We start from the raw sequence: 1,153,433 nt of genomic DNA on the forward strand, positions 1-1,153,433 counted from the left end.
AGCCAGCTGGGTCCCTCTCCCTCTCCCCAGGGGAAGCAGATCCTCAGAGGACACCACCAAGGACTGCTCTGAGCCTAAAGAAATGGTAGGGGCCTAGCAGGACCCAGGTTGCAGGAAAGGACTTCCCAAGTGATGGGCATGGGGTGGAGGAGCGGGCGCGGCTGAAGGGAAGGCTGTGCCAGGAGCTCTTTTAGGGAGGTTGGGAAGGTAGAAACCAGAAAGCCAAGCGAGGGTGAGTCCCCACGGTTTATTATAGAAGCCTATAAAAGAGCCACATTGAGTATTTTCAAAATCACAAAATGCACAACATTCATTTTTTTAATATGCAACATGGAATATTATATACAGATTAAAACCACATGACAGCAAAAACACTCGCACGGCACCAGTTTCATATCAAAACAAAACACACAAGTGCTTTTCAATATTAAAACAACTGTGATAAAAACATATTAATATTTTGAACCATGTTTACAATAGAGGAAAATTCATTTTACTAAATAACAAATATTTAACAGCAAAAACTTTATACTAAATATCTATTTTGAATTATAACAAAAATAGTACTTATAATAGTTTATAAAGACAGACACAAAATTATAACATTTATGAAAAACAAAGTCTTGTGTATAAAATAATATTATAGCTCTCCGGGCAGGGCCAGGGTGGTGCCCAGGACACAAACGCCAGCGCCCAACATCGAAAGTGCTTCAATCTGCAAGCCCATGGCAGTTAGAGTTTTGTCTTTTTAATGTCAAGTTACAAGAGTTAGGAATGGTAAGTGAGAAAACATCACCCATCTAGCGCTACCTCTATAAAACCTCTACACGACACATAGACACAGACAGACCTAGACAGATGGGTGCATTTCGACATTGGAACCCTTGTCAGCCAGTCAAGAGCTTTCTTCAGTTCTCTTCTTGTTGCCTTTGAGACCCAGTGGGCACATGATCCTTCCTTCCTCCCTCACAGGCAACCCCCTCAGCTGTGCCTTCTCTGCCCCCTCCCAGGCTGGTCACCCCAGGGAAAGTCACTGAGGCTTCCCTGAGCCCTCCAGTCTCCCGACGCACACCAGGGCCGGGTAAGTGACTTCCAGCCTGAAGCTGCCTTCACTGTGTTCTTAGACACTCGGTCAACATCATGAGTTCAGGACAACCCGGGCCAGCTTAATGGAGAGCCGACCCTCCAGACTCTGGGCCTTTCTGTGGGTAACAGATTCTAGTACATCATGCAGCTGTTTTGCAAGCTCTGATGAATCTTTACATATTTTTGCCTGTTTTTTTAGGATGTGGTGTGTGTTGGGGCAGGGGAGTTGAAAGATCTCACTAAATTTGTTTTAGACGTCCATTTTTGCCAGTAATGTCTGTTCTACGCAGTTTTTTAATAGTGAAAAAGGAGGAGCCAGATGGAACACTTGAGGACAGGGGATTCTAGAACAGTCTGTCTAGTCTGAACCTCTTCCTGTAAAGTCTACCACAAGGTAGGTGTGAACTGGGGTGAGAGTGGGAGTCTGGCATCCACCCTCTGAAACTGAGCAGCTCACGTGGCCACTGCTTGAAGAAGCAGTTAGGGGCTGGAAGTCTTGCGTTCTTCTGGGTGGTTTTGATTTTCTTATCAAGAAGATTCTTGATTTTACAACATCAAAAGTGAGTAGAGAAACACAGAAAACAAGTAAAAACCTGAACACAGACAAAAATTGCTAGACTCACCCAAGACTCCCAGCCCATCCCTAGGAGGCACCCCAAATTGCCAACACTCAAAATGCCAGTGGCAGGAGCTACTCCCCTCTCCCCCCAGTCATTCCCTGACTGGTCAGTTTTCAAGCAAATCACTTCTGACAAATCACACGTACCCTCCTCTTCCTCCTCTCTCCTGCAGCCTCCCTCAGATGTCTCAGACCATGTGGAGGCCTGAGGCAGTTCTGGGGAAGGGCTGCCTCCTGTACTCACCTCCCCTTGCTTTCACCTCGTCCCCACACCCCTGAGCTGGCCCAAGCAGACAGTGGCAAAGAGGTGGGAAGGGACGTCAAGGACACCTTTCCAAGGGCTAAAGACAAAGGGTAAGTGTTAAGGAAGGGATGACGGGGGACTCCGTCCCCATCAGAAGAAAGAACCCGTATCCTTGCCCCATACTCACAAGCTGGAGTGGGGCCACTGGGGTGAATGGTGGCCAGGCAGGGGATCTTGGCAGCCTCCAAATCCCCATGTGATCAGTGATTGGGATTTTTGACAGAAGACGGAGGGAGGTCGCGGGCCATTTCCCTGTCCACCAGGGAACAAAGGCAGAGGGGCTGGGTTTCACCCTGGAAGCAAGGCTCTGAAGTTGAACCCACAAAAAGTCTGCAGTTTGTAAGGAGAGTAGGTTACTTGCAGATTTCCTGCCTGGGCCCAAGGCTAGGGGACAGGAGACACTTGTTCCAGACCCCAGTAATGCCAAGACTTGGTTACATCAGTGAATAAATATGGGGGAGGGGGCACCATAGGGAGCAGCCCAGGAGCCAAGGCCTCAGATGCCTGTGTAACAAAATGGGCTCCAGGCCTCCTGGTGGGAAGGGGGGATGTCAGTGCGCATGCCCAGGGCCACCAGGGGTAATGCTAGGAGGACAGAGCCTGGGGCTTCTTTGCCCCAAGGTCAGAGGAGAGAAAAAGTAGCAGCAATAGGTAATTTCACGGGCTGAATGCAGCCCCAGCGCTGGCCGAGGGTGACTGGCATTCTGTTTCTCAGGATGCTGGCCCTGGGTAGCCACCCCAGGAGGGGCACTCGCCCCAGTCTGAGCCAAAGTGGGAGGATGTGGGGGAGGTGAAGAGAGCCAAAGGGGCCACCTCTTTCCTCCCGCCCTCATGTTAACCACCTGCCCTCACAAACTACAAGGGTCCAAAAGAAATAGGAGGGGAGGGACCAGTTCTGAACATCACAAGCAAATGCTGCAGCACGAGCCAACTGACATTTAACACTGTAACTGGCATGCGGAGTCCCCAGCCATGCCCTTTCCCAGGAGCTAAGCTGGTGGGAACCAGAGAGAGACTGGAGAGAAGCAGGAGCCAGGCAGGGAGCCCTCACTTCCCAGAAGGACAGGGCCCTGTTGGCTTTGGGTAGGGTTTGCCAGGGAGGGGACAGGGGAGGGCTAGGTCTGAGGGGCTGCTCCCCCTTCTCCAGGTTCAGCCCCTCCCACACACAGGTTTCTACCCTTCCACCCCCTCCCACCCCCAGGCCTGGCTGGGTGGAGGCTGGGGATGGGCTAGGGGCGGTTAGACCGTGGCGCTCAGCATGGCCTCTGTCTCTGGCAGGATCTTGTTCTGGTTTGAGTCCAGGCCAAAGAACTTGACACTGAGGCCGTCCACGGGGTGCACCACGGGCACCAAGGTAATGCGGGGGAAGGTCCGGGTGGCCAGCTCAAAGCGGCTAGTGCTGGCCAGCTCCACCGCCAGCACCTTCAGGAAGAGCTTGGCCAGGTGCTTGCCCAGGCAGGTCCGGACGCCACCGCCAAATGGGAGGTAATGGAAGCGGCCATCTTTGTCTTCACTCCTCGCCTGACCAAAGCGGTCTGGATCGAACACGTTCACGTCTTTGAACACGGGTGCCGTGTCATGGGTATCCCGGATGCTGTACATGACACTCCAGCCTTTGGGGATCTGGAAACCCTGGAGACACAAGATTGGGTTGCAGTGGTAAGAGGCAGGAAGGTTCGAGAGGGCCCAGGCCTTCCTGCCTGCCAGCCCCAACCCAGACGTTCCTATAGACACCCACTATGCACCCCCCCAGGCCTGCCCAGCCATCCCCTCAGCATGTCAGTCCTGTCTCTTATTTACAGACGTCAGCATGCCATATCACATATGATAACATATTGGTTTCATCTGAGCCAGCATTTGGGGTGGGGTGGCTCCCTGGAAGAGAGCACCATCTCCTATCAGACAAGAATATCCTCACTCCCACCCCCCGAACCCCAGCCCAAGGGACCCAGCCTCACATCAAGCTCGAAGGTCTGCAGCACGGTGCGATAACCACCAGAGATGGGTGTGAAAAGGCGCATGACCTCCTTGATGACGCAGTCCAGGTAGTGCAGCCCACTGAGGGTGTCCAGGCGGAGCGTGCCCTCGCAGGGGCAGCCACCACTGTGCAGGATGCCCTGGGCTCGAAGCTCCTCCCGCAGCTTCTCCAGCACAGCCGGGTGCTTCAGCAGCTGCATGATGAGGGAGGTGCTGGCACTGGCGGTGGTGGCATAGGCAGCAAAGATCAGTTCCAGGGTCCCATCCTGCAGCAGCAGAGAGAGCACCATTGGTGATCTCATTCAGTCGGGCAGGCCCAGCCTGGAGTCAGCCCTGCTCTACCAGTGCTCCCCATTTCCCAGGGCATCTAACTAAGTGCCACCCACTTCTGAGCCTCAAGTTGCTGTGGTACTGAGGCCATGGTGGACACAGGTCACATGGGCAATACTCTGACTGGGCAAGAGACAACTGCTGCAACCCAGATTTGACATCTCTTGGAGTAAGTATGGTCATTTTGCAATCATTGCTGGAATCCAGGGCCAGCCCTAGCAGGTTTCATCAGTGTAGTGAGCCCCCAAGAAAAAGAACAAACCCCAAGGAGCCAGGTGCGGTGCAGGTGAGTATGTGGGGACACAAAGGGGAGGTGTAGGGTCTAGATCCTGACCCTCCTGCTCAAAGTCCCTGCTCCTTTCGCATCCTAGGAGTAGGATCTCTGCTAGGTAGGCAGGAGAACTGATGAAGCCTGAAAGACAGCCTGGGGCCACACTCACGAGGGCCTAGAGTGAGGTTGCAGGGAGAAGGCTGAGAGGAGATGGCCCCCGGAGGACTTGGAGACCTCGACTAAGGATGTGTACGGAACGGCCCCAACAGGCCCTCTCATTTCAAGCCCTGTCTTTATAAACATGGACTCCAGTCCAGAGCGGGGCTAGGGAGGGTAGGGAGCCCTACTTGGGCCCAGTGTGGACAGTCTTGGTGCCGGTAGCCCAAACAGGCTTAGCCAGTACCAGGCAGGCTGGAAAACTGTCAAAGCCACCAACTCAAAGAGATAATGGCGTAGGAGGAGTTTGGTCCAAATCCCTGCAGCTCTTCCCCAAGGGCTGAGGCTGGTCTCAAGCAAGGAGCTTTCCCTTCCTTACAGGACCTCTCAGGGCGACTGAGCCATAAAATGCACTGAAATTGTGAATACAGGGGAGAGGGGTCAATACGCAAGACCAACACCCAGTCCACGCAGAGATCCCTAAGGAACAACATTGGCATATTTGAAAAATGGTAGATGGGACCGGGCGGGAAAGAGCCTGGGGTCCAGGAAGGGTGGTGATCCTGTCACCAGTGGAACTGGGTGCACAGCTCGGGGGAGGGGAGCAGGGAAAGCCCACCCATAGGGGCGCTTCTTGTCCTCCCCACAGATCATGCCCATGGCAGGCGGACACATAGTCTCTCTTCTGGCTAAGCCCTCAGCTCCGGTGCAGTGAGGGCTGCTCAGAGAGTGGTGCCTAAAGATAGGGACATTTGGGCAGAGATGCCTGGGCGCCCTTCCTATTGAGTGCAGCTCCAGTGCAGGGCATGGTGTACTGGGGAGGCCCCCTACCTTCAGCTCCTGCATGGTCATCTCCTTCCCGTGCTCTTTGCTGCTCTCGATGAGGATGTCCAGGGCATCCGAATAGTCCTTGCCCTGGGTGCACTGCAGCTTCTCCCGAATTGCCTTTTCCAGGCCCTTCTGGAGGATCTGTCGGGCTTGAATGCCCTGAGGGCAGAAGGAAGCATCTAGTCACCCAGGAGAAGGGGCAGGTCCACCGAGGTCCCACAGCCAGGCAGAGCAGGGTGGGAACTTTTCATCTAAGCTTCAGAGGCCACTCTGTCAAGGCCACCCTGCCCTGCCAGTGAGCAGTGAGTGTCTTGGTGGTCAGCTGCCCCCTCCCTCAGGGTGGGCTCACAGTTGCCTCTGCCTCTCTCTTCCCAGGCCCCAGGTGCTCACCCGCCGGTAGCCGCTAAAGGGCAAGTCAACAGGCAGGGAGAAGACGTTCTCCACAAACTGCTGGTAGACCTCAAAGAGGTGTCCGAGGTCCTCTTCCGGAATACTGAAGCCCAGCAGCACACGGATGGCCATGCGGAAGGTCAGCTTCTGGGCCTCCTGGTACACATTGATGGCCTCCGGGTGGCTGCTCCAGGCACGCAGCGTGTCCTGGATCACCAGCTGGATCTTGGGCAGGTAGCTCTCCAAGGCCTCATGACTGAAGATCTTGGAGAAGACCTGCAGGGCAGAGAGGCAGGAGGCTCTCAGATGGGCTTCCCTGGGTCTGGCTGAAGCCCACATTCCATGACTGTGGGAGGAAAAATTCCAGGCCTCACCCCACACTGGGACACAGTCTGCTCACTGACTCCCCAATGCTGACCCCCCCCCACTTCTGTGATTTGGGGGAGGGAAACACAGGAAGGACAGGATTAAAGTAGGGTTCATAAACATTTTTATTTGAAGCCAGGACCTTCCACCTCATTCACAGCTGTCATCATCTTTTTAATACAACCACCTTTCTTACCCCCACACACACCCCTGAAAACCATGTGCTCCGAAAACCATCCAAGCCCTGGGGACTATACAGTTCACTTGCCAGTAGGTCCGTAGGCCACAAGGTCATCCCAGCTGGGAACAACATAGGAGGGGGCTGGGCCAGGTTGGACGGGAGGCCAACCCTACACTGCAGGGGCTCACGCCCAAGTTCCCAGGACACGCTTCACAAGTGTTCCAGAGGAATAGAAAACAGAGTGGATAAGGAAGAGGCAGAAAGCTGTAGGTGGCTTTTCTCCTCCGAGGGGAGAGCAAGAGGGGCTGGGGTTACATGGCAAATACAACTTCGTAAGACCCAAAATTGCTCTCACTCCCTGGGAAATACCTAGTGGGTGGGATCCTAGGGAGTTTGTCAACACTGAACTATCTAAATGCCTTTAGTGTGGCTGGGTCTGGAGGCAGGGGGATGGGGACAAGGCTTTCCACCCCAAAAGATCACAAAACCAAACAGAAGCCTTTTTAATTCCCTGCGTTTTCCGGGTCCATTTTAAGTAGCCAATGAGGCCCTGTTTCTACCTCCCCTGCTTTCCAGCCTCCTGATTCCTCAGCCCCCTCTCACACCCCCTCCCCACATCACTCTGCACATGTCCTTCACGTTGCTGCCCACGGTGTGCAGGAGAGGGAGGGTGTTCGTTTATTTACTGTGGCCTGTGGGTCCTGCTTATAACCAACAACTTCCATCCCCCACCCAAGGTCCAATGCAGAAGGGGGATGCCCCCACCAGCACAAAGGGGAAGGTCATGAGGGAGGCAGTGATGGGAGGTGCAAAGTAGAGGAAGGAGACAAATAGTCCTCTAGCACCCCCCAACCCCATCCCATGCAAACCACACACACGCGCCCGCCCTCCCTCCTGCCCCCCAAACACAACCACCGCACAAACTGTAAATGTGAGAATTTCCCCTGCAGTCAGCTCGAGGAGGAAAAGGTAACATTTTCCTGGCCTCAGCCCTGCATGGCTAATGGGAGGGCTGGTTTGCAGAAATAACAGTGCTGGCCCTTCAGTGGCCCAGCCAGGCATTCACAATAGCACTTTCATTCCGAAATTCCCGGTGGGCAGAGGGAGGGAGGGAAAGAGGCCAGTGAGGGGCAGAGAAGCCAGCAGTGTTTAGGGCTGCTCCTGCTACTAAGGGACAGTTGAAAGGTAGGAGGATGAAGGGAGGTGGCCCAGGGCAGCCCACACCCACATGGGTCACTCACACCTTGCTCGGCTGCAGGGGTCCTGGGGACTACCAGGGGGACCTCAGCTGCCACATCCTTCAGGGGGCCACGCTCTCTGTCTCAGTTCCTGACCCTGCTGTCCTTAGGATTCCAGGTTCAGCTCTTGGTGGAAGAGTCTGGGATTGAGCCTGTCCCCATAGCCCAACACAGCCAACTAAGGGCCCTTAAAAACAACACAGAGCCATGGGGGAAGCAGCAAGTGGTGTGTGGATGCTGAGCAGGCTCATCAGAGAGGCAGAAAGATAACTGTGGCTACCAGACCTTGCTGGGGAGGCTGGAGGTGGGGAATGGCTGGGACAGGGTGGCCATGCCTGGTCCAGAGCCAGCCAGCGCAGGACAGACTGAAGGGTGCTATCAAGGAGGGAAGGGGGCAGGCCTAGTCAGGTCCCCCAGCACCCAGGAGGCCAGGGCCAAAGTGTGGACATATGGAAGGGGGGATAAAGCAGAGGCCAGGCCCATGAGAACCAGCCAAAATCAAATGAAGAAGATTCTAAGATGCAGTGGGGTGGTGGGAAAAGATACGCAAGGTACCCAGATTCCTGAGTTTTAATCCGGGATCATTTACTAACTTATGGCAATCATGGCCCAGTAAACTACCACCACCACCCCCAGCCTCAGTTTCTTCATTTGCAAAATGATGAAGTTGAACCAGCTGGCCTGTGGGGTTCCTATCCATCTAGAGGGCGCATAAACACCAATACCCACGTGACCCTTGGATGCTACCCCTTCAGTGCCTCAAATCTGGCACTGCACGAATCAATTGATAAGTGTCTGCCAGGCCCCTACTCATACACTCCAAATGGGTTAGCCCCCAGGGTTTCCAAGGGGGAGTACTGAGAGCCCTACTTAACCCCTCCACCCCCTCAGAAGTGAAGAGACAAGACCCACTGACAAGACCTGCCTTGCCCTGCCCTGAAGGTTACATTCCCTGCGCCCTCTAGCGATGGCTGGCTGAATCGCTCTCTCTCCAGCCTGGGGGGCCAGAAGGGCTGGGGGGAATCCAGGGGGAACTGGGACTGAACAGAGGGAGTGGACCGGGAGTGCATGCTGAGCAAGGGCAGGAGCTGAGTGATAGCAGGAAGCAAGACTCCCAGGATGGGGCTTCTGAAAAGAGAATTATAGCCAAGACCAGTGTTCTTATCTTGAACCATCTAGAAGTCTAACTAGATATTCTGGGGTCCCCTTCCACCTGGCTGTCCCATGTTTCTCCTCAGAGCCCCCATAAGGTAGAAAGACTACCCACATGCAAGGAGCAGGCACAGGTAGACTGCTGTACTCCAGGCCCGAGGGGCTTCACTCTGAAGTCACCAAGTCCACGCTCCTGCCTCCAGCCCAGCTGTTGCACAGGCATCAGGGCTCCCAGGCGCCAGGAAAACTCCAGGGCCTCATCCCTGGGTCTGTGCCCAGGGTTAACAACATGGGCACTTCCCGAAGCCGGGGCAGCCCAGAAACCACCACCCACCACAAAGGCCAGAAGGAGGCGGAGGTGCTGGCCAGGGCAGAGAGAGGCCTGGGCCGCCGCGTGGGGCCAGTGGGGTCAGCACTCGGGCAATGGGAAGGTGCCCGGAGGAGCGGCTCAGTGTGAAGTGGGGAAGGGCTCCTGGCCCCCGGAGCCAATGCTCTGACCACAGGTGTAACCAGAGCCAGGGAGGCTTTGTTTCCCTCTGGGGCTTCCCTCGGAATTCCCAAAAGTGAGCCAAGAATGCGGGACAAAGTTCATCAGGAACCAGTAAGGCCCAGAGACCTTGCAGAGACCTGCAGAGGGAGCAGCAGGTATGACTACCCACCCTGCTGGTGCTGGGGTGGCTCACCCGGGACCAGGGAACTCCCGGCACAGACAGGCCAGGATGAGCTCTCCTTGAAGGATGTGCTTGGAAACCCTGCCCCCAACAATGCTGGTCTCCACAACAGCACAATTGTCTCCAGAGGCCACATCCCTGGTTCTGTCTCCCAGGAATGGTGGTTGATTCTCCACAACTGGGCTCAGGGAGAACCACCAGGGGGCTTGTCAACACTCACTGCCCTATAATTGTAGCTGCAAATGCTTTCCTCCCTCCTGCCCAGTGCCCCTGAAGGGGAGTTGCTCACGGGACCCCCATCACCCGATGTGCTGGCCCACTTGGCCAGAAAACTTCCTCCTGCTCTGCTGGTGGCTGTGGATGGACTGACATGAAACAGGCAACCATGGGAGCAGGAAGTTTTAGAGAGGGAACCCATTCCCCTGGCCAGTGACTCAGACAGGGGGCAGGAATGGAAGCGGCTGCCTGGGAGGGTGGGGGCCTGGGCAGGCCAAGCCACCAGCCAAGCCACCGGAGCCACGGCCTGCAGAGTGGAAAGAATAACAGAGGGCAGGCAGCCTCTGAGGCAGCTGTCCGCACAGGGGTGACGCCAAGGTGTGTACTTTATACTCAAGGAAGAGGGAGGACAAGAGAGGACGTCATCTCCCCGGCTGCCTGGCATTTCCAGTGGGCCTCAATTTCATGCTGGCCGCCTTCTGAGCTGGTCCCCATTCAGCCCCTCAGGCTGGGAGGGGCTGGGCCAGACTCCCCAGACTCTACAGGCCTGTTCTGGATTCCCCAGCATCTATGGGAAAACAGTATCTGTCCCCCATGTGACTGCAGCTCTAATTTCCAGCTCCCCCCAATGCTTCCACACAAAATAAAAGCCCATGGTGGGGGGGGGGGGCGGGCGGGCAGAGGGCAGCACTTGGCAAGTACCTGCTGAGCCACAGAATCTGAAAAAGGTTCTGAAAGTTTCAGCCAGAGAGAAACCCCCTTGGAAAGTTAAGGCCCAAAGGGAGAAGGGCTTTCCCAAGGTCACAGTCTAGGACATGACTGGCCACACCCACCAGGGCCCCTGCACCCCCATTCTCCCACTATTCCAAACCCTCACTCTTAGCCCTCCTCTAGTCCTGGGGGATTCTGGATTTATCTAAGAAACCTGAAGGGAACTCCCCTCTCTGGTTTATTCACAGGGTAAGGTCAACTCTTCTGGTTACTCTGGCTTCCTCTCAGCACTTCTCAGCACTGGCCCTGCCCTGCAGCCTGGGGAACCTAGAATGGATACAGCAACTGGCTCAGGGGACTCAGCGCCAGAGCAGACCCCAGTCAAGCCTCCCTACACCCCGCCAAGGCCACAAAGGCTTCCAAGGTTGGGAGAGAGATCACAGACTTGGACCCCCTCCCCATCCTGGAAGGACACAGAAAGGAGGGAAAAAGGAGGTCATGGTCCCCCAAGCTTAGCCCCATAACAGCAGCAGCCTGCTGCCTGGCACAAGAGCACGCAGAGGGAGGTGCCCACTCCCAGGCGCCTTGGTGGCTGGCTGTGAGCTCCCTCCCCTGCTGACCTTCAGCAAGATCCGCTGCTGCCACCCTCCCCCTCAATCGCCCCTGCACCCACCAACTGATGCTACAGTAACTTTTGGGTGAAGGACTTTAGCTGGCAGAACAAAGACTCTGCCTATGCCAGGAAGATGGGGCAGAACTCCAGGAACAGTGTTGCCCAGTTGTGCCACCTGCATTCCCGTCCTATTCAGGTGGGAACTTCTGTTTCAAGTTGAGCCTGGTGTACAAACTCCGCAGTGAGAGGCTGTGCAGTTTAGAGGTTACTTAGAGACAGTCTGGGCTGCCCTCCCCCAGCACCCCCAAGAAGGATCCTCCTGCGTTTTTGCTGAGGTGCCTCCTGGCCTCTCTGTCCTGACACCAAGCCCAGGATGCACAGGGTTTCTGACAAGAGAACAGTGATCTTGGCCCGCCGAGGACAGTCCAAAGGCCCGATCAGCGAGGGCAGCTGCATGGGCCATCAGGGCTTCTTCACCCCTGCTTCCAAAGCATTTCCCCACCTCAGCCGTGGGCACAGAAGTTCCTGTAGCCAAGGAGTCTCCATACCAGGACCCAAAAGACCACCTCTGGGGTGTGTCCCAATCCAGGGCTCCAAGGCTAAGTGTCTCACCTGGGATGCTTTCCAAGTTCTGAGGGGCCACTATTTCAGGTACCCTGAAGCTGCTGGCCTCTTGGGGCAGAAGAGTGCCATTCCTATCCCCAGAGGAAAAGAGGACAAAAGGCCCCATCCGTCTGGTGCATGGGTTTGGACATTGGAGGCTTCCAGATCTGTCCCTGACTCTTCTGTGTCTCTGATCACCCCTCTCCCCAGGCTCCTCTACCAGATTCCATCCACCCTTCTAGGGCAATACCTTAGTGTCCCTGCACATCAAGAGGGATAGGGGCCCTCCCCTACCAATCAAAGACACCCCAGGCCCAGGCATAGGGAGAGGTAACAAAAGTGGAGGAACCCAGTCTGAGGTCATGGTTGGAGGGTACAGGATTGACTTCTTTTAGCCGGGACTCGGCTAGACTGGTAAGACTTTCTCCCTGGCAACCCCACCCTCTTGGCCCTAGACCACCAGGGAAGCTGGGATAAACACCTGGAGTGCAGTGATGGCTGTGAGCAGCCCCTTCCCAGCACATCTGGTCAGACCTCCCAGAGAAGGGGTGGGACATGAGGCCCCATGGAAACAGTGACGCTCCTAGTTCCCTGCCACCAGGACCCCAGCACACCTGGGCCCCACTTCCTGCGAACACACCCTCACCAGGCAGAGGCTTGGCCCAGCATCCCACCTCCAGCCCTGAGGTAGCACGGGCTTGAGGAAAGAGAGTAAGTGGCCCGTGGTAGCCCCCACTCTGGCCAGACTTGGTATTTGTCCAAAAGAGTGGCCATTCTGTCCAGTACCAATATGTGCCCCTGACCTTATCCTGGTTAGACTATACTTTGAGGCATGGACAGTTTCCTGCTTCTGTGTTGGTGCCTAACCCCATGCCTTCCATTTAGCTCAGCAAGCCAGGTTTATGGAGCATCAGTGAGTGAAAGTTGGGGGGAAGGACGCTTTTGTCCACCCATTTGCCACAGGAGCCATAAACAGGCCACTTAGCAAGCACACGACTAGAGAATCCCGCATTAGGATTCCAAGCTGGGGTCAGCATGAACTGCTTTCCGCAAGGGTGCCCCAAAGAAAGACCAGCAATGCCCATCCACGGTTCCTAGTCCCATCCCACCGCTCCCTCTCCCCCATTCCCTCTCCATGCTGCCCTGGCAGTATCACCCAGGGGTCTTATTCCTCCTCCCCCCTCAAGAATGGACAATATAGGCCCAAACTGTGGGGTTTGCAGGCCTGGTCTTCCCCACCTGGAGGCCTAAAGCCAAGTTCAGGCAGAGGTGGGTGGAGTCACAGGCAATATCCTAGGCCAAAAGCCCTCAGACCCCCAGGGTCTCAAACTGGGGTCCTGACAGAGTCTTCCCCTCTCCCCCCCACCCCTCCCCTCCAACGCCTGGCAGTGTCAGTTCCCTCCGGCCCCTTCAGTGGGCTTCCGGTGGAGTCACAAAAACTAAGAAAAAACAAGTGTCCAAAGAGTGTGTAAAGCCCCCATTCCGGAGCCCGCAGCTCCCTCTCAGGCCCTCCCCAGAACCCCGCCCACCTGCCCGGGCAGCGCGGCTGCTTCCCGCTGTGGCGGGCCTGAGGGGGAGACGCTCGGGAGCCCCTTTCCTGAAACACACGCTTTATCGGGCAGAGGACCCGGGTCCCCTCCGTGTGAGCTCCCCCTCCGCCCGCCGCGGAGAGGCACCTGGCAGGTAGTACCGAGGACATCAAGTACTGTCAGATGCCCTCCCCGACCTTCTCGGGGGCCGCCTCGCACGGCCTCCGGCGGGGGCGCCCCCCCGTCTCCCCGGCCCCGCCACTCCTCCCGGAGATCTGAGGCTGCCGCTCCCTTTCCTTTAAGCTTCAAACCTGGGCGAGGCCTCCCCCCGGGTGGAAAAAGCGAAGGGAGGGAGGTCGTGCAGCACCCCCTCCCGCCGCTCTAAGCTCGCAGACCCGCGCCCCGCCCGCGGCGGCTCAGTTTTCGGGTTACTGCAGTTCAAACAGCACGTGCCGCCCGCGCCCGGAGCCCGGCGGCGGCCCTGGAGGGGGTGGGGAGGCCGCCCGCGCGCCGGCTCGCCTCCTCCGCGGCTCTCCAGGCGCTCGGGAAATCCACAGGATAAACACCCACTTTCTTTTCCTCTGTGAGGGGCTGGGGCGGGGGGGGCGGGGGGCAGGAGGGAGGAGGGGAATTGGTTCCCCGCCCGCGCTTGGGCTGCTCTCCCAAACCTGCTCCTTCCCCCACCTCCCAGACTGGTGCTCACCGTGGCCCAAGTGTCACCTCGCCCCTACCAGGCCAGGCCCTGAACCGCTGCCCACGAGATGCCCACTGCTTTCCCTTCTGTCTTCGGAAATCCCGGAGGACATGTGGAGAAAAGGGGATGCCCGCTACCATCCGCACTCTTCTTTTTCCAGTTTTGTGGGGGCGCGGCGGGGACGGGCATTGAACGCTCTACTTCTCCTCTTGCTAAAGCTCGGTCCTGTCACCCGCCGAGCCTGGCGGGGCTCATATTGGCGCCATGCAGGAGGGCAGGCCCAGCGGGCCCGGCCAGACCCAGAGCCATCTGGGCAGGGATTCGCGGGGTCCCCTAACAGCGTGTGCAAATGCAGGCACGGATTCCTGCGGGCACCTCCCCGGCGCTTTGACAACTCCTTGCTCAGAGGGGGTGGGTGGAAGAAGAGGGTCAGAGCACGCTGGCGAGGCTCTTACCTTGCGTCTGTTGCGGTGGATGTCGCCGATGGAGTTGGCCACAGTATTGGGGCCCAGCAGCATGCGCGTGCTGCGAGGCCACTCGGTGCTCACGAGGTGGTGCTCGCCCATGAGAATCTTGCGCACGTTCTCCGCGCCGGTGACGCGTATCAGCGGCCTACCCAGCAAGTGAGTCTTGAACACGTTGCCATATTTCTCCCTCCTCGAGGACTGGAACCCAGAGCCCTGAGGGAGCCACACAAGAAACCTTTCTGAGGTCGCACGTCTCCAGTGGGACGTCCCGGCGGCCCACCCTCTAGAGGCCGGGGGAGAGGGATGAGGACCCCACCTGAGCACCCATCCCTTGCTCCTCCCCCGCAGACACGCACGTAGGGTTTTTTTTTTTTTTTTTTTTTCTCCATAGCTAGCACAAGAGCTGGGAAGTAGGGCCTAGAGGATAATAAATAATGCAAGGAGGCGGGAGGCCCAGGGGGCACCCGCGGAAGGCTGTTTTGTAGTAATGACTTGCGAGAAGGAAAAGGTATCCCCGACAGCGGGACCCCGAAGTTAGACACACACACACCCCAGCCCCACCTCCTCGCCTAGCGCTCCCGAGCCTCTCGGAATAAATATTTCCAGGCTTACGGCCACCGGCTGGCGAGACCCCGCGGGGTGGCCGCAAGCCAAAGATTATTTATAGCGGCGAGCGGCCGGTGCCCGGAGGCCGCCACTACGGATGGGGGTGGCGCTCCCTCCGCTCTCGGGACCCGGCCGCCGAGGGGCCCGGCGACCCTCCGAGGGCTCTGCGGGGCAGGGTCACGGCCCGAGCGCCGCACTTCGCCCTGGGAGAAACTGAGAAGGACTTTCGTCGCCGCCCTGGAGTTTGGAAAGGGAGCGCGGGGGAAGGCGCTTCCCGGGGGCGGGGCGGGGCCGGGCGGGGCGGCGGCGCAGGTAACCGGATCCCGGGCGGCCGCCGCGCGGCGCGCGCAGGGGACGGTTAGGCCTCCGGCCCGGCCTGGCGCGCAGAGCTGCAGGCTGCGCCGGCCCCGCGCGGGCTCCGGAAGCCGAGGGGACCTCCGAGGGGCGGGGGCGGGGGCGTCCCGCTCACCTTTGACGTAGGCGCTCGCCACCCCACCCCGCATTAACCCTTTTCCTGCCTGGGCAGCACGGAACGAGCCGGGGAGGGTGACACCTGTCCGGCCTTCTGCCCGCCGGCCGACGGACCTGTGGGGTCGTGCACCCCCGAAAGGGCGGCTCGACTCCCCCCTTTCCGGCGTTGGCCCTCCTCCCCACTCTCCTTTCCTCCACGGAAAAGTATTCTCCAGCTAGAAATGCACACACCCCAGCACGGCCGAAAAGTGACTCTGCAGAACCCGGATTTCTAATCACTTTTCCACATGCGCCTCCGGCCCCGGCGCGCGACAGGGAGCGAGCCCCGAGCCCAGGCGGCTGCAGAGGGGGGCTGGGCCGCGGGGGACGCGCCGCCCTCTCCGGCTGGTGGGTCGGGGTGGGAGTTCCCCCGCCAGCCGCGCTCCCAGACGGCGCCTACCCCTTTAAGAGAAGTCGAGGCGAGGGTGGAGGTGCGACGGGGAGGGGGGCGCGGCGCGGGGTTCCCTCCCTCCGTCTGCTCTGCGCGTCTCCCTCGCTCCGTCTGCCTCTCCGTCTCTCCTCCGTCTTTTCCTCTGTTTTTCTTTTCTTTCGACACAAAAGTTGGGTTGTGAATTTTCCGAGGTCGCCGCCGCCTCTCTCCCGCCACCCTCCCCCCGCCTCTGATCTGCCTAACTATAATTAAAGTGCGTTTTTTGTGGCATTAATAAAGAGTTATTTGTCCGCCGTTTCCACGGTCTTCACAAAGAGGACTTTCATAGGGGCGGCCGCTCGGGCCGCGAGTCCAATTTATACAAAAATGTTGTATTTTTAGCCCTGGGCTCTGTTTAGATGGCGCACAGTGGAAACGGAGAACCCTTGGAGGTCCCCCCCGTAAAATCTGATAAATGGCTCCGAAAAAATAAAGCTGGGATTCAGAGGCTCCCATTAACCCCTTCAGCGCTCCTCTACATGCACCCCCAGCCCCCCTCCCTCCCACGGCAAAGCCTGAGGCCCCCGGGGCGAATGAATGGGGGAGCAGAAGCTCGCGTCCTTCTCCCCATCTTCAGGTTAGACTCGAGCCCCTGGGGCCCTTGTGGGGTTCGGAGGAGGTCAAGGGGATCTGGGGGGTGCAGAGAAAGGTCAGGTAAGGGAGGGGGGGTGGTGACAGAACGCGGATTCCGCAGATGGACTCTAAGAAGGCAGGAGGCGATGCCCGTGTGAGTTATTTTATTTCCTAAATTCTCCGCCAAAAGCCTAGACCACCACTGCAGTTAACCCTTTGTGTGTGGCGGCACGGGACAGGCTCTGGACTTCTTCTCCGGAATAGTCTATTGGTTGAAGTGAACCTCACCCGGTTGCACGAACAACCCCGAAGAGAGATGGGCTGATTCCAGGACTTGGGACGACCACAGGGCAGAGGCACCGCGCGCCGCGCTCCCAGCCCCCGCTCCGCTGACATTTGGCGCGGGGCGGGAGGGGCGGGGTGTGTGTGCGCGCGGATTGCACGCGTCTGTTAATTTCAAGCCAAGCTTTCGCACTTCCAAGACCAAGGGTCTCCGCGGTCACCTCCCGCCTCACCTCTCCCGCGCCCCGATGTCTGCTTCAGGGCGCCCATCCATCTCCTAATTCCCGTCGGCAGCCGCCGGACTAAGACGCGTGCGCGCGAACACAAAACACACCGCCCGCGGTTAACCCAGGGGCACCCCTCCCCACCCCAAAAAAAAGTAAAAGTCTGGCGTGTATCTTGCAAACGATATCGTCTAGCATTTTATAGAGTTAATTTCAAATTAATCTCCCATTACCTACCTGGGTCTGGTCTCCGCTGCGCCCACCCTCCTCACCGGCGGAGCGGGCTTGCGCGGCGTCTGGCACCAAGCATCAGCGCTCTCTCTACGGGACTCACACGCACCTCTCCCAAGTTTCTTTCCCTGCTAAACTGTCCCCACCCAATAAGTAAATGACCCTTTTCTCCGAAAGCCAAGAACTCTCCGGTCTCAAGCTTTTCATTTTCCTTGGGTTACCTCCTTCCTCTCCCACCACAAAACACACACACTTTCTCGGACCGTGGACCGAGGCGGGGGTACCTGGCACGACCAACGACGCGGCGGGAACCCAGCCAGCCCCGGCTCTCAAGGGGGGGCATTCTGGCTGCCCCCGGCCCCCCTCCTCCTCGTCCCCGCTCAGTTTTCGGGTCCCCCAAACACCTCCAAAGCCCAGGAAGCCGACAGCGGCTGGGGCCTGGCGCTCTTGGGATGGCGAAAGCGGGTCGCGTCCCGACACCCCATCGCCACACCGGGAGCCCCCCTGATGCTCCGCGCATCCTCCTGGGTCGCCCGCGACTGGGAAAAGTCAGTCTTGGGGGCCCTCTTGGATCGGGGACCTCTCTTGTCCGTTCCCTGAACTTGCGCACCGGGCGCCAGTGGGTTCCGAACCACGCCTCGGGCGGGCAGTGGAAGCCCGGGCGCCGCGGCTGAGAGGAGGGAAGGGGCGGGGCGGGGACCAGTGCCTTCAGGCTCCCGGCGCGCCCTGGCCGGACCGCCGCTCCGCCAGCCCAGCGCTCGCGGCTAGCGGACCCCGGGGAACAGCGCGGAGAGGGCGCCCTTACCTGCAGCAGCCAGTGGCCGGTCTCTCCGATGAGCGGGAAGCCCATGGAGCCCTTGGGTATGGGCAGTTTGCAGCTCTTGTCGCGGGTGGCAGCCCAGCGCAGCTGCCACAGCTGCTGCGACACCGCCAGCAGCAGCGTCACCGACACCAGGCACGCGGCGAGGGTGGCCAGCGCCGACACCAGCTCCAAGCCCTCAAAGAGCATGTTGGCGGCCGCTCGGGGGATTGGCTGTGCCGGCCGCGGCGGGGGAGGGAGGGCCGGACGAGAAGGCGCGGGTTCGCGGGGGAGGGGAGGCCGCGGCCAGGGGTCCCGGCACCTCCAGCCGAGGCGGAGAGGAGCAGGGGCCGAGGCAAGGGCGGCGGAGGCTGCGAGGGGAGCGCAGAGAGGGAGGGGGGTGCCTAAAAGAAAAGAGAGAAGACACGAGGAGACTCGGGGTGTAACTTTGTTTGTTTGTTTGTTTGTTTGTTCCCTTATAGCGGGTGCCCGCTCGCGGGGTGGTGAGATGCAGCCGCGGATCAAGCGGATGGATGACCTCTCCCCGCACCCTTCACACTCGGAAAACTTTGGAAAACTTGGCCCAGCGGGAGCCTCTCTCGTAAGCCCCTTCCCCTACTAGGAAAAAAAAAAGAAGGGGGGCCGAGAACTAGCGTAGAGAAAGTGCAATCGATTTGGCAAAAGTTTCCCCCTCGAATTCCTAGGTGGAAAAAAAAAAAGGGAAAAATCCTGAATCCAAAAATTCCAACGAACCCAGAAACTTAGGGGCGAGGGGCACGGCTCCCCGGCTGCCGCGAGGGCGCGGGGCCGGCGGCCAGGGCCCCGGGCTGCTCTGGGCGGCGCGCCCGGGCCCGGGAGCCGCCGCTGCGCCCGCGAGGCGGGAGCGTCGGGCGAGGCGGCGCGGCGGGCGCGGCGGCCGGAGCGCGGGTGCGGAGCGGCTGCCCGCGGCCGGGACGGGACGCGGCCGGCGACAGAGCCCCGGGCGGGCTCTGGGGCGGCGGCGGGCGGCGGGCGGCGGGCGGCGGGAGGGGTGAGGCGGGGTGGGGTTGGGGGAGGAGGTGGAAGCCCGAGCGGGGCTATTGTATCAATTAAGGAAAGGCAGGCGGTCCCGGGGCGCAGGCTCTCGGCGCAGGAGTTGCGGCTGGAGGAAGAAAGGGGAAGAAAGGCAGGCAGAGGGGTGGGAGAGGGGAAAGCAGCGGCAGGATTTCAGGGTTGGTGGTTTTAAAAGCTTCTCTCAATGTGAATTTGAGTCCAAAGAGAGGCGATGCGTGTGTTTATATAGAGGCGGGAAGGCTGCGCCGCCGGCGCCCGGCCAGCCCCCCCCCCCAAGTGCGCGCACAAAGCCGGAGGCGTGGTGAGAGGCCGGCGGCCGGAGCGTGTGAGCGCCCGCCGCCCGCCCGCCCGCCCGCCCCGCCCCGCCGCCGCCCGGGACCCACTTGTGGCCGCCGCAGGATCAAACTCAGTTCACCTCTCGCCTCCTCTTCCTTCTCGCCGGCGTCTCGCCGAGCCCGGCACCTACAGACGGACGAGATGTGAGACACGCGCGCGCACACACACACACACACGGTGCGCACTCGCACGGTGCCCGCTTGGCTGCTAAGGATACTTCCCTCCCTCTCCCCCCTCCTGGGTGTAGGGCCCCCCTCTTTCCGCGCCGGGCCGTCCCTTGTGGGTCAACGCCCCATCGGATGAGGTCTGGAGCGGACTGAGAGGTGCCCCGAGCCCCTGAGGGTCCCTGGCGCCTATTCCGCCGAGCCTAGCTAGCTCCTATCTCCCGGGGCCCCTCAATGCCCCCATTTGCTTCTTCCAGCCCCCCTCAGCCGGGGCTTTCACCCTGGACCGGTGCAAGCCCAAACCTCCCGAGCCCAGGACTTCGGCCCCGCCTCCAGGTGTCTTGCCCCCAAGCCCCCGCTGCTCCCCTCCCGGCCCCTCCGTCTGCGTCCGGGGCGGCGGGCGCCGGAGTCCCCCGTCCCGGACACCTGGAGCCCCCCTAACTTTGTAGTTCCCTCAGCCCCTCGCCGCGTCGGAGGAGCCCCGTGCTGGTCCCAGTGAGTGTATCGCGCCGAGGACACATGCGGCGCCTTGGCACCGGGAGGCGGGAGGAGCCGGGCACAAACGTTCATTGATACAAATGAATAAATAAACATGCCGGGGGAGCCCGGCCACCTTCCCCCCGCCGGCCGCGGAGGGCCCGGCGCGCGTGCCTGTGCGAGGTGTGCGTGTGGCCCGGGGCCGCACCTGTGTGCGTGCGTGTGTGTGTCCCCGGGTCGGCTGCACGTCTGCGGAGCCCTGCGGTGTGTCTAGGGGGCCGTGTGTTCTCCCTGGAGCTGCGTGTGTGTCTGGGCACCCGCGCATCCCTCTGTCATCTGGGCTCTCCTCCTGCGTGAGTGTGATGGATGGCGGTCTGGTGCCAACCCCACATCGTCTGGCGACGCCTGGCTCGCCCGCTCCCGCGGCGTGTCCTGCTCTCCCAGCCCCCGCGTCTCTCCCCGCGTTCACTCGCGCTCCCAGAGCTGCACACTCGATAGCCTCCTTCAGTTTAGGACGGCGTGTGCATGAAACCAGACTCCTCTTTCAGCACCTCCTCGGCGCCCAGCGAGAGCTCTGTTTTACACTTCACTGCAAGAGAATGAGCGCGAGCGGCTAAGGTGCGAGCATTTGTGCTGCCCTCCCTGTGTGAGCGCTTCTGAGGTTGCTGCGGAGGGCGGAGTTGTGCAAACTGGTCTCCGGGCTTCCTGCGCTGGGGCATCTCCACTCTCACTCTCTGCCCTGGAACCCCACCTGGTGGACAGTTCTAGAACTACGCGTTCAGGGGAAGCCACTGCTTCTTGCCCGGTCCTCAATCTCCGTTCAAAGCGGGAGATCAACCCTAAAAAAATCTGCTGTGGGCTTCCAAAGGGCCCCATCCCTCCCCCATCAATGCCCTCAGATTTCCTCCCCCGGTGGCTTGGGCTCCAGACACTCAGAAATTTCCTGTCAGGACCTCTGTGACCCCAGAAATAGAGAACTAGGTACATTCGAGCACCAGGGTTTTGAAGAACCCTAAAAATCTAGCCTGACTCCCCAGGTATAGCGCTGGCTCCAGAGGTGGTGAAACGGGCACCATGATCCTGAGGAACGCACCTGGGGAGACATGGGTCTGAAAGGACAGCCTGATGGAAATTCAAATCGATGCACTGGCAAATACTGCGCATACACACTCTCAGGAAAGCAGGACACTTAGAGATTCACTGCCAATAGACACACACACACACACACACACACACACACGGCCTCCTCACTACTAACCTCAAGTCTACAGGAGGTGTCTGCTCTTTGTCTCCAGCCCTGAAGTCTCCCAAATTCACTGCCGCCTCCTGCCCTGCCCCTACTTCCCATCTGTGCCCTGCCAGCCTCCCCTCCTGGTGGCCTGTGGTGTGGGTGTTGGAGGGGACATGGGGCTGTGCTCTGGAGTCCTGCTCGCCCAGCCACCACCTGGACCACTGGGTGGGAATGTCCATGGGGACAGCACAGCCCCAGAGCACTAGTTGCTGGATTTCCTCATTGGAACCACCTCTCTGCTCAAATCCCAAAGAGTGCTTAGGGAAAAAAGAGAGGAAGCCGTGGCACTGTAATTCTCTCAGACTTCCCAGCCGTGCTGGGGAGAATAGGATTGTGGGGGCAGCGCCGCAGACATGTCAGAGGACCATGAGGAGGAGAAGGTCAACAACCATCTCCACCAGTGACACTTCATCAGAGGACACTCTTGGATCCGCCTCTCACGGGCTTCTGACCTTGGCCCCGACCTCAGTCTGATTCGGTCCCCGTGGACCCCTGAGCCTAATTCCAGCTTGACCCCTAACTCTGGTCACAGATGAGACCTATGCCTGATCCCAGACTGAATCCCAGTCCCAGCAAATATCACCCACCCCACCTTCGGCCAGAAGAGCGTGCCTGGCCCCCTGTGGACTGCCCCAAAGGTGGGGAACAACTCGCCCATGGGGCTATGTGAGGCAGGCATGGGTTATGGGACAGAATATTTTCTCACTGTGGCCTAAGTGTGATCTGCCCTTTCCTCAGTGAGCACCCCTTTCTAATTTCACAGGCATTCCTGGATGCACCCCTTCTCTCCCCCGACGCCCTCCTGGGCACATCCCAGGACTTCAGTTACTGCCTGCAGTGCTCTGAGGCCTTGACCCACAGCTTGCCCGCCACGTCCCTGTAGCCCTTCAGGCACCTTGAAATCAGCCAAAACAGAGTGGGGGATCCGGCAAAGGGATGTTCGTTTCAGCACACTTCCAACTAGATGAACTTCGCAGTGCAGGGTAAAGCGGGGTTGGGGAGGGGGTGTGATATGGGGCCAGGCTTCCGCACTGGGATTATGCAGGCAGGCCCACTCACTGTGCCTGCTTTGCAGGCTCAGAAAACACCCATCCATGGGCCCGATCTGCTGTGGACCTGCCCCTCACTGAGGCACAAGCTCCCCGAGTCCCTTGTATGTGTGCAGTCCCAGAGAACTAAGCTGCAATTTTATTCCATCTCCACAAGAGCCCTGTGCACTAACACTCTTTTTAGATATTAGATTTACATATTCTGTTTTGTACTAATAAGAAAACCGAGCCCTGAGGCCCCATCCCCATGGTATCGTCCTGTTCCGCTCCCCGAGCAAGTGTGCAGCCCGTGTGAGCCCGGCCCCGCTGCCCTTTGTTTAATACTCGGGCTTCTGGTTGGTAACATTGACAACGGGGAGCTGTCGATTTTTGCAATCAATTTTGCATGGTTGGGCTCTGAGTTTTTAAAACTGACTTTTTTTTTTTTTTAATTGATGTTTAAACTACCTCTGCTTCCTACAATCAGAGCCAAATGGAAATAGGGATAAAGGTAGGGGTGGCGCCTTTATCCTACTGGCCAGGATCTAGCGAGAAGAAAGCAGGACTGATATTCTGGGGTCTACAGTGCTTGTGGTCCCCCATCTGCCCCGTAATCTAGCCTAAGGCATGAAACTCAGAATTTCGCTCTGCACTTGGTCCTGTCCTGCCTTGCTGGCACGAAGGGGTCTTTGTAAATAAGCTCTAGCCTCCTCTCCATCTTCCCCAGAACCTTAGGCTGGTCCCCATTTCATTCTAAGACCTCTCAATACATACTTGACAGCAGCAGAGCCCCTTGCCGGAAAAAATGCCCGCTCCCGCGGGGAAGCCACATTCTCCATCCTTTGAGAATCTGCCGAGCAGAGGGCTCAGACAGGTCCCTCCACCCCTCTGCAGAACCGCAGCAGAGACTGCCACTCCAGCACGTTAGCAGTGCCCCTTGGCCTTGGATCCTGGCCTGGGACCTCAACATTCACCCCCGGGCCTCTTTGTTAACCTTCTCCGCTCCGTGCCCGCTAGCCATTCAGAACAGGGCGCAGCTAGGCCGGCTGCACCCCACCACCAGCAACGCTCAAGGACAGTTTGAGGACACTCCCTGGCTGTGCCCTGGTGACTCTGAGAGGGGCAGGGACCCCTGTTGTCCCGGCTGGTTGGGGGTGAGGAGTTAACCCAATTCGTTTGGAAATCACCACAGTGCCATGGATATTGCCTTTCTGGTGTCCCCAGGGGCTAAATTTTATCCATCACCCCTGTCTGGCATCTTCACGGAGGGGCCCAGACATTGTTGTTTAGAACATTCACCCACCGCTTCCCAACCTCTGCCGCCGTCCTGCTGTCTGTGACGCTGCTGCTGCAGCCAGGTCGAGCCTGGCTCGACCAGATTCTAATTGCTTCTTGAAGGTTTCCTTTGCCCCTTAGTGTGACTTGCCCCCACTTCATCCCCAGGTACCCTCGTTCTTTGACTCATCAGATACATATATTTTTCATTTTTGTTTTTCGGATAACAACCCCTGTCCAAGCGTCTCCAGGGGCAGTGCCGGAGGCAGGCACAGCCGGGCTCCTCACTCCCAGTCACGCAGACGCCAGTAGGACAGAGCCCCTCAACGCCCCCCCGCCCCAGCCCCTCGCAGCCTTGGGAAGGGTGGCCCTCAAGAAGGAACCTGGCTGCTCTCTCGTTTGCCTGGATATGGAACCAGCCTCATCACAGACATCTCAGCTTCTGAGTCTTGCCCCAGAAGGAATTTTTGGAAAGACATGGAATACCCCCATCCTCCCCTGTCAAAACCCCCAAGCCCAGTCCTTTGCCTTCCACCCCACACCCAACCCAGACGAAAGCAATCCAAAAAGGGACTTGCCAATGGAGAGAACAGGGTAGGGACGAGGAACGCAGCTGACAGCTGTGTCCAAATCGGCAATGCCTGGAAAAGAGTAGCCTGCGGTGGCCAGGGGACCCCAGCAGTGCCCGAGCTGGCTGTGGCTGGCAGGGACAGTGCGGCAGCGATGGCGTTCCCTCAGGCCCGGGGAGCCAAGAGCCCTTTATAGCCTGAAACCTGCCCTGGCACCGCCCACTGGGCGGTTGCAACCAGGCCTGCAACTAGGGGAGTCGCTGGGAGCTGGGAGGGCATCCGCCCCAGGACCCCAGGGCCAGGCCCCCACACACAAGCATCTGGGATCCAACCTCCTCCCATCCCAGGCAACTCTATGTCCTGGTATGTGTGTGTGTCTGTGTGTGTGCGCGTGCGTGCGCTCGTGCTTAAACGTCCATTCAAAGACCTCAGATCCCTTTCCCTCATCCTCTTTCTCTGGCAGTAACAGTTTTTGAAAGCATGGGGAGAGCAGTGTGTTTCTGCTCAGTTTATCAAATTACAGTCAGTGACAAAGGACTGAAGTGCATTTTCTTGAAGGCTTGACAATTGGGATCCAGGAAGAAAAAAGAAAGGCATGACAGCGAGCCCAGAGCTTTTGTGGAAGGTAAAACACCGATATGAAAGGCGGGGATGTGGTTGGGTGGCTCGAAGTGAATGTGCCTTCACGTTATTTGGTGTTAAAAACTGCTTCCCCCACTCTCCACCTAAATTGCAAAAATCCCACGGATCCCAGAAATTGCAAGATTGGTTTTTGAAAGGAACACTCTTCATTTTCACGTGGACTAGGTCAGAGAAGCTGAGTACAGCGTTTCCCTGCAGGGCTCCCTCCAGGCCACCCCCCACCCCATGCCAGGGAAACCTGCCCAGAGAGGTCGCTCACTGAGGTCCAGTGCTTCTGGAATCCCCTCCCCCTCCTCAGCCTGTGCAGCCAGGTTCCCCTCCGTGGAATGGTTGGGACCAAGACCAGCGGGTTTTTCCCTGTTGGTCAAAGTTCTTCCCTGAACCTCACCTCCGAGGATCTTGAGATGGAGAAGGTAGATTCAGGGCAGCTTGGAGGGCACTGGACTACTCATCCCAAAGATTTCCACCCCTTGGGGGCAGAGAGGAGGGTGGCAAACCATCACCAGCCTCTGATGAAGAAGCACCAGTGTGGGAGGGAAAAGAGCCTCTCATGCGGAGCTCCCGAGGAGCCTGGGCGGGAGCTACCCCGGAGGCAGGCAGACCAATTGACCAGAAGCCTTGTCCAGGGAGCTTGGAGAGCAGAGCTAACCCAAGGACCTTGCTGGCAGCGCTCCCCGCTCTAAGGTCGATCCAGTCCTCTTGCAGGAGGTGGTGGTGCCTGCTGACCACCTCTCAGCAGGAGATGGCGAGGCAGGACAGGGAGACTGTGTGGGTGCCTACCTGAAAATCCCCCATCTCCTCCACATCCACATCCACATCCACATCCACATCCACATCCACATCCACACCAAGTTAACATCCAAGATGCTGCAGCTTTAATTACTTCCTCTCTTTGGCCAAAGATCAGAGGGACAATTCCCAGGAGATACCTGGAATGTGATGGTCAAGGTGATTCTAGCACCGGCCTGTGAGCCCTCCAGGATTTCACTGGTCCCAACGGCCTGACCACGCTGGAGCTCCCCAGTGGTCCTAAGAGGGTGTTAGTCCCCCTAACGCATTCTGTCTACCAGCATTCCCACCCAAACTCTACCCTTCTTCATCCAACAAGCTTCAGGACAAGTTCCCTGGCCTCCCAGATGTCCCCCTGCAAATAGATTTCCACCCCAAAACCCCCTCTCTATGGGAAGTCTGGGAACTCTTAGTCTCTTAGATTTCCCTCCTCTGGCTTCATTCCTCCCTCACTGTCCTGCTATCCCGAACTCAGTTACTCTTCATACTTGCAAACATGCAGTGGCTTAGGAACTGAGAACGGGGCGGAGGCCCCAGATCTGCGGGCCCTCTGGTTAGCTCGCACACCGGATGCGCTTTCCCTGCCTGACCCTCACGTGCGTCTCCAGTTGGTGATTAGAAGGGAATGAGGGCTAAGGCAGGGAGTCCTCTTAGACTTCCCATAGCTCAGGTAATAATAATAATAATAATACTAGTGGTAACTCTGGTGATAGCAGCGCAATAATCATCTCATGCTTAGTCAGTACGTCCCACGTGCCTGGCACTTTTTAAAGCGCCTCACCTGTATTATTTCATTTAATCCTCACAGCAACCCCAGGAGTGAACTCCATTATCTCCACTTTAGAGGAAGAATCTAAGGTGGCAAGGGTTTCAGCCACTCGCCCAAGTGAATCCTGCTGCACTTGGGGCTTAAATTTAATGTTTCTTCTTCATTGAGGTGCTTAGTGTCCTCTAGAGTTCAAACCCAGAGAATCCGGATTAGCGTCTGAGCTGTTAGCCCGCACACTGAGGGCTCAGCCAAGCTAGTAGCAGCAGCGGTGGAGGGAAGTGGACAGAATTTCTAAGTCTTTAGAGTCCACATCAAAGTGAATTTGAACAATTATTCGGCAGCTATTTAGGTGCGGAGGGTGTGAGGAGCAGGGAGGATTTCAGACTGGGAAACTGGGTACCTGATGGTGACTTGTACTGTGTTAAGGAACTCGGGCAAGGGAGAGCTTGGGAAACTAAGTGACGAGGGTGGTTTTGCAGGGTGTCCCAGGGGACCGCGGCGTAGCCACGCGGGCCTCTCCCATGGGCTGTTGGAGCCAGAAGTCTGGGCCACAGAAGACAGATCTGGGCTGGAGGGAGTTCTGAGCATCACCTGCATTCAGGAGCTCACGGAGAACGTAGGAGAAGTGAGGCCGCCACACAGAGAAGTGGGCTGAGGCTAGAGCCCTAAGAAAGACCGGCACCGACAGCTAAGGTCCAAGTATAGGAAAAGGGGCCCGGGAAAGAGGGACCTCTTTTCTTTGCCCAAAACATACACCCTACTCAGCCTCACTTGAGACTGATTTTTGTTTGTTTGCCCTCAGCACTGAGAATCGCAGGGTTATCAAGGAACTTGGGTTAGCCGTTTCACCCCAGTCCACACGTGTGCACACGCACGGACACCTTCATGGCCGACACACCCCGTAGGTGGGATTCTTTATCCAGCTGCCTCTTTAGCCGTTCATTTTGGCATCTTCTAATTGTATATGAAACCCTCTATTTCACTGAGGCTTTTTCTGTCGCACAGTGACAGAAACATGTGGACAAGCATCCCCCAAGTGGGTGGGGTCTGTCTGTCCCCAGACGAAGATGGGATCCAGGCAGCAGGCTGGCCCCCTGCAGACTGCTGGCTCCTGGGGAGCACGTCCCAGCTCTGGGGGCTTCAGCTCTGTGCTCAGGGCTGAGACAGGAGGGAGACCTCTGCAGAGTGGGGACCGTGAGGATCCAGTGAGGGGAAGAAGGACCAAAACATAGCAGACAGAGTGGACCTGCATAAACCCCACGGTGGAGCAGGCGGCAGGCAGTGAACAGGGAGAGATGGAATCCCTTCCTGGGTGCTCTCCGACCACAGCTGCATGGAGGCACAGGAAATTGGCCTTAAGAGGTCTGGGCCTGGGGGACACTGGGACAAAAAGATGGGAGAGAGATGAGGGAAGGGGCGGAGGATGGAGGTGCTTTGCAAAGTAACTAGTTATGGAAACACCAGCCTGACAGCCTGGGGTAGGCATGCCCTCTAAGGGCAGACAGGGCATTTGTGCTCAGAGGCAACAGTGGGGAAGATTCTGGCAAAACCATCCCCTGGAGAGCAGGGAGAAGGAAAAAGCTCCCAGAGTGTCCGCTGCTGGGGGAATGCATGCATCCCTACTTGTTCTGGCTCAAGGGTCTGGCATCATGGCCTGGGAGCCACTTGGCTGGTAGGAGAAGGGCCATCTGCCACGCTCAGCACCTTAGTACCTGATGAGCAGTGACTGGCGGAAAGGAAGCCTCACAAGAGCCTGGGTGTAATAAGGAAGGTCAACCGGGGTAAGGATGGTGTGGACATGGGGCAGAGTTCTCAGAGGGGGCTACACTAACATAAAAAGTCACTGCATGACCCTCTGCCTCGAGCTCAGCTCAGCCCGTGACTGGCCCTAACTAGGACCCAGCTCAGATGCAGCCATGACCACTTTGGGGGAGGGAAAAAGAACTACTGTGGGGCAGGGGCGGCCCCACACTCAGTTCCCACCTCTCTGCTCCCCTGGGTCTCGGTGTTGTGGGAATTTCTTTCCGCTGCCTGTTCCTGTGACGGCCTGGTCCTTTCCAGACCCCAGGGTAGCGCACACTTGGGCACTGAAAACTACCGAGAGCAGGCCACCCTATCCAGAGTTGGAGAGTCATCTGGAAAGGAGACGTGTGTGTCCAAGGCAACGCTTGTGTCCACCCGAGAGCCGCCCAGCCAACGCAGGCCGCTGTGGCTCTCCAGCTGGTCGTCTTGCCTGAGTCACTTCACCTCTCCGAGGCTCCATTTTCCTTTAAAAATGGGGACAATAAACCGGCCTTATTGGGCATGTCAGCTGTGAGGATTTTCAAAAAGGTATTGAATGTAAAGCACCTGACTCAGCTGTGGGCTCACAGCAGGGAGTGATCCCAGTAGCTAGAGCCCTGGGGTCCTCACTGGCATGGGCTCCTTTTGGAGCCCTGGGAGTGACCCCAGTGGTGCATATTTTTGCAGCATTTTCTTAGAGTCCCCCATATCATATGAGCTTCAGAATCTACAAATCCTGGGGCCTGAAATACAGGTTCCCCCCTTCCTGCTCTGCCCACTCCTAGATGAGATGCCTGTCAGGCTGGCAGCGCTGACCTGAGCCCTGGGCAGAGACTCAGTCCCGGTGCGGTCCTGGCCAAACCTCCTTCCTAGCAGGGGCTTCCTCCAGGACCCTCTCAGCCCTGACTGGGCGGGCGCCTGCTGCTCCACCCTCCCTCCCAGCAGCCACCCACCAGGACCAGCTAGACACGTTCCCTGGTTGCCTCTGGGCGCTGTGTCCAGTCCTGGCCGGGGCTGTGCTCCAAAAATGATGAACTCCTAGAGAAACCAGTTCTAGGGTTGTGCTAGGCAACACAGGAGCTCAGGAATGGGCCTTGAGGAAAACAAAAGCCACTTGGCTGGCTTCTCCATTAGCACCCGTTTCCCTAAGGAGCCTTGGAGGGAGTGGGGACACAGGGCTCCCTCCTCAGTGTCTGGGAGATGGATGGGACTGATTTTTTCCACAATTCCTCCCCATAAATCTGATTTGGCCCCTCATCTGTCTAGGCCAGTCTCCACGGAGGTGTGTGGTAGTGATGAATGGGCTGCCTGGCTAATGTGACTGGGGTGGCAGGGACTTGGGGAGGAGCTCCGCTCTGATGGATGGGCCCCGCAAGGGCATATTGCATTAGACACCCATAATGCAATCAGCAGGGCCATTACGATACCAATTTGTTGCTCTTCTTCACCAGGGTGGGGCAGTGGAGCTGGAAGATTAAGGAGGATGTCAGGACTTTGGAGACACCTGGGGGGATTTTAGGAGGGGGCAAGATTTCCCTGCTGGGGCTATTACTGTAGAAATAACATGGAACCAAAGTGTAAGCTGGAAAGGGGAGCGAGAGATCCCGAGAGAAGGTGTGACCTGTCCAAAGTCATTTCTGGAACCAGAGGGAGAGTTGGACTTAGCCCTGAGTCTCCTGCCTTCTGTGCCAGGGTAGCCAGGGGTGGCAGAACTGATGGGATGAAAAGGAGAGGAGGCATCTGGACTCTGTGTTGCTGGAAGGCTTTACCCCACCTCAGGACATCTACTGAAATGAAAGAAGCCAATGACCGCTTCTCCGCAAAAGGAGGAGGCCTGTTGCAGGCTCCTCCACTGGCCCTGGATGGGACCCACACCAGACACCCACCCGCCCTACCTGCATTAGTCTGCTCTTGTTCTCCTAAGCACTACATCGTCCAGTTCTAGGTCACCTGAAAGCAACTTTGACAACAAAAGATTAAAGGGAAAGTGAAAAGGAAGGATGTTCAAAGCCGTGGTCACTAGCATGCGTGAAGGCTTAGGGCGCTCTTCACCTCTCAGGCTGGCAACATTAGAAAGTGGAACAATGCAAGGGCGGTTGACCGTGAAGGACCTGCTGAAAAGCTGTCAGCAGCTCCTGGGTGCTGGGGCTCCCCCTCAGCTGGGGGTTCCTGGTTGCTGCTCTGACTCCAGGCCCCATGCCCACGAGTCTCAGCTCTGGGGGTCCCTCCTCCCCTCTGTGGTGAAATTATTGTCCACACTTTTATGCATTTGTGCCCTTTATTTGGACGTCAGGGGCAGGAAACTGATTCTTGTACCCTCAGTTCCTGGACATTTCGGGCAGTGCAGGCCTGACTCTTTGTTCCTTTCCCCACCTTCACCCCAGCCTTGCTCTTGATCCCCCACTGCAGACTCACACTCCCTTCTGTTGGTATATGGATGCAGATATATAGTCGATTTTTTGAAAATAAAAGTATTTTCTAAGTGTAGATTTAAGTCGCATAAATGATCTTGCAATATAGATTTCATGTTTCAGGTTTGTCTTTAAAAATTAAGATTTTAAGATCTATTCATGATGCTTTAGGTACTTCTGGTTCACTTTTGATGGTGGCAAAATATTCCAAAATATGTATCTTTCCCATTTTACCCTAAGACACCTCGATTCCTTCCTTCTCCCCGTTACTGCAAACATCTGTGCAGTGGATGTCATCTTCCCTGGGCGTTTAACCAGGGCCCTGTAGGACGTGTACACGCTAAGTTCTGCTGAGTGACTCTGGAGAGGCTGCCCTAATCCACACTTTTGAGCACAGCACAAAGGTCCCTGGTTCCCCTCATGGTCAACTGCACTTGCATTATTCCACTTTCTAATGTTGCCAGCCTGAGAGGTGACAAGTGCCAGAAGCCTTCACACACACTAGTTACCACCGCTTTGAACATCCCTCCTTTTCACATTCCCTTTAATCATCCTTCTGCTTAAACATCTTCCTTTTACTAAGTGGGAAACTCTAACTCATGGGCCTCCCCAGTGGCACAGCGGTTGAGCGCTGGGCTGCGGAGCTGCCCGCAGCCTCTGCAGCGCCGGTTCGATACCCGGCTGCTCCCTGGCCACCGGAGGAGGGTCCCACATGGCGCGCAGACCTCTCCTGCTGCCTGCTGCTCCCCTCAGCAGTGTACTTCGTCAGTCTGTCTGTTCTGCTCCCTGCTCTGGCCCTGGTGAATTCTCTCACCTTCCCACGCTTCTGACTGTACCCAGTGCTTGTATGTATAAATAAATAAATAAATAAATAAATAAATAAATCTTTAAAAAAACCAAATCTCATTGATGAAATTTTCTAGTTTGTTACCCCCTTGGTACTAGTACATGTTGTATACATCATCCCAGCGCCTGGCTTATCCTCTCTCTCTTCCTCACTCACACACTCTCCCCTTATCTTGGTGCAAGGCAGAGATGGTTCCTGCCTCCTTAGAACCATGGAGGAGGAGAGAAAAGGAGGAGAGAGAGAGTGGGGTGGATTGTACTGATAGGAGCTTGGAAATCAGACAATTCGTTATAAGCTTCTTTCTCTTGATGAATAAAAAAGAAACAGAAATGGCATTCTTCATAGTCCCAGTGCCTATGCTTTCAATCAGCATTTTTCTGAACAAATCCTCGCCTAGCTGCTCCAGGCCCTCACTCACTTCTCTCAAGCAACTTTATTCCAGCCATTTCTAAACACTTTTTCCTTTCTGCCTATAATCAAGCCAGTATGTCTCTCATCCTGAATAGACTCTCCCTTTCTGCAAATAGACTCCGGGCTGACCCCTCATAAGGATAGGATGCAAGAGAAAGAGCATGATGGCTAGAATTGAAAGGCCTTGAGGAAATCAAACTTTTCTGGGCCTCCGGAACTGGTCTGTACATTGGAGGTAGATTAGTTGTGAGAATTATTTTTTTTTCTTTAAAGATTTATTTATTCATACATACAAGAACCGAGATACAGGTCAGATGCGCGGGAGGGTGAGAGGACTCACCAGAGCCAGAGTGGGGAACAGAACAGGCAGACTGACCAAATACACTGCTTAGGAGAGCAGCGGGCGGGACAGGAGAGGTCTGCTGCGCCATGTGGGACCCTCACCGGCCGGCTGAAATCGAACCAGCCCTTCAGAGGCCGCAGACATCTTCACAGCACTGCGTTCAACCACCTGCGCCACCAGGGAGGTCCATGAGAATTATGTTAAGCACATGATATCCCTTGGTCCCCAAACTCTTCCCTTCTTCATGTTTCTAAAAGATATTTTCTACACACGTCCGAAATTAAATTTGTCTTTTCTCAAACCAACCCTCCTCTGAGACCTTTTTTTTTCTAGAAACCCCACCATTTTCCCAGTAAAGCCAGGGAACCTCCACCTTCCTGTTTGTTTGGTTAACCAGAAGTCGATTGATTCACCTTGCATGTTGATTCTTGAATCTGCGCCTCATCGGCATCCTCATTTCCACTGTCCTTCCAGCAGAGGAATCTTCAAGTTGGCTAAGAGTTTGTTTAGAAACAAAGTGTACAAATTAAGTCTGCTGGTAACCTAGTTTTTCAGGTTACTTCTCACCCTAATTGCTTCTGCCAACACACTCATCTGATGACTTACAGGAATCACAAACCTCCATGAACAGCACTCGAGTTCCTGCCCCAGATGAAGTTAATTTTAAAAGTTATGTCAAGGAACAGATAACCCTTAATATACCGAATGAAAGAGAGGAAAGATATGATTTCTCAAAAAAAATTCTTCCTGTGTACTTCAGAATAAAGTCTTTTGAAGGCAGCATAAAAACAGTAGAACAAACGAATCTCACTTATGAATATTCATATAATAATCCTAAATCAGATCTACTAAATAAAACCCAGAAGTTCACCAAAACAATAAGACATCATCTTGAAATGGGGTTGAACCCATACATGAACCAGAAGATGTTTTGACATTACTGTGTTAATAAGTAAAGGAGAAAGATAAAGGCATTTGATTAAAATTCAAACCTATAATTGTAAAAGCTTATCTTAAGCTAGGAGTAGAGGAAAACTCTCTTTACTTGATAAGCTTCTAGCAGACTTTATAATTAACTACTAAACATTACAAGCACTTTAATTAAAGCAAGGAAAAGCACCACATCATAGCATGACCACTGTTATTCAACATTGTATGATCTTAGCCAATAAGAAAGAAAATTAGAACTGCAAAGGAAAATCAAAAGTATAAGATTATAAATACGAGAAATAGTACTTGGACGGTTTTCTTTTTTTCTTTTTTTTTTTTTATAAATTTTATTGTTATATTCCCCATACAATTGCAGCCCCCCCATTCTGACCCCAATCCCTCCCCTCCCGCCCCCGCCCCACTAAAATTGTCTCTGGTTCATAGTTTTTTGTTGATTTTGATTTTCACTTTCTTATAGTTATTCATTTTCCTGGTCCCTTATTTAAGTTTTCTAGATTCCTGCTATGAGTGAGACCATCCGGTATTTTTCTTTTTCTTTTTGGCTTATTTCGCTGAGCATGATCCCTTCCAGCGCCATCCATGTTGCTGCAAATTGCATGTGTTTATCTTTTTTGAATGCTGAGTAATATTCCATGGTATATATGTACCACATCTTCTTGATCCAGTCATCTATTTTTGGGCATTTGGGTTGTTTCCAAAGCTTAGCTATTGTAAACAGTGCTGCTATAAACATAGGGGTGCAGGTGTTCTTTGGAATTGATGTTTCTGTGTCCTTTGGGTAAATATCTAGGAGTGGAATTGCTGGATCATATGGAAGCTCTATGTTTAGTAGGTCCAGAAATCTCCACACAGCTCTCCACAGTGGTTGGACCAGTTTGCACTCCCACCAACAGTGCAGAAGAGTTCCTTTTTCTCCACACCCTCGCCAGCATTTGTTGTTGCTAGTTTTTTTAATATGTGCCATTCTCACTGGTGTAAGATGGTATCTCATGGTAGTTTTGATTTGCATTTCCCTGATGGCAAGTGATGTTGAACATTTTTTCATATGCCTGTTGGCCATTTGCATTTCCTCTTCAGAGAAGTTTCTTTTTAGCTCTTGTGCCCATTTTTTGACTGGATTATTTTCTTTGTTGTTGCTGAGTCTCATCAGTTCTTTGCAGATTTTTGTGATCAGTTGGACGGTTTTCTCAGCTTTCATGATTATTCATCTTTGGGGGCTTTTTTCCCCCTTCTTGGGTCAATTTTGGTAATAGATATTTTTCTAAAAGCATCTTTTTTTTTGGCTTCCAGACTTATTTCCACAAAATTATATGCCGTATCCTCAGCATTATTTAATTTAAATTATCCTTTAAAATTATTTAAAGTCTGTGGTTATTTCCATTTTCTGACTTAATTTTGTTTAGGAATCAGGAGAATATTTGTATTTTTTACTACCTTTCTTCTTGATTAGGTTTGCATAGTGATTTGTCTGTTTCATCCTTTCATCAATGAAAAGTTCTTTCACTTAAAAAGGAATAGGAAGCTATCATTATTTACAGCTATTAGGCTCCCTGCAATAGAATATTCCAGAGAATCAACCAAAAATCCACTCGTTCAAATAAAAGCATGCAGTAACTCTTTCAAATACACAGCAAACATATAATCAATAGTTTTCTTATGTGTTAGCATTAATAAACTTGAAAATGTAATTTTAAACATATAATGAATGTGAATATTCAAGTGAGTAATGTGAATTTATGAAAGACTTATGGATGGGAAAAAACACATAAAACTTTATGAAAGACATAGAAGAAAATCTAGAGAGTTTACCATGTTGGGATTTCAATTTTTCTAAAACTGAATAAGTTAAATGTAATTCCAATCAAAATCCCCATGAGGTATTTAAATTGAAGCTTCTCAAATTAATTCTAAAGCTTATTTGTGAGAATAGACATACAAGAAGAACCAAGAAATTTTTGGAAAAAGATCAATGATGGGAGAATTTTCCTACTAGATATTGGAACATATTTTAAGGTTACAAAAATTAAAAGACTCAAATTGCCACAGAAACAGACAATTAGACTGGTAGAATATCAAATATAGAAAAAGACCCATGTAATGCAAATCAGTGGGGAAAGGATTAATTACTACTAATAAGTGTTTAGGACCTTTAGATAACCATTTTACAAAAAAAGTTATGTCTGACCTTACATAACCCCAAAATAAAATCCAAATCGACTAGTATTTAAATGTATAACAAAACTAAAATATGTTTTATAATCTGGGGGTGAGCAGTGAGTAGGAAAGTCTTTCGAAAAGATATGAAAAACTCAGGTTGGCAATTAAACTATATTTCAAAATTTTGTATGATGAAAGCTTATATAAACAATTAAAAACAGGTGAAAATGAGGGTTTAGGTTATAAATTTTGAAACTATACTGGGGTTGAATAAGTAAATGGATGGTAGAAGGTAGGAGTTAGGCTCTCATTATTGGAGAGAGATAAGCAATACTGTCTACAGGTAACCTGGTGGTATCCTGGGATGGAGCTTGGGACATCTCCATGATGTCATGTATATCGATAGCAGTACCTGTCTCATACTACACATGCAAATACACAGTTCTAGAGGTGTTTAGACAATTGCATTTACATCTAGATACGCAGATAAGTAGCTATGTGTGTGCACATAAATTATCATACATTATAAAGTTTCTAGCTCTCTCTGCTGATGATGGGGTGCACCCCAAGCATCAAGATCTTGGTTTCTATGTTTACTACAGCACTATTTATAATAGGTAAAACCTGGAAACAACCCAAATGCCCCAAAATAGATGACCGGATCAAGAAGATGTGGTACATATATACACAATGGAATATTATTCAGCAATCAAAAAAGATAAACTCATGCCATTCATAGCAATGTGAATGGAGCTGGAAGGAATTATGCTCAGTGAAATAAGCCAGAAGGAATAGCAGGAATATAGCAGGAATATAGGGGAACCAAATAAGACATCAGGGGAAAAAATAATAACAGTACAAAACACAACAGAGCAAAACAGACAATTATAAATCAGAGACATCCTGCAGGGGAGGAGGCGGGACAGGGACCAGAGGGAGGGAGGGAGGCGCACAAGGGACTGAGGTGATGGTGTCTGGGTGCATTGGGGAAGGAAATTCTATGGGGACTACACCTGAGGGGGTGGGGGGAAGCAAATATTGTTTAAAAATGAATAATGATTTAAAAATAAATAAATAATTAAAAAAAAAAATCTTGGTTTCTAAATATTCTCCCATAAAAGGCACCGGGGCCCCATGAAGAACTGATTAATTTTAGGACTGGAGCAGGGAAAGTACAAGATACATCTGAGGTATCTTAGGCTCCATCAAGTAAGGAAATGTTGAAAAGCCAGAGGGTGAGGAGGTTGTCAAGGGTACATTGGAGCCACAGAAAGAAATCTTAAGGGAGAAACCTGGAATAATTTAAGCAGTTAAATAAATAAATAACACAGCATTGCATTATAACCCCAAACAGAAAAATAAAGACATAAGTCCAAAGAATATAGATGAATAGAACTGAACTGAGAGCTCAGAAGTAAACCTATAAATCCCTATTCAATTGACTTCTACAAAGATATCTAAATTGGATCCTAGAACAGAAAGAGTATTTATGGTAAAATCCTGGTGAAGTAGGAATTTAGTTAATGCTAATGTGTCAAGGTTGCTTTTTAATATTTGCACAAAATCTTAAATGTGCCTGGTGACAGAAGATTTTTTTTAAAGATTGATTTATTTATGCATACAAAACTGGGGTACAAGACAGCAGTGCGGGGGGTGGGTGAGAGGATTCACCAGAGACAGAGTGGGGAGCAGAACAGGTAGATCTGAAATACACTGCTGAGGGGAGCAGCAGCGGGAGAGTTAGGAGAGGTCTGCTGTGCCATGTTGATTGCTCCTTGGCCGGGGATCAAACTCGTGCTGCAGTGGCTGCCTGTGGATAGTTTCATAGGTTGTGTCTTAACCCCTTGCGCCACCAGGGAGGCCCAGAAGATTTTAACAATAGCAGGTAACTGGGTGAGTGGTATATGAGAATCCTGTACACGACTTTGCCATTTTTTGGTAAGTCTAAAATTATTCTAAAATAAGTTTATTTAAAAATAAGTAGAAGATGAGAGAACATGCTTGTTTACATCTAACAAACAAGTATGTGTTAGCATAAATTAGATGAATGATCCAGGAGCTTGTGACCGACTCTATCGCTTGATAATCTCCCTCCACTTCCTACTCACTGGACTCAGATTGGTTGAGGGCAGATCCCTTGATCTCCTACCCCTACCTCTGCTCCATTATCTTTTCATTTATGCATATGGCCAATTTATTCAAAAGACTTCGTTGGAGCATATAGTATACAGCAGAAACTCTTCCAGGCACTGAGGACGAGGAGTGAACACAACACCCTGCTCTCGAAGAGCTGCAAGGACCATGTGGTGTTTGGTGTAAGCCAGACATGACAGTCTTACCAGCTTTGGCAGTGGCTGGGTAGGGATTGCCGTGTGTTCAGTTTTGACTAATAAGTTGTAGGAGGAAGTAACAGAGATCATTTTAAATAATCATTTAATTTTAAATAATTCTGACAATGCTTTATTTTAGGGGGGAAATCTGTAAATCTAAAGATGGAAACCCTGGTGGAGGTTAAATGGTTTTCAGGCTTTTCTGCCCTGGCCATTAAGATTGCCCTGCATCATGGGGCACCTGCATTTGTTACATTGTTATAGTTATACTGTTTACTTCTGTGGGCCATGGAGCAGTATTGAGATATCTGCCAAGAGAAGCAGAAGCAGAAGAAGAGGCAGAAGAGAGAGAGAAGCCCAGAGTGCAGACTTGCCTGGGAATTGGGGGACTGCCAGCCTCCCGGACCCCTGGCACCCCTGCCTGCCATGTACCTGGTTGTTGCACTACATGTAAAGCTCAATAAAAGCCTGAGAAAGCCATTGAGGGCTCTAGGACTCTCCTTTACCCCGGTCTGCTCGAATCATAGAAAACCTACTCTGTGGCCTTCCTACCTCTACAACTGGGCTTCTAAGAAAGGGACAGATTCAGCCAGCATGGACCGTTCTGCTTTTCTTTCTTTTTTTTTTTTAAAAAACAATTTGATTTTTTAAAAAAATATTTATTTATACAAGAACCATGGTACAGGCCAGATGCGCGGGGGCAGGAGTGTGTGAGAGAATTCACCAGAGACAGAGTGGGGAACAGAACAGGCAGACTGACTGAAATACACTGCTGAGGGGAGCAGCAGACAAGACAGGAGAGGTCTGCCGCGCCATGTGGGACTCTCCCTGGCTGCCCAGGATCGAACCTGTGCTGCAGAGGCTGTGGACAGCTTGACAGCGCTGCACTCAACCGCCTGTACCACCAGGGAGGCCCTCTCTCTGCTTTTCTCCCTTCTTCCTGCCTGGAAAGTAGATGAAATGTCCAGAAGTGAAGCAGCTAGCTGTACCTTTGAAATGGTGAGTACACTAAGGACAACATAAGAGAAAGATAGACTCCTAGGTCAGGGCTGCGCAGTTGTCCGGTCCTGTGTTGCTCATGCCTAAATATCTGGCATCTCCTTATGCTCACTATCCCCAAAAAACAAACCCCCTAAGCAACAAAACCTTGAAACCCTACCCCATTCTTTATCGTATTCATAGTCCATCTTCAATCACTTGTGGCTAAACATACTTCTTTTTATTTATTTTATTTATTTTTTATTTTTTACATCATTGTTCATTTTTTATTTATTTATTTATTTTTAAAATTTATTTATTTATGCATACAAGAGCTGGGGTATAGGCCAGAGATGTGGGGGTGGGGGGACAGTGAGAGAATTCCCCAGAGACAGAGCGGGGAACAGAACAGGCAGACTGACTGAAATACACTGCTGAGGGGAGCAGCGGGCGAGGCAGGAGAGGTCTGCCGCTCCATGTGGGTTTCTCCCTGGCCGGCTGGGGATCGAACTCGTGCTGCTGAGGCTGCGGATTGCTTCATAGTGTGGTGCTTAATCCCTTGCCCCACCAGGGAGGCCCCACTGTTCAACAATATTTGCTCCCCCCAACATACTTCTAACTGATGAAAATAGCAATAAGAAATTTCTTGGGAATAACTCTAAATAGGTAATGAATATGAACAGTTGATTCATTCTTTTTTTTATACAAGAATTGGGGTACAGGCCAGAGATGCGGGAGTTGAGAGGATTCACCAGAGACAGAGCGGGGAACAGAACAGGCAGACTGACAAAATTCACTGCTGAGGGGAGCAGCAGGCGAGACAGAAGAGGTCTGTTCCACCATGTGGGTTTCTCCCTGGCTAGCCAGGAATCAAACTCATGCTGCAGTGGCCGCAGATTGCTTCACAGGTTGCATCTTAACCCCTGTGCCACCAGGGAGGCCCGAAAAAAGTTGATTCATTCTAACAGAAGTTAGCAATTGCAAATTAATATCATTTCTTTCACTCCACTTGACAGTATTATGGAGGGTGTAGGGAAATGGACACTCTCTTATTTTGTTGGCAAAGGTATAAACCAGCACAAACATATTAAAAGACAATTGACATTTTCAAAATTTTAAATTCATGCTTTTTACTTGGTAATTCCATTTACAGGAATTATTAAGAATCTTATAGAAATATTTGTACATTTGAAAACAGATATCAAGGATGTTTACTTCAGCATTTTTTGTAATAATTAGCAAATGAAAGCTTATTCAGTAATCGGGAAATGGCTAAATTAAGGCATGCACTATGGACTACTAAGCAATCACTAAACAGATATTGTTAGGTAGAATATAAACCTATGCATTGGAAAAACATTTCAAGATTTTGCCATATTAATTTCAGATATTAAATTTTTATAAAGTAATAGACCTAAGGCCTTCCTGGTGGTGCAAGGGGTTAAGCACAGCACCAGGAAGGTATCCAGGGAGCTACCCACAAGGTGCAGCAGACCTCTCCTGACTCGCCCGCTGCTCCCCTCAGCGGTGTACTTCAGTCAGTCTGCCTGTTCTGCTCCCCACTCTGTCTCTGATGAATCCTCTCACCCACACACCTCTGGACTGTATCCCAGTTCTTGTATGCATAAATAAATAAATCCTTAAAAAAATTAAAGTTATAGACCTACTGTGCAGCCCTAAGGATCTCATGCTCTCCGTTCTTCTGAAGTGGTAGCTACTATACTGGATTTGTTTATCATTCTCATGCATGTTTTCATTAAAATGTACTATCATTATTCAACTTTTTTGAATTTAACAACTTTTAAGGCCTTTTCATATTGACATATGGAACCATGGTTCTTTTTTTTTTCAGTAAATTTTTTTAAAGATTTATTTATTTATTCAAGAACTGGGATACAGGCCAGAGGCACAGGAGGGTGAGAGAATTCACCAGAGACAGAGCGGGGAGCAGAACAGGCAGACAGACCAAAGACACTGCTGAGGGAAGCAGCAGGCGAGGCAGGAGAGGTCTGCCGCGCTATGTGGGTTTCTCCCTGGCTGGCTGGGAATTGAACCCACACTGCAGAGGCTGTGGGCAGCTTCATAGTGTGGCATTCAAACCGCTGTGCTACCGGCGAGGCCTTAACCATGTTTCATTTTAACTACTGTATCCTATTAGATGTATGTTTAGATTATTTCTCATTTTTTCATCATTATAAACATGCTAGAGTGAACAATCTTGTGCATATTTCCTTATGCACACATGGGTAGGATTCCTTGGGGATAGTCTTAGAAGTGGAACTGTTGGGTCGTAGGCTATGCACTTCTTTTTGGGCCTGTAGTATGATGTTCAAAACTGTTGGGGCAGAATGTGCAGCCATTCCCAGGAAAGTGCGGGCCTGCCTGCAAGGCCTTTGGAGGTTGGTGACCCTGTGTCCCACTTTCAGAACTGAGTAAAGGCAGAGGGAGGCCCCAGCAAACAAAGGTGGGCAATGAGATCCAGGACAGTGCCCCCAGCAGACACACAGCTGTGGGAGGCCGCTGACCCGTTTGCACCCCTGCACCCCATCTGGGACAGTGAGTAAAGCCAGGAAGGCACAGGGAAGGCACAACCCCCATAAGGAGCAGGAGCCACTTTGGGGAGTGCCTTTGGGTCCACACTCAGTGTTAGAGTCTGTGTGAACTCCGACCACATGCACAGACATGCATGTAGGGGAAGAGACCAGCAGCAAACAGATACTTGGTGATCTTTGGGGATAGCACCCATCAACCCATCCACAGCATCACAGTCCTTGTGAAGTCTGGAGTGACAGCACCAGACTCGGCCTGGCCACCAGTCCCTGATGACCCACAAGGACCACCCTGAAGAGATGTCCACCAATACCACAGTGGCGCAATGCATAGAACAAATTAGAAAACAAACAACAGGGAAAAGGAAAAATACAAATAACCAAGCAAGCTCTCAGGGGAAGGACACACCACAAAAAAAAAAATCATCCCCCAGAACTCAACAATGACATGGAAGAACTTCACCTGACAGAGAATTTAGAATCAACGATTAAAAAACAAAAAGATGAAAATGAAAAGAATGATATGAGAAGTATAATTGATGAACTGAAGAATGAAACTGAGACTTTAAAGAAGGAAATGAAGGAAACACAGGATATTAAGAGATGAATGGAGGAGCTAAAGAACTCTGGGAAAAGCAATAAAAACAGAATTGATGAAATGGAAGAATGAATCAGTACTCTTGAAGATACAGATATAAAAAGAACCAAAAAAAGAAAAGGAAAGAGAAGTACAAAGGAAAAAGAATGAAGGAACACTTCAAGAACTATCTGACACCATGAGGAAAGGAAATATAAGAGTTTCAGGAATCCCAGAAGGTGAGGAGACAGACAAAGGAACCAAGACACTATTCAAGGAGATAATCAAAGCGGAATTCCCAAGCATGAAGGAGATGAAAATAGACATACAGGAAGCTAGAAGAACACCACATTACCACAATGAAAGGAGAACTACAGCAAGACACACATAATAAAAAAGCTTCCAAGAATCCAAGACAAGGAAAAAATAATGAACCTGACAAGGGGGAAGAAACAGATAACCTATAAAGGAAAACCAATCAAGTTGACATCAAACTTCCCTGAAGTATCACTATGGGCAAGAAGAGAATGGAGTGACATATTCAATAAACTCCAAGTCAACAAATGCCAACCAAGAATAGTTTGTCCTGAAAAGCTCTCCTTCCTCTATGAAAGAAAAATGATTACCTTCTCAGACAAATAGAATCTCCAGAAATTCATCACTACTAAACCCCTACTTCAAAAAATATTACACGAAGCTCCAAAGCCCAAACCAACAGAGGCATGAATAAGAAGAACAGAATAAGGTAAGGAATGGAATCACAGAAAGACAAAATGGCAAGTACAGATGCCACTGTATCAATATTAACCTTAAATGTAAATGGACTAAATTCATCAATAAAAGGACACAGAGTAGAAGACTGGATTAAAAAACAAAATCCAATCTTCTGTTGTCTCCAGGAAACACAAACACATTTAACTACAAAAGATAAACATAGCTTGAAAGTAAAAGGTTGGAAAACAATCTTACAAACAAATGGATCAAAAAAAGAAGGCAGGCACAGCTATATTTATATCAGATAAAATAGACTTCAAACAAAAAAAGGTAAAAAGAGACATAAATGGTCACTACATTATGATTAAGGGGACTATACATCAGGAAGATATAACACTCATCAATATATACTCACCAAATGAAGGAACACCAAAATATATCAGACAATTATTATCATCTCTGAAAACAGATATCAGAGAATATACATATGTAATAGGAGACTCCAACACCCCACTCTCACCTATGAACAGATCAACAAGACAAAAAATAAACAAGGACACTGGAGCCCTAAATAAGGACCTAGACCTTGTGGGCTTACAGACATTTAAAAGACACTGCTCACCAAAAAATCTGAGTACACATTTTTATCAAGTGCACAGGGATCATTCTCCAGGATTGATCACATACTGGGCCACAAGACAAACATAAACAGATATATTAAGATCAAAATCATACCAACTATCTTCTCTGATCATAAAGGCACCAAAATAGAAATAAACCATGAAAAGAAAACAAGGAATCCTCCCACTTAATGGAGATTGAAACCCACAGTACTGGAAGACCATTGGATTAATGAGAAGAGCAAAGAAGAAATTTAAAAAGTACTTTGAGATGAATCACAATGAGGACACAACTTTCCAGAATGTATGGGACACAGCAAAAGCAGTAATAAGAGGAAAGTATATGGCAACGCAGGCTCACATCAAGAAACAAGAAAGAAATCAAAGAAACAACATAATCTCCCATCTCAAAGAACTAGGAAAAGAACAACAACAGAAAACAAAAGCCAGTAGAAAAAAAGGAAATAATAAAAATCAAAACAGAAATAAACAAAATAGTAATTTTAAAAATTTTCCAAAAGATCAATGAAACCAAAAGTTGGTTTTTCAAAAAAAATTTTTTTTTTTTAAAGATATATTTATTTATTTTATTTTATACGAGCACTGGGTACAGTCAGAAGCGCGGGAAGGTGAGAGAATTCACCAGAGCCAGAGCAGGGAGCAGAGCAGGCAGAAGGACCGAAGTACACTGCTGAGGGGAGCAGCGGGCGGCAGGAGAGGTCTGCACGCCATGCGGGACCCTCCTCCGGTGGCCGGGGAGCAGCCGGGGATCGAACCGGCGCTGCAGAGGCTGTGGGTAGCTTCGCAACCCAGCGCTCAACCACCGCGCCACTGGGGAGGCCCTCAAAAAATTTTTTTAAAAATAGACACACCTTTAGTCAGGCTCACAAATTAAAAATGGGAGAAAACACAAATAAATAGCATCATAAATGAACGAGGAGAAATTATAACAGATACAGCAGACATCAAAAGAATAATCAGCGATCACTATGAACACTTATATGCAAAAAAGTTCAACAATCTAGAAGAGATGGACAAATTCCTAGAACTATATAATCATGCAAAGCTAGATAAAGAAGAAATAGAACACCTAAGCAGACCAATTACAAGCACTGAAATTGAAAGAGTAATTAAAACCCTCCCACGAAAGAAAAGCCCAGGATGAGACGGCTTCACAAATGGATTCTACCAAACTTTTAGAAATGGACTAGTGCCTATCCTAAACAATCTCTTTCAGAAAATTGAGAAAGACAGAATACTACCAAATATGTTTTATGAAGCCAACAGTACACTAATACCAAAACCAAACAAAGGCAGCGCACAAAAAAGAAACCTATAGGCCAATCTCCCTAATGAACAACAATGCAAAAATCCTCAATAAAATCCTAGTCAACAGAATCCAACAATGGATCAAAAGGCTAATACACCATGACCAACTGGGATTTATTCCAGGGGCACAAGGATGGCTCAACATCCAAAAATCAATTAATGTAATCCAACACATCAACAAAAAGAAAAATAAAAACCATATGATCTTATCAATAGATGCTGAGAAAGCATTTGATGAAGTTTAACATCCATTTATGATGAAGGCCCTTGAAATTCTTGGGATAGAAGGAACATACCTTAACATAATAAAAGCCATATATGACAAACCCACAGTCAGTATTATTCTCAATGGTGAAAAGCTTAATGCTTTTCCTTTAAGATAAGGAACGAGATGAGAATGTCCACTCTGACCACTGGTTTTCAATATAATACTGGAAGTCCTAGCCAGAGCAATAAGACAAGAGAAAGACAGACATACAAGGAATTCAAATAGGGAAAGGAGAAGTAAAACTACTATTTGCAGATCATAAAACCACTATTTGCAGATGATATGATAATATACATAGAGAGCCCTTAAAGCCCTACAGAAAACTAATTAAAATAATGAAGTAGTGGGCCTCCCCTGGTGGTGCAGCGGTTGAGCACTGGGCTGCAAAGCTGCCTGCAGCCTCTGCAGCGCCAGTTCGATCCCCAGCTGCAGGCCAGGGTCACACATGGCACGCAGACCTCTCCTGCCGTGCCCTCTGCTCCCCTTAGCAGTGTACTTCGTCAGTCTGCCTGTTCTGTTTCCTGCTCTGGCTCTGGTGAATTCTCTCACCCTCCAGCGCTTCTGACTGTACCCAGTGCTTGTATAAATAATAAATAAATCTTTAAAACAAACAAACAAACAAAAAAACCCCCCAGTATTTTATGGAACAAAAACAGACACACAGACCCATGGAATTGAATAGAAAACCCAGAAATAAAGCCACACATATATGGACAACTAATCTTTGACAAAGGAGAAAAGAATATGCAATGGAACAAGGACAGTTTGTTCAACAAATGGTGCTGGAAAACTGGACCACCATGTAGTCCACCATTACAAAAGAATGAAACTACCTACCTCACACCATGCATAAAAACCAACTCAAAATGGATAAAAGAATTGAGCATAAGACCTGAAACCATAAAATATATAGAAGAAAATATAGGCAAAACACTACATGACATATATCTCAGTAACATCTTTAAGGACTCTTCCCCCAAAGCAAAGAAAATGAAAGAAAATATAAACAGCTGGGATTATATCAAACTAAAAAGCTTCTGTACAGCAAAAGAGACATTAACTAAAACAAAGAGACACCTTACTCATTGGAAGAAAATTTTTGTACTCCATACAACTGATAAGGGACTGATCACAAAGATCTACAAAGAGCTCATTCGGCTCAACTAAAACAAAGTAAACAATCCAGTCAAAAATTGGGCAGAAGAGCTAATGTAGATGGCCAACAGTTACATGAAAAAATGTTCAGCATTCCTTATAATCAGAGAAATGCAAATCAAAACCACAATGAGATACCACTTTACACCAGTGAGAATGGCATACATTAAAAAAAGAGCAACAACAAATGTTGGCGAGGATGTGGAGAAAAAGGAACTTTCCTACACTGCTGGTGGGAGTGCAAACTGGTCCAACCACTATGGAAAGCTCTGTGAAGTTGCCTCAGTCTACTAAAAATGGAGCTACCACTATTTACAATAGCTAAGCTTTGGAAACAGCCCAAATGCCCAAAAATAGATGACTGGATCAAGAAGATGTGGTACATATATACCATGAAATATTACTCAGCATTCAAAAAAGATAAACACATGAAATTTGCAGCAACATGGATGGCGCTGGAAGGGATCATGCTCAGTGAAATAAGCCAAAAAGAAAAAGAAAAATACCGATGGTCTCACTCATAGCAGGAATCTAGAAAACTTAAATAAGGGACCAGGAAAATGAATAACTATAAGAAAGTGAAAATCAAAATCAACAAAAAACTATGAACCAGAGACACTTTTTGGGGGGTGGGGGCGGGAGGGGAGGGATTGGGGTCAGAATGGGGGGTTTGCAATTGTATGGGGAATATAAAAATAAAATTTATTATTTAAAAAAAATTAAAAAAAAATAAAAAATAAAAATAAAAATGGAGCTACCATATGACCCAGCAATTCCACTCCTCGGAATCTACCCGAAGAACACAAAAACATTAATTCAAAAGGATCCCTGCACCCCTATGTTTATTGCAGCACTATGTACAATAGGTGAGATATGGAAACAACCCAAGTGCCCAAAATAGATGACTGGATCAAGAAGATGTGGTGTATATATACACAACAGAATACTATTCTGCAATCAAAAGAGATAAACTCATGCCATTTGCAGCAACTTGGATGGAGCTGGACGTGATTAAGCTCAGTGAAGTAAGTCAGAAGGAAAGTTTCAGTTATAAGTGGAATGTAGGGGAACCAACTAAGGGATCTGGAAAAAAAATAAACCCAAAATTAATAGGCAACTGTAAATCAGAGACATTCTGCAGGGGAGGGGTAGGGAGAGGGATCAAAACAGGGGAGGGAAGAGCACAAGGCACTATGGTGATGATGCACAGGAGAATTGGTGGTGGGAATTCTATGAGGACTACACCTGAGAGCAGAAGCCAAATATTGTACAAAAAATAACACTGATATAATATATATATATATTTAATTAAAAACAAAACTGTTGGGGCCAGATGTCTCTCAGAATAAGTATTTTTTTGAATTTAGAAAGTCAATATGACATTTGTGCCATGTATAATACACTGGCGGGGCTTGGGGAAGTATTGCATAATACAAAAAATTACTTTTTTATGTGGTGAAAAGTATAAATAGCCACATTAAATGGGACAAAGATGATAGTTTCACATCAGGTCAAATTTTGCCATCAAAAAAGTAAAAAAAAAAAATTGGTTTTCAGAGCTTTTTAGATTTCTGAACTGCAGATAAGGAATTTGGAGCTGTACCGCCAAAGTGCTTTCTAAAATAGCTGTTATCGACTAATCTTTCTACCACTGTTTCTCACCAATATTTTGTAATCAGATCAGGATTTTTTGGCAATTTACATATATTCTGTAATTAAAACAGAAAAGAAAATATAGAATAAGGAAGGAGGTATTTAATCTATAGCAGTAATGAAAACATGAAACATCCATCATTATACTAAATAAGAAAATGTGAAGAATACTAGTGCAGAAAATTTTAAAACCATTAGAATATGTAAGTGTGATGAATAAATGGACATTTTCACCATTATACAGATAGCATTATAAAGGTGTCATTTACTGGTAAATTATTTTATAAGTAACAAAATTCCAATCAAAATCACAATGGACTTTCAAAACTTGAAAAAATAATTATAAAATACCCTGGAAAAAGAAATACCCAAATATTCAGGAACACTTTGAAACAAGATGGCAGAGGCTTAGAAACAGTATGATCATGGAATAAAGGAAGTCCAGAAACAGACTGAAGGATACATGGAAATGTAAGGTAAATGTCACATCTAAAACTGAACCAGTAATGTTGTGGGTTAGCCATTTTGAAAAAAAGAAAAAGCTGAATCCTGACCACATTGTTCACCTCAAGGTAAATTTCAAATTGATGTGTGATTTATGTATCAAATGTGAGAAGAAAACATGGGTTGATATATAATTTTGAAGAGAGGAAATCTAAGTATGACATGAAACACACATCATAAAGGAGAAGGCTGATAAATTGAAATGTCAAAAATGAAAAATTCAGTGGACCGTGCCGGTGAGTTATGGTGTTTCGTGTTGTGTGGTACACACGCTTGAAGAGGTCTGAGCCTGCAATCCAAATATACACAGTGTTGTAAACCAACGTTACTTTGAAAAAGTTAAATTTTAAAAGATATAAAATATTCCATATGATGAAAAACGTCATTAGGTGAATACTATGGTCTGTCTCCTCAATATTCCTTCTGCCATCCCTGTTTTGTAACTGCCATGCAATTAGTTTGAGTTTTACACCTCTTTTCTCCAAATCCCAGGAGTAAGGAGGACTGTTGTAACATACCACAGTAACTCTGTTGCCCTTGCCATAGTCATTGGTGCCAGTGACCTTGGCCTAAGCAGGAAACCCAAGGCATAGTCCTGATAAAAAAAGAACAGTATGTGATCCTATATGGGGCTCTAAAAATTCAGGAATTATGGGACAAAAAAACTCCTCTTCCAAGAGGACCACTGGAAGCAAGTTTCTGCATAGAGTAGCGTAGAAATGTGAAATATACCTGGAAAAATATTAGCCATTTAACGACCAGGAGGGCAGTGAGCTTTAGGATGGCCTCCCCGCACACAGGTTATTTTAGTTGTTGGATGGCATCAACCCTGAATTTTTTGGACTTTCAGTCAAGAACTTTTCTTTTCTGCATTTAGATTTTTGTTACTTGCAAAACAAAAAGTTCCAAAGGACATAGACCATGAAAAAACTCAAAGACAAGCTGGGAAAAATATTTGCAATGCAAATGAAAATTTTAAACCCTATAGACAAAGATACTAATCAATATGAAAAAGGAAACAATGGAGGCTGTTTTTTTTTTTTTTTTTAAAGGCAGAAGCTAAGGACAGCTTCTTCACACAAAAAGAAATGCAAATGACTACAAACAATACAAATAGATGTCTAAGCTCACTATAAATTAATGTAAGTAAAATTAATGTAAGTAAAACAAGGGAAATAATTTTTTTACTTATAAGACCAGCAAGAATGAAAAATACTGATATTACTTAGGTCTCAGAATGGAGAAATAGATCACATTAAATGAGTCTATTTCTATATTGGAGTCTATTTTTTTTTTATATTGGAGAGAGAGTAAATCAGTCATTCTCAAAAGTGATACAAAACTTCTATTAACATTTACTTTTATAACCTTTAAGTGATCAATTACACTCCTGAAAACTTATGCTATAGAAACACCTAAACAAGAAGACAAATATGTATGCAAACGTCTGGCGAGATTGTTTCTAAAAGTGAAATACTGGAAACATCTCTAATATTCATCAATTCGGAATTAGTTACATTGAAGGTCCGTTCACGCAATGGAAATACCAAAGGGTTTCCTAAAGGATGAAGAAACCCTCTGTGTCTAAGATGTTTAAGTGGGGACATGTAATACAGTATGATTATTTTTTGTGAAAAAGTTAATATATATGATGTTCTTATTAAAATGACCTGAGAGATTATGTGTGGCAGATGGGATTAGGACTCAGTAGAGGAAGCTCCTGGTCTGTCAGGTACCCCCACATCTACATGCGTGTGTGTGTGAGCACATATTCACCACCACCGCCGGGCCCACGTCCCGCCATCAGGAATTAACCTGTTCCTTTGGCTTCTCACCTGACTCAATCTGTTTTCAACCCATTCCTGCTCCATGGCATGACAACAGCGGGTGGCACATGTCAAGAATTCTAAAATAATAATAAAACTGACTAAAAGCTGGCTTGCTTTTTGTTGCCACCACAATAAATGGCAAGATATTCGATGGCAAGGTATAGCTCCCAGCAAGAAGGCCTGCTCTCACGGCCCCCTCTCAGCAGCCTACAAGTGTGACTTGTTCTGTCACGAGTGCCTGTGTGCCTTTTGCTGGGCCAGGTTCCGCTGGGACTCGGGCCTACAAGTCATTCCAGCCTTTGTCGAGCGCTTCGTGGAGAGAAACAGCAGACAAGCACACAGATGCTAGACGTCTTCGGTGTGTCTGGGGCTCCACTACTGTCTGGCCCCTGCCCCAGCAGCCTCTCCTGCTGTTCTGATGGGCCATTCCACACTCCTCCTACCTCCGTGCCCTCTCCTGCTGCCTTGTACCCCAGGCCTTGCTGTTTTCCCTCACTCTGGAGAGAATAAGAGGGAGACTCTTTTACACTTTGATCTCACTTTCTCCCATGTCCACCTTTGCCACTCTTCTGCCTCTAGTGTCTAGCTCACCCCTGAGGACTCCCCTGTGCTTCTGAGTGTTACCTGAAAACTCCTTGCTTGGCTTCCTCCCTAAAACCTCGGAAACATACCTGGAGAGAAAAGTGGACTGGTCACCCAGCACTGGCTATCTTAAAGCCTTCTGAGCAGCCAGAGGCCCCCGTCTTGTGTCCACGGAAGTGGTGTTTCCCCAGCAGACTTCTCTGGAGAAGAGGTTCACTGGCGAGGGCACTCCATCAGCTTTAAAAATTAGCACGCCGTGGGACACAAAGAAAGAAAAGCCATCCACTCAGCTGAACCTGAGCCTTGTAACAGAGAGGGGAGTGTGTGGGGAGAACAAGAGGGAGATCCAATTAATTACCCTTAGAAGCAAAGGTAAAAGTTGAAGATTACGAGACCCATTTACAGGAGGAAATAGACCCATCATTGAGCCCAGAGAATGGAAGGATTGTTTAGGCCAGAAAAGCGTCTCAATGTTCAGATTCCCCGACTCCTTTTCTGGAGCTTTGGAGAGGAAGGTCATAGCTTGGACTTGGAAGGTACACTAACAGTGGGTTCAGACTGGGAGGGGGCTGTTGTCTTGGGTCCAGTTCTTGGCCCACAGCCTGCCCCTCCCGGAGGGAACAGGAGCTTCGATCTCTCTGGGAGCTGATGTGGGCTGGCTGTGGAAGGGGTGGCCCCTGCGAGAGAGGCCCCTCCATTATCATCACAAGGGCTGATGTCACAGACCCTACAAAGCAGCTGGGGCACCAAATGCAGAGTAACCCTAACCCCACCAGTGATTGAAACAGATAGAGGGGTAGCTCTCCCACACAATGACCAGGCCCTCACGGTCTGTCCCCTCCTCCTTGCACTTCCTCAAGAGCCTTTGTCCTTTGGTCCCTGGAGGCCCTCTCATTCCCGGCAAACACTGCCCATTAAAGTCACAACTGAGGCCTCTGGGGAAATGTTTGGAACTTTCTCTCCCCTTCCCCCCATCTCCCCCAGCTATCCCCTACCCTCCTCTGCCTGCTGAGCAGATAAGAAGTCTAGCTATGAGAAAAGGAGCAAGCTGTAACTGTTTCACATCTGTCCCTGGTTTTGTTTCTCCCGCTCCCCCAGCACTCAAGGGCTGTTGGCCCCCATGGATAAGGCCTTGAGCTAGACGCAGTCCCAGTCAGTGCTCAGAAGCTGTGGCAAGTGTCCTGGGGTGAGTGGGGTTCAGTTTGGCTTTGACAGCTTAAGCCCCTGTACTAGACCCCGTTGTTCTCGTGAGTGCGGGGTCCTCATGCCCTGTGCCAGCATATAACATGGCTTTGGGAGAGAAAGTAGGAATGATGGCTGCAGTGAGTGGTCTTTAGGTGGGACCTGGGGTCCAGGTGGGTGGCAGAGCGACAGGGTTTAAAAAATTCCCCTGCCAGAAGTACGTGAGGCAGGGAGGGGAGGAAACGGCTCTGAGCTTCCAGCTTTCCTTCATGGGCAGGTTTGCGTTTCCAAAGGGGTATAGTTATTACGCAGTATTTCAGTCATGAATCTTTCTTAGACATTGATGAGAGCCATGGTCTTTCTATCCAGAAAGAATGGTTGGATGTAAGCCTACGCACACGAGTGCCCAGGTATACACACATGCATAGACACACAGACACACACACACACTTTCCTCCAGGATCTCATGAACTCCTGATTGAGAATTCCTAAATTTTAGAAGGAGGTATAAATTGTGGCACCAAAATGAGAGCAGAGAAAGTGCTAGGTGCCGAGGGGCAGATTTCTGAAGAAGTGGGTCTACCCCGAGCCAGGCAGCCGGCTGTCTGCTTTGAGGGACTTGGACCTCGGCTTCATGCATGGGCGCTAGACGTATGGCCTGCGCTCAGCCATGAGGGATGCTGTGGAACTGGAGGGGAGGGAGAGCAAGGCTTTAAATAGTGCCATGTGGTGGTTAGATAGTAGTTAAGTATTTTGAGCATCCGTAGCTTGTTTACACTTCACAACAACCCATAAGCTAGGGACTACTCTGCTTTCACTGATGAGGGCTGCGAGATCTAGGGAGTTAGTTGTTGAAGGTCATCCAGGTAGGAACTGAAGCCCAGGCCTCTCAGGCATCGATGCCTGGTGGTAGTAGTCAGAATTGTTACTGAAGAAAATCTTTCCAGTCAATTCCCATGATTTCTGTGCCAGCCTGTTGGGCGAGCAGTTTGGGCGGCATTACGCCAACATTTCTGGCCTCACCATGCTTCCAGATGTGCCTACCAGATTCTTGACTATTCTCCCAGCACATACCAGTTCATGCCAACTTTTCACTGCACCTAAAATATTCCTGTAGCTATCAAAGCTTGAATTTAATTCCTTCTGAGGCATGCTAGTTACCATCCTGCTCTCTCCGAGCTGTCTTCCCTGACCAGACCCGCTCTCCACTAGGCCACAATGCCTGTCCCCCGTCCCCACTGAGCTCTAAAATTTCTCCCTTTCCCCCAGTCTGGCTTTGTTCTAGTGAACCCTGTATCACATCATCTTACTGGGAGTCTTTTCATGGCAGGACCACAGTTCAACCCATTAGGCCCAAGTTGCCTAGCCCAGTATTCTGCAAAATCAGGTATTTCAAGTTATTCTTCTGGATGATGATACCAGCTAACTGAATATGTAGGAAAGCCTAACCTCGTATTTTGAGGTGTTTCCAAGGCCACAGCATGGCTCCTTGCCTGGCCTGGCAGGTAGGCTTTCTCTTCCCCACCAGGCTTTTGCCTGTTCTAGTTCTCTGTCCAGTTGAGGGAGACGCAATGTCTATTTTCCAGTTCATCAACCATAGCTGCATTGTGTAAAAGGGTGGGAAAACAAACAAACAAAAACATGAGACAACGCTGTGGCTTTTGAAACAGGTACATAGGCTCTCTTGTTTAATAGCAGTTTAAAGAGGAAAATGTACAGGAGAGATAAACATGCTCTTTCAACAGAAGAGGTTTTCCCCTAACCACGAGACCCATCTGTACCAGTGGCTTTTACTAGTGAGTTTTAAAGAAAAAAGTTCCCTTTAGAGTTAAAAATGGGCTTTTCTAAATTTCCTCCATAAATGTGCAACTATTTGTGCAAAATAAAAAGGCCATTTCCAATACATTAGTGGAAAGTAATTGCTAATGCAGGCAAAAAAAAAAAAAAGTCAGTTGAAGCAATCAGGAGCAGGATCCTGGAAGAAAGGAAGCTCAGGTAGGGGATTTCTGCAAGTCCCAGGGAGTGTGCTCAGGGGCCCTATGAAGGTCATTAGCTTGGGGGATAATGACCTGGGTCTGGGTCCTGGGTCTGGGACTTGCTGGGCAAACACTTGACAAATGAGCAGTGAAGCTAAGTGGATTTTGAGTTGTGGGAGACTGAGGCCTGGTATGTGATAAAAATACTGGGGCACACTCCCTGGAAGCTGGACATTCCCTTTGCCAACAGGGACACTCTGCTGGTTCTAGGTTTGAGGTTCTGTTCTTCTCACCCCCAACAACTTCATTGAAAGTCCACACAGTGATTTTCCTATGAAGGTTAAAACTATGCAAGTTACTTATATTACTACTGAAACCGACTAGGGTCTCAAAGAACTTGGCCGAGGTTTACTCCAACTAGAAGGCCAATATGCTTCCAGCCACCCATGTTTTTGCACTTTTATTTAGCCCTTTGGGCACTTCTGGATGTCTGGTCCTTGAGGCCGGATCTTAAGAATCTGAGGGGCTTTCTACAAGTCCTCTCAAGAGTTGGCCTAGCAATTTGGCCTAGAGACAAAACTAAAATATCCCACTTCACCAGTCAAAGAAGCTGGACACCGCTGGTCCCTGTTTTGACCATCCCTTGCTCACCAAGAGTGCGTCTCTACAGAAACCCAGTAGCAGCACGATGGTTTTGTCAGGGAAGACTGAAGGCAGATGGAGAGGGAAGAAGAGGTCTAGCAGAAGGCCCGTCCTCATGTGCCTTGAGCTCGAATAAGCTTCTGTCCTTAGAAGGTGCAAGGTCTCGTGCACCTCCTGTCCTTCCACCTTGTTCGTGTTCTCCTCCATAGCACAGTCCTTTCAGGGTACTGGTTTGCAACCAGATCACAGTGATGATAAGTTTTAAGAGACAAAAGGTTGTGATGTGCTTAAGGTTCTCTCCATCCCCACTGCGAGGTCTCAGTATTCCAAGCTGAAGAGATCTTGCTGCAAATTGGGGACTAGTGAGGAAGTGTGTTCGGGGTCCTTCTTAAGCAGTAGGACTCCAGATTAGTGTAATCATTTCTTGATCTTTTTAAATAAAGTCAGGCTTTGGGAGAGATGGCATCTTGTGTCTCATTCCCACAGGTCCCTGCCTTCCTTGGCCTCTGAAGTTGTGGAGGCAGCACTCATCCCTGATCCTCATCCTAAGCCTGTGCCAACCACCTAGCCCTCAGGATGTCCCCAGAAGGCTTCTGCAAGGCAACACACGGCCTGGCCTTTTCAGCCCTGAGGAAACTGCATGTCTGTGTGCATATTCTCTTTCCCATGGTTTTCAAGTTGAGATAGGATATGGCGGGGAGGGTATAGGGAGTGGGGAATGAAAAAGGAAGCACTGCCCTCCCCAGAAGCAACTCAGTAGCTGACAAAGGTCATGAAGAATTCTGTTTGATGTGTCTCTCCTCCCACTAATCCAAGCTGGAAATGCCTGTGTGGCTTATTTGTCATTGTTTGGTGATGCACAATTATACTATTGCCAGTAGCCAACGTAGCATCTTCCTGAAGTGTCTTAAAGTGCAGGTTCCTGTGACTGACCTCACAGCAAAGCACTTGCATTAAATCTCAGGAGCCCATCTGGGACAGTGGACACAGCTCCCAAGCTGGCTGGTTCAGGTTCTCTGTGTAAACTATGGAGCTTGGGGATCAGATTATATACAATCATTCTCAGATGAAGTCAAAAGATGGCTATGGGAGATCTCAAAAGAGGATGGATGCCTTGGGCTTGAGTGAGAAGAGCTTCATATCCATGATATGATTTAGTGAGGGATGGTTGGGCCAGAGGCAACAAACCCACTAGCCAAAGTTGGCCTTGTCTACTTTATGGTGTCAGTGGCTCCATCTCCAGAGACATCCACCTGTGGCTACCTCCACCAACTGCAGAGCTGGTGACATTTCCTTTAGAGATGGAGCCCAGGTGATTTAAAATACAAAGGAACAATCAATTCCATGTAACCATCAGGTTTTACCTAAGGGTGAAGTAACAGCCATTTTCTGGTTTCTGGAATCAGATCTACCCCAGTGACACTGCTGGAGGAAACCAAGTCTGAGACTATTTGCAAAGACCCTTGGAAATTGCTGTTGACCCAAGCTCGGAGCCAAGTGTCCTGAGCATGAAAGGAGGAAATGAGATGAATGGGGAAGGGATGGAGACTCTGATTCCATTCACACTGGCTTTGAAGATCCAGTAAGACTCCTCCTGGTGTTGGGGCAATCAGCTGTCAGTCACGGTCACCGCTGCATGCTCAGCTCTATTCTGACCCCGAAAGATCAGCAGGAGGAGCACTGGGTCAGATCTAGGCTAAAGAAACTGCCCTCCTTGGGGGACTGGAGTGAAGCTGTCATCTTGCTACAAGCCAATGAGCCAGTGGGCTGAGATGAGGCTCTAGAACTAGGTGGTGGTCTTTTCTAGACTAAACAGTAAAGTTTTACAGGTCCTTTCCATGCATCAAGAAGACTCAGCCTTACCTATGTGGTGGATGGGGCACCCAGGAGTAAACAGGATGTACTTTATTAACTTTCTTTATGTGTACTCACCTTTCCTCCCAGTGCCAAGTACCCATTTTGTTTGGTAGTTCTGACCTAAGTAAGCTCTAGAGCCATGGATGAAATGTGGCCCATCCTGCTGGGCCCATTGGTGAGACTTCTCACCATCTCTAGGATATACAGATAACATAGAGTAACTTCCCCTGAGTCCCAGTCTAGCAACATCTCATATACTTGCTTATTCTTGTGCCTCTTTGACTATAGGGAAAGGTTATGTGAATACTGTACATAGGTTATTAAAAAAATACATTTGCTCTCTTTGAAGAAGAATGCACAAATGTAGGGCCAGCCAGCCTGGGTCCAGACTACGGGGCTGCAGTGAGCAGCTTCTGTGGCCTGAGGCCGGCTTTCATGAATGGTGGCTGCTGATGAGTCCCCGGAGCTGCTTGGCCACCGTGTCAATCAATTTCTGCTTGTCTCGCTCATTTTTCCGAAACTGTGCAAACATATTGTTTTTGCGGCTAGTGTCCTTCATCCTAAACAGGGAAGGAAAAAGAAAGCACAGTGTTTGAGGAGGCAATGGTGGAAGGAGAACCTGCAGGAGGTAGGATTGCAGAGTATATCTTAACCACAACCGAGAACTGAGAGTTAGAATATTTCCACCATGAGGCCCATACTTACCTATTATTCAAGAAGCTATCCTGCTGGCAACCACAGCCCTCTCAATTTCTATCACATGGGCAAACACTCAAGACCTGGCTATGGGGGGCCAACCCCTTCATCGCCCCACCCCACTTAACTCATTCCCTTTGGTGCACCTGTTAGAGGTATCTGGGATATGCTACAGAGAAGCCCCCACAAAAATGACTGTCCATATACTCATTATTTGGATCACGCTGAACTCCAGAGATGGCATATTCCCAGAGCACAAATCATGAGCAGCACTGGCGAGTGGTTCAATCAGCTAGGGAGACCTAACTAGGAAGCGCAGATAAAGAAATCAAGGGCAGGCCAGGGTTGCCACAGAAACCCCCAGGTCTGACTAAGTCATTGTGATCAAATCCAAAAAAATCCGCCATCCCTGCAGAGGGCCCCAGCCGCTGACATCTGTTAGTGACTGTGAGCCATGGCCCTGCCCTCCGCACACTGGGCCTCCAGCCCACAGCTAGTTCTAGTGTTAGAGAATTAAGACATTTTCTGTTAGATAAATTCTGTCTGGGGTAGGAGTAAGTGGCCTCACCCCCAGAGAGCTGGGTCAGTTCTCTGACTCCACAGCTGCCTGCCCTGCATGGAGACCGGTTAGAAGTGGGGAGGCAGAAGGAACCTGACACGGGAGTAAATTGTTCCCAAGTGTACTACTTTTTTTTTTTTTTTTTTCCTGTGGTGTGGTCTTTGCAGAGAAGCAGATTAGAAGCCAGTGGGTCAAAAGGCCAGATGGCCCACAAGAGCATTTACATCCCTGTGGTGAGGAGATTTGGGGCAGCACCACAGCCAATAGCGACAGCCACAAATGAACCGAAACTTCTCTGATCTAAGCTCAGTGACCTTCGGGCTGGAATTACTCATCAGACAAACTCAGAGCACTGAATATAAGGTACTACCACCCACATGTGGAGGCCCATGCTTGCAGGGGGGGAAGTAGAAAAGATAACAGAGGTTGGTTGAAAAGAAAGCACAAGGGGCCTTGAAACTATGGTGTTTACCGTATTTGGTTTCTGACACACGAATTGCATAGTTATGTTTGTAGAATAGGACCTAGATTTGGACTATTTATTCCTCCCAAAGACTCCTTTTCCGTTGCTGGACATACTATAAATCTAAATAAAAACACCGCAAAACAAAACAAAAAATAAAGAAAACACTTCCCACATTTGTAGGACATTTAGTGTAATGTCCTACGTGACCATTAATTTCATGATTTTTGGAAGCAGACCAGAGCCAGCTTTCAGCTACCACAAGGAAGCTGCTGTAATGAAGGAGAAAGGTACAGAGGGTAGTCTCTGATCCCCACAGGCAAGGATTTCTTGGTCATTAAGTCTTGGAGTTGGGAGTACTCAAAAGATAAACTCGGATGCCCTGAGGGCTGATGGTGACAAGCTGGTTTGTACTTTGTAATGCTTTAATACCAAAGGAGAGTCCTTCTCACCTCCTACCTGATTCTGTAAGCCCTGGATACTTTTCTACTTTGGCAGTGGCCACCTCTCTATGACACCGGGACCTATTCTCTTTCATCAATGCCCCCAGCATTGGAATGCTCCACGTCTCATCCTGCTAAGAAACACCAGGTTGAAAGGAGAGTGTGTAAAGCTCTGATGCTAAAGCTGGCTGTGGAGGAAGCAGGAATGGGTCAAGAAAAGGGACTGCTTCCTATGAGGCTGGGAAGTAAGGATTTTAGTGGGCTGTGTTTGGAAGGAGGCTTTTAAACTCTGCTGATTGCTAGGGTTAAGCATATGGCATTGTTGGGGGGCGGAGCAACATGGCGGCAAGGAGACGCTGCGAGTAAGATCTCCCATTAAAAAAAAGTTAATAGGGAGGAAAAGCGGCAGGTCCCAGTGAGAACTGGGACACGGAAGATAAACGGACGACTCCAGCAAACTGCCCGAAGAAGAAAGTTGCCATAAAAGAGGACGAGAAGGGAGGGAAGCGCAGAACCCTGCTCCCCTCCCCCGCCCACAGAGGCGGCACTCTCCGACCGGCAGAGAGGAGGAAACAACAAACCAAAACGGCCAACAAGAAAAACGGACACAGCAAGCGGGACTGTGAGCGGAAAGGAACTATTGCAGCCACCACACCCCGTGAACGGGAGCTGAGGCGAACCCTGCAGGATCCGCCGCGGAGGTGAGCTCCAGGCGCCATTAAAGAGAGCCCCGCCCCCCAGGAGGAGACCAGCACCAGCACACAGCCCCGGCCGCCCGGTAAGCTTGCGCGGAAAGTGGCGCGGATCCAGACCGGATCGCAGCTGCCCAGGTCCCCGCGCCTGCGACCTAGGCTTGCGGGGAGACGGCGGAGGCCCTCCCTGAGTGAGCAGGAACAAGGCGCCCAGGCAGGGGAGCGGGATTCAAAAGGCGCCATTCCCGCGCCACTGATCTGGGCCACAGCCCGCGTCCTGGAACTGAGGGCTTTGGAACTGAGACCCGGGGCACGAAATTAGGGGCGTGGGTTCCCCACGACGGTGGGGCACAAGGCAGACACAGCACCCCAAAGCCGTTGAGGTGTACCCTACCATCCCCGCTCTGCTCCCTGTCCCACGGGGTGGAAAATCAGCTCCCCAAGGGCTCTAGGAGAGATCTCTGGCGCCACCTAGCGACTTGACCCCAGCACAGGCTACTGAAGGAGCTAGTGGCCAGCTGGGGAGTTAGCCCACACCTGGCTCCTTCCGAACAAGTAGTCTGAGCCCACAGGGAGAGCGAGCACCCACAGCCGGGGCAGACCAGGCGCGCAGAAGAGTGTGCCTGAGACCAGACGCGCAGGGAGTGTGTCCCACATCACCATTTTAGAACAGGGACATTTCTTCAGTAAAGACTACCTGCAGAAGGCTTCCTCAGGAGCCAGAGGTGAGCGGGGGAAGTTCGCCCACGCCAGACCCCCTCTGGCCTGCAGTCCAAGCCCAGAGGGGAGCAGGAACCCACCGCCGGGGCAGACCAGACGCACAGGGGAGTGTGTCCCCACATCGGCATTTTAGAACAGGGACCTTTCTCCATTAAAGGCTGCTTGAAACTGACAGATGACTCCTGGAAGAACCAGAGGGGAACAGAGAAGCCCACCCAAGATGCCGGCCAGTCCCAACAACACAGTGTCCCAACGCATACGGCAAATTAGAAAACAGACAGTAGGGAGGAGAAGAACCACACGCAACCTAGCAACTCTCCAGAGAAAAAGCACACCACAAAAAGAAAGCCAGCCCCAGATTGCAAAGACAATAACTTGGAAGAATTTCTGAGCCTTCCAGAAAGAGAATTTAAAATTGCCGTGATTAAAAAACTGACAGAAGTCATAAAGGAAAACAATGATAAGGGAAAAATAATCAACGATCAGAAGAATGCAATTGAGTCCCTAGAGAGGGAAAACAATGGTCAGAAGAAAGAAATTGAGTCCCTAAAGAGGGAAGTAAAAGAAATGCAGGAGATCAAAGAATTAATGGAAGAACTAAAGAATTCTGGGAAAAGCAATGAAAGCAGAATAGATGAAATGGAAGAACGAATAAGTAATCTTGAAGACACAGAAATAAAAAGAACCAAAACAGAACAGGAAAGAGAAGTACGAAGGAAAAAGAACGAAGAAAGACTTCGGGAACTATCTGACTCCATGAGGAAAGGAAATATAAGAGTTATAGGAATACCAGAAGGAGAGGAGAGAGATGTAGGAACAGAGAAAATATTCAAAGAGATAATTGAAGAGAACTTCCCAAATGTGAAGAAGGAACTGAAAATTGATATACAAGAAGCAAGAAGAACACCAAACTTCCACGACGAAAGGAAAAATACAGCAAGACACATAATAGTAAAGCTCCCAAGAATCCAGGACAAGGAAAAAATAATGAAGCTGGCAAGAGGGAAGAAACAGATAACATTCAAAGGAAAACCAATCAGGCTGACATCAGACTTCTCCGAAGAAACACTACGGGCAAGGAGAGAGTGGAGGGACATAGTCAACAGACTCCAAGAAAACAGATGCCAACCAAGAATACTCTATCCCGCAAAGCTCTCCTTCCTCTTTGAAGAAAGAATATGGACCTTCCCAGACAAATAGAAACTCCGGAATTTCATTGCAACTAAACCCCCACTCCAAAAAATACTACAAGGAGTCCTAAAGCCAGAACCTCAGAGGGACGAATAACAATGAAAGAAGGCCAAAAAAAAAAAGAATAAATAAATAAAATCAAAGGAAAGACAAACACAATGGCAAATACAGATGTTAACATATCAATATTAACTCTAAATGTAAATGGACTAAACTCTTCAATAAAAAGACACAGAGTGGCAGCCTGGATTAAGAAACAAAACCCAACCTTTTGCTGTCTCCAGGAAACACATTTAGCTACAAAAGATAAAAATAGGCTCAAAGTTAAAGGATGGAAAACAATCCTACAAGCAAATGGACCAAAAAAGAAAGCAGGAACAGCTATACTTATATCAGATAAAACAGATTTCAAACTCAAAAAGATAAAAAGAGACCCCAATGGTCACTACATTATGATCAAGGGGACATTACTTCAAGAAGAAATAACACTCATTAACATATACTCACCAAACGAAGGAGCACCAAAATATATCAGACAACTGTTGTCCTCTCTGAAAACAGACATCAGAGAAAACACATACGTAGTGGGAGACTTCAACACACCACTATCAACAATGGATAGATCAACAAGACAAAAAATAAGTAAAGAAACCAAAGCTCTAAATAAGGACCTAGAGCAATTAGGCTTAACAGACATCTATAGAACACTAAACCCCAAAAAAACGGAGTACACATTTTTCTCAAGCGCACACGGATCATTCTCCAGGATCGATCACATACTGGGGCACAAGACAAACATCAACAGATACACCAAGATTGAAATCATATCAACCATCTTTTCTGACCATGAAGGCATCAAACTAGAAATAAACCATAAAAAGAAGGCAAGGAACTTTCCTACCTCATGGAGATTAAAAACCACACTACTGGAAGACCATTGGACTAATGAGGAGATCAAAGAAGAAATTAAAAAATTTTTTGAATTGAACGACAAGGAGGACACTAATATCCTAAATGTATGGGATGCAGCAAAAGCAGTAATAAGAGGAAAATATATAGCAATAGAAGCTCACATCAAGAAACAAGAAAGAACGCAAAGAAACAACCTCATCTCGAAGCTCAAAGATCTAGAAAAAGAACAACAAAAAAACCCCAAAACCAGTAGAAGAAAAGAAATAATAAAAACCAAAGCAGAAATAAATGAAATTGAAACTAAAAAAACAATCCAAAAGATCAATGAAACCAAGAGCTGGTTTTTTGAAAAAATCAATAAAATAGACAAACCCCTAGCCAGGCTCACAAAGGAAAAAAGGGAGAAAGCACAAATAAACAGGATCATCAATGAAAGAGGAGAAATCACAACGGACACAGCAGAAATCAAAAGAATAATCAGTAACTACTATGAACAGTTATATGGAAACAAGTTTAACAATCTAGAGGAGATGGACAAATTCCTACAACTCTACAATCACCCAAAGCTAGATAAAGAAGAAATAGAACACCTAAACAGACCAATTACAATTAGCGAAATTGAAATGGTAATAAAAAACCTCCCCAAAAACAAAAGCCCAGGACCTGATGGATTTACAAATGAATTCTACCAAACATTCAGAGATGAATTAGTGCCTATCCTTCACAAACTCTTCCAAAAAATTGAGAAGGAAGGGACAATACCAAACACGTTTTATGAAGCCAACATTACACTAATACCAAAACCGAACAAGGACAACAAAAAAAGGAAAACTATAGGCCAATCTCCCTAATGAACACTGATGCAAAAATCCTCAATAAAATTTTAGCTATCAGAATCCAACAATGTATCCATAAGATAATTCACCACGACCAAGTTGGATTCATTCCAGGGGCACAAGGATGGTTTAACATCCGAAAATCAATCAACGTTATCCAACACATCAACAAAAAGAAATATAAAAACCATATGATAATATCAATAGATGCTGAGAAAGCTTTCGACAAAGTGCAACACCCATTCATGATAAAAGCCCTTGAAATTCTGGGGATACAAGGAACATACCTCAACATCATAAAGGCCATCTATGACAAGCCAACAGCCAGTATCATTCTCAATGGTGAAAAGCTGAAAGCAATTCCATTAAGATCTGGAACAAGACAAGGATGTCCACTCTCACCATTGCTTTTCAATATAATACTGGAAGTCCTAGCCAGGGCAATAAGACAAGAGAAAGATATCCAAGGAATCCAAATAGGAAAAGAAGAAGTCAAACTATCACTATTTGCAGACGATATGATATTATACATAGAGAACCCCAAAAGCTCCACAGAAAAGCTAATTCAACTCATCAATCAGTTCAGTAAAGTGGCAGGATACAAAATCAACACGCAAAAGTCAGTAGCCTTCCTATACACAAACAATAAATCTGAAGAAGAAGAAATCAAAAAGACCATCCCTTTTGTTATTGAAACAAAAAAAATCAAATATTTGGGAATAAATCTAACAAAAGAGGTAAAGGACCTATACAAAGAAAACTATAAAACACTGTTAAAAGAAATAGAAGAAGACACAAAGAAATGGAGAGACATCCCCTGCTCATGGATTGGAAGAATAAACATTATTAAAATGGCCATCCTACCAAAAGCAATATACAGATTCAATGCTATTCCAATCAAAATTTCAATGTCATTCTTCAAAGAAATAGAACAATTATTGATGAAATTCATATGGAATCACCAAAAACCCCGAATAGCCAAAGCTCTCCTGAAAAAAAAAGAAGGGAATGGAGGCATCAGACTCCCAGACTTCAAACTATACTACAAAGCCATAATCATCAAAACTGCATGGTATTGGAACAAGAACAGACATACAGACCAATGGAATCGAATAGAAAATCCAGAAATAAACCCACAGATTTATGGTCAACTAATCTTTGACAAAGGAGCAAAGAATATGCATTGGAGCAAAGAAAGTTTGTTCAATAAATGGTGCTGGGAAAACTGGGTCGCTACATGCAAAAGAATGAAGCTTGACCACCACCTCACACCATACACAAAAATCAACTCAAAATGGATTAAAGAACTAGAGATAAGACCTGAAACCATAAAATATATAGAAGGAAATATAGGCGAAACACTACGTGATTTGCACATCAAAGACATCTTTACAGACACATCACCCAAAGCAGTGATAGTGAAGGCAAAGATAAACAGCTGGGACTACATCAAATTAAAGAGCTTTTGCACAGCAAAAGAGACAATAACAAAAACAAAGAGAAACCCCACCAACTGGGAGAACATTTTTGCACCCAACACTAATGATAAAGGACTGATCACAAAAATCTGCAAAGAGCTGATGAGACTCAACAACAACAAAGAAAATAATCCAGTCAAAAAATGGGCAGAAGAGCTTAAAAGAAACTTCTCTGAAGAGGAAATGCAAATGGCCAACAGGCATATGAAAAAATGTTCAACATCACTTGTCATCAGGGAAATGCAAATCAAAACTACCATGAGATACCATCTTACACCAGTGAGAATGGCACATATTAAAAAAACTAGCAACAACAAATGTTGGCGAGGGTGTGGAGAAAAAGGAACTCTTCTGCACTGTTGGTGGGAGTGCAAACTGGTCCAACCACTGTGGAAAGCTGTATGGAGATTTCTGGACCTACTAAACATAGAGCTTCCATATGATCCAGCAATTCCACTCCTAGGTATTTACCCAAAGGACACAGAAACATCAATTCCAAAGAGCACCTGCACCCCTATGTTTATAGCAGCACTGTTTACAATAGCTAAGCTTTGGAAACAACCCAAATGCCCAAAAATAGATGACTGGATCAAGAAGATGTGGTACATATATACCATGGAATATTACTCAGCATTCAAAAAAGATAAACACATGCAATTTGCAGCAACATGGATGGCGCTGGAAGGGATCATGCTCAGCGAAATAAGCCAAAAAGAAAAAGAAAAATACCGGATGGTCTCACTCATAGCAGGAATCTAGAGAAAACTTAAATAAGGGACCAGGAAAATGAATAACTACAAGAAAGTGAAAATCAAAATCAACAAAAAACTATGAACCAGAGACACTTTTAGGGGGGCGGGGGTGGGAGGGGAGGGATTGGGGTCAGAATGGGGAGGCTGCAATTGTATGGGGAATATAACAATAAAATTTATTAAAAAAAAAAAAATAATATATAGCTGAACAAATGGCCAGTTTGCATGAAACAAAAGAAACTATGAGTAAAGCTTTTATTTTAGAGCTGGGAGGAAGCTCATTGAGCACTACAGATAAGAAAACAGGTGCAGAGCATTTAAGTTATTTAACTTAATTGGATAGCTTGTTAGTGGCAGGGCAGGGAAAAAAAAAAAAAAAAAAAAAAAAAGCATATGGCATTGTTACAGGCTAGAACTCCAGAAAGGCTGATTATTTTAGACTATTGTTGATCCACAGGAAATGGATTAGCTAATTACTTCTTGAATCTAGAGATTCTTAGTAATAGCAGAGTAAAGGAATATTGAGAGAGAGACGCATTTGAAGGGGAAATCCCAGGGCCTATTTGGACATGCAGTGAACAGGACCACCTAAACATCAACTCAAAGGCCAAAATGTTCCCCATTTCAGATGGGGACTGAGAACTTTGGGATTAGGCCTTACCTCTAACAAAAGAGTCTTCTGTGGGGGACACAGGTTTCAGATATTAAAGCCAGGGGCCTAACCATGAGGACCTAGGGGTTACTCCATCGGGGCTGAATTTCATGCCCCGCATTAACAAGACTATTGAGTGTGCCAAAAGGCTGAATGAGAACAAGACCTGAGTGGGTAAGGACCTGGCACCAATGGGGGAAAATCCCTGCTACCACTCCCAGCCCCAGAGGAATTGGTAAGCCAAGGGTCACTGTAAGGACCAAGGATAGAGGTGGCAGCCAGTCAGTAGGCACCAGACTGGTTTAGTAGATTAGTATGTCAGGGTGGGGCCAACTCACAGGGTAGGGATTTTAGTGTAGTCATTAGCGTCAATGAGGAAACCAGAAGGACTTGCCTCAAAGTGATGGCAAAGGCCCAAGTGAATTATATACTTACTTACTCTCTAGATATCCTAAGAAGGAAGAGAGAAAACCACGGGAAACAAAGTTAAAATGGAAACATCAGTCTCTGTCTTGGTCTGGAGAAAGCTACACTCTGGGCTCTTAGTTTCTTGGCTCCAAACACATACTTTTGCATCTTGCTCTGACCACTCTCCAACTCCTTCCCTTCTCTCCCACTATCATACCACGAGGTATGGCAGTCAAGAGTACACCTAAGCCTCTCCTTTGACTTAAGCCTCTACTTTGATCTACTCTCTGATCCTTGCCTTCCTAAGACTGGAGACTCAATACAGCATCCAGATACAGGTTCCTCTTACTAGAAGCTTCTAAGAAGTTGGAGGTTTGATGAAAACTTGAAGTTTGATAAAAAGAAAAGGGTTCCCTTTTACATGGGTTTCGGTCTCTCGTCTGCCAGTTTTCCAGTGGGTTAGCAACAGCAGACCCCAGCACCCGAATGATATGCTGTTTAGCCATGAGATGTTCTGGAGCTGGCTAGTCCAGTATTAATGTTGCCTCTTCCACCTCAGAGATGTTACAGCACCGTGGAAGCAATATTTTCTGGCTAGTGAATGCTAAGCAAGAATCAGACACCATTTTCAACAGTTTTCTGGGGAGAGTCAACACAATAAAGCTCAGTCTGGTGGGGGTGGAGAGGTGGGGATGAAGATGAAGGTTTCAGCAATTCCAGGGGCTTCTCTACTAGGAACAGAGAAGTCAACTGTTCAGTGTGGAGATGCTCTCTACACAGTCATAGCCTAGATGGCTGGGGCCAGCCTCACTCAGTGCACCAGGCTGCCCTGAGCCCTAAATCAAGGCATATTTCTTTTTTCTCTTTTCATCTCTAGTTAAATATATGTTGCACCCATTAAGCTCCAAGATAATATAGAAATCCAAACCTGGTCTAGTATGTTAGGACTCAGGAACCAAGAGGCTAAAGGGGAAGCGTGGTCAGCCAAATCTGATGATCTGATGGGGGACACTTGATTGAACCTACAGCTACTTCAAGAACAGGGAATCTCTGCTAGCTCTTCAAAGTATTGGCAAAGAGAAAACTATCCGCTTGACTCCCTCCTCCACCTTCCCACTTCCCAAACAGACCAGTTGATCGGATACTCACTTCTCAAGCAGGGTCAGAGCTGTCACTGGATTTACCCGGAGGTACTTGCAGTTGGGCTGACCATAGTCGGCAAGGTAGGTTGACCAGTCCCATTGGATGAAGAGATCCAGAAGCTGTAAAATAGCCAACCCCCATCCCAGGGATTAATCAAACAGATAAATAAACCAGGAGCTCAGAAACCCTTATCACCCTGCACGGCCAACAGTAGATTGAATAATACAAATAAAAATGTAATAAAAGAAAAAATGGCTACAGACTGTGATGCAACTAAGACAATAAATAAGTGATCACAAGAAGGCAGAGTCGTCTCTGCCATTTGTACCATGACTTGCTGAGAGCACATGCCAGCAATAAGCTCCAGGGGCTGATTTGGAAAGAAACTAACACTGACTGAATCAAAACTCAAGACCATCACAACAACTCATCATTTCATCATTTTTTTTTGAAGATTTATTTATTTATACAAGAACCGGGGTACAGGCCAGATGTGCGGGAGGGTGAGAGGATTCACCAGAGTCAAAGCGGGCAACAGAACAGGCAGACTGACTGAAATACACTGCTGAGGGGAGCAGCAGGTGAGACAGGAGAGGTCTGCCACATCATGTGGGTATCTCCATGGCCAGCTGGGATTGAACCCGCGCTGCAGAGGCTGCAGAAGTTTCACAGCGCTGCGTTCAACCGCCTGCGTCACCAGGGAGGCCCTCATTTCATCATTGAACAAATACCTATCAAGTGCCTCCCAATCAATGCCAAGCATCATTCTAGAATTCAACAGTGAACAAATAAACAAAGGTGGGTATAGACCAGTGCCATAGTGACATGAAATAAAGGTGGGTATAGACCAGTGCCATAGTGACATGAACTTGAGATTAAAAGGACTGACAGGGTTTAGGTACCAGTTTCATGACTTGCTGCACTGACTTTATTCAAGTCACCCCTGCCATATGCACCTGTCTCCATGCATAAAGGCCACTCAGATAACAGAGACTTTGACCCCAGGCCTGAGTAGCCCATGCAGCATTTACATGAGGTAACATGAATCACATCCATGTGGATACTGGCTGAGCAGATGGAAACCAGGCCATGGTGGGTCAGGACTGTAACACAGGCTTAGTCCTTGATTGACAATGCAGAGTCCATAAATGGGGTCATGGGTATCAGGAGTGCCCAGAACTAGATGGTATTTAGATGAAGATAATGAGAGCTCTCTGAGGGTAGACTGTTTTGAGACTGCAGGAGATTTTGACTTGAGGAAATAAGATAAATTTTGTCAAAGTCTTTCCTTTCTAACCAATTTTAGCCTCAGGCAGCACTCAAACAAATATTAAAAAATTATAATTGAATACAGCTAAGAAAAAATAAATAAGTGCATTTGAAGGGGAAGCTGTTAATTCCCCTCTACAAACTTCTAGAAAAGGTATATCCTAGACTTACAACACTGCATAGAGGGGCCTCTAAACATCTTCTCTAGCAAAGAGATACACATTAATTGATTTTTAATTCAAGACATTTCCTTGTTTTTCCCTTTCTAAGAGATAACTGCTGATAGAGATAGTAGATGACTTCTGTACAGAACAAAAGCAGAAAGGCCTAGAGTTAAATCCAATGCCAGAGCCGGGCACCAGGCAGACCATGCTCCTCTGTCTTTCTTCACTGTGCAGCTGGGCAGACAGGCAGGGTGGGCTTTGCCTTGCTTAGCCAAGTCTCCTCTTCCACCCATTCTCTGCGAATAGCTGTTATGAACTTCCTCGGCAGGATGGGAACTGGCAAAAGTCCCATAGCTAAAACTCAGAAAAGTCCCTACAACCTTAGCCAAGAGGGGCGCGAAAGATGAGAGGAGAGGGGGAGAGAGACAGACACATTGGTTGGTCTGGGCCAGCATGGCCCCAAAGGACCCTCTCAGACCTCTTTTAGGTCATGCCTATTTTAGTTGGCAAGCCAAGGGGTTTCTACCACTTCCTCTTGCTGCTCCAAGGTCTCACAGAGCTCTCCTTTAGAAGAGAATTCCCCCTGACTTCCTACTTTAACTTTGATATTTCTGTCCTATTGTGCCCCAAAACCACAAAAGACAGTTCCTCTATCATGCTTCCAGGGAACATGATAGACACTCAGAGTGTCCCCTGTCCCTGAGTTCCTCCAGCACTGTGTTTTACAAATGCGATTGTTTCCCCCTAAATCCCAGGGAAGAACTATAAACAAGGAGACCATTTTTTCAGTTATAATGTTTTCTCAGAAAATTTTTAAAAACCTTGGGAAGCTTTCTATTTGCATACTAGGGCAAAGACTTAAAAAAGAAAAGTGAGTAAAAAACAATAATTAGTTTTCAGATGTGGGTATATACATGCATTTAATAAAACTACCTTCCCTATCAATACATTCTTAATTTCTGTGATAGAATTAATGATATTTATTTTTCCAATGTTTTACAAAGAACACCATGCCTTTATAGACAATGAACTCTGGGTAAATCACCAATGGAGTGTGGAGGGCATTCAGGAGTTAGTTCCAGGGTTTTCTATTGTTAGCCTCCTGCTAAAGTCTCTCAATGCCACTAATAAATCCAAGGGTTCCGGGATGACAAGCTACCCAATTGATCCTGTTTTAGGCATAGAGGCTACACAGCTCAGTTAAGCTCATCCAGTATGAGTGTGATTATACTCTGGTTTCATATTGCTTCCACAGTCCTCGAGGGTGGCTATACTTTGGTCTCATGGCCTCCTCTGAAAGCGTGAATGCAGAGTAGAATCTGGTGAGTTCTTTACTACCCCAGCTACCTGGGGCACAGTTCTATTGGATTCCATCGATGAGCATTAGAATTAAGAGACTTAGAAGAACCAGCAGGCTTATTTACCAGATTGTGACTTTCTTTCTTTCTTTCTTTCTTTTTTTTTTAACATTTAGCCAGACTTTAATAGGCAAGAAAGGAGAAAGGTTGCTTTGGCAATGTATAAAATGGCAACTATTGTATACAAATCATTATTTGGTCAACTTTTATTAAATATTAAAATGCAATAAGGCAACTGTGTTTAAGACACTTGAAATCATGTTTTATAAGTGAACAGCCCAGCACCTGGCATATGTCGCTACTACTTTTCTTCTCTAGTAACTCTAAACAACCAAAAAAGTTAATTAAAAAGAAATAGGTCAGTGGTCTTCTAAAAACACCTCCAAGAGGTTCTCATTATGACTAAGGTGTGACTTTCTTTTTAACTGAAGTACCATTGCTTTACATCCTCACTACTCTCTTGGCAGTATAGGACATCCCCCCTCAGGTGTGGTCACGATAGCTCTCCCACAGTCCTCTGCATAGTCCATTGTTCTCTTCACTCCCCCTCTCACTCGTCACCCTCCTGTGGATGCCTCAGATCTCCAGATTTTCAAAGGTGAATCGGGCCCTTCCAGCTGGTTCTCCACAAACAATGGCCTTGTTAGAGCTCGGTAATTTCTCTCACAAAGACACAGAACATTGAATTATCACTAACCCTCACATTTTATTTTTTAATTTGGAAATAATTTCAAGCTTTTCAGAAAGTTGCACAGAAGAAACACAGCATGAAGAACACAATATACCTGCTAGCCAGGTCCATCCCTTGTCAATATTCTACCTCACACACTCCACCATTTGTGTTCTCTCTCTCCATTTACACATGTGCTGTTTCTTTTCTGAGTCTCTTGAGAATAAATTGCATATATCATGGCTCTTCCCCAGCCCCATAAAAAAAAATCAATGTTCCTTTCCTAAGCATTAGGGATATTTTCCTACATAAATCACAGTATAGTTTCAACTTAGTACATTTAATATTGATTTTGTCCATATTCTAATTCTATAAGTAGACTCAGTAATGTTCTATATGACTTTTGTTTTTTAACTTTTGAACTATATTTGAACAAAAGTTGATTTGAATCATGGGCTGCCTGACCAGAAATGGTTATGAAATGTTGCTCCCCTGTTCAGCTTTTCCCCCCCATTTCTGTCCAGAATACCACACGGTGATGCTGTATCCTCCTCAGGGCTTCACATCCAGAGGCACAAAATAGTCACTGTCTTGGTAATAGCAATTTGATTACCCAGTCAAGGTGTTTTCTGTTCCCTCTGATTAATAATATGTAAATAATATGTTTTTGTGTAATAATATGTTTTTTTTTTCAGCTAGTAAGCAATTGAGGAGACAATTTAAGACCCTGCAAATTTACTGCTTCTGATTCAAATTTCCTCTCAGATGAAGCATCCATTGAGGATTCTTGTGTGATTCAGTCTTTACTATGATAGTTGCAAACTGATGACATGCTAATTCCATCCTTCCCTACACTTTTATCAGTCATCATCCGATATCCTACCATAAGAAGAGCTCTCTTTTTCCTTCCATTAATTTATCTATTTATTATTAGTATGGACTCATGGGTTCCCATTTTTTAATAGCTTATATTCATTACTATATCTAGTTATTTTGGTGCTCAATTTGTCCCAGACTTGGTAAGAGGGGACCCCTTCAAGCTGAAACTTGTGTCTTTGTGATATGCTCCATACATTTGGGAGAGCATTTCCTTCCTTTATGGCATAATAAGGGATTACAGCGCCATTTGTATCTACTGTTTTTTGAAGAGGAAGCTCTATAATCAGCTATTTCTCTGAAGATTTCTGCTTTCATTTAGTGGGAATGTTACTACAGACCAAGATTTGGGTACTAAGTGTGCTCATTGCTACTGAAATGTCTGTCCACTGCTACTAAGGGGCAACCTATGAGAGGAGTTAAACCCTATCAGCAGACAGAGCTAGGAAATATATACATGAAAAAAACCACACATACACACATAAACATACATGTATACTTGCACAAGCATGTATACATACATGTTTTAGCAATCAGGAGTTACACCCAGTATCTCTAGTTGTAATAATTTTCGAGGAGTTCCCTTCTGCCTTCCTCCATGCCATGTGTACGTGCTTTCTTCCACAGTGAGAACCCTGGCTCTCAGCAACATCACCTCATTGACTACTTTGCTCAGTTCTATAATATAACTCAGTTCTATAATATAACAGAGTTGTTTCTACCTACCACTGTAAAAAAAAAAAACCTCTTAAAAAAATCCAAAATTTGTGATTTGTCCTCCCAACCAAAGACTGTACACAATCAAATACTTGTGTCCACAAGTCACTTGGATTAGTTCTTTTTAACTTTCCTTTCATTTTAGTGATGGTATTCATCTAAATGCAATTGGATGCATTTGTTTTCATTTGCCTTTTTGTTTATTTAATTTTTAAATCCCACCTGTTAATTTAATTTTTAAAATATGAAGAACATTAACATGCTCCCAAAAGTAAAGCTATACAAAAAGATTAACTCAGAGAAGTGTCCCTCCCTTATCATCTCCTATTTACCCCACTTCCTCCTTTGCCTTACAGGATTTTGTAACCTGTAAGGATTTGTCCTTCCTATCTTTCTATATTTGTAAAGGAAAGTAGAGACATATAAGCTTTCTTATTTTCCTTTCTTCCTTTCACAGAAAGTAGTACCCGACATATGCACGTTAAGGCATCTTAACGTGGGGATGGAGAAGAAAGAGGAGACAGAGGTGGGAGAATGACCTTGAGATCACTAGCCCTCAAACTTTATTAATTGAATATCACGTTTGAAATTTTTACCATATCCTCATGCTGTGTTAATGTTTACTTAACATTTTTTTCTTTGCATTGATTCGTGTTTTGATCAAAAGAAAAATTAAAAGAACACCTTATATCACTGTTATAAAAGGGAACGTATTCTTTCTTGTCATAAATAGAAGATAATTCAAACTACAGTGAGAGTTCTTTTTGTTGTCACAAAGACTTAACAGGCATGGCTTTTTTACAGCAAGATCTAGTGTATTATGGTACACGTGGGTGGTACTGAAAGTCATGTTGAGTACTATTTTAAATGGCCTTCTGCACCTCCAGTATTCCATCCACCCTATGCTTGGGGATGAGTCTGATTTTAGTCAAGAGCTGACTAATGACTGTGTGCCTGGAATAAAGTCAAGTGGCCTATGTGTAAAACCAAACCTTATAAGAGAAGTTTCAATCAAGCACCAGTCTCACTATGAGAGAAGATGAGTGTAAGTAGTAGCTCTTGTGCTCTGGGCTGGTAAAGAGGATGCAAAACCAAGGGTGTGGTTTGGCTGGTGAGACCTGGTGAGGCTGGATGGGCTGGGTACCTTACTAACAAAACCACAAGGATACTTCATTTCTCTCATGGCCAGGTTTCTTTATTAGTGGGTTTCTTGTAGTTACATTTTGATGCATTCTTATCCCTGCATCAGAACATCATTAAAATTCTTGATTCTACATGTAATGGTTTTGGAAGGAATTTGCAGACCCACACTTTGGGGTTGTACTCTAAATTTCTTAAGAGTTTCATTAAAATTATAATCTTCTGAAGTTTAAAAAGTTCAAGTGAAGTAACCTCTTCTAGTATTTACTCATAGGATTTGAATATAAATGTTTGCTTGTCTCATTTACTTAATGAAGATGCAAACTCACTGAATTCAGCAATTTTTTTTAAGGCATCTGGTAAGTTTAAGGAAGTATGTGCAAGCATATAGTATGTATAGGAGCGGTTTCCCCTCATATAAGATAGTAAAGAAAAGTAAGAGCAACTAATCCAAGTCAAATGAGTTAAATGCTATCAAGTGACACACTGACTATGACTCCTTTTTAAACTATCAATTGAATGTTTTGCAAACTGTCAATTTATGCAAAATTTAAACAGCAAACATAAATTATGATGCATACTAAACACACACACACACACTATATATATGTATATATATATATATATATATTTAAAGTTTGCTCTGCTTATCAGATAAGCAGCATGATGGAAATTAACACAGCAATATCAAATACCAGTTACATCTTTGTCATCAGGTTCAGTATGGAAAATTTGCCTGCATCTTACTAACATCAGTGGAAGATTTGTTTTTGGAAATATTTCATTTTGACTTTTAATTTTAGACTTATATAAAAGTTGCAAAAATGGTTGAGGTAGTTTCTCATAACCTTCCCATGGTTCACATGTCACATTACCACAGTACAGTGACCAGAACCAGGAAATTAACACTGGAACAACACTATCAACTAAACAATGACTTCACTCTAATTTCACTAGATTTTCCACTAATGTTTCTTTTTTTCTGATTCAATCCAGGATCTCTCAATGCATTTAGCCATCATGTCTCCTTAGTTTTTTCCAACTTGGGACATTTCCTCATTCGTCTCTTTGAATAGTTTACTTTTGGTCATTAATTTCTAGAATGTCCCTCAATTTGGATTTACCCAATATTTTATGATTATATTGAGGTAGCAGTTCTCAACCAGGGGAGATCCTGCCTCTCAGGAAACATCTGGCAATGTCTGGAGACATTACTGGTTGTGATAAGGATGGGTGTGGTAGTGGTGATAGTGCTATTGTAAACTAATGGGTAGTATATACCCATATAGTATGTATATAGTACAGCTGATTCAAAATTCAAGTCATATGAGATGCTGTTAAACATCCTACAATGCACAGGATGCACCCTCTGCCAAAGAATTATTTGACCCCAAATGTCATTAAAGTGAAGAAATCCTGGGGCCTCCCCGGTGGCGCAGCGGTTGAGCGCTGGGTTGCGAAGCTGTCCGCAGCCTCTGCAGCACCGGTTCGATCCCCGGCTGCTCCCCGGCCACCAGGAGAGGGTCCCACATGGCCCGCAGACCTCTAATGCCGCCCGCTGCTCCCCTCAGCAGTGTACTTCATCAGTCTGCCTGCTCTGCTCTGCTCTCCGCTCTGCCTCTGGTGAATTCTCTCACCTTCCCATGCTTCTGACTATACCCAGTGCTTGTATAAATAAATAAATCTTTAAAAAAAAAAAAAAAGTGAAGAAATCCTGGATTAAGGTGATGCTTTTTTTTTTTTTTTTTTTGCAAAACTACTACAGACATGATACTGTGTTCTTCTTAGTGCATCATATCAGGGGTACATCACATATCTGTATCTAATTACCGGTGATATTAACATCAATTATTTAGTGAGGGTGGTGGCTGGTGGGTTTCTCTACTGCAAAGTTACTATTTTTGACCTCTAACTGAATACATTCTTGGGGTAGGGGGGAATACACTTCTGATTGCAAATACTGTTTCTTCTCAAACTTCTGTCCACCAGTTTTAGCATCCATTGGTGGGTCTTGCTTGCAACAATATTTATTGTGGTATTTGACTCTTAATTGGAATTTTTCTGTGAGGAAAAGTGCTGTCCCTTCTTCCTCATTTATTTATTTGTCCAATAATTTTATCAGTGTGACCTCAGGGATATTTATTTTTTGGGTTATAATCCAATACAATCATTATTTATTTTGCTGTTCAACTTGTTCCAGCTTTGGTCATTGGGGATTCTTTCAAATTGGCCCTTGTGTATTTTTGATCTGCTCCTATCCATTTTTGACTACTTTCTTACTTTCTGGCACTATAAGATGTTCTAAGCTCATCTTGTACCTTCCCTGTCCCAGCCCTGGAATCAATCACTTCTCTAAGAAGCTCTGGCTCCTTTTATTGGAGAATGGTTTATAGAAATCAAGATCTGCTTCTTCCTACTGGAGTGTTACTGTTCTGAGGTCCTTTCAGAGGACAGAGTTCAGAAACACATGTGTACTAACTCTCTCTCTCTCACACACACGTACCAACATATACTTGTGTATATAAATAAAAATCCTGAGTTCATATTTGATGTTTCTGATTCTAGTCCAGTACCACAGGGTTCATTTAGCCTTCCCTCCTTTCTCTGACAGTGAGAAACCTGGTTCTCATTATCTAATATATTTTACTTATTTGTTCCATCCTACTATAAAGCAGTTTCAGAATTGCTAATCCATGCCCTTATGAGAAACAAATTTACTGCCTAGAGTATAGTATTTGTATTCTATCCTTTACTATTTTTTAGCCTAACAAACTACTGTCAAAATTGGTACTGAAGTTATTTGGGTTAGTTCTTTTCTTTCTCGCTCCTTCCAGCGGGTTATATTATTCTTTAGTAATTCATTTAGATTGAATTTTCATTGCTTGAGTCCCAGTTTGGATTCTCCCCACTCTGGTTGATTTTAATTACCTATTTTGGGGGTATGTGAAAAATACTATAATTCTAAGAGGCAGAGTTATATGAAAAAGTATACTTAGAAGTAGTACTTCCTATCCCAACTAATTGTTCTTTTCTCCCCTTTTCTTTCTACATCTTCCCCACCCACCCCATCCAATTTCATTTCATATTTATCTTTCTTTTATGTCTTTGTATAAATGAAAAGATGCAAGTTCATTTTCTTTTTTTTTTTTTTTTAAGATTTATTTATTTATTTATACAAGCACTGGGAACAGTCTGAAGCACGGGAGGGTGAGAGAATTCACCAGAGCCAGAGCAGGGACAGAACAGGCAGAAGGACCGAAGTACACTGCTGAGGGGAGCGGTGGCAGGAAAGTCTGCACGCCTTGTGGCACCCTCACTCGAGGGCCAGGGATCGAACCAGTGCTGCAGAGGCTGCGGGCAGCCTCGCAATCCAGCGCTCAACCACTGCGCCACCGGGAGGCCCACAAGTTCATTTTCTTATATTCTCTTCTTCCTCACCTGAAGGGTATTATACTACATGTATTCTTTTGCACTTTGCTTTTTTCTCTTGATGATATATCTTAGAATTCACTCCCTAGATGTTAATTCTTCATTAATAATGATAGTCTTGATTTATTCATACAACTTCTATTTTTTTTAAATGAGAGAAGTTATTTTCAAGGGACAGGCCAGACATTGGGGCATTTGATTGGGGGCATTTGACCCTTAAACCAGTAGAACAGAAGAGTTTTAGATATTTACAGAGCAGGACATACTAATATATTAGATCTAATTCAATCAAAAGCAAACTCAACCAATTATTAATGATGCTTTGACCTAAAACACAGAGTTATTTGTTTATGGTATTTATTAGAACAGGAGAAATTACCTAGAATAGTAGTTGATGTGACACCTTATAAATTGCATAGGTTAATAAAAAATATAAATTATTTGTTTACTGCTTAGATCTGAAAATATATACAAGTGAGAAAGGTCAGAACAAGGGAGGACATTTTAAATCAGTTGTACTAAGCAAGCTGCTATAACAGATTATATGTTTTTGTGTCTCATCTGTGAGTTTTACCTATACGGCTTTTAAGTAGGACTCTGGTAATTCTAAGTTCTGTATTTCATTGTTACTTTTGAACATTCTCATGGGTTAATGTGACTCAAATTGTAATTCTGATTTCGTAGGGGTGGAAGGGAAATGGAGGGGACACAGATCCAGAAAGGATAAGAAACTTGCCAAAATTACAGAGTAATTTTAGAGAGGGCTTGATAGCTTATACTGCCCAAGATGCCATAACTGGTTTTTTGTTTTTCTTTTTAAAATTTTAAATCCTCATTGATTCTGTCTCTGGGTTAGGTACTTGCCTGAAGTTGGGCCAAACTTCTGAACAGACTTTCTTTTTTGCAATGATAGCAGAGAAAGACTAGAAAAATCCAATGAGTCAAAATTACAACTTGTAAACTGGATAGATAATATTATAATGGCAGAACAAATGCAAACATCCAAGAAACTTTCAGAATGAGAGATTATTAAGATAAAGTAGGACTCTGTTGATGCTTTTTAGTGCATACCAACATACACACTTCTCCAGCAAAAAATGTAGAAGTAATTCACATGGTTGAATTGTTCATTGGTAAAGGAGTAGAAGGAAACCTTCAAGTAATAATTAGCTAAAGATTCAAGCAAATGATCCCAAGGCTGCCCTTGTGTTCTCTTAGGCAGAAAGAATTCAGAAAGTAAAAATGAAGAGCCTGCTAAAGAAAGCCTTGCTTGTTCTCACTATTGGGCTAGTGTTTGTTATCAAACCAAGTCATATCAGGCCTTCTCATAGGTGAGGAGAATTGTTTTATATATTCCTGCCTTCAACTCTAAGTCCTATGATATGAGTTTCATCTCCCATGTAGACTGGGAGCTCCCTCAAGATGGGAACAATGCTTTCTCCTTCTAACTACTTCACCACATGGACCAGAATAGAGTTAGATTTTCAGCGGGTATTCAGCACAGATATGCTAAGTGGAATTAAAAGAGGTGAACAACATTTAATAGGAACAATATTGGCCAGATTATAAGACAAACTTACTTTGTGTTTACCACAACAAAATTTTCAATGGAACAAACCAAGGGTGTCTGAATAGTCCTAGAAGGAAAGAGTTCAAATAGGGCAGAAGGAAGCATCAAACAGGAGAGATAATACCTTTGACAGATGAATGGGGACCCAAGTCTGGATATTTTGTTCCTGGTTCCAGGGAAAGATACCTTAAACTAGTGAGTGGGAACTCAGGAGATGTTTGGTTCCAAGGTGACATCTGGATTGGCTGTGAGTGGAAAGCAAAGGACAGACTCATGTGAGGGAAAGTCTTCTTTTCCCAGAGTGCCTGCTTTCCAGAGTGGGGAGCAAAGGATCATAGGAGCTAAGGCATGCACTGGTACAGACACCAAGACACCAACAATAGCCACTTCTCTTTCCCCTAGGGGTGATTTTCTTTCATGTTTTCTCTTGAACAGACACACTTGAGTCCCATAGAGAATTGTGCAGGTGTGTCACTGAAGAAAACTTGATGTATGAAAACCTGAAATTGTACTTTATGCACATTCCTGAAGAATTCTTTATATTAAAGAGGATATTCTGCAACATGCTCCTCTGGGACACTTAACATATAATCCAACTGACAAATTCTATGAGTGCTACCTCTTCAGAACATGGCAACTATATAAAGCACTTACTCAAGAGAATAGTAACACAGACTTAGCCAGGAGGAGTTTCTTTTGTTCACTCCTTGCCTTTGACAGGATGAAACCAATCACATCATCATAAAGTATCTTTCTCAATCACTTATGCATAGGTGTCTTTTAGGAGGCAGCTGAGCATGGTACAAAGATCCTTATGCCGTGGGTTTCCTGACTGACAGTGTAGCCTCAGACAAGTCACCACATCTGTTTTACTGATTCAGATATGGAATTCTAACAGTTGCTATCAAAAGCTGAGAGCAGACCAAGGAGCACTGTGAAAAGTCCACCAACAATTACAGAATTGACTGATGAACCATTTGTGTTTATTGCCCAAGACCTGCCCCTTGTTTCTGATGCTGGGTCAGTGTCATTCAAAGAATGACACTACCTGCTTTCCACATGTCCTCAGAAGCACTGAATGACAGAAATCTGGGCAAAGGCAGGAAGGAATTTCTTTTTCTTTTTTCTTTTTTTTTAATAGAGGCATTTTTTTTATTTATTTATTTGTTTGTTTGTTTGTTTGTTTATACATGCACTGGGTACAGTCAGAAGGCGGGAGGGTGAGAGAATTCACCAGAGCCAGAGCAGGGAGCAGAGCAGGCAGAAGGACCGAAGTACACTGCTGAGGGGAGCAGCGGGCGGCAGGAGAGGTCTGCGCGCCATGCGGGACCCTCCTCCGGTGGCCGGGGAACAGCCGGGGATCGAACCGGCGCGGCAGAGGCTGCGGGCAGCTTCGCAACCCAGCGCTCAACCGCTGCGCCACCGGGGAAGCCCAGGAAGGAATTTCTTTAACAAACATAAGTTGAGTGCCAGTTTATGTGTGGCACTCTTCTAGGCACTGCACATAAAATGATAAATTAGACGTCCCTCGTCTTGAGGAACTCAGTTCAGTAAATAACAGGTGCAGAATGATGTGAGTACTCTAAGAGGTACTCTAACAGGGTACAGAGAAAGTTCAAAAGAAGGCCATCTAACCTGAGTCAAGTAGGTGGGGATTGCCTTAGGAACAAGCAAGACAAGTGAGGCAAGTGATAAATGGCCTTACATGCTAAATTAAGAAGACAGAATTTTAGCCTGAGGCATCTCTGCTTGTTTTCATCAAAGCTGCTATCTGCTTTCTTTTAGATTATGGGATAGAGAACTACAGTCCCATTTGTTTTTGTAAATAAAGTTTTATTGGAACACAGCCATGCTCATTGGTTAGCAGATTGAATGATGGCTTATGTGCTATAACAGCAAAGTAGTTGTGACAGAGACCATATGGCCTGGAAAACCTAAAATACTCAACTATCTCATCCTTTGCAGAAGAAAGTTTGCCTCTAGATCTAGACCAGGGAGGGCAGTGTGCTCTGAAATTCTGTCAGATGTTAGATGTCCAATATCTATTAAATTAAAGAAGAGAAGGAAATATAATGGCTTCAAGGAGCCCCTTCCAATAGTAATAAGGTGGCAATAATGTCATTACCTTTTTTTTTTTTTTAAAGATTGATTTATTTATTTATACAAGCACTGGGTACAGTCAGAAGCGCGGGAGGGTGAGAAGATTCACCAGAGCCAGAGCAGGGAACAGAACGGGCAGATGGACCGAAATACACTGCTGAGGGGAGCAGCGGGCGTGGCAGGAGAGGTCTGTGCGCCACGTGGGACCCTCGCTGGCAGCCGGGGATTGAACCGGCGCTGCAGAGGCTGTGAGCAGCTTCGCAGCCCAGCGCTCAACCGCTGCACCACCAGGGGAGGCCCAATGTCATTATCTTAATATTTAGCATCTGAACTCTTCTAGGGTCAACATATTTTGGAAATTATATTGCTTTTAAGATCCACAAAGTGCCAAGACATGTAGTGGAAAGGGGGAAGGGATTTGTTATTCTGGTTATTGAGAAACAGGGAGCTGTCTAAAGAGTGTAGACTTCAATATGTATGAGAAGGACTAAGAAGGAGCTTCCAATTTGGTCTATGAACCCAAACAGCTTTGGAGACTTTGGATAAATAACATTTTTGAAACAGTTTGCTATGTAGACTGTGATACAAATCTCTAAAACCTATCCCCTCAATCCTAATTTTTAGACAGTTGGGATCTCTGCTCCCAACGTTTTTGGTACATAATTTTCTCTTTTTTTAATTCACAGGGGGCAGAATTTCACATCTAGAGAGCTGTGGAAATGCGAAATTAGGAGGCAAGCAGACTGCAGATATCTAGAGAGTCTACCAGTTAAGGAACTGGGCTAGGGAGAAGTTCCAAGTTTCCCTGGATTGCTCTAGGTTAAACAAGTCTGGCTTATAGCTAGATTTTACAACGCCACTCAATAGGCTGGCCCCGGGGTTTCCCAGGAAGGTCTAAATTCTTCTTTCCCTGGCTGGATGAAGGCAGGGAAAGGGCATGGAGTGGCTGTGCAGTGCCCTGCTTTCACTCCAGCCCAGTTGTCAGGTGGAGGGAGGCTTCATTAAGCTCTTTATCAGAGACTGATTGCACATCAGTAGCTTCCCTGTCAGTCTGAGAAATATTTATTTGCCTCATAAATGTGGGTTTATAGGTTTGCTATCTAAATTCTTCACCTCTGAGACTATCTTGGTAAAAAGAAAAAGATAGGGAGGCTTAAGGCTCTCCTATTGTCATGAACTGGTACTTATGGGGAGACTTGCAAATAAAAATGCCAACACCAAGCATTCCTTTGCGTCAGAGACCATCCTGTAAGGCCACTTGTCATTGGTGATAGCACCCATCCTGCTGTAGGGGGCAGAAGGAACCTATGATCATTTGGGGTGACAGTAACCATACTGTACATACATGTTCAAGGGGAGCATGAGAGGGTTCAGACAGGGGCTGAGTTGTTCCTTTTTGGGGCTGGGAAAGGCAAGCATGTGTGGGTTTTGGATAGAGCTGCTGCCATAGATGTGGGAGAAGGAGTAGGAGCCATGGTCTGGTGTTCATTTTTTTCCACATACTGTGATTTGTTAAAGGTTCCTAAATAAGTCGATTAAGGTTTTATTGCTGAGTTTGTTTTTTTTTTTGGTGGGACCCTCGCCAGCGGCCGGGGAACGAACCACCGCTGCAGAGGCTGCGGGCAGCCTCACAGCCCAGTGCTCAACCGCTGCGCCACCAGGGGAGGCCCTATTGCCGAGTTTTTAACTAAACTACTCACCCTCTTTGGCCAAAAGGAAAAAAGCCCCTGTAAAGATATTGTGGATTGATGATAAAATACTTAATTTACAATTAAATATAAGGAAATATGAAGAAACGGTAAAGCTCATAATGCCAGCTCATTATCATCTACATAAAGTAAAAACAGTGATGAGCTAAACAGATTTGATAAAGCCGTCCAAATTTGAAATTATCAAGGCTATTTAAAATGATTTGTATCCACTATTGTGAATGATGAAGTTGACTTAGTGTAAGTACATATTGTGTCCTGAAATATGAATGCTGCTAATACATGTGTGTTTACGCATGTTGCATACACATAAACAATTTCAAAGGTAATAGCAATATTCCGTCTTGGTCTGCAATGAGAAGAAGGGTGTGTTTGGATTATCCTTCTGTACTTATTCGGTATCTAATTATAATTTGTTAGTAAATTTTATACATACTTAGGGGTAAGTCCTCACAACTTTTTTTTTTTTTTTGCCAACAATGGTAATCAAGGAATGAAGATCCAAAATAGCCTGACATATAAAACAGGGTTTACCATCTATTGCTTTTTTGGGTCTCTCGAGGGCCAACTGGTATACAATTTGATAAGCAGATGTGGCACACAAAAGAATAGTAGTGGGAATATTGAAGGGGTGGTAGTTGAGATAGTCTATGAAGAGTATTAACTGCCAGTCTAAGGAGTAAAGAAAATATTTTATATGCCATGGAGAATGGTAACATTTCAGTAATAATTTATTCGTGAGATGGTAAGGGATCAGGAAAGTAGTGCAAATAAATGAACTACCAAGTGCACATCATAACTCCCCATAACATTTCAAATAGAAGCAGATGAATCAATAAGTGTCTGAGTTCTCATACCTACGTTTTGCTTAAGTTATGAAGGAGGTGGGGGATAAATATGTCTTGGATTTTTCTTCATCTTTTATAGGTAGAGGCTAAGGCTGGTTAGGGGCCCATGGCAGGTTTCAAAGTGAAGGCTCAAACAAACTGAAATCTTAGAAACCATCTAAACCCTAGGGGTCTCTTCTCACTTCCATTTCCAACCTCCTCTCACACCCCACAACCAAGAATATACATCCTTTTCTATCAGAGCCTCCTTCTAAATTTGTCCTCATGTCCAAAACTATCACAATGTTTTCAGAATTCTCCTTTGAGAGATTAGGAACCTTAGATGGAACAATTTTTGTTTGAATTTTGCTTGGCTAAATTTTAAAAACACTCTGGACCCCATGTCTTTTCAATTTGTTCTATATTATCTGTCTGTAAACATACCTTGAAAAAAAGTTTTAAAAAAGGTCAGTCTTCAGTCATCCTCCTTTCTTTACCAACTTTAGATGTATTCCTTCGGCTTTTGAATGGTTTTCAGACTCTCAAAATAAGACAGAAGACCAGCATTGTAGTCTTGGCTCTGTCACTAGCAGTCAGTCCCACTACTAAGTGGAAATCCTCTAAAATGACAGATGACATTTAATGTCCCTTTCAGTTTTAAGATTCTAAATCTACAGAATTCCTTATTAGGAAGTGAACAGTGATGGAACAGAGCTCTTCCCTCAGCAGGAATAAGGCTGCTAAAATGGTACACTGTGAGGAGTTGCACGGAGTGGCCTTTCCTTCCTCTTACAGAGGAGAAAAGTGAGGTCAAGAGAGAGTCACAAGCATATGCAAAGCTACTATGAAAGGGCTGAGGTTACAACACAAGCCCTTGACTTCTAGTCCACATTTCCTTCTCTTACACAGTGCAATTTAATCAGCTGGTGGAGAACCATAATGTTTGGCAACAGACTACAGCTCGGATGCCTGGAGAGGTGAAGAAGGAAAGGGGCTTGTTTAAATTTAAAAAAGTAAAAGACAATATAAAATCCACCTTATTTCTAGTGAACAAATGTCAAAAATTTGTCTAATTTACTTCAGATCATCCCTTTGCTTTATAATAAAGTAATAAAAACATAATTAAAGGCAACCCCCCCTCCTTTCCTCTGTCCCTTTTACTTTCCAGAAGGAGACACCTATCATGATTCTGTTATGTATTTCCTACATGCCCTTATGCTTTAACAGAGAAACAATATATGGTGATGTTTTGTTGTAGTTTACATATATATCATTATATAGAACATTCTGCAGCTTACTTTTTTCATTCAACATTATGTTTTCAAGATCTATGTTGATCTATATAAGCCTAGGTCATTGGTTTTAATTGATAAATATTATTCTCCACTGTATAAGCTATTCAAATATTCTACAATGTAGTTATTAATTCCTTCAATGACGGAAATTTGTATAATTGTTTCTGGCTGATAGGGGATTAGACAGCATCTAGGTGAGTAAGGTGAGAAAGGAATATCAGTCAGTATTCACCACCACACATTTCTGAGGTGATGCCCAAATGTCAGGTCACTTAAATGCTCCCTGAATCTGATACCACAGCAAGTGGCACAGAGAATACTCAGATGACTAGTCTAGGCCAAGAGATCACTGAAAGGAAATCTATCAAGTCTTGGGAGAGAGTATACAGAGTAATAAAGAAAGAAGCTCAGTAGAGCTGAGGTCATTAAGTCTACTCTGATCAGAATTAAGATAAACACAGAATATTTCTTCTTTGAAGAGTAATGTTAGAGGGCCTCCCTGGTGGCGCAGGCGGTTGAGCGCAGTGCTATGAAGCTGTCTGCAGACTCTGCAGAGCCGGTTCAATCCCCGCCGGCCATGGAGATAGCCACATGGCGCAGCAGACCTCTCCTGTCTCACCCGCTGCTCCCCTCAGCCTTGTATTTCAGTCAGTCTGCCTGTTCTGTTCCCCACTCTGTCTCTGGTGAATTTTCTCAACCTCCTGCACATCTGGCCTTTACCCCGGTTCTTGTATAAATAAATAAATCTTTTTTTTTTTTTTAAAAGAAGAGTAATGTCAGAAAGTTTTATCTCCATGAGTCTTTCAGATTAGATCAGGAAGTTTCTACAGGGTTTTCAAAGGTATTGGAGATAGATCAGGGATGGCAAAGAAGGCAAACTCTACTTCTACAAGCTATTTCCTTGAACTTGGATAGACTATCTGAAATTTTCCAGGAAGCATCTAAAATGCCCACTAAGTACTTTATGAGTTGGTTGGAGAGAAGAAATTAGGAGAGAAATTGTGAGAGCGTTTGGTACCATTCTTAAAGATCCTAGGATGAAAAGGTTTCTTTTCATATTCTGCAATGACAAACTCAATCTTCTACTTTCTTATATGGCCAGAGTAATAAGGTCGTTAGTCTTTGAAGGCATAGGAGTCTTTACCCAACTCTACATCTTTGTGTTTATTATCTCTGGATTATAGTATGACTTTTGTGAGGTCTCAAACAACTAATTATAGTTTTCTGACTCAGTTTCTCAGTCAGGCACATACTTTGTTAAAAACCTGCTCTAATTTATTACATAAAGGTATGAGAAGGGATATAATAAGGAAAAGCACTTGAAAATTTCACACTGTTGTTATAGTTAATAACACCATTATCACAGGGTATTATTATTTGAAGAAAGTTTTAAAAACCAGCTAAACATTACCACTCATAAACTTTAAAACAGCAAAAATCTGTCTGACTTTTGCTTCAATGTGATGTAGACTGGAGCTCTTGGCTCTTATACAAGCTACAACTCCCTTCTCCTTACCCTGGAGCTAGCATGTCCATGTTCTCTGTAAGCCAGGGAAATATGGACATTCTCCAGATTAGCATTTGTCCATGTAGCTTGGTCCCGGGGAGCAGAGTTCCTTCAAGGACCTTAACAAGGGCCAAATAATAAGCAGTGGTTTTTGGTGGGGACCACCCACAGTTTAAATATCAAGAGCAAACTGTGGGAAAAAACAATCCATTCTTTACCTGAGATCTCTCCCATGTTGAGAAGAAAATCATCCCAAGCATATGCTACAGTGCATTGAACAGTCACTACCATCTTTTAAAAATATACTGTTAAACTCACTATGTTGATTGGGGGTGAGGGGAGGCCAGCCCACATTCCCTAAATACTCCTCAAATGAGTAAGGGGTTTTAGAAGCTGGTTTGAGATTTAATAGTTACTACAGATAATTCACTAAACAATCCTTCCTGCTCCAGATATTTGAGTACTAACATATTCCCACATTCCCCAGTGGTCTGCAGAGGTGCAGTAAAGGTGTTCCCCCTGCATGTGCGTACTGACCCAGAGGCTCTGGACTGCACTGCCAAGAAATTAGGTAGATGGCAAATGAGTTGACCAGCAACCATCAAGTGGCTGCTGCTCTTCTGTAAACTGCTGATGCTCATGTTGATGGGTCCCCTTACTGTCCATACATACTGCCCATAAATTTCTAGAATTCTCAGATCCAAAATATCTCTGCAAAGGGATGGAAACCACAGAATGGCCCTATAGTGGAGGGGAACTTCTGATAGGGTTCTCTCCAGAAGCTATCTTCAGCTTTTTCTGGATCTCTGTAAAGTCCCTCTCCTTCATTCTCCTACCCCTAAGGCCACATCATGGGTTTTCCTGCCCTTGAGCACCTTCAGGGTTTATCCATGTTTGTCTCCTTACTGGTTCGCCCTGTGTGGCGGGGCAGAACAGGACCTCAACCAATGCATGCTGATGGTTTCGAGACAGCATCACAGGAGCTCAGTGTCCCGGGTGACCCTAAATGCATTCTTGCAAATACTTCTGCCTGAGGTCTTCTCTAGGGTCTGCCCCTAGGTTCCTGTGATTCTCTGGGGCACCAGGGCCTAGTCTCACAGGGTGCTAGTCTCTGCTTTCTGTTGGTGTTTCTTCATGCTCCAAAAGGCAAAGAATGGGTGGAAAGGCTCAGTCACAGGATATTGGACTGTTTACAGTTGGCCAGGCCAAGATTAGCGTGAGCACAACATATGCCAAGTTCATTGGAAGTTACATTTTCCCTTTGTTTACACATTAAAGGGGAGAAGACCAGAAGGAAAAAAAAAAGCAGGTGACCTCCTGTTAACCTCACCCGTCTGCAAGAGGCTGCTGCCCTCACCTCTGAATGAACTTTCAGATTATCTCAGACAAGATTCACCTTGCGTTGAACTTGTACGCCTGCTCTGAAGCCCCCAGTCACGTAGCTGTGATTAAACATTACAGAGTGGCCATAAATTTACAGAAGTATTATTGTGGCTTGCTTTCCTCTTTCTTCTTTGGGAGAGGAAGAGAGCATTGGGTTTAGGGTGGGGGGAGTTAAAAAAAGGGAAACTCGTAGTCAAACAAACAGTTCCTTTTCACAGCTCCGAACAAAAGAGAAAACACTGTATAGGTAACCCAGAAAGAAGGGGAAAGAAATTTGACCATGTGAGAATAGAAAGCTCTGGAAGATTCCAGGTGCCCAAAACTTAATGGAAGCGCTGAGATGCTCCTTGTCCCATCTGCAGGCAATCTGAAAGTTCACAGGCAAAACACACACCTGTTCTGGCCCTGCTCCTGTCTTGTCTTGAAGGGCATCCCTGAAGTAACCCTTCTGCATGAGAGAGATGCTTTCTCTTGGGTTGGCTGCAAAGTATAGAGCAAAATGACAGGGCAGCAGGCCGGAAAGAAAGGCTGCAAGAAAACACAGTTCATTTTGTTCTTTGAGCTGCTACAAGAGAGGAGGCCGCCCTAACATCTGGGACATTTAAAAAGAGACTGGACAAGGACTAGACCGTACTCTAAAGGAAACACCCTGTAGCTGTACCCAGGAGACTGACCGGATGACCTAAGAATATTTATTTCTATGATTCACCGTTTTATACTTAAAGTAGGAAAAAATAGATATTCCACTAAAGTTAGCTAAAACCCTCTAGGATCCCAAAGCCAAGATACGCCTGCAAAAAGCCTGTGCTGACCATTAAACAATGAGACCTCTATAATAAGAAAAGGCCATGGAGTGCTCTATTTGATCCAAAAGAATTGTAAAAAGTGGTCAGGAAGCCCAGACTGAGGTGATAGGCTCTGGCCAGCAAAGTCACCTTTGGAAAGGAGTTGTTCTGTCTCTGGTTACCCTATGGCAATGACAGGGGTGCTAAAGAGGCTCATTGTTTCTACAGTTGGCAAGGCCTCGTCCATAAACCAGCAAAGCCCAGGGTCCACCACACGAAGAAAACAGCCAATGGCTTAGCTAAGCTCCTGCTCTCGGCAAGATCTCTGGCTGCTTGTAAGAGGCAGTTAGGAGTCAGAAAATGAGCCTTAGGAAATACTCAGGCATTGCTTCTGACATGGATCCAGAACAATATGGGGACTATTTAAGTTTTCTGTGGGAGTTTGGAAGCCAGGGGTCGAAGTTCGGTTCTGGACAGGGAAAAGAAAGAGAATGGATCCTAGCCTCTTAAAGCAGGGCCTGTGTTTGATGGAGAGTTCAGGAGTCTGGACATAGGGAGACAGGGAGATGAGAATCATGGAAAGTTGAGGGAGCAAGCAGGGAGCTGGATGGAAGCTGAAAATCTAAAATCAGAGTAAACAATCACACAACATGTTGGTACCAGGCAAGGTCAATAAGACAGACTCAACAGGGCGGCTAAGAGTCAGAAAGGCATGCACAAGAGGGAGACAGGCAAATCAATGTCAAGAGCTGGAAAATATAAGATTAGACAGCAGTGTGGAAGCATGGGAGGGCTGAGGCCACAGTAAAAGTTATATTTGTTGAGGGTTGAAAGTAAGCCAGGCACTATATTAAATACTTTATCAAACTGTCTCATTTAATGATATTCTAAGAGAAAGATAGTATTATCACACCTATGTTAAAGATAAGGAAATTGAGACACATAGCAATTAAGCAACAGCTCAAAATCATATTGCTATTTAGCAAGGAAAACAGAATTGGAGCCCAGGTCTGTTTGATTCAATAATGCATCTTTAAATATGAGAGTAGACTCTTAGAGCCACAAAATTAATCTATAAAAGTTCACCCTGGTCACATTATCACCCTTCAAGACCTACTTAAGTCCTTATCATCTCTAGGAAAAACTGAATACTAATATTAGCTGCTTAGATTTATCTAAACTTCTATAAACTCCATCTGCACTTACTGTTCATGGTGCACAGGAAGCACATTTTTTTTTTCCTCTTCCACCTGTCCCTCACCACTGATTATGTCAGTAAACTGGATATTGCTATAGAGAGAAGCTACACATCTTTTATACAGAGAGAACACATTTTAGAGAGAAGCTCTCTCTCCAAAAACAGCATGTCAGATTTTTTAGGTTTGAGGTCCATAATGTCTTATACAGCAAGGTACAAACAGGGAGACATCAATACATTTATGACTAAGCCCCCAGAAACTAACAAATACAAAATAGGGAAACATTTCATAATGAAAAAAAATGGTTCACTAGTGGCCTAAGCTAAGGGAAGGGTGGAAGGGATACATATATGAGAGTAGAATGAGCTCTACTTCAGTTGTGTATAATTTCCTCCTAGAATTATGTAGTTTTGTTGTGCATTTGTTCATAAAACAATATATGTTCTTTGCAAAAATTACAATTCAGGAAAAACTTCTTTCACTCAAAACAAAAACAAAATCACAAGCGGGAAAACTATTGTCCATAATAGTTATAATAGGAATAACAAATATCAATGATTTGGTTTCTAGCTGCCAATAGTTTTTTTTTTCTCACCAAAAATAGAGTATATTATATATACTGTCAAATGCTGACATTTCCCCACTAACACAGCACAAACATCTTTTACATGTAGCATAAAAATGAGCTTAATTACTTAAAAAAGATAATAGTAAAAAAAAAAAAAAAAAAAAAAAGATAATAGTATCTTCTTAATGGCTATATACCATACTAAGTGGATCAAATTCCTTACTGGTGGATATTTTGCCTTCTCCCTACCCCACATATCTTCTCCTACATTAATCAATGTCTTGATGAAATACTTGAATATTCATTCTGTGCATTTCCCCCAATGGTTTCCTTTGAAAATAATGTAAGTTACAATAGAGTACAGTGGTTAAATGTTGACTCTGCATCTAGGTAGATACAAGTTAGACTTCTGGCTCTTCCACTCACTTTGTGACCACAGGCAAGTTATCTAACTTCTGTATAATCCAGTTTCATTATCTATGTAGTGGGGATAACAGTAACACATATACCATGGCAATGAGTTAGTTCATGCAGAGCACTTAGAACAGTGCTTTTCACATGGAAAATACACAAATGTTAGCCATGGTAATGTTGATGATAATGACTGATGATAAATTTCTGGAAGCAGAAGTCAAAGTTTTTGATGTCCATTGAATCCAGAAAAGTGTATCAATTTAGAGTCCCACTGGCAGGTATTCAAGTGATTTTGAATGGAAATACTTGAACAGAGCCTAGATGAACATCTTCCAGAAAGACTAGAGGGGATAGCTCACTAAGTGAAAACCTTTATGTTTATGATCCTTTTCTATCCTAAAATTTCATGCTTCTTCGCTCTACTCCTAAATCATATAAATAGAAAGGAAATCAGGAGAACATGTTGAAAATGCCTGGAACACTTTGAAAAGAAAGTGCTAACTTGCAGTTAGATAGTGCTTTACAATTTGCAAAATGCTTTCAAATACATTCTCATTTTGTGGTAAAATACTACCTAATTTATTGACTATGAAAACTAGTATTTTCCAACTGAGACAACTGAGGGATGTCAGGTTACAAAATAACCAGAGGGATGCCAGTTCTCATCTTAATCTTTTCTAGATTCTCAGACCCAGTCCTGCATCTCAAAGTGAAAAGACCCAGGGTACCTGTAACCTCCACCTCACAGCCCAACTGTAAGTTCACTAAGGTTCTCTTATTTTCCACTGTCGCTATCCAAGCATTCAGAAGCTTCTTCTCTGTGGATTTTAACCTTGAAGCCACAGTTGTTTTTCTCTACCATGTAGTAACTCTTCGATCAAATGAACACACAGGTAAGGAGTTAAAGATACAATCTTGTTACCTGAGGTAACTTGAAATATTGTCATTTATTGATAGTCACCTTTCAATTCAACAGTGAGCATTTACTATAATTTAATAAGTGAAAGTTTTCCATAGCTGTTTCTATCCTGATGCTTCCTGCTCCAATAAAACCCTCTTTTTTAATTTCCCAGGTTTCTAAAGAAACAATTCAACCTGGTGTCTTTAGGACTTCCCAAAATTTTCCATTTTAACACCCATCCCTGCTAATTGGAAGTGTAAGTATTCCACTTTACTGAAAGCTGTATGTGTTTCAACCAAAAACTTAAGATAGTCACGTGCTGGTAGCAGGCAAGAACAAGTGGCTCATTTAAAAATTGGGTTTTACATGCAGTTTGCAGCAACATGGATGGAGCTAGAAAGGATCATGCGCAGCGAATAAGTCAGAAAGAGAAAGAAAAATACCGGATGGTCTCACTAATAGCAGGAATTTAGAAAACCTAAATAAGGGGCCAGGAAAAAGACTAATTAATACAAAGTAAAAATCTAAATCAACAAGCAACTATAAACCAGAGGCACATGGGGTGGGGGCAGCAGGGAGGGGAGGAAAAGGAAGGATTAAGGTCAAAATAAGGGGGGGTGCAATTGTATGGGGAATATAACCAAAATGAAAATGCATACATTGTGCAAAAATGAAAAATGATCTAAGAATTACATAAAATAAAATATTAAAAAAAATAAAAATTGGGTTTTGGTTACATGTCTAATTATTACAACATTTGCTGATATCTACTTCAGAGAATGAGTACTATAATCTGTGCCTTGAGTGTTTAAAGCAAGATGAGTGCACTGAAAATACAAAGGTGGGCATTTGAATATACTCTGTCTTACCAATGGACATAATTAAGGCAGCCCTTCTTTCTTAAAATATATAGTATTTCATAGTCTTCAGTGATTTTATATTGTTGCTGTTAACATTCAAATAGGATGCACCTAATGATGCTGCTGTGCATGGATTATGCAGGCACAATTTTTTTTAAGAGTACTGTGAACAATAAGGCTTTCTTTTGATGGGTATGTGCAGTGACCATCTCCAGGGTGTGCTGTTCTTTCGAGTCCTAAACCTTTGCTTGCTACCAGTTTCCCCTCTGGGTTCTCTCTGGTTTTTCTCCAGATATTTTAGGCAGCGAACAAATCATCCTTCACTGAGGCTTTTCTCTGCATTTACCATCATGTGCAATGCTATAAGGACTTCAAAGGAAGCAGAAGATACCTCGGCCCTTACGGAGTCTATAATTTAGTTCGGGATGCAGACCAGTGTTCAAGACAATGCAAATATTATTTTTTTTGGATTGCATTCTGTTAGCTTCCAATAATTTTAACATAAAGACAAAATAAAATGAGCATAGCAGTGTAAATAAAGTAAGGTATACGGGTCATCACGGAAAGTTTAGAAGAGCAAGCAGTGGGCAATGATAATATTTAGTTCATACTGGATATCCATTTCCTAGAACAGTGCCTGACACATAATAGACACCCAATAAATATTTATAGACTGAATTCCCCCCTCTCCTGAGCTGCCATCTATTTCAAAGCTAAGGGACCAGGTGTTTTCCAGGACATCTACCTTCCCCAAAGGGCCCTTGAGTCATTACAATTTCCATAAGGTTGTGCAGTTTTCTGGCAGCCATCCCAGAGGGGGCTACGCCTCATCTAACAAGTCAGTGTGTGCTCTTTCTCTGGGGACAGTGCCCATGGGAGCTTGGTTTGCACCTCTAATGAGACTGGGGTTTTTTTGGTGTATGGTGGGAAGCAGCAAAGTGAGACTTGTTTCCTCAGCAAAGCATGCGTGCATCTCTTTGCCTCTCACCCCTGTAGCCTCTGCTGCCCAGGACTGAAATCTTTGATACTATGGCTGGGTTAGTAGAGAACAATGCTTGTTTACAGAAGCATCTCTCAATGTTTTCACTTAGCACTTATTTGAGGATGCTGATTAGGAGAGTCATAGGCTGAGTCAAATGGTATCTCTATAAAGGTGAAAACATTACCTCTTGCCCTCTCCAGGCAGCCACCTCTTCTTTCTTGCCAGAGCGGGTCCAAGAAGTGCTAGCAATGTTGCTCTCCTCTCTCTCCACCTGAAATAGGTCCTGTCCGCACCAATTGCCTGGGCACCTGCAACCCCCAAAACTCATTCCTCAGTGGGCCACTTACATGCCCCCCATATGGAGGTTCAGTCACAGACGTACTGACAGGTGATGCTGGAAAAAGTTATATTTCTGGACTCAATTTCCCCATCTATAAAGTGAGGTTTTGGGCTAATTGATTTCTAAGGGCCCTTTTTTAGCTCTGAAACTTAATCTTTAAATGTGCGGTGCTCTCCAATAAGAGGCAGAGGTGGGAAAATCAGCCATCCTCTTGTGCTGGAGCTGGACTGTCAGGGAAGGGAAGCCTTTAGGGAAGTCAGGTGAGGCTCAGCACTAAGGTTGGTGCAGTTATTTCTGTACATGCATTCATTTTCTCACCTCCTCATTAATAATGACTCTAATGAATGCCTACCCTATATCCCAAAGAGTGTAAAGCCACAACAGAAACAGAAACCTTTTCCCTGTTTAAGATGGAACATGATATCACACCCACCACAGGTCAGGTTTTATGGAGGTTTTAATGAGGCAGCAAGCATGGCGAGGTTGCTAGAAGGTGATGTGCAGAGTTATGAACTATTTGTAATTATACAACTCCCCACTTCTTGCTGTAAATTTAGTGTGTGGTCAGGTAGCACAATCTGGGCTTACTATGAAACCAATGTGATTCTGGATAAAAGTATGTTTTGTTTTGTTAATCTCAGTGGCTGTAGGAAGGATTTAGGAGGTTGTATATCAGTTTGGTTTACCCGTTTCCTTAATTTAGCTTTCTCTGCCACTCAGTGTTACCTCACGCTGCTTTAATTTTTATCCCAGTGACTTTCAATGGTAGATTTTCCCAAATCACACAGTCCTTCCTAGCACTCTAATGAGCCTCTACATTGATAGGAGTGTATGGAATCCCTTAGGTATTTTGAGGTGGAAAGAAAAAAAAAAGAGGCTCCATTGCTTAGGAATATGCTGAGGGCATTTGTCCCTTCGGTCTAAGTATGCTGTGTGAAAATAAATGCTGTTTCAAAGGTGGTTGATAGCGCCTGGCCTACGCTGGTGTCTGTCTTTGTAGAAAGGTGGCATCCTTGCCATTGGGGGACCTAACACATGTATACCTGTTTGGAGAAAAACGGTGTTTTCAAAGGGCATAGAAATAGCTATTTTTTTATCTGCTATGACACAGATTTTTTTTTAATCTTTGTTTTTTATTCCTTTCCATAGTTCCAGTTTCTTAGGGTAGGGCAGGCTGTTTTATGACTTATTATAGAGATTTGCTTTAATTACCAACATATCATAGAGATAAATCCTAATTTCTAACACACACAGGAATAGAATAGCCCTAGAAAATAATAGACCCATAAAAGAGGACTTGGCGTTGCTGGTACTGAGAAGGGATAAAAGAACAGAGTAATAAAAAAAAATTAAATGTCAGTATCAAACATATTAACTGAACTGAAAATCCCTGTGTGGATAATAAAACACCTTCCACTTAATAACAATAAAAATACTTTGACTTTACATCTTGTTTCCTTCCATGTTTTTTTCACTTCTAAGCTAACTTAAGAAAAGCCAAGTTCATGCCTATTGGATAACCAGTTTTTGGGAATGTATGGAGGGCAACAATTCCTATGTTCTCTACCGATACCACAAAGGATGAATGCTAAATATAGTACATGATGCTTGGGTTCAACACAAAAACAATTCTACTGAAATACAATAGGAGGGCCTGAAAGGAGAGTCCTAAGTGGTGCAGTAGATTGTGTTTCAAAAGATGGCTGCACAATCTCTCCCATTCCATGAACTCGCAAGGTAACCTTTCCATTCCCCAATTAAGAGGTAGAGTCTGTTTCCTCTCCCTTTGAATCTGGACTAGCCCCAGGACTTGTTTTCATCAGAAGAATAGAATGAAAGTGATGCTGTATATCTTATAAGGTTGGGTCTTAAGAGGTCATTCGTGGGCCTCCCTGGTGGCGCAAGGGGTTAAGACACAACCTACGAAGCTATCTGCAGCCACTGTAGTATGAGATCAATCCCTGGCCAGGCAGCTACCCACATGGTGCAGCAGACCTCTCCTGACTTGCCTGCTGCTCCCCTCAGCAGCGTATTTCAGTCAGTCTGCCTGTTCTGTTCCCTACTCTGTCTTTGGTGAATCCTCTCACTCCCGCATGCCTCTTTCCTGTACCCCAGTTCTTGTATGCATAAATAAATAAATCTTTTTTTAAAAAAGAGATCATTCACTTCTGCTTCATCACTTGGAAGATTCATTCTTGGAATCCAGTTGCCATGTGAAGGAGGCCAAGTCAGCCATGTAGAGAGGTAGGGAGAAGCCCTAGCCTTCTTGCCAATGCTGCCAAGTGACACACTTGTGGGTGAATCCCTCCTGGTACTTCTACCACAGCTGCCATCTGATTGCAACCTCATAAAAGACACCAGCTAACACCATGAGAAGCAGAAGAACTGCCCAGCTGAGCCCTGGCTAAGTTTCTGACACACATAGTTGTGAAAAATAAAAAGGATGTTGATTAAAGTTACTAAATTTGGGGGTAGATTATTAATGTAGCAAAAGATAGTCAAATTTCCCTTCTAGACAACTTCTAGGGACAACTTAGACATTAGGAACTCAGGGACAATTTGAAACCGCAAACTCACTTCTCTTTCGGTTCTAATAATCCACTGAACGTAAGGAAAGAGGAGGAATGAATCTTCTTAAGAGTCTCTACAAAGCTTTGTTAGGACTTTTGGATAGGACTTCCTGATAGGAAGTCTTCAAGGGAAAACTGTTTTTTTTTTCTGTAGACTGGCATAGCTCTTGAAACAGAAACTTTCGTTCTCATTCAAGAAGGGGCTCCAGGACCTCCCGGGTGGCACAGCAGGTTGAGTGTTGTGCTGTGAAGCTGTCCACAGCTTCTGCATGCGGGTTCGATTCCTGGCCTGCCAGGGAGAAACCCACATGGCAAGCAGACCTCTCCTGTCTCGCCCGCTGCTCCCCTCAGCAGTGTCCTTGGTCAGTCTGCCTGTTCTACTCCCCACTCTGTTTCTGGTGAATTCTCTCACCCTCCCGTGCCTCTGACTGTACCCCAGTTCTTGTATAAATAAATTAAAAAAATCTTTAAACAAAAAAGAAGGGGCTCCAGTGATCTCTTTTGCCCATTATCCCCCACCCCGCTCCAGACCTTCCTGCTGCAGAAAACTATAGTAAAAAATAAGTCATTTTTTGGTTCATATTGTTATTTGATATTATTGAGAATTATTACTGGTGCTTGGGGCACAAGACGTGCTGTAGAGTTTTCTCCCTGATGACTGTGACCATACACTATTGTGGTAATCCAAGTTCTTTTGCAGTATCTGTTTCTGGTTAGGATTCTTCAATCTATTGTACTTCCATAGAATCACTGCTTCTATTTCCTCCTGACTAGCCATACTTTCCACTCACCAGCTGATTGCAGCTAGAATGCATCAAGCATGTGGAGAGGTGGCCACTTACAGACTTCTTCCTTTAAGACAATATTAGTAGGAGGTTCCCACCTACATAAAGGAAATAATTTTATTTAATGAACAGATGCAAGGCTGAGTGTTCAGGAGAAGCTTTCCCAAAAGATTTGGTTGATGTTATATTTTTGTATGTGAAAATTTTGCTTTGGGGTTGTGAACTCTTTAAAACAAACAGTTGAGGTCATTGTTAATGGGAGACAGGATGACTCGCATAGCTTCTGTCAAGACTGACTACTTTTAGGGAGGAAATGCGGCAAACAGGGTTGGGCCTTTTCACAATGATGTATCTTTCAAAAGCACTAGTGAATGCCCTATCTCATTAATTGTGAGAGTCTAGCTTACATTGGAAACAGGGAGTAAGAGCTATTCATGAGACCACCACAGCTCTCCTTTTGCTAAACAGTGTTAAAGAGCCAAGTAATCTCATCTTCTTCCCACTTACCTACTAAGGAACACCTTGCTGGGCAGGCTGGGCACAGAAAGATGGATTGGATATTCAAATTAGTAAATCTTATTGTTTCATGTCTCTCCTCTGAGGTAAGATGTTTGGTAGGAGAAATTATGTTTCATTTTGGGATTGCCCTGAGCTAGGTACATGTACTCTCACGTACCTTCAATTTACCACCCCACCAATAACCTAGTCACCAAGAAAGCCAAGCAGATGCCATCTTCAGCCTTATATTACCATTCCAACCTGTTTCACTCCTCTATGTCACACAATGCTTACTGCTGAAACTTAACTTGCAAAAAAGAAACTACTATCCTACACTAAAAGAACCAAGGAAATCAAAGCAGAGTAAAAGGTTCAAAGGAAGGGACAGCTCTTCAACCTATCAGAAAGTCGAAGCTATAGAACCAAGTAACTTGAAACCTAAAGAAAGGCAAGCAACTTAAAGCAGACATGGAATATGAGTATTTGCTTACCTCGAAAAGAAGCTGGGAACCAGCTAAGATGCTAAGAAGTCAGCTAAAATTGTTAAGAAATTGCTAAAGGCTGAGTGTGGACCAGTGTGATACTACAGTACATTGACACAATATACACACAAGAAAAATTTGCACCCATTCGACTTTTCCTCACAGACCTCACTGTTGAAGAGAAATGTGGGAGCCAGGCAGGAGACCAGAGCCTGTTTCCTTTGCCGTAGAGGCCGAAGGGAGATGTGGCTGCCTAGATCCATCTACTTTTTCTTCACCACCACAAAAGTCTCAAGCTGCTCAAGGGAAAGGGCAATCTTGAGGGCACTGCACAAGGTCTAGTACAGGTGTGGGGAGGGAATAGGAAAAAATCTTATATCCATTGGGGAGTCACAGGAAAAGGAGTGGGTCCAGATTATAGAGATCTCTTATTGCTGAAGAAGGGACAGGTTCACTATGAATAAAAAAATGTTGCCACCTCCACCCCATATAACAAAGCTAGCAGCAATGCACAACCAATGTTATCAGTAAACTGCTAGAGGAGAGGCACTCTGAAATGAAGCATGAAGGAAAAACCCTTAAGGATATCCATTCTTATTAGTTCTTTGCAAGATTGTAGTTGGACGTTTTAGGCAATGTAATAAGACAGGGAAAAGAAGTAAAAGGCTCACAGATTGTAAAGGGAGAGACAGTACTATTCACATATAAGAACATCATGCAGAACATGTCCCAAAAAACTACAAAGAGTAGTTGTACTGAATAGTAAGTTTAGTAAGATCTAATGATTCATAATCATAATAAGAAAAAACCCACTTTAATTATATATACTAGCAATAAACAGTTGAAAATTGAAATAAATAATTTTTTAAAAAAGCACCATATATAAAAGCACCAGAAAACATGAAATACTTGGGTGCCAGATGTGTATGCTGTAAACTACTCATGTATTTATTGGCTACTTTTATTTTCTTATTTTGTGAATTTCCTGTTTACATCTGGTTGTATACTTTTTTATGAGATTCCCCTATTGATTAATGAGAGCTCTTTATATATTCTGGATATTAATTTTGTGTCAATTACAGATATTGGACATATTTTTTCTAGGCTGTCACTTATATTTTAATTCTGTTTAATAAATTATCAGCACACTTCAATCAGTTTTCAATTTATCCTTACATGGTTTCTTAGCAATCATTATTTATAATCAAAGAAAGCTTTTTTGGTTTTTTTTTTTTGTTCTTATTTATGCTTGACTTATTCAATGATCAGGATATAAAGTAACATAATACTGGTAACAGTAGGAATTCCTGCTTAAGTTTCTTACTTTAGTGACTTTTTTCCTTACTTTAGTGATTTTTCTATTTTAATATACTGATAGTGTAAAATATTGCATTTATCAGATGAATTCTATAGGATAAAATAGATTATTCTTTCAGTATTCTGTTGAATTCACTCACTAGCATTTTATTTGAGATTTAAAAATCCATGTTTTAATTCAGCTTGATACTGGGCTTTTTGTGTTTTTAGAAATGCAACTTTCAGAACTAGGCTAGTTTAATTAAGTGAACTGGGAAAATACTCTATGTTTTCTTAAGTGCTGATACAATTTAAGTAGCATCATATAGGAACAAATTAAATAGGATTATTAACTAAATATGTGGGGGAAAATTTTATCAGAGCATTGTGTAGTCTTTATCCCCTTTTACTTATTTTATTTTAGATCAGTTTCTCTCTTTCAGTAAATATCTTTGTCCCTAATGAAATTAATGTACTTAGTTGTTACCTATAATATACACAGAAGTGATTCAAAGCCTAACATCAATACTACTAAATACAATGAACTTATGAGTAAACTTTAAATTTTTTGCAGTTCTTTTGCAGAAAGAAAACAACTGTTTTCAAAAGTAACTTGAAATTGTTATTTGTTCTGCATGGTAATGTTATCATTAACATAATATATAATATATAATTAATATATTGATACTATATTAATATAAAATTAGGTTAATTTATTTGTCTTCATGCAATTTTTGAATCTACTTAATTTTTCTTTTTTAAAAAGATTTATTTATTTATTTATACAAGAACTGGGGTACAGGCCAGAGGGAGGGTGAGAGGATTCACCAGAGACAGAGCAGGGAACAGAACAGGCAAACTGACGAAATACACTGTTGAGGGGAGCGGCGGGCGCGACAGGAGAGGTCTGCCTACCATGTGGGACCCTCGCCAGCTGGCCGGGATAGAACTGGCGCTGCAGAGGCTGCGGACAGCTTCACAGTGCTGTGGCTCAACTGCCTGCGCCACCAGGGGAGGCCCTAATTTTTCTTTTTGACTGAATTAAACTTTTAAGTTTTGAAATAATCACACTTACAGAGAAGATGGAAGCGCAGTAGAAAGACATAGAGAAAAAAAATTCCCTGAATCATTTGAGAGTAAGTTGTTAATCCAACACCCCATCATTAGCAAGTACAATTTGTATTTCTTGTAAATAAGGACATTATTCTATATAAGCACAATATAACTATGAAATTAATATTAATATATTAATATCATCTAAATAGTAAAATCCCATTCAATTTTCACCAATTGTATCAGTTTTTAGGACAAAAGGATCCAGTTGAGAATTACAAATTGCATTTTGTTGTCATTTCATTAGTTTTCTTGAGCAATTCTTTGACTTTTCTTGATTTTCATGACTTTAACACTGCTGAGGATTACAGATCAGTTATATTATAGAATATCTCCAAATTTGTATTTGTCTTATGTTGTTATTTGATTAGATTCAGAGGATTCATTTTTGGCAAGAATATTACACTAGTGATTTTTTTTTTCCCTCCCTCACTGCATCTTATCAAGTGGCACATGATTTCAAATTGCCCTATTACTTATCATATTCACTTTGATCATTTGATTAAGGTGATGTCTGCCAGGCTCCTCCTTTGTAAGAGTGTATTTCCTCCCAGTTACATATTTTGTGGGAAGTTCTATAAAATTATCTAAATATCCCAATCCTCATCAAACTTTCAATTTATTTATTCATATCTATATGGACTTCTGATTTCTTGTTTTTTAAATATAATTTATTACTGTAATAATTTATTTTGGTGCTCAAATTCTCCCCAAGAGGCCAGTAAGGGCCTCTTCAAGCTCGTATTGTATCCTTTTGACATAATCCCATCATTCTAGCTGAGATGAACAAAAAAGTGTTCTGGGCTCACCTTATATTTTCCTTGGAAATCACCATTGGTCCAAAATGCCCTGGTTCCTTTTAGTTTAAAATTATATTAAGAAGCTAAGATATAACTTTACACATTTGCTTGTTGCCATTGTGATGTTACTGTTGCCAGACAAACTCAGGGAATATATGTATTATATGTGCTCTATACATATACACATTATATAGTTGGGTATATAATGTATATATGTAAGTACATTAACATACACATATTTATCTATATTTTTATCTATAATAAAAGCCATGAATTCACACATAGGGCTCATTTGAGTTTTTTCAGTTCAATGTCTGTAAACACCTTCTCTGACAGAAAATGGTTTCCGTTATTCTTAATATACTCACTGATTCATATTAGTTTTCCTTTATATAATGAGCCTCCGATCTTGGTGGCTACTTTTCCCTTTGACCAGCTCTCCCACGCGAAAGTCCTCCTCATGCTACCTCAGTGCTCTGATGCCCCTCGCTGACTGCGCCTCTGAGTGTGCACTGTCTTCTACCTGCAAGGGCTCTGACACCTCCCACGCACACACATCTGCTCACCTGTGTGGTCTCTGACCCCCCATCCCCCATGCCAGGCCACCCTTCTCATCCTTTTCAGACTCTTGATATTTCACACCAGGCTATTCTTGTGCAGACATGCCTCCTCCCCAATAACTATATTTTTTGAATATACAAATGCTCAAAGATTACTACTGGAAAATAAGAATGATGGAAGCTTAAAGTTGACCAAGCATCTCCATTTTCAATAAAGGGGGAAAAAAGATGCTAAAAATGAAAATAAAGTAGAACTCTCGTATATTGTCACTGATATTCTTGTCATTGTAATTTTATTACTATAGTTTATACTGAATCAACTGACATGCTAAAAAAAAGAAGTCTTACATACCAAAATGATCACAACAAATTTATTTCTAATAACTCATAATTGGCAACATTCAATAATAGGGGAATACTAATATAACTTATAGTTCATCCATGATAATTTTAATTATGTTCACAAAAAAACAGCAGGAATATTAAGATAATATATAAAAACCAGCATATAAAACTGAATATATAGTATGAACTCAATTATGCAAAATTGGTATGACAATGGGCAATTGTTTTCTTCTGAATTGTACCTTTTATATTTTCAAAATTTATTTAATGAGGATGTACTAATTTTAAAATGTGAAGAATAAACTTTAAGACAATTAACTAGTACCTATTTTCACAACAGTATAGAGAACACAAAGTTAAGTAAGGCTAGAATCCTGCATTGAATGAGCTAACACTATAGCAGCTTCTGATACCCAGGGCCAAAGAAAGAATCTATTTCTTTTTTATGGGACGGCATCACTTCAGAAGCAAGCACAGAACTTCAGGAGATACTAGGAAGGACACTGCCATCATAATAGTCAAAGTAGCTGCGGCAACAGCAGTTAACATTTGAGTACCAACTAAGTGCCAAGTATTGTTCATGTATTTTATTTGTTCATGTATTTATTTAATCCTTAGTAGTTCTATGAGATTCTCTATAATCTTTTTACATGTGAGGAAACTGAGTTAATAACAAGTTATAAAATTAATAGTAAGTTAACTTAGAGTAATAAGTTAATTGAAAGGTTAACTTATTCATAATCAGACAGCTAGCAGGTGGCAGAGCAAGGATTTGATGGTAGGCAATTGATTGCATGGTCTAGTATAGACTGGACAGTTTATAAAAGAATGAACCTTGCTAATCAAAGGGGTGAAAGATATTATAGCACAGTGACTGCAAATCCTTCTAATCTGCAGACTATGCACACACAGACCTATCATACAGTAGCTGCTCAAGAAAGAGCTATGGTAATGGGATCTTTGAGGAAGGGAGTGATGACTTCTATCTAAAAGCAATAAAGAGACTAATTCTGTGGACAATAAGACTGGCAGCAGGGAGCTCAATTAAGAAAGGTTGTGGTAATCGAGGTAAGAGAGAAGGTAGCCTGAACTACAGGGTGTCTCTCTCTTCTCCTATAGGCCTAGCTTTTCGGATTAAAATTAGCATTGTATGCTTCCCATAGAATCCCACTATTATGCTTTATTTTCCTACTTCAGACCCGCCCTGACTAATACTGATATTTGCAGGTCAGGAGAAGTTGGGGATTATACAATGTTATGCAATTCTGATACCTAAATGTCACAATCCCTCCCCCTTAGCTCTTTTCTCTCTCTTTACTCAAGTTAGGATATGGAGTAGACACAGAACACATACAGAGAAGAGTCAAGAAGCAGGATTTCTTGAATTGGTAGAGTAAGGAAATGCAAGTTGGACTTCCAAACTCAGTGGCACAGATTGACAACATTGACTATCTGGTACATAGGGTCTTTCAGCTACAAGAAGGAGCTGGTAGCCTCCCTGGTGGTGCAAGGGGTTAAGTCTCAGCACTATGAAGCTATGGATAGCCATTACAGCACAAGTTTGATCCCCTGCCAGGAAGCTAATCCACATGGCACACAGACTTCTCCTGTCTTGCCCACTGCTCCCCTCAACAGTGTATATTTCAGCCAATCTGCCTGTTTTGCTCCCCACTCTGTCTGTGGTGAATCCTTACACCATCCCACACCTCTGGCCTACACCCCAGCTCTTGTATGCAAAAATAAATAAATCTTTAAAAAAAAAAAAGGAGCTGGTGTAAAAGGACGGGTGCATTCAGAAAACTCATTGTAAGCAAGACTGTGTGTCAAGTACCTGCCTGCAGAGGAAGGAAAAGTCTCCCAACTGGGGAGTTTCTGGTCCACTGGCCAACACAGTCTTCCACCATAGAGAACTCCCTTGTTCAAGGTAAGAGAGAGAGGTAGCTGGTCTTCAAGGGGCCTGGCAGAAGACCAGAGGTCAGGGGAAGATACAAAACAATACAGTGTGAACACAAATGGCACATCCTACTCTGTCTGCTTCAAGGAACAGCTGGCATTTTCAGTAGGAACTTCCGGTAATTAAAGACAGGATGAGCATCTTGAAAGCAACTTGATCATGCTTTAATTTCTTTGTGTCTCAACTTCCTTGAACAGGACCTAGCACTTTTATATATCATTTGACTATCCTTAAAACAATCCTATGAAGCAAGGTTTATTGATAATCTCACTTTATAGATAAGAGTATGAGGCCAGAGACGTTAAATAAATTGTTCCAAATCACTGAAGGCCTCTTAAGAAAAAGGAGACTGCATGGTATTCAGGACAATGCACAGAGAAAATTTTGCCAGTTTTCGGGTCAGTGCATAATTAGAGGAAAAATATTACTTGCCTTTGGTATACCAGAAGAATTTCTCATAAATGTGTTATTTCTGCATGTGCACAGACAGTGAGGCCTGTGAAATGGCCTCTTAGTGTGAAATGGCTACTTAGTGTTCAGCAAGCTATATTTTCCAGGCTGTTTTCTATTCTGGTAGCTAGAGAGTCTAAACCTGAAAGTGAAGACATTTAATGATTAGGTATGGATGCATATTCATGTTCCTTTACTTTGTCTCCATTTCTAGGGTCAACCTAGAATAAGGAGGCCACCTGACCAGGCCTCTCATAAGATGGTGTGTGTGGGCAAACGCTTGACTATACACACTTAGGTATATGTAAATGTGTGCATTTATACACTTACATCTATAGTAATTACTAGTCACTTAACCATATTATCTGATTACTCATGAATCATTTGTCTATTGTCCTCCAACAGTGCTCCTCACCTTGCTGAATTTTTGTTTCCAGGAATCCTCTTTAGCATTTACCTCCCACTGCTTGTTCCAATTTTTATATTCCCTTAATCCTTCAGTTCTACTTACTTGCCTAACTTAAAAAAAAATAAAAAGCAACAAAAAATGAGAGAGAATGAAAAGGACCAATGTACCTGCAGTTACTTATATCTGGGATCTTGGTCTGGAATTCCTAAGGCCAGAGAAGGGAAGGCTGAAGGAAATTGCAGCTCAATCATCAAATGGTCAGCCAATGTCTGAATACTGACAACTAAGTTACTGGCTTCATCTCCCAAAGCTTGGCTTAGGCAGTGGCAGGAGGGAGGGAGTAGGAAGGAGTATAGCACTACATGATCCTGAAAGATCATTACCAGATCTGGGCCCCAGACCAGTGGGTTGGACAGCAGAATCCAGCTACTAAAGCATCCTCTGCTCTCCAGTGTTAGTATCCTCTCTCCATGCTGCAACACAACTTGAGTTCTGACAGTGATTCTGATGCCAAGATTAGCAGTTTATAGAATTGTTATACTAGCACTGAAGACTCACAGTTTTAGCTTTCATTTTTCTCCTCCTAGCATTACTCATTTTTAATCTTTAGTTTACTAAATTTACTACTCTTTGCTTTTCTACTTTTTCCTACTCTAATCTAAGCTGAGTCAAATGGGGGAGAGGACTTAGCTTTGTTCAAGGGTCAGCCAGGTTGTATCTTCATTTTTTCCACTCTGACCTCAACCAAGTAGCACTCCCTAAATATTAAATAACGAGGTTGTTGTTTCCTGATTTAAACCATTACCTAGTACTAGTACTATAGCACTTCCTGTTTTGCCTCATGTTATTTTTGTAACTATTCTTTGGAATAAGTAAGACAAACCATTAGTATCTCATATGTATATGAAAAGAAAAAAAAAAACCTAAGGCTCAGCAAAGTTAAGGGATTGGTGCTGGTGGGGCCATATTGAATACTAGTTCACAGACTGTGGAGTTACTGGGGACCTGAGTCATGGTACAGCCCCAGGTCAGCCACTTAACCTATTTGTGTCTAATCTCTAAAATGGGGATGAAAGTACTAACTTGCTTCCCAGGGAAGCTGCAGAGATTAATTAGCCAATAAACAATTGTAAAGGGATTTGGAGACTCCAAATGTTACATAAATGTTTTAATAAGCTTTTAGTGTTGGGGCTCCATTAGGTACCCATGGGTGGAAATGAGGTGAATTTATCTGCAAGTGTTAATATTTTCCAGGGCTTGGAGAGTATATAAATTAGATTGAGTTGGTTTAGGGAAAATGTCCAACTCTTTTTAAACTGCTTATAGGTGCGAACCTGCTACTCTAAGTCCTGTCTCTGCTAGCACTTCTCCACTTGAGCCTAAGCAGATGATTGCCCTTTATTCAACCAACAAATGAGAAAATACTGGCAGGAAGACTAAGTCCTCCTGGGCAGTAGAGATAGGCATATGCAGAGTCCCTATAGCAGACCTTTAGATGGGCACTGTGACCTCCAAGAAAACATCCCCAATAATTTTGAGGGCAACCATATCATGTACAGTGTGGCAATGATCACTAAGTATGACCCAGATGAAGAATTGACCCAAACCTGTATCTAAGGTCCCAGGCTATGCCTGTGCCTTTACTTTCTCAATCAATAAAGCAGACAATGTCTGTCTGTCTAAAATTTGCCTCAATTGAAAGTCACTTTAGGCCAGGACTGATATGCCGTAGGTCCATCTAGTTTCTTTTATTGAAAAAGGATAAAACAATTTACATCCATGGCCTCCCCGGTGGTGCAGCGGTTGAGCGCTGGGCTGCGAAGCTGCCCGCAGCCTCTGCAGTGCCAGTTCGATACCCGGCTGCCGGCGAGGGTCCCACATGGTGCGCAGACCTCTCCTGCAGCACCTGCTGCTCCCCTCAATGGTGTATTTCGTCAGTCTGCCTGTTCTGCTCCCTGCTCTGGCTCTGGTGAATTCTCTCACCTTCCCGCGTTTCTGACTGTTCCCAGTGTTTGTATAAATAAATAAATCTTTTTTTAAAAAAGAAAAAAAACAATCTACATCGAATCACAAAGTTAAAACATGTCTGTAAATTTTAAATGATAAATCACAGCTTTCCCATCCCCTGGAATACTGCCACTTACATCATCTCAAAGTGTTGCTCAAATCTCACTCAGCAAGTCCTACCTGACCATAGTTGATACTGCACCTGACCCCCAAGTCCCCACACTTTCAACCTCCTTTCTTTGTTCTACCTTCTTATTCTTTCCACAGTACTTATTACCTACTTGTAACAATACAGTTTATTAATTATTCTTATTATTGATATATTTCTTCACTGCTCCATCTCAGATTGTAAGCGTTATGAGGTTAGGAATACTGGTCTGTTTTTCGTTGATGTATCTCTAGTGCCTGGCACATAACAGAGGCTCAGTCAATATTTATTAAGTGAGCGAATGAACCTCAGAGAGTAATTTATTTTGAAGCTTCTCAAGGGCAGAGGTTGACTTCTTTTGAACTGTCTATACTCAGCTCAGTTTTGGGGTCCCAAACTATTTTAAATATATTCTGTTTTATTGATATATGTGTCTGAAATCCATACTTGCTGACTACCTTCTTTTATCTGTTGTCTCCTTGGTTTTGGGACATCTTTATGATAATGCAGTCAGGTAAGAGGTTAGGCTAGGGAGGTGAACTAGGTAAAAGCAAGGGATCTGAAGGAAAAGGTAAAGGATGACTGAGCAGAGATTGAGAATAACTGAGAACAGCAGTGTACTCACAAGGAGTGGCCATTAAGTGCTTCACAGAACCTGGGAGATTCACTAACAATGAATCTTATCAGACTTAGGGAATGGTATAGCTGCCACTGAGACACAGAACCAGATCTGAAAATAGAGAGGCAAGTGCTACACCAGGCTCATTACTCACTATAGTAGAGAAATGCTGATGTGTGTGAAAATCTCACAAGGCATCTACCTATGTGTCCAGAATTGCTCAGAGAAACTTCTCAACAGGAAAGGCAGACCTTAGAGTATAGGAGGAAATATTTTTGTATAGGAAAAAAAATAAGAATGTAATGATTGTATTTTTATAGTCAGAATTGAAGGCATAGGGCAATTCATTCAAGTAACTTATTGATCGTTTTTAAACATAAAAACAAACAAAATAAAACATTTAAACATAAAAACATAAACACTTTATTATACATTTGCCTGCCACTACATCCCCAATGGAATCTCAAAAACAAATATCCCTGGACTAGAAGCTAAGCTGATTATCAGCTGGGAGAGAATATGGTCTTTCTTCTTGTGACACAGTGTTCATAACTGGGTCCTTGTGGGGATACTGTTTACTTTCTCAGGGATATAACTGATACTGGTGTGTTGGAGGCAGGACATGGAGCTGATGGGGCTACATGTGTAATTCTACTGGAAAATGTTATTATTGCACAGTGAGTGGTGCATGTCACTTAACATATCTCCAGCACTTCAAATCACAAGCTACTCTGAAGGGTAACTGGGCAAAGGGAACATTTTTGCTAGGAGGCCCCTCCTGTACTTATTCCTTAGTTACTGAACCAGTAAGGTGAGGTTGACAGCTAAGACATTAAAAAGAGAGGAGACACTTTCATGTGTTAAAAAGAGAGGAGTAAAAAAATATATAATAAATGAAAAAACAAAATTAACAGGCATCTATAAACTAGAGATATCCTGCAGGGGGAGGAGGAGGGAGAGGAATCAAAACAGGGGTGGGAAGAGCACAAGGGACTACGGTGATGGTGCACAGGTGAACTGGTGGTGGGAATTTTACGGGGACTACATCTGAGAGAAGAAAGCATGCATTGTACAAAAATGAAGAATGATGTAAAATATATATATATATATATAATAAATAAATTAGATAAAATAAAAAAGTGAGGAGTTGCAGTACATTCACACTCTCTTCAGAGACTAGCTGCTTTCTGTGCATCGCCAGTACTGAAACTATACGGTGGCAACGGTATCTGTGTTAAGTATGTCTGAAGTTCTCTCTCCTAATGCCACCCAATGAACACCACTGTTCTTTCCTTGGTCGCCAGGTTCCACTCTGATTTGGTGAGAAGGTCGAAAGAGTCCCAAAGGCTGATAAACTTATAAGCATGAAATGATTTCAATAGCTAATAGCCACAAAAGACCACTCTCCAGAAAATGTAGTGGAGAAAACAAAACAAAATGCAAAGGAAACTTCAACTTGTTTTTAACTTGTGCAGTTTATAAAAGTGTGCAGTTTATAAAAGATAAAGATCTTAGTTATCCCTTTGTGATTAAAATTATCGAACCACTTCAGGCTCTCCCTACACAGTATCCCCCATGAATGTTACATTGCAAACAGAGCAAGCAGAAGGGACAGCATCTCTGATTACGACCTCTGTTAAGGTTTTCTCCTTAGCATCCTTGTATAGTTTACAGTTTAATTTTTTTGCCTTTGTAATCTTTAGCCCTTGTATATATATCATCTAATGAAAAGGGCTTTTTTGAATTAATGTGATATTTGGAAAAAGAACATGTGTTTCTGTTTTATTATTAAATACATTTATAAAGAGAGAAAATGTTCTCAGACTTTAGATTCCTGTTTTCTTGATTTTTTTTTTTTAAGCAAGAATCCTGTAACACTTCAGGAAAACAGAATTCTTAATGTAAACACCCAAATGGCATGGGCCATGATTCGTTTTTGGGTAGAGAGGAATTGTGGAGCCTAGGAATTCAGATTTGTCTCATCTGACCACCTTGGGGGTAAACACACTCCTCTGCCTTTTCTCAGTTAGTTGGTGAGCTTGGCATCTATTAAGCAGGACATTCTCCAACACAGACCATTCCAATTACCACAGTGCTCTCGTGTTTCAAGACTGCTTGTTTATAAACACAGTCACTTTCTAGTTTAATTTCTCTCCTTTTTCAGTTTGTTTAAGCTTCAAACCTTTTTAGAGTACAAGAGTCTAAATAATGATTTTTGACATTAATGCCTGACAACAGGCATTTAAATAATCAAAGATAACAGAAGTGGATATTATATAAGCATCTCGCCTACCAAAGACATTAAAGCAATGAAAAGTTTTTTTTTAATAATTAAAAATTAACAATATTAAAAATATTAACTTGATGTTTGTAATGTTTTGGCAAAATCCATATATTTATGCATTGCAAATAGAACAATAACATGGCAAATTGTTTAGGAAGAAATAGTACCTTACATCGTGAGAATAAAAAAAATTTTAATTGTTCAGCACAATGATTCCAGTCCTAGAAATTTACCTAGAGGAAGTTATTTACAAGATAAAAATGTTATATGTATGAAGATATATATTACATAATTATCAAGAGGGAAAAACTACCATAAAAGCAAGATAAATAAAATATCTAATAAAATATCCTTGGATCTCAACTAGAATGTCAGCACCCTTTTATGAGAGAAGGAACTACATCAAAGTCGTGCCAGAGAAAAAGAAGAAAGAAACAAACATATAGTTGTACTTTGAAAAGCATAGTGGGTATTACCATGCCTTTACTTTCTCTTAGACACAAAATTGCTTTATTTTATAACTAAGTAATACTAAACAGGAAATATCTTTATGTCCATTAAAAAGAGATATGAGTAAAGAAAGTTTGAAAATAGTAATCTAAATATCAATTCCAAGTCTAACAACAAAGAGAAAATTAGAAAAAGTAATAAAGAGGGTGATATATACTGGTAAAAGAATAATTCACCAAAGTACAAAATTTCTAAAGTTTTATATAATCAGTAGCAAAGTCTCAAAATAACTGCACAATGCAAAAACTGACATTATTATCAGAACCAAGTAGTAATTGAAAACTTTATTTGGCTGACCTACAAATGGGGCACTGTCTGAAGCTTGGTTTTTTTAGGCTACATGGGGACTAACTACAATGATTTGGACCTTTTTATGGAGTCAGGTGAGAACTGCAAAAGCTGTATAAAGATAAAATTCTCCAAGGGTTCAATATTGTGAAAGGGCTGACCAGAAAACAAATTTACCCTTTGGCATTGCAGGAAATGCACAACAATGTTTTCAGAACTCTATGATATTTTGTTTTCCCTGTCCCCATTTAAAAATATTTTGGGCGTTCTTCTTATACATGTATACATACATGTGTATATATATATTTCTTCATTAGTATACTATTAAACAGTTATAAATAATGATGATGTCAATAGCGTAGGTCATGTATATAAGTATATAAATCTGTAGTACTAAATTCTTGGAGGGATACTGTTGGATCAAAAGACATGCACATTATATTCTTCCTCAGAAATACTAACTTATACTCCCATAGCACGGTAGGTGACAATCCACACCCAAGGAAACAAAGTATTGTCAGTAACTTGTAAAAGGATAGAATGCAAAACTCCCAAAGTAATGTCAAAAATAGAGGAAAGAAGATAAATTAATCAAATAAAAGCAAGAGATTCAGGAGACATAATGAATACATGCAAAGCTGTATATAGGACTCAATCCTAAAATAGAAAAATGACCATCAGTGGATAAACTGATGATGCTTTAAAGTCTAAAATTTAGTTACTAATAATGTGCTGATGTTAATTTTTAAATAAATTTTATTTTTATATTCCCCATACAATTGCAACCCCCCCATTCTGACCCCAATCCCTCCACTCCCCGCACCCCACCCCCCATAGAGTGTCTCTGGCTCATAGTTGTTTGTTGATTTTGATTTTCACTTTCTTATAGTTATTCATTTTCCTGGTCCCTTATTTAAGTTTTCTAGATTCCTGCTATGAGTGAGACCATCCGGAATTTTTCTTTTTCTTTCTGGCTTATTTCGCTGAGCATGATCCCTTCCAGCGCCATCCATGTTGCTGCAAGTTGCATGTGTTTATCTTTTTTGAATGCTGAGTAATATTTCATGGTGTTAATTTCTTACTTGTGACAAAAGTGCTACAGTAATATTAAAGATGTGAACATTAAGAAACTGGGTTAAGGGCATACAGGAAGCATCTGAATTATCTTTGCAATTTTTGGTAAATCTGAAATTATTCTCCCTGAGATTTACTTGGAAAACAGAGAGAATTCTTACCATGCCAGCAGGAATGGAGGTAGAAGCAAAGACATGCATCATCCCTGCAAGAACTCCAAGAAGCTTGGTAGTTCCTGGACAGTAAAGTTGCATCTCTGAATATATGAGTTCTTAATTACTCCTTTTTCTCTCACATGTCCTTAAAAAAATCTTGATCTAGGACTACTTGGGTTGTCATGTTTTAATTAAAATGTGTGAATCTAGGTTTTACCTTCACTTTGTCATAATACCATCATCAAAGCATAGTCATTCTAGTAGAAACTCAAAGAGACTAGTCTTCATTCACTAAGTAGTAGACCTGATACATGAGTGAATTGGTGTTTAAGTTACATAGGCAGCAAAGTGGTTGTGCTTATGTTAAACCTGGCATCTCTGAAAGTCAATTAAAGAATGACACAAGCAAAACCAAATGCTTTGAAATTAGGGAGTGTTCTCTCTCCTTTTAAGCGAAACAAATTGTCAGGACATTTGTCAGAAGAATAGGAAGCAATAAATTGACAACCACTACATAAAACAAGAAAATATAATCTTTGATAGGTGTATCAAAAACAAAGTAATTTCAGGTATAAAATAGTTTAGAAATATCTATATTCTATATACTCATATTTATAATGCTAACATTTGAAAAACAAGATATACAGAAGTCATGAAATGGTAAAAACAAAAAGAAACAAAGAAAAGCCATAGTAAATAGCATAAATAAGATAGTGTAATTAAAAATATGATCGAGATGGCTAAAATTAATTTGTTGAAATATAGTGTTTCTCATATTAATAAGTTTCATATTATATTATTTAGCCAATTCGATTATAGGCTGCTTATAAGAGATCAATCTAAAATGTTAGTATAAGGACACAAGAACTTTGAAATAAAGTAATGGAAAAAGACAGCTAGCAAATACTAAAAAAAAAAGGCACGTTGGTACAATATGGATGATAAAACAAAAAAATCAAGTAGGAATAAAGAGGGTCATATATACTGGTAAAAGAATAATTCACTAATGTACAAAATTTCTAAAGTTTTATATAATCAATAGCAAAGTCTCGAAATAAAACTGCACAAAGCAAAAACTGACATTATTATAAATTGTTATGCCACAATAACAGAGGAATGTTTTATTACTTGGAATTAATAAAGTAATTGGTAATGAACATTTAAAAATATGGTAAAATATGATAATATCAATAGATGCTGAGAAAGCTTTCGACAAAGTGCAACACCCATTCATGATAAAAGCCCTTGAAATTCTTGGGATACAAGGAACATACCTCAACATCATAAAGGCCATCTATGACAAGCCAACAGCCAGTATCATTCTCAATGGTGAAAAGCTGAAAGCAATTCCATTAAGATCTGGAACAAGACAAGGATGTCCACTCTCACCACTGCTTTTCAATATAATACTGGAAGTCCTAGCCAGAGCAATAAGACAAGAGAAAGACATCCAAGGAATCCAAATAGGAAAAAGAAGAAGTCAAACTATCACTATTTGCAGATGATATGATAATATACATAGAGAACCCCAAAAACTCCACAGAAAAACTAATCCACTCATCAATCAGTTCAGTAAAGTGGCAGGATACAAAATCAACATGCAAAAGTCAGTAGCCTTCCTATACACAAACAATAAATCTGAAGAAGAAGAAATCAAAAAAACCATCCTTTTATTATCGAAACCAAAAAAATCAAATATTTGGGAATAAATCTAACAAAAGAGGTAAAGGACCTATACAAAGAAAACTATAAAACACTGTTAAAAGAAATAGAAGAAGACACAAAGAAATGGAAAGACATCCCCTGCTCATGGATTGGAAGAATAAACATTATTAAAATGGCCATCCTACCAAAAGCAATATACAGATACAATGCTATTCCAATCAAAATTTCAATGTCATTCTTCAAAGAAATAGAACAATTATTGATGAAATTCATATGGAATCACAAAAAACCCCGAATAGCCAAAGCTCTCCTGAAAAAAATAAGAAGGGAATGGAGGCATCACACTCCCAGACTTCAAACTCTACTACAAAGCCATAATCATCAAAACTGCCTGGTACTGGAACAAGAACAGACACACAGACCAATGGAATCGAATAGAAAATCCAGAAATAAACCCACAGATTAATGGTCAACTCATCTTTGACAAAGGAGCAAAGACTATGCATTGGAGCAAAGAAAGTTTGTTCAATAAATGGTGCTGGGAAAACTGGGTCGCTACATGCAAAAGAATGAAGCTTGACCACTACCTCACACCATACACAAAAATCAACTCAAAATGGAATAAAGAACTAGACATAAGACCTGAAACTATAAAATACATAGAAGGAAATATAGGCGAAACACTACGTGATATGCACATCAAAGACATCTTTACAGACACATCACCCAAAGCAGTGATAGTGAAGGCAAAGATAAACAGGTGGGACTACATCAAATTAAAGAGCTTCTGCACAGCAAACGAGACAATAACAAAAACAAAGAAAACCCCACCAACTGGGAGAACATTTTTGCACACAACACTAATGATAAAGGACTGATCACAAAAATCTGCAAAGAGCTGATGAGACTCAACAACAACAAAGAAAATGATCCAGTCAAAAAATGGTCAGAAGAGCTAAAAAGAAACTTCTCTGAAGAGGAAATGCAAATGGCCAACAGGCATATGAAAAAATGTTCAACATCACTTGTAATCAGGAAAATGCAAATCAAAACTACCATGAGATACCATCTCACACCAGTGAGAATGGCACATATTAAAAAACCTAGCAACAACAAATGTTGGCGAGGTTGTGGAGAAAAAGGAACTCTTCTGCACTGTTGGTGGGAGAGCAAACTGGTCCAACCACTATGGAGAGCTGTGTGGAGATTTCTGGACCTACTAAACATAGAGCTTCCATATGATCCAGCAATTCCTCTCCTAGGTATTTACCCAAAGGACACAGAAACATCAATTCCAAAGAACACCTGCACCCCTATGTTTATAGCAGCACTATTTACAATAGCTAAGCTTTGGAAACAGCCCAAATGCCCAAAAATAGATGACTGGATCAAGAAGATGTGGTACATATACACCATGGAATATTACTCAGCATTCAAAAAAGATAAACACTTGCAATTTGCAGCAACATGGATGGCACTGGAAGGGATTATGCTCAGCAAAATAAGCCAGAAAGAAAAAGAAAAATACCAGATGGTCTCACTCATAGCAGGAACCTAGAAAACTTAAATAAGGGACCAGGAAAATGAATAACTATAAGAAAGTGAAAATCAAAATCAACAAAAAACTATGAACCAGAGACACTTTTTGAGGGGTGGGGGGGCGGGAGGGGAGGGATTGGGGTCAGAATGGGGGGGTTGCAATTGTATGGGGAATATAAAAATAAAATTTATTATTTAAAAAAATAAAAATAAAAATAAAAATATGGTAAAGATGCAGATCTGAGTAGTTACTAAGTTTGGTTTGCTGTATATGTAACCATGCATCCATTTACTAGTAAATACAAAATCTTTTCAAGCACCTTTGGGATGTTTACAAATATTTGGTCATAAGGCAAACCTCAACAAATACCACATTGTTGGAATCAGTGCAATAAAATTACAAATAAAGAACTTAAATCTGTTTGTCATGTTTCTTTAAAACATGACATTCTTTCCCCAAGAAACTTAAAAGTTTACTCAACCTAGAAAAACATCTTGGTAGGGCAAACAAGATAAGGCGGTAATACCTTTATTTCAGTCTTACATGACTAATGTTGCTTACTCACTAATATTACTCATCGGGCCAAGCAGTGGAGGAATTGTATTTACAAAGGTAAGAAGACAAGAAAAAGCAAAGGCATTCAGGAGAAAGTTATGACAAGTATACAATGAAAGACTGTTAAGGTATACTAGAGTGAGCAAGTTTGGATTTTATTATTTAAGTCAAGAGAAGTGATAAAAGTATGGGCTTTACAGATTTTGACCCTTCTGCCCCACTGTGGAGGATGGACAGCACTGAAGAAACAATGGAGTGTGTGATACGCTGAAAACCTTTCAAATGGGACAGAAGCACAGGAGTTTCAGAGTTAAAAATTGGTTTGAGATGTGGAAAGACATAGACTTGACATCAATATGCCCTGTACCTGGGCCTCCCCGGGTGGCGCAGCGGTTGAGCGCTGGGCTGCGAAGCTGCCCGCAGCCTCTGCAGTGCTGGTTCGATCCCAGGCCACCAGCGAGGGTCCCACATGGCACAGCAGACCTCTCCTGCGGCGCCCGCTGCTCCCCTCAGCAGTGTATTTCTTTGTCAGTCTGCCTGTTGTGTTCCCCACTCTGACTCTGGTGAATTCTCTCACCCTCCTGAGCTTCTGACTGTACCCAGTGCTTGTATAAATAAATAAATGAATCTTTAAAAAAATATATATATCATGTACCTATGGCAATGACTAAGTAAGAGAAAAAGAGGAGTCAAGGATAAATGCAAGGTTCTTAGTTTGAATAACTGATTGGGTAGTGGTGACAATAATGGGGAAATGAATGGAGGGAAAAAAAGGAAAGCATATAGAATAGAAAAACATAAAACACTGAGTTCAGAAACACTACATTTGAAGTATTAGTGGGTCATCCTTAATATCTAATTCTGACAGCGATGAGAGAGTTTAGAGGAACCATTAGGAAAAAGCAGGTGGAGATTAGGAACTAGAAAGTTTCAGGTTGTCAGAAACCGAACTAGAATGGTATTTCCTATAAAATCAATCTTTATGACAGAGGTCAAGTTTAGCCCAATCATTTACATACCATAGAAATAAGGGAGACATCTCTTTCTAGACCCAGAAGGATTCAAATATTATCAGAGGGAAACAAAGCAGTCTCCCCATGGAGACTGCAGAGCATCCCACACACAAAAAAAAGAGGGGCAGTCCATAAATGAAAATCTGTCCCACTGTCTTTTTTGATAGTTAAATTCATGTAAATATTAGTCACTTGCAGTAGCAAAATTGAGAAGCCACCTAAATTCCTAAATAAAGATTAAAATCAATAAATTATGATACAATGATTCAAGCTATTTCTTTCAGAAAAGCTGCTTGTGTTCAGAGAAATAGATACCACATGTCACCTAATAATATTCCTTAAAATCTACACTGTTGGGGAACTTCGGTTATTTTTCTGTACTTAGTGTAATTATATCAAGATAGGGGATTCTTTCAGACAGGTATCTCCATCTCAAAGCATTTTATAAAGACAGGATCACCTTACAGTAAAGGTTACCCTGGACAGGAAACCAAACAAGGAACATAAGAAGCAGGAAAGAAAGGAGTGACTGAAGGAGGAGGAATCGAACAGCATATTTCCCAAAGTATGTTAATGGATTCTCTGTGAAAAAAAGAAGAGTTCTGGAGGCAATATATGGTCAGTACCATTTTAAGCGTGCTAAGAAGTTCTGCTATAAATAAACCCATTGAAATTTGTTTAACTCAGCATGTTCCAAATTCATTTACTATGAAAGTCTTCTACAGTGAGATACTTATTAGCATTCTGTGAACTATGGATTCTGCTCACCATAATTTGAGAAAAATGAGCTAAATTAAAAAAGTATTCGTGAACAAAGTAGCTTTGAAAAAAGTAGAAAGGCAAAAATGATTGAATTTAGGAGGTTTGACTTCTCAGTGATGTCTTTAAGTAATTGAAGGCATATCATTTATCTTTTTGTGTTAGTTTCTTCTGTCAAATGAAGATAATAATTTGATTCTGTTTTACAGAATCCCTGATAAAGTTGCATGATACGCTGGCAGAAATGGTGGCAAATGCCTAACAATGGATTCTCTTCATCCTAACATTTTAACTGATCCACAGGTTATTAGTGTTCGGTACTAAGTAAGAGGAGAAAATGCCTTTCAAAGAAGCTGACACTGTCTATAAAATAGGATTTGCAATGGGATAAATAAATCTAAGTGCTCAATTGTTATATAGAGATCATCGGTGCTCCTGGAATTCAGAGGACAACACAATTAGCTGGAAGAATTAAGATTTAATCTGGAGATCAGTGGGGATCAGAGGGGGCGGAGCAACATGGCAGCGAGGAGACGCTGCGAGTAAGATCTCCCATTAAAAAAAGTTAATAGGGAGGAAAAGCGGCAGGTCCCAGTGAGAACTGGGACACGGAAGATAAACGGGTGACGCCAGCAAACTACCCGAAGAAGAAAGTGGCCATAAAAGAGGACTAGAAGGGAGGGAAGCGCAGAACCCTGCTCCCCTCCCCCGCCCACAGAGGCGGCACTCTCCGACCGGCAGAGAGGAGGAAAACAACAAACCAAAACAACCAACAAGAACAAACTACGCAGCAAGCGGGACCGTGAGTGGAAAGGAACTATTGCAGCCACCACACCCCGTGAACGGGAGCTGAGGCGAACCCTGCAGGATTCGCCGCGGCGGTGAGCGAACGGCTCCGGGCGCCATTAGAGAAGAACAAAGACCCCGGGAGATGCGCACACAGCCTGGGCTGCCTGTAAGCTGGCGCGGAAAGGGGCACGCTCCGCGAGCTTGAAAAGCAAGTGCAGACCGGAATCGCGGCTGCCCAGGTACCCGCGCCTGCGACCTAGGCTTGCGGGGAGACGACCTAGGCTTGCAGGGAGACGCGCGGAGGTCCTCACTGAGGTGAAGGTCCCTCCCTGAGTGAGCAGGAACCAGGCACCCGGGCACGGGAGCAGTGCAAAAGGCGCCATTCCCGCGCCACTGAACTGGGCTACAGCCCGCGTCCTGGAACTGAGGGCTTTGAACTGAGACCCGGGGCACGAAAATTCGGGGCGTGGGTTCTCCACGACGGTGGGGCACAAGGCAGACACAGCACCCCAAAGCTGTTGAGGTGTACCCTACCATTCCCGCTCTGTTCCCTGTCCCACGGGGTGGGGGGGACGAAAAACAGCCCCCCAAGGACAATAGGAGAGATCTCTGGCGCCACCTAGTGACCAGGAAAAAAAAAGTCACAAACACCCCATAGAACAGGAAATTTCTTAAGACTGCTTGAAAAGGGCAGAAGGCTTCTGCAGTGGCCAGCCGGGAAGTTATTCCACGCCAGGCCCCTTGCGACCAGCAGTCTGAGCCCACAGAGGGAGCAGGCACCCACGTCCGGGGCAGACCGGGTGTGCAGAAGAGTGTGCCTGAAACCGGAGGCGCAGGGACTGCATCCCGCTTCGCCATTTGAGAAAAGGGACATTTCTTCAGTAAAAACTGCCTAAAACCAGCAGAAAGCTCCCCCAGAAGGCAGAGATGGCTCCTGGAAGAGCCAGAGGGGAGCGGAGAAGTTCACCCAAGATGCCAGTCAGTCCGAGCATCACAGTGTCCAACGCATACGACAAATTAGAAAACAGACAGTAGGGAGTAGAAGAACCACACGCAACCTAACAACTCCTCAGGAAAGAAGCACACCACAAAAAGAAAACCACTCCCCAGATTGCAACGACAGCAACTTGGAAGAACTTCTGAGCCTTCCAGAAAGAGAATTTAAAATTGCCATGATTAAAAAAGTGATAGATCAAAAGAAGGAAATTGAGTCCCTAAAGAGGGAAGTAAAAGAAATGCAGGAGATCAAAGAATTAATGGAGGAACTAAAGAACTCCGGGAAAAGCAAGGAAAGCAGAATAGATGAAATGGAAGAACGAATAAGTTCTCTTGAAGACACAGAAATAAAAAGAACCAAAACAGAAAAGGAAAGAGAAGTACGAAGGAAAAGAATGAAGAAAGACTTCGAGAACTATCTGACTCCATGAGGAAAGGAAATATAAGAGTTATAGGAATTCCAGAAGGAGAGGAGAGAGATGTAGGAACAGAGAAAATATTCCAGGAGATAATTGAAGAGAACTTCCCAAATGCGAAGAAGGAGCTGAAAATTGATATACAAGAAGCAAGAAGAACACCAAACTTCCACGACGAAAGGAAAAACACAGCAAGACACATAATAGTAAAGCTCCCAAGAATCCAGGACAAGGAAAAAATAATGAAGCTGACAAGAGGGAAGAAACATAACATTCAAAGGAAAACCAATCAGGCTGACATCAGACTTCTCTGAAGAAACACTACGGGCAAGGAGAGAGTGGAGGGACATAGTCAACAGACTCCAAGAAAACAGATGCCAACCAAGAATACTCTATCCCGCAAAGCTCTCTTTCCTCCATGAAGAAAGAATATGGACCTTCCCAGACAAAGAGAAACTCCGGAATTTCATTACGAATAAACCCCCACTCCAAAAAATACTACAAGGAATCCTAAAGCCAGAACCTCAGAGGGACGAATAACAACGAAAGAAGACCAAAAAAAAAAAAAAAGTTATTAAAAGAATAAATAAAATCAAAGGAAAGACAAACATAATGGCAAATACAGATGCTAACATATCAATATTAACTCTAAATGTAAATGGACTAAACTCTTCAATAAAAAGACACAGAGTTGCAGCCTGGATTAAGAAACAAAACCCAACCTTTTGCTGTCTCCAGGAAACACATTTAGCTACAAAAGATAAAAATAGGCTCAAAGTCAAAGGATGGAAAACAATCCTACAAGCAAATGGGCCAAAAAAGAAAGCAGGAACAGCTATACTTATATCAGATAAAACAGACTTCAAACTCAAAAAAATAAAAAGAGACCCCAATGGTCACTACATTATGATTAAGGGGACAATACTTCAAGAAGAAATAACACTCATTAACATATACTCACCAAACGAAAGAGCACCAAAATATATCAGACAACTGTTGTCCTCTCTGAAAACAGACATCAGAGAAAACACATACGTAGTGGGAGACTTCAACACACCACTATCAACAATGGATAGATCAACAAGACAAAAAATAAGTAAAGAAACTAAAGCTCTAAATAAGGACCTAGAGCATTTGGGCTTAACAGACATCTATAGAACACTAAACCCAAAAAAAACGGAGTACACATTTTTCTCAAGCGCACACGGATCATTCTCCAGGATCGATCACATACTGGGGCACAAGACAAACATCAACAGATACACCAAGATTGAAATCATACCAACCATCTTTTCTGACCACGAAGGCATCAAACTAGAAATAAATCATAAAAAGAAGGCAAGGAACTATCCTACCTCATGGAGATTAAAAGCCACACTACTGGAAGACCACTGGACTAATGAGGAGATCAAAGAAGAAATTAAAAAATTCTTTGAACTGAATGACAAGGAGGACACCAATATCCTAAATGTATGGGATGCAGCAAAAGCAGTAATAAGAGGAAAATATATAGCAATAGAAGCTCACATCAAAAAACAAGAAAGAACTCAAAGAAACAACCTAATCTCGAAGCTCAAAGATCTAGAAAAAGAACAACAAAAAAACCCCAAATCCAGTAGAAGAAAAGAAATAATAAAAACCAAAGCAGAAATAAATGAAATTGAAACTAAAAAAACAATCCAAAAGATCAATGAAACCAAGAGCTGGTTCTTTGAAAAAATAAATAAAATAGACAAACCCCTAGCCAGGCTCACAAAGGAAAAAAGGGAGAAAGCACAAATACACAGGATCATAAATGAAAGAGGAGAAATCACAATGGACACAGCAGAAATCAAAAGAATAATCAGTAACTACTATGAACAGTTATATGGAAACAAGTTCAACAATCTAGAGGAGATGGACAAATTCCTACAACTCTACAATCACCCAAAGCTAGATAAAGAAGAAATAGAACACCTAAACAGACCAATTACAAGCAGCGAAATTGAAATGGTAATCAAAAACCTCCCCAAAAACAAAAGCCCAGGACCTGATGGATTTACAAATGAATTCTACCAAACATTCAGAGACGAATTAGTGCCTATCCTTCACAAACTCTTCCAAAAAATTGAGAAGGAAGGGACAATACCAAACACGTTCTATGAAGCCAATATTACACTAATACCAAAACCGAATAAGGACAACACAAAAAAGGAAAACTATAGGCCAATCTCCCTAATGAACACTGATGCAAAAATCCTCAATAAAATTTTAGCTATCAGAATCCAACAATGTATCCATAAGATAATTCACCACGACCAAGTTGGATTCATTCCAGGGGCACAAGGATGGTTTAACATCCGAAAATCAATCAATGTTATCCAACACATCAACAAAAAGAAATATAAAAACCATATGATAATATCAATAGATGCTGAGAAAGCTTTCGACAAAGTGCAACACCCATTCATGATAAAAGCCCTTGAAATTCTTGGGATACAAGGAACATACCTCAACATCATAAAGGCCATCTATGACAAGCCAACAGCCAGTATCATTCTCAATGGTGAAAAGCTGAAAGCAATTCCATTAAGATCTGGAACAAGACAAGGATGTCCACTCTCACCACTGCTTTTCAATATAATACTGGAAGTCCTAGCCAGAGCAATAAGACAAGAGAAAGACATACAAGGAATCCAAATAGGAAAAGAAGAAGTCAAACTATCACTATTTGCAGATGATATGATAATATACATAGAGAACCCCAAAATCTCCACAGAAAAACTAATTCAACTCATCAGTCAGTTCAGTAAAGTGGCAGGATACAAAATCAACACGCAAAAGTCAGTAGCCTTCCTATACACAAACAATAAATCTGAAGAAGAAGAAATCAAAAAAACCACCCCTTTTATTATTGAAACAAAAAAATCAAATATTTGGGAATAAATCTAACAAAAGAGGTAAAGGACCTATACAAAGAAAACTATAAAACACTGTTAAAAGAAATAGAAGAAGACACAAAGAAATGGAAAGACATCCCCTGCTCATGGATTGGAAGAATAAACATTATTAAAACGGCCATCCTACCAAAAGCAATATACAGATTCAATGCTATTCCAATCAAAATCTCAATGGCATTCTTCAAAGAAATATAACAATTATTGATGAAATTCATATGGAATCACCAAAAACCCCGAATAGCCAAAGCTCTACTGAAAAAAAAAGAAGGAAATGGAGGCATCACACTCCCAGACTTCAAACTATACTACAAAGCCATAATCATCAAAACTGCATGGTATTGGAACAAGAACAGACATACAGACCAATGGAATCGAATAGAAAATCCAGAAATCAACCCACAGATTTATGGTCAACTAATCTTTGACAAAGGAGCAAAGACTATGCATTGGAGCAAAGAAAGTTTGTTCAATAAATGGTGCTGGGAAAACTGGGTCGCTACATGCAAAAGAATGAAGCTTGACCACTACCTCACACCATACACAAAAATCAACTCAAAATGGATTAAAGAACTAGACATAAGACCTGAAACCATAAAATACATAGAAGGAAATATAGGCGAAACACTACGTGATATGCACATCAAAGACATCTTTACAGACACATCACCCAAAGCAGTGATAGTGAAGACAAAGATAAACAGCTGGGACTACATCAAATTAAAGAGCTTCTGCACAGCAAAAGAGACAATAACAAAAACAAAGAGAAACCCCACCAACTGGGAGAACATTTTTGCACCAACACTAATGATAAAGAACTGATCACAAAAATCTGCAAAGAGCTGATGAGACTCAGCAACAACAAAGAAAATAATCCAGTCAAAAATGGGCAGAAGAGCTAAAAAGGAACTTCTCTGAAGAGGAAATGCAAATGGCCAACAGACATATGAAAAAATGTTCAACATCACTTGCAATCAGGGAAATGCAAATCAAAACTACCGTGAGATACCATCTCACACCAGTGAGAATGGCACATATTAAAAAAACTAGCAACAACAAATGTTGGCGAGGATGTGGAGAAAAAGGAACTCTTCTGCACTGTTGGTGGGAGTGCAAACTGGTCCAACCACTATGGAGAGCTGTGTGGAGATTTCTGGACCTACTAAACATAGAGCTTCCATATGATCCAGCAATTCCACTCCTAGGTATTTACCCAAAGGACACAGAAACATCAATTCCAAAGAGCACCTGCACCCCTATGTTTATAGCAGCACTGTTTACAATAGCTAAGCTTTGGAAACAACCCAAATGCCCAAAAGTAGATGACTGGATCAAGAAGATGTGGCACATATATACCATGGAATATTACTCAGCATTCAAAAAAGATAAACACATGCAATTTGCAGCAACATGGATGGCGCTGGAAGGGATCATGCTCAGCGAAATAAGCCAGAAAGAAAAAGGAAAATACCGGATGGTCTCACTCATAGCAGGAATCTAGAAAACTTAAATAAGGGACCAGGAAAATGAATATAAGAAAGTGAAAATCAAAATCAACAAAAAACTATGAACCAGAGACACTTTTTGGGGGGTGGGGGGCGGGAGGGGAAGGATTGGGGTCAGAATGGGGCGTTTGCAATTGTATGGGGGAATATAAAAATAAAATTTAAGATTAAAAAAAAAAAAGATTTAATCTGGATATTGAAGTTCTGTTGGGAAATAGGTAGAAAGCAGGCATTTCAGGGGGTGAAACCCAGTATGAATGAAAATAGGAATGAAAATAACATTCCTAAGAGTGAACAAACAGGATTTACAGGCATGTGTCAGAAAATAGTGATTAAAAAAAAAAGTCACTGAAATGTTTTTCACATCAATGAGAACAGGTGGAGATAAACTGTAAGGTAATTAAAACATCAAGTGATAAAATTAAAACAAGAATGTTTGATGCAAAAATGCTCACTGAAAACAGAATCTAGTTCTAGTTTAACATGGTGGAAGATTTTACCAGCTCTTCTAACTTCCTAGTATCCATGAAAACACACATACACACACACACACACACACACACACACACACACACGCACATTCCTTAAATAGTAATAGCACTATGAATTTAAAAGACCTGATTGCCCAATCTGGGGAATGGTTCTGGGAAAAATTATGCATGAAGCAAAATTAAATTAAATCTTCATTTTAGAACATTCTCCAAAATAAATTCTAGAGCATTTATAATCTAAATATTAAAAAATGGAACAACAAAATATAAATAAAGGTATTAATCTTATTTCTGATTGTGAAAAGACTTTTAAAAAACTAAAAGCAATACATCAGACTGAAAAGCTTTTGTAGAGCAAAAGAAACCACCACAAAAACAAAGATAGTCTACTGATGGGAGAAGATATTTGTATATCATATATCTGACAAGGGGTTAATTTCCAAAAAATACAAAGAATCCAAACAATTCAACAACAAAAAGCAAACAACCTAATTAAAAATTGGGAGACCTGAACAGACACTCTCCAAAGAAGACATATAGATGGTCTAGAGGTACATGATAAAATGTTCAACATCACTATTATAAGGGAAATGCAAATCAAAACCAGGAGATACCATTTCATACCTGTGTGAATGGCTTATTATCAAAAGACTGCAAACACCAAGTATTGGCAAAGATAAGAAGAAAAAGTAACTCTCATATGCTATTGGTGGGAACGTACATTGGTATAACCTCTATGGAAAATAGCATGGGGATTCCTCAGAAAACTAAACATGAATATACCCAGCAATACATTTTTTTTAAATTCTTTTTTTTTTAAGATTTATTTATTTATTTATACAAGCACTGGGTACAGTCAGAAGCGCGGGGTTGGGGGGGTGGTGGTGAGAGAATTCACCAGAGCCAGAGCAGCGAGCAAAGCAGGCAGAAGGACCGAAGTACACTGCTGAGGGGAGCAGCGGGCGGCAGGAGAGGTCTGCGCGCCATGTGGGACCCTCCTCCGGTGGCTGGGGAGCAGCCAGGGATCGAACTGGTGCTGCAGAGGCTGCGGGCAGCTTCGCAACCCAGTGCTCAACCGCTGCGCCACCGGGGAGACCCCCAGCAATACATTTTTAAGGTTTATCTGAAGAATATGAAAACACTCATTCAAAAATGATATCTGTATCCCTATGTTCAACTAACAGATGACTGGAAAAGAAGTTGTGGTACACATACTCAATAGAATACTTCTCAGCTATTAAAATAGATAAAATCTTGCCTTTTGCCATAACATGGATAATTATGCTATGTGAAATAAGTCAGAAAGTAAAAGACAATTACCCAATGGTTTCACTCATATATGAAATGTAAGTAGCAAAGGGGAAAAAAAGGGCGAAACACACAACAAAATAAAGTAACTCTGGAAAATATGGTGGTTACCAGGAAGGAAGGGAAAGGAAGTAGAGGATAAGGTAGAGAGGGCTTTTAAATAGCGTGATGGCACCAGAACTTCCATGGTAGGTGACTGAAGCATATACAAATATAGAGATGTGAAGCTGTACTCCCAAAATTGTATTTTTGTAAATGAATGGAAAATAGAAAAAAATTGATTATATATATGTAACTAATATAAATCAATAATTTATTTTTATTTTTATAAATTAAAAAATATTAATTTTTAAACAATATTTGCTTCCCCCATAAATCAATAATTTAAAAAAAACAATCAAAAGAGGGACATATGGGCCCACATCAATAAATAACAAAAGTCTCAAACAATCTAATCTTATATTTGAATGAACTAGAAAAAGAACAGAAAAAGATTGAACTAGAAAAAGAACAAACAAAACTAAAAGTCAGCAGAAGGAATGAAATAAAAGTTAGAGTGAAAATAAATGAATAAGACATCAAAAAGATGATACAAAAGATGAAACCAATGAATCCTTTCTTTGAAAGCATACACAAAATTGATAAGCCCTTAGCTAGGTTCATTTCAAAAAAGACAGAGAAAAGCCTGAAAAAAATGAAGCAGAAATGAAAGAGATGAAGTTACAACAGATATTGCAGGAATACAAAGGATTATGAGACTACTATGATCATTTATATGCAAACAAATTGGACAACCTAAAAGAAACATTTTTAGGATCATTCAACTTTCCAACACTGAATCAAGACAAAATAGATAGCATGAACAGATCACTACAAAAACTGAAATAGTGATTAAAAAAAAAACCTTCTTGAGAACAAAAGCTAAGGACCAGATGGCTTCTCCAGTGAATTCTACCAAACTTTCAAAGGTGCTCTAATACCTATCTTTCTCAAGCTCTTCCAAAACACCCAAGAGCAGGAATGCTCCCAAACACATCTTATGAGGCCAACATTGCCTTGCTCCCCAAACTAGAGAAGGACAGCACAAAAAAGGAAACTATAGACCCAGCAATACATTTTTAACATTTATCTGATGAACACCTATAGAAAACCCTTCAACAAAATCTTGGCAAATCAAATTCAGCAATACATTAAGAGAATCATACATCATGACCAAGTGGGATTCATTCCAGGGATGCAAGGATGGTTTAACATACCAAATCAATTAATGTAATTCACCAAATTCACATAAAGGAAGATAAAAATCTCATGATTCTAACAATAGATTCCAAAAAAGCATTTGACAAGATACAATACCCATTTAGGTGGTTTATTTTTTGTAAGGATATTTGCCTCCTTTCCAAGAGACAGTCTTCAAGCCTAACACAGTCACATGAAAGTGCTTAATGTCAGTTGATGAGCATCTAACAAATGTGATATTAATCAATCTGATCATTCCTGAGAAGGGTTTCTACACACATAATATAGAATTGAAAACCAACATCTAGAAGAGCTAATTGACTTCCTTTAGAATCTTGAGCTAAGCCAAATTAGACTGAGACTATTTCTCTCCTTACCAGACCTGGCAGCTATTAGCAAATCAGAATATATAATCCCTTCAGTAACCTTGTTTACCAGCATAGTTGGTATTGATTTATGCTTGCAAGCATATGGCAGTTGGAGAACAGGACTACAATATTTAGCTACTAAATACCAAAGAGGAGATTAAACAGTTTAAAATATTCAGAATCTTGGTTTTCCCTGAACTTGGAAAAAGAACCTTCTGGAGCCACAGTATTCTAAGAGTAGAGGTAAGTAAATCACATCCTGGCACTGATTTGTCTTATATTCAGACCTTCAATGTCACTAAATATTTGGCTTTCAGATGCAATGTAACTTTTAATATACTTATCTGTAAGATAGCTACCAATAAATTCAAATAATTTAGGTTCTGCAGAATCTCCTAGAAACTTCATAACAGCATTATCCTTTCCTCTCAATTGTTTTGACATGTTTGATCCAGGATGACTCAACCAATTAGCATTGCTATTCTACAGGGAAAGTGACTGGTATTTCTGTGACTCAGCAAGAGTTTTGAAAGATGTGGTTAAATTCTTGGCAACTTTTGACTTAATCGTCTTTGGATAGATATAGTACAAACAGATAAATAGGAATATAAGCAAAAAGGGACTTCAAAGTTCAAGGGACCATGGGAAATCTCAACTTGTCCTTCACAATTTCAGGTGGTTTCATTGTTCTTTGGCAAAGTCACTGAACACTATCAACAGCAGAGTACTAGTTACATATTTAAACACAACAGAGTAGTGGTCAAGTTTTTCTATTCCAGAATGATTTTTCTACACATTAGGTAGAAAGATGATATGATTATGAACTCCACTGAGTCAACACTCTCTGAGACTTCAAGACAGAATGGTAGGCTTGGAAAAGAAAAAAGATACAGTGACCCCGAAGAAGAGAAGGGAATGGAAGCTCCAGTGCTAGGTAGAGGTTATCCAGGTAGTTCATTTATCATTCAAACAATTTATGGAGTACTTATGAGGCAATAGGTATTATGTTAGGCAGTTGAAATGCAAAATGTTAAACTCCTAAGGTTTAATAGAGTATTAAGATGGGAATTTGTCCAAGCTAGGATATGTGCTGTGTGACAAGTATCTGGTTATAAAGATGCTATCTTCTTTACTTCTGATTATTGATTTTTATCACTGTACATTTCTATTTTGAGAATATAATCAGGAAGTTGAAAATGTACATATGCAAATTTCAAAAAATATGTTTAAGTGAAAAAGAAGAAAAGTAGGAAAGGGTAATTAAGAGTCAATAGGTATGCATAATAAAAATATGCAAAGAACCCAACATAGAGATTATGAACAAAACTGGAAGTTTCAGAAAACTAGAAAATTAACTATAAATGAAGTAAAGCTTCTGGCTGATAACATAAAGAAAGCTACGTGGCAGAGAGAATTTAAATATGTTCCAGAGTCAACTTTGTCCTTCCCCTTGCCCCTGGCCTGACCTTTGAATCTCTGTAATTACAGTTTGTGTCAGACTTCACATACTATGCCCTTTTGATTTCTGCTCTATATAACATTTCTAGAGTTTGACACTGTGGCAGCAGGGACTGTAAACTAAGTGCCCTTTGGAGGCTACTGAATTGAAGTGTGGGTGGAGTAAAGGCAGGTGAGAGCCAAGATCAAAGAAAATAGGAAACAAAAATTTTCTGTCACTTTTGGACATGGGGAAGCATTTGATTTTTTTTAAAGTTTAGATAAGATAAAATTCACATATGATTCACCTATTCAAAGTGTAAAACTTAACCATCTTTAGAATGCTCACAGAATTGTGTAACTAGCACTACTAACCCTTTTAAAACATTTCATGATTGCAAAAAGAAACCTTATACCTAGCCATTCTGAAATAAACTCAGAAGAGTCTATGCTTACCAAGACTTGCTCTCAACAACAATAATTTTATAACAATCTAACTGGGATTTCACCAGAATCTAACCAACCTAGGGAAGGGAAATACTCAGCTTCAATGTGCTGGAGCTCTCCACATGGGATAAAGAAAATACCAGACTCCATTATACTCTAGACATCCTGTCTCTTCAAAGTGGATGGGAATTGCTGAGACACACTTGTGAAAAGTACTTGCCAGGGGCAAAGACACTGAAACACTGAGAACTAATAGTAGGGCCACAGAGTCCTTCCCTCTCCCCACACCTTACAAACATATCAACAGAACTCTTGCATAATAAAAGGTGAATACAATGGAAAGAACAGCACATTTCAGTCTTCATTAAATAAAAAAGACAAAACAGTGTCTAGGGAAATCAAAGACAAGCACTGCTAGAACAACTGAATATCCACACACAAAAAAATAAATCTATATATGGACCTTATATCCCTTTATAAAAATTAACTTGAATGGCTCAGAGACCTAAATGCAAAGCTATAAATCTCCTAGCAGATAATACAGGGAAAAATCTAGGTGACCTTGAGTTTGCAATGGTCTAGAGACAACACCAAAAGCCTAATGGATATATTTAACCTTGTCAAATTAAAAGCTTCAGTTCTCTAAAAACAAAACAACACTAATAGAATGAGAGAATTCACAGATTAGGAGCAAATGCTTGTAAAACACATACCTGATAAAATACTTATCTAAAGAATTATATAGGAAGAATTCTTGAGAGGCATGGAAACCTCGCCAAAGAAGGTTACAGATAGCAAATGAGTATATGAAAAGATGCACCATTATCATATGGATCAGAGAACTATAAGTTTAAATAAATTGGGATACTATTATATACACATTACAATGGCTAAATTCCAAAACCTTATACTATCAAATACTGGTAAAGATGTGCAACAACAAAAACTCTAATTTCATGGCTGGTAGGAATGCAAAATCCTGCAGACACATTAGAGAACAATTTGTCAGTTTCTTGCAAAACCAAGCAAACTCTAGCAATTGCACTCCTTAGTGTTTTACTCAAATGAGTTGAAATCTAAGTCTACACAGCAACCTGTGTATGAATGTTTACAGTGGTAATATTCATAATTGCTAAAACTTGGAAGTAATAAAGATATCCTTCTATTTGTGAATGGGTAAACAAATGGTGATATAACTACAGAGTGGAATGTTATTCAGTGATTAAAATACTTGCTAACAAACCACACAAAGACATGAGGTAATCTTGAAAGGATACTGCTAAGTGAAGAAGGTGATGAAAATTATATGTTGTATCCAACTATTTGATATCTAGAAAATAATAAATGATTTGAAAATATCTATTCCCATTTAGTAGGATGCCTTTTCATTTGGGAGATGTTTCTTTAACTGTGCAGAAATTTTTTTCATTTTATGTAGTCCCATTTATTTTTGTTTTTGTTTTTGTTTCCCTTGCTGCTAGAGAGGAATCAACAGGATAAATGTAAGGCCAATGTTGAAGAGATTGCTTTTTATATTTTCCCCTATGTATTTTATGCTTTTAGGATACATTTTTAATCTATTTTGAATTATTTTTATGCTTAGTATACTATGGTGGTAAAGTTTCATTCTTTTTTATGTGGTTGTCCAGTTTTCTCAGTACCACTTATTAAAGAGACTTTCCCTTCTTCACTGCATGTGTTTATAAATTAGTCTTCCACATAAGTGTGGGATTATTTCTGGGCTCTCAATCATGTGCCAATATCTGTATGTCTGTTATTAAACCATGCTGTTTTGTTTATTAGAGTTTTGTAGTATAGCTTGAAGTCAGGTTGTATGTACCTCCATTTTCCCCCTAGAACTGGTATTGCTTTTGTGATTCCATAAAAATATTGAATTTTTTTGTTAAATTTCTGTGAAAAAGATGCTGTTGGGATTATGATAAGGATTGTACTGAATCTGCATATTACTTTAGGTAAAATGACCATTTTAACAATGTTAAGTCTTCTGATGCACAAGAATGGATTGTCTTTCTGTTCTTTTTATCTTCTTCAATTGCTTATTTTTTAAAAGGTGAAATATTTCTGCTTTATATCTTCCATTGATCTTTAAAATAATTAGACATGAACTCATGTCTAATGAACTCATTTCCCCCTGTTCTATACCATATCTAAATAAATAACATCATCTTCAATCCAATTCCTCAAGGTAGACAGCTGGGAGTATGATCATGTGTTCATTTATTCATTCAAAAAATTATTTAAACACTTTATATATACTACATACCAAAGATATGGAAACTAAACATACCTTAAACAAAACAGTGTTCTCAGAACTCATGGCTTACTTGCTATACATCATCACTGATTTATTCGTCTCCCATGCTTCCCAATCTTTTGCCAAACACTGCCAATTCTATGTCTTTCTAATACCTCCACTTTTCTTTATTCTTCTTGCTATTAGAGTAGTCAAATATCATCTTGTTTTGTTTTACATCTGAACTATTGTAAACACCTCCAGTTTGGGCTTTTACATTGATTCTTTACATTCCCAATGAATGGTCAGAGTGATTGTTAAAACTCTGATTGCATCAGTTTCTTGCTTTATCTTTTTGGATAAAAATTTCTATTATTAAAAATTTCATAAAATCTAAAACATCATGATCCATTCTCTACCTATAACTTCATTATCTATCCAGCTCTCCAAGCTGTAAAGGTATGATATTCTTTCAGTTCCTCACCAGTTTTTGTCTCCTTTCACTTTCAAGTCTCAGCTTAGATGTCACTTTTTTTCAAAGGCCATCCCCAACTTTTCCAGATTATGCTAGGTTCATATATGTTATGCCTCCAGAACACCTTGTACCTTCCCTTTCATACAATTGGTCATACTCATCACCTACTGTCTGTTTTGTTTTCTAGAATGCAAACTTCAAGAATGGAGAGGCCTGTAGTTTTAACTGTTATACCTGCAGTGCCTGGCATATGGTAGGTACTCATAATTGGTTGACTGTCTGATTGGCATTCTGGAATAGGTTTATTTAGGAAGCAGTTGTGATCTCTGGAGACAGGGCTAAACAGACCTGGAATATTGGTTCAGAGGCTAGACAAAGTTTCTCTGAGATAATTTACGCCTGTAAATCTATGAAGACAGAGAGCTGAAAGAGATGACTTTCTAAGAACGTATTTTGTTGAGGTTTTTGACTTTCCATAATATAATTTCCCAGTCCCCTTTTAGTAACCTAACATGTATTTGCCACATGGCACCAAACACACATTTCTAGAAGATAACAAAACCTTTGACCTAGAAAAGCAGAAGGTAGAAAATGAAGAGATTTTTTTCCAATAAATGTTTTTGTTTAATGAAACACAGATTATGCTCTGTGGGGTAAAAAGTTGGTCAATCTTATTCCTGTCTCATGAATAAAGTGGAAGGGCAAGACAGGGCAGACACTAGGAGCTGTACTTATGATACACCATGTGTACAAGACAGAGAATTATGACCCATTCCACTCTGGTGAGGAACCAGAAGTCTTTGTAGGTACAACAACATGTTTGAAGTAGTATGGGGAAAAAATTTAGCAGGTATTACTGTGAGAGCAAAAGGACAGTGGGGATGCTGTCATTATTGTTTAGTGTGCCTTTTAAAAGTTTTTTATCTTCCTCAGCTCTTCTTCCAGGGTTTCCCAAGGATAATATACTGTGCTGACCTGATGGTGTGCCTCTGGCCTTTCCAGCTCCATCCAGATGTCAAAAGTCCTCCCTCTTAGATCTGCTATGAAATTAAGACACTTTTTGGCACACTGGAGTTTATGACTGTAACTATTCATGTAAACTCCCAACAACTTTTCTACAGCTGGCTTGGAAGGCAAACATGGGAAATTTGCAAATTTATCAGAACATGATGATTGGTCCAAAGATGAGATTCTTTTCTGGGGGGTGGGGGAGGAGTAGTAGGGGTGGTTGGTAGTTTTTTTCAAAGTCAAAACTTTTGTTCTTTTAATGGTTTGTTTGGAATCATCTTATGAGGAAGTTTGGAAGGCATATTAAGATGCTCTGAATCTGAACTTGGATCTCTTAAGAATCTTAGGGAGTTAGAAAGGCTGTCATCTCTCTTTTCATGATGTAGGTACAGAATGTGTGGAGACTAGGAGATGGATTAGCTGTCCTTGAAGATTCTTTCACCAATTATTCTACAATAATAATACACAACCAAATCTCAGAGTAATTCTGTTGATGGGTATGCTTGCCAGTGGCTCTGGGATACTGGCCAGTATCTCCAGTCCTCTTGGAAGCATTTCTCCACTTTCCTGACTACCTCTGCCAGAACCTGAACTACTTAGATAACACAAAAACAATGGCCACAGCAGCTAAAATGTGTTAGAAGAGCTTTTATTATTATAATTCCATGTGCTATGGCAAGTATAGGTACCATACTTTAGTTCTTTTAATCTTTCTTTGATTTCTATTCTTATTTATCAGCTAGCTTGAGAGTGTCTAAAGGGAGGATCTAGGTTTGATAAGTCACCATTTTATCATAAATACACTTACATACACTTAAGAAACGATACTTATATCTGGGTTGGTTGAACTTTAAACTCTTTGTAGCTGAGGCATTTTAGTTAAATTTGACCTGATCTTCACCATTTCACCTTGTGCCATTTGCAATATAACACCACAGGTAACTAAGTTCCTGTATGACCAGCATCTTGTTCATTTCTTGGGGAAAACCAAAAGTTCATTTTCACCTGTAATTTCCTTGTATATATCCTGTCTACCTTGTTTATTACTTTCTCTCTTATGCCCAGCACAGCAAATGCTCAATAATTGTTTATATAATAACAGAAAGTTGAGTATTAACAGCTAGTGAAATTATTGTTTGTACTCTATCTACTGCCAAAAAGGGCGCTACTTGGCTATACTATTGAAACAAAAAAAAAGAAGAAAGTTAGATTAAAAGGAATAAAATAAGAAAAAATAGAAATGTGTAAGAGAAATAACTAAAAAAGATGAACAACCAAAAATATAGGAGGAAAAGAAAGATTAACTGGGAATCTGGGCAAATTTAGCACTCTAATGGAGCACTAAACATAGTTTTATTGGCTTCCTGACTGTCAAACAAAAAGAGAAAAACAGTGAATTTTCTAGTTTCAACAGAATACATCTGAAGAAGCAAACATTTCCTGTTAATGAATTGCAGGAGAGAAATATTTTTTCCATGGATTCTTACATGATGGATGAAGGACAGAAAAGTATATAGGGTTTTTATCTTTATAAATGATTTATGAGCATTCTTTCAAATGTATATTCCATATATTAGCATTTACGAAAGTCAAATATATATGTGGTTTATTTCATCATGAAGCTTATCCCTACCTGGTAATTTAGGATATATTTGTATGGCCATCTGGTTATTGTCTGTCACTATCAAGTAGTTAACAATTTGGGGACCTTGTCTATCTCGTTCAACACTGTATCCCTCACTCTCACAAGAATACGGGGTACAGAGAAGGTGCTCAATAAATGCATGCTGAATAAACCAACAAGTTTAAATGGGTGGACTATTAGCTAATGGTTTGATTTGTTTCTTAGAGTCATTTCTGGATGACATTAAAGCTATGTCAATGGCACAGAAGAAAATGCATATCCTCTTCTTTATGGTAGGCATATACATCTATATATTCACTCAATAGTGTTCGAACCACATAAATTGGTGTTTTATTGAACACTGTTTTACATGGTTTGACCTGATATAATGGCTTTATGAGTTATTTATGTTAGATATCAAGGCTAAGATCAATCTTTATTTATATTATTCAGAACAATCCGTTAAAATGTGAACATTCTAAAAGTAGTGATTTGGTCTAGCTTGTTTATTGCTAAATTCTTAGTGCTTGGCACATTGTAAGTGTTCAGTAGTGCTTTACTCTACTCCTTGAGCCATTTCAAGGAAATCTTTCATCTGGAAAGTAAGAGAATGCTTGAATGACATGCTAGAGGGGTCCATGATAAAGTTTCATCATTTTTATGATTTGGGGGAATGAAAATAGGTTCCAAATTCTTATATAAGCATGACATTGATCAAAGTCATGATGTGTTGCTCCAATTCAGCTTCTATTATGTTGGGACAAACTGGTCAGTACCTTTCTGATCTTGACAACACTGTCTGCACTTGAGCATATTCTGTGAAAGTGAGAATTCTGTAAGCTTATATATTTACTGGGCTTTGAAATCTACTATGATTTATTTATTTATTTATTTATTTTTAAAATAGAGGTGTGTTTTATTTATTTGTTTGTTTGTTTGTTTGTTTATACATGCACTGGGTACAGTCAGAAGCGCGGGAGGGTGAGAGAATTCACCAGAGCCAGAGCGGGGAGCAGAGCAGGCAGAAGGACCTAAGTACACTGCTGAGGGGAGTAGCGGGTGGCAGGAGAGGTCTGCGCGCCATGTGGGACCCTCCTCCGGTGTCCGGGGAGCAGTCGGGGATTGAACCGGCATGCAGAGGCCGCGGGCAGCTTCGCAACCCAGCGCTCAACCGCTGCGCCACCGGGGAGGCCCCTACTATGATTTCTTTAACTGACAGTTATTTTCCCTCCCAGCACTTACTGAAAATTCAATTGCAATTGTCTTTTGAACATGAAAGAGGCACAGGTCTTCATTATTTCACTTGCTTACTTTCAATATGATATTCACAATGTCTCCACAGTTGCTTTTTTGCTCTTGTTTATTCCTTAGCATACTTTTTCCTGATCTTATTCTTTAATGAGCTTTTCCTACTTGGATTCCAAATCTTTCATCATAAAGCAACCTCTTAGAATAGGTTTTCCAGGCACACAGAATGACCCCATATGTACCATGGGAATTTCTGTTTAGGTAGCACAAATTCATTTTTCAAAGTCAAATAATCTAAGGAATCAATAAACTTAGTGGAGAATGAGAGGGAAAAGGGGGGCAATGGACTATGGTGGAGGATTACTGGTACCTTGGTGGTGGGTGTGGTATGGAAACACACAGCTGAAGAAGTGTGATCCTACACCTAAATCACATACAGTATTGTAAACCAATGTTATTTCAATAAAAAGGATTTAAAAAAATTAAAAAAAAATAGTTCATTTAAATGCCTTATATGGAAGTAATGGCCATGATGATGACATGCCTGCTATTAAGTGCAAGTTGACTGCTTTATTTCTCTAGTAGTAGAAATGCAAATGAACCAAATCTATCCCAACTGCAATTCATTTGGAACTGAAGGTATGCATTTGCAAGATGGGTAGAAGTGCTAAGAGATAAATGTTTGAGTTTAGCATCTTAATTTTTCTAAGTAGAACAAAGGGCATGGATGAGATTTGGAACAATAAATTCAATAGCACTTGAGACAACTGGGTTTTAGGCAAATGTACATTCACCCATATTGTGATAGTTTCTACAGAGAAATATATATATGTGTATATATCTATATTTATTATATATAGATATATATGGGATATATATATATATTTGTAATATTTCCTGTTTCTCTGTTATATATACATATATATATATATATATATATATATATATATATATATATATAGGATTGCCAATTGTGGTGAGCTGCATGGTAACCCTTAAAAAGATGTGTGCAAGTCTTAACCCATTACTTATGAACATGACCTTTTTTAGGAAAAGGGATATTTATAGATGTTATTATGCTAAAGATCTCAAGATGAGAATATCTACGATTAATTGGGTGAACCCTAAATTCAATGGCAAATATCCCCATAAGAGACAGAAGAAGGGAAGAGAGTGGTAAAGGCAGAAATTGGAATTATACAAATCACAAGTCCAGCATGCTTGGAGCCACTAGGAACTGGAAAAGGCAAGAAAGGACTCTTCCCTTGAGCCTTCAGAGGGAGTGCAGCTCTGCTTACACCTTGATTTCAGATTTCTGCCCTCCGCCCCCCCAGCTGCCAAGAGAATAAATTTCTGTTGTTTTATGCTGCCACTTACCATTTGAAGTTTATGGTAATTTGTTATGCTATCCCTAGGAAATTACTGAGGATCTTGGTATCAGGAAGGTTGTTGCAACAAATATCTAAAAATGTAGAAGTGGCTATGGAATTGGGTAATTGGATAAAGACTGGGAAAAAAAAATTGAGGCAAATCATAGAAAAAATCCTAGACTGTTTTGAAGAGACTACTGATTGAAATTACATTAAAGGTGATTTGGGTGAGGGCTTAGAAATGAGGAGCACAGTAGAGAGAGCTATCATCTCAGAGAATGCTTACATCATCATGAACGTAATAGATGGTAGAAATATAAACAGTAAAGGTGTTTCTGATGATATCTCAGAAGGAAATGAGGACCATGTTCTTGGAAACTGGAGGAAAGGCCACCCTTTTTATATATTGTGGCAGGAAACTTGTTTGTGTGTGGCTGAATTGTGTTCTATAATTAGGTGGAAAGTAAAACATGTAAGTGATGAATTTGGGTATATAGTTGAGGAGAATTACAAAGTGCTGGAGATACAGCCTGAGTTCTTGCTGCCTATGGTAAAATGTGAGAAAAATGAGGTAAAGAAAAATTATTGAAAACTAAAAAGAAGGAATTTTTAAGCAGAAAGAAACCACCCAGTAGTTGATGGTTCTTGGTCTATGCAGATTACAATTGATGCCAAAATTAGGAAATTTACTATAAGGAAGATGGGTTCTGGAGAGGAAATCAAGGGTGTGTCTGGATAACCTTTTGCTGAAGAGATTCTGTTATGATTCATCAATCCACTCAGCCATCTCAGCAGAAGCCAGGGATAGAGATGGGTTACCCAAGAAAGACCTGTGAAAGGCCCTCTATATAATAGTGTAGATCCCTACAGGATATACAGGGGACTCTTAAGGTTTTTAGGACTGTTGTTTCAGCAGAAGCATTGACAGCTTGAAATGAAGGGAGCAAATAAAGTATAAAGTAGAAGGAAAGTATGAAATTCTACAAGCAGGAAATGTGATGATAGAGTGATTAACCTGTAAACATGTGCTATCCTTTAAGAAAAGAAAAGAATGATCTTTAGGACAGAGACTTGGGTGCAGAAGCCCAGGGAGATGCCACAGGCCTATAGGGCAGAGCCACAGACATGGTGGGTGAAGTTGAGTCACAAAGAATTAGTCTCAAGCATTGAAACTTAGTGGAACTTGCTTTATTGGGTTTCACATTTGCTTGGGATTGATGACCCCTTTATTCACTTGAATTATTACTTTTAGAATGGAAATGTCTACCCTATGCCTATCCCACCATAATATTTTGGAAACAGTTAATTTGGTCTTAGGCTGATAGATACATAGAGGAAGATAAATTTTACCTCAGAATGGATCATACCCAGCATCTCTTTCATATCTGATATAGATTATTTAGATGATGGAATTTGGGACTTTTGAGCTGATGATATTCAGATGATACTTTAGAGTTAATGCTATAACAGGTTGAAATTTCAAAGATGTTGGGGTCAATGTGTTTGTCTTATATGTAAGAGAGAAGTGAATTTTTGAGGGCCCAGTGAACTATCACAAGTTAAATGATGATACCCAAAAAGATATGTCCAAGTCCTAACCCCCATATCACTAAATATGACCTTATTTGTTAAAGGGGTCTTTTCAGATACAATTTAGTTAAGGATCTTGAAGTGAGATCATTTCCAGATTAAACAGGTGGGTCTTAAGTCTAATGGTAATTATCCTTAGACAGAAGAGAAGATGTGGGGAAGAGGAATAGGTCATGTAAGGACAGAGACAACGACTGCAGCAATGCAACCACAAGTCAAGCAACCCCGTAGAAGGGACAAGGAAGGATTTTTTCCTTTGAGACTTTGTGGGGAGGGGAGTGCATGGCTTTCCTGACACTTTTATTTTGGAATTCTGGCCTCTAGAAATGTTAGAAAATAAATTTCTGTTGTTTTAAGCCACCAAGTTTGTGGCAATTTGTTACAGAAGCCACAGGAAACTAATACAGCAACTGTGATATTATCAAACCATTTTGCAGATAAAGTAACTAAAGTTTAAAGAACTTAAGTGATTTCAGTACTGAGAAAAAGCATGAAACAGATGGTCTTTGCAAATGTTGCTTCAAGGTAGAGTAAATAGGCACTGGAATGGGAGTCAGAAGACAGGAGCTCTAGCTCTGGCTTTGACTATGTGACTCCAGGCAAGTCACAACTTGGAAGTCATTAATTGCCTCATCAACAGAGCCAAACTGAGAGTATGGCTGATAAATACTGGTGAATATAGTTCAAAAATGCATAATCAACTGAAACTTACATAAATCTATAGATTCCCAGGCACCACACTACCCCTGTCCAAACTGTTAAGTGAGAATCATTGCAGTCCTGAAATCTCTATATTTTTTAAAGTTCCCAAATAGTTCAAGGTCAAACAAGTTTGGGAATCACAGGACTAGGCAATTATCAAATCCCTTCTATTGCTAAATTTTGTGTTTGGGATTAGAGACCTATTCCCATCATTTTCAGCACTTAAATATCTATATTGCCTGGACTGTGTATATCTGTGAACACAAAGAAGGGAATGTAAAAGCAAGAATCTGGAACCTATTTATTCCAGGTTCCAGGGGCATGGAATTTGGGCCTAAAGTAACCCTTAAAGCTCCTTTGTTCGGCATAAGCAGTCACTGTCCCTAGGTGGACTCCCTCCTGTCCTATCTCATAATGTTCTGGGAACAAAAGGACCATGCAAAGTGTTTTCTCTTCACAAAGTAAAAGCACATATGTGACATGACAAAGGCCAACTGAAACAGGTACTGTTCAAAGTGTCTGCATATAAACTAGTCTTGCCAACATGGATTTGTCACATCTGAGAATAATATTCACAAAATCTTTTCCATCTTTCAGAAGTCACACAGCTTTTAAAAAAATAAAATGAAACACATCTTCCCTCTTAGAAAAGGCTCAGTTTGACTAAATGTGAGTTTTTTTCATTTGTTTTTAAACTCAGGCTTGGATTATCTTCTTGTCTCTTCAGTGTAACAATCGCCTACCTCCTGAAATAATCTGTAATCGCAATAAGGATTGGAAAAATCACATATATATTACAGCCTAAATTTAATCATTAAAATCAGTTGATCTGAGTAAATCCAGTCATAGAAGAATGAAAAACCATTATCAATCTCTGGTCATTAAGTCAATACTGAAGGAAAGGTATTATTCTGATGTTTACCATTAGCTGAATTAAGTGTGTTAACAAGACCTGTTAACACATACAGCCTGAATTACACATCTGTCAGCTACCAAAAGATCCTTACGGAGACAGGAATTGTGAATTCTGAAGAATTAGAAGACTTAAAAGATCAATGAAACACTGATGCCTCCTTATCTTGAAGAAGATCAAAGCAGGAGTTATTTCTTCTGTTCCCTCCAAACTGCCCCATTTCCCAGGACTGGACCAGTCACCACAACCTAGACAGCCACAGAATAGTATGAAGCTTCTGGGGAGGGATCTCATGGGTCCAGACAGCACTCTGATTCCTAAAGCACCAGTCTCTTTGAAGAGTCTTTGAAGAGCTGACGTTAAACGGGCACAGAAATATCTCAATCAGGAAGTAGGGTCTCTTCCCACGGTTCAGTGGTAAGCCTGGCAAATAGGACACCCTCTGGGAACTTCCATCCTGAGGTTTTTAGGAGGAAGCTGGCTCACACACTGAATTTCACATTTAGTCTTTATTTAAGAAGTTTAAAACTAAAGGCTTAGATTCTTCATCATTCTTTAAACCTAAATGACATGGCAACTTTTTCTTTCTTTCTAAATTCATGAACTACTAAGATAAAGGCAGCAAGGAAACAGAGCTATTTTTCTTTTTTGAAAGACAAGCATGAATAGCGTGGAAGTATCTCTTATCACTCCCATTAGAAAGGGAGTTCTTTCAGGGCAGAGTTTATGTTTTTTTTTAATTCAGGTATTCCTAGCACTTAGCCCAGAACTTGATGGAGAGTTGACACTAAGAACGTTTGTTGAATAAATGAACAATATTAGTAAGAAGAACAATGGTATTAGAAGGTCCAAATAAATAGACTGAGATAGTAAATATTCCACTGAAAATTTTAAGGTTGGCTTTTCTTGTCATTGTGCTAGCATTGCTTCCCAACCACTCCCCACCACTATTTTATGAAAATTTTCAAAAAGGGAAAGTTTGAAACAATGTAGTAGTGAACAATATCCACATATCCACCCCCAAAATTTTACAATGCACATTTTACTCTATTTGTTTTTATACTATGTGTAGTCATTCATTATTCTTCTGATGCAATTCAAAGTAACTTATAACCAGTTCCATCATGCATATCATTAACTTGACTTTGATATTTACTCCTTTTTTGAAGTAAAATTTACATATAATGAAATGCACACAAATACTAAGTGTTCAGTTTAGATGAGTTCTGACAAATTCATATACTATGTAAGTCAAATTCAGTCAAGATAGAGTATTTCTATTAACCAGTCCCTACCCTCAGAGGCAACTACTGCTTTGATTTCTTCCACTTTAATTTTGCTTGATCCATGAATATTATAAAGTAGTCACCTAGTCTAAAACTTCCCATGAATGACACTATTCCAAATGTTCTCTTTTGCATAAGAATTCTTTCAATCAGTACAATAGCTTGGAGATGCCATCCATGCCGTTGTGTTATTGGCAGTTGTTTCTTTTTATTAATGAATAATATTCCATTGTATAAATCACTACAGTTTATCCATTCTCCTCATGATGCACAGTGGGATATTTTGCTTTTTTTACAATTAGGAATACAAATGCCGTGAAGATTCTCATTAAAGTCTTTTTGTGGACATATGTTTCCATCTTTTGATAAATACCCAGGACTGGAACTGCTGGGTTATAAGGATTTGGCAAATCATTTTCCAAAGCAGTTGTACCATTTTCATTCCCATCAACAAGTATGAGGGTTCTGATTGCTCTAATCAGCCCATTTTTGACAACAATTAAGCTCTAGCTAGTGTCACCCTAAGATGCCACTGGGTTCCTTTGCCTTGGAAGGTTATCAGTGGTTGAATTCCCCTTTCAAATTTATATATAATAAAACTTACATGTGCTAATAAAGCAGTCAGTTTAATTACACATTATAGAAATATAGATCTATGAAGGGAACTTGAATTGTGTGTACATGTCTAAGGGGAATGGTGACCATGAAGTCTTTTGGGCTTTTACAACTATAACTGGGCAAGCTGAGCCTGATTAGGGTGTTAAGAAAGAATGCTAATTGTTTTGTGTGTTTTTTTTTAAATTCACATTTTGGAGCTAGCCTGCAGGAAAGCAGAAGTCCTATCTTGCTTACACAAGACAATTATGAACAAGCTCTGTGAAGCTGGAAGAGATTGTTTTAAAATACGTTGCCACACAGATCAAGTTCAAAGATTCCTTTTTCCTGCCCCATGGTCAATAATCTAGACAGGATTTTGAACAACCAGAAAATGTATTGGGAAAGAACCTCATATACAACATGAGTTCCAACAAATTTCAGAAAGAAGAGTAGGGAAGTTAAAACAACAACAACAACAACAACAACAAAAAACCCCAAACTTTCAGCCATCTAGATAATTTGATAAGAGAACAGAAGATCTTGGCAATTTCCTTGTAATAGCTACAATTCTCAGTAACTTAATCCTTGGGGATTGGGGGAGGATGGTGAGGTGAAGATATTCCCACATGCAAGAGCATATTCCAACAGATTTCCTATTAAAGACACTGTTCACCAAAATTGGAGTCTTATTTTCTATCTGGTGATAATCCATAGAATTTTTTTCTTCTAAACCACTGATGTAGAAATATGAAAGTCACTAAATTTATCCAGTTTGGAGACAAAATAATTCTCTGTAACTCTGTGTCTGCTGCATGACATCTGTAATATCATGAACCTCCTCTGTTCTTCAGAGATGGGAAGATGAATAAAGAGTTTATGTTGACAACAACTATAAACTAAGCAGCTCTGAACACGCTCCCCCAGGCTCCCAAAATACAAAGAAAAAAGTAATCACTCCAAATGACCCCCAACCATTTAGAATTTCATACCATCAAGTCAGATGAAGCAAAATTGCTACCACCTGTAAAGATTCAAAGAATACAAAAATCACTAAGAAAAAAAAGAAGAAAAAGTGGCAGATGTGCTGGAGGGAGGGAGAACAAGCAGAGGAAGAACATGCTTGGAGCACCCCCTCCAGGGAACTTGTGATCATATCAGAGACTGAGAAGTTCTGCCAGGTTGGAAAGTAATATAACAACATGCATATTCTATTTTTCTCATACTTAAATGGTTTTAAGAAAAGTTTGTTAAAACTTGTAGATATTTAGGGTCATAGACGTGAAGGCTGGAAGGAGTCTGAGTTTGTCTACTCACAAAATCACAGACCTCAAGTTCTGGAAGGGGTCTTGGGAGTCATTTAGTATAATTTGCTACCAATATAAAACATCCCTTATAAATGTGAATCTGTTTTCTGCTCTCATGCCTAAAGTTATAGGAAATGTAGTCTGCTCCAATTTGTTAGATCTGTAAATGTTGACAAGTTTTTTTCCCCTCTTACATTGAGGCAATCTGCTTCCCTTTAACTTCCAATCATGAGTCCTAGTTAGCAAAACAGAAGTCTACTGATGATTCTTTACAGTTGGGTCTTCACATATTTGAAACTGGATACCTGAATCTCCTGAGTCTTCTCTTTTCCAGGTTGAAATGGGGCACAGTTCTTTTAATAAGGTTTCCAGATCTCTTGATAAACTGGTTAACTCTTTTCGTCTAAATGCACTTTATCTCTGTCCTTTTTGAAAGTGTGATGCTTCAAATCAAAAGCAATGTCATATATATGGGCTTCATATAGGTAACTGTCTCCAGTGTAGCGACAGGACGGGTTAGATGACCTGTGCAGTAACTCAAGTTATTAGCAGATATAGGAATAGGGACTAGATCTGATTATCAGGTCAGTATTCTTTCCCTGTAGCATACTGAACATAATAATCTGATGGATAGGAAAACAAGGTTTCTTCAACCTGGTAATAGTTTTTGCAAAGACAAAAGAAATGAATGCAAAATAAGAACTTTCATCTCCTAGGCCAACTTAATTCCATTGCTTGGGAATCCTTTCCTGTCCACAAAGGAAAACGAGATATACTCTCAGGTAAATGCCTTAAAGGATCTAGTAGCAGAGAATCAAAGTTAAAGAGTAGCTTATGTTCTTTGTTGAAGATGCCCGGCGCAGGGATAGATTACCTGAACCTCCCAATTCTATAAAATCCCAACACTCACTCAGTTAGGCAATAGTATTCCCTGACATTAAAGGCAGCTTAAAAGTCATAAATAAGATTCAAAACAGTTTAATATTGGCCTGGATGGTCGCGGTGGTGGTGAGATGGGGGAAGTCCTGGTATATAAATTATACCATCTTTATCTGAATATTGAATATAAAATACACACAGCAAAAGTGCAGAATGAAGTAATATATATTAACTCTGGCGCAGTATTTAAAACTAAGTTTGGACGCACAGGTAAAAGAGGCTTCTGGTGCATACTGGCTGGGATTTTGATTATGTACTTTGCTTGTATCTTTCCCACCTCCCACAAGTTCTGAATTCACCTCCCAAAATACATGTGGAATTAATTCAATATATACTTACTGCAAATCAACAAGACAAAAAAAGCATTTAGAATTGAAGTTCACAAAAGAAAAAGAAAAAGGTCTGCCTTACAGAAACTTGGGCAACTAATGTTTAAAATACAAACGTGTAGACAATAAGCAAGCTGCAGTGATATGAGAGAAAATGGATGCATAAAGCATAAAGTTTCCTAAATTGAAGCTTGCTTCTGAAACAAGATCCAAAGTTGGGAGATAATTTAGAATTGAGACTAATTTACATTTGACATCAAGTTGAAAATTCCATGAAAGCCTCACGACACAAAGATGCAGGAAAACGTAGCTGTCCATGGAACAAACTTGCCCTATGAAATGAACTGGTCCTTAAGGATGAGCAGTCTACATAACAGGCTCCAGCGTAGGCTAAAAGGAAGACAGCAGTGAGTGCCAGCTTCAGCCTGCACACCCCAGAGTGGTCAGCTGTGCAGTGCTTTGCCTCTGATACACCTGAACTTTCCATGACTGATGATGGGCTGCTGGGGAGAGACTAGGCTACACGGTCAAAAGTGATATTCAGTCTTTGTTTGTTTGGGAGTTGGGCACTGCTGTGTTTGGAGGAGACTATGAAAACAACGGAGATAGGACTGGGCAAGCCACGCTGTCCTTTCCCTCCTATCACTGGAAGACTAGTAAGCAAAAAACTATTATGCTGGACACCAGCCATTCTTATCCCCCAAAGCAATGGGTTTTACAAGCCAAATAACAAATAGAAACCAAATCTAGGAATGCTGAATTCACTGAGAAATCCAAAAGAGAAATATCAATTGTCAATTCTTTCCCAAAGGGGTTGGAAGGAGAGGCTGAATAAAGTAATTCTATAAATGCAATCCAAAAGCCTCATTGTTGACTGTACGGTCAATCATAATGGCAGGAGTGGTCTTATCCTATTACGCTGGAAAATGAACTAGAAGAAGATAAAGTCACAGCCACAGTCATAGCTACTAAATAAAGTAAATAAAGACTGGATCCATACAGCAGTATGCTCAGACAATGCCCCCTTGCTGTGCTCAGCCACTCCTACAAAGGGAAATTCTCTTTCAGGTTCTGCTGCAGGCACCACAATAAAGCATTCTGAAATGAGAGCAGTTTGCTTAGAATACCACAGAGCTGGCTGATGTCTGAAAGCTGGGCATAACACATTTTATTTCCTTTTTCTGATTAAGGAATGGCCCTATCCCTGAGTGTATATCAAAAGGATAGTGTACCAGTGAAGGAGCAGATGCCATAGATAATCAGCTAAATCATGTAGATCTCTGCTGCCCATAGAGTTGAAGACTGATGTTCTGTCTGTTGAGTGGGAGCAATATTATAGACAGTCATGGGGCACAAAGTCTCTCATTTCTGTACTCGACAGGTCACTGTTCCTACACTTCTTCTCTCACTGCAAATATAAACCTTAGTTTCACTCGAGGTCATCTTTCTCACCAAAGGAAAATCTCATGTACATACATATGCAAAATCTATATGATGTGCATTCAGAAGCTAGTAGGGTAAAATGAGCTTGAGCTAAAGAATGGGATAGGAACCTCTTTCCACTTTAAGGAAAGAGAAGGGGCCTCATAAGTCAAGTAGAAGATCAAAGATCATAGGACAAAGATCAAATGACCTGTAACTAGGTGTTTGTCCTTCCTTATAAATAGGCTTCTTTTGTAGGGGAGCAAAAATCCACACAAAATATATCTTTTGGGGCAAAGGCTGATTTCACAGCAGAGGCTCTGAGAGTTGAGTGGAGGTTACTTTTGAAAAAGATATTTACATGTAAACCTCTCTCAGTAAGAATGTATTGTGGGAAGACCTAATCTCCTTATCTCTTTTTAATGGATAAAGCAGAACTTAATCTGCCTAATTTTGTCTACCATGCCTTCCCCAGCTCCCTAACTGACCTTTCCTTCTCTCAAAGTCCTTCTGTTCTAGGTAAGCTATTGAAAATCCTATCTGAAACCATATGGGTCTCTCACATATATATAGAAGGTATACATGTTATTAAATTTCTTTTTGTCTTTTTCTTTAAAAAAAAAAAAAAGAAAATCTCATGTACATCAAGACAAGTTGACTCAATGAGCTAATCATTTTACCTCTAGGTATAATTTTAAGTAAAAACTCTCAAGAAACACTCATAATATATATATATATGTACAAGGAAAGTGGCAAAAGAATGTTTCATGAAATGCTATTTGTAGCAATAAGAACAAAAATGGAAACAACTTAAAGTTAGTAAATAGGAGAAAGAACAATAAAATGGGGCATGGTACTATAATGGGATATTAAATCACAGACAAAAAGAAGTTAGATCTCCTGTGGGCATGGAGAAAACATGAAAATAATTTTACAAAATGATATAGTGCGATCTATGTCAAGAATTTAGAAAATATACAAAGTAACATTACATACGTGTTGATATTCATATGTGTATGGGCATAAAAGCTTAAAAAAATAAACTGAAGGGATAAATACCACATTCATGGCAGGAATGGTCCTGCCTAGGGCTGGAGATCAAACAAAATGTTATCTTAAAATGTTTTGTTTCTATTTTCAATTAACTATTTTCCTTTTGTATTACATTTCTTCTTCCCAATTGTAGAATTTGTATGATGAAACAAAAAGTGTCAATTTTCAAGCATAAGTGGTGGGACTATATTATTTTTTATATTTAGATTTCACACAAAAAATTAGATTTCACAAGGGCCAATAGCTTGACTGTATTTATTCTGAGGTATGGAAAAATGCATCTATTGGATGTTAGGAATTCTAAACATAAGTAAAGAACTTATGCTCCCTCTGAAACTGAAAAACACAGAGTTTATGACTATCTAAGCAAACACTTGTTACTTCAGACATTGGCATGCCATTCAGCTACTGGTGCTAGGCAAGGTCATTGGAGAGCGGAAGCAAAATGGCATAACCATTAAGTATCTTTGGGTTCAGACAGATCTGGGTTCCACTCCTGGTTCAATCATTTAGAGTGACATGAACTTCATTATCTTATCTGTAGAATGCAAGCAATAATTTTTATCTCACATAGTCTTTGGAAAATTACCTGAGATAACGTATGAGCACACTGCTTACTTTTAACCTAGCACATAGGAAATATTCAGAGGATGGCTAGGCAAAATGAAAGGGATGAGGAAGCATTTATTGAGAACTTTTCAAAGTGAACCACTCTTTTGTGAATTCGACACACATGATGAGTATGGGACATCCCTATTATAATCTGGGAGTAGAAAGGGTTGAACAAGCACAGGATGTGAGGTGGTGACAGGAACCACCTTCCAGATGTGCTTCAACTCCCGCTGTCTTCCCATCATCACCACAAGTCACTACTCTAGCAAGGCTTGGGTAGTTCGGGCTCCTCGCACTGCAGAGGTGTGGCTGGTAGCAGCTCAGGATTATTGCCTCCTCTGGGAAGCAGGGTTTCAGAGATCACAGAAAAGTGAGACTTCCTGTTGGCAGTAACTGAAATCCTTAGGTGAAAAAAATTCTTGGGTACTTGAGGTGATGGTGGTTGGTACTCATTCTGAGCAGCCTAGAAGCAGTAGTAGTCGTCTCACGGGGCCTCATTGTGAACCAGAAGGCAGGAATCCCAAAGGTCAACAGGTTGTCCTAAGATATCTGTCCACTCTAAGTCTCATTTCATTAATGGATAGAAATGATGGTACGTATCACTCTCCTCCAAATAGTAAAAAGAGTTCAGAATGAAAGACTAAAAGTTTGAACTTTGCTGACCTATCAAATCACAAAGTTTGAAGAATCCTCAAGGGGAGTCCATCTGCCATCCATCCCAACTCTCCTCCCTTACTGCCCACATGATCCAGAAAACATCATACATTGCTGTTGAAAGCATTTAAAAAAAAAAAAAAACCCTGCTTTTCTTAGATGATTGTGTTTCTTAACACTTTCTTTCAGCTAATCCAACTTCACCTAAAATGTATGAGTAGCAGACAAATATTTTCCTCCAGTTATTAATCTTCAAAATTCACAAAGATCAGAAAATGAAACTGAGTTTCCTTTGCATTGAGCCTCACCCAAATGGTTCCTTCCCTAGACAAATAGGTGGCAGGGCATTTCTAAGCTAGTCTTTATTCTTCTTGATGTAATTTCAACCTCTGCCCTTTTATGGAATAGTCTGAAAGGAAGAAATCGACACACCAAGCAACGTTTTTCAGCAGCTCTCAAGTACAAAATTGCTGGAGCAATACTCTCCAGATTTTCTCTCAGTCCAGAGACAGTGCCTATCATTCTAGCAGCCAGGTGCTTTGACATGTTTCCTATTATGTTCAGAACATGAAGAAACAGATGGTGGGAGGGATTAAGTGACATGATTGAGGCCAAACGCAGGGTTTTAAAACTCCCTTTCATTTGCTGGGATATGTTCTTTCTGCATACTGGTCTGCATTCTCTCAAGAGTTTAAGTGGGCAAAGATCATGGTGAATGCTCTGACTACTTGTGAGGAACATTTAAAATTCCAGCTTCCTGAATATCGTGGCTGTTACTGAATCCTTGAGTAAGTATGCCTGTATTAATCAGTATCTCCTGAGGAGGGTGTCTTGAGAGTCAGAGTTAATTTGTCCAATGAGGTTTTCCACAACAGAGACGGATGGTCTATTGAAGGAGGGGCTGAAGAGAGAGCAAGAGAAAGCGGTAGGGAGAGAGCTAGAGAGACTGAAGGAGAAAGAGAGGGATGGAGGGGAGGAGAGGGAGGAAGGAAAGGGGTACAGAGTAATAAGGGGGAGTGGGAGAGAACTCCTCTCTAATCTTCCATTTTTGGGAAAAAAACCATGATGTTGGTGTTTAATATAAATATAAAGTGGCCTGTGTATCTAAGGGAAAAGCTCATTTTCATCTTGATAAATACTCTTTTGGGTTTGCATATATACCACAATAGATTACAGTTCAAGATCAAAACCGCACCTGCAGTTCACAATGACCTATTTTTTGCCCCAATCCCCCATAGTTGCTCTGTAGCAAAGCCAAGTCAAAACAAATGCTCAAAAAAAGGCTGCAAGTTCCTGGCAATATCCCTTCCACTCCACATTCTGCCAAGGTCACTTAGAGGTGAAGCTGAACTCTCCATTTGGCCTTTTTGCTTTTTCCTCCTCTTTTCCCCTCCCTCCACTTACGTACATACTGATATGGTTTATAGCCTGTACCTCAATAGCATTATCAATCTGGATTTTTATCAGACCTGAGGTCAGGGGAAGCAGGAAAGGAGACTGGATGTGAGTCTAGGTGTGGCAGGGTCCTGTTGCCTTATCAGGGAGGTAAGAAAGTGAATCCACCTGGTATGTTTCTGGCTGTGAAGTACAGTGAGGTGAGCCAAGGTGCCAGGGGGTCACTAGGAGTTCACTTTGGATAGCTGCCCAATGTTTGCAGGACTTAGCTCATCAACTTTTCTAATTTGTATTTCCTGTTGGGTTTCTTCCCTTCTGTTATCTAGGCAAAAAAAAAAAAAAAAAAAAAAATTACAGTACATAGCCTGTTTGGTGTATACAGGAAACATCCCTACTTGAATTAAATCCAATTATGGTAATTCATTCAGAAAATCCTTGGGATCACTGGCACAAGTTAAACTGCAAAGGATTTGGGTGTTTAGCATAGGCAGCTGCCTGTCAGAGATACCTGGGTGCTTTCCTCACCACTGCGCTGACCTGTACCTGAACTTACCCAACATCATCTCACAAACTATGGGACCTTGGCATGACTTGTTCTACTTTCCATAAAATGGTAGTCCTCACTATTTATTTCTAAACTGCTTCTGTAACCTGCTTAGAGCACCCAGAGGAGTAGGACAAGTAAATCTCACTGATAGAAAAAGAAATAGAAGATCAAATTTTAAGAGTTCATGCTTTCAGATTTGGTGGGGAAGGGTAGACAAGGATCTACCTGACCTGGGATCACCATGGCTGGCCCTCAGTAAAATATCAGTTGCATTTTCTTTTATTCAAATTTTGGACAGAACTGGTCTTTGTTTGGGTGCTACTAGAGAAAAATTACAAGGCAGTTAAAAATATTAGTTTCTTTCCATTAAGATCCTGGAAAAAAATATTATAAAACACTAAGGAAAAGTACTCATTTTCTGAAATGCACATTGCATTAAAGAGAAGGTAAAAGATGAGACTGAAGACTACCCTCCTAGTTATAGTCAAATTATACTTAAACGTATCTGATCTGCTTCGGAGTCTAAGTGAAATCAAGAATGACAGTAATCACTTTCCTTCAAACTTGAAGACTTTCTCAAATTAAGGTATTACTGATCAAGACACATTCCAAAGGACTGGATTCTCTGCTGAAATACACAGAGGGTATGTATATTGGCTACTTTGTAATAGTTCATAAATTGATGTATAAGTAGGATATTGATAGGCATCAAATACTTTAATTTCTAAGCATCTCTCTCATTGGAAAATTTTTAGCTTTCTTTTAATTCTATTTTTTTAAAAAGGTTCCTTTGTTTATTCATTCATTCACTTGACATTTATTGAACAGCTGCTATGTGCTAGCAACTGAGATAAGGATATAATAATGTATAAGACAATTGTCTCTATCTTAAATAGTTTCCAGTTAGCAGATGAGACACCAGGAATACAAATAGACTATAATATGATGCTGTAACAGGGCTTTGTGTAAGGTGTTAAGGACATGCAGAGGGCAGGCCAGTCCCTGCCCTAGGAGTTAGGGAAAGTTTCCCAGGGGAGGAAACAAACATCTGACCTGATTTTTGAAAGTTGAGTAAATGTTTGCCAGAGGTATAAATGCCTAACCAAAAGAAAGAAACTTTGCTATGTTGTGTTTGTGTACCAACAAATTTTGTGTGGATATACTAAATGCACAGTAGATGATAGAGTTGGAAAGGCAGTCAGGGCTGACCTGAGAAGGTATTAATATTATGCAAGTCTTTTTTTCCAACATGCTTGGAGATGATGAATAGATCCTGAATAGTTTTAAGCCAAAAAATGATCAATCAAATTTGTGTTTTTGGAAAGGTTACTTTGGCAGCAATTGCAGGGACAGGAGGGTTGTGCACCATACAAAAGCAGAGGGGACACTGTGAAAGTAGGTAAAATAAATGAGAAAAATAGGTATGATAAAAGCTTAAAATACACTTGATCTTAGCTAAAAGGCCAAGAAGCGATATATAAAAGCTTAAAAAAGATCTAACTTAAACAATGCTGAGGCAGGGGAACAGGTCACTGCTTGTGTACTCACAACTGCAGGACACCACACAGGCTTTGGGTGCAACAACAACACAGGGTATCTTAACAAAGATAATTGGGAAAAGAAAACATTTTTAAGGCCACAAATGGCCGGCCATTCTAACCCAGACCATGTCTACAGTGTCCTGCAGTCTAAACCAAAGGCTGCTCATACCAGGTAGCCCCATCCCTTTGGCGAGAGCCTGGAGCCTGCAGCACACCAGCAAGCAGTGGACCAAAATCCAATTCATGGTGGCCACCAGAGATGCCCACAAGCAGTGCTGCTAAAGTGGCACTACAGCAGCTAGCAACACCTATTCAAAGGCTGGGGTGGCCAGTGCTTGACACCTGACACAGGATAACAGTGCTTGGTCATAGGTCAGCAGTGCTGACAGTGCTGGAGTACAGGCACTAGTGTTACAGCTCTTTGAGAGCTGGTGACATAACTGCAGATAGCTCTTTTAGAGACACCAGGCACAAGCGAATGGGCACAGGCCAACAGAGCCCATCAGTAAGTGACATCAGAGGCAGGGCCAGAGGTAGAAGCCTGTGCAGTATGAAGTGGAGCTGAGATGTGAAGGTCTTCGAGGTCTAGGAAGGTCTCAAATTTCTTATCAGGAGGTCTGGACAAGTCTCCCCAACACATCTGTCTGCGAAGTTCTTTTCAGAAAAAGTACCAATGAATCTGAATATCCCAGTTCTCTGGAGTCTTGACTTAAATGCCCTGCCCTTAAAGCCTGATTGGAATGTTTACAATTTCAACTGTCTGATTGGTGCTTGTGAAGCTCCAGTCAGGTTGGTCCATTTTATGATCTTTAATGGTTTCAAAAGTGAAACCTGGCCTGGACATCCAGACCCGACCTACAGTGAGGTTAGGTGGTGTAGGGTCAGGACTGGACACGGTGCAGGTTTTCTAGGATCCAGCAGACCGGGTAAAGGAGGAGTCAGAGTCCTCAGTGGTTTTTTGCAGGCTTTTATTGGGATTTACCCGGTACACAGCAGGCAAGGGTGCTGGGGGGCCGGGAGGCTGGCAGGCCTCCCAGTCCTCAGCAAGTCTTCACTCTTTCTCGGCTCTCCAGCATTCTCTCTGCTTCTTTGCTCTCGGCTTCTGTTCATTCTTGGCTTCTGCTGGCGTCCCCATGGCACCGTCCTTAAAAGCCCAGTCTCAGCCCAGGTGAATCCCATCTACCTATGCCCACACCCTACTCCAGGTGTCCACCATCAGGCATGCATTCAGGACCGCAGATCCATCATCTATCCTGATGGCGGGAGGGCAGAAAAGCCTGATACTTTTTACCTTACCCTACAGGTGGTCTTGGTGGTGGTGGACTCAGGGAGGCCACAGCTAGAGCCGGCTTCACTTGGGCTGATGCTGCCGGAGTTCGGAGCTGGCCTGCAGACTGCTTGCACCCCTGGCCTTTAAACCCGTTCCCCTCCTAAGGTAGCAGCAGTCATGGGGCTCCTGTTTCAAGCTGTTGTTAACATGGATACTTGTGTAAATTTTGATGTGATCTGCCACCAGTATGTATACTGTAGAAAATTAATGTAATAAGAGTTCAGGGATTGGAATGGAATGAGAAGAGAAGGCTTCAAGGTAGCACTACAGCAGCTAGCAACACCTATTCAAGGCTGGGCTGGCCAGTGCCTGACACTTGACACAGGACAACAGCACTTGGTCACAGGCAGACAGGAATTGAGAAACAACTGAGGCCAGGAATGTGTGAGCATCCTAGTCTGGAGGAGTAGTACCTACAAAGTATGATGCTTCTAACTGTGGGCTAGAAACATGTGGTCTCTGAGAACTGGAGAACACTTTTCAGACTGCTGAGGAAAGCAAGGGAAATCATATTACCTGAGGCTCTACACATTTAGGCAGGTATTCTAACTTACATGGAAGTTCATAAAAATCTAAAGGACTAGGCAGTCACTCTCAGTAGACACTGAGCTGATATAATCACACCCACAACTGTTGTAGACGGTTTAATTCATTTTCAAGTGTGTGCCTTTGATTAAAGTGAAATACATTGGGCAAACACAAAGCATTTTCTTTCAAGAAGACACAGATTCTGGTTTATTAGCAATGTTGAACCATAATCACTAAGTGAAATGATATTAACTTTAGATGTGACCTTTATTCATCATTTAAGAGTTCAAATTTTGTTGAAATATAAGAAATATAAGAGTATATTACAGATTGCTACTAAAGGAGGAGCTGGAAAGGCCAAGAATATGTCTTAACTGAAACTTTTTGAAATAGGAAGACCTCAGTGTTACATGTACATTTAATGCTTAAATTAGGCAGAAATGTGAATAAGATCATTCTAATTCTATGAATGAGGTAATTCCACCTAGTAATAAAACCCATGTTGGCTTATTATTCTTTGTTTATTAAACCAACAAGAGCATTCACTTTAGCCAGCTTGTCAAAAGCATAAAGTGAACTAAACACTTTGTTTAGTCTAATGATAGATGCTCTCAGCCAAAACAAGGACGATCCCAGCATTTTTGCTTTTATAAAATCTAACTTTACCATGGAATGATATTACATAATTAAAGGGAGGGGATATGAAGATGAAGGCAACAGATAATGCAGTTCTTTTTTTATTTGGTGTGACAAGGGAGAAAATGGATTTCTTGCCAGTTTAAAGCAGTGACAAGGTGAGGCTCAAGACTGGGTCTGTCAATAAATCAATTGTTTATGGTATTCCCTTGACTTAGTATATACTTGGTAACTGCAGCACCATTTTTCAAATTTTGTTGATTATAGAAGGCAGTAAGCTATATACTTTACAATATTTTACAAATAAGAGGGAGTTAAATTTTATCTTAGACCGCTTCACTCTATATCCTAAAAGACCACACCATTCTTCCTCATCATTAACAATGCTACCTTATTGCTGTACAGTTTTACCTATGTCATTTTGAATAGTTCCATAAAGTTGTCCAAACCATGTGTCAACAGATCACTTGGAGTTCAAGCAACACTTCATAGCTCTCAGCTGGTAATTACAATGTTGTCCTAAACATGTAGATGATATATGATTTCTTAATTACAGTCATCTTCCTAGTCCACTATCAGGTCTGGTAACCTCTCATCACTTCAGAAATCAATTCACAAGTGGGCAAGTAAAGTCATTTTCTTCAGCAGTTTTAACAAATTTTATGTTTCACATAGACATGGATGGTCAAAATTCATTTTTATTTTCTTATTAGTGCTGCTCAATTAATCCTCAACTCTCTTACAATTGGCACTAAAGGAGACATAATCTTCTTTCTAAAAGTACAATTGGCCCCGGACATATCCTGATTTCACCTGTTCAGGTCTCTGGGTATTCAATAAAGCAAGTTCAGCCGCTGTGCCAAGAGGCCACAGAGAGTTCAAGGTAACACCTCACAGCCATCAGCAGGTTAATTATAATTTCATTTTCAAACACACCGACTGCATGCTTGTTTCAACTCCAAATGACCTTACCTGCTTAATTTTTTTTTTTTTTTGGGTCTACATGGAGTAAATTTCTGTCAGCAAAGCTGAAAGGCCACTCAGAGTTCATGGTAACAATTCATATTTTTAACAGGTTGCCCAGACCTAAATCCTCACCTTCAAACATTCCAGAGAGAGCACTTAATAGCTATGAAGGAAGTACAGATGGGGGATGGGAAAGGAGAGGGTAGGAAAGGGAAGGAGAGCTATGGCTCCTGACTTCTGAGTTTTGGGAGGTTTAGTGCCAACAGCCATCTAAATAAGATGACTGGCTCATAGGGAAGGCCTTGCCTTTTAGGGTGGAGTCTTATAGGAGTTTCTAGATACCCAGTTGATGGCTACTGCTAGAAGCAAAACTGACTCAAAAGTGATCTTGTGTTTCATTCTCAAGTGATCACAATAGTGGAAGTTTGATTCTACATTGAAGACAACTGGGACAAATGTTGGTTTCCTTCTCCTCTTTCAGTGAGTAGGAATAGCACAGGAAACTATCAGAGAGGGAGATGTCTTTTGTAGACAAGGGCTCTTTTTCCTATCTGATAGGCTGGAAAAAGCTGAAGTAACATCAATGAGAAGAGTCATTTCAGAGGTGATTTTTCTCATCCCCTCCTGCCTATTTTTTATCACATGACAAAATGTCAAGTTTTATGAAATGTTCTGTAGGACCAACTGACTCATTTTCCCACTTAAAAGCCAAACCCAAAACAAGCACCCCAAAAGCTTTTGCTCAAGACTGTTTTCTGTATAACTCACCACTCATCCTGCATGGAAATCTTATTTTCCATTTCACACAGCCTGTTTATTGTTCATTTTGTTTTATTTCTTTCATTTTTTCCCAAGTGATCTAAATGACTCAATTGCTCATACTATTGCTCATGTTGTAAGTAAACTTGAAGAGACCAAAAAATAAGTATAGACTCCACTAGCATATTTCATTCTTAGCCATTTAATCCCCATGAAACAATCCTTAGTTGCATGGGGTTGCTCAAGAGAAATCTTTTCTGGCACTTAGATCAACACCTAGCTGAGCTACCTCTGCTTTCTGACAGCCAGATCTAACTGAGGGATCCATTATGACAAGATGAAATGACAATATCTATAATGTTCATTTACTTTCTCTTTAGAGGATGCTTTTCTTGGCAAACAGGTGGGTGGTATAAAATTTTTTTCACTTTCAAAACTTAACCACACTTTATGTCAATACTGCTTCACAAATAAGGCAGTTAATTTCAGATGGCTACAGGATAACAAAGCATTTGGTCAAGTACCCCATCATAAAAGCTTGGATGTTATGCTACTGTTGCATAATCCAGTAATGTAAACTTTAAGTTGCACAGCCTGCTTTCTTCCCACAAATGAATTTAATGAAGAAATACAATATAGAAGACATATAATATTAAAACTGCTTAGGCAAATTTAAGATACCCAGGGACCTATCATCTGGGTAGGTAGTTGAAGTTTAGCCTTCCACCTTCTCCATCCCCCAATTTCTACTATCACAGTGCAAAATCACACCCAAGGGAGCACAATAGAACCTATGGCTGCTATGCAACACAGATGAAAAGCTACTAAGACATGGATGTTGATAGCAATTAGAAAGTAGTTATTTGTAAATGGAAAATCATTTCCCAAACTTAATTAACTCAGAACTATATGAATAATCATAACGACACACTTTTTTTCTATTAAATTGTCATCTTTCGAAGATAGGAACTTTGGCTTATTTACATTATACTCCCCACAATACCTAGCTCATCCTAAATGTTTATTTAATAAATGCTGCTGCATTGGAAAAAATTACTTTTCTGGGCAGAACATGCCATTTTAAGGGAGCAGGAATGATAGCTCCTTCCTCCCTTATTTCACATTCACCAGAAATCCCTATCATTACGAGGATCCCAAGATACAAGACATCATATTAGACTCTATTCACCACAGAAACATTCTGATCTTTAAGCAAGGTCACAACCTTCATGCATCTCAGCTTTCTTTAATGAGAAAGGTAGAATGACAATTGTAAGTTGATGCCTTCAATAAAGTTTATTTGGTCTCAACTTTCCCACTTATTAAATGGCAACAATCAAATTGATCATTGCCCTTATCTGGCATTCAAAAGGAGGTGGCAAGTGTTAAAACAAAGCAAAGAAATTATTCGAAGTCTGTATTCGATTTTAGGGGAATTGTTCATTCTCAGTCAACAATTGACCAGGAATTTATTGACATCCTTTCAGGTCCAAAAAAGGGCAATGAACTTAAAGTCAGAACACTAGAACCCAAATGTAGGATTTGCTACTTCATAGCAGTATGATATTGTTCAAGTTACCCTGAATATCTGTTTCCTCATCACTGTAAGTAGAATAATTACATCTCACACTATTATGCTTAAGATTAAAAGATGGTATTTATGAAAATACTAGCATAATTGAGATACAAATGAAATGCATTGTGACTTTGCAAGTCATCTGCCATAAGGTGAATAACCAAGCAATTTGTATTTTAATGCTCTCAGGTCTCTGGGGTTCAAGCTTAGCTCTAGGGAATTAAAGTTGCGGAATGAGGGTAGGTAGGAGGAACCCAGCACCCTGGATTTGTTCCAAAGTAAGCCTCAGAATATATCAAATGAACTGGATTCAAAACACTACTAAAATTAAAGGCAGAACCAGAGCCACTTTGTATTTGTAGGACAGTCACATTAATATCTGCTCCATAACACAAAACACAAAAAGGACGTTTCATTTTCAATCATCACATCTTTCCCATCATTTTCAATCATCACATCTTTCCCATCACTATTTCTTCCTGACGCCCTCTCTCCCTGTTTTATACCCAAACAGCGTTGAACTGGAGCTAGAACAGAGACTGAATAGTCTCAGAAGCGAAGCATCCTCTGGTCATAGGCCTATTTACCAATGTTAAGATCTATTCCTTTAAGTAACTATTCTTCTGCCAAACTTTCTGGAATTACAAAATCACATTTTAGATCTTTCAGGCATTATGTAACATATTTTTAAGATTAAAATCAAAATGGTCTGGATAAAGAACCAGGTGGCTTTGAAAATTTGGATCTTGGTCATTTATATATGGGAACAAACGCTAAAGAATTACTTTTTGTATATAATAAAAACAACTCTAAGCTGCAGGCGATTTTTTATTCCTTTCAAAGTTATGATGACCAACGGAATTATCCTCCACTTTTGGACCAACATTAGTTCAACATTAGTGAACTAAAAGAATAGGTACAAATAACTCTTCTAAAGATACTATGTACAGAAATAGTAAGATGACTGAGGTGCAATATCATCATCATCAACAACAACAATAGTGACAACATTAACAACAAGAACTTGTTCTACGGAACCAAGTAATGATTACTAAAATACATTTTTTCATTTGCCTCATAGCACTCAAGTATCAAATATTTAGTCTATATATGCTTTTGGTCATTACAACTTCTGGTCTTTATTAAGGCCTTCCTATCATTCTAGTTCTATTTAGTCACTTTCTTTTTCCATAGTTAAAAAAATATTAAAGCAAAGCATTTTACTTATGAAATAGATACAAATAACATATTTGAGTTATTGTTGACATTTATTTCTGATTTCCCGCCTATTCATGTTCATTCACATATTCTGTTTTGGGAACTCTCTATTGTCAGCATCACCTATGACTACTTCATAAATTAACTGAGATATTTTCAACCATGGTAACTCACTGTTTTTCCTCTTTTTTACATTCCTTGACTCAATAACCTATTTTCTAGTAAAGTGCACTAAGAAAAACAGATGTTAGAATTAAGTAAGAAGAAATGACCATTTCCTTTGCACCAAGATGGGTATTAAAAAAAAAAACACTGATAATAACCCCCCAAAAAACAGCAGAAGTTAAAATTAAACAATACTTCAGAGATATTTAGTCTAGATCTCGAAGACTTCTAAATATTAAAGATGATAATAGCATCTGTAAGAACTTCTATTTTAAATCTACAAACAGGGTTTTGAGAATGATGTAGTAATTTATAGCAGACCAATGGTTGTGCCAAGAACAGTAAGAAAAGCCAGAAACAATTTTTTAAAAATTATTTCTTTAAAAGCATCAGAGACTGCTGAGGCATCCAGGACTTAAGAGGATAAGACCTGGAAGAGAAATTCTTTGAGATGAACCCCCAAACTTTTCATATCAGATTCTTGGGGCTAAAGGAGAGACAGAGAAGCCAGGAGGACTTTGGGAAAACTCACAGAGTTGGGGAGACAAAAACTGGAGTTTGATCTACTAAGGTGGAAAGAATTCCAGTAATTTCTCTGCAGAGAGAAGAGAGGGACAGAAAAGTGAGTCTTCCAGCATATGTTTGAATTAAGTGGCAGGAGGCAAGGGGCTGAGAAGTTAAGCCAAAATCACTTAAAAGCAGAGAATTCTCTGTAGACCTTTAGAAAACAAAAATTAAGATTTTGGGTTCCACCTAAGTAGGGCTTTACTAAAGTGCTTTAAGTTCTCAGTCAGCACACATGGGTAATATAATAGTGGAAATGAATAAAGTATAGACAGAATCTTACAAAAACTATATCCCAGTAATAAGACTGAGAAGTTCCTGAATGGATTGTAGTGATTTTCCTCTTAATACCTACCAAAGAAAAGATGAATCTCTGGAAGAGAATACCAACAACAAGGGTGACTGAAATTTTTCATGCACAATTGCTGAGATTCAGGAAAAACTTAAACTTGCCAAGAATAGGAGTAAGAGAAAAACAGACAATATATAAATATGTTGATTTATAATGGTGCATACTTGGAAACTACATATTGTGGTACAATGTCACTTCAATGAAAAATTTAAAAAAATAGAATTTTAAAGAAAAAGTCTTACAAGTGAACAAAATCAGAAATGAACTTTAAAATAACTGTGAAATAACATGTACAATTAAATAGTGGACACAATGCAGAATTTTACCACACAATCAAAATGTTATAGGGGAATTCTAGCACTGAAAAACATAATAACTAAATGAAGACTATAGTACATGTGCTTCAGAATAGATTGCATACAGATGAAGAGGGGAATAGTAAATTGGAATACTGGTGATATCTAGATTTCACTAAATATCTAAATTTGAGGCAAAAAGATAGAACAGAAGAATGATGGAAAATTATCATTAAAAAAAAGATAGAAGGCCTCCCCTGGTGGCGCAGCAGTTGAGTGCTGGGCTGAGAGGCTTCCCGCAGCCTCTGCAATGCCAGTTCGTTCCCTGGCCGCCGGCGAGGGTCCCCCGCGCCCCCAGCCACACACAAAAGAACATAACAGGGTATAGTGAAAAGAGTCAAAATATGCTTATGTAGAGTCTCAAAAAGCAAGGACTAGGGAATGGGGGTGGAGGAATATTTGAAGAGATGATAGATACAAATTTCTTAAACTGAGGAAAGACATCAAGTCACAGATTCAAAAGGATTTTATTTTATTTATTTTTAAAGATTTATTTATTTATGCATACAAGAGCTGGGGTACAGACCAGAGGAGTGGGGGTGAGAAGATTCACCAAAGACAGAGTGGGGAACAGAACAGGCAGATTGACTGAAATACACTGCTGAGGGGAGCAGTGGGGAGACAGGAGAGGGCTGCTGCACCATTTGGGTAGCTCCCTGGCCAGGGATGGAACTCATGCTGCAGCGGCTATAGACAGCTTCGTAGGTTGCGCCTTAACACCTTGAGCCACGAGGGAGGCCCTCAAAAGGATTTTAAAGGAGGAAAATCATAAAGGAAACAACCAAAGGCACATTGGAGTAAAACTATCAAGACCAAAGATAAATTGTCAAAGGATAGTAAGACTGACACCTGACTTCACCAAAAAAAGGTGGTGGAAATAAGTAAACAATGGAACTACATCAGTGAAATGCTAACAGAAATGAACTGGCAACTTAAAATTCAGTAATCAGTGAAAATATCCTTCAGCAGTGAAGGTAAAAAAAAAAAAGACATTTCAAGATAAGCAAAAACTGAGATAATTTGTCAGCAGCAGACCTATACTAAGAGAAATATTTAAAAGAATGTGAAAAGAAAAAAAGGATAAATGTATAAACAGGTAAATATTATCAGTATTTATAATACCATTTTTTTTGGATTTAAATATCTGTAAAGTTCAAGTTTATAAATGTAATGATAAAAGGTAGAAATGGGGGCCTCCCTGGTGGCGAGGCGGTTGAGCGCAGTGCTGTGAAGCTGTCCACAGCCTCTCAGCACCGCTTTGATCCCTGCTGGCCACGAAGCAAACCACATGGTGTGGCAGGCACACCTCTTCTGCCTCACCGGCTGCTCCCCTCAGCAGTGTGTTTTGGTCATTCTGCCTGTTCTGTTCCCCGCTCTGTCTCTGGTGAATCCTCTCACCCTCCTGCCCATCTGGCCTATACCCCGGTTCTTGTATAAATAAAATAAATCTTAGAAAAATAAATAAATAAATAAAAAGGTAGACATGGAGTAAATTGGATTTAAGTAGTCGAAGGTTCTAGCATTTGGGGAACTTGCTAAGTTACAGTAGACTCTAATGATGCTTGCTGTAGTGTTTAGGACAATCACTATAAGGCTTTGTAACAAACAAACTAATAAGGAAAAAAAGTAGTATAATAAAATATGATTTTTTTAAAGGCAAAAAAGGGCAAAAAACAAAAGAAAGGGCATAAATAGAAAACAAAAAGTGTAATGGTACACATAAATCCCAACTTATTGGTAATATAAGTGCAAATTAAAAAATTAAAAAACATAATTTGTTGGAACAAATAAATACTACATATCATTAATAAGAGCATATATTAAACATAAGTTTTGAAAAATTGAATATTAAATTGATGAAAAAACATACCACGCAATCACTAGCCCCCCCCAAGACCCCAAAAAGCTAATGCTGCTATACTAATATCAATCAAAGTAAGCTTTGAAGCAAGAAGCATTCAATGTAGAGGGGCAAAACATTATGGTAAAAGGATCAATCTACAGGATGATGCAAAAATCTTAAATTTAATGTACCTAGCTTCAACTTGAAAAGAAAAAATGGACATGAAAAAGGAGAAATAAACTAATTCGGAATCATAACAGGAAAGTTGCATATCTCTCTCAATAACTGACAATAACAGAACTATTAGAACAATAACAAAATAAAAATTAGGCAAAATATAGATTTTATCTATTGTGATTAACAAACTTGGCTTGATATCTAAAAGTAAACTATGTAGTCAATAATTCCAGACAATACACATTTAAAAAAAGCATTTAGAACATTTAACAAAACTGACCATATGCTGAGTTAAATGACAAACCCCAACATTTTCAAAAGAACTAGAAGCCATTCTTTTTGTGTGTGTAAAAGAACTGGGGTGTAGGCCAGAGGTGCAGGGGTGGGGGGCAGTGAAAGGATTCACTAGAGACAGAGAGAGGAGCAGAGCAGGCAGACTAACTGAAATACAATGTTAAGGGGCGCAGTGAGCAAGACAGGAGAGGTCTGCTGCACCATATGTGGGTTAGCTCCCTGGCCAGGACTTGAACTCCAGCCTTGGTAGTGATAGCACTGAGAATTAACCCTTAGGCCACAGAAAGTTCCCAGAACTAGAAGCCAGTCTATTTTATATATACTCTGACCACAGAGAAATCAAATAAGAGAGTCAGGATATCCAAAAATGGAAAATAATAACCTATTAAATAATGCATGTATCAAAGGAGAAATAAAAATGGAAATTAGAAAATATTTTGAGATGAATGCTAATAAAAATATGGCTATAGCTGTGCCTCAAGAGAAATTTATTGCTCTAAATGTATACATCAGAAAAGAAGAAAAAAGATGGATCTAGGTATTTATTTCAGCAAGTTAAAAAATAATAGCATGTTCCTGCTATTGCTGCTCATGGCTGAATCAGAGGCGTAGACTACAAATGTCAAATACAATCAACAAAGTAAAAAATGGTTAAAAAGACTATAAATATTATAAACCCCTGTCAACAATGATAAAAATAGAAGGAAAGATTATATTAGAAATGAAGAAGGGCACATAAATACAAATCTTAGATATAAAAAATATAATGAAAGAATATTACAAACAACTTTATGCCAATGCATTAGGAATTTTAGATGAAACAGACAAATTCCCAAAAAAAACATAATGAACCCAAAACCAACATAAAAAGAAGAATAAAGAGAAGATCTGATGAGTCACTTATGTATTAATAGATTGAGTCTACAGGAAGTTTCCCAGATAGAAATTTCCTGGTTCATATGATTTCACTGATGAAATCTTCATAACATTGAATGAAGAAGTAATACTAATTTTATACAAATTCTTTTTAACAAAGAAAATGAGAGTACATTTCCCAGTGTATTTGATAACCGTGGGATGGGTATAATCTTGATAGTAGAACCTGAAAATAAAGGAACTCCAATAGAAAATTAAGGAAATACTTGAACTATCACTTTACAAAAGAAGATATCAAAATGATGAACATATGAACAGGTTGCTCAAATCATTAGTATTAGAGGATACAAAACAAACTCACAAGGAGATGGCAGTATGCAACTACCAGAATGGCTAAAATGAAGAAGAAAACATACATAATATCATGTATTGTTGATTACTTATTATTAAGGAAAGGAACAGATTGAATTATCCTTTAATTATCCTGTAATTAGTGGTATACACTAATTACAATCACTTTGAAAAAATGGTAGTATCAACCATAGCTGACTCACACACAACTTATCCTATGACCAGCTATTCCAATCCTAGGTATTGATCCAACATAAATGGGTGCATCCAAAGGCATATATGAGACTGTTCAAGGCAGTACTATTTGTAAAAACCCCAACCAAAAAACACAAAGGTTCATTACCAATCAAACAGATTAATAAACTGTGGCATATTTATATATTGGAACACTTCACAGTGATGAGAAAAAATAAACAAATGCTTTGTGCAACAGTAAAAATACAATTTTTAATAAAAGAAGCTAGAATAAAGGAGTACGTACTGCATGATCCCATTCATATAAAGTTCAAAACAAGTCAAATGAGTAAAAAAATGACAGAAATAAGCATAGTAATTACTTATTGGGTGGGAGTTATTAAGAACTGGGAGCAGGTAGTAGGTGAGCTTCAGGGATGTTATTAATGTTTTGTATCTTTTATCTGGGTTTTATGGGTACATACACTCTTTGTAAATGTATCAAGCCACATAATTATGATTTATAGATCTTTCTGTTCTACAACACCATGTTAACTCTAGAAAGTCAATAAATGAAACGCTTAATTTCCCCCATTTAAATCTGTACTGCTTGAGATCCTTCAAGTGGGTATAAGTCACGAGCAGCAGCCAGAGGAATTCAGAAGATTTTGTTCACAACTCAGTTGCCTGGTTGGATTTCCACTCAGACAAAGAGAGGTGCAGATATAAGTGTGTGTGTGTGTGTGTGTGTGTGTGTGTGTTTACCATTATAAAATTTGGGAGTCTTTTCAGTTGTAATCATTGTGATAGTGAGCTTTATGTGTCTACTTGACTGGGCCACAGGGTACCTAGACATTTGGTCAAACAGTGACAGGGCCATAGAAAGGGGAGGTTCCAGTTTTCCTGCCCCACCTAATGAAGGGTATGAGCTGAGTGGTGGGGGGAAGGTATGGAAAGGGCTTGGAGAAGAGGGCATAGAAAGAAAATTTGGAGGAGGCACGTGGAGCAGAGAGACATGTGAAGAAGCAGTCATGTTTGCTTCTTGACTTTGAACTTGCACCAGAAACTTGGGGGACATGGGAGGAGATAAGTAGAGCCAAGGTGTGTAGACACTTAGAAGAGATGTGGGTAAGAGATCCACGGGGAGGTTGACAATGGCATTCGGTACCTTGGTTTGTACTTCGATTTTGCTTATTTCATCCCAGACTTGCCTGGCCCTTTCTGCCCCTTTCCTATGGTTCCCCACCAAAAGGTGCCATAGACCTTGACATGCTTTCAGGCCTTACCAGCCCTGCTTGGGGTCAGCCCTGTTTGGCTGGACATTTACCCACGAGGGGATGGGTAACTTTGGGTTTTTCATTGGGAAACTATTATCCTTTCTTCTCTTCTCTCTATGCACACTAATCCTATTAGAGTTCTTTCACACTGAGAGAATGCTTTGCCTTTATGTGGCAGATGGCAGAAACCATTTAAAGTGTGCAGGTTTGGGGGTCCTGGGGTACCCCTCTGTCTGCCTTCTAACAAAACATTATTCTGGGTACATCTGTGGGAGTGTTTCTGGATGATATTAACATTTAAATTGATAAACTTGAGTAGATTGTTCTCAATACAAATGGCCCCTATCCAATCAATTTAAGAACTGAATAAAATAAAAAAGCAGGCCCTCCTTCAAGAAGAGAGAACTGTTCCTGCCTGACTACCTTGAAGGTAGACATCAGCCTTTTCTGGCCTTTGGACTAGAACTACAGTGTCAGTTCTTCTAATGTTCAGCTTGCATCCAGATTGGAATTACACCATTGGCTCTCTTGTGATCCCAGTTTGCCAAATGCAGAGCATGGGAAACTCTTACAGGATTATGCCTCTATAATTGCATGAGCCAATTCCTTACAATAAATCTCTTACAATAAATGTGTGCATATACACACATCTTGTTAGTTCTGTTTCTCTTGAGACCTCTGACTAATATACTCATATATTGTTTAATTTTGGCCCATAACAGACTGTTAAAGGCAGAAGACATGAGACAATGAAAAAAGTAAAAACAAAGGGAAGACCATAAAAATGCAATTTTGCATTAAGTCTCAAAGATGATCTTAAACAAATGTTAACAAATTACATTCATTGATTACAAACCTTATAATGTACATAAAATATCTTTATTCTTTTAAAAACTGGTTAAAGGGGGAAAATACTTATTTTGACTTTGTACCTACTAGGGCTTAAGATTTGTCATAGACACTTTAAGAGAAACATTTGCACTTATTAGTATCAAATACCTTTTCTTACTTTATTTAGAAACACAATTTGAAAATTATAAAAAATATGTTTCAATATTCATGATTAAAAATTTCAAATAATAGGTATTATTTGTAGACATGGCTCTTTTGACCTGTATTTTAGTTGACTGGAATTCCTTACATTTGATTTCCAAAGAGTTTGAAAATGTTATAAAATATTGGATTACTCACTAAATTATGCTTTTCTTATAACTAGTTTGAAATAATTAAGTGCTATGGATAATTTTATATAGGAAAGAGTGACATGTATTTAAATTTATTTATATCATAATGAAGTTAACTTTAGGATCTATGATAATATATAAAATTGGAAACTTTTCATTTGCTTCATAATATGCCATGAAAAAAATGACAACATAATCGGGGTGATCATGAGATTTTGTTTATTGTAAATTCCACAACTCATAAATATTTAGAAAATATTAATTTAGTTCATTGTCTACCTTTTACAGATAAAGAAACTGAGACTAAGTACAGCTAAGTATTTCAACCAAGGGCATATTTTCACTTAGTGGGAAAATACTCAAATGTCCTAATGTCTAATGTTCTCTGTACCACATCCTAAGATAGCTGTCCCTTCTATCACTATGGATCATATTATTTCCTCTACTGATTTTGTGACAAACACAAAAAAGAATCTGGTCAATAGCAACTATTAAAAAGTTGCAATATATGACTGAGAAATTCACAAATATAATGGCTCTTTGCATTCTCCTCTACCTCCAATAATTTTGGCTTTTACCAGCTAATGTCTGAAAACATCTTTGGATAATTTTCAGCAGAGAAACAATAAATCAGAGGTGTCAGTGGCTGAGAGGGGAGAGCTTTTCCAATTTTCATAAACAAGAACTTCAGTGACAGCCGCTTTTAGTTTTATATGTAATTTTCCTAAGTGATGTCTTCATTGTGGTGTGCCTTGGCTATCTTCCACTCACTAACCAATCTTGGGGTAATCATGATTTATGTTGATGCCACATCAGTGTGAAAATCTGATCAAGTACAGTGAAACACTGCAGCCTAGCTGGAGAGAGCTGGAAAGCAAGTCCCCATTCGTATGTGGATAAGATAAAGAGAAGATGCATCTAGAAAAGTACTACTGTGCTGCTTCTGGGCATTTTGGCAACTGATTTGTAGTTAATAAAACACCTTCAAGAAAATTCCCACCAAGATATATAAACTTAAAAAAAAAGGTAAAAACCATTATAATGTTAAAATCTAAAATCAATGGTTAACTTATTCTAAGAATTCCTAAGGATTTTCACTCAGATAAGACTGGAGCAAAATTGAGACTCTTAATCAAGGGTTTAGAGACTGATGACTCGGACCCACCAGACTTTACTTGCATCCCTTGCTCAGAAACCAGGTTCTATAAGTGTTTCTCAATCTTGGGCAATTTTCTGAAAACACAGATTCCATGGCTCCACTTCCAAAGATCCTGATTCAATAGGTTTGCATATGTGTGTGTGTGTACACACTCATGCGCACACAGGGGTGGAAGGGTGAAGGGGAGGGGTACAGCATACAGAAATGAATATTTCTTTAAGTGGATCTGATAGTCTCCCAGGTATGAAAACTATTGGTCTAGACCAATCAGGAAAACTGGGTGGCATCCCTGTGTTGCACAGTTGCTTCTTTTTTGAAACATATTTTTGATTTAGAAACAGGCTCATGAAATGTTGTGAAAATAGTATAAAGAGTTTCCATATCCCCCTTGGTCAGCTTCTTCCAATGACACTACTTTATGAAACCAGAGTACACTGTCAAAACTAGAAAACTGATGTTGCTACAATGTTCTGAATGTAGGTATAGAATTTATTTGGATTTCAAGTTTTTTATTATAAGATAGGGTTTGTCTGAACTTATTTTGTTTGGAATTCTTTGGATCTCTTTGATCAGAATGTTTCCTTCTTTTTCTAAGTTAGGGAGAGTCCTACTTACTACTTTTTTAAAATAAAGTTTCTACCCCCTTTTCTCTCTCATATCTTTCTGGGATCTGTATACATAAGTATGTTTCTCTTAATACTGTCCCCTAAGGCTCTTACATTACTTTCGTTCTTTTTAATTTTTTCTCTTTTTGTTGGTCTGTGTTTGTGTTTTCCACAATTGAGTGGTCAAGGCACTGATTTGATCAGCTGCTTCTTGTCTACTATTGAGTCCTTCTATAGTATTTTCTAGAATTCTTTAAGTCCATTATTTCCTTTGAAGCTTGTTCATATTTTCTCTGCCCTTGTAATTCTCATTTTGGTCATCAAATGTTTTTCTTATTTCAATAAGCATAGTTAGGACTGTTTACTTAAAAGTTTCAGGTAATTCTCTAGTTCTACTAGATTCAGATTTTTCCTTATTTCTTTTTATTGTTGTTTCATCATTTGTGGCATAGTCCTCTATTTCTTCATTTTCATTCTTTAACTTGATGTGATGACCCAGTATTAAGATTATAGATTGCAGAATATAGTCCTAGGTTATTTGCTCAGGATCCTGGGGTGTCTGTTGTCTTACAGACTGACCTTTCTGCACCAGTTTGGATGACTGGAGCTCTAGTGTGGCAAAAGATAGTATCCTGGGCAGCAGGGAGCCAAGAGGTTGCTGCTATAGAGAGTACTAAGAGTTCACACCTCCTAGTGGCTGTAGGGGCCTGAGTTGAAGGGGGGAGGGATCTCCTGAGTTGAAGGCGGAAAGCCCGCCTTCCCCTAGGCTAGTTCATCAGATCTTCCCTAGTAGCCTCAGGGTAACACTAACCCCTCTATGGTCTAGCTCTGGTTTATGGATTTTCCCCAGGGGTCAGGGCAGGAGCAGAGTAGTCCCCAGATCACTGCAAATAGGCCACAGTCCCAATTGCAGTCATGGTTAGGTAAGGGGTATGTGTTTCTCAGGGTCTCTAGGAGTCATTTGTAAAAGACTGCCCCTCTTGGAGATGTTTCTCAATCCTCTCTTCAGGGTTATGGTACCAGGAGGGGGCTATGGTCAGGACAGGCAGAGTCCGTTCCCAGTCTCTTTCACATACTGAGCCTTCCCCTGAGGCACATGTTCTTGCTACCTGAGCCTAGGTGCTTTAAACTGACTAGCAAGCACCTTTGGGACAGTTATCCCAGCAATGGCCCCAAGAGCGAATGGGACAGGTGTTTCCACAACACAGCAGCCAGTGGTAGAGAGGAGCCTTTTACGTGGGGCCCACAGGTAGACCTCATATCAAGTTTCTCTAATGAGACTTTGCTCACCACTTTAATTCCAGCTGCTCTGTCAGGGACCGTAGGCTCAAGTTGAGAGTCACTGCCTTTGATAAAATAAGACTGGCAGTTGCAAGCACTGTCTGATATCCTTAAGCAAACTTAGTGGTGGGGGTACAGGGTGTTTCAACCACCAGCCCAATTCCTTGGTTGATTTCTAGCAGCATGGCCTCAGACCTTGCCAGAGTCTACCTGTTTCCCTAGCGTTCTGCCATGGTTTTTACTTCTCCAAATTTTATTGACTTCCAGGGGTAGCCCCTCCATTTTTCACACTGGTTATGTGTGTACCCCTCTCCAATGCAGTCCAAGTTCTAAAGTTTCCAAGGTGGGAATGAACCCTTCAGTTGCCAACAAAAAAAGCTCCGTATTGCAGCTGCACTGCCCTTGCATGTGTCTTGCTGCCCCAGCAACATATCAAGCAAGATTATATTGCAGTTTTCCTACCCTCTCTGCTGTGTCATCACTTTTCCTTGCAAAGACAATGGTCCTCCAGTTGTCCTTCAGAGACTGTTATTTTTACCTGTATATTATTTTGTTGGGCAGGTACAGAGCCAGAGTATTTGCTTTCTGCCATCTTGATATAATTCTCTGGATTTCACCAGTTTTTACACACATACTTTATATGCACTAGTGTTGTATACAGCTATATAAAACCTTGTCACACGTAGACTTGTATATCCATCACAACAATCAGAATGCAGAACTGCCCCATCCCACAAGGAAGCTCCTTTATTTCTTATTAGGCACTCTTCTGCTATTCCAAATCTGACCTCTGGCAATCATTGACTTGTTCTCTGCTACTATAATTTTTTGGCTTAAAGAATGTTATATAAATGTGATCATATAGTATATAACCCTTTGCAATAGGCTTTTGTTTTTCACTCAGCATAATACCCTTGAGATTCATACAAGTTTTTGCATATATTAATAGCTCAAACATTTTTATTGTCAAGTAGTCTTCTGCCAGGTAGATGTACCACAAATCACTTACCCATTCACCTTTGAAGTACCCTTGGATTATACATTGGAAGCACATTTCCACCTTTTGATATTTACAAATAAAGCTCTATGAGCATTCATGTATAGGTTTTCATGTCAACATAAGTTTTCATTTCTCCAGGATAAATGAATAGGAATGACATTGTTATATGATAAGTATATATTTAATGTTAGGAGAAGTGGCTAAGTTGTTTTCCAGACAACACCATTTTATATTTTCAACAATAATATATATGTGATAAATTCAAATATTCTGCCTTCACACCAGGACTTGGTTTGTCAGTTGCTTTCTAAGGTGCACAAATTTAGATATACCTTTTTCTTAACCTCTACCAAGTACCTGTGCTTTTATAATATGGCAGAAAGCAAAAGAACTTGAGGGAATCACGATGCAGGCAGAAATTAGAAAATACCAGGAAAAGAATATGTTGGCATCAACAGCATATCCATTCAACCTACTGGGTAACATCAGAGAAAGGGATACTGGAGATAGGCTTATGTATGCAGTAAACCATTAATTGTTGCATTAGATGAATAAAAGCTAATGGTGAGATACTTGGATAGGAATTGGGCATATTGATGTGTTCTCAGCTGTGGATCTGAGATGAGCTAACCACACTCAAGTAGTCAACTCTGCCATTGTAATGTAAAAACAGCCATAGACAATAGGCAAATGAGGGGGCATGATTATGTTCCCATAAAGTTTTATTTAAAAAACAGGCAGTGGGTTGTAATTTGCCACTCTTGCTGTAGAGAAAAGGCCCAGAACCTGTTTGAGTTAAATTCTTCTCTAATAATATTAGGCAAAACTAGAGATAAGAGAACAATTTAACATTCTCTATTCTTGTATTCCTCTTATGAGAGATTGGGCCATAAATCTAGTTGACATCTATTAATTATTTATTATGATTTTTTCCTCTTTCTTATTTTATATGTTTTTTACATCATTTTTCATTTTTTTACAATGTATGCATTTTCATCTTGGTTATAGTCCCCATAGTAGGAATTTAGAAAACCTAAATAAGGGACCAGGAAAAAGACTAATTATATTTATTATGATTTTTAATAAAAGAAGGCTGGAGTGTCAAAGAATATTTAAAATCAGAATGATTCAAATATGCACACATTTAAGAGCATAATTTCTGAGAGCTGCTTAATTTCTTCTGACATGCTTGTATCAAGTAGAAAAGTTGTTTTTTCTGTAATATAAAGGCAAACCCAACAGTTTGTGCCATGTTCCATGGGTTCTGATTAATGCAGCAACAATCACTTTACATTAGGGTGAACCTTAAAGGTTCTGTTACTCTGTGTGTATAACAAGCCCAGACTAGTGCAAAGGATGAAGAAAAATAATTTCCATCTTGTTTGCTTCCTCAACTTGACTGCAGAAGAAATACAGAATGATCTGTGGACATCTTATAATGTCCTGGACAAAGACTTAATAATTCTAATGGGCAGGGCTTTCATTTTCCTTAGTTAGAAACAAAAGAGAAGTATCAGCAGATGTGTATCTTTCAGGTCACAGAAGGAGAAAGAGGGAAAGATAAAGAGTCATCTACCAGAGAAGTAGTGCTATGGGACTCCTAAAAAATCCAGACAAAGATGAAGCATAATCCAGTGGGACTAGTGTTCATTACAATTCCTGGTATAGTCACGACAAAGCCTTGAAACTAAGAGTTTCAATTTACTATTTAAAACAAGGCAAAGAAACTCCTAATTTTTATAGCAGATATCCTTGGCTTGCCTCTTTTTATACCTTTCCTAATTTCACTGTATATTTCCCGGAATAAACATCCTTGTTAGGTATTGATACTCTCTTTCCTTCCATTTAAAAGGTGAAAAAATTTACAATGATGTGACTAGAAACCAGAGTATATCATAAGAACTTTTTAAGAAAAGTATTTTCTAGAAAGAGAGTATTTAGCTTTTGTGGGGGAAATAAATGTTTTCAAACATGTCTGTTTCCTACTGCATCTTATCTTTATCTACACACATACATATACATATATATGTATATATAGCCATGTATATATACATATGTACACATACATACATATATATGCAACTATATAATCCCTACTTTATTTGCCAAATAGAGAAGATTAGTGTGAGGGACTAGAAGAAAAAGCATGCAAATATCCAAACTTACTTTTACATGAAACTTCCATAAAAACACCTAAAATTTAGGTTATCAGAACCATGCTATCAACACCATGGAGACAGGAAAAAACCCATGAAAAAATGTTCAACATCACTTTTATCAGGGAAATGCAAATCAAAGCTACAATGAAATACCTTTTACACCAGTGAGAATGGCACATATTAAAAAAAACTAGCAACAACAAATGTTGGCGAGGATGTGGAGAAAATGGAACTCTCCTGCACTGCTGGTGGGAGTGCAAAATGGTCCAACCACTATAGAAAGCTGTATGGAGATTCCTCAACCTACTAAAGATGATCCAGCAATTTCACTCCTAGGTATTTACCCAAAGGACACAGATACATTAATTCAAAAGGGCACCTGCACCCCTATGTTTACAGCAGCACTATTTATATTAGCTAATCTGTGGAAACAAGCCAAATGCCCAAAAATAGATGACTGGATCAAGAAGATGTGGTATATATGCACAATGGAATATTACTCAGCAATCAAAAAGGATAAACTCATGCAATTTGCAGCAACATGGATGTAGCTGGAAGGGATCATGCTCAGCGAAATAAGCCAGAAAGAAAAAGAAAAATACCAGATGGTCTCACTCGTAACAGGAATTTAGAAAACCTAAATAAGGGACCAGGAAAAAGACTAATTACACTAAAGAAAAAATGAAAATCAACAAGCAACTATAAATCAGAGACACCTGACATAAAGGAGGAGGAATTAGGGTCAAAATAAGGGGGGTGGACAAAGCTAGATAAAGAAGAAATAGAACACCTAAACAGACCAATTACAAGCAGCGGAACTGAAATGGTAATCAAAAACCTCCCCAAAAACAAAAGCCCAGGACCTGATGGATTTACAAATGAATTCTACCAAACATTCAGAGACGAATTAGTGCCTATCCTTCACAAACCCTTCCAAAAAATTGAGAAGGAAGGGACAATACCAAACACATTCTATGAAGCCAACATTACACTAATACCAAAACCAAACAAGGACAACACAAAAAAGGAAAACTACAGGCCAATCTCCCTAATGAACACTGATGCAAAAATCCTCAATAAAATTTTAGCTATCAGAATCCAACAATGTATCCATAAGATAATTCACCACGACCAAGTAGGATTCATTCCAGGGACACAAGGATGGTTCAACATCCAAAAATCAATCAATGTTATCTAACACATCAACAAAAAGAAATATAAAAACCATATGATAATATAAATAGATGCTGAGAAAGCTTTCGACAAAGTGCAACACCCATTCATGATAAAAGCCCTTGAAATTCTTGGGATACAAGGAACATACCTCAACATCATAAAGGCCATCTATGACAAGCCAACAGCCAGTATCATTCTCAATGGTGAAAAGCTGAAAGCAATTCCATTAAGATCTGGAACAAGACAAGGATGTCCACTCTCACCACTGCTTTTCAATATAATACTGGAAGTCCTAGCCAGAGCAATAAGACAAGAGAAAGACATACAAGGAATCCAAATAGGAAAAGAAGAAGTCAAACTATCACTATTTGCAGATGATATGATAATATACATAGAGAACCCCAAAATCTCCACAGAAAAACTAATTCAACTCATCAATCAGTTCAGTAAAGTGGCAGGATACAAAATCAACATGCAAAAGTCAGTAACCTTCCTATACACAAACAATAAATCTGAAGAAGAAGAAATAAAAAAAATCCCTTTTATCAAAACAAAAAAATCAAATATTTGGGAATAAATCTAACAAAAGAGGTAAAGGACCTATACAAAGAAAACTATAAAACACTGTTAAAAGAAATAGAAGACACAAAGAAATGGAAAGACATCCCCTGCTCATGGATTGGAAGAATAAACATTATTAAAATGGCCATCCTACCAAAAGCAATATACAGATTCAATGCTATTCCAATCAAAATTTCAATGTCATTCTTCAAAGAAATAGAACAATTATTGATGAAATTCATATGGAATCACCAAAAACTGCGAATAGCCAAAGCTCTCCTGAAAAAAAAAGAAGGGAATGGAGGCATCACACTCCCAGACTTCAAACTATACTACAAAGTCATAATCATCAAAACTGCATGGTATTGGAACAAGAACAGACATACAGACCAATGGAATCGAATAGAAAATCCAGAAATAAACCCACAGATTTATGGTCAACTAATCTTTGACAAAGGAGCAAAGACTATGCATTGGAGCAAAGAAAGTTTGTTCAATAAATGGTGCTGGGAAAACTGGGTCGCTACATGCAAAAGAATGAAGCTTGACCACTACCTCACACCATACACAAAAATCAACTCAAAATGGATTAAAGAACTAGACATAAGACCTGAAACCATAAAATACATAGAAGGAAATATAGGCGAAACACTACGTGATATGCACATCAAAGACATCTTTACAGACACATCACCCAAAGCAGTGATAGTGAAGGCAAAGATAAACAGGTGGGACTACATCAAATTAAAGAGCTTCTGCACAGCAAAAGAGACAATAACAAAAACAAAGAGCAACCCCACTGACTGGGAGAACATTTTTGCACACAACACTAATGATAAAGGACTGATCACAAAAATCTGCAAAGAGCTGATGAGACTCAACAACAACAAAGATAATAATCCAGTCAAAAAATGGGCAGAAGAGCTGAAAGGAAACTTCTCTGAAGAGGAAATGCAAATGGCCAACAGGCATATGAAAAAATGTTCAACATCACTTGTAATCAGGGAAATGCAAATCAAAACTACCATGAGATACTATCTCACACCAGTGAGAATGGCACATATTAAAAAACCTAGCAATAACAAATGTTGGCGAGGGTGTGGAGAAAAAGGAACTCTTCTGCACTGTTGGTGGGAGTGCAAACTGGTCCAACCACTATGGAGAGCTGTGTGGAGATTTCTGGACCTACTAAACATAGAGCTCCCATATGATCCAGCAATTCCACTCCTAGGTATTTACCCAAAGGACACAGAAACATCAATTCCAAAGAGCACCTGCACCCCTATGTTTATAGCAGCACTATTTAAAATAGCTAAGCTTTGGAAACAGCCCAAATGCCCAAAAATATATGACTGGATCAAGAAGATGTGGTACATATATACCATGGAATATTACTCAGCATTCAAAAAAGATAAACACATGCCATTTGCAGCAACATGGATGGCGCTGGAAGGGATCATGCTCAGCGAAATAAGCCAGAAAGAAAAAGAAAAATACCGGATGGTCTCACTCATAGCAGGAATCTAGCAAACTTAAATAAGGGACCAGGAAAATGAATAACTAAGAAAGTGAAAATCAAAATCAACAAAAAAATATCAACCAGACACACTCTATGGGGGGTAAGAGGGTGGGAGGGGAGGGATTGGGGTCAAAATAAGGGGGTTGCAATTGTATGGGGAATATAAAAATAAAATTTATTATAAAAAAAAGTTAACATGTACACATTTAAAAAAAAAGATTTATTTATTTTTGAAAAAAAAATAAGGGGGTGGAATTGTATGGGGAATATAACCAAAGTTAAAATGCATACATTGTACAAAAATGAAAAATGATAAAAGAATTATATAAAATAAAATATATTAAAAAAAAAGAATTCAAAGAGCCACAGACTTAAGAAATATAATGCAGGTTCTAAAGGAGGCTAATAAATTTGGGGAGAGATGAAGCTTGAAAAGAAAGGTTAAGAAGAATATCCTCTTTTTTTTAAGATTTTATTTATTTTTATGCAAGAGCTGGAGTATAGGCCAGAGGCGTGGGAGGGTGAGAGGATTCACCAGAGACAGAGTGGGGAACAGAACAGGCAGACAACTGAAATACACTGCTGAGGGGAGCAGTGGGTGTGAAAGGAGAGGTCTGCTGCGCCATGTGGGAATCTCCCTGGCCAGCTGGGAATCAAACCTGCACTGCAGAGGCCATGGACAGCTTCACAGCATGGTGCTCAACACACTAAGCCACCGGGGAGGTCCAAGAAGAATATCCCTTTTGTGCATGTACCTGTTTATTATGTATGTATCAATATATTCGATGGTGTGTGTATGTCCTTTTCCAGTGTGATCCAAAAATAACACAGTAATGTTTTTAGTGATTTGTGAACTCAGCCCAGGGAAAAATAACAAGAAACAGGTTTCTAGGGATGGATTGAAAATACTGGAATGAAATTATCAGCAGACTGAAGAATATTTTTTTCTCAAACAGTGAAAACTACTTGCTCCATAACAAACTGCAACCCAAATTCCCTAAAATGGCAAACTTCAGTACAATCTTGAGAGAAAGAGGTTCCCTTCTTTACTACCTCAATAAGTTCCTTCCCTAACAAAACTGATTTGGTTCACTGCTTTTTCTCATATGTACATCTTATAATGGCAATAATTTCTAATGGTACCTGCCTGGTCACTGACTGCCTAATTGATCATCACAGGTGATAACTTTTGCAGGAGAGAAATAAGCTTACCTTTAAGCAGTGAAGATGTTTCATCATCTGTATAAACCAGAACTTCTCAGACATATGTATCTTAAGTTATTTTTTACTCCAGTCTTTGAGATATCCAGAGCAAGAAGAAAGACCTGGGGGATATTTGGTTTTAAGATGCTGTCATTAATCTGCTGAATGAATCCCTAATTTTAATACTGGTACCAGTTGTAAATTCAACTTATTAAGCAGGCATAAATATTAAATCTTTATAACTACCTGTGAATGAAATTTTTTATTATGATAAAAAACAATTTGCTATCACTTGTCTGGATAAGTCAGGAGGCAGACTACTAGCACTTCTTAATCCTAGACTAGAAGGAAAGAATAGAATATGGTACAAGTAAGTAATGGGATGGTATTAATCACAGGATTAAGTTCTAAAACACTGTTCTTGACTTCTGACTTCCTCTTACCCACTTATTTGCTCATTCTGATGAAGGAAGCCATATGTTGTGATATGTTGCATAAGGGTTCTCTGGTCAACAGTTCTCAAGGAACTGAGGCCTCAGTCCAACAACTGATGCTCCAACAACCACTAGGTAAGCTAGGAGTGGATGCCTCCCAAAGGGGATCCTTTGAAATAACCGCAGCTGTGGGGGAGACTCTGAGCCAGAAGAATCAGCATACTCTCATTCTTGACCCACATAAAATATAAGATAATAAGCATATTATCTTATGCCACCAAATTTTAGAGTAATTTGTTATGAGGCAGCAGATAACTAATAAAAATAATTACTGGGTAAGTTAAAATCATTCATTAAATCTAAGGAATATTCATATGTGAGTAGATACTGTGTTGTTCTCTATGGTAAAACACTAAACAGAAATAGTGTTTATTAAAACAGTAAGAAATGAAACACAATTTAAAGAGCGAATTTCTGACTATCAGGGGTCTCAAGCTGAATGACTGAAAAAGAAGGATGTGAATTTTCTCTCTTCCTAGGTTTTTCAAGCAGGGAACAATTAACTCTGTCCTGAGTTCTGGAAGCATCTTCCCACCTAAATGCTGATCATTACACCAGACATTTTGAAGTCTTTTTGATATATTTATTTTAAACAGATTAGATGATTGTATGTAGTAATTAAGAAGTGAAAAGCAGAATTATATATTTTTTCAAAATGAGAGATTCTACAAGAGGATGTGAAAGTAAATATTTTAAAGGAGACCAAAAATTATGCTTTATAATTTTTCTGTAAAATAAACACAAAGAACTTAGAGTAGTTATGAATGTGCACAATAGAATCCTAAATATGTGTCTCAAACTTAAATGATTTTTTAATATTAATATATTAAAAATAACAGATTTGCTTCTGAATAAATTACTATAGTACCCTAAAGTACGGAATAAAAGATTATATTCACTGTGGCAGTTTCTAATGTAATATAGTTTGAGGCTAGCTGGAAAAACACTTTGATATGCTTGGGGAAAAATAAACAGGGCTCTTCCAGATTCTTACAGAGGAAAAACTTTCTAAGTTGCTAAAAACCAGAGGATCAAAGTTCTTTGGCCTTCTAATGACATGGCCACTGTTCTCATACACATGAACAGGGAAGAAGAAGAGTTATCAAAAGAATCCCTAAGTATTTAATAAAGATAACTCATTTATTCAATAGTATGCTTGAGGGGGGTCTTACAAGTATAACATACATTTAATTGGCAGAGCTAATAGATGAAGATAACATGATTTATTATGATTATTCTTCCTAATTTGCTTGCTCCCAAAAAGTGCTCTAGGTGTTCCATGATAAAAGATAAGTGCTTTTCCTTAAGAGATATGTGTACCATGAGTTTAAATTGGAAATAGAAAAGATGTGATCATAGGATGATTCCTGGATATTTAAAGAACATGACTTATCAAGGAGTGAAGCGTAAAATATCTCAAGAGATTTAAACTAACTAGATGTAATGGGATGAAATTAGGCAAAGGAAGACGCAGGATAACCAAAAAAATGGTTAAAAATGTTAAGGATTTTTCCTAAGTTTTGACTTGTGAATTAAATTCCCTAAGGAAGACTTACTGCAGTCATGTGAAAAGATGATTATTTTTATACTATTCCATAAAGCTAAACTTGCAAAAAAGGAGACGAGATGAACAAAATCATCTAACGTGATTTTTCTACCTCTAAATTTATATTCTATAATTAATATTTTGAAAAAGCATGCAAGTAATATGTGAACACATTCTTAAAGTGTCAAAGTCAATCATGTAAAAGTTGAAACTCCCTTTCATCCCTCTGAAAAGCCATTTTCTTCTTCAAGTTGAAAGTATAATTTAACTGTTAACATATATAAATATTCACAAGATAGATATCGTTAGATGTAGATGGGATTTTACTTTAAGCATTGTTCAGTGACTTACTTTTTAAAACTTAATGTGTCTTGAAGCTTTTCATGCCAGTATATATGATGGCTTCAACCATTTTAAGGAATGTGTAATATCCCACATGTGACTGGTCCATCATTTAGCCAGTACTTTCCTAGTGGATATTAGATATGTTCTAATTTCTCACTTTTATACACAATACTATGATGAATACAGTATTCATATATGCTATACTATATACAATACTATAATGAATATAATGAATATTATACTATTGTGAGGGCAATCCTTAAAAATCCTCACCATTATATAAATCTCTCAGGGTCATATATAGCCCAATTTTGACTTATTGTGAGGGAAGTCAGGCATTAGAAAAATCAGGCTATATTTTTGGCTGTGAACTTTTTACAATTTTAATTAAAAAATACAGTTTATATATCTATCCAGACCTCTTTTAGCGATATCATAGTGAACAGGTTCCAACTATTTTACCACTATATTGTGACAAATTTGAACATAAATAAATGTCAATTTGTGTATCATTTTAAGAAGTGCATTGATAAATTTTCATATTCTGTGGTATGAATATGTCAATTTTTAAAAAGCACAGTAATTACTATGTACTAGGCACTGTTCTAAGTGCTTTATCAATGTCAACTCATTTTATCTTCCTTTCAGCTTACGTACTATAATTTAATCAGATTAAACAAATCAAATTATGATTAATTCAATGAAGTTTTGATTGAATAACTCAAATTTTGATTTAATTAAAGTAAAATATTAACCAAATCACTCCAAATTTTTGTTATTATAAACGATACTGTGACAAACTTCTAAGTATATACACCTTTGTACAGTTGTGTGATTATTTTCTTAGTCTAAATTAAATGGGTGCCATTTCAAAAGATGGACATTAGTGGTGAAGTGAATAAGAGGGGAGTACAGATAAGAAGTGAAGAAGGCACAGGTGTGCCTGGAAAACACAACTGGGAAAAAGGGAGAAAATAAACACTTAATGAACATTTACTATTCATCAGACATAATACTAAAAGCTTTGACATATATTAACATGTCCATTCCTTACAAGAACTATGTGGTAAGGTGATAATAATGTCCTTTTTTTTATAAATGAGGAAACAGAAACACAAAGAGGTTAGTCACTTAGGCAGTTTACACAGCCAGTAAGTAATTGAGGTTCTGCAATTATAAGATAAATTATGTTAAACAAGTTGCTTAATTTCTTTGGAACATGTTACTTCAATTGTAAAATGTGAATCGAAAGACTAACCTCATGGTGACATAAATTAAGATAATGAGTGCAAATTTTTAATTAAATATGAAGAATGATACAACACTTTGATTTTTAAAAAATGGACTGAAACCAATCTTTCTAATTAAGTCACAATCATGGCATTAAACTGTATTTATAGCTAACCACCTGCAAGATGGATGCCATTATAAATTTTCAGTCGACTCCATGTTAAGGGCAAGTATATAAACTGAATTGCATACAACAAAAGGACTTGCACTTATGATGGGTTAGCCTCAAAGCTTTCCAGGTAATTTTCCATTCAAAGGGGAATTCTTCATCTAGTGTTCTCAGAAATGGCCATCTGGCTCTTGCATTTTCATAGCAAGGACTTCTCAGGTGACAGTGGGAATGTTAACAATGCCCTATTTACCCCTTCCTCACTGTCCAATTAGAATTCCCATGAAAATACAGTAAGGAATGACAAGTTTCAACCTTATTAGAAACTAAGAAACTTGTCTGTCAGAATGCAGGGAAAATTCACAGTATTCCAAGCATGAAAAAGGACACTTCATAAAGGACTATGATTCCCAGTGAAGGGGATCAGAGTATGTCATGCCAAAATATGCCACTGTAGCATAAAAATTATTTTGAGTTGCAGATAAATGAGAAACAGCAGACACAAGAAGAGCTCTCGGGGTTTTCTTCTTTCTAAGAGCAGGGCATAATTTCCCTTTTAAAAGTGGTAAATTTCCATTTTTAAAGGTGGTCCCCAATTCTATAATTGGAAGATCAAAGATAGCACCCCATGAGTCTGCATACCAAACCTTACTACACAACATTTATCTGTCATATTATATCCTAGTCACCTTCCCACAATTTACCACTCCCAGGAGCCCCAATTCACATTTCCCTGTCAAGTCACTTCACAATTTATCACCCTTTTGTTAAAATGGTACAGAAGCCCTCATGTTAAAGTGCTTCTTTGGGTTTCCACTTCTTTTCTGTGAAGTCGCTGTGAATGTAAAAATATTAAAAATGTCTTTTTCCAGTTGATCTATCTTTTATCAGTTTAATTCACAGGCCCTTGAGGAAGAACCTAAGAGGGTACAGAAAAGCATTTCCGTTACTATACCAGGAATCACGGTTTGAGGTGGAAATAGTGAAGGGTTGCAGTTTTACTTCTCAGATTGAGAAGTTGTCAGGGAAGAAGAGCCTAGAAAACCGAGGAGTGTACAGAGCTTTGTGGGTTATTGATTCCCCCTTTTTTTTTTTAAATTTTATTTATACAAGTGCTGGGGTACAGGCCAGAGGTGCGGGGTGGGTGAGAGAATTCACCAGAGACAGAGTGGGGAGCAGAACAGGCAGACGGACCGAAGACACTGCTGAGGCAAGCAGCAGGCGAGACAGGAGAGGTCTGCTGCACCATGTGGGTTTCTCTCTGGCCGGCCCGGTTTGAACCCACGCTGCAGAGGCTGTGGACTGCTTCACAGCGCTGCACTCAACCCACTGCACCACCAGGGAGGCCCTTAATTCCCTTTCTTCTCATAATTTTTATGGCAAAAAAATAAAAGAGCTACAGATTACTTCCTTATAGAAAGATAGTGAGTAAGATTAAATATTCCAAATTGGAGGATAGGTTCCATCAATCTTCCCTCAAACATGAGATTGTAAGGCGTATTCTAATAACATTAATGCAGATTAGTGCTTTTTAAGCTTTAATATGAATATCAATCACCTGAGTAGCTTTTTAAAATGCAGATTCTGACTCAGTAACTCAAGTGGGGCATAAGATTCTGCACTTGCAACAAGTTCTTGAATGAGAAGCATGCAGACTGCACTTTGGTAGCAATGAGACAAATAATAGATGCAGACCTTTCTTTTCTAGGGTTAGGTACATAGTTTGAAAGAAAAGAAATATGTGAGACATGTAAAAATGTAACCTAAATGTTAACTCCATGTATGTATTTACATGGAGTTTGTAAGAAGAAATTAAACTAGGAAAAAAAAAAGTTACAACAGAAGAAAAGTTTAATGTTTCCAACAGATTTCAAGGAATGATAGATTCTCTGGTGGGGGGTGGTGGGGGCTTAGTTGACAAAAGTATGATACAAAATAGAAAGTGTTAGTTGCACAGAATTTGTAAATGAGGTAGATGATACAAGGGATGATAAAGAAGTATAAATGCAACTAAAATTACAATCTACCATAAATATTGAAAATTAAAAACAACAAATTTAGCCATTTGTTTTGAGATGCTTCTCCAAAAAGCAGAGGAAAGGACACAGCAAAGAACATAAAAGTGAATAAAAAGCTGTTATGACATGTAGATAAATTAAATCTGCAAAGACAAAAAGAGCTTGGAAAAGAAATTAGTACAATAGGAAAAAAATTTGAGCAGTGGAAAGAACTAAGTATTCAGAACTAATAGAACTAAAAGAATGACATCTTCAGGTATATTAAAACTTAGAAAATATAAGTTACTTTAAACTATTCCTGAAAATATTACTCAAGACACTCACTGATAATTCAGGGTCTCCTGTTCCTAATTCAGATTGCGCCCTATGCTCCCTGTAATTTCTCTTTAAAGCATCTGACCTACTATATTGTCATTGTCCCCTGAACTTTGTTCTCCCTAAGCTATTGCTACTTACCCCTCCTCTCCTCAGGTTTCTAGTTTTCTATCTATCTATCTATCTATCTATCTATCTATCTATCTATCTATCTATCTATCTACCTACCTACCTACCTACCTATACCTATCTACCTTCTTACATGTATATATACTCTGGTTTATCTTCAGATCATATCAATCTATTGCTTTTTACTTATATATCTACATATAAATATATAAGTAGCAAATAAACAATGCAAGGTTGAGGAAAAGTTCATAAGAAAAAAAGCATGCTTATTTCCTCATACTTATATGGGAGAGGAGTGAGAATCAATAGCAGTTTCATATATGAAAGAGAAAATGAAATGTAATTATAAGTTTAAACACCATAGAGATAAAAATATAATGCATTTTTAATTTACTAGAGAAGATAAAAGGCAATGAAAACATGATGGATTAATAGTAACAGAAAACCAAATAGCAAGAAAATTTAAAAAGATAAAACATGTACCAAAAGACAGTTGTTGATACAGTACTTCCTTTCCACTAGGACAATAAAGACATGGTCACTGCCTCCTCACCCAGGGAGTTTTCTTTGTAGTTCAGGTATGTAACTGAGTGTGGTGGAGGGGAGTTGGGGCGGTGCTTTCAGAGTGATACTTTTAGGGAAATGTTTAAGATAAATTACGGAAATACCAGGTTCAGTAAAGAAGAAACTAATCCTTTATCTCCAAATTTAAACTATTTAGATTAAAGTAAAATACCCAAACAAAAACAAAACACGTATCATGGCTTTGAGAACAGTTCTTCCTCATTTCACATGAATAAAGAGCACATCCCATGCCCTAGTCTGTGGCACTACTCTTTGAGTTCTAGGATTCTTGCTTCCAAGACATACAGAAGAGACAGAATTATCATATCCAGATTAGAACAAACCAGGTAACCAATCATTTTTTTTCATGTAGTAAAATTAAAGTTACAACAATAACATTTTAGTGTTACTTGATTGTCTGTTTGTTCCCTATCACTCATGTCTTTCTGGTCTGTCACTAAATAGGGTTTTTAAAAGTCATGCTCAACTAATGGACTTTGGAATAGGTGGAGTGAACTTAACAGCACAAAGTCAACTGTCAGATCAAGCCTCTAATATAAAATATTTTTTGTGATATGAAAAGGTGAGTCACCTCTGCATCCAGTAGTCATCAATTTTGGTCCCATCTGTTCGATTATTATTTATTGATCTCCTTTACCAAAATATGGGACACTGGGGTTTGGGAACCTGACTATCATAAAGGTGTCAGGACCCCTAGATAATAAGGAACAAAAAGACTGGGGCTAGGTTATTTAGCTTAGTATCAAGGAGCTAAAGACAGAAAACAAGGTTTCTAGAGAAATACAGCGGTACAGAGGCACTTGATAGAAGGATTGTAAGTAGATGCCGCATATATTTCTGTTCAATCCATCTAAAGTGACCATATAGCCAAAGGATGGAGTTCCGAGAGGCACAGTAAATCAGAACCTACAAGTCACAAGTGTTTACTGAATGCTTATCACATGACAAGCAGCAGGCTAAGCACTCAGTTTAGATTGGCTTATTTAATCATGACAACAAGCATAAGAAGTAGCTACTATTATTGACTGTATTTTACAAGTGAAGAAAATGAGTCACAGAAAGGTTATATATAGCTGAGTTTCATATAGGTGAATGCCAGGTTAGTATGACTCTGAGGCTAGTTGGAAACTATTTCTTAATTAAGAAAATTAAGTTAGAAGAAGATATGGTATAAAAAGGAGTGCATGTGTAAGAGAAATTTTTTTTTCCCCTCTGCAATATTTGGTCAATGATTGGCTTATCATTTAAATCCTGTGAAGGAAGGAGCTTTTTCTTCATGGAAAGTGAAATTATATAGTCAAAGCCTCCATCTCAGAATGCAAGAAAGTAGAATGCAACTATAGCATGTATGCTATATTCAATGTGAAGAATCTGTAAGAAGCACTTCTTTAGACAGTCACACAAAATTTTCCTCTAATGTATGTACTCCAGCAATATCTCATCTGCTCTAACAAATAGCAAGTCTGGATATATCATCATGCTTCAAAATTTTAGGAAACTAATCTTACCAATTCTTCAGACTAGGTTAAGTTTGTTAGAATGTGAACACTAGCTTATTTGATTCAAACCCTCCCAAGAAACCAGGGAAATAAAAAGATTATAGGACTCAGAAATTCTTATTTTGTTTATATAGCACATGACTGGGGTCTCTTGTCTTGTTCTCCTACTCCAAAAGGGGGAGCAAGCAGCATGATCCCAGAGTCCTAAAAATCTTGAACACATTTTTTCCTCTTGGGCAAACCAAGCTCATTTGAAGAAAAGGATGAAAATTTTCTACCCTGAATAGGCTGATTTAGATTAAGCCATCTCTCAAGACATATTCATATGTATCACCTATTTCAACTTATTTACAAGAAAGGGATAAAAAATTCATAGGTCAGAATTGAAAAGAAATCGTATACTTTTACAACCCAATATCTTCATTTCACAGCTGATAAAACTAGTTCCCAGAGGCCTATGTGGTTTCACCTCAAATAACTCCCCAAATCCTACAAGGGTTTCCTATCTTTATCATTACGAAACCACATTTTATATAATTGTATCATCATAAATAAGCTATATGCTGATCTTTTAAAAAACATTTGATGTATATTTTATATGTATTGTGCCTCCTTGTAGGGTAAATGAGTTATCAGGGTCTTTTCACACCTTTCCCAGATGAGCCTCTCTGACCTGCACTGTTGGTAATACACCCTGCCCATGCTTGTGCACACCTGGCCTATGAGGAAGGGGATAAAAGGGCGGAGTCACTCAGAGACAGGATTGCTACTGTGGCGACCAGAGGACCACTCTGAAGGGAGACCATGAGATGACACAAGACTGAGAATGCCTGAGAAGGCCAGGGAAAGAGCACACAGATTCCCTGGGGGCTGGGAGGCTTGCCAGCGCCCAGGCCCCCTGGCCCCACCCTGCCTGCTTCCCCGAATACCAGCCTCCCTGCCTGGTATGCCTGTGTACCTGGTTCCCTGGGAGAGCATTGAACACCCATAAAATCCACCTAGGGCTCTGGGACTCTTAACCCATCTGCCAGAATCAACAGTGAACCTGCCCTGTGCAAGCTAGTGCTAGACTCCTACATGCATTAACCTTGTCCATAAATTTGTGATTTTAATAACATATCCAATTACTACTAACATACGAAAGTTTGACTCTTCTAACTGTTAGATATTTGTACTGTTTCTCAGTTTTTTTTAATTAAAAATAGTGGCGATGCAGATACATATATCTTATATAGTAATTCTTTTTTTATTCACTTAGAATAATTTTATAAAGGTAAAGAATATTTTAAGATCAAAAAATAGTGCTCAGTTTTATGAACTTATTGTATACTGCCAAACTTCTCTAAAAGAGACGTTGGCAATTTACTCAATTATGCCTACATAATTATATCTACATCTCCATAAATCCTTGTCTTATTTTCAACAGTGAGTTCCATACATTCTGAATCTCTAAAATTCTGAGTAAATGTGATAATAGTTCCTAATTACTATTCATGGATTTCTAGATAATCATGTCAAGTTAAATTCTATTTTAAGATATTTACATCTATAGTTACATCTATAAACAAAATCTCAAGTCTCATCACATCCCTCTCTTAAAATCTTCAGTGACTTCCCATTACTTTCATATAGAGTCCAAATATCTCACTTAGTCTAGATGGTCCTGGAACATCTGGCTATGCATGCCTACCACCCTTTCCTGCTCTGGGGTCTTCAAATGTACTCACCAGCTAAATTTACTGAGCTAAGCTTACATGTCACTAATATCTATCACTGGGGTAAATTTCTCTCACTATTCAGTTCACTTTATTCAAAACTACTTATTCAATTGTTTGAGCTCTCTGGCAAATGATAGAAAACTCCAAAGGCAAAGACTCTTTTTGCAGGCCAGTAGTAAGGAGGCATTCTAGTAAGGCACATCCCTTATAGTCCTTTGACCCTTTTCTCCTCCACCCTCCCACTTAATCTCAGAAACCTCACTTTATTAGTGTCTGCAAGCTTTTATAAGTATTTTGTTACGTTGAATCATCTGCTATGTAAATATCTGAGATTGTCTTTGTCATTATGACTTGCTTTACTACACACAATTCCCTTGCACTCCTTTCATTTTTTTTTCCTCTATGGTTTACATTCCATTGTGAGGATATACACCATTTCCCCTTGACCTAATAATGCTCGACAGTGGGCACTTCTGTTGTTTGCAGGTCGTACCTATTGTCAACAATGCCACAATAAACATTGTAGAACATATAATTGTTTTAATTGATGGTTTCAAGTTCTATGGCTAGATGTCCCAAGAGTGGAATTGCTGGGTCAATTGGCATTTCCATTTTCAGTTTTCTTATCTAAATCCAGATCATTTTTCAAAATGGCTGTACCAGTTTTCATCCTCAACAATAGTGTAATAGGGTTCCTCTTTCTCTGCATCCTCCTCAGCACTTGCTATTGGGGATCTTTTTAATATGTGTCATTCTTACGGGTGTGAAATGATATCTCATTGTGGTTTTGACCTACATCTCCCTTTTTAAAAACGACAATGAGCATTTTTTTCATGCAACTATTGGACTTCTAGATATCTTCTTTGGTGAACTATTTAGATCTTCTGCCCACATATTAATTGGGTTGTCTTTTGATTGTTAAATTGAATGAGTTTTCTTATATATCTTGGATATTAACTCCTTGTCAATTGTGTATTGTGTTAAATATTTTCTCCCATTTTGCAGGAAGTCTCTTTAATCTATTTATATTTTCTTTCACTGTATATAAGCTTTTAATTAGAGGTAATCCCAATTGTTTATTTTCGTTTCTATTTCCCTTGCTACTGTAGGGATCCAGTCTCCAAAAACATCTTTATCATTGCTGTCTTGAAATGTATCAGTAATGTTTTATTATTGTTGCAGTCTTTAATCCACTTTTTTGTTGGGGGGGGGGCATGGAGATATAGAGTGATCCAAGTTCATTCCTTTTTTTTTTTTGCTGGGACCCTCGCCGGCGGCGGGGGAATGAACTGGCGCTGCAGAGGCTGCAGGCAGCCTTGCAGCCCAATGCTCAACCGCTGCGCCACCAGGGGAGGCCCCCAAGTTCATTCTTTTACATGTCACCATTCAGTTTTCCCAGCACCATTTGTTACAAAAGCTCCTTTCCTAATTGTATGGTCATGGCTGTTTTACTATAGGGGATTTGTTGTCTCCCACCATTGGGTGCCAAATTAATGATAAATACCTCTAGTTTTTTTATCTGAAAATTTACCTTCAAGTGAATTTTTGGTTATATACCCATTAGCAAATTGTGGCTACTGAAAATTAGCCTGAAGATAAATCCTAATATTTTGATTCCTCCCAAGTCTACTCTAATCAGATCCTTTAAGTTAAATCATTACCCACATTTATTCTAATCTTTTAAACATTATCATCTAATCTAAGATTTCCAAAACTCTTATATTCATTGATCCTAGTGTGCACATAAGCATCTGCACACACACATGCATACTCAAATGATTTGACTATTCCTTAATATTTCTTGTTTATCAAAAGTAAAACTTAATTTACCATTTAAACTATTTTAAAGTACACAGTCCAGTGGTATCAAGTATATTCATGATGTTGTACAACTACCACAACTACCCTGTTCTAGAAATATTTCATTTCTAAACCCACATTTTTCAAAATCAACATCAATTAAGACATTATTCCTCATCCACCATGTGCCTGACAACCACTAATCTACTTGCTGTCTCTATGAATTTGCCCATTTTGGAAATTTCACATAAATGAAATCATATAGTAAGGCCCTATTGTGTCTGACTTCTTTTGCTCAGCATAGTGATTTCAATGTTCATCCATGTTGCAACAAGTGTTTTGTTTCTTTTTATGGCTGAGTAATATTTTACTGTATATACTGTATTTTGTTTATCCATTCATTTTGTTTATCCATTCATCAGTTGAATAGTGCTTCCCCTTTTATCTAGGCCGAATAGTGCTGCTATTAACATTTATGTACTTGTTTTTGAATACTCGCTTCCAATTATTTTGAGTATATACCAAGAATAGAACTGCTGGGTCATATGGTAATTCTGATTAACTGTCTGAGGAATTGCCAAACTTTTCCACAGAGGAAGCACCATTTTACATTCCCAGAATTAATATACGAGAGTTCGAAATTTTCTACATCTTGAACATTTGCTATTTTCTAATGCATTGATTATAACCATCCTAATAAGTGCAAAACAGTATCACACCATGGCTTCAATGTGCATATTCCCTAATGACTAATGATGCTGAGCATCTTCTCATGTGCTTATTAGCTACCTGCATACCTTCTTTGGAGAAATGTCTATTTTAATTCTTAGCCCATTTTAAAAATTGTGTTAAATTTGCCTTTTGTATTATTTTATTGTTAAGTTCTTTGGTATATTCTGAATACCAGCCCCTGATCAGATACATGATTTGCAAATATTATCTTCCATTGTATGGGTTGTCTCTTACTTTCTTGAGTGTCTTTAGAAACATAAAAGATTTTAATTTTGATGATGGCCAGCTGATCTACTTTTTTACTTTTGTTGCTTGTTTCTTTTGATATCATTTAAGTATGGTACTCCTTTTGATAATTACAATACATCAATGTTGACTTTAATTTTTATTATATTAATCACTATCACTTGTTAAATCATTACCATAGGTCTGCATCTTACATGTGCTATTTCATTTCTCTCTCTTTGTCTTGCTCCTTTCTCTCTCTCTCTCTCTCTCTCTCTCTCTCTCTCTCTCTCTCTCTCTTCTCCCCCCTCCCCCCTGCTAGGGGTACTATAGTGATTGTTTTCTATAGGAAAAAAAACAGTCATTCAGTAGGATATAAGATAAAGATTCAAATCCAGCTTTACCTAATTATGCAGACTATATTCTTCCTTCTCTACTGTACTACATTCTATTACTGAATAGCATAATATAAAGTTTTTGACTTTGGCAACAAAAATAGGGAATGTATGTTGTATTTGTTTTCTAATGCTTTTATAACATATTGCCACACATTAAGTGGCTTTAACAACACATATTTATTATCTTACAGTTGTATAGGTCAGAAGAAGTACAATATGGGTCTCCTTAGCTGAAATAAAGTGTCGGTGGGCTGCCTTCCTTTCTGGAGTCTCTAGGGATGGATTTGTTTCCTTGTTCATTTAGGTTGCTGACAGAATTCAGTTCCTTGTAGTTATAGAACTAAGATCCCCATTCTTTGCTGATTGCTAGCTGAATGCCTTCCTAGTCTTCAAAGGTCACCCATACTCTTGGGTTCATGGCTTCCTTCCTCCCTCCTCAAAATCAGCAAGGTTAAGTCAAATCCTTTTCACACTTTGAATCTCTCTTTCTTCTTCCATCTCATTTCTCGGATTTACTCTACTTTCCTCTTTCCTGCTTTTTAGGAACTGGAATTAAACTGGACCCAGCCAAATAATCCAGGTTAATCTCCCCATCTCAAGGTTCTTGGTGAAATCTCTTTTAACCTAAAGGTGTCATAGTCACAGGTCCCAAGGGTTAAGATATGGCCATTTTTGGGGGGAGCGGGGGGATTCAGACAATAGTCTCTCCACTCTCTTTCTCTCTCTTTTACACACACACACACATACACACACACACACTTTTTCCACCCTCAGGTAGGTAGAATATGGAGTAAGAAGAACAGAGGACTGATAGAATATTAAGGGATGGGCATAGGAAAAGAAGCAAAAAAAAAAATTGAGAAAGAATAGAGAAATAGATCCAAAGGGATACTGACTTCAACTATTCTTATGCAAAGTTTTGCCTGTTCATGACTTACTGACTTAACTTTTAACTTGGAAATAATTTTCTGAAAGTTCTTTGCCCAGTGTTTTCCCTCCTCATTCAGTCATCCTTACTGGTGCTGATTCTTGTGCTGTGACCATACAAATTTCAATTTTGTACATAATATCCTGAAATATCTCAGAATACTCAGACAATGAACTGTTAAATTGGCTGAACATTCAGAGACCTCTTTTCTAAGAACATACTGCTCCAAACAATAAGATAATAGATCATTGCTAGCACTCCCGAAAGCAAGTTACCTGTGGAAAGGTTAGAATACCTAGATGGCAGGTTCTTTTGCTGACAAGAAGTTCCTTACCTCGGTTTTTCAACAGGAAAAACCAGACAGGGAGTCTGCTGGTGTCTCTTTTTTCCAATAGAGTCTAGTAAGTTCTATGAGATAGATTTGTAGATTTAAAAAGTGTTAATTCAACTAAAAGATTTTGGTGGCTCCTGTGCTATTAGTTGAGGATCATAAGTGATAGGGAAGCTTTTAAGCTTTTAAATCAAAATCAACAAGCAACTACAAACCAGAGACACACTACGGGGGTTGGGGGGAGAAGAGAAAGTAGCATCAAAACAAGGGAGGGTGGTAATTGTATGGGGACTATAACCAAGATGAAAATGCATACATTGTGCAAAAATAAAAAATGATGTAAAAAGATATAAAATTAAAAAAATAATAATAATAAATAAAAATAAATAAGTGCCATCTTCTAAAACTGAATTATAGGGATTCTGAAGAAATCCATACATAAAGTTAAGGAACAAAACCATCTTGAAGGAAAAGATTTTTAAAGACAGGCCTCCCTGGTGGCACAAGGGGTTAAGACACAACCTATGAAGCTTCCACAGCATGAGTTCAATCCCCCGGCCAGCCAGGGAGCAACCCACATGGTGCAGCAGACCTCTCATGGCTCGCCCACTGCTCCCCTCAGCAGTGTACGTCAGTCAATCTGCCTGTTCTGTCCCCACTCTGTCTCTGGCAAATCCTCTCACCCCCCACACATCTGGCCTGTACCCCAGCTCTTGTATGCATAAAAAAATAAATCTTTAAAAAAAAAGGATGTTTGAAGCTAGTTGAGATAATGTAGAATCAGAGAACATAAGAGATCAAAGGAAACATGAAGATCATCTAACCTAGTCTTTTCATTTTATATTGGAAAACAGGTACATGGATTCCCCTTCAGGGTCCTACATGTGAGGGCTGTCTATAGGAGGCACAATGCTATAAGCTGCTAAATGGACTCAGTCTTGCAGTCACTTTATTCTTGAGCCTCAATGAAGAGGGAAAAAATGTGGGAGAAACAATGCCAGTCTTTACCACTGTAGGCAATTCTAGCTTCATCTCTACAGGATAATCAGTTCTATTATCTCTGTTACCTACCTGTTACTTTTAAAAAGTAATAGGGATGATGTATGAAAAAATGAGCTGTAGTTCTCCAGCTGGGCCTAGAAGTACAGTGTGTCTAGAAGGCCATAAGATAGTAAACAACTTAAAACTCAATAGCTATGCATAAGGATTGTGTGTGTGTGTGTGTGTGTGTGTGTGTGTGTGTGTAAAATTAACACTAGATTCTAGGGAAAGACTATGGGAAAGAGAAAGAAGGAAAAATGATTGTTTTACCTTTGCTAAATCTGACTTTTTACCAAGACATTTTAGGTCTAATACCTCCTAAAAAGTGGGAAGTATAATGAAGAAATGTCTGAAACCTATGCTGCCCAGAAAAGTACAGCATATAACATAAAACCACAGCTATTTTATTCTTGAGCCTTGTGATCAGATTTTTGATTTGGCTCAGAGTTTTCCTGAGCCATAACAGCAGCAGCAGCAGCAGCAGCAGCAGCAGCAGCAACAACAACAAATGAGATGACATGTTACCAGGAAGGGAGATTTACCAGCAGGTATTTATCAAGCTATATCATGAAGCAAAGAAACCTTTAGGGAGTATCTTTTTCTCTACCTCATTGAAAGACAGCGAGCTCATGGCTAATATATATAACATACTTTTGCACTGCTGATCAAAAATTTTCTGAAATCCTGATTTTCAATGGACCATCAGATTGATCAGTACTTAAAACTAAGGCAAACAAACAGAGATTGCACTTTCCCTTTAATAAATACTTACCGAAGGCTTACCATGTGTTAGGAATTGTTCTAGGCAGTAGGAATAAAGTTCTTCACAAAAAGGGCAAAATTCCTACCTTCATGAATATAATTTTCTAGTATGAGGAAAATAAACAGGTATGTAAGATATATAACATACTAGAAGATGATAATTCTTCAGAGAAAAATAAAGCAGGGAAGAGGACAGAATTATACTTTGGTTTTGGTTTGGAAGCAGGGTGAAAGAGGTAATGGGAGTGGGAAAGGGAAGATACAATATTAAATAGGGATACCCTCAACGAGACAGTGAACTTTAAATGATTTAAATGTAGGCTTTAGGAAGATAAAGGAGCAAACAATTTAGGTATCTGAAAAAGAACCTTCTAGGAAGAGCAATTTCAAATGAGATGGGAGCATAGTGGGTGTGGTGAAGGAACAATAAAGAGGCTCTCATAGTAAGAGCTGAGTGCAAAAGCAGTAGGAGATGAGGTCAGAGAGGTAAAGGTTATGTTTGTGTGAAGTCTCTATAGGATCTTATAGGTCATTAAAAGGCATTTGGCTTTTGCTAAGAGTGAAATGGGAAACAATTGGGAAATTTTGGACAGAGGAATGGCAAGATCTTACTTTTGCCTTATGTGTTTCTCACTGGCTGCTATACTGAGAATAGTCTGGAGAATGCAAAGCCATAAGCATGGAGATCAGTTAAGAAGCTACTGGAAAAAGAGAGTGAGAAACAATTATTATTGAATGAAGAAAAGAGAAATAGTTACAAATGTCTTGTTTCTGAATGAATATATGTGTATATGTATATGTAGATATATTTTAAACATCCTTATTAATTTTTTCACAATATAGGATAGTTCTCCCCTCCAGTTTCTGAATATATTTTGAAGGGAGAGAAAACACAACTTGCTAATAGACTGGATGTTAGACATGAGAAAAAGAATGAGTTGAGGATGACTCCAAAGTTTCTATTCCTAGAAGAAAGACCAGAATTGTCACTGATTGAGAGGCAAACAATCTGTTTGCCTGTTCCTGCAGAAGGAACAGATTTTTATGGGGAGAATGGGAAGTCAAGAACTTAGTTACAGGACATCTCAAGGCTACAATAGAACATAATGAGAGTTTTTTACTACCATGCATGATAAAGATAAGTATGAAAGCATAAAATAATACAATTTCAACACATTAATCACTTTCATTCAAAATTCCTTACTGCCTTAGCAAGAATTACTTGTAAATTACTTTTGAAGTCATTCCTAGAAAGATTTCAACATCTTGAATTGGTTTCAGAGTTTGGGTTGACATTCTGGTCTAATTTTGGAACTCAGTTAGAGGGCTACATAAGTCTCAAAGGAATATATATAGCAAAGATGAAATTCTGGATGAACTCCAAGGGTGCATTTGCATTGAGAAAAATGGCCCCCACTTGGGAATAGAAATAGAGAAACAATGTCTGACACTTGAACCCAGGTGCTCTCCAGGACTGGAAAATTTTGACCAAAGTATTTAATCTGAGAAGAAAAAATAATTTATTAGGTGAGCAAAAACTATTCTTCTTTTCAGCATCTAGCTGCATGATGCTCTAGGTAGCCTTCCCTTGTGTTTCTCATGAAAGAAAGTCCTCATGTGCTAGTTGTCAGGGACTACCAGATCAGTTCCCTTTCCCCATATTTGATCCTGCCCTCCCCAGAGCTGTGCCCTCTGCACGTCATTCAACAAGATTAAAGTAAAGTGAAAATTATGAGTGTTTAGTGGGAGGGAAATGATGAGCATGGTTTACTTAAGTGAGTTTGAGCACCAATATTATTTAGAAATTCAACTTAATTCCATTTACTTCTGAAATACCACAAAATAACATTATGTCCATGTATTCAGCAAGCAGTTATGAAAGTATAATATCTAATAGTAACTGTGTTACCCACTGGGGAAGGGGAGATTCAAGGATAAATAAAACAGGGTTCCTGCCTTTGGTGAACTCAGACTCTAAAGGAGAAGGAAGATGATTAAACAAATAATAATTACAAGAGAATTTATAATGAAGGGACATACAAAATGTCAGGGACCCAAAGGGGGAACAATTAAATCTGCCTGAGGCGGTTGGGAAGGATTTATAAAGGAGATGACATTTGGGCCAATCCGTGAAGAATGAAGAATGAGGAGAAGTTTGTCACTCTACCAAGAAAGACCACTCTGTGATAGGCAGAGGGGGCCAAAAGTTTACCCACTTTGGGGATTAAGATGGTAAGAGTGGTCCTGGCAGAGGTGACATGGGGAAGAGTGGCAGGAAAATCAGACTACAAAGAATAGCAGGGACCAGACTTGCTTTGTTAGGAGTTTACATGTGTTCGTGGGGAAATAGTGAGCTCTCAGGCTTTTTAAGCCGGCAGATGACATGACCATAATTATACTTAAAAAAAAAAAAAAAACTAGATGGTGGCAGGATGGAAGAAAACAATAAAAGATCCTCAGTGGCAGTGGCATAAAATAGATCAAGAGATGTAAGCATAAAACACAGCTGCACATTTAACAGAAAGAATTAAGAACATATCCACTTCCATGCCCCTTCTCTATCCTTACAGCCTATAATGACCTCTCAACAAAGAAATTAACTGTCTCTTTTCATTATCATTGCATCAAGCAGATAGTGAAAGAAAAGATGTCCCCCCAGACAGAGAGACAGATGTATGGACTTGGTATGTAGGAACTTGTTACCCCAGAGAAAGCATATAGAACACTAGCTTCCCCTTTGACGAGAGGTTACAAGGGACCAGAGTTACAGGGAAGGAGATATTAAGAGGCTCATCGCGGGCCACCCTGGTGGCGCAAGGGGCTATGACACAACCTATGAAGCTATCCACAGCCACTGCAACATGAGTTTGATCTCTGGCCAGGGAGTGACCCACATGGCACAGCAGACCTCTCCTGACTCGCCCGCTGCTCCCCGCAGCAGTGTATTTCAGCTGTTCCTCACTCTGTCTCTGGTGAATTCTCTCATACCCCCCCACACCTCTGACCTGTACCCCATTTCTTGTATGCATAAATAAATAAATCTTTTAAAAAAAGAGGCTCATAGGGAACTCTAATCATATTTGGATTGAGAACGGGAAAGAATGTATGAATGAAAACACACACACACACAACACTCACACAAAATCTATATGAATATGACAGATGATGAAGTTAGTGCTGTATTATTCTTTTAAAGGAATAATTACATCTCCCTTTACCTCATAACACATATAAACTTGCAGTGATGCTGCCAACTTAACTGCTGTCTGAGATAGTTATATATATATATAGCCTCAGTAGCTACTAAGAACCACTTTCTCCTCATTGTCTTTCCAAGTCTCTTGTGGTCCCAAGTCACTGGATAGCAGTTTATGAGGAGGCCAAAACAGTGCTGTACAGAATCTGCTGGTTGCCTTGACCAGACCCAAATTAGCAGAACTCTAGAAAGAATTCTGAGGCCCCTCTCTGATTAACGGTTGACCTAGATGAATACCTCAATATTCAGATTAAGTCTCTAAAGCATATTTTTTAGCTCAGTCTGGAAAATAGAGAAGTTAACTTTGCCAGTCAATAGCACATTAATTGGCTCTTTTCTGTAGTAACACTGGGGGCAAGCAATAGATTCCACATTTTCTGATTATTAACATGGGATTAAATTTCCCTAGATAACCGTGATTCTCAAATACCATGAATAGTGAATCTCAAATGTTTTAGTCTCAGAATGAGAATAAATTAAGAGTGAATTTAGTTTAACAACCTAAATAACCAAAATAAAACTAAGAAGCAAAGTAGTGCATTGGCCCATTAGTGAAAACAATAACAAAGAGGCAAGAATCATCACTTCTAATGGCATGGCAATCTGTCCCTCCTTCAAATGCATATGCAATGATTGCAGACTACTTAATTAGACACTCATATCTTGCTTTTTTGGTGTTCTTATGAGATTGCAATAAGCTAAAATTAAATTAGAGATGCATCAAATTATACTGCAAAAAAGTCTTCCATCTCAGGACAGGGCAGTGAAAGTTGAAAAATGGACATTGTAAACCCATACTCTTAAGGATATTCATGACACTCCATATTTTTTTTTATGTACAATAACATTAAAATATGTGGGATAAAAAATAAGGGTACTCTCTTCTCAAGTTAATCAAAAAACTTAAAAATTACAATCTGGTGATTGGTGAGGCTGCTGGAAAACTAACGCATGAATACACTAACAGGTGTACTTTGGTATTAACCCTTTGTTATAGGAACCATCAACACATTTAAAAGTCACTAAAGACATCTTTCTAACTCTTGTATAAAGACATTATCTTAAAGAGTCAATCAGATTAATAGGAGTTAAGCATGAATACATATATTACAATTTAAATATAAAAAGAAAACAAAAGTTCTAAGTTCAAAAACAATAATAGCCAATTAAATGATGGGATATAAAACTGATGTATCATTCATAATAAATACTCTAGGCAAATTAAGAATTAAAAGAACCTTCCACAACTGATGACAGACATAAAAACTTAAACACCTATCATTATGTTTAATGATGGAAAACTGAGCACTTCCCCACTAAATTAGGAACCAGTTGAGGATTTCTGCCTTCAGCACTTCCACACAACATTGTGTAGAAGTACAATAAGTACAACAAGGCTAGAAACAAAAGTCATCTAGATTGGAAAGGAAGAAGAAAATTTGTTGTTATTTGCAGATGCCATAATTGTCTACCCATAAAATCCCCTACTAATGTATCAAAATTACTATACCTAACAAATGAGTTTAGCAATGTTGAGATTCAAGGTTAACATGAAAAAATCCACTGTATATATCAGCAATGAACAATTAAAAATTTAAATTAAGAGAACAATACTATTTACAATGAATAGTAACCACGATGAAGTAAATTTAACAAAATATTTGCAAGAGTTTCTAAAAACTATAAAACACTGAGGGGAGAAATGAAGACAAAGAAATGGAGAGAGACTATGCATATGGATTAGAAAATGAAATATTAATTCTCCCCCAAGTTAACTTATGATTTCAATAAAATACTTGTCAAAATTCCAGCAAGTTGTCTTGTAGAAACTGACAATCTGATTCTAAAATACATTGCAAAGGACCGAGAATAAACAATTTTGGGAAAATAAAAAAACTTGGAAGATACGTACTATCTGGTTTCAAGATTTCATGTAAAAGCAATATCAAGACATAACAAAAGAGTAGGTATATAGATCAATGGAACAGATTACAGAGAGTTCATAAATAGACTAATACATATATGGTATGTATGGTGTCAAGGCTAATCAATGGAGATAGTACAGGGTTGGAAAAATTGTATATTGTATATTTAAAAAAAAGAACTCTGACCACGTTTTAGATCATACCACGTTTGAAATGTACTATCAGAGCCCTAAATGTAATATCTGCCACATAAAACTCCTTCAGGAAAAAAAAGGGATAACCTTTGTGACTTTGGGTTAGGCAAAATTTCTTTAGATAGGACATAGAGCATGAGTCATGAGAGGAAAAAATGATGCCATTAAAATAAAAAACAAACATTTAAAAAGATATTGTTAAGAAAATTAAAAGCAAAAGCAGCTGATAATTATGATATCTCATGAGATGACACATATCTTTTAACTTTGTTAACTACAATATATAAAGATCTTTTATGACTCAATAATAAAAATATTTCTAATACTGAAAAGATTTGAATAAACTCTTCACAGCCAAAGAAACATGGATGCCAAATAAACACACAAAACTTTGTTCAACATCAATTATCATGGAAAAACGAACTTAAACCTCCACAAATACACTATTAGGATGGTGGAAAAAAATGATAATATCAAGTACATGCAGGGGTGCAGAGCAACTACAACTGCCAAATATTGCAGGTGGGAATGCAAAATTTTAGTTACTTGGAAAACAGTTTGACTCACACACCCCACTCCCAAGTACTTAAAGAAATGAAAACATATGTCTGCATACATAAACATATATTGTGACTTCACTCGTCATATCCCCAAACTGGAAACAATCCAAATATTCATCAACTAGTGAATGAGTAAACAAATAATTCCCATAGTGAAATACTATTCTGCAATAAAAATGAACTACTAATAGATCAATAATATGAATGAACCTCAAAATTACCATACTAAGTGAAAGAAACCAAAATTAAAAGTATGAGTCCATTTATATGACAAAACAAGAGCATCAGAGATCAGGGCAATGGTTGCCAGGAGCTGGAAGTGGGGTCAGAGACTCACTGCAAAGAGGGATAAAGGAGATTTTCTGTATCTTGATTTTGGTGGTGTTACATAATTACATAAGTTCTTTAGACTTTAGAGAGCTGTGTATCTAAGAAGAATGGATTTTACTCTATGCAAATTGTGCCTCAATGAATCAACAAAAAATCTGTCAGCACCAAATATTGAAAAGAATGTAGAACCAATGGAACTTTAATTCACTGGTGGTTTGGACAATGGTACAGCCATTTTGGAAAACAGTTTGACATTTTTAAAGATAGAGTAAAGTAAAACATCCACTTACTAGAGACTCAACAGTTCAACTCCTGGTATTACCCAGGAGAAATAAAAACATATCTACACAAACACTTGTGCATGAATGTTTTAGCAGCTTATTTAATAGTCTAGCCTGGAAACAACAAAATGTTCATAATAATAGCAGGTAAATAACCAAATATATTCTTATATTTACATATAAAGAAATATCACTCATTAAAAAAAGAAATGAATACTGATATATTCATTATCATTGATGAATCTCAAAACATTATGCTGAGTGAAAGAAACCATACACAAAGGGTATACAAAAGAATATAAATTCTAGAATTTTCTATAACATTCTAAAATTTAACTTGAGGCTTCTACTTTCTAAATAAATTTTATTCAGATATAACTTTACAATACAATGTACCTATGTTAAGTGAATAGCTCCATGAGATTTTACAAATATATACATCCTTGTTACCAGCACCAAGAACATTTCTACCATCCCAAGAACTTGCTTGCGGTTCTTTGTACTCAGTCCTGTCCCCTTGCCCCCAAGCAACCTCTGTCACTATAGATTAGTTTGCATTTTACAGATTTGATATAAATTCTAGAATTGGATGTAGCAACAGTTCATTTCTTCTTATTTATTCATATTTACATGGATATATCACAATTTATTTAACTGTTATGAACTAACCTATTGAGATCAGATCCTAGGTTATAAAAATGAATTTTTAAATAAGTTATAAGCCTGTAATATTGAAGGTAGTATTAAATAAGATAATGTAATCACATTTGTTGATATTTTATAATTAGATAAAAGGAAATTACACTGAGAGAGGTCAAATAATTTGCCAAGTGTCACAACTAGTAGCAACCTAAGTCTGTTCAATCCAAACTTTTTTTAAAAAGATTTATTTATGCATACAAGAGCTGAGGTGTAGGCCAGAGGTGCGGGACTGAGAAGATTGACCAGAGACAGAGTGGGGAGCACAACAGGAGGACGACTAAATACACTGCTGAGAGGAGCAGTAGGTGAGACAGGAGAGGTCTGCTGCGCCATGCGTGGCAGCTTGCTGGCTGGGGATCTAACTCAGGAATCAAACTCATGCTACAGTGGCTGCTACAGCTTGATAGTGCTTAGGTTTAACCCCTTGCGCCACCAGGGAGGCCCCAATTCCAAACTTCTTAACTATGCTGTCCTAACACCCAATATAGGTCTTCTGAAATTTAGGAGTTCAAGATACTGTGTTCCTATGAGGCATATTCCTCCATATTTAAGGGATTTGGATGATTAAGTTCTTAGCATTTAGAAAAGACTCCAAACTACTCTTTCTAACCTACTGGGAATAGATCTAAGTCCCTGGATTTATTGAGATCTTGCCTATATATCTAGCCTCTAGAAGCTGTTTTTCTTTTACACCGGATACCCCTAGCAAATGTTACAGTCTAAATTATGAAAAGGGAATATCAGAAGCTACAACTGACCAACAATATCCAGAAGGGTTTCACATTTGAGTTCAATTTCATATACCAGAATACCTTGGTCGTATCTTAGAATGTCATATCACTTCTCTCCACATTCTCAACAAGTTATTTTGCCTTGAAATCAAGAAAAACCAGGAAAGAAATGATCCTGACTAATCAAGAAAAAGCTACTCAAAGAAATGCTTGCCTTCAGAGAATCCATCTCTCCTGACTTACCTTTGTCTTCTCAACTCACTCACTCTGACCTGCCTCCCACTGCAGTTCTTTCTTTCGTTGGGTTACTGTTCCATTTTTACTTGCACCCTTGGACTTGACACTTAACGCTGTCTTTTTGCTTCCCTATCTTTAGTGACACTGTCAGGCTCCTCTTTCTTGTCAATGCACATATTTTCCCTTCTCTGGTCCTTGACCTTCCCTGGAAGGTTTTAATCTTTGAATCAGGGTTCTGGATGCTTTTTTTGATCCTTGTTCCCCAGGTGCCCATGCTTGTGACTGACTCCTAGCTCTTTGATGTCACTCTCTGCTGCCCTCCAGCGGCAGTAGGATGCAGTAGTTCGACATTAGTTCCAAGGTCTGACTCTGCTGCATTTCCCTTGACCTTTGAGTATCCTCTGGAAGGACACTAAGCAGAGTGCTTTCAGTGGGGAGGGGATTTGTGCTCAAAACCTATTTGCTTTGAATCCAGCCAGCACTAGAGTCTCTCATAACACTGGTACTCCCAGGGAAAACCACTGGTGGTGACTTTCCAGTCCTTTCTCCAGGAGATGTGACTGGACTGTCTCAGGCATTCACAAATTCTAGGTATGCATATTCATGCTGTGTGTCGGAGGTAAGGGAGAAAGTTCCCGAGTGCCTTAGGTTTGGCTTGTTGAGAGAAGCAGATTGTGGTGTGGTGCCTCTGGCCAGCTTAGGCATGTTGCCTCAGAGATTACTTGGATCACTTGTGATATAGCATAAGAGGATCATCAAGGCTGTTTATGAGCCAAAGTAGAAATTGTCAAGTAGTTTACAGTGCTGTGCTTATTAGCTCTTCACACAAGAGCTGAAACTGGAATGAAACTCTAGCTTCTGAATTGACAGACTTGAGGCTATCGAGAGAGACACTTATATTCAAGTTACAGTCATTCTATTGGAGCAAAGTGGTAGAAGGATTATCACAGAATAGACTCGCATCTCAGGAAAAGATCCTTCTAGCATCTACTGGAAAGTTTGTCCTATATTCTGACAGAACCTCTAAGTGGCAAAACTTTCTTCTGGGTCCAGGAAGCCCTTAACAACTCTGTTGACTTCCCATCTAACCTAGGATTTTGCCAATTCATGTTGACAGTAATAATAGATACCATTAGCCTGGGAGGCCTATGAGTCAAAGGCCCAATCCAATGTGTTAGTCATGGGAAAAATAACTCAAAAGCCTGGCATACTGTCTCTTGCTACCAAAATAATGTTCACAACTTCTCCCAACAGAAGGTCCTCTACTCACTGCCTTGTATCCACACTGTCATTAATACAGTGAGAAGACACTTGAAGGCTCACAGTGCCTATACTCAGGAATCAGCATTTCCAGACACTCACTGTCTAAAGGGAGGGCTCTCAGTGAGGTTCACAACAAGCTACCTCTCTACCAAGCACAACTGTGCAAAGAACCAAGTGTATGTTACCTATATTCCTGCCAGGTAGTATACAAGGTCCCTTCACTGGAAAACACACAGTATAGTTCATTAGACCTTCCAGCCTCCCTTTAAGGATCCCAACTGCTCTCTTTTCAGAGGTCATTAAGGAGTCTACCTCACATAAGGCTACCAGGCTCTCATTGTGGTTAGCATTCACTACTAACATTGATTTCCTCTCCTCGAATTCCCAGCTTCTTAAACAACTCTATCAGGGCTTTAAAAAATTAGACCTCTGAGTTGCTAAAATGATTTTCACAGCGTGAGTATAATGAATAGAAAATGACCTTTCCACCTCACTATGATGTTACTTTCTCAATAAATGTCTGGTCTTTTTCTAGCACTCACATGACACTTTACAAGATTTTATATGCCAAAGAGTTATACTCTGCCTTTAATATTATTCCATGAGATCCTGGTCTGGGGAAGAAAAAAAAAAAAAAAACACAACAGATTCTATGTTAAATTAGAGGAAGTCCTGAGAGAACTTCAGAGCTCACCTCCTCCCCAGTTACTGGGCTGGTATGAGGTGATACGAAATCTTAGCAGTTTTAAAATAAACTATAATATCATCAACCTGGGACATTCAGTAAGTTCTAGGAATGTGTTACATATTACTGGCATAGATTTTTCATGACGACTCTCATTACTAATATCTCAGGCATGGTAAGGAGACATACCAGATTTGCAGAGATTACAGCAGCAGCCCAGTAGCTATGGCACATCCTGTGTAAGCTGATCCAACCTGGTTTATATGTGGTCAAAGGTCTAGTTCAGCAAACCTATTCTCAGAAATGTTCCTGTTCATGCATTTTCACATAGCCAGGCCTAAAGGTGTTAGTTCTCCCTTCCTTGTGAACAGGAATTATTTGTCATCAGAGCTTCCTTTGAGGTTAAAAGTATTGCTCTGAAGCTTATGGGTGTCTGTCAAATCAACTTGGGCAAAACAATTTTGCCAAAACAACCAAGAAAACCTGTTTTGAAAACCCAAAGGACCACATTTTGAAGCACTTTAAGCTGTCCATCTTATTTACACCAGGCTGCCAAACCATAGCTCAAAGTCCTTTTCTGAAAGCCTGTGTAGAAGTGTACAATAGATTTGGCCTTGTGCTGGGGATCTTGCCAGAAAACACTGCAGCTGTCCCTAAAATGAACCAATATTGCACTAATTAAAAAAGAGCCAAAATCTAGATAAAATGGCAGCCCCCTGAAATGCCAGGGCCACCTAAAGAGCGATTCTGGAAAGAGCAGAACGTTGAAAAGGCATGCTTCACAAGCACCGGCAACTTAACAAGAATGTCAGCTCCATGAGGGCAAGGAATATGTCTTATCCACTAAATACCATCATAGCACTATATCCGCCTCAACCATGCAAGGCATAGTGTTCAATGATGAATGAAAACCTTCTGATTAGGGAAGTCTATCTCTATATCTAAGTGCTTATTGAGCCTGTCAAAACATGAACTATGATCTGCAGGGATATTTAATGGCTATCATCAGCACAGAGATCTGTGCAGGTGATCTGGTATCTACTACATCCTCTTCTGGCCACCAATGTCTTTGGGATATGATAACTCTGAATTTCATTTCTGAAATGACACCTAACCACAAATACAGGCTGTCATACTAGCAGTGCAGATAATCTTTTCCAAGATAATGTACTTTATGGTTGAATCCATGCCTTCCAACCCACCGCCCACATTAGTCATAATAATGACATCTTCTAATTCCATGAGTTATCAAGCTATTTGATTTCTGAAGCTGGTACAGATGACTCCCCCCACTGTTACAGCCCAAATTCAAGATCATACATAATCTGAAGGTCAACAGAGTATTTCAAGTGAGCACTTGGGAAGTACTTCTACTGATACCATTACTAGTCCATGCACTTGCTATTTAGGGTTCACATATAACACTATTTTCCTCCACTAGAGTATTCTTTCATAAAAATAATTCCCAATTGCCTAATCCCACATTTCTCATTGTCTCAGACACCGCTCTTTGGCAACTACGCAATAAACACTCAGGACAACTACAAGGCACCCCCACCCCCAAATACCTCAAGTTACATTCCAGCCGGTTAAGGACCAGCAGTAAGAAGGACATGCAGTAGCCTTAGCCCCACTGCTACATTCACTCCCAGGCAGCAACTCAGGCAAATGTCCACAGAGGTCACAGAGCATACAATTGGTTCTGTTGTATTCCATATCTTACCCCTTTGTGTCTTAAGGAAGATACTTTTTCTAAGAGATTTTCATTTTAGCATATTTTCAAAAAGAAATTTGGATTAACTTGCCTCTGTTTTTAATGGATCAGGACAACCCAGGGATGGCCCTTTTGTTTCTATAATGTTGCTGTCCACAGCTTTTCTTGATGCTGTATGCTGAAGGCAAAGCAGTAGCTCTTAAGCTTGCCTATCTTAGATAGTTATGCTATACATTTTTATTGGTGTACGATGTTTTATTTTTCCCCTGATACCTCTGGAGTTTTTCGGAGATTAACTTATTAAAACACATTTTAAGTTTAAAAAAAAAAGCAGCACTTCTGGGAGATAGTTGTCTTCCAATCAAATATAGCTTGAAGGTGGTGTGATGAAAAACAGACAATTGAAATGAGGGATTTTAAGGTGTGGGCCTACCTTACCCCACCCCATGGCCTCCTATGTTGGTAGTCTCCTAATTAGGGATTGTTTGGAATGGCAAATATGAAAGCATTAAAAAAGACATTCTATTGTTTACATACCATTTTTATTATGTCTGATATGTATTTTTTATTAAATTTATCAGTCATTTATATGTCTATATAACTTTGGGGTTACATTTTTCTCCATATGTACATATGCTTCACTCAACTTCCACCAAATCTTGTCTGATATATTGTTACAAGTCAAAAATAAGTTTGTGATATATGTGTGTATTCAATCGAAGTTAAGTTTTATTGAGTAGGACGGAGATGGGCCGGGAAATTGGAGGGGCAATTCGACACAGCTAGGTTTTAGGTTATGCTTAGGTCTTCCTAGCTGATATTAACTGACAGTACTGATTTTACTATATCACTCTAACAGGAATAGGATTAGAATTTGTTCAACATCTCCAAAGAAATCTACAATTATTTCTCTCAGGTCCTACAGTTGTTTTTAAGGCAAGTTAAGTGCCTGCAATGGAAATGCACTGTGTTTACTTTAGACTAAAGGTTTAGAAATTGGGGAATAACTGGCCTAGAGGGAATGTCACCAACCCAATCTAAAAAAAGCCGTAGATATCTTGGGATGACTTTGCTGCATAAGAGTCGTTGCCAACAAGCTCCATTCAGGAGATCTGATGCAATGTCACAATCTAGTTCATTCAGCTTTATAAAAACTTATGTATATCGGAAGTAAATGATAATTGGGGCCAAGCTGCCGAAAATAATACGATGTTGCTAAAGAAGAAAGCACACTCATACCACTTCCTGCTGGCCAAGCATGTAAGGTGAATAGCCATAAATTAAGTAATGTAAATAATTACTGTGGGAAGTGAAGATTTGCTCACAGTGAATGTCAACGTAGCCTGCAATAAATAGCATTTGATGAGAAGTGTAGGTCATCAAAAAAAAAAAAAAAAAAAAGGAGGTCCATATGGAAGCTACACAGTAAAAATAAGGTATAAGAAGTAAAAAAAGAGAAATTAAAGAGTTTAAAGAGATTAGCCTCATACTTAGAGGAGGAAAGATAGTCTAGATCCTAGTGAAATCAATATGCACACACATAAACACAAATTTTTATTTTATTTATTTATTTGTTTGTTTGTTTGTTTGTTTGTTTGTTTATGGGCCCCTCACTGGCGGCAGGGGAACCAACCAGCACTGCAGAGGCAGCGGGCAGCCTTGCAGCCCAGCGCTCAACCGCTGCGCCACCAGGGGAGGCCCTAAACACAAATTTTTATATGAAAACACTTGGCTATTTTCTTTCTTTTTTTTTTTTAAGATTTTGTTTTATACAAGAACTGGGGTACAGGCCAGAGGCGCAGGACAGTGAGAGGATTCACCGGAGACAGAAAGGGGAACAGAACAGGTAGACTGACTGAAGTACACTGCTGAGGGGAGCAGTGGGCGAGACAGGAGAGGTCTGCTGCGCCATGTGGGTATCTCCCTGGCTGGCTGGGAATCAAACCAGCGCTGCAGAGGCTGTAGACAGCTTCACAGCGCTACATTCAACCTGCTACGCCACCAGGGAAGCCCGCTGGCTATTTTCAGTGCTTGAAATTTCCTCATCAATGCCTGACTTTCTTTCAATTTAACTCCCTACCTTTTCCATGAAATATTTTATAACTATTTAAGTCCATAAAAACCTTTCTCATTTCATGACCTCCCCCCCATTTATAAATACAGTCCTGCTCCAGATTTGCATTATCTATTTTGCATCATTTATATAAAACTTGTCTTATATTCCAATGAGAGTATAAACTAGAGTGCAAATGCACCCATCCCTTGAATTTAGGCTGGCCTTGTGACTAGCTCAAGCCAATAGAAAATGGTAGCAATGATGATGTGCTAGTTTCAAGTACAAATCTCATGGGGGTTGCACATTTCCTCTTGCTTTCTTGGAACCCGGCCAAGATGCCATGTGAATCAGACTGGGTTAGGCTGCTGGTGGATGAGAGATCATATGGAGCAGAGAAGAGTTGGCCTAACTAAAACATGCTAGACAAGGTGAAGTGCCAAGCCAACCTAGCAGCTGACCTCAAGGTTTGAGTGAGTCCACTGAACCTACCCTAAACATGTCAACCTGTAGAAACTTGACCTCAGTAAATAATTCTTGTTTTAAAGTGATCTGTTATGCAGCAAAAGCTGCTAAAACACACATAATGACTTCATCCTTCTAATGTAATACTTACCAGAGTGTGCCTGATTTTAGAATCCAGAATTTGCTGATTGAGCATCTTTTTTGCTCCTCAAGGGCAGAGACTGTTTATATTTTTTTGTGTATTCCCCCAATACTAGATTGTGCTTCGTTAATAGAAGGCACCCATGGTTTGATAAAGTAAACTAAAATTAAAATCAACTGAAGTTCAAATTCTGATGACCCTCAGCATTATTTGCCTAATGTTTTACAACAGAAGAAAATACAAACCATAGATAGTACCACTGAATAATCAAATAACTACTGAGAATCTCCCAGTGGCCTCATATTATACTTTCCAATTATGAACTACTAAAGACAAGCAATTATTACCACTTGGAGTGTACATGCCACTTCAAGACAGTTAGTAAGTGAGCCTTTCAGTTGTCCTTCTCAAGATTTAGCATAAACATAAATTTAGATTTTGATAGAAATATGCTCATATATTTGATATATGAATGTATGAATGCAAATCTACTTTTATAAATTTGGAAACAGAAAATATAAGGTGACAAAGAGGTAGAGTCTAAGTTGCACTAATTCACATTATTATTAACAGCAGATTTTTGAAACCCAGAAATCTGACAAATGAGAAATGCATGTAAATGCACTTTAACGCTGAATTGCTATACAGATGTAAAATATCATGAAAGCGTGTATATTCAAAATGTCATTTAATTCTCTACCTTAAGATAAGAAATTTAGAATAGACAGGACAGGTGAGAAAGGATGAATAGTTTTGCTATCCACACCTAATTTGCTTCTTAATGAAATTCTGTAGCTTTAAATGACACTATGTTATTACAGTCTATACAGAAATGATTCAGACATTCTGTTTTGAATATTTAAAAAATTATCATTTGATTGATAGTGCCTGTAACACTTTAAAGCCAGAGAACATGAAAGCATGGTCAGATGAATATACTCATAAACCAGTGAGGCAAAAACACTCAATGACAAGAAAAGACTATCTGGCTGCTCTGTTTGGGGACAAATCCCCTTTCTGTATAGGGTCTACTTGAAATTTACCTTGACTTTAATTTCTTCCTTTAACTTCTATTAGTCCTGTTTGTTATTGTAAAAGAGCATAATAATTAAGCCAGGTAATAAGCTGGATAACTGAATCAGGGCCTGCCTAAAAAGGCAAAGACAAGCTTGAATGATTAAAATGTATGTTGTAAATAATATGTCGAAAAGAAAAATAGACCAGTGGCGCAGCGGTTGAGTGCTGGGTTGCGAAGCTGCCCGCAGCCTCTGCAGCGCCGGTTCGATCCCCGGCTGCTCCCCGGCCACCGGAGGAGGGTCCCACATGGCGCGCAGACCTCTCCTGCCGCCCGCTGCTCCCCTCAGCAGTGTACTTCGGTCCTTCTGCCTGTTCTGCTCCCCGCTCTGGCTCTGGTGAATTCTCTCACCCTCCCGCGCTTCTGACTGTACCCAGTGCATGTATAAACAAAACAAACAAACAAATAAATAAATAAAACATGCCTCTATTAAAAAAAAAAAAAAAGAAAAGAAAAATAGACCAAAGAGTGTAAAGTCTCCAATTTTGGTTGGTAAAGTCAACTATATGAAGACTAGATAAGGAAAGGATGTAAGTGCTACATATGAAAAAAAGAATCTATTACTAGCAGATAAGAAGCTTAATAAATCAGGAGTAGAAAACCCATCCCCAAATTGGAGATGATTAAAAACATATAATAAATGGGTCAAAACAAACTGAAACAGATTTTAGTCAACTTAAGAAATTACTTTCTAATAATCAGATTGGTCTAATGTGGAACTTGCTGCTCTGTGCAAGTGAATTCTCTGCCAATCTGGGGTACTATCCAGGGTTACAAGTATCAAGCTAAATATTACACTACATGAGTTGTAAGATTAGGCCCTAACTCTGCAATAGCATAATTCTATTTAAGGATTCGAAGACTACATTCAAAAGGGCAGCGTATTCAAGGGCACTTGATCATGACTCATTTGAGGTCAAGATATCTCCTTTGGAAACATATTTTTCCTGGCTTTTTGTCTATTGATTGAACATCTCTACAGATCAGAAGAAGTCTCCTTTTTAAAAGGTGCTCACTTTAGATAAGTTATGGCAATGACTAAGATGAACTGCCACAATATCAATGATATCAATATCATGGAGTGTGAAAGGATAATTTTTCTCACAATGATTCAACTACCTGAGGACTGTTAAGAATAAGTACCCTGAGAGTTAGGGAAGTTTTTAAGTGATCTAGGTTAGAAAAATTTAAGCTGTTTTAATCAGCATAAATAGAAATTAGGAGATAAGAAGAGGTACCCTCTTTCATTATTAGGAAAATTTTAGAGTTTTGGTTTTTACTGCTTCATTAAAGGAACTATGAGAACGAAAAAGTAATAGAATGTAGGAACTTAAGCATAAACAAATATGCTCACTGGGAGCTCACAGTACTTGAGAATGCATCCCCGGCTCAGATCCACCTTATTTTGGCTGTGCTTTCTAACTTACTCCCTTTAGTTAACATTTTCTGTGAACATTAGTCGCTTTCCATAAGGACAAATCCACAAACTAGAGAGAATGACCACATTTCCTTCTCATGAATAGTGAGAAGGGAACATTTTTCCTTGGATGTGCTTCTCCAATGAAATTTAATTTCTGCTTTCCAAGAAAAGCCAATTGGCTCAGAAGTTTCTGAGAAAAAATGTGGAGGTGGGGTGAAGTCCAACAGATACCACCCCACAAAACCCTAAAGCAAAATTCCAATCTTTCAACCTTCAGTCAATCAAGGGGTTAAAACATGAACCTCTCAGTTGAGTCACTGAATCCACAGGTGGAAGGTGTTAAGTGTGGAAAGGGATACTCAGCTCCATTTGTGAACATGCTGGGAAAGCCTTTATGTGGAAGAGAACCCCCACCTCGGCCCCCAAATATTAAGTTGACACACGTTTCGGAGACGCGGCCTGAATCCGCAAACTATGGTGGGGCTATAGAGACACAATTTTCTGTTTTCTGCTCAACAGGGCTTTCCAGAATTGTCATTAGATGACAGATTACACCACCCATCCACAAGGATTCAGGGCTAGCTCAGGCCATCCATTATGGGTTAAAAGCTGTTCCAGCATGAATCGAGTCACAGTGGTAAGGAGACTACCGATACAAGGGATCCTACAGCTTTAAGAAATACCCTGGGCATCTAAAAGTTTTCAGAATGCAAACTATGTCAGCTCTGAAAACAAGAGGCACTGCATCATTATGGCAGGAGAAACAAAGCCAGCCCCCTTTTTAAAACAGACAAAAAAAAAAAAAGATTGTTTTAATAGGAAAGAAGCATCAGTCATTGATTCATTCACACTTTCTATCCAACCCCATCCATCTTCAGAGTGAAGAGATGACAGAGCCCAGTTAACTCTCCCTCTTTCGGCCCCCACCCAGGCAGCTCCTCTATACCCAAACCACCAAGGCCTACCAACCCACTCAATTCACTCTGCAAGATGCAGCCATATAGAACTACTCTTTCTATACAATGGGCTGGCAAAGCTCAGGTACATCTAAGCTTTCATCACTACTTTAACAAGGATGCATGTCAGGTTAGCATGACTGGTCAGGGCCTTTACTAACCATCTTCTAAAAGGACCACTTAGTCACTCATGGCTGATCACATTCTACAAAGGAGAGGATGGGAAACTTAAGGCAACAGAAAAAAGTCAGCAAACCAAACTAAAACCCAGAATGTAAAATATTTCATTTTTCTTAAATGCTGCTGCCCTCATTATCTACAAACAAAAGTTCTCCAGGCAGGCAGTCTCTGCATCAATGCACCTGCTTAGCATGGGTTTGCTGAGTTATCTTTTTGCTGTGTCTGCAGAAGCCAACTATAGCACAATGGGTCACATCACTTGAGGGTCACTTGAGTCCCTCTACTCTCTGAGTCCCTCCTCCCACCTCCTGCCTTGCCTTCTACCCACAAAACCTTTAACTCCACCATAGCTAAGGATCCCAGATAGCTAAATAAAAGAGGTGGCCTCAAACACAGGGAAAAACCCTTAGGTCTCCAGTGTGAATCGCCAACGCCAATCCCCCTTCCCTCCCCTTTTCCTTAAGACCTGATGGTCTTCAGTCACACATCTTAAAAGAAAAACAAAAAACAAAAACACAAAGACCTACTTGTCTCAAGTCGATGAAGGCCAACTGCAGCGTGTCCTCCTGGAACCCAGGCACCGGGCCGGATCTGGCAAACTCTGTGGGAAAGAAAAGAGGATAAAAAGCGCCTTTAACTAACCATGGACAGGGAGATTGGCAGACGGATGACAGGGAAGACAAGAGAGGCTGGGGGAGAGGAGGACCAAGCTTCTAAGGAGTCATGTCTTTCTCCCTTCAGCTTCTTTGTTTGCCCTTCAAAATTCGTGTCATCAAAACACCATTAATTCCAGCATCCTGACAGCAAGGAAACTGTACTAATTCGACCTGAAATTTATTCCCATGAGCCGCGCTGGGCTTCAGAGTATTTGTTTTGTGAATGGACAAACAACTTGCAAAGGAGGAGGGAGTGGGGGAGAGAAAAAAGTTTTTCCTCTCAACACAATAAAATCTTCAGCTGTGAAACTCTTTTCAGTTCCGAAAGCTATTTATATTTTAGATCTCTGAAGGAATTTTCTAATTTCACGCCTGTCACCTCATTCCCCAAGCATTTATCAAAAAATATTCCCTGCCACATCATTAATTATTCCCTCACTGATTATTCGTATTATCTCATGGGCGCATTGTCGCACATGTGTGTACACACACACACACAAACACACAACCAGCAGCAGAGGCTGCCCCAATCTAACATTTGGCTCTTGAGCAAAGGAATGTTTGAAGAGATGAAAAGGCTCATCTAGATAAATCTCACCGCAGAAACAGGGAACGTTTGCACATGGCCATCCTTCTGGCATATTCTTTGTCCTTGACTTCAATATCACTCTCAAAAATTCTTTTGTCTCTTCCCTCTACCCCAATTTAGTCTTAGGTGGAAGAGACCACATGGATGCTATTTGCAATTTACAGTAGCACCTTGGGTACATGCTTGGTTTATGACTCTGGCTTCTACATCATTAACAAGAAGATAATAGAACAAGACTATAGGGACAAATACTTGTAACCATTAAGAATGTCAAGTTTTATTGTCCCTAAGCCCTGCTTATTATGAAATCAAAAGGTCTTGCTTAAGCACCCTACACACACGCACACGCACACACACACACACGATTCAAAAACTGGACAGTTACTGTCTTTAATTGTCTCTGTGAAGCGAAAGTGTGATGGGCATTTAACATTAATCTGCTTATGGTAAAACAACTCCAGTGTCTACTCAAAGCAAGTATGAAAAGAAATGTTTTTCTTCTAATTTATTACATTTTTCTCTAGGAATGAGTTTAAGAAATTTAAGAGTTGGCATTGCATTTTTTCTTCAGAAATTAAATAAAATCTATCAAGATATTTGTACATAAATCTGGATAACTGGTTCTAACAACTAGTAGCTGGATAGATTCAAATGATAATGTGTGAATAAAGATAGCAATTTCTGTTCTTTCAGCATTGTTTTCCATCTAGCAGGTCCACAGAAATAACAGGTTTTCAAAAAGTCCTTGTACTACCTTAAAAAATAAAGCCAACAAGTTAGGTTGTAGGGATTATGGAAATATGTGAAATGAAATTTATTAAATAAATTAATTTTTTAAATTAAAATGTAGCACAAGTGTATTATACAACTGCACACAAAATATTCTTATTTTAGACATTTCTAATTAAAATGATGCCAATAAGTGGGAAAAAAGAAAACTATGTAGCATGGTTAGCAGCACTACAGTTTCTCTTTCTTTTGAAAAGAAACTTGAAATGCTATTTATAAACTAATTCTATCATATGTGTGTAGCCCAAGTAATCAAGATTTTAAGAGCCAAATTCTAAAACTATACAAATACTTGATGAGAACTATGTTAATAGAAAGCTTGACATAATCCATGCCCCATATCTTACCATAGCCATTATCTGTGATAACCTTGCATATGGGTGATAACTGTTCAAGTCAAATGTACAACTTTCCCATACCATGGTCCTGTAGAAAGCAATTCTTTAAATTATAGCCACAGCCACTGTTTTGAACAGTCTTGATTGTCAGGTGGTCAGCTTAAATAAGTTTTTCATGCTTGCTGACTTCATCCAAGGATGGTATATTATCATTATTGTTCCTGTATGACTGTATGCTGTATCATGTGAAGTACTAAATTCCTCTCCAGGTATGAACCTATTCTCCTGAATCAGTGTTGTAAAGCAATGTTACTTAGTAATAAAATATAAATGAAGTCCTCTCTGTTTGTAGGAACCCTGCTTTAGTGACATGCAACAACTATCACAGTGCTCAACTAGCCTACATATGCCAGCTCAACAGAGCTGCCCTGTGATACATGGGGTGAATACTTGTGAGCCGGCTGCACATTCTTGAATCTGCTTTTTGGGCATGCTCCCTGGGAATAATGGATGATACTGATGAAACTGCTCAGGAATCTGGATGTGATATATATTTAGTTTTCAGAGTCTTACTTTATAGACCTCATTTTATGACACATTGAATGTTTTGGGTTCCCAAAGGATTTGGTGGCCTTTTAGATTTGCTTTTCCCTCATATAAATCAGAGAATTAGAGAATGACAATAGCATCAAGGTAAAACAAAGTAAAGAGGTTACTTTTCATATACAACTTCTGGACATGTCTAATTACTGTATATTTGTATTTTTTTTCATTACTTTATGTACGTAATTCTTGTCTTCCCTTGTAGACAGTAAATTCCTAAAGAATAAGGACCATATCACAGGAACCCACAAGTGTTCAAAATAGCAGATGCTCAACAAATACACAAATAGCAAAACCTATTAATCACGCATAATCTTCACTGCCATGAAAATCTTGGGATTGTAATAGGTAAGGGGTTGTTAACCTGAATATGAATAAGCAGGCTCTAGGAATTTATGACTTCCCTAAAATTAAGTACACAACAATTGATTATAGCCTTCATTATCAGTTAGTTTTTTTGTGTGAATATGCATCTATTTGGGAAGAAGATTCATAGTTTTTTCTGAATTCTCAGAGGGCTGGCCACCAAACAAAGGTTAAGAAATACTGTTATAAGCAGGGCAAAACATGAAAGAAATTCAGCTACATTGATTGATAAGTTAATGAGTTGGCATTGCAAATTTATTTATAGGCAAATATTTAAATGCTTCATTTAAGTGAAGTTAATATGGCTAATCACTAATATATTACCCAGAGCACAGCAATTTTCATTTATATTATTTTTAAAATTCAATAAATGCATAAAATAGACCTCCTGTAATTTTGTGACTCAATATATCTTTAAAAAGATTGTTTTCCAAGAGTCAGGATTTTTCCTCCTCTAATTATGTTTACTGAGAGTAAGTCGCTTTACATCATTGCTTTAGGGGTTATAGACTTAAACCTCTACAAATATATATTTCCACACGTCTACCATGAAAGCACCAGTAATCCTCCCCCATGCTCCATTGGGCCCCTATTCCCTGCTTCCACCCTGCCACTCTCCCTTTCTGGTTACCTCAGTTTTGCAGTCAGATGTCAAGGATTTGTTACTGGTTTGGTTTTGTCTGACCTGTTTTTATTCTTTATATTCCATATATAAATGAATCTATGGGTATTTGTTTTTCTCCTGCTGACATTTCACTTAGGTATTATCCTCTCCAGTTTCTTTGATATAGTATGAGAAAAAGTACACATTTAAAAAAATAAAATGAAAACTTGTATGTAGTTTGATTTTAAATATATAAACTTTATAATATGTTTAAGACATGGCAGTAAGCACTCAGTGTTAAAACAGGCTACTACAGAGAGGAAGACAAAGGAAGAGTTTCATTCTTTATATTTCATAACATTTTAAAATGTCTATAGATTACTTTTATAATCAAAGAAAAGGAAATAGAAGAATACACCCATATCCTAATATTATTCAGTGATGCTGAGTTACTTATACTTTCTCTAAAGACAAAAGATGTAACAAGCTCAAAATTTGGCATCACAGGCAACTGGAATTGGATGGCACATTCAAATTCCCAGATGCTGGGTGATCAAAAGAAAGGAAGAAAACAACAAATGGGGGGTGGGGGTGGAAAGAAATACACAGTCTGTTGTAACACAGTGAGACATGCACAAATCAAATATATGTACATGCAACTGCCACTCTTTAGATCCCAAATGAAAACCTTCTTTTGATATCACACAGAAGTATATGCATGTAACTGTGGCCTAGTAGAGCCAACAGATATACGGGGCACAATGAACAAATCCCTTTCTGGTCTTGTCTTTGGATTCCACATACTGTAGTAGGTTTTTGTCTCTAAGTGGCCTGTGCCAGCACCAGTTTCCAAAGCTTAGAGTTCTACAGAGTGGCCTCAGAACTGAAGAATATCCAGGTGTGCTGGCACCACTCAATGCAGAACCAAATCCTGCCTTTGATTACCTCATGTTACTTGGGAACTGAGGCAAGGTTTCATTGAGATTGGCAAGAAAGCTTCCACTTGGAAAACTTGTTCAGGTTAGTAGAGCCCCTGATCAGCACTGACCCAGACAGAGAACTCAGCAACCCCAGCAGCTCTTCCTTCCCTTGTCCAATCATGGTTTGGTCTCTCAGGTCTATCAGTGCCTAAATCCAAGATCAAATTTGCAAATGTAAACAAATTCTAATGAGGAAATTCAACTAACTGAAGTTTATGAAAGCAATATTTCCATTTAAAAAAATTAAAAGGAGGGGTACAAAGTTAACTCCTCCACTTAAAGTTGTTAAGTGAAGATACATGTGTGGAGGAAAAAAATCAAATCACACAAGAAAACGTATTTTACTTACCATATCAATCATTTCTTCACATTCCCAAACACACTTAAATCTATGAGACGTGGCAATCATTTTTGAAACAACATTAATTTTTCAAAAATATCCTATGGGGGAGAGGGAGGCATAAGTGGAGGGAGAGAAGCAGATGGGGTTTTCGCACGGATGGTTTGGTGTAGGGTGAGTGGAACATATACACATATGGAAGAGCAAAAATGTAACCCCAAAAAATTAAAAGAAAAATTAAAAAATACCGTGTAGACTTGCATTTCTAATACTCTTTACATTATAAAGAAATAAAACTACCAAAGGGGAAAAGGGGGTAGCTCCATTAATTTCAAAATGTTTTTAGCTTCTTGAAGGACTGATCTTAAAGTTAACTCTGTCACTTGGAGAGGAAAGAAAAAAAATATATACTTTAAAATTATTTGGTGCATTTACATTTGGACAAAAGAAAAGGAAATATACATTATATGAAGAGTACAGAAGTCTAATTAAAATAAATTACATGATAGAGTCAGAGTTAGAAAGGGCTTTCAGAAGTCAAAATGACTGCTTTAGTCTGTAATCTATGTTTCTAGATAGGAAATTTGGGAGTTTATCAAAATCAAGCTATGAGAAATACAATATAAAACTATTTCTTCTTAATCTTTGCAAAATGTCCACAGAATAAGAGTAATTTCAAAGAAAGATGAGTGATAGGGTCAAATTTGTTTCAGAAAAGCAAAACTAGTACATCTGGCAAATAGGTAAAATAACAATCAGTGGGTGAAATGTAACTTGTTCAAATATGAGGAAGTTGAAAAGATAAGTCGACACAATTTTAACCAAAGATCCCTGGATCACATCATATACTATTGGTCCCAGTGAACTTCCAGGTCAGGCAACAGACAGGAGAGCATCACCAGCCCTCACTCAATGAATCAGGTGGTTGCTTTTGGCCAAAGTGTCAGGTGAGAAAGAAAACTCTATCCCAGAGTCCAAAGTATGTTGGGTACTTGTTTATATCTTAAGATCATGTGAGGTCACATGTGGTTTTTGTGGGATTGAAAAAATAAGAGCTGCTGTTGCTGTATTAACATAATGGTTTCCTGGTATCTGGCTCCCTGGAGCAACAGATAAGGAGTGTGCTAGACTACGAAGTGTGACTCTAGGGAAGCTAAAGGCTTCTTGCATCACTTCACAGTGGCTCCACTAAGCTAATTACAGAGAGGAGTTGATGGACTCCACAGGGAATCCACTCCAGGCCCTGCTGGTCAGAGAAAGGTCTGCCAGAACATAGGGAAATAAGAACTAAGAGGAGAGATATCAAGGAGACAGATAAGGGGTGGGGGTCGGAATCTCTACAGATTCAACTGACTACATACTTGTACAAGTATGGCTGAAAAGAAATGCTACCCAGAGTATGATTCTGTGATGTAAATTACTCTTTGTTTTTAAATATTTTAAATATATAACTCATTGGATGTCCCACCTCAAGAAGTTCAGAGGAAAGTATAAGTTAGCTCTTATTTGTCTCAGTTTCTGTGAGAATGAGGGAATTCTGATTAAAGCTAGTAATAAAGTCTGATGGCAAATGCCAAACGAGTACTAGTCCAAACAGTTCTCGATTGTTTTTCAGAGCAAAAGGAGCTTGGAGAATTAAACATGAGAAAAATTATAAATCTGTTTGGAAACAATCCAAGCCCAAAAATAGATGACTGGATCCAGAAGATGTGGTATATATACACAATGGAATACTATTCAGCAATCAAAAAAGATAAACTCACACCAATTGCAGCAACATGGATGGAGCTAGAAGGGACTTTGCTAGGTGAAATAAGTCAGAAGGAAAAACAAAAACATCAGATTGCTTCACTTTTAGGAGGAATATAGGGGAACCAAATAAGGGAACCAAATATAGGGATCTGGGAAAAATAATAACAACAAATAAAAAACAAAATTAACAGGCAACTATAAACCAGAGACATTCTGCAGGGGGGAGGGAGGGAGAGGAATCAAAACAGGGGAGGGAAGAGCACAAGGGACTATGGTGATGGTGCACAGGTAAATTGGTGGTGGGAATTCTATAGGGACTACACCTGAGGGGAGAAAGCACACATTGTACAAAAATGAACAATGATGTAAAATATATATAAATAAATTATATAAAAAGTAAAAAAAAATTGAAAACTAGGACAAAGAGTCATGACTTTCTAATTAATAAGGAAGGAAACCCCTGTAAACTAGGAAATGGCCATAAGAATGAAGACACTTTGCTGCTGCTACTAAGTAAAGAGGTCAGTTGCCATCATTCAGCTTCTCCTAATATATTGTGCTGCTGAGGGAACTGAGAGTCCAGGCATTTTCTGTGACTGGTGTCAATCACATCTCATTTGCCTGGAGTGAGAAGATGTCTTATGAGGAATAAACTTAGAAAACTAGAGAAACTGACCTCTAAGTCTGGCCTAATCCATAAAAGGGAGCAGTAAACATTTTAATGAAATTAGTTAGTTGAATCTAGCAAGGCAAACTAGAGAACTATTCTGTTCAAAATTTAAAAGGAGATGATAAAAAAAATAATAAAAGGAGGCAATGTAAGTGCCTACTGTTGAATGGAGTCAGGGGCACTGGGTGCCTTATAGAAACAGTGCTCTTCTTTGTCAAAAGGAATACTTTTCAAAATGATGGATACAGGGCCTCCCTGGTGGCACAAGGGGTTAAGACACAACCTATGAAGCTATCTGCAGTCCCTGCAGTATGAGTTCAATCCCTGGCCAGGGAGCTACCATGAGTTCAATCCCCAGCCAGCAGACCTCTCCTGACTCACCCGCTGCTCCCCTCAGCAGTGTAATCTGCTGTTCTGCTCCCCACTTTGTCTCTGGAGAATCCTCTCACCCCTCCCCCCCACCTCTGGCCTATACCACAGTTCTTGTATGTATAAATAAATAAATCTTTTAAAAAAATGATGGACACAAATACATTAGCTGCTAAATTAAATAGAATTACTTTGCATTAAGTGATTCTTTGCAGAAGAAGGGTAAAGGGAAGCCAAGACCGTAACAGATGGCAGAACACTGTCATGGCACATAACATTGAAGTTTTCCTTTAATAATCCACAGAAAATAGCCAAAAAAAAAAAAAAAAAAAAAAAACCCAAAGATGACCCAGACTTTGAGTTGACAATTTAGAATCCTAAAGTTAAAAGAAATATTTATAATTACTGAGGATTTTCACATGAAAAAATTAAGGCCTAAAATGTTAAGTCAGTGAACCAGTTAGAATATAGTCTCTCTAAAGTCTGTTGATCTATTATTTCAATATGTATCCTGCATTCAAAATGTCTACAAATACTCACTTCACATGTTCCTCTATATACATAGTATTTTTCCATATAATGAGGAACAACAAAATTATACAAGTATGTAGACCTGTGTTCAGTCATATTTGTGCCTCTGAAGTTCCCAAATGCTTCACAATATTGTAAAATTAGGGCCAATTTCATTACATATATTTTAAAACAATGGTGAAAAGAAGCCTACCAACTAGCCATTAGCAGTGCCTTTGTGTATAACCTCTAAGAAAGTGGAGGATCTGCTATGAAAGGGATGGGCTTCCTGAGATATGAGAAGCACTAATGTTCTAAAGTAGTAACTTTATATCCTTGATATTTTTACTATGCTTGTAAGAATTTAATGTTATCCACCTGTTCGTTCAACACTAATTATTCTGTTGTATGAACATATACACAAGGCTATGCCTATCTGAAATTTCACATTCAAAAGGATTCTATAGGGCATTTAACATAACATTGAAAATGAATTCTCTAGAAAAGCACTGTCCAAATAGAAAAGTGAGCCACACAGGTAATTTCAGAATTTCAAGCAGACACATTAAAATGAATAAAAATGTTAATTTAAAAATTAATAATAATAAATCTTGTTTGACACAATATACTTAAAATGTTTTAATTTCAACATCAAATTTAATATTTTAAATTTTATTCATGAATTTTCTACCCAAAATATAGTATGTATTTTACATTTGTCACACATATCACTTCTGACTACAGTTCAAGTACTCAAACAGCAACTTGGGGCTAGTGGCTTATAGTATGGGATAGCACAACTTTGGATAATGTTGATTGTAATGAATATAAACTAAAATGAAATGAGCAAATAATGACTTCAGATTTTTAAATGACAAAGAAAGTGTACTCTCAAAGTTCACAAAATTCTATTTTTAGCTTGGCTATAAAATTTGGGTGGAAGTAAATGTCCATGATACTATGCAATGGGCTTCTATTGATTTCACATTTTAAAAATATGTGAGAGAACTCTGAGAGAACTACATACTTTGTATAGTCTTCACCATGTATAATGTATATTGCATATTATTCCCTATGTCTATCAGTAAATTTTTACATCTCTAATTATCCTTATGACAATATTCTTATCTTTCTTTTCTTACTTTTTCTATTTTGTACATCTTTATTTTTCCAACTGATCTTGTTGAAAGTGCCTCAAATAATTTTTGGAAAGCAGTAGAGTATACATATATATTTTTTAATGATGATAGCTGATTAGTGTATAAGTTTCTGGATAATGCTCTTTACCTCAGTTTCCCCAGTCAATGAGGACAATAACAATCCTGATCTATAACTGTAAAATGTTTTGTAAGTGTACAATATAAAATAAATGCTGACTCACTAAAAGGAAAATACTAAGAGTCACTATCAAGACTCTTAAGCAGGATGGAGATGTGTCATACCATACTATGAAAAAGGCTGAAAGTCTGAGAAATGATTGTGGTAGGTTGCACATGGTAATTCCCAGGTTAAAGGAGCTAGATTTCTTTTTTAAGTCAATACAACACTTTTCGAACTGAGAACAGAAAGTTCAAACATTTTATGAATGGTTTAGCAATTTTCTAGGAAAACTGAGTCTCATAGTCAAATTGAAGTAGGAGGGCAGTGGCTCCTGAAAGCCAGCTCTAGTGGGAGCTGCGCGGGGGCCCACCGTACGTGCAGCCTGTGGCCTAGCCCCAAGCTCCAGTGACACATTTAAAATGGCAGCAATAATTGCCAGCCTAACCTCAAGGTAGGTGGGGTCTGGATAGCTGGCCAGTGTTTCACTTTTGAATACAATGTCAGGATTGTAAATGGACAAATCACGTTTGAGCTGACCAGCACCAATCAAACAGCTGGAATTGTAAATGAATCAATCCAGCTTGAAAGGCAGGTACTCTGAAGGAGATAAGCTGAGGTATTGGAGGGCTTGGGACCCACTCATTAGATGGTTTTAGACAGACTCATCGTGACCTTCTCCTGGAAAGATCTTCACAGAGAGATTCATCAGGATTCAGACCTTCACAAACAGATTTGTCAGGACATAGACCTTCACTGACCTTTGAATTGAATATCTGTTTCAGTGGCAACCTGACAGCATCTCCTGCCTCCAGCCCTGCCTCTGATATCTCCTGTAAAATGGTAGCATCAACCTGTGCCTGGTGTCTCTAAAAGGGCTGTCTGCTCTCAAAGGGCTATAACACTGATGGTTATTCTCTAGCACCATCACCTGCTGACTGGTGCTGACCAGCACGGCTGACCTGTGGCTGGCACTGTTGACCTGTCCCCTGGATGCTCTCCACTGTTACTGATCCTCCAACACTGCCTCCTGGTGCTATTGCCTCTGGTTCTGTCTGGTCCAGCATCTGGCACTGCCAGCCCATCCTTTGGACAGGTGTTGCTTGCTGCTGTGGTGCCACTCAGCAACACCACCTGTGATGACCTACAGCTGCCACCATGAGTTGGATCTTAGTCCACCAAGTGGTGGAACACCAGCTCCAGGCTCTCAATGAAAGGACAATGTTATCTAGCATGAGCAGTCTTTAGTTTGGACTACTGGACATTGTGGACACTATATGGGATAGGACAGACAGCCATTTGTGGCCTTAGACACTTTTTCCTTCTTCCCTAATTACCCCTTTGTTAATAAACCCCATTGTTGTTGCACCCTGAGCTTGAGTGGCACCTTGTAATTGTGAGCACATGAGTGAGCACTCACCAACAGTGACCTGTTCCCCAGTCTTTGCACTGTTTTATTAGTTGTCCACAGAAAATGGACATATCATTAGCTAAGGCAACTGGAATTCTAGCCCTTCCTAGAATTTACTTCTATGATCTTGGGCCAATCATATAAGTTCTTAGTGCAATATGTTTCTGCTATAAAATGAAGGTCATAATATTTCCCTTGTTTAAAGCTGTGGGGCTAAATCAAATATACTCTTGAGGTCTGTGATATAATAAAAAATATATCTGTTCTTTGTCCCCAGCTCCTGGCATAAAGTTTCAAATACCGTTGGAAGTTCCTGAGCAATAGGAGTATCTTTAGTTATTTGTAATGAGTTCCTTTAAACCATAGCTAAGTTTATGTTAAGGTGACTCAAGGGGGGACCCTTAGATTTAAGATTGTAAGAGAGGGGTTGGCCAAGTCAGGAAGACCAGGCCTGTGATTAGAGGATTGGAACTTTGAGCACCACCCCTAATCTCCAGGGAAGGGAGAGGGGCTAGAAATTGATTTCAATCATGTGGCAAATTATTTATGCAATACGCCTATGTAATGAAATGCCACGTAAACACTCTGGACACTGAAGCTCTGTGAATCTTCCTGATTAGTGAACATACGTCTCTGCTAGGAGGGTTACATAGCTGGGTTCTATGAGGAGAGGACATCTTCTCCCTCCTCCCCAGGATCCAGTCTTATGCATTGTTTTCATCTGACTGCTCCTGAATTACATCTTTTATAATAAAAGTGTAATCATAAATACAGCAGCTTCCACGAGTTCTGTGTTTTTCTAGAGAATTATTGAATTCAGAGGGGCTTACCACCTGAATCTTTGGTAAGCTAGGAATAAAAAGATATCGGAGACTTGTAGTTGACATCTGAAAGAGGAATACCTTGTGGGACTGACCCCTTAGTTTGGGGAGTCTGCACCAACTCCAAATAATGCTAGAATTGGATATAATTGTAGGATACCAAACTAGAATCAGGGAATTGCTGTTGTAACATAAGGTCCAATTCAAATTGAGTGAAATATAACTTGACATTGGATCCATTTTTAATATCTAGGTAATAGCCATGTATGTCTCAGCATAATTAAGGTGAAAATTACTGGAATTTGATATAATAAAATAAAATATATATATATACTTTTCCACTCCCTGACCACTTTTTCAATCAATCAAATATTTGAACATATTAAGTCTGCATTATTAGAAATTATTTTCGATATGACAAAGTAAAAAGCTTTGCATATGTTGCTCAGAGAAAGCTAAGATTTTGTACATTTCCTAGCTTTGCGTCTTTGCTTCATGCAACTATTCTAGTATTAAATCCTCCCCCCCATGTAAATTTAATGTACAGTTTTCAAACAATGATCCAAGAGCCATGTTAAATGTTTATATTAGATCAATATCAACACCAACACTGGTCTGCCATTCTGGTCATACGGCTTAATGCATTTATTTTCAGAGGTCAAGAAGTAAACTTAGTAGCCACCTTTCTAGAGAATATAAAGGTTGCCATAAATAGCTTAGTTTGGGGTGTTTTTTTTCCTTTTATTTTTCCTAAAACAAACAAAAACAAAAGAGGAGACTGTTGGTAAAATTTTAGACCTTAAGCTGGTCATTATTAGGTAAAGGGTCAAGGAATTGACTGCAGACACAAAGGAGCGCTAGAGGAAGCATTAGGCATTTTAACTCCTAGATCTTGCTAAAAGAGAGGGGGTAAGTGTTTAAAGAAAATTCAGGTTAGTTAAAGGAAATAAAAATGTTTCTTAAGGTACAGAAGCAACTTCTGTCTATGATAAACTGGAGCTTTTAAAGGAATATCTTAAGTGCTATGCGGAGATAAATGAGCATTTCAAGTATTAAAAGCACTCCTGACTTTAAAATGGTCCTTGTTGAAAAGCCCTCAAAAACGCTTTTCTAGGGAAGAGTAGAAAAACCTCCTGCCCTTTTCCCTGGTTAATTGCCTGGGCAGGGCTCACGCTACACCTTGTTTCCATCCATTGACAAGCAGATGGCTGACAAAGAGATTCCAGTGAGTCAGAGAGGAAGGGCAGACCTCAAGCAGCCTGACTGCTGGGATATGGTGAAAAACTAAGGAGACTTGAATTTCTCCTGAAAAGTACACCATTCAGAAAGAAAGGGCAGGGAAAGAAAGAAAGAAGAGAAAAATTACTAGCTCACCTTTACTGATGCCTAAAAAGAAACTAAAGTCAGAGTTATTTTTCTTTTATTCTTAGTTACATTATTAAAATGTTTGGTGCTATTTTCGATTAAACAGTCCCAAATCATTAGGCATAACAATGGCAACATAAAGAAAAATAACCAGCTAAGTTCTCTCAGAGGGAATGAAATAAGCAACTCCATTGTTTCTCTCTTTCAAAGTTTCTGAAAAAGTTGTTTACAAGAAGCACTGATTCAACTTCTTTATTTTTCACTCACTCCTCAACTCTGCAATCTGGTTTCTGCCACCCTACTTCCAACGAAAAGTACTCTCTCCACGATCTGCTTTGGCTTCCTTCTTACTAAAGTGACACATTTTCAGTATTTAAAATACTTGACACATGCATATACCAAACGGTATTTTATGTTATTACAGTAAAAAAGTATTCGTTATTTATCTGCAATTAAATTTCCCCCCCGAAATTAAAATTTAACTGGGTGTCCTATATTCATCTGTGAACTCTAATTCGTTTCTCTAACTACTCTTGCCCCTCTTCTATACACTTTTCACATTTTTTTCCACAGCACTTTTTTCTAAAGCACAAAATGATTATCCCACATTTATGCTTAAAACATATTAACTGTTCCCTGTGTCCTCAGAACACAGTATATACTTCTTATTAAATCTGGCAAGTTCAAACAATGATTATATTTTCATCATTTCCATTTGGCTACCCCCACTTCATTTCACCTTGTTCTCAGTCATAATAAACTCCTTTTGGTTCTCTAATATGGCGTGCTCTGTATTTCCTCCCAGAATTTATACAACACCTGCCTTTGTCAGAACACCCTTCACAACATAACTTATCCCACTTGAATGGCTAACTCTTACCTACATAGTAGAATCAGATATTCTAGTCTAACCCATTCACATAGAATGATTTTGAGAATGATTAAACAAATTGTTCAAAGTCACACAAAGGTAAAGCCATGGGCCTCAATTCACACATCTGAGTGTACTTTATCCCACCAGTGGCCCTACCATACCACCTTCTCCTCTCAGGAAAGAAGTAGGAAATAGAAGGAAAGTACAGGTCGTAGGGAATAGAAGGAAACTATAGGTCAAGCATAACTACAGAATATTATAGCGAAGATATTAAAAATTCTATATATTAACTCACTAGTGTTTGGAGACACCAATTTTTCAAAGTGAAAGTATTGGCAATGATATTTTCCAAATATCAATCTAAGAAATGAATTGGGAGTGCTAAGATGACTTGGAGTTTCTCTCTTTCTATTCATGTAATCAAATTGGAAAAATAGAAGACAGAAAGTGGATAAGCATTTTAAATTTGTAGTACTAAAGGTATGTTTGATAGATGGTTTAAAGTAGCAAAACTCAGAGGAACTAAAAAGAAACTTCTCTGAAGAGGAAATGCGAATGGCCAACAGGCATATGAAAAAATGTTCAACATCACTTGCAATCAGGGAAATGCAAATCAAAACTACCATGAGATACCATCTTACACCAGTGAGAATGGCACATATTAAAAAAACTAGCAACAACAAATGTTGGCGAGGTTGTGGAGAAAAAGGAACTCTTCTGCACTGTTGGTGGGAGTGCAAACTGGTCCAACCACTATGGAGAGCTGTGTGGAGATTTCTGGACCTACTAAACATAGAGCTTCCACAGGATCCAGCAATTCCACTCCTAGGTATTTACCCAAAGAACACAGAAACATCAATTCCAAAGAACACCTGCACCCCTATGTTTATAGCAGCACTGTTTACAATAGCTAAGCTTTGGAAACAGCCCAAATGCCCAAAAATAGATGACTGGATCAAGAAGATGTGGTACATATATACCATGGAATATTACTCAGCATTCAAAAAAGATAAACACATGCAATTTGCAGCAACATGGATGACGCTGGAAGGGATCATGCTCAGTGAAATAAGCCAAAAAGAAAAAGAAAAATACCGGATGGTCTCACTCATAGCAGGGATCTAGAAAACTTAAATAAGGGACCAGGAAAATGAATAACTATAAGAAAGTGAAAATCAAAATCAACAAAAACTATGAACCAGAGACACTTTTTGGGGGGTGGGGGCGGGAGGGGAGGGATTGGGGTCAGAATGGGGGATTGCAATTGTATGGGGAATATAAAAATAAAATTTATTAATTAAAAAAATAAAAAAAAAAGAATTAGTTAAATGCTGACATAGGCAGATAATGATGGAAAGACATAAATTATGTTCTAAAAATTAGGACTTTCATCAATTCTTTTTGAGATATATATGGTGTTATTCCACTTTAAGGTAGTAAAGGGATTAAAATGTTATGGGAACTTCTTGTAGACTTAAGTAGAGAAGTCTGTCAACGTTCAACAATTAAATTAATTTTTAAATAGATAAAGTATTTTAATATGATTTCCTGGTTTACACCCTGTAAAATGGCTCAATTAAAATAAATAGGTTACTGGCCTCAGCCCCAAAGACATGAAGTGAGAGCCAAAGAAAATATGAAATGTATAAAATGCCTCACATAAATACTCAGAGACAAGCAAAAGCAGTGAATGCATCAGATATACTTGGGACACTGTGGCTTATCACAAACATTAGAATTTTGGTCTATGGGAGGTACAACTGGCTTGATGAAATGAGGCATTGTTATTAAAGAAATAAAATAATTTTCAGCTGAGGAGAAGTTTGAATCTAGTTGATATACCAGAAAGAGATGGTCATGCAACGTTCTGGAGCTAATGGTGAGGTTTCTGGTTTGCAATAATTAAGATGAGCAATTGTTTCTACTGCCTCATTTTCCCCTCACAATGCCTCTGGATGTTTTAAAATAAACCATGAGAATTACTGAAAACTTTTAAATAATTATTTTTCATGTTTCTAATTTTTAAATAATTATTTTTCATGTTTCATATTTTTCATGTTTAAAGAAACAATAAAAAGGCTTTGAAGATTAAAACATTTCTATGATATTCTCCTTCAACTATAAGAAAATGTGTTTTATCAAGTCTGAAACCAAGGTCACAAGAAAGTAGTGATAACCACAGATTTTTAACCGTTTCTCTTTTGAAATGGAATTTATTAATCTTTCTGGTCCTGAAACTTCCAGGGTATAAGTTCTTAAAGTTGAGAAAGAAATAAGGAATGAAACCTGAAATAGTTGAAACTGAATATATATAGACAGAGGGAAAGAGTACCAAGTTTGGAATATTACTTAAATAAATATGTGGTCCTCCCCTTTTCAAAACCATGCAGCAGGAAGTCTTTTGAAAAGTACTTGAACTAAAACCTTGAAAAAAAATCTAAACAATTTCAAAGAGGAATCAGTCACTGTCTTCATTTAGGTATAGGGTAAAAATCATATTTGCTAATCAGTCAGATAAAATTTAGGGTATTGGGAGAGTTTGCCATAGAAAAGCAGCTTAATTGGGAATAATGCTCCTTCATTGCAGCAGGTCCTTTATAATCCCTCATCACTAACATGTCCCACAAATAATCCAAAGTAACATTTACTAATAGAAAAAAATACTTTGTCTTTCTCAATCTCTGGAAGCCAACAGCAGGGTTTGACAGTGATGTATAACAAGGTTAGAGCAGTGTGATCCATCTCCATTTGCTTGACAAGGATGGCATCTTAGGCCATGGTGAGGAAGAGCAGGTTGCCTGCCCCCACTGCTCAGGTTGGCAGCACCTACTATCAAATGACCAGGTGTCTGGCAATGGATTCAGAGAAACAATGACTGCCTTATCTCCTGGAATTCAAGGAACTTCAGCCCATAAACCAAAATAACTGCTGACTGGACACTACTCACTGACCCATGTCTGAGAAAAGCCCTCCCAGAAGGTACAGGGTCCATCATCCATGGTCAAAGGGAAGTGACATTGTCATTTTAATGGTAGGGGAGACTTCTACTTGGGTTCTCCATAGCTAAGAAAGGCACATCATAATAGCATAGCTTCTAGTGACAAACCTTGTAGGCGTGGGAAGACAATAGCAAACAAGGCAGGGCTTTTGTGGTGTTTTGATGGAAGGAAGATATTTGTAGTTTGTGTTCTTCCCACACCATTTTGGATCTGCAAATCCAAACTCAATCCTATTTTTAAAAAGAACTGGTAAGGGCGGGGGGGCAGGGCGGTGAGAAACAGAGTCGTACAATGCATAAGTTTCTGAAAGTTTTTGCATAGGTTGACTGAGAAATATGCACCTAAGAAAATGATACCAGACTAGGACTTCTATTCATCCTACAAATTCCCACTGCACTTGAGTTTTAAATCAGATTTCTTGTACAGAATAGCTACAGTGTTTCAGGTTTTAAGAGGTAAAAAAGGAATACAGAAAGTGAACAAACTCTTTACTACTCTATGTGTGTATATATTGCCAACTTAAGGATTCTTCTTAACAAGTCCGTACATTTTACTGCAAATATTGAATGAAACCAAGAAAAAAGGAACCAAGAGATAAAATGAATAAAAAAGAATATTCTCTAACAAAGCCTGGATATCAAAATTCTTATATGTTTCAAACAGAGAATGAAAACATTATTGTAAAGAAGAAACATAAATTGTTTTTCTGATTCCATTAACCAGTCGATCAACCAAAAGACAAAATTCATTAGCCATGAAGCTTGTCTCATGGAAAAGTTATTGGCTCCATCATATTAAAGCAATAACAACTAATTATCCTTGGATTTTCACATGTGCAGAACATTGCAAATTATAGGAAACAAGTTTATTTTTCTGCATACTAACTCGAAGCCTATCATCAATCTTCTTACCTTAATGTTTTTCAGATGGAAGAGAGCAGAAAGGAAGGGTTTGTTTTAAAATAGTAATTCAGAAAGATGAGGCTAAGGAAGAAGCTAAGGGATCTGAAACTAATGATACTAAGACACACAAAATGTCCATAGTCTACCTATAGGAAATTTGCATCCAACAAAAGAGGCATCTATAATTTTCACATAACCTAAGATCAAATTTAAAATTTTACTAGGTTCAAACTTCCTCCATTTGTCTCTTTTCAAACCTTACATTCTTCAGATGGCTCTCTTTTTTAATACTTGAAGAAAATACAATTTGAAAATTGTCCCTTTGATAAGAACAAAAAATATATTTTAATTGGAAAGGGAATAAATTCAAGCTTTTCACAAGAACACCTTAGTATAAAATAGTGCCATTTGCTCCAGTGATTCAACATTTCTAAGATATTTTAATTTCATGGAGACCCAACTTCTCTTCACTAAATCTATTTCTACCAGGAACTGATGTCCTCAAAACAAAGCTTCCAAAGGAAATGTTTTCACACTCCTCAGTCTCATTGAGCTCAGGGCTGCTTACCTGACAAGTTTTATCATGGCCACTCTGTTTTTAACCACAACCACAATGAAATCTCTACAGAATTCTGAAGTGCTTCAGGTCTTGACTTTCTTCCTGAACTAGTATTATCCAAAAATAAACAGAATAAGGCAGACTCTGAGACAATCCTGCCTTAAGGAATTATATAGAAAATTTCTCTGAGAAAAAATGATTGACCTAAAAAGGACCAGTTTGCCCCTAAAAAAAAGATTCAATCATTATTGAATTTACAATAGTTCCAGATAACAATCAAAATCTACTTTCTGTTTCCATATATTCAGAAGATAAGTCCTCTAGGGAAGAAGGCATTATACACAAGCATAATGAAAATTATAATAAACATATTTAATATTTATGGTGCTTACAAATAATTGTAATAGCCTCTTATCCATGATCTCATTTAATTCTTGTAAGAACTCTCTATGGACACAAAAATATCCACACAAATTTTCCTCCCATGATAAATCTTAATATCTTTAAACTAATAGAAATTTAGAAATCATCTAGACCAATGTTCTCATTTTACAAATACAAAGTCCAAACACGTTTTATGAATCCCAAAGAACATATAACTAGTTGGTGGTTTTCTAATTTCTAACCCAAAGCTCTAATGATGATGACAAGGAACGTAACAATGAGGATGATAACTAAGAGTTACTGAGCATGTTTATGCAAAATTACTCAATCACAACAGGTCTATGAGATAGAAACAATTGTAACTTCATTTTACAGATTAAAAAAAAAAACTGAGGTTAGAAGAAGACTTAAGTGTACTCAATTAAAATGAAGATCCAGATTTCAAAGACCAATTATTAAATTAGTAGTATTCTTACACAATAATATATTGAGAATTAAATACTGATGGCAAAGGTACCTTTATAATCCACAAAAACTGGTGTTAGAATTTGTGTACGAAAGTTGCCAATCATTGTCTCACTAGTTGTATACCCTTCTAATCGTCCTTAGAATTTCAACTCTGGGGGCCTCCCTGGTGGCGCAGGCAGTTGAGTGCAGCACTGTGAGGCTGTCCGCAGCCTCTGCAGCACTGGTTCGATCCCGGCCTGCCGGCGAGAAATCCACATGGCACAGCAGAACTCTCCTGTCTCACCCGCTGTTCCCCTCAGCAGTGTATTTTGTTGGTCTGCCTGTTCTGTTCTCCTCTCTGTCTCCAGTGAATCCTCTCACCCTCCCACACATCTGGCCTGTACCCAGTTTCTTGTATAAAAATAAATAAACCTTTAAAAAAAAAAATTTCAACTATGGGCCTCCCTAGTGGCACAAGGGGTTAAGTACCACACTATGAAGCAATCCACAGCCTCTGCAGCATGAGTTCTATCCCCGGCCAGCCAGGGAGCAACCCACATGGCGCAGCAGACCTCTCCTGTCTTGCCCGCTGCTCCCCGCAGCAGTGTATTTCAGTCAGTCTGCCCGTTCTGTTCCCCACTCTGTCTCTGGTGAATCCTCTCACCCCCACACCACTGGCCTGTACCCCCGCTCTTGTATGCATAAATAAATCAATCTTTAAAATAAAAGAATTTCAACTATATCCCAGGTTGCCTTGCTATTGATATCGTATGTCATCCATCCTGAGCTAATTCCTATTTCTACCCCCTCCCTAACTCAGAATTGACCAAAGAGATCCAGAAACTGAAGTAGTTGAGTCATGAATGAATAAAAATGCTAATCCAGTCATTTTAGTCATTCAACAAATATTTGGGAAGTAGCATATGTAAGGCACTGTACTAGGTGCTAAGGAAACATGAGTGGGAGGGTAGACAAGATCACTGACCTAATAATCTACTATTTACCTGGCAATAAACATATTAAATTTAATAGAGTTTATCAGGGGTCAAAAGACTTTGAGGAAACAGCACAATGTATGGAACTGGTTAGCAAGTGATGTTCAGGGAAAAGGGCACTGAGACTTCCTTTCATTTCCCAGGATGGGAAGTCAACAGCCTGGGATGTGGCAGCCAAGTTCATAATTAAGGTATTATCTTAATCACCTGGGAACAAGTTCCCATTGAGGATGAAGCTTTGGAGAAGCAGGCTGTGCTGCCATTGATCATTTTAAAGAAATTGAACAATCAGAGTCAGACGAAAACTTTTAACACTGGGCAACTTACAATGAAAAGGGACAAACTGGTCCTTTTTAGAATGTGCAGCTCAAGAACCCAAGAAAAGCAAATCATCATGAGGCTCTGTTGGAGTAAAAACCCTCTTTCCGTAGCTGGATAGCTGAGTGAGCTGAAAATTCAGTGCATATGTTGATCTTTCGGTTTATGAACTGATACACCAATCGTCTTCATAATCTTAACAGTTTTCCTTGATAAATGCCAGAGTGCTGAGTAAAATTGTGGAACTTTCATTCCTCAGTCTCTCTAGGCTTGTTCCCTTGTGTCCCCCTTTGCCTAAGAAGAGTGCTCTGCTACGTTCTATACCTTATTTAATCTTGTCCTATGACTAAGATATTTATTTATTTATTTATCTATCTATCTATCTATTTATTTATTTATTTATGTTTTGCATCACTGTTCATTTTTAAACAATGTTTGCTTTTTTTCTCCTCAGGTGTAGTGTCCATAGAATTTTCTCCACCAATCCACCCTTGCACCATCACCAGATTTAAACACAATGTGAACTCAAGGGTGGTTTACCAAATAAGAGTGGGAAAGAGAAGAATTACATTCAGAAAAAAATAAGTTTTTTAGGGAATCTCAGCAAAAAAACAAACAAACAAAAAAACCAGGAAGAACTGTGGATATAAATTTTGCACTTATTATTCAAGGACAACTAAACATAATCTTGACTGACAAATTAATTACCATAGGATATCTCACTGGAGAGGCTTAATTTACTGTACTAGCTTTAACAGTTTGCTTGGTTGGCTGATGCAGATTTGGGGTTAGCATTAGTTTAGTTGTTACTTAAAGGCCAGAACTCTTTTTGCATACTATAAACTTCAAAGACGACAAGAAAAGAATGATGGCACTAATCTCTCACATATGCTTTCTGTATATTTCTCACCAGGGCCCTGAGGACTCTGCTCTCTTCTTTCTCCCATACATCAGGAAGAGATTGATAAATGATGCCTGAAGCCCTAAGAAAGACTCTTGTGGGGAGTAACCAAAAGGTGGATAATCAGCTCTACAAATTGGAGAGTCAATGATAACTGGGCTCAAGTAGTACACAAAAATCAAAATAAATAAACATAGTTATCCCAAACAGTGGCTGTTTGGGTCAGAGAGATCACTTTGTAAAGATTCTTTGGTTCAGAAGTCCCAGTGGCAAAACTGTTAGCAACTCTATTAAGTTTTGCCTGATGAAGAATCACTAAAATATCTCACATTGCATCAGAGGAGACCTGCTATACAAGGGAACTTGCAGTTATTAATTTTAGTGAATATGTAAGAGATATTCCAGTTTATGAGAAGCTACTGGATACTTACTTTGAGCTCAAAGTGATTCTTTAGGGCAGCATAAAGCTACGTAATCTTTCAGTTAGAATGTGGAGTTAAGGAGGTTAAGGGACAAATAGTGTTCTGCCACTATTTTATATCACAGTAGGCTCAGTGAGATCATGAATTTACTCTGATATTGTTTCCCTAAATTCTAAGTTTCAGCTGACTTTGGTATTTAAAACTGACCTTTAATTGATGGTGTTGTTAAGAATGGAGAAAGGGAAGGCTTTGGAGCCTTTGCTCCTTTCCAAATTGGTAAAGCAAGGGCAGATTAACTTGACCATTAAAGAACTGAAAGAATTTGGCAAAGTCACAATCTATTATGGCAAAATAAAAATTTTGAAGAACCCAGTTTATACTGTACAAAAAATGGAGGATGGTAAATGAAAAATTACACCAAATTTTTAAGATACAATGCTGCTGCATATCCTTGCAACCACATGCACCCTGGATTTGGCTTAATTATGTTATATATTTTTTAATTCAGTTTTTATTTTTTTAATATTAATATTTTTATTTTTTACATCATTGTTTGTTTTTAAACAATATTTACTTCCCCCCACCCCCTCAGGCATATTTCCCATAGTTTCCTTCACCAATGCACCGGTACACCATCACCTCAGTCCCCTGTGCTCCTCCCTCCCTCCCTCTGATCCCTCTCCCTCCTCCTCCCTTGCAGTATGTCTTGATTTATAATTGTCCATTTTTGCTTTGTTGTGTTTTGTATTGTTATTATTTTTTTACACTGATGTCTTATTGGGTTTCCCTATATTCCTGCTGAATAAACAATCCAGTCAAGAAATGGGTAGAAGAACTTAAAAGACATTTCTCCAAAGAGGAAATGCAAATGGCCAACAGGCATATGAAAAAATGTTCAACATCCCTGATAATCTGGGAAATGCAAATTAAAACTACATTGAGATACCATCTTACACAAGTAAGAATGGCACATATCAAAAAAACAAGCAACAACAAATGTTGGAGAGGATGTGGTGAAAAAGGAATTCTCCTACATTGCTGGTTGGAGTGCAAACTGGTCCAACCACTATGGAAAGCTGTCTGGAGATTCCTCAACCTGCTAAAAATGGAGCTACCATAAGACCCAGCAATTCTACTACTAGGGATCTACCCAAAGGACACAAAAACATTGATTCAAAAGAGCACATGTACACCTATGTTTACTGCAGCACTATTAACAATAGGTAAAACCTGGAAACAACCCAAATGCCCAAAAATAGATGAATGAATCAAGAAGATGTGGCATATACACAAAATGGAATATTATTTGGCAATCAAAAAAGATAACCGCATGCCATTCACAGCAACGTGGATGGAACTAGAAGGAATTATGCTCAGTGAAATGAGCCAGAAGGAGAAAGGAAACTATCAGATAGTTTCACTTACAGCAGGAATTATGTTACATTTTTAATATATCAAAATCATGGCTAATTTATGGCTATGAGAAGGTAACTAAAAATTGAAAATTTGTAACACTATATACCATGTAACAGTGGAAAAAGGATAAGAAGAAAGCATATAAAAGTATATGGATAAAGAAATAATAAATGTAACAAAATTTACATGACTATTTACAAATGATTTTATATACTCTCATTTGATTTTATCATAACACGTTAAGACAAATACAACAAGGATTAGTATTTCTAGCTTAATGATAGACCCAGAAGGTTAAATGAGTTGATTCATTCATTCTATCACTTATATTATCATGCACAAATATGTTCAAATTCCCAAAGCATCTCTATCATGGATTATTGCAACAACCTTATATCTGGGTTCTGAGACTACCAATAAATTAACAGAGCTCCTTCTGAAAATAAAAGTCTAATCAAGCCACTCTCCTATTTTAAATCCACAGCTTCCTATTTTATCTCCAGCCTCCAAATTGGTACTTTGCACAGAGTAGGGGGTCCACATAGAACCCAGATTACTGGATTAATGTTGTTAGCAAGTAATTGGGTTGGAATGTGAATTTACAACTCTCTATTTGGATATGCAAAGAGAAAATTTAGGAAGTTCCAAATCCAGACACAGACTGAAAATCCTAGTACGTGAATGACAGTAACTCATGATTTAAATCCTGAGAGTTCGATTTAAACAGCAGCCAGTCTTGTTAGCCTAGGCTTGATGCTTGAATAGCTTTAGCTATCAAGACTGGCTAGTGTTTAAATCCAGTTCTCTGTCAGGATCCTAATATCTAATATCTACACCCGATATTAGACCTTCAAACACATGGAAATGTTAGATGACATCCATACAAAGCAGAAATACCCAGAGGTACTATCAATTTTTAAAGGAAAAAGTATCTTCTTCCCATCTCCAAATTCCTAATCATGTCCATTTTTTAGCCTTTGGTTTGGTAGCGTGACAGTAAGAATTACCTAACAACACTCCCATTAGATAATAGTACCCTAAGCAGTAGCTAGTAGCTCCAACAAACAGCTGAGCTAAATGACTTCTTGCAAAAGAAGAAAGCTGAGAATTATATAATCAATCTGGGGATCATAAATTTCAGGACAACCACAGAATTTTGACAAACACCAAGAAATAAAACTTAATTTCTCATATCAAATAAAAGGATATCTCTAAACCCAACAGATTCACAAAGGTTTCAGTGGTTTGTAAAAGATCTGAGTAGTAATGATATTCATTAATTGCTGCTGCTAATGATAAGAACAGGAGAAACAACTACTTATTACATATTTAACATGAAATAAACCCTTTCATGAATTATCTCTTTTAATTCTGACCTCATTATTATAATACTAGGTACTATTATTTCCATTTCATAATTGGGGTTATGAGAGGTTATTAAATAATTTACACAAGGTCATACTAAAAGTAAGGGATGACTTGAATACATTTGGTCGAGCTGACTCTAAAGCCTATGTTCTTTTTTTTTTTTTTAAAGATTTATTTATTTTATTTATACAAGCCCTGGGTACAGTCAGAAGCGTGGTAGGATGAGAGAATTCACCAGAGCCAGAGCGGGGAACAGAACAGGCAGACAGATGAAATACACTGCTGAGGGGGGCAGCGGGTGCAGCAGGAGAGGTCTGCATACCATGTGGGACCCTCACTGGTGGCCGAGGATCGAACCGGCTCTGCAGAAGCTGCGGGCAGCTTCGAAGCCCAGCGCTCAACCACTGTGCCACCAGGGGAGGCCCAAGCTTATGTTCTTAATGGCTAAATCTTTAACATTATCAACCAGGCTCATAGTAATGCACATAATTTCTTCATGTATTTAGGATCTAAGAAAGTGGCAGCCCAGGCCTCAGAGTCAAACACTCAAGGTACATTTAAATTCTATCTTGTCCAGAGTTTAACTTCTTTCAGGACCTATCCAGTTCTTCCAAGGACTCACAGACAATAGGGAAAATACCTCATGCACACACCACTGGGTAGAAAGATGTAAGTGTTAATTATCTTGTCATTTGGGGCTGCTTTTATACGCCTCTGTATAGTTACTTGAATCTTATGTATCATTTCTTTAGGATTTTTTATAGACCACTGAGCATCTAAAGAAAAAAAATGAGGGGGATGGTATAGCAAAAGACATAGAATAGAATTCTTTCTTTTAAAGTAAAATAAATGTCCATGGAAAGTTTCTTGGCAGACAAATTACTGCCAATCAGAAATAAAGCATTAAATTCTAAATCAATGAAGCTTGGTGGCTCTAAAATATGTGTTTGTGGGGGGGAATTCAGTGGTAATATGGTTATCGGAGGCACTGTTAGGTCCAACAAATTTTAGCTTCAAGCTGATCCTCAGTCTGAAAGGTTATTACAAAATTTGAATGGCTTTCAGATAAGGTGCTGACTCTAGTAACCCCTCTGTGCATGATTAACAAACTCTATTATTGTACCTTTTCATGAAATGATCTCTCCATCTCAATCTTATCTGAAAGCTAGCTCTCTACTAAGTATACTATTTCCCCTATAGTTCTCTCAAGTACAAGCTGCTCATTCTTCTTCAGTGAAGTTCATAAAATGTACTTCAGGTTCAAGCATCATAAGATGTACATTCAGTACTTCTCCCAGCCCAGCCTTCCTCTGCCTTAAGGTTCATATATGTTAGCTTTATCATCCTTCACTTCTCTTTATCTGTTAGCTCTATCAAAAATGCAGTTCATGTAGTCATTCCCAATCATTCATCAGGCTGTGTTATTTAACCAATAGTATTAATTGGTTGATCGAGTCTACTCTTTCCTCAAAACTTAGAAAAGGATTACTTCATACTTAGCATCAAAAATCAACCTTGTTCTATCTAGCTAATCATTATGTTTTTATTCTCCTGGTAAAAGCTGGTTAAGAGAGAGGCTTGTGAAACAATTTAGGCTAACTAGATACAAAGAATCTGATGGATGGCTTCTAGAAATAATTCTGTGGCCACTAGATATTATTAAGTCTGAATGAAAGCCCTAGAATTGTGTTTAGTACTAATGATGAAATTATGGTAAGTTTTTTTTTGTACTTTCCACAATCCCCCTACCAAATTTTCCACAAAGAGTAGGTATTACTTCTGTAAGTTTTTTTAAAACCTTGAAAAGATAATTTACTTGATTCTGCTACTAGATGTGATGGCAAAATAGGAAAAGAACTTATCTTCTCACTGTAAAAAAAAAAAACAAACTGTAAAACTCGACTTAGCATTTGAAAAATGATTCTGGATATTAGACTACAGCAGTGCAGGACTACAACAGCACAGGAGAGCATGACAAGAGTTAGTTTTCAGACTTTGAAGCAAGTTGGGCAAAAGGAGAAAATCCAAACAAAACATGATAGCATGATCAAAAAATGAGAGATTGTAGTCCAGAATGCTGAGGCAACTAGTATTTGGAGGGCAAAGCACCAGCCAGGAGAAAAATGCAAATGTGAGCTCTCAGGAAAACTACAGAAGGGCCCCATTGAATATTTGATGGATTTCTAACCTGTGCATGTATGGGAAGAAAGAACCACCAGAGATGAATAGGCAGAGTAATTTGTGGAGCTCTTATAGAGCTGGGCATATTTAATATTCCCACAAGCCAGAGATGAAAGATCTCCAGATACTGGGGGCATGCATCAAAATCCATCACATCCAGGGCATTGCTTAAGGCCTGGAGTTACATAAGGCCTAGACAACAGACTCCTCTGGACCCACTATAACCTTAAAAGCAAGACTCAACAGGATACAGTCAATTCCAAGTAACTTAAATGCAGGTTTTAACAAAACCTAACACAGTTTAAAAGAATACAATTAAACACAGCACCAATAACATAAAATTCAAAATGTCAGGCATCAGGGCTTCTCTATGTGGTGTCTCCATGAGGAAGTGTGAACTTCCTCAAAGTAGGGAGACTAACTAAGGAGATGGAGACTGCATTGTCTTTTTTGATCCAGTCACAAAACTCACAAGGACACTTCTGCAATATTCCATCAGTTAGAATCAAGTCACTGCCTGCCCAGATTCAAGTGGAAGGGAGTTATATGTCTTTTCTTAATAAGGTATGCCAAGATTCTAGACTAAAGTGTGGGAAAAGGGAGATTGTAGACATTTTCTGTGTTTTTTTAAATCATTTTTATTTTTAAGCAATTGGACCATAATGTGCCTAGGAGTGATTTTTTTGTTCTTTCTTCTAAAGATGTATTGAGATTTTTGAATCAGTATGAATAGTTTCTATGAAACACAAATTTAGCTACAGTTAAATGACTATGTTCATCTTTCCTTCAGTATATATACTGAGAACTTAATATATATATTTAAGCTCTTAAATATATTTAAGTTCTTTATATATATTATATATATATATTAGGTTTTGTAAAGATCTTGTTTGTTATTTTTAACATTTGTGTCATTAGGGCACCTATATCTATTGCCTTTTTTCCTTCTGCTATGATTCATATTTCCAGCCTTTTTGATGTCTAATTTCAGCATTTGCAGTGAAATTGTGAATGCTATGTGAATGCTATTACTCTATGATGACTGGAACTAAAAATCAGGAGTCTAGAATTCTTACTGACTCATTAATGACTGTTGAGTTTGGTTTTTTGCTGTTGTTATCTTTGTTTGTTTGTTGGCAAGCAGTTATTTAACTGGTTGACGAACTTTTAACCTGTCATTTCTTATTATTAGGCTTTGCTAGGATGGATCAAGATTGGTTCTTACTGTAGAGCTTAAGTAGCACTGTTAAGGCCTAACCTTTGGAGTCTAACTGAATGCATACAGTGTTTAGCTGGTTTCCCTCTCTGGATGTCAGAATTCCAGTGTCCCCCAGCACTCTGTGACCTCAGATATTCCTATTTAGCTCACAGATTCTCAGTGGCTGTTCTCTGTCAAGTCTCACAGAGTTTTGCCAAGGCAAGACTCAAGGGTTTTCCAATGCAGATTTCTAGAGCTACATCTCTGAGCAACTGCCTGTTCTTGAGTATCTTGTCCCACAAATTCCAGCTGCCTCACTAGCTCTACACGGCAATCTCTGAGGTTTCTGCTTTGTTTTGTTTTGTTTTTGTTTTTTTCTAAACCCTGCTCTTATTTGGTATCTACTTTGCTGTGTTGCTGTTTGGCTAGTGCCTCCAAACAGAAAATGAGAGTCAATGTCAAGTTTACCCGGTGCATGTGCCCTCTTTGAAGGATTACAGTCGTGTGCTGTCTGCTGTCCAATGCATGAAAAGTGTTGCTTCATAGAGTTAAGCCAGTTTATAGTCATTTATGGCAGAAGGTAATTTAGATACCTATTACTCTATGATGACTAGAACTAAAAATCTCTATAATACCTTTTTTATTTTTTATTATTTTTTTAAATAAATCTTTTTTAAGATTTTTTTTTTAAGATTTATTTTTATTTATTTATACAAGCACTGGGTACAGTCAGAAGCGTGGGAGGGTGAGAGAATTCACCAGAGCCAGAGTGGGGAGCAGAGCAGGCAGAAGGACCAAAGTACACTGCTGAGGGGAGCAGCGGGCGGCAGGAGAGGTCTGCATGCCATGCGGGACCCTCCTCCGGTGGCCAGGGAGCAGCCGGGGATCGAACTGGCGCTGCAGAGGCTGCGGGCAGCTTCGCAAACCAGCGTTCAATCGCTGTGCCACCGGGGAAGCCCTATAATACCTTTTTAAATTAAAAGTAGCATAGCCAATGAATCCTTAATTTCCAGCCATTAATAGTCAACCAAAGGAAATCAATAAGCAGGAAAAAAAAAAAAGTCAGGGCAGAAGTGTTAGCAGACTCATGCATGGAATTTTCCACTATTTTAACTTTCTTAGGATCAGAAAGAAAATTTCTAGGAGTCAATCATTTTTGTTCATTTTCATTTCTCACTGACAGCATAACGAACACCATAACGTTCTTCAATCCTTCCTTCTTTCTTCCTAACCAAACCTGAATTTTGTGTTCAACTCCAAGTACATGACTCATGATGAATCAACTATGCCAACTATGCCAGATACTCAATCTCACAAACTCCCTTAGATGTGGATGTGACTATGCAACTGCCTCTGATGGGTAACACACAGGGAAAGTTGTGAGGAGTCTCCTGAAAAGGTTTTTATTTTCTTAATAAAAAGAATAGGTGAGGTTGGCCCCTTTTTCTTGTATTGGATGTGGGTATCATCTGACTGTAATATATATTGAGATGAAAAGTGCACACTCTTTTAAGTACGGCAGGGGAGAGGGAAGGAGAGTCTGGGTTCTTGATGAATCATCAAACAACTAAATCAATAACTGATTGCTTCTGAGGAAAATAAACCCTTTTTGTTTAAAATACTTTGTCCTAGGTCTTCTGTTTCCTGCAATAGAAAGCATTTCTGACTGATAAATGTACACACCATTTGTTCATCAGACTAAGGAGAGTTTGCAGATAAGATACAAAAATACTTTCAAAATATAACATTAAAAGGAAATAGGTACGGAATCCATTCTTTTGAAGTTTTTGGACTAATCAGGTTTTCTTTGGTATCTATTAAATGCATGTTTGCATTATATCCCCCTCTAAATTGCAAACTTCCTTGTAGTTCAGAATCATCTGTGTTCTAAATACGGGCCGATGCACTTTTGGGTGTTCAAATTAGCTTGCTGATACATACTGTTTCTAGGTGTCCTGTAAGTTGTCTCTATCATCTAAGTATTCTTTGACTCCATCAGAAACAATAATCCCACAGAAAAAAACATTTTTTCCCCACAAAACGTGAGGATACAGGTAGGACAAACAAGCAAAGGGATGGTTTACTGTCTTACGTTCACATTCTCTGACATCCAAGTTGAACTGTTGTAATGCTCCCAAGGTGAGCTGCCTTACTTCAGCTTCCAGCAAAAGTTGCATCAACGATGTGGCTAAATGCTTGCAAGCTGACATACATGCTGTCTGGGCCACCTTTCCCTGAAATACAAGAGTGTAAATCAAAATGTTAATGGATTAAAATGAAACTCCAACAGAAATTAAATTCGCTGACTTTTCATTTGGCATTTTCTTTGAGGTTCTCTTTATCCTGATACCCTGCACTCAAATAATCTTGAATTTTATAGCATCTGGTGGCAATCATCTTCAATTTTAGCTCCATCACTGTCAGTGTCAGCTCCATCACTCCATCACTGGCAGTGATAACACTAAGTAAAAATTCAGAAAGCCCAGCTATTTAGTCAAAAACTCTTGTTTTTTCTAAGTCAACAACAGATAAACAATATTCAAAATACTAATCAAAATTTTGTTTAAACTGAGAAGAAATTTTTCCACAATAAACAAATTTTAAAAAGTCCCTTCCAAAAACTACCATAATCTTAAAAATAATACGAAAACAACAATCTGTGACCTATCTAGAAACAAAAGTGTTTATTGCTTTATAATAAAAGTTTACTGGGTAAAAAAAAAAAAATGAAAGGACATATCTGGTTTTCTTGAAAAATGAACAGAGGTTTAAGAACATAAACCCTGAGCGAATTTCTTAAATAGTGACATTAAATTAATATTTTATTATTTTCTTTAAAAGAATCAAACATATTATATTTAGTGAATCACATCTCATTCCCAGTTCTAATTTATACATCATAGAAAATATATTCACTTTTTCCCAAATATATATGCAATTTATGTTTGTTATTTATCATCTACTCTGATGTTTAAAAGTCTAAATTTTCATATTAGTCAATAGAGACTTCTTTTTTGAAATTATAAAATATTTCAACCATGTAGGAAGATACACAGAATTATATGATAAAAATACATATCCACCAAATATTATAAATGTGGTTGAAGTCCCTGTATTATCCCTTAATCAATTTCTTCCCGCTACCCAGAGGTGAATAGGTAAACACTACTGGTGTTAGATATACCATTTTAATTAAAAAAAAATTATGGCAAGTATGTAATAGGAAACAATTGTATTGTATTATTTAATGTATTTTGAAAATTTCTATAATACATATGGTATGTCGCAATTTTTTTTTCCAATTTGCTTTGTTGTTTCAATTATCTATGAAAAATTTTAATGCAATATACTATATGGCTGTAGTTTATCAATTATTTCACTGCATTCCATTCTAGGAGTAAGAAATCATGAAAATGTTAGATTCTTCTAGCTCCATCCAGTTGCTGCGAATGGCATGAGTTTATCTTATTTGATTGCTAAATAGTATTCCATTGTGTATATACACCACATCTTCTTGATCTAGTTGTCTACTTTTGGGCATTTGGGTTGTTTCCAGGTTTTACCTATTAGAAATAGTGCTGCAATAAACATAAGAGTACAGGTGTTCTTTTGAATCAATGTTTTTGTGTCCTAGGAGTGGAATTGCTGAGTCATATGGTAGCTCCATTTTTAGTAGCCTGAGGAACTGCCATACAGCTTTCTACAGTGGTTGGACCAGTTTGCACTCCCACCAGCAGTGTAGCTCAGTGAAATAAGTCAGAAGGAAAAAGAAAAATATCAGTCGGTTTCACTTATAGGAGGAATATAGGGAACCAAAGAAGGCATCAGGGAAAAAAAGAATAATACAAGATACTACAAAACAAAACAAAAATAAACAGACACCTATAAATCAGAGACATCCATCAATGGAAGGGGAGGGAGAGGGATCAGAAGGAGGGAGGGAGGAGCACAGGGGACTGTGGTGGTGTTGTATGGGTGCATTGGTGGTGAAAATTCTGAGAAAAGAAAGCAAACATTGTTTAAAAATGAATAATGATGTAAAATTTCTATAAATAAAAAATAATTTAAAAAAGAAAATGTTAGATTCTGACTATAGTGTCCTTTTACATGTTGATTTCATTTGTTTCTCTGGATGAAGGCCTTCCACAAAAGAATCAGACTTTAAATGGAAAAAACATAATAACATCTCAAATGAATTTTCAAATTTGATTATCTTTTATATACATTAGATAATTCTTTTAAGATTATTTCTCAAACCTACTAGGATGCAAGATATTAATATTTTGACTCATAATGCAAATGAATAATGCATATGAAACACAGATAGAAATCAAATTCCCAAGTATCAAACTATAAACTACTTTGCCTGAGGTATGTTCTGATTTATAATGTTCCCAGATATTTCTAAGAATATATTTAATTGCAAGTAACCAGCACAGCGTACAATTATTAATTTTTTTTCTAAAAACAAGAGATATGTTATGATTTTATGTCTTTGATTACTTGGTGAGATTGAATATTTTTGAAAGTTTTATTTATCTGACCAAAGTACTACAGCATAAAAATAGCAGAATAATAAACAATGTCCTATTTTAGTATACATACTAAAAATGTATGTTCTGAAGATCTACAATCTCTGCAGATGATTTAAAATAATAAATGGAAATACTAAAATTAGGGAGTTGTGGAAACCAAGTGGAAAAGTGACAATGGAAACATAAAAGAAAATTCACATTTAAAAAGAAATGCACATTAAATGGCTTCTTTTCAATTAAATACTCTGGAGACCTGGAACGGCTACCACTAAGGAGGCATAGAGTCCAGCAGAGTTGTCAGGCTATGTCCCATGTGAACTCTCACAGGAGCAGGTCCAAGGTCTGAGAAGCCCTGTAGCTGTTCAACAGTGAGAGGGAGTGGAGAGAAGAGAAATGAGAGCGCAGTGTAATGAGAGTAGACTGAAAGCAGATGCCGAAAGACTCACAGCTGATCAAAAGTCAGAGAAAAGGGAAAGGAACTCCATAACTTGGGTACTACTATATGCCCCAAATATATAATACTTAGAAAACTGATAGGGTATTTCATTCAATTTTCACAATCATTCCTAAAAGTTGGTATAATTCCTTCTTGTGGATGAATAAATTAAGGCTTTGAAAGATTAAAAATTTAGGTCTTGCAGACACCGTCAATGCCAGACCTCCTGTGTGGCACAGCCCACCGTGTTCTTGGACATCGCTATTGAGAGCAAGCCCTTGGGCCCTGTCTCCTTTGAGCTGTTTGCAGACAAAGTTCCAAAGACAGCAGGAAACTTTCATGCTCTGAGCACTGGGGAGAAAGGATTTGGTTATAAAGGTTCTAGCTTTCACAGAATTAGTCCAGGATTTATGTGCCAGGGTGTGATGTCACACTGCATAATGGCACTGGCAGTAAGTCCATCCAAGGGGAGAAATTCAATGATGAGAATTTCATCCTGAAGCATACAAGCCCCAGCATCATGCCCATGGCAAATATTGGACCCAGCACAAATGGTTCCCAGTTTTCCATCTGCCAAAGACTGAGTGGTTGCATGGAAAGCATATGGTCTTCGGCAAGGTGAAGGAGGGCATGAATATTGTGGAAGCCATGAAGATCACCATTGCTGACTGTGGACAGATCTAATACACGTGATTTGTGTTTTATCTTAACCATCAGACCATTCCTTCTGTAGCTCAGGAGAGGACCCCTCCATTCCTATCTGCTTAAAATATCCAATAATCTTTATTTTCTCCCTACAGTTCTCTGGGTTTTGCATATTCCTTATCCCCTTCCAAGGGTAGCTGGATCACAGAGTAAAGTTTATGATTATGAAATTAACAATTAACAACAAGTATTTGCCCTTAAAAATTTAGACAAGCTCATATAGTTATTTAGTAATTTTATCCAATCCTAAATCTGTGTCATTCCACTAAACCACCACCTAAATAACTGTAATAAATGTCACACTCTTACACTAAAACAGGGGTGTGTGTGTGTGTGTGTGTGTGTGTGTGTGCGTCCTGCTTGATATTCATTGGGTTTCTTGGAAATATGGGTTTATAGTTTTCATCAACTTAAAATTTCTTTTCAAGTCATGATTTCTTCAAACAATTTTCCTATTGCTCCTTTTTCTCCTCTCCTAGGAATCCAGTATCAGACATATGTGACACTGCCTAATACTGTCCCACAACTAACTGAACTTATGCAAAATTTTCATCCTTTACTTCTCTTTCTAAATCAGTGTGGATAGTTTCCATTTATCAGTTTCTCAATCTTATCTTCCACCATTGCTAATTTTTACTGCAAATTTAATTCAGAATATTTTTCATTTCTGATATATTTTTTCTTTTATTGATATATCATTTTTAAATCCTTGTGACACATTTTTTCTTAATGCTTCTTTAGTAGCAGGTATAATTTTTGTTGATTTTTAAAACTATCATTTTTTCATTGAGATAACATTGGTTTACAACACTGTAGATGATTTAGAAGTTCATTTGATTCATGTTATATAACTTGTATTTTTCTTTATATTTATATTTACCTTGAAATTGTGTACATATTGAGCATGCTTGTATGGGAGAGACAAAAAAAAAGAGAGATAATGAGAGCATTTTTAAAGCATTTGTCTTCTAATGCTGTCATTTCTGCATCTGTTTTGTGGACGGATCATTTTTACTTGTTATGGATTGTATTTTCCTGCTTCTTTTGTCTAGTAAATTTTTATTGAACACTATATATTGTTACTATCATTTTGTTGGGTATCTTCATTTTGTTGGATTTCCTTTTAGAGTGTTGACTTTATGGTAAACAGTTCAGTTTCTTTTGGGTCAGTGTGAAATTATGAAGTTTGTTCATATGTACTTTATGTAGAGATTAGAATCTTATTTTTTCTAGTTACTTTGAGCTCATTACTAGCCACACCTGTGGTGACACTATAGAATCCTTCATGAGTCCCTTCAATATTTGAACACCTTCCATCCTATGTGAGTTCTGGCATCTGTGCCCACCCTCTGTGGCCTGGAAGTTGTTTTTTAACATGCCCTCAAAGACCTACACACAAATAGCTTATTAGTCAGTCAAAGCTTCAAAGGGATCCCAATGCAGACTTCCAGTCCTATTGCTCTTCTCAAAAGTACTTCCTTGAGGGCCTCCCCTGGTGGCTCAGCGGTTGAGTGCTGGGCTGCAAAGCTGCCCGCAGCCTCTGCAGTGCCGGTTAGAGCCCCAGCCGCTGGGCGAGGGTCCCACATGGTGCGCAGACCTCTCCTGCCGCCCACTGCTCCCCTCAGCAGTGTACTTTGTCAGTCTGCCTGTTCTGTTGTCTGCTCTGGCTCTGGTGAATTCTCTCATCCTCCCGTGCTTCTGACTGTACCCAGTGCTTGTATAAATAAATAAATCTTAAAAAAAAAAAAAAGTTTAAAAAAAAAAGTACTTCCTTGAAAATATTGGCAACTTCTTCCCCAAATTCCACTCTTTGTCTTCTTACCTCAACAATACTCTCAGGTTTTGCTCAGACTACCCCTTCCTGAACAACAGTCTGCAAAGCACCTGCAGGGACTTCATTTGTTTACCTTTCAGAGTTCACCGTCCCACATGGCCTACTGTCCACTATATGGAAGAAGTTATTTCATTTATTTTGTTTGGTATTTCAAATATTTGTGGTTGAGAATAAATCTGACACCAGTTAATGCATTATGCCCATCAATGAGAAGCTCACCTTTATTTTTGAAAGATATTTTTCCTGTTTACTGAATTATAATATATAGTACTTTTGGAATTTTGAAAGTTTCATTTTATTGTTCTTTGTCCTCCACTGTTTCTGACAACTCTGTCATTGTTCTTAATATCCCCCTTCGAATGTATTTTTATTTTATAACTGATTTTAAGATTTTTCTGTACATTTAATATTCAGCAATCTGACCATGATATGCTTAGAAATAGTTTTCTTTGTATTTATATTTCAGGGGCTTACTGAGCAATTGATGCATTTTCTCAGATATTGGAAATTCACAAGCATTATTACTTAAGTACTATTTCCGTACTATTATCATTCTCTCCTCTCCTTCTGGAACTCCAAGTACATATTTATGTTACAGTTTTCAATTGTATTCCATCTCTCTTTTATGGCCCGTTCCATTTCTAAAATGAATTTTTTTCTCTATATGTATTTATTTTTTTTTTTTTTTTATAGAGGCATGCTTTATTTATTTGTTTGCTGGTTTCTTTGTTTGTTTTTTGTTTATACATGCACTGGGTACAGTCAGAAGCGCGGGAGGGCGAGAGAATTCACCAGAGCCAGAGCGGGGAGCAGAGCAGGCAGAAGGACCGAAGTACACTGCTGAGGGGAGCAGCGGGCGGCAGGAGAGGTCTGCGCGCCATGTGGGACCCTCCTCCGGTGGCCGGGGAGCAGCCGGGGATCGAACCGGCGCCGCAGAGGCCGCGCGCAGCTTCGCAACCCAGCGCTCAACCGCTGCGCCACCGGGGAGGCCCACTCTATATGTATTTAAATTTATGTATTTTCTTTTTTTTATAGATATATCTCTGAGTTTACTTATCTTGACTTTTGCTTTGTTGAATCTGTGTTAAACTCATGTGATGCATTTTTTAATCTTCACCTAATGAGCAAATTTTGTATTTTTCTATACTAGAATACATATTTAATTATTAACATCTGTTCACATAACATCCCTTTTTGTATTTTGTACATTCTTTCCTGTTACCTCTGCTTTCTTTAACATATTAGTAATAGTTATTTTGAAATCTTTGTCTGCTAGCATGAGTATCAGGGTTATCTAATGATCTGTTTCTATTGACTATTTTAATTTTTGATTATTGGTCAACATTTTCTGCTTATTATATTGTTAAGAAACTTTGTTTTGTATGCCATACACTATAGATAATAAGTTCTAGATTATATTCTCTTCCTTTAATTTTTGTTCAGGCAAGCAGTTAAATTATTGGTAGATCACCTTGATTTTGTCAGGTTTGTTTTCAAAGTTACAGTGGGCTTATTTTCGATTTGCCTTTACTCTTAGGACCTTGTTCTTAATCTGTGCAAAAGATATTAATGATGGCTAAACTGAAGAACTTTAGTGTTTGTTGGGTTGTCACATGGGTCCAATCCTCATTGTCTCTGTTATGCAACTTCTAGTATAATTACTGTTATCAATATTCCAGCAACTGTTGTCTTTTAAAACCAGAAAATATGTTCTTTCATGTGCAGCTTAGAAGGGGAGTTTCATAAAGACTTTTTTGGGGGGTTCATTTTCTGCTATTCTTTTTTCCTTTGGTACGCTGTTTCCCTAAAGTCTATTCTTATTGACATACCAGGCATTAACCCCTTTCTTCTTTTGAAAATACTCTGGTTTTTAGTTTTTGTATAGTTTTTAGAGTTGTTTATGATTTGAGGATAAGTCCATTACTAGTTGTGGCATCACAACGAGAACCCAAAAGAATCTTTTAATTTACCAATTTATATCAAACCAGAGAAAGCTATAATAGTCATTTAAAGAATTTATCTCATTATTCCCATTATCAGTTTGGCAAACATTTTTGCTTTATAGACAATGCATACATTTATGTGTCTTTTAAACTCAAATTCACAATAAAGGATAAAGGGTATGGCCAAGCAATCAGTACTAGCCCATTATAAAACAACAATAATACTAGCAACAGATGTCTTAACTTGTATGTTCTACCACCACCAAAGGCCAAAAAAGGTAGTAGAGCAAAATCAAAGAAAAAAAAGTAAATAGAGAAATTACAGTGATGTGGCTTAATGAAAATGAACACATTAAATACAATACCTTAGAACATTTACTTTAACCTTTGTTTGGTTTCATCATCTAAAAATAAGATTGTTATAAGAGTTAGAAAGAATTCCTATGCATTCATCATAGTATCTGACTTATTTAAGTACTCAGTAAAGATCTCATGATTATATTAGCATGGTTTTTACTCCCATGATTTACTCCCATGTGAATATAGAAAACCATTGAGAAAAACAAAGGGTATATTTGCTTAAAATGTACTTTTTGAGTGTATAATGTTTCACTAATCATTTATACTTTTTACAGAATCATAAGATTTTCTTCTTTTAAACCAAAAAATTCTGTCATGCAAAAAAGTGGAAAGCGTACTTCCTGTTCTGAAGTAAATCAAGGAGAACATGTAATTAAGTGCTAAATTGAGCAGAATAAACTAAACACTATATGATTTTAGAAGAAAAGGTTATGAGGCCAAAATAGTCAGGGAGGGCGTCACAAAAGTGGTAGGACTTGCTGGGTGACCTTCATTACATCCAACATCAAAATGTTTTCAAGTGGTTACAACTCAAAATGAGGTAATATAAAGTACTTTACAAATAATAATTACTACTACACATTATTCCTCACAATGAGAAATAAAAACTCTTCCTTTCTCTTTTCTCAACCCTTGTTCAGGTTAAAGGTCAACTTTATCAAGTCATCTCATTAACACAGAAATGTCTTTGAGGTATTTCATTTTTGCCATGTTTGACATTTCACCAGACTGCAACCAAGATGCCAAACAATCAGATTCAAATATTAATGAGCAAAAGGTCATGATGAGGTAATCTCCAAAGTTCTATTAGTTTCTGTTTTCCAGCCCTATCCAATTCCTTCTCCCTTTCTCCAGACCTCTCTTACTACATACATTTACAGTCACTGGCTAAGTTTCAAGATATACCCTCTAAACTGTAATTTCACTTGAAGTGCATTTTAAGAGGAGGCCTCCCAGATGGTGGATCCCCAATCCAGAAGTAATCTGTAGAGGAATGAAGGTAGAGTAGAAAGAAGAGAGAAAATCAGCTAAAAACGGCATTCAGTTTTGATGTTCAACTATTGGGGGGGATAAAAGGGAAAAAAAAGAAGAAGGAAAAATAAAAGAAACCTTTTTCAATGTTTCCAATAAGTTATTTAATAATGTGACAAAGCAAAGCGTATTAAAATATTAACCAAAGCTTCCAGGAAAACCTCTATAATCTCAATTGTTTATTCAAGACCTTTACAAACCTCATAAAAAATTAAGTGGGCTTAGAAAAAACACACCACAGCCATAGGAGAAAGTTTACAAAACACAATGGTACAGACGCCTGACTGTCTGCCAGCCAGTCGCTTTTAACTTCCACATACAACTTCTTACTCAGTTCCTAACCGGTCAATACCCTAAATAAGAGCATTTCTCCTCCCAAACACCTCATTAGCCTGAGTTTTTCTTGCTTTTTTGAGCTATTGTATGCTGAAGGTGTTTTGGTTTGTTATTTTCTGCCAATAACAAATGCTTCATTTCAGGACATTTTAAATCCTCAGGTTTCTCTCAGGGAAATCATTTCAGATCTTCTTTATAAGAATTTAATTAGCTTTCTAACTAATCTCACTATGGGAGAATAGTCATGAGCCATCATGTCTATTTTATGGGAATGAGATAGTACCAGAGATGAAGTGATGCACAGAAGAGTAAGGACATTGGCTCATACTAACAGGTTCAAATCCTGGCTTTATCACTTTTATGACATTTAGAAAAGTTGCTTAATTTTGGTTAGATTCAAATTCCTCATTAGTAAAATGAAGATAATGACACCAACCTTGCAGAAATTGTATGCAATTAATGACAGTATGTAAAATAGAGCCCAGGACAGTTCCTGGCACCTAGTCGGAGCTCGATGAATGGCAGCTCTTTAATTATAAAATGTTCCTCAAGAACATTTTGGGTTTTTGGGGGGTAGAGGTGGCAAATATTTATTTTTAATTAATTAATTTACTTTCTTACAGTGTTGTTAATTTTGGGGTAGTATTTGATTTCTCCTCTCAAGTGTGGTCCCCAGAGTTCTCCCACCACCATAGCACCCATGATCAAGGAAGTGTTAAAATGAAAATTTATCTGAATTCCAGACAGTATTACTCCACATCTATTAAAAAATAGTTATAGAAAAATTCAACACACAAATTTTAATGTGACTGGACTCAATCAACTTTCATACACTTAGAAATCTACTCTGAGTTAATAATGTTGTAGGAAATTATGCATAAACTATGAATATTTTACTCAATTTCAGTTTGGGAGTACAAAAGCACTTAAAACACTTATATCTCAAGGAAATATACTGTGGGTTCCCCCCATCTCCATTCCCTCCTCTTCTGAATGGTCCTACAGGAGCTATAAAAGGGGAAACTTTTGATCACAGTGTAATCTGTGTGAAAGTACCAAAACATGTTAATAATTAGAGAAGAGGAAACCTGAAAGACTGCCTTGTTAATTAAGGAACTTGCTATCAAAGAACTCATTAAGCGGTAATGAAACCAAATGGCTATTAAAATAAATACCCACTGAATAAAGGTTTCTTGGCTAAGAGCCCCTCCATGTAGCTTTTTCAAACATTCTCAATAGTAAAGTCTCAGAAAAAGATGAAAAGTGGCAATGATGCTTAAAACCAAGCTTGACAAACTCAGAGATGAAGTTATACTCAGTAAAAGGCAGAAGTTGAATTGAGAAAAACCTTCCTAGAATTCAAAATATGGAACTTCAAACATTTTGAAAAGTCCTCTATCATCTATACCCTGGTTTCAGAGATCCTGAGCATTGGGTAATAGAGAACTAGGTATTTTTTTCCTCTATACACTTTGCTACTCTTAGCCATTAAGTTAGAATACAGTTCTGATTACTAGTGACCTGTCACCTACTCCCTACCTCCTAACTTTTTTCTCATCTAAGCAGAAGCTACAAATCTTAGAGAGGTGGTATAAAGTCATGGTTGAAAAGAAACTAGAGGGATAAAATAAAATCTCAGAAATAGTTCTTTGAGAAAAGTGAGAACAAGAACTGAAGGATCTATGTAACAGGACATGTTAGAACTGGTCATTCACATTGTACTCACAAGTTAAGAAAATTTCCAGAGAACCAAACATTGGCAACAAGAAAAAGATGTCACCTACACTGAAAATATAATGTATCTGCAGAATATGTTAGCTGCTTACTCATTATCCATATTCCCTTCTATTTAAATAAAATTATACTTGGCAACACAAACAGAATAATTACACTTATCAGCCTCTTCAGATAAGGAAGACATGTGATTTGAAAGTAAAAATGTCTACAGAAGCCCTTTAGCCTGGTCCTTCTTTCTGCTGCCATGGATTTGATGGCTAGAATTTTAGCAGCTATGCTTTGGAGCATTGAAAATAACAAGAAACTAGCAAAGACCTCTGGCTTGACATTCATTTCTGCAGTTATTATGTGAGAAAATACACTTTCAGTATTCAAGCCACTGAAGCTGTTTAGTTGCTATTATTGATAAGTGATAACTGCATGAAAGCCAGTAGAATCAGAAATCAGAAGACAGATGTGCATATCATTATGTGTATTAACAGTTTGGGTAAAGGGAAATACTACCAGAAAGTAGGACTGAGGAAAGGATGAAAAGTTGTCTAACCTTGTTTTTTGGAAAATTATATAGTCTATAAAGATCTTCTCTACCTGAGGTCAGTAAGGAGGAGACCAAAATACTAGCACACTGTCCAAGTAAAATGCTAAAATACTGTAAAACAAAAGCAAAGAGTACAGAAGCTAGACCGGTTAATTTTTTGCTTCAACTTGAGTGGAACATCAGCTGCCCAGATCCTTAGACATTTTACTAGGTATGTCTGTGAGAGTTTTATTGGATGAGATTAACATTAACTAGGTCATTTAAGAAGATTTCCCTCCCTAATTGAGTAGAACTCATCCAATCAATTGAAGATCTGAATAGAACAAAAAACATTGACTCTCTTAAAGTAAGAATGAACTCATTCTGTCTATCTACTATGAGCTGGGGCATTGGTCTTTTTTTCAGCCAGTTTCTAATTGAAACATGGTTTCTACTGGATCTTAAACCCGTCAATTTTCAGATCAGAAATTACACTAAGTTCTTGGGTCTCCAGTGTGCTGACTACAGATCTTGGGACTCCTCATCCACCCCAATTTTGTGAGTGAAATCCTTATAATAAATCTCACACACACACACACACACACACACACACACATACACACCCCTTATTTCTGTTTTTCTGAAGTGTCCTGACTAATAGAGTATCCAAAAGAATCTGAGCATACCAAGACTCAGAAAGTTGTATATTAGGGGAAACAAAAAAAAAATTTTAAGAAATGTTTTGGTATCATTACTAAGAGTATAAAGTAAAATGTTTTGATAAAAGAGAAGCATAGAATAATAAGGAGAAAATAACATGGGGCCAAATGATAACATGATCAATAAAAAAGACAACAAAAATATACAGGGAGAGAATAAACGAGTTTTAAGAATACTAAAAGCATAGTAACTAAATCAAAACCCATATGAGAGGGAATAAGTGCAGATTATTTATGTTATGGAAAGTTATCCAGTTTATGTGGAAAACCAATATGAAACATTTTCTTAGAATTTAGAAAACAAGTATAAAACTAAAAATTATAATAGAGAAAGATGGTCAATTTGAATATAGCAAATAAAATGAACATCAGGCTAAACGTTGTTTGTAAAGGGGAATCAAAAAAAAAAAAGAAACACAAGAATAATCAACATATCAGAAAAAAAATATAAAAAAAGTATAAGCATTCAGGTAGAAAAATTAGGTTGATAACCAAAGAATAAAATTAGACTTTTCTGCGATAATGCTAATATCTAGATGACAGTGGAACAATAGCTATGGAGAATTGAAGGGAAAAATATGACATAAATATTTAAAGATTGATTTATTTATGCATACCAAAACTGGGGCACAGGCTAGAGGTGCGGTGCATGAGAGGATTCACCAGAGACAGAGTGGGGAACAGAACAGGCAGAATGAATGAAACACACTGCTGAGGGGAGCAGTGGGCAAAACAGAAGAGGTCTGCTGTGCCATGTGGGTAGCTCCCTGGCTGCTGCGGATAGCTTCACAGTAATGTGCTTAACCCCTTGCCCTGACATAAATATTTTTTAATCAAGTTAAAAATTGAGGAAAAAAACATTTACATATATATATACACACACACACACACACACACACACACACATGCATATATATATATTTATATATATATATATAAAAATATATATATATATTTGAGATATGTTTAACAGTTGTCTTAAAATGAATGTCAGTTTTGGCACTTACTGTTGGAGAGATGTACACATAGAAAATAATGCTACATAACAATTTTGATTTAAAATGTTGGGATATTTAAAACATAGGCGAGGAAGAGTAAATAAAATGGAGTGATAAATCACTTAAATATATTCACAAATAAAATTCTTCATGCTTAATCCCAAACTTAGAGAACTATAAATTGAGAAATACTTTGAAAAATAAAGAAAACTTTAAACAAAGAGCAAATAAAATGATATAGTTAGAACTAAATAAAAAGTATAATATTTGTGTATTGTTTAAATTATTCTGTAGAAAAAAATAATTAAAAAAAAAAAAGATGAAACCAGCAAGTAAAGATATATAAGGAAAAAGCAAAAGTAAAGAAAGAGGTAGGAACTGGTGCCCAGAATATTTACAACACTCTCACAACTTAATGCTAAGAAAAATAACCTAATTTAAAATATTGGGACTAGATACTAACAGATACTTGATAAAAGAAAATGTATGACCAGGCAACAGGCACATGGAAAGTATTCAGCATCATTAAAAATGGGTAAAGATATATAAGGAAAAAGTAAAATAAAAAAATCCATTTCCTATTAGCATACTATATAAAATAAAGACCTGGCTAAAAGCCCTAATACAGCATATAACATTGTGGGAACATACAAAAAGAAAAAAACTATAGAAAAGGAAATGTACAAAGTAAAAATCTAATAATAAAACAGCACAGAAAAGGTAAAAGACCTTAACAGAATATATTGGCACTGTGACAGATTAAGCAGGAAAAACTATGATAAAGAAGGAACTCTGAATACAATGCAATAGTATCAATTTAACTATATATATAGAGAGAGAACTTTGTATATTATGTCAGGAAAAATATCTTTTTATCAGTAAATGGGGTAATACACAGTGAAATCCTCAGTAAACTTTCATTCACATTATACTCAAAAAAGAGACTATACCTATAGCTAAACACAAACCTTAATTTCTTTGCTACTCTGCTACAACAAAGAAAATACTTAGGTGAATCATATATTTAAACCAAAAAAGTTAAAGTTACAAATTTTCTAGAAAGAACACAGAAAGAAGATTGCACAGGGCACAATGAAAAGGCAAAGACTCACAACATACAAGGCTGATATAGAACTGGTGTCCAGAATATTTACAATACTCTTACAACTTAATGCTAAGAAAAATAAACTAATTTAAAATATTGGGAATAGATACTAACAGGTATTTGAAAAAAGAAAATGTATGACCAGGCAATAGGCACATGGAAAGTGTTCAGCATCATTAAGCATCAGGGAAATGATGAACAAAATACTCACTAGAGTGACCAAAATTAACAAAAAAGATGAGAATACCAAATGAGATGAGAATTATGAGCAAGTGGAATTGGCTCAAGGTAACATAAAATAAGATACTTTCAAAAACCATTTGAAAATTTCTTAAAAGCTTTAAAAAACAAACATTTTTCATTTGACATGAATGCAAATTAAAATAAAATTGACTCATAATTTTAACATCACAAAATTATGGACTTTCTAATTCAATGTATTTAAAAATAGATGTAAATATCTATTAAGTACTTTTGGCAAAGTTACATCTATAGCTAAACACTTGTTTTAAGGAAATACAGAGCACAGAAGAACATGTTAAATAACAGCAATGGATATACCATGAAAAATCCTATTAAAAATAACTGAGTTTCTACAACAACAAATGGCAAAGCATAAAAGAGGTAAATACCTACAGACTTAAAGAGCCCTCCATTCCTGCCAATGACAGTGCAGCTTATGTAAAACAAATCCTCCCACCAAGATTCACTATAAAATTTGATAACAGAAACAAAACAAAACAAAACAAAAGACAGCTGTTTGAAGCCATCAAAGAGAAATCTAGGACAAGAAGATTTAGGAAAATGAAAGAGTGAATAAACATAGAAGTGACCTGGAATTTCTCCAAAGTTTCTTCCTCTTGGGGAATTTGCTTATTCCCAGCACAGAACATGGAAGGGTCAAAGTACAATGGAGTTCAGCATTCTCATATCCAACACCACCCCCAACCCCGTGAAAGGTAGTCAAAATTAGGGGATGAGATGAAGATAGATAAAATGTACAACAGAGAAACAAGACTGCCATTCTTCACAATGTTTGCTTTACTGCATCCTAAACTGTACAGGGGGTATAAAACAGAACAACAATCAAGAAGCACCTGTGAAGATGTGACAAGACCAAGCAGTCTCAAGGAATTTGGCAGAAAATTAGTGATCTGGGTTCACCAAGAAGGAAGAACTCTGGTAAACAGTCCAAAAGTCAAGCTGAGATCCCAGTAAGTCTATAACCTATGATTAAATGTAAAAGAAATAAATCAATTCTTACAAGGTTATAAGGATTGTTAAGAAATATGCCAATGGGCCTCTCCTGGAGGTACAGTGGTTGAGCGCAGGGCTGCAAAGCAGCCTGAAGCCTCTGCAGTGCCGGTTCCATCCCTGGCCTCAAGCGAGGGTCCCACATGGCGCGCAGACCTCTCCTGCCGTGTCCACTGCTCCCCTCAGCAGTGTATTTCATCAGTCTGCCTGTTCTGTTCCCCGCTCTGGCTCTGGTGAATTCTCTCACCTTCCTGCGCTTCTGACTGTACCCAGTGCTTATATAAATAAATAAATAATCTTAAAAAAAAAAAAAAAAGAGATGATTCCAGGAGCAACATGGCGGCGAGGAGACGCTGCGAGTAAGATCTCCCATTAAAAAAAGTTAATAGGGAGGAAAAGCGGCAGGTCCCAGTGAGAACTGGGACACGGAAGATAAATGGGTGACTCCAGCAAACTACCCGAAGAAGAAAGTGGCCATAAAAGAGGACTAGAAGGGAGGGAAGGGCAGAACCCTGCTCCCCTCCCCCGCCCACAGAGGCGGCACTCTCCGACCTGCAGAGAGGAGGAAAAAAACAAACTAAAACGACCAACAAGAACAAACTACGCAGCAAGCGGGACTGTGAGTGGAAAGGAACTATTGCAGCCACCACACCCCGTGAACGGGAGCTGTGGAGAACCCTGCAGGATTCGCCACGGCAGTGAGCGAACGGCTCCGGGCACGCGCTTGGCGCATTTGAAAAGCAAACGCAGATCTGGATCCCTGCTGCCCAGGTCCCCTCTACTGCGACCTAGGCTTGAGGGGAGACGCGCGGAGTTCCTCCCTGAGGTGAAAGTCCCTCACTGAGTGAGCAGGAACCAGGCACCCAGGCACGGGAGCAGGTGCAAAAGGCGCCATTCCCGCACCACTGAACGGGGCTACAGCCCGCGTCCTGGAACTGAGGGCTTTGGAACTGAGACCCGGGCACGAAATTTGGGGCGTGGGGTCTCCACGACGGTGGGGCACAAGGCAGACACAGCACCCCAAAGCCGTTGAGGTTTACCCTACCATTCTCGCTCTGCTCCCTGTCCCACGGGGGGGGGGGGGGTCGAAAAACAGCCCCCCAAGGACAATAGGAGAGATCTCTGGCGCCACCTAGTGACCAGAAAAAAAAAGTCACTAACACCCCATAGAACAGGGAAACTTCTTAAAAGACTTCTTGAAAACGGCAGAAGGCTTCTGGAGGACCCAGTGGCCAGCTGGGAAGTTAGCCCTCGCCAGGCCCCTTCCGACCAGCAGTCTGAGCCCACAGAGGGAGCAGGCACCCACGTCCGGGGCAGACTGGGTGCGCAGAAGAGTGTGCCTGAAACCGGAGGCGCAGGGACTGCTTCCCGATTCGCCATTTTAGAACAGGGACATTTCTTCAGTAAAGACTGCCTAAAACCAGCAGAAAGCTCCCCCAGAAGACAGAGATGGCTCCTGGAAGAGCCAGAGGGGAGCGGAGAAGTTCACCCAAGATACCAGCCAGTCCGAGCAACACAGTGTCCCAATGCATACGACAAATTAGAAAACAGACATTAGGGAGTAGAAGAACCACACTCAACCTAACAACTCCTCAGGAAAGAAGCACACCACAAAAAGAAAACCACTCCCCAGATTGCAACGACAGCAACTTGGAAGAACTTCTGAGCCTTCCAGAAAGAGAATTTAAAATTGCCATGATTAAAAAAGTGATAGAAGTCATAAAGGAAAACAATGATCAGAAGAAGGAAATTGAGTCCCTAAAGAGGGAAAACAATGGTCAGAAGAATGAAATTGAGTCCCTAAAGAGGGAAGTAAAAGAAATGCAGGAGATCAAAGAATTAATGGAAGAATTAAAGAACTCTGGGAAAAGCAATGAAAGCAGAATAGATGAAATGGAAGAATGAATAAGTACTCTGAAGACACAGAAATAAAAAGAACCAAAACAGAAAAGGAAAGAGAAGTATGAAGGAAAAAGAATGAAGAAAGACTTCGGGAACTATCTGACTCCATGAGGAAAGGAAATATAAGAGTTATAGGAATTCCAGAAGGAGAGGAGAGAGATGTAGGAACAGAGAAAATATTCCAGGAGATAATTGAAGAGAACTTCCCAAATGCGAAGAAGGAGCTGAAAATTGATATACAAGAAGCAAGAAGAACACCAAACTTCCACGACGAAAGGAAAAATACAGCAAGACACATAATAGTAAAGCTCCCAAGAATCCAGGACAAGGAAAAAATAATGAAGCTGGCAAGAGGGAAGAAACAGATAACATTCAAAGGAAAACCAATCAGGCTGACATCAGACTTCTCTGAAGAAACACTACGGGCAAGGAGAGAGTGGAGGGACATAGTCAACAGACTCCAAGAAAACAGATGCCAACCAAGAATACTCTACCCCGCAAAGCTCTCCTTCCTCTATGAAGGAAGAATAAGGATCTTCCCAGACAAACAGAAACTCCGGAATTTCATTATGACTAAACCCCCACTCCAAAAAATACTACAAGGAATCCTAAAGCCAGAACCTCAGAGGGACGAAAAAAGACCAAAAAAAAAGTAATTAAAAGAATAAATAAATAAAATCAAAGGAAAGACAAACACAATGGCAAATACAGATGCTAACATATCAATATTAACTCTAAATGTAAATGGACTAAACTCTTCAATAAAAAGACACAGAGTTGCAGCCTGGATTAAGAAACAAAACCCAACCTTTTGCTGTCTCCAGGAAACACATTTAGCTACAAAAGATAAAAATAGGCTCAAAGTTAAAGGATGGAAAACAATCCTACAAGCAAATGGACCAAAAAAGAAAGCAGGAACAGCTATACTTATATCAGATAAAACAGACTTCAAACTCAAAAAAATAAAAAGAGACCCCAATGGTCACTACATTATGATCAAGGGGACAATACTTCAAGAAGAAATAACACTCATTAACATATACTCACCAAACGAAGGAGCACCAAAATATATCAGACAACTGTTGTCCTCTCTGAAAACAGACATCAGAGAAAACACATACGTAGTGGGAGACTTCAAAACACCACTATCAACAATGGATAGATCAACAAGACAAAAAATAAGTAAAGAAACTAAAGCTCTAAATAAGGACCTAGAGCATTTGGGCTTAACAGACATCTATAGAACACTAAACCCAAAAAAAACGGAGTACACATTTTTCTCAAGCGCACACGGATCATTCTCCAGGATCGATCACATACTGGGGAACAAGACAAACATCAACAGATACACCAAGATTGAAATCATACCAACCATCTTTTCTGACCACGAAGGCATCAAACTAGAAATAAACCATAAAAAGAAGGCAAGGAACTTTCCTACCTCATGGATATTAAAAACCACACTACTGGAAGACCACTGGACTAACGAGGAGATCAAAGAAGAAATTAAAAAATTCTTTGAATTGAATGACAAGAAGGACACCAATATCCTAAATTTATGGGATGCAGCAAAAGCAGTAATAAAAGGAAAATATATAGCAATAGAAGCTCACATCAAAAAACAAGAAAGAACTCAAAGAAACAACCTAATCTCGAAGCTCAAAGATCTAGAAAAAGAACAACAAAAAAACCCCAAAACCAGTAGAAGAAAAGAAATAATAAAAACCAAAGCAGAAATAAATGAAATTGAAACTAAAAAAACAATCCAAAAGATCAATGAAACCAAGAGCTGGTTCTTTGAAAAAATAAATAAAATAGACAAACCCCTAGCCAGGCTCACAAAGGAAAAAAAGGGAGAAAGCACAAATAAACAGGATCATAAATGAAAGAGGAGAAATCACAACGGACACAGCAGAAATCAAAACAATAATCAGTAACAACTATGAACAGTTATATGGAAACAAGTTCAACAATCTAGAGGAGATGGACAAATTCCTACAACTCTACAATCACCCAAAGCTAGATAAAGAAGAAATAGAACACCTAAACAGACCAATTACAAGCAGCGAAATTGAAATGGTAATCAAAAACCTCCCCAAAAACAAAAGCCCAGGACCTGAAGGATTTACAAATGAATTCTACCAAACATTCAGAGACGAATTAGTGCCTATCCTTCACAAACTCTTCCAAAAAATTGAGAAGGAAGGGACAATACCAAACACTTTCTATGAAGCCAACATTACACTAATACCAAAACCGAACAAGGACAACACAAAAAAGGAAAACTACAGGCCAATCTCCCTAATGAACACTGATGCAAAAATCCTCAATAAAATTTTAGCTATCAGAATCCAACAATGTATCCATAAGATAATTCACCACGACCAAGTAGGATTCATTCCAGGGACACAAGGATGGTTTAACATCCGAAAATCAATCAACGTTATCCAACACATTAACAAAAAGAAATATAAAAACCATATGATAATATAAATAGATTCTGAGAAAGCTTTTGACAAAGTGCAACACCCATTCATGATAAAAGCCCTTGAAATTCTTGGGATACAAGGAACATACCTCAACATCATAAAGGCCATCTATGACAAGCCAACAGCCAGTATCATTCTCAATGGTGAAAAGCTGAAAGCAATTCCATTAAGATCTGGAACAAGACAAGGATGTCCACTCTCACCACTGCTTTTCAATATAATACTGGAAGTCCTAGCCAGAGCAATAAGACAAGAGAAAGACATACAAGGAATCCAAATAGGAAAAGAAGAAGTCAAACTATCACTATTTGCAGATGATATGATAATATACATAGAGAACCCCAAAATCTCCACAGAAAAACTAATTCAACTCATCAATCAATTCAGTAAACTGGCAGGATACAAAATCAACACACAAAAGTCAGTAGCCTTCCTATACACAAACAATAAATCTGAAGAAGAAATCAAAAAAACCATCCCTTTTATTATCGAAACAAAAAAAATCAAATATTTGGGAATAAATCTAACAAAAGAGGTAAAGGACCTATACAAAGAAACTATAAAACACTGTTAAAAGAAATAGAAGAAGACACAAAGAAATGGAAAGACATCCCGTGCTCATGGATTGGAAGAATAAACATTATTAAAATGGCCATCCTACCAAAAGCAATATACAGATTCAATGCTATTCCAATCAAAATTTCAATGTCATTCTTCAAAGAAATAGAACAATTATTGATGAAATTCATATGGAATCACCAAAAACCCCAAATAGCCAAAGCTCTACTGTAAAAAAAAGAAAGAAATGGAGGCATCACACTCCCAGACTTCAAACTATACTACAAAGCCATAATCATCAAAACTGCATGGTATTGGAACAAGAACAGACATACAGACCAATGGAATCGAATAGAAAATCCAGAAATAAACCCACAGATTTATGGTCAACTAATCTTTGACAAAGGAGCAAAGACTATGCATTGGAGCAAAGAAAGTTTGTTCAATAAATGGTGCTGGGAAAACTGGGTCGCTACATGCAAAAGAATGAAGCTTGACCACTACCTCACACCATACACAAAAATCAACTCAAAATGGATTAAAGAACTAGACATAAGACCTGAAACTATAAAATACATAGAAGGAAATATAGGCAAAACACTACGGGATTTGCACATCAAAGACATCTTTATAGACACATCACCCAAAGCAGTGATAGTGAAGGCCAAGATAAACAGCTGGGACTACATCAAATTAAAGAGCTTCTGCACAGCAAAAGAGACAATAACAAAAACAAAGAGAAACCCCACCAACTGGGAGAACATTTTTGCACCCAACACTAATGATAAAGGACTGATCACAAAAATCTGCAAAGAGCTGATGAGACTCAGCAACAACAAAGAAAATAATCCAGTCAAAAAATGGGCAGAAGAGCTAAAAAGAAACTTCTCTGAAGAGGAAATGCAAATGGCCAACAGACATATGAAAAAATGTTCAACATCACTTGTAATCAGGGAAATGCAAATCAAAACTACCATGAGATACCATCTTACACCAGTGAGAATGGCACATATTAAAAAAACTAGCAACAACAAATGTTGGCGAGGGTGTGGAGAAAAAGGAACTCTTCTGCACTGTTGGTAGGAGTGCAAACTGATCCAACCACTATGGAGAGCTGTGTGGAGATTTCTGGACCTACTAAACATAGAGCTTCCATATGATCCAGCAATTCCACTCCTAGGTATTTACCCAAAGGACACAGAAACATCAATTCCAAAGAACATCTGCCCCCCTATGTTTATAGCAGCACTATTTAAAATAGCTAAGCTTTGGAAACAGCCCAAATGCCCAAAAATAGATGAATGGATCAAGAAGATGTGGTACATATACACCATGCTATATTACTCAGCATTCAAAAAAGATAAACACATGCAATTTGCAGCAACATTGATGGCGTTGGAAGGGATCATGCTCAGCGAAATAAGCCAAAAAGAAAAAGAAAAATACCGGATGGTCTCACTCATAGCAGGAATCTAGAAAACTTAAATAAGGGACCAGGAAAATGAATATAAGAAAGTGAAAATCAAAATCAACAAAAAACTATGAACCAGAGACACTTTTTGGGGGTGGGGGGCGGGAGGGGAGGGGTGGGGTCAGAATGGGGCGTTTGCAATTGTATGGGGGAATATAAAAATAAAATTTATTATTTAAATTAAAATAAAATGTCATATAATTACAACAACAACAACAAAAAAAGAAATATGCCAATGTATACCTTCCTAGCAGGGAGACTATATTAGCTTTAAATCCCCTTCATTATGGATGATATCCTGTATTCAACAGAAAAATTATCAAAAGTGAAAAAAGATGGAACTATGTCATGGGATTTGAGGCAAAATAAGAGAAACAATAGAAAATGAAAATAACTCTTAGGTGATTCAGATATTGTAATTATCAAATAATAAATGACAAGATAATTTCAGTAGAGACCTGACATCTATAAATAGAAAATTAATGAAACTTCTAGACCTGTACATAATTTCTGTAATTAAGAACCCAAAAGACATTTTTAATGACAAGGTAGACAAAGTAGAAGAGAGGATTAGTACACTGGAAGATAGGTTCAGAGGAAATATTCAGATGAAGTATACAAAGAAAAGCAGATGTAAAAGAAAATATTGTAAGAAAGATAATGAACACAACACTAATGATAAAGGACTGATCACAAAAATCTACAAAGAGCTGATGAGACTCAACAAAAACAAATAAATAACCCAGTCAAAAAAGGGGCAGAAGAGCTGTAAAGAAATTTCTCCAAAGAGGAAATAGAAATGACCAACAGGCATATGAAAAAATGTTCAACATCACTTATAATCAGGGAAATACAAATCAAAACTATAATGAGATACCATCTTACATCAGTGAGAATGACACATATTAAAAAAACTAGCAACAACAAATGTCAAGGATGCGGAGAAAAAAGAACTCTCCTGCACTACTGGTGGAAGTGCAAAATGATCCAACCACTATGAAGAGCTGCGTGGAGATTCTTCAATCTGCTAAAGAGGAGCTTCCATATGGTCCAGCAATTCTACTCCCAGGTATTTACCCAAAGGACACAGAAACATTAATTCAAAAGGGCACCTGCACCCTTATGTTTATAGCAGCACTATTTCCAAGCTATGGAAACAAGCTAAATGCCCAAAAATAGATGACTGGATCCAGAAGATGTGGTACATAAACACAATGGAATATTACTCAGAAATCCAAAAAGATAAACTCATGCAATTTGCAGCAACATGGATGGAGCTGGAAGGGATCATGCTTGGCAAAATAAGCCAGAAAGAAAAAGAAAAATACCGGATGGTCTCACTCCTAGCAGGAACTTAGAAAACCTAAATAAGGGACCAGGAAAAAGACTAATTATACTAAAGTAAAAATAAAAATCAACAAGCAAGTACAAACCAGAGACACACTATGAGGGAGGGGAGAAGGGAGCAGGATCGAAACAAAGGGGGTGGGAATTGTATGGGGACTATATCCAAAATGAAAATGCATACATTGTTCAAAAATGAAAAATGATGTAAAAAATAAATAAAATAAAATAAATTAAAACTAAAAAAATAGAAAGATAATGAAATATAGTGCAAAATATATGTAACTGAAGTCTTAGAAAGAAAGGAAGGAGGGATAAAATGGGTCAGAAGAAATACTTGACAAGATACTAACAAGGAATTTTTCCAAACTAATGAGCTACATTAAGTTCCAGATCCAAGAAGTTCTATGAATGCCAGATAAAATAAATGAGAGAAACTACATATATAGAAACATAAAAACATACAAAAAACATATAAAATAAAGAAAAATATCATGAAAGTTTCTAGAGTAAAAAAAAAACCAATAATATTGGCAGCCTATTTTTCTATAGAAGTGATAGATACTGGATTATAATTTTAAATTTCTGGGAGTTGTGGTGGGGTGAAATAATTAGAAACTTAACATTCACAAAAAAATGAAGAGATTTTCTACCAATATACCCACACTCAAAAAGACCAACATTAATTCCCTGGACAGAATGAAAATAATACCCAGATGGAAGCAAGGCATTGCACAAAGAAAATGAAAAATGACATTAATGCAGATAATGCATATATAAAGACTGTAATACTGCAAAAACCTGCAATAATAAAGTTTTAAATTTTTTGAAAAAGATCGAAGTTAATTTTGATATAATTTAAAATTAATATATTTGACAACAATAACACAAAATGCAGGAGGAAGGTTATAAAGTTGTATTATTACAAGGTTCTTGCACAATTCAGGAACTTATTTGAAGTACAATTAAACTTTTAAATGCATATTTTGATCACATGGGGCACTGAAAATAATAAACCATTGTGATGGTCTAATATAGAAGGACAATGGGATAGTAAGACATAACTGATTAAATCAAAAGGCAGAGAAGGAGCAAAAGGAACAAAAATGGATGGGACAAGTAGAAGGGGGAAATGGTAGATTTAAACAGAAAGATTATAATACTTGTGTAATGTATATGTAGAAAAAGTAGTACAATTAAGGGGGAAATGTCAAACTCATTTTCAAAAATGACACAGTTATATAAAGAGATGGAAAGCATGTATTCTGTAAAAAACAAAATAAAGTTTGTATTCCTTACCAAACATCAAAAGTGAGACATGAGTGTATCCCTAGAGCTATGATAGTTAATCCAATGGAAAGCCATAATAACTCTAAGTTTGTATGCACTTAATAAAGCTTCAAATATTTTAAACAAAAATAATGGAACTAAAAGAAGAAATGTACTAATTCAAATTGAGAAGAATATCAAATATATACATGCCATAATTAAAAATTCAACCTAATGGACAAATATATAACAAGGCAGCTGCTAAACTGCAGAGCATACATTTTTTTTTTCACGTGCTCATAAAACTAATGGTTGATAAAGCTGGTTCCTACAAATCTGAAAGCTTTACATTTTAATGCAGAATATGGTTTCTGGTCATAGGAGACTAAACTACAAATGAATTTTTTTTTAAAGATACCATGAAACCTCCCACCAACAAAAACAAAATTTGAAAATCAAACAACGTAATTATAAATAATCTATTGACTAAGAAATAAGTCACAATGTAAACTAAACAATACTTCAAGCTGAACCAGGATAAAAATATAATGTATCAAAATTTGGAGAATGTAGGTAAAGACGTACTTAGAAATTTTTTTTTTTAAGATGGGATTTTTTTTTTTTTTATAGAGGCATGTTTTATTTATTTAGTTAGTTAGTTAGTTAGTTTGTTTTGTTTATACATGCACTGGGTACAGTCAGAAGCGCGGGAGGGTGAAAGAATTCACCAGAGCCAGAGCGGGGAGCAGAGCAGGCAGAAGGACCTAAGTACATTGCTGAGGGGAGCAGCGGGCGGCAGGAGAGGTCTGCGCGCCATGTGGGATCCTCCTCTGGTGACCAAGGAGCAGCCGGGGATTGAACCGGCGCCTCAGAGGCCGCGGGCAGCTTCGTAACCCAGTGCTCAATCGCTGCGCCACCGGGGAGGCCCCGTACTTAGAAAATTTATAGTCATAAATGTATATATTAAAAAGTAAAAAGGCTTTCCACCTTTCACTATTGAATATACTATTAATTACAGAATTTTCATAAATTCCTTTACCACAATGAGGATATTCCCTTCTATTCCTAACTTTTTGAATGATTGCAACAAAAGGGTGTTAGATTTTAGTCAAATCACTTTTCTGCATGAACTAAGATGACATTGTGGAGTTTTTCCTTCATTCTAATAATGTGATATATTACATTTATTCCTAGACATGAAGCCATTTTTACATTGCTATGTAAGATCTCAGTTTTTCAGACTGCACAAAATATTTACTCTTCTGTTAGATTATGTTGCTAGTGTTTTGTTGAGGATTTATGTTGCTATAGCCATGTGAAAAATTAGTGTGTGATATTCTGGACTTACTCAAGGATGGTTTCTGTCCATGTTTTTTATTCATTTGAAAAGGCCATACCTCCTTTTCATTGTATGGCTTGTGATTTTCTATTGTTGTTGAAAACCAGTAATTTGAACATTATAATGCTATTACTCTAGTACTCTAGATTCTGTCCCATTCACGGAGTTTGTTGTCTTTTGACTGCTGAATGTTGTAGTAATCTATTTTTTCATTGATTTTCCCAATTTTTTTTTTTTTTGCAAAGACTATTTCATATCATGTGTGATCTTAAACTTTCTGTTCCTTCAGCTTGGATTAAGCTCAAGTTTTCATTGATATTTACTTGAATGTTGGGGACAAAAAAGAAAAAAAGAAAAGAAAAATGCTTCTCCACTAAATAATAACAAAACAAAAATTATATATATATATATAAATTATATATATATATTATATATAAATTATATATATATATATATATATATATATAATTTTCCCCAGATTTAGCACTCTGCCTCTTACTGAGGCACTCCAAACACTTATTCAGACATAAATTGAACTTAGATATCAATCCAATGTGAAAACTCAGGGTTTTCTTAAGTATTTTCTGAGTGTCTTTTCCTGGGTATGCATTTCACTTTCCAAAATCTCTAGAGAGATATTTTTTGAATGCCTTAATTTCCCAAAGAATCTCCCAGTTTTTTTTCCTAGGCTTAAGGTGGTCTATTGTATGTCTGCACTATAATTTTTGCTCCCAGCACATGTAAATTACTTCACTTCCCATCACCTTTGAACAATACTTACCACTCCTAAATTAGCCTAAATTCTTAGTTCAACCACAGATGACTGCCTGCATGAGGTGGACCTCAGACAAGTTGTAAAAGACTTACATGATTATTTGTATAGAAGGGCCTCCCTGGAGGCGCAGGTGGTTGATCGCAGCGCTGTGAGGCTGTCCGTGGCCTCTGCAGTGCTGGTTCAATCCCCGCCAGCCTCAGAGCAACCCACATAGCGAGCAGACCTGTACTGTCTCGCCTGCTACTCCCCTCCGCAGTGTATTTCCTCAGTCTGCCTGTTCTGTTCCCCAATCTGTCTCTGGTAAATCCTCTCACTCTCCTGAGCATCTGGACTGTACTCTGGCTCTTGTATAAATTAAATAAATCTTAAAAAAAAAAAAAAAGAAGATATGCTTTGCTCCCTCTGAAATCAGTGAACAGGGTCTTATACTGGGGACACAGGGCATTGCTGCTTCAAGCAAGACTGGCAAGATGCTAATGGTGGAATGCAGCAAAGGCAAGTAAAAACACTAATCAGTTTTCCTACCGCTTTTAGGTTGCTTTTTTCTTGATTCAACACTTATTTGGTTGATACTTTTCTTAAGGTGTGGAAGTCTGAGCTGACTACTCCACCATTTTTCTGACAACACTCTCAAGTACTACTCTTCTTAATAAGCAGCATGTCACAAAAAAGGTTTCCAAAACTGATTTCCAGAGACAGATTCCACAGTTCTTAATGAGGCAATTTTTTAAATTGTGTTTTCATTTTTGTAAATGTCAAAAACCATAAGTGTTGTCTGTTTCATATGAATGCTTATTTTTATACCTGAAAGTCACTATGGAGTTTAAGTGTTTAACCTTGCACTTATGTTTATAATTAGGTCCGTATCAAGTAATGGGACATTTTTATCATATACATTTGTATCAGATAAAAATAATATTAATTTACCACACAGTCCAAAAGAGAGTTTCACACTAGGTAAACTAGACAAAAGTGGTAGAAATATTAAAAGAACATACAACACAGGTGAACTTTGAAAATTCTATATTGGCAATTAGTACTATTCAAGTTGGGTATAAAATTTAGCATTAGTAAAACAATAACATTGACCTTATTAAATTAATGTTAATTTTAACTTTTCATTGCTATTTTTATATTTCAGTTATGTTTGTGGCTATATAAGAATTATACATATAAGGTATTTATATTCACTTTATGTTTACATACACATAGGTAACACACATATAGGAAAAATTTAAGAGACCAAGGAATTTTAGTTCAGGCAATAATGCAGACTACACAAAATTATGTATTAAATACAGTAGCATTTTTTACTCACAAAACTGAGTTTGAAAGAAAAGGAAATCTTTAGGTGCTAGAAATGAAAAAGAAACTACAAGTCAGAAGGGTACATTCCTGGGCTGATTTTGCTCAGAGCTCAGGGGGCTGAATTACCTAGTAGCATATCAGATTTCAGTATCAACATAAAGACAGACTTCAGGTTTTACAGAAGAAATGGAGAAATAAAATAGATTCCTACTATCTTAGCTCAGATTGCTATGGGCTATATACAACAAATTTATTCTTCACAGTCATGGAGACTAGAAGTCCGAGAAAGTGTCTCTTGAGTTACAGATGCTAACTTCTTGTTGTATCCTTACATAGTCGGAAGACAGCAAGGTAGCTTCCAGTCTCTTCTTAAAATGTCACAATTCCCATTCTTGAGGGCATTACCCTCATACCTAACTGCCTGCCAAAAGCTTCACCAGCAAATATCATCACTTTGGAGGTTAGATTTCAATGCATTAATTTTAGGGGGACACAAACACTGAATCTATCAAATTTTCATACTGTTGAGACCTCAAAAGCCTATAATTTCAATGACAGGAGGTCAAATTAGGATAAAAAGAACCCTATTACACTGTTGGTATGAATGTAGACTGGTCTAGCTGCTGTGGAAAGAAGCATGGAGATTCCTAAAAACACAAAAATGTATCTACCACATGATCCAGCAATTCCACTCCTAGGTGTCTATCCAAAGACTACAAAAAAAACTATTTAGAAAGGAAACCTGCACTCCCATATTTATAGCCGTACTATTTACCATTGCCAAGATATAGAAACAATCTAAATGCTCCAGAACAGATGAGTGGATCAAAAAAATGTGGCACATACACACAATAAATACTAACCAGGGGTCAAAAGAGCTAAACTCATGCCATTTGTGGCAACATGGATGGAGCTGGAAGGGATTATTCTAAGTGAATTGAGCCAGAGGAGAACGATAAATACTGGATAGTTTCGACATATGTGGAATCTAGAGAAACCAAACAAAGATCAGACAAAGACAAATTGTAAGACTGACCTTTGAAAACAGATTATATTTCTGAGAAATACAGGGCGAGATGGAAGAGATCAGGGAAAGTAGAGAACAGGTGGGAGTAGAGCACAGTGGAGGACAGGGGAGGACTGTGTGCACCTTGGTGGTAAGGAAACTATGGTAAATGCACTTGAGGAGAGAAATCCTGTATTGTGAAAAAATAAACAAGGATATTAAAACAAATTTTTAAGAACAAAAAAGAAAGGACGTCAGAGTAAATTGTCATGGAACTTTTGTTTTATCTGCGCACTTGATATTGGAGGGGGAAGGTCTCCCATGAGAAATCAGAGTCCAAGTGTTGGTGCACTGTCAGAATTTATAATTCCTGTGTAACAGAGTAATTTCTAAGCTGTTAGAAACAAAAAAACTGATACTGGAGCAGTGAGATCCATGAGACATACAGAAAAAATCCAACACAAAACAGCTGAATAAGAACACTTTCATAATTTAAAAAGCATGGATTCTTGTGGAAAAACAGTTCTTGTTAAAGATAAGCTCACAATCAAACATAAACTCACATTAAAAACTGCACAAAGAATTGATTTTTCATGAGGTTGAATCTAAAGATCAACACAAAGAATAAAAAGCAAAGAAAGAGACTTGAGATAAAAGAATGCTTTGAAAATACATATGTTTAACATGATAAATGATATAAAAGAAATTTAAAGCATTACAAAATAACAGAACACTATGAAACAGACAGATATGAATAAGAATCAAACAGGATTTGTAGAAAAATACTGTCATGGAAATTTAAAAATTAGATTATACAAACAATAAATTGGACTAGACCACAGAGGTACATTACATTACCCAGAATGTAAGTCAGAGACATTAAAAGATAAGAATCTTAAAATTAACAAGAAAGACAAATTTTCTATAAAGGAACAATAAATAAGACTAACAACAAGAGGTTATATGGCAATGAAAGAATATCTTTAACAATCAGAAGAAAATAGGTTTAATTCAGAATTAACATTACACAGAGATAAACAGAGGTGAGTAACATTTCCAGATAAAAGATGTCCATATATCACTTAAATCTGAAAACACTGTTCTTGCTAACAACCAGAAACCCACAGAGTGTAGAAATTTAGTACAGGTCATAGATATACTCTCTAATTGCTAGCAAAGATCTTAGTCAGTGGCAATCTAATTCAACCCACTACAAGAATAACTTAAAGCAATAACAGGGTGTCTAGAACTTATACAAACAGCTCCAGAGAAGTAAATCAGAGATAGGTCATATCACATGCTTGCTAGAAGATTAATTCTACTTAGTCTTACCTAACAGAGATAAGACAACCCCTTAGCTAACTGAAGACAACAATTACCTTAAGACTCAAGTTATCTTTTTTCTAGGCTAAATAAACTAAACTTCTTTGAAATAGTCCCATCAAATATAGTGCTTAGTCCTTTTTATTTTTTTATAATATATTTTATTTTATATAATTCTTATAACATTTTTCATTTTTGCACAATGTATGCATTTTCATTTTGGTCATATTCCCCATACAATTCCCACCCCCCTTATTTTGACCCTAATCCCTCCTCTCCTCCACCACATCCCCACACAGTGTGTCTCTAGTTTATAGTTGCTTGTTGATTTTGATTTTTTTTCTTTATTATAATTAGTTCTTTTTATACCACAGCATTTTTATGGTAGAAGCACTCCAGTTGGTCAGCATTATTTTAGTCTATAAAATATAAACAAAATAATTGATCCAGGCCTGCTCTGACCAATACCAAGTAGAAAAGGATTTCTTCTAGATCAATAAGTCTTAAACTGTAGCATACATCAGAATTTCCTAGCAGACTTACTAAAACACAGATCGCTGGGCCCAAAGCCCAGCAATGTTAGATTCATTATGAGTTTGATTCATTATGTCTGGGATTTTACTTTTTAAAGAAGTTTCTGTGATGATATTAATACTGTTGTTCCAAGGACCACACTCTGAAAACTGTTAGGTAATATTATTCTGTAAAATAATCTTAGATCAATTTAGCTTTTGAGTAGACCTGGCTTACTTAACATGAAAATGCAGTCAACTCAAATTCTCAAGTCTTTGTCGCAGGCACAATTGATGTTAATTGATGTTAACTATTTAATATTCCAATTCCTTGTTTTCTGTCTCTACTGAGAAAAATCAACGAAAAGGACCTTACAGATGGTAAATCATTAATGAAATATTTACATACATCAAAGAGTATATTAGTCTTTATATTTTAGCTATAGTTCATCAAGCTAAAAGGAGCTCCAGACCATTGTCATTTCTGATTTACAAGTGAGTCAGATTTGAGATTTCTTGGTGTCCTTTCCTTCATTAAGAGAACTCAAGAGCTCTGCACTAAGTATCCTACAAATTATTTTTCTAAAATCCCATAACAATGGTAGAATTGCTATGGATGTCAAAAAGACAACATATCAACTACATAATGTTTTCCCAAAACCCTTGAAAAATAACTTCTGGCTTCCTCTCAAATATATGAATAGTTTATCTAACTGTCCAATTACTAGTTGTACAAAAAAACAGTTTTATAAATACAACCCCCAAAAATTACTTTCCAGTTGGAGTGCTTAACTGTGGTTAGCTAATATGACAAGAAGACAAAGAACCCTGCCATGTCCACATAACATGGACAGAGGCCCTCTATGCAGGGATGTTAATATGCTAAGAGAACACTTGTTCAGGGAACAGATGTGCTCAGTGTCAACCAGCTAAATCGTATAAATTAATGACCTTCCCTAGCTTTGCTTAGTTACTTTGTGTGTGCCAACTTCTTGGCTACCAACCTTTGGGTTGGTTTGACAGACTTAGGATAAACCCAAGAATATAATCTTCAATTCTAAAATTTTGCTAACTCAATGTAAGTGCCCAGCTCTGTTCATACTACATTCATTCAAGATGCTTTGGTTAGCAGAGGATAACTATTCGCACAATTACTGAATTACAATATAACTTTTATGACAGTTCTTTTTCTCCTGCTTAATTTAAGACCATGTTCACTGCATTGGCTGAAATAACCTGATAATAAGTACTCTTCTGTCACTAAATTGGTGAAAATGTTTTTATAAAGGATATATGAATATGCTGTGATTTTTATATTTCTTTCTTTTAAGAAAATTAGTTAATTACTATAGCAACCTTGGAGGATTCATAAAACACAGGTATTTCTCATTTTCAAATCAGAAAAGATTTTAATAAACCTCAAGGTTGCTCTATATTCAGGTAAATTAAAGAAGTCAAATATCCTAACTGCAGCTTTTACCCCAATCTCCCGAGCTTAGGTAATGAGTTCTAAACGCTTACAAATCAAAGAACAAGCCTACACAAAGGAAAAAAATTGGAGACTGGTTTTCTACAGTGAATATTATGATTAGTGGCCAAATCATTAAGGTTGTAGTTTTTTTTTTTTTTTTTTTTTTTTTTAAAGGCAGTGGGGAAAGAAGCAAGGTCTTCTTAGGTAAAAATGAAACAATAACTAAAGTCTGAAAAGTTTCCTGAAAACTTTACAAATGTACTGACAATAATTTGAAATGTTGGGAAGCCCTTCTGTGTGTTTGTCGTGTGTGTGTGTGTGTTTACTGTATACAATCACAGGCATTTATTATAACTCACTGTCTCAGCATCCCAAGTGTGATAAATTCAGAATACAGTAGCCACAATTAATCGATGTAAAGGGCAGTTGAATAAAACTGCTGCAGACACTGCTTCACTTCACTAGTGTGGAAGGACAGGCAGCAACAGTGAAATTTCTGACCTTATGACAAAGCAAGTAGGATCTTAGAACTGTGAGGTATGGCAATAGTATATATGGAACAGAGCCAAATAGCAACAATAGTTTTATCTCTATATCTTTCATTAATAAAGTGCAGAGAAAAAGTGATTTCTAGGTGATTTTGGAGGTTTATCATGTTTGGGATCCTAGAGGTGAATACAAAACCTTTGATCAGCATTAGTTTGTCAGATGACTTACGGTAGGTTATGCTTCACTAACCCAAACCATTATGGCCTATAAATACAAAGATTTATTTCTTACTCATGCTATGTTTCAGCTGCGGGTCAGAATGCAAAATCGACCTCTTTCTGGGACATGTTATCTTCATAGCAGAGGAAAGACAGCGACAGCAGAAAAATACTATGCTTTGCTAAGGATTCCGCTTGGACATCCATCTCTTCTGTTCACTTTTCACTGGACAAGGAAGTCACACAGCCAAGCTTGATGTCATTGGGTGGAGAATTATAATTCACTCATAGGGAGAGGCAGCAAATAAAGAGAAAATAATAATACCACAATATGCCAGTGGTCACAAATATTTGCTTTTTCCTTCTGCACACAAAATACACACACCCTGGTCCCCATGGGGAATAATCCCAAAGTTCTACCAATCATGGCAATAGACTCGTGAAGTCCAGGATCTTGTGACAGACTCTGTTTAGCAGCGGAGGATGCAAGGTGGGGGGCAAAAAGGGGGAGGAATGAACACAAGGGAATATGGTGATGGTACACAGGTGATAGGGCATCGAGAGAACTATGGGGACTACAAAATGTACGAAAAAATTTAATTAACAAAAAATAAATAAAATCCAGATGGATTTTATTTGGCACTTTTACTCTGGACACCAATAAACTAAAAAGACAAGTTAGCCACCCCTTAAACATGCAACTAATAATTGTAGAACAGGAATAATACAACTGAAATAAATCTCCAACTTGGAAAGGGGAAGAGTGGGAAACACAGTAGTGGCTTATCCATGTGAATTCTGAAACTCTGCTGGGCAGAAGTTGTAAAGGCTGCTTGTCCCGGGAATAGGGAACATTCCTTCATTGTGTCCTGGTTCTGTTCTCTCAATTCACTGTTTTCTGAGGCTGCTAGCTCTGTCCTTTAAGAGATCACTGATTTTCCTTGATCCTCCCTGGATCTATAAATAAGGGTGTCATAGAATATGTCCCAAAACTACTACCTTGATGAATGAGAAGCTTCCTCAGGCTCATAGAAAGTAGGGGGCACACACTTTATGATCACAGTCTCTTTTAGTCAAACCTATTACCTCATTTGGTGGTGTAACTCTCTCAAAAATTTAGTTATTTTTTTATTTAATTATAGTTGTCTCATTACACCAGTAGCCATACCTACATATCTTTCTGAGATATGCTTCTTACTCTAGACTTAACTACATGTTCCATGAGGGGAGTAAGTTTCTGTGGGAGATCCACACTCTTCAGTTCTTTCTTTTTCCTCCTGAGCCATTTATCCAAATGAAAGGATTCACTAAATATTCATTTTAATCAACTGTGACAGTTTAATTAAAACTGTACTGACTCTAACTGATGTAGTCATTAGATAGGACACATATGATGGGTTTCTATCCAAGTAATTTTTTAGTGATAACTTTTATTAGTTGAAAATGAGAAATAGTTATATATTTTGGCTTTTAATTCTGGAATTTCTAGATCCACCCAGGAAGGGTACAGAGCAGGTTTTCTATGATTTGAGCAGAGCAGAGCAGGTAAAGGAGAGTCCTGGAGACCTGGTGGCTTTCTCAGGCTTTTATTGAGCTTTTACATGTAGTGCAGCAACGAGGTACATGGCAGGCAGGGGTGCCAGGGGGCTAGGAGGCTGGCTGACAAATCCTCACTCTGCTGTGCTCTCTGTCGCTTTCCACGGTCTTTCTCCCCTTCTCTTTCCTGTTCTCCCTCTTGCCTCTGCTTCTCTTGACCAATATGTCAGTACTGCTGCCCTTGCCCCACAGAAGTAAACATCACAACTTATATCAGTGTAACAAATGCAGGTGCCCCATCAGGCAGGGGAATCCTAATGGTGGGAAAGCAGAAAAGCCTGAAAATCATTTATCCTATGCACTTTCTACTCTGCTTACAAATAGCTTAATTATTTCCTGAGCTTACCTCTATTTTGTAATTTTTAAAAAAGTCACTAGCAAACAAAGAATGGTTATATTTTGTTTCCCAAATTCTTTGCCCACTGTCACATACTCATCTGCTACATTTTCTGATTTCCATTTATCACAGGTGATAATTTCATTGAAAGTTTTGTCAAGGAAACTACCTTCTGCCCAACCCCAAAGTAAATGTCATATTATTTTAGGTATTTTTCCTGTATGTTTATTTTGACAATATCCCATTCCATTATCGACTTCTGTGTCAATCAGTATAAGACCAACTTATGCTTTAAAAACTTTGTACATTACTTTTTTCTTACTATAAAAATATTTGGAATTTAAAAATATGGGATTTAAAAAAAAAAAAAACACATTAAAGTCACCAGGTGAAATCTAGGTTTTTATTACCTTTTCCTGAGAGGTCTTTATTTCAGGAAAGATTTTTTTCCCTTTTGTGTCAATAACATTTCCACTTGTAGTTGTTAGTATCTCTTTCTCCTGTAATTTGTGTGAGTTTTCTCAAGTATTTCCTTTAAGGCATTATGTCCATCTGCTGTATTAACCACTCTACATTTCCCTGCATCTAATGTGGTTTTAATTATTTTGATAGTTTTACTCATTCCTCTCTGCCAGCTCTCTTTTAATCTTACATTGGTATCCTCTTATCTAGATCTTAATCTCTTAAATTTCATCTTTGATCTCTTATCATAGAGTCTAAGGTTACTTTTATCTCCTTAACAGTGTTGAGAATTATTTTTCATAAAGTGTTCTTCAGTTTTCTGAAGACATTCTTTCTTTAAAATATATTCTTCATTTGCCTTTTGTGTTCCCTTAATTGACTTTGGTAGCATCCACATTCAGGTCTTAAGTTGTGCTTGTCATTTATCTCAGAAGAGAGGTTATTTGACTATCTGGTTATTTACAATCATTAGTGTGCTAGGTTCCTTCTGCTTTTCAGTCACTTCTTAAAACATACTATAAAATATGGACTGAAAGCTAGAAATTGGCTATAAAATGTTCATGCCTTCAGATGCTCTGGAAAGGGGGGGAGAAGTTGGTGGAGAAGAGTAAATCTAGTTGAGATCTAAACTGCAAATTGAGTTGAGATCTAAACTGCAAACACTTCCCTATCAAATTGGATGACTCCTTTTTTTCTGAATCAATGTCAAGTTCCAAGGAGTAGTTCTCCTAAATTTTAGCCATTGTCTAGTTCAGAGCCAGGAGCACAAATGGAAGGATATTTCTCCAGTAGTAAGTCAGTTTGAAAAAAATAAAGTATAATGTGACTCCAAGTCCCATCTCCTCTGTAATTCTGGGCTCTTATGTATAAAAATTAATCCCACCTTGGTATTGCCCACCATATCCCTCATGCTCCTTGCTCCAACGTAAGTGTTATAGTTCTTTCTGAATTTTCTCACTTACTTTGCAAACCTAGAACCTAGTTGAAATTTGGAATATAGATAATAGCCTTGAAATCTAGCTTTGGTTTTGTTCAGATTTTGTTAAAATACAGAAAACAGTCTTTGCAATAATGGATTGGAGCTAAAGTCACTCCTACAGTTTCATTTGTTGTTGAAGCTCATGTCTCTGTTTTGGGTTTTTATGTTCACTACAGAGAGCGTTTCAGGGAAAACAGTGAATAGTCAGCTTAATCAATCAATTTTTAGTGCACTCTCAAATTTTCATTTTTATGCATTTTAAATAAAAGTTGGTGAAACCAAATTTAAGGATATCAAGTAAAACTTTGTAATTTGCTGTCATGATATTTTAATTTTTATGTTGAACTTGGAGTTTTCTAAAATCATTTCTTTAGTTCCTTAAAAAGGTAAGCAAACAAAATAAAAAGTTACCTTTAGTTTTGGTTTGTTTCCATTGACACTGAAAATAATCCAATAACTTCTCTGAAGATCATCATGGGAATCATATATCCTAATGTTTAAATTTGATACCTGGAAATATTCTGGCACTTTTGTGCAATGAATACCCAATTGTCCTCAATGAACTATTTCTGCCCTTACCCCAAACGGGTAATGTATGTAATTCATACATTAAAAAGCAAGTCTCACTAGTAAAGTAAAGCTTTTGCTTTCTGGGTACATTTAGCAATGTTTGGAAATAACTTTGGTTCTCAAATTTTGGGTAGGGTCTATTATTCACATCTAGTGGGTAGAGGCCGGGGAGCTGCTATACATCCTTCAGTATACAGGACAGCCCCCCAAAAAAAGTATTCAGCCCACAATGTCAATAATGCCAAACTTGAGAAGTCTTGCCTTGGAGCCAAGATTGAGGAACAAGATGGAGGTTGCTTAAGCATGGTACCTTGCATTCTGTGCATATTTAACAAATATTTCTTGGATGCAGATATAATTAAATTGAATAACATGCTCTAGGGTAATAATTGCAAACTAATATGATTTACAAAGGGCACTAAATGAATTCGTTTAGGGAAATTATAAAGCTTTCCAAGAAAACAATTTCAAAGGAGAAAATTAATATGGAGTATGGATGTTATAACATGACTGCTTTAAAAATACACACACATAACTAAAGATACATGACATAACTAAGAAGATTATATTTCTTCATCTTATAACCAGCAGAGTTTCCTAAGAAGGCAAAAATCAACTGCTGATGTAGTCAGCATCTGCTCATCTATAAAGTTGCTGTTAGCTTACAGGTAAATAGGTAGAATAAATATTTCTCCCTACAAGTCTTAAAGATTCTTTATGATAAATTTTAAAGGGAAAATAAGATGTAAATGAAAACAGAACCTCTACAAGTTCTTTAGCACCTGAAAAGTCATATTAGAGGGAAAATAAAAGTTTGTAATTCATTGAAGACATATTACTAGCAACCAAGGTCCACTGAAAGAAAACAAACTCGATTAAAGGGAAATTAAAAGGCAGAAAAATTATGAATTTTTCTATTTTAGTTAAACTATTCAAAGAAACTGAACTGCCAACAATGCTTATCCTGCTACTGCTCAGTCTAGAGAACAAACTTTAGAGCCACAGATTTGAGGTCAATTTTGGAACCAATCAATCCATGGCTACGGAAATGTGGACAAGGTACTTAACTAGAAGAATCTTAGATTCTTCCACTGTAAAATGGGGATACTAAATCTATCTTCTCAGATATTGAATGTTGTTATCATAAATCATAACAGAGATCAAAATGATCAGCCAGTTCAGCCCGCTTAATTTAATTTCCTAGAGTATTAGAAGGACCACAGATCATTTGTAAGCTGTTGAAGTACTTTGACCTAGTGTGAAAATCCCACTTTGCACATACTTTTCCAGAATTAACATCTTAGCCTTAACTATGATGGACCAACAACTTCACAATGATTTTTAAACATTTATTTATTTTGACAACTAACTTATTCATTCAAATTGTGCTGCATATTATCTCTACCAATACTGGGCAATAGATTAAAGATTTGCTATTATGTGGCTATAAGGAAAGAAACAGGATCAGGGTGGTGCTTTTAGTTAAATCTTTTGTGAGGTAAAGAAATAAACCTGGAGTAAGTCTCTTTATTTACTGATATCAGCTTATTTCAGTACTGACTTATTCCTGAAGTGTATCTTTAGGATAGTTAGATATCAAATGTATCAGCAATGCTCCAAATCATTATACTATCTTCTTCCTCAGGGGAGAGATTTTACCATCACTAAGCACTTAACAGATGCTCAATAAATATTTGTTGAAGTAATTGAAAGCAGTGAACCTCAAATTCTAATAGGTCATATTATTCTAAAGTTACACATTTAATAATAAAATCAATTGAATAATATAAAGTAAATGTAATTGAACTAGAATTCAATTATTGCCAAATTATCTAAGGCATTAGGCTATGAAGATATATTAAAACTTGATCTAGAGAGAAAAGTATGGTGATTCTGAAAGTTGAGCCCTGAGCTACCAGTTTCTATTTTAAGATATGTATATATGCTTTTTCAGTGTATATGCTTTTTCAATGTATATGCTTTTTCAGTGTATATGCTTTTTCCTTATCTTCAGAAAATCACCTTAAACTGACATTTAATGCACACTCTTTTCATTAACATTTCAGATCCCAGTTTAGAGGCTTGCTACATGGATGTTTGGAGCAAGATAAGCAAATACTGAACAATGGGCCAGAATTTTCTTTTGACACACCTATAAAGCCTAATTTTATTTAACTTCCACCATATTGTCTAAAACATCAGCTATTAAGAAACACTATGTGGGTTCTGTAAAAACTTGATGATACTTTTATTCAGTCATTAGAGGCAGCAAAAATTCTACCTCTGCCACTTACTTGTGGGGTAACTTATTTAATGTCTCTGTGCTTCAATTTCCTTGCTTCAAAAAGGAGTCAAATAATACCAATACAAAAAGGTTCTTAAACAATATTTGTAAAGTAACTTCAAACAGCTAGTATATACAACCTCAAAGGGTTTTAATCACAGGCACAGAAATATAAAGGTTATATTTTTACTTAACCCTTTCTGATTTTACAATTGCATGCACTTAACATAGTTCTTAAAAAAAAAATGAGTGCTACTCTGATCTGAAATCCTAACTCACATTTGGTAGTAAAAATACAAAATAAACAATTAAATAAATAAATAAACGAATCATAATGATAAAGGATAGTGCTTCTTCTTCTATAACCTACCATTAACAACATACAAAATATGGAACATACACACATCCCACAGAGTTAACTCATTAAAGAAATCTCAATATCAGAAACATGCATTAAGTACAAGGCAAATAACCTCTCCATTAACCTTTCGGAGTTGAAATCTTTCAGAGTTGAAAGATTAAAAATCTCAAAAGTAAAAGGAGCCATTTAAGTCGCTCTGCTCCAAATATGTTACACAATGTGGGAGGCATAACACTGCAATCCTAAGAATGATACATATTAAGTGACCTAACAGGCATGTCCAAATGTCTAAATTCATCCACCACCTCTTTCTAAAATTGCTTTTTTTTTTTAAGGTTATCTATTTTATTGATTATATTGCCCTTCCAACTCCTGGCTCATGATTTCAGTCATCTATAATTCTTCCCTTGTTGTGTACATCCAATCATTATCCATTTATATTGATTAAACCACCATAATATTTTTCTTGGCAATTCTTACTCTTTCTCAATTCAAATATTCTTTAATCTGAATTATAAGTTTTAGGAGGAATTTCTGCAACCAACTCTATTTAGTTTTTCTCTAATTTGTTTCATCTCCAATCCAATTTCCTGCTGTCAAATTAATTTTCCAGAAAAAAGCTATGATTTTAATATTTCCTTGTTTAAAACCTACCAGTGATTTTACTTTCACTTACTAGCTGGGATCTTCCACATTTTGGGCCCAAAAATTGCCTTTTTCAATTTGTATTCCCTATTGTTTTTCTTCATATATCCTAAATTCAGAAAAATTAAACTATTCATTATTTCCCATGCACATCCCAAGATTTCAGCACTTATTACCCTCTTTTTAGGGCTACTTCTGTCTTAAAGGACCTTTTCCTAAATACTCTTCAAAACCACTGCAGGTAGCATTTTCTTTATAAAATCATTCCCAAACTTCCTCACTCACAATACTTCTTCTTGGACTTTTATTGTGCTTTATCTATATCACTCATAGGACACCGATCCTATCTTTTAATGACTGCTGAACATAATTACTATATTTATATGAGGAAACAGAGGTTAAATGGTTTTGAAGTGACCATGTCCAGATCACACTGAATGCTTATTGCAAAAGGATTACCCAATCAGTTATTTTCCTTTTACTTAGACTCTGTTATCTATCTATCTATCTATCTATCTATCTATCTATCTATCTATCTATCTATCTATCATCTATAATATACACACATAAAAATATATGCACACATACATACTTATGCATACATGCACAAATGTGTGATATGTTCACACATATAATAGCTGAAAGGAAACTAAGACACAATACGGTATGAGTGTTAGATTAGGAATAAGGAGACCTAGGAGACCTGAATTTTACTTTGTCTTTTGGTTTTGCTATTAGTAATTATAGTAAGCTTGAATAACTAACCTAATTCCATTGGAATTCATTTTTTCTAATCTGTGTGGTGTCAGACATGTTGGACATCAGGCTAGATATAGCCATATAAAAATAGAGAGGTTGCTGTATTAGCAAAGATTATTTTGCTGTATTTGCAATACCTAATGAATAGTTAAGGTTATCTTTTCCTTTCTCTTTTACCAGATTATATGATATCAACTTGTTGGATATTCAAAATTTTAATCTATGTTTTCTATTAATTTACTGAACTGCTACTCAAATTATGTAATTAGGTGATTATGCCCAAAATCAAATCATGATGATATAAGCAATAGCTCACAGAGAGGTAAATAATATGTTTTCAAAATTTGTTTATTTCATTCATCCTCATTTGAGGTATACTTAAAACAACATGTGTGAGAAAACTTTAGATATCTATTATCATCTCTCAATTAATAAAACAATTTTATTATGGGAACACAGAATAAATTAACTAAATGTTAAACATACTATCTAAACAACTAAATAATATGTTATATAAAACATGAAAATAGGACATAAAATTAGCAAAAATGACTACATATTATGCTATAAAAACGATTTCACCTGGGTTTGGAACATCCGATTAAATCAATACATTCAAATGTCAACTGCCCAAATTGTCTTTATAAATAATGAGTACAGTGCTATCTTAGAACATCTGGACAAGAGGCTGACCACAAATGCATTCACTTCAGTATAAGATCTACCCAGTTTTGGACAGGATACTCTAATTGTCATGGTAGCATCTAGAAGAAGGCTAAGGGCTTTGAGGAGAAACAGCAGATCATCAGCAACTTTTCATATATTCTCAAGTTAAAAAGAGTGATATGAAATTCAGCAGTGCCAGACAGTGAATTAAGAGAAAAGCACATAACTGCAAGTCTATTCTTTCACATATACTACGCTTATAAGGAAAATAAACTTGAGCTCATAGTGTGAAGATTTTGGAAGTATTAACATTGGCGCCGTAAATTATCAATCATACCTTTGGTTTTTATGTTCCTCATTTCACCTTCTAATTTGTCTTAGAGCATTATCTTTCATTTGCCACTGTGATATGGGGAGAATAGGTGTAGTGAAGTTTTAGAAGACACTGCTCCCAATGAAGTTCTATGACTATGTTGGACTAAACATAAGTATTTAATAACATAAGAGTAATCCAAGAAATAGAAAGTGAAAATTCAAAATCAGATGTTGATCTAAAATTATTTTCACTATTAGTATAATTTCAAATACACTTTCACAGTTACTGGATAGGGGGACTTCTAAACATTAGAAAAGCATTGTGTCAAGTTAGACACCAAGTTACTCCTCATGTATGGGTTCAGCACACAGAGGAGGAAGCACAGGAGGCTCAGTGTAGGAAGTTCTAGTCTAACACTCTGTATTCTGCATGGATTGCCTTTACGCCATCCCATAGAAAGTTATCTATCCATTGTTCCAATACAGACCATGAATTAACTAGTTCATACTCTATTTAGTTTAGTTCTCTCTAACTTCTACTTGTTAGAGCTTTTCAAAACAGGACTAGTCTATCTTCCATACAACCACTCTTTCCAGCCTTTGGTTTTCCTACTTCTAGAATAAGGAACAGAAGAACATCGGATATTCAAATTTTACTCTAAGTAAAAGGCAACAAATTAATGGGAAGAATCAGGAATACAGCAATCTGTTATAGTTTTTTTTTTCCTATAACTATTTGAAGGACTATCTTTCAGAAGAAATGATAATTAGACAAAATCAACACTACAGAAAACTGTGGCAGGCTCTTTAGTGTTCACACATTCTGATAATGTAGAGAGGGTAAAGTGGATTGCAAAGAGATCTAAAGGAAAGGGGAAAAAGAAAAAGACCTTAAACTCTGGTATTTGGATAAGATCGCTTTTTTCACAGTGTCTTCCAGGCATTTGGACAAGAAACACTTAAGCCAAATACCTGTTCAAGTTTCATGGATTCAGAGAGAGCCTAGCAAGTTTACCAGAGGGCTCTGCAAGGCTGGGGTCACCTACTTGAGAAGATATAGACACATTAAAAGTTAATCACATGCCTTTTGCATATTAAAAAAAGAAAAGGAATGAAATTGTGAGAGGGGTTACATGTTAACTCAGAGCAACAGAGAGTCAAGGTGAGTCATGAGACAATTAAATATTTTTGAGTTATCCATAAATAAATGTGGTCTGGTAGTTTAGTCATTGTGGTTTTTAATCAAAAGCAATACAACAGAATGAAAGGAAATCACTGAATCAAGCAGAAGGTCATGGACATTCCTTGTGGTTTTCTTTCTTTCTTTTTTTTTTTTAAAGATTTATTTATTTATACAAGAACCAGGGTACAGGCCAGATTCGTGGGAGGGTAAGAGGATTCACCAGAGACAGAGCAGGGAACAGAACAGGCAGACTGACGATGACGAAATACACTGCTGAGGGGAGCAGCAAGCGTGACAGGAGAGTTCTGCTCACCATGTGGGACCCTCGCCAGCGGGCCAGGATCAAACCGGCACTGCAGAGGCTGCGGACAGCTTCATAGCATGGCGCTCAACTGCCTGAGCCACCAGGGAAGGCCCTCCTTGTGGTTTTCTACAGTGAGCATCAGCAAGACAATTGTACTGGCCTAGAAATATTCCCTCAACAGCACACGATAAGTATGGTTAGGGGTCATCGTAGCCAAATCATTTCCAGTAGACTGGGCCATGAGCTAACATCAGAACTGAAGTAGGACTGGAGCTTTAAGCATTACCATTGAAACTTGACATGCTATGAAGCTTAGGCTCATTAGACTCAGTCCCTGCCCTACACTGGGGAGTCAGGTTCCACCAGGAAGGTAAAGAGAAAAACAAAAAACACTGGAAGGATCCCCATGGACCACTGGTAAAGGAAAGGAAAATCCTAAAGAAAGATCACAATTATGTCCCCTCAGGAACTGACATATATTTCCTTTACTTCCTACAAGGCAGCATAGCCACACCATTCCTTCAATAATCTCAAAATAATGAATGCCTCTTGCATATATTATATAATGATTTTTAAGTTTTAATGACAATAATTACTACATCATTATATAACATTTAATATCATCCACTACAAATATTATTGCTAACATTCATTAAATGCTTACTATGTGTTAGGAACTGCTATTATTTAAAGTTTTGTGGTTTTAGGACAATCGAAATGAACATTCACTTCCTGAAATAAAGCTTTTGGATATCTACAGCCATTAATGAAAAAACATCAGTGATCTGGAGGAAGCTAAGTTCAGGTAAATATTTGAAATTTAATTGTATAATCTTCCCCTTTTCCTCTCTGACATAGCAGTTCATATCATGAAAGCTCAAGTTACCTGCAATGTTTGAATCATAAAGTACACTGAATACATATAATTAAAGAATGCAGACCTGTAGAGATCACGCACTCAATACTACAGGACTGACAGCCTCATTCACTAGTGAAGAAAACGGGAAGACTGGGAATCATGGTGAAGCAAAGAGAAGCGGAGCAGGAAAAGAATAATGTGAGCTGTAAGTGATACTTCAATTTCTTAGGGAAGAAAAAAACAGTTAATTTTGAAAATTATATTAGAAAATAAATGTATATTTCTCAAAGGGTAATTAAGATCATCAAAGTCCCATTAAGATTCAGAGAGTGAAAGGACAAGCCACAAACTAGGAGAAAATATTTACAACACATACATCTTGTAAAGGACTCATCACCAAAAAGCAGTTCTCAAAGTGTAATTTGCACTGGAGCTCCTTCAGACCCACTAAAAGAATTCACGAGGTCAAAATAGTTTTTATCCTAACAGTAAGATATTAATTTTCCTTTTTCAATATGTTGACATTGCCCTGATGACATTTTACTTGTATTAATATTTGCAAAACAAAGATGAACGAAGTCACTGGTGCCTTAGCATGACTTAAAAATCAACATGTGTACATACTACAGTGGGTTTTCTTGAAAAAAAAAATGGGTAAGACACTAGAACAGATACTCACAAAGGGGTATATTCAAATTGTCAATAAGCATATGAAATGTTGCTAAGTTTCATCAGTTCTCAGAAAAAAAGGAAATCAAATCATTGATGTAATACCAATATATAGCCAATGGAAGGATTTAATGACCAGGACAGATAAACCCAAATTTCAGCCATGACATGAAGTGACCAGAACTCTCACATACAATGGGTAAAAATATATAGTTTAATATAACCCTTCGGACAATTGTTTGCAGGATGCTCGATATTTTCATACCTTATAACACAACAATTCCACACAAATAGGTACTCAAAAGTAATATGTTCACCAGAATACATACACAATAAGTTTCAAAGCAATGCTATTTCTAGTAACTAAAAACTGGAAACAATCAAATATCCAATATCATATAAAAATGGAATAATCAAAATACTTCTAAGCAATGGATGACTCTCACTGATGTGATTTTGAGCCCTAGGGAGAAGGGTAAAGAAATGAGAAGGAAAGGCTAGAAGGGTCTTCTAGGAAATGGGTAATGCTCTGTTTCTTAATCTTGGTGTAATCACACTGGTATATCTAGTGTGGGAAAATTCATCAAACTATCATTTATTCACTTTTCTATATGTTTATTATTCTCTCATTAACAAAGAGCACATGAAGGTGGTGTTTTTTCCCCCTAAAGGATGGGATACTTAAAAAACACATTTTTACAAGGGCCTCAACTAAAACAATGAGTTACAGAGAGCACTGTGTGGATTTTACAACAGAAATGTAGTCAACAAGATAATAACAAGACAAATAAAATAAACAATAACAAAATAAAAACAAAAACTCAGTTCACCTAAATGAAACACATATGCAAACACAACATAAAAATTCCTTGCTTAGTGACAGTCACTAAGTGTTGACAAAAGTCTCCAGATTTCAACAGTTAAAGATAGTAAATCTTTCATTCTCCAGAATAATATAAAGGCAATCAAATCATCCTACATGAAAAAAATAAAATAACAAGATGTTCTTTGGGAAAGACTTTGAAAAATATAACACGATGCATTCAGGGAATCGTTTCAAGACAAAAAACTTTTATTTATTTTTTTTTTTTGCTCTGTGTGTGTGTGTGTGTGTGTGTGTGTGTACTTGACTGTAACCATTTAAGAAGGTGTTTTTTTCCTTAAGATCTTGGATCTTCACCTACAACCTAGGAGCTAGAGAGCAACAACTCACACTTGCTAATTCAGAGTGGGAAGAGTCCCCAGGGGCACTGTGCCTGATTTCCAATAATGTGTTACTTGTTTGGAGAAGTTCAAGCACTTACTAAGCCATATTAAAACTGTGGCTATAAACCACCATGAAATCAGAGCAGCACAGTGGCATGGACAGATTCCTGTTCACGTGACCATGAACTCCTCACTCCACATATATGCAATAGATAAGCTGGAGTATCATGGTACCAATCAGCAAGCTTAAATTTTCCATTGCAAGGAAGTACAAACGTAGTTTAAATGACCTATCTGCACTATTCCCTGGAAGCAGTATTTTCTTCCTTAGGATCGTAAGTACCTTTTTAGTAATTTCCCAACTTTCTTATCAATAAAATGGAATTGTAAAGTAAAATAAATTTTTAAAAAAAGAACTGTTATGAGATAGATGTCATGTGGTGGCAGTTATCTAAGTTGGACATTACTGTTCCACGCATGATGCCTGTTAGACAAGTCCTGAATCATGTTGACATTTCCGCACACCTACTCGGTGTTGGACATGTTATAAGTCTAACATATTTTCCTTCAAAAAACTTGGAACTTGATTTATGATAAAGGGGATAAAAAGAAAAGTTAATAATTTAAAACAATATAGCTGAAGTTTCAAACAGAAAATGAAGCTAATAAAAACACGTAGCAGGTCACAGGAAAATCAAACCCTTGGAATATGATTTTGAGCCCTAGGGAGAAGGGTAAAGAAATGAGAAGGAAAGGCTAGAAGGGTCTTCTAGGAAATGGGTAATGCTCTGTTTCTTAATCTTGGTGTAATCACAAGAATATGATTGGAATATGACTTGGAATATGACTTGGAATATGACTCCTGGGGAAGAAGGAATCTAGTCCTGAAAGACTGTAGGAGAAAACTGTATTTTAAGGGCAAGGGAGATTTTAAAAGAGAGTTAAAAGGAGAAAGAAAACCATGAACAAAAGTCTACAGCCAGAATTAACTATACTATGTTTGGGAACAATAAGTAAATAAACTTGACTAAAGTCAAAGTTTTATATAGAGGAATTACAGTAAATATATTACATGGATAAGAGTTACGCTTAGAAGGAATGGGAGTCATTAAAAGTCTCTGAACAGAGGGAGTGTTTTTGCAATACATATATGGAAGTAAGTTGGCCCATGAAGAGAAACTGCCTTACACTCTTGACTTGGTGCTCTCCTTTACAACGACCACACACTCTCAGCTGTCCACAGTTAATGACTTATTGTACCTGACCTAATTTATTGTAGCTGATCATGCTCCTCAGTTGCCTGACCTAAAATGTTACTAGGATCATTCAATTCTATAGCATTCCTATATATTCCTGATATCTTTTAGTCTTCCAACTTAAGAAGAAACAACCACACAAAAGAGAACATGGGCTTCAACATGTTGTCAATGTAAATCTCTGCTCTACCACATATTACTTGTATGCTCTTGAGCAATGATTTAACTATGTATACCTAAATTTAATCTCTAAAAAAAGATTCCTTTGAAGACTGAAATGAGCTTAATGAAGGAGACTGGAATACAAAGAACCTAAAAATGGAGATTATTTTTTCTTTCACTATTATAATTTTTGAGCAAAGACAAATCTGGTAGAGTATTTTTATTAAAGGAAATACTTAAATATATTTTGAATGCCAAGACAAAAACTATGAAAATACTGACAGATTTGAAGAAAAATAGGATGTCACACAATTATTTACATTTAACATATTTCATGCCATTTACATTTACATTTAACATATTTCATGCCAAACTTTTCCCCACTACTTAATTTGTTTTAGAGATTTTACATATTCATAATCATTATGTTTATAAAATTTTCATTGTTTTTCATTTAATAGTGTATTATAAATATATTATTAATATTCATAAACTTTATTTTAATAAATGAATAGTAGTTCATTGAATAACAGTACTTAAAGTTTATATAGCCATTTACCTGTTATTATACAGCTATGGTTATTTTTAATTATTTACCCTTATAAGCAAAGTTGAGTTAATTTTTTCATCCTTGGAAAATACCCTGCATTACACTACCCAGCACCAATGAGACAATCACAACGGTCACTCTCTATTTTATGACCATATTCAAGATTTCAAGATGACAGATATGGTAGTATCCAAGATGTTCTCATTGGTATTTCTGACTCTTAAACAGCATATCAGACATGGAGAGTTAAAGGATTTTGGAGTCCTTTAAAAGTTCTCAATTATCCTCATTTTTGACCTTAACTCATTACCAAAAACCAGATTTAGAAGCTATGACTTCTAATGACTCTTAGTATTTACAATTAAATCTTCTTAATCTTTTGCTTCATAATTAAATAGTGAAAAAAATCCAAAGATGAATATCACAGAAAGCATGATTGTGGCTGTTGGTAATAGTAGTTTATGGGGGGAAAGTGCTAAGTGATCAGTCAACGCAGAAAATTATCTCTGAAGAAATACAAAACTTCTGAAGGATTTAAGTGATTAACTAAACTCACAATTCCAATGCCACACTAAGGAGCTAATTTGTTGATTTCAAAGTACTCTACATAGCTCAGTCATAATGTTAACAGAATAGAAATATGAAACATAATCGGCTTCTCAGTAAGGAGAAGAGTCATTAGCAAAACCTTCATTTTCCATATGAAGAAAGAGAAAAAATTCCTTGGACAATGGGATTTATTAATTTGAAGAAAAATTTGGTTGATATCCTGAAGGTTCTGATGCCTCTATTCACTGAGGATACCTGAAACTTCCTCATTTTGTTTCAAAGAAAACCACAGATTTGACTGATTTTGAGGCTCATTACTAGCACTAGATAAGAAAATCCATATGAAGTATCACATAAAGGAAGTAGGTAGGGTTAGCAATAGGGTACTCTCACTGGTTTCTTTCTCATTCCCAAAGTTTCCATTTTACAGGCCCATTACCACGATTTACCTTCCTACTGAGTGTTGTTCTGGTCACATGACTAAAATTTAATAGCACACTAACAAAGAAATACTGAGTAAGACTTATAGAGGAAATGGCATTTAAATGAATGACACATAGCTAAGAGCACCTCATGCATAGCTTAAAGATATAATAGTATAACCTAATGGGAAGCAGTTCACACCTCAGATCCATTTTGTCTAAATGAGTAGTTTTTACACATTTGGTAAACCTCTCTATGCTTTACTTTTTTCAGTAAAATGAGACTTTTTTGCAAACTTATTGTAAGGAATAAGTGAAAATATATGTAAGTAAATGCATACATAGACATATGTGACAATATATACACACACAGAGAAACATCTATCTCTGAATATACGTGACAAACATACATAGTCTCATTTATGCCATGCAAGAAATTCACATAAACATGCTTAACCTAGTACTTGATCCACGGCATGTATTCTAAAGATAGTAGCTATTATTAAATATTAAGAGACAGTTTTACAGAGTAGAAAAAGCATGACTCAGAGAATTTACCCCCTCTACTTATATATTTTCTGAACTTGAGCAAGACCATTCGAGGCCTCAGCTTCTATATCTGTCAAGGGAGGGGGGGAAATAATATCTGTCAATATATTTCATGATGGTTATCTAAAAAGTCAAATGAAATAATGACAATATAGAAAAGAAGTGACTATTATAAAGTGATACACCAAGCCAAGGTAATTTTATAATTAAAATTCTGTCACTTGAAAAACAATGATTTTTGTTATTTCGGGAAACTTCAGAATATATGGAAGTTGAAAGGTCAATTTAAAATTGTTACCCAAACATTTGGTCCTTTTTTTAGAATGTTTATGACTTTTCTTCTTAATAAATAAGTTATTGCTTTTGATGGAATACATGATCCAAAATGACTTTCAATCCCCTGGTATTGTAACAGGGTGGTCCCCAGGAAAGGGGGAGGTTCCAGGTTCCCTGCCCCACCCAAGGGATGGTGGAGCTGAGCAGGGAGAGAAGAAGCTGCAGAGGAGACTGAGGAAGGAAGAAAGCAGGATGGAGAGCCAGAAAGAGACCTGGAGAAGGCGCATGGAGCCTAGAGACACGTGAAGAAACTGTGCTTGTCTTTTGGTCATGGACAGGGTGACACAGATGTGGGTAAGACCCGTGGGGAGGTGACAATGGCAGCTTTTATCTTGATTTTGATTTTGCTCTTTTCCTTCCGGGCTTGTCTGGTTGTTTCTGACCCTTTTCTGTGGTTCCCCACTGGAAGATGCTTTAGACTTGTGGCAGGCTTTGGGGCCTTGCTCTGGGCCAATCCCATTTGGATGGAGTTTTACCCATGAGGGGATGGGTAACTTTGGGTGCTTGATTTAGAAACTAGATTCTTTGCCTTTCCTGTATTATTTCCTAGTTGTATTAAAGTTCCTTTCCATTAAAGTCTCATGTTTTGTGTTGATGCGGCAGATGGCAAAACCCATTTAGAATAGGCAGGTTTGTGGGGTTTGGGCTGCCCCTCTCCCTGCCCTGTGACAGTATGAATTCACTTATTCAAAACAAGTTAACTCTCTAAACTCTCTTGTGTACTGTTTCATGTAAGGTGCTGTACTGCACATAGAGATAAATATGACTAAAACAGAGTCTCTACTCACAGATGTCACACTCCTATAGCCTTGAAATTTCTAGGAGGTAGGATGGTATAATGGAAAAGGTATAATGGGATAGTATAATGGAAAAGCATTCAAGTCACATTAATTTCATTAAATGGCCCGCCACCAATTTTCTGTACCTTTCAAGTACATAACTTCCCTGAGTTCATGTTCTTATTACTAAAATGTAGTAACTATAGTTCTGACTGAGGGATTTTGACTCTTCATTAATTGGGATTACACTTAACACAAATAAAACATCTGGAAGCTGGAAGGTACTTGGGAGGATTATCCTGGGCATATAGAAAATTGAGAGTGGAAGATAAAGACAAAAAGTTGGGGTCACATTATGGAAAGTCTTGGTGGTCACAGAGATTTTGGGCTTAATGCGAGGCACTGACAGTTTCTACAAAAGCAGAATCTTTTGGTTAGTCTATGATGACAGCAGTTCACAGGATTAAATGGAATGATAAAAGAATGTCAGCTTTAAAAAGAGCTTTATGTAGGAAGAATTGTAGGAACTTGTATGTAGAAAATAACTTTCCCTTAAAGAAAGTCCATCAACTAACTTTTCAGGAAGGGTAAGCCCAGGATAGCTATCACTGTATTTTTAGACAAAGGAGCTAAGGCAAACAAGGAGAGATTTTGCCCCAAGTCATATAAATTAACATTAACAGCAGACAGAGCATACAAATTCAGGATTCCCTCCTCTAGGTCTGCTACTTGAGACAGCATTTCCTCTCTCTAAAACATTTCTGAAAGATAATTATCAGGATAACAAGTATAAATTTGCAAAAGTATGCTCTTATGTGGAGCATGCAAAATAGGAAGCTGTGCATGCAACTGTAAATTATACAACTGGAGCCTGAAAAAAATGCTGTGGACTTACCTCATCTGTTAACTCAAAAAACATAGCAACATTTTAAATCTCTGTGGAAAGCCTTATTATTAAATCATTTCTGGATGCCTCATGAAAATAGGCATAGCACTTTAGTCACCAACATTTCAAGGGGAAAATAGTTGCAAATATCAATATTCTTCCCTGCAATGATTAATTGTCTAATGGAGTGTAATCTAGGACATGCTCATGCTCTCCCTCTCTCTCCCTCTCTCCCTCTTTCTCTTTCCAAAAGGTTCACTTATCCCTTTGGCTATGTTGCTGATGTGGTGACAGGACATCCCTGAGAACAAAGAAAAAATGGAAATTTCAGATGAGATCAGGCACATTCATGGTGGTATGGCCATAGACCTGGAAATTTCAAAATGTAAGAGAACAAGACAGTAGAGATGCCTTTTTCTTTACAGATCTTTCCATATATATGTATGTATGTGTATATATATATATATATATATATATATATATATATATATTTCCTATAATTTAATCCCTATTTGAAAGAGACTCACTCTTGGGAGAGAATTTCAAACATAAAAAAATATTAATTAAAAGACAAATTATTTTGGTTCTTTCCCAGAAAATGTTCCCTTCTCTCTCATCTTTTGCTAATAATGCACAAGAGCAAATCTTAGAGCTGTTTTGCTCATACAGTTTACTAATACTGGGTTCCATAAAGAAGTTATCTAGCAGGAATAGGAGATATAAACTCAAATCCTGGGTGATCTATTTTGCTGTCTGTGGACAACCAGAAGAAGGGGTAGCTTTATAAATCATACTAGCTTGATTCTAAAGAACATAGAAGTTGGTAGATACAACTACTTTAGAAAGTGTGGCTTCGGAAAGAGATCTCTCTTAGACAAGACAGAAATATGACATTTGTAGAAGAAATACTGAGGATTTCTAGGGCTGTGAAACTGAACTCTACAATAAATAGTAAGTGGTAAAGTGGTTCTGAGTGGTAGGATCGACTAAATTCACAGTGAGAGGTTGCAACACTTAGGTAGCAATGGCAGCTCAAAATAAACAATTCTGTAACTTATCTGCAGCCCTGTATGAAAGGTCACAACTTTACAGATGGACAAAGCATATACTTTGAATTAGACGAACAAAAGTTTAATTCACAGTACTATTTCTAAATGTCAATTTTTGTTTACAAATAAATTTTAGAATTATTCACTTGATGAAAGAATTACTTAATTGATATTCATTGTGACTATATTAATTTTGAAAAACTCTCTACAATGTAAAATATTCCCATTCTAGAAGATTGTATATATATATGTGCATAACGAAGTCTCTTAAATTACACTGAGACATGTTTTTGACATTGATCCTACATATTACTTATTTAATAAATCCATATAAATCTTATATCTTATGTCCTATAATGAACAGAGCATTTTATGGCAATATATTTTCAATAAAACATAGCTATCATAAGAGAAGTTGATTTGTTTCCTAAGTAGACTCTCTAACCAACAAAATTTTACTGCTCCTAAATGTTTATTTATTTTCTTAGGCCATCCATTATGCAATAACAGCTATGAATAATGATAATATGCATAGTTTATTACAATATTTATAATTTAATTCTTTTTCTTAACTCATTTGATAGAACTTCTAAAGCAACAGTGAGAAGCAGCTTCACTGTACTTCTGATGTTAATGTTAATTAAGTGTTTTTAGTGTTCACTATTAAATCTATGGTTGCTGCTCAATTTTATATAGATGTTCTTCATCATGTCATTGAAATACTATATTGCTTGCATTATAGTAATTTTTTTAATCAAGGACACAGGCTAGATGTTATACAATGTCTCTCAAGAATATATAAGGATGATCATATACTTTATCTCCTTCACCTAGCAATGCAATAAATTATATTAATATATTTTTAATTACCAAATCATCCTTGCATTTCTTAAAATAAAACCTACATAATAATGTTAAGTTACTGTCTTAAATATTTTGTAATTGACTTGCTAAAATTTTATTTGTCTTATTTTTTATGCATAACTGTGAGATTAGTTTGTAGTTTTCTTTTTTGTGTTACTTTCATATTGTTCTGGTATGAAGCTAAATTAAATGAACTAATTTTCTGCATGCCAATCCTCCCACTAAGAACTAGGAAAAACTGTAAAAAGCTTAGAGAAAACATACATTAAAAGACACCAGAAGGCTGTGAAGAAATCAACTAAAGCAATGAACACTAAAGGGAATAAAACTTCAGAGAGTGCAGACCTTTTAAAGGTGAGCCAAGGAGCTGAGCTATCTCTGGGGATATTAACCAAACCCAGACATAGGAACAGACTGAACATCTAGGTTTGCCTGAGGCAGAAAGTAGCTACTAGGGTGGGGTAAAAAAAATAGTGTTTGGGGTTTTTTTGTAGTTTCCATGGGGTTTAAGTGCCAAAATTATAGATTTGAGTGTCAGTTTTCTCCTTAAGACAATTTCCAAATTCTAAAGCTACACAGTTGAGGCTGAGGCAAATAAGGGTCTCAGTCAAAACCCCTGAAAAGCCAAGAGAGATTTCCTTCATTCTCACAGCAGTTCAGAGGAAACAAATCACTAGTAAGAGAATCCATGAGAATCTCACAAGAGTTGAAAGATTTGAGGAAGTGATAAATTGACATTGACAATCTCCAACCACTTTTTTCTTGGTGACAAATGATGATCTAAGTACTGTCCTTCACAACATATTTGCAAAATTCTAAAATTGAAGGCATGAAGCTGAAGAGATAAGATTTCTATGAAAACTGGAAATTTCCATCATCTTTTTGGTGTTAAAGAGACAATGGCATGCCAGAATATAATTAAAAACTCTAAATAACCACATCCTTGCACCCAGGGCATACCAACTGTGCACTACAACTGCAGCCCAAGCTTGACTCAGATCTGTTCATGATTGGATTACAGTGATGGAGTTCAAATCAAAATTTACCAGCCCTTCTACCTACTTAGTAAGGAAAAGGTTAACTAATTTTGGTAGAAGACATAACCTGAATTTCTACACATTTTAAACACAGTGTTTAACATCAATCAAACAGTAGTAGAAAGAGACTGTATGATGTAACAGATAACACCAAGGAAAAAAATATCAGGATCAAATCTACCAATACAGGTGTGAAGTACGCACTGGTATCAGTAAATAATGACTTTAAAATTACAGATTAATATGCTCAAGAAAATAAGCAGAAAAACAGACACATTATATTTGGGGTTATAAAAAATTGAATGGAAATTCTAAAACCAAGAGAATATCTAACACCTAAGTTTTCCTCCTATTTCTACGAAGGCATTCACTATGTATTTGAAGTTAGGAGGAATAAAAGTAGACAAGTTATAAAGGACCATTTTCAAAATAAAAATGTCGTCAATGAAAAAATAATGGAAGAGGCCTTTAAATTTTGTTAAGAGATGATGATTACAGTGTGAGCTATTATATTTTATAACTAGCTTCCTATCTAGTTAAAGCAGAAACAAAAAGTGTCTATCATCAAACTAGATTTTAGGGGAACATTTTTTTCTATATGATGAGCAAGTAATAATAACTGTCACTTACAGGAAGGTGTGTGAATACAGCAAAGGTGCTCCGTAGAAAGGCAATGAGGTCTACTAGGTAATCACTAGCTTTGTTGCCCAACTCTCCTGTCATCCAGTCATAGTCAGCTAGCTGTAGAAACTGATCAATCTTCTGGTTTAAGTTGGTATAAATCTCCTCTTCAGCTGCATGTCTGGCATCCTGTAAAACAAGAAACCACAAAAATCATTCAGGATTCCAGTATGAGCAAGTCAAAATTTTATGCTTGGCGATATCTCACATATATCCACAAAGTAACAGAGGTAGGAATATTAAGTAATAGCACAGACTTCATTAATTTTTCTTTTTTTCAGAAGCACTTTGGAGTTTTTTCTATTTTTGTGTCTGAAAGACAACCTATTATTTTGCTTCACCAAATGGAGAAACTGCCTTCACTGCCTAAGTCCAGGACTAGACTAATCATAATCCTCACTCCACCTGTTCAGTTCCGTTCAATGCAAAAACCTAAGAACATACTGGGTTCTGTTCTTTCCTTCATAACCAGTCATTGTGTATTATCAATTCTAACTCCTAATGTCTCTCTCATACCCTCCTTTATATTTTCACCTTTTTAATGTACTTACATACTTTAATAAAGGCATTAACTATGTGTACTTACAGGAACTATTTCTCAATAGACACTCCTGCACTTACGTCTTTGGATTCCATTTTACTAAGAGTTTTCTTTTTATCAACATCATGTTTGAAATTTAGTTTTAAGTAAAAGTTGTGCAGAAAGTGGGCCCTTGCTAGTACTGTTTCCCTCTTTGCCCCCTCTCACTATATCCCCTATTAAGACATCTTGCATTAGTGTGACATACTTGTTACAACTGATAAACCAATAATGATATTTTATTATTAATTAAACTATAGTTTGCATTAGGGTTTACTTTGTGCTGTACAGTTCCATGGATACTGACACACACATAATGTCATGTATTTGCCATTACAGAATCATATAGAATAGTCTCACTACCTTAAAAATCTATGTATTCTTCTTTCCCACATTCAGCCCCCAAATTCTGGCAATCATTCATCTGTTTACATTCTCCATGACTTGGCCTTTTTCAAAATGTCATATACTTGGGATCACATCATTTGTAGTCTTTTCACATAGTTCCTTTATCTAGCAATTTACATGTAAGGTTCTTCCAAGTCTTTCCAAGGCTTGAGAATTCTCATTTTCATCATTGAATGATATTTCACTGTCTGAAATATTTATCCATTCAGCTAACAAAGAACATCCTGCTAGCTTCCAAGTTTTGGCAATTATGAATAAAATTCGTCTAAACATTCATGTGTAAGTTACTGTGTGGGTTAAATCTTAACTCCCTTAAGTAAAGCCATCAAGCATGCTTGGTACATTACATGTAAGCCTATCTATACTTAGACTTTTAAGAAACTGAGAAACTATCTTCTAAAATGGCTGTACCATTTTGCATGAGCAGCAGCAATGAATGAGATTCACTTTTGCTCCAGTGTTCTGGCTTTTAGCTATGGTAATAGCTGTGTAGTGGTATCTTGTTTTAAATTGCAGTTCTCTTACCAATCCTTATTGAAGTGTGTGTTCATATCTTTTACTCATTTTTCTGTTGGGTTGTTTTGCAATTGTTGAGTTTTATCCATTCTTTGCATATTTTGGATATAAATCCTTTCTCAGATACACATCTTGGAAATATTTTCTTCCAGTGTGTTGTTTGTCTTTGCATTATCCTAACAGATTCTACGGCAGGGTTTTTCATTTTAATGATGTACAAATTAATTTTTTCTTTAAAGTATTCTGTTTTTTTGGTGCTGTATCTAAAAAGTCATTGCTAAAATCAAGTTCACTTAGATTTTCCCCTTATATTACCTTCTAGTAATTTTATAGTTCTGTGTTTTACATGTTAATCCATGATCTGTTCTAAATCAATTTTTATGAAAAGTGTAGGATCTGTGTCTGCATTAAGTTTTCTTCTTTTTACTATATGGATGTTCAGTTATTTCAAGGCTATTTGTTGAAAGATTTTCCTTTCTCCATTAATCTGACTTTGCTATTATCGGTAACTAGTTGACCATACAGTAATGCATAGCTTAATAATGGGAATAAGTTCTGAGAAATGTGTGATTTTTTTTGGGGGGGGGTGTATGAGCATCATAGAGTATAATTACAGAAACATAGATGATACAGCCTACTACACACCTAGATTATATATAAGGACCTCTGCCATAGGTATGATCTCTCAATGACTAAAACACTATTACATAGCACATGACTGTATTTTTGTGGGTCTATTTCTGGGCTCTCTGATCTGTTCCCTTGATTTTTTACCTATTCTTTTGTCATTATTATGCAGTCTTGATTACTGTAGCCTTATAACAAGTCTTAAGTCAGGTAGCCTTAGTTCTCCAATGTTGTTCATCACCTTTTATGTTGTATTGACTATTCTGGGTGTTAAGCTTTCCCATATGAACGTTAGAATTAGTTCATTAATATACACTAAATGATTTGCTGATATATGAATTGGTTTTGCATTGAATCTATAGATCAACTGGGAAAAACTGCTGTGATAAAATATTGAGTCTTCCTATCCATGAATATGGAATGTAGCTCGATTTATTTAGATCTTTCTTTTTTTATTTCTTTTCATCAGCTTTACAGGTTTTCCTCATATAGAACTTGTGTGTGTGTGTGCACATATATTAGTTTTCCTTTTTTTGTGTCAATGTAAATAGTATTTTTTTTATTTAAATGCTTGCTAAAAGAAAGCAAATAACTTTTTTTATATTAAACTCTATCCTGAACTTTGCTTTACTCACTTAATATTTCCAGTAATTTTTTGGTTAATTCTTTGACATTTTTACTTAGATGATCATGTCATCCTCAAACAAAATCAGGTTTATTTCTACCTTCCCAATCTATATTTTCTAGTTCTTGAGGAACAACATACTATTTTCCATAACAGCTATACTAATTTACATTCCTACTAATAGTATTACAGGGTCTGTTTTTTCTCCCAAGTCCTTGACAGCATTTGTGATCTGTTGTCTTTGTGATAATAGACACCCTAACAAATGTGAGGTGCTATCTCATTGTGGTTTTGATTTCCATTTTGTGTGTTGCAGGGCACATATTCACGTACCTGTTGCCACCTGTGTATCATCTTTAGAAAAATATCTATGTCCTTTGCCTATTTTTAAATTGGTTTATTTGATTTTTGTATTGTTTTGTGTTTTGCTATTGAGTTGAATGAGTTCCTTGCTTATTTTGGATATTATGCCCCCTATCAGATAGATGATATACAAATATTTCATTGAAAAGTGCCACTGGAATTTTGCAAGGGACTGCATTGAATCTGTGCATAACTTTGGGTGTTATGGACATTTAACAATATTAATTTCTCCAATCCATAAATTCAGACTATTTTTCAATATATCTGTGTCTTCTTCAATTCCTCTTATCTGGGCCTGGCATTTCTTCTTCTGGACCTGTCCGTGTTGATTTGTAGTGCAATTCTCACACTTTTTCTCTATATGCAATTTCCAGAAGAAAGCATGTCCCACAGCATTAAGTAACATCTTAACATTGATGAATTATAAATTTTTCGCTCGAGCTATGATTTGCCCTGTCAATTTACTATCACTATGCAGATGACTACTAAATAGCTCAGGTTTAATATGTCCAAATCTGTTATTCCTTCACTGATCCTGGTCTCTGTGAATAGCAACATTATTCATCCAACTTGTTTACTTCAAATTATCCTTGACTTTACTATAGCACTTATAACCCTATGCCAGTACAGTAGTAAAATCTACCATCTTTACCATCAAAATTATTTCTTACTCATTCCACCCCTACCATTATAGTCAGAACAACCAGTATTTTTTATACACTATTGCAATAGCCTCCAAATTGGATCCTCTTTTCCACTTTTACTGATCTATAATGTATTTACTTATGACAAGGAACCAGTGTTATCCATTAAAACATAAATCATATCATCACCACTACTCTCAATCTTTTAATGAAATTCACATTTCATTTCAGAATAAAATAAAAGTATTTACTGTTGCTTACAAGGCCAGAAATGATCGAAGTCCTGACTGATCTCACCTTTTACCTGTCCTCCCACCAATGACAGACTGCGCTCCTTGCTATACCTTGAAAATACCAGTGCTTTCTATTGTACTATTCTCTCTGGAATGCTTATCTATCAGGAGTTCAAATGATTCCATTTTGCATTTCATTTTTCTTCCTAGGTTTTTTTGTCTAATAACATCTTTCAACCCTCTAGAATACAAACTCTGTAGTCATAAGAATCACTTATTTTGTTGATACCTATAAGTGGGCTGGTATATGTAAATGCTTTACAAAAACTTACATAATCATTCAGGGTTGAATATATTTGATGAAGTATTCTGGTACTTATCATAGTTCTTTATAGAACTTTAAGTCTCTGTCTTCCCTATAGAACATAACTCTAAGTCCAAAAACTAAAAAAATTTTCTCTCTCTTCAAGTCTACCAGATTGTCACCTAGAACACACACAAACTATATTTCCAATGGAGTAAATTAATAAATACCTCATTCTATTCGTAAAAGTGAGGAAATTCTTATGAACAAGGAAACCTAAGAATGCCAGCTTGACTATGTCACAAAGAATGGAAACAAGAGGGAATTCTGCCAGAAAATACCTTGAAGACCTTTTGATCCTTTCTGCCCCTTTTCCAACATAAAGGTTTCCATCTGTAAAGGAAAGTTTTCTGGAAACAGTAGCTTAGGAAAATACACAACATGTAGCTGTTATAATTTCCATGTTTATACCAAGTTCTGGGTTAGTTGGTCTGAAACAGTCTTGGTAAAAATAAACTTTCAGTGTGTTTTAAGCAATCAGTGTTTCCAATAAGCACTGTCAACATGACCTTTAGTGGTCTCCAGAATTTCTCTTTTACTAAGTATTTAACTTGCTGTTCAACCCCTATGGCTTCCTGTCTGCCTTTCATTTTCCCTCAGCAATGTTAATGCTGGAGCAACAACAAAATACACAAGCCACCCTTTGGGAGGATTTCTGACCATAATTTTGGAAAGCATAGAAATAAGAAAATTGAACTGGGTGAAGGAAAGAGTAGCATTATGTGCTTCCTATACACTATCTGATAGACAATTATAAATGAACCTTATATTCTAACTTCCTAACTCTTTATCTTTACATTTTCTTTCCTGAAGAATTTTGGCTTCAATAGTAAATCAAATAGAAATGTATTTTGATAAAATCACTACCTACGCCCCACAATAATGCCAAGATTTAAGAGTAATTATAGTTCCTACTGTCATCCTAAAGCTCTTAAATTTCTTGTCATATTTTCCAAAACTTTGCCAACTGACCATACCTCTGAGGCATACAGCAGGGGAGGAGTTGGTGAGGGTACTAAACAGGGGAAGGAAGAGCACAAGGGACTATGGTGATGGATCATGGGTGTTACAGTGGTGGGAGGAATGTAGGGACTACACCTGAGGGGAGAAACAAAATACTATATAAAAATGAACAGTGATGTAAGAAATTTAAAAAAAAATAAAAAAGTTTTTGTCACTTTTTCATAATCAATTTATTAAATAGCCCCTTTCCTCAATAAAAGAGCATCAATATTAATATAATGAGATATTCTGGAAAAGTTTGAAAGTAATGATACCAACATAATATGAAGTATAATGAATTTCATTTTAAGTAATTTATATGTAATTTGAAACAATCCATAGTAACACCATGAATGTGTAACTCATCTAGCAACTGAACTAATCACATGGGTAAATAATATAGTGATAATTAATAAATATAATACAAAATACAAAAATAGTAAAAATAATAAAGAATGGGGGTTGGACATTTCACTTTTTCTTTTCAGCTCTATTTAAAATAAAATTATAAAATATTTTAAATGTGCATCATGGTGATCTGATATAAATATATAGCAAGAGGATTGCCAGGACTCCTACCATTTAATTATTTAGTACATTTATTACCTCACATATTTATTTATTTGTTTGTTTGTTTGTTTGTTTGTTTGTTTGTTTATTTAGGTGAGGACATTCATGTTCTATTCTCTTAGCAAGCTTCCTTATAAATCACACTAATAATGTATTATAGAAGAAATTATCTGTGCTAGAGAGGACACCCAAGAAGCAGTTTTAAAGTACTGTAGGGATGTCTCACCTTAAAAGTTGTAGTGCCATACAGCTTTGTGGTATGGACTGTCTCTGGTAGCACATTTGTGATATTGGTGATGAATTCTTCCAAGTACTTACAGGATTTCTCCAAGTGTGTTGTATTGATAATAATCTGAACAAGCTAGAAAATAAAAGCAAGGGTAAGAGTCATTTGACTATTCACCCCAGAATGAAAGGCCCAATATGAATCTGTTGGTATAAGAAAAACAAAAGGCATAATGGCATAAGTCATCTTTACAGTACAAAACATCTGTTGAATTATCACTTAGGCATTACTTCTACTTAGTAGCCTTCCCTGATCTCTCAAAACATATTCTATTTTGGGGGCCTCCCTCATGGCGCAGTGGGTTGAGCGCAGCCCTCTGAAGATGTCCATAGCCTCTGCAGCGCCGGTTTGATTCCCAGCCAGCCAGGGAGCAACCCACATGGCAGAGCAGACCTCTCCTGTCCCACCCGCTACTCCCCTCAGTAGTGTATTTCAGTCCTTCTGCCAGTTCTGCTCCCTGCTCTGTCTCTGGTGAATTCTCTCCCCCTCATTCACCTCTGGTCTGTACCCCAGTGCTTGTATGAATAAATAAATCTTAAAAAAAATTCTATTTCCTTCCATTATAGAAGCACTTGTCACTCTACTTTAAATATGTTTTCTGCTGCTTAAAAAGACTAGACTAAGAATAAAACTGCAAATGTTTAGCATAGTACTGACAATAAATAATTACCAAATGAATTAAATTAATGAATTCACACTGAAAGAATAAGAATAATTGAAATGGCAAGAAGTTTCAGAATTAGGCTTGATGAACAGAGAGACACTGGAATAGACTATAGTATATTGATAAACTGCACTAATTTACAGAAGAAAGGATATGATGCTGATGTTAGAGAAACCAGGGGCTAAAATTACAAATTGTTATAATAAAGCCTGTCTCTTCATCTGCAATATGTCAATAAAAATTTCTAACCCACAGTGTTATCATCAGGATTAAATGTACCTTTATTAATACTATTTCCTTTTCTTACAGAAAAAGATCCTTAAAGACAGTATTGGTAAGATAATAAGTCATTTCTCAATTATTTTGAGAGGAGAAAGAGGAAAAATAACTACTACTGTTTACATAGGTGGAAATTTTGTAAAGCACTTCACAATTCATTCTCCTAAATGTCTTCCCAGCAATCTGAACAACTAAATTAAATGAGCAAAATTACCACTTCCATTTTACTATAACAGTAACAAAAATAAAATGAGTTTCTCTAGATGCCATAACCTAAATGGAAGTAGGTCTCAAATTCAAGTTATCCACTTCAAATTATGGACTCATCTAAGAGACTTCTGACAGTGTCTTTTTTTTTAAAGATTTATTTATTTATTTATTTATTTATTTATTTATTTATTTATGCAAGAACTGGGGTACAGGCCAGAGGCGCAGGAGGGTGAGAGGATTCACCAGAGACAGAGCAGGGAACAGAGCAGGCAGACTGACAAAATATACTGCTGAGGGGAACAGCGGGCTAGACACGAGAGGTCTGCCGCGCCATGTGGGACCCTCGCCTGGCCGGCCGGGATCAAACCGGCGCTGCAGAGGCTGCGGGCAGCTTCACAGCATGGTGGTCATCCACCTGTGCCACCAGGGGAGGCCCTGACAGTGTCTTTTAACATAAACATAAGATGGCAGCCCTTGCTTGGAGTAGCTGCTGAAAAATCAGTTTCTCGGTCTGCCATCAGTTAGACCTCTCCATACTTTGACTTTACTGTGTAAACAACAAAAGAAAATGAAAAATTAGTGGTACTTAATTACTTAGTTCAACTCTGAAAACTATTTATAGTCCACATAGTCTAATAAAGGCAAACAGAAAATGTAATGAAACCTTGTTTAGGCCTCTCTGTTCTACATTTTTAACTTTTCATTTTCAATAGACTATGTTGGTTTATGGCAAGGGGGAATTTTTGTGTATAGGCAATGGATGAACTCACATCTTTTAGTCTAACAAGATAGTGAACTGGGAACCAGTGGGTAGATGACACAAAGAGGAAACTGGAACTAAAGATGAAGGTTTTATAATCAAGTGATATTTCAAAACAATGCTAAAACATTAGTATAATACTTGAGTGGGTATCACTGGGACACTATGTCATTCCCTACAACTCAACAGATAAATTCATATTAACAACAGTCCCTTTCCATCCATTCCACAGTTAAAATTTGGAAAGTGAGTTTTGGACAGTTACTATTCCTTATAACATTATCCAAATGTCATTATAACTTTATAACATTATCCAAATGTCTTTTAATTTTAGAGAGCTCTAGGAGAAAATATCCACGAAAATAAGCAATTCATCACCATCTTCTTTTCAATGTGTTTCTCCCTTGGAGGAGGACTAACATTGTTATAATAATTTTAATTGTCTAAATTAAATCACTCCTCTTCCTGAGTGGGAAGGTGGCTACTGGCAAGGTTGTCTTGATGTGGAAGACAGAAAAGTAAGAGAGTTAATTTGAAGAACTGAAGAATTTCTATTTTAAAATTAGCATTACCTTCAGAGAACACATTCTATCTATCAAAAGAAATACTAATAATAAGGAGGAATCATGTCATGTTATTGAAATAAAAAACAGTGGCAGTCAAAGAGAAAATTGTCCTGTTTTACAGGATATTGGCAGTTAAAAAAAATAAAAAGAGGCAGCTTAACTGGGTACAGTAGTAATTTCCCATGACTTTTTAAAGATCTGTCAACACAAAAGATCACCATGAATTACATCAATTGGCTGTCAGTCACTTTTGAAATGTTTCATTGCTGAGCATAGAATAGACTATTAAAACACTCTAGGATTACAGTAGATACCATGTCATTTTCAGAGGGAATATTGTCTGTTAATGAGGTCTAAGTGATCTCTACTCTTGAATGACAGCTAACCAAAATCCTTACAAGGGCATTTACAAATGTAAAGCCAGATGCTTTGGGGATAATTTTGAACTTAAAGATGAAATAAAGCAATTTCAGATATCAACTTCCATCAGAGTTTGAGCTCCTTTGATATTTTTAACCCCTACTTCCCACTCTCTTACAAAAATATATCACTGCAGCAATCCTAACTGTCCTTAATAATGTTTCAAGGACATGAAACTAACAACAGAGTAGATATTGGTTATCTCTTATATAAAGTTCAATGAAAACTGTCCCCAAAAGAAAGCACTATAAAGTAAACAATACCTCTCACAACTAGCTAACAGAAGTCACTTAGGTAAGAAACTACTAAAAAGCAGAATTTTTTTTTCTCTCTCCTTCCCAGTACCAGAGAAAATCTAATCAGGAAGGCACAGAGTGGAAGTCACTTCTCCAACTCTGCTCTAAACACCCCAAGAGAGCCTGAATCATATAGAGCACATAGATGCTGTATTCTTGACAAACTCCACAAAAGAACACCCCTTCATTTTCTTCAGTAACGCAAAACTAAGGCCTAAACTCCACCTCTGGGGTATATGCATCTACTTATATTGTAATTTATTTTTCCCTGTTTGCAAAAGCAGAGAATTTAGTACACTGAAGCTTCAAGAGGACTAATTCAAAGCAAGAAAATAAGAATTAACACTCCTCTTCATACCATCAATACCTCCCAATTGTTAAATTTTCAAGAATATAAATTACTGAATACCACAAAAGTAGTTCTCATTCGCAAAAACAAATTATCCTTAAGAATTAAAGGATTTATCTCATTTCACCCGAGAAAGAGTACAAAAATCTGGGCCTCCCCTGGTGGTACAGTGGTTGAGCACTGGGCTGCAAAGCTGCCCGCAGCCTCTGCAGCACCGGTTTGATCCCCAGCCGCCGATGAGGGTCTCACATGGCACGTAGACCTCTCCTGCTGCGCTCACTGCTCCCCTCAGCAGTGTATTTGGTCAGTCTGCCTGTTCTGTTCCTCTGGCTCTGGTGAATACTCTCACCCTCCCGCACTTCTGACTGTACCCAGTGCTTGTATAAATAAATAAATAAATCTTAAAAAAAAAAATCTTTGTTAACTTCTCATTTCATACCATCACTAGGTAATCATGCAAAATAAATTAATATAGAACTACTTGTTCCAAATTCAAACATCTAGTACAAAATCTGTATTTGACAAGACTTAAGAATAAATGTTTTAACCTAATACTAGCAATATCATTGCTGTTTAAAACAGAGGGTACAGGCAAATGACATGGAGAAGATATATAACACAGGATATAATCATGTAGCCATCAATCTAAATTATACTGAAAACAAAGGGTGAATGCAAAGCATTGATTATTTGGTCAGGTCTCTTATGTTCCCTTATAATCATAAAAATGTAAATACTCAACATGGTATTATTAGTGAGAACAATGAATTTCTTTAACTTTTCTCTAAGAACCTACCTATCTCTTTTCTTTCTTTCTCTTCTCTCATCAGTTAAGAACTACTGTATACCTAGGAGTTGGGATACAGTTGTACACAATTATACACGAGACCGACAAAGTCTTGGCTTCATGGACACTATAGTTCACACATATCCATATAAATACACAAATCATGTCAAGTGATAATACAAACTGGGAATAGAAGGGAGGATAATTAGATTTTTTTCTAAAGATTTATTTATTTATGCATACAAGAGCTGGGGTGCAGGGCAGAGATGTGGGGGGTGAGAGGATTCACCAGAGACAGAATGGGAAGAGAACAGGCAAACTGACTGAAATACACTGCTGAGGGGAGCAATGGACAAGACAGGCGAGGTCTGCTGTGCCATGTGGGTTGCTCCCTGGCCAGCCGGGGATTGAACTCATGCTGCCAAGGCTGCGGATTGCTTCATGGTGTGGTGCTTTAACCGCCTGCGCCACCAGGGAGGCCCCAAGGAGGATAACTAGTTTGAAGGTGATGGTAGTTCTTGACTATTTTGAGACTGAGCAGTTAAGGAAGGCCTCTTTCAGTAAATGATACTTGAGTAAGAACTTACATAACACAAAGGTATAATACTGCTATCATCTATAATATATATTCTTTTTAATCAATTTTATATCTTAATCCTTTCTATCAATATATTCGTCACAAATAAGAAAAATTTCTTTTCAAACTTAACTAATTCTCTAATATTCTGAGATTAATAAACTGGTAATTTATTTTCTTTCTCTATAGGATATTGATGTTTTCAAATCAGCATACTGAAAGAGCAAAGGTTTAAAACACACCCTTCCCCAACTATTTGAAAGAATAATATTCCTTTTCAGTGTGATTTGGTAGGTTACTTTTTGGGTCTAGTAACACTCAAAATAATTTCCATTTAAATCAACAGTAATAATATTACAGGCCCAGAAAATAACCTATACGAATCATGCCAAAAAAGAACATTCTACTTTTGGTGAAATCTGTAAAAGAAATCTTATATCCATGCTGGAAGATGGTGGACAAACAAGATCCTTAAGTAAACCACTTCCTCAGGAATAGCAAGGATAAGCATCTGGAGGGAGCAGCCACATTTGGAGTAGAGCTAGGGACATGAGGACCAGTGTCTTAGAAAAGAAGTATATAAGTGGGGGGTGCAATTGTATGGGGAATATAACCAAAATGAAAGTGCATACATTGTGCAAACATGAAAAATGATGTAAGAATTTATATAAAATAAAATATTAAAAACATTTTTTAAAGGATTTACATATGTTTGATACACATAATAAAAAAAAAAGAAAAGAAAAGAAGGGCGCCAGAAACCATTAGAAAGAGTAGGAAAGACCAAGAAACAGTAAGTCAGGGCCAGAGTCAATTGACTGGTAGAGATACTGGTCCTATCCTCACCAATCCCCCAGTGACCTCCCTCAGCCCTAGACTGGGAAGGCGAATTCATAATTCTCAGTGAAAGAAACTCCTGTTCAACAGTTTAACAAAGAACACCTAGGTGACCAAGGACTGGGCTCAGCAGCGTGGAGAGCCACATGGCCGTCCCTGGAGCAGTGTCTGGGCTCATTCCCATTCCTGTTCTACTCTGGTAATCACCTCACTTTCACACAGTACATGAGTTATCCTTGTATTTGTTGAGTTCATTTGTTTTGCTTATTTATATTCCAAATATGAAAGAAACAATCCGGTAATTCTCCTTCACTTTGTGACTTATTTCATTTAACATAATCACCTCAAGTTCCATCCATATTGTTGAAAAAGGCAAGATTTCATCTTTTTTAATAGCAAATTAAATATTCCATTGAGTACATTTACCATAACTTCATTATCAAGTCATCTGTCAATTTAGGTTGTTTCTGGTTGTTGTGAATAATGTTTCTATGAATAACGTTTCTTTTTTTAATATTTTATTTATATAATTTTTACATCATTTTTCATTTTTTGCACAATGTATGCATTTTCATTTTGGTTATATTCCCCATACAATTGCACCCCCCCTTATTTTGACCCTAGTCCTTCCTCTCCCCGTCCCTCCACTCCTCATAGTGTGTCTCTGGTTTATAGTTGCTTGTTGATTTTTATTTTTACTTTGTATTAATTAGTCTTTACTCAGCAATCAAAAAAGATAAACACATGCAGTTTGCAGCAACATGGATGGAGCTAGAAGGGATCATGCTCAGCGAAATAAGTCAGAAAGAAAAAGAAAAATACCGGATGGTCTCACTCATAGCAGGAATTTAGAAAACCTAAATAAGGGACCAGGAAAAAGACTATGACTAATGTTTCTATGAACTAATGTTTCTATGAACAGTGGTGTTCAAATTAATGTTTTCATAGTCTTCAGATAAATTCCTAAGACTGGTATTGGAGGGTCATACAGTATGTCTATTTAATTTTTGAAGGAGCCTCCATGCCGTTTTCCGCAGAGGCCAGGTCAGCATATAAATGTTCCTTTTTCTCTACCCCTCTTCACACCTTTATTAAGACATGTTGTTTTCAGTAAAAACAAAATGTTCTATTTTTAAAAGAAAATGCATTTTAAAATTATCTCAAATCTTATTCCCAAGTTACTTACTGGATTTAAGCAAAGTTATTATCATTCATCATCTTAAATTAGGATAAAAACATCAATATGATATAAAAACATAGTTATAAATAATTAAATATAAATACTAATATGACAATAAAGTATTGAATGAACATATACCTAATTTCTAAGAGCTATTATCTATATGGACTTTCTTATATCTCCAGTTAAATATGACTTAAGAAATTATATAACCATGCTGGCTAGGCTCACTTTATTTCCTGTCTATGAGCCAAAGTGGGGAGTTAATACTACCAAATAATCACATTATCTAGCATGAATCAATTCTGTTTTTCAATTGCCCAGAAATACCTTCTCTCTCCTTCAACCCCAATATCTGCTCTCAAACCCCACTTTCAGATGTAAACCTTTCTTTCAATGGGAAAAGTGGGTATTTGGAGCCTGCACCAAAACAGACTCGACCACTGCCATCTGCATCCACATACTCTGATCTTCATCTATTAACAAAAAATGACGTTTACACTAACTGAAATCATTCTTTTTATCTGTGCATTAGGTTCTAAACTCTCCTACTTGAGGACATCCCTCCAGAGATTCCCCCTTTCTCACTATTTGCTTTCCATTGCATCATTCTCATCAGAAATAACATGCTCTTACTTCTCCTATTAAAAACAAATCAAAACAAAACTTTTGCTTAACCCAACTTCCCCTTCCAGGTACCACCTCATTTCCTTGCTTCCCTTAGTAACAAAACTCCATGAAAGAACTGTATACACTTTCTGCCTCCAATTCCTCTCTTTCCATTTTGAAAATATTCTTATTTAAATTAATACTTTTTAGGATAGTTTTACATTAACAAAATAGTTGCAAGAGTTCCAAAGTACTCCTCACTCAGTTTCCCCTATTATTAACCTTTCATATTACTATGGTATATATGCTGCAAATAAGAAACCAACATCATCAGTACATTATTATTTTAAATGAATATCACCTATTATTCAGATTTTTCCCTAATATTCTATACTGTTTCCTGGATTCCATTTAGAACATCATATTACATTTAGTTGTCATGTCTCCTGAGCCTCATCTGGTTTTTGATAGTTTCTAAGACTTTGTTTATTATGACACTGAAAGTTTTGAGGAGTGTTAGAAAGATTCTGTAGAATGCCCATCAACCTGGGTTTGTTTAATGCTTTTCTCATGGTTAGAGTTCAATCATGGGTTTTGTAAGGAAGACTACAGAAAGGAAGTACCTTTGATCAAATCATATCCAAGGTATAGCCATCCTATAGACATGACTACCCAATGATGATGTTAACCTTCACCTCATGAAGACAGTGTTTGCCAGTTTTCTGCACCGCAAAGTAACTTTCTCCCTCTCTTTATGCTCTACATTTAGGAAGTAAGTCAGTAAGCACAGCCTCCATACTAGCTAAGCTCTACCTTCTTGAGGGGTTAGTATCTATGTCAATTATTTGAAATTCTTCTATACAGGATTCATTCTTTTATTTTTTTTTTCTTTTAAACCTACTCTATCAGGAGGTCCCTACCATCATTCCATTACAAATGCTCTTATCAAGGTCACCATCCTAATCCAAGTTGCTAAGTTCAATTGTGACTCTTAATTTTCCTCTTACCGGACCTATCAATAGCATTTGTCGTAGTTAACCACACCCTTTTCTTGATATACTTTCTTTACTTGGTTTCCAGGTCACCAAACTCTCCTTTTGTTTGTTTTTATTACTTCCCAAGTGGGCCCTTTCCAGACTCCTTTGCTGGTTTCTATTTTCTCCTGACTTAATTTTGGAGTGCCAAAGGTTCAGTCTTTTATGTTTTTCTTTTCTCCATCTTTATTAATTTCCTTGGATGTAATATCAAGTCAGGTTATTTTAAGTATTATTTATATGTTCCCATCTTTTTGTCTCCAGGTGAAACCTCTCTCTCAGTCTCCAAACTCATATGACAATTGCTTAGTCAATATCTCAAACTATATGACTAAAAGACACTACAAATTTAGTAAGTCCACAGGCCTCGCCTGGTGGAGCAGCAGTTAAGCGCTGGGTTGCCGAGCTGCCGGGTCGGTTCGATCCCCAGACCCCAGCGAGGGGCCCACATAGCGTGCAGACCTCTCTTGCCACCCACTGCTTCCCTCAGCTATGTATTTCTTCATCAGTCTGCCTCTTCTGTTCCCTGCTCTGGCTCTGGTGAATTCTCTCACCCTCCAGTGCTTCTGACTGTACCTAGTGCTTGTAAAAATAAATTAAAAAATCTTAAAAAAAAAAATATTAAGTCCAGAACCAAATTCCCAATCTTCCCCAAAACCGAAGCTAATACTACCCATCATAGTTCATGGGAAATAAACAATTTTCTAGTTGTTCAAATCAAAGTATCTTTGAGTTATCTTCAACATTTAACCTTCTCATTTCCTTACAACCAATCATTAGGAAAGCATGCTAGCTCTACACTCCAAATCTTATCACTCATCACCACTTACATGGCTACCACTCAACCTTCCATTAAATCATGGTGAATAAGTGATTATTCAACCTTCCATTAAATCACATAGCCTCGTAAGTGATCTCCCTGGTGTATCTTATTGTTTATTCTCAATGTCACATTCAATGTGATCCTTTTGAAATATGTCTTATTGGGTTCCTAATAAAAATTCTGCATTGGCTCAACATTTGATAAAAATGAAAGCCAAACATTTTTCAATGGCTTGCCACAAACCCCTAGCACCTCTCTGAACTAATTGCCTGTTTTTCTTCCCCTTGCTCACTCCATTCCAGCTATCCTTGCTTCCTTATTATTCCCTAGACTTGTCAATTTCTTTACTTTCATACCTTTGCTCTAGTTCTAACCTCTACCAAGAATACTCCCTCTTCAATAATAACTCACCATATCAAGATGTTGCTCTTTAATAAGACCAACCTTGAATCTCCATCAAACTCCTGATTTCTTTAATCCAGGTTAATTTTCTACTCTCCATAACATTCACCACCTTTTATCATTTAAGATGATTAATTTATTAATTTTTCTATTATTTATTATCAATTTTCTATACTAAAATGTAAGCAGGATCTCTTTTGTTTGTGGTTCTAACTTTTCTTAACTGAAAATCCCCATCTCTGTACTAGACCCTACAATATTTGTTTACATGCCCAGAACTTTTTCTTACTAACTGGTAATATGCATTGAGTGTTTTATATGTACCAAGCACTGCTCTAAGTAATTTACATGTCCATTTAATCCTCACAACAATCCCATGAAATATATGAAATTATGGTTCCCATTTTATACAGAAAGTCAATTAATTTGTCCAAAGACACTTATTAAGGTGAGAGCCGAAACTGGAACACAGACAGTCTGCTCTAGAACATACTCTTGATCACTGTTCAATTGCCCTTTATCCCACAGACTCTGAAGAAGCAGCCATAGGAATAAAATTTCACTGATGATTGAACTAGGCTAAGTACTTAAAGTCTGAGATACCAAGGCATTAAAGTTATAGCAGTTACTAGAACTGAAAGGTATGGTATTGAACTAGCTCAACATGCGCAAAGAAAGTATAAGAAAAGCAAGAATGTCAGTATATATAAAGAGACAAAAAAATAGAACACATGGACAGAAAATAAAAGTGATGAGATACCATGCAACCTCAAACAAAGATAGGCAGACAGAAACACATTAGCATACAGGAACTTCAGTCCCAAAAGAATGGTTTAAAATCCTTAAACAGGGGCTTCCCTGGTGGCGCAGGGAGTTAAGCACTGCACTATGAATCAATCCACAGCCTCTGCAGCATGAGTTCAATCTCCACATGGCAAGGCAGGTATCTCCTGCCTCGCCTACTGCTCCCCTCAGCAGTGTATTTCAGTCAGTCTGCCTGTTCTGTTCGCCACTCTGTCTCTGGTGAATCCTCTCACCGCCTGCATCTCTGGACTGTACCTCAGTTCTTGTGTGCATAAATAAATAAATCTTTAAAAAAATAAAATAAATAAAATTAAATCCTCAAACAGGGCCTCCCTGGTGGTGCAGGGAGTTGAACGGAGAGCTGTGAGGCTGTCCGCAGCCTCTGCAGTACTGTTTCAATCCCCGCCGGCCATGGAGATACACACATGGTGCAGTAGACCTCTCCTGTCTTGCCGGCTGCTCCCCTCAGCAGTGTATTTCAGTAGATCTGCCTGTTCTGTTCCCCACTTTGTCTCAGGTGAATCCTCTCACCCTCCCACATATCTGGCCTGTACCCTGGTTCTTGTGTAAAAACAAATAAAATAAATCTTTAAAAAAAAATAAAATCCTCAAACAGGATTCTGTGCACTTTGTGTGCTTCTAATACTATTGTTTGAGTGAATACATGCTCCTTGCCATAAAACCATCTCTGACTAGAACAATTTCGAAATTACTATGGACCTCCTATAAAAAACTTTATTTTTGTTATGACATGATAATTAAATAAATATGGAAGGTAGCACATTATAATAAAAGTGAACACATTTTGAAAGGAACAGCCTGGACTTAGGTCTCATTGCTATCATTTTGATGGTTGTATGAGCATATCATTCTGCCTGAATTTTAATTATGCTTCCATAAAGTAGGAATAATAACACATTCTGAACTTGTTTCAAAAGGTGTTGTACTAAATAGTATGGTATTTGTGACTGGACTTTGAAGACTATTACTGTTCCACAAATGTTGCCTATTATGATAATGATTCCAGATGTGAACTTACTTTAGTTACCTGAAATGGAGATAGGTCTTCTCTTTCCAAAGGAGAGTAAAAGACAAAGATTTATTGTTTGTTGATTAAAAAAAAATCATGTCTATATCATCTATACATATAAACACCATCATAATAACCATAATAATAGGTGTGTGGATATTCCTTCATTCATATGCAAAAGTATTAATAACAAACTACATTTGCCTAAAAATATGCAGTGACAGGAATAACATTTAGCACTCATTGAAATAGTGCCAAGAATTATGAAATAGTTCTTCCTATCCATACCTGATCTGTTGAGTACCCTTGACAAGGACAATGGAGTTAACAAAACCCAAGAATTGAGGTATCAGATGTTATGATGTCAAAGTAAATCAATGGCACAGCCACAATTAAATTCAAGAGTCTTCTATGGCCCAATCTGCTTCTATTACAACATGTCTTGCTATGCTACTTGTGTAAAATGACTTTATATGAAGACTACTAAATTGAATGACATATATTAAGAGTTATAATGTAGAGATACCTCACAAACAAATGACAAACTTCCTCTCCTACTTAGGAATCAAAATAAAAACAGTATACTCCAGCAAAAGCAGGAGGACTTTCTAATTTTCACTCAAACTCGCCTTGCTATAGCTTTACTGCTTGTGAAAAGAAATTAGCCTATTCTCAGGCATATAACAGCAATACCTAATATTTATGTGCCAGGTAACAGAATGAAAGCTCTGCAAAATTAGGTACTGCCCTAAATAATGTCAAACAAGATTTTCAATTGTAAAAAAGGTTTGTTCTAGAACTCAATCACTGCCAATGCCCCATCTTATAATATGACAATTTAAAGTCTCAACACTTACATTACTATTTGTATTTTGGAAGTTGTATTTTTAGGAACCCTGCTCAGATATTGCCACCCCAGTGTACCTACCTTCAAATTACCCATAGTGCACCACTATGGTCCATTGTACTACCTTCTTTGTTCTCACCCTTTCCCCATCCCTCCCACCTCTGGATGCTTCAGTTCTACAGTCAGCTTTCAAGGGTTAGTATTCAAGCTTCTCTTTATCTGCTCCTCAGTTTGGTTTCTCTACATTGTTACCTCAATTAAAAAAAAGAAAATCTAGGTAAAATCTTAACTCAAGGAATGAGAAAATCAATCCAAAATCTGAAGTAGATGTTCACTTGGCTTCCAGCTGTCTTTGACTATGAGTCAGTGTCATTAACCATTTGCTAAATTTCACCATAATCCTTGACAGTGTATATCTGAAAATGTCATTTTTTTTATTTTGAGAGCAACTGATTTTCAAAGTAGATCACTTCTACAGGTAAAAACAGATGGCCTTTCCCTTTCCCTGTGAAACAAAATTTCTCAGAGCTCTTATATTTGGCACTATAATTTCCAGAAAATGGCAGGCTCTGACTCCCAAGCAATCCTGGGTTTATAAGAGAAAAGAAACTTCACATATTTCTACATTTTAGGACTACATGCCAAGGAGTCAAATCTTCAGTTTGCCAAAATAGAGTTTCCAACATATGTAAAATGTTCTTCTTCCCCTTGTGAGATTTCACAAGCTTCCTCAGAAACATGACGATTGCCTTTCTCTCATGTTTCCTCAATACCAAATCCCTAGACTTAAACAATAAAGAATAATTTGCCATTCACGTACATGAAGTATCTCAAAAATAAAAGCTGAGTCTAACACTAACTATGGAGTATGAATGCCAATACCCCTGGCATCAGTAATTTATGCAGGCAAGTTGTAAGTTCATATCATATGCTATATTTGAACTGCCATTCATTTGGGTATGATACCTGATGTTGAATATATTCTCCAACCAAAATAATTTTTTAGGTCTATGGCAGGTAGTAGAAATTTATCCCAACAACTTCAGAGAGGAAAGTCAGCTAAGGTAGTGAATATGAGAAAAAGACAACATAAAAAAATAATGGAGGGCCTTCCCGGTGGCGCAGCGGTTGAGCGCTGGGTTGCGAAGCTGCCTGCGGCCTCTGCGGCGCCAGTTCGATCCCCGGCTGCTCCCCGGCCACCGGAGGAGGGTCCCACATGGCGCGCAGACCTCTCCTGCCGCCCGCTGCTCCCCTCAGCAGTGTACTTCGGTCCTTCTGCCTGCTCTGCTCCCTGCTCTGGCTCTGGTGAATTCTCTCACCCTCCCGCGCTTCTGACTGTACCCAGTGCATGTATAAACAAAACAAACAAACAAACAAACAATTAAATAAATAAAACATGCCTCTATAAAAATAAATAAATAAATTTAAAAAAAATAATGGATTTCTCAAAACTGAACAAAGGAGAAACAGGGAATTTCATTTTGCACTTTAACCATCAGGAGCCCATAAGGAATAACATGATGGACCACAGAGAAGTCATAAGTGATTCATAAATAAGGCAAAGAGCTTAAGACATTTGTTCAAATATTGCCTTGGCTGTCTCCGTTAAGAGAAGATTTACCTCAGTAAGGCCAATATTCTTCCTTTTAATGACATTCTGCAGAGAGTTGCTCAGAGTCCTGGTTAGCAACAGGTTTGTAGATTTACGAATCATGTCATCAATTTCAGTTGAGCTGTAAAAGAATTGTTAAGAGTATGTCACACCAGGTAGCAGAATTATTTTACAAACAAGGTACAAGTGTTATTTGTCATAATAATAATAGTAGTAGTGGTGATTATAATAATAGCAAATAACATTTATTATGACCAGAAATTATTCTATTTTAATATATTAAAATTCATTTACCCTTCACAATAATCAAATGAAGTAGGAACTTTTATTATCCCTGCCTTACCAATGAAGAAATGAAAACACAGAAAAGTTAAGTAACTTATACAAGGTCACATAGTGAGTACATGGCAAAAAAAAGATTTTAACACAGGAGTCTAAAACTCAAAGCCTACATAGTATGATGTACTCGCTCTCAGTAAAGAGTTCCCCAGCATGACTCCTCATCCTGAAACCAAAATTTCTCCCACACTTAGAAGTTCTTTCATGGATTATTAACATTTGTAACTTTCCAACCTGGTCTTTCTGTAGACTTTCTATACAATTAGCTGATAAAGATATATATATAAACGTGTGTGTATTGGCACACACTCTGATACTGGCATCTTTCATATAACATCTCTTTAGTTTTCATTCCCAAATAAATGGTTCAAGCCAGGAGTTTAATTCTGCATAAATATTTTATAATCCCTATTATACAAAAAGTGATCAATAAAGACATTTTCTTTTCACCCAAGGAAACTAAACATAAAGAAAAGTATATAATAGGTAACTTTAAATGCAAAGTTTAAAAAAAAAACAAAACAGTCTTGTAACCAGCAGACTAAATCCAGGACTTAACAGATTCTTTATAAGATCCTGAATATAACCCAAGGTGACCTATATAAAATATAGCCTTTTGGATATGTCCCTTTTGGGACAAACATTTTTTTACTGATAAGGTTATCATTTTACTGACATTTATTTATAAATATCAAGAAGTAATTATAAATAATGATTAATGAGTAGTTCCTTGTTAATTATTTATCACTTGTGGACACTGGTCACAAATTTTATCTCATTGATTTCTCTTCTTCAGAATAAAATCTGAGGCTTAATATGGTTGAATTAAAACTCTTAAAATTTTAAATATAGATTATATATACACACGCACACACACACACATACATCATGCTAAGTGGAAAAGAGAAAAATATTAGAAATAAATAAGGCTACAGAATGCCAGGCCATAATCGGCTAAGGAAAAGAAAGACATTAAAATAATTTTACAGAGTCCATGCAAAGATAGATTTAATTACTAATATATTTAGCCCATTACCACCTTTTTCAAATACTTATTAAATTGAAAACTTCACTTAACAAAAATATAATGAGCTGGGCATTGTGTTGGTAAATAGAGAGTTCACAATTGTGATCAACATTGCAATGGTTCCTGCCCTCATAGGTTAAACTCATAATTATATCATATCAATTGCAATATGAGCTATGATAAGTACAGGTTGCTAGGAAAGTGATTAACATCATTGGTTAATCTGGTGCCCCTGTTATTCATCACTCTCATAGTATCTTGTACTTATTAAATCTCTCTATCATGCTTTAAAATGATCTAGGAGAAGTTCCAATTTTGAATATGATATCGAGAAACATGGTCACTACCTTCAAAATAAGAAAACTAGATCCAGGCTAAAAGCTGTATTTTCTTTCAATATCAGTGAAGTGTAATGAGCACCAAAAAAAAATAATAATAATAACGGAATTAAACTGCACACTGGGATAAACTCTTGAAAGTGAGCAAAAAGCAGCACGCACTTTCATAAATAGGGCCAACTGCCTAATCTGGGTACAGGTGGATGAAGGAATAAAATGCCTTAGCAGGGATGCAGAGAAATCAGTCAAACCTTTAAGTGTGGGCTATTCTTATAGGCTGGAATCTGGAAGAGCCCACAAACAAAAATAAATACACTTAGCCAACCTAAACTAAGAATCAACTCCTGGGGCCTCCCTTCGTGGCGCAGTGGTTGAGCACTGGGTTGCGGGGCTGCCCGCAGCCTCTGCAGTGCCGGTTCATTCCCCGGCAGCCACTGGCGAGGGTCCCACAAAAAAAAAAAAAAAAAAAAAAAGAATCAACTCCTACAGGAATTATGTTCTATAAGAAATGGTGGGGGAAGTGCAAAGTATCAGAAAGATCTTGAAAATTTTGCAAGGGGATTAGGTTCCAGGTCGCTACTGAAATTCAATCCTAGGAGAGCAAAAACCAACTAAATCTGAAACCCAGCCCAGCTCAAATCCTGTTAAGATCAGAAGTAAGCCCCTGGATAGAAGCTTTGGAATTTCAAACTTGATCTTGCGGACAAAGAGACTTCTGCAATTGCCACTGAAATCAGAAGTACCTTAAAACTAATTAAAAACTAGATTCACATTCAGCTCATCAAGCAGTGATGAAACCTGAATTATCTTATCAAACAGGTTGGCATCACCCAAGAAAAAGAAAAAAATGATAAAGGAAACATATTTAAGCACATGCTGACAAAATTATCTCCAAACTTGATACTATATTTCAACCTACAGATTCAAAATGTTCAACACCTGGACCTCCCCTGGTGGCACAGCGGTTGAGTGCTAGGTTGCGAGGCTGCCCGCAGCCAGCCTGCAGTTCAATCCCCGGCCACCGGCGAGGGTCCCAGAAAAAAAAAAAAAAAAAAAAAGTTCAACACCCCTCAAAGAGAATTAATACAGTTTAAAAAACACATCGACACATAATAGTCAAATTGTAAAGTACAAAGACAAAGAGAAAAATCCTCAAATCTTCAAAGAAACAAAAAGACAGTACACTAAAGAACAACAGTTAAGAAGACTTAATTCTCTTCAGAAACCATAGATACAAAGAATGGAATGATATCTTTAAAGTGTGGGGAAATGGGGCCTCCCTGGTGGTGCAGGCAGTTGAGAACAACACTGTGAAACTGTCCGCAGTCTCTGCAGCGCCGGTTCGATCTCAGCCGGCCTGCTAGAATCCCACATGGCGCAGCAGATCTCTCCTGTCTCTCCCGCTGCTCCCCTTAACAGTGTATTTCAGTCAGGCTGCACGTTCTGTTCCCCGCTCTGTCTCTGATGAATCCTCTCACCCTCCCGCGCATCTGGTCTATACCCTGGTTCTTGTATAAATAAATAAATCTTTGGGGGAAAAAAAGTGTGGGGAAAGGGAAGATTATTAACCTAAAATTCTGTATCTGAAGAAAAATATTTTTGAAAACAAAAGCAAAAAAAATTTTAGATAAATTAAAACTAGAAAAATCTAACACCAGCAAAAAATACATAAAAACAAATACTAAAACAAATTCTACACTGAAGAAAAATGATATTAAAGTGTAACAACCTAGATCTGTAGGAAGAATGAGAAGGCCTAAAAATGAAGTGGACCAATCTAGAGAACCACTCATTTCTTGAATTTTAAAATAATTGTAAATATTCTAAGCAGAAACAGTAATACATTTTAGGGTTTAAGCAGGCATATAAGTAAAATATACACCAACAACACAAAGGGGGTGAGAATATAAATTACATTATATTGTTGTAAGATTACTAAATTATATATAAAGTGATACACTATTATTCAAGGCAAACTGTGGTAAATTAAGGATACACAGAGCAGTCACACAAATAAAGTTAATCGAGCTAATAGGTAAAATAAAGCATACTTTAAAAAATTTAATCAAAAAGGAAGGAAGGAAACTGGGAAAAATGGGCAGAAAAGATGAATGGGATAAATAGAAAAACAATAACAAAGAGCATGCTTAAATCCAACCATATCACTAAGTACATTAATGTAACTGAAATAAATACTTCAATTAGCAGAATTCATTAAAATAAAACAAAACCTCACTATTTCTCAATTCAAAAAGACACATTTTAAAAATAAGAAAACATGCCCAGATCTTATTTAAAAGACACCACTCACACTAAAAGGAACTAGGATCCGTGGAAAGGTTAATAATATCAGGGTTAGGCCAATAAACATACAAGATGAGCCTGAAACATCTTTTCCCAGAAAATAAAGAAATGTCCCGCCAAATTGCAGGGTGCCAAAAAACCACAGGTGGCAGTTGGAAGCTGTTCACACTAGTTACATCTGGGACAATTTGAGCATAAAAATGAATAAATACATAGATAGTAGAGAACTGAACCATTTTAATGAACAATCTATGATGACAGGGAGGTGATAGATAAATAAATAGCAAGCAAGCAGAAGGGAAGGACTCCTTAAAATAGAATGCCAAATAACAAAATACAAGATTTTGATGATGTTTAAAATCATAAATAATTATCAGAGAAAAAAATGACTCAGGCAAGAATCATTAAATGATACTATATGGGTGAGGGAGGTAGATGACATCTGACAACAGAAAAAATACTTAGTCTCAAAGTAGTTCCAAACAAACACAAACGTTACTTATTACAAAAGGAAAAATGATGATAACTATACAACAGAGAGAACAGACAGTATCCTAGCTAATTAATCAAATTCAACATGTCTTAATCAAATTCAACATAAGTACTTCTAATAACACACACATACACACACACACACACACACACACACACAGAGTGAGGAAGTGGAGGAGAAAGGTAAATGAGGGAGGGAGAATACAATAAAGCAAATATGGCAAAATGTCAAAACCTGGTGAATTTGGGTCAAAGTATTAACAAAACCATAAAATGATCATTATAACATTCTCAAAACTTTTAAAGAAGTGCTGTGCATATATTCACATGGAGGATAGACTGGAAAGAAATTCCCACAAACCATCATGCACTGCTGCTGGGAATGCAGACTGGTAAGCACCCTATGGACAACAGTATAGCAGTTCCTCAAAATATTAAAAATAGATCCACCACATGATCCAGCAATTCAACTTCTAGGTATCTAGTCAAAGAACACAAAATCACCAATTCAAAGGCATAGATGCACTTATATGTTAACTGCAGCACTATTTACAATAGTCAAATTATAGAAATAACCTAAGTGTTCAGGCACAGAGCAGTGGATTAAGAAGATGTGGCATATATACATGATAGAATACAACTCAGTCATAAAAAAAAAAAAAAGATGTACTCTTGCAATTTGTAACAACATGGAGGTAATTGAAGGGAATTATGCTAAGTAAAATAATTCTGAAGGAGAAAGACAAAAAAAAACAGATGAATTTATTCATATGTAGAATGTAGAGAAACAAAACAAACGAACTGGCAAAACTAAACCAAAACAAACCCCAGAAAGATGCCTACAGAGTTGCAGCTATTAGAGGGAAAAAATGGGGAGAGAATCTAATGGCTTAGGGTAAAGGACTATGGGTGCTCTGGTTTGGAGGTTGGTGTGGTGTGGTGACACACACCTGAGGAAGTGTGAAATTATTCCCTTAAATCATATACAGTGTTGTAAACCAGTGTTACCTTAATTTTTAAAAAATTCCCATATAGAGAGAATGGTTATTTTACTACATGGTAGAGTTTTGGGTCTTTCAAATTTTTCTTCTTTGTGCTATTTAGTTTCCAAATTCTTTACAGACTATTAATTTTATAACTTATAAAAAGATCTGGGGCCTCCCATGGTGGCGCAGCGGTTGAGCACTGGGCTGTGAGATTGCCCACAGCCTCTGTGGCACTGGTTCGATCCCCGGCTGCTGGCAGGGGTCCCACATGGTGTGACAGACTTCTCCTGCCACGCCCACTGCTCCCCTCAACAGTGTGTTTCCTCAGCCTACCTGGTCTGTTCCCCGCTCTGGCTCTGGTGAGTTCTCTCACCCTCCCACACTTCTGACTGCACCCAGTGCTTGTATAAATAAATAAATAAATATTAAAAAAAAAGATCTGTGTGTGTATTCTATTTTTTTGAAGTCAAGCAAAACATGTTAGAACATTATTTTATATGTTATTATTTTATGTATGTTATTATTTTATATATTTTATAAATAATGTTAGAACATTATTTTACCATAGCAGTCCCATTTATTTGTTGTTTTTAAAAAGAATTTTCTTTAAAATAGAAGAAATATTGATGAATATGGAATCACCAAAAACCCCGAATAGCCAAGGCTATCCTTAAAAAAAAAGAAGGGAATGGATGTATCACACTCCCAGACTTCAAACTATACTATAAACCAATAACAATCAAAATTGCATGGCATTGGAACAAGAATAGACACACAGACCAAAGGAACCGAATAGAAAATCCAGAAGTAAACCCACAGATGTATGGTCAACTAATCTTTGACAAAGGAGCAAAGAATATGCAATGGAGCAAAGAAAGTTTCTTCAATAAATGATGCTGGGAAAATTGGGTCGCAATATGCAAAAGAATGAAGCTTGATTGCTACCTCACACCATGCGCAAAAACCAACTCAAAATGGATTAAAGAACTAGACATAAGACCTGAAGCCATAAAATATGTAGAAGGAAATACAGGTAAAACACAACATGACATACACCTCAGTAACATCTTTAAAGACACATCACCCAAAGCAGTGATAGTGAAGGAAAAGATAAACAGATGGGACGACATCAAATTAAAGAGCTTCTGTAAAGCAAAAGAGACAGTAACCAAACCAAAGAGACACCCCACTGACTGGGAGAAAATTTTTGCACACAATATTAACAATAAAGGACTGATGACAAAAATCTACAAAGAGCTGACTAGACTCAACAAAAACAAAGTAAATAACCCAGTCAAAAAATCAGGAAAATACAAATCAAAACTACAATGAGATACCACCTTACACCAGTGAGAATGGCACATATTAAAAAAACTAGCAACAACAAATGTTGGCGACGATGTGGAGAAAAAGGAACTCTCCGCACTGCTGGTAGGAGTGTAAAATGGTCCAACCACTATGGAGAGCTGTGTGGAGGTTCCTCAATCTGCTAAAGATGGAGCTTCCATATGATCCAGCAATTCTACTCCTAGGTATTTACCCAAAGGACACAGAAACATTAATTCAAAAGAGCACCTACAACCCTATGTTTATAGCAGCACTATTTACAATAGGTAAGCTATGGAAACAAGCCAAATGCCCAAAAATAGGTGACTGGATCAAGAAGATGTGGTACATATATACAATAGAATATTACACAGCAATCCAAAAAGATAAACTCATGCAATTTGCAGCAACATGGATGGAGCTGGAAGGGATCATGCTCGGCAAAATAAGCCAGAAAGAAAAAGAAAAATAGGGCCTCCCCTGGTGGTGCAGCGTTTGAGTGCTGAGCTGCAAAGCTGCCCGCAGCCTCTGCAAAGCCAGTTCGATCCCAAGCCGCCGGTGAGGGTCCCACATGGCACACAGACCTCTCCTGCCGCGCCCGCTGCTCCCCTCAGCAGTGTATTTCGTCAGTCTGCCTGTTCTGTTCCCTGCTCTGGCTCTGGTAAATTCTCTCACCCTCCCGTGCTTCTGACTGTACCCAGTGCTTTTATAAATAAATAAATAAATCTTTTAAAAAAAATACCAGATGGTCTCACTCATAGCAGGAATTTAGAAAACCTAAATAAGGGACCAGGGAAAAGACTAATTATACTAAAGTAACAATCAAAATCAACAAGCAACTATAAGCCAGAGACACACTAGGGGGCGGGGGGAGAAGGGAGTAGGATCAAAACAAGGGTGGTGGGAATTGTATGGGGACTATAACCAAAATGAAAATGCATACATTGTACAAAAATGAAAAATGGTATAAAAAATATACAAAATTAAAAAACAAAAAATGAAAAAATAATTAGAAAAAAGAAGTTTCTTTAAATAGGAGTTTTATATCATCAGAATTTATGCAGTTACATATTTTTTCAATATTTATAATGCTTTCCCACATCTGCTATTCAATATAAGAGAAAATTTGCGAAGGCAAAAAATGAATGTTTGATTTAAGAGACTAATTATCCCTGAAGTTTCATAAAAATCTCTATATAGCAGTTGTTCTTGCTTTGAGGGCCTTGTGTTTAAAGAGAAATGATTGTTTTTATAAATATTTTGTCTCACATCCCATATCATACCTCCTCCCCATAATAGCTATAGTTGTCAACATGATCTCTGTCTAGGTTAAAAGGTAAATTTAAAACTTAGTCCAGGAAATAAAATTAATGGTAACCAAAGAGGAAAGGCAGCAATAAAATCCCCCCAAACTGAATATTTATTGGTAAATTGTCAGGGTTAGACGTATCAAAAAGAGTTTTCAGGCAAAAAAAAAGTTAATATATTCAAGCCAGAAAAGGATTTCACAAGATTTGACTCACATTACACGTTCACCATATTACCTTTCCTTCAAAAGAGGATAGAAAAAGCCATTATGCAATGAGCTTGCAATAATTTAAGTACAGTAACATCCTTCACAATACCCTGGAAACCATTGTAACGGTCATTTGGTGGTAGTAGGGAGAGAGTGTAGCCCCTGTGTCTGGGAGGAAGTTTTAGTTTATAACTTCCAATGTTAATATCATTTCCAAGAGAATATTTGTATAAAATCAATCTCATTTTTAGAGAAAAGAACAAAGTGGTTGCACAAGCCTCATGTTTCATTTTTTATTTATTAAGAATGGCTATTAAACAAGTCACACAAACTATCATACAATTATTTTTATCTTCAGAGTTGCCTGATACACTCTACCTCTCATTTGTTCAGTTATTCATTTATTCTTTGTTTTTTCCTAAACTGGTTGAACTAGGGGATACTTTCTTGAACAAAACAGAAAATGAAAGACTTCAAAAATCCAAGCTAAATGTTTTTCAGAATATTTATATTGAGAGAGTCACTATTCATTATTTTTTTTACATTTTCACTATTTCATACTATACCTGAGATGAAGATCTTCTGAAAACTTCAGACAAGCGTAGATAAATTCTTTAATTTGGTTGTAAACTTTTGGCACAAATTCAGAGAAAGGAAACTTTTTTGGAAAAGGTTGCTGTAAACGCAAGAATTAATATGAAAACATGTCACAAATCAACATATCATGAAGATATTTACAAACTAAGATATAAAATAAATTTTCTTCTATATATGAATTGTCTGTTTAAGAACCCAAAATTGTCTGTTTAAGAAATTATCTCTTAAAGTTTCCTGATACAAAAGAATAAGATATAGATTTAAATAAACAATAATATGTATGCCCTTTAGCACATGAATGCATACGTAAATTATAGTGCTTTTCTCCAATAAAAGGAATGAACTATTGATACATGCAACAACTTAAATGAATAGCAAGTATATTAAACAGTTCAGTGAAAGAGTCCAGTCTCAAAAGGTTACATAATGTATGATTCCATTTATCTCACTCTGGAAGAGGCAAAAATAGATAATGACCAGATTGGTGGCTTCTAAAGGGCAGGGGTTTAAAAGTAGCAGGATTGAGGGGATTTGGGGGCATGATAGAACTTTTCTACATCATATTGTGGCTGTATATATATGACTCAATGCACTGTCAAAACCAAGAGTGTAACACAGCACACAGGGTAAATTTTACTCTATATTTAGGGGAGAAAATGTTCTAAAGGTATAATAAAATCAAGTATTTTGAAGCATAAACCAAATTGGAACACTCCCATCTATCCCCTAAACTTTTCAGAGCATTAGGACCCCAAAGTCATCTGCTGATCCCCAAAACAAGAATTACTATTCTTCTAAATCCAAAAAGTGTTATCTGAAGATATTCTACAGTTGCAACCTCTGAAGTTGGAAGAAATGCCTTTAAATGATACAGACACAATGAAAACTTCTAGAGGATGTCAAATCAATCAGAGAAGTTTAAAGTATTCCTTACCTTTTCCAGCTCTATATCTTGAAATGGGAATTGTCCTACCACCTTTTTATACATCTCTTCACTTGTTACCGGTATAGGGCTATAGTTGTCAGAATCAAGTATGTTTCTATTAAAAAAAAAAGGGGGGGGAGGAGGGAAGGAGAGGAAGAAAGGAAAAGAGGGAAGAAGGGAGGAAAGGAAAGAGGAAGCAAAGGAAGGTGAATTAATCATTGTGTTATCTCAACAAATTTACAGGTGAACTCCAGTGATTGTGAATGTCCTATATATATTATATTTATATATATAATGCATGTGTATGTGCTATATATATTTATATATATAATGTTTCTCAATCTCTAGTCTATTTCTTCTATGACATAGTCACTTGATCCAAGAAGAATATATTTAAAAGAAAAAAACTCTAAAACAAGTGGAACACAATTACAAAAATAAGTTCATAGTATTTAATATATGAGAAAGAACATTTTAAGGCAACATGTTGAAGCTTTAAGGCAAGTGACAAAAAAATAATGTGTGCTCTAGAAAAGGCAAAGAGATTTAATTTACTTTGAGTTTTTATATAAGATATATCTGTTGATGTTGTTTAATCCTACACTAGCTCTTCTATTCTAATTTTCAGAATTGGCAGATAAGGAAAAGTAGCTTCTATATAAATACAAAACATGTTCATTTACTCCACCAAATGCTCTGTGTTAGTATGACTTTTTTTCATCCATAGATTCTGACTCCTTAATTAGACTGGGGGAGTCTCTAAAAGTAGAGGTCGTGCTACCAAAATCAAAACAGAAATTTACTGAAATTATTCTTATGATCAAGGATATATCATGTTATTAATTTCAAAGGTTCCTATAGAGATACTCTTCCCCTAAACATAATAGTATCAGGTAAACCTGATTTTTAGAAAAACAATTGTTTATAATAATATATACAAATGAGTTGGACTAGTAATTATCAGATATTTTCACATACTGAGCAGAGTAAGATTAAAGGAATAATGTACAATTTAAAGCTATAACTTGAAAAGAACTTGAAAACAGGATAGGCTGAGCTGGGAATGGAATCATGCAGGAGGCAGAAAGGCCACTTTAAGTAAAGGAGTAAAGATTAATAAAGAGAAAAAATTCAAGTGAGTTCATATGGGGTGTATAACAGGAAAAGATTCCAAGAAGGTATAATGTTTGTGGGTAGAAGGTATAACAGAATAACTTTCTTATTGTAGTATGTATGTTGCAATAACTATTTAAATAATATGTTTCAAACACATTGCATTGTAATAGGTTATTTTCTCTGTGTGTGGAGAATAAAAATAAGGAATTACATAAGTCTTCAAAAAGGTTCCTGAAGAATCTAAATTATTTGAAAGTCTTTAAAAGTCACTGCCTTATAGTGAGGCATAGACTAGTAATGATCCTCAAAGAGGAAATGAAAAAGTAGAATAAAATACACAAGAAAATCTGGAGATTATGAACCAAGGTACTTGACATTTACTCAAGGAAACAAAGAAGCCCAAATGGGACAAGGTGATGCCCCACATAGCAGACACTAACACTTTGAAATTGGATGTTTTGAGAACTTTATTTTGGTCATCACTATAATTACTCAAATTTTGAATCATAATCTGCAGCATAGCTAGAAAATAGAAGTCATATGAACTCGATGTTTATTACAAATGAAAAACTTTATGCATAAAAATACTTGTGTATACACACGTGTACATGCACTGCATACACACATAACTATAGATAATTTCTCACCTGAAAATACCTGCCCACTTCTTTAGCAGAGTTTCACTATACTGATCTCTGATTTCTAACAGCATGTCAAAAAGTTGATTTACAGGAAAACCATACACCTGAAATAAAATTAAAAGCTTCATTTTCTAAGGTGAATAATTTACTAACATTAGAGATAATTAGGCACTGAAAGGTATTCTTGTTCTTCGGCCAACAATTCAAATGAAACCATATGGAAGAATCTTTCATTCCACCAAAAATCTAGTGCTCATCTCTTGAGAATTAAAAGATCCATAGCAAATTATAGAAGATAATCAGAAAAAAGCTTAATTAACAATAAAATATATATATATATATATATATATATATATATATATATATATATATAGGGTACACTGTCAGTTTAGTTGTCCCTACTACAACTCCTGGTAATTTTTAGCAACCTTTAGGAGTAGGATGAGAAACTAAAAATGCTGCTACTCTTACCTACTTCTAATGTTATTTTATTTGTTTCAATATATTGTTCAAGTCAATAATCATTATTTAGTATGGCACTTAAGACTCTAAAATTTCTCAAGTACAACATCTGAATTAGGATACTTTGAAAAACTAAGTTAGTGGGTGGTTTTATTAGCTGATCTACACTTGTGGAAAAAAGGGTGGTAATTGTTTTTTTTTTTTTTTTTTAAGGTGGTAACTATTTACGTGAATACATATGGTTAGGGTGATGACTAGAAATGCCATAAAGAAATACATAGATCTAGCTCTAGAAAAAGAAGAAAAACAAAGAAAAGATACCTTACTAAACCTGAGATAGACAGTGGAAAGATTTTGAGCAGATAAAATACTAAACTAGATAAAATATATGCAAATACAAGTCACAAACCTGAAGTGTGTCAGCAAAAAGAACGATGAGGTTCTTCAGATCTAACACAAGGTTTGGGTCAGAGCAATAAGACTAAAAGAAATCAAATACAAAGAAAGAAAACATCTTAATTATTAAAACTAAAACTAAATTCAGTTTACTTAATTGTTTAACATTTTACCTGGTGAATTGTTCCCTAGGAAGGATCCAACATTCATCTGGTTTATTTTAATGCCAGATTCAATCATAGAAGAGCTAACTAGAGATTCCAGTAAAATATGATCTATATTTGAGGGGGTTATCAGCAAAGGGGAAGGGAACCCAGTGCACTTTGGTGAAGGATTATGGGTGACTTCGTGGTAAGTGTGATTTGATAATACACATCTGAAGAGTTATGAACCTATACCTCTAAATCTCATACAGTATTGTAAAGGAACAATAATTCAGTAAAGTTTATGTAGTTAAAAGCAATAAATTACATTTGCATTTTCTGACCTTTAAAAAAATATGATCTATATTATCAATACTTGGAAATTTAAAAATTCACTTCTAAACAACTCTTCAGTTAAGGGAGAAGTCAAAATTGATATTATTGTTCATTTAAAATAAACAGTAATGAAATAGTTCATATCAAAACCTATGGAGTATGGATAAAGTCATTTTTTAAAAATTATATCTTCACACACAAGCATTAGAAAACACAAAAAATTGGAAAAATCAAAACACATAAATTATGAAGCCAAACCAAAAAAGTTAAAATATACCATAATTAAGAGCAAAACTGGTAAAAGTAATCAGTGATATAAAAAAGACATGAAAGATTTAATCAATTAAAACTAAAAGTTAAGGTTAAAAGTTAAATCAGTAAAATATACATAGCTTAGGCAAGTGTGATTAAAAAACAAAGAGAAAACAAAACTATATTCAAGGAATACAACAGTGAAAATAAATATAAATACAGAGAATAGTAAAAACTGCAAATAAAGTTCACATATAATCACTTTAATAACAGTTTTAAAAACACAAATGACAAGGAAGTCAGCCTTTGTGGGCAGGACAAAGATGTACATGTCACTATTTAAAAAGTTTACTGACACTAGGGAAGATGGTGGCAGAGTGAAGACCCTGGGCTCACCACCTCCACATACAGGTAGTTTGCAGCAGAACAAAGTCAATAACTCCCAAAGGAAAAACAATGATTATGAGTAATCATTGGAGTAATATTCAAAGGAGGGGAGCCCTAGCAAAAAGTGGAATAGGCCAAACAGATGGCCTGGGCAGGCACCATTAGCCCCAATGGCGTGGCATACCCTGAAAGTAGCAGAGCAGAACTGTAGAATGGTCCTTCTACAGCAGGTTCTGACAGACCCCAGCAGATCTTGGGGAGGGTCCTGGAAGCAGGCCCCCTAGTGGTACACCCGCACATACCCCAGGGAGTCCAGGACAGGAACTGGAAGCAGCCCAACTGTAGCAGGCCCCAGCAGATCCAATTGCGCCCTTAGGCAGGTCTTAAAAACAGTATTCACCACATTACATCCCATTAGACTTTAGCAAGTTCTGGGAAAAGTCCTGAAAGCATCCAAGACTTGGTAGTCCCTGGTAAAACCTTTAAAACATGAGTTATTTTGGTCACCCAGGATTACTTTATGCCCTAACTTTAAATCTTAAAACTATTTTTCAGTATTATTGATGATCTATTTATCATAGTTAACAATCATAGTAGCAATTACATTAGCAAATCTTCTAGTACTGAACCATCTGGTTATGAAATTTCTTTTGTATTAGTAATTTTTTCAGTTAATATATTGACAAATTTGAATTCTGAGGTCATATAAGATTTTTACTATGTTTGAAATAGGCATTGAGCATACTGCTCACGTTAATATGTGAAATATCTTTCAAAATATTGCTAATTTATGCTATCTCAATTAGTTCATTCAGGAAAAATAAAGTGCAATTTTAAGTAGTGACAAGAAAATTAAAAAATATTCAGATATAGTGTTTGTTTATGAGACTTGTTTTGAAGTTTGGAGTGTTGTTTTGTTTGCTTTCTGGGTAATCTGGTATAACAAATAGTGTCATGAAATAGACATTGTGGCATCAACCACCCAATTTCATAAAGGATAAAATGGTTCGGTGAATAAATGTGTGTGATGCTCAGTTGCTTTTTAATAGCTTTGTTCAGATACATTACCAATACCATACAACTCACCCATCTGAAGTTTATAATTCAATGGTTTTTCCTGTTTTCGTATAACTTGCAGATATGTGCAAAATATAACCAGTCAATTTAAAACATTTTCTTCACTTCAGAAAGAAGTATTATGCCCTTAGAACTACCACCCTCTATTCCTCCTATCACCTACACCTCTAGCAACCACTAATCTATTTTCTGCCTCTAAATTGATACTTAACTACTGAGAGAAAAGGAAGTATTTTGGCATTTATTCTTCAGTTCAAAAGAACATACAGTAGATTTACTAAGAAAAACTCCCATTAGATTACTGTTCTCTGTAGACATAATTTAATCAACACACTTATAAAATAACTTGTTCTTTATGACGTCAAATATGATTCCATGATGACTAAGAAAATGCACTTTCTTGGCAGGATACAAAATCAACATGCAAAACTCAGTAGCCTTCCTATACACAAACAATAAATCTGAAGAAGAAGAAGAAATCAAAAAAACCATCCCTTTTATTATCGAAACAAAAAAAATCCAATACTTGGGGATAAATCTAACAAAAGAGGTAAAGGACCTATACAAAGAAAACTATAAAACACTGTTAAAAGAAATAGAAGAAGACACAAAGAAATGGAAAGACATCCCCTGCTCATGGATTGGAAGAATAAATATTATTAAAATGACCATCCTACCAAAAGCAATATACAGATTCAATGCTATTCCAATCAAAATTTCAATGTCATTCTTCAAAGAAATAGAACAATTATTAATGAAATTCCTATGGAATCACCAAAAACTACGAATAGCCAAAGCTCTCCTGAAAAAAAAAAAGAAGGGAATGGAGGCATCACACTCCCAGACTTCAAACTATACTACAAAGCCATAATCATCAAAACTGCATGGTATTGGAACAAGAACAGACACACAAACCAATGGAATCGAAGAGAAAATCCAGAAATAAACCCACAGATTTATGGTCAACTAATCTTTGACAAAGGAGCAAAGACCATGCATTGGAGCAAAGAAAGTTTGCTCAATAAATGGTGCTGGGAAAACTGGGTTGCTACATGCAAAAGAATGAAGCTTGACCACTACCTCACACCATACACAAAAATCAACTCAAAATAGATTAAAGAACTAGACATAAGACCTGAAACCATAAAATACATAGAAGGAAATACGGGCAAAACACTACGTGATATGCACATCAAAGACATCTTTACAGACACATTACCCAAAGCAGTGATAGTGAAGGCAAAGATAAACAGCTTGGACTACATCAAATTAAAGAGCTTCTGCACAGCAAAAGAGACAGTAACAAAGACAAAGAGAAACCCCACCAACTGGGAGAACATTTTTGCACACAACACTAATGATAAAGGACTGATCACAAAAATCTGCAAAGAGCTGATGAGACTCAACAACAACAAAGAAAATAATCCAGTCAAAAAATGGTCAGAAGAGCTAAAAAGAAACTTCTCTGAAGAAGAAATGCAAATGGCCAAAAGGCATATGAAAAAATGTTCAACATCACTTGTAATCAGGGAAATGCAAATTAAAACTACCATGAGATACCATCTTACACCAGTGAGAATGGCACATATTAAAAAAACTAGTAACAACAAATGTTGGCGACGATGTGGAGAAAAAGGAACTCTCCTGCACTGTTGGTGGGAGTCAAACTGGTCCAACCACTATGGAGAGCTATGTGGAGATTTCTGGACCTACTAAACATAGAGCTTCCATATGATCCAGTAATTCCACTCCTAGGTATTTACCCAAAGGACACAGAAACATCAATTCCAAAGAACACCTGCACCCCTATGTTTATAGCAGCACTGTTTACAATAGCTAAGCTTTGGAAACAACCCAAATGCCCAAAAATAGATGACTGGATCAAGAAGATGTGGTACATATATACCATGGAATATTACTCAGCATTCAAAAAAGATAAACACATGCAATTTGCAGCAACATGGATGGCGCTGGAAGGGATCATGCTCAGCAAAATAAGCCAGAAACAAAAAGAAAAATACCGGATGGTCTCACTCATAGCAGGAATCTAGAAAACTTAAATAAGCGACCAGGAAAATGAATAACAATAAGAAAGTGAAAATCAAAATCAACAAAAAACTATGAACCAGAGACCCTCTATGGGGGGGGGGCGGGAAGGGGAGGGATTGGGGTCAAACTAAGGGGGTTGCAATTGTATGGGGAATATAAAAATAAAATTTATTTTTTAAATAAATAAATAAATAAATAAATAAATAAAATAGCTAGTATAGTATATCTTAATTATTTGGAGAACAGATGAAATTTATTGCAGTGAACCAAAATGGCCATTTCTGTTATAGAAGGAATTTAGAATTAGTATGAAAAAGTTTATCATTTTCCCAGTCTTCTCTGCCAACATTTTCACCCCTCCGATTCCAAAGGAAGTTCTGTGGTTTTGGGAGAAAAACTTACCTCAAAGGCTGAGTCCCAACCCCTCTGACTTTGGCAGGGGTTTACAGGTTAATAGAAACTCAGGGGATTACAGGTTAATAGAAACTCACATGGTTTAGCAATTTGGGAGTGGAATTTACCTGTAAAGCTCAGAGAAGTATCAAAATTTCAACTCCCATTGACAACCCAGGATCAGAAGAAATGTACATCTAATGTCTCTAAATAAATTCTGTTACTACTTGAGGAGTAGAACGGGTGGGCACAAGGACAGAGGGGCCAAAAAAAAAAAAAAAAGACAATATGGAATAGTAATTAAGAACATAAGGTCTGGAGATATATTTGAGTTAGAATTCAAGCTCCATTACTTACTGTATGACATTAGGCTGGTTACTTAACATGCCTGAGGTACAGTTGCCAGAGTACAGAATTGTTTAATAATACCTACTTTAATTAAGAGAAATGCAGATTAGAATAATGAAATATCACCTCCCAAAAGGTGATACTGGGAAGAAAAATATCTCCTCCCAAAGGGTGGCTATTATCCAAAAGACAAGACACAAGTTTTAAAGAGGCCGTAGAGAAAAGGCAACCCTTATACACTATTGGTCAGAACGAAAATTGGCACGGTCATTATGAAACAGTATGGAGATTCCACAAAAAGTTAATAATAGAATTTCCATAAAATCCAGTTATTCCAATTCTGGGTATTTACTCAAAAAAAAATACAAAACCACTAGTTCAAAGAGATGCATGCATGTTTTTTGTATGTTTTTTGTAGCATTGTTTTCAACAGACAAGAACTGGAAGCAACATAAGTGCCACTGATTGATGAATAGATAAAAAAGATAAGGTGTATGTACTCAGTGGAATACTATGTAGCCCTAAAATGATGAAATCCCGCCATTTGTAAAAAACATGGATGGACCTAGAGGGAATTATGCTTAGTGAAATAAACAAGACCAAAAACAACGAACACCATATGAGTTCCCTCATACATATTACACAGAGAAAGCACACAGATGAACTAAATTAAAATAAATCTTTGGACTACAAATTAGTGACTACCAGAAGGGAAGGAGGGAGTAGGGCGGATAAATTGGGATGGTGGACTTTTGGAAGTGACCTTAATTTAGTATGTACACACTTTGATTCTCAACAATGAACAACTGAGGGCCTCCCCGGTGGGGCAGCAGTTGAGCACTGGGCTGCCAAGCTGCCCGCAGCCTCTGTAGCGCTGGTTTGATCCCGGTCCCTGGTGAGGGTCCCACATGGCGCGCAGATCTCTCCTGCCACGCCGCTGCTCCCCTCAGCAGTGTACTTCATCAGTCTGCCTGTTCTGCTCCCCGCTCTGGCTCTGGTGAATTCTCTCTCACCCTCCCATGCTTCTAACTGTATCCAGTGCTTGTATAAATAAATACATAAATCTTTAAAAAAAAAAATGAACAACTGAAACTTATAAAATGTTACAATGTAATGTTATTCAGTAAAAAGTAAAATACAATGGTTGAAAAATATAAAATAAAAACTATCCACTTTATAAGGTTGCTGTGAGGATGAAATACATATGAAGTACAAATAGCAATGCCTGACACAAGGAGGACGAGCATGGATGTTAGCTGCTGTTTTCTTAATGCAAAGAGCACCTAGAGTGTTAAGCAACATGGAAATTTGAAATGACCGCCTTCCATAAGTGTTAAAGGAGATAGCTACAAAGTGTGATTCCAAGCAATATATATTTGATGATTTTAAAACAGTAAAACACTCAATAGCATATAATCAGCTCCAAGAAAGAACTTCTCATGGGCTTGTGTTACATACCGAGTGGGTACGGAGTGCTGCGATGGTTTTTGAAAGTGCCATTTCCCATAGTTCATCAATGTAGGCTCTATTTACTAAGCCCTGGGTTGTATGTAAAATGTGATCTTCAACCACAAAAAAGCTAAGATTGAGGAAAAAAGAAAGCAAAGCTGTCAGATATTACAGTTTGAACTATCTCCAGGGTTTGACAAACTTTATGAGCTGCCATCAAATTTGAAGTTAATGGTCATTTTTTTCTTAAAGATAAGGTGTATGGTGTCATTAACAAAATCAGATTTCTTGGATTTAGAATTACACCCTAACGAGAATATCGTCTTAAGCACTTCTACAGAAACTGGAGTTTCGTCTCTATTAAATGTTTACTCTTTTATCCACTAATTTAAAGGGGAGGAAAATGTTTATGGGTAAACAAAGCTAAAATCACTATATTAAACACACCAAGCCATTAGTACTTTTTAAAAACTAATAGATTTTAAAAACATTTTGAAGACACCAACACTGAAAACAGCAAAATAATTGTCCTTATACAGACTTTCTCATCAAAATATTGAAGAGCAATCTCACAAAAGTTTTTTAAAAATGCACCTATTTTTTATTGTTCTGCCTTGGCTTAACTATTATGCATTTAAAATGTTACCTAAATAGCCATACTAATTTAAATAATTGTTTAAATAGGGAGTTTTATAATATACTTCAATGTAAATTATCATTTATATTAAGACGATCTAAATCTGAAGAAAACGAAAGAAATTTTATGGAGCAATCCAACTAATTTTCCTTTCTTTTAACTACAAAGTTGTTATTTTACAGTTAGAAAAAGCTGCCTATATTTGGGAGATTTGGGAACAATTCCAGACCAGTTAGTAAATCTACTCTAGATGAGGGTGGCTAACTATATGTAGCTGATGGGACAAATCTGGCTGTAGGGTAAATAAAAAGCATCAGGCTTTTCTGCCCTCCCGCCATTAGGATTGATGATGGATCCTCGCAGTCCTGAATGCATGCCTGATGGAGGGCACCTGGAGTAGGGTGTGGGCATATGTAAGTGGGTACACCTGGGCTAAGACTGGGCTTATAAGGGCGGCGTCACAGGGACGCCAGTAGAGCAGAGTGCAGAAGAGAACAAAAGAGCCAAAGGAGCAGAGAAAAGGCCAAGAGAGGCCAGATAGAGTGAAAACTTGCAGGGGTGTGGGAGGCCTGCCAGCCTCCCGGCCCCCCAGCACCCCTGCCTGCTGTGTACCTGGTAAATCCTAATAAAAGGCTGCAAAAGTCACCGAGGGCTCCAGGACTTCTCCTTACCCCATCTGCTGGGATCAGAGAGATCCTGCTCCGTGTCCTCCTGCCATTACACTGGCCCTCTGCCTATTTTTATAAATATTGGTTCACTGGAACACAGCCATGTTCATTCATTTACATATTGTCTTTAGCTGCTTTTGTGCTACAACAGAGCTGAATGGTTGTGTCAGAAACCCTATGGCTGCTAAGCCTAAAATACTTTACTATTTGGCTCTTGTAGAAAAAGTTTGCCAACTTTTGCTGATTATTTGGTTCTTTTTTACCCAGAACACAGAAATAAAACATCAAATATAATAAGATTACAGCTCAGTGTTTCTCTCCCTTTAGCCACAAAAAGTATTCTCCAACAATATAATGTTGAAACCAATAGAGCATTCCTTTGAAATCATAATAAGAATCAAAATTAAATCTTGTAGTATTTTTAAAGAGAAAAAGAATTTCCCATAGAAAACTAGATTTATTTTTTATAAAAAATAAAATAACTAGATTTTATTTATAAAATAAAATAACTAGATTTATTTTTTATTTTTTATTTTATTTATTTATTTTTTCAAGTCTCATAAATCTATGTATTGTAAACATATAAATTCAAATACGTATACACATGTATATACCTACCCTACAATTTGATTAAAATATCTCCTGTAGCCATCTAAAGTTTCATGCTGCAACAAAGCAAAGAGGAAAAAGGCATCATTTTTGTTTTGTTACATTAACACAAAGTTAAAATTGTTAATTTCTTAAAGTTCAGTAAATGACATTAAAGTAAATATAATAATAATTTTCTAGGGTTACAGTAAAGATGAAATGAACCAATACATATATAATACTTAAAACCGTGCATGACACAAAGCAAGCAATAGAGGTCAACTGACATTTTCTTACTGCAAAGTATGTTCTACAAAACTGGTCTCAGAATTACAGTTAAAACCACAAAAAAGCACATATGCCAGATAATTAAAAGATACCAGAAAAGAAGGTGAAGGTGTAATCCTACCATATTAGATGGCGGTTGGAGCACCAAACGAGCCTGTTTTCGCCTCTGTTTTCGGTAGTAGTTCTCAAATGTTTCCCGGGCACCCTGTAAAATAAAAAGAAGGAAATGGGGTATCACTATTATACCAGTTACTCTAGTGTTTTACAGGAAAACAGAAGCCTCTGGGTCTAGAATTGAAGAACTGCCCACATTTCTCAAAAACAGGCAATTTGAACAATGATAATCACAGAAAAAATAAAAATCACTGTTATAATTTATTGAACCTTACTTATAACTAATTCCTATAGGGATGGATACTAAAGATTCTAAAGAGGAAACTACCAAAACTCAACCACAAACATCAAAACTGGCTTCTAATCAATTATCACAAATTCACAAGAATGAAGATAAACCAATGTTCTCAGAGGTTATAATAACAGTTGAGAAAATGCTCCTGAAAAATACAGAACGTTCTAGGGAAAAATGTTCAGAATTAAAAAAAAAAAGTCTCAAATGTAATATGAAAAAGGGCCAAATGGAAACAGTAAAAAAACAGAAGCTGAGAACAGTAAATTAACCTTCCCAGGTAAAATAAGTCTACTTTAAATAGATTTCTTCTAAAAGAGAAGAAACATAACTGTAAAGTGGAAGTTATCAGGTTTTTTCCACCCGCTTGTAATTAGCATCAATGACCTACACCTGTGGTCTTATACGCGTGCCTGTGGTGGCACTTGGAGCTTGGTGTGGGTGTGCGTAAGTGGGTGCACCTGAGCATGGAGGCTGAGCATATAAGGGTGGCAGCAGAGGCTGGCAGTCATGTGGCAGGAGTGCAGTAGAGACCAGCGAAGAGACCACAAGAGAATGTCAGAGAGCCTAGACAAAGTAAAGATCCACCAAGGCCTAGGAGGCCTACCAGCCTCCTGGCCTCCTGGCCCCCAGGCCACCTGCATGCCCTGCATCTGGTTGCCTCACTACAAATGGTGTAAACATCGTTAAAAGCCTGAAAAAGCCACAGGGCTCCAGAACTCTCCTTTACCCATCTGCCTGGATCCATAGAGAGCCTGCTCTGTGCCAGATTGGCACTTCAATAGCCCTGGACATTCTTGGTGCAGTCTTCACTTTTCATTCAGTGTTTCTGGGTTTAAATGGAAAGGAACTCTAAAGAAGAGCTGGCTCATGAGCTCTGTAGCTGGGTTGAACTGTGTTCTCTCAAAATTCCATATGTGACCTTTTTTAGAAATAGCATCATTGCAGATGTGACTATTTAAATTAAGATGCTGTCAAACTAGAATAAGTTGGCCCTTAATCCAATAAAAATTAAAACTGTCCTTAAGAAGACGCGAAGAAACAGAGCTAGAACATGAGAGGATACTGTGAGGTGCCACAGGCAGAGATTAGAAGGGTGCAACGGCCAACTAAGGAACACCAAACATTGTTGCCACTACCAAAAGCTTAGACAAGGGAAGGAGGATTCTACCCAGCATTTCAGAGGGAGGATGGCCTTCTGACACCTTGATTTTAGACTTCTGGTCTCCCAAACCTTAAACGTCATGCAACACATGCTTTGGTTCCTTAACTTGCATAAAAGTCTAAAGACTTTTTCAACATGACTTATTAGATCATTAAACTGGGGAAGTTGGTTTAAGGTACTAAATCATGCAAACTCAATAGTACAGATCAGAGGCTGGCAAACATCATTTGTAAAACACAGGACAGTAAGTATGGTTTGGTGAGCCATGCAGTTTCTGTTACCACTACTCAACTCTGCAGCTATAGCACAAAAACAGCTATAGACAATAAATACATGAGTGTGGCTGTGCACAAATAAAATCTTACTTGTGGAAACTGAAATTAGAATTTCATATAATTTTCACCTGTCATGAAATATTATTCTTTTTTTATTTTTTTTACCAACCTTTTAAAAATTACAAAACTATTTTTAATTCACAGGTCATACAGAAACAGGCAAGAGGCTGGATTTGGCCTATGTATGATGGCTTGTTAAAACAAAGGTTTTAAAATGCAAGTGATTATAACTGTACATGCCTGAGTTTTTCAACCTATAAAAAGAAATCAAACATTAAGATAGCCATTTCAAGGCTTTCTTAATCCATAAATTAATGAGGTAGCAACAATTCTACTTAAGAAATAAGAGGTGGAAACTGCCTGCTGGTTTGTTAAAGTTATTCCCTCCTTGTCACCATTTTCACAACATAGTGATATTATTAAATGTCAATTACATTCTGTACACACTGAAGGGCTTTTCATTTTAAGGTTAACAGCACTAAAGGCCCTTTATTATTCTAGTATGACATTACATATTCAACATGCTTTGGAGCCAAGATACACTTAGCTGAGAATTTAGAGAAAGCCTTCTCCCTAATTAGACCATAAAATACTAATTCAATTATTTGTTGTAAATGATAGAAAATATACAAGATGAAATTCTATATAAAAACCAAATCAGGATCCTATACTTAATTCTAAACTAGATACAGTTTGCCTTTCAAATATTCATCCAATAGAATAAAAATGACAAAAGATCAATTTATCTAATAGATCTGCTTCCCCACTTAGAAAAACTGGGTTAGAGTTTCCCAAGAGGCTGCTAAATAAATTCACTTTTCATTATTCTATTTCCTCTGCCAGTTTTGTCAACTCAATGCTTACAGGTGGAATTTGAGAAGTAAATGTCTGACCAGTCCAATGGAGTAAGTGAAATGCCTGTCTATTCACAAAACAGGTTAATAGATGAAAAACAAATGTTAATCGTTATTGAATGAACGTTTAAGCAAATATATATAAAACAATAGGCAGGCTATTGAAAAGTTGTTTTTCCTTTTAAAAAATTTTCCATCAGTAGCATTACAGTGCTCCAAAGGCCCTGTAATAATTAACAACTAATTATTATATATAGTATCACAGAAAAACAAGTCATTTAAAATATACAGAGTGTTTGCCACAGGATAGCCACTAAGAATGGGACTTGTCCTTACTGAATTTATAATATACAGCAATAAAATAATCAATTAAATTAAAATAAACTATGGAATTTTAAGGTTGGGAGTGATATGTATGTCAGAGAGAGAGAAAGGTACAAGAGAGCAATGTTCAGAGAAAGCCACCCCCCTCTAAAAACAATGGCATTAATATTCAAACTTGAAAATAAATCAGAAGAAAAAGCCAGGTAAAGAGAAAGGGGAAAAAATGTTCCTTGTAGAAACACAGAGGTTCAAAGAAAAAAAGATACACAGGCCTCCCTGGTGGCGCAAGGGGTTAAGCACTGCACTATGAAGCAATCTGCAGCCTCTGCAGCACGAGTTCAATCCCCAGCTGGCCAGGGAGAAACCATATGGCGAAGCAGACCTCTCCTGTCTTGCCCACTGCTCCCCTCAGCAGTGTATTCAGTCAGTCTGCCTATTCTGTTCCCCACTCTGTCTCTGGTGAATCCTCTCACCCCCCACAACTCTGGCCTGTACCCCAGCTCTTGTATGCATAAATAAATCTTTAAATATACATATATATGTATATACAGTCCATGAATTGAAAAGCAGTTCTAAGAACTTCCAGTGATGGGAGAGGAATGACAGAAGATGAGGTGAGGCTGAAAGGCTCTGTAAATTATGTTAAGACATTTGGACTTCTACTCTGAAGATGATATGTAATGAGTAGAATGAAGAAAGAAAATTAGGTACAAAAAGATTACTCAGAATCTGACATATATTTAGGAGGTACAAGCCAATGACTGATTGAACATGGAGGGTAAAAGACAGGAAAAGGCTGATGTGAGATATCTATCCTGAGTAACTGGTTTGAATGTGGTGCCACTTAATGAGAGAGGAAACATACGGGAAGAGTACACAGCCTCTTATTATTCATGGAATCATACCACTTTGCCTACTTGCTAAAATGTATTTGTAACCTCAAAATAAACTAAAATAAATGTATGTTTTCTTTACAGACCACGTATGAATAAAATTGTAGGTGTTTGTCATTATTTGTCATGCTTATTTCACTAAGCATAATTCCCTCTGTTAGGATTTTATCTTTTTAGGGCTATATAGTATTCCATTGAGTATATAGTATATAGTATATAGTATTCCATTGAGTACCACATCTTTTTTTATCCATTTATAAATCAATGGTACTTATGTTGCTTCCAGTTCTTGGCTGTTGTAAACAGTACTGCAAAAAAACATAGGGGTGAGTGTATCTCTTTGATTTAGCATTTTGTATTTTTTGAATAAATACCCAAAATTGGAATAACTGGGTTTTATGGAAGTTCTTCTTTTAACTTTTTGTGGCATCTCCATACTGTTTCATACAATGGCTGCACCAATTTTCATTCTCACAAACAGTGGACTCTTCTCTTGATAGCCTCTCAAACACTCACTGATTCTTGTCTTTTGAACAATAGTCATTCTCACAGGTGTGAGGTGATGTTTCATTGTTGTTCTAATTTCTATTACCCTAACATGTGACTTTTAGAAAAAGCAGACAGTACTGATCAGACAAAGAGAATAAATAAAAGTCAATGATGACTCCATAACTCAGAGATAACTACTGTTTACTTTTTGGTGAACTTCCCTACAGACATTTTTTCTATTCTAAGTAGACAGATACTTCATATATACTTGTATCTGTACACACATACGAGTAGGATCATGGTGTACACTTTTTTCACTGAACCTTCCACACAAAAACCTTTCCTCCAACATCATAGTTTAGCATGACCCACTTTTACTACACAATACTGTTTCAAATACTCCTTTCTTCAAACACATGCTATGAACTATCGCCAAATAAATGCTGGAACCAACGTGGACTTTGGTTAAACGTTTAATAGGAAAAACACAAGTGACAATTTTTTTTTTTAATTCCCCATGTTTCTACACACTTGTCTGGATATAAGCACAGGAAACACATTGAGTATTGAGTGGACAAATGAGTGAGGCTTTTGATTTTGTCTGTAAAATGTAATTCTAACTAACAAAGCTCATAGCCACATTTGAGCTGGTATAGGTTAAAAATATGCAACAGTAATCAAATAAGTCAGGATCATGTGATCCTCACTCTCGAGGAGGAGGGCAGAGAAAGAAAAGAAAAAGAAAGGATTTCTTTTTCTTCATAAAAGGTGACAATGTATGCCAACCACACCGAAACCTTGAATATCTCATACAATTACTGAGTACTGTTGGTGGCATCTGCATGTCTTGTATTGTAGAAGAAAACTTATTCTAGAAAATACTACTTCTAAAAGATACGTCTGCACACAGAGGGATAGAACTTCTATCTTCTTCATGAGGTATTTACTGTGCCATTTCCAGGTAAAGATTGTTATAGGTCTACTGGAGAGTGGGCTGAATCCTTCTTATCTATCACAATAACAGAAAATTAACTCTTGGATTGAGAAACTGCTAAGGACAAGTACACAAAGAACAGGGGAGTGAAATGGAAGGAGGGAAGCACACACCATTGTTCTTCCGGCTTTGCCTACAGGAAGCAATATTTCCATTTGGTCTTGGGCAAAGCCTATAATTTCACTATGCTCACTGCAGCTGGAACTCCCTTTTAACTGTCCCGGCATCCAAGTGAAGACAGGTTTATTCAGAGTTTAAGAAGAAAAGAAAAAACCTGAAAGGCCATTTTAATTTGCTTCCATGTGAAAAGGGGCGCACTTTTCATAGGGCCCCATAATGACGTTCAGCGGGATATTACACTTCACCATATGGCTAATTTGCACAGCAGGCCCAAAGCAGGATTTTCTTTCATTAGAACTGCCCTAAAGATCAGAATACAGAAACATGTGTAAAGAAAAAACCCAAGATGCCCCCTATTGCTTAAATCTAGAAACATTCGACTCCCAGATGTAAAAGCCCATTCAGAGAGTTCCCACGGAAAGTCATTTGTGAGTTGTGGAGCTATGTGTCACAGCTCCACTTACCTATATTAAAGCTTTGAAAAATGTCTAAAATTCAAGAGCCACAACACTGTCAAAACATCTCGGGGTGGGGGGGGGGAATTGTGTGAGGAAAGGATAATTGCTCTGGTAGATAATTTATTATTAAAAAAGAATTAATTTCCAAATGTACCAGTTCTTCACATCACTCAATTAACCTAAAAAATAAATCTACATAAACTTCTGACCCTTTTTGAAGAGAGCAAAAGCAGCCTGACATCCTAACAGAGTCCTGTTTATTTTTAAGATGGCCCTTATAACTTATGTTTGTCTTGGCATTTCCTCCTTCTGCCATAGCCCAAGTCCGAGCCATAGAAAGAACATCCCCTCTGGGAATGACAGAGTCTGCAGGATTTAAAAAAAGAAAGAGAAAGAAATCTGATGTCTAATGATTATGGAGTGGCTGAGTCTGTGCTTTTGAAGAAAGTAAACATTATGATTAACAATCTTGGGCTTTGTAATTAGCTTCCCCCTTCCAAGAGAGAGTGTTAATTTATTAAATATTTTAACAAAGAGTCTTTTATTATCAGATTCAGTTTGGCTGGCTCCTTTCATAGCATTACCAATTACAACCAATAAAGCTTTAATTGATGACTACTTTTTATAACCTTTGACCCAAGATGATAAACAGTTGTACCTTAGAAGCGAAAGGGTAAACCTCAAAGGGAACGGTGTCTTAATCATGCTTAGCAAACCAAACTGCTTAAAATTACAACCTACCTACCTGGCTAGAACAAAAACCCAGACTTCCTCTATGATTAAGGTCATTGATCACGGAAAGATTTGAATTTCACTTTTAAGATAAGTGTCCCTTTTGTTGGAGAAGCCTTAACTTGAATAATCTTCATATAAATATGTACTTCAGTGTACTAATTGTATATTATGATTACAATATGATTGAACCAATTTGTAGACAATCTACAAGAGTTTTACAATGTTACATAGCTTTTAATATAAAATAAAAGAAATGCAAGTTATTTTACTATTAAGAAAAAAGTACTATAATTTAAATCACATCCCCTCTCCCCCTAAATCCCATCATCTTATTCAGTTGGCTCCTACAATCCCAGTGACTACAAACAATATGTGAGCAAAGAAGTGAACTAAACTAACAAAGAAATGCCCAACCACTGGACACAAAAATCTTCAAGAAATGAGTGTTTACACCTGACAAGCAAGGAGGGTCATTCTTTTAGAGTATATTAAAAAAAAAAAAAAAAAAAAAAAAAAAACGCCATTTTCTTCAAAGAACTATTACCAAAGTAGATAATTTTCCAAAGTTATTATTTAATTATCATGGCAAATTTTTAAAGAAAGTGGCTTCTAACTCATAACTATCAAATTTTTAAACTGCTAAGGTGCTTCACAATTTAGGAGTTTAAAATTTCCCAGACAAATTTCTTAATTTGTTTCATGTTGCCAAAATGACTAGGGCCTCTAAACAATTGCTAAAGAGTTAACAGAAAACTGTGGCATCTAAAACACATAAATAAAAATAATACCATCGTGTTACAGTTACACATAATCACTTTATGAAGATAAGGGCAATGAGACATTGTTGTTAATAGTGCTTATAATGGCAAATACTGGTTTAACAGGAGATATATAAGGTTTTATTCAAGAAGAAGTAGGCATATAACTTTTAAGTGACCTCCCATGTATATAGAGGAAGTGGATGCCAGAAAAAGCAAAAGAAAATCTGAGACTCAGTCAAATTACTTTATAAACTCAAAGAGCTATACACGTATTTTTATGACATGTAAGTGTATGTAAAAGCTGTTTTATTAAAGACACATGGCTACTCCCGGCATTTCAAAATCATATTTGCCACAAACGCCCCCCAAATAGTCCTTTATATAATAAAGTGAGGATTGGAGAAATTTTGTGTAAATAAATCTATGCTTCCTCCACCACTAACAGATGCTGCACAGAAACAGACAAACTTAGAATCTAAGAAAGATCTGTCAGACTGAACTTCAGATGTTCAGATAAATAGGCAGAATATCTAAAAGCAGATAAAGAGGATAAATATTAGGCTGCTGCTTAGTTTAAAAAAAAAAAAAAGGAAGGATACAGGCTAAGGGGGGAAAACTGAAAGTTGAATAAAATGTGCTTCAATGTCAAATTTTTTATTAAACTTTCATTATGAGAGAATTAAGATTTAAAATCAGTTATAAGAAATAATAGGGAAAGATTCCATGTGCCTTTATCCAGTTTCTCTAGTGGTAAACATGTTAGAAAAGTTTCATGATAAGTATAGAATAGTATCACAACCAGAATTATAACTTTGATTAAGAAAAGGTACCATTTCCAAAACTACCAGGATTCCTAAGTTTCCTTTTTATGGCCATACCTATTTCCTTCCATCCCTATTATTAACTTTTCACAAGCACTAATCTCATTTCTATTTCTATAATTTTATCATTTGAAGAATGTTACAAAAATGGTATTTTACAGTACATAACCTATTGAGATTGGCAGATTCACTCAGTAGAAATCTTTGGTGATTCATTCAGGTTATTGCATATATACTAATTCTTTCATTTACATAGCTGAATAATATTCCATGGAATTGTACCAGTGTATTTAACCATTTACCTACTAAAGGACATCAGGGTTGTTTCCAGTTTGGGCCTGTTATGAATAACACTGCCATTAACATTTGTGTGTACAAAATATCTGAACTAGGTTTTTATTTCCCTGTAATAAATATCCAGGAGTACAATTACTAGGGCATATGGTCACATGTTTAGTTTTTTAAGAAATTACCAAACCACTTTCCAAAGTGATTGTACCATTTTACATTCCCAGCAGCATTTTTACGGGCATTCGGGGTCATCATTATAAGAGTGTGATACAGACATACCTCGGAAACACTGCCGGTTTGGTTCCAGACTAAACAATACAGTGAATGTCGAAATAAAGCAAGTGCCACAATAAAGCAGTCACACAAAGTTTTTGGTTTCCCAGTAGATACAAAAGTTATGTTTACACAATACTAGAATCAATTAAGTGTGCAATAACATTACGTCTAAAATAACAATATACATATCTTTATTTTTTATTTATACAAGAACCAGATGTTCCGGAGGGTGAGAGGATTCACCAGAGACAGAGTGGGGAACAGAACAGGCAGACTAACTGAAATACACTGCTGAGAGGAGCAACAGGCAAGACAGAAGAGGTCTGCTGCGCCAGGTGGGTATCTCCCCAGCCAGGAGCACAGTGCTGTGCTCAACCACCTGCGCTACCAGGGAGGCCCCAATATACATATCTTAATTAAAATATACTTTATTGCTAAAAATGCTAACCACCATCCAAGCCTTCAGCAATTCATAATCTTTTTTGCTGGTGGAGGGTCTTATAAAACATACAATATCTTCAAAGTTCAATAAAACAAGGTATGCCTGTTATTCACTGTGGCTTTTATTTTTAATTATTCTAATGATTAATGATATTAAAGGTCTTTTCATGTGCTTATTTGCCATCTGTATATCTGCATCAGTGAATTGTTTCTTTCTGTCTTTTGTTCATATCCTAACTGGAATTGTTGGTTTTTTATTGTTGAGTTTTGATTTTTTTTTTTAAGATTTATTTATTTTTGCAAACAAGAGCTGAGGTACACGCCAGATGTGCAGGAGGGTGAGAGGATTCACCAGAGACAGAGTGGGGAACAGAACAGGCAGACTGACTGAAATACACTGCTGAAGGGAGCAGTGGGCGAGGCAGGAGAGGTCTGCTGCGTCATGTAGGTAGCACCCTGGCTGGCCAGGGATCTAACTCATGCTGCAGAGGCTGTGAATAGCTTCATAGTGCTGTGCTTAACCCCTTGCACCACAAGGGAGGCCCTGTTGAGTTTTGAAATGCTATCATATACTCTAGATACCCCTCCTTCGTTGCATATGTGGTTTGTAGATATTTTCTCACACACTGCAGTTGGGTTTTCATCCTCTTAACAAGGTCTCGTATAGAGTATAGTGTATCATGTTGAAGGAGGTCCAAATGATTAATTTTTTGTTCTTTCATGGTGTTTTTGGAATAAAGTTTAAGAACCCACTGCATACCTTTATATCCTACCAAAAAAACCAGGATTTTCTCCTTTTTTTTTTCTTGAAAGTTTCATAGAAATAAATGTGAGAAGTAAGTTCAAGGTTAACTTTTTTGGTTTACCAATGTTGAATTGTTGTAGCATCATTTATTGATAGCTTTTGCAATTTTGCCAAATAGTTTTGTGAGTTTACTTCTGAGTTTCTATGCTGTTGCAATGAGCTGTGCACCCCTAAGTCAATACCATGTAAGTGTGGATTATTGTAACTATATAATGAGTACCAAAACTTGGTACATTGATTCTTGCCACTTTATCCTATTTCGAAATTGTTTTAGTTATATTGTAATTCCTTTATCTTTCCCCACAAATTTTAGAATAATAATCTTGTGTACAGCTACACAAATCTTGCTGATATTTTGATATGAATTTCATTAAATCTATATATCAACTTGGGAAAAATGATGATCTTTATTTTGTGGAGTCTTCTAATCCATGAACACAGTATTGTTTCCCATTTCTTTATATCCTGTTGGTTGCATCCATCAGCATTATATAGTTTATAAAATACATATTCTGTACATGCTTTTTCAGATTTACATATAGACATATTTTAAGTTTGTATTTTAATTATTAACTTAATTTTCTTCACAGTAACAGGGCTATTCAATTTATCAATTTCCTATTAGGTGAATTGTGGCAGTTTACATTTGTAAGGCATTGGTCAATGTTCTAAGTCAACAAATTTATGTATATACAACTGTTCACAGTATTTCCTTGTTATTCTTTGATATCTAGTACCTTTGGTGATATACTTAATATCCCCTGTTTTATTCCTGATAGTGGTAATTTGTTTCTTCTACTTCATCAGTTTTACTAGAGGTTTGTCCATTTTATCAGGTATTTTAAAAGCCAGTGCTTTCTTTCACTAACTTTCTCTATTGTTTTTTCAACTTTTTGATCTCTGTTCTTATTATTACCATCATTAGGTCTGCTTTGAGTCCATTTTGGTTTTCTTTTTCTGGGTTTTTGAGGTAAAAGCTTACATTATTGATTTAAGACTTTTTCCCTCTTTTCTAATGTATACAATTTACTGCTATAAATTTCCCTCTCAATGCTGCTTTAGCTGTCTCCCACAAATCCTCATTTTCACCCAGTTCAATATATATTTTTATTCCCTTTCAGATTTCCTCTTTGACTAAGGCTTTAAAAATAATGGAAGTGTTTTACTTAGTTGCAAAATGTTTGGAGATTTTTCTGTTACTGATTTCTAGTATGATTGCACTTAAGTCTGTATATAATTTCAAATTTTATTGGTAAATATATCATCCCAGGATAAAATCAAGTAACTTTGCATATTCTTTGTGAACACTTGAAAAGAATGAATTTTGCCACGGTTGTGTTCTGTAAGTGTGTATTTGTCAACTTGTTGGTTGATTGGATTGTTGAGTTCTTCTATATCGTATATGATCCTGCTCCCTCATCTATCATTTGTTGAGAAAAGGGTTTTGAAGTCTTCAACTTTAATTGTGAATTCATCTGTTCTGCCATTTAATTCTATCAGTTTTTGCTTAACAATTTAGTAGCTCTATTCTTTGGGGTATAGTCATGTAGAATTACATCGTCTTAATGGATTGGTCCTTTTATCATTATGCAATATACCTCTGTTTCTGGTATTTCCATTGCTCTGATGTCCACTTTCTCTGATATTAACATTGTTGATTGTACTTTTCTTTGATCAATGTTTCAATGATATCCCCTTTATCTAATTCTTTTTATTTTCAATTTACTTATATCATTATACTTACAGTGAATTTTTTGTCAACAACCTATACAGATATGTTTCTTAACCATTCTGCTAATATCTGCCTTTTTACTGGTGTATTTAAATAATTTACATGAAATACAATTACATGCTAGAGCTTATATCTGTCATTTTCTTTTCTTTTTTTAAATACAGTAATCTTTGCTTTGATTCATTTATGTAAGAAAGCAACAAGGATGTCCTTAGTACAAGGCATCTAGGTTCTCTTGGACATGTTTTCCAATCATTAATATAGTTAGAAAAAAAACACCAAGAATGGTGAAAAACACTCTATTACTTATCTCAATGTCATTGACAACCTTTTACCCCATCAACACTCTGAAAGTGTCTTAGGCCTCCCAGGTGGAAGCACCATATGGTTTTAACAGACTATCCTTATCAAGTGTCTCCTAGCACTCCTTATACATTTCAAGGGGCACATTATCAATAGAACATTCTATTATTCTAGAGGGTAAGGTGTGATTCCAGGGATAATGCTATGGATTTTGCATTTTAATCCATTCCACTTTAGTGTAGCCTCAGAAAGGAGTCAAATGTGAGCAATTCGTTCATATCATACAGGTTTACATTGCCAAAAGTCTATCATTCACTTTTGCCAATTCTACTTGCCAAATAAAGGTTCATCCATAAGCATTAATAGTAAACTGAAAGTTGGGTAAGGTTCCTCTTCTCCCCTCCAAGTCAAATTATTTGGGATCCTACTATGACCCCAAGCAAAGTAGTAACAGTGGGAGTCTTTTCACAAAAACTCATTTGATTTTACATTTTGTATTTGTTCTCCTTGTTTTGGGTTTCATTTTTTCCAACCTTCCTGTGGGTTATCCAAATGTTAATAAAAATTCCATTTTTATTTATTTATTGTGTTTGGAGTGGATATCTTTGTATACTTTTCAGTTGCTATTCTAGGTATTACATTTATGTAAGTAACACCGAGATCAGGAAACGGACCATTTTCATCTCCCAATGAAGTTCCCCTCTTCTCTCCTTCCAGTCAGAACTTCATTACATGTAATTAGATAGTATGTGGTCTTTTGTGTACAGCTTCTTTCCATTAAATAGAGTATTCTTGAGATTCATGCATATTGTGTTGGTCTGTATTGATCATTGTTCCCCTTTTTTGGAGTAATTTCCCATATTATAATTAATGTGCACTTGGATTCTTTTTCTAGTTTAGGGTTTATAATGAATGAAGTTGCTGTGACATACAATTATTTTTGATGAACCTAGATGTTCTTTTCTTTTGATAAAATATCCAGGATAGGAATTCTAGTTGTCTCTGTTATTGATTTTTACATTTATATTGTATTCAAATAATATAGTCCTGGTTTTCAACACTTTGAAATTTATGGAGATTTTCTTTGTGGTTCTTAGTTTGTTATTTGATTTTTCATTTTTCTTTTAATTTGTAGAAATTAAAAATTTCTTTTGGGAGTCAACCTGTCACTTTTCCTTACTGTGTGTTTTTTAATTTAATTAAACTAAGAAAATGTAAACATTCCATGATACACAAAAAGGAAATAAATGGCCACTAACCATTAGAAAAAGGTCCACAACCAATATGATTTTAAAATTGTTAATGAAATTCACAATAGACCATTTTTGCCTACCAAATTAGCAAAAGACAATACCCAATAGTGCTAACATACAATAAATTCTTTTGCTAAATATGCAAATTGTTATGACTTTTCTGAGAGGTTAGGTATGAGTAAGATTAAAAGAGTGCCTTTTAATTCACTTTAATAATTTTATCTAGAGTTACAATAAGATCAGTGATAAAAAAATGTTAAAAATGTGCACAGTTGAACAAACTTGGGTTCAGACTGAATAGTATGGATTAGAGTCCTGACTTACTCCTAACTTCATTTAATCTCTTTAAGTCTCTATTGTCTCATCTGCAAAGTAGGGATATTATTAATAAGTACTTGCTAGGACTCCTGTGAAGAGTAAATAAGACAATGTATGCAAATCAACTAACATAATGCCCAGTATGTAGTAAATGCTCAAGAAATGGTAGCTATAATCAAAATCATTGTCATCATCATGATTAATTCCAACACTGGAATAAGCAAGCCATACAGTGGGGGGAAAAAAACAAAAATGTTCGGTCTATACTTGACATAAGGAATATGTTAAGGGGGGGAAGCAAATTATAAGAAATTCACATAAGTATAATTAACTTTTGCTAAAAACTGAAATGTATCCAGAGAAAAATGTTTACAATGAAGCAAACTAAAATTGTGGTGGAATTATAAGTAAGGTGGTATCTCCAAATTATTTTATTTTTCTTGGTATAGGAATTCCCAAATGCCTAGAAAAGAACATAAGATGAGGGGAAATGAAGAATGTTCTCTTCAAAGATGGTAAGTGAAAATACAAATGGTCAGTGTACTATGCCTAGAGTTAGATAGGGTTAGTCAACCCTAACTGTAACTTCCAGTTCTGGCACCTAGAAAGTAATTCACTGCCCTGGTAGAAATGAGATGAACATAAAAGTGATACTTGGTTGACCCCTGACTATAGACAAAGTATCTGGTTATCTGATGGTTCTTTCTTGTAAATACAAGGATGTATCTCAGGTGATTAAAGGCATTTGAAGACACCCTGCAGAGCAGAAACTTTCAATAAAACTTCTTTTGAAATAACCAAATCTCTGAAAGTCTCTCTGAAGAGAGTAATAAGCTAGGCCTGGAAAAGGGAAATTTTTACTCTTTTTTGAATGGGAGGACCCAAATGAAGCCTTATCCTGGAACAAATTGCGCAATAATCTGGCATTATGATGGACTATTTGGCAACTCAAGGAAGGATGATCTACCCGAAGACTAGTCCAGAACAAGTTTGGCTCTGCCCAACTTAGGGTTGGCAATGATCCTTTTAAAACAGCAGTATTAGCACCTGCCCCGCCCCTCCTGATGTTCCCAAGCCAGTTCTAGAGTAAAGAGCAAAGAGAGAGAGCACAGAGTAATGTCTAATTAAAAATAGATCCTGAGGATAAACTTTAGCAAACTATCCTAGCAAGGCCAAAATTTTACATAGCAATTGCAGAGCCCTGACTGGCCCAAAGGACCCTGCATGACGACACTAACACATTATTAAAGTTCCTTATAAAGCAACACTCTCAATCTAAGGAGCAAACTATTAAACATACTTTACCCATCTTCTTTCTCTACTCCAATCATTTTTCTAAACCAAAACCAAATGTGGCTTATATATCTTTCTCCAGGTCCTAATTATCTGATTTCCAGGTCTTGCCAACATTAGAAAGTAGACCATGACTGTTACTTTCAATGCAGTTAATTCCAAAAACTCCAAAGAGCATTGCTTTTTTAAATAAAAATTTTATAAAGCTTTCTCCTCAAACTGCAAAGATGAGATAAAATGAAAAGCAATACCAGTATTTATTTTTTAGTAACACCTTCAGATTGTATCATTATAGCAAAAGGCTTTTTTTACTAACTACACAGCAGTTCACCCTGCAACAGAAACATTTGATATAGGAAAATAAAAAGAGGTTTCAAGTATGACTCATAAAATCAGGCATGGCTCCTAGTTTTGCAAATCACTATCCACTGGGCAGATCAATTAATCTCCCTGAGTCTCAACTTCTACAACCACTAAGTCAGTATAAGATGCTTACCATAAAACCCGCCTATTAAACTGGTATATGAAGGTAAAATGAGAATAAGTGCATTGGAAAGTATTGTAGAAAAGAAATGAAGCTTTCAATCTTGAAAAAACTCAGAAGTTGTGATGATGACTACAGAATACTTCAAATGGAGAAAAAATTAAAAAACTAGCATTACTTCTAAAGAGGATTATAGCTTTGATCTTTTTCGATTTTCATATTTCAAGAACTGTTTGAGAAGAGATGATATAGCTAAAAATTAAACTGGGTCCTCCATGCTTGCCATTTTCACAAAGGATATTTCAAATATGCCACAAGGAAACAAATATTTTAAGTATACTGAAAAAGTGAATAGAAAACTGATATAATCTATGCTTCAGTTTTAAAAAAAAAGTAGTAAAAATTTATCTTAAAGATAATCTATTTGAACTATAGACTTTATACAAATAAATTTTACCTAACAGTCTTGGATGAAGTAGGGGTTGGATTTAAAATTTGAGGAAGTAAAAGACACAATCTTAGAGATGCTTAAGAAGAAATTTTTATTACAAACAATTAATATATACTGAGCAATAACTACATCTCCTATATGATTACAAAAACAATCACGCCATTTCCACTTCCGAACAACTCTTTACAGTACATTTTCCTATCCCTGTAAGGAAATGGAAATTCAAAATTACCAGGTTAATCAATTGCAAGACACATTTATCTGATATCAGCTCATATATCTCTACTGTGCAATCCTTTCCTTTGCAGGTTTTTCTGTCTACTTCCAGAAACTCCACTTCCACAAACCTGACAATTGTAGATTTTCAATTTCCATCTGAAATACTACCCTCCCTCTCATCAAACTTTTCAGTCACATTAAACAGCAGGAAAGAAAGATAGGCTAGTGTGGTTTCAGAAAACCTCTACCAAACTGTTTTAATGAAGGCATATATTGTATCACCCAAAATGAAAATGGAAAAACTTGCTAATCAAATCATTTACAACTTTCCTCTTTAAAAACAAGGAATTCTTCAATTCCATTCAAATCTACAAGGATACGAAGACTATCAGCATGGAATTCTTTTTTTCCCTGTCAAAAAAGAAATTCTTTTAAAATTTATTTTATTTATTTATGGATACAAGAACTGGGGTCTAGGCCATAGATAGAGGGGGGAGAGGATTCGCCACAGACAGAGTGGGGAGTGGAACAGGCAGATCTACTGAAATCCACTGCTGAAGGGAGCAGTGGGTGAGACAGGAGAGGTCTGCTGCACCATATGGGTTAGTTCCCTGGCCGAACATTGAACTTATGAGGCAATGCTGACGATAGCTTGATAGCACTGACACTTTAACTCCTGTGCCACAAGGGAGGCACTCAAGAAAGAAATTCTTGATGCAGCTCTTCAGTGTCCAGTACTAACTGGTTTGAAACCTATCCATAAGAAATAAAGTATTTCTGCAATAGATATTTGTTAAAATAAAAAGTATAACTGTGTTAAATCACTAGTTAAGTTTTTTTTTTTTGTGTGTGTAGTTCTTTGCTTGGAAAAGATTGAACTTTAAAGAATGTATTTTGGTGTAAACAATGTATGGTAATGTGACTAAAACTCACACGAGAGATATGAGATGGTACATACATGGTGTAAGCACTAATGTCTTTTCAACTTTGACTCTCCAAAATAGATAATGAATACCACTTTGCATTTTATGGCATGTATATCAATGATCTTGAAAAGGACTACTAGTTTTCAAGAGAAATTTTAAAATATATTCCACTTGTGCTTTGTGGCAATTCGTGTCAAGATTTCCAAGATAGAGGTAGTGCTATAGAAAATTCCCAGCTGGGCCTCCCTGGTGGCGTAAGGAGTTAAGTCTCAGCACTATGAAGCTATCTGCAGTCACAGTAGCACGAGTTCGATCCCCGGCCAGGGAGCTGACCCACAGGTGCAGCAGACCTTTCCTGTCTCACCCGCTGTTCCCCTCAGCAGTGTATTTCAGTAGATCTGTCTGTTCTGCTCCCCACTCTGTCTCTGGTGAATACTCTCACCCCACTCCCAACCGAGCACCTCTGGCCTACACCCCAGCTCTTGTATGCATAAATAAACAAATCTTTTTTTTTAAAAAAAGAAAATTCCCAGCAATCTTTTAATAGATTCTAATGGGATTTCTCTGATAATGTGATATTCAAATAGAAACAGTTTAGAACATTTAATTAGGGCATCACTAGCACAGAAATGATTTTTCTAATGCTCTCCCAATTCAAGACATACTATTGAAGTACATAATATTATACACTTTTTACTTGTTCTCTTTTAAGCCCTATTCCCAATCCTACTCCCCTTAATACAGCTATTCCACTCCAATGTTTATGAGACATGTAGTTTAAATTAACCTTTTATATTTATTTATATAAAAATGTGTTTTGAAATAAATTTGTATGGTGTTATTTTATGGTTTTGTATTGATTTTATAAATGATAAAGTACTATTACTTACATTTCCTTATTTTAATTACCCAGAATATTTGTGAAATCTTTACATATTGTTATGTCAATATATTCCATCATTTGCAAATGCTTGATATATATGCATATTACATTAGTCATCGGTAAATGCCAATTTTACTCATCTAGTTCCTCAGTGATGAATACCTAGACAGCTTTGACTATTTGCTTCCAGAAACAATGCCAAAATAAACAACCATATAATGTATCCCTGAGGAAATACAGAGGTGCTTTTTATGGGATAAGGGCCATCACATTGTGGCCTCAAGTCTTGACAGCAAGCCATGAGCCTATAAAGCACAGCAACTTTGGATGAATTAAGGAAAAGGTTTGCCAAGTTATCACAAACTTCCTACTGGAATTATTATTTGAATTGCACGAATTTTACATTGCACCAATACAGACAATTTTACAATGTTCAGACATCCTATCTCTTAAAAGAGTGTACTTAGTATATATTTTTTCATCATCTATTCAGTACTTCCTTTATTCCCTTTAATAAAATTTTGAAATTTTCACCCCAAAGGCCTTTGTAAATTTTAGGTTATTTTCCACTGTACTTTCTTAGTGGGTATGTATCATTGTTTTAAAGAAATGCTACTGTATATGCTATATAGTTTTTTAAATCTGTGTATTTTCTTTCCTTTTTATTATTTTTTCCTCAGCCTAGGACTTAGGGAATAGTGAACAAGAGGGAGGCGGTAGGCATATTTGTCCTACAATTTATCTTTGTCTGCCTTCCTGATTTTACTAGGAATACTTCTAAGGTACAATCTTTACAGTAGATTTTTCATAGGTGCCTTTTGCTAAGTTGAGAAACTTCCATACATATTGGTAGCCACTTCATGTCTTGACTATATCAATTTTTCATGAATGAAAGAGTATGCCTTTGTTATCTCCCCAATGTATCAGATATAGTTAGAAATAATATTCTCACACTGACTGGTTTTCCCCCAACAAGCATTACAAAAAAATGTGTCAGAACTAAGTAACCAAAACAAAACAAAACAAAAAAAATAACAAATAATAACATGAGATAAAATCCTAAAGCAACAGCAAAAAATATACAGCACAAACATTTAAATGGAAAAATAAGCCATCAAAGAAGATTTGATTCTATGTGGAATTAGTGGCAACAAGTATCTCTGGCCTGCTATATTATTACTATAAAAAGAGAGAGAGGAAAAAAAAGAATGATATTTGCCATTCTGGATTCCTATTATGGAGCCGGCCATGCCCAGATGTATATGATTCTTCTTAGCTAAATACCGTGCTTCACCCTCCTACTTAAGCAATTCTATAGCAGGAGTCTGTTTTTTTTTCCTTTCCTCCTTTAAACTTGCCTACAACTTCATTCCTCATCAGGACTGCTCCCTGCTGGGGCCTCAAGTCACAAAAAGCCCCTACAGGCCTGCAAAGTTGGGACTTAGAGAGAGATTAAAACCTTTCCCAAATTCATGTATGCCAATAATACCAAATATGACCTACCTAGTAAAGAGCAAATTAAATCTCAAATGTGTGACTAAGATGACAAAAGACGTTAAGATGGCCCCAATTATTTGCAGAAGTCCAACATTAGTACATACATATTGTAATATATACAATGAAGATTCAGCTTCAAAAAAAACAAAGCCATGTGTAGGCCACTGCAATACTTTTTGTATCTTGGCATTCTTCCCAGGGCATGAAAGAACCAACATTTCCAAAAGACACAGCCAGCCAGGCAGCCATCAAAATTTTTTCCAAGTCCATTCTCCTCAGAGCAGAACACACTGTAGATTTCAGCAACAAAAGGCAATCTTTACAGATAAGTATTAAACATGCACCATTTTGTACTTATTTATAATTTTATAAATGACAAAATGTTCAAGATTAGAGATGATTTCACAACCCATTATATCTTGCAACTACCATGACCTCACTTCCCTGGAGTTAACATAATTTTTTTAAAATAGAGACTTCCCTTAAAGTTTCAGTGGCTTGCATAAAAGTTCTAGTTGAATTCATGAGAATACCACCATCAAGATGTCTAGGTAATACTTATTACTTTAACACGTCGGTTTTTTATTAATGAATATGGTTGCCCAGAAATATTCACCAAGGTTCTAAATTTATTGAGAAATGGTATATCAATTTGACAAGAATTGATGGCATTTTTGAGGTATACTATTAATGACCAAAATTGAAAGAAAAAGAGGGTATAATATTTGTGGTTGAGATTCATTCATTAAAAAATGTTAAATGCACTAATACTAGGAATGACCTAGATCTTTCCATGATAAAGGAGAAAAAATACTCAAGATTCTATATATTAATTTATATTTGATGAGAAGCAATGTTTAACAGAAATATAATTGAAACCACAAGTATGAGCAACATATGCAATTTTAAGTTTTTCTAGTAGCTACAGTAAAAAGTTAGAAGACTGGGTGATATAAAATTTGATAACATATTTTTAAACCATATATCCAAAATATTATCATTTCAATATGTAATCAATAAAAATTATAAATGAAAGGTTTACATTTCTTTTTTGAACCAGGGCTTTGAAATCTGATGCTGACCTCAATCTTAACAGGACATCTTGATTCAGACTATCCATGTCTCAAGTGCTCAAAGCTACACGTGGCTGTGGCTACCACATTAGACAGCACAAGTCTAAGTCATCCAGGACAGAAATTCTACCCAAAGGCTAAAGGATGAACCATGTGTTCTGCATACAATAAGTGTGCAATAAATATTTATTAAATGGATGAATAAATAAAATGAGATAAAATCCTAAAGCAACAAGAACAAAAAATATACAGTACAAGCATTTCAATGGAAGAATAAGCCATCAAAGAAGATTTGATTCTATGTGGAATTCGCGGCAACAAGTGTCTCTGGCCTGCTATATTATTACGATAGCTAAGTTACAGAAACAGAACTTTATGGATGTGCCTCTTGAGGTGGAAATAGAGAACTAGACAGAAGATGAAATGATGACTCTCAGGTCATGGTCAGAAGAGCCAGTGAAATATAACAACGTCTCCTTAAACCTCAAGTACTAGTTTTTATTAATGGGATAAACTCAAAGTATCTAATTCACTAGAACATACCACTAGCCACAAAACTGAAACAATAAAGCTGTCCCCCAAGCCCAGAATAGTGCAAGACCTCCAGCTGACAAAACAGCCTGCTCAGAACTGCTTGATTTGCCAGTAGAGCAAAGGAAAAAAAAAGAAGGAAAAAAAAAAAAAAAAGAAGGGGGAAGGGAGCATCTAACATACTTCTTCTGCCCTGTTATTTCTACTCCCCACGATGACAAGAACTTTGTGAGCGGGCAAGGGAGTTGAGAAAAGAGAACTCAATCTCTGCAGTTCAGGCTGCTTCACATTTTTCAGAAATTACTGCATGTTCAAACAATGGAATATTTGTCAAAGTACAACTTGATCACCAGAATTCATCTGTTTTTCATAACCACATTTGACCTAAACTGTGCTGACTAAACAAGGTACCCTGTGTTTCGCAGTCTGGAAAATGTGGCTCCCACCATCGTTTTTAGACCGCACTGAAACCTCTGGCCCCGACAGCCGCTTGGTAACTAAGTGCATTCAGATTAGGCCAAGGATGATGTCTGCTGGCTTCCCTTGTTACATCAATCACAGATTTTCACTTTCAATTCATTTTGGTTAATTTCTCTTTTTTTTTTTTTTTTTTGTAGTATCTATCTATCAAGAGAATTCAAAGGAGCTACAATTTTTTTTTTTTTACATTTCCCCTTCCTATAGGCTATGTACATACATATAAATTCACATATATAAACACACATACTCTTAAAGTTTTATTTGGAAATAATTCCAATTTACAGAAAAAAATGTAAGAGCAGTATAAGAAAACACCCATGTATTCTCCATGCAGATTTACCGACTGTTGATATTTTGTTCTATATGCTATATCATTTGCTCTCTTTCTATACATGTATATTTTCTTAGCCTTTTGAAAGTACATTGTAGACATCAAACTCTTTTTTCCAAAGTACTTCATTATGCAGTTCTGAGAATAAGAATGCCTTCTATAACCAGAGAATATTTATCAATTTTTGAAAATTTGGTATTTTCTTAGACTACTGTCCATATTCCAATTTTGTCACAGGTCCCAAGAATGTCCTGTACAGCATATTTTTCCTTAAGTACAAGAACCATGGCCCATGAGTCACACTGTTTTGTAAATAAAGTTGTATTAATGGTATACCTCTTCATCCATTCATTTACAAATTTTGTCTGGCTGCTTTTGAGCTATAACATTGGTTATAACACTCTATTGACCACAAAGCCAAAACCATTTACTATCAAGGCCTTTAAAAAAATGTCTGCTGATCATAGATCTGAGACATACAGCAGGGAAGTGGGAGAAGGGTCAAAACTGGGGAGGGAAGAGCACAAGGGACTGTGGTGATGGATCATGGGTGCTATGGTGGTGGGAGAACTAAGGGGACTACACAAGCAGGGAGAAAGCAAATTCTGTTCAAAATTTAACAAAGATGTAAGAAAATAAATATAAAAAAATTTTTTGAAAAGTCTGCCAGTCAGAATAAAAACAAATACCAGATAATTTTACTCATATGGAATATAAAAAAACAAAGGAATAGACAAAAGCAAACCAAAACACATCCTTGAAATTGGACTGCAGAACTGAGGCTACAAAAAGGGCAGTTGGTGAGGATGTGGGAAAGTGAAGGGATGAAGGGCCCAGCAGGTTATGGTGGAGGATTATTGGGGCTTTGGTAGTGTGTGTAGTACGCTAACACATTTGTAGAGGTGCAAACCTACATTTTTAAAACATATATTTTGCTGTAAATAAACATTACCTCAATAAACATAAAAACAAAAACAAAAACAAAAACAAAGAAAGAAAATAGTTCCCAATCCCTGTTGTAGTAAAATGTCTCTTTTACTTCATTTAATTCTCAGCTTTTCCTTATCTTTATGGCTGACAATTTGAAAAATATACACTTTTTCCCTTTTTTTCATTTTATTCATTCATTTAATAATAGAATGTCCTAACTTTGGGTTTTTGTAATATTTCCTCATAAATTAGATTATGTACTTCTACTCAGAATACTACATAAGGAATGCATATGCCTTTCAGGGATTCAGAGGCACAGGATATCTGTCTGATCCTCAATTTAACTTTAATTACCTGATAAATGACCTGATTAACTGATTTAATTGCCTGATAAATTTTGATCACCTGATAAATACAGCGCCCAATAACTATTTTTGCCTTGTTTTTCATAAGTAATCTTGGGTAGATATTTTAAGACCATACAAAATATACTATTCTTTACCAAAATTCCCCTACTATATTTATTATATTGATGATCCCCACCTGAATAACTCTTGATTTTAATGATTCCAAAATAAAGAACCATGAAGCCTGAGATTTCACTATTTGCAAGCCAACAAATTACTGTGCCAGTTTCATGGATGCTAACAGAAGGCACAAAACTCCAGGATCAGAGAACAAAGGACTTCATTACTAATATCAATAGCAGTAGCCAGATTATCAGCATACTTGCACCTGCTCCCAGAGTCCCAGTTTCCACAGGGCAATGTGACACCCATATACACAGCGGATTTGCAGTAAAGGAGAACCGTGAGGGTAGGCAATCCAAAATCTGTTGTTCCATTTAAAACCACTACCTATATCCCCATGTCTGGAAACAAGCCTGCTTCTTTCTTTCAGGAGTGAGACACTATCCCCACCATCCAAATCTGCTGGCTACACAAACACTCTGCAAAAGATGGTGTGGAACACAGTCATTGCCTTTGCTACAAGATGAACAGAGATGCAGAGACCCTGTAACTGCTTCCCAAACATCAGCACCCAGCACTCTCCTCTAGGGCCACAGCCCTCCCCCCATGCACATATGTATATATGTATGTACTGATATACATATGCATTCATTTATTCACTTTTATGTTTATTATTAGCACACACTTCTTGTATTCTTTTTCCCCCATGTAAATACTGATAGAAAATCTCCTATTTTTGTATTTTCATTTAGGATTTTAAGGCCCAGCTACTTTTCAATGTGCTATTTGATAAATATATATATATATATATACATATATATATATATATATACTTCTGAATTTCTGAATAATGTAGGAAAATGTAGAAAGATAATAGGGAAAATGCAAGTAAAAATTAGGGATAGTGTCTCTAAGGCTCCCCTAAAACCCTGAATAAAATCTTAAAAAAAGACCCACAGGTAGCCATTGTTGACTGCTTAAGCACATAACCAGTTCCCGCCAGATGTGGTCTTAGGTGGGCATTTGCTATCTTCTAGATAACTGGTTTCATTGTCACAGGAGAAAAAAACTAATAGGCAGACATTTTTCATAGAAGAAAAGTAATTACTCTTATTGCTTGTGCAAGGAAAATCCTGCTACTCTCCCTGCAATGACTGTGGCAGTAAGATGGTTCTGGACAACCAGGACAAAGATTTTGACCAAAAAAGTCACATAAAAAATGAAAGTTCAAGAAACTTCTCCAAAGAGGAAATACAAATGGCCAACGGGCCTATGAAAAAATGTTCAACATCACTTGCAATCAGGGAAATATAAATCAAAACTACAATGGGATACCATCTCACACCAGTGAGAATGGCACATATTAAAAAAACTAGCAACAACAAATGTTGGCGACGATGTGGAGAAAAAGGAACTCTCCTGCATTGCTGGTGGGAGTGCAAACTGGTCCAACCACTATGGAAAGCTATGTGGAGATTCCTCAACCTACTAAAGATAGAGCTTCCATATGATCCAGCAATTCCACTTCTAGGTATTTACCCAAAGGACACAGAAACATTAATTGCAAAGAGCACCTGCACACCTATGTTTATAGCAGCACTGTTTACAATAGCTAAGCTTTGGAAACACCCAAATGCCCCAAAATAGATGACTGTATCAAGAAGATGTGGTACATATACACAATGGAATATTACTCAGCATTCAAAAAAGATAAACACATGCAATTTGCAGCAACATGGATGGGTTTGGAAGGGATCATGCTTGGCGAAATAAGCCAGAAAGAAAAAGAAAAAGACCGGATGGTCTCACTCATAGCAGGAATCTAGAAAAACTAAATAAGGGACCAGGAGAAAGAATAGCTGTAAGAAAGAAAAAATAAAAATCAAGAAACAACTATGAACCAGAGACATACTATGGGGGGGGGGCAGGGAAAGGAGGGATTGGGGTCAAAATAAGGGGGTTGCAATTGTATGGGGAATATAAAAATAAAATTTAAAAAAAAAAAACCTGAAAGTTCAGAATTACTATCATATGCACCAAAGGCAACTCTGAAGGAGAGAAGACGTTTTTAAATAGCCTAAACAACATAGGCCTTCTCACCTCTATCCCTGTCCCCAATCATTATTGATAGAAAACCAAGACAATCCTTTACAGCAAGTGAAAGAAGAAAAACCACGGACTGATTAGATTTATGAAGTCTATGTATCCATTATGACCATCTTAAGGGGCAATATAATATACTGTGTAGCTTAATATAATATACTGTGTACTTAAGACTTCACACACAGCACAATAAATTTAGTAGTTTTGATGAGAATGACAATGATGAAGAAAGCATGCGAGAACATATATCTAGTTTTTAGTTATAATCTAACAATCATTTGTGTGACTTTAGGTGATAAATTTAACAGCTTTAGGCCAAGGTAAAGAGATGGCTAAAAGAAAGGGTATACAAAAGCCCTTTCCCCATTATTTTATGCTCTTAACCTCTAGATTAGAATTTTTATAAAGGTGAAATTAAGGGCCTCCCCAGTGGCACAGCAGTTGACGCTGGGTTGCAAAGCTGCCCGCGGCCTCTGCATGCCGATTCAATCCCAGGCTGCTCCCTGGTCGCAGGAGGAGGGTCCCACATGGCACGCAGACCTTTCCTGCCACCTGCTGCTCCCCTCAACAGTGTACTTCGGTCCTTCTGCCTGCTCTGCTCCCCGCTCTGGCTCTGGTGAATTCTCTCACCCTCCCGCGCTTCTGACTGTACCCAGTGCTTGTATAAATAAATAAATCTTCAAAAAAAAAAAAAAAAAGGTGACATTAAATGGGGATGGATTGGGCCACCCGGGTGGCGCAGCGGTTGAGCGCTGGGTTGCGAAATTACCCGAGCCTCTGCACCGCCAGTTCGATCCCCGGCTGCTCCCCGGCCACTGGAGGAGGGTCCCACATGGCGCGCAGACCTGCCGCCCGCTGCTCCCCTCAGCAGTGTACTTCGGTCCTTCTGCCTGCTCTGCTCCCCGCTCTGGCTCTGGTGAATTCTCTCACCCTCCCATGCTTCTGCTGTAGCCAGTGCTTGCATAAATAAATAAATAAATAAATCTTAAAAAAAAAAAATGGGGATGGATTATGTGAGGAATTATATAGGTTTTCTTGTATTATTTCTTCCTCTATGCATTTATGTCTGTGCATGCAGTAGTCTAGCTCCTAGTCCCTTATTCTCCCTCAGTGCATTTTTAAAAGGTTCTTTTTATAATATGGAAATTTGGTGATGGGGAGGTGAACACAATGTGTACAAATTAGGAGGTGAAACAATTCTTTAAGATTAAGTCGGTTCCAGGTATTATGCCAGTGTTTTTATTTTTTTTTTTAAGATTTATTTATTTATTTATACAAGCACTGGGTACTGTCAGAAGCACAGGCGGGTGAGAGGATTCACCAGAGCCAGAGCAGGGAACAGAACAGGCAGACTGACAAAATACACTGCTGAGGGGAGCAGCGGGCGGCAGGAGAGGTCTGTCACACCATGTGGAGCCCTCGCTGGCAGCAGGGGATCGAACCTGCGCTGCAGAGGCTTCTGGAAGCTTCGCAGCCCAACATTCAACCGCTGCGCCACCAGGGGAGGCCCTATGCCAGTGTTTTTTACACCTATTCTTTCAATTCATTCTCACAGAAACATGTGAGATAAAATACATTATTTAGTTTTTTAAATGGGGGAAATTGAGTCGTTTCACAGAATTTAAGTAATCTCTCTTAAGATTTACGTTCATATTAATCTCATTTGTATCTAGTTTTACAAAACACCATGTTGGCTAGTAACCAAATGATTTCCAGTTTTGCTTTTAAAATTGTAAAAGAATTCAGCATTTTTACAAAACTTTTCATTCTTTGATTGACGCTACTCTCTTTTCCTGATAACAGAAATAGATTCGAATTGAATACAAAGTTTGGACTTTGATCTTCCCACCCACTTTCTTTCTGAGATATAAAAATGATGCTTAAACACACAGCATCCATCTTACAAGGATAAAAACAAAAACTACAAGCTAAAAAGGAAGACTGAAACAAGTAAAGGAAACTAAATCTTGCACGGAGGGAAGGTTGTTTTTATTGAGATAACACTGACTCCCAATATTGTTGGTGTTTTGGAAGCATGGGATTCCCCCCACCTCAGATACTACCACCATAGTGCACCTGCCAGGTTTAAAAAAAAAAAAAAAGTTTTCTATTTCTTTAAGCCATTATAGTTGAATTTTAGTTACAGTTTAATACAATCTGAACTTCTACAAACATCACCATTAAACATCATAACTGACCTCATTTTTCATATCTACATGAAAATATATTAACACAACTTATATATTATCTCAGAGCATGAAGAAATCCCAAACTTTAGTTAATAATACTTCATATAATAGATCTATGAACTATGTTAATTTCAAGCAAACAACTAATTGTTCTTAAACTAATTCAGGCAGGAATTCTTTCATGTGACCACTAATCTTTTCCACAATATTTCTTGAGGTATTTTGAGCATTCATTTATTCTTTCCACAATTGTTAAGCTCCTTCTACGTGGCAGGAAAAACAGTACTGCAAGTTAAAGACTATGAGGTTATCATTTCAAAAAGATGAATTTGAAGTCCATCCACCTTCCCTAAGAAATTCTGGGATGTGGATAGGCAGAATATGAGTCTTTACTCAGTGTAAGGGCCTAAACTACTTCACCTTTCGGTTGTAGTTTAAATAATAGGAATCTGAAAAAGTAGAGAATTCACTATAGTCTCAACCTCAAGCTTTCCCAATCCTCCACAATTTAAAACAAGTCAGTTCTATTCACAGTTTTATTTTTTTTTATTTTTATTTTTTTTTAAAGATTTATTTATTTATACAAGCACTGGGTACAGTCAGAAGCAGGGGAGGGTGAGAGAATTCACCAGAGGCAGAGCGGGGAGCAGAGCAGGCTGAAGGACTGAAGCACACTGCTGAGGGGAGCAGCGGGCAGCAGGAGAGGTCTGTCGCGCCATGTGGGACCCTCGATGGCAGCAGGGGGATGGAACCAGCGCTGCAGAGGCTGCGGGCAGCTTCATAGCCCAGTGCTCAACTGCTGCGCCACCAGGGGAAGCCCTCTATTCACAGTTTTAAAACAAACTTGTCCATTACACCTGCTATGTAACCAACCATAAAAAAAATATGAGTTCTGCTATGGCATTTGCTTCTGGTCAGAAGATCATTTGATATCCAAACTTACATAATGCCTGAATTACCAAATTTCCCCTATAAAACAAAAGGAAACTCCCCCCAACAAGTCTTCTTGTTTTAGATTATGAGGCTCTTGCTTTGGTTATTTGTGGCCCCCTCACAATATCCAACATTTAGGACAATGTATTAACCTAAGTATCCAGTACAGAAAGCATTTTAGGAAAGTGAATAAACCTAAGTATTTTTAATTTAAAAACTGAAAACATACTAATGCACAAAAAAAAATGAAATCTTACCATTTGTAACAACAAAGGAGGGACCTTGAGGGCATTATGCTAAGTTAAATGAGTCAGACAGAAAGACAAAGACCACATGACCATGCTTATATGTGTGATATTATTTAAAAAAAAAAAAAAAGAAAACCAAGCTCATAGACACAAACTTTCAGTTATAAAATAAGTTAAGTCATAGGATGCAATATATAACATAGTGACTATAGTAAATACTGTATATACTGCACATTTGAAACTTGCTAAAAATAGATCTTAAAAGTTCTCATCACAAGAAAATAAATTTTGTAAAATATATGCTTAAAATGCTATGGAAAGGTGCTACAGAAAAAAACACTAAAGCAGGGAAGGGATTTGCTTTGAAATTTTAAATAGAATAGTCACTGCCAAGAATGTGTATGAGTGAAACTCTTAATCCTTGCTTTAATAACTTAAGATGCTAAGGAAAGTATTGACATATCTGTCAGAGTTAGAAAAAAAAAAAGAATTGAAAATGAATAAACAAAAGCCTGGCAGTTGCAATCAAAGTAGAAAAGAAAAGGCAGAAAAAGATATGAGATTTGGTTGGATTTAAAAGGCAAGGGAGAGATTTAAATGACAAATCCAGGTATCTCAACAATGGGGAACGTATGGCATAGTTAATAGAAAGAAACATCAAAAATATGAAGTATGGTTCTGGAAAGAGAACCGCCTATGCAGAGGCATCATAATGAGAGAAGATAGGGTCAATATGTGTGTAGCATAGATTATAAGCAGGCAGAAGGAAAAGAGCATCTAGAAAAGTGGTAAAAGTTAAGTTAAGGATAGAATATGGAATTCTATGTGGTAGACATTTACTTTATTCTGGAAATGAGAAACTAAAGTATTTGAAGCAAATTTGATACAATTTAAATGGTATCCATTATTGTGTTACATGGAAAATAAATTGTTTCTTGAACATTTTGTCAAAGTTTGAAAAAAACCATTATTGTGGTATTTAAAACTGCTTAAGGGACATATTATAGGTCAAATACAGATATTTTACAGATAAAACAAAGTATTACTTGTTAAAACAAGTAAATACACTTGAGAAGATCTTCGCAAAGCAAGCATTAAATAAATGTAAGCATGCCCAAAGAAAAAAAAATTTAATCACATTTATTTTTGGCTCTTGTTCATTCAAAGCCAAATGATATGTATGTCTCGGGGTATAAGGTCACCAGGTTACAAGATCAATATGACAATTATTAAAAGTTAGATTATAGCTACTACAGACCAGGGTCCATTAGACCATACTACAGGAAAGTTATCACTACAAATGGCTTTTCCTGTGTCCTTATCAATGCTGTGCACAAAGTATCTCACCCAAAGCTTTTTTCTAAGATCTATGTAGTGTTTATGCCTATCTAACCTCACCAGGCACTAGTGGCTCAGTGAAATGAGGAGGCAGTGAGATATGGCAGGAGAGTGATGAGACAATCTGTTAAGTGTCACAGATGGACCAGGAGTCACCAAACATTTCAGGGCAAAACTTTCCACATTAAAAACAATCTCTTAAAATACATTCTTATTTGCTCAGAAGTATTCAGGATCACCATGGAAACAAACCTCAAAGTTTCCAGCTCTTTTCTAACAGTATAAGTTGGCTCCTCAACAATGCAACTTGCATTTGTCTTAGCGGGGGAAAGCAGGTGAATGTTTCTGAGAGGCAAAACGTAGTCCATTTAAAATGAAAACAAAAGAAAAATTACAAAAAGGATTCAGAGGAATAGCGTCTAATTCCAGCTATTGGAATATCAGCAATTTAAAGTCCTTAAAAAATGTTTAGGTATATGAACATCAGAATTACTCTCTAACATCAATGCTAGTCCAAGAGATTTGAAAATGGTTACCTACTCACTTCAAATTACTGTCCTCAGGAAGGTTTTTCCATTAAAAGTTCAATGTTCTTTTGTTATTTCCCAAAGAAAGTTTATATATTTCAAATAAACATGATGGATTTTCTGCTAAAATCCAGCGTCTTTAGAGTATCTTACCAAGAAGCATTTCTCTAGATCCATTAATTATAAGCTTTTTGAGAGTGTAAAATGTCCTGATCATCTTTGCTTCTCTCACTGTGTTAGGAAATTCTGGCTTAATAAAATTTAACATGTTTATTTTACACAGATATTCCCAGTATATACTAATTTGAACTGTGAGAGACCCTAGACAATACAAAACATAGTTTTAATGACATATGAAATAGGGGACCCTTCTTGTTTTTTTTTTTTTTTTTTCAAATAGATCAACTGATGAGACTGGGATTCCAGAAATACAGCTCCAAAATCAGCTATGAAGAGATCTAGATCATCAAGTTATATGTTTTTAGCAATACTGGAAATTTACATATACTGTAATTTCAAATTTCTTAAGACTAGCAAAATAATGTGATGTTTCCCTTTCTGTGTAACACAATCTCTAGAAATGTCAAATAAGAAAAAAAAACTTTTTCACAAACTCTAAGCATCTCAATTTTGCATTTAGGCATTTCTCATTTCTTTAACTTCTACCACAGGAGAAATAAATGGTCCAGCTTGTGTTTATACACAAACTAAACATATAAATGTCCATTCAAGTGTCTACAAAAAACTGAGCTGAAATAATGAATTTTTACTAGTTACATAAAATAAATATATTGCAATAGTCTCAACCTATAGAATGAGTATAGTTCTATTTTTAAAAACTAGGCTTTGGAAAAGTAAAATCAATTTTAATGAAAATGAAAACTCCAATCACAGCTTTGTTTATTAGCATTCATTCACCAGATTAGTGGTCTGCAAAAAGCATTAGTAAAAACTGTGAGGTTGATGTACAAATAGCATCTTTTTTTAATTTGCCAATCAACTGCCTTACTATCAAGACAAAGCAGAAATGTTCCACTATTTTTAAAAATATTAACTCACTTTTAAAAAATCAATAATAATTCTTAAAATAATATATATATACCCACTCTTTCAGCTTTGTTTTAAATCTATGTTCCAATTCTTGCTGCTAATTTACTTGGTTATTAAATAGCAATAGTGCCTTCTGATAAAAGTATAGGAATAAGAATTCTAAAAATCTAAGTTCTGGTGGCAAAAAATAAAATATTCCATAGCATGGTTCAAAGTGAGGTCAGTGTCTACTAAATAGGTGTTTACTAATTATCTACCATGTAATAATCACTAATTTAATATAGTGAACTTGTGAAGCACTATGAGACTATTGAGCAAAGTGTTATGTAAAATCCTAGACACTATTTTAGACACACACACAAACACATATTCACACATCTTTCAACTACCACTATTCAAAAGGATCTTGAAGTCTAACTTTAACAATGCCAAAAATAATCAATTTTCTGTAACTGAAATCTTGCAATAGAAAGCTTAAGAAGTATTCTTCAAGTGTTTATTTCCCAAGTGCTTTAATATAATAGCCAACTGCTAAGTAATTTCATTAATTTCATTAACACTTCAGAAAACATGCCACCTAAACTGCTTTTATCTATTCCTTTTTCCACTCCAAATCCCTCACTATATTACCTCTGATTATATTATCATGAATTTTGTAGTTTCCGCCAGTTGCAGGCAGACTATACCAATAGAAATCCTCAGATTAGACAGGGAGAAATATGTTCCAGGAAGATTCCTGCCCACCCCACCCCATCCCTTGCCCCAGCAACAACCATGGATTGTAAAGAGATTGTGGATAAATTCTAGCTCTGTTGCTGATCCACCTCTCCTACTTATAGCCAACTATTTAAAAAGATAATATTAAAAGGAAGTAAGTAAAATATTATGAAATAACACAATTATTTAAGTTCAGGGAGATCAATTACCAACTATAGTTCTGAAAATTATTTCTAAATATCTGCTCTTAATACTCCTAAGAAAAATAATTGAGGGGACAAAACTATTAGGTGCTGATATCACTTCTTCTTAACAGAAAAACAGGTTACCAGCTTGTCATACATAATGGTCACCCAAGGAAAAAGATTTATGACATAGAATTAAGGTCACTTTGAAACTTGCTTTTAAATTTTGACAAGACTTCCAAATCTAAGGAAAAGACAAAGAGTGTAGGGAGTATTTAGCAGGTTTACAAAGGGGGTAATCAAATAGAATTGGGGTAAGCAATTGTGGGTCATAGGTCTGTCATCAGGGGTACCTGAAACCTAACTCAATCTGTACTTCCCTTTAGATAAGGGATTCTTTCTAAGTTTATGGATAAGATTCAGGAGACGGGGAAGCCTCTGAAATTCTAAGCCAAATATCACATGTATATACATATGTGCATTTTGTCTGAGGAAAGGGCTCACAGCTTTCATCAAATTCTCACAGACACCATGCCCAAGAAAGTTTAAAAGAAATATTACACTTGCTAGAGTTTTGTAATAGTGAATTCACTGCACGGCATTGTGCATTCCTTTATGCCTTAAACTGTTTTTACAGTCTCCTTTAGTGATGGAAGGAGAATAAGATAAAACTGAGGTTCTTATGATTCCTATGATACTCAAGTATTGCTGCTTACTAAAACAAAATTCTATATATTGCTATAACTGCTATATCTAGACCCAAATGTCAGAAATCTTTAAACTTTTTTTATTAGACTTTAACATACATTAAAAGTATGTATATATATTTTTCAATCTAGGAATTTTTTTAGTCATTAATAAGCAGGTGATGCAGATCATTAGAGGCCAAGATACCACAGGAGGAGATGACTGTAAAGAGACCCACAAACTAGGAGTATGACTATATTAATAGGTTTGCTCCCCCAGGCTCTTAATGACACCCAAGTTTCTTATTTTGAGTCACACACACCCTTCCAGTGACATAAGGGTGCATGAGCAGAAAAATTGGAGAAGAGTCAGAAATATGTAGCAGTGTCTAGAGACACTTAAATTACATACAAATCTTTGTTGAAATTGAGCTGGGTTCAAGGTTTGGAGCTCAAAAACATGGCAGATATCATTGGCTTGATAGTTTTCAAAAAATCTGCAGGACAGACTGGTTTCTCTCTTCATTAAAGAGAGAGTCCATCTATCTTTTTCATTACTGGTATATGACACACAGGAACCTCAGATTTTTAATATTCATCACTTTTCTTCCATGGAATTTTTTACTTTTCCTTTCTTACAAATTATCTTTAATGACTGTAAAATTGTGTTTTATATCCTCCCCCTTACCTGCCCATCTCTAAACTGTATATGAAGATTTAAAGAAGATCAGTTGTTTGTAACAATTCCATAAAATACACCTATCTTTGCCCTGAACGTTTCCATTGCACTACTGTATCAAGGACCAAGTCTCAATTAACCACTATCTGACCCTTGTTAACTTTCTTCCCGCCCCTCCTCCTGCCAAAGTTTGCCCTTCCTGCCAAAGTTCAGCACTTCCTAGAAAAGTCTCACAGCCTGTTTGATATTGTACTTCACTTTAGTCACCAAAGGAAGAATTTACAGGTGCTTGGCCCCATCTATAAGACCATGACCGAAATCTGACCTCCTGTTACAATACGTGAACTCCTGCCCTACTGATAAGGCTGGCAGATATAAGTAGGATTTTTCAAATAATCCTTTGGGAATTTATAAGCAGCACAGCCATAAAAGGGGGGTGAATGGAAGGTCGGTTTCACTAAAAATAATAAATATTGCCATGTTTATTCAAAGTGTGCCTTGTTATCCTCCAGGCCAAAAGTTCAGATAAACACTATTGTAAATGACAAAATATTAGAACTTTTTGTTACTTCTGTTATGATCCTTCCGTTGGACACCAATAGAACTGTTTTCCCTCGTATAAGTCCCAGCCCTGATATTGTATAACGCAGTCTGAGACTAGAATAGTGGATTCATTGGCAGGTCAAAAGGAGGATAGCTATCTTTCAAAATCAAAAATAAACATTTATTGCAAATTATGCACTACTAAAACAGAGTGTGAGGGCAAAAAGAGATGAATAAAACATGGTACTTGCCCTAATAGAGCTTATAGTCTATTGAGAAAAAAGAACACATTTTTAGAATATGGTGACAGAATATAGTAAGCACCAGTATAAATATGCACTGGGTCCTCTAATAGCACAAAGGGTAAGGGAGCCCACTGAGCACAACCTGAAATAACAGGAAAATTTTCTGCACACACAAGTATGAAACAAATATTAATCCATAAGATAAGAAATGGGGCTAGTAACTGAAGCAGGGACTGGCACAAAGAAAGGCTAAGAAGTATGAAAGGGCATGGTGCATTCAAAGAACTGGAAGCATTTTCAATATCATTAAAACAAGGTGGTAGCAGGAAATATGGCAGACAGAACATGAAAAATCTGTAATTTTGTATGTTATACTTTCTTTTATGCGTCTATATTTTACTCCACAAATGACCAATTAGAGAATCGTAAGTAGTAACATCATCAAATTTGTATGATAGAAGGATTATTATAACTATAGTGAGAAATAATTTAAAGATTTATGATATAAGGTAGAGAGACCACTATTATGGAATAATCCTGGTGAAAATATGAACTATGGCAATAATTTTAGGAGAGGCAAGTAGAACTATATGTATATATTTGGGAGGTAAAATTTCCAAATGTAGGAGTGGGGAAAATAGAAGGGTTTAGGTTTCTGGCTGATGACTAGACAGATAATGCTGTTATTACCTAAGATCAATCACTGTATACAGAAGAAGTAGATTTTAGGGAGCAAAGGGAGATGAGTTGATTTTGAAATAAATAAAGTTTGTGCTTCTGGGGAATATTCAAAAGGCTAGGTTCAGTAGACAATTATATATAAAAATCTAAAACTCAAGGGAAAGCTGAGATGTCGAGATACAGGTTTGGAAGTCATTAGCAATTTAAACCTTGAAAGTATATTATAATGTTCAGGAAAGGGAAGAGAGAAAGAAGAGAAGCAGGGTAAGGGCAGAACCCTGAGAACCACAAGGAACACAAAGAAGGACTAGAATCCACAAAAACTAAAACAGATAACAACTGCCAAAAAGATTGGTAGAGGAGAAGGAATGGGAAGGAAAGAGAGAGATAAGGTTTATTTTCTCATCAGTTCTCAGTTCTACGTTCTCATACCTTTTTTTAAAGCCTAATGTTAATATTACCTACATTAGGAAATAAAATATTTATGCTACAACTTTATATTAAATAACTCCTTTTTAAAAAATATCTTTGAAGGTCTCCCTGCTGGCCTAAGGATTAAGTCTCAGTGCTATCACAACTACAACCTGAGTTCGATCCCGGGCCCGGGAGCTAACCCACATATGGAGCAGCACACCTCTCCTGTCTGGCCTGCTGCACCTCTTAACAGTGTATTTCAATAAATTTGTTCTGCTCCCCACTCTGTCTCTGGCAAATCCTCTCACCTCCCAACACTTCTGGTCTACACCCCAGTTCTATGCAAAGATAAATAAATAAAAATATCTTTGCTATTAGTATTATGAGGAGTTCGCTATCTTTCACCATATAGTAGCACAAATTAGTGAATTGAAAATGGGGAAAGAAATACAGAGAAGTGACAAGTTCTAAAAAAAGCCATGAAGAGAATCAACCTTAGAAGTTGTACATGCTCTGGCACTTCATTTAGCAAAGTGGAAATTTGAGTCCTAACTTAAAATCCCTATAGCACTGGTACATCAATGTCTAAAAAATAAACATGTATTCCAGAAAAATAGAGCAGACTTCTTACCAATAGTTGTATCTTTTCCAAATTTTGGAACTTTATGAATGGCAAAACGGGGGTTTCTGCCTTATAAAGAATGTTTTTTCAAATTATTGGAAATGTACAAACACTTCAACACTACAGAATACCACTGTGTATACTTTATTTTTAATTAGGCAGTTCAATGTTCTCTTGTTTAGTCCTCACAGTTTAGGAATCTGTATGTAAAAGTGTATAAACTTTGTATATATGTAAAAGTATATAAACTTTAAATAACTGATAAACTTTGTGTGTTGATGAAAGAGACTAGAACCTCTGTCTACTTGTCTATACCTTGCAACATTACTTTTAAAAATACAAATAATGCATCTAATAATCAACACTAGAGATATAAAAATCTTGTCAGCATAACTGCCATTTATTAAATGCAGGTTATGGGCCAGCGAATGGATGAGGCACCATTCATACAATATCTAAAACTGCACTAAGCAGGTGATTATTATTGTCACATTTCATAATGAGAAATAAGGCTTATTTCTCATACAGCTAGTAAGTGTACAAATAAATTATCAGTATTTTTCCAGTACTGCTCTTGGTACTGACAATATTACATTAACTAAACGAAATATCCATTTTCATAGGCTTTTCACTATTTGAGAGGAAAAATTCATTTGATTTTGCAATTATGGAACCTGATATGAACGAATCTGGTTCTCTTTCTATAGACATTTCACTTAAATACAACAATTGTGAACTCCCAAAACCATCCATACTATTGAAAAAACTAAGCAAAATCATTGAGCATGGAGGCAAGATAATAAGGGAGAAAGGAGGAAGTGTGTCGCAAAGAAAAAAATGTATATTACTGCATATGTGATTTCAAGTCAATTTTCTTTTTTTTAACTCAATTTTCAAAGTACAGATAACTCTTACCGTACATAAATCTCTTCATAAAATGGAGAAAGGAAAAAAATGTTCAACCATTCTAATGAGGTTAAAATAACGTTGATTTACAAATCGTATAAGACTCACCAGAACTGAATATATGTGTAGACATCGATAAACAGGAGAGAAATCCACCAAATCTTGGGCCCCAGGTACCTGCGAACATAACCAAGATTATCACAATATAATCAAACAAAGCTATTAGGAGCAATTGCATTTACTTTTACTATTAAGTATAAAAATATATTTTATTTTACAAATCAGCTCTTATTTCCAAGAGAGGATCACAAAACAAACCATGCTCCTTAATTAAGATCTAGTTTTGATATTTTAACCATGAGATTAATAAACTGTGACGATATCACCAGGGATAAGTAAAAGACCAGAAGGATGGATAGCAAAGAAGTGACAAAAGTGTCACCTGTCCTGCATCTGCTTTTAGAGACTCATCTTGACCCATATGCCTTCAAAGAGAAGACAAGAAGGTGGGGATGTGATTTTGATGACTTCACTCTATCTTCTAGACACATGGCAGTCTACATAAAAAAACTAAGTTTCAGTGGTCAAAAACAAAACTTTCCACACAGGATGAAATAAAAATAGCCTGCCACTCAGCTTCTCAACAGAATAGGAATTAGTGAATATTTAAGTCAGCTAGGAAAAATGGAAGACAATGTAAATAATAAGATAATGAATGAAAAAGCCAGGCCTACAAGTAAAAACAGTGAACTATCACTTGAATAATGCATACTGATTAAGCCTAGACATCTAAAGAAAGAGTAAAACAGAACATAGCAGGTAAGAGCTGAAGTGTAATCATAGTGCTAACATGGATTTGTTTCGTGACCAATGTGTAAGTTACAATTTATTTTGGTCTCAATTTCCTCAAAAAAGCAATAAATTTGAATAACAAATTCAATCATGACTTTGCTTATATATTCTTCAGGTGGCTTGTTGATTTTTTTTTTTTTTTTTTTTTTTTGCCTTAACTCAGAGCCAACATTCATTCAAAAGGAAAGTGCTCCCAGCCATTCCACAGACAGAGGCTAGGCCCTTTCACATGTCAGACACATCCTTACAGATGACCATCAACATCCCTAGAAAACTGTAACAAATAAGCTAATGGGGTCTTTTACAAACAAAGATACTTGGTTAAGACTGGCTTATATGGGTCAACTATTTAGTAAGGGAACTAAAGCCTTTCCTGTCACAGTCAACATACATTTTCAACCCAACCTTTTCTGTGTGAAGCTGTCCTGAACTCATCACACTAGGCTTCAAACCACTTAAAGTGCCCAGTCCTCACACTTTCAGGGACTATTTCTTAGCCTCTGAAACCAAAATCCAGTTAAGTCCTCCTAAGCACATGACTACCTGCTTTAAAAGCAGTTGACAGAAACGCAGACAAGAAAAGAAGACACAGAATGGAGTTTCAGTTCACAAACTCTACCTCCACTCCCAAAATAGCCTACTATTTAGAAATCATTTTTCCTCCATGCTTCCTACTGTGAGGAACACTAGGGACACTGTGAGGAACCAAGAAGAGCACTGTGAGGAGAAAGGCATGTGAAGCATGCACTGACTCATGTTGCTTTGAGCTAGATGTGTTTTCTCTGCTTCCACTAATGAAAAAGTATCACTTATGTCTAAGGAAGGAGAAAGGAGGAGAGCAACGTGCACCGAGCGTGAAGGAATGCTATATTTTTGGAAGGATAAGCAATGAACTTTCAAAAATCTAAATAAATGGGAGTGGGGAAGAGTATGAGAACAAAGGGCAATTTTTCCTGACTAACACAAATGAATAAGTCTGTTTTTAAAGTCCACATTTTGCTCCCCATTTCAAATGCTAAATTTCTGTCAAAGCTGTCTTCAGTCTACTTCCCCTACTTTGCCCCTCCCTCCCCTCAACTTGCAGAGAATGATTCAAGCAGACTTAGGTTTCAGCTGGGGCAGAGGGAGGGGTCCAAGGACACTTTCCTAAGCTAACAATGACTGTCTCTAATGGTTTCAGTCTCTAACAAAAGCCATGACTCCATCTTTATCAGCTTCATCTAATTTTTCCTTTCCAAAGTAAATAACACAGCCCTTGCATTTTACACATGTCCAAGTTTGACAAATCATTATCGACTGAGACTATAGCTGATAAGAGATAACTTTGTGGTAGGACGTTGTCATTTCCTCTCATAAGGGCTTTCTTTCTGAGATACAGAAACATGATTAAAATAGTTAAACATTTCCTCTGCCTGGCAGTCAGGAACTCAAGACATTAAGATACTGGAGTCTGTATTTTTCTAGTTCAAATAGATCTATGAAGATACCAACAGTAGCCACAAGCAGTATATTCAAGATTACACTGCTTTTTTAACCAGTTGTTTTCCTTAAGAAGAGACATGAAATAATTTCATCACCAAGGACAGCAACTGCCTAATTCCCTATATAGTTTTTGAATGGAGAGCATCAGGGCCTACTGTCTGCATAAACCTCTTTATTTTGCAAAGAGGCCACATAATAGGTAAGATTTTAGGTTCTACAACTAAGGAATCTGTGTCTTAGAGCAAGTTATAATACAGAAGTTAAAATAACAAATAAATTATTGAAAGAATTGTGAGATGATTGGACTACAGCACCCAGAAGCAGAAATCATGAAGGCAACACATATATTCTCCAATTGCACATATTAGAAATTGTGTACCACTAGATACTGACACATATGGCTAATAGGCCTTAATATTGTTATTACATTTTTATAATAAATTATGAACAGTTTTAGTCAAAGCTATACTTCCTAATTATACCTATAGAATATCTGTTGTTAAACAGCATTATATATTACACCACATGCCACTATATAGATGATTAAAAGAAGACTAGAGACAGAGGAAGCTAAGTTAGAAAAGTAAATTTATAGATAGGATTAATGAAAGGCAACCTGAAAAAAAATAGTCCTATGAGTTTCTTCAAACAAAATATATTGGGGAAGATATAAAGGTTCAGAGAAGAACTGGGAATATTAGATGGACAGAAAGAAAAGAAACATTTCTGATTATGAAAATTCCTGCTTTAAAATAAATAATGGCATTCACATTTTAACAGGTAGACTCATTTAAAATTTTTATAAAACCTCCTCCCTTCAATGAAGAAATTAGATATTAGTAGTTATTTCTACTGTCTTAAAATACTTGCTAGTGAAGAAGGGAAAAGGGAAGAACATCTGCAGGTAAGGACATGAAAATCTACCTGCTTTATTACTGGGAAAGCATATCATTAAGAAAAAGGAATAGAGTACAAGGAAAGATTGCTTGCCTCCGTCCACTCAAGAAGAATAGCAAATGTACTATGAGAGATTTATCTGTGCTGCTGATAAACATAGTAGATGAAAACAGAAATGCATTAGTACTCTCTGGTCCTGTTATTCACACAGCTGTCCCAGGAGACATACACCACACCACACACTCACGCCATTTATTTTTCTCTTAAGAAACCATCTGAAGTAGATGGGTCACCCAAAAAGAATAAGATAGAAATTTGTAAGGAATTTAGATATGTTTCTCACTAATAATTTGAGTCATTCTCCTTTTTGAAAATACTTTTGATTACTGCTTTACAGAAAACAGTTTCTCAGTATTGGTAAATGAATGCAGCAACAGTCATTAAAATGTACCAGGCATCTTTCTAAAGACATAAAACAACAATGATTATTGCCTTTGCATTCAGAGGATCAATTTTGACTGCCCATATTTTGTCTGGTAGTCAGGAGATACCTAGCTGTGCTTTTTCACTGGTATGCTTTTCTATGCTACTTTGCTTCTAAAACTTCAGAGAAAATAAGGGTATAATTCATCTGGACTTGAGCTTTCAAAGAGCTGGAACTCTGAAACTCTCCCCAATGACACACCAACGAAACTAGAAGGTCTGGAATTGGAAGTGATTAGAATTAGTAAGAGTAGCCATATTATAATATAGATAAACATTGAATCATTGATGCTGTATACCTGAAATTAATGTTAAATTGTCCATTATGTCCCCCCAATTTTTTTAAATCTTACTTTCAGAAGCTAAGAACTTTCTTTTGTCTGGGAACATATAAGGATATCCTGACCAGAACCCTATCCTTATAAGTACAGAATTTTGCTGTTGCACTTTTGACAAAATTTTAGAATTCTTCCTAAGAAATTCCTTAATAGATTACTACTTAATTTACTTAAGTGTTTATACTAAGCAGAAGAAAATCAGGAAAACCACCATTTTTCCTTATTGAAACACTGCAAAACACCTTGTGGTAAAAATCCAAAGATAGCCCCTCAAGAATTCTCAGCTTGCAGCCAAATAGTAATGAAATAAAAATTTAACTGGTCTTTATTTAACAGTGGTGTACTATATGCTAAGAAATTATAAACTGTTAGGCAAAATAGGAAGTTTAGCACTAAATTAGGTATTAAATATAGAAGGACTAAGAGGAAGAAAATTAAACCGATCAAATATAGGTTTAAAATTATATACTATTACATAATAGATTAAGAACTAATATCCTAATATATAAAGAACTCACCAAAATTGATGGAAAAATAAAATAATTAGAGAAATGGGCAAAAGACATGAGTAGACACTTTACTGGAAAAACAAAACAAAATACAAATAACCCTCAAACTTGTAAGATATTATATTTCACCCTAGAAATAAGAATGCAAACTGAAACTATACAGAGGTACTATTAATATTTCTCATCTATGCAATTGGCAAACTTTAAAAGCTTAACAAAGATAATCTCCTAAAAAAGTTATAAGGAAATAGGCACTTCATACATTGCTAGAGCATAAAGGAATAGAAATAATTGGAATCATAATCCTTATGAAGCAGAATTTGACATTCTCTAACAAAACTACACATGTTTTTACCCCCTAAATCAATAATCCTCCTCCAAGAACCTATCCTGAATATACACGTCTGACTATATGGAAATAATTCTCAAATTTTTAGGTTTATTTTGAAATATTTTTAAATTTTAAGGATAATTTACATATAATACAATTCATCTTCCAGTGAACAAACCTATGTTCTGACAAATTCATACAGTATTGTAATCATCATCACAATCTATATTAAAAAAGCTCATATACAGTTCCAACACACCCCCCCAAAATTCCCTCATTCCCCTTTGTAGTCAAATTGTTCCCTGATGCCCAAACTTTGCCAAACACTGATCCATTTTATATCCCTAGAGTTTTGCCTTTTCAGGAGTGTCATATAAATAGACTCATACAGTATATAGCATGTGAATCTAGTTTCTTTCATTTAACTGAATGCACTTAAGATTCACTGTGCATAAAGGTTCATTTCAAGAACCCGTAAGTCATTTCTTTTTATTTCAAAGTGATATTCCAATTATGGATAAACCACAGTTTGTTTATTCCCTTCACCACTGAATATCACTTGGGCTTTTCCTACTTTCTAATGATGCATAAATACAGTTACTAAAAAATTCAGATATTGTTTTGTGAACACAATGGATCAATATCTAGGAAGGAGATCCTAAGTCATATGGGAATTGTATGTTCAACTTTGTAATAAACTACCAAATTGTTTTCCATACTGACTGCACCATTTTGTATTTTTACAGTACTACATAACAGGTCCATTTGCTCTGTGTCCTGTCAATGCTTGGTATTGTTAGTATTTTTTAAAGCTAATTCTAATAGCTGTGTGGATTAAACACTACATTTTTTGTTGTTATTTCTTAGTTTTTAAATATTTTTAATATATTTAATCAAATTTTATTGATTTACCATTCACTTAGCTCATTTTACATGAGAAATTTGGGGAATACAACTTTACAACTCTACATGTGCATATGCTTCACTTACCTGCACCAAAGCATCAGGGCCAATCCATCACAACATTGTCCCCCCCATCCCTTCCTCCTCCTCGCCTCTGGTAACCATTGTATTTTTCACAGTGTCAAAGAGTTACTTTGTTGTGTTTTACCAGTTTGTTTTCTTTGGTTATTCATATTCTACAAATAAGTGAAGCCATCCGGTAATTATCTTTCAGATTCTGCCTTATTTCATCTGGCATAATCACCTCAAGGTCATTCCATTTTTTTCCCAGACAACACTATTACATCTTTTTTAATAGTTAAGTAAGTATTTCATTGAATAAATACAGCATAATTTCTTTCTCCAGTCATCTGGCGATGGGCATTTAGGTTGATTCCATGTCTGGGCTATTGTGAATAATGTTGCAATGAACATTGATGTGCATACATTTTTCTTATTAGGAAACACTATATTTTGGGGCCTCCCTGGTGGCGCAGCGGTTGAGCGCTGGGTTGCAAAGCTGCCCACAGCCTCTGCAGTACCAGTTCAATCCCAGGCCACCCACTAGGGTCCCACATGGCGTGCAGACCTCTCCTGCTGCCCGCTGCTCCCCTCAGCAGTGTACTTCGGTCCTTCTGCCTGTTCTGCTCACTCCTCTGGCTCTGGTGAATTCTCTCACCCTCCCACGCTTCTGACTGTACCCAGTGCTTGTATAAATAAATAAATAAATCTTTTTTTTTAAAAAAAAAAAAAGGAAACACTATATTTTCATTGGAAAATATTGGAAATCATTAAGGACCCACATATAAGAGACTGGATAAACTATGGTACATTTAAATAATGGAGTACTATTTATCAGTAAACATAGAATGTTAAAGATTCCTATGAAAAAACATACAATAATTTTCAGGATGTATTTTCATGTAAAAAAAACAGAAAAATGTATTATTTTATTAAAGTTATGCTGTTAAATGAAAAATGATGTAAGAATTGTATAAAATAAAATATTAAAAAAAAGTTATGCTGTTAAAGTATAAGGAAGGGCACATACAAACACATGCACAAACTCATGATACTAATAACTTTCAAAGTGCAGAAAAGAACATGGTGGAAAGGATAAAGAGGAGATTGGTATTTCACTGGATATATCTTCTTATACAATTTTGCCTCTTGAATCAGTTCAATTTTTTTTTGAGATTTTTTTTTTTATACAAGAACCGGGGTACAGGCCAAAGGCGCAGGAGGTTGAGAGGATTCACCAGAGACAGAGCAGAGAGCAGAACAGGCAGACTGACGAAATACACTGCTGAGGGGAGCAGCGGGTGAGATAGGAGAGGTCTGCCGCACCTGTGGGATTCTCGCTGGCCGGCCGGGATCGAACCCGCACTGCAGAGGCTGCAGACAGCTTCACAGTGCTGCATTCAATCTGCCGCGCCACCAGGGAGGCCCAGTTCATATTTTATATAAAAAATAAAAAAAGTAAATAATGACAGAAAAATTATAAAAATAACACCAAAAGAAACAAATGAATCTAATTATGTATCAACTTGATAACCATCACACAGAAGGAAAAAGTAGCCAAGAAATATTTGAACAAAATAATGTGAACTATATAGCCCCAGTGGGATACTGTAGGATGAAAATAACTACAAAGAAATGTTGACCTTGGAAAATTTATTGCTTTTAATGACATTTGCATAGCAATTCTGAAACTAGTTTGTGTTATATGATTAGGCAATAGAGTAAATAAATTGATATTCTAGGAATCAGAATTCTCAGAGATACAAATATGAAATAGATGAAGAGGAAGAACGATGATATTAGGTTGAATTGGAAGAATCAGTTTTAACTCATGATTTATAAAACCAGTGATATTAGGTTGAATTGGAAGAATCAGCTTTAACTCATGATTTATAAAATCGTTTATGGTTGGTACAGCGTGTGTATTTCTTAGTTCTGTCCATAAAAGGAGGATATCTAATGCCCACCTCTCAGTTTGTAAACATCATTCTTCAGTAAAAGGAACAAGAGCTCTTTGCATAAATGGCTGATTTTTGTAGCTGGGGAAGAACACAGAGTGAACCAAGAACATCTTGTACCAGAAAAAAGGGAAGTGTTCAAAAATTGATGGAGACATGTCAAAGAAAAATGGATGAGACTCCCACTGGCCAAATTTGGAACAATTGGAGAATCAAAGTAAGAATAGAATAGAACCTATTGTATATAAGGATTCATGTACCAATGCTGATACTAATAAAAGGGAAAGGAGAAAATTAAAGTTCTTTAGAGAAGAATGCCAACTAATCAATGTTAAAGAAATCACAAAAATAGAAAATCACTATTTTTCAATCACCATAGTAACATGTTTCAAAAAAGAATCATCAATGAATTCTAAAACCACTGGGTGAAAAACTGTTCGAAAATAGGAGAGTCACATGATACCAACGTTTTGTTCCACAATAACTTCATTATAAAGAGGGAAAGGTACTTTGACAGTGGAGAAATCTGGTACACACAATTTTAACCAACTGCAGGCCTCTTGATGAGATGCGCTGACAATGTTGCTGTTATAATATTCCTGTCCAAAACGGTTAACATGAGTCTAATCGTGAAAATTTTCCAAACGTATGTAAATAGAAAGATATTAAAGGAGAAAGACTTAAAAATTCAATGCACCATGTGACACTTGTATGAATGTAGTTAAAGAGGAAAAAAATATTTGCTAGAAATCTTATTATCAGGATGCCTGGAGAAGTTTTTTAATGAGTTTCACTAAGTGGTAGTAATGTATCAATGTTAAATTTCCTGAGTGTGATAACTGTATTGTGATTATGTAAGAGAATGCCATTCTCAGGAAACTACAGATTACAGTACTGAGAGTTCAAATATGGTACATGAAGTATACCACTGTCTACCAAATGTCTCAGCTTTTGAAAAGAGGATATATATCTATAGATTCTTTAAAAATCAAATTTTTGAGAAAGTGCTAAATCTTAATTTAGTTAAAATGTAAAAATTGTAATAAGTGGAGTATTCAAGTGAAGGGTATATAGACCTTTATTTTCCACTCTTGTAATTTTTCTGATGGTTTAAAATTCTTCAAAAGAAAAATAAAAATTTTAGGGCCTCTCCGGTGGCGCGGCGGTTGAGCGCTGGGTTGCAAAGCTGCCCGCAGCCTCTGCAGCGTCGGTTCGATCCCCGGCTGCTCCCCGGCCACGGGAGGAGGGTCCCACATGGCGCGCAGACCTCTCCTGCCGCCCGCTGCTCCCCTCAGCAGTGTGCTTCGGTCCTTCTGCCTGCTCTGCTCCCCGCTCTGGCTCTGGTGAATTCTCTCACCCTCCTGCGCTTCTGACTGTACCCAGTGCTTGTATAAATAAATAAATAAATATTTAAAAAAAAAAAAAAAGAAAAAGAAAAATTTTAAATGGACAATGATATTCCAATCACTTATCATCAGGGAAATGGAAATCAAAACCACAGTGAGATAATACCTCACAATCATGAGAATGGCCCATATCAAAACAAACACCTTCCCCCCCAAAAAAATAGTAACAGAAACAAGTGTTGATGAAGGTGCGGAGAAAACAATGGGGGAATGTAGACCATTGGGGAATGTACACCATGGGGGAATGTACACCATGGGGGAATGTAGAAATGACCAGCCATGTGGAAAACACTCTGAAGGTCTCCCAAATTTTAAAAATAATCTGTCAGAAGATCCAGCAACTCTAGTCCCGGTGACTAGCCAAATAATACAAAGATACTAACTTGAAGGAATACATGCTCTCTTATGTTCACTGCAACACTATTTACAATAGCTGCGTTATGGAAACTATATAACTTCCCAATGACAGATGAGTTTATAAAGATGTGGCATATATACACACTGGAATACTATTCTGTTAATAAAGATGAATTCTTGCTATTTGGGACAACATGGATGAAACTGGAGGGGGTTATGCTAAGTGAAATAAGTCAGAAGGAGAAAGACAAACACTGAATGATTTCATTCAAATGTAGAATAATAAGACACAAACAAAATAGCAGATAAAACTAAAACAAAACAAACCCTAGAAATGTAACTGCAGAATTGAGGTTATCAGTAGGTAGGGTGGAGGTGGGAAACAGCAAGAGGAGTAGACCCAATGGACAATGGTGGTAGGCAATGCATGGGGACATACCTCTTTTGATAAGTTAGTATTTTCATTTTCTTTGAATATATTCCCAGAATTTATATCTCTAGGTCATATAGTAGTGTCTATTTTTAATTTTTTAGTATTCTCCATACTGTTTTTCATTGTGGCTATAACCAATTTACATCTTACCAACAGAAAATCACATTTATGTGAACATTTGTTATCTCTTCTCTTTTTGATGATAGCGATTCTAAATAGCCATGGCATTCTCTAATTGTGGTTTCAACTTGCATTTCTCTAATAACTAATGATGTTGAGAAGCTTTTCACATATAAGTTGACCTTTTATCAGAAAAATGCCTCTTCAGGTTCCTTCCCATTTTCTAATTGGGTTATATGGTTTTTTGCTACTAAGTTATATAAGTTCTTCACAAGTTTTGGATATTAACCCCCTATCAGATATATGGCTTACAAATATTGTTCTCATGTTTTAGGTTGTCTTCTCATTTTGTTAGTGGTTTTGTTTGCTGGGTATAAACTTTTTAGTTTGACATACTCCGACTTGCTTATTTTCAGTCATTTGTGGTTCATATTAACCTTAAGACTTTTTTCTACTTTTGTAAAAATTGTCATTGGAATTTTGATGGGGATTATACTGCATCTATGGATGCTTTTAGTAGTACTGACATTTTTGCAATACCAAATCCTCCCATGAACATAAGACAACTTTTCATTTTCTACATTGTCTTCTACTTCATTCATCAAAGTCTTATAGTTTTCAGCATGAATCTTTTATCTCCTTAGTTAAATTTATTCTAAAGTATTTTATTGCTTTTTATGCTACTGTAAATGGGATTGAGTGATTTCTTTTTCAGAAATTTCATTATTACAATATAGAGTTGCTTCTGATTTAGTATGTTATTTTGTATACTAGAACTTTACTGAATTCATTGATTAGCTCTAGCAGTTTTGGGTGGAGTGTTTAGGATATTTTATTTTTAAAAATCATGTTCTCTCCAAATAGAGACATTTTTATTTCTTCCTTTCTGATTCTGATACATTTTATTTCTTTTTCTTCCTGATTGCTCCATCTAGGAGCTTTCAGTACAATGCTGAATAGGAGTAGTGAGAACGGGCATTCTCTTCTTGTTCCTGACATAGGGGAAAAGTTTCCACCATTGAGCATGACGTTAGCAATTGGCTTGTCATATCTGGCCTGTATTATGTTGAGATACTTTCTTTCTATGTATAATTTGTTAAGAGTTTTTATTATGAATGGATATTGAATTGTGTCAAATGATTTTTCTGCATGTATTTAGATGATCATGTGATTACTTTCTTTCCTTCTATTCATATAATATATCACATTGTTTGATCTGCATATACTGAACCATTCTTGCATCCAAGGGATAAATCCCACTAGATCATGGTAAATGATCCTTTTAATATGCTGCTGAATTCAGTAATTTACTGAGAATTCTTGCATACACATTCATCGGGAAATTGGCCTTTGGTTTTCTTTTTTTTTTTTTAAGATTTTATTTATTTATACAAGCACTGGGTACAGTCTGAAGCACGGGAGGGTGAGAGAATTTACCAGAGCCAGAGGGGAGAGCAGAGCAGAGCAAGCAGACTGACGAAGTACACCGCTGAGGGGGGCAGTGGGCGGCAGGAGAGGTCTGCGTGCCATGTGGGACCCTCGCCGGTCACCGGGGATCAAACCAGCGCTTCAGAGGCTGCAGGCAGCTTCATAACCCAGCGCTCAACCGCTGCGCCACTGGGGACTGGCCTTTGGTTTTCTTCTCTAACGGTTTCTTTTACTGGTTTTGCAATCCAGATAATGCTGGCCTGATAAAATGAGTTTGAGAGTGTTCCCTCCACTTTGATTATTTGGAAGAATTTGAAGAAGATTGGAGTAAAATCTTTTTTAAATGTTTGGTAAAAGTCATCAGTGAAGCTTTTAGGTCTTGGGCTTTTCTTCCTTTTGGAGAATTTTGATTACTACTCTTCTTACTATTAATGAATCTTTTCTTGATTAGTTTTTTCATGATTTAGTCTCGGTAAGGTGGGTTTTTCTAAGATTAGTAGTAGGTCAGTATTTTACACTGTCTTCTTTTAATATATATATATATTTTGCACATGAAATACCAGAACTATTATTGTTATAAAGAACTATGTTCTCATCATGTCTTTCAAATATGTGGCCCGGTCAGTCTATCTTCTATTTTGGAATTTTCTTTTTAAATAGAGACTGAATATAAGTGATCATGTATTTCCCACAACAACAATACAAATGTGATAATAATGGCAACTGCCAAAGTGCAGACACAGCAGGGATTGTGGTTTAGTGGAGAAACCATATCCCTTGTGGCAACATTGCTACTAAGACGAGTCTATTGCTACCATGCCTAAAAAGCCTGAGTTGGAAATACAGAATTTTATATAAATTCAATTGACTTTTAAAAGTTGGCAACTAATTAAAATTTTGAGCACTGTGTAAGCCAACAACCATTTTGCAAGCTATTTCTGGCCCATAGTCTGCCAAGCTAAAACTCTGACTTAAACTCTATAGTTCTAATGGCATAATTCATTTCATTTTACTTTTAAGAAACAGTTCTCATTTTCCATTACCTTTTTGTTAATAGAAAGTTGTGCAAAAAATTATTTGAAATTTGGGTCTAATATTATAATGAACACACTTTATCACAATCAATCTGACACAAATTAATTATTGTCACTATTTTATAGGTAAGAAAAGAGATATTTAGAGAAATTACATGATTTGCTCAATAGCACAAAGCTGGCAGAACTTGTACCTTCTAAATAACAAATATCATGTTCTTTCGAATCACCCTGTGTAATGGACATAATTTTGTCTCCCAAAAATTTACATGTTGGAAGCCCTAATCACCCAATGTGGCTGTATATGGAGATATGGCCGCTAAGGCGTTAGTTAAGTGAAGTTATATGGGTATGGACCTAATACAACAGGACTATGGTCCTTATAAAAAGAGAAAGACAAATGCACACAGAGAAACAGTGCTCACAGAGAAAAGACCATGTGAGGGCACAGCAAGAAAGCTGCCATTTATAAGCCAAGGACAGAGACCTGAGGAGAAACCAACACTGCTGGCACTTTGACCTTGAGACTTCCAATCCCCAGAAGTTTGAGAAAACAAATTTCTACCATTGAAGGCAAACATCCTGTGGCAGCCCTAGGAAGTAAATATATCCTGCTACCTCAAAATTATACAGGGTCACAATCATCAAGATATCTTGAAGGCTTTATATTACATGACATTTCTATTTAAATTAGCAATTCCATCCTACTAATTCCATATTTCAAAAGAGGCACCAAAATCTTGAAAACTAGGGCCTCCCTGGTGGCGTAAGGGGTTTAAGCACCATATTATGAAGCAATCCACAGCCTCTACAGCATGAGTTCGATCCCTGGCCGGCCAGGGAGCAACCCACATGGCACATCAGACCTCTCCTGTCTCACCCACTGCTCCCCTCAGCAGTGTATTTCAGTCAATCTGCCTGTTCCGTTCCCCACTCTGTCTCTGGTGAATCCTCTCGCCCCGCCATATCTCTGGCCTGTACCCCAGCTCTTGTATGCAAAAATAAAATAAATCTTTAAAAAACAAATCTTGAGAACTAAACCTGGCCGGGATCATTTCATCCACAAATATTTCTTTGATCCATACTTTATGAAGAGCTGTATGGATAACATGGTCACCACTACTCTCTTAACAATATAAACAAATTGCGAGAGACAGAATATAGATGTGCCAAAACAGTGGATCAGTGAGTGTCCTAAGAATGCAGAAACTCCGAAATAACCTAAAAACAAAGAAATCATAGGCCCCGCTTTTCCAGCTATTTTTACTCAAGACTGCTATATTTCAGTAGATATTTTTACAGTAAAAAGTATTCATCTATTCATACAAATATACATTAGCAAGAAACTGTATCAACTTGTACTTCACCTTTATTTCCCCAACAGCACAGTCTTAATCCCATAATTCTAATCCCATCATATGCTAAGCACTGTGCAAGAGTATTACATGCTTTAGCTCAATCTTCACAACAACCTTACCTTCAGTAGGTATTATTTTCCCCTTTCTCACAAATAATATATCACCTTAAGGGATTCTTTGTATGCTGTCTTCAAATATCTCAAAAATTATATTCCTGATGAATCTAGGACCACAAATATAATCTCAATCTATAATGGTCACAATTTCTAAAAAGTTTTTTCAACTTTTATCTAGACATTTAGGAAAGAGCAATTACATTTTCATTTAACACAGGGTGATCTAGAGATTCAAGTTGAATTCCTGAAATCATACACATTTCCACAGAAAATCAACTGAAATAGTTCTTGATAAAAAATTGTCAAACATCCTCAAACTGGGCCTCCCCAGTGGCGCAGCGGTTGCGCGCTGGGTTGTGAAGCTGCCCGCAGCCTGTGCAGCACTGGTTCGATCCCCGGCCGCCGGGTGAGGGTCCCACATGGCGCGCAGACCTCTCCTGCCGCCCACTGGTCCCCTCAGCAGTGTACTTCATTGGTCTGTCTGTTCTGCTCCCCGCTCTGTCTCTGGTGAATTCTCTCACCCTCCCACGCTTCTGACTGTACCCAGTGCTTGTATAAATAAATAAATAAATAAAATCTTTAAAAAAAAAAAATCCTCAATGTAAATATTCACCTTTAACACATGACAGGTAAAAGAGAAAACATTACCTTACTTATGGTATCTTAATCAATACATTAGAAGAAAATTAAAACCCAAATAGAGTATTTTATAGGGAAAAACTTTTCTTGAAAAACTTCTCAGCAATCAAGAGACTGTTTCTATCAGTTGGTTTAACATATGAGTTGGTTTTTCATGCAAGATGACAATTTACTACTGCAAATTCATCCTGAGTTCTCCAGACCATTAAGTCTTCCCACCTTTAGTACAAACTTTATTTCAGTCTAACAACATATAAGCTAACTGCACACCAGGCAGAGGTACAGAGCTGTATGGTAAATGTCCCAGTCCTCCTACCCATCTCGTTGCATGGTACATTACTAAGTATCATAAGGTTAAAGACAGAGTAAACAGCCCACAAGTGTCATTTGACTCAAGGAATGTGTTAAGTACACTCTATTAAAAGTACAACAAAGGATAAAAAGTTCTTACTTCAGAGACTAAGAAAATATCTAAACCTAACTATGTTAAATCAGAATCATAAATTGCTTTTAAAAAATGTTGTTAATCTATTATAAGCAACAGATTTTAGAAAGAAAAATATAACTTTCCCTTCAAGTACTAGACTCACTGTTGGAAAATTTTCAGGTATATTAACTAAAAATCAGTAAGAGGCCCAAATATCAAGGGTTTGTTTTCTTTGCGTAACATAGTACTGTGTTTCCTGGTCATCCTTTATAGTCTTCCAATTCTAAGTGTGTGCAGGGACCTAAATCACCATCCCCACCTTGAAGTTCGTGAAAATTGGAGATTCTCAAATTCACCCCAACTTGCAGAATCATTTGAGCATGATTCCAGCCACATTCGAGTTCAAAAAGCACTGTCCAACAATAGGGGTTCTTAAGTTTGGCCCTTGGGACAACATGAGTTTCATTAAAACCTCTGAAATTTCATGCAGAACCTTTTGTGAATGAAAACATACACATTTTACTGAGAAAAGATTTCACATAATTTTAGCAAGTTTTCAAAGGACTACATGACCCCAAATAGATTATGAACCACTGTCCTACATGATTCTCTGCCACAGTTTAAAAGTCAAAATATTTCTAAAACTATTTACGCTGCTCTCAATGAGGTCTGGTGAAGAATGACAAGAATGAAGGTCAGAACGTCACAGTGGGTCACGAAAGACCTTATCTGAAGAATTTATTCACACCATGCAAGAACTATGCCAAGAAACCAGTTTGGAGACATCTAAATAAATAATTCTCTACATGAGGTTTGAGATTAAGAATGTGCACTTGAAGAAGATTCAAACTGAGAAGTAAATAAATATAAGGTAGAATTTTTTTAAAGATGGGATGCCATTAGATGACAGTGAGGTGCTGAATTCCTGTTGTAAGAGCTCAATCAGCAAATCTCTAATATGAATTCTGTTTGATTTGGGATATGGGGCCATTTTAAAATGTTAGCTTCCAAGCACATTCTTAAAATACTTTCTTTATGAGGCACCCCAATACATTTTACGAGTTGCACTTTCTTCATCTTCTCTGGAACTCAGAAGACAAAACAAAGAAGAAACAGCACAAAAATTAAAAGAGATTTGTCTAGGATCTTCAGCAGGTTATTGACAAAGAATGGCAAAGGTTCTCACTGATATATGAGAAATGCAAATATATTTTATTCCTTCATCTTACATTTAACTGTCTCTATGGGGTTTGCATTACCAGGGGCACAGGCTATGTCCCACTTCTCTTTCCTTAGGCCAAAGTAGTGAAAGAATTTATTTCCTTGAGTGACACCCAAAATGTAAATAAAAGACATTAACTGTTCATTCCTGAGGCAATCCCCATTGTTATTTGCCTTGCCTACCATAACTTGGCATAGGTAATATACCTAATAGCCGACAATTTGAACTCCAGGATGGATCCCTATCCTACCATGTCAATCATTCCAGGCAAGAAAAGAGAATGTTACAAAGCATATCAGGAGGATCAAGATCTTTTCTGACCATGTCCTTTTCCACAGGTACAGGCAAATGCCTGGTTCTTTTATTAGTCCCATTTCTTAGAGCTACTAAAAGTTCCTCGTATCCAAATGTAAGGATTATGATGAGACTTTCATGCATCATTAATTATTAGTGTACCTCATTTACATAATAAACATAGCCTGATAAACTATAAATTATAGAAACAATCATTCACTTTTATTGTAGAAATGTATCCCTTCAATAAGGAAATAATGAAAACTATATAAAAGAATATAATATTTTAAACATATGATAGTCTCTCAGACATTCAATCAAACTTAAATGCTAATGTTTGAAACAGACAACTAATTTGGCTATTATCCTTCTCAGCCCAAACAGTTGACAATTTTATTTTTTTAAGTGAAAGAATGAAGAATAAGAAGGCATGGCACACTGACAGTAGTGATATATAATAAAGACAGCAAGGAAGAGTATTAAAATGGACAGAAACTAACATTTGCTGACCATCTTCTATGGCATGGGTAGAGAACACTGTCTTGATAGATGAAGACCATAGAATTCCAACAGATTAAACAATTACCTAACATTACACAGTCAGTGACAAGTTTGGGGTGTAGGTTGAGGGTTGGGGAGAAGAGAGTAAAAAATATATAACAAAGAACAAAGATGGAGACAAGAGAGTGAACCCAGTTTGATCTGAAGAAATGAAACAATGCAATAGGGACAAGCGTGTAAAGGCAAAACAATTACTGAGTACAAGAGTGAATAATTCTTCCCATGTTAGTGCACATTTTAAAAGTAAATTACATTGCTATTGATAATTTTTTTTTTTGTAAAATGAAATGGCAGGCCAAGGATTTGGATGCAAGCTGTCTGACTCTAAAGTTCATGCACCCAACCACTACACTCACAAAGAAATTGACCCAGTTTATGCAAATGATAAGTATGTAGAGAAACATTTAAACAGGAAATCTCAAATGTCACAGTAGTTTTATTTTTAAAAGCATATTAAATATACTTCCAACAGCAATGAAGAATATAAAAATAAGTACTAGGTATGTTGTTTAACCTTATTCTTTACCTGAACGTTACACAGAACTAATCTAAGAGGTTATGGATATATCACAAAATTCCAATTCCTTATAATCACTCATACATTTACTTCCTCCAGAATGTATTCTCAACTTTCTGGAACTTTATAATACTTTCAATCTGAACCACTTCGAAGGCTAAGAAATCCTTTGGCTTACTCCCCACTGTTAAAGTTACATCTTTCATTTCTCACAAACAACTTACTTTGTCCCAGTTTCAGTGGAGGTCACCTAGATCTCTTTCTCCAGGTCAGGTAAATGCTACTCTTTTCTTATTGTATAGCATTCAGTCAGAATACAATGAAAAAATCCCGAGACTTAAAAAAATGGATAAGTACATTTAGAATAAGAATCTAAGATATCTAAGAACTAGAATCTAAGATATCTTAATGCACCTTTACTTTCCTTAAATTAGAAACTAAACTTGTATTTAAAATATTTAATATCTCAGGCCTCACCGGTGGCGCAGCGGGTAGAGCGCCGCACAATGAAGCTGTCCACAGCCTCTGCAGTGCAGGTTCGATCCCGGCCGGCCAGGGAGAAACCCACATGGCGTGGCAGACCACTCCTGTCTCACCCGCTACCCCCCTCAGCAGTGTCTTCCGTCCGTCTGCCTGTTCTGTTCCCCGCTCTGTTTCTGGTGGATCCTCTCACCCTCCCACGCCTCTGGCCTATACCCCAGTTCTTGTATAAATAAATAAATCTAAAATAAAATATTTAATATCTCAAAGATCACACAAACTAACCACACTATAGTTAAACCCAAAAGCACATTTCCAGTACAAATGTCAGTTACCTCTTCATCATCTTCCTCATCTTCAACATCCAGAATTCCTGAGTCCTGCTCAGACTTGGGGCTTGTGCTTTCTATCTCCGTATCAAAAATGATATATGTATCTTTCTTAGATTTTCTCTTGCTACCTATCCTGGGTTGTTGCAAAACGATGTTATCCAGGTTTCTTTGTTGTTGGGCCTAGGATGGAGACACACACAAAACAGAAAAGAAAGAAAACTTAATCAGACATTTAAAAAACATCTAACTTTAAATAAATGGGTATCTCGAAAAAAATGCTACAACAAAATGCCTTAATACATACACCAGTCTTAGTGCCATTTTTAACCCTAAAAGCATCCCATTTTGACTCATTTCCCAAGTGTCCACTTAGGAAAAAAGGTATCAATATTATCACGACTTTTCAAAGATATCCACTTAATCATCAACAAACATGTAGTCTATCCATTTTCACCTAAGCAGACAAAAGATTAGTGCAAATGACTAAATATTATCCCATAAAAAAAAAATACCATAGTGGGACCATAGTGGTTGGGGAAGGACAATCCATTACACTTAAGGGACTCTCAAAAACAGGTAACTATAAGAGATCAACAAAATACAAACAGCAATAAAGTGATTTGAACTAATACAATAGAATTTCATGACATTAATCTATGGAAAATTGATTTTCAAAAGGGTTTCTTCTTCCGAACTTTTATAGAAAAGTGTAATTCTTTCAGCCTAATAGATTCAAATGGCGACATGGTGGAAACAAAGAGTGGAAAGTGGGACTATGCAGAAGTACAATAGGAGTACAATAAGCCACAGAGTGTAGGAGGTACAAGAGACCTTCATCACCACTCTGGATACTGAAGCTGGAAAACAAAAGATTTGTCTGGGGTCACCAGGCTAGTGGTAAATCACAAGCTCAAAGTATGAGGTCCTAAATTCTATATTAGTGACCCTGACACTACACCATCAGTCCTTCAAAGCATGACAAAATGCCCCCACAAAAAAAGGGTTCTATGGTCAAATAAACATGAAACACTACATATCTTATATTCTTCTTGTAGATATCCAATGCCTATCAACAGAATAAAAAACTGGGAGAAGTCTTGTATTCAGAAAACTTAATTTGGTTTAACCCAGCATGTTGCAAAAAAATTTCAAATGGAACTTTTCTTTTAAAAAGGTAATAATAGGGGCCTCCCCTGGTGATGCAGCGGTTGAGCACGGGGCTGCGAAGCTGCCCGCAGCCTCTGCAGTTCCAGTTCGATCCCCGGCCACTGGCGAGGGTCCCACATGGCGCGACAGACCTCTCCTGCCATGCTAACTGCCCCGCTCAGCAGTGTATTTCATCAGTCTACCTGTTCTGTTCCCCACTCTGGCTCTAGTGAATTCTCTCACCCTCCCGCACTTCTGACTGTACCCAGTGCTTGTATAAATAAATCTTAAAAAAAAAAAAGGGGGGGGGGTTGCAATTGTATGGAGAATATAAAAAATAAAATTTATTAAAAAAAAAATAGAAAATTAGTTCAGGAGAAAATCAGAGCTCCAAATATTCTGAATGAGATTAAGGAATTCAAGATAAATATTAAAATGTTAGTCCAGGCACTGGTTAAATAAGACAACTATAATAGAACAGAGGAAAACTGGAACTATGTGAACTAGTTTCTGCCAAGGAAATGAAAAGAATCTACATTCCAGAGATTCGAATCGATGGATAAACTTGTTTCTCTGCCTAGTGCTCATTGATATTATGGGCTGACTTACATAAAATACATGGACATGACTTACATAAAATACAAACTTTGATAACAAACTCAGAGAGAGAAGGCACCCAAAAACATTTCATTTCGGTTTGTACCTAAGACATACCTATCTTCCAAGAAATTAAGACTTCAAATTAGATAGAATATTGCTGCTGTTCCTCTCAAAAGCAAGTTCTTTCTCACCTACTTCCAATGCAAACCACACAAAAAGGGATGAAGGACTCTAGAAGGCATAAAGAAGGGAAAACTCCCTAAACCTGTCATAAACAGAAAAGCAAGCTCTTAAGTAGAGAGCGAACATTTGTCCTTCAAATCTACCCTCTCTTTCAGTACAGCAAAACCAAAAAGCTTTCATCCGTTGATCTTATTTTATTGAATCCCAAGTTGTTTGTTTTTCTTTCACAATCAATAAAATAATGCTAGTTTATCAAAAGTAATCAAGAGGAATCACACTTTACTATGATTTAAACTTGAAAAACTCCAAACCTGAAGGTATCCTATGGAAGTAACTAGTAGATATGATTCATTATCTTCAGTTGTGTCTGATTTTCCCATGCATTTGGAGGAATACAAAGTTCTTTGGACCAAATCAAAAAATAAGATAAACCCTATGTTAGAAATCAAACTATTTCAAAATGTAATCTCATAGCTTCATCAGAAGTTAGGGGTCTGCATCAGAATTCTCAAGGTTTCCCTGGTCTGGAACACAGAAGTTGGGTCAGATCTGCCAAGCAGGAATTGACCACATTGCAAATAGTGAATCACAGAATGATGAATTAAATACTCAAATACTATTTACACGGATGCAAATGAAAATTACTCTCTTTTCAAAATGTATGTTATGGAATTAGGGAAAATTAAATATAGATGTAAGTATATGAATACATATACTATAAAAATCAAAATGTTACAATAAAGTCCATTTAAAAATCCAATAATGGCCCATCAGAACACTTCTTTAACATACTAAGCTATCTCACCAAGACAGTTTATTCAGTCCCTCCAAAGACAACCTTCATAATCATGAGCCAGAAGGCAGCTGGTCTGATTTCTGCTCCCTGGGTTGGAGGGGGAGCAGGAGAGAACAAAGCATACAATAGCAATTAAATCTTAGAAAGGATTTAGGCATTTTCTTTTTCTTACTTCATTCTCTTTGTGAATAATTTTTACAGGTTTAACCACCTATTCCTAAGATTCCCCTACATACATTCTTTGGTTCCCTAATATACAGAAATTAAGTAAGACTTAATCCTCAATACATCTCATAACACTCTTTCCATTCTCCCAAGATACAATAGCACATCTCCATTTTCCTATTCCCTACTGTGTCTTCTCCTATCACCTCACTTCCACATACATGAAATGGAACTCATCACCTTCTTATTACAATTCCCCTGTGTGTTGCAGCCAGGCTCTTCTTAAACCACATTGTTCATCACACCTGTTAGACATGAGGGAAATTTTGAACAAGTATAAACCCAAACTCCATAATCCATCACTTAGACTCCACCATAATGAAAGATGAACCTGATTCTCCAACATACTATCAAGTAATCTACAACATGAATCTTTCACTTGGATCAGAATCTGCCTCATACTGTACCACGTATATTTCTACCACTTCTCTATTGGATGACCTCTCCTCACCTGAATGCAATCTTTCCTCTGAAACGCAACTAAAACTCTTCTCTGTCAGCCTCCTCTCATTGCTCTAATTCATGGTGCTTTTTCTCTATATTCCTACTTTCAGTAAAACATATATTTAATGTGTACTTGGTACTAGCCATTATGCTATATACTGGGCATACAAAGATAAACTGGAATCACTGACTCATGAACATCACATCATATTATTATTATGAGAAGCAGATAAACAAGTGGTTGAAATTCAGTGCAATAACTATAATAATAGAGAGAAATTCAGAGTATAATGAATGGACAAAGAAAAGAGTAATAGGATCTGCTTGCAGGAAAAGGCTTCACAGAAAAGTAAGTGGCAGACTATGCTCTTAAAGGTTAAATGTAATTTTTCCAAAGGGAGTAGTTGAAAGGGAAACTGTTCCAGAAGGAGGAAACAGCCTGAGAAAGGACCATGTGTGAAATAACATTATCCACCCAAGGAATAAGTAATTTTGAATAAAAGCATAAGTTATAAAGGACTAACAGGAGAGTTAGTTAAGAAAAGATAAAGAAAAAAGAAACTAACAAGCAGTTTCAATGTTAGTAGGCAATGGAGAAACAATGAAAGAATACAAGAAAGGTAGTAACAGGAGCAGCTTTATAACTCAGGCAAATTCTCTAGAAGTTAAGGAGTGGTAATCTGGGAGAAGATAAAGAAGAGAAACAGGAAAACCAATATATACCAAGGTAGAAGCAGATAAATAAGAAGCAACAAAATCTACTGATTTGAATGTAGTACATGGACAAGAGGAAGGAAATAAAAACAACTCCAAGTTCTCTGGCCTCAATGATTAGATGATGTGGTCATTCCAAACAATAGGAACCATGGAAATAATAAGTTGAGAGCAGGACAGAGAAGATGTGTTCAGTAAACCTTTGGATATCTAGGTAGAAAAAATGACAGCATAGCACTTCAGTATGGAACTATTCTCTCTTTGAGGATATGTAAACACACCTTTACCATTCTTAGAATTCCCCTGAGCTCAGATATAGTGATATACATAGTTTATGTATATCACATAGTTTATGTATATCATGAAGCCACATGTTTACTACAGAAAGACTTTTGATAACAATAGAAATATATATAGGGATGTCTATGAAGTTCATGATTTGAATGTTCTCCTACCTATTAGAAGGGGAATGGGGAATAGCTACAGAATTACCTAATTTGAACTATTAACATAAAAATGTTGCTATTATCACTTAAACTGTCAAAAAGCAACCTGTATATGCCTTTCAAGTTTTCTTGTGAAATACAACTTCCAAGGTACTTAGTAGCAATAAGACTCAGTTATGTGAAGTTAAGATCCTGCCTTTATCAACCCAATACTGACCTCTAGTGGGATAAAGGAATACATACAAATGTCTTTCAAAATCAGAAACTACTGATATTTGAGAAGAGATCTTAGAATTATAGGCCAGAGACCTGATATAATCACATGCACTTCAATTATAAGGTGCCATAACAGAAAAAAAAGTTTCATAGAGTAAGACAAGTCTTAAATTCTAAGATCTGCAACTTATTAATTCTATAATCTTGACAGTTTCCTTACTTTTCTGTGCAATATGCCCAATTATTAAGACAAGGTTAATAAAAAAATGTACGTCAGAGCTGCCACCAGAATTAAATAAGGTAATATACATGGATCATTTTGAATAAAAAAATTTAAAAAAACACACTAAAATTTCAAAACTACACCTGTCTTCCCTCTGAAAATGAGACAGGAGTGTTGTTTCACTGTCTAAAAAGCAGCTGAGATCTAGCAATATTTAGATACAAAATCATTAATGGCTACTACTACTGCTAGCCATTCAGTTTTGCCTTATACTGCATTTCAAGTACCAGATATCTGTCCTGGACACCTCTTATGCTCCACTTCAGATCCTCTCAATCTCAGCTCTTATTCCAGGTAGAGCATTAGCAACCTGATCAGGGCAGCCTGGGAAATGTCACATAGTGTAACCTGAAACCAGCTCTAGCACTTACACAATGCCTCTAGCTTCCTATCCTGGGGCTTTGCTGAAAAGGTTGTGGGTATCTCACAAGAACTACTTAGCATTCTAGATTCTCCAACCAGAAGTGAGGCAACCATTGATCAAGGAGCAGACAGATAAATGCTTCCACATTTCATCCTCCCACAGGCTCCATATGGCTTCTCAGAGGATTCCATGGATTAAGGAACCACACTGTCCTAGCATTGACTATTGCACTGACTCTACCCAGCTGCTCTTTTCACTCCTCCTGAAGCTTACTCCTGTTCCAGATTTGCTTGAATAAACCACACATTTATAAACCTCTTGGGTTCCCTCAGGGAAATGCATCCCACACAACAATATAGTGAAGAAAGATAATGACTCTCTGTTTTAGAACTGAAGACCAAAGGATAACACAAAAAGTAATTGGCAAGACCAGAGATATGTACTTAAAATTGTTTCAAGTCTCATCAATCAAAAGAACTGAAAAGAGTGCAATTTTGAAACAATTTCTTCATGTTTACCACCACTAGCTCTGGCAACTATCATTCTTTGGCAGCTAGCTCCAATATCAAATTAAAAGTTAAAGATATGTCAATTTTATCTTTTAAAAATCCCACCTCTTACTTTTGCTAATACTTCCTATTGTTTTTCTGGTCTGATCTTTAAAACACCTAATAAATGAGTTACTATGTAGCAGGATCATAGTATATCACCAAACTAGACAATATGCTATTATCCCCCATGGCCCCTCCATTTCTGCTACAGAAAACACACTAGTTGAAGAAAGTTCTTCTGTCTATTCCATTTGCAAGACTTAAATTCAGAAGTCACATGAGGAAAAGCAAAAACACAAGGATACAATGAAGAACAGTCATGATAAAACACATAGCATCTGAAGATCTATTTCTGAACAGAAAGAATAATCCATAATTGCTTATTCTTTTGATACATCCTTTCAGCAAATAAAAATTTTAATGAATCAGTCTACATTGATACACTGTCTTTCTTCTAGAAAGAGGTGAGTGAGTCCTTGTCTTTTGCCCATACCTTTAAATTCTGGACTGCCTTCTTAGTGAAAGCCAGTCTCAAGAGTTCTCAGACAGCAGAGGAGATACCAATCTTTCCCATTTTTTTCCAAAATCAGGTACAAGGTATTTTCATTAGGCAAGGATTGTTACAACATCTCCTCATTCCTTCTAAACTCTTAAGATCATATTTGTTTGAGTGCAGGTGAGGGCAGGAAGGGAGTGGTAAGGAGCCAGAAGAGAACAAATTGTTAGGTAGCTCTATTAAAACACACACACACACATATTAATAAACCCCAAAGGTCAAATATTGTAATTCTACCATTATTTTGAAGATTTTAATCCTTTCAAATGTACCAATAGGTTTTCTCTCTGCAGTAACCTATCATAAGAAAAGGAATCCAGTTAGATCCCAGTTTGAAATTGTCTGGAAGAAATATTTTTTTTCCTGACACACTTTTTCACAAATTAAAATAAAAGGAATTGCTGCCACAAAACAAAAATTCAGTATATCTAAGAAGAAAAAGCACTGGACAAAGAGTTATGAGACTTAAATTAATAACCTTTAATTGTTACTAATAGTGACATAACCTTGTATGTGTTTGCTGAAAAAAAAATGAAGATTGTCTAAAAACAATGCTAACATTAATACTGTATATAATTACTATTTCAACACCTGAAACAACATGAACTTAGTAAAAAAAATGTAAACCAAATCATTATGAGAGTTTGAAAAGAAAAATGGGCATCAATTTTTAAGTACTTTTAAAGTAACTCTTTCTGACAAGATACAGTTGATAATTGCTATAATAATATTGTACAACTTGAGATAAAGTAGTAAGTATAGTACTAAGTAAACAATAAATTTATTTTCTCCCTTTCATCTTCTTTGACAAAGAGTTACAAAATATCCTTTCTTAAATGTTATCAAAGTGGAAAATACTCAACACTATATACTGAATATTCAATGTTTAAGCACATTGTCCAAAAAAATAAAACCATTCTTTTATTAAAGGAGTAAGTTTATATTTTTGAAAGGAACAAGATGTTAAGGTATGTCCTATGATTTCTTCATACTCCAGTGATCCACTGAGACACACTATTAAAAAGGTAGTTTTCCCCTAACAAAATTAAGAGGAGTCTGAAAACAAGTTGCTCTAAGAGTATATACCGTCACTTCCCCATGTCCACCTACATACTCTTTTCTCATGTTTTCTACATGAACATGATGTGGAAAATGATATAACAGATTCAAAATAACATACATAACATGGTATTGAATGAAAAAAAAGAAGAAATGATGTGTTAGAAAGCCATGCACATATTTAAATATTGAGTTTCAAATAAAGGTTTCCATAAGAACTTCAGTGAAAATAATACATTCAAAGACCACATCAAAGTAAAAGATAATACTCCAAATTGCTGTCTAAAAAAAGGAGAATGGTAAAGAAAACCGATTTTTAGCAGAGAAAACCCATTAGTGTGATCTACTAGGAAATACACTAATACCATTAGTGTGATCTACTAGGAAAGTCAGGGCATACATCTCTTATTCTATAAATTACCTTCATTTTGTGGCATCTTCTTAGGACCACAGTAAAGTTACTTATGTGATTAGTTATGCAGTGATCAGTTATATAGAGTTAATGAGACAAGGATGGGAGTTTCAAATGTACATAGGACAACTTCCCATAGAAGAAAAACTTCATACAAGGAAAATCTTGGTTAAGGTCCCAGTAAAATGCACACATTGTATAACATTGGTAACACATTGGTAACAAAGTAAATCTGGAAAAATGTGAATCACATTGTAGTTTATAAGTATAAATGGAAAAGGTACAAAAACACTTATGTGTACATTATAAATCAAACATTGTCTAAAGAAAAGCTACCAAGAGACCCAATCTATACAGAATTATATAAGTTATTGTGCTTTATTCACATCCTCTGGAAATAACAGGAAAAAAAAGAAAAATTAATGTTTCCAAAGCTTAGCTTCAACTACCTTGAGAAATTTTCATTAAAGTGTCAAAAGTTCTAAACATATTATTCACTTCATTTTATAAGAATGCAAAGGACTTTAATGGCACAGAGTAAACCATTGGAATACCAACAGTTTCTTCTTGCCTTCAAAATCTAACAGTTCCTTGTTTTACCAATAGCTTCCTAACAACACAGAAGACATGTTTCTTCATGAACTACGCTAGTCAGGTAAGGAGACTATCAGAACAGGGAGATCATATATCTATTACCCACTCTTTTCAGAAGTCCCATAGGAAATGGGACAACTCAACTGCAATTTAGTTAACCCATGAAAGAATAAGCATAATAATCATGATCTAGTTCACAAAAATGAATTGAAAAGTTGGACTCAATTTCCATCAAAGTTGAGTTTGGATGAATCACACAGAGAGAACAGTGCTACATAATAGAAAAATGTATCTCCTAAAAAAGCACCACAGAACAAAGAATAGCAACAATTGCAATTTAGCCAATCTATGAAAGACTAAACAATACAAATATGATCTTGTTTATTAGATAAATTGAAGTTAATAAAAATGTTGCAAAAAAAAAAAACAGTGGTAGGCTATAAAGTTAAATATCTAGGGCATTGTTAGAATTTCTAACTTAGTCTGTATATTTATAAATGTCATTTCAAATGTCTCACCATTGTTCACAAAAGAAGCTAGTGGTGTTTCTTTCAAAAAGAAAAGCAAATTAACCTTGTTTTGTGATAATAATTGGAAATTGATTTACCATGAAACAGAGCTAAAAGAGTTATGGTTAATTCTGTGGTTCTGACTATTGCATATTGTATGTTATGCTATTTTATGACTCTAATGGAATGAGACAAACCATTTTAAGACATCATTTTACAATATACTTTCTTTTATAATTACTTTTTTTAATTTTATTTTTATATTCCCCATACAATTGCAACCCCCTTATTTTGACCCCAATCCCTCCTTTCCCCACCCCCCATCCCCAATAGAGTGTCTCTGATTCATAGTTGTTTGTTGATTTTGATATTTTCTTTCTTATAGTTATTCTTTTTCCTGGTCCCTTATTTAAGTTTTCTAGATTCCCGCTATGAGTGAGACCATCCAGTATTTTTCCTTTTTTTTTTTCTGGCTTATTTCACTGAGCATGATCCCTTCCAGCTCCATCCATGATGCTGCAAATTGCATGTGTTTATCTTTTTTGAATGCTGAGTAATATTCCATGGTGTATATGTACCACATCTTCTTGATCCAGTCATCTATTTTTGGGCATTTAGGTTGTTTCCAAAACTTAGCTATTGTAAATAGTGCTGCTATAAACATAGGGATGCAGGTGCTCTATGGAATTGATGTTTCTGTGTCCTTTGGGTAAATAACTAGGAGTGGAATTGCTGGATCACAGACAATATACTTTAGAAAGGAAACATTCTTTAAAAACCATTATTATAAAAAGCAGGCTTTCTAAAAGAAGAAAAAGAGAACAAAGTTAATAAAAATGACAATGAGAATGGAGTAAGGCCAAAGACCCATTTGAAACAAAATCTTCCTAAGATCGGTTGGACATGTGTTCTCTTACTAGCCCAACACACAATTTAAAATAAGCAAACACAAAAGGAGATAAGACAATGTGAATAAAACCAAGAAGGAAGTAGGGGGTGGGGGAGGAGAATGGTGAAGAAAATATATCAGAGCTCCAAAAAGTGTAATTATTAGATGATACATACTTTGAAAATTCAAAAGTAGGACAACACTACAGACCCAACAGACATTCAAAATTCATTAGGATATACTATTAACAATCTATGCTTATATATTCGATAACTTATATGAAAGAGACAAATTCCTTGAAATAAACTACTAAAGCTCACTCAAGAAGAAATAAATAAATTGAATAGACATCATGCATGGAAGAAATAGGATTTGTGGATAAAAATCTTCCTACAAATAAAACTGCATATATAGACAGCTCACTAGTAAATTCAATTAAATCTTTAAGAAATAAATATATGTGTATATAATATTACTACATATATTCCAAACACTTCCAAAAAAATGAAAGAGAACAGCACATATCCAAACTCGTTAAAAAAGCCAGTATTATCTTAATAACAAAAACCATACAAGAAAGTAAAATAAAAAATATCTCAATATCCAACATCCTTTGTGAAAACGGACAGAAAAAATATATATCACTTTTAGCAAATAAAGTCAGACTGTAAAACAGTGTGTGTGTGTGTGTGTGTGTGTGTGTGTGTGTGTTACTGATAATTCATGACCAGGTGGGGCTAATTTTAGGAATGCTAAGCTCTATTTTTACTCACTTGTCTGACTTCAAACATGTAGTTTTTTCACCACACTAACCATTTCTCCAATTCTCTAGAAACCAATGGAGTGTCCTACAACTCAATTCAGTTCTGACACTACCCAGAATTAGCATGAGACTCCACAGGTTTAAGGGTCTTAGATTCACAAGATTGCCATCACTTCAGATGTCAGGATACCCAACATCTGTCCATCTTCACTACAAATCAAGATTCCATTGACACCCCATTCAGGTTCAGAAATTTATAAAGTGGCTCATCAAACTCAGGAAAGTGTTTCACATACCATTACCAGTTTATTCTAAAGGGCACAACTCAGGAAGAGCCAAATGAAGGAAAAGAAGAGGGCAAGGTAAGGGTGTGAGGTGATGTCCAGAGCTTCCATGCCCTCAGAAATGTGCCAACCCTCCAAGTACCTTGATGTGAACACCAACCTGTAGTTATGTGGACCCCACTGTTAAAAGATTTTTATGGAGGTTCCAATGTATGGGCATGATTAATTAAATTAAATAATTAGTAATTAACACAATTTCTAGCCCCACTCCACTCTCCCCTCCCCGGAGGTCAAAGAGTAAAATTGAAGGTTCCAATCCTCTTCTCACATGGGTAGTTCCACTAGCAACCAGCTTCCATCCTGAAGTTACCTAGGGACCCACCAAGAGTCACCTCATTAGCATAAATTCAGGAATAGTTAAGAAGAGGTATTTAAAAATAACAAAAGATGCCGCTCTCACTCCTATAATTCAGAAATTTTCAAGGATTTTAGGTGTTATATATCAGTTAATAAGGATAGAGATTTTATGTATATATATATTTCTTATTATGTCACAATAATTAGAGTTCACATTTAAAATTAACCATGTAATTCACTACATTAAGAAACGAAGAATGAAAAACCAAATGATGTTGACAATATTCTTTGTGAAATTACAGGTATAGAAATAAACATTCCCATTCAAAGGTAATTTGTAAGAGGAGAGAAAGAAATATGGGGGAGGAGACAGAAGAAAAAATGAAAGACAAATACAATCAAAAGATAGGCTAGTAGGGCCTCCCCTGGTGGTGCAACGGTTGAGCGCTGGGTTGCGAGGCTGCCCACAGCCTCTGCAGCACCAGTTCAATCCCTGGCCACCAGCGCAGGTCCCACACACACACACACAAAAAAAAAAAAAGATAGGCTAGTAATACAATTTTTAACGTAAAAATTTTATTAAAAGAAAAAATTCTGGAAAAATAATGTAATAGAGGCAAAAATAGAGAAATTTTTTTAAAAATGAGCAATAAAAAAACAAGTGATAAAGCAGAGAAACAAGATATCAAAAAAGTAATATGTCAGAAGAATTTTTTTAAAAGAATGATGTGATAGAAATGAGGGTTTTTTAAAGCATTACCGAACTGAAAGCATATTAGAAGTCAGAAGCCATACCAAGTTAGGGACAAGGATAAGACATAAATTAAAGTAAAATTACACACACATACACACATGAAAATAGACACAGACATGAAAAAAATCAGAGATGATGAATATGCAGGACTGACCATGAAACATATGGTAAATACTGTTTCAGATTAAAAGAATAAGTAGTATATAAAAATATTAAAAGATTTAATCAAAAAGTTCTAAATTTGTACAATCAAAAAAGACTACCATGGCCCACTGCCCACCCCCCAAAATTAATACCAAGATATAGCCTAATTAACTTCCTCAAGTTTAAGTTTAAAGATCTTGTCATCAGTCAAAAGAAGCACACCACAACATAAAGAGGGAGAAAAAAGAAAGGGAAAACTCAACAAATCTCAGGCTTCTCCTCAATAATAACAGATGTCAAAATATAAGGGGAATGGGGAGAAAAATAGTCCAGGAAGAAAGTGTTCCAAAGATGATATAAAAAGTCAAAATGGAATAGATTCCAGTTTCAGTTTTGAAGTATGAAAATCTTAGCAGTTGTTACTCCTGTTCACTTTAAAATGGCTAACATAATGTTATCTGAATTTCACCTCAATAAAATAAAGTTTAATAATTGTAATAAAATAGCTAAATGAATTAGGTTACTACTGTTTTTGAATAAGAAAAATGTATAAGATTAATAATGGAAGGGACCAGAAGGGGAAGCTGGGAATACTCTGTTATCTACCCTACCTGGGAAGTATTACACTTGTTATATTTGATAGTGAAAGGGATGCTGCAAGTTGAACCAATTTAAATGAATTATACAAAACAATTTAAATAAATTATAATTATTGACTAAGAGAAGACAAAGGAAATCATAATAGCTTGAACAAAATCAGAGAAAGCAGAAAAAGATTTTTTTAAAGTAAAAACAACAGCAATCAATAGAAAAATTAAAAATATGGTAGATATTAATCCAACTACAGTCAATCTTCCAACAAGGGTTGTATATCACAGATGCAACCACCTGCAAGTCAAAAATAGATATTATATAGTTAAACCTGTGTCTGCATCTGTATTGAACATATACATCCTCTTTTTTCTGTCATCATTCCCTAAACAAAGCAATCTAACAATTATTTATAAATAATTTATAAAATATTTGGTATTATAAGTAACCAAGAGATGATTTAAAATATACAAGAGGACATGCATAGGTTATATATGCAAGTATTGCATGATTTTATATAAGGGAATTTAAAATCCACAGATTTTGGCATCCCAGGGCCCTGGGATCAATCCCCGTAGATACTAAGGGACGACTATATATCATAAAGCACATTTAATGTGAATGAACTAAATATCAACTGAAAGACAGAGAGTGAAAGATCAAAAACAAGACACAACTAGTGCTGTTTACAAGAAACACACTTTAAATTTAAATTAAGTAAGGGATGGAAAAAGATGTTAACATTAATTCAAAGAAAGATATAGTGACTTATTTTCAGAAAAGCAGACTTCAAAACCAGTGAAATTATCAGGGACACAAAGGGAATTACACAATTACATACTTCCTAAACTTGATGAAGAATATACATTTAAAAAATCTATAGGACATCATATTTAATGGAGAGAAATTAGATACTGTCCTCCTAAAATCAGGAAGCAGACAAGGATGCATGCTATTTCATCTCTCTAATTTAATACTATGAAATATGGCAAGAAAAGGAAATCAAAAATATGCAAATTGGGAATGAAGAAGTGAAGTTTTTTTTAAAAGACAATATTGTCTAAGTGGAAATTTCAAAAAAATCAAAAAAAAAATTTAGAACGAAAAAGTGATTATAGCAAGACTGTATAATAGAGGTGAAAATAATAAAGTCCATTGCTTTACTAAATTTGTGTAATGCACAACTGTAATTAGAAATTTAAAACACAACTTACACTGGACCCAAAAAAAAACTACTTAAGTACAGATCTAACAAAATATGTGTAAAACCTGTAGGAAGAAAACTCCAAAACTCAGTGAAAGAAATCAAAGAATATCTACATAAATGGAGTTACATGTTCATTCATAGATGTGAGTTAAGATGTGAGTTCTCCCCAACTTTACCTACAGATTCAACATGACTGCAATAAAAATCCCAACAAGTTATGTTGTGGATCTCCACAAACTAATTCCAGAGTTTATAAATTGATTCTAAAGGAAAACACACACACACACACACACACACACACACACTAGCCAACATAACTCTGAAGACTACAAAAACATGAGAGAACTGTGGGGCCACCCTCAAGGTTTACCATAAAACTACAGTAATCAAAGTAGTGTGGTATTGGCAAAAGAATAGAGAAGTAGATCAATGGAACAAAACACAGAGCGCAGAAATAGCCCCCACAAATACAGTCAACTGATCGATGACAATACAAAAGCAATTCAGTGGGAAAGGAAAGTCATTTTAACACATGATGCTAGAACAACTTGATATCCATATGCAATAATGTAAATCTAGAAATGGGCCTTAATAACATTCACACAAAAAAAATAATTCATAATGGATTCTAGACCTAAATATAAAATATAAAACTACTAGCAGATAACATTAGAGGAAAACAGTCTTTAGGTGACCTTATTTTTGGATTTGGATGACTTTGTAGACAACAATACCAAATACATGATCCATAAAAGAAAAATTGCTAAGACTATAAACCGAGACATACTACAGCAGGGGAGAAGGTAGTAGTATCAAAACAAGGGTGGGAGGAGCACAAGGGACCATGGTGATAGTTCACAGGTGAATGGGTGGTGGGAATTTTATGGGGGCCAAAACCAAGGTGAAAATGCATACATTGTACAAAAATGAAAAATGATGTAAAAATATATAAAATAATATTATATATATATATAAGAAAAATTGCTAAGTTGGAGTTCATTAAAAACATCTCTGTGAAAGGCACTGTTAAGAGAATAAATCTTTGCAGAACACATCTTATAGTGAAGGAAAGGATAAACAGCTGGGACTACATCAAATTAAGGAGCTTCTATACAGCAAAAGAGACATTAACCAAAACAAAGAGACACCCCACTGATTGGGAGAACATTTTTGCACACAATACTAATGATAAGGAACTAATCACAAAGATCTACAAAGAGTTGAAGAAACTCAACAAAAACAAAGTAAACAACCCAGTCAAAAAATGAACAGAAGAGCTAAAAAGACACTTCTCCAAAGAGGAAATGCAAATGGCCAACAGGCATATGAAAAAATGTTCAACATCTCTTATGATCAGGAAAATGCAAATCAAAACCACAGTGAGATACCATCTTACACCAGTGAAAATGGCACGTATCAAAATACTAACAACAAATGTTGGTGAGGATGTAGAGAAAAGGAACTCTACTACACTGCTGGTGATGATGTAAACTGGTGCAGCCACTAAGGAGAGCTGTGTGGAGGTTCCTCATAACTGTTAAAAAATGGAGCCTCCATATGATCCAGCAATTCCACAACTAGGTATCTACCCAAAGGACACAAAAACATTAATTCAAGGGCCTCCCCGGTGGCGCAGCGGTTGAGCGCTGGGTTGCGAAGCTACCCGCGGCCTCTGCGGCGCCGGTTCGATCCCTGGCTGCTCCCCGGCCACCGGAGGAGGGTCCCACATGGCGCGCAGACCCCTCCTGCCGCCCGCTGCTCCCCTCAGCAGTGTACTTCGGTCCTTCTGCCTGCTCTGCTCCCCGCTCTGGCTCTGGTGAATTCTCTCACCCTCCCGCGCTTCTGACTGTACCCAGTGCATGTATAAACAAAAACAAACAAACAAACCAGCAAACAAATAAATAAAGCATGCCTCTATAAAAAAAAAAAAAAAAACATTAATTCAAAACAACATCTGCACCCTTATGTTTATTGCAGCACTATTTACAACAGGTAAGCTGTGGAAACAACCCAAATCTCAAAAATAGATGACTGGGTAAAGAAGATGTGGTATGTATACACAATGGAATATTGCTCAGCAATCAAAAAATATAAATGCATGCCATTCACAGCAAAATGGATAGAGCTGGAAGGGATCATGCTCAGTGAAATAAGTCAGAAAGAAAAATACCGGATAGTTTCCCTTACAGGAGGAATGCAGAAGATGTAAATAAGAGATCAGGGGAAAAAATAATTAAAATGAGGTGAAAATCAGAATCAACAAGCAATTATAAACCAGAGACATTCTGCAAGGGGCAGAAGGGAGTAGGATCAAAACAGGGGTACATGGGTGAAATGGTGGTGGGAATCTCACAAGGACTATAACTAAGATGAGAAAGCATACATTATACAAAATGAAGAACAACGTAAAAAATATATAAAATAAAAATATAATAAATAAATAAAATAAAATAAAAAGATTGGTATCCAAAATATATCTTAAAACAATAAAAAACAAAAACCCAATTAAAATAATAGACACCTCACCAAAGAAGATAAACAGATTATAAATATGCTTATGAAAAGATGCTCAATATAATCTGTTATTAGAGAACTGCTAATTATTACAAAATACCACCACAAATCTGTTAAAGCTAAACTCCAAATAACTTACCATATCAAAGTTCAGAATGTGAGACAAATTAAGAACTCTCATTTATTGTTGGTGGGAATTCAAAATGGTTCTGCCACTTTGGAAGACAATGTGATCCTCCAAACTTTTACAAAGCTAAATATTAATCTCAAATACACTCCTAGATATTACCCAAACGAGTTTAAAATATATGTGCAAAGCTGTTTATAGAAACTCTATTCATAATTGTCAAAATCTGAAAACAAGATGTCTCACTAGGAAATAGATAAACTGATAGAGCCACACAATGGAATATTATTCTGAAACTTATTTATTCATTTATTTTGACATCCTGATTTATTTTTTCACAGGACAGAGCTTTCCCCCCTCAGGTATAGTCACCTTAGTTTTCCTACCACCGAAGTGTCCACAATATCATGCCATAAAAAATACATAAAGATGCCTTAAATGCATCTGCTAAGTAAAAAAGGACAATCTCAAAGACCACATCCTATATGATTCTAACTGTATGACATTCTGGAAAAAGCAAGACTAAAAAGGCAATAAAAAGATAAGTGGTTATCATAGGTAGAGTTGGGGAGGGGTCAGTTGTGAAACAAAATGAGATTTTTAACATGATGCAAAAGTTCTGTATGGTAAAACAGTGATGGAATACAGACTATTATGCATTTCTTAAAACCTATAAACTATGCAACACAAACATAACACAACATAAACCCTAATATAAATTAGAAACTTTAGTTAAAAAATACCATGCTCCCACAAATGACAGGATTTTCTTTTTATGGTGAATAATATCCATTATACACACTCATGCACACAAACACACACATCCCATTTTTTTTATCCATTTATTCCTTGATAGATACTTAAGACATTTCCATATCTTTGAAGTGTGAATAATGCTGCAATAAATATGGGAGTACAGATATCTTTTTTTACATTCTGTGTTCATTTCCTTTGAATAAATTCTGCCATTTATGACACTGATGGATTTTGAGGGCATTACGATAAATGAAGTAAGACAAAGACAGTGTATGATATCACTTACATATCTGTAATCTAAGAAAGTCGAATTCATAAAAGTGGAGAGTAGAACAATGGTTACCAGGACTGAGGTAGGGAGACATTATTTAAGGGTACAAACTTGCAACTAGTAGGTATATACTTCTGGAGATTTAGTGTACAGCATAGTGATTATGGTCAACAACACTGTATTATGAACTTTAAAGTTGCTGAGAGACTAGATCTCAAATGTTCTCACCTCAGAAAAGAAACCATAATTATGTAACATAATAAAGGAGCTAACTAAAGCGATGGTGGTAATCATATTGCTTATATGGTGGTGCAATATATAAATGTATCAAATCAACAGTCATATACATTAAAGTACATGTTATTATATGTCAATTATAACTTCACGTTATTGTATGTCAATTATAACTTCAGTTAACCCTCAAACAATGTGTGGGTTATGGGGATCAACTCCAGGCAGTTGGAAATCCACATAAACTTTTGACACCCCAAAAGCCTGTTTACCAGAAGCCTTACTTTTAATGTGTTTACATCTCTGTCTGCTTTGAATGGCACCATGTGCAACCAGTGCCTCTGTGTATACTTTGATAAACTTTTAACTTTTCATAACAGATATATATATATTTTATGGTAGTAAATGATAAAATACATTGTGATCTACATATATTTCATGCATTCAAAACATACCTAACTTTTTCTTAAGTTTTTGATGTTTTTAAGCTGCAACATTGATCTGCTAGTTTTTCAAATTGCCACAAAAAAATCTCAAAAAATTCCAATACTTTCATTGAAAAAAATTCACACATAAATTAACTTATGAAGTTCAAACCTATGTTTTTCAGGGGTCAACTGTATATCAATACTGGTTCAACAGTTGTACCAAATGCATCCTACTAATGTAAGAAACTAATAAAAGGTGTATGGGAATTCTGTTAGCCTAGTGATTTTATAAACCAAAATTTTTCCTTAAAAACACAAATTTTTTAAAGACAACTAATATTTTAAAATAACAAATACCAGGGAGACATATTCATGTATTTTTTTAAGCCTCTAATGAAAAATCACATTTTATGAAACCTTCCTGAAAAATCCCACTTGAGTTAGAAATGTAACTGTTCTTGACTCAAAGTACTCATGACTGGGGAAGTTGGCTACAAAAGGATGGTATTTCCTACCAATTCTTTTCAAATTGAGTTAGCTCTAAATAATCTATCACACATTGACAAAACAACATGAAACTATGGTAGTTCATGAAATTATAACATATAAAAAAGTCCTATCACATAAAAAGAACAATTTATGTGTAGTTATAACTGCAACTTATATACTACCTAAAAAAAAAAAAAGAGGAAAATATATGAAAAGAAAAATGATTTTGTATAAGAGCATTAACTTCTTTATCCTTCATTAGGCAAATCATTAGACTTTGAACAATAAAAGGTAAGAACGAGAAGACAGGCTGAGGGCACACAGGGAATGTCAGGGTAAACTCCCACAGCACAGAGTACAGCCCTCTATTAAAGTATCTTTTACTTATATTAAAATAGACCTAATTTTCTTCACTGGACTGAAATTTACATAAACTCTTAGAAGACAGAGTCCATTACTGATTTGTTTGTGCTGAGCACATACTAGGCCTCAGTAAAACTGAATTGAAGAGAAAAACATCAAAGATATGTATCACTGCTAAAGCATTAAACAAATTTAAAGGAAAGCAAATTTAAAGTTTCATTTAAAGGGGAAGTATAACTGGAAGAATATTTTTTCTTCTTTATTCTTTTATTATTACTTTAAAATACAAGGCCAATTCTGTGAATACAAGATGAAAAAGAGCCAATAAGGACACTGAAAATTTAGGGAAATATGAGGATTGCGATTAAGCTAATACTTTAGAAAAATTAGGAAGAAACAGGGTTAAAAAGATCTTGTAGCTATTAGCCTCATTAAGGAAGCCAGGCACTTATTTCTCTAAAATAGAAAAGGGAGGAAGATGACCCAGGGGAAATTTTGAATAGAAAAAAAAGGAATTTCGTAAAGTTATTCTAAATGACCTAGATCTCTTTTAAACCTCTACCTAATGATGTCCCTTTTCTAGGTAAAAAATCATTTGATGAAAGACATCTTTACAGACACATCACCCAAAGCAGTGATAGTGAAGAGAAAGATAAACAGCTGGGACTACATCAAATTAAAGAGCTTCTGCACAGCAAAAGAGACAATAACAAAAACAAAGAGAAACCCCACCAACTGGGAGAACATTTTTGCACCCAACACTAATGATAAAGGACTGATCACAAAAATCTGCAAAGAGCTGATGAGACTCAGCAACAACAAAGAAAATAATCCAGTCAAAAAATGGGCAGAAGAGCTAAAAAGAAACTTCTCTGAAGAGGAAATGCAAATGGCCAACAGACATATGAAAAAATGTTCAACATCACTTGTAATCAGGGAAATGCAAATCAAAACTACCATGAGATACCATCTCACACCAGTGAGAATGGCACATATTAAAAAAACTAGCAACAACAAATGTTGGCGAGGATGTGGAGAAAAAGGAACTCTCCTGCACTGTTGGTGGGAGTGCAAACTGGTCCAACCACTATGGAGAGCTGTGTGGAGATTTCTGGACCTACTAAACATAGAGCTTCCATATGATCCAGCAATTCCACTCCTAGGTATTTACCCAAAGGACACAGAAACATCAATTCCAAAGAGCACCTGCACTCCTATGTTTATAGCAGCACTGTTTACAATAGCTAAGCTTTGGAAACAACCCAAATGCCCAAAAATAGATGACTGGATCAAGAAGATGTGGTACATATATACCATGGAATATTACTCAGCATTCAAAAAAGATAAACACATGCAATTTGCAGCAACATGGATGGCACTGGAAGGGATCATGCTCAGCGAAATAAGCCAAAAAGAAAAAGAAAAATACCGGATGGTCTCACTCATAGCAGGAATCTAGAAAACTTAAATAAGGGACCAGGAAAATGAATATAAGAAAGTGAAAATCAAAATCAACAAAAAACTATGAACCAGAGACACTTTTTGGGGGGTGGGGGGCGGGAGGGGAAGGATTGGGGTCAGAATGGGGCGTTTGCAATTGTATGGGGGAATATAAAAATAAAATTTAATATTAAAAAAAAAATAAAATAAAATGTCAAATGACAGAAAAGAAAAAAAAAATCATTTGATGAAATGTGGAATAGAGAAATAGTGGTAGCATTCACTAACATAAGAAAAGCTTATACTAGTGGCCCCAGAGAAAACATAATCAGGATTTATGATATAAGTATTTGTAAGTAGCCCTGAATGTCTAGTAAGTTCAAGGAGCATGATTATAGAGAATAAAATCTGGATAATTACATTACATTATAAATGAATTCTCAATAGTAGCAATTTTTTTCTGTTATGGATTTTACTAGCTAAGTCTCTTATTTGTTCAATAAAACCATCATATTTCATATGAAGAAGAGAAAGCAACAATGAACATCATGATTAATAGGTAATAGACAGATACTCTCACCAACATGACAACAGACCAACCATGTTGACAGCTCCATATTCACATGCCTATCAATGAATTAAAATCTTGTTAAATAACTGGTTGTTACTTCAGAACCCATTTGCTATAAAAGACTGCTTATATAGTACAGCAATCTGATATGAACTTTAATTCCCACTAACACTTAGTGAATTCATGCCAAATGTGTTTTTGATTATAAATACTACACACAATTACCATTGTATATAGCATCATTTTATCACACAGATTATTGACTTCTGCTAACATATTCAAGACATAGAAACAGAAATGAGCTCCAGATTCAAAAGGAGCAGTCTGCTGAGACTGAACAGCAGCCTTAGATCAAAATTAAGCATTCTTCCTCTCCACAAAATATCCTTGGATCTGGATTAAATTAATCAGAGCCATCAATGTATAAAAATGACAACTTCAAGGAGACAGTGACATACAAATTTTGTGAGACTAAGAGTCTGGCTTTAACCTATGTTTTTTAACAAAAAGGAAAAAAAAAAGGAGGAGGAAGGTTGGAGGGAGAGAAGGGCACAGAGAGGGACAAAGAGGGAGGGAGGGAGAGAAGAAGGAAGGGGAGAGAGGGAAAGGCAGAGAAGGAGAGACAGAGACAGACAGAGGAAGGAGCAAGGAGAGAAAGAAAGAAGTCACAGTTAACTTGTATATGGACAGATGGATTTTTTTAAAGCACTTTCTTTCCACCAGGGAATATCAATAGCCTTTTAAGCAGTCTTACATTTAAATGTGTGTTCTGACAGTCATGTCAGAGCCTGGGTAAAAGCCTTTTCATGGAAATCATTAAAAAACGAAAAGATCCAGACAAGAGCCCAGTTTTTTTCCAAGGAGTGAAGGTAGTACAGAATAATGTCAGTTTTAAAAGATGGAAGTACGTTAAACACTGATGAGATAGATGAAACACCTTTCTACCCCTCCAACCTCCCCATGGCCTCCAAGCACCTGAACACTTTTACCTGCTGCTGTTTATATCACAAACAGTCAAGGAAACATGGGGGTGGGGGTGGGGTTAGGAGTGAGGAGAAAAAGAAGAAAAAGCCTGCAACCACACATCAGCCTGCAATTCAAAGCAAAAGGGAATAGAACAATCTCAGAAGTATTCCAACAGAGCTGACCCTCCTGGGTCCTGTGCTCCCCATGTGTAACTCACAAAGTCTCACAGCTCTCAACTTTAAACTGCTGAATCATTTCAGCAAGTGATGTGTACCTATCTGCTGGTGAGAAATAACAATCATTCCTTGCTTCAACCATCATTTCCTTGCTCCCCACTGATAAGTGATCTGCTGCCCACTGTCAAGTGCTGAAGCAATGCTGACTGACTCTCCCTAGGAAAACTTGAGGTTGAGCCAGTCATCTGCGAAGGTCACTTTCTATCTTGGCTCAAACACAAGGCCCTCTGCAAAAGATGTTTTTTGTTCCTGAAAGACCACAGAGATACTGGTATTTCCCTTACCCAAATTAACAACTTTTCAAGGACTTCCCCACCCACCACATTTTTCCTTCATGGTCCTGGGCATTTTTTTCTTAATATCAAAACTGGAATTTTCATCTGTCAGTGTTGTTGTTGTTTGTTTTTTTTTTTCATTTATATGTTCCATCAAGATAGTTTATGAACAATTATTAACTGTGCAGGAAAAAAAAAATCATCTTAGATATATTAGTCTCTGGTCACTGATGGAAGTTTCTGTCACACTGCTCTTCTGTATTTCCCAAATGATTTAGTGGTTCTAACCACCTTAGGAAAAAGTATAATACCAAACCCAGTCAGTATTATTGAAATAAATCTTACAGCTGCCTAAAAGTTTCCCCCTGAATGTTAGTGTTATTCATATAGTCTTAAACCCACCAGGAAAAAAAAAAATGTGAATAAGCTCTAACTTAAGGCCTTTCAAAAATATTTTTAAATTGTCACTTTACCTTTAAAATGAAGAAAATCTTGTAATTCTTTGAGTCATAAAAACTAATTATAAAAAGGAATCTTGTAATCATAATTTAAAAAGTTTTGTTAATGCTATTTATGTACCAAGTACATAACTTAGATTATTTTATTTATATTACAAACAAGCCTACACAGTAGATATTTTCACTATCCCACTTGAAAGAAATCTAAAGTTCAGAGAGGTGCTTGAAGTGACCACAGGTTACAAATCCCAGAGAAAGGCAGAAGCAAGATTTAAAACAAAACTAACAACAGTGGCTATACTCTTAATCACTACAATTATATTCTCAAGTATATAATAATTGCACTTTTCTTACTGATCATATCCAGACTATCTTATATTTATTTAATCCTATGTCTGGTCTATATTATACCAGAGTGAGAGAAATCATTAAAACATTCTTGGTTAAAAAAAAAAAAAAAAAGATCTTTCTAATCAATAAAGTTTTCTGTAAAGTCAGTTTTTAACATGTTATTTCTTCAAAAATCACACATCCTTTACTCAGTTTCACCATTACTGACAGTTAAACATCATGAAAAAAATGGTGACAACTCCATATATTTAATTATTTAATGGTGCATGCACAAAAATGCAAGCATCTTTTGTACACTTAAAAATCTCATAAAATTTGAAAGCAAAACACTACCTTATAGGGGGTTATAATTAAGAATCTACAACTTAAAAGAGAGGAACACTAAAATCCCAGGATGAGAAGGCCTGTCACTTAACCCCAGTCCATTAATCCGTTTACATTGTGAAGAGTAACTGGGTAGGGGGCCTCCCTGGTGGTGGCCAGGGTTGAGGGCAGCACTGTGAGGCTGTTTGCGCAAAGTTCGATTCCAGCAGGCTGGGGAGCAACCCACATGGCGCAGCAGACCTCTCCTGTCTGGCCTGCTGTTCCCCTCAGCAGTGTATTTTGGTACATCTGCATGTTCTGCTCCCCACTGTCTCTGGTGAATCTTTTCACCACCCCCCCCACGACTCTGGCCTGTACCCCACTTCAAAAATAAAAAAGAGCAACCTCCAATCCCAAATTAAATCTCTTTCCATTCTTATCTTGATTATATAGTTGTCTTTTCAGCCCAGAAGAAAAGAATTTTATAAATTTTTACTAGTTCTCCTTCTGTCATATTAACTTATCTCAAATAAAAAAGAACTAAAACTTATTCTTTGCATTTTAAGCTCACAAAATATCTTCATAAGAAACCTTTACTCTCTTTTTGTTGTTGCTCAAGTGGGAAGGAGCACTACAGAGGCATTGTAGGGGAGATCAGACTAGCACACATAAGTTAGAACTTCATTCATTCGCTAATCCAACAAAGGCAAACAACTCTTACGAAGTATTTTTTATGTTTTTAAAATCCCTTTAAGCCTACTTCCTTCATTTAATCTTCAGAAAAGATGAAAGCATGGCTAAAGAAAATATTATTGTAACAAAAATTCATTGCAGCTGAATTAATTTTACAATTTCATAGCTATCTCTTACCTCAATCCACTAAAGATAATAATCTTGATATTTATTACATCATAAATATATGAATAACTCAGAACCTATTTGCTATATGTAACCACTTTAGATGAAAATACAAAGCAATATATAATGTACATACAATGCCCTCTAAAGGCCATTAGTGGAATGAATCAAAGAGAAAACCAGATCTGATTTCTCAGATCCAGTTATTACATACTGATACAATTTTGTTTTCTAAAAGTCCCGATAGCAATTGCTCTCACTTTTAGAAGTCCAGTGTGCTATCCATTGGGCTACAGTGCTCTCATTTTTAACCCACATAAATCAAAGAATATATTCTACATACTTTCAACTCTTTAAACAAAGTCTTTAAGGGTCCAATTAAGTGATTTGCCAAGTTTATTTTCCCTACAACCTCCCTAGCACTATCTAAATCCTATTAAGATTAAGGGATTTATGTACACTTACCACCACCACCACCACCACCACCACCCCGACACACATGCACACAAACACACACACACACACACACGTAAGCAGGCCTAAAAAATAAACATTAAAAATCTATTCCATGCTAGCAAAACCTTCCACCAATCCCCTTTCTATAAGAAAACATATTATTGATGATTCCAATATAAAGGTTAGAAGGTATTTAATTCCCAAAAATATACAGTAGACTCACATTCTTTCAACCTTATGTTATCCAGATTTAACCTTACAAATAGTCAACTTAAAATCACCTTCATGCCTAATGCAAATAACAGCAAAACACAAAATTTATTCAGCAAAATAATTTTTTCATAGCATTTTTTCCTATGTTGCCATATCAGAAAAGTAGTAAGGAAATACAGTGAGAACAGAGTTTGCAATAGTACATAGATAATATCCCAAATAGGGTCAGTGTTTAATTAATCTAACCCTAAATCTCAAGTTATTTCTGCAAATAATTATGATAGTCTTGTGTCTCATAGCTTACTGAAGATACAATTAGGCCTCACTCAATTTGTAAAAAGCATTGAATTTTAGAAACTAACTTTTCCTCAAGACATAACATTTTTACATATATAATGCTCAATCCAAGTCTGTATGTGAATGTGTGAAAAATACATGTTACACCTAAAGTCCAGATAGTCATTCCCTGATCCACAGATAGAAAAAAATCGGCCTTTCTTTTTAAAGAATTACATGGCAATTATGCAATTAATACGATAAATTCTTGGAAGTTTGAAAAAAATGTATAAAATTTTCCAAGATTCTGTGAAACATATTAAGTCAACTAAATGCCCACGTGTTGATATCACTTATATGAGATCTTTATTAAAGAAACAGAGTAGAAAAGTGGTTGCCAAGAAGCTTGGGAGGTGGGGGTGATAGGGAGAGATTGTTAGCAATGGTACAAACTTTCAGTTATAAGCTGAATAAGATAAGAGAATCTAATATACAATACGCCCATTATAACTGATAACATTATATTGTATAATTGAAATTTGCTAAGAGAACAGGACAAAAATGTTCCAGAAAGAAAAAAAAAAAAAGGAAATACATGAAATGACGGATGTGTTCATTAACTCAATGGGGAGGAGAATCCTTTCATAATGTATATGTATATGAACTCAATTTTGTAGCTTGAAATATAACTATATTACAATTTACAGTTTACAATTTATACTCTACAACTTTAGACTTTAAATATCTTACAATTTTGTCAATTACACCTCAATAAAATTAGACTGAAATGGCCATGTGGGAAGAAGAGAGACTTAGCTTAGGAAAAAAATCATCATATGATAACCAAATATTTGATTGTGGTCAATGTGACAATCTTAGAAAAAAGTTGGCCTTTCAGTTGCCACACAACATTTATCCAAGTTTCAAAGACACCAGATAGAATTCTGGAGAGATGTTCCAGTGAGCGATCAGAGCATGGGACTGATTGTTCAAACTATTTGGATGCTGGAATGAAAAGAGTTAAGCGTGCTAAATTGGAAGGGAAAAATTTCCAATTCAAAGTAAACAAAAGATATTAAGGAAATTATTGGAAATGAGTCAAAACAAATAGGATATTATTTCAAGTATTTATAGTTTTATGTAAGTTTAGCAAATATGAAAGAAGTATATCACCAAAAATAATGAGTTTAAATAAACTAAACAATACCTTTAGTCCTGATGCACAGTGCTAAGTAATGAAAACAGAATGTAATGTATATGCATTCTATATATAAACTAACAATTATATCTATAAACTAACAATTCTCTCCCTAAACTGTTGAACTCTAGAGGATCTCTGAATAGAAAATTAATATGTAGGACACAAAAGCCCACAGTTTTAAAAAAAACTTTTAGAAAGCCATGACAAAAAGTTACTTAATACCATCACAATGAAGATAATAAAGGGAAGCAGGTATGAAATGGAGAGAATAAATGACAAATAACAAATATTTCTGTAGGGTAAATGATTCTCAGGCTTTTCTGCCCTCCTGCCATTAGGATTCCCCTGCCTGATGTGGGGACCTGCATTTGTTACATTATTATAAGTTGTGTTGTTTGCTTCTGTGGGCCAAGGCTGAAGTATTGAGATAATCACCAGGAGAAACAGAGGCAGAAGGGAGACAGGGGAGAAAAGGAGAGAAAGAATGCCAAAGAAGTCCAGAATGAAGATTTGCTGGGGGTTTGGAGGCCTGCTGGCCTGCTGGCCTCCTGGCCCCCCAGCACCCCTGCCTGCCATGTAACTAGTTGCTATACTACTACAAAAGCTCAATAAAAGCCTGAGAAAGCCACCAAGGCCTCCACAACTCTCCTTTACCAGATCTGTTCGGATCATAGAAACTTGCTCAGTGGCCCATCTGGCCCCTACAGTTTCCAAAACCTCCAAATACTAAAAATAATTTAAAGTTTTCAAAAATAAAACATTTTATAATTTTATATTATTACCAATGCATATTAACATTTCATATTATAACACTTCATGAAAAATAAAAGTCAAGGCCTCTCTGATGGGGCAGAGGTTAAAGACAGCACTATCAAGCTATTGCCAGCCACTGCAGCATGAGTTCAATTCCCCACAGGCCAGGGAGGTGACCCACATGGCATAGCAGACTTCTCTGTCTCACCCACTGCTCCCCTCAGCAGTGTATTTCAGTAGATCTGCCTGTTCTGCTCCCCACTCTGTCTCTGGTGAATCCTCTCACCACCACCCCCACCTCTGGCTTACACCACAGCTTTGTATACATAAATAAATAAATTTAAAAAAAAAAAAAGAAGTCAAACCATTAAAAGCAAATGTGCATGTCTGAAAGCATGGATTAGTATACATATACATACATTACCTAGGTCTCTCCACTTTGGAATTAGAAGCAGTAGCAGCCCAGGTAGCAATTAGTACTCCCAACAATCAGACCTAGGTTTCTAAGCACCTTTTTCCAAAAAAAGAGAAAAAAGGGCTTTGAGAGAAATGCCCTGCTTATAAGAAAATGCATCCTTTTTGGGGAAAAAGAAATCATTGCTCTTAGAAATCACTGAGTAGTTTATAAGTTTAAAGACCTTTACATTCCTTAGTTTTAACAGTTCTTAATATCATAATTTTTCCTGCTAAACCCAATCTCATTCCTCTTCTCAATATAGTAAAAGATGCAAATGTGCTTTACTGAACCAAAGATTCTTTATAATTTCTTTTATTGTGGGTACTCACATATATACATACACATACAGGTGCCATGGGGCTACTTTCTTTCCATGTTACTATTTCTTCAATGAATACCAGAGTTGAAAGAAAATTTTTTAAAATAAATTAAAAAAATAGTTTCAATACTAGCTATTGCTCTCACCATAATAATATCAAATAACATATCCAAAAGTAAATATTTTTTCTTTAAAAACATAGAAGAGATATAGATAGAAAAAAATATAGAAATGAACAAAGTACCAGAAACAGTGTCCACTATCATCACTAGGGACAGTTGCTAATTCTGGATCACAGGTAAGAGGAGGAATGTGTCTCCCAAAATTAGGAGCATTGTTAGAATAAAGAGAAACTAATCAAATTATTAATACTTAGGTTCAAGTGAGGAATTGGAATATAAAGAAACACAACCTAATTATCTCTATCTTTCAAAGACTGCCTCACTCTGCTGCCCTGCTCAAAGATCCATAGTAAGTAACCATCATGTGGAGGAAAGGGGAAGTATAGGAAAGCACAAAGCAATCTAGAGCCTCACAGTGCTTAACATCACAACTTATATGCTGCAAGAAAAACAATCAAACATTGTAAGATGTGAACAAAGGTGAGGAATGTGACTCATCATCAAGAGAACTAACAGCAATAGAAGCAGGCACACAGATGACCAATTGTCCAAATAAGTAGATAAAAACTTTAAAATAATTACTATAAATATGTAAAGAATTTAAAGAAATATTGGGCAAAATGAGAGAAAATGTTGACAATTTCAGCAGGGAAATGAAAACTCAAATAAAATTAAATGGAAAATCTAGTATTGAAAAAATATAAACTTTGATATAAGTAGTTTATTGGATATTATTAAAAGTAGACTAAATAAACCAAAAAAGTATTAATAAAAACAAACTATCACAGTGCAGAAAAAGAAACAAAAACCAATGAACTAATGTCCAAGTGTATGACAGATGTATAACTAGATTCCCAGGGGAAAAAAAAAAGAAACAAAATATGAGGAGAAAAATGATTGAAGAGCTACTGCAAAAGAATTTCCCAAAATTAATAAAAGTTTTCAAACCAGAGATCTAAGAATCTCAGTAAGGACAGTAAGGATAAAAGGTCTTCTCTCTCTCTCTCTCTCTCTCTCTCTCTCTCTCTCTCACACACACACACACACACACACACACACGCACACGCACACACATATGCATACACACACCTCATTCAAATACACTATACAAACTCAACAATAAAGAAAAAAAATATTAAGAGCAGCCAAAAACTGAGACACTTACATTCAGGGGAATAACAATTAGAATATAAGTGAATTCTCGTCAAAAACAATAAAAGCAGAACACAATATATAATATACTTATAGTATAGTAAAAAAAAAGTAAGCTACATTTTTATACCTATTAAAAATATCCCTTAAAAGTAGGTGAAATATACACATGTTCAGTAATACTATAATACCAGGGGAATGGATAATTCTAGGACAAGACAGGAAAAATAAGGGATGAGACTGGAACATCCTGTAGCACCAAAATGTAAGAAACTCCTCAAAAAATCAAAAGATGAGATTATCTCAAAAGATTATCTCAAAAATTAAAAGATGAGATTATATGAAGCAGTCTTGAGAAATGGATAGTTTGAACAGACTAATCACTAGCACTGAATAAACCCAGTAATCAAAAGACTATCCGAGAACTAAAGCCCAAATGTCTTCATTGGTGTATCCTACCAAACTTTCAAAGAAGATACAATACCTATTCTTCCCAAAATGCTCTAAAAAAAATTGAAAAGGGAAGAACACTCCAAAACACATTTTGCAAGACCAACATAAGCCTGATACCAAAACTAGACAAGGACAACACACAAAAATATCCCTGATGAAGACAGATGCAAAAATAAGCATCAAAATCTTGGCGAATCAAGTCCAACAATATATTTAGAGAAACATTCATCATGACCAAGCTGAATTCAGTTCAGAGATGGAAGCATATCTAAATATATTGACCTACAATATCAACAGAAATAAAGAATAAAAAATCATATGATCATATCAACAGATGTTGAAAAGGTAATTTACAGGATTTAATACATATTTACAACAACCTGCAATAAAATGGGAACAAATGGAACATATCTTGGGGTAATTAAGACCATATATGAAAAATCACAGGTAACATCATATTCATAAACTAAAAGCTTTACCCCTATGATCAGGAATCAAACAAAGATGTCCATTTTCAAAATTATTGTCCAACATCTTTTTAGAAGTTCTAGAAAGAGCCATTAGGCAAGAGAAAGATATAAACTTAATCCAAATTGAAAAAGAAGTAAAATTATTGCTATTTCTATATGATATGATACTACACATATAAAACCCTAAAGAACCATGAAAAAAAAAAACTATTACATATAGTAAATAAATACAGTAAAGTGCCAGGATAAAAAAAATCAATACACAAAATTCTGTTGCATTTTTATAGGCAGTGAACTAGAAGAAAGAGAAATTAAGGAAAAAAGCTCCTTAATCTTACTAATTCAACAAAAACATTTACATAAACTAAGAAAGAGGTAAAAATACCTATATAATGAAAATGCAAGCATTGCTAAATGAAATAGAAAAAGACACAAGGTGGAAAAATATTTCAAGTTCATAAATTGGAAAAAATAAACATTGTTTTTTTTTTTTTTTTTAATAGAGGCATGTTTTATTTATTTATTTATTTGTTTGTTCATTTGTTTTTTTGTTTATACATGCACTGGGCACAGTCAGAAGCGCGGGAGGGTGAGAGAATTCACCAGAGCCAGAGCGGGGAGCAGAACAGGCAGAAGGACCGAAGTACACTGCTGAGGGGAGCAGCGGGTGGCAGGAGAGGTCTGCGCACCATGTGGGACCCTCCTCCGGTGGCCGGGGAGCAGCCGGGAATCGAGCCGGCGCCGCAGAGGCTGCGGGCAGCTTCGCAACCCAGCGCTCTACCGCTGCGCCACCGGGGAGGCCCCAAAAATAAACATTGTTGAAACATTTTACTTAAAACAATTTACAGATTCAATGCAATCCCTATCAAAATCTCAAACAATTATAAAATTTGTATGGAAATGCAAAAGACCCTGACTAACCAAAGCAATCCTTGAGGAAAAAAAAAGAGGAAAAATGGAGATATCTTACTCCTTATTTCAAATTATACCATAAAGTGATAATAACAATCAAAATCAAAACATCATAGTATTAGCATGAAAACAGACACACAGACAAAGGAATAGAATTTAGACTCCACAAATCAACTATCACATGTATGGGCAGTTAATCTCAGACAAAGAGCAAAGACCATATAATGAAGAAATAATGGCCTTTTCAACAAATGGTGCTAGAAAACCTGGACAGCCACATGTCAAAAAATGAAACTAGACCATTACTTAACACCATACACAAAAATGAACTCAAGATGAATTAATGACTTCTATATAAGACTGAAATCATAAAGTATATAGAAGAAAATATAGGATTTATACTCCTGGACAATGATCCCAGAGACATCTCTGGAGACTCAACTCTAATGGCAAAAGAATCAAAAGCAAAAGTAAATAAATGGGCCTAAATCAAACTAGAAAGACTTTGTACAGTTTAGGAAACTGCCACAAAAATTAAAAGAAAACCTACTGACCAGGAGAAGATATTTTCTCATCATATATCTGATAAGGACATAATATCAAAAATATATAAAGAACTCATACAACTCAACAACCAGAAAACCAAACAACACAAATCAGAAAGTGTACAGAGGATTTAAAAAGACATTTCTCCAAAGAAGATATACAGATGCTTAACAGGAACACAGAAAAATGTTCAAATTCACTTATTAGGGGAATGCAAATCAAAACCAGAATGAACGATTCCCCCACATCAGTGAGAACAGTCCATATCAAAAAGACTGGAAATAATATGTGTTGGCAAGCGTGTAAAAAAGGAACTCTTGTTCAATGTCGGTACGAATGTTAATTAGTGCAGCCACTATGGAAAACTATAGTGTATATATGCAATGGAATACTACTTAACTATGTAAAAAGATGAAATTCTGTCTTTTGCAACAACATGGATAGAACTTGACACAATTATGCTAAGCCAAATAAGTCAGGGGGAAAAAAAAAAAACAATTTCAGGATCAGGATGGTCTCTTACATAAGGAATATAAACGACCAAAGCAAATGAACTAACAAATCACAACAGACTCTGAAAAATATAGTGGCTACCAGAGGTAAAGGGGAAGAAGAGTGGAAAGGGTGGAAGGAATCAAGCTGAGAGTGGAAGTGGTATTAAAACTTTGGTGGTGAGTGATAGGGTGCTATGAGGCTTTTCACACATAGAGGTAAAGATGTATCCCTGAAACTTACACAGCACTATAAATCAATAACTTTTTATTAAATTTTTAAAAATGTATTAGTGGCTGAAAGGAAATCTTAACGAATGAAAATTGTATGAAATTCAAATTTCAGTGTCCATAAATGAAGTTTACTTGCAACACAACTATGCTCATTCAAGTACTGTCTACTCCTGCAGAATACAGAGACTGGGGCAAGAATAATATTCAAAGAAATTGACTAAGAGTTCCAGAACTGATGAAAGTTACCAATCCATGAATTCAAAACACAAAACAAATCACAACAGAGTTGAGTAGTTGCATCAGAGACTGTAAGACATGCAAATTCCAAAATATTTTTTATCCGGCCCTTCCAAACTTTGCCAACCCTGGGCCAGGAGTTTCACTTTTAATGAATACACAAGGGGGAAAGGGCAAGGTTCATTTAGGGCAAGGAATCATATTGGAGATGAGGTGAAAAGGTGGTAACAACAAAGAGCTAGACACTTCATCAAAAGTACAAGATAAATAAACAGGCCATGAAATCATGTTGCACATAGCTGCTTCCATAATGAGTCTTCATGGAACAGGTAGAAGGGCAGGGGCCCAGGAAAAAAGAAGGGTAATTTTCCTAAGCATGTGTGGGCACTTAACAGCCTACAGACAGATCTAGAACTTAAAAAATACCTATTTGAGAATTTATTTTACATTGGATTCAAGTAGTCAGTTTCCCACACACAAGCAAGCTAAAGTGAATTTCCTCAGAAGGAATGCAGACTCCATAAATAAAGTTCCTAAAAACTGAGTTAGCACTAACAACAACAAATCACAACAGAAATTCTATTTTTTTAAATTCTTTTTTTTTTTTTTTTAAGATTTATTTATTTATTTATACAAGCACTGGGTACAGTCAGAAGCTCGGGAGGGTGAGAGAATTCAGCAGAGCCAGAGCGGGGAGCAGAGCAGGCAGAAGGACTGAAGTACACTGCTGAGGGGAGCAGTGGGTGGCAGGAGAGGTCTGTGCGCCCTGTGGGACCCTCCTCTGGTGGCCGGGGAGCAGCCGGGGATCGAACCGGCACTGAAGAGGCTGCGGGCAGCTTCACAACCCAGCGCTCAACCACTGCGCCACCGGGGAGGCCCAGAAATTCTATTTTTAATAACAGAGAACTAGGTTACTCAAACATACATTTCTGCTTAAAGCAAGTAAAATTGTTAGCTAAAATACCAAAAACATCAAATCAAAAGCAGCAAAGTACTGATAAGCTACTGTGAAACCACTGGCAGAAATTCCAGTAGACAACTTCTATCCACAAAAAGGAGAATATGAGGCACCAAAGTTAATTCTGAACTGAGGGTATTTGCCAATTATAATTCCAAAAACTTGGGGTTCATTTGGAAGTCTGAAAGAACAAGGAGGTCAGAGGTTAAGGCTCAAGTCCATCCAAGATGAGGTATATTATAAGAGATTCTCTCCCATATAAAGTTTCAAAGGGCTTCATCCTAGAAGTAAGGTTACATCATAATTAAGTTGAACTAGAGTGGAGTCCATGGAAGTTTGCTTTGGTCAGAGCTCAACACAATATTTTTTTAAAGGTGGAGCAGAGGGCGGGGAGGGGGTAGGAAAACAAAAACAAGATGCTGAAGAAGCTGTGGTCATAACGAAGGCCTCACAAGGATTTGGAGCCCTTGCCTGGATGGACCACATGAGTTTGATTTCAGAAATTCCCTTATTGGCAGTGTCCCCAGGTACCTGAGAGAAGCAAATAAAATTCATCTCTGGAGGAAAGAACTTTCCTAGGCCTCAAGGAAAACACACACATTTTTTTCAAGGGTAATAGCCACAACAGAGTCAAAGAAAACTGGGCACAAAGGGAAACCAAGGGCATGAGTGTGAGTAAGCAAAAAAACACCCATAAGGACTTCAGGGAATTAATAGGAACAGATATTATAAATATTCTAACTCTACTTTAAAAAATAAAGTTGTTGGAAATATATTTTAAAAAATGAGAAACTAGAGTTGGGGATATTCCAGATTTGGGGAACATTAGAAAGATTTTTAAAAACTAAAATTTAAAGTTTAATATATAGCACTGGTAAGTAGAAAAAAGCAGAAGACAGAATGTTGCCTGCAAAAAAAAAAAATTATATAGAATGAAATGAAAGTTATTGAACAGGAAATAACAAACATGCAGTTTAAAGTGAAATTAATCTAATCTACATTTAATTAAAGTTCCAAAAATGAAGACATAATGCAAAAGAGATGGAAGCAAGTGCAATATTTAAAGGAAGCCTGAGAGTTTCCCAGAACTGAGGAAAGACACCAATCCATAGATTTTAGACATGCAGCTAATCCCCAATAGTATACATAAAAAGGAATCTACTCACAAACAGAACACAAGAAAACTCAAAAAAACCAAAGACATGGAGAAACTTTAAAAGCAGGCAGCAAATGGGAAAAAAGATCATTTTCAAAGTGGCAGTCAGACTGGTATTTTACTTACAACTATCAAAAACAGAATAGAGGACAGTGAAATGTGTAATATACTAAAGGAAAATAGCTGCAAGCCTAGAATAACTTACCTATTTTTTTAAAAAAGTTTGCAATAAAATGCTTTCTTTACATATATACATATGTATATATATATATATATATATATATATACATCATTGTTCATTTTTGTACAATGTATACTGTCTCCTCTCAGGTGTAGTCCCCATAAAATTCCCACCACCAATTCACCTATAAACTATCACCATAGTCCCTTGCACTCTTCCCTTCCCTGTTGCAATCCCTCTGCCTCCCCCTCCCTTACAGAATGTCTCTGATTTATAGCAGAGAAATAAAATTATTTCAAGACAAATGGTGAGAGGGAGGAGGGATGAAAATATTAGTTATAGATAGACCTCCATCAATGGAAATTTTAAAGGACATACTAAAGGCAGAATATAAGTGATCTCAAATAGAAGGTCTGAAATTAAAGGGAAAAGGAATAAAAGCTAAAATGTAGGCAAATATAAGCTAACATTGTATGAACAATAACAATGTCTAGTAGGATTAAAAAGAAAATTAACATGTAGAATAGGAATATCACAAATCAGAGGTAAGGATGTATGCTGTAACTTTTAAGGAAACCTCTGGAAGTGTATTGTAACTTTCAAAAGAGAGAAGGAGGCTTGAGAGAGAGGAGATGGAGTGATTTTAAAAAATCAATTCAAAAGGAGGCAAAAAATGTGAAAAAAGACATAGAAGAGACAAAAAATAGAAAATTCAAAATAAAATGATAGATAAAATTTTGAATACATCAATAGTAGATTAAATGTAAATGGACTGAATGTGCCTATTCATAAGCACTCAAATTTTAAACACCTGGTTATTTTAAAAGTGAGTCATAAGCTATTTTTAAGAGATACATCTAAAAACATATTCAAAAAACCCTGAAAATAAAAACTGAACCATGAAAATACTAATCAAAAAATGTGTGTAGTTCTTCTCATATTATACAAAATACCAGGGAAAAGCATTACCAAAGATTTAAAAAAAAAATCTTATCTATTCAAACCCCTAATAACATAGCTTCAGCATAAGTAAAAAATGATAGCTAACACAATTATCATGCACATATACTGTTTATGTGCATATTACTGTGTGTGATATATTAAAGCATGTATGTGTGTACATATATAAAATTTTATATACTTTCCTACTTTCAGATCATTAAACTTGCCATTTTCAAATGTCTATCTTCAGTTGAAAAGTGAAGTACATAGTGAAATTTTTTTGAGCAGCAAATACAAACTACAAAGTCAAGGATGATTTATAGCTACATAATGCTGAGTGTAAAACACAAGTCCAAGAATGATGATGCCCTTTTTATAAAGATCATATCCAAGGAAAATTAAGTAATATATATATAGATAAACACAAAACTACCAAAAAACCAGAGGCAAATGATGCACACAGAATATGCAGTATACTGGTGACCTGTGGGGGAGGAGAAAGTAGAGATATGATAAATTTGATGAGCAACACAGAAGGATCCAAAGTTGTTGATAACATGTCTTAAGCTGCAGCAGTAACAAAGAAGCTTGTCTTATTTTTATGCCTTTATAATTTATAATTTAGATTATATATGTAAATACATTGAGTATGTCAGAACAAATAAAAATATAAATACTAAACTATATCCACTATTCCATGTATGAATATGATGTCAATGTTTCTAATAAATATATGTGGGTATATATCTTTTTTATAAATTAACTCAAAATATTAACAATCTCCCTCTGGATGACACATCATTAATGATATTCTCTTCATTGTACCTCAACATTTTCCAATTCTCTAGGATGAATATATTTTACTTTTATAAACAGGAAAAAAACGTTTCTATAAAATTAAAAATAGAAGCAACAGCTCAAGGCAAATGTTTGGAAAAGTTTCTGCCTTATTGTTCACTGAGATTGCAACTGATTTTAATTTAAAAATATGGTTACAATTTAAAAACAACAACAACAACACTTTTATGTTTTACATAAGGAAAGTCCCAATAATGTAGCCTTTGGGGCACTTTAGAAAAATAGTAGAATACTAAAATGGTCACAGTGTTCTCAGGCCAAGAGCCCCATCAAAAACCAAAAGATGTGGGTAACAAACTATTCCAAATATCCACAACTGAAATTGGATGTAGAAAAATATGTTCTCAACTTTTACTTCTGTTTATGATAAAACTAAAACCATATGACCCCAAAAAGCATATTGTGTGAATTGATAATTAACTGTCTACAGATGTTACATAGCACTGATCATTTCCATGCAAGACCAGCAAAGGTCAACAAACAGGTAGTCAACTAAAGTGTTTTCAAGAGATAAAAGATGAAAATGAGGTTGCTAGCCTGTCTTCCTTCAATTTATCCCCTGCAGAATTTTATACTTTCGCAATTATGGAAGGGGATGAAATCACAAAAGTAATCACTTTGGTGCCGGTTATTATAAGAAGAAGTAAAGTGAGACTGAGAAAAAGCAGGGTTTTTTTTTCTTTAAAAAAGCCAGAAGTACAACGAATAAGAAAGCCAAAAGGCAAACTGAAAACAAAGTCAACTGTGGGTGAAGACTGAACCTAAAGTTTTATATTAGAATCCACTTTTAAGACATCAAAATGTCAGTTAATGCCTCACACACTTAAAGTAGTTAGCAAATATTCCCAGAATTGTTGGTGCTGTGGCAATTCACATAATTTCAATCTATTCTCGGAGGCAATAAGATGATGGTAGGAAAAAGACATCAAAGAAGTTTAAATGACTCACTAAGGACACAAGACAAGCCTAGAGTAAAAGTAAAACCTAATACACCCACAACCGTCTTCACACACATGATCTCTACTGTAAATTGACTCACATGTAGTCTAGTATGAATAAATGACAGTAAATAAGAACAGTTAAAATTAATATAGTAAAAATTTCATTCTGAGATAATGCCATAACGTCATTCTCAAAGAAAAAAGGCAAGCACAGAATGAAGAGTTAAGCACATTTTTTTGCCGCCTACTGACAGTTAGTGAGCACAGACTAATCCTCTCATTTTTTTTCATCCTATCCAATATAAATCACAAAGCAGTGACAGGGATTAAATCGCCACTGCAAAGCACTTCCAACATTAGTAGATTACAGCTGTGTAACAAATGTGTAGGTTTGGTTTTTTTTTTTTTCAGAGTTTTACTTGCCAAGTGTCTAAAAATACAGAGGCTGCAACAACAAAGTACATATTCTTTAGCCAGATTCAGAGTTGGAAAGCACAATTTGGCAGGATATGATAGGGGTGTTGTTTGACTACAGGAATGAGAACTTTTGACATCACCAAAATGGGGAGAAAACTGAACAAAAAAAAAAAAATACATACAATGGCAAAGGTAAGAATTAGCCCTATTTAGGAAACAGAATCACCAGAAAACATACGCTAAATGACTCCCCAGAGTATTTAAGGAAGTCCACTGATCTGAGCCAGTCACCGTAAAAAAACAGCAGAGTTTGGAAGAATACACAAAGGATGGATCAGGACAAAAGGTAAATAAACAATTTATGAAAGTATTGATGATTGCCTAACAATTTCCAATCACAACTATTTACATTGACCCAGGGAGACTATCAGCATTAATTGCCAACATTTCTAGGTGAGAAAACCAAGGTTCAAAGACACATATTACTGGACCATTATCACTCAGCAGAGCAGAAACAAGATGTGAGCATCCAACATACTCTGCTTCAAGTGAAAAACTTTAGCAACAAACTTACCCACAAGTCCTTTAGTGTCATTTCTATATGCCATGAAAAAGCCTGCACAGCTTCTTACTGATTTTATTCATTTAACACGTTTAAACAGCAACAGTGTTACATGCAATGGCTAAATATTAGAAGTATAAAAAAACAAACATAACAATTCAGCTCAACCCTACTAATTTCTATTAAACAGCTATTATGGCTCAGGCACTTTGCTAAGGCTAAAATATACATATATCAATATGAAACGGTTTCTACCCTCAAAGAACACAACTGAAAGGACCAGCGCAACAAAGCAAACCATTGCTCAGCAGACTAAGTGCAATGCTGGGGTGTGTACAGGGTGCCACACTAGTCCACAAAGAGAGGATATGGGAGAAAGAATTTGAAGAAGGATTCCAATGAGGCGAGTCCAAACTTGAAGCTTATAAGTTTTTTCAGCAACAAGAAAAGAATATAACAAGTACCAAGTAAAATAGGAGGTGAAAAGGTTGGTAGAAGACAGGCTAGAAGGAGCTCATGAAACATGAAATGTTCACACGAACAGTTCTAGTCTAAATAACTTCAGAAAACATCAAATTGAGAGTTGCTAGAAAGAAACGAAACACACAAAAGGTGGCAGGCGAACTGGAAGCAGACATGAACCAGATAGTGGATGAAGACATGAACCAGATGCAGGAAAAAGAGGCATGGACATTACTTCCAGGTGACTGGAGCTATTGTTCTTTTTAAAAGGGGAGTTGCCCTCTAGAGCAAGAGAATGCACTTGAAGGGGGAGAAAACGGAAGGCCATAAGGTTGATTAACCTACACCCAAGCAGTCTGAACTGGCTCAGTAGTAGTACAAATGAGGTGGAAGATTCATAATGTATCTTCAAGATAAAATTATCAAGACTTGGTAAAAGCAAAGATTCTAGGGGCACACTGCTAAAACCAGTGAAGCTTCCTCCATTTTCAAGCTGTATGATCTTGGGTAATTTAACTTCTTACTGTCTCAGTTATTCATCTGTAAAATAGGGATACAGCACCTACCTCAAAGGTGTGCTATAAGAATTAAATGAGTTAACTCGTGTACAGAACTCAGAACAGCATCTGCCAAAACATGAATACTGAAAAACGGTTTGGCAACAGTAACAGTCAAGGTTGTAATAATGAAAGGGGTGTGAAGAGAGTGTGAGAGAGGGATGAATTTCTAGGTCCCTAACCTGAAAGACTAGTTAGTGCAGTTAACAACTAAGAGTAACGAAAAGGTTGGTTCAGATTTACAATGTGAATGAATATTAATTTAATTTTATATATTTTAAGTGGTAAGTATCAGTCTGAGTTATATCAAAGTGAAACTGTCTTACGGAGACAAATCAGAAGTGAAATTCAACGAGAGATCAGAGCAGACAAAAGTATTGGGGAGCCAATGATAGAGATAGCCATTGAGGTACCAAGAATGTTCATGTTTCCTTAGGCAGGAAACTTGGAGTAGAAACAAAAAATGGCCAAGGACAAAATGTGGATATTATTACAAGTGGACCAAAGCAGGGTTTAGAGTCCTTTGGAGGAAGGATAAGTAGGCTAAATTTTTAAAGTGTTCTTAAACAGTTTGAATGACTAGAAAACCATGGGGAAGATAATGGAAGAAGGGCCTCCCCTGGTTGCGCAGCGGTTGAGCGCTGGGTGGCGAAGCTGCCCTCAGCCTCTGCAGCGCTGGTTAGATCCCCGGCCACCAGCGAGGGTCCCACAAGGCACGCAGACCTCTCCTGCTGTGCCTGCTGCTCCCCTTGGCAGTGTATTTCATCAGTCTGCCTGTTCTGTTCCCCGCTCTGGCTCTGGTGACTTCTCTCACCCTCCCGCAGTGCTTGTACCCAGTGCTTGTATAAATAAATAAATAAATCTTTAAAAAAAAAAAAAAGATAATGGAAGAAGAGAAAGGCACTGAAAGGGAGGAATAGAAAACATGGGAGCTGGGGGAAGGGGGTGGAGACTACAAAACACTAAGCAATACTTAGCACAAGAATATGAAGAACACTCTATGGGGGGTGGGGAGCAGGGAGGGGAGGGATTGGGGTCAAAATAAGGGGGTTGCAATTGTATGGGGAATATAAAAATAAAATTTATTAATAAAAAAAAAGAACATGAAGAACAATATATCATACCAGAGAAACAAAGAAAACTGGGGGGAGAGAGAGGGGTAAGAGGGGGGAAAGGGAGGGAGGGAGGGAGGGAAAGAGACAGGAAGGGACAGAAAGGAGAGGGAAGAGAGACATGAAGATGGAGAGAAGACAAGACAGAGGTTACATCTAACACTTGCTTCCACTCAACTGCCTGGTCCCTTACCAAAAACATCTTTTTAGTCCTTCCATACTTTCTGGCAATAATTTCTATATAAGGGTCACACTCACTGCAACAGATACAATCATTCTAGAGCAGTAACATAAGAAGACACATTAATTCACCAAATGTAAAGTTTTTAAATACTCTTAAATACTGGAAAATACTAAATTATGCTCAAGACATTGTACAAAATATAGGCCTCCCTGGTGGCACAGGGGTTAAAGTCTCAGTTTAATCAAGCTATTGACAGCCACTGCAACATGAGTTCTATCCCCAGCCAGGAAGCTAATCCACATGGCACAGCAGACCTCTCTTGTCTCACTTGCTGCTCCCCTCAACAGTATATTTCAGTACATCCACCTACTCTGCTTCCCACTTTCTCTAGTGACTACTCTCTCCACACAGACACACCTCTGGCCTACATCCCAGTTCTTGTATGCATAAATAAATAAAAATAAATCTTAAAAAAATGAAAATTTTTACATTAGACAAGATAGATTGAGATATGAGGCTAATAATTCATTGAAAGCATTTAAAACCTCATTTTAGAGTCATAATAAGTTTTAATAAAATAATCATATGGAGATTAATAAATTAATGATCAAGACAGTAAATGCTATACTCATTCAAATGAAGGAAGATTGATATAGGCTAGAATAAAGAATCAAAATGAATAGAATGGGGGAAAAAAGTGCAGAATCAGAATTTCTGTGTTTCTGATCATAGATAACAAAGTTTCATTAATAAAAAAGCAAAATAGGGGCCTCACTGGTGGCACAAGGGGTTAAGATGCATCCTATGACGCTGTCCATAGTCTCTGCAGCACGAGTTCAATCCCCGGCCAGGGAGCAACTCACATGGCGCAGCAGACCTCTCCTGACTCGTCTGCTCCTCCCCTCCGCAGTGTATTTCAATTGATCTGCCTGTTCTGTTCCCTGCTCTGTCTCTGGTGAATCCTCTCATCCCCATCACTCTGGCCTGTACCCTAGTTCTTGTATGCATAAATAAATAATCTTTAAAAAAAAATTTTAAAAAGCAAAATAATATTAAATACAGGAAATATAAATGTGGGGTAGAAAACAAAAAACTCATATCAGAGCAGTAGGCAGAGTCCAGCCTGAAAAAATTTAAAAAGCACTCAGAATGTGATCAAAATGGTGTCCCATTCAGCTATAAAAGCAGTAATATCTCTGGGAAGCAGGTGGCATTAATCTATTCTCTTTCTTCACTCTCTTCTACGTATGTATCCAAATAACCAGCCTATCATAACAGTTTTTCCATTTGCATCTACACTAATTTTGTGAGCTATCATTTTCCTAGCTATAATAGTCATGAAAACCAAGTATCAAAATGAATATTTATTATTACATTTGCTGTATTACATAATGTTAAGCCAAGATTTTCTCAAGTAAAAAATAATGTCCATCTTTTCCTATCATTACTTTCTCATAAAAACACTAGTGAAAGTTATTTGCTGAGAGTTAAGAGTTTTTTCCCAATGTATAATAGCTTTTAAACTTCTAACTTGTGTACATGCTTTATAATGTTCATAGTATGTTTGTATAGTCATATTCAGGTTACTTCTAAATTAGTAAACATATTTTTTTACTATCAAAAATTAAAAGCCACTGACTTAAATCTTGTCCCAGACTTAATGAAGACAATTCCTCCAAGTAAAGAGAATGGTGATGAAGCATCATAGGATTCCAACTCCAGTTCAAATATTGTTATCACAAAATTCAAAACTTGATAGCCATCTACCCAAAACAAAAAACTACTACTCTGGTGTGTGCATGAAACCAGATCCTTCTCTTTTCATGAATGTGTGTTTACATCTGTAATTTGAAAAAGCATCTACTTCTCATTGAGGGACTGTGTAATATTTTCCTACCTCCAGATGGTATTACCAAATTATATTATAAAATCTCTTAAAGGAGCTGTACGCTGCTTGGCTTAGAAATAAATAGGCAATTACACAAACAATATTCCTTTAATCCCCAGAAATTTAGGAAATTTAATTTCTAATAATTCTAATGTTAAAAAATATATGTATTCTTACAGAAACTCAAAATCTCTTAAGAATTCAGGTTCACATAATTGATAGAAATCTTTGGCAAACAAGACTAATTTACTTTTTGATTAAAAATAGCTATGTTGGGGCCTTCACAGTGGCGCACCATTTCAATTCCCAGCCGGCCAGGGAGTCAACCTACATGGTGTGGCAGACCTCTCCTGTCTTGCCCGCTACTCCCCTCAGCAGTGTCTTCATTCAGTCTGTCTGCCTGTTCTGTTCCCTGCTCTGTCTCTGGTGAATTCTCTCACCCTCCCATGTCTCTGGCTATGATATGCCAGGATTATCTTAAAACTGATTTTTTAATCTATAAAGGCTTTCTTCAGTTTTTTTCCCTTCACTTTTATAAATTAAATGTAATATGTTACATATTCATAATTTATTAGATGGAATTTTATTTTGTCTTCCATGCCACAGAAACAACCAAATTTCAGTTGTTTTCTTTTTAGTCACATTATTCTCATAATAAATTCAGATCTTTCACATTTAAAGTCACCAGTAATAAGTTAAACAGAGCCAATTTAATTCATCTGTCACCTGCAAATACTTGCCTAATGTTTGCCTAACAAAACTGCAATCAACTACAGGCCAGAATGCTTCACCTTCTTCTTTTTTTTTTTTAAAGATTTATTTATCTATTTATACAAGCACTGGGTACAGTCAGAAGCGCGGGAGGGTGAGAGAATTCACCAGAGCCAGGAGCAGGGAGCCAGAGCAGGGAGCAGAACAGGCAAACTGATGAAGTACACTGCTGAGGGGAGCAGCGGTCGCGTCAGGAGAGGTCTGTCGCGCCATGTGGGAACCTTGCGGGTGGCCGGGGATCGAGCCAGCACTGCAGAGGCTGTGGGCAGCTTCACAGCCTAGTGCTCAACTCCTGCACCACCAGGGGAGGCCCAGAATGCTTCATCTTCTTAAGAGAAGTCTCAGAGTCCTGTGAAAAAGAACTATGCATGTACTTTGGGGTACATATGCACAGCCAATGCTAGTGAACTAAGTAAGGACTTCTAGAACACTACTCAAAAAACAAAAGTGTTCCTTAACTGATAACCTAAGATGAGGCAGAACAAGAATTAATTACATAGTATTGAAAGAACTGTTAAGTGACTGTAGTTTTTGACTGGAATATTACTCATCATTTAATATTCTATTCCTGAATATATAAGAAACCCCTTCCCAGCTACAATTCTATAGTATGTAACCAAAAAAAAAAAAAGCCAATACACCAGTTTAATCTCTATATTGCTTTTAGGTCTCAGTAGAAATTAAGAATGAAAATAGAAAAAACAATTATTTTCTCCCTGTTAGATCAAAATCTGAGAATCTTATTTTACTGAATTTTATTTGTAAAAGAATTTATATTACTTACTATTTGCCAGGTACCATTCTATGTACTTTACACACATTACCTTATTTTATTTTTATATCAACCATACAACACCAAGGGGTTAAGCAGCTTACCCAAATCTCAATCTCTCTCTCTCTCTCTCTCTCTCTCTCTCTCTCTCTCTCTCTCTCACACACACACACACACACACACACACACACACACACACACACACACGTTACCGAGCTGAGATTTGAAATTGACTGGCTAAGAATCCATGCAGATTAACCACAACACTCATCATACTGCCTAATCAATGATAACAGCTTGGCCTTCTGTCTTTCCATATTTTTTCCTATACTCAATAACATAGCTTTTCTTCTATATAAAGGGACAAAAAAAAAAAGAGTCAATACCATTTAACATTTGCTCACTTAAGAAATTCCAAATGGGACTGGAAGTCTTTTCATATTTGTCTATAACTGCACTGTCAAATATATGCCCAGGATCCTAAAGACAGCCCTGCTAGGTTCACTGCTTTCAGTTATCTCTCACACAAAATTTATTGCCAGACTCTGGCAAGGGACTGGCCCTGTCTCCTGTCCATAAAGAGGGCAAGGAAACATCAGTTTCTTGTTTCCCCTATTGTCCTCATTCCAGCAACCCATGAGAAACTCTCACATGTAGCACATCTGGAAAGAGAACTTTTTTCCCCCCAAATTTGCTAGCATATGCCAAGGAAGGCTCCAGGCCATACCAATTACCTCCAAATTCCTACAGTCTTGTTCAAGATCCCAAATGTCATGCATTCACTTGGGATTATTGATCTTTCACTGAATTTTATAAATATCAGAGGATACTCCTAATCTCCATCCATTGCTGCAAGACCACCACAGCAGATCCATTACAAACCTTACTTCAGAAATAACCTCACCTCCAAATCACATTTGGTCATCATTTACACTAAACAATGGTTTTCAATTGAATTTACTATGGTTTTTACAAAACTATAACTTTTCATGGTTTCAAAGAGACTAAACTTATATGTTCTGGCTATCCCTCAAAGCTTCTACTAATCTATCCCTCCCTTCTGAATTCACCCTCATTCAGAATTTAACAGCAGTCTTTCCTATTATCAGGACTACTGCATAAATCAAGTAATTTAAAGTGATATTTTTCCATGTCCTCTAGAACATCCCACCAAATCTAGAAAAAAAATAATTAAAATGTTCAAAACAGGCTTTTTTTCTCACTTTAAAGAATAAGAAATAATGAAATATAAAGCCATCCTAAATCCACTCTTATAGACAAACTCACATTCAGTATTAGAAATAAATGGCTTTTCAGCATTCATCTGACTGGGCTTACCAAGAAAATAATAAATACCAAATGCTATCAAGAAGAGAATAGCAAGGACTCCTAACAGTATTTACAGGTCATCTAAAGATAATAAATAGCTGATAAAATAGATCCCAAAATCTGATTAAGGAACATTTTTGATTTAGCCTCATCCAAAGACTTAAGTCTCTAATTTGTATCTGACTATAGTTTGTAATTTTATTTTCAGTTCTAAAGTTTCCAATTTCTAGAGGTATTTGATTAATTCTTAAATATGTTATTAGACATGATAACTTTTGAGTTCTGTGAGTTCTCTTAGTTTTTCTGGCCATTCCAGCAACAGTGACCTCTCCCTGTTCTGATCACCTTCACTACACATTCCCTATCATGTTTAATTGCTATGTATACACCATCATTTTAGTTTCTTTCAATGTTTAATGGTTTTGACTTTCCAGGTAGACTTTAATAATATTAATGACAGCATAGTGACCTTTTAATATTTTTTGGCATCTAATTGGCATAGTATTTTATACACATACTATTAAACACTGCTAAGAGGAGGAGCTTTGCTTCTCCCCAGTACCCCAAAATATAATTAATTTGGAGGAACCCCCTTTCTGTTTTTATATTATTTTTTAGTATGTTCACTAGCTATCTAGGAAGTACTCAATCTTAAGTTGTGGGCTAACGTTTGATCACTGCTGAACAATGACCTAAGATGAGTTTGATTTGTGCCTCATTAGATAGCTATCAGTACCAGAAGCAATTTTAATTTCTATTTAATGAAGCTGATTAAATATGTTATTGCAGAGGGTGCACTGGTTGAAGACTTAAGCAAAAGAGGAGATGAATATATGTTTTGAAGTTCAATAAGAAGAGACTGGTTGTGAGCTTTTAAGAAGATAGGGGGAGAATTCATGCACAGCCAAAACAGAAAATCAGGGTCTTGTTTTTCTTCAGCTGTTCTGAATGCTGTTCTGCATGCAAGATTGTTCCTTTCTTCATCTCTGCTTCTCAGGTTACTGAAAGTCAGGGCAAACTACAAACCAAATTCCTTCTCTAATTGAGTCTAAGACCCTGCAAATGTACATATTAAAAACACTCTCTATTTCAGCACTGCTCTCTTTACTGGTGCAACATCAGAACTCACTGCCCAGTTGTATAATAACTTGCTGCTCATAGAGCAGAACCTTTGTGATTAAACAAACTACACTGCACACTCTTATGTAACCAGTATTCCATCCACAGAAGTTATTTATGTGACTGAAGTAGAAGAATGGCTTTTAAACGCAGTTTTAAGCAAAATGGAATTACCAAATTTTAAAAGCTGATTATATTATATAAAATTGATATTTTAACAGAAAATTAAGTTATTTTAAATAATATTTAATGCAGTATGTGTTGTAAGCATTACATGATGTAACACATATTGTTACATACATAGTGTGAAATGTTAGTTTCCATCCTTTTGCTTTTTCCTGAGCACTAATTTTTCCCCAAACCCAAAGATTCTATCCATCTGATATAAAGCTTCTTCCCCAGTGCCAAAACATTATAATTCTAATCAATTTTCCATGTTTAACCCTTTTAAAATCTAAAGCTATATCAATGGCCCCAAAAGTTCTGTTTTGCAGATTAAAAACATCTCTCAGTCTTTCAACTACTTATCATATGCAATGGTGTTTTGTTGGATAGCTACTCTATTTCCTTCCCTTGAAGATGTTCTGCTTCACTTATATCCTATTATAGTGTGGTACCAAAAGCTGAATATAACATCCCAGGTGTACCCTAAGCAGAACAGACTGGGACTCTCATCTATCTCACTTGTCCAGATACCACAACAGTACTAAATTATTCTTGTAGCCCGGCTTTTCTGAAAGACCATATTGTACTGCCTGCTACCTTCTCCTCACACACAAACATATACTGCTTATAAACCTTTTCCAGCCTGAACTTACAGTTAGTTATTTTAGAATTTAAAACAAGATTTTATATTAATTCAAAATTTAATTCTATTGAAAAAGCTGGGTTCATCATCCTGTAAAGACTTTTCAGAATCTTTATTTTATTCTTATTTTCATTCTATTCGTTAGCTACTAATCAAAAATACAGTAAGCATACTCTTAATACCTTCATTGTGATGAAAAAGCCAACACATAGGACCGACTACATAATAGCAGCCACCTTATTCATAGACTTATCATTGCACTTCATATTTAACAAGTTATATACTTATTGGAGTTTGTTTTTTAAAATCATTTTATAGTTTTTCACCTTGTATGAACAGTGACAAAGATGTCAGTATCTCTCTAGCTATCAGGCGTTTGTAAACTGTCCTCTAACCACCTCCCCATCTCCTTCAAACTCTTTGTCTCAGTTAATACACTACGTTTTTACAAGAAGCCTTCTTTGATCACCCAAATCTGGAATAGATATTTCTCTTCTGAGATTCAGAAATTCCCTGTACTTCCTCTATTATAACACTCTCTGAACTTTATTATAATTCCTTCTTTATTTGTCTTTAATACTCACCAGATTGCAAGCCTTTGGAAGCACCATTAGCCATGGGTAGCATTACATCAGGCCAAGCCTCAAGGAGCCAAGAAATGCAGAAAGAAATATTCAGAACCAGAGCAAGAGAGGTGGCTAGCCATCACAGACATCAGGGACTAATTCTATCATGCCTCACATCTATCTGTCTCAATGACTGAAGTCTGACCCCTTTTAATCATCCCTCATCCTACAGAATGACATACCATGCTCTCTAGATTTCCTCTGTCAGAGGTCACACAAATATGCAAACTGCCAATATTTAGAATTAAGAGGATTTTCTTAATTCATACAAAAATCTAGGTTTCCAATTATCTCATTTTTTAATTTTATTATATTATAACATAAAAGGTTCAGATATTCATCACTGAGAATCAACATGTGTATATACTGTATTAAGTTCATCACAAAAGTCCAAACTATCCTTCCCCATACCATTGTCCCTTCTCTTGACAAAAAAAAAAAAAAAAAAAAATTCAGTAATGTTGGGCCTATACTGCCCCCTGGAAATAATCAGCTCAAGCTGCATATTAGCTAACCTGATGGGAGCTGTTCAATCCACACTACTCATATACACACCTGCTTAATTTTTAAAGTTAACGGAATATGTACCATTTGTCCCAATATGACCTGGTCCCAATTATGTCCATAACCTCTTCACTCAGCCCTTTTACTGTGACCACTGGATTCTCATTCTAAGATCATCAAACTCCTATATACCCTACTATATCATACCTCCCCAAAATACGTATTTTTCCTAAACAGAAAACAAAATAAAACATTTATGTTTTTGAAGGCAGTAATGCTTCCAAAAGTTAGAAAATACAGAATTGCTTTTCAAGCTAAATAAGAGGAAAAAGAACTCCCAAGCTAGTTAATTAAACAATTATAGCAGGAGACATTGCACACCTAAAACATATTAACTGTATTTTGTCCTGGAAAAAAAAAATCTAATACTCAGGTACAAATCTCAAGAGAAACTAGCAATATGAGCAGTAATGTAATGCCACAGGAGTCAACCCTAAAGGAGAAACACTGGCAAAATATCAAATCACCAAACTAAACTAAATAATCCCAAAGTGATGTCCTAACATAGCAAACCACAAAATAGCACATTCACCATGACTTTGCATTACTACCACTAATTAGAACATCCTACAAAAATTAAATTTTATTTGTAAAAAGTAATATAGTATATAAACAGACAATGTAGAGAGTTAACGCTTTCTGACAGTTCTAAAACATAGAAATCTGTGTGCATGTGTGTATTTATAAATGTATGGCTACAGGTATACATGTCTGTATGTGCATAAAACAATGTATTTTAAATGAGTCAAAGACAAATTACCCATAATTCTACATCACTATTACATTGGACCCCCAAGTGTTCCATTCGATCACCCCATCCAGCAATGTAATTCTGACAAAATTTGTAAAACATAATGGACAAATACATGAGCACATATAGGATTCAATCCATAAGAGAATACAAGAAATAGCCAATAAATTACTGCATTGCAAAACTGGAAAGCAATTTAGAAGTTTACATCACACCACACACCAAAATAAAGTTAGATGTATTTAAGAGTTAAAGGGGAAAAAAATCACTCGAATCATTTTAAAAGAAATTGAATATATAAATACAAACACAGGACCAACAGAAAATCACAAAGAAAAAAGAATCGAAGATATTGTATGAATGAATATAGTGATTAAAAATATATATATATAGGTACTACCTCTGAATAGAATACAGGAATGAACAGAGAAACGAACAAAAAATTCACAAGAGAAAATTATGTCTGGTAAATAAACATACATAAAATTTTTAGTCTTCTAGTGATTAGAGAAATGTAAAGTAAAGCAATGCTTATTAAATTTTAAAATATTAAAGAAAATAATGATATATGCTTCTGGCAAGAGTACAATGAAACAAAAACTTTCCAAAGTATCAGTAAAATATGAAAAAATAATTTGGAAAATAAATTTTAATGTGTAGCAAGCATCTTAAGTTTATATTCTATAACTCAATAATACCATTTTTCAGGATCTATCTTAAAGAAATAATCTTAATATGGAAAAGGTTATGAAAACACAAGCATTTTAACACTTATTTAAAAATTAGAAATAATCTAAATATCCATCATTTAGTAAGAATAATAGATTAACACATTGCATAATGACAGTATATAAATAGAAAGCATTCATTAAAAGTGATATTTACATGAACTACATAAGAACATGAAAATACTGATAAGTGCATAAAATAAGATACACAATTATACATACAGTATAAATAAAAATGCATTTTTAAAAGCGCAGACATGGAAAAAATTCTAGAGGAAAATAAGCAGGAGCTTAATAAGAGTTTCTTATATTCTACTTCTACTTCTTAGTACCACCAGTTAGTATAGTCTTAGTAAAAGACTATACTAACTGGTGCCCAAAAAGTAAGTCTCAGACACAAGGTTCTAATTTATATCCTGGTTTCCAATGAAGGAATGGGATGCGAACAATTTTCCTTAAACTGTCCATCTGGAATGAACGGTACTCTCCTCGGTATATCCATTGATATGTGCTTTTTAAATTTTTTATTATAGCACTTATTTATATCTGCTTCACTAGTTCACTAGCTCAATAGCAAATACAAAACACAAAAATTGTCTCTCTGACCAAATACTAAGCCCATTAACAATATATATATATATATATATATACACACACACACACATACATATATGTGTGTATATATATGTACTAAGCCCATTAACAAAAAAATTATATATATATTTATGTGTATATATATATATTCTGTCAGCCAGCAGGTGGAAGTGCAGAGATTCTAAACACAGACATGCCTGGCCACCTGCCTTTCCCGCCCCTAAACTGGGGAAAGAAATAGGTAGGATCACACAGTGTTCATTTTGTTGTTTTTTTGTTTTGTTTTGTTTTGTTTTTTGTGGGACCCTCGCTGGTGGCCGGGGATCGAACCGGCGCTGCAGACGCTGCGGGCAGCCTCACAGCCCAGCGCTCAACCGCTGCACCACCTAGGGGAGGCCCATTGTTGTTGTTATTTTAATAACACTTCCCCATCTCATATTCCCATCAAGATTCTGAAGCTTCAAGTGACAACACTTGTATAATTAAAATGAGTTTGAATTCGAGCTACCAACTGACACTTCAATCTTAAATTACATCAGTTCTTAAGAGCTTCAGCATTCAACCCTGTAAAAATGGATTAATAATATTTGCCTCACAGGTTTATATAATTGTCAAATTAAGTAAAACACCTAGAACAGTATTTCAGGGTTACCTCATGAAAATTGCCACTTCCCCTAAATAAAACTACCAGAGTCAACTATGATATAAAACATTGAAATATTGTTCCAGGGCAGTGTAAGTTGGCGAATAAAACAGACAGAAACTGCTCCATTAAAGAACTTTTATTTTTGTTAGAATGAACACAAACTTTAAACAATAAAACTTTAGTATATTTAGAATAAGATGTCTCAAGTATTAAGAAGGAAAAGTTGGCAATGTTATTAAGTAGTGCAGGAGATCTAGTTTAGGTTGCTACAGGTAAAGAAAGGTCCCTTTGAAAGAAATAATTTAATCTGAATTCTAAGGATGAATATGAGATATGTCGGGAAACAATAAAGATAAGAATGATCCAAATGAAAGGAAAAGCATGTGAAAAAATCCAAACACAGGAGTTTGGCAGTTTTTTTTTTTTAAAAAACCACTGGCTACATTTTAGTAATCAGCCAGGAAGGAGACTTAAGATGAAATTACAAAAAGATAAAGACAGCTAACATACTGGAAAACTATGGTTCAGGCCCAAATCCAATTCACAGCATGTTTTCTACTGTGGAGCTAATGCGTTTTTAACACTTTTTAAGCATAATAAAAAAGACTTTACAAAAATACAAGACACCAATACATGTATTTTGAAATAGCTAAATCCTGAGCATAATAATACAAAGGCTGGTAAGAATGTGGAGCAAAAGGAAATTTCATCCATTATTAGTGGGAATATAGGATGGTACAACTACTGTGAAAACAATTGGGAAAGTTTTTAAAAAACTAAATATACTGGGGCCTCCCTGGTGGCACAGGGGTTAAAGTCTCAGTGCCATCAAGCTATAGCTAGCCACTGCAGCATGAGTTTGATCCCTGGCCAGTGAGCTAACCCACAAGGTGCAGCAGACCTCTCCTGTCTTACCCTTTGTTCCCCCCTCACCAGTATATCTCAGTAGCTCCACCTGTTCTGCTCCCCACTCTGTCTCCAATGAATCCTTTCACCTCCTGGACCTCTGGCCTATACCCCAGTTCTTGTATAAATAAATAAATAAATAAATAAATTTTAAAAAAACTAAACATACTGTCAGCATATAGTCAGCAATCACACTCCTTGGTATTTACCAAAAGGAGGTGTAAATACATGTCCATACAAACACCTGTGCAGGAATGTTTATAGCAGTTTTAGTCATCATTGTCAAAATTTGGAAATAACCAAGATGTTCCTTTGTGGGTGAATGGATAAACTGTGATACATGCAGGTAGTGGATTATTCAGCAGTAAAAAGAAATGAGCTATCAATCTATAAAGAATCATAGGGGAAACTTAAGTGCATATTACTAATAGAAAGAAGTCAATATAAAAAGTCTACATATTTTATGATTCTAATTATAACATATTCTGGAAAAGTCAAAACTACAGAGGTAATAAAAAGATCAGTGGTTGCCAGTGATTAGGAGAGGGGATAAAAAGAAAAGGCAATGCAAAAGGGACTTTGAAAGCAAGGGAAATACTTTGTATGATACTCTAATGGTAGATGCACGTCATACATTGTCCAAACCCAGAGAATGTACAAAACCAAGAGTGAATGTAATGCAATTGATGGACCTCAAGAGGATCATGATTTGTTAATGTTAACCAACTGTAACAAATGTACCACACTGGTGGAGAATGTTGATAATATAATGGGAGTGGTTATGCATATTGAGGCAGGACATATGTGGGAAATATCTGTACCATTCTCTCAATTTTGCTTGAATCTGTAACTTCTCTAAAATAACTAAAGTCCTAGGAGGAAAAAGAATGAATGAATGAATGAGTAAGTAAATAAATAAATAAATAAATAAAACCAGACTTCCAATTCCAGAAGGATAGACTAGGTATACTCTTCTTGCTAAGTAAAACTAAAACTCAATACAGATCTTAGATCTGAATGTCACAGTAACCAAAAACCTATAGCAAAAAAGTAAGATGAAAAAGAGACCTAAACACATCATTCAAGGGGAAAACATCAAACCTTAAGAGGAGAGAAAAAAAGAACATAGAAGAACTGCAAATCAAACAGAAATCAGCTAGTAAAAAGGCAATAAATACATATCAATTATTACATTAAATGTATATGGCTCATAACCTTCAGAAAAGCTGAAAGCATACAGCGGCTGAATGGATTAAAAAAAAAAAAAACAACCATATGCTACCCACAAGAGATTCACTTTAGGAATAAGGACACTCACAGACTGAAAGTACAGACATGAAAAAAAGTATTCCATGCAAATGGAATTGAAAAGAAAGCTGGTATGGCTATGTGCACATGAGACAAGATAAGCTTTATAACAAAGATTGCAATAAAAAACAAAGAAGGACATTATAAAATTATATAATGATAAAGTGAGTAATCCAGCAGGAAAATATAATAATCATCAATATCTATAAAACAAATATTAATGGACCTAAAGGAAGAAATTTTCAGCAACACAAAAGTAGTGGAGGACTTTAGCACCCCCACTGATATCAATGGATAAATCCTCCCCATAGAGAATCAATAAGGAAACATTTGTCTTAAATGCTACAGTAGACTGGATGGACCTAATAGATATATACAGAGCATTCCACCAAAAGAAGCAGAATATACATTCTTCTTAAATGCACATGGAACATTCTCAAGGATAGATCACAAGTTGGAACACAAAAGAAATCTCAACAAATTTAAGAAAGTCAAAATCATGTCAAGCGTCTTCTACAACCACAATGGTATGGGGTTAGAAATTAATTACAAGAAGAAAAATGGGGGGAAAGAACAAACATGTGGAGATGAAACAACATGCTACTGAACAACTACTGGGTCACTGAAGAAATTTTATAGGAAATAAAAATTAATCAGAAGATGAATGAGAACAATAAACTAATGTTATCATGATGAAAATAAAAATTACGTAAGAAAAAAGGGGAAGAGAGAATGAAATGGCAGATATCAGCACAGATTGTGCAGACATGACAAGATAATAAAGTAATATTGAAAAATAAAAACCTCTACACACATAAATTAGATGAAATGGACCCATTCCTCAAAAACTGCACACAATAAACAGTGTTATATCAACAACATGAAATAGGTATCTCAAGATAAGTGAAAAAAGCCTATCCCCTAAAGTCACATACAACATGGTTTTATACACACATTCTCAAAATGACAAAAATGTATAGGTAGAAATAGATTAGTGGTTGCGAGGGATTAAAGGATGATAAAATGAGGAAATGGGTGTGACTATAATTGAGTATATATGGGAGTTCTTTGTGGTTAATGAAAGTTTTGTATCTTGATTGCACAATGAGGTATTTATATATAATAAAATAACATAGAACTATACACACACACACACACACACACACACACACACACTGTACCAATGTCAATTTCCTTGTTTTATTATTAGAAGATACAACCATTGGGAAAATTAAGTGAACCATTGGGGAAATTTTCTATATTATCTTTATGACTTTCTTTGAACATATAATTATTTCCTTTTGATTTATTTGTTTTAAAGTAGTATTGGTCTATTACCTTATGTAAGTTTCAGGAATACCTTACATAGGTGCAGCATTACAGCTATAATTATTTCAAAGGAAAACTTTTTTTAAGTGACCCCAAAGCCTAAAATATTTACTAGTTCTACTCTTTAACAAACTATTTGCCAACACATGATACAGAGTATTTGGAGAATGGGTTAAATAATTGACAAAATGGAAGAAAGAAATTTATTTATGAGACTGGTTCATCTCTCCTAAAAATCTTATACATATACTAAACAAGAAAATTCTGAATTTCAGAATTAGGTTATCTAAGAACTACTATAAATAAAGTATTCACTGAAACAAAGAATGAACAAACCAGTGATTCAGTAAATAAATAATAAAAATAAACAGCCAATTTTTAATGTTACTGTATACCAGGAATTATACTAAGAACTATCTATACTTTATCTGCTTTAAACTGTCAACCAGGGCCTCCCCTGGTGGCACAGCAGTTGAGCGCTGGGCTGCAAAGCTGCCCGCAGCCTCTGCAGTGCCAGTTCGACCCCTGGTCACCGGAGGGGGTCCCACATGGCTGGCGTGCAGACCTCTCCTGCCGCCCGCTGCTCCCCTCAGCAGTGTATTTCATCACTCTGCCTGTTCTCTTCCCTGCTCTGGCTCTGGAGAATTCTCTCACCCTCCCGTGCTTCTGACTGTATCCAGCGCTTGTATAAATAAATAAATAAATCTTTAAAAAAAAAAAAAAAAGCTGATGGGCCCCTACAGGGGAATTTTGAAAAAAAAAAAAAAAAAAAAAAACTTTCAACCACCTTTGAGTTGGATTTATTACACTAAACCATGGATCACAGAAATTAAATTCCTTGTCCAAAGTCTCAGTGTTAAGAGGTGGTAGAGTTAGGACTCAAAACTCAGGTACTCTGACCAAAAGTCTGTGGTTCAAATCCATGATTTAATACTGCCTCCCCTAAACTATCCTTCACCTTTAACTGTGAGTCAACAATGAAGATTCAAGAAATTAAATTTAAGACTGAAATTAAATAGCTGGATCTAAATTTATATTAATGTAGTTGACCTTTAAAAAGATACTTGAAGGGAAAACCTCTAAAGACACAATTGTTTGAAGGATATCTAATTGGTTAGTAGGTGTTCCAATTATTTAGTGAGCACTACGTAACAGTTTGTAAATGGCACATCTACACTTATTGAGCCTAAAAAGATCTATGGTTCCATTCTACTTGAAGACAAAATTTGAGTATGACACAACATTATATATACATATGTGTGTGTGTGTGTGTACAAATATATGACTCTCACAAGGGTATTAATTATGCACCTTCTAAAAGATTCTTCCAAAGTGATCCACATCTTAGTTTGGAGCTTATTAATTTTATAAATGAATCAGAATTTGTTACTTTTCTAAATTTCTATAAAACCTTACATTGTTAGGTAAAAGAATTTTAGTATGGGGGAGGGAGAAACACAATGGACTACGGTGAAGGACCATGGGACTGTAGTAGTGGGAGAACCATGAACACCACACCTAAGGGGAGAAATCATGTATTAACAAAATGTTAGCAAAAATGCAAAACAATGGTACTTCATTAAAAAAGAATTTTAATATTTAGTAAATTTTAAACGTCCTCCCCAAAATAAGAAAACACAACTGAGTGATTATACATAATAAACACAGTAGTAAGAAAGTCAATCTTAAAAAGAAAGGAGGGGAGGTTAAAAAAACGTGTAACCATCTGGCAACCATACAATATCTGAGAAAATGTTAATGTTCTAATTGAGATCTAATTGAGTTTGATTTACTTGTCAAGATAATTGCTTCAGTATTAATTAAATATGTCTTCTGCAGCTGCAGAGAAAGCTAAACCTTACAGTCTGCTGATTATATAGGATATACATCACTCATTCAAGTCAACATTTCTAGGCTCATGTTACCCCAAATATAGCTCTCTGTATATTAATTATTAACATCTCAGATTTTGACACTAGTATTTTCCATAGGTGAACTAAAATTTCTTAAATTTTAAGAGGAAATTAGTGAGGTTACTAAAAATGAATCAGAAAATTATTCACCATTAACAATATTCAATTCTGAACAGCACTTTTGGAGGAGAAATATTATTGATAGTTTTAAATACCCATAGTATCTGAGGCACTGTAAATAGCTGAGCTTTATTAACTGACAAAATAAACACCAGAAATCACCTTAATTTTCTTTATAATACTTCTTCATTTACAAGGTTGAGACCATCTTCCAAAATCAAATAAATAAATAAATAAATAAAATTTGGGGTTTCTTCATTGCCTCACATAACAAATAATTGGACTTACTGGCAATTGGTAAATTTTTCCCCATATTTTGCATTTAAATTGTTAGAGAATCAACTGAAAGATTTTTTTCTCATGAAATGGTAGAGAACACATGATCAATATTTATTCTTGGAAAATGAACTGACATACATATACTTAAAGACAGTTACTAGATCATCTTACTAACTTTCATGCTAATCAGAATCTTCTCAATTCCTTCAACTTTCCCTCATTTGTTCCACTTTCTAGTTCTTTAATCATCAGGGTAATTATCTTCCAAATCCATTCAAAGTTTAACTTGGTAGAACAAAGAAGTAAAGAGAATTCCAGGCTAACCATAGCAGGTTATATGAGTTATTCTTGGGCTCAAAGATCAGAGCCTGTCTACAGCTCAAATTCATGTTTCATTTTTCATTCATTCATTCACTCACTCACTTTTTAGTAACCATTTCTGAATATCCCACTCTATACCAGGCACAGATCCCGACACTGCAAAGTTTTATAATCAAGTGGACAATACAGGCAAGTGAAAAGGCAAAAATGCAATGTGAAAGTTCCTATGATAAGAGAAGTCAATAATGTCATGGAAATGCAGAGTGCTTAATGTAGAATTAGGAAGTGGTATGGTAAAGAAGTGTCTCAGAAAAACCTCCGCAAAGAAAACAACATTTATGTTGAAATCATCAGGAGTTAGCCAAATTGGGGTGAAGTGGAAGTATAAGTACCACAAATAGTGAGGTGGGGAAAGGTGTTCAGACCTCAGAGGAGGGACCAAAATCCATCGTACATTAAGATAAAAGGAACTTTGGGGGAAAGTGGAGAATTACGAAATGCAAACAAGAGAGGTTGAGAGTCCGCATTTTATCCTGGTAGCTAAGGACACATTAAGTGACTTTAAGCATTCTTAAATGATTCAATTTTGAATTTTACAAGATTATTCTGGCTATTGTGTAAAAAATGGATTGGAAGGAAATAAGACTGGAAAGGAACCAGATTAGAAATCTATTCCAGAAATCAAAAAATGAGATTAAAACAGACCAAATTGAAGTAATGACAGAAAGAATGACAAGCTGAGGGGAGATTTAAGAAAGATTTAGAAAATAAAACTGATAGTTCTTTATAATTGATTGCAAGTAGGGAGATGATACAGTAGAAAGGAATCATGGATAGTTTAAGATTTTTACTTCTCATGCTGAACCTGAAAAAGAGTTGTCCTCTTCTACCTTATCTTTTTGTTTAAGTTTCAGTGTTTTCCTTCATTTAAAAAAACTGTAATTGAGCCTCCCCGGTGGCGCAGCGGGTTGGGCACAGCGCTATGAAGCTGTCCGCAGCCTCTGCAGCATGGGTTCAAGGGTTCGATTCCCCGCCAGCTGGGAAGATGCCCACATGGCAGGCATCTCCTGTCTCAGTCTGCCTGTTCTGCTCCCCGCTCTGTCTCTGGTGAATTCTCTCACCCTCCCATGCCTCTGGCCTGTACCCCAGTTCTTGTATAAATGGATAAATCTTTAAAAAGTAATAAATAAATAAAATAAAAAATAAAAAAATTGTTATTTTTCACTATGAAAAGTTTTTAAAACAGAGATTATCAAAAAGGAGAAAATTTAAATCACCCATTATAAAAAGTAACCATTGTGAGTATTGTATTTATATGTAAATATTGACTCATATTTCAAATTTTTTAATCAATGAGTTATTTCATTGAGTTATTTATTTCATTTTTAAAGTGGAATCACATTGTAAACACTAGTCTACAATCTGCATTCTTTTCCTAAGTATTTCTCTAAAAGTCATTCTCAAAATATGGTCCCCAGACCAGCAACATCAACATGACTAGATGTTGATGATGTGCAAACTCATGCCCCCACCTCCAAAGCTACAGAATCAGAATTTCTGATCATGAGATCCTGATAATTCTGAGGGACAATCAAATTCAGAAATCACTGTTCAAGAACACCAATTTAGCATGTTTTCATTGTATTAATATATGATAGTTTAGTGGATATTAAATATCCTTCTAGTGGATATTTAAGTGGTTTCCGGTTTTCACTGATACGGTAAGTTACAGAGCTTTATAATTAGTCTTTGCAAACATCCTTGATAGTTTTTTTTAAAATTTATTTATTTATGCATATAAGAACTGGGGTACAAGCCAGAGGTGTGGGGGGGGGGTGAGAGGATTCTCCAGAGACAGAGTGGGGAACAGGACAGGCAGATTGACTGAAATACACTGCTGAGGGGAGCAGCAGGCGAGACAGGAAAGGTCTGCTGCGCCATGTGGGCTGTTTCCTGGCTGGGGATCGAACTTATGCTGCAGAGGCTGTGGATAGCTTCATAGGTTGCATCTCAACCCCTTGCACCAGAGTTCCAATCCTTGATAATTTTAACTGGAATAAATCCTAAACCCTGAAATTCCAGGTAAAACTAAAGCTTTGATGTATGTACTCAAAATTTCTTTCACTTCACAATACTTCCTCCAATCAGCAGTGTGTGAGACTATATCTACATTCTTGGTCACAGTACATTAACACCTTTTGAAAATCTCTGCCAATTTCTTAGGTGGCAAATGACATATTAGAGCTTTAAAATACATTTCTATTATTTTTACTGAAATTTTGTTTTGTAAACACTCTGTTCATATGGTTTGCCCTTTTATATGAGGGTCTTAGTCTTCAGAGTTCTATAAAAATATATTAACTATTTATTTTCTTTCCAGAATATAAATGTTTTCCAGCTGTTATTTATCTTTCTTTTTATTTTCAGCATGATTTTTTAACTAAAATTTTGTATAGGTGTTATATATTTGTAACAAATGATGAACTAATCATGAGAAATTATTTGTCCATGGATTCAACTGTTTCATTCTTTATATTGTTATGTGGATTCTGACAAATGTATAATGTCATGTGTTCAACATTATAGTATACAGAGTAGTTTCACTGCCCTAAAAATCCATTTATTCATCCTTTCCCCCATTCCCTAACCACTGATTATTTATTGTCTCCAAATTTTGCCTTTTCCAGAATATAACATAATTGAAATCACACCACAGGTAATCTTTTCAGGTAGCAATGCATTTGAGGTTCCTTCATGTCTTTTCAAGGACTAATAATTTATTTCTTTTTAGTGCTGAGTAAGATTCCATTGGGTGAATGTATCACAGCTTGCTTATCCATTCACCTACTGAAGAATATCTTGGTTGCTTTAAATTTTGGCAATGATGAATACATGTGCATAAAGACAAGTTTTTGACTCATTTGAAGAACATACATACCAGGAACATGGTTGCTTGATTGGACATTAAGACTATTTTTAGCTTTAGAAAATGTTGCCAAATTGTATTCCCACCAGCAATGAATGAGCATTCCTGTTGCTTCACATTGTCACCAGCATTTAGTAGTATAACTGTTCAGGATTTTTGACAGTCTAGTCTAGGGTGTGCAGTGGTATTTCATTGCTGTCTTAATTTGCAGTTCCTCAGTGACACACAACATTGAACATCTCTCACATGCCAATTTTCATATGTTAATATCTTCTTTTGGTGAGGTGTCTGTTCAGATCCTTTAACCCACTACTTAACTGGGTACCTCTTTTATCAGACACAAAATATGGTTTCACAGTCTGCAATTCGCCTTTCACTTTAGATTTTGCTAAGACACACGTTTTGTTTTATAATTAAATGTGCTAACTTTCTGCAGACATTGCTATATTTTTGCTGATACAATGTCCAGAAGTTTCTCATGATGACAAGATTAATAAATAATCAATGTCTAGAACTTGGGTGTTCTTTTATATTATGTTTTTAATCCACTTGAATACACTTGCCTCATTAATCCTGAAGTGTTTGTGTCTTCTTATTAGTAATTAGTCTTCTTATTAGCAATTTATGTTTTAAAGATTTATTTATTTAATTATACAAGAACCAGGGTACAGGCCAGATTCGCAGGAGGGTGAGTGGATTCACCAGAGACAGAGCGGGGAACAGAACAAGCAGACCGATGCAATACACTGCTGAGGGGAGCAACAGGTGCGACAGGAAAGGTCTGTCGCACCATGTGGTACTCTTGCTGGCCAGCAGGGATAGAACTGGCACTGCAGAGGCTGCGGACAGCTTCACAGTGCTGCGCTCAACCAGCTGCGCCTCTAGGGAAGGCCCTTATTAGTAATTTAAATGCTGCCTTTATATGTTTTCTTTTATGTACTATGGAATGTTTATGTACTTTCTATTGTTCTGTCTGTAATTACTGTGTGTTAGAGCTTTATACATTTTCATATGTTAGCACCAAATCATAAATACATACCACAAAAGCCACACGCCATTATTCATAGTAATGCTCTATCAAGTGCATTCTGAAATCAGTTTTTCAATTTTATCCAAAAGAATTTCATTTCCTTGTGATCCCATTATAACTATGTTAAATTCATGAATTCTCATCCATGAGCATTAAAATCTTATTTTATGCTCCTTATTAATGTTTTGTTCTTCACATAGATCCTACATCTTCTCATTTAGCTTAATTTTATTGTTTAATTGTGTCTTATTTATTCCTAGGAAATATACATGTTTGAGTATGGGTAGCTATTGCTAGGGCTCTTTTTTTAAAAAAAAGGTTTGTTTATTTATGCATACAAGAGCTGGGGTACAGGCCAGAGATGCAGGGGAGTGAGAAGATTCACCAGAGACAGAATGGGGAACAGAACAGGCAGACTGACTGAAATACACTGCTGAGGGAAGCAGCAGGTGAGAAGGAAAGGTCTGGTTCGTCATGTGGGTTTCTCCCTGGCCAGCCAGGGTTTGAACTCGTGCTGCAGAGGCTGCGGATTGCTTCATAGAGTGGTGCTTGACCCCTTGCACCACCAGGGAGGCCCTGCTAGGGCTCTTTTTCCCTATTTTAATTTATATTTGTTATTTCTTAGATATGATAAAGCATAGAATGTTTTATTTTTATAGCTAGTCACTAACTTTTTTAATAGCTCAAATCATTTTCCAATTTCCATGGGCCTATCCAATAAATGGCAATACACTGCAAATTAAATAATTCTGCTCTTTATTTTTTACACAATTAATTTCATATTCTTTTATTTCCCTGGCTGAATTTCTATTAAATGTTGAAAAGTGATAGTGGCAAAGACTGGATTGTCTTATTTTATAATGTTAAGAATTTATATTCCATTATAAACCCTACTTAGTTGCAATGAAATTTTCTTTTCATAAACACAGAATTTGTATCTCCGCTATAGTTTATATTTGACCTATACACATTCTTTTCTCTCTACTCTTATTAAGTTTGCATCTATATGTCTTTTTAGTTTGCCCTGACTATATAGCAAATCCAAATCCTACTGTCTAGTGATGGATCTCATAGCCTCTTCAATGTGATATTATATTTACATTCATTCATGACAATAACAAAACCACACAACAACTGCAGAATCATTACCAACTCCTTGATACTCCTTGTTCTGCAAAATACTAAAGTTAAAAAACTATGGAAAATTAAATGTGAAACAACCATGTTATACAAAGGAAAAATTGATTAACTTTTTCCTGAGAAAACATATAAATCTTAACTTTTCAAAAAATTTTATTGCCACAGTACAAACCACATCAAAAATCTGTCATAATGGCTTCCCCAATAATAATTCAAATCACTCACAAAATAATGGTGTTTTTTTCTAGACAATAATACAAAGTAATAGTTTCTTTTAAAGTAGTACTCTTCCTATCACTTTTCCTGATTAATAAAGTGAAACTTTGCCATTATCAACAAAGACCTAATGATAGAAAATTATTTGTTGTTATGAAACAATCTAATTACAGTTTCAATTGCTTAGCTACCTAAAGGGGGGAATTCTATAAAAATAATATGTATGTATATATACACACACATAACATCATATGTTTTAGACATATACTCTATAGACAATTACTCTTGCAATCATTTAACCATTTCTAGAAAACAACCTACTAGAGAAGAAAATACTAACTTGAAAGAAATAAAAAAATCATCTATTGATGTTTTACCTTTTAATCCTGAAAACATGCTCTCTAAAGAAGGAATAATATTAATTGGCTGGGCAAAGTTATTACATTTGACTCATTGCTTTATTACATTTGACTCTAACATTTAGTGGAGACCTTTATCAATAATAAATCTTACATACATAAGCTTCAATGGGTTATACCAAGTTTCCATAAGCAATGATTGTAGCAATGTTATAAATCGATCTGACTGAATATTAAATATTAATAACATTAAAAAGGTTGCAGGGCTAGTGAAAGTACACTTCTTTATAATAAATCTCTGATAGCACATAATCACACAACCTCCTGCATTTAATTTTAAAAGCACACATTTTTAGTCATTTGATTTTCTTCCAGCTCTCATAGAACTCTTTGATAACTGTCTTCCAGCACGTCATTCCCAAAAAGTTATAAATTGAATCCTAAAATAAATTGCCTAATTTTGCTCACATTTATGATTAACTGGGTTAACCAAGAAAAAATCAAAGAATTAACAACAATTACTTAGGAGGGAGCCGACTACATTTTAAAACTAAAGGTTTAAATATGGTTTTGTCTTGTTATTTTTGGCTCCTCCAAAGATGTAAATTAAACAACTAAGGGTCTTTTCATACTTTCTAAATATGTAAAATGTTTACATGATGAACATGAAGGGTGGGTAATTTCTCAATATCGCTCTCTCCCTCCCTCCTTCCCTCCCTTCTTCCCCACCCCACCTTTTCTGACCACACAGCATGTGCCACAATTCTTTCAAATTCAGTTCCCAAATATAATGCCCAACAGCTGTTATCACCCACACATGAACATTCCCACAAATGTTTTAGCCACGACAATCTCACAGCAATTTAGCAGACTACGTAATTTCTATAGGTTAATTAGGCCCAAAACAAGCTGAACATGTTTTCTTGGGGTTTACTTTACATGAACTATCATATAAATACTTTCTAAGAGATAGAACAACTGACTTAAAATTAATACTTACATAAATAATAATAAAGAATTCATTTTACAGATATATTTATCTTTTGCACACTAGTTGTCATATAGGACTAAGTCTAAATGTAAATCTTACCTTTACAAATCTTTCACAAATTAACCATTCTTATGCTACTACTTTTCCTTAGAAGAATAAATCTGTTTGTTTTATTTTTTTTTTTTACAGACATAGGACACAAACTCAGTGTCCAAAACTACTTGATTAATGATTCAAACAACTAAATAAAAAGATTTTAGTAGTCATTCTAAACAAAACACTTTCAGGAAGAGTAAAGTTTATAAAAAAGTAAATGTTACTATGATGACTTACCTCAACATGGGGAATATGGAGATCTACAAGTACATATTATGGAGAACTGTATGCTAACTTATTCCAAACTATCAAAGGTTTTTATTAATTCTTTAAACTGAACAGATATTTTTAAAAGGCAAGCTAAGAAAGAAAAATCAAACAGATATCAGACTTTTACCATAGATGCAAGAAGACAATGACAAAAGCAAATACAGTCTGAGAAGGGAAAGCACATGACATAAGAATTCTACATTCAAACTAGAAAGATTTCATCCATGCAAATTCCACTCCAAGCAAACTTAGTAAAAAAGTATTCAAAGACGCACTGCACTCAAAAACAAAGCAAATCCAAATAAGAATGTAAACATGGAGAAATTCCAGTATCCAACACCTGACAATGAGAAGTGAAATATTTAATTTAAAATTTTTCACAGTCATTATTGAAAGCATAATGACCAAATTTACAAAATCCATTTTTATGCAGAAAACACTTTTCCAATTTGGTAATATTGAGCTAGTTAGCCACCTTTGAGATAAGATATTTTGCAAAGGCTTCCAATACATTATGCATTTCCTGAGGATATCTTAACAATTTAAAACCAATGAAGCTCAATAATTCAGGAGGACCACCAGAATGAAACGTCTTGATGCCAAGTACACCAAACATTTCTGTGAGTTAAAATAAACTGCAATCATTGTTAGTTTCATGAATGAGTACCCTTTTTTCCCTAAATATAACAGTTTCAGATAAGAGCAAAGACTCAGTTACAGCTGCAACATGCCCTCCATCCCACTGCCTTTCCCACTATCACCTAATTCCTCCACCTTATAGCCCTGATAATGTGGCACTGGAGACAACAGAACTTCCTACATGACTCATCAGATGGTTACAATTCTAATGTCCAGAGAAAGAGAGGGAGATATACAAAAACACTTTCTAGTAAGTGTATATACTTTTATTGAAAATTAGCAATTTTATTTTTTTACAAATATAATTTTATTTATTTATTTATTTATTTGTTTGTTTGTTTATTTATTTATTTATTTATTTATGGGACCCTGACTGGTGGCCGGGGATCGAGCTGGTGCTGCAGAGGCTGCAGGCAGCCTTGCAACCCAGCGCTCAACCGCTGCGCCACCAGGGGAGGCCCTATAATTTTATTATTTTTAACCACAGTTACAGTGTAAACCTTCTCCCCTCCCCAACCAATAATCAAGAATCATTGTTAATTTTTTACCAGAAAATACTGAAAATTATGCCACTCATGTTTGGGTTTTTTTTTTAATCTTGGTTGATAGAAAATTCAGAGTAAGGGTTTTTTTTTATTTTTTTTTTTTAATTTTTTAAAAAGACTGGGAGAGATACCTGTTTAATTTTTTATTTATTTTTTTAAAGATTTATTTATTTATTTATACAAGCACTGGGTACAGTCAGAAGCATGGGAGGGTGAGAGAATTCACCAGAGTCAGAGTGGAGAGCAGAGTAAGCAGACTGACAAAGTACACTGCTGAGGGGAGCAGGGGGCGGCAGGAGAGATCTACGCACCATGTGGGACCCTCACCCAGTGGCCGGGGATTGAACCGGTGCTGCTGAGGCTGCAGGCAGCTTTGCAACCCAGTGCTTAACCGCTGCGCCACCAGGGAGACCCAGAGTAAGGTTTCATACAGAAATATAGTAACTTTCCATAGAGTAGTTTCCTGGTATAATAATTTCCTCTTCCTTTTAGTTATGTTTCCAATCCACTACATTGTCATTACTATACTACTATTCATTTGACCAAAGAATTTTTCCAGAATTACTTTTGAATTATATTTTTAAATTATTTTTGGAAGTAGGCAGAAAGATACAATAAATTAATGAACTTGAAATATATATAATATGAAAATAATGCAGCCTTTCGAGTACAGCCCAAGTTCCAAAAAGCAATCTCATGGAGATATTATCCTGTCACCTGAGGAACAGAAAGTCACAAAAACAAACACATCTTCATGGGATCTCCAATCTTTAATCAAGTAACTGTTAAACTCTTCCACACCATATAACAACAAGTAACCTTTCCATTTACCCATGCTTTACTTTTCACTGAATTCTTACAATTATTTATTCCAGTTCCCTATTATTTTACTACAAGAAAGTGAAAGAGTTGTATGTATGATTATATTTTATTTCCCTAAGTCTATATAAGGATTGTTTATCTTATTCAAATATAAACAGACTTCTTTACATTTTTTTTGCATCCAAAATTCTACTAATGCAGTGACCACAGCACTGGCAAACACTTCTTGAGCTGGAAGTAGAACAAGATTTCAAATAATTTATAAATAATCAGTTCAAGAACACATCTTGTCTTCTTCTATTCCACAAAAGACAGTATTCTGCTCAGGACCCACAAGCTGTCAACTTCTCAGCATACCCCAAATCCCACTTAGCTCTCCATGTAAACAGTGTAGTATTTCACTACCACATCAATAAATAAAATTCTTTAAGAATCATTTTTGTGTTTGATTCACATTTGTTTTGCATATGCCAATGAACCTAAGGTATTCGTAATGTTAAACTCTTAAGGGCCTTAGCTTACAAAAGGGTCAAGCAATCCAAAAACAGCAAAAGGTCTGTCCCATGTAGATCAGTCTGGACAAAACCCAAGAAAGGAATCACAGCATAAACTGGTATGATTGTCTTCTTTACTAGTCTGTCCCACCCTCAATTTTCAGTAATTTTTTTTAGAATCAGAGTGAAGCATCGGCTGGCTGTTAAAATTCAATCCACAATAGGTGGTTCTACCCCACTTCTTAAAAACTATGATTTTACCTAGTCAAAAAAAGTTAAAAAGCCTGTAATAACTTATTTACCTTTGATATAATGAATGATAAATACTTTTTGTACACCTTTCCAGTGATATTTATAGATTGGTATGCAGAAAACACCCTTCTTTCTCAATTTTTTGAAGTTAGTCTATTTAAATAAAAAACATTAAAAAAATGGAACTCTTTTTCATGCCAGAGATAAAATCAATGTCTCCTACAACAACTATGTCTCTATCAATGTCTATTAACTACTCTATCACAGTATATTTTCAGTTATAACAATGGCAGCATCATAAGCTCATTCATTTTTGCAATTACTTAGACTACATATAAGAGAATAGTTTAGTTCAATCTCTATAAATTCCATTAAGTCCAGTTTTAGCTAAAATGGAGTAAGTATACTCAAATCATCTCTTTTGTTGAATACAGCTATAAAACATGAAGTAAGCTATTTGAGACCTTTGAAAATTACCAGAACTTGAAGTACCACCAAACTGGCAGTAAATTTACCTTTTATTTTTCCCTCTGGTATCTCCTAGACAATCTTAATGTACCAATACCCTGAAAGTGGGCAGTGAAGCTCCAGAACCAGCCCTCTGGCTCTCGCTCAAGGAACAAGAAAAGGACTACACAATGTTTAAAGAGTATGAAGAAAGCGTACCTCTTTCTCTTTCTCTTCTCCATGCTACCAGAACCTATAAGCAAGCCAAACAACAGGAACCCACAAGAACTAAAAGTCCTAACAGGAGAAAAGGGAGCCTTTCTGACCATTCAATGGAGTTATTCTAACAGGATGGAGTCAAATCCTAGAGCTTTTTTCTTTCTCTCTGTTCTCCCTCTGCTTGGTTCAGGATAAAGGGGCAGTTGGGGAAATTCACAGTAAATTAGAGTAAGTCCCAACTTACTAGTCAGAGAATAAAAAAGTCTTCAGAAAAATGAAGTTCTGAACCAGTGCAATTAGACAAGAATGAGACATTAAAGGCATATAGAGTAGAAAGAAAATAACAAAACTGCTTATTCACAGCTATACAGATGACAGGATTATCTACTTAGAAAGTAGCAAGAAAATGGTTTAAAGAGATAACTGTATTATAACAAATGAATGAGTTTGGGATACATGCAGGATATAAGGTAAACACACAAATATTAATTGTACTTCTATAAACTATCAATAAACCAAAAAATCATTTACAAAGTTTAAAAGAAATATGAAATAATTGATACAAATCTAACATACATAGATGGATATATAAGCTGAAAAGCACAAAATGCTAATGAAAGAAATAAAAGGGGACTTCAATAAATGGAGAGACATGCCATATTCATGCATTAGAGGACCAAACATAATAAAGATGTCAATTTTCCCCAAGTTGAACATTAATTCAATGCAGTTACAACTAAAGCCCAGCACAATTTTTGTAGTTATAGACAAGCAAATTCTAAAATTTATGTGGAAAGTTAAAGGAACTAGAACATTAAAGACAATTTAGAAAAAGAAGAACAAGTGAGAGGAATTATACTATCTAATTTTAAGACTTATTTTAAAACTACAGTAGGGCCTCCCAGTGGCGCAGCAGTTGAGCGCTGGGCTGCGAGCGAGGGTCCCTGGCTGCCGGCGAGGGTCCCACATGGCACACAGACCTCTCCTGTCCCGCCTGCTGCTCCGCTCAGCAGTGTATTTTGTCAGTCTGCCTGTTCTGTTCCCCGCTCTGGCTCTGGTGAATTCTCTCACCCTCCCGTGCTTCTGACTGTACCCAGTGCTGGTATAAATAAATAAACAAATAAAGCTTAAAAAAAGAAAAAAGAATGAAAATGAGACCTTAAGAAAGGAAATAAAAGAAAAGGAGGAGACTAAAAGATTATGGGAGGAGACAAAGAGCTCTTGGAAAAGCATTGAAAACAGAACCAAGGAAATGGAAGAACGGATCAGTACTCTTGAAGAAACAGAAATAAAAAGAAACAAAAGAGAAAAAGTGGGAGAAGTGCAAAGGAAAAAGAATGAGAATATCCTTAGACAATTATCAGACTCCATGAAGAGAAGAAATATAAGAGTTACAGGCATTCCAGAAGATGAGAAGAGAGACAAAGGATCTGAGAAATTATTCAAGGAGATAATTGAAGAAAACTACACAAGCATGAAAAAGGAGATGAATATAGACATACAAGAAATGAGAAGAACACCCAGTTACCACAATGAAAAGAAAACTTCAGCAAGATGCATAATAGTAAAGCTTGCAAGAGTCCAAGACAAAGAAAAATAATGAAACTGGCAAGGGGGAAGAAACAGATAACTTATAAGGGAAAATCAATCAGGTGACCTCAGACTTCTCTGAAGAAACACTACAGGCAATAAGAAAATGGAGTAACATATTCAACAAACTTCAAGACAGCAAATGCCAAAGACTACTTTACCCCACAAATCTCTCCTTCCTCAATGAAGGAGAAATAAGGACCTTCTCAGACAATAGGAATATCCAGAAATTCATTACTACTAAACCCCCCACTCCAAAAAATACAAGAGATACTAAAGCCAAAACCAACAGAGGAATGAATAATAAGGACAGAATAAAACAAGGAATAAAATCACAAAAAGACAAACAAAATGGCAAATACAGATGCCAATGTATCAATATTAACTCTAAATGTAAATGGACTAAACACATCAATAAAAAGACACAGAGTGGCAGGATAGATTAAAAAAAAAAATCCAACATTCTGCTGTCTCCAGGAAACACATTTAACCACAAAAGATAAACACAGACTGAAAGTAAAAGGTTGGAAAACAATCCTACAAGATACTGGACCACAAAGAAGGCAGAAACAGCTATACTTATATCAGACGATATAGATTTCAAATTGAAAAAAGTAAAAAGAGACACAGACGGACACCACATTATGACTCTAATATAAATTAGAGACTTCAGTTAACAATAATGTGTCAATTTGGTGCATCAATTGCAGAAAATGTACCCACTAATGCAAGATTGGGTAAACTGGGTGTATGGTAACCCTACATACTTTACATTCAAATGTTGGTAAATCTAAAATTGTTCTAATAAAATAAAGCTTATTAATTTTTAAATGAAAATACAGAAAAATTAACTCATTATTCTAATATAAAAAGAGTAATTATAAATTCTGAGAATATCAGTCACCAAGGAAAATGCAGCAGCCAAAAGTTACAGACATTGGAGGGGCGGAGCAACATGGTGGCGAGGAGACACTGCGAGTAACATCTCCCATTAAAAAAAGTTAATAGGGAGGAAAAGCGGCAGGTCCCAGTGAGAACTGGGACACGGAAGATAAACGGACGACTCCAGCAAACTACCTGAAGAAGAAAGTTGCCATAAAAGAGGAACAGAAGGGAGGAAAGCGCAGAACCCTGCTCCCCTCCCCCACCCACAGAGTCAGCACTCTCCAACCAGCAGAGAGGAGGGAAAAAACAAACTAAAACGGCCAACAAGAACAAACTACGAAGCAAGTGGGACTGTGAGTGGAAAGGAACTACTGCAGCCACCACACCCCGTGAACGGGAGCTGTGGAGAACCCTGCAGGATTCGCCGCGGCGGTGAGCGAACGGCTCCGGGCGCCATTAGAGAACAACAAACAGACTCTGGAGGAGACCAGCACACAGGCCCGGGCCGGCCTGTGAGCTTGCGCGGAAAAGCAGCGCGCTTGGCGCGCTTGAAAAGCAAACGCGGATCGGGATCACGGCTGCCAAGGTCCCCGTGCCTGCGACCTAGGCTTGTGGGGAGACGCGTGGGGGCCCTCACTGAGGTGAAAGTCCCTCACTGAGTAAGCAGGAACCAGGCGTCCAGGCACGGGAGCGGGGTGCAAAAGGTGCCATTCCCGCGCCACTGAACTGGGCTACAGCCCGCTTCTTGGACCTGAGGGCTTTGGAACTGAGACCCTGGGCACAAAATTTGGGGCGTGGGGTCTACACGACGGTGGGACACAAGGCAGACACAGCACCCCAAAGCCGTTGAGGTTTACCCTACCATTCCCGCTCTGTTCCCTGTCCCATGGGGTGGGGGGAGGCGAAAAACAGCCCCCCCAAGGATAATAGAAGAGATCTCTGGCGCCACCTAGCGACCAGAAAAAAAAGTCACTAACACCCCATAGAACAGGGAAATTTCTTAAGTCGGCTTGAAAAGGGCAGAAGGCTCCCGGAGGAGACAGTGGCCAGCTGGGAAGTTAGCCCACGCCAGGCCCCTTCCGACCAGCAGTCTGAGCCCACAGACGGAACAGGCACCCACGGCCGGGGCAGACCGGGCGCGAAAAAGAGTGTGCATGAGACCGGATGCACAGGGAATGCATCCCGCTTTGCCATTTTAGATCAGGGACATTTCTTCAGTAAAGACTGCCTAAAACCAGCAGAAAGCTCCCCCAGAAGCCAGAGATGACTCCTAGAGGAGCCAGAGGGGAGTGGAGAAGTTCACCCAAGATGCCGGCCAGTCCGAGCAACACAGTGTCACAATGCATACGACAAATTAGAAAACAGACAGTAGGGAGTAGAAGAACCACATGCAAGCTAACCACGCCTCAGGAAAGAAGCACACCACAAGAAGAAAACCACCCCCCAGATTGCAGTGACAGTAACTTGGAAGAACTTCTGAGCCTTCCAGAAAGAGAATTTAAAATTGCCATGATTAAAAAAGTGACAGAAGTCATAAAGGAAAACAATGATCAGAAGAAGGAAATTGAGTCCCTAAAGAGGGAAAACAATGGTCAGAAGAATGAAATTGAGTCCCTAAAGAGGGAAGTAAAAGAAATGCAGGAGATCAAAGAATTAATGGAGGAACTAAAGAACTCTGGGAAAAGCAATGAAAGCAGAATACATGAAATGGAAGAACGAATAAGTACTCTTGAAGACACAGAAATAAAAAGAACCAAAACAAAAAAGGAAAGAGAAGTACGAAGGAAAAAGAACGAGGAAAGACTTCGGGAACTATCTGACTCCATGAGGAAAGGAAATATAAGAGTTATAGGAATTCCAGAAGGAGAGGAGAGAGATGTAGGAACAGAGAAAATATTCCAGGAGATAATTGAAGAGAACTTCCCAAATGCGAAGAAGGAGCTGAAAATTGATATACAAGAAGCAAGAAGAACACCAAACTTCCACGACGAAAGGAAAAATACAGCAAGACACATAATAGTAAAGCTCCCAAGAGTCAAGGACAAGCTAAAAATAATGAAGCTGACAAGAGGGAAGAAACAGATAACATTCAAAGGAAAACCAATCAGGCTGACATCAGACTTCTCTGAAGAAACACTACAGGCAAGGAGAGAGTGGAGGGACATAGTCAACAGACTCCAAGAAAACAGATGCCAACCAAGAATACTCTATCCCGCAAAGCACTCCTTCCTCTATGAAGAAAGAACAAGGACCTTCCCAGACAAACAGAAACTCCGGAATTTCATTACAACTAAACCCCCACTCCAAAAAATACTACAAGGAATCCTAAAGCCAGAACCTCAGAGGGACGAATAACAACAAAGAAGACCAAAAAAAAAAAAAAAAAAAGTTATTAAAAGAATAAACAAAAAAATACCAAAGGAAAGACAAACACAATGGCAAATACAGATGCTAACATATCAATATTAACTCTAAATGTAAATGGACTAAACTCTTCAATAAAAAGACACAGAGTTGCAGCCTGGATTAAGAAACAAAACCCAACCTTTTGCTGTCTCCAGGAAACACATTTAGCTACAAAAGATAAAAATAGGCTCAAAGTTAAAGGATGGAAAACAATCCTACAAGCAAATGGACCAAAAAAGAAAGCAGGAACAGCTATACTTATATCAGATAAAACAGACTTCAAACTCAAAAAAATAAAAAGAGACCCCAATGGTCACTACATTATGATCAAGGGGACAATACTTCAAGAAGAAATAACACTCATTAACATATACTCACCAAACGAAGGAGCACCAAAATATATCAGACAACTGTTGTCCTCTCTGAAAACAGACATCAGAGAAAACACATACGTAGTGGGAGACTTCAACACACCACTATCAACAATGGATAGATCAACAAGACAAAAAATAAGTAAAGAAACTAAAGCTCTAAATAAGGACCTAGAGCATTTGGGCTTAACAGAACATCTATAGAACACTAAACCCAAAAAAAATGGAGTACACATTTTTCTCAAGTGTACATGGATCATTCTCCAGGATCGATCACATACTGGGGCACAAGACAAACATCAACAGATACACAAAGATTGAAATCATACCACGCAACTTTTCTGACCATGAAGGCATCAAACTAGAAATAAACCATAAAAGGAAGGCAAGGAACTTTCCCACCTCATGGAGATTAAAAACCACACTACTGGAAGACCACTGGACTAATGAAGAGATCAAAGAAGAAATTAAAAAATTCTTTGAATTGAATGACAAGAAGGACACCAATATCCTAAATGTATGGGATGCAGCAAAAGCAGTAATAAGATGAAAATATATAGCAATAGAAGCTCACATCAAGAAACAAGAAAGAACTCAAAGAAACAACCTAATCTCGAAGCTCAGAGATCTAGAAAAAGAACAACAAAAAAAACCCAAAACCAGTAGAAGAAAAGAAATAATAAAAACCAAAGCAGAAATAAATGAAATTGAAACTAAAAATACAATCCAAAAGATCAATGAAACCAAGAGCTGGTTCTTTGAAAAAATCAATAAAATAGACAAACCCCTAGCCAGGCTCACAAAGGAAAAAAGGGAGAAAGCACAAATAAACAGGATCACAAATGAAAGAGGAGAAATCACAACGGACACAGCAGAAATCAAAAGAATAATCAGTAACTACTATGAACAGTTATATGAAAACAAGTTCAACAATCTAGAGGAGATGGACAAATTCCTACAACTCTGCAATCACCCAAAACCAGATAAAGAAGAAATAGAACACCTAAACAGACCAATTACAATTAGCGAAATTGAAATGGTAATCAAAAACCTCCCCAAAAACAAAAGCCCAGGACCTGATGGATTTACAAATGAATTCTACCAAACATTCAGAGACGAATTAGTGCCTATCCTTCACAAACTCTTCCAAAAAATTGAGAAGGAAGGGACAATACCAAACACGTTCTATGAAGCCCACATTACACTAATACCAAAACCGAACAAGGACAACACAAAAAAGGAAAACTACAGGCCAATCTCCCTAATGAACACTGATGCAAAAATCCTCAATAAAATTTTAGCTATCAGAATCCAACAATGTATCCATAAGATAATTCACCACGACCAAGTAGGATTCATTCCAGGGACACAAGGATGGTTTAACATCCGAAAATCAATCAACGGTATCCAACACATCAATAAAAAGAAATATAAAAACCATATGGTAATATCAATAGATGCTGAGAAAGCTTTCGACAAAGTGCAACACCCACTCATGATAAAAGCCCTTGAAATTCATGGGATACAAGGAACATACCTCAACATCATAAAGGCCATCTATGACAAGCCAACAGCCAGTACCATTCTCAATGGTGAAAACCTGAAAGCAATTCCATTAAGATCTGGAACAAGACAAGGATGTCCACTCTCACCACTGCTTTTCAATATAATACTGGAAGTCCTAGCCAGAGCAATAAGACAAGAGAAAGACATACAAGGAATCCAAATAGGAAAAGAAGAAGTCAAACTATCACTATTTGCAGATGATATGATAATAAACATAGAGAACCCTAAAAACTCCACAGAAAAACTAATTCAACTCATCAATCAATTCAGTAAAGTGGCAGGATACAAAATCAACACGCAAAAGTCAGTAGCCTTCCTACACACAAACAATAAATCTGCAGAAGAAGAAATCAAAGAAAAAACATCCCTTTTATTATCGAAACAAAAAAAATCAAATATTTGGGAATAAATCTAACAAAAGAGGTAAAGGACCTATACAAAGAAAACTATAAAACACTGTTAAAAGAAATAGAAGAAGGGGCCTCCCCTGGTGGCGCAGCGGTTGAGTGCTGGGCTGCGAAGCTGCGCGCAGCCTCAGCAGCACCGGTTCGATCCCCGGCCACCGGGCAAGGGTCCCACATGGTGTGCAGACCTCTCCTGCCGCCGGCTGCCCCCCTCAGCAGTGTACTTCGTCGTTCTGCTCTCCGCTCTGGCTCTGGTGAATTCTCTCACCCTCCTGCGCTTCTGACTGTACCCAGTGCTTGTATGAATAAATAAATAAATCTTTAAAAAAAAAAAAAAAAAAAAAAAAAAGAAATAGAAGAAGACACAAAGAAATGGAAAGACATCCCCTGCTCATGGATTGGAAGAATAAACATTATTAAAATGGCCATCCTACCAAAAGCAATATACAGATTCAATGCTATTCCAATCAAAATTTCAAAGTCATTCTTCAAAGAAATAGAACAATTATTGATGAAATTCATATGGAATCACAAAAAACCCCGAATAGCCAAAGCTCTACTGAAAAAAATAAGAAGGGAATGGAGGCATCACACTCCCAGACTTCAAACTCTACTACAAAGCCATAATCATCAAAACTGCCTGGTACTGGAACAAGAACAGACACACAGACCAATGGAATCGAATAGAAAATCCAGAAATAAACCCACAGATTTATGGTCAACTAATCTTTGACAAAGGAGCAAAGACTATGCATTGAAGCAAAGAAAGTTTGTTCAATAAATGGTGCTGGGAAAACTGGGTCGCTACATGCAAAAGAATGAAGCTTGACCACTACCTCACACCATACACGAAAATCAACTCAAAATGGATTAAAGAACTAGACATAAGACCTGAAACCATAAAATATATAGAAGGAAATATAGGCGAAACACTACGTGATTTGCACATCAAAGACATCTTTACAGACACATCACCCAAAGCAGTGATAGTGAAGGCAAAGATAAACAGCTGGGACTACATCAAATTAAAGAGCTTCTGCACAGCAGAAGAGACAATAACAAAAACAAAGAGAAACCCCACCAACTGGGAGAACATTTTTGCGCCCAACACTAATGATAAAGGACTGATCACAAAAATCTGCAAAGAGCTGATGAGACTCAACAACAACAAAGAAAATAATCCAGTTAAAAAATGGGCAGAAGAGCTAAAAAGAAACTTCTCTGAAGAGGAAATGCAAATGGCCAACAGGCATATGAAAAAATGTTCAACATCACTTGTAATCAGGGAAATGCAAATCAAAACTACCATGAGATACCATCTTACACCAGTGAGAATGGCACATATTAAAAAAACTAGCAACAACAAATGTTGGCGAGGGTGTGGAGAAAAAGGAACTCTTCTGCACTGTTGGTGGGAGTGCAAACTGGTCCAACCACTATGGAGAGCTGTGTGGAGATTTCTGGACCTACTAAACATAGAGCTTCCATATGATCCAGCAATTCCACTCCTAGGTATCTACCCAAACGACACAGAAACATCAATTCCAAAGAACACCTGCACCCCTATGTTTATAGCAGCACTGTTTAAAATAGCTAAGCTTTGTAAACAACCCAAATGCCCAAAAATAGATGACTGGATCAAGAAGATGTGGTCCATATACACCATGGAATATTACTCAGCATTCAAAAAAGATAAGCACATGCAATTTGCAGCAACATGCTGGAAGGGATCATGCTCAGCGAAATAAGCCAAAAAGAAAAAGAAAAATACCGGATGGTCTCACTCATAGCAAGAATCTAGATAACTTAAATAAGGGACCAGGAAAATGAAAAGCTATAAGAAAGTGAAAATCAGAATCAACAAAAAACTATGAAACAGAGACACTTTTGGGGGGGTGGGGGGCAGGAGGGGAGGGATTGGGATCAGAAAGGGGTGTTGCAATTGTATGGGGAATATAAAAATAAAATTTATTATTAAAAAAAATTAAAAAAAAATAAAAGTGAACAGCGATGTAAAAAATAAATAATTTGTCGACCAAAAAAAAAAAAAAAAAAGTTACAGACATTACAAGTGGTCAAGAAATTCTCACAATGTTCAAGAAACAAATGGAACTTCCCTACCCAAAATATAACTGAATCAGGATTACAAGCTGGTAATGGCTATTTGACTTTTTTAAAATAGGAGGGAGTAACAAAGTCAAAGAAATGATTCTGATTTATAAAGGGAGGGGGACCATTTTCATCACTTTGAGAGCTCAAAAAATATGATGATTTAACACTATAAAAAACATATCTTACCTATAAGATTACAGACTATTTAAATGCACAGCTGTACAATTATAAGAACACCAATTTATAAATAATATTTTATATAGATCTTCAGCAATTCTTTTATAAACATGTCCAGAACTCAAAAAATTTTACAAATATAAAATACAACAGACCTAAAAATAAGGAAGCAGCTTCAGATTGCAAGAATAAAATAAACCCCCACCCCTGAAGCAAAGATCACCTCACAAAGGGATGGCTAACATCCTCCAGAGTAACACCTCCTCCCCCATTTTATAAACACTCAATTCCCAATTATTAAATCAGGATTGGAGTGGCAGAAGAGACCAAATAGGAAGATGACTGATTGGAACCCCACTGAGGTATGATGCTTCATAAACATTTTTTTTTAAACATAGACTCAATTCTACTTTCTGGACCCACATTTATAGGCATTATATTATATATATAATATAAATGAATCTGCTGCAGATGCAGTCATGGACATCTGATTGGGTTGTAATGACAATATAGTATAAGTTAATAAACTGCATTCTAATGCAACTTATATGTTTTAATATTTTATTATAAATTACTTTACTTTTTCATACCTTATACTACAATCAAAGCTACAATACTATTTTATAAACTATGTATATAGGTAGACTGTATTTTCTATGAATTTATCTCAGGGTTGTAGAAGTGGACATTACAAAATATTACTTATAAAAATTAGCATTAGATGTGACAGGGTTGGACCAGTACATTATACTATATCATCTCTCCCTTGATATTCTATAATAGTCTCTCAATTAGATCCCTTTTTGTTTAATACAGCCAACACACCAGTAAGAATTCCTAAAACACCAACTTAATCATGCTGTTCATAAATATTCGATAAGGCTGACAGGAAAAGCCCAAATTCCTCAGAGTGGTATTCAAGACCTTTTATCATATGATATTGTCATTTGCCGCACAATCTTTCTTCCAGGAACTTCCTCTTCCCCTCATAGTGAGAAAAATGTGCTCATTATTACAGAATCTGGAATACCTCTCTCTTCTGGTTCTCCTTCATTGAATGTTATTCTTTATATCTTCTGCTGTAATCGTCTCCTTTCCTCATCCTTTCAATGTCAGAAAGTTTCCTTTGCTTAATCGTTGGGCCTCTTCTTTATCTACACTCACTCTCTAGGTGATTCCATCCAGTTCTATGATGAGTCTCAAAATTATATTACCAATTTAGGCCTCTTCCCTGAACCTCAGATTCATAAATCGAATCACCCTACCTAACATCTCTACTTGAATGTTAATACATCTAAAATCAAACTCTTGACTTCCTCTCCCAATCCCTCCTCCCCCACTAAAACCTAGTCCCACCACATTTTTATCCATCTTCTTAAAGAGAATTACTTTCAGCTATTCTAACCAAAAATCCTAGAGTCTCTCTTTAACTCTCTTTCTCCTACAACCTACTTAATCCTATAGACCCCTATTGGTTCTACACTCAAAAAACTAATAAACCCTGAGTGCAATTCTTTTTCACCACTACAGCCTGGCCTAAGCTACACTCCTCTCATAGCTGTATTATTAAAATTGTCCCCTGGGCCTCCCCTAGTGGCACAGCGGTTGAGCGCTGGGCTGCAAAGCTGCCCACAGCCTCTGCAGCGCCGGTTCGATCCCTGGCTGCTCCCCAGCCACCGGAGGAGGGTCCCACATGGTGCGCAGACCTCTCCTGTCACCCGCTGCTCCCCTCAGCAGTGTACTTCGGTCCTTCTGCCTGTTCTGCTCCCCGCTCTGGCTCTGGTGAATTCTCTCACCCTCCCACACTTCTGACTGTACTTAGTGCTTGTACGAATAAATAAATAAATCTTTAAAAAAATAAAATAAAATTGTCTCCTAACTGGTCATATTCCACTTTCACCCTCTTTGTAAATATTTCAGATAACACTGTTGAGGCCTTTCCTAGACTTGTTATCTGGAGAAGTACATGACTAATTAACTGTTATGCAAGCCTAGAGGTGCTGGCAGCTTTGTCACTTTATAGAAAAAGTGTCCCTCAGAATGAAATCATCACTTAGAAAAGTGGATATAATTAGTACTTTAGAGCCATCTGTAGATCCATTCCTGGAACCTTCATTTATGTACACCAGTAAATTTTAGTGATGGTAATCTGAAGTGGATTTCAATCACTAGAAAATAATTCTTATCACAATTATAACCCTGTATTTCATTTTAAAACTTAATATTTTAAAATTTAAGATTTTTCTTTCTTCACACCAATCCTCAGACAGGAATACCCATTAGTAGACACACTGTATTTCCTTCACTACAACATTCATAGTACCATAACTGATACACAGCAAATACTCAATAAATATTTACTGATTGGGCAAAAGACCTTTATTTAGATTTAAAACATCCCCTCAACTAGAAGTAATACTGAAAAGAGAGCTTTGCATTGGCAGGAAGACTAGATTATATGACTTCACAAGTTTCTTTTACTGTTTGATGTTAAGAATCCATGATTTCTATATTTCTGTGAATTTTACTAGGAAGCCCCAGTTATGCCACTTTTCTATTTACCCAGTTTAGTTCTTTCTACTGTCAATCAAGCATATCCAATTTTCTTCTGAGATTTTTCTCATTCCTGCTCTGTGATTGAGTCTGTCTTTTATAAAATATCAGGTTGCCTGCCTTCTATATTCTCTCAAACCCAGAATACCATCTCTTATACAATTATTACCATCTCATATTAATTAATGGTCTTGGAGGCAGCACTACCTAAACTTTCAATGTACTTCACTTACTTTTCATGCTCTCACACATACACTAATACAAGATGCATTTATACAAACGTCTATTTGTGTCAAACATTTATATCTATCCAACAGTAATGATTCACATACCTTTTTAAAAATGGTGCAATTTGGGCATCCCTGGTGGTGCAAGAGGTTAAGTGTCAGCACTACGAAGCTATCCACAACTACTGCAGAACAAGTTTGATCCCCAGTCAGGGAGGTGACCCACAAGGCACAGCAGATCTCTCCTGTCTCACCTGCTGCTCCCCTCACAGTGTATTTCAGTAAATCCACCTATTCTGCTCCCCACTCTGTCTCTGGTGAATCCTCTCACCCCTTGTACTTCTGGCCTGTACCCCAGTTCTTGTATACAGAAATTAACAAATCTTTTTAAAAAATTGTACAATTTACTGAAAAAAAATTAAACAATGTTTACTTATTTAAGTTTACAAAGTCTAAAGAGTAGATAACATCAAATGAACTAAGCTGCCCAATACACAATATTAAATGTTTAAAAAATGATGCTTGAATGATTCCTAAATAAATTCTTTTCATATCTTTAGGTTAATGTCAACCACAGTTGTATATCCCTTCTCCAAAATCAGGTTAAGTTTCATAATATACCGCCCAAAATAAACACAACCAAAATATCTTGCTCCACCATGATTTATACTGGTATTTACCAATGCAGTACAATCCAGCAGAGTTACTGATAAATACTACATATATGATCAGGTCTTATCACTAACTGTTTTTTTGAACTTTATATTGATTTATATCTGGAACTCTACAAAGCAAAGTTTCTGCAGCTGAGTTTTTGGTTTTTTTGGGTTTTTTGGGTTTGTTTTTTTTTTTTTTGTTTTTTTTTAGGTAACATTGGTTTATAACATTGTATATATTTAGAGATATAGGAGCACACCTTTCAGGTATACGTTACCATACCACACCCTCCACCAACATACCCATAGCCCTTCACCAGAGTCCACTGTGCCCTTTCCACATTCTTCTCTCCCTCCCCTCACTCCCTGCTCTGGTAGCCTCAATTCTACAGTCATATCTCTAATATTTGTTATTGGATTAGTTTTATCTGACCCTTTGTTTTGGTTCTCTATATTCCTCCTACAAGTGACATATACCATCTATTATTTCTCTTTCTCCTTGTCACTTACCTTGCTTAGCATAATCCCCTCCAGTTCCATCCATGTTGTCCCAAGTCAAGAGATTATCATTTTTTATAGCTGAGTAGTATTTCATTGTATATATTACCATAATTCCCTCATCTACACAGCTGTCAGCTGTCTTTTTAAAAATACATAAAAAGTTGTACAAGGTATCTCCGAGATTAAATGTATCATTTAAACATCCTAAACAGTCTGATGCCATTTAACAGAATCTCATATAAATGACTATTAAAAACAAGAATTTTCTTTAAGTAACTGTGTAAACCGGATCAATTAGTTGAACTTAAGTTGCAGAATCCTTGTGGTTCATATGATCCCCTTGAGTATCTTCAAGCAGCTACATGCCTTGAAATGGCATGCCAATCATCAGGATTAGAAAAAATGATGTATAAAACACAAATTTTTCTAGATATACTCCATCTTTGGCTCATTACAGACACTTATATGATGCTTTCTTCCAAGTTCTACTAATATGTCCCTGACTCAAGCTATAGCTTTTTATGCAGTGGAATTATAGAAGGAGAAGAAGAAATGAAGAGGAGGAGGAGGCGCACACACACAAATAAAACACATATAAACACACTCCCTCACTCCATCACTGGTCTTTTCCAAAGAAATTCTTATTGAAGAGAAAGCAGACTCTGGAAAACAGCCTAATGAAAAGGCTGACAAGAAGAGACAAAACTCTCAACCAATATGCATGCATCTTGTTATAGTTTTAAAAAAAAGTAGGTTTTAGATTTTTGAGTGAAAAAGATAGGTTTTGCTTATGATAAGTCATCCTTAGTCTTCAGAGAATGCCCCAGCCATTTTCTGTCTCTCAACTCAACCTTTCAAATGATTTTTTTAAAAGGTTCAAACACTACAAAGCATCTGATTTAGTGAAAAGCACTTTAAATACCTCTCCAAGTACTCCCCACTGGACCAAAATGTCATAGAAATGTTGTAAACACTATCAGTCATGTTCCAGAGAACAATTTAAACAAACATTGTTTTGCTCTTTTGTCTGGAAAAGCAATTTCTAAAGTGAAGAGTTCAAAACTTTTAGCCCTACATACTATGCAGTAAGAAAAAAAAATACATCTTTTAAGCATCAGAAGCAGAATACACAATAGGCTTTGTCTTGTTAAACAAAAGAACATGCTTTTCCTTTCAATCATTTCCAGCTGTATGATCTGGCCTTCATGGAATCAGAAATTAACAGCATATGGCATCTGGCTACCTGCACAGACTGCATATAAAATTTGAAGTCTTCAATAAGATTAACGGGTCTAGTGGTTGAGAGTGGAGGGGGAACCACCAAACATTATTCCCAAAACAGAGGCAACAGGCCTCACTAAAAGAAGGTAAGAAAAATCATTCCTATGTAATCAAATCTCAACTGTATTCTTGATAAATTACTTAGATCAGAAGATCTTCCTGCTCCCTAGGCAGTGAACAAAGTACCAACACTGACTGCTAACTGTTTTGGTTCTCAAAGAAGAAAGGAGTTCATATCAATATCAATCAATCAATCAATCAACCAAAATAAAGAAGTTCTGCATTAACACACCTTTTAACACATCAAAATGATATTTTGGATCCAGAAACAAGGAATAAGCCAGAAACAAGGAAATGTCAAGTAGCTTATCTATCTTATTGTATGTTCCACTGAGTCTTAGTACCAGGATGTCAAAATACACAGAAATCTTGGTCTAAAAGGTCTTCAAGAATCTTCCAAAATAAAGCCATTTCAGACAAAACATTAATTTAACTTTCTTAATTAGATCAGTGGGCCAAAAATCTGCTAACTCTAAGAATATATTTCTAATTTTCAAAATCCTTAGAGCCCTAAACTATAAACTGATTATCAGCTTATAGGATATAAACCCCAGACTTTTCATTCCTATAGTTTGCCACAGTAAAAAAGAATGAGTGCACAACAGCAAGGAACAAATAAATATCTTCAAATGTATAGGAAACAGTTACTCAAAACCATGAAGACAAATCCTTTCCAACCCCTCCCCAACTCTTTCCTCTACAGCTTCAGGCACTCAACACCACCTCCCAGTCTACTCTTCACACTTTTAATCCTGTTTAATACTTTTATCTGGACCCTCTACAAAGTAGGGCTGGAAGTCAAACAATGTATTTGGTATATTCCCCGACAGTTTATTTTATAGCTCCTAGAGGAGAGAGAAAATATAATTTTATTAATAAATATTATGAGAAGTGGGCTTAAAGTAATTTCATAAATAAAGTTTAATTCTGCCCTCCAGCATTTGGATCTCATAAAAGAGTTCCTCAATGATGCCTTAAGTGAAGACAGCAGAGCAAACCCAAACACATTCACTGGGCAGAATTAGTCTCTTGAACACATACAACTTAGAACAGACAAAATAAAAAGATGGCCAATCCATGAGAGAGATAACTACTTAAATATTTCAAGACATACACGGTCTGAGGATAATCAACTACTGGAATTTCTATTATCAAAACCCCGTTTGGTGACTATGGGAATTGCTAGATTCCAGTAGAAGTACATAGAATTCTTTGAAATACCCCCCAAAAAGAACAAAAACTTGAAGGAATAACAAACCTGTTTTCATCTCTCAGATTTTTCCTTTACCCTCAGTTCTCACCAGGACCTTGACAGCCTGACAACATCTATGTATTGCACACCCTGAGGCACTAGGTCAAATGCAGGAATCTATCTATCACAGCTGTTAATGGTTTATCTTCACTTGCAATTTCAGAAATGCAAATGCACTGTACCAACAGCTGTTCACACTTTCAATTTTTTCTTTCAAAGCTAGTCATGAAATGTGGCTTGCCAAACATTTGTAACACAATTACCAATTTCTGTTTCGATGCCTATAAATGCTACTGCCACTAGTGTACAATCTAATTTCACTGCCCAGTAGTAAAACAGTGGAACTGGATTGGTACAGGCTCCCTGGAAGAGGTAAGTAGCAAGGGGAAAGGGATAGAATTGTTTGTTAAAGAACTGTAGAAAATTGATAGTTAGAACATACACAATAGCATTCTATTTAGATAATAAACATGAAATGTTAAATCTTTGAAGCCAACAGAAATGGCAATAGAAGATTTTGAAAGAAAATTAAATGTTCAGCTAAAGAATGATTCTGGTAGACAAGCAATGGCCATCAGTCCATAAGAAGACTGTACAGTATAGAAATTAAGGGCACAAACTTTGAACAGGTAATCCAAGATTGGATCCTGGACCAAAACAGGACCCTTTTTCTTTTATAAATTTAAGTTTTGTGATTAGATAATATGAATGTTAAGTTCCTAATTTTGATAATGCAATTACAAAAGAGAATATATTTTTTCATAGTTCAACAACTAAATCTAAAACCATTTGTAAAAAATTAATAATATATATATGTAGAAAGAAAAGGATGAAGCAAATATTTTGATAAAATGTTAATACTGGAGGATTTGAATAAAATGTATATGAATTTATTTATACTACTTCTGCAACTCTGCTTTATGTCTAAAACTATTTCCAAAAAAAAAAATTTAACCATAAGCTCTCAAATGCCCAAGTTCAAATCTGGCTCCGCCATTCACTATGTGACATTGGGCAAGTAATTTTTAATCTCTCTTTGACTCTATTTCCTCATTTGCAAAATAATGGTAATAATTGTAGTACTGTCTCCAGTTGTAAAGAATAAAAGGATAATAATTCATGTAAAGTGTTTACTAGGACAGTGTCTGAGAAACAAGTTCTCAAACTAGTTATTATTCCTTTTAAAATATCACCTTTGTTCCCTCCTCTTTTTATCCCACCACTCTCTTTTTTAGAGCAGGCCAATTATAGAAAAGAAAACAAAAACAAACAATGGAAAAAGGTCAGGTTTTTATCTTTAGCTTGTTGTTGCTCCTCAGTGCAAGCTCCCTGCCTCTAGACTGGTCATCCTTTAACTTATTCTTCAATTGCTGGGGGTGGGGAGAGTGGGGGTGTTGAGGAGAAGGGGGAGTTATATATACAACTCTGATAAGTCAATGCCTTCCTTAAAACCTTCAACATTAGCTTTAAGAATAAAGAGCTGTGTGGAGATTTCTGGACCTACTAAACATAGAGCTTCCATATGATCCAGCAATTCCACTCCTAGGTATTTACCCAAAGGACACAGAAACATCAATTCCAAAGAGCACCTGCACCCCTATGTTTATAGCAGCACTATTTACAATAGCTAAGCTTTGGAAACAACCCAAATGCCCAAAAATAGATGACTGGATCAAGAAGATGTGGTCCATATACACCATGGAATATTACTCAGCATTCAAAAAAGATAAACACATGCAATTTGCAGCAACATGGATGGCGCTGGAAGGGATCATGCTCAGCGAAATAAGCCAGAAAGAAAAAGAAAAATACCGGATGGTCTCACTCATAGCAGGAATCTAGAAAACTTAAATAAGGGACCAGGAAAATGAATAACTATAAGAAAGTGAAAATCAAAATCAACAAACAACTATGAACCAGAGACACTCTATGGGTGGTGGGAGGCGGGGAGGGGAGGGATTGGGGTCAAAGTAAGGGGACCGCAATTGTATGGGGAATAGAAAAATAAAATTTATTTAAAAAAAAAAAAAAGAATAAAGTTAGGGCCTCCCCTGCTGGCGCAGCGGTTGAGCGCTGGGCTGCGAGGCTGCCCGCAGCCTCTGCAGCACCGGTGCATTCCCCGGCCGCCAGCGAGGGTCCCACCAAAAAAAAAAAAAAAAAAAGAATAAAGTTATAATTCCTTTAATTTATTATATAAAACCCATCATTACTTGATTACAGCATACACTTCTCAACACACTTCTACAAACATAACCTTCACTCAATGGAGTTGTCTGAATACAAACCTTCCATTCCTAAAACAGAATATTCTCTCTGCCTAAATAGGACTTCAACTTTTTTAAACAGGGTGAAATCGTGAACTCATATTCACACTCAAAACTTACCTCTGTATGACGTAGCAGTCTCTGAGCACACAAAACCCTATGTACACACACCTCCACCCTCATCTCATACTATAATCACTGCTGTTTATTAGGGTCTAAGCTTCTTACAGACTTACCATAAATAAGCTTCTTACAGACTTGTCATAAATTTTGAATCCCAAGCAAAAAACCCTATCATATAGGTTTTCAATTAGTGTTAAATAAATCTTTCGACAAGAATCTCTTGACAAGAAATTCCAACATATGTGCACAACCTAGGATAATCAATTGCGTAGCAAGTGAAAACATCTATCCAATAGAGAGGGCTAATGCTCAAGTCAAGTTTATATAATGTCACCTACACATTTTCAGTCAAGTTTATATAATGTCACCTACATAAGTTCTGATCATTAAAAACTAGCTCTATGCTCAAGACCCAGAAAAAGTAGATGGCAGCATAATTTGTTTAAAAAAAAGGGGGGGGGGAATTCCCCTGAACACATGTTTATGGATTTCCTAAAATACACCAGTAACAACAAAATTGTGGCCTTAATTTGTTTAAAAAACTATATTGAAAATAGAAAATCCAAAAGCTGCCTGGGGCATTCACAGATAAAATGACAACTCTTCGAAGTCCTTTCTCTACACAGCCATAAAATAGAAGAAAAGCCTGATTTTTTAGTTCATAAAGTGATTTCTAACCAGAATATTAAAAAAAAAAAATAACTAATACAATCTGTCTGAGAAGGCTTTTAATCTAGCCAGTCACAATGCCTTGTTAATGCCTATCATCAAAGTCTTGACCATAGTTCCCTTTCTCACCATGAGTTGGGCAAAACACATGGCCAAATAAAAAGAGGTGCTGGAAACAGGCCCTTCAGCTGTATTAAACACAATGGAAATAACATTTGAAAATACTACCCTCCCCAGCTGGCTAAGAAACACAATGGCTACAACCATCTGCTCTTTCTCCCTAAGATTCCTTTTCACAAATGGATAGATTGACTTATTATTTATTCTATTCAGGAAACAAGATCCCTGGAGTTGAAGATCACAATTTAAACCAGATAAAATGCAGACAGCAGTAAGATTAAAAGTGTACAAATGCCTAAACAAATTTTTCTTTGCATTTTTTTATTATAGTCTCTACTTCTTTTTCCTCTTTTTGCCTTTGATTACTTTAAGAAATCTTAATTTCTGTAAGAGAACTCAGTAAGAAGTTTCTTGAAAGAAAACAGGCTCTAGAGTAATTTTGAAAGGAAAGATAATGGACTCACATACAAATCACAAGGTGACAACAGAAAGAAGGAGAAAGCACAGAAGAAAAGCTATGATTCACTCATTCAGTAATTCTAAGAGATTTAAGTCATCTGGTGGCAGAGCTAGCAAATATTATTATTTGTATTGTTTTGGTTATGGATTGATAAGCACAACTAAAAAGAAAACTATAAGAAATCCATCTTGACTCCATATAGTTAAAGTAGAAAGGTTATGAAGGTATTCCATGGTACTGGATCTTCAAATCCTATTGTAAGATTATATGTAAACACTGGATTAGACACACTGTCTATAATTATTCTTTTTTCCAATGAACCCCCATAAAGTTCTCATGCAATTCTAGGACTCTGTAGAACAAAATTTAAAAACTACAGTAACAGTTTTCTATTTCCAACTAATTTACTATACTTCTAGAATTCCAAACTCTTATCAACATTTGACAATCTTGCTGCCCAGATATACTGACAAAGGACTGACCTACAAAAGAGTGATAATAAATTTGACTTAAGGATTTCCGCACAAACCTCCATGCAGCTCTGTACATTCAGCTAAGAAAAATAAAAGTTTTTAATATCCCATTCAGTGTCACTGGATTATGAGTTCTCAGATGACAGAAGTATGTCTTTATCATTTTTGATCTATCTTCCTCAACCTCGACCACCCCAGTGTCTAGCATAGAGCTCTACACATACACACACACACACACACACACACACACACACACACACACCAAAAAAAAGTGGGGAGGAGCTGCTTTAACAGTATTATAAACAATCTCAGGACCAGTAATAGAGGAAAATACTTAAATCATTGTATTTATACAGATATATATAATAATCTTATATATATATGAGTGATTTGTTAGATTTATACTTATGGACTTCAACTATGTCTAAGATATAAATGAAAAGACTACAATCTGTAGTATAGCTCTAGCCAACTCTTGCAAATATGTATATACTGGTGTATATATATATATAATTAAATGAATTTCATTTATCCATTGATAAAAATATAAAATCTTTTCACTAAAAGGTGATAAGTGGAAAATGGAATATTTGAAATGATTCTCACATTCCTGATTATATACACCTTTATAAAATACCTGAAATTTTATATAATGACTTAATCCCTCCCATAGATATCAAAACATTAAAAACATTTTTATATTGGGGGAAATTGACTAAATTTAAGTTTCTAAGTCAACTATTATCATTCTTCCCAAATTCCTGAAGTGACTTCAGTCGTCAGGTCATCTGTAATTTGTCTTCACCTTTGTGTCCCACTTTTGTCTTTTCTTTACTCATTGCTTCCCCCATGTCTAATAATCACGCAGAAAATTCACTATGTGGGCTATTATAGTTTGTTTTTATAAAAATTCCTTCCATTTCTTAATCTTCATTTCCCACACTAAGGCAAAAATAAATGTTGACCTAAAGGCATAACACTACACACCCTACTAGAATGACTAAATTTTGAAAGATTGCAACAAAGGCTGGCACGGTGACAGAGTAATTGAAATATTCATGTATTAATATCAAGAATATAAAAATGATACAATTTTGCAAAAAAAGTCTGATTGTACCTCACAAAATTCTGACCCCAAATTCCACTTGTAGGTATATTTACCCAAGAAAAATGAAACATAAGTTCACAAAAAAGACTTAAACAAGGATGTTCATAATAACTTATACCAGAATAGCCAAAAACTGAAATATCTGAAGTGCTGTTAATAAAAGAAGAAAAAAAACTTTAAATTCATATAAAAGAATAAAACAGCAACAATGAAGAATGCACTATTGAAGCATGTAACAATATAGCTCTATCTCAAAATCATTATACTGAGGGAAAGAAGCCTTAAATCAAAGAGTACCAGTTGTATGATTTCATTTATATGACGTTCTACAATAAGCAAAACTCCCCTATGGTGGAAAAAATGATTACCTCTGGGGAGGGAAGAAGAGAGTACTTGAAGTGGATAGGCTCCTGAGAAAACTTTCTGGGGTCGTGGTCTTGACAGGAGTTACGCCTGAACAGGTATAAACAAGTGTTAAAAACTCACTTCAGATTATGCATATCACAGTATTTAAATGTTTAACTGAAAAGAAAAACCAATCAAACAAATACTGAACTCTAGCTAATATTATACTTGCTAAAGTGTTTAGAGATAAAGTATATTGATATCTCAAACTTTGAAATGCATAAAAAAGGCATGATGAGCTGATGGATGATAGATCAAAAGATATATGATAAAACATGTGTGGTAAGATATTCATTGTAGAATCTAGGTGGTGGGTAATAATGGGCGTTGACTGTATAATTCCTTCACCTCCTCCATATGTTTGAACTTTTTCAAAGTAAAATGTTAAAAAAAAAAAACTTTAAACTCCAACTCAAATTACTTTTTGCTCCATCTCTGGATATAGCCTCATTTTATGACAAGCTAAGTCCATTTCCCTCTACTCAGGTAGGAACACTCGGTGTGCTTCCTTGTATTGGCGTCAGAAATGGTAAACCAGGAAGCTTGTCTGGAGGAAGACTGATCCCAAAGGATAAGCCAAACAGGAAACTCACTGGTACAAAGCAAGGGAAGAGTGACTACACTAATACTAACTGTAAGAGCACCTTTGGTGACTACTTCTTGAGCCAAAAAGCCAACAGCACTTTCAACCAGTACAAATCCCCTCTAGGGGAGTCTGCCACCACCACCCAAATATTCACTAACATTCTTAAGCAGCTTTTCTTCTCTAAGTACAACCAGAAGTACCTTCTAACAAAAACACACACAGCTTTCAATTGTAGCATGGGACAGATTTATGGAATATGGAAGACATTAAAGTATTCGCTTTCTCTCTGAAAATAAAGAGCGCAGACTCATAAACAATGCCTGAAAGGCATTTCAGCAGCTTAATCCACACAGGACATGTTTTGCTTTTTGAGACAATCAGGAACTGTTGGGTACAGGAAGTCATAAACAACAAGAATTTGGCTTAAGGAGGAGAACAGAATAAATGTTTTTTATGGAAATCACTTAACATTTTTTGAAGGGGTTTATTTATGTGTGACAAGGTCTACAAGACACAACTTGTACATAAGCAGCAGCTCTTACAATACATCTAATATTGATTGACTTCTCACAACAGTGGCACCAAGCAGGACCAGTCTGTCAGCATTTCCATCAACAACTACATTTGCTAGGCTTAATAATTCCCCTTTTCCAATTTTCTCCAGACAGAGAAAACCACTTAGCTGGTTCTCAGCATTCAGGCTCAGCCAAGAGTTTTTCTTTTAAGTTCCATCAGAGATGAAGTCTGGAGTTTTGGAAAGTGGATTTCCTTGGATAGACTCAGACTTTTAGTCTAAGAGGCAAAAGAATCATAAAAAAAAAAAAAAAACACCCACAAAATTCTGTAACTTAAAAATATGCCATACACACACTCACTGGGTTATAAGGTTTAAGAGAGAATAAAACAGACATACCATGTGGTGGTAGGAGAAAGATACACTCTTAGAGAAAAACTACTATTTCCAATAGGTGCCTCAGTACAAATAGGATCTGATAATCCTATTGAAGCAAAGCAATTTACAAGTAAAGCACAGATTTTCTGCCAAGGAGAAGTGTGGGGGAAAATTCAGGTTTCAGAAATGAAGGATTTGTGTTCTGTTTTGAGACATCTGTATAACTATAAGCAAGATTCTGAATTCTTTATTTACCCCTTCATAAAATTAATCAAACTTTCTAAATGATTTGTCAAAGACTTTGAACTCTTCATGTAAACAATAGTAAATAATATTGCTTCTATAGTCTTATTCCTTACCACTACAAAAAAGACTCTATGCAATATATATAAATTGAACTTAAATGTGAAACAGTAATACTTAGGACACATATTCCATACATGCTAAAATTAAAAGATCTTAGTTTCCTCCCCCAACTTCACTTGTGTCTTTCTTATTCTACAGTATTTTATAAATTGTCTAAAAGAAATAATTAATCAAAATGTTTTTCTTCAAACACTCAGAAATATGTAAATATACAAACTGTTATTTATTGGTCACTATTCACACCTACCATTATTCACTACTGGCAGTAAAGTCTTCCATTAATATATTTTCTTTTGTGAAAACTAAATTCTATGACTTCATGTTAAAGATAGTAAATTAAACATGTGTACTGAGCTAGACTCCTTCCTCAAAATGTCACTAAAACTAAACAGCCTTTTCAAAGAGATATAAACCCACAAAATTAAAGAATACTAAAGAACCAACAGCAACAAAACATTGGAAGCTGGAAAGTAGAGGGCCCATAGGAAGAGCCCAGGGGCGGCCTGACTTGCATCACATTGGTAGCACGAAGCTTCTTTGGAAGGGAATGTAGAAAATGAAACTGGAACAAGCTTAGAGTGGAATCAGGCCAGAAGACTACATGAGAATAGTTAATCAATGTTCTTTTCCAATATTCAGGTCCTATGGTTAAAAAGTGCCAGCACCTTTACCCACATTCCTATTTCTAGTAGGGATGCCACTGTCTCTCCTTGCATTCTGATCACCTTATCCCAATTTAAGCATCCACCACCATGCATAGGATTTGGCTTCTTCCCCATGGGGTCCATAATGTACCAGAAATAGGCAGCAGAGCTAAGTGCTATGCTAAAGTGATAATCATGTCAATTCACCTTTGCTGACAAAGTTTTCGAGGTATTCTTTCTTTTGAATCTTTTGACATTCTCCAATATAAGTTCTTTTATTTAATTGTCTCACAAAAATTGACATCGACTTTGATTGCAGTTAGGCACAACTTGTTGACAAATAGTTGTAACAAGTCACAAATCAGTCCTCCTAATCGAGTTGACAATTTTGTGCACCTAGTATTTATCTGAGTATCTGACCACAGAGCCTGTGATATCTGTTCAATTAGTTTTTATGACATACATATTTTCTTTTTTTTTTAAATAATAAATTTTATTTTTATATTCCCCATACAATTGCAACCCCCCCATTTTGACCCCAATCCCTCCCCTCCCACCCCCCACCCACCAAAAAGTGTCTCTGGTTCATAGTTTTTTGTTGATTTTGATTTTCACTTTCTTATAGTTATTCATTTTCCTGGTCCCTTATTTAAGTTTTCTAGATTCCTGCTATGAGTGAGACCATCCGGTATTTTTCTTTTTCTTTCTGGCTTATTTTGCTGAGCATGATCCCTTCCAGCGCCATCCATGTTGCTGCAAATTGCATGTGTTTATCTTTTTTGAATACTGAGTAATATTCCATGGTGTATATGCTTCAAAGAAATAGAACAATTATTGATGAAATTCATATGGAATCACAAAAAACCCCGAATAGCCAAAGCTCTCCTGAAAAAAAAAGAAGGGAATGGAGGCATCACACTCCCAGACTTCAAACTCTACTACAAAGCCATAATCATCAAAACTGCCTGGTACTGGAACAAGAACAGACACACAGACCAATGGAATCGAATAGAAAATCCAGAAATAAACCCACAGATTTATGGTCAACTAATCTTTGACAAAGGAGCAAAGACTATGCATTGAAGCAAAGAAAGTTTGTTCAATAAATGGTGCTGGGAAAACTGGGTCGCTACATGCAAAAGAATGAAGCTTGACCACTACCTCACACCATACACAAAAATCAACTCAAAATGGATTAAAGAACTAGACATAAGACCTGAAACTATAAAATACATAGAAGGAAATATAGGCGAAACACTACGGGATTTGCACATCAAAGACATCTTTACAGACACATCACCCAAAGCAGTGATAGTGAAGGCAAAGATAAACAGCTGGGACTACATCAAATTAAAGAGCTTCTGCACAGCAAAAGAGACAATAACAAAAACAAAGAGAATCCCCACCGACTGGGAGAACATTTTTGCACACAACACTAATGGTAAAGGATTAATCACAAAAATCTGCAAAGAGCTGATGAGACTCAACACAAACAAAGAAAATAATCCAGTCAAAAAATGGGCAGAAGAGCTAAAAAGAAACTTCTCTGAAGAGGAAATGCAAATGGCCAACAGACATATGAAAAAATGTTCAACATCACTTGTAATCAGGGAAATGCAAATCAAACTACCATGAGATACCATCTTACACCAGTGAGAATGGCACATATTAAAAAAACCTAGCAACAACAAATGTTGGCGAGGGTGTGGAGAAAAAGGAACTCTCCTGCATTGCTGGTGGGAGTGCAAACTGGTCCAACCACTATGGAGAGCTGTGTGGAGATTTCTGGTCCTACTAAACATAGAGCTTCCATATGATCCAGCAATTCCACTCCTAGGTATTTACCCAAAGGACACAGAAACATCAATTCAAAGAACACCTGCACCCCTATGTTTATAGCAGCACTGTTTACAATAGCTAAGCTTTGGAAACAGCCCAAATGCCCAAAAATAGATGACTGGATCAAGAAGACATACATATTTTCTAACACAAAAGATTTAGTGTTCAGAGGTCATTTCCACATTTTCCCTTGGCATGCCAATACAAGGAAACTGCTAAGAAGAGCATACCAGGCACTCAATCAACTTAAATTCTACTGTTTTGAGTTAAATTATATCCCCCCAAAAATATGTTGAAGTCTATATTCCAGGACCTATTTAAAAAAAGGAGGGGGATCCTTAACGGAATGGGATCTTCCCAGATATAACCAAGTAAAGATGAGACCATTTGCCTTAAACCAACCAGACTGATGTCCTTATCAGCAAAGGAAAAGGGACACAGACAGGCAGGAAGAATGTCATATGAATGAGGCAGAAATTTGAGACCTGCTGCCACAAGCCAAGGTGCAGCTACAACTGCTGGCAACTACCAGCAGCTGGGAGGAAAGCTCAGCACAGACACTTTCTCTGAGTGCACAAGAAGGAATCAATCCTACACCTCACCAAAATTTCAGACTTCTATCCTCAGAACTGTGAAAGATGGATTTCTTTTGTTTTATTAATCCACCCTGTTTGTTACAGTAGTTCTCAGAAAGCAATACATCTATCTTAACAAAAATTTAAGGGTTCAAATTTAATAGAAAAAAATTAATACACAATAGAATTTATCTATGAAGCTTGTAGGAAAAAAAACCATAATGAATATGCAATTGAATTTTATAGGGAAAAAAAGAATTTTATAGAGCTCTGAATAAGTCAATATCATTTTGTAAGTAATTTTTATTCTATTTCTGGTAAATATTTCAGAAAACAGAATTTTAACAGGAAAACTTGCAAAATGAAAATATAAACTAGCAAGGCTTCCTAGGGATAAACACTGTGTTCTGGAGCCTCTGAAGTGTTTCTAGATAGGAGTCCTTGTGATTCAAAGAATGTCTTAGTTCCTACAGAATAAGAGTCAGTAAATTTGCTGTTAAAAGGCAAGATGTGTATTTAGCTCCAAGATTAAGGGTGCCAGCTTCTCTTGCAGTATCACCATATCATCAAGATCACAGGCAGCAAGAATTAATATGCATTTCAGGGGCTTCCCTGGTGGCACAAGGGTTAAGATGCAACCTATGAAGCACACTGCAGCTACTGCAGCACGAGTTCGATTCCCAGCCAGGGATCTACCCACATGGCACAGCAGACCTCTCCTGACTCACCCGCTGTTCCCCTCAGCAGTGTACTTCGATCAATCTGCCTGTTCTGTTCCCCACTCTGTCTCTGGTGAATCCTCTCACCTCCCACACCTCTGGCCTGTACCTCAGCACTTGTATGTATAAATAAAATAAATCTTTAAAAAAATATATGTGAATTTCATTCCATTCTCCTGGGTTCCAGATCATTCAAAAAAGTATTATTAATATTATGGTGACCTGCCGTCACCATAATATATGGCATCATATATGGCAGTACCCACAGACACTATGAAAAACAAACGCAGAATTTATGCCCATTTATTTTATAAATCATTATTTATCTTCAGAATATGGGCTATCAATGAAACAGAAGTGCTGCCACACAAAGAAAGCCTAAATTCTAACAAATTGATGGGTTTTGACAGATGTAAAGAGACAGTGAATCTTGAAAATATCAGCATTTTGATTTTTAAGTGTCAAGTTATAGAACACTATTGATCTGAACACCTTACCTAACCCTCAAATAAACAGCTACACCATCCCCTTACCCGCTTCATCTCTTTCCATAGTAAATTACACCATCTGGCATAATGACAGTGAATATTTTTTAATACACGGTAGTTATCTGTTGATTGAAACAATAAAATGTAAAACATCAAGATTGGCTTTCAAAAAAATATTCAAATTCTGAGATACTTCTAAACAAAGAGAATCTTTCAAATCACTACTTCCATATTCTTTTTCTGTTATTCCTGTGTTTCTTATAACTTTCACTACACAAAAACTTGTATAGAATATTCTTCTTTACATAAGTGAAGATTCCATTTACCAACTGACCCGCCTGAGACTCTAAATTGATCCTTGGAAAGAAGTGGCATTCACTATTAAGATTTAGTGGCTGACTACATTCCAGCTGCATTTTTCTCTCTTTGCAAAATATTCTACAAAAGCCCAAGAGAGGAAACTAAGTAGATTCTTAGGTTTCAAACTTCTTTTACATGGAGTCAATACCAATATCCTCAGGGCAATTCATATGTGACCCAACCAAGACTCTAAGAGAGAGAAAAACAGATTGTCAACATCCCACTCCCAAACCATCTTTAACAAAACTTTAATCAAAAATACCCCTTAGAAGTAAGTATCTTCATGACTGAAACGTTGAACTTTAATACCAGAGGAAAATGAAGAAATTGATGAACTAGAATTAAAAGCTCCAAAATGGCAGGCAAAAAGCCAGTATTTTCTCTGCATTCCCTTCACATTCTCCACACTTATTTCAAAAAGTAAAGAATGAGAAAGGAGGAGGAGCAAGAGGAGGAGGTTGACTTAACAAAGAAATACAGTATATAATGGGTTACATTTAAAAACAAAAGAGATCCTGTAGTCTCACCTGTAAAACTGGACTGTATCTGCATGTATAAACTTGTTTTCTTTTTGTAGGAAGTTTATAAAAGCAAGTTCTGAACAAAAAAAAATTTATTTTCCCAATGCAGGATCTGCTGTATAAAGTGCTTTTCTTTGCTCATGAAGTTGTTCAAGGTATGTCTCCCTACGTCAAGTATAATCTTTAGATGAAACAAAATCCTATACTAAGTCCCCAAAGCCATCTTTTTGGGCTATTCTGAAAAATAAAAGGATATCAATGCAAAGGATCAAATAATTCCTCAGTCTCTGGAGCAGGGAATGAATGTGATGAAATATATCAATATTTGGTGGGTTTTTTAAAATCTATAAAGGAATATAAATGTGGTTGTTTTTAATTGATAGTTCACATCCACTCCATATTTTATAATCCCTAATCATCTGTTCCCTCTGGTTCACCCAGGCATTAGCGGCCTGGCTGATCTCTCTAGTAACTCTCCTCTTTCTACCAATTACTTTCAGTTCTTTCTTGCTTTTCTTTCTTTCTTTTTCTTTTATTCATGTGTGTGAAACTCACTCCTCTTATTCCTCTAAATTCCTTACTTTTTCCACTTTCCTAGCAAAAGTTCTAAATCTCCCCTCTCTATCCTAACACTGTCATAAAAGCAGGGCAAGATATCTGAGGAAATGTGATCTGAGAAACTATTGTCTACGATGGCTTTGAGGAAGTGTTGATCTATGTGTATGATATAAATACATACTTCTTTTTAGAAAGAAATCCTGAGACCTTGAACCTAAAAGCTCTAGCTACAAATTTATCTGCTTTGCAAAGAGCTTGCTTTCTTCAAGAATACACTTCACAGAATTCATCCAAGTGACCCATAAATCTAGCTTCAGAAGGTAGATAATTCTTGCACCTCTGTGCCTTTGGTCCAAGTTAGGTTTTTAATAAATGTTCAATAGGAATAGAGAACTGAAAGACATGGTAATGCAAACTATTATTTCCATATGTTTTTTGCTGTTGTTTTTTAAAGGAAAAAGGAATATCAAAAAAGTCTTTCTCTTCTGTTAAGATGCCATAGGAACAAAGGAGTTGCTGAAGAATACTGGATGTGCCACAAGTAGTGTATATATACATGCTCAGAGTCACCTTTCTATTAGCAGGCTTGCATAGTGCTAAGACAGACAGAATTCAGCCCTTCCATTTGTAGCAAGACATTTCTCTGTATGTCATTTGGCAGATGCAGTTGTGGGGATCTGCCAATTCACCCTGAAGCCCTCCATTTTAATCAGTATCACATAAAGTTTAACACATGCTTTGAAATGTGCACCAGATCCAAAGCTTTGCCTGGGGACTAGGGTGGGGGTGCCTGCTACAAAAACACATACCATCCCAGCCGCTACTCCACAAGCAATTATCTTTCACCTTTGGCTGAACCAGGAGAACTGTCAACACCAGCACACTGCCAACCAGAGGAGAGGTTATGGGGTCAAAGCAGGAAAGAAGGCTGAATGCTTTGGGGTTCAGCCTGGCCATTTGTCAATCCTGCTGGCTGCATGGAAGAAGCATTCTCTGCAGTCATCAGGACACAGAAAAGCACAGCTATAAGAGATGTAGCTATGAATACAATACAATTTTAACAAGGTTTTTCAAGTAGTAAACTTGAAATGACTCAAAGCTCCAGCAGTATAGCAGGACAACTATATATCAAAAGCTAAAGATTCAAATCAACAAGCTCACATCAATCAGGAAACTGCAAATGTGATCTACACTTTGTAGGGAAGAGGATTAAAACAAATCTCATACACTGGAAATAAACACTTGTTTTCCTCTCCCATCATAAACATAAGTTTAAAATACATAAAAATATTCTTAAAGCTTTCCTTTGAATATGGAAGCAAAGGGAAGGTGCCCCTGATGATTTATGAAAAAAAAAAAAAAAAGGAAAGCTACACTACTAGATGCAAGGTGATAAATATGTAAGGCCATAATCTTCCCAGCTCCCTCATACATACACACACACACACACACACACACACACTGTTAATGAGATCTTTCCTAAAAATGCCAACCATGAAAACGTCACTTCTTCCACGACAAACAACATCCTCATGTGCCATTTATTCTTACTGAATATTTGTGCAGGCTGCCCTAATTCATGGCATTGAGAAGGATTCTAAGGCTTAATCTAGGTCAAGGAAAGGGTACCATGCTAAATCACTGACATCTGTCAGCGCTGACAATAATAGGCATACCAGTGCCACAGACTGGTGACATTTAACTGTTCTATATCAATTAAATCAAGAGTTTCCGAAACAGGGTATGTCTACCTCTGGGATTATGCAAAAGCAATATTTTATTATAAGTACTTAAATTTGTATTTACTTTCATCTTAAAAAAAACTGAGCCTTACTAATATCTAATAAATGACACTGACACCATCTCTGTATACCAGAGAATCATATACCACTATTAAATTCAAGATACATTACTATTTTGATAAATATCTATTCAAGAATGATAGTACAGAGTAGTTGACAGTAATATCCTCATTTGCTGACTTCCATTCAGTTTTTTGTGATGTATTGTAGATTACATGTGCCCAGATAAATAAATTTTATCATCTAGTTTTAGTTAAAGTTTGCAGAAAATGGGGAAATGATGTTTACATAGTCCTACAAAGAAATTGTGGTTTGAAAGTGATACTAATAATTCTAGCACATACAAATGACAAGTAAACAGAAGGGTTAATACATATCCTCATGCCAGGGTGGTAAGATTATATAGTGGTCCCCAATGAATCATGCCTCTTTATGTGCATATTCCTTAGCAACGTGATACCACTACTTTTCCTATCAAGAGATGGAGGCCATTTCTCCACATTCAAATATGGACTGACTTTGTGACTTGATTTGGCTAACAGAATATAATGGACATTGTCAAATTCTGGAGACTATATCCTAAGAGCCTAGAAGCTTCAGTCCTCTCTCTCTGTCTCTCTCCACTCCCCAATCGCTATTTATCTCTACCTTAAGTTCACCATGCTATAGGAAGCACATGTAAAAAAAACCAAGACAACAGCTGCCAATAGTGAATGATTCCAGGTAAGACCAGTAGACAAACTAGTTGTGCCCCGCCTAAAGTTCTGATCCACGAAATCATAGGAAATAATAAATCTATATTATTTTAAGCCAATGTTTTTTACATTGGATGTATTATAAATTTTATTTATTTTTTAATTTATTTATTTATATATTTTTACATCATTGTTCACTTTTGCACAATGTTTGATTTCTCTTCTCAGGTGTTGTCCCCATAAAATTACTGCCACCAAGACATCCGTGAACCATCACCACAGACTCTTGTAAAAGCAATGTTTTGAGTGATTTGTTAAACAGCAGTGCATAACTGATACACCTGGAAAGTCCTTTATCAAATATACCTTGTGAAAAATATAAAGATGATCAAAGCAGAACTGACAGAAAATAATCCCCACTATTTGAAATTATCAAGAAGGGATTTGTAAGAGGGATTTAAGTGCATTAAGGATGGATTTTTTTTCCTTTAATACATATCCTTCCCCACTATAGTAGCTAATAAGAGTAGTATGTATATACAGTTTAAATAAGTAATATATACAGATATGGATATAATACACAAAAATGTTTTACTGAAGGTGGTCCATAATCTAAAATGTTTTAAAGTCACCAAAATAATGAAAGTAATACACATATATAATTATGAATACAAAAATACAGGTATTGGGCATAAACTTCAATTTCTTTTAATAAGCGCTCCAATTTTTTTAAGATTCCTAGTGAGCAGTCATGTACTAGTACATGTAGTAAAGTTGAAAAAAGAGACCCATCGGGCTATTTAGTCCACTTCCATTTTCAGATATTACAAATTCCAAACTATCTCAGAAAATAAGAATCTCCTTGATTCTAATATTCTACTTTTACAAGTACTATGCATTCTCATTTTACAAAATTGTATATATTTCTCCACATCCATAATATCTTACTAAGATCATTATAACTATCAAATTTTTTAGAACATCAGATTTCTATCCATTAATAGTGAAAATAGGAAAGAATTACTGGAGAAAGAAAGGTTGAAGAAAAAGGGAGAACAAGGGAATAACTATAGAACAAAGAAATGAGCACGGTAGGTAGAAATAGCCTTAAACAGGAGAAACAGTGCCTCCCTCGTGGCCTAGGGGTTAAGTCTCAGCACTATCACCCCTAGGGCCTAAATTCAATCCCTGGCCAGGGAGCTACCCCACATATGGCACAGCAGACCTCTCCTGTCTCACCCACTGCTCCACTTAGCAGTGTATTCCAGTATATCCACCTGTTCTGCTCCCCACTGTGTTTCTGGTGAATCCTCTAAACCCCCGCACTCTGGCCTACACCCCAGTTCTATGCATAAATAATAAAAATAAATAAATCTATTTTTAAAATCATTAAAAAAAAAACAAACAGGAGAAACAGTCTTGTCCTTGGAGACTAGTCGAAGCAATAAAGAAGGGTGGAAATATAGTTAAGAAACAACAATGCTAAAATTAGGGGTTCCTGCCTAATTGCCCTCAGTTTCTCTATGACATTGGTCAAGAAGGAAGGGTACCCACAAAGAAAAACAGGGATTTTCTCTAAAAGAGGTAAAGTCTTCACTAAAAATACCTTTTCATGTATTACTGAATATTTACATAGATACCAATTTTAAGCTTACTCATTCCATGCTATCTCTGCTATTGCAATGAAAATTAGAACATTTTTTCATTGTTAACTTGCTCGTCTCTAATTCTTCTATACTACCAAGAGGAGAAAAATATAAGTGACAAAAACACATAAAATCATAGCCACAAGAAGTTTGGAGACACAAACCTGTCTTCAAACTTATCTCCAAACTTAACTAATTTTGTCACTGTCAAGTGAAAAATGCAATATAGGTCAATTAATTCTTTATCTAATATCTAAACTGGACTACTCAAAACTACTTGTCAATGTGTTTGTGTGGATGACATTGATTTTCACTAAGGGTATAAAATTAAACTCAGAGAACATTACAACTTCTTTCAACCTTTTCTACTAGGCACTCTTTACAATCATGATGAAACTAGAAAGGAGATGGTTCTACAAGGAATATATAGTTGTATATATTTCAGAGTACCTAAATCTCCTGGCATTTTATGAAAAATATGTGTTCACACAGTAATTTTTCTAGAAAGAAGGTTCTTTACTTTCTTTGTATTTCCAAAATGTTTATGTCCCTGAAATGTTTATGAAGTACTGCTACAGATATCTCTCTTCTCCAGTGTTAAAAATATCAACTCTTCTTAAAGAGAAAGACAAACAGAAACACAAGTCCAGTGAGACCATAGCCTCTTCATCAGGGCAGCTGGGAGACCCATATGTTTAGCAACTGAAATAAACTGAATTCATTCTGTTGAGAAGTAGACTGTACTATTTTTTGGCATTTGTTTGTTTTCATGTATGGTTATTTAGAATTTTAAAAAAAGGTGCAAATTAATAACAGACTTCAGTCTAAGTCAAGAAATAAGATTATGGTACTGAAGAAAAGATACTGCTTATCCTTAAATTCTCTGATACCAGAGTAAAATTACCATATTTCCAAGTGTAGTAAAGTACTCAAAGTAGATGAAGACCACCATGGTTCAAGTCTGCCAGTAATGGAATGAAACACATAATCAAAGGTAAAATATAGCTTTCCACATATCTTATATGAGGCAAAGACCACAGAAATACACACACATTCTGAGTAAGAGAGACTGGAAAGACTTTGAGAGAGTAAGGGCTACTGGCAGTTGTCTCTACCAATTTTTTTTAAGGAAAATGAAGAAAAGGAAAACCTCTGTATAAATTTAGACAATTACAAACTACCTATTAAATTAAAAACTGTCATGAAAAATCTAGTTTTGCCAATTTTTCATCACTGGGAAGAGATCATGAGTTCCTCAAGACATATGTAAAAAGACTGTATCTTCAATTAGTACCAGAGCATAAACTATAAGCTAAAAATTCACTGGTTACAAGGGTTCAGTGTGGGAAGATGAAAAAGTTCTAGAGATGGTTGGTGATGATGGTCATACAACTATCTGAATGTACTCAATGCCACAAAACTAAACACCTAAAAATGAACAAAAATGTAAATATTGTTATATATACTTAGCACAATAAATTTTTTTCCTGCTGGTATAAAGAAATGAGAGAGGTTCATTTGAGGAAAATCAAAACAAAACTATAACAAAGGAAAAAAATTTCACTTAAGGTTTCAAAGATATATCAAAGTTACAAGTTTCACAGGAAATTAATATCTTAGTAAAGTGTTAAAATTCTTATAAATACCCATGGAGATTCCCTATCCTTAAGTGCATATGTGTTTTGCCAAAGGAGGAGAGTGGCTGGGAGTGAGGAGAGGGGACAACAAGGAGGAATGTATGTATGTACAATATAACAAGAATTTTTCAAATGCCATACTATGAAAACCAATGCACTAGGCAGGATCTGTGGGAACAAAAAGATGAAATCAATTCAAACACATACCCTCGAGAAAATGCCATAAATGGTTATCATCTTAGTTCCACTTCCTGGAGTCTATCTTAACCACAGGTTCCCCTCCTCCAAACACCTACCCCAGATCCCTTTTATTACCTCGTATTCTGCAAGCACACTGCCTGTGATTTCAAGTCCACTTTCTTCATGGTGCTGTACCACAGGCAGAAGACATCTTAAGCATTGGTAATGTAAGACTTTGAAAATAAGGGCTCTTAAATTTCCTACTTCCCTCCCAACCTCATTAACCTCTCAAGGCATAGAGTGTAATTACTTCCCCTGTCAAGTCACTCTGACTTCTATAACAGTATTTTCTGAATTTTTAAAAATTCCCAAATACTGGAAAATGCATATAAGGATCCATTATCACTATTCTGTTTTAATGTCTAACCACACTCAGAGGCCTCAATGGTTGGATGACTATTGAATTTAAACAAACACACATATGCAAGTAGGCACCACAACCTGACAAAGCCTTTTCTTTCCCCCCAAACTACTGGTCTAATCTGCAGAGAATTTTCTCCCCCACATGCATATGCACACAAAATAATTGAAAGCTGTTCTAAATTTGCTATAAATTAGAAAAGCAATTAGAAAAGAATGTCAGAAAGGTAAGGTAGCCTGAACTTGTCAACAGGACTTTTTTGCAAGCTTTCAAAACAAATAAAAAGTAGTCATATTGAAAAATTTAGCTCACAGTACAAAGTCTTGCCATTGCTTTGTTCAGAAGCCTCTCACAAAGTAATAAGAAAAAAGGAGTCTATGAGTAAAAAATTCAACTCTAATGATCAGACCACTTCCCACACATCCTTGTCCAAACTTTTATATTCCCTAGCCATGTCAGCTGCAGTCATTTATTCATTCACCTTCTAGTGAAGACAGAAAGAATCCAACCCAGTAGAGTCTGGTTCTAAGGTCATAAAGCCTTTAAAGCTTAGAACCACACAGACCTAGAGGGAAAAACAACTTGTCACTATTCAATTACAAAAACTTAATTTTTCTGTGTTCTGCTTTAGAGTTCATTGCTCTTTTGGGATCCTAAAATAAAAGAGGGAATAAAGGAAATGTCAAATCTCTTTTCTTCTCTAAATCATTAACTAGTTAACTAAAGTTTCAGGTAGTCCTAAATACCTATTGTATGTGTTTCCATCCTATATTTTTTACATACTTCAAGATCAATGGCCAGGGGTACAGGCGAAGGGCTAGCACAGGGGATTTTAGGGAAGTGATGGAATTGTTCTGTATCCTGTTTGGCATGGTAGTTATATGAATCTAACATGTTTTAAAAGTCTAGGTATACCAAAGTAATAATAATAGCGTTATATATATATTTTTTTAACTTTTTTAACTATTTTAAGATTATCTACTAAAACTTATTAGGGAAAACTTAGGTCCATCTCGATGGCCCTCTTGATTATATTTTTTATTTCTTCTTTCTTATCTTTTTATTTCTTCTTATATCAACTCCCCCAGCATTATTTTGAAGGAGTTTTTGTGGTCAGTAAAGAAAACATTGGCAGAGGACAAGAATAAAGCACTCACTGAGAGCACAACAGGAATTCTCAACTGGGTTTCTCCCAGGGCCAGTAAGAACTATCACCCAGTTCAAAGGGCAGACCATGGGGATTTCAAAAGGGCTCTAAATCCAAACCTCAAACTTGGCTGCACTACACTTTGCACATGTGGCAGGGGCCTAAGAGTTGCCAAAAAGAAGGTAGAGCACATCAGTAAATTGACATGCTCATAACAAGAAGTATCATCACAGAAGGAGATAAGAAAACATACTGAGTTCAATATACAGCTCAATCTAGTAACTGAGAAACACAATCACTGGAAGCATAGTGACGTTATTTAAGGAGACTGCAGAAAGGTTAAGAGCCCAAAATAGATTTGCAACATAAAATAGAGAAATCACTTAAGTCTCACTAGTTTTCATGGTCTGAATTGCTGTTTCAACAGACCCTAGAGCTTGGTTGCTCAATGACACTGAAATCATCAATGCAAAACAGAAAAACAAACAAACAAAAGACCCCACATTTCCTTCCCAAATCAGCTTGTTTAAAAATACTCATGGAAAAATGTAGTAGTGTTCCTTTAGTAAGAATATAGATGTGACAGAGAGTGTCAATATAAGACTATCCATACCTAGTAGCTACCCTGAATGAAGACTTTAACTGTCTAATAAAAAGCATATATCTCTCAAAACAAACATATTCAAATATGCTATATTTATTAAGTGGCTGCTGTGTATTGGAGAATACGAAGAAGTACTTTACAAACATTACCTTATTTGCACTTTGTCAGTAAAAATTTAAGCCGTAGAGTAAGTGTTTTGTCCAATCACATTGTAAGTGAGAGGCCTAAATTTTAACCCAAGTTTTTTGGCTCACATCCTATTTTTCCTTCCTACTAATGATACTATGAAAGTTTTACTACAATAAAGATTTGATTAGTAATGGATAAAAGCTTACTTCCTCTGAAAATTATTACAAGGAGGGTTGTCTGATGCTCTGTATTCTAACACTGTAAATGTATAATATAACAAAGATAGGATAAAGCACCATAGCTCCTAGTTTGCAATTAATGCAAATCGAGTTCCTATTAATTAAATGCCCATGGTCCTTTAGAGCATCACCAATGGATCAATATTCATTTTCCTGGTCTATTAAAGGATCTCCATTCATTGAACACCTTCTCAAAATGTTCTTATAGCCAATAAAATCAAACTCAATCTTTTCTGATTGGCACAAATTCCTCTTTGATTACAATATTTTATAACTCATAATTCTTCTATTTACAAAATGTTACAGTAACTTTAGAGTCAATTACAAGGACCTATTTTCTCGTGTATTAATGATCCCTGCTAATTCAATGAAAACATCTTTTAAAAAATGAAGACAATCAAAATGACCAAATATTGTGGTATTGATTTGAATTTTCATTATGACTAGCATTGTTAAACATCTTTTCATGTACCTGTTGGCCATCACTTACCTTCTTCAGGAAAACGTCTACTCAGGTCTTATGCCTATTTTTAAAATGGATTATTTGGGGTTTTGACGTGTATGAGCTATTTACATATTTTGGATATCAATCTCATATCAGGCATATAGTTTGCCAATCTTTTCCCATCTGAGAGTCTGTCTTTTTATTTTGTTGTTTCTTTTGCTGTGCAGAAGTTTTTTAATTTGATATAGTGCCACTTGTTTGTTAATTTTGTTGCTTGTGCTTTGGCCATTAATCATTAATAAGACCCATGTCGGTGAGCATTATTTCTGTGTTCTGCTGGGAATTTCATGGTTTCAGGTAATCCATTTCAAGTTAATTTTTGTGAGTGATGTAAGCCTAGATTCATACTTCCATGTGTCACTATTCAATTTCCTTGGCACCATGTATTGAAGAGACTCTGTCCTCCACTGAGTATTGGGTATGCTGGATCTTGATTCTTGTTCATTGATCTATTTCTGTTTGTATGATACTGACAAATTGTTTTGATTAATATAGCCTTATAAGATAGCTTGCAATTAGTAAGTGTATGCACCCAAAAAAATCCGAGTACACATTTTTCTCAAGCGCATATGGATCATTCTCCAGAATCAATCACATACTGGACCACAAGACAAACATCAAAAGATACATGAAGATCAAAATCATTCCAACTATCTTCTCTGATCATAAAGGCATCAAACCAGAAAAAAATCATGAAAAGAAAACAAGAAACCCTCCCACTTCATGGAGATTGAAATCCACACTACTGGAAGACCACTGGACTAATGAGGAGATCAAAGAAGAAATTAAAAAAATACTTTGAGTGGAACAACAAGGAGGACACCACTTTCCAAAATGTATGGGACACAGCAAAATCAGTAATAAGAGGAAAATGTATAGCAATGTAGGCTCACATCAAGAAAAAAGAAAGAACTCAAAGAAACAACCTAATCTCACACCTCAAAGAGCTAGAAAAAGAACCACAAAAAAACCCTAAAGCCAGTAGAAAAAATGAAATAATAAAAATCAAAGCAGAAATAAATGAAATAGAAATTTAAAAAAAAATCCAAAAGATCAGTGAAACCAAAACTTGGTTCTTTGAAATAATAAACAAAATAGACAAACCTCTAGCCAGGCTCACAAAGAAAAAATGGGAGAAACACTTATAAATAGGATTATAAATGAAAGAGAAATTACAACAGACTCAGTAGAAATCAAAAGAATAATCAGAGATTACTATGAACACTTACATGCAAACAAATTCAACAATCTAGAAGAGATGGACAAATTCCTAGAATGATATAATCATCCAAAGCTGCACAAAGAAGAAATAGAGCACCTAAACAGACCAATTACAAGCAGCAAAATTGAAGCAGTAATCAAAGGACTCCCCAAAAACAAAAGCCCAGGCCCAGATGGCTTCACAAATGAGTTCTACCAAACCTTCAGCAATGAATTAGTGCCCATGTTACACAAACTCTTTTTAAAAATTGAAAAAGAAGTAATACTACCAAATATGTTCTATGAAGCCAACATTACACTAATACCAAAACCAAACAAAGATAGCACAAAAACAGGAAATTACAGGCCAATCTCCCTAATGAACACTGATGCAAAAGTCCTCAACAAAATCCTTGCCAACAGAATCCAACAAAGCATCAAAGGGTAATACACCACGATCAAGTGGGATTCATCCCAGAGGCACCAGGATGGTTCAACATACGAAAATCCATCAGTGTAATCCAACACATCAACAAAAAGAAAAATAAAAACCATATGATCATATGAATAGATGCTGAGAAAGCATTCGACAAAGCCCACCCTCCATTTATGATGAAGGTACTTGAAATTCTTGGGATAGAAGGAACATATCTTAACAGGATAAAAGCCATATATGACAAACCCACAGCCAATATCATTCTCAATGGCAAAAAGCTGAAGGCCTTTCCTTTAACATCAGAAACCAAACAAGGATGTCCTATCTCACCACTGCTCAACAATAAAATACTGGAGGTCCTAGCCAGATCAATAAGACAAGAAAGACATACAAGGAATCAAAATAGGGAAAGAAGAAGTGAAACTATGACTATTTGCACATGATATGATAATATACATAGAGAACTCTAAAAACTTCAGAGAAAAACTACTCAAAATAATCAACCAGTTTAGTAAAGTAGCAGGACACAAAATCAACACGCAAAAATCAGAAGCCTTCCTATATGCAATCAATCAATCTGAAGCAGAACAAAATCAAGAAAACCATCCCTTTTATAACTGAAACAAAAAAATTCAAACACTTGGGAATAAACCTAACAAAAGAGGTGAAGGACCTATACAAACAAAATTATAAAACATGGTTAAAAGAAATAGAAGACACAAAGAAAGGGAAAGACATCCCTTGCTCATGGATTAGCAGAATTAACATTATTAAAATGTCCATCCTACAGAAAGCAATATACAGATTCAATACTATTCCAATAAAAATCTCAGTGACGGTCAGAGGGGGCAGAGCAACATGGCGGCGAGGAGACACTGCAAGTAAGATCTCCCATTAAAAAAAGTTAATAGGGAGGAAAAGCGGCAGGTCCCAGTGAGAACTGGGACACGGAAGATAAACGGACGACTCCAGCAAACTGCCCGAAGAAGAAAGTTGCCATAAAAGAGGACTAGAAGGGAGGAAAGCGCAGAACCCTGCTCTCCTCCCCCGCCCACAAAGTCGGCACTCTCCGACCAGCAGAGAGGAGGAAAAAACAAACTAAAATGACCAACAAGAACAAACTACGCAGCAAGCGGGACTGTGAGTGGAAAGGAACTATTGCAGCCACCACACCCCGTGAACGGGAGCTGTGGAGAACCCTGCAGGATTCGCCGCGGCGGTGAGTGAACGGCTCCGGGCGACATTAGAGAACAAAGAGACTCTGGAGGAGACCTGCACACAGCCCCGGGCCTGCCGGTAAGCTTGCGCAGAAAAGCAGGGCACTTGGCGCACTTGAAAAGCAAACACGGATAGGGATCGCAGCTGCCCAGGTCCCCACGCCTGCGACCTAGGCTTGCAGGGAGACACGCGGAGGCCCTCACTGAGGTGAAAGTCCCTCACTGAGTAAGCATGAACCAGGTGCCCAGGCACGGGAGCTGGGTGCAAAAGGCGCGATTCCCGTGCCACTGAACTGGGCTACAGCCCGCGTCCTGGACCTGAGGGCTTTGGAACTGAGACCCGGGGCACGAAATTCAGGGCGTGGGGTCTCCACAACGGTGGGGCACAAGGCAGACACAGCACCCCAAAGCCGTTGAGGTTTACCCTAACATTCTCGCTCTGTTCCCTGTCCCACTGAGGGGGGGGGCGTCGAAAAGCAGCCCCCCAAGGAAAATAGGAGAGATCTCTGGCGCCACCTAGCGACCAGAAAAAAAAGTCACTAACACCCCATAGAACAGGGAAATTTCTTAAGAAAAGACTTCTTGAAAAGGGCAGAAGGCTTCTGGAGGACCCAGTGGCCAGCTGGGAAGTTAGCCGACGCCAGGCCCCTTCCAACCAGCAGTCTGAGTCCACAGAGGGAACAGGCACCCACGGCCGGAGCAGACCGGGCGCGCAGAAGAGTGTGCCTGAGACCGGATGCACAGGGACTGCGTCCCGCTTCGCCATTTTAGATCAGGGACATTTCTTCAGTAAAGACTGCCTAAAACCAGCAGAAAGCTCCCCCAGAAGCCAGACATGGCTCCTGGAGGAGCCAGAGGGGAGCGGAGAAGTTCACCCAAGATGTCGGCCAGTCCGAGCAACACAGTGTCCCAATGCATATGACAAATTAGAAAACAGACAGTAGGGAGTAGAAGAACCACACGCAACCTAACAACTCCTCAGGAAAGAAGCACACCACAAAAAGAAAACCACCCCCCAGATTGCAATGACAGTAACTTGGAAGAACTTCTGAGCCTTCCAGAAAGAGAATTTAAAATTGCCATGATTAAAAAAGTGGCAGAAGTCATAAAGGAAAACAATGATCAGAAGAAGGAAATTGAGTCCCTAAAGAGGGAAAACAATGGTCAGAAGAATGAAATGGAGTCCCTAAAGAGGGAAGTAAAAGAAATGCAGGAGATCAAAGAATTAATGGAGGAACTAAAGAACTCTGGGAAAAGCAATGAAAGCAGAATACATGAAATGGAAGAACAAATAAGTACTCTTGAAGACAGAGAAATAAAAAGAACCAAAACAGAAAAGGAAAGAGAAGTACAAAGGAAAAAGAACGAAGAAAGACTTCAGGAACTATCTGACTCCATGAGGAAAGGAAATATAAGAGTTATAGGAATTCCAGAAGGAGAGGAGAGAGATGTAGGAACAGAGAAAATATTCCAGGAGATAATTGAAGAGAACTTCCCAAATGCGAAGAAGGAGCTGAAAATTGATATACAAGAAGCAAGAAGAACACCAAACTTCCACGACAAAAGGAAAAACACAGCAAGACACATAATACTAAAGCTCCCAAGAATCCAGGACAAGGAAAAAATAATGAAGCTGACAAGAGGGAAGAAACAGATAACATTCAAAGAAAACCAATCAGGCTGACATCAGACTTCTCTGAAGAAACACTACGGGCAAGGAGAGAGTGGAGGGACATAGTCAACAAACTCCAAGAAAACAGATGCCAACCAAGAATACTCTATCCCGCAAAACACTCCTTCCTCTATGAAGAAAGAACAAGGACCTTCCCAGACAAACAGAAACTCCAGAATTTCATTACGACTAAACCCCCACTCCAAAAAATACTACAAGGAATCCTAAAGCCAGAACCTCAGAGGGACGAATAACAACGAAAGAAGACCAAAAAAAAAAAAAAAAGTTATTAAAAGAATAAATAAATAAAATCAAAGGAAAGACAAACACAATGGCAAATACAGATGCTAACATATCAATATTAACTCTAAATGTAAATGGACTAAACTCTTCAATAAAAAGACACAGAGTTGCAGCCTGGATTAAGAAACAAAACCCAACCTTTTGCTGTCTCCAGGAAACACATTTAGCTACAAAAGATAAAAATAGGCTCAAAGTTAAAGGATGGAAAACAATCCTACAAGCAAATGGACCAAAAAAGAAAGCAGGAACAGCTATACTTATATCAGATAAAACAGACTTCAAACTCAAAAAAATAAAAAGAGACCCCAATGGTCACTACATTATGATCAAGGGGACAATACTTCAAGAAGAAATAACACTCATTAACATATACTCATCAAACGAAGGAGCACCAAAATATATCAGACAACTGTTGTCCTCTCTGAAAACAGACATCAGAGAAAACACATACGTAGTGGGAGACTTCAACACACCACTATCAACAATGGATAGATCAACAAGACAAAAAATAAGTAAAGAAACTAAAGCTCTAAATAAGGACCTAGAGCATTTGGGCTTAACAGAACATCTATAGAACACTAAACCCAAAAAAAATAGAGTACACATTTTTCTCAAGTGTACATGGATCATTCTCCAGGATCGATCACATACTGGGGCACAAGACAAACATCAACAGATACACCAAGATTGAAATCATACCAACCATCTTTTCTGACCACGAAGGCATCAAACTAGAAATAAACCATAAAAAGAAGGCAAGGAACTATCCTACCTCATGGAGACTAAAAACCACACTACTGGAAGACCATTGGACTAACGAGGAGATCAAAGAAGAAATTAAAAAATTCTTTGAATTGAATGACAAGGAGGACACCAATATCCTAAATGTATGGGATGCAGCAAAAGCAGTAATAAGAGGAAAATATATAGCAATAGAAGCTCACATCAAAAAACAAGAAAGAATTCAAAGAAACAACCTAATCTCGAAGCTCAGAGATCTAGAAAAAGAACAACAAAAAAAACCCAAAACCAATAGAAGAAAAGAAATAATAAAAACCAAAGCAGAAATAAATGAAATTGAAACTAAAAAAACAATCCAAAAGATCAATGAAACCAAGAGCTGGTTCTTTGAAAAAAATCAATAAAATAGACAAACCCCTAGCCAGGCTCACAAAGGAAAAAAGGGAGAAAGCACAAATAAACAGGATCACAAATGAAAGAGGAGAAATCACAACGGACACAGCAGAAATCAAAAGAATAATCAGTAACTACTATGAACAGTTATATGAAAACAAGTTCAACAATCTAGAGGAGATGGACAAATTCCTACAACTCTACAATCACCCAAAGCTAGATAAAGAAGAAATAGAATACCTAAACAGACCAATTACAATTAGCGAAATTGAAATGGTAATCAAAAACCTCCCCAAAAACAAAAGCCCAGGACCTGATGGATTTACAAATGAATTCTACCAAACATTCAGAGACGAATTAGTGCCTATCCTTCACAAACTCTTCCAAAAAATTGAGAAGGAAGGGACAATACCAAACTCGTTCTATGAAGCCAACATTACACTAATACCAAAACCGAATAAGGACAACACAAAAAAGGAAAACTACAGGCCAATCTCCCTAATGAACACTGATGCAAAAATCCTCAATAAAATTTTAGCTATCAGAATCCAACAATGTATCCATAAGATAATTCACCACGACCAAGTAGGATTCATTCCAGGGACACAAAGATAGTTTAACATCCGAAAATCAATCAACGGTATCCAACACATCAATAAAAAGAAATATAAAAACCATATGGTAATATCAATAGATGCTGAGAAAGCTTTCGACAAAGTGCAACACCCACTCATAATAAAAGCCCTTGAAATTCATGGGATACAAGGAACATACCTCAACATCATAAAGGCCATCTATGACAAGCCAACAGCCAGTACCATTCTCAATGGTGAAAACCTGAAAGCAATTCCATTAAGATCTGGAACAAGACAAGGATGTCCACTCTCACCACTGCTTTTCAATATAATACTGGAAGTCCTAGCCAGAGCAATAAGACAAGAGAAAGACATACAAGGAATCCAAATAGGAAAAGAAGAAGTCAAACTATCACTATTTGCAGATGATATGATAATAAACATAGAGAACCCTAAAAACTCCACAGAAAAACTAATTCAACTCATCAATCAATTCAGTAAAGTGGCAGGATACAAAATCAACACGCAAAAGTCAGTAGCCTTCCTACACACAAACAATAAATCTGCAGAAGAAGAAATCAAAGAAAAAACATCCCTTTTATTATCGAAACAAAAAAAATCAAATATTTGGGAATAAATCTAACAAAAGAGGTAAAGGACCTATACAAAGAAAACTATAAAACACTGTTAAAAGAAATAGAAGAAGACACAAAGAAATGGAAAGACATCCCCTCCTCATGGATTGGAAGAATAAACATTATTAAAATGGCCATCCTACCAAAAGCAATATACAGATTCAATGCTATTCCAATCAAAATTTCAATGTCATTCTTCAAAGAAATAGAACAATTATTGATGAAATTCATATGGAATCACAAAAAACCCCGAATAGCCAAAGCTCTACTGAAAAAAAAAAGAAGGAAATGGAGGCATCACACTCCCAGACTTCAAACTATACTACAAAGCCATAATCATCAAAACTGCATGGTATTGGAACAAGAACAGACATACAGACCAATGGAATCGAATAGAAAATCCAGAAATAAACCCACAGATTTATGGTCAACTAATCTTTGACAAAGGAGCAAAGACTATGCATTGGAGCAAAGAAAGTTTGTTCAATAAATGGTGCTGGGAAAACTGGGTTGCTACATGCAAAAGAATGAAGCTTGACCACTACCTCACACCATACACAAAAATCAACTCAAAATGGATTAAAGAACTAGACATAAGACCTGAAACCATAAAATACATAGAAGGAAATATAGGCGAAACACTACGTGATTTGCATATCAAAGACATCTTTACAGACACATCACCCAAAGCAGTGATAGTGAAGGCAAAGATAAACAGCTGGGACTACATCAAATTAAAGAGCTTCTGCACAGCAAAAGAGACAATAACAAAAACAAAGAGAAACCCCACCAACTGGGAGAACATTTTTGCACCCAACACTAATGATAAAGGACTGATCACAAAAATCTGCAAAGAGCTGATGAGACTCAGCAACAACAAAGAAAATAATCCAGTCAAAAAATGGGCAGAAGAGCTAAAAAGAAACTTCTCTGAAGAGGAAATGCAAATGGCCAACAGACATATGAAAAAATGTTCAACATCACTTGTAATCAGGGAAATGCAAATCAAAACTACCATGAGATACCATCTTACACCAGTGAGAATGGCACATATTAAAAAACTAGCAACAGCAAATGTTGGCGAGGTTGTGGAGAAAAAGGAACTCTCCTGCACTGTTGGTGGGAGTGCAAACTGATCCAACCACTATGGAGAGCTGTGTGGAGCTTTCTGGACCTACTAAACATAGAGCTTCCATATGATCCAGCAATTCCACTCCTAGGTATTTACCCAAAGGACACAGAAACATCAATTCCAAAGAGCACCTGCACCCCTATGTTTATAGCAGCACTATTTACAATAGCTAAGCTTTGGAAACAGCCCAAATGCCCAAAAATAGATGACTGGATCAAGAAGATGTGGTCCATATACACCATGGAATATTACTCAGCATTCAAAAAAGATAAACACATGCAATTTGCAGCAACATGGATGGAGCTGGAAGGGATCATGCTCAGCGAAATAAGCCAAAAAGAAAAAGAAAAATACCGGATGGTCTCACTCATAGCAGGAATCTAGAAAACTTAAATAAGGGACCAGGAAAATGAATAACTATAAGAAAGTGAAAATCAAAATCAACAAAAAACTATGAAACAGAGACACTTTTTGGGGGGTGGGGTGCGGCGGAGAGGGATTGGGGTCAGAATGGGGGGTTTGCAATTGTATGGGGGAATATAAAAATAAAATTTATTATGTAAAAAAAAAATAAAGGGCAATGATGTAAAATATATATATAAATAAAAAAAAATCTCAATGACCTTCTTCAAAGAAATAGAAAAAACACCGATGAAATTCATATGGAATGACAAAAAAATAAAAAAATTTAAAAAATAAATAATAAACCACAAATAGCCAAAGCCCTACTGAAGAAAACAAAAGAGAAAGGAGGTATCACACATCCAAACCTCAAGCTATATTATAAAGCCATAATAATTAAAACAGTTTGGTACTGGAACAAAAACAGACACACAGACAAATGGAACCAAATAAAGAGCCCAGAAATATAGTCACACTTAGATGGACAACTGATCTTTGACAAAGGAGCAAACAATATGCAATGGAACATGGACAGTTTGTTCAATAAATGGTGCTGGGAAAACTGCACCACCACATGCAAAAAAATGAAACTAGACCACTACCTCTCACCGTGTACTAATTTCAACTCAAAATGGATAAAAGACCCGGACATAAGACCTGAAACCATAAAATATACAGAAGAAAATACAGGTAAAACACTGCAAGATATACATATGAGTAACATCTTTAAAGACTCATCACCCAAAGCAAAGAAAGTCAAGGAAAAGATAAACACCTGGGATTATATTAAACTGAAAAGCTTCTGTACAGCAAAGGAGACATTAACCAAAACAGAGAGACACCCCACTGATTGGGGAAATAAATCTTTGCACTCCAGTCAACTGATAAGGGACTGATCACAAAGACATACAAAAAACTCACAGGACTCAATAAAAACAACATAAACAATCCAGTCAAGAAATGGGCAGAAGAACTTAAAAGACATTTCTCCAAAGAGGAAATGCAAATGGCCAACTGGCATATGAAAAATGTTCATCATCCCTTATCATCAGGGAAATGAAAATCAAAACCACATTGAGATACCACCTTACACTGTAAGAATGGCATATATTAAAAAAACTAGCAACAACAAATGTTGCAAGGATGTGATGAAAAAAGAACTCTCCTACATTGCTGGTGGGAGTGCAAACTGGTCAACCACTATGGAAAGCTGCCTGGAGGTTCCTGAGTCTACTAAAAATGGAGCTACCACGTGACCCAGCAATTCCACTCTTAGGGATCTACCCAAAGGACACAAAACCATTGATTCAAAAGACCACCTGTACCCCTATGTTTATTGCAGCACTATTTACAACAGGTAAAACCTGGAAACAACCCAAATGCCCAAATATAGATGACTGGATCAAGAAGATGTGCTATATATACACAATGGAATATTATTCAGCAATCAAAAAAGAGAAACTCATGTCATTTGCAGCAACATGGATGAAACTATGTTCAGTGAAATTAGCCAGACAGAAAAACAAAAATATTGATGGTTTCACTTATGGCAGGAATATAGGGGAACCAAATAAGTCATCAGTGTAAAAATATAATACAGTACAAAACACAACAAAGCAAAAACAGACAAGTATAAATCAGAGACATAAGGGAGGAGGAGAGAGAAGGATCAGAGGTTGGGAGAGAGAACAGGGCACTGAGGTGATGGTGCACTGAGGAATGAAATTTCATGGGGATGACACCTGAGGGGGTGGGGCAAACAAATATTGTTTAAAAATGAACAGCAATGGGGCCTCCCCTGGTGGCGCAGCGGTTGAGCGCTGGGTTGTGAAGCTGCCTGCAGCCTCTGGGCTGGTTCGATCCCTGGCCACTGGGCGAAGGTCTCACATGGCACGCAGACCTCTCCTGCCACGCCCGATGCTCCCCTCAGGAATGTATTTTGTCAGTCTGCCTGTTCTGTTCCCCGCTCTGGCTCTGGTGAATTCTCTCACCCTCCCGAGCTTCTGACTGTACCCAGTGCTTGTATAAATAAATAAATAAATAAAAATCTTTTAAAAAAAAATGAACAGTGATGTAAAAAATAAAAAATATATATAAAAGATAAAAATAAATCATATGACCAGATTTAAAAAAAAAGAAAGAAAGAAATTAGTAAGTGTGATGTCGCATGCTTTTTTATATTTTATTTTTCCAGAACAGTTTTGGCTATCTAGGGTATTTTGTGGTGTCAAACAAATTTTTAAAATGCTTTTTCTCTTTCTGCAAAAAATCACCATTAAAGGGCTTCCCAGTGGCACAGCCAGTTGAGGCAGCACTATGAAGCTGTGAGCAGGCTCTGCAGTGCTGGTTCGATTCCAAGCCGGCCAGGGAGATTCCCACATGGCACAGCAGACCTCTCCTGTCTCGCCTGCTGCTCCCCTCAGCAGTGTACTTCAGTCCTTCTGCCTGTTCTGCTCTCTGCTCTCTCTGGTGAATACTCTCACCCTCCCACGCCTCTGGCCTATACCCCAGTGTTTGTATAAATAAATAAATCTTTAAAAAAAAAAACTACCATTAAAATCTTAATTTGCATGGAAAACTTCATTGAATCTATAGATGGCTTTTGGTAGTGTTGACATTTTAACAATATTAATTCTTCCAATCCATGAACATGGCATATCATTCCATTTATTTCTATTCTTTGATTTCTTTCACCAATGTTGTATAGTTTTCACAAAGAAATCTTTCACCTCCTTGGTTAAGTTTATTCTAAGTATTTTATTGATTCTGATTCTATAATAAAAGATCAGCTTCTTTTTCAGGTACATTCTTATTATGTATAGAGGTGCTACTGATTTTTGCAAGTTAATTTTTGTATCTGCAACTTCACTGAATTTACTGAATACATCTAGTGGTTCTGGTGCATTCTTTCACACTTTTCTATATATAAATATATAATCATGTCATCTGCAAATAGGTCACTTTACTCCTTCCTTTCTAACTGATGTCTTTCATTTCCTTTTCTGGTCTGATAACTCTGGCAAGGACTGCCAGTACTATGTTGAACAGCAGTTCAACAGTTACCCTTTTCTTATTCCTGATCTTAGAAGAAAAGCTTTCAACCTTTCATCATTGAATATGAAGTTAGCTGTGGGCCTAACTTGTATGTATGGCCTTTACATTACTGTGGTACATTCCTTCTATATCTAATTTGTTAAGAGTTTTTATCATGAATGGATTTCAAATTTTGTCAAATGCTTTTACTGTGTCTAAGATGATCATCTTTTTCTTTCATTCTATTAATGTGATATATCACATTATTGACTTGCCTATGTTGAACCATCCTTGCCTTCCTGGAATAAATCCCATAAGATCATGATAAATGCGTCTTTCTGAATTCTGTATACTAGTATTTTATTTGGAACTTTTGCATTTATATGCATCAGGGATAATGGTCTATAATTTCCTGGTACTATACCTTTTCTGGTTGTGATATCAAGGTAATGCTGGCCTAGTAAAATGAGTGTGTAAGTGTTCCCTGTTTCTTTAAATAAGTTTGAGAAGAATTGGTATTAATTCTTCTTTAATTGTTTGATAAAAGTTCATCAGTGAAACCAGCTGGTTGTGGGCTTTTCTTCATTGAGATATGCTTTTTTATTAATGTTTCAATCTCCTACAGATAACTGGTCTATCCAGAATTTCTATTTTCTGATTTGGTCTTGGTAGTTTGTATGTTTCAAGAATTTTTCCATTTCTTCCAGGTTGTCCAGTTTGTTGGCAAATAGTTTTTCACAGTAGTCTCTTGGGTCCTTTTTATTTCTGTGGTATCAGTTGAAATGTCTTCTTTTCATTTTTAATTTGGTTGATTTGGGACTTCTCTATTTTTGCTTAGTGAGTCCAACCACAGGTTTGTCCATATCTTAATCTGATTAATCTTTTCACTTCTTTTCCTGTCTATTTCTTTTAACTTTGCCCTGGTATTTATTATTTCCTTCCATTAACTTTGGACTCAGTTTGATCTTTATCTAATTCATTAAAATTTATAATTAGATGGTTTAATTAGGATCTTTCTTATTTTCTAATATAGGCATTAATTGTGATAAACCTCCCATTTGGAATTGCTTTTGCTTTATCCCATAAATTTGGGAATGTTGTGTTTCCTTTATTATTTATCTCAAGATACTTTTCATTTTCCTTTAATTTCTACCTCAATCCTTTGGTTGCTCAGGGGAGTGTTTCTTGATTTCCATATGCTCATGAATTTTCCAGCAATCCTCTCGCTATTGATTTCTAGTTTCATACTATTGCAGTCAGGGAAGATAGCTGTCACAATTTTATCTTGTTGAATTTGATAAGATTTGTCTTGTGGACTAACATATGATCTAGCTTAGAAAATGTTTCACATTTGGGCCTCCCTGGTGGTACAAGGGGTTAAGCACTGTACTATGAAACCGTCTGCAGCCTCTGCAGCATGAGTTCAATCCCCGGGCGTCCAGGGAGCAACTCACATGGCGAAGCAGACCTCTCCTGACTCGCCTGCTGCTCCCCTCAGCAGTGTATTTCAGTCAGTCTGCCTGTTCTGTTCCCCATTCTGTCTCTGTTGTATCCTCTCACCCCCCTAGCCTCGCATCTCTGGCCTGTACCCCAGCTCTTATATGCATAAATAAATTTTTTAAAAAGAAAAAAAGAAAAGAAAATGTTCCACATTCACTTGATAAGAATATGTATTCTGTTATGTTATGCATTGTTTGCTAGAATGTTCTGTATACATTTTTAGGTCAATTTGGTCTACAGTGTTGTTCAAATCTGCTGTTTTCTTATTGATTACCCATTGTTAAAAATTGGGTATTAAAGTCCCCAACTAGGGCCTCCCCTGGTGGCGCAGTGGTTGAGCACTGGGCTGCGAAGCTGCCCACAGCCTCTGCAGCACCAGTTCGATCTCCCCCGGCCACCGGCGAGGGTCCCACATGATGCAGCAGACTTCTCCTGTCTCTCCCGCTGCTCCCCTCAGCTGTGTATTTCATTATTCTGCCTGTTCTTTTCCCCGCTCTGGCTCTGGTGAATTCTTTCACCCTCCCATGCTTCTGACTACCCAGTGCTTGTATAAATAAATAAATAAATAAATCTTTAAAAACAATAAAATAAAATAAAGTCCCCAACTATCATTGCATTGTTGTCTATGTCTCCTTTTAGCTCCATTAGCTTTTGCTTTATGTATTTAGGTTTCCCAATGTTGGATATAAACATTTACAATTGCTCTATCTTCTTGATGTATTGATCCCTTCCCACGATATGATGACCTTTTCTGGCTGTATTTTGTCTGATATAGTATAGACATCCCTAATATTTTGGGTTTTTTTTTTTTTAACATTTGCTTGAAATATCCTTTTACATTCCATCACTCTCTTTATGTGGCATTAGGACTAAAAGGAATCTTTTGTCATCAGCATATCATTGGATCTTGTTCGCTTATCCATTCAACCAAGTCTATATCTTTTGTTGACTTTAATCCATTTATACATGTCATAATTATTGATAGGTAAGAAATTAACAATTGCCATTTTTATTACTTGCTTTCTGGTTGTTTTATAGATCCATTGTTCCTTGTTTCTTATCCTGTTGTCTTTTTAATATTTTGATGTCTGTGGTATCAATATTCATCGACTTCTTTATCATGCTGGTTTGTGTAATTATTACAGTTTACCGCTATGGTTACCATTAGCCATACATAACTTAAAATTACAACACCCTATTTTATTTTTTTTTAATATTTTAAATTTTATTTTATATATTTTTTACATCATTTTTCATTTTTGCATAATGTATGCATTTTCATCTTGGTTATAGTCCCCATACAATTCCCACCCCCCTTATTTTGACCCTAATCTTTCCTTCTCTTCCTCCCCCCGTAGTGTTAAACTTTATTTTTTTTAAATAATAAATTTTATTTTTATGTTCCCCATACAATTGCAGCCCCCCATTCTGACCCCAATCCCTCCCCTCCCGCCCCCGCCCCCCTAAAAGTGTCTCTGGTTCATAGTTTTTTGTTGATTTTGATTTTCACTTTCTTATAGTTATTCATTTTCCTGGTCCCTTATTTAAGTTTTCTAGATTCCTGCTATGAGTGAGACCATCCGGTATTTTTCTTTTTCTTTTTGGCTTATTTCGCTGAGCATGATCCCTTCCAGCGCCATCCATGTTGCTGCAAATTGCATGTGTTTATCTTTTTTGAATGCTGAGTAATATTCCATGGTATATATGTACCACATCTTCTTGATCCAGTCATCTATTTTTGGGCATTTGGGCTGTTTCCAAAGCTTAGCTATTGTAAACAGTGCTGCTATAAATATAGGGGTGCAGGTGTTCTTTGGAATTGATGTTTCTGTGTCCTTTGGGTAAATACCTAGGAGTGGAATTGCTGGATCATATGGAAGCTCTATGTTTAGTAGGTCCAGAAATCTCCACACAGCTCTCCACAGTGGTTGGACCAGTTTGCACTCCCACCAACAGTGCAGAAGAGTTCCTTTTTCTCCACACCCTCGCCAACATTTGTTGTTGCTAGTTTTTTTAATATGTGCCATTCTCACTGGTGTAAGATGGTATCTCATGGTAGTTTTGATTTGCATTTCCCTGATGATCAGTGATGTTGAACATTTTTTCATATGCCTGTTGGCCATTTGCATTTCCTCTTCAGAGAAGTTTCTTTTTAGCTCTTCTGCCCATTTTTTGACTGGATTATTTTCTTTGTTGTTGCTGAGTCTCATCAGCTCTTTGCAGATTTTTGTGATCAGTCCTTTATCATTAATGTTGGGTGCAAAAATGTTCTCCCAGTTGGTGGGGTTTCTCTTTGTTTTTGTTATTGTCTCTTTTGCTGTGCAGAAGCTCTTTAATTTGATGTAGTCCCAGCTGTTTATCTTTGCCTTCACTATCACTGCTTTGGGTGATGTGTCTGTAAAGATGTCTTTGATATGCAAATCACGTAGTGTTTCGCCTATATTTCCTTCTATGTATTTTATGGTTTCAGGTCTTATGTCTAGTTCTTTAATCCATTTTGAGTTGATTTTTGTGTATGGTGTGAGGTAGTGGTCAAGCTTCATTCTTTTGCATGTAGCAACCCAGTTTTCCCAGCACCATTTATTGAACAAACTTTCTTTGCTCCAATGCATAGTCTTTGCTCCTTTGTCAAAGATTAGTTGACCATAAATCTGTGGGTTTATTTCTGGATTTTCTATTCGATTCCATTGGTCTGTATGTCTGTTCTTGTTCCAATACCATGCAGTTTTGATGATTATGGCTTTGTAGTATAGTTTGAAGTACAACACCCTATTTTAAACTAATAACTTGACTTCAATGGACTCCCTAATACTCTTACTTCTCCTGCTCCTCATTTTAGGTATTGATACTACAATTTATTTATTTTTTATACTGTTTAAAAGATTATTGTAGCTATGGTTACTTTACTACACATGCTTGTCAACTTTCGCACTATAGTTGTAAGTGAATTACACACCATTGTTACCATATTATATATTTTTGATTATATATTTACCATTATCAATATACTGCCTTCTAATGTTTTTATGTTAATCACTGTCCTTTCATTTCTACTCAAAGAACTTCCTTTTAGCATTTCTTGTAAGGCAGGTGTAGTGGTCATGGTTCTCTCAAACTTCGTTTAGGAAAGTCTTTTCTGACTGTAGTATTCTTGGTTGATGTTTTTTTTATTTCAGTATTTTCAATATTGCATCCTATTCTCTTCTGGCCTTGAAAAGTTTCTGCTGAAAATTCTACCTATTATAAAATTTCCTTTGTATGTAATTTCTCATTTTTCTCTGCTATTTATAAAACTGTCTTTTTTTTTTTTTGAGAATTTAACTATAATTTCTTTCTGTGTAATCCTATTTGTGTTCTTTTGTGCCTCTTGTATCTACATGTGTTTTTCTCCCCCCGGGTCTGGGAAGTTTTCAGTCATTATTGCTTTACATATACTTTCTGTCCCATTCTCTTTCTCTTCTCTTTCGGGAATTCCCATAAGGTAAATATTATCTCTTTTTATTTTGACCCATAAATTCCATAGGCTTTCTTCACTGCTTTTCATCTCTTGTTCTTTTTGCTCCTTTTACTGGGTAACTTCAATTGTACTACTTCTCTGTCAATTGTCCTATTTCCAAGTCTCTGATTCTTTCCTCTTCATAGTCAAGTCTGCCCTTGAAGTTCTCTAATTCTTCAGTTTCATTATTGTATTTTTCAGGTATAATTTCTATTTGCTTTTTTTATGTTTCCCATTTCTTTGAACTTCTTGTTTTATTTATGTATTGTTTTCCTAATTTCATTTAGTTATCCCTCTATGTGTTCTTGAACATCACTATACTTCTTTTAAAAGGATTATTCTTAATTATTTTCAGACAAGTCACAGATCTCTTTGTTTAGGGTAAGTTCTTAAAACTTTACTAGTTTCCTTTGGTGATATCACATTTACCTGATTTTTCACAAAACATGACTCCTTATGTTGGTATCTGACAGTTGAGTTTGGATTTCTGAATGCGTCCTCTAATAATATACTTGGGCTGTGGGGCCAAGTTATCAGGGCATACTTTTGAGGGAAGTATTTAAGCTCTGAGATTGGAAGTTGAAGGGGAGGGGCATGTCATTAGCTGAGAACAATTGGATAGGGCTGCTAGCTTGGTTCCCTGCCCAAGTGAAGCTGTAAGATACAATGCAGTTGCCTGGATTCTCTGGTCAGGCTTTCTGGACAGAAGGGTCTGGGTATTATATTAAATAGCAGAAAGAAATGCAAATTAACTTCCCCGTCTTGATAGGGCAGCAAGATAGGACCCAGATTCTGCACAGCTCATTGTTTGGCGACACAAATCAAGCAGAAGTGTGGAATGAATAACCCAGTCAGATAAGTCACCAGTTTTACTCTGTAGACGGGAAATGTCGTGGGTTGTGCTCTCTGCTCAAGTGTCACTGGATGCAGGGCTACTGGACAGGCTTGCAGCTTCTTGTGTGCTCTATTAAAGTTCCCTGGTTGGGTGGGATAAAAGTTATATTCAACAATAAGTGGGGATACAAATCAGTTTTCCTGCCCAGATGGAGTGAGAGAAGGAACTCAAAACCACAAAAGCTCTTTTGTTTGTGATCCTGACTCAAGTCAACCCCCAAGTTACCTGGTCAAACAGGGTCACTGGCTTTTCTCTAGGGGCAATCAACTCTGCCTGCTCACTTCTTGACTCCAGAGAAGCTGGGTTATATAGTAGTTTCCAGGTGTTCTCACCAGACATTTTTGTCAGATGAGGACTGGGATCAGCAGCCATATTCCACAATAGATAGGGATTTGATTAAGTTTTTCAACCACAATGTAGGCAGACCAGACTCCAAGGCTGAGAAAACTGCTCATTTGAGAACCTAAATTAAGGAGACTTGCCTCCTGCCAAGCTACCTGGTCAAACTATGCCTCTGACTTGGATCTACATGTGAGCAAAGCCACTGGTTGGGACAACTATTGGGCTTCTGCAGGCAGGAACTCAGTTTGCCAATATCTGAATGCTGGCTATTGAAAGCCCCTTGCCACTTCTCCATCACAATCTGATTCTAGTAGTTAGCCCTGCAGATTTCCCTGCTATCCTCATGGGACAAAACCAGAGTAGGAACTCCCACAAAGCAACCCACAGTGCTTAGGAATGTCACTGAATGTCACTCTTTTCCCCCTGGAGGAACCATAGGCTCAGGGAAGATCTTTCAGCATGATACTGTGCCATTCTGGGAAAGGGCAATGTGGTTATCAGGGAGCTATTCCTCTAACCCTTCTAATGTAGTCTGCCTTAGTCTGTGTGTGCATTCTAGGATTTTCTAGGTGTTGTCTGATCCATGAATAGTTGTTAATTGTTCTGCTTGAGAGGGAAGTAAAGCCAAGAATGATCTATATCATTATCTTGGTGAAATCATTCTCTCAACTTTTATTTTCATCTTTTTTTAAGTAGTTTTTGCTATCATGTTTTTAACATCTAAACATTCTTATTATTCTGTGAACTTCTCCTTTTATATAGCATTCTGAGCCTGTTTTTCTTATCTCTTTAATGCTATTGATACAAGTTTGTTTTGTTTCACCTTTTAGGTTTCTTCTTCTTGCACAGTCTCTTCTGTATATGTCACTTCTGTATATGTTTTTGTTCTGAAGTCTAACTTTCTTGTTAGAGGCTTTCTCAAAAATCTAATGATCCTTAACAATCTGCTCATATTATAAATTGGGAAACTAAAAAGTTAATTGAAAGTTCTGTGCATGTTTATCAGTCGAATCAACTGTGGACTTTAACGTGAACTGACTTATTTATTTTGTTCAGGTCTATTTTGTTCAGGCCATAAAGATATGACTATATCTTTAGGACTTATCTTAATCTCACACCTGAAGGATATAAAGTCTGGCTTCTAAGAGTTGTGAAAGCCAAATCAGGAAAGAGAGCTGTGAGAGGAAGGGGATGGATCTCAATATATGGTATATAAACCTTCACTGTTTTCAGTTTGTGATTCCTACTCTCAACCTATTGTCATCTAGTCTTCTACTGGAGTTGGAATAGGGTAGTTCACTGGTGGGGAAAAGCCTAACTGGTTCTGAAATAGACATTCAACTAATGCTTTTGTCTGGGCACCAACTTTACCCTCTTTCCTAAAGGAGCCTGTTGCTGATGATTTCTAAAATTGGGGTTTCTGCACACCACTAAAAATGTGGTTATTCTCAAACTTTTCTATTACTAAATTTCCTTAAATATTCTAGAACAATTAACACACATCTTTCTGCATTCCAGCTTTCAAAAAAATGTTATCATGTACTCTATTGTATTCTTTATGTTTGGAAGCTCATATTTTTGTTTTAATTCCCTTACCTTTTATTTTTATGAGTTTGGAAAGATAGAAGATATACATATCTGTATTTAATCCATCATTTTTAACAATAAATTGATTTGATCACTTCTTAGTACCTCCACAGTACTTTCAGAGAGGGTCAAAATTTATCCAAAAGATAGTTTTATATATTTTCACATATGTGAATGAGAATGTAACTGGAGACTAAGAGTATATACCTTAGAACATAAAAAAGCTGGCTTTTCCTCAAAGAGGTATGAATAAGTTAAATTTAATTAAATACACACTGAATAGTCATTAATTGATTTATTAACTATTTACTGTCACCAAATGCTATGCTAGTAAGGTGCTAAAGGTATAAAGATGAAAATAATAACTCTGTCTTTACAGAGACCAGACTGGTTGGAAACATAACTAAAGCAACAATCGCATTAATGAAGTTCTCCCACTGTTATGATGTTACTTCAGAGGGTTCTAGCTTTCCCTTTCTCATAGTTTAGTAATGAGGTGGCTCACTAAGATTGAGTTAGTGCATCTGAATACTACTGCTTCTTTAGCTGATATGAATGATCTGATAAAAAATTTCCTTTGCCAAATAATTTCTCTAATCACCAAGGATAGAGTTAGAATACAGTTAATTATATGTTCTCTTTACTTTTCCCCACTTCCTTATAACTGAGACATGTCCTGTGATGGGTACAACAACACTGAACCCATCAGATCCCTCCACAGGATGGCAGAAAAATAATGTTCCCATCCCCTAGGCTGACTTTTCTGTCTCACATACTTCATATCTATATGGTGTGATGCTAATTTGTATGGTCTGTGCCTCTTACAGAATACCACCTTTATCACTTACTAATTTTTTTTATATATTTGGGTGAATTTCTGTACTTATTTTCTGTTACACCTGCAGTTTGTTCTTGTGATACCACATTGTTTTAAATTAAGTACCACTACTCTTTAGTACAAGCCATGCCTCTCTAAAATTTTTAATCTCAATATGACTAAAATAACTTATACATGTGTATATATATATATATATATATATATATATATATATATATAAAAGAGATGGTATAAGTATTGTAATAACTGCCCTTCATCTAGATTTTCTAAGCAACAGTCTATTTTAGGATCAGCACACCAATAAGCTATGTTCACAAACTAGACTGAGATTAAATGACAATTTTCTCAAGTTAATGAAAGGAAAATTTCTCCTAATAAATTTCTCCTAATAAGCTGGTTTTCTTTTCCTAGACAAAACAAATAAATATTATACTTATTATAATATTTACACTATATAATATATACATACATTATGTATATACACAATGTAATTTCCTTTTTATTCTGAGGAACAGAAAGTTCAAAAACCAACCTACAATATTGTCTTCAAGTTATATTTAAGGAATAAATTTCTTTCAATACCCATAAAGGAATATTGACCTTTCAAGCTTAATAGTCATCTAACATGTGTTTTTAACTGAAATCAGGTTGAAATATTTTGCAAGTATACATAATAGAAACAATTTTTTAAGGCAAGCAAAAGTACATTGTTTAAAAATGCTATCTAGGGCCTCCCCTGGTGGCGCAGGCTGTTGAGCGCTGTGCTGTGAAGCTGTCCGCAGCCTCTGCAGCACCGGTTTGATCCCAGCCAGCCTGCGAGGATCCCACATGGTGCTGCATACCTCTTGTGTCGCACCCGCTGCTCCCCTCAGCAGTATATTTCATCAGTCTGCCTGTTCTGTTCCCCACTCTGTCGCTGGTGAACACTCTCACCCTCCTATGCATCTGGCCTGTACCCTGGTTCTTGTATAAATAAATAAATAAATCTTTTTTTAAAAAAAAATGCTATCTAATGCAAGGATAAAAATTGCCAGAAGAAATTGAATTTTAGGAACTAAACATGTATTTCATGTACCAAGTTTAACTTTTGTAGTTATCTTCTTCTCCTTGTCTATTCACATTCACCATTCATCAGATGTCTAAGATAATCTTTTTTTTTAATTCAGCATTTATTAAATACCTGGGATTGAGCTAAGTACTTGATTTTCCTAAATGTTTTCACATCATTGAAAAGCAGATTAAAATTCTAACTTTAGAGAGTTATAATGTTCAGCAATTTGCTCAATATCATGCAGTTTGCTGGGGACTCAATCTGAGGGGGTGGGGGAAAGCAAATATTGTCTAACAATTAAAAAATGATAAATGCTAAAATAAAAAAAACATACAGTTTGCAAATAGCAAACTAGGAATCTAACCCAAATGTCAAAGTCTATTCTGTTAACTACCTTATTACTTAACAGTAAAGTAACCCTCATCTTCTTCAGTCTACCATTCTACTATTCTGCTAGTTGCCTACTTCATGAATCCCTATGTAATAGCTTTCACATTTCCCCTATGTTAGCCCCAGGCCATCCACCTTGACAAAAAGCAAGGAGTAAAAGAATACAAATCAATAAATCCCAAAGTCAAGAAGAAAATATAAAGCAATTCTAGGAATGCCATGCCAACTTAACAACAACTTCTTTAACTCCAAAGATCACATGCTGTGGAAGTTTTGTATAGTGTCTAGCACAAAAGAGGTTTTAACAGCAATAATGTTTTTGCTTGGCAGTCATCACACAGCCTATCTCAATTCAGTTGGTAGTACTGTGCCAGATCAAGTCAAAAGATGTCCTTTACAATAAATAAAAGTACATTTTGCTCCAGCAAAGATTTAATCAAAAAGTCAAGAGTTGAAAGAACTTTGATGGCAACTAATCTCACCGAAGGGTCAGTTTTTACAAAACCAGTCACTAAAGGAAGAATGCCCGGGAGCCTTCCATTTCTTTTATGGGCAACTAGTTCCTTTCCTAAGCATCAGTTCTATAACCCATATAATTTGGCAAAGCAAAGGTAGAATTTTAAAAGTAAATAAATCCTTGCCTGTGTTGAAGGGCCTCACACAGAAATCAATCTAGCCAAGAATGTTTACATTGCAAATGTTATTTAGCCCCACAAAGCCTAAGGCAAGCTAATCAAAATAAGAAATACAGAACTTCCCTCCTGCACAAATCAATTCCATAACAAGTGAATTGCAGAAATCAATTTCAAAAGGAAACTAGAAAACAGTAGACAATTAACAAAGAACTTCTTTAGGGACTTTTATAAAATCACTTCAAGCTAAAGTAATTCCAAAATAAGACATACATGGTATTTTGGAAGCACTATTTTCTCATTTTTCTGCAGTTTCCTAGGTTTATGAAGACAGGGAGAAGACTCACAAAATTTTAACTGGACCCCATTTTAAATGACATCATGGCATTGTTTCTTAGATCCAAAGGCAAAATATAAATGTACTGTTGGAGCCTTCCTGGTGGTGCAAGGGGTTAAGAAGCAACCTCTGAAGCTATCTGCAGCCACTGCAGGATGAGTTTGATCCCTGGCCAGGGAGTTACCCACATGGTGCAGCAGATCTATCCTGACTTGCCCACTGCTCCCCTCAGCAGTGTATTTCAGTAAATCTTCCTGTTCTGTTCCCCACTCTCTCTGGTGAATCCTCTCAGCCCCCCACCTCTGGCCTGTACCCCAGCTCTTGTATGCATAAATAAATAAATCTTTTAAAAAAAAAAAAGTACTGTTTAGTAAAAAGTATTTCTATTTTAAACCAAAATAACAGAATGTACTAGTCTTCTACTGCTGTGTAACAAAATCCAACAAACTTAGCAGCTTAGAATTACGTACAATTATTATCTCAGAGATTCCATGGGTCAGGAGTTCAACATGTTTTTGCTGCTTCTGCTCCAGGTTTCACCAGTCTGAAATCATGTGTGAGTCAGGGCTGCAATCTCATCTGGAGCTCAGGATCCTCTTCCAAGTTCATTCACATTGTTGGCAGGATTCAGTTCCTTGTGATTGTATACTCAGGTCCCAACTTGCTTATTGGCTATCAGTGAGGGATAGCTCTAAGCAACTCAAAGCTGCCTGCAATTCTCTGTCACATGGCCCTTTCTAAAATGTGAGAGTCTGTTTCTTCAAGGTCAACAGCAGAACATCTGCTATAGCTTTGAATTTCTCTAACTTCTATATCTGACTTCCAGACATCTTTTAAAGGTGCTCACCTGATTGCCTTAGGACCAAACATTCAAGGGGAGGAGCTTTTGATCAGATGTCATAAATCATGAGGTAGGAATCCTAGAGGCCATCTTAAAATTCTGCCTAACTTATGCAATTAGAGCATGAGCTTCCTAATGATAAAAATTTATGCAGAGACAATAAAACACCTTGAATACAGAGAAATGAAAAAACTATATATCCTCAGATCATCTGCAAATATCACTTTTTGCCTGGTATCTTTTGATAAAACTGGACAACAGTTTGAAATTATAATCTCAGGTAAAAGTTTGGAGCCCAATTTTCTAATTAAAATTTAATTATTGTGAAGAACTTGTTATAGAGTTTGCTTTGGTTGGTGTATCCCAAAGTGAAGTGAACCTATTAACTACCTCCATCATTTCACAGTACCAAGGACCAAGCACCCCCATAGATCCCTCAAGCCATTTAGGATATAGAAAATGGAAGAAGGGAAGGGGAGATGGCCACCGAGAAAAAGCATAGTTATCAACATAATTTCTAGAAGAGTCCAAGCCAACTACCAATATTAAATAAGACTTTCAAACCTGTTTTCTCATATGATTCTGAAGAAAGCTACTAAATTTTTTTTAAAACAGTAACAAATTCTTTATAGCCAAACATGACTGAACTACAATAATGATAAAGTAATAACAATGGACATGGACATTACTAAAATATGATAAAGTACTGACAATGGGCATGGGCATTACTAAAATTTGAATTAGAAGTCAGAAAACAAGCATATGGTAGGAAAATGTCAGGGATAAAATTGTGGTATAAAAGGCAAGAGACTTGGAAAACGTATTTTTTTCTAGGATATATGATAGCAGGTTGTACCAGAGACTAGCTAACTAATCAACAAACTCCTTTCCTCTTCCTCCTGGTCACAAAGTTAAGACTATATTTAAAAGCCTCACTTAACCATGTGTAAGCAATGGTCAAAGTAATATTAGTAGAAATAATGTTTAACTTACAAACCTAGTCCATAAAACACCTCTAGGCATTATTTACTCTTTTCTCTACTTCTATAACCCTGGAAATCACATGTTGAGGTGGTAGAGCCCTTCTATATCCCTTTTAACAATCACTTGTAGAAGAGCCAACCCAGAGGAATATGTTTTTGGACTTTATGTGAGCAAAAAATAAACACCTATGGTGATATTCTAGAGCTGAATCATAATAGCTGGCAGCATTATTTAAGAAAAATAGAAACTGGTGGTGGAAGAATGGTGCTGCCATAACAACAAAAGCTAAATAAATATCACTGGTGTAGCAGGCAGGCAGCAGGCAGCATGAATATGTATTTAACAGGCAGAAGTCGGAAGCGTCCCGTAACACTGGCTAATCATTGGTAAAACTGAAATCTATAATAAATCAAAAAGCACACCTGCTGAGCTTATAGTAAGGTACATACAGGCATTTACTTTCTGCTTTTATCAAGACACTACATAAAAGGCATGAGCAGAAAAGAGTTTCCTAACTTGCAAACTGAAATAATAGGGAATAGAAGAAATCCAAAAATGTAGGCCTTGAAGCCCAGGATAACAATAAGCGAAAGAGTTCCTTCTAGAGAGTGACCATCTAAGCAAGGACGTTCCGCTACTACCCAGGCAGCAGGATTTCGTAATGCCTGCCCAAAAGAATTAGATAACAGGCTATAGAGCAAGAAATACTCTGTATCTCCCATTCTTCCCTTTTTTAAATGAAGTTTTGTTTGCAGCTATTCTAATTCTAGTTTCTTCATAGTACATTGTGATATGGAGAGGGTGGGGGATGACACAGGTGCAGACAATTTGTTGTATTAATTTCTGATCAGCAGTCCATGAAAACACATACATGGGTTGGATGAAGAGTGCTCAAGATACTAAACTTTTGAGATGTATGACTAGATGGGAAAATGAGTTGCCTCCCTTCAGAAAGGAGCAAGTGTGTTCTATGTATGAGAAGAAGAGTTGAAAGATATTTGATAACCAGAAGGGTAGACTGTGTCAGAGACTATTCACAAAGCCTGTTTCTTTCTCCTCCTAGGAACAGAGTAAGGTTCCACTTCCCAGTCTCTCCTGTAGGTTGGTAGGGCCATGTTACTAAGTTCTGACCAGTAATATGTGAGTAGAGTTAATAACATGCCATGTCCATACCTAGCCCTTAAAAATCTTCCCAAATGCAATAATCTTTGGTCTGTCACCCTGTACAACAAAATTCCAGGCTATATTAAAGATAGCAGAGTCACAGAATGAAAAAATCCTAATCATCATTGTAAAGAAAACCATCACAAGTCAGAAACACCATTTTGGACTTAACCTAAGTGAAAAACTATTCCTCTCCTTCTTTACCAAGATACATGAATTCCAACAAATATTTGTTCAACACCTTCTATGTATAACACACATTCTAGTTTCTCTCCCTCCTACCTTCCTCATATTTTTGATACTACAGAAGACTTTTAAAGGTGTAAGTACCTTTATTTTATATGAGGAATTTTTCTAAGGATCTTATATATATGAAATCACAAGATAATACATAAAATAAGAGTTACAGTTGAAATGAAAATTTAAATAGGAGGAATGAAGGGTTATCAGCTAATTAAGGCCCAAATTCACAAAGATTTCTTCACTATGTTTTTATATGACAAAAAGATGGCTTGTGCCTCCCTGGTGGTGCAAGGGGTTAAGTCTCAGCACTATGAAGCTATCAACAGCCACTACAGCTCGAGTTTGATCCCAGGCCAGGGAGCTAAACCACATGATGCAGCAGACCTCTCCTGACTCGCCCGCTGCTCCCCTCAGCAGTGTACTTCAGTTGATCTGCCTGTTCTGTTCCCTGCTCTGTCTCTGGTGAATCCTCTCACCCCACATACCGCTGGCCTGTATCCCAGCTCTTGTATGCATAAATAAATTTAAAAAGAAACAGATAGCAAACACTTAATAACGTAAATAGATTAATTGCAAAATAATAGATAGTCACCTCAATCTAACCTGAATTCTACCTGACCTTTAAATGTAGTCTGAACTTAAACAAGTCACTCCCCACTGTGGCCTTAATTTCCTCAGATAATTAAGAAGTGAGGCCAGATAGTCTCACATTAAATAAAACAATAACATAGTTCATAGAACCCTCTTTTTCACCAAAAAGGAAATAAAGTTAATTTCTCAAGTAGAGGCCTAGAAAAAACAACTTTAAAAAAGGAAACATCACTGAGGCTTTGTACTATAATCTCCTACATTTTGAAAGTTTAGGAAAAATTAGTCAACCATAAGACATATCTTACAAGATATCTTCATTCCTGTATTTAAAACATAAACCTAACTATACAAAGGTATACTTTCAAGATTAATTTTGTTTCTTCACTACAAAAAAAAAACCATGATTATCACTATCAAGTTTATAATCAACTAGTTTTAAATTTTTTATTTTATAAAGTATAATGCAATCAAAATTAGAAAGAAGAAAGGGGAAAATATCTGCCTTCCCTTCGGAAAAGGTTACTAGTTTATCTCTTTTGCAGAATAAAACAGACATCTAAAAGAAGAATATCAAAGTTAAATGAGACTAGAAATATGACACAAAATATGACCTATTCCCTTCTGCCTCACAAAGTTAAGAACTACAAATGACTTATTCAAGAACACAGTTGTTTATAAAACCAAAATAAAAAAACATTTTCCATAAACAACTGAATCTTCTATTTATTGTTGTAGGCTACATCATAAGGTATACTAAGATATTTTAATAAAACCAATGTGACTTAAATTTCAAAAGAACAAGTAGCACTGCAAATCATACTGCTCTTATTATTTACAGTGACAAAAGAAATCCAAATGTTCTTTGTGGCTTCAGTGACTTAGAGAAGAAGATACTAAAAGAAAATAATCTAAATACTGCTAACATAATTATTGATATATAAGCTGCAAATGAATTCCTTTTTGTGATCATAATTTATAACACTTCCCAAAAGGCCTTTTTTCATTGACACCCAATAATATCAAATAACAATTACAAAAATATTCATCTGTAACATGACATCTTGCTTGCACAGTAAAAAGTCAAGCCAATATACCTAAAGCCCAATTTAGATCAATAATTTAAAAGAGAACTTTCTTAAATCTTGGGCTTTAAATCATATCCAAATCAAAGAAAGTAATCAAAAAATAAGAAAAACTTCCTCAAAATTCCAATATAAACTATCACGGTAGAGGGCCTCCCCGGTGGCACAGTGGTTGAGCGCTGGATTGTGAAGCTGCCCACGGCCTCTGCAGCGCAGGTTCGATCCCCGGCTGCTCCCAGGCCACCGGAGGAGGGTCCCACATGGCACGCAGACCTCTCCTGCCGCCCGCTGCTCCCCTCAGCAGTGTACTTTGGTCCTTCTGCCTGCTCTGCTCCCCGCTCTGGCTCTGGTGAATTCTCTCACCCTCCCGAGCTTCTGACTGTACACAGTGCTTCTATAAATAAATAAATAAATAAATCTTTAAACTATCACGGTAGATCAGTATTTACTGACCACCGACAGCAAAACAATATACTAGAAATAATTTATTGTTCTGTTAAGAAAATAAAACATATTATTTAATCATGCATTTGCATAAAGATGGACTTTCCTAAATGACAAGAAAAAAGTAAGACACTTAGCAAAAAGAAACCTGTGTTTAATAGAATACCTGCAAAGTAATTGGCAAACCTATCATAAACCCAAGACCTACTTGCTTCATGGCAGTCTCTCCAATTTTGTCTGAATGTTTGCGGATACTCTCCAGAAAGTCCTTCAGATCTGACATAGAAACATCCTTAATTTCTTCTCGAAGCTTTGGGATGTTGTCCACCATCACCTTGCAGAACCGATAGTGGCTAACTTGAGGCAGATAGGTATGCTCTAGATGTTCCAGAGTTTTCAGTGCAGGATAATGCCTATAAAAGGAATTGTATCACCTTTAGCTAAATTCAGTCTTCTTTATGGTCACAGATATATATAGATAGATAGATAGATAGATAGATAGATAGATAGATAGATAGATAGATAGATATAGATATATAGATATAGATACAGATATAGATATACACCTTAGGCAAAATTTCTAGCTTGAATTAGTTGTCAGTGTACATTAAGACAAATTCTATATTAAGTTTTAGTAAAAACATCTATGGAAAAATACTCAGTTATCAAAAATCAACATGCATTGAAGCTTAGAAAATAATAATCAAAAAAGATTTTATGCCAAGAAAACAGAAAACCCAGAAAATCTTCCAGTGAAATGCATTACATAATAAATAAAAGGAAATTAAAAATGATTACTTCCATTCAAAATAAATAAATAAACCATACTATAAAATGAAGTAGCAAAGGCTGGACTAACAACTATGGCACAGGGAGAGCTTAGAAAATCTTCTAACGAAAAAACAAAACTACATAAAACTATCCAAAACAACCATTTCAGGGCTCTGTTCTCAAAGGAGAACAACAAATTGAGAAGTGTTTACTCAAGAAAAATGCTGAACAGTGGTACTCTGCGGTGTTCTTGCCCACAGCTACCTCCACCCGCCTCTCCCCCTCTATCATCCCCCTCCCTCATGGGTTATGACTTGTCATGAGAATCAGCAGCTCCTTGCCATGAGGGCTGACATGATTTGGAGCAGTGGGCAAAAAAAAAAATCTGTACTGAGTGGCGGTGTTAGTAAAAGCTGCAAACTCGATTTAAAAAAAAATAGGGAAAGCTTCTAGTTTTACTAGCCTTAAGTTAGTTTGGGGTTGGGACAAAGTGCAAATTGGAGAACTAGCCAGAAGTTTAACAACGAAGTCCTAGAAATAAGAGGTCCATAAAATGGCCTGATCGGGCTCTGCATACTAGTGCACGCACATGCACGCCCACACGCACACAAGGTCAGGTACATTAAAAACTACCTGAATTTTTTTTTTTTTGAACAAAGCCATGGCTTGTGGGGGTTTTTTTATAATTAACTAATTTTTTTTTTTATTTTTTACATCACTGTTCATTTTTAAACATTATTTGCTTCCCCCCACCCTCTCAAGTGTAGTCCCCATAGAGTTTCCTTCACCAATGCATCCGTGCACCATCACCTCAGTTCCCTGTGCTTCTCCCTTCCTCCCTCTGATCCCTCTCCCGCCTCCTCCTCTGCAGTATGTCTCTGATTTATAATTGTCTGTTTTTGCTTTGTTGTGTTTTGTACTGTTATTACTTTTTTACACTGATATCTTATTTGGTTACCCTATTTTCCTGCTATAAGTGAAACCATATGATATTTTTTTTTTCCTTCTGGCTCATTTCACTGAACATAATTCCTTCTAGCTCCATCACATTGCTGTGAATGGCATGAGTTTATCTTTTTTGATTGCTGAATAATATTCCATTGTGTATATATAACATATCTTCTTGATCCAGTCATCTATTTTTGGGCATTTGGGTTGTTTCCAGGTTTTACCTATTGTAAATAGTGCTGCAATAAACATGGGGTACAGGTGATCTTTTGAATCAATGCTTTTATGTCCTTTGGGTAGATCTCTAGGAGTGGAATTGCCGGGTCATATGGTAGCTCCATTTTTAGTAGACTCAGGAACCTCCAGGCAGCTTTCCATAGTGGTTGACCAGTTTGCACTCCCACCAGCAATGTAGGAGAGTTCCTTTTCCACCATATCCTTGCCAACATTTGTTGTTGATTGTTCCCTGATGATAAGGGATGTTGAACATTTTTTCATATGCTTGTTGGCCATTTGCATTTCCTCTTTGAGTTCTTCTGCCCATCTTCACTGGATTGTTTATGTTTTTTTTGTTGAGTCCTGTGAGTTCTTTGTATATCTTTGTGATCAGTCCCTTATCAGTTGACTGGAGTGCAAAGGTTTTGTTCCCAATCAATAGGGTGTCTCTCTGTTCTGGTTAATGTCTCTTTTGCTGTAAAAAACTGCCTGAATTTTTAATGCACTCCCTAACCCACACAAATTGCTCAGATTTGTTTAAACACAACTCTAATCAAACACTACCTGATGATTATCCTTTAAAAATGAAAATGACAAACACTCCTGGGCAAATACTGAGAGAATTCCTTGTTAGCAGCTCTGCCTTAAAAAAATATTAAAGTAGGCCCTCCCCTGGTGGCGCAGTGGTTGAGCGCTGGACTGTGAAGCTGCCTGCAGCCTCTGCAGTGCCGGTTCGATCCCCAGCCACCAGCGAGGGTCCCACATGGCGCAACAGACCTCTCCTGTCATGCCCGCTGCTCCCCTCAGCAGTGTATTTCGTCAGTCTGCCTGTTCTATTCCCTGCTCTGGCTCTGATGAATTCTCTCACCCTCCCGCACTTCTGACTATACCCAGTGCTTGTATAAATAAATAAATAAATCTTAAAAAAAAATATATTAAAGTAAATCAGAAAGGAAACAACAGCAGACAGAAACCTGAATTTACAAAAAGAAATAAGAAGTACAGGAAATGGTAAATATATGCTAAATTTAAAAAATCAGTATTTCTCTCTTTAAATTTTGTTAAAATATAGTTTCTTAAAAGCAATAATCATAACACTGAATTGTTGTGTTTATGAAACATATAGATCTATATGTGATAATAACAGCACAAAAACAGAGTTAAATTGAGGCAAAGTGCTACTATATATTACACCAAAATTGCACCAGCAGTGACCTAAAGGAGATTATGGTAAGTGAAGATTATAATCCATAGAGCCACTTCTAAGAAAATAACTGGAAAATGTATCATTAAAGCAATTAACAGGAAAATTTTAAAATAGTACACTGTAAAATATTTAACACAAAAAAGATAAGAAAAAAAAACAAAAAGACATGAAAAACATAGAAAACAAATAGCAAAATCCAGCCATGTAATGATTACATTAAATGCCTAAAAAGAGTTCCAAAGGGCAGACATTATCAGACAAAACATAGAAAAGCATGATCAGACTACTACATATTGTCTAGAATAAACACACTTCAAATTCAAAAATACAAATAAGTTAAAGATGGAATAATATATACCATGCAAAAAGGAACGATAAAAGTGGTGGAATAGCTATATTAATATCAGATACATTCTAAGAAAACAAATATTGCCGGTAACAGCAAAGGAACATTTTATAATAAAAAGGATAATATTTATGTAATAGATAGGAAAGTCCTGTAAATCTAAGGTTGGTAAGGCTGAGTAGGTAAAAACAAAGTAAGCTATGCATAAAAAGAACATAAAAATAGAGAGGAAACAATAACTGGTAAAGATCACCCACAACATATAATTTTATTTTTAAAAAAGGAATGAATAAAGAAAAGTCATAGGAATTTACATAATAAATATGATTTTTTTTAAAGTCACAAAAACAGGTCAACATGTGGGGAAAATTGAAGTGATACATAAATGTAAATCAAAAACAAATTTTTTATTGAAAATGCAAAAAATTTTTATCTTGAATTGGCTAGTATGTATGTCTGCATGTCTGCCTCATCGTTCCAGGCTACTGATTCTGTCCTACCTACATGAGTACCATGTTGTCACAACTTGTCTCTCTACCTCCATTTCTGCTCCATACCCCTTCAGTTTCCCACTTGGCAGCTGAAGAGAACTTCTAAAAATGTAAATCTGACCAAAAATATTTCCCTGCTTAAACATTTTAGTGTCTTCCTATTGCTTTTAGAAAATAATCTATATCCTGATCTTGGCTTAAAAGGTGTCCTGACAGGGCCTCCCCGGTGGCGCAGCGGTTGAGCGCTGGGTTGCGAAGCTTCCCACGGCCTCTGTGGCGCCAGTTCCATCCCTGGCTGCTCCCCAGCCACCGGAGGAGGGTCCCACATGGCGCGCAGATCTCTCCTGCCGCCCGCTGCTCCCCTCAGCAGTGTACTTCAGTCCTTCTGCCTGCTCTGCTCCCCGCTCTGGCTCTGGTGAATTCTCTCACCCTCCTGCGCTTCTGACTGTACCCAGTGCATGTATAAACAAACAAACAAATAAATAAATACATGCCTCTTTTAAAAAAAAAAAAAAAAGGTGTCCTGACACCCTGCATAATTATTAAAAGTACCCTTTTAATTTTCAAGTGTTCAAGTTTCAGCAATACATACTCTAGTTACTCTAATAATACATAATCTAGTCACTCTAATAACAAAGATATATTTATAATATTTATAATAATAATTCTGCTGACTTAAAGTTATGTTCATAAAGAAATTGTCCAACATACCCCCTAAAAGAGCATTTATTTTTAATTGTTTATTAGAGGATCTCTCTGTGGTCTTTACAGACCATATCAGAATTTATGATCACTTATTTGTTTATATTTGTTATTATCTATTCAAGGAAATAAATTAATTTCTAATTAACCTTATTATTCACCAAGACAGGTGCCTTGCTTCTGCTGTTTTGTGCTACATCATTAGGACTTACATGACGTCTAACAGTTGACACGTGCTTAAAGTTTGTACAATGAAATAAAAAATACCATTTACAAATATAATCATAATATTTTTCAAAATTATAAATATGTACACATGTATAAATTATGAATATATTGCAATATATAGTGCATGTCTGAACTATATATCACTGAATACATACACATACTTAACTCACATAAAAATGACTAGAAAAAATACACAAAAATGTTAACCAGGATCTTTTTCCCCCTTGGATAGCAACATTATGGGTGATAATTTTCTTCTTTATATTTTTAATTGCCATATTTCTCATGATACATTTAGTACAAGAAAAACTCAGTTTTAATCCTCTAAGTAAAAAAGACCAACTTAGATTTTAAGAATGAATTTCACCATAGGTACTTAAGTGTGTGTTGTTCCAATGCACTTAGTACCATAAACATTAATTTACTTGCTTTATTTCTTTTGGTTTTTTCCCTCATGTGTTCCAAAATTCAAAATCTTATTGCAAATGAATGAAAGAAAGAAAGGTTTACTTTCCCTAAATTTCAGAAATAAGGGAATGGAATAGTCAAATATGAAATGGTTGTTTCTATTAAAATTTTACAGACTCAAAAACAAGTACAATCCACATGGCTTAGTATAAACTAAGTGGTGTTTATACTACAGTTAGGTATGAAGAGCTATGTGCAACAAAATGTAATTCCTCTAGAGAGAAACTTTAGAATGAATAGAAAGCCAGAAATTAAGCCAAAAAGATAAACACACTTTGGGGTTTAGTTATATTTTGGAACATTGTTTATAAAATGAGAAAAATTCAACAATGTTGCCTGCAGACACAAGGCACATTTACTGATGAGACACATGGCTGCAAGCTGAAAACATCTGGTCTGTCAAATAACTTCACATTTTTCAAGGCTAATTAGTACAAAACCCAGTGATTCCTGGCAACAAAGAATGTCACTTTATTTCCCCATTGTACTTTCCTTAGGATATCCATGTTCCAACTATAACAGATCAATAAGATTATTCAAATGTCTAATGTATTTCAGTATCAGTGACAGAATGAGAGCCAATTAAATACCTACATAGCAGACACCAGAAGAAAAAAAATCTATCTCCAGCAGCCATAAAAATCTAAAACAAAATTTTGGTTTTATTTTTGACAACCTCTAAACATTACTAAAACTAAATTAAAAGTGAAATCCTTAAATTCTATTTGCATGTGTGCTATTTCTTCCCCTCTCCTCCTCAGGCAGGCTCCCCAATGAAGATATCAGCAGAAAGAAAATAATGAAATGAAATGAAATAGGGAATAAAAAGAAGGCAGGAAAACGGGTCTAAATAACCTTATATATTAAATAACCAAGGTTAGAATAACTTCAAGGTGGTTGAATATTATCATGAGAAGAGGAATGTTGAAGCTAGGAAAATTAAATTGTGGTACTTTCTTACCACAGTATGGACCTCTTTCACAATGACTTTTAAAATTCTAATACGTTATCTTTTACAATGGATCACAAATACCCATAAGAAATTTTTTTTAATTCAGAGTATGATAAGAATATGAAATAAAAGCCTCACTATAGGAAACATTAGTGCCTAATACTTCCAATGAAAGAGCATAATTAGAAAGTATTTAATCTCTTCTATGTGCTAGAGAGAGAAAGATGGTCATTTATCTCTCCTTAAGGAGCATAAACCCAGTAATATAATCAGTATTTATTGCTTCAAAAAAGTAACTAGGGACCTGCGTGGTGCCACAAGGGGTTAAGATGCAGCTCTATGAAGATATCGGCAGCCACTGCAACACGAGTTCAATCCCCGGCCAGGAAGGTGAACCACATGGCGCAGCAGATCTCTCCTGACTCACCCACTGCTCTCCTCAACAGTGTATTTCAGTAGATCCGCCTGTTCTGTTCCCCACTCCGTCTGTGGTGAATCCTCTCACCCCCACACCCCTGGCCTGTACCCCAGTTCTTGTATGCATAAATAAATCTTTTTCAAAAAAAAGTAACTATTCTTCTAGTCTTAATAAAGAAGAAACAAGGGACAGAAATGAACTCCCACTTTTAAAAAGCAGAATAATGGCTAATGCATATATATTATATGTATACATATTATATTACTTATATATATAAACAAACCCCTTTTGCAGATAGCAGGTGGCACATTACCATGTTCTCTGATGATGATGATTATAATGATGATAATGATGACACTGATGATGATGAAGGAGAAGAAGAAGAAACAAACAAACAAGGTAAGTTTAATAATTATCTGTGTTATCTACTACTAGAAAGGTGATTTCTAGATCAAGGACACAACCAAATAAAGCCAACAGAAGCCAGCAGCTTGGCAGAATCAGAGATAGAAGTTCAGGAAAACTGAGGCACGTTGAGGTTGTACTGTAGAATTCAAAAAGGAAGGGAGAAGGAGGATCAATGCAAAAAAAAAAAAAAAAAAATGAACTGCAGAAATCTATACAGGGGTTCCCTTGAGTCTCTCCTGAGTAGCAGGCCAGGCATAAGAAAAGTGAAATTTCACATAGAGAGGCAAAATGTAGGAAGGAATAATAGGAAGGGAGAAACAGTCAGACACCAGAGAAATGGAAGCTAAACACTTCAAAGAGCTCAGACAAGGCTGAGAAACATTCAAACACTGAACAGCAAAGTGAAGAGTCCTCGGAAATTTCTGTGTTATTCAGAGTAAATGAACTGCCTCTGGAATAAAGCTGGGCCTAGCAGAGCTTAAAAGCAGGACTTGGGAGGGGCGGAGCAACATGGCGGCGAGGAGACGCTGCGAGTAAGATCTCCCATTAAAAAAAAGTTAATAGGGAGGAAAAGCGGCAGGTCCCAGTGAGAACTGTGACACGGAAGATAAACGGACGACTCCAGCAAACTGCCCGAAGAAGAAAGTGGCCATAAAAGAGGACCAGAAGGCAGGGAAGCGCAGAACCCTGCTCCCCTCCCCCGCCCACAGAGGCGGCACTCTCCGACGGGCAGAGAGGAGGAAAACGACAAACTAAAACTGCCAACAAGAACAAAGGACGCAGCAAGCGGGACTGTGAGTGGAAAGGAACTATTGCAGCCACCACACCCTGTGAACGGGAGCTGTGGAGAACCCCCGCAGGATCCACCGCGGAGGTGAGCTCCGGGCGCCATTGCAGAGAGCCCCGCCCAGGAGGAGGCCAGCCCCAGCACACAGCCCCCGCCGCCCGGTAAGCCTGCGCGGAAGCAGCGCGCCAGAAAAACAGACGCGGAGCGGGATTGCGCGGGGAAAGCGGCGCGGATTGCGCGGATCGGATCGCAGCTGCCCAGGTCCCCGCGCCTACTACCTAGGCTTGCCGGGAGACGACCTAGGCTTGCGGGGAGACGCGCGGAGGCCCTCCCGGAGTGAGCAGGAACCAGGCGCCCAGGCAGGGGAGCGGGATTCAAAAGGCGCCATTCCCGCGCCACTGATCTGGGCTACAGCCCGCGTCCTGGAACTGAGGGCTTTGGAACTGAGACCCGGGGCACGAAATTAGGGGCGTGGGTTCCGCACGACGGTGGGGCACAAGGCAGACACAGCACCCCAAAGCCGTTGAGGTGTACCCTACCATCCCCGCTCTGCTCCCTGTCCCACGGGGTGGAAAATCAGCTCCCCAAGGACTCTAGGAGAGATCTCTGGCGCCACCTAGCGACTTGTAGCCAGCACAGGCTCCTGAAGGAGATAGTGGCCAGCTGGGGAGTTAGCCCACGCCTGGCCCCTTCCGACCAGTAGTCTGAGCCCACAGGGGGAGCGAGCGCCCACAGCCGGGGCAGACCAGGCACGCAGAAGAGTGTGCCTGACACCGTACGCGCAGGGAGTGTGTCCCACATCACCATTTTAGAACAGGGACATTTCTTCAGTAAAGACTACCTGCAGAAGGCTTCCTCAGGAGCCAGAGGTGAGCGGGGGAAGTTCGCCCACGCCAGACCCCCTCTGGCCTGCAGTCCAAGCCCAGTGGGGGAGCAGGAACCCACCGCCGGGGCAGACCAGGCGCACAGGGGAGTGTGTCCCCACATCGACATTTTAGGACAGGGACCTTTCTCCAATAAAGACTACTTGAAACTGACAGATGACTCCTGGAGGAACCAGAGGGGAGCAGAGAAGCTCACCCAAGATGCCGGCCAGTCCCAACTACACAGTGTCCCAACGCATACGGCAAATTAGAAAACAGACAGTAGGGAGGAGAAGAACCACACGCAACCTAGCAACTCTCCAGAAAAAAAGCACACCACAAAAAGAAAACCAGCCCTCAGATTGCAACGACAGTAACTTGGAAGAACTTCTGAGCCTTCCAGAAAGAGAATTTAAAATTGCCGTGATTAAAAAACTGACAGAAGTCATAAAGGAAAACAATGATAAGGGAAAAATAATCAACGATCAGAAGAATGAAATTGAGTCCCTAAAGAGGGAAGTAAAAGAAATGCAGGAGATCAAAGAATTAGTGGAAGAACTAAAGAATTCTGGGAAAAGCAATGAAAGCAGAATTGATGAAATGGAAGAACGAATAAGTGCTCTTGAAGACACAGAAATAAAAAGAACCAAAACAGAAAAGGAAAGAGAAGTACGAAGGAAAAAGAATGAAGAAAGACTTCGGGAACTATCTGACTCCATGAGGAAAGGAAATATAAGAGTTATAGGAATACCAGAAGGAGAGGAGAGAGAAGTAGGAACAGAGAAAATATTCAAAGAGATAATTGAAGAGAACTTCCCAAATGTGAAGAAGGAGCTGAAAATTGATATACAAGAAGCAAGAAGAACACCAAACTTCCACGACGAAAGAAAAAATACAGCAAGACACATAATAGTAAAGCTCCCAAGAATCCAGGACAAGGAAAAAATAATGAAGCTGGCAAGAGGGAAGAAACAGATAACATTCAAAGGAAAGCCAATCAGGCTGACATCAGACTTCTCCGAAGAAACACTACGGGCAAGGAGAGAGTGGAGGGACATAGTCAACAGACTCCAAGAAAACAGATGCCAACCAAGAATACTCTATCCCGCAAAGCTCTCCTTCCTCTTTGAAGAAAGAATATGGACCTTCCCAGACAAACAGAAACTCCGGAATTTCATTGCAACTAAACCCCCACTCCAAAAAATACTACAAGGAGTCCTAAAGCCAGAACCTCAGAGGGACGAATAACAATGAAAGAAGGCCAAAAAAAAAAAAAAAAGTTATTAAAAGAATAAATAAATAAAATCAAAGGAAAGACAAACACAATGGCAAATACAGATGTTAACATATCAATATTAACTCTAAATGTAAATGGACTAAACTCTTCAATAAAAAGACACAGAGTTGCAGCCTGGATTAAGAAACAAAACCCAACCTTTTGCTGTCTACAGGAAACACATTTAGCTACAAAAGATAAAAATAGGCTCAAAGTTAAAGGATGGAAAACAATCCTACAAGCAAATGGGCCAAAAAAGAAAGCAGGAACAGCTATACTTATATCAGATAAAACAGATTTCAAACTCAAAAAGATAAAAAGAGACCCCAATGGTCACTACATTATGATCAAGGGGACAATACTTCAAGAAGAAATAACACTCATTAACATATATGCACCAAACGAAGGAGCACCAAAATATATCAGACAACTGTTGTCCTCTCTGAAAACAGACATCAGAGAAAACACATACGTAATGGGAGACTTCAACACACCACTATCAACAATGGATAGATCAACAAGACAAAAAATAAGTAAAGAAACCAAAGCTCTAAATAAGGACCTAGAGCAATTGGGCTTAACAGACATCTATAGAACACTAAACCCCAAAAAAACGGAGTACACATTTTTCTCAAGCGCACACGGATCATTCTCCAGGATCGATCACATACTGGGGCACAAGACAAACATCAACAGATACACCAAGATTAAAATCATATCAACCATCTTTTCTGACCATGAAGGCATCAAACTAGAAATAAACCATAAAAAGAAGGCAAGGAACTTTCCTACCTCATGGAGATTAAAAACCACACTACTGGAAGACCACCGGACTAAGGAGGAGATCAAAGAGGAAATTAAAAAATTTTTTGAATTGAACGACAAGGAGGACACCAATATCCTAAATGTATGGGATGCAGCAAAAGCAGTAATAAGAGGAAAATATATAGCAATAGAAGCTCACATCAAGAAACAAGAAAGAACTCAAAGAAACAACCTAATCTTGAAGCTCAAAGATCTAGAAAAAGAACAACAAAAAACCCCAAAACCAGTAGAAGAAAAGAAATAATAAAAACCAAAGCAGAAATAAATGAAATTGAAACTAAAAAAACAATCCAAAAGATCAATGAAACCAAGAGCTGGTTCTTTGAAAAAATCAATAAAATAGACAAACCCCTAGCCAGGCTCACAAAGGAAAAAAGGGAGAAAGCACAAATAAACAGGATCATCAATGAAAGAGGAGAAATCACAACGGACACAGCAGAAATCAAAAGAATAATCAGTAACTACTATGAACAGTTATATGGAAACAAGTTTAACAATCTAGAGGAGATGGACAAATTCCTACAACTCTACAATCACCCAAAGCTAGATAAAGAAGAAATAGAACACCTAAACAGACCAATTACAATTAGCGAAATTGAAATGGTAATTAAAAACCTCCCCAAAAACAAAAGCCCAGGACCTGATGGATTTACAAATGAATTCTACCAAACATTCAGAGATGAATTAGTGCCTATCCTTCACAAACTCTTCCAAAAAATTGAGAAGGAAGGGACAATACCAAACACGTTCTATGAAGCCAACATTACACTAATACCAAAACCGAACAAGGACAACACAAAAAAGGAAAACTACAGGCCAATCTCCCTAATGAACACTGATGCAAAAATCCTCAATAAAATTTTAGCCATCAGAATCCAACAATGTATCCATAATATAATTCACCACGACCAAGTAGGATTCATTCCAGGGGCACAAGGATGGTTTAACATCCGAAAATCAATCAACGTTATCCAACACATCAACAAAAAGAAATATAAAAACCATATGATAATATCAATAGATGCTGAGAAAGCTTTCGACAAAGTGCAACACCCATTCATGATAAAAGCCCTTGAAATTCTTGGGATACAAGGAACATACCTCAACATCATAAAGGCCATCTATGACAAGCCAACAGCCAGTATCATTCTCAATGGTGAAAAGCTGAAAGCAATTCCATTAAGATCTGGAACAAGACAAGGATGTCCACTCTCACCACTGCTTTTCAATATAATACTGGAAGTCCTAGCCAGGGCAATAAGACAAGAGAAAGACATCCAAGGAATCCAAATAGGAAAAGAAGAAGTCAAACTATCACTATTTGCAGACGATATGATATTATACATAGAGAACCCCAAAAACTCCACAGAAAAGCTAATTCAACTCATCAATCAGTTCAGTAAAGTGGCAGGATACAAAATCAACACGCAAAAGTCAGTAGCCTTCCTATACACAAACAATAAATCTGAAGAAGAAGAAATCAAAAAACCATCCCTTTTGTTATTGAAACAAAAAAAATCAAATATTTGGGAATCAATCTAACAAAAGAGGTAAAGGACCTATACAAAGAAAACTATAAAACACTGTTAAAAGAAATAGAAGAAGACACAAAGAAATGGAGAGACATCCCCTGCTCGTGGATTGGAAGAATAAACATTATTAAAATGGCCATCCTTCCAAAAGCAATATACAGATTCAACGCTATTCCAATCAAAATTTCAATGTCATTCTTCAAAGAAATAGAACAATTATTGATGAAATTCATATGGAATCACAAAAAACCCCGAATAGCCAAAGCTCTCCTGAAAAAAAAAGAAGGGAATGGAGGCATTACACTCCCAGACTTCAAACTCTACTACAAAGCCATAATCATCAAAACTGCATGGTATTGGAACAAGAACAGACATACAGACCAATGGAATCGAATAGAAAATCCAGAAATAAACCCACAGATTTATGGTCAACTAATCTTTGACAAAGGAGCAAAGAATATGCATTGGAGCAAAGAAAGTTTGTTCAATAAATGGTGCTGGGAAAACTGGGTCGCTACATGCAAAAGAATGAAGCTTGACCACTACCTCACACCATACACAAAAATCAACTCAAAATGGATTAAAGAACTAGACATAAGACCTGAAACCATAAAATATATAGAAGGAAATATAGGCGAAACACTACGTGATTTGCACATCAAAGACATCTTTACAAACACATCACCCAAAGCAGTGATAGTGAAGGCAAAGATAAACAGCTGGGACTACATCAAATTAAAGAGCTTCTGCACAGCAAAAGAGACAATAACAAAAACAAAGAGAAACCCCACCAACTGGGAGAACATTTTTGCACCCAACACTAATGATAAAGGACTGATCACAAAAATCTGCAAAGAGCTGATGAGACTCAACAACAACAAAGAAAATAATCCAGTCAAAAAATGGGCAGAAGAGCTAAAAAGAAACTTCTCTCAAGAGGAAATGCAAATGGCCAACAGGCATATGAAAAAATGTTCAACATCACTTGCCATCAGGGAAATGCAAATCAAAACTACCATGAGATACCATCTTACACCAGTGAGAATGGCACATATTAAAAAAACTAGCAACAACAAATGCTGGCGAGGGTGTGGAGAAAAAGGAACTCTTCTACACTGTTGGTGGGAGTGCAAACTGGTCCAACCACTATGGAAAGCTGTGTGGAGATTTCTGGACCTACTAAACATAGAGCTTCCATATGATCCAGCAATTCCACTCCTAGGTATTTACCCAAAGGACACAGAAACATCAATTCCAAAGAACACCTGCACCCCTATGTTTATAGCAGCACTGTTTACAATAGCTAAGCTTTGGAAACAACCCAAATGCCCAAAAATAGATGACTGGATCAAGAAGATGTGGTCCATATATACCATGGAATATTACTCAGCATTCAAAAAAGATAAACACATGCAATTTGCAGCAACATGGATGGCGCTGGAAGGGATCATGCTCAGCGAAATAAGCCAAAAAGAAAAAGAAAAATACCGGATGGTCTCACTCATAGCAGGAATCTAGAAAACTTAAATAAGGGACCAGGAAAACGAATAACTATAAGAAAGTGAAAATCAAAATCAACAAAAAACTATGAACCAGAGACACTTTTAGGGGGGTGGGGGTGGGAGGGGAGGGATTGGGGTCAGAATGGGGGGGCTGCAATTGTATGGGGAATACAACAATAAAATTTATTATTAAAAAAATAAAAAAAAAAAAAAAAAAAAAAAAAAGCAGGACTTGAAGGGATCAAACTGATCTGCAAAGAACTTTGCCAAAACAAAGACCAACACTCTCTAGAAAAAAATAAAAGCCCTTCAAAATCCAGACACACTAGGGTCAAAATAAGGGGGGTGGGGGATGCAATTGTATGGGGAATATAGCCGAAATGAAAATGCATACATTGTGCAAAATGAAAAATGATGTAAGAATTACATAAAATAAAATATTTTTAAAAATCCAGACACTCATCAATATAGTATGTCCATTATCCAATCAAAAATTACTAGATATGGTAAGAACAAAAACTGACCTGTAACTAAAAATAAAACAAAATCTGTCAGCAGAAACAAACCTGACATGACAGTTAGCAAAGTACATGAAAATATCTACAATGATTTATTTAAAGAAAGACACAAAAACAACAAAGGAATTAAACATAAAAAGCCAAAAAGAACTCTTAAAGTTAAAAAGTAGATCATGTGAAATAAAAATTTCATTGGATGAAATGAAAAGAATAGTAGCTTCTGGAACTGAGAAGAGAGAGGGAAAGCTCCACAAACAAAGATGAGCAGGAAAGCACTGCAGGCCCCCGGCCTCTGACTTGGAACTGAGTAAAGACAGGGAGCTCCTCGATCAAGGTGAACTTCGGAACTGAGCTATTGTCAGAAGCCAGGGGCCCCACGGTCTCCTTTGGGAACTGAGTAGATGAGGGAGGGCTCTGCCACCACAGTGAACTGTGGGTCCCAGGAAAGTGCAGGCCTGCCTGTGGGGCTGTTAGAAGCCAGGGACGCAAAGATTCCCTTCTGGAGCTAAGTAAATAGAGAGGGAGGGGATCTTCAGGGACAGCACCCATCAACATACCCACAACATCATTACCCTTGTGGAGTCTGGCCACCAGTTCCTAACATCCCAGAAGGAGCAGCCCAAAGAGATGCCCCCCTGTACCCACCGCACAGTGACCCAACACACAGAACAAATTAGAAAACAAACAACAGGAAGAAGGAAAAATACAAATAACCAAGCAAACCCGCAAGGGAAGGACACGCCACAAAAAAGAAAATCAGCCACCAGAACTCAACAACAAGACATGGAAGAACTTCTCTGCCTGCCAAATAGAGAATTTAAAATCATCATGATTAAAAAAGATAAAGAAGATGAAATATAATTAATGAACTAAAGAATGAAATTGAGTCCTTTTTTTTTTTTTTTTAAAGATTTTTTTTTAAGTTTTTATTTTTTTTTAAGATTTATTTATTTTATTTGTACAAGCACTGGGTACAGTCAGAAACACGGGAGGGTGAGAGAATTCACCAGAGCCAGAGCGGAGAGCAGAACAGGCAGAATGACGAAGTACACTGCTGAGGGGAGCAGCGGGCGGCAGGAGAGGTCTGCACGCCATGTGGGACCCTCGCCCGGCAGCTGGGGATCGAACAGGCGCTGCAGAGGCTGTGGGCAGCTTCGCAACCCAACGCTCAACCACTGCGCCACCGGGGAGGCCCCTGAAATTGAGTCCTTAAAGAAGGAAACAAAGGAAATGCAGGAGATTAAAAGATTAATTGAAGAGCTAAAGAAGTAAGGGAAAAGCAACAAAAACAGAATTGATGAAATGGAAGAATGAATCAGTACTCTCAAAGATACAGATATAAAAAGAATCAAAAAAGAAAAGTACAAAGGAAAAAGAATACAGAAACACTTCAAGAACTATCTGACACTGTGAAGAAAGGAAATAAAAGAGTTATAGGAATCCCAGAAGGTGAGAAGAGAGACAAAGGAACCAAAAAACTATTCAAGGAGATAAGAGAAAAGAATTTCCCAAGCATGAAGGAGACGAAAATAGACAAGCTAGAAGAACACCAAATTACCACAATGAAAAGAAAACTGCAGCAAGACACATAATAGTAAAGCTTCCATGAGTCCAAGACAAGGAAAAAAAAATGAAGCTGATGAGAGGGAAGAAACAGATAACCTTTAAAGGAAAACCAATCAGGCTGACATCAGACTTCTCCGAAGAAACATTACGGGCAAGAAATATTCAACAAACTCCAAGTCAAGTCAACAAATGCCAACCAAGAATACTTTACCCCACAAAGCTCTCCTTCCTCTATGAAGGAGAAATAAGGACCTTCTCAGACAATAGGAATCTCCAGAAATTCATTACTACTAAACTCCCACTCCAAAAAATACAAGAAATCCTAAAACCAAAACCAATGGAGGAATGAATGACAGAATAAGGCAAGGAATATAATCACAACAAGACAAACAAAATGGCAAATACAGACGCCAATGTATCAATATTAACTCTAAATGTAAATGGACTAAGCACATCAATAAAAAGACACAGAGTAGCAGGACAGTTAAAAAACAAAATCCAACCTCTGCTGTCTCCAGGAAATACATTTAACTACAAAAGATAAACATAGATTAAAAGTAAAGGGTTGGAAAGCAATTCTACAAACAAATGGCCCTCAAAAGAAGGTGTGGAAAGTCATACTTACATAAAGTAAAATAGACTTCACACTAAAAAAGGTGACAAGAGACATAAATGGACACTATATAATGATGACAGGGACAATACACCAGGAAGACTTAACACTCATCAATATATACTCACCAAATGAAAGAGAACCAAAATACATTAGACAATTACTATCATCTCTGAAAACAGATATTAAATAAAGTATATGTGGTAGGAGACTTCAACACCCCATTCTCACCAATGGACAGATCAATGAAACAAAAAAAATCAAGGGCATGATAGTCCTAAATAAATATCTAGACCATAGGGGCCTTACAGATATCTACAAAACACTGCACCCCCAAGAAACTAAATACACATTTTTCTCAAGTATACATGCATCATTCTCCAGGATCTACCACATTTGGGGTCACAAGGCAAACATCAACAAGTACATGAAGATTGAAATCACACACATATCTTCTCTCACCATAGAGATATCAAACTAGAAATCAAGAAGCCCACCCCATTACATGGAGACTAAACAACACACTACTGAAAGACCACTGGATTAATGAGGATATCAAAGAAGAAATTAAAAAATACTAAGACAAAATGATAGTGAGGATACAACCTTCCAGAAATTACAGGACACAGCTAAAGCAGTAGTAAGAGGAAAAATCAAGAAACAAGAAAGAGGGCCTCCCTGGTGGCACAGCAGGTTGAGCGCAGTGCTGTGAAGCTGTCCACAGCCTCTGCAGCGCGGGTTCGACTCCCGGACCACCAGGGAGAAACCCACATGGCGCAGCAGACCTCTCCTGCCTTGCCCATTGCTCCCTTCAACAGTGTCTTCAATCCGTCTGCCTGTTCTGCTCCCTGGTCTGTCTCTGGTGAATTCTCTCACACTCTCATGCCTCTGACCGGTACCCCAGTTCTTGTATAAATAAATAAAAAAAATCTTTAAAAAAAATCTATTTAAAAAAAAAAAGAAACAAGAGCCCAAAGAAACAACCTAACCGTGCATTTCGCAGAACTAAAAAAAAAAAAAAAAAAAAAGCCAATTAGAAATAAACAAATTAGAAATAAAACAGATAGACAAAAGGAAAAAGAAAAATAGTGAATGGTTTCACTTATAGGTGGAATATAGGAAAACCAAACAAAGAGTCAAGAAAAAGATAAAACTTGCAAGCTGACCATAGATTTGAAGCAAATAGTGAGGAAATAGGAGGTAGAGGAGTCAAAAGAGGGAAGGGAAGAACACAAGGGATTATGGTGATGGTTCATGGGTTCTATGGTGATGGGAGAACTATGGGGTCTATACCTGAAGGGAAAGAATGATGTAAGAAAATAAAAAATAAAAATAAAAGAATAATAAATGAAAGAAATCATTCACAAAAAACTACATATTGTAGTAGATTCCATTAATATGAATTGTCTAGAACAGGAAAATTTACACAGCCATAAAGTAAATATGGTATTCAGCAAGGAGGGGCAGCTGACAGAATTGGATAAGGTGGTAAAGGCTAAAGAGTTCAGAGTTTACTTAGGGAAGATGAAAACATTCTAAAACCGATTATGGTAATGGTTGCACAACTCTGTAAATACACTAAAGCCACTGAATTGTACATTTTAAATAGATGAATTGAGAAAAGTCATTTGCATGTCATATGTCCAACAAGGGGTAATATTAAAAACATACAAAGAGCTTCATAAAACTTAAAAAATAAAAAGAAAACAATTTAAAAGTGGGCAGTATTTGCAACAACATAGATGGAATCGGGGGGGGGGGGGGGATTATGCTAAGTAGAATGGGTCTGAAGGAGAAAGACAAATAGCAGATGATTTCACTCATATGTGGGATATAGAGAAACAAAAGAATTGACAAAACTAAAACAAAACAAACCCTAGAAATATATCCGCAGAACTGAGGCTACTAGTGGGAGAGGGGAGGTAGGGTGAGAACAAAGGGGGACAAGGCCTGATGATCTATGGTAAAGGGATATGGGTGCTTTGGTGGTGGGTGTGGTATGGCGACATGTATCTGAGATGTGAACTTATTTCCATAAGTCATATACAGTGTTGAAAACCAATGTTTCTTCATTTTAAGAAAAACTGAATTTTAAAGGCCAAAATAAATTTAAAAAGAAAAAGAAAAAGCGGGAAGAAGATTGGAACAGAGATTTCTCCAAAGAAGACATACAGAGAGCCAACAAGCAGTGAAAAAATTCATCATCTAAGGAAACTCAAATCAAAACAATGAGATAACACTCACTCCTACGAAAGTGGCTACTATCCAAAAGACAAGAAACAAGTATTAGAGGATGTGCACTGTTGGTGCAACCATTATATAAATTGGTGCAACCATTATAGAAAACAGTAAGGAGATTCCTCAAATATTAAAAATAGAAATTCCATACAATCCACTTCTAGATATTTATCAGAAAAATACAAAAACCCTAAAGAGTTTTCTTAAAAGATACATATATATATATATATATATATATATATATATACACACACACACATTTATTTCAACATTATTTACAAACCAAGTGGGAGAAACATCCTAAATGCCCATTGACAGACAGATGATTGGATAAAGAAGATGACATATACATACATAATAGAATACTACACAGTTATAAAAACCAAAAATTAATCCTTTTGCAACAGTCTGGATTGTACTAGACAATATTGTGCTAGTGAAATAAGTCAGACAGAGAAAGACAAACACCGTATGATTTCACTCATATGTCAAATATAGAGAACTAAACAAACAGATGAACTAAATATAACAAAAATAAACTTTTAGACTATTAACACCAATTCATGGTTACAAGAAGTAAAGGGGGGAAAGGAATGGGTAAATTAAGTAAAAGGGGTAAACTGCATGTTACATGTCAGAATTGGGCTTTAAGTAGTGAACTGAATATAGCATATACACAATTGTTGATTGTTAATGATACATACCTGAATCTTATATAATTTTATAATGTGATGTTACTTCAATTAAAAAATAAGTAAAATAAGTGGATGAATTGAGTGATATATTAATTGTATCTCCATAAAACTGTTAAATATTTTAGAGAGGAAAAAAGCTATTTTAAAATAACCGATGTAAACAAAAAGAAAGCAGCAGTGGCTATGTTAATATCAAACATCACAGATTACAGAAAGCAAAACCTTAACAAAGAAAAAGAGGAAACTTTAATAATAAGTAATTTGTCAAGTATATAATAACAATGCTTAATGTATATAATGAGAGTTTCAAAATACATAGCAAGAAATGAAAGAACAGAAAGAATACATAGGCAAATCTACAACCATAAAGACAATTTCAACACTTCTATGTAAAGGTTGACAAATACAAAATTATGAGGATGGAGAAGCCCTGAATAACTCTGTGAAACAAGTATATCTGGATGACAGTTAAAGAATGTGATACTTAATGATAGAATATGCATTATCTTGATATGTAGCTGGAAGTTTCACCAAAAAAAAAATCACAAAACAAGTCTCAACAAATATGAAAGACTGAAATCATGAGTTTTCATATTTATAAACAATGAACTAAAATTGCAACCATTTTTTAATCTGCAAAGTCCCCTAATATTTGGAAATTGATTTACTTCTAAGCAACCAGTGGATTAAGTTTTAAAAATTACAAGGAAAGTTAGAAAATATTTGAAATAAATGGGAAAAACATAGCATCATAAAACATGTAAAATGCAGGTAAAGCACCAATCAGAGGAAAAGGTACAGCTTTAATGACATTAAAAAGGAAAGAAGCAAAATCAGGGCACTAGATGTCCACCATATAAAATAAAGCTAGAAAAAGAGCAAATCAAACACGAGCAGGAGAAAGGGAATACTAAAGATAATAACAGAAGTTAATAAAGTAGACAAAAGAAAAACAACAGGGAAATAAATTAATAAAACATAAAAATGTGCTTTTGGGAAAAATTAATATACTTGATAAACCTCTCTAGAATAATCAGAGCTAGGCAGGGATAGAGAGAGAGAAAAAGTAAGACACAAATTATCAACATAAGCAATGAAAAAGAAAGCACACGCTGAGGCCTCCATGATGGCACAAGGGGTTAAGCACCACACCATAGAGCAATCCGAAGCCTCTGCAGCACGAGTTCAATCCCCAGGCCGGCCAGGGAGCAACCCACATGGCTCAGCAGACCTCTCCTGACTCGCCCACTGCTCCCCTCAGCAATGTATTTCAGTACATCTGCCTGTTCTGTTCCCCACTCTGTCTCTGGTGAGTCCTCTCACCCCCTATGTCTCTGGTCTGTACCCCAGCTCTTGTATGCACAAATAAATAAATCTTAAAAAAAAAAAAAGAAAGCACACATTAAAATAATAAGGAATCATAAAATAAAATAAAATATGGAATTTTGTGAACATTTTTGTTAAGAAATTCAACAACTTGAATGAAAGAGACAAATTACTTGACAAACACAAATAAGCAAAATTTTACTCAAGAAATACAAAATGCACACAGTCCTGTATTTATTTTTTGAATTAAATTTGCAGTTGAAGAAACATCAATTCCAAAGAGCACCTGCACCCCTATGTTTATAGCAGCACTGTTTACAATAGCTAAGCTTTGGAAACAACCCAAATGCCCAAAAATAGATGACTGGATCAAGAAGATGTGGTACATATACACCATGGAATATTACTCAGCATTCAAAAAAGATAAACACATGCAATTTGCAGCAACATGGATGGCGCTGGAAGGGATCATGCTCAGCGAAATAAGCCAAAAAGAAAAAGAAAAATACCGGATGGTCTCACTCATAGCAGGAATCTAGAAAACTTAAATAAGGGACCAGGAAAATGAATATAAGAAAGTGAAAATCAAAATCAACAAAAAACTATGAACCAGAGACACTTTTTGGGGGGTGGGGGGCGGGAGGGGAAGGATTGGGGTCAGAATGGGGTGTTTGCAATTGTATGGGGGAATATAAAAATAAAATTTATTATAAAAAAAAATAGAATGATGGAACCTACAAAAATGAAAAATGATGTAAAAAATACTTAAAAGAAAAATAAATAAATAAATTAAAAAAAAATTTGCAGTTGAAAATCTTATCCTAAGAAAGAAACAAATCTCCCAGTGCAAGAGCCACCATTGGTAGATTTTACCAAATATTTAAGGAAGATTAGGTCAACACTACAAATTCTTCCATAAAATAAAATCAAAGGGAAAATACTTTCCAACTCAGTCTTTGAGACCTGCATTTAATCTGATATCAAAATCAAAGACATTACAAAAAAACTATGAACCAATATTCCTTATGAACAAAGATATAAAAATCTTTAACAAAAAAGTTAACAAATCATATTCTAAGTCATATAAAAAAGGTAATATACCAAGACCAAGTGGGATTTATTACATGAATATAAGTTTGGCTTAACACTCAATAATCAATCAACATAATTCATCCAAATAATAGATTAAAAAGTAAATTAAAAATATATAATAATGTCAACTGACATGGGAAAAAAGCATTAGAAAAAAACAATATTCATTCCTAATAGACACTTTCAACAACTGGAAAAAGAAGGAAAAACCTTCAAACTTATAAATAGCTTGTGCAAAAAATTCAAACCTAACATCTCACTTAATGGTAAATACTTTCCCCCTAAGATCAAAGAACAGGGCAAGGATATTCACTCTCACCACTCCTATTCACTACTTCAATTCAACAGTTGTAGGTCAATTCAATAAGACAAGAAAAACAAGCCAAAAAGAAAGCATCCAATTGGAAAAAAAGAAATATAACTGTCTGACATGCAGATAAGACAGCATCTAATAGAAAATCAATGGAATATACAAAAACCATACTGGAATAAATAAACGACTTAAGCAAGATTTCCAAATACAAGCTAAATATACAAAACTTAATACGCTAGTAATAAATGACTAGAAATTGAAATTTTTCATTTAAAAAAGTATAAAATAATGAACAATTTTGGAATAAATATGAAAACTATAAACATTACTTAAAAAAACTGAAGAACACCTAAATAAGAGAGTGTCCACATTGGTTGGGGCAGGGCAGAAGAACTAGACAGCAGGAGAGACCACAGATTAAGTAAAATAAGGAAGATATTCTTGAGAAAGGCAGCCTGGAATGGAGTGTCATTCAGGCAGGACAGAACATGTCACAGGGTAAAATATATGAAAGAAAATTCAAATGTCCAAAAACCAATCCTAACCCAAGAAATAAAAATTATCTATCATTTCACAATTATTAGATTGGCAAAAACCAATTAAGTTTGATCACACATTTAATAAGGGGTTATTAACCAAGGTGAATTAAAAAAACTCATCATATTTAAGAATTAAAAAAAAAAACAATAAAAAATGGGCAGAATATCTGAATAGACATTTTTCCAAAAGGGTATATAGATGGCCAACAAACATGAAAGTGTTCATCATCACTTAATAAGAAAATGCAAATCATAACTACAATTAGATATCACCTAACACTTGTGAGAATGGTTTACTGATGGCAGACCACTAACTGTTATTACCAATGTTATCTCAATTAAAAAAAAAAAAAAAGACTGCTAACAAGTGTTAGGATATGGAGAAAAAGGAAGCCTTTTTCACTGCTGGTGAGAATGTAGATCGGTGCAGCCATTTTGGAAAGCAGTATGGACCTTATTCACAAACTAAAAATAGAATTGCTATGTCATCCAGCAATCCCATTTCTGGGTATCTATACATATAATATAAAATTATCAAGTCAAAGAGTTATACGTGAGGACCTCCCCAGTGGCGCAGCGGGTTGAGAGCATTATTGTGAAGCTGTCCGAAGCCTCTGCTGCACGGGTTTGATTCCCGGCTGGCCAGGGAGATATCCATATGGAGCGGCAGACCTCTCCTGTCTCACCCACTGCTCCCCTCAGCAGTGTATTTCAGTCAGTCTGCCTGTTCTGTTCCCCACTCTGTCTCTGGTGAATCCTCTCACCCTCCTGTGCCTCTGGCCTGTACCCCAGCTCTTGTATAAATAATTTTTTTTTAAATCTTTAAAAAAGAGAGAGAGAGTTATATGTGCCACAACATTTACTGTAACAGCATTTAAAATAGCTAAAATATGGACACAAAGTATGTTCCCAATTAAATAACTGGATAAAGAAGATGTGGTACATATATATACATTAGAATACTATTCTGCTATAAGGAAAGATGAAATTTTGCCATTTGCAGCAAAATGAAAGGAACTTGAAGGGGTTGTACAAAGTAAAACACTCAGAATGATAAATATTCAATTTCACCTATATGTGTGATATTTTAAAAAATGAGCAAATGGACAAAACAAAATATAAAAATTAGTGAACAATGAAAATCAAAATGATTGTCAGAGGTGAAAAGGATGGGAGAGGTAGAGGGTATAATGGATGGTAGTGAATGTCTTCTTTTATTTAATAAATAGAAAAATTCATATATAGATATAGGAATCAAAAAACTAGGAAATGGGGCCTCCCCTGGTGGCGCAGCAGTTGAGCGCTGGGTTGCGAAGCTGCCCGCGGCCTCCACGGCGCTGGTTCAATCCCCGGCTGCTCCCCGGCCACCGGAGGAGGGTCCCACATGGCGTGCAGACCTCCCCTGCCGCCCGCTGCTCCCCTCAGCAGTGTGCCTCGGTCCTTCTGCCTGCTCTGCTCCCCGCTCTGGCTCTGGTGAATTCTCTCACCCTCCCGCGCTTCTGACTGTACCCAGTGCTTGCATAAACGAATAAATAAATAAGTTAAATAAATAAATAAATCTAAAAAAAAAAAAAAAAAAAACTAGGAAATGAATATCCATTAAATCAGAGTAGTTGGGATACAAGTGCTTTTTATTCTCTAGAATTTTCTGTAATTTTGGAACTTTACAAAAAGGTTATCATAGAAATAAAATTACTTTCATATCTCATTGAGTAGAACTCATATCATTCTACCTATTGTATCTGATTTAAACATATCTTTTGAAGAAAAGGGAGTCTGGGAAATAATCCTAAGAAATTTTTCTAAATGTTCATGCCTCACATCTTAGCATCAAATTTCTTGAGAATTTAGAATTTTTATTCATAACATTTCTATTATTACCTCAATATTTAACACATTTTAATTTCAGACTTTTTCCCTCAATACCTAGGTAAAATTAACATTCCAGGAAGATGTGCCCTGTTTATTGTACAGCTTCACGTATTCCCATCATCCTGCAGGATACCCTAAGACAGAGAATGGGTATGCTTACTCTAGTTTGGGGAAGAAAGCCAAAAAGTCACCAGTTTCCTCTGAAATAAAACCAGAGGGAAAAAAAAAAAAAACACAGGCGAGGAATTCACTGAACTTAACCTTGATATTGTTCCTTATGACAGTTAAGTTTGTGTGTTAATGTAGCTAAGAGGTCCCAGTACCTAGATATTATTCTAGGTATTCCTGTGAAGGCATTTTTCAATGAGACTACTAACACTTAAATCAGTAGACTGTGAGTAAAAAATATTAACCTCCAAAATGTAGGTGGGCTTCATTCAATCAATTCAAGGCCTTAACAGAAAAAAGACTGACCTTCCTGAAGGAAGTGGGAATTCTGCCAGCTGACTGTCTTTAGATTCAGGTTATAATATTTACTCCTCCCTGACAGTCTAGCCTAATAGCCTACTCTGCAGATTTTGGATTTAACAGTCTTCATAATCGAGTGAGCCAATTCCTCAAAATAAATCATTTATCTCTAAACACACACACACACAAACACACACACACACACAGTTATGTTTCAATGAAGAACCCTGACTGGTTCACCCCTACACCAGAACCACTACTTTTTCTTTACAATACTAAACCAAAGCATGTTTCTCAAATGAAGTATCATTAAAATATTGACAGTTATATGCTTTTTTTACTAAAAGACTGAGACTTCTATAAATAAAACTGTTGAGTAGCAATTTTTATTAAACATAATACATGACAAAATGCATCAACATGCCATTAGTATATGTGAGTAAAGCTCAGGATAAATCAATAAAGAGATACAAAATGCTAGAGAAGATGTAATGTGAACTCAATTATTTTTTGAAAGATTATACTAAATATGGACTCTAAAAATATTCTAAGTAACAGAAATTTTAGATAATAAAAACTATGTGGTAGAAAATCTTACCTTTTAGTTTTCATCTGGTCCCTTAGTTTGCTATACATCTCCAGGACTTGAAAGAGAATGAGGAAAAAGAACACAAAAGCATTTAGAGAAATTGAAAGACAAAGTAAAGCTAAAGGAATTTCATCAAGAATTCTACTCCATTTCCACTTCCTCACCTGGAAGACACAGCATTAATTTATCAACGGTGGCAGAAATATTTCTCTGTTGTAGTCGACACTGCTTCAGCTCTTCCATTGCTAATACCAGCTTGGCAAGAGGGAAAAAAACTGAATTATGCCAACAGCTGTAAATAAAAAGCTTTCTGTCACATTTTTCCACCTTATGTTCAATTCATCAGAAAGTTCCAGTTTCACTGTAAGACCTACCAAGTGGACTAAGGAACTACTTTTCTTTTCTCAACCAGTAAAACACTCCTGCATGGTTTCCCATTTTCTCCCCAAGATACATTCTATACTAGGAAAGGCTAAGTAAAATGAAATCCTAAAATTCATGGACTATACAGGAGAAAAGAAAAAAATACAGATTTTCTCCAAATCCTCAGACTCTCCATGATTTATGGTTTCATCAATCTTCTGAGAAGATTCTATATTTTTTTCATCAGTGCTAGACTTCAAGAGTCTTGAAAATAATCTTCAGCTAAATCTTTATTTCAACAAATACACCACAGACTTAGAAGTTATGGCTTTTCCAAGAGTTCCAGCTTAGCAGTGAATAACTCACTTTTCTTCCCAAAGCTGTTTTAAAGGCTTCCAACTGAAGTCATATCACAATATAAGTAGAAGAAACTATATTCTCTACTTAATTTAAAATAGGTAAGACAAAAAACAATACTCTGCATAGCAGTAGATTATCCCATACCCATACCTGAAAATGTAATTTGCTTAGATACCAGGAAAAAAGGAACAAAAGAGAATGGCCCTGATTAAGCCACTAATAAAACAATCAAAAGCTAATTTTAAATTTTTTTTAAATTAAGCATAATTACGTGTTAGTTGAAAAGAAAATGAATGATACAGGGAACAGTAATGGACTATAACAGTAATGGACTATAAGTCAGAAAATGTGTGTTTCAGTCCCAACTTTGCAAATTACTAAGTAACTTAGGCAACCATCCTCTGTTTTAGTTTCCTCATTAAAAAAATACTAATAACATCTGTCTGACATTGTCATAGCTCCACTATGAGGATCAAGTTTTAAAAATGGATGTAAAATAATCTTGTAAACTGTGATGGTTTAAATGGCAAATTTCTTCATTAATAGAATCAATGATTCATTTTTTTTTAATAGATACTTAGAGAGCACCCACTTAATGCCAATCACTGTTTAGGCAAGAAGAGAGGATAAAGCAATGAATAAAATAAGTCAAAATTCCTGACTTCGTGGAGCTTTATTTCTAATGGAGGGAAACAAAACCAAATATATAGATAAAAATCTTAATCAGAGAATGAAAGTCACAATGAAGAAAAATCAAGCAGGAAGATAAAAAAGAATGCAAGGGGTAAGAGTGAGACTGTGATTTCAAATAAGGTAGTTAGAAAAGACCTCATTAAGGATCTGAAATAGGTAAATATTGGGGAAAGACCATCCCAGAAAGACGGAACAATACTGGTCATTCTATGACTACCTAGGTGATTTAAAACATAGCTATGGAAGGCTACATCCACTCTCATTAAGTGTTCTAGTGGCTATATTCATTAAATGTAGATATATATTAGGAGAAGCAACAATAATGTCCAAGTTCCTCCAACAAACTTTCATGGTCTTAAAGTCACTAAATGAAGAATGCAGTCATCAAAAGAAAATAACTGGAAACAGAAAAGATTTTCAAAAGGTAAACTGGCCTTACTTCCTTTCCCTCATGTTGGAGTTTTCTATTAGTATCCGTGACTTGATTCTGTGGAGAGAAGACAATTTAAACTCATAAAAAAACAAACATTTAGATAGCAGTTGGATAAGATCAAAGCTTTAAATGAAAAAGATAGGTATTCATATTCATATATTCATGAGTAGTCTATGATATTTTGCTTTAGTGGAATTCTCTTGAGTTAAAATAACAACCTTTCTACTGGACATTTGTATGACATTTAGCCATTCAAAACTTAGGAAAGATATGTTTGTTTTTGATTATTCCAATTAAAACAATATAATGACTAACATGGCACTTTAATTCTGAAGTAAAAAGGGGGTACAGGAAAGAAAAATAAAATAGAAAAAAATAGGGCCTCCCCGGTGCCTCAGCGGTTGAGCGCTGGGTTGCGAGCTGCCTGCAGCCTCTGCAGCGCTAGTTCGATTTCCGGCTGCTCCCCGGCCACCAGAGGAGGGTCCCAAATGGCACGCAGTCCTCTCCTGCCACCCGCTGCTCCCCTCAGCAGTGTATTTCGGTCTTCTGCCTGCTCTGCTCCCTGTTCTGGCTCTGGTGAATTCTCTCACCCTCCCGCGCTTCTGACTGTACCCAGTGCTTGTATAAATAAATAAATAAATCTTTAAAAAAAAAAAAAAAAGCTACTTAAAAAAATAAATAAATAAAATAGAAAAAAATAATCCACAAAGAACCTGACCATCTCTACAGTGCGTAGAAAAATAAAATTTTATCATAGGTACTCTTCATTTCACCAATGTACTCCTGGAAAACTCAGGTTTAAATTGAACTTTCCAACTCATGTCAAATTTTCCTTAATATCCTAAATTTGGAAAATATTTAATTTTGGAAAATATTTACCTTCATTCTTTTTGTATTATTAATTTTCAATATCTCCTAATACTTCCATATCCCCATGTTTCTACATTAATCTCTACCAAGTATTCAAGACCATGAGCAAGTCTTAAAATCTAGAGTTCATAATTTAAGGGAACTGGCACTACCTTTTTTGAGAATGATTTTTGAAGACACCATTAATACTTACAAAATTAAGCACATAGAATAGTAATGTCCTCATCATATTAGACATGTCAAAACATGAGCAATATTATATTCTAAAACTTTCTTTAAAAGATAATTTCTAACTCTCACCAATAAGTGCCACTCCTTATATTTTTTTTTTGCTCTTTACTTTTTTTTTTTAAGATTATATTTTTTATTTATTCATACAAACACTGGGTACAGTCAGAAGCACGGAGGGTGAGAGAATTCACCAGAGCAGGGAGCAGAACAAGCAGAAGGACCAAAGTACACTGCTGAGGGGAGCAGCGGGCAGCAAGAGAGGTCTGCGCGCCATGTGGGACCCTCCTCCGGTGGCCAGGGAGCAGCCAGGGATCTAACCGGCACTGCGGAGGCTGCGGGAAGCTTCGCAACCCAGCGCTCAACCGCTGCGCCACCGGGGAGGCCCTGCTCTTTACATTTTTAAGGCAACCCAGTAACCCAGCATTTCTGATTATGTCTGTGAGAACATCAAGAATATTAATAGGTACTCTGCATATGCACACAAGTATACACACTCACACACACACACATACACACACACAATATGTATGGGAACTAACACTGAACAGGTCAGTTTATTCAGGACATCTTGCAGCCTTTAATATTGTACATGTTGCATGAATGTCTAAGAAAGGGAAATCATGCAAAGTGTTTTCCAAACTCATTTAACATAACACCCTTTTATTAAGGATTATATGAAGAAACTAGTTTTTCAGGAACATAAATTTGAAAACTTTGCCCCAAATGATACACTATACCTGGACTATTATTTTCACAGCAGATATATATATCACAGTGATATATATATCACATATACCCTTCTTTCAAAGACAAAATGAAAACTGACCTTCTTCAGGAAGTCTTATAAAGTATCAAACAGAGAAGCAAGAAACCCTTAATTCTCTTTATTAATTTTTTATTTAATAGCACCAGATGTGAAACACTTAGTTTTATTGGATAAGCTCAATATGAACTGTGAGTGTTGACATAGCTATCCAAAATAGTGAACTAAGACAACATTAACGAAGCATTATCTAAAAATGGGGTCAGCAAACCATTTCTGTAAAGGGCCAGATAGTCTATATATTGCAACATATCAACTCTGCCATTATAGCAAGAATGCAGCTATAAACATAATGTAATTGAATGGACATTGCTGTGTTCCAATAAAATATTTACAAAAATATAAGGTAAGTTGGACTTGGTCTATACTACGTAATTTTTTGATCCTTGGTCTAGAATATAGTAGTTTAAGAACATACTATGAGAATCATGTTCGGCTGTCTCATTTTAGGAAGGCTATTGAAAAACTGAAGCTATGAATACTGAGCTATGAATACACTTGAAGAGGAACTCAAAGCAATAGCACATGAAAAACAAGAGAAAGCAATTTTCAGCTCAAAGAAAAGAAAAAAATTCATTTGGAGACACTATATACTGAACACTAAATGCATATACCACAACTGAACTACAGCTATCCTTCAAATACCTCAAGAATTATGGGAAGAAAGGTGGAGACCTAGAAATAAAGTGTATTAATCAAGCAAAAAAATGAACGTTACTAGAAAACAGGATTAATTATAGCTCAATATAAGAAAAAGCTTTCAAGCAATGTGAAATAAAAAATGGAGTAGGTTGCTCTAAATGGTAGTGCTCTCCCCTTCACCTCACTTATGCAAGAATAATATTTTTTATTCTAAACTGGAGTTCTCATCAAATGTAACCTTCCATAAATACTACTAAATTCGGCATTATTATCTCTACCAGTTTAGAATATCTGTTACCTTATAAAGACACCATTTCTGAAACTTGGATTGCAAGATAAACATTGTATATTGCAACCCAGTACACAAGTATCAGGAATACACACTCACACACACACACACACACACACACCCCTGAAAGATTTTCAGGAACCAGTGCTTACCCTTACTACATGTAATACCCTGACCTTTTCTATTTCACTATTTCACTTCAGCTTTTTTTTTAAACACACTGATAAATTTGCACAAAAATTAATTCATGCAAATTACAGTCTAAAACACACCCATAAAAGCCTAAACAATGTTCTGATAAGAAAGATTAATTACTATTTCAATACTATTTTATATAACCAATAAGAAGAAATTTTACTGCCCGTCTAGGATACTACTTCTCTTGATTCAGAGAGCATGAAGCTACAGATATACTGTGAATCAAAAGAAGTGGCCATGCTAGAATGTGTTATTTCCTATTATTGTAGATTAAAATAGTACTGACAGTAGTTAACACTTTCCCATTTTATAAACTCTTTTCTAGAGTTCAGAAAACTCTACATTTCATAGTTTTTTAATGCAGAATCTAGGGATTCCCCTAGACCAGACCCTCCAGGTGTACTGCTAGGCTCTCAACGTGGATGGAACTTAAGTAGCTAAAATCCCTCCGTTGGTAATCTCTCGTCCTCAGGGGCATCCTGAACAATTTAAAGGAATTTGCAACCTGAAACAATTGGAAGGGAAGAAGAGGAAAAGATGAGTACCAACCTACAAGTGCTATCAGCAACTGGTGAACATTACGGGCACTATTCAGGGCTACCTGGAAGCACTCCACCACTTGGCTACTTCAGTAACCAAAGACAGATCATCCTACTGCCCATCACAGAGAAGGGGCCCAGGGAGCTGAGAAGTTTGGAATAAAGATATCCGAAAAGCACAGAAAAGAACAGTCCAAAGTGAGGATGGGAAGATGGGATGACGGGGTGAGGACAAACAGCTCCTGGCAGGAAGCCCATATCTTTATTTTTATACATTTCAGATACTCTTGGCCATTTCAAGCCATTTAACACCCCCACCAAAATTCAGCATTCCAAATATATAGGCCAATGAGCAAGAGGAAGCATAAATGTGTTGGCAATACTATATATCTTAAAATGTTGGGCAGTTGTTATACATGTCCATAAACTCTTTATTTGAAACCTTGAGACCCAACATACTTCAGACGTCACAATTTCAGAAATTCTATAAAACTAATATGGTATAAAGTGTTTATCACATTATATCTTCCAAAGGTACTAGACAGTACTAGGTACTAGGACAACATTCATAATCAAACCCATTAATATTTCTTTTTTTTTTTTTTTTTTTTTTTTCCTAGAGGCATGTCTTATTTATTTATTTATTATTTGTTTGTTTGTTTGGTTTATACATGCACTGGGTACAGTCAGAAGCGTGGGAGGGTGAGAGGATTCACCAGAGCCAGAGCGGGGAGCAGAGCAGGCAGAAGGACCGAAGTACACTGCTGAGGGGAGCAGCGGGCGGCAGGAGAGGTCTGCCGCCATGTGGGACCCTCCTCCGGTGGCCGGGGAGCAGCCGGGGATCGAACCGGCTGCAGAGGCTGCAGGCAGCTTCGCAACCCAGCGCTCAACCGCTGCGCCACCGGGGAGGCCCCCAAACCCATTAATATTTCTATAGCAAAATGCAAACATCTTTACATACAAAATGTATTAAGAAGTTTGATAGCTTCATATTCATTCAGATAAGGCTTTGCAGTCAAATTAGACTTCAAATCACTATAGCTTTAGAATATAATTTATGATCTGATAGCCTAGTTCTCCCCTCAGAAAAACTGTTCCTGTGCTTTTCTTACCAATGTATATTTTATAGGAATTTTACACTCACTGTCAAGTTCTCCCCATGGGATTTTAATTAAAATTCCAATAAGACCAAAAAAAAAGGGGGGGGGGAAGAGAAGGAAGAGGGACGTGGGAAAGAAGAAAGAGTAAAAGGAAAAAGAAAACAGAAGCATAAAGACTGGAAAGGAAATAACTTTTTATTACTTAACAGCTCATGTATTTACATAAGAAATAAAAAATAATCTACACACAAATTATTAGAAATAAAAGAGAAGATTAGTGAAGTAGTGAGGTTTAAGTTCAATAAGCAAAGTGGTTATCCAAGGTAAGTGAATTTGCTGTGCCAGGGACCAGACCAAAATGGCTACCCTCCTCCCTGAACTTGAATCTGTCATACTAAAGAAGAACCCTTATATTCTGGTAGAATATATTCCAGCTCACACCATCAGTGATATTTTCCTTTGGCTTAGGTTGCCATGCTACAAAGACTTCTATAGAAATATCTTAAAATTCCATCATCTTACAGTGATGGCTTTTACCTAGCAAGGAAATAGATAGATGTACATGAAAAGTAAACCAAGTTTCTGTTTAAAAGTAAATTTTACTGATTTTGTTACTGGTTCTCATTCACATGTAATTACCCAAAATAAATTTTAACTTAAAAGGGCATTCTTTTAGATAAACGCCATAATCCCAATTATTTATGTTTCAATATAAATTCCTTCCTAACTATACAAAAAGTCATGACGATAAATATGTAACCTGCAATGTATTCCACTCCTTTAATGCTAATCAAAATCCTAGCACAGGGTGGAGAAACGAGTCCCTCTTAAAGTCTCCTTACTTTGAGTTTCTGTGCTTCTCCTCTCACTTTCAGCAGTTCAGTTATAGAGTCCACAAAACCCTGGTAATGAAAGTTGCACATTTTCTCAATTTCTCGGTCATGATTGCGAATGCGAGTTTCGAGCTTCTCCATGAATCGTCCATGTTCCTCACCATCATAGACAGACCTTTAAAAAAAAGGCATAAAGATCACACCAGATTTACTTCTAACAAATAGAAACAGAATTACAAACCCAGAAGCAAATGTATTTGGAAAATAGATAGATCTGGGGCATAAGCCACAGAGTCATCCAATTGTGTTAATATTGTCCTCATGTCAGATGAATTTTGGTTTTAGGAAAACCAAACATTTTGCTTCTTTATTCATTCAAAAATATTTTAACGCTTACTGATATTTATCATAGGGGGTCTCATGAAATGAAAGGCCTGAATTAAAACTCCTTTGTGCCTTTTTAGCCAAATTGAGTTCAAAAAACTCAATTTTGAATGAACCCAACCATCCAATTATTACATAACTATACCAAGAAGCTAAACTGCTGAAGAAATATTACATAGCTGTGCTGTAGATTCAGTTTTGTTATGGAACTAAAAATCTAAACTGGGTACTCAATAACACTACATAATACTACCAAAACTATCCCCCTCCACTGCCACTCCAAAAATCTTTTCTTAGTCTCTAAAATAACTATGTGTAAGAACCTTACTTTTGCCTCTCCTCAACTGTTTACTCTAACATGACTATATACTTCTCAAGAGAAAAAAGAAAACTGGCCTACCTTTCCTCCTCTCCCACTAAGATCAATCAAGCTACTTAATCTGTATCACCTACTCTGTCCACTTTCCTATAACAATGCAGAAAGCATTTCAAGCTCTTATCTATAGTCAATCTTCCTTGTGACCTCCACAATGGAAATATACAAAGAATCCAAGTGGGAGAAGAAAGAGAAATATGAGGAAAGGCAATATAAGAAAATGGGTATTCCAGAAGGGGAAGAGAGAGAGAACATAAAACTTATTCAAAGAAATAGTGAAGGTAAACTTCCCAAACCTGGAGAATGAGAAAAATAAAAGAAGCCATGAGTATACATTGCAGGAAAAGGAAGTCTCCTTAAATAAATGGTGTTGGAGAAACTGGACAGGCATATGTAAAAACATTTTCTAGAAACAAACCACTATCTCACACCATACACAAAAATTAACTCAAAATGGATTAAAAAAAAAAACTTGTAAGAAAACATAGGGAAAACATTCTATAACATAGGCTTCAGTAATGTCTTTGTGGATTTGTCTCCAAAAGCAAGAGAAATAAAAGAGAATATGAACAATTGCTTATATCAAACTAAAAATCTCTGCACAATGAAAGAAAGTGAAAGAAAATGACATCTACTAAATGGGAAAAAATGTTTGCTTATCATTTATCTAACAAGGGATTGATTGCCAAGGTCTCAAAGTTATACAACTAATAAATAACCCAACCAAAAAATAGGCAGAAGAGCTAAATAGGCACTTCTCAAAGAACACATACAGGCACATGAAAAATGTTCATTATTACTTATCATCAGGAAAAGGCATCAAAACCACAGTGAGATACCACTCCACAACTCTGAGAATGGCCCACATTGAAAAGAACAGAAGAAACAAGTGTTGACAAGGATTTGGAGAAAAAGGAATCCTCTTCCATTATTGGTCCAGCCCCTATGGAAAACAGTATGGATATTCCCAAAAACATTAAAAATAGACCTACTGTATGATACAGCAATTCCATTCTTAAGTATTTACTTGAAGAATCCAAAAACAGTAATTCAAAGAGAAGTATACACTCCTATGTTCAAAACAACATAAGTATCCACTATGAGTGGATTAGAAAGATGTGGTATAAATACATAATGGAGTACCACTTAGCTAGAAAAAAAACAGAGAAACTTTTGTCATTTATAACAACATGGATAGAACTGGAGGGGATTATGCTATGCAAAACAAGTCAGAAGGAGAAAGACAAACAGCAGATGTTGTCATTTATATTTAGAATATAGAGAAACAAAATAAAGGACCAGATACAACCAAACCAATAACAAACCCCAGAAATCTGACTGTAGAATTGAGGTTACCAGAGGGGGATGGAGAAGAGAAGAGCAGAGTAGGGAGGAGTGGAGGACTATGGATACCTTGATGGAGGGTGTGGTGTGTAACATACTTAAAGGGTGTGATCCTATACCTCTAAATCATATGCAGAGTTATAAATTAATGTTGCCTTAACAAAAGAGAAAATAGGAAACAATCAATTACAAATCTTCTTAAGTATCAGCCTCACTCTAAATTTCTACAATGTACTTCCTCCCTCAAGTTCATTAAGTAATAGCATAAAGATTACATGCTTTTATAATAATGTAAACAGGTAGTTCAAAAACAGAATGAATTCTCCACATCCTGATCACTAGTCCCCAACTGTTTCTCCTATCTGAGGGTTATTATCATTACAATAATCTATTTAATAATGATGATGGTGAATTACACAGAAGATTTAAAATGGTTCCCCTGTCGCTACATGCAAAAGAATGAAGCTTGACCACTACCTCACACCATACACAAAAATCAACTCAAAATGGATTAAAGAACTAGACATAAGACCTGAAACCAGGGCCTCCCCGGTGGCGCAGCGGTTGAGCGCTGGGTTGCGAAGCTGCCCGCAGCCTCCGCGGAGCCGGTTCGATCCCCGGCTGCTCCCAGGCCACCGGAGGAGGGTTCCACATGGCGCGCAGACCTCTCCTGCCGCCCGCTGCTCCCCTCAGCAGTGTACTTCGGTCCTTCTGCCTGCTCTGCTCCCTGCTCTGGATCTGGTGAATTCTCTCACCCTCCCGCGCTTCTGACTGTACCCAGTGCATGTATAAACAAACAAACAAAATAAATAAATAAATTAAATAAATAAAGCATGCCTCTATAAAAAAAAAAAAAAAAAAAAAAAAAAAAAAAAAGACCTGAAACCATAAAATACATAGAAGGAAATATAGGCGAAACACTACGTGATATGCACATCAAAGACATCTTTACAGACACATCACCCAAAGCAGTGTTAGTGAAGGCAAAGATAAATAGCTGGGACTACATCAAATTAAAGAGCTTCTGCACAGCAAAAGAGACAATAACAAAAACAAAGAGAAACCCCACCGACTGGGAGAACATTTTTGCACCCAACACTAATGATAAAGGACTGATCACAAAAATCTGCAAAGAGCTGATGAGACTCAACAACAACAAAGAAGATAATCCTGTCAAAAATGGGCAGAAGAGCTGAAAAGAAACTTCTCTGAAGAGGAAATGAAAATGGCCAACAGGCATATGAAAAAATGTTCAACATCACTTGTCATCAGGGAAATGCAAATCAAAACGACAATGAGATACCATCTTACACCAGTGAGAATGGCACATATTAAAAAAACTAGCAACAACAAATGTTGGCGAGGATGTGGAGAAAAAGGAACTCTCCTGCACTGCTGGTGGGAGTGCAAACTGGTCCAACCACTATGGAGAGCTGTGTGGAGATTTCTGGACCTATTAAACATAGAGCTTCCATATGATCCAGCAATTCCACTCCTAGGTATTTGCCCAAAGGACACAGAAACATCAATTCCAAAGAGCACCTGCACCCCTATGTTTATAGCAGCACTATTTACAATAGCTAAGCTTTGGAAACAACCCAAATGCCCAAAAATAGATGACTGGATCAAGAAGATGTGGTCCATATACACCATGGAATATTACTCAGCATTCAAAAAAGATAAACACATGCAATTTGCAGCAACATGGATGGCGCTGGAAGGGATCATGCTCAGCGAAATAAGCCAGAAAGAAAAAGAAAAATACCAGATGGTCTCACTCATAGCAGGAATCTAGAAAACTTAAATAAGGGACCAGGAAAATGAATAACTATAAGAAAGTGAAAATCAAAATCAACAAAAAACCATGAACCAGAGACACTCTATGAGGGGTGGGGTGCGGGGAGGGGAGGGATTGGGGTCAAAATAAGGGGGTTGCAATTGTATGGGGAATATAAAAATAAAATTTATTAAAAATAAATAAATAAATAAATAAATAAAATGGTTCCCCTGGGTATCTTGAGAATTTAAACAGAATAAAATGTAAACGCCACATATTTAAAATAGGGATTTCTGGACAGGGAGCTCAAAAGAATTAAAAACAGGGATTTTGGACAGGAATTTGTGTCCCATGAATATGCATCAGGAAATCCACAATTCCTGGATTTTATGTGGACATATAAATATGTGTACAAGCAGAAGCATGTATTTTTAAGGGGAACTGATCCATAGTTTCCATCTGGTTATCACAGAGGTTAAATACCACTGATTTTAAGTTTTGTTTTAAATCACTGACCATAGGAATAAAGCAATTACAGTTCACTACCTACCTATTCAAATTGAATAAGCATTTCAATGACATCTCCGCCTTACTGTAACCAACATATCCAAGATATAATATAACCAAGATATAAAATGCTAAAAAGAAAACCTACTCTTAAATTCTGGAAAGGTCATATGACTACTGAAGTTAATCTAATATTTGTAGTCAATATTATCCTGGAACAAAGAATGGCTTTCCCCTACCTAGCCTGCTGTATAAGCATCTAAAACTAGGGAAAGACTGCCATCTAGTGATGGTTTATTTCTAACATTTCCTGAAACTTAAATTTGATGTGTGCAACTAGAGGGAATTCTTGTAAGTCTAAAAACTGAATTCTATACTTGTTGGCCAAAGATTCATAACTACTTATTAAAAGATATTTTATTTAAAATACTTTACTGTCCAAATCTAATAGAAATCAGGATCTTGAGAAAAAGGCATACGCTTTTAACATGTTCCGGTGCCCTTGACACAAGTAATGCTATCTATGAAATAAATTGCATCTCTAGTTTAATTACTTGTTATAACCCTTGAAAGCTGACCACAGATATGAGGCATATGGAGGAGAAGAGAGAAAGAGACCCACAATGTGGGGAGAAATCACAATAGACCATGGTGGAAAATTATGGATGCTTCCATGGTGGCGGGAGAGCTGCGGTGACTACAACCGGTGGGGAAATCCTATATTTTCAAACATTAAGCAAGATAGTAAAACGATGGCACTTCAATTTTTTTAATTTATTTTTAATTATTTGTGACAATCCAAAGAATAGTGTAGTACCAAGTAAAAGGTAAACAAGAAAAAATCTTGGAAATTAATAACATTTTATAGCCTAAAATTTGACTTAATTACATAAATGCTACCTGCTGGCGTCTGATAATTAAAACAGCATCAAATGAACCACAGATTTTTTGCAAAAAGTAAAATGTTTTATCTTAGTGTCCACTTCTGATGCAAATTTCTAAACACCACACCTAAACACCCCACCTAGATGTGCATATTAAGACAGATTTTAACTTATAAAATGTCACTGGAAGAATTCTATTAAATAATATTTATTACTCCCCTGTACTGAACCAATACATCAGCTCAAATCTTTCAGTCAAAAAGAAAAGTAAATGAATCATGTTATGAACATTTACATCCTTTATATCTTACATATATCATTTAGTTTCCGCGCACCTTATAAATTAGACATTATTCCAAGTTTATAAATGAGGAAACTGAAATCTAAGACAATGAAGCAACTTGCTAGATTCACACAGCTAGATAACTTCAGTCTGTCTGGTTTTAAAGTAAGGAAAGCAAGAAAGTCACATAGAACCCTAAAACATTAAGAGTTGAAAGAGGTCTTGGAGATGGAATACAAAGCTTTTATTGTACAGTGGAGGAAACTGAGGCCAACAAAAGTTAAATGCCTTAATCAAAATTACATTGCTTGTTACTAATACAGCTGGGCCCAGCTCCCAAAGAAAACACAATTAAGAAAGCTAGTATAATATGAAGCCAACACAAAGCTAAGTGGTTGAGGCAGACAGACATAGAGACAGGGGAGAGACTTATTTTCCTTCAAGATGAGTCAGTTGCTTAGTAGTTGTGCCTATACAACAGCCATGCCATTCTTCCTCCTTTTGGGAGAGTCTCAACTTCTTCTGGTATATCACCTTCCCATCCTACTGCAAGGGATAAATACTAATTGATCTGGAAACCAATCATAGTAATTCCATTCCCTTTATCAATGACCAGTTAAAAGGTGACACAACTCTCACCAATGAGAAGTAAAAGGAAGTGTGGCAGTAAGCATCCAAGAAAACAGTTTTCTTTCCTGAAGTATGCAGGAAAGAAACTGCTTTTCATGCCTGCAGTTGCAGCAACCATCCTAAAATGAGAAGAGATTCTACCAATAATCTGGCAGGGATGGCAAAGAGGAAGGGTGGAAAATACCTGGGTCCTTGATGAAGCAATCCTGAAACAGTCCCATCTCCAGAGGGGAAATTTATTCCCAGTTACCCTCGATATTCTGCTATTTGCAAAGGGAAAAAGCCTAAACGCACAACACTGTTCAGTCTTCATAGGTAGCAGGCAAATCAGTGAAACTACCAACGGTAAGTCAAAGTTCACACAATGCTAAGGAATGCTGTTTCCAGCACACAGACTGCTCTTCCACCTTTTCTTCTATAGACTAGTGAAGAGTTAATTCTCATTCAGTCTTCAAATTTCACCTTGTACTTACTTTTTCTGGGAAACTTTCTGCAATCACATAGACATTGATATGTCCTCCTCCTTTTTTAAAAATGGCATCATAGAGTTTATTAAACTATATTCCAGTTATCCATTCACTTCCCAATGTACCCATATTCCCATATTCCTTGTGGGTAGAGACTGTGTCTTGCCTGTTTTCTCTCCAGCTCCTACTACAGAGTCTAGCATGGAGAAGATCCTCCATGTATACTGAAGGTGGGTAAAGAAGAAAGACGAGGAGACTAGCGATGTGAGTTTCTGACTGCTTCAAAGATGAACACAAAAGAGTATCACATCAAAGTTTATCTGTTGACATGTTTTCAGAAACAATGGAGACACAAGCACTGAACATTTTGCTTTTTGTTTTCGATTAAGCCAAGAAAAAAATTCCAGAGTTTACTCTGGTCTTTTCTTTCTCATATATATGTTTCTTAACTTCTGTCATGGTTTTAGCCCTGAAACATTTTCTTCTCATTAAGCTCCATAAAAGCATCATTAGTGTTTTTGTTTACTCCAAAAGTTAAAAATAAAGTGGAAAAACAGATTTTGAGCATAATGCTGAAAGAGAAATTGCAAGAGGTCAAGAGGAGTTTAAAGTCCCTTTCTCTCCATGCTTCAGTGTGTCTATCAATTTAATACAGACCTTACAGTGGTAATTTGGATGCTCTCAGTGCATAAACATGAAAGTAGATCACTATGTATCATCATCAATGACAGGGGGAAGCAAATGCCAGTTAATTAAGTCTAAGCTGAAGATTATCCCCAAATGTTTTTGTACTACCCCAGAAGCTCAAACACATTCAAATCCTTTTTCCATCCTTGCAGATACCAAGGCCTCCAACTGACTCCACCAAGAGAGCCCATGCAACCAAAAGAATGCTGAGATGAAGATTCCCCTCAAGGCAGGAAGGGAACTCCGTACTTCCATGATGGTTGTTTTCAGTGGGATAAAACAGGGTGGAGCAGTTTCATCTGGCAACTAGCCAAAGGGCCTACTAAAAACCTGGTATTGGTTAAACAGCACAGGAAAATAGAGAAGGGGAACTTGTCACAAAACATCAGTCAAATCAACAACAGACTATTAGGAAATAAACTAATGAAAGTAAGGAAATTCCAAATTAAGGATAAAGAGACTGTCTCAACTACATGATAATGTCACACTGTTAGAACAATTAATCACTATAAGTAACTGAAGACACAAAGACATTACAGGATATGTTAGTGGCTTCATTTTGGCCTCTATATCAATTTGTATTAAGTGCAAAAAGATTTCTTCCTATGGAAGCTTTCAGTGGAGTCCATGAAAGATAGCGGCTAAAGTTGGATTACAGATGTTGCTGAGAAATAAAACAAATAATCCACCTACAGCCTAATGATACCCATTGAATCTAACCTGGAAAATTGCTAGAAGCAGAGTAGTAATACAGCTGGCATATACAAGGTTATTGGCAGACTAGCTCCAGTTTCATTGCATGGCATTCAAAGCATCAAGCTTAACACTTAAACATGCAAATTTGGAGCTAAATGAAACTACTGATTCACTTAATCTCTACCACCACCATAATGAGCCTAATCTAGGGTACGTTGATAAAACTCTTCAAGACCCTTTCCAAAAGGATTACTAAGTGTTTAATTAAAAAGGAGATACTCTGAAGAGAAGATAAATATTTTAAGACTACATATTAATGGAAGAAATATTTCAGAGTCTTCACAGTTATAATTTTGTCATATGTACTATGGTTCCAATGACAAAAATCATAAAGGTATTAAAATACAGAAAAACAAACTGCTGGGGTCAGATATTGGAACACTTCTGGGAACAGTCCTGGTCTAGTTATGCATGTAGATTTTTTTTTTTAAGATTGATTGATTGATTTATACAAGCAGGGAGCAGAGCAGGCAGAAAGACTGAAGGTACACTGCTGAGGGGGGCAGCGGGCGGCAGGAGAGGTCTGCGTGCCATGCGGGACCCTCCTCCAGTGGCCAGGGAGCAGCCGGGGATCGAACCAGCACCGCAGAGGCCGCGGGCAGCTTCACAACCCAGCGCTCAACCGCTGCGCCACCAGGGAGGCCCTAAGCATGTAGATTTAAAGTGGGCTTAACAAAACAGACCAACCAAGTGTCCCAGAATCACTAAATCAAATTTATAATAATAAATGTATCATTTGTAGATGTTCATGTTGTATATAACTTTTCTATCTCAATACATACATGTGTATATACATATATGGATGTATGTTATATGCAGTGTTATGCTATATATGTATAATGATATATACACACATATACATAAAAAAACACATACATTTTTCTGATTTTTTAGACATTCAACTCATGGTCCAATATCATCCACAAGAGGTTGCTTACTGACATGCAAAGGTCAAAAGGGATCACAATTTAAGACTATAAGAAATGAAGACTCTGGGGCCTCCCTGGTGGCGCAGCGGTTGAGCGCTGGGTTGCGAAGCTGCCCGCGGCCTCAGCGGCGCCGGTTCGATCCCCGGCTGCTCCCCGGCCACCAGAGGAGGGTCCCACATGGCACGCAGACCTCTCCTGCCGCCCGCTGCTCCCCTCAGCAGTGTACTTCGGTCCTCCTGCCTGCTCTGCTCCCCGCTCTGGCTCTGGTGAATTCTCTCACCCTCCCGCGCTTCTGACTGTACCCAGTGCATGTATAAACAAAACAAACAAACAAACAAATAAATAAATAAAACATGCCTCTATAAAAAAAAAAAAAGAAAGAAAGAAATGAAGACTCTGAAAGAAGGATGGATATAAGGTATCAGAATGGTTCCATGCCAAAAAAATAAATAAATAAAAGAGGGCACACAAAGTAAGAAAGCAAGCAAAATAAGAAGCCAATGAGAACAATATGGAAGATTAGCTACACTATGAAAAACCTTTCTACTTCTAAACTCCTAAAACTGATGGAATAAGTTTCTAAATATTTCTTAGTGCATAAGTGAGCAGAAAATAAGTACATTTTTCCTGGAGCTAAAACAAAATGGAATGGGAATCCAGATTCTACCAATTCCTTATAAGCTAATGCTTCCGTTTTATAGCTACAGAGAGAATGTGACAAAGCCTAGAATCCACAAAAGGTGCAAGGCCAGTCAAAAACTGTCAAATGAATAAGCCAAGATACCTAAGGCTTATAACCTTAGTAAAAGATAAGGTAGACAAACTCTTCCCCATAAAGGGGGACTGCAAGGAAACTTATCTGTCTGATACTAGGCTCTAGGTGGAGAGAGAAACTACAGTGATAATTTGAAGCCATGAACTAGCCTTGCACAGAAGGAAGGCCTATATTTATACAATTAATACTATCTATGTTTTAATGATATAAGATAACTAAACTGGGAATTTATTTTAAGAGTTGTTCTAGTCTGGTTGTTAATATTGCCAGAAAACTGATTGACACAAAAGTAAATCTTCTCTAAAGGAATACATCTTAAACTATATTTCCAAGAATTCTCACAAATAACATTCCTTTGAGTTGAAACTCAAGCATGAAAAACCACAAAATGCAAGGAAACAAAGCATATAAACAACAACCAACAGCAACACAAATAAGAGAAGCAGACTTGCAAAAGTTTGAAATAAATGTGTGAATCTAAAATGAATATGTAATATGTTTAATGAACTATGCGTAGGAATTACAAAACATAAAATAATCACACTGCAAAAGACATGTAGAACTTTTTGGTAAAACTATAATAAATACTGGGCCTCCCTGGTGGCGCAGCGGTTGAGCGCTGGGTTGCGAAGCTGCCCGCAGCCTCTGCAGCGCCGGTTCGATCCCCGGCTGCTCCCCGGCCACCGGAGGAGGGTCCCGCATGGCGCACAGACCTCTCCTGCCGCCCACTGCTCCCCTCAGCAGTGTACTTCAGTCCTTCTGCCTCTTCTGCTCCCCACTCTGGCTCTGGTGAATTCTCTCACCCTCCCACGCTTCTGACTGTACCCAGTGCTTGTATAAATAAATAAATAAAAATAAATCTTTTTAAAAAAAATTAGCTTTTAAAAAAAAAACTATAATACTTAAAATTTAAATGTGATGGGTCAGTATTTAACTGGAGGATGTATATACAAAACTTACAAAAAATGCAACACAGAGAGACAAAGGGTAGAAAATGTCTTACTTCATTCCAGCTGCTGGAACAAAATACGGCTCACTAGGTAGCTTATCAACAACAGAAATGTATTACTCACAGAGACTGCAAATCCAAAATCAGGGTGCTGGCATCATAAGGGACCTCTTCAGGGTGGGAAACTTGAATCCTCACATGGCATAAGGAGCAAGCAAGCTCTGGGGGTTCTCTATAAGAGCATTAATTCTGCTTCACAGGTTCTGTCCTCATGCTCTAATGGCCTCCTAAATACCCCACCGCCAACTAATACCATCCCCTTGGGGGTTAGAATTTCAACATCAGAATTTTGTGGGAACGCAGCTTTCAGTCTATAGGAGAAAACACTAAAGAAAGGTTATTAAGAACATAGGGAGTGGGATAGGTTTAACGGGAGCTCTGGTAAGAAATAAACAGAAATAGCTGAGAAATAAAAATAAAAAATCACTGAGAAATTCCCAGAAGTGTTGAAAGATATAAGGAAGTAATCCACAATATTAAAAAGTAGGTCTTTAAGCCTTACCAAAAGCAGTCCCTCAACAGAAGAACAATGCTCCTCTCTATAGTGACATCTATCTACATTTAGAATTGGTTGCCTATCTATCCATTGTCTTCCTGGTTCGATTTCATCATACAGAACCTTACTCTGATGGAGATAGTTATACAAATACATGGACCCTTAGCCATTCAGACATTTGGTGTGCCTTTGATCTACACATTCTTCCACTTCCTACAACATCTATTCCAAACTGTTTCCTACTCTCTTTAAGATCCCAAAGTCGATACTGAAAACTTTTACAATTTTATGATTCTATTTATATAAAATTCCAGAAATTCACAGACTAATCGATAGTGACAAAGAAGACAGCTGCCGGGAGTGGGGTGTGGGGTGGCAAGAGAAGAACTACATATTCAAGAGAAGAAGATGTTACTAACTTGATTTGGGTGATGATTTCATGGATGCAAATATACATAAAAACATCAAATTGTACATGTCAAATATGCAAAAAGTTTTATATGTCAATTATATTATAATAGTTATTTAAAAAATAATAGATTTTTATAGCAATATAATGCCAGCATAAGACTCTGAGTTATATAATTATGTACAGTCTGTAAAATAGTGTTAGGGAAGTTTGTAAAATATTTGAATTTAATATACTGAGAATATAATCTCTAGGCCCTAGAGTGAAGTTCTGTAGTGCTTTTTGTTGCCCTCCTTTTTGTGTCCTGCCATATTATCTAATTATTTTTGTTTCTTATATGTCCCCAGAAAAGCATAGCATGTTAAGTTTAAGACAATCTCCTTTATAATGAATGAGTAATCATTTTTACTTTTCACAGTAATTTGTTAATTTTCATGAAAAACAGCTATTTAAATCACTATAATATATAAAGATAAAATTCCATTGTTAGACAAAAATTAACAGGATCTTTATATATGTTTCTTTCCTTACATTTCTGATTATAATAAATAGTCATAATGACTTTTAGTATTCTTAAAACAACATAAAGACATAATCCAGTCAAAAAATGGGCAGAAGAGCTAAAAAGAAACTTCTGTGAAGAGGAAATGCAAATGGCCAACAGGCATATGAAAAAATGTTCAACATCACTTGTCATCAGGGAAATGCAAATCAAAACAACAATGAGATACCATCTTACACCAGTGAGAATGGCACATATTAAAAAAACTAGCAACAACAAATGTTGGCGAGGATGTGGAGAAAAAGGAACTCTCCTGCACTGCTGGTGGGAGTACAAACTGGTCCAACCACTATGGAGAGCTGTGTGGAGATTTCTGGACCTACTAAACAAAGAGCTTCCATATGATCCAGCAATTCCACTCCTAGGTATTTACCCAAAGGACACAGAAACATCAATTCCAAAGAGCACCTGCACCCCTATGTTTATAGCAGCACTATTTACAATTTGGAAACAACCCAAATGCCCAAAAATAGATGACTGGATCAAGAAGATGTGGTCCATATACACCATGGAATATTACTCAGCATTCAAAAAAGATAAACACATGCAATTTGCAGCAACATGGATGGCGCTGGAAGGGATCATGCTCAGCGAAATAAGCCAGAAAGAAAAAGAAAAATACCGGATGGTCTCACTCATAGCAGGAATCTAGAAAACTTAAATAAGAGACCAGGAAAAAGAATAACTATAAGAAAGTAAAAATCAAAATCAACAAACAACTATGAACCAGAGACACTCTATGGGGGGGTGGGGGGTCAGGGAAAGGAGGGAATGGGTTAAAATAAGGGGTTGCAACTGTATGTATGGGGAATATAAAAATAAAATTTAAATTAAAAAAAAACAACATAAAGACAATAGTGTACTTCAAATATATTTCACCTCTCTTAAATTTTATTGGCTTGATAGCTAAACACTACACGATGTTTCAATGTCAGCAAAAAATTATTAGATTGAATACCAGTGATATAAAATATTTTCCATAATAATCATTTAGTAAAAATATGCTTAGAGATAAGCATGTCATCTTATTATATTTATATATTTATATCACTATGTAACATATAATAATAACTATATATTATTATATATTTGCATATTTTATGTGGAGGGGTATAGAGACAAGTGAGAAGAGAATTACAATACATTCAGTTTACAAAACTCAAATTATAATTTCTCCTTTTTGCTACTGATTAAGCTATAACGTTCCCTAAAATTATTTTTACGTTTGTACTAAATAAATCTTTATATTTTTCTTAGTGAATAAATAAATTTGAAAATTGAGTAGACATGAATCTTAACTTCCTGCATTCCAATACAAGAGTCTATCTATATCTCTAGCTACCCTTATACTTATGTCTTCCTATACTCAATGAAAAATATCCTACCTCAATGTAAAACTAACTTAAATTCTAAAAATTTCATTTGCCCTCTACTCCACAGATGCTACTATAGCAATACTTTCCCTCATTTCTATACTTTCAAATGTTTCATCTCTATTATTTCTCTTTTTTTTTTAAAGATTTATTTATTTTTATTTATTTATTTATTTATACAAGCACTGGGTACAGTCAGAAGCGCAGGAGGGTGAGAGAATTCACCAGAGCCAGAGCGGGGAGCAGAACAGGCAGAAGGACGAAGTATACGGCTGAGGGGAGCAGCGGGCGGCAAGAGAGGATCGCTGCAGAGGCTGTGGGCAGCTTCACAACCCAGCGCTCAACTGCTGCGCCACCAGGGAGTCCCTCTATTATTTCTCTTAACAAAACGTGTCCCTCTCTTAAGAAATCATCACAGACCTGCCTTTCTTCTTTTTCAAAAAGATACTATTAATTTCAAAACTCTCTTCTGATAATTTTCCTTCTGGCTTCCTGTTTCTCCTCCTCCTCTCTTTCTCTTTCCCCCTTCCTCCCTCCCTCCCTTCTTCCTTTCACAGAATTATTTAAAAAGCAGTCTACATTCACTGCCTCATTTTCCTCAAATTGGACATGTTCACCATGCCAGTATATCTGTTTCTTATTCACATCACCCCAAAGAGCTCATTCTTGTTAAAGTCTATTTAAAAAAAAAAAAAGTCTACTAATCATCAAATCAAATATTCATTCTTCAGCTCACCACTTACTTGACTCCTCCTTTGTATATGATACTGCTACCTCCAGTTGCTTTCTCAGTTCCATGGCTTCTATTAAATTCCCGTTTCTTGGTCTCAAATAATTCTTTTTTCTGGCCCTCAACTCCTCCTTACCCTTCATCTCCTCTCACTCTTCACATACTCCCTTAGAGTACATGAACACCTCAGGTTTCACTAGTGATTATACATATTTGGTTCCCAAATCAATAACATCAAAACATATTCTGTCAAATACTGTAAACCTGAATATCCAAACAACATTCACTTTCAAAAACATCTCAAACTGTGCATGTCAAAAGTTAAATTCACTAGCGTCCTACCCAAACATACACTTGCCATCTCATGTGAAGGTACCACAGTCACTTGTTACCAAAATTGGAAATTTGTACGATAATCTTGACTCCTCCTTCCAACTACCAATCATCAAGACCCACCAATTCCAACTCAATAATATCTCTTCTGTTTTCTCTTCCTTCCGATCATACCCTGCTATTGCCTAGGTTCATGTCCTCATTAAGTCTCTTCTGAATGACTGTTTCACCTTCCCCTTATTTCTCATATAACCCACCTTTGCTACCTTCTTTCAGTGTCTTTAAATAAAATCCTAATCATGAAGGTTACACATATATCATTTTATTTTTTTGTATTTTTTTTAATTTTTTTACATCATTGTTCATTTTAAACAATATTTGCTTCCCCCCAACCCTCAGGTGTAGTCCCTATAGAATTTCCTTCCCCAATGGACCCATACACCATCACCTCAGTCCCCTGTGCTCCTCACTCCCTCCCTCTGATCCCTCTCCCTCCTTCTCCCCTGCAGGATGTCTCTGATTTATAATTGTCTGTTTTTGCTTTGTTGTGTATTGTACTGTTTTTATTTTTTTACACTGATGTCATATTATTATTCCCCTATATTCCTGCTATATTATTCCCCTATATTCCTGCTATAAGTGAAACCATCCAATATTTTTCTTTCTCCTTCTGGCTTATTTCACTGAGCATAATTCCTTCTAAATCCATCCACGTTGCAGCAAATGGCATGAGTTTATCCTTTTGGATTGCTGAATAATATTCCATTGTGTATATATGCCACATCTTCTTGATCCAGTCATCTATTTTTGGGCATTTGGGTTGTTTCTAGGTTTTACATATTGTAAATAGTGCTTCAATAAATAGTGCTTTAATAAATATAGGGGTACAGGTGCTCTTTTGAATCAATGTTTTTGCGTCGTTTGGGTAAATCCCTAGTAAATCCCTTTGCCGGGTCATATGGTAGCTCCCTTTTTAGTAGACTGAGGAACCTCCAGACAGCTTTCCATAGTGATTGGACCAGTTTGCACTCCCACCAGCAATGTAGGAGAGCTCCTTTTTGACCACATCCTCGACAACATTTGTTGTTGCTTGTTTTTTTGATATGTGCCGTTCTTACTGGTGTAAGGTGGCATCTCAATGTGGCTTTAATTTGCATTTCCCTGATGATAAGGGATGTTGAACATTTTTTCATATGCCTGTTGGCAATTTGCATTTCCTCTTTGGAGAAATGTCTTTTAAGTGTTTTTGTTGAGTCCTGTGAGTTTTTTGTACATCTTTGTGATCAGTCCCTTATCAGTTGACTGGAGAGCAAAGATTTTTTCCCAATCAGTGAGTTTTGCTTAATGTCTCTTTTGCTGTACAGAAGCTTTTCAATTTGATGTAATCCCAGGTGTTTATCTTTTCCTTGGCTTTCTTTGCTTTGGGTGATGAGTCTTCAAAGATGTTACTGTGATATATGACTTGCAGTGTTTTACCTATATTTTCTTCTATATATTTTATGGTTTCAGGTCTTATGTCCAGTTCTTTTATCCATTTTGAGTTGATTTTTGTGCACGGTGAAAGGTAGTGGTCTAGTTTCATTTTTTTGCATGTGGTGGTCCAGTTATCCCAGCACCATTTATTGAACAAACTGTCCATGTTCCATTGCATGTTCTTTGCTCCTTTGTCAAAGATCAGTTGTCCATAAAAGTGTGGTTTTATTTCTGGACTCTCTATTCAGTTCCATTGGTCTGTGTGTCTGTTTTTGTTCCAATACCAAACTCTTTTAATTACTATGGCTTTATAGTATAGCTCGCACTTTGGAAGTATGATACCTCCTTTCTCCTTTGTTTCCATCAGTAGGTCTTTGGCTATTCATGTTTTTTTGTGGTTCCATATGAATTTCATCAGTATTTGTTCTATTTCTTTGAAGAATGTTATTGAGATTTTTATTGGAATAGCAATCTGTATATTTTATTGGAATAGCAATCTGTATATTGCTTTTGGTAGGATGGACATTTTAATAATGTTAATTCTTCCTATCCATGAGCAGGGGATGTCTTTCCATTTCTTTGTGTCTTCTACGGCCATACCACCCTGAACACACCCAATCTTGTCTGATCTCGGAAGCTCAGCAGGGTCACACCTGGTTAGTACTTGGATGGGACACACCTCATTTTAAACTTAAGTCCTGACTCAGCATAAAATCCAGTCCCTAATAGAGTATTCAAAACCCCTCCATGGAGCTCTGGTGGCGCAGAGGTTAAAGTCTCAGTGCTATCAAGCTATTGCCAGTCACTGAGGCATGAGTTCAATCCCAGGCAGGAAGCTAACCCACATGGCACAGCAGAACTTCCTCTCTTCCCTGTTGCTCCCCTTAGCAGTGTATTTCAGTAGATCTGCCTATTCTGCTCCCCACTCTGTCTCTAGTGAGTCTTCTCACACACACATCCCCCACACCTCTGGCCTACTCCCCAGTTCTTGTATGCATTAATAAAATTTAAAAAGTGTTTTTTAAAAAACCCTCCATGTACAGCTTTATCTCTGAATATTCCCCACATCTGATCTATAACTTTGCTTGAAGTTCCTGAGTGTATTATGAGCCCTGCTGCCCAGAATCTCCTCAGTATCACTTTATCTGGCAAATTCCTACTCAGTCTTCTAGATTCAGTTCAAAACTCACCCCTATAAAATTTCTTCTCCTTAGTACAACTACTATAACCTGATAAAGAAGTTCCCCTCCTTAGCAACAAAGTAGTGTTGGGCAGTTTGGGCAGGTAGAATGATGCCCAAAGAAAATTAACAGCCAACTATATCCAGGACCCAGGAAACATCTGCCAGAGCCGAAAACCCAGGGGAAACCCAAGAAATGTCCAGAGGGAAGAAAAGCACTCGCCCAACCCAACTTACAAGCCGGGCTAATAAAGCCATAGGAGAGCAAAAATCTCCATAAGGCGAAGGCAGACAACTCCACCCCAAACTGCTAGGGGTAATAAAACTATACCCCAGGAGCAGAGCAGAAGGAGAAAGGCCTTAGGCTGCTGAGACCAATAAAACAACACCCCAGGAGTGCCTGTGCAATAAACCCCAGAAAAGGATGGAGTGAGCAGCCCCCTGTACCCTATTTAAGCCAAGAATCCCCCACCATTCAAGGTAGTTGTTCTTCCAAGGACTGTGCCCACTTAGACCCTTCCCAAGTGTACTGACACTAAATAAACTTGGCTTTGCTTTGTGTTAATGTGGTTTTGAATTCTTTCATGGTCATAGTAAAGAACTGAAGAACCCCAAAACCTGGAAACAGTAGAACCTAAGAAACTACTAATAAAACCAGAGACTTGAACCTTGCACTCACTGGAGGCATTTACACCAAAAAAGATGGTGACCCTTCTTTAAAGATTCATGTTAGGGCCTCCCTGGCGGCACAAAGGGTTAAGACGCAACCTATGAAGCTATCTGCAGCCATTGCAGCAAGAGTTCGATCCCTGGTTGGCCAGGGAGATACCCACATGGCGCAGCAGACCTCTCCTGACTCGACCGCTGCTCCCCTCAGCAGAGTATTTCAGTCACTCTGCCTGTTCTGTTCCCCACACTGTAGCTGGTGAAACCTCTCACCCCCTACACACACACCTCTAGCCTATACCCAGTTCTTGTATGCATAAATAAATAAATCTTTAAAGAAAAGATTCATGTTAAAGACTACTTATATCCCCACTTATTAATATGCTGATATGAGGCATTTTTCCACAAAAGATACCAATTTTATCTATAATAAAAATCTCTTACAACATGTAGTAGTCTTAGATTTTTAAGGAGTGTATTTTTAAATCAATTTTTAATGTATTTTTAAATCTATGTATTAAAAATCTATTTTAAAAAGAAACAAAATCAACGGAAGTACTAGCCCTATACTTCATAAAAAATGAGACAGGATAAGTGGTACTCCTTAACAGCCACAATAACCTCACTTACCACCTGGCTCTCATTTTGACACTGAAAATTTGAACTAATCTTGAACCTATGAAACTATGTGTGGTTTGAGGTAAATTTCACCAGAAGTACTATCCTCCTGTTTTGCCTTTAACTTTTTCAACAAGAGGAAAAGTCTAGTATTATCCTAGAAAGGAGTGGGCACCACCACTAATGACATTCATTGATGGAAAGAAAACTGAAAAGACAACACTTTGTTTTGAAATGTTTATTTGTTCATATTTTTGAAAGGGCACTGCACAGAGCACTCCACAGTAATGTTTCATTCACATGTCTATCTCCCCTACAGGACCCTGAGTTCCTTGAAAGTTTATATCTGGAACAATGCCTATAATCCCACAAAGAATGCATTATAAAGTGATAAAGGGCCTAGAGCATACCCAAAAATGTTTCAATATTTAAACTTTTCCCAAAGACAAGCACAAGACATTCTTACTTTGAAAATACATTCAAGTTCTTGTAGTGCAAATAATTTGTACTTCAGCTAAAATGATAAATGGAAAAAGAAGGAATGGGGGGGTGAGATAGATCTTAGAAGATTCAAGAAAATCTATAGTAGGAGAAGAGAAGTGTCTGGGAGTAATTTGTTATTTCCCTAGCTCTTCTCTAACCTCCTCTGGAAGCAAGGAGAAGGAAGATGATTAAACTGCAATAAGACCTGGCTCTGAAGGAAACTGGCGTTTCTGGCCCTCATCGCCAACAGAAGGGGGAGGGTGACAGCAGTCCCTACGGGCTTTTAGAAAAAATTGCTTCCAGGTGGACATTTTTTATGGTACTGTGCAGCCTGGAGTCATTTTTTTGCTTTCCTTCTTAACTACTGATGATTAAACCATAGACAATCAGGCTGCAACAATGGAAACAGTTAGATAGCTCCCAAACATCAAGGTTACATGCTCCAAATTACCAAACTAACTCAAAGGAGAGAAAAATATAGTTGGAAAGTCTTGTTTTGTTTTGTTTTTAAGGGAGAAGGCAGGGCGGAGTCTGTTAAAGATCTGTATTTGGTAGAATATAAAAGTAGTCAAGAATTCTATATCATAACAATAAATATCAGTCTCACACCAAGACTAGACATTGTAATATAAAATACAGGAGTGTTGAACAAAGGCTGAAGCTAAATGTCCAATTATTTAGGAAGTTTTCATTACTTTATTTTGAATTATGTGTTCTATAAAATGGTTATCTACCGGGTATACACAGAAATCCTATCACATATCATGTGGGACAGTTAAATTGATTTATACTAATCATGTTTCTAAAAAAAAAGTCTGAGGTATATGGCTGAGTCTATAAAAGCAGCTCAAGAACCCCAAGTGAGGGGGAGAATTTATTTATAGTACCAACCCATAAGTAAATCATAAAAAATAATTAAAGGCCAATCATATGACCTTATTAAACTTCTCTATATTTCAGGTTCCACAGCTGTAAAATGCAGATAATAATAGCAACCGCTTCATACGGTTGCTGTGTGAAGATTAAATGGCATAAGTAAAGCATTCAAAACAGTGCCTGGCACATGGAAAGCATGCTATAAATTAATCAGCAATTTCATAATCAAATATGGTAAAACTATAAAAATAAGACACATCTCCTATAACTTTGTTAACCAGCTTCTATTAAAACTGCCTATCAATAATGTTTTAGTAGTTTGGGCAGTCATATCATGCCATATATTGAGCTGAAAGTCACACAAAATCTTTCCATTGGTTTTTATATACTGCTATACTCATTCAGTTGATATTCTGAATCTACAGCTTACTACCTATTACAATTACAGGCCATTTTTCCAGTTCCATGAAATCTTTTGACACAATGATTTTGTCATCAACTTTCCACTTCCACTTTTCTCTTTGTTAAGTAAGATACATGAGTATTTTCACAAAAGAAAACTTACTACAGAAAGAAGCAGAAATCCAAGCAACTCTAGGATCTAAGAAAGGAGAGCCTGGAAACACCAACACATGAAACTGAGATTTCCTGATTCCATTTTAAGGGGGATGGATAAATCAAAGAGTTCAGCAGAAAGCTTGAAAAAATGTTTAATCTTAAAAAAAGAAAAACAAAAGCAGAAAATAGAAGAAGTCACCATCCCCACTTCATTTAGCCAATATTCAGCCCCCCAACTGTGTCCAACTTGGAGAGAATTTGCTATGAGCCAAAGTTTTTAATGTCCCTCCCTTTTGAAGGCACAGTGGAAATAATTCCCCAGAACAAAGGAGTTGCGTCAGCAAGCTCTCTGCTCTTTCAAGTTGGAAGGACAGTTGATTCACACCATGTGTCAGAGAGAAACACCAGTAAGAACCAAGTAAGATAAATTTTAGGTCTCCTGAACTGTTTAATATGTTAATAAATTATCTTTAAAGTAAATTATAAATAAAATGTTTTGTTTACCCTCCCTCTCAGATGCGCCTTCCCTTAAAAAGAAAATTAGGCAATTCATAATTCCAAGGTCACATATGCTCCTTCAAGAAATCATTTTCAAATGTTTGTATCCAGAACCATGATCTGCATGATGATATTCCCAAAACAGTGCCCTGACATATCACATTCAGCTTAGTCAGTTTAATGGTCATGGTCTTTGATTAAAACCTCACTTATATTATTAACTGTCTACTTGGAGTCATCTTAGTGTCCACTTTACTCAATAATTTTACTTCATACCTAGACCAAGAAATCAAATGTATGTTTAACTGCAGAAATAATATTAAAGTGATTTCAAAACTCTGAAAGATAAAAATAAAATCTGAAAAATCTTGATCTATATGGATTTGGGGGAAAATTTAAAAATTAAAAAAATCAATTAAAATTTAACAGAAGAAATGATCCAAAACTCAAAACATAAAATAAAGGTTGGAGAATGTACAAGCTGAGACAGTTTTCTAAAAATAAAAGACATAAAATACCGGATGGTCTCACTCATAGCAAGAATCTAGAAAACTTAAATAAGGGACCAGGAAAATGAATATAAGAAAGTGAAAATCAAAATCAACAAAAAACTATGAACCAGAGACACTTTTTGGGGGGCAGGGGGCGGGAGGGTAGGGATTGGGGTCAGAATGGGGGGATTGCTATTGTATGGGGAATATAAAAATAAAATTTAAAAAAAAAAGAAACAGACATTAAAATTTCATGTGTTTTTGAATATGTTAAAAAAAAAGACATAAAGAAATGGAATATACACTGGTTCAGCCCTTCTGGAAAGCAGTGTGGATGTACTATATGACCCAACAACTCCACTCCTAAGTAGAACACAAAACAGTAAAACACGAAGACGAAGAACACAAAACACTAATTCTAAAGGAAACCTGCTCTCCTATGTTTATTAAAACACTGTTTACAATAGGCAAGATATGAAAACAAACATAAGTGCACAAAAACAGACGAATGGATCAAGATGTGGTATATATACACAATGGAATACTACTCAGAGATCAAAAATGATAAACATGCCGGGCCTCCCCGGTGGCGCAGTGGGCTGAGCACGGGTTCAATTCCCGGCCGGCCAGGGAGAAACCCACATGGCATGGCATCCATCTGCCTGTTCTGCTCCCTCGCTCTCTCTGGTGAATTCTCTCACCCTCCCGCCCCTCTGACCTGTATTCCAGTTCTTATATAAATAAATAAATCTTTAAAAAAAAAAAAAAAAGGATAAACATGCCATTTGCAGCAACCCGAATGGAGCTAAAAGGGATTATGCTAAACAAAATAAGGAGGAAGATAAATACTGGATGGTATCACATATATATGGAATACAGAGAAGCCAAACAAAGGGTCAGACAAAAGCAAACATTAAAACCAACCCTTGAAAGCTGATCATGGGGTAGGGGGAAGAGTCTAGTGGCCAGAAGAGAGCACAATGAACTATGACAGAAGACCACGGTGACCACACCTGAGAGGAGAAATCCTATACTATCTACTAATTAACAAGGATGTAAAAACCATGGTATTTCATGAAAAATAATAGCAATAATAATAAAGTTAAGTACTATTTTTAAAAAGAGGATTAGAGAAGACAAATCAATAGAGAATATTAAGATTTCATCATGAAAAGGAGAATAAAAGCACATAAAATACAAAAGAACATAAGAAATATGAAACACGGAACATAGTCAAAAGGGCTAGCCCAGAAGCTCTCAAACTGTTTGGCCTAAGGAGATTTGTACACTCTAAAAAAAATAATGAGGTACTCAACAACCTTTGATATGGGGTTATATTATTGACATTTACCATATTAGAAAAAAAAATTAAAAAATATTTAAACATAAGAACACATAAGCATATATTACATTAGCCATGAAAACAATGATGTCATCACATGTTAGCCTATCTCTGGGAAACTCCACAATTTTCTCCTGCAAAGAAGGTAAGGAAAAAAGCAAATAACATTTTAATGATATTATGAAAACAGTTCTGAATTTGTGACTTTCTGAAAAGGATCTAGTCTTTCTGCAATGGAAAGAGACAAAATTTAAAAACATCCTAGTCAAGCATTTTTCTAAACTAATGAAGGACATCAATCCACAGTTACAAGCCCTACAAATCCCAAGTAGGTTTTAATATAAAGAAAACTAAACCTAAGGACATCATAGGAAAACACTAAAAATTGCCAGACAGAAAGTCACATCACCTTTAAAGGAATAACAATGAGATTAAGAGCTAACTTTATAATAGAAAAAACATGCCAAACAATTGAATATCTTAAAATGTTAAAAATAAACTACCCACCTAAAATCCTGAAATAGTAAAAGAACATACCCATTAAAAATTCAGGCTATCAATGTAAAATGGTACAACGATTATGGAAAATTTTGGCAGCTCCTCAAAAAATAAAAAACAAAATTAGCATATGATTCCAGCAATTTCATTTCTGGATATATACCCAAAAGCAAACTTGAAAGCAGGGGACACAAAGATATATTTATACAACTATGTTGATAACAGCATGATTGACAAGAGCCAAGAGAAGGAAGCAACCCAAGTACCCATCAACAGATCAACTGAAAAAAACTGTGGTATATATTCAATACATACAATAGAATATTATTCAAACTTAACAAGGAAGTAAATCCTTAAACATGCTATAATGTGGAAGAACCTTGAAGCTAAGTGAAGCTAAGTGAAATAAGTCTGTCACAAAAGGGCAAATAATGTATGATTCCACATACATGACGTTCCTAGAATAGTCAGATTCATAAAGAAAGTAAAAGGGTGGTGGTGGCTGCCAGGGGCTGGGAGGGGGGTGGGGCTGAAAGAGGAGGCGAGAACAAGGCGTTATTGTTAAATGGACCTAGAGTTCCAGTTTGGGAACATGAGGAAAGTTCAGGAGATGGATGATGGTCATGTTTGCACAACAATGAGAACATACTTAAGGCCACTAAACTGTGCACTTACAAATGATTAAAATAATAAATTTTATATTGTGTTCTTTCACAATTCCAAAACAATGAAATTGAAATAAAGACATTTTTCATACAAACTAAAAAAAATTGAGATAATGTGTCAGGTGTAGTCTTGCACAGAGAAAAAGAAAGTTCCTCATGCAGAAAATGATCTCAAAATGAAGCACAGAAATACAGGAAGAAATGGAAATCAACCGAAATGGTAAACATAAATGAATTCTGACTCTACAAAATAAGGTCTATGAACACAAAATGACATGCAAAATTAAAAGTCATGGCAACAATAGGTAAGAGGTTAATGAAAATAAAGCAGTATCAAGGAAGTGATCAAAGCATTAATTTATATTATATTCCAGTAAGTCAAGGATGCATGTTGTAATCCCTAAAGTAATTCTTAAAGATATGAAAAAGAAGAAAAGCCAAAGAACAGCCAAAAAGAAGGTCAATTACAGGAAAAGAAAGTCCAGCAAACACCGATGCCCCAGTAACACCGAAGATACGCAAGGAAATAAAATGTGAACCAAAAATTTTAAGTCCATTCATGCTATCCTTTTGGCATAGTCTACAGAGCAGGCATTCTTTTTTTTTTTTTTTTTTTAAAGATTTATTTATTTTTTGGGCCTCCCCTGGTGGTGCAGGAGGTTGAGAACCGCGCTGTGAAGCTGTCCGCAGCCTCTGCAGCGCCGGTTAGATCCAGGCGGGCCGGTGAGGGTCCCACATGGCGCGGCAGACCCTCAGCAGTGTATTTCGTCAGTCTGCCTTTTCTGTTCCCTGCTCTGTCTCTGGTGAATCCTCTCACCCTCCCGCGCATCTGGTCTGTACCCCGGTTCTTGTATAAATAAATTTTAAAAAAAAAAGATTTATTTATTTTTAATACAAGAACCAGGGTACAGGCCAGATGCGCGGGAGGGTGAGAGGATTCACCAGAGACAGAGCGAGGAACAGAACAGGCAGACTGACGAAATACACTGCTGAGGGGAGCAGCGGGCGAGACAGAAGAGGTCTGCGCGCCATGTGGGACCCTCGCCAGCTGGCCGGGATGGAACTGGCGCTGCAGAGGCTGCGGACAGCTTCACAGCATGGCAGTCAACCGCCTGCACCACCAGGGGAGGCCCAGAGCAGGCATTCTTAATATATGATAACTCAAAAATTACTGTTCATATACAGTGATCCTTCTTAAAGCAATGACCAGGGAAGGAACTCCAACTAAACTAGACAACAGGAGAGACTTCAATAAAAAAGACTGGCAGTGATGAGCACACAAATTTAACTGCAAATCTAAGTCAAAAACAAAATCAGATTAAGTGACAAAATATGGCATATAAACACAGTATGCAAAAATTATACAATTAACAGAAATAAGAAAGAAAAGGCAGAAAGTAGAAAAACTTAATAATTGGGAATCAAAGTCAAGCAAATCAAGTACAAATCTACAATGCCTAATCTAAAAGCCCTGAAGCAGAAATGTTTCATAGTTTAGAATTTTGCTGAACTTAAAAAACAAATATAGGGCAAATATTATACATTACACAACATTCCTTGTGAAGTCTTTATAAGAATTTCTACTCAGGGCCTCCCCTGGCGGCGCAGGCGGTTGAACGCAGCGCTGTGAAGCTGTTCACAGCCTCTGCAGCACCAGTTCGATCCCCGCCAGCCGGCGAGGGTCCCACTTGGTGCGGCAGACCTGTCCTGTGGTGCCCGCTGCTCTCTTCAGCAGTGTATTTCAGTCATTTTGCCTGTTTTGTTCCCGGCTCTGTCTTTGGTGAATCCTCTCACCCTACCGCGTATCTAGCCTGTACCCTGGTTCTTGTGTAAATGAATAAATCAATCTTAAAAAAAAAAAAGTTTCCTAATCAACCACATTAGTATTTCTACAGCAAAATGTAGGCATAGTCCCATAAGTGGCAAGTATAAAGACCATCACTATCTTATGTAACATTTTGATGCCAAATGAATTCAGGCAGGTTTTGGCAGAAAATGGTTTTCAGAGATTTGAGGATTTTCAAAATGCAAATGAGAGTTTACAGGTTAAACAGAATCTCTAGTATATTACAACTGTAAAGCAAAACACTAAGACAATATTATTGACTAATACTTAGTGATAAGGGAAAAGAGACAAAGGAAGAGTATACAATAAGTTTTATTGTGGCTGTTGGATAAGGAACCAATAAAAATAAAAGGGAAAAACTGAGGACTGAGGTTACAAAGTATTATGAACCACAAGCAATTTTGGTTCATATTCAAAGACAGAAAGAAAATATAACATATGGCTTCACAATAGTTTCTTCCTACCCAAACACACACACACATACACACACACACACACACAAATTTTCACATTTAAAATTTTTATTTTGAAATGATGACTACCTGCTCTAAATTCTGAAATGATTTGTAGAAAGAACTGCTGATGAGCACAAATGCCACTAGGTGGCAGCAAAACACAAAGAGGGCTGTGGAAGCTGTGGAAATCCAAGCAGTGAGCTAGTGTTATCAACTGCTCAAAGTATTTCAGTCATCTACAAGCACAGTGAACATTCACCAATTAATCTGTAAAATTAATGCTGAGAGTCATTATATTACTTCACATTTTTTCATTTTTATTTTGAAATAGCTTTTCATTCCACAAAGAATGCATAAAACTCTACAGTCCATATAGAATTCACCAATTTGTAGCATTTTTGCCACATTTACTTCATCATTCACTTTACACATATATGTATATGTATGTTTATTTTTCTAAACCATTTGAAAAGGACACACATTATGCCCTTAAACTGCAGTGTATACTTCCTCCTTTCCCTCACTATGGTAGCACCAGCTACAGTATATTAATACAATCATAATCTCATGCACATCCCACATTCCAATTTTGTCAACTGACCTAATAATGTTCCCTAGAGCATTCTGACTTCCTCATGGAGAGTATCCTGTCCAGAGTCAAGTACTACATTCAGTTGTCACATCTTTTGTTTCCTTTCATCTAAACTAGCAAACTTCTTAGACATAGAACCCCTTCACACTATTATAAACTGAGGACTCTAAAGAACTTTTGCTTATATGGAATGTGTGTGTGAGTGTGTGTGAGTGTGTGTGTGAGTGTGTGTGTGTGTTTTAAATATATTCAAAGAGCTAAAGAAAACCATTAGAACAATGTCCCACCAAATACAGAAAGCCAATAAAGAAATAAAAACTACAAAGAACCAAACAGAAGTGCTGGAGTTGAAAATTATAACAGTTGAAATAAAAATTCACTACAGCCATATAAAGGAAGATTACTTAAAGGATGTAAAGGATGGGGTTTGGAGAGTGAGTCGGCAAACATGTCCAAGAGAAGGGAAGACGCCGCGTGCCTGGAAAAGGCAGGGAAGATTCCCACACCAAGTCATGGAGCCATGATTAAGGTGCTGTAAGCGACCAAACCAGGTCTTTCACTCGCCAAACTAAAACCACAAGAATGTCTTTTCACAAAGGAGTTCATTCCAGATGGCCACCAAGGGAGTCTGTGGAGTTGGCACCCTAAAAACCAGCTGCCTAATGGTGAGATTTCTGTCATTTTATAAGGGGTTGTGGGATGTGAAGAAAATGGAGTACTTCCCATTTCCAGGTCCGTGCCTGGCAGTCTAGGTATCATCAGTCAAGGTGTTTGGCTTTCTCTGCAGGGAGTGTTTCTTTGGGGTTATCAGCTGATAACACTCAGCAGATGTTTGTTTTTAGATGCTACTATCAACCTCAAAGGAGCACAGAGAATTTTTGTTAGGGATGTAACACAATTTTCCACTTTTCTGGGAATGCAGTTGGCAAGAAATGCATTTGTTGCAAGTTAAAAGCTAAATCCCAAGGTGGGGGTTGGGGGAAAAGAGAACAAAGGATGGTTAGAGTTTAATTCTGCTCACTCCTAATTTTTAGTCTAGGGGAGTTTTTGCTACAAAATGGAGGGAATCTGGTTACAGTAGTAGAATACTGACACAGAATCCTACACTCACCAATTTTTCTATCTGCCTATTAAAAAATCATATATGCCATATATATCCACATACAGAAAATAGAAATATACATCTTATAACTTACTACCCCTATACAAAATAAACATATTATAAATATACATATAAACACAAAAAATACTGCATATGCACGACAAAGAAAACATTTGCTAAAAATGTAAAACACATGGCCAATAGCTCAGTGCAAGAGTCCCATGTCACAATCTTACCTAACACCAGCTTCACTCTATGTCTCCAGATACTTGCTCATAGTAAGCTAATAAATTAAACTGTTTTGCCTAATTTAATGGATGTTGCATTTCTCTCACTTGCAAACAAAGTTCCAATCAATATAAACATGTATATTATTTTCATACTCAGAAAAGGTAAAAATCATCTCTATACTGTTTCTCTCCTTAAAAATCTATATACCATGTATTATATTATTAAAATATAAATTTCAAGAGAAAAGGAAGATTTAATAGCTGAATGAACAAAAGTATGCCTGATATTCCAAATCTGCAAATGTCCCCATGCCAATAAAAATCAAACAAGTTTAAAAAAATCATTCTTTCTCTAGAGCAAAATAGGATTAGAAGAACAAGTTCCTCCATCTCTATAATTTAACTTAATTATAGTGATATTTTCTGCAGCATTTTTTATTGGTGTTCCTGTCCCCTACATATCTTCAGAAGTGCGTATGTAGTATGAAACTGCTTTAGGAAGCCTCAAGGATTCAGTCCCCTAAAATATTATGTCTCAACCTGGAGGAGCTATTAAACACTTTGAATTGCATTCCTGTAACTCAGCAAGCTGACAAAGGTTTCCCTTGATATAGAGCAGATTAAGTAATAGGAGATGGAGTAAAACCTCATTCTAAAGCGATTGTTTTTCACTTTAAAATACTACCTACGGCCATCTGACACCAAATTTCATTGAGTTGATGGCAGTATTTGATGTGTTTGCTTTGTCTTAAAAAAAAAAAAAAAAAAGAGGAAATGAACAAGGAAGTAAAGCTGGGCCCTACCTATCACAACTCCCTCTTACCCTGAGGTTTTCCTCAAGGTGTAACAACTCAACTTACAGAAAATGTGAGGTTGCTATTATTAAGCACTAAACAGGACAAAAAACTAAGTTATTGCAACTTAATTAAAAACAAGCAACTCCATTTTTAAATCAGTCAGTGGGGTTTTCAGGAATTTTTGCTTTCTTTTATGGATCCTGACTCAACTACTGCTCCCAGACCTTCTATAACTATGGGCAGATTAATCTTTTTAGTATTAAACTCCTGCGATACTCTTCTGTCCCATGGGGGGAAAAAAACCCATGTCCAAAGGATTCCATACTGAGGATTCCAAATAAAACCTAACAGCTGAGCAGTCGAGCACATTCACAACATCACCCTAACATTCCTGTCCATCATTTCTTCACATTACTCCTCTCCAGAGGTTTCCTCCTCTTCAAACAAACTCAATTTTTTCCCCTATAAACAGCCTGTCAGGATGGGTTGAATTACGCTGCCATAACAAACAACCCCAAAATGTCAGTGGTTTAAAAACAATAAAGATTTAATTAAGTCTTGCTGATGGTAAATGTCCATTGTGGGTCACCAGGAGGCTCTATTGCACTATATCCTCACTGCAAGAATCAGCCAACACCTAGAACAGTTGTCAGAAAGATTTTTCTGTGAATGGCCAATGACTATCTCCAGCTTTGTGTGACATATGGTCTCTTTCACAAATATTCAACTTTGCTGCTATAGTGCAAAAGCAGCTATAGACAATACATAAACAAATGAATATGGCTATATTCCAATAAAACTTTATTTATCAATGCAGACAGCAGACAATATTAGCCCACATGCCAATCAATATGCATATCAAGAAATCATAAAGCATAAAACCTAAATACCTGAGCTTAGTAGATGAGTACATTCACAATAGTACCCTAACATTCTTTACTGAAGGTGAGTCACAAATTTAGCTCTAAGTATTCTAGTCTCCAAAGGAAAGAAAGCAATCTCTGTATCAGTAAGATAAACAGCTGTTTAGGACAGGCATGAAATTAAATAAGATGACTTTAAATAAAAGTTTGCATTTTTTACAAATAAAGCAAGATTTTATCTAAAACCAGGAACCAACAAATGTTTTTCTAAACACTGGAGTAGTGTGCAGAAGATGATGCAAGAACAATAATAATCAATAACTATTTAAGGATATTAATGACATCTGCATCAGCCTGGACATCAAAAAGAATAAACAACTTAAAAGACACTCTGTGACCTAGTAGTAGAGGAAACAAGACATATATATATATATGAAATGATACCAAGTACTAAGGCTATATAATAATTCAACAATTTGTTGAGCACACATTCCAGACACTATATATGACACTGAAGACAAAGCAATAATGAATTCTTTGATATCAAGAAACTCAGAAACTATCCAAGGTGACTGAAACAAACAACTAAAATACAATATAATGAATACTCTGATAGAAGTTTTTATAAAGTGCTATGGGAACAAGGATAAGAAAATAACTATTTCTGCTTCTACGGGGAGATGGTTTCATTGGAAACATCATTTGAACAGCTAAGGTATGCTACAACTTGACTATGAAGAGCCCTAAGTAGGCAAAAAGAACCAGCAATGATCTGGTCTGGATTTTTTTTTTTTAATTTTTTATTTTATTTATTTATTTAGACAAGTACTGGATATAGTCAGAAGCACGGGAGGGTGAGAGAATTCACCAGAGCCAGAGCGGGGAGCAGAGCAGGCAGAAGGACCGAAGTACACTGCTGAGGGGAGCAGAGGGTGGCAGGAGAGGTCTGCGTGCCATGTGGGACCCTCCTCTGGTGGCCAGGGAGCAGCCGGGGATTGAACAGGCGCTGCAGAGGCTGCAGGCAGCTTCGCAATCCAGCGCTCAACCGCTGCACCACCGGGGAGGCCCTGGTCTGGATTTAAGACCAAGTTTATGGTAATGGGATGGAAAACAGACTGACAGACTAAGCCCTCTGCTAAAACATGTTTGTCTTGTTTACTGCTGATAGACTCAATGCTGAGCACAGACTCACATACAGTAGACCTTGTAAAGTATATATTTTTAAAAAACAAATGAAGTGGAAACACCAGAAAGGAAACTTGTCCAAATAAAATGAGGATCTGAATTAGGCCAATAACAGTTGCGAAGAAGGGACTGCAAACACTGAATTAAGTTTTTAACTGAATGCTAAGTTTAACAGCTTATGAACTATAGGGACTTTAAGAAAACAGCCATTGAGACTGGAGAAACAATCTGTTCACAAAGAAACTTCACAATGAACTCTTAAGTCAAAACAACTACCTGAGAACCTTAAATGCATTATATCTTCTAGAAACTACTAATGAGTAGTTTAAATAGTAATGACTGAATTCATCTCAAAAGATCTTTGAAAAGCATGTATGTCTCAATATCTAGGGTTCTCTTTTTTCTTATTTTCCATGAAATACTTTTAAGAAAAATTTAAGATTATAATTTACTTTTAATTATAACATAAGTTTCAAGAAGGTTCTTCTAATTAAGACCAGAAAGAGATTATGGTCTAATTTCTGAAGCACTGCCAATTCAAAAGCCTTAGGAACACCCAAAAATCCATCTGCGTGAGATAAAAGTAAAAAAGTTTTTAAAATTTGATCTCTACATTTTTCCTATTCAGGCATGATCTGAAAAACAGAATTTATAAAAAGGAGGCGATAATGCCTACATTTAAAATGTTGTTCTGATGCACACAATTGTTTTTGCTATGGCATAGTAGTCAAGATCAAAGACTAGAGGCCCAGCCTGGATCTCTGCATTATTCAACCTCCCTTGAGTTTGTCTCATCTACTTCACAGGACTGTTGTGAACATTAAATGAGTTAATCATATAAAACTACTTAGAATATTGCCTAAAACAAAGTAACAATAAATGTTAACTGCTATTACTATTGAAATATCTAGTACAAACAAAGGTATTAGGGTGAATGTGAAGACCAACCATTTAGACTGCTGAACCTAACAAATTACCTCACATCAACATTTCCATTAGCAACATTCTGGAACTAGAAATTTCTAACAACATTCTTCCTGCAGGAATATCAAAAATCTCCACTCCTAGAACAACCACTACCAGAACCCTGAACAAGTTATGATTCCATTCTTTCCTGCCGTTTTCTCCTCAGGTCTTCATGTCAGCTTTTGCTTTGAGATCCTGGGGTGAGTCACAACCTTTCCATGGAATTCCTGATTTAGACTCTTTTCGTGGGCTGTGCCTGGCAGATTCTGGGTGTAGTGCCATATTGGCCCATCTCTTCCAAGTATGCTGATGTGGTGGAATTTGGCCTATTAAGCAGTTTCACCTTATACTTTTCTACTGTTTCTTTTAGTAGGATGAGCAAAAACATTCTGAACTTGGAACTATTAAGCCCTCAGAAATCCCAAAGGAATTAAGACTTTTGTAAACTGTCTTCTAAGAAGCAAGTAACAAGTTTTACCCAGACTGCCAATCATCTGAGACAGTTCCAACTATAAAATATTAAAAGCACTATTTTTCACATAAGATTCATAATTCAAAAGTACCTAAGTTAGTGCCACCACAGTGACATAAAAATAACAGTTTTGTTTGTTTGTATGTTTGTTTAATTCAAAAACACTCCTCCTCTGCTTACTATTTGATGTAACTTTGTGCAGATTTACTTACTGAACTTCATTTGTGGGGCCCAAAACAGTTCCTATGCTTTCAGCTTACTCTGATCTCCTAAAACTTTTTTTTTTTTTAATATTTATTTATTTATTTATTTATACAAGCACTGGGTACAGTCAGAAGCCTGGTAGGGTGAGAGAATTCACCAGAGCCAGAGCCGGGAGCAGAGCAGGCAGAAGGACCGAAGTTCACTGCTGAGGGGAGCAGCGGGCGGCAGGAGAGGTCTGCGCGCCATGCGGGACCCTCCTCCGGTGGCCGGGGAGCAGCCGGGGATGGAACCGGCGCTGCAGAGGCTGCGAGCATCTTCACAACCCAGCGCTCAACCGCTGCGCCACCGGGAAGGCCCCTCTCCTAAAACTTTAATGGTAAATATGTAAACAAACTTTTCATATCTCCTTTCTTAAGTGATATAGGAGGAAGCAGTTAATTTTAACCCAAAACTGCTCAGTAAAAAACAAAGTACAAGTCTAGAAAATTACACTAGAGGATTACAATTTTCACTAACAATCTGGAGCTAGAAATATAAAACTTGATATAACAATCTCTCTGGGTAATTTTTTTTTTTAAGCCACTTAAATTTATCTGCACACTTAAATTGAAAATAATACTAATCATACTTTCTGAACTGAAAATAGGCCTATTTAAAATCAAAGGCTATATAAATGCTTATTAACAAATAATGATGAGGGAACAAATACAGCTGGGAAGGAGTGAATACCCAAAGGATATATATCTTTAATACCTAGCGGTATGAAGTCATCTCTTTAATCCTTGGAGTCTACTGTAAATCTGATTGCAAACTACCAAATATCACTTCACCACAGTAAACATCAAAAGCGATGAACAAGTTCACATTAGATGTATTTTAGCAACCAACCTCGTAAGATTTTGCCTATACTCTTGAACTCACTGAATTTTAGGTAACAAATAATTTCCCTAAATCCCAGCTATAGTATTTCAGATTAGATAGTGTTAAATTAGAATTAAGCCTATAGGTCCAGAAAAAACTAAATTACTTCAGCCAGATACATAACTATATACATAACTATAAAAAATGGAGTTCCTCCCCGGCAATGGATATAATCTAAAGTTCCTCAACAGAAATTTCTCACGACATATTTCAGTTAAATACTTCTGAGAGCATTTACATATACACTGAATACAACTAACAACAATTTTCCAGCAACTTTTAAGTCAAATTTAATCACTAATAACAGTAGGGTGAAAAAAAAATTTTCAATTCAAAACCCAGCTACAGAATCCTGGGAAATTAACCTAACTGATCGGACATAGAATGGTGATAATGACGCCTAAGCCACGAGATATGAGTAAACATTGTTATTCTAACCAAATCTAGTCACAGGGTTATTTTATATATATATATATATATATATATATATATATATATATATATATAACATCATTCTTCTACAATGTATGCTTTCTCCTCTCAGGTATAGTCCCATGAAACTCCCACCACCAATTCACCTGTGTACCATCACCATATTTCCTTGAGCTCTTCCCACCCCTGTTTTGAATCTACTCCCTCCTCCTCCCCTGCAGAATGTCTCTGATTTATAGTTGCCCATTGATTTTGAATTTTCATTAATTATAATTATACTTTTTTTCCCCAATCCCTTATTTGTTTCCTCTACATTCCTCCTATAAGTGAAACCATCTGATACTTTTCTTTTTGGCTTATTTCACTAAGCATAATCCCTTCCAGCTCCACCCATGTTCCTGTGAATGGCATGAGTTTATCTTTTTTTGATTGCTGAGTAATATTCCATTGTGTATATATACCACATCTTCTTGATCCAGTCATCTATTTGGGGGCATTTGGGTTGTTTCCATAGCTTACCTATTATAAATAGTACTGCAATAAAATAGGGGTGCAGGCATCCTTTTGAATTAATGTTTTTGTGTCCTTTGGGTAGATTTGTAGGAGTAGAATTGCTGGATTGTATGGAAGCTCCATTTTTAGTAGTTTGAGGAACTTCCACACAGCTCTCCATAGTGGTTGGACCAGTTTGCACTCCCACCAGCAGTGTAGTAGAGTTCCTTTTTCTCCACATCCTTGCCAACATTTGTTGTTGCTAGTTGCTTTTTTTTTTTTTTAAATATGTGCCATTCTCACTGGTATAAGGTGGCATCTCATTGTGGTTTGATTTGCATTTCCCTGATTACAAGAGATGTTGAACATTTTTTCATACGCCTTTTGGCCATTTGCATTTCCTCTTTGGAGAACATCTTTTTAATTCTTCTGCCCAGTTTTTAATCACAGGATTATTTTGAAGACTAAATAAATAATATGCCCAAGTAGCAAAGCACAAAGTTCCAGCAGCAACTAAATGTCACTGTCCTTGTCCTTATTATTGCTACAAACATATTTCAATATATTTTCTTCTTATTTCAATTTCATCTACTTTTTTTGTTTGAAATTTATCCTTCCCATCAAAAGTCTATAGAGCAACTGCTTCAAGTCATGGTGAGAGACAACAGAAAGATAATATTGCTATTTATTTAATGTTGACTATTAGTCAGAGACACTGAGCTAACTGCTTTATATAGTATACCTCAATCCTTGCAACTTTCATAAAGTAGCCATACTATTTCAGTTAACAGAGAAACAGAAGCTAAGAGGTTAGATCATTTATCTGAAGTCACTTGGATACTGGAATCATTGCTACTATTACCCTACCCAATATCCCTCCAACTCACTCCCTTATTCCTTCCCCCTAAGGTCACCATTACCCTGAATTTGTAATAATCATTTCCTTGCTCTTTTTATTACTTTCCATAAACGTATGCATCTGTAAACAATAGTGGTTAGTTTTACTCATTCTCGAGTTATACAAAGGGAACAGAGAACTGTATTCTTTGCCTGTCCTGTATCTTTCAATATTGTGTAAACAATGAAATGAGTCCATGTCCTTTTGTGATTTATCCATTTTCATTATTGCATAATATTCTACCATATGAACATATAGTAATTGTTTATCAACGCTATTGTTCTCAAACATCTGAATTATTTCCATGTTTTAGCTATAATGTACATTGGTGCTACAACCATTTTATCCACATGTAACCTGATGTAAACGCACAAGAATATATTTAGGGCAATGACCTTCAAACTGACACCTACAAAGGGGACACAAACACTTTCCAAATTGTAAGTAGACATAATAGTTTCTCAAGAATCCAGTTTTAGAACATTAACATCCATATTCATTCTTTCCTACAACTCATTTGCCTAAGAACAAGCTGCATTTATAATACAGTAAATTTAGAAAATAATAGCATATTCCTCACTTATCTCAAATATTACAAAGATGTACTGGCTCCAAACATAAGACTCAGAAAGATGAAATGCTTAGTATTGAGGGACAGGAAGATTGAAGCTGAAATAATATGATAAATTTTATAACAGATATGAATAATGTTCTTTACAAGCAAAGAAAATAAACTACATAACTACCTGGAGGAGTTAGAAAAACAGAGATGACAGACATTTGAAGTGGGCCTTGAAGAGTGGGGGTATGGTTGTCAGGTAGAAAATGGTTGATAGCACAACCCTTGCAAACAGGTCAAAGAGATGTAAGGAGAAGTCATTAAGTAAAGTTATGGGGAAAACTATTAAAAGAGGATAATTCAAAAGAAGTGATCACCTTTGCCACTTGGAAGATAAAGATTTGAACTAGAAAGAAGAGGATACACAAGAATATTTGCACCTCATCTAATAAATATGACCTGGGAGAAAAGTTGGTAGACTGTTTGTAAGACAGATTAATAATATGGAAGAGAAGGAAATGCTTCAGAAAGTAAAACTTAGCCTCAGTCTTTCCACTGGAGTCATGGTATGCCAGCAGGAGCTGCTCTAAATATCTTTGTAGAAAGGAAATAGGGAGTTGTCCTTTGGTTTAAAAAGCAAAAACAAATATTCCTTGGCATTAGGGCTACAGGGATGAGTAATGAATACAAATGTATGAACAACAAATTGCCTTCACACTAGTCACTGCCATGTGGCTCACTAAGTTCATTAATGTCATACAGAGAAATCAGGCCATGTGCTGTATAGAGCTGCCCGAGTTAAAAGCAGCTCAGTTTTGACCTCACACCAATAATCTGCCACTTGACTCTGGACTTGTAGCTCGTATTTGAAACCACTACTCTGTGGCATCTTAAATATGTACGGCATGATTCTCCAAACTGCCAGTCATATAGACAGATCTCAACATAACTCAGTATCTGCTGCTCTGAAAAACTTCCTTTTCTGAAGTGATCTTACCTCCAGAGCTCCCCAGAGTGAATGTCAAACAATCCTAAATGTAACCTTCAAATGTAGTGAATATCACCAAGATATTTCAGTGATATGTGTAGCAACAAGCAGAAAAACAAGCTCATTCATATCCGTGCTAATAGTCAAAAACACTTTAATCAGTTCCTACCACTGATTAAATAAAGTTCTATTTCCTCTGTTCACTTCCTAGATAAGTGTTGATACATTATCACCTAAACAGAAGCATATAAATGAATCAAAGACTGTTAACTGAAAAATGGCCAGAGGAAACAGAGTACCTACCATGGCTCATTCATTATAGTGGTGGTAGAAAAAGGGAATCTTATAACTTGTTGAGGAAACAAATGTGAACAACTAAACATAATGAGCTATTTTCTATAACAGAAATATAAAAAGTATGAAACGTAAATAGAAAAGAAATTGCAGTTTTTCTTGTCCATTACAAAAATTTTTCCACCACTATCCATTATGCCCCTTTAGTCCTTTCAACCACCCCCTCTCTTAAACTCAGAAGCTTCACTTCATTTATTAATGTACAAAAGTTGTTTAAGTATTTTTGCTTTGTCAAATTATCCACTATGTAAACATCCACTGTTCGACATTCTGACTTGCTTTACCACACATAATTCCCTTGAACTTCTTCCACTTTGCTGTAAACAGCAACATTTCATCTTTCTTTATGGCTGAACAGTATTCCATGGAGTGGATATACCACACCTTCTTAATCTAATCTTCTACTTGGTGGGCACTTTGGTTATTTCCATGTCCTAGTTACAAAAATGCCACAATAAACATTGTATAGAGTATATAATTTTTTGAACTGATGGTTCTTTTGGATAGATGCCCAAGAGTGCTGGGTCATACAATATTTCCATTTTCAGTTTTTTAAAGAAAATCCGGATTGCTTTCAAAAAATGCTGCACCCATTTATATTCTCACCAACAGTGTAACAGGCAAAGCTCTTCTTTCTCCTTTATTAGAAGTGATAATGAAGCTTTTTCCATGTGTCTACTGGTCTTCTGGATATCCTCTTTGGGGAATAGTCTGTTCAGATCTGCTGCCCATTTATTAATTGGGCTTAGATGTTGTTGTTATTGTTGAACATTCTTCAATAATATTAATCAAGCCCATCAGTTGTGTAATGTGTGAGTACTTTCTCCCATTTAACTGGTTGTCTTTTTAATCTACTTATATTTATTTCACTGTGTAAAAAGCTTCTTAATTAGAGGTAATTTCAAATGTTTGTTTTTGCTTGTATTCCCTTTAGTGTGTGTGGGGGAGGGGGTGTTGCAGGTCTTATGTCTAAGACTTTTATTTTATTATTATTATTATTTTATGTAATTCTTACATCATTTTTCATTTTTGCACAATGTATGCATTTTCATTTTGGTTATATTCCCCATACAATTCCCATCCCCGTTATTTTGACCCTAATCCCTCCTCTCCTCCCTCCCCACACCCCAGTAGTGTGTCTCTGATCTACAGTTGCTTGTTGATATTGATTTTTACCTTATTATAATTAGTCCTTTTCCTGGTCCCTTATTTAGGTTTTCTAAATTCCTACTATGAGTGAGACCATAGGTATTTTTCTTTTTCTTTCTGGCTTATTTCGCTGAGAATGATCCCTTCCAGCTCCATCCATGTTGTCGCAAATTGTATGAGTTTACCTTTTTGGATTGCTGAGTAATATTCCATTGTGTATATGTACCACATCTTCTTTTTTTTTTTTTTAAGATTTATTTATTTATTTATTTATTTATTTATGCAAGCACTGGGAACAGTCAGAAGCGCAGGAGGGTGAGAGAATTCACCAGAGCCAGAGCGGGGAGCAGAGCAGGGAGAAGTACCGAAGTACACTGCTGAGGGGAGCAGCAGGCAGGAGGAGAGGTCTGTGAGCCATGTGGGACCCTCCTCCGGTGGCCGGGGAGCAGCCAGGGATCAAACCGGCGCTGCAGAGGCTGCGGGCAGCTTCGCAACCCAGCGCTCAACCGCTGTGCCACTGGGGAGGCCCTGTACCACATCTTCTTGATCCAGTCATCTATTTGGGGGCATTTGGGTTGTTTCCACAGCTTAGCTATTGTAAATAGTGCTGTTATAAACATAGGGGTGCAGGTGCCCTTTTGAATTAATGTTTCTATGTCCTTTGGGTAAATACCTCGGAGTGGAATTGCTGGATCATATGGAAGTTCTATCTGTAGTAGGTTGAGGAATCACCACACAGCTTTCCATAGTGGTTGGACCAGTTTGCACTCCCACCAGCAGTGCAGGAGAGTTCCTTTTTCTCCACATCCTCGCCAACATTTGTTGTTGCTAGTGTTTTTAATATGTGCCATTCTCACTGGTGTGAGATGGTATCTCATGGTAGTTTTGATTTGCATTTCCCTGATTACAATTGATGTTGAACATTTTTTCATATGCCTGCTGGCCATTTGCATTTCCTCTTTGGAGAAGTTTCTTTTTTGCTCTTCTGCCCATTTTTTAACTGGATTATTTACTTTGTTGTTGTTGAGTCTCATCAGCTCTTTGTAAATTTTTGTGATCAGTCCCTTAGCATTAGTGTTGTGTGCAAAAATTTTCTCCCAGTTGGTGGGGTTTCTCTTTATTTTGGTTATTGTCTCTTTTGCTGTGCAGAAGCTCTTTAATTTGATGTAGTCCCAGCTGTTTATCTTTGCCTTCACTATCACTGCTTTGGGTGACGTGGTTGTAAAGAAGTTTTTGAGGTGCATGTCATGTAGTGTTTCGCCTATATTTCCTTCTATATATTTTATGGTTTCAGGTCTTCTGTCTAGTTCTTTAATCCATTTTGAGTTGGTTTTTGTGCATGGTGTGAGGTAGTAGTCAAGCTTCATTCTTTTGCATGTAGCAACCCAGTTTTCCCAGCACCATTTATTGAACAAACTTTCTTTGCTCCAGTGAATATTCTTTGCTGCTTTGTCAAAGATTAGTTGACTGTAAATCTGTGGGTTTATTTCTGGATTTTCTATTTGGTTCCATTGATACATGTGTCTGTTCTTGTTCCAATACCATGCAGTTTTGATTATTATGGCTTTGTAGTATAGTTTGAAATCAGGGAGTGTGATGCCTCCATTCCCTTTCTTTTTTTTTCAGGAGAGCTAGCTTTGGCTATTCGGGGTTTTTAATGGCTCCATATGAATTTCATCAATATTTGTTCTATTTCTTTGAAGAATGTCATTGAAATTTTTATTGGAATAGCATTGAATCTGTAAATTGCTTTTGGTAGGATGGCCATTTGATAATGTTAATTCTTCCAATCCATGAGCAGGGGATGTCTTTCCATTTCTTTGTGTCTTCTATTTCTTTTAACAGTGTTTTATAGTTTTCTTTGTATAGGTCCTTTACCTCTTTTGTTAGGTTTATTCCCAAGCATTTGTTTTTTGTTTGTTTGTTTGTTTCAATATTAAAAGGGACAGTTTTCTTGATTTCTTCTTCTTCAGATTTATTGTTTGTGTATAGGAAGGCTACTGATTTTTGTGTGTTGATTTTGTATCCTGCCACTTAACTAAACTGATTGATGAGTTGAATTAGTTTTTCTGTGGAGTTTTTGGGGTTCTCTATGTATATTATCATATCATCTGCAAATAGTGATAGTTTGACTTCTTCTTTTCCTATTTGGATTCCTTGTATGTCCTTCTCTTGTCTTATTGCTCTGGCTAGACTTCCAGTACTATATTGAAAAGCAGTGGTGAGAGTAGACATCCTTGTCTTGTTCCAGATCTTAATGGAAATGCTTTCAGCTTTTCACCATTGAGAATGATATTGGCTATGGGCTTGTCATATATGGCCTTTATGATGTTGAGGTATGTTCCGTGTATCCCGAGGATTTCAAGGGCCTTTATCATAAATGGGTATTGTACTTTGTCAAAAGCTTTCTCAGCATCTATTGATATTATCATATGGTTTTTATATTTCTTTTTGTTGATGTGTTGGATTACATTGATTGATTTTCGGATGTTGAACCATCCTGTGTCCCTGGAATAAATCCTACTTGGTCGTGGTGAATTTGCTTATGGATACATTGTTGGATTCTGAGAGTTGAAATTTTACTGAGGATTTTTGCACCAGTGTTCATTAGAGAGATTGGCCTATAGTTTTCTTTTTGTGTGTTGTCCTTGTTCAGTTTTGGTATTAGTGTAGTGTTGGCTTCGTAGAATGTGTTTGGTATTATCCCTTTTCAACTTTTTGAAAGAGTTTATGAGGGATAGGCACTAAATTGTTTCTGAATGTTTGACAGAATTCATTTGTAAATTCATCTGGTTCTGAGCTTTTGTTTTTGGGGAGGGTTTTAATTACCATTTCAATTTCACTGCTTGTAATTGTTCTGTTTTGGTGTTCTACATCTTCTTTATCTAGCTTTGGGTGATTGTAGAGTTGTAGGAATTTGTCCGTCTCTTCTAGGTTGTTGAGCTTGTTTGCATATAACTGTTCATAGTAGTTTTCTGATTATTCTTTTGATTTCTGCTGTGTCTGTTGTGATTTTTCCTCTTTCATTTGTGATCCTATATCTTAGATTTTTAATCCATTTTTAATTTATTTTTGTGTTTGGAGTTAGGGAGTGATCCCCACTTCATTCTTTTACATGTGGCCATCCAGTTTTCCTAGTATCACCTGTTAAAGAGACTCTCCTCATTGTATGGTCATATGAGGCTTCTTTGTTATGATATTATTGACATATATGTGTACTTTTTATGAGCTTTCGATTCTGTTCCATTGCTCCATATGTCTATTTTCATCTCAGCAATTCAAGAACTGTGACCATTTTATACATCTTTCTATCCTGAACATATATTAGACACCAAGTAATTATCTGTTTAAATTCCTTAGATTCTGACCGCAGAACTGAGGTTACCAGGAGGAGTGGGATGGAGCAAAGGATGGAAGGTATCCAGAGGACTGCTGGTGGAGAATCACTGGCACTTTGGTGTAGGAGTGATATGATAACACACATTTGAACCTGTACTCCTAGATGTGAACCTGTACTCCTAAAATGATAATACAGTGTTGTAAACCAATGTTACCTCAATTTAAAAATACATAAATAATTTTTCATTTAACAAATGAAAAATTTGTTAAATTTTTAACAAAAAATCATCTTCACATCTGTATCCCTTCCCTTCACCAAGTATCTGCCCAGGATCCTGATCCAAAAACTTCTTCCTAGCCAATAAATGTTGATACCACCAGTGCACATAGGCCCTCTAGCTGACATAACCTATATGCTACTCTGTATAGTCAAGATGTAGAAGAAGAGATCTCCCAAGCATACCCACTGGTCTCTATTGCCACAGGAGACAACTAGTTCAATTTGCAACCAGCAGCAATTTCACTTAGACCACAGGAGGAGAGCACCCAAGAAAGAGGAGATAATTTATCAAGAGGGAATAAGGTTATATCACAAATTCCCAAAAGAGCATAGTTAATGCTGTACAAATATACCTCAGGTTAAACTACTTCTCAGGAGGAGAGGTTCAAAGTAGATAAATTAAGCTTCTGGGAGGACTTCTAATTGAGGGAGGGGACTTTAGATACAAAGAATGGAAGAAGTGAAGTCAGAGTCAAGGAATAGCTTCTCCTGAAACCCCAAAACTGGGATCATCACGTCTGAGGCCCTTTTCTTAGGTTCACCACTTCCCATGCTAACCAAGCAGCATTAGTTTGGTTCTCTTTCTCAGCAAGGGTGATTTACTAAAGGGACATGGGAAAAGATGTTTACAAAATATTTCTCAGTTTCTTGCTATTCCACTGCCTGTTCCTGACAAAAATGTCCCCTTTTCTTCAATCTCCTCAGAAAAGGAAGATACTCCAACTAGACATAAAGATCTTCCCATTATTTTTCAGTTCAATGAAGAAAAAAAGTTAATGAAAAGACAAGAGACTGTTTCTATACAGAAGAATACAAAAGCAGAATAATGATGCATGGGTCTAAAATTTGGATCTTGTATAAGAGGAGGGACTAAGTTGGATATACATTGGATGGGAAAGACTAAAGTAACAAACACAAATTCAAGAACTATCATGAAATCATTCCAATACAGCATCACTATGAAAAATTATAAACTGAAAGTCATGCAACATAATGCCAAAATAACATACTTTGCCAACAGCGAAAGTTGAGAAAAATTACCAGATTTGAGTTATAGAATCTAAAAACCCACTCTCCAACCACCCCAAACATTGTGACCTCAATCTACCTCACCTCTCTGAACCTCAGTTTACTATCTAACATGAAGTGGAGAGTTTGAAATAAGCTTCAAGGATACTACGTACACCCTTATCTTTAATACCTACTCTCTGAACAGAGCTCTTTTTTTTTTTAAGATTTATTTACGCATACAAGAGTTGGGGTACAGGCCAGAGATGTGGGGGTGAGAGGATTCACCAGAGATAGAGTGGGGAACAGAACAGGCAGATTGATGGATGTACACGGCTGAGGGGAGCAGCGGGCGAGTCAGGAGAGGTCTGCTGTGCCATGTGGGTTGCTCCCTGGCCGGCCGGAGATCAAACTCATGCTGCAGAGGCAGTGGACTGCTTCATAGTGTGGACTGCTTAACCTCTTGCACCACCAGGGAGGCCCTCTGAACAGAGCTCTTAAAACTATCATCTAACCTCTTTTGACTATGGATTAGGGCATCAGGATGATAGACTGCATTGCCTACCTGAACATTTGTACTGTCCAGCAAAATTAAGCCAGACTCCCCTTCATCCTTCCTTTATGAACTAAACAGATAACAACATAGGAGGGGGGGAGAGAGGAGGAGATTTATTAGACTAGTCTATCTCCTTCCACGCATGTTTAAACATTTGCATAATGGAAAATTTATTACCTAGAAAACACCAGAAAAAAAATCTTGATATATTCTGTATATTAAAAAGAAAAAAAAATGCTTAATTATAAGTAACATATCATTTCTACATTGGATTTTAATAATGTGTTTTCCCATCTCAGTATTCACCTAGAAGTAACATTAATTTTACTGAAATACAAACTGAATCAAGTGATAAATCACAAAGAATAAATTTACCACAAATTAAGCTTATATATATTTAATGTTAAACTGGATCAAAATATCTGCCAAAACAATTATTTCATGTGATCAAGTTCTAGATTAACTGAATCTTCACCAGGCACCTATTACCCAGCTTTAGTAATTATGAGCATATGGATTATTTTGTTTCATCCCTCCCCCACTCCCAACAGAAAAAAAAATCAACCACTCACAAAAAAGATGATACAACTATTTCACTTCCCATATTTCTAAAACTTTGTGAAGTAGTTCTCCTTGAAAAGAAAAACATTTGACATTATGGAAAATTTACTTAAATATTATTTTTCCAATTAAGAATCTGAGTATGCTGCCAAAGAAATTCCCAAGAAACTATTTTCTCCTAGTTTTATCTTTGTATCCCTTGGGATTCACGTAGTAATTGACATAGTGGATATTTAAGAAATTTTTATAGATCAAACAATTAAAAAAAAAGGATACCTATAAAGACAATAAAAGTAAATTTTGTCTTTTCCACCCCAAAAAATTTACATGTTGGAAAAGATAAACATAAAAGATGAGAATTCTAACTACAGATCTAAGAAAAAAAAATGCACCTGATTTTTATAATTCTTAAGCTTTATCATAAAGTAACTCACCTTAGCCAATTTCAAATTGGAAAAGTATATGAAAATTATTTTTTTAATTAAACTCAGATCCACACTTAAAATAGTGACATGCTAAATCACAGATCAAAATATACCCAAACTGCTAAAAACCTATGTATTTATGAGACACCAAAGCAGATTCTAAAATTCAAAGAAAAAACAAGTAGATATATAGTGATCGCAGTTTAGATTTTCTAATTTTGCCTTTTTTATATATTTGATCTCCAATAACCATAATAAATATTTCAGCAAATAGTAACTAAATAAAACAGTTCCCATCATACATATTTTTGTCTTCAATTTTAAAAACTAGTCACAAAAGACAGAGAACACAGGCCAAAGCAACATCACAACATTCATGAAAATATGTAGATGATGGATTATATAATGCACCATTGGTTATAAAGTTCACTAAAAGCTCAATAACATAAGTACCTGTGTAACCAGGTAACAAGAAAAAAGTTGACAGTAATATGAGATAAAAATAACAATGAATTTACTTCCAGGTATTATTTCATGTGGCAATTTGGCATGAAGTTCAGTACCATATGATATGTATTCTAAATTAAGGTTTAAAATTGTTTTTTAATGTTCAAATAAATGCATTTAATGCCCAGATGAAAAATCCTTTTTGAAATGTTTAAAGAATAAGCTTTTCTTTTTGAAAAATGGAACAAGCAAAACAAAACTGCTTATTCTAACATAGAAGTGAGATACTATTGTTTAGTCTTTAATATCTCAAAATAATATACTGTCAAGACATTAAAAGATTATAAATACAACCAAATAAAAACATGAAAGCAATTTATGAAAAAAATTATTTTTAAAATCAAAATTTACAAATGCATTTTTAAGTATCTATAAAGAAGAAAATGTATACTTTTTACTGATCGCTCACTACATTCAGTCATTCTTCTAAGCTCTATACATGTAACAATTCATTTAGTTTTGATAACAATTTTATGAGCTAGGCACTATTAATATCACTCATTTAAATAATCAGTAACCAGAGACAAACATAAATTTATTTAACTAAGGTGACACAGCTAGTAAGTAACAAAGTCAGGGTTCACACCTAAGCAGTAGGACTCCAGAAAAATGCCAGTCAGGCTGTTATAAAATATCAAAATATCTTGTGGTAGATGCATAAGTAAACTAAAATTTTAAGTTTTAATTTAAATTTTAAACAATTTAAAATTGCTTTATTATAACACATTGACAATTAGTAATAATGAATGAAAAGCAAAATTTGGTGAAAGCACTGAGCACCAACTTTGAAAAGTTAGACATCATTTCTCACAACAGCCTCATAAGATGGATGTCCTCATAAGCCCCATTTTACAGATGAGAAAAGTAATGCACAAGGAGGCAAAGTAACTCACCCAAGATCACACAGTGAATAAGTAACAAGAGCCAGAAATTAACTCCAAATAATCTAACCCCAGGGTCTAGGATTGGGTTCTTAACTACGTATTACACTGAGATTTATTTAATAAAGAGAAATCAGAAAAGATTGTTTCTATGATATCTTCTACAAACACTCAAGTTTCTGAATAGAACTGGGTCTAAAGTCAGGTAATATATGTTCTAGCAACGATATTAAATATTAGAATTCTTCCATCTACCTAAAAGTAAATAAAGCCCTCCTCTTTCTTATTCTCCATTATAGTGATTACAAGAAACTTGTTTTTCAAAGTTGAGAAAGAAATGTAAAGTGCATTATAGGGCTCAGAAACAAACTATCAAAATAAGTATTTGGGATTAGTAGGGCTGTGATATGTACGAAGTTTCAGTTCAGATATATGCCTCAAATCAGGAAGTCCCTTGTGCACTATAAAAAACTATGCTTAAGAGATAAGCCCACATAGATTCTGTTCTATAGAGGAACAGAAAGAAACATTAGCATCTCTACTCCTAATATCTTAATCTCATCCTTTCTAATTTCTATTTTTCTGTGTATAATATTTAAATATTTTAATACCTCTGTTAGGGGGAAAAGGCAGTCCCAAAGCAAATTCCATACAGGCTTTGTGGACTCCACCCCCACCCCAGGTCAAAGCCAAAGACACTGGGAACTCCAAATCCCATCACCACCAAAGGGAAGGTGGCTGGGACCTGAGGGTGGGGTTAAGCAGCCAGGTGGATACAAAAGGCAGACACGTGGGCTTTGGGGGCTTTCTCCATTTTGGGGCCCTCGGCCAGCTTGCGGCGTCCGTCTAGCTCTGAGAGTGACTTTGGGGTTTTCAGGTCGTCGGATCGGGTAGGACGCATTAAAGACTTTATTTCCCTATTTTTTCCCTGAGTTGTACATTTTTCTTATTTTTTTTTTCTTGTAAATAAACCTTTTATTAACCCTTTTGTGTGTGTCTGTAGTAGAGTATTTATAAGTCCCTTTAAAGCGCGCGGGTGAGGACCCACAGCCAGGAACCCGTTTAATATTGGGGTTGTTCTATAACAGCTTGGCGCCCAACGTGGGGCAGCTGTTATAGAGCAACCCCGATATTAAACGGGTTCCTGGCTGTGGGTCCTCACCCGCGCGCTTTAAAGGGACTTATGAATACTCTACTACAGACACACGCAAAAGGGTTAATAAAAGGTTTATTTACAAGAGAAAAAGAAATAAGGAAAATGTACAACTCAGGGAGAAAATAGGGAAATAAAGTCTTTAATGCGTCCTACCCGATCCGACGACCTGGAAACCCCAAAGTCACTCTCAGAGCTAGACGGACGCCGCAAGCTGGCCGAGGGCCCCAAAATGGAGAGAGCCCCCAAAGCCCACGTGTCTGCCTTTTGTATCCACCTGGCTGCTTAACCCCACCCTCAGGTCCCAGCCACCTTCCCTTTGGTGGTGATGGGATTTGGAGTTCCCAGTGTCTTTGGCTTTGACCTGGGGTGGGGGTGGAGTCCACAAAGCCTGTATGGAATTTGCTTTGGGACTGCCTTTTCCCCCTAACACCTCCATATAATTTATAAATAAACATGCTTAAAGAGGGTGACTGTGCAACCAGCAAAAAATAAATTACATCACTGAAGAGATGGTTTGACTTTTATTCTAAAGGTTTCCTTTACACCCTAAAGTTTCAAGATATTTTTAGTTGTTTAACTTGTCACCAGATGATTCTAAAGAACTATGTTGACTGCCATGAAGGCCTTTTTCAGAAACTTTCAACAAAACTTGAATGAAGGACAAATAATGTAGCTGTCATCTGAAAAAAATAAAGCTATATGCCCAGCAATTTGAAGCTCACAAAGACTCAATAATCTTACCAGAACTACGATGAAATGTAAGGACATAGAGCTAAGGACTTGCTATTAATTCCAGTACTATCGCATATTTATTTGCCCCAAGAAGGGCCATTCTGCACTTAGAGAAAACATTTTCTATCATAAGAAGATGGGAGTAAAGGAAGTTCACACTTCAGTTTATAGGCACTGTTAGTGGAAGTGTCAATTCATTCTATCTTTCCAGAGGGCAATTTGGTAGTATGTGTCAAAAATTTAAATGTAAACCTCCTTTGGGCCTCCCCAGTGGCGCAGCGGTTGAGCGCTGGTTTGCAAAGCTGCCCGCAGCCTCTAGCGTCGGTTCAATCCCCGGCTGCTCCCGGCCACCGGAGGAGGGTCCCACATGGCGCGCAGACCTCTCCTGCCGCCCGCTGCTCCCCTCAGCAGTGTACCTTGGTCCTTCTGCCTGCTCTGCTCCCCGCTCTGGCTCTGGTGAATTCTCTCACCCTCCCCCGCTTCTGACTGTATCCGGTGCTTGTATAAATAAATAAATAAATCTTTAAAAAAAAAAAAATGTAAACCTCCTTTGACCTAGAGATACCATTTTTTGGAATGCATAACAATATGATTAAACATACAATCAAAAATGTGGTATAAGAACCTGTAACAGTTAGAAAACTGAAATAAACATATATAGTTTTCAGAAAGGAAAAAAAAATCCCTTTTCATCATAGGAAAAAAAGAATGCTAAGACTGATAATTTTCTCAAAGGCCAGAACCTATTTCCTTTAAGGTACTAAAAAATTTAAAGAAAAATACAATAAATTTGAGGAGTACTTCTCAAAGTGTGATACCTGAACCAGCACCATCATTATCATCTGAAACTAGAAATGTAAATTCTCGGGTCCAACCCCAGACCTACTGAATTAGAAACTCTGGTGGTTGAACCCACATTCTATATATTAAGACATCCTGGTGATTCTGATCCATGCTCAAATTTGACAAACCACTGTTTAAGATGAACTCAAAATCTGGTGTCCTGAAAGGTCAATTTAAAGCCCTCTAGGTATTGTTAGTGCCACATAAAACCACACAATGTAGGTGTCCCCACCAAGAGCACCTGCTGCTGTTGCTGATAAACTTGGGGATAAAAACCTCAAGAGTATTCATGATATCAGAAATACAACCGCAACCCCACCTGAACTGTGACTAATCTTGATGCAAAAACAGTAACAAAACCTCCAAGCCCAACTTTAGAAACAATAGCTCCTGATGATAAATACTATCAAAAGCCCAGTGCTACCCTGGACAACTTTCTGGAAACTCTGAGCAATAACAAGTGAACTTGGAATCCCAGCTGACCACATACTGATAGAATCACAACTAATACCCAAACCTCTGGCAAAGATGTGAGGTTTATTCAACACACAATGGCGCTATTAACAGGATCCAAGCATTAAGTCATCTTGACATGGCATGCACAGATTAAGGCTTCAGAGTTGTTATATTGTGAACAAACTAAATACATGAAAAATAAAAATCCAAAACACGTCTATAGTAAATTCACTTATGACCTCATTTCTGCAGGAGAAGAAAAAAAAAAAAAACTCCAATACTAAAGAAAGGAAAATGTGGGAGAAATAATAGAAGTAAGAGATGGTAATATATTTATCTCTGTAAATACAACTTTTAAAAGTATTCTTTCAGGGTTTTTTAAAGATTTATTTATTTACACAAGAACTGGAGTACAGGTCATAGGCGTGAGAGGGTGAGAGAATTCACCAGAAAGAGCCAGGCGCAGAACAGGCAGACAGACCAAAGACATTGCTGAGGGGAGAAGCGGGCCAGGCAGGAGAGGTCTACAGCAACATGTGGGTTTCTCCCTGGCCAGCCTGGATTGAACTCGCGCTGCAAAGGCTGCGGATAGCTTCACAGCACAGAGATCAACCCTCTGCGCCATCCAGGAGGCCCAATTCTTTCAGTTTTATAAGAAATTTTTTAATACTTAAAAGTAGGAACTATACTTGCCCATGTGGTATTCGTCTCTTCAAAATACTTGCCTGCCATCTTCCTGGAAATTGTCCTAATCAATATAGAAATCTACCTTGTCTATACTCTAAATGTACCACCTTAGCTATGGCCCAGCAGTGCACTATACAACCTGCACAACTATACAAAGCAACCTAAAGAATTAGACCAAACCTGAACTTTCATAGTAAATAAGAAATCTTTCAGGCATTTGACTATAAAGCTCATAAAGTTCTGACTATAAAGTTCATAGAGCCTCCCAGATATGTACATAACCTATAACCTCATCTTTCCAAGTTAACTATGCAATAAAGCTATATCGCTCCAGAGTTCCAGCTTCAAGCAGATAAAGAACAGCAGGTTGTTCTCTGACCCTTGGCTTTCTATCAAACAGGATGCTGCTGCTTTGACAGAAAAGAAAAACGAGCTTAAGAATTCTACTGCATACTCATTCTCTTCACTTGCTTCTAAATCAATTTAATTTTTATTTACTTGTTTTTGATTTTTATTTACTTGTTTCATATAAAAATATGCCATTTTTGGCAGTTAATATCTCTGAGAACAAGAACACAATGATAGAGAAGTATCTGATGCAGCCTATCATAGAGCCATGGGGAAAGGAGTGATCTGATTACTAGCAAATTATTTTAGAGACAACAGATTGACATGAATAAAATATTCTTTAAAATAAATAACCTTTAAAATATTTTATTATATGAACAAACCCTAATGAAGTGAAATGGTAACACCAGAAACAAATCTGCTTGGGTATACAGCAACCTGGATTTTACAGTCACTCTTCACTTCTGGACCAGATAGAATGATTATTTCCCCTTCATTTAACTCTTAAAAGCGCTATCCCAGAGGCAATCTCCATGCATGATTGGTCTTACAATTAGCAAACTAAGGAAAACAAGGAGAATAAGGGAATTTCAAAGTCATTCTATCTAGTGACTTACTGTAATGAGATGAAGCCTGTAGAACTCTGCTTCAAGTATCTTGAGAAATTTTTCTCCACTCCAGCTTTCAAAAACTGTTGTAATTTATAATTGAGTCTCAGCAACTTGGGATTTGTCCTACCATTCTGTAAAAAGGACCACCATGTAGCAAAAATTAAACTGACCAAGTTTTTGTAGTGATATGGGAAATAAAAATGCAAAGAGGACACCAGAGATTTTTTAATTATCATAAACTTCTGACTTTTTAAAAAAAGTCTGGTAACAAGGGCAAATTCTGGGTCATGATTCCCAAAGCATGAATTTGAGAACTGAGATGATGACATTGTATATCTGGCATACTTTTGGGAGGCTGTTTTCCCAGTTTTATAAACTGCCAGAACTTTGTATATGAAAAGAGATGATTCTAAGTATTACTGAAAGGACCCCGCACACACTGGGGTAGTACAAGTTATTTTTTTAAAGTTCAAGCTAAACAATCCCATAGATTTTCTTCCTCCGGACTTATTCAAGCACCATTTTCTCAATTTACCTACTCCACCTGAATGGTCTTCTGTTGGAAAACAAAGCCTGACTCATTATTCTAAAGGACAATACTTTGCTCACACTCAGTTAAAAAAAAAAAAAAAGTATTTACTTTGTGTATTTACAAATTGTGTAAAATTTGTGTACTATAAAATGTATTTGCCATAGTATGTCATCCATTACAAATACACCAGTATCCTTCTCAATAAATGCAATTTTGAACTTCTCCCATCAAAAGTATACAAAGACTAGCAAACTTGCAGCACAGCTATCGTAACATGTATCATAAATAATCAGAAAAAAATTGATCACCTGAGGCTTTTATTGATCCTTACTCAGCTTAAGACTGTACGTAAAATTTTATGAGCTCAAAAAAAAGAGATCTTACTTAATAGTAGAGTCTATTCTTTACATTTGGCGCGGGAGTCAGAAACTTTAGACAAAGTCTTATAAAAGACCAGATAATAATATTCAGTGAGACAAATAGGGAATTTTGTTGTTGTTTAGTCTTAACCCCAAGAATTTGCAAATTATTTTGGTTGATTTGAGTGTATGTCCAGCTTCCCCTCTTCTTTCCCTCCTTCCCATCATCCCCACACAATGAATGGAAATAAAAGTTAGGTTTTTTCTATGTTGATTATATGGTTTTGGGTATGACCTTAGAAAACCAACTTCACAGACCAACTACACAGGCAGTCCTTGATTCATTCAATAAACAAGCTCCTGGGAGTCTACATAAGAAGCAAATATTTTTAAATCAAAACAAAATTTCCCAGGCAATATTGATGCGTTTATGGATGAAATGATAAAAGTGTCTAGAATTTGCTTCAAAATTAGCTAAGGAAGCCACGAAAGGGAGGGATGGGCAGTGAGAGAATTAGATGAAATAAGATTTGTTGTTGGTTGATAACTACTAAAACTATGAGAAGTGTACATATGGATTTATTATACAATTTTCTCAACTTTTATATTTTTTAAGTTTTATACAATAAACAAATTTGGAAAGAAAAAACAATGTGGCAAGAATTTGTTATAGGGGCCTCCCCAGTGGCGCAGCGGTTGAGCGCTGGGTTGCAAAGCTGCCTACAGCCTCTGCAGCGCCAGTTTGATCCCCAGCCGCCAGGCGAAGATCCCACATGGCGTGCAGACCTCTCCTGCTCTTCTCAGCAGTGTACTTCATCAGTCTGCCCGTTCTGCTCCCCGGTCTGGCTCTAGTGAATTCTCTCACCCTCCCGTGCTTCTGACTGTACCCAGTGCTTGTATAAATAAATTAATTAATTTTTTAAAAAAGAAGTTATTTACTACTATTATAATCTGCCAGTGTCTATTTAAAAAAAAAAAAGAATTTGTTATAGCTATGAATATTTTAAATTTACAAAGCTTACATTTGACAATCCCACATTGAGGAATATCTCCTATAGAAACACCAGTATCAATATGTACAGATATTTATGACAATACAGAAATGTTTGTAAGAGCAATGTGAGAAGGGAAAAAAAGGAGACCATTTAAATATTCACCCACAGAAGAATTCTATACAACAGAGTACTCTGTAATCACTAAAGAGAATGAAGCTGAATTAGAAGTTTCAATTTAGAAAGATCTCTCACACATTTATAGGCTATTAAGTAGAAAAATATGCATCAAAATATATGGTAATTCCCATTTAAAAAGATAGTCTGGGCCTCCCCGGTGGTGCAGCAGTTGAGTGCTGGGCTGCAAAGCTGCCCGCAGCCTCTGCAGCACCGGTTCGATCCCCAGCCACCGGCGAGGGTCCCACATGGTGCGCAGACCTCTCCTGCCGCACCCACTGCTCCCCTCAGCAGTGTATTTCATCAGTCTGTCTGTTCTGCTCCCCCTCTGGCTCTGGTGAATTGTCTCACCCTCCCGCGCTTCTGACTGTACCCAGTGCTTGTATAAATAAATAAATAAATCTTTAAAAAAAAAAATCAGTAAGATTCTGTTTATACTAATATGAGTTTATACATACACACTTATATAAACATAGAAAAGTCTTGAAAACTACACAGCAACCTACAAATAATGTTTTGAAGGGGTGAATTTAAAATGCAAAAGATATTTTTTTAAAGATTCATTTATTTATACAAGAACTAGGGTACAGTCCAGATGCGCAGGAGGGTGAGAGGATTCACTAGAGACAGAGCGGGGAACAGAACAGGCAGACTGACGAAATACACTGCTGAGGGGAGCAGCCAGTGTGACAGAGGAGGTCTGCTGCACCATGTGGGACCCTCGCCACCCGGCTGGAATCAAACCAGCACTGTAGAGGCTGTGGACAGCCCCACAGCATGGCGCTCAACCGCCTGCGCCACCAGGGGAGGCCCCAGAAGATACTTTTAATTAGATATCTGTAAGTTGTTTCTTTTTTTTGCAATAAATTTATAAAACTAAAATATTTAAAAGTTTATACTACATTTAAAAATAAGGTAGCAAACACATACAGGTTACTCAAATAACAAAAAGAAACTTTAATGAGACAGATTGTCACATACTCATATGATGTAAAGTAGAAAATAAAGATCCTGTCAACTAATATGCTTTTAACAGAATGTGAAAGAGAAAAGAAGAGGGCCTCCCTGGTGGCGCAAGGGGTTAAGCACCGCACTATGAAGAAATCTGCAGCCTCTGCAGCATGAGGTTGATACCCAGCCAGCCAGGGGGCAACCCACATGGTGCAGCAGACCTCTCCTGACTCACCCGCTGCTCCCCTCAACAATGTACTTGGGTCAATCTGCCTGTTCTGTTCCCAACTCTGTCTCTGGTGAATCCTCTCACCCCCCACATCTTTGGCCTGTACCCCAGCTGTTGTATGCATAAATCAATAAATCTTTAAAAAAAAAAAAAAGAGAGAGAAAAGAAGAAATGCAAATAATGGCATAGAGATGAATAAGTATGTAAGACTTCTACAGGATAGTCATGGATGGAGAGAACTGAAGTCGACTGGGTAAGAGATGAACACAGCGTAAAACAAATTTCTTTATATGAATTTCATTATATGAAAATGGTGTTGAAAAATAGATGAGAAGACTGGGTAGTTAGTGGCTATGAAAATTTTTCTTTAGAGTTTTCATTCATTTTTTTTTAATCTAGTGAATATTTACTACTTAATATATACTGGTTTTACCCTAGAGAGTATGAACTTGAACCAGCAATAATAACTGGCTGCTAGACTTCCATTTTAAAGTCATGTGACCACCACATGCATTTATTTATTTCTCTCCTAAGATCATGTCAAAGGGAAAGATACAAACCCATTCATTATTCTGAAAAGAACAAGAAATGAGCCTGCAGCTAACAAGAAATAGCCACATTTATGTGGAGAATGAGAGCTAATAAATGGCAGTAAGGATGAAGCAGGGTAGTACAAAAAAGAACCTAAAGTAGTTGCCAAGGGAATGAAATCCAAAAGGTAGTCTGAATACCAGCCATGACCAGGGAAAGGGTCTGGATTCAGAATGCCAGAAATAATAGGATACTAAAAACAAAGAGATTAACTTAAAGATTGAATGCAGAGGAGTCAAACTCATACTCAGTCACCCCATATGTGGAAATTTCAACAAACATCTAAGCCCGGGGCAAAGCATCAAAGGGATTTTTTTCTGGAGAAATTAATCACCTAAGAATAAACTGAAAAATCACTGAAATGTACATTTAAAATAGTTGTATGGTATGTGAATTATATATTAATAAAGGTATTTTTAAAAAGAAAAAAGCACTAATATTTCTTTTGTACCATGGTAGGAAATGAGTCTCTAAAATGTACCTAAAATTGAACATAAATTTTTTATTACAAATCAAGACACTGACTTTTTACTTTACATTTAAGAGGTTTAGTTTAAAAATATGCATCATTTGTGATGAAAATACATTTACCTGAAATTTAGTAATTCCATGTTTGATTTCCATTTCCTCTTCAAGTAATACTAATCTTTTTTTATTAAAAAGAGTATGATAGCATGTCAAATTTATTAAAATTACTTTCTTCTATTTACTGTCCTATTTATATGTTTGTGTGAAATGATGTTCATCTGGAATGCTGATTATCTACAGTTAACAACAGTTATTTCTTAGACACGTATTTGCCTGGTATGTTTTCGGGTCATCTTATACTTCTCTTTACTGCTTGATTTTATAAGCATGTAGTATAAAAAGAAAGACAAATTTGAAAATTAGAAGACATGTAACAGAACTTCCACTTTCGGTAGATGGAACATACATTGTTTTCCCTATTCCTCCCACTAAATACAACCAAAAACTCTAGGCATTATATGTAAAACAAGCATAAGAAAATCTGAAAGTTGAAAGATGAAGACAAACTGACTTGGAAACTCAAGGCCAAAGGAGCAATATGGTGATGTGTACCTGGGTTTTCTTTGTGTCTCTTATTCTAGACATGAAACTGAACAGACTGATAACCCAGAGATACTAATGGATTTAAAAAATAATAATAATAAGCATACTCTCTCTTGCCAAAAGATGACAAAAGGGGTGACCTAACAAAAAAGAAAATGTTTAAACAATCACCATCCTATTCCAGGCAAACCATAGAAAAGTATGAGGTCCACCCATATTCACAACTAGAAAAGGCACAGCTGGACTCTAGACTTCTACCCTCACAACGTACAAAAGGTGCCCAACACCCAGGTGAATGTGTCAGAAAAGGACAAGTGGGGAGCTGGGACTTTCATCCCCATTAGATGATTACAACCTACTCTCCCACACCATTATGAAAGAAAGAAAGAAAAAAAGATAGAAAAGAAAAACCAAATGGAGAGTTCAAAACTGAAAAACACAGTAATTGGAAGAAAAAAAAACTCAGTTGATGGACCCAAGAGCAGAATGGATGGGACAGAGTAAAGAATTAGTGAACTGTAAGACAAAGCAATAGAAATGATATTATGTGAACAACATCAGAAAATAGACTGAAAGAAATAAACAGAGTCTCTGGGGCTACTGGACTATAACAAAAAGACCAAACATTCATGTCACCAGAATCCCAGAAAGAAAGCAAAAAAAAGGTAAGGAGAGAAAGTACTCAAATAAATAATAGTAGAAAGCATCTCAAATTTGGCCGGGGACATAAATCCTACAAACTTAAGAACTTTAGTGAATTCCAAAAATAACAAACCCAAAGAAATGCACGCCATGATACAGCATAACTAAATTAACAAACACAAAGATAAAATCTTGAAAGTAGCCAGAGAAAAATGACATCTTTCCTACGGGAGAAAACTAATTTGAATAACAGCAAATTTCTCACCAGAAATTACTGAGGCCAGAAAGAAGTGGCACCACACTTTTCAAGTGCTGAAGAAAAGAACTGTCAAACCAGAATCCTACACCCAGTAGAAATATCCTTCAGGAAAAAAAAGGGAAATTAAGACGTTTTCCCATAAAGGATAATGAATTCATATTTGTATAAAGAGAATATCTTGCTAGCAGGCCTATTCTAAAAGAATGGCTAAAGGAAGTTCTCTAAACAAAAAGGAAATGATTTTGTAAAAAAAAAAAAAAAAATAGAATCTTATAAAATCAGGAAGGAAGAATGAATATAGTAAGCAAAAATATGGGTTAGCACAATAGGTTTTACTACTCTTGAGTTTTCTAAATTAGGTTTGTTACTTGAAAGCAGCTGATCTGAAGTAGCTTTAAATGTGTGTAGACAAAATATTTAAGACAATTTTAAATAGGGGAGGATAATAGGACATAAAGGAAGGAAAGGTTTCTATACTTCATTCATACTGATAAAATGATGACACTAATAGACTATGATAAGTTATATATAAAAAAAATTAACACCTAGAGAAACCACTAGAAATTCTATACAAAAAGAGACACTCAAAAGCACCACAGATAAATCAAAATGGAACTCTACTAAAATATTCAAGCAACCAAAAGGAAGGCATTTTTAAAAAAGAAACAGAAAAAGAGAGAATAAACAGAAAGCAACTAAAACAGCAGAGTTAAGACTTAGCTTAAGCAAAAATTACATATGTAAATATATAAAATTACATATATAAATCATAAACAATATAGATGTTTTAAATATACCAGAAACTGACAAAGTAAATTAAAAAACACAACACAACGATATGCTATCAAGAAGAAACTTATTTCAAATGTAATGATATAGACAGATTAAAAATAAAAGAATGGGGCCTCCCCTGGTGGCGCAGTGGTTGAGCGCTGGGCTGCGAGGCTACCCGCAACCTCTGCAGCGCTGGTTCGTTCCCTGGCCGCCGGCGAGGGTCCCACACAAAAAAATAAATGAAAAAATAAAAAAATGAAAAATGACATAACATGCAATTAGTAATTAAAGAAACAGCTATATATTATCTTCAAAGAAGATTCGATAGCAAAGAAAATCACCAGACAGAAAGGGTCATCATATAATGAAATGCTTAATTCACTGAGAAGATATAACAATACTAATATTTATATATCACACAAAATAGAGCTCCTAATATGTGAAGCAAAAAATGACAAATCTGGGCCTCCCTGATGGCGCAAGGGGTTAAGCACAGCACTATGAAGCAATCCGCAGCCTCTGCAGCATGAGGTCGATCCCCGGCCGGCCAGGGAGCAACCCGCATTGCACAGCAGACCTCTCCTGACTCACCCGCTGCTCCCCTCAGCTGTGTATTTCAGTCAGTCTGCCTGTTCTGTTCCCCACTCTGTCTCTGGTGAATCCTCTCGCCCCCTGCATCTTTGGCCTATACCCCAGCTCTTGTATGCATAAATAAATAAATCTTTAAAAAAAAAAAAAACAACTACTTGCCTAGCTTTGTTATTTTTGTTTTTATGTGTCAAACAAATACGTCTTTCTCAAAATCAAACAACATACCAAAAATGTTTCTGAGCATTGATTCAGTTAAACTCAATGTTTACTATTTACATTCATTCCTATTGCTTGTTAAGAACACATTTCATATAGATACTTTCAGAGTTTTATTGCTTACTGGCACCACAGCTTCCCCCCAAAAGTGAACATTAATTGCACTGTGAAGATTCTTGTTCGTTTAGCTCTTTCACTGGATAATACATGTTCTAAATTATAGGAAATAAAAGGGAGATACAAAAAAAAATAGGAACAAATAGGAGGAAAGAAACAAAGGCACAATTTGCAAAGGAGAAAAATTAAGGAAACAAGTTTCAGAAATGGAGCTACTGAGAACAACAGGAGCAAAGACATTTGACTGGGACATTCAACAAATTATCAGTGCTCCCCAATACAATAATATAGTGCCAAAAGATACACTGATGTCACAGAGCTTGTCATTTTTCGTGTATAAAAACAATCAAGGTTGAAAACCTGTGTTACTCCAAAGCTTCTTAATCAAAAACCAATACAGCAAAAGAGTCTGTATTTTAACCCAATCATCATTTGGGGCAAATGGTGCATTAATCTAACACATATTACCTAGCATTAAATACTGGAAGCATCTAAAGACTCAAAAAATGATAGCATTGATTTTTAAATGCTTGTTATGTTCATTGTTTTTGCTTTTATCTAATGATCAATCTGATTATCAAACCACAGTGGTAATTGAAGATAAATTCTCTTCAGTGCAAGGTGCATGTTAAATAATCTTCAAGAGTGTGAACCCCAGGCAGGTGTTTTAACAGAGTCCTAGTTAATATGTATCATCACAAATCCTCTAAGATAATCTGGTTGGTAGCACTCTGATACTTCATGCTCTCATAGATGTTTCTCTGGTCAATAAGTGTTTTAAAAACGAAATTACAGTTAAGTAAATGTATATTAATGCTTAAGTTTCTTTCATCAAAACCTTCTTTTGATAAAAGCTCTTGAGAGTTGCATATATCAACTTTTTTAATTATAAACCTAGAACAGAGTAAATTCCAAGTAAATAACCTCCTTAAGAAGGCATACATTTTCTAGCCAGTATATTCCAAGTTAAACAGCTTAAGGCAAAACATCTATGGTTACTGTATTTGTTGGCAATAGTTTAAGTAACAAAGATGGGTTGGTCTTTTTAACATCAAATTTAAAATTGTTCCAAATAAAAGAATTGTGGTTTTAATGATATCTATTTCAATGCTAGAAAATACATCCCAACTGATTTGTAGGGAAGAATCTTAGCCCTATCCATGGACAGTCTTCTTCATTCCACTCTTTCAGAGGAATAAAATGGCTTATTCAGACCCCTCAACTTTTATAAAAAGATATTAATCCTATCCACAGCTGATTTATTTTAAAAGTACTCTGTACTTAACTGAGAACACTGGCATGTGATACATACAGGAAAAAAGGCAGAAAAGTATAATCTTGAACTCCCTGATCTTCATTACTTCCTAAAAACCTTGACTACTAAAGGTACTACTTATGAAGAATTAAACTAATGGATATACAATGTCTATCTTCTCTCAAATTAGAAATTAAAGAGACTAAGGAAAGGGTTTACAGCTTTCAGAAGTTTCCCAAAGTAATCAACTATCAAAAAAAGCAAGAGGGGTGCGGGGTATATAACGCACACCCAACTTCCACTGTACATATTATAAAATCTGTGCCTTGATTAAGCCAAAACTAGCAGAGAATTGCATTCCTTTAGCTCCCAGCAGACATGCTTTTACTAAATTGTGATTTAGCTGTGCCATATGCTTTCACTAAAGGACAATATAAGAAACAGCCTGTCACATATTGCTGCATTTACTATATGGATATTAAAGTTACATTACACAGGGCCTTCTTTGTGAGGACATATGGGAGAAACAGTCCTCTGGTCTTACTCAGAACTAAGAATAGCTGTGCTTTTCCTAAGTAACTACTTTTTAATTTTATACCATAACTCAAATAGCTGAGTATGTCTCTTTTTTGTATTACCTGCCAGGAAGTCTAGAGTCAAACTGATAGCCTATCTTTACAAAAAGTACAGGATTTCAGATTTGAAACTTTTAACAGCTCTTTCTCCTAACTTCAATCTCCCTCAACTTTTGCTTTCCCTTTGCCCCAATTCCTCAACATCTTTGATGTATCTATTTTATGCATTTTTAAATCATGTCCATTTTCTTGTACGCCATCTAATTCTTTTTTAAAACAGTCAAAGAAAAAATCAGAGAGAAAGAATAGCCAAGTGTCAATTAACCAGAATTAAGAGGCAAAAGAGAGTAACCCTAAAATAGAATTAAGATAAAATTAATCTCCCCTCAAAAAAACAACCAAAATGTGTTATAAAATATTAATGTTAAGTTACATGCAATTTAAGGGAAAACATTTGGCAGATATCTGAAAAGGTAAAATAAAATATAAATATAATTTACAGACACATAACATAGATTGTTTTGTAATAATTGCCAAGATATTAAAATACTCCATTATCATGGTCTGTTTCTTAGCTGACCTCCCCTAATTCAAATATTGGAACAAAGTCCATGCAGTATCTCCCAGTCTTTAAGTTAACTGTCTTCCTTGCATTCTAAATACTCCAGCAGATATTACACACTGCAAGAATGGCTTTTTTTCTACAGCCATAGCAGACATCTCTAAGAAATAACCTGTCAGGAATATCAGGGCTCAAGAGTGTAAATTAGCTTTGTGTGTAACTTTTTACTAACTCCTCCCCCTCAGTATGTTTGTTAATTCTCCCAAGCAAATTTAAAATGTCATCACTGCTGAGCAATAATGTTGAACCCAGACTTACACAATCCATAAATATGCCATTTACTACTTTTATTTCTTCAAGCTGCTTTCTTTTTTTAAAGATTTATTTATGTATACAAGAACTGGGGCACAAGCTAGGGGTGTGGAGGGGTTAGAGGATTCACCAGAAGCAGAGTGGGGAGCAGAACAGGCAGTGTATTGAAATACAACACTGAGGGGAGCAGCGGGCAATCAGGAGAGGTCTGCTGCGCCATGTGGGTAGCTCCCTGGCTGGGGATGGAACTCATGCTGCAGTGACTGCGGATAGCTTCATAGGTTGAGTCTTAATCCCTTGCACCACAGGGAGGCCCCTCTTCAAGCTGCTTTCAATTAGAAGCTTGATTTTGGTGTGTGATTAATTACTGCATCATTAGCAATTATTTCATCATTATCAAATACTACAATCAACCTTCAAAGACTAGAAGAATCAGAAAGGAAGGGGGTAAGGGAAATAAAGGGAAAAGGGCCAAAGGGGAATAAAGAATGGTGATGGGGAAAAATGTTTGCTTCTCAAAAATACATATATAAAAAAAGGAGTATCTTTACTTTCCTCAGTGACCTAATTAATATGCACACATACCTATTCCAAATTAAAGCTATGTCAAAATGTCATCTAAAATTCTAAACTGCTTCCAAACCATGCTAAATGTCTGTTCGTATCAATAACTTTTTGCAAAAATTCATAATGTACTAATGTGTTGATGCTAGAAATGATTAAAATATGAGTACATGCCATAACATTTGAAAGTATTAATTAAAATCTTTACATCCTTTGATTTATTAAGAATTTTACTTATAAAGAAGCATTATCTAATAATGTCACTGAATTCTCCCAAAAGCCTTTCAAATGATCTTTCAAATGATCAGTGTCCTGGTATAAGATCTCTTTAATTATTTTTAAATGTCTCTGTTTATTCATATTCCCTTATAACTAAAATGAAAGGCAGTTTAAAGCTTTCATTCCTTAAAAAACAAGTGTTTTTTTTTAATAATGCAAAAAAATAGCTATTTTACTAATCACAAGTGATTTCAGTTTATATACTCCTGGTATATTAAAGTAAAGCATAAACTATAAAAAGTTCTTTACTAGTGCTCCCAAATCAAAACAAAAAAGTACCAACCTTGAAGAAAAATAAGCAAAGAACATGGAAAGATAGCACACACACACACACACAATATACAAAAGGTCTTTACACATATTAAAGAGATATTCAGAGACTCACAGTAAGAAAAATACAAATGAAATTACATTAAGTACCATTTATCAGTTATCTACTGGCATAAAGTCAAAATTCCAATATACACTTTATTGTATTTAGAGATATGAGCAATCTCAAAGACTATTAGAGGGAGAACAAAATGGTACAACCTCTACAGAGAGTAAAGCCTACCAAAATACAGATGCACTGGTTATTTACCCAGCAATCCTACTTCTGGGGATCTATTCTATAGACACAGTATGAAATTACAAATATTCAAGTTATATAATGGCATACTATGGTAGCTGAAAAAAAGTACAGGATAATATTACCCTGCATAATGATACAGACATCTCCAAAATATATTTATGAGTAAAAAACTAAGCAGTACACTACCTATTTTGTAAAAGGGGAGAGAAAATAAAATTACATATGCTTATATTTGGATTAAAAATTCAAGGAAGAATAAACAAGAAACTAATAAAATGGGGGCTGACAGAAAATGGGAGAAAAAAATTTATTAGATCAAGGGTTTATAATCTTTTCTCCTATTTCTTAATAAAATGTTCCAAATCCAAACAAATAATCTACCTATTCATTTTTTTTTATTTTCAAAGTTATACTAAGATTTCTAAGAGATCAGTTTCACCAGCATTATGTATTTGATCTTATGATTACTACAAACTCTTGATATCCAACACAGGAATGACTGCCAAATGCTATGCCCCGATTTAATTCCTCTCTATGACTACTAATTATTCTGTGGTTTGAATCTAATTAATAAGATAACACATCAGAATAACCTTCCACTGGAAAAGCTCCAATGAAAATATTTGTTTATTTAGTTCAAATAAAATCAGACACAGACCCCATTGTTGATTAAACCAAATCAACATTGTTTTACAAGCTAAAAGAGTTTTTTCAGTTTTTCACTTTTCCAATTTGCTTGACAATTCAATTAAATTATTAAAATAAAACCTCACTCCTTTTTAATCAAACTACCAAAAAAATCATTCTATTTTATAGTTAACATTACCTACCTCCTTTTCCCCATGCACAATTTTAACTTTTTGTAAAATGTTAAGCTTTATTTATATAATATGTACTTAGATTAGAACACTTTGATCACCAGTGTTATTACTCTTAAATTTGGAAACTTCTGACAACATTGCACAAAATGCTGAAGAATGATGGGCTTTTGGAGATAATAATTTTAGATTATGCTTTGTACTGATGAAGAGAAAGAAGAACTATAAAATTATATGTAATTACAAAAAAAAGGCTTCTGTTATGTCAAGGTTTTCAAGATTTTCAGCAGTTTCATTTTTTTTTTAAAAAAACCTAGTGATACTATTTAAGACAGTCAATCTGCAAATCAGTTAATTTGATTAACTGATACATACAATAACAGCCTGTAGTACAATTCTTGTATTCTTCTAGTGCTTCAACAAATATTAATTGAAGACCAAGCACATCTGGCCCTTTTAGGGTCCCATGACACTTCCCTCCTTTCGAAAATACATATTCTAGTGGAAAAGACAACCATATATGTCAAGAGGTAGTAAGTGCTATAAAGGAAAATAAAGTTCCTCTCTTTTAATTCCCTATCCCAATAAACGGCACCACCATTCACTGAATTACTTAGGCCCAGAGCCTTGTAATCACCCTTGATTCTTCTTTCTTTAACTAATCCATCATTTGGGCCCTACTTTCAAAATACATTCTAAATCCAACTACTTCTCATCATCCCCAATACCTTATTTCATGCCACAGTGATCTCTTGCCTCTTACCACTGCACATATCTCTACAGGGGTTTCTGTTTCCTCTTATTCTATCTCCACATAGCAATCACAATGTTCCTTGTTTATCCTAAGTTAAAATATGTCACTTTCCTGCTCAAAAATTCCCTGTACCTTCTCATAACACTTTATTAAAAAAAAAAAAAAAAGAAACAAAAAGAAAAAGCGTCTTTCTTTGTCTATACTATCTGGACCCTAACTATTCTCACCTCCAGCCGTTAGCCATTACGCTCCTCCCAGGGCCTTCACACTTCTGTGCCCCTGTCCAGAAGAGACTCCACCCCAGGCAGTCAAATGGCTTTCTCCTTCATTCTATAAAAACCTTTGCCATAACAACATTTTCTACATATCTAATGAAAAACAACACCCTATCATATGTAACATAATCACTAAATAGCATTACCTTAGGCATCTATTTGTTTGTTTATTCTGTGAATGAGCACTGAAATATAAGGTCCATGAGGGCAGGCACTTGTCTATTTTGTTCCCTGCTGTACTTCAAAGCCTGGCAGAATGGCACATAGAAGTTGCTCAATAAATATTTGTTGAATGACTGAATTTATTAATTCATATAAAATCACTAAAACCATAATATATAATGTAATGTATAAAATTGTATGTAACATGTTAACTGAAAAGGCAACACACAACATGATACTCTTCTGCTACCTAAAATAATAAGTGCATATGGAAAAGTTAAAAAAGAAATATAGGAATATAAGAGTTGTGACAGGGTGGAAAGATTGGCTTTTTTCTTTCCCACCATCATCTCTTATATCCCATATCCCATTAATCCATTCTCCCTCCCCCACTTTTAACCTAAGAAACCTCACTTTATTAGTGTCCACTAACTTTTTATGAATTTTGTTTTGTCAACCTTCTATTACATAAAGGCCCAATATTTGTCTTTCTGACTTGCTTTATTACACATAATTCCCTTGAACTCCTTCCATTTTGCTATGGCAACATTTTGTCTTTCCTAATGGCTGACTAGTACTCCATTGTGTGAATATTTCTATCAGTGGGCATTTTGGTTATTTCCATGTCCTAATTACTATAAATTATGGAAAATGTTATTTTTAAAAGGGAGCTACTACAAAAAACAAGGAATCAGCAACGAGAGAGCATTCATTTCCCCTACATGTTTCTGATAGGGCTTTTATAAATTTAGTCCCTATCTCCTTCCCCATTCTCCACTCTATGCCAATGAAAGCACTCCTAGGGTATGATTATTGATGAATTTTATATTCCTCAGATATGTGAACACAGGGAAAGAAAACAAAAAGACCAAGGGCCATTCAACTAACTCCAAAAAACTTAACTACCTAAGTCCATACAGTAAACTCAAGGGCAAAAGAGACAGAAGAGGGCTCACATTATCTGAGCGACTGACTACTATCTGGTTCTAAGAAGAATGCTGCATCTCCCAGTATAGTTTATACTGTCCCTACAAGGAAGGTGGTATCATCCCCATTTTATAAATGAGAAAAATCTTCCCATAATTTGCTTGTAAAAAAAAATTAAAGAAGTTCATTCATGGACCAATAATGAGAAAGTATCATGAACCAAGAATTATGATGTACCACCACTTAGGTAATGGGGGAGAGTGGAGGATGAAAAAGAAAGCCAAGTGGCCAAGGGCCCAGAAGTAGTAAGCGGGAAAGCAGGGTCCCCATATTTAGTTATCAAATGATTTGTATTTAAAATATGCCCCCAATTTGTTTTCTGTAAGAGTCAGCATTATAAACCAACAACTTAAGTAAAAAAGAACATGGTAGAAAAATGTTCCTACACCAAAAAGTATAGCTTTGTGACAACAAAATAAAAAAGGCAAAGGTCTAGAAGGAAATGTACCAAAACAACAGCAGTTGTGTTACAGGACTATTAGTAATTTTTAAGTTTCCAAACTTTATATAACATGGACATAAGGTTTGAACAGTGAAAAAGATTAAGCAGGTAAGATTCTATGTTAACATATTTCATGTTAATCTTCAGACTGTGTAGTACAGCATAATTCGGTAAGGTAAAACATGAGTCAGTCCCTAAAGTAAAGTGCTTTACTGAGATCAAATACAGCAATCACATCATTCTTAAAACACAGGAACCCTGAAATGGAAGGCAGCAATTGAACTAAAAAGAGAAAGCTATTAGCTGAAAATTTAAGAGCAAATTTCTTCCTGGATAAAAACATTCAACGTGACAGGTCAGGCTGAATATCGAAGTCAAATGAACATAAGGACAGGGTCTCAACTGCTACATTTCTGCCACATATAAAGAATATAATTTCTTAGTAAAAACATCAAATAAATCAGCCAGGAATATATCTGCATAAAAAAATTGGGCACTCAAAAACGGTGCTGGAACAAATGAATAGCAACATTAAAAAAAATGAAATGGATGCTCTTTCTTATATTCAGTGGAACTTAGGGCAAAAACTAACTCAAAATGGATCACGGACTTTAATATAAGATATAAAACTCTTTAGGAAAAAAGATAGGAGCAAATTTTCATACTCATGGGTTAAGCAAAGGCTTCTGAGCTACAATAGCAAAAGAACAAGCAAAAAAATAAGAAATAAACTGAACTACATCAGAATTTAAAAACTTTTGGGCAGTAAATGATACCATCAAAAATTTAAAAGACAACTTACAAAACCAAAGAAAATATTTACAAATCATATATCTGATAAGAACACTTACAACTCAACAATAAAAAGGCAACAACCCAATTAAAAATTGAGCAAAGAATATGAATAGACATTTCTCCAAAGATGATAAATAAATAACCAAGGGCACATGAAAAAATTAGCCAATAGGGAAAAGCAAGTTAAAACTATAGTGAGTTGCAACTTAACCCCTAAGAAGGCTAAAATTAAAAAGAAACAAGGATATGAAGAAACTGGAATCCTCATACACTGCTGGTGGGAATGTAACATTTTAGAAAACAGTCTGGCAGTTCCTCAAAATGTTCAAGACAGAGTTACCATATGACCTAGAAATTCCACTCTTAGTTATATGCACAAGAGAAATTAAAACATATGTCCACACAAAAACTAGTATACAAATGTTCATAGAAGCATCACTCAGAACAGTCCAAAAATGGAAGCAACCCAAATATCCACCAAGTGATGAATAAATAAGGTGTGGTATATTTGTACACTGGAATACTAGTCAGCAAAAAGAAGAAATGAAGTACCAATAAAAGCTACCACCTGGATGAACCTTGACAATATAATGCAAAAAAAAATTTTTTAAATGTATTATTATTCCATTTCTATGAAATGTCCAGAAAAGGCAAGCCCATAAAGACAGCAGTGAGAGGGTGTGAAGAGAGGAATGAAAAGTAACTGCTAATGAGTATGGGGCTTCTTTTGGAGAGGCAGAAATGTTTCAAATTACATTGTTGTGATCATTGCACAAGTCTGTGCTTTACTACTGAATTGTTCACTTTAACAGGTCAACTGTATGACATGAAAATTAGATCTCAAGCGACTTTTCTAAATTGTTCACTGTTAAATTTTAAAGTCTGACAACAAAATCTGAAATAGCCCTTAAGACTGAATGTTAATTGCTAGTACCTAGAAAGCACATTGAGGAAATGACTGCTAATGAATAAGCATGTGAAAAAAGATGAGAGATACAAAGAAGGGATTTGAAAAAATAAAATACAGAGCTATTATTCAACAATGATATTCAATCAATATTTTAATACTAGTACTACAATGCTGTAATTAATATTATTTTTAAAACACCTTAGGGGCCTCTTTCTTCATCTGCAACATTAGGACTTGCAGCTGACAAAATAATTTTTAAGAGGAAGACAGAGAAGAAAGAGATGGCTGCTTTCCCAAAAGAATTTGCTAGGCAACAACCTCTATATGCGTGGATATGCTTGGGCCTTTCAGAATTACAATGAAAACGGAGAGGCACTCCTTTACGATATATAGGAATCCACTAACATTACATATGCTATTCAAGATTGAAATGAGGATCATTATATAATGAAAAAGCCAAGTAACTGTGGCTCAGACAAAAAGGAGTAAAGCTGGAAGAATATTTGTTATTATAACAGAGAAAGAAAACAAGTGATGATACACAAGCAAAGTGGCAAAGGAAAGAGCGGGGTTAGGCAATGTAGTTAAGTGGGATTTTGTGAAACATAGGAATGTTAGCGGTGAGTATACTCATATATGCTATCAATTTGCTGTGTTTCTTTGATCTTTAGTTCCTTTATCTCGGGAAAAACTAAGAAACTGCTGCCTTAAAACTATTACCTCAAAAGATGGAAGAAACAGGAAAGACAGCAAAAAGGTAGTAGAGAGGTAGAGATTTACAGTTGAGGGAAGAGACCCTACTGCCTTAATGAAAGTTGATAAATGACTGTGAAGGCAGTACAGAAGATAATGAGGAGAGGTGCACCCAGGGTTTTGCATGAGATCTGAAACAAGTCTGTGCCTGCTGCTGCCTCTGAATGGGTTAAGTAAAAAAGGTAAGATCACACCCTATGAATATGGGCAGGGACGAGTTGGATTACAGACAAAGAGAGAGGACGACATAGGACACTCAAGTGACTGAGTCGTAGGTCTGACAGTAAGATTTAGGGTTATCTGCCAAAGACAGGAGAAACCAAAAAATGAAAAGCCCCTACAGGGAGTCAGGAAAAGCACCTAAAACTGGTAGAATGGACAGTGCAGTGGTCCTTACTATTATTTTTACCATGGTCCCTTAGGGCAAAAGAATCCTTAACATTTATACTCCCACAAAATCTCACTTTCCAGTGGAATAGGAACTCAGGGATAAAAATGAAGCAAATTTTAACGATAATGCATACACAGTAGTCTCTCCCATATCCCCAGTTTTGCATTCTGTGATTTCTGTCAACCAGGGTCCAAAAGATATTGTAATTTTTACTTCAATATATTTTTAAATTGTTCTATTTTATTATGTTATTATTGTTAATCTCTTACTGAATCTAACTTAAAAACTACATCATAGGTATGTATGTACAGGGCAAAACACAGTGTGAATATAGGATTTGGTATCATCTGAGGTTTCGAGTATCCCCCAGGGGTCTTGGGAGGTATCCCCTGCAAATAAGAAGGAACAACTACATTCTTCTCTCATGATGCTAGAAAATTACAGGCCAAAATTCAGTTGATACAAATATACTCAACTGTTCAGTGGATAGTTAACATCATAAATCCCAACAAACTAAATTAATAATATTAAAGCTATTCAATTGAAAACCACAACCAACCCATGGCAACGTTGGCACTTTCCTCATAAAGAATCCTTCCTTAAAACTCTGGTAATACCAAATATTCCATGGAGCTTGCCTGCAGTTCAGCAGGCAAATTTCCTAGTGAGATACTGAAACAGCATCCTCTAATTCTAGAAACATTTTGTGTTATAAAAACCAAATGTTAATAGCCATTAACACACTTAATGGCTTAATTACACAGTAAATAATCCTTAGTTTTTATAAAAGATAATGAAATGAGAATCATTCATTCATCCTCAGAGTTAAAGAAAAGGGGGAAAAGAGAAGAGCATAACGGTCGTGATCACAGTGTAATAAGGCACAAAAGACAAACTACCAAAGATGGTTGTGTCCAGGGGTGGCATTGGGAGACCAATGCTAACAACATGCCCTGGAGAAGGAAGCTACAAAGGTGAAATGAGGGATAAAGTCTCCAGCCTGCCCCTCCTTCAAACATTCTTTCACCAGGCAACTCTCCCCAGGAATGAACAAGCAGTGATTAATAACTCTTTTTTGAAGGAAGGAGCAGTGACCCAATATACAGTACAAGGCAGGTACCATAATTATCTATCGATCGGTCGTGTGGAGATGAGAAGGAACAAACAAAAAGGAAAAAGATGAGTTAGTTCGAGGGCACTAATAAACTGCGAGGAAAGGAAAAAGTAGCTCAAACTAGGCTTAGTGAGGAAGTAACAGGAAGGATAGGTACATCGTAATCCCCAGATGAAGCAGTACAACAAAAGTTAAGAATACAGGCTCCGGATCCATATTACCTAAATAGGAATCTATTTTCTCCTCACTTTATTTTCTCTGTGACCTTGGGCAAGTCACTTAACAATTCTGTGCATCATCTGTAAAACGAAGTATCTAACAGGATTGTGTTGCTGTAAATAAGTTATAATCGTAAATCCCTTGTTACAACGTCTTGCACTGTACATATAAGTGTGCCTAAGTTTTGTTAAATAAGTTGAGGTAGGTGGGCGTTTGTTTTGACAGCTCCAGATAAAATGGATCTGTGTGAGCAAAGTAATGGTCTGGGAGACCAGAGGGGTCATAACCTTTTCTTAGCTATAAGACTGCTTCGAGGCTGCAACTTTAGAGTCAGGTCATCTTCCCGACAGGGTTCGAGCAAGCACCCGCTCCCAGGAGAGGGGTGCGGGTCAAGGGATACTTCCTTCCTTCCAGGCCTACGATTTTCAGGAACTTGTTCCCGAGAAGTGGTTGTGATTTCAAGAAGACAAGAACTTAATTCTGAGGAGCAAACCGTGGAGTAAAATGCTGTGTTGAGAACTATGTTCTGGGCAGAACCGCGTTCGAGTTGGAGGGAGAAGGGTGATGTCCTCAGGGAAGATCCAGGAGCCCCATCTGTCCGGCGCTCTCGGTAGCCCGGCGCAGGGCTGGCCTCCCAGGGAGAGCAAGGCTGCTCCAGCCCCGAGGGCGGCAGGACGAGCCTCCAGAGTAACCGGGTGGTGGGCGCCAGGGCTCGGCCAGGGACCCCACGTCAGAGCTGCGGAGAAAGACCTGCCTTGCGGAGGGAGGAGCTCGGTCGCCGGGATCTCCGAAGGGAGAGGCCAGTGCCGGCCGTGCGGTGGCTGACCGAACACACTGCCCGTAAGGAGCCTGATCCCCAGTCCCGCCCGCGCCCCCCCGTCGGTGGCCCCGGTACCGGGGTTACCTGAGCGTGGGCCCGATGCAGGCCGTGTCTGTGCTCTCAATCTCCCGCAGGATCCGCTCGTGCTCCGCAGCTGTCTCCAGGCTCTCCGCCTCCGCCATCTTACCCCGCTCCATAGACTAGGGGCGCCCAGTAGCGCGTCCCCTCCCTCGGCTCGGCTCACCTTTCTCTCCTCTCTCACCCCAGGATCCCCAGCCACCCCAGTCTCCGGCTACCCGCAGGACGACCCCGCCCTCAGACTCGACACGCCCCCGTACGTCACCGCGTCGATCGCTGTCCCGCGCAATGCCCGCTGGGATTTGTAGTTCTCTGGGCAATGTTAGGTTGGGTTCAGCACCTTTATTCACTAACACACTAGTTGAATACGCTGTAGGGAAGCCCCACTATAAGCCAGGAACAGTTAACGACACTGAACATGCAGTGGTGATCAATTCAGACAATGACAATGGAAGTCTTTAGGAAGACAGGTGGCACAAGCAGTGAGACCCTAGGCATTAGGATACTTGATCAAGAACAAGTGTGCAAGGCAGGCATAGAAAATTTGAAGACAGGGAGAGGCTATACAAAAGCTTGAGGGCCAAACCAGGGAGGTGACAATAAGAATTACAAATTCTTAAGATGCTTGCCACGAAGAGCAGGAGGTCCTGTAAGTGCGTATTTTAAGAAAGGACTGACTAGGTTTCAATGGACAGCAACCTTGCAACTTGGGCCAGGAGGAAGAGAGAAGGGGGTGAGACGAAATATGACAGTAAGGCAGTTCCAAAAATCGAGTTCAGGGATCATGTCTGACTGCGAAGGATTCATAGAGAATCTGGGCCTGGAAGTTTAAAAGGTGTGACTGGAAGGTGTGAGGACTGTTCAGAAAGCCAGCAAGAACTTCATTTGCACTACATGTAGAGAAATTATGGTAAGAAATGGGGTTAGCAAGGTATCTTAAGAAGAAATACTGAGCCAAGAAATTTGTAGTTTATTCTAATGGCTCCAGTGGTGCAACAGCCAAGCATATCAGAAGCACCTGGAAACGTTTTTTGAATAGAGACTAAAAGTCCTACAGCTGCACATTTGGTTCAGGCATTTGCATTTCACAAAGTACCCATATTAGAATTTAAAATTATATGTATTGATCAGCTCTTGGTTTTTACATAACACAATGAAAGGGAATCCACTGGAGGTCTTTAGGAAGACCGGTGACACAATCAGTGAGACCCTAGGCATTAGGATACTTGATCAAGAACAAATGTACAAGGCAGGCATAGAAAATTTGAAGACAGGGAGAGGCTATACAAAAGCCTAAGGGCCAAACCAGGGAGGTGACAATGAGAATCAAAAAGAATGAGAAAATATTGTAAAAGCAATATTAGCATGATTTACTGGATATGGGGAAGGAGAACCCTAGGTGTTACTTACTTCAAGGTTTGGAGCACAGAAACTGGGATAATGGTGTTGCCATCAACCAAAAAAGCCATGCGACAAACAAACTGGAAGTTAAGGTGAAATATTTGTGCCACGACCATACCATAGATTATTATTACATCATCATTAAAGAGAAAATGAGAAGACTCTATATTCACATATGAAACTTCCTTCAATTTTTAATGTTGAGTGGGGGAAAAATATGGCATGAACCATATATAGAGTATGTTTTCTTCATTTTTAAAAGGAAAACTTTTCACATAGCTGCATATATATATATATAATATTCCATAGCTAGAATATTTTTGAAAGTTTATGCAAGAAACTGTTAACAGTAGTGGAAGCCAGGATTGGAAGGAAAGAAGTGGTGAAGGAGAAAGGTGATTTTTAATTATGTATTTTTTCTCTTTTGAAATTCTTTCCTGTGCATGTGTTATATTTTCCATAAAAATAGTAGTCAATTGAAAATACATTTTAAAAATAAACAAATAGGAGAATGGGTTACAAGTCCTGGTTTGCCAGGAACTAAGCAAGTTGCTAAACCTGTCCTTTTCTAGATAATCTCTGGCTGTTCTCATTTTATTTTATTACTCATGCTTAAATAATTCCAGACAGATGTAGGAGGTGTAAGGAAAGTAGAGGCTTTCATATTTCTGAAGCTCTCTTGAAATACATGACAGAGGGTCTCTTTAGGCACCCATCTCAGTATCCTACTCAGCAAAACTATTTTGTCCATCACAATAGGCAGACTATATATGCAGAAGAGATTTACAGAAGTGGTTAAACTTGCTTCTGCTACTGTCATCAGTCCTTTTGAGCCCCCATGGAGACCAGAGGTCCCTGATCTTACAAACAACGGTGTGTGAGTCTAGAGTGACTGGTTTAAGAAAGTTTCAGTGAAGATGGCCTGCCTAATGTTATGTTCTCTGGCTGAGAATGTGTTGAATGACCAGCAAAGCACTAGACTAAGAATCAGGGGGCCTATGATTCAGTTCCAGTATGAGTAATTAAAGTATGTTGAACACTTTCTATAGAGCAGGCACAGCCACAAAGTAAACATTTCAGAAATACTACTAAATCCTTACAACAATCCTGCATGGTGAACATTACATTTCCCATTTTACAGATGAGAATGTTGAGAGATAGGTAACACAAAAAGTCTCACATAAGCCAGTAAATGATGACGCTGGTATTCAAATCCAGGTCCATCTAATTCCAAGGTCCATTTCCTCAACACTAGGCCATACCATGCCACCCACCCCTTCCATTACCATGAGTTTATTGTGTGAGCTTAAGCAAATCATTCTGCCTCTCTTCACCTCTTCCACCTTAGTGTAATGGATTGTATCATTGATCGGATCTCCCCGTAAGCATCATTGTATCATTGTATCATTGATCATCATTGTATCATTGATCATCATTGTATCATTGATCATCATTGTATCATTGCTCAGAGCTCTTCACAAAACCACCTCTTTCCACTTACTTTAAATGAACTGGTTTTCTCTTCTCTTGTATCAGTAGATTTACAGCATCAACATTCTCACTGCTCTCCACTGCCACTTGTATATCTTCTTTGGAGAAATGTCTATTATGACCTTTTGCCCATATTCCAATTGATTTACTTGATTTGTTGTTGTTGTTGTTGTTGAGTTATAAGTTCTTTATACATTCTGGGTATAAGTTCCTCATCAGATATTTTACTTGCAAATATTTTCTCCCATTCTGTGGGTTGTCTTTCCACTTTCAAGATAGTGTTTTTGAAAAACAAAAGTTTTTACTTTCAGTGAATAACATGTATATGTTTCTTCTTTTGTTGTTTATACTTTTGACGTCATATCTAACACACCATTGCCTAGTCTAAGGTAATGAATATTTAGCCTATGTTTGTACCTAAGAGTTTTACAGTATTTGCTCTTATAATTAGGTCTGGATCCATTTCGATTTAATGTTTATAAATGGTGTGAACTTGGACTCCAATGTCATTCTGGATGTCCAGTTGATCCAAAGGCATCAACTGAAAAGGCTATTTTTTCCTAATTAATTTGTCTTGGCACTCTTGTTGAAAGTCAATGTACCATAAATGTAAGGATTTATTTCTAAACTGTCAATTATATTCCATTGATCCATGTATCTAGCCTTATAACACTACAACATCATCTTGAGTATTGTATTTTTGCAGTAAGTTTTGATATTAGTTAGGGTAAGTACTACAACTTGTTCTTATTCAAGGTTGCTTAGATATTCTGGGTCCCTGCATTTCCAGTTGAATTTAAGAATATGCCTGTTGAGCCTGCCCGGGGGCGCAGTCGGTTGAACGTGGTGCTGTGAGGCTCTCCACAGTGCACCCTCTGCAGCACTGATATGATTTCCATTTCTGGCCAGGGAGATGCCCACATGGCGTGGCAGACCTCTCCTGTCTTACCCGCTGCTCCCCTCAGCAGTGTTTTTGGTCCATCTGCCTGTTCTGGTCCCCGCTCTGTCTCTGGTGAATTTTCTCACCCTCCCGCGATTCTGGCCTATACCCCCGTTCTTGTATAAATAAATCTTAAAAAAAAAAAAAAGTGTATGGTTGTTAACTTCTGGATGGAAGTGGGAGGAAGCTGGCTAGGCTTTTGATTGGGATTTTTGTTAACCTATAGTCCATTTTGGGGAGGATTGCCATGTTAACAGCATTAGTTTTTTTTTACCCTTGAACATGGAATATATTTAGATTTATTTAGTTCTGTCTAAAAGTATTTCAGCAATGTTTTGTAATGTTTGCTAATAATTAACTTTATTTAACTATATTTTTTAATTTATTTTTTAAAGATTTATTTACACATACAAACAATGGGGTACAGGCCAGAGTTGTGGGGGGTGAGAGGATTCACCAGAGACAGAGTAGGGAATAGAAGAGACAGAGCGACTGAAATACACGGCTGAGGGGAGCAGCGGGTGAGCCAGAAGAGGTCTGCTGTGCCATGCGGGTAGCTCCCTGGCTGGCTGGGGATCGAACTCCAAATTTGTGCTGCAGAGGCTGTGGACAGCTTCAGAAGTTGCTTCTTAACCCCTTGCGCCACCAGGGAGACCCTTTTAATTAATTTATTATTAAGCAGTTTATTCCTTTTGATTTGGGTCTTCTCTGTGACTTTTTGTGGGTTTTTTTTTTTTTTTTGGGAGGGACTGGTGAGTCTAGCTAAGTTTTTCAATGTCACTGATCTTTTCAAAGAATCAACTTTTGTTTTGCTCATTATCTCAATTATTTTTCTATTCTTTATTTCTTCTCAAATTTTTATTATTTTTTCCTTTCTGCTCACTCTTGGTTTGGTTTGCTCTTTTTCCAGTTTCTCAATATATAAGAATAGGTAATTGACTTAAGAATTTTCCTCTTTTTTAATTTAGGCATTTATAGGTATAAATTGCCCATTTAGTACTGTTTTCACTGCATCCCATAAGTGCTGTGCTTTCATTTCTATCCATTTCAAAATATTTTCTAATTTCCCTTTGATTTTTTTGACCTACTGTTTATTAAGAATATGTTGTTGAATTTTCATGTTTGTGAATTTCCAAATTTCCTTCTGTTATTGATTTCTACTTCAATTCCACTATGGTGCAAAAAATATTTTGTATTACTTTTTTTTTTTTTTTTTTTGTTTTTTTGTTTTGTTTTTTGTTTTTTTTTTTTTAATAGAGGCATGTTTTATTTATTTATTTGTTTGTTTGTTTCGTTTATACATGCACTGGGTACAGTCAGAAGCACAGGAGGGTGAGAGAATTCACTAGAGCCAGAGCGGGGAGCAGAGCAGGCAGAAGGACCGAAGTACACTGCTGAGGGGAGCAGCGGGCGGCAGGAGAGGTCTGCGCGCCATGTGGGACCCTCCTCTGGTGGCCGGGGAGCAGCCGGGGATCGAACCGGCGCCGCAGAGGCTGCGGGCAGCTTCGCAACCCAGCACTCAACCGCTGCGCCACCGGGGAGGCCCTATTTTGTATTACTTTTAATCCTTTAGAATGTTTTGATATTGTCTATCATTCCCTGTGCACTTGAGAAGATTTTGTGTTCTGTAGTTGCTCAAGTCTTCTCTTTCCTTGTTCCTCGTTGTTCTCTCCATTATTTAAAGTGGGTTAATGAAGTATCCAACTATGATTGTTGAATAACATTTACTCTCAAATATCTTCATGTGCTTTAAACTCAATTTGTTCAAAACCAATTTTATGTTCTATCCCTTCTCAAATGCTTCTCAGTTGCTCATTCCATCTGGAACAACACACTCATTCTTCAAGATTAACTCCAGAGTCACCTTTTCCCTGGGGAGTCTTTGCTGTATGATTTCATTCCTCCATTTAGGTTCTCAGCCTCCTGTGTAGATGTCTGCCCCAAGAGTTTCCACATGATTTTACCACTACCTTCTCCTCAGTATAGCTCTTACAAGTGAATAATTGAGACACTTTAAAATCCTGACTCTACCAGTTTCTAGCTGTGTGGTAAAGAAATTATTCATTTTTCTATGCTTCAGTGTCCTTTCCCATAATGTGGGGATAATAACAGCATCTACCTCATAGAGTTAAATTGAATTAATAAATATGAAGTACTTACAGTGGGTGTTAACATTACTACTACTATTCAATGTGGCCCTGGTATTTTAACAAAAGACGTGGAATAGTAGGCACTTAGTTCACGTAGTTTGAGCTGAAACGAACTGAACTTAATTTCCTGTCCCTTTTTTCAGACTTTGCTTATGTTACTCTGTGCCTTCTCTGTAGTATACTCTTCCCTTACTTCCCCCTTGATGACCTGGTGAAATCATTCAAAATCCAGCTTGTGTGACTTTCTTCTGTGGAGAGAAGCCTTGTCTAGTACAGCCAGTTGATCAATGGGTCCTTTGTCAACATCTCTATCTACATCGCTCTACACTGTCCCTATCACACTGGGTGACCTTAAGTAGTAGCAATAATACCAGCTACCATTTATTAACCTGCTGGGTCCTGAAAACATAATGTCATTTCTTTTATTTAATCTTCACAATCATCCTATTGTGAGACAGAAACTGTTATTATTTTATTGAGGAAAAAATTGAGGCTTTATGATTAAATAAATAAAAGTCTTTAAATAAAAGTCAGGTGGGCAAGTTATTTAATAATTGAGTGACAGACAGGTTAGAATCCAGCTCATACACCTTCTTTTGTTGCTTTTCATTAGTATGAAAGCCTGTTCTGTCCACCTGTACCATGAGCTTCATGAGATCAGGGGCCTTTCCCAGGACACAGAGCTCTTAGAGGGAGAAATACATCTCCCCATAAGATATAAAGTTTCCTGGGCAGTGTGTCTGTGCACCTTCTTTCTGTCTCTCCACAAGGCTGATTTAGGATTCTATGTTGGCAGGAAGGTAAAGGAAAAGAACAACAATTGAACAGCAGATGAAAGCAGCTCAGCCCCCAGGGCCCTCTTGGCCATGTTTGCTGCTCTAGCATCTTTGGGGGCTGTGAAGAGGTCTCCCTGGAGTCTGAGCTCACTGGGTCCCCTGGGTGGTGATGTCAGCCTTCTGCTCTGCCAGGCCGCTGAGACCACAATCACTTTGACATCACCCTCGTCTCCATGGGGCTTAGTAAGAAACTCAGACCTTGTCCACATGCCCCTCTTGAGACAGTTTCTGTAATCATCATTCTGGGGGCCTTTTCTTTGCCCAGAGATCTCCTTCCCTGAGTGGGCAACTTTCCTTCCTATCACTCACCCTAACTTACCTGTCCCCTAAAATTATAAGCTTCACTCAGTACTTTACTCTGTACATAAACTGCCTGGAATCTCTGACACACCAATATAAATGAGGAAACACAGGGGATTACAAAAAAAAAAAAAAAAAAAAAAGCTCCCCAATGATTCTGTAAGTCTGGAAAAAGGAGAAGCTGAGCCAGAGGAAATTAGGACAACTTGTCAGCTTTTCCAAGAGCCGACTGTCACAGGGCTGCTCCACTTTAAAGTGATTGGAAATTTGAAAGGGCCTCAACCCCGAACTTTTGGGTTTTTAACTTGCCAGTGTTTGTTAGCTACAAGGAAGCCATCTCCATAGAGAGTTGTCTCCCTTCCTTCACCAACTCCTAGTTTAATTCAATTCAGCAAGTAATCATCAAAAATCCAGTTATGTACCTGAATACCTGGCACTCTGAGATATATTTAATACAAACATTAGATAGGCCACCTCTGCTTAAACCCCCCACATGGCCACCACTGCCCTGGGAACAAAATCCAAACTTTAAACAATAGCCCCACACACCTTCCTCCAACCACCCTTAGCCTCACCTTGCACCTCTCTGCCTGTGTTCACCCCACCAGCCACATCTACTGCCTGAGGCTTTTGTCACTTATATTTATGTGGAGAACCACGGGGTGAGTCAGAGTTAGTAAGTCTTAGGCTGACTCAGTGAGTTACTCCTCAGAGACAGTAACAAACACAGTGTGACTGACAACTTGCGCATGGTGTTTGCAGTATTAAAAGTCCAAATTGAAAAGAGCTGTCAGGTCTGGCCTTTACAGAAGGCAGCATCATGCCCAGGACTCGGGTGTGGTCGAGCAGAGGAAGTGAGGCACGGGTGCCCTGGTACTGAGTTGCTCTCACTATGACAGCACTGGCTTCGGGGCCAGCTCCTGAGTTATTCTACAGCTAAAATGAAAAGCCTGTTCCTCTCCTTCATGGCGCGCTTCCCAATTTATGTTTATATACTTGTTTGTTTCTTTCTCTTCTCTAGCTGCACATCCTAGGGGGCAAGGGCAGGTTTGTTTAGTGTATTCCCAGTACCTAGATCAGTGCCTAGCCTGTAGGAGATGCCTAAAACAGCAAGCCCTCCAATCACATCATTTCATTCAGTGTCATTTTGTTGGAACATTAATGAGAGAGAAAAAAAAATAGATTCCTGGCTAAGGCCACCATCTGTGTGGAGTTGGAATGTTCTCCCCACATCTGTGTAGGTTTTCTCTGGGTGCTCCAGTTTCCTCCCACATCTCAAAGACGAGCATGTTAGGTTCACTGGTGTGTCTAAATTGTCCCACTGTGAATGAGCGTGGGTGGGTGTGAGTGTGCCCTGCACTGGAAGGGTGACACTAGCTTATGTAGGCGTCCTGGGGAGACTATTATGAAAGCGGAGAGAAAATATAGGAGAGGAGGAGAATGGAAAAGTGTCTGACCCTACCAGTTGGTCGAGGAATGTCTTGCCAGAAGCGAGTGAGGAGGAGAGGAGAAAGGGCCTCGCACAGATTCCGCAGGGTCTTAGGAGTCATGATAAGAATTTGGGTTTTAACTCTGACCATGATGGGTGAGTTGGAGGCTTTTGAGCAGAGGGATCAGGATCTCACTTACATGTTCAAAGTTACTCTGACTCTGTGGAGATCAGGCTTTAGGACCAACAGAAGGAAAAAGAGACTTGTTAGGCTATTGTGACATCCAGGTAAGAAATGGTGATGGCTTGGCCTCAGTGGCCATCTCACCATAGAGGTGTGAGAAGTGCTAGATTTGACATGCAGTTTGAAGGCAGAGCTGGTAATTATGCTGATGGATTGGATACATGAAGTGAAAAACAGGAGGCAAGATGATTGGCCTGTGCAACAGGGGAATGGAGTTTCTGTGCAACTGGCCCAGTAGATGTCTCAGGCTTGAGGAAAGTAGCTGGAGCAGGGTCAGAACCTAGTCCTCTAACACACGGAGCCCACATCAAGGGCCCTTTTGCTCAGGTAGCTGAGCCCAGCTTACTTCCATAGTGCTTACTTAACCTCCAGTAAACTCAGGCATCACCACTATTTGTCACCCCCAGGCCCCACTTCTACCACATCTCTCATTCTCTGCTTAGATAAGGCAGGGCAAGGTCAGGAATTCCATTGCTGAGGTAAACACCCTCAAGAAGTGCAAGGCCATTCTCTGAATTTTCTTCTTGGAGTCTTTCCTTTTGACTTGAGGGAAAAGGACAAGGAGAATTGCACTCAGTGTAAATGTGCTCTCCCCCAATGGACCACTCCTCCCAACCCACCTTTCATGTGGGGTGTTAGATGTTGAAGGGTGGGGCCAGTTTCACCCCCTCAATGTAATCCCTGGATAAAATCTGGTTAAATTTAAAAGTTAAAAGTCCGGTTAAAGGGCCTCCCTGGTGGCGCAGCGGTTGAGCGCTGGGTTGCGAAGCTGCCCGGAGCCTCTGCGGCGCCGGTTCGATCCCCGGCTGCTCCCCGGCCACTGGAGGAGGGTCCCACATGGCGCGCAGACCTCTCCTGCCGCCCGCTGCTCCCCTCAGCAGTGTACTTCGGTCCTTCTGCCTGCTCTGCTCTCCGCTCTGGCTCTGGTGAATTCTCTCACCCTCCCACGCTTCTGACTGTACCCAGTGCTTGTATAAATAAATAAATAAATCTTTAAAAAAAAAAAAAAAAGTCCGGTTAAAATTCTTGGCAACTTTCTTTAGACGTCTGGGGCACTTAGCAATTTTTGTATGTTTGTTTGAAGGGAGGGGGTGGTTGTCCTCGACTTTGGCCTTAGCTACTATTTCCAGACAATAGAAAAAGCCCCCGCTAAGCTTCCTGTTCCAATTTTAAGATTGAGGCATTCCTGTGCAAACTACCACATGGAAGGCAAGTCCTCCCAAGGAGGCTAGGAGACCCAGAAGGTTGTCTTCCCTGCCTCAACTACTGAGAATCACTGCCTAGAACCTGGAACCCAGCAAGTTATTACCATTCTCTACTTTCTAATTTGTGGAAATGGGAACTTTTAATATCTAGATGTTTTTGGAGGGATTTAATTTTTTTTTACAAAAATATCCTCAAGAGAATTCACAGAAAGGAAAAGAATTTCTGAAACAAATAAAAAGATACTCAGCCCTATCCATAATAAGAAAAGTAAAATTCAAACAAAAAACAATTTTTCACTTAGAATTTAGCAACAGTAACATTTTTTACAATCTTGATTATAACCAATGTTGGAAGGGTGTGGGGAAAGATGCATTTCTCACATTGATGGTGGAAATATAAATTGGTTAGACCTCTGGGGAAGGCAATTTGGCAGCGTTGATCTAAATGACAAGCGCTGATGTTTCCTCATCTGACAATTTCTGTTCTAGGGATTTACTCTCCAGATATCCTCGCACGGATGGTATGGGTGTAGATGGCATAGTATTCATGTATTTTTTGCAATAGCAAAGAAATAGGAACAACACATTTGCCCACTAGCAGATAAATGGTTAAATAAATTGCAATCAATCCTTACAACGGAGTGGCGTGCAGCAGTAAGGACAAATGAAGAAGCTCTCTGTATGTCAGCACTTGAACAAGGAGTACCCCAGGACTCCCAAACTTGCACGCTATAAAGGGGCCATCTGTGTGCACATCTGTGTGCACAAAGACAAAGCATACACAGTGTGAAAGAATTTTAATAGGGTTGGTGGGGGGGGGGTGGAGAGAAAGAGAGAGAGAGAAAAGAAAGAATAATAGTGTCCCAATAAAACATCCAAAGTTACCCATCCCCTTGAAGGTGAATGTCCAGCCAGACAGGGCTGCTGCAAAGCAGGGCCACTGAGGCCTGAAAGCTAGTCAAAGTCTAAGCCACCTTTGGGTGGGGAACCACACGAAAAGGGTTAAAGGGACCAGGCAAGTCTGAGATGAAAAGAGTAAAATCTAGGTACAAATGAAGGCAACAGCTGCCATTGTCAGCCTCCCCCCTTGTCTCTCACCCACGTGTCTTTCCAGATCCCCTAAGTCCCTGGTGCAAGTCTAAACCTGAGAAGCAGGCATGCCCTTCTTCTCCTGTGTCTCCCCATGTCTCTCTTGAGCCCACTTGCCTTCTGTGTCCTATAGCTTCACTAGGAGGGGCAGGGAACATGATAACTCTCCTTTTTATGGGTATGTCTCTGCTACATGTATACTGAATCAATAGTCTCCTATACACATACTTTTAATAAACCTTTAATTTTGGAAAAGATTTAGAAAAAAATTGTAAAAATAAAACAGAGAGTCCCAGTTTTAATTTCAAATAAGGTTGTCATCTTAAATGATACATTTTAAAAACTAATAAACCAATATTGGGACATTTCTGTTAACTCCAGATTTCGCTGGGTTTTTCCACTAATGTTCTCTTTCTGTTCCAGGATCCAATCCAGGACATCACACTGTATTTAATCATCATGTCTCATAGTCTTCTCCCATTAGTGACAGTTCTTCAGACTTCCCTTGTTTTTCATGACCTTAATGGGTTTTAGTAATACTGGTCAGCTATTTCATAGGACATCACTAAGTTTGGGTTCACCTGACAATTTGATGTTTTTTCTCCTGACAAGACCAAGGTTATAAGTTTCTAGAAAGAATACCACAAAGGTGGTGTGGCTTCTCACTGCATCATAGCAGGGCACATATAAATCCACACATCACCACTGATAACACTGGCCTTGGCAGCATGGTTAAGGCAGTCTTTGCCAGGTTTCTCCACAGTAATATTATAGTTTTTCCCTCTTCCTAACTCTATTCTTTAGAATTAAGTCACCAAGTCAAGGCCACCCTCACATTTGAAAGAGGAAGTAAACTCTACCTCCTAGATCAGGGAATATCAACATATATTTAATAAAATTCTTGAGAAAGGAAGACTCTCCCTCCATTTATTTATTTATTCTAACATTTTTATCAGTATGCATACATGTATATTTATTTTTTTATTTTGGGTCATAATGTGATATTATGCTATTTATTTTATTGTTCAAACTGTTCTGGCTTTGACCATTGGGAGGTCCTTCAGGTGGTTCCTGTATCCTTTCCATATGCTCCCATCCTGTCATTTTTTAGGCACTTCCTTACTATTGATTCTGTTGCTGGGAAGCCAGAGGCCACCTCCCTTTCTCTGCACCTGGCTCCTTCTTCCGTGGCCTCTGGCATTTCCTTCCCTTTGACTTGTAGCCTCCCCATCTCTTCCCTGGGGCTGGGCCAGACAGGCCCTTAGTGGAAGGCTGAAGATAGAAGACACCACACCTTGGCTGTACCATCACCAAGACAACCAAGAGGCTGGGCAGGAAAGCCCAGGGGTCCTGCTCCCAAACCTCCCTCCACCTGAGGTACACTGGGCCCTCCAGGACTGGAGGTGGGGGCCTACTTCTGTCACATGACTGCCATCACCATGGCACTCTGGCACAGCTTCTCCTGGGATGGAGACCCAGGGAGCCAGATCTATAGGGGAGCAGCTGGCTAGCTTTCCTCCAGGGCTCTCAGGGAGGCCTGGCTCAATGAAATCTCCATTATTGCCCACATCTTGGGCTCTCACTCTTCATGACCATCATGTTTATCTCCTTTCCCACTCTGTGCCTGAGCTCTGAGATGACTGGCAGAGAAAATGTTTCCTCTGAGTATTGGCAGAGAAAGAACAAGGGGGTGTGGGTGTGCCTGGTATCCATGCATCTGCGCAAGGACGTGAGTGAAGTGCACTTGCAGGTCAGCACAAATGGAAGGCGAGCATGGCACAGGAAAAGCAACTCCTCCTGGTATTATGAGCCCATCTTTCATGCCTCATCCCCAGATTTTAGATTGTCTTCTCTCCATCTCTACTGCCACCACCCTCACCTCTATATGGGCCTTAGCTATATCTTCCAAACATGCTTGTCCTGCTCCAAATCATTTTACAGACCAGTATCTCTTGAAACACAAATCAGATTATATCACTAATCTGTTTCAATCCCTTGAAGGGTTCTCCATTGCTATCATGATAAAGACCAAAATCTTTAACTCCGTGTACCCTTGACTTTAACTTCCACCACTCCCTCCTCACTGTCCAAGCTCAAGCCACCTCAGCTGTCCCTCCCACTGGTCCTCTTCCCTCCACTGCAACCCTCATGTGTTCATTGCCGCCCCCTTGTCCTTCATTCCTGTGGGAGGTCTGTTAAACACTTAATTTCCCTCCACTGTCAAACCTGAGGCTTGTCAAGGGCTGGGACAATTGGCTACAAGGACATGGTGGTAGTGGGAGGGGAGTGGGGACCACTGTGGTGGCTCCCCATCTTCAGTGTGGGATCATGGACCTAAAGGGGCCATGGTCTGTAAGAGCACCACAGGGAGAAGGGGCCTCCATGGGAAGGAAGGCACAGACAGCCAGGGTCACTCTCAGCCAGGACTGCACATAGCAGAATATATCAGAATTTGCTTGAAGCCAGTCTACATAACCCCTCTGGCTTTGCTTCTTCCTGGGGTCACCCTCCTGAGACTCTCTGGAAACACAGACACTGTATACAGCCAGACCTCACTTGCTTTCCTGGAAACAGTGAGAAGTAAGCCAGTAGATTGGAGGGGGAGGGAGATGGAGACAGAGGGTTTCACTGCTCCCAGGAGCAGACTCCAGGAACCTTCCAATTCCTTACCTGGTAGCTCAGCAGTTTCTGTGACAAAAGGCTCAGCCCCAGCGCACTTGCTAGGATGCTCTGACTGGCTGTCCTCAATGCAGTTTCCTCAGACTTCCCGGTAAAAGCATCCTTGAAACACTGAACAAAACAAAGACCAAAATCACTTCAAACTCACACCAAACCTCAGAGGCAATGATGGTAACTACAGGCAGAGTCAGGTCTACAAACCTTGGCTGGCCCACAGCAGTTTTAGAACTTTTAGTTTTAGTCTTGCACCTGTGGGATGTTCTCCCAAACCCTCAGATTTAAGCCAGTTCTAGAGTATGTGGATTTTGCTTAAGACTAGATGCCAAATGGGTGGGAAGTGATGAAGTGGCAACTCAGAAAAACTTCCTAGAATTACATGTCAAAATAAACACGTGGTGAAACAAAGCCATTACATTTCTACAACATTTGGCATGAGGGGGTCTTTTTTCTACCAGCTATGTCTTGAATGGGACTCGGGTATAGGTGACACTGTGTGTTAGCAGCCATGCTGTTTCCATGCAAGTCAGTGCCACATTTACTCATTTGTAAGAAGTCGGGAGCTGAATGAAAAGCAAACTGAATGAAGTCAGACTAGGGATCAAGGGTCTATGAGAATGAGATAATTGAAGGGCAAGAAAGGATCTGAACTTGATATCAGGGAAGAAGCTTCAGGTTCGGCTGCCACTTTATGGCGATCACATCACAATAGGGGGACTGGAGCTGGGTTACGCTGGGGCTCCTACTTCAGATCATACTTAGGGCTGAAAGAGACCAGGTAGGAATACATAATACTTACGCACGTAGGAATATATAATACTTATGCTCGTAGGAATACATAATACTTTTGCACCCAAGGAGAGAGGAAAAGTCCTTTTTAAAAGCAAGGGCAATAGTCATGAGATCGAAATCTTTAGGGCCATACATACCTGTCTCAGGCTTAGTGTGGGACAAGTCACTTAAATCCTCTGTGAGCCTTGTCATTGAATAGCAATAATCTGTACCTTCCTCGCCTTGAGAGGATAACTGAAATAATGACTGCTGGGCACTGAGATCCTGGTATATAGTCCTCTGGTAACTACAGATGATGCTATCATTGGATAAGGAAATCAGGCTAGTTTCTTTGTGGGAGCTTTTTTTTTTTTTTCTGGGTGCACAATTTGAATTCATCAGAAGCCTTGGTTTATGATGTTTACCTGTAATAAAATACTCATAATAAAAGTATTTTTGTGTTGGAATTGGATACTTATGGGACTATCTGGATTCAACAATTTAGATAATTCCAGGAGTGAATTTCACACACCCACACATGTACACACACAGGAAACGTAAGTGCATTCCAACTAGTTATAGTGACTGGTACGATCCTGCTGTCCCTCAAGGAGGTCTGTGCCTGAGCTCGTGTGGGCTATGCAGGTATGGGAACTTTGGCATTGTAAAGGTTACCTTTAGTTCTTTGGGAAGCAGGCTGTACCCTAAGAGGAAGGGTGATTATCACTCTCTTAGAGGGCACCAAAAGCAAAGTGGAGGGTGGATGTGTCCCCTGCTCAGTGACAGGTGGCTAAGTGCCTTCTAAGGCCAAGGTAAGTAAGAGGTGTGAAACTGGCATTTTGTTTGTAATTTCTCTTTGTTTTCTTTAAATAATTCTTTTTTTTCTAATTAGTTTATTTCCATAGTTATTTCTTTATTCCTTTTTTAATTTTTCCATTTCTCTAAAGTTCAAAGTGGAATATTCATTTTATTAATTCTCTTTCAACTTATAAAAACCATTCTTTAAAGATTTATTTATTTATGCATAAAAGAGCTGGGGTACAGGCCAGAGGTGTGGGGGGTGAGAGGATTCACCAGAGACAGAGTGGGGAACAGAACAGGCAGATCTACTGAAGTACACTGCTGAGAGGAGCAGCGGGCAAGTCAGGAGAGGTCTGCTGTGTCATGTAGGTAGCTCCCTGGCCAGCCCGGGATCAAACTCCAAACTCGTGCTGCAGAGGCTGTGGACAGCTTCACAGGTTGCGTCTTAACCCCTTGCACCACAAGGGAGGTCCTCAACTGATAAAACCATTTAAAGCTATGACTATCCATCTGAAAACAGTATTGTCCATATAGCTGAGACTATTATATGTCGTGTTTTCTTACTCATTCTAAAAAATACAATATTTTGTAATCTTGATTTCTCTATAACTCCAAGTGCTATTTAAGGTAATTTCCCTACCTCCTTTCCTTGTTTTTTTGTGACTTCCCAGTGACTGGATTTTTTGTTTTGCTTTGACATAGTCATAGGTTACAATGTGGCTAGAGAAATGTGGTCTAACCAGAGTGCTCCTTGGGGACTTTATTAAGGTTTCTTACATGCAGTCTATTTTTTGTGAATAAGTATAGCTGATATACATACAATTCACAGGCCATAGATCCAGGCTTGGTAAAACAAAATATAACTTTATGCTTCGTTACACATATTTTGCTCTATTTTGAGTATCTACTGTTCCTAATGGCCATTGAAAAAATTAGTCTCACAAGAACACACAGAGAATATTAGTCACTTCTAGGCAAACACAGTCATTACAGTTTTTCAGGATTTCCCAGTCAATTCTGGTTTCTCCCTTCGTCCTTCTCCCAGGTGGTGGCATCTAAGGCATGGAACACTTCTGTAGCTGTAAGGGAGCATCATCCGGATGGCTGTGGCCATCCCCTGTGCTTTCCACACTTCCCAGCTTTGGGTCATGCACTACTGGCCCAGGCTTCAAAACACTTACGCTCGGCCAGTCTCTCCCAGCTTCCTGCGTGAACCCTTGGCATACTCAGATCTTCTAGTTCTTGGACCATCTTGATGCTTCGTCAGGTTGCTATGGACTGACTTCTGCGACACTTGTGGCCTCGCTGTTCTCCCCCAGAGAACCTCCACTTTGAGGGTCTCACATCGCTCACTGGAGAGGGGCGGGGGAAAGCTGGTTATACGCCCTTCAGGGACGTGTCAACCCTGGAGGGCAAAGGGCAGGGCCCCTTCCTAAAAGACCCACGTAGCGTCTGGTTCTCTGCCAACATCTCCCCCCTGAGGCGGCCTCATCTGAATCCACCGTGTCTCCTGCGCGTTGGCGCCACCTGGTGATGGAGTGGCAGGTCGGGCCTCAGCTCTGCTGCGGTGGTGGCGCTGTGGCGCCGGGCCCTGCGCCTGACTGGGACTCCCAGAAACTCCCAGTCTTTCCGGTACCTGCTCCGTTGGAGCCAGTTTGTTTGGGCGATCTGGGGACAGTGGGTAGCGAGGCCATCACCTTCCACTTTGTGGTTTCCAAAAATAGAGTGGCCTGCGTTTCCACAATCGGGCCCCCCGTACCACCAACAAAAGATAACTTGAATCCCCCTCAGCCCAAGCAGTCCACATTGCCCAAGGCGGAATTCACCCTGTGGTGGGGCGAGTTCCTGTAGATCCTCCCCACTTTTTTTTTTTTTAACAATACTTTGATATTAAATGAAAAGGGAAAACTGCAGAATTGTAGCATATGACTATGTGGATTTTGTTGAGCGTTCTGTAAACAACCGTCTGCTTTATTTTGAAATGTACAATAAATTCTCATTTACTAAAGAAGCTTGGAAAAGGTAAACAGTTGGAAAGTAAATTTGAATATAGTTCTATTAAAATGTTTTGGTAAGCAATTCTTTATATGCCAGAAATGTGTCACAGAAAACAAAAAATCTACAGAGATTTGAATGTTTTGCTGCATTTCTTAGAGAGATACAGGGAAAAAAGGTTTGCAAGCAAATGAGATGTAGTGAGCAAAAGAGCCATTACTATTTTTATTTTATTATTCTGATCATTTCTGTCTCCCCCTCTCTCCGAACCTCAGAGCCCTCAGGATGTTTATTAATATCCATTGGTTTTTTAAAGTGTTTTACATTATTGAATTGTCTGCTATATAAATGTCCAATATTTGTTTTTATCGGTGCTAACTTTGCTGCACATAATTCTTTCAAATTCCCTCCATTCTGCTGAAAATACCTGCATACCACCCATTCTTATGCCTATATAATACTCCATTGTATGTAAATATCCCATTTCTTGATCCAATTGAATATTTAAGCTGCTTCCATGTCCTAACTATTGCATAATGCTGCTATGAACATTGTGGAATGAATGGGTTTGTTTTGTTTTGTGGTTCATTTCATATTCTCTGGATAGATGCCCAAGAGTGGGATTGCCACGTCATACAGCATTTCCATTTTTAGTTGTCTAAGGTAAACTCAGAATATTTTCCATAATCATCGTACAGTTCACGTTCCCAACCACAGTGTCGTTTTTCTTTTTCTCTGCTTCCTCTCCAATATTTTTGGGGGTCTTTTAATATGGACCATTCTCATGAGTGTTTTAATCTGCCTCTTTCTTATTAAAAATGACCATGAACAGGGCCTCCCCAGTGGCGCAGCGGTTGAGCGCTGGGTTGCAGGGCTGCCTGCAGCCTCTGCAGAGCCGGTTCGATCCCCGGCTGCTCCCCGGCCGCTGGAGGAGGGTCCCACAAGGCGCGCAGACCCTTCCTGCAGCCTGCTGCTCCCCTCAGCAGTGTACTTCAGTCCTTCTGCCTGCTCTGCTCCCCGCTCTGGCTCTGGTGAATGCTCTCACCCTCCTGTACCCAGTGCTTGTATAAATAAATAAAAATAAAAAATCTTTAAAAAAAAAAATGACCATGAACATTTTTCAAATGTCTTTTAGCCTTCTGGATAACCTCTTTTGTCTGTTATATCTGCTGCCCATTTATTATTTGTTGTTGTTGTCGAATGGTATGAATTTTTTTAATATATGCCTTGTATAGTAATCTCTCATCATTTATATATTGTGTGAATATTTTCTCCATGTTATTGTTGGTTTTTATTCAGTATCCCTCCACATATGCAATGGGCACTTGAGGTAATTGACCCTCTTTGTAAATATTTGATCCCCCTTCCCAGACAATGGGGGAATCCAGGATGCTCAGTATTGTGGTTAGTCAGGGCAAGAACCAAGACAACAGCAGAGAGGAGGGAGACCCAACCCCCCCAACCAGTCACCCAGCCAGCTGATACCTGGAAGCCATGAGAAGCACCTGGGAGTGTGGGGAGATAAACATATCTCAGTGAGGTCAGAGGCCAGGACAAGAGCCCACGCATTCAAAGTAGCAAACAGCAGACCTGACGGAAGGGTTCCCTGCTTCACAACTGCTAGCGTTTTCATGGAGAATTGTCCAAGAGAATACAGGCACATTAAATTTTTTGCTTAAATTTTATTTTGCCTGACATGGTTTACTGGTCTTCTTTACTCCCATATTTTAAAACAATATACTTTTTATGGAAAATATTTTGTTTTATTTTATATTATACACTATAGATATATTTTACAATATCTATTTTACCTATATCTACATATTTATTATGTAGATATATATATGGGATACTATACCAAATTACCACTAACTGGACAGTTTAAATCAGCAGAAATATATTCTCTCACAGTCATTGGGGGCAAAAGTCTAAAATCAAGGTGCACTGGAAGAGCACAGGGGACTATGGTGATGTTGCACAGGTGAATTGGTGGTAGGAATTCTATGGGTACCACACCTGAGAAAAGAAAGCAAACACTATTAAAAAAATGAACAATGATGTAAAATACACATAGATTAATTAAATATAAAAAAATAAAATCAAGGTGTTTGCTGCACTCCCTCCAAAGGCTTTAGGGGAGAAAAATTGTTTTGCCCCTTCTAGCTTTTGGTGGCTCCAGGCCCTCGTGGCTTGCATTTACATCACTCTAATGTGTCTTCAAGTGGGCATAGCCTTCTCTGTGTCTGTCTGTCTCTTATAAGGACACTGGTCTTTGGATTTAGAGTCTATGAGAATAATCTAGGATCAACTCAACTTGAGATCATTAATTATATTTATGAAGAAGCTTTTCCCAAATGAAGTCATATTCCCAAGTTCTGGTGTTTGGAGGTGAATACATCTGTTTGGAGGTCATCCTTGGACATACTACAGTATCTATTTTATGCATGTATGAGATTTGGGTGCATTGATGGGGGTATTGGATATACACATAAATAGAACTTTTAAACTAAATTTAGTCCTAGACTCAATACAGATTTGATTTGATTTTTCCATAGGTTTTTTTTTTTTCAATCTTTAAATATTAACCCATGATTCTGATGACTGCATCATCTTAAGACTTTCTTGAATGTGTTGTATTTTATTTAATCACTCAGTTAATCTTGAGCACACATAACTTTTTGGTACTAGAAATAAATGCTATAGTGAACAGCCTGGCAAAAATCTAACTTCTAAAGGTGTGTAATAAATAATTCATTGTTTCTGTCACCCTACATTTACTGCCCTTCTTTTTTTTTTCTTTTGGTGGCTTTATTTATTTAACATCATTGTTCATTTTTGCACAATATTTGATTTCTCCCTCAGGTGTAATACCCACAAAACTCCCACCACCACATCACCCATGAACCATAACTATAGTCCTTTGTGCTCTTCCCTCCCCTGATCTGGCCCCTTCCCATACCCCTCTTCTGCCGTATGTCTTAGATTTATAATATACCTGCTGGTTTTGTCTCCTTTTTTTTCTTTCCTGAACACTTGTTCAGCTTCCCGATATTCCTCCCATAAGTGAACACATCTGATACTTTTCTTTTTCCTTCTGACTTATTTCACTGAGCATAAAGCCCTTCTAGCTACATGCATGTTGCTGCAAATGGCATAAGTTTATCTTTTTTTGATTGCTGAGTAGTATTCCATTGTGCATATATACCACCTCTTGATCCAGTCATCTGTTTCTGGCCATTTAGGTTGTTTCCATATCTTAGCTATTCTAAATAGTGCTGCGATAAACATAAGAGTGCAGGTTTCCTTTCAAATTAATGTTTTTGTGTCCCTTGGGTAGACTCCTAGAAGTCACTGCCCTTCTTCTGATAACACTAAACCAACTTCTCTTGGGGAACTACATTTTACCCATATGATGCTGTTTGGTGAAATCATCAATCAAGAGACACTGAGCTTCTCGAGATTAAAAAATAGACATGAAACCTGACCTAGGCTAATTTTATGCTCTCTCCATGGCAACTAAATCTTAAAAGAAGTGATAAGATTGAAAACAGCTGTAGCTGATTCAGCAAGTAGCAGATTCACTGCTTGCTGTTACCTGGTTGCATAGATACCCGTAGTGCCTGCTTGCTGTCTGCCCTCTTCAGACCTGGATTTTCCGTTTTCTACTTTAGTGCTATGAACTAGACAAAAATGTATTCTTTCTATCTGGCTCTGTGTTGATTTTTTGTTTTTGGACAAAGGCCTAATGACCGACTGCTATATCAACATTAGCCTAAACCAAGGCCAGAGGCGAAAACCACTGTCAGAATAAACTGTTGGGCTAAAAAGAATAAATGTAAAGTTTTATCACAATACTACACTTGAATTTTATTATCACAAATAAGTGGTCAGATTTTAATAATTTGACATCCCAGAATAGAAATAATTAATCAGGGCCTCCCCATGGCGCAGCAGTTGAGCGCTGGGTTGCGAAGCTGCCCGCAGCCTCTGGAGCACCAGTTCGATCCCCGGCTGCTCCCCGGCCACTGGAGGAGGGTCCTGCATGGGGCGCAGACCTCTCCTGCCGCCCGCTGCTCCCCTCAGCAGTGTAGTTCGGTCCTTCTGCCTGCTCTGCTCCCCGCTCTGGCTCTGGTGAATTCTCTCACCCTCCCGCGCTTCTGACTGTACCCAGTGCTTGTATAAATAAATAAATAAATAAATAAATAAATAAATAAATAAATAAATAAATAAATGAATAAATAAATCTTTAAAAAAAAAGTATGTCATTAAAAAAAAAAAAAGAAATAATTAATCAGCACTGTCTGTCTGCTCCTGTGGTCTCTATACAGAACATTTGTGATATTAAATGTATACCTACTTTTCAATGGAGGTCAGTAAAACAGCAAAATATTCTTTTGCTTACCTTGCCATTTAGACCTGCTGATGGTGATGCAGCACCCAGTTACTGAGTTGCTCTGTCTCTATCTGGTCCCCCACCAAAGGTCAAGATGCCTTTTCAACTACTTGATTAAAGATTAAGTGGATGGTGATAGTGCAATTTCATTCAGCAGCTTCACAAACTGAAGGATTGTGCCCTGCTGAAAGTAAATGCTTTCTAATGTTTTCAAAATTAGATTCCAAATAATTGTCCTCATGGATTTTGTTTATAACATTTTGCCATGTACTTACTGCTTCACACAATCATTTGAGAAAATATTTGTCTTTATTTAAACATTGAATCTGGAAGTAGGACACAATGGAACAATATGATCTAAATTCTGAATTTACATCTGTATCTCAGGTTTTACTGCACAGACAACCATTTCAAAATCTTCACTAGAGCAGACAGACAGGAGGATCTGTAACAGCAGTTTTCATATAGTGAAAGGAATATTCATAAGGAATATTCACTTGTCACCAGACAATTGAGTTGATTACTACTTCAGTGTATTCCAGCAAATAAATTACCTTCTCTTCAAACTACCAAGAAAGTCCTTGTTAGAAAATCCCAAGGTTTTGCTTTTATTTCCTGCAAAGTAAAATGTCAAGGCTTTCTTTTGGTCAAACAATCTTCTGTGATAACTGCTATTTTATCTTGTTTGAATGTCTTGCATAAGGACCTAGCAAAGCAATTCCAAAGTGTCTTGGATATCACATCTGGTTTGCTTTGACTGAAGAATAAGGAAAAGGTCTCTTTTCCGTTTATTGCCAGCAATGCATGGTGCTGTCTCATTTTTTAAAAAGGCTTCTGTTGTTTCTGCATGTTCAAGTGTCTGATGTATGGGATATAGAAGAGCACATTGAATAATATCATTAACCTTTTTATATACTGCAGACTTTAATTCTAAAAACTGTTTTTAGTAACACATTTTATAGAAGGAATTTTGTATCTTCATCAAATGTCAAAAATCCTTCATATTCTACCACTAAAAATAGTTGGCTGTCTAGAGCAATATTTTTGTCAAGCTTTCTGTTTAAATCTTCACAGACTCAAAAGTAGAAGGAACCATCTTTTGAAATATTTTTCAAAGTCTGTTGTTTTGGAAATTTGATTAGTAAGAACAGTATGATTTTTCGCTGAAATTTTCTTCTTTTATTCATAGTCTATATTCTTTGTTATATTTGGGTCAAAGTTGTCTCAGCATGGGATGTTCTACATGATTTTGGAGTTTTCCTCCTTGTAAATTTCTTGGTGATAATGTTGATATTCTTTTTGTAAGCACCTGCACACGTGCACACACAGGAGAGAGAGAATGAGAATCTTATTTGGCTTCTGGACTTTGAATCATAGAAAGGCCTTCTTCACTCCAATGGTACAAAGAAACATATCCATAAATTCTTCTACTGCATTTATGGGGTGGAGGGGTTGTTATGTAAATCTTCGCTCTTATTGGAGTTTCTCTTGATGTATAATGTAAAGTATATCCACGCTTATCTTCTCCAGGTAGATATCCAACATTTGTTGTTTTTTTTTCAAGAAGTGGAGTATAGACCAATGTCGCAGGGGGTGAGGAAATTCACCAGAGGGAGTGGGGAGCACAACAGGCAGATGTACTGAAATACACTGCTGAGGGGAGCAGCGGGAGAGACAGGAGAGGTCTGCCAGGAATTGAACTTGTGCCACAAAGGCCACGGACAGCTTCACAGCTCAGTGCTCAACCCCCTGTGCCACAAGGAGGCTCCCGATATCCAACATTTATTAACATTGATACAACTTCTTTATCATAAACTAAATCTTCCTATGTTTTTATATATACATTTTTAAATTTTTCTGTTTGTTTTTTAAAAAGATTTGTTTATTTATTAAATTTTATTTATTTATACAAGCACTGGGTATAGTCAGAAGCGCGGGAGGGTGAGAGAATTCACCAGAGCCAGAGCGGGGAGCAGGACTGAAGTACACTGCTGAGGGGAGCAGCGGGTGCGGCAGGAGAGGTCTGCGCGCCATGTGGGACACTCGCCCAGCAGCCGGGGATCGAACTGGCGCTCCAGAGGCTGCGGGCAGCTTCGCAACCCAGCGCTCAACCACTGCACCACCGGGGAGGCCCTCTGTTTCTTTGTGTCTATTTGTGAGCCAAATCCTTATCTTTTCATGATAGGACTGTGTTCCTTTCCCTACTCCTCTTTTGTGAATCTTTTCTTGGTTCAGTCTTTATTTTGTTTTTACTCTTTCCTTGGGAATAATTTCCAAATTCATAAATAATTATAAAAATTAAAATACAACAGGGCCTACCCTGGTGGCACAGCGGTTGAGCGTTGGGCTGCGAAGTTGCCTGAAGCCTCTGCAGCACCGGTTCGCTCCCCGGCCACCAGCGAGGGTCCCACATGGCAGGCAGACCTCTCCTGCCGCACCCGCTGCTCCCCTCAGCAGTGTATTTCGTCAGTCTGCCTGTTCCCCACTCTGGCTCTGGTGAATTCTCTCACCCTCCTGCACTTCTGACTGTACCCAGTGCTTGTATAAATAAATAAATAAATCTTTAAAAAAAATTAAAATACAACAAAGAATAGACCTAGTTTTAAGGCCTCCCTGGTGGCCAGGCAGTTGAGCGCCACACTGTGAAGCTGTCCACAGCCTCTGCAACGCTGGTGTGATCCTGGCCGGCTGGCAAGAATCCCACATGGTGCAGCAGACCTCTCCTGTCTCACCCGCTGCTCCCCTCAGCAGTGTATTTCATCAGTCTGCCTGTTCTGCTCCCCACTCTGTCTCTGGTGAATCCTCTCACCCTCCCGCGCATCTGGCCTGTACCCCGGTTCTTATATATATAAAAAAGAATAGACCTAGTTTTATACAAAATTATCTATTATTAACTTTGCGTTAATACTTTATCTTCTCTTTTTCCCTCACATGTAACTTTTTTGCTCAACCATTTCAGGGCAAGTTTTGTATAGCATAGTCTTTGGCCACTAAAGATCCTTAAGTGTGCAGTTCTTAAGAATAGGGATATTCTCTTAATGGCAAAATTAGGAGAATATCAACTTTGCCACCCCAAAAATTTACAAATTTACTTGACCATCCTAAGTTCATAATTTTACATTAATATAATACTTTTATCCATTCTACTATTCATATTTCATCTTTGCCATTTGACATAGTAATGCCCCCCAGTTCTCCTATATCTAATATAGAATCCAGTTGAGTGTGAGATATTATATTAAGTTTCCAATTATTCATGCTTGTTCCATTCACCACTCCCCACAAAAAAAAAAAAAAAAAACTTCTTGGTATTTTATTGAGATTCCCCTGAAAAATATTTTATTAATTTGGGGAGAATTAATATCTTTTGATACTAGTCTCCCTGTTTGAGAACATCTTATACTTTTCTATCCCAGTCTGCTTTTGTATTCTTCGGGAAAATTTCAGTTTTTCTTACACAAGCCTTACACATTTGTTCTAATTTACACCTATGTGTTCTCTCACTTTGCATCTATTATATATAGTCTTCTATTTATGTCTTCTAATTGGTTGTCATTTAACTATGAAAACTACTAATTTCAGAAGTTACTGACCTTACAGAATTTTCTTATTATTTCTAGTTTTTGATTTTAATCTCTATTATTTTGCCTGTGTTATTGCTTATATTTTAAATAAACACTGATTGGATTAAAAGGGTACAATTTTATCCTTAAATTCTCTGTCTCACATACTTTCTTAATGTTGTATTAACTCAGTCTACTCTTCTTATTTATTTGAAATCTCTTAACAATTGCCATCAATTACCTCAGAATTACTCTTGCAATAATACTTTAAAGTATAACAAAATACCAAAGGAATCTAAGGAATGATACTTGTACTTCAAGTTAAATCTTGCATAATACTATTTGAAATGAATAATCATATGTCAATAATTTTAAACAACAGAGTTTATATGTGTTACCGACATGTTAAGCTGACTAATAGTAAGCTATAGTTTTCAGGGAGGCTGACACCAGCATCTTCCACTCTGGGGAGTAGAGCTCCTGCAGAGAGAGTTGTACATAGAGACCAAGACTCAGATGTGGGACGAGGCTAGTCAAGCAGATCCATGAGGAGAAAGACTGTTACACATAGGAAAACCTTGGGTGATCCTGGAAGCTATGAACATCATTCTGAATTTCAGCTCCAGCTCTGAGATCAACATTCAACAACAGTGGAATGGATAGTGAAGAGATCTTAGATAATCTTCATATTATATGCCTCTATTTTCTCTTATACCTACTTCAACTATGTTTTTGTACCCACTATTCCATTGAAACTTCTAAATGAAGACCACCAATGATATCCAAGTCATCAGTATCATCAATGAAGAATCCATCATCAATTCTCTATCTACTTTACCCATCAGAAGCTTATGACATGTTGATCACACATTCCCCCTTAAATCCACTTCCTCAGCAAATCCTTCCTCTTCAAAATATATCCTCAAGTGAATCATATCTACCCTGCTCTTTCTTGCTATCACACTAGTCCAAATAACCACTCATCCATATAATAGAAATTACATGTTAATTGGGATTTCTGTTCTTCCCTATAATCTGCAGTTTATTCTAAATATTGAAGCAACAATGATCCTAAGACTAAAAAGATCCCTGAAGCTCAGGTTCCTCCAGTGCTTTCCCTACACACTCTGACTAAATAGCAAAATCCTACAGTGGCCTATAAGGCCCAATACAAATCTGGCCTTCCATTATTTCTCTGATCTCCTCTCCAAATTCTCTCTGCCTTGCCAACACTACTAAAACTACCCTGGCCTTTTCCTGTCCTTCAGACAAACCAAGCACACTCCCACTTCAGAGCCTTTGAGCTTGCTGTTTTCTCTGCCTGAAATACTCTTCCTCTGGATATCTGCATGGATCATGCTCTCACCTCCTACAGTTTTCTTCTCAAATATTGTGTTTTCAGTGTGGTAGTCTCTGGGCATCCTATATTACACTGCAGATACCCCTCACCCTAGCACTCCATATTTATTGCCCTGGTTTTATTGTTCTTTGAAGTCTATCACCATTCAACATATTATAGATTTTACTTGTTTTGGTCTGTTTCTCCCTACAAAAAGGTAAACTTCAGAAAGATGGGGATTTTTAGCTATTTTTAAACTGATGTATTCAAGCACCTGTATGTGGTGTGGACATGGTGTCTTGGAAGCCAGGATTGGCAGGCACTCAAAAATTATTGCTGAATGAATGCATAAACAAATGAATAAATAAAATTTTAAAATACACATACAGCGGTTGTCATCAAGTGACAAGCAACTGTGGAATCTCAGGTCAAAGGAGGTAATAGAGAAATGGCAAATTTTGAGGAGTGATAAAAATACAGTCTTGCAGAAAGGAGGGCAGAGAGACTGGAGCTGATTTCTTTGTCAAGCCACAGATGAGGGGCAGGAGCTGTCCAGCAAAGACCTCCTGAAGTTGGAGTGTTGCTACAGGGAAGGAAAGTCCAATTTCCATATCCCAGTCTAAAAGTACCTGATTACTGTCCTTCCTAGTAAATACACCATGGATCAATACTGGCTAATGGAATGTGAGTGGGAGCTACTATCTTCTTCCTGGAGGCTGCAATATAGATGGAGTGCTGTGAGCCACACTGAACAATGTGGATGAGGACAACATGCCAGCTGATGGCCAAGTAACAAGACAGAAGAATTTGGGCCCCTGGACAATCTCATGGATGAGAACCATCTACTGTCCCAGGAGAGCACATACACTTCTGACAGAGATTAATACACCTTTCTTGAGTCACTATCTTTTTTTTTTTTTTAAGATTTATTTATTCATTTATACAAGCACTGGGTACAGTCAGAAGCATGGAAGGGTGAGAGAATTCACCAGAGCCAGAGCGGGGAGCAGAACAGGCAGAAGGACTGAGGTACACTGCTGAGGGGAGCAGCAGGCATGGCAGGAGAGGTCTGCGCGCCATGTGGGACCCTCACTGGTGGCCGGGGATCGAACAGGCACTGCAGAGGCTGTGGGCAGCTTCACAGCCCAGAGCTCAACCGCTGCGCCACCAGGGAGGCCTGAGTCACTATCTTTTAAGGCATTTTTTGTACAGGGTTTAATCTGCTCTCAAGTAACTCAACCTTATTGACCCTGGCTAAGTCACATAACATCTTTAAACCTTGGTTATTTTATCAGCTTGTTTATTGTTTAGTCAACATTATATTTGTTTAATATAATGTTCAACATCATATTTACACAAATATTTGTTTGCCAAAATAAATGTTGTACTTTTAACATTGATAGAAAAATGAAAGTTCACACATTTATAATATTATTTCAAAGGTAATGGTTGTAGACTAAAAATAGGATTGTAACTTCCAAATCTATAGGGGGGAAAGTAAGTGGAACAAATAAAATTTCAACAAGGAAAAAAATAAATTAAAAGTAGCCTAGAAATAGAAAGTCTGGTAGAAAAATGGCAAAGAGAATGAGTAAACAGTTCACAGAAGAAATAAAATGCACAACATTACTAAAACCTAAAGAATGAAAGAACAGAGCCTACCCTGGTAGTGCAGGTGGTTGAGCACTGCGCTATGAAGCTGTCCACATCCTCTGCAGCACCGGTTCAATCCCGGCCGGCTGGCGAGGGTCTCACATGGCGCGGCAGACCTCTTCTGTCGCGCCTGCTGCTTCCCTCAGCAGTGTATTTCGTCAGTCTGCCTGTTCTTTTCCCCACTGTCTCTGGTGAATCCTGTCACCTTCCCGCACATCTGGCCTGTACTCTGGTTCTTGTGTACAATAAATAAATAAATCTTAAAAAAAAAAAAAGAATGAAAGAACATTAATATAGTATAGTGGGCATGCTTACCTGCTACTAGTTGGGACATAGAATCCTTCTAGTCTTTTTAGAGGACTTTTTGGCCATATCTAACATGTAAAATGCTCCAGCCCTTTACTAGCTTGCAGGGCTTAAATATGTTTTTTATTATAAAATTTTTCAAACGTACACAAATAAGAGGGAGTAATATAATGGCCCTCAAAATATGCATAGTTCAGATTCAATAATACAGTAATTATCAAATTATCAAAATTTTGCATGTAAATAAATGTGACTACATCAAACTAAAGAGCTTCTGCATGGAGAAAGAAACCATCATCCAAGCAAAAAGACAGCCTATTTAGTGGGAGAAGATATTGCAAACTATATATCAAACATCAGGTTAATATCCAAAACATATAAACAGCTCATACAATGCAACAACAACACACAACGTGATTTAAAAATGGGCACGAGATCTAAATAGACATTTTACCAAAGAAGACACAGAGATGGCCAAATATGAAGAGATGTTCTTCACAGAAACATGAAGAGATGTTCTTCATTGCTTATTATCAGGGAAACACAAATCAAAGCCACAATGAGCTATTGTCTCAGACCTGTCAGAATGTCTATTATCAAAAAAGATAAGAAATAACAAGCATTGGTGAGGATGTGAAGAGAAATACCTATTTGTGGGACTGCAAATTGATGCATCCTTTATGGAAAACAGTATGGAGGATCCTCAAAAAATAAAAAATATAATTACCATATGATCCTACAATTCCCCTTTGGATATTTATCTGAAGACTATGGAAACACTATTTCAAAAGATATATGTACCTTATGTTCACTGAAGCACTTTTTGCAAAGGCCAACATATGTGCCCATTGATGGGGGGATGGAAAAAGATGTGATATGATATATATACACATTGGAATATTACTCAGCTATAAAAAAGATTAAAATTTTGCCATTTGCCACACATCAGTGAACTTGGAGGGATTATGCCAAGTAAAATAAATCAAAGGAAAAAGACATGTACCCAAGCTTTCCTTCATATATGGAAGATAAATAAACAAAGCAAACAAACAAACTAAGCAAAAACAAGCTCTTAGACTCACATGATGGTGGCTACCATCAGGGTAAGGGAGTGGGGGAAGAATAGGCAGAGGAGTAGGTTGGGTGGTAGTGGATAGTACTTCATGATGGGCATGGTATGGCATGTACAGTGGTTAAGGGGTGAATTTGTATACCTGAAACTTAGGTAGTGTTGTAAATCAATATTACCCCAAAAAAGAAAAAGCTTTTAAAATAGATTTGCTACCCTTGCTTTCCCTATTCCTGTTTCTTCCTTCCCCTCCCTCCTCCTTGCTCTCCTTCTCCTTTTTCCCTCCCCCTCCTTCTCTTCCTGCTCCTCTGCTTTTGTCATGTAAGTATTCTAAAGCAAATCCCAGACTTATATTACTTTACTCTGTGTCTAAGAAATTTCATCATTTCTTAAATGCCATTTATTATGCCTAAAAAGAGGGCCTTTATCTGACCATGCTGGCACCCTAATCTCAGATTTTCAGCCTCCAGGACTGTGAGAAATAAATTTTTGTTGTTTATAAGCTATCCAGTCTGTGATATTTTATTATAGCCACCCAGACCAAGGTAATATCCTTGCCAACACTTAATATTTGCCTTTTTGAATCACCAAACCAAGTCTTAAGTTAATTGCAGTTTTGACTCTCAGAAATGGAATCTCAAAACAGACAATCAATCAGGACTCTCCTGATCAGTACTAGTTAGGTAATTTGCCTGAGAGACCCCTGCTATACCCTGAAGGAAAGTCATCTTACAAAAACCAAAGCACTTTTTTGCCTGCTGTAGCTTCCAAGTTCCTGTTGGGGTACAATTTAAGAAGGTTAAAATCTAAGTCCCCACTCCTTGCTCAACAGGCAGATTCGGGAGTCTTGAATGGATAAGGGGATTGGTACGATTGCCTTAGGGACAAGGCCATAAGACTGACCACTATGACCAGAAAAACCAGCCCAACTCCAGGGATACAGAAGCAGAGGCCAGCATATGAGACCAGACGTCCCAGCAGACAACTGGTGCAAACGGGCACCCCAAGTTAGAAAGCGCAGACTTTTTTTTTTCCTCTCTTGCCCGCTGCTTCTCTTAGCAGTGTATTTCAATAAATCTGCCTTTCCTGTTCTCTGCTTTGTCTCTGGTGAATTCTTTCATTCCCACACCTCCAGCTTCACTTTGGTATTTCTCCCCACTACAGTTTCCATTTCCTTCAGCCTATAAAATCCTTTCCTCTCACTAGCTCTTCAGAGCTCCCTTGTATCTGCTAGAGCAGATGTTGCCAGACTCGTGAATCATTGAATAAAGTCAATAAGATCTTTAAACCGAAAAAAAAAAAATCTTTAAAGTGTACTCAGTTGAATTTTGTTTTTGAACAACCGATATAGAGAAATGAAAATCAGGAAGCTTCAATAGTATATACACACACACAGAGTTTGATCTTTGTTAAAATATCAAAAGCCTCCTTATCCCTCCCAGGCCCACCTCTCCACTATCCAGCACAGTGGCCATGGTCTGTTCTGATGGGTTGTGATCTGACTATAAATGTCCTGACCATCACCACTTGGTAGGAATTCAGCTCTGAATCTGAGAAGGGAAGTCAGATGCCTCCACCAGGGAGTTGTAAGAAGGTGGGCAAACCAGAGAGCAGTCGCCTTTCTCAGAAGAACTACTGCTGACCTCAGCCAGAAGCCTAGTGTGCTAGGCCTTACCATCTATCAAAGGAAGCTGGAAATTCTGATAGTATCTGAAAAATTTTACTTTTGAGATGTCATCTCAAATTTAAAAAGGAAAACAAAGTCCTATCTGGGCCAAACAAAACACAACTATTGACTTTATTTGGGCCCTGCTTAAACTCTGCCACTGTTGCCGAGAGAGCTGGTAAAAACAAAGGTTACACAGGCACTGCAGAACCAACACAAAGAGAAAATTGTCCCTTTGGTATTATTGTATTAAACTAAAAGTAACTGCAATCGATTCTACAACTTTCTGGCTTCCAATTCAAATACAATTTTATAGACTTTCCCCTTAACTTCCTTGAATTGTATACTTGGTCTCTATTCTCTAAGTCAGAAAATCTTGGTTCCCAGCAACATTAACTTTACTTTCTTTGTCGTACCTTATATAAAATAGTTTCAAAATAATACAACACACATTAACAATAAATTAAGTTGAAAGTGTCTCTGGAGCCCCACTGTGTTAATTCCACTGTGATGTTCAAGATGAAATGCACATTTTACAAAAATTAATGGTAAAGGCACCTATGCTGACAAGTTTAAATTCTTCTCCCTCTCCCCCCATTGTTTTGGTGTTGGTAGGATGGTCTACAATACAAGGAAGCAAAACAGTTTTTCCAGAAAACTTGTAAGGCAACTTTGCTGTCTATCCCCATGAGAGTGAGCAGGCCTCTGGGGACCTGGGTTAAGTTATCTGAGGGTGCTCACCTCCCTTGAAAAACTCAGAAGCGTCCCCTATTAAGGAGATTTGTACTGTCTGCCAGCTTTCCCATCTTCTGTCTGTCCTTGAAAACCCCTGGAAATGTGGGTTTTCTGAAGCCCAAGACTGGAAGTACGAACTTCGGTGATGATCTGCATAAACTTGACTGGGAGTAGATGGCCTTGCCTGCCAGGATCAGTGTACCATGAATGGGTGCAGAATCCCGGGGAACAAAGGACCTCTGGGGACAAAAAGAACCAGAAACCTCAGAGATAGGAGGATGGGGGTGAGAACCAAGTTGTTCGAAACCTAATAAGGAAGAAGAGGTTTTTACATCATTTGGAGGAGCTCTGTTACTCTCAGGGTGGTAACTTCCCCAAGTCCTAAACTGGTCTGGCGTCATTGAGGGGTTCTGCTGACCACTGACAGTGATGCCCAGTCCGGAGCAAAATAGCAAGTCACTTGCGCAAGACCACCAAATCAGGAATTGGAAGAAGGCGCCCCTGCTGGGGTGCTGAACGCGCTCAGAATGGGGCGAGGGTTTCCCGAACAGGTCACGCCTCCCGGCTCGGTCTGTTTGGGCCCAAGGAAGCTGACTGGGTGCGCACTTTCATTTCCTCAAGCAGCTGCCAAGGAAACAAGTGCCACGGTGGTCTCAACGCCAAGCCAACACTTGCCGCTCTGGCCCGCTCCACCTGCGGGGCTGGGCCTCCGCCTACTCCCGCCCCTGCTCCGCCCACCCGCGCTCCGCCCACCCGCCCCGCCCACCCGCGCCCCGCCCACCCGCGCCGCCCACCCGCTCCTCCCCACTGCTCCTCCCAGCGAAGCTCCCCCTCCCGCGGCGCTCAACCCCCTGCCGGGTCCCGCGTTCCAGCGCCAGCGGGCAGAGGGCGCAGGCATGGAAGGCGGCCGGGGACGCGCCGTGTGCGTGCTGACCGGGGCCTCCCGCGGCTTCGGCCGGGCGCTCGCCCCGCTCCTGGCCCCGCTGCTGCCCCCGGGCTCGGTGCTGGTCATCAGCGCCCGCAGCGACGAGGCACTGAGGCAGCTGGAGGCCGAGCTGAACGCCGAGAGGCCGAGCCTCCGCGTGGAGCGCGTGCCCGCCGACCTGGGCACCGAGGCCGGCTTGCAGCAGCTGCTTGGCGCTCTGGGGAAGCTCCCCAGACCCGAGGGGCTGCAGCGACTGCTGCTCATCAACAACGCGGGTAAGACCCCGCGTGCGCGCTTGGCGTTCCTTCCTAGTCTCCCTCCTTCACTTCTCACACCGCTTGGAAACCTAAAGGTGATCCCTGTGAGTCAGAAGAGACGCCTGAAGGTGCTGACTGGTTCAGTGAGAAGTGGAGACCGGTGCTGCCGGGGCGCCTCATTTACCTCGTCCGGGGCGGGGTTTGGAGGCCAGGTTTTCCCAAGCGCTGTGGAACGTTCCGGATGGTCTTCCTCCGCGCCCTCTGGCGGAGACCTGAGTAAGGGGATGGGGTCTTAAGGCAGAAGTAAATTTCCTGGCTTCTCCAAAAGACTCCCAGAATTTCTGTGGGATCCTAGAGCAGACCATGAGCCTTCTCGGTTTGCAACTTGGGTAAATGGTTGGGGCTCAGGCCTGTCTGTCTGCAGGGCTGGGGAAGAGGGAGTTGTCTCCTGAAGCGAAAAGGGGTCTCTTATTCTAGGTCTGCATGGGAAGGGGTGTGTGGAGAAATTTGGAGAGAACTGGGGGAAAAGAAAGCCCCTCCTGCTCTGAAACCTAAGGTCTGTTTTTTCAGGTACTCTTGGTGATGTGTCCAGAGGCTTTGTGGACCTGGGGGACCCAGCCGAAGTCAACAACTACTGGGCTCTGAACTTGACCTCTGCACTCTGCCTGACATCCAGCATCCTGAAGGCCTTCCGGGACAGCCCTGGGCTCAGCAAGACTGTGGTTAACATCTCTTCCCTCTGTGCCCTGCAGCCCTTCAAGGGCTGGGCACTCTACTGTGCAGGGAAGGCTGCCCGGGACATGATGTTCCAGGTGCTGGCTGCAGAAGAACCTGGTGTGAGGGTGCTGAGCTATGCCCCAGGTAGGCGGGGTGCTACTGCCTCCCCTCTCCCGCAGAACCACTGGTTCTCCTAATCTACCTCTCCAGGAATTTATTGTCCCTGAATCATTACCTATCACTCTGTAAGGGAAATACAGGTGCCAAGGAAGTTAAAGCTGGCAGGAGAGGGAGCTGTAGTAACAGGATATGGGGAGAATGCAGAGCAGCCTGGACTGGAGGATGGGGCCGGAGAGTCTGAGATATTAGTTTGAGAAAAGATTAAGGTTTGAATTCCAGATCTGTAGCCCATTCCCTCATGTGAACAGATAAGATGCTAGCTGTCTGACAAGGCCATTTGGAGGACTGAAAGGGTAATGGATGTGAAAATGATCCCTAGTTGTGAAGTGCTATCTAATTGTTAGCACTTCTAATTGTTAGGTAGAATGTGGCACACTGTTGTTTTCATGTGTTTACTTCTCTGCAGCCTTTCTTTATAGGAAAACCTTGAAGGTGGGGATCATGCACTATTGTATGTCTCCAGCACCTAGCAAAGCACCCCACTGAGTCACCCTACACTAAATGCTAGTTGAATAATGAGCAGATAGACATTGTTGATGCTGACCATCCTAGCCTGAATTGGGCTGGAATATTGGGGGTGCTGGGATATTTAAGGGGCTCCCTGTCCTCATGATAAATATAAAGGGTAGGACCAGCCTTGTAACACTTGGTCTGATTTCTCATCACTCTACCATAATGCCATTGTGGCCCTTTCTCAGAAGTGAGGCTTCCGTTCCAGGCTTGATTGCTGGAATTAGAAAGTGGTGACATAGCTATTGTGTAATGGAACAACTCAGGTAAGACATCCGTGAGTCTATTCCCCCTGGCCCTGGGGGCAGTGAGATAGTGATCTGATTTTAAAATCCAGGTGGGGATTTTAGATCAAACCTTGCCTTTCTGCTTCCTCATGTTGTTCAATATCCAGTCCTCTCTCACTCCCTAGCACGCACACCGTTATTCTTGTAGCCAGCATTAGATAGTTTTACTATAATGTGTCTTGGAGCAGGTCATTTTGTGTTGAAATTTAAAGGTGACCTCTTAGCTATATGGATTTACATGTTCAAATTTCTGCAGATTAGAGAAGTTCATGGACATTGTTTCTTTAAAGTTTTCTTTCCTTCCTCTGGGAATACAAAACTGTGTGTATTATTTCTTCAATGGTATTCCTAAATCCATGTAGACCTCCTGCACTCTTTTTCATTCTTTCTTCCATTTTGTTCCTCTGATGGGTGATTTCAAATGACCTGTCTTTTAGTTCACAAATACACTGTTTGATTGGGCCTGTTGTTGACTTCTTTGTTGAATTCTTCAGTTCAGTCATTGGATTTTTCAAGTCCAGGGTTTTTGTATGTTTTTTTTTAATGGTTTCTGTTTCTTTGTTGAACTTCACATTTTGTCCATACATAGTTTTTTTTTTTTTTTTTTTTTTTTTTTTTTTAGATTTATTTATCCATACAAGCACTGGGTACAGTCAGAAGCGCGGGAGGGTGAGAGAATTCACCAGAGCCAAAGCAGGGAGCAGAACAGGCAGAAGGACCGAAGTACACTGCTGAGGGGAGCAGTGGGCGAGACAGGAGAGGTCTGTGCACCAGCGGCCAGGGATCGAACCGGTGATGCAGAGGCTGAGGGCAGCTTCACAGCCCAGCGCTCAACCGCTGCGCCACCGGGGAGGCCCCATAAATGGTTTTCTTAATTTAATTTGTCTATTTGTGTTTTCTTGTAGTTTATTGAATTTCTTTAAGAGGTTTATACTGAATTCTTTTTCAGATAGTTCATATATCTCTCTAGGATCAGTCATCCAAGTTTTTGTAGTTTCCTTTGTTGTTGTCATTTTACTTGATTATTTTTGATCCTTACGTCCTTGCCTTTGTTTCTGCATTTGAGGAAGTAGGAAACTCTTCTGGTCTTTACACACTGACTTGGTGGGCAAATCTCTTCACTAGTCAATCTTCCCAAAGATTGTAGGTAAGCCATTTGGTGCTCTCTGTGGTGGGGTTGTTGCTGGAATCCTTGGGTGACGTGGTGCTGGGGTGGGTTGAAAGCCTGGGTCCCTGGTGGTCAGTCTGGGGATGAATCTGGCCAGAAACCTAGGTTCATGGCTGCTTGCCTAGAGGCTAGGTTTGAAAGCACTGACTGGGAACCTGGGGGGCCAGTGGCCATGGAAGGCCATGGGAACAGGCTGGTGCCGTGAGCCTGCTGCCAAGGGAGCCACCTGAGGACATGGGAATCAGCTCGTGCTAGAGTGGATCAGGGGCTGGAGCTCACAGGTTCCTCTGGGAGACTGGAGCTGAGAAAGCTGCCTGGGGTCCCAGACCCTGCCAGAGCCTGCTGCTGGAGCCAGCAGGCACCAGGGTGGATTAAGGGCTAGGTTTCAAAGGAGACTGGTGCCATGGAGGTTCTCTGGGACTGCAGGGAGTACCTGGAGCCGCATAGCTGACAGGTGCTGGGGTGAGGGGAAAGGGAGTGGAGCTGGATTCTTAAGAGCCTAGGGCTGTGGGAGTTGGCCTGGTGCTGGGGTAGGCTGGCTCTAGGTGTGTGGTAAAGTCTTGTGCTCACTTTACTCTTGTCCCACAGCGAGGGTATCTCTCTGCATTGGGCTGCTCAGTTTGGGAGTAGGAGTTGCTGTGGGAATAGTATAATTCTATCTTTCCTGTCCTCCTCAATGCATACTTTTTCCTTTCTGTGTTTCACCTAGGTGGTATAACCCCTTACCTAGAATCCTTAGCTCTTGTGAAGGTATTTTTTGTGTGAAAATGGTTGTTCAAATTGATAATTCTGTGGAAGAACAAGTGCTAGAAATTCCTGTGCTGCCATTTTGCTGACTCTAGTAATGTTTTGTAGCAAGGTACATTTAGCAGAGGGGTACAGATGGAACTGAAGCGGGACTGTATTAAGGGCATGACTGTCAAGGCATGCAGAAGCAGAAGTGTCCTCCTTAGTGACCAGTTGGCTGTGTGGACAAAGGAGAGGGAGGAGGAAGTTTAGAGTCTGGAAGAAGAGCACTTCATTAACAGAAGTAGGCAAGTCTGTAAGAGATACTGGTTGGAGATAAGTTTGGTTGTAGATTTGGTGGCCTGGGGGGACCATGTTCAATGTGCATTGGAATTTGAGTCTATAACTCAACAGTGGCAGCTTGATCCTCAGTGAGCCTCATATCTCCAGCCACATCTGACTTCACCCTCAACCCCACTCTACATGCCCAGCAGGCCCCCCTCATCTTCTGTTCTTCATTCCCCTAGGTCCCCTGGACACAGACATGCAGCATGTGGCCCGGGAGACCTCTGTGGACCCAGAATTACGAAAAAGACTGCAAGAGCTGAAGACAAAGGGGGAGCTGGTGGATTGTAGAATGTCAGCTCAGAAACTGCTGAGCTTGCTACAAAAGGACACGTTCAAGTCTGGAGCCCATATTGACTACTATGATGAATAAGCCCGTGTTCTTGGTCCCTGGGCCTTCCATCCCCCTCTTTCAGGCACACCCAGGAGCCCTGTGCCTTCCCACATCCGGCCACACTGCCAGACCTGCCTTACACAGATAAGCACTTGTGCCTACTGGCCTGCCTTCAGGCCCAGCCAGCTGTGAGGCCTTTGACCCCTGGAGTCCCTGTCCTCAGGAGTATGTATTGAGCACCCTGAATTAGGGAGAGAGAAATTAGAGTATTGGCATTCTCGTCCCTCAGGAGTAGAATTTCAAGGATGGATAAAGTTGGATAAGATGCTAGAACACTGAAAAGAAGTTGGGTCTCCTAACTTGGGCCAGCTCATGGGAAGAAGAGGGGTGAACTGGCACCACATAGGAGGGACCACAGGTGACCTGGGGGGAGTGAGTATAGCACAAGTTCTGTCCCACAGGGATGCCCCTTGCTCAGGGTAGCAGGACCTGTTGAATTTCATGTGTTCACTCTTATACCCTTTCTAGAATCTACCACCTGTCCTTCAGACAGAGGTTTTGTCAAAGGCAGAAACAAATAAAAGCTGATGGTCCTTTATTAGTGCCTGCTTTCTCCTCTGATACAGAGCCACGACTAACTCCCTGGTTTGCTGGATCTAGGGGTGTTCCTGAGGCAATTAACCCAAAGTTGAATGCTGTCTTTATGTCCTGGGGAATTGTCTGGGGCTGCCTCTTCTCACTGAGCCCTGCCTAAGCCCCTGTTCAGAGTTGGCCAAGGTGGGCATCCCAGACCCTGTCTCTTCATGCCTCTGGCTACACTGACCCATCTTTATTACCTTTCCTCCACCTGGACCTATTCAAGGAGTATCTAACCTTCAGGGCCTGAGGATGGGTACTTTCCCTGGTTCTCTTAGATTCCCAGTTCTACACTTGCCCACATGGCAATGCTCTGAATGGGTCCCAATTCCCCTGCCATGGGCCCTCCTGGTAATGTCCACCTGGGCTTAGAACCAGCAAATCTTTGGGGGAGGTGGGCAAGATTCCAAGAGAGGGAGGCCTTGAGAAACCAAGAGTGCAACCAGATGCATCCTGCCAGCCTGTTAATAGATGCCTATGGTGGTGGTGGTCTACAGCCAGTCAGCCCCTCGCCCTGGCCCTATTTTGCAGAGGAGAGCATGGTCCTTGCCAGCTTCCTCCAGAATTCAGTCCTTCAGGAGGGAATGCTCTTTGCTCCTTGTGCACAGCAGAGGGCGCATGGAGGCCATGCCTCCTGGAGAACAAGCAGCCGCATTTCTCTGAGACTCTTGTCCTGGAGGCGGGCCCTGAGTCAGCGCTGGCAGTACCCTACTGGGTATTCTAGAAGGGCATGAGCAACACATGCTCTCTTCACACAGCACAGCCTTTGCCCTCACTGGAGTCAAAATTGCTGTACTCGTATTCCTGCCTACCAGCTGGTAACCCAAACAAATCTCTGCTTCTCTGTGCCTCAATTTCCCAGTCTGAAAAAATGTGGATTTATAACAGTGCCTCCCTCAAAGGATCCTTGTAAATATTGTGACTTATGCTTATAAATGTTTAGCACAGTGCTAGCATTGCAGCAAGTGGCAAAGATGCTAATATTATATATTGCCTTTTAACATTAAGATGCAGGTCATCCTGAAGCCTCACTTGCGGGCTCATCATCTCCACATCTCTGCCCCCTCGCCTCGGCCTCTGCAGACCTGTGGCAAGACCTCTCACGGCTCCAGACTTCAGTGGGGCTGCTGTTCAATCTGCACAGCTTGTCCTGGACTCACTGTGCTCACGAGAAAGTGCACGAGCCTGGGAAATAGGAGCCCTGGGTCTTACTTCCTCTGACAGATGCTACGGGCGGGCCCTCAGCACTTCTTCCTCTCCTCCTGGCTACACTTTCCTTAGACTAGAGGAGCTCTAAGATTCCTTCCTGCAAATCTTTCTCCAAGCGTTTCAAACATGGTCATTCTGCACCCAGTGGTGTCAGGTTTACCTCTAAAGGTGGGGCTACGCCAACCTGGGTCTGCCCCTTCTGTCATTGAGGGTCATGGGCCATCTTCCCCACTGGGCTTCTTGCTTCTGTGGGAGTGTGAGGGCAGTCAGTGCCAGCTCCCCCAGAGTGGAGGTCTGGCAGGGCTGTTCCCCTCTCCCTGCCAGGCTGGCTGGCCAGGCCTAAGTGAGGAGTACCACATGTCCCCACAAGGGGGCGAGGCCCTCCCACGCCTGACATTTGTCTGAGCCCAGGGATTTAAAAAGCCTTGGAAATGACCCTAGACTTTTCTCTCTTTTTCCCCTTACACTAGGATTGCTGGACTCGCAGGGGCCTCCAGGGAGCAGGGGAGGCAGAAAGGGCTGGGATCACTCTTCCTGGGAGGCCCCAAGACCTCTTTAGTGGCTCATGGACTCTGGTCACGGGGATTCCCCAGAGGATGCTCCTTGACCTGGACTGAGCCTACCCAGGTCCCCTACCCTTGGAGTAAGGAGACATTTGTGTTCCCAGAGTGCGTGGCCTGCACTGATCTTGGCCACCACACACATGAGCACATGTAAGCGCACACAATACATGCCTGCACATGCCCGGGCCCCAGCTGCCAGGTTAACAGGGCTTCAGATTAGCCAAAACACAAACAAGGTTTTTCTTTGTCTTTGACATGAATGAGCTGAGCAGTTATTTTGATTTTGTATTTAATACCCCTGAGCTGGGGGCCAGCAGCTGGTGTATGAGAGGCAGGGGAGTGAGAGTGATGTTCTAGGCCCCAACCCAAGGAGCTCCAGGACCTCCATCCCTGAGGACAACCAGCTGGGACCCGGCTGGTCAGGAGCTCTCCCACCCCGTCCTGTATTGTCCTGTGAATACAAGCCAGGCTAGTGGCTGAGTCCTTTGTTAGCCAAGTCTGAGGGTGCCCTCCTGTTCCTACTTGGAACGCTACTCAGGGTTACACACCACCCTAGCCTCTCCCCAGGACTCCTGGCGGGGAGCTGGGCTTCGGGACATGGTCCTCTGGCCTCCTTTGCCCACTGCCTCTCCCCACAGAACGTGTGGGACGTGATTGCTGTGGTGATGCCCACTCACATAGCACATGTGTGAGCATGCCCCCCGTGCCAGCATGTTCCCTCACCCAGGCCCCCGGGAAGTGGTGAAGAGCACTTGCAGTCACCAGAGTGGAGACCCCATGGGGTTACACCTCCCTTACCCCCATCGCATCTTAGCTATCTGAGATGTGGGGGAGGAGAGAGTGGACCAGAAACCAGTAGATTGCTTGTAGGAAAGCTAGCTGAGGAATCACTCTGATCCTCTGGGCCCCGCTGGCGGAGGGTAAAAGCAGAACTGAGGTGAACAGGGAGTGAGTCATCCTTGCTCCCCTGTCCCAGCCCTGTCCCAGGTCTTCTGACTGCAGCACTGGGGGGTGAGACCCAAGGCTAGATGTTCCCCCAGAATTCTAAAGGAGAGCCTTCCTTCCTGCCCCACCCGGGAACCCTGTTACTTGTCAGCAAGTCTCCTTACCTGCCCTTTGTCTTCTTCATCCATCTTCCAGCACACCCCTTCAGCCCTGGGAGAACCCTGGATTTCTGTTTTTGGTGATGGATTGAGGGAGAGGAGGAAGTTAGGGAGAAGGAAGTTATTTTTCCCTTTGGGGGATCCTCGCCCATGTTCAGAGTGATTCATCTGCTGACTAACCTGGATGCTTTCTAGAGGTCTCTTCACGTACAGGTCCGTGTATTCCCTCCCCAACCCCGGGCCAAAGGAAGAGACAGGCCTGGCTCCCACTCCCCAGACCCGGTGCCTCCTGGTGGAACTGCAGGATCCTCTCTGGCCCATACTTTGGTTCAGGTCTTGGTCCTGTTGCTGCAGAAGCCTTTGCTGCCTGGAACCTGCCCTTGCAAGCCCCAACTTGACCCCAGGGATCTAAGCCTCAGGCTCAAGATGTTGTGTGTATTCACAGACCTGTGACCTAACCCAATGAGACAGTGTTGCATGTTTGATGAATGAATGGAGTGCGAGAGTGAATGCTGTTGTGGTCTACTGCCAGGGGAGTAATGAAGCCTCTGAGAGGGCTGGGGTGTGGTGTCTTATGCCTCGGAGTCAGGGTTCTGCAAACAAGCTCAGGTATCCCTATGTGCAGCTTCAACACCCCCTTGCATTCCCCCAGGGTGTCCTTAAAGGAAAGTATTTATTGTGGAAGTGGTCTGGCCTGTCTCAGTATCAGCTGGGGAGTTAAAAAGAAAGCATCGCCCCATAGTTCCTTCTTCACCCCAGACTCCCAATTCAGTGGATCTAGATGGTATTCCCACTTGCACTCACTAGAGCATTAAAAAGTAAGTTGGGAAAAAGAATCAATTAATGAATTAGTTTTAAAAGTGAGCTGCAAGCCCAGATGGTATTGACAGAGACCAAAGGAGGCAGCCTGCCTCAGAAAAGAGGAAGCCCAGGGGACAGAGCCAAGGTTGGGAGTTGGTGTTAGTCCGAGGTCAGAACTGAGGGTCAATTAAGGATCAGTGGCCACTGTGAGGCCGGATGTGGGGTCAGCACAGGGCTGGGCTAGGCTCAGTGTGGAGTAGGAGTTGAGAATGTCAAGACAGTGATGGAAAACTTTGGGAAGCAAAAGAGGCCTGCACTATTGGCTTTTAAAGTGCTAATTTGTACGGAAATGAAGAGTGCTAGGGTGAGCTAGCCTAAGGAGGAGAAGGCCAGCCTTTGAAACAGTGACCAAGCCCAGGGGCAGGGCTGTTGTCTCAGCCCCAGGACAATCCCAGATTACCCAGCCCATCCCCAGACAGGAATCCCATGCACAGGGCAGGGACAGCTGCGTCACTGTGTGGGACCAACAGTGTCCTGTAAGAGTCCATCGTTGTGGCCGGCCTAGGTGGGCAGGAACAGGACCAGGAGCAAAGTGAGCAAGTTGGGAGGAGGCAAGTGTCCTCTCTGGAGCGTCAGGCCAAGGCAGCAACACAGACATTTGAGGACGAAAGATGGAAACAAGATGAGCAGGACGGTGAGAGGAGCATGGAGAAACGCAGGGAGGAAAACTGAGAGAGAAAGATTCGACATTTCAATGAAGGGAGAGAGATTGAGAGAAGCCGCACACACTCACACACACTCATACACTCTCTCTCTCACACACACATACACCCAGGCGTGCGCGCGCGCAGCCGCCCTGAGCCTCGCTGGAAATAATCCCGCTCGCGACGCTGGGGCCTCAGCTGCACAGGCGGTGTAGAGCTGTTACCTTGCACATCTGTCAGCTCCAAATGTAGAAGCTGTCATGGTGTGTGTGTGTGTGTGTGTGTGTGTGTGTGTGTGCGTGCGCGCGCCTGTTCCTCCCAGAAAATTCTGAGGCCTTTGCTTGGCACAGGGAGATCCCCGAGGGGCAGCGGCCTCCACAGGAAGTCCACACTCTGGGTAGAAGCCCTGCTAATTCCCATCCTTCGCAGGGAGGAGTCAGCCCACTGCCTGGCCTCTGGGGCCTGGCTTGGCCACTGAGAGCCACATGGCCCTGGGTCACCAGAGTGCTTGTGTTTCCCCACTTGTCAGGTGGGGATGTCGAGTAGCGGCCACCCGTCTCCCAGAGAGGTGCTGATGAGCACCTGGCCTCACACATGTCAGTCGCTCCTGGGACATGAGGGATTCTTTTCAACCTGCTTATTATAGCTGGGAATTCCATCTCACGCCCACCTTCTACACCCAGTAAACAGGTCCCTCTGGGGACCTCATGGACATAGACCACCCCTGGCCTGCTCTTCTCCAGCTGCTCCTCCAGCAGGACCTAAGGCTGCACCCTAGACACTGGCTCTGCACAGCAGAAGTCTGAGAACCTCAATCTGAGCCCACAGGAGCAGAGAGGTTGGACACAAAGCCTGGGAACAGAGGAATTCTTAACCCTTTGCTATAAGGGCCCCTGCGTGGAACCCTATGCCCTTCTCTCAGCTGACCCTTTCCAGATTTTCATGTCCCCATCTCCCATATGTCATGAAGTTCTCTTTGGCTTTAACCTAAGCTTATCATAAAGGGAATTTACAGCACTGAGGAAGAACCCCAGAAACTATCCAGGAAGGCCCCTTTTTTCAGTTTACCTTGCAGTAAAAGGAAACAGACCCTGGCTGAAGGCACCCAGCCCCTAGTAGGGCTTTTTCCACAGTTGCAGCTTTCTGGGACCCATGGAATTGACCCTTCCAAGATTTAGAGAGTACAAAGGCCCTGCTACCCAACCCACAGGCTGGCAGCCTCATGCTAACCTGGCCTCTTCAAAAATCCAGCCCGACTCCCAGGCCATCTATTGATCTTTCTGCACATCCACGAATTTTTCTGCTCAAAAATCAGGCTGGGCATTCTAGGCAAGCTGTGGGTGCCCCTGTTACTTAAAGCAGGGTGCCCTGAGAGAGGAAATGAGGCCTGCACCTTGTACCAGTGACTTTTCAGGAAGGGGAAGGGCCATGGTGCCCAGCGTGTTCTCTCCTGAGTGAGCACATACCTGGGTGTGCATGAACCACACACCAGCCTGCACTGCCCTCCCCTCGGGCATGTGTATGTGTGTGTAACTGTTTACCACCTTAAAATTAATATCAGGTAGAGCCTCCCTGGTGGTGCAAGGGGTTAAGCACAGCACTATAAGCTATCCGCAGTTCCAACCCCCGGCCAGCCAGGATGCTGACCCACATGGCGCAGCAGACCTCTCCTATCTCGCCTGCTGCTCCCCTCTGCAGTATATTTCAGTAGATTCACCTGTTCTGCTCCCACTCTGTCTCTGGTGAATCATCTCACCTCTACCCTCACACCTCTGGCCTGTACCCCAGCTCTTGTATGCATAAATAAATAAATATTTTAAAAAATAATTAATATCAGGTAAATAGGTTTTTGAACATTTAGCTTTGCTTCTGCAGGGGCTGGGGAGGAATAATTGTGTGTACTTGCATATAAGTGTTTTCATGTCAAAGTTGTGTTAACTGCATGACCCTGCAAATGGGGATTTGGGTGTGTACCTACCCATGTAAGGCTATTGTGTAAATGTAAATATCAACTACTTTGAGGGCACATCAGCATTTGTATTTGAATAACAGGTTTGTGTGTGATGTGTGTGATTGCATGTAAGCATATGTTTATGCTGTGTCCTTGGGAGGCTTCAGTTTAGAACCGGGTGTGCGTGTGTACATGTGCAAGTGTATCCGTTGCAAGCATGAACCTGTGCAAAGCCACACATGAGAATTAACCAGAATGTGTGTGTGTGATTTTGACATAGTGCAGGTGTTCCTGAGTAAATGGGTGTGTTCGGGCCTGTGACGGAAGGGCAATTGTGTGTTGACAAACTCCAGTCGTCCCTTAAGCCATGTCCAGAGAGAAAGAAATGTGTACATGTGTCTGTTAAACACAGATCAGAAGAGCAACAAAATGCCAGGTCTTGCAGTGGCAGGAGTAGACGGAGGAAGTTCCTCTCCCCCTCTCCTCTCTCCGGCATGTCGGCCCCTCTCTGGCGTCGTTCCCTCACACCTAAGCCCAGTGGTGTTTTGCAGTCTTTCAGCTGTTACCTCAGTCCCTCCTCGCCTCATTCCCGATTCACTCCGTTGCTATAGGTATGTTTGAAACCCCAGCGTGGTAGATTTTAATTAGTCTTCCTACAGATGGCCAATTAACATTCATTACTTTTGCCTTGAGCGATTAATTATGAGTTTGGATAGAAAAGGAGAGAAGAGGAGAGGAAGATGGGCAGGTGAATGAAAAGAGAAAAGAGAAAGGGGTTTGATTGGGAGTTTGGAATTTTTACACAGAGCAGGCTGGTGGGGGAGAGGGTGGGAAAGAGCCGCTTGAATCCCCTCACTCCCAGCAGCCTCCCTCGGCCCACAGCTGCTCTGGGCCCCTAATCGGCTTGGCTGGCCCAGCCCTCTAGGAAAATAGAGCTCACACCCTCTTCGGGCTTCCTTAAGCCTTTGGTGTTCCCTGACCCCAGCCCCTTTCATGATACCGGCCTTCTTGTTTTTCGCGCCAGATTTGGGTGGGAACTATGTCAGGAATCATCCAAAAGACAGCAGGCACCCCAGAGATGAAGCTCCCTGACATTTGCTCATTCCTAGAATTGCAGGATTCGAGCTCATTTGTACAGACGAGGAAACTGAGGCTCAGAGAGGCAATGACTCCCCAGCCTGTGCACCTCTGGAGGAGAATTGGGCTCTCTTGACCCCTGGCCCAGTCTCTTTTGCTGCAGCCAGGGTGTTTATAAAGACACTGAGCAATGGTTCACTTTACAATGTGGAACACACGCGTCTGCACCAGACAGACCCCTCCTCAAGGGCCAACGTGATTCACACCCCCAAGTGCACCCAACTGTGAATGCTGGCACTGTTCCCCACCCCACCCCCACGTTTATAAAAAGACTCCCCGGGCGATGTGTCCCACTTGGGGACCACGACTATGTTCCTACCTGAATTCACTCCAGGAACAGAGGACAGACCCCTGCAAATGTAAAAGACTGGTCTTTTCAGTGGGAAGATTACAAATGATCTGTGCTTTCCTCTTTAAAACCATCTGCATGTTGTTTTCCCTTTACCACCAATATCTTACTTGAACAATGTAAAGTATGACTATATATTACTTGAAATTTTTTCAAAGCATATTTGTGATAAGAAACAGAAGAGAAGTCCATGTTAGCTTATGATCTTTCAAAAATGACCATAAATAGGTACATCAAATTTTAACACTTCCTGTCTCTTAATTTGGTTACTGCCCACCTGGATTCAAGTTGCAGCCCTGCCTCCTGCTTAAGCTGTGTCTTGGTTTCCTCATCTGTTAGCCTGAGTTAAAAAAAAAGTACCTGTCTCATATGGTAATAGGAATTAAGAAAAAGAATGCATGGAAAGCCTTAGAGTAGAGCCTTGTGTCTAGAAAGAAATCTATAAATATGAACCATTATTTTTTTTAAAGGATAGACTTTAACTTTTTTTTTTTTAAAAAGATTTATTTATTTATTTATTTATACAAGCACTGGGTACAGTCAGAAGCGCGGGAGGATGAGAGAATTCACCAGAGCCAGAGGGGAGAGCAGAGCAGGCAGACTGATGAAGTACACTGCTGGGGGGAGCAGCGGGCGGCAGGAGAGGTCTGCGCGCCATGTGGGACCCTCATAGGTGGCCGGGGATCAAACCGGTGCTGCAGAGGCTGAGGGCAGCTTCACAGCCCAGCGCTCAACCACTGCGCCACCAGGGAGGCCCAATATGAACCATTATTAATAACAGTTTTAAAATAATGATATCTGAGTGGTGGGATTTTGAAGAATTTTATGTAGTTCTCTTGCTTTCCTGTATTTTGAAAACTTTCCACAGTAAACATGCATTATCTTGGCAATAAGAAGGTAGTATAATAGAAAGACAGGGAGGGAGGGAGGGAGGGAGGAAGGGAAGGAGGGAGAGAAGGAAGAAGGGCAGATGTATTTATTCTGTTCAAAACAAATGGGTTCTGCTGTCTTCATTTCTAGGCAATGGCCACACCGTACTAGTGGCAAGTGTAGTTGCAAAGGCCCCGTCCCCTGGAGATCTCCCCTCTACCAGGACAAACACTATGACCTGCAGGAAACTCCCTCCTCGCCTTTCCTGGGTAGCTCAGTCTTTCTTATCCTGCACACTCAAGCTCTCTTGGCCCTGTCCTGCTCCTGGTTCCAGCCTGGCCTAGGGGCCTGTGGTATCTGGTCTCTAGGGTCATGTGGTTCACTGTCTGGTGAGCAGTAATTGGAGCCCCAAGTGCCCTTCAAGGCCCACCAGGACCTGCCCTTTAGCGCCTTCCTCCTTCCTCTGTCTCAGCGCACTTGGTCTTCATTCCTTCATGACTTTAGCACATGTATGGTCCTGTCCACAGGCCGTCATTTAACCACAACTTCCTTCCTTGTGTCTTTTTCTTTTTTTTAAAGATTTATTTATTTATGCATACAAGACCTGGGGGTACAGGCCAGAGGTGCAGGGTGGGGGGTGAGAGGATTCACCAGAGACAGAGCAGGGAACAGAACAGGCAGACTGACTGAAATACACTGCTGAGGGGAGCAGAGGGTGAGACAGGAGAGGTCTGCTGTGCCATGTGGGTTTCTCCCTGGCCGGCCAGGGATCAAACTCATGCTGCAGAAGCTACGGCTGCTTCATAGTGCTGTGCTTAGCCCCTTGTACCACCAGGGAGGCCCAATGTGTCTTGGTTCACATTTCTTAGGGTGGCCTTGGCCATGGTCAGACTGTGGCTCGACTCCCGTGGACATGTCCCCCCTTGGCCTGATGAACTGTGGAGAGTGGGGCAGTGGGCAGCAGGTCCACACAATACAGAGTATGATTGCTTGGTCCGGCATTTCCTCAGTTGGGGGTTTGGGTGGAACAGGAAATGGACGGCATCTTTGATATTGTTACACTCCTGCCCGGTGTTTCCAAAACATGCCCTGCCACCCATTGAGCACCAGTCACACCACCAGTGCCAGTTGCTTGTTCTACTCATATAGCCCATATGCCATAGGCTAAACTCCATGAGAGGGGCAACTACATTTTGTCTTGTTCACTGTTCTGTGCTCAGCACCAAGCACAATGCCAAGTAAATAGTAGATGCTTAATAAATACCTATTGAATATTGGAAAAATGTGTCCTATAATCATACTACTCGATGTATTTATAAAGATCTTATAGAGACACAAAAGGTGAACACATGTTGCAGAGTCATTTGTGAACGTCGGGCCTCTCTGGAGAGAACCAAAGAGTCAGGTGAACTGGAGTAGTCAGAGAAGGGTTCCTGGAGGAAGAGCAAATTGAACTGAAAGAAGTAGGATAAGGCTTCCTCTGAAGCAAAAGAAGGCATGGATGAGCATGTCCTGACATTCTTTGAGGTTCATGTCTGAGTAACCAGATATTTTGCCAGCGCTGAGGCCATCAGACACGTGAGGGCTAGAGTCAGGGACCCAGAAAGAGGGGATGGGCGCTGCAAAATAGAGGCCTGAGGTGCAGGTGGCAGCAGGTGGGGAGGGCAGGGCAGACCCAGTGGTGCAACGAAGGGGACAAAGTCTGCGATCCCTGGGGAAGGAGGAGGCTCTCCAGAAGGCTTGCCAGCCAGCTCATTAGGGCAAGGAGAGGCACCCAGCTCACTGAACTCCGAGCTCACCACCCCGAGTACTGATGTGCTTACAAAAGGGCAGTTGGAGCTGGGGGTCTGCTGCTGCTGTAGCATGGGGTGGAGACATGGCTGTCCTCAAAGCTGTGTGGGAGTGAGTAGGTGAGCTGCAGCCTGGGAGGAGCACCCTGTGCCTTTGTGGAGGTAGAACCAATAACGGAATCTGAGGCTTTCTGGATGTGGGGGAGTCCCGGGAACCCAGACATGGATGTGGGGGAAAGGAACATCGGCTGATTTGCCTTCCTCTTTGGGCGGTGGGCCATGGAATGAGACGAAAGGGAATTTCACACAAGTAGTGGCTGCCTTATTGTTTTGTGCCATGGTCCCTGGGAGTCCTGGGTCCCTGCCACATGCCAGCCTTGATGACACGAATGCAGGTGCAAGTGGTGGCCAGAAGATTCCACAGGGTACAGCAAAGGGAGGGTGGGAATATTTCCTGGAAAAAGGGAGACTAGATAGGCCTTGGAGGTGAGGTAGGGTTGGCACTGGTGGGGAGGAGGAGGGCATAGCAGGCATCCTACTCATGCAGGAGCGGAGTAGGAACAGGCATTGTGTGTGGGACAGGGCCACTGCTAGCCAGGTGCCTGTGGCCTGTTGGTGAGGAATGAATGAGGCCAGATGACAGGTGTCTTTGAAGCACTGGGCTGACCTGGAGTTGCTCACCTGAGCATGAGTGTCTACATTGTCGGGCTCCTGACCTCAGCACCAGACTCCTGAAGCTTCTCCTGATCCCATGTCTTCCTCCAGGCCTCTTTCCAGCTTCCAGGGGATCCTGTAAGAGGTTAGCATTCTCTTCAGCAGTACATGTAGCACATGCAGCACATGTAGCAAATCCCTCACCCAGCTGGATTTCCTAACTGCCCTTTGATCCTGATTAATCTACTCCCTAAGGAGCCTGGTGAACATCTACTCCCAGGAGAACAAGAGATAACAGGACCTAAGGACTGCTCTTGAAGATGGAATTGCTGTTGGGGGGATGCACAACAGTAGGGCAGTTCCTCAGTAGAGCTTGTGTGCCTGCCCTTATGCACGACAGGACTGACGCCAAAGCGACCTCTCTGGAGGGGTTCTGCCCTGGGCTGACACTGAGGCTCAGCTCTCAGGCCTCCAGACACTACTCCTGCCTCCCAGGTTTGCCGCATTGTGTGCCCCTCCATCCACCACCAAGTGTCATTTCCCTCTGAGTCACTTAATTCAAATGCCTGAAAGAAAAATATCATCGTTTGGGCCCACTCCCAAGTCAAGATTACTGGCGATGCCTTAGTGAACTCCCCAGCCATGGCCACGAGGAGGGCCTTGTGCTCCACCCAGGACAGTAGGGGCCGAAAGGACTGTGGAAGTGACAGGCACCACACTTACATGTATTTAGTTGTTTCTTCATTTAACATATTGTTCCATGAAATAGTGTGTCTGAAATTTCTTTCATTTTGCTGTTATTGGTTTTTGAAAACCAGTAACATTTAGTAATATGGCTACTCTTTACTGGAAATAGACATTTATTGTGGATTGTTTTCTGATGTAGTAGAGGAAATGTAGTATATGAGTTACCATGAACTTTTATTTTCCTTGAAACAGTTTTTTTCCCACTTTGAAACCATTGGGGAATATGTTTTTGGCATAATTTCTCTGCTCTGTCCCAAATGGTTTTGAAATACATGCCACTTCTTTCAGATGATAAACCATGAAGTTTTGCTCCTCCCTCTGATGGCAAAGAGGAAAATGTCTATAGCTGTGGTAAGAAACTCTTTAGTGGGGGAAATGCCCGCCATGCTTAAACCATTGTTTACAATTTGTAAACAAAAGGTGAATTCACACTTGAAAACCAAAGTCAATCACGACCTCAGCCACCTGTGCATTTCAAGAATAGCTTGATACATCTCCCCATGTTTGAATCATCTATATAACCCTCCATCACAACCAACAATCCAACATATTTTCCACAACCCCGGAGCTTCCTGTATGTGATGCCTTCACTCGGCTTACAAATGTTTTGAAAATTTGCCAGCTTTTCAGAGATGCATGAATAGTGTCATACAAAGAATTGACAGGACTGAGATCACTGCGGAGTTCTTTCATATCCCGACAAACCTCAACACCATTAAATCCCCAAGATGTGCATGACAATGTGTGTATAAAGCTCTTGGCTCATCCTCCATAAACGTTGTAGCAACAACATTAAATCTTTCACTTGTGTCAGCAGCTCCCATGTAGACATAGCCATGCATTTTATTAAAATCAGCTTCCACAATAACCCAACATAAGCGCCTCCCAATGATCTTAGCTGTACACATGCTTCAGAGCCATATTCTTAATTCCGCTGAATTAAGTTGGTCTGGGCTCTTTGTGCAGGAATCTTGCACAGGTTGAGAGTCTGACCATCGTTACACCGCCAGTTGCCTTATGGCATCTCATGAGTACATTATGGGAACAATGCTCTTCCATATTATATTAATAATTCTAACTGGTTGCAATGTGCCAGACCCTATGCTAAGTGCTCTTTCCATTTCAGTACTCACTGAATCCTCCCAACGACTCCAAGGCAGATTCTATGATTTATTCCCATTTCTCAGAAAAGGAAACTAGCACTGAGAGATTAAGTAAATTTGCCCAAGTTGCATAGCAAGTTTGCACAATTCATAGAAACCAACTTAAATCAGTTGTAAGTTCTCTTTGTATTTCTCTTTGATGTACAGTTCAAAATACTTCCTTGTTCACAAATGTAGATTCTCTATGCCCTTGATAGACACCGTCTCCCCAGAAATAAAGTATTTTCTTTTGTGTGTGTGTGTATGTTTTATGTAGTTTATTAGGGCAAAAATATTTTTCTAAAAATGTATTTATTTATGCATACAAGAACTGAGGTACAGGCCAGAGGTGTGGGGGGGTGAGAGGATTCACCAGAGACAGAGTGGGGAGCAGAACAGGCAGATCTGCTGAAATACACTGCTGAGGGGAGCAGTGGGGAGACAGGAGAGGTCTGCTGCACCATGTGGGTGGCTCCCTGGCCGGGGATCGAACTCGTGCTACAGTGGCTGCAGATAGCTTCATAGGTTGTATCTTTTTTTTAATTTAAATTTTATTTTTATATTCCCCATACAATTACAACCCCCTTATTTTGACCCCAATCTCTACTTTCCCCGCCCCCCACCCCCCATTGAGTGTCTCTGGTTCATAGTTGTTTGTTGATTTTGATATTTTCTTTCTTATAGCTATTCTTTTTCCTGGTCCCTTATTTAAGTTTTCTAGATTCCTGCTATGAGTGAGACCATCCAGTATTTTTCTTTTTCTTTTTGGCTTATTTCGCTGAGCATGATCCCTTCCAGCGCCATCCATGTTGCTGCAAATTGCATGTGTTTATCTTTTTTGATTGCTGAGTAATATTCCATGGTGTATATGTATACCACATCTTCTTGTAAAGATTTTCAACTTTAGATTCATCCTACTTTTCTCATTAGTTTCCAATTTATGAGGTGATAGTTTACAAAGGACATCACCCCAAATAGCAGATGCTTACTACAAAACAGCTATATAAATGTATTTCTGATTTTTTCTAGTTTTCTGAAATTTTCCACTGATTTTTTCCCAAGTTTTAACTGCTCTTTCTTTCCTGAATTTTTGTTAGCAGAACAACCAGAATGGGCAAAAGACCAGTATATCTTTTACAACGCTTTATTATATCCACCAACAATCCTATTCCCGAAGTTTTTAAAGAATCTTTTAATTTGCCTTGAAGTTTTTGTACTTTGAAGGTAATTTTGAATTGATAAGGTCTATTGCTTTCTTTCATAAATTTCAAACCACGTGCAGAATCTGGGCTTGAAATGTGTTACTCTCTATACCAACCCTCCTGTCAACCCTGATTAACTCTTGATGGTGAAATACTTGATTCCCCTCATTATTACAATTGGCATCATAATTTGGTGGTAAACTCTTGGAAATTTTTGTGAAAAATAGAAACTCAAACTTTTGTTTTGACATCACTTTTTAAAATTCCTGTGATTTAAGTATTTATTTAGAATTGCTCAGTGATTGTGTTCCATCTCCAAGAAGAGAATGCCAATGACAGATTCTCTAACACTTCTTGTTATGACACTTTCCATGTTTTCTCAGTTATTTTCTAACCAGATTAATGTCCCAAAGCAGGGCTCTTTCAGCCTAGTGGCATACTACTGTTACAGCCTAGAAACCACGGATTGAATATTTTCTCATTGACTGCGGATTTTAGGAAGAAATTGTTTTATTGTTATTTATCTTTCATCTTAGATTTGTTTTAATTCCAGGTTTTGTTTTGTCGTATTTTTTTTTTGTGTGTGTATGTGTTTGGTTTTTTTTTTTTTTTTTTTTACTAGTAATTGCCTGCTTTCCATTCCTTTGGTGGTTACCCTTAACATTTTGTCAGGCATATTTAACTTGCAAAAATTTAAAGTTAACCTCTAGCTTTACCTTTCTCCAGAAAAATATATGATACAAATATGCTTTAACTTATATCACCACTCTGCCCAACTGGTTGTGTGCTTCTGGTTCAATATTTAGTTCTAGTTTTTTTTGTCCTACAAATTATATGGGAAAATTAAGTCTTTACACAATCAATATTTATATTTAGAGGAGTGTTACTAAGTTTTAATTTTGCCAAAAAAGATATAGTTTAAAAGATGCTACTTGCTATTGCCATCACTTTGTTTATTTATGTATTTAGTTTTTAACCTATTTTAGTGTGGTGAAATACACATAAAATTTACTATCTTGGGGGCCTCCCTGGTGGCGTAGGGGTTAAGAGGCAACCTATGAAACTGGCTGCAGCCACTGCAGCATGAGTTCGATCCCCAGCCAGGGAGCAACCCACATGGCACGGTGGACCTCTCCTGGCTCGCCCCCACTGCTCCCCTCAGCAGTGTTCCCTTCTATCTCTGGTGAGTCCTCTCACCCCCCGCATCTCTGGCCTGTACCCCCGTCTTGTATGCATAAATAATCTTTTTTAAAAATTTACTCTCTTAACCTTTTAAATATACAGCTCAGTGCCATTAAGCATATTCATATTGTTGTGCAACCATCACCCCCATCCATCTCCAGAATCTTTTCATCTTGCAAAACTAAAACTCAATTACAAATTGAACAATAACTTCCCACTCTATCCTCCTCCCCCTGGCAACCACCACTCTATTTTCTATCTCTATGATTTGTCTCTTTATAATTGTTTTACTTCACTTGTCATCTCAAGTTTCATCTATGCTATAGTATGTGTCAGACTTTTCTTCCTTTTTAAGGTTGAATAATCTTCCATTGTATGTACGTACCACAACTTGCTTATCTATTCATCCATCGATGGATACTTGGATAACCTCCATTTTTTACCTATTGTAAATAATGCAGCAATGACTATGGGTATACAGATATCTCTTTGAGACTCTGCTTTCAATTATTTTGGATATATGCTCAAAAGTGGGATTGATGGATCAGGTGGTAATTCTATTTTTATTTTTTTTCAGGAATTGCTATATTGTTTTCCATAGTAGCTAAACCATTTTACATTCTCACCAACAGTGCACAGGGTTCCAATTTCATCACACCTTTGCCAAACTTTTGTGCTTTCACTAGTAGGTATCCTATCGGATCCAAGGTGTTAGCTCCTGTAGTTTTGATTTGCATTTTCCAAGACTCATGATAATGAGCATCTTTTCATGCGCTCATTGTTCTTTTGTATATTTCCTTCAGAAAAGTGTCTATTCAGGTCCTCTGCCCATTTTTCAATCAGTATTTATAATATTATATATTATATTTATTATATTAACTTTCATCCTCTCACTTCAAACTTCCTTCTGCAATACTTTTATTTTTTTCTGCCTGAAATTCCTTCAGTGAGGGTTGGCTGGTAGAAATTTTCATGTTTGACTTGCCTGAGATGCCTATATTTCACTCTTATTCTTGAAGACCATTTTTTTAAAGATTTATTTATTTATGCATATAAGAACTGGGGCACAGGCCAGAGGTGCAGGGGGGTGAGAGAATTTACCAGAGACAGAGTGGGGAACAGAACAGGAGGAATAACTGAAATACACTGCTGAGGGGAGCAGCGGGAGAGACAGGAGAGGCCTGCTGTGCTGTGTGGGTATCTCTCTGGCTGGGGATCAAACTCATGCTGCAGAGGCTGTGGTTAGCTTCATAGGTTGCACCTTAACCCTTTGCACCACCAGGAGCCCTTCTTGAAGACCATTTTTGCTAGAAACACAGTTATGGGTTATAAGTTATTTTCTCTCAGTGCAACCATTGCTGGCATCCTGGCATCCACGGCTGAAATCATTTGTCAACCCAATTGTCACCACTTCGTAATAACCTGTCTTTACTCTCTGGCTACTTTTAATATCCCCTTTCTATAGGCCCTGCAATTACTTTGTCCGTATGTGGATTTCTTTTACTTGTCTTTGGTAATTTGATGAGCTTCCCTAATCCAAGGATTGGTGGTGCTCATCAATTTTGAAAAATTTTTAGCCGTTGGTTTTTCAAATAATATCCTGATTAGATATGATCTTTTATACATACCCTGTATATTTCTTCACTTCGCAATAAGTTTTACATAATTACCTCTCTTTGTGCTGCATTTCTTCACTTACTGGATCTTTTGGTTCACAAATTCTCTCTCCTGCTATGTCTAATCTGCTAGTTTCTTATACAGTTTTTAATTTCAATTACTATAGTTTATATATCTCTTTGGCACCTTTCCAAATTGGCTGAGGCCCTTCTGCTTATACTGAGGTATGATTTACATATTGTAAAATACATAAATCTTAATTTGTATGTCATGATGAATTTTTACATACATGTACATCAATGTTAACACCACCCAGATTAAAAAATAATACATTTCTAGCACCTAGGAATGTTTCTCTATGCCACATTCCAGTTAATAATCTCTCAAGTGCCTTCCTGGTGGCCCAAGGTGTTAAGTCTCAGCATCATCAAGCTATCGGCAGCCACTGTAGCACAAGTTGAGGTCGATGCCTGGCCAGGGAGCTGACACACATGGTGAGGGAGACCTCTCTTATCTCACCCACTGCTCTTCTCAGCAGTTGTATTTCAATAGTTCCACCTGTTCTGCTCCCCACTCTGTCTCTGGTGAATCCTCTCCCCCCCCACACACACACACCTCTGGCCTACACCCCAGCTCTTGTATGCATAAATAAATAAAATAAATCCTAAAAAAAATCTCTCAAAGGTAACAATTATTCAGACTTCTATCAACAGATTGATCTTGCATATTGTACATACATACATTCCCTTTGCTACACAAAGGGAATCTTACAGCATGTACTCTTATATCTGACTTCTTTTACCCAGCAGTATATTTGTACATATTATCTGTAGTAATGCACCAATCATTGCATCTATCCATTGTTTATTTTTACTGCATTTCATTGTATGAATATAGTGATTTATTTATTCATCTACTGGTGATGGGCATGTGGATTGTTTTAAAATTTTGGTGATTATGTACACAAATGCACTCACTTCTCTTGGATAGCTACCCAAGAATAGAATGACTGAATGGGTATATGATTAAATTTATTTAAAGCTGCCAAATACATTTCCAATTGTGCAATTTTCCATAATCATGCTAGGTATCTTTTAGTTTCTTTTTAATACTTGCTTTTATTTTTCTTAAATATATTAAACATATTGTTTTATATCACATCTTTGATTACTCAAACATATACTATCTCTGAAGGTCTGATTCTACAAGCTATGGTTTCTGCTAACTCTCATGGTAGTTTATTTCCCTGTGAATTTTGTGATTTTTGGTTGTGAGTGTATCTCTCTTGGAACCTTGTCTGGGGGAGTATTTGAAGTTTGGCTCTCAAATACAATCCTCTAAAGAAGAGGAATAAATATACATGTTTGCTTTTGCCAGTAGATACTGAATTTTCAACTAGGAATCTTTTTGGGCCTCCTAAAATTTCTGGTCCCATATCCAAGGTAAAGTGGGCTGTGGTAAGGAACTCTCAAGAAAAAGCGTTTTCTTCTTTTTCTTTCCACACAGAGCCAAAGCTAAGCCAGACACATATGTCCACCACCTCCCTTGATGACAGCGGAAATTTTTCTCACTCAGTGAAGAAGTCACTTTTCCAGGTGTCTCTGATCTGACTTCTTACTTACTTGTGCCTTGTGCCTCTCACATGTGGCCTTTAAAGTCCAAATTCTGTACCTTTTGAATTTGGGATTTGTTTTAATACAAATGTTAACATCAGAATTCAATTCCTTGTCTCAACTCAAACTTTCTATAATTTCTGGGAAATTGATGATTTTTCCTTATTTTTGTGCCAGTTCAGCCATCATTTGAAAAGGATGTTCCTAAGACTGCCAAAAGGTTGAAAATTGAAGTTGAGTGGCAAATATGTGGAGGTTCTATATACCATCCCCTCTACAAAGTATATTTGAAATTTTACATAATAAGAAGACATGATTTTTAAAAAAGAGTTTCTCATAGAAATTTATAGAGAAATATTTAAGATGAAATATCATGATGGCTATACGTTATTTAAAAATATTTCAGAGAGGGTCTCCTTGGTGGCGCAGGGGTAAAAGACAGTGCTATCCAGCTACTGCCAGCCACTACAGTACAAGTTTGATCCCCGACTGGCCAGGGAGCTACAAACATGGCACAGCAGACCTCTCCTGTCTTGCCTGCTGCTCCCCTCAGCAGTATATTTCAGTAATCTGCTTGTTCTGCTCCCCACTTTCTCTGGTGAATCCTCTCACCACCAGCACCTCTGGCTTACACTCTAGTTCTTGTATGCATAAATAAATATATCTTTTAAAAATATATTTCAGAGAAAAGGGGATGAAATGAAAGTGAATTATAATAATTGCAGGATCTGGGTGGCAGGATATATAAGGGTATACATTGTACTATTTTGTCTAATATTTATTCATGCTTAGAAAGTTTTATAATACAAAGTGAAAATACAGTTAAAAGGATTTTTAGCTGCTCTGAACTGGAAAGCTTCTTTGGACATCTAGTCTACCTGGACAGCTAGTCTACAGTATTACAAGAAACAGATTTGACATCATATTTAATGATTGAATTCACAAAGAAAGAAAATGCAAATGATCCTGGCCAAATTCTTGACCAACTGAAGGAGAGTAAGAAATGTGTGTATTGAATGATGTAAAGGTTGTTCAGTGGGAAGGTGAGCATGTTGTCAGAACACCAAGTCAGGTAGGGATGGGCCTGCTAAAGTGTCTTGATATTAAACTGTAACAAAGGGCTTAGTTTTTCATTGCTTGACCCACACATCTTCTGGTTGACTCTCCCATCCATGTACTAGCAGGATCTAGCTTCCCCCTTCCCCAAAATAGGCTCAGTTTCTCTAGTTTCCATGAGAGGAGATTGCCTTCTAGCTCTAACCCAAATCTTGATGTTTCTCATTCTAGCCCCTTCTGTTGCCTCACAGATTGCCTGCAAGTCATTATGTCCATCCCAGAGCCTAGAGGAGCTGGCCACTCCCGGATCCCCATGGGGGATCTTCTGATATGAGTGCATTTCCCAAAGTCTGAAAATTCCTTCTGGCTTGAAAGTCTGAGTGGGATTCAACAGAATCAATAGCTCAGGGTGGGCTTTGGCAATTAAAGGTCAATACGCACTACTAATGGCAGGTGAAGATAGTAGAGGCCTCCTTAGCCTTCACTTTCTTTTTTTTTTTTTATAGAGGCATGTTTTATTTATTTATTCATTTACTTGTTTGTTTGTTTTTGTTTATACAAGCACTGGGTACAGTCAGAAGCGCGGGAGGGTGAGAGAATTCACCAGAGCCAGAGCGGGGAGCAGAGCAGGCAGAAGGACCGAAGTACACTGCTGAGGGGAGCAGCGGGCGGCAGGAGAGGTCTGCACGCCATGTGGGACCCTTCTCTGGTGGCCAGGGAGCAGCCGGGGATCGAACCGGCGCTGCAGAGGCTGCAGGCAGCTTCGCAACCCAGCGCGCTCAACCGCTGTGCCACTGGGGAGGCCCAGCCTTCGCTTTCTAATGCAAAGATTACATCCTATTATAGAGAAGACATTGTTATGCAGAGCACTGAGCCTACATTCTCTAATTGTTTCACTTAAGAATTAAATCTTTGGGTTGTTTTTTTTTTTCTTTGTAAAAACAAGGCATCCATCTAAGTGGTCTTCACAGAAGAAAGAGATATTTGCTCCAAATTCACACTTCTTGCACTAGAAAATTTTATAATCTTCCTCATCCAAAAGTTCAGCCAATTACTAGGCAGGTCAAAGTATCTGGGGTTACTTTCCATCAGTCAAAATCTCTGCAGGGGAAATCATCAAAGATGAGGCCTAGGTTCAACTCTCCTTTCATGGCAAACATTACAGGCTGTGGACTGTCTCTACTTTGTGATCTATTGTGATGAAAATACTATTTTAAACTATCTAAGAACAAACAATCTTAAATTATGTTCCACAAGTTAATATGATCAGTCAACAAACCTTTCATGAGCATCTATTATATGCCTGGCAACTCAACTAACTGTCTGGGTGTCGGGAACCAAGAAGTGACTCCACGAGATTTTAAGAATTTTTGTCTATTTAGAACTTGCTTAGACACATACTCCATAGTAATATTTTTGAGAAAGGCATGGAAGAGAAAACTTTAGGGTCAAAATAGAGAGGCACAGGGAAAAGGAGACCCTGGTAAATGCCTTGTGGTGTGGCAGTTATTACTGCTGTACAGGTTATCCACAGGTGAGCGGAAAACAGCTAAAGAGAGGGACTTGATTGCTCAGAGAGGGCCTTGATTGACAAAATAAAGAGTTTGAACTTCATTGTAAAGAGTAACACTAGTAGTTAATATTTATTAAGTACTTACTGTACATGAATTACCTCTCAACAACAATCCAGGCAATATTATCTCCAGAGTGCAGATGATAAGCTCAGTCACAGAGGTCTAAAGAGATTGTCCTGGGTTCCACAGTTGTTTTCCATAGGAAAACATTTGAACAGGGTAGAGTTGTGTTGTAGAAATCTGGCAGCCATGTGTGAGATTAATTGTAGAGAGGAGAGACCACAAATGACTACTATTAGAGAATCACCAGGGAAAGGCAACAAGAGCCTGAAGTAGGCCAGTGGAAGGGGGATCAGAAAGAAAGGAATGGATGTAAAGACTGATTGGATGTGCAGGGAGATGACAGAAAAAAGGAAGAAATCACAGATACCTTTTTGCTGCTGAGACTGGGGTTCTGGGAGAAGCAGGGGTGGGGGTGGGGGGACTATTGTCCAAAAATAGAAGCCAGGGAGAGGCCCAGAAGATATTGAGCTCAGCTTGGGAATATAATAAGTGTCTGAGGAGCCTACAGGACCCCCAAGAAGGCACTTCACAAGCATTTGAAAACTAATTTTTCAAATTGGGGAAAAATACAGAGTTAACATTACAAGCCATAGGGAGTCTGCAATGAACGCATTGGTTGAAGGCATGGGACTAAACAATGATAAGTTGGTACATGGTAGATAGATGCACAGACAGACAGATAGATGAAAAATAGAAAATAGGAAGGAAGAGAGAAAGAAAAAAGATAGACAAGGATGCCTAGTAGACACACACATTAGAAGAAAGCAGTACCTTGTTAGGAAAATGGCGGGAAAAGGGTATTTCCAAAAGAAAAGGGAATTAAAGGTAATCAAATGCTAAATAGCCCAAAGACAATTATGACTTAAAAAAAAAAAAAAAGACTGGATTTGGAAATAAAGACCCCTGATGGGGCTTCCCCGGTGGCACAGCGGTTGAGCCCTGGGTTGCCAAGCTGCCCGCAGCCTCTGCAGCGCCTGTTTGATCCCGGAGGAGTGTTCCACATGGCGCGCAGACCTCTCCTGCCGCCCGCTGCTCCCCTCAGCAGTGTACTTTGGTCCTTCTGCCTGCTCTGCTCCCTGCTCTGGCTCTGGTGAATTCTCTTACCCTCCCGCGCTTCTGACTGTACCCAGTGCTTGTATAAATAAATAAATAAATCTTTAAAAAAAAAAAAAAAAGAGTCCTGAAGAGAAACCCTTAAATTCTGTTCATAGGGTAAATAGGGAGGATAAATAGATACAACATTTCCAGAAGCCACATTGGCAATATGCATCAAAAGAATTAAAATATTGCATCTATAGAAATTATACTTCTAAAATTTATATAGAAATGTAGTACTAATGCACATGCACTAAGAGTTATGGGCCTATTGGTGAAAAATTATAAATAGCATAAGTGTCCATTAACAGAGAATATTTAATGAGATACAAAGATGGCTGTCATTGGTTACCAGAAGGAATCAAGTTATAAAACTGCATATAGGGACATCCCTGGTGGAGCAAGGGGTTAAGCACTGTACTATGAAGCAATCCACAGCCTCTGCAGCACAAGTTCGATCCCTGGCCTGCCAGGGAGCAACCCACATGGTGCAGCAGACCTCTTCTGTCTCTACCACTGCTCCCCTCAGCTGTGTATTTCTGTAGGTCTGCCTGTTCTGTTCCCCACTCTGTCTCTGGTGAATCCTCTCACTCCTGGCCCCCGCATCTTTGGCCTGTACCTCAGCAATTGTATGTATAAATAAATAATTTTAAATAAATAAATAAAACTGTAATAGTAGGATCCTCTCCCCCCAACCCCCTTTTAAAGGGAAGCACATATTGAAAGAACAGGAAGGACACATGGCAAGAATTTCATTATGGTAAGACTTGATAATTATAAAAATCTTCCTTTCCCTTCTCCTAGACACTTTTACCTTCTCCCCTTTCTTTTAGATTCTCTGTATTTTCTATAAAACTGTGCCCAATAGAAACATAATGTGAGACACATATGTAATTTTAAATGTTCTGATAGGCACCTTAAAAGTTAAAAAAAAACCACAAAAATAATCTTAATAAAATATTATATTTAACCCTAATATTTCCCCAATAGTATCATTATAACATATGGTCAACACAGAAAATGTTAATATTTTTTTTAACACAGCCTTCCAATGCTGGCATGTAGTTTACTTTTACAGTATATCTCAATTCAGACCACCCACATTTCAAGCACCCAGTAGGCACATGGCTTCCAAATTAGACACACAGCTCTATAAAATAATGGCTAACCGTGATCAGATGCTTACTGTATGTCTGCCACTGCTCTAAGCCCATGAGTGTGAATTATAACTCATTCACAATAACATCATAAAGTTATTGTCCCTAAATGCAAATATTGCTATGTGCATAGTGATCATGTAATAGTGATATTTAAAAAGTTTGGAGCTTTTGCAAGTCATTTTCCTAAAGGGATGGAAGTGGAAGCCAGGTTGCAAAGGGTTATTGAGTCAAGAAAAATGAGGGGGGAGTTAGAGAAAGATTGAAACTTATCAAGAAGTTTGGTGGTGCAAAAGAAAAGTTAGCAAAATGAAGGAAACAGGAGGACAGAAGAATTTTTGTAAGGCAGAGAGATACAAAGGTGAACATACGCTTAAGAGGGAAGAGCGGGGTGACAGGCATAAGGAAGGTGGCTGGGGGTGCTGTTGGGGTCAAGCTCCCCAGGAGAGCCATGGCGGTTGGATAGACACTGCCTGGTGTGCACTACATGCATTCCTCCCATATTTGTATCTATAGAACCCACTTAGAGGTTCCATATAATGCTTGCCAGTTCACAGATGTGCAAGCTGAGGCAAAATTACTGGCCTCCGATCTCACTATTAGTAAACATAAGTTGAACCTCGGTTATTCCAAAGCTGGAGGGAGGAAGAGGGAGAGAGGAGGAAGGGGAAGGGAGAAAGAGGGTGAAAGGGAGGGAGGAGGGAAACCGTCTATGTGGTGCCAAAACTAGGATGGATGGTCCAGGTCATATGCTCAAGTGGGCACCAGGCTCCCCTGCTGAAAGTAAGACACTGGCTTATGGGAAGTGGGATGCTAGCATCCTGAAGATCTGTGGGATAACAGGGCACTCCAGCATGAGGAAGGCGGGACTAGCTTCCCTTCTCAGGCTTTACTCCTTGAGGGGGAGCACAGGAAGGCAGAGAGGAAGGGCTGGGGAACAGAGATGGGGAAGGGGCAGCAGGCTTTGAATAAGGCGGGCAGTTGTCTGTTGGTGACGTCAGGAGGCATTTGTGTACATGATCAGTCATGGGGGGGCAGGACGAGAAATGGTAAAAAGAGGTGGGCAAGCTTGACAAAGGTTGGGGACACAGCACAGAAAGATATGAGGGGGGGATATTGATGCTGAACCCAGATTATAGTGGCAAGCTTAGAAACATCCTGAGGGTGAAAAATATTCTCTTGACTACAGCAGGGGAAGTGAAAACTTTCAGATAAATATCTGAAGATGGAGGGAAGGGAAGATGGGAAATTAGGGAATCACAGGAAGTGAAAACAAGGGAGAGGGAAAGCTGGAAGAGGGAGCATAAAGGTAGAAACTCCCATTATCCAGCACACCCCAGATTCACTAACCCTGTGAAAGCTGCGTGCAGCCTCTGTGGTGGGATGGAATTGGGTGGAAACTGAACCAGACCAGGACCACTGGGTTATCTCAGTTCAACCCAAACCGTGTTCAGACTGTCACTGGAGCTGTGCAGTCTGTTTTTTTTTTTTTTTTCCATCTAGAAAAGGGGTTATAATCACAAACAGCTGGGTGTAAAAATATATACCACAAGGGAAGTTGTTGTAATTGTAAAGATCTGTTGATTTTAGACACTTGCACACCTAGAACCATACTAATGAAATTAGATGTCACCAGTGTAGATGCAAGTATCGGAATGGCCCAGAGGATTCCGAGATCCTCTCCCTGCCCAGTTTAGCGTTCTAAGTCCATGTCCGGTCTCCAGGCTCAGGCTTAGGGTTTTACAGGTGGGACTCATCTCCCGAGCAGGGGCACAAGGTCCTAGGGCCCAGTTTGCTCAGCTCCTCTCCTTCTCAGTCCCAAGTACTCCGTCTGTCGCTGCAGAGGACAGGCCCAGGCAATGCTTAACCAACTGAGCCGGCATCCCCGTGGAGACTTTGCTCCAACAAAACCCCCACTCATCTCCTTCCAAACAGAATGAAAATCTCGTTCTGTGCCTTGGCCCTTCTGCACCCTCGGTCCTGATCCTCACTCGTCGGAACTTCTACCTTTCCCGGACTGAGGATGAAGCAAAGGTGGGGAGAGCAGTGGGAACCGAGCGAGTGGGAAACCGGGAGGTAGGAGAGGGGGGAGCAGACCGAGGGCCTGAGAGAAACCCGAGAGAGGGAGAGAGCCGCGCAGTCAGCCCGAGGGCTCGGAACGGCCAGCGAGAGACGCGCTCGCCCGGGAGTTCATCACGACCCCCCTGCAGGCTTTTCTGGGGAGCCTCCGCGGGGTTTGGCCCAAGGCTCCCTGGACTCGAAGGGCTGCAGGGTGCGGTCGACTCACCTCCCCCCTCCTTGCCACCCCCCTCCCCTCCCTTCTTCGCCCAAGGGGGCCGGAACGGCGTTGGCGCGCTGGGGCTTTTCGGAGCAGTCGAGTGGAAAATAGACTTTAACCCGCTTTGTGGCTACCGGGGCGCCCGAGAGCGCTCTCCCCAAACCTGGGCTCCTGGCGCTTCAGCGGGCCACTCCCAAGACCCGGCCTGGAGTCCCTGCAGCGTCAGAAAGCAAGCGGACCCCCTGGCCTCCGGCGCCGGGAGGCCCCGCCGGGATTCGCGCCCCGGAGGCTTGCGCCCGGCGGACAGATGCGGGCCCCGACGAGAAAGCGGAGCGTTCTCTGCCCGGCCGCTGCAGGTCCCGGTCCCAGCCTCGCCACCACCGCCCAGCGCCCTCTGAGGCCCGGGCACGGGGATCCCTGCGGCCTGCAAGGCCCGAGTGAAAAGTTTGCGAAGTACTGTTTCTCCTTACCAACCGGCTCCTCACCCTCGGGGATGAGTGCACCAAATAGAAACTGGCCAGAGCGGTCTGGTCCGCAGCTCCGCCATCTCGGGTGGGAGGTGGGGATCGGGAGCGGGCGGGCGGCCGCCGTGTCCCTAGGATGGCCGGTGTGTTTTCTTGGGGACAGGGTCGAGCTGCTCAGCCAGCAACAATTTAAAGCAGCGTTCCAGAGGCCCCGGCCTGGCTCGGTGCGTCTGCGCCTTAGCCCGGCGACCAGCGAAGGCGAGGAAAGCAGCCCGGCGCGCGCCCCGGCCCGCGGTCCACGGCTGACCCAGCAGCGGTGGCTGCGGCGGGGCCAGGACGCTGCTTCTGAGCCCCGAGGACTGCGGCTTGGCGACTGCTGGGTGGCCGCTCCGGCGGCTTCTGTCAAGCTGTCCCCGGTTCGGACCCTGGTGAAAAGAATCGAGCATCCCCTTTCCAGGGTTACCTCCCAATAACACCCAGAAAGCGCGAAGCCTCACGACTAGGGCCGCGGCTTCATACCGTGGCTCAGTAGACGCCAGGTGGGTAAGCGGGAGGCCGGAGAGCAAGGGAGCTGGGAGCTGCTTCTCTGTGCAGAACCTACTTGTCGATCCCAAACACTTTCTCTCTACTCGGATCCAAGTTGTCTGAAAACTAAAACGACATCCCAGGGCGAATTGGAGAGGGTTTGACTGAGTTACACAACAGGGATTGGGCTGGAGTTTCCCCCGCAAGCTCCAAGTCTCTCGGACTCCTTCTTCGGTTCCCGAATGGGTTGAGACGGTTTCGCGGGCCGCCAGCCCCAGCTTAAGGGCGGCGACGCGAGAAGCAGCTCAGTGGAAAGAGGGGACCCCTAGATCGCCCAGCAAAGAGCTCCAGTCCGCTTTTTGCCTCCGACTGCTGGCTCCATCCCCACCCGCCGTCCCTCGCCCCGCCCAGCCCCGCCCCCCACCTTGGGGCAGGTGAGCGGCGGCCAATGGGCGAGCGCGGGGCAGGTGCCCGCTAACTTGCGCCTCGCACCGCAGCGGCCGAGGCCGGCTGGGCAGCGCTGGGAGGACCGGGGGCGGGGGTCGGTCCTGGCTGGACTCGGGAGGGAGGGGGCCGGGCTCAGCCCCCAGGCCGTAGAGGCAGCTCGCAAAATCGCACCGAGCCCGCGCCAGTGCCCGCCCCGGGGGGTGCCCGCTCGGCAGCAGAGGCCGGAGCGCCCAGCCGCGCGCGGTGGCCCCACTCCGCGTTCACTCGCTCGCACGCCGCTCGCAGCTCCGCGCCGGGCTCGCCGGCTAGGGCTGAGCGCGGGCGGGCGGGCGGGGGAGGTGAGGGGTGCTGGTGTGTGTGCATGTGCCTGGCTGGGTGCACACCCCGCACGGCGGCGGCGCCAGGACGCGGAGCGCTCCCCAGAGCCCGGCTGCCTCGCTTGGCTCTGGCGGCCGCGACCATGTTCCAGCCCACAGCCAAACGCGGCTTTACCATCGAGTCCTTGGTGGCCAAGGACGGCGGCACCGGCGGGGGCTCTGGCGGCGGGGGCTCGGGATCCCATTCTCTGGCGGCGGCCGCCTCGGAGGAACCGCTCCGGCCCACGGCGCTCAATTACCCTCACCCCGGCGCGGCCGAGGCGGCCTTCGTGAGCGGCTTCCCAGCCGCCGCCGCGGGCGCCGGCCGCTCGCTCTACGGAGGGCCCGAGCTTGTGTTCCCCGAGGCCATGAACCACCCTGCTCTGACCGTGCACCCGGCGCACCAGCTGGGCGCCTCCCCGCTGCAGCCCCCGCACTCCTTCTTCGGCGCCCAGCACCGAGACCCTCTCCACTTCTACCCCTGGGTCCTGCGGAACCGCTTCTTCGGCCACCGCTTCCAGGGTGAGTGCCCACTCCGCGCCCGCCCGGCTGGGCGGCTGGCTGGCGCCCGCGCTCCGATGGCGCGGGGGAGCTCCGGGGCGCGCGGGGATGTTCAGAAGTTGTGTCTACACGGCTGCGGGTCCGCAGAGGCCGGTCCGCAAGCCCGGGTGAACCGCGCCGGATCCATCCGCGCCCCTGCAGCGCTGGGGTCCCTCGCAGAAAGCCAGGTTGGGACGCTAAGGGCTTCCTAGGAATGCTGTGGGTCGGGACGCCAAGTCCGGGCGCATCCTTTGAGCCTCCCCTTGTTCTCCCGGCGACCGGCCTTATTACCTCCCCCGGCTCAGCCAGTCCCGGCTCGGAGAGCCCTGCACCCGCCGCCCCCCTCCCCCGTTCTTGCTGGACCCGGGACAGTACTTAGCTAGCACGGCCACCACCGGCTCCCGAGGATCTGCTCTCGCCGGCGCTTTCGGGCGGGGGAAAGTCCAACCGCGCGTCCCGGGTCTGTGGGAAGAAGGGGCAGCGGGGAGGGCGGGGGCAGACAGAGTTTATGTTCAGCGTGGAGTGCTCTTCTGTCTCGGGATGTTTCTCAGCAACCTTGGCCCGACTCCTCCAGGTCACACGTTCCTTTCGGACCCAGGGCGGGGAAGGTTTGCAGCAGCAAAGCAGCTTCCACTGGCGATCGCCACCTCCGGGAGCCCATCTGGGTCCTGGCGGACCGACCACGGGCCTCCCTAGCAGGGGGCGGGGGCCGAGGGCTTTTAAGGTCGTAAGTTGTCCGAACCCCCCCTTCAGCACCCGGCAATGGGTTTGCTGATGATGATCCCCCCACTGGCCTTAAACACTCACACACACACACACACACACACACACACACACACGTTTCAGTTATCTGACTTTCCCGAAGGAGAGTTGCATTTGATGGAGTTCATTCTCTTTTTTGAACTGTTAGTGTTTCCTTCCTTCCTTTCCTCCACCCTCTCCCCTCCTTTAAAGAGTGGTCTTAATTTGTGCCCTAATTGCTCTAGTTTCCGGTTTTATTTTGTTAGTGTAAACCGGACCTCAGCCTTTGAGGGTCTGTGACTCAGAGGCAGGTAACCTGGCTTTTAGCGAAACAAATGAGGAGGACGTGGCTAGGGCTTGGGCTTCTGGATCTCATGTGATGGTTAGTCCGGTCTACACAGTCAAAGTAACCTGAATGTCTGGTACAATTATCCAGTTAACAGAAGAGAAATGATCTCTTGAAGCTGCTTAACTGCCTCACAGAAAGCCAGCTCCCCGGTTCCCAATATATCAACCAATTCTCTCAGACCCTTCTGAGTGGATCCCGACCCAACAGATCCCATAAAATCAGAAAAATGTAATTACTTGGATAAGATTTTCTGCAGGCAGACTTGTATTTCCTCCCGCCCCATTTCAAAGATTTGCCCAAATTATCGGGGAATAGACGTTTATGATGTCAGTCGCTTTGGGAAAGAAACTGTCAATTAACATCAATGGTTATTGATAAAATGAAGTTTTATTCAAAATTGAGCAAACCACCTCGGCACTCCACGGGCTCGCTCCCGGGCCTGGGTCTCGAAACCTGGTGCCCGCGGGCCGGGCTGGGCACCACAGCTGTTTGTGAACCTCGGGGCGAGGACCGCCGAGAGGCCGGCAGGGGGGAAGCTGGTGGCGGGACCGGGGGCGCGCGGGGCGGGCAGAGCCAGGCCTCCGCCCTGCGGCCTCCGCTCCAGCCAGGACCGCCTCCCGGCCGCGCTCCGGGCTTCGGCCCCGCGCCCCGCGCCCCTCGCGCCGCCTTTCCCGCCTTCGGCCTCGAGCGCTGAGGACGCGGGGTGCCTCGGTGAGCCCCAGCTCCGGTTTGAGCATCCCCAGCCGGGCGAGACCGGATGCATTTCCCACCAAACCCTCTCAGAAATCGCCGCCGCTCTCGGAGCCACGGTCCCGGCGTGCACGTTGTCGAGTTGCGGAGACGGTTGGATTTTTCTTTCAAGAACCGTGTCTGGACGCGGAGATGGAGCCAAGTGTGGCCGCATTTTCGAACTCGGAAATCCACTGGACACTGAAGCACTTTCGACCCCTGACACGTGTTGACTTTGGCTCCAGCCCTGTCGCCGCAGACCCGCGCTCGCGCGGCCGCCGGGCACCCAGCCGGGCCTCGGGGCCGCGAGCCCAGCCGTCCCGGACCCTCCGGCGCCGCGTTTTCTAGAGAACCGGGTCTCCGCGATGCTCACTTCATCCCGGTTTTTAAAGCAAGAAACGAAACCCTACACGAACGAAAGGGAACGTGTCTGAGCGCCGCACCTCGCTCTTTGGCAGCGCGGCCCCGGCGCGCGGGGAGCGGCTGACGAGCCGAAGCAGGCGGTGGGAGAGGGGAGCTGCCGCGGGACGGTCGCTGCACCCCGAAGTCGAGGGCGGCTTTCGAGACCTGAAGGGGAGGACCCGGCCGGGACGCGGAGTTGACCTCACTTCGGTGCTATTTCCCGGACATCAGGAACTTTCCAGGCCCCGGAGCAGCACGGGGAGGGGGCCGTGGGAGACCCGGTCCGGCGGGACAGGAGACGGTAATGGGCCGGTGCTTCAAAGGGCGCCTTTGTTCCGGAAGGAGGAGGGGAATGAGGTTATCTCCGCTGCCGGGCCGGCCCCTCTCTTGTAGCCCCAGGCCCCTCCGCCCCTCCGCGGCCTCTCCTGAGAGGGCTGCAGCTCCAGCCCCAGGCGCTTCGGATCCCTGGCTCCCACCTCCACCCGCCTCAATCCTGGAAGTCTCTATAGCTAGTTCCCAGCCTTGGCCTGGAGGGGCCCGGAGAGAGAGCTGTCGGAGCACCGGGTGGGGGTGGGGTTCAGTTCCAAGCTCCAGGGACTGCTGTGCCAGCCCCCTTCCACTTTTCCACCTGTCCTTGTCTGAAACTGACAGCCCACGCTCACGGCTGGGAATTATTGCTTCCAGACAGGCCAAACCGCATCGTCCCCAAACTTGTTCTGCCCTTGCGGTCCCGTGAAGGGGTACTCAAGCTATGGTTCAGGCCACCTTCCCCGCAGGTCACAGTGAGAAAGGCCCAGATGCATGGACACCCTTGTCCTTACAGAAACGTGTAGCCATTGATCAATTTTTCCAGATGATTAGTTTTGTATTAAACATCCTCTTTCTTACAGGGAAAAGCCCTGCTTCTTTTGAAATCAAATAATCTGCGATCACTTATCAGCACCTGGAATAATCTTTCTGCCCCTTGCTGCTCTGTGCTTGAGTCAGGGGACTTCTGTGCTTGTGCACATACATGAGGACACAAGCTATCCACAGGCCACGACAAGAAGCTGGGGCTGTCCGTTCAGTGAGGCAGACTTAAGCAACCTAACTTTCCTCTAAAACAGCTTAACTTGAGGCAAGGGGCATGTGTCTGTCAAAAGGACAGAGAATCTTATTGCTTGCATTCTCCATTTTGGGTTTATGAAGACAAACACAGAGAGCACCACATAAGTGACCACACCACAGAATCTCAAAACAGCCATCAAAACACACATACACACACACACACACACACACACACACACACACATCCTGAGGCAGATTGTATTTCTGCTTTCTCAACTCCACACTGCCCTCCACACTTCTGCATCCCATTCACTCACCCCTACCAGACCTCTACCTGCCACTGCCTCTCTTCTGACCAGTTTTGGCTGGTCGGAGATGCCCAGGCCAAACCCTGCAAACACCAGGATGAGTGAGGTTTTACTTCTCAGGCTCATTTGTCCTGAGGAAAACACTGTTGGGACTTCACCTGGCTCAGAATGATGTTTTCTGAAGTGATTTAACATCAACAAGAAGCATTTACTTTCCACCCACCTCTTTCACCTTTCTCTGGTCTATCACACTGGAGGCCGTAATCTTCCTTATTCCTACCTGGATTGGGCTTCTCCTTTCTCTCCCTCTTACCCTTTGCTGCCAGACCACCTCTCCTCTACATCTGTCCTCCACCGCCACAGTTAAACTTCTCCTTGAATCAGGCTGAGAGACCTGGGCCTGCCCTCACCTGACAGGTACATGGGCAAGAGGTCCTTCCTCTAACTCTCTACGATGCCATCTTACTCCCTTCTGCAGCAGCATAGATCAAGCCACTTGAAATGGATAAGGTGATTGGAAGTTAGTGGCTTCTCCCTGTCAGGGGATTTTGTTTTCTCCCCGGGCGCTAGTCCCTCATTCCTTGGCAACTCTGTTCCACAGGAACCCCCAGCAATAAAGTTCATCTGTGTGGTGTCTAAAGCCCAGGACTTGGAGAAGTAATGTCAAGCAGTTTTCACCAGCAGAGGGACACGAACAGTTACCTGGAGAGTTAGCAACAGCATCTCAATTATATTTCCTGGCTTCACTTGCAGAAATATTTCCAGAGATGGGAGATCGCAACTGAATTATCCAAACAATTGTCCTAAGAGCAAAACAACAGGCTATATTGAGTCAAACCAGTGACCATTACTGAAGAAATTAATTGGATCAGTCAATCTCAAGCGCTAACTGTCAAAACATTCCATCTAGGACCCTGTGTTGTTGGGGTCTGTCAAGGGGACTTTTAGCCACTGCATGAGAATCCATGGGTGATGTCAGGGTTTGTTTTCATTTGGTTAGCATGCACACCCAAGCCAGAGATTGTGTGATGGTCCAGTGTGTGTGGGGGGGGTGTTCATTGAAACTGGGATCATAGATAGAAGCTTGTTTTGCTTTTTACACTTACTGACTCCCTGCCCCAGCCTCAACCAGCCTATTGTCAGTCCCTCATCCTGCATGTAGGAGCTGAGTCTTCCTAATGGCCCACATTTACCAGGGGATAGTCATACTATTTGAAAATCCTGTTTGGGAGATGGAGAAAAAGACAGTAGGGGAGGCTGGAGCATATATTTACACACGCCCATGCAGAAACCAATATATCTATATCTATATATATTAGAGGGAAAAATGACATCTAGAAAAATGATATTTATACACGTGTTTCTTTAGCACAGAACTATTCAGGGAAGAAGCAAGCCCCTTTCCCACCAGACACTAATAAGAATCTTCTGTGGATAGAAGGTTTTACCTGAGCCTTGGGGGGAGAGAAGTGGGGAGGGGGAAGAATCCTGATCGCAGACCTCCAGGTGCTACCTGAACCTTGACCTAGCTGCTGAATTATTGCCACTTGTAAGGTAAAGCCTGGGCCTGTTGGCAGGAATTTTCACGAGACTAGTGGTCTGAGCGTTTAGCAGCAAGGTTGGTTTAAGTAGGTATGAGGGTTCCTCTAGCTTCTGAATCTGTTGTCCCTCTTATCACCTTCCTGACACCCAGCCCCGGCTCTACTCTTGGCCTATTTGAAGAAGATGTGACCTGACCAGTTAACTAACAGCAAACCCCTGTGGAAAGGTGGGGATGGCAGTACTGCTTGGAAAAGGTGGACAGAGAGTGCTAAAGAACTCTGCCACCCCTTGGCCTCTTTGGTTGACCCAGGCACTGTGGATTTGGGCCGGTTGGCAGCACCCCACCAAGGCGGGGACTCACCACCTGGCCCAGCAGAAAGGTCTGCAGAGCTAACGATTCCTCCAGTCCCCGCGACGGGGTAGCACTTTGAGCGTGGGGAGGTGCTGGGACAGACTGGATTTAGGGAAGGGGCGGCAAAAGAGATCGCAGAAGTGGGGTGGGGGGTAATGCAAAGGGTTGGAGAAGGTAGCAGAGCGCTCCATAGCGCCAGCGAATTGGGCGGAAGGACTGAGCTCGGTGGGTTCCCGGGGCAGGGTGGGGGTGGGGGGAGACCTGGCAGCCTGGCCGCGGCTCACGGCGCCCCTTCTGTCTGTCTATACCTGCGTGTGTTGCCATCGGCGGCGCGGCCGCAGCGAGCGATGTGCCCCAGGACGGGCTGCTTCTGCACGGCCCCTTCGCGCGCAAGCCCAAGCGGATCCGCACGGCCTTCTCGCCCTCGCAGCTGCTGCGACTGGAGCGCGCCTTCGAGAAGAACCACTACGTGGTGGGCGCTGAGCGGAAGCAGCTGGCCGGCAGCCTTAGTCTCTCCGAGACGCAGGTAATCACCCCCCTGGCCTGCTCGCCTGCCGGCGGCCAGAGCTCCGCCCGGGAGTCCTGGAGGAGGTGGGGGCGGGCGGGTGCCGGAGCGGCCAGACCTCCTGGGAGCTCGCTCCGGTCCAGTTCCAAAGCCACCCTGCTGCGCACCAGCAGAGCCTGACTTCAGAGGCCCTTTCCTCGCACTGTGTTTTGTCTCAGAGGCCACCGGACTTTTATGAAGCACCAAAGACCCACTCGGGGGTGGGGATCAAACCTTAGCCCGAGTAGCATCCCAAGCTACAGTTGGTGCCAGGTTGTCAGGAGGCAGCGGGAGTCGGCAAAGCGGGGAGCCCCCGCTCCGGAGTCACTCCCTGCAGCACCAGTGCACACTTGGGCCGCTCTCGGCCCTTCTCTTGCCACCGTTCAGGGGCAATCGCGGGTTCTTGGGATGACCGGCCTTTTCCCGCACTGACTTTGCTGCTGTCCATAGGCAAAGCTGGCAGAGGCCTCGGCTGCCAAGCCGTGAATGAGTGTGGCGAGAAAACCCACGTGTGCGTAACCTTAAACCTCAGCAGCAGAGGGAACTAGCCAGGGAGGGGTAGCCCAGCTTGGGTTCCGAGGGTGGCAATGATCTTGCTCAGGCCGGCTGGCAGGACTCTAGAAATCGTGCTGTGTGTGCACGCGGGCCTGGGAATGGTGGGAAACGCGATGCCGGGTACTCAGTGATGGTTTTCAATTACTTGAAGGACTGTTCAGTTGGGGAGGGAATAAACTCTAGTGGTGTTGGAGGGGTGAGATTATAATTACCACGCAGTATTTTCATAATTGAGAATTTAAAAAGCGTTTTAAAAGAACTCGATGGGCGTTAGAGGGAGACAGATTTGGGTTTATTTTAAGTAAAGACTGCCATAAATAAACGCTGCCTGGAAGCTCAGCCTCAGCAATAGGGCAGCCCAGAGTCCCACGTGCTGAAGGAGCTGATTGTTGCCCCAGGAGGATTTCCCGGTCTGGTTGGGCCACAAGAGATCTCACTCCCTTCCTTCCTAGAAGCGCCAAGATTTGCAAATGAGAGGTCGTCCTGCAAGGCCCCACTGCTCCCACCCTGCCAGCCTTCTCTTCCTTTTCCAGTTTCCTGCTGCCTTGCTCCGCTAGTCCAGGACTAGGAGAAGGCGCCGGGCTGTGGCGGCAGCCTGGGCTTCCCGGGGAGCCATGAGGATAAGGGGCTTAGTGGGGGAGCCCAAACCCTAACGGTGTCCCCAGCTCCCTGCAACCGATCTCACCGTCCTGTCCTGGCGCCGCATTTCGGTATCTATTGTCGCTGAATCTGTCTGATGCCCCATTTAGTTAAGGCCATGCTTCCGTCCCTGCTGAGGACCCACTTTTTCAGATTTGCTAGCTGAGCTGTTCTAACTGCAGAGGTAAAACTTCAAAATAACGGAGTTAATTGTAAACGTATTTTGAAGAAAGATATGTTCGAAAACAAAACAAAACTCTCTTTTCCCTCCTGGCAGTATTTTAAAATGGTCTAAAACAAGGTGTCAGTTTAAGGGTGATGTTTATGATTACCTTCATTTAAAAAGTAATAGTTACTAAATTTTAGCACAGTGAGCGTTTTTGAAATTAACTTTCCTTCAAACTGAATCTAGCCGGCTGTCGATATTTGCTCCTAACAATGCAAGTTAGTAAACATAATGATTGTCACTTTCATTTTTATTGTGTTGCAAATGTGTTTTTTAAAAAGAAAATCAGATAGAATAATGTTTCTGGCCTCACTATTAAAAACTCATGGCTAATCTTGTTCCATCTGTAAGTGAGCTGGTTTTAGCATGTGGAACAAAAACGTAATGGAACTATGGAACTTTTGAGCCTGAAAAACCTCCTTACAGAAGCCTGTCTGTCTAGGTGAGGACTTTGAGATGGAGAGAGGACTGGACGGAGTTTCCCAGGCAGGTAGATGTGATTTTAATATCTGCCTCCCTGCACACTGTGTGACCTTCCTCGAGTTACTCCAGCTCTCTGAGTTCTGGTTTCCTCAACTAGAAAATAGGTTTTCAAGGATTATATGAACTCATTATTAACTCTCATCCTCGGTCCTTTCTTTCCCTTTGTTTAAGGTAATATGTTAAGTTAGGATTATGAGAAAATTCAAGGCTGGACTTCCTGGCTCTTTGTCCAGTGTTCTTTCTAACTTTTCAGTCTCCTTCATCTGCAGAATTGTCTTTTGTTCTCTCCCCCCACCCCCCGCCCCGTAACTTATTTTGATCTGGACTATAATTAACAAATTGTGTATCCATCTCCCAGTATTTACCAGGCAAGCGTACCTGTCATTTCCAGCTATCAGCTATTTGTCAAGCATCAGTTGCTCCCATCTATCCAGCCCCCTGACATCTATTTCTATAGTCAATGTCTATATTTGTCTCTCAGAGACTCTAATCTGTCTCTCACAGATAGCTGCTTTATATGGAGCCATGGAATTCTGTCTGCTCTCATTAAACTGCCTCCTCAAAGCTGGTTAATTCATATTTCCTGTTTTTTTATTATTTCTTTTTCCTAACAATAACTCCTAGTTACCCATCTCTTTATCATTTTATCATCTATTCTGTTTCATTTTCTATTTATCAGCCATCTGTCTCGTACTTCCCTCTCTATAGATTTAGTGACTGGCAGGAAATTCACTTGTCTGCTAATGGTTTGCTACCATCTCATCACCTCTGGCTCTGTCTTCTTTCTGGGCCTTACTGCCTGTATTTGTTAAGATCAAAGAAAATGGACTTAAGGGTTCTTTCCAGTTCCGAGTTTCTGGCTCATCTATATTTTACTTCTCTGTGTTTCTATATAACCCTCCCCCAAGTCCTCAGAGCTCACAGCCTATCTCCCACATATGTAACATGCATGGACTTTACTGTCATTTGATTATCTGCCATGTCCAAATGTCAATCTGTAGACTGACTGCATTAAAGAAATCTCAAAATATAGAGCCATAGGTCCCACTCAGATTTGCTTAGGAATTCTAGGAGGGGACCCAGGAAAAAGTTTTTAAAATAGTTCTCTGGGTGATTCTGATGAACAAAATGCCTGAGCGTCTCAGCTCTGAAAGGCAGTGGCCAAGCCTTTGTATTTCTCACTGTACAGTGACTAGCAAAGAGCAGATGCCCCACAAACAAGGGTTGAATGAATGGGCACATCCCTCTTGATTTTACACATACCCACAGGTTTACTTTATCAGTCATTCCCCTTACTCTCTGCTGTCACAGCTGATTGTTGATCTAGGTGATCTAATTTTATCCACCAGTTCATGGATAAAACTTCTGGAAGTGTTAAACAGATTAGTGTGTGGGTCTTCATCCGGGTCTCAGTGGTCTGTGCACCCCCAAGGCTTGATTTAGCATAAAGTGTTGTGAAGTGGGCAGCCTGAGCTGCTTTGTTTGGGTCAGGGCTATACCTGTGGCTGGGAATGGGGTTTTGTTCTGGGATGACCATGGGTGGATCCATGCATCAGGAGAGGCCCTGTGCCGGGGCTCCATCTTCCATCTGGCTCTAACTACTCACTCTTCCCTGCTGTGCTACAGCTCTGCGGTCAGACCTGGAAGACTCTCATCTAATCTTCAGTGCTGGTGGCTGGTGGGGCAGACCTGGGCCTGGGTGACATCAGAGCTGTGAGTGTGAGTTGTGAGTGTGTGTGAAATGGGTGTGTGAAACGTGTGTCCTCAATGTGGGGCACATGTGGGCTGCGTGTGATTGGTGCCCAAAGCGCAGGTGATATCATAAGTACACATCAGATGCCAGTAGTCAGTCACATGCATGGAGTGCAGCTTGTGTGCTTCTGGGCATGTGTGTTGAGGGGGGCACATTAGTTTTAGCGGAGTAAGAAAAAGCACTTGGTTGCTCCAGGATAGTCAGTGTTTCCAGCTGCCCCCTCTGCTCTGGACAACTTAGCAGGTGTTTCTTAACTTTCCCTGCCTTGGATTAAGCTGAACCATGATGGGAAAAGGTACAAAAATGTGGTCCTTGGCCTTGGAGACTCATTTTGGTGGATCCTAAGTACAAAATGTGCACACTCATGGGGCATGCACAGGTTGAGTGACTGGAGTGCCTTTGAGTTCATAGCTGTGGGCTAAGGGAGGTCAAGGGAGACCTTTAAGGAAGAGGCTTCAGGGAGGTCCCAGGACCAGAAAACTTGGAGGGGTACATGGGATTCAAGGTTGGTGAAAAGGAAGGGGAGGGTTGAGGTGGATAGATTTAAATGGAACAGGAGTTGTCAAGTCTGGCTGCCATCTTGGAGCTTGGAGAGCAAGGGGGAAGGTCTTAAAAGGAGGGAATGTGTGGTTTGCTGCCTTTGGGCCCCCCTCCCCCAGGTTATAGTAAGAAGATTTCTTGGGGGGGGGGTCCCTTTCTTCTCTGAAATCTGCTGCCTTTGGGGGGATGGAGAGAAGAGGTATCCAAGTGATTTGACTTTTAGGAAATGGTCCAGTGACCTTTGTTACTAGTTTCTTGTGTGTTCTGAGATCGACTCATCCCTTCTCTAAGTCTTGGCTCTTCTCCGAGAACTCATGTTTCTCTGAAGTTCAAGGAGTCCAGTGGGGGCAGGCGAGAGCAGGGGAGACAAGGAAGACTGGAGTGGTCCTTTGAGACCTTGCTCCTGAGAAGACAAGAGGATCTTGTGATGTCTCCCTAAGAATGAGGGCCATATCCAGGATGGTCTGAGAAAGGAGGAGACAGGAAGACTTGGGAAGTTACCACTATGGATGATGGGAAGTCAAAGGGGACAGGTAGGATGTGGCTTGAGCTTAACAAGACATTGGGCTTGACCCTGAGAGTGGAAGCAACTTACATGATCAAATAAAGTAAATGGATCCTCCGGGTGAATGGGTCCCCAGGGAGGAGAGCAGGTTTGACTGATGTCTCCCAGTCTCTATCTATTTTGAGGACTTTCTCTATGTCTGAGTATGACAGAAAAGAGGACACAGGCTTAAATTAAAGCAGAAGAGATCATAGTAGAAAATGAGGAACTCCTTATACCAGAGTTAAAAGACTCAAATACCCCTTCCTAGATACAGTTGAACTTCCTGAGGAGAGGGCAGCTCTCCCCCTGAAAGTATGCAGAACCTGAAGCCAAACCCTTCCATTTGGGATGGGCTGAGGTTGGGGAGTGGTGGAAAAGAAAGGGTCCAGCCCTGGTCTATTCAAACAGCAGATTATTCAAAAGTAAAGCCTGAAACACTGGCTGGAGCTGGAGATTGCCTGCCGGCTCATTTGTCCGGTCACTCGGGCCTTACCACACCATGCCCTGGTACACGCATGCATACTCTGGTCTACCTCTAATTCACTGATGATCCCCTCGTTCATTCATCCGCAGCAGTTTCACCTTCTTCATCCTGCTTGACTCAAGTTGAATCTCGTCCACCCCAACAATTGGTCTCCCTCCCCCACGCCTCCCGCGTGCCCTCAAAGTGATTAATCCAGTCCACAACCTGGAGAATTAAGAACTCACCCTTTGTAGAAGTGTCCACCCCACTGAGTAAAAAGAGGATCCCAGCTCTCCAACAGTTAGCACGTCCCCAAACCTTTTGTGATTAGACCTCAATCCCTCTGCCATTGATTTTTCACCTGTTTTTCAGGTCTGACTCAGTCTCCTAGTCCTAGAACCTGAGGCTAGGTCACCTCACCTCTACCCACCTCACCTCTTCCCAGCTGGCTGAACATACCTGACTATGCCCACCAGGTCTCTGAAGCCAAAAATAATAACAGTGTTTGGTTCTCCAGGTTCCCATAGCCTGAGAAGGAAGGAGACAGGTTCCAACAATAAATCAACACATTGCCAGGGGGAGAGTGTGCTGGAGGAGGGTCACTGTTACTGACACAGAAAAAGTTCTAAGGAAGTACAGACAGGTGATGAGGTAGGTCTGGCCTGGGAACAGCTGAGCAGGGTTCTGAAGGCTCAGTAATGCTCAGTATGCAGGTGGGATAGCTGAGGCAAAATCAGAGAATCTTGGAAGGATCTGTTTCATATGGAAACCAGAGGTGCTCAGTGTGACTTGGGAAACCACAAGGAACCTCTCCCCACATCCAGGGGCATCAGAGATGGGTAAGGAGTTTCTCCAGCCAACATCCTAACTGTGCCTTTGGAGTTTAGAGAGGTGAAGAGGGGAAGTGGTGTGGAGGCGTTGCTGGGCAGGTACATAGCAAGTACAGCCTCCTAAGTCCTGCTCCCACGCAGCTGGTAGCCGCACTATGTGACCTGCCCTAGAGACCCTCTGTTCATCTAGGGAAGGGCCTGTGGGGTGACCCCAGGGTTGCTGGTTGGGTTAGAGAGGTCATGGGGTGTCATATTTATCTCCTCCTATACTCAGAGCCCACTTCTTTTTATTTCTCCAAGTAGAAAATAGGTATTGTCATCAGGAATGCATTAAAGGAAATTCAGAAAAGTTGAAAAAAGGAAGGAAAAGTCACCCATACTTGGGGTACATTTCCTTCTAGTCTTTTTTCCCCATGCATAGATTTGTTTTTCCGTGGTTATAATCACACTGTGCCCAAACCGTGCATCCTGTCGTTTTCACTGATATTACTAAGCATCCCCCTGTTACTACAGTCTTTGTAAACAGCATCTGGACACTCAGCCCAAGGCTGTTCTCCGGAAGATAGCCGGGCTGCCAAGGAGAGGGTTTCCATCCCTCTTTCTAGAGTGCTGCCTTCTTGACCCTCGGTGTTTACACTGAGAAAGTCTTCAGAATCCCCTTTATTTGTGCTAGGAAGCTTCCCCTGGTCTGAAAACTGTCCTATGCCTGCGGTTCCACCATTGAAGCCTTTCTCCTCTGGGCCGGTGTACTGGGCAAGGGTAGCAGAGTGTGTCCATCCCACTAGACAATCACAAGTGTGATCGTCGGTGTCCTTCTTGGGAGTGGGAGTGGGAAGGAGCAAGGTCCAGACGGGTCCCTCAGTCCCTGGCACTGTCCAGGGTGCCCTCCATCACCCCATCACAGGCTGGCTACACCTTGCCCTCTGCCAACCCCCTGGGCTCTTAAGAAAGCCTCCCAGCCCTGTATCCAGCCCTGAGTCACGCACATGCCTTGCACAGGAGGCAGGGTGAGCTCACCCGCCCACTGGTTGGCACAATCACAGCGGGCGCCAGGATGGCAGGGTGTGGGGGGAGGGGCCAGGCTGACTGCCAAATGGTGGTGCTGAGAATCACCCAGGGCCCATCAAGTTCTGTGCCCAAAGAAAGGTGTACATGGAATCCAAAACCCTTGCACCCAGAGCAACCGCCACCTTCCCCATCTACCTGGGATGAGGCACACAAGTGATGGGATTGAACCCTGCTCTGGAAATGAGGGCAGAAGGTCCTCTTCTTGTGCCTTCTGCAGAGGCTAGCCTCCCCCCACCCATTTCTTTCTCGCCCGGACTGGCTGCTCTGCCCAGCACTCAGCACTGGCTGCCTCTCCTGTACATTACAGTGCTCTAAAATCTAGGGACAGGGCAGTTGGTGCTATGGAATCCCTGAGGAAGGGGCTGTTAGGAGTTGGGTGGGCTCCATGGAGTAAAAGCAAGATGTCTAGGAGGGATGAGATTGAGCCACCCTGGGCATGGAGCTGCTCCCTGGATCCGGATGCTTGGCCTTCTTTTGCCACTGTGACCTGGCTGCATTGGTACAGCCTATGCATCTCACCCACTCTTCATGGAGTGGGGGAGGATTGTCCTTGGCCTGACCCAGGATTCCAGGGTCTCCTCTCAGCAGTCACTGCCACTGCCAAAACCTAGGTGCTCACCATCACTGCACTCACACAGCTACCACCCACCACCAAATAGCACTGCGGATGCCCCAGCTGCAGCCAGCAGAACCTGCTTGCTTTTTAAATGTGCTGTCATTTTCAGGAAACCATCCATGTGCTGTAACACTACCCTTTTCTGCAAGACCTCCCCCAGGGGCCCTCTGGAGCCAAAGCCCAGGAGATGCCCTGAGCTTCCTGGACCCCAGAAAGCATCTCTCCTAGAGACAAGGGAATTAAGCACAGATGGGAACTTAGCAAAGTATCGGCACCCGGTCTCCCCCCACTAACTCTAGGATGATCTGATCTGGCCTGGTTCAGTAAGGCCAACTGGAGAACTTTGTAGTCAGAAGGAGTTGACTTTTTCACAGTCCTCAAGCACTAAGGATTGAGTCATCTGCTAGGATGACCCTCCTCGGCCATGTACAAGAGGATGTTGAAGGGCTGTGTTCAGGACACAGAGCAGATACTGGAGGACAAAGACCAGAGAGGGATGATTAGAGATGGGGCTAAATCTGGGGAGCTTTCCTGGAAGAGGTGGGCTTAGCATCATAGACCCACCCCTTCCTCCAAGCCCTCCCACCCCTATCACAGAGGATGGTTGTCTGGTCTTTTTGAACCCTCCCCTTGTGAGGGCTTCACTACCTCACAGAGAAATGAAGGGCTTTCTGAGTTTAAAGAGAATTTCACCATTGTCCCCTGGAATTTCTCCTGATTGTTCTTTGTGTGACCTATTCCCATCTCTAGATGGGCCTCAGGGGCAAGTGCTGTAAAGGCAGGAAGTTCAGAGCACGGCCCTGGCTGGGGCCTCAGACACCTGAGACACCTTTCTGTCCAAGAAGGCTCAGGCCTCATTGGTGCTTTGCAGGTTACTCTAAGGACCTGGTGCCTGAGGGACTAGAGCTCCCTACTGCCCAGCTCCAGCTCTGATGTGGGCTAGGAGAATTCCTCTGAGGTTGCTAAGACTGACCTAGATGGCCTGTGGAGCTAGAGCTGCCAGCAGGGTGCTCAAGATACTGTGGCTGTCCCAGGCACTGCCTTTGGTGTAGACACCACTCCTGTTTGTGTAGCCATGTCTACCCTGCTCTGTGCTGAAAAGAATAAGGGGCATCCCAGGGGCAGGGCCCACATTAGGCCTTCAAGGAGTTCAGGACCCATGATGTGGCTTCTCATAGGTTCTCTCATTTACGGTTCACATCAACCTGATGCAGTAGAGGTTCTAGTAGAGGCCCAGATTTGGCAGGGGGTTGGGGTGGGGCTGGCGGCAGAGCCAGGCCTCCTCCTGTATGCTTTGCTGTGGCTATAGGGAACTCAAGCACTCCATGACCCCACACTTCCCTCTGTTGGGAGGGACTGGAGAAAGGCCCTCCTCTGACCCATAGTGTCCTTTCCCTGGCCCACCTCACCTGCACCTGGAGTTGTCCTCCAGACCCATCAGGGGGCAGCTGGCCAGAGACACAGCCCTGGCCTCGGTCTCCCCATCTGGCTCCTGGCTCAGCTTGAGTGCTGAGGCCCCAGTGGCTGTGCTGGGAACCTCCTGGGGGTTTCTCACCTGTACCCCTCCCTCCCTGGCCCAGGTGAAGGTGTGGTTCCAGAACCGGAGGACAAAGTACAAGCGACAGAAGCTGGAGGAGGAGGGGCCCGAGTCGGAGCAGAAGAAGAAGGGCTCTCACCACATCAACCGGTGGCGCATCGCCACGAAGCAGGCCAACGGGGAGGACATTGATGTCACCTCCAATGACTAGGGTGGGCGGCCACGAACCCATGAGGGCAGAGTGCTGCTTGCTGCTGGCCAGACCCCTGGGTAGGCCCAGCTGGACTCTGGCCACTCCCCGGCCAGACTGTGGGGAGACCTCTGGTCTCGGCCCCACAGCGCGTGGAGCCTGGGGCCACCACCGACAGAGGGACAAGAAATGGGCTGGCTGAGACCTAGGACTGCTCGACCTTCTCCTCGGAGAGCCTGCCTGCCTGCCTGTGCAGGCCGCGGCCACCACAGCCACTCTTTCTCTTATCTCCTTTTTGTTTTGATGCATTTGTTTTAATTTATTTTCCAGGCACCCACTGTAGTTCTTAGTGATCCCCTTGTGTCTCCCTTCCCTATGGGAATAATAAAAGTCTCTCTCTTAATTAAATGGCATCCAGCGCCAACCCCAGAGCCTGGGAGCCTGCAGTGGTGTATTCCAGCCCTGGGGCCAGTGGGGCCTGACAGAGCAAGCTTGTTTGGGACTCGGGAGCCTGGGGTGGGACCTGGGAGACTCCCGTTCATTAACTCTTCTCCTTTGTTGACCTTGGTCTCTAGCCCCAAATCCATAGGAAGAGACACTGAGGCATCACACAGGGAAGGACTATCCTGTGTCTTGAGGGAGGCTGTACCTAGGTCTTTCCAAATTAATTGAGCAGAGTGGGCCAGTGTGAAGAGAAAGCACGCACGCTTCCCCATGCTTAGAAACTCTGGGGGTATCTCTGGTTGAGGAGAAACCAGAGGAAAGGGGGAGATTTAAGGGCTGGGCCAAGAGGGCATCATTCCCAGAGGCTGACAGTCGCAGCCCCAAGTCCTGGTCCCACCAGAATGCTCACTTGTCCCCGAGAACTGCCCTGAGCAGGTTTAAGCTTCAGGGACAGGGCCTGAGGCTGAGCCTGCAGTTGGTCCCCAAGGACTTGGGGCCTCACAGCCCCAGCAAGAGCTGTAAGACAAGGTCCACTTAGCTCTGTGGTTCCCCTGCCCTTCAGCCTGTTGATTTGTCTTTCCTGCTTATCAAAGAGCAAGTTTTCATCTTCACCCTAAAAAAGCAAAACCTATATTCCTAACAGCCTTTCCCTCACCATGTCCCTTATACATTTCCTCATGCCCCTTTCTCTACCTCCTATGCGCTCCCCAATCGTTTGCTTTTTGACCTGTACCCCACCACTGGTGATATTGGTGACCGTCAGCAAATATGGTTCCCGCCAGCCCCTTATGGCCAAACTTAACCACCTCCCATCTGACTTCACCTGTACCCCATTTTCTGGTCATTCCCTTCTTGATTCCCCACCCCACCTCCTTCACTCCTGTGCCACTAATATCCTCTCCTTGTCCAGTCCTCCCCAGTCTCATCCAAGCCTGGCTGTCTCTCTGTCCAGAGCAGGGTCAGTCCTCGCTCCTCCTGCCTGCTTGCCGTGCCTGCTGCCTGGGGCTTCACTTCCACTTCCAGGACTTCTTTTTGGCTCCACAGTCCACATCTGCAGCTGACCTCTCCTGACCCACCAAGCCAGCTGCCCTCCATGCCCCTCAGTCCCTCCAGCCCAACACGTTCCCAGCTGTCTCATCTCCTCACCTGTTCTCCAGGATCACCCACCTTGGCAGACAGCCACAGTTTCTTCTCCCTTGGGAAACCACGTGCATGGCTCCTAGGAGAATGAGGTGGGAGGGGGGGTGGGGGAGTAGGCATGAGGTTGGTGTGGTTGTCAAGGAGGAGGCCCACTTCCAACAGGACCTCCCGGAGGTGGCCAGCCAGGTTGTCTTCCTCAAATCCCGTGTTAAGCCCTCCGCTGGGCCCCCACTTCTTCCCTGTCCTTAACCTCCAGGGGCCTTCCGTTCAGCCTCACCAATGTCACCCCTGTCTCTGCCTTTACTTCTGCTTGTCTTGGCACCTGGGATGTTGTGGGGGCCTGACCAATGTTGAAGGCACAGGGAAGATGCCCCAAGGCCAGCCTTGTTGTGTGAGACACATGCAGGGGTCCAAGCACAGAGGTCTTCCTGCTGACATTTTCTGGGCTCCCCTGAGTCCAGGCAGTTCTAGAAACCAAAGGGCTTTGTCCCATCCCAATATCCCTCCCCGCATCAGCCAGGAAAGTGAATTTCTCACATCTTGAAAATCCCACCCAGATAAGTCTGCTGCCAGGCAGGTGGGCAACCTCTGGGGAGCACATATGCCCAGGCAGGGTGAGGGTAAGGGCGAGAAGAGGCGGCATCCTTTGGGCTCCAATGAGGGGCAGAGGAGGGGGTGAGCTGTTCCTCTCAAGATTCTCTCTCCCTCCGTGGGGGAGGGGGCACAGGGAGATCACAGCAGAGCACCCCCTGTCATCTAGATAAAGGGCTGGAAAGGGCCCAAGGAAACCTGCCAATCTTCCTAGGCCAGGCCTGCGCGGGGCGGGGCGGGAGTCCCCGCTGCACTCTCATCCGTCCCCCATGTTGTGCCTCTCCCCGCAGACGGTAAATATTGGTGTTGTGACTTCATTAATAAAGGCTTCTGTGAGCCTGAAAAACATGGAATCAGGATGAACTATTTTCTGAGCTGCGGGCTTGCCAGGTTTGCTAATTTGGGAGTTTTTGGGTCCTCTCCAGGGAACAAACCAAAGAGTCTCTCAAAGAGACACAGATGCAGCCGGGAAGGGGAGAAGAAGCCGAGGAATGAGGCTCCCTCCCCTCCCTACACCGCTCCTCCCCCTAGAGACAAGACCCTGCAGGGGTGAACACCAGTGAAGAGGAGCTGCTAGGCGGCCAGGCCTTCCCTGTGTGAGCCTGGCTTGGTCATTTCCCTGCAGCTGGGCTGGCCTCCTAGGCCCTGCAGAGTCCAATTGGCTGAGGTACTGATGAGCACCTGTGAGCACCCCAAGTCCCATGTGGGTAAACTGGAGGGAACACAGGTGAGCTGTTCTTAACTCTCATGGCCTAAGCCCCGATCTTCACCTTCAGAGAAGGTTCTTTCCACACCCTCTTACCCATAGAACTTTCTGGGGTTAGTCCCCATGGCCTCCACAGCAGCATGGCTCAGGCGCTAAGCATCTCGGCACTCTGTTTACACCAACTTCTCCTCACAGGTGCTGAGATTGCTTCCCACAGGGCCTGGTGGGGCCCCTGCCAAGTGAACTGGCCTCTGCACAGGAGGGAGCCAGGCTGGGGCCTGCAGGCCTCTCCTGGAGCCCCTACTCCAGGGTAGTCATGCAGGGGGAGGGGCGGGGAGGCCAGCAGGCTGAGCGGTGCGGGCCCAGCCAGCTTTCCTGTCAGACGGGCGCTGCCAATGCGGAGCCAGACATCGGGAACAGGTTTAACCAATTACCCGGGCGCCCCATCTGCTGTCTGGGGTGTGTGTGAGGGTGAGTGCATGTGAGGGTGTCTGGGAGAGTCTAGGAGGGCTGTGGGGGTGTGTGTGTGTGACTGTGTGGGTGTGTGTGGGTGTGTGGCTGTGCTTGTGGGCCATGTGTGCTTGCCTGTCCTGGTCACACCCCCTCATTTGTGAAAGACTGTGGCTACTGGTTTATGGCCTTCCTGTCCTCCAAGACCTGGGAATCTACATGCACCCCAGCACCCCAACTTCTCATCCCCTGCTGTCCCCATCATTACCCACTCGCAGGGTTCATCACCGCCCAGGATTGTGGGCTTTTCTCAATCACGCATTCAGATGTCCTTGCTCTTAGACCACACCTTCTTCCTGCGCACTGGCTCACCTTTCCTCCATGCACGCTTTGAGCTCATTGGCACTCTGTTCTCTCCTCCAATATCCCCAAAAGCTCCTTAGTTGCACCTACCTGGCAAAATAGCAAGCCTACTTGAATCACTTTCCCACCTGCCCTCGTGGCTGAGTCTGTGAGGACACCAGGCAATCGATCTAGATGGCGCCCCTTGAGGTCTGAGGTCCCAGCCTCAGCTCTGGTCCCATCTCTGTTGATAAAGTCACTTCCATTCTCTGCAGGGAATATCTCAAACTGTCACCCTCTCCTGCCTCAGCAGAGGATCTTACTTCCATCTTCAGAGAAAAAGCATGACAGGACCCACCTTATCAGTCTAAGGACCAGTGGAAAGAGATTGTCCCTTCAGACAGGATACTTGGAGGGGAGTTTAATAAAGGAACAATTAACAAATTTTGGGAAACCAAGAGACTGCAGTAGCCCAACAATGAGGAGCCCTGAAGAGGCAAGGTACAGGAGAGGACACGGAGAGGATGGTGTGGGACCCAGACAAGAAGCTGCTGTGGGAGAGCCACAGACTGCAGAGAAGGCCAGGAGGATGAACCCCCCAATATCACTCTCCTCCAACCCTCCAATGTCCTGTTCGAGACTCCCAAAGGTGGGAGTCAGGCAGCATGAGCAGCCTCCGAGGATGGAGAGTGAGTGGAGAAAGGTACAGAGTGACGCTGGGAGGCCTGGAAGAAAGCCTGGCCTCTCCCCACCTTCAGATCCATATTGCCTGCTTCAGACTCACCCCCTCCGCTGCCTCATGCTACCACTAAGACTTCTGGGCAAGGAGGAGTCTCGCCACCCCAAGAGACCTCACTCCTGGGTTGTTCTTTCCTGCCTTCACATCTCTTGCTCTCTTGCTCTCTTGCCTATGAGAGTTTCAACATGCCCAAGTCTCCCTAAGAGGCTCCATGCTAAAGCCCTCCCTGAGCCCCATGTCCTGCTGTGTGCTTTGCCATGTCTCTACTCAGCCAAACTTCTTTAAAGAATTATCTAAACTGGCAGTCAGGGAGTGCTACTCCTCAGGTCTGGCTTTTGCCCTGCCCACACCCCACTGTGACCATGCTCTCCAGGTCCTCGGGGGACATGCCTTGATGGTCATCTCCCTTCTACTCTTGCCCCCTATTAAATGCACGGACAACACCTCCTATTCAAAGAATTCTCATTCCGTGTCCCTGGGATCCCATGCTCCCTTTGCCTTCCTCTGATCTCATATTAATTTGCTAGGGATGCCACAGCAGGTCCCACAGGCTGAGTGGTTAGAGCAATGGACATTTATTTTTCTCACAGCCCAAAGTCTGAGATCAGAGGTCAGCAGTGTAGGCTCTGTCTGCGGCCTCTCCCCTTGGCCTGCAGATGGCCGTCTTTGTGTTCACAGGTGTTCTTCAGGTGCATCTGTGTCCAAATCTCCTCTAATGAGAACGCCACACACATCAGATTAGGGTCCACACTAATGACCTCGTTTTACCTTAATTATCTCTTTAAAGACCCTACCTCCAGTCACATTCTGAGGTACCAGGGGTAGGGTCTTCAATGTATTAATTTGGGGGGCACAATTTGACCCCAAACACCTCTCTTGTGGCTAAGCCTTCTGAACAGCTTCCTGTTTCTGCCCAGGCCTCAGGTATGGGGGCTCCTCCCTGTCCCCCCCCAGACATGCTGGGGAGTTCCTTTAACTGGCTCCAGGTGCTTCAATAAATGGCAACCCACCAATCCCGACCTGCCTCCTGCGCTCCAGACAAGCACACGCAATTGCCTCCTAACAGCTCAACTTGGTCATCCCATAGAAACCTCTAAAAACTTGTAAAACAGAATGCGTTACCTCTGCAGACTTGCACTTCCTTCTCTGTTTCTTGGTTTGGAGAACCGGCATTGCCATCCATGTGCCCAGTGGGGTGGGGGGGAGGGCCATCTTGATTCCTCTCAGCCATGCTCCCCACAGTCAGTCACCAAGAGCTGAGCAATTCTGAGGCTCTTCACTTCTCTCCATCCCTGTCCTACCACCTGGTCCAGGCCCCACCTTCCCTTCCTCACCTTGACCTTCAGAGAGGTAGCTCAGCTGGACTTGCCAGCGTCTCACGTAGATCCTCACTAACCTCCGCTCTGCTGCCAGGTGGATTCATTTCCCTACTGAAAGGCTCCAGGGGCGCCCAGCTGTCCTTGGCCCCACAGTAGCCGACCATGACCTCTCCAGCTCCCTGTTCTCTGTAATCCCGAGGCTCATGGCTCACCCCTGGAGCAAGCAGTGCCCTACTCACATGTGAACTGGAAGAGGACTGAGGGCAGCTCCTTTCCCTGACTTCCTTGCTGGGTTTGCCTGGGGCCAAGAGTGGACGTCTGTCCATTCATCTGCCCCACCTTCTCTCCTTCCTTCTCTACTCCTCCACCAGGCGAGGGACTGGGGTGAAGTGGGAACCCACATACTTCTATGGCTGAGGAGGCGTCCTGGTGGAGAAGGACCCAGGCGCTGGCCCTAGACAAGGCTGCCAGCAGCTACTTCAGGCTGGGCCTGGAGGATGAACACTTCTCAGCCACTGTCCTGAGACACACCTGGTGCTGTTGGGAAACAAGCATGTGGGGGTCAGATCTAATAGGAGGTGGCTGAGACTTTGCCATTTGGGGGTGCTAATCAGTGGCAGGGGGTGGGTGAGATGGCAGGAGCAGCAGCAACCTTAGGCGACAAAGGTAAACTCCATTCTGAAAAAGAGGCTGGATTCCTTAGGGCCTTGGGAGAAGGTCCCTCGTCATTGCCCTCACCCCTGAGCACTCTGACACGCCTAACCATGGCCAGAGTGGGAGGAGGGAGGCCCTAGGGGCCAGCAGTGGGGCTGAGGGCTGGTTGGGGAGGCTGCATTCCTGGAGTGTCAGTGATCCCCAGGCTGGGCTGGAGCTGAGCCCCAAACCAGCTAAAAACAACAAACAGCTCCCAGGAGGGATTTGTGTCTGTTCTGAGAGTCAAGGATTTCCGCCCGGATGGGGGCTGTGGCCAGTGGGGCTTTTAGCAAAGAAATTCTCACTGAGCAGAAGGCCCCTGACCTGGAGGTATCACCAAGAACAGACCTCTCCCCTGTCCCTTTCTCCTCACCCACCCACTCTCCTAGGGATGCCTAGCACCCCAGGCATGGGAAGGCAGCAGCCCCTCACATCTTGGAGGTGCATGAGAAGAATCTGGATCCCTCCACTGGCTGCTCCAGTCCTTGCACTGGGGCAGTGACTGCTGTTCTCGGCATTTCATAGCTTATGATACTCAGACTCTGCCAGAGCAGCCCCGGCTCAGAAATGATGCCCAATAACTAGCCAGTCAACTGAATGGGTAGATGCAGGGAGTGAATGGCTTGAAGAAACATTCATGCGAGGGTCCACTGGGCTGCTGACCCCACCCACCGTGATAACCTCCCTCTCTCACACAGCAAGTCACGCTTTCTCCCTGCAGGGTGGAAGGTGCTGGGAGGTCCAGCCTCACCCCTTCACTACTTTGGGGCTGCCTGAAAAGGAGGAACTAGATAGAGTTGAGGGTGGTATGAGACCTGACTCTGCGGGCTGTGAGGAGGTGGGAAGCAGCAGAGTTCTTGGGGCCGGTCCTGTACACTGTGGGCACCAGGTCCCTTTCTACTCGGCTCAAGCCTTATCATGAAGCCCCTTCTGGCCCCAGGACATCTAGGACCAGCCGTCCCTCCCCTCTCCCCTCACCCAGTCCCATGAGTATAAACAGGATGACAATCTACCAAAATTTCTAGACTATTCAAGTTCCTTGTGGTGGGGTCCTCTCAGCTCTCAGCAGCTACTCTACAAAGAGGGATCCTTTTGTGGAGTTTCAACTCACCCCCTTTGTCCCACTTTCACAAGTTCTTCCATCCTTCCCTCTCTCCTTCCCTCTGGGCCTCCCAGCTGGCCCGAGGCCTCCAGGAGCCAGGGTCTGCATCTTTCTTGGGGTCCTTTCTACAAACCCACAGGCGGCCTTTGTCTTGTCCTGCTGCCTTTCCACACTGCCACTGCTCCAGCCCATAATTCACAAGGCCAAGTTCTGGTGCTTTAAATCCATCATTTATTGCCCACAGTGCATTAGTATTAGGTAAATCACAGAGACAGACATTTTTCTGAGAAGGTTAAAAAGCTACCACCAAGTCCCCTGGGAGTGCATGAGGCTTGTGTGCTGGTGCCTCACTCACATGGCCCAGGGCTGGAGAACCACTGTTTCTGTCCCCTGGCCCTCCTACTTCCCAGGACCCCATCCTCCTCACAGGCCAGAACCCCCACACTGGAAATAAGCTGGCTCACAATCAGGAAGTGGAACAGAGTCCATTGGGCATCTGGACTCAGTGACCATCTTGACATCTTGGGCTTTTGGTCCCTATACCCTCAAATTGCTCTCTGGAAATGGGAGAAGGGCATTGCCAAGCTTGAGGGAATGTTTTAAGTGACCAGAGGAGGGTCAGGCAGGTACCTCAGGGCTGGAGAACCACTTGCAGGTGTGTCCTGGATTCTGGTACTGCTGGCCAGCCCTACTCTGTCTGTGGGTCCAGGCTTGGCCTTCTCCCCAGTCATGAACCGACCTGTCTATGAGGCCTCAGAGTAGGGGTGGATGTCAGCTAAGAGTTTCCCGTGGTGTTTTCTGCAGTCAGATTGGGACCTTGCAGCATGGCCCCCTGAGGTGTTGTCACCTCCCCCTGAGCTGCAAGTCTCCCTTGCCACCTCCCATCCTGCCCACTACAGGAGGGTTCACCTAAGAGTGCATTTGGGAGCATGACTGGAAATCATCTGGGAGACAAAGTAAGAAGCTTATGAGATGCTGAGTCCACAGGGCTAGGGCAGGGCTAGAGCAGCCAGCACAGAGGGGAAGTTGGAGAAACCCCAAATCCAGGCCTCTGGAAGTGGGGGACAGGGGCTGGAGTAGGCAATTTTGGTCCCAAAGTAAAGTGCACAAGAACATGACCCTATGAAAGGAGGGGCAGGGTGAACTTGAAGCAGAGAAGGACACAGCCCTCTACTTTTCAAGAGAACCCGGATGTGCCCGGTCCCCGTCGTTGGCACATTCACATTGTGGTGGGATTAGCTCATGGACATGCCCCTCCAACTCTGTGGCATCCTCCCTGCTACAGTTTTGTCCTCTGTGCTGGTCTCTGTCTTTTCCCCTTCCTGAAGGCCAGGGGTTGGTGGGGGAGGGCATGGGCTGCTCCTTGGGACAGGGGGAGGACCCTTAGGGCAGCATCCTGCAGAGCTAGTTGGGGGTGCCATGACCTGGCTGGGAGGTGAGGGCAGCAGGGACTGTGGATCGAACATGGTGTCAACTCCTGTACCCCTGCCCTAGGGGTGGGGACAGCCTCTTCGCCACACCCTTGCTGCCCTGCACCAGCCTCTCCCTGCAGGTGCCTGCATCCCCTCCAGCCAGACCTCTCCTCAGGTGGAGTCACCGGGGAGGTGCAAGTCAAGGACTCCATTCCACTTGAGTTCAGGTGAGGGGTGCACTGAGGCTCATGCTCCCCATTGTTTGGACCTTTCAGGCCAGGGGATTACTCTGTTCACCCTTGCCTCAGGCCCTGCTTTCTTCAGCAGAGCTCTCTCCACTTTGCTGGTCTGCCAATGAGAGGGAGACAGGGCCAGCAGGAAGGGCCCTTGGAGGCCCTTGCATCGTGAGAGAGGGCATGCGGGCATGGCCCCCCACCCAGGCCCAGGCCTCCATGATACTTCCTCCTTCAGAACTGGAAAGTGTTTGGCAAAGGTCAAGTGCTCCCAGTATGTGGGGACATATAAAGGAGGGCAAGGTCCAGGTTCTCAGACCAAAGGCTGGCCATTCCCCAAGGGGCCCGCCCCTTTCCCAGTCTATGTCCCCACTGGGGATGTGCCTGCAATGACCAGCATCTGAACAAGACAGGCAAAATGAGCTCTAGCTGGAAGAAATGCTAAGAACCCCTGATCCAGACCTCTGGTTCCAGACAGGGAGTAGAGGCTCAGAGAAGGGAATAGACTTGTCCAAGGTCACACAGCTGGGTAGTCTGGCGCTGGGGTCCTCTGTTCCTAGGTTGATGTTGCCTCTCAGCTAGGTGCCTAGAGTTCTCAGGCACAAGACACCCTTGCACCCCCAATCAGAAAGCAGTGGGTGGGGCAGGTGGCCTCGGGGACTGGAAAGATCTTCCTATAGCAGCTGGAAACCAAACATCTTTCCTTCTTGGGGCTTCCTGCCTGGAGCTGAAGTCATCTCAGGAGCCTCAAGTAGATCAGGGCTCCATGAAGGGTAACCTCATTCCCACCTTGCCACTGGGCTTCGTGCAGAGGGACTGTTTCCACAGGTGCAGCATGGATGCAGTCTGGCCACGCTCAGAGCCAGTCGCTCACAGAATCTTCCAGGGGTCTCCAGGTCTCCATGATTTCCTGGGCTACCTCCTGACGACCTTAGTCATAGCTGGTACATCTTGTGACATGCATACCACCCCTTGTCCCCTCCCCAGCCCAGCTAGTGAGCCATCGGGCCTGGTCACCATATCTCAAAGCCACCAGCCCAGCCACCAAGCCTACCCGGCCCCAGGCCTACTCCCACCCCCACTGCCCCACCTAATGCAGCTGGGCAGCTGCAACCAAGGCTCAGACTTGCTTCTGATAAAAAATAAAAAAGAAACCAAAGTATAAAAGGATCCTAATTCTATCCTGTGGGCACTCTACAAATGTTTCAGCTTCACACATAATTGTGCTGAGTAGAGTTTTGACAACCCCAGGTAAGGCCCAAAAATGCACTTGATTATTCTGTATAGGAAATGTGTCAGAACTCCTCTCCCTTATATTAACGTGTAAATAGATTAGTCTCCCTACCACTGTGGGTCCAGCGCTCCCCCAGGGGGCCCGGGTGGCAGGGTCAGCTTGCCCCTCCCTGCAGGTGCAATCCAGAAGACTTGGTCCCCACCCCAACTCCCCGGCCTGGACACCGCTCCATCCCCAGGCCCCCCTGCCACCACTCACAGCCCCTTGTTATACACCACTGTCCGGCTGCTGGTGGCTCGGGCAATCTCAGGCTCCAATTGGGATGTTTCGATCTGAGGAGAGAGCGAGAACAGAGAAGAAACGGTGAGGGGAGTGGGAAGTAGGGGTGAACGCGGCTGAGTAGCAGGCAGGACCACCCCTTGAGTGAGCCCATGTGCCACTTGCTGACACCTTCTCTACCACCCTCTACCACCCTCCGGCGAGGCCTCGCAGCATCCTTTCCAGCCCAGGTCTGGCCTCCTCTGACAGTGTGTCAACACAGATGATCATCCTAGACTGTGGCCTCTGAGTTCTGTGTCGTCCTTCTCTGCAGGGACCTGCCCCCGGGCTGCACATAGCCACCGTCAGGGCTGCTGGCTGGACAAGGTCACCACCCAGGGTGCCACCCAGCTCCACAGCCAAACCCCGACCCTGTTGGAAGCCATAGTCGCCTCTCTTTCCAGCACGCCACGCACTCTCCCTTTCTGCCTTGAGACCACCAAGACATGAGTCCCTAAATGCCCGGCAGCTCAGTCTTCACATCACTCCCTTGAACCTAGGCACTGGGGTCATCCTTTCAGCCGCTCTGCAGCCCCCAGGCCTTTCCAGCCCTGACTGGTGGAAGCCCGGCTGTGGGGGACCCCAGCATGTATCCGCCTCGCTCCACTTGAACCTGCTAGAGACCACTGGAACTCACTGTCCCTGACTCTGGCTGAACACGCACAGCAGCTGGCAACTGCCTTGTCGCACCTCCTACCCCGGCCCCCAGCCACACTGTCAACGCCCTCTCCCATCCTTCAGAGGCCACACGCAGCTTCTCTGTGCTCTTCAGTCACTCAGACCTCAGCTCCCCACTCACCCTGAGCTACACACCTTCCTCCTACTTGAGGGAAAATCAGAAGGCACCAGAAGGAACCCTGAACCTCAAACCCTCAACCTCAGTCCACACTCTGCTCCACGCCTGCCTTCCCTCTGCCCCACCGGAGCCAACCCTCCCTCAGAGACCCCTGATCTCTCCCCCCAACGGCAAATTTCTTTACTTCATTGTCTGCACACCGCCCCCTCCTCACCTCTCGCTGACATTACTGTCCACAGTAAACGCGGCTTCTGGTTTCACTCTACTACATGAAAATCTTCCCTCCCAGGCCAACGCTGGCCTCTTTCATGTGACATCGGCTGGACACCCTCAGGGTCCCCAGGGTTCGGTCTCACCTTTTCTCTGCACAGACCCCTGGGTGACAACTGGTAACTCCCAGATCTGAGGCATCTCCCACCATGTTTCTGCCCCCAGAGCTCAGGTTGCCACCAGCTGCCGGCTAGACCTGCCCGTGGATGTCTCACAGGCGTCCAAACTCCACCCATCTGAGATGGAACTGAGTTCATCACCTCTTGCTCCCCAAATTGGCTCCCCACACCCCCACCTATAGTGCTTTGGCTAGAGACCCGGGGGCCTCCTCGCCTCCTCGCCCCCCCTCCCCTCGAGCCTCGCCCACTCAGCCTGTGCCCTGGCGCCCTCACCCGCAGCGCAAGCCTTCTCAGCCACAGGGGTCACACTGCCCTCCGGGACCCAGCCCAGACTCCTGCGCTACCCAGCCCCTGCCTACCCCTCTCTGCCAACCCCCTGGGACCGAGACATGGGCACGCCAGCTTCTTCTCAGTCTACCCTGAGTCTGCCAGAGCTGACCCCCTGCCACTTCCTCTCCTCTCCCACACCCTGCTTTCCCTCGTCTTCGGCTGATCCTCTGGGTCTCGGCATTAGACACCGTCCCTCACCCAGGCCGGTGTGGCCGCCTCTCCAGGTCCCCACGGCTCCCTGCACTTCTTGTACCCGAGTTGTGTCACATGGCCTCGGGGGGGAGCGGTCACTCCTCTCTCCACTCCAGTCCCCCCTTGGATGGCAAGCTCCACCCTGTACCCACAAAGCCTCGTACTAATACACAGTAGACATTCAGGAGGGTTGAGTAAATGAGTGGGAAGATGAGGTACAGAAGGCACTGGGAGAATAAAGTCCCCCCAGAGGCTCCACAGTAACTCAGACATCACCTCCGCAGCTCCAGGGACTGAGCCTTGGGGATGCCTGAGCCCCCAGCCAGAAGGAGGTGAAGGGAAGGAGGTGCTGCCTGTGTGAGATGGCCCCAGTCTGGCAACGGGCCTGGGTGGAGTTAAGGAGGCACCAGACCTTTGTAACTTAGCTCAGCTGAGCTTGGTTCCAGGTACCTGCAAGCTGTCAAACATGGCAACCCAGGGGAGCAGGCAGAAGGTGCCAGAGGCTGGCTCTACCTTCAGAGAATTGTCATACCCAGGTGCACAGCAGAGGCCAGACAAGAGGGAATTTGGTGTGGCCTAGAGCTGGTGGGCATGATGGAGTTCTTGGAGAAAGGGGGACCATCCCCTGTAGTCCATGGTCCCTCAAAACCTAGGCTTTGGCCACTTGAAAGGACCAAGGAGACAAGAGCTAGGCTCAGGGCCCAAGTCTCTTCCCTACCCCCTCTCCTCAAACCACCTCCTCCCTCCCCACTCCTACTGGCCTCTGAGTCCCCTCCACCCCACCAGCTCCCCTTGTCCCCACGCTGCCACTGACACAATGCACAGCGCCCACGCTTAAAAATCTAAATGCTTTTGAAAATGTTTAACCTAGTTAGACAAATTAGCAAAAATTTGTGCAAAACAATTTAGGTATTTAAAATATTCAATGTTTTTAAAAAACTGGAAAACTGTTCTTAGCTTTCAGCTGCAAAAACCAACAAAATATAACATCCCAGCAATCTTACCATGAGGTGTAACATAACCCTTCGGGAAAGCTGTTAAACAGCTACTGAGGCATCCTGGGAAATAGCACTTCATTTATTCAAATGCACATATGTCAGGCTTTTGCACCATATGTCATTCCAAGCTATTTACAGTAATAATTAAATCTTAATCAACGTTTAACCTCTGTAAAATGTTTGAAGAATCCTAATCACCCTTCAGACTGCACTAATGAAGGAGAAATATATAAACATAAAAGGAAAATGATGCATAGATATCACGCTGGAAAGAACAGTAATTGCAAAATTGTATTTCTTTTAAATATAATCAGTAAATGATGTAAAGTAAGCCAAGGAGTATTTTAAGTTAAGACATCTTGGATGTCAGAGGTGTGAGCAGCTAATTTTGTTCTGCTACCCATAACAGATGTAGCATATTTTATTTTAGTGCCATTATTAGCAACTTCCCATGCCGGCTTTCACTGAAGCACTGAGGCCCGCATTAAAATCGGAGAGGCTGCTCAGCACCGCGGCGCAGGACCCAGGGGCCAGGGCCACGGCCCACTCGGCCCACTCCCTGGAGAGCGCTGGCCCAAATGGAGACCAAGGCCTCACCCTCCCAGTAGCGGCTGTCACAGACCCAGGTCCCTCTGGACTCCCCATCGTGCTGAGGGTAGCAGGTAGGAGGGGATCCTGGGGGAGAAGCAGACAGTAAGAAGGCTCCGGTGACAGTGGCTGAGGCCTCAGGAGCAAGGGCCTGGGGACAGAGCTGCCATTCAAGGCTTTTTCCTCTTATTTCAATTTGATTGACCCTCAACTCCACAGATGTTTCTGGCTGCCAACTCCACACGGCAGGGCTGGGCACACAGAGATGGACAAGACCAGCCTATGCCCTTGAGAGGCTCAAAGTCTAGGGGAGGAGTCAGACAGGCAAGCAGATGGATCGCACGGAGACAGACAAAGTGCCATGGAAACTGGGGAGGGGATAGGAGATTACAATTTATTGATGAAAGAACAAGGAAGGAAGACTTCTCAGAGGAGGTGAGCCAGGAAGAAAATGGAGGATTTTGATGAGAGGGCAGGAAAAGCTTGCTGGGTGAAAGGAAAAGCTACTTCTGGCCAGCATGGGCTGTTTGGTGTGGGCAGTGTTGGGAATGTGGCAGGGAATGGTAGAACAGGCAGGCCCCTGCAGGCCACATAAGGTGTTAGCATTTTATCTGAGGGCAATGGGGAGCCATGGAAGGATTTTGAGCAGGGGTGGGCCACACTCCAGACTTCATTTCAGACAGGCCTTGCTGGCGATGGTGGGTATAGAACATGAACTGGGGGTAGGTGAGAGGGCAGCTGTGGGAATCAGAGAGGCTTGAGGTCCTGCCCTACAGCGTTGCCAGCGGGGGCTTAGAGGGGGTGCGCTGGGTATTCTTTCTGAAGATGAAATCCATAGGAGTTGATGACCAATTCCATGTGGGGGTGAGAGGGAGGTGTTGAGGATGACTGTGTGTTGGATGACTCCTAATTCTAGCTCGGGAGCTGGGGTGGCTGGTGACGCCATTCTCCGAGGCAGGGAACACGGGAGGGGCCGGGTCGCGGTGGGAGGAGGGCAAGCTCGGGTTTGGCCACCCGAGTCCCTCAGGTCAGGTGGAGAGGCCAGGAGGTGGCGAGTCTGGGTGCTGGATCCCCGGGTAGTGGTCTGGGCAGAGGAGTGAGCCGTGGATGTGGAACACAGCCGGAGCCCCGAATGGAGGCGCTTGCCCAGGAGAGCAGATGGAAGGGGACGGCGCCAGGCCTGGGGAACAGGCACATCTGAGGGGCGGGTGAAGGGAACAAGCCCATGATGGTGTTTGGGGGACCAGCCCAAGGAGTGGAAGTGGTGACAGAGGGAGTCACAGACACCAGGCTGACAGTTTTCGGTGGTCCAACGAGGGCTGAGAGGCTTTGGTCTTGGCAGCGGGATCTGGTGACCTCCAGAGTTCAGATTTCCTGACCTCCACTCAGTGCCCATGCTGGTCACAGCCTCTTTCCATCCTAGGCCTAGGACCTCACTATCTTGAGGTCTCATGGGTGTCAGAACTGTTGGGGGTCCTCACCACTGGCCCAGTGAGGGAAGTTGGGTCTTCCTTGAAGAGCACCTCTCTGAGGTGTGGGGGGCCTGAGTCTCCCCCCAGATATCTCATCCGGGCGACCCTGACATAAATAACTGGGACTCTGGTACTGCAGGAGGACGACGGAGTGTCTGCTACAGCCCCCACAGCTCGGGGTCAGAGGCAGGGATAGCTGTTCCCGGGGGGGTCCCCTGTGGTGTGGGGGCCTGACAGGTAGGACTAGAAGCAGGCTTCTGTGCCATGCTGAAGGCAGAACAAATGGTGTGGGGGGTCACAGTACCTCACGGTGGGCTGTGGTGAGTTGGGTGCCAAGGCCTAGGGAGAGAAAGGGCTGCAGCAAGGCGGGCTGCACCAGTCCAGTGAAGATTAGAGCTGCAGGGGAGCAGGGTGGGAGCAAGAGCTTGATTTTGACCACAAATTAGTTCTAAGGGGCATTCTCTGGAGAGAAAGTGGCAAGGAGAAAGGAGGCTGGGCTGGGAGTGAGTCAGCACCAGGCTACTGGGAGGCTGGGAGGTGGTGGGACAGGAGAACCCGTGGTGAACTCCTTCCCAGGCACTCAGCAGGCCCCTCATAGGAAGGGGGTGTCTAGAATGGGGAGCTAAAGCTCTGGAGTGTAGGGGCTGCAAGGATCAGTGAGGAAATGAAAGTTATCAATAAGCACTGGCTGATGGTACCCTCCAGCCCGAGAACTAGGGGTGCCAGGAAGAAGTGGTCATGTTGGGAACACACCATGCCATCAGCAGAGTCCATGGCAGAACCTGCACCCCACTTCCAGACAATCTCCTCTGGATGCCCCCCCCCATCAGAGCCCCAACACTATCCTCCTGACATAGCTCAGACCCTGGATCTGGATACCCCCTGACTCAGGTTGCCTCTAAGGTCAGAGGTAACAAACATGAAGCACCAAGATTAGTACCACGCCAGGGTCCTCCAAGCACTCCAAACCCAACTGACCCCAGAGCCCCCTAGAACAGCCTGACAGCCGTTTTGGTGGTAGGGGAAGGGTTAACCCTGAGCAATTTGCCTGTCTCCTGGCTCATCAAGGGTGGGGGGCCAGAGTCAGGAATGCATTTGGGGCCACCTCTGCCTCCACAGCCTGGGAGCACACACACACCTGCAGCCAGCGGCCAGCAGATAGTTTACATATTTGAACCTGGAGCTAAGGTGCCGAGACATAAACAGGAAACTGGATCCCTGGCCTGTGCCCCATTCTCAGCGGCTTTTACCTACTACAAAGAACTTCCTCCTACTTGCCTTTCTTCTGCTGGCTTTTCTGCCTCCTTTTCAAAGGCACAGGGCTGGGGGTGGGGTGTTCAGCTTGACCCTATGACATGACTCAAAGCCATTTCTGCTCCTGGCCAGGGGTCTGGGCTTTTGAGGGTCCACAGGTGGTGGAGACATTGACAAAGGGTCCAACACCCAAGCTGGCACTTGAGGCCTGTGTGCCTGAGGCCTCTGCCAGGCCCGGCACCAACTTGCCTATTGAGCAGCCACATCCCACCCTCTCACTGGGACAGGGGAGGCCTTAGGTCCCTACTCAGGCACACACATCCAGGCCCCATCTATGGGGAAGCTTTCCCAAGTTTTTGGAGGACACTGGTGTTGAGATGGGCTAGGGAGTCGCTGAGGCCTGAGCCTGGACCCCTGGGTCAGGCCTCTGGTGCTGGCCCGGCTTTTCATGGCAACACCTTGGCTAGATAGTCAGGCCTTCTGTGAACTTCTCCATGTTCCTCACCCACCACTGCTCTCTATTTCTACTATATTGTATGTTCAGACTTTGAGACCTGAGTCCAACTATATCTTTATGTTCAAGACTGCCTTTTCCAGGAAGCCTCCCTTGATCTTCTCAAACCAAATTCATTGCTACCACCTCTGCCGCCCCCCTGTATTTGTTTTCTTCTCAAAATGCAGACCAGTTTGGTTTTAACCAGCTATGAAAACAGTAGTCCTCCACTTCATCCCACCACTCCATGGGCCACCAGAGGCAGCTCAGTATCTCTGTGCTGGTTCTTGATAAAAGCTGAGTCAAGCCAAACTGGATCCCAAGAGCAGGGATCCCATCTCATCTCCCTTGTGTGATGCACAACCTGCTAATGCTTAGAGCCCCCTCCCCATTTGGGAGCTCTGCACTGTGCCCGGTGCCCTCTGGTGGACCAGCCTCAAAACATTTTCTGTTGTCTATCTTCTCAGCCCAGAGGCCTCAGTTTCCACACATGTGCAGTGGGAAGATTTTCTACCCCCTTGGACTAAGATGAGGGTATTATCAAGAAGTGGATGACAGAGCCCTTGGCGGCTTAGAAAACCTATGAAATGCTGTGTACTAAAGGCAGGACTGTCCTGCTTGCCAGTGTCTCCGCATCACTCATGAGGCTGAGCCTCTGATGTGGGCCAGGAATGTTCTAAACACTTCATACGTAGCAATGCTTTCAATCCTCTCCACAGAAACTGTGCAAACCAAGCTGTGCCCCCTCCTGTCCTGAATCCAGTTAGGTGTTCTAAAAGGCCTTAGAAAGGGACAGGGCAGCCCTGATGAGGCCTGTCACTGGGGCACATGTGTGCACATTCATGGGTGTGCTCATGTGAGGGCCTGTGTGCACGCGAAGGTTTGGGGTAGGGGGGGTGTGGGGAACAGGCAACATGACAGGTGGCGTTGGCGTTCCTGGGCTCTGAGCGACTTTGCCATTCCCATCCGTCCCTCCTGGGGGGTCCTGTGGGCAAACTCCAAGAAAGCAGCGGGCGGGAAGGCGGCAGATTTCTGATGGCAAAAATAGCCTGCTTCAGAGTTCAGTAGGGACTGATTAAACCAGAAATGAGAAAAACCCCAAACAAACATCTCTAGGCAAAGTAGGAGATGGATTTGAGATGGGCAGGGAAGAGCACCTGCTCTGGGAGAAGGTGAATGCCTATGGACTCAGGAGGAACACAAAGCCCTCCTCCCTACACCCCCAACATGCCTCTAGCTCCACATCAGTCCTAGAAGAATGGGAGAAGCAGGGACCAACAAGGTGAGCTCAGAGGAGCTATGAGCTATAGTGGCAAAGAGTGCTCTACCTTAGGGACACCCTGTGTGTTTAGCAAGGGAGAAAGGAATGTTGTCCAATGGAAGGAGATAGGACACAGGAAACATATACCACTAGAGTCTACATGTGTGAGGTGAAATAGATCCTGGTGAGGCTCATCTGGGAGGACTTCCTGGAAGAGGGGTTATTTCTAGAGCAGCTTGACTGTGGACCTAAGCTCATACCTGATTTTTCCTATTCTTGGTTGGGAGTTCAAATGCTCTCTCAGAGAAAAGGAGGCAAGCTGGGAGAACCATTTGCTTTTGGTGGATCTATAGCTCCCAATCAAGCTGGTTCATCAAAACCACCATTTTCCTAAGGGCTGGTGATGATGGGAGAGAGATGGATATTCATTATGGGGCTGGAGAGTGGGGGTGAATCCACATTCTTTCCTCATACAAGGAAGGTATGCTTCTTTGTTTCTTAATTCCAAATGCTGGAAAGGGGAGCAATAAGGGGTAGAAAGGCAAGGAGTCAGGAGGCAGTGGCTGAGTTTGACCCTCAGGTTGCTCATATACAGTGTGGGAGTGGCCTCTTAGATCCACACTCTGGAGTCAGGACAAGACTTGACCTATGAATGGTACCAGGACACAGGAGGGCCTTAACCTTCTTCTAGAAATGCCTCCTAGAGCCCTAGACCCTCTAGGCCTGAGAGCTGAGTGAGGAAGGGCTAGGCTGAGGGGGAGCACGTTGGGGAGGTTTGCAGGGCTGACATGGAAGGCTCTAAGCAGGAAGCCCTGGGGGACTCTGATTAAGTCTTTTCTTCCAGTCAAGGTGTTTGGCAGAAGCTAGAGGGGCAGAGGGAGGGAGAAGATGGTCTCCCCTGCTGAGGTGTCAGGGAAGGCCAAAGGGCAGGGGCCACACACCCATAATAGCAGCAGAGCAAACAGGCCAAACAGGAAACAAGCCTGCCGCTGGTGAACCTGACTCCTTGTCCCCAAGCGGCCCCACAAAGCTGATACTAGGGAAAGAGACACACATTTGAGAGCCCCCAGCCCTACAGCAGCAACCCAGGGCCCCCTCCTCCACCTCAGCTCCGCCCAGAGGCATGAAGCCACTATCTGTCCAGTGCCCCATCCCAGGGCTGGGAGGACAGATGGAGCAGAGTGAGGGCCTGGGAGCCACAGACCCATTTCAAAGTGAGTAGGCTCTGTCCATTCACCATTCAGCACCATTTATGAGTCACGCTGGGCCCCAGAGGGTGGCTATTAGAGGGCACCCTCATGTTTCTGAAGAGACACTCCGGGATCAGTATTTGACCTTAAGGTCACCCAATGTGCTCTCAGCTCTCTCTTGACTCCTGAACCATGGCCCAGTCTCATGGTTTCATGACCAGGACCTCAATGCACTGAGCCAGGAGGGAGCGTAGTTCCCACCCCTCACATTAAGGCTGGGGAAACCGAGGTCTTTGAGGAAAAGGCAGGGGTCATAGGAATAGTTGAGGCTGAGGTATGCCACTCTGTGTGGAGGAGGGCAGGCCCGGGAGGTGGTCCCTGGCCCAACCCCAAGTAGGGACAGGGCAGAGCCCCTAGTGGCCCCTACTCCCCCAAACTCACCCATGCACAGAAAAGCCCCACCTTTTCCTGTGGACACATTTCAACCTCACGAAATCAGCTAATTATTGACAGTTGGTGAAGAGGAGATTTCACTTTTTCCTCCTGTTAAACTGCTCCTAATTAGTTCCCTGTCACCACGGCTGGCTCGCCCGCCGCTCGCCCGTTCACGCGGTAATCCCGCTGCACAGTGCCTCATTAACCTTTTGCTCCTCTCCTGCCGCCTGCCAACAAGATGAAGACAAAAACAGATTGTCGAACAATGGCTCCTGCTTGTATGTGCAGCCCTGTTCCCCAGCCCCCGAGCTCCTGGGGGGAATAGTTGGGGGGGGGGGAGCGAGAAGGGGATAGGGTGGGGTGGGGCCCTGGAGGAATCGAGGAAGGGAGAAAGAGGCACAAAGAAAGACAGAGACAGGCAGGGGCACAGGGAGGGGGTCTTGGCCAAGACACTGCTTCTTGCTCCAGGGAGACATGAGGTTCATTAACTGGCATTGGAAGTGCTCCCAGGTGGGGACACAGGCTGTCAGTTGGAGACACACTCACCAACCCCAGCCCAGCCTCTTGTGGCAGCCAAGCCCGTGGGCCCAGAGACTGGACCCTGACATCTCCCTCAAGGGACCTGAGGCACATGTGTGTGCATGCACGCATGTGAGAGCACGTGCATATGAGTCCAGAGGAGTCCAGAGATGACCACATTTGCGTGAAGCCCAGAGCCCCAAACTCCAGAGAGGGCTGGTCCAGGAAGGCCCCACCATACCGCAGAGATGCCCCCACAACCTGCCTGACCTCCATCAGCCCCTGCGCAGGCCCTAGCATGGCTGTTTCGTTTTCATCGTCACCATACCATCTCCTGACAGTTCTTGTTTAATGAGTTTCTGTCCACCCCACGGACATGGATTCCGGCGAGGGCTGGGGGGCTGGGTGAGAGCACTGGAATGCTTCTACTGATAAATTAGCAGGGAACCATCTGGGGCTCGGACTTGGGCCTTCTCTTTTTATAGTAATGTGGGGGTGGGCTGGGGAGAGTTCTGGAATCCTTTTGCTGGGTACAGAGTCTGTTCCATCATTACCAACTTTGGACCTAGGGCAAGGTCCTTAACTTGATCTGCTTTAGTTTCCTTATTTGTAAATGGAATAATGCTGGTATCTACCTCATAGACTGTCAGGTTCTAGACCCCCATTTCCACATCATGGCCAAACAGGCCCCTCAACTTCGTGAAACCAGGGACCCGGTGGAGGCCAGGCCTTTCCACCCAGGCTACGTGCATTCCCTCCCTGTTTCTGTCCTTTCTCCAGCTTCCTGATCCCCATCTCACAGAAGAGCAACTTTCCACTTCTCAAATGCTTTCCTATGCCTGAGCTCACTTGCTTAAACAAAGTGAGAACAGAAAATTGATGACCACCTCCTCCTGCACTGCCCTGGCTCGTTACATCGTGCAGTTGTCAAGTCTCATCCCCTCTGTAGTCGTCCCTTTGTGGTGGGCCCCTCCTCTTCGGAACATGCTCACCCTTAGTGTCCAGGAGGCCACTCTGTTGGGGTGTCCCCCATGCTCCTGCCTTTTCTTAATGGCTTTTCTTCCTCCCAGTGACTTCATTCCTTCTGCAACTTCAGATCCCCCCCATGAACCAAAGGTCCCATATCTCTAGCCCCGTTTCTCCCCAGGTCCAGAGATGCACATGTCTGTCTAGGTAACATCCCTTCATATTCAGGCATAGCTCAGACTTGAACAGCCAAATTTAATACAAGCACACAGAGTTCCCAGCATGCTGCCTGGCCTGTAGGTGCTTCTATTAGGCAGACACTATTATTATTTGCCATTTTAATATTAAAATGAGCAGTTTAATAGAGACTACAATAGTTTGAAAAGAACAGATAAAACTGTGTCCCCAGGACTGAGTTCCTTCCTCGACCTTGGGTCAGTGGGCCGGAAAACCCCATACCAACCACCACACGCCAGCCATTCTAGGAAGCAGTTCCTTAACTCCAAGCCCCTAATTAATTAATTAGCATTCCAGCGATTACTCCTGTTGACAACCTTGGTGACTCTTGGCAAGGGTGGGTCAGCCCAAGCAAGTCCAGACTTATTGTGGCAAATCCCACTGGCTTCTGGGATGTGAGACATGGTCCCCATACAACAGAAGAAGCACCTCGTTAGAGAGAATTAATTGGGAGGATGAATGCGGGGGAAACAGGTCCTCTCTGCCAATGCCGGCTGGCTTTGGTGCCACAGGTCACAGAGAGGCCTCACAACAACTCATGGTGTCCAGGCCCACCTGCACCCTGTTGGGGTTGGTCAGGTGAGGAGGGGCTTTGAAGATCATGTCCCTTTCCTCCCTTTGCAGAGAACAAAGACTTACTACGCCACGATTATATTCTTCCCAGTCTAGACAAGGAGGCCTGGCGACACCCAAAAGAACTGCCTTCCACAAGCACTTGAGGCAGGCCTGGGGCAGAAAGGGACCAGGCCTTGACTAGGGCCCATTCACATAGGCCACCTCTTGGGGTGGGCTAGAGGCCCAGCATAGGTGCAGTGGCCACCTCCCCATTAACCACTCCAGTGGAACACCCACCAAAGACCACAGCACTCTAGGCTTCCCCACACAGGGTGAACCCCCCTCCCCCCCCACCCCCGCTTCTGCCTCTCTCCACTGCCCCCGGTGAATAAGGTGATCAAATGAGGAGAGGAAATCCACCACTGAACGCTCCGATGCGGCGTTTCCTGGGAGCTCTGGACTGGGATCAGGCTCTGGGATTTCTTCCCATATCAGCACCTGCTTCTGTGACTTTGGCTGGTCTCTTGGCTGCTCTGGGTCTCCACATCTCCAGCACAGACAGGAGGGCTGTAAACTGGATGACCCTGAAACTCTTCCGACAGCAATGGTCTCCAATCCCACACAGGGGATCCACTCTTCTGGATCCTGCCTCAGTGCGGGAAGCTCTTGCCACGACCAGCTGCTTTCTGCATATGGGGGTGCCTATGAGCACAGGGCACTTGACCCTCTCCTAGAACAACTCGATTGTACAGAGTGCCGGCCCCACCTTCCAGAACAGGGATGCCAGGACCACTGAGAGTGCCCAGGCTCCCTCGCTCCCACCTTCAGAACTTCATGCACGCTGGAGCCCTTGCTTCTACTTGGAGTCTGCAGGCATTGGGTCGCAGCTGTCGTGGGGGGTGGAGAAGAGGGTGGAGAGGGGTTTCCTTCGCTTCATCACAGGCTGGGCCCCCTGGGCACGAGGATACAGCTGGCAGTCACCACAAACCGGGCTTCCAGTCCTATACTTGGCCTCCCGAGACAGACACCCACCCCATCACAGTTCCCCCCTGGAACTCTAGGGCTCAGTGGAGGGAAGCAACTCCAGTCCTCACCCTCCTAGGACTTGGAGCTGGAGATCCCCACCTCCTACTCTAAGATCCTGGGTTGCCAGTGCTCATAGATGAGTGTCATTTTCCAGGTCCCTTACTAGCCTTCCCTGAGAATCTTAACCCCTCCCACCACCTCTCTGTAGGCCCTGTTTGAAGCAGGGTTGGTCCTGAAATCCCAAATGCAGAAATGCCTTTCTCTGGCCACAGCCTCTATCTTCCCTGAGCACAGTTACTACTGATAACCACCTTCATTCTTTGACCCCCCCCCCCAACTTGGGTCTGCTGCTCTATCAAACCTTGCTTTTCCCGTCAGCTTACTCACCTTAACCCTAATCAGCTAAGATTCTAGGGTCCACTGCAGCTCCCGACATCTTACCAACCTCCAGAACGCCCTACCCAGCCTGATGAACCCCCCGAGCAAGGTTCTTCTGAGCTGTGCCTCCTGGAGCCCGCCCCCAGGGCTAGGGAGAGAGGCCCTGGCCACACCCACACAAGAATGTCTCCCTCCTGCCTCAGCCAAGCCCTCCCAGACTTGCTCGTCATCTCTCACTCCCATCCTCCCCTTTGAATGTTTCAAAGCTTCTCAATGATCCTCAAACCTTTCTCCTCTTCCTCCCTCAGAGTCATAAGATGATAAAAGCCATCAGAACAAATTCTTCAACCCCTCACCCAGGAACCCCACCCCCAACTCTGTCTGCCCAGTCACCCCACTAACTCAGGAAAATCCCTAGTCTCTACCTGCATGGGCTCTGCCTCCCCACCCCCCTCCCTGTGCCTTCCCTTTTGCATTTACACCAGCTCCAGTCTCTCCCCTTTAAAAAAGAGAAAAACACCCAGAGGACACAGAAACATCAATTCCAAAGAGCACCTGCACACCTATGTTTATAGCAGCACTGTTTACAATAGCTAAGCTTTGGAAACAACCCAACTGCCCAAAAATAGATGACTGGATCAAGAAGATGTGGTCCATATACACCATGGAATATTACTCAGCATTCAAAAAAGATAAACACATGCAATTTGCAGCAACATGGATGGCGCTGGAAGGGATCATGCTCAGCGAAATAAGCCAGAAAGAAAAAGAAAAATACCGGATGGTCTCACTCATAGCAGGAATCTAGAAAACTTAAATAAGGGATCAGGAAAAAGAATAACTATAAAAAAAAAAATCAACAAATAACTACGAACCAGAGATACTCTTTGGTGGGTAGGGGCCGGGGAAAGGAGGGCTTGGGGTCAAAATAAGGGGGTTGTGATTGTATGGGGAATATAAAAATAAAATTTAAATTAAAAAAATAAAATAAAAATAAAAAAGAGAAAAACAGGGGCCTCTCCTGGTGGCCCAGTGGTTGAGCGCTGGGCTGTGAAGCTGCCTGCAGCCTCTGCAGCGCCAGTTCGATCCCCAGCCGCTGGTTCCCACATAGCGCGCAGACCTCTTCTGCCGCCCGCTGCTCCCCTGAGTAGTGTATTTCGTCAGTCTGCCTGTTCTGTTCCCCGCTCTGGCTCTGGTGAATTCTCTCACCCTCCCACACTTCTGACTGTACCCAGTGCTTGAATAAATAAATTTTAAAAAAGAGAGAGAAAAACAAACAAATAAAAGCTTCCCTTGATCTCACATCTTGTTCCAGCTGTGGGTCTGTTTCTCCTTTTTCCCTTGGTGCTAAGCCTCTGGACAAGCCGGCCGACGCTGGCTCACTTACCCGTCAGCTGGGCCCCTCCCCCTCAGGACAGGTTTGCCCTCATTGTCCGAGACGCCAGTGGACACTCGTCAGCCTCAGAGGCTTGATGCCTCAGGAAGGTCAGACTCTGCAGACAATCTACCACCCCCTGCCCACTTGGCTGTGTCCTTCTTTCCCTGGTCACCCAACCTGGACTTCACCTTCTGGAGTCTCTTTCCTCCACCAGAGCAGCTCCTGGCTGATCCAAGCCCATCCCTCTCTTTCATTACTATTTTTTTTTTTTTTTTTTTGCTGGTGGCTTCTGTTCTGTTCCTCCAGTCCTGTCCTCTCTCCTAGACTCCAGGCCCAGGGCCAGGTCCCCACAGGCAGCTCCACTTTCATATTCCCCAGGCTCCTCAGACCCATGTCTCTATCCATCTCAGCACGCTGATGATGTGGTTGTACCTACATCTGCCAGGTTGCTCAAAAGCAGGCAGCTGAGCACATCCTGCAGGCTCCTTTTTCCTCACACATGCAACCTCATCAAATCCTGATGAAGCTGCCTCCTAACTGTCCCTGCAAGGACTCACTTCTCCCCATGCCCACTGCCAACAGCCCTGTCCACTCTGCCATCCTCTCTCTCTGGGTGCCTCCCGTTGGCTGCTTTCCTACAGAGCACCAGCCTGGCCTCACAAAGCAGTCATGGGCACCACTCAAACTCAGGAGTTCTGCAAAACCAGTGGTTCTGCAGGCATAGCCCTTCTCAAACATTCATTCTCTGCTTTGCCTCTAAGTTCCCAGCACCACCTGGCCCAGGCCCCTTTCCCTGGTGCAGTTCATGTTGCTCACTCTCTGCTTACTGTGCCTCAGCTTTTGGAACATGCGCTGTGCTGCCTCATCTAGAACCTTCAGCCCAGATGACCCCAGCCTCTGTGTCCCCTCCACCCCATGTACCCGATCAACTCCAGTCCACCCACCAGGCCTTGGTGAAATGCCACTTCCCTCTGGGCTCCATTAGGGCCTCACTGTGTGCTCCCATCCTATCACTCCCCACCATCATTTGCTACTCTGTTTAATCATGGTGCTCACTGCTTGACACTCAACTCTGGGAGGTCAAGTCTGTGTCAGTCTCATTCACGGCTCTACCCCAGTGCCTAGCCCAGTGCTAAGGAGGCAGCACTAAGTAGGTATTTCTTAATAAATGAGCAAGCTGGGGCCTCCCTGGTGGCGCAGAGGGTTGAGTGCAGCACTGTGAAGCTGTCTGCAGCTTCTGCAGCGCTGGTTTGATTCCCAGCGGGCCGGGGAGCTACCCAAATGGCAGGGCAGACCTCTCCTGTCTGGCCTGCTGCTCCCCTCAGCGGTGTACTTTGGTCCATCTGCCTGTTTTGCTCCCCACTCTGTCTCTATTGAATCCTCTCACCCCCCCATACCTCTGGCCTGTACCCCAGCTCTTGTATAAAAATAAATAAATTTAAAAATTAAAAAAAAATGAATAAACAAGCAAGCCACATCTCTCCCTGCCCTTGAGCCCCTCCTCCCACTGACCTCTGACATCTGTGGGAAGAGGCTGATGGCCAGCGGCAGGGCCAGGCCGAAGGCTGCCAGGCACACAAGGCTTTGCACGGGGAGGAGCAGCCGGGGTCGTGCCTGCAGGAGAGCCGTCCTATAGGAGAGAGAGAGAGAGGCGTGCACGCGTGAGACCAGAGATAGGCAAGCTGGCTGCCAGCCACCACACTCATCCCGCTCAAAGTCCTAGAGCCAGGGCAGCCTGGTTCTGGCCAGTACCTGCCCACAGCTAGAGAGCTGTAGGGGAATTCTGCCTTTGAGGCCTTCTCCAGTCAGCACCCCTCTCCCCAGGGCCTGTCTTGAAGGGTATGGGTGGTTGAACTCTTGTTCAACCATAAGTCATAAGTGAATACCTGAGGGGCACTCACACCACTGCCTACAAAGAAGGCTGATGTGGAAGGAGACAATAGAGGAGGCTGTCAGCCCCTGCTCCTGGGGGTGGGGAGGGCACAGAATTGTAAGATGGTCCTTAAAGACAGTACATAATGAAATAATTCACAAGTCAGAGTAGATGCCAAGTCCAGAGGAGGAGACAAACCACACACACGCATGCACACAGGCACGTGCACCTGCACACACGCGTGCATTCATATACAGGCACACATGCATGCACACATAAAACTGGGAGGGGATGATTCACTTCTGTGTTGAGACAGAACACACCCTACAGCTCTAAGAGCCCCACAAAGAGGTAGTTACTTGCCCCAGGGCAGCTCAGCAGGAGGCAGGCAGGGCCCCTGACTACCCGCAAGTGCAAGTGCAATCACCCTGTGCTCCTAGCTCCAAGTTCAGGTTCATCACCAGCACATCACAGCTGATGCCCTTTCTGCAAGCTTTGGAGGTGGGTTCCTGGACAAGAGAAGGGTCTGAAAAACCTCCCTCTAGGGCACTGGGTCTCCCAGTTCCCAGATAAAACAGGTTTTCCAGGCAGAGAGGGCCATACCTGCTGGGAAATACATCATCATTTGTCCATCAGAGTTTTATGTTTTGCATAATCGAGCAGGCCCTTTAGTGGGGACCACCAACCCTCTATTTGGGGAGGCCTGGAGCAGGCAATGCCAGAGGGATGGACTATTCATCACAGCTTGTGGGGTGGACACTAAATCTGACCTTGACAACCAAGTAGCCTCCTTGTGACCGAGACATGCTCCTGGGATGAAGAGACATGTCAGGGCCCTCTCCCTCCCCAAATGGAGCAGGGCTGGCCGTGGTCACAGGCTGTCCTCGAAACAGGCAAACCCCACAAGACCTTCACCTCTCAAGAGCACCTGGCCCTAAACAGACAACAAAATTAGGGCCAGCAGTTCTTAAACACCCCCCCCCCCCCCCCAGGGACAGGAGGAGGCTGAAGAGCGGCCTCAGGACCACCACCCTATCTAGGCAGCTGGTTAAAAATGCAGACTCCCAGCCTCACGAGATTCTGATTTAGCTGGCATTACACCTAGGAATCTGCATCTCAAACAACCCTTTATGAGTCTAAAACAGGTAAATCCTACACCACACTTCTGAGAAACCCTGGTCCAGGATGAACCTGTGAAGATACCAATAAAGACCCAACTATTTGTATATTCTATTCAAGGCAAAGGCCTGGACACAGGAAGTGCTCAGCCATTATGTGTGTTATTATTACTGTGGCCTCTGACCTTGTTAGGGCAGAAAGGAGGGAGGATCCTGGTGGAAGGGCTGTCCTCTTGTCCCTCCCAGTAACCAGGACCCCAAGATCTAACAAGGTGTCCTGTCAAATGAAGCCCCAACTGAGCTATTTGTTTGGGGTGTTTCCACAAGATGAAGCACAACAGGACAAGATGCCTGAATCAAGCTCAAGCCCATCTGACCCCTCCATCCCAGTCTAGTGCTCCCATCTTCTCTCTTACCACCAGGGGAGCCCCACTTCCCCACAGGGATTCAGCTCCCGGCTTCCTGGGCTCCCATGGAAATAAGACTAACATGGGCTCAGAGATTGTTTCAACACAGGTCAACTTCCCTTGCAGCACAAGGAGGTAGTACCCACGGGCTAACTCAGACTTGTGCATAGGCCAAGAGCCTTGGCTCTGAAGAGACTGCTCTCCTGTCCTCATGGCAGGACTGGGACATTAGTCCCTGCCAGTTCCTGAGCAGGGGAGATGGCATGGGAGGGTGTGAAGTCCCTGCAGACACAGTCCCAGGGTCACTGAGGGCTAGGACAGTGACAGGGAGAAGAGTGAGGCCCCCTCCCAGGGTGAGGACAGACTCCCTCCCCCCTCCGTGGGGGGCTGCAGCCAGGCCTATCTGTCAGGAGTGGCTGGCTGACGTCTCCACTGGGCAGAGAGCGCAGGGAGCCCCAGGCCAGTGTTCCCAGCTCGGCAGGACAGGCCTGAGACTGCAGGCCCACAGGAGCCTCTGAAGTCCCAGCCCGGAGCAGGGGAAGAGTGAACACAGCAGGACAGGGGGAGGGGCAGAAGGAAGGGAAATGGCAGGGAGGGATTGGAAAAGGCAGCAGGGGGAGTTAAAATATGCAGATGGAGAGATGTGCGAATGCCTGGGAGAAAGAAAAGACCCGGATCCCCTGGAATGAGGGAGGCTGGGGAGCTGCCTCAGGAACCACAGTGATGGGGGTTGTGGCCCGAACCCTGACTTAGCTTAGATCCAAGCTGGCATCCCCACAAGCTCCAGGACCAGGGGTGCAGGGCTGGGGGAAGCGAGGTTGCAGGGACAGAGCCTGGCGGCCCACCCGGTCCAGCCCAGGCACCTGCCCCTGAGTTAAGGGAACCACTCAGAAGGGGCCCAACCTCCCAGGCCTGGGTCTAAAGCCAGCTACAGTGCAAGCCTGAGGCAGAGAGGGAGGGAGGTTGTGTGTGCATGTGTGGGAGTATGTGTTTATGTGTGTGGGGGCGAGAGAGCATGCACACCCCTCAGAAGGCCCGTGCTCTGGGGTGAAGGTCCTCTACTTCTGACTCAGGGCTCTTTTCTTTTAGTGTCAGTAAAGGGGGCACCTGAACATGCCACACTCCCTCCTCTCTCATCCTGGCAGGAAACCCAGAGACCCAGTGGATGAGTGCTCCTCCCGCAGAGGATAAACTGAGGCCAGAGCCCAGCCCGCTGCCACACAACAGCTTGTCCCCCCATTGCTGTGCATTCCCTCAGCACTTGGAGCACAGTTTTAGTTGGCACTCCATTAATTTGCAAGTAGACTGCTTTGTAAGTGTTCTTTTGTCTTTCTTTCCTGGCTGTCCTGACTCCCTCACCCAAAGGGGTTTCCAGAGGGTGGGGCTGCCTCTACCAGCAGCCTCCTGAGCAGAGGCCCTGTCACCCTCACCCCTGCCTGTAAGGCTATGGGTGCTCAGTGGGGTCCTGCAGAAAGCCCAGGGGCCTGCTGGATGGTACAGAACACAAAACCCCAGAGACCAAATGTCATCATTCTCCAGGTGGGAAACTGAGGCTGGCCCAAAAGTGGTGGAGCAGGAACCTGGATTTCCTTTTCTTACCAGAAGTTCTGCCTGGTGCTGTTACCCTGTGCTGCCTCTCCCATCAGACAGGGGCACAGTTCCCCAAACATGAAAAGCAGTAAATCTTTGAGGGCTCAAAGTAGATCTTGTTCATCTTGACATTCCTGGGGCAACACAGGATGGACTCTTCCCCTTGCCAGAGACCCCCATGAGTTTCAGGGAAAGATCAACCAAGTCAAAGCTTCTAGGAGATCTGACCAGCTCACCTGTTTCCACCTCCCGGAAGGGCTTCTACCGAGCCAGAGGTGAGTCAGAAACCTGGTAGCCCAGACTCCTGGTGGATCCAGACTGGGGAGGTTCAGAACCAGAACAAGCTCATTCTCTCTTTCAGGCTACCCAAAGCTCAATTTGAGCCCCCAAACCAATGGGACACTAATCATCGTTCCACTTGCAGCAAACCCAACGCAGATGCCAACTGGGAAGGCTTCAAAGACCATGCTTTCCTCCAGCAAATTCCAGGTTCAAGAGTCAGTAGCCTAGAGGACAGATTCCCTACCTTCCTCAATTTCTGGCTGTCTCCTGGTTTCGGAGGGACAGCCTTAGTTCATGCTGGAGCTATGTTGCTGCATGTATAAGGGTTGGGGCACAAAAGCAACTGCTCCCCCAGGATCTGTTCATTTTTGCTACTTACATAAGAGATGAATTTTCTTAAATCCTGGCACACCATATACCCTGCCCCTGGTCAGGTACAGTGTGCACCTTCCCCCCAAAGCACCTACACATTTTGCTTCTATCAGGTTAGACTCTTTGATGTCTACACAACTCTGACTAGAAAGCCTTCCCTTCTGCAAAAATCCTGCCCTGCTCCCAGATGCAGTCACAGCCCCTCTCCACTGCACCAGTCTTCTCTGCTGCTGGGCCCATAGAGCTCCCACGCCTCAAGGTCACCTTGACCCTGTTGACACACTGCCCAATCCCAGCTGCAGCTGACCTATGTGTGGGTCACACTCATCTCCCTTTCAAAATACAAGCTTCCTGAGTCCAGACCCCCAATCTGCTCTGCCCCTATCTCCACACAGGACAGCACCTAAAGACATGCTGGTCATGTGATGTGATCTGAAGCCCAAGAGGCAGCCCAGTTCCAGGGCCACTCCTGGCTCTGCCATTGTTTAGCCTATGACTACAAGCACATGATGCAACCTCTCTTGGCCTTCTTTTCATCATTCCTAAAATGGGGACACCATACTTAATCTCATTGCACTAGTGCAAGGATAGAATGAGCTCATTCACTCATTCAACAAACACTTACTGAGTCCCTACCATGTGCAGGAACTGGTAGATGCTGTGCAGGGCAGTGACAAAAAGGAGTTTACTTAGATGCATGGAGATTACATTCTAGTGGAACAGACAAATAACAAACAGCTAGATAAGAACCCAGATATCTGTAAGTGCTATGAATGAAAATAAGGCACTGTGGGGAGAAGAATGGTGGGTGATGGGAAGGTCAGGGAGGGCCTCTTGGAGGCCCTGGCTCTTGGGAAGAGTCTGTGACCACCTCTGGGAGCAGGGTAGGATTTTTGCAGAAGGGAGGGCTTTCTAGGCAGGGTGTGGGCTGTTTTGTAGACATCGAAGAGTCCAGCCTAATAGAAGCAAAATGAGTAGGTGCTTTGGCGGGGACGGGGACATGGTACCTGAGTATGGGCAAGGTGTACTGTGCACCAGGATTTAAGAAAATCCATCTCTTACGTATGAAGCCCTAGAGGCAGCCAATATTGGGAAGCCTCTTGGGAAGAGACCTGGCTGTCATTTATTAAGTGTTTAATAAATGTTGTTGCTGTTATGGTTCATATTGTGAGAATAAGTTCCCTAAACTGGGGAGAAGTCCTAGTCCCAGAGCCCAAGATGGAGGCCACCAAAGCTGTCCATATCCTACATTGCCCCCAAGCTCACTGCTTTGAGGTGCCCCCTCCCAGGCCAGACTCACAGTGGAGAACCTTCACCTCCTCACTTTTCCCTGCATCTCCAGGCCTTTCTTCTTGTTCCCCCACCTAGAATCCTTCCTGGCTCATGCTATCCTAGCCTCACCCTAATCGAAGGGCCTGCCCAGCCAGCCCTACCTGCACATTGGTCCTGGCTCCTCCTCCTCCTCTGCTCGGCCTCTCCTTCAAACGCTATCTCAGTATTCACAATTCAATTTCACGCTCATTCATCAACAGAATCACTCCATCATTGTCCTTATTATTGTGTTCCTATTTCTTTACAGTCATGACAAATACGTGTTCTCAAAATATCCCTTTGAGGAAGGCAGAGAGGTTAGTATTATTCATATTTTATAAATGGAGACACTGAGTTTCAGTGAGGTAGTGACCTGCCTCCCGGTGGATGCCTGAAGGAGGTGGCACTGGCCCTAAATCTAGTCTTCCCACCATAATCCTCAGGCCGACTCTTTTCAACTGGCCCCACACTGTGCACCCAAGGGAGTGAGCACACGTGTGCACATGCACACACAGAAACACACAGAAGGGAGGGAGCACATGCATGTGATTGCACACAGAGAAACACACACCCCAGGGCCACCAGCTCGTCAGGTTTGTCCATCAAACATCCTTCCCAGAACCTGGACCAGGGTCCCCAGTAGCAAACGTCCGTGAATTCTCACGACGGGTTTCAGTAACACTGCTGGGAGCTGAACAAACCAAGGCAGGTGGGCGGCCAGCTGCTGCCCTGTCCCTTGCCCTGGGCCACCCGGTTCCCCTCCCTTCTTGTCCTCCCCCCCAGCGGTGGCCTTCTCTCCTGGCTGCCCCAACTCACTTCTCCAGCATGGACATGACGATCGGGGGTAGCACCAGGATGGGCATGGGGAGGACCACTCGCGTCAGTGCCGTCTCCAGCAGGGCCTGAGGGGCAAGCAGAGGTGTTGGTGAACCAGCCATGAAGTGGGAAGCAGCCATAAAGCAGGCAGCAACGCCACCCCAGAGCCCCTAGGTGTGTGCACTGCCGCTAAGTACATCTGGCTGAATGGAATAATTCATGGAATGGCTCACAAAGCTGTATTCCAAACAACAGAAAAAAGCCACCCCCATCTCCCTACCACACACATTTGAAAAGAGCAGATCCCAGCACCTGCATGTGGGGGGGAGGGGTGGCAACTCGGAAGCAGGCCCCAGGAAGGGGCCTGTGCCCAGGGAGGTGCCTTGGGTAGTAGATGCAGGGAGGAAACATATGGAGAACTCGAGATGCTCTAAAACAAAGCAAGTGCTGGAAGGACCAGAACAAACAGCTGGGGCCTGCGGAGCTGCAGGAGGCTCGTGGTACTGAGGGAGGACAGAGATTTGAGGTTTTACTTATTTTTTTTTACATCCCCTAAAGCTAACATCTTGCATCTTCTGGCCCTGAATACAGTCTTTCTTAGTGACAACAGGTCAGCTTTGTAGGAGAACGTGCCTTTGAGCTCTGCTGTCTTCATAGGCATCAGCCTGACTCTGAGGGCTCCCTTGGGATTCACAGGCACAGCGAGGGCACAACTCAGTGGCAGTTCTGCATTCTGCCGCTCATTGCAGTGAGTGCCTTCAACCCCGGTGCCTAGCCCTCAGAGAAGGCTCCAGAAATGGCCCATAACATAGGCTTCCTACAGTCTTTCCACAGACAGCAAGAGGCTGAAGGAGCAGGGTGAAGAAAGCCCAGAGCTGCAGAAGAGCTCGGGGTTCCCTGCTATTTGACCCAGGTGGGGGAGATATCATGTTCAGCCTCCTCACAGCAAGCTAAAGAAAAGGCTAGGTAGGGTTGGATGGGAGGTTGAGATCAGGTAGGAAATCGAGGTCAAATCCCATCTGATGCTGGGCTCAGGGCTGAACATCTCTCGCAGGAACTTAGGTCCTTCATAATCAGTGTTAGGAAGGCCACATAGAGGGTTCTCCATCCTCCTGAACAGGAATGGGGAAGATGAGCACCCAGAGCCTGTGCAGGGAGCAGATGATAAATGTTGGCGTCGGCACCGCCAAGCCCTTGGCCCTCACAAGCCTTGTGAGGCAGGCACTCACTTTCCCTCAAACCATTGCAGAGCTGAGGACCTGGGGTAGAGAGGGGTATGGCCTCAGAGGCTGATGGAGAAAGCCTTAAGGACATAGGGGAGGCTCTGGGCCCCACAAGGGAACCAATGAGAGATGGTGGCTGGAATAGAGGAGAAGGCTTAGCTGCCTCAGCTGACCCTTCTCCACCCACTGTCCCAGAACTCAGAGGCCAGAGCTGCTAATCGCCATTAGGATGAAGGCTGGGAAGCACCAGGAACTGTACAAATGGGCTGGATTTTTTAAATTATTATTATTACAATTGTTAGAGTGAGCTAGGCTAGTGAAACCAAGGGTGAAAGAGGGCCTTCTTGTAACCAGATATTCTTCCCAAGCTCTACTTGTGGTCTCCCCCAAGCCTGAAATCCCTCCACTGTGCCACACTTGCTCCCTGGTGAGGTATCACCTGAGAAGTGCCTATTAGCACAGAACCACAAACCAATGGCTCCCAACTTCCTCTTCTTACCCAAGAGGATATGAGGGCCCAGGGAGTAGGGCCCTCGCTCCTGGGGAGGGGGGATGAGAGCTCTGGGGGACCTCTACTACCCTCACCAATTAACAGATCAGTAAATCCAGGTCCAGAGGGATTGGGACAAGAGATGGGGATGTGTCACGGTGGTGATGAGGGGGAAGTTGGAGAGAAGTAGGATGTGTGTGTATGTGGAGGGTTACAGGCATGGCTGGGGCCAGATCTCCAGGCCCCAGCTCACATAGAGAGGAGGCCATCCCCCTGTTTCTGGCTACCCCTGACCCCCCACACCCTGCACCCTGAGCCCCTGCAGACCCACGTGTCTGGCTGCGATCTTTGAGGAGCCCACGAGGTTGCCATCACCATCCAGAACGTCGATCCCTTCCTCCAGCTCCCCATACCGCATCAGGACCACGTTGCAGATATTGGCGCTGGCTGGAGAGAGAAGGGAGCAGGGAGGAGGGCTGAGGGGTGAGGGTGGCATTCTATGTAGTCGAGAACGCCACTGGGCTCCACCCTTCCCCAAGTGACAACAGTGCTGAAGAAATCCTGAGCCAGTTGGTGAAGGCATGGTCGGCGGTCCATCTGCCTGTCAGCCTGGTGAGGGATGAGGGGCCCCTGGGAAACTCGTGAGCAAATGTCGAAACTAAGCAGAGGGAGAGAGGACAGGGACACTGTTCAGGGCTTCGAGAGTGACCAGTTATCAGGGTGCTGCTTTCTTCTCATAGGCAGGTCCCCCACCCCACCCATGCCCAATGTTGCCCTGGCAGCTTCTCAGTCTCTTGGGCTGCCTTTCCAGGCACGCTCATGAAATTCCAGCCCCCCACATTCAGCCCCTGGCTCCTCAGAGTAAGTTGAGCTCCCAGAGATTTGCTTCCCTGACAGCAGGTGCCAGAGCAGGCAGGAACCTCAGTGCTCACCCAGCACCGCCCCCTCATCATATGGAAGGAAAATGGAGGCTGGGGGTGGGGCAGGAGGGGGACTTCTCTGAGGTCACCCAGAAATGTGGGACAGAACTGAAAGGCGACAGTGCCTGATCTTTGGGGCACCAGGAGATGGGAGGGCTCGGGGAAGGGGCCTCAGACACAGTCTACATTTGTGCTTCAGGAGTTTGGGTTCCCTCTTTTGGCCATGCCCAGCCCCCATCTCAACTGAGATTCTGTGGCCCTAGGCCCAGGGGATGTGAGTTAAGGGGCACCATCAGCTGATGACCAGCACAGGGAGCCTCTCACCTGAGACTCACGTGGTTGGGCCAGCGCAGGTGCTGACCTCGCCTGAACTCCTCCAGCCCTGCACAGGATGAAAGTGGGGGAACGGGGGTAGTGGGCGGGTGGGGAGTGGGGGGGTGACAAATGTGGAACCCGCTGCTTCACTCCTCCCCCAAAAGCGCCTTGCTGTGTTTAAAGTTTTAATTTTTGCTAATTAATGTCAATTAATTTTGTATAATGAGTGTTTAATTTTGGGGAGTGTGTGAGCCTGGGAGCGACTGCAGTTCTGGGCTGTGAACGCTGATTAGCATCAACACCTGCTGCTTCCCCACTCCCTCCAGTGTGGGGGGGCACGAGGGTTTGGGGAGCTGGAGGGCGGCAGGGCCTTGTGGGCAGGTGGAGTGGGAGGAGGACCGCAGATGCTCCTGGCACCCGAGCCAACGCTGGGGAGCAGAGTGGTCCAGGGTGCTCGCCACTGAGGGAGAGGGCTCTGCAGGTGAGGGACGGCTTGAGACCCTGGGGGCCTGGGAGCCTCAGTCTCCAGTTTCAACAAAGTGGGGAGGTGGAATAAGCAGAGGGAAGACCGAAATGCTCTGCAGTCTTTGGGAGGAAAAGCAGGAGACCAAATACAGTTTTAAAATGTCTTTACAGCACATATGCCATCTTTGATTAGCTCTCATGCTTCCACAGACTCTCAACGGCAGTGGTAACCACCAGCAGACCGCCTCTGTGTTGGGCCTCAAGCTCCGAGGCCCCTCCTGTCCCCTCAGCAGGCACGGTCACCTGTCTTATACAGTGCTCTCAACTGGGGTGATTTTGTGAGACATTTGGCAACATTTGGAGATATTTTTGATCATCACGACCTGGGGTGGGGGTTGCTGCTGGCATCCAGTGGGTAGAAAGCAGTGCAGTTCACCATTGTACAAAGCATAGGAAAGCCCCCACAACAAAGAATGACCCAGCCCAGAATGTCAGCAGTATTGACACTGGGAAACCCTTATCTTACACATATCTGGAGACTGACAGACAGAAGCCAATCTGAGGTAGAGGAGGATGGTTTGGGAGCCTGGATTCCAGGCCAGCTGGGCTTAGGTTCCAATCCAGGCTCAGCATCACCCCCTCTCACCCCAGAGTTGAGCTCCTGCCAGACCCAGGTTTCCTCAGAGCCCAGGGCCTAGAAGAGCCCCCAGACTGGTCTCCCCACTAGCCGGCACATGGCCTGTGTGTTAGTGACACGCCCTCTAGTGACAGCAGGAGCGCTCTACATCCCTGACACCAGAGACTGCCTGGCCTTCCGTTAGGAGGAGACCTAACAAAACCTCAGGAATGGAGGTTGTGGTATTCAACCCTGAAAGGCATCAACTTCTGCCCTCCAAAAACCCCTTTCACCAGCAGCATCAATGTTCCTGGAAAGGCAAGAACGCAGGAGTGATGTCCAGGGGAATGTCTACAAAGTCAGAAGATACCGCCTGCTCACCCTGTGACCCCAGCAGCCACAAGCCACCTCCCATACTGGTTCCCTTAGATGTAAGAGGGTCTGTCCTTACCAAATCTCACATCCCTGGTTGAGCTCACACAGAATGCTGGCCTCTGTACCCATGCCGCATCAGGTCAGAAGGCTGAGACATCTCTAACCCTGATTGCATGTGTGTGTGTGTGTGTGTGTGTGTGTGTGTGTGTGAGAGAGAGAGAGAGAGAGAGAGAGAGAGAGAGAGAGAGAGAGAGAGAGAGAGAGAGAGAGAGAGAGACTGGTGGGAGGAGGAGATAACTTGTAGACCAGCTTGCTCCCAGGAATCCACAAGTGAAATGTAGCCACAGCACGACAGAGGACTTTGGTTCCAACACAGAACCACTTGAGATGGAAAATAAAGCATGAAAGGAGATGAATATCAAGCCTCCCTCCCCTCAGAGAGGCCCTCCAGGACACTTTTGGGGGTGAAACACCTCAACCTCATATAAGATGCCTGGATGGAAGAAAAGAAAACAAAAACCCACAAAATGGTGACAAGCCTCTCTGCCTCTTCCCTTGGAACCCATAGTTCTTCCTGCTTGCCTACTCAAATGTGACCTGCCCCGTATTCTCTTCTGTGTACTATGTACATTGGCTGTCTATTTATTGAGCACCTACAGTGCGCACGAACTCCTAGCCATCTCTTCCTTTGAGCCATGAGAATACCGACCTGTGAACTCATTTCCACGATTTCATCCAGAACTTTCAATTCTATGATACCCCTTTCAAATCTGGCCCCTCCTATCCCACTCTTGGCAAGTCCAGTTCTGGAGACACAGACACTGAGAACTCAGCAAATGGAAATGAGAGCAAGACCAACCATGGGTCATGGGTCTCCTTTCTAGCACACCAGCAAGATCTATTATTGACAGTATCAGCAGGTTAATTAAGCAGTCTGTTAGTGATAATGTTAAGAAAGCTGGCACATTTTCAACTCAGATTGACACCATTCAAGACTCAGGCATAACTGATGCTGGAGCAGCGACGCTGGGAGATGTCACGGGATGTGGGTGGAGAGAGAGAAAGAAAAAGAGAGAGAGGTTGCTTCACACTGACGGCAAGCTCAGTGTCAAGTCCTGAGGAGAATATGCTCTTGACTGCTGCAGGTGTTCTCACATCAGGCCCATCGGGATGCAAAATCATGCAGCTAATGAATCACCCTGCGTAAAAGGGACAGTGTGGGGAAGAAGAAAGAGCAGCAGAGAGGCAAATGTGCAAGAAAATTCTAGAAAAGAAGATGACAGGGGACCCTGCCCCCTAATTTAGCACAGGAACAGACATGTAGATCAGCAGAGTTAATACTTCCGAAACAAACCCACCTACAAGGGAAATGAGTTTGGGCTAAAGCAGTTATATCAACTCAAACATGAGGGTGAAGCAATGGGCTATTCATTTAGGGAAAATAAACTGCCAGGACTCCTCAGTCCCAGGATACGTTTCCCCATATTTCATGTTTGAAATATCCCAATGTGCCTTACAACAAATATTGGTATAGGGGACCTCATGTGCTCCCCCATCACTGCCAGTGCATGTATGAGCTTAGCCTGTAGGTATCTGTTCCCTCAAGTGTCACCTCAGCTGCCCACGGAAATCCACACAGAATTTGAACTCAAACTTAGATCCCTAATTGTTGCCTAAAACATCTTTTTAAAACTTACACTATAATGGAGCATGGACATGAAAAGTTATTGTACATGCAGAAGATCGTCTGCCAGATACCAGGCAATGCAATTAAAGGCAGCAGAAATTGCCAAACCATAGATAGCTACCCTAAAGAAATGCTTGCCCATATGCACAAAGAGACATTTACAAGGATGTTAATTATAGCACTGTTTGTAAGAGCAAATAATTAGAAACAACCTAAATGTCCACCATTAGGGAACTCACATGGGAAGATCTCCAAAACAAACTTATATGAAAGAAGTTATGGGATATACACGGGATGCTTCGCTGCATGTAAACTCCATAATTGGTATATACACAAGTGTGTGTGTACAAGTCCACAGGTAATGTTTTGATAGGTTCACATCTCACAGAAAGGTCCCCTGGGGAACTAAATTTGGGAATTAGGGGTTAGTGAAGAATTTCCAATTTTTTTCCTTGAATTTTTTATATTGTTTGTATTTTTGCAATGAGAATATAATCATGTTACTTGTCTAAAATGTTCAAAGGAATTGCCAAACTTCTTGAAGTAGATCATAAAAAATTTAAAGTCAGCAGGGATAGATGTAACCTCACGGTGGCTCCTACACTTCGGCACCTATATGTCAGAAACTCACTGAAGAAGCTGATTAACATCAGGAATATGTTTTTCTTTGAATAAAGAAAAAAAATGAAACTGCTAGTTTCATTTCATAGGAAATTCAGACAAAAAAATTCCCAGTATCCATTCATATGCTTTGAAGCAACACTATGTACATTTGAAAGGGATCAGAACAGAAGTAAGGACTACAAAAAAGCAGTGGTAGCAGCAGGACTGTTTGACAACCCCTGTTTAAAAGATAATTAGAAAATTTGCAGAAAGCTTGGACTCACACTCTGTGGTACTGAAAAAAAAACTGACTTAGAGCGAATGTGTAAGTGAATGTTTATGTATTCCTTAAGTGAACATGACATAAAGGAGATTATATTAATGCGTCTTATTATTAAGCATCTTAGAATTAAGAAACATGACTTTGATCTCTATTTTATGAACCATGGCATAAGAAACGGGCAACTGTATTGATTTTAGATAATGAACAGGGCTAGCAATATGAATCTGTAGAGGGTCACGGTGACTGACTCCAACAGCTATTCTACCCCAAAAAGATTAGGCTGAACTGATAGCAACAATCCCTCCTAGTTGGTGATTGATTTAGGAAGGGACACCTGACCTAGCCTGGCCAATGAGCAAGGATGGCTGGGGACTTCTGGAAAAGGCTTCCTCCTTGATGGAAAGAAGTGGAGGAAGAGGTGCAGGCAGAGCTTCCTGTCCTCTGGGCCGTGGTGGGTCTGGATGCAATGCTTGGAGTGGCCGCTGCCATCTTACAACCGAGAAGGGAGCTAGCCTACAGATGGCACAACGGGTGAAGCACAGCACGTTGAAGCTGCCTGCAGTCTCTGCAGTACGAGTTCAATCCCCCGGCCTGCCAGGGAGCAAACCACATGGCACAGCAGACCTCTCCTGTCTCGCCCGCTGCTCCCCTCAGCAGGGTATTTTGTCAGTCTGCCTGTTCTGTTCCCTACTCTGTCTTTGGTGAATCCTCTCACCCCCCCACACCCGCCACACCTCAGGGCTGTATCCCGGTTCCTGTATGCATAAATAAATGAAAATATTAGAAAAGAAAGAAAAAAAAAGATCTGGGGCACAGAGATGGGAGGAAGGGTCCTGGACACCTCTCCTGGAGCTGGACCTTGGAAAGAAATTCCTTTATCACTTAAGCCAGTTTGAGTGCTACTTTCAGTCAAAGACGTCCATACAATGGATTTGACTTTTTTGCCTTAAATTTTCTGTAGTATATGTTTTTATAGTTGTACTTTTAATGGAATAATTTAAAAGTTATTTAAAAATAGGACCAAGGTCACAAAAATATCTAAGTAGGAATTTATAAAAAGAAATATTTTTAAGTACAATGAACCTGAACTCCACCTTCCTAATAATCAAAGGTAGATTCTTGAATCAAAGAAAAAATCAGTTTGCAGTTCTTAATGTTTTGGAGACTAAACTTCATTGGCTGAGGGCTTACAATTAGCGGTAGCTTCTGTCACATGATAGTTTAATATATTGTCAAATAAGCAATCGTTTCCTTTCTGGTATATTTTGGTGTCATTAAGAAACTAATCCTGGGCCTCCTCTGGTGGCGCAGTGGTTGAGCGCTGGGTTGCGAAGCTGCCCGCAGCCTCTGGGGCGCCGGTTCGATCCCCGGCTGCTCCCCGGCCACCGGAGGAGGGTCCTGCATGGCGTGCAGGCCTCTCCTGCCGCCCGCTGCTCCCCTCAGCAGTGTACTTCAGTCCTTCTGCCTGTTCTGCTCCCTGCTCTGGCTCTGGTGAATTCTCTCACCCTCCCGCGCTTCTGACTATACCCAGTGCATGTATAAACAAACAAGCAAAAAACAAACAAATAAATAAATAAATAAAACATGCCTCTATTAAAAAAAAAATTAAAAAAAAAAAAAGAAAGAAACTAATCCTGGGCCTCCCTGGTGGCACAAGGAGTTAAGAGGCAACCTACAGGGCTGTCCCCGGCCACTGCAGCACGAGTGCAATCCCTGGCCAGGGAGCTACCCACATGGCGCAGCAGACCTCTCCTGCCTCGCCTGCTGCTCCCCTCAGCAGTGTACTTCGGTCAATCTGCCTGTTCTGTTCCCCGCTCTGTCTCTGGTGAATCCTTTCGCCCCCTACACCTCTGGCCTGTACCCTAGTTATTGCATGCATAAATAAATAAATCTTTAAAAAAAAAAAAAAGAAACTAATCCTACTCTAATGTTCATCGCTATTTTCTTCAAGAAACTTTAAAATTTTACTTTTCACATTTAGGTCTTTATATGGAATTTATTATGGGGTAAGAAATACAGATCTTCTTTCTATCACTTCTACATGGAAATCCCAACACCCAATAAAAATAAGAAAACTTCTCTACCACACTGGGAACTGGAAAAATGCAAATTAAAAAGGGATAAGAACCATTTCAAATGGTCAAACATTTCTAAAGATTGATAATACCCAAGGACATAAGGGAACTAAAATTCAAAACTTGTAGGTGAAATAAAAGCTAGTGTGCTCACCTGTCAACATCTAGTAAAGCTAGAAACATGGTGCCTGGGAGGGGCCTTGTGATTCTCAATGCTCTGCACAACTGAAACCAAATCTGGGGTCAGGTTTGGATCTACGCTTTTTTTTTGTTTTAAAGCTCCGCAGGTGGATGCTTGAACACGTCCGCCCCGGAGAAACCTCTCTTCATGTGCACTGGGAGGGTGCCTGGGTGGTTTAGTACACTACTCTGTGCATAATGAGAAACTCTAGAAACAATCAAAATGTCCCAAATAAATCAACTGTGGAAGTCAGGTGGCAGAATGCCCACAGCGGCTGAAAGGAATGTAAACATATTAACACGGAAAAATCTCAAAACCACAATGAAAAGCAAGTTTTAAGAGGATAGGCCCAGTTTGATGCAGTTAATTATAATAATATAATTTAGAAACCACATAAAAATACGATTTCTGGTTTGTGGTACATACACAGGATAAAACATAAAAACACAAAGCTGTGAGGGGGAGTAGTATGGGAACCAAATCAATGGCTATCCCCATGGAGAGGAGACCAGAATCACAAAGGTGGTGGGCACAGAGGTTTTGAGGTATAGCTAACATTTTATTTTTCTATTTCCTATCATTTTCCATGTGTTTGAAATAATACTTTTTTTAACAAAAAAAAAAAAAGATTTATTTATTTATGCATACAAGAGCTGGGGCACAGGCCAGAGATGTGGGGGGTGAGAGAATTCACCAGAGACACAGCGGGGAACAGAACAGACTGAAATACACTGCTGAGGGGAGCAGTAGGTGAGTCAGGAGAGGTCTGCTGCACTACGTGGGTTGCTCCCTGGCCGGCTGGGGGTCGAACTTGTGCTGCAGAGGCTGCGGATTGCTTCATAGTGTGGTGCTTCACCCCTTGCGCCACCAGGGAGGCCCTGAAATGATACTTAATACTCCAGTGGCAACCAGGAGACTTTAGCTCCCATCCTGGCTCCACATGGACAGTGAACAAGTTCTCCTGACTCTACTTCTCCTCTCTCTCTTCTATTTTGTAGGTAAGATGTGAGCACAGTAAACAATTCAAATTGTGTAAAAGGGTAAATAATAAATAGCAAGTCTCCTTCCAATCCTTGGCCCTTAGCTTTACCTTCTCCCAAGTACTATATAAGAGCCAAGTACTATAGGCAGATTCTCATGTCCCTGTCCATGTATTTACAAATGGGCGTGTAAGTGCATCACCTCTCTCTCTCTCTCTCTCTCTCTCTCTCTCTCTCTCTCTCTCTCTCTCTCACACACACACACACACACACACACACACACACACACACTTAATCGCTCCAGAATGCAGTCCCCCTGCCTTTAGAGGAGTGACGACTACCAATCGAAGATGTTCACCCCAGTGTTTGCTTCTTCAACAATATATCACGTCATTCAACCCAAGAGGCTGAGCTACGTGGCATAGATTTTCTTTGAAAAAGCTTGCAAATCTGGGGAGAATTTCACAACCCATACTGAAGTGTCACAAACTCAGGACTGGGAATTTCTGGATTGAAAAATCAGCCTGTAAATTTAAGTGTAGACTGACTCTGACATTCCGGATCTCTTAATAAAAGATTCCTGTTAACACATCCATTTTCTGGAAAGCTCTCTTTTATCACAGCTGCTCCCTAGCTTGTGATTCTTAGTGGTTCCCCATTAACCATAAGATAAAACTCAGCTCTAATCTAAGAGCCAAGGCTCCAACATGCCTCTACTCCCCCCTTTCCCCAACTGGCTCAGCCCACCCAACCAGGCCCTGCTCTACCCATATTCAAAATCCCTCCTCTCCTGCCTTGAGCCCCCCAACTTCTCTCTCTGGATTTCTTGGCCATCTAGATTTCAGGACTTACAAAATCTCTAAATTGGCAGGCCATTCATGGCACAAGCATTCACTAAGTACCCTCTAGATGCCAGGTTCTGGGCAGGTTGCCCAGAAACAGGTGATTCAGTCACATGTGAGTGGCCCTCACAGATTTTTGGGCCAGGCAGTTTCTTGGACATTTTTCTAACCCAAGGGTCAGACAGCTCATTCCAATAACAGGCTGTGTAATGTTCAGAAGATCCTTCCACCCTTGTTGGGTCACACTTATCAGTGCTACTCTGGCTGTGTGGAGTCCAGAACGAAATAGACTCCTTAGTTCTGGGTACTCTATTTCTAGTAATGCAGCTGGGGTCTGAGGGAGGCTCAACAGCCACACACCACAATGGGAACCCACCCAGAGCATCCAGCCCAGTCTGTCTCCTAACTACATCAGCTAAGCCAGGCCTCACATTTCTACGCTTGTGCCCCAGGCTTTGAGTCAAACCTTGTGAGAGTTCTTGGATCCCCATACTCTTATCCAACTTAAGGGAGATCCATCAAGTTATCACTGACTGGAAAGAGGATGTGTTAAGTCATGACGTCCAGGACACGGCGGACATAGGTGCACCTGTTGCCCTATAATCACAGAGGCCAACAGACAGGAGGTCAGGCTTGGGGACTGACCTTTAGGGTCGGGTATGCTATATGGCCTCCTCCCAGATGAGGTAAGGAGGCAGATGAGCACTAAGAGAAGGGAAGCTGGAGTAAGAGACTCAAAGCCCTGGGGGGACAGTGGGGCATGGAGACAGGATGGGGCAGATGTGGGGCACACTGGCATGAGGGAATGGAAGGCCTTTTCCCCAAGACTGCCCAGATAGCCTGAGGAAGGGACTCACTGGGGACCACAGGGAATTTGTTCACAGAGATGAAATACTCCGTGATGTTGGGCAAAAGGGGCTGCTGTGCAGACAGCTCAGGAAGTCATCTCCTGGCAAAGGGTGATGAGGTTGGCCCTTCCGACCCATGTCTATGCAAGGAGTCGGCTGGCTGGCTGGCTGGCGCTGAGGCTCAGGCCTCCCCCACAGGGAAATCAGAGCTCAGAGCAGGGTCTTTATTAGCAAAGGCACAGCTTCTTGCCCCCTGCCCCATGTGTAGTCCATCAGGCAGAGTGGGGGTGACTTTCAGGGTTTCCTGGCCTCCCTCTCCATCCCCAAGTGACTGGGTCTTACCTCCTGGCCGAAGCCCCCACCCCACCCATTCCCCACATGTGTGCCTACTTCTCCACCAGCACCCTATCTTAGCACTGGGATCTGGCATTTCCTACGGCTGGTCCTTCCTTCCAGTCCCCTCGTAAGAAGACTGTTTGAGGGGCCCGTCTCCCCTGCAATGGACTTTGCTCGTGGAGCCTGGTGGCTGGACCTAGGGTGTGTATTTTTCCTATGCCTCCTCTATTGACCTTTAATTACACTGCTTGCCCAGCTCCCCACACCATTAACCTCCTCCTCACAGCAACCACACATCAATTAATGGAGGGCCTGCTCCCAGCTCGAGCTCCTGAACACAATTAAGCGTGACAGTCCACAAATAAGAAAGAACTAGAGAATTAATTAAGGTCTAAACAAATTAATTACCAGTCCCCAATCGATTCTGATGCCAGCACACATGCTTCTGGGCTCACTGTCTTTTCCTAACATCTCCGTATATAAATAGAAACTGAGATTTCCCACGTGATTGCTGCTCTAGACCAGGGCACAGCAAGGTTTAAAACCACCTTGAGGGAGAGAAGTGTTTGTGGGAGTGTCCTGGGGGCTCCCACTTACTCAGTGCACACACATGCGTGCTCATCAGTTGTGCACATGCCCACAGCAACCATGACTGAAAAACCAGGGTGGACCTGGAGCAGAGAGCTCTTAGAGGGACACTGGACACCTCGTGACCTCATCCCTTGGTTCCTGGACTGCAGGGGTGAGGGATCATCCAAGAGTGCTGGAAGCAGCCCTGGGCTGTGGCTGGGAGGTCTGGGTCTGGCCAGCTCAGGATAAATAAACCTGAATTTATTTATTCTTCTGTAAAACGGGGATACTGGGGATGCTTGCTCTGGCTTGGGGTCCCCCAGAGAGAGAATGAGAATTGAGGGGGAACAGAGGCCTGCTGGGGGAAGAGTGGAGAGTGTGGCACTTCTGGGAGTACCCAGCTCTGCAATCCCAGGAGAGGCCTGCAGGGACTGTCACAGAGGTCCCAGCCAGAAGAGCTGGTGGCCAGAGAAAGGGTGGGAGAGGTAGAGTCAGGCAGGGAGCCAGGAGTCCCGTGCCTGGAGCCTCAGGCCTCTCTCTCTAGGGCAGACTTCAGGTTGGAGCAAGAGTCCCGGCAGGCACTCGGCAGGGGAGAGGGACGAAGCTGCTGACTCCTGGAAGCCTTGTTTCTCAGAGAATGACATCCCAGCCTGCCCATTTGGGAGGGAGTAGAGACTGTGAAGGTTCATTCTGGTGCACGCACACGCACACGCACATGCACACATGTACACACATACACACACGTGCGTGCCAGGGTTTAATCCTATTACTCCCACTTGCCTCAACATTTCTTCTGTGTGCACTCATGGCTTGGCAAGACCTGTCTCCCCATTAGGCCAGGAGTACAAAGGGGCAAAGGATCCTTTATAAGTCCAGCAAGTTCTGAGCAATCTTTATGGTGACCTTCATGGTGGCCTGACCCAGTCTGGCCTAGCCTGCTGTGGAAAGTAGGGGTGGAGGCCTGGGGGAATCTAGGCCCTGTGGGCATGCAGAGATGCTGTTGTCTGGGGACAACATGGAGGAAGGCCAAGCACAAGGATTGCACAGTGGCCTGAGAGGACCAGGAGATTTTGAGGCCCTGGAAGGGAAGGGGCATGGCTACCCATCTTGTATACCACTGTGTCTGTGTTGACCAGGGGACTTTGCAAGTGCCCCTTTACAGGTGAGCCTGAATGGACCCTGGGAGCTAGAGAGAGGGAAGCCAGAAGGTGGGGGAGGAGAGGCTGGGGCGGGATGTGGGGTGGGGGTGTGCAAGGCAGGCAGGCACACAGCCAGGGCAGTGAGATTGAGGAAACAGCCTGCTTCTCTCAGGCTCCTGGCCGGAGACTATGAGGGCTGCAGACTACACTATGACACTATGTGCCACTGTGCAACTGGCCAGGATACTCAGGATCTTGAGACCCCTCAAAGGTGCTAGACCAATGCAAGCGAACTGCAGGACCCTCCCATAAGAAGATAGGAGAGGAATCAGACAGGAGCCCCAAAAGGGATAACTGGGGGATGTATCACTTATCAAAGTCTCAAGTGGAGGATGGCAGAAAGGATTAAATCCAAAAGCCCTGACCCTTGTCCTGGCGCCCCAGAGAGGTCACGACCACCCCCAAGGTCATGCAGCAAGATGGCTGGCAAAAGGGCTGGAATGGGCCCCTGGCAACGTCCTTATCTAAAGCTTGGCTCAAGGACAGATAACATCTCGGTGGAGCCCCAGATCCAGTCCAGTGCAGCTGAGAGCTGCCCCTTCTCAAGTTGCAGCTGACCCTTCAGTCCAGCATGGCAAGGAACGCAAGATCGGCAGCCGAGTTGGCTCAATTAGGCCCCTTAACAAAGTCAGATCTAAAGAGTTATTCCATTAATGGTCCACACCAGAAATAGCTGAGAGGTCATTAAAAGTGTGGAGTTGCTATAGCAATTATCTGGGTTGGCTGAGGATCAGCCAGGTGGTTGGTTTAGAGAGTTCATTAGCCTCTGGGCCATTGAGGAGGTGGGGCTGCCGAGTAAAGATCTCCCACCTTCTCATAGGGCTTTTCAGGTACTTCATAGCACTTTCCTATGAATGGAATCTGGTCTGTGGTCTCATTTGATCCTCCCATAGCTCTGAGGTATAGGAAGGTAGATACTGGCCCATTTTACAGATGGGACAGCTAAGTCCTGGGAGTGAGGAATGGGGCTGGGAACATGATCCTGGCTCGACTCTGGCTCTTCAGACTGAAGCTAGATACCAGGGAGGTCAAGGTTCTTGGTGTCACAGCCTCCTGAGCTGAACCCCGGCTTAGTCCTCTGGCATCACATGGGGAAGGGAAGTCAGGGTCGTGGTTCAAGCACTTGCTTAGCCTTCATATTTGACCACTAATCACTTGCTGCCTTGTGCTTCATTCAATCTGGCTTATATCTTTTCCATCTTTTAAAAAGTAACATTGGTTTATAACAATTGGTTTATATAGGTTTCTGGAGCCCTATACGTTGGCATCTATACATTTTATCTTAGTTCACCACCAGAAGTCTAGTTTCCATCCATCACCATATCTTTTTTTTTTTTTTTAAGATTTATTTATTTATTTATACAAGAACCAGGGTACAGTCCAGATGCATGGGAGGGTGAGAGGATTCACCAGAGACAGAGCGGGGAACAGAACAGGCAGAACTGACGAAATACACTACTGAGGGGAGCAGCCAGCGCGACAGGAGATGTCTGCTACGCCATGTGGGAACCTCGCCGGTGGCCGGGGATCGAACCAGCACTGCAGAGGCTGTGGGCAGCTTCGCAGCCCAGGTCTCAACCTCTGTGCCACCAGGGAAGGCCCTTCACCATATCTTTTTAATTTTAAAAAATTTTCCACTGCGGTGCCCTCTTCCCAAACAAGGTGTAGGCTTCCTAAGAACCAGGCTGGTCTTTGTAGGATTTGTAGGGCCCAGGCCTGGGCCTCTGTCATGAGCTCAGAGACTCCAAGACCAGCAGACTCACTGAAGGGAGGTAAAATCCCCTCCACACCTATGTGTGCACCCACAATACCTGACTAGAGGTGGAGGTACACCTAAAAGGCTCTCACCTACTTGAACACTAGGTGAGCAGGGTCTTGGTGCCTTCTTTTGTGCCAGGAAGCCCTCTGACAGTCTGGTGAGGCCTATGCACCCCTCACCAGTAATATTTCTAAATGCACAAGATAACACATAGGATGCCACAGGAACACCATTGAAATAAGTTATCCAGATAGTTTTAAATTGAGATATAGTAGTGGATATGCTTTCTAACTAATGGATTAAGATCTACCAGTGGATCAATTAAATATCACAATTTTGAATTCGTATTGAGCATAAACGATTTTAAGAACTGTAACATGACATGAACATGCCTCTGATTTCTGTTGGTGACAAAGTCACAAGTCCTGCTTGTCACTGTGGTGTACTGCCTACATTCTGGAAATGTCAAACTGCAGTTCAAGGTTAGCATAGATACCTCCCCAACCAAGTTCACAGCCCACAGCATTCTGTCTATTGACCCCTTGGAGGTCTGAGAGCCCCGGGGTAAGAGCTCCCATGCTAAAAGCGGAATCTTGGGCACAAGCTGGTGAGAGAGGGCCCTGCCACTCTTTGCTCCAGTGGGGCCAGCCAGGAGCCCCCCGGCATCAGGAGATGCCGGAGAGGTGGGGTGGGGCCATCCAGCTCCAGAGAGCCCCACAGCTCCGCATGCCCAGGCCTGACACACGTTCACAGACGCTCAGCACAGCGCCGGTCTTACCTACAGCAGGGAATGGCACGAATCTCTGGACCAGAAGGCGGGTGGCCGGGGTGAACTTGTTGGCTTTCTGAACCAGGACATTAAGGCCCACCTTGGAAAGAGAAAACAAAAAGTGCAAGGTGCTGCAGCTGCCCGGAGGAAGAGCGTGGAGTTAGGGGCACTGTAGCTGTGCCCAGACCCCAAATCTTCAGTGTGGCTATTTAAAGCACCACCACACAGGCATCCCAGTGAACTGGCCTGTCAGAAAGAGGGAAAGGGAAAAGCATCAACTGCACACACACACACACACACATACACAGGCACACACACAGCCTCCTGGGGAGCAGGGAGGGATGGTGGGGTAACTGCTGTTATAAGAATATATAATCTGTAAACAACTGAGGTGTAGGAACCCTTATTCCTACCCAAACTCCAAGCACCACCTTTTTGAGGCCCCACTCAGGGCCCAACCAGGTGGGCTCAGGAGAGAGACCTACGCACCTGCCCACAGAAAGGGGGTGCAGTGGACATCCTGGGCTCACTGTCCATTTTCCCTCAGACTCTGACTCCTCTCACTAGGCCCAGGACACATCCTCCTGCCCCAGTCCTTTGGCTTGTACCCTCCCCCATCCATCACCCATGTTGTGCTGTGTTCTAGAACACAGGTCCAATCACACCCACCAGCAGCAGTTCCCCACCACCCTGAAAGAAGTTACACTCTTCTTCATGCAGCAGTCTTGGCCACCAGCACCTCTCCCCCAACTGCCCCACACCCACTCTCCCTCCCAGAGCCCAGAGTTCATTGTGCTGCATGAGCTTCAGGCACGAAGCTTCCTTCTCTACTCAGTCCACACCAGGTCCTTGGCCCACCTCTGAGCTCTATCTCTAGCATCATTTGCTGACAGTGGGAGTCATTTAACCATTCTCTGCCTCAGTTTCCTTGTCTGTGAACAGGATAGTAACTAACATCTCTAGCAGCCAGGGCTGGTACAAGGATGTATGTATCATGTCTGGCATGAGTATGTGCATGGCAGGCCTCAATAAATGAAGCTGTATAATAAATGAAGCTGTACAAGAATGGGGTGGCCTCTCCCAGACAGAAGGTGGCTCCCTCGCACATGACCAGCCCCCTTTCCCAGCACTCAGTACCTGTTCATGGTCTGATGCCCATGGGGGCCGGGAGGACAGACCCGTGTCTTTTACATCTTCATGTGCCCAGCACTAGGGGCAGCGAGAGGCGCAGAGCACACGCTCAGAAAACTATGACTGAGGAATAGGCACATGAGCCAACAAAGAAATGAATGGCTGGAGAGAATAGCAAAGGCTGGTGTGTGTGTGTGTGGGGGGTGTCTTGGAGGAGGAGAATGTGGCACTAGGCTAAGAAGGGGAGGAGGGCCTTTTGGTGGGGAAACATCAAGAGCAGAGGCAAGGAAAAAGAAAAAGCAAGATGTAGATGGCCAGATGAGAAAACCAGGTCAAGGCCAAGAGTGTGGAAGCCTCTGTTCTCCCATACACAGGTCAGACTCAGTCCCTGCCCTGTGCATCTCTCCTTGCCCAGGGGGTCTGGGGCAGCCTGCTCCTGCTCCAGCACACCTACTGGCTCAGCAGGCTGCCCTGCACCCACAGCTGTGGCTCTGTTCTCCACCTTCTGGATTATTGGGGGTGTAGAGTTTTGGGAAGGTCTCCAGGGCTGCTGGGTGCTTGCAGCAGTCAAAACAGAGCACGGCCTGACAGGAATGGCTCTGAGATCTATAGGAAATGCCATCCAATCCTCTGTGGGATGCCCCCTGGGCTGAGTGCTGCAGGGCTTTAAGGCACCAGGGCTTTAAGGGTTGAAGCCTCAAGTTGATGCTCAAGATTTTGATTCTTGCCCTCTCTGCTTGCTCAGTAGAAGGCTGGGAGGCAGGGAGATGTGTGTCAACTTGGACACACTTTGGAAGTCCTAGTGGGGCAGGCTGGGGGCTGCCAGCCCACACTGAGCCCTGCTGTCCCTGCTTCAAGGCTGCCCCTGCCATGCAGATGGCACACATCAGGTCCAGGTCACCCCAACTCTCAGCAGCAAGTGGCTGTCAGAAATGGTCCCCTCAACTACTACCTCCCCCACCCCCGTCACCAATAGCAGAGAACATATTCCTACAGAGTGTACAGAGTGCAGCGGAGAAAGAGAGTCTAGAGGTCATAGTCAGACATTTGTGATGAAGAGAAGGAGGAAAGGGTGTGGGGAGAAGACAGCAAGCACCTGCTTTGTGCCAGGCCCTGGGCTGAACACATCACGTGAAATCCCCACTAAAAAAGGCTTTTAGATAGAGCAAGACTCTGAGAAGCCCAGAGAGGTTAAGTGACTTTGCCTAGGGACACACAACTATTAAGGGGCAGTTAAAGCTCAGATTTGAACCCAACATCTGCTAATTCCGAAGCTTTGCTCTTAAAGGCTGTGCTATTATTTGCTTTCTAATTGTCTTCCATCTCCAAGAAGAATGTTGTAGTGTTTGACATGCCATTTGAAACTGGCTGTTTGCATAGCAAAGTCTCCCTGAAAGGCCAGCTCAGGCTGTGCCCAGAGGAGTAGAAAACAGAACGCAGTACCTATAAGGGAAGGTGGGGCCCTTGAATCACCCCTGCCCCTGGCTGCTAACTCAAGAGATCTGCGTTCAAAAGCCCTACTTTCATTTGGAAAGATTCAGGAAGCCCCAGTGGTGGAGGGAGCCGGAGCCCTCCTGGAATCCAATTCCCTGAACTAGGACCCAGCCCTCATGCCCCCTTCCCTCCACCTACCCCACTCTTGGGCACAGGGCTGTGTGGAGGGAGGCAAGGAGGGATAGTGACCAAACACTTGCACTTGGCCCTGCCTTGCCAGAGGGAAGGCCTGGCACAGTCCAGAGTGAATGACCCACCTATCTCCCTGACTCCAAGGGTGGCGCAGGCTGGGGAGAAGGGAAGAAGAGAGGGGAAATGCCCTCGCCGCGTGTCATTCGGGGAGGCATACACATATTTCTGAGAGCATGGCCAACACTGGTTCCCAGGGAGAGGCTGGGCATCAGCAGGGAGGAAGCCTGTGCGTGTGTGTAGCCACAGCTCCAACTCAGAGCCTAGGTGGCCCCGTACCTGCCCTGATGCCAAGATGGTGGCAGGAATGATGATGAGTGGGTGGCAGGAAGGTACAAATATAGGGGAGGCAAGTAGCCACTCACCCCACTGCCCCAACAGCTCCCAACCCAGGCCTTTCTGTCCTAGCAGCTAGGATGGCCACCGCCTGGGAAGGAACCCAGGGTGGGCTGTAGACCAGGGCTGGGAGCCCGTCTGTTCTGGTTCCATAGGGCCCCTTTGGCCTAGAACATTTGGTGAAGCCCATTAAAATTAAAAAGCCAAGTGGCTGGTGGCTCTGAACGCCAGCTCGTTTTCTCTGGCATGGTGGGTCCTGTTTAAGGGAACCAGCTGGCATTAATGGCACACAACTCATCACGAACAGCAGCTAGCGATCAGAAAAATCTGAGCTAATAATCAGATTCGGGAAAGATAATGAGATATGGAACAATCGCTGCTGAGGGTCCCCCAGGGTCTGTTTTAACAGCCTCCAAATAAGTCACAAAGTAGAAATTAACCAAACAGGGGCTCCATTTTGGCGGAGGGGAAAACAAACAGGGTGTGGATTTTGCACAAGAATTCCCTGTCTGGCAGCAGATGGGGAACCTGGGAGAAGCCAGAGCCCAGGGCCAGCGGGACATCATCGACAGCCCCAGGAAGCAGTGGATCTTCTCTGGCCACTTCTCTCCAAACTCTGGCTTCCAAGCCTAGGCTGCTGACCAGAGTTGGAGGAAAGGAAGGAAGACCGGCTTCCCAGCAACCCCCGAAGCAGGGAGCAACGCTGACCAGCACAGAGAGATGTGGCTACAGTGGTCGCTCCATGACACAAGGCCTGCAGCATGCCAGGTATGAGGCTGACAACTGTATCCTCAAGTACCAAGACCTCTCCCCCGCAGGCCAGTAGCATCCTCACTTCTGCAAGACCAACAAGCAGACACCAGATGGGCCGTGACAATGCCGGCATCCCTGTTTCACCCGGGCGGTGTCCCCAGCACCATCCGTGCAATCCCCTGGAGGGGCCTCTACTTCGATGGATGTTGGGCACTCCACCTTCACACACCACAAACCAAAGGCTGTGTTGCCCTCACCTACACCCTGCCCTCCTCTCCTGCTCCCAGCTCCACTCCTCATGCCAGAAACCCAGGAGTGTCCCCAGACAGGAGCCTCTGCGGCCCATGCTGCAGGACTCCCAGAATCCCCCGGTTCTCTCTCCCGGATATCTTGAATGTGGCTACCTCTCTTTCTGTTGCCACCAAGTAGCTTGCAAGCCCTTCATTTTCTCTGGACCACTGCCCGCCTCCTAACTCAGCTCTGTGCTTGCTCCTCTCCCATCCACTCTACACGGCAGCCAGAGCAATCTTCTAAAAATGGACAGCAACTTGCTCAAAGCCTCATGCCAGCTTCTCACTGCACTTCAAGACCTGAGATCACCGGCCCTGAGTGATCTCGGGTCTTGGTCACGAGGCTCTGGGTCCCTCGGTATCACACCGCTCCTCCGATGAGCCTGTCCCTTCCTCTTGCTCTCTACCCTCCACCCACCCTTCCTGTCTCCCTCCTCTGGGCTTTCAAGAGGTTCCCTCTTCAGGCAGGACTCCCCTTTACATCCTCCCATAGAACCTGAAACTCTTTCTTCCTGTACCTATCACAGTCTCCAAGTATATATTGATTTGCCTGCTTAAAATGTTGGGAAGCAAAATAATACACGTATATGATGAAAAAACTGAATCACACAAAATTATTTTTATGTATGGATTCTATTAAGTATCCATCTCTCCCAATCAGCCCAAAACACTGAGGCCAGGGCCAGACTTCCAGGTGCCTGGTGAAAAAAGTAGGTGCTGAATAAATGGTTCTGGAATAAATCAAGTGAATGACTGCTAAGGCAGGAAAAAATAAAGCCACAAAGGAGACTTGCCTTGTGCTGGCAGAGTGGTCCATCTTAGCAAGCACTGGCCACTGCGGCCTAAATCCCCGAGTGGAGGGTTCACTCACTATGCTAGGAGGGACGCCTTGACAGAGTGGCCCCAAGGCTTGTGAAGGCTTCTGAGAGAGGATATAACTGACTGAGCCTGAGGGTGAGTAGGAGGCAGCCAGGTTAAGAAAGGAGGTAGGCTCAGCAGCCTCCAGACACATGAATGCTGGGTCTTGACTGGTGCCTGCCACACAGGGGCCCAAGGGGCCCTGGAGAACAGTAGAAGGGCAGACCTGGAAGGAGGGATAGCTTGAAGTCAGAGTTTAGGTCCACTCTTGGGGGGTGGAGAGAGTCACCAAATGGTAAAGGGTTTGTGTGGGCCCTTCAGGGACAGAGGCTGGAGGCCAGGAATCTTTGAGGTACCAAAAGTGCCCACCAGAGGGCGCGCGTTGCAGAATAAATTTTTAGGGACCACATGGACCCACTACCCTCTCTGTGAAAGCCAGTTGTCCTTGAACACTAGTTAGTTTGTTGCTTGGCAACAAGCTCAGGAGCAAAGGGCAAAAGTGGCCAGAACAGAATTATGCACAGGCTAAAATGCCAGGCAGCTCCACCAGTCGCTGAATGGCTAGCAACAGTGACCAACCCTGACCCCTAAACCTTGCCCCCAGGGACTGGCTGGTCACCTGTTGGGAAAAAAAATTGTGTTCAACTCTTTCCATGTAGGAGGGGACAGTATTTGTCCTCCCCAGAACAGATTCAGAGCCGAGATTCATGTCAGACTCGCCATTGCCAGCATCAACATCTGCAGGTTTCCAGAAGCACTTCGATGGGCTACAGGTCCTTACAATGGGCCCTCCAGCCTGGAAGCCACTCAAAGTGAAAGCATGGAAACAATACTCTGGTCCAAGCTTCTCAAGCTGTGAGTCCCTTACCTCCCTCAAGCCCAGAGAAGAACAAATGAGCCACAGAGAATACCCTGAGGTATACTCGTCACCGCAGAGAATGCCCTAAGGTATACCTCGACCACAAAGAACACCCAGAGACAATGACCTAAGGACCACAGAGATGCCCTCAATCACAGAGAACTCCCTAAGGTACCCGGGACCACATGGAACACCATCAGGTACATCCTTGACCACAGAAGCAGCCAAGTAGGTTTGCAGTAGGCTGGCATGCTCTGCACCAAGGACAAATATATGCTGCGGACCCAACTTTGCCTAGAAATCACAGGTCCAGAGACCAATTATGAAGGTGGGCAAAGGGTGTAATCCCATTACACTCAAAGAGCCTCTCAAATTTTGTTTTCTGACCTCCACTGCTCCTGGGGTGCCTAGGGAGGGATTTGTCTGCAAGAGGGCCTGGAACAGTTCCTCTAACCTAGGAGCCAACAACACAGCTTGACTTTTCTCACCTTCTTATGCCATGGAGGAGTAAGAAAAAAAGCAGGGTCCTAGCATTAACAGAAAACTGTGTGATTAAGTCTGGGTTTGAACCCCAGCTCTGTCACTGATTTTACCTCTGTGCCTCAGTTTCCTCCTCTGTAAAATGGAGATGGATAATTAAATGGTGCCTGGCATATAACAGATACTCCATGTTGCCATTGTGAGTATTATTTGCTAACCTGCCTGTAAGCAATGGAACCTGGGAGAGAGTGGTTTCAGCTCAGGGGTCTCCTGGGGCACTCCAGTATCCAGTAAAGGTTACCAGACAATCACTGCATCTTAGAGATAAATGACCCCCAGGGATCATTGGGAATGGAGGTCAGTCAGCACTGCTCCAACAGGGTACATCCTCCACCAGATACTACCAGGCTGCAGGTGAAGGGTCTGAGGACCAGGCATAGGGCAGCTCAGGCTCCATCACCAGCTCCTGACTGCTATGTAGGGCTTTAGCCCCAAACCTTCCTCTGTGGCTGTAGGTCCACGCATATCCAGAACCATGTCCATGAGGGTGGTCCATCCACAGAGCCTGGTCACCCCCACTCCACCCAATCCCCCTGACTTTCTTTTCACTTCTGCAGCAGCCCCCAGGCAGAGATTCCTGGTAGGGACGCCTGCTCCCGAGGCAGGCACTCATGGTGTTTCCTGAACGGGGCCTGCCCCGCCCCCATTCCGCCGCACCACCACTCCTGACATGGAGGCCACATTCATTTCATGACATTTCCTGGAATCTGTCATGCTATCCTCCTGCCTCTTCGTGTGCTGAGCTGTGCCCTCTCTCTGGAGCCCCCAGTCCTGCCTTCTCCTACCTCTATCTGGTTTACAAGTGGCAGCTCTGTGTGAATTAGAAATCTCTCCTCCAGGCCCACCGAGACCAACAAGGGTCTCGGTCATCAGAATTCTGGTTGTAACACGGAGTATCCTCAGCTTCCCCTCTCAGCATCTTGGAACCAGTCTGTGTGACTCCCCTGCTCGTCCCCACGCACACACCCCTGAAGGGAGTGAATGGACCTCAGCCTTGTGCAACCAGGGCCCGGTGGGTTGGTTGACTACGGAAGTACTCCACAGAACCCCCAAACTAAAACACAGAGAGGACTGACAGAGGCTTCCTTTGTTAAAAGACAGCAAACTGTTAGATTTCAAAAATAACTTAAGACGAAATTTCTTTTTTGCTCTCGCGCAAGAAGGCAGACATTGCCAAACCTATTTAGAGGGTTCACCAAAAGGCTGCTAACCCCTGCCAGTGGTCCTGGGACCAGCACAAGACTTCACACTGGAGACCCCTGATTCTGGGGGTTACTGGCCAAGGGCAGGGGCTCTTCCAAGAGGAGGAAAGGGCTCTCCAGGGTCCAGAGAGGAAGCTGGCCTCCCAGGCTGGCCTGCACTCATCTCCTCCTCGTCCCTGGGCTCTGCCTGTGACCTGTCAGCCCCCATCCACGCTGCCTGCTTGTAGGGACTCGTTTTAATTAATGCCAGAGCTGGGCCAACCACTGGGGCCGTGACACTTGTTTGCAGGTCATGTCCTCCTAACAGGCTCGCCCTGGGAGGGGATTTGTCACTAATTGAAGCAGAGATCAGTTAATGAGGCCGCAGGGCCTGGGGTTCCAGAGAACAAGAGAGAGGAAAATAAAATAAGGCCTCTTTCTTGGGCGGTTTTGTGATTTACACACACAAAAGAAAAGCAAGCAAGCTGCAGATTTTCCAAGTCAGAAGCTCCGCTCCATCTGCCCGAGTTAGACCCTCACTGTGTGAAGACGTCAGGCAGAGGGACGCCGCTGCGGAGCCTGGTGGATGGAGAGGAGAGGGGCTCCCCAGGCAGGCAATCAATCAGCAACCTAATTAGCAAGTATTTATGGAGCAGTGCTCTTCACCCCTCGGTGGGGGGGAAGTGGGCCTGTCCCTGTTCACTCTCAATGCAGTGGAACAAGAGGATGGGACATGGCATAACTGGGTGAGTGTGTGGGAGCACAGAAGTTTCTAGGACATGGGACTGGGGTGGGGGGAATAGCATGGGCTAGTTAGGAGACACCCCTTAAGGCTCTCAGCTAGGCAGGGAGGAAGGAGGGTGTCCCCAGCACAGTCACAGCCTTTGGGGGCCATGACAGCTCGGAGCGGGGTGAGGATCCCTACAGTTGAGACCCTGATTGTGAGAGCTGTGAGGGCTTCAAATCCCCAGTAACTCAGTGACCTGGGCCCCACGGCCCATGTCCCCATCTGGTTGAGATGGGATGGCTGAGGTGGAACACTGAAGACAGGGGTGCAGAGAGCCCCGAGTTCTAGAAAGAAGCTGTGTTCCTGATCCCAGAGCCCCAGGCCTGCAGGAGGATGGTGTGCTACCCTAGGACAGTGAGCCCCTTCAGGAAGTCCATTCCAGCCATGGCATGCCATCTTCCTCCAGGACGCTACCTCCTCCCAGCCCCCCACCTTACCCCAAATCTCAAAGACAGAAAATGGGATTTTCTAGATCTAGTTTTCAAGATCTCTAAACAAGGCAGCGTCATGGGGTCCTCTTGTCACTAGGAGCAAGGAAGAGGTGACAGTCTTTCCTCTCTTGCAAAAGCCTTTGACCTTGACCAGTAACCCATCAGGGATCCACACTTTGTATGACCCCAAATTAAGTCTCATGCTGGGTTGCAGGACCTCCGGGGTGGGGTTAGCAGTGCCTTGGTGAACTATCTAAATAGTTCTGGCAACGTCTGGCGTCTTGCTTGGGTAAGACATTTAGAGGAGATCAACTTGGACAGGAAATGGACTCCCCCCTGCACTACCTGACAGCTGGTAGGAGATAAACTGGTCTACTGGGAAGAGAGTAAATGAGACGATTTCAGAAGAAATTCAAATCCTTCTTGGAGAAGAACAATAAAATAAATTACGGTGGATGGTACGTGGGTTAGTAGAGAGCCATGAAAAGTTATTATATTTATTTTATAACATAGGAAAGACGAGGAAAGTGGTTTTCATGGAAAGATTACTACATGTGAATGCTTTCATTACATGTGAATTTTTTTATTTGCATTTGTACTTCTTTTTTCTTACCAGTCACATGCATTTATCATGTATGGGATAAAATAAGTTGTGAAGTAACCTTTGCCAACTGGAGCTCTAGGAGACCACCCAGCAGGGCTCAAGGCTGAGATGAGTGTAGGCAACGTCCAGGGGCTTGAGCTTCTGCTCCGGTTCTGGCCAAGGCTCCTCCCTATGCGCCCTGCCCTCTGTCCTCATCCGGGACCCATCCTATGCTCACATATTTGGACTACAAATCTCCCCTACTTAGCCGTTCTTTCTCAAAGTTCTGGGGGATTCAAAATGAGCCTATCACCCCTGTCTTGAGGCAGTTACAGGAGGATTGGCCCTTGTGGCCACATGATCAAGGCCTCTGACATGGGACAACTGTGCCCAGGAAACCAGACACAGAGCTGGCCCTTGGGTGGCCCTTGCAGAATTGTTCTTGTACACAGCCCACCCCCACCCCATCATCCAGTTACTGAGGGTAAAGCCCAGATCCTCTGAGAAGAGTGCTGGATAGGCACAGGCCCACCTAGAGACAACGCCTGCCCTAGGGAGGGTGGAGTGAGCAGCCCTTCACGTGGCGCATGGGCGCCTTACCTCCCTGCCTGCCCTCCAAAATCTGGAGCAGACTTGCGCCCCCCTCGGTAAGGTGTCACCAGCATTTACTCTCGTCCCTGCCTGGAAAGCCAGCCTGACGAACCACTCACAGAAACCCCTGTTTCCCACACCCTTTGCCAGGCCTGGCCTAAAACAGCCCCCCACCACTGAGCCCCAGGACCAAGAGGGAGGGGGAGGCAGAAGCTACTCACAGCAATGGAGACAGCACTGATGACAGCCCCCAGGTAGCCCTGGATGAACTTGGATGCAGGCGAAGGCTGGAAGACAGAGGCAGAATTTCAGGCCCACACTTCACCTCTCAGGTGACAGACAGCCCCAGCCTGGAGGTCAGGGGAGAAAGAACAGAGGTCCCTCTGGAAATCAAAGGGCTGTAGGCAGCCCTGGTACAATTCCATACGGGAAAACAGGAGGCAGCGATGTGCAGGGAGATGCCGAGGCCCAGGGCGCTGACCTGGTCTGGAAAGGTCACTGCAGACACTTCTGAGTGAAGGTAGAGAACAGCAAGGGCTGAGGTGGGCTGTTTATGGCCTCAGCAAGCAGGCTTCAGTTTAGGAAGACCAAACGGTGCCAAGTGGGCTGTTTGGCACACAGCGCACTTTCTAGGTGGACATGGCATTGCCAAGGCTGGTGACAGGCCAGTGGGTCCTCCAGGCCTTGTCAACCCCAGCAATAATTGGGCTTCCATGGCAATGGATGAGAGTTGCTCGACCTTTCTATGGAAAACATATTCAAAGTTGCAATGGGGAAGATTAGGAAAGAGCTGAGGAACTTGTCTGTAATTCGGTGACAAAGGCAATTTTGGGGATGTTTGGTTTAAGCTAAAGGGGAAACATTTGAGTGGAGACGCAAATGTGTGAAGCATGGGAGTGAGACATGGATTGAAGGTTTGCATGGGAGGACTGGTGCATGGATCAGGGCGTCCTCCGAGTACCAGGACCTGTAGTTCCTACTGCCCAGGTCAGCTCCTAACTGCTATACCTTTCTCCCTGGAGGTTAGGAAATGCCCTGGACTTCCCATCCCTGAACTAACCGCCCCTCAAGGGGACTTAAACTCTTCCTCCCCTCTCCCTGCCTCTGGGTCGAAGTGTGGAGAATCCTTCAGGGGGAAGAGCAGCCTTGCAGAGAAGCAGGGCCCAGCCCCTTCCTGGACAACATAAGCTCGTCCCAGGAGTGCAGGAACTTGAGGAAGAACCAGTCCTCCCAGATCCCTTATCCTTCAAAAGCAGCCCTCCAGCTTTGGGGCCAGTGGTCTGGATATTCCCAGGCAGCTTCCAGGAAAGCTTGGGGGATGCTGTAGAGAAATTCAGTGCTCACGTCGCTGACACTGACCCATCCAAGATTCGGAATATGAGCTGCCCAAGAATTCTGAAGCCAGCAGAGCTCATCCCTCTCACTGAACCCACCAACTTCCCACTTGGGGGGCCTTCTCCTTTTCAGGCCCCTCCCAGCTGAAGGGGCATTTGCAGAAGGGTTGACAGCTTAAATAAGGTAAATAAAAAAGGCCAATGCTTAATTCAGTGGAGGATGAAGGCCACCCAGCCTGAACCCCACCATGAGCCTGTGGTCCATGTAGCTTACCTTGGTAGCATTGCGGTTTGCATAGTTGACACAAGCATTGTGGCTCTGGTTCAGCCACTGAAAGGCAACAAAGGAGAGAAGTCAGGGGCAGGAAGGTCACCTCCCTGGAAGCCAGGCCTGAGCCCTAAGAGTCTATACCCTCCGGAAAGATGAGGGAAACTGTCTGTAGTTCACAGGCGGTACCATTAATTAGCATGACCAACTGTCTCTTTTTTCCAGGGCTCTGCTGGTTTTAGCACTGAAAGTTCCTAGTCTTGGGAAGCCTCTCAGTTGCTGGCAAGCCAGACACTGGTCCTACCCACCCAGCAATCCATCCCAATTCAGGGCCACCTCCCCCAGAGTTATAGCATCCACTGCCCCGCTATCTTTGCCACATCATCCTTATTATATTACTTACTGGACAGGGGTGGACATTTAGGCTCCTGGAATGACTAACAGCTCTGAATCTTTCAAAAATATCCCAACCCAGTGTCACACCACCTATGACACCCAGGCACAGACACTGTTAGGGGCTTTGTCAAGGCAAGACTGACATTTCTCCTCAGAGACAGATGGGCACACACATACATGCACAGCACAGACACCGCTTCAGCTGTTTGCAGGGAACCACAAGGTGACCCCTAGAATGGGAACCAGAATCTTGAACTTTTTCACCCACATAACTACTGTGGGGTCAGGGGTGGATTTACCTTCCCCACAGATTCAGGTGATACTATTATCAAAAAGAGTGTGGGCTTCAAGTTCACTGGCCATGGACAAGCAGCCAAGGGGCAGAGATAGCCACCAACGAGCCATCCAGGTGAGGCACACACCTGGACCACCTCACCTCTGTGCGAAAGTAAGAGTAACATACTGGCCCAAAGCATGGGCTGCTGGAGACCTGCTCCAAGTCCAGGGGTTCCTGGGTCAGTGAGGGGCAGGAAGTGAGGTGACTTTCCCCAGGGGGGTCTGCACATGATAGGAGACCCTGGGGCAGATTCCTGGGTCCCTCCCTCAGGAGGCTCTGCTTGCTGGGCTTACCTGCCAGAAGACAGTGGATGCCAGCGTCTGGTTGGGCAAGAGGAGACCAACTACCTGCAAGTCAGAGAGAGAAAGAGTGGAAAGGCTGAGGAAGGCAAAAGAAACACCTTCCACATTTGCAAAGAAAATGTACACAACCGTGGACAAGAGTGAGCTGGATCAGCAATTCCACTCCTAGGTATTTACCCAGAGGACACAGAATCGTTAATTGAAAAGGGCACCTGCACCCCTATGTTTATAGCAGCACTGTTTACAATAGCTAAGCTTTGGAAACAACCCAAATGCCCAAAAATAGATGACTGGATCAAGAAGATGTGGTACATATATAGCATGGAATATTACTCAGCAATCAAAAAAGATAAACACATGCAATTTACAGCAACATGGATGGAGCTGGAAGGGATCATGCTCAGCGAAATAAGCCAGAAAGAAAAAGAAAAATACCGGATGGTCTCACTCATAGCAGGAATCTAGAAAACTTAAATAAGGGACCAGGAAAATGAATAACTATAAGAAAGAAAAAAATCAAAATCAACAAACAACTATGAACCAGAGATACTCTTTGGGGGAAGGAGGGATTAGGGTCAAAATCGGGGTTGCAATTGTATGGAGAATATAAAAAAAATTTTAAAAATTAAAAAAAATAGTGAGCTGGATATGTGCAAACTGAAATGGATGATGCAGCCACACCCACTGGTGCCCACAGTGAAATGTGGGACGACAAAACCCGGATGCACAATTATATTACAGCACAATCCCATTTTTATAAAGAAAAAAATCTCACTTTATATATAACCATATATATACAAACATGCACATAAATATATCTCCAAGCATGAAAAAATCTGAGGCCCAGCCTGGAGATGTTTCTGGAGGTCAGTTTACACAGTATTTTCTCACATTCTTGGATATTTCTGCTTCGTTTTAATGGTGGACACGCACTGTTGCCACAATTGGAGGGGAAGGGGAACAATAAAAACAAGGTGCCAGAAAAAGGAGCATCTTCACTTCCATCAGCTGACCCCGCTCCTTCACAGCCGAGCATCCAGCAGGATTTTTTGTGAGGATTAGACAGCAATCATTAATAAGGTGTAAAGTGCTTTGCAAATACAAGTTGGAGGAATTTGTATTGGAGTCCCTGTGAAGTAAAGCCTATACCATGTTGAAGCTATTGAGTGAAACACAAATAGCTAATCAATTTGGTGAACGAGTAAATGAATGAGCAAATACACTCTATGGCTAAGTTGGTGACATAGGTGTGGATCCATTATTTTCAAAGCCCAAATACCACCTAAGATCTAGGTTCTCTGCCTGGTTGCTGCTGTGGGGTTCTTTGGGCCTTTGTGTGTGGGAGTGGGGTGGGGAGGCAGTTAAGTCAAGATTAGCTATCTGGACTTGACACTGGCCAAACCTTGGACTTTAGGGACCCATGTGAGTCTCTCAAGTTTACATTTTGAGTGTTTATGTGCAAAATTACATCTACCAAGTACTGCTGCATATGGAAAAAATGTGCACAACCATCCACATATTGACTTATTTATTATTCCTGTAGATAAAATGACTCTTTGGCAAGAATTTCTGAAAGGAACAAGGATAAACATTCAATACTATGCAGTAAATCAAATTCTAGACATCCTCAGCAGCATTAGTAAATCATGTTTTAAACATTAAAATGTTTTAAAACAGCGAACATGCATATACATTTATATTTATTGGCCCGTATCAGTTTGAATAAAATTATATGATGTAAAACCATTCCATGGCTCCAATGAGGAATTATAAGATTCTTCTCCCAAAAATGAGATCCCCATTTTTCATTTATCTTTAATTATTTTTGCAAAGACAGCTTAGAGTACTGGTATGAATTACGAGACCTGAGGTCTTACCCCGGCTCTATCCCTCTATCATCTCCCTTTGGGGGCTCTAGCTTTCTTACCCATACAGTGAAGGGGCTGTCCTGGGAGGTTTTACTTTGGTTTCAGATTCTACCTTCAGGTTCCAAAGTGTAGGCGTGAAGTCAATAGAGATAGCCCCATGGTCTAGAAAGGGTTCTCCCTCTGACCTGACAGAAGTAACTCAGACCCAGCACCACTTCCTTATGGCCCAGTCAGCCAGAAGACCAGAGAGAGGAAGCTGAGCCTAGAGAGGCCTGAACTGGGAGCCGAGCATGCAGGGGTGTGTGTGCCGGCTTGTGCACGCATGAGTACACGGGTGTGTGTCTACTGCCTCCCAAAGCCTGCGGAAATGCAAGCTGTTCTCCATCATTGAGAGCACATCATTCCCCTAATCTGTCAGTTTATATAACAGGGGGGTGTTATGAACAACACTGCCTTCTCCCACTCAATCCCATGGTGCCCCCTGAACTGTGCTTGGGCCACCAGGAGCATCATCAGATACAGTTGCGAGGGACTCACTATATTTACCAGAGGGTTGTTATCCAGGACACTCACTGCTCATTACATCAGCAGATTCCCCCTAGGGGTCTTCTTGGGGGAAATTTTTCTGGCTTTAAGGTCAGAAATTGTACTTCTGAGCAACCGGCTAGCATCTGTCTTACAGATGTTGGCATTTTACAGAGTGTCTCTTTGCACTGACTATCAAGACGCTCAGCCCAGATTTCCATGGTCCACATCTGCCAAACAGCCCTCACTGTGTGTATTTTGTGCCCAAACTTCACAACTGGTTTCATTTTATCTTTTCTTCTCTAAACTTCCTTTTGTCTCATTTTCATCTTCCCCCTTTATTAGGTTTTATCTCATGGCATGCATTTTTAAAAAAGTGATATGTCTTTCCAAACTGAAACCAAAGTAATACCTAGGTTATATAGTGTACACACACACAAACTCACACACTACATAGGGCTTGTGACCAGTGAGTTTTCATTTTGTTGGCCAACCCTGTCCCAAATTCCTACACTAACACGGGAGTGGCCCACTCAATTCTGATTCCTTGTGCTTTCGTAGAGCTGGAAGGATGTATCGATTGATTTTCCTGAGCATTTCCCCATATGTCACTTACCATGATCCTCTGGGGCTCAGACAAAATAGATCTACCTTCTATATTTTGCAAATGGAGGAAACTGAGGCTTAGAGAAAGTCCATGATCTGCCCACGGCTTCATAGCAAGCCAGAAAGAGTCAGGTCACCTTATTCCTGGCTTGGGGGCTCCAGCTCTGATTTTAGGGGCTCCTTTTCCAACTCATCCCCCTGAGCACAAAGAAGAGTCACTCTCCATGCTCAGTTTTGAGCACTAAGTTTCATTCTACTCCCAGGGCAGAATGCTAAAGGAAGAGGAAGACTGAGTTGAAGAGTGTGTGTGTGCGTGCGCGCATGAGCACATGGGAGCAGGCACAGCTGAGACTGGCCTGACTGAAGAAGGAGGCTTGGGAAATCCACAAGCGGGAGTCCGGGGAAGTGAGGTGAGAAGACAGTGGAAGACCTGCTACACTGGCCAAAAGGGGCTGAGGGATCCACTGAGGCTGAGGGGAGCGCCGGGGCCCACCTCCTAGGACCTACAGTGAGGCTGGTGGGGCCAGGAGCACGCCGGTGCCAGCCCCGTTCCCCATTAGGCAACACGCAGCACCATCTGCACAATCCCCGGAGCAAGAGCAGATATTTTATAACTTCCTTTTTTCTTTTTAAGTCTAAATTAAAAATAAATGTTCCTTCAGTTCTCTGATGTATATCTCTGGTGCAACCTGCCCACATTCCCTCACGCTGCCCTTTCCAGAACATGGCGGGGAAAGGGAGGAAAGAGATGGATGGAGAGGGAGCCAGTCCACCCGGCTTCAATGCCAGTGGATTGTACCTCTTCCAAGAGGGAAAAGCTTCAGGCGTGGCCGCGCAGACGGGTGGAGAGAGCCCAGAATGCGGCTGGTACCAGGGAAAGTGGAAGGAGAGCCAACAGCTAGAATTTCCAGCCCAGCCTCCACCCTATCTTGCTGAGGACCTTGGCCAAATCACACATCCTATCTTTGCTCCCATTTATAGTTCAAAACATGGCTGGGGCCCCCTCCAGAGCTCCCACACCCTGGTAGCTGTCCCCTCTGCACCTCTGCCTACCTCCGCTGCTCCCCCACCCCATGGGCTGCACCACGGCCCCTGGTGATCAGCTCTCAGGGGCTGGTTGCAAGAAGAGCTTGACTCAACCCTGGCTCCTGTATTTACCAGCTTTGTCACCACAGGCGGGTGACCGGACCTCTTTGTGCCTCCATTTTTCATCTGTTAAATGGGGATGATCCTGGTATATCTCTGCAGGGTCTTGAGAGGACGTGAGATGCAGGAAGAATTCGGTGTGCAGCAAGGGCTCACTAGGTGCCAGTCGTTGCTATACTCCCCTCCTCCTGCCTAACTCTTTCCTCATCTCTGGTCTCTCCTTTCTTGAGACTCCACAGCCTGCATTACACAATCGAGCTTCATCTTGCTCCCACCTCGTCTTTGAACACAAGTCTTATCCTTCAAAGGATTGTGAGCTCCTGAAGGTGGAATTGGGCTTTCTCTTTTCCTTCCCAAAGCACTCAGCACAAAGCTGGGCCCACACTGTAGGCTAGAACAGCACCCACTCATGATTAAGTATGCTGGTTAAATCTTTTTTATTTTTTAAATTTTATATATTTTTTACATCATCTTTCATTTTTGCACAATGTACACATTTTCATCTTGGTTATAGTCCCCATACAATTCCCACCCCCCTTGTTTTGATCCTACACCCTCTGACCAGAGAAAAGATCTGTGAGGGATCGCAATGACACTATCACCATCTCTCCTTATTCTTCTCATTAAAGTCCCAATTGCATAGGAGTGTTGGCCATTGAAAGAGGGGTAGATTGAGATTTTGGTCCCAATTCTTCACACACCCTCTCTGCAGCCATACCCTCACCATGTCCTCATCAGGGGAAAATGTATTTCTTTGCTCTTCCATTGATGGATCTCAAGACTAGCTTTGGCCAATGGCATGTGGGACGGGGGCAGTTTGCCAGTTCCAAGCCCAGGCCCCCGAGACTTCGTGTGTTTCTGCTTGCCCCCTTGTGCTTCCAGTACTGCACAGGCCCTGACTATTGTACTGGTCCAAGGAGGATGAAAGATGAGGGGCAGAGTCCAGCTGGGGTCAGCTGACCCGAGAAGTGTAGTGAGAAGCACAACTGCTTCAGTCAATTCCTGCTAGATTAGTCAAACCCAGGCAACTGTGATCCCTAAGAATAAACACTTGTGGCTGCCATTGAAATGTTGTGGATGCTTGTTAACACGGCACTGTCGCAGCAATAGCTAAATATACAGGATCACCACCACATATGGAGCGTGAATATGCTGTCCTTTCTGTTTGCAAAGTCCTGTACCATTGTGCATGCACCTTAAATTGTGTATGCATTGTATTGGCATACCATTGTGTATGCATCTTCCCTGGTGATGGTGGTTCCTGAGCAGTCTTACTTAATCACTCCCCCACAACCTAGGGTACAATTAGCCCACCTCTGAGGCTTCCTGGGGGTCCAGGAAGAAAGGCCACTTGTACTTGAGCTGGTCTCAAGACAGAATCTGGAATGGGGCTATTGGCACCCATATAGCACCTGGCTCACAAGAAAAAAAGCCACACCTTCATTTCAAGCCTCCTCCTGCAGAGTGCTCTACCTCTGCAGAGAGATGAGGTCTCAATCTGGGAGAGAGGCGCCACCAAATACCCCTATCTGTTTGACCAGAGTGGGACACAAATGGTTGAAGACAAGGATGGGGGTCAAGGCCAATGGCCACAATTCTGTGTGCTGTGATATTGGAACTCAGAAAAAGAGAACTCATCAACCCCTGCTCCTCTGGCTGCCACCAGACAAAACTGACACACGTGATAGCAGAAAGATATATTTAAGTACAGAAAATCCAGAGAAGAATCAGGGTATTTGTCAAAACAACTGGCTGGTGAAATTTCAGTCAGAGGAAGACTACAGGGTACATATTTATCTTGTTTGTAAGATAATGGCTGATTTCACTGCCCTCATCTCCACCCCATCTCTACTTGCCTAACCCCTCCTCCTCCTGCAGGTTTCAGCTTAGTTGTCACTTCCTCCAGGAAGCGCTCCCTGATTCAGGATGAGTTCAGTTCCCCAGTCATGTTTCCCCAGCATTCTGCCTGACTTTTTTGTAGCATTCATCTCAGTAGTTTCTGTTTCAGGTCTGCCTTCCTCGAGAGCTTCCAGAAGCTTCAGAAAAGTGAAACCAACCATACGATGTTCACTTCTCACCTGGGACTCGTCCCTGGTAAAGCAGCCGTGTTTTGGCATCCTTCCTTCCCTCCACACTGACTCACTCAATCCTGAAATGTTCTTCTTCATGATCAAAGATCTGTCTGGGTCCTGATACTCAACAATTTGCCTGTTTTTTCCTTTTACTTTGTCTCCATCTTCAGATTTATGTGGCTAATGATCTGAAAGTAACACTTTACACATTAGGGGAGCTGCTATTTAAAGAAACCCAACCAGTTAAAGAAAATATCTTCCATCAAATGAATGTTTGTCTCTAACTGGTCAATTCCAGCTTAAATGAGCCAACACCTCTTTCAGCCACGGTGGCTAGGTGTCGCTTGTAATGGGAGAAAATTGGGGTGGCAATTTAAAGGTGTGAGAAAGCAAAGTCTGTGGAGAGGAGGGCTGGGAAATGTCAGAAAGGCCCTGGGACACAGACAAATCCTCACATAAATTGAACCCTCCATAGGTCTTCCCTCCTGCCCCCCGAGATGAAGTGCCCTATCCCAGCATCTTCTGACAAATGGGGTTCTGAGTCCACATGATTATCCACTTCTGCTGTGTTCAAATGAGTGAGTTCAAAGTCCAGAGTCCAAACTCTGAATTGCCCTCTGACAGAAATCTGGGCTGGATGTAACTCATGGTGGCTGCTCCTGCTCCATTCTCCAGCTGAATATGGGGAGTTATGGCCCTGAGTTTTGAGAGTTCCAGAATAATTGGGGGAGAAGAGCAGCAGTTTTAGGGGTGGTCAGGGCTGAGGAGCACAGAAGCCACCTGGAGAACCTCAATCACATGAGAGAAATCCAGTCCCTGGCATCTGAGGTGTGACGTAGCCAAGGGTAGGGATAAAGGCTGGCAGCTGGGGATGATGGGCACGGGAACTCCACCCCGCCGATCCCCAGCCAGCGAGCATGGAAGGACAGTGCTGCAGACCTAGTGGTTCTCTGGGAATGGGGATGTTGACTTTGGTGGGGCTCCTTGGGAAGTTACCTGAAGGAGACTCATGAGCTGCACTAGCCTCAGGAATAGCCTTGGTGCCCTGGCTTAGACACCGTGCTTATGTATAAATTGGAATCTCTTTGCCACACACCAAAGGGGGAAAAGTTCCCATCTTCAAATGTTAAGCTTAAAATAAGACACTACATGGGTGCCAGTGGATCTGTGAAATCTGCTGACTAAACTGGCACCAGCCTCTGGGAGAAAACCAGCTTGTTTCTCCTGAGCTCCGAGAGCAAGCAGAGTGGGGGTGGGGTTACTCTCTGGCAAGGTGGGAACAGAGCCAGGTTGAGCCTGGGATGCTCACCTGGGCAGAAGGCAGCTCAGATATTACTTTTAGAAGAGTCTCAGTTAATGCACCTGCCAGTCTTATTCAACCCTTCCCTTCCTCATTCAGGGACTCAGTTTCCAGCATGCTCGCCGGCACCCCCATTTCTATTTGGGTTAAGTATTTTAGGGGCTTCTGCATGTGTGTGTTTCTTACCCACTCTATCACACCATGGGCTTCCTAAGGTGGGAACCAGAACCTTCACCCCTTTCAGGCCAGGCATTAGATGTTCAGCACTACCAGGTGCAGTGGGGCCTTTGTAGAGCTGATGTGGCAGGTGGGAGCCAGGTTCAGTGAAAGTGAGGGAACAGTCACAGTGCCCCTTCCACACAAGGGTTGGCAATGGCCCAGGTAGGGAGAGGGTCCAATAAGGCCTCATATCACTTGTCCATGTCAAAGTGCCAAGATGGAAGGCTATAGGTTTTCCACGCCCCATGGCTCCTTGGAACCAGACCTCTGGTCCAGCTGTTCTGAGACTTGGGATGCAACTATTTCAGGGTAGGAAGTGGGACTGGGTGTGCATTGTCATTTTGGCTTTGGCTGCCACTGGGGCCTGCTGGGAGAGTCCCAGATCATGCTCCCATTTGCCTCAATCAAGTGTTCATGCAGGTTTCAGAGGCAAGGGCATCTTCTCACACTCCACACATTTATTCACAGAGGGATGTTTGCTCCAGACTGGGAGAGGATTAGACAGGGCATCCGCAGCATCTGCTTCAGCAATGAACCCCTGAATGACAAGGGAGTGGGTCAACACCCAAGTTCCCAGAATGCTTACAGGGTTACCATGACCCTGAAACAACTGACTTGTCACGGGTAGGAAGACAAAGATGGAAACATGCGGGGTATCCTCAATAACACCTCGTGGACCAGAGACAGTAAGGGTGTCTCTTGCACTAGCTAGTTCTCCCCAGTCGATGGCAGTCATTAATCACATAACGAGGCAAAAATTTGGCCTCTCAGGGGGAAATGAACTCCAAATTCAACCATTCTGGTTTGGCAAAGAGATGACACAGCCAAGCAATACATCTTTTGTTTCAAGTGTTGATGGACTATTTATAAAAATCATTATGGCAGTCATTGTTTGCCTACCTATTAACTATTTTACCCTTTCACTAATAATCTCTAAAATTGGGGATTCAATTCTACATGAAATGTAAACAGAACTGTTGTGTGAGATTTGAGAAGGCTTCTTTAAAGGAAATTGACTCAGGAGGAACAACCTTTTTCGCCCCCCACCTCTCTCCATAATGCGAATCTGATGGCTGGGACTCCAGCCAGCACTGAGGATGGTACAGAAAAATCGAAGTCTGGGTTGCCGATAAGTTGTAGGGATCTGCCTCCCTCCAAACATCTATGACATGGGAGACAAGTAAATTATTTTATTTAAGCCACTTATTTTGAACTTTTTAATGTGCAGATGCATATACTAATCTTAAGCATATACTATACTGCAAATAAAACCACAATACACCTCAAAGAGCAGAATTGTAGCAGTCTCTCCCTCTAAAAATAAGATAAACTGAAAAATAATGACAAAATAATTTTAAAAACCCAACCATGTGGGATGCACTAATTGATTAAAGAAGATTCAAAACCACAATTTCAAACTTATTTTTAAAATAAAAACATAAGTCACTAAATATGAAAATGTATTAGATACAGTATGTATTAGATATACTCAGAAACAAATCCACAATCCTTCCTAAACACTTCTGTTAGAAGGAAAGGATGAAAATAAATTAAGTTTAGAAGATAAAAAAGCAAACAAACCAAAGAGGAAAAATGGATGTTATAAAACAAAAGCAGAAATGAACAAACTAGAAACTAAAAACAGAATTGATAAATACATTCAAGAGTTGAATCCCAGATATGACTCTCTCAAATGCCGTTTTTTTAATAGAGATGGAGGTGAAAAGTGGGAAAAAGACTGAAAATCAACCAAAGAAAAGATCATTCTACATAAAAACTTTAATATTTAAAACTTTTCTACTATATAAACACCAGAGAGTAGAGGAAAAACATCCAGAAAGAGGAATTGGTTTGTGATACATAGAAGGTCCCTGACTTAACAATAGTTCAATTTATGATTTTATAGTGGTGCGAAAGGATCAGCTTTCAGTAGTAACCAAAAGTTGAAGGCAGGCTGACTAAGCTATGATAGTAGGGAGGCTGTATTAAATGCAGTTTTGACTTAACGATATTTTCAACTTATGATGGTTTTATTGGAACATGCTCCCAGCAGTCAAGGAAGATCTGTATATAATTCAAAGGCTTAACTAATAACCCCAAAATATACAGAACTCTTACAAACCAATTAGGAAAATAGAGTCATTGGAAGAATGGACAAAGGATGTGAGCAGGTAATTCACAGAAGAGAAAATATTTATGGCCAATGAACAGAAGAAAAGAAGCATGACCTCTTTGGCATTCAGGGGGAAAAATTAAAGCCCTAATGAGATACCACCTTTATCTTACCAGGTTGGGGGGAAAATGCAGACTTTTTGAAGAGAAATTTGGCAATAGCGATCAAAAATTTAAATATGCATCGTCTTTTAGCAAATTCACATTCTGGAATGGGACCTCAAGAAATCCTTATACTTGTGTAAAGAAAAGCTTTACATGGGTTTTCTTCTATAGCATTTGCTGTTTTTAATAACTAATAAGCAGATAAGTAAATCCACTGAAGGAGTGAATACAACTCAGGAGGAAAACAAATAAATGAATAAATGAATGAAGCAGATCTTTATGTAGGCAAATTGCTAAGTTTAATAAGTTAGTTGCAGATAAGTATGTTATATTTTAATGGAAAAAGTACAAAAAAGTATTGAAAAGATGACTCATATGTATGCAAATGCCTACAAAAAAGCCAGAAAGTTCACACCAAACTTAGCAGTTACTTTTGGGAGACTTGGGGCTGAGGATTGTCAGAGGAACTTTTATTTTTTTGTATTGTTTTAATTCTGTGCTGAGAGAACATATTCATGTAATACTTATATAACTTTTAAAATATTCTTTAAAAACAAACCTTGGTGGCACTTTGAATTGAATTCCAAAGAACACATTCATGTATAATTTTATAAAATATATGAAGTTTTTTTATCCTGAGGATATTCCTGAACTCCTAACATAAAAAGAAAAAATGGCAAATTTCAAGGGAGTGGGGGAGGGAGTTACCTACAAAGGAAGAAAGAATCATGCCAACTATTGTTCATGTACTTGAGGAGAAAAAAACACATTTCCAGATATGCAAAGACTCAGAAAGTATATTGCCCACACACTCTGAATATTATTCAAAGAAATATTCTAATCGGGGTCCCCCTGGTGGCCAGAGGCTAAGTCTCAGTGTTATCACTGCTGGGGCCTGAGTGCGATCCCTGGCCAGGGAACTAACCACACATGGCGCAGCAGACGTCTCCTGTCTCGCCCACTCGCTGCTCCCCTCAGCAGTGTGTTTCAGTAGATCCGCCTGTTCTGCTCCCCATTCTGTCTCCAGTGAATTGTCTCACCCCTTGCACCTCTGGCCTACTCCCCATTTCTCCCATAAATAAATAAACAAACAAACAAACAAACAAATAAATAAATCTTAAAAAATAAAAGAAATATTCTAACCAAACAGCACACACACACAAGTAAATAACTGTGAAGTTTAATACAGGTATTTATTAAGCAAAAATCTGATAAGATTCCAGATTATTTTTAAATTGTGACAGGTATGCGTGTGTAAAATAGAAGGCAGTAAAATGACTTGCTAAAAGTCTTTTTCAATATGGGTGATAGGAGTGGGGAGGTCACATTTGTTGTTATTATTGCTATTAATAAGGTACATAGAATGGAACTTCTATGTTAAATATGGCTGCTAACGGTAGAGAGAATTAGGATGATCCCCTTCAAAATATTTAAGAAACTAAAAGGACCAATGAAAAATCAGGTAAAGACAAGGAAACAATAAGAAAACTTTAAAACAAAGCAACAAATAAGCCACCTAATTATTCTGACATTTAAATATAGATTTTATTTTTTTATTTTTTTAAAAAAAAGATTTATTTATTTATTTATACAAGCACTGGGTACAGTCTGAAGAGCGGGAGGGTGAGAGAATTCACCAGAGCCAGAGCGTGGAACAGAACAGGCAGACTGACGAAGCACACTGCTGAGGGGAGCAGTGGGCGCGCAGGAGAGGTCTGGCGCCATGTGGGACCCTCACTGGCAGCCGGGGATCGAACCGGTGCTGCAGAGGCTGCGGGCAGCTTTGCAGCCCAGCGCTCTACCACTGCGCCACCAGTGGCGGCCCTAAATATAGATTTTAATTGAGAGAAAATCAATATCTTGATGATATCTGAAGAATAATGAGTATTCCGGGGCCACCCTGGTAGCATAAGGGGTTAAGACGCAGCACTATGAAGCTATCAGCACCCACTGTAGCACGAGTGCCATCCCTAGCCAGGGAGATACCCACATGGTGCAGTAGACCTCTCCTGAATCGCCCGCTGCTCCCCTCAGCCATGTATTTCAGTCAACCCACCTGTTCTGTTCCTCACTCTGTGTCTGGTGAATCCTCTCACCCTCCACACCTCTGGCCTGTACCCCAGTTCTTGTATGCATAAATAAATAAACCTTTAAAAAAATGAGTTCCCATCTAAGATGACATATCTCTCCATTTATTTAGATCTCCAATGTCCTTCAAGAAACTTTCAGAAATATTTCCATAAAATTCTTGCAATCTTTTTCTTCAATTTATATAGTTTTAAGTGCTATCTTTAAAAAAATCATGTGCAAGATCTTTGCTATAGGTTTATAGCCATACAACAATTTCTTGTGACTTTTCTTCCATCACATATCATTAAAAACAGTAGTCCCAGTAGTTTGTTTTCATGAATGATCTCGTTTCTTCCTTTCCCATCTTAATATTAGGTTTTAATTTTTATATTTTACTTTAATTGCCAGTCTTCCAGAAAATGGTTGGCTAAAAGCAGTATCATCAGGCATTCTTACCCAACCCGGACATTAAGTATTTACTTTTGTTTCATCTTTAAGAATAGTGATTGCTATGGGTTGGACTTTATTTCATTTTTTGATAGACACTCTATAAGTTAGGGATGTTCCCTTCTAGACCTAATCTTCTTTCTCTCTCTCTCTTTTTTAAAAAGATTTATTTATTTTTGTATACAAGAACTGGGGTACAGGCCAGAGGTGTGGAGGGTGAGAGAATTCACCAGAGACAGAGTGGGGAGCAGAACAGGCAGACTGACTGAAATACACTGCCGAGGGAGAAGCAGGCAAGACAGGAGAACTCTGCTGCACCATATGGGTGACCTCCCTAGCTGGGGATCGAACTCGTGCTGCAGTGGCTGCGGATAACTTCATAGGTTGCGTCTTAACCCCTTGCGCCACCAGGGAGGCCCATCTCTTTTTTTAATTGTAAATGGGGTTATGTTTTATTTTAACAATTGATTTCTTTTTTTTTGGTATTTACTGAGATGATCATGCTTCTCCCTCAATTTGTTAATATAATGAACTGTATTAATATATTCTCTAACATTACTTTCTTGGTAAAAATAATTTGCTTATGATATATTTTAATGCATTATTGGATTCAATTTGCTATTACTTTATTTTGAGTATTTTGTGTAATTTCTTAAGTGATATTGGCCTATGCTTTTTCTTCCTTCTATTTACTTGTTTGTTATTGGTCTCAAAGTTCCTCATAAATGATTAGGGAACATATCCTCCTTTTTATTCTCTTTCAGTTTTACAAAATTGAGTTTGACTACCCCTTGAATGCTGTCACCTGACAGATCAGGAGAGCGTAATGGTAATTTTTGGGTTATTTGTTGATTCTTTGGGTGCATTTATTTTATTTATTTTTTTTCAGTAACTTATAAACTAATAATATTTTATTTTTTATTTTTTTTACATCATTGTTCATTTTTAAACAATATTTGCTTCCCCCTACCCCCTCCGGTGTAGTCCCCATAGAGTTTCCTTCACCAATTGGGTGCATTTATTTTATTTTTTTTTAAGATTTATTTATTTATTATACAAGCACTGGGTACAGTCAGAAGAGTGGGAGGGTGAGAGAATTCACCAGAGCCAGAGTGGGGAACAGAACAGACAGACTGGCGAAATACACTGCTGAGGGGAGCAGTGGGCGGCAGGAGAGGTCTGCGCGCCATGTGGGACCCTCGCCCGGCAGCCGGGGATCGAACTGGCGCTGCAGAGGCTGCAGGCAGCTTCACTGCCCAACGCTCAACCGCTGCGCCAACAGGGGAGGCCCCTTGGGTGCATTTATTTTAAACTGATAAGAACAGATACTACGCTCAATCTTAGCCAAAAGGCCAAGAAGCGATTGAGTGAATTTATTTTAAACAACTGATTTAATTTATTTCTACTGACAAATCTATTCAAATTATGTATTTCATCTTACTGAGCAACCTCTATCTATATATGTGTACATATATATTTCTCAAAATGAAAAATGACAGAAGTAAATTATTACCATTGAAATAAAAAGTATACAAGACCATACAGACAGTTTTTAAAAACATCAAAAGGGGAAGCAGAAGGGAAAACTTATTTACAGGAGGGTGCCAACTAATAAACAAAAATAAACTAATACACACACACACACTCACACCTATGTGTGTGTGTGTATATACATATATGAAACCTTGAGATTTGGTAACTATCCTGTTCCAAACATATTTTTTCAAACAGTGATTTTAACATCTGCTGGTCATTTTTGTCTGTTTCCAGTTTTAAGCTAATATGAGAAAAGCTACTGTAAATATTTGCGTACAGATCTTTGTGTGGACATATGTAATCATTTCTCTCAGGTAAATCTCTAAAAGTAAGATTGCTGGCTCATATAGCAAGCATATGTTTAACTTTGTAAGAGACTACAACACCATTCCACACTTACACTGCAATACCATTCCTGATCCTAGGACATACACTGCATTTAGTTATTATCTCTTTGGCCTCCTAGGTTTTTGTTTGTTTGTTTGTTTTTGTTTTTCTTTTCTAAAGATTTATATTTATTTATTTATGCATACAAGAACTGGGCCATAGGTCATAGGCCAGAGGCGCAGCGAGTGAGAGGATTCACCAGAGACAGAGTGGAGAATAAAACAGGAAGACCTACTGAGATACACTGATGAGGGGAGCAGCAGATGGGGCAAGACAGGAGAGGTCTGCTGTGCCATAGGTGGGTTAGCAACCTGGCCAGGATGGAACTCAGGCTGCAGTGGCTGGCAATAGCTTAATAATGTTGAAAATTTAACCCCTGCACCACCAGGAAGGCCTAGCCTCCTAGGTTTGATCCGAGAGTAAGGATCTCTCTAATTACATATCCTCTCTAAAGGATTTGTGCAACCATGTTCAAAGCAGCACTAGTTATTGTGAACTCCAAACCAGATACAACCCAAATGTTTGCCCACAGTAGGATGGATAAAGAAATGTTGATATTATTTAGTTACAGCAATGGAATATTATATAGCAATGAAAAAGGAACAACCAAATACTATATATAATATTATGGCTGAATCTCACAAACAATTTTGAGTGAAAGAAATCAGACCAAAAACAAACAAACAAACAAACAAAGGGACATAGTGATGATTCCATTGATCTAAAGTTCAATACCAGGCAAAAGTAGAACATAGCAAAGGAAGTCAGAAAAGTGGTTCTCTGGGGGGGTAGTAACTGAGAGGGGTACATAAGAATGGCTGCTAATGCCCTCAATCTTTATGTAAGTGACGTCTACGTGGACTACTCACTTTGTGAACTTATCAAGTTACACATTTATGATAAATTCAACTTTCTGTGCATTTATTTTACTCTAACGTTTAAAAAATTGAGAGTAAATTTAATCTTGATTCCAAAATGGAACAAAAAGAATATGAACTCCTTTAGGAGTTCATTTTAAACTTCAGTTTTTAGAAGATACCCTTACTTTCTGACTTCCTAAACTTTGGGGGGAAACATCCCTGTAACCAGCAAGTCCTAATGACAATACTCGATGGAAAGTGTGCAGAACTAATGTTATTTTGAACCTCTGTGTTAGATGTACACTGGCACACTATTTATGAAAAGAAGTTGGACAACACACATCAAGAGAATTAAAAAAGAAATATATGCTATTCTACCCAGTAATTTTCCTCCAGGAATTTATCTTAAATCAATATCCCAAATATATAAATCAATATCCCAAATATATAAGAACAAAAAAAGAAAATCTCTTAAAAGCAATACTTACAATTGGCGTCCCAAAAGGAATGTAACCTATGGGAGGGGAAAAAACAATCAGGTCTTGTACTTTCACCCCACTCTCCGCCCACCCACCTCTTGACTTAAATACCAGAGGATACTTCAGGGCTTGGTTTTGTCGATGACCCAGATAAAGGTGCTCAGGTCAGACAGAAGCCACCTCCAGCCCTCACGCCTTTTCCCAGCTCAGCCAACCCCAGGGTATTGGGTTCCCCTGTGTCTCCCAACCTCCCTCACTCTGTTGCCCTTTGACCAGACAGTTCTCACACCTGAAAGGGCCTGAAGGCAGGGCTGCCCACTTCCAGGGCCACATCCCTCTATGGGATCCTCCAATAATTTCCCCTGCGAGGCAGCAGCCACTGCCTACATACACTACACAACTCTGCATGTCTCTGAAGGCCTGGAATGTCCTCCTTCCCTCAGCTGCGTCTTTCTAGCATATCCCCTTACTTTCCTGACACCATGACCATTTCTGGAAAGAAAACTCCCTACCCACCTGAGATGTGTCCCTTTTAGTAGCAGAGCTCTTTGAATCTCTACTGCCCTGACTAGACATCCTTAGCACAGCAGGAGACCTAGTGTGAAGCTCAGCTAGAGCCAAGGTGCCGTATCCTCTGCTCACAACCCTTATACTGCATAACGCTTTGCTGTTGTCCCTACTGCTGTCAGTGGGCATTCTCCTGCCCTGAACTCTAACTTATGGCAGTCAGTCAGCTGGTGGCCTGACAGCAGAGAACCGCAATTATCAGAGCTGCAGTTGAAGCAAAGATTCATGTCCTGAATGTGGGTACCTGTGCATCACGCACCCACTGCATCCCTCTGGGGTGAGGTCCAAAGTCTGATCAGGTGGAGAGTGTTAAGAGAAGCCAGGCTTAGAGTGACAGCTAGCTTTGGCCTTACAGGACCTGGGAGCCTCCATAGCCTACAAGAGGCATAGAGCCTTGGCTCTTCCTCTCAGCAAAGCCAAAGGGTCTGGGTGCTAATTGCCCCAGTTTGCACCATGATGTCACATGGTTGTTTATTCTCTGGCTTCCATGAAATGTGGCTCTTTGGGTGTGGGGACCCTGACTAACCCACTAGACTGAGAACACCACTGGTAGAAACACTTCCTGCATCCACCTAAGGCCTTCCCAGGGCAGAAGCCTGCAGGCCTCCCACCTCACCCTGTAACTCAGGAGGGGAGTGTCCTCAGAACTGTAGGTAGGAATGTGCATTCCAGTGGCCTCTAAGCTGTTAAGCCCAGACATAGAGAGGTGCCTTCTAGTGACTGGGCAGGGACTACTGGGGGCCAGGATCTTATATTCCCCCTCTGCCCATTGGTCTCCAGAGAATGAGAATCGTGTCTTCCTGTGCGTGCAGCAGTGCAAACAAAGTGTGTATATTCTGAAGGGCAGGATCAGATAACAAGGAGTGAGTTGGGGATTAACTGGTTAAGAGGGGGAGCAGGGAGCAGGACTTGGAAGGAGAGAATGCAGAACACTCAGGTCAGGGCAGAGCCAGGGCTTGCTTGTAGCAGGAGTTGCACCGAGGTTGCTGAGAGGTATATAACCCAGGGACAGGCACCGATTCGCCTGTAGAGACCTCTACAGCATCCACCACTGCTCAGGCAGAGAGGCAGTGACACATTTTTAAAGCTCCATGATTCCAAGTCATGACCAGAGTCTTTCATAGTGGCGCCAAGGTGAACATGTGGGTGCAGATGTGGTCATGTGTGTAATGGGCTCCTTCCCTCTAGGGACAACTCTCTAAAGCCATGACGACACTAAGAGGCTTTGGTTGGCACATCTGAATGGGCCCCAGGGGCTTACCTGACATTCTGAAGGGCATGAAGATCTTCTCATTGGTGTCTGGGTGTAGAATAGCCTGGCAAAAGCCAGAATAAAGCACAGGGTGACAGTGGGGTAGGAGAGGAGGCGGGGAAGGGGAGGGAGGGAAGCAGGAAAGGAGAGCTCCCCAGCCCATTCCCAGGGAGTCTGAGCCTAACTTTGCCTCTGGCTAGTCAGTTCTCTGCCATCATTCAAGGCCAGAGAAAACAAAAACAGTGGTGGGTGACAAATGGCACTTCTCCTCCTGACTAATCCTCACAGCTGAAGGCAGCGGAGAGCCGGACTATCTACCCTGCAGGCCCTCTGTCTCCTGTGCCTGGTAGAGCAGGCAGGTCATCAGGACTCAGGGGAAGGCCACAGGGAAGGAGCTCAGCAGGTGAGGGAAAGGCCATTGGCCTGGGCTCCCATCTTCAGCAACACAGGCCATGGGTGCTGAGAGAAGGGGGAGGCGGCCAGGGGCAAGCAGGAAGGGAGAGGCTGGGCATGCACAGCCATGACAGGAGGGCCTTCTGCGGGACCCCTGGGGCTGGAAGGGACAGGGCCCAGAAGAGCACAGAGAAGGGACAGAAGAAAATTAAAATGGGATTACCTGCTTGATTTTCTGTGCACTCCAGAGCTGGAAGGAAGAAAGAGAGAGAGAAAAAGAAAGAACAAAAATGAAAAACGCATTTCAATTTAACATCTATCTCAAAGAAGCAGTTTCTCACCAATGGGCATAGCGCCAGAGGGCACAAGAGTCAAGCTGTCATTGTCCCCTGCTCTGGCGGCTACCCTGGGGTACGGCATCAGGGGTTCCAGGACAGCAGAATTAGAGGATGTCATATAGATAATTTAAACCAGGGTCTCAACTTGGGCTGCACTTGAAGAATCTTCCAGCGCTTTTCTAAAGTCCCTAGTTGACTCGATGGCACAGCCATGGTAAGAACCCCCAATTTAAATGGAGCTACTGCAGTTGTTTCCCAGAAGCACTAGAGGCAGTACAGTGTGATTTTTTTTTGGAGCCAGACAGACTGCCTGGATTCCTGCTTTTGCCTCTTCCACCTTTAAGCCTCAGTTTCCACATCTGTAAAATGGGGACAATAACTGTGCCACTAACGTTGCTGAAGAGGGTACATGAAAAGTGCCCAGAGCAGTGCTGGGCACATAGTAAGTGCTTTATGAGGGCTCACAGTCTTAGATATTCTTAGTCCTATTGTTATTGGAAGAAAGTTGTAGGGAGGAGAAAGATGCTTTCAAATGAGTGATTTGGGTCTCTTTCCAGCACAGCTTGTGGAGAGGCTGGAGAAACAGACAAACTTGTAGATTCCTTCAAATGATATAAATACTGCATTTCATTGAATCTAAGACATCACTGATCTTAAGACACACTATTATTCTCTACTAAGAAACAAAACCATGACATAATAAAGGCCACCATCAACTAAAATCACCCCATTTAAGAGCTGAAATAAAATAGGCCTTTTAGAATTGAGAAACATGGTAAATAAAACTTTACACTATGGACAAACCAAAGGCCAGTGTTTGTGATGGAGCAAGAAGGGTACAAAGCGAGAGGCAAAATGTACCCAGCAGTTGATGTTTCAAGTTTTATAGTAGAATAGTTCCGGTTATGATTCAGTTACTGACAATGTTGTCATCTGGACTGAATTACACTGCAGAAGGCACTGGGTAGCAGAAATAGTAGTTTTGAAATTGGTATATAAAGATTATGGATCTGCAGAGTCACTCAAACTTTTACTTGCTATACGTATATAATCATTAGAACTACACTTATTTTATATACATTTCAAAACATATTTAATTATCTGCCATTCAGACCCGGAATACTAGAAGCAATAGATTTTTTAAAAAATAGTAATTAGGGACCAGAGGGGACTGAAGAGAGAAAAACCAAACACAGAATAACAGTCAAAGAAGTTACACGAAACCTTAAGAGCAAAGAGATTTTATAAAATGATTAAAGGCCAATTCTCTGCTGCTCAGAAGTGCATTCCGAGTGCCCCCAAGTACTAAAAATGTACTAGGTTTAGCCCCAAGCCCTGCACACAGATCCTGATACCCCACATTGCCACCCAGTGTCAGAATCTTACATTTCTGTGTCCCCTCAATGTCTGGATTCAGAGGCAGAGGCTTGCCTTTCAGCACTGTCCCCTGGCATCTCCCTCACCACTGGGCACACAATAGATGCTCAATAATGGGTGAAGGAATATTATCATCCAAAATAGAGGAATAGCTAAGACTCAACTGACTTCTAGTTAAGCATGGTGGAACACACATGTATACAGCTCCCTTGCCTCACAGATTCTAAAGAAAGGAATAGAACAGAATCAACAAGTTGAAACCCCCCACAGGGGAGGTTGGGGACCTGATAGCAGGTGGGATATGAAGCACAGTTTCTAAGCATAAAGAGCTGATGGAGGAGAGAACAGCAACAAATCCCAGGGTGGGGGTGCTATGCCTGTCTGTAGTCATAATAACATTTTCCCAACAAGTTACTGCAGGATGTGCCTCAGCAAAACAAGGAAGAAATGAAGAAAAAAGAAGACACGAGTTCTAGGAAACAGGGTGACTGCCTGAAGCACAAGAGGAGGAAGAGATTTGACTAACATCATCCGGACGTCCCAGATTCTCCCCTTTGCAGTCCAGCAGCAGATGCTCCTGCCCAGGACTTCTTCCTTCCCTTATGCCAAAGTTCCTCTAAGTAGCACCACACTTGTAATCTATGGCCACATCAGTGTCCCTCAAGTCCAAGGACTGTCTCCTCCAGCTCCACCTAGGCAGCAATAATGGGAGAGTCAGCCTGTCTGATCAGAAAAGGCTGAAGCTCAGGGCCTCCCTGGTGGCACAGCAGGTTGAGCGTAGCACTGTGAAGCTGTCCGCAGCCTCCGCAGTGCTGGTTCGATTCCCAGACGGCCAGGGAGAATCCTACATGGCGAGGCAGACCTCTCCTGCCTCTCCTGCTGCTCCTCTCAGCATTGCTTTTGGTCCGGTCCGTCTGCCTGTTCTGCTCCCCGCTCTGTCTCGGGTGAATCTTCTCACCTTCCCACAACTCTGGTCTGTACCCCAGCTCTTGTATAAATAAAAATAAATCTTTAAAAAAAAAAAGAAAAGAAAAGGCTGAAGCTCAAAGGGGTGTCAGCAGGCAAGGCCAGGAACCCAGAGCTCACAGACATTCTCCCCACCTCCCAATGACAACACCACACACGTGGCCCTGGCAGGCTACAGCCACAGGTAAGAGCAATGGCACAGCCTCACATAGTAAAGCCATGCTTTTCTATTTTGCTGAGCAACTTCCCTCCCATAAACTATTTGATTTGGACACTCAGAAAACTGTTTCCATAGAATAGAGAGAAAACCAACGCTGGGAGCCACATCTAAGTTCTCAGAGATGGAGCCAGAACTACATACAGCTCATGATCTCTGACTCAAATTCATTCACCCCTTCATCCTCATCCATTCACTCACTCACTCACTCACCTTTAGTCAACAAGGGCTATGTGTTACACACTCTTCTAAGGGCTTTGGCATATTAAACTATTCAATTTCAACAACCCTATGAGGCAGGGACCAATAGAGCACCCATTTTACAGATATGGAGACTGAGGAGGTTAAGTGAGATGCCCAAAGTCCCAGAATAGCAGCAGTATTTGAACTGCACTGGGGTTTCAGCTCCAGGGTCTTAACTACCACAAGCTCCCATCTCTAAGTGCTCGCAGGCCTCTGCACACTGTTCTGCCATTGCAGGAATGTAATATGTTTGGAGATCTTCCCATGTCAGTGCACAGAGAGCCTCACTCTTTCTAACAGAAATCTTGAACTAATATAGTATAAACTGGACCCCACTAGTGGACTTTCAGTCCATTTCCATCTTTTTTTTTATTGTGGTAAAATACACATAATATAAAAATGTTCCATTTTAACCATCTTTAAATGGCTCTTCAGTGGCAGTAAGTACATTGACCATCCATCCCCAGAACATTTTCATCTTCCCTAACTGAAACTCTGTTCCTATTAGACACCAATTCCCCACCTGTACTCCCCACTCCTAGCAACCACCACTCTACCTTCTGTCCCTGTCAATTTGACCACGCTAGATTCTTCACATAAACAGAATCATTTAATATTTTCCTTTAGAGACTGTCTGATCTTTGGCTATTACAACCACGTGCCAGTGGATTTCCCAGTGGATACAATATCATTATTGTATCATTAGCATTGAAAGAAAAAGGAGAAATGTATGCAGCTTTCTCTGACAGGATGTAGAAGAAATGAATGGCTGTTTAAGAGAGAGGAAGTGGGCAATTGAGGGCCTGGAAAGGGAGAATCGCTTTTTATTCTGTACCTTTTTATATATCTTTAGAATTGTATAGACTGTTTATATGTTACCTATTCAAAAATAATTGTTAGAAGAATCAAGAGTAACTTCTAGAAAAATAGAAACAGGGTGCACAACTTCTAAGCTCTTTATTGAGACCTATGGCCCAGACACAAACTGTTAACCATCCAAAAAACCCATTCCCCTTTCTTCCAGAGTAATGGAAAGGTGGGTGACTGACCTCCACATTGCATTCCCCAAACTCCTTGACAGCTAAACTTGTCTATGTGGCTTAGTCCCCCAGTGGCATCTGGGGGGAAGTAAGATGTCCCTTTCCCTGACCAATGCTCCTCCTCCCATTTGCCAGAGCAAGGATGTGGCTGCAGCCCAACCTGGGCCAGGCAGAGGATGATGTCCAAGGAGATGGTGGAGAAACATGATGGAAGGAGCCTGGGTTCCTGAGTGGCCCTGTGGAGCAGAGGCACCTGCCCACCAAGAACTTGGACTGTTTCATGGGAAAGAAATAAACTGTCTTATTTGAGGTGATGTATTTTGGGATTTTTTTTTCATGAGAGCAACAAGTATAACCCCAGAATAATCCATGCCTTAAAAAATATCAGGGAAGCCTTTTTAGAGAAGAGAAGGAGGACTGAAAGCTAAGATAGCGTATGAGGTTCATCTTCTGGCATCTGGTAATGTTCCAGCCTCAAGAGAATTTGGGGTGAGGTAGGAGGAGTATCTCTATTTTAAACTAAAATTCCCAGTAATGACCTGATCTACTTTGGGTTCACCCTATCTCCGGGCTGCAGAACAACAGTCAGGGTCACAGATTTGAGCACAAGCTTCACTGCTACTTTGCATGGTCTTCCTGTGCAAGTTACCTCATCCTTTAGACTCACACTGTTTTTAGAATTAATCAGGCAGAAGAGGGGCAGGAGGTGGAAGCTAGCCTTACCAGGGCCCCTTTCTGTCTGGTAGTGCCAGACCCAGCTTGTAGGAAGAGCAGGGCAAGGGCCTGGGTCACACTCCTTGGGTCTGGGCCTTTTTTCTGTGATCTGTGAGACCTATGAGTTGCATGCAGGGTGCAGAAATGGCAGCCGGTACTGCCCACAAGCTAAGAACTGTTTACAAGTTTAAAGTTTCATGAGCCAGTTGTACAAAGATCATCCTAGGATGGAAGGCATTTGAGGAAGGGCCAAAAGAGATGCAGTGAACAGTCCTTCCACATTGACTGGGACTGGGAGCCTCCAACACCTCATCACCCCTCAGAAACAGCTCCATTTTAGACTATTAGAATCCTGGGTGTGACCTGTTCTCCCTTGAGACTCGGCCCTTCTCCTTTGTGTCTCTGACTGAACATATAAAAATGTGCAGCCCCAGTCCCTTGGAACTCTGCAAGGGACTGCAGCGATGAGCCAGTATGGATAGGAGACTTTGGACCTTGCTGAGGTCTCAGCCTGGAGAATGAGGACAGAGAATGTGGGGGAAGCAGGCTGAATGAGAGGTGGGTGTTACATGCAGAAGTTTGCTGACTTCAGAAATGCCCAGTGTCTCCGCTGAGTTGCCATCTCAATCTATTCAAACCCTGCTGCAGAGGCCGAGAAAGAGGGGCAGAGGTGAGTCCCAAACAAGGGTCAAGGAGAAAGCAGGGGACTGGCCTTCTAGCACCAGACCCCAGACTAAGGAGTAACTTCCCAGGCCCCTCCCACAGTCTAGCTGGCTCCCTCCCCTCTGCCTCCTTCCAAGCTGCTTCTCCAAACCTCCCAAGGCAGCAAAGACAGAGCCTATTTAAAACAACCTCCAGAAGGTAATTAAACGGAGCCTGAAGGGGATCCTTCTGTAAAGCAAAGGATGCCTCCATGAAACAAAAAGTGTCTTCCAAATTTATCGGTTGGGCCAATCCCATTATTCTTCTCCATTAATGCTGTTGCCATGGTAACTCCCAGGTAATGTGCACGTAAGCAAGTCTCTGTGGGGTGAAGACACCCCCAATTCTATAGATACAAGAAAGAAGGAAGAATTTCCCCCAGTTCTGCAGCATGGCCACAGCAGGCACGACTCATGCAGCCTCTCTCCAGCAAGAGAATGGACCCGCTGCTTCCCCTCAGCAGTGGATTTCAGTAGATCCACCTGTTCTGCTCCCCACTCTGTCTCTGATGAATCCTCTCAGCCCCCACATCTCTGGCTTACAGCCCAGCTCTTGTATGTATAAATAAATAAAATAAATCTTTAAAAAACATAGAGAGAGAGGACACCCCCAGAGTCAAACCAGGGGTTGGAGTTTCAGATCTTCCACTTACTGATCATGTGATGTGCGGCAAGTTTCTTAATCTTTTGAGCCTCCACTGCCTGCTTTGTAACATGGGGATACTTACTTTCATGATCACTGTAAATATTGAGTTCATATATTCAGCAAAAATCTACTGAGCCTCTATTATGTGCTAGGCACCGCTCTAGGCACTAAGAACACACCAGTAAGCAAAAAGGCCAAAACTCTCTACATTTGTAGAGCTTACATGCTAGTGGGGGTGACTGAGTCCTCCCAGTGGGACTGTCAATAAAAACAAACAATAAAAATAAGTAAACAATAAAAATAAAAAATAAATTCTCTGATATGTCGGAAGACTGTGTATTCAGGAACGGAGGGAAAGTAGCCCACATCACGGAAGGACAGAGCTTGCGCTGGATGGGGAAGGAGCATTTTCAGTAAGTGGTGGATAGTTTTCATTGAGGTGACATTGGAGGAAATACTTAAAGGAAATAATGAGCCATAGAGATATCTGGTGGGAGATTGTTCTGGCACAGAAGAGCCATTGCAAAGGCCCTGAGGCAGAAGTGGGTCCGGTTGGCATACTTGAGGGACAAGAAGGCCAGTGTGACGAGTGGATTGAATAAAGGGGGGAGTAGAAAGTGAGGGCAGAGGAGAGTGAGGGCTCTGCAGGCTGTGCTAAAGGCTGGGGCTCCCCCCAGAGCAGAAAGCAGGGGCACTCATCCTGCCAGAGCAGTGATTCTTAACAGGGGGGCAGTTTTGCACTGGGGGACACTTGGCAATGTCTGGCTGTCATGATTTTGGAGGAGCTGCTGCTGCCCTCCAGTAGGTAGAAGTCAGGGATGCTGCTGAACAGCTTGCGGGTCACAGAACAACCCCACACAAGGAGTCATGTGGCCTCACGCGCCAACTGTGCCGAGGCTGAGAAGCAAGCAGTGAATCATGCTTTCCAGACCACACTGACTGCTGTACTGGGAACAGGGATGCAGGTGGAACAGGGAGACCACCCAGGAGGCCACCACTGACCCAGTCCAGAGATGGTTCTGTAGCACCCAGCATAATACCAACATCACACAAATGCTTCAAGTAACACTGATTACTTGCCTGCTCTGCGCTAATGGTGAGGGACAACCTGGGGGTGCCTCAATGGGGAAGGGTGCAGATCAGGATCTCAGAAGTCTAAGACTATGAGTCAGAGTAGACTGCGGGTGTAGGGGGATCAGCCAAGCCCTCCCTTCAAAAGCTTCTGATAAACCTGCTGACACTCATAGAAGACTTGGGGTGCAAGCATTTTTAACTCTGCATTTTTTCTGCTATTTCCAGCAAAGCCCAAACAACAGCTGACCCCATTTTCTCTCTGCCAGAGGAGACTTGCAAGATCTCTTGCATCCCAGCTGCCCTTTCTCCTTGGCAGGATGCAGGAGGAGATTCATCCTGCAGGGGGCCTCTGAGGTGTTATGCTGGGTGCAGAACAAGCACTTAATAAAGATGGGCTGATTCCCAGGCTCCGGAGACTGTGGAAGGATGGATAAGAACCGCCACTCAGAAGCCTGGAGTGGCCTCCAGAGACTTGCACCCTCCCTCCTGACACTCCAATAGCTTCTAAGTTGGTTTCCTTGAGAGCACTTCCTCCTCCCCCTCCACCTGGCACTCCACCAGATGGACCCTACCACAGTACACTCAATGCTACACCCTTGCTTGAGCGCTTCCAGTAGCTTCCTCTTGACCCACACAACACATCTAACATCTCTGTGTGGGTTTCAAAGACTTTCACAATCTGGCCTGTAACTTCCCAACTTCCTCTCCAACTTTCTCCCTCCCCTTATTTCCCTCCCTCTTCTCTCCTTTCCCTCCCTCTCAGCTCTTTTCTGTGACTTAGAAGGAACATCCCTCCCACTACCTCCCACTACCAGGGGTCTCTCCTTACAGTCCACATTTGCCTTACCCTTCAGGGCCTGCTATATGTCTTTCCACGAAACCTTTCTCATCAACTGTGTTTTAGAACTTTCTCCCCACTAACTCCCGCCTGCCTTATCCTTGGCTCCAGCAGCTTCGCCACCAGCCCGGCCTCTACCACTCTGGTGTTTGCATCATGTAGATGCTGAGAGCCAGCAGCTATGGGCAAGAATCAGGGTGTATGCTGACTTCCCCAGGGCCCAGCCACCTCAGCATCTTTTACACACAGGAGCTCAGTGAGGGCCCACTGCCTGACTGACAGCATGACTGCACATGTGTAACTGGGCTAAGAGGCCTTCACAGACACCAAGCTCCTCGGACTGGCCCCTGCAGCCACATTTGTGAACATTACTCACTCTGCCCCCAGGGTTGTGCACATTATTCTATCCACTGACTCCATTCCTTTCCAAATTCACCTTTGGAGAGTAAAATACTCCCATTTGGATTTCAAAAGCCAGTGTCAGATCCCCATCCTGCTATACATTGCCTGTGTGACCTTAGGTGAGTAATAAACCTCACTGAGCCTCAGTTGTCTTGCCTGTCAAACAGGCAGGCATAGGTCCCTACCAAATAGGGTTCCTGGGAAGATGAACTGAGATGAAATGTGTAAAGCGCTGGCACTGTGGAGGGGTCTCCCTTACTTGGCCCACCTGTGTCTATCCACAGCAAACCATCAAGCAAAACCCAGTATATAAAGTGCCGACAGCAGAGTCAACACCCAGAAATTCAGCTGCCTGTGCTTACATTCTGCTGTCATCTCTGGCCATCTTACTTAACTGATCGTTACAATCCTTATGAGGGTTTTTAGTGCATCATTTCTATTTGTCAAGCCCAAAGAGTAAATGACACTATTTTTATTTTATCCTGTGGACTAACTATTCATTGGTGTAGCAAACCTTTCTAGCAGGTTAACAGTTGCTAAAGGAGATATAAGCCACCCACTACAGAAGATCAAGCCCAAACCATCAGGTGTGAAAAACTAGCAATCCACATGCACATTCCCACTGTACAGGGCTGTAGCCAGAGGGCAGATTAGATAACAGACTGGCATGCAGGTCACCCAGTGCAGTCCCCACATTAGGACAAGCCTGCAGGCATCAGGATGCAGCCACAGGCTTCTGACTCGCATGGCTGCAAGAGGACATCGGAGCAGGCACGGAGCCCAGAAGTGGATGAGGCTGCTGTCCAGACTGAAATCAAGAACCACCCTGGGCCTCTGCAGACAACACAGACATGACACTTGAGCAGGGCCAACCTGGACCGGAAATGGAGGACTGGCCTTAATTCCAGACTGCTGATCCTTACCCACCCCCTGAGCTGGCCTGTCATCACCCATCCCCTTAGTTCCCGTGTATGTGTTGGCCAGATTGGGTTGTGGCTTTGTAGATGAACCCCAGGGAGGGAAGCACTGTGAAAGGCAGGGGAGTCAAGGGTGGTGGGTGGGGGAGGGAGGAAGAGAGAGTAGCTGCTTATTAGAGGGACAGAGCGGCAGACTCACACCTAGAGCACCGTGCTACCCAGTCACCAGATGGACACTGCAGGCATCACCAACACCAGACAGAATGGAATAGCATGGTTAGTGCCAAGTCCCGCTGCCCCCTCTCCCAACTCTCTGCCTCCCCTCCTCCTGGCACCCTGGAGATACATGGGGGCTTTCAGGACAGAAAAACAAAGGAGGCCCAGGAAATAGGACAAGCGACTTTAAGTTACTAAAGGAAGTAAAGGAAAACATGGCCTTATTCCCCAAACCCTGGGAGCTAGAGGAGTCCCAAAAGGCCAACCTTAGCAAAGCCAAGACACAGGGGAGCTTGGGCCAGCATAGATGCTGGACCTATTCCTGACAGATTTGAAAGGAACCGCAGGGTCCAAGGACTAGTTCTACCTGGGGAGGGAGCATGTCAGGTCAGGCCACCCAGGCTCCTCAGTGCCTGTGGCTGAGAGAATTGCGCTTGGGTATGAGATCACAGCCCACCCACACTGCTGATGTTTGCTCCAACTCAGCAAGCAGTAAAGATCCTGAAGACGGACCCTGACTAGCCAGGCTGCAACCTTCTTACTCCTCAAGGATCCGCATCACTGGCTGGCACATTCCTTCTCCCTTCACATTGTCGGCTGCAGCTGAGCACACTCGCCTGCCACTCCTCTGGAGGGCCTTGCTCTGTGCTCACAACGTGCTTCCTCATCTAGATTGCTCCTGCACCAGCATTTCTTCCTCACCAGCCTCTTCTCCACCTTCAAATCTCAGGTGAGAAATCGCTGCCAGGCACCCCTAGTCTAGAATTACCATTTCCTCTGCTATTCCACAGCATCACATGTTTTCACTCTCATTGCCTAGATTCTTGGGGATCCAAGAGGCTAGATCCTCACCAGCTTCTTCTTGCTCTCTCACCTACGCCCTAGTACTAAGCCTGGCCTAGAGGTGTTCTAGACACATGATGGAATTAACTGCACTGGGAGAGCTGATGGCTAAGCCACCTCACCCAGGAAGTACCAGCCAAGCACTAGTATATTATGTTGGCAGCAGAAAGCTGCAATATGGGCTTTATACCTAAAGGTATTAAAAGAAGACAGGGCAGTGCCTTGTAGTTACCAGAAGGGAAAAACAGACTATAGAGGAAAGGGGACAGCAGCAAGTTTTAGGATGGAAAATGAAGATTTTCAGTAACCGATCCAGCAGAGAGAGGGAAGCATCCTTGCAGAAGGCATGCTGAAGAAGCCAGCAGGACAATAGTCAAGCTCAAGACTTGGAGGTACCAGGTACCACAGGAAAAATTAGTTACTCAAAGGGCTAAACATAGAGGATTGGTTCAAAGTCTGTACTCAAAGTAGGAGAATACCCAGGCTTTTCCTGCATAGAAGGGTGACCCTCAACTGTGTCTTCCAAATGTAGAGGTTTATCAACCTTCTGGAAAAACTGAATCCAAGTGACTGACTCCTTATTTTGAAGCACAGGGGAGGGTGGGAGTAGGTGAAGCTAAAAGTCAAGAAATTCATAAAAGTATGTTAAGTGGATATTGGGAGGGTAGACGCCTTCCCCTACTTGGTTTCTTCCAGAATGAAGCAGAGAAATGAGGTAACACTGCTTTCACGGAATAGGAAGAGGATTCTACAAAAAAGAGTAAAGAAACGAAATAATTAAAATACCTCTCAGAAATTAAAATTATACCATCTAAGTGTTGAAAATACGCTCTAGGAAATTTCCTGCAAAGTCAAACAGAAGGACAAAGTAGTGGAACAGAAGAGGGAAAAAAAAGATAAGGAAATCTCAGTGTCACTCTAATAGGAGAGCCAAAATAAGAGGAAAATATCAAATAAACAATATAAGAAAATTTGCCAGAACTAAGAGACACGAGTCTCCAGATTAAAGGGGGTCACAAAACAGGAACCCCAAATAATTAAATTTTTTAAAAAGATTTATTTATTTATTTGTTTGTTTGTTTGTTTGTTTATACAAGAACCGGGGTACAGGCCAGATGCACGGGAGGGTGAGAGGATTCACTGGAGACAGAGAGGGAACAGAACAGGCAGACTGATGAAATACACTGCTGAGGGAAGCAGCAGGCACGACAGGAGAGGTCTGCCACGCCATGTGGGACCCTCGCCAGCCAGCAGGGATCGAATGGGCACTGCAGAGGCTGCAGATAGCTTCACAGCGCTGCCTCAACTACCTGTGCCACCAGGGGAGGCCCCCAAATAATTAAATTTTAAAAAATGACATTGTGACATAGAAGGGTGACACTTATGACCTTCACCTGTGTCCCCCAGATGCTGGAGGTTTATCATCCTGGAAAAACTGAATCTAAGTGACTGACTCCAGTCCTACTGATTCTTTCAGCATGCTCTCTGCAAGGGATGCTTCCTTCTCTCTGCTGGGTCATTTACTAAAAATCTATTCATTTTCCCAAAGAAAAAAACTGTCATGTGTAAAATATCTGGAAATGAAATAGTATCATATCTTCCACAGCTTTACTGGAAAAGAACAATGTCTTCACAATTCTGAAGGAAAATGATTGTCAACCTAGAATTTTCTCCTCACACAAACTATCAATGAAGGCTGAGTGCAGAATTACAATTTTTTAGACCTAAAACAACTAAAAATTTTCTTTTCATTTGCTCTTTTTTTTTCAGGAAGTTACAAAGTACGGTGTTCCACAAAAATGCAGGTGTACACCAAGAGGAAGCCCTGGAACTAGAGGAGGCGGGCTCCAGAAAAAAAAATGAAACCGAAGGACAAGAGTCTTCAGATTGAAAAGAAGCACTGAAAATATAAAAATACTGCTAGAGAGCACCAAAATAATTAGTGACAGTAGAAAGAAAAATGAGGCAATTATTAACTCCAGATAAAAAGAGAGGAAATATAATCAGGATATCATCAATTACTCTACAGTAAATTTTAGTTATATAATTATAATAACAATGCATATTAAGTATCCATGATCCCAAAACCATGCTAATTCTGTTGGGAGAGTGATGAAAGTAGGAGAGGGAAGCACATTTAGGGGTGTAGATAATAAGACAGATGATTCCTCAACTACCATAATGGATGTTACAAATGAACTAGCTGAGGGCCTCCCTGGTGGTGCAAGGGGTTAAGCACCACACCATGAAGCAATCCGCAGCCTCTGCAGCATGAGTTCGATCCCTGGCCAGCCAGGGAATAGCCCACATGGAGCAGCAGACCTCTCCTGTCTTGCCTGCTGCTCCCCTCAGCAGTGTGTTTCAGTCAGTCTGTCTATTCTGTTCCCCACTCTGTCTCTGGTGAATCCTCTCACACCCCACATCTCTGGCCTGTACCCCAGCTCTTGTATGCAAAAATAAATAAATCTTAAAAAAAAAAAAAAAGAGGGCCTCCCTGGTGGCGCAAGAGGTTAAGACAAAACCTATGAAGCTGTCCACAGCCACTGCAGCACAGAGTTCAATACCCTGCCAGGGAGCTATGCAAATGGCGCAGCAGACCTCTCTTGACTCTCCCACTGCTCCCCTCAGCAGTGTTCTGCAGACAATCTGCCTGTTCTGTTCCCCACTCTGTCTCTGATGAATCCTCTCACCCCCCTATATCTCTGGCCTGTACCCCAGCTCTTGTATGCATAAATAAATAAATCTTTTAAAAAAAATAAAAAAAGAGAACTAGTTGAGAAATGTCAGTATAGATAAGTAGATAAGTATATTACTTGAAAATATAGTTTTCTATCTGAAGAAACAGTTAAAAGTATTTGCTTCTAGGGAACAGGAATGGGAGTTGGGGAGGGATAAGGCAGCATACCATTTTTCTTGAATGAAAAAATACTAAATTTTTAGTATTATTTGACTTATAAACTATGCTCACATTACTTGAAAAAGCGTGAAATTAATTTTAATTTTTTTGAAATAAAGCTTATGAACAAAAGGAAAACTTTGGCATACTAACCACCATTCTCTGTAGTCATTAAAATTGTCCTACACTACCTGCTCTTACTCCTCTCCCAAACCAAACACAACTATTAGTATTTCTATGAACTATAATTCAAGTTTTTACATGACATTAAAAAATGAAATTACAGGGCCTCCCTGGTGGTGCAGGGCTTAAATTCTCAGCACTATTGACAGCCACTGCAGCACCAGTTCAATCCTCTGCTAGGGAGCTAACCCACATGGCGCAGCAGACCTCTCCTGTGTCACCCGCTGCACCCCTCAGCAGTGTATTTCAGTCAGTCTGCCTGTTCTGCTCCCCACTCTGTCTCTGGTGAATCCTCTCATTCCCCACCACACCTCTGGCCTACACGCCAGTTCTTATATGCATACATAAATAAAAATAAATCTTTTTTTTAAATAAATGAAATAACAGTGTCCTAGCCTAATCTCTGCCATCATCCCAGTCTTTCTCACACTCGACCTGAACTTTTGAATAGTGGTATACTGGCAAATATTTAATAATCAGTTTTGGAAAAGGAATTTATATTATTTGCCCATTTCCATCTTGTAAATACTCCCCTTGTTGCTGACTTCAAGCTACCACTGTGATCTCGCCGAGTGAGGAATTGGGAAGGGGTGCACATCGGCTCCAGCACGCCACTGCTGTTGGCTTTATTTAGCTTTATCACCACCAGACCTTGTTACTGAGAGACCCGAGGACCCCCTCTGAGGAACAGAAGCCCACAGTAGTAGTAGATGTGGATACTGAAGGGAAGCGACATGGTTCTGGCTGCAGGAGAAGGGGTATGAATTTGCCACCTTCTCTCCTCTCCCCATCTTCATCAATTACCTGTTCATTGGTGACCCCCGGGCGCAGGGTCCCATGCTTGTAATCCTCCAGCAGCTGTACTGCCTCTCTGAGACGTCTCTGTGGGGGAAATAAAAAAACATTGAGTCACAGATCCAGGGCTCTTAGAACTCTCTCTCGTGGCAGAACATTAGTATCAATCAAGTCTGAATATTCAGTGTGTGAGGGCTGCCCTCCAGTTCATGGGACACGTGCAAAACATTAACACCACCCAAATGTCCTTCCATAGAGGAAGGACTAAATGACAGTGGCATGATAATACTTAGCATATTATTTGGGAGTTTTAAAAGTGAAGTCAATCTACATGTGATTCCATAGCCATATCACCAACATATTTTTTTGAATGAGAAAGCAAATTACAGATCCGTATGATGCCATTCAATATACTAAACAAACAAGACACATGCACACATAGAAAACAATATTTTCTGTGAGAATATTTATATGTGTAAATGTATGAAAAAGCTCTAGGATAAGACCCGTCAAACTGGTGACAGGGGTTACACTGGGATAAGAGGAAAGAGCCCAGACTTGACAAGGAGTGTCAGAAAATTTCATCTTAGCTGTAATATTTAAAGTTTTCATATAGAACATGTTTATGTAATACATATATAATTTCTTTTCAACATTTTAAAAACACTAGCAGAGATTTACATACTAAAGTACATATGGCTACAGTAACTGATAGGGAAAGAAGGGGAAAAAAAGAAGTATAGAATTGTATGATTTTTTTTTTCAATCTTAAAAGCTAAAGAAACAGAAACAGTGATAGAAGGCAGTCTTTGTCTACCAAAAGATTTGTATAAGAATATTCATAGCAGCACTATTCAAACAGTCCAAAATTGCAAACTCAAATGTCAATACTAGACTGGAAAAGTAAATTGTAGTATATGCACATGATGAAACATTATACAGAAATGAAAGAAACAAATTACAAACACATGCAGCAATGTGGATGAATCTCACAATGTGAAAGAATTTATTTTCCAAAAATGACCACCCCAATATCTCCCATCCCCTGTGCTCCTTAAGAACCTTCCCACATCCTGATCAAGAGGTAGAGTCTATATTCACCACTCACCCCCCAACCTTGATCCTGGGCAGGCCTTTGTGACTGCCTCAACAAATAGAGTATGGCCCACATGAGGCTAAGTCATAAAAATGCCTTGCCATTCTGCCTTGTTCTCTTGGGATGGTCCCTACCTTTGAACTTAACCATCATATATAAGGAAGCCCAAGCAGCCTATGGAGAGAACCATGTGGATAGGAACTTATGGCCCAGTCCATACCTTCAACTGAGCCACCAGCTGACGTCAGCACTAACTAACCCACCATGCAAGTGAGCCCTCATCAAGGCCCCCTTGCCAATCTGCAAGGAGTACAGATGAAACACACACACACATACTCACAGCCCTGTCCAAGCTGAAGGTCGGTGAACAAAAGAATTGACTGTCATTTAAGCTTCTAAATTTTGGGGTGATTTGCTATATAGCAATATAAGTCTAATATGCATAAAAATAAGATGCCAACAAGTATATATAAAGTGCAAAAAGAGGCAAAACTCACCATTATAATGGCTCGGGAGGGGCGAGAGGGAAGAAACGTTTGATGTCTTACCTAAGTGGTGGTTACACGGGCACAAGCATATGTCACAATCCATTAATACCCATAAACAGACAACAGTGATACACAGCAGACCATGTCAAGGTCATGTGAGGAGACCAGACTCAGGGATACTCAGTGTGGGGGGACGAAACCCAGTGATGTCGCCCTGTTCCCATTCTGATAGAGGAACAAAGCAGGCTGAGGACAGCCGAGATTGCAACAGGATTGCCCCTTCACTAAAGGAGGACGCAGCACTAGGAAGGGCACCAATGGGGCAAGCTGGGGGTTGGCTGAGCCGGCAGATAGGGCAGTCACATAGGAGGGAAATGAACAGCCACCTCCTGTACTGCAACTGCAGGCCTAAATACCCATGCACCCACACAAGCTAGCTGGGCTGTCCTGCCCATCGGCCTCTGTGCGAAGTGCCCCATGCTGGTGCAGCCAGGAAAACGTCTCACTTGGGAGCAGCTGGACGCTGGAAAGTCCTGTCCCTGCTCTTTCAAATGTATACCTGTTAATTCCTAAATTCCAGAGTCCCTTCCCAGAATTAATTTCCAGAGTGGAGATAGCTTTGTGTTTGGGGGCTTTTCCCCCCAATTAATCTATGCTGTTTAGAGAAAATATTAGGGAAAAAATGGAAAAGTAGGGCCTCCCTGGTGGTGCAGTGGGTTGGGCACTGCACTATGAGGCAATCCACAGCCTCTGCAGCATGAGTTCGATCCCCAGCCAGGGAGCAACCCACATGGCGCAGCAGACCTCTCCTGTTTCGCCTGCTGCTCCCCTCAGCAGTATATTTCAGTCAGTCTGCCTGTTTTGTTCCCCACTCTGTCTCTGGTGAATCCTCTCACCCCCCATATCTCTGGCCTGTGCCCCAGCTCTTATATGCATAAATAAATCTTTTTTAAAAAATGGAAAAGCAGAAAAAATCATTTAATATCACCTATAAACTTACCACAGAGAATAACCACTGCCAGAGTGAGATGATTTCCTTCTAAGACGATACATTTATTTTTTTCAACAAAATTCTTTCAACTAGATGAGTGGTTTAGTATCTGAGTTTAGAGTTTAGACAGACCCTTACTCTGCCCCCCAAACACCTCGCCTAGGGATGCAACAAACTCCCCACCCCTAGCCCGCTTCCTCCCTCTGCCACAGCCTCTGCCCCCACACAATGAATGCTCTACTTTCCAGGGCTCAATGGTGAATGGCCCCGTGTTCTCATTATTTTCCCACTCCAGGGATTCTCCCGAGTTCCTATAACAACCTGGCCAGATTCCATCTCATTTGACACGGTCTTCAAAGGGAGGCCTCCTGCCACAAGGATAAGTTCCAAAGAGCCCCATCCTGGCACAGATGGAGGGAGAACTAAACCCAAAGTTCCTAAACACAAGTCTGAGAATCCAGGACTGAAGGAAGCTAGAACGTGCTTGCGTGCCACTGGGCCTCACAACCCTCAGCCAGCCCCCACATCACACACGCTACACCTGTCAGAGGCTGAGAAGAGACAGGGACTGCAGGCCCCTCTTCCTGACAGGGGTGGCCCCGGGCCACTCGTGTGGAGAGGTCCCTGAGGGCTGGCTGTTCTGGGGCTGTCTTCCCCCTGCAGAGAAGGGGGCCTTTTCAGGGCCACTTAAGGGTAAGGAGGAGGGTCTCCTAACTTTAAACCCTCATCTCACCTCAATGCATTGCGAGGCTTGGTGGAAGAGCCCTGGGCACTCCAGGGGTGGGGAAAATAGGAGGTCGTGGTAGTGTGAACTTTGCAGGAAGTCTTTTCAACCGGGAACAAATGGGCAGTCAGCCCCTGAATGCAAAGATCATGAGAGGCAGGCTGGCCCATAGACAAGCTGTGAGCCCTTCTCTGGAGCCTGGAGCCAGGGGAAGGGACGGGCCCAGCTTGTGGTTCCCAGACTCCAACACCAGCCGGCCTGAGTCAGGCTCACCAGCCAGAGAGTCACAGTGAGGCTCCTGGTATTCGACAGGGGCATGATCTCCAGATCGTTCCAAAAACACAAGCACCTAGGAGGTCTGCTTCAGCAGCAGTGTATTTAACAGAGGAGAACCCTGGTCTCTCAGTCTCACCCAGGGCCCTGAGGGAAAGGAGCAGGCAGAGAGGTGGACTTGTAGTGGACAGGTGGAGACAGCAGGGTGCCATGATGGATAGGACTGGGGATGGAGGGATGGAGAAAGGAAAGGGCACAAAAAAGAAAGGCAGGGAAAGAGTTCTCAGGAACAAAACTAATCTTTTAAGGAGGAGCATCATAGACCATTCCCAAACTAAATGCAAACTGAATGTAATCCCTATTTGGCTAAAGGAAGATGTCAAGATGAGGTAAATATTCAATTTACTATAATGCTGTTTAGTATATTAAATATATGATAGGAATGACAGTACCTGGCCAGAATGTCAGGAGCACCCAGAAGTATTTCACCCCCTTCTGGTACAAGGACCCACCCACTGTCTGGGTGGACCTGCATGCTCCTGCCTCCCCATGGGTTCACTGCACCTGGACACCCTTCCTCCCCAACAGCCTATCACTGTTTCCATCCATCCCTTAAGATTCAGTGCTACCTTCTCCAGGAACTTCCAGAAATGTTTGCTTCCTCCTCTGAATAGTCACAGAGCATTTGGGTGGCCCCTCTCTGAGGTCCTGTGAGCCCATAATATCTGTCAGAGATTGCCATGTTGGGGAGCAGAGCATTGGTTTTAGGTACCTTTGCAGGACCAGCAAAACCATCACCAACACAAGGCCACACACCAGGAGCATTTAACAAATATAATGATAGAGGTGCTGGGGAAAGAAGTAGAGGATATGATCAAGGCTAGGAGTCCAGGTTTCAAAGCAGCTGACAAAAGTCCCTCAACATGATACTAGCTACAGAATCCCAGGAGTCTAAGACACTGTGTCCTGGACACAAAGGATGTGGATAAGAAATGCCTTGCATGTGCAAATATCTTAGAACCATCTAGGCCATCCCCTCTTTGAGACTATTGGGGCCAGAGAGCGAAGTTGCATATCCTGGCCTGGGGTCATAGAGTGGGTGGAGGTCACCTAGGAACTCCAAATCCCTCAATCCCAGTTCCTGGCCCTTTCCATGACATGTAGACCTGGAAGACTCCCCCAGTCCTCATGATAGTAACCAAGAGAAGGGAAGTCTCCCAGAGAAACCACAACAATCTATATGCCCCCAAAGCTGATGTGTATTAGAATGGGGCACCTCAGGAAAGAAAAGGAAGGAACTTCTTTATGTTCATTCAAAGCTGAGCCTCTCCTGACATAGAGAAACTGAAAAGCATATTTAGCAAAAGTGGGTACTGTTGAAATATGGGCATTTCAGAAAAAGTGGAGCATTTGGGAGTTGTAAAATCAAAGGTCAGGGAGAATGAATTGGCCTGAGGGAATGGAGCAGGGACAGCTGGTTAGGGTCAGCGACTGACGCCCCACCCTGCCTGGATTCTCTGTGCCTGATGGTTCTCACCTGGGCCAGCCTTGCATTAGTGAAGCGCACAGGAGCCTGCATTTTTCCCTTCTCTGCAACCCTGACTCCAACCATTCCTATGATGGCCCCCAAGTGGTGGGACTTGGGGACCAAGTCAATGTTTTAGGTATAGGCAGAGCTCCAAGTCCTTCTCTTGTCTTTCCTTCACCTCCCTAAGTCCCTACTTGTTCCCTCTCAGCAGTCCTATGAGGGATGGCTATCTGTGCTGTGAGGTCCTAGGATCCTATCTTCTGGGACCCCAAGGAAAGGACAACGCCAGGGACATGTGTGTGTGTGTGGGGGGGGATCTGCACTCCCTGTGCTGACTTCTGTCACCTTCAGAACACCTCTGTGAGGTGAACCAGCATGATTCTGGCAACACAACAGGTGGTAAAATCCTTTAAAAATAAACCTGCCCACTATCCTGGGAGTTTTAAAAACAATCATGACCTCCAGCCTAGATCCTCCACTCCAGGGAATTTTTTCTAAAAAATAAATTTATCAGAAGTGAAAAGTGATAAGACTTTTTTTTGCAGGAAGGCACAAGATAGGAAACAACTTATCTGTTAGACCTAAAAGTTTAACAGGGATGGCTATTTATACTCTAAGAGTTGATTTTTAAAAAGTTTAAAGACTTGGAAATGAATGGGAAAAAAACAAATAGAAATTCGATAGTCAATGTGGTCAATATACTAATTGCCCCAAATGCATATTTGCAAATGGGCAAGAATTTGAAATGCAAAAGGTACTGACATTTCAGTATTTTTTAAATTAAAAATCCATTAAGTATCTTAGAGTTAGAATATCTGATATCATTTAGAATACATTTAAATGGACACCTCACTCACGATTGAGAATATAAGCTGATATGATCTTGGTACAGGTTTGTATAACTTGAAGGGCAATTTGGCAATATATATCAAAAGTCTTAAAATGGCATGTAGAAATCCTACTTCTAGGAACTTATCCACAGGAAAAGAGAAACACATGGACATTTATGTACAAGGAAATTTACTGCAATATTATTTACAACAGAAAATGACTTGGAAGCATCCAAATGGTGGTCAACAACACAAAAAAAATATTAATTATAGAATAGATTACTATGCAGTTATTAAATATACTTTGAAACAACATTTATCACAACAAAAAAAAATGCTTGTGATAAGCTAAATGGAAGAAAGAAAACATGTCATGTATATACAGATGTTAAATATATGATTATGTGTGTATATATCTGTGATATATGTGCATATATACATGTATATATGTTTACATACATTCTATATACATGTATTTCTGTGTCTGTATATATATATGTATCTCACATATACACATATTATGTAAGCCATCCTCATTTTGTCCATTCTGCTGTGATTATTTCTGGCAGATGGGATAATAAACTATTTTCATTTTCTTCTTTAGACTTTACTGTTTTCTCGTATTTAGGGGTTAACACCAGAATCAAATTACATCAGTTATTTTCATTGTTATTGAGGTTAAGTTTGGTCACCCGGTTAAAGGGGCATCCCCCAGGCTCTCCACTGTAAAGGTGACTTTTCCTCTTTGCACTGGCTAAGTAATTTTCAGCAAGGTCTTAGTTGAGAGTATATGATTATCATGTTTCCCCAAAATCTTTTATTTTATGGAAATAGTATCCATTCATGATCCTGGCTGAAATCAGTTATATTTCGAATAACACAATAGTTATTTCCTTTTTTTTATTGTTGTTGCTTATTTTTATATCATAATCATAAACTTAACTCTTAAATCCAACTAGACTAGGAAGGGGATAAGGAAAGTGTGGAACTAAATGACTGTCAGGAGAGCATAAATATTATAGGCTATTTCAAGCAAATGAGGATGAAGGGGTGGTCTTCCAAGCTACAGAAGGAATGGTCTGGTGGTTAGTCAGTTTATTAGCCCTATCCACAGTCAAAAATGGGGACCTTCTTGCTGGTCTGGCCATTCCTGGACCGAAATCCCTCCATGGCTTCCACAATATTCATGCCCTCGCTTACCTTGCCAAAGACCACCTGCTTTCCATCCAGACACTCAGTCTTGGTAGATGAAAACCTGGGAACCATTTGTGTTGGGTCCTGCAATTTCCATAGACATGATGCCGCTACCTATATGCTTCAGAATGAAATTCTCATCATCAAATTTCTCCTGTTAGATGGAATTACTGCCAGTGCCATTAGAGTGTGACATCACCACCCTGGCACATAAATCCTGGACTAATTCCGTGAAAGCAGGAAACTTTATAACCAAATCCTTTCTCCCCAGTGCTCAGAGCATGGAAGTTTTCTGCTGCCTTTGGAACTTTGCCTGCAGACAGCTTGAAGGAGACACTGCCCAAGGGCTTGCCCTCAATAGTGATGTCCAAGAACACAGTGGGGTCCACTGACGTCTGCAAGGTGGCCTGGTTATTTCCCTCTACATTTATCACTTGACATTCTTTTGTGCAGAAGGCCTTCTCCCACCAGATTTTTAGTATTCTATGGACTCATGGATTAATATTATTACTATTACTATTATTAGTCAATGTGTTATCCATTGCTTTTATTCATCTCAATGCTCAAATTATCCCCATGGGGCCAGTGAAATGCAGCTACTCCTGTTGTGTCTCCATTGTTTTTTAAGCACTTTCTTATTTTCTATAGCAACTCTCCTTACCCCAGATGTGAATGTGACCATCTTTCCAAGAAGCTTTAGCTCCTTTAAGTAGTAGTGTTTAGAGAGCAAGATCTGAGTGATAAGTGCGTTTACCATTATTGGAGTGACTTTGCTTTGACGCCCTTTCAGTGAACACAGTTGTACACTGGAACATGAGATTGGGGGGAAAAAAATGTAACTGTGTGCATGTGTGCAGGGTCGTGTGTGCCTGTGTGTCTAAATAATCAGTTCAGGGCCTCCCCAGTAGCCCAGCAGGTTGAGCACAGCGCTGTGAAACTGTCCGCAGCCTCTGCAGTGCGGGTTCGATCCTGGCCAGCTGGTGAGAATCCCACATGGCACGCAGACCTCTCCTGTCTCGCCCGCTGCTCCCCTCAGCAGTGTATTTCGGTTGTCTGCCTGTTCTGCTCCCGGCTCTGTCTCTGGTAAATCCTCTCACCCTCCCGTGCCCCAGCTCTTGTGTAAAAATAAATTTTTAAAACTAAATAAATAAATCATCAGTTCACATTGATACTTCTAATTCATTTGTCTTTTACCCTACTCCCTATTTGTATCTCCTACGCACATGGTGAGAATCTTGGTTTCCAATATCAGTATAATTACTTATTTATTCTATACTACACCCAATATACCCTTCTGAGTTGGTGTTAGTAACACTTTCAATTATTACTCTGTGTACTTCAGGATGATAATCTGAAAAACATTTATTCTGTTAAATAATTATTGAATTCAGCAAATTCCTTTCATTGTCAGTCCATAATTAAAAGTAACTGAGATGTCAGCTGGTATAGCCTTGCCCTTAGGGCCAGATCTAATCCAATACCTGTGTGCATGGCCAAAGCAGATACTTCTTCCAGCTCCTGGTGGTTTCCTTCCCCAGGTCTGACCTGACACACTGCACCCCGACAGGAGACTCACACTCACCACCACCCTGTCCCTGGATAATCCACATCTGCAGAGATTTCATGAGCCAGACATACTTTGCTGACAACTTCCCAGCACAGATGGTGGAGGGGACAGGCAGAGCGACACGTCAACAGCTTTCACAAGAACAGCAGACACGGCCACTCAAAAGAGCCTTTGACCTTCCATCTCATTGAGTTAGTTTCTTTACCACCATTTCTCCCTCTTCTTCCTTCTCTCTCCTCTCCTTTTAGAATCAAAAAGCACAATTTTTCCTCCCAACAAGTAAACCAACCTCCTCCTCTGAAGCTTTGCTCAAGAACAAAGACAGCCTTCTTCCTACGAGAAATTACAGTGAATAAAATTTCCTCCGCCTCATTACATATACAAGGACTGGAATCTTTGTAAAACCTGGTCAGTTATAAATTGCAAGCCAGTAGCTGCAAAACTCCCTTGAGATGAGTCTGTCCACTGACTCAGCTGATGCCCCTCAGAACCGGTCACCAGATAGCTCAAGTTACCCAGAACCTTTCCACCTTGGGAAGTTCTGGCTTCCAGAACCACCTTGAGAACTGTACTCTCCTTCCACCCCCACAAGCACACAAACCCCCACAAGTCCGGATCTCCATGGACTGGTCAGTCACTGCCCACATGCCCTCCCAGGACACCAGCCAAAGGCCTTGGAGAGGACAGCATTTTGTTGACATGAGCCATGGACTGTGGACTGAGCCCAACAGGAGGGGGTGCCTGGTCCTCCTGGTAGCATCGGTTCATGGGGGAGAGGTTCAGGGAGATCTTCTTTCCTTTCCATGCTTCTAATTTCTCAATGATTCCAAGAAAATGTATTTTCTAAGCAAGCTGCCTGGACTTGAACTAGAGAAGGCCTGAAGGCCTGCCCCTGAAGGCCCGGAGTATTTAGGTCTTAGGAGATCTTCTATAGGTGGAAGCTTTCTGAAAGGCCATTGCATAGTGCCAGAAGTAGTCCCCAACCAGGGTGCCAGGGAGAGAAGGTGTGTAGATCTCTCTGGGAAGCTTGTCAGAGTCTTTGAATGTCCTTGAATTAGGGGACAGAATATGAAATTTAAAGAATATTCTAAAATTACTGTTGCATTATTTTCATGTCACTAAACAGTGCTTGATAATTCAATTACTGATAGGAGAAACAGGCCAAAAATGGCTTAGTAATGTATAAGAATACTGAGGCCTTTCAAAATGCAAAAGTTGAAAAGAGAATCTGAGGTCCTAGAGGAGAGTAGCAAAATGAAACAGTGTGGGGATGAGAGGAAGGTGGGTGGAGTCCCCAGCACAGGCAAGTGCCACTCTGTAGCTGACCATCCACCCCCAAAGCCCCTGCCTACTTTTGGTAACCTGAGGATCACTGAAATTTCTCCCGGTCTCCCAAGGCTCCCTCCACCATCTTTCCACAAGTCTCAAAGACAATGACTAGCACCTCCATGCTTTGAGTTAAGCACTGGCCTGTTTTCTACTCCAGCAAGCAGGGGGCATTTATGTCAGGATTTATGTCACACTGTGCCTGGTTTTGCGCCATTCTGAACTTTTTAGGAAGACATAACCTAGACTAATTAAGTAGTTCTCTAGATTGGTGCTTTTCCACGTTTTTACGTGATCGCATAGATGACAGTACTCCTTAGGAGAATCCAGTCAGAACCCAGAAGTACAGCAGCCTTGCCCATAAGAGGTCCAGAGGGCAGGTAAGACCAGCCAGTAAAATATCTGAGCCCTCTCGCTTTCCTGCAGGAGGAAACCATGTAGGAGGTAATTTCCACATTTCACAGTACTACTTCTCCAGGAACAATGGTTCTAGGCCCAGATGCCCAGTTGACCTTGTGCTTCTTTCCTTCGTGGTTTTCTTCTCCCAAAGCTGGTCGACTCTGGAGCCGAAGCAAGCCAATGCTCAGCACCAGAGATGTGAGTAGAGGGGAGCCCAGAGCAAGGCTTGGGCCTTCTGCTAGCTGAGGAGCTTTGGGAGCGTTCCCTAATCTCAAGTTACCTAAATAGGAAGGCAAACCATCTAAGAATAAGGGCTCTGGAAACAAGCCTTCCTGGGTTCATTCCTGGCTCCCTGACTGGCCAGAACCATGTGCATGAACCATAACTTCTGTTTCCTCTTCTGTAAAATGGAACATGTAATAGCATCCACCTCAGAAGGTTGCTAGGAGTTAGTCTGATGAGCTAATCCTGTAGAATGCTCACAACACTGCCTTGCTCAATGTTAGTGCTTGTGAAGATTTGCTGTGTTATACATGCATACTTGCCATGTTTGTAAATGCATATACAAAAGATATAAAGGCACATTACCTGGGACTGCTGAAATAAGTTGGACAATACATTGAAGCATGTGGGTGGGAGTGTAAAATGCACTACCTCTCTGAACAACAGCTGGCAGTTGCCCATGAATTTAAACATACTTACCACTCTTACCATGTGAGCCAGCGATCTTATTCCTAGTTATTTACTCAAGAGAAATGAAAACACACATCTATAGAGAGGAAGTTTCATTTGTAATAGTTCCAAACAAGTGTTCAAGAACAAGTGGATGTGGATAAACAAGTTCTGGAACATCCTTTCAATGGGCTCCTACTCAGCAGTAAGGAGTGTGAACCACTGGTACATGCAACAACATGAATTGACCGCACAACCAGGAGGCTCAGGGAAAGAAGCCAGAGACACAGGCTACCAGCATAGGATTCCACTTACATGGCATTCTAGAAACAGTAGGGACAGAAAACAGATGAGTGGTGCCAGGGGCTGGCCAGGGGGTGAGGAAGACTGGATTCTCCTAAGAGGCACAAGGGAACACTTTAGGGTGATGAAAATGCTTTCCATCTTCATTGTGGTAGTGGGTACATGATTCAATATTTTCATCAAAACTCATAGGCTGGTACATATAAGAGGCAAGTTATACTTTAATAAGTCTAATATTACCTGTGATAGGAGGGAACAGGTAGGGAGAATATGTAAAAGATACTTTTTTGTTCTACTTCAGTATGTCTGTACCATGTGAACTTTTGCAATGAGCATACACTTCATGTACTTGGTAATAATTTTACTAATGTTTGAATTAATAACAATGATGATATCTATCTACCTTGAAGGGATGTTGTGAGATCCAAATCAAATGAGAGAAGATGTATACAGCATACACACAGATGACCCCCGATCTTCTCAGGGACAAGGTATCTTCTCAGGGACAAGGCCCCACGGGGCCGCCACAGAGAACGACAGCCATGACTCACCTCAGTGACAAAGAGCGTGCGGGGGTCGATGATATCCAGGAAGTGCCTGAAGCGGCCATAGAAGGATGTCTGGAGAAGGGGTGGGAGAGGAAAGTAGATCAGCTGCCATGCTCCACGCTCCAGACACTGGGAGGGCCCACCCAGGAGGGCCCACCCCACACCCCATCCTTAGTATTAGGGTCCCACCATCCCCCAGGACTCCCACATGGAGGACAAATGCTAAGAAGCCCCACTGCTCAGGGACCTCGGGCCTCTGAAAGACCATCAAGATAGCAGTGGCTAGCCCATGTTCTCTTCAAGGTACCTCCCATCTTTTCCCTCTCCCCAAAATTCCCCAAGGTCCACACCCAGCAGTTCCAAGCACCCTAAACACATAGTCCTGGTCCCCGCCCTCTTCCAGCCTCCCCTCACCCTCCTGCCTTGATCAGGAGCTCTGAGTTCAGATTCTGCCCCCCAGGGAAAGCACCCATAGACAGAATTGCATGCCAGAGCCTAGTTGGGAGCCCTCAGGCCCTCCTTCCCTGTAGCCCCAGAACTGCTGTGAGCCCCAGGACAAGGGGCCAGCTCCCCCACCCCACCCGCTGCCCTGGACTTGCCCCAGAGCAGGGGCCCAGGAAAAGGAGGCTTTGTGTTAAGCAGGCCACAGGCATTAGAGCACGATGAAAGGAAACCGAGCAACGCAGAGGCCTGCTGCCCCTGGGACAAAGCCAGCTTGGCAAAGCCAAGCCCAAGGGATGGAGGGAGGTTGCAAAGCTAGGGGACAAAGAGGAATGCTGCAAACACTGGGGGTTCATGCCTCACTACACTCCAGGTTCTTCCCCCAAATCCTCCCTGGAGCCCCACAGCTCTGCAAGCACCATCCTCAGAACAGTGGAGGTAACAGAAGCTTACACACTCCCTTCCCTTACTACTAGGACACCCCAGACCCTGCAGCCAATTTCTGCTTCTTTCTCTTCCCAATGAAGACCAGGAGAGCAACGCCCCCCCCCAGCCCCCACATCGCTTCTAAGTCCTCTGCACACATGGCCCACGCCGCCTTTATCTCTCTGCTCCTTTGCCTGCCCCCTAACATTAAGGATAGGCTGGCTCTCACCCTGCTCCCACCCCCTTCAAGTACTGCCTTTCACAGACCAAATTTATCTTCAGCCCCATTCCTAAATAACATAGCTGTTTCTCTAGCATCTTAGTACTCAAACACCTAGACTATTTCCTCACTCATACATGACATGCACACTGCTGTCCGGCAAAGTCTCATTTCTAAGAACCATCAGAGATGTGCAGACGTGTGGTTGGAGATCCAGGCTGAGGATGCATTCTCACACAGGTGTGTGGCTCAATGAGGGACAGTCCATTCACATGGCCCAACACGATCCAGCTACTTTAACTCATGTTTCAATATTTATGACATGTTATGATTTTGTGAAATGCATATAAATAGGATGATTCCAACTTAATAGACAAGGAGATAAATATAGCTAAGTGGACACTAAGTGGACAGTAAAGAGATAAATGACATCCAGATCCTGGTTCACTGAAATGAACTGGGGTTCCTTGGAGAAGCAGCTGATCCTAGAACTAGGACAGGGAAGCGCAAGATGAGACCAGTCCATTTTGTTGTGGCAGAAAGTAATGAAATTCCCTTCCAAAATGATGGAGACGTGTTAAAAGAACCAATGAAGGGCAGATGGAAATGTGTGCCTCTGAACATGACACCCAAGAAGTTCACAATCTCACTCACATAGTGTTCTAGAGGGACTGCATCGAGTCATGAGGAAATGTCAGACCCAGACTGAAGAACATTCTACACATTAACTGGTCTTGTTCACCAAATATGTCAATGCTATAATGACAAAGATGGAGGAACCGCTTCATATTAAAGGAATCCACAGAGACTAGACAACTAAATATATCATGTGAATCTGGATTGAATCCTAGACTATCATAAAAATGGCCTCGAGGATATTACTGAGACAACCAACAAAACTGGAATATGGATCGGAGATTAATAAAAGTACTATACTCATTAAATTCCCTGAATACAAAAACCATACTGTGGTTATTGCTATATGCTAAATATTTGTGGTCCCCCCAAAATTCACATGTAAAATCCCAATGTCCAATGTGATGGGTTTTAGGTGGGGTGGGGTCTTTGGGAGGTGATTAGTTAGCTGTGCGGGCAGAGTCTGCCCGATGGAATCAGTGCCTTTATAAAAGATGAGTGCCCCAGAAAACTCCCTGACCCTTCCACCATGTAAGAACATAGCAAGAAGATGGTGTCAATGACCCAGAATAGGGTTCTCACCAGACACCTTATCTTAGGCTTTCCAGTCTCCAGAACTAAAAGAAATTAGTTTCTGTTGTTTATAGGCTACTAGGTCTATGGTATTGTTGTTATCCTGAAGAGATTAAAACAAAAATGTAACAGAACATCTTTGTCTTTAAGATATACTGATGTATTAAAGGATTAATAATATAACCTACTTGCAAATGGTTGAGAAAAAATACCATGTATAAATATATAGCGTGGCAATAACCTGGAAATATAGCTATTCTTATTTTATTTACAGATTGAAGATGTCCCTGATAATACTATGTTTTATATTTGCACTTTTTCTGGACTTTATGATACCTATAGACAGAATAATAAGGATTATGTGACAAAATTGAAAATTTAAGGCAAAGTATATGTGGAAATTCTCTGTATTCTTCTTACAATTTTCCTGCAAGACATTTCTAAAATTAAATGTTCAAAATTATATTTTTTATAAATCTGGATGAAAATATATTACAATATCAACAGAGATTAATTCTGGGTGATAGACATATAGGTGATTTTTATTTCAATATCCTATACATTTCTTTTTAAATTAAACTCAGCATTTCGTATAATACACAGGAATAATAATCTGTTTGACTTAAATATATTTAAATTAAAATACAAACTGGTGTATTAGCTGGTCAGAGTTCCTGAAGGACACACCTCTGGAAGGGGCTTCACAAACTGCCCCTGGAATGAAGGAGAAGGTGGGTGGGCACTACCAGCCTAGATGTTTCCCAGAGCCTGCGCTGGGCTGAAGAGAGGGTAGAGTTTGAAAGGGGAAAGAAGATGGTAGTTAGGCCAAGGAAGAAAGAGGACCCACAGGGGCAGAGGACCTGGGAAGAGAATAGGCAGAGGGAAGCAACTTCTTGAAGATGGTACATGGCAACTTTAGCTGACTGTCCTGTGTTCTGGAACTGCTTTAATCCTCAGCCCTGTCAAGCCTCTAGGGTCACTCTCCACCACTGCCACTTGTCCTGGGTAAAACATTTTGCTCCATAAATATGTCCAAGCCTCTACTGAGCTATGCTCAGGGGGCATCACAAGCCCTCAAGGAGCTGAGTTCATCCAGAGACAAATAGTAAACGAATACCTCTAACACAGCATGATCACTGCTCCATGAGCAGTGGGATGCAGATTGTTTCTTCCCAGTGGGTCAAAGAGGCTTCCAGAAGAGCAGGGATGGGTGGATGGACGAGTTTCCTTAGCAGAGAAGGGTATCAACAGGAGACTTAAGGCAGGAAGATTGGAGCCAGAAACTGCCCCAGACTCCTGTGGTTTATTCATTCACCAAATAGCTATTAGAATCTCCACACCCAGAACATATCTAGGTCTTGGTGGAGAAAAGCCCACTAACTGGGGGAAAGAGAAAGCACAAAGAGTCATGGATAATGCTTAAGACTTCTAGCTGGACACTAATATTTATTAACCGGAATAAGGAAAACAAGAAGCACACTGGTTTAGAGGAGAGGAAGATAAAAGTTCTGTATTGGTCATGTAAGGGTGATATACTTAAAGAGTCTTCCAGATACAGCATTTCAATAAACACTTGGAGCTACAGGCCCGAGATTCAAGAAAGGGGCTTTGAAGACTCTAAGCACAGATGGTCGTGTCCTGGTCCAAGCAGCCTAACACCCCCAGGAATAAGCCTGCAGCCTGACCAAGTTGGGTCCACTGACAGTCTGCCATGAGGAGGCCGCACAGCAGATGAAGTCTGGGGTGCTTTGTAACCAAAGGAGAAAAACTAAGTGTACAGTACTGGGAGAGTGGAATAAAGTTTAAATGAACTGGTGCAGTAATAGGCCCAAAGCAAAGTGAAGCTATGAGGAAAGACCACACAGAGCTGTGCTGAGAAGTGGATTCAGCGTCTTGTTTCCTTAAACTCTATAAAGTGAAGATAAATGTAGAGCATTGGGCCCAGACTCTCCTTTTCAGAATCTCTGCACTTGGGTTATTTCTGAGTCAGTGTGACTTAGACACACCAGTCCAGAGCTGGACGTTCCATTCCTGCCGACAGATTAGTTTCAGGCTCTGTGATCTTGGAGAATGCAATTTCTCAGGGAGTATGAAAGACTCCCAAAGAAGGGAGTCTTCTGATACTCTAGAGCTGAAGCAGGTCCTTTTGAGAAACATTGTTTCTTGGCAGCTGGCTTTATATATCTGTCCCACCAGGCCCAGGAATGGCAGGGAGGCTTTCAACTTTCTCTGGTTGAAATTTACTTTTCAACAATATGCTTTTTTTTCCCTCTCCAAAATTCAGCCCCCATCTTGACCCAATCAGTCAACCAGTAGATGTTTTCCTTCTCTTTTTTGTTACCGGAAGTATGAGTCAGCCACAATTCCGTCCCTTTCCCTGCACCAGAAAGGTGAGTCAGCTCGTCCTCCGCAGGGGCTGTGGGCCTGGAGCAGCAGGCTCCCCTCCCGCCTCCACGCCCTGGGGGAGAGCGGCCTTGAGCAAAGTCCTGAGGAGACACTGACCATCCTTCTGAAGCCAGATCTCTGAATCACTGTCCTTCTGAGTCAGGAATAAAATTGTCCCTTACCCCACAGCAGGAAGGCTGGACCAGCTGGGTAGTCCTCAACCAAGTTGCCCTTTGAATGAGCTGGGTATTCTAAAAAGCAGGCAATTATCCAGGGACTTGAATTCTATTGGTGTGAGGTGGGCTGGACTCCAAGCATTGGTGTCTCTTTAAAAAGCCTGTCCAACCTGCTCTAATGTGCAGCAAGGGCTGAGCGTCCCTGGACTAGAAGGTGTTGGCCTGGGCCAAGCACCAGCCAGCCCCAGGGAAACAGGCTCTCTCTAGCCTGGAGGATGTAAATGACTAAAACACATAACTACCTGCCAAGCACTTCATTTTAGAACTTTATTTCTGGCAAACTACATGAAAAACTTCCCCCGATGCCTCCCAACTCTCAGCCCACACAAACTTCTCAACCTTGAAGTGAAAAGCACATTTTCCTGCCCAGGAGGCTCAGATACCCCAGAGGGTGTGTGCAGCCCACATACTGCTGCTGCGCTAGGCAGTGCGGGGCAGAGGTTAGAAGCACACACTTCAAGTTTACGGGAAAAACAGGGGCAGGGGAACATGTTAAACAGAACCCTAGGGATGCTACCAGCCACATTCAGAATGGGGGGAAATCTACAAGGAGGAATCAATAGATTAGAAGAGACAAAAGACATACCTGTCAAATATAAAGTGTGTGTCTTCTGGTACACTGGTTACGTGACAATCGTGTGAATAGTGCCATGGACAGAATGTTTATATTCCGCCCCCCTCTCCCATTCATGTTGAATATGTTGAAATTCTAATCCCCAAGGGGAATATCATCATAGACATAGGGCTTTGGGAGGTGATAAGAAAAGAGGGCATTTCCCTCTGTGATGTTCTTCCCCCAGAACCCGTAACTTAGTCTAACCATAAGAAGGACACCAGACAAACCCACACTGAAGGACATTCTACAAAATATCTGACCAGTATTTCTCAAAACTATCAAGGTCATGAACAACAAGGGAAGTCTGAGAAACTGTCATAGACCAGAGAAGACTTAGGAAACGCGACAAGAAAATGTAACAGGGGACCTGGGAATAGAAAAAAAATAGTGTAAAAAACTGAGTGACTCCACTACAGTCTGGAGTGTAGTTCAGACCTCTTGGTTTTGACAAATGTATCATGTGCGATGCTCATTCCAAAATTTAAAAGTTTTTAAAAACTAACCCCAAAAGTCCTTTTTTCAAGAGATACTTACTAGCAGGTACAATGGAATGTTGGAATGTTTGTGCTTTTCTTTTAAATCATTTATTGGCTGTGGTGGGGGGGCATATAAAAACAAGACTGGCCTAAATTTGTAGCTGTTGCACCTAAGAGATGGGTACACAGGGGTTCACTGACAATTCTTACCAGTTCTATAAGTCTGAAAACCTCAGGAAGAAAAAAGTGGATAACAAACAAGCATGAACTCTGGAGCCAGACCGACTAGCAAGTTACATCTGTTGGTGTGTGGCAGCCTCACAGGATTGTGAAAGTTAAATAAGTCAATTCATCAAAAGGTTGGAACTACGCCTGGCTATCATCACTGTCTTAAGGGGAGAAAGATGGTCACAGACCAAAGCTCATCAAACAAATTATCTTTCTGTACTCTCTGTGCAGAAAGCACCCTCTGCTCAGTGGCCCCTGCTCACTTCCCTCCTGCACATGAAAGAAGAAAGGTTCTGGGGAGATTTCAGGGAGTCTCCCCTCCAAGGAGAGGAAAACCTTAGCACCAAGGTTTATAGAAAGCTGGGAGTCTGTTTGAGGCTGGTGTCCCTGGAGTGGGCTCTGGGAATGGTCCCTGGATTATGAACAACTCAGAAGCAGGCTGTTGTCAGGCCAGCACAGGGCACTGTGAGCAATCATTAGACACCAACATGTGCCAAGCATGAAGGGGAGGACGCAGAGCGAGATGTGGGCTGGGTCCTGGAGGAGCACATCAGGCCGGTACTTGCAAGACAGACCTTTTTGTCTTTAGATTTATCTCCTTAGTGATCTCCCTACACCGGTCTCTCAGGGCTGAAGAATCTTACATTGTCAAATGGGTGCCTACTTGGCTGAAATTTTACAAGACCTCAAAGAGACAGTTCAAAGAAATATTGTCCACCTCCCCTATCACAATCTTTCAGTCAGTTTAATTCAAATCCACAAAGACTGAAGTGTCTGCAGTATACTCAGTTATTCAACAAATCTTTATTAAGCACCTCCAGGCACAGTGCTGAGTCCTAGAGAGTGAAGGCAGGCAAAGGCCCTGCTGCCATGGAGTCTATGGATGAGAGCAAAGACAGATGGCAATAAAATAGTCACCCAGATCAATGTATTCATTGAGACAGGTGTTTTGCAGTAGAGAAGCACAGTCAAGAACTGGACCTGGGGGTGAGAGAGGGCTTTCCCAGGAATTGGTGCTTCAGAAACATCAGGGATGATCAGGAATAGGGACAAAGTTGGGGGAGGGGTTGGAGATGAATCTCCAGGCTGATGGTTAGCATCCATCGGGAACATGGTGGGTTCCAGGGGCTGAAAGCAGCCAGTGTGATGGCAAGGAGGGCTCAAAGGGGTGAGTGTGATTAGACTGTAGGGAGAAAAGTCAGCAGGGGTGGGTCATGCCAGCCTTCAGGGTTCTTTTAGAAACAAGATCTTGACCTCAGAAGCAGGGGAAACTGAAGAGTGTTTAAGTGTGAGGGGGAGTGGGTCGGGGTGGAGGAAGGAGTCACCTGATCAGACCTGCCTTGTCAGGACTCTGTGTGGTGGAAGAAAGGGGATTAGAAGGGGGCAGAGTGGAAGCAGGGAGACCTGTTTGGAGGCTTCCACAACAGCCAAGGAGATAGATGACTAAGCTTGGTGTAGGATTCCAGCAGAGACCAGTGGATTGGACAGCTGTTTAAGAGATGAGCACACAGGCCTCTGGTTGTGTTTTGAGAGTGAGGGAGAGGGAGGGATGTATGCAGATAACTCTCGGGTTTCTTGGGTGTCTGCTAGGTGGCAGGTTGGGCTGCCTGCACAGCCAGAGAGCTATGTGGGAGGAGCAATACTGGAGGAAGTTCCCTGATATAGACAAATCACCTGCACTGTGCTTTATGCAGGTCACTATGCTGGATGAGGGGTATTTAAAAAGCAAATACAAAAGCAAATATAGCAAACACCTTGACTGCCCTAGAGGGCAGTGCCAAAAAGAAACACCAAAACAGAGTGGCCCCAGTTGCCCGCTTATGCAGTGAGTGAGCACAGGAAAGTGTCCAATCATTGAAGTCACTCATAAGTCCTCAGTAAATGTCTGTTGTGTGACTGAATGACCCAGAACAAGTACCATTAAAGAACCAAACTACAAATCTTATGCAGCACATTACTATGAGCCTAGTCCCACCTCAGGGTAGGATGGAGACAAGGGAAAGAGCAAGATCAGACCCTTCTCTCAAAGGATGCACAGAGGGTTGAGGAGACCACATTCCCAAAGAGAGAACAGTCAGAAGGCCACAGGGCAGACTGTAAGTAAAGGCTGACCTATAAAGAGCCCACTTGAATGGTTTAAAAAGGAGGCAGCCATCAGGACCCCCAAAGGGTAATGTCACCGGGGAAGAAGAGAGGAAGCTTTCCCAAGGAGGTGGGCCTGACTGACCCTTGAAGGATGAGGAGAAGGTGAAGAGGGAGTGCCAGTGAAGAACCACTTCAGACACAGGCACCTCTGATAGTCTCCCTAATTGCAGGAGAAAGACAGTCTTGCCTCGAATACCTGCATACTAAGATGTTCTGTTTTTTAAAGGAATTTATGTCCTGTTTTTTACAAAGTGGGGACATTTTCTCAGAGGGCTCTGGAGCTCAGTGCCTGAATTATCAGCGAAGTTCAGTGCACCACTTAGCCAGAACCAGTGCCTCTCCCATCACAAACAATACACATAACAAAAATACATATGCCACCCGCCCCTCCCAAAATAAAACACCGCACGGACGGTGTTTTATTCCCTCCTTCCTTGAAAACTTCTGTCAGCCTCCATTGCCCCCCACCCCGGCCCAGTTCCCTTCAGCCGAGTTTCTGCCCTTTTCCTAAGTAAGTCCATTTTCTCCACAGCAGCCGCGAGGGCTGGAGGCGTGCAGCGGCCCGCGCGTGGGAACAGCCGCTCCCCGCATGGGGACTCGGGGCACGGCCGCGCACCCCGGAAGCGGGTTCAAGCCACCCCCGGGCTCAGCGGCCAAGAGCGAGTGAGTCAATGACGTCTGGTCTGGGGTCAAGTTCTCCGAAGAGTCGGGGCAGATCAGAGCCGCGCGCTCGGCGGCGCCAGGGACCCGGCACCCGAGACCCTCCGCCAGGATCGCGGCGGGGTGGGGCTGGCACGCGCGCCCGAGGGCGCGGACCTCCGAGCTGCCGGCGGCCTTAGGGGATGACACAGCGTTTCCTGTGCACCCCGACTCTACCCGCACATCCCGCTCTGTCCCCGGCGGGGTACCGGCCCGCCGACTCGCTGCGTCAGCGACCCCCATCCGAGAGGACGGGCAGCGTCCGGGCGCGGGCACCCTCGACGCGGGGTCCAGCCCACGCGCACTGCGGACGGGGCTTGGGGTGCAGGGCTGGCAGCGTGACTGCGGGGTGCAGGTGCTGCTCAGGGGTTCCGGCAGCAGCTCGGAAAGGACACAGGCCCCCACCCCTGGAAAAAGTTAGAATGCATCTTGGCCACACCAACTTCTCACCCAGGCCCGGACTCGGAACTTTGCTCCCTGAATGGGCGGCCACGCAGCCCAGAGCGACCCCGGAGAAGCCGCGCGGACCCGCGAGCCCGGAGCCCGGAGCCCGGGCCGCAGCCCGCAAGGGCCAATCACAGGGCGCCTCGGGCGGGAAAGGCTGGGGGGCGCGGGCGGCCGCGGAGTGATGGCCCTGGTGGCCAATAGGAGGCCAGGGTGGGAGTCCTCGCCCACCTCGCTGACCAATGGGAAAGGCACGGCTGGGGCCGCTGTCCCCGAGGCAGTGGCTGCGGGCTCCAGGGTGGCCGCGGGTCGGAGACCCTAAGATCTAAAGGGGGGTTTGTAGAGGAGTTTGCTCGTCCTCCCTTATGCCATCCGCCGACCCTCAGACCACAGCCCGGTCCTCACCTGCTGGAAGCGGGGTTTGCCCAGCTGGAAAGGAGGTGCATCCGTGGAGGCGTTAGCGGCACTAGCCGCCGCCGCTGATGCTGTGGTCGCTGTATCCGCCATGGCCACTGACGCCCGCAATCTACGGCCCTTTTAAAATGTCCCTCCTCGGCCCCCGCCACAGCTGCCTCTCCCGATTGGCCATAAGCAACCGCAGCGAGCCGGGGCCGCAAGGGATTGTGGGACGTGTAGTTTTTCGCGTCGCTCGGCTAGACACCTAGACTGCAGAGTTGCACCAACGGGTAGGGTCTCGGTTCCTGCCGCCAGTTCTGCAGGGGTGGACGGCCCCACGAGAGTGTTCGGGTATCTCTGATTACCTGCTCTTAAAAGTTTGACGGGCTCCTGGAGCCACAGCCCGGAAGAGCCCCACTCAAGCGGGTCTGATCTGGGACCAGATGGGCAAGGACTCCAGGCGGAGTAGGGTTAATCTCCAAAGATTTTCTGCAAGGAGTTGCACTGCGGAGTCATCATGCAGTTTCTTCTGTCGCCACTTTGTCCCTCGCCCTGACACAGTTCCTGGAATCCATTGAGGGCTCACCACCCCTGACCCTTGAACATTCTGTACCCAGAAGACCCTAACTTTTTGTCTTCCCCTGACGCTGGCTCTCTTTTTGGCTTTAGCCAAAGGCATTGCATGTCCCTACTTCTGCAAAATCCACTACAGGCTCCTTTCACACGCAGCACTTCTCTTTTGTAGCCCTTCATTTATAGTTCTATAGTTTTATCTGTCTTTTTTTCTGTAAAGTTTCACAAGGCAGGAGTTGTGACTTTTCTCATGCACCTAAGTCCTCGGTACCAGGCATAAGAGGGTTCATAGCAGGGACGCAAATATTTGTTGGCTGAGTTTAAGCAACAACCAGGGCCTCGGCAGCTAGCCTCCACTACTTTAGTCAACCAAGATCCTTCCTGGGCCTAATTTACAAACAGGAAGAGGAGTGTAGAGTAGGGTTCAATAATGTTTCTCAAGACCAACCACAAGGCTTCAGCTAAGGGGGAATAGCTCAAATAGTACAGCAAGGCACCAGCAGGGATAATAAACACACGCATCTAGAGTAAAATGTCAAATTTTCTCAACTAAATTCTGCTTGGCAACCCAGACTGGAGGAAAAGAGGAAGTAAGTTGCTGTTTCATCAAAGACAGTAGAAATACTTGGGTTTGACCCTAAGGAGCCCCATTTTGTGTCTCCTCAACCCCATGGTGAGGAGCAAGATTGGCTCATGCCTGCCCACATATAGCATCCATTCATCACCCACTAATGGCTGAACCAGAAGAAACAGACTTTCCTCAAGTTAAGGGTTCTAGCTAGCTATGCAAAGCTATTTGCATCTTGGATTTTTCCTTCTAGACTAAGTACCATGAGAGTAGAAACCAAGTCTTTTACCCTCTTTAAAGCCCCCACAGTACTCAATACAGATGTCCTATGAGAGAGAAGAGTGCAGGCCACTGGGCCGCCACCCCTGAAGTCAGAGTAGGGGCATGCTATCCAAGCGCTCCATCTCCTGCCTTCTACCCCAGAAAGTCTGCACACTCATCAGAACAGGAACACAACAGAGCCAGCTGCAGTACGTGAATTTTTTTATTCTTCATAAAGTGCTGAAAACATGAAGAACAAGCTCTTTATAAACAGTAGTTACAACTAGGAAGACAAACAGCAAAGCAGAACTGTGCCTGCTCCCTGCCCGTCCCACCTGCAGCTCTCCTCTGACTTGTGGCCAGGAGCAACAACATCCAGCAAGAACCTTGGGCTGCAACTCAAAATTCTTCTGAAACCATCCCTGCCCCAGGCATTTTGGAGGCCACAATCAACAGTAAGTGGAAGGTCAGAGTCAGGGCTGGGACTGCATAGAACCCAGGGGAATACCTAGCTGAGGATCGAGCCCTCTCTCCCAAGAGAGACCCCACTCCAACTCCCAATTACTACCCCCACCCAAATGTGACCAAAATTCTAGATATCTGTGAACACTTTGTTTTGATGAATGGTCCTTAAGGTAGGTAACATTACTGGGACTCACCCCACATGAGGAGCTGTGTTGCATCACCCTGGCAGAGGACATCACCCACCGTGCATTTCTTCCCAAGGCTTTCTGAGAGATCCCACAGTCCTCTCAGGGATCTGAGAGATCCCTGAGTCCTACAGGACTCAGGACTCTTCACTGGGCCAAAAGTATCTACTTTAACACCTCACCCCACACATCGTTTGCTAAGGCAGGATGCCCCAAGCCTCTAAGGGTACCCTGCAGATGCCAAGGGGAAGCCTGCTGCATTTTCTGCAAGCAAACAGGGGTAGGGCCAAAGGATACTCTGTTTCAAAGGACAGACACTTTGTAGCCAAGCCAGATGAGGCCATGGGGCAAAAGGGACTGGCTGGAACAAGTAGCTTGTGGATAGATGAGACAAAGGGTTTTTTCCCATTTGTAGGCAGAGTGGGACCTCCTACTTCTAGAATGTAGTTTTTACCCCCAGCCCCTCCTCAATTAGGCTAGGAATCTGAAGAGGTCAGGGAGGCTGAGCGAACAGCAGCAGCATGGCCAGGGGAAGACACAGCACACAGTGGGGCTGCCTCCATCCTCCACTCCATCTGCTTCCATCCCCAAGACCCAGAGAGATCCAATCCCATGTGCTCCACAGGGAGGGAGGGGGCCACCAAACATGGGAAGAAGTCTTGATCCCATCGGCAAAAGGCACATTTTAATTGGTTTCCAAAGGTTCAAACCCTGTAGCAGCACAGAGTTTTGGCATCTGGACAGGCAACAAGAATGGAGATGGAGGCTTGATCCCAAAAACATAAGCAGCCCAAAGCCCTGAGGCCTGGAGGGGCCCACATGTGGGAGGTGGGTAAGGTGGGCCCCCCCCGCCCGCATACACACCTGTCTCTGCTTTCCACTCACTCTCTCTCACTCACACATGACACTTAATGGAAGGTAACACAAAATGGGCAGGGGGCCTCCTAGAGAACACACATCTACTCCATCCACAGCACACTCGCTCTGCAAACAGCTGGAGGAAAACAGAGTCAGGACACAGCAGAGAGGACACTAGCTCCTTGCTCTTGTGGGAAAAGAGGCTGAGTAGGTACCCTGGGTGCCCCTAACTCACAAATGGGCAGTTTGTATCTGCCACAGCCTCGGTAATAACACCAGGAGCCCCTAGAAGTGGAAGGAGATGACGAGGACAAGCATTTAGCCATGGAAGGCTGGCCATCTTTGTGGGGGAATAACATAGGTCCCAGATACCACATCGAATTGCAGCTCACCCCTGTCTGGTCTTGAGCAAATTCTTTGCTCCAATTTCCCGGAGCCTGAAAGCTAAGGGGTATGAAAACAGGCAGGTGGAAAAGACCCAGAGCTCCCAAAGACACACAAGTTGTACATGGAACCTGATGCCTCAGATGGGAGTGCAGAGCCTCCCCTTCCATCCAGCAGCCCCGGGTTGGGGGGGTGGGCAGGAGGGAGGGGGAGGACACGGAACGGAGGACAGACCGCACTCTGCCCCTCGTGAGTGAGTTCAGTGGGATGCTGCGGAGGGTGTGACCCTGTTTGGACAGCGGGTTCACATCAACCCTTCTAAGAGTGGGGGTGCAGAGGGAGGGCTACTTGGGGGACTCAGGGGGGATTTGCAGCAGTGTGGGTGAGGTCTCCATGATCCGCACCAGCAGCCGGTCGATATAGCTCTCCAGCTCCTGCACGTGCTCTTCCCTCTGGCTCAGCTCCCGCTCCCGCTGCAGGAGCAGGCAGATGAGCTCGTCGTGCGTCAGGTGGTAGTACTTGGCTGACTGGTCCAGCACACCCGAGTCCTGGGCCAAAGGGAATGAGAGTGAGAAGGCAGCCTCAGGCCCGCCTGCCCACCGGCCCACCAACACCCTAGATTTGCCACCACAGATAGGCCCCTGGAGCTGCCTCTGTCTCTGATGCCAGCTCAGGGCTCTGGCAGGGGGACCAGGTCTGCTCCTTGCCTGCCCTGTCCAGCACCCTGCTCCTGAGCTCCAGATGCCTGTCCTCTCTCTCCACAGCAACACCTCTGGCGTGGTGCTCCTGCCGGGCCTCACCTTCAGCCTCTTGGTGTCCACAGTATGGCCAACCTGGGGAGCCGGAGTCACAGGCTGAACACTGCCAGATGTGACCGTCTTGAGCTTCTCCAGCCCACTGCTCAGGGCTGTGCTCAGACTAGAGCGGGACGGCTTCCTGTCGGGGCTGCCCTCCACGGGGGCAGTGCTGAGGGGCTTCACAGGGTGCGGGCTGCAAAGACAGACAGGTGGTGCATTATGGGAGGGGTGGGTGGCACAAGGAAAAGGCAGGCCCGCCTTCTCTGAGGAGTCTCCAGCCTCCGGCACTTGGAATAGTTTGGGTCCTCAGGAGCCTTTCTCTCCCCCACCCTCACCATTGTCCTCATTCCTCTCCCGGCCACTGCTCCCTCCACTCCACTCCCTCAGATGACCACGCCCCTTACAGGAGCAGCAGAGATCACCCTACAAAACTTCCTTGGACCTACAGCCAGTCTTCGCCAGGGCCACGCGCCATCCATCTTCCCTCCCTGCTCTTCTACACTGCAGCCCTCCCAGTCTCCCCGTTTTCCTGGGGATTCCTGGGAGGTGGGACTTTTGGTGTAAAACCGGGAAGGACCTGGGCATCATGAGAAGCTTGGTCGCCTCCTTCTCCCTACTGGTTGCTTCCACCAGCGTGGACAGCAGCTGGGAAACTTCAGTCAACCTTGTCTTCTCCTAGCCATGCCCCACCTGCTTCCTTCCCGCTCAGCCTCTCCAGAGCGTGTGGACTATATTCTCTCTCTGTAAACTCTTACCTGTTGTTGACCCCTCAACTCACTAGAATAGGACATGGCCCCCACCAGCCCACCTTGCTGAGGCCACCAAGACCTGGGCTCTACCTCCGGGACCTCTCCACAGCGTGGACACTGGGACGCTCCTTGCTCTAAGCTGCTCTTCTTCCTGTCTCCCCCCTGGCCTGGCTGGTTTTCCTACCTCTGACAGCCCCTTCTCGGTCTTAACTGCTTGGTCTGCTTGGGTTCTCTCCCCTGCAACTCCTTGGCTCCTACCACCCCCTTCTCCATCTCATGCCAGACCCCACCCCTGAGCTTCAGGCCCATGGAGATAACTGCAGAGTGACTCCACTTGGGGTCTGCCCCCAGGTATGTCGCACGCCCCTTCCTTTGGTCCCCAGCAAGGACGGGCACCCTCAAGCTGCTGTGGTTTCAGTGAGAAACCTGGCAGCCCCTTCTCCCCCTTCCCCTTCAGTCGTAACAAACACCAAGCCCTGCTTCCCCCAAACCATCCCCTCTGCCTCAAGCCAGTGCAGCTAAATCTTCCGTCCTTGCCACAACCGCTAAATCATCTCCTCCGGGGGAGCCCTGCCCTGCTCCACCTGAGCCTGCATGGATGATACTGTTGCACCTTTCCACATCCTCATCGCTCACCTCAAGCCAGCTCCCCTTAGGGTAAGAACACAACCTCTACCACCATCTGCTCCTGCCCTTTCCTCCCGGGCCTCTACTCCCCTCTACGTCTCTGCCGGGGAAACGCACTCTGCCTTAAGCCTCTTACAAAAGCTATTCCTCTATCTGAAACATCACTCCTTCCCCTGCCAGCCTGCTAACTCCTGCTCCCGTTTAAAAGCTGGGCACAGCTACTTCTTCCAGAAACCTTTCCAGATTCCCCAGGCTGACTAAGGATCCCCAGCACCTATGACAGGTACCCAAACTAACAGAAGCAGGCCCCCAAACCAACTAACCTGCCCTTAGGGGACCTCTTAAAATTTATGCTTACTTAACAGCAAGAAAAAAAGGCAAAATGGCTTAGCCCAAGGCCCTGAGCCCCACTGGAGGAGGGACCAGACCCCCAAAAGCCAGCTTTGTTCACCCAGATTCAGGCTGTGATTCAGTCCCAAAACCAAAAGAGCAGCAGAGAGCACAGCCCGGAGCAGACAGTAGGGGAAGGAATACTCTCCGTCCTTTCTTCCCACCAGGGAGCCTGCAATAGGGTTGGGGGTGGAAAAGCAGCTCTGACGCCACCTGCAGGTTGTGCTGCTGGAGGAGGAACCACCTAAATGGGGGCCTGGAGTTCTGGGCTCCTGGTCTGATTGCCCCTTACTTCTGAGGGAATCTGGACCCTGCAGCTCTCATGGACTCTGTTTCCTCGTCTGAGAAGTGGGGATACCTCTATTTGGTTTATTCACTTCATGATGGAAAAACACGCTAAGTATAGATACTGAATACTCCTCAACAGCTGCAAGTGCAACAGAGGGGCACTGCAACACAGCAGGGCCAGGAAGGTGGTGCCATCACAGAACACTGTCAGCACCTCCTCCCCTCCTGAAACAGCATCACCCACCACTGCAACAGCAGCAGGGGCAGCCTCGATTCCTCCCCACCCACTTCTCTAATGTCAGCCTGGCTGCCTATGGCTTCTCTTTATGGGTTCACTTCTGACTTCCCCAGGAATACAGCAGAGGCAGTGTCTTTCATCTCTGTTCAGGATCTGACACACAGCGATGCTAAGTGAGCTCACATGACCAAATGTATGAGTCAGCGGGCTGGGGCCTCACAGAGGCCAGTGCTGGGGCCTATCCTGCCCCCCTCCCCGCCCCTCCCCAGTCCTGCTCAGCGGCCTCTTCTGCTCCCCCCATCTCTTCACTCAGGCCTCCAAGAGTGCTCAGGGTCCCTGCGGACCTTACTGCCCTGCTAAGTCACACCCCGTCACTCATAATCCGCCCCCTCCATGACCTATGTCTTCAGACCTCTGTTCTAGAGAGACACCTGGTGAAATCATGGCCTCATAATCCTCCCAGAACAGACCAAGAGCAGTGCAGAGCCACACAAGTCTCTACTGTCCACTCAGCATAGTCCTCAGTGTGCTTCCGGGCCCTCCCTGAAAAGGCACAAACCCAAACTGAGGAGGCATTTGTCAGGCGAGACACTTTCTTCCGTGGGAAAGCATTGTCATCTTTCATTCTGCCCTCTGGCTTTCCTCTGTGACCTCAGTTTCAGTCCCTCTGCCTCTCTGACTTCACAGCCTGCTCCACACACCTCTCTAGACAGGACAGCACGCTCAAGGGCTCCATTTCCAGCAGACAAACTTCACTGCCCCAGCTCCCAGGAACTGCCAGAGCACTCAGCCCCCTTCCCTAGCCCCTTGCTCCCCTCCCCATTCCTCACCCTCTACACAACTCGTCAGTACCACCCCCAACCCCCTAGCTTGTGGAGTACCCAGCTTATCCAAGGTTCCGAGAAGGCACTTTCAGAGCTGGTACCACCCACAGAAGGTTGGGGTCTTCAAAGCCTTCATCAACCTGTCTCCTGGTAAAGAGTCCCTCCCCACCACTGGAGAGGCTGAGGCTGAAATGTGAACACTGGGGGCCTCGGGCTGCTTCCCCCCCTCTGCCCCCTTCCTCCTGGAGGGTATTCTCGGGAAGGCCGCTCACCTGGCACTGGGCTGTGACTCCTCAGCTGGTCGTGTCTCCAAGGGCAGAAGCACAAGCAGGGAGGCTGGGGTGGCTGCAGCGCGGTCTTCCCCGAGTGGGGCAGGGGAGCCCTCAGGGGGGGAGGCTGGCTCCCCAGGGGGTGGGGAAGAAGAGGTCAGGGGCCAGGCTCCAGGCAGGGGAGAGCACAGAGGGCTGGGCCCCCCATGGCGGTGGCTGGCCCAGGGTGGGAGAGGGGGCGGTGGGAAGGCAGGTTCTGGGGGCGTGGGCAGCTCTTCTGGACCAGAGTGGATGGAAGATTCCCTGGACCCTGGAGGGGATGTGGATGGGAGGCTGGGGGGATCCTGTCTCCCTTGAGATAAGAAGGGGTTTAAGGCATCCCCGTCAGAGGCCCACAAGTGAGCCTGTTGGTTGCTGCCTGACAGGTGTCCAAGCCCCTCTCCTACTGGTCCCTGGGCCTGGGTCTCAGGAGTCTCAGAGCTGTCCCCTCTCTCCTGAACCCCCGAGGTCTGCTGACTCTGAAGAGCCAAGCTATTTGAGTAACTGGGGATAGGGGCAGGGCCCTCTGGGCAACTGGTGGACAGAGATAGGCAGGACCCAGACATAGGAGGACTGGCATCCTCCACTAGATCTTCCGGGCCTGGCTCAGCCAGCAGGGTTCCAGAAGAAGGGCTGTCAGACTCTGACCCGGGCTTCTCACCCTCCTCCTTGGCCTCCTGGGGACCAGCAACCAGAGCACTTGGGAAGGCGTTTTCTGCGCCTGTCTCTGTGCCCCTGCTACTCAGCCCCCCTGTAGCCTTCTCCTCCTCCTCCTCTTCCTCCTTGGAATCCGGGGGTGTGAAGAGGCGCGGTGGCTTGGGAGGTGGACTGCTGGGCAGCAGCCCCTTGTCCAACACCCGCTCAGATTGGGGTTCTGGCTCCAGCTCCAGTGCGGAGAGCCCGTCACTCCCCTTGGGGCTCACAGGTTCTGGTGACTCTGGCTGCACTTGGGGAGGAGGCAGTTCATCAGACTCTCCCCGCAGGACTAGTGCAGACGTCTCAGCTGCAGGAGAAATGGTGACCACATCCCAAGGCCAGGAATCCTCCGTCGTATTGTGCTCGTGGAACAGCTGGCTTTTGCCGCAGGAGACCTCCTCATCCTGGCCCTCAGGGGCGTCGTCGGGGCCAGGAAGCCTCTCCCACACACTGATCACTTCTGGGGAGCTAAACAGAGATGTAGCACTGTTTGCTGGACTCTGCCCTGCGTCCCCTCCTGGGGCCAGTGGCTCCCTGTCTGCTTCAGAGTCTGAGGCTCTCTGGTGCAGCGGGTCTGACGTGGAAGGCAGGCTGGCCCCTCCCGACCCGAGGGGCCCTGGGTCAGCTGTACTCGTGCTCTGGCGGTCCAGTCCCAAGTCCAGAGGCAGCCTGGGCTCCAGCCATACGCTGCTCCCACCTCTTCCTCCGCCCCCAAGGTCCCCCTGGGGCTCAGCTGCCTTCTCTGCCATGGCCCTGGGGCCTGGGTCGTGCAGCCCAGTCACCTCCAGCCCCACTTCTGCAGGGGCCAGGATTTCGTTCCTGGCCTCTGGACACAGCCTGCTGGCAGCAAAAACGTTGAAGGTGTCGTCCCACTCAGGCAGGGCCTTCCCAGAGGAGGCCAGGGGGGTGGGGCTGGCCCTCGAGGCACTGGGGAGAGAGGGAGCAGGTGAAGGAGAGTTTAGTGCTATGTCGGCTATGAGTTCCTCGAAGAAAGGGTTGTTCTGCAAGGAGGTGAGGAATGGGTTGGTGAGACCCAAAAATCCAGCTGGGGTGGCTTCTGGGGCAGCTGTGGCGGCGGCGGCAGCAGTGGCAGCAGCGGGGGAGGCGGCTGCAAAAAGGTTAGTGCTTAGCATGGGAGCAGCGGTGGGAGCAGGAGTGGGGGGGGCCGGAGCACAGGGGGAGCAGGGGAGGTGGTGAGGAAGAGCAGCTGGGTCAGATTCTACCTGAGGAGACACGTCCAGGCTGTGGAGGGAGACAAAACCGTGAGCCTCCTGGTTAATGCCAAGACTGGAAACGCCTGCTTAATACCACGCCCCCGACCCCACCCCGCACCCCACCTGCCTGAGGATGAGATGTCACCATGCCACAAAGGCTGGGTTCAGCCATGTGGGACACCCCAACATGTAATACAATTAGGCACCACCAAGGAGATGTTGGACACAGCTCATCTGATCCTCACACCAATCCCGAAGAACAATAATCCCATTTTATAGGCAGGATCCAAACCAAGTTTTCTTTGCACCACCCCATCTAAGATTCTACTCCACCCCAGACTTACACCTGAAGAACCAGGCATAGAATCAGAAAGTGCCTCACACTCCTTTAAGGACTGAGGGTAAGAAAATACCAGCTGGCTTAGAGGGGATACAGAAAGGAGAGCAAGGTCTTCAGCTGGACAGTCAGCACTAATAAATCCAGCAGGGTGGCTGCATTCTGACTCCTGACACCGGCTGGATTCTACTGGCCCCTGCAGAAACAGAAGGCAGTGCCGGGGCTATCATCCAGCAGGACAAGGTGCTAATCAAAGAAAACTTTCCCTTTGTTTCTTGAGGGGTGGCACAGGCACCCAAGGAGCACACAAGACACTGCTGAGGATGCCTGCTATCAGGTGCTCTCACAACCTGGCACCCAACAGGTGGTGCCCCTGCCCACCGGCCAGCTTGACAGCAACCCTGAAGAGGGGATAAAGGCTAGAATGGGGCAGCAGGGGTAGAGTAGAACTCAGGATGTCACCAGGGGTTTCCCAGGATTTCTCACACAGATCCCTGACTTCTGGGGGAAATGTGCTCCATGAACATACATTCCCAAAGGACACTGGACAATGCTTTGCTGGCCTTCCGGCGTTCCCTCAGGCGGGTCGCTCTCTCTTGCACTTCCTATACAGAGCGGCCAACTTCAGGGATGTGGACAGAAACAGAGTTCAGAACTGGGGCTCTTGGCTTCCCTAGGACACCAGTGGGGCACAGAGAAAAGGCTAGAAAGACACTGCAGGAAAAAGCGGTGCCCACCACCCCAGTCTGGCAGTGGCACAGTAATTTGTGGCTACCTTGTCAGACCCAGACCTCAGTGTCCTCCGTGTTATCTGAGCCCCATCTCCCAGCCCCACCTCCTCTGAACTCCCATGACCCCCATTCCTTGCATCTTGTCTGTCCAGGTGGAAATATCCTGGGGAACACCTACATATCCATCTTATCCACTCAAGCAGCTTCTTCCCATGGGGAACAGCTAAGGACAAGCCCTGAAGTGGCAGAAGCCAGAATTTACCAGTCAGTCCTTGAGAAATGCAGGCTGGAGTTGAGGGCATCTATGGAAATGGGCTGACAAGTCTGGAGCTCACCAGGATTCTTCCAGAACCAGGGCCAGACAGAGCAGGCACCACACAAAGCTGGGCAGAGTCAGGGCCAGCTCTCCACAAACAATGGGGACAGCCAATGGGAAGGAGTCCAGTGCAACGAGAAGCAAAGGGGGCTTCCCCAGATAGCCTCATAGACAAGGTAAAGCCAACTCTCAGACTCTGGGGTTTCTCTTCAGAATCCAGAATCCAGCTACCAGAAGCTCTCCAGACCCTAATTTTGCCCTATAATAATACCACAGTCCCACAGCACCTCAGAGAGATGGAGGGAGGGCAAGTCCCACTCACTCCCACCCCAGCTCTTGCCTCTATGGTGAAGATACTAAAAGAGGGAGAATCCTGAGCCTACAGTCCCAACAACACCACACATTCCTTCTCCCTACATCCCAGACTGGCCCTTGAATCAAGGCCCCATGGCGGCCCTGGGGACTGAGGACAGAAATGTACGAGAGCAAGACTCTGCCCTCAGCCCTCCCTCCACTGGAGCACCCCTGCGCAGGATGAGTGGCCAGAGGGGTCTGAGGGAAGAGAGCGCCCTCAACAATGAACAGCACTGAGCCTAGCATTATACCTTCACTCTCCCAGCCCCGGTTAGCCCCACTCACCCTTGCAGACTTACAGCAATCTGGCCGTAGTCAGACTGCAGGACAGGAGAGCTGCAGGGAAGCAGGCTGGGTGGCACCCGCCATGGGCTCCCCAGAGGTACACACAAACCCGTTGGTATGGAACCGGCAAAGGGCTCTCCCTGGAGGAAGTGACTCCAGGTGCCAGGCCCAGCAGGCTCCCCAGAGTCAGCGGCACCACTAAGAACATCCTGTCCAGCCTTCCTACCCAGCAACACCCTAACCCTCCAACCTCCCTTGCCTTGCTCCTCACCAAGTACACACATGTCCTCATGCATGGTTGCCTTCGCAGGTTGGGCTCCGAGGGCAGAACCCAGTATGCCAACGTAATACAGTCATTCGCCTACCAACTGGTGGAGGAATCAACATACTGTCCTCTCTTTAAGACCAAAATTTGGAGACAGAAAACAAAAGCCCAAATGTCTCTGACCCTTCAACCTGAGGGAATAAAACTTTAGGGCCTATAGGGACCTTAGAACATTTGGTTGAACCTGCAACTTAATGCAGGAATCACCTGTTCACTCCAACCTCCCCCCTCCTTAAATACCACTGCTGCTGGGCGACTCACCACACTACCAACCACCTCTCAGGAACAGCTTCCTACCTTCATTCCTTCTCTGCCAGCCATTGCCTTGTCCAGTGGCAGCAGCCTTTTTTTCTGGATCTGCACCTAACACATACCACTTGGGCCTCTTTATGGAACGTCAGTGCCACCTGGGAGCACTAGAGGGCACTGCTGCCCTTCCTAGTGAGGAACAGCAGCCTCTGCAATTATAGCCCCAGGGTAGAGGCACCCCCATACCTGGACATGTCCCCCACTGGAGTCCCTGCAGCTACCTTTAGTCACTCCAGTTCCAGTTCCACTGTTTCCTGAAGTGAGTCAGCTCATCCCTCATTCTCTCCTCAACAGCCCTAAGCAAGCCCTCTGGGTAACTGACAGTTGTCACCTCCTCTCATCAAGGCACGCGTGGCCAGAGTGATGCTGACCAAGTTTAATGTCCAGCTTTCAGACCTCTCCAGGTCAGGCTGCTTTACCCAAAGAACAGTCCTGCCTGCCCTACCTGCCCAGCAGTCATCACGGCCCAGGGAAGGAAGCAATGCCCTGGGTACTCCCCATCCCCGAGCTGAGGACAAGCTCAGAATTCAAGCATGAGGACTAAAACCTCAGCTTCCTTACACCCATGAGTGACCAAACTTCTCCCAACTCCAAAAGGCCTTTAGGAGACACAGAGCAGCAGGAGAAGGGGAATGGAGGCAGCAGCAGGAGCAATGATACTCATGCAAGGCTGCAGAGGTCTAGACTAAAACCTGGGCTTGTGCCTATAAATGACCTCACAGAAATCCCACCAGAGTCACCAAAAAAAAAAAAAAAAAAAAAAAAAACCAAAAAAATAAAAAATAAATGACCTCACAGAAAGGTGTTTCTAAGCACTTGTTCTGCCCCATGAAAGGCCCAAGGACCTCCCACAGATGACAGTGCATGATCCGTGCTTCCCCCTGCAAGCACCTGTCCAAGTATCTGCCACCGCCCTCCATCCCATCTACAAATAACTGTGTCATCACCGGGCCCCCAAGCTCAGTGTGAGCATCTGAGAACGGCCCTTGGTCTCCTTTCCAATCACCTATGCCACAGGGGACTAGCAGTTCCCTCGGGTTCTGGGGCAGTAGGGGCAGAGGCTGCTACCAAGCAGGGGAGGCAAGACTTACCCAGAGACTGATCCAACCTACACGCCCAACTATAAGGTCGTACAGGAGTGCTGCCGGGGAGCCGGGGCCCACACCTTGAGAGTGCCTGCTCCTCCCACAGAATTGCACAGGGCAAGAGGAAAACCAGGACTTGGGGATTGGTCTCTTCTCTGCTGGAGAGTAGGTCTAGGGGCCTTCCCTCTACCCTTCACCACTTTACACAGCCTTCCCTCCCCACCTCCAGCCCATATATCCATCAGGGTGGGGTGGGAGTGTGCCGGTTCTGCAAGAGAACAGAAACAGCTCTTGCCACACCGGTCAGGGATGCCACAGATGCTTCCATCCAGGGCTAGCCCCAGGCCCCTGGGAAGGGGAATACGTGGCCTTATAGTCTCTGCCTAGAGCCCCACCCTGGGCCCTGCTGGACAATGTAGCAACTTCCACTGGCTCAGAGTCAGGAGAAAGCAAAAGAGCCTGGGACTTTGCCCAGGGCCTGAGCTGAAGGAATCCTGCATCCCTCTACTGGGTGAGACTCGGCACACTGAAAACAGCAGCCTTCATCAGCACTTGCCACACCAGGCCGGGGGAGCAACTGGGCATAGAGGGACGAGATCAGAGTGGGTAGGGAAAGTATGTGGGTACAGTCCCCAGTCCCTTCTGTCTACCTGCCAAGGCTTCCTTACCTTGAGGCCAGAGGGCAAGAAGAGCAGGTTAGGAAGCAAAGAATTCACACAAATGGCCTTGCCTGCTTTTCTCCTATTCCTTCCCTCCCTGGGGTGGGGGGTGGTGCCAACTCCTGGGGCCCTGGAGCACAGCGCCTTTGCAACTCACCTGTGTCTGTGTGCTGCCGACAAGCCTTGGCTTAGGGAGAGCCCAGCTCAACCATGCAAAGCCAGAGCCCCAGCAGCTACCCGAGGGCCACATCTGCTCCATCCTCCCTGCCCCAGGGTCCAGGCTGCAAACACCTAGCATCCTCCCCAAGGAGCAAAGCTGGTTTTGCCAAGGACCTACCTGGGTTTCTGAGTTGGTTCCTTAGCTTCTCTCAAGCCAAACCAGCTACTCTTGGACTTTTCCTCCCCGCTGGATGAGTGGTGGGGGGAGGCCCCTAGGGTGGGACCCCCTCTCTCCCCCAGAGAGCTGCGACGCCCCAACTCACTCCGACCCAGCCCCTGGTGGTGATGGTGGAATAGGCCCATCCGGGGCTTCCGCTCCTCTTTCCGGGCTCCCTCCTTCTCTGCCAAGGCTTCAGCAGAGGCCACCATGGGTGTGGCGACCTGCATGGGCTTCCCCTCCAGATGCCGGGCCCCCTCCTCCTCTCCAGAGCGGCCAGCCCCTGCAGCCTGATTGCTCGGCTCCTCCTGTCCAGGGGCCACCTCTGAGCTGCTGGTGCTACGGCTGCCTCTGCCCCAGGAGTCATCTGCAGACCTGGGCCCCTCCTCAGAGGCCCGGGAAGAGGTACTATGCAGGGAGCTGGAGGGTGGAAAAGGGCCCGAGATGGAGCTGCGGTGCCGCAAGGGGCCCTGGGGCTCCTCGTTGTAAATATGGCTCCCATTGACACAGAGAGAAGAGCGAGAGGCCACATCCAGGTGGCCCTGAAGGTCAAGGAGGGCCCGGGGAGGAGCCGCTCTCATCTGGCTGGCCTCGTCACTGTATGTCCTTTTGTGCGTGAGCAATTTGGGGGACTGTGTTGAGTCCCTACCTGAAAGGGAAGCACATGTAGAGTTAGCGCCTGGCAGAAAAGCCCTGCTTCCTGGCCCCAGGCCTTCCCTGCTAACTTGAGGAGAGAGCCCATCGCCCTCTGCCCTCCCTGGGGGGAGGCTCACTTACCCGCTTCAGTGGACAGCCAGCTGGTGCGGCTGGGAGAGCGGGTGAGGAGTTCAGCACCAGGCCCCTGGTAGGCCAGGCTCCCACTGGCTGAGGACAGGGTGCTGTCGGAGCCCAGCGAAGTGTTGGACTGGGTAAGGGATGACTTGCGCAGCTTGTTTCGGAGGAAGAAGCCTTTGGCTTTGCCCATCTTGCCCAGGCTGCCCAGATCGGGATCCTCCAGGGCACTGCTTGGAAGGATGGCAGAGGCAGATTCTAGCTCGTACTTCTTCTTGCCCTTCATCTTGTCCTTGATCTTGCTGAAGGGGGACCGCGGCTTGTCCTTCATGGACAGGTCAAACATGCTGGCGCTCAAGTTGTTGCGTGTGAACTGGATGGTGACTTGGATCTCCCCGCGCTCCTTCTCCTTCTTGCCGGCCTTAGAGTGTAGCTTGTACCACCTGTGCCGAGGGGAAGGGGAAGAGGGCCAAGCTGTGGTCACAGGTACAGGGAGCCTGGCTCTCAATCCCCTCCCTGTTTTGGTGGCCCACCACAGTCTCTCCTGGCTCCTGTTCTGACACACAGGCCCTGCCTTCCAGGCATAGCTGAGCGACAGTACACAACTTTTTCATGAAGGCTTAGAAAACCACATCCTGAGTAGGGGAAGCTCCTCCATGCTATGGGACAGAGCAGCAGTTAACATGCCCTGCTCACCCTCTGGAGGGTCCTAGCACCATCCTGGAGCTCAGAGACCCTCCTTTCTCCCCCATGGGGAGAGAAACTCTGAGAGAAACTTCTGAAACTCTGAGGCCCAAAAGGGCCAGCTGGGGTCTGGGAGGGACCCTTGTATCTCCAGGGCCTCATACAGACTGACCTACCCACATTTTCCCCTGTTTACATCATCTCCGGTCAGTAGCAGCCAAAGTTCTGCTCTAAGCCACCAGCGAGCCCAGGAAAGAACAGCTCACCCAGAGGCCCAGGGCCAGGAATACAAATGTACATATACACACACAAATCGCTCATCCACTGGCTGACTCACCCCAAGTCCTGCCAGGAACACCTCTGCAAGATGGAGGAACAGACAAGAATGGCACATGGGGACCTTAAGCCAGAGACGCAGGGAAGGGAGCCAGCACAGCAGAGTGCAGGTCCTCTCAGCTCACTCCCACGTACACTGCACAAGTCTGTGAGGTCGGAGACACTACCCTAATTTTATAGATGAGGACGTTGAGGGTCAGAGGCAAAGTCATTCATCCAAGAACAAGCTGCCAGGAAGGAGAGGGGAGACTCAAGGGGCAGATTCTCATCACTCCAAAGCTCACGACCTTCCTACTACACTCTTAGAAAGGCCCCTAACACACAGGCCTAAGGGCCCCCTGGGCTGGGGCGGTGTGTGGAGCTTCCCCTACACGGGAGGGTTGTGCAGGGAGATCCTCCTTTCTCTGCTTCCCCCAACACCCCGGGAGACTCCTGGAGAAGGCCTGAGAAGGGCGGATTCTGCCTGGCTGGTCTCATCATACAGCACCATATGGAGCAGCTGGATACCTCCCCTCCCACTTCCTCTACCACGCACATCCCTCCCCAGCTCCTACAGGTGTGAGCAGAAACCAGAAAGGTTTTGGGCGAGGGACACCAGGCCCAAATGATGGAACCAGGTCGGGGGCTGGAAACAGAAGACACTGAAAATCAGTCCCTTTCTCACACTAGCAGTCAGAATCCAGAACCTCCCCAGCATGTAAGAGCTGAAATAAAATATTCAAAGGACATCAAAGGAAATGTCCCAGAAAGCAGGACAATGATGATGCAATTATTAGAAGCAATACAAGGAGGTTCACCTTAAATAACTGGGGAGTTAAAAAAGAAAGCAGACTGCTCCTGTGTGTGAGGGGCTTGGGTGCCATTTCTCCCAAACACAAAACAAGAAAACAGCGAAGCAAACTGAAAATCACCCCCTCACTGGGGATTTTTAGAACAGTGAAATGATTCTGTATGATACTATAATGATAGATAATCTTGCAAGTGAATAAAAAAAAAAGAAGCCCTAACATAACTACAGACTCTAATAATAATGTATCAACACTGATTCATCAATTGCAACAAATGTACCGCACTAGTAAGATGCTATAATAAAGGAAACTGGGTGGGGGCATGGGAGGCTGTTAGAGAGTATTTGAGACCTCTCTGTACTTCTCACTCACTTATCCATAAACCCCCCCAAAAAAATAAACTAAAAAAAAAACCAAAACTATTAATTTTAAAAAGGTGAGTGCTAGCATGAAGAAGAAACCTTGAAAGAAATCATACAAGAAAGTTTTTCTAAGGACAGAGCACCAGCACCACTGGGCCCACAAGCACGCAGCATGAAGAACAAAGACAAGGTGTTGCCGTGAGCTTGAGTTATACAGAGGAGACTCCAAAGGCTCCCAAGCGGAGACGGTGGGTGCCCTCTCCCTCCTCCACCACCACTGGCTCCTCATCTACCACTCCTAGTGCTGCTCCTGGGCTTGTGGGGACCTGGCACCTCTTTTGTGAAGCTGAGAAGATGCCAATTCACAATGGCTGATGAAAAACCCAAGAAAGGAGTTGAGACTGAGAACAATGAACATTAATTTGAAGGTGGCCGGTCAGGATGTGCTGTGGTACATGGAGAGGACTCACCACGTAGTGAACTAATGAAAGCCTACTGTGAGCAACAGGCTTACCAGTGAGGCAGACCAGCCAATCAGTGACACAGATGCACCACACAGCTGGCAGTGGAGGGTAAGGCAGAGTCAATGTGTTCCCACAACAGACAGAGGGAGCACTGTACCCCAGGACTCTCCTCCAGGACGGGAAGACATTCTCAATTAGAAAACCACAATCCAGTCCTACCAGAGCTTGACAACCACAGTATAGTTTTCTTTACTTTCATTCCCCCTTGCCCTTTCCTTTACTGTACACAGAGTAACTGGTTACGAGCACGAGCATACTGCACTTTTTAAAATGAAAAGTACAGTGGTATGTTTTGATCAATGTCCAATGGCGATGAGATGGGGGAAAGTATTGGTACTGTGAAAACAAGCCCTTTCTCCATGAGTGGCATTCATTCAGCTCTTATCTTTTATTCTGGTAAGTTATTTTGCTCTCAATGTTTAACCAAAGGGGGTGGGGGGCATTAAAAATTCTTGCATATCTTCTTTGATAGGGGAATTTTAATGTTTTTCATTTATTTTTGTAAAACCAAGGACAATTTTATAAGTTTTTGTACATAGCTGTTAGATATAGGGCAATCTGCCTTAAAGCAGGGATAAATTACTCTTAAAAAAATGAATCCTAGATAGTTTTCCCTTCAAGTCAAGCATCCTGTTACTTAAATAAACTTCTTGTTTAAAATGAAAAATAAAAAGGGTGAAGGACAGGCTCATACCCTTGGGAGCCAGAATAGTGTCAGGTCCTCATTAAGCAACACTGGGCACCACAGGGAGGCATGCCTTCAGCATTCTGAGGGAAAAGTTTTGCAGCCAGTCAATCACGCATGAAGGAGCAATGAAGCTTGGTGGAGATGGTCAGATTGGTCCCTGAAAGGCTCAAAGTCCCTCCATGCAGAAACATACCACACAACATACACACCCCACACTAACTGCACACATATACCCCTACACACCACACACCATGTGTCTCAGTCAGCACCATGACCATCAGCTCCCACCTGAATCTGCATGCCCCATAGCACCAGGTCCCAGAGAGTCACATGGACACAAAGGGGTTGGCATTGGGGGATCTTTTGTATTAGAAGTTCTGATACATTGAAAAGATCAGAATTAAGTAATTTCAAGGGCTTGGACAAAGTGGTCATTTTGGGTATTGTTTTTAAGGCTGAAACTTATTTACAAGTCTTCTCTCTCAGGGGCATCACTCTGGAGGAGTCCACCATGATAACACCCTTATGTGTTTGTCATGGGCGATGGGCCTGGCCTCTCTTTGGTGACCTACTTGATTGCCTGAGCAGAGGGAGGCTGGCCTATTGGTTTCCCCTTCAAAGCCAGGAGATCATCCCTGAGAAGGCTGGATCAGGACAAATGACAGCCCAAGCAGGGCAGGTGAGACTCAGAGGATATGTGCACATGTCTGTTCTCTTATAATAAGCAGGGCAAGATGGTAAAACTTGTGAGGCAGGATGTAAGGGAAAAGAAAGCTAAGAGACCACAAAGTTGTGTGTGAGGATGTATCTGGGGGCAAGAGGGAATGTTTAACAGAAAGACGAACAAGCTAGAATCAAACTCCTGACACTCCTGCTTTTAACTCTTTAAAGGTCAAGCCCTAGTCACTTTCCCCAAACCTGGACTAGGCCCCATTTCGCACAGGAAGATCCCGGGAGGTGGGGCAAAAGACAAGTGTATGGGCTCTGACCCTAAATCCGCTGAGCCCTGAATAACGGCAATCTGCAAGCACAGATATCCTCTGCTGGGGCATAAAGTGCAGGGCCCCAATGTGGCTGGTCACATTCCACACATCACAGCACCAACCGCAGTTATCTGTGCGGGGTGAGGCTGCAGGGAGCTATCACTTCCTATGCTGTCTATCTTTTTCCTGTTTGAATTTTTTATAAGGAGCATATATTACTGCTGTAATGGGAAAAAGACAAAAGACAACACCCTCTCCTATCTTATCTACTCAGCTGCCTGGGCATGCAGCAGGCCAGGGTGGCTCACTGTAGCCCAAGGAACTTTAAGGCACAAGCTGAGGCCTGACCGGCCATCCATCCAGTCACAGTCACCACATCCACTCACCACAGTAAGTCAGGATTCAACCAAGGCCCCAGCATGCATCCAGGGGACAGCTCATAAGACAGAGCCCTCATCTCCATAACAATATGGCTACGGTGCCCAGATTGGCCATCATCTATGCAAGACTTACTTGATACACATGTATACCAGACTCCACCTAAGCCCTGCTGAATTAGAAGGGCCAAGTCTGGAAGTCTGCATATTTTGAAGTGGCGAGGGCTCCCTCTTCAAGTGACACCATACATCATGAGAGAGCCGCGATGGGATGGATCCCCTGCCTGCTCTCCATCACTTGGCGGGTCAGAGACCAGCTTTCCCGCCACCTGGGTCTATCCTCAAAGACACTCAAGTGGTAGCAGAAAAAGCCTGTGTCTCTCCCCTGCCTCGCTGAGGCTTGCCTTCCAAAGTCCAAGGGCAGGCACCATTAAGTGCTTTCTATAAAGCATGAACATGAACAAGGCCTTCTTTCCATGAGACCCTTCGGAAATGGCACTCCCACTGAGACAGGAGGAAGGACTGTGATTCTGGCCCTGGTACAATTTCCCTGACACCCACCCAGTTCTCAAATCATTGTTCCTCCACCCCAAAGCCAATAAATCACCATCCTCCTCCTCTCATACTGTCTGGGCATCTGAACTCTCCGAGGCCCAGGAAGCATATATTCAGGAGATGAGGATATGACAAAGATGGTCATTATCTGGGATCTGGTCCAGGTATGACGGCAGCCAAGACCTGACAGGCACCATCAGCAAAGGAACAGTAAGAGAAAGCTTTTTGTCTCTGAAGAGGCATATGCTATGGACACTGCCCCAAGGCATGACATGCATCAGCACTTCTCAAATTGCAAAGTGTGAAAAGAATCACTGGGTCTGGTTAAAACACAGAGCTGATACTGTGGGTGCAGATAAGCCTGAGAAGCTCCATTTCCATCCAACTTCCAGGGGATACTGGTGCTGCTACTGGCTGGTGGACCTCACCTGAGCAGAGGGAGACAAGTATGATGCTAGAGAATCAGCTCAGCTGGCTCTCTGCACGCTCACTACACACCAGGCTAGATGCCTCTTTTAGTATCCACGAGTCCAGGAGACAGAGTCCATCATCCCCATTTTGTAAATGAGGAAACTAAGTTATAGAGAAGTACTGTGACAGGTCAGATAGTAACTGACAGAGTCAGAACTCGAACATGAAGATGCCTAACTCCCAGTGTATTTCCTTAGCCTTTAAAGTGTAGCGTTTGTCCTCAAACTGAAAGCAAACACTGAGGCCTCCAGACGTTGAGAGGACAGACACCGGAAAGGGCCTTGACATACATCATAGGTTTCCAAAGTAGCACAGAGATGGTGTGCAAAGCCCAAAACCCCCTTTAAAGGACTGATACAATCCCAGGACGATGGAGGCCTAAGAGGTGACTGAGGGAACCTGGGAATTTTGTCCTGTCCCCAGGCCATTAAAACCTTGTCAGAGAGCAATCTAGCATCCCCCAACAGACTTTAGGGTCCACAACTCCTGGAGGACAAAACCAGAGACAAGCTCTTAAAGGGGCCCCAACTCAGCGATAGCACCTCCCCCCAACTCCAAGGCTCTGACAAAGTTCAGCAGGCCACTGTGGACTTAGGACTCAGCCCTCAGCCTCCTCCCCTACCATCTCAGTTCATCTCAACCTCTTCAGTCTGCTCTGAGTCCCCCAACTAAAACTGCCCTGTGACCTATGTTATTTCTTCAGCATACTTAATACTACTTGAACTTGTGTGTGTGTGTGTGTGTGTGTATGTGTGTGTGTGTGTGCGAGTGCGCGCATGCGTGTGTGTATCCCACACAGTAAAATGATGTATGTTTAACAACAGCTTGTTTAGTATCTGTCTTCTACAGGCAGCAATTTTATTCTGCTCACCTGTCTTCCCCGTACTTAGAATAGTGGGCACCCAAATATTTGTTCAATAAACTAGCAAATTAATATGTGAATCACTTAGGAACTTGTCTGTTCATGGGGGCTCCATACATGTCTCTATCATTACAGACCCATGAGTCTTACCTGTGAGATCAGGAGCTCCCAAAGAGCACAAAGAGGGCTCCTGGCCTGCCCCTACCCCCCACAGGAGCCTCCTGAGTGCAGGGGCCACAAGTGCCAGGCTTAAAAGGGAATATTCCAAGAGGGAACATTCTTTCATCCTGAGAACCACGTAAGTCACTCCCCTTATTTCTTCAGGACATGAAAAAATTGTTAGGCAGGAGAAAAATTACATCTTTTTTTCCCCATAATCTCTGGTAGAAATTTAGCATTTCTTCCCGTTACAAAGGTCTGTACAACAGCAACACCTGTGTGTCAACAAGAGAAACCAGGCATTAATATCACAACATGGTTGTTGCAAACATCACGAAATATTATTTTCATCACTACTTTAAACTTTTAAGTTATTACGCTACCACTTGATGACATTATTTAATACAGTAACAAACCACGGCAGTTCAGCAAGTGTTTTAATATATTGGTAAATATACTTCAGGAGCATTGGTTTACTTTGTAATTCTACATATTTGAAAAAAATCTTACCCCATGAAGCCATGGAGTCTATGAACTTCAGCAAAGGGGTCCATAGCACAGAAAAGGTGAAGAACATCTACTCTAGAGCAGGGAAGGCACAAGGCAGCAGAAGGGCAAGCCTTGCCCTTTCTGCCCCACTGCACACACCCATGCTGAGAGCTCAGCCGAGGGCAGGCACGGGGGGCACCTGGTGAGGGTCAAGAAGCTGGCCAAAGGCCCTGAGACTCCCCAGCATCACGCTTCAGTGCTCAGTGTGACCTTCAAGCACCCTGCATGCCAGTGAAGGTGACTACAGAGAAACAAAAACAGCCAGCTGCACCCTCACTTAGAGAGCAGGCTGCCCCAGAGCTTGCTTTGGCCCTACCCCCAGCACTACTGAATGCAGCTTCTTGGGGCTTGTCCTCACCTGAGCCTCACCTGCTATGGCTGCAACCCACCAGGTCTGCGGTTTCTCTCTCCCAGGTGAGCCTGTTGCCCTGACCTCTTCAGAGCTGGGCCTTATCTCAGAATAGTAAACAGCCACTGGGGTCAGGGGCTGCAAAGCTGTGGGAATCAAACCCACATCCTGAGGCCAAAGAAGCCAGGAGGCCCTTAGGAAAAAGAACTGTGCTGTACCAAGATAATGGCTGGAGAATCTTCCAGAAGGGTAAGTGAGGAGCCAGCATGAAGGAGGGAAGAAATACTGACCCAGTTCTTTCCCAGCATCGCTCTCCCCAGCTAGCTTCCTGAGAGAGTGAGGACAAACCGTGAGCTGCAGGATCCAGAGCGGAGAGGGGTACAGGGCTCAAGAAGTAGGTGTTGTGTTGGGGTAAACAGTAGCAGATAGTGCCATGCTAGCTGCCCTCAGCACTGTCTGCCCCGGCTCCTGCTCCCAGCCAGTCACCGGCCATTTCAAGCCACCTTGCATTAAATTACCTGCCCTCAAAGGCCTCAGCCTGCAGAACCTGCCCCCTGTGCCCCCTCCCAGGTTCGCAAAGCCATGTGCTTTTCACCTCAGCAGGAAACTCCTGCTATAGAAATGACTGGTGTCACGCACTCTGCCTGGCATGGATTTTTAATAGAAAAAAGATGGCCAAAAAGTGCCATTCCTGCTGTTCCTGAGAGAATGCTGCCATTTCTTTGTAGACTGACCAAATATTTGGGAGGGAAAGCTCTTCCTTATGTCAGATTCTTACGGACAGATACAGAAGAAAAGATGAAACTAGAGGCCTAGGCAATCATCAGAGATTCTAAAACTATCAGAAAAGAAGATGATGGAGGAGTTCCTGATGGCTGGGTCACTGCTTAACCCCAGCTCCACTGCAGAGAGCACATGGGGCACCTCCGAAGGCCAGGCAGCAGAGTCAGTCACCCCACTGAGGAAGACCCCTACCATAAGGCAGGGCCTGGGTCAGGGACGCTCCAGACCCAGCAATCAGTCTTTAGGGCTGGAGTGTTAGGGTGAAGGACATCAGGAGGACCCACCAGGACCAAAGAGTCCTCAAGGTCAAGAGGCTTGGCTCTTCCATCAGGTCAGGGCATGAAACCAAGAGAGTGGATCTGTTACAGGGGAGCCCTAACATGAGCCCTCCCAACCAGGGCCAGCACAGAAGCCCTGTTTGGATCCCTACTCAACCAACTGCATATGGAGACTCAGTTCCAGTGTCAGGGAAACTTGAATATGAAATGAATATAGGAAAATTCTTAAAGAATTGTTGATTTTGGGTGTGTGATAATGCCTTTTTGGTTGTGTGTGTGTGTGTGTGTGTGTGTGTGTGTGTGTGTGTGTTTTAAAGCATCCAATTTGGTTGGTGATGGTTGGAAACATATACTGAAGCATTTAGGGAGTGCTGACATTTTATACGGTCCCTCTAGCCCATTCAGGACTAACAGCATGTTTCTATCAGATCTGTGGGGTGGCTTTCTCCCCTTGCCCTATGACTGAGCCCTGCCTCCCTCATGGCCGCAGTCCCAGCACAGGACCTGGCTCTTACAAAGCACAGCATTTCAGAGGCACAGGGAACTCGCCAGTGGAATCCCACCCAACCAGAAGAGGCCTCAGCCAAGCCTCCGCTCAAAACATTTCCCAAGTATTTGCCAGGAACAAGAAAGGGAGTGCCTGTGAGAAGCTTGCCTTTTGGTGGGGAAATAAGATATTTCTGTAAATAAAGGAAGATGGTGTTCAACACCACAAAAATGCACTAACAAACTGAGCAGGAAGGTTAAAGGGGCTGATTTCAGGAGGGCTGGTAAAGGACATGGCCTCAAACAGATAGGAAGTGGTGGGTAGAGAAACAGAATACACAAGTGCCCTGGGCTGGCCTCAAAACCTATAGTAAAGAACTGCCACTTTACACTGGGCCTTAAAAAGCACTTCAGGGTACAAAACAAGGACAGAATCTACAGATGCTGGTGCTGTAGAAAGAGCAGGGAACAGCAGGGGAGGAACGGCAGAGAGGCAAGGAAGGGAGGAAGGGAAGACCTGCATCAACCAAGGACAGGTCCCATGACCAGGCTGATCTGAGCAACTCCTTATGCCTTAGCAGTGATTCCTCATCGTAAATTAATAAACTGACATTCTGATTTATAAAAAAGTAGTAGCAGCCAGGATGAGAGTCCAGAGCAGAGGTTGGAACAAAAAAACAATGTAAGTAGGACAGGAGCAGTGGGAAAGGTGGGAGGGGCCAGGAGTGCCCCCTTTTCATTCCTGGTGGTGGCACAGGCACTGCAGCCTGCACTCTATCTATTGACAGCAGGGACTGTTACTCACCTCCTGTCTCCCACAACCCAGGCACAGAACCTGACAGCTGGAACACCTTCTATCACGTGCTGGGTAAATGAAATGGATTTGACAGGGCTTCGCTTTGGTCCCAAGAATAAGTTGAAAAATAATTATTTTAAGGACCTCGCAGGAAAATGTCAATGGACTAGAAGACAGGAGACCCAGGTTCTACACCTGGATCCAACTTACAAAGAGGCTTTAAACAGGCAATTTTACCTCTGTGCAAGGCAAGCAATAAAATAAGCCAGGTAAGGGTAGGAGAAGTGCCAACTAAACTATTATTGCTCAGATCTGGAGAGACTGGTGGAGAAGCCTTTTTCCAGCATCTCCTCCTCCCAGATCACCTTCTTCTCCTCCTCCAAATCCCCCATAGGAGCAGTCTTCCCAATACACAGGCTGATTCCCTTCAGGCTCCCAACACCTGCAACATAACTCACCCTTTGACTTGGTCTCTACAGTAAAATTGCAAGCTGGATACACACAATGCAGGGCAGGATAGTGCCTCCCATCAGGCCACTCTGACCTCGGGCCTGCCTCACACACAACAGTCCTTGAAATTCAGAACCATCACTTTAGTAGGTGCCCCTGGCTCCTGGCAGGGCTTGCTCAGCTAACCTTGGATGCCAGCTAGGTCCAGCCACCCTCCCTTTTCAGCACAAAACATCTCAGTTAATCTTCATCCTCATCCTTCTGTAGGCCCCAAAGGCCTGTCACTGTCAGCTTGCCACACAAGTGGCGGGGCGGGGGGCGGGGAGGGGGGAGAGGGGGAGACCCACCCAAGCTTATCTCGAGAAGTCTAATCACCACAGATAGCGACAGAAAATATGTATGGCCAAAAGCACATGGAGAGGAAACAGGGCTGGACCCGGAGGTCAGAAGCCTGGCTGCCACTAACAAATCATGTAACCGGGGATGGTAGCGTTACCTCCTGAGGCCCCAGTCTCCCCATCTGTAAAAATGGGGCTCATGCTGCCTGCCCTCAGGGAAAAATGAAATGAGATGATGCAGGAAAAGCACTCTGAAAAGTAGGCCACGCTACACACAAAGATTTGGGTTTATTGTTTCTCCAGGGCCTTTTACAGGCTCTCATCAGCCCTGTGGGAATGAGGTGGCCCAGCAGCAAGCAGTGCTGACCCTGCCCGGGAGGAAGGGGAGGCCAGCAAGATGACTGCTCCAGGGGGGTCTCGGCAGATGGGAGAATAAGGAAGAAATTCGACTTAACCACACATACCTCCTCACCCCACATTCACCCCCAGGTTTACCCCCAAACAGTAGTGTTGGGTCACAGAGGACCCAAGTAGTGGCCATTTCTTCTGAACTGGGTCTCAGCTCAGATCCCCAATAAGTGGAGACAACCATGTGGGAAAGCCAGGTTGACCATACAGAAGGACAGGTGTGTCCAGAATGTTGCATTTGTGCAAATAAAAAGGAAGGGGGAGGAGAAAACATACAATGTATTGGTGTTTAAATGTATGGGAAAACTTTGGAAGATTACGCAAGAACTGGTAATGTTGGATGCCTCTGAAGAGAGACGGTTATCAGGACAAGGGAGATTTTTCATTGTACACCATCTGTGCCTTTAGAATTTGAACTACAAAACTACAAAATTTGAACTACAAAAAAATAAATAAGAGATAAAGCCAGATTTTCTTTACTATGTTTGCTGGTTTGCCAAGAGGCACACAGGAAACGAAGCTCGACTCCCCTTTACTTCTACCCTCTCTGGCCCAGCCCCACCACTCTTGCTGTTACCACCATGTCTCACTTGTCATTCAAGAACTCCCCTCCCCCAGGAAGCCCTCCCAGATCACTCCAAACCTGGTGAACTGGCCCTTCTTCTGACCCTTTCCGTCTCTCATACTTGTATGTGCTGCTTTATCAATTAACCATTTCCTGGGTAAGTCTTGCCTCAAACATGTATTCTTCCTTCTAGGGAAAAGGCTATACATTTTCTTTCTCTTATTTTCTTTTAAAGTCCTGACCTAGGCACAATGGTTGCCCAACAATTACTTCCTGGATGTTAAACAAAAGAAAACATAATGACTGCACCCCTGTAGGATGAGGAACCAGATGGCGAGTGTCTGTCACAGTAAAAGAAGCATGTGATGTCCTAGGAAAGGTCAGGAAGTCTTATATCTGCTGATTCTTCTAACCCCTGCTCTACTGCAAAGCCAAGGGGAGCAAATATTCCCCAGGGAGCTCCCCTTGGATCAAGACAGAGCTTCCCAGGCCACCCCTACTCCTGAGACACACCCTGGTGGCAGTGATACCCTCCTTTCCAAAGTACCAGGAAACACAACCAGGAGGGCAACTGCTGAGGCCCTGGTCCTATGCTGACCTGAATGGTGGGAGACATGGGGGGAAAGATGGGTGTGGTGGTGAAGAATACAGAATCTTAAGTTAGTCTGCCTGGGTCAAATCCAGACTCTGCCAGGTACTATGAACCTTTAGAAAAGTCACTCTGCCTCTCTGTGCCTTGGTTTCCCCATCTGTTAAACACAGTAACAGTACCTGTACCTTGAGGGTTTTCTGTGAGCTAATGTAAGTAAAGTCTTTAGGACAGAGCCAGCACCTAGATAAGGCTTAATGATACTCTAGACCAACAAGACAATCATAATCCTCCAGAACACAGTGTGACACGCTGTTAGTGTGTGAACTGAGAGAAGGTGGGGTGACAGATGTGCTCTGTCCTGACAGGTCTTTGATATATGTCCCCTCCTCAAGGAGGTCTTCCCTGAACACAAGTGAGCCCAGCAGCTTTTTGCTCTGAACATCTCCAGTGTCCCCTGACTAGGCCCCAAAATACAGCACTTGGCTATGGTCCTTTCTCCAAGTCCATCTTCCTCACCATCCAGGCATGGGCTGTCCATATCCTCCCCTCCTTAAGACCCCCTCCCCGCTCATCCCAACGTGAGTGGCTCTTCTCCACCTCTGCCCAAGTACTCCAAAAAAGTACTCTTTAGATGAAACTGCCCCACAGACAAGCCTCTACATCTCCTTCACTAAAACCCCACGGGCATTTCTACAGAAACCTGGGGATGTATACAGGGCCCCAAATGTCATCTCTTCTTTACCCCAAATCTTACAGCTCTGCAGGCTGCCAGGGCCTAACAGGAACCCCACCCACAGCTAATTGCTGAGTAGCTGACAGCATGTCACTCTCCTTCCCAGCCTCAATTTCCACCAGTCTAAGCAGCTTCTAGCTCTGCCATTAGAATTCCTTGATTAAGGGCTGTGCTTCCCCTCCCCACCCGCAGGGTCAATTGAAGGTCGAGGTGGCCTGTGACAAAAGTCTCTCTGGTACAGCTTCCCTGAAGGCTTCCTTCTGGGGGTTCCCGCTTGGCTTACTGCTCACTGAGGAGAGGCCTGAGCCACAGCTGACCTGCCAAGCTCAGCTCTCTCCACTGGCCGCCATCTTCCTGAAGGGAAGAGATAACATAAGGGACTCCAGCCCAGTTGAGTGAGAGCAAAGCACTCCCTCTTCCCTGACAGGGCTGCCTGGGGCACAAAGGACCCACATTGTGGACTTATATTTATTACTTGGCTGCGAGCAAGGGCAATGCTTCTACATGACTCCACCATTTGGCAGAAATTGGCGCGGCACAGGGAAAAAAAAAATAGAGTACTGATTCCCTGAGAGCTCCCGTCATTGTGTTAATTATCTGTCTGGTGCAGGGTGGGAAAGGCAGGGGAAACATCTGGACAAGGCCAGTCATTCAGCGTCAGCGGGAGTGTCACAGCATCACGGTGGCAGCAATAACAAGTGGGGCGGGCAGTCCCAATCAGAGGAAAGGGACAGCCTTCAAGGTCACCCAGGATGGAAGCTAAGCTCATTTGTCCCTGGCAGCCTACAGGAGGGGGCCAAAGGGGCAGAAATGGGCAACACCACAGCCCCAGGTTCCGGCCTAGGGCCAGACACAGAGGGAGGGGGAAGCTGCTGTGCCAGCGAGAAGGAGCCGCCCAGTCTGACGAGGAAATTATTTCCTACCCCTCCATCTCCTCCACAAGCTGCTGCCCAAAAAAATCCAGATAAAAACTGGCCATAACTAAGGGAGATGCAGCCTCCTGTGTCCTAGTGACTGACTTTCAAGCATGGCTACATCCTCCCTGGCAGCCAAAACAGACTTCCCCAGATCCCCACAGGCCTCCAAGTCCAGGTCTGGGGTTGGAGCAGATGAAGCCAAGGAGACCCTCATGGCCTCAGTTGCCTCCTGAGGAGCAGTCACATCTGGAAACCAGTGGAGAGAAAGAAGTGGAGTCATGTGCCCTCAGCCTACAATAGAACCTTGCAGGCATCCAGGAGCTAAGGAATGGATGGAAGGCCTCAAAGACCACTTCAAGCCAAGGCTGATAGGCTGCATTCCCCCTTAGGTACCTATTCCAGTGCCCCCAAACCCAAACTCCTCAAGGAAATCTCAGGCCACCGTGACTAGCCAGGCAGAAAGAAATCTCTGGTCTCAAACCTATGTCCTCCTCAGCCAGAGGCCTCCTAGAGGCCCCCATAAAACCAATGGCACAGGTCTGATCAGGGCCCACAGAGCCTTTCAAGGGGCCACAGTCAGCAACTGTTTGCTCTCTGTGATGGAAAAAAAGACACTGGTCCACACTCAAATCGAGCCCACAGCCTTGACCTTCTCAAGTGGCCAGGCTTTAACCATTGGTCCAATAGACCCAGGACAGGTGTGTTGTTTACAGCACCCACTGGGGAGTACCAGAATGGATACTGGAGGTAAAAACAAGAAAGGAAATAGTAGAAAAGCATTTCTTAGAGTCTTCAGAACCACGGTGATCCACGCATGACTCTACTGTGGGGAGAGGGCTATCATCAGTTTCCTTGAGTATTACACTAAATTTTAAGAACTTCCTCTTCAATTCTTTGGAAACCTCCACTGAATCCCTTGCCTCAATGAGCACTCTACTGACAAGGAGCTTTGGGAAGGGGCTACTGAGGCACCTCACATTCCAGGTACACCATCAAGGTACCAAGCAGGGCCCTCAAAGGAGCCCCAATGCTAATATTTGAAAATTTGGTACATGAAATTATGCTGAGGCTTTTACAGACTCTGTCTTATTTAACCTGTATAACTCTATTATTATCATGAACTTTGCAGCAATGAGGAAACAAGTTAAGAACTTGCCTGCTCATAGATCACAGAACTGGGAGTGAAACAGTCTCCAGGTTCTTAAACACCACGCTGTACTGCCTTCCCAAGTAGGCAGGAGCAGCTCAAGCAAGCTGTTTGGAAGAGCTGCAGAGCTGTAGGCTGCAGCGGCCCCCACGCCCAGTCCTATTTCTCAAACCTCTAGCATCAAAGAGAGAGTTGGAGGGCCAGCCCCTCTCACTCCTGGGTGTACCCTGCCACCCACAGTCCTCCCCAGGCTCTAAGGTCTGTATCGTTTCCTCCAATCACATGAGAGGCCCTTCCAGGGCAGGGAACATCTCCCATAGCATAGCTACCAAATATTGTTTCCAAAACCTCCCTCTGCCATCACTGCTACTCACTGTCAACAGTGTCAGTTGCATTCTCATGTCACCCCATGCATACAATCTGTGAAGGCATAAAATAGCCCCACTTTACAGATGAGAAAGCTGGGGTATCAAGAATTTACTTGGTGGCTGATCTGGGACTGGAATCTGTTCTGTGCAAGATTGCAGCCTGCTCTCCTTAACCATGAGCCTTTCCTAGTCAGGTTCTGTCTTGGTGACACAAGGATACCATTTACTCTCCATGAAACTTGAATAACCGGCTTCTGGAGTTAAAGAATGGACATTGTTGTTTTTTTTCACCATTATCCAGAACTGAAGTGGGCACACCCTTGTCCTCTCCATCTTGCCTGCTCCCCACTAGGCAATGTGCAGACTCACTGTCTCAGCAACCCATGCCAGGGTGCTCCAGGAAATGCCAACAGGAGTTGCTGTTAGAGCCAGAGGAGGGGACCAAAGTAGGGTGGCAGCTCTCACCATCTGTCAGTGGGCATGCTGTTATGTCCCGTGCAGTAGAGGTCTCCTCTGCCCACCACAAGTACCCCTCTCCTCTCCTGCCCTCCCCAAATTCTATAAATAACCCAGGTCAATGCATCAGAGGAAAGGCAGCCAGGCGGGTGTGGAAAGATCCTGGTGGAAAAGATGACTTCTATAAAGTAAATTAAAGCTCCCATTGAGATCAAGGGGCAGCACATTCTACCAAAGGGACTGCCCTTGGCTGAAAACAGGTCTGCCTGAGCCTACAGTCACAGACAGCTCAGCAAAGGAAGCACCAGAAGCTAGGAAGAAGGCAAGAGTAGGAACTGAAAAATCAAAGTTTAGCACACACCCTCCTCAATTCACTGGACTCTAAGAAGCCCCTCCCTAAAAGCCTAGAGAATTTTTTTGGTCTGTCCCCCTCCCCAGCCCCCAACTGTGTCATCTACCAGTCTGGCCAGATTAGCTGAGTGAAGGAAGGACAAGGAAAGGGTGGAGTGAATTTGACCACTGGAGCCTATTCAGAAAAAGAAAGGGCTAAGTAAGAGATCCAGGAGAAAGTTTTCTGCCCCATATCCACCCCTCCAGCTCCCTGAGCAAGGAAAGAGGAAGAGTACAGAAAAGAGGAGGGGAAAAAGAGAAAAAGTGCCAAGCTACACCACATGATTGCACACCCAGCAACCAAACAGCAAGTCATGAGGGAAGGAGGGCAGGCCAGGGGACACAGGCGATGAGCCGGTCAGAGTCTAGCCTAGAACTGCTCAGTGCTGACCTGCTTCCCACCCAGGCCACAATGAGCCATGGACCATGGACGGCCCTTCCCTACCCATATTTTGAAAATACTCAAAGTCAGATCCTTTTCTTTCCAAACCTTGTTTTCATGAAGGACTGCACCAGGTTCATCCTTCTCCTCCAGCAATCCTTCCTAGATTTACTCATGTGTGTGACATTTCACTGGAAGCTAAGCTTTCCGGTACCTGTCTGTACCTGGGGTACAGCCCAGCCCCCATTACCTTACCCTCCCCATGCATGGTCCAGGGGGCCAAGAAAAGTGTCCCCCACCCCAGTTAACCACTTGAGTGATCCACAGTGGGTTGTCAGCCCTGGAAACTGGCTTCCAGAGCCTGCCTAAACCCAAAACAGGAAACGGGCCTCCAAATGTGAAGCCTTGATCTTAACCCAGGGGAGGTTAAATGCTGCCAAAATAAATGATTACAAAAAAATCCACTGGCCCTTCCAGGTGGAAGTGACTGGAAGATTATCTCCTGCGGTGCATTCCCATGCCACTAACTCCACCTCAGGCGGGACAGGCAGGAAACTGGAAGAAGAGCTGCAGTGTTCACCTCCTTCACCCAGAAGGTTCTCCTGTTCTCAGGCCAAGGACATAAGGGGTAGGGTCCAGGAGGGCATCTCAGGGCGTCAGAGGACAGTGAAGTAACAGCAAAACACAGACGCCCTCTGTGGTCTCTAGGCTTGGTGGGGCATCTCCTTTCAATCTTGCCCTGGAGGTTAAGAGTGCACCTTCCTTTCCCCACTTCCTCCCCACCGGGGGAGGTTTTGCCTCTCCATCCCCCTGTGAGCCTGGGACAGCCACTTTCTGTTTCCCTGCACTTCAGGAAAGGGAGATGGCAGAGGCCCCAAGAGCTGTCCCAAGATGTTCCTTCTTAAGGTCCGCACGCACAGTGGAAGAGCCTCCTAACTTAACTTGACACAATACTCCTGACACTGGGTCGCCACTCACGTCTCCCCCAGACCTCCCAAGGACCCCCCAGCGGCCAAGCGCACACAGTGCACAGTCAGAAGGGGTTCGCAAAATGCGGAGAATCAACTCGTCGGTTTACGCCCTCGTGCGCGCGAGGCCAAGGGCGCACCGCGGGGCGCAGGTTGGGGTCCCGCTCCCCCACCCACCAGCCCCGCCCCGCTAGGCCCTCAACCGTTCCCGCGGCGCCCGCCCCTCACTCACTGCGTGTGCTGCGCGCGGCCTTCGCCGAAGACCTCGTCCAGCGCCACGGTGGCCTGGCCCAGGAACTTGTCCACGCCGATGAGCGAGCGGTGCATGGTGGTGAGCACCAGCTCGCAGGCGGCGGCGGGGCCCGCGGCCCAGGGCGCCGGGCTGGCGTCGGCCTCCTGCGCCCGCAGCAGACCGTCCAGGGCGCCGGGCGGCAGCTCGAAGGAGCACTCCTCGCGCCACTCCGGGCAGCCCCGCGTCTTCTCCACCACCGACGTGCTGTACTTCTCGCGGCCCACCTGGATCACCGTGTACGCGTCGCTGGTGCTGCCCGCGCCCGAGCTCTTGCCCCGCAGCCCGCGGGCCCGCAGCACGGTCACCTGGACGTGCGTGGGCAGCCAGCGGGAGGGCCCCGCCGCCGGCTCGGCGCCCCGCACCAGGGCCATGGCGGGGGAAGCGGCGGCCGGCGAGGCGGCGCCGGAACGGGCGCGGACGCCGGGACCCAGCGAAACCCCAGGCGGCGGCGGAGACGCGCCGGGGCGGCAGGGAACGGCGCCGCCGCCCGCACTCCCGGCCGCCGCGGCTGCGGGCTGGGCTGGGCTGGGCCGCGCGGGCCGCCGCCTCCCGGCCTCCCCGCCCCCCGGCAGCCGGCCTCCCGCGACGTCAGCGCCCCGCCCCGCGGCCGGGCCCCGCGCCCCGGACCCACGCGGCCGTGCCGCAGCGCTGCGGGGGCGCTGCCCGCCGCTCCCCGCCCGGCCGCCGCAGACCCGCGGGGGCGGAGAGGGCGTGGGCGGCGCGGGCCGGGGGCGGGGCGCGCGGGGGGCGGGGCGCGCCGCCTCTGCAGAGGGGTGGGCGGGGCCCCGGCTGGCCCCGCCCCGGGCTGGGGGCGCCCGCGACGCCCCGCCTCGCGCGCGGGGAGCGCGACACCCTCCGCGGAGGGCGACGTGCCCTTGTCTGCTGGCCACTCTCAGATTTTCAAGGTGCCCCTGCTCCCCCAAACGGCCCTGGCCCGCGTCCCCGCACCCATGAGGGACCTCCCCTTGGCGAGGAATAGGGGGTGATGCGGGCCTCGGTGCCCACGCGCCCGACCGCGCTCTCCCCACTCCAGCCCGCCCGTGCCCGGGAAGGTGCCCGCGGGAAAGCCGGAGAGTCCCGCCCTGCCACGTGACTGCCCCGCGGCAGCCGCCTGGAAACGGCCGGGGCGCGCGGCCGGGTCTCCGCGAGCTGAGGGGACGCGCGCCCAGGCCCGGGGCCGCGGGCGCGGGAGAGGCGGAGACGTGGCTCGCCCTCTGCGGACGCTGCGGCGGAGAGCAGAGTGATGAATAAATGAGTAGCCACATTAATATTTAAGTGTTCGCTCTCAGGTCTGGGGCTCCTGCCGCACTAGTTGGGGGAAATGGTGGACTCTGGTGGAGGTTTTAAGCCATCCTACCCATCGCTAGGTGCCTGCTCTGTGCCTAGAAGCAAATCCTGGGTGTTGCTTGCATGCTCGGTTTATTAATAATGACAACCACTGTTAATAATTATAGATACTGAGTTTTAGCCAGTGCTGGTTCTTGTGCTTTATAAGCATTACCTCATTTTATCCTCAGAGCACCCTGTGGGATGAGTATGGTTTTTATTCCTATTTTCCAGATGATAAAACTGCAGCTTAGAGAGGTTAACCTACCCAAGATCTATAACTGGCAGAGGTGGGATTTGAATTCATACAGATGACCCCAAAGCCTCTATTTTTTTTCTTCAGAGTCTTTACTTTTTAAATAATGTTTAAATAAAATGCAGTGCACATACATAACTCTACAAAAATCAAACAGAACAGAAGCATTTATGATGAAAAGCAAAAAATTCCTTTCTATCCCTCCATTCAGGGGTAAGCACTTGGAGCTATTTGTTTCCAGGTGTTTAAATATAATGCTTACAGGGCCTCCCCGGTGGCGCAGCGGTTGAGCGCCGGGTTGCGAAGCTGCGCGCAGCCTCTGTCGGCGCCGGTTCGATCCTTGGTTGCTCCTTGGTTGCTCCTTGGTTGCTCCTTGGTTGCTCCTTGGTTGCTCCTTGGTTGCTCCTTGGTTGCTCCTTGGTTGCTCCCCGGCCACCTGGCGGGCAGATCTCTCCTGCCGCCTGCTGCTGCGCCCCTCAGCAGTGTACCTTTGCCTGCTCTGCTCCCTGGTCTGGCTCTGGTGAATTCTCTCACTCTCCTGCACTTCTGACTGTACCCAGTGCATGTATAAACAAAACAAACAAACAAATAAATAAAACATGACTCTATTAAGAAAAAAAAATTTTAAATAAATAAATAAATATAATGCTTACATAGCTATATCTGGATTTATCAGGATCCTCCATTATTTATTGTCTTCCTGCTATGAGAGAGAATGATTTATGACTCTCACATCCATTTCCCTCCTTCAATCTCGTGCAGTTGTTTTTATTTATTTCCTCTTTGGGGTACCTTTATTTCTTCTTGAGCAGACTCTTCACAATAGCCCTGATTTTCTATGCCTTGAAAGGATGCCTAGATCCATTCCCCAGGCCATGTCCTCCATGAAGAATGTAGGAACTCCACACACCAGGCACAGGAGGCCTATGGGAGCACACTTACCATCAACTCTATTTTGACATCCTCCCACCTTAACTCAGCCATCAGAAGATTGGGGTAGAAGAGTCCTTGGCCCAGCATCCCTGTGGATGGCACCTAGCTTTGGAAACTGCCAGATCTGCCCATGGATCTTGGCTTTCTGCCACTGAACAGCAAGGAGACCTGAAGTTTCAATCAGATCTCTAACCCTCTCAGCCTCAGAACCTCATCTAGAAAATAGGGATCAAAGAGTTGCTGAGAAAATTACATGCAAAAATATTGCCAAAGATTTTAATGCAGTAGAAACCATCACAAATGATCTGAAGTCATCTGAACATCATGTACAGCTTTTTTTCTGATTATAAAAGTAATTTTGAAAATACAAAAAAAAATTTAAAGAAGGAAATAAAAATAGATTATAAGCTCACAGTCCAGAAACACTTAACCTTTTTACTTCTTTCCAGTGTGTAATATGTAATATTGCTGTATATGCATTATGGTTGTGAGGCCACAGCAAATTTAGTGATTAAACCTGTGAGCTTTATAGTCCTGGTTCTGCCACTTACTTCATATGCATTATCTCTTTAATACACATAAATCTCTATATGTATTTACCCCTGAAGACAAACCATTTAAGGCAAGGGCTGTTGTTAACCTCAGTTTCACTAATGAGGAAACAGAGCAGAGAAAGCTTGGGTAATATCCTCCTGTTTCTAACTAGAAAATGAGAGGCCAGACTTGAACTCTGATCTGAGCAACTCTGCTGACTGTGGCACTCTGCCCTCATACCACCTGGTTGGTTTTCTAAGCACTTCATCCATTTGAAGCCAATGAAACAGCCAGTGTCTTACCCATTTTACAGATGAAGAAATTGAGGTATAAAAAAAAGGTTAACAGACCTTTCCAAGGTTATCTAAGGATAGAAGTCCCCACTTTAAGAATAACATTCCCCAAGGACTTTGCAAACAAAGACCTCCTTACTAAACTACAACTAATATGTATTTCTCATTTTCCTTTAATAGTATTGCTTCCTGCTCTCCAACAGGACTGGACTGCCTCTTCCCAACTCTCTCCCTCCCCACCCCCTCCCCCACGGAATAGAGACTCCAGGAAAGGGCAAAAGAGAATTCAGATGGGCTACTCCGCCCTCCTTCCTCCAGCCCTGGCCTACGCAGTTTGGCAAGTTCTGGCTTCCTGCTAGCAGGGGAGTGCTGCTGTGGGAGTGCTGTGAAGATAGGCAGTGGACCCTCCCAGGAAAGGGCAGGTTGGGCTAGCTCTCTGTGGTTGAGAAAAGAGCAGAAACTGCTAAAACACTGAAACTGCTAAAACACTGAAATGTTTGTCAGCCAAGAGGTGTGTTTCTTTTCTAAAAAATGAAGCCATCCACCCTCACCCACTGCAGCCAGACCTGAAGGTTAGACTAAAGGGCCCTCCCTCTTCCCTTGCCTCCCCAGGGCTAGGTGTTTTCATGCCTTCCTGCCTCTCTAGTCTGTTGGAGACACTTTTAAGAGTGGTTCTTTGTGTAATTTCCACTCATTGCTTCCCTCTGCAATAAGTAAGTCCATTCAGTCTCCTACATAGGCACTTCAAATATATCTGTCTGCTCTTCAAGAGACACATCCCCCTGCCCTTCACTCACCTTCCTGCATCTGCTTTCTAGGCCCCCCTCCATAGTGGAGTCACACAATCCACCTTCAAATCCTGGTGTCAGCACTTACTAGCAGTATGAGTTTGGACAAATTACTGAACCCACTGAGTCTCAGTTCCCACACCTACAAAATGCACCTAATAATAGGAAATCACTTCATAAGGTTAGTATGAAAGCTATCTCAACACCCCCCAAGCAGAAATTAGTATCTTAGAAATCTTTGCTGAAGGCAAAGGATGTACCTTCTTGTTTCACTTGCATTTCATTGATTGCCAGTGAGACTGAACATCTTTTTCAGCCATTTGTATTTCCTCCTTTAATGAATTGTCTATTTTCTTTTTTTCATTTTTCTTTGAATATTTAAATAATTATTGATTTTTACTAATCCTTTCTATGTTAAGAATAATAACGCTCTTTTATATTTATTGCAAATAACTTTTGAAATAGGAAGTTATGTAATCTATACTCACAGAGGCAGTAATAACTACTCTTTTTTCTAGTTTTTAAGTTGTTTGGCTTTTCCTTTGTTCTTTCATTCTCTTTAAATTCTTCTAGATCTATTTTGGTGAATGATCTGAGGTAAAAAAAAAAAAAAAAAAATCTAACCATCTCTCTCCCAACAGCTATTGAAGTTTCCCAATACTTTTTTTTTAAAGATTTATTTGTACAAGCACTGGGTACAGTCAGAAGCGCGGGAGGGTGAGAGAATTCACCAGAGCCAGAGCGGGGAACAGAACAGGCAGACTGACGAAATACACTGCTGAGGGGAGCAGTGGGCGCAGCAGGAGAGGTCTGTCGCGCCATGTGGGAATCTCCCCTGCTGGCCCGGAATCGAACCCATGCTGCAGAGGCTGCGGACAGCTTCACAGCGCTGCGCTCAACCCACTGTGCAACCGGGGAGGCCCCGAAACATCAGTCTTAAATGATACAGTATACCAGATGAACATTATATATACATTCATTCCATCAAAACATTCTCTGCAAAGCCAGAAGAATGTTCCAAGTGCCCATGGAACATTCTCAAAGATAAATCATATGCTGGGCCAAAACATTTCTCAGTAAATTTAAAATCAAAATTGTATCAACCATCTTTTCCATCCACAATGGTATGAGGTTCGAAATCAACTACAAGAAGAAAACTAGAGACACCACAAATATGTGAAGATTAAAGAACATGCTACTGAATAAACTATTGGGTGACCAAAGAGATCAAAGTAGAAATAAATAGATATATATCTGCAGACAATTGAGAATGAAAATACTACATGCCAGCATCTTTGGGATAAAGCAAAAGCAGTACAAAGAAGAAATTTTATGGCAATACATGCTCATCTTAAGAAACAAGAAAAGTTGCAAAAAAAACTTCTAATCTTACCCTAAAAAGAACTAGAAAAAGAAGAATAAATAAAGCCCACAATCAGCAGGAGGGAGGAAATAATAAAAAGGAGTGGAAATAAAGTAGAAAACAAACCCCAAGATACAAAACATCAATTACATGAGGATTTGGATTTGTTTGGTTTTTTGTTTTGTTTTGTTTTGTTTTGGAAAAAATCAATAAAATTGGCTCATTAGAATCATTAAGAAAAATAAAATAGGCAAATAAAATCTATAATGATGGGCACATTACAATGGATAGAAATACAGAAATACAAAGGATCATAAGAGACTACTATCACTATCAGTATGCCGAACAAAGTGGACAACCTAGAAGAAATGGATAAATTCCTCCCAAGACTGAATCATGAAGAAACACAAAATCTAAACAAACTGCCTCAGCCCCACTCCGACTCTGGAAGTTTGCTCCTCCAAGGTTTTACTACTGACTGTCCCTTTACCCACTACTTCTCAATGTCCTCCAAAGGCTTCTCTTCCTTCCCCCATTTCTTCACATTGGATTATTTTTCCGCCCTCTTCTCTTTAATCTTCAAATTTCCTCTACAGATTCACTTATGCATGTGTGGTTTTACCCACCCAGCTCCATCTGTCTACTTTCAGCCCAGACCTCTCTCCTGACCCAGCTCCTCACTTATAAATGTCATGAAACATCCCTAGACATCTCAGACTCAACAAGTCTGTATTAGTGTGCTAGAGCTGCCATAACAACATACCACAGACCAGGTGGCTTTAGCAACACAAATTTGTTTTCTCACAGTTGTGGAGGCAAGAAGCCCAAGATTGAAGTGTTGACTAGTTTGGTCTCTTCCAAGGCCACTCTCCCTGACTTGCAGGTGTCTGTCTTCATGGTGCCCTCACATGCTGTCTCTCGTTGGATGTGTCGTCGGGGTCCTCATCTTCTCTTCTAGAAAGAAGGCCAGTCAGGACCTCTCTGGTGGCACAAGGGGTTAAGCACAGCACTGTGAAGCTATCACTGGCCTCTGTAGCAGGAGTTCAATCCCCTGCCGACCAGGGAGCTACCCACATGTCACAGCAGACCTCTCCTGACTCGCCCACTGCTCCCCTCAGCAGTGTATTTCTCAATCTACCTGTTCTGTTCTCCGCTCTGTCTCTGGTGAATCCTCTCACCTCCTGTACCTCTGGCCTGTGCCCCAGTTCTGTATGCATAAATAAATAAATCTTAAAAAAAAAAAAAAGAATACCAGTCACATTGGACTAGGGCCCATTCCTGTGACTGCATTTTACCTGAATGATCTCTTCAAAGGCTTTATCTCCAAATTCAGTCACAATCTGAGGTATTAGCAGTTGGGGCTTCGATCTATGAATTGGGGGGAGAAAGGGACATAGTTCAGCTCATAACAAAGTAAAAGTTGAGATCATCACCCTCCCCACTCTCCGTGTCCATTGATTCTCTCACCTCAATTCTCTTTTTCTTTTTAAATTTATTTATTTATTCTATACAAGCACTGGGTACAGTCAGAAGCGCCAGAGGGTGAGATAATTCACCAGTCAGAGCCGGGAGCAGAGCAGACAGACTGACGAAATATGCTGCTGAGGGGAGCGGAGGGGGGGGTGTGGCGGGGAGGCAGCATAGGTATGCGCTTCATATGGGACCCTCACCCGGTGGGTGGCCGGTGGCCGGGGGCGCTGCAGAGGCTGCAGGCAGCTTTGCAACCCAGCGCTCAACTACCACTCCACGGGGAGGCCCTTCTATTCTCTTTCTGTTTATGCCTCAGGGCACTAACCAGAAATCTGGAAGGTGAAGTGCTGCCCCCTTCAAGGGTGAGGCAAGGCGGAGGGCCCTCCACCGCACAGAGAGGCTGTAGAAGGCCTCAGGCCACTTCCAGGTGACTCACCGGGAGAAAGCCATCAAAGACCAGTCAGAATTGGTGAAGGAAATTCTATGGGGACTACAACCTGAGGGGTGGGGGTGGGAGGGGAAGCAAACATTGCTTAAAAATGAGCAATGATGTAATATATATATAAATTTTTTAAAAGTTAAAAAAAAAAAGACCAGTCAGGGCCTCCCCTGGTGGCGCAGTGGTTGAGCGCTGGGCTGCGAGGCTGCCCGCAGCCTCTGCAGCGCCAGTTGGTTCCGGCCACCGAGGAGGGTCCCACAAAAAAAAAAAAAAAAGCCAGAAGCACTTGGCAGCCAACCTAAGAGACTTATGTTGGTCAAAGATGCAACAGAGCATCCCCAAGGATAATAGCCAATGGATCAAATAATCCTATATTCAATTCATTATTTCATAATATTTTTTTAAAGATTTATTTATTTATTTATACAAGCACTGGGTATAGTCAGAAGCACGGGAGGGTGAGAGAATTCACCAGAGCCAGAGCAGGGAGCAGAACAGGCAGACTGACGAAATACACTGCTGAGGGGAGCAGCAGGGCAGACAGGAGAGGTCTGTTGAGCCATGTGGGACCCTCGCCTGCGGCCGGGAATCGAACTGGCGCTGCAGAGGCTGCAGGTAGTTTTGCAGCCCAGCGCTCAACGACTGTGCCACCAGGGGAGGCCCATTTCATAATATTTTTTAAAAATTAGATTTGTTATCATTAGACAACTCTAAGGAACCAACTTAAAAAAAAAAACTGCTAAATAAAGGGCAAGAATCCTGCCCTTTCTATATGAACTATAACACTATGTAGAAAAACAGTAGATGAGAAGATTCCCCTTATGGACTCTTCTAGCAATGAATGAGGACGGGATGACGGGAGCAGAATGTCACCATTTTGCAGTGAATGAGGGCATTTAGGCAGTGCATGTTGATGGATTCTCACATCACACCAAAAAAAAAAAAAAGATGACCAAGAATTATGAGCCTCCTGATGGAAGAGCACACTACCACCTAGGAAATCGTCTTGCCCAAAAAATGTAACCAGAATCTCATCAAGTCTCTAGATCCAACTATAATTTTTTAAAAAGATTTATTTATTTATACAAGAACTGGGATATAGTCAGAGGCACAGGAGGGTGAGAGAATTCACCAGAGACAGAGCGGGGAGCAGAACAGGCAGACGGACTGAAGACACTGCTGAGGGGAGCAGTGGGCGAGGCAAGAGAGGTCTGCTGCGCCATGTGGGTAGCTCGCTGGCCTGCTGGGAATCAAACCCATGCTGCAGAGGCTGCAGACAGTTTCACAGCATGGCACTCAACCCCCTGCACCACCCGCTGCACAGGAATATGGAACAGAGAAAAATATCAAATAACTCAGGGATGTAATCAGCAAAGTCCAGACTGTGGGAAACTATAGGACAAACGATCTTTTCTTTTTCTTTCAAAAATTAAATTACATGGGAAAGAAAAGAGTTAGAAAAGGAACTTAGAAACTTGAAAAACGCATTAAAAAAAAAAAAAACAAGTAGGGCCTCCCCGATGGTGCAGCGGTTGAGCGCTGGGTTGCCAAGCTGCCCGCAGCCTTTGCAGCACCGGTTCGATCCCCGGCCGCTGGCGAGGGGCCCACATGGCGCACAGACCTCTCCTGTGGCCCAATGCTCCCCTCACCAGTGTACGTTGTCACTCTGCCTCCTCTGCTCTCCATTCTGGCTCTGGTGAATTCTCTCAACCTCCCACGCTTCTGACTGTACCCAGTGCTTGTATAAATTAATAAATAAATCTTTAAAAAAAAAAAAAACAACTAAATACACCAAGAGCAATGGGCACACCCAGCACCCAGGTCATGGATGCTAAATATGGTTCTAGAGTAAAAAGAACCAGGAAACTTAGAGAATTAACTGATTCCAGGAATAAGGTGGGGAAAGTCCAAATGAGCCTGGATCATTCTGTAATTCCAGCAAGCAGAGAAGAAAGAGGGTGGGATGGGGTACTATCAAAAGAACACAGGAGCTAACCTGAAAGAATTCCTAAAGGCCAAAACTGGAATAATTTGAGTGGAAAACAAATCACAATAGTATTGGATAAAAACGTATCTTCAGGGGCCTCCCTGGTGGCTCAAGGGGTTAAGCTCCAGCACTATGAAGCTATCCGCAGCCATTGCAGCACAAGTTTGATTGCTGGCCAGGGAGGTGACCCACATGGTGCAGCAGACCTCTCCCGACTTGCCTGCTGCTCCCCTCAACAGTGTATTTCAGGGGATCTGCCTGTTCTGTTCCCCACTCTGTCTATGGTGAATCCTCTCACCCCCGCATCTCTGGACTGCACCCCAGCTCTTGTATGCATAAATAAATAAATCTTTTAAAAAAACATATCTTCAATAGTACAGCACAATTACCATCCTGATAAAAGTAGTATTGTATGGATTATAACCCATAAAATAACTCTTCATAAGTTTACAGTGATATCAATAAATAATTGAATGAATAAATAAGGATATGAGAAAGAAGAGGAAAATATTCCTTAGAGAAGAATTCCAAATAACATATGTAAATACTGCCGGCTCCAAGGTTGGATCTTAATTCCCCTCTCCTTGAGTGTGGCCCGTTTCTCACCTCAAAAACAGAGTATGAGAAGAAGTCATTTTACAAAGACAAAACTACACAGATACTATCTCAATCAAGTGATCTATAATAGATGAACATTCCCACTGACAAATCATACTGATTAGCATGTACCACGGACATGATATTATGAGACGGGTGCTTTATTTCTGTGTCCAACTAAAAATTCATGGCCACTTTCTAATCAAGAAAAAAACATCAAGCAAATCCAAATTGAGGGGCAACCTCTAAAACATCTGATCAATACCCTTTCGAGCATCCAGGTCACCAGCGTCACACGAGAGGGTACCAAGGAGACACGTCGTTCCTTGAGGGAATCTGAGCAGCGCACATCCTTGTCCCGCTCACCCCCCACATGTACTCCCTAAGCGCCATATTTTATTTTCACCTGTTATTTTCAAGAGAAGACTAAATTACCTTTTATTCTCTCTTTTGAGAATATTACAAATTCATTGATATGCCAAAAAGTAGTGAAAAGTTGCCTGGAGTTGAGGATGTTATTGGAATTGTTACCTAAAATTTTGGGATAATTTTAGACTTACAGAAAAATTATAAAGATAGTACAGAGAGTTCCCATGTATCCTTCATACGGAATTTCATTAATGCTAACAATTTACAAATACATTTGTCCAAACTAAGAAATCAACATCTGGTACAATACCATTAACTACACGACAGACATTATTTGGATTCTGCCAGTTTTTTCATTAATGTAATGTTTTCTGCTCCAAGATCCAATCCAGGATCCCACATTGCTTTTAGTCATCACGTCTCCTTAGTTTCCTCCTGTGATCTTTCTTTGACAGCAATTCATTAAATGGTACATTTGTTTTAAATGATTTTCTGAATTTATATAATATTTAACAATAACAAATTAAAAACAAATAGAAGGAAATTACAATGGCTTCCCATTGCTTTTAGAATAAGGGCAGCTTGGCAAATGAGGCCCAAATGACCTGGTGCCAAGCCACCTCTGCAGCCTCTCCTTGCCTCGTGATCTGGTCAAGCTGACCTCCTTCTAGTCTTGCATTTTACCTTGCTGCCTCCTGCCACGGGCCTTTGCACCTGCTGTTTTCTCTATCCAGAATAACAGGTAAAACTTTTCATTCCCAAAGTTATTCCTATCCCTCTGGTGACATAATTCCAGCATCCCTTTGGCATTCCTGCCTTGCTTGGCCTCCCTGGTTGGGTAGAATCTCCTTACCACAGATTCATCATTGTCCACAGGGGCAGGTATGGATGGTTATATGTCTCTCTCTGCTAGACCATAAGTTCCAGAAGGGCAGGAACCATATCTGGCTTTATTCTCAGCATCCTCCATGGTATCTGACAGATAGCAGGTGCTCAATAAATATATGTTCATTTCAGAACTGAGCAAAATCATGGAACCTGCTTAAAGGTGGAAGAGGAAGGTAGAGCAGAGGAGGGGATTATCCCAGTGGTTGTAGCTTATTTATTCATTTTAATGGAGATGGGGTGGGAAAACCACTAGATACTGGTAGTGTGGGAAGTTGCCATTAAAAACTCCTTAGGCATGTAGATCCTGGTAAATCAGAAAATGACCCTTTTGTTTCTTCTAGAGATGGATTCTAGATGAGGAAAGCTGGTCCAGGGAGTGAGTTTGCAGGTAGAGGCTGGAGAATATGAATTGCTATGTGGAGTGAGAATTTCAAGTTTCCCAGAGTCGTCTACAACCTAGGAGAGAAGGAGAAGGAGGAGAGATAGGAAGGAACAGCACAGACAGCAATTGCCTTTGTGCTTTTAATACTTAATTTCATTTTAATTTCTCATTTTAGTGCATTTTGGGCAGTGACATGTTCTGTATGATATTGCTCCTGTGAAATTTTTTACAACTCCTTTTATGGTCAATTTATTTTTTATTTTTTTAAAGATTTATTTATTTATGCATACAAGAGCTGGGGTACAGGCCAGAGATGCGGGGGTGAGAGGATCCACCAGAGACAGAGTGGGGAACAGAACAAGCAGACTGAAATACACTGCTGAGGGGAGCAGCCGGTGAGATAGGAGAGGTCTGCCTCATCATGTGGGTTTCTCCCTGGCCAGCTGGGGATTGAACTTGTGCTGCAGAGGCTGTGGATTGCTTCATAGTGTGGTGCTTAACACCTTGCACCACCAAGAAGGCCCCTTTTATGGTCAATTTAAATGTTCTTCCTGTGCTGAAAAAAGAATGTGAATTCTTTGTTGAGTGTGAAGTTCTACTACATCTAATACCATTTCTTGATTTTATTGCTTCAGTATCTCTAGTTACTTTTTTTTTTATTAGATAATAAATTTTATTGTTATATTCCCCATACAATTGCAGCGCCCCCATTCTGACCCCAATCCCTCCCCTCCCGCCCCTGCCCCCCTAAAAGTGTCTCTGGTTCATAGTTTTTTGTTGATTTTGATTTTCACTTTCTTATAGTTATTCATTTTCCTGGTCCCTTATTTAAGTTTTCTAGATTCCTGCTATGAGTGAGACCATCCGGTATTTTTCTTTTTCTTTTTGGCTTATTTCGCTGAGCATGATCCCTTCCAGCGCCATCCATGTTGCTGCAAATTGCATGTGTTTATCTTTTTTGAATGCTGAGTAATATTCCATGGTATATATGTACCACATCTTCTTGATCCAGTCATCTATTTTTGGGCATTTGGGTTGTTTCCAAAGCTTAGCTATTGTAAACAGTGCTGCTATAAACATAGGGGTGCAGGTGTTCTTTGGAATTGATGTTTCTGTGTCCTTTGGGTAAATACCTAGGAGTGGAATTGCTGGATCATATGGAAGCTCTATGTTTAGTAGGTCCAGAAATCTCCACACAGCTTTCCACAGTGGTTGGACCAGTTTGCACTCCCACCAACAGTGCAGAAGAGTTCCTTTTTCTCCACACCCTCGCCAACATTTGTTGTTGCTAGTTTTTTTAATATGTGCCATTCTCACTGGTGTAAGATGGTATCTCATGGTAGTTTTGATTTGCATTTCCCTGATTACAAGTGATGTTGAACATTTTTTCATATGCCTGTTGGCCATTTGCATTTCCTCTTCAGAGAAGTTTCTTTTTAGCTCTTCTGCCCATTTTTTGACTGGATTATTTTCTTTGTTGTTGTTGAGTCTCCTCAGCTCTTTGCAGATTTTTGTGATCAGTCCTTTATCATTAGTGTTGGGTGCAAAAATGTTCTCCCAGTTGGTGGGGTTTCTCTTTGTTTTTGTTATTGTCTCTTTTGCTGTGCAGAAGCTCTTTAATTTGATGTAGTCCCAGCTGTTTATCTTCGCCTTCACTATCACTGCTTTGGGTGATGTGTCTGTAAAGATGTCTTTGATGTGCAAATCACGTAGTGTTTCGCCTATATTTCCTTCTATATATTTTATGGTTTCAGGTCTTATGTCTAATTCTTTAATCCATTTTGAGTTGATTTTTGTGTATGGTGTGAGGTAGTGGTCAAGCTTCATTCTTTTGCATGTAGCGACCCAGTTTTTCAGCACCATTTATTGAACAAACTTTCTTTGCTCCAATGCATAGTCTTTGCTCCTTTGTCAAAGATTAGTTGACCATAAATCTGTGGGTTTATTTCTGGATTTTCTATTCAATTCCATTGGTCTGTATGTCTGTTCTTGTTCCAATACCATGCAGTTTTGATGATTATGGCTTTGTAGTATAGTTTGAAGTCTGGGAGTGTGATGCCTCCATTCCCTTCTTTTTTTTTCAGGAGAGCTTTGGCTATTCGGGGTTTTTTGTGATTCCATATGAATTTCATCAATAATTGTTCTATTTCTTTGAAGAATGACATTGAAATTTTGATTGGAATAGCATTGAATCTGTATATTGCTTTTGGAAGAACGGCCATTTTAATAATGTTTATTCTTCCAATCCATGAGCAGGGGATATCTCTCCATTTCTTTGTGTCTTCTTCTATTTCTTTTAACAGTGTTTTATAGTTTTCTTTGTATAGGTCCTTTACCTCTTTTGTTAGATTTATTCCCAAATATTTGATTTTTTTTGTTTCAATAACGAAAGGGATGGTTTTTTTTATTTCTTCTTCTTCAGATTTATTGTTTGTGTATAGGAAGGCTACTGACTTTTGCGTGTTGATTTTGTATCCTGCCACTTTACTGAACTGATTGATGAGTTGAATTAGCTTTTCTGTGGAGTTTTTGGGGTTCTCTATGTATAATATCATATCGTCTGCAAATAGTGATAGTTTGACTTCTTCTTTTCCTATTTGGATTCCTTGGATGTCTTTCTCTTGTCTTATTGCTCTGGCTAGGACTTCCAGTATTATATTGAAAAGCAGTGGTGAGAGTGGACATCCTTGTCTTGTTCCAGATCTTAATGGAATTGCTTTCAGGTTTTCACCATTGAGAATGGTACTGGCTGTTGGCTTGTCATAGATGGCCTTTATGATGTTGAGGTATGTTCCTTGTATCCCATGAATTTCAAGGGCTTTTATTATGAGTGGGTGTTGCACTTTGTCGAAAGCTTTCTCAGCATCTATTGATATTATCATATGGTTTTTATATTTCTTTTTGTTGATGTGTTGGATAACGTTGATTGATTTTCGGATGTTAAACCATCCTTGTGTCCCTGGAATGAATCCTACTTGGTCGTGGTGAATTATCTTATGGATACATTGTTGGATTCTGATGGCTAAAATTTTATTGAGGATTTTTGCATCAGTGTTCATTAGGGAGATTGGCCTGTAGTTTTCCTTTTTTGTGTTGTCCTTGTTCGGTTTTGGTATTAGTGTAATGTTGGCTTCATAGAACGTGTTTGGTATTGTCCCTTCCTTCTCAATTTTTTGGAAGAGTTTGTGAAGGATAGGCACTAATTCGTCTCTGAATGTTTGGTAGAATTCATTTGTAAATCCATCAGGTCCTGGGCTTTGTTTTTGGGGAGGTTTTTGATTACCATTTCAATTTCGCTGCTTGTAATTGGTCTGTTTAGGTGTTCTATTTCTTCTTTATCTAGCTTTGGGTGATTGTAGAGTTGTAGGAATTTGTCCATCTCCTCTAGATTGTTAAACTTGTTTCCATATAACTGTTCATAGTAGTTACTGATTATTCTTTTGATTTCTGCTGTGTCCGTTGTGATTTCTCCTCTTTCATTGATGATCCTGTTTATTTGTGCTTTCTCCCTTTTTTCCTTTGTGAGCCTGGCTAGGGGTTTGTCTATTTTATTGATTTTTTCAAAGAACCAGCTCTTGGTTTCATTGATCTTTTGGATTGTTTTTTTAGTTTCAATTTCATTTATTTCTGCTTTGGTTTTTATTATTTCTTTTCTTCTACTGGTTTTGGGGTTTTTTTGTTGTTCTTTTTCTAGATCTTTGAGCTTCGAGATTAGGTTGTTTCTTTGAGTTCTTTCTTGTTTCTTGATGTGAGCTTCTATTGCTATATATTTTCCTCTTATTACTGCTTTTGCTGCATCCCATACATTTAGGATATTGGTGTCCTCCTTGTCGTTCAATTCAAAGAATTTTTTAATTTCTTCTTTCATCTCCTCATTAGTCCAGTGGTCTTCCATTAGTGTGGTTTTTAATCTCCATGAGGTAGGAAAGTTCCTTGCCTTCTTTTTATGGTTTATTTCTAGTTTGATGCCTTCATGGTCAGAAAAGATGGTTGATATGATTTCAATCTTGGTGTATCTGTTGATGTTTGTCTTGTGCCCCAGTATGTGATCGATCCTGGAGAATGATCCGTGTGCGCTTGAGAAAAATGTGTACTCCGTTTTTTTGGGGTTTAGTGTTCTATAGATGTCTGTTAAGCCCAATTGCTCTAGGTCCTTATTTAGAGCTTTGGTTTCTTTACTTATTTTTTGTCTTGTTGATCTATCCATTGTTGATAGTGGTGTGTTGAAGTCTCCCACTACGTATGTGTTTTCTCTGATGTCTGTTTTCAGAGAGGACAACAGTTGTCTGATATATTTTGGTGCTCCTTCGTTTGGTGAGTATATGTTAATGAGTGTTATTTCTTCTTGAAGTATTGTCCCCTTGATCATAATGTAGTGACCATTGGGGTCTCTTTTTATCTTTTTGAGTTTGAAATCTGTTTTATCTGATATAAGTATAGCTGTTCCTGCTTTCTTTTTTGGTCCATTTGCTTGTAGGATTGTTTTCCATCCTTTAACTTTGAGCCTATTTTTATCTTTTGTAGCTAAATGTGTTTCCTGGAGACAGCAAAAGGTTGGGTTTTGTTTCTTAATCCAGGCTGCAACTCTGTGTCTTTTTATTGAAGAGTTTAGTCCATTTACATTTAGAGTTAATATTGATATGTTAACATCTGTATTTGCCATTGTGTTTGTCTTTCCTTTGATTTTATTTATTTATTCTTTTAATAACTTTTTTTTTTTTTGGCCTTCTTTCATTGTTATTCGTCCCTCTGAGGTTCTGGCTTTAGGACTCCTTGTAGTATTTTTTGGAGTGGGGGTTTAGTTGCAATGAAATTCCGGAGTTTCTGTTTGTCTGGAAAAGTCCATATTCTTTCTTCAAAGAGAAAGGAGAGCTTTGCGGGATAGAGTATTCTTGGTTGGCATCTGTTTTCTTGGAGTCTGTTGACTATGTCCCTCCACTCTCTCCTTGCCTGTAGAGTTTCTTCGGAGAAGTCTGATGTCAGCCTGATTGGCTTTCCTTTGAATGTTATCTGTTTCTTCCCTCTTGCCAGCTTCATTATTTTTTCCTTGTCCTGGATTCTTGGGAGCTTTACTATTATGTGTCTTGCTGTATTTTTCCTTTCGTCGTGGAAGTTTGGTGTTCTTCTTGCTTCTTGTATATCAATTTTCAGCTCCTCCTTCACGTTTGGGAAGTTCTCTTCAATTATCTCTTTGAATATTTTCTCTGTTCCTACTTCTCTCTCCTCTCCTTCTGGTATTCCTATAACTCTTATATTTCCTTTCCTCATGGAGTCAGATAATTCCCGAAGTCTTTCTTCATTCTTTTTCCTTCGTACTTCTCTTTCCTTTTCTGTTTTGGTTCTTTTTATTTCTGTGTCTTCAAGAGTACTTATTCGTTCTTCCATTTCATCAATTCTGCTTTCATTGCTTTTCCCAGAATTCTTTAGTTCTTCCATTAATTCTTTGATCTCCTGCATTTCTTTTACTTCCCTCTTTAGGGACTCAATTTCATTCTTCTGATCGTTGATTATTTTTCCCTTATCATTGTTTTCCTTTATGACTTCTGTCAGTTTTTTAATCACGGCAATTTTAAATTCTCTTTCTGGAAGGCTCAGAAGTTCTTCCAAGTTACTGTCGTTGCCATCTGGGGGCTGGTTTTCTTTTTGTGGTGTGCTTTTTCTCTGGAGAGTTGCTAGGTTGAGTGTGGTTCTTCTCCTCCCTACTGTCTGTTTTCTAATTTGCCGTATGCGTTGGGACACTGTGTTGTTGGGACTGGCCGGCATCTTGGGTGGGCTTCTCTGCTCCCCTCTGGTTCCTCCAGGAGTCATCGGGCGGCCGGGGCTGTGTGCTGGTGCTGGTCTCCTCCTGGGCGGGGTCTCTCTTTAATGGCGCCCGGAGCTCACCTCCGCGGCGGATCCTGCAGGGTTCTCCACAGCTCCCGTTCACGGGGTGTGGTGGCTGAAATAGTTCCTTTCCACTCACAGTCCCGCTTGCTGCGTCCTTTGTTCTTGTTGGCGGTTTTGGTTTGTTGTTTTCCTCCTCTCTGCCGGTTGGAGAGTGCCGCCTCTGTGGGCGGGGGAGGGGAGCAGGGTTCTGCGCTTCCCTCCCTTCTAGTCCTCTTTTATGGCAACTCTCTCTAGTTACTTTTAATCTGCTTGTTCTTTGGGTTTTTAAGAGGAGTGAAGTTGGAGTTACATAGACATGTGCACACTTATTCAAAAGTAAAAAGACAAAGATTGTTTTTTTTTAATTATACATTTTCAAATTGTTGGGGATGGGGAGGAGAAACAACAAAGAAAACACAGACCAGAAAGTAAATGATGAACAACAAGGCATTAAAAGACCATCTGAGGGCCTCCCTGGTGGCACAGCAGTTAAGCGCTGGGTTGTGAAGCTGCCTGCAGCCTCTGCGGCGGCGGTTCAATCCCCGGCTGCTCCCCGGCCACTGGAAGAGGGTCCCACATGGCGTGCAGACCTCTCCTGCCGCCCGCTGCTCCCCTCAGCAGTGTACTTCGGTCCTTCTGCCTGCTCTGCTCCCCGCTCTGGCTCTGGTGAATTCTCTCACCCTCCCTCGCTTCTGACTGTACCCAGTGCTTGTATAAATAAATCTAAAAAAAAAAGACCATCTGAGACTATGAATGATGACAAGACCAAATAGATCTATCGGCATAACAATAATTGAATAGGAAAAACTTGCCAATTAAAAGAAAATACTTTCAGGTTTTTAAAAACACACCCAAGTACAAACATATGTTCTCAATAAAAGATAGGCTAAATGAGTAAGGTGCTTGAGGCATTGTTGGCTAGGCAGGCTCAGGGAGGTGCCCTCCTGCCCTATGAGCACCAGGCTCTTGGAGGGTGACAGTCTTTGAGTTTCAAAGATGTATGAAGGTTGTGATAAATGTTTTCCAAAAACTTGTTCTAGAGAGTGGCTGTGAAAAAGGTGGCTAGGAGAACAACTGCATGTAACGAGGTTACTGCCAATGAATGCTTAAGTCCTTAGCTGTGGTGTTTAAAAATTCTCCATTGCCTCGCCTTTGCATGCAAGATTTTGGGAAGAACATGAAGACTTGGTCAAGAAGACATGAAGCAAGTTATCAAAGTTAATATTTCACTTGACATTTATCATCTCAAAATAACTATGTAGAAAAAAAAAAGAAATGAAACTCAGTAAGTTTGAAAATAGCTTGACAAGTTGGTTCTAAAGTATATTCAAAAGAGTAGATTTAGAGAGTAACAAATATTTGCTGAGTGTCTACTGCATACAGGGCATGTGTTTTTAAAGCTGAAATAATTAAAACAATGTGGGATAGAGACAGAATTAGACAAATAATGTCAGCAGGAACAGAATAGAATGTCTGGAAATCCTCTAACATGTGCATGAGAATTTAATCGGTGACAGAGATGGCATTTCAAATATGTAGGACACTGACAATTATACTTTGCATTTGTAAAAAATCTATGTAACAAATATTATATACAAAATTAGGGTCCCAACTCAAAAAAGGATGTTGGATAGATTAAAGGTCTAAATATTAAAACCCCACTCAAGTAACAGAACAAAATATAGGACTTGATTTTTTAATGTGCAGTTCAAGCTTAACTGCTCAAAGAATTTGAATAAATACTTTACAGGGGAAACACAAAGGGCAGTTAAGCATATGAAAAAATACTTCACCTGACTACTCACTTTAAAGTTGAGAATTTCTAAAACAATGATATTCAGTGTCCAGGCTCTGGTAGGAACTGTATGAAGTGGCTTGGGGTTTTTTGGAGATAAGTCAATAGGGACCATCAACAATTTAAAATGGATCATCCCTATAATCTGGCAGTTTTGTTTCTAGGAATTTACCCTATAGAAGTCCTCATGCAAGTATGCAAAGAACTTTGTATAAGGATGTTTGTTTCTGCATGATTTAAAACAGCGTAAATGTCTAATAACAGCGCTAAACAGCAGTCCTGAGACATAGTCCTAAGCTCTGCAGCTGCTGAGGAGAAGGGAGCTGCGGCCCAGACCTCAGCCATCTCACAGTTGATTTTCACCAGGCCCAGAAAGTGCTGGTCAAATCGGGGGGCCAAGCACTCAGACCTCCAGTCCCATCCAGGACAAGCTGTGTTGTCCAGGAATCTGTGTTTCTTTGTATTACTGGACTCGTCTTTGGTAAATGACTTCTCATTTACTTGAAGGAAAACACTTATTAATCCTTGGGCCTTTTGGTTAGGTGAATTCTAAAGATGCATCCAGCAGCCTACTTTAAAATAAAAAGGTTTAAAACAGCAAGAAGTTCTGCATATTTTAAGTTGTTGGGGATGGAAGTGTCTTTGGACACTTGGATTCTCCTTTTCATTCATTTATTGATTCACCAAACATGAAGCAGACTCAGCCTGTCAAGCAACCACCCTCACAAAAGGGAGAACCTGTCGGTGGGGGGGGGGAGAGGGGGGAAACGACAAATATTAAATCTACACCACAAAAATCTCAACTACAAATATCAGTAAGTGCTCTAAAGGAGAGTATAGGAGTATGAAGGTCTGTATTGTAGGGGGAATTCTTGTAGGGTGGAGGTCAAGGACTGAAATTACAAGACCACAGAAAGGAATCTGAGAACAATTTGCAGAAAAAAGGAAGAGCTTATGCAAAGACCTGAGACAGGGAAGATCTGGGAGCATTTATGATGTTAAGAAAAGGCTGGTGTGGCCTGAGCACCAGGAGGCGTGGCAGGAGGGAATGGCAGGAGCCACCTTTCCAGGACCTATGGGCCACTTCCAAGATTTGAGATTTTCTGTTGGGGGCAATGCAAAACCATCTATGCAATTCAGCTCCAACAGTCTTGGCAGCTGTGTTTTGGGCAAGAGTATGGGTCTATCTTGGTCAAAACCATTATCCCAGGAAGGTAGCCAAAAGGATTCCAGGCAAAACTTTTCAAAATGGAGACCCCAGAGGGGCCTCACTGGAGGTGTCAAAGCCTAGCTGCAGAAGGAGTAATTCAGACCGGAGAACACAGATGTTAAGAGGTGCACGAGGGAGGACTGTTGGGTGGGCATCAGGTGCCTCAAGAGGGTAAGTTTTTATAACGTGATCAGTTTTTCTAGACAGGGACAAGTCAGGTGGAAAGACCCACACTTGGGTTGCGACAGGGCTGCGGGAAGCCAGGACTTCATGGTGGAGGGGGCAGCCACAGGTCTCATTTTCCTGGGGATAAGAGAGGGAGTGGCCAGAAGGTCCTTGAAAGCATTCTAAAAAAGATTTTTAAAGATTTCTTTATCATGTATTGTAATTCACCTCAAGTCTGCCAACCTTTCACCTGTGCTGAAGCGAATATTTAAACATGTCTGGGTTCATGTCTGGGCTCATGATGGGAGTGGAGGTCTGCAGGGCCCGAACCGCACTCTGGCCAGCAGTCCTGGGCCAGGGAGAAACCGACTGTGAGCTGGCTGAGGCCTGGACCGCACCTCCCTTCTCAGCAGCTGCAGAGCTCAGGACAGTGACTGCTCAGCGCTGTTACCGGACATTACGCTCCATTCCCCAAATGGTTTGCTGTTTTAAGACATGCAGAAATGAACATTCTCAGAACATGTCTCAGACTTAAGGGTGTGGTTCCCACCGGACTGTCCCACATTTTTCAGGCTGCTGAGTGCTGTGCTGGAAGCCCAGGAGATAATGGGTCCAACGCGGGGCAACTGTGCAGGAGAACAAGCAAAGTACGGCCACAAGAGACTTCCTCACCCTCAAATATTCTAGAAAGGTCAGAAGCTTATCAGAGAGGATGAGTCCCCAAGATAACATGGGCAGGAGCTTTTTAGTTAGCAGATGTGTGAGTAACACAAAATGAAAGAATTAGGCAGCTCCAGAAGTGACTTCTTTCCCCCTTGTCCCTCTCAAAAAGGAGCTAGTTGTAATCCATGCTGGTGAGGAAGATGCTGCACCCGTTCAAAGATAAACTCATTCCATTCACAGCCACTTGGATGGAATTGGAAGGGATTATGCTCAGTGAAATAAGTCAGAAGGAAAAAGGAAAATATCAATGGTTTCACTTACAGGAGGACTATAGGGGAAGCAAATAAGGGATCAGGAAAAATAATAATAAATAAAAAACCAAAATTAACAGGCAACTATAAATCAGAGACATTCTTCAGGGGAGAGAGAGAGGGAGAAGGATTAAAACGAGGGAGGGAAGTGGGCCTCCCTGGTGGCGCAGCGGTTGAGCGCTGGGTTGCGAAGCTGCCCGCTGCCTCTGCAGCGCCGGTTCGATCCCCGGCTGCTCCCCGGCCACCGGAGGAGGGTCCCACATGGTGCGCAGACCTCTCCTGCCGCCCGCTGCTCCCCTCAGCAGTGTACTTCGGTCCTTCTGCCTGCTCTGCTCCCCGCTCTGGCTCTGGTGAATCCTCTCACCCTCCCGCGCTTCTGACTGTACCCAGTGCATGTATAAACAAACAAACAAACAAATAAATAAATAAAAAACATGCCTCTATAAAAAAAAAAAAAAAAAAAACATTTAAAAAAAAAAAAAAAAAAACGAGGGAGGGAAGAGCACAAGGGACTATGGTGACAGTGCAAGGGTGAATTGGTGGAGGGAATTTTAGAGGCGCTACACCTGAGAGGAGAAAGCAAATACTGTGCACAAATGAACAATGATGTTAAATAAATAAATTTAATTTAAAAATTTAATTTTATAAATTTAATTTAATTTTAAAAGTGACTTGTCCTCAGACACAAATATGTCTGTAGAAAGCTACAGTAAGTAATCTAAAGCAGAAGTTGCAAGCCCTCATATGTCTACAGGAGCAGGGCAGACACAGGAGCGGCAGACCATGGCAGACACCCAAGGTGATGGGTATCACCGCTCAGTTCCAGGCAATTATCACAGCCCTGTTGATGGGGATGACCTGCGCTGCCTCATTTTCCAATTAAAATAAAAATAAATTCCAATTAGCATGTAAAACTTAAATGTTTTCATGTTTGCAATTTAATTCAAATTTATAAACTATAAATCAAGCACGTCTGAGGTTGTAAGTTTTATTGTTTCCTGTTGCCATTGTAACAAACTTGGAGATGTAAAATAGCTCAAATGTATTCCTGTACTGTTAGGGAGACACAAGTCTGAAATCTGTTTTACTGGACTAAAGCCAAGGTGTCGGCAGGGCTGCGTTGCTTCTGGAGACTTTATGGGAGAACCTGCTTCCTGGCATTTCCGAGCTTCTGGGGATGCATTCCTCAGCTCCTGACCCCTTCCTCCCTCCTCTTGAGTCCATCTTCACATCTCTTTTGTAGTCAAATCTTCCTCTGACTCCTTCTAATACACCATCACTACATATATGGCCCACTTAAAGGATAATCCAGAATAATCTTCCTATTTCAAGATCCTTAATCACATCTACAAAATCCCTTTTGCCCAGTACAATTACATTCACAGTTATCAGGGATGAGGACCTGACTATCTCATGTTAAGGATTTTTGAATCTATGTTCATTAGGGAAATTATTCTGTCTTTTTTGAGGAATAGTTGACATATAACATTGTATTAGTTTCGAATATACAACACAATAATTCAAAATTTCTAAGTATAACAAAATGATCACCACAGTATTTCTTAAAAAAAAAAAAAAGATTTATTTATTTACACAAGAACTTCGGTACAGGCCAGAAGTGTGGGAGGGCGAGAGGATTCACCCGAGACAGAGCGGGGAACAGAACAGGCAGAGGGACGGAAGACACTGCTGAGGGGAGCAGTGGGCGAGGCAGGAGAGGTCTGCTGCGCCATGTGGGTTTCTCCCTGTCTGGCCAGGAATTGAACCCACGCCGCTGAGGCTGCAAACAGCTGTGCTCAACCCCCTGCACCACCGGGGAGGCCCATCACAGTAATTCTTGTTAACAGCCTTGACCATATATAGTTGCAAATATTTTTCTTATGATCAGAACTCTCTTAGCAATGTTCAAGTATGCACTACAGTATTAACTATAATCACCAGGCTATATATTACATCCCATGACATTTATTTTGTAACTAGAAATTTGTCACCTACAGTTTTTTTTAGAATGAGTTGGGAAGTGTCCTCCTTGCCTCTATTCTATGAAAGAAACTGTGAGAGAGATTGGTATTATGTGATCTTTAAATATCTGATAGAATTTACCAGTGAAAAGTTCTGGGACTGGACTGTTTTTTTGTAGGAAGATTTTAAAGTACTAATTCTATTTCTTTACTTTCTATAGATCTATTCAGATTATCTATTTCTTTCTCAGTCAATTTTGTTCATCCATATCTCTCTAGGAATTTGTTCATTCACCTAAGGTGAATTTGCATTCCCTTATATTCTTTTCACTTCTATAAGGTTGATAGTGACTTTGTATTCTATGCTTTTTTCTTTTTTTCCCCTTGGTCCATCTACTTAAAAGATTTTTCAATTTTGTTAATCTTTTAAAATAAACCTGACTTTTTTGTATTACCTTTTTCCTCTATTATCTTTCAGTTTTCTATTTCACTTACATACATGCTAATCTTTTGTCATTTTCTTCATTCTCCCTGTTTTGAATTTAACTGACCCTTCTTTTTTCCACTTTCTTAAAATGAAAGCTTAGGTTACTGAAATGAGATCCTTTTTTTTTCTTTCTAATATAAGTGTTTCTTTCTCATATAAGTGTAGGTTTACAGTCCCCTACAAAAACTGATTTTGCTGTATACCATAAACGTTGATGTACTATATTTCTTATTCAGTTCAAAAGACTAATTGCCTTCTTTGACCCATAGGTTGGTAAAAATGTGTTGTTTAATTTCCAAATACTTGCGATTTCCCAAAATTTTATTTAACCTAAATCCATGATCAATATTGTTAGAATTTTAATTAGGGGCTATTATGGATGTACTTTGTCTTCTCTTTAATCTTGAGTTTGTTGTTATTCTCACTGTTGTTGTTTAGACAACAGGAATTTTTTTAAAGATTTATTTTATTTATTTATGCATACAAGAGCTGGGGTGTAGGCCGGAGGTATGGGGTGATGAGAGGATTCACCAGAGACAGAGTGGGGAGCTGAACAGGTGGACCTACTGAAATATACTGTTGAGGATAGCAGTGGGTAAGACAGGAGAGGTCTGCTGTGCCATGTGGGGCAGCTCCGTGGCCAGGAATGCAACTACTGCTGCAGTGGCTGCCCATAGCTCGTGCTGAGACTTAACCCCTTGCGCCACCAGGGAGGCCCAAAGACAACAGGAAATTTTTATAGATACATTTAGTCACCCTCCTTTGGATGTTTTTGCAGTTTCCTGAATTGTGTACCTTCTTACCTGTGAATTTCCTCCAAAAAATTCAAAAAATTTTTACTATAAAAATTTTCAAACTTCTGTAAAAGTAGAAAAGATAGTGCGATGAACATTAACATATCCCTCCACTTAGATTTAACAATTGTAAACATTTAAAAACAGTTTGCCTCATATATTGTTAAACTATTTGAAATCATTCCGTTGATCATTTCATGTTTGGCTGCTTGCTAGCAGCCCATAAATGTTTTTTTAATGGGGTTATTATGGCAATCATGTTGAAGCCTTGTTGCCTGGGAATTTTTTTTTAATCTTTCACATTTGAATGACAACCTGGCTGGATGTAAAAGTGTATGTTCAAAGCTATTTTCTTTTAGTACATAAAAATATCACTCTATTATCTTCTTGTACCCAGTGCTACCGCTAAGAGGTCTAATGTCAATCTAATACTTTTATAATTTTTCTTTAGTGTTTTTAAATTTCACCATCTGGTATCTTGCGTGGGTTTTCCCTTTCATTTTCCATTCTTTGGCCCTTTCAAACTGAGGTTATTCATCCTATTTTAACCTGAAAAATGCACATACATCTACTATCTCTTCAAATAGATATATGTAAAAATATAACAAAACAACAAGAGGAATTGCTCTAGATTAAGAGAAATTTAAGAGATAAAATTATTAAATACAATATACTGGTGCTAATGTAGACAGACCAACTATAAAAGACATTTTTGTGGTAATTGGAGAAATTGGAATATAACCTATTCTTTCTTTAATTAAATTTTTTATTTTTTTACATCATTGTTCATTTTTAAACAATATTTGCTTCCCACCACCCCCTCAGGTGTAGTCCCCATAGAGTTGCCTTCACCAATGCACCCAGACACCATCACCTTAGTCCCCTGTGCTCCTCCCTCCCTCCCTTTGATCCCTCTTCCGCCTCTCCCCTGCAAGATGTCTCTGATTTATAATTGTCTGTTTTTGCTTCATTGTGTTTTGTACTGTTATTATTTTTTGACACTGATGTCTTATTCGATTCCCCTATATTCCTGCTACAAGTGAAACCATCTGATATTTTTCTTTTTCTTTCTGGCTTATTTCACTGAGCATAATTCCTTCTAGCTCTGTCCACGTTGCTGTGAATGGCATGAGTTTATCTTTTTTGATTGCTGCATAGTATTCCGTTGTGTATATATACCACATCTTCTTGATCCAGTCATCTGTTTTTGGACATTTGGGTTGTTTCCAGGTTTTACCTATTGTAAATAGTGCTGCAATAAACATTGGGGTACAGGTGTTCTTTTGAATCAATGTATTTGTGTCCTTTGGGTAGATCCCTAGGAGTGGAATTGCCGGGTCATACGGGTCATACGGTAGCTCCATTTTTAGCAGATTGAGGAATCGCCAGACAGCTTTCTATAGTGGTTGGACCAGTTTGCACTCCCACCAGCAATGTAGGAGAGTTCCTTTTCCACCATATCCTCGCCAACATTTGTTGTTGCTTGGTTGTTTTTTTTTTGTTTTTTTTTTGATATGTGCCATTCTTACTGGTGTAAGGTGGTATCTCAGTGTGTTTGTTTGTTTGTTTGTTTTTTAAGATTTATTTATTTATTTATTTATACAAGCACTGGGTATAGTCAGAAGCGGGGGAGGGTGAGAGAATTCACCAGAGCCAGAGCAGGGAGCAGAGCAGGCAGAAGGACCGAAGTACACTGCTGAGGGGAGCAGCCAGTGGCAGGAGAGGTCTGCGCGCCATGTGGGACCCTCCTCTGGTGCCCGGGGAGCAGCCGGGGATGGAACTGGCGCTGCTGAGGCTGCGGGCAGCTTCGCAACCCAGTGCTCAACCGCTGCGCCACCGGGGAGGCCCATGTATCTCAATGTGTTTTTAATTTGCATTTCCCTGATGATAAGGGATGTTGAACATTTTTTCATATGCCTATTGGCCATTTGCATTTCCTCTTTGGAAAAATGTCTTTTAAGTTGTTCTGCCCATTTCTTCACTGGATCATTTACTTTGTTCTTGTTGAGTCATGTTAGTTCTTTGTATATCTTTGTGATCAGTCCCTTATCAGGTGAATGGAGTGCAAAGATTTTTTCCCAATCAGTGGGGTGTCTCTCTGTTTTGGTTAATGTCGCTTTTGCTGTGCAGAAGCTTTTCAGTTTTGTAATGCTAGGTGTTTATCTTTTTATTGACTATCTTTGCCTCAGGTGATAAGTCTTTAAAAATGTTATTGCGATGTATGTCTTGTAGTGTTTTGCCTATATTTTCTTCTACATTATTTTATGGTTTCAGGTCTTATGTCCAGTTCTCTTATCCATTTTGAGTCTTGTCATAACAAGACTTGTCATAACTTGTCATAACAAGTCTTTCATGTTAGAGAATGTTTTATAAATACTACTTAGACAACTTTATGCTTAGTCTTTATTATTTATTTCTCAAGATAATAATTAATACTTGTAATTATTACTGCAATAATAGTAATAATCAATACCATGTGTCATTTTGAGATCATTACAATAACCTTGCGAGGTAGATATTATAGCCATCATACATACACACAAAATCCAAACATTTGTTACCTTTTTATACATGAAAACTAGTAAAACATCTTACCTAAATTTGCTTGTTTTGCTTTTTTTTTTTACCACTTCAATATGAGGCTCACTTCTGAAAATATTAGATTTTTGGCTAAACAGTAGTTTTTTTCCTTATAGTTTTACCACTTAAGTTTTGAGCAGTTTCATACTGGTTCAACCTGGTATACATTCCTAAGCCATATATGGCTTTATTTAGTTTTCACTTCTCTATAAATCATTCTACGTGTATTTTTCTGCAGTTTGCTTTCTCACATCTTGAAAGAGACTCACATAGATTTCTGTCCCTATGTTGCTTTTACTTTTCACTGTTTATTGTGACCACAGTTTTTTCTATTTTTCTTACTATTCAGTCTATCTTTAAAGAATATCACTTTTATTTCTGTGCAGAATTTATATATACTTGAGATTAAAATGTGTATGTAATTAATATTTTAATTTTTTCACCTAAAATTATTTATGATAACTGGACACATTACTTTTTAAACTTTATAAATGCCATGGAAATGACTGCATAATGTTCGTTTTTTGTATGCATTGTCATTTAAACATTCACCTAATGATGAAGTTTAATCTTCCTTCAGTTGTTCATCAAAAAACAATACCACAATAAAAAAGAACTTCATTGGCTTTGTTAATCACAGATTAGACACAACTGAGAAGGGAAATAGTGCACAAAAACTGAAGAAATTACTGAAAATGCAGCAGAGAAACAGAAGACGGGAAATGTGAAAGAGGGTTTAAGAGTCATAGAATATACAATGTAAGCAAGTTCTGCCATTCATCTATTGAAATCCCAGAAGGAAAATATAGACAGAATGCAATGAAGCAATACATGAAGAGATAAGGGAAGAGCATTCCAGAACTGATGAAGTATATGAATCCACAGATTCAGAATGCACAATATAAGGTCTCCCTGGCAGTGCAAGCAGTTAAGGCTCGCATTATGAAGCTATTGGCAACCACTGCAAGACAAGTATTCGATCCCTGGCCAGGGAGCTACCCACATGATGCAGCAGACCTCTCCTGTCTTACCCACTGCTCCCCTCAGCAGTGTATTTCAGTAGATCCACCTGTTCTGCTCCCCACTCTGCCTCTGGTAAATTCTCTCACCCCCCACACCTCTGGCCTATACCCCAGCTCTTGTATGCATAAATAAAATAAATCTTTTTAAAAAAACATGCACAATATAATATGAAGCAGGATAAATCAAAATAAATCATGTTTTAGATGCTGGTAAGAAAAATGAAAAATACTAAAAACAGAGGGATCTGAAAAAGCAACCAGAGATTACATTTTAAAATTTAATAGATAAAAGACTTATAATCCTAAAATTAAATTGAAAATATCAACATGAAGTTATGGAGTACTTGTCTTTTTAAAAAAATATGTACTAACCAGAGATCGCCAGGCATCCAGGAGGAGAGGCGGAGGAAGAGGGAGAGAGGGAAGGGGAGGAAACTGGGGGGAGGAGAGCACAGTGCATCTTGGTGGAGGACTATGGCTGCTTTGGTGAGGAGAAAACTTGGGCGACCACACCTGAGGGGAGAACTCAAACAACAAGGACATTGTGAAAAAGCAAACAAGGATATAAAATAATGATGTCATTAATAATTTTTTAATTTTAAATAAATAATACATACTTTCTACTTTTGTCCTCTGAAAAGATGACACCCCAGTAGAAATTAACAACCACATTTTTCTCTATAGATGCCATTTCTCTCTAAAATAGATATACAGATCTCCCTGGGAAAATGGCTGATTCCAGTTTTTTTGCAGGAATATACAAGAGGAAGCTGGGAGATCTCTTTAAACCATTAAGTAGGGAAATTTCTTTTTTTTTAGATAGATATAAGAATACTTTTATATATACATTAGAATTGAACCAGTATCACTGTTCCCCCACCTTGTTCTAGAGGTCAGTATCTTGGCATTTAAATTTCTTTTTTTTTTTAAATAAATTTTATTTTTATATTCCCCATACAATTGCAATCCCCTAATTTTGACCCCAATCCCTCCCCTCCCCACCCCCCACCCCACCAAAGAGTGTCTCTGGTTCATAGTTTTTTGTTGATTTTGATTTTCACTTTCTTATAGTTATTCATTTTCCTGGTCCCTTATTTAAGTTTTCTAGATTCCTGCTATGAGTGAGACCATCCGGCGTTTTTCTTTTTCTTTCTGGCTTATTTCGCTGAGCATGATCCCTTCCAGCGCCATCCATGTTGCTGCAAATTGCATGTGTTTATATTTTTTGAATGCTGAGTAATATTCCATGGTGTATATGTACCACATCTTCTTGATCCAGTCATCTATTTTGGGGCATTTGGGCTGTTTCCAAAGCTTAGCTATTGTAAACAGTGCTGCTATAAACATAGGGGTGCAGGTGCTCTTTGGAATTGATGTTTCTGTGTCCTTTGGGTAAATACCTAGGAGTGGAATTGCTGGATCATATGGAAGCTCTATCTTTAGTAGGTTGAGGAATCTCCACACAGCTCTCCATAGTGGTTGGACCAGTTTGCACTCCCACCAACAGTGCAGAAGAGTTCCTTTTTCTCCCATCCTCGCCAATATTTGTTGTTGCTAGTTTTTTTAATATGTGCCATTCTCACTGGTGTAAGATGGTATCTCATGGTAGTTTTGATTTGCATTTCCCTGATTACAAGTGATGTTGAACATTTTTTCATATGTCTGTTGGCCATTCGCATTTCCTCTTCAGAGAAGTTTCTTTTTAGCTCTTCTGCCCATTTTTTGACTGGATTATTTTCTTTGTTTTTGTTGAGTCTCATCAGCTCTTTGTAGATTTTTGTGATCAGTCCTTTATCATTAGTGCTGTGTGCAAAAATGTTCTCCCAGTAGGTGGGGTTTCTCTTTGTTTTTGTTTTTGTCTCTTTTGCTGTGCAGAAGCTCTTTAATTTGATGTAGTCCCAGCTGTTTATCTTTGCCTTCACTATCACTGCTTTGGGTGATGTGTCTGTAAAGATGTCTTTGATGTGCATATCACGTAGTGTATCGCCTATATTTCCTTCTATATATTTTATGGTTTCAGGTCTTCTGTCTAGTTCTTTAATCCATTTTGAATTGATTTTTGTGTATGGTGTGAGGTAGTGGTCAAGCTTCATTCTTTTGCATGTAGCGACCCAGTTTTTTCAGCACCATTTATTGAACAAACTTTCTTTGCTCCAATGCATAGTCTTTGCTCCTTTGTCAAAGATTAGTTGACCATAAATCTGTGGGTTTATTTCTGGATTTTCTATTCAATTCCATTGGTCTGTGTGTCTGTTCTTGGTCCAATACCATGCAGTTTTGATGATTATGGCTTTGTAGTATAGTTTGAAGTCTCGGAGAGTGATGCTTCCATTCCCTTCTTTTTTTTTTCAGGAGAGCTTTGGCTATTCGGGGTTTTTTGTGATTCCATATGAATTTCATCAATAGTTGTTCTATTTTTTTGAAGAATGACATTGAAATTTTGATTGGAATAGCATTGAATCTGTATATTGCTTTTGGTAGGATGGCCATTTTAATAATGTTTATTCTTCCAATCCATGAGCAGAGGATGTCTTTCCATTTCTTTGTGTCTTCTTCTATTTCTTTTAGCAGTGTGTTATAGTTTTCTTTGTATAGGTCCTTTACCTCTTTTGTTAGATTTATTCCCAAGTATTTGATTTTTTTTGTTTCAATAATAAAAGGGATGGTTTTCTTGATTTCTTATTCTTCAGATTTATTGTTTGTGTATAGGAAGGCTACTGACTTTTGCGTGTTGATTTTGTATCCTGCCACTTTACTGAACTGATTGATGAGTTGAATTAGTTTTTCTGAGGAGTTTTTGGGGTTCTCTATGTATATTATCATATCATCTGCAAATAGTGATAGTTTGACTTCTTCTTTTCCTATTTGGATTCCTTGGATGTCTTTCTCTTGTCTTATTGCTCTGGCTAGGACTTCCAGTATTATATTGAAAAGCAGAGGTGAGAGTGGACATCCTTGTCTTGTTCCAGATCTTCATGGAAATGCTTTCAGCTTTTCACCATTGAGAATGATACTGGCTGTTGGCTTGTCATAGATGGCCTTTATGATGTTGAGGTATGTTCCTTGTATCCCAAGAATTTCAAGGGCTTTTATCGTGAATGGGTGTTGCACTTTGTCGAAAGCTTTCTCAGCATCGATTGATATTATCATATGGTTTTTATATTTCTTTTTGTTGATGTGTTGGATAACATTGATTGATTTTTGGATGTTGAACCTTCCTTGTGTCCCTGGCATGAAACCTTAAGTAGGGAAATTTCAACAGTTACTATAGTAATATTATAAGGACACAGAAGTCAACTTGAAGAGACATTCTTTAAATGGATGAGTTCAGCATAAAAACAATAATAATAAATAATAATTACTGCACTTTATTGAAACACATGAAATATGCAAACATCCATAATTTGACAATCTCACACATACATATGCAAATACACACCCCTCATCAGTCACCATGGAAGAAGGACATCAACTGCATTTCAATCAAGTAGTGGAGGAAGACAGTTTTCTAACAGATCGTAAAGAGAGGAAGAATGACAGAATTAAAGAAATAGCCATTTTGTACCTGTTATCTCAGTGATGGATAATTTAACATCCAGATGCAGCAACCAAACACAGTGTGCCTCGTGGTCGGATGCAATAGGGGCCCCAAGGTGCCACCTGTGATGGATGCTGCCAAAATAATTTAACCTAAGCCTAATCCAGGCTCTGGATAGCACCACCAATTTCATTGCTTAGAAGAGGTAGAGAAACTAGTGAGATGAAATCATGATGTAACTGTCAGCCAAATCTTGATCCTGAGACATTCTAGTGGACAAATGGTCTGTTTTTATCAACAAATAAATAGCATTTAAAAAGAATGCTATTGAAATTCCATGGAATAGGGGCCTCCCTGGTGGTGCAAGGGGTTAAGACACAACTTATGAAGCTATCCTCAGCTACTGGAGCACGAGTTCAATCCCCGGCCAGGGAGCTATCCACATGGCACAGCAGACCTCTCCTGTTTCGCCCACTGCTCCCCTCAGCAGTGTATTTCAGTCAGTCTGCCTGTTCTGTTCCCCACTCTGTCTCTGGTGAATCCTCTCACACCCCCCACCCCCATACCTCTGGCCTGAACCCCAGTTCTTATATGCATAAATAAATAAAATAAATCTTTTTTTAAAAAAGAAGTAAAATGATCAGAAGGAAGGTCAGAAAATACAAAGGAAGTAGGCAAAGAGTTGGTAAACAAATGTTGACTGTATAAAAATCATTATAATGTCAAATTTACGGGGTTTAAAGGAAATTACTAGACAATAATCATTAGACATAATAGCACCTGGGAATGTGGTTTGTCTCTCCATTTGTTTAGCTTTTCTTCTTTTCTCTTAGGTAATGCTTTAGAGTTTTCTTCATATAGGTATTGCCTCTTTTAATTTAATTTAAATCTTAGTGTCATATTCTAAAATTTTTGTGTGTAAAATATACAAACATAAAATTTACCATTTTATCTATTTTAAGAGTAAATATGCAGTATCTCTTAGTTTTCAGCTGCTATTGGAAATGGCATCTTTTACCTTCCTGGTTCTTAATCACTTATTACTGCCATGTAGGAGAACTGTTGGTTTTTGTAAGTTGATCTTGTACTGGCCTCTTAATTCTCTTGTTAGAATACTTTTCCAGTTAGCCCTTTTTTTCTAGGTCCATAATAACAGCATCTGCAAACAGTGATATTTTTGTTTCCTCTTTTCCAGAATTTGTACTTTGTCCTCTAGTCATTCTGGAACCTTCAATACAATGTTAAATAATCGCAATGATAAGGGACATGTTTGTCTTATTCTTACATTTTATGGGAATGCTGTCAACATTTCACCATTAAGCGCGCTACTGATTTCTGGTGGAACACTTGGTCTTATTAAAGAAGATTTTTTTCCTACATCTGGCTCGCTAAAGTTTAATGAATTCTTTTTTTTTAAGATTTATTTATTTAGGGCCTCCCCGGTGGCGCAGCGGTTGAGCACTGGGTAGCGAAGCTGCCCGCAGCCTCTGCAGCGCCAGTTCGATCCCCGGCCACCGGTCGAGGGTCCCACATGGCGCGCAGACCTCTCCTGCCGCCCGCTGCTCCCCTCAGCGGTGTACTTCGTCATTCTGCCTGTTCTGCTCTCCGCACTGGCTCTGGTGAATTCTCTCACCCTCCTGCGTTTCTGACTGTACCCAATACCTGTATAAATAAATAAATAAATCTTTAAAAAAAAAAAAAAAGATTTATACAAGAACTGGGATACAGGCCAAAGATGTGGGGGTGGGAGGATTCTCCAGAGACAGAGTGGGGAACAGAACAGGCAGACTGACTGAAATACACTGCTGAGGGGAACAGCAGGCGAGACAGGAGAGGTCTGCTGCACCATGTGGGCTGTTCCCTGGCAGGCCGGGAATCGAGGGAATTGAACCCGTGCTGCAGTGGCTGAGGACTGCTTCATAGGTTGCGTCTTAACCCTTGCGCCACCAGGGAGGCTCAAAGTTTAATGAATTCTCATAAAACTTAAGGTCCTATGTGACTCAAAGATGTGTTTCATGCAAAAATGTGACCTCCAAATAAAAATCAAGAACAAATTCTTATCTAATATTCTACTACTAGAAAAACACACTTTCCAAGAGTCCCTTTCTCTCTTTTTCCCGTTTTCTCTTTTACCCTGGAGCTACTCGGAAACCCTCACCTTTCCAAACCCCAAGTGTCTTAAGCCAGCGCAGTGGCTTAAGTTCCTTTCCAGCACACACCCTCTGCCTGTCTTCATTAGTTACTAATCCAGTCTAACCAATGGTCCCATCTTTCCTCGGGCCTCTTACTTTTGTCTGTCCCCCTTTCTCCGGACCGTTTGTCCCAAGAGATCCTAAGACAGGACGGCCAAGTTTCTTCCTTAGAGGGTTGGCGGTGGGGACACACCCACCGAGGAGCTCCCTGGTCCCTCGCTTTAGCCCCGCTACCTCTGCAGACCTACTGCAGCGTCTCTTTCCCCAAACCCTTAAACTGCCTTTTTCTCGTGTTGCCTGGGCAGTAGAAGCCATCTCAAGTCTGGCACCATTGTACACGCAATCAAAACCCCAAGTCTACATTTTAACCCGAGTATCTGCCTGAAGCTTCAGGATTGCGTGTCAATTGCCCAGGACACATCCCCCCGAGGTGTCCCTGGGACCTCATATTCCCCAAGTTCAACCCCACTCGCTTTCCGTTACTGCCAACACCCGGCCCCTCTCCTGCGTGCCTGAGGTCAGGCTGTCATGCACGCGAGAAACGCGGGGTCGGCTCACCGCTTCCCGGCACCGGGTCAGCCCCAGTCTCAGCGCCTCGGGCTCCGAGCGGAGGTGAGCCGAGCGCGCCCCCTGCTGGTCATGCCCAGGCCCACAACTTCCCCCCGCGGTCGCGCTCCGGGAGTCGCCAGCCAGGACAGGGTTTGAATTTGGTCTCCTCGCGAAATAAAGCCGCTTTACCCCAACCAGCAAAGCCGCCCCCGGGGCTGTGTGCGAGCGTGAGGCAATTAGCCCCGGGGCTCTCCCACTGCCCCACTGCTGCACAAGGCATCGTTCTGGCGCCCCTTCCCGGGGCTGCTCCCCGAGGCTCTCCCGAACCTGGGGGGTCGGCCCCTCAGACAGGGCCCCCCTTCCCCTGGGCCCTGCCCGCCGCGGTCGGCGTGAGGCGGGACGTGCAGCCTGCTGGGCGGGACTCTGCGGGCGGGTGAATCTCATCTCGCCTTTGAGTACTGCTTAGAAAGGGTGCCCCACAGGACCTGCAGCTGAAAGGGCATCCCTTCTGCCAGGGTGCTGGGCCGGGGAGGCGAGGGAAGCCCCGTGTCCGGGCATAACTCGCAGCCCTGAGAGCAGCCAGGGTTTCATAGTCCCGCGGCGTCTTTTCAAGGTGTCCTGGGTTCACGGCTGCGGCCGCTGGGATGGGTGCCCCTGTCTCATGGAGGAACAGACGAACAACAGGCGACGGAGGTGAGGGGAGATTTTAGTGTCACTCAAAAGTGGACTCGATAGTAGATTAAGGTGACTAAATTAATATTAATTGGTGCTCCGGAGTGTCAGGCACTGTGTGGAGGCTGAGAAAGAGGGAAAAGCAACTCCCAAGTTCCAAGGACAGGAACCTGAAATGGGGGACAGAGCAGAACCGTCTAGGGCGGCTAGGGCAGGGGCGGGGGGGGGGGGGGAGTGGGGGGGGGCTGTGAACCCCCACCCACAGGCCTGCCTGACTGATGGCTGGTGGGGGTAGAGCCAGGAAAGGAGAACCAGCTGGAGAGAGACCAAGCTCACCAAGCTCGGGTGAGGCTGCCAAAGAGCCCAATGAGGAGCAGGAGGACAGGGAGGAAGAAAGTGAGCGGAGTGGAGAGTCAGTAGAAAGGGCAGGGGGCAAGGCGGGAGGCCCCTGAGTCCCCAAGGACCAGAAGTTCCTTCTGGATTTAGTCACAAGGAGGGGCTGGGAAGGACAGTATTTGCTGAATGGCTCCTGGCAAAAGGTGGGCTGCAGTGCACAGTGTGGGAATGAGGATGGGGTGCCCGGAATGTAGGCATTCTTAAGGAGAGACGGGTGTCCCTTGCTTCAGTGGGAGAGACTGAGCAGTTCTGGGAAGAAATCAGGGAGGGCAGGATGACAGCACAAAATAAAGACCGAGTAGGTAGTAAAAACTGTGATCCCCATCAAGTGGTGGAAAGTGATCTAGTTTGAGACAGGATGGAATTACTTAAATATCCAAAAAGGGATTGGTTAGGTCAAATAAATATCTAAATATGGGATTTATTGTAATGTAATTGTCTCACAATAGGTAACTAATTAGAGCACACATAACAGCCAACAAAATAATTTTGAATGTTTTCTTTTGCTGTGTTTTCTTATCACAAAGTCACACATACTGATTTCAGGAAGTATCATCAAAGTACCTTAACACCCAGATTTTCACTTGCTCAGCGTCACGTTGACTAGTGTTTTTGGTCCTAGGCCCTTTTGTATGTAGTTAGCACTATTCTGCAAACACCAGGATCATAATGCATATCAGCTATGTATATTATTTATCTCCTGCTGTAGAGACATTTGCCCCACTTCTCTGTGCTCTAAACAACAGGTCCTTACAGTTTATCCTCTTTACTCATGGATTCTGTATTTGCAAACTCACCTGCTTGATAAAATTTATTTATAACCCCCAAATCAATACTCAACGTGCTTTCATGGTCATTGGCACATACATGCAGAGCAGCAAAAATTTGAGGAGTCCCATGTGCATGTTCCCAAATGAAGATGAAGAAGGGGACCCTTTTCTTTCTTGCTTCAGTTCTTATGTTGCAAACAAGTATCCTCTCTATTTAGTGCCATGTTTTTGCATTTGTGTGCTTTTTGTGGATTATTTTGCTGTTTTAAGTGGTCTCATAAGCCCAAAGATGTCATGGAGAAAACACATGTTAGATAAGCTTTGTTCAGACATGAATTATAGCACTGTTGGCCATGAGTTCAATGTTAGTGAATCAACAATATAAAGTGAGGTGTCCTTAAAAAAGACACTTTAAAACAAGGTATGTATTAATGAGTTGATAAAAATGTGACCAGAGGCTCAGAGGCACCTAACTGGATTTCCCTAGGAGCAACGGTTTGGCATTCCATAATTCAGTGTTCTTAGTGACTTTATAGAAAACATATGACACGAAAAACAAGAATCAACTGCATTACGTCACAATTCCCACAGGCCAGAAATCTGGGAGTAGCTTAGCTGGGTGGTTTTGGCTCAAGGTATCTATCCCGTGAGGTTGCTGTCAAGACATCAGCCAGGGTTGCAGAATCTGAAGGCTCATCTGAGGCTGGAGGACCTGCTCCCAACATGGCTCCCTCCTGGCTGTCAGGATGCCTGAGCTCCTTCAACTGCAGGCCTCTCCAGAGTCCTTTTAATGTGGCAGCAAGATTCCCCCCTGTGACAGCACAGCAAGGAGGGGGTCAAGTCTACTCACCACCACAGCAGTGAGTGCAGGCCACACGCAGAGAGGAGTGTCAGGGAACTGTTGATCATTTACAAACTACACAAACAAATTAGCTCTGAAAAAAAAATACACAAGATTTTAAAATTTTTCTTGTGAAGAAGAGCCCTGGGTGGCTGGAAAATGGGAGGGAGGATCTTACTTTGTATCCTTTCTGTCTTTAGAATTTTAACAATGTAAATTTTTTTTCATTTCCCGTAAGTAAATAGAATTTTAAATAACTGGAATTTCTTTTTACGAAATCGTTATGCTGTTCAGCTTGATTTTGACCAAACAGGTTTGTCTAACATAGCTGCTAAAATGAGACCTCAGGAAGATAGCAATGTTTGAGCTGGAAAACCAGAGGGTGGGATTCCTCTTAAGGAGGAGAGAGATTTGGGGCAGGAGTTGAGGGTATTCCCTTTTGACAGCCTCTGTTTCTCCCTGTGAAGTGGGAGGCTTGTGGAGGAGTCATAAAGCTTGGGCTGGACTTGACCTGGCTGGGACGAAGATGATGGCCCGCCGAGCAAGGGGATGTGTGAGCTGAGATGAGCAAGTGGGAACCAGCAGGACACAGTAGGACAGCTGCAGGTTCAGGAGCTCATGGAGCCGGCAAGGCGGGTTGGCCAGAGCTTGGAGGGCCGTGGATGCAAGCTTGGCATCGGGGCTTTATTTGGAGGACAAGGAGGCTTTTGACCTGAGTTGTGCTGTACCTGGAGCAGTGAAGTAGGAGGTCAGTCTGTGTGCGAGTATGGGATGAATTTGGTAAGACCTGGAGGCTCGATGATGTGTTACAAGACTATCTGCATGAGGAAGGAGGCGCGATGTGTAGTCACAGACTCAGGCTGGACTGCCGGGCCAAATCCTGGGTCTACCGCTTCCTAGATGTGTTACTGAATCTGAACTTTAAAAGGCTAACAAAATCTTTCTTGTAATGTATAAGGTTTACATTTGGTGAGTAATTCCTGCTTGGTGCCTGGAATGAAGGAAGCCCAGCCCCAGGGGGCTGGTTGTGGGATTAAAAGGCAAGATCCATGGGAAGGGCAACTTCTGGTGTCTAATGGAGGGGGGAAGAGAGAAGGGGACAAGTCTCCCAGCATTGCAGGCAGCATGGCAGCATCTTCAGGGCAGGTGAGGAACAACTTCTGGAAGTTGTGAAGATGCTGAGTCTGGTTTGTGGTATTGGTCTCACAATGTGAACAGTATCAGAACTGTGGACTTAAAGCAAAGAGCCCCTGAAAGCAAATGTAGCTGAAGATGTGGGGTGCAGGAGAAGGCCAAATAGATCTCGCTGAATGTCTGCAGCAGGATTGGGGGTAGGAATGGAAATGGGGGGAGACCATCAAAGGAATGGGGGTATCAAGAGAAACCAGAAGTCCCTGAAGGGAATGTTTCAAACAGAACAGCAGGGTCAGCAACAGGGCCTGCCCCAGAGAAGTGGAGTAGGGTGAGTAATGACAGCTGGGGTGGCCTTGGTGAGAGCAGCTTCACGGGTGTGGTAGGGGCACAGGCCAGTGGAGGGGGGAGTACCCGGGGGTTGGGATGCACATTGTTCTTTTGAGAACTCCACCTCTGGGTTGCCCTGTAGTTGCGCTCAAACTAGGGCACAAGAACAGGGATGTTCATTATAACATTGTCCATTCCCCCCAGATCAGAAATCATCCATAGGCGCTGGTATAAGTATGGTACATTCACATACAGATTACTGTGGAGTGATAGAAAAGAATGAGACAGCTACAGGAACTAAGAAGGTGTGGTCTTCAAGGGCCATTAAGTGAAAAAGACAACAAAAGCAAAATATGTGGATTATCTGATAATATGTATTTTTTAAAAAATATTATGTGATCTCTCTCTCTTTCTCACATACACACACAAACACTAACACACACACTTGAAAAAATACAAAGAAAATGGTGATGGAGTTTCCTGGGGAGCTAGAAGACTGGGAAAGTGATTTGCTCTTTCTTTATTTTTAAATAATTTACATATGACCTAGCAATCTTATGCCTACATACTCACCCAAGGGAAATGAAAGTGTGCATTCTTATAAAATCGATACACCAACACACATATAGCACCTTTACCTATGATAGCCCTAACTGGAAACTACCCAAATATCTGTCAACTTGCAATGGATAACCAAACTGGTACAGGTGTACAATAGATTACTATTCAGGAATGAAAAAGAACAAACTGTTCACACATGCACCAATGTGAGTGAATCTCAAGTGCATTAGACCATGAAAGAAGTCAGACTTAAGAGGCTACACACTCTAGCATCCCATTCACATGGTATTTTTGAAAAAGGTAAAACTATAGAGAAAGCACAAATGATTGGTTCCCGGGGGAAGGGATAGAGAAGTTGAGTCAAATAAAGCAGAAGGAAATTGGAGGCTTGGAGAGGAGTAACTCATTTTTATTTTGGTGGTGGTTACAGGGCTCTGCATTTGTCAAAACTCACATAGCTATACTAAAAAAAAAAAGTACAGTAAAGAGTAAATTTTACTGTACTCAAATTTTTTTTTTAATTTTTTTTAGAGGCATGTTTTATTTATTTGTTTGTTTGTTTGTTTGTTTATACATGCACTGGGCACAGCCAGAAGCGCGGGAGGGTGCGGGGAGCAGAGCAGGCAGAAGGACCGAAGTACACTGCTGAGGGGAGCAGCGGCCTCAGGAGAGGTCTGCGTGCCATGTGGGACCCTCCTCTGGTGGCCGGGGAGCAGCCGGGGATAGAACCGGCGCTGCAGAGGCAGCGAGCAGCTTCGCAACCCAGCGCTCAACCGCTGCGCCACCAGGGAAGCCCTGTACTCAAATTTAAATGCTGGGCTTACATCTCTGGTTCTTCTTTATCTATTTCCCACCCTTCTGTTGTTTCTCCCAATTGGCAAACAACTCCACTTGCTTCAATTATTTTTTTTTAAGATTTATTTATTTTTATACATGAACCGGGGTACAGGCCAGATGTGCGGGAGGGTGAGAGGATTCACCAGAGACAGAATGAGAAACAGAACATGCAGACTGATGAAACACACTACTGAGGGGAGCAGCAGGCAAGACAGGAGAGGTCTGCTTCACCATGTGGGATTCTCCCCAGCCGGCCAGGATCAAACCTGCGCTGCAGAGGCTGCGGACAGCTTGACAGTGCGGCGCTTAGCCACCTGCACCACCAGGGAGGTCCCACTTGCCTCAATTCTATTGAGAAAATTCTAAAAGAAATGTGATCATTTTAAAGGTTACCTTTTATACTTTGGGGTGTTTTCAGGTTTCTAAATAAACATCATGCCCTGATAAATAGAAAATGACTAAACTTGAAGTCAGAAGTTGAAGGTGCTGTCCCCCAGACCCAGCAATGGCTGACACAGGCCTGGCCTGTGAAGGAGTCAGGTCAGGAAAGGGGTGTGGGGAGCTTCAAGGGTGCTTTGTAGCAGGACCTGAGAACACAGGAGGGAGGGCTGCCATGGGTGAGAGGTGGGGAAGAGGTGGCCTTGGGCAGAAGCCCGGCCTAGAGGGACTGGTGGGGGGGGGCGTCCAAGGTGCAGAGGAGGGAAGAGGCTTGTCACCCCCCTTCTCAGAGGGTGATGTGAGCCATGGCAGGGTTTATGAGTCAGGGTCTATCTCTCCCGCCTCACCGTGTGAGGTTCAATAATGGTGAGACAGGTCTGGGGTGGGGTGGAAAAGGGGGGGTGGGGTGTTTGGTGAGTCAGGGAGGCTAGGCCTCAGGGTAGGTCACAAGGAAAAGGGAGTCGTGGCTTATCAGCCTCATCAGCCACACTCCACCTCCCGCTCCAGCCCACTGCCCTGCGCAGGGAAGAGTGGAAATGTGCTCTCACGGGTTTCATTTCATTCATTTCTACAGTTAATTGACCTCTAAAGCACTTTCTGCCCCACCTCTGAGAGGGAGCAGTCAGGAGGAAAAGCAGCATAATAGTAATAGCTTACACTACTGACTGCAGGCAATGCACTTACCGCCTTGTGCATGTTAACTCATTTCATTTTTACAACTCCTTGAGGGAAAGAGATTGTATTATCCATGCCCATTTGCAGGTGAAGGAACTGAGACATGGAGAGGTTGAGGAACTCTTCCAAGTCCACACAGCTAGTGGAGAGTTGAGTTTTGAAGCTGGGTGGGATTAGATTCCATTCTTAAGACTAGACAACCCCAGTGGGGGCCAGGGTCTGGGTCTCTCAGGGGCCTCTTTTGGTGTTCTTTTTATTTTTTTTCTATTTGGGGGTCAGCCTGTAATGCCTTTCAGTTCCCAGGGCCCTGGAGGTGGTGTAGGGGGTAGGCAGTGGTTCAGTTCTGGCTCCTAATGGTTTAAAGATAAATCTGTGGGCTGCCCCTTGAGTTGGTGGCGAACGCAGTCAGTGGTGCCACCCAGTGGCCGTGCTGCGAATAACATCTCCCTCTGCCCCCTCAGGGCCGGGAGACAGAGCTACACCCAGGGTTCCTCCCTTGACCACCAAGCCTTTCCTTAGAGGGTTCCAAAGCCCCAGTTTGGGCAGTGTCTTTCCAAGCTGTAGTTTGGAACCCATTAATGCTCATCAAATCTATTTAGAGGGTCACAACCAGTACTTTTTAAGGGAAAATTAGAAAAGTATGACATGCATGATGTCAAACTAAATGTAAACATCATTTTATGGACATTTTGTTTCAAATACATTCTACATGTGAGTAGTATGGTCTGCTGAGAACCTATTTTTCTCTATGACTTAAAGTCAAAATGGAAAGTACTGATTTAAGAATCATGATTCCAGGAGACTGAGGCCGGCCCGCACCTCTGCCCTTCACCTTCACCTCTCCGCACAGGTGTCCTTCAAAGGCCCCGATGTCCAGCAGATAGACGTGCCCACACAGACAGGATCCCTGGGCATCCTGGCCGCCCCGTGCCTCCCTGCAGTTCCCGCGGGTCTAGTGGTTGTGAGTGTGCTAAGGACAGCACCACCCCCCCAAAACACCCTGATCACCAGCGAGGTGAATGCAGATTCCTCCGTGCAGCTGCTGGCTGAAGAGGCAGTGACTTCTCACGGGCTGAGCTTGGGGACAGCCAACGTGGACTTGGAGAATGTCCAGTCTGAACTGGTGGGGGCCATGGAAGCGGCCTCAAGAGTGGATATCCAAATCCGCATGGAAGCCAGCATGGCCTGGTGAAAGCCCTCAAGTAGGTGAGCTTGATGGTATAGTCCATATCCCCAACTAAAGGCCAAGGAGCACACACCACCCCCAAAATAGACTCCAGACTCCCTGGAGTTAAGTATCTATTTTTTTTAATTTACCGTAACTCCTACATCCTCCTCTGTGCCATTTTTTTAAACATAGCTGTTTCCTTTTTTTCCCTAACAGTATTGTTCCTCACTATATTTTTGCTTTAATTATAGACATGATAAAAGAAGGTATTTTGGTTGTAAGAGTCAAGCATTTCAGCCATGTAGAGAGTAAAATGAGAACAGTCGCCTTCTCCTCACTCCACTTCCAGGCACAGAGGTCAACCCAAGGACGTCCGGGCTCCTTCCTTCTAGCCCTCTTTCCATAGATGGACAGTATAGATGAACATGTGTATGCTATTTTTATTCATATAAGATCAAACTGTACGTCCTGACATCTGCATTTTTTTTTTCACTCACAATATCTTAGAGAATTTTTCCTGCCTATACATGTCAATGTATCGCACTCCTCTTAAGGGCTGAGTCATATTCCACGATATGAATGAACATAGCATTCGCAGCCTGCCTGCTGCAGGGGGGAGGGCAGCTCAGCTCTTTTCCCATAACTGAGAGCACACCCGAGGGAGAAGCCTGCTTCTCTCTTGTTCCCTTACCTTGAAGGGGTAAGAGTTGAGCAGTGAGGAAAAGAGAGAATGAGGTGGAGGGCGAATTGTGCAGGTCTAACTGGAAAGACTCCAGAAGTCTGCTGCCTCCTCTACGAGTCTCAGCCCTCCCTTCTCTCCAGCGCACTCATGTCCTGCCCCTGGCTCCTCCCAACATCCTCTCTCAGTTCGGCATTGGCCAGGCCTAGCTGGCAGCCACCACAGCCTGGCATGAGGGAGCCTCCAGGACTGGAAGACATTTGCCGAGGATGCTTAGCAACACTCAGAGTTAATTATTTAATTGGGTGAAACATCCATTAAGGAGGATTCTCACTTTCCAGACAGCCTGTGAGTAAACATGTCGAGAAGAGAAGAGTGAGGTGTTGGTGAGAGCTGCCATTCACCCTGGTTCCTCCCTTGCCCCCCATCCCCAGCTGGGGAAGGGGACCCAGAAGGACTCTGCCCAGATGTTTCTGCAGGCTAGTCCAGAATAAGCTGCCTGGGCAAGCCCCTGAGACAAGCTGTGTCCACGAGGAGACAGCTCAGCCCCCCCACCACATGTCTGAGGAATGCCATGGCAGGAAAGGCCGCCACACCAGGTAGCTTGCTACAGAGGGCTCTCCTCTGAGCACTGAAGAGGTGAAACAGGAGATGAGGAGACTCAAATGTTAACAAGTGCAGGACACGTAACAATCTGAGGGAGGAGATGGTGTTTACCAGAGTCAGAGTTGGGGCTGCCAGGTCAAAGCCACACCTTGGAGGGGCCAACAGCTGGAAGCAATTTGGGGCACAGGCGCTGCCTGGCAGAAGCTGGCAGCACAGAATAGACACTACCAAAGACAGAAAGACAAATACAGAGGGCTGTATTCTGGCCTTTTCCCTCCATCCACCCTATAATTTCCCAGCACCAGTGTCTCACATTGGTTGTACCCAACAGGAAACCAGTGGGCAAAGTAACCTGGGAAACACAATTCACAGGGATCAGCTCCCTGCATAAGGACAGACTGGGGGAGGGCCGGACATGAATGCTGCTGCAAACAGGCCATGAGCACTGGGGCAGAGCAGCTCAGCACAGAGGTTGGTCTTGGTGTGGGTCTGCTGTGTGAAGGAGGCTTTCTTTCTTCAGGACAGGGAAACCCATGTTGGCTGCTGTGCATGAGCATATAGGAGAAAGAGGGTCTGGTTTGCACCTATACTTACCAGTCTCTGTGTAAAAAATCCCAAGGCCATGCAGGAGGCTAAGTGGACAGACTATCTCCAAGGAGAGACTTTAAAAAGATAACTGGGTGCTTTCAAATTTGTTGGAAGAGCCAGCATAAAGGTTTCTAACCTGAACACCCAGGAATGATTTCCAGAAAAATTCTGCCCTGACCCCGGTGGTCATACTGTGTGATGAGAATGCCACATGCTACAGTAGCTGTGAGATGGTAGCCCTCCCCTATGGGCTAGCGCGAGGGGCCGCTCCGAGCAGTGAGCTGACTGCATGTACATCCACAAAGGTCACCCTATAGCAGCACACGCTGGCATAGAGCCAGAGCTGTTTGACACCAGAGCTCTTTGGCTGGGTGTGATAAGAGGTGGGAAGGTTGAAGAAAGACCCCCCCCTCCCCAAGTGAGGAGCCCGCATGAGCAGAGGCACCAAGAGATTGGAGCAGGTGAAGGTGGGTGGCCATATGCAGGAGGGTTGGTGAGGTGTGGCACACTGAGTAGGACAGAGAAAGGGTGAAGGCCAAGCTTAGCAGAGACTTCTTCTGCACTCCCCATGAGGGCACTCAATGGGTACTGAGGGAAGCAGAGCTGCAGGGCTGGCTTTGGGCAGAGCCCACAGGGAACAGTCAGGAACCAGGAGGCAGGGGCTGATGAGGGCAAGAGTGGGGCTGAGACCCAGGGGGCATCAGCATAGTGGAGGGACCTTCACCCAGATGGGAGCTATCTCTTCACCACCAAGTAAACATTATTCCAGGCTGGAGGATAGGCACTGCCAAGGGGAGACACAGCAGTGCTGATAGTTATTAAGGAGCTGGGGGTTCCTACCAAGCACCATTCCCACCTCCAGACACTAGCCCTGGTCTACTGAGGACACTCCCCAGAGTCTCAGGAAGCACCCCTCACTGGAAAACAGCTTCATTTCCCCTCTAGAAAACTTTCTGAGGTTACCTCTACCCGGCCAGGGCCAGCTGCATGGGTATGGATGGCACAATTGCCTGGTTCCTGCTCAAAAGAAGGACAGGGCATTATTGGTTTAATGCGCTGTCATCATCACCTTGAAATTATCAGTAAGTTGTTTAACAAGGGGCTTTGCAGTTTCACTTTGTAGCTGGTCCCCCAAATCATGAAAATAATCTTGTCTGGAATGAAGACTAGTTTAAGAACAGTTTCCATGATTCGGACCTGGGGGGCTCCCCAAGGATCTTTCAGAAAGGGAAGGTTGCAGATCTTGAAAGGTATTCCTCCCATTGTTTTGGGTTTCCTCTGTATCCCCTGATTCCCAGGCTTCATCCACACTTCTTTATAAAAATCCACTCCCCACATTTCTTTATAAAAGTCCGTGACTGTCCCATATCCTGTACCCAGTCCTGTTCTAAACTCTGAGTAGTAGGCCTGTGTTGTCTGTTTAGTGCACATCGGACCCCACCCCCTCTAGCTCCACAAAGGGCCGTGCACAGTGGGTGCTCCATGGGCCCTGCCCACCTGACTAAGCTGACCCAAGGCCATGCAGAAGGCTAAGTGGACAGATTATCTCCGGTGGTGCTCTGTGGTCTGGGCAGGGGTGGAAGAGGGGGAGAAAAAAGTGAGATTCTGTGTGTGTGTGTGTGTGTGTGTGTGTGTACTGGAAGGGGTTAGCCAGGGAGAGAGGGAGGGAGAGAAATAGGGAGGGGGCACATAGAACAGAAACAAATAAAGAGTTCAAATGTGAAACGATTAAAAAAATAAATCGAAGGGAGTGAGATAAGGCCAAGGAGCCTCTGCTCCCTAGTTAACATTCATTGGATTGAATAATCAGCCTTCATTATCTCAAATTGTCTGCATATTTGCCCTCAAAATGCTAATTTACAGTTGGCTGGGAGCAGTCTTGGCCTATTTTGACTAAAATATTATTTCACTTTATTGAGCATTGTTCTTAGCTGTCGGGCATTTGGTTTGGGAGGGAAAGGAGGGGAGGAAATAGAAGGGGAGAGGAAAACATTTTCTATCAAAGCTCTGCCCCGCTCAAGTCTGATTATGGGCTCCCTGTTTTGCGTAGAAATGGCATTTCTAAGCCTCCAAGTAAAATTAGAGTCTTTATCATTTTCTTTTAGGGGACAGACAGTTTATCATTAATCTCAGGGAAGGAAATAGGAGAAATAATTTTTTTGTCTTACTGAGAGGTGGAGAATCTTGTTCATCACTTGCCCCTCCCGCCTGGGTGCTGAGGCAGCTGACTGGCTCCTCTCCTCCGTTTTCTCTGACCTCCAAAGCCCTGGAATTCCCTGCCTCTTGCCCTTCTCTGTCCTCCAGGCCCCAGCAACCAAAGTAAATGGTCCTCTCAGCTCTGAAGTTTGCGTGAGTTTCCCAGATCTGGAAGTCAAGAGATGAGGGCTCCACATTTAATTCTAGAATTTAGAAAGATACCACCCTTCTTGGAGCTAAAAGCCTGTCGTAGTCACACATCTTTGTTCATATATGTGCTGGCGGGGAGGGCGGTCCAGCCAGCAGGATGTGGGCTCTGCATGGGCATCTCCAGTGGGGGTGGGAAGTGGGGTGGGGGGTGGTGTGCTATACTTATCTCCACGCTCTCCACCCCCACCCAGTGTCCCTTGCAAACAAGGCCAAGAGTTTGTGTCAACCTTCATCTGGGTCAGTCCCAAGCCAGGCCAATTCTGTCTGTGATTAGTCACAGGGGAAAGAACCCTAATGCATCAGATGACAAAACTGAGGCCAGAAAGGAGTTAAGAATCCGAGGTAACAAGCCCAGTGAGTAAGTCATCTTGGTGATTCCTGTCACTCTTTGGGAGGTTTCACTCAACTCTATCATACTGTCTAGCCTGCTGAGTGCCCTTTTAGGTCAACCCGCCTTCTGCTTTTTTGGCTTTTCTTTCCTATCCCAAGTCTTCCATGACTAATTTGAGTGGCCATTCTGGTCCTCTGTTGAATGGGAAGTTTCCAGATTGCTGGTGCTTTCCACCGTACCTTTACTGTGAAGGCCAGCCCAGAACCTAGGATTCAATCAGCCCAGCCTACAGGCCTCCATCTATCCTGCTCCAAAGCCAGCCCCTTCCCAGCCAGCCAGGCCATCCCTCTCCTCCAAAGCCTAAGGAGGACATCCTCTCTGCTTAGCCCCTGAGAAGCAGAGGTCGCAGGTTCCCAGGCCAAGGTACAGGGTCATTGTGTACAGTTGGGCACATTGTGTATTGCACAAGGGCACCTGACCTTGTGGGTCCAGCTCCTGCTTCCTGCACTGATTCCTGTGCTCTGCAATGGGGCTACATCTACCCAGAAGGGGACCATATAGGCTAGACCTGGACTTCCAGAGCTGGCTTACTTCTCTACCATGCCCTAACCATCTGAGCTCAGCCTTCTCCCAGATTCAGATTCCCTCTGAATCTAAATTATCCTGAGCCTGAATTTGTTGCCTGGCTTGAGTCCACTGCCCTCCCTTGCCTGGAACCTGTGTGATATATGGGGCCTTGTCACATGTATTCAACAAGATTGGAGACTCCAGGCACTGGCCTCTGCCCCATTATTGCAGCAGTACCCAGCCCTGCCTGGGTCTTCATGCCCCCGATCATAGCAGTAACTATTGTCCCTCAGCTTCCTGACTATCTGAGATATTAGACTTCCCAGACCCTCTGTGAATGCCCCAGTAGCCAGCCCAGACCTAGGGGCAGCACTCTCTGACCAGGCACATGGTCATCAGGGGGAGAATATTACCAGGCATTTTACATAGAGCCATCCAGAAGGCAGCATCGTGATAGTCTGCAGATACCCAGCAGCTACCTGCACACAGCACAGACTTTACACACACACACACGCCAGCCCAAATGTGCATGCTTGACAGACACCGCTCACCCTCATCCTCAGCAGACACCTCAAACACAGACTCAACCCAGGAGATACTACATCCACACCCACACCCAGCAGACACACACACCCAGCCAACACCCCCCACCTATGCTGGTATCCAAGAGTCCATAACACCCTTCTCTGATACCACATCACACACACACCTCCCCAGGCACACACACATTCATACACAGCCGACACCCCCCACACCCCCAACAGATGTCATACACAATCCCACCCACGCACACATGCACAGTCACATTTATTGCAGTTAGTGGCCATGCATCTGGTATGATAAGAGAAAGCTGACAGGCCCCCACCAACCCACACTCCATGCATGAGGCAGAAAGCTGTGTCTTCAGGATTTGCCCGACACAATTACTAAACATGAAGTGGAAATACTATAGCCCGGGTACACAGACAGAGTTCCAGGACACAGGAGCCTGGCTTCAGCCCTTCTCGGTTACTGAGGACACATGTGACTCGGACCGCCTGCTCCTCAACCAGGAATAAGGCATGGGGAGAAAACTGTCACTTATTCATTCACCTGCTATGTATCTATTCAGCTCTCGCTGCCTCTCTAGACACGGATCTGGCAGGGACTTCAAGGGAGGAGGTCCCTGCCTCATTCAGCTTCTGTCCCAGCTGGGAGACAGTTGGCACCAACCAAGTGAATAATGAGGATGTCAAGGTGGTGTGGGGGCTGTGACAAATCAACAGAGTAAGGACAATGACTGAGGCTACCTGAGGCCAGGGGAGGCCTGGATGTAAGGTGAGGCAAGGAGGTACCTGGGTTGCAAAATTAAAGGAGGCACTTCTCTTGGGTACTGACATGCACTTGTGTAACCTTGAGAGGGAGTGCCTCCTTAAGCTGTGTTTGGGGTGATGCCCCCCACTTGCCTCATCCCAGTCTCAGGCCCATTGACGAGTGTTAAGGGAGGTACCCGGAGATGTCTACTTTGGTATCACATCCTCTTAGTCACAGCCTGATTTCTCTCCTACATTTTTGTGTTTGGTTTCTGTAGACTTACACTTACACTAGCCCAGCCTCTGCCCCAGCCTAGCTTTCCTTCCCTGGGCTTCAGGGTGTCAGAAGAAGCCCCAACTCCCTGGGCCCTGGACCCCAGAAAGGCACAGCGCCAGGTATTGGTCTTGCACAGAGAAACCAAGTGTGAGCCAAGCTAGACCAGGGAGGTCTAGGCACTCTTCACTCCCACCCATCTTCAGTGGCTGAAGACTGATGAGGGAGAGCCGCAAGGAGCAGGCTAACCACCTAGCATTGAGACCACGAGGATGGTTTGGGGGCACACAGGGACCTCCCAACTCCCAGCTCCATCGTAGGCTCTCAGCTCCGGCCGTGGACCCTCTGTACACCTTCTCTTGCCACAGTAAGAACATCAAGGTCTAGGGTGTCCTGTCCCTTCGTTTGGGGTGTGCCCTGGCAAGTTGGCGGGTGTTCCCTCTCGCGTCTACCCCTATTTTTCCCCTGGCAATCTCCTGAGCCCGTTCCAGGACTTCTTGGCCCTCACATCTGGACAGACCTCGGCGGAGCACGGGTGCAGAGGGGGCTGAGGGTGGGGTGTGTCGTGTCCAGACTGCCCCTTAGGCCGGGATGGGGTGTGGGGCGCTCCGCGCAGGCCCGCGGCTCCCGCGCTAATCTGTGGGCCACAGCCGGCTGGGGGCGGGGGGGGGGGGGGGCCCTGTCGGAGGATTAGGGGCGGAGAAGGGCAATTACAGTTTTCCTCCAGCGCGCGACTCAAATGCCGCATTTCGGATGCACCGCCGCGCCCGGCCTGCGTGTCGGGGAGCGGGGCCCGGGGCAGGGAGCCGACTCGCAAGTGTATCGGGGATTAGGGCGCGCGGCGGCGGGGGCGGGCGCTGGGCAAACACGGCGGCCGCCTCAATCCCTCGTCCTCGATTCAGCCCGCGGCGACAGGCCCGGGCGGCCGCCGGCGGAGGGTCGCGGGGAAGGCCCGGCCGCCCGCCCCGGGGGAGGCTCGGCCGCCAGCAGGCGCGGTGCGGGGCGTGGGCTCCCCGTCGGGGCGGCTGGAGGAGGCAGCTCCCCGGCAGGGGAACAATGGGTGCCCCCTCCTTCCAGTGGCAGGAATTCCGCACGGTGTCCGGAATGGGCCTACACGCGGAGGGCCAACTCCGTCAAAACTGAGTTGCACCCAAAATCATGACAAGGAACGGAGGGAAAAAGGAGGGCGCAGGAAACTGCAGGACCTGAGCACGGGCCGAAGGACACGGAGCTGGCTGACGAGGGCGAGTAGCTGAGGAAGGGCCAGTGGCGGAAAGCCTGGCACAACTCCTCTGGCCCCTCCACCCCTCTGGATTCACCCTCCAGGCGGGCTCGAAAGCTCCCCTCTCCCTGCACCCCTAATTCTCTGTCCGCCTGGTGGAGGGGTTGGTGTAAAGGGCGAAGAGCCCTCTGCCAGGCACAGCTGAGGGCCTGAACCCACATAGCCAGAGGAAGAAGCCCCCAGTGCCCAGGGAACAGCACTGATGCTGTCAGCGCCCCCAAGACCTGGGGGAAGCAAGCCTTTGCCAGGCTTCCAGCAGCCCCAGAGGAGCTGTTGAGTCTTAAGCCAGATCTTCCAGGGATCCAGAGATTAAAAGGACAGTCTAAGGATCCTGGAAAACCTTCTCACAAGGTGCCCTGAGACACCCCCACACTGGCCTCTGCCAGGTCCCCAGCTAAAGCTCCTCCTGCCCTACCTTGCCCCTCCCCTCAATCTGTACTCCTACCTGTTCCTAAGCAGGCTGATCATCCTTTTCTTTTAAAAGAAACTGTTTCTTTTCCATCAGCCTTCTTTCCATTTTCTGCTTAAGGCTCTGAAAGGACAGCGTAAGAGGACTCAGTGGTTGTCCTTCCCCATTCAGTGGCCTGGCAGGGGAGCTGCAGACCAGTCTTCACCAGGGAACTGCTATAGGGCACAGAGGGCACTGCACCTTCAGACCAGTCTGCAGCCCCCTAGGGTGAGTAGCCATAAACTCAGGAGCTGGAGCTGTCCATTCACCCTGAAATTCCTCCGTGGTGGCAGCGGTTTCAGCAGCAGCCTGAGCTTCCTGTTCAGTCTCTTCAGGATTCTTGTAGAAGTAGAGGTCAGGCATGACCTCCCATGGGTGTTCACGGGAGATGGTGCCACACATGTGCAGAACTTCCTGGGACAGCATCCACCACGTGAGGCCCATTGGGTGTGCTCCCTTGTAATCGCAGGGATGACAATGTCCACACAGCACAGGAGAGGGTTTGTGTTTCATGAGCAATGGTGGGCAGCCTCTGTGAGAGGCTGGGGTCAGCCCTGGGGTCAGTAACCATCCCAAATCTTGGCTGCTAGAAAGCTGCCCGGATCTGGTTAGTGAAGGTTCCAAGTGACCAGCAATAAGAGTAGCTCTGGCAGCAGCAGCAAACTTCAGCAGCAGCTCACTGGCCAGTGTTTCTGGGTGACATGACACTGATAGCATCAGTGGCAACAGTGGCACTGGCTGCCAGCAGAGGCTTCTCCCACTTTCTCTTCAAATTCATGATGTAGATGCCACCACTTTTCCTTTTGCACATGGGCTGTTCCATTTGAAGGTCAAGTTTGGTGCCCCTTTAAGTGGATTCTTTCTGCAAGGAATTTGCGGACATCTTCCTCTCTCATCTGCAAGACTTCAAGTCTCTGGCCAGTGTCAAAGTTTCCCTTTAAGTTCCCATGGGAACCCAGAACAATGCCCTGGGAATCTCTTTCTGGGTACCATGGAAAAACCAGGATGATCATTCTTACAAACATGTCTTTACTCAGCTTCTCCAAGGGTCCACATCCTGCCCACCCACCTGGCACAGCCAGCCTCCAGGGCTTTTCAGCTCAGAGACTGAATAATTTTGCATCTGATTCCATCGCAGGATCCCTCTGAAGGACTCCTGAGCCTTCTCCCTTCTTCAAAGACAGGCTGTATGTTCTGGTGGAGCTGATAGGTTTGGCCTGAGATGGCATCTGCTCCCCGTGCCCACCTCCAGATGATGCTGGAGCTTGAAAGCCCAGTGGGCTGGTCTCCCAGGCACCTGTGCTCACTCTCTCAGGAGTGACAGTTCCCCTCCCAGTGCCTCACTCCGACTGGTTCCTGGGCATGGTGCCTCAACCCCCATCATGGTTCCCCAGGAGGAAAAAGCACTTTGCGGTTTGTTTGTGTGTATGTGTGTGTATTTTTAAATTTAATTTAATTATATATATATATATTTTACATCATTCTTCCTTTTATACAATGCATGCTTTCTCCTTTCAGGTGTAGTCCCTGCAAAATTCACCAGTGCACCATCACCATAGTCCCCTGTGTAAGATCACATTCCCTGCCCATTTGATCCCCTCCCTGGCCCTTCCCTGCAGAGTGTCTCTGACTAATAGTTGCCTCTTAATTTTGTTTTCTAATTTAATATAATTATTTTTTTCCTGGTCCCTTATTTGGTTCCCCTACATTCTTCCTATAACTGAAACCATCTGATATTGGAAAAAGCACTTTGTAATCAGCCCTCGTCTTGGAGCAGTTATAAAGGCTTTTCTTGTGCTAGTCACTTCTGAACTGAACAAACAGTGGCCCCCCCTGCCTTGGCCCTCCCTTCCTCTCCCCTAAGTTCTTTAATGAGCTGCTGGGATGTCCTGAAGGGCCATGGTTCCAAGAATTGGGGGGTTCCAAGAATTGGGGGGGGTTCAATCCTCACCTTGAGAGCCATGCATGGCTAACTCTACCAGGAATTTGCCCTCACACTGGACATGCTGACCAGGCACCACAGTCTGCTGAGGGCAATGCAGCTACATTGGCCTACATTAAAATGAACCTCTCTCATATTCCAGCAATTGTACAGAATCTCTCCTGAGGAGAACTTGTAGGGAGCACAGAGTCCACAGGATGCCTGTCACGAAGGGGACGGGAAGCCATGTTAAAGCCCATGGGTGGTGGGCTGGCCCCACCATTTGCAAGCTGTACAAGCAATGAAGTGGAGCTTATATACACTGACATGGTGAAGTGTGCAATATGGATTGAGAACTAAAGCAAGTTAACGAACAGTTTTACAGTTTGATTCAGTGAGTTTTGTAAAAATCATTACAATAAATAGATATGTTAGTATATGCATGGAATAAAGTAAACCTGGAAAATGCCGTTAACAGTGTGGTTACTTTGTTAGCGGTTATGGAGGGGCTTTCATTTTCTTCATAGTAATTTTAGTATTGTTTTATTTTTATGCCACACGTGTATATATTATTTTTGGAACCAGAAAAGAAACATCTATGAGCCCATCTTGTCAGGACAGAAGGGTGTTGCTCAGCAGCACACTTGGGCTGCGAAGGGTTGTGGTCTGGGGGCGCGGGAAGATGAGTCCCCCCACACACTGCTACTTCCCACGTGTGACTACGCAGGGGAAGGGTTGTTTTCCTTGTCCCCTTCCCCTGCGCCCCCAGAGTCGGGAAGGGAACAGAGGGGAAATGTAGTCTTTTTCGTTTTGACATTGGTGGGGTCACCTGCAACTGAGGCTACACTCTCCTGGCGGGGAGGGAATGCGTGTTCTCCTCTGAAATGAGGAAGCTTTGACTCCACCAGCGGGCACACAGCGACCCGTCTCACCTCCCAGAGCTTCAGAGTGTTCTGCATGCCAAGCTGATCCTAACTTGCAGGCTTCTGTGCAAGGAATCTCTTTGGAGGCTCAGCTGCCTCTCAGAGCCTTGGCCAGGACCGGCTGAGACTCCTGGCATCCCGAGCCCCATCACGCGGTCTGCGCGCGCCCCCTGCTGCCCGATGCGAGAAACGACAGCCTCTGTCGGCCTGGTCCCTAGGCCGTTGGTTTCCAGAAGCTGCACCCCTCCTAAAGGCGCTAAGTTCCAGCAGCTGGGGAGGGACGGCGCCCCGGGGGGGATAGAACTTGCAAAAGCAAAAATAGTGCCTCCATGAGTAGCGTCATGGCCCCTGAGCTTATCATCCTACTTCACAGAGAAACTAAGTGACTCTCCTACCTTACTTCATGAAACAAACCTGACAGAGCCCAGGTTTCCAAACAAGTCCCAACCTTCACAAACCGCCGGCTGAATGGAGGACCTAAATTCTGCAGCGCACTGTAAGAGGAGTGGACAATGAGATAGGAGGGTCTTGTCTCCCCAGAACCTAGAGCCCTGGAGCCCCAGACAGGGGCAGGACTATGAGACTCCCAAATCATTGACCTGTCCCTATCTCTTCTCACAGGTCCCCCATGCTATGAGAGTCAGACCATGCGATGTGCACCATATAGTAAACCACCCCAAGACTTTGTGGTTTAAATCAAAATAATAACTATTTTATTTGTTCACAAATCTGAGGTTCAAGAATTTGGGCAGTGCTCGGTTGGGAAGTCCTTCTGCTTCACATGGTTTCAGCAAGGCTCTCTTATGAGCTTGCAATCAGTTCTGGCTTCAAGGCATACAACCCATGCAGTTGCATGGGGCCCCACACTCCGAGAGACCCTGCAGCTGGTTTTAATACTCTACTGTTGCTAGCTTGAAATTCCTAATAGTTTTTGAACAATGGCCCCTGTGTTTGTATGTTATACTGGACCCACAGTTTATCTAGCTAGGCTGAGCTGCAATTAGATCGTGACTGGGGCTGGCACATCCAGGATAACTTCACTCACAAATGCAGGGTCTTGGCAGGTTCACCTGCTGTCTCATCCTCTGCATAGATCTTAGGCTTCTTCACAAAACATCTGGATGCCAATAGTGAGTATCCCAAGTGTCCAACAGAAAACTTCAGATCATATGGCCGAGGCTCAGACATTAGACAGTATTAGTTTCTCCACATTTTCCACATTCTATTGAACCAAACAAGTCATAGGGCTAGCTGAGATCCAAGAAGCCATTGGAACACAATGTCTGTGTTCCATCTACCCAACAGGCAAAGTTCCCCAGGGGAAAAGAGACAGACGTGCCTTCTGCTACTGCTTCTGCCCTCTCCCTACCTCTGCCGCACTCCCCAACTGGACCTAGTTGAACTGTTCTCATGTAGGGTCAGGGACCTGTTTTGCTCCTGAGAATGACTAGAGGAATAGCATTGGTCAGAGAGTCTGTGGGGTCTGTTGATCACTTAGTCTGTGGGGTCTGTTGATCACTCTACCAAGTGAGGTGAGGGTGGGGAAGAGTGGGTGAACAGAAAGCTCTACCCCCTCCCCTCTGACTCATGAGAACACAGAACGAGGAGTCTAAAGCACGTTTAGAGTTTTGCTACTCAAAATATGGTCCTTAGACCAGCAGAACTAGCATCACCTGGGAGCATGGGTAGAATCTAAGCATCCAACCCAGACCTGCTGAATTACTGGCGATTTAAACAGATCCCCAAGTGATTCACATGTACATTAAAGTTTAAGAAACAAGAGACTCTTGGGGCCTCCCTGGTGGCACAGGAGGTTGAGCACAGTGCTGTCCACAGCCTCTGCAGTGCCAGTTCGAAACCCGTCGGCCGTGGAGATACCCACATGGCATGGCAGACCTCTCCTGACTTGCCCACTGCTCCCCTCAGCAGTGTATTTCAGTTGGTCTTCTTGTTCTATTCCCCACTTTGTCTTTGGTGAATCCTCTCACCCTTCCATACATCTGGCCTGTACCCTGGTTCTTGTATAAATAAATCTTTAAAAAAAAAAAAAGACACTAGAACCCTGGTTCTCACATTGGCTGCACAGTGGAATCACCTCAGGAGGTTTTACAAGTTGGGATGCCAAAGCCACACTCCAGACCAATTGAATCACCAAGCCAGAAATGGGGCCTGACCTTAGGATTTTCCTCCTCACTAGGCAGATCGCCTGGTGAATATGCCAACCAAGTGCCTTTCTGACCCAGGACACCTGGCTGGGCAAACCCTACATGGTTCCTCTCTGGTAAACAGGTACCCAGGGCAGAGCTTTCAGTGGGGTCCAACCCTCCCCTTCCTCATCAGGAGCTTTTAGAGGTTGATTTTCCCAGATTATTCACTGGACCCTGGGGCTCTGAGTTGACCCATACTCTCCCTTCTCACGCCTACCCCTGTTTGAAGTCAGGACTCCAAGGGGCAACTCTCCATGCAAGTGTGAACAGCAAACAAATCAGTCTGGACATAAATAAGGGCACTTCCTAACAGGAACCTCAGTTTGGAGCTGAACAAATAGCAGCCAGAGGCCCTGCCCCACTCCCGGACCCCCAGCTGGCAGTAAGGTCCAGCCTCTGCACCTGGCTGGGATAATGAGGTTTCCCCTCAGCACCCCATCCATGTCAGTCCTCTCCCATCCTGCCCCCAACCTCTGGAGTCAACCTTCCCAGGCATAGTAGGGGGTAGCAAAATCTTGGTGATAACCCCAGAAGTCCCTATGGAAGAGTTTTAAAAAGATTACAAGGGGACAAGAAAAATTCTTGGCTAGTATTCAGGGTCTATGATAAATCCGACTTTTCCCTGTCCAGCACCATCTGGCATCAACACGGTACACGCACCCACACTCCGCTACCAACACCATCACCATCACCACCGTTATCATCTCTGTTTCCCTCTCCTCTAAGCACAAAAACCTCTTTCTCAGTTTCTCCTTTCTCCAACTTCTGCTTGCAAGACACTTGAAGAAGTCATATGTGTCATAACCCAGCTTTTTCTGTATCTTTCCATTCTAACAAGAACCCTGAGTTATTGAACTCTCAGACCAGACTCAAATGTCAATAAAGTTGAGAGGGGCTGAAGTCTTTCTTTTTAAAAAGTTCACCTTGGGGTCTCCCTGGTGGCACAGGGGTTAAGTCTCAGCACTATCAAGCTATTTCCAGCCACTACAGCACGAATTAGATCCTTGGCCAGGGAGCTAGCCCCACATGGTGCAGCAGACCTCTCCTGTCTCACACGCTGTCCCCCTCAGCAGTGTATTTCAGTTGTTCTGCGTGTTCTGCTCCCCACTCTGTCTCTAGTGAATCCTCTCACTCCCCACAACTCTGGCCTACACCCCAGTTCTTGTATGCCTAAATAAATTTTAAAAAATCTTTTTATAAAAAAAAAAGTTCACCTCTTCTATTGGAACTTCAGTAAGTTACATGTAGTTAAAACTAGTTAGTCCTTAAAAGAATTTATTCTCACAGACACTCTTCTACTACAACTTATTTCCTGTTTACCCCAAAGGAAAAATATCCCCCATCTCCCTCTAAGAGGTGTGGGCACAGAGGAGAAATCAATTTAACTGAATTTATTTTCAGGCATTTAAATGGAAACTCTCACTTTGGAATTTTGTGTCAGACCTGGGTTTGAATTCTGGATGTTTGCTAGCTATAAAACAAATCACTTAGCTCTCCAAGATCTGAAAAGTGGGAATAAGAACATGACTGTGGGGACTGACAAGAGAGAATAAATATACCCCGCACAGTGTCTGTGGTGTCACAGAGGTTTGGTGGGGGATCACTTGTCCCTTTCTTCAGAAACTGGAGGCATGGGGAGAAAGAGCATTCCATCCAGCAAATAGACATGTGCCTACCATGTGCACAGCACCGTGGTGGTGTGAGTGGTGAATAAAATGAAGAATGAGGTGTGACCTGGGTCTTGGGCTGTCAAGGGATATGAAATAGAATGAGGTAGAGCTCAGAGTCCTGGACCAAGTTTTGTCTTTTGAGCAAATAATTTCCCACTTAGTTGGGCCTCAATGTCCTTCCTTTTCAATGGAACAAATGGCTTTGACCAATTTGCAGCTAAGGTCCCAATCAGCTCTAAAGTGTCTACTGAGTAGAAAATGTGCCAGCCTCACTGCACTAAGATTGTCCGAATCCTCAACTTTCCTCTCTGATCATCCCTTCTTCTCTCTGTCTTTGTCTACCCCAGAAGTTGGAGACCCCAACTAGTCTACTAGCTAGCTCTTCTCTCTAGAAGCATTTTCTTTCTGCATGATCTTACCCACTCCCATGCCTTTGTAGGCTTTCCTCTCTTTGGAGGTGTCTACAGAGGAAAGCTTCCTCCAAGGAGCTGGATCTCTACAGTAATAATTAATCTCTGTGTTCATACTTCCATAGACTCTGTCTCTATAGTTTGACGCTTGCATTAGTGCATTGAGGATGAGTGTCTCTGTTCCTCCCTCCCCCACCATGAGATTGTGAGGAGCCAATGGGAGGAAATAGCATTCTTCACTACTTTGTAACACTCAAAACTCACCACATAAAATAGACCTCAAACAACTAGATGTTTGTTGACTTCTGCATAATTGAAGAGCATAGGATTTCAGAGAAAGTCTTAAAATCAGTACACATAGGAAAAAGTTAGGAAACTGCGAAGTTGCAAGGCACCACCTCTGTGTCCCTGTGCATTCCGGGTAAAGAGGAACAAACAACATTGTTTGCTCTTGGCCTGTCAGGTGCAAGGGGCTGCAGGGGGGCAGATGAGGGGAGGAGCAGGTGTGGGCTGGAGCTGAGACAGCCAGGCAGGGGAGGAGGTGTGGGGATCCCCATGTAGCCCTTAGGCCCTCTCATCCTGGGTTTAGCTTTGAGGCTTGATATGTGGGGGCCCTCCATCTCAACTCCAAAAGCCTGTTTATTCCCCATTTAGCACCTTTTCTGGGTGAAAAAGACTCTCTTTGGAAAGATAGGAGACAAAGAGGGTGTTTTTTTAAGAGACACTTTTGGCTCTCTGAGCAGCACTACTGCAATAGGCAGAAAGAAGTGCCTTACGAGAGGTGGCAAAAAGGGAGCCAAGAGGAAGTGGTTGATCCATTTTCTAAGAAAGATTGGTATGATGTGAAAGCACCAGCAAGGTTTAATTTGAGAACTATTGGGAAAATACAGAACTCAAGGAACCAAAATTGCATCTGATAGCCTCAAGTGTCATGTTTGTGAAGAGAGCCCTGCTGATCTATCTTGCAGAATGGTGAAGTTGCAACTAGAAAATTCAAACTAATTACTGAGGCTGTTCAGGGCAAAAGTTGCTGGGCTATCTTTCAGACATGGATAGTACCCGAGACAAAATATGCTCTATTCTTAAAAAATGGCCAACCACGGGCCTCCCCGGTGGCGCAGCAGTTGAGCGCTGGGTTGCGAAGCTGCCTGCAGCCTCTGGGTTCAATACCCGGCTGGCTGCTCCCTGGCCAACGGAGGAGGGTTCCACATGGCGCGCAGACCTCTCCTGCAGCCCGCTGCTCCCCTCAGCAGTGTACTTCGGTCCTTCTGCCTGCTCTGCTCCCCACTCTAGCTCTGGTGAATTCTCTCACCCTCCCGCACTTCTGACTGTACCCAGTGCTTGTATAAATAAATAAATCTTTAAAAAATTAACTTAAAAAATAATAATAAATAAAATAAAATAAAATAAATTTTAAAAATTAAAAAAAAAATTTTAAATAAATAAATAAATAAATAAATAAATGGCCAACCATGATAGATGTTCATGTTAATGTCAAGACTGCAAATGGTTCTTTGCTTTGTTATTCTAGGTTGGTTTTACTAAAAAAAACGCAAGTGAGATTCAGAAGACCTCTTATGTTCAGCACCAACAGATCCATCAAGTCTCAAAGAAGGCAATGGAAATCATGACCTAAGGTACAGACAAGTGACTTGAAAGAGGTGGTCAATAAACTGATCCCAGACAGCACTGGGAAAGATAGGGAAAAGGTCTGCCAATCTATTTACTTGCTCCATGACGTCTTTGTTAGAAAAGTAAAAATGCAAAAGAAGTCCAGGTTTGAATTGGGAAAATTCATGGCGCTTCATGGTAAAGGTAGAAGTTCTGGAAAAGCTATGGGGATGAGACAGGTGCTAAAGGTAAATGACCTGTTGGATATGTGGCACCAGTCTAAGATTCTATTTCAGATTTAGACATTCAAGGGTGGCAAACAAAATAGCTTATAAGAGAGAGAGACACTGCAAAAAAAGAGGGTACTAAGGCACAAAAGGGACAAGGACTTACGAGAGTCTGGGGAGAAAAGGCCACAAAGAGACTTCCCAATGCATCTTCCCCAACTTCCTAGATTTGCCGTGGCTCTGAAATTCCAACCACGTTTTAAAACTGAAGTGCCTACAGAAGTAAAAGTTCTGATTAACCAGCATTTGCTTGAACATAACAAATGTATTTTGGTGAGTTGTTGTTAAGTGCCCTGAATAACTTGGGGAAAGAAGGTGACACGTAAGGGGTTTAAATTCCTTTCCCAAGCTCTGTGTAAAGGACCTGAAAGTTTCTATGACTGTCCTATGGGACAGATTATGTTCCTAACATCACATGTCTCTTCTGTTAAGATTAGGTAGCTGGGGCCTCCCTGGTGGTGAAGGGGTTAAAGACAGCACTATCAAGCTATCGCCAGCCACTGCAACACAAGTTCGATCCCCGGCTGGCCAGGGAGGGAACACATGGCACAGCAGACCTCTCCTGTCTCGCCCACTGCTCCCCTCAGCAGTACTTTTGGTCAGTCTGCCTGTTCTGCTCCCCGCTCTGTCTCTGGTGAATCCTCTCACCCCCCGCACTTTTGACCTGTACCCCAGTTCTTGTGTGCATAAATAAATAAATCTTTAAAAAAATAGATTAGGTAGCTGACTGGAAAGCAGTGGGACTATGAAAGTGAGCATGGAGACATATAGGGGCAGATACCAAAGAACCTTGGGTTCCTAAGTTCTGCTGAATCTCCTTTTTCAGTAGAAATGGCCCTTCTACCCCTATCTAAGGAAACTAGTCTTCCCTTGCCTGAAAGATTTGGAATGGCCTTCCCTGCAGTAGTGATTGTGGTTTTTCTCCAGACCTACCTCCATCACCACTCATTGCTTACAGAATCAAATTCAAACAGGATCCAGAGGGTGAAGTACAAAGCATGATCCACAAGATGGTGTGATACACACCAAAAAATTACATGATTTTTGCTAAATTACATATCAATATAAACCTGGGGAAATGTATAGACATGAATCCTTCAGGTACGTTGATCACAGTGGAATAAATATAAAGTCAAATCAGGCTGAATTAACTTATTAGGATGCATTAAGCAGAGATTTCTGACTCAATGTGTGAATTTGAGTGGTTCTAACAGTTTGTTCAGTTGGTTGATTGAAATGTGGAAGCTGAAATATGAACTGTAGAAGAAATTATACAATGACTAAGGAAGACTGGAATGCCAGAGAAGATTTATCATGTAACATCTGTTTTACTTGCTCTCTAAATAGATACCCGGAAAGCCCCAGAGGACAGTCCTTTCAGCGAGCCCAAACACATTCAAGAGGAAAAATTCGACGATACCTTCTAAGAGCTCTATTGTGGCTATTTTCTGTAGGGAAGAAATGATGGAAGGAACTTATTCCATTGAGCCTGGCTCCTCTTATTTACAGGGGATGATGAGATTCTACATTAGCAGAAACCAATTGATGGTGCTTAGAGAGAAAGTAATGACCTCATAAACAATGTGGCCAAGGTGGGAGGGGTGGAATTCATGCATGGGATTAGTAATATCGATTCCCACTCACCAAAACCAATCTGGCCACAGCCATTGTTGAGTCTGCCAACAGCAGAGACTAACACTGAGGCCCCAGTTTGGAAATCAATTAGTCACCTGGTGGTGATGGGTTGGTTACATAGATAGGGGCTCTCTCTAGAATATCCAGTTACTGTGATATAGATTTGCCTTCCCTGCCTGCAATGCTGCTGCCAAAATCACCATCTGTGAACTTATAGAATGACTTATTTACAGTTATGGCATCCCACACAGCATTGCTTTTGACCAAAAACAATTTACTGTTTTCTTTTTTCAATAAATGAAGAGCTACTGTAGGTTTCAGCCAAATTCACTGGTCTTACTACATTCCTCATCACCCTAAAGTAGCTAGCCAGTAAAATGGCCTTTTGGAATTATGGCACCAGCTGGGTAGCAACACCTTGCAGGACTTGGGTAGTGTCCCTAGTCAGGATGTGCTCTAAATCAGCAACTGACTCATGGTGCTGTGTCTCCCCAAACTGTGTCTCCCTGTGAGGAAGCAGAGGGTAGAAACACTACTCCCCTCAATATAACACATAGTACTTCCCTAACAAAAGTGTCTCTATCTCTGAAAACTTAGGCACTGCTAATCTAGAGGTATTTCAAAGAGAGAATTATTTCCTAGAGAACACAACAGTGGTTCCATTGAACTGGAAGTTGAGGCTGTCCCTGGCTACTTTGGGCTTCTCTTGCCTTCTCTTGCCAGTGAATCAACAAGCAAAGAGGATTATTGCATCCTCTGGGGTGACTAGTTCTGACTACCAAGGGATAGCATCTTAGTATTCCCATCTCCTGTGATTAAAATTAATAGCAAAACCATCACAACTCAATATAGGAAGGAGTGCCAATGGCTCAGACCAGGAGCAACGGTCACCCCAATAGTCAGGGAATATGAAATAGGGAGTGGAAGAGCATTATAAATACCAGCTAAACAGCACAACTGGTTACAGAAAAGATGGCTGAAACTTTTCTCCTTACTTCAATGTAAATATTTTTTATCTTAAACCAAAATATCCACACACCCCCATTCCTCTACTGTCTAAGATTTTAACATCATTTGACAGTAATTAAATCATAGGAATGCCACAGGAGAAGCATGACTCAGCTAGAAGAGAAATGAACATCTCTTAACAATGAATAATGATACTGTAGTGTGAATTCTTCTCTATTTGGACTTTTTTAATGGTTTCTGCTTACTATTCTTTTTAAAATTTCGGTTCATCTCCTTTTCTATCTTAAGGAGAACTGATAAAATTTTCCACATAAAACCTGTGTCCTTGAAAAAATTCTTTGTGGATATGAAGCTGTTCCTTTAATCTTTGTCTTTACATTTTCAATATACATTCTTAACTATTATTTTTGCCTACCAATAAATAAAATTCGTCAATATTTTTAATCCTTCTCCTTAACAGGCCCATTACTTTTTAATATTTTCAACCTTATTATTACTGTTTGAAGTTTAAGTTTTCTTAATTTAATAAAGATTACTTTTGACAATTAACCTAACAAAATTTCATCAATAGATTAATCAACCCCAATGATGATTATTTTTCCTGCACCTCCTGAGTTCTTTTCTCCTTTTCAGTAGTTTTCTTAGTAAAGAAGGGTCTTTGAGGAGCAAACTCTCTTGACCTTTGTATGTTTGAAAATATTTTCATCTTTACCTCTCTCTTGAATGATAGTTGAAATGGATATAAAATTCTAGGTGGACAATTATTATCTCTCAAAACTTTGTAGATGCTGACACATTGACTTTTCCCCTACTTTTTTATTGTGGTAAAATAGAGTTACCATCTTAACCATTTTTAAGTGTACAGTTTAGTGGTATTAAATATACTCATCCTCATAATTATGTTCATATTGTAAAATTAAAACTCTGTACCCATTCAACAAAAACTCCCCATTTTCCTTTACCCCAGTCCCTGGCAACCACCATTAATTTTTTATATGGTGTTAGGTAAATATCCAATTTCATTTTTTGCATGTGCCTATTTAGTGTCCCCAGTTTCATTTATTAAAAAGAATGTCCTTTCTTCATTGAATGACTTGGCATCCTCATCAAAATTATTTGAACATAAATGTAAGGGTTTATTTCTGAACTCTCTATTACATGGTCTATGTCTGTCTTTATGCCTGTTTTGATTATTTTAGCTTTGAAGTGAATTTTGAAATCAGGAATTGTGACTTCTCTAGTTTTGTTCTTCAAGATTATTTTGGCTATTTGGGTCCCTTGAGATTCCATATGAATTTTATGGTAGGTTTGTCTGGTTTTGGAAAAAAAAAAGGTCACTGGGATTTTGATAGAAATTGCTTGAATCCTATATGGCTTTGGGTAGTATTGACACCATATTAAGTCTTCCAATTTATAAACATGTGACATGTTTCCATTTATTTATGTCTCCTTTAATTTCCTTTCGGCAATATTTTTTAAAAGATTTATTTATTTAGGGCCTCCCCAGTGGCACAACGGTTGAGCGCTGGGCTGCGAAGTTGCCCACAGTCTCTGCAGCGCCGGTTCGATCCCCAGCTGCAGGCGAGGTTCCCACATGGCACGACAGACCTCTCCTGCCATGCCTGCTGCTCCCCTCAGCAGTGTACTTCGTCAGTCTGCCTGTTCTGCTCCCCGCTCTGGCCCTGGTGAATTCTCTCACCCTCCCGCACTTCTGACTGTACCCAGTGCTTGTATAAATAAATAAATCTTTAAAAAAAAAAAAGATTTATTTATTTATGCACACAAGAACTGGTGGGTTGTGGGCCTCCCTTGTGGTGCAAGGAATTAAGTACAGCACTATGAAGCAATCCAGAGCCTCTGCAGCTGATCCCAGCTGGCCAGGGAGTAACCCACATGGCGAAACAGACCTCTCCTGTCTCACCCGCTGCTCCCCTCAGCAGTGTATTTCAGAGTCTGCCTATTCTGCTCCCCATTCTCTCTGGTAAATCCTCTCACACACACCCCCACCCCCACCTGTCCCAGCTCTTGTATGCATAAATAAACAAATCTTTAGAAAAAATAAAAAAAGAACAGGGTTGTAAGCCAGAGGTGTGGGTTGTGGGGAGGGGGTCGGCAAGGGCAGGGTGCGGGGAGGGGTGGTAGTGAGATGATTTACCAGAGATAATGAGGAGCAGAACAGGCAGATTTACTGAAATACACTGCTGAGGGGAGCAGCAGGTGAGACAGGAGTGGTCTGCTGTGCCATGTGGGTTAGCTCCCTGACCTGCTGGGGATCAAACTCTTGCTGCAGTGGTTGGCGATAGCTTGATAGTGCTGTCTTTAACCCCTGTGCCACCAGGGAGGCCCTCAGCAATATTTTACAGTTTTTTAAAAAAGATTTATTTTTTTATTTATTTATGCATACAAGAACTGGGGTGTAGGCCAAAGGTATGGGGAGGTGAGAGGATTCACCAGAGACAGAGTGGGGAGCAGAACAGGCAGATCTATGGAAATACACTGCTGAGGGGAGGAGTGGGTGAACAGGAGAGGTCTGCTGTGCCATGTGGGTTAGCTCCCTGGCGGAGTATAGAACTCATGCTGCAGTGGCTGGCAATAGCTTGATAGCACTGAGACTTTAGCCCCTACACCAGGAGGGAGGCCCCCAATATTTTAGTTTTCATCACTAAATCTTTCGCCTCCTTTGATAATTCCTAACTGTTCCACTCTTTTTTTTTTTAAGATTTATTTATTTATTTATACAAGCACTGGGCACAGTCAGAAGCGCGGGAGGGTGAGAGAATTCACCAGAGCCAGAGCGGGGAACAGAACAGGCAGACAGACAAAATACACTGCTAAGGGGAGCAGCAGGCTGAAGAGGTCTACGCACCATGTGGGACCCTCACCCGTGGCTGGGGATCAAACAAGCACTGCATAGGCTGCGGGCAGCTTCACAGCCCAGCGCTCAACCGCTGGGCCACCAGGGGAGGCCCAGTAACTGTTTCACTCTTACTGTAACATAATTGATTTTTGTAATTTCCTTTTCAGTTTGTTCATATAGAAATGTATGAATTTGTATGTTTGACTTTGTATCCTGCTACTTAGCTAGATTCATTCATTACTTCTAACTTTTTTGTAGAATCTTTAGCGTTTTCTACATATAAGACCATATGAACAGAGTTTTACTTTTTTCTTTTCAGTTTGGATCACTTTTACTTCGTTTCTTGCCTGGTTGCGCTGGCTAGAACTTTCAGTTTTGTGTTGAATAGAAGTGGTGGAAGCTAGCATCTTTGCCTTGTTCCTGATCCTGTAAGAAAAGCTTTCTGTCTTTGACCATTAAGTATGATGCTTGCTGTGGGTTTTCCATACACCTTTTATCATGTAGAAGTAATGGCCTTCTATTCCTAGTTTCTGGTTGTTTTTATAAAAGTTTGTTGCATATTATCAAATGCCTTTTCTGCATCAATTCAGATCATGTGAGGTTTTCCTTCACTCTGTTGATGTGACATATGACATTGATTTTCATATATTGAAATATCTTTGCACTCCCCTGGTGTCAGTTCTAATTAATATGCCACTGAATTATTTGCTAGGATTTTGTTGAGGATTTTTGCATCTATGTTCATCAGCAATATTGATCTATAGTTTCCTTATAGTGTCTTTGTCTATCTTTCATATCAAGGTAACAGTAGTTTCATAGAATGAGTTAGGAAGTGTTTCCTTCTCTTCAATTTTTTGGAAAACTTTGAGAAAGACTGGCATTATTTCCTCTTTAAATGTTTGGTATAACTCATCAGGCCCAGGGCTTTTCTTTGTTGGGAGATTTTTGATTACTAATTTAATCTCCTTATTTAGATCTATTCATATTTTCTATTGATGATTTAATGTGGTTTTGTGTTTCTAGGAATTTGTCTACTTCATGTGTTATCCAATTTGTTGTCATATAACTAGTCATAGTACTTTCTTATGCTCCTTTTCATTGCTGTTGAAGGTGTAATAATGACCTCACTTTCATTTCTGGTTTCAGTAATTTGAATCTTCTCTTTTTCTTATCCCATCTAGTTTAGTTTGTCAACTCTGTTGATCTTTTCAAAAAAACCAACTTTTTGTTCCATTGAAGTTCTCTATTGTTTTTCTATTTCAATTTCAAATATTTCTGCTTTAATCTCTATTATTTCCTTCCTTCTGCTGGCTTTGTTTTAGTTTGTTCCTTTTCTAGTTACTTAAATAGCAAAATTGGGTTGTTGATTTTACATCTTTTCTTGTTTTTGAATGTAAGGACTTACAGCTATAAATTTCCTCCTCAGCACTGCTTTCACTACATCCAAAAAGTTCTAGTATGTTGTGGTTTTGTTTTCATTTATTTCCAAGTATTTTCTTTTTTTTTTTTTAAGATTTATTTATTTATTTATTTATTTATTTATTTATTTATTTATTATTTCTTTATACAAGCACTGAGTACAGTCAGAAGTGCAGGAGGGTGCGAGAATTCACCAGAGCCAGAGCGGGGAGCAGAGCAGGCAGAAGGACCGAAATACACTGCTGAGGGGAGCAGCGAGCGGCAGGAGAGGTCTGCGCGCCATGTGGGACCCTCCTTCAGTGGCCGGGGAGCAGCTGGGGATAGAACCGGCGCTGCAGAGGCTGCGGGCAGCTTCACAACCCAGCGCTCAACTGCTGCGCCACCGGGGAGGCCCTATTTCCAAGTATTTTCTGATTTCCATTGTGATTTCTTATTTAATCCATCGGTTGTTTGAACATGTGTTGTTTGATTTAGTTGCTTATAGTTCTGTGAATTTTCCAATTTTCCTGTTGTCACTTACTTCATCCTGTTGTAGTCAGTAAAGAGACTTTGTATATCTATCATTTAAAATCTACTGAGACTTAACTTGTGGCCTAGCATATTGTCTATCTGGGAAAATGCCCCACATCGCTTGAGAAGATGTATTCTGTTCTTGTTGGGTAGCATATTCTGTACATGTCTATTAGATTTAGTTAGTTTATTGTGTTAAGTCCTCTATTATTTATATTTTGTAGGTTGCTCTATCCAGTATTGTGAGAGGAATATTGATGTCTCTAAATAAAATTGTAACTGTATATTGCTCCCTTCAATTTTGCCAGTTTTTGCTTCATATATTTTGATGGTCTTCATTAGGTACATAAATGTATAAATTATTATATTTCTTTCTGTGCTGAACCTTTTTATCATTACATAATGTCCTTCTTTGTTTCTTACCACATTTTTTAATTTAAAATCTACTTTAGTGACCCTTATTGAAGCTATAGCTGTTTCCACATTGCTGCTGCAGTCAAAAAGGTGCCCAGAGTGATCGTTTTCCTTGACAGTCACCATTCTGTTTGCCACATTTGCAACATTTCAGGAAAACACAGTTCTGCCTACCATTTCCCAGGTACAGACAGACCTTTGTTAATATTGACATGTTTCCAGAGGCCAGGGCAGCAGAAATGTTCTATATATGGAGTTTTGTATGTAGCTACCGGAATAAGACTTTTGAGAAGTAGTTTGTTGAAATAAAGACAGTATGTGGGGCAGGGGTGGTGAGAGTGAGTGAGATGACTGCACTGAGAAAATCCAGTGGCAAGTGGCATTGATCCTAGCCATGATTTGGGTTATTGCCCAGAAAAGCTTTAGGTGTCAAGATCAGGATAAAACACCAGTTAAACTTTTGATTCTGAAGATCAATAAAGGGAATAAAGAGAGAAAATCAATCAATCAATCAATAATAGTCTTTTGTCGATACTAGTATAGCTACCCCTGCTTTCTTTTCATTATAGTTTGCATGGTAACCATGGAAATCCATCCTTTCACTTTCAACCTGTGTTTTTGGGGATCTCAAGTGATTTACTTACAGAGAGTACATAGTTGGATCATGCATTTTTATCCATTTTGTCAATCTGTCTTTTGATTGGAGTTTGTTCATTTATATTTAATTACTGTAAAAGGAATTTACTTCTGTCATTGTGCTATTTGTTTTCTATATTCCTTACAGTTTTTTTGTCACTTGTTTTCTGCATTACTGTCTTTTCTGTTTAATTGCTTGTTTTTAGTGAAATTTAAATTCCTTTCTCATTTCCTTTTGTGTGTGTTCTATAGCTATTTTTCTTTGTGGTAACCATGGGGATTACATTTAACATACTAAAGTTATAACACTCTAATTTAAATTTATACCAGCTTAACTTCAGTGACATACAAAAATCTGCTCATTTACAACTTTGTCCCCACCTCTTTCAGTTGTTGATGTCACGAGATTACATCTTTATATACAGTGTGCTCCAAAACATATAAGTTAATAATTCTTTTAATTGCATTGGTTTCTCAAATTATACAGAAACCAAGATTTGGAGTTACAAACCAAAATTACAGTAATACTAGCTTTTACACTAATACTGATTTTTTCTTTAAATGGATTAGTCTCTAAAATCATGTTGAAAACAATTACAATTACAAACTACTGTTAAAATAAATTTTAAAATGTTTGTGTATATGAATCAACAAAAAAATCCTTTACCTAACACCTATACGAAAATAAATTCCAGACCTAAATAACAAAGAATTTTTAGAAATTCACAACTTTATGACATGGGGTAGGGAGAGTTTTCCTTAAAATGACAGAAATGTAGATCATTATATTTTATTAATATTTATAACTTTTGCCCACAAAAATACCATTAAAAGAATGAAAAGGCAGGAAATAGAGTGGGCGGAGATATTTGCTTCTATATATTACAACAAAGGACTTGATTTAAAAATATCTGACTCTAATTATACATTAATTGCCTAACAAGTTAATGAAGAAAAGATAATAATCCAACACAAAAATAAGCCAATGCCTGGAAGAGGCACTTCACACAAAAGAGGATATTCAAGTGGCTGAAAATTTTATGAAAAGATGCTCAACATGAACAGTCTTCAGAAAAAGGCAAACTAAAACCACATTTTGATAAAGGTCACATAGCTAGGGGATTTGAACCTAGACAATGTGTTAACCTCTCAGGTTCTGTTTGCTCATAGATAAATTGAGCATATTAATGTCCAGCCTCAGGAACTTAGAGTGAGAGGAGGAACAAGTAAAACAATAGAAAACTGATAACTATGTACACAAATATAGTGAATTATGTACTGAAAATCCAGAACTAGAGACATAGCAGTTAAATATTCTGTCTAAAAATTAGCACAAATCATTTTACCAAATGTTTATGAACTTTTCTTCTTACAAGATTTTGTCTTGTTCTTTGTCAATTCTCCCTGATCCCAGGGTGCATGCTGCTACCAAATTAACTCACTGAGAGTCTCAGTGCATAAAAGAGCACAGACTAGACACTTAATCATGGTCCTATAGATCTGCCTCATCCTATCTCTCACTGATTTCTTTTACGAAGCTTAGCCCAGTTCATCTACCATTGCTGCCTGTCTCCTTCCCATAATAGTTACAAGTGCAACTTTATTGAAGTCTTATGACAATCTAATCGTGTATTATTGCTTAAGAAATTATTATTTAAATTTCACGAGAAATTGAGGTTTAGAGTGAACAGCCACTTACCCAATGTCACAGAAATGTTCAATGACAAAGTGGAGATTTGAAGTCAGGCTCACCCAATTCCCAAACCCACAGTGTTCCACTGTCCCCTAACAGCATCAACTGATGTCCTCTAGGCTGAAAGGTGAGTCCAGGTGTCCCTCCTCCCAAACCTTGGCATTGTCTTCTGTGTAGGTCCTTGGGGGTGGGGGGATTTCACACAGCTCTTTCCTCTCAGAGGAAAAGCCCCTCTGAAAGAAACATGTTGGGAAATGAAGTGTTGTGTGCAAGATTGGGGGCTAGGGGGAGTTTCTAGAACTTTCACCTGGATCCCCCCCAATTCCCAGTGGGTCTACCTCAGTCACTCTTCTGAATTCACATCTCCCCCAAGCCCCTTCTGCAAGGCTTATATTGTTGGCATCTCACCTGGACGTAGCATCACCTGGCCTGAACTAAGAAAGCCTAGATCTGGGGGCCAGGTTGGACCACAATTTCTCCTCTCAAGAAGCCTCTCCTTCCAAGCTGCCTGGGAGGCTTCTGGAAAGGCAGGGCCAGTATTTGCTGAAGGAGGAGGCCGGCACAGATGGTGGCAAATCCCAGCATGGTTCCTCCTTCCCCTCTTCTAGCAGGGCAGAAGAGGCAATATTTGTGTCCAAAACAGCAGTTCAATGCTAGGTATTGATTTGGGGACACAGAAAGTAATGGGAACCTGGGAGGCAGGAATCCCTCCCAACCCCACTATCACAGAATAGTGATTCACTATGCACCAGGCCAATTCTAAGTGCTTTACATGCATTAATTTATGCGATTACACAATAACTCCATGAAGTAGCTACGACAACCATCCATTTTACAGGTAAGAAAATATAAATAGTAACTTGTAACTTGCCTAAGAAAGGACAGTAAGCAGATCACCCACCTATAAAGCAGGGATGCCTGTCCTACACCTATATAACACAAGGAGATTTACAGGCCTTCACATTGGCAGTAAGTTTCTTAATCTGGAACCGTTACAGTTTTCCCCCTTTCGCCTTTTTGGGTGTAGGTAAGCTGTTTCCAGTGGGGCACAGGTAATGTGGATGCAGAAAGCCCCTGGGAAGATCCAGAAGAAATTGGTAACCTCGGAAATGTCTCCAGGCAGGAAAATTGAAAGGCTGGGGATAGGGTGAGAATTTACTTTTCATTGTGCTTATAAAAAAGATATTTAGGGCCTCCCCGGTGGCGCAGCGGTTGAGCACTGGGTTGTGAAGCTGCCCGCAGCCTCTGGGGCGCCGGTTCGATCCCCGGCTGCTCCCCGGCCACTGGAGGAGGGTCCCACATGGCGCGCAGACCTCTCCTGCCGCCCGCTGCTCCCCTCAGCAGTGTACTTCGGTCCTTCTGCCTGCTCTGCTCCCCGCTCTGGCTCTGGTGAATTCTCTCACCCTCCGCGCTTCTGACTGTACCCAGTGCATGTATAAACAAAACAAACAAACAAATAAATAAATAAATAAAGCATGCCTCTATAAAAAAAAAAAAAGATATTTAAATTAAATTGTAAAACTGTAAAAAAACTGCGCAGGCGCACGTGGTTTTTGGCGCCCCGAACCCCTTGAGGGCGAGCAGTGGCTGGGTGGCTAGGCGCTTCACCAGCGAGCCGGCCCTCAGTGCTTTTCCCGACGCGTCGAGGCGGGCTTTTTCAGATGCGGAGGAGGGAGGGAGTACGTTCCCCAGCGCTGTGGGGACCTTGACTAGTCCGGGACTGGGCACGGCCTGGGGACTGGGGGTGCCCTGGCTTTGGCGCGTCGGGGGTAAACCCCGCCCAGGTCTCCGGAATAAAGGCCGTCCCCGCCCCCGCCGACAGCCGGGGTCGTTCCCGGTCAACAAGTCGTCTCTCTTTCGCGGTGTCCTCACCCGTCTCTCGAGCTCCCCACCCATTCCCTAGAGGGGCCAGCTCCTTCTTCGAGCGGCTCGGGCGAGGGCCGTACCATGCCCAGCCCAGCGCCCCGAGGCCCCCCGCCGCCGGCTCCCGCGGGCTCTCGGGTGCAGACCCCGCGCCCTGGCCGCTCTCCCGGCCGGGTCACGCCCGGCTCCTCCCGACGCCTGGAGTCCTCCTTCTCCGTCGAGGCCCTCCTAGCCCGGCCCGGCCCCCGCGCGCCCGCCGCCTCCCTGCGGTCAGTCTCCGCCTGCGCTGCCCCGGGGCTCTGGCCCGCAGCCCCCCGGCCTCAGGCCCGGCTTGTGCCCTGGGCGCGCCCCGCGGCGTGGCTGCCCGCCTGCCTGAGCGCGGGCCTCTACCAGCCGTGCCCCCCGCCCGCCGTGCGGGGGCTGCGCGGGCCTCACCTCTGCGGCCTCCAGGCTCTCGGTGTCACAGGTACGAGGGTCTCCGGACCCGGGACATGGGGGTGGGGGGTGGGGGGCGGCCGAAGAGTGGAGATCGCCACCGTGGGCACGGGATGAAGTCCCTGCGTTGGAAAGCCACCTGTGGTTGGGCTTGGCCTTGCAGTGGAAACCTTGTGACCCTTGACCTTGCAGTTGAAACCCCAGCGAGAAGCTCACGCAAGGGTTCCGGAGGAGGGAGGAACTGGGGAGCGCGGAAGGTTCGGGTGGATCAGAGAGGGCTCGGGAAACTGCCGAGGCCAGCGCTGGGGCTGCAGCAGGACCCAGCCCTGCTCCCTGCTCCCGCTCCGGTCCCTGCACTAGGGATTTAGAGCGCCCTGCGTTTGACACACCGCATTTGGATAACGCTTAGTAGGGCAGACTCTTCTCACCGCCCTGTCTTAGCGGGGGGTGGGGGAAGCGTGGGCCCCGGGTGGTACCGTTCAGTGAGGAGCTGCTGGGAGCTGGCAAATACCCAGACTCGGGTACCTGCTCCACTGCTCACATCTGTGTGAACGTAGTCTCCACACCTAACTGCTCGGAACCTGCTTGTTCCTGCAATGGTACCGTAGGGCTCTGGAGCACAGGCACTTACATCCCAGTGAGAATTTAATTGTTAAGGCAACTTTAACATTTATTTGTTAAGTTTAATTGTTAAGGCGACTAGCATTAACATCTGTTTATGGGCCTCTCCTGGTGGCGCAGCGGTTGAGCGCTGGGTTGCGAGGCTGCCTGCAGCCTCTGCAGCGGCAGTTTGATCCCTGGCCACTGGTGAGGGGCCCACAAAAAACAAACAAACAAACAAACAAAAAAACCACAAACATCTACTTACACAAATGTTGGCCACCTTGGGCCACCTGGCTCATACTTTCCCAGGTAGCCACCAGGAAAACAGGGGCACAGTTAATGCATGCCCTCCCGTACCAAGACCCTTGTGATACAGCGTTATCTGGCTCCTACTCCCTGGGCTTCCCCCACCGTACATTTCCTCAACTCCTTCCCGCTGAATATTTCCCCCTCTGTTGGAGAGAAACCCCTCTGGTCATGCCACTGTGTCTGGGAGCCAACTTTTCTAACCCTCCCCACACACCCCAGGCCTGAAATGCAATTTACTACTTTATATTGCAATTGTCTCATTTTCAAATAAGTGTTTGTGTAGAAATTACACCCACACAGTTCAAAGGTCAAAATGTTTACTAAGTTATATGGAGAAGTTTCCTCTACCACTCCTGCCCTCCCCTCAGCCACCTGCTTACCCCCACCCTACAAACAGCCAGTGACTTCTGTTTTATTCTTCCAGAGGTATTTAATGCATACTTAACACCTAAATACACATCTGTGTGTATACATGTGTGCATATGTGGTATACACACACATAAATATAATATATATATATATTTCTCCTCTCCCCAACCCCCATATTAGACACATTGCTCCACATCTTACTCTTTTTCACTTGGCCATATATTTTGGAGAATTTTCCATATCAACACTGTCAGAGTTTCTTTACACTGTAGAGTAGTCCACTGTAAGGATGTGCCATAATTTATTTAATCAGGTCCCACTGATTGTTTCTCATCTTTTGTTAGTAAGCTTATGATAAGGCTAGTGGGGTGAGTGGTTAGGGTCCCAGGTAGCCAGGGCCTTGCCTCACTCCCTTACTGGGGCAGTTTGTCTGCCAGTCCTAGAGCCTCCCCAAGGCTAGTGGGAGCAGAGGAGTCTTACTACTGCAGTTGCCATTCCTCAGTCTGGAACATTCCTCTCCCCAATGCCCAGTGGCTCACTTCCTCATTTCTTCCAAGTCATGATGCAGGTACTGTCCCCTGGCCATCCCTGCTGGCCTACAGAGTGGTGAGCTGAATAGCACCTTTGTGTGCACTAGAGAAGGACACTGCTTCCTTCAGGCAGACACAGCACCTTGCCAGAGGACAGGATTTGGCCTATGGAGAGTAGGCAGGATTTCAGACACCACTTAGCTTCTCAGCTGGGTACCTCCACTTACCTCTCAGCTGCCCCCTCTGTGGAGAACAGCTGCACAGAGTGACCCTGTTCAAGGTCACCTCGGTGAGGTGAGGTGGCTATCCTTTATAAAGATGCAAACTGTCCTACCCCCTAACACTCACATATCCTTTCCTACTTTATTCTTCTCACCAACGATAATCACTTCCTAATATACACAAAATTATACTTATTTCCCTTTTTTACTGTTATATAATTTTGTTTGTCCTAGAACTGTGCTTGTCGCATAGTAGACATTCAGAAAGTATTTGCTGAATGAATGTTAAAAGGGTCAGCAATTGGTGATTTCTCCTTCCCCCACAGCATAGGATGTCCTGAAGTTGCCAAGAAAAAAAGTGAAAGCAAGGAGAGATGGAGGAGGGGGCAGCTCTCTTAAGGCCAGAGGCTAAGTTACTCAGCTAGAGAACAGTGGCGCAGTAGTCTCAGAAGATTATCTGTCCCTTCCTATTTGTTTTTTCTCCTTTCTATGCAGTCGCTTTTCGCTACCTTCTTACTGTGTTCCCGGGTCATAGGCAAGGCAGGGCAGTGGAGCTGTGTGCTTGGGCTCTCTACCCCAAGGTGGGGGACCGAAGGGTGCTGGATAACCTCCCCTCCTGCTGTTTGCCCTTTAGGCTTGGAGCTGGCCCACTGTCCAGGCCTCTGGAGTTCCCCAGACTGGGCCCCAGCTGAGGATCTTCAGGACACTGAGAGACCCCAAAAGAGGGTTCGAACTATGTTTAACTTGGAGCAGCTGGAAGAGTTGGAGAAAGTGTTTGCAAAACAGCACAATCTGGTGGGGAAGAAGAGAGCCCATTTGGCAGCCCGGCTCAACCTTACAGAGAACCAGGTGGGAGCAGGGACTCCTATAGGGCCTGGACCACAACTGGGGACAGATCTCTCTGGGAGATTTGAAAAGGACTTTGGAGGAAGACATGGGCCGTCGTCCTCTGTGCCAGGCCATTTGGGGAGATAGGCCCTAACCATTGGCACACTCCCTACATGATGAAAAAAGCAGTCCCATTCAAAGTCACATCATGGGAACAACATACAAAGTTAATCTAGAACTTTATAATGTTATCTTGCCATGTGAAATAAGTGGCTGACAGTGAAATTAAACAGGCTTTTAAGAAACTAGATACTATTTTTTTTTAATTCCCTTTACCTCATATTCTCCCCTAGCTACTGCACAATTTCTCTGTTCTTTTCACAGGCAAACTCCACAGGAACTGCCAGTGTTGTCTCCATGTCCTAACCTCATCTACTCCTTAACTCATTTCAGTACAAATTCTTTCCCTACCACTCCCCTGAAATTTCATCAAGGTCTCTAATCTGTGTTGCTCAAGTGAACAGATACTTTTCTTTCCTCATCTTACACTACACTCAGCAGCAGTCAGCATTTAAACACTCCTTCTCTCACAGAAATACTGCTCTGCTTCCAGACGCCGCATTCTCTTGGTTTCCTCCCAACTCGCTGGCCTCTTCTCTGCCCCTGTGTAGGCTACTCTTCTCTGTGGCCTCAAATTTTTCCCCCCTGCTGATCTCATCTATTTCCATGGCTTTTTTTTTAATACACTATTTTTAAAAATTTTTTTAATATATACTAGAACCAGGGTACAGGCCAGATGCACAGAGGGTGAGAGGATTCACCAGAGCCAGAGTGGGGAGCAGAACAGTCAGATCTACTGAAATACACTGCTGAGGGGAGCAGCAGGCAAGACAGGAGAGGTCTGCTACGCCATGTGGGAATCTCCCCGGCCGGCCGGCTGGGATCGAACCTGCGCCGCAGAGGCTACAGACAGCTTCACAGTGCGGCGCTCAACCACCTACGCTACCAGGGAGGCCCTATTCCCATGGCTTTAAATACCATCTATAAATGATCCCCAAATTTCTATCTCTAGCCCACTCTCTTTTCCCTCTTTTCTGACTTGTACTACTACCTTTCTGAGGTCTCCATTTGGGTATCTTATGGATACTTAGACAAGTCTAAATCTCAATTCTTGATATTTTTCCCCCAAATCCATTCCTTTCCCCACACAAAGCCCCACTCCCCACCCAGTTGCTCAAAATGCTTACTCATCCTAGATCCTCCTTTTCTCCCACATCCAATCTATCAGCAAGCCTTGATTGTAACCACTACTGCCAAAATGCAGCTGAAGTTGTGTTATCAATCTCCCTTGTCCCCAGTTCATACCAGCCCCAGTTCTTGCTGGATCACAGCAATAGCTTCCAAGCTATCTCTCTATACCTGTTTTCATTCATTCTTCACACAACAGCAAGATGTGCAATTCGGACCTCCCCGGTGGCGCAGTGGTTGAGCGCTGGGTTGCGAAGCTGCCCGCGGCCTCTGCAGCGCCGGTTTGATCCCCGGCTGCTCCCCGGCCACCAGAGGAGGGTCCCACATGGCGCGCAGACCTCTCCTGCCGCCCGCTGCTCCCCTCAGCAGTGTACTTCGGTCCTTCTGCCTGCTCTGCTCCCCGCTCTGGCTCTGGTGAATTCTCTCACCCTCCCGCGCTTCTGACTGTACCCAGTGCATGTATAAACAAAACAAACAAACAAACAAATAAATAAATAAAAAAAAAACATGCCTCTATTAAAAAAAAAAAAAAAAAGATGTGCAATTCACTTAAGATGTAAATAGGATGATGTCACATCACACTTAAAAGTATCAAGGTTGATACTCCTTACCCCTGGACGTCACAGTCATGGATGATCTGGCCCCTAGTGACCTCTCCATTTTCCCTATTTGCTTTTTCCTCTCACTCTCAGATGTTTCACCCCTGCTCTCCTCCTTTCTGACCCTCAAGCTTGGTTCCACCTTAGAGCCTTGCTATAGGTCGTCCCTAGCCCCAGCTTACTTTGTTGCCACCAGGATGTCCTCTCATCCCGAGTGCTGGTTCTCAAGGATGCTCAAGTTACTCTCATTCGTACTTACATCATTCTCCCTGGGTTTGTTATTAGTCTCTCTCCACTAGACTATGCCCCTATTGAGCAGGGACTATGCCCTTTTGCTCACCACTGTATCATGATCACCAAGGGTAAGGCCTGTTACCCAATAAGAGCTCAACAAAGACTCACTGGATGAGTAAATGGCAACTGGAATTATATGGAAGAGTATTTTGGAGGAGATGCTTCCCTTTAGAAGGAAGGGCAAATTTTGAAGAGAGGAATAAGTGCTGCAGGAATAGGGTAAGTGCAGTGGGAACCGCTGGTCACAGTCTGATCTCTGCCCACTGCTTCCAATTATAGGTGAGGGTCTGGTTCCAAAACCGCAGGGTCAAGTATCAGAAGCAGCAGAGACTGAAACTGCCAACTGTGTCTGCCATGACTGCATCCCCCATCAAGCCCTCTAACAGCTTGGACACCAGCATGCAAAGAGAAGACGCCAAGTCAGGAGTGGACAACTAAGCACCAGGACAGAGGCTCAATCCAGCCTGTCTGGGCCAGTTCTTTCTGAGGGTACCCACTGGAAAGAACTTCCTTCCCTACATCCTAAGAAGAGACTCATCAGGGCCAAGAGGCACAAGAGGAATATGAACTATAAAGCAGTTCCTTTCTCTATATATGTTGACCTCTGGGAGTTGGAATAATGTGAGGTCAGATGCACAGACTTTGACCTTCAGCTATGTCCTTCACCAAGTTACTGAACTACTGAGCTTTTTTCTTCATCTATATAATGAGTATATTGATCATTTAGACCTCCCAGGGCTGGAACAATGTCTGTAAAGCACTTACAGTGTGCTAGGCCCAGTGCTGAGTTTGCAGTAGCTGTTAAGGCTTATAGCTCTCTCTCATCTGGGGGAGCAGTGGGTGTACCAACCCTGACCTCTCCAGGGATCTTTCCCTGGCCTGGCTGTGGAGGAGGAGTCTCTTTGAATCAGTGCCTGGGCATAGAGGACTTCTCTACCACAAATGGAGTTGAGGGCAAAGAGGAGGGAAAGGCAGACCATTTAACCCACTTCCTCTTACAGAGTTTTCCCAAATATTCTTGTTTTGTCTGAATTATTACCACTTTCAGAAGGAGCTCAGGCCCAATTGCCTCCTTGGAGTAGGTATGCTACCCTAACCACCAACTTTCTCTCTAGCCGCCAGCCTTGAATCTTTTCCATCTTCATATAGAATAGAGAAATTTGACTCTGCCTTTACCAAGGCATTTTGTCATAAACTCAGAAGTATTTTCACACAGTGGTTTTTCCCTTTCACAGCCCTGACTTTAATCCCTTTCCTACCCAGGCATATGCTTGTTTTCTCTCAGAAACCCTGTGAGGTCTGCCACCAGAACCGATTTCTCTAGCTCTCTCCCTCTGGGCCTTAGAATCTAGAAGGGCTTCTGGGTGCTGAGGTGAGCTGGTGGAAGGAGATCCGCCCTGCCACCTGGTGGTGAGATAGAGTAAAGTCAGCTTTCTGTAACGCTTTCTGTTGAGAGCGGAAAGGGCAGGGAGCAGAGACGCACAATCCTCCAGTCGCAGATACCAGTTCACAAGCTTGAGGGTACCAGGGCCCAGCTTTAAGAACCCTTCTGTGTCCCTGTATACAGGAAAATGCTTCATAATGCTGAACCTAACATTAACTGAAGGAACCCAAGTACATCTGCCTCTTCCAGGAGCTATTGGCTCTTTAAACCCCCCCCCCCCAAAAAAGGTTAAGTTACCTATTCAGCAGTTAGTGGACTCTATCCAATCCCAAAAGTGGTGTCCACCATGGCACCATAGCAGACGCAGGCACTGGTCTCTTTTCAAAGAGCACAGAATCAATTGGAGAACAAAGCTGACTGTAGACCCCTGTAGCCCCTGAAGCGTCTGGGAAAAGAATAAGCCGAGCTTGGCTTTTGGTAGTACTGTCTGTCCTGCCCAAGAGGGTCCAGGAAGAGAAGTCTGTGCGGACTCTGTAGAATGGACACATGGGATAAGCTAGTCCCTTCCCTTCAGGTTGGGGGTCAGAGAGGATAGAAGTGGTCAGCTGCTGTGCCACCCCTCAGCTGGGTCCCCAAAGCGCCTGACTCAAGATGGGCCACTGGGTGGACAACCACTGGCAGACACACTGATACATCAAAACCACACGCACACACTGGGTCTGCTATAGAGGTGGCCGCGGCACACACTGGCCGCGAAGACACAGATGGAAATGCACAAAGGCGGACCCCGCTACACCAGGTCAGCGAGCGAACTGACCTAAACACATGATCAGAGGAGGGATCCCAGGGCCGACAAGCGAGCGCGCAAATCCGCGCGGCCTCGTGGACACTCACGCCCGGCGCGGGGGCCGGAGGGGGCGGGGCCTCTCGGGTCGACACGAGGTCAAGGGTCAGAAGGCGGAGGCGCGCCCAAGATGGCGGCCTCCATGTGCGACGTGTTCTCCTTCTGCGTGGGCGTGGCAGGCCGGGCCCGGGTCTCCGTGGAAGTCCGCTTTGTGAGCAGCGCCAAGGTGAGGCCGGTGCAGACCCGGCGGGGGGCCCCCACCCGGTCCGGCCTCGGAGCCAGCCCCATGGGACCCCATGCCGGGAGTCTGGGGGCTCCTTTCGCACATATGTTACACTGAGCACAGTCGCTGCTCGCTGTCCGGAGCCTCCCAGTCTGTCCCTGCGCACAGGCTTCCGGGGCTGTCACGCGGTGGATCGGGTCTTCAGGGTTTCAGTGCACCCCCGCGGAGCCGGGCCTATCTGCCTGCGGCCCTGCCACTCCAGGCCGGGTTGGGGGACCTTGATGCTGGACAGAGGGAGCGACGGGCGGGGACGTGCTGAGTAAAGGGCACTGAGGTACAAGACTGGATCCTCAGGGAACTTTTTGAGAGTTTAGGGTTGGGGGGAGGCAAGAGCCTTCACCAAGGCCCTTGGAGTACCACGGAATTTGGAAAGTAAACATCACTTAAATCCTGTGTTTGTTAAGTATGTGTATATTAAAATTCCATTTTCAGAAACTGCTTTTGATGCAGCCCTAAATCTTTGGCTAGCAACAAACCTATTTGTACGTATTCATTTTTAAAAATTGAATAATAGTCTGTTTCATGGGAGAGCCACAGTTCACTCAGCCAATTACTTATTTATGGACTCTGTTGTATCTTTTAACCATGAGGTGGAAGGTCTGGGAACTCTGTGCACATATGTATGCTTTTATTGTACCTAGCACTGAGTATTTTCTTTCTTAGTTATCTTTGCTGGTCGATAAGCACAAATGGTATCACTTTGTTCTCATTTACATTTCTTTGTTTAATAGTGAGGTTGAATAATTCATTATGTGTAGCGTCTGTGCTTACCCTTGGTCCTTGCCTAAGATGTCAGCCTTCTAGTCATCTGTCTCCTGCTCTCCACATCTTCATACCAATCCTCTTTCTCAACCTAGCCTTCCATCTGCCCTCTTCTCACTTCAGAGGAATCTGGAGCATTCCTCTTCCTTGTCATTAGGTCTCCAACATCCTTGGCTGCCTCAGATGCTCGCATCTCTATCTCTACCTCCTTGGCTTCTAGTACTCTCCATTAGCTGACAGTTTGATGGTGTCTCCATTCCATCACTCCTATGTACAGATATACCTTCACTTAGTCCTCTGTTTCTACCTCTTTCCTTCCCCCCCCCCCCAACTTCATCACTTCAGTCACTCTACTTGCCCATTTGTCCTATCCAAGCCTTCTTGTCAAAACCCCAGCTCAGGAAGAGTGAGTTGACTGCCCTCCCCATGCCTATACCTGGTCACATACCTATCCCATCTGGTGACAAGATTGATTATCCTGGGTAGGCTTTTTGCATCTGTATTCATCAGGTGAGATTGGTTTGTAATTTTTTGTATTTGTGCTGTCTTACTCGGGTTACCACATTAGGCATATATGCTTGATTTTTTTTTGGGGGGCGGGGTAAAGTGGAGCTTTCCCTTTTCCCTCTGAATATTTCAAGAACATGATATTTGCTTTTTCTTGGTTTGAGAAAGTAGACAAGGGGGCCTCACATAGGAGTAGTTTTTGACCACTTTCTCTGTTTTGACCTATATCTCTATTGCTTCTATAGATACTGCCAGGAATGACTTTCATATTTTCACCAATCGCTATGCCAGGGATAGACCAATCAGTACAGAAATTTGACCATATATAATGGAAGCCAACCCAAATGTCCTACTGATGCACATCAGTCAGATATCCCTACTGCTGCTTAGTCTGCCTAGGCTTTCCTCCTTTTGAATTCATTCTTAGCAGTTTTTAGTTTTCTAGAAAATCATTATTTTAATAAAATTTTAAATTTACTACATAGTCTTAAGAGTTTTGCATCTTTTCTAAAAGTTACTCTTCAAATTGGAAATTTTTGGCCTGCTTTGTGCCCTTTCAGTTCAGCTTCAGTTCTCTCCACTTCATGGTAATATGGAGTGGAATTGTGTTTCTTGAGACACGTTTTGAAGGTGAGTGTTTTCAGAGAAAATCAACTCTGATTCTTTTCCCTTTGTTTTAACTACCAAATATTTTCTATATTTGGTTCTCCAGAAAGAGGGAGAAAAAAATTAATATTTATCCAGTATTGAGCGCTGAGGTCACCAGAGATGCTATGGATCCCTGTTCATATATTTTTGTCCCACAGAGGAAGGCCAAGTTTTTATTTTGCCAGATTGTGCCCCAAGAGCTACTAGGCATGGCTATAGGGCTCCAGGAAGACAACCAGAGGTGCCATCACAGCTTTGCCTAGCTGTCAGCTGTGTCACTATCCTGTTAGAGGCCCCAGAGTTGCTCAGAATAGCCCATGCTATTCTGACTTTGGGAGGTATTCCTGTCTAGCCATAGCACCAGTGCTAGAAGAAAATAAGGAGCTACCTGGGAAGCCACATGACAGGACATTTCACTACTCTGCTGAATGATTTTTCTACATTTTTGTGACAGTTCAACGTTGGCAGAGGCATCACCCCTCTTTGTTAAGTGGATGGTGAGAGTAAGTGCCTGGCAGGCCTAGTGACTGCCTGGATTCTGAAGCTGTCTCCTGAGTGAGTCCCATTGTACATGAGGGATGACAGTTCAGTAATGGTTTTCTCATCTTTCACCCTTTATATGAGTGCTTCTCAAACTCCAGCATGCATATGAATCACTGGCACATCTTGTTAAATTGCAGGTTCTGATTCTGCAGCTCTGGCTGAGATTCTGCATTTCTATTAGTCTCCCAGGTGATACCCATGTTGTCAGTTTCTCACCTCACTTTGAGTAGTAAGGAGCTAAAACTCATGAGTTACATTTACCTGTGCTACATCATTGCATCCTGAAAACTACCTTAGCTACTATTAGCTACCTTAGCTATTACCATAGCTATAAGGATTAACAACAAGTTAGCTCTAGGACCAAGGACAGTCATTCCTTTCAGTGGAACACCTGAGAAGTTGTTGGGGACCAGGTACTATGGTAGGTGTCACAAGTACCCAGCCAACTAGGGAAGTAGGACACATTCCTGCTGTGGTATTGACTTTCTCTGCAACCCTGAGCAGTAGCATCACTGCCAGGATCCTGAAGGGGCACATGGGATTCAGAAGGGACTGCGCTGTCATTTCTAGCTCCTGTTCCAGGAGACTGCAGCCTGCTCTGAGCTTTGGCCCTGCTCTGGCCAGTCTAAAAATTCTCTGAGTGGTGTGAGATGGCTGACATGGCACTCCCTGTCCAAGGCCTTCTGCCCTAAACAAACTGAAAGCAATGTGACTGAAAGTAGGTCAGCACTGCATTTTCAGAGGAGGCTGTGTGAGGGATGCTGACCATGCTCCATGAACCCTCCCAAGGCAGAGACCACTGCTGAGTGGGAAGCACCTGGGGGTGAGGCTGGGTGGCCCTCTGGCCTTTGGAGCCCTGTCCTCTTTCTCCTTATGGCCATCCTTTTCCTTCCCTACCCTTTTAGGGGAAAGGGCTATTTGCCACACAGCTGATCCGGAAGGGAGAGACCATCTTTGTGGAACGGCCCCTGGTGGCTGCACAGTTTCTTTGGAATGCACTTTATCGCTACAGAGGTGAGCTCATCGTGCCCACTCCCCATGGCTGATGACTCTGGGATTCTGGGTATTGGGAAGAAAGACTTTTCCCTTGGAGAACCTTGCCTGAAAACCATGCTTTTGTCTAATCTCAGGCACTTGGGTGCAGTGAGCCTGCAGGTGAGAGACTGAAGCGCTCCCTAGGGGAGGACTGTCATGCAGGTAGAACTCAATCTGGCCCATAGGGAACTGGACGTCATGCTTAAGGACTCTGCCAAAGAGAAGGCCATGTGCTCCTTGGTCAAAAAAGATTGACATAGGGGTCAAAAGCTAAGCTTTGACCAGCCACATGCTTTTTTCACCCTTTTCATAGGCTAGAGAAAAACTGAAAGGAGGGTCAGAATGGTTGTAGAATGTGGGGAAAGCCCAGTTTGGCAGGGGAGGAAAGCCCTACAAATAAAGTCCCATCAAGACACAGAGTCTGACAGCGTGGATGGAGACTCCAGAGAGAGAAGAGGAAATCACTGACTTTGTTTCTTTTAAAAAAAATATATTTAAAGGGGAGATTTATTAAGGAAAGGGACAGAAGAATAAAGGACACTTGCATAGACACAAGTGGGCAGGAAGAGCTGCCCCAAAAGGGACAGGTTTGGTGAGAGAGGCCTGCATGGTTGCAGGCGGGCGGCCTGCAACCAGGAGAGCTGCCTCCACTGAGGGAAGTCAGTGAAGAGAAGTCCCAGCATGGTACAGGTCACAGACAGGCAGGAGGCTGCTGCCCTGCAGAGAGAGAAAGTTGGTGAAAAGAAACACCTGCATAGTCACAGGTGGGCAGACAGACTGCTGCAAGGAAATCATTGACTTTTGAATGAATGAAGCTCATTAACTTAATTCTTTAACACAGTCATTCATTCACTCGCTTCCCCAACTTTTGTTAAGCACCTACTGTGTGCCAGGCACTATTCTAGCTCTGGGGATACTGCTGTGAAAAGGATAAATATGGCTGCTGCTCTCAAAATACTGACATTGTCATGTCTGGCCCTCTCCATCAGCCTGTGACCACTGTCTGCGGGCACTGGAGAAAGCAGAGGAGAACGCCCAGCGGCTAACTGGGAAACCAGGCCAGGTTCTGCCACACCCCGAGCTGTGCACTGTGCGCAAGGACCTCCACCAGAACTGTCCCCAATGCCAGGTGAGCACCCCTGGGGAGTGTACTTGAAAGGAGGCTCATAAAGTCCTCCTCAGGGAGGCAGAAATAAGGACAAACCTGGTCACAGCTCTTGAGAGCCACAATGTAGGGTCGAGATTGCAAAGGCTCAGTTACTGTTCAAGTTTTGTCCTCCCTGTTTTGGCCCCACTGTCCAGAAAATGGACTTGGTGGGAGCTAGCTCACTTCCTGGGATCCTGGTGGAGACTCTCCCCTCTAGCTGCAGAGCTCTGTTTCCTTCCCATGAATTTACAGGCCTGGGTCAGAAGCGCCTCTTACATGCTCAGAGCACCCTATGCTCTGTCGTACCACTGAGCTACCACCCAGAGCTCTTTGTGGAAGGAGTGCAGCTAGAGGATGTGAGGACCATGTGGGATGTGTGTGCCTCAGCCCACGGCCAGATCCTAGGGTGCTGACCTCCACCATCTTCCCCAAACAGGTGATATACTGCAGTGCAGAATGTCGCCTGGCAGCTGCTGAGCAATACCATCAGGTCCTGTGCCCAGGCCCCTCCCAAGATGACCCTCTGCATCCTCTCAATAAACTGCAGGAAGCATGGAGGTAGGTAACATTTCATCTGTTCTTCCCTTTGTCCTTCCCTCCCTGCTTGCCTGGGCTTAACAGATATAACCGTTTTTCTTAAGTTACCATGCCCTGGATTTTATCCATTCTTAGGATTAAACAGGGGTCACATCTGTCAAGCCCACCTTACCTTCCTCCCTACCCGCTTTCCTCTGAGCTGCCAGCACCACCATCCAGCACATTTTACATACTCTCAGAAAGCAGCCCATTAAGCCCACAGGGTTGTAAAACCAAGTCCTTGCCAATTTCTCTCTTTGTGGGACTGCTAGGAAGGATTCTCTGTAACAATCAGACTGGGCTTCCCTGAACTCAGATACTAGGGTGGGGGTAGATTTCCAGACCCAATATTTTTCTTTCTCCCCAGGAGTGTTCACTATCCACCTGAGACAGCAAGCATCATGTTGATGGCACGGATGGTGGCCACAGTGAAGCAGGTGACTCCACCTGCCTCCCGGGCAAACTGACTCTGGCCTCATTCAGTTCTTGACTTCAGTCTCCTCCTCGCCTCAAATGCTGACTTGGATGCAGCAATTCTGCTGAGCTTCTAAAAGGAGAGCTGCTTGCTCCATAAACCTTAGGAGTAACTAACTGTAAATCTGGTAGGAGGAGAGGACAAAGGTCATCTTGTCTATAGACTGAGCTAAGGGAGGACTTCTCGTGCAGCAGAATCCATGCATTCAGTTTCTGAGCACCACTTCTTCAGGACTACATCTCCTGCATGAAGTAGGAGGAGCCACTCAACTCTCTGTTTAATATTGTTGCTCCTCAGGCTCATTCTTCTGTTTTTCCTAGTGTTGTTGAGTTGGCTAGTTTGACCCCAGTTGGGGAGTTGGTTGGGTGTGGGTAGGGTGGGGAGGAAGGCCCCAGGGAGTGTAGAGGGCTCCCTAGAAACTCAAGTGTGATGGTGTTCCCCCAATGGCAGAGGCTTTAGAATCACAGGCTGCCTTCCCATGTAGGTGGGAGTGACGGTAAGGAAGCAGATGTCCAGGAGTCCACATGTGTACCCTGAATGTTTGCTTATTCACTGCAGGCGAAGGATAAGGATCGTTGGATCAGGCTCTTCTCCCAGTTCTGTAATAAAACAGCCAATGAGGAGGAAGAGATTGTCCACAAACTCCTGGGGGACAAATTCAAGGTCTGTTGATCACCCTTTACCCCCAATAGCCTGATGAGGACACATTTGGCCCCTTTCCTACCACAGGAAAGGCTGAGAGCCTGGAGCCAAAAATCTATTTAGAGGACTTATATTTCTACTACTATTTAATTTTATGACCTAATGTGGGCCTAAAATTGGAAAGTGGGATGACAGACGGAGGGGTGAGGTACTCTGGTGTAAGAATGTAGGACCCCACAGTAGGATAGCAGTGGGCAGTTAAGGGGTGATGGGAAAGGAAGGATTGGGAATCCACAGGATCAAGGAACCATGTGAAAAGGAGTATTTGAGTTGACAGCGTATTGGGCACTCATTCCCATGAGTCAGATGTTCTCACTGAGCACAGCAGCGCTCCCTGTATGCGCTGCCTAGAGGTGGAGGCAGGTGTGTGAAAGGATGTCTGGACCACACCTTCCTAAGAGGAATTTTGAGGGAAGGAGGGGGACTCCTGCTGACAGGAGGTCAGAACAGGAAGCCTGGAGGGTGGTGGTGAGGATGGATGTCCTAAACCAGGCTGCCTCAGCCCCACTGGTACCAGTACTGGAAAATAGGAGTTTGGGGGTGCTACCCTGCAATGGAGCGGGCCACAAAACTGCTCTTTGTAGGTAAGGATTGTGGCATTCCTTTGCTCCCAGAAAACCAGAAAAGCCTGTCTACGGATAGGGCCCTTTTCTTTCCTCCCCTCACCTGGTATTCTGGGCTGTGCCTGGATGCTAATGGGAAATTCATAGGGATGCAAATCTTTCCCTGCTTCCCTTACACCAGGGCCAGCTGGAACTTCTGCGGAGACTCTTCACAGAGGCCCTTTATGAGGAAGCACTTAGCCAGGTGAGCATGGGGGAGGTTCAGGGGCCTCCCAGCCCCGCTTGCTCTCCAGGAGCAATTGGGTGAGCATCTCTTGTTCCTGCTGGGACAGCTGACTGGCTCTTTTGGAGTTGGGATAGGGCTGACTCATGGGAGATTTCCTGACAAGAAGAAAAGCAAGTGACTGTAACCTGAGTGCTTATTGCTCTTTCCCCCACAGTGGTTCACTCCAGATGGATTCCGGTCTCTCTTTGCTCTCGTTGGTACCAATGGCCAAGGAATTGGGACCAGGTTAGGAGAGAATGTTTCAGAGTTTTGGACTTGGCCCTCGGGGATTGGGTGGGAGATTAATGAGGAAGGTAGCCCCAGCTTTGTTCAAGAAAACTAGGGTGGGGCAGAGTGTGACTGTGCCAGCATTCTGGACTGGACACAGTGGTGGAGTAAGAAAGATTGAGGAAGTAGAGTCTGCTCTTGGGAGCACTGGTCTGTTGGGGAAAAAGGGATCTCATCCTCAAGAAAGAAATGGGCTTAAGTTGCCTGGGGTGGAGAGCCCTGTGAGCTGGGCCTCCTTCTCCAACTATGGCTGGCTGGGACCCCCAGCTCCCTGAGCCAGTGGGTTCATGCCTGTGATGCTCTGGAGCTGAAACCTCAGGACCGAGAACAACTGGACAACTACATCGATCAGCTCTACAAGGACATCGAGGCAGGTTGGTAACATGGAGTCTTCACCTTACCCAACCTTGGAGATCCATCTCCCCGCCTCCCCAGTCAGAAGGCAGACACACAGTCTTCCCCCAGGGAGCTTTGAGTTCATGGTTGGGAAAGGTAATCCCTGTGTGCCAGTGGAAGCTTCACATCTGTCACTAGGACATGCAGACAAGAAATGCCCTGAGATCCATACAGAGGCTTGTTGCTAGAGTTGGACTTCGGAAGATGGGGGGGGGGGTGAGGGGGGCTCACAGATAGGGCGATAGTGATTATAAAAAAGCAAGACTTGTGCCTCTGAGAAGCAACTTCAGGTAAATGGTAGGGATTGGCAGGTGGGGCATCCTGGTAGGGTGACAGGACAGTGGAACCAGTACCTGTCCTTGTAAGCCTGGTTTCTTTTTCCATCTAGAAAATGGATAGAATAACATCTGCATGTTATTGTCTTACAGCAACTGGCGAGTTTCTTAACTGTGAAGGATCCGGCCTCTTTGTGCTTCAGAGCTGCTGTGAGTCAACAGTGCTGTGGAGGGAGGGCCTCACAGCCACAGTTCAGCTCTCTTATTTGGCCCCTTCTAGGCTGATGCAGTTGAGTCTGGTGCAGGGTTAGGTCTTCAGTTTCCTTTAGATTCCCCTGGATCATTTGATTACACCATGTTTTCATTTATACATTCATCGGACTGCTTGTGCCTTAATATGTTTATATACAAAACATTGCAGTGGACTAAACGCTGTCTTAAGACAAGGGCACATATCTCTGATTCTTGCAAAGGGAAGTGTGGACTTTGCACCACCACTGCCCTGTGAGATTTGGCAAGGGAGTGTCATGAGAGGGTAGGAGGCACTCAGGATCCTGGAGGAGGAGCTCATGCTAGAAGGTGAGTCTCATCAGCAGCTGATGGAAAGGAGGAGCGCCAGCTCAGGCTGTCATCTTTTCCAGATCTCAGCCTCCCAGCCCTAACCAGCCTCTGGTTTCCTCATTGCAGACCCCTCCTCCCAGGCTCTAGTGCCATTCTCTCCCTCCCTAACTCAGTTCTCAGAGGGCCTGGTTCAGTTATCACCAGATGTCCAGTAGCAGACAAGACTGAGTTAAGTGGTGTGGTTTGGTGTTCCTTTCATAGCCCTGTTCCTCCCTTTGCAAGACAGAACACAGCTGAGGATCTAGTTGACCCGTGAGGAGAGGGGGTGGGAGAGGGGAGTGATGTGGGAGTCTATTTGTGCCTGTGCACTGTGGCCTTCAGGAAAGAGCACTGGTTAGGGATTGGTTGCCAGTACTTACTCAGCTTTAGCAAGGATCAGAGAACATGGCGAATGGGACCCACTGCTCTGCAGAGTTGAGGCTGATATTTTCATTAGTCAACTGTCCTCATTACCTGCTTCTTGTGATCCAGGCAACCACAGCTGTGTTCCCAATGCAGAGACCTCCTTCCCAGAAAACAACTTCCTTTTGCATGTCACTGCCTTGGAGGATATTAAGCCAGGAGAGGTGAGAGGGGCCAAGAGCTGGGAGTGGGGAGGAAATGGACCTTTCATGTTTTCTCTTGGGGTCAGGAACAGCATTGGATGGGGCTTCAGGGGCTGTTGGGTTGAATCCCACACTCCCTAAGACATGAGTCTTTTCTCCATGGGAAAGCTCTAACCTCACTTCTTCAAAAAATAATTCCTAAAAGAGATAGCTGTGCACCCAGGTTCTTGTCTCCAGCCCATTTTTATAAAAAAAAAAAAAAATTTTTTTTGGTAGTTCCTAAGAAATCAGGAGAAATGGCTCATTGTGGTTTGGACCATGGGGTGCTAGTAGGGTTTGGGGGCCTGGCTGTTAGCACAGGACAAAGAGTTTGGTTGAATCTTCTTCCAGAGTGTCGCATCAAGATAACCTTTGACCTCAGAAACAGACCTTTGCCATTGACTGCCTTTAACCATGGCCTGAGACTAGCTGCAGTCCCCTCTCAGCATCAGACATAGGATGTTGGGGCAGTGGTTGGAGATAAGGCAGTGGTAGGGAGGCCATTATTCCATTTGATAGAGAACACAGGCCTTCAGAATCTGCCCCCCTTCTCTGCCTTCCAGGAAATTTGTATCAGCTATTTAGACTGCTGTCAGCGGGAGCGCAGCCGCCACAGCCGCCACAAGATTCTCAGGTGCCTGCCGGGGATGTGGTGGGCAGCTGGGCTCTCGGGTCCTATTTCCTGATGACTGCTTGACTATTCACTCTCACCACTGTCCTCCCACCCCCTTCAGGGAGAATTATCTTTTTGTCTGTTCCTGCCCCAAATGCCTGGCAGAGGCAGATGAACCCAACGTGACCTCAGAGGAGGAGGAAGACGAAGAGGAGGAGGAGGATGCAGAGCTGGGGGATGAGATGACTGATGTGTGATGTTGCCTGCCTAGAAAAGGCCCTGCCCCAGATCCTGCCGGGAAAGGGGGCCTTCCCTCAGAGAAGAGGCTTGGAAGGAACACCCCAATCCCGTTGCCTGCTTCCCCTCCTTCCAGCTCTGTTTCTGCGGGCGGGTAGGACAGAGGCTGGACCCTAGGCTCTCCATCCCCCACCAGACTTCACGCCCTGGACACTGCTGCTGAGCGGCTTGGGCTCTGCGCTATATACTGAGCCTTTCGAAACTGGCCTTCCCCTGAGGCACTTCACTTCAGGGTGTGAATGGCTAGAACCATGTCAGGGCTTAACAGTATTTCTTCCCCTTGGCCCCATGGCCATGCTTACCCATCCGCCTGAGGCTCCACCTTCTCAACTTGCTAGTGAGAGTTGATAAGGCAACTGTTCAGCTGCTTACATAGCTGTGAGGGACAGGAAAGAAGAACTGGGCATCCAGAGGACCTTCCCTATGGCTCTCTTCCATCAGGAGAACACTGAGCCAGGGGGATTACGTCCCTCTCGCCACCTCCTCACTCTCACCATCCAAACATCTGGGATAGTAAAGATTAACCTCTCCCCCAGACTCTACAACCTGCACTTGTGCCTTGCCTCGTGGGCTCTGGCACAGTGGCTGGCCCAATTGGGGTATAGAAGGGGCCGCTGCCTCCCTCAGGAGGAAGGGGCATGTGGGGGATCTTTACCCTTTCCTCATACCCTTGTCCCACTGAGGACTCCAGCAACATGGCTGAAACCTGGGTGTTGACATGCCCATGCTGCTTAATTCAGGATGCTCTAGAGTCTTCCTTGGGACCAGGTTAAAATGAGTCAGTGAGACGCCTGGCCTCAGTCTCCATCTTTAGGATTTCCACAGAACATTGAAGTCTTCCAGAAACCTAGACTTGCTGGGCTACTCTGAGATCAGCCCTGACTGTGTCCTCTCCCCTCAGATTAGCACTACCCCTCTCACTCTTAGGTTGGATGCTGTGGGAATTACAACCCATTACTCTCAGTTCCTTCCAGCCTACCTTCCCTGAGAGGCCTGCCACCACCCCACCCCCCTGAGGGATCCCAGGGAGGGCAGGTGCCCCACAGGCCCTTTCCTGGATTATGGAGCCAGATGGAACCTGCCTGTCTGGCCTATTGGGTTCTTCACAGAAGCTAGCACCCCCTCCCACCCTGCCTGCCCACTATTCTCAATAAAATATGAATGGTGACAGGCCTCTGCAGGAATGCTTTGTGAAGAGTGGTTTAACAGGCTGGCTGTGGCACACAGCAGGCCAAGTAAGTGGTGCATAGGGGCACAGGATAGACAGGGTGATAGCAGGAGACAGGGGCTCCAGCTCTCCACTTTGGGCTCATCTCTGGTCTCTGACTCTGCTGTGTAAATGTTTCTAAGACCCAAGAGGAAGGGTCCTCTGAGGTCCAGTGTGAATGCCCAGTGCCAGCTGCAAGATGAGTCTTCTGTGTTGAGATCCAACATTAGCAGTCCAAGCATTGGTCCTCAGGAAATTGATCAAGTCACGTATCCCCTCTGGGCCTCAGTCAGTTCCTCCCATCAAAACAAGAGCATGGGATCAGAGGAGTGTTTGTATACCACCCCTCCCTCCCCCCACCCCTATACTCTTATTATTCTAGGACACAATTGCAACCCTGATAAGAGACTTTATTGCTAAAAAGTCTGAGGATTTATTGAGTCCCCAAACACCCAATCCTTAAACCACACCAGGAACTGCTGTGAAGAACATTGTGAGGAAGAGACCCTGGGTGGGGGAGACTGGAGCCAGGTGGGACTTGGCAGGTCACAGATGGCTCCTGGGTTCCTTGCCTTTAATTTCTTTTGTTCCACATTCTACCCAGAAGCCCTGGGATCTGGCTCTTGCCTCTTCCCACAGCATGAGATACCCTTGGGTGTACCCTGGGGAAGGGAAGGCCAGTGGTGCAGCTTCCCTTAGCCTTGCCAAGGCCCTAGCCTGTGACCTGTACCTGTCCCCCTTTCCCCAAGTGCTATCCCCAAATCCCAAACAGCAGAATTCCTGGATTCCCCCTTCCCAGCCCAGAGTTGCTTATGGCAGGAATGTGGGACCAGTTCTACCAGAAGGTCCAGGGTGGCTGCAGCAGCTCAAAGGTGGGGATGCTGGTGACATTAACTGGAATGGAAATGATGGCCCATGGCAGCCCATGCTGTTCCAGGGAGCGGCGGATCATGTAGCTGGGAGAGCATGAAGAGAGGTGGTGATGGTCACTTTCTCGGCACCCCATCATGCCCCACTGTCCCCATTACTGGGGGGTTTCAGTGCCCAAGGACTTGTATTTCCCTCCAACTAGGGCACCCCAAGATGGGGGCTTGAGGGAAGGGACTGGTGATTGCCCTTGACCTCCCCAAGTTATGGCACCCAGCCTGGTGCTGACACAGCCAAAAATAAGGAGCCCTCACCCATCTCGGCCGAGTAGGAATAGGGCAGGGATGTCAGCGGTGCGCTGGGTACTATCCTGGATCATCTCCACGTAGAAGCTGTCATTGTCAACCGCGTTGTCAGAGATGATCACCGCCCGCCCGCCGTGCTCCTGCACCACCCGGGTCTTGGAGAGGAAGGAGCAGCCCCTGGAAGAAGTGGTGATGAGACCAAAGGAAAGCGGTTCCTACCTACCCCCCCCCCCGCCCCTTACACCATCACCCGGGGAGGATGAAAGATCATGGAGAACTTCTTTAAAAGGCTTTAAAGCAAATTACCAAAACACATGGATAATCTTAAGACATTTCTTAAAATTATAAACAGCTATTTCAAAACACCACTGCCCCTACAGGTGTCTGCCTGCCCTCCTTGTGCCCATGCCCATGTGGTCCTTACCCCCGCTCCACCAGAGCGATCTGGTCCTGGATGAAGAAACCGTTGCTGAGTTCCCCACAGGCCTCTGAAGGTTCCGCGGGAACAAGATGAATCTGCTCATACCTTGTGTGCTGTAAGACATTAGACTGGTGAGAATGTGAAGAGACTGTCAGGTCATCAGGCTGACAGTCCCACAAAATGTGATGGAAATGTGCTGTGGTTTCTGTGTGCACTTAAGCATTTTTACTTCGGTCTCACAAAGGTTTATCCTACTCCAACCTGCCTTTCTGTGAGATAGGGGAGTTGGTGTGGACCCAAAGAGGAGAAGTAACTTGCCTTAAGTCACACCGTTCAGAGGGGGAACTAGCAGAGCCCTTGGTCTTTCACTAATTAGTGACCCCAATGAAGACAGTCTGTCCCTCCAAGGTGCCCAGGTCTATTAGACCCAGTGGAGCAGCTGGAAGCTATTCTGCACTTCAGCCACTGGGGGGCAGAGCTGGAGTCTGCTCCCGTCCCTGTCCCAGAACCCAGGTATTGTTTGAAGGATGTGAGGGCCATCTCAGCTTAGTGGAGAAGATGAAGCTAGGATCAGAAATGGGGGGTGGAGGGCAGGGGAGGAGAGAAGCTCTCTGAACTTACGAAGATACCACCAAAGTCCTTGGCAGGTGTGGCTGTGAAGATGTATCGAATGTCCCCAGGACTCAGCACTTGAAAATACAAATAATCATGGATGCGTAAGCCTGAAAGATAAAGGGTACAGGTGAGAAGCCTTCAGGGAACAAGTTGGTTCAGACTCAAATCACGGACCCTGTGTCTTCAATTGGGCTAGTGATAGTCTGGGCCCAGGGATCCAGCTTTAGCAAAATGGGTCCTCCAGGTGGGTGGGACAAATTGGCTCTGCCCTTGAAACGACAGAGTTGATGCAGACAGAAATTAGTAACACCAGGGGCCTCCCCGGTGGCGCAGCGGTTGAGCGCTAGGTTGCAAAGCTGTCCGCAGCCTCTGCAGTGCCTCTGCAGTGCCGGTTTGATCCCTGGCTGCTCCCCAGCCACCAGAGGAGGGTCCCACATGGCGCGCAGACCTCTCCTGCCACCCACTGCTCCCCTCAGCATTGTGCTTCAGTCCTTCTGCCTGCTCTGCTCCCCGCTCTGGCTCTGGTGAATTCTCTCACCCTCCCGCGCTTCTGACTGTTCACAGTGCTTGTGTAAATAAATAAATAAATCTTAAAAATAAATAAATAAAATTGGATTAAAAAAAAAAAAAGAAATTAGTAACACCAGAGATTTATAGATGCTGCTGCTGCTTACACAAGTGATCCAGGAAGACTGAGGGATCTAGTGTAATCCTGAGGATAAAGTAGTCCATTATTGCTCTGAGTGGACTTGGGGGTTTCAAGGTGGAGATGTGGTAGCTTGGGTACAAAACATTTCTCAGTAAAACTTAAAAGTTGACTATCAGGTTCTACTACTGTCTCCCCTACTCCTCCCACTGTCATATCTTGTCCTGACTACCTCCAGCTTTTTAACTGGTCTTTTGGCCTCCATTCTTGCTCCCTAAGATCCACTTCCCAAACAATAGCCAGGGATCTTCTTAAAATGTCTTAAAGTAAGTGTGATTATGTCACCATGCCCGAGGTTTCAATACTCTACAACAGCTTCCCTTTGCACTTAAAATCTAAACTCTTTCACTATTGTCTGCAAGGCCTTGCTTCATATGACCTACAGCTACTTTTCCAATCTCATATCCATCCTGTGTTTAAGCCATGCTGGCCTCCTTTGTTTCTTCTTTTCTCCACTTCTTGCAAGCTCTTCCCTCCATAGGCGTTTTCCTACCTTCACCCCACCCCACCTCTTTACCTGGCTCACTGCTAGTCATCCATCAACTCATAGATTAAATGTCACTTTCTCAGAGAAACTGCCCTATAACTGGCCTCCCTTTCAATTTGAAAGTACATTCAAAAAGTACTTTTTCTTCATTGCCCTTTCCACATAATATTTTTAAAGATTTATTTTCATTTATTTATGCATATAAAAACTAGGGTGTAGGCCAGCGGTGTGGGGTTGTGAGGATGGTAAGGATTCGCCAGAAGCAAAGTGGGAAGTAAAACAGGTGGGTCTACTGAAATACACTGCTGAGGGGAGCAGTGGCCAAAACCGGAGACATCTGCTGTGCCATGTGAGTTAGCTCCCTGGCCAGGGATCGAACCCATGCTTCTCATGCTGCAATGGCTGGTGATAGCTTGATCGGGCTGAGACTTTAACCCCTGAGCCACCTGGTAGGCCCACTTTCAACATAATTTGTTGTTGTTGTTGTTTTTTTAAGATTTATTTATTTATTTATACAAGCACTGGGTACAGTCAGAAGCGTGGGAGGGTGAGAGAATTCACCAGAGTGGGGAACAGATCAGGCAGACTAACGAAATACACTGCTGAGGGGAGCAGCGGGTGAAGCAGGAGAGGTCTGTTGCGCCATGTGGGACCCTCGCCGGCAGCCTGGGATCGAACCGGTGCTGCAGAGGCTGCGGGCAGCTTCGCAGCCCAGCGCTCAACCACTGCGCCACCAGGGGAGGCCCTTTCAACATAATCTGAACACTATACAGTATTTGTAATTGTCTAATGTTTGCCTCCTCCCCTAAGACAAGGACCATGAGTTTGTAGCTTCATTCAATCTTGTATTCACATCACCTAACACAGGGACTAGGAGATAGTGGGTGTTCAGTAAAAGTAATTGAATGAATGAACAATTATTTCCAGCTACCCTGCACTGAGGAAGACAACTGTCAGAAGAACCAGGTTTTTCTGGGGTGTGGGAACTTTTCATTTGCACTGAAGTTTAATATTTTAGCTGTAATTGAGTCCCTGGTTTCCTTGGTCCAGAGAGATTGAGAAACGTGGAAATGTGGAAGCCACTGCACAGGTCAAATGGTCAATCAACAAACTACCAAGTCACAACTGTGCCAAGATCACAGGACGGTGGCTTTCTGCCTAAATCACAGCCACCAGGTAGAGCACCATTGGCTTGGCACAGAGCTATGCATTCTATTAACCTGGAGGTGGAGATTTCCCATCAGATAAAAGTAGACTCCCAGGAAGCCTTCTGGATTAGCACTAAACTCCCCCTCCTTCCCACAGACATCTTTGCCTGACCTTTTGCATCTGCTGATCTGTGTAAATTAAGCGTGGGTATACATACATGCTCACGCAGATACATTTTTGTGCTAGTGAAGGTGCAAACAGGCGGTATGTACGTGTGTCCACAGGTAGGAACGTGAGCTCTTATGTATGTGAGCAGGTGATAATATCACTTGCTGTCCCATATTCCTCCTAGTCGCCCCCTCAGCCACCAGAGAAGGGGCTCCTGGGGGGAGGCTTGAGGGCAGGCTGGTTTCGACAAGGGGAGCTGAGGACTCTAAGTCCAGACTCAGGCAGCGCCAAGCTCATGTCACTGGGGACTAGCACCCACCCAACTCCAGCCGCCCGTCCCCGCTCGTGCCCTGCTCGAAACTCGCAGGGTCCCCAAGGTGACCCGTGGCCCCCGACCCGAGACGCGCGCAAGCTTGACGGCCAACCCCGCCCCGCAGCGCAGCCCCACCCGTTGCCGCTCACCGTGAGCCGCGACGCACGCGGGGAGCCAGAGCACGAGACAACACCAGCCCGCGGCGCCGGGGACCATTTCCAGGGCCCGGCCCGGCGCCGCGCTACCTCCAGCAGCCCGGCCGCGCGTCGCTGGCCGGACTTCAGCCTGACAGCTGCTCCGGCCTCCCTCCCACAGACCCGCTCTAGCAGCCCGTTGGCTGAGAGGAACGAGGCCCACGCCTGATTGGCTCTGACGACTGCCCATGTACCTGCACTTCCCGCCTCTGCGCCTTAGTCCACTTTCTATTGGCCGAGAGAAGTGGAGCCGAGGGCTGATTGGCCTAAACTCTTAATAGCAACTGCTGGCTGCCACCACGGCCCCACAGCGTTTGTCAGGTCGGGTTCCACTTTCCTGGAGCTCGCTGGCAGGTGGGCTGTCTGAGGAGGCCCGGGGCCTGAAGTGGGCGCTCGGGCGGACTCGCTTCAGTCGCGGAAGGTCCCCGCAGTCTTTGTGGACTCGGTGGGATGCTGCCCGCGGCCGCCTTGTCCCAGCTGTGACGCCCCCCGCCCTTCCCTTCCTTGGGCAGCATTCTCCAACGCCTAGGTGGTTTCTCGCGGCCCCTGCTCTGCTCACTTCCACTGTCGGGGACGCGGCCTGATGCACCCCACCCTGCAGGAAATGACCATTGCAGAACTAGAAAATGGACGTTGGAGTCAGGTGCCTACACCCACTTTTCTATCACTTACTGTGCAACTGTGACTTTGGATACGTTTCCTAACCCCTCACCCTCGGTACCCTCATCTGTAAAAGACTTAACAGTACCAGCGCGGTAGAGTTGGGGGATTAGATGTGATCACTCTCCTTACGTGCTTACTTAGCCTAAACCTGCCCAATAAAAGTCCGCATTTACAGCACTCCTTAGTCTGGCGTCCGGGGGAGTGGGGCAGAGAGGGGACAAGGAAATAGGGTTAGCAGGTTACGCGGGCCGAGCAGGAACTCTGCACACCAAGAGAAAAAGCACGACGGAATTCCTGCAACCCTTGGAAAACCAGCACTTCTCCCAAGAGCGCCGGGGGAGACCCAGCTTCTGGCCCTTCTAGCCAAAGCGACTCTGTGGTCGAACCATAGAGAGGCGGAAGTGGTCCGTCCCCTTCCTCTCCCGGGCCAACGGCTTGGCGAAGCTTCTGGGGATTTCTCTAGCGCGGGGCATTGTGGGGTTGCTGGGCGGCCTGAACAAGGAGAAGACAGACGTATCCGGCCGCTGCTGAATAAGCATCCAAGATGATGGTGAGTGGCGTCTCGCGCATCCTTCGCCATCCGCAGCCATCTGGCCGGTGATTGGCGCCATTTGACTGGGCTCTGTCCGACAGGCCCCTCCCCTACCTACTGACTCCGTCCTTGCCCGGACCCCCTGTCTGTAGGCGACCCCTGCCCACCGCGGCCTTATTTGGCCCCGGCAAGGAGCAAAAGGGCCTGGGGTGAGGCTGTGTGGGGCTCGAGGGTAGCCTCTGGTCGGGAGGGAAGGGGACTACAAATCCCAGGCTGCTTCGGGGCCGCGAACTGCTTCGGGACTGGGGTGTTGTTTTTTCAGCCCCCACGCCCGTGGGGCGTGTTACAGGAATGTGAATTCAGTGTGCACATGGGGTTGACGGCCAGACTTGGAAACCCTGGCTGCTCTGGGAAATTCTGGCTGTAAAGATGTGTGCTTCCTGGCACGGCCACAGGCAGCATGGGGACTTTAATTTTGGGTCAAGCCTAAGATGGCAAGGAGGGTCTCTCGCTGTCCCCCAGCCGGTCCATTGATGCAGAGACGGACCCCTCCGCTCGTGCTTTAATTCATTCACATTAAGTCAGCGCTGTTGTATTGCCTACTGAATGTTCCGTGCCCAGATAGTTGTTGAGGGTGCAACTCCTCAGCCAGGAGGTTGGGCTGGGCAGATGGAGACACCGGATGGGAGGTGGGGAAACGAGCCCTTCTCTCTGACCCTGCCAGCCCCATTCCGCATATGACATTAGACTAGGCTTTTGTAGTTGGCCACCCAATTCTGGATTTTACTTAGTTAGACTAGGGGGGTTAGCAAGTCCTGGAGGCTCTCTGTAGCCATTACCTCCCTCTGTGGCATACCTTTCCTCCATCTCAGAACTGCAGATACCTCCCATGGGTTGCAGGCAGTTGTAGTGTACCCTGAGTTGCTAAGCAGACCAGCTTTTTTTTTTTTAATTTTTATTTTTATATTCCCTATACAATTACAACCCCCTTATTTTTACCCCAAGCCCTCCTTTCCCCGTCCCCCACCCTCCATAGAGTGTCTCTTGTTCATAATTATTTGTTGATTTTGATGTTTTCTTTCTTATAGTTATTCTTTTTCCTTAAGCAGACCAGCTTTTAAGGAGATGCTTGGAGCAAAACCTAAGATGTTGCTCCCTGTTTGCTTGGCAGTTCATTTATTCATTCTGGCCTATTAGTTCAAGTCAGTTCTCTTTTCCTGCTTCCTGAAGCTTCTTTTGTCCTGGTCGATGTCAAGCTGATAGCTGTGACATGTTCTGTCTGCTGCTAAATACCCTGTGAATACAACTTGTGTCCAAGATTGAAGGAACTTGGTATTTATGTGTTCCTTCCCCGCTTCATACCTCCAGTGCTGCCCCTTTTCATTACATCATCAGTTTTTCGTATGTTCCTGAAGTCATGTTCTTCTGTGTGGAGGCAGCATAGTGTAGCAACTGAGTAAGGACTACACTTACTAAGTTTGTAATTCATTATCACTTACTAGCTCTGTGAATTTGAGCGTGTTACTAAATTTCTTGCCCTCAGTCTGTTAGATGGGATAGCAAGAGTGTATTGGTTTATGGGATTAAATGTATTAAATATATAAAGTGCCCAGCATGTAGTAAGTGCTTAGCAAATGTTAGCTATTCTGCTAGGTGGGCTGCTTGCTACCTTTCCTCCTTCGCAATCCATCCCCCTGTCAAGGACCCCCCCATCAAAGGATGGGGGGTCAGAGCCAGAGTCCTTCAGTGCTGACAAATCCTTTACCAAAGAACTCCAGACTAGCATACTTGGGTTTTGCCTTGTTTCCTTGCTGTAATGGCTGTTTGTATCTCTGCTCCTCTTGGAATGTAAAACTTCTATCACCAAGTTTCTTCCTTGCTGTCATCCACTTGGCTCCAGATATGCTAAAAAGCCTTCTGCGATTGGAAGAGAGATAAAAGGGTTCCTTCAGACTTCACTCCTGAGACTTAGAAACATTTTGTATGAAATATTTTCCCTGCCTTTTTGGTGTTGAGCACTGTGTGCCTGGGCATATGAACACTTGTTTTATAGAATATCAAGCTTAAGACTGTTTAATACAAGTTTTTAAGGAGAATGAAGATCATTCAACCAACATTCTAAATCTTCCATTAATACCCTTGGTAGGTAGCTACTGTTACTGTTTCTTTACTGAGTAAAAATGAGTGAGGCTGAGAAGTAATTTAGGGACAGAAGCTGAACTTTCTGTAGCAGGCACCTCCTGCTTCAACTGGCTTAGCTCATTCTAACCCTGCCACCTTTCTCTCCCCCATAGGATCCTCCTCTTCCCAATCTGCCTTTTCTGTACAGCCTTTGAAGCATAGGGAACTCGGTGACTGTGGTCAGCTGCTTTCAAGTCCATTTTGCTTTGTGCTTAAGAATTCTCAGTCAATTTAGTGTCACCATATTGCCAATTCTTTTTTCCAAAAGTAAAAAGCACTGTGCTGTCTTACTTCATGCTTTATGTCAAACACTTCAAGTATTAATATATGTAAAGTTGATTTTTCAACAGTAAATGCTGCTGTATTACTGCTTTATATGTGGCCAAACTTGGCACCCTACAAATTGAGACTCCTATAGTCTTTACTTTGGGAGGAGCTCATACTTTTAAAATGAATGGTAATATAAAAATTCTTTATAAGAGGAAGCAATAAGAAAGTTATGGGATTCCCTGTTTAGGATGCCCTTGCTAACTACTCTAGAGAAGACTGAATATCTGAGGAGTTGCTTGCCTGGTGGTAAGAAAAGGGTTTGGTAGAAAGTGACAGGGTGGCTTTTGTAGATGAGGGTACAGTTTGGATGTGGAGGTGAAAAAAGGTCTACAAAAACACTGGATAAGATCACCTGTTGGGAAGGTGAAAGAAATCTATTGGAGGCAATAGGAAAAGACTGACTTTGATTTTAAAAGTGTACAACTGTGTTCAGAGCAAGGATGGACCAGAGGGTACTTGAGGCTGCCATGAGGAATGATTTAGCAGACCTGAGAGGAGGTGGCACCTTTTAGAGTTTGCATCTCTCCTGATAGAAGACCCCAAGGACCAGGTCAAGCAAATGGCCCAAAAGAATACTGGTAGTGTAGAAAAACCATTTCTTATCACTAGACTTGGGACATTATCATAAGAAATAAGGAATTTTCCCTCCAGCACATGCTTGACCCCAAACCTAGAGGATTACCTTACTGGCATTCTTTTAAGGAGGCGGGAGGGGGGGGGTGGAGAATTTATGCTCTTTAGGGGAAAAATTGAAACAAAAAATATACAATACAAAATTTTAAAACTCTATTTACTGCCATACTTGTTCCTTAGAGTATGCCCCATTTTGCACATTTGCATATTTTCTCTTTTCTCTTCTTAGCCATTTTCTGTAGGTGATGTTTTTTCTTTGTTTTTAACATAAACCAAACTGTGCCATTCTTTGGCTAAAAGCCTATCCAGGGCTTCCCTCCTTGGTATGAAAAAAACCTAAACTCCAGTGTGATCTCCAGGTGAATCAGTGGTCTTTCTGGCTGTTTTTTCGGCCTTCTTCCAGTCTCCTGGCCAAAGAATTGAACTTTTTAAGGAATTACCCTGTTAATATGGAGTCAGTCTCATGTGTTGCTAGACATTCTGGTGTGTGAACTCTTGATTCCTCATTGTTAGGCTGTGGCGACTATGTCTTCCTGTGTCTTTCTTGCTCAGAGACCTGAAGTACCCCTAGATGAAGCCTGGGCAGTGACTTTCAAACTTTTTATTGCAATTCATATAAGAAAAAAAATTTTAATTTTTTTTAAGAAATAAATTTTCAATTACAGCCTAATAGCACATACACAACTAATATACCAAAATTTTCAAAATAGTAATTAACCTTACTGTATTATGTTTCACATAGACATAATTAGTCACAAGCCCTGGGAAGACTGGGTCTGGCACATGGACTCAGCTCTGTGGCATGAGCTTCACCATGGAGAGAAAGTTCTCTGGTTTGTTAAGCTATCTTTGATCATCGGAGCAAAGTTGTCTAAGGCCCTTAAAATAAGCAATTATCCCTGTATTCCCAGAGTTTCTAAAACAGGTCTGCAAATTAAGTCTGTAAGGGAATTTAGTGACTGTTCTGGAGACTAATGTGAAAGAAACACTTCTTTGGAAAAATCTGGCTGGATTTTTTTCACAGAGAGCTTTATGGAGCCAGCCTGAGAGTGGGAAACATAGAAATTAGATGTGTTGTTATTTTGTGAGGTAGGACAAAAGTGATATTTGTGGCTCTGCTTCACTATTTTCTAGGTAAAGCTGCATGGGCATCTCTTGAGACAACTAAGGCTGTTGGCAGGTTGTGTTTTATGTCAGAGCCCCTATATATTTCTCTAGGATTAAAGCTCCAATACCAACTAATATGTAGATGTTTTGCTGGAGAGTGAACCTTGAGCATGTCCTGCTGCTTCCCGCTGTGCTCTGACCTGATTCCTCAACACTGGAAATAGGGTCAGATATTGGAAAACTGTGCTTGTTTAACTGGGCACCAGAGGTGCATTATTTGATTTGTTCTTTTAGACTAGATAAGTGCTTCTCAAACCACTTTCTAACACACCTTCAAAGGATGTTGTGGCCATGGCAGTGTGTGGAGGTAGAGGCCAGTGTACGATTAAGGATTGGATGTGGTGGGCAGTTGGGAGATGTGGTTTTAAAGGGCCTTTAGCTATTTCTGTTGCAGGGAAGTTGGGGACATTTTTCCTCTCCCCTTCCTCCTTGAGTCATTTTGATAGATGATTATTAAAAACAGTCAATTGCTCTTTCTTGTCTAGCCCACACCAGTTATCCTGTTAAAAGAGGGGACTGATAGCTCCCAAGGCATTCCCCAGCTTGTAAGTAACATCAGTGCCTGCCAGGTGATTGCTGAGGCCGTAAGAACCACCCTGGGCCCCCGTGGCATGGACAAGCTCATTGTGGATGGGAGAGGTAAGTGTGCAGGAGAGGCGAAGGTTCTTGGGGAGCATTTGGGGCTCATGGAGGATGCGTCAGAAATCACTGCTTTTAAGATCTCTGAGAAATTAATCACTGTGAAGCACTTCCATTTCATACATTGTCCCACATACTGAGCCCTGCAGGACTATGTTGGGAAAACTGGGCTTAAGAGCCTGTTGTCTCAGAGAGAGATACAACCTAGAAACATAAAGTGGAACCACCAATGTCATCATTGTATCATATTTCCAAGACAATGAGTAAATCCCCCTTATGTTTTAGTATATTAGATAACATGTGAGATACTAGGGTATCAGTTGTGTTACTATCTAAGTGATTACTCATTCTTATTTAGAACACATTTTTCTGCATCCATTTGAGGTATGCTGATTTGCTGCTCAGAGGAAATCAGGAGCTCATGATCTTTGGAAATTTGTGATTTAAGTGGTCCTTTGTGCACAAAGCTAAAAAGATCAGATTGGTATTTCCCTTCATTCCTGCCATAATCTCCTCTGCCCTGCTCTAACTAAGTGCACGTGGGGCCAACTCTTAAATTGTCTACCTAGAAGACAATTTTAGAAAAGGTTTTTTATTGAGGTTTATCAGAAGGGGAGGTGGGGCTCCTGAGGAATAAGGAATGGAGGAGCTCAATGGGTTTTAGTGGAGGATTATTGGTGCTTCTGGGGAGTTTAGTGTAATGACATAATTTGAAGGCCCCATACCCCTAAAACATAGTGTTATAGACCAGTGTTACCTCGCTCAAAATAACTTAATTAAAATAAAATTTTAAAGGAAAAGGCCTTTAATTTTTTGCTTTGTGTTTTTTCCTTTTAAGGCAAAGCAACAATTTCTAATGATGGGGCCACAATTCTGAAACTCCTAGATGTCGTCCATCCTGCAGCAAAAACTTTAGTGGACATTGCCAAATCCCAGGATGCTGAGGTGGGAAAATCAAGCCTATGTGTTTAAATGGGGTGGGAACACATGGCAGTGTGCTCCTTTGCTCTTGCCCCAAAATCTTGTGATTTTTATATGTAAAGTTAATACATGCTTATACAGATAATACATGCTTGTAAACATACTTAGATGGAATTAGTAGTCTTTTAAAAATGTATACCATTTCATTGCATGTAGCCAGTATCTTAAGAACCAGGACCAGGTGCTGCCATTCATATGAGTTGGTAGGTAAATAATTTACACTCTCCTCTGTTAGTCACCATATAAAATGGGACTGGAAACACTACATTTCCCATGTGTTTTTTTTTTTTTTAATGGTGGTAGTTTACCATCTTTTTTTTTTTTTTTTTTTTTTTTAAGATTTTACTTATTTATTTTTACATAGAATGGGGTGCAGGCCAGAGATGTGGGGAGTAACAGGATTCACCAGAGACAGTGGGGAGCTGAACAGGCAGATCTACTGAAATACACTGCAGAGGGGAGCAGTGGGAAAACAGGAGAGGGCCTCTATGCCATGTAGGTTAGCTACCTGGCCAGGGATCGAACTCGGGCCTTCATGGTGGTAGCACTGAGAATTAACCCCTAGGCCACCAGGGAGACCTGGTAGTTTACCATCCTAATGTGTAAAAGTAAGTGGTATCAACCAGTGTACCTTTTTAAAAACCACTAACACTGGAGTCAATAATTCTGGTTTTCCTACCACCTGAAAGTAGACCTTTCCTATTTGGAAAGATTTAGTATGTTATTTTTGGGGTCTGGAAATGCTCAGAATGTTTCTGTATAATTTAGTGGTAATAGTGCTCCTAATCTCAAAATATAACCAATCAAATGCTATAAAATAGGAGTATTCTACTTTTGGATAAAAGGGAAATCTGTAAATGTTGAGAGAGATAGGTATTACAGTGTGTCCTGAAGTTATATTAAAATGTTTATTGGAGCCTAATAGCCTATGAGACAGTATGACAAAGTGAAGAATCTGGGTTCGGTCTCTTAGTCTTCAGCAAGGAAGTACTATCTTCCTGTCCAAAATTCTGACAGCTTAAACTCTTCACCACAGTAACCCTTCCCTCCCCCTTGAGATTCCTTTATAAATGAATTAGACGTAAATGAGGTAAATTTCTTCCAAATGAGAGGATAGGTAGAGTTCTTAATAGTCCTTATTCTTTTTCTCCTTCATTAAAAATAAAGCTTAGATCCCATTGTAGAAAATTGCCATGTAAGAAAGATTAGTGGACTAAGTAATATGCTTATTCCAAACAGCAAAACAGTGTTTAAAATATAAGGGACTTGGACTGATCTGGGAGGTTCGTGTTAAAAGTGGAATTTGGTTGAAAATTATAAGCTCCTGTAGTTCTTTGTGCTCCTAAAAGAATATTTATCTCATGCCTTTTGCTACCATGATTTTTTGTGACAAGTAAGCATTGCATTATAAGCATCACTTGATGGTCTTACAGTGCTTTGTACATAATAAGTAAGTCATCAGTTAATTTGCATATATGATTTTTTTAATCTGGAGGAATTTTGATTGTCCCATTAGCTCTCTTTGAAGAATGAGCCTGGCTGAGGAATTAAATTTGTGGCCTAGGACCATTGAATGCGATGATACCTAACACCCATCCGCTTTCTTCTACGTGTTGCAAGAACCTGTGCTTTCAGAAAGTCCTTTATACCCATTTAAACAGCCCTCAGTTTATGGGCCTCCCCGGTGGCGCAGCAGTTGAGCGCTGGGCTGCTGGGCTGCGAAGCTGTCCGCAGCCTATGCAGCGCCTGTTCGATTCCCAGCCACCGGCAAAGGTCCCACATGGCGCGCAGATCTCTCCTGCCGCCGCTGCTCCCCTCAGCAGTATATCATTGGTCTGCCTGTACTGTTTCCCACTCTGGCTCTGGTGAATTCTCTCACCCTCCCGCGCTTCTGACTGTACCCAGTGCTTGTATGTATGTATAAATAAATAATTTCTAAAAAAAAATGAATAAACAGCCCTCAGTTTAAATGGGTATATTGCCCAAAAATGGGATTTGGGGACTCTATCCCTGCCATGCGAAAATGTGAATTTTCCTATTGTCCTCTCCCAGGTTGGTGATGGCACCACCTCAGTGACACTACTGGCTGCAGAGTTTCTGAAGCAGGTGAAACCATATGTGGAGGAAGGTTTGCACCCACAGATCATCATTCGAGCTTTCCGTACTGCCACTCAGTTGGTATGGGAGTATTAACTAACTTTGCCTTGTGCCCAGGCACCTTGCTGTTTTCTCAGGATAAAACTTTAGTAGGGTGTAGAAGGACTGGGATTAGGGTTCTCTGGACATTTTCTGAATTCTACTTCCAAGGAATCTCAGTTATGACATTTAGTAGCTATCTGACTTAGATATATTGCTTAATGTTATTATGCCTCAGGTTTCCTGATAGGCTATCATATAGACATATCATAAGGCTCAGTTTGTGATTGCTGCTTTTGTTTTAATCAGGTACATCATGGCATATCTTGAGACCTTGCTTTTATTGACTTTCATTTTGTGACCTGGGGCAAGTCAATCCACCAGGCCTTACTTTCTCCCATCACTAACTCTGGGAGTGACGTTAAAATAACTGAGAAGTTCTTATGAAAAGACACAAAGTTGTATATAACATCTAATTAATGTGACACAATAATAATAATAAAGTGTTAGAAATTATCGGGTATTTTCCATAAGCCAGAAAGTTTGGCTAATCTAGTATGATAGCTTGTTTCTACTCATTTATTTTAGTGTATTACCTGCAGATCCAGAGCTAAATCCTGGCATACCCTGATGATTCTTCAGAACTGTACCTACACTACATTTCTAACTTTGGGAGTTTTCTAAAACTGTAGAGATTTATATTTTTCTGGGCACCTACAAGACTTAGGAAAGTCTTTTCAACTGTTATAGAATAGAAATGCTTAATATTTGGGAATAAACAGATTGGGGACTGGCAAAAGAGACTGAAATCTACTTCTGTTGTTTGTCTTCAGCATGAGAGATTCACTCAACTTTTGTTCTTGGCAGGCAGTTAACAAGATCAAAGAGATCGCCGTGACTGTGAAAAGGGCAGATAAAGTGTAAGTTGGTGGTGGTGGTGGGCTTTGTCAGAACATTGACTTTCTGTGGTTAACTTGGATGCAGTGTTTTGTGATTAGTGTATGGGGCTGGGGCTATATGGTTCTTTCTATGTGACTCAACTTAAAGCACAAAAGAGGCTGTAGACTGAATTTAAAAACTGTCTCTACATTGCAAGAGAATCAAACAACGGAGTCTTTCCAAGGCCTAATTCAGGTCCCACCACTCTGTCCCAGGGAGCAGAGAAAACTGCTAGAAAAGTGTGCCATGACTGCTCTGAGCTCCAAGCTGATCTCCCAGCAGAAAGCCTTCTTCGCTAAGATGGTGGTGGATGCAGTGATGATGCTTGATGATTTGCTGCAACTTAAAATGATTGGAATCAAGAAGGTACAAGGTGGAGCCCTAGAGGTAAGCCTGTGGTGGCCTCCCCAAAAGGCTCTGGCTTAAACCGTTGATATAGGAGAGCACACATAGTTGTAGAAAGAACTCACATTGGACTAGAAGTCAGACTTGAATTGTATTCTGCATATAGCCAATATTGGCTGTTACCGGAGATAAATTTTGTATCCTCTATGGACCAATATTTGTCAGCAGAATGGGAGACTGAACTAGCTGATTTTTCAGAATCACAGTGCTAAAGTGTAAGAGGGTAGACTGGCTTTGATAAATTATCTATGACCGTCTTGGTGAATAAATCTGAGAGGCACTTTTTAGTTCATTCTTCTCCAAGTGATATAGTCAACTTTTTTTTTTATTAATTTCTTTTGAATAGATAATGCATAGTTCAAACTTAAGAGTCTAAAGTAAAAAATAAAGGTCCCCTATACCACTCCTGCCCCTACAACCAATATTGTATGTGGGTGTTTCCCTTTCCAGAATTACTATGTGCATCTCTATATAAATAATTATTTCCTTAGACATAAATGATTGCTTGTGATACACCACATCCTATAACTTCTGTCCATTTACCAACATTTTAGGATTTGTTAACTCATTGCTACCCAAAAGGACTTTGTGTGATGGTGAGACTGTTAAATACATCTGTGCTGTCTATTGTGGTAGCCACTAGCCAGATGTGGCTACTGGGCACTTGAAATGCAGGTAGCTAATGAATTTGAAATTTAATTTTCATTTATTTAAATTTAAATGGCAGCACATGATTGGTAGCTACTGTATTACATTGCATAAGTGATTCTTTTTCAACAGTGGTATCAGTCTGAAAACATTCTTTGATATTGGAGTCTCTGTGTTACTTTTGACCTTTCCAACAGCTGACCAGCTGTATTTCTTACTGTATTCTTCCTTAACCTTTCTGTTCTTTCTCAGCCTGAAGTGATTTGGACAGGGCCAGGCCTGCTTAAAATATAGCCTGACCCTTACACTTTTTATTCTTTGACTTTCATCTTCCCAATTTGCATTCTCACTCATGACATTCTCCTGTCCTAGCACCTGTGGGTGGATTTGAGGCTCTCTATGTAGTAAAGTTGTGGGGAAGCTGGATGCATCTGAGCCACTTTCCTGTCCTTGAACCCCGTTATCAGTTTTAACTCCTTCTTTACATCATGGCTTGCTGATTTTGTCTTCACTCACTGCATGAAGTACTCTTGGTACTTGATTGGCATCCACTAAACTAGGGATCAGAACTAATAATCTTATCCAGTGAGAATGCAGGGGCCCTAAGCCCCTCTTATGTTTTCCTTAGACTGTCCCACATTCTTAGCGTGTAAAATCTATAACATAAAGCCTAACACACTACATTCAATAAATGTTAGGAGTAATTACTTACAGTTATCTTAGCACTGAGAACTTTCATTTATGTCTTTAGTCTTCACTTCTCCCTTGAGCCTCACACTCCTGTATCTAACTGCTACTGCCTTTATTATCTTGTTATCCAAACCTGTCAGCATTGTCTGTATTCCTTAGCATAATTGGTACCACAACTGTTAAGTCAAATTCAAATCCAAAATCTAGGATCATCCTGGAAAACCTTCTCAAGTCTCACAACTTGTCGATTACCATTATTGCACCTACCAGTTTACTGCTTATTTCTTCAGTCTGTATCTTTTGCTTATTCCCAAGATCTTTGTTTTGCCAATGATCATCCTTCTTTCAGCCTTGTGTAAGATTCTCCTAAACTGGTCCCTGCCTTCTACTTCATATTCCAGCAACTACAAGTGACTTTTCGTTTCCTGATTCCACCACACTGTCTGCCTCTTGAGAACGTTCCTGTCATCCTTATTTCTATATAATTAATTTCTGTTCCTCCATCTTGGCTCAGACATCATTCCCTTTAGAAGACTATGGTTTTGAGTGATGCAAGAATTTGTTCACCATTTGGCTGCAGTAGTATACATTAGAATTCTAGATTGGCATGGGCAGAAAACCTGTAGGCTATTGAACTGAATACCTTTCTTAATGGAATGGGAAATGACTTGGTCTCGTTAGTAAGAGAGAGACCTAAGATTTGAACCTAAGTCTCCTAATAGTGCTGAAGTCAGTCCCAAGTGTAACATTATGTCCCATAGGATACTCTGTTTTGGCACAAGCAAAGAAGTTCATGTTCTAAGGGATTGAGAAGTGAGCAAAATAAGTTTTATGCTATTTTTCCCTGCCTTTATGATAATTAAAGGCTTTGTTACAACAGTGAAATAATGACATGATTAACTTCCCTTCACAGGAATGAACACACAAGTCCAGCATATCATTTGTTAGCTTGATTTTGTTTCATGCTAGTACTAAACTTTGGAATATTTGGTTTTTTTTAACAGGAGTCCCAGCTGGTAGCTGGCGTCGCATTCAAGAAGACTTTCTCTTATGCTGGTTTTGAAATGCAACCCAAAAAGTACAATAATCCAACAATTGCGCTTTTAAATGTTGAGCTCGAGCTGAAAGCTGAGAAAGATAATGCTGAAGTTAGAGTCCACACAGTTGAGGTAGGCACCAACAGCTGGCAGTGGCATGGAAATGGAAAATTTTCTGGTCATTTTGGGCCCATCTGTTTCTTAAGCTCCTTATGGACCCCTTTCCCCTCCTATATCCCTGAATGTTAATGTCTAAATAGGGGCCTGCTGCTTTTCTCACTCTATGCTCTCCCTGAGTGACCTCAACCTGAGGAGATTTGGATAGGGCAGACCTGAAATACTATCCCCTGCCCCTTGGGATGGGGCTGGCATGGGCTCTCTAGCCATCCAGCTTACTCAGTATTTTGATTCTTCTTTGTTGGTCAGGTGTGGGGTCCTCCCCTTCCAAACTGGGTCTATGCTACAGAAAGAGTTGTTTCTGTCATTGAGATCATCAAGGCTATCATTAGAGGTAGTAGTATCACCCAGCTATGAGCTCTTAGGCAGTGTGTGCACAACACAGTATGGCCTTTGGAAAGGGGTCTTTCCTCTCATTGGGAACTTCATGGGTGAAGCACCCCAAGGGAGGCCAGAACTCATCCAGGCTAAACTATTTTTCATACCTCACTGTGTCAACTCTGAGTAGCTCCCAATTCTGGGATTACTTTTTGCATTTATGTCTAAAATTTTTAAGTGGTTCCCAAGTTAATTTTATGAGGGTCCTTTTTCACTTGGACTGAAGAGACATTATTCTGTGTACCCCTTTTCATTCCCAACTAAATCAACATACTTTGTTTTGGGCTTATTTTTTAGCCATCATATATGCTGCCCCCTACCATACCTTTTCTGGGTCTCTTTAGGACTATCAGGCAATTGTCGATGCTGAGTGGAACATTCTGTATAACAAGTTAGAGAAGATCCATCTTTCTGGAGCCAAAGTCGTCTTATCCAAACTCCCCATTGGGGACGTAGCTACCCAGTACTTTGCTGACAGGGACATGTTCTGTGCTGGCCGAGTACCGGAGGAGGATCTGAAGAGGACAATGATGGTAACCAAACTTTGAGAGACTACTTCTTGGCCTCAGGGCCCTGGATAGGTTTTCATTTATGCCTGGTATGCTGACATTTCAACACTGTCCAGTTGAAATGTCAGTCCAACCCTGTCATTTTAACTTTCAGTGAATCATTGCACAGTATACATGTGCTTGGTATACAGACTGCTGTAAAGCTACTCTAACCAGAACAGGTCAGGAAACAAATCGGGTTTGTGAGGGAACTTAGTGGTAATGCTGAAACAGCTAAGCAGGCTCAGTGATTGGTGCTTCCAGCCAGATTTCCTCCATTCTTGTGCATCTTACAAGAGACACTTTTAGTTCTAAAGCACTGATCCTCAGTCAATTTGCTTCACCCAAAGTGCCCTAGTTTGGAAGAGAGTGTGTTGGGTGAAGCTAAGTCTCCTATCTCCTTTTAACTGGGCCTATTTGCCTGTCATGTCTTAGCTCTGTTTTGTTCTGCCCTTCTAGAGGGAATAAGAATCACCTACTGGTCAAGGGAACAAGTGGATTTCCTAGTGCAGAGGGCTCTGGGGCAGAGTACAACATGGGAATTGATTTTGAGACTACGTGTCAGGAAGCTGACATCTAGCCTTATGTGAGCCTTCACTGCTGGATCATCTTGCCTTGTACTCTTCAGGCCTGCGGAGGCTCAATCCAGACCAGTGTGAATTCTCTGTCAGCAGATGTGCTGGGTCGCTGCCAGGTCTTTGAAGAGACACAGATTGGAGGCGAGAGGTGAGCCACTGACCTGGGCAACCTTTTGACTGGACTTGAGATCTGAGTCCTGGGTCTGGCCTTTTTCCATCTGTTGAGCATGATCATTTATACCTCATGGTACTCTTTTTCTTGAGCTCTCACCTTTTGGGACATAAAGAACTCAGATACGGAGTGTTCAGGAGTGAAGATCTAGTTGGGTCTAAAGTCTGATTCCACAACTCTTTATGCCTTGTGGTACAGCCCCAGAACTTCCCAAGAACATGTTTTCAAGTGTGGGGTTGGAGCAACTTAGTGAGGAACAGAAGAACAGCTGCTGAGAACTTGGTAGTGAGATCAGAACGCAGGAGGTTGGTTAACAGAAAGGAGCTGACGTGTATGATTTGACCCTGGATGTAGGTACAATTTCTTCACTGGCTGTCCCAAGGCCAAGACTTGCACCATCATCCTCCGCGGTGGCGCTGAGCAATTTATGGAGGAGACAGAGCGGTCCTTGCATGATGCCATCATGATTGTCAGGAGGGCCATCAAGGTACTGGGCTGGTATCTCCCTGCTTACACAGGCCACTCTGCCTCCCAAACTGACAAGACCCTAGTGTGTTCCTTCCTTCCCTGTATAACCTGTCCTGGGTAGTAGACTGGTCTTCATGTGCCTAACAAATCAGAGGAAGTGAGCCTCAGTCTCATAATAATAGGTCATGGTGCCTTAAAGGCTAAGACCTATCTTTGTGGATTAGTCACTCAAGGGTTGTGCCATTGCCCTCAAGCACCTGGCCTTCAGGTGATCTTGAAGATGATCAGAAACCATATGTTCAGTGGGTTGAAGTTGGAATGTGCTAGGCAAGGGCCATACCAGGACTCCTGGGAATTAGGCTGGGAGGAAGGAATGCAAAACCACTCTCTCTGGGCTAGAGGACCTACTGACTGAGCAGCCCCACTTGACTGTGACTGGAGCTTGAATCAGGAGGATCTGCTTGCATTGAGATGTGGGTCTGGTCTCTGCAGAATGATTCAGTGGTGGCTGGTGGCGGGGCCATTGAGATGGAGCTCTCTAAGTACCTGCGGGATTATTCAAGGACCATTCCAGGAAAGCAGCAGCTATTGATTGGGGCTTATGCCAAAGCCTTGGAAATTATCCCACGCCAGCTGTGTGACAATGCTGGCTTTGATGCCACCAATATCCTCAACAAGCTGAGAGCTCGGCATGCCCAGGTGAGTCATTTCTCCAGGGTTCGGGGATGATTGGATGAGGCTAGATCTGAATGTGTGGTGGCATGTACTGTGCTTGCTCAAACTCTGCATGTTCAGCCCAGTTGACACCAACTATTGATAACTGACTCCTCTGAGGGCAGGGGAACCAGACGAACCCTGCTGACATGCAGTCCTACCATGGCTCTACCAACTCCAACTTGTGACGTCCAACTTAAAATTATTTGTTTATTGGTTTTAGCAAATGTTTATTTGGAGATTTAAGTACTTAACACTGTAGCACTCAGTGGCCTTGCTTCTGATTTGTGCCAGGATTTTAAGCAAGTCACTCTAGTTCTTTCTCAGTTTTCTCATCAGTAAAATGGTGATTAATTGAAGCAGTGAGAGGATAAATGAAATAAGGGATTGGAAAGTGTTCTCCTTGAGAACCATAGTTTGAGCTCCGCAGTCCTCGGTACACAGCAGCTTATCTGGGAGCTCTAGCATGATCGGCATTCCCAGTGTCTGAAGGGTGTGGTGAGCAGGGGCAGAGATGGGAATAGAAGCACTTCCAGGTTCCTGATAGACTCCTGTAGACATATGCTGTCTTTCTCAGAGACATCAGCAGGTTCAGAGAGTCAGGGGGTTCCTAACAAATCTGAGTCTTTGCAAGGTATGCGAGAAGAAATTTGAGGGCAGTTCTATATTACCTCCTCTTTTCCTGCTCTTTTAGGGGGGCAAGTGGTATGGGGTGGACATCAACAATGAGGACATTGCTGACAACTTTGAGGCCTTCGTGTGGGAACCAGCTATGGTGCGGATCAATGCCCTGACTGCAGCCTCTGAGGCCGCATGCCTTATCGTGTCAGTAGATGAAACCATCAAGAACCCTCGCTCGACAGTGGATGCTCCCCCAGCTGCTGGTCGTGGGCGAGGTCGTGGCCGGCCCCATTGAGAAGCACCTCACTCCTCACCTGAGTGGCTGGCAGGCTGGCTGTAGGGTGCACTACTCTCCTGTCTTGGGTCGTTGCTTTTACAGGGTGGCGCAATCTGTTCTCACTGAAGTTTATTTAAATAAAACTTGAGACTTACAATCCCCTTTGCAAGTTATTCGGGCTTGTTAGTGTTACTCATAAACATCTTGACTGCAGCTTGGAATTTTAGCTTTATATATACTCACCCAACAAGTAGAAAAGACTCTTCCCTTCTGTTGGAGTAAGTTCTCAATAGCCTGTGGTTCTTAGGGCAGAGTGGGTTTACTCTGTCACTGGGGTGCTCCACCTGCGTGGCCTTGTTGAGACGTTTCATTTTGGTTGTTTTCTTAGCCCCAGAAGTTGCTGGGAGATGCACAGGTGCTTCCTTCTAACATGATTTTCTTTAGTCCTGTCCTTGCCAGGCACTGCCACCAGGGTTACTTTCTGGGTTTGTGTAAATGTGTTACATTGCCTTGTCTGCATTTTCTTGGCTGAATCTTTTGATCCCTGTTACTTAAGACCTTGAGATTAAGTAGGCTATCTTGAAAGAATGTTTTAGAGGGGTACATCCCCTCGCAACTCTGGCTTCTTAGAAGGTGGCTGAAAGAATAAAGCACCTGGTCTTCAGTTCAACCACTGATGGCCTTGGGGGGGGTCCCTTTCACTTTTTCTAACCAGTGGAAGTATGGAATGACCAGCACAAAGAAACTGGTAATCAACAGGGTCTCAAGTGCCTCCTTGTTTACACTAGTCCTATGCTCATCTGCAGCTTTGTAATTAGTAATGTTTGGAGCTAGAAATTTAAAAAAAAAAAAAATCATCTTGAGGCCCTGCAACTTTTTTCACTACCTGAAACTGGGACATGATTTTTTAAAAATCTCTTGAATCTGACCAGTCCTGGTGATAGACCCAAAAGCAGGCTGGGTGGTATCCTCATAACTTGATGGTCTTTGGGCAAACTAATCGTTTCAGCTATTTTATCAGTATGCCAAAGGTAAGAACATCTGGCTCAGAGTTTTGGAGATAAATGCGCATTCTACTTATTTGATGCTAGAGGCACACTTAGTTGAAATACCTGTCCTTTTTCTGAAGACCTATTAAATCTGTGGGGCAACCCCATTTTGTAAAATGGGGAAGTTGAGGTCACACCATGATCGGCAATTTTGTCTCCGTGCCAAAACCTGATTAGCTGGCTTAGAGCCTCTTGGGGAGATCAAGCCTGTGAGGACCCAGGTGGTACCTGTTGCTCTTGTGCCAGGTTTGCCCTTTAAGAGGGCTTCTCCCAGCTGACAGTAAAAAATACAACTAAGGCTTTTTGTCCTTGGCAGATACTGCCAGGGTGAACTGTGGCTGGGGCAGCAAACTGGATGCCTTTCTCCAAAGATGTCTGTAGTCCTAAGACAAATCTTCCTAATACTTCATTCACCCCATTGATGCCTACAGGATCATCTACTTCTTGCCTCAGTGCAATGTAGCTGCAGAAAGACTTGGTGACACAGACTGACAAATAAACCTAATATTTACTCCCCCAAGGCAGATATTCCAGTTTCACCATCTTTTATTGGATACAGAGTCGTAAATTCTCCGATGCCCCTGGATCTTTTTAAATACATACACTTGGGTACATTCAGCAAAGGGCATCTATGGGTGACACGAAGCAAAGTGCTGGGATGGTGATGCCTGGGTGGGGCAGAGAAGTGGGGCCAGGGAAGGCCCCCTGGGGGCTGGAGGTACAGGCACCACTTTAGAAACAAAACCAAAAAATGCTCTCCACCCCTCTGCCTGATGTGCTTGGGGTGAGGGAAACTACCTTCTCACAACTCAGGCCCATTGCAGCCTGGCTATGCAGGGAAGGCAGGGCCTGAAGGCCAGTTGTGCAGGTTCCCCACCAGCAGTGCCTACTAGAGCCAAGCCAACTGGCAGCAACCACGAGGCAAGCCTAAGACACCTCAGTCCTCTGCACCTGGATGCAACACCCCTACTAGTGCAGAGCAGAGGCTAGGGAACCCAAGGCCAAGCTTCCCTGGGGTCGTGCCAATGGAGGCAAGGGAGGCTGGGGCTTGGAGGGGGGAAGCCTGCCTGATTGTCAGGGCAGTCTTGGGACTGGCCAGGGTCCCAAGGGGTTAGGGAAGGCATAGGAGCTGTTGCCTTAGTTGGCCCTGGTGTTCTGATCTTCACCCAGTCCTAAACCTTATCCTTAGGCAAGGGCTGCAGATCAACACACTTGTCCAGGAATAAATACATACACACGATACACAGCAATATATACAGAAACGCAGGCCTAGGACAAGGCTGGGTGAGGAAGCATGGTCACCAAGGACAAACAGAAGTGCCAGGCCCCTTGGGAAGGGAAGTTATACTCCTCAGGGACCGACTGGGACAGAGCTCATGAGTTTGAGTTAACTCCTCTGTGCACCACTCATCATCTCCTGTTTTTAACCCCAAGTCCTCCTGGAACTGGGTCTTTGGCACCAGTAGTCACGCAGGGAAGATCTTCAACTTAGCCCCTAAGAGGGAGTGGGGCCTGGGTGGCTCCCCATCCACCCATGGTTCAGAGGACTAGAGACCAGGGCCAGGGGAACAGGCAGGACCCAAAGGCAAAGGACAGAGCCAAACCTTGGAGCAGCAGGCCTTGGGAAGAAGGAGGTTGGTTTTTTTCTTTTTTGGGGGAAGCAATTCACGAGGGGCTGGTTCAATCTCCACTCTCATGGGACTAGGAAAAGTTGAGCTGCTTTGGTCCCTAGGTGGTCATCCCTGGCCAGTGAAAAGCCATGGCTCTGAATAGCCTACTTCCTCTCCCTTCAGGGACCCAGATATATAGAGTATCTCCTTTGTTTCCTGCCAGTGCTGCAGGGAGGAAGTCCGAGCAACACACGAAGCACACAGGCCAAATATGCCAAGCCTTCTGGGTGTTGAGGTCTGTCTGGATAGAGTGGGAGGTGGTAGGAATACGCAGTGATCACCACCCATGGGCCCTCTACACATGCCTGGGATTCCTGCCAGGACCTGCCATGGTTTACTTTTGATATTCTTTGCAACTTACTAGGTGTGAGGAGGGCTCTCCTTTGCGTGAGTGAAGGATGAGGTAGCTCCAGAGGTGGCCAGGCCCTCCATCCCTGTTCCCCTCTCCTCAGCCCTAGGTGTATGATTGCCAAAGGAGTGAACAAAAGGAGCATCCCAAAAAACAAAAGCTCCCCCTTCAGCAGCAGGGCTCATCCTCCTAAAGAGAAGCAAAAGGATAGCACTGAGTTGGATGGGAGGCCTGCAAATCTGCAGTTCTCAGGGCATGCAGGAATGTCAGGGCATGCAAATCTGTCCGCCTCAGGCACATATATAAGATGCACTCCCACACATCCTTCATAACACTCAGTTGGAAAACTGGGGAAGGAGGATCTTGGTGAGTTTCCTGGAAACAGCCAAATCCATGAAAGGTAAACTTCCCACCAGCAGGAGGGGATTCTTGTTCACTCTTCTGCCCCTCATACTGGTAGTACTCAAAGCTGATGCATGAATGAGTGAATGAATGAAGGAACCTACTAGCATCAGTCCTCATCACCACCTCTCCCACTCTAGCTCACCTTTCCCAGGCTGGTGCCAGAGATTCCAGTGAGCTCAGGGCTGCACTTGAGCACCCACCCAAGGAGAAATTCCATACCCTTGTATTCAGGGATAGAGGCTTCCAGGAGCAAAAAACCATCCCTCAGTAGGGCAGGGTCAGGCCAAGCAGGGCATCCCTTTGTGCTTAGTCCAGGAGACAGGGAGGGCAGCACCTCTGGTCCTAGAGACACATGGAGCAGGGGCTATAGAGGGCCAGGTGGCAGGGTAAGACTGATATGCCCAGATCAATCAGACCCTGCATAAGCCTCCACGTCCCTTCCAGGTCCCTGGAGGACAGAGAAAAGTTGTGCTTCTCCTTCCCATGACTCTTGGGGACTGGTCTGGGGATGGGAAGCCAATGGAGCCAGCTGCTCCAAAGCAGGGAATAGGAGGTGCCACATAGCCAAGGCTTCGTGCAGGACTAGACAAAGAGTTGCCAACATGACACCCTTGGTATTTGGGGTCTCAGAAGGGAAGGCTCGAAGAAGCCTGGGAGGAAAAGTCAACAACAATGAAAAGAGCTGGGATAGAGCTGGATGTGCAGCCAAGGGAGGTGGGTGCGCTGCTGTACCAGCTAATCCAGGGTTAGGTCTTGATGTTCAAACCAGGTTGTGGCAGAAAGTAGGGTCCCTGGTAAAGACTGAGAAACTAGAGAACCCCAGCCAGGACCAGCAGCCCACTGGTTAGGGTTAAAAGCTGCTCCTCTATAGAAAAAAAAAAACCCTAAGGTGGATCTAGGTTCATATTTGAAAGAACTTTCCAAATGCAGGTTGGCAGAATCTACCGTGGAAGCTAAGAGGAGCAACTGGGGAAACCTGAGTCTTTGGAGCCTTTGTGCCAGAACCTGGTCCTTTGGGAACCATACAAGGGTCAGTGACACCCCCCCACACACACACATACACCTTGTAGTCCCTAAAGCATATCTTAGAAGATATGTTCCCTTCTAAGCCAGGTGGCTCTGGCTCAGACCTAGCACTGCCCCTAGGCTGAAGATACCCAATCCAGCCCTCAGCACACGGGGCCGGTGGAGACTGAGAAGGGGGCAAGACTGGCTAGGATTCTGTAGGTCTGGCCACATCTTCAAGCAAACCAGTCAGAAAAGGAAGCAACCGAACCGCCCTCCTAGCCTCCTCCAAGGCAGCCCAGTGACACTCCCACACAGCCTTGGAGACCCAAAGACCATCAGATTCCCAAGCACCTGGATTAGAAGGACATTCCTTGAGGACAGGAACTGCTTCTCACTGCTGACAGCATTTTCCAAGGCCCTTTTACCTTGCCCCTCCAGAGGCTCAGGATTGGTGGTAGGTATAGAAACATGCACCTTTTAGCTCTGGGGTATTGTGGGGGTATGTGGAGGAGGAATCTTGTCTTTTCTACAGAAGTAAAAACTAAGTCTTTTCTACCTGGGAATTCCCTCCCCTTGAGAGAGGTGGTCTCAATACCCTGGGAACAAGTTCTAGATGAATCTTTTGCCCTTCCACGCCCACTCCCATTATCTCACCACCCCAGCCCCTTCTTTCTTCTGACCACATGTCCGGGCACCTAGGCCTGTCTGTGTTATCCCTGGAGAATACGGACCCAGAGCCCAGGAGGACCATCTGAAAGGCGTGCCCCACAGAAGGCTAGGAGAGGGCACTGGGAAGAAAAGGCTCCTCTTTGCCAAGTCTGAGCTGCCTTGTGGAGACCCTTTGGCAGGGGTCCAGCAGAGGCCCCTGACCAGGAAGCTGGGCCTCAGGAAGGGGGGCTTGCCTGAGCAGCCAAGGAACCGCTGGATGGTTATTGCAGATCCTCAGGGTGGTGACACCAGGTGCTGGTGGTGACTTAGCTCCTCACTGGCTGTGCCCAGAAGGCTGCTTCAGCTGGGGTATGGTGGGGGTCGGAGGGCAACCTTTGTCTGAGCCTCTGCTCTGGGAGAGGCAGTTCAGGCCTGTTGCTCCACTGTCCCAAGAGGAGACCAGGAAACCATCCACCCCACCCACCCCCGCACCCCTCTAGAGGCCAGGGATAACACTAGACCTCTGAAGGTCTAGTTCAAATCAGAGTTCCTCTGGAGGTACAAAGAGAGTGCCCTAGTGTGGGGCTGGCAGGAGCCCTGCCGCCCCCAACCCGGGTTAGCAGCCGCCTTCCACCTTGATGTGCAGGATCTTAGAGAAACCGGGCCTCCTTCGTAGGGCCTGCAGAGACCAAACCCTGGGTTAGTTCCCCTTCAGAGCCAGACAGGTGGGGCCCTCCCATCACATACCCAGATCTCCAGCCCCAGCCTAGGGTGGTCTCCTTACCTGGAGTTTTGTCACCATGTCCTCAAACAACTTCTGGGCCTCAGGACTGCTGGGCTCTTTAAAATAATCGGCAATCCCAATCTGGACCACGATGGACTTGAGATTCCGGCAAATGCCTGGAAAAAGGTGGGTAAGGTGGGGGTCAGTGTTTGGCCTGGGCAAATGGGGCTGCCTCCTCTCCTGTCACTAATTTAATGGTATATACCCCTATAGAGAGACAGTCATGAGCCAGTCACTGCAAATATAAAGAGGAGAGCAGATCCGTGCCACTCAGTATGAGTAGAAAATGACTCTAGGGGACTCTAGGGGTTTCTCTGGCAGAGTGGACAGTTGTGCTATGGCCTGGGCATTTGGAAATGAATTACAAGGACAAGGTTGCTGAGGAGAGGCTGATGAGTCTTGGCTGAAGCAGAGGAGGAGGGAGAGAGAAAGCAAACGTGTTGAGTACAGAGGGACTTGCTGCTGCCGTGAAGTCAGCGGAGGAGAAGCAAGGTGAGAAGGCTGAGAGATCCTAGAGATCATGATTTCAGAGACTGAACAGTTGGTTCTAGGGGTCAGGTTCAAAGCAGGGTCATGGGGCCAAAGGGAAGGGAAAAGGATCCTGGAGATAATAAGGTCAAGGAATCTTCGGTACTCAGAGTATGGGGTCCTCCCAGGGGCCGAATGATCCTTGTTGACTGTTTCATTTGGGTGCAAGCAGCCCAACCTGGGCATCTGTGTCCTCAGTGGAGGTGGAGAAATGACTGGAAGTGCAGGGGGTAGCTGCAGGGTAATAAGAGCCAGAGGAGGTATGATTTGGAGCCTACACCAGGGAGAAAGGAGTCTGCACATGGAGAATTTTCCTCGGGGACTCACACATTGTCTCACTTAATCCTCCCACAAGTTGACCTTGTAAGAAAGTCAAATTACAAGACAGATACAGAATTCAGAAGTATAGTGACTTGTCCAGTGTTACATAGATAATAATCAGTAAAGCCAGAACTGAGCCCTAGGTCATTCCAGCTCTAGAATCTATGCTCTTAGCAGCTCTGCCTCTGCCTTTGGCCAGAGGCTCACAGGTATGTGTGTGCAGCATGGCATATAGTATCCCCAACTCATGTCTCCAATGTGGCAGAAGCACAGGGCAATACATGTCTGTGAAACCAAATTATTTGGATCAGATGTTGGCAGGCTTGGAATGGCACACAGGCCTCCAAAGGCACTGATGGCAATGCCAGGACTAGAACCCTGGTTAGTCTGGTGCTCGCTCCCTGGTGCAGCAGGGAGTTTAGTTAAGCTACTTGCTGACAAGATATAGTAAAAGGGGACAGTTGTACCCTGCCCTGTATTCCCCCATTGCTCACTGTTGAAATGCAGCAGGGCTTTAGGGGTAACGGGGGTGGCTGTGAGCACCAGCATTTCCAGTCCCTTCAGGCCTTCGCGGCAGACCTCAGCTGCCACCTCCTGGGTGATCTCTGACACATGGTCTAGCTCCAGGACCTGCAGCCGCATGCAGTTTCTTGCTAGAAAGAGGGAAAAAGGGGATAATTCTGCTGACAAACTCTCCAGTCACCTGCTGCCTAGCATTTGGTGCTCCTGCCCCCTCCCAGGCTGCGCCCCCAAGTCCCACTGGTTATCATAGTGCAGTGTTGCAGCCATGCCTACTCCTTACCAACCCCTACTCCAATCCCAAGCAAAGACTCACCAAGGGATGCCAGGCCCTGCACCCCACAGCCAGCGCCCCCAACCCCCAGGGCCCGGAGATGGGGCCAACAGCGACCAATCATCTGCAGGCAGCGGTTACTGAAGCGCGTGGGCTGCTGGCTGGAGAACAGGGTAGAAGGAGGCTGTCAGGGAAGCTTCTGGCTGCTGACCCCAAGTGTGCTCCCACCAACCACCCAGCTGCTTAAGTCAGAAACCCGGCATCACCCCTGATGATTCCTTCCTCATCTCCTACCAAAACCAGCAGATTCTGATTCCTGAGTAATTCTTCAACCCACAGTTCAGACCACCATCTATATTCATCTACTTTATAACTAGTCTCCCTGCCAATTCATTCTCTATACTGCTGACATTGAGTCATTCATTCATACTTTCTCTCACTCAGTCATTCAACAAATGGTACGCAAGTGCCTATTAGAACCAAAAACAACTGAGCTAGTTGGAGATAAAGGGGACAGTATAGACAGTATTGATACATGGTACTCAAGAAGTGGAGTCTGGCCATGGGGCACAGAGCATTACCGGTTGGATTTAATCCCTTTTTAAGATCTAAACCCCCCCCCCAATGTTTCCTCAGTATTTTCTAGATAAAATGCAAAAATCTAAACGCCTTAGAAAAGACCTTCTTGATCTTGCCCCATCTTCCTTTTCACACCAAACAGTTGCTCAGCCAAACCTGCTGTTTCCCTCAACACTGATCCCTCAACCCTCGCCCAGGTGACAGGCATCTCCCTGGTGTCATGCACTTGGTACCAGGGATACAGAAACAGACATTCCCAGCGTTGGCAGTATGAATTGTGAGTTCGGCATAGAATGAAATACAGATATGACTGTAGAGTGGACTACAGCAGGGATCGGGGAAGGTGTAATAGGAAAGGAGGCAGGGGAGCAGTGACTGCATCTACTGGGGATTGTTAGTAAAGGGACACTGGGTGACCTGGGAGGAGCTGCCATATAGAGGGCAAGAAAGACTGGCATCTTTGACCAACTGTAACTACAGCGATGAACAATTTCAGAGTCTGAATTTTCCACCAGCTCTTGTATACACTGACCTCCCTGAACTACCCTTTCATATGCCAAGTTAAACCTGAACATTAGCATTCCTAGCTAGTGTTAACTGAACATTGACTGGGACCTTACAGGCTTTTTGTATATATCTCATTCGTGCCAGCAATAGTCCTAAAGGTGGACAGATTCCTAATATTACCTTCATTTTGCAGGTCGGAAAATTAAGCTCTGACTGAGTTGCCTAAAGTCACACTGCTAGCAAGCCAGGGCATGCCCCAGCTCTGATTATCAAGTCCTGCTCCTAATGCCCAAACACACAGATCGATGAAAGTGAATCTATGTCTCCAACCAAATTAGGGGGTGCGCCCAGATCTGTTCCCAGTCCCAGACTCCATCCACCCCGATCCACTCCCGACCCCTTCCAGGGCTCACCAAGGGTGCAGTGGTGCCACTTGGAGGGAGACGATCTCTCTGCAGCCAGCACCCAGGGCCCAAATGACTTCGTGGCCCACGGGGTCCGTGGCACTTCTGTTAAAAAGACAAAGCTGGGGCCACCCACCCTGGTGGCCTCTGCTCTCTTCTCTCAGAGCTCTTGAGTCCCGAGGCTTGAAAGCCCTGAGGGAAGGGTATGCAGAGGCCCGGGGTCCCTGGCCTGAGACCAAGGGGGTACGGGCTTTGTCTCTGGAGGGGTGAACCCACCTGTAGGTGACAGCCTGCAGGGCACGGCAGTAGCAGCTGGCCAGCCAGAGCGAACGGTCAGTGAGGATGTTGGGACAATGGGAGATGCGCAGGATCAGCAGATTCCCCCCTGCTGCCTTCAGCAGGGACTCCAGCCCTGCTTCCAGGCAGCCCCTGGGGATGGCCAAAGGGTCCAGTTGCTGCTTGGAAACACCACCTCCTCCGAGAAGCCTCTCCGTATAATTTGGGGTCTGTGGTTCAGGAGCACCCAACCTCCCAACCCCTCACCATGAGCCTCACCTGGTGCTCCGGGCATATTCCTCCTTGCTCTCCTTCTTGCCCCTCTGCCGGGGCTTCAGGTTCTGCAGTGTCAGTGAGTGGGCCTGGGTGCACCACTGAGCCAGCATGGCCAGGAACTGCAGGGAGAGAGAGGTTTCCAGGGATGAAAGGATCTGAGCATAGGCTGACTGGAGGTGGACCAGCCCCAGGAGAGCATTTCAGGGAGCCAGGCTGGAGTTAGGGTGTTGTAAGGGTTGCAACGACCAGGTCTTGAGGGACCAGACTCTGCCAGGGGGAAAGGTGGGTTCACAGCAGGGCTGAGTGGAAGGGCAAGAGTGGCGGGCAAGGACAGGCACCTTGGAACAGACGCGGGCATTCTCGAGCAGCACCCGTGTCCAGACGGCGGGATGGCGGGCCACGAAGCGCCAGTCCCGGCAGACCTCGGCAGCATGCAGTAGTGTGCGTGTGTCCAGGTAGGTGAAGATGCAGAACAGGGCGGCCCGCATCTTGAGGATCTCTGGGCTGATGACCTCGTTGGAGCGTGAGGGGCTGCCCCTCTCTGCTCGCCGACCCCGCCCACTGCCTCCCTCAGGGCGGGCTGCACAATACCAGAGGGTCAAAGGTGAGTGTGGAAGGTCAAAGGCCAGTGTGAAGATGCGGGTGGGGAGCTGGGGTAGGGTAGGAACTTCAGGAGGAATGGGCGTGAGAGACCATGCTGGGGGCCCAAGGACTTGGGAGGATGGACAAGTTTCCTCTGCTTCCCCTCTTCTGCATCACCCCATCCCTAATTTCGCAAACTAGAAAAAGGTGGCCTTTCCTTAAGTAAACTTTCTCTTTAAGGTCATAGGTCATCACATAGTCCAACTCACCCCCTGGATGAGGCAGCTGAGTCAAGTTTGGAGAAGGAAAGTGTTTGGAGGACTAGGGTATGGTTGAATAGAAAGCAGGCCTCTGTGAACAGAAGGCAGGTGAGAGGCTGCCAGAGTCATCACCTATCAATGAGCCCACCTATATGAGTGGACCCCTGGGTTGTGACATCCTTGTGCAGTACCCAACCTCAGCACCTGTGCTGCAGCACTACCTGTCACATGACTCCTCGCCCCAGGCTCGAAGGGCACTGTGTGGGAGGGACTTTGTCACTCTCCTGGTGGGAAGTCTGGGGCAAAGGGAAAGGCAGTGCAGGAGTCCAGGAGATTTGTTACCTCAGCCCTGTGTCCCCCAGAGAGGGCCCAGGACCATGGGAAAGACTGACCTTTGTGCTCACCCTCCCAGGACTCACCTGAGAGCCGGCAGCTACTCAATGGCCCAGACATAGCAGGCCCAGGGCGGGGAGCATCTGAGGGACCCTCAGCCTCTGACTCCGTGGTTCTGGAGCCCACATCTGAGACATCGCCCTCCTCTCCCTCCGTGCTGTGCCGGCGGGGTCTGCGCTGCCAGTTTTGAATGGCCTGGCGCCGCAGGCCTGAGCTTCGAGGGGGCTGGGCTCGCTCCGAGCCACCGTTGGCCACCTGGGCCCGTGTGCCCAAGCCCCCAGGGCCACTGTCCTCTGGGGGGCCCTCTTCTGGCCGGGGCAGCTCCAGACTGTCACTGTCATAGCAGCCTGAACTCTGGGATGCAGCTGGGACGCGGCTGGAAGCCCTGGGGTAGGGTGGACCAGTTGGTGAGGGGCGGGGCACCAGGCTGACCAGAACTTCCCAAGCCACCCTCCCACCAGACAAGGGCACCCAACCACCCTACTTTCTAAGTGCCCCCTCTGAGTGTGGAAAGGCAGATAGAGGAGACCCAGAAAGGATGGGGGTGGGGAAAGGAGGAACCATGCCCCCAGATGGGCCAGCCATCCAATACAGTGGATCTTTCCAGGGTAAGGGTGGGCTTCGGGGGGTGGGCCAGGCCCAAGGCTTACCCTGTGCTGGGAGAGGAGCCATGCCGTGACACCGCGTATGTGCTAGGCATGGCCGAGCCTGCGTGGTGTTCTCGCTGTGGGCCCCCAGAGCAGGAGGGAAGGGAAGGGGGGGCAGAGGAATCAAGAGGATGAGAAGAAGAAACGGCATAAAATGGAGAAGAGAGGAGGGAAAAGAGAGAAGAAGGAAAAAAGTTGGGAAAGATGGACAAATAGACAGACAGACAGCCCAGAGAGGTAGGCTCACCAGCCTCCTCCCCATATCCACCCAACACCTCAGACCCTGGCTCATGGCTATCATTTGCAGGGATGGCAGGGATTGCCCTGAAGACTGTGACCACTGGAACACATCTCATGACAGCCTCAGGGGCTGACATTCTGACCAATCAGAGGAGCTCCCTGTTTCTGAACCCCTTTTTCATGCCTGGATCTGCTTATGGAGACGAGTCAAAGAAGGGCAGCATGGAACATTACGGTGGGGGTTGACGTCAGGTTATGTGTGAAAGGGGGCCATGGGCGGACAAGTGGACAGGTAGAGAAGGGAAGGCAGGTGGGCACTCACCATTCTGCCTGGGCCCCGGGCCCCAGGTCCAGCACCACCGCCCCCCCCTCCACGGCCCAGGCTGGCGCTCGGTGTGCTGCCACAGCTGCTGCTGATGACCTGAAGCTGCCGTTCAGCCCGGTCGGCCCGCTCCAGGAGCTCCTCGATGAACTGCTGCAGCCGCAACTTGGCGCTGGCCTCCCGTGCCGCAGTCTCCTTCAGGAACTGGTCAATCTGCACCACCTCCCTGGGCCCGGAGCAGTCTCTTACCCCAGTGCCCCGGCCCATCTGCCCACTCACCCTCTGGAGAAGACCCACACCAGTGGGGCAATAGGTGGGCACAGATGTCTATGGCATCTGTTCATGGGAACATGCAGCATAGGCCCAGGCACACTGCCCCAAACATGGGACCCACAGAAAAGCAAGCATACACACTAAACTAAACACACCTCACCACGCAGTCCAAACACACAACTAGACATCCTGTGCCCTAGATAAATACTCAGAAGTGTCACACAGCCACACGGAGGTATATACACACACAGCTACCACCTCCCTCCAGAAACATGGGCATACATAACCACTCAGCCATGTACACATAGCCCAATACACAGCCACATGTGCTCAAGACATGGACTGATATCATGTTCTTCTCAGGCACATGCTCAAGTCTGAGACAGGCACGGTCCTCCAACATATTCAAACATTCACATGCACAAACTTTCAGAAACATTCTCAGATACAGAAGCATACCTACTGTTGCACCAACCTCAGGAGTTTCATATTTACACAGCACACTTAGGACTCACACATTTACTCCCAAATGCACACAATTGTTCATGCAACCATTCAATCTCTATTGAGCACCTTCTAAGTGCGACACTTGCTCTAGGTATTTGGGATATAGCAGTGGACCAAGCACAGAAAAATTCTTGCCCCCATGAAGCTTGTATTACAATAAGGACAGATAGATAACATGTATATATTTCACAATTCTATATTTGAAAATCAGAGAAATAGAAACTAGGCAAGAAAACTAAGGACAGACAAAAAAAGATAGAAGGAAATCCAGGGGGAGTGTCCTGGAAGCCAAGTGAAGTGCATGCTTCAAGGACCAGCTTGTCCATGTAAGATGGTTTACTTGGCCTTGGCAACAGGAAGGTCATGGAGGACATGGAGGGCAGTGCTGGTGACACCTGATCAGAGTGGGTTCAAGAGAGAAAGTGGGAAAAGAAACTGGAGACAAGAAGTATAAACAATACTTTCAAGGAGTTTTTCTGTAGGGATGAGAGAAAAGGGGCAGTGGTTTAAGGGGGAGAGAGGGTGACGGCAGATGGCAGAAAAGAAGTGTTTGTATACTTTTATGGGGACGATGATACAGTAGATAGATAAAATCTGATGATTGCAAAGGGAAAGGGGAGAATTGAATCATATCTTTGAGTAGCCAAAAGAAAAAAGATTCGGTGCTTTAATGCAGGAACTAGACTTGGTTAGGAGGACAGAGAAGGAAAAGAGTTCACAGATCATTCCTTCTGTCATGGGACTGACGGTCGGCTACATACTTCCTCATGACACTCTTGGCCCCACACATTGCCCCATCAGACCATGACATGCTCGCATATGAAACCCCGTATTACAAAGCCATGGCCACACACACAGACACTCACTGTCACACTCAGGTACACTTACCATGGTGGTGGTAATGGCACAATGACACACACGATCATCCACTCGGGAACATTGCAGGCACACCCACCCCCAGGGCCACTCACTGCTGCTTGCGGCTCAGCTCCTGCTCCTTGTGCACCAGGTCTTGCTTGAGTGAGGCCAGTAGCTCCACACTCACGTCCACCTGGCGGGACAGCTCAGATGCTCGCTCCTCCAGCTCCTCCTTCTCGCGGCCCAGCCGCGCGCTCTCCTGCCTAGCTGTCTCCAGCTCAGCGGCCTTGCGCTCCAGCTCCGCCTGCAGCCGGCCCACCTGGCCGGCGATCTTCTGCTCCACCTCCTCGCTCAGCCGCTCCAGCCGCCGATCCACCTCCAGCTTCTCCAGCGCGCGGATCTTGAGGCGCGCCAGGCCCTCTTCGTAAGCCACATCGGCTGGTGAAGGAGACGCGGGCGAGGCAGAAGCGGGCCCGGGGCAAGAGCCGGGGCCCGGACCCGGCGGGGGCGTGGAGCAGGCCGAGGAGGCCACGGACTTGCGGGCGAACAGCTCTCCCAACGGGATCTCGATCTCACGCAGCGCATAGCGCGCGGCGGCGGCGGGTACGAGGCCCGGCTCTGCCAGCTCCTCGCAGGGTAGGCTGGCGGGCACCAGGTCGCTGGGGAAGTGGGCGAGGGGTGCGTGGTGGTGATGGTGGTGCAGCAGGTGTGGCGCTGCGGACGACGGCCCCGCGGCCTGCTCCTTGCCCTGGAAGGAGGTGCTCTCGAAGACCTCGCGCCGGGCGCCGGGCACGGCCAGCAGGGCGGCGGGCTCGGGCGCCAGCGGGAAGCCGGAGGCAGCAGCGGCTGCAGCTGCGGCTGCGGCACCGTCGCAGATGCTGTTGGTCTTGGAGAGGATATAGAGCGTCTCGTATGTGTGGCTGTATTCCAGGTGTGCGCGCAACGACGACAGGCTCCGGAAGCGCTTGTGCTCCCCACAGCGGGGGCAACGGTACGGCAGGTCCAGCGAGGCCATGGCCCCACCGCCGCCGGGGCGCCCGGGCTCCACTTCGGCCGCCCCGCAGGTCAGCCGGGACGAGCCCCCCTGCGGAGTTAGGAAGGCTCTGAGGGTCAAGGGTCAGGGGAAGGAGGAGGCTAGAAAAGAGGGAGTAAGTCTTAGGAGGATGGTATCACTGCTTCCCTCCCCAGCCCAGGTGCCCCCCGTTGTGAGGAAATTGGCTCCCCAAGAAACACAGGCCCAGAATGGAAGGTCAAGGGGGGTATGCGCGGTCTGACCCCAGAGGGGCTGGCCTGCTCTGGCACCTGTGCAAGGGTTCATATGTGTACATGAGTGAGATAGAATGAGATTTCCTTTTTTGTATTGGGGGGGGAGCATTAGTTTTATTTACAATAGTTCCAGCCTCAACCTATCACCTGTAGAATGGATAAACCGTGGATTAAGTAATAGAATATTATCCTGCAGTAAGAAAAGGAACCATGGGCCACACAATAACATGGATGAATCTATTCGATGTCATGTTGCAGGAAAGAAGCCAAACCAGAGTTGATGATGACAGAGTCAGAACAGAGTTTACCTCTGGGGACTCTATGAACTGGGAAGGAGCAGGAGGGAACCATAAGTAATGCTAAAAATGTTGTCTATCTTGAGATGAGTAGTGGTTACACAGGTGTATGCCTATGGAACCAGTCAAGCTGTACACTTAAGGTGGGTACATTGGATGTATTTGACTGTATGTATGTGTGTGACATCTCAAAAAAAACTTTAAAAAACACTTATTTCCATGTTGTACAAACCACACCAATCAGACAGACTAGACTATTGGCACCATATTGTAGTGATCAAGTGACACATCTGTGTATGTGTCACTGCTCCTGTCCCTACTTCTGCACAACACCCTTCCAACCCTGACACTCCAGGGATCTAGTTCCTTTCTTCATTTTTCTTTGCTGGGTTGGTCTCTAATAAGTGCCCCTGCTCTGTCCTCTGTTCCAAGGATCACATGTGTCCTTCCCAGACCCCTTCTGACATAAACCATCTTTCTCGGCATTCCACCATATCCCTAGCTTCCAGTTACCCCTCCAGTTACTGCCTTATGGGATCTCTATCCCATTCCGCATGCTGTCTCCATCCTATCTACCTATGGCTGAGCTTCAACCACCCTCTGCTGTCACTGTGTTCCTCTGGGCCACAGACCACTTGCTAATCAGACAAACCAGTTGTCATCAAGGGTCTTCACCCACTTGGTCCTTTGGCTGCTACTCCCGATCCATCCATTTTTATAGGCTGCCTTGAAGCTGTCTCAGTTAGGTTCTCTGACCTCCTCTTCTTGTTGCCTTCCTGATCTTCCCGTCTCCTGATAGAAAGGCTGCCTTCACACACCCTTTTGCCTCTAGCTCTCCCAGGCAGACTAGTTCATGCCCACTTCCAAAACATTGACTCTCAGCTCTACCTCTCCATCCTGACCTGCCCTAGAGTTCCATTTGCTTTCATGCATTTCCACTTCAATGAGAAAAGGAAAGACATATGGATAGATGTTGGCCCCTTTTTCAGCCCAGAACCCAGTCCTCCTTCTGGTAATAGCATCTTGTATTGATCTTGGGGAACCATCTTTCCTTCCCTATTTTCTTAGCTCTAAAGGTCTGAGTGGGGATTAATGGTCTACCCTGTGTCCAGGAGTAAGAATGTTACATAGTCCTGGACAGAGCCCTGGGGTAGGCACAGATCACCCAAGTGAAACCCATGCACCTTTTCTTTTTTAATCAAATTGTATTGACTTGCCTTTGTTTACAATTGTGAGTCTTTTCTCATTGAGTCAATGAGTCCTTTCTCCAGGATGTCTCTGGAACAACTGGAGGAGTACAACCTCTTTACAATAAAAGTTCTAAGCTAATGGGGGCGGGGGAGGGGCAGAACTGGGAGGTGATCTTTATTTCCTTTTGGGAGGAACAACCTGGGTTCCAACACAGAAATGGAACTGATATGGAAAAAGAGTGATTCCTCATAGACACTATTTGAGATCCTGATTCTCTTTTGGCTTAAGTCAGTTGGAGTTGAGTGTTATTTGCACCAAGAAAAAAATCCTAACCCAGAAATTAAAATAAAAAATTATTCCCCCAAGTAATAGATCCTAAGAATCAGCTGAACTAAATGGGATAGTAAGATAGTTTCCCCCACTCAGAGGTTGGTAACCAGACTACACAGCAGCGAAGAAGTTAATTAAATTGTCCTACTGCCTCTGGAGCTCAGATGATGTTCCTACCAAGGCTGAAACTTTAAGGGACTTACTGAAAATATCAAGATGTTGGAGTGCACACTTTCCCATGGCCTCAGTAAGTACAGCAAGAAAGAGACACTGAAATGGGTCCATTGAAAGAGAAGAAAGGAAAAGCTGCTTTGCCCAAATTGGCCCTTTCTGCCTGAGGCCAGTAATCCAATATGGCTGAGAGTCAGATAATTAAAAGCCAGTTCTCTGCTTCTAGCTAAAGTCAGCTCAAGCAAGACAGGGAGGTTGGAAACAGAAGGAGACAAACAGGGCCTGATAGGCTCTTGACTCCTCAGGCTCTTTTGTATTTCCCTCCTGCTGTGCCTTCCCAGCTCAAGGGAGGCCACTGTTGCTTCCATTACAAGCAGCCTTCCACTGGGATGCAGCTAGAGTAGGAAGAGGCAAACGAGCTCTGCCTCCCACCCGAGATTACAGGTTGGCATTGCCCTTTAGCAGAAGCGAAGCTAGAAGCTACAGAACCAGAGGTTCCCTGGATGGGGAGAGCATCAAGGTCTGTTAAGAGATAACCCCACCTCCTGCCCCAACACCAATACCAGGGAGTCAATTCAGAAATTATAACTTTCAGTGAGATCTCTACCTTGGTTAATAGTTCTGGGGATGACTCAATTTGAATTTACTGAAAGTCTCTTAAAGATTAAGGGAATTTGAAGAAACCAGGAAAACAAAAGCAAGGGATTACTGAGCTCCTGAAGTTCCCCAGCCCCCAAATCTGCACCAATGGGAGGTGACCCCTCAATGGCCCTTCTGCATGGCCACAAAGGACATGGGAAGCTCTTCAACACAGCAGACCAGAGCAGCTGATTGGTGGGCTGAGGAAGCTTGTCCTCCATAGGTTGAGAATGTGGACCGTGCTTTGGACCTGTGCTTTTCCTTATCTCCCCTCTTCAATGGGAGGGTTTTGTTCTTTCAGATATCTGATTTTTCCTCCACCGTTGTAATCTGTCCATTAGTTAAAAGATTATGAGGGGATTGCTCAGTACCTTGCCAAACAGATAGCCTCTCACCAAGATCTGAATTATAACTGAATAAAGTAAGTGGGAGAGAACTTGGAACATCTCCTTCCAAAGATGTGACAAATGGGTTTTAAGTTCCATGAGGGGGATATAGTTGCATTGTGATAAACAGAAAAAAATTAATTATATGAGAAGGGTGATCGATGTAGATTCTAAACAGCCAAGATGGAATGTACTGGACATTTATTGTTTTTACTGCTCAGTTTCAGTCCTCTTTTGTGAATAGACGCCCAGTATTCCCAGAGTGAGCCATTCTCCCCAACTTTGAATACTGATTGTCAGGAAGGGGTGAGTTCCCAGCTCCAAGTCAGCACACATGACCCTTGTCTATTGATCAGTCACAGTGATCACTCAGTACTGGACATGTGTCCTAGTTCAGGCTAACCCAGCCACTCCAAGACCTGTCCTCAGCTAGTAGAATGTGAGCCTAGAGCTGCTTGCGTTCTTTCTTTGGGCAAGAAAAAGAAAAAAAACTCTTGATGACATCCCTTGAGCATCCAGATCCAGATGTACCTGAAACTTTAACCCAGGACTTGTCAATGGGTGAGTCAGTAAGTTCTTTTTGTAGTTCAATCATTTGAGTCAGTTGCAAGTCACTTGCAATAACACTCTAGGCTAACACAAAAACAGCGTCCAAAAACAAACCTTGGACTTCCTCTCACCCATTCCCCTGTTGCCTTCAATGGTGCCACTGTCTTCTCGTCACACCACACTGGTGGCCATCTTGATTTTGCTCTCTCTGCTAGCCATCAACCCCTGATGACTTTTCCTTCAGAATATTTTCAACCCATCTCTTCTCCTCTCATGCTTTGTGCTGCTCTGAGCCACTGTGTCCTCACACCTGGACTGCCAGCCCAGTCTATCATCCCACAGCTCCTTCCATCTTCTAGAAGGCACCAGCTTCCTCCCTCTACATATCACTCCTGCTCATGCTTCTTCAATCACTCCTTATCTTCTATCAAATACAACCAAACTCCTCAGTTTCACCTTTGGCCTCCCTGTACTCTTGCTTCTTTGAAAGTTAAAGTGGCCTGGTTGTTTCACTTGCATTTCTTTGACTTACTATGGCTGGGCATATTTTCGCACACATTTGCCAATCATGTATAACTCTTTGTTAACTTGTCTATGTATACATTTTATACTGAACATCCATATTTTCTTATTGATTAGCAAGGGCTTTTTATAATATTGATCTTTTGTCATCTATAAGATTATAATTGCAAATATTTTTCCCGTGTGTGTGGAGTGGCTTTTACTTTAGCTTATGGTCTCTATTGATATGCTAAGGTTTGCTTCAGTAAAATATTTATGATTAGGTGATTTGGTTGTCATGCTCAGGAAGCCCATCCCTATGCCAAGATTATATTCAACTTCTAGTACTTGGTGATTTCCTCTTTTCTAAAGTCTACAATTTTTTTTCAATTAAAAGTGTTAAGCAAATAACCATAATACCATAAACTGAGAAGGACTTGGTGACATACAAAAAATTTAAGCTGTGTGGTTTCTTGTTATCAATAGATTTTTAACCCAGCAATTCGAGGTATGCATAGTAAGACAAGGATTTTAAAAAAACACCTTTTTGTTAAGGATGTTTTCACACATATTCAATACTAGAGGGAATATGATGATGAGCTATGAACACATCATCCCATTTCAACAATCATCAACCCATGGCCAACTATTTTTCACTTATACACTGCCCCTTGCTTCATACTCCCTCCACCCATGCCACTGGATAGTTATGAGCAAATCCTAGATATCATATTATTTCATACCCAAATGCCTTAGTATGTATAAGACAGGGATTTAGACTTCTTTTTAAAAAATAAATAGTCATTGTTCTAACATCACCATCCCTTAAGATCCAAAAAGTAGGCTTGAGGAGTAAATCCAAAAGATGATTCTCTGAAAAGACCAGCAAAATATAGCCCACTGACAAATCTATTCAAAGAGAGAAAAGAAAGGAAAGGAAGAAAGAAAACAAATATGTAAACTATGAATGAGTAAAGGGCTATGACCACTGACACAGATAATATATTTTGTAATTACTAAAATGCTCCACAGCCCACATTTTTAAAAATCTGGATGAACTAAATGCTTTTTAGGAAAATACAAATGACCAAAATTGACTCAAGAAGAAACAGAAAACCTGAGTAAACTAATAACAATAGACAAAACTGAAAGATTTGGCAAGGTGACCAGGGGTATCACAAGTAGAATTCAGTTCACACACAAAACTGTTCAGGAAGAGAGTTACCTGGAATGTACGTTCGCCTGGTGCTCAGGCTCCCGTATGTGCCTGTCCATTTCAGCTAAGTGCTCAACTCTCCTGTTGGGGGTGCCTTTCATGGCCTCAGAAGTAGCCAGCCTTCTCCATCCCTACCCCATGCTATTTCAAAGCACCTTCTGCTTGCACATCACCCTGCTAGTGAGGCTCTGAGAGAAAGTGGTTCTTCACTTGCCACCAGCTGGCCCCATAGTTTCCCTCCATTGTTGGAGATGAGGAATGACTATGAATCATTCTTAGGAAGATTCTTGTCTAAATGTATACCCTTCTCAGAGTGGACATGAAGCTTGCTGAATGCAGGTGATAGAGATGGGGATGGGGAGAAGGGTTAAGAAGAGGAAAAAATAGAGCCTCCCCTGGTGGCGCAGTGGTTGAGCGCTGGGCTGTGAAGCTGCCGGCAGCCTCTGCAGCACCGCCCAGCAGAGCGAGGGTCCCACATGGCACGCAGACCTCTCCTGCAGCGCCCGCTGCTACCCTCAGCAGTGTATTTCGTAGATCTGCCTGTTCTGTTCCCGGCTCTGGCTCTGTTGAGTTCTCTTACCCTCCCGTGCTTCTCACTGTACCCAGTACTTGTATAAATAAATAAATCTTAAAAAAAAAAAAAAAGATGGTACTATCAGCACCATGACAGAACATTAGATTTGCCTTTGTTCTTTCCCTCCTTCCTCACCATCCCAGGACCTGTTATGCCTCTTCTTCCACCTGAAATGGCTACTTTAAGTCCAGATCAAGGTTTTGTTTGGGTTGAAGAACCAATCAGAGGTATCTTTTTAAAAAAGGCTTTCAGGTATGTGAGTCTCATCTCTTCAAATAAGATCAACCATCTCAAGATGTATGTTGTCTTTGACTCCTGTCTGTCTCATTTTCACGTGTTCATTCTGCCAGAAACACAGATGATCTTGCATTTTAATGGCCACTGATAATTCCTGTAGTGGCCATTATTACTTTTATCTGCTCATTGAGTCTTCTTTACCTTTTGGTAACAGCAACATCTCATCTTTTCTTTGGTGAGCTGCCCTTCCCTACTCCCTATGGTTTCTGCCAATCCTTGTAGGATGGACACATACCCCAGGCTTGGCTAATCATGGTACCCCCATCTTCTTGGCCAGAGGGATGGGTACCTTCTTCAAGTTGAGCCAACAGTCTGTCACTGGGAACTTATATGAAAGATAAGGAGCCCTCCTGTCTCTTGAGATCACATACAAAGATGATGAAGCTTGTCTCTGGTCTTATGTAACCTCAACTCACATGGAGAAAGTTCATGCATGCAGAAAAAAAAAAAGTGACCCAATAGCTGGAGACAGAGTCCTCAGTTCATTTTTAAGACTGTGGCCAGCGTTATGGCCAAGAACCACTCATCCTCCTTTCCAATACATGAACTGGCATTATATTCTCTTTTTTTCCCCCTGAAAATAGTTTGGGTTGGGTTTCTGTCATTTGTGATCAAAGGTTCTAATTAATAGTTTTCCAAATCTATATTTCTAGCCTAGAATTCTTTCCAAACATGCATTTATTTAGCACACATTTACTGCTCTGTGCCATGAGCCATATCAAGAACTGTGCTAGGGATGCTGAGGACTTTCAGCCAAGAGCCAGTCCTTGTCTCCCAGCAGCTTATGATCTCCTGGACCAGACAGAGGTTTTGAATGATACAGCCAGGCGATAAATGCTATGCAAGAAGCTGTCATGGGTTTTTACACTTAGTTTGAGGAGTGGGGGGTTGGGGAACCCCCACAGGTGGTAGCTTCTAGCAAAGTAAAGGTGTCAGGTGAGCAAGGCCAACTATGAGATTGGGAAGGGGAGGAAAGGCATTGTGAACAGCAAAACAAGTGAGTACAAAAGCAAGGAAGTGAGGAAGAGTAGCCTCCTTCAGAGAACAAAAATGTAATTTCTGCAAGGTAGAGACATTGTCTCAAACACTGCTGTCTCCCCAGGCCTTACAACAGTGGCTGACATGATGTGGATGCACAGTAAGTATTTATGGAATGAATGAATGGCAAGGACTTAACCAGATATAGAGTTTGAAAAATGGACTACAGAGGGCCAAGGTCAGGAAGAAGGCAGTGGAAACAATGCAAGTGGAAACTGTTAGCCAAGGGAGAAGCAATGTGAATAGGGAGAAGGATGGATATGGGAGCATTTAAGGAAGGAGCGCGGAGAACGCTTGGTGACAGAATGACTGTGGCAGGTCTGCAAGGGAGGAGTCAAGGATCATGCTCAGATTTGGGTTTTGAGCATCTAGTAAGATGGGGATGGGTTTCAGTAAGGAGGGAAATTAAAGGAGGGCAGGTTTGGGGGAGATATAACAAGTTTGGGTGTAGATTCTATGAGTTTGAGAAAAGAAGATATATTCAGCACATAATTTACAATATGGAGCTGTAAATACAATTTTGGCAACTTAAGCATAAAAACAAAAATGGAAGAGCAGGAACAAGAAGAAGGTGGAGAGAAAGGAGTGCAGGGGGAAAGGTGGACCCTCAGAGAGGCAGAGGTAGGAAGAGAACCAAGAAGTTCCTCACAGCCAGTAGCAGAAATGGGAATTTTGGGAGGAAACCTTGGGAACAGCAATATAAATAATGCTAGCAACTCACGTCAGGGCAGAGGTGAAAAGAGTCCACAGGTGACTTTAGAGAGGGTCACTTTGATGAGCCAGGCTGATGAGAGTGAGGTAAGGATGTGAGTAGAACAGCGAATGGACACAAGAGCTCAAATATTAAGTGGAAGAATCCAGAAGCAATGGTGATGGTTCATGGGTATTATGATGGTGGGTGAACTGCGGGGATTACACCTGAGAGAAGTAACTAACCAATTACTGTACAAAAATGTAAGGAAAAAAAAGAAAGAATTCAGAAGCAGTTTTTAATGAGAGATCAGAACTTATTTACATGTTTCTTACAGAAAACCAAATTCTAATCTATACCATCACTTCCACTAGTCTGCGGCATGGATAACTCAATGCCTTAGGCCTTACATTTATAGCAGTTCCATTTTTTTTAAGTGTTTCTTAGGAGCAGCTAGTAGACAGGGAGAGGATGAAAAGGATAATATTTTAATGTAGGTGGCTCAGAGCTGATTCTGGCTAGTAGTGAACTCACAATACTACAACACTCCCTTTAAACCTGCTTCTTTCTCGTGTTTCCCAGCTTGACTAACATCTTCATTATCTACTCAGTCCTTGGAGGGAACTCCCAAGGCAGCTCTGAATTCTCACCAATCATTGGTTTTTGTCAACACTACCTTCTGAATATCTGACTATTTCTTTCTTTTCCAAAACCACTGCCCCAGACCTATTATCCTCTTCCATCTGGACCACTGGTACTATTTCTAACTGGAGTCTAACACCAGCTTTGAATTCTTGCATTTCCTGCACAAAAAGATCCAATCATGTTACTCTCCTAAAAAAAATTTCCTCAAGGCAGGCCATCCTCTGAGAGGTAAAGTCCACCCAGCTTTTTCTGCTTCCAAGGCTGGCTGGCATCTGACCACCATTTAACTTTGTCAGCCCGAGCTTTTGCCTCTGCTGCCCATGTGCATCCTCACTGAGCTCTACTGACTTTAGTTTCATCATATCACATACTGTTCCAGCCTCCAGCTTTGGCTCATGCTGGCCCCTCTCCTAGGATCCCCTTCTGCAATCAGTGAGCAATCAGGGAGCAAATGCTACCCTTTCCAGGAAGCCTTTCTTGACCACTTGCTCCAGCTCAAGTCACATCACAACATAGTCACTTCCCACCACACAGTTCTTCACCAGTAGTAACAGGTAGCATATGCAGGATGGTCATGGATCTGTTTGTACATCAGATCCTGCCTTATACATACAATGGAGGACAGAGACAATGTCACTGACTCATCCTTATACCTTCCTCACACACAGCAGACATCAGTATATTCGTAGAGGAATCGAGTGAGTAATGGATGGATTGATTTCAAGTAACCAAAGTGACTTCTATCACTCATCATCATAGAAATGGGCGAACTTGATGACAATTAAATGAATCCAAAAATCATCACAAATAACAAGAACTTCCTAGGCTCTGCTAGTTACCCTCTGAGAGGTAAGAAGTTGCTGTGTCTTCTTAACACTACAGATGTAGCTGAGCTCCAAGCCTTAGGACTTGTCTGCTCCATTCTATTTACCCACCCAACAACAAGATATCAAACACAAGGAAGGTGCCAGACACTGGGGACACAAAGATGTATAAAACAGTAATGCCCTCAAAGTGCTTCAAAACAGTGAGCATTTACCTACTATTTATTCTGGCCAAACACCTCCTTTCTCATTTATTTCTCACAACAGTGATGCCATGTAGGTAAAACCACCTACTGACTAAATCTCCATTTTAGGATGAGGAAGTTGAGGCTCACAGTAACCAAATCATTTGCCCAAGGCCTATAAGTAACTGTAATGAACAACGACCTCCGTGACCCCAATGATATGTCTCCCAGTATTCTTGCCCTCATGTGGTCCCCTTCCACATTGACTTAGAACTTGGCCATGCGACTTGCTTTGGCCAAAAGCAAGTTAGGCATCCCTAAATCTAGAAATACTTGTTGGATATCACCCAACTCCCTCTGTCTATCTCTCTTTCTCTTTCTCTGTTAAATTCAGATCAGGCAAAATTGAGAAGTTAGCAGAGTTTGGATTTTTTTTTTTTTTTTTTTTGGATACAATTTAGACATTTTTTATTGAGCACCGAGTCATGAAGTCTCATGGTGAATATTGTCTTACCCAATCTTGTTGCTTATTTTTATTTAAGACTCTGCACTTACAATAGGCTAGTATTTAGTTTTAAAAGAACTCTGGAAAACCCATCTCAAAATAACAAGGATGGTGGTAGCAGTGGCCTATTCATTCTCCATTCACTCTGGATAAACAAGCGTTGGAAGATGTCCCACACCTGTAGACTTGAAATTAAAACTTAAGATGCATCAGCTCAGCCATTGGTAGCAGAGTTTGGATTTTGATGGTCATCCTTCCTGGCCCCAACTCCCTATCTGGCTATTCCTTACCCTCCCACTTGGCTTTTTGGGACCAAGATCTCTTTCTCCCTTTTTCCATATAAATCCACATGCAGGAAAGGTTCAGAGAAAGTGGGAATTACAGAAAAAGGGGGATAGGGGCGATTTGGCTATTAATAGGTGGTTTTACAGGTCAAAGAAATGACACTCTAAACTCTGTGCCTTCAGGAGACATCTGGCAGCAGGTGGAGGAGGTATTCTAAGGGTGGGGAGGCAACAGGAGGTGTCCCTTGCAAAGGGAAATAAAGGAATGCCCCCTGAATCTTTTTCTCCCTGCATCCCCAGAGAGGGCAAGGGCTCTCGCTATCCACAACTGGGGCTAAAGTCTGAACATGTGCGCTTCCCACAAGAGTCACTGTATCCTGGAGAAGACCCGCAGGGGTCAGTGCAGCCAGTCCTCTGCTTCCCAGCAGCCCTGACATGGCCTGTTCTGTTCTAAGCTCCCCCTCACTCTCTGGCTCCTGCAAACATGCACACACCTCCCAAGGTCACATGCATATGACTCCAGCACCTGGATCCCACACCCAGAAAGCCATCGGGGCCCCTCACTGCAGACACCCAAAGGAGAGAGTAGGCCCCACTCTTCCTCACAGGCAGACAGTGGGAAGTGCACCCAGTGCACACAGGAACCCTGTCACACACTCACGTGCAAAGCAATGCAGTGGGGTGCACACATCCAGATCACTATGGGCACAGGCACCAGCAGAGGCTCTGGGACATGAGGAGACAGAAACATGGGTCCACACACATGACACCTCCAGACTATCACACGTGCACACCAGCACGCACAGGGGCCCCCAAACCCTCGCACCCTCAGACACCCGCACAGGTGCCAGCCAGGCCTCAACATCAGGCCCCTCCCCCACTCCCTTTCAGAAGCAGGTGGAAAGGGCTGGGTTTGGGGGCGCTTCCCCTCCTCCCTCCCTCTGGCTCCTGCTCTCCCAGGCCAGGAGTCCCAGTGGGGTCTGGGGTCCGTCCCCGCCCCCCAGTCTGGCTCCGGGAGCACTACGAAGGGGGGGGATGGGAAGTCAGATCTCAAATCGTTCTGATTTTAATTCCTTAAATTAACCCATTCCTCGCCCCTGGCCTGGCCTGCCCAGAATCCCTCCCTGGCAGCCTAGCGGGCCTCCAGGAGGCTGTGAGACGGAAGGAAGAGGAGGAGGCAGCGGCTGGGTCCTCCCTGCCTTCTCTCCAGAGCGGTCCTGCAGCGCCCCGCGACTCTCCCTTACCTTCTGCAGCCCGCGGCGAAGCCAGGCCCCCGCGGCCCTCAATTCGGGGCGCAGAGACAGCCCCCGCGTGCCCGGTGCAGAGGCAGGGCCGCCTCGGGGCCTCGGATCTCGCTCGCCCTGCAACCTCGGGTGGCCGCCGCGGCTCGCGCCCCCGCCTCCCTCTCGGGGCGGGGGCGGCCGAGCCTCCCAGCCAGTCGCAGCGGGAGGGGCACACAAACCCGGCGGGGGAAGCACAGAGGAGGAGGCGGGAGGAGGGGGCGCGCGGCCGCAGGAAAGGAAGGGAAGGGGGAGGGAGGCAGCGAGGGGGTGGGGCGGAGCCGGCCCCTCCTCCGGGGCGGGCTTTTCTGGGAGCTGGGGAGCGGCAGATGCGCCTGAAGCGGCTGCGCCGGGACCCCACGTTTTTCGCTGAAGGTGGCTTCAAGGGGGGAGGGGTCCGCGAAGCCGCTTGGAGTGTGCGGGGACGCTAGGGCTGCAGGCTGCGCGGCTGCTGGGTCCCAGCTTCCAGGCTCCCGGCCCCGCCCTGTGCTCTCACCCTGTCCCGGGAACCTCCAATCGTGGTCTCTGCTGCTCACCTTTAATCCGAGCCTCTCCGTCCTAACCCTACCAGTCTGGTTTGGGCCTGCTCCCTCTCATCCTGGGGTGGGCGGTCCTGTGGGTCTGGAGGAGGGAGGGGGCGCTGCACTATTCCTGGGATGAGCGCCATGGTCCCTAAACCGACACATCACTGCGCTGCTTGGGTTGTGCAGTAGGCGTCCCGGCAACAGCTTGGGTCAGTCCCCTCTGGGCATACCTAGGGGTGCTAGGGAGCTGGGAGTGGCTGTGGCCAGGCCTTACAAGTCCCGGGGACCAATCTTGCTCTTGAAGGTGCCGTCTAGGAGTATTTTAGTCACAAATCCCATCCCAGAATTACTGGAAGACAAGAGACAGTGACCTCCACAGCCCGTGTTCCTTCTCACCCACTCCCACCTTGAACTTGGTCAGAGGAAAGCCTGGTTCCCTGGAAGGAGCACACAGCCCCTTGGCTTGAGGCCTATCTAGGCTGTTAAGGCAGCAACAATATGGTGGCCCTAAGCCTGGGGAGGCCAACAGGGTTGCAGAGGGCCTGAGAAATGAGACAGGGCATTGGGATTGCCAACACCAGGGCTGAGGTGGGTTTTTGATGAGGCTAAGTGGAGCTGGCATTTCAGGCTAGGTGTGGTGCTTGGGCAAAGTTACAGAGATGGACTTGGGCAGTGTTGAGCCCCTAGATGGTGATGGGCAGTCCAGCTGCAGCAGAACAGAAATGTAGCAATAACCCCAGTGTTCTCCAGTAAACATGGCTGATGGAGACTTCCCTTCACCCCATCCTACTGCTGAGAGTGAGCATTGGGCATTCAATATTAAGAAGGATAATTTATAGACTTGCCAGGTGGCTTTTGAGGAGAAGCAAGTTGAATTGCCAGGTGGCTTTTGAGGAGAAGCAAGTTGAAAAAAGACTGAGGCTGAACAGTGGTCAAACTCTCCCTTCCCCACATTCTCTCTTCCTCCCCCTAACTCCTGAATTTCTTTCCTCTTTGAGAAAGTCTTCTTAAACTGAACTAATGATAAATCAGCTCTCCTAAAACCTAAGTGATAATAGCTCCATTAACTAAGTGCAAGCATCATACCCATAATTTTTATGCATACCAAGTAGGTATTGTTATTAGCCCCTCTTTAGATTGGAGATACTAATAGTGTGGGAAAACTAAAGTTCAGAACTCAGTGAATGGCACAGCCAGAATTTGAACTTAAGTTGCCAAACTCCAAAGTCTGTGCTTAAATACAGTGCTCTCCTGTCACTTCTTTGCTATATTAAGCTTACTGAGCCTTTTCCTGCCAAAATGCAGATTCCCTAAAAGCACTGCTTTTGCAGAAAGCCAAAAATATCCATATGTTTTCTTGGTTCTACCTTTGTTGTAGTGAAGGTTATCTTCACTCAGTGCTTACTGTGAATACTCAAAAACAATTTGGAGTGTGTTTGTGTAGGTATATGTGTGCTTTTGTGCATGTGTGTATATAGGCATGTGAATATAGGTATATAGCTATGCACATGCACATATGTGTATGAATGTGAGCACATGCACGTACATGTGTGGGTACATGCAATATGTGAGTCCATGTATGTGTGTGTGGGTTGTATTTTTTGTACATGTGCATATATGTATGTGTGTGTGCCTGTGCGCATGTGTGCTCCTGCTACATTTCACAGACAACAATCCCTGCTTGGTTGTTATGGGAACCACAGTTCTAAAAATGTTTATACTGAATCCCACTCCATTTGGGCCAGAGAAACAAAGAGTTGAGTGACAGACACATCTGGGGCCACATCTGAGGCACAGTTATGGGAGTCCACATGATTTGGACAGGTACAGACCAGCCAAATATGTGATCCCCTTCATGGAAGTCTTTGGTTTGGATCAGGGCCTCAGTCCTACATCTTTCGATCTCTCTTCTTATCCCTCCTCCTCTCTCCTCTTTTTCCCAGTTTTATGTTCTTCATCTACCTTCCTTCCTTACTCTTTCCCCTGTTTCTTTTCCTTTCTCCCTTTAGGCCTTTAGGGCTTTTTCCCCCTTGCCAACCAACACAATAATTAAGCACTTAATATTTGGGGCAGTAGACTTGGTGGTTTATTTGTATTTCTTGTTGTGCAGTGTATTTCTTGTAGAAAGGTGAAACCTGTGACCAGCTTGGGATAAGCACCATGAATAATGTTTTAGAGAAATTACGTCAGTACTGCTGTGCAATATGGAATGAAGTGATAAAGGAATGGAAGCAAAGTGACCACAATAAGTGATTTGGCTTACTGCAGTCTTGTCTCAAATAAGGCACAGAGGCTGGGATGGGAAGTAACACATTCTGGATTTTTTTGCCAAACTCTCCCCCATATCTTGCTTCATAAAGATTTATATTACTCAACTCTTGTCTTTCCAGCATAAGAATCAGGATTTCAGTGAACCTTTATAACTGGTGTGTGATGTTATAGTCAATGGGTGTGTAAGTTGTGGAGGGGGTGCTGAGGTGTTGGTAATAGGCACAGAGAAGCTAAATGTGGGCAATATTTTAATGGAAGAATTAACATTTTCTGGTATTGGTTTTTCATCAATGTTGTTGAATAAATAACCCAAAGACCCTCCTGCTGCAGAAAGTGTGGCTGATTTGCAAAAAACAGACAACTGAAATGCTTAACTAAACCTACAAGAAAGGAAAAATATCTACATGGACCTAAACAAGAATGTAAGCATGAGATGTGCTGTGTGTAACCTCAGGGGGTATGGGGAGGAGGGCATATCGCTTATCTGTCCTGACCTGAGCCCTTGTTGGAATAAAGGGAGTTGCCTCTAAGAATTTAAAACTACTTGAGTTACAGTTTGAACTCACAACACCTGCATGGTGCAGGAACACTGAGCCAAGAAATTAACATAAAAATTGGTCTCTATTAGTTGATGCTCCTGGAATGCCTAGCAAGCAAACACAACACTGCTCAGGAGAAACATACCTTGAAACAGAGAATGTCACTGCCCAAGTAAATGCCCACTGAAGATGGGCTCACAAGCCAAAAATTACAATACATAAGAGAAACAATGAACCATGAGTAAGCATATATAAGACCCGGAAGAACTTCAATAATATCCAACAGATCTGTGTGACAGCCTGTGGATATGCAGGAGGAAGAGGCCAAGGTGAATCTATAGGAGAATTGTGGTTGTTTAGGTGTCTATGTAACCAAAAATTGACGGTTGCCATTAGCAGAAAGTGGGTATATGAAAGGATGATTTTACTTTAGCCAGATTATGTTTGAAATGATGGTGGAACTACATTTGGGGGATGTTCAGTTGTCAGGATTAGGTGGTTGTGACAGGTAGAGAACATAGCTGACAGACTTAGAAATCATCTGTGCTATCAGTGATAGCTGAAGGCCTGGGAATGAATGTTGAAATAAGGAAGGAGAGGGCTTAGAACCAAGTCTAGGAGAACACCCATATTTTGAGGACCAGATAGAAAAGAGGAGCAAGTAAGGAAAATGAGTCCCCAATAGTCTCTATTGGTCTCCAATTGGTTTTGCATTGATTTTCTGATTGGTTGATTTTAATTCCTTCCATCTCATGGTCTAACATGCTCTTCTCTCACTCCCTAGAGAAAGTAATGGAGTAAATGGAGCAATTTCCCTTGGGAATAATAGGAAGGATTTCTATCTAGGAGTTCTAGAACCAGGCAGGGCTTTGGTACTGGTACCACTACTTCTATGGGGTTCAATGTGCTCAACAGTGATATAAAACCCAGGAGACTAGGGAGATTAGAAAGAATACGGTAGAGCTTATAGCACTTGGTGGAATGCCACTGAAAGGAGCAAGGATGAGTGGATTATAATAAGCCACTCACCCACAGCATGTCTGCCTTCTGCCTTTTTTCCGTTTGTGCAATTTGGGATCATTGCTGGAAATTTAAGCCTTTGTGCTCTTTCTTACCTTTCTCTGTATGGAAAATGCCTGTGCCTGTAAATGAAAGGTGTGGTAACTTAAATAGTAACATAATGAAAGTTATCACATTGCATTTAAGTGATGGGCAGGCGAAGGCCAGCAAGGACATTCACAGTCACCTTAGTTGCTCTCCCTTCTAAGGATCTTCTCCAGGGAGCAGTGGTCCACTGGCTTTCCTGCCATGTGTCTGCCATAGCTCCTTTTCCCTAGCTCTCCTTCCAGGTGACCTCTTTAAGCCTTCATACCTACACTTGAAAGATGTGGTCATTTAAATAGTAAGATAGTGAGGTCATCATCATCTTATGTCTCCATGAATCCACAACTTATCCAATACAGGGCCTGAGAGTCCATCATTTGAGCCTCTTGATAGGGTTAAATATTGCCCTCTGCAGGCTACTCTTTTAAAATGTTAACTCTCCAAGAAGTAATATTAATTCCTTTACTATAAATCAGTTTATCAGACACAAGATACTCAACCATGTGAAAGCACTTTACACCTGGGGAGAGAAATAGGTGGAAATCTCTGTTTTGATAATTTTGTCTCTGATCAACCAGATTGTGGAGCCGGAGTGTGAGCACATCTGAGAATGGAGGAGAGCCAGAGGATCAGAAGCTGGGTTGATTTGACAGCCTAGGACTGAAAGGCTCTCTTAATTCAAGAATAACTCAGCTTCTAAGAGAAAAGAGCAAGTTCCCTAGACAGACCTTTTTCTGTTCTTAGCAGAAAGGAGCAGTTGGGGAGGAGAAAGGTGGTGCATAGCAGGCTTGTAATGCTCCACAATCTGCCCATGGGGCCAGAAAGTGTGCAAAAATTTCCAGGCTGGGAATTCAGGGAGTCCCACCTTCCCCATTATAGGATCATGCTTTACTTACTATGCTTCTATCTTCACCCAAAACCATGAAGGTTGCCCCTGGAAGGAGAGCGAGGGAAAAGGGACTGTGGCAGGCACAGGGCAGGACAGTCAGTGGGCCCTTGCTCCATGGAATAGATCCTTTGAGGGGAGAGCAACTAAGGCAGCTGTGAGTCTCGGGCAAACACCCCCTCCTAGCTGGGCCTGGCTCTGCTCATCAATGGTCTGACTGAATGCTGAGTCCCTTGTGGCCCTCACTATGTGTTTTGCAGACACATGCATAGGCTCTGTCTAGAGGCTCTGTGCCAACCAACACTCTGGGTGTTCACAAAGAGCACTGAAATAGTAGTCTTCTGCTATCACCACTGACTGGGGCTCCCTCTAGCTGTGGAATCTGTCTCTCACCTCCTGATAGAAAACTTTTCCAAACAGTGCTTAAGCTGATGTGCCTCCATTCTGGGGCTGGGGGAAAAAAGCAATGGCGTTGGAGCCAGGCCTGTGTTTGACCCTGCCCATTCCTAGCTGGATAACCCAGAAAGTGACCTACACTGCTTCCTTATCTTTGAAATGGATTATATGCCTGCTTCACTCAGGATTATGAGGATTCAGAAGGGTAACATACACACAATGTTTAACCTTAAGCTTCTCAATCACTCTCAAGTTCCAGGAATATCTTGAGCTCTTGGGTCAGCTGTGATTAAATTTATCCATCAGTTCAGTACACATTTATTGAAGGCCTACTATGTGCCACAATGCCTGACAGATATGCAATGACTCCATGAGCCTGGATATCTCTTCTCTTCTGGCACAAATTCTCCTAGGGGAGTGGGGGCAGGGGGAGGGCTCAGGAGCTCCGATGGTAGATTCAATAAGCTTTTAGCACAACCATTTTAATTGCAAAAATAAACAGTTTTGTCAACTGCTTGAAAGTAGCGTCTGCTTTACAAAAAAAAAAAAAAATTAACAACAACTAAAAGGAAATAACCCCAAAGCAAAACGTTACATCCAATGGCTGCTGGAAACGACATTGCTGTACAAAGTCCCGCACGAGACCGGCTCGGCACTACCCCAGCCTGTCTCTGGGGAATCGAGGGGAAGGCGTGGGGCATGCGCCAATTACAAAAGACTGTCTGGAGTCCCAAGGAGTCTCTGGAAGTACCTACTCCGTGAGTAACCAAAGAGGACTTCCCCCAAAGCTTGGCCGAGGTGGGGCGACAGCGCCCGGACGGCGGGAGCTGTCCGCGGAGCTGGTGCTGAACGGGGCGTGTGCTGCGGGCTCTTCAAGGAAACTGGAAGCAGGACCAGAGGTCTGCCCCGGGCGCGCCGGAAGCATGACCACAGGTTGGAAGAGGAGCAGAGAGAAGAGCGGGCCAAGTCTTCTCTTGCGAGCCGGGCGGCGGCGCCGGCCTCGATCTACAAACCCACCACTCTCTCACAGGGCGGCGAAAGAAAGGCCCAACGAGTAAAAGCCCAGGCCCTTGAGCCGCTCCTCGGCGCGCGCCTTCTGCTTGAGGTGCACCTTGCTATGCCGTTTCTTCTCATCACTGCGCGCAAAGCGGCGGCCACACACGTCGCAGGCAAAGGGTTTTTCGCCCGTATGGGTGCGTACGTGTGTGGTAAGGTGGTCGCTGCGGCTAAAGTTGCGGAGGCAGATGCGGCACTGGAAGGGCTTGTGACCCGTGTGGATGCGCAGGTGGCGGTTGAGCTCGTCGGAGCGCGCAAAGCTGCGCACACAGCTCTCCACCGGGCAGGCGAAGGCCTTGGCATGAGGCCGCGGGCAAAAGCAGCGCGCGCTGCACTTGCCACCCCGGCGCCCCTTGCGCCGAGCTTTGGCCGGAGGGAATGGAGTTGGTGGCGGCGGCCCCGGAGGCTCGGGCACACCACTGGTCCCTGGGATGTCCGCTACCAGAGGTTTTGGGAAGTCCGCCGCCGCGCCGTGGAGGCCCAGCGGAGAAAGCGGAGGCTGCGTACCCGGCAGAAACTCTCCACTGTCGCCGCTACTCCCTCCCTCCCCACTAGGAGGGGTCAGGAGCCCAGGGAGGCTTTCGGTCCCCTCCCCTAGGTCACCCGGGGCCAGCAGGAAAGCGTCGTAGGACCCCGTCGGGTAGAGTCTGTTAGCCGGGCCCGCCGGCAGCTCTGCCGGGCAACTGATAGACAGTAGGTCTTCAACCTTGGCCCCCAAAGGAGGGAAACGGGTCTCCGGGGCGGCCTGGTAGCTTCCCTGTGCCCCACAGCTCCCTGGGGCCCCGGTCGAAAGCAGCTCCCAGGGAGCATAGGGACCTTTGAAAGAGGAGGCAGCGTCCAGCGCTGGGGAGACTGGAGGAGCACGGAGGCCAGGCTTGACGTCGGGCGGGGAGAGCTGAGGCTCATACAGGCACTGCGACGGAGCGCCCTCTGAGGGTGAGGCCTCCCAGAACGCCTCTGGGAAAGCGGCTGCGCCCAGATCCGGGGAGTAAAGATCCGGCGGTCCCGGCAGCAAGGTATCGGAAGCTGCGGGAAAAGAGGCGTCCAGCGGAGACCGGGATGCTGACGCTTCAGGGCCAGGGAAAGGTGCCAGGCCTAGGATGCCCGACATGAGGTTGAAGAGTGCCTCCGGGTCGTGCGGGTGTTCGGGTACTGCCTGGATGAAGAAGCTACCGCTGTAGCTGAGGCCGGGAGGGGGCGTGGGCGCAGGCCCCTCCAGGAAGCAGGAGTCGACTAAGTCCCCCCGGCGCCGCAGCTGCTCAAAGCCCAGCTCAAGAAGTCGCCTGCTAAGGGGGGAGCAGGAATCAGCTGCGGGCACAATAAAGGGCACGCCTCGGAGTTCCACCCCCTACCCAGGAAGCCCTTGGTGCTCACTGACACAAAATGTCTTTTGCACATCCTGACCCAGCCGCAGCCGGCAAATGCCCCGAGACGCACACATGAGCATGCACACGAAAAACACACGTGCAGGCAAAGGATGTCTCGATACACGCAAAGGTTTCTGCGCAGGCGGCGGCCCTGTGGGGGTGGGTAAGGGGTGCGCACTACAGGACCCCGGAGCCTCCTACCGCCCCTACCCCCACAGTTCCTGCATTCCAGTCCTCGCCGGTTCTCCGGCATCCAGTGCCCCCGCGCTGCGCCGCCGTCTGAGCACCCCTGACCGCGCTCCTTACCTCCGGGATAGCCGCCGGCCGCGGGAGCGTCCCTGGCGGGCAGCCGAGGCAGTTCTGCGCTGGGTTCGGCGCAACAGCCCTCGGTGGACTTGACCAGAAGCGCGTCGGGGTTGGAAAACTCGCTAAGGTGGAGCATGGCGCGGCCGCGGCTGCGGGGCGCCGGGGGCCTCGCCCGCTAGGCTTGGGAGCGCGCGGGTGATGGGCAAGCCAGCAGTCGAGGCGCCCAGCGCCGCACACACCCAGGTGCCCGGGCTCCTGGCTCCCGGCGCTCACCTCTGGGAAAAAGGTCTGGGGCCAGGGTTCTCTTTTTTCGCCGGGACTAGTCTCGGGCAACCGCACCTCGCCTCTTCAAAGCGCAGCCGGGCTCCCCCAACCCGCGGCCCCCCCACTTATATAGCAGCGGCGGCGCTGGCTCAGGGCTTCCGACTCCCCGGGCCACTGCCATTTCGGGAGGCCCCGGCCCTGCCGCCATGACGTAAATGCCCAAACATGGACACAGGATGTGTGCCGGGGACTCCCGAAAAGGAAAGCTCGGGTTGTGACGTCGTCGCAGCCGCCGCCGCTGCTGCCACCGGGCCCGCGCCACTGCGTGCGCGCGCTCTCCGAGCGTGGAGCCCCTTGCGCGCTGGGGCCGCGGGTGCGCCGGGCTTGAGCGCTACGCCGCGTGGACCTGCGTCCAGTGCGTGCGCTTCTCACCTGGAGGCGAAGCCCGGGGGACTGCGAGGGAAGGTGCGCTTGACTTTGGGGTTGCACAGTTTGTGGTTGGAATCTGCTCTCTGCCATTTACTGTGTCCTTTAGTCTCCTTGAACACCAGTTTCCTCACCTGTGAAATGGAGATATAGCTCTCTACTTAGTAAATTTGCTATGCAGAATAATTGGATTAGAGCCTATGAAGTTCTAGGCTCACGGGTACTCAGTAAACCATAATTTGCCGTTATTAATTTGCTCTTCGCTGTGTTCTTTTTTCGTTTTCTTAAGTTTTTTTTGTTGTTGTTGTTTGTTCTAAGAAAAAGAACTATTATTTAAATTAAAAAGGATCGTACTACTTGCAAATGGTGAGAAAGAAAAGTCAGAACAAAACGGTATATTCTAAATTGTAAAGCTTCTCTTTTCTTCATCACCTAGCTCCTGAGATAACCACATTTAAGTTTCTTGTGTAGCCTTTCAAAAATATATATGTATATGCAAGCATAGCATTGTTCTGCAGTATGGTTTTGTTTTTTTTCCCCCTCATTTAAAGTAGCTGGTAGATTGCTTCTTGAAAGGACATAAAGAGCTTAACTTGGTCATTCTTTTCTAAGGCTGTAGGGTATTCCACTCTAAGGTAGGGCAATTTGTCCCCTATCCATGAACATGTAGGAAGTTTCCAACCTTCTGCTTTCACCAAGGTTTTTGTAGCCAATGTCCTTGACCATATAACTGTGAATATATCTGTGGGATCAATTCCATTGAGTGTAATTCTGAGTCAAAAGGTATGTGCAATTTTAATAGACACTGGGCAATTTGTCCTTCAGAGATGTGATACCAGTTTCCCTTACCCACAGGTATGAGATGTTTCTCTAGCTTCCCTCCCCTTTGTATAAACTACTTTTACACACGGGATTCCCCCACCACCACCCTGAAATACACAGATAATTGGCAGGAAATATTTTTCAAAAGTACCTGGAATAATTGGGCTTTTTCTTGAAAACTGAAAGAAACCAATAAACCATTCCCTAGCCTTAAGGAGGCTGTGAGTCTTTGCTGCATCAGGCTAAAGTTGACTTTAGCAAAGAAACCGGCTTCTTTCCTGATTTCATCTTTTCTTCTGCTATGATTTTCCCTCCTTTCTCATACTCTTGAAAAAAAAATTGATGTGTCTATAGATCAATTGCTTTCTGCAACCAAATGTGGGGATTAAATAAATAGATGAAATAGCATATTTTTCTTTACAAAAACATCAGTTCCTGGGACTTTGGGTGCTGGGAGGTAGGAAGGGCAGGACTGGGACTTCCTTTTCTCTATTTTTCTGGAGATAGAAGTAAAGCCATTCAAGAGTGATGGGCTACAGTATCACTGGCAGTATATCTCTCAGCCTCTTGCACCCACCTTTCCAAGACAGAGCAACAAGAATACCCACACCCGACCAAATTCTCAGGTCTTTCACCTTAAGTATATTATCCAAATATTTATTCATTCAGTTTCTCAATGTTCACTATTCTTTAAATGCCTAATAAGACTATAAGGTAGATTTTGGTATTTATTTTACTAGGACCCATCTCCATTCTAGCTGCCTGCTCCCTCACCCCCCAACAGCTCCACAAACATGTTCACATAATATGTCATCACATAATCACCTGCAAAACATATGCTGACACACTTGCATCTATCTTCTCTTGATGTCTGGAAATTATACAAAGGTCTTTTGCATACAGAGTGCTACATGTGTAACCTGTCCTAACAAATGCCACAGATGAGTTCTGTGTAAGCAGCACACCTGTTTGTGCATGTAGGAAGCACAGAAACCTAGCACATGTCTATAAGGATTAGACACAGAGCACTAATTCCCTTATACTCTATTTCAGACTGAGGATTTGATTCTAATCCAAATGCATTGCCAACACCAGGTGATCCTACCCCAGACATACAGGGACACACATGTCTCAGATCCACTGTGGCATCTTGCTGCCTGGGAGGGAAGGGGAGTGGTGGGGTTTGGCTAGGCCTGTGTCCAGGGCTCCCCAGGTTGCCCCGTCAGGACAGATTGGCCAGCCCCAGGTTCCCCATCCCTTCTGCTGTTCTGCCCTCTGCCACAGCATTCCTCCTCCTTCTTAGTCATGGATAATTCCTCTACTCCTTTGGCAAGTTCCCAGGTCATTGCTGCGCTCTGCCAATGGTCATTGGCTAAGTCTGTGTTAAAACACCCAAACTTCCTCTTTTTAGAGGACAGGCCTGGAGGCAAACCTGGAGATGGGAGTGAGTGGGAGGGGAGAAAGGGAACACAGTCAGTTGTGCTCTGGATATGGGCTGACCCACACCCAACTCTTCAGGACACACCTTCAGTGGTCCTGCAGGTGTGTCCTGCAGAGTTTTAATAACTCTCCAACTTTTAATAACTTACAAAGATATTTAGAATAAAGGCTTTGAGAATAAAAGTAAAAAAGAGGCACTTGATCACTTTATTTCACACTTCAATATAAAAACACAAATTTACACAAGGGAAATCACTACATCAAGCACTTTACAAAGATTTTAATCATCACAAAAGGGCTATGGATTAAGAAATTGACCCATTTCATGGATGAATAAACAGACTCAAGAAGGTTAAATGACTTGCCTAAGGCCACATATCTTTCTACTAAGTGTTGGCACGGAGAGTTTGCACCAGAAAAAATTTAGGAAAAGACAATCATTTTGACAACAGGATTCACTATAGGATGGCTTCAGATAAAACATCTCTCTCTAACTTTTCAAATAGGCAAATGTGCAAATTTGATCTGGCAGATGTCTATCCCTGCAAGAATTTCCTGGAGTGATTACCATGGATAGAAACACCGTGGGTTGAGTCAGATGTGTGCTGAGGAGGAGCACATAAAAGGTCTGTAGGAGCCGAGTGGAAGTTGCTCATGGTGGTAGTGTGTGTGTGTCTTTGCTGAGGGTGAGAGGAAATTTCTGATTTCCATGGAAAAGGGTAGGGGAAGAAGAATTTTCTAGACAAGCACTGAACAAATAAATACTGAATGAATTAATGAATGAACAAATTCATTCATCAAATGTTCATTGAACACAGTCTTGTTCCAGGCACTGCTCTGGCCCTTCAGATGCTGATGCTGATGCCACAGTGGATGAAACTGGAGGCTCTGGATTCAGGGAGGACTTCAGGGAGCAGGTATGGAGCCGTAAAGGCAACCTCCCTTCTCTCTCTTTTGGCAAGGACCCAACCCCTGTCATCTTTCTGGTAATGTTACTGCCTCCTCTCCCACCCCTCACCTTGATCTTGGCTCTAAATATCACTGTGTTCAAATAATAGTGTATATATTTTAAAAGACTACAAGAAGACAGCTGCTCTGAGCATTAATCATGAAGAGGCCAGCACTCCGTCTCCATGGCGACTCCTGACAGAGAGCTGAGGAGCAATTCCCCGTCCCACTTCCTGGGGCCATGGAGATGCAGGGACACAGCCTCTCTTCTCCTTTCCTTTCCTTTCTGCCTCACTTCTCCCCCCTCTCCCACATCTTTCTTCTCTCTCCCTCCCTGACTCTGTTTTTCTTTCTGAAAGATTTATTTAAAACTAGGCACAGAAGCAAGTCCAGTCATTAGACTGACAAGGAACAAGGCCAATGAGACTGCGGCAGAGATGAAGTTTGACCCCGGATGCAGCTTCATTATCACCTAATTGCCCTCCCCAAGAACGTGTAGTGCCCTTAGGCTTTGCTGATCACAAAGGAAGGAGACCTGACATCTATCCCTGAGGCTAAGGACCTACTGTCACGGTCTTTCTCTGTCCCCTTCCTCTTTCCTGCCTGTGGTAATGCCTTGGTTTGTGATTTGGGTCCTTACCATTTTTTAATGCCCACAAAAGTAACATAGGTTCATTGGGGGAAAAAAAAAGATGTTAAAATTTGTAGTGCAAAAACCAAAAATATCTTTCCCAAATCTGTACCCAAATGTATACATTTGCAGCTAGGCCTCCCTGGCAGCACAGTGGTTAAGTCTCAGTGCTATCAAGTTATGGCCAGCCACTGCGGCTTGTATTCTATGCCCAGCCAGCGAGCTAACCCACATGGCACAGCAAATCTCTCCTGTTTCACTCATTGCTCCCCTCAGCAGTGTATTTCAGTAGATCCACCTGTTTTGTTCCCCACTGTGTCGCTGGTGAATCCTCTCATCCCCCACACCTCTGGCCTACACCCCAGTTCTTTTATACATAAATAAATAAAATAAATTAAAAATAAATAGTTGCAGCTTGGTTCCTATAGACTTTTCCATGCATATTTACTCAATATTCTTCTATTCAGCTGTAGCATGGTCATCATCATTATTTACACCAGTGCTACCACACTATACATACTCTTGTAACTAACTTAACTTTGTACCTTTAATGCTTTCTCCCCATCACAGTACAGACTAATCTATAGTGTGGTTAACAACTGCTCCAGAGTATTCCATCATGTAGATGTGCATGATTTTTTTAACTTCATACTTTCTGGTTTTCACTGTTATATAGAATCTGTGCAATGCCTCTTAACTGTACCAGTTGCACTTATGTGGGTATTAAAAATACACTATAGGGCCTCCCCGGTAGCGCAGCGGTTGAGCGCGGGTTGCGAAGCTGCCAGCAGCCTCTGCAGCGCCGGTTCAATACCCAGCAGCCGGTGAGGGTCCCGCATGGCGTGCAGACCTCTCCTGCCACCCGCTGCTCCCCTCAGTAGTGTATTTCGTCAGTCTACCTGTTCTTTTCCCCGCTCTGGCTCTGGTGAATTCTCTCACCCTCCCGCGCTTCTGACTGTACCCAGTGCTTGTATAAATAAATAAATAAATCTTAAAAAAAAAAAAAAAACTATACTAGCATTTGTATACCACTTACACTGATGAGTACTATTACTTATCTTTATTTCACAGGTGGAGAAATTGAGGCAAGAATAGAGTAAGAAACTTGCCCAAGCTTGCTAGGTAAGTGATGATGCCAGGATTTGAATCTAAAGTACAATTGTGGACTAGATTCCAAAAAAATGAATTACTAGGTCAAAGGCACAGACACATAAATTGTAATATATACTGTCAAGTCTTCCTTTAAAAATATTGTTCTAATTTTGGGGCCAGATAGCAAGGTTGACAAAGTTGACAGTCAACTGGTAAGCAGAGAGAGGTATCTCAGTGATATTTAAAGGCGTGTTGCAGAAAGTATCCTTAAGGGCAAGAATCTTTTCACAAGGCCTTGGTATTTCCTTTGACATGATCTATGGGTCTAATGCTTCACCCAAAGATATCTGAGTGGAAGCCTTTCTCGTACTCCTCATGAGAGCACCGAATTGGGTACAGAATTGGGAAAGATATTTTTGCTTTTTGCTCTATAAATTTTAACACCAGAGTGGGCAAGGAGCTTAAGCTGATCTGGTTTGGCAGGGTGGGATATAGTACATAGGGGCTTCTGCACCCTACTTTGTGTCATGCTAGACGCAAAGGAGGAGGAGAACAAGGTGGCTGCAAGTCATTTAGGAAAAACTTCTTGGATCCTTCCAAGGCATTTTCTAAGGAGAAAGGAGATTATCTTTTTCTTCTCTTCCATTCAATATCAGGCAGAGCTGAGAGGTAAATGATGAGAGGAGAGGTGTGACTGGATGCATTCTAGGAGGCACAGGAATGGACAAAATGATTTTTTTTCCATGCTGCTACCTGCCCTGGGATTTAGAATCAGCCTCCCACCAATCCTTTGTACCTAAGCCTGGTTGTCCTTTTGTGGACAACTAGGGATTTGAATTTTGATATATGTTTTTATTTGATCACCTAATAGTGTTCAGAACACTGATTTTCAGTTCATGTGTTAAGAATGTGAAAAAGAGGCTGAGAGAGCAGACTTTGTGGTCTGTATCTCTAAAACAGACCTGGAATCAGAAACAAGTCTGGCAAACCTACCTGGCATCTTTCTTCTTCCTGGCCTCCACTCAAGCTCTTCTCACTGATGAGTTCTCTCTCTCTCTTTTCCCATATTACAATAGTTTTCCTTAAAAGGCTTTTTGGTCAATATGCTGGGATTTGACAACCTAGCTCCAAAATATCCAGTTTATCCACAGCTGGGTCTGTGACCCATACCCTCAGTCCTCTGTATGTCCCTGAATCTGTCCACCACCACTGATCTAAGCTTCTGGTTGCAAGTGAATAAGTTTAGACTCCCGCCTCCACCACCTCCCCCCCCCACACACAAAGGAGTTTATCAGCTCACAGGATTTAAAGGAGTATTAACCTACCAACATGCAATGAGGTGGCACATAGTTAGGTATCAGGAACTGGTGGAACAAAGGGTTAAGAGTTCTCCAATGCTCAGGACTCTTTCTCTCTTTTCTCACTGAAGACTAAAAACCTGACTCTGTGTTCTCCATGTCAGCCTGCTGTGATAAATGGATTCTTGTTCCCAGTTCCAGGTAAGAAATCTCAGGAAAGACCTCTGCTGTCCTCTCAGGACAGTTACCTAGCTGGTGGACAGGGTGACATACAGCTGATAAAAGCATTAGAAAGTTGATCTTGAGTTTTGAGAACCATTCCCAGAAAAGAGAAAACTACTGGGAACCGGGAAGCCACCCAAGAGGCCTCTGACTCCTGCCCTAGGCAAGAGCTGGGCAGAATGGGCTCTGGCATGTTCTCCAGCATGGATTCTGGATAGTTCCCTCTGCTTAACAGTGTCCCTGGAGCAAGTCGCCTCCTCCATCTGTCTGCCAGCTCCAAGGAACACTGCCCAAAATAAAAATTCTTAATTAGCAATTCCTGCAATCTAGAGCAAAACAATGTATTTGTTTCCTAGAATAATTTGGAGCCCTATTCAGCTTGGCAACCAGTGGGCCCCCTACATTCATACAATGTGCCATGTGAAGACTCCAGCGGGAACCTTTACTTGGTTAGGGCTTAACAGGGAGGACCCCGGAGACCCCCTGCCCAGGCAGCAGCAAGCAGGGGTCCAGAACAGAACTGGCTTTATCAATGATTTAACAACAGGTTTCTGTTATAAGGTAGGTTGGGAATGAAAGAAAATTCAACAGAACTTCTAAGCACCAGTTCCTATAAAAGCCATACTAGGGACACAATGTTAGCAGACAGAATGAGGGGCACCCCAGGACCCTCAAACCTGCACGCTCTAAATGGGTTCTGCCATGCACAGCATAAAGACAAAGCATACTCTAGCACATAAAGCCTTCAATAGAAAAGAACTTAAGACCCCGCTGCCTTTAGGTTTGAGAAGATGGTGAAGGTCTCAGAGCTTTACGATGTCACTTGGGAAGAAATGCGAGATAAAATAAGAAAATGGAGAAAAGAAAACTCGCGAAATAGTGAGCAAATTGTGGAAGTTGGAGAGGAATTAATTAATGAATATGCTTCTAAGCTTGGAGATGACACTTGGATCATATATGAACAAGTTATGATTGCCGCCCTCGACTATGGTCGGGATGACTTGGCATTGTTTTGTCTTCAGGAGTTGAGAAGACAGTTCCCTGGCAGTCACAGAGTCAAGCGACTAACTGGCATGAGATTTGAAGCCATGGAAAGATATGATGATGCTATACAGCTATGTGATCGAATTTTCAAGAAGATCCTACAAACACTGCTGCAAGAAAGCGTAAGATTGCCATTCGAAAAGCCCAGGGGAAAAATGTGGAGGCCATCCGGGAACTGAATGAGTATCTGGAACAATTTGTTGGAGACCAAGAAGCCTGGCATGAACTTGCAGAACTTTACATCAATGAACATGACTCTGCTAAAGCAGCCTTTTGTTTAGAGGAGCTTATGATGACAAATCCACACAACCACTTATACTGTCAGCAATATGCTGAAGTTAAATATACCCAAGGTGGACTTGAAAACCTCGAACTTTCAAGAAAGTATTTTGCACAGGCATTGAAATTGAACAACAGAAATATGAGAGCTTTGTTTGGGCTTTACATGGCAGCAAGTCATATTGCTTCTGATCAGAAAGCAAGAGCAAAACCGAAAAAGGACAACATGAAATATGCTAGTTGGGCAGCTAGTCAAATAAACAGAGCTTATCAGTTTGCAGGTCGGAGTAAGAAGGAATCTAAGTACTCTCTTAAGGCAGTTGAAGACATGTTGGAAACACTGCAGATCACCCAGTCTTAAGGTTTCATAAACTCTTTCACGTACATTTCTGAGCTGTGAGCTTGAACTTAATTGGCCTTTGACTTATTTACTAAATGTCCAGCTATTTCTATACTAATTTTCTGTTAAGAAGGCAGTTGTAATAAATGTGTTTATATAAACCTAAAATGCTTTTTACCAATAAGCAGTAAAGTGGGGAAAATCTGTGGAAGAAAATTTTAAGAAGCCTCTTACTGTTTGTATGTAATTCTCTTCACATCACACATATATAACTGCTTTTAAACCATAGTCTGGGGCCTCCCCGGTGGCGCAGCGGTTGAGCGCTGGATTGTGAAGCTGCCCGCGGCCTCTGCGGCGCCGGTTCGATCCCTGGCTGCTCCCCGGCCAGGCCACCGGAGGAGGGTCCCACATGGCGCGCAGACCTCTCCTGCCGCCCGCTGCTTCCCTCAGCAGTGTACTTCGGTCCTTCTGCCTGCTCTGCTCCCCGCTCTGGCTCTGGTGAATTCTCTCACCCTCCTGTACTTTTTTTTTTTTTTTTAATAGAGGCATGTTTTTTTTATTTATTTTATTTGTTTGTTTGTTTTGTTTATACAAGCACTGGGCACAGTCAGAAGAGCGGGAGGGTGAGAGAATTCACCAGAGCCAGAGTGGGGAGCAGAGCAGGCAGAAGGACCGAAGTACACTGCTGAGGGAAGCAGCGGGCGGCAGGAGAGGTCTTCGGGCCATGTGGGACCTTCCTCTGGTGGCCGGGGAGCAGCCGGGGATCTAATCGGCGCCTCAGAGGCCGCGGGCAGCTTTGCAACCCAGCGCTCAACCGCGGCGCCACGGGGGAGGCCCACCCTCCTGCGCTTCTGACTGTACCCAGTGCATGTATAAACAAAACAAACAAACAAATAAATAAATAAATAAAAACATGCCTCTATAAATTGTTAAAAAAAATAAAAATAAAAATAAACCACAGTCTGATGTAGAATTAACCTTGTTAAATAAACCATGATGATTTATTAAACTTGCAAAAAAAAAAAGAAAAGAACTTAAATGCAATTAGTGTGCAGTAGAGAATTAGTATGCAATAGTGTGCAATAGAGACAAGAGAAAGAATATAGTTAAAATATTTCCAATTAAACACCCAGTTACCCATCCCCTTGTAGGTAAATGCCCAGCGAAGCAACATTGGCCCAAAGCAGGGCCTTCAAGGCCTGAAAACTTGCCACAAGTCTAAGGTACCTTCTGGTGGGAAAACATAGGAAATGGGTAGAAGGGTCAGGCAAGTCTGGAAGGAAAAGGGGAAAAAAAAAATCAAGATAGAGTCTGTCATTATCAGCCTTCCCAGGGATCTCTTACCCACATCTTTGTCTCTTTCGAGTGTCTCCTTCCATGTCCCTGCAGTTCCTGCTATAAGTCCAAGGCCCAGAAGCAAGTAAGGCTTCTTCACATGTCTCTGGTCCACGTGCTTTCCCAGGTCTTCTCCTTCCTCCTTTCTTTTTTTCCTTCTTTCCCAAATCTTTCTATCTATTTTTTTCACAGTTTCTAGAAATATTTTTATTAGTTATTTTCTTAGAGTGTAGTTGATTTTTGTACGGTAATTGACTTCTCCCTTCAGGTGTAGCTCCCTTAATTCTCCCACCACCAAAATACGTGTGATCCATCACCACAGCCCATGTGCTCGACCCTCTTTTGTTTTCACCCCTCTCCCTTCCTTGCTGACCTTAGATCTGAAGACTTCTCCCCAGTCTTCTTTAGCTTCTCCTCCTTGCTCAGCTCCACCTTGTGGGTGGGGTAGGGAACCTGGACTCTCCCCTTTCTATGGATTTTACACTTGTAAAAGACTACTGGGAACACAGAGCATGAGGCCACGGATCTCCAGCCTGGGAGTCAGGGGAACTGATTTTATTTATTTATTTTTTTATTTTTTTTATAGAGGCATATTTATTTATTTGTTTGTTTGTTTTGTTTATACATGCACTGGGTACAGTCAGAAGCGCCGGAGGGTGAGAGAATTCACCAGAGCCAGAGCGAGGAGCAGAGCAGGCAGAAGGACCGAAGTACACTGCTGAGGGGAGCAGCGGGCGGCAGGAGAGGTCTGCGCACCATGTGGGACCCTCCTCTGGTGGCCGGGGAGCAGCCGGGGATTGAACTGGCGCCGCAGAGGCCGCGGGTAGCTTCACAACCCAGCGCTCAACCGCTGCGCCACCGGGGAGGCCCAGGGGAACTGATTTTAAAACAGCTCTGCCATTAGCTTGCTCAATGAGCTTAAGCAATTATTAATCTTTTCTGTGCGTGTGTTTTCTCATCTGTGAAATGGGAGTATGTTATTTGCTCTACCTGCAGTCTCTAGATTAAGAGTTAGAATGAACAAATTAGATTGTTGAAGTGTAACAACTGTCACCATGACCTTAATTTTATGACCACCTTTTTTACTTTCATCCTCTATTATTCATTAATTTATCTAAATAGTTATTGAGGATTTAGCCTATCAACCCTTTCAACACAGTTTTACAGAAAAGTGTGACACATATGGCAGCAGCAGGGAAAGGCTGGGATCATAGAAGGAACAGGAGGTAGTTAGTTAAGAAATTCTGGGAAGACTCCTCCCAAGGAAGTGATATTCCCATTGAGAGTGGTAGGTTGAGGAAAAACCCTGCTAGGTTGAGTAAAAAAATAGGTTATCCTGAGTGAAAAATAGGTTATCCCCCAAAAAAGGAGAGTTTGAGTGGGCAAGAATGTCTACGCAAAGGGACAACTTGTGCAAGTGCCAGAAGATGAGAAAAAGAGCCATGTGGGGAGAGAAGAGATTCTGATTTTTGTTTTAGAAAAACCAGTCTGACTGCTGTATGGAAGGTGACTTGAAGGGGAGATGGGGAGATGGGCAGGAGGCACTGTGTGTGGTTCAGGTGAGAGAAGACTGTGACGCCTGAGCCGCGGGGTGGCACAGGAAGGTGAAGCTTTCAGAATCAATAGCCACTTAGGAGCTTGTCCATAATGGACATACTGTGTTCCATTTGCAGAGCTATAATTTACACATGATGAAAAGAGCAAACCTTTTGTACAGCTTCATGACTTTTTAGCCAAATCAAGATACAGTCATTTGTGCCCCGAGAAAGTTCCTTTTGTGCTCCTTGCCAATCAATGGATACCCCCTCTTTGAGGTAACCATTTTTTTCACTTCTAATATAGGTTAATTTTGCTTGGTCTTGAATACCATATACATGGGATAATTTAGCATATACTGGATGATGTCTGAATTCTTTTGCTCAACACATTGTAATATTTAACCACTCCATGTTTTGCATTTTTAAAAAATTATGGATTACTGTTTCATTGTTTGAATACACCAGTTTGTTTATCCGTCCTCTTCTGATGAAAGTAAGCCTTAGTTATTGTCGTTTGCTTTTATGTTTTTTTTTTTTTTTCTCAGAGGAGGCCTTAAAGAAAATTATTTAGGAACGAGTGACAATGCAATGATATAACAGTTATAAACCCTATGACCTGCCCCATAGCTTTAAAATGTATCAATAAAATGTAAATGTATAAATAAAATGTAAATGAATAAAAGATCTCATTTAATTCAGAAAAAAAAATTTTAAATGTAGTAATAGGGCCTCCCTAGTGGCGCAAGGGGTTAAGTCTCAGCACTATGAAGCTATGGGCAGCCATTACACCATGAGTTCAATCCCCAGCCAGGGAACTGACCCACATGGTGCAGCAGACCTCTCCTGTCTTGCCAGCTGCTCCCCTCAGCAGTAGATTTCAGTAGATCTGCCTGTTCTGCTCCCCACTCTGTCTCTGAGTCTTCTCACCCCACACCTCTGGCCTAGACACCAGCTCTTGAATGCATAAATAAATAAATCTTTTTTAAAAATTACAAAAATAAAAGATTAGTAATATTCAGCATTGACATTAAAAAAGAATAAAGTATATTTAAACCTAAAGTGCTATTTACAATAATGCCTATAAATTTTATTTCATTATATCAAGTTTAAAAACAATAGAACAATATGCATATGATCCCACTTTTTGAAAAACAATTATATTTATATGTAGTTGTTTCTCTCTGTGTATATGTGTGTATGTATGTGTGTTTGCATGTGTGTAGAAAAAAGCCTTGAAGGACATACATACTCTCTATCAAGAGTTCAATTCTGGGAAAGTGTATGCAGCAGAGTTTTTACATTTCACCTTCTATAACTCCTTGTTTGAACTATTTTTTTTTTAAAAAGCTTTGTTTATTTATACAAGCACTGGGTACAGTCAGAGGCGAGGGAGGGTGAGAGAATTCGCCAGAGCCAGAGCAGAGAGTAGAGCAGGCAGAGTGACGAAGTACACTGCTGAGAGGAGCAGCGGGCGGCAGGAGAGGTCTGTGTGCCATGTGGGATCCTCCCCTCGTGACTGGGGATCGAACCGGCGCTGCAGAGGCTGCGGGCAGCTTCGCAACCCAGCGCTCAACCGCTGCGCCACCGGGGAGGCCCTGAACTTTTTTTTTTTTAAATATTTATTTATTTTTATTCAAGAACTGGGGTACAGGTCAGAGGCTTGGGAGGGTGAGAGGAGTCACCACAGACAGAGCAGGGAACAGAACGTGCAGCCTGACTGAAATACACTGTTGAGGGGAGCAGCGGGAGAGACAGGAGAGGTCTGCTGCGCCATGTGGGATTCTAGCAGGCCGACCCAGATTGAACCGGTGCTGCAGAGGCTGCGGACAGCTTCACAGTGCTGTGCTCAACCCGCTGCGCCACTGGGGAGGCCCCTGTTTGAACTTTTTAACAATAAGAACACATTTAAAAATGAAGAAAATACATATACACCATGAAATATTATTCAGCATTCAAAAAAGATAAACACATGCAATTTGCAGCAACATGGATGGCGCTAGAAGGGATCATGCTCAGCGAAATAAGCCAGAAAGAAAAAGAAAAATACCGGATGGTCTCACTCATAGCAGGAATCTAGAAAACTTAAATAAGGGACCAGGTAAAAGAGTAACTATAAGAAAGAAAAAAATCAAAATCGACAAACAACTATGAACCAGAGACGCTCTATGGTGGGTGGGGGGCGGGGAAAGGAGGGCTTGGGGTCAAAATAAGGGGGTTGTTATTGTATGGGGAATATAAAAAATAAAATAAAAAAAAAAATGAAGAAAAACAGTATGAATTCCCATTGCTCCAACAGCTACACTTCTGGAAACCGGTTCCAAACAACAACAAAAAAATCATGGCAGTTGCAGATGTGCATGAAGATTCCTTATTGATTGTAATATTGATTGAAATAGAAAAACATCAGAACCAAACTACATATCCATCAAGGATTGATCAAAAAAGCAATTCATGCCATTAAAGGCTAGTAGCTATTAAAAATGAGCTACATCTATATACACTGCCAGGAAGGTGTTTTGATATTTTGTAACAGAAAAACTATGTGCAGATCAGTAAATATTTAGAGTCCAAGTTTCTCTGAGTAAAAATTATTCATGTATAGGAAAATGGTGGGAAAGGTACAGATACACATCAGACTATTAACAGCGATAACCTATGGACAGTGGGACTGGAGCTACTTGTGTGCTACAGACACAATTGGGAAGCTGCCCTGAGGGTTGGACATCTATTAGGAGAGACCCAAAGGTGCTGCAGGTGCTGGGGGCTAAAGGTTTCAAACTCCCTGCTCTCCTCAGTGTGAGCATTATTATAGCCATTAATTCCACTGACCAGTATATAAACAAATAATGAAAAACAAGAGAATAGAGGTGGCCCAAAGAAGAAATAGAGATGAAAATGGTACATAAACAGAGTTTGAAAAGAGAAAATTTGATATAATCAATGAGGCAGAAGGCAGATGTTGATAGTTTTGCTGACTTGCTTAATCTCTATTTCACTTTGTTACTAAGAGCCTTTATTTATGGCAGAGACCAGGAAACAAAAGTACAATTCTCAGCTTCTTTGCAGCTAGAATTCTGATTGCAAATCAGGCAATCCCAGGTAGAAATGTTGTGTGAAATTTGCAAGGCGGGCATGGCTCAGAAGTCACCTTCCTGGGTCTCCAAGGTGTCGCAAGGGGGTTAAGTCTCAGCACTATGAAGCAATCTGCAGCCACTGCAGCACGAGTTCGATCCCCAGCCAGGGAAGTAACCTACATGGCACAGCAGACCTCTCCTGTCTCGCCCAGCAGCAGCCTATTTCAGATTGACACACACTGAGTCCCCCTCTCCAGCCCCACCTCTGGCCTACACCCCAGCTCTTATATGCATAAATAAATAAATAAATCTTAAAAAAAAAATAGAAGTCCTCTTCCTGCCTCTTTTGGTTGTTTTTCCTCTGTTAAGACATGTCAAGGAGACATGAGGTCTCCCCACCCCCCAACTCCAGAGCACCGCCATCTGCTCCTTTGCTTCTTAGGTATTGAAAAGTACTTGTGTCAGCCAGTAGGGTCTTCCTTATTCCTGGTTTATACCTACTGCAGTGTGTTTTTTATCCTTAGCAAATTTAACATTCTGAGATTCATTCCAGCCCTTTCAAATATTTTATAAGTACTCGATATTCTGTAATAAACCTGTTCTCTTCAAAATGCCTAATATAGTTTCTATATCCTTGTCTATTTCCTTATTGCTGTATAACTAATCACCCCAAAGTTAGTGATTTAAAATAGCAACTCATTTACTTTGCTCACAAATCTGCCATTTGGACAGGGCTTGCAGCGAGGGCTCTTCTTTGTTCCACATCATTTAAGTTGGAGGGGCTCTCCTGAAGGCTGGATGGTCTCCTTCTGGAAGGACTTGCATACAGAGGCAAACTAGGGCTGGCGTCTTGGTTTCTGTCTATGGGCGTCGCCTCAGAGTGCAATGGCAATTTCAAAGGGGCGTGTGTGTGTGCGCATGTGTGCGTGCATGCACGTATGATCATTTTTATTACTTATCTTCACTTTCTGTAACATCACTTCCACCCTACTCTAGTAGTCACAACAGTCAAAAAGGCTCATCCATTTTCAAGGGGAGGGCACTTAGACACCACCTCTTGAGGGAAGAATGACAAAGTGCTAGAAGAGCATGTGGGATGGAAATATTGTGGCCATTTTTAGGAAGTACAATCTGCCACATTCCTGCTCTGAAACATGCCTGATACAGTTAATAACAAGACAGTTGAGCTAAAACTAAATACGATAGAGAATATTAAATCTTTAAGTACCTAAACAAGTTATATTTAAAGGAATATACAGGAATATGTAAGAGAAGGCAGATTTTTACAATATTTAAAAAATTAAATAGAAAGGCTAAACTATGGAAACAAATAATTTTTAAAAGTGTGAAGTTTAATCCTTAAGATGTGACAGTAGGGAAACTAATAGAAAAAGGCAGAACTAGAAGCCTAAAAATTAGGGACAGAAATAATAAAATAAGGATAAGGATAAAATAAAAACAACTAAAACAGCCTACATAAAGAGTACAAAATAGGGCCTCCCCAGTGGCGCAGCGGTTGAGCACAGGGTTGCGAAGCTGCCCGCAGCCTCTGCAGCACCAGTTCGATGCCTCTGCAGCACCAGTTCGATCCCCGGCTGCTCCCCGGCCACCTCAGCAGTGTACTTCAGTCCTTCTGCCTGCTCTGCTCCCCGCTCTGGCTCTGGTGAATTCTCTCACCCTCCCGCGCTTCTGACTGTACCCAGTGCATGTATAAAACAAACAAACAAACAAATAAATAAATAAAGCATGCCTCTATTAAAAAAAAAGGATTAAAAAAAATTTAAAAAAAAAGTACAAAATATGTTCAAAAACACCAAGACAAAAATCTATTAAATCAAATGCATATTTGTTTTTTTTTTCCAAATGCATATTTGTTAAAATAAGAAAAAAAAGTGACAGATCAACTTGAAGTAAATTCTGGTCCTACACAGTAGGAGTTCCTCTCAAAGACCCTGATGGTTATGGTTACCTGTCAGGGCTGCTGTTGGTGACATGGCATGTTTGGAGGTTCTGTCTTTTTGAATAGCCTCTCTCTCCCTGCCCCCCTTCCTCCCTGGCGGTCTCTCCCTCCTGCACCTTTTCTTTCTTTCCCTTTCCCTTTCTCTCTCTCTCCCCCCTCCCTCGCTCCCTCCCCCTACTTCCTCTCCCCCCACCCTTAACCTTTCTTATCCATGCTAACTTCAGGCTTTTGCCAAAGCCATTCTCCTTGGACTTTGCTGCTTAAATCTACAGTCTTTCCTGGTGTTTGTGACCACACAAGTGGGTTGGACAACAGAATCTTATTGCACTATTTCCTGAGCAGCCCATCTGCCACATGCAGGTTAAAGTGGTCTGGGAATCGGTGAGGGCAAGTGGTTGCCAGGACCCAGGAACCTGCTATAGCTTCATCAATGCAGCCTGTCAATACTTGGATTTCTTACTTTTTCTTGTTTAATCTGCTGTTGCCCTTATGGTTGTTTTGTTTGTTTTAATGATAGTGATTAAGAGAACAATTAGTCATCAAGCAAACTCTGTCCATTTCCAAGTGGGGGAGTCTGGACAGATTCAGTTCCCTGGACAGCACCTTTGTGCCATCTCCTTTGACTTTAGTCCTTCCTTAGGGTTCTGTTCCCTAGGGTGCTATTATTTCCACCACAGGAGCCCTATTGTTAAGCCCTAAACCCCTACTACTATGGAAGGCCTGGATTTTCCCCAGGGCTGTTTGGGAAACACATTTGAGCAGAATTCACCCAGCTGTTGGGTGCCAGCAGTAAATCCTCTGCACTGAGCAAGAGCTGGGCTGGGGGTGGAGGTGTGAGAGGTGAGCATGGCAGGCTTCAATTACGTTGCTAAGTTCTGAGTTGCTGAGTTTCCTGAATGGCTGTGGCAGCTCACCCTGGAAACAGCCACTTTTCTGGCAACTCCATATATAGGCTGTGGGCTGCCTGCTGCCAGCACCTTTGTCTCCCTGCTCCCAAGCTGCCTGGCAGTTCTGCTGCCTTCAAGAGCCTCATGTCTCTTATGTTATCTGAAGCTGAGCTTTTCTCCAGAACAGCAGGAGTGTCAAGACTCTCTTCTTTGGGCTGTTAGCTTTGTGGAAGGGGGTGGAGGAAATGGGAGGGTGGGTGGGAAGAAGAGAGGTTGAAGCCTGTGATTGAAAATATTTAACCTCTCTCCTTATTTTAGAAAATTAAAGAATGGTGGGTGTGGTGGGGTATAGATTGATCATTCACTAGGGGGTGGACTTCTGCCCACCCCTGCTTTCCTTCAGGACCAGCTCATAACCCAGGGCACCTGCTTTCCAGTGACTGCCCACCCACCAGGGTTGACTGTGCTGGAATGTGTTCCATCTTTGATGTCGAACCAAGCACCTTTAATGCATTCATTTACACACATGAGCCCAAACCACAGGCCTCAGTAGTGCATGTTTTGACCAACTGAATGAATTAGCCGTGGATTAAAATCGAGCGAATTCGCTAGACCACATACGGTGTTGTAAACCAATGTTACTTCAATAAACAAAACAAAATCAAATGGATTTTTGAAAAAAAAAAATTGGTGGAGATAGAGGTAGAATAGGCACTCAGGTCAAATTACTGTAGAATAATCTTAGCTAACATCAATGACTGCTACATGCTAGTACTTTATAATTTGCTAACTCATTTCCTGCTCATCACAGATCTAACAGGTAAGTGATTTTATTGTCCACATTTGACAGATGAGGAATTTAAGGAAGAGAGTTTATGTTTCAATCCAAGACTAAGGAATGAGGTAGTGGGAGAGCTGGGATGAATGCTGAAGGTGGGTTGCAGACTCCTGTCCCTCACCATTGCGCTCTGCTGTCTATGCTCTCCCATCCTACCCTGCACCTTCCTACCGATATCCCGACCCAGCCCTTGGTCAGACTGTCGAGGCAGGAAGCCTCCTACTCTACCCCAGACTTGCCCTTCCAAAGATAAGCCCCCTGTGTGGCAGCCCCCTCATCTTTCCCTGAAGCTGTCCCAGCACCTGTGCCCAGCACTCGTATCACTTTGGTCACATTAGCCTCATCCTTAGGGACTCTTGGGCCTTCTGGAAAGCCTGGGAGTGTGATTCTGGTTTAGTGGTTGCCCCTCATGCCCCTTGTCCTCGCTGCTTCTCAATCAACCTTTCAAAGCCTCCGAGTACCTCTTTCCAGACTCACAGACTTCTCCAATGAGGGTCTTCTTGGCTTTTCTTCAGACCCCAGCACAAGATGATTCAAATTCTCTAACTAGTCTTTCCCTTTCTCACTGTTCATTTATGAAGCCACCCCCCACTCCTTTTTAAGTCTTGATCAAATTCTGTGGTATTGTATAAAACAGCTACCTGTGTAGATACCTAACTCCCTAAACCCCTTGAGGGCACACACTGTTCCTTCTTCCTCTCTGCAGCCCTTCAGCACCCAGCTGTGTTTGGTACAGGTTAGGCACAATGTGCCCTTGTCCAGATCACTGGCCAGAGGGTGGCAGATTATTCCTGTCCCCTCAGTTCATTCACCACCCATTCAGTGGTCTTTTCTTTTCTTGAACCAAATGAAAGTGACTTTTTTTTTTTTTTACTTTTATTTAACAACCAATGATCCAGTCTTTCCTAATCATTCCTAATTGTAAGTTTGAGGGAGTGCCGGCATCTTGGTCTGTTCACCGGAGTTTGATCATCACTTAGACCCACATTGCCACAAGTATTTGTGTGTAAACTTTTAGGAAGATATTTACAGGGATTTTTTTACTCTGATTAAGAGCTCTGAGGAGGCATATCTCCCTATTTTATTTTACGTTAATCGGTGCCCTCTCCAAACCTAACGAGGTCACCTCCTGGAGTTGCAGGGGTAACAGGAGAGAGAGTTAAACCTTCCACATCCAAAATATGATAAAATTGTAGAGGTATTCACTCTTTCATGAAGATAACATTTCTAAACATTTTTTAAATCCCATTTAAGATATAGGGAACTTGGAATTTCTGAGGGTTTGGTGACTCTTCCATCCTACCGTTCATCCTCATTTATAACTTTCTTTTATATAGTTAATTTTAGTATTGTAATAAAAATCCAAACTACTAATAACACTGCTAATAACAAAACTAGGTCCTTGGCAGTAACTCACCTCTAACTCTGGGGTACCAGGTCCCATACCTTCTCCCCTCATCCAAGATCACTTTCTATGCTAAATTTCAAGTAAGGTTTGGACTGCCTTGATATATCACCTTCTCATCTGTTCCCTTTGTCACCAATAGGGCAAATCTGCTTTGGCAAGCTTAACATTTAAAAAAATCCTTAAATGGCCTCACTTGGCAGAGAATAAAGATCAGATTAAATGCTGCTTCTTGTAGCATAATTTTCTGTGTTTAAGAGGAACTTAAATATAGATATTATTCATCTCAAAGCCATCGCCCACCAATTTGGATATGACTTCCTTTGTTGTATTCCAGAAATTCTTTCTTCTAGGTTAGGACCAGGGCAGCTGACTAAGAGAGTCCCACCCCACACTCCCTGCCCACCTCCTCTCCAGTACTGATTAGTGTTTTTCCCTCAGCTTCTGCCCTGGGACATAAAGGCTGCTGAGTGACATCCTTCTTCTAGCTTCATAATTCAAAGGCTGCTGCCTAGAGTGACACACGCTGCCACTAATCACACCTCCAGCATGGAGTTTGTGTCTCACAGTTACAGACAGCAAGTAGGAGTCATAAGAATACTCATCCAGACTTGAAGAGGAGATTAAATGAATAATTCATGTTGTGGAACCACCTTAATACACCATAGCCCTTTTTGGGGAGAGGGTCTCTTAGAATAAAAATGAGTTCTGTGATCAGCAGGATAAAGACCTATTTCTTTGTCTTACAGATATTTGGTGGAGATGAATCTGCAGAACTTTGTTACATAGATTTAAAGTGCTGTAAGGAGGTTCCATCTGCCATCAAATGAATGTGATCCCTAAGATACTGACCTCAAGGCACTCTGTCAGAATGGAACCTGGAATCCAAAGCCTGGGATGGGGCAGGTGGGGACAGAGGATTAGAAATGAGATGAGAAAGGGAGCCAGGGGAGGAAGGGTCTTATGACTTCCCACCTAGGCTGATTGATTCTGCACCGAAGAGCTATATTAAGCCCAAAGTAAGGTTATGTTAGCATCATCCTCTGGAGGTCAGATTCATCACGACTGGTCACTGTACATTGCCAGGCATAAGAACAGGTAACATGAGATAGATCAATGCGTGAGCAAAGGTTTGGGTTGACCTCTTGTGGGACAAAGTCTATTGAAATTGTGCCCAAAGTGGGGGGGGGGCTCCCCTGGTGGGGCAGGCAGTTGAGCGTAGCGCTGTGAAGCTGTCCGCAGCCTCTGCAGCGCAGGTTCGATCCTGGCCAGCCGGCAGCCGAGAATCCCACATGGCACGGCAGACCTCTCCTGTCTTTCCCCCTGCTCCCCTCAGCAGTGTATTTCGTCAGTCTGCCTGTTCTGTTCCCCGCTCTGTCTCTGGTGAAACCTCTCACCCTCCCACACATCTGGCCTATACCCTGGTTCTTGTATGCATGAATAAATAAATCTTCAAAAAAAAAGAAAAAGAAAAAAAAATTGTGCCCCAAAGGGTATGACTTATGATGGGTCCTGTGCTCAGGAGGTCTCAAGGAGCCAACAAGTGCTCCATGCCGGAGAGCCGCTCCCAGTTCATAGGACCAGGCTCCCGGCAACCAGATCTGTATTCTTTAAATCTTTCCTGAAGCAGGTGATTGTTGCAGAGATATTCTATCTTCTGGGAAGGCCTGGAATATGGAATGGAGAAACACACAGATTGGGAGTCCCTACAGTGGAATCACATCAATGATGACTTTTCAGAAGGAAGAGGGGTCCTCCAGCCTAGTCAGACTTTCAGGCCCACATCTCGACTTTAACCTCATGAGACATTTATTGGAGCTGGAACCACCCACTCAAGCTGCTCCTGAATTCCTGAGCCATACAATAAAATATGTGATAGAAAAATATGTGACAGAAAATATGTGAAATAAAAAATGTTTTGTGTTGTTTTAAGTTGCTAAGTTTTGGGATGACTTGACATACAGTAATAAATAATTAGCAAAGAAATTCGTGTACATTGGAGATGTGTCAATTAAGAATTTTTTTGGCAACAAGTAATCTGACTGCAGTCTTAAATCTTTTTTTTTTTGGTTAATAATGAAAGACATTTTATTGGATCATTATGTGTCAAGAAGTATAGCTGATATATAGAAACTCATTTAGCAGCAACTAAATTTTAAAAATAATATTTTGCAAAGTAGTTTACAGTGATAGTGAAATAAGATTATAAACAACTTTTTTAATTTTATATACATTTTTACATCATTTTTCATTTTTGCACAATGTATGCATTTTCATCCCTGTTATATTCCCCATACAATTCCCACCCTCTCTTATTTTGACCCTAATCCTTCCTCTTCTCTCCCCGCCGCCCCCTCCACCCCCCACCTCCACACATAGTGTGTTTCTGGTTTACTTTATTATAATTATTAGTCTTATTCCTGGTCTTTTATTTAGGTTTTCTAAATTCCTGCTATGAGTGAGACCATCCGGTATTTTTCTTTTTCTTTCTGGCTTATTTCGTTGAGCATGATCCCTTCCAGCTCCATCCATGTTGCTGCAAATTGCACGAGTTTATCTTTTTTGATTGCTGAGTAATATTCCATTGTGTATATGTACCTCATCTTCTTGATCCAGTCATCTATTTTTGGGCATTTGGGTTGTTTCCATAGCTTAGTCATTGTAAATAGTGCTGCTATAAACACAGGGGTGCAAGTGCCCTTTTGAATTAATGATTCTGTGTCCTCTGGGTAAATACCTAGGAGTGGAATTGCTGGATCATATGGAAGCTCCATCTTTAGCATGTTGAGGATTGTCCACACAGCTTTCTATAGTGGTTGGACCACTTTGACTCCCACCAGCAGTGCAGTAGAGATCCTTTTTCTCCATATCTTCTACAGTTTTAAATCTTGAGGACAATTAATGCTGGATTAATTTCTGAGGACTGCCATAGCAAAGCATCACAAACACAGTGGTTCAGAGTAACAGAAATTTATTGTCTCACAATTCTGGAGGCTGAAGTCAAGTTGTCCCAAGGCCATAGTCCCTCTGAAAGAACTAGGCAAGGATCAGTTCACTTCCTTCTCCTTCTGATGGCTTCAGACAGGCCTGGTTTATAGAAAGCTGTCTTCTCCCTTTGTCTCTTCATATTGTGTTCCTGAGTGCCTGTCTTTCTCTCTCTGTCTCTTTCCTTCCAACAGTCATGCTGGATTAAGGGTCATCATGATGACCTCATTTTAATTTGATTACCCCAGTAAAGACCCAAAGAACATTGCCATCATAGGTACTGGGAGTTAGACCTTCAAACTGAAGACCCACCCAAGGGGCAAGTTCCCTTCCCATATAAAACTACAACATATCTTTTTCTTGGGTACACAAGTCAACTCATAACAAATGTTTACATATCAAGAAGTCTGGAAGCAGGCGGTGTTGGGGCTGGTGTGGCAGCTATATGATGCCATAAATGACAAATGATACAGTCTCCTTTTATCCTCCATCAGCCTTAGTTTTTAGGGATTTTTTTCACCCTTGCTTTTTTTTCCTTCCATGAGCAGGTATATCCATTAGTGTAATTCCTTTATTTTCTCCAAGAAAAATGAAATTATTTCTCTGCTCAGTGAAGATAAATAAAATAATCTGAGTGTACTTGTTTTTCCTGGTTTGTTTTGTTTTCACTTGGGAGTCAGCTGTCTGCAGAAAGACAGTGCTTCAGTGCTCTCACACATCACACAAGTTTTATATGGGAAGGACACTTGCCTCTTCAGTTTGGGAAAGTGCAGCCTCAGAAACTTAGGCACCTGGTACAATGGTCAGAAACATTAATAAATAAAACCCCAAGAGTGGATGTGAAGGAACAAAATAATCATATAGGAAAACTTTTTTTTAAAAAAAAGATTTATTTAGGGCCTCCTGGTGGCGCAGCGGTTGAGCGCTGGGTTGCGAGGTTGCCCGCAGCCTTTGCAGCGCCAGTTCGATCCCCGGCTGCTCCCCGGCCACTGGAGGAGGGTCCCACATGGCGCACAGACCTCTCCTGCCACCCGCTGCTCCCCTCAGTACTTGCATAAATAAATAAATACATCTAAAAAAAAAGATTAAATCACACTGTTAAAAAAAAAAAGATTTATTTATTCATGCATATAAGAACCGGGACATAGGCCAGATGTGTGGGAGGGTGAGAAGATTCACCAGAGACAGTGGGGTACAGAACAGGCAGACTGACTGAAATACACTGCTGAGGGGAGCATCGGATGAGACAGGGGAGGTCTGCCGCGCAATGTGGGTAGCTCCGCAGCTGGGCAGCATCAAATCTGCACTGCAGAGGCTGCAGACAGCTTCACAGTGGCTGTGCTCAACCGCCTGCGCCACCAGGGAGGCCTTCATATAGGAAAACTTTTGAGAGGCCAAGATGTGTGGCCTGTTGTCTTATGTAGCGTGGTGTTTTATTAGGGAGAAAGGACATTTTCTGTAGTTGATTTTTTAAAAAGATTTATTTATTTATTTTATTTATACAAGCACTGGGTACAGTCAGAAGCAAGGGGGTGGGGTGAGAGAATTCACCAGAGCCAGAGCGGGGAGCAGAGCAGGCAGAAGGACCGAAGTACACTGCTGAGGGGAGCAGCAGACGGTAGGAGAGGTCTGCATGCCATGCAGGACCCTCCTCTGGTGGCCGGGGAGCAGCCGGGGATCGAACCGGCGCTGCAGAGGCTGTGGGCAGCTTCGCAACCCAGCGCTCAACCGCTGCACCACCGGGGAGGCTCTGTAGTTGGTTTTTAATTCTATGATCCAGGTGATAGTCCTTCAGCTGCCTGTAAGGTATTTAGCCCTTAATGTGACTGTAGCGAATAGAGGTTTTGTCTGTAAGAGAATGATTTCTACAGAGCAGTGGTTCTCAAACTCAACTGTGGTTAGAATCACCTGGGGGGCTTATAAGCACAGACTTGTAAGTTCCTACCTCTTTTCTTCTCTTTCCCCCAAGGAACTGCTGAGACAGGGTTGTTCCATATCTTCCTACCTGGAAGATACCCTGTGTGGCTGTTTTGAGTGACTATATTCATAATATTTCCAGGAATGTCAGTTAGTATCTACACAGCTCAAAATGCCATTCTATCTCATGTGTATGCGTTTTTAGATTTCATTTTGCATATTTTATTAGTAATTTTATTGCATATTTTATGAAGTAAGCAAAATTTTCAGTTCTATCATTGCTCCAGAGCTTCATGCTCTTCAAGCCAAATCCAGGTCCAAGGCATTCTAGATATGTAGTGGGGGGGTCTCAGCTCTGATATTCTGTGCTGGTTTCAGATGCTATTTTCACAGAAGGCTAGGTAGTCATTCCACATGCAGAGACAAGAAAATAGATGTGAAATTATAGTTGCACCACATGGGTTTCCGTTATGACTCTGCCCTTGTACTTGTAGCGAATCTCGGGGAAGTTGACAACCACTTAAAGCTTCACATGCCTCACTGTAAAATGGGCAGGATAACACCTACCTGCTGGGCTTTATTCCCTAGTTCTCTGTAAGAGGTGATGGAGATCTGTGTGGAAGCACCTCCAATAGCAGGTTAGATTAGTCAGAAGAACTAGCTGGTTGCTGTTAATTTTTCTACTTCTGAAGACATAATCTTCAATCCCTGCTTCCTGTGTCCAACAGCTTCCAGGAAACTTCCAACCTTCATTACTTCCTCTCTTTCTTTAACTCCCACAGAACATATGATCTGCTTCACTCTTTTGACCCTCAGCTTCACCCTTTGTGTAGCATTGTGTACTTTGGAAAGAAATTATATGCATTCTAATCAAAACCTGACAGTCTCCTAAGAGCTCAGTATTTACGCCATTTTCCACATGAGAAATTTCCTCTTGGAGAAGGACTCAAGTTTCCAAAGTGGGTGAGTTAGGGGCAAGCTGGGCAAGAATCCAGGTTACCTTACTTCCAGTCAAGGACTATTTACTTACAAATGGAGAGCATGAGTTTATCTTTTCTGATTGCTGAATAATATTCCATTGTGTATATATGCACATCTTGATCCAGTCATCTGTTTTTGGGCATTTGGGTTGATTCCAGGTTTTACCTATTGTAAATAGTGCTGCAATAAAGATAAACTCATACCATTTGCAGCAATGTGGATGGAACTAGAAGGAATTATTATCAGTGAGATAAGCCAGAAGGAAAAAGAAAAATATCAGATGGTTTCACTTATAGCAGGAATATTGGGGAACCCAATAAGACATCAGCGTAAAAAAACAGTAACAGTACAAAACACAACAAAGCAAAAACAGACAACTATGAATCAGAGACATCCTGCAGGGGAGGAGGAGGGAGAGGGATTAGAGGGAGGGAGGGAGGAGCACAGGGGACTGAGGTGATGGTGCACAGGTGCTTTGGTGAAGGAAACTTTAGGGGACTACACCTGAGGGGGTCGGGGGAAAGCAAATATTGTTTAAAAATGAATAATGATGTAAAAAATAAAGAATAATAATATTTTAAAAAATGGAGAGCAACTGGGAGAAGATACTGTGACTCAGTGTTGGGGGGAGGGGAAGAAGAATGTGGAAGGAGAGTGGAAGTACATCTCAAAGGGAACGGGAGGAAGAGGCGATTTCCTTCCCTAGTTCTTCCTCGCTATTTAACCAGACTGACATGTCTGTTTTCTTTCAACTAGTCTTTTTACTATAAGAAGCCAAAAGAGCTCATCATTAATGATTTAATTGGAACAAAAAGGTAGAGTAATGTGAACATTTTGTCTGCTCTGGTCCTTCTCAATCACCCTCTCAGAATATCTCAGGAGCACCTGGATCAGTGTTGCCATTCTTTCTGTGCTCCTTGGTATGGGTCATGTACTGTAACGATGCCGTGAGAATAGAGAGGTCTCTCCACATAGTCCCTCTTTCAATTTAGGGTGAGAATTTTGTGTCTGGATTATAGCATATGCCCTTCATCTGTTTTGGACCCCCCTCTCCTGCTCAGGAAAGTGGGAGACGCAGTGTTGTTATTAATAACGCGTAAGTTGATGGCCCCTGCCAGAAACAGGTCTCATTGATCTGGAGCATATGACTTAGATTTGAAAGCCTGGAGGGGTTTCCTACTCCGAATGGAGGGTAATTGAGCCTGCAGAGCCTGCTCACACCCTGTCCTCTCAAAGTTTAAACAGAGAAGATAGAACTGGTGAGTTGACCACAAGGATGGTCCAATTTCCTCTGCTCAGTACATGGCAGCAAGGAGTGAGAAAAAGAATGCAACTCAAACTCTCACCTCCTATTTAAATACAGCCTGTTAGTAACACATGACTCAGAGTTGTACTGGCCTTTAACAGTTGTACCTCCCTCAGAAAGCTCTTATAATATATATGTATTTGCTCCCTTAGGGGCAAATGAGTGGACTTCAGAAGTAAAGTAGCAGAAATATCCCTGCCTTATATATAACTGAAGTTTCCCCTATTATACTGATACTTTTTAGTTAGAAGATAATCTTTCCAGTGGCCCCATTTAAACATACAAGTACCCTGGGAGCAGAATATATTGAGCTCTACTGTGTTAGATTTGGAAATCAGAGATGAAAAAGATGTAGTCCCTGTTCTCAAGGAGCTTACAATCTTTAAATAAAGTTCCATCATCATAATAATGATGATAAATGCTCATGAAACAATTACAATGTACAGGTATATACAGGTTTATCACATAGATAGCAAGAGGCAGAGAGAGAGGAGTTGTGCCAGGATTTCTAACTAAAGTCTCCATGGATAACCACCACATTATATTCCTACAATACAGAACAACACGGAGTGTTCCAGGAGCCCAGAGAAGGGCAGTCCCCAGATTACAGAGGCCAGGGGAGGATCACAGAGAAGCTCTCACATTATTTCGTAATTGCTTGAGCATCTATTAAGGACCAGTCAGTTAAATGCGGGGAGAAAGTGGGAGCATTAGTAGGTCAGGTCTGCACAGGACATCTCAGTGGGAGAGGGAGGGAGGAGGCTGAGATGTGCAAGAAGGGAGTGGGGAGGGGTGATGTGAAGATTGTACTGCGCAAGTATATATGACTGAGCTCATTCACCTCCAGGTTAATTTGGAAATATTCGATAATGACCCTTACTCAACTAGTTGACATAAAAATATTTACCTCCAAGGAGAACACAAATGAAAATATCTAAGAGAGGAGGGAGGAGGAGACATGAGGGCATCAGGAGCCGGAATCTCAACCATCTGGAATCCTACTGAAATTTGGCGACCCACTTCAGAGTCTCAGGTACCTTGCCAAAATATTTTTCAAAGGAAAATAAAAGTAACAATGTTGCCTGCTATAATAATGCAGAATCTCTTCACATTGACATTTATAAATTTGCTGCCAATGGCCTGGAGAGCATATAATAGACTGATAGCAAAGGCAGCAAGGGTATGGGGGAAGCAACTGAGATTGAGCTGTGCCTCCTTGGGTTTTTATTATCATTGTTGCCTTTAGCCATATGTTTTTCAAAGACACTGATAAGCCTGGACCGATTTCAAAGGAATTCCTATACCCAGATTTCAAAATCGTCGTTACATCTCTGGATTTTTAGTGCTTTGTACAGGAAGCACAAATTTATGGAAATCCTTATGTTTCTCCATAAATGTTGATCAGCTGTGCTGTCATTACATGTGATGTCTGGGATATTGAAATAGATGCTAATAAATTGCTAATCCAGTTTATGGCCAAGTAATGAAAACCGTTTCTCCTATCTAGAATAGGATGTCTTGCCTCTTGAGTGGGTTCCAGATGCTGCATAAAAAAGGGAATAAGATGGTTTCTTTTTTAGTCTATTTGGTTGTTCCTTACTACCCCCACCCCCACTGCCACTTTATAAAACGCAAGTCAATTTGCAGGAAATGCCAATTTTTTAGTACAACATGGACTTTGTGCTGCAGCTGTCATCCAAGATTTTGTCATTCTTGGCCACCACTGGATATATTGTATGGTTATGAATCTCCACCCATTCCAGGTCGTTCCTCCTCTTTTTTTCTTGACACCACTTCCCTCCATATACCAACTTTGCTCAACTTCACAAACAGAAAAACTAAACCGAAGACTGATAATTCAAGTGGCTGATGACTCAGGAACAGAACCCAGGAACCCCCACAACCAAATGGGACTCTGGAAATCTGCAGTGTCCCTGACTCCATCTATATTCCAAAGGACAGCTTGCTGCTTTGCAAGAATCATGCTAAAGACTCTGGAGAACTAAAAGTCACAAGTACACTGGGTATTTTGTTAAGATTTGTATGAAGGGAGTAAAGGGATACATCCTGTGAAAACACAGTACTCTTCCATTTTAGAGACGTGTTTAGGTGGATGGAGTGTGCAGAAATTTGAGGTATTTTGGAGTATTCCTTCCAAAATGAAAGGCACCATGTGCATCACCACTAAGAAGACCCATGTTTCAAAGACAACCTTGAATTTTTGAGGCAGCATAATAATATTTTTAAGTGATCTGCTCCATACACTAATTGAAGAACACAAAATGGTCCCTGGGAACCAATAAGATGTTAACAATTTGAGATGACAGTGTGGGGCCACTAAATTTTTTTCTTGAGCATGTGTTGTGTGCCAGGCATTTTTCTAAGTAGTTTGTATGTATTAACTTGTATAATCCTCACAAGGGCACTCGGGTTACAGGGCAGAGCCAACTTTTGAACCCCTGCCAAGTGGCTCCCAAGCCCATTGTTCTTAACCACCACGCTTTCCTGCTTTCATTTTCAGCGGCACTAGCTCTTCTTGGTGATTGCAATTTCCAGGTGATGCCTATCCCTCATCTAGTTTATCATAATTCCAGTATTCTTTGACCTCTGGATGAATGATAAACTTAACTACCACCTACGCACCCGCTTACAATAGTGAGAGGTGGGAGTGAGAAAGAGGAAGAATTTTCTATAAGTAGTATTCTAAAGGAAAGGAAAGGAAAGGAATGGGGGAAGTTAATTATTCAATCTTCAAACATTCTAGAAGCAGTGCAGAAATATGTAATTAATGAAGAATATGGTAATCCAAAACATATGAATTTTGTCCCTTTTTCTTCACTGCCACAGATGGGGAAGTATATTACCTCCAGGATTTGAGGGTAATTCCAATAACCGATAATTTTCAAAACAACATTTTCCAGCATTTTTCTTAAGAATTATGAAACAGATAAAGCATTTCCTCTTTTTCATTTTTCACATAGCCTTTCATACTTTAAAGTAATGGTGTGATACAGACCAATGGAATCGAATAGAAAATCCAGAAATAAACCCACAGATTTATGATCAAATAATCTTTGACAAAGGAGCAAAGAATATGCATTGGAGCAAAGAAAGTTTGTTCAATAAATGGTGCTGGGAAAACTGGGTCGCTACTTGCAAAAGAATGAAGCTTGATTACTACCTAACACCATGCACAAAAACCAACTCAAAATGGATTGAAGAACTAAACATAAGACCTGAAACCATAAAATACATAGAAGGAAATATAGGCGAAACACTACATGATATGCACATCAAAGACATCTTTACAGACACATCACCCAAAGCAGTGATAGTGAAGGCAAAGATAAACAGCTGGGACTACATCAAATTAAAGAGCTTCTGCACAGCAAAAGAGACAAAAACAAAGAGAAACCCCACCGACTGGGAGAACATTTTTGCACACAACACTAATGATAAAGGACTCATCACAAAAGTCTGCAAAGAGCTGATGAGACTCAATAACAACAAAGAAAATAATCCAGTCAAAAAATGGGCAGAAGAGCTAAAAAGAAACTTCTCTGAAGAGGAAATGCAAATGGCCAACAGGCATATGAAAAAATGTTCAACATCACTTGTAATCATGAAATGCAAATCAAAACTACCATGAGATACCATCTTACACCAGTGAGAATGGCACATATTAAAAAATCTAGCAACAACAAATGTTGGCGAGGTTGTGGAGAAAATGGAACTCTCCTGCACTGTTGGTGGGAGTGCAAACTGGTCCAACCACTATGGAGAGCTGTGTGGAGATTTCTTGGCCTACTAAACATAGAGCTTCCATATGATCCAGCAATTCCACTCCTAGGTATTTACCCAAAGGACACAAAAACATTAATTCCAAAGAGCACCTGCATCCCTATGTTTATAGCAGCACTATTTACAATAGCTAAGCTTTGGAAACAGCCCAAATGCCCAAAAATAGATGACTGGATCAAGAAGATGTGGTCCATATACACCATGGAATATTACTCAGCATTCAAAAAAGATAAACACATGCAATTTGCAGCAACATGGATGGAGCTGGAAGGGATCATGCTTAGTGAAATAAGCCAGAAAGAAAAAGAAAAATACCGGATGGCCTCACTCATAGCAGGAATCTAGAAAACTTAAATAAGCGACCAGAAAAAAGAATAACTATAAGAAAGAAAATATCAAAATTAACAAACAACTATGAACCAGAGACACTCTATGGGGAATGGGGGGCAGGGAAAGGAGGGCTTGGGGTCAAAATAAGGGGGTTGTAATTGTATGGGGGATAGAAAAATAAAATTTAAATAAAAAAATTTAAAAAAGTAATGGTGTGAGTCTTCCTTTAGTTTCACTTATGTCTTACCCATGTAAGAGTGACCATACTTTCAGCCCTGAGCTGCCTTCTCAGCTCCTTTCGCTTTTCAGTAAATGGAGGGCCCTTGCAGTCAAATTTTCAGGTCTGGGCCTCCCTGGTGGTGCAAGGGGTTAAGACACAACCTATGAGGCTATCCGCAGCCACTGCAGAAAGAGTTCGATCCCCAGCCAGAGAGCTACGCATATGGCACAGCAGACCTCTCCAGTCTCTCCCGTGCTCCCCTCAGCAATGTATTTCAGTCAATCTGCCTCTTCTGTTCCCCACTCTTTCTCTGATGAATCCTCTCACCCCCACCACCTCTGGCCTGTACCTCAGTTCTTATATACATAAATAAATAAATCTTTAAAAAAATCTTCAGGACTTATTTTGCAGAACTCCCAAATGCTATAAAACAAAAATTTGCTGTTATTTTTAAACAGTCCCCCCACCCCAGTTTCTAAGATAGTAATATTTCCTATTTGTTAAGTCCAAATGAAGTCATCATCCTCAGTAGAATATCCTTCTACATACCTGTGGATAGAATTTAAATTGTGTGTGTGTGTGTGTGTGTGTATGCGCGCAAGTGTGTGAGAGAGTGAGAGAGAGAAAGAGAAAGAGACACAGAGAGAGACAGAGAGAGAGAAAGGAGGAGAGAGAGAGAGAGAGAGGATAGGCAATTTTAAAAGAAGCTAGGAGCGCAAAATTACTGTGTTTAAGGAACAAGTAACTATAACATAGAAATAAAAATCATTTCAAGACAAAGGATTGTCTTGAGGGCTAAATGAGATAATTTAAAGTATTTGGGCACCGTTCTCAGCACATAACAAAGGCTGAATCAATGTCAAATGTTTTTGCACAGCTATTATTCTTGTAGTTGCTGCTGCTATTATATAAGCCTTTCTTAGAAATAATATGCTAATGATAGAAATAGAATCAAAAAGAGAAAATAAGGAACAAGAAATGATGTTTGGAAGTGTTACTTACACGTACACGTGCAGATGTAGAGAAACAAAACAAAGAGTCAGACAAAACAGAACCAATAAAATAACTCTAAAGCATGACTGCAGAAACAAGTTTATAAGAGGGAGGGTGGAAGTGGATGAGCAGAGTGGGGAAGGGACAGGATGGACTCCAGTGGAGGACCGTGAGCGCTTTGGTGATGTCTATGGTGTGGTGCCAACAACTGAGGGTGTATGATACTGAGGTCTCTTATCACTTACAGTGTTGTCAACCAATGTACTTCAATGAAAAACAAACAAAACATAGTGAGGAATAAACACTAAAGAAACTAAGGTTATAGAATGAAATGGATGTTTTCAATGTTGACAAAAAATGATAAATAAAATAACATGTACTAAAAGTCAGGGAATGGGAAGACGTCTGAGTGCTAATTTGTTTTAGGATGTCTCCAGAATATCACAATAAAGTTGGGGTTTGCTTTGTAAACCAATCTAAAAGCTTTTTTGTCTTAATGCCTAAATTTTTCTCACTTACATTCATTAATGTGTTTGCTTTTATTACTGCAGTATTTTGTTTTATTCAGTCTGCTTTTTAACTTTAAAATATTTTGCTTGTGGGCCTCCTTGGTGGTGCAGGGGTTAAATCTTAGCACTGTCAAGCTATAGCCAGCCACTTCAGCATGAGTTCCATTCCCAGCCAGGGAGTTAACCCACTTGGTACAGCAGACCTCCCCTCTGCAGTGTATTTCAGTCAGTCTGCCTGTTCTGTTCCCCACTCTGTCTCTGGTGAATCCTCTCACCCCCTGCACCCATGGCCTACACCCCAGTTCTTGTATGCATAAATAAAATAAAAATAGGGCCTCCCCGGTGGTGCAGGCAGTTGAACATAGCGCTGTGGGGCTCTCCACAGCCTCTATAGTGCCTGGTCGGCCAGCAAAAATCCCACATGGCACAGCAGACCTCTTTTGTCTCACCTGCTTCTCCCTTCAGCAGTGTATTTCAATCAGTCTGACTGTTCTGTTCCCGGTTCTGTCTCTGGTGAATTGGCTCACCCTCCCGCGCCTCTGACCTGTACCCCAGCTTTTGTATAAATAAAAAATAAATCTTTAAAAAAATATTAATAAAATAAAAACAAAATCTTTGAAATGTTTTGCTGTGTTTGCATTTCTTTTCATTGAAATTTTTATTGAGATAGTTGTACATTCCCTTTGACTTGTAAGAAACAATATAGAGAAATCTGAAGCACCCTTTACCCAGGTTCTCAGATAGTAATGTTGTAAAACCTAGTATAATATTATAGCCAGGACACTGTCACTGAATCAACCACCAATCTTATTCAGATTTCCCATATTGTTTGCTTTGAGTGTATGTTTCTTCTAATAATTTTTAAATGTTCTATTTTTCTTCTAGTTTTTAGCTTTGTGATTTTAATGTTACGGTCAATCTTCTGTTTCTTTTTGGTGTGATTCCTACCTTTTATTAATAAATATTTCATTCAGAATTAATTTTTCTTTATATATGTATTTAATTGAGGTAATGTTGGCTTACATCATTGTTTGTATTTTGGGAGTGTAGAACCTGCTCCCTCTTCAAGTGTTATTGCCATACTGTACCCAACACCAAAGCACCTGTGGTCCACTGCCTTAGTCCATTCTGTTCCTCCTCACCTTGCTGTCTCCCCCTCTCTCCCTCTGGATTCCGTTTTTAAGTTTGGCTTCCAATCTTCTATTTCTTTAGATAGAGTCTATTGATTTTCTACTATGACCAATGATGAAATTAGAATTTTTCTACTTCCTTCTCTATTCCTTTGAGTCTCCTCTTCCCCCACCTAATTTTAATTTTCTTGGAGTTAAATCTTACCTTGTTAAATATACCTTTCTCACTTTATTTGCAACTTTGTAGCCCAAACTATTAAAGATGAAGAAAAACGTTTATACTGCAATTTGTTTATAACATATCCCTCCTCTGCTTTCCCTTCCCTTTTGAATTTTTGAATTTTATATCATTCCTTGATAATTTCTAATTTGTTCTTCCATTATAGTAACTCCATGTGTTTTGTCCTGGACTATATATAGGTAAGTCCAATGCTCTCTGCCATTTGTTGCAGCTTTCCCAGTCATTTCTTCATAGACCTAAGTTTAACTTTTAACAGACTCCTCCACTTGAATTCATATGAATTCTCATAATTCTTTCATGTTTGAAGCTGTTTTAAAAAAATCTGGAAGCAATTTTCTTTTTTTTTTTAAAGATTATTTTTTTTATGCATACAAGAACTAGGGTACAGGCCAGAGGTGCGGTGGGTGAGAGGATTCACCAGAGACAGAGTAGGGAACAGAACAGGAGGCTCTACTGAAATATACTGCTGAGGGGAGTAGCAGGTGAGACAGGAGAGGTCTGCTGTGCCATGTGGGTAGCTCCCTGACTGGGGATCGAAGTAATGCTGCAGTGGCTACTGATAGCTTCATAGTGCTGAGACTTAACCCCTTGCACCACCAGGGAGGCCCTGGAAGTAATTTTCTATATGATATCAAAATGGTCATGATCATGAAAGCATATTAAAGTTATTGCTTGTTTGAAGGGTAATATGTAGATGAATTAAATAAACTAATAGGAGTCAATAAACATATGTTCATATAAATCAAGGAGTTTTTCCAAGGTCTCACAGCTAGTAAATGGAACTGTTAGGATCCAAATTGGATAAATACGAGCACTATATATCAATAATTTATATTTGAAAGATCATGGCAGAGTTAGAATTCCAGCTGGTGGTGTAAGCCCACCACAGCCCATCTCTTCTTTCGCAACAAAAATCGTTACACAATTATTTATTTATTTATTTATTTTTGGGGGGCCCTCACCGGTGGCCAGTGAACAAACCAGCGCTGCAGAGACTATGGGCAGCCTCGCAGCCCAGCGCTCAACTGCCGCACCACCAGGGGAGGCCCTACACAATTTTTTTTTTAAAACTACACAAGGACTCTGAAAAACAAAAATTCAAAGATTAAAAAAATGATGCAGATCTTTGAGGAGGATCAGAAATTGAGGAGGCGACCAATTGGAGTCAAGCTCCCCTTTGTCTCTCCTCTTTCATCTTTTGATCTTGCTCCACAGCTTGGCCTTGGGGTATAGAAATACAGAGGCACTTAGGCTAAACAGAAACCCAGTATTTATGGCAAAAACAAACAAAACAGGAAAAGGGCTTCTATATGCCTGAGTGTGGGGGATAGAAATCTCTGGGGGAGAGAGCCAGAGAAAGAAGTCTATTAACACTGTATATAGACCAAGATCTACCTCAACACAGGCTCTGATCTATGAATGCATGAACAGATGCAAAGATTTGAACCATGTAACCAGATTAGAGTGAAGAACACATGTGCAGAATATTCCTGAATAAAGGTGGCAGAGGCTTGGGGTACTAAAGCAGGGTTTGAACTACCAGATCAACTTTCGGAATAACTTCCAAAATGCACATGAACAGGACAACCCCAAGGCAGCGTAACAAAGGCTTAGAGAACCAAACTGAGATTTAAACTACCACGGAAGAGAAGGTAGATGTTACAGTCTGAAATTAAGGAAGTTGGTTGCCTGCTAACACAACAACATAAACATTCTCCAGGGAATTTGAACAAGATCCAGAGTCTATTCAATACAGCATTCACAATATTCAATATACAATACAAAGTTAATCAACATAAAAAAAAGAATTAGGAAATAATTCTTAAGAGAAAATATAGTCAGTAGATATCAACCTCAAGATAACCCACATGATGAAATTACAAGGCAGATTTTTCAAAGCAGCTATTATAATATTATCATAAATAATACATATGTCATACATATAATTATAATTTTTTAAAGTGTATACATAATAACTATTTTATAACTGAGGTAAAGAAAAACATACTTTAAATGAATCATATAAGAGGAATTCTCAGAAATAAAAACTGTAAAAAAGATCCAAATGAGAATTTTACAGTGAAAAAACAATCTCAAATGAGAAATTCACTTGGATGGGCTAAAAACAAAAACATATAACAAAGAAAATGAATGAAATTGAACACATATCAGTGGAAATTGCCCAAAAAAGTAGAGAAAAACATGAGACTGAAAAAAGTGAACAAAGCTTCAGGGATCTGTGAAAAAAATCAAAAGATTTAATATATGTGTCATTGGAATTCCATAAAGAGAAGAAGATTGGTGCAGTAAAAGCATATTTAAAGAACTAATTACACAAATACCCTAAATTTGGTGAAACATATAAATTTACAAATTCAAGAAGCTTAGCAATCCATCTAAACAGGATAGACTTAGTGAAAACCACATTTAGAAACTTCATAATAAAAATATTCAAAAGCAGAGGGCCTCCCTGGTGGTGCAAGTGGTTAAGCACAGCACTACGAAGCTATCCACAGCCTCTAAGAAATGAGTTCGATCCCTGCCTAGCCAGGGAGCTACCCACATGGTGCAGCAGACCTCTCTTCACTTGCCCACTGCTCCCCTCAGCAGTGTATTTCAGTCAGTCTTCCTGTTCTGTTCCCCAATCTGTCTCTGGTGAATCTTCTCACCACCATCCCTCCCCACCCCATGGTGCCTCTGGCCTGTACCCCAGTCTTGTATGCATAAATAAATCTTTTTTTTTAAATAAAAATGTTCAAAAGCAAAAATTCCAGAAAAGCTTTGAAACCAGCTACAGAAAACAACACATTATATACAGGAAACACTGATTTGAATGTTTACAGATTTTTCACTTGAAATTGTAGATGCATGCACACAATGGACCCATCAATCTATAATTACATAGCCAGGAGAAGTATTCTTTAGGAAAAAAGGAGAAATAAAGACATTTTCAGATGTCTCGGGGAAACTGAAATAATTCATTTCCACATCCACAAGAAATGCTAAAGAAAGTTGTTCAGGTTGAGGGCCTCCCCAGTGGCGCAGCGGTTGAGCACTGGGTTGCAAAGCTGCCCGCAGCCTCTGCAGCGCCGGCAGTCTTCAGACTGTGCCCAGTGCTTGTATAAACAAACAAACAAATAAATAAGTCTTAAAAAAAAAAAAAATAGAAAGAAAGAAAGTTGTTCAGGTTGAAAGGAATGTTACCAGACAGAAATCCGTATATTCAGAAATGAAGAACTGGGCCTCCCTGGTGGCACAAGGTGTTAAGTCTCAGCACTATGAAGCTATCCAAAACTACAGCAGCACAAGTTCCATCCTTGGCCAAGGAGGTGACCCACATGGAGCAGCAGACCTCTCCTATCTCGCCCACTGCTCCCCTCAGCAGTGCATTTCAGTCAATCTACCTGGTCTCCTCCCCACTCTGTCTCTAATGAATCCTCTCACTCCCCACACCTCTGTACCCCAGTTCTTGTATGCATAAATAAATAAATAAATCTTAAAAAAAAATTAGAGAATAATTACACAACTCTGTGGAAATACTAAAAGCACCTGAATATGTACACTTTTAAAGGATGGATTATATAGCCTATAAATTTACCATTGTTATTAAAAACCTGTACATATGCATAGAGATGTATATAGAATGATATTCTCCAAATATGTGCAATTTTGAGCATTTTGTTGCTTTAAAAATTAGTAACATTAATTCATTTTTATAAAAAGTAAGTCATTGTTTTCAAGGAAGTTTTAGGCAAGTGAATCCAAACAGTCAAGGTCTCTGAACTAAAGGAAGGAGAGGGATTATTCATTGGCAAGAAGAGTACATTTTGGAGAGAAAATCTTTTTTCCAGTGCCTGTTATCTGCTGTGCTCTGCAGAAATGCAAACTTCATTATCATGATTACAATTAGTAACATAACTTCATTTTTATATTCTCCATAGCTGACTAATTTTCAAAGAAAAAAACTTAGGGAACAACTTTACTGAATCCAAAGAGGATGTGTTGGGACAGATAATTTACTGACAGAAAAGGGACCTTCAAAGAAGCAAGAACAGAAATATCTGCTTTCCATGGTGTACCTTTGGTTTAATCACAGAAAAATGTGCCTGCAAACATTATCTCAGCAGGCTAACCCATAATTAGAGCTCTAATTTTCCCCCTGGCACTTTTTCCTGAATTGTCCAATGGACCCAATGAGAGGTGCTTATAAAACCATGATAATGGCTCTAAACATTTCCAGTGCCAGCTCTACTATGGAGATGATGTGTGGGAAGTGGGAAGTCACATGGTGCTAAGCAAAAAAGTAACTGCATGACCTAACGGCTTGCATCCCAATTCTTCCCTCTGAGAAAGGTTAGCTGAGAAGACCCCAGATCCCGCCCCTAAACAGTCTTTGAAGACATCATTTTCTCAGAGAAAACGTGCCTTCATCACCAGAGTATCAGCAACAAGATGAAGATAATCAGTAAAACCAAAGGTGAACTGAGCAGACTTTGGAAAACCTCTGTTACCACGGGAAAGATAACAGTTAATAACTCATGTCAGGTTGAAGGACAAATATCTAAATATCTGTTCCCATTATTTCCTGCACGTTGCCTCTAATATCTTGATTTTAAGCATCTCTTATCCTTACAGTACACTTGTTCTAGTAATTCATCCCAGAAATTCTTAATTACCCTGATACCTAAATCCTTTGATTTTTCATTTTTCTTAAAGATTTATTTTTTATTTATACAATAGCTGGGGTGCAGGCCAGAAGCATGGGAGGGTGAGAGGATTCACCAGAGACAGAGTAGGGAGCAGAACAGGCAGACTGACTGAAATACACTGCTGAGGGGAGCAGCTGGTATGACAGGAGAGGTCTGCGCACCATGTGGGAATCTTTGATGGACCCCTTCGTGATCTCACTTCACTTCTTACTCCAGGCTGAGCACATACATCAGGCTCAGGGAAGTTATGAATCAAGATGTTTATTTATTTCTAGTTGATTCCTTTATAGTTCACCTACTTCCAAAATCAGTTTAAGATGGATTGAAATAGCAAACTTATGACAGAGTACAGATTTAGAAAAGGAAATAAAAATTATTTGAAATCAAGAGAGTATTTTTTATGTAATTGGAAGAGGAACTACTATTTCTCATCCTTCCTTTCACTGTCAGAGAGTTGGGGGAAGATAGGCCTTGGCTATAATTTAATTTGGCTGTAGGTTAAGAGAAAGGACAATCCCATGTTGCTAAGCAGTAATTATTAAGCAGCAGGCAGTTTAATAATGGTTCCTGATATTAAACCCAGTGCACTAGAGGTTTAAAGGGAATGAAGAAAGGTTGAGGGAGTAAGATGAGTAAGAACTCACACAGTTTTATATAACGTCAGAGACTCTCTCCCTTGGGACTAGGGGCTGTCATCAGATTTATGTGTCTCTAGCAAAGATTTTTTATTCTGCAATATAAATTTAGATTGTGCTATGTCCAAGAAATTAGTAATTGCCCTTGGGAAATATATGTGATTGTGTGTGGCGGGGTGGGGGGTGGGCACCAGGATGAAAAAAACAATAGCTACTACTCACTGCACGTGTTGAAGAGACTTGGGGGAAATTCCCATGAATTCCTACCCTTGGAACCTATGCTTTTAGTAACTCTCTCCCCTTGGGGTTGTGTCAGACCTTTGATTTGTTTTTAACTAACAGAACATAGCAGAGATAATGGGGCACTACTCTCATGCTCACATGCTATTATATACAATTCCATCTCATTATCTGACTCGCACAAGGAGACCCTCACTGACTTTAGAGACACGGGCTGCCGTGAGATAAGTGATTGTATTGGAAAGGCTCACATGACAAGGAGTTACAGGTAACCTCTTAGAGCTGAGAGTAACCATCAGCAAGAAACTGATGCCCTTAGTTATGCAAGGAAATGAATTCCTCCAATAACTTAAGGGTAATTGACAGTGGATCCTTCCCCAGTCAGGCCTCTAATGAGACCACAGCCTCAGCTAATACCTGTATTCTAACAATGTGATAAGACCCTGAGCTACAGAATCCACTTAGTTGTGGCCAAACTTCTGAGCTACAAAAACTATGTGGTAATAAATGTGAGTTGTTTCAAGCACTAAGTTCGTGGTAATATATATATATATATATATATATTAAGATTTATTTTATTTATTTATGCATCAAAGAGCTGGGGTGTAGGCCAGAGGTGTGTTGGGGGTGTGAGAGAATTCATCAGAGATAGTGTGGGGAGTAGAACAAGCGGATCGACTGAAATACACTACCGAGGGTAGCAGCGGAAGAGACAGGCGAGATCTGCTGTGCCATGTGGGTCACCTCCCTGGCCGGGGATCAAACTCATGCTACAATGGCTGCAGATAGTTTCATAGTGCTGAGACTTAATGCCTTGCACCACCAGGAAGGCCCTCAATTTGTGGTAATAAATTATGTAGCAATAGAAAACTGGTATACTCTTCATGGTGGTAGCGTTTTTGAAAATAGACTATACTGTGGTGAAACAGATTGGAGACATAGTATGGAATAGAAAATTCTGTTAATCACATTACAGTTTAGCTTCCTGTTAGATATCCCAGTGAGATGTCAAGCAGGCAATTAGATCTATAAGCCCAGAGCTTAAAAGACAGCAGAGTCACAATATAGTTTTGGGAGTTATCAGAAAATGACATTTAAAATTACGAAACTGGACAGCTCTCTAAGGAGAATTTAAAGAGAGAAGAAATAGGGTCTGGATTAAGCACAGGTGTACAGGGCTCCTGCTACCCTAAAGTAAAACATTCCTATTTGGCATGATTTGGCAGAGTATTTTTTGGTCTGGAAATGCTATCACCATTAATTTATATGAAACATTTTTTTAGAAGTCTCCAACCCTAAAAATAACCTTTCAAGTTGGAATATTCTACTTTCAGATAGCAGGGGAAACCCGTGTATCAATGCTTGTTGCTGGACAGAGGAGGAGGAGCAATCATGAGAGAGAGAAGGTAGTCATGCAGATTGACAGGAAATCAAGAGACTGCAGAAATGATTATATGAGTTGAATGTTACTAACAGGTTGAATAAGATAAGGATAATGTCTGTTGACTGTTACTAATAGGTTGAATAAGAGAAGGCCTTTGGATTGGGCCACATGGTGTGCTCGCTTCGGCAGCACATATACTAAAATTGGATTGGGCCACATGGAAATCATTGGTGACCTTGATAAAATCAGTTTCAGTAAATGGAGAAATGAAATAAGAGTCAAATATAGGAGCCATAAAGGAGGAATAGGAGGTAAGGGACTGGTGAGGGGGGAATACAGGTAAGTTGAAAAGTTTCTCTGTGAAGAGAGACAGAGAAATGAGACAATAACTGGAGAAAGAGTGACAACAAAGGGAGACCCTATGACATGCTGCTAAATCTATGGGAATACTTTAGTAGAGAAGGAGAAGGTAATGATGGAAGAGAACAGAAAAAAAGTTGTAGGAACAAGATCTTAAGATTAAAGGTAATGGGATTCAAAGCATTAACAGCAGCATTGAACTTACATAGGTCTTGGGGGTCTATCCATGGTGACAGCAAGGGTGACAGTGTATGGCTATAGATAGAAAGCAGCAGATCTGGTGGTAGAAAAGCAAGAATGTTCCAGTCTGACTGCCACAGTGATTAGTGACAGTTGATGTTAGGTCTTCAGCTGAGAAAGGGGGTGGAGGTTTGAGGAGACAGAAGCAGCTTAAAACAGACTTCTTTAGAAGCACACCCATCTCAGTAGAAAATGTAGAATTGCCAGGCAATGTGATTTGCAATCCCACTTTAGATTTGCAATCATGAATTTAAAGTGAAACCAGTCCATATAGCAAGACAAGAAAGACTGGAGAGAAATAGGATGAACAATAGTGTTTGGCTCCTAAGGTATTTAAGTAGGCAGAGAATTGACTAGAAGAGCAGGGAATTGAGGTTACTTCCAAATAGGCCTGTTTTGAAGGGTCTTTGGAAGGATTTTGGGTCCAGTGGAGAGTAAAGAGAAGGCAAAGGTCGAGCATGAGAGGCAGAGTCACTGATTTGGAGGCCTCACTAAATCCAAGAATCGTCACATATGGGGGGTGGAGTGCTAGATTTGGCAAACTAACAGGATGGGTGGTGATGGGGGAGAGATGCTTGAAATTGAGACCTTTAGGAGGCAGCACAATGACTGATAGTGAGAGCTATTTGGATGCCCGTCCTTTGGCTTTATCAACCATCAGAACCCTCAAAATTTAAGCTCCCATGATTCATACAGACCACAGCTTCCAATTATTCAAGTTCACTTTTTCTCTTATTCCCAAAATAGTGGAATCACATCATTCATGTTTTTAACTTTAGTTTTGTTCTACAGCTGTGGGGGGGGGGAATGAAAACAGGAAAGAAAGAATAATTTAAATAGCACAGGTGCTTCACTGCTGAGGAGTGGGGATGAGGAGGGGATCGGGGCTCTGCTGTTTCATGGATTGACCTTAGTTTCCTTGTACCTTTTATTAGGAGCATCTTGTTGCCTTTGTTCTGATTCTAGTGTTTAAAGAGCATAGCTTCTTTTTGTCAATATGGCCTCCTAATCCATGCTAACTACTTCATATGCAGATCAGCCAAACACAGAGTTCTAGGCTAATGCTGGCTATGTAATTCTAACTGAAAAACATGTCAGGATGTCAGTGTAAGCTATATTTTAAGAGTGATATGGAGCGTTTCCAAGGGTAAATTTAACCTCATGAAATTTGTGCCCCTAGTGTTGACTTAGAATCCAGGCCTCCTGTGATGGGGCTCCCCTCTGTTCCCATCTTGGTCACAATCTGACTCTGGACCTCTTGTTCACTTCATTTTCTCCCAGTAAAATTATCTTCTTCAGGCCATCACTTATTTCCTATTGAATTAGTACCCAGAATCCTCCCCTTTATCTTTTCCATTTCTCTAGACCTCCTTGCCCTTTGTCCTGCTAGAGTACTTGACCTATAGAACCCCAAGCCTCAGTTAATCCTAGCATTTAATCGCTAAACTTAGTGCTGCATTCAAAATTCACACAGGAGTGATTCCCAATCAGTCTTCAATTGCACTTTCATACTTGTTCATTAATCCCCCGCTATGTATCAGAAGCTAAACCCTTTCCCAGCTCCCCAGCAGTTAATCTAATCTCTTTGGTCTTTTCTCAAATCCCTTCACCCATTATCTCCCTCTTGGCTAATTTACTTGTGATTCAGTAATGGGGAGGTCCCCAGGGAAAGGGGAGGTTCCACGTTCCCTGCCCCACCCAAGGAAGGGTAGAGCTGAAGAGGGAGGAGGAGAAGCTGGAGAGGAGACTGGAGAAGGAAGGAAGAAGTTTGGAGCGCCAGAAGGAGACCTGGAGGAGGCCCATGGAGACATGAGCAGAGAGACATGTGAAGAAACTGCACTTGCTTCTTGGTCTTGGACTGGTTGCAAAGGATGTGGGTGAGAGATCCGTGGGGAGGTTAACAATGGCAGCTTTTATCTTGTTTTTAATTTTGTTCCTTCTGTCCCAGACATGCTGGGCCCCTTCTGCTCCTTTCCTATGGGTCCCCACCAGGAGGTATCTTAGATTTGTGGCGGGTTTTGGGGCCTCAGTGGCCCTGCATTGGGCCAACCCTGTTTAGCTGGACATTTACCTTGAAGGGGATGGGTAACTCTGGGTGCTTGATTTAGAAACTAAATTCTTTCCCTTCTCTTTATTGCACACTAATTGTATTAATGTTCCTTTCCATTGAAGGTCTTACGCAGTAAAGTTTGGTTTGTTTTTTTTTTTTGGTGAGGTTGATAGCAGAACTTATTTGGGGCAGGCAGATTTGGGGGTTCCGGGGCACCCATCACCCTGCCCTGTAACAATTCCACTTGGAAAATTAGGCAATCGGACAAGAACTCTTTAAACTTCTCACCCACTCTCCCTTTCTCTTCAACCTCTTCATCACTCATGGTGCTTTTCCTTCAGCACTTGCTCAAAGTCAAATCAAATCCTTTCTGGTAACTATTCCATAACTCTCAACATATTTCATAGGTTATTTGAAAGAGTTTCCAATTACTTCACTCAAAACTGTCTGCAGCCACACCCCTGTTCTCATCACTCCGGTGAACTCTTTTCCCAGAGACGACCAATCACTTCCCAGATGCCAAATACAATGGACGATTGCCTTTCCTTATCTTAATATGACTTCTCACTTTACTCTTCCTTGAAATTCTCTAGTTACTTGGTTTCTATGATACCATACTGTCCTATGGCCTCCCCGGTGGCGCAGTGGGTTGAGCGCAGCGCTGTGAAGCTGTCTGCAGCCTCTGCAGCATGGGTTCGTTTCCAGGCTTGCCAGGGAACAACCCACACAGCCTCTGCAGCGCAGGTTCGATTCCAGGCCGGCCAGGAAGAAACTCACATGGCGAGGCAGACCTCTCTTGTCTCCCCTGCTCCTCCCCTCAGCAGTATACTTTGGTCTATCTGCCTGTTCTGTTCCCTGCTCTGTCTCTGGTGAATCCTCTTACCCACCTGTGCCTGATACCATACTCTCCTAGTTTTCCTCCACTCTGTTTGAACCAGCTTAGTACCCTTAAAATTCCACCTCCTCATTCGGACCATGAAGGTCAAACAAATCAGAAACTCTGGGGATGGAATCCAGCAAACCGTGTTTTTGTTTGTTGTTGTTTTTTGTTTTCTTTCTTTCTTTTTTTTTTTTTTTTTAGTGACAAAGGGCTTAAGAATGGCCTAAGCTAAAGAGCAAACTGTTTTAAAAAGCCTTCCGGGTGCTTCTAACACCAGCTTATGTTTAAGAATCACACTACCTTAGATCTTTGATTCCTAGTTCTCAACCTCCAGTTAAAAGATCTTTATTTGTGTGACTACAACTCTGGGGGTACTTATAACTAGAAGATGGGAAAAAAATGACTGGAAGATAACCTTGGCCATTTTGGCTTTGCCATGACGCTTAAACATTAGGCAGACTTTTGGACATTTTCTGACACTTAATGGTTAGTATCTTGAATGTCCCATGATACTTTGGATGATAGCTTGATTCATTCATTGAAACCGACATCTCAGCTGATGTGTGTCCAGGCAACCACACATCCTGTTAAGTACTTCCTCTGGACCAACTAGGGGAAGCAGGGGGATAGTAGTTCAAGGTAGAGTTTCCAGAGTCTTATTCTGCCCAGTCAAGAGGTGGACACACTACCAAAAAGGAGGCATTTGATAATGGAGGGGGACTCTCTGTCAAAGACAACCAACTCCCAAGATTGCCAGATTCTCCTGAGGATTCATTGCAAACATTTTCACTCTTTGTCCCTAATGGAATTTCCTTAGAGAGGGATACATCGGTGCTGAAGATGTGGGCTTAGTTTGTAGGTGGTATGGACTTGAGTCTCTCTTCTGGGCAGTTTTACAGGTCCACCCTCTTCCATGGCCCTTTCCTCATTTTTCTTTTCTTTTTTTTCTTTTAAGATTTTATTTATCTTTACATAGAAGAACTGGGGTACAGGACAGAGGTGTGGGAGGTGAGAGGATTCACAAGAGAGAGAGTGGGGAACAGAACAGGCAGACTGACTGAAATACACTGCTGAGGGGAGCAGCGGGTGACTCAGGAGAGGTCTGCTGCGCCATGTGGGTTGCTCCCTGGCCAGGGATCAAACTCATGCTACAGTGACTGGTGATAGCTGTCTTTAACCCCTGCACCACCAGGGAGGCCCCCCCATCCCTGCTATTAATCTTGGCTTTGCCCTCACTTTTCAGGTGACCTTGGCTAAGTTGCGTAAACTACTTGAGCTTTAGTTTCTTCATCTGTAAAATAGATGCAGACACCTACTTTTTAGGACAGCAAGGGTTAATTAACATTAAGCATTTAGCACTCTGACAAATAGGAGGCACTTCATACATGAAATCTACGTAATTACTGTCATTAAAAAAAATAAACCAGGGCCTCCCCGGTGGCGCAGCTGTTGAGCGCTGGGTTGCGAAGCTGCCCGCGGCCTCTGCGGCACCGGTTCAATCCCCGGCTGCTCCCCGGCCACCGGAGGAGGGTCCCACATGGCGCGCAGACCTCTCCTGCCGCCCGCTGCTCCCCTCAGCAGTGTACTTCGGTCCTTCTGCCTGCTCTGCTCCCCGCTCTGGCTCTGGTGAATTCTCTCACCCTCCCGCGCTTCTGACTGTACCCAGTGCATGTATAAACAAAACAAACAAACAAACAAATAAATAAATAAATAAAAACATGCCTCTATTAAAATAAATAAATAAATAAATAAATAAACCATATACCCTGGTTTATGTCTGGAGATTTTGTAACTGTGTCTCTTGTACACGGATAAAAGGAACCCATACTCTGAGAAGATGTGTAGAGAGACAGAATGATTTTAAATCCAAGTTCCAACAGGACACTGGGAAGGGAATATTAGTTTGCAAGAGATCAGATGGGAGGAACAAGATTACACAACAGGAAAGCTGGGAACTGAAGTCATTTCTGATTTTTTAGCTTAATGTTTTACATAACAGATTGGTTTTTCCAGTCTGCCTGATTCAGATGCCACGGGGAGAATAAAAGACTACTTTGATAGAATTGGGAAATATATAAAAGAGTTTTTAATGAAATTCCATTATATTAAATAAAGGGAAAGTTCTGAATGGATTTTCTCTTTTTAAAAAAATTTTTAATACATAGTAGAACATATTTATGATAGAAAAAGACTTCAGACAGGCAAAAAATAAAAAGCCCTCTAATCATACCACAGAGAGACAATCATTACCGATGAGTGAATCTTCACAGTTAATTTATTTGAACACACGCATGTACATACACAAACACCAGAAATACATCCCACAAACATGTTTTTGAACAAATGGACTTGGACTGAATATGCTATTTTATATCCTGCTTTTGTCACTTGGCAAAATGTTCTGAAAGTTTTCCATAGACATTGTGTTGAATGAGAACAAAGCATTTCATTTTTTATGTACATATTTTTCATCAATAAAATTGTAATTGAGGTATAAGACACATACAAAAAGCAAAAGTGATAAACATGTAACTTGATAAGTCACACAAAAATTGTATATACCCAGGAAATACTTCCCAACTCAAGAAACAGAACAAGGGGGGCTCCTTGGTGGCGCAGGCAGTTGAGTGCAGTGCTGTGAAGCTGTCTGCAGCCTCTGCAGCATTGGTTCAATCCCAGCCAGCCAGGGAGATACCCACATGGCTCAGCAGAGACACAGTGGTCTCTCCCACTGCTCCCCTCAGCAGGGTATTTCAGTCAGTATGCTTTTTCTGTTTCCCGCTTTGTTTCTGGTGAATCCTCTCACCCTCCTGCACACCTGGCCTGTACCCCGGTTCTTGTATGCATGAATAAATAAATCTTAAAAAAAAAAAAGAAATAAAACAATACCAGCATCCCAGAAGTCCCTTATGTTCTTCCCAGTATCTAGTCTTGCCCTCTTTATTTTTTTAAGATTTATTTATGCATACAGGAGCTAGGGTACAGGCCAGAGATGCGGGGGGTGAGAGAATTCTCTAGAGACAGAGTGGGGAGCAGAACAGGCAGACTGACTGAAATACACTGCTGAGGGGAGCAGTGGGTGAGACAGGAGGGGTCTGCTGTGCCATAAGTGTTGTTCCCTGGCCGGCCAGGGATGGAACTCATGCTGCAGAGGCTGCAGATTGCTTCATAGTGCTGTGCTTAAGAACCCTTGCACCACCAGGGAGGTCCTAGTCTTGCTCTCTTCCCTAAACTTAATCACTACTCTAAGTTCTAGTACCATTAGATTATTATTGCTTGTTTTTTTAAAAAGATTTACTTTATTTATTTATGCATATAAGAGCTGGGGTGTAGGCTAGAGGTGTAGGGGGAGGGGAATGAGAGGATTCACCAGAGACAGAGTGGGGAACAGAACAGGCAGATTGGCTAAAACACACTGTTGAGGGGAGCAGTGGGCAAGACAGGTGAGGCCTGCTGCACTACATGGGTTAGTTCCCTGGCCAGAGATGAATTCCTGCTGCAGTGACAGCCTTCATAGTGCTGAGACTTAACCCCTGTGCCACCAGGGATGCCCTATTATTGCCTGTTTTTTAATGTTATATGCATGGAATCCAACAATATTAATTATTTTGTATATGACTTCTTTTGCTAACCACTGGAAGTCTGAGACTGATTTATGTCGTAGCATTGGTTTATTCATATTCATTGCTATAAATTATTTTGTGTATGAGTATACCATAGCTTTTTGACTGATTTTATTGTTGATGGACATTTGCTTCTGTTCTTGACTATTAAGAAAAATAATATTGTGTACATACTTATACATATTTTGTGAAACACATGTGTATACATTTCTGGAATCTAGGAGTAGAACTGCGAAGTCATAGCATAATTTATTTTTACTTTCAAAGGGATTGTATCAATTTATTTGTGTGAGAATTTTCATTGCTCATCATTCTCTTCAACTCTATATTGTCAGTAATTTAAATTTTGTACATGCTAAGTAGTGGTGAGATGGTATTATTTTATTTATTTATTTATTTATTTATTTTACATGAGAATGTGCCTTTTTAATGTTTATTGACTATTTGGATATTCTCTTTGTAAGTGTCTATTAAAGTTTCTTGATAATTTTTCCTTTGGGTTGTCATGTTTTTCATTTTTTTTAAAATAATCAGTTTTTTCCCCCAAAGATTTATCTATCTATCTATCTATCTATCTATCTATCTATCTATCTATTTATTTATACAAGAACCAGGGTACAGACCAGATACGCGAGAGAGTGAGACAATTCACCAGAGACAGAGTGGGGAACAGAACAGGCAGATTGACCGAGGTACACTGCTGAGGGGAGCAGCAGGCAAGACAGGAGAGGTCTGCTTACCATGTGGGACCCTGCCAGCCGGCCAGGATCGAACCGGCGCTGCAGAGGCTGCGGACAGCTTCACAGCGCTGTGCTCAATTGCCTGCGCCACCAGGGGGGGCCCTGTCATATTTTTCATTCTAAGAGTTCCTTCTATAATCTAGTCAACTGTTCTTTGTCAGTTATATGTGTGTATAATCTGAATGTTTGTGTTCACCCAAAATTCATACATTGAAATCCTAACTCTCAATGTAGTGGTATTAGGATTAGGTCATGAGGGCAGAGACCTCAATTTAATAGGTCTGGAATATGACTGAGGCATCGGAATTAAAAAAATTTTTGTTATAAAATACCATCACAGAGCATCATACAAATAACATATATGGGGGCCTCCCTTGTGGCGCAACGGGTTAAGACGCAACCTAATAAGCTCTCCGCAGCCACTGCAGCATGGTTCGATCCCCAGCCGGAGAGCAACCCACATGGCGCAGCAGACCTCTCCTGACTCGCCCGCTGCTCCCCTCAGCAGTGTAATTCAGTCAATCCGCCCGTTCAATTACCCTCTGTCGCTAGTGAATCCTCTCACATGCACACACCAGTCCCCCCACCTCCCCGGCCTGTACCCTAGTTCTTGTATGCATAAATAAATAAATCTTTAAAAAAATAACATATATGATGTAATGAATTTTAAGGTGAGCACCATCCAGATTAAAAAAATACGACTTTTCCAGCCATGCCACAAGTCCCATTCCATGTCTTTCATCCCAACCACAAGTCTGTCCCTTCTTGCATAAGTACCCACCATCGTGACTTTTTTAGTGACCACTCCTTGACCTTTTTCTTTTAGTTTATCACCTAAATGTGCATTCCTAGATATTGTAGTTTACGCTTGCCCATTTAAAAATAATATCTTGCGAGTCTTTAGGTCTGTAGGTTCCCTTGCAGCCTGTCTTTTGCTTACAGGCCTTTTGTTACATAGTTTTCCACCATCTGCATTTTGTTACTTGAATACCTGGTGCAGTTCAGCGAATTCCTCTACTTTTGGTATCCTTTGGGATATTATTCTGCTCCTTATTACCTTTGTTTCTTATAAAAATTTTGTGTGGCATTTGATTTTGATACTCTTCTATTTTTTATGTGTGAAATTAGTTTTCCTGGGCTTAAAATAAGATCGAGTTCAGGGAAGCTTTTCTAATTTCATAGAGCTCCCTCTTCTGTTGATTTTGTGTAGTGTTCAACAACAGGGTCGTTTGCTTTCTGGGATTTTTTGGCATAGTTCCCCTCCCTTATTTAGGTCTAGCCTTTCTAGTTCCGTGCAATATTTGTTACATAACTATATTAAAAATGATTCATTGTTCTCTGAAATTAAAATTTAACTGGACATCCTGTAATTATATTTGCTAAATTGGGCAACCCTAGTTGTAATTATTTTCCATGTGCTTTGGTTTTGCTATCTTAGTTGTCTTGCTGTTTTTACGTGAAGGTTTGTGAAGATTGAAAAACTGTGCTGATGCTACCATTGCCACCTTCCCAGAATCCGTTATGCAGTTTTCAGATACATTTGAAACTTCTTTCTCTTTTTCTTCCCTCCTTGGCATAGACCTTCCTTCCCTCACACATATCTCTCTCTGTATCTCCTTTGATAACCCGCATTCTAAACCTAGTTGTATTTTTCAATTTTTATTACATTCAGAAAATCATATACACATATGCATTATACATGGCTTTCTTTAATTTTTAAACAAAACAAGATCTCATAGTACACATTTTTTCATCTTGGTTTTCTCAGTCAGTAATATCCTGAAAAAAAATCTCTCCATTTCCTTCATTTTAATAACAGCACTCAAAGATGTATATGGACTATAATTAATTCAATCATGTATTTTGAGCTTGGCCTTTACTTTGTTTATGGATTTTTGCTGCTACAAATGATCAGTAATAAACAAAAATCTTCACGTAGATCCTTACATGTGAGTATTTTTGTTTCCATTAGGAAAAAAAATGTTTCTGATTTCTGCAGAAATGAAAACTGGGTCATTCAATATCCATTGCATCTGCCTTTTAGCATGCTTTCTGATAGAACAGAGAATGGAGAGCTAAAACAACATTCCAGACTTTGAATTGTTAATTCAAGTAAATACACATATTCAGGGTTAGAAGCTAAAAGGGGTTAGGTACATATCACTTGGTGGAAACATTTGATTTTGGGGGGGGGACTTCCTTCCTACTGTTTTATTCCTAACTTCTACATGTCCATAAAAGGTAGTGGTAGCAGTGCGGATTTTCATTGGGGTCCTTCCGTTGTGAGGTTTAACTGCATTATCATGCCAGATTTCCTGGGAATTCTTAAGACAATATTCTGTAATAATTTTTCCTCCCTTTTTTTTTTGGTTGTTGGGTTTTTTTGTTGTTGTTTGTTTGGGATACAGGCCAGAGGTGTGGAGGATGACAGGATTCACTAGAGACAGAGTAGGGAACAGACTTACTGAAAAACACTTCTGAGGGGAGCAGTGGGCAAGACAAGAGAGGTCTGCTGCGCCATGTGTGTTACTTCCTGGTGGGCAGGGGATCAAACTTGTGCTGCAGAGGCTGCAGATAGCTTTCACAGTACTGTGCTTAACCCCCTGCGCCACCAGGGGGCCCAATTTTTTCTCTATTAAAACAAACAATACAGTTCCTGTGCTTAAAGCAAGTAACTCTGACCAATGCTTTTTGTGATTATAGGCAATAGTATAGCAATTAAATGAGAAAATGGGATTAGTTATCTGATCTGGTTACCGTTGAAAGCTCTGATGATCTGTTTGACATCAAAGAATGGGTTGCTGGCATGGTTCATGGTGGATGGTGCACAGTAATGAACAATTACTTCATCTATCACCTGTGGTTACCTGGAGTAACATATTGAAGTACATATTGAAGGTTATGTCTTAATGATCAAAATGACTGCTGAAATAGAGCCGTGAGGAATGCAAGGACTATAAAGGCTATGCCTCAAGTAAAAAAATGAAATTCTTAGGTTTTCAAATTGTTTCAAGTTGTAGTTAGAGAACTGGGGAGTTCCTATGACTACCCTAAGGCATCTTTTGAGGGGCCGCCTGGTGGCTCAATGGGTTAAGCGCAGCACTGTGAAAATATCAGCAGTCTGCAGTGCTGATCCCAGGCCAGCGAGGGAGCTACCCACATGGCGCAGCAGACCTCTCCTGTCTTGCCCGCTGCTTCCCTCAGCAGTGAATTTCAGTCAGGCTGCCTGTTCGGTTCCTCACTTTCTCTCTGGTGAATCCTCTCATGCCCCCTCCCACCTCTGACCTGTACCCCAGTTCTTATAAATAAATGTTTTTTAAAAAAGCATCTTTTGATGCAGTCCCTTATAACTGAGGTTAACTAGGTTGCTGGATTAATATAAATTGAGCCTGTAATCTTGTCTGATCTAAAAGTTAGGGAATTGACTGGGAAAAGGAGTTTCCATGTGAACTGGAATGGGGAAATTTGGGAGGATCTGGTTGATATCAAATACCTGAATTCCCACTGAGTCTATTTTAATAGCAGAAGAAGCCCCCCTGCCTACCTTCATCTAATTTGCCTATTCCTGATATGCTTAAAGGCCTTCACGTAACATTATGGAGATTGTTTCTTCCTAGTAGATATCAATGACCCTAATGGCCTTCCTGTCCTCTGTCATTATATCCAGACTTATAAATAAAGTCATTTGTCTCATGTCCCAGGGGATCAATTACAAAGTTAATTGTTGTTTGGCAAAAGAATTGCAAGGTCTTGCTAATTTATTTCAACAAGACATGAGTAATATATGTGGATATGGAGTTCAAGAGATTAGAAACAGAGTTTTACATTGGCCTAAATTTATTTAATTTTAGAGAGTTGAACTGCTTGCTTAGTTGATTGAAATCTTACGTGACTAGTGCTACATGGAGTTGGGATAACCAAAACTCTTTGATATGATACAGAGAAATCCAAAGAATTAGGTATTCTTTTAAATTAAGTATGATTATTTTACATCCCTGTTAATTTTTTTGACATTATAGAAGTTCTTCCCTAAGGTGTGGTCAGCAGACTTTGGTATTTTGGAGTGAATTTATTAAATGTGGATTTATCACTCATCCTCCCTAATTAAATAACCTATGATGTCTCAGAGATTAGAAGGCTCTAAGAAGGCTTGATTATAACACAGAAAAATACGCTGATGAGAAAGACCCTGTATCTTTTTCTTTTTTAAAGATTTATTTATTTATGCATAGAAGAACTGGGGTCTAGGCCAGAGGTATGGGGGGTGGGGTGAGAGGATTCACCAGAGACAGAGTGGGGAGCAGAACGGCAGACTGACTGAAATACACTGCTGAGGGGAGCAGCGGGTGAGACAGGAGAGGTCTGCTGCGCCATGTGGGTTCGCTCCCTCGCCAGGGATCAAACTCATATTGCCGTGGCTGGCAGTAACTTGACAGCGCTGTTTCTTTAATCCCTGCACCACCAGGGAGGCCCAAAACCCTGTATCTTTAAAGGGAACCATAGTAGCTGTTCTCTGTAGGCTGGGGATGAGGTGAGAATTTCTATTGAAATATATTCCTTGATTTCAATGGAGAACATCATATCCCAGAGTAACAGAGGCCACAGAGTAGCACTTAACCAAAGAAGAAAGGTAAGCATGGCTATCACAATAACCAGCAGAGCCAGAGAGGTAATGAGACTAATTCGGACCATAAGAAACTTTGATGGTGACTGACGTGGGGCACTCACTGTCAAAATAGATGGTCCATTAAGGTTCTACTACACTGTATAATTCAAGGGAGGAAACTTAAGGCTTACAAAAAGAGTCATGACTCAAGCCATCACAATTAAGAGCCATTGCCTCTTAATTTTTTCCATTTCTGAGTCAGTTCAATGTCCACAAACCCCGCAAGTAAAGGAGAAATCAGGAACCTTAGAATGAGGACTCAGGTAATTTAGATACATACAGTAATTCCTATTCCTAGACTTCTCCAGAGGGGAGTTACCATGGTAACTAAGCCCCAGGAAAGAGAAACACCCAGAATACTCTGGAATTATTAGTTACTGACTGAGTCAAATTTAGCCAAATGTATATAAATATGAGAGCTAGGTGATGAAATTTTGGTTACTATTCTCACTGTTGTCCAACGGATCTTCAAATCCATCCTGAATTTATTTTCCCAATTCTTGAATTTAAAGTTGGAGTACAGACATTCAGTTATAGGCTGAAAAATATACATTGCTTTCTGACCTATGAAATCATGTCTGTTATGGTAGAAAAGACCCAACGAAACTTCTTGGTGATTCCTCTTTTGGCACCATCAAAAACTGGAAATATTTTTAAGTGATGATTCTTATCACCATGTCACTCACCTGGTTAGTGTGTGTCTTGGAAAATTTTATTGGATCATCATGTAGTAAGTTGAATTGCAGTTGCTGATTCAAATGTAATAACTTACTAGATAAAAATCAACCCAGCTCTTAGTAACTGGTATGCTGCTGCTATTGATCTTGAAATTTCATTTTTTTCTCTCTCCCAATAAACAATGCACAGAAAAGACAATTGCTTTCAAGTGGAAGATCATTTGTAAAACTGTTCTTTTAACTCAAGGCTACTTTGGTTTAGCATTGGGTCATATTTTAAAGGAAAAAATAAAAGAAAAAGCATGGTCATAATTTTGTCTTTATGGACTTTGATTTCATACATTGATGACAATCATTTTAACAGGATTGGAGAACAAGAGGTAGCAGGTTATCCTCCATGATATGTAAGCTAGATTATATCTTTCCAATAACTTTATTTTTAAATTAAGTTGACTAGAGTCATTTGTGTTGCATGTAACCAAAGAATACTATGTGAAACAGGGCCTCCCTGGTGACGCAAGGGGTTAAGTCTCAGCATTATGAAGCTATCCGCATCCACTGCAGTACGAGTTCAATCCTCAGCCAAGGAGGTGACCCACATGGCCAGCAGACCTCTCCTGTCTCACCTGCTGCTCCCCTCAGCAGTGTATTTCAGTAAACTGCCAGTTCTGTTCCCCACTCTGTCTCTGGTGAATCCTCTCATTCCCTGCACCTCTGGCCTGTACTCCAGTTCTTGTATACATAAATACATAAATCTTGGGCCCCCCCTGGTAGCACAAGGGGTTAAGACGCAACCTATGAAGCTGTCTGCAGCCTCTGCAGCACAAGTTTGATCCCCGGCCAGGGAGCTACCCACATGGCGCAGCAGATTTCTCCTTTCTCTCCCGCTGCTCCCCTCAGCAGTGTATTTCAGTCAATCTGCCTGTTCTGTTCTCCACTTTGTCTCTGGTGAATCCTCTCACACCCCACACCTCTGGCCTGTACCCCAGTTCTTGTACGCATAAATAAATAAATCTAAAAAAAATAAATAGCTGAGTATATATTTAAAAAAATACATAAATCTTAAAAAAAAAAAAAGAAGAAACAGAATGTGGTATCTGAGAGTATCCCAAGCAAAAAACCTTTTAATAAATATGGGATATTTGGAATTGATTATCAGCCCAAGATAGAGCAAAAGTAAGAATCTAATTAATAATCGGGGAGAGAAATGTAATGATTCATTGAACCTAGTGGAGTAACTGTGAAGTTCTGTGCCTAAATGGGCACCTCGTTGCAGGGATGGATACAATATGTGAGTTCAACAGTAAGGACTTTCTTTAAATAAGTTTGACCTAGTTACTGACAATAACATCTAGCTGTTAACCAGTAATATGGTAGCAACCATCAAGGTATCAGTGAGTTGAGATAGTAATTTTATACTCATAGGAATAGAAACTTATTGCATATTCCATGTTGTCCTTAGTGATTTATCATGTACTAAATTTATCATATATACAGACACAATACATATATAAAACAAAAATTCTCTGTACATGTGTCACATATTGTATTTCATAATTTTTTCTGGTTGCTATAAAATTATTATAAAAATTAAACTATTAATGGATTATTTTAGTCATCAGTGGAAATGACTCATCCAAAGGGAGAGTTTGCCACTAAGAGTCAACTGCAGGTTATAATCAGCTCCCCATTCACCCACTCAAACACCTGGAGATGTACTTCACTTTCTTCCCACCTAATACCCCCAGAAGTCATCTGGGAAAGGAATTTAAATGTTCCTCAGTAGATAGACACCTTTATTAGCACCAGTGTAACCAAATTTATCCTGAAGTTCTAATCAGGATTTTTTGACCAGTCAATTCAAATCAATCTCCATCCATTTCATTCAACAATGTTGACCAAACACCTTCTTAAGTCAGACACTGTTCTAGGCACCGGGCATACAGTGGTATGCAAAACAGACAAAAATCCCTTTTCTCGCAGAGCTTGCATCCTGTTGGGAGGAGACAGAAATTAAACAAATAAATGTTGGTTCTAAAAAAGAGTAATAAAGCATGGGTAAGTGTGTAGGTGTATTGGGTTATGAGGGAGATAAAGTGATAAAGTAAGCAGTGACTCTGAAAATGGGTTCTAGATGGTGGAACAGCAGGTGTACGGGCCCTGAAGTGGGAGTGGTTTTGTATGTTGAAGATAGTCAGAAGGATAGTGTGACATGAGTGAGACAAGCAAGAAGGATGGCAGTAGTTTAGATCTAGACATATCTGAATAAGAACCAGATCATGTGTGGGCCATGATTAAGTCCTTGGATTTTATTCAGAGGCAAAAGGTTCTAAAAGAGGGATATAATTTGATTCACTATGTTGTAATCTGACTATCTGAGGTTATTTGTCTATGTATACTCCCTTTTCCTATCTAAAATAAAGACCTGAACTTTTATTTTATTTTATTTTTAGATTTTATTTATTTATTTATACAAGCACTGGGTATAGTCAGAAGCGCGGGAGGGTGAGAGGATTCACCAGAGACAGAGTGGGAAACAGAACAGGCAGACTGATGAAATACACTACTGAGGGGAGCAGTGGGCGCGGCAGGAGAGGTCTGCTTGCCATGTGGGACCCTCACCAGCAGCCAGGGATCAAACCAGCGCTGCAGAGGCTGCGGGCAGCTTCGCAGCCCAGGGCTCAACCGCTGCACCACCAGGGGGAGGCCCTAGACTTTTAAAGTCTTGGATTTGAAAGAAGGATATTTTGGAGGGAGAAGCCCAGCTGACCCTGCTGTTCCAAGGCCCCCCTCCCCCACCCCCAGTGTTGACTTTTGCAGGCAGGGGTCTTACTTTGATGGCTCCTGCTACTGCCATGCTGGCCCACACACTTAGAATGTTCTGGCTCAAGGTTCACCAGAGCTCTGTTCTTTCCCTGGGTTTCCCTTAGGACAGCTCCAACAGATTTACAAACTGAGAACTTCATCAGCTCTGGTTTCAAGTAAATCCAAGTTAATAGTAATTTCCCAATTCATTTGTTCTGACCCTTTCATCAAATAGTGCCTCATCTCCCCTTTATTCCCAGGCCATGGTGATATGAAAATATTTAAAAACAAGGGCATAACCTAAGCAAATTAGAGGCTCAAACTGAAGCAGGCATTAACCCTTTGGTTTTGGATCCTCTGGCGGCAGGTTGAGGCAGCAGAAGGTAAAAGGGGAAATGTGCTTGGAGCTTTGGCTAGCTACCAATGAATATATAGAAGTATCTCAACATTTTCACAAGTGGTTTTGTTGGCCCTCATACTTGTCTGTGTGGCACCCATTCTCGTTGCCATATATAGGGCCTTAGCTATAAGTTTGCCAGGTTCTTGATGGCGGCAGACAAAAAAGCAGGTCACAAAGCCATTATGTGGGGAGCAGGAACAAGTCTTTCTTACAAGGCAGCAGGAGATACGCAGGTAGCAACAGCATCATCTCTCCAGTGAGAGCAGTTCAACCCAGTGGCTCCAGCGACAGCAGCCTAGTGACAGCTCTTGGTGGTGGTAGGCCACTCAGGCCCTGTGGACCCCCCTTTATCCTCCTTGGGCTCCCACGGCACCTCATCCCTGGCAGCAGCAGCAGTAGCAGCAGCAGCAAAGGCAGCAACAGAAATAGCAGTAGCAACAGTGGCCCCATCCAACAGGGGCAGCCCCCTGGGCTCCCTTTGCAGCAGTGGCCCCTAGCCCATCAGCGGGTGACCCACCCAGGAGCTCTATTTACTTTTATATGATTTATAGACAAAGCCAGGACAGGGCCAAGTTTAAGCCTACTGTGTTTATGCACATGAGAACTACACATCAAGGTTACATACTATTTACTACTTTCTGTACATGCAGACTACATCTCAAGGCTACATGTTGTCTATTAGGCCACCTGTGCTGTAAGGCCTTGGCAAAAAAAACCATGAGAAACTCTGAGAAAACTCTATTTTTTTTTTCTCCACAGGCCCTACAGGTATGATTTTATCCCAGCACATCAGATGAATGTCAGCTCTCTAAGTATGTCTGAACTTTGATTTGGGCAAAAGCTGCCCAATGCCTTGGAATTTTACTTTTGGGCCAATTGTTAACAGTGCCTGATAAGTTCTTTTCCATTGAGGTGCAAGTGAAATTTTTAAAAAATATTTATTTATGCATACAATAATTGGGGTACAGGCCAGAGGTATATGTGTAGGGGGTAGAGGATTCACCAGAGACAAAGTGGGGAGTAAACAGGCAGACTGAAATACACTGCTGAAGGGAGCAGCGGTGAGACAGGAGAGGTCTGCTGCACCATGTGGGTAGCTCCCTGGCCGGGGATCGAACTAATGCTGCAGAGGCTGCAGATAGCTTCATAGGTTGTGTCTTAACCCCTCGCGCCACTAGGGAGGCCCACAAATGAAAATTCTTAAAGCTATTTTGTCAGAAGACCAAATTTTTGGATTTCAGAGCAGGGAGAGGTTGTTTAAGTGAGTGCTTTGGAATGCAGGTTCTACATACCTTATAGGACTTTTTGTATGGATCCCCTGCAACAATTAGTCATCAGTTTGTACTGCGGAAGACTCTAGCACTGGAAGTAGTTCCTAAATACATGATATCCCATTATCAACTCAGGAGATAACTTGTGGGTTGGACCCTTAGAAGGGATTTTATTGCTATCAAGCCAGATGGAAGTATTTTGAGCCTTGAAAGTTCATGTTTCTGAGAGTTTTGATAGTTTTATAATTACATTAGTTCTCTTCTTTTTCCTGAAAGTTTGTGGATGATAAAGATATTGGGGTTTCTTAGTAAATAGTAAAGCTTTATAGAATTACCTAACAATGGTATCAATGAAATGTGTGTGCTTATTACTGCAGGGATTCACTGGGACTTCTTAAGTCAAAAGTGCAAAATGAGCAACCTCCCCACCGCCATGACAGTAGGCCCTCTCTAGTGGGAAAAGCCTCAACCTACTTTAAAGAGAGTTGTACTTGAGTGTATTCCCAGTCCATTTAGAGGTGTTCAAAGGAGACCTGAGGTTTTGGGCTACAGTTCATGTTTTGCCTTGCTAGTCTTGCCAGAGTTGAGTCACTTGCAGATAGGATATATATCCTGGGCAATACCCCTAAAATTCTACCAATGTTGGTTCAACATCATTGCCAATGTATCTCTTCTATTGTGGGTAATACCATGAGAAATTTTTGCTCAACTCCACTTTAATTATGGCTATTTCCTTAAGTAATAACAAAGCATCTCAAGATTCTTTAAGTTGTCATTCATTTTCCAGGGGCTTGTGAAGGGGTCAGGAAATCTATTTTTTTTGGGGGGGGGGAACCCTCGCTGGTGGCCGGGGATCGAACTGGCGCTCCGGAGACTGTGGGCAGCCTCGCAACCCAGCGCTCAACCACTGCGCCACCAGGGGAGGCCCAGGAAATCTATTTCTAAAGCATTTCACAGTCACTAACCAGCCCCCAAACATAGGCACTATCAGTATAAATATCTTTTATTGGCAGATTTTTGCTCTTTTATCCTTTATTAGCTGATAGGTCTGGGTCAGGGCAATTACTGCACTTACAGAAGATCTCGGAGGATATTGACTCAGCCAGTCACTTAACTAGGTAAAAGCCTCGGGGCACGTTATTTTTCTGAGCCTTTGGCTCTTCAAATATTAAATGGTAATAATACTTGCTCACAGAACTGTAAGCATTTTATGAGTTACTGTAGCAATAATCAACGAATAATACCTACATGAAATCCTTCACTTTGGCCATATCCTTTAATTATCACAATCTCCTATGCGATGGTCTATATTTTACAGACGCTCAGTCACAACACGGTGTGTAGCGATATATTCGACCTCCATCTTTCTGATACCAGACCTCAGTTCTTACCTGGCCCCTCTGTCCCTGAGACTTTTCCACTCTTAGGGTCTACATTATGTCACATAGAAGGTACTTGATCTTAAAAACATTATAATTTGCAAATTCAATTGGCATGGGTTTGTTCTGGGATCTGATCTTTCCTCAGCGCAAGGGCAAAATTCAGTTTTGGCTCAACCCGGCCGAGGGCTAAATTCCCCCCTCCTCCAGAGGAGCCCAGCCCGGGTTTATTGTGAGCTTATAGTACTGTGAGTAAGATCCCACCCGGTGACGGGGGCAAAGTGGTGGCGTCGTCCGTCGCCAACCCTCCCCCCCCCATCTCCAGCCTTCCCGCCCACCCCAGCGGGGCGTCCTTAGCAACGCGCGGGCTCACTCCCAGCCCCGCCCGCCGCGCCCTCCGGCGCCCCGCGCCAGGCGGCGGCAGCCTTTGCGCTTGCGCGCGGGAGCAACCGCCGGCCGGCGCTCTCCCCTCCCTCCCCCTCCCCTCGCCTCCTCCTCAGCCTCCTAGAACGAGACACCAACATGGAGCCTGAGGACCTGCCGTGGCCCAGCGAGCTGGAGGAGGAGGAGGTGGAGGTGGAGGAGGTCGAGGAGGCGGAGGAGGAGCCGGAGGCGGGGAGCTTGGGCGAGGACGAGGTGGTGACGGTGGAGGATGTGGAGGAGCAGGGCCTGGAGCTGGGCGCCGACTGCGGCTGCGAAGCCCCGCCGCGGGAGTGTACGGACGACGAGGACGACGAGGAGGCCAAGGCCTGGCTGGAGGCGCAGCCCAGCGGGACTCTGACTGCACCGACGCTTCCGAGGCATCGCTACCTCGCGGGCGAGCGGCCCGGCCCGGAGAGGGTGAGCCCGGCGGGAGGGGTCGGGGGTGCGTCGAGCCCCTGAGCGCCCGCCCGCGCAGCCCCGCTTCTCGCGCGCCGCCTGTCGCGGCCCCGGGCTAGTAATTGCGCGAACTGGGGTACAGGCCAGAGATGCGGGGGGTGAGAGGATTCACCAGAGACAGAGCGGGGAACAGAAGAGGCAGACTGACTGAAATACACTGCTGAGGGGGCAGCCGGTGAGTCAGGAGAGGTCTGCCGCGCCATGTGGGTTGCTCCCTGGCCGGCCGGGGATCGAACTCGTGCTGCAGAGGCTGCGGACAGCTTCACAGTGCTGTGCTCAACCCCTCGCGCCACCAGGGAGGCCCGTAATTGCACTTTTAAGGGCTGGCCGGAGCCATCTGGCTTCCTGGGTCCCGACTCTTGGCCTGCCTGTCTGCTTCCAGTCTCACTCTCTTTTTCTTATTTCAAAGACTTGCCTTTACTCTCCCTCACTTCTCGGGTCTTTTGAATTGCATTAAAAGTTCAGTACCCGTAGTAAACCGCTTTGGGGAGGAGGTGGAGCTTACCGTGCTCTGACGGAGGGGGACGGGTAGCTTAGGCGGGGAGAGTGTGGTTGCCCTGGGCGATTTGGTTGGCGAGACAATTAAGAGATTAGTTTGCCTGAAGTGCTGGGCGCCCCTTGAGGGAAACTGTGTGCGTTGTATACACTGCGTGATTAATCTCCTGCGGCTTCTCGCCGTTTGTGCTTCCCTGAACTCATGTGTAACGTTAAAAGGTTTTTTCGCCGGTAAGAAGGTCTAGGAATGCAGAAGGCTCACGCTGCAGTTCCAAACTGTGGAAAACTAGAAAGCGTAAGGAGAAAGAGCTGATTTTAGGGTTGGCTCTCCTGAAAACCAATTTGAAAAGAACCGCTTGTAGTTTATCGCTTTTCAAAAAAAAAAAAAAAAAATTCAGGGCGAAAAGAGGTGTGCGCTACTCAGATATCAAGTGATCAGACGTTCATTAAGTTTTCCATTCTTTGCAAGGTACATTGTGGGGACAAAAAGAAACCTAGATTTTATTGCTTTTTTGAGACATGATGTAAACTATGCGAAGTGAAGCAAAGTACAGAAATTGAAAAGACTGAGACAAGACTGTACACCTGTGCTGTTCACTACAGTAGTTGTCAGCCCCCATGTGGTCTTTGCATCTTAGTCGAAGTTAAAATTCAGTGTCTCTGTTGTACCAACACTTTTCAGGTGCTCATTAGCAACACCCTTTTGGACAATGTAGACACAAAATAATCCCATCATTACAGAAAGTTCTTTTAGACAATGATATTATAGACACTTGATCATCAGAGAGCAATAGTTGTTGTTTTGCCTGGTATATATTCCAGCGAGGACTTAATTCATTGAACATTATGTTATTGCACATTCACCATGGGCCATACATTGTTCTGGATGCCAAGGAACCTCGGTAAACCCCAACATATTTTTGTCTGACTTTCTAGTATTTGCAGTCTAGAGTAGGGGGCAGACCATTTTTGTTTTCTTATGTTATTTTAAAGATTTATTTATTCATGCATACAACAGCTGGGGGTACAGGCCAAAGGTGTGTGTGGGGGAGGGTGAGAGTATTCACCAGAGACAGAGGAGGGAACAGAACAGGCAGATAGACTGAAGTATACTGCTGAGGGAAGCAACAGGCGAGTGAGGAGAGGTCTGCTGCCCCATGTGGGTAGCTCCCTGGCTGGCTGGGAATTGAACTCGTGCTGCAGTGGCTACGGGTTGCTTCATAGGTTGTGTCCCAACCCTTGTGCCACCAGGGAGGCCCCAGGAGGCAGACCATTTAAATGGTCACATAAATAAATGAAAAGCTGATATATGCTAATGTGTTTGGAAAGCATAGTTTAAGAGAATCTGACCTTGTCAATGAAGCTGGGGAAAGCCTTCTTGAAGAAGTCATGACAGCCGAGACCTGACAACAGATTGATTAGGCAAAGGGAAGGGGAAAGAACCTTTGTTGAGGGAAAAGCACATGGAAAGTTACTGTTGGTTAGAGAGAGAGTCAAGGCTCTGTGGGAGGCTTTATTCCTGGAGCTTTGATTAAGTCAATGAAAAGATTTTAAATAAGTGGGTTTATGGTAAAATTTGTGTTTCAGAAAGATCACTTTGCTACAAAAGCATAGTGGAAAACAGTTTTGATGGTTGGGGCAGAGGGGAAGCCTGCAACAATAGGTTAGGAGTGCTAGTTAGGAGGCCATTGCAATACCACCAGGGAAAAGATGATGTTTTGGAACAGGGAAATTTTTTTTTTAATGTTTATTTATTTATTTATTTATACAAGCACTGGGTACAGTCAGAAGCGCGGGAGGGTGAGAGAATTCACCAGAGCCAGAGCGGGGAGCAGAGCAGGCAGAAGGACCGAGGTACACTGCTGAGGGGAGCAGCGGGCGGTAGGAGAGGTCTGCACGCCATGTGGGACCTTCCTCTGGTGGCCTGGGATCGAACCGGCGCTACATCAAACCGGCGCTGCAGAGGCTGCGGGCAGCTTCGCAACCCAGCGCTCAGCCGCTGCACCACTGGGGAGGCCCTGGAACAGGGAAATTTTTAAGTGGATACTGAAAAGTGGATTAATTCTAAAAACAAAATTAATAGGTAAAATAACTACATGTCTACACTCATTTTACCTTATTGTTGCATTAATATGGATTAGATGAAATATCATATCCCATCGTTGCAGAGGCCCTTGAGGCACGAAGGTGTTTTCAGGTGTCAGGTTACTGGAAAGGTTGTGCCAAATACTGAGATATGGCAGGTTTTTGGAGGGTGTGGGGGTTGTAGGAGGATGATGGGGTTGCTTGGGATGGTTGTTAAGATTATGGGCTTGATTTCAGAGATCAGAGGATTGCAACTTGTAAGGCATCTACGTATAGACCATAATTCGAACCACACATGTTGATGAAGTCTCTTAACTTTCATTTTGTTATGTGACTTTTTATTGCATACAGCTATTAATATTTACCTTTCTGTCTTCAAGTCTAGAGGAGGAATGGTTTAATTAGACCACTTTAACTCTTATAACTGCCATTGTGAAAGAAATTATTTAACAGTGAGCTATGTGTAATAGAAAATCTTCCATTTTACAGCAAGGGCTGTAACCTGAGTGGTTTTTCCTCAGAGGGTTTTTTTTTTTGGTTTTTTTTTTTTGTTTTTTTTTTAAGATTTATTTATTTATACAAGCACTGGGTACAGTCAGAAGCGTGGAAGGGTGAGAGAATTCACCAGAGCCACAGCGGGGAACAGAATAGGCAGACTGACAAAATACACTGCTGAGGGCAGCAGTGGGCGCGGCAGGAGAGTTCTGCGCACCATGTGGGACCCTTGCCGAAAACCGGTGCTGCAGAGGCTCCAGGCAGCTTCGCAGCCCAGCTTTCAACCACTGCGCCACCAGGGGAGGCCCCAGAGGTTTGTTTTTTTTTTTTTTTTTTTTTTTAAAGAAATCAGAATAGGCACTTCCCTGGTGGCACAAGGGGTTAAGACACAACCTGTGAAGCTCTCCGCTGCTGCAGGGCGAGTTCGATCCCCGGCCTGCCAGAGAGCTACCCACATGGCGCAGCAGACCTCTCCTGACTTGCCCGCTGCTCCTCTCAGCAGCATTCTTCTGTCCATCTGCCTGTTCTGTTCCCTGCTCTGTCTCTGGTGAATCCTCTCACACCCCCACACCTCTGACCTGTACCCCAGCTCTTGTATGTATAAATAAATAAATCTTTAAAAAAAATCAGAATACATGAACTTATAAATGGTATGTTGTATTAAAGCTAGTTTTAAGGTGATATAATGAATATTAAAGCTTTTTTTTTTTTACTTCACTCACATACTAAAAGCTTTCTAAGTTGTTGAAGGAAACTTTAATCTGTTTCCTGCTAGAAATTTATGAACTAGTTAATTTTATTCAGTCTAGTCTCAAATGACAACCAATGTTGGATTCACTTTCTCATGTAACTCACTATATAGGAAGAAATACTCTCCACGATGATGTATAAGATATTGATTAAGCTTATAAGTCTTGTTAGTGAGATTGAACTAAGACATGAAGCTGTTTAAATCCAGTGGAATGTGATAGGCCTTATAAATCTTTAAGGGTCAGGGAAGAGATCAAGAACCTTTGCTGTGTTGTCTTATGCTGGTTCCAGACCTTTCAACATGGATCATTTCAAACACCTCTCCTCATAATTCCTAAACCTAAATTTCTGAGTTCTATTGAGACTAGTTCAGCATGGTGGTTTGGAATCACTAGAAGTTCTTGGTCTAACTTTTAACGGGGTTATCAACAATGATTGGAAATCTTTGTTTCCTCTGGTAACTTCTTCCACATCTTCATTCTTAATCCTCTAGTCCTCATTCAATGTCCGGTATATTCCCATCAACAGGTTACCATTTCATAGAAAGGAAAACAGTCCTAGGGCCTCCCTGGTGGTGCAAGGGGCTAAGCACAGCACAGCACTGTGATGCTATCTGCAGCCTCTGCAGCACAAGTTGGATCCCTGACCCCCTTAGGAAGCAACCCACATGGTTTTTTTAAGGTAAATCAAGTTTGCTTTTCATATTGGTTGTGCCAGTTTACACTCCAACTAACAGTGTAGTAGGATTCCCCTTTTTTTTGCATCCTTGTTAGCACTTCTTGTTGGAGGTATTTTTGATATGTGCCATTCTCTCAGTTGTGAGATGGCATTGTGTTTTTACCTGCATCTCTCATTGGAAGTGATGATGAACATTTTTTCCATATGTTTATTAGCCTTCTGAATATCCTCTTTGGTGAACTGTCATATTGACTGCCTGCTTATTAATTTGGTGGTTTATTTTTTTGTTATTGAATTGTATTTTTAGCTGTATCTTGGATATTAATCCCTTATCAGTTATGTATTATGTGAATATTTTCTCTCATCTAATAGGGTGTCTTTTCAATCATTTATTTTTCTATAGAAAATCTTTTTAGCTTGAGGTAATCCCAAATTTTAATTTTTTTTTTATTTCCGTTGTCATAGGGATTGAGTTACCAAAAACATCTTTATTGTTGATGTCATGGAATGTATTATCAGTGTTTTCTTCTGTGTATTTTATTGTAGATTTTTTTTTAAATAATAAATTTTATTTTTATATTCCCCATACAATTGCAGCCCCCCCATTCTGACCCCAATCCCTCCCCTCCCGCCCCCCGCCCCCAAAAAGTGTCTCTGGTTCATAGTTTTTTGTTGATTTTGATTTTCACTTTCTTATAGTTATTCATTTTCCTGGTCCCTTATTTAAGTTTTCTAGATTCTTGCTATGAGTGAGACCATCCGGTATTTTTCTTTTTCTTTCTGGCTTATTTCGCTGAGCATGATCCCTTCCAGCGCCATCCATGTTGCTGCAAATTGCATGTGTTTATCTTTTTTGAATGCTGAGTAATATTCCATGGTGTATAAGTACCACATCTTCTTGATCCAGTCATCTATTTTTGGGCATTTGGGTTGTTTCCAAAGCTTAGCTATTGTAAACAGTGCTGCTATAAACACAGGGGTGCAGGTGCTCTTTGGAATTGATGTTTCTGTGTCCTTTGGGTAAATACCTAGGAGTGGAATTGCTGGATCATATGGAAGCTCTATGTTTAGTAGGTCCAGAAATCTCCACACAGCTCTCCATAGTGGTTGGATCAGTTTGCACTCCCACCAGCAGTGCAGGAGAGTTCCTTTTTCTCCACACCCTCGCCAACATTTGTTGTTGCTAGTTTTTTTAATATGTGCCATTCTCACTGGTGTAAGATGGTATCTCATGGTAGTCTTGATTTGCATTTCCCTGATGACAAGTGACGTTGAACATTTTTTCATATGCCTGTTGGCCATTTGCATTTCCTCTTCAGAGTGTTGTAGATCTTACAGCTAAATCTCTAATCCATTTAGAGTTTATTTTTATGTGTGTGGTTAGTGAGTGATCCAATTTCATTATTTTATATGTGACTTTTCAGTTTTTTGTGCCCACCATTTATTAAAGAGACTGCCTTTTTCACATTGTATGGTCATAACTATGTTATCATAGATTAGGTATTGATACATCCATGGATTTATTTCTGGGCTTTCAGTTTTAGTCCATTGATCCATGTATCTATTTTTGTACCAATTCCATATTGTTTTTATTTTTTATTATTTTTTTTTAAGATTTATTTATTTATGCATACAAGAACTGGGGGTACAGGCCAGAGGTGTGGGAGATGAAAGGATTCACCAGAGACAGTGGGGAACAGAACAGGCAGATGGACTGAAATACGCTGCTGAGGGGAGCAGCAGGCAAGTCAGGAAAGGTGTGCTGCACCATGTGGGTAGCTCCCTGGCCGGAGTTTAAACTCATGCTGCAGTGGCTGCTGATAGCTTCATAGGTTGCATCCTAACCCCTTGCGCCACCAAAGAGGCCCCCTCCATATTGTTTTTAGTACTGTTGCGTTAATGTTTGAAATCAGGTAACTGGTTATCCATTTTTTAAGGACTGCTTTTGCAGTTTCAGGCCTTTTGTTGTTGCATATAAATTTCAATAGCTTTTGTTCAGTTTCTTTGAAAAATATTGTTGGTATTTTGATGGGAGATTGCATTAAATTTATATATCACTTCAGGCAAGATGTCATTTTGATTATATTGCTTCTCCTCATCCATGAGTATGGGATATCCTTCCATCTCCTTTGGTTACCTATGTCCTTTAGTATAGGTATAGGTCTCGTTCTCATTGTATAGGTCTTTTACTTCCTTTGTAAGGTTGATTCTGAGGTATTTAATTCTTTTTGAATCAATTATAAATGGAGTTATTTTCTTAATTTTTTCTTCATTATATATAAAAAGGATATGGATTTTTGTATGTTGATTTTATAACCTGCCATTTTGCTGTGTTTGTCTATTGTTTCTAATAACTTTTTGATGGAGTCTTTAGGACTTTCTGTATATATCATCTGTGAATAGTGGTAGTTTCACTTCTTTTACACTTAGATTCACTATATTTTCTCATTCTGTCTGATAGCTCTAGCCCAAACTTCTAATACTGAGTTAAACAGAGTGGCAATAATGGGTATTCTAGTCTTGATCCTGATATTAAGGGGGAAGTTTCAGTTTTTTACCATAGGTATTGTATTGACTTGGCTTATGATAAATGGCCTTTATTATATTAAGGTAGGTTCCTTCTGTTCCTATCTTGTTTAGAGTTTTTATGAAATGGGCGTTGAATCTTATGAGATGCTTTCTCAGCGTCTATTAACATTACATATGACTTTTATGTTTGCTTTTGTTTATATGAGGTATTATATTGATTTACATATATTAAACTATCCTTGCTTTCTGAGATAAATCACACTTGATCATGGTGTATGATCCTTTCTATATAATGTTGAATTTGATTTGCTAGTATTTTGTTGTAGGCCAGAGGTATGGGGGTGAGAGGATTCACCAGAGACAGAGTGGGAAGCAGAACAGGTAGATTTACTGAAATACACTGCTAAGGAGCACAGCAGGAGAGACAGGAGAGGTTTGCTGCACCATATGTGGATTAGCTTCCTGGCCCGGGATTGAACTCTGGCTGTCACAGTAACAGCACTGAGATGTAACACCTAGGCCTCCAGTGAGGCCCCTCTTTTTGTTTTTTGATGGCTTCCTTTTATGTTTTGTTTAGATTCCATTCCATTGTCTTATAAGTTACTTCAGTTAATTTTTGTTTTAAGGTTCTGCTGAAGTTGGTATATGATGGCTATTTGTGTGACCTATTGGATGGTCTGATCGCTCTCATTCACCAACACTTGTTTCTGTCCTTTTTGTAATGGGCCATTCTTATAGCTGTGAGGTAGTACCTCACTGTTGTTTTGATTTGCATTTTCCTGATGACCAGTAATTTTGAGCTATTTTCATGTACCTGTTGGCTTTCTGTATGTCTCATTTGGAAAAGTGTCTTTAATTCTTCCACCCATTTTTTAAATTGGGGTATTTGCTTTCTTTCTGTTGAGTGTATGAATTCTTTGTAATTCCTGGGTGTGCTACTGCCTTTGTGGATGTATAAGATGTAGTATATTCTACCACTCATTAGTGTCTTTTCTTTTCTTTTTTTTTTTTTTGTGGTTTCTTTGCTGTGCAGAAACAATTTAGTTTGATGTCATTCATTTTTTAATTTTTGCTTTTGTGTCACTTGCCAATGGAGTCAAGTCCCCAAAGGTATCACTGAAATCAATGTCATGGAGTTTTTTGTCTGTTTCCTTCTATGTATTTTGTGATTTCAGGTCTTACCTCTAAGTCTTTAATCCATTTTGAGTTGATTTTTGTTTATGTTTTGAGATTGTGGTCTTTCCATTCTTTGAAGAGATTTTCTTTTCCCTGTATTATATGTGTGTCTCCTTTGTGGTAAATTAACTGTCCATGTAATTGTGGATTTCTTTCTGGACTCTCAATTCTATTCCATTGGTCAGTGTGTCTCTTTATGTCAATATTCTACTGTTTGATTACTATAGCTTTGTAGTGTAATTTGAAATCTAGGTGTTTGATGCCACCAGTCTTCTTTTTTTTTGAGTCACACATTGTTTTGACTATTCAGCTCTTTTGTGGTTCCATATGGATTACAGAAGTGTTTCCTCTATACCTTTCGTGAATGACATTGAAACTTTGATAGCAATTGCTTTGAATCTTTATATTGCTTTAGGTAAGATGGCCATTTGACAATGTATCTTTACATTTCTTTGTGTCTTCTCTTTTAATAACATTTTATAGTTTTCCTTATAGTCTTTCACCTTCTCTGTTAAGTTTCTTCTTAGGTATTTAATTCTTTTTGATGTATTTGAAAATGATATTGTTTTCTTGATTTCTTTTTTAGTTTGTTGTTTTATATAGGAATGTTACAGATTTTCTTATATTGACTTTGTAACTTGCCACTTTTCTGTACTGACTTATTGTTTCTAATAGTTTTTTTTAGTGCAGTCTTCAGGGTTTTCTGTATCTGTTATGTCATTTGCAAATACTTTTACTTATTTACTAATTTGTATTCCTTTTGTCTTTCTTGCCTAAAGCCTCTAACTAGAACTTCCAAAACTGTGTTGAATAGTAGTGGTGAAAAGTGTACGTACTTTCCTTATACCTCATCTTACAAGAAAGACTTTGGCAGTTTTTCACCATTAAGTATCATGTTAGCTGTGGGTCTTCTTTCATTTATGATTTTATTTATTGGAGTTTTCTTTCATTTTTCTTAGCCTCTGTAGAGGTTTGTCTATTTTATTTTTTCAGAGAACTGCTTTTGGTTTCATTGATCTTTTGTGCTTGTTTTCTTGATTTTTCATTTACTTCCCCTGTAATTTTTATTATTTCCTTTGTTCTAGTGACTTTCATTTTCATTTGTTTTCCTAGAACCTTAATATCAAAGTTAGTTTATTTATTTGAGCTCTTTCTTGTTCATGTGGGCCTGCATTGCCATAATGAACTGTTAGCACTGTTAGCACTGCCTTTAAGTAGCCCGTAGTTTTTCTTTCTTTTTTTTTTTTTTTAAATAGAGGCATGTTATTTATTTATTTGTTTGTTTGTTTGTTTGTTCTGTTTATACATGCACTGGGTACAGTCAGAAGCGCGGGAGGGTGAGAGAATTCACCAGAGCCAGAGCGGGGAGCAGAGCAGGCAGAAGGACCGAAGTACACTGCTGAGGGGCGCAGCGGGCGGCGGGAGAGGTCTGCGCACCATGTGGGACCCTCCCCTGGTGGCCGGGGAGCAGCCGGGGATCGAACAGGTGCCGCAGAGGCTGCGGGCAGCTTTGCAACCCAGCGCTTAACTGCTGTGCCACCGGGGAGGCCCAGTACCCCGTAGTTTTTGACATTTTATGTCTTCATTGTTTGTTTCCAGGTATTATTTAATTTATTGTTTGATTTTTTTTTTATTAGCCCATTCAGTACCATTTTGTTTAGTTTCCACATATTTGAGCTGTTTCTTGTTTTCTGTGGTTGATTTCTAGTTTCATGCCATTGTTATCAAAGAAGATACTTAAAATGATTTCAGTCTTCATAAATTTACTGACAATTGTTCTGCAGTCCAGTGTGTGGTCTATCCCTGAGAATGTTCCATGTGCAACTTATATGATTTTTTTACTCAACTTTTTTGGTGTTAGAGTGCTCTATGAATATCTAGTAAATCCATCTGATCTAATTTCTCATTGAGGGCTGTTCTTTCCATGTTGATTTTCTGTCCACCGGTGTAAGTGGGATGTTGAAGTTCCTCACTTTTATTGTGCTGTCAGTGTCTCTTTTTAGGTCTTTTAGTTGTTGCCATGTGTATTTTGGTGCTCTTTCATTTGGTGCGTACATGTTCATGAAAGTTACGTCTTTATGATGAACCCATTTTCACGTCCATACCTGTCTCTTGTCACCTTTTTTTAGCTGGAAGTCTATTTATCTGATACAAGTATGATTGTATCTGCCCTTTTTAGGGTTCTATTTACTTGTAGAAATATTTTCCAATCTTTTACTTTGAGTCTGTGTTTGATTTCTGGAGTTCAGATTGTCTCCTGGAGCCAATGGAAGGTTACATTTTGTTTTTCTGATCCAGTAGCACTCTGTGCTTTTAATTGTGAATTTAAGGCATTGACATTTAGGGTAATTATTGATACATGTTTTGTCATTTTACTAGTTATTGTCTGGATTTTTTGCTGTTTGTTCTTCTCTTGTTCTTATATTTTGAAAGCTCCCATTTGTATTGTGTTGCCTCCCATTTTATTTTATTTTTTTCTCCAAGGTTACCATAAGGCTTATACATAGAGTTGTATATTTAGAAGCTACCTTAAATTGAAAGCAAGGTAATCCTAGATTTATTCAATCAGACTCCATTCTTACTCACTTCCTCTCTGTTGTTTTGGGGCACTTAATGCTTCTAGTGAGATTTGTTTTTGTTTTAAAATAGATCCTTTTATATTTTTTGCAAAACCTCTTTAGAGGAGATATAGTCCTTCCACTGTTTGTTTGTAAAGTTCTTTATCACTCCTTCAATTTTGAATGTTAGCCAAGCTGGATAGAGAATTCATGGGTTGAGTTTTTTCATTTAAAGCTTTGAGTACTTCTTGCCACTTCCTTCTGATCTACAAAGTGTCGCTGAGAAATCCTCTGACAGTCTGATGAGTGTCCTCATGAGGGTGACTCCACTTTTCTATAGCTGCTTTTAGGTTCTCTCTTTTAATTTTTTCCTTGTAAATTATTATTTGTCTTGTCTTGCTGTGGTCTGTTTGGGTTTATTGTGTATGGGATACTTTGAACTTCCTGTATTTGAATGTCTGTTTCCTTCCCTAGCTTGGGTAAGTTCTTGACTATTCTTCAAATAGGATTTCTGCTCTTTTTTCTCTCTTCGTCTGTAATTCTTATAATATGTATGTTCCTCTTGATGCTGTCTCATTGGTCTCTTACGTTGTCTTCATTTTTTTTTTTTTTTTAAGATTTATTTATTTATACAAGAGCTGGGCTGGGGTACAGGCCAGAGGCGTGGGAGGGTGAGAGGATTCACCAGAGACAGAGCGGGGAGCAGAACAGGCAGATGGACTGAAAACACGGCTGAGGGGAGCAGCGGGAGAGACAGGAGAAGTCTGCTGTGCCATGTGGGTATCTCTCTGGCTGGCCAGGAATCGAACCGCCACTACAGATACTACAGACAGCTTCACAGTGCTGTGCTCAACCTGCTGCACCACTGGGGAGGCCCGTCTTAATTTTTCTTATATCTTTTTTCTTTCTGCTTATCTTTTTGATTGATTTCCACTACCCTGTCTTCTCACAGATTTGTTCCTCAGCCTCAATGATTTTGCTGGTGAGCTCTACTGCTGTATTTTTTTTTTTTTTAATTTCAACTATTTCATTTTCTATCTCTCTGACTTCTATTTTTCTTATTTTCTCTGCCCTTGTTTTATCTCTCATGTTGCTCATTCACTGTTCTCTTAATTTCACTAAGCATCCTAAGACTATTGCTTTGAATTATTTTTCTGGAAATTTAGTTAGAACTTTTGAAATAGAATTCCCCCGGCCCCCCGAGTTTTGTCTTGATCTAATGATTGGCATGAATTCCTCTCCCTCTACATTCTGTTTGGTAGTCTGTGATTATTTTTATGTTATCAGCTAGAAAGCTTTCTTTTCCATTCCTCCTGCAACTGTCTTGAGTTAGAATTATAGTTCATAGGGTATTTCTTATGGTCTTGGTCTTGAATACTGTGCTTTCTGGTGTTGGCTGAATCTGTGTCTCTAGTTAGAGTGACTGGGTCATGAATCATCTTGGTGTAGGATGGGATGGGGACTTCCTGAGAGTCCAGCCTTCCCTGTGTGTGCTGTGGATGCTGGTGTTGCAGATTGCTATACATATGTGCCTCCTTCAGTGCTGTAGCTGCTCCAGTGGAAATAGTGATCTGTAATCGCCATCTGATCAAGGTGGGTCAAGATAGACTTTTCCAGTGATGCTCTCCCAGAAGTCCCAGCTAGCAACTAATCCTTTGGCTGAATCCAACTCTAAATTCTGCAGATTTTCCTTGAGGCTCAGGCACATGTAGGGGATTGGGAAGATGAGTTTTTATGGGCACTGTCTTTATCTCTTTAAGGATCTGAGATGTTCTTATTTTAAAGTCTTTTGAAACTGTAGTTTGTAATCTCATTTTTAGCAGAGTGCTATTTTGTTTTGTCTTTCATTGCACCTACTCTACCTGGTACTTTTGGGGTTGTCTCTGCCATGTCCCTTGTGGCTGCTTCTTTAGAAGGAGGTCTTATATTAGAATATTTGGGTTACTGTTCTCCAGGACTATTGTTGAAACTCTCAGGAATTATTCCCAGAATCTAGTGGGTGACTTGATTTAGATAATTTTTGTTTGATTGCCTGTGATCGTTTCCATTTGCATTGTTTCAGCCTTGGGTGGCAGTCATAAGTATTGTCTCCATTCACATAATGGAGAGTCTTGCTTCAACCCCTGACTTCACAAAACAAGCCTGACTAAGTTTTTAAAACAAATAACTTGCTCTTTTATGTTTGTTTCTTTTACCTCTGGGGTATAGGAAATTAAAGAGATTGCTGTGGTTTATTGGAAAGTATGATGAGTTCCTAACTGATAACCTTCAGTCCCTTTTTTTTTAAAGGGAAGGTAATAACTTGGACAGTGTTTTTGAAGTCAAAAGGTTATTATAAATGTCAAAATATTTTATAAGTTGTTAGGTTTTATTGTATAATCACAGTGATTGTGTTGCTACTCTATTTAAATCTGCTTTTGATTTTCAGGTTGTACCATTGACCCATCATGTATGGCAACAAGACAATAGTGTCTGTCAAGACAATAGTGGAATGCAGATTTTTGATACTAATGTGGTCCGTTTGGAAAAAAAAGCTCAGTGGGGATATAGGGGTGATCAGGTATGTCTTGTTTAACTGGCAAACTCCGTTGATAAACAGCATGAGAAATTCTGATTCAGCTGTAAAGAATGGAAAGATGAATTACGAATTACTCTAATCTGTTTTTCTGATAGATCTTTAACAACCTTATTTATATACTAGTTCATTTTCTATACCCCTCCCTATCGTCCTGCAGGACTCCTGTATATTCTTCAAAATCATTTGATACTTTGATAGACTATATCAATATCTATATCTACATCAATATTTTGCTTATTAGAAATTGAAACATTAAAATATTATAATTTTAAAATCATATAAAATTTATTTTAAAATAATTCATTACATAGTAACATAAATAATATATTTTAAAATGAAAAATGACTGTTTTCCAAAATAAAAAATACTATTTGGATGGGTGGCATTGTTTTTTATATTTTTTGCATATATTTTAATGTCAGAAACAGTTGTTATTTTAGAAAGGTTCTCCAGAAAAATTGAGCCAGTAGAAGACATATACATACATACCTATGTCAATACATCTGTATGTATATATATATTAAAAGGAATTGGCTCATATGATTATAGAGATTGAGAGTTCACAATATCTGCAACTTGGAGGCTAGTAAAGCTGATAATATAGTTCCAGTGTGACTCTGAAGGCCTAGGACCAGGAATACCTATGGTGTAAGTTGTAGTCCAAATTTGAATGCCCAGGAACAGACCAGCTGATGTGTAAGTTTAACTCTTCCTCTGGGTCTGGAGGCAAGAGAAGACTGGTATCTCAGCTTGAAGACAAACATGCAGAGAGTAGATTCTCTCTTGCATTGTCTGTTTTGCTGTTTAATCCTTTAATGGATTACATAAGACCTACCCACATTGGAAAGGGCAGTCTGCTTTACTCTGTCTATGGGTCTAAAGTTAATCTCAGCCAGGCATACCCAGAATAATGTTTAACCAAACATCTGGGCACCCTGTGGCCCAGTAGTTGACACATAAAATTAACTATTACAATTGGATTTTCTTATCTGCTTCTGCATTTGGTCTTTTGGGATGTATTGTTTTGGTTTAAGCAGGTGAAGAAAATGCTGTCTTACACAATAGGAAGTTAGAAAAGATAGGTCCACACAGGTTCCCTGAAAGGGTTAACCGTGACCCACAGTTATCCTTGGATCACATTTTAAGAAACCACTGATCTAGAATATAGTCATATACTTAAAAGGAATAGAAAGTTTTGAGCATATAAGAAAAAAAGCTCATGTTCGTTGTGGAAAAATGTAGCCTTACTCAATGATTGTAAATATTTAAGTTTGAGTATTAACCTGAGTATCACATTTCTTCTAGTACCGTCAGTTATCCACTAGATGCAAGATATGCAAGAAATGAGATTTGCTGTCACCGAGGGTAAGGGGTTGAGAGAACCCCAGACTAGGAACAGCACAGTACTTTGGAATCATTAAATGGAAGTGGGATCATTATGGGTTGAATTGTGTCCCTCAAAGTGATGGGGTAAAGTCCTAATCTCCAGAACCTCAGAATGTGAACTTATTTGGAAATAGGGTAATTGCTGATATAATTACTTAAATTGAGATGAGATCACGCTGGAGTAGGGTGGGCTCTTAATGCAGTATGGTTGGTGTCCTTATAAGAGAGAACACCATGTGAAGACAGAGACTGGAGTTGTGCTGCCATAAGCCAAGGAATGCCTGGGGCTAAGATGTAAGGAAGAACCTGCTCCTAGTAGCTTTGGATGTAAGCTGAATTCAACCCTGTGACTTCAGACTTCGCCTCTAGAACTCTGAGATAATTTCTTCCCTACCCTTGCCCCACTAGTTTTTATAGCTTTGTTATGGCAGCCGTAGGAAATGAATATAGGGGTATATCCCTAAGTAGGTTTTTTTCCTTCTTTTTTTTTTTTTTTCCCAGTAAAGAACAATAATCACTCTCTGGCCCAAATGTTTTGGTTCACATGGAACTACAACTTAGTCCTCTCCATACCTCCATATGTTGCCTAGAGAAAATGGGAACAAGTTAGATTTTCAATCCTTCCTCAACTCTATGTACCCCCATTCATAATACAGGCCAGCCAAAGGGCCTGGCTGGAGTTTATATAGGGTAGGTTTACTTTGCCTCCTCTATCTATACAGTCAGTGTAAAAAACACAGCCTGTGGTAAGCACCAGGAGGCCTCCCTGAGTTATTTAATATTCTTTGAGGGCATGTTTATGGTAGAGCAAAGTCTGAAAATAGATGTCTTTCTTTTGTTCTTTTCTTATAAAATACAAGCCTTGGGTGGATTCTGTATATTTTCATTTCTGCCTTTCTTCTGGATTCCTCATAATTCCTTAGAACTTTATGCCACTTTATAATTCTTTTCACCTTCTGGTTATTCTGCTCATTCATCCTTGTTTCTGTTATCTGAATTACCTTTTTATTCACTGAAAGCTACAGCCCTTGCTATAGTATCTTCTCTTAGTTTCTTTCACGTCAGCCTATTTTGTCTTATCTTATGCATGAAATTCTTAGATATTTGATCCAACCCGTAGGTGTCTTTTCTTATATTTGCCCTCTCAACTTTCTTCTATTCCCTCTCAATGCATGTTCACAGTCTAGACCTTCTCATCTGTAGCAGCTTGATACCAATGTCTCATCCTCTCCTTCCCTTCAATTACTACTCCATTTTTAATATTCTGCTACCCTATTAAGAACATTTTCAAAAAATTGTCTTTATTTCCTGATACCTTACTCATTAAAAATAATGATTTATTGAGGTATACTTTAAATGTAGCAAACTTCATTTTTGGTGTACTGTATGATGAGCTTTATACCACATTTGATTTGTTATATATAAGGTTGCTATCACCCCAAGAAAGTTCTTTTACCCGTTTGTGTAGTCAGTTATCTTTCTTATTGCTAGACCTTGGGAACCAGTGATCTGATTTCTGTCCCTATAGTTTTTTTAGACTTTTGAATCTGACTTCTTTTACTTGGCACATGCTTTTGAGATTCATGTGTTTGTATGAACCAATAGTTTGTTCTTTTAAAATTTTTATTATGGAGTAGCATTCCATTCATGTACAGGTTTTTAATAGACAATATGGTTTTCTCTTGAGTAAATACCTAGGAACAGGATTGCTGACTGATCTGGTAATAATATTTGTAAGATAAGAAAGTGCCAAACTATTTTCCAAAGTGACTAGCATTTTGTATTCTCCAGTATGTATGTGAGCTCTGGTTGCTTTGAATCCTTGGCAGCTCTTATTATTGTCAGGTGTTTTTTTTTTTTTTTGTAATTTTAACTCATTCTGGGTGTATTATCTATCATGTTCTCATATTTTTTCATCCTGTGGGTTTTTTTTTTTTTAAATCAGTAATATTCTCACAATTGTAACCATCTAAAATGTCTCCAAACATTACCAAATGTTTCATGACTGGGGTGTGTGTGGTGTGTGTCTATGATCTATTTTGAGTTGACTTTTGTATATGTTATGAAATAAGGGTCCAGTTTCTTTTTTTTCCCCTTTATATAAGAATATTTATTGTTATCTCTTTTGCTGAAAATAGTCTTTTTCTCTAGTGGATTCCTTGACATCTTTTTTTGTATTCTCTATTCTATTGACTTATATGTCTATCATTTCAACATAACTTTTTGCATTACTCTACGGTTTTGACATCAGATAGTCTGAGTTATCCCACTTTTCCGTCTTTAGAAATGGCTTTGTTTATGCTAGATTTTTTGAATTTCTTTCAGTTTCTATTTGAGAAATCTGCCCAATTTTGATTAAGATTGTCTTGAGTTTATAAATCAGTTTAGAGAGAATCAACATCTTAACAATATTGAGTTCCTGTAATCCACAGACAGCGTTTTTTTTGGTTTATTTTGTGTTCTGACTTCAATTCTGAAAGCAGATGTCGCCAACAGCATTTATTAGCTAAATACAGTGAACACTTTTCTGTCTTCATCCTGGCGTGCAATAAATAGCACTTGACACTGTTAATTACTGCATAACTTTTTTGGTGAGGTTTAATTGATTTGCCCTCAAAATTTGTTTTTATTCAGTCACTTTATTTGTTATCCCTGCTGACATCTGTCAAAAATATTCAGAAATTTGAGGGCTTTTTTTTTTTTAATATTTATTTTTATTTTTGGAAGAACTGGGGAATAGGCCAGAGGCATGAGAGGGTGAGAGGTTTCACCAGAGACAAAGTGGGGAACAGAACAGGCAGACAGACCAAAGGCACTGTTGAGGCGTAGCAGCAGGCAAGCAGGAGAGGTCTGTCATGCCATGTAGGTATCTACCTGGCTGGCCGGGGAATCGAACCTGCACTACAGAGGCTCTGGACAGCTTCACAGCGCTGTGCTCAACCCGCTGCACCACTGGGGAGGCCCAATTTGAGGGCTTTTTAATCTTGATTTAGAAGGGTATTGTAATACAAAGAGACATTGTGTGATAGAAACTTAACAAAACATGCAGAAAGAAAAGAGGTGTTTTCTAAAATTTATTTTATGATGGGGAGTTATAAGACTATGTTTCCATGGGGAGAAGAATAATTCCATAGAGGGAAAAATGGTTGAAGGAAAGTGGAAGAGTTACATATAGGAAGACAAACCAATGGGGGGAATGGAATTAGATGGGAAAACTTTTGATAGGTTGAGGTTTTTTTGGTAATAAGATAAAAATCAAGGTAGATAATGGATTCTGGATCTGTTGGTAGGATGATAAGCTAGTTTCATCTCCTTATATTCACTTACTGAAGTAGGAGATGATATTATCAGTTGAAAATGAGAGAGTTCAGTAGTCCAGAGGGAGTTCAGAGTTTTAGTAGTGAGATCACCAAGAATATGTAGTATAATTTCCAGGCACAACTGAGTGCACTTGAGTTTCAGTCATCAGTTTAAAGAAAAAAACAGTCTGGGGTCTCCCCTGGTGGCACAGAGGTTGAGCGCTGGGCTGCAAAGCTGCTCGCAGCCTCTGCAGCACCAGTTCCATCCCCAGCCACTGGTGAGGGTCCCACATGGCGCCCAGACCTCTCCTGCCGCCCACTGCTCCCCTCAGCAGTGTATTTCGTCAGTCTGCCTGTTCTGTTCCTCGCTCTGGCTCTGGTGAATTCTCTCACCCTCCCAAGCTTCTGACTGTACCCAGTGCTTATATAAATGAATAAATAAAATCTTTAAAAAAAAAGTCTGAATGCGTGCTTCTTTCTGAAATGTGCTGTTGTATGCTTAGATATAAATGGAATTCAGAGAAGGAAAATGTTCAGCCAGAAATGAACTAGCAAGAAAGTTAAAGATGTTTGTAAAGCATTGATTATATAGGTAGCTTTGAACTCTCAGATAGGTAAAGAGGGAAATACAGCAAAGAAAGGAATGATGGAAGGTATAAATGTGATAGGATAGTTGTCTTCATAAAGTTAAAGAATGATTGCAGTTGAGAAGTTACAGTAGAGTAAGTGGTCTGTGGAAGTCAGAGGATGACCAGGAGAACAAATGGATAGGTCCTTACCAGTGGTGAAGAATAAATTATGGGCCAGATTCAAATCTTGGTCAAATCAGAGGGATTGTAAGATGAGTCAGGGACTAAGGTTTTACTGTAGAATCACAGAAGGATTGGAATTCTCTGGCTTTAAAATACTTCATAGCCCACTCTCCTCTATGGAATGAAGTACTCTCAAAAGAAGAAATTGAAATTTCATAGTTTTCTTATTTTATTTCTAATATCAAAAATGTACAAAACATGTTTCTTTTTCTTTTTTTTTCAAATAAATTTTATTTTTATATTCCCCATACAATTGCAACCCCCTTATTTTGACCCCAATTCCTCCCCTCCCCGAACCCCACCCCCCCATAGGGTGTCTCTGGTTCATAGTTTTTTTGTTGATTTTGATTTTCACTTTCTTATAGTTATTCATTTTTCCTGGTCCCTTATTTAAGTTTTCTAGATTCCTGCTATGAGTGAGACCATCTGGTATTTTTCCTTTTCTTTCTGGCTGATTTCGCTGAGCATGATCCCTTCCAGCGCCATCCATGTTGCTGCAAATTGCATGTGTTTATCTTTTTTGAATGCTGAGTAATATTCCATGGTGTATATGTACCACATCTTCTTGATCCAGTCATCTATTTTTGGACATTTGGGTTGTTTCCAAAGCTTAGCTATTGTAAACAGTGCTGCTATAAACATAGGGGTGCAGGTGCTCTTTGGAATTGATGTTTCTGTGTCCTTTGGGTAAATACCTAGGAGTGGAATTGCTGGATCATATGGAAGCTCTATGTTTAGTAGGTCAAGAAATCTCCACACAGCTCTCCATAGTGGTTGGACCACTTTGCACTCCCACCAACAGTGCAGAAGAGTTCCTTTTTCTCCACACCCTCGCCAACATTTGTTGTTGCTAGTTTTTTTAATACGTGCCATTCTACTGGTGTAGAGATGGTATCTCATCGTAGTTTTGATTTGCATTTCCCTGATTGCAAGTGATGTTGAACATTTTTTCATATGCCTGTTGGCCATTTGTATTTCCTCTTCAGAGAAGTTTCTTTTTAGCTCTTCTGCCCATTTTTTGACTGGATTATTTTCTTTGTTGTTGTTGAGTCTCATCAGCTCTTTGCAGATTTTTGTGATCAGTCCTTTATCATTACTGTTGTGTGCAAAAATGTTCTCCCAGTCGGTGGGGTTACTCTTTGTTTTTGTTATTGTCTCTTTTGCTGTGCAGAAGCTTTTTAATTTGATGTAGTCCCAGCTGTTTATCTTTGCCTTCACTATCACTGCTTTGGGTGATGTGTCTGTAAAGATGTCTTTGATATGCATATCATGTAGTGTTTCGCCTATATTTCCTTCTATGTATTTTATGGTTTCTGGTCTTATGTCTAGTTCTTTAATCCATTTTGAGTTGGTTTTTGTGTATGGTGTCACCCAAAGCTAAATAAAGAAGAAATAGAACACCTAAACAGACCATTACAAGCAGCGAAATTGAAATGGTAATCAAAAACCTCCCCAAAAACAAAAGCCCAGGACCTGATGGATTTACAAATGAATTCTACCAAATATTCAGAGATGAATTAGTGCCTATCCTTCACAAACTCTTCCAAAAAATTGAGAAGGAAGGGACAATACCAAACACGTTCTATGAAGCCAACATTACACTAATACCAAAACCGAACAAGGACAACACAAAAAAGGAAAACTACAGGCCAATCTCCCTAATGAACACTGATGCAAAAATCCTCAATAAAATTTTAGCTGTCTGAATCCAACAATGTATCCATAAGATAATTCACCACGACCAAGTAGGATTCATTCTAGGGACACAAGGATGGTTCAACATCTGAAAATCAATCAACATTATCCAACACATCAACAAAAAGAAAGATAAAAACTATATGATAATATCAGTAGATGCTGAGAAAGCTTTCGACAAAGTGCAACACCCATTCATGATAAAAGCCCTTGAAATTCTTGGGATACAAGGAACATACCTCAACATCATAAAGGCCTTATATGACAAGCCAACAGCCAGTATCATTCTCAATGGTGAAAAGCTGAATGCATTTCCATGAAGATCTGGAACAAGACAAGGATGTCCACTCTCACCACTGCTTTTCAATATAATACTGGAAGTCCTAGCCAGAGCAATAAGACAAGAGAAAGACATACAAGGAATCCAAATAGGAAAAGAAGAAGTCAAACTATCACTATTTGCAGATGATATGATAATATACATAGAGAACCCCAAAAACTCCACAGAAAAACTAATTCAACTCATCAATCAGTTCAGTAAAGTGGCAGGATACAAAATCAACACGCAAAAGTCAGTAGCCTTCCTATGCACAAACAATAAATCTGAAGAAGAAGAAATCAAGAAAACCATCCTTTTTATTATCGAAACAAAAAAAAAAATCAAATACTTGGGAATAAATCTAACAAAAGAGGTAAAGGACCTATACAAAGAAAACTATAAAACACTGTTAAAAGAAATAGAAGAAGACACAAAGAAATGGAAAGACATCCCCTGCTCATGGATTGGAAGAATAGGCATTATTAAAATGGCCATCCTACCGAAAGCAATATACAGATTCAATGCTATTCCAATAAAAATTTCACTGTCATTCTTCAAAGAAATAGAACAATTATTCATGAAATTCATATGGAATCACCAAAAACCCCAAATAGCCAAAGCCCTCCTGAAAAAAATAAAAGAAGGGAATGGAGGCATCACACTCCCAGACTTCAAACTATACTACAAAGCCATAATCATCAAAACTGCATGGTATTGGAACAAGAACAGACACACAGACCAATGGAATCAAATAGAAAATCCAGAAGTAAACCCACAGATTTATGGTCAACTAATTGACAAAAGGAGCAAAGAATATGCATTGGAGCAAAGAAAGTTTGTTCAAGAAATGGTGCTGGGAAAACTGGGTTGCTACATGCAAAAGAATGAAGCTTGACTACTACCTCACACCATACACAAAAATCAACTCAAAACATGTTTTTAATAGCAAATTGATGATATAAATTTGACTTATTTATTAACTATAGAAAAGATCGAAACATTATTTTTTATAATAAATTTTATTTTTATATTCCCCATACAATTGCAACCCCCCCATTCTGACCCCAATCCCTCCCCTCCCGCCCTCCACCCCCCAAAAAGTATCTCTGGTTCATAGCTTTTTGTTGATTTTGATTTTCACTTTCTTATAGTTATTCATTTTCCTGGTCCCTTATTTAAGTTTTCTAGATTCCTGCTATGAGTGAGACCATCCGGTATTTTTCTTTTTCTTTTTGGCTTATTTCACTGAGCATGATCCCTTCCAGTGCCATCCATGTTGCTGCAAATTGCATGTGTTTATCTTTTTTGAATGCTGAGTAATATTCCATGGTATATATGTACCACATCTTCTTGATCCAGTCATCTATTTTTGGGCATTTGGGTTGTTTCCAAAGCTTAGCTATTGTAAACAGTGCTGCTATAAACATAGGTGTGCAGGTGCTCTTTGGAATTGATGTTTCTGTGTCCTTTGGGTAAATACCTAGGAGTGGAATTGCTGGATCATATGGAAGCTCTATGTTTAGTAGGTCAAGAAATCTCCATACAGCTCTCCATAGTGGTTGGACCAGTTTGCACTCCCACCAACAGTGCAGGAGATTTCCTTTTTCTCCACACCCTCGCCAACATTTGTTGTTGCTAGTTTTTTTAATATGTGCCATTCTCACTGGTGTAAGATGGTATCTCATGGTAGTTTTGATTTGCATTTCCCTGATTGCAAGTGATGTTGAACATTTTTTCATATGCCTGTTGGCCATTTGCATTTCCTCTTCAGAGAAGTTTCTTTTTAGCTCTTCTGCCCATTTTTTGACTGGGTTATTTTCTTTGTTGTTGTTGAGTCTCATCAGCTCTTTGCAGATTTTTGTGATCAGTCCTTTATCATTAGTGTTGGGTGCAAAAATGTTCTCCCAGTCGGTGGGGTTTCTCTTTGTTTTTGTTATTGTCTCTTTTGCTGTGCAGAAGCTCTTTAATTTGATGTAGTCCCAGCTGTTTATCTTTGCCTTCACTATCACTGCTTTGGGTGATGTATCTGTAAAGATGTCTTTGATGTGCAAATCACGTAGTGTCGAAACATTTTTTAATGTCAAAATTCTATTGTTCTATAATCTCACAAGCCATAAATGAGTAGTGCTAAGTTTTAGGATGTTTCTTTCAAAAATTTTTTTCTGTTTGCATTTATATGTTTAAATAACTGGTACTAGGTAATGAATAGTTGTGTATTTTTGTTTTTAAACTTACTGAAAAAGCAGTTGATTAATGAATTTTAGATAGTGACAATGACTCAAGAGAAAAAAGTCTTGTTTTAAAATATTTGTGAAAATCTTTCTAAATTGTAATACATCTTCTTTGTATGGAATTTGGGTCATTTAGGAATAAAAAAATACATGTTCTCTTAAAAATATTCAAGTGGATCAAAGAAAAGTTTAGTAATAGACTATTTAAAAACAATGAAAATCAATACATTTACATCTAAGCATAGGTTTCTATGAATATGTCATCTTCTCATCTTTATATTTAAATAAGTAAATGTGCAACCAAATGAATTTATTATTTAATGAAAATTTCAGATACATAAAAAACTGCACATAGGAAGTATAGTAAAGAAAAAATGGAAATAATTCTTAGAAAATATAGTAAATTCAAGAAGAAAAAGTGGTTACATTTCTAATCTAGTCAAAAAAAAAGCTTTAATGAAAGATTTTAATGCAAACATATAAAAGTATAGAGGTAGACTAATGCTATTGGGGAGGAAATTGAGAATGTTAGAATAGTACCAGCTATCAAAAAGGTTTCTGGCCTTAATGGATTCATTGATGAACTCTTTCATATTTTTAAGGAAAATTCAATTTCCTTGTAAATAATAAATATAGAACCAAGTTATGGAGCAAGGTTAGAAAACAAGGCAAAGCTGTCTAAAATCTTGATTAATCTTATGACTATTGTGAAAATGTTAAGGATAATACTAGCAAATATGATTAAAAACCTAAACTACCTTATAAGAGTGTGAGATATAAAGATATTTATTGATATACCTTATTGGATTTAATTGGGAAAAATTTTATAACAATCAAATTTATGCTTTATTCTTAATCAGATTAGTTAAATATGAAAATAAAAGACACTTTTATGGCATAATAGGAAGAACTCAACTATTAATACCAAATTTATAAGGAAAATGCCTATAAAACTGGTTATCATTAGTATTTAATTCAACCTGCTACATAGTGTGGTCTGTGTATTGATGCCAGTCCATGAATTATTTGTTACTGGTTTATCAAAAGACAAGTACAAAAATTGAGAGGCGTTTCATGGTAATGTTATGTTTTGCGGAATTAGAAATCAGATTTTGGGCCTGTGTTTTGCATATATATATCTTTAAAATTTCTTTTTTCTAATTTTTTTCTTTTTCTGTTCTTAAATGTAAATCTGCTTCACAATGTGTTACTGAAAAGGGCACAGAGTATTGTAACAGCATAGAAATACACTAGATAAGATTCCATGTTATTTACTGGGATCATCTGTATTCATTTTTTGGGATAGTGGGGACTGAAATTCAACAATAAAGCTTCTAAATATTGGGAAAAAATATACTAAAAGGAGCTAAGAGTCCATTAGAAACTAGCATAGTAAGAATTTGGTAAAATGAGAATATTGTAGCTTTAGGTTTGGAAAATATTTTTTCTCTCTTAATGTAATCAAGTCATAAAATTTAATCATGCACAATCAAATTTGTTGTTTTAATGACCAGAACTAATTCTTAAAGTATGACAGTGATTTTAAAAGGTAGGTAGTACAGGGAAGAGATTTAACAGGTACTTAATATTACGAAAAATGGAAAAAAATACCTTTCCTTTTTCCAAACCATTTTGATTTGACTTCATTTGAATGTCATCAAATTAGAAACGATATGCTTTGTGACTGGACATTCTAGTCTAAATATTAATATGTATCTTAACTCAATAATGACTTAGCATGCTTTCTTTTAAAACTATTGTTTTAGAGAACAGAATCTTGGGATTGTCTTCCTCAAGAAATGGACTCTTCCCAAACTTTGACTACACCTAAGACCAGGTTTAATGTGAGAGAGGAAGAGACCAAAGTGACAGATTTCCCCTCTCTGGAGGAAGGTGTATTGACCCAATCAGAAAATCATGTAAAGGAATCCAACAGAGATCTCCTGTGTTCTCCTTTGCTTGGTAATGCCTCTTTATTTTAACTAGTAATAATACCTCACATTTGTAAAATATTTTGGGCAACAGCAAGCCCTGCAACAACATCCTTTCTTGAGGAGTTCTGTAGAGCTGAGAAAGGTGTTTTTTGGTTATCCACACTAGCCAGAAGGTCTAGATATGTTAAATATGTAGTTGTTATGCCCTCTTGTCATAGAAGACAGAAACATGACTGCCTCTCTAGTGGGATGTGCCCCCTTAGTCCTGAATTTGCAGATTTTCGTTAGGGTAAACTAAGAAATGTCATGTCATCCTTTGACTGTTTCTCTCAGCAGTGGTGACACCATGACTCTTAAACAAACAACAACAAAAAAACCCAAATATTTATATTTACCTCATTAGATACTTACAATTAACTAAGGCATATGTTATTATTTTCAAGTTTTCAGACCCAAAAATTAGATAAAGAGCTTAAATGTCTTAGATCAGGTAGATTTTACTGCTTTCTCTGTTCAGTAAAACTAATTTAGTAGTTCTTCACAAAAGGTAAACTCTAAATACCTTTCAAATCACAAAAGTAGGAGATAGAATTATACTGTGGATATATATGAGTCCTTAAGCAATAGGTTAATTTAAATTGTTTTATACCTGAACTATGAAATTAAAAAATGCAGCAGCTACATATTTTAGAATTAGTTTTTGTCAGGGGGATGGGATTCAATCCAAGTTGTCTTGTCAGAGTTTTGTAGAAGAGTAGGAATAGGAGTTAACTCAGTAAGTTCTTTTCAAATTTAAGCTAATGATGTATTAATGCCAATGTATTCTCTGATGTGGATCAGCAAAGTCAGTTTTAGTTTCATAATATCATAAACATGTTGATAGCACCAGATTTTATAGTGGAAATAGATGACTATGACTACAGGCCATAGGCCAAGCCTGATTTTGTACTTTACACGAGCTAAGAGTGGATTTTGTATTTTTAATTATTTATTTTTAAAGATTTATTTATTTATGCATGTAAGAACTGGGTTGTAAGCTAGAGGTGCCAGGGGGTGGGGGGGCTGTTAAGAGGAGTCACCAGAGAGAGTGGGGAGCAGAACAGGCAGATGCACTGAAATACACTGCTGAGGGGAGCAGAGGGCAAGACAGGAGAGATCTGCTGCGCCATGTGGGTTGTTCCCTGGCCTGCTGGGGATTGAACTCAGTGCTGCAATGACTGCTGATAGCTTGATAGTGCTGTCTTTAACCCCTGCACCATCAGGGAGGCCCTGGATTTTATATTTTTAAAAGGTATATAGAAACCAATAAAAGAATATGACCATATGTGACCAACAAAGTTGTAATCATTTACTAGCTGGACTTTTATTAAAAAGTTTGCTAATTACCAGTGTAGAGGGTAAAATGAGACTATATAACATAAGGTGGCTGTTTTTCAACTTGATAAAAGAAAGAATTCTCTAATAGAGCCATTTAACAGTGGAAAAGCCTATATAAAAAAGCTAGCAAGTGAGTTTTATATCATTGCAAAATTTCAGGCAAAATCCTATAATAGAATTTCAGCATTGGAGATGAGATTGTGGCTTCTAAAATATTTTCTAATGAGTTTTTTAACTCCAGCTTCTCATTTACTATAGATAAAGTAGAATATTTTTATTTAGTACAGCAATTCCTGGATCTGATGGCCAGTGGAAATTTCATTATTGTTGTTTTGTAATGCATGAAACAGTGATTGTAGTGTGTATTAGTCTCACCATTGGCAATTTTCATGACAATATGTGGTGCCACAGTGGTTAGCTATCTCACTTTTGTTCTCATAGTGATCTAAGCCACCAACAGCTGTCCAAGGGTGAGGAAATGTGAGGACTTCGTTTAAAAAAAACCTTGAACACCATGGCTAGATCTCAAGCAGCTTAGATGGGAGGCTGAACGTGATGGCTGGCAACACAACACATAAGAATTATATTAACAAGAAAAAGAAAAATTCAAATGTTGTTGAAAACCACTCAAAAACAAAATAAACAAACAAACAAAAAACCAAAGAAAATGAATGTTTCCTAATAAATAAATTAAAATTCTTACTCTTTAAAAAAAAAGGCCATGATTTAAAGAGGTCTAAAGGACTTTTGTTACAGTGGTTTAAAACTGAGTCTCCAAGTCAGGACCAAAGAAGAGCATACCAGGTGGTCTTTGGTGATAAAGGTATTATTATCTTTTAGTTTTTCACTTTTAATTAATTTAGTAAATAAATAATTTTCTTTTGAATGCCTAGAAAGGTGCTTTGCTAAGTATTGAGGATAGAACTGTGAATAAAACAGACATGAAATTGACAGTTTAGTGGGAAACTTAACCAAAGACAACAGAGTGATAGTTATGAAAAGGAATGTATGCAGCATTATAGGTATTCTGAAATCAAGAAAGTACACTATACCAACAGTGAAAGCACATTGAAAGTACAATTCAATGGTATTTCTGCTGCTGTTATTACATTATCATGGAAATAGTCACATTGAAAGCAAAATTTATTTTTAGTAAAATATCACTCACCAACCCACTTAAATTAATGATAAATAGAATGCTGTTGGTTTTATAGTTTTGTTTCTTATTAATATTTGATTTTTTTGTTTTGTAGTTGCATACATACTATAAGAAATAAGGACTTTATATCTAATTTGTACATATTTAAGGACATTAGAATAAGAATTATTTAAGTCAGCATTCAGGAATCCACAAGAATTTTTTTCTTTTAAGTCATCAATTCTCAAACTTTCTGTCATAGAACTCCCTTACATACTTTAAAATTACTGAGTATTCCAAAGAGCTTTTGTTTATGTGAGTTACTGGTATTTTCTCATAGTAGAAATTAATATGGAGAAATTAAAATATATTTATTTATTGACTCATTAAGGAATAACCTCATTGCATATTAACATAAATTACAGTTTTATAGAAAAAATAAGCTTTCCATTTCCAAAACAGAAATATTTAAAAAGTAGCATTGTTTTGCTTCAAAAAAACCCTCCATAATCTCTGACTTAATAAAAGGTAGATTCTGATATCTGTTTCTGCATTTGTTGTGTTGCTATGTCATGTATGGTATAGCTTCTGGAAAATTTCCCTGTATCTTTGTGAAGGAATGAGAATGAAGAAGGCAAATGATAACTTAATATTGTTTTGGATATAAACTTGACTTTTAAGTACCTCCTGAGAGTGTCTTAGGGATGCTGTGGAGCACATAGACCTTACTTTTTTTTTTTTTTTGTAAGTACTAATATCTTTATTATGGCATAAAGCATTATTTTATACATTAACTCAATTTTACAGTAAAAACATTTTATATACAACTGTAAATAAAATGGCTGCACATATAGCTCCAACATAAAAATGGGTTGTATTTTAAAAGTTAATTGAGTTGATACATAAATTGGAAAATACTTTCTCTGTAGAAAAGAGTAAAAATGGTAACAATTCCCAGGCTTAGCCCAACAAGACCATTTAGACCAAGTGGTAGCTGAATTATATATTTACATATATTGTTTGAATTCTGGGATTCAGGAGAATCTTTAACTTCACTTATTCCAACAGCCATGTTTTCCATAGAATTAAATTGCATAAAGCAGAATTCCTTTTAATCTTCCTCCTTACTCTTGATTTATGCCTGATTTTTATTTAGGCTATTCCACATCAAAGTTTTAGCAGTTCCTTCCCAGGGGATGTATCCTTTTATTCTTATTAATGGGGCACCCATTCCTATTCAAATCTTGAAATGTTTTGGTTGTTACTATTGCACATAGACCTTACTTTGATGTAAGTTGGAAAGACACATAACAGTTAAGAACACTTACTATAAAAAGTTATAATGCTTAGATTCAGATCTTACTCTGGAACATGAACTATTTGAATGTAGACAAACTAATATTTTTGAAGTCTTGTAATCATATAAAACTGAAGATGGATATAATTCCTATCCTTTGAAGATTGTCGTGAGAATTAAGTGAAATCCTGTCAAATGTTTGGACTTTGTCAGGGGGGAATCAATAAATGGTAGTTACTGCTGCTCTTGTTACATTATCATTCTTGTGCTTGCAGAAAGTTTCAGATGTCAGTATATTTAGGCTTTCTAAAGCATTATGAGAGTAAGCTAAATAATTTTTAGCATTGTCAGCATTTTTATATTTGAAACCTTGCAGTCATACAAGACAACTTTGCTTCTCCTGATTTGCCTTTGCTGACATGTGTGACACGAGATCTAGAGTTTGGGCCTGATTCCTTATTTCAGCAAAGTGAAGTAGATTTTGCACCTCTGAGGTAGGATGATTTCTTTTTTACTTGTAAGGAATCTTTCTACTCTTTTTTTTCCTTCTATATTGTTAGTAGTATTAATGACTTCAAGCTAAGGTTAGACTTTGCTGTGGGGGTTAGATATTCTCAGCACTATCCAGAGGTAACAAAGCATAATGCATATTAATATGGTTATAGTAACGTGTGGTAGAAATGACTTGTATCTACTGTAATCTGGTATCTCAGTCATGGTTTAATTTAGAAGGCACACTGTATTTTCCTCCTTTGAAATCTCCCCTTTTGCTGTACCATCAGTCCACCACCATTCTATGAAAAAACATTCATTTTGTGGTAACTCACTTGTTTGGTACAGCTGTTACTGCATGAACTGAGTTACATTATCTCTCCTTAGGTGTGAATATGAAGTAACATTCATATCCAAACTAACAGTTTCTCTAAATTAATGCCCCTTAGAATAGTAATAATAGGTGAAAAGTCTGGAATTCTTTAAAACGTATATGAAATTTTCCAAGAATTTGTTTTCCTCTTTTAGAGCTAAAAATAATAAACCAACAGCAACAAAAAACCCCAAGTGTTGTATTAAAAGCTGTGGATATTTAGAGAGTAAAATCCTCCACCTTTCTGCTGGGTATTACTTTGAAATTACTTTTATGCAAGGTGCTCTGTACACATTAGTCAGCCTATGATTAGATTACTGTTGTATTTTTGAGAGTAGATCACTAATGAAGTGCTTTTTCAGAGCATAATATATGACTGGTAGAAGAATTAATGCAAATCAGTGAATATTAAATCATGGTAACATTTTAAGTAGTAAAGTTCAAAATTTTCCATTAAAGATTTTTGGGCAATATGTAAATACTCATTTTTAAAAAAATACTGTCTCAGGACGATCCTGAGTAAATATCAAGGTCTTTATTAGCTTCTGGTCAACAAAAATTTGCTTTGTTTAGTCATTAGCCGTCTTAAAGGAATTTGAAATTAGAACTTTGGTTTTCAATACAGTTTTTAAATAACCTGATTTCAGTGATATACCAGCTTTTTTTTTTTATGTTGGATTAAAAAAAAGTTTTTAATACATTATTTTTATTTTTAATTGTATATTTTCAGGAGAATTCCTGGTAAGTCTGAAGACACTGAATGGTTTTCTCGACCATCGGAAGTTAGTGAAGCACTATTCCAGGCAGCCTCAAAAGTAGCTTCAGACTTAGTTAACAATTGCTTTAGTGTGTCTCAGCACCCACATACAGGTAGTACAACTGTTGGGTCTCAGTACTCTTTTTTACCTCCTGAACAAGGCTCTAAAGAAGAGACTATTTCATCTGAAACAGTTGATGAACTGAAAACCCCCAAAGACTCTGATAGTTATGATGCTCTTTGTTCATATATGTCATGGAAGACACAAGAAGTTATACAGGAGCCAGAAACCAATTTAGGTGATAAAGATCAAGTCTCTATTTCAACTTCAACTGATGTAAGTGATGAGTATATAATTCCTAAAGGAAGTGAGCATTTTGGTGCTTCTTGTTCATATGTGCAATATTGGAATCGGAAAACTTTACAGCAGTCAGAAAAATATTTAACCAGAAAGGACCATGATTCTTTTTCAGATTCATCTGACACAATTGATAAAAATAAAATTCCTAAGGGAAATGACAGTTTTAGTGCCCCATTTTCATATATGCCGTGCAGCAAGCAGGGAGCTTCACATTATCCAAAAATATGTCCAATTAGTATGGACTATGTTTCTTTTCCACATGAAGTTGCTCCTCATTTTAAGAATGAAATTTCATGTTCTTTCTTGCATTGTTTGTTGGGAAGAAGAGGAAAAGAGTTTCCCTTAATGTCTGGTAGTCATTGTTTTGAGAGTGTTTATTTAGGGGCTTCAGCTGAGAATAAGGTGAAACAAAAAATGGATTCATTGGAGGGTTATGAAAGAAATGAAGAAGGTCTGGGGAAAGAATTACCTCAATATTTTGATCTAAAGGAGGATAGAAATACTTTAGAATTTTCAGAGGTACATCCCAGATCTTCAAAAATACAATATATTGAGAATATAGTTCCTGATAACTCTGTAAAAGTTTCAAAAGTGCGTGATACCTTTAACATAGAGACTTCAGGTGGCCCTCTTCAGACTGTTAAATCCAACTTGGATGAAACATCAGAACAACTGTATTTTCAAGAGGAAAGAAACCAAAAGGCAACTTTTGCATTTGGTGGGGGAAATGTTGATGCTTCTGAAAATATAGCCTTTGAGGCAGTTATTGCCTCTATTGAGCCTTCCAAGAAAGAGCGTGTAAGAAACGAAATCCAGACTGATATCACTAAGTCTTTAACAAATGACAGCCAAGAAAGTGAACCAGAAATTTCAGATCTTTCCCTCTTAAGTTATGATGAAAACTTTTTCTTTGATAGCCACCCATGTTATCAGTCAACTCCTGGGGTTTTTGAACAAGCTGCCTCAAGACCATTGTTGCATAAAAAAGATGGTGATGACAGCTCCCTGTACTGGCATCCTAATTTAAAATCACCCCCCATTAATTCTCAGGAAATATTTATTAACCCATTTTCTGTTACTCCAGAACTTAAGTCATCTTTAAGTGAAAAAGCTCTTGGTCTTGGCAAAATGCAATCACCTTTATTTCAGTGTGATACAAACAATGAACCTTTTCTTCCCATTGGGAAGATAAAGTCTGTTTCTGCTCTTGATCTTGCAGTGAAGGTAGGTTCTTCAAATATTTTTTTTCCAGTGAAAGTATCAACTTCAGATTCTTTGGTTTCACAAGATTTTAAAGAACTTACAGATTTCTCAAACTGTACTTTGGGTAAGAATGTAAACTCTAATAACATCACTGAAGGGCCACCTTCAGCTATAGGAAGCAGCTTTTCAGCAAACTTGGTGTCATGTGATGTGGAGTCACAAGGTGCTTTACCATTGACCAGTGATGCATCACTAATTGCAGTTGGCCAAGAGATATTGCTGAAAGCTGACATAGGCCAAGGTGAAATTCCTCAGCCTATGGGAGCCAAGTGCAGTTTTACTATACATACTATTATGCAAAATGACTCCTATTTTATAGAGGGCCTGCAGGGGAAGGCTGAGTCTGACATCTGTACTCTGGATGATGATATTGAATCCTGTAGCCTAGATGAAAACGCTGTTGTATGCAGTGAAAGAGTTGCTGAACTACAAAGAGAGGTGAGGCACAATAAAATGATAATTTGGGGAAGCTTAATCTTTTCCAGTATTATTTCATGAAATGGTATTGTTACTTGCTTTTATTTTACTTTCTACTACTTCCTAGATATGTGACCAAGGTGACTTGACTAGTGAGTGCATTGAACTAGCAGGTTTAGAAAATGTGCTTGATCAAGACATTGGCAGAAGCTCCCTACACTGGAAATCTCCTTTAAAACTGCCATCTAAGGAAGAGGGCAGTTTTGAAGAACCTGTAAGTTTTTCTTTTTGACACTTATGGGATAGGGAGAGAAATATTTTATGGAAATAAAAGAATAAAGGTCTCCATTTATGTTATCTGATGTAATCTTATGATTTGTAAACTGGTCTTCATCTGATATCCACAAATATGCTCCATTAATTTGTTAGAGATTAGCACAGAAGAAATGTTTATGTTTCAGTCTTGAAAGACTTAGTGAGTTCTCTTAGTGTTTTAGAAAAGACCATCCTTTGAAGCTCCCAGGCTCATTTCTTGAGGCATCCTTATTCTTCCAAGTTGTGCCAGCAAGAACCGTTAGGACAGTGTTAAGAATAGGCGCAAGGGGTTAAGCGTCAGTACTGTGAAGCAATCCATAGCTACTGCTGCACAAGTTCAATCCCTGCCAAGGGAGGTGACCTACATGGCCCAGCAGACCTCTCCTGTTTTGCCTGCTGCTCCCCTCAGCAGTGTATTTCAGTCTGTCTGCCTGTTCTGCTCCCCACTGTCTCTGGTGAATCCTCACCACCCCCCCGCCCTTGCCCACAGCACCTCTGGCCTACACCCCACCTCTTGTATGCATAAATAAATCTTTAGGAAAAAGATAACATGGAGAGACATTCACTTGTGCTTTTTTTCCTCTGGCCTTCAATATACAGCCTTGGAAAGACTCTGAAATATTCAAGTATTTCTTCTTAGGAGCTCCTAAAAGATTTAACTTCAGAGATACCTGTATCTTGAAATTATAAGAGCCATTGTTTCCCTAGGAAGGATACTGAGGTGCTTAATGTCCAAAGTTCTCATTATTCCCAGAGGAACTGACATATACACATTCCCTTTCTCTCTTTTTATTTCATTATCATGTATGTGTCCAGAAAGTGGTAATCTTGGGATATTATAAAAATCGTGTGTCAACCTTTTATACAGGGGTTCATTTGCCTGGATGCTTTGACTTTTTTTTTTTTTTTTTTTTATAAATTTTATTGTTATATTCCCCATACAATTGCAGCTCCCCCATTCTGACCCCAATCCCTCCCCTCCCGCCCCCGCCCCCCTAAAAGTGTCTCTGGTTCATAGTTTTTTGTTGATTTTGATTTTCACTTTCTTATAGTTATTCATTTTCCTGGTCCCTTATTTAAGTTTTCTAGATTCCTGCTATGAGTGAGACCATCCGGTATTTTTCTTTTTCTTTTTGGCTTATTTCGCTGAGCATGATCCCTTCCAGCGCCATCCATGTTGCTGCAAATTGCATGTGTTTATCTTTTTTGAATGCTGAGTAATATTCCATGGTATATATGTACCACATCTTCTTGATCCAGTCATCTATTTTTGGGCATTTGGGTTGTTTCCAAAGCTTAGCTATTGTAAACAGTGCTGCTATAAACATAGGGGTGCAAGTACTCTTTGGAATTGATGTTTCTGTGTCCTTTGGGTAAATACCTAGGAGTGGAATTGCTGGATCATATGGAAGCTCTATGTTTAGTAGGTCCAGAAATCTCCACACAGCTTTCCACAGTGGTTGGACCAGTTTGCACTCCCACCAACAGTGCAGAAGAGTTCCTTTTTCTCCACACCCTCGCCAACATTTGTTGTTGCTAGTTTTTTTAATATGTGCCATTCTCACTGGTGTAAGATGGTATCTCATGGTAGTTTTGATTTGCATTTCCCTGATGACAGGTGATGTTGAACATTTTTTCATATGCCTGTTGGCCATTTGCATTTCCTCTTCAGAGAAGTTTCTTTTTAGCTCTTCTGCCCATTTTTTAACTGGATTATTTTCTTTGTTGTTGTTGAGTCTCATCAGCTCTTTGCAGATTTTTGTGATCAGTCCTTTATCATTAGTGTTGGGTGCAAAAATGTTCTCCCAGTTGGTGGGGTTTCTCTTTGTTTTTGTTATTGTCTCTTTTGCTGTGCAAAAGCTCTTTAATTTGATGTAGTCCCAGCTGTTTATCTTTGCCTTCACTATCACTGCTTTGGGTGATGTGTCTGTAAAGATGTCTTTGATGTGCAAATCACGTAGTGTTTCGCCTATATTTCCTTCTATATATTTTATGGTTTCAGGTCTTATGGATGCTTTGACTTTAATGTGTCTTTTTGGCTCTAGGTCCCATTGTACATCTTTTATCTGTCAGCTCCAATCTGAATTCTCCTTTCTTTTAAAAAAAAAAAAAATGAGTTTCTAATTTTCTTGTTAGTATTACTATGTCAACTTTTTATGTTTAAAGAAATGAAAGTATATATTTAGTTAAGTGATAGGCTGATTTTAACTGATCATAGTCCCAATTTTAATTTTCTCTTACTGTAGCCTTAAGTATATTTTTTCAGTCTAGGGAGGATGCTGTTCCTTTTATTGTCCTTAACTCTTAGCTCTGTTTTCTAGTCTGGAGTTAAATAATGCTGATATTAGGGAACAAGGGAGCCCAATATGTCAGTATCTTTCTGTGTATCTCAACTTGCTGTTCGGGAACTTGTCTATACTTTGTTCTTTATTCTCATCTGTGTTTCAGATGTATTGTTCGTTCTCGTTTGCCTCACTTTGATACCTACTCATTATCTCTAGATAATTATTTGGTTGTCTGTTAATGTATCATGCAGCTTGGGTCTATGCAAAGAGCATAGAGATTTGGAATCAAAACCTTGTTCGGTTACTGTCTGTGCCTTGGACAAATTACATATGTTATATATATGTTGATGAATTGCACTTCGAAAAAATTTCTTGTGAAATGTTTAGATAAAGCAAGATTTTTGTGCATGATTGTCACTTTGTATTGGATAGTTCTTTATCCTGGGGGGACGTTCCGTGCATTTTTGCATTGATGTTTATCAGCATATTTGTTTTCTGCTCTGAGTGCCAGTTGCATTTGTCCTCTCCCCCAAAACTTCTGACAGTGAAAAATGTCTCTAGATATCACCAAATGTGCCTTGGCGGGGGAAAGGTTGGTGGGTGCAAAATCTCCCCCAGTTGAGAAATACTGTCTAGAGAAACCATTACAGGCAGTAGAAATAATATATTCATTTACATACCATGCTAACTTCTTCAGGATGTTCATTATTACTCAGTAAAAAAAAAATAATAAAAGAGGATAGAGATTCATGCTTATGTACATTTTTAGGTTCTCTCCCCAGCCTGCACAGGGCAAGGCTGGATTGTTCTTTTTAAGAAAAATAAACATGAAAGTAGTATGTGTATATATTTTAATGAGGATATACTGTGAATCTGGTGAAAAGCAATATATATTAATGTACTAACATCATTAATAGTAGATTCTGCTTTCTTTTCTAGCTGGGACTTGGGATGTAATGAAACTTTTTTAATACTTGATTTTACTTCACTATCAGTTTATATTTCCCACTGCTTTTGTTTCAAGAAATTTGAGGACATATGTTTTTTGGTAGTTGATTGATAAATTCTTTGATGCTTTTATTTCTTTCTTACCATTTATAGATTTCTTGAAAAATTCCTGTTCTCTCTTTCCTCATACCTCTCCTTCTTAAAAATCTTTGAGCTTGCCAAGAGCTTGCCATTTGAACCATAGTTCAAATCCTGCACTGATCAAACTATTATAAGCAACAAACTTCTTCTGAGTAATAGAACTCTTCTAGGCCTTTTATCTGGAACATTCTGTACAGATAGACTTCCAGACCTTCAGAATAATTTGTAGAACCTTTCTGGAATTGACCAAACAAAATCTGACTTATATATGTATTCAGGAGGTTTGAGAACATGGTCTTAAGGAATTGCTATAACTGTTTATCATGAGGTTTTTTTTTTTTTTTTTTAAAGCAGGTGAAATCTGAATATTTTCTCATTTTAAAATCTCTTTTCATAGGTTGATCACTCTAATGTGGACATTAAACAACCGTTTCCATCTATATTGCCTTCATTTGTTCCTCATGAGTCAGTCCGAGAATTGAATTACCATCCTGCAGATCTCAGAATGTTAAGAGTATCTCCTGACACTGTGCCAAAGACTCCCAAGCATTTAACAGGTACATAGAAAATGAGATGTTAAAGATTTTTATTGCTAACCTCTAAAATTTATCTTGCTGTGGCTAACTAATTTTTTGTTATGAACTGCTGCAATAATACTTTGGGGTAGGTGTATTTATAAACCCCTGGTTCTTTCATATGATAAACCATTTGATTTTTCATTGTATTTTATGTTTAGAACTGAATTACATAGAGGAGTCTGATATTAGAGTCAGTTTGGTTCTATATTCCTTTCTTTGTTTTGAAGGGGAAAAGAAATTAGTTGATCACAAGAGGAAAAAAGTGGACACAAAGATATTTGTAAAGAGGAAATGGAGAGAGAATTCTTGAGGTAGAAAGTAAGATTATCTACTAAGGGATGTGTAGGGGGTAGTACAGGTGGGTTATGGGATTTGAGAAGTGTTTGGTGAAGGCTCAGAATTTTTGTTGAAGTGAATAGAAGATGGAACAAAACAAGGACAAGCAAAAAGAATTGGCAGGTTGTTTTGAAAAGTTAGCTGAGATACAAGACTGGTTTATAATGTCAGCCTGTATATCTGTAGATTTGGCTTGCTAGTATTTTTTTTTTTTTGAGGAATTATATATTTTTAATAGATACTGGTGTGTGAAGGTGTTTCATGATTTTTTGTTGTTGGATTTTGGTACAAGGGTAATGCTAATTTGAGTTGGGAAGCCTATGCTCCTAGTTTTTAGAAGTTTGTAAAGAATTAGTATTAGTTTTTCTTTGGTAGAACTCACTATAAAGCTCCTGGGCTGTTTTTTTTTTTTTTTTTTTAAGTTCAATTATTACAAATTCTAGTTATTGTTTTTTTCAGATTTTTATTTATGCATACGAGAACTGGGGTACAGGGTTAGAGGTGTGTGGGGAGTGAGAGGAGTCACCAGAGACAAAGTGGAGAACAGAACAGGCGGATCTACTGAAATATACTGCTGAGGGGAGCAGCGGGTGAGACAGAAGAGGTCTGCTGCGCCATGTGAGTCACCTCCCTGGCTGGGGATCGAACTCATGCTGCAGTGGTTGGCAGATAGCTTCATAGTGCTGTGTCTTAACCCCTTGCACCACCAGGGAGGCCCCACAAATTCTAGTTCTTTACATACTTTAGGTCTATTTAGATTTTATAATTTTAATAATTTGTGTTTTTCATGGAATAGTTCATTCCAAGTTAATTTGTTGGCAGGTGACTAACCATGGTATTCTCTTATAATCCTTTTTATTTTGTAAAGTTGAAATGGGACAAACTTGGGTGATCCAGTTGGTGGGTCCTTGCCTGTGTACTTATCAGTACAGCATGAGAATCAAAAATACACACATGGGGAGAAACAACAATAACTGGATTTATTATAAAGGGAGTGAGAAAGGGAGAGCAGAAAGAGAGAAATAGAGATTATTGACCAGAATGTGCCCAGTTGCCATCTATCCTACCCGATAGCAATTGCTCAGTAGAAACTAAGGTCCAATCCTAAGGTATATGTGGCAAGCTGGTGCTTCGTGATGACACCCTTACTTCATAGCAGTTTTAACTGTCCAGGAGCCCTCAATTTTTAACTACCCCAGTGATTTAACTACCAAAGCACTAGTTGTTTTCCTATGTCCCGCCACCCTCCCTGGATATCTCAAACCCCAGGTCTACCCTTCCCAGGATATCAGGATGTGGGATTTGTAAAACTCCACTTTCTGCCATTGAGTTTACTGTGAGCGCCACCCACTGGCTCAGAGGTTGCTCCTCACTATTCCTTTTACAGGGTTGGTAGTAATGCTCTGATTTTAGTATTTTGAGTTTTCTTTCCATCTTGTACCTAAGTATATTTTATCAATTTTGCTTCAAAGAAATAAACTTTGGTTTCTTTACATTTTTAATTGTTTTTCTCAATTTTTATATCTTCACTTCATTTATTTTAATCTTTATTATTTCCTTTCATTTGCTTTGGTTTTAGTTTCTACTTTTTGTGTTTCTTTTTTTTCTTTTTTTTTTTTAAAGATTTACTTATTTATACAAGAACTGGGGTACAGGCCGGATGTGCAGGAGGGTGAGAGGATTCACCAGAGACAGAGTGGGGAACAGAACAGGCAGACTGACGAAATACACTGCTGAGGGGAGCAGCGGGCGAGACAGGAGAGGTCTGCTGTGCCATACTCTTTGTGTTTCTTAAGGTGAAAGATTAAGTTAATTATTTGAGATTTTTTAATATAGGTGATTACACTTTATTAATTTTCTAAAAATCAATAAACTGCTAAGCATTATTTACCTGCATGCCTTAAAGTTTGGTTTGTTGTGTTTTTGTTTTAGTAGTCTAAAACATTTCCTCTCTAATACTTTTTCATTGATCCTTTATTATAGTGGTGTTTAATATCCACATATTCGTAAATTTCCTTTTCTCACTCATACCGCATTTGATTGCATTTTTGTTGGAATCATACATACACTTTGTATGTTTTCAGTTCTTTTAAATTTTACAAGACTTGCTTTATGACCTAATAAATAGTTTATTCTTTAGACTGTACAGTTTATGCTAGAGAAGAATATGCATTCTGCTGTTGTCAAGTGGTGTGTTCTATAGATGTCTCTTAGTTCCATTGGGTTTATTGTGTTCAAGTCTTCTGTATCCTTGTCCATCTTCTGCCTAGTTGTTATCTCCATCTTTGAAAGTAGGGTATCAACGTCTCTATTATTGCCTAATTGTCTGTTTTTCCCTTCTTTTGTGTCAGAGTGCTTGATGTATTTTGAGACTATGATATTAGGTTCACTCATGTTTATAATTGTTGTTTATTTCTGTTGAATTAACATTTTTGTTGTTATAAATTGTCCAGCATATTTTTTTGTTTGTTTTTAAGGTATTTTTGCCTTTTATCAGTATTAAATTGCTGCTCCAGGTACACAGTATGGGTTATCTTTTTTCATCCCTTCCCTGTCAACTTGTTAATCAAACATGTTTCTCTGGTAGACAGCATATAATTGGGTCTTGTTTTTGTTTTAATCCAGACTGGCAATCTTTGCCTTTTGATGTGATAGTTTAATCCATTTACATTTACTGTTGTCGATATGATTGAATTTAAATTTGCTGGTTTATTTTCCATATGTCTCATGTCTTTGTTGTCCTATTCATTCCATACTTTATTGCATTAAATAGATAGTTTCTGTTGTGATATTTTAATTTCTGTAATGATTTTCTAGCTAATTTTTAAGTTATATTAGTGACTAGGGCTTACAAAATTTACTTTGACTTATCAAAGTATATTCCTGATTTTTACTGTCTTAATTCTAGTGTGATACAGAGAAGTTAATCCTATATAATTATTCTCCCTTTTTGTGTATAAAAGCCTAAAATTAAGATTCCGCAATATATACTGCTGTGACATCTGAAGATAGGAGATCTTTCATTCAGTGGGAAAGGCTCCCTACTTGTCTAGTCCCCCCATTAATCAGACCAATTGCATTCTACCTGTCAATCTGATGCGTTTCATTCCCCTGCCATCTTGTGAAGTTAATCAAAGTAGCCAGTTACATCCTTCTCTGGGAACCAAGGGTTACCCTGTCCTTTTTCTACTACAAAGCCTGCCTCCTGCTTGTTCATCCTGTCCTTAAATGCAAGCGTGACCATATGTAACCTTGCATGGTCCAGTGTTCCACTCTACTGGATGTGAGTAATATGGTTATTAAATTGCTGTCAGTCTCATCTGTCCAGTGTTTGAACATCCCTATAACACTCATACAGGTATTGTTTCCCTGTGAAGAGGAGGTGAATAAAAAAATTGTTTTTGTTTGTTTTTACTAAATATCGTATTATATTGAAATGGGCCCTTGATACAAATTGCCCTGATTCCTTATTTTTCATTGGCATATCTCCTGGATTCCATGTCATGATGGGCAGAAAGTAACTGCTGAGTCATTTTGGACCTACCAGGGTCCAAAGTATGAATCAACATAATTTGCAAATCGTGGTTAAATAACCCACGTAGTAAGATTTGAGGAGTTTGAGGAGTTCAGAATACAGAAGAGGTTGGATATAACTTGACAAACTTGAGTCTGTATTATAGAGAATTGATGACACTATTAGCAAGTGGGGAAGTGAATTTAGTTTTGAACATAATGAATTTAATATTTAGAAGATTTTTTAGATTGGAGTGTCCTCAAAGTCAGTTGAAAAAAACTGGAAATGGGAAATTAAATTTGGAAGACTTCAGTACTACATGTATAATTAAAATTTAATAGTTTAAATGTTCTGAGGATTGGACTGGGACTTTGTTAATGTTTTGCTTGCATCTGGCATTTTACATTATTTTTGAGCCCCTCATGAGGAATAGCTTACCAATTTTTGAATATTAAGTGAATTAAATGTCTAGGTAGACTCAGTAGAGATGGGTGAAATAATAAGGACCTAGACTTTGTGCTTTGGGGGGGTATAAGTTCTCAAGAATGTGCAACAAATGAAAGTAAAATTTATATCAGGCTAAATTACTCTATTTCAGTTGTTATTATAAAGACCCATGGATTTGCTTCTTGCATTATTTTAAGATTTTTACTGAGCTCATCATATGGCGCCAACTCTATGACTTGTGTAACTTGTGTGCTTTTGTTTAGTGTTCTTGCTTTACTTAATGATTGAAGCCTGTTCTTTAGGTTAGCCTTAGTACTTTAGGTTGCTATTTGTTTGGTTGCTCTCTCCCTTCGAGTTGCTAACTGGCTGTAGCTCAAAGTGAAGACTTTGATTGGGGTAGGTCTTTGGGAGGGTTCTTTAAGGATTAGGGACTTGAAAACAAGACATGAAATTCCATCTTCTTCCTGTCCCCTTTCTGTGAATTGGGGTGTACTTACTATTTGCCACGTGCTTTAGGTACGTTATGTCATATAATCTTTACGACAGCATTAGAAAGATGTGTATTTTAGATTTGAACCTATGGCTCAGTGACAGTTCATGAACAACAGGAGCAGTTTATTAGCTTTTTGAAGTTACTGTCATCGTAGGAATGCAGAAGAGGTGCCTTTGGTAAGAGTGCCTTACCAGTTCACTCGTAGTATAGCAACAACAAAAAAAATTAGGTTGTAGTTTGACATTGTATATATGATTTATATATATATATATATGATTTTGTTATCAAACAGTACCCTATAAGCTTTTAAAACTCAGCAAAATAACTTTATATTGTGTTGAAAGTTATTTAAATGGTATATATGTTTTTAACAAGGCAAGTAGAGGTATTACATTTACATCTACTTCGTTAATAAAGGTATCAAGAATTGCTATTTGAACGGTAATACATTATTATAATCTAGTATTGAGAAAATTTAGATTTAAAATAATGTTGATGCAGATAGCTGTCATTTGCTCAAAAATTAAATAAGCCACAGCAAAATTGTAATAATTATATAGTTGTCGATAATTAATAAGTAGGGAATCGTAAAAACAATAAACTTACAGTAATTCATAATTAGTAAGTAAGAATAACTGCAATGAAAACAAATACTAAGTTAATGTATTACTAATGTCTTTTTGGAAACTGTGGGAATTTCATTCTACTTTTGTATATAGGATAGGAACTTCTCAGGACAGCCAGACCTTAGTAGAGTTTGAATTCTCAAGATCCAGAAATACGCTGATTTGGTTTTGTGTGCTAGTATTGTGTGCTTAATGTAGAAGCCCTAGTCATATATAAAATTGAATTGAAATTGCAGCTCATTTTGTCAATGAAAAATAAAGGACTTGATTGCTTTTCTTATTCAGGTCATAGAGGATTTTTTTTTAAAGATTTATTTATTTGGGCCTCCCCTGGTGGTGCAGCCAGTTAAACGCCGCGCTGTGAAGCTGTCCGCAGCCTCTGCAGCGCTGGTTCGATCCCTGGCCTGCCGGCGAGGGTCCCACATGGAGCAGCAGACCTCTCCTATCTCACCTGCTGCTCCCCTCAGCAGTGTATTTCATCAGTCTGCCTGTTCTGTTCCCCACTTTGTCTCTGGTGAATCCTATCACCCTCCTGCGCGTCTGTACCCCGGTTCTTGTGTAAATGAATAAATAAATCTTTTAAAAATAAAAAAAAAAGATTTATTTATTTATGCATACAAGAACTGGGGTATAAGCCGGGGGAAGGGGTGGTGTGAGAGGATTCCCCAGAGAGAGGGGGGAGCAAAACAGACAGATCTACTGAAATACACTGCTGAGGGGAGCAGAGGGCGAGGCAAGAGAGATCTGCTGCACTATGTGGGTAGCTCCCTGGCCAGCTGGGACTCACTCATGCTGCAGTGGCTGGTGATAGCTTGCTAGTGCTGTCTTTAACCCCTACGCCACCAGGGAGGCCCCATAGAGGATTTTTAGATTATACTTTGGGAAATAAAACCATGCTATCTTTGTCTCCTAAGGAAACCCTTTATATTAATAAGCACTTGACTCTTAAAAGAAAGGAGTTCTTCAACCAATCCTAACCAAGTCTCGTCTTTAAAAGGTACTGATACACAATTTTGATAGCTTTTTTCTGGGCAACTTTCTTCCATTTCATGGTCAAATCTTTTATCTTCAGGCCTACCCCCTGGTTCTGAAAATGAATGCTCAAAGATTCAGTAGGCATATGGTAATAATATAACACTCACATTGTGTATTTATTATCCTTTGCCAGGGCTGAGAGTAAGCACTCTAAAATTGTGCCATCATCATCATATATTCTTTACTTACACGAACATATTTCAGAAATGGCCATGGATTTATGGTCATTATAACTTCTACCAGTTTGAAATATATGTCCTTAAACTTATATGAAACTGTCAGAAATTGCTTGTTTAGATCACAAGTTTCCTCCTGTACTTTAAGCAGCTTAACTTGCACTTGTTATTTCAGTTTTCTTTACAAATGTTTTCCTTCTTGCTGAGATCTTCCTAAGTAAGGTCTTATTATCTTGTATAAACCTCTGCATCTCTGGGCCTCCCTGGTGGCTCAAGGATTAGGACCCAGCCTGTGGGGCAATCCGCAGCCACTGAAGCGCAAGTTCAATTCCCGGCTGGCCAGGGCGCAGCCCACATGGCACAGCAGCCCTCTCCTGGCTTGCCCTCAGCAGTGTGCTTTGGTCAGTCTGCCTGTTCTGTTCCCCGCTGTGTCTCTGGTGAATCCTCTCACCCCCCGTACCTCTGGCCTGTACCCCAGCTCTTGTATACATAAATGAATAAATCTTTAAAAAAACACAAATCTCTGCATCTCTCAAGATCTGTATTGTATATTTTAACACATTTGTCCCCTTCTGGATATCACTCACTTTGTAATGATCCAAAAGCAAACAAAAATTTTGAAAATTTAAGAATTACTTAGAAAACAAAGCTTTTTTGGGTTAATATTTTTTCTTTTTTTTTAATTGATGTAAATTTGGCATATATTAGTTACAGGTGTATAACATAATGATTTGATATTTGTATATATTCTGAAATGATCACAACTTAACATCTAGTTATCATTCTTACCATATAGTTACAATTTTTGTGTGTCTGTGATGAGACCTTTTTAGATTTACTCTTAGTAACTTTGAAATATGCAACATACTGTTATTAACTATAGTCACCATACTGCAGTTACATCTCCATACTTACTTACTTTCTAACTGGAATTGTGAAACTTTCAATCCCTTCACACATTTTGCCCACCTGTCACCGCATCTTTAGCAAGTACTGTCTGTTCTCTATATCTATGAACTAAGTTTTGTTTAATTTTGAACTTAGTGTTTTTTTTTTTAAGGTTGTACATGCAAGTAAGATTTTGTATAGCGTAAGGCTCTCAAGGTTTATACATCCTATTGAAAATAACAAGTTTTTGTCCCTTTTTTTTTTTTTTTAACAGCAGAATAATCCATTGTACCATATGTGTTCAGTCATGAGTCTGAGTGACGGGGCATGTTCTGATTTCATCGTTGTGTGAACATCATAGATACTTACCATACAGACCTAGTTGTTATAACCTGCTACATATCAGGCTTTATGGTATAGCATACTGCAACCACCGTCACATATGCTGTCTGTTGATAAAGTGATACGTGACTGTATACTACATTTTCTTATTCCATTCATCTATTGTTGGACGCTTGATATGGTTGCATCTATATCTTGGCTATTGGAAATAATGCTGCATTGAACATGGTGGTGCTTATATCTTTAAATATAGTGTTTTGATTTTTTTTGAATGAACATCCAAATGTGGACTTACTGGATCAGATGAAAGTTCTATTTCTAACTTTTTGAGGAACTTCCATACTGTTTTCTATGGTGGCTGTACAAATTTACATTCTCACCAACAGGAAACAAGGGTTCCCTTTTCTCCACATTCTCACCAACACTTGTTGTTTCTTGTGTTTTCTGATGCTGGCCATTCAGGTGTGAAATGATTTGTCGTTGTGGTCTTGATTTGTATTTCTCTCATGATTAGTCATGTTGAACCCCTTTTCATGTAACTATTAGCTCTTTGCATGTTTTTGGATAAAAAAGTGTTCAGATCATCTGTCCATTTATTTTTAATTAAAGTTATACTTCATTATAAGATTATGTAAGTTTCAGGCATGCATCATTGAGAATCAGCATGTATATATATATATACTGCATTAAGTGCATTGCTAAAAGTCCAATTCTATCCTTTACCATACCATTATCCTCTTTGTTCCAATTTATCCAGCCCATGCCCATTTTTAAGTTAGGTTATTTTTTTTATCTTGGTTAAGTTCTTTTTATACTTTTTTTTAAAGGATTTATTTATTTATGTTTACAAGAACTGGGGTGAAGCCAGAGGTATGGGAGGTGAGAGGATTCACCAGAGAGAGTGGGGAATAGAACAGGCAGATTTACTGAAATACACTACTGAGGGGAGCAGTGAGCGAGGCAGGAGAGGTCTGCTGTGCCATGTAGGTAGCTCCCTGGCCACCTGGGGAATTGAACTCATGCTGCAGTGGCTGGTGATAGCTTGATAGCACCATCTTTAACCCCTGCGCCACCAGGGAGGCCCCGTTCTTTTTATACTTTGGGTATTAACCTCTTACCTGATAAATAATTTGCAAGTATTTTCTTCTGTCTGGTAGGTTACCTTTTCGTTTTGTTGATGGTTTCTTTTGCTGTTCACAAGCCTTTTAGTTTAATGTAGTCTCACTTATTTTTTGCTTTTTGTTGCTTGTGCTTTTCTGGTCAAATCCAAAAAACATTTCCAAGATCAATGTCAAGGAGGTTATCCACCTGTGATTTCTTCTAAGAATTTTGAGATTTTTAGGTATTAGATTGAAGTGAATTTATTTTTAAAATGTGTGTGATATGTGATTATGGTCCAGTTTCAGTTTTTTGCATGTTGCTATATATATAGTTTTCCCACACCATTTGTTGGAGAGACTGTTCTTTCTCTACTTATATTCTTACCAATTTATTTTCTGCTTCCTCTTAAAAGGATGTAAGCTTTACTAAAAATGACCTTTTTTTTTTTTTTTTTTTTTTTTGGGAATGATTGCATTTCTGTTGCATCATCTATTTTCCACCTTTCTTGAGAACTATCATTTAGAATTTTTGTATTGGATGATAGAACATTTCCCTTGCATGAAATTCTGTTAAATAATGAAGCTTATATTCTCACATTCCATTCCTATCCATCTTGGATCTATGTTCCTGCAGTGCAGTTCTGATCAAATCTGTCAACAACTCTCCATGCCATATAATGAACTGAGTTCAGACTTCTTTGTGTAACCCTTAGACATGAAATGAAAGTGTAGATTTCATACACTTAAAAATAAGTATTTTATTTGGGGTGCATTTATTAGGAGAGTGAGTTAGACTCACTGCATGCCTAACATTTATCTGGGCCTTATTGCACTACCTTCATAGGACTTAGGAGAAGGGGATATACATGAAAGTAAGCTGATGATCTTTTGCTGTGTCATGGAATAAATGATTTTATTTCTGATTGAGTAGTCTCATTTGCCAGCATACACTGACATTACAGCAGGCTAACTTATTACTTTATAAGTAGAGTGAAGTAAAATTCCAGAGTAGACAACATTTTCCCATTAGAATGAAAAATTTTTAAAACTCCAAATTTTAAGTCGCTCAATATTTTTTCAAATGAATATACTGCTATTTTAAAACCATTGCTCTTGTTGAATGTCTACATTAGTTTGTTCTTAGAATGATTTTGTAATTAATACTTTTGTGCGTAAATATTTCTCTCCTTTGACATTTCCTTAGGATTCCTTTCTAAAAGCATGAAGACCCAAGGAGGGAAAACTTGCTTTTATTTATTTCAGTGCATAAAAAATAATTTATTTTAATTACATAATCATTGAGAATATTAACAATATTAACAAATCTCTTTTTCTTTAGGAGTTACTTCTAAAGGAGGCATAACTGATATTACACATTCTAACTTGAGACCAGACATCACTACCACTCCTGGAGTTTCAGACATTGAATCTCATTTATCCTTGTCCCCTGATGAATTTTCTCACTTGGCTGTAAGGTCTCCTCAGGATAACATTATTGACCAACATACTGATAGTATCAATCAACAGGCATTGGCAGATAGTCATCTAACTGAAGAGACTCTGAAAGTTTCAGCTGTTCGTGAACTAGCTGACCAGAAGACTGGGATATCAACAGTACCCACTAGTTCCTACTCACAAAGAGGAAAACCCCATATATTCTACCCACAGGCCGTCTCAGGCAGTCATCTAACTGAACAGGCTCAGAATATTTCAGCTGCTCCTGGATTCTCTGAGCAAAAGACTGGGATACCAGCAGTAACCTCTACTACTTACTCACATAGAGAGCAGCCCAATATTTTTTACAGACAAGAGTTGCCAGTTAGTCATCTTCCTGAAGAGACTCTAAAAGTTTCAGCTGCTTCTGGACCTGCTGCCCAGAAGGCTGGCATACCTGAAGTTCCTCCAACTTCCTACTCAGTTGGAGAGAAGCACAATATTTTCTACCAACAGACATTGCCAGGCAGTCATCCTACTGAAGAGACTCTGAAAGTTTTAGCTGTTTCTGGACCAGGTGACCAGAAGAGTGGGAAAACAACAGTAACTTTTAGTTTGGATCCATATAGAGAGAAGCACATTATTTTCTCACAGCAACAGTTGCCAGTCAGTCATTTACCTGAAGAGGGTCTGAAAGTTTCAGCTTCTTTTGGATCAGCTGACCAGAAAACTGGGATACCTACAGGGCCCTCTACTTCTCATTCACATGGAGAAAAAACCCATATTTTCTATCCTCAGGCCCTGCCAGAGAGTCATCTAAGTGAGCAGGCTCAGAAAGTTTCAGCTGTTCCTGGATTCACTGACCAGAGGACTGGGATATCAGCAATAACCTCTCCCTCTTACTCACACAGAGAGAAGTCCAACTTTTTCCACCAACAGGAGCTACCAGAAAGTCAGCTAATTAAAGAGGCTCATACTATTCCTGGAACAGCTCACCAGAAATCTGAGATACCATTAGCATCCCCTACTTCTTACTCAAATAGAGGGGTACACGGTAATTTCTATCAGCATGAGTTGCCAAATTCTCATTTAACTGAAGAGGCTCTGAAAGTTTCTGCAGCTCCTGGATCGATAGACCAGAAGACTGGGTTGCCATCAGAACCCTTTACTTCCTATTCACACAGAGATAAGCCTGTTGTTTTTTACCAACAGGAGTTTCTAGACAGTTCTCTAACTGAACAGGCTCAGAGAGTTTCAGCTGCCCCTGGGTCAGCTGGCCAGAGGACTGGAGTATCAGCAGTAACTTCTGCTCCTTACTCACATAGAGATCAACCCTTTATTTTTTACCAACAGAAGTTGACAGACAATAATCTCACAGAAGAGGCTCTGAGAGGTTCAGCTGTCCCTGGACCTGTGGACCACAGAGCTGAGATACAAACAGGGTCTGCTAGGTCCTACTTATTTGAAGAGAAGCCCAATATTTCCTACCAGCAGACTTTACCAGGCAGTCACCTACCTGAAGAGGCTCAGAAAATTTCAGTTGCTCTTGGATCAGCTGAAAAAAAGACTGGGTTGCTATCAGAACCTTTTACTTCCCATTCATATAGAGATAAACCTGGTACTTTTTACCAACAAGAGTTTCCAGACAGTCCTCCAACTGAACAGGCTCAGAAAGTTTCAGCTGTTCCTGGATTAGCTGACCAGAGGACTGGGATATCAAAACTAACCTCTAGTCCTTATGCACATAAAGAGCAGCCATTTATTTTTTACCAGCAGAAGTTGCCAGAGGATCATCTAACTGAAGAGGCTCAAAAGGTTTCTGCTGTTCTAGGAACAGCAGACCAGAAGACTGGGTTGCCATCAGAGCCTTACGCTTCCTTTTCACATACGGCAAAGCCTGTTACTTTTTACCAACAGGAGTTCCCAGAGACTTCTCTAACTGAACAGGCTCAGAAAGTTTCAGCTGTACCTGGACCCACTGACCAGAAGACTGGGTTGCCATCAGAAGCTTTTACTTTCTACTCACACACAGATAAGCCTGTTATTTTTTACCAACAGGCATTGCCAGATAATCTTCTAACTGAGCAGGCTCAGAAAGTTTCAGCTGCTTCTGGGTCAGCTGACCAGAGGACTGGGTTATTAACAGTAACCTCTATACCTTATGCACGTAGAGATCAGCCCTCTTTATTTTACCATCAGGAGTTACAGGAGAGTCCTCTAACTGAACAGGCTCAGAAAGTTTCAGCTGCTCCTGGGTCAGCTGGCCAGAGGACTGGGATATCAACAGTAACCTCTAGTCCTTATGCACATGAAGAGCAGCCCTTTATTTTTTACCAACAGAAGTTGCCAGAGAGTCATCTAACTGAAGAGGCTCAAAACACTTCTGCTGTTCCTGGGCCAACAGACCAGAAGACTGGGTTGCCATCAGAAGCTTTTACTTTCTACTCACACAGAGATAAGCCTATTGTTTTTTACCAACAGGAGTTGCCAGATAATCTTCTTCCTGAACAGGCTCAGAAAGTTTTAGCTGCTTCTGGGTCAGCTGACCAGAGGACTGGGATTTCAACAGTATCTTCAAGTTCCACCTCACTGGAAGGGAAACCCATTATTTTCTATCCACAGGCCTTACCAAATAGACATCTCACAGAAGAGGCTCCAAGAGTTTCAGCTGCTTCTGGATCAGCTGACCAAAGGAATGGGAAATCAACAGTAACTTCTATTCCTTACGCACATAGAGAGCAGCCCTTTATATTTTACCAAAAGGAGTTGCAAGAGAGTCCTCTACCTGAACAGGTTCAGAAAGTTTCAGCTGCTCCTGGATCAGCTGACCAGAGGACTGGGATATCAACAGTAACCTCTATTCCTTACGTACATAGAGAGCAGCCATTTATATTTTACCAACAGGAGTTGCAAGAGAGTCCTCTACCTGAAGAGGGTCAGAAAGTTTCAACTGCTCCTGGATCAGCTGGCCAGAGGACTGGGATAGCAACAGTAACCTCTATTCCTTATGCACATAAAGAGCAGCCCTTTATTTTTTACCAACAAAAGTTGCCAGAGAGTCATCTAACTGAAGAGGCTCAAAACACTTCTGTTGTTCCTGGGCCAACAGACCAGAAGACTGGGTTGCCATCAGAACCTTTAACTTCCTACTCACACAGAGATAAGCCTGTTGTTTTTTACAAACAATTTCCAGACAGTCCTCTAACTGAACAGGCTCAGAAAGTTTCAGTTGCTCCAGGATCAGCTGGCCAGAGAACTGGGTTGTCAACAGTAACCCCTATTCCTTATGCACATAGAGAACAGCCCTTTATATTTTACCAACAGGAGTTACAGGAGAGTCTTCTAACTGAACAGGCTCAGAAAGTTTCAGCTGCTCCTGGATCAGCTGAGCAGAGGACTGGGATATCAACAGTAACCTCTAGTCCTTACATACATAAAGAACAGCCCTTTAATTTTCACCAACAGAAATTGCCAGAGAGTCACCTAACTGAAGAGGCTCAAAACACTTCTGTTGTTCCTGGACCAACAGACCAGAAGACTGGGTTGCCATCAGAACCTTTTACTTCCTACTCACACAGAGATAAGCCCATTGTTTTTTATGAACAAGAATTTCCAGACAGTTCTCTAACGGAACAGGCTCAGAAAGTTTTAGCTGCTCCTGGATCGGCTGGCCAGAGGACTGGGATATCACCAGTATCTTCAAGTTCCTCCTCACTGGAAGGGAAACACATTATTTTTTATCCACAGGCCTTAACAGATAGGCATCTCACGGAAGAGGCTCCAGAAGTTTCAGCTGCTCCTGGGTCAGCTGACCAGAGGACTGGGATATCAACAGCAACCTCTATTCCTTATGCACATAAAGAGCAGCCATTTATTTTTTACCAACAAAAGTTGCCAGAGAGTCATCTAACTGAAGAGGCTGAAAACACTTCTGCTGTTTCTGGGCCAACAGACCAGAAGACTGGGTTGCCATCAGAACCTTTAGCTTCCTACTCACAGAGAGATAAGCCCGTTGTTTTTTATGAACAGGAATTTCCAGACAATTCTCTAATTGAACAGGCTCAGAAAGTTTTAGCTGCTCCTAGATCAGCTAGCCAGGGGACTGGGATATCAACAGTATCAAGTTCCTCCTCACTGGAAGGGAAACCCATTATTTTCTATCCACAGGCCTTACCAAATAGACATCTCACAGAAGAGGCTCCTATAGCTTCAGCTGCTCCTGAATCAGCTAGCCAGAGGACTGGGATATCAACAGTATCAAGTTCCTCCTCACTAGAAGGGAAACCCATTATTTTCTATCCACAGGCCTTACCAAATAGACATCTCACAGAAGAGGCTCCAAAAGTTTCAGCTGCTTCTGATTCAGCTGACCAGAGGAGTGGGGAATCAGCAGCAACCTCTATTCCTTACTCACATAGAGAGAAGTCTATTATTTTCTACCAACAGGCCTTGCCAGATAGTCCTCTAACTGAAGAGGCTCAGAAAGTTTCACCTGTTCCTGGAACAGGTGACCAGAGAACCAGAATACCAGTAGAAACTTCTGTTTCTTACTCACACAGAGAGAAGCCTATTATTTCTTACCAACAGGAGTTGTCAGATAGTCATCTAACTGAAGAGGCTCTGAAAATTTCAAGTGTTTCTGAATCAACTGACCAGAAGACTGTAATACCTACAGCACTGTCTAGTTCCTATTCATACGAAGAGGAGCCTGCCATTTTTTACCAGCAGGAGTTGCCAGATATTACTGAAGAGGCTTTAAAAATTATAGGGGGTCCTGGAGCAGTTGATCAGAAGACTGGGATATCAGCAGTAACCTCTTCTTACTCACATAGAGAGAAGCCCATTGTCTCTTACCAGCAAGAGTTAATAGATACTAATGATGATGTGTTCAGACTCCTAGGGCTTCCTGTATCAGTTGACCAGAAAACTGGTGTACAAATTGTACCCACTACTTTTCTTAGAGAGCTCCCTGTCTTTTCTTATCAGAAGGATTTGCCAGATGTTACTGAAGAAACTCTGAAAGTTTCAGCTGTTCCTGGACCAGCTGAACAGAAGACTGGTAAAAGAATTGTATCCTCAGCTTCCCTTAGAGAGGGACCTATATTTTCTTATCAGAAGGACTTGCCAGGTATTAGTGAAGAAACTTTGAAATTTGCAGTTGTTCCTGAACCAGCTGACCAGAAGACTGGGATACAAGTAATCCCCTCCAGTTCCTCTTCATATAGAGGGAAGGCTGGTGTTTCTTTTCCACAGGAGGTGCCAAATCTTACTAAAGAAACTTTAAAAGTTTTTGCTCTTCCTGGATCAGCTGAACAGAAGACTGAGTCATCAACAATTTCCCCTAGCCCTTATTTACAAAGAGAGAAGCCTAAAGATTCACCTGTGATTGGACCGGAAGACCAGAAGACTCCATCATTGGCAGTTGTTCATGATTCTTATTCTCAGAGAGTAAAACCCAGTATTTTCTTTCAACAGCAGTTGACAGATAAACATGAAAGTAAAGCTATTCTGAAGATTTCAACTGTTCCTGAACCCACTGAGGTGGATTCTGGGATTCCACTACCTCTTCCTAGTTCCTTTTCACATAGAGAGAAATCGAATATTTTCTATTCACAGGAATTGCCAGATAACCATCTAACTGAAAATGCGCTAAAGGTTTCAGTTATCCCTGGACAAGCTAACCAGAAAACTCTGTTACCAACAACTCTTCCTAGTTCCTTTTCACCCAGAGAGAAACCAGATATATCCTATCGAAAGGATTTGCCAAATAGACACCTAGTCGAAGGTGCTCTGATGCTCTCAAGTGGTCTTGGGCAAGATGAAAAGATTACTAGGTTCTCAACAGTTTCCCCTGATACTTATTCACGTAGTGAAAAACACAAACTTGTTTCAGACCATGTCCAGAGGCTAATAGATAATTTGGATTCTTCTAATTCTAGTCTTACTTCAAACAGTATGCCTTTAAATTCTCAGGCTGATAGTAGAATTGTAATAAATAAGCCAGAATCATCAGGTTTTGAAGATGTTGGCTCTAAGGATATCCGGGATACAGGCAGTGGTTCCAAAACTCTTAAAGAGATTCGGACACTTTTAATGGAGGCAGAAAATATAGCACTGAAACGCTGTAATTTTTCTTCTCCCCTTGTGCCTTTCCGAGATGTTAATGATATTTCATATATACAATCTAAGAAGGTGGTTTGCTTTAAAGAACCCCCAACAACTGATAACTCTCATGGTGATTTGCCTCACAAACAGTCATTCACAGAGGAAAACCCAGCCAACCAGTACATACAGAAGGATATTAGCACACAGACGAATATGAAATGCCAGAGAGGCATTGAAAATTGGGAGTTTATTAGTTCAACTACAGTTAGAAGTCCTCTAGAGGAAGCAGAAAGTAAAGCCAGAGTGACATTAGATGAAACCCTTAGGCAATATAAAGCAGCCAGATCTGTAATGAGATCTGAACCTGAAGGGTATAGTAGAACCATTGGGAATAAAATTGTAATCCCCATGATGACTATCATAAAAAGTGATTCAAGCAGTGATGCAAGTTCCTGCTCATGGGACAGTAATTCCTTGGAATCAGTTTCTGATGTTCTTCTAAACTTCTTTCCATATGCGTCACCAAAGACAAGCATGACAGATAGCAGAGAGGAAGAGGGTGTGTCAGAGAGTGATGATGCTGCCAGCAGTGTAGATTCACTGGCTGCACATGTGAAAAACCTACTAAAATGTGAATCCTCATTGAATCATGCTAAACAAATACTCAAAAATGCAGAGGAAGAAGAATGTCGGGTGCGAGCACGAGGTAGGAACTGATCATTTGTTATAAAGGCAGGCAGAAGTTTATAAACTGCTTAATAATATATTTGAAGTTCAATGTTTGGAGTTCTAAATTTATTTTCCTGTGATCCAAAGTTCTTTTTTTTTTTTTTTTTTAAACAATCCAAAGTTCATTTAACCAATAATGCAGCTAAGTTGTATTAATAGAGCTAGTTTGTTTGGAGTCTTGGGGGAAGTAGGTTTTGATGGCTGAAAGAGTATGGTGGTACCCTGGACTCCCAAACTAAAGTCTTATGTTTTCCTAATCCTCCCATTATAGTTATCCTTATTTTGTACAAAGGCAAAAACAAAACAGCAAACCAAGAAAACCCAATTTGCTCTGCTCTGCATCACTGTGTGTCTTTCTCATTCCCTTTTCTAATAAAATTCTTGAGGCTGATCTTAGACATTAGAAAAAACTAATCAAGCTATTTCGCACTAAAATTGGGTTAAAGGTTTAAAGGATTATTTACTGATCCGAATGATCTCTAATAGAATTCTGCTTAAAAAATATCTAAGACAATATGGGAAGCATATTTTGCATATAAACAATTCAGGCCTGCATGGGAATCTTTATTATTTCAGCTTTCATCAAATTGGCAGAAAGTGAAGCAGGAACTAATAGGGGAGGCAAAGGAACTGTCTTGATTAGACGCATGATTAAAATAACAGTGATTGAATACTGTATTTACAGCCACCTCTTTGAAGAAATATCTATATAGAGTATGATTTAAAAATCAGTTATTTCAGTGAAATGATCTCTCAAAACTTTTAATAATATATATGATTGAGAGTACACACAATTAAGTACTGTGATAGATATTAATTTGGCTGTACTGATGATCTGTGTGTTATCTCAAGTGCTTTATGCTTTCTCTCCAGCCTGGAATCTGAAGTTTAACTTGGCTCGTGAATATGAGTGTGGCTACTCAATTTCAGAATTAAATGAAGATGACCGGAGAAAAGTAGAAGAGATCAAAGCAAAATTGTTTGCTCATGAGAGAACAACTGCTTTGTCCAAGGTAGGAAATAAATCTAGATGTTGAAAAAAGAGAAATAGTGAAAGAAATGTAGTGAAATTTGCATCATTGATGATTCTAGCTGAGTCATTGCTAGTCTTTGTCTCAAGTGCTAGAAACCTTAATTCTTCAAAGATTAGATTATTATTCCAAATTTTCTACTAAAAAAAATAACTCTTTAGGAAAATAATAATGAATTCATTTGTCTTATCAATATGTTGGTGTTCCTCTTGTTTTCCCTTGAGGGTGATAGCTTGAGATGTAGGTGAAGTCTAGCTATTCTCTCCAGCTTAAGAACACAGAGCTGTAACAGTTTACATATATTTGACATTCATTTAAATAATATTTATATTCCTTCCACTGTTAACTTTCATTTATAAAAAAGAATATGTGAAGCATTTATAAAAAATAAAGAAAAGTAAAAATATTTTTTGCATTTTGGCCCTCCAGCTGGAGATATAGAATTAATTCAAATACCATTGAAGTTGTGTCTGTCTCCTTCCCCTCACATGTGTAGTTTTTCTTGACATTTAGTATGGTTTTTAACTCTGTAGTACATAGAATCAGCATGATAAATACTCTTCCGAGAATTGTGTTTTTCATAACCTTAGGTTTTTGAGATTCTTTTATATAGATGTACATAGTTACAGTTTATTCTTTTTTATCGCTGTAGATATTCCTGTATATGAATATGTCATAGTTTATCCATTCCCTTGAGGATAAGGCACTTACTCTGCTATTAGAAACAGTAACAGTGTAGTAATACCTACCTTGCAGGGTTTTGGGATGGCTTACATGAGAGAATGCCTATAAAATACTCAATAGAATGTGTGGTATCTGGTAATGCTTAATAATTGGCAGCTATTACCATTGTTATTAATCCTATATAAATTGGTATAGTCATCATATGCACAGATTTTTATGGCCTGCACTGCAGTTTATTAGAAAATTATTCATCAATGGTACAACATGATTTTTCTTCTTATCTCAATTTTGGTGAAGTTTTTAAAAGTATAAATTAGATTGGATTTGGGGATTACATATGTGAAAAACAAAATTAGTAAATAATAGAATGGCCATTGTCCTAGCATCCTTTGTTTAAAAATACATTTCCCCCCCATGATCTACATTTCCTTTCTTTAATCTTCTTGCTTAGTATTTTCATATCCCTCATCAATCAAATTGCCTTGTTTGGGGGTAGACTCCAGTTTGTATTACTTTAAAATACAGTGTCTTTAATTAGATTAAGCATGAAATTTTTTTCATGGTATGATCTGATCACCATGAAATGTAGGTGGTAATTTTCTTTATGCCAATGTGTTCTGCAATTTCAATAGTCGCATCATACTGTAGCATATTAAAAAAAAATAAAATATGAATTGCTGCCCATTTATGTATTTAGTAACTACTTTTGTCTAGATTATTAAAATGTTTGCTTAAACAGGGTTATGGGGGAAAAGTCTCAAACTTGATGAATTAAAATTTTTCTAACAACTGGGTAAAGTACCTCACCATGGTACCTCACCATCCTACTTGTAGTTCACCATACTTTTTAGAACTTGCTGAGTGATTGTGAACTGTAGTTTATTTTTTTCCTTTATAATTATTTTTAACTCAGGTAAATTGGGGCACCACCATAGTGCAGCCACCACTAACTCACCCATATTCCACTGCCATAGACCATTGTGCTTTCTCCCCTCTTCCAACACCTGCACAACTTTTGGTGCTTCAGTTCTGTAGTCAGCTATCAAGGGTTACTTTTTCAGCTGTCTTTATCAGACTATTAATTTAGTTACTTTATAGTCCATATATTAGTGACAACATCTGGTATTTGTCTTTCTCCTTTTTACTTATTTCACTTAGCATTAATCCTTCAACACTCCATCCCTGTGAACTTTAGTGTCATGTGTCTTGTTCTTAGTAAACTCATAATGGCCATGTCTTTATATTTTTGGGATGCTTTTTTTAATTTACATAGATCATTTCCTTTTAAAATTTCTTTAAATGCATACTTTTATATTATACAATAGTCTGTTGTATAATAATAACAATTTAATCGTCCCTTTATGGTTGGACATTTATTCATTCATTCCACAAATGCTTACTGAATGTGTAATTTGCTGGTCACTGGTCTGCTGAGAACATATCACTGCACAAAATAGATAGAAATTCCTTCCTTTTGAAGATTATGCTCAGTGAGGGAGCCATTTAAAATGAAAACAAACTAAAAGTAAAAGATTGGAACAAGATTGTACCTGCAAATAATCCAAATAGAAAGGGAGGAACTGATATTCTCATAATGGATCATCCAGACTTTTATCTAAAACAGGTAATCAGGGACAAAGATAACCACTATATAATCAGCAAGGGGACAATTCAGCAAGAAGACATAGTTTTTTAACATTTATGCACCTAACAAAGGGGTACCTAGTTATATAAAGCAACCATTAAAAGAGCTAAAACAACATGTTGTCAAAAATACACTTTTTGTCAGAGACTTTAATACACCACTGACACAAAGGGATAGATCATCCAGACAGAAAATTAGCAAAGAAATTAAGGCTTTACTTGAATTTTTGGGCCAGATGGATTTAATGGACATTTATAGAGTGTTCCATCCCAAAAGAAATGAGTACACTTTTTTCTCTAGGACACATGGAACATCCTCAAGAATAGACCCATATACTAACTAGAACACAAAACATGTCTCTGAAAATAGAAATTATATCAGACATCTTCAGAGATCACAGTGGTATGAAGCTAGAAATTAACTTCAAAAAGAATCCCAAAACAAACCAAATATGGAAACTAAACAAAACTCTTCTAAACAACAGTGGTTCAAAGAAGAAATCAGAAAGTATATTGAGACTAATAAAATTGGAGTGATAAACTGCCAGGCCTTAAAGGATGTTGCAAAAGCAGTACCACATGGAAAGTTCATAACAATATAGGCCCACATTAAAAAAAAAAAAAAAGACAAGAAATACCTCAAACAATCAAACTATGCAGCTGAAGGAACTAGAAAAAGAACAAAAGTATCCACAAATCAGCAGAAGGAAACAAATTATAAAAGTTAGGACAGAAATAAATGAAATAGGAAACAAAAAAGTCCAAAAGTTAAGTGAAACCAAGAGCTAGTTCTTTGAAAAAATAAAATTGAGAAGCCCTTAGGCTTATAAAGAAGAGAGGAAACCCAGTAGAAATGAAAGAGGTGAAATTACTTACGATGGATGGTGCAAAAATCCATAGAATATAAAAGCCTACCATGAACATCTATGCAAACAAACTGGACAACCTGGAAGAAATGTACAAGTTTTTAGATTCATACAACCTCCCAAGACTGAATGAAGATGAGATAGCTTTAATAGTTCAACCCCAAGTTTCTGAACTTGAAAGTATAATAAAAAGTCTAAGAACAAAAATCCAGGACTAGGTAGCTTCTGCAGTGAATTCTACCAAACCTTCAAAGAGAACCTAATACCTGTCCTCAAATTCTTCAGAAAAAATTGGAGTGGAAAACTCCCTAATGCATTGTATGAGCCAGCATTTATGATACCAAAACCAGTACAAAAAAAGAAAGCTATTGACTTATCCCTGATGAACATATACAAAAATTCTCAATAAAATCCTAGCAAACCAAATATAGCAACATTAAGAGAATCATCCACGATGCTCAAGTAAGCATTACAGGGATGCAAGGATGGGTCAACATACACACGTTAATAAACATCTTTCAACAAATCAACAAAAAGGAAGATAAAAATTACATGATCATCTCAATAGATGCTAAAAAAGCATTCAACAATATTCAACATCCATTTATGATAAAAACACTGAATAAAATGGAAATAAATGGAACTAATCTAAACGTTCTAAAGGACATATGTGACATATCCACAGTCAAGATCATACTCGATCATACAGGAGTCTCCGGAGGTAAGACTGTCACCACTATTATTCAGCATAGTACTGAAAGTTCTAGCTCAAGCAGTTAGGTAAGAAAAAGACTTAAAAGGAATCTGATTTGGAAAAGAAGTTGTGAGTCTGTCATTGCTTGTAGATGAGATGATAATATGCATAGAGTACCAAAAAAACTACTAGAAATAATAAACAAATATAGTAAAGTAGCAGGTTGCAAAGTCAGTACACAAAAATCAGTTATATTTCTGGATGCAGCCAATATATCAGAAGAAAGTGAAATAAGAAAACCCCATTTCCAATCACACCAAAGTGTATGAAAGACCTGGGAGTAAACTTAATGAAGGAGGTAAATGATGAATATATTGAAAGCTATAAAACTCTGTTAAAGGAAATAAAAGATGACACAAAGAAATGGAAAGCTAGCCCATGCTCATAGTTTAGAAGAATGAACATCATTAAAAGATGTGCATGGTACCTAAAACATTTTACAAATCCAATGCAATACCTATCAAATCCCAATTATTTATTTTCAAGGGAAGTAATCATTTTTAAAATTTAAGTGTAAATTTTAACAAAAGACCCTGAATAGCTGAAGCAACCCTGACAGAAGAGAGAAAAATAGAGGTATCACACTTGCTGCCTGCAACTATTTTACATAGCAACAGTAATCAAAGTAGTATGATATTGGAATAAAAGCAAAACAAACTCAGACCAGTGGAATAGAATAGAAAGCCCATATATTAACTCACACAAAATTAGGCAGTTAATCTTTGACAGTGGAGTCACAGCCATACAATGCAGAAAGGAAAACGTTAACAAATAATATTGGGAAACAATGGATAGCAACAAGCAAAAAAAAAAAAAGAAAAGAAAAACTAGATCCATACTTACCTTGATACACAAAAATTAATTAAAAGTGAATTAGAGGGCAGCAGTGTATTTCATCAGTCTGTCTGTTCTGTTCCCTGCTCTGGCTCTGATGAATTCCCTCACCCTCCTGTGCTTCTGACTGTACCCAGTGCTTGTATAAAAAAGTAAATAAATCTTTAAAAAAAAAAGTGAATAAGGGGGCCTCCCTGGTGGCACAGGTGGTTGAGCGCAGCGCTTTGAAGCTGTCCGCAGCCTCTGCAGTGCCGGTTTGATCCCTGCCGGCCTCGGAACAACCCACATGGCGAGGCAGACCTCTCCTGTCTCGCCCACTGCTCCGCTCAGCAGTGTATTTCATCAGTCTGCCTGTTCTGTTCCTCTCTCTGTCTCTGGTGAATCCTCTCATCCTCCCGCACATCTGACCTGTACCCCAGTTCTTGTATAAATAAAATAAATCTTTAAAAAAAAAAAAGAAGTAAAAAAATGAATTAGAGATCTAGATATAAAAACTGAAACCATAAAAAACTTGAAATGAAACATAGAGGGCACACTATAGGACATCAACTGGAAAGGTATTTGGAGACTCAACCCCAGTGGCAAGGGAAACAAAAATGAAAAACAAATGGCACTACCTCAAACTAAAAGGCTTTTGTACCTCAAAAGAAACTATCACAAAACCAAAAAGGCACCCTACAGAATGGGAAAAATATTTGCATGTCATATATGTGAAAAGGGACTGATCTCAAAATATACAATTTTTTTATACAATCCAACAAGAAAAAACAGGTAACCTGATGAAAAAAAAATGGGAGAAAGATCTAAATAGGCACTTTTCTGAAGAAGACATTCAGATGACCTAAAGACGTGAAAATGTTTCTCAACATTGCTTTTTATAAGGGAAATGCAAATCAAAGGTCACCTCACCTCTGTAAGTATGGTATGAAAATAACAAATGTTGGTGAGGATGTGGTGAAAAACGAACTCTCATCCACTGTTGGTAGAAATGAAATTTAGTGTTGCCTCTTTGGAAAATGGTATGAAGATTTAAGAAAAATAAAATCGAAATTCTATTTTTATACATAAAACAACACCGCTATTCTTAGGTATTTGAACAGATTTATGAATGCCTGTGTACATAAAAGCACTATCCACAATGGAACCAACCTAAGTGCCCTTCAAGAGATAAATGGATAAAGAAGTTGAGAGACATACTCAACAGAATGCTACACTGCTGTTAAGAAAAGATGAAATAGTGACTTTTGAGATAAAATAGATGGACCTCAAGGTGATTATGTTACATGAAAGAAGTTAGAAAGTGAAAGATGGATATTGATTGGTTTCACTTATCTGTGGAACATAACCAAAAATCATACACAGGCATAATACAACAGGAGTAAGTTGGATTTAGAAGAAAAAATTTAAGGTGTACCAGAGGGAACAGAATAAAGGGAGGGGAGAAGGGAAGTGGTTGGCATATTGTCATGGGTTGTTTGGTGGAGGGTAAATGGAATGTGCACATATGGAGGAGCAAAAATGTAAAACCAAAGTAGAAATAAAAATTAGCAAATTTTGGCAATTATGAATAAAGGTGCAATAGACATCACTATGTAGGTTTTTATGTGCACATGAGTTTTTTACTCCTTTGGGTAAATACTAAGGAATATGAATGCTAGAGTGTATGTTAAGAGTTAGTTTTGTAAGAAACTGCCAAACTGCCTTACAAAGTGGCTGTACCATTTTGTATTCCTACCAACAATGAATATGAGTACCTGCTGCTGTGCCTCCTTGTCGCATTTGGTATTGTCAGTGCCCTGGATTTTGACAGTTCTAATAGATGTGTAGTGGTACCTCATTAAAATTTGCATTTCTCTGATGTGCAACATCTTTTTCCTTTTTATATGCTTTGTCATATAAAGAGCCATATATCTCTTTTAGTGTGGTTTCTGTTCAGATCTATTATAGCTCATTTTCTAATAGCCTTTTTTTTTTTTTTTTTTTGGTTTGTGTCATTGAGTCTTTTTTTTTTTTTAATAATAAATTTTATTTTTGTATTCCCCATACAATTGCAACCTCCTCATTCTGACCCCAATCCCTCCCCTCCCGTCCCTCACCCCCCAAAGAGTGTCTCTGGTTCATAATTTTTTGTTGATTTTGATTTTCACTTTCTTATAGTGATTCATTTTCCTGGTCCCTTATTTAAGTTTTCTAGATTCCTGCTATGAGTGAGACCATCCGGTATTTTTCTTTTTCTTTCTGGCTTATTTCGCTGAGCATGATCCCTTCCAGCGCCATCCATGTTGCTGCAAATTGCATGTGTTTATCTTTTTTGAATGCTGAATAATATTCCATGGTATATATGTACCACATCTTCTTGATCCAGTCATCTATTTTTGGGCATTTGGGCTGTTTCCAAAGCTTAGCTATTGTAAATAGTGCTGCTATAAACATAGGGGTGCAGGTGCTCTTTGGAATTGATGTTTCTGTGTCCTTTGGGTAAATACCTAGGAGTGGAATTGCTGGATCATATGGAAGCTCTATGTTTAGTAGGTCCAGAAATCTCCACACAGCTCTCCATAGTGGTTGGACCACTTTGCACTCCCACCAACAGTGCAGAAGAGTTCCTTTTTCTCCACACCCTCGCCAACATTTGTTGTTGCTAGTTTTTTTAATATGTGCCATTCTCACTGGTGTAAGATGGTATCTCACGGTAGTTTTGATTTGCATTTCCCTGATTACAAGTGATGTTGAACATTTTTTCATATACCTGTTGTCCATTTGTATTTCCTCTTCAGAGAAGTTTCTTTTTAGCTCTTCTGCCCATTTTTTGACAGGATTATTTTCTTTGTTGTTGTTGAGTCTCATCAGCTCTTTGCAGATTTTTGTGATCAGTCCTTTATCATTAGTGTTGTGTGCAAAAATGTTCTCCCAGTTGGTGGGGTTTCTCTTTGTTTTTGTTATTGTCTCTTTTGCTGTGCAGAAGCTCTTTAATTTGATGTAGTCCCAACTGTTTATCTTTGCCTTCACTATCACTGCTTTGGGTGATGTGTCTGTAAAGATGTCTTTGATGTGAATATCACGTAGTGTTTCGCCTATATTCCCTTCTATGTATTTTATGGTTTCTGGTCTTATGTCTAGTTCTTTAATCCATTTTGAGTTGGTTTTTGTGTATGGTGTGAGGCAGCAGTCAAGCTTCATTCTTTTGCATGTAGCAACCCAGTTTTCCCAGCACCATTTATTGAACAAACTTTCTTTGCTCCAATGCATATTCTTTGCTCCTTTGTCGAAGATTAATTGACCATAAATCTGTGGGTTTATTTCTGGATTTTCTGTTCAATTCCATTGATCTGTGTGTCTGTTCTTGTTCCAATACCATGCAGTTTTGATGATTATGGCTTTGTAGTATAGTTTGAAGTCTGGGAGTGTGATGCCTCCATTCCCTTCATTTTTTTTTTTTCAGGAGAGCTTTGGCTATTCGGGGTTTTTGGTGATTCCATATGAATTTCATGAATAATTGTTCTATTTCTTTGAAGAATGACAGTGAAATTTTCATTGGAATAGCATTGAATCTGTATATTGCTTTTGGTAGGATGGCCATTTTAATAATGTCTATTCTTCCAATCCATGAGCAGGGGATGTCTTTCCATTTCTTTGTGTCTTCTTCTATTTCTTTTAACAGTGTTTTAGAGTTTTCTTTGTATAAGTCCTTTACCTCTTTTGTTAGATTTATTCCCAAGTATTTGATTTTTTTTTGTTTCGATAATAAAAAAGGATGGTTTTCTTGATTTCTTCTTCAGATTTATTGTTTGTGTATAGGAAGGCTACTGACTTTTGCATGTTGTTTTTGTATCCTGCCACTTTACTGAACTGATTGATGGAGTTGAATTAGTTTTTCTGTGGAGTTTTTGGGGTTCTCTATGTATATTATCATATCATCTGCAAATAGTGATAGTTTGACTTCTTCTTTTCCTATTTGGATTCCTTGTATGTCTTTCTCTTGTCTTATTGCTCTGGCTAGGACTTCCAGTATTATATTGAAAAGCAGTGGTGAGAGTGGACATCCTTGTCTTGTTCCAGATCTTCATGGAAATGCTTTCAGCTTTTCACCATTGAGAATGATACTGGCTGTTGGCTTGTCATAGATGGCCTTTTTTTTTTTTAACAAATTTTTTTTTTTTAATAGAGGCATGTTTTATTTATTTATTTGTTTGTTTGTTTGTTTGTTTTGTTTATACATGCACTGGGTACAGTTAGAAGTGCGGGAGGGTGAGAGAATTCACCAGAGCCAGAGCGGGGAGCAGAACAGGCAGAAGGACCGAAGTACACTGCTGAGGGGAGCAGCGGGCGGCAGGAGAGGTCTGCGCACCATGTGGGACCCTCCTCCGGTGGCTGGGGAGCAGCCGGGGATCGAACCTGCACCGCAGAGGCCGCGGGCAGCTTCACAACCCAGTGCTCAACCGCTGCGCCACCGGGGAGGCCCTAGATGGCCTTTTTGATGTTGAGGTATGTTCCTTGTATCCCAAGAATTTCAAGGGCTTTTATCGTGAATGGGTGTTGCACTTTGTCGAAAGCTTTCTCAGCATCTATTGATATTATCATGTAGTTTTTATCTTTCTTTTTGTTGATGTGTTGGATAATGTTGATTGATTTTCAGATGTTGAACCATCTTTGTGTCCCTGGAATGAATCCTACTTGGTCGTGGTGAATTATCTTATGGATACATTGTTGGATTCGGATAGCTAAAATTTTATTGAGGATTTTTGCATCAGTGTTCATTAGGGAGATTGGCCTGTAGTTTTCCTTTTTTTGTGTTGTCCTTGTTCGATTTTGGTATTAGTGTAATGTTGACTTCATAGAACGTGTTTGGTATTGTCCCTTCCTTCTCAATTTTTTGGAAGAGTTTGTGAAGGATAGGCACTATTGTCTCTAAATGTTTGGTAGAATTCATTTGTAAATCCATCAGGTCCTGGGCTTTTGTTTTTGGGGAGGTTTTTGCTTACCATTTCAATTTTGCTGCTTGTAATTGGTCTGTTGAGGTGTTCAATTTCTTCTTTATCTAGCTTTGGGTGATTGTAGAGTTGTAGGAATTTGTCCATCTCCTCTAGATTGTTGAACTTGTTTCCATATAACTGTTCATAGTAGTTACTGATTATTCTTTTGATTTCTGCTGTGTCCGTTGTGATTTCTCCTCTTTCATTTGTGATCCTGTTTATTTGTGCTTTCTCCCTTTTTTCCTTTGTGAGCTAGGGGTTTGTCTATTTTATTTATTTTTTCGAAGAACCAGCTCTTGGATTCATTGATCTTTTGGATTGTTTTTTTAGTTTCAATTTCATTTATTTCTGCTTTGGTTTTTATTATTTCTTTTCTTCTACTGGTCTTGGGTTTTTTTTGTTGTTCTTTTTCTAGATCTTTGAGCTTCAAGATTAGGTTGTTTCTTTGAGTTCTTTCTTGTTTCTTGATGTGAGCCTCTATTGCTATATATTTTCCTCTTATTCCTGCTTTTGCTGTATCCCATACATTTAGGAAATTGGTGTCCTCCTTGTCATTCAATTCAAAGAATTTTTTAATATCTTCTTTGATCTCCTCGTTAGTCCAGTGGTCTTCCAGAAGTGTGGTTTTCAATCTCCATGAGGCAGGAGAGTTCCTTGCCTTCTTTTTATGGTTTATTTCTAGTTTGATGCCTTCATGGTCAGAAAAGATGGTTGGTATGATTCAATCTTGGTGTATCTGTTGATGTTTGTCTTGTGTCCCAGTATGTGATCGATCCTGGAGAATGATCCATGTGCGCTTGAGAATAATGTGTACTCAGATTTTTTTGGGTATAGTGTTCTATAGATGTCTGTTAAGCCCAAGTGCTCTAGATCCTTATTTAGAGCTTTAGTGTCTTTACTTATTTTTTGTCTCGTTGATCTATCCATTGTTGATAGTGGTGTGTTGAAGTCTCCCACCAAGTATGTGTTTTCTCTGTTGTCTGTTTTCAGAGATGACAATAGTTGTCTTATATATTTTGGTGCTCCTTCGTTTGGTGAATATATGTTAATGAGTGTTATTTCTTCTTGAAATATTGTCCCCTTGATCATAATGTAGTGACCATTGGGGTCTCTTTTTATCTTTTTGAGTTTGAAATCTGTTTTATCTGATATAAGTATAGCTGTTCCTGCTTTCTTTTCTGGTCCATTTGCTTGTAGGATTGTTTTCCATCCTTTAACTTTGAGTCTATTTTTATCTTTTGTAGCTAAATGTGTTTCCTGGATACAGCAAAAGGTTAGATTTTTATTTCTTAATCCAGCCTGCGACTCTGTGTCTTTTTATTGAAGAGTTTAGTCCATTTACATTTAGAATTAATATTGATATGTTAGCATCTGTATTTGCCATTGTGTTTGTCTTTCCTTTGATTTTATTTATTTATTCTTTTAATAACTTTTGGGGGGGGCCTTCTTTCAGTGTTATTTGTCCCTCTGAGGTTCTGGCTTTAGGACTCCTTGTAGTATTTTTTGGAGTGGGGGTTTAGTCTTAAGGAAATTTCAGAGTTTCTGTTTGTCTGGGAAGGTCCTTATTCTTTCTTCATAGAGGAAGGAGAGCTTTGCGGGATAGAGTATTCTTGGTTGGCATCTGTTTTCTTGGAGTCTGTTGACTATGTCCCTCCACTCTCTCCTTGCCCGTAGCGTTTCTTCGGAGAAGTCTGATGTCAGTCTGATTGATTTTCCTTTGAATGTTATCTGTTTCTTCCCTCTTGTCAGCTTCATTATTTTTTCCTTGTCCTGGATTCTTGGGAGCGTTACTATTATGTGTCTTGCTGTATTTTTCCTTTCGTTGTGGAAGTTTGGTGTTCTTCTTGCTTCTTGTATATCAATTTTCAGCTCCTTCTTCACGTTTGGGAAATTATCTTCAATTATCTACTTGAATATTTTCTCTGTTCCTACATCTCTCTCCTCCCCTTCTGGGATTCCTATAACTCTTATATTTCCTTTCCTCATGGAGTCAGATAGTTCCCAAAGTCTTTCTTTGGTCTTTTTCCTTCATACTTCTCTTTCCTTTTCTGTTTTGGTTCTTTTTATTTCTGTGTCTTCCAGAGTACTTATTCGTTCTTCCATTTCATCTAATCTGCTTTCATTGCTTTTCCCAGAGTTCTTTAGCGTCTCCATTAATTCTTTGATCTCCTGCATTTCTTTTACTTCCCTCTTTAAGGACTCAATTTCATTCTTCTGATCATTGATTATTTTTCCCTTATCATTGTTTTCTTTTATGACTTCTGTCAGTTTTTTAATCATGGCAATTTTAAATTCTTTTTCTGGAAGGCTCAGAAGTTCTTCCAAGTTACTGTCGTTGCAATCTGGGGGGTGGTTTTCTTTTTGTGGTGTGCTTTTTTTCCTGAGGAGCTGCTGGTTTGCATGTGGTTTTTCTGCTCCCTACTGTCTGTTTTCTAATTTGCCGTATGTATTGGGACACTGTGTTACTGGTACTGGCCGGCATCTTGGGCGAACTTCCCAGCTCACCTCTGGCTCCTCCAGGAGCCATCTGCCAGTTTCAGTCAGGCTTTACTGAAGAAAGGTCCCTGTTCTAAAAAGGCAATGCGGGTTTGCACTCCTCTGCGTGCCTGGTCTGCCCCAGTCTTGGGAGCCTGCTCCCCCTCTGGGCTTGGACTGCTGGCCAGAAGGGGCCTGGCGTGGGCGAACTTCCCAGCTCACCTCTGGCTCCTCCGGGAACCTTCTGCCAGTTTCAAGCAGTCTTTACTGAAGAAATGTCCCTGTTCTAAAGTGGCAGTTCGGGGATGCACTCCCTGCGCGCCCGGTCTGCCCCGGCAGTGGGTTCCCGCTCCCTCTCTGGGCTCGGACTGTAGGCCAGAAGGGGCTTGGCATGGGTGAACTTCCCAGCTCACCTCTCTCTTTATCTATTTTTAAGTCAATTTTTTCTGTTTGTTTTTGAGTAGTAAGAGTTCTTTATGTGTTCTAGATAATAACCCCTTATCAGATATGATTTATAAATATTTTCTCCTGTTCTGTAGGTTGCCTTTTTCCTCTGTTGTGTACTTTATATACAGAAGTTTTAATTTGATATAGTATAGATTATATAATTTACTTTTGTTGTATGTCCTTCAGAAATAACTTTTATGTTTGCAGTGCAAATTCATTTTTTACGAATGGATAGTCAGTTGTCCCAACACTTTTTCTTAAAAAGATTTCCTTTTTCATGAATTTTCTTGGCTCCTTTGTCAAAGATTAGTTCACCATAAATGTTGGTGTTTATTTCTCTACTGTCATTTCTGTTCCCTTGATCTATATGTCTGTCCCTGTGCAGTATCATTCTTACCTCAATTAATGAGGCTGTCTAGTAAGTTTTGAAACCAGAGAGTGATTTCTCCGACTTTGTTCATCATTTTCAAGATTGTTTTGGCTACTTTGTGTCCCTTGAATTTTCACATGAATTTTAAGATGTTTGTCAATTTTTGCAAAAATTAAAAAAAAAAAAAAGTCAGCTGGGATTTTGATAGGAATTTTATTCAATCTGTAGATCATTATGGGAAACATTGCTATCTTAACAATATTTAAATCTTCCAGTCCTTTAGGGTTTTCAATTTATTTCAACCTTCTGTAAATTTTTTTCAATGGTGTTTTATATTGTCTTAATTTTGTTACAAATACTAAATATTTTATTCTTTTTTTGTGTGCCATTGTAAATGGAATTGTTCACTGTGTATTGATATATACTTAATTTTTGTATCCTGAGCTGGCATCCTGCAACTTTGCTGAACCTGTTTGTTAGTTCTTGTTGGTTTCCTTGGGATTTTCTGTTTCAGAGATCCTGCTATCTGCTCTTAGATATAGACTTACATCATCCTTTCCCATCTGGATTACTTTAATTGCTTTCCTGATTGCCCTGGCTAGTAGTAAGAGGGAAAAGAAACACACTTGCTTTGTGTTTTCCTAGGAAATAAGTATCTCTTCTTTCACCATTTAGCTTACAATGCATCTTTTGTCCTGTTATAGTGCAAAGTGGTTTTATCATAAAAGTGCATTTTGTTGAGCTAAACAGTAGCTTTTAAGAGCTTCTTACATAGTTTGTTGGGATGTAACAAGTTTTGGGCTGTTTTTTTTGGATTTTGTTTTTTGAGTTTTTTTTTTTTTTAAAGATTTATTTGTTCATTTACCCAAGGACCAGGGTACAGGCCAGATGCATGGGAGGGTGAGAGGATTCACCAGAGACAGAATGGGGAACAGAACAGGCAGACTGACGAAATACACTGCTGAGGGGAGCAGCGGGCGAGACAGGAGAGGTCTGCCGCGCCATGTGGGATTCTCGCTGGCACGCCAGGATTGAACCCACGCTGCAAAGGTTGCGGACAACGTCCAGCGCTGTGCTCAACCCGCTATGCTACTGGGGAGGGATGTAACAAGTTTTATAGCTTATCTAGAAAAGGTTAGATGACAAAAAGTATTTAAATCTGTATTTGCCAAATACTGTTGTTATAAAAAATTTCAAAATGGAAAGGTTATTATGAAAGATGCTTATAATTATTAGTGTTTGAAAGAGGTGATGGGTGTAGGTAGGACTTGTGGTATTCAAAAAATTTGTAAGATATGCATTGTTGGAAATGAGGAAGAAATATTTTTAGGGATGAGTGTAAATCTAATCATACCCAATTCTAAGAGTCTGGATTGTTTGTTTATCACATTTGGGGTTTTTATTTACCAGTGCTAGGTTAGGTGGTATGGACAATAAGAAGCTATGTAATAAAAGTGGCATTTGAAAAAATGTTAGTTTTGCCCAATGACCTCTAATTAATTTGGGGCTTTGGAAAATATTCAGCATTTTAATTTGAATAATTATTGATTCACATGCAGTAGTAGGAAATAATACAGAAAGATAGCTTACACTCTTTGCCCAATTTACCTCAATGGTAACCTCTTGCAGAAATGTAAAAATATGTCACCATCAGGATACTGACATAGATGCAGTCGGAACACTTAATACTTATATCACAGGGATCTCTCATGTTGTCCTATAATAGTTATATCCACTTCTTTCATAACTTATATCCACTTATTTCTGGAACTCTCGCCTTTCTTAATCCCTGGCAACCATTAAACTGACAAATCTCTTCATTTTTATAGTTTTTATTATTTAAAATAAATAATTTTATTGTCACATAAATGAAGTCATACATATGCAAACTTCTGGTATTGATTTTTTTTTTTTCACTCACATAATTCTCTGGAGAATATCCAGGTTGTTATAGCAATAGCTTGTTTTTATTGCTATGTAGTATTCCATAGTATGGATGTACCACAGTTTGCTAAAATATTTCTTATTGTGTGACATGTTGATTGTTTTCCAGTTTTTGGCTATTACAAATAAAGCTGCTTTGCATATTCATGTTTGGGGTTTTTCATGTCTTTCTGTGGATAAATGCCCAAAAGTGCAATTACTGGGTGATATGGTAATTGTATATATTTAGATTACTGAGAGATTGCCACATTATTTCCCAGGGTTATTGTACCAGAGAATTATAAGTGATTCTGTTAATTGCACATCCTGACCAGCCTGTGGTGTCCTCACTTAAAAAAAAATTAAAACATTCTCTCCCTCCCTACCCCCATGGCATAATATAACAGTAGAGACATGGGAATGTGCATGCTGAAGCCAAGTTACTCTTAGGTTCCATAAATACTTTGCCTGCAAGCTCATGATGGCATAGTAGTTGGCAATGCCCCAGACAAGCGGGATGCTGGTCTGTTCCCACAAATCTTTATCCCAGTCTTCATCTCAGGGCGCGACCATGTGCTCTCAGACAGAGTATCTTGTCCAGGCGTACTTTTTTTAAACAATTTAGCTTTTGTCAATCAATACAACTTTTGTTATCAGAGTCTGAGACGTGATGACTGATTTAGGTAATCTGGTCGGGCACTGAAGTGCTAAGTAGGGGCTTCACACGGAAGCTTACGCATCAGAATGATTCTTTCTGCCAGTGATAAAACTCAGGCCCTTTGGGTTTTTTTCATGGCATTATAAGAGCTTTTTAGGAACCAGGACGTAGTTTCTAACTCGTTATAGAAATGAAGGATCCAAATTCAAGTAGTCTTTACCGCGGTCTCTTTAGCCTGACGTTCGTTCTTCCAGCACTTTCGCGGCCCCTGACGCTAGCGGGTGGGGCTCCCACTTCCTGTGACGGTAATATTCACTGTGGTGTGCGATCTTGATTCAGGCCAGATGCTTAGGCTGGGAATTTGGCCATGGCCTCGTGGGCCCATCCTGGAGCTCCCCTTGTAGGGCCCTTGCTACTCCTTAAGTATTTTTTATTTTGACCGTCTAATAGGTATGTAATGCGATAATCATTGTGGCTTTAATTTGTTTTTGTTTTTGTTTTTTTAAGATTTATTTTATTTATACAAGAACTGGGGTATAGGCCAGAGGTGCAGGAGGGTGAGAGAATTCACCAGAGACAGAGCAGGGAGCAGAACAGGCAGATGGACCGAAGACACTGCTGAGGGGAGCAGCAGGCAAGGCAGAAGAGGTCTGTTGTGCCAAGTGGGTATCTCCCTGGCTGGCCGGGACTTAAACCCACGCTGCAGAGGCTGAGGACAGTTTCACAGCACTGCATTCAACCCACTGTGCCACTGGGGAGGCCCTGTGGTTTTAATTTGAATCTTTAATAGTTAATGTTGAACATCTTTTCATGCACTTATTTCCCATTTCTGTCCTATTTTAGTGAAATGTCTTAGTTTTATGGTGACTTTTCTGAGTGGATTTTTTTTTTTTTTACTATTGGTTTTAGTGTTCTTTATATATGTCTATACAGTCCTTTTACTGTATATGACATTTGTAAGTCTTTTCTTCCAGTTTATAATTGGGAAAGAAAGGAATATTTCATTACTGCAGAGAGGGTATGAAAATCCAGTTTCCCCAGGTGGTCACTACTGACTTCACAAGGGTAGCCGTGCAGGGAAGAAAATAAGTCCTGGACTCCTGCTTGGCTATCTGTGTAGCACCTTGGCTTAAATATTGAGGATGCCTTATTAACAGTGGAAGTCTAGGCTCCTAGCTTTACCCTCACTGGTGGGTGTGGGTGGGTGAGGCCACAGGTTTTTTATGTGGTTTGACTTGAATTGAACAGTTATTGTCTAAAAGTTTTCTGTTTTACTAGACTTCACATTAGCTTTTTTTAGGTAATGACATAAGGTTTTTGTTAGAACTTTTGTCTGTGTCTTTGTTCCTTGGCGGCTGGCTTCTTTAGCTCCAACTGTGAAATGTATGAAGTAAAAAGAAAATCCAGGAATCTCACACCATGTCATTTCTCAGGTCCCAAGATGCTTAACCAGTCTACCTGTTCTACATTAAAATGTTTGTTTTATAAATAATGTTCAGGATTTTTAGTTTTATGTAGCAGGTGGAACATGGAAAAGTAAATCTACTTCATTGTATGGGAAGTGGCAGCATAATTTAAAATACTTATATAGGGAATCAAATGTGGCTAGATTAAAGAGAATGCCAAATTATGACTTTAATTGTAAAACAAATCTCAAATTTTATATTTATGTTGGTTTTAGGCACTGATCCTTCTGTATACCAGGAAGAAGTACTAGTTCTTTCTCCTATTCTTAGTTGTAAAGTATTAAGGTATATGCTAAGCTTATGTAACAAAGAGACCCCAAAACACAATGTCTTAAGTAAAATAGGATTTTGCTTTTCTTTCATGTGATAGTCCAGGATAGGAAAGGGAACTCTGCTTTTTGAGGTCATCTTGGTATTTTAAATAAAGAAAGCAGAAATTGTACTTAACTACTTTTGCACATGTCCTATTGCTGTAAGCCTCATCATACAATCACAGTAGCTGCAAAAGTAACTGCAAATGTCTCCAGTTTGTTGGTCATGTGAGAAAGGGATCTGCATTACTAAAATAAAATAACAAAGGTATGCTGGGAGACAACAGTAGTTTTTGCTTTCATTACTTAAGTGAAAAATTTTTAGGAGAAGTTAACTTTATGGTCTTAATTATGAGCCATTTTATTCTATATATAAATGTCTGTTCTTTTTTTTTTTTTTTACTTTTTTTGTTGTAAAAGATCAACATGACTTTCATGGTCAAATCGTAGCCTGGTTGTAAAACTGTTACATAATTATTTGTAGTACTGTAAAAAGAATTTATTTTTATCTTTCAGGGTTTACGGAGTCCACAGGGAATAGGATGCAAACCAGGAGCTGTGTGTAGTCACATTATAATTGAGAGCCATGAGAAAGGATGTTTCAGGACTCTAACTGCTGAACAACCACAATTGGATACTCACCCTTGTGTTTTCAGATCTGCTGAACCCTCAGAAATGATCAGAGGACAACGGAGCCCTTCATCATGGAGAAGCAGGCACATAAATCTTTGCAAATCACTAGACCAGAACAACCCCCATTTCAAAGTGTGGAATTCCTTGCAGTTTCAAAGTCATTCCCCATTTGAAAACTTTACAGCTGATGACTTCAACATTAGCAAGGGTCTTCAGATGCCTTTCCATGAAAAGATGGACCCTTGGCTGTCAGAATTAGTAGATCCTGCTTGTGTGCTGCCATCTGAAGAAATGGAGTGTCATTTTCCATCACGTTCTTCATCACAAATGCCGCCCCCAGAATCCATGAAAAAGTTTACTACCTCCATCACTTTCTCATCTCACCGACATTCTAAATGCATTTCAGATTCCTCTGTTTTTAAGGTTGGTGTTACTGAAGGTAGCCAATGTACTGGAGCATCTATGGGGGTATTTAATTCTCATTTCACTGAAGAGCAAAATATTCCTAGAGATCTAAAACAGAGAACCTGTTCTCCTTCATCGTTTAAAACTTTGGGTCATTCACCAGATAAAACTGTGACTATTTTAGCAGAAAGTAGTAGGCAAAACCAAAAATTACCTGTTGAACTTTCTCACCAAGAAGAAAAACTCTTAGAAAGATCACATTTCAAAGGCAGTCATTTTGAGCCCAGTACCCATGCAGATTCTCACAATTTTAAGGAAGTTCATTTTTCTGATAACAATACCCCCATTAATTTGGACAGGCCAAGTTCCACACCCTCCATAAAAGAGAAGAATATAACTATAACTCCAGATTTACCTTCGCACATTTTCCTTGAACAGCGGGAGCTCTTTGAACAATGCAAATTCCCACCTACAGATCATCATGTGGGAAAACATTCTCCCCCTCCTCAGCATCAGGATTATTTAGCTCCAAACCTTCCTTGTCACATTTTTCTTGAAAAACGAGACTTCTTTGAACAAGCCCCACATGTAGAGCATCAGATGAAAGAAAATGAATCACCAATCCCTCAAGGTCAGGATAGTATAGCTTCAGGAACTCCTTGTTCCATTTTTCTTGAGCAACGTAAGCTCTTTGAACAAAGCAAAGCCCCAAATAAAGATTACCACATAAGAAAACACCCTTCCTCCCTTCCTCAAGATGAGGATTGTGTAGTAGAAAAGAAGAATCAACATAAACATAAATCACACATTAGTAATATGATAAATGTTGAACCCAGCTCCAATAATGTGGTCTCCCAGCCAACCTCAAATCAGTATACGGTAGTAACATCTACATCTACTCCACCTTCAAATAGAAAAGCAATTTCTTGTGTTCGTATAACTCTTGGTCCCAAGACTCCTTCCAAGTTGGATAGTGGAACCTTAGATAAGACATTTCAGTCATTGGATCCTGCTTCTAAAACAAGGATGAATAGTGAGTTTAACTCTGACCTGCAAACTATATCTTCAAGATCATTGGAACCAACCTCCAAATTATTGACCAGTAAAACGATAGCACAGGATCAAGAATTTCTAGGACCTAAATCTTCACCGGACTTGGAAGTTGTACAGTCTCCTCTTCCAGATAATTACATTCAGGATTTGAAAATCATACCTTCTGAGAATAGCCAGTTAGTAACCTCAAGGCAAACACAAGTGAACAATTCAGACTTGGAAAGATATTCCAATCCAGAAGGGACTCCAGTATCTGCAGATCGGTAAGTCTCATTGTGCTAACAAGCAAGCTGATGGGATTTGTGATAAAGGGTTTTTTTTAAGCAAATGTAAGTTTTGGGGGAAAGGCAGTATATTTTTTTCTTAGGGGAGGTTGTATCTGACTAATCAAGGGATATATAAATACCTAAGTAAGAGAGAACATGTGAAAGTGGTATAGTCTTTCAAAGAGCTTTTGACAAGACCTGACCGCAGTATTTTAAAATGTTGAGCTACTTTTAAAAGAATTTTTGATCTTCCAGTGGTACAATTTACTAATTCCTTATTTGCTATGTTGGAGATATCTGCGCTGAAGACCAGGCTTTGAGTAGGGATGCACGCATGCTCTTGTTCTAGTCCTTTCTCTCATTCTCACTCTGTCTTTGCCCTTGCTTTCTTTCCCTGCCCACCCCCCCCACTCTCACTCTCTCCCTCTTTATTTTATGATTTCTGCAACAATAAAAAAAATTGCTTCCTAGTAGAGGATTCCAGCAGACATCTCTTAAGCCAATTTATCAAGATTAACATTACCAGTAATTCGTATCAACATTACTGTCATACTCCAATGTGATGCTCCATTTTATAGTGTATTGTAGCAAAGGAAATCCAGCTCAGGGATAGATGCATTAGCTTTTTACTATTAAATCCAATTTCAAGATTTTGTCAATTTGATTTTATATTAAATGCAAGTCTCTACAATATGGCTAAACATGATTACCCTGTGTATTTAATGTTTCTACCTTAATGTTTGTACCTCTTCCCAGTAGAGAACACTGGGCTTGGAAAGGAGGAAGGGAAAAATGTTTATTCAACGTGCACATGTGGTAGTCATGATGTGAGGCACTTTCCTATGTTATGTCATTTAATATTCATGTTAACAACACAAGGTAAGTGGGTGGTATCCTTTCAAACTCTCTGGTAAAGTGAGACACTGATAGTGCTTCTTGTCTCAAGTAGTTCTTTTTATAAGCAGCAGAATGGACATTCAAATGTAGTCTATTTAATCAGATCAAAGTTTGTTCACCATGTACCACTGTATCCTCAAATCTTGAAGCTTCTTTCCAGCTCTTCTACAAACTGTCATCTTGGGCAAGCCTTTTTATATCTTTGACACTCACGTGGGAGATGCTGTGAGAAGGTAGAAGAAAAATAGTTGGAATGCTGAAAGATTCCACATAGCTTTAGAAGTTAGTTATTGAGAATTGCATTGGGGGAAAAACAGAAGACCAATCTGGTTTTAGTGTTACCAATAGAGGGTATTGATACAAAAAAATACTTTTTTTTTTAATGTTAGAATTGACAAGTTTATATACAATACTTAATTTCCCAGTCATAAAATGCCAAGTTTTGGAGCTAAATTCCTTGAATGAGAAGAAATAAATATGAATTAATGGTAATGCCATTTGTTTAGAATGTACCAGACATTGTAGTGGATGCCTATGTCATTTTATACTCAATATACTTATTAGAGTTACAGATTTATAAAACCTAAGATTTGGGGAAATTAAACATTTTGCTCCAAATCACATGACCACTAAGTGTTGTATTTTTAAAAACAATTTGAGCAAGATGGGCCTTAATTCTTTCTTAAAGGTTTGATAAAATTCATTTGTAAGGTTATCTGGACACTTGGGCTTTTGTTTTTCAGAAGAATTTATTACCCTTTCACTTTCCATGCTTGTGATTTCATTTTTTAAGGAAGAAACAGATGACTTGAAAAAGAAAATCACAAGCATGGAAATTGAAAGAGTGATAAAGTCTTCTTTATACTTTGTCTTGTTGATCTGTCTACTGTTGTACATAGTGTATTAAATTTCCCTGGTATTATTGTATTGTTGTTAATACCTCTTTAGTTGTTATTGTCTTATGTGTCTCAGTGCTCCATCGTCTCATGCATAATGTGTTTATGAGTGTTATTTTCTCTTGTCTTAAACCTGTAATCATAATATAGTATCTGCCTCTCTAACTTTCTTAATTGAAGGTCTGTTTTTATCAGATTGAAGTATAGCCTTCTCTTCCCTTTCTTCTTCTTTCCCTCAACCCTCCTCCTCCTCCCCTCCCTTTCTCCCCCTTTTCTCCTCCTCCTCTCCCTCCTTTTCCTCTTCTCCCACTTCACCCTTCCCTCCCCCACCCTTCCCCTTCCTTCCCCCTCCCCTCCCACCTCACCCTTCCCTTTCCCTCTCCTCTTTTCTCCTCTCTCACTGCCATTTGCTTTGTATATAACTATCTTCCAGTCTCTTTTTAACTCTTGTCTTCGGTAAGATGTTTCTTGTAAACAGCAGAAGGCAGAAGTTTGTTTTGAAATCTTCAGTCATTCTACATCTTTTGATTGGTGAAGTTTAAAGTGATTATTGAGACATAAGTGCTAACTGCTATTTTTTAATGTTTTTGTTTTCTTAGGTTTGTCTTTTCTTTTTAATTTTTGAGGACTTTTTATGTTTTGTTTACGTTTCATTTCCATTGTCTTATATGTTATTTCTAATAATTTTTATTTGAGGGTTACTGAGGTTGGTACATGAGGGGCTATTTGCGTGATATGGTCTGTTAACTGTTCTGATGGGCCACATTGTTACTTTCCACTCCCTCCTAAGTGATTGAGGTTTCTGTTGCCTCTACATTTGTTGTTCTGTTGCTTTAGTTTGTAAACAAACTAATAAGCAATGAAAACTACATATACACATAGGCTACTCAAATTGTTTCAGTTTTAGCTATTGAAAACAGGTGCTTGGGCCTCCCCGGTGGCGCAGCAGTTGAGCGCTGGGTTGCGAAGCTGCCCGCAGCCTTAGCGGCACCGGTTCAATCCCCGGCTGCTCCCCGGCCACCGGAGGAGGGTCCCACATGGTGCGCAGACCTCTCCTGCCACCCACTGCTCCCCTCAGCAGTGTATTTCGGTCCTTCTGCCTGCTCTGCTCCCCGCTCTGGCTCTGGTGAATTCTCTCACCCTCCCGCGCTTCTGACTGTACCCAGTGCATGTATAAACAAAGCAAACAAACAAACAAATAAATAAATAACATGCCTCTATTAAAAAAAAATAATAATAAAAATAAAAAAATAAAAAAAAAAAAGAAAACAGGTGCTTTTGGCTCCTGTGCCCTGCCTCAGCCCTGTAAATAACCATTTCTCCAAAGTACTTTCGTTTCCTTAAAAAATTTTTTTAGCTTTTTTGAGATAATTGATACGTTATATAAATTTCAGATTTACAAAGTGAAGGTTTGATGCACCTCTATATTGCAAAATAATTACTGTCATAACATTAGCTAACACCTCCATCATGTCATATAATTACCATTATTTTTTTTATGGTGAGAATATTTAGGAATTGAAGCTCATAAACTATTACCATAACGCTATTCTTCAGAGCCCCAGAAATTATTCATCTTCTGAGGCGTTGTTATACATGGCCTGATTAGGCTGAATTACAGTCATTCTATAACCAATTTTTTGAGTTTTTATTATAAAAGGTTTTTGTATTTTTTTCTGCATCTTTTGAAATTTTTTTAATCTTTCATTCTACTAATATTATGTATCTAACTAACTGATTTGCACATGTCAAACCATCTTTGTATTACACATATAAATCCCACTAAATCAGGGTGCATGACTTCTTTAATGTGTTGTTGACTTTGATTTGCTAATATTTTGTGTTCTTTTCAACATTATTTTACCTATTTTAACTCATCTGCATTTCCATAAAATTTTACAATAAGCTTCTAAATTTCTTCCCAAAAAGCCTCCTGGGACTTTTTTTCAGTATTGAGTCCATAAATTCATCTTGAGAGTGATTGATTTCTTAATTATGTGGAGTCTTCACATGCATGAACATTTTTTCCTCATATTTAATGTTTCTCACT

The 1,153,433-nt window shown here is 41.2% G+C and overlaps 14 protein-coding genes, 2 non-coding genes and 6 pseudogenes across 33 annotated transcripts in view; 11 read left to right on the forward strand and 11 right to left on the reverse strand.

Annotated features, from left to right (window-relative positions):
* Nucleotides 1–241: 241 nt before the first annotated feature.
* LOC119259058 (cytochrome P450 26B1) lies at nt 242–18,270 on the reverse strand. 3 transcript variants are annotated; one of them, XM_037527606.2, is made up of 6 exons: nt 18,064–18,270; nt 14,391–14,615; nt 5,962–6,237; nt 5,575–5,730; nt 3,968–4,252; nt 242–3,641 (listed from the first exon to the last, which is right to left on the reverse strand). In XM_037527606.2, the coding sequence occupies exons 1-6, from the start codon at nt 18,265–18,267 to the stop codon at nt 3,249–3,251; spliced, it is 1,539 nt and encodes a 512-aa protein (XP_037383503.1). In that variant the 5' UTR covers nt 18,268–18,270; the 3' UTR covers nt 242–3,248. The 3 variants fall into 3 exon arrangements, with proteins under 3 accessions (XP_037383503.1, XP_037383505.1, XP_037383504.1); XM_037527608.2 differs by lacking the exon at nt 18,064–18,270 and adding an exon at nt 14,964–15,272; XM_037527607.2 differs by lacking the exon at nt 18,064–18,270 and adding an exon at nt 14,719–14,951.
* Nucleotides 18,271–56,418: 38,148 nt separating this feature from the next.
* Nucleotides 56,419–642,520, reverse strand: EXOC6B (exocyst complex component 6B). Of its 4 annotated transcripts, XM_054701728.1 has the most exons (23): nt 642,326–642,520; nt 613,615–613,739; nt 562,664–562,829; nt 557,136–557,183; nt 555,445–555,535; nt 555,290–555,335; nt 529,720–529,924; nt 394,579–394,755; nt 376,147–376,215; nt 338,752–338,835; nt 338,373–338,419; nt 336,459–336,579; nt 330,029–330,100; nt 329,164–329,261; nt 327,410–327,515; nt 326,445–326,554; nt 317,560–317,671; nt 303,405–303,539; nt 297,196–297,375; nt 242,039–242,180; nt 212,030–212,103; nt 67,049–67,161; nt 56,419–56,657 (listed from the first exon to the last, which is right to left on the reverse strand). In XM_054701728.1, exons 3-23 carry the CDS (start codon nt 562,793–562,795, stop codon nt 56,531–56,533), a joined length of 2,289 nt encoding a protein of 762 aa, XP_054557703.1. In that variant the 5' UTR covers nt 562,796–562,829; nt 613,615–613,739; nt 642,326–642,520; the 3' UTR covers nt 56,419–56,530. The 4 variants fall into 4 exon arrangements, with proteins under 4 accessions (XP_054557703.1, XP_054557702.1, XP_054557700.1 ...); XM_054701727.1 differs by lacking the exon at nt 613,615–613,739; XM_054701725.1 differs by lacking the exons at nt 613,615–613,739; nt 642,326–642,520 and adding an exon at nt 633,752–633,953.
* On the forward strand, nt 244,875–245,601 carry LOC119259632 (peptidyl-prolyl cis-trans isomerase A-like; annotated as a pseudogene).
* Nucleotides 642,521–666,693: 24,173 nt separating the features above from the next.
* On the forward strand, nt 666,694–671,835 carry SPR (sepiapterin reductase). The gene is made up of 3 exons (XM_037528830.1): nt 666,694–666,997; nt 667,550–667,840; nt 671,095–671,835. The coding sequence occupies exons 1-3, from the start codon at nt 666,694–666,696 to the stop codon at nt 671,283–671,285; spliced, it is 786 nt and encodes a 261-aa protein (XP_037384727.1). The 3' UTR covers nt 671,286–671,835.
* A 27,325-nt stretch (nt 671,836–699,160) lies between these two features.
* On the forward strand, nt 699,161–715,936 carry EMX1 (empty spiracles homeobox 1). Of its 2 annotated transcripts, none has more exons than XM_037527613.1 (3): nt 699,161–700,053; nt 705,883–706,067; nt 715,386–715,936. In XM_037527613.1, the coding sequence occupies exons 1-3, from the start codon at nt 699,537–699,539 to the stop codon at nt 715,551–715,553; spliced, it is 870 nt and encodes a 289-aa protein (XP_037383510.1). In that variant the 5' UTR covers nt 699,161–699,536; the 3' UTR covers nt 715,554–715,936. The 2 variants fall into 2 exon arrangements, with proteins under 2 accessions (XP_037383510.1, XP_037383511.1); XM_037527614.1 differs by having other exon boundaries at nt 699,636–700,057; nt 705,887–706,067.
* A 7,049-nt stretch (nt 715,937–722,985) lies between these two features.
* SFXN5 (sideroflexin 5) lies at nt 722,986–832,189 on the reverse strand. 4 transcript variants are annotated; one of them, XM_037527615.2, is made up of 14 exons: nt 831,957–832,189; nt 822,030–822,098; nt 810,097–810,174; nt 795,905–795,931; nt 795,298–795,352; nt 793,479–793,504; nt 777,669–777,722; nt 776,649–776,705; nt 775,262–775,327; nt 765,027–765,117; nt 750,526–750,641; nt 748,482–748,567; nt 742,225–742,342; nt 722,986–726,269 (listed from the first exon to the last, which is right to left on the reverse strand). In XM_037527615.2, exons 1-14 carry the CDS (start codon nt 832,056–832,058, stop codon nt 726,192–726,194), a joined length of 1,023 nt encoding a protein of 340 aa, XP_037383512.1. In that variant the 5' UTR covers nt 832,059–832,189; the 3' UTR covers nt 722,986–726,191. The 4 variants fall into 4 exon arrangements, with proteins under 4 accessions (XP_037383512.1, XP_037383513.1, XP_054557704.1 ...); XM_037527616.2 differs by lacking the exon at nt 831,957–832,189 and adding an exon at nt 831,558–831,636; XM_054701729.1 differs by lacking the exon at nt 742,225–742,342 and having other exon boundaries at nt 831,957–832,079.
* LOC119260065 (U2 spliceosomal RNA) lies at nt 791,440–791,571 on the reverse strand (annotated as a pseudogene).
* Nucleotides 816,918–819,425, reverse strand: LOC119259633 (peptidyl-prolyl cis-trans isomerase A-like; annotated as a pseudogene).
* A 1,340-nt stretch (nt 832,190–833,529) lies between the features above and the next one.
* Nucleotides 833,530–865,586, reverse strand: RAB11FIP5 (RAB11 family interacting protein 5). 3 transcript variants are annotated; one of them, XM_037527618.2, is made up of 6 exons: nt 864,897–865,327; nt 846,927–847,363; nt 846,111–846,798; nt 839,427–841,400; nt 836,042–836,231; nt 833,530–835,789 (listed from the first exon to the last, which is right to left on the reverse strand). In XM_037527618.2, the coding sequence occupies exons 1-6, from the start codon at nt 865,325–865,327 to the stop codon at nt 835,586–835,588; spliced, it is 3,924 nt and encodes a 1,307-aa protein (XP_037383515.1). In that variant the 3' UTR covers nt 833,530–835,585. The 3 variants fall into 3 exon arrangements, with proteins under 3 accessions (XP_037383515.1, XP_037383517.1, XP_037383518.1); XM_037527620.2 differs by lacking the exon at nt 864,897–865,327 and adding an exon at nt 863,805–864,771; XM_037527621.2 differs by lacking the exon at nt 839,427–841,400 and having other exon boundaries at nt 864,897–865,586.
* Nucleotides 865,587–903,517: 37,931 nt separating this feature from the next.
* Nucleotides 903,518–907,556, forward strand: LOC119258575 (ATP synthase subunit delta, mitochondrial-like). The gene is made up of 2 exons (XM_037526841.1): nt 903,518–903,538; nt 907,215–907,556. Exons 1-2 carry the CDS (start codon nt 903,518–903,520, stop codon nt 907,554–907,556), a joined length of 363 nt encoding a protein of 120 aa, XP_037382738.1.
* An 8,577-nt stretch (nt 907,557–916,133) lies between these two features.
* LOC119258576 (40S ribosomal protein SA-like) lies at nt 916,134–917,018 on the reverse strand (annotated as a pseudogene).
* A 369-nt stretch (nt 917,019–917,387) lies between these two features.
* LOC119258577 (40S ribosomal protein S3a-like) lies at nt 917,388–926,461 on the forward strand (annotated as a pseudogene).
* Nucleotides 926,462–932,874: 6,413 nt separating this feature from the next.
* Nucleotides 932,875–933,004, forward strand: LOC119260019 (small nucleolar RNA SNORA16B/SNORA16A family). Its single transcript, XR_005128659.1, has one exon. It is a non-coding gene; the product is annotated as a small nucleolar RNA SNORA16B/SNORA16A family (small nucleolar RNA).
* A 4,110-nt stretch (nt 933,005–937,114) lies between these two features.
* On the forward strand, nt 937,115–942,904 carry NOTO (notochord homeobox). The gene is made up of 3 exons (XM_037526842.1): nt 937,115–937,496; nt 940,132–940,346; nt 942,746–942,904. The coding sequence occupies exons 1-3, from the start codon at nt 937,115–937,117 to the stop codon at nt 942,902–942,904; spliced, it is 756 nt and encodes a 251-aa protein (XP_037382739.1).
* A 1,900-nt stretch (nt 942,905–944,804) lies between these two features.
* SMYD5 (SMYD family member 5) lies at nt 944,805–957,390 on the forward strand. The gene is made up of 13 exons (XM_037527622.2): nt 944,805–944,920; nt 948,343–948,451; nt 949,462–949,601; nt 950,056–950,177; nt 950,563–950,632; nt 951,229–951,333; nt 952,117–952,179; nt 952,376–952,446; nt 952,756–952,862; nt 953,313–953,369; nt 954,252–954,346; nt 954,928–954,998; nt 955,099–957,390. Exons 1-13 carry the CDS (start codon nt 944,825–944,827, stop codon nt 955,232–955,234), a joined length of 1,242 nt encoding a protein of 413 aa, XP_037383519.1. The 5' UTR covers nt 944,805–944,824; the 3' UTR covers nt 955,235–957,390.
* On the reverse strand, nt 956,871–961,802 carry PRADC1 (protease associated domain containing 1). The gene is made up of 5 exons (XM_037527623.2): nt 961,662–961,802; nt 958,696–958,796; nt 958,078–958,187; nt 957,663–957,830; nt 956,871–957,437 (listed from the first exon to the last, which is right to left on the reverse strand). The coding sequence occupies exons 1-5, from the start codon at nt 961,726–961,728 to the stop codon at nt 957,317–957,319; spliced, it is 567 nt and encodes a 188-aa protein (XP_037383520.1). The 5' UTR covers nt 961,729–961,802; the 3' UTR covers nt 956,871–957,316.
* Nucleotides 961,803–962,166: 364 nt separating this feature from the next.
* Nucleotides 962,167–978,773, forward strand: CCT7 (chaperonin containing TCP1 subunit 7). Its single transcript, XM_037527624.2, has 12 exons — nt 962,167–962,919; nt 967,698–967,851; nt 968,690–968,796; nt 970,885–971,010; nt 971,836–971,888; nt 972,123–972,294; nt 974,655–974,819; nt 975,587–975,775; nt 976,419–976,516; nt 976,895–977,027; nt 977,501–977,707; nt 978,417–978,773. The coding sequence occupies exons 1-12, from the start codon at nt 962,914–962,916 to the stop codon at nt 978,636–978,638; spliced, it is 1,632 nt and encodes a 543-aa protein (XP_037383521.1). The 5' UTR covers nt 962,167–962,913; the 3' UTR covers nt 978,639–978,773.
* Nucleotides 978,774–984,258: 5,485 nt separating this feature from the next.
* Nucleotides 984,259–993,314, reverse strand: FBXO41 (F-box protein 41). The gene is made up of 12 exons (XM_037527625.1): nt 992,413–993,314; nt 990,662–990,887; nt 990,103–990,176; nt 989,479–989,837; nt 988,556–988,797; nt 988,221–988,336; nt 987,942–988,094; nt 987,675–987,770; nt 986,218–986,336; nt 985,877–986,035; nt 984,534–984,649; nt 984,259–984,428 (listed from the first exon to the last, which is right to left on the reverse strand). The coding sequence occupies exons 1-12, from the start codon at nt 993,312–993,314 to the stop codon at nt 984,366–984,368; spliced, it is 2,625 nt and encodes an 874-aa protein (XP_037383522.1). The 3' UTR covers nt 984,259–984,365.
* An 18,597-nt stretch (nt 993,315–1,011,911) lies between these two features.
* EGR4 (early growth response 4) lies at nt 1,011,912–1,013,752 on the reverse strand. Its single transcript, XM_054701665.1, is given in 3 exon segments — nt 1,011,912–1,013,182; nt 1,013,185–1,013,226; nt 1,013,617–1,013,752. Coding segments are annotated over 3 exon segments (1,449 nt in total).
* Nucleotides 1,013,753–1,021,530: 7,778 nt separating this feature from the next.
* On the forward strand, nt 1,021,531–1,022,455 carry LOC119259859 (ER membrane protein complex subunit 2-like; annotated as a pseudogene).
* Nucleotides 1,022,456–1,074,368: 51,913 nt separating this feature from the next.
* ALMS1 (ALMS1 centrosome and basal body associated protein) overlaps nt 1,074,369–1,153,433 on the forward strand; it is a 136,101-nt gene continuing 57,036 nt past the window's right edge. For 2 of the 7 annotated variants that reach the window (XM_037527633.2, XM_054701731.1), the window contains exons 1-10: nt 1,074,375–1,074,771; nt 1,088,005–1,088,136; nt 1,099,663–1,099,858; nt 1,104,019–1,104,136; nt 1,105,238–1,107,326; nt 1,107,433–1,107,579; nt 1,111,392–1,111,551; nt 1,121,869–1,128,774; nt 1,129,671–1,129,810; nt 1,147,750–1,149,587. In XM_037527633.2, the coding sequence (XP_037383530.1) occupies nt 1,074,454–1,074,771; nt 1,088,005–1,088,136; nt 1,099,663–1,099,858; nt 1,104,019–1,104,136; nt 1,105,238–1,107,326; nt 1,107,433–1,107,579; nt 1,111,392–1,111,551; nt 1,121,869–1,128,774; nt 1,129,671–1,129,810; nt 1,147,750–1,149,587 (12,044 nt within the window). In that variant the 5' untranslated portion in view covers nt 1,074,375–1,074,453. Of the gene's footprint in view, nt 1,074,772–1,088,004; nt 1,088,137–1,089,491; nt 1,089,520–1,099,662; nt 1,099,859–1,104,018; nt 1,104,137–1,105,237; nt 1,107,327–1,107,432; nt 1,107,580–1,111,391; nt 1,111,552–1,121,868; nt 1,128,775–1,129,670; nt 1,129,811–1,147,749; nt 1,149,588–1,150,346; nt 1,150,441–1,153,433 lie in introns of those variants that run through there. The other 5 variants (XM_037527631.2, XM_054701730.1, XM_054701734.1 and 2 more) reach the window with 5 other exon arrangements.
* LOC119260036 (small nucleolar RNA SNORA51) lies at nt 1,090,172–1,090,303 on the reverse strand. The gene has a single exon (XR_005128676.1). It is a non-coding gene; the product is annotated as a small nucleolar RNA SNORA51 (small nucleolar RNA).

The sequence above is a fragment of the Talpa occidentalis genome, unplaced genomic scaffold, assembly GCF_014898055.3.
Source record: "Talpa occidentalis isolate TD23 unplaced genomic scaffold, MPIMG_talOcc4v2.1 talOcc4.5, whole genome shotgun sequence".
NCBI classification, from domain to species: Eukaryota; Metazoa; Chordata; class Mammalia; order Eulipotyphla; family Talpidae; genus Talpa; species Talpa occidentalis.

Excerpts from the sequence above, each read along its gene's own strand:
- LOC119259058 (XM_037527606.2), bottom strand. The coding sequence starts at position 18,267 with ATGCTCTTTGAGGGCTTGGAGCTGGTGTCGGCGCTGGCCACCCTCGCC. Across the intron at positions 14,616-18,063 it reads CCGGCCACTGGCTGCTGCAG|GGCTCTGGGTTCCAGTCCTC; the intron begins GTAAGGGCGCCC and ends TGGCTCCCTCAG. Across the intron at positions 5,731-5,961 it reads CCTTTAGCGGCTACCGGCGG|GGCATTCAAGCCCGACAGAT; the intron begins GTGAGCACCTGG and ends TTCTGCCCTCAG.
- EXOC6B (XM_054701725.1), bottom strand. The coding sequence starts at position 633,864 with ATGGAGCGGGGTAAGATGGCGGAGGCGGAGAGCCTGGAGACAGCTGCG. Across the intron at positions 242,181-297,195 it reads CTGTATTCACACACCTTCCT|GGAAAGGTGGCCCAGACAGC; the intron begins GTAAGTGACAGT and ends CTTGTATTTCAG. Across the intron at positions 67,162-212,029 it reads CCTTCATCGACTTGAGACAA|CTTCTGGATCTCTTCATCCA; the intron begins GTAGGTCTTTGT and ends GCTATTTTACAG.
- SPR (XM_037528830.1), top strand. The coding sequence starts at position 666,694 with ATGGAAGGCGGCCGGGGACGCGCCGTGTGCGTGCTGACCGGGGCCTCC. Across the intron at positions 666,998-667,549 it reads GCTGCTCATCAACAACGCGG|GTACTCTTGGTGATGTGTCC; the intron begins GTAAGACCCCGC and ends CTGTTTTTTCAG. Across the intron at positions 667,841-671,094 it reads GGTGCTGAGCTATGCCCCAG|GTCCCCTGGACACAGACATG; the intron begins GTAGGCGGGGTG and ends TCATTCCCCTAG.
- EMX1 (XM_037527613.1), top strand. The coding sequence starts at position 699,537 with ATGTGCCTGGCTGGGTGCACACCCCGCACGGCGGCGGCGCCAGGACGC. Across the intron at positions 700,054-705,882 it reads CTTCGGCCACCGCTTCCAGG|CGAGCGATGTGCCCCAGGAC; the intron begins GTGAGTGCCCAC and ends GCGCGGCCGCAG. Across the intron at positions 706,068-715,385 it reads TTAGTCTCTCCGAGACGCAG|GTGAAGGTGTGGTTCCAGAA; the intron begins GTAATCACCCCC and ends TCCCTGGCCCAG.
- SFXN5 (XM_037527615.2), bottom strand. The coding sequence starts at position 832,058 with ATGGCGGATACAGCGACCACAGCATCAGCGGCGGCGGCTAGTGCCGCT. Across the intron at positions 775,328-776,648 it reads CAAACCGCAATGCTACCAAG|CCTTCGCCTGCATCCAAGTT; the intron begins GTAAGCTACATG and ends TCTGTCTTCCAG. Across the intron at positions 726,270-742,224 it reads TCTTCCCACAGATGTCAGAG|ATCGAAACATCCCAATTGGA; the intron begins GTCAGTGGGAGG and ends CTCTCTCCTCAG.
- RAB11FIP5 (XM_037527618.2), bottom strand. The coding sequence starts at position 865,327 with ATGGCCCTGGTGCGGGGCGCCGAGCCGGCGGCGGGGCCCTCCCGCTGG. Across the intron at positions 836,232-839,426 it reads GAGTCACAGCCCAGTGCCAG|CCCGCACCCTGTGAAGCCCC; the intron begins GTGAGCGGCCTT and ends CTGTCTTTGCAG. Across the intron at positions 835,790-836,041 it reads TGGACACCAAGAGGCTGAAG|GACTCGGGTGTGCTGGACCA; the intron begins GTGAGGCCCGGC and ends CCTTTGGCCCAG.
- LOC119258575 (XM_037526841.1), top strand. The coding sequence starts at position 903,518 with ATGGCAGCATCTTCAGGGCAG. Across the intron at positions 903,539-907,214 it reads TGGCAGCATCTTCAGGGCAG|GTGTCCTTCAAAGGCCCCGA; the intron begins GTGAGGAACAAC and ends CTCTCCGCACAG.
- NOTO (XM_037526842.1), top strand. The coding sequence starts at position 937,115 with ATGCCCAGCCCAGCGCCCCGAGGCCCCCCGCCGCCGGCTCCCGCGGGC. Across the intron at positions 937,497-940,131 it reads CCAGGCTCTCGGTGTCACAG|GCTTGGAGCTGGCCCACTGT; the intron begins GTACGAGGGTCT and ends TTTGCCCTTTAG. Across the intron at positions 940,347-942,745 it reads TCAACCTTACAGAGAACCAG|GTGAGGGTCTGGTTCCAAAA; the intron begins GTGGGAGCAGGG and ends TTCCAATTATAG.
- SMYD5 (XM_037527622.2), top strand. The coding sequence starts at position 944,825 with ATGGCGGCCTCCATGTGCGACGTGTTCTCCTTCTGCGTGGGCGTGGCA. Across the intron at positions 951,334-952,116 it reads TCCTGGGGGACAAATTCAAG|GGCCAGCTGGAACTTCTGCG; the intron begins GTCTGTTGATCA and ends CCCTTACACCAG. Across the intron at positions 952,447-952,755 it reads GGCCAAGGAATTGGGACCAG|CTCCCTGAGCCAGTGGGTTC; the intron begins GTTAGGAGAGAA and ends TGGGACCCCCAG.
- PRADC1 (XM_037527623.2), bottom strand. The coding sequence starts at position 961,728 with ATGGTCCCCGGCGCCGCGGGCTGGTGTTGTCTCGTGCTCTGGCTCCCC. Across the intron at positions 958,188-958,695 it reads AGGACTTTGGTGGTATCTTC|CACACAAGGTATGAGCAGAT; the intron begins GTAAGTTCAGAG and ends AATGTCTTACAG. Across the intron at positions 957,438-957,662 it reads TTCCTACTCGGCCGAGATGG|CTACATGATCCGCCGCTCCC; the intron begins GTGAGGGCTCCT and ends ATGCTCTCCCAG.
- CCT7 (XM_037527624.2), top strand. Across the intron at positions 975,776-976,418 it reads ATCTGAAGAGGACAATGATG|GCCTGCGGAGGCTCAATCCA; the intron begins GTAACCAAACTT and ends TGTACTCTTCAG. Across the intron at positions 977,708-978,416 it reads TGAGAGCTCGGCATGCCCAG|GGGGGCAAGTGGTATGGGGT; the intron begins GTGAGTCATTTC and ends CTGCTCTTTTAG.
- FBXO41 (XM_037527625.1), bottom strand. The coding sequence starts at position 993,314 with ATGGCCTCGCTGGACCTGCCGTACCGTTGCCCCCGCTGTGGGGAGCAC. Across the intron at positions 986,036-986,217 it reads GCAGGGCCTGGCATCCCTTG|CAAGAAACTGCATGCGGCTG; the intron begins GTGAGTCTTTGC and ends CCCTCTTTCTAG. Across the intron at positions 984,429-984,533 it reads ACATGGTGACAAAACTCCAG|GCCCTACGAAGGAGGCCCGG; the intron begins GTAAGGAGACCA and ends TGGTCTCTGCAG.